This window comes from Paralichthys olivaceus, chromosome 18, assembly GCF_024713975.1.
Source record: "Paralichthys olivaceus isolate ysfri-2021 chromosome 18, ASM2471397v2, whole genome shotgun sequence".
Lineage (NCBI taxonomy): Eukaryota > Metazoa > Chordata > Actinopteri > Pleuronectiformes > Paralichthyidae > Paralichthys > Paralichthys olivaceus.
The window spans coordinates 18,092,375-19,139,159 of record NC_091110.1 but is presented as its reverse complement, the minus strand read 5'-3'; the positions used below and the strand labels follow the sequence as shown (position 1 = coordinate 19,139,159).

Below are 1,046,785 nucleotides of genomic sequence, written 5' to 3'. Positions count from 1 at the left end.
AGGAGATACACTTATATGTGTATGTTTCCAAATACACAAGAAGAAACATCACCAAGCTAACCACAGAACTGACGACTTCCTGTGTTTGAAGAATGACTGCTGCGTCTGTTTCAGACCACTGACTTCCTTATCACTACATCTGTCTGTTCAGTGTGTTTTTCACAGACATTCAGTGGCGTTAAACTAAATAATCACTTGCGTAAACATTTCAAACAATATGAAAAAATGATACTGTTACAGATAAAGGTTCAACGTGTGGATACAACCTAGTCAGTGCTGTTCTAGTCATACCTAGAATCAAATCCAGGTCTAATAGGGTCATGACGTGTGATGCATTGTATAATATTTTTGTATTTGTTATTCTCGTTTACTTACACATTTATTTATGGATTTGTTCTTAAGGAATTCTCTGAATGTAAAGCAAGTTGGGTTTCTTCGAATGAAATGTGCTACATAAATAAAATTGCCATTGTCATTATGAAGGCCAAGGTCTGGCCACAATGAATCCTGGGAAACCGAGTCAGATCCTCCTGCTGGAACCTTTGTTAAACGCCTCTGAGCAGGGCCTCTGAGCGGGCCCTCTGAGCGAGCCCTCTGAGCGGGGCCTCTGAGCGTGCCCTCTGAGCGGGGCCTCTGAGCGGGGCCTCTGAGCGGGCCCTCTGAGCGGGGCCTCTGAGCGAGCCCTCTGAGCGGGGCCTCTGAGCGTGCCCTCTGAGCGGGGCCTCTGAGCGGGGCCTCTGAGCGGGCCCTCTGAGCGGGGCCCTCTGAGCAGGGCCCTCTGAGCGGGGCCTCTGAGCGGGCCCTCTGAGCGGGGCCTCTGAGCGGGGCCTGTGTGGTGGCTAGAAGCTAGTTTGCAACACCAACCTCATTTTCTGTGCGTAGCAAAACATTGTATGTATTTAAACATTACAGCTCATTTCTGTTTGTTCAAGTGTTTTCAGTTGCCATGTTTAATTAGTAATTTGATGCTATAAAAAGATTATATAAAAGGGTGAAACGTCATGATTGACAGCTGAGACTGACTCGTAATTGGTCAGTGGGACGTCGCAACCACTGCTCCATCCCCCCGATCCCTACTGAGCCGTCATCAACTACCTACATCTATGTGGTCTATAGATGAGGTGCAGCCGCAGCGTTTCTGGTTTAACAGCAGGTGCTCTTAAACACGTCAGTGAGAAGAAAACTGAGATTCCAAACAGCCTACACATAAATAAATGTGTCTATTTGTGTGGTTGCAGAGAGGATCTAGTGGGTGTTTGAATGTTTGTTAAAGGGGATGTTTCCCCTGTTGTGACAGTGTGAAGCAGCCATCCCATATGTCACACTGCAGCTCCTCCTCCCACGCTTCTCACAGGAGGAACCCACGGCTCTATTATTATCATCACTGACAGGAAACATGTTGAACCACACCAGCGAACTGAGTTGACTTTCACTCGTCTCCCTGTCTCTGACTCATCTCTTCCGTTGTTTGGCCTGATGCTCTTTTCTTTCTGCTCTCTCACTCTCTCTCTCTCTCTTTTCTGCTTCAGATTTTCTTAAAGCGTATTTCTTCTCCTTCCTGCACATTGTCGTGAAATGATCAGTTTACCAGTTCCCCTGGTTTTCTCAGTTTCCCTGAGTTTTACATAAGGTTTTTGTTTATAGGGATGAATTGATTTCGTAAAGGACTATGTTCTATCATAATAGTTTTGAAACATTTAAAAATGACTAAATTGACTAAAACATTTTTTTGTGGGAAAAGTAAGGCAGTAGCTCAGTCCATAGAGATTTGGCTTGGGAACCAGAAGGTGGCCGGTTCGAATCCAGCATGGATGGAAGTTATGCATTGCCAAGGTGCAAGGCACCAAACCAAACCCTCCCCGGGCGCTTTCATGGTATGGTCACTGTGTTCACACGGATGGGTTTAATACAGAGTTCAACTTTCCCCATGTTTGCATGTTGCATGCTGTGTGTGGGACAATAAAGAGGAATCTTAATAACTTTCAGCTTTTAACACTGAAAAAGTCAGTAATGATTTAAAGCAGAAGACAGAGTGTGTTGAGTTTCTAAATTTATTGACTTTAGATGTACCATGATGTGTTTGACCACTGAGTGTAGGAGCTGTTGCTGAAGAGGAGGATGCTGCCCCCTGGTGGCAAAAAGAGTGCAGACACAAAACAACAAACAGAATTCAACAATGGCACCACATAGTACTCCTTGGTTAACCTACAGGTATAAACCTTTTAGAAGGTATCCGGTCTGTGTTTCATTCATTCTTTTCATATTCAATTAGAAAACTAAAGCAGCAAAAACAAATTTGTAAAAATAGAGTGTGAATGCAGCAGCAATGAAGACACAGAGCATTCAGTTCTTCATCCAGACTGCATCTGACATGTGGGTGGAAGTTACCCCCAAAGACACAGTGTTGGATGCAACTGCTCCGGGGCCAAACGTTCCCCCTGAGTGCTGCTGTCATTTACCATTCACTCCATAATGCATATAATAAGTTGTGATGCTGTAGTATCTTCCTGCTTTTCATTGAAAGGCTCTCCGGATGTTGCCTGGCAACCGATTGTCAACCCGAATCTTCCAATTCAAACATGGCGGCTTTAAAAGTCAGTTAGAATAATTTACCGGTGTAGATGAATCCCCTTTGCTGCTGGAGTTCATCTCACTATCCGGCCGATATTCCTCCATCGCTAAACCAACTCAAGTCAAGTCAAATAAAAACAATACGTTGATTTGAACAGTTACAATGAAATTTATCACACGAACACATAAATAATTACACAGACATTATTTTATGAGCTTGGAAACTTTTGACTGGTAAAATAATTAGTGATCAACAGGTATATGCGAGATATTCCACGAACAAGCCTCCCTGGACTGAAATAGCTGCAGCTTAAAAAACGAACTGCACTCAGTCAACATCACAGGCAACAACAAAGCAGTCATTAACCTCAGGGTCATTTCACACCTGCTTGAACATAACATCCAATGGCAGTCTTGGGACACGCCCACACATGAGGAAAAACTAGTCTTTTTCCTGCACTGGTCACACAATTAAATTAATTAAAAATGAAGTAAATTATGGTCCATTTAGAGTCAAATAAACCATAAAGCACCGTATGCACTGGGGGAGTGGATACCGGGTGATTGACAGCTAATACTGCCCAATGGGTGCAGGTGGGCGTGTAGTGTCAGTCAGGCTCCACCCCTCACGCCAAGAAAAATGGTTACTTTTGGTTTCGAAACACAAGATGGCGCTGGAGAAAATGTCAAACTTTGGCTTCAAATCAGCGGCTCGCAAAAAACGATGATAGTGACGCCACTTGACTTGAATTTAAGTCACGCGTCAACTCGATTAAGGTGGTTTGCGTCTTTGTTAATGCGTGTACAACATCCTATATTCTCTCCTTTTTCATGTCTCTCTCTGTCCTTTTGTCACCATCGCTCTCTCTCTGCTTGGATTCTCGAGTTAAGACGTTTTTATAGGTTTTGTTAAAACCTTTGAGGAAATGGAAGAAAGAAATAACAAGAAAGCCATCAGCGATTAAAATAGTAGCTTCGTGGAGCCAATTTAGTGTCAAATGAACTAAGAAAACCCAATAAAATCCACAAAGAAAAGAGGGTTTCCTCTAATGAAACTTTTACAGGCTGAGTTTCTTCTGTAAACGGGATCAAGAAACACGCCTGTGTCTCCTATTAAGGAGCATTAGTGGTATAGTGATGCATCTGATGGGAGGGGGTGCCAGTGATCAAGCTATCTGAAGGGGCATCAGTGTGAAACATATATTAGAACTGTATGAATTTTACTTCCACTGTGAAACCAACAGCAGCAAATGCAAAAAGTAAGAAGCTGCCTTACTATCGCAGCACGACAAGTAAGTGTAAAATTAAACAAACCATGGTTGACCACCTCTTTTGATCGGACTACATTTTGTTCCGTGGGTCGATATGATATCTCATTCACGAGACCAACGCAGGGCCACATTTTAATGCCCGGGGCCAAACAACCATTCACAGAGCTGGAGAAAAGCCATGCAGACACAGGGAGGATGTGCAAACTCCACAAAGAAAGACCTCAGCTGCACCGGGATTCAAACCGGGAACTTTCTTGTTGTGATCACTCATTCGGATTTGAAAGAACAAAAGCAGGACTTTGTTTAACTTCTGTTTTTTTAAATTTTGAATGTACAATGTTTTAAATGTAAATAGCACCTTCTTGCCCAGACTTGATCTGCTGCTGCTGTAATGTGTCCATGAGCAACAGCAAAATATTTGTCAGGTTTTCTTGTGTGACTGATCCATAAATGTTCACACCCTCACTCCTGTTCCCTCGCAGCCTAGAAACATTCACACTTCACTTCCACTAAATGACTTGAGGAGTAAAAATAGACTTGCGTGGGAATTTCATTTTAAGCTTTAGACTTTAGTAAATTTACTCACACAACAATGACGTTCACAATAATACAGTGACCGGCGATTTTATAAAAATAACATGTGAGACATCGAGTGACATATTTGAGTAAATGTTTAGTCAGTGGAGTAAAACCTCAGAGGGTCTGAATCGCCCACTCACACAAGCAGAGGTGAGGATTTAGAAACACGGAGCTGATTCCAGTTAATGGAAAACGTCATTTGTGCAGACACATGACAAAACATGGAAAATATGGTGAAAATAGATTTGTCTCTGTCTGATCCTACTCAACTTCTTTCTCCTTCTCCGGCTTTGGTTTGTTTATGTTCATTCATTCACACCCAGTTTGGTGACAAGGGTCAGTTCAACATACCCAGGATTACTTTTTGTTATCTGGCTTCACTTAATCTAACATCTTAGATAACCTGTGACTATCAACTGCCTCAGCTACGTGTGTTCATTATAAGGAACATCATCAGAACCACAAATAAAGGTTTTAATATGATATTAGATAAAAACCCTGATATCAGCCGGTGAAAACTGTAACAGCGACTTACAGAGGTGACATTCAAGGAATGAAGAATAAATAATATGAGCAAACAACTAGAATAAAAAAGAAGATTTTATGTCAACCCAAGGATACTCTTCAACTTGCAGCCGTATTTAAACCGCAGCTCATTCCTCTAGATTGTCTGGTCACGAATTCGTCATCAAAGTCACTAATTTGATAAGTAAATGTGGTGCTAAAGGGAAAATCAGGGCTCGATATGGTGATTAGGTTTAATATGATGCAAACCTTCAAATAGTTGTTTTGATGTTTCACTCTGACTCAAAGTGTGACAGACTTCACATCTGTCTCTGTTCATAACATATTTACACAGTAGAATCCATGTCCGTGTGTCCACCGAGCCACAGATGAGGGTTACTGTGGGTCAGCAGCTCCAGTCAAACAACACCGGCGGGTTTCAGGCCACAGGTCCAGAGACGAGTGCCCATGTAAGGACACTTCCTCCCCCAGAGACAGGGCCTCTTGGCCACGCTCGCTGACTGGGAGTGCCAGCCTCCTCCGCCCGGCAGTCTGTAATTACTTTGGGTCGTTCCGTCGAGGGCTGCAGCCTCAGAGAGCCACGTTAGTGTAAGTTCAGATGCAGAGGAGCTGCCTCCAAACATGTTTCCAATTAGGAATGGAAAAAAAACACGTGCGTAAACATGTAATCACATGTTCACACATGTACAGGAAGTTTCAACAAAATATATTCCTTGTTATTCTACATGTGTGCGGGATATAGACAATTGCGAAAAAACACTTTACACCTTCACACATTTCACAAAAGTTTTACTTGTATAAAAGCTGGATAAAGTTTTACTTGTATTTGATATCAAAAACGTAAAATATGTCACTTAAGCAGCTTGAGGTGTCTCGGTCAAAACAATAAGAAAAGACAGGGTCTGATGAAGTTGTGAAGCAGCGTGGGATGATGGGAGTTGTCTTCATCACCACTGCCGATGAAAATCTAATTTAATAAAAGTAAAATTTAATTAGGTTTTATTCGTGTTACGCAGCAAATGGAATTGAATAATCCTGACCAATACAAACAGTGGAAGGAAAACTGTGTTTTTTTACTTCTTATAAATATCTCAACCAGCTCTGACGGACTTTATTATACATCGTGATTTTGTTTATTATTTGTGGCGTAGAAAGGTGTGACTTCTCAGTATTTAGCATTTAAAGATCACCATGTCCATCTGATCTGTTCTCTAAAATTCAATATAACCTTATACTTTAATTACCTGGAGCTACATTCGATCTCGGTACATGGATGCTACGTAAATACAGCACATATTCAAATGGTTATTGTGCAGTATTAGTATCTGCAGTGGATCTTTACTGAAGAAAGAAATGGCTGGTAAATGTATGAAAAAACTACGACCTTACAAAAGAGAAATGAAATGTAAAAATATCGCAGCGTTCTCTCTCTGGTTGAGAAATGTGCTGACTGGTCACCGGAGGCCCAGTTCAGCGGTGACGTCGTGGTCAGTGGTCAATGACAAAGAGTGTTTTGTGTATTCCTGCTTTTGCAGAATCTCACTGATGGATTCATGACATGTCGGAAAATGGGTAACCTCCAAAACCATGGGACAGTACAGAGACCAGTCAGGGGTGAGTGGGGTTACAGCTGAGTCAGCTGCCAACTGTATCAGGGGTTTAACTTCTCAGAACAGATGCTCTTGAAGATGCACATCCACAATTCCACCGGCATAAAAGCTGTTTGGAGCGTTCTCTGAAGTGACTGAAACATGAGGTTTACGTGAGGTCACTCGCAGGTCCAGAGGCAACGGCTCCTTCGCTTCCTGCGTTATTTTAGGACGACGCATACAAGCGTACGGAGGCTCACTGTGGTCACAACACAAATTCTTGCAGCCACATTGGGCTTCACCGGACGCAGAGTGTGCTTTGGCATCTGCATGAGATGCCGTGATTATGTCTGCTGTGTTTCCTCCGTCGTTCAGTGGCGATGCAAAAAATGCCAACCGTCAGCCAGCTTTTCCATAGCATACTACGGTATGGAATGTCATCGTGACCACGAAACATTTTCGTTCATATATTGAAACCATGATTTAAGGTTCTGACTCCACCAGCCTGAAATCAACGTGATTAAACAGGAGCGTAATACTCGACTAAATATTCAGCTACAATACGAAGACTGGATGATTTCCTTTTTTTATAGAACCTGTTAAACAAGACTTTATTAAACTGCCACATTTTAGACAGTCATCCCTGTTTGCTCTGCTTCAGACACAGCATTGTCAGATGGGAAATATTATTGTATGTGAGTCGACCCATGTGAAAAAATAACTGGGCCTACCTTAATGAGAAAGCTCCACCTTGCTGTCCGATCTCCTACATCCTCTACAGGCGAGCCACGTGTGATTGGCTGAAAAGTCATCACATAGGAAGCGATGTGTAAGAAAACAGATGCTTGGTCCATGTTCACGTTCATCATCAGAATGTAAACACAAATGTTTAACCCCAAATGTTGTTTCTGAATTACCATATCTACAATTGTGGGAATTATTGATGGTACATCGTACTGTTTTCAATCAGACTGAAAATGAAAACACGTAAAATATAGAAAGTCTGTTATAGAGTCAGAGAATCAAAAGGCAGCAGGTCGACATGCGAACAACAAAATGTGTTTTTCAAATAATCTTTGCGGACGATCAGGTCAAGGGCGAAGACTTGAGGACAATGACTCAATCACCTCAGTTAAAATGGCCTCACTCACAAATCTGGAGGTTGCAAATTCTGCAACTAACAGACGCTTCACCTGCTTCATTTTCAATTTCCACCTCTTTGCTGCCTCAACGTTTCATATGAAGCTCTGAGTGACGAGCAGAGGGACTTCACTGTGGCTTTTTAACAGATTCAATGATTCAACTCGATCCAAAAATAAATCAAATGTGAGACGAAACCTCAATAAAGAAGATCATCATGCAGGCTGGGTCATGTCTGGTGGCAAAGAATAAAGACACAAGTGACCACCTACACAAGTACCTAAACACACACAGACAGACACACACACACACACACGCACACGCACACACACTTAACTAAACATCTTGCGGTTTCTCAAAAACACATTTACCATTTACAGTTTTCTTCACTTTGACGACAGACAGATGATGAGTCTGCTGTCGTGTCACTGCCCACAATACTGCCCCCACACACACACACACACACACACATACACACACAACCACTTTGAAATCCTCCTCTATTATCACCACAAGTGCTGAACTTGGAACCACAGAGACAATGATGTTGTTTAAAAGATCTACACACTCACACACACACACACACACACACACACACACACACGTTGCACATATTGAGGATGAAGATTTGATGCGGAACACACGTGAATGTAAACCTTTCTCTAACGTTGACGATATTTTTGAAACATGAGTCCACGGGGACCATTTCCTGAATCATCCTAACACGCAAAACAACAACTGAGTCACGTCAAGGAAAATAAAATCTATTAAAATCTCTCTCTCTCTCTCTCTTTGTCACATGAGGAACAACACGGTATTTGCGACTTCTTCCCAGGCTGCACAGTTTTGTCTTTATCTACATCAAGGTGTGGTCGTTAATAAATCGCTGTATCATTCTCGGAGCCAATCGACTGTTGTCTGAAGACAAATCAGCCTCTAGGGGGAGACAACCAATATGCTGGTGCTTCTGCTGTAGGCAACAGATACCCAGGCCAAGACTCCATCTTTCTCCATCATCCGTTTAAAGTCCGATTAGTTTCTTCGTGATACTTTTATGGGTTTTTTCCTCTCCTTCAGTCTGAGGGCAGAACTTATTGATGACACGTTCAGATTTTTTAATGCTCTCACTCAAATATACTCTGCTTGCGCTTAGATTTTCTGCACCAGCTCTTTTCCTTGTGCTAACGCTGCTTCTGCACGTTTCATTGAACAAACGAAAAAAAAAGGCCTAAAATTCCCCAACCAATAAAATTCCAGGTTGAGAGTTGACAAGTGAAATGGTTCCGCCCATGTTGTGGGAGCGTTAGCTTCAGGTTCCTTTAGCCAGGTTCATGAACTCCTCCCTTTCACAACCTTATTATTACAGCGGCTTCCTGTCAGTGCACTTTTCTCATCTATAAATAAATGTTATTATCAGTTAACACATTAGAATGTGTAGTTATATGTGAACACAGATAGAAACCAGAGAAAGCTGCTGATCCCACAGCGGAAAATACGACAGTGATCTCATCCTATCAACTGATGCTTGGTGCGTTATAAACCAGCGTCACATTTACAACAGTGAAAATCCAGCATTTACTGCTTCGCCTCGGTCAGGTTTTCTTCAATTATCACATATAAAGTCAGTTTATTAGACATTAATGAATTACTGCTACAAAGCCTCAGAGATTTGGGGATATTTTTAAACAGAAAGCGAAAACCAGATGTTTACGGGCAGCGAGTGCATGAGACATGATTCTATAACTTTTAAATTGGGTAAAGTTTACAGAAAATGTAAATGTAAACTTCTGGTTTATTCAAGTCATTTGTGTCCACTGAAGATGTTAAAAAACACTGGGTGATTTTTAAACAACCGTCCGTCTGACTGTAGTTATGCTAAAGTAGCCTGAATATATGCAGATGCTGTTGGACAGTACAGGTCTGTCATCTTCGACCTGGTGACAACAGAGAAGGGGTTTTCCAACAGCAGCTGCCAAAGTTTATGTTGTAGGTCGAGAGAACAATAGATATGAACCTGTGGCTGACACACTGCGCCACAATGACACTGTATCACACACCACAGTGAGGCAGTGTATAACATGAGGCTGGACTGTTGTTGGATCATTTACTGTTCAGGTCAAAATAAACTGCAGACGGGTTTTCACCAGGTCACTGAAGAGGAAGCACGTTAACGAAGGAGGTTGTGGCATCATCACTCGGAGATGCTAGTGTGGCTTCAGTCTCGTCATTCTGTTGTGACGCCACCCCTCGGTTTGTGAGCTGCTGTTTTGAGGCCATTTTGTCCAGCGCCATCTTGTTTTTTTCAACCAGTCGTAACCATATTTGGGGGAGCAGGGGGTGGAGCCTGACTGAGAGCTAATAGACACTTCACGCCCACCTTCACCTGCCACCTGCACCCATTGGACGGTAGCTGTCAATCACAAAAACTATGAACACTTTAAATTCCCCCCCTCCCCTCCCCCCCCCCTCTCTACTCCAATCCTCTTTTCACTGTTCTCTCATGCAGTGAGGAGCTGTCTGGAGAGTCTGACCACAACATGGCCACAGCTGTCCATCTTCACCATCTTCACGGACAGAAATACCCCACGCAGCCACACCCTCGCACAGATATAGCACAGACTACACACAGGGGATTGTGGGAAACTTGACCCAAAATATATGGAGCTACAATAACGATCTAAATCTCCTCCGAGATGTGACGACCGAACAGAGGCTTTTTTTCCCCTGAATATTTATGAAGAAATAAAGGAATAAAAATTTATATTAAACAGAACAATTCCATAACAGGAACACATTAACCAACATATCTCTCAGTTTTAATGACACCACGTTGGTTTTTTTCCCGTTTCTGGTGCAAATGAACAATGTCAGAGTTTGACTTTATGGTCGGTTTTACCGCACTGCTTGTTAAATATTATTGGTGAGGAGAATAAACCAAAACACAGACTGAACATCCTGAGAGACAGAAGCCAGCAGAACTTCTGATGATCGTTGTCACGTCACAAGTTTTCTCAGAAACACAACCAGCAGCAGAACCGCCCACCATGGCGGCGTGTGTCAGAATAAACAATGGTGGAGCAAATAAATGACCCATATAAATATCCCAAACAGAACGGGAAGAAGAATAACTGGAAAAGCATCTGTCTCCTTTAACAGAGTTAAATAAAACTGGATTTGCGGAGGATCGATCACACATCAGGGGCCTTTTATTTCCATTGCAGCTGCAACTTCATCCATCATCTCCTCCAGCGAGTTTTGCATCTGCTCAACATTTAGATCTTAATCTGAAACTAAATCCAGCGCCACCCTGAGTAAATCCAGAATAATATGGATTACATCGTCAGGCAAAAACAACACAGGACATAATATCTTGTCTGAAACGCCAAACGAAACAGAGGTCTGGGTTTCTCTGCGTTGACGGAGATGACTGTAGACACGAGAGCGATGACATGTGGGCAGACGCACACACACACTTTCTCCTTAGGCTCATAATTAGAAAAAGGAATGTCTGACAAAGGTTGGTGGGGAACCACCCTGAGCCCCTCACACAGGCAGGAAGCTTGACGTATATTTCAGACGTGTAATTCAAACGCTGCTCAACTCTGCTCTGCGTCTCTGTGCATGAAACTGACATGGATCCAAGTATAAAAAAAAAAAACACCCCTCAAATTTGCACCTTCCACTCAGCTTCTTCAAAACTGAGATCCTGAATTTAGCTGAAGCTCCTTATAGGAAAAAAAAAAAAGAAAAGAAAAACAGTAAGTTTCTACATTTAGAGGTCCGTCATTACGAGCGACCATAAAGTGCAGCGCTGTCAGGACTTCAAATGCCACAGTGATACATTAAATACAAGAGGAAAAGCTCATGTAAGCAGTGAAGAAATTAAAGCTGTTGGATTACAGCTGGACGTGACTCAAAAGGCTCATGTGCATTAAAATGACTGGATAAAGTTTTGGTTCATGTTTGGCAGACGACTCGCTACTGCCCCGGCCTTTATGTGGGTATTGCATCTTACGTACGTTTCTGAGGACGTGCACAACCAATGCACCAAAACGAAAGCAGGATATGGAAGCAGCCATCTTGCCTAAGCGCAGACAACAATTAATGCCACAGGCCTAACTCCGAGGCTTGTGACTCGATTGTGCTGCATCACTCTGGTGCAGGACTCCAGATATCTCTCTTTACTACAAGTCTCATTATACAACTCTCCTCCAGAGCCAGTGGAAACTGTTTCATGCAGAGTAGACACAGCTGTAGCTCTATATACAGAGCGAACAGTGTCTGTGCCAGACCTCTCCAGGACAAAAATGAGCGTCTGTAATTAGTGACAGAAAACCTGCTGTAATGTCAGAGTGAATCTAAAAGAGAGAGAAAACTACACACTGGAACAGCAGAGGGTGAAGTGATTATACAGCAGCTGAAGATTTAACTATGGCTGAATAAACACAATAAATGTACATCAACTGTGGCACAAACAAAAAAACTGAAAATAAACATCACAAGTGCTTTTTAAACGTGAAGCAAGAAAACAACCTCTTCAGGAAATGTAGTGAATCTGCTTCATGAAGTCAGTTTGACTTCATTATCCCTGACAAGGTAATCAGCAGCAACTCCAACCTGTTCCAAAAACTTTTATGACGGACAAAAGTTCTGGAGCTGGCGTGTTAACGTGTTTGACACAACGAGATCAGAAGCTGCAGCTTTCTTCATGGAAACTACGACAGAATCCAAAGGCCTGTTTGCATGGTGTGGATTCCCAGTCATTAAAAACCCGTAAGTCATATTTCCCCACATGACAATCGGCCTGCACCAAACAGCCTCGCTCGTCAAACCAGAGGCAGCTCGCCCGTCGCCATGTGAGCTAAAGACTGCTGCCACTCACGTTTGTTTTCTTTCATCCGACCCAAAATTAACTTTACGGCTGCTGTCATATTTAGGTCTTGAAAACAGTCTTAACCTTGAAGTCAGACGTACGTGGTTTCGTCACGTTTGTAGCCGAAGAATCAGATTTCAAATATAATCATCCTCAAACCAAAGTTGAGTTTAAATCAAATGTGCAGCACATGATGGACGTCAGCATGAGCAAATAAAAACAATACTGCCTGTTCTAACCTGACGAGCAAACCCTGGAAGTCTTCTTGCGTGAGAACGATAATACTCAAGTCTAAGATTTAAGCCTAAATGGGCCTCAGCTGCCTGGTGAGATTTCATATTCCTTGTTTTTAAATGACCATGTGACTTCCTGTGTCACCACGACTCAAACACGTGATCCTAAAAAACATATTTTTGATGAAAACCAAGTCCTTCGATGGTCACATGCTGCTGGTTCCAGGAAGTAAGTGGCCTCCTGGTGTGTGTGTGTGTGTGTGAGAGAGAGAGAACCTGTGGTCTGTGAGGAATCCGGAAGTGATAAAATCTCTGAAATAACTATTTTATTTTTGTGTTTTTCAAAAACCTGTTTCGCGTCAGGCTGTTTTTTTATTTAAGAGCTTTCCACCAGATTAACAATATTATTCTTACTGAGCTCTGTTTGTGTTGCAGACGTCCAACAGTTCACTGTGATATGCTGCAAATGGTCAACCTCAACCACATGAAACCAGACCCTTGTTGTATTTATTTCCTACTGCGGCTCCTTCAGACTTAATTGTTGATGGGAGAAGCAGAATTCACCGACAGTTAAACTCAGTCAAACAGAAACAAACTCTTTTGTGCTTTTTTTTGGTGCAAACTGAAAGATTGTGCACGTTTGTTCTCTGTGAGTGACTTTTCTCTGTTTCAATCCATCCATTATCTTTACTCTGCTTTTATCAGGGTGACAAGCAGCTGGAGTCAAGTTAGATATTGGGCGATGTACGTCCCGGAGAGGTCGACCACGTATCGCAGGGCTGACGGCACACGACCATTCACACCTGTGGTTAAATTACAGTCACCAATCAACCAATTGGACCGTAAGGGACGCTGGAAAACACTGAAAAAATGGGATCTGAACCAGGAACTGTCTTGTTGAGAGATGACAGTGCTACCCACTGAACCACCGTGCCGCCCAGCGCTAAAAGATTGTAAGTTGTAAACTCCAAAAACGGTCTAAAGCCTTGTTAGTGGCTCAGAGAGGCTTTGTTGTTCATCAAGTTCCACGGTAAAAACACAGGTTTTCATTGTGTTCAGAGGTTTAATTGAGGGTAATCTGCTTGGTGATGAAACTTTTTGACAAAGTTGTTGAAAGTTTGGTTCCCGCAGGAATACAAAAACACAAATGTGAACACACACACACACACACACACACACACACACACACACACTGCTGGTTTCTCACTTATCTTCTTTTATGTCGTGTTCCTGTCTGTCGGCCAGTGTCAACCACATTTATAGGCTGAACAGTGTGTGTGTGTGTGTGTGTGTGTGTGTGTGTGTGTGTGTGTGTGTGTGTGTGTGTGTGTCCACAGCGAGTCGTGTCATCTCCACCACATCTGACCTCGAGCGACATCCATTAATGCTCTCGTATATACTTTTTATAATCACAGAATTTGATGGACTGATGTTCTATTGAAGATTAACGCAGCAATTAGCACGAACACACAAATGTCCTGAGGTCGCTGTTAAAGAGATTATTTCCACCATATAGCGACTTCAGTCTGAACGTGAACAATGACATCAGCCGCACAATACGAGTGTGTGTGTGTGTGTGTGTGCGTTGATGGCGAGTTGTGGATAGAACTTGTTTTGCACTTTTTTTTCCCTTTTAACGACATTTTGGCGTTTTTTCCAAAATAAACTCTTCACACCGACGCTTCTCACCGCTCTTATTTCTCTTTATTCCAGATGCTGGAAACTGTCGGAGGCCTCACAGGAGACTCAGTGTTCCAGACCAGCTCATCCTCACGTCTGATGTTTTTACTGTTACGACCTCTGTTTCTTGGTTCGTGTTAGATGGCGTTTTATTCCGACAGTTTTTTTTTTATTACACACACACACGCAAAATTTTACGAACATTGACTCACACCAAAGTGAAGCCAAAGCCCCCTGGTGGCTGGCTGCAGTACAAGGAGCAAAACAACAAAAAGTCAGACTCAGGTGTGGCTCGGCCGAGCGGTCTCATGATCGGTCAGCTGGACAGTGATACTGCAGCGGTCACACCTGCACAGACACTGACTCCAAATGATGTCACCTGCACAAGAACGCAGCCGCCATGTGCGGGATCTCACAGGAGGAAGATTGAAATGAACGCCGTGACATGTCGAAGTTACCGTGACGATGTGAGAGGCGACTCACCGTCGTTAACCTGACGTTGACTCGCTGACCATAAATCCTGCTTCAAAGTGCGGAAAATCTGAAATACTGACATAAACAAAACATTTAACAGAGACTTCATCCAGCCTGCCCTGCTTTACTCGTCCATTAACCCTGTTCCAACAACTCTCAACTCTAAATCACTCACGTTCTCACACACACATAAAATCCAACAAATCCACAGCCGCACTTCAAAGCTGACGTCTTTGAAAACACAAACAAACAAGATCAGATTTATAACCTTCGACCATAAAACAGCAACACTTCTCCGGGGTCATACAAGACTGAGCAGGACGCTCCCGCCGTGGTTCATGCGCGACATACCTCCGAGTGTCGGTGGAAGAAGAAAGTGTTGTGTAATTATACGTTTGTGACTCTCGAGGCCTCACAACTCATCGAGCTGTCAGAGTTCAACATGTCTGCACCATCACTCTGTGTGATAAATGTCTGTGCAGGTGAATCAGCGTGTTCGTATATTCTGATGCACGATGTTGCTCGAGGGATAAAATCTTCGTGTTCGTCTGCTCCAAACCGAAATGCATCTAAATGTACACAACCGTGCGTCTGGATGAAAGTATGCGTTCGTGAATAAAGTGTATAAGCGGCCAACAAGTATGTGAGAGCATCAAACATCAGCACAGACTCAGACATTCTACTGTAATTGCAGGTTGAATTTAGGTGACATTTTAAACTGCACCAACAAATCAGATTTAATTATTCTGTTGACTCAACAATGCTGTAAAATACAAATTATATTGGAATTCAGGGAATGCATGTCTGTCTGGATCCCACCTGATGGAAACTGATCTCAGGTCATCAGGTCATCTATCTTTATTACATTTAGTCTGCAGGACGAAATGAATAAACAGCAAACATGCACATACATGTACATTTGCAGAGTTGTCCAAAACAATCATGACCGTTAAACAAGCCTTACGTAAATGTTATATAATGAAGAGAACACGTTTCCCCCATTTTTCTTTGACATAATGAGACAAATATTAAGTTAATTAATGTCAACAGAAGATTCATTTTCATATTAAGAATCAGAATGTACACTAATACTGCAAACAACTGCACCTACTCTCCAACTTTCTTGTATTTAAAATATATTCACAGGCTCCTTTGCAAGTAACAACACACACACAAAACTTCCCCTCTCCTTTTTTCGACAGTTTCAGACAAATCACTCTGAGGCAGATGATTTTCCTCCGTCTGTGAGGAAGCTGAATCATTGTCATACCACCCGTCGCTATACGCTGCTGTTTTTCCCAGAGCCTGTCACTGCATGTCCTTAAATTAACTTTATACACGTGTGTGTAGGAGAACAAATACATTCACATGCTTCTGTCTGGGCTGTAAGTGTCTGCATGTCTTTATCCGTGTGTGTGTGTGTGTGTGTTTTGCCCCCGCACCACCACAGGAAGAGTGGGAGAGGGAGACGAGAGGTGGACCACGGCGCGGTTAACCACACAATATCACATGCTCTGTGCCGATTGGCTGCTGCCAGAGGATGGAGGGTTTATAAACCTTGGCTTCAGCAGGAGCATCACCAGCAGCAAACACCACCCAGGAGATAAACTAAAGAGAAAACCTCGTCCGCCTCTTTCTGCTCGACGTCCCTGCAGCTTCAGAACAAGGTCAGAACGAATGTTTATCAGACTGAATGTGATGTTAGTTGGAGTTTCTGGTTGCGATGAGAGGAGTGCAGGTTCATACCAGTGCAAGTTGTTGGAATTGTGCTTGTTTTAATTTAAAGAATGCAACATTTAGAAATTAACCCTGAAGTTCAAGTTCTTTCATGCATGTGAAACACACAATGTGGCCAAAAGTATGTGGATAACTACTCAACTACTTGTGTATTTTGGGTCTGGGGCTTGTTTTTCAAGATTTGGTCTCCTCTGCTCGAAATGAAATTACAGAGCATGCAGAGACATTTTAGAAAGTCGTGTTTTTCCAACTTTGCAGCAACAGTTTGTGTTTTGTTGTCGACTCAAAACATCTTGCGTGGAGTTGTCCCAGAAGAGTGAAGAGAGGACACGTGGTCCTGGGATCGCAGGGTGTCCACATACTTTTGGCAACATGGCGTATGCTCTCTATGGATTTTATGTCGTAACATCTAGTTTGACAACACGCTATAAACATGCTGCTGCTGCTGCTGGTTTGTATAAATCCACCTGTTAAGGAAGAGGAAGCTAACCAGTGGATTATGTGTGACGTGACCACAGCGAATGATCACAGTGACAACACAGCATGAGGTTCAGGTTCCCGTCCAACAAACTCTTTTAAATTCTGAATCACAACTTAAAGCCGACAGATGAGAACCAGTTTCTGTCTTATTCCTGAGACCGATTCTGTCTTAAAAAAGCCACGTCTCCTCACAACCTCTTGTTTCTTTTAATTTAGTTCATCAAGAAAACACTTCCACAAGTACAAATACCGCTAATATAGATGTGAGGACCCCTCACTGATAAAAAAACAGCTTCACTCACCACATATAGTGACACTAAGTCCTCATTAGGACAAAGGTGAAACCGGTCCTGTGTAAATCTTGCTACTTGTGAGGACCCTTATTGTGAAAAGGCAGTTCCTGGTTTAACTATAGAACCAGATCTCCATCATCGTGAGGACCAGAGTCAATGTCCAAGGTCTAAAACTGGTCCTGACAAAGACACATGTACAGAACTACACACACATAATAAGGGCGTCCAACATGTTTCTGCTGCTCTGTGGGTTTCCAGTTATAAACTGGTGAATTATATAGTATAAGAAGAGTCCCTCATTAAAGATGGAGGCAGACACGCCCACAGCATACACTCAAAACGTAGAGCTACAGTAAAGGACGGGAGAAGAAGAAAAAGTTTAATTATTACTCTAAAACTCCACTCGAGTAAAAACACATATAATTTACTGCTGCAGATAAAACACATTAAAGAAGATATTGGAATAATGAGTATTTCCCATTTAGCCGAAGCCTCTTCCAACTTAGCACCCCAACGTATTTAAAACACACAGTAGTTCCTCTATTACCATGAAGTCTCACACACACACAGACACACACACACACACACTAGACTAGAAAAGCTGACTTAAGCATAACATGCATATTCATCCACAACAGAAAATAGTCCTCAACAAATAAAGTATTTACTTATTTATGGGGGATGTTTATCAAATCAAGGTTCTTATGGTGACTCTGCAGGGAAATTTGTGTTGATATTCCAAAAAATATCTCAAAAGGAAACAAAGTTATCAGTCGCTTTGATGTAACTTTTATACTTAATTCATTTGCGTGTCACCAATTAAAGTAATTTTTCAATTCGGTCCAATAATCTTCTTTTCGGTGCAACTCTTCAGTAACTCTAAATTACTCTAAAACGCCTCTTTGGAGATCATACCTGTAATTTTCTCACGTCTTTTTGATCCAGAATCTGCCAGAAACAGAAACATCCGGTCTCATACTTTAACGCCACCCTCCAGAATCATGTGATTATCCTCCACTGATGACAGAGACAACGTCTCACCGTATTAAAAAGGAGTTGTCAAGGACACATTACTGCTTGTTTAACTCTGTAATTAGGGACCGTAATGACTTCCTGTGACACAGACAGGAAGTGTCACCGCTAGTTAACGGTAATGTGACCAGGCGACCTCTGGGGCGAGATAATTCGCTGACGAGACTTTTGAGTGTGGCGTCATCTTTGTGTTTCCTCCGGACGAGTATTTCGTATGATTATCCTTCATCATTTTATTGCGTAACTTCAACCTTCATGTTTCTGTTTTTTTCTCCTTCCAGACACTAAACTGTGACACAATGAAAGTTGCCGTTGTTTTCATCCTGCTCTTCGCCACAGTTCTCTGTCGGCCGGTGAGTCATTTCTCTCTCGATTTTAGATTTTGACATTAAACGTTTTGATTAATTAACTTGATTTAAATTGGATGTTTGTTTGCTTTTCAGGCGAGGAAAGTTTCTATAAACAGTTCAGAGAGCTCCGAAGAGGTGGTGAGACGACCGGCCGCCAGCAAGCAGGCAGAGTTGGTTTCCCAGACCAATGCAGCACCTGTCCAGGTAGATTATTTACTCTTATCTTGTCATCTGTGTCTAAGAAATGTCCTCCCAGACCACATAACAGTGTTGTGGGGGAGGCAGAAATCTGTCTCCCACTTTTTGAAACCCACGAAATGAAAGGGCAGGTTGTAGAGTGGGTGTGTGGTTCCTGTGGATCAAAACACATTCCAGGTTTTTTCTCTGCACACTGACTGTACAGCAAATGTCGTGTAAACTGCAAAAGGAGCATTAATCAAATTTGTTTGCATGTGTCTGATGTTGCAGGCAGCTGCCTCCGCCTCAGACGAGAGCAAGGGGAGTTCAGAAGAGGTGAGGGGCATCAAATTGAAAATTAAACAAAACAATCATAACTTTCCAGAGCTGTTGATCCTTATCGCAATTCCGATGAAGTTTAAGACTCTGGTTCTGTGTGATTTTGGCCACAGGGGGCAGCAGTGGCTCCAGCAGCGCAAGACAAATCCAGCAGCCCAGACCCAACCCCGACCTCAGATACGACCGACAGCCAGGACAGCGAGGATGATGACGATGATGATGAAACAGAGGAGACGGTGAGTAAAAAGACTTGACGGTATAAAGCCTGGCTACATGTACATGGAGGAGACATTTCTGTAGTGAGGGTCTGTGTGTTTACATGTGAGTTGATCATAGACAACAAATATGTACTTTTGTTCGATGTGGTTAAGGCGGGTTAATAGTTAAAAAACAATAAAACACACAAGACAAGAAAATCTGAACAAGCCTCAATTGTCTCTTAATTTCATATCCTGATGCCAGTGTGGACGCTCCACACACCAAATCACGTTTTTACTCACTAGTCCTCTCTCAACTCTGTGTCTCCAGGAAAGTGAGGAGGAGGAAGATGAGTCCAGCGACAGCTCAGAGTCTGGCGAGTCCTCCACCCCGGCTCCCGCCACCGTCAGCCCCACGGTCGTCACAGAGGAGCCCGTGTTTGAAACCACCGAGGATCCCTTCCTGCCGACCATCGTCACCGACCCGGAAACAGCCCGTGGCGACAACTTGGGAGGTTACCCCAGCGAATACAAATCCATCGTCTACGTGGAGGACAAGTCCTACCACAAGGTGCCCTCTCCCTACAAGTCCTGGGAGTACGTCAACACCGGGAAGAAAATGGCCTATGACATGACCGACGGCAACGAGGTGGAGAAGTCACTGTCGGTGTATAAGGTACAGGTTAGCTCTAGCTTTGTGAGGGGGACAGGTAGATGCTACATCTGTATAGTTCAGATGACATGTGGTATTAAGCCATAAACATAAGTTATATATATTTTTTTTTTTTCAACTTCAGCCTTTTCTGCCGCACAATTGAGAACTTGCAAAGATTCAACGGTTTCAAATGTTTCAACTGCGATAGTATTGTATTCAAATTTCAATCAGCTAAGATATACTCTAACGAATCCTCTCTTCCCTCCCCTGCTACAACTCCAGGCTATTCAGGTCCACTCTGACATCCTGGAGGAGGACACCAGCACCCCTGAGATGGAGAGCCAGGGCCTGGACGCCTCTCAGGACCAGGAAATCACCCCCCGCCAGGCCTCCATTCCAGGAGAGGAGGACGAGAGCGCCAGCGATGCCACAACCAATGACAGCTCAAGCGCAACACAGGAAGAGGACGACGAGACCACCAGTGCCTCAAGCGACAGCACCAGCACGGAGTCCGAGGACGAGGAGAACAGCGAGGAGGCCACGGCCACGCCCGGAGCCGCGGACAGTGACTCTGACGAGAGCACGGAGAGCGATTCAGATGAGGAGGGGGCCGCACCTGACGCTACCACCGAAATGCCAACGGTCATCACTGCCAAATAAGCACCACCCAGCCAGGAAATGGGGTGGATGGCGTCACATCACATAAAGATGTGGGCACGCTGCCTCCAGGTGCAAAAATACCAACAACACTCCACAACCTCTTTCCACTGCCGGGCCAAACAGGAACTGAAAAGGCTTGATTATTATTGATTATGTTTCTGTGGTTATTTGTTGTTGAAGCAGAAATGCAGTTAAATATATTTTACTTGACTTGGAAACCACCATGTTTGACTCTGCAGGGAGAAAGTGGGTGAAAGATACGACTGCTGCCTGCAACAGGAGGTTGACTGACCTCGTGACCTTTGTCCCGTCGCCTCTCCGCTGCGTTACTGCAGGGTCCGAGGTCAAAACTGCAAAAAGAGCAAAGACACAAACTTGAGTTCTGAGATCTACACTAGCACAACACTGCATTTAATCAAGACTTAACAACTGCAAAGTCCAGTTTAATATTTATAATCATTTGAAGCATATTAACAAAAATAAAACTTGTCATTAAGTCATCTTCCTGTGTGGCTTAGCTTTGTCGCTTGCTAGTATCTAACCTGCTGGTGTAGATAGAGAAACTCGAACCGTCCAGGGTTCAAACAAACAACACAGTCCAAACCATTTGCACAGCTCCTACCTACACTACATGTTGTTTGTCTAATGTCGTTTACTGTAATGTATCATATTGTACCATTTATAAAATTTGAATAAAGTCCTTTTTCGTAACAAAGGTACGATGTTCGATTCCAGTTGTTTTAGAGCACAGACTGTAAATTAAGATGGACGACCCGTTTCCACATCCTCCCAAAGTGTCAGAACGACAAACACAAAAAACACACATTACTTCAGATAATAATAAAATACACATTGTTTATGTCCATTGATGTCCTCCCTGTCCTTCTCCAGGACGTCCTCGAAATATAGATTTTAAATCTAATGTTGTAATTAATAACTTTCCCCACTAGATGGGGCTGAGTCATTTTATAAAAGTAAGTTTGTCTCCTCACTACAATTATGACACTCAAACAAAAACTTAATTTAAAAGGCAATGAGGAATTTCAGGAGAGAGAGGCCTATTACATCTAATCATACTTATTTTATGTCACTTATTTACAAATGTATTTCTCCCACAGAAGCGTCAGTTCATATGTCATTTTGGAAAAGATGAATTTACAACAAAGTTAAAAGAGAAAACTGTAGGAATTATTATTGTATTATTATTTAATTCAACACGTAGAGATAACTAAGTGTAATAATAATCCTCCTTACAGATACATAGGTATTAATACTTTTCATTCTTCTAGTTTCAGTGAAATTAATTTGCATGTAGTAACTGTCTCGGTCTCTTAATACTAAAGTTTGTGACACAGCTCCTGCCCCTTAGAAAGTCTTTATTTCTTTTGTTTATTTCAGGTCACGATCTTTATAGAAAAACTCTAAACAAATAAACACTTTATTGACAAGTTAATAGAGAGAGACGTGACTGAACAGAGACATGAACCCTGAGTTCAGACCTGCGTCACTGAGTGTCTTATTGTCAGGATTGATCACAGATGGAGACTCCACACGAGGACAGTTTCAATAAACAGTCTTTAATTTGACTTGGTGAACAGGAAGTCAGATCCCACAAAGGTGAACAAGAACACTAAGCCTGATTAAACACATGATAAATAAACACAAGGAGAAACTAATAAAGGCAATTAAAGGTAAATTACGAAGGGTGGGCGGGTAGAAAAAGACAGGAAGTACAAAAAACAAACCAGGAAGTAATAAACCCGAAAAGGTGCAAATCTAAAAACTTCGCATAAAGAAAAACAAGTTCATAAACACAATGAGTCCAACATTTCTAGACGAAGCTGTTTAGCTGTGGTTTAACAGTTGTGTCGGATGCCTAGTTGTCTCCTCTGTTTTCCGTGATAGGAGCAAACGTCAGAATGTCCTCTGTGACACAGCGAGTCACATCGGTTGACGTGGCAACAGGCATGGTCTCTGTCACAGTCGGGTCATCCGTGGTAGCCGAGCCTGGTTCGGGACTGAGCCCTTCCCCATCTTTCATGGTCGTCATGGCAGCAGTGGTCATCACAGGTGCGATGGTCTGATCAGTGACAAAAACTTCCTCTGACGACTCCTCAGAAGAGTCACTCTCTGAAGAGTCACTCTCTGAAGATTCACTCGATTCCGAGGAATCGGAGGAATCGGAGGAATCGGAGGAATCTTGAGCAGAAGATTCAGAAGAGCGCCAGTACCACCGGATATTCTCACCCAGCCATCCCTGCTTCAGGTCACTGTCAGCGATGTCAGCGTCAGAGTGGATCTGTGGAGGAAATGAGTCGTTACATTCAGTCCTAGAAATGAAACTCATATTTTATATGAGTACAGTTGGTGTGAGACGGGTGAAATGTCCCAATCCAGCAATGAGCTTTATTCACCACAACCAAGGGGGTTATGTTTTTATCCATGTTTGGTTCTTAGTTTCCAGGATTAACCAAAAACTACAGAAAGGATTTCCATGATTGGTTTTCCCTGATCCATACGCATCTGTCCACTAAGTTACACGGGCCGAAGTTTGTAGAAGGCGAAAGAGAATTTCTCCTCCCGTGGTCGCTGAATTCCAACTTTTGGTCGAGTTATTTTACGGAGCTGTGGTATCTTTTTTGGGTCCGCACGCCAATTTTTTAAAAGCTAACAATGTCCGTCCCCAGCTGGTTAACTGCTGGGTGGGTCCTCGAACTATTTAAATTTTCTGCCCACACAGATAATGCACAAATCAAATTTTTTTCATTGTGGGATTGCAACATGAGATTTGAGGCCCTGTCAGAGATGGAGAGGATTAATTTACGGTGCGGTGGTTCACTCACCGGGTTGGCAGAGGCGGTTGTAAGAAAAATGACGACGAGGGCGGATGTCAGAAGCTTCATCTCTCCTCCTGTCAGCGAGGGAGCGAAGCCACAAAGAAAAACAGTCACTTACACACAACCAGAAACAAAACACTGAATCAGGCTGAGCTGGAGATTGAGACAGAAAACTTTAACAATAAATAATGAAACTGACAAATAATCCATCATTTTTTCAATGAAGATAACAATTCAAATACTTGGAAAGAAGTTGCCCATCAACATCAAATTAAAACAAAAAATTATCAAAATTAAAAAATAAAGTAAGTGAAAGGTTGAAACTTACCAGCAGATCAGTTAGTTTATCCTTTCAAACTTCTTTTAAATCCTGGATATGAAACAATGAGATTCTGTGCAGCTGTGATCACTGGGTGTAGAAGTATGTCTGACATCCATCCAGCTGCTTCATAAATACTGTCTGTGCCGACAGGGTGGGCAGGGCAGGGCGGCGATGGACACGATGTGGAGGGGGGGAGATTGGGTAACACTGGGTTGCCCAAGGTTTGGGTGGAGTGGAGGGACAACAGCGGGGGTGAGTCAGAGAGTAAATGTTTTTATTTGGTCGCATGTATTATGTTTTTAAGTATTTGAGGTAGAATCCAAAGAAGTGTTGTGCAATCATATACAAAAGTATTCAGACACTTTGCTGAGGAACAGCAGGTGAATTGAGTTTGATTTAATCGTCATGAGACGCATCGAGAACTCGAGTCCTCCAGCAAACACTGAAATGAAATTAAACAAACAAGCACAAGCCTGCAAGCACGTTGCTAATGATGCTATTTAAAGGATGAACATTAATATCCATGATTCCAGACCTTAGTATTTACAGCTAATGTTAAAGTTGTGGTGACTATTTTTATCCTTCAACAAGGAAGTTATATTTTCATCTTGTGTTTATTTATTTGTATTTTTCTTTCTTAGTTAGCGAGAAGACCCAAAATCTACTAAACTTGGTGAAGGGATGGATCAAGGGTCAGGGAGGAAAACATTCCATTTTTGTGCGGATCCACAAATCTTTTTTCCCCCTTTCTGTAACATTGTGAAATATGACATTCAAACACTCTTGTTGATTTCTCAGAGAATAATTCATGGATCTGGATGATGACTGATAGTTGAGTGTGTGTACTTTGTCACAGAGCCAAATAAAAAACTGGATCCAGTGAATCATACGGAGACTGAGCCGTGGCCTTCTAGTTTTAAATCAGCACAATGTTTTCCTGACATTAACCATAGCATGACATTTTTCATGAAATAAGGAAATATTGTTAATGTTGACATTGGATGTCGTGAGTTGTTATTTTTACAGATTTGTCTCATACCCGTGTTCTTTCCTGAAGATGTGGTCATTGATTAATGCTGTTTTTAAGGTTAAATGAAAATCAGTCGCGTCGACGGGGATAGATTTAGAAACGGCAAACGGTGATGAAGGTCTGAAACTGACGTGGCAGAGAAATACAGACAGACTCCTTGAGAGTCAGTGGAATCTTACAGTGGAGCTAGAGTAGAGAGACACTTTGATCAAACAGCCGTGTGTGACACCACTGTGTTACTTCATCTCTCTGTAAGCCCCTCCCCCCCTCGGCTCTTCCGCTCTCTTGATAGTCACACTCACCTCAGGATTACATCACCTTGGTCACATTAGTAGCGCCATCATGAGACATTAAGCGTTTTCTCTATCGCACCCCACTCACTCACACACTGCTGGCTCAGCTGAACAGGGGAGACTGGGATAGAACTGCCAAGCTTGTGGTTGGTGGACAACCTCCTCATAATGTCCTTGAATAATCATGACGTCCCAATTCCTCTCTCTTAACCCTGCCCCTCAATATGGAGCGTCTTCACTGGGAGTCAAACGGAGCAACAGACGCCACTTGTTTCGTCATCAGCAGCCAAACAACATTATTACAGTTACAAATATTATCAACTAACAACCGTCTTGAATTGTTTTGTCCGTTCGTAAAGAATTCTGGAATTTCCATCTATCCCTTGGTTTTTAGGGTGGTCCTGAAAACACAGAGGTTAAATGGGGGTTTGAAAAGCGAGATGGCCACAACCCCTACATCACATAGAGAAATGGGACAGTTCCCCTTCATGGTCAAACACAAAACCAAGACGTAGGGCCGAGGGGTCGCCTCCTGTATCATAACAGCAGTGGTACAGTACAGGATGAGACATGAACCCACTTCCTGCCCTAAACACGGGGACACAGAAATAACTGGGGAAAGTTTCAGCCACTCAACCACACTTTGTCCAGACCAAAACTATTCATGGGAAGATTTCAGCAGGTGAATTATTACCATCATGTAAATTCTGTCTCTCCTCAGGTATGATACTTCACAGTGAAACTTCTGCTTTTGGTTAATTTTTAAAAACAAACATCACTACGACAGGAAACTTGGTGGTTTTGGAAATGAACAGAGGATGTAGGAGTTAACCGCCCCCCCCCTTACTCTTCCCTGTCATAGTTTAAGGTCAGGTTGCTTCCTCTTTCTGTTTTCATGAACAAAGTCTTTATTCACTTTAATTTTGGAGATCCAGCTCATAAAGTTGTTTTGATGTCACATTTTATCTACGTTTGAAAAGAAAACGATGAAACAAATGGTTTTCCTCACCCTAAAATTCTTCTTTTATTCTAAGGTTTTATTTATTTACTTCTCAGAGTAACATATGATGCATTTAAAGGTTCAGTGTGTAGAATTTAGTAACATCTCGTGTTGAAATTTCATATTGCAGCTAAGCACCCCTCACCCTCTCCTTCCGAACATGAAAAATAACCTGTGGTAGCCTTTAGTTGTCATAAAAACTCAAAAGGTGTTTAGTTTGTCCAGTCTGGACTAATGTAAAAAACAAGGCTGCCTCCGTAGAGAGGACCCCTTCCATGTAAAAGTATTTAAATATAAAGGGACTTTTCTGGGGTAAAGAAAACTATTCATACAATTTAGATTAAATGAACTAGTAAAAACATCATGAGGATTATTCTACATTAAATTAAGTTCCCTTTCACCTAAATCTTACACAATAGACCTTTAAACAGCAGAGAGGGAAGGAGTCTGGATAAATGCTTGTGGGTTTATTTCGAGATCTGTGCTTCCCCTGAACCGACGGCCATGAAGTCACGAGCATGCGTCAGACACAATATGTGATGAACTATGAAAGGCAGCGGTGTGTATTCCTGTTAGTAACACTATAATGAGTGTGTGGTTGAATCGTGAGTCATGGTGCTGGCAGACAGGGTTGCAACAGTATCTTGATACCAGTTATTAATCAGGGCATTAATGGAAAAGTTGATGAGAGAGAAAGAAATCTAAATTGTTTCTCTAATTCTTGTGACCTCAATCACATTTGATTTTTTAAAGCCCTTATTCACAAATCAGTTTGTCTCATAGATCTTAACAAGGTGCAACGTCCTCAGTTCTTAACCCTCAACAAGAGGAAACCTGCCAGAAAAACTAGATTAACAAGGAAATCAACCTGAGAGCGTCACATGAGACGGACACGAGTGCAATAGATGGAACGGAGAACAAAATAACTACATTTACAACATTGATTTAACAAACTGGTTTACTTACTGTGTCTGTGTCATGGTGACGATGAGGTCAGGTGGACATTTAGCGACGAACACCTGGAAAGAAGCAGTGAGGCAACAGAAGAGAGGAAGCATTAGATGTCACGGGACAAAGTCACATTTCAAACAACAAACTATCGAGTTACACTTTTTTTTCCTCTTAAGTTAGCTAGCTTAACTACTAGCTAGCATTAGCAAACAGCCGGGAGCATAAAGGTGTTCAGGAGTGTGAGTGACCCACCTGTCCAGGAATTAAAATATAGACAACTTTGCCTTTAATTGTCATGAAACATAAATATAATTATAATTATATTCGCACTGTTTCGTGTGGAAATCGAATCAAAGCGTCATCAATGAGTTTCGACGTTTGTTTTCGGCTCCAATGACTTTTTACCGTAAGACCACGAATAGACGCGCATCACCTTTCAAAGTGCGTCACGTGTTTCCTGGGACCACCTGGGACCACCTGACCGCTGGACCCTCACCTATCTCCGCCCGAGTCCCACGCCGACGAGGACGGAGCATAACCGGCTGCAGCAGGTAGGTCACCCACCGGTCCGACATTTTGTGTGTCGTCCTTCTTTATCCTGTAGAGAATCCAAACAGATCTTAATGTGGCGGCTGCTCAGACACTTCCGGGTTGTTTCCCTCCGTTTTTTGAAGCGTCCTCGGTAAACTGGACTTTACGCGGCAGCCATTTTGACGTGAAATCATAAACACAGCCGAACGCATGTGACACTAATCACGTTCATTAATGCCGTGGTTAGAGTTTAATTAGGGACACGTGTGTTCATCTGCGAGTTCAGCTCAAAATGGTGGAAAAGAAAATGCTGAATTGTTTGACCACGGAAACAGAAGCTTTGTCACAGATGTTGGATTAGGTGTTGATATCAGCACATGCTAAATGTTTACTGATAAAGATGATGGATATATTGATATGATGGAAACTACCCAGAATATCTTATCATCATTCGTCCAACACTGGATGTTCTGTTCCGTAATATAAGGATGTCGTGATTTCATTAGAACTGTTGAACTGAGCTGATTCATTCAAATGTGCGTTTTTCTTTGCTCTTCGTGTTGGAGTGAAGAAGACAAAGTAAAAAACTGAACCTTGGATCTGATGAGCGTGTTTTCTGTTCGGGTTTATTTGATGTTAGTGACTTTAAACACATTTTTAACCTCTTGAAGATATTGTAGACTGATTGAAACGCTCGTCGTCACGCAGCAGCAGGACCATGGCTGCTTTTTAAATCAGATGTTCACCGATGATGATAAAATGAACATTTCTTACACTCTGAGCTGAAGCTGTCTGTGTTGTGTCTTGTGGTTATTAGTGACATCTGCTGGGGATAAAGGTCCAGTGTAACCTTGTTAAACTAACTTCAGCTTCTCAGGTTTACACAGAAACACGTCACGTTCGTTCTGTAAAACACTCTTATTAACAGTGTGGGGAATTGTGGGAAATGGGAATTGTATTATGACTTTAATATGTCAGTGGTTTTGAACAGCCTTGCAGCACTTTAATCAGGATGTGATTAGTTTTCTTGTTGACTGGTTTGCTTTGGTCCAGTGTTTATTCAGAGGTGGTCTGATCAAATAGATTTGTCTGCTGGAGAAGTTGCGTCTGTGATTGATGCATGTTCATGCTGCTGCTCTGTGGTTTCAAACTGAAGCGAGAGAGGAAAAGCCTCTTCCTGTCTCTGTCTCTAATGCTGTTGTGAGAAATGAGCATCTGTGCCAACCTCACCCTCTTATCTGTTTGTGTCTGCTGTGCATTCCAGTAGTTTTCTTAATCATATCAGTCAGTAGCAGTAACAGTGACTGACACTGTGCCTCAGTTTATATATATATTATTTGTTAAATAATCTTTTTAATTCAAATGAATGAAATGAATTCAAGTGTTTGAATGTTTTATATCATGATGTTTAATGTCGGTCTTTATTGTCCAGATGTTTCTTAAGTAAAATAATGCTCCTGCCATTTCCTGCCAGTGTAATTATAAACACACACACACACACGCACACACACACACACACACACACACACACACACACACACACACTATCTAGGGCCTGATAATAACAGTGCAGTTTGAGAATCTGCTTCCTCTGTTATTACTTTTGCTGCCCAGTAATGACGGTAGATAGAAACGTGGTGAACCAAAAAAGAACGTTTAAACAACTATTTACTTGAGTATTTCAACGTCAAATTGTCTTATTTATATTGAGTACAAAAATATTGGCAGTTATTCTTAAGATTTTCCATCCTGTGCACTTGTATCTGGCTGATGATCATTTGATATAAATTGATGTAAAATTTGGCAATGATTCATGATATGTAATTATCAAACCCCTATTACAAAGAAATGCTATTCAGGCTTAATATTTTACAGATTATCTGTATTATAATAAATAAAAAGAAAACTGAAATAAAAACCCAAATATAAAGAACTTAAGAAATAAACTTCATGTGAAATAAAAGATATACATATTAGCAAAAAAAAATTAAGTATTTAACTGTAACACAAGTTAGGAAAGAGTTGAACACAACTGGTAAAACACATTGAAAGTAAGATGAACTAAATCACAAATATTAACTTAATCCCACAATCTGGGTTTGAGGGTCTTTATACTGGAGAGGAAAGCAGAAGACGGGAGGTTTAAAAAAAACCTGTGGAAGCTGGTTTGGGAGTAAAGTGAGAGGTTTAGAGGGTGGGCAGCAGAGGAGGAGGATTTCATGGGAAAAGATTTTGGATAGAGGAAGAATGGAAGCAGTAAGGATGGGAGGACAGCGACGACAGAACTGTTATTAAAGCTCCCACTAATAAACGCTCTGCAGCCCATTGAGGAGCAGAGAGCACACTGAGCCCCTGAATCAGCCTCAGTGTGTTGTTGTATCATTTTACTTGTTTCACATACGGTTGTCCGCTAACACCACTATGGATTTTTAAACTTTGAGTTATCACAATAATTAGAGTCACAAACCAGAATGTTAATGTCTGAGGACAATATATTGTTGAGAGATTTCCCAAAGCCAATGTGAACATCATGGTTGAGCTAGAGGGAAATCTAGCATGTAGATTAATCCTCTGGGTACCATGAATTACCGATTCATAGGAATCTGTTCTATAGCTGTTAAGATATTTGAGTTTGGCTTAATGTGGTGGACCAACTTCCAACATCCCTCAGCATGGCTAAAAGCAAATCCCTGTATGATTTATATCTGCACCATACTATGAACAAAGATGGACGATTCATTAAGTCTTCCTCTCACTATCCAGAAATGAAGCCATCTGCTAACATGGAGGAGGCAGAGCTTGCTAGTTATACAGCAGCCAACCACCAGGGGGCGCTGTCATGGCCTCCATCTGTATCTACAGTCTGTGACCGGCACCTTTTTAAGATTCCGTCTGAGTTTCCTCTTCAAACATCACAGTGAGTCACATTATTATTTTATCACCTTTATTCTGCAAAATATTGAACACAATCCTGTCAAACAATAAAATTTAGACAATCAATTACAATCAGTAGTCTGTAAATAACTCTATAAATACTAAATGAATTGCAGTCAGAAAGCCACGTAAAGCTGACAAAAGTTGACACCAATAACAATTTATAAAAGTCACTTTTAAATAGGGGTTGAAATTGATCAGAGGTGGATCAGAATGGGAGAAGATTGTGCACTTCAGCAGGATGAATAAATAACACTCAAACCCAGAAACTTTTTTTTTTTAAAGGCCAGTTTCTCTGCACCTTTCAGACTAGGTCCACACTACTGTACATTTTGCTGATTCATCAAAGTATTTACAAATCCAGTCGAAGGATGTGACATGTTTGCACCTTCTCAGATCACGTCAGCCATCAAACCGATATGGTTCCAATCTGGGGCTTTAATCAACAAGTTCCAAAATGTGTCAGTTAGTAAAGCAGATTGGGCTCAAACTCACATATTGTGAAATTGTCTTAAAACGCTACTTGTGTTCTCCAAAACTTGAGCTTTGTCTCGTCATCTATGTTCCTGTTGATATCTGAATGTTTAAAAAATCCACGTTTGCAGCAGAATCTCATTATTTCACAGTTTACATGAGTTAGTTTAAACAAGAACAAGTTCAGACATGATGTAAATCTACTGAACATTAATTCATCTGAGAATTTCACAGACAGGAAATATTAACACTTCATGGTCAGGTCCCCCCTTCATGGTCAGGTCCCCCCGTCTCAACATCCCGATTGAGTTAACATTTACTGTCATGTCTTCACATACATCATTTTGTCCTGTGAGAATGACTTTACCTCTGATAAATGTGCTTGTTCTCTCTGCTACTGAAGCTGTGAAGCTCAAGAGCAAAGGTCAGTGGATATTTTACAACTGAGTTCAGTCAATTCATCAAGTGTCACAGTAATAAAATGGGATTTTGTAGAACTTATTTTACAAGTACACGCTTTAAAAACACTGAATTCAGACAGCTCCCTCTGCGGACTGAGGACTCTCGGTGTCACTTCCAGAGTCGGAGGTCAAAAGTTGGGATTCAGGGGTCGTACATAGGGTTGGTGAAGTTTCCCAAAGCGCCATAATCTCTGTCCAGTAGACGACCATAGGATGTACGTCTGAAAGCGTAAAAATAGAGTGACAGATAAAAAGGGTCAGTCCTCTAAATATACTTCAGTTTATCATTATGACAGGAGTCACTCAAATGTTCAAAAGACTCATTGACAGAGTTGTACAAAGAATCATTGGTCGTGTGAAATTTTTGCTAGAAGCTTTCATTCATCTACTATGGGAAAACTGTCAGGCAGGATTTTTGGTGATCAAGCGGTTTTGGCTTCCTCTACGGGTTGGAGGTAGACATTTTCGAGGAACACAAACAGACTCATTTGAAATCACTCTTTTACAGTTAATTCAATAAATAACGAATATATATGATTTTATCTTTTCCACTAAATGTCAACATCTGAGCTTCAAAACAGTAACATTTGCATGTCGGTGTGTTTTGTTGATTTTGTATAGGACTCACCGGATCTTGTAGTAGTACAGTCCACCCAACACTACGATGACGATAAAAATGAACAGAGACACAATGGCTGCAATACTTCCTGGAGAGAGACACAGAGGATAAAGGAAACAAAAAGAAACAAAGAAAGATTTAATAGTCTCAAAATACGCAAATAATATATATAAGGTTGAAAGGAAAAAGTGTCTTAGCAACCCGTCCAAGGTGTTTCCAACCATTTCTCTCCAAATGTGTTTCCTTAATGTCTTTCTTTCCAGTGTCTTTTCCTTCACACATCTGTACTCTGTAGTAGAGTCGCTGTATAAAGAACGTCTAAGTGCCATTTGATTCTGCTGATTTATGTGTATCCGGTAAAAACATTGCAGCAATGGAGGGAATTGTCGTGGATTGACGTTTACATTAACCTCCGTGCCAGATTTGATCATAGCTAGCAGCTTCAATCTGGACCAATGTGTTGGACAGACAAATCAATGTTTTGTAAAAAAATAACAGTTTCAAAAGGTACTTTTTGCGATGACTGTAAGAGAAAATACGCTGTGAAGTTGCAAAATAAAACATCTGCAAAACCTCCAGTGCGTCAGTGGTACAAGGTTACAGTGTCTAAAAGTGTCTTAATGATCTAAGTGGCGCATGTCGTCATCTAAACACACCTTACAGTTCCCTGTAAGTGTCCAGGCTGATTACACTTCTCTGTGTGACCCACTTGTTGTCCTGGTTAATGTCTTTATGGTTCCGTCTGATAACTTCTCTTGTCCAGCACACCAAACTGAACTTTGAGCTTTTGTATTAATTAGTAATCTCATTTCCGAAAACTGGTGTAACACACTCCTGATGGTGTGTGTGGTGTGTCTGTAATGGTACGGAAGTAATGTAATAGTGAAGAAAATTACTTAATACAAATCTTGAAAAGCAGAGACCACAAGCTGTTAATTATTAGGGTAACCTGACTTGGAATATTTTGTAATGAGTGATTACTATTTCTTAGTGTTAATGAATATATGTCATGAAAAGCAGGTCAGGTCAAGCAGTTTTGGGAATGATTGAATGAGCAGGGGGAGGACTGGCAGATAGGCTGGTGAAGACTTGACTGTAAAGCAACAGAAGCGTGAGAGGCTCTTGTTATGTTCACACTTTACCGAGCACTCAATCAGGTCGAAGACGAGCATGAACAAATAATATGATGCATGGACTCTGCATGTGCACATCACCTTTGGTTTGTTGGTTTCCTTTGGGAGGGGTCATGTGTTGTGCTAATGATATTTGACTGATTCATCCACATTTTGACACTCATAGATAGTTTACAGATAAAACTGCCTGATACTGTGTTCTTTCTGAGTTTAACACAAAGCATTATAAAACAAATACATAGCAGATAAAGGTAGGGTCAATAAAATAAATCAATACCATCAATAAAAAAGATGGTGATTGTGGAACTTGCAGGATTTGTAATAAACGCCACCAATTATTGTGCCCTGACAGAATTTGTATTTTCTGTCACTAACCGAACTGCCGGGCAGCCTCCACCCTGCCCGTGCTCTCACTGCCTTGACTAGAGTCTTTAGGTGGAGAAGCTTACCAACACGACCTTTCAAAAAATAAAACAAATGAAATATCATTTAGGTGCTGTGTACCTGAGCTCAGTGCTTTGGACTTGTGTCCGTCCTGATCCACTGTCGAGGTTTGGGTTGTGCTTGTGGTGGTGCTGGTCGTGGTGCTGGACGTGGTGCTTGTAGTGATGGTGTTGGAGCCAGGTGAGGTACTGTGGCTGTTGGTTGTTGTGCGTTGTAACGTTCCTGCGGGGGTGCTGTTGATGGTGCTTGTTGAAGTACTGGCTGTGGTGCTGTTGGTGGTGCTTGGTAAGGTACTGGCGGGAGGACTGTTGGTGGTGCTTGGTAAGGTAGTGGCAGGGGTACTGCTGATAGCGCCTGTTGAAGTACTGGCTGTGGTGCTGGTGGTGGTGCTTGGTAAGGTAGTGGCAGGGGTGCCGTTGTTAGCGCCTGTTGAAGTATTGGCTGTGGTGCTGTTGGTGGTGCTTGGTAAGGTACTGGCGGGAGGACTGTTGGTGGTGCTTGGTAAGGTAGTGGCAGGGGTGCCGTTGTTAGCGCCTGTTGAAGTATTGGCTGTGGTGCTGTTGGTGGTGCTTGGTAAGGTAGTGGCAGGGGTGCCGTTGTTAGCGCCTGTTGAAGTATTGGCTGTGGTGCTGTTGGTGGTGCTTGGTAAGGTACTGGCGGGGGTGCTGTTGATGGTGCTTGGTAAGGTACTGGCGGGGGTGCTGTTGATGGTGCTTGGTAACGTACCGGCGGTCGTGCTAGGTGAGATATGATTGGGGATGGAGATGGTAGTGGGGACATTGGTGGTGTAGTTGATTGTAGACGTTGGTTGAAGGAAGGAGGAGTCTTCTGTTGTTGAGGCTGGAATGCTTGATGTCATGTTTACAGGTGCTGAATGGCTCCATGGCAACAGTAGACCTTCAAGACAAATGATGCGTGTTACTGTTGTATATATGTATTTTATATTTGCTGTTTGGAATGGGCGGTTTGCTGGTTCATTCAAAGTTTGTTTTTACAATGAGAGTGTCTCGTGTCCAAATTGCTTCAAATTCAAAGATGCGAAGCAGTTCAGGATGGTACTCGCATTTCTCAGAGAAGTGATCAGGATTTACACCAAAATTTGATTGTTTCTTCTCTGATTTGTTCAGCATCCTTCTAACAATTAAAACAACATGAAGCAGTGAAGAAGTTCTGTCGTGAGTTTCAGAAAAAAGGAAATCAGGGCAGCAGTCTGCTTCAGTGCTTTCAGGGTCATCCCGGCTTATTACTTTAGTCATAGTGTTTAAAATTGGCCTTTTTGGGGAACTGGAAATTAATCAAAAGTGTTTTTAACATCCTGCGATGTAGGCAAGTTGGTTTAGGGATAGTGAAACAGGTAATTCATATTCCAGTTATGTCAGTCCGCCCACAGGTTTAACAATAAAGGTCAAATTCAGAAAAGAAGAACCTGTAGAAATATTTCATGTGCTTTCTTACTTGTTAAACAAAATGAGATTTTCAGTTTCTGCACCACATCAATCATTAAACATTGAGGAAACATTTGGTTGTGTGACTTAACATCAATCAGCCATTTAAAGTGAAGATTAACTCGGGAAATTATCTGTTTACCAGTTCAATAAGTCTGTATTTCTTTAATTTTTAAAGTTTTGTACAAAGAAGCTTTGAAACCAGCCTGACTTTGCTGCACAGGAAATAATCTGACACAAACAGAAACTAGAGTAAAAACTGGAGAGATATTCAAATCTCCGTTACAGAGGACATTTGTAGCCTGTGTATTACTGTGGCTCGTTAATGTCGATAAGTGTTACACAACTACTGTAGCAAGTTTATTACGTATAATATTGAGAGGTGATCCTCGTTCACAACAAAGCAAAAGACATAAATGGAGGCGGAGAGGTTGAGTCAGGAAACGAAACAGAATACTCACATGTTATCAGAGTTAGCAGGCGGACCGTCATCGTGTGTTTTACCGTTTATATCTCCACAAAGTGTTGCGTTGCTGCAGCTCTGAGCTCTACTCCCTTGTGGGAAGCTGTAGTGTGTGTATGTGTGTGTGTGTGTGTGGCTGCGGCTGCCTGTGGATGCTGGTGACTGATTGTAGGAACTAGGGGGGGCGAGGCTTCACAATGACCTCAGAGGGTCATAAAGAAAAGCAGTTGTGAAACAGACATTAAAACTAAACACCGAAGGGAAGCAATAGGGGACAAAATGTATTGGTGTATTATTTTTGTATTTCATTGTACTTCATAGTAGGGCTACATGGTTAGTATCACTAGTATCTCTGTAGCGTTCCATAGTGTTCTGCACTACTGCATGAGCATTTATTTGATGTATTAACTATATGAGGATTAATTAAATGAAAAATGAATGTTATAATAATATTGATGTTTTAATTATTTATCCAATTAATTCATTTTTAAAATCATGACTAATTCCCCCTGCAGAAAAAAATGCTATATTTTCTTTATTATTATTATTATTATTTTGTTTATTGTGCAGAGTTCTAAACTACTTTATTCTGCAGGAGAAGGACGGAATTTTATTCATTGAATCTTGAATCTATCATTAGTAAAAAATCAGCTCTATTTTAACATTTCAAATGTTTTTATTTTTCTTTCCATAAAAATCTAAGTGAGAGAGATTTTGGTTGTAATTATAAATCCAGGCCAGCAGAGAGCAGCACAAACATTTTGAATGAGTCTGGCTGGTTCTATCATCCTGTAATATTAATTCTGCTAAGTCAGTCACAGTTAAATGTCTTTCAATACATTTTCTTTTCTAATGTGAAACATGCATTACCCACAAACAACACTTGTTTTCCTTTCTTGAAGTTCCTTTGACTTTGTTGTTGCCGTAGAGATGAGAGTCGTCGCGTAGCTTAATGTTCTCTGCTCCCTGTGCTGTTCAGTCGTGCATCTGGCTGATTGTGACTGCAGGTGATTGATGATAAGAACGTGAGGGATGAGGCCAAATGATGGAGAACTGACCGTGTTGGCATTAAGGATTTCTGTATTTAAAGAGAGAGTGAAATTTGGAAACTTACACCGCTCACAAACTTAGCTGTGGTTTTATTTGACTTTTGATGAAAAGGATCCCACAAGTTGTCCATGGCCTAAAGCTAGAACATTTTTATTGACCCATATAAACAGAACATCGTTGTCTCTTTTCTTGGCCCCTGTCTTGTCTGTTTCTGTCCCTGAAGACTTTCACAAAAATGAGCTGAAAGTCATTCCTTTCAAAGATTCCCAGTGTTTGCTCCAGACAGACATTCTCTGCTTCCCAATGCTTAATATGACAATGTCACCTCCTTAGTCTCAGACTTTATGTGATCTTTGATTTGCAATGTCTTTTGCTGCAGCAGACCCTGGTTTTAACAGCACAGTCTCCATATGCTAGACTAGAGTTTGAAGTGAGATGTGGGGAGATTGTGTTCATGTGACTCAGGATTTTTAGATTAGTTTAAGAATTAACAAGTTATCTTGTTAGAGTAGGTGCTTTATACATTTTTCAGAATCCTCTGGAAAATATCAGAATAATTGGGTCCAGACATAAGAAGAACGTAGCAGGAGATTGTCTAGTAAAAGTTCCAGTGCAATCGACCTGGATGTTTGCCTCATCCAGCTCCTCTGTAATATTTCAGGAGAATATTTGAACTTTAGTCTGAAAGCAATTGTGGATTCAGTGCACTGCTGTTCTTCAACCGAATCTCAGGTCTGCCTGTTGTCAAAACTGTATTTGTATAATATTCCAGCAGAGGGCAGCATATTCATGTACAATGTGGCCTGTGCTTTCAAAACAATGAAAATAATTAATGGAAGAAATAAAACAGTTTTAGCTTCATCAGGAAAACCACAGATAAAAACAAGATAAAATACTAAAGACTAGAATCTGGAGGTCAAAGTTCACTGACCTCACAATACATGTTTTTGTTCATATTTCAATTGAACTCTTAACACTTAATTACTTTTGGTTTAATTAATTTTCGGTCTGCTCGACACATATAAGGCTGGAGGGACATTAATCTAAACTGATGAATTCTCCAGCAGCTGCATTAAAACCCTGAGATGCACTCGTTATTTTACTTCATTTCTAAAGTGAATCACTATTATTTTGAATGAGAACGACCCGACAGTGAGAGGTTTACCTGCACCTGAGTGAGAGACGAGAATAACGGACACCGCACGCAGTGACCTCGCTGGGAGAAACTCCCTCTGCTCCCGACCGATTGACTAATTAATAGGCCTGGCTGCTGATAGCCCTGAATTAGTTTGCAAAACAGATGAGGACAGCCGCTGTGCCACTGAAACCTCTGTGGGGAATGACGGTGAAGGAAAGCCTGGAATTAATGAATAACAAGAACTGTACTTCTATATTATATTTGAGAAATAAGTTGTCACGTGGCAGAACAGCTCCGTGAGGCAGCAGCTGGAGTCCAAACAGGTGGACCTTTTGTTTTTTCTGGAGTTTGAACCAGCGCCCACACAATCATTCAAGAACTTTATGTAACACAGGAGGTAGAGGGATGGTACCGCTGCAAAATACCATGGGGTAAAACATTAAAGCGATTTTTCAGGTGCCGATGAATCAATAGAACAATGGGGGTAATTATCTGTGGAGTGGAGAAAGCAGTTTAATTCAAATGTGCAGCTTGAATGGAGCTGGAGTTTAGCCACCTCGAGATAAAGTGCTGAAAAGAGGCATCCATCTGTTTGTGTGTTTGTCCACTTCATGCATGTTCACTAATTATCATGAAACACAAGTACAGATGCAGCGGATGGGATCGTATCAAAGCTAGGTATGTATGTGATCATTGAATCAAATGACAGAAGCTCACATGGTTCTTCTGGGCAGGTGGAGGTGATTTCACGCATCATGCAGCTGCTGCTGAGTGCAACAGTCACGGCTCTGTCTGTTTTTTAAAACAGGCCCCAAAGTATCGTTGCTCTTCACAGTGCGCAGAAGAGTCAGCTCATCGTCGTTCCAGTCTTGGCAATCGCCCGGACTTAATGAGCCAGTGACATTTCACAGCATCATTTTACAGTCCTCTGCGAAGTCATAATCCACACAGCCCTACCAGGCCGTATGATTTGCATTTATATTGACGGCAGGAATGTTGTGATTGATGCAGCGGCTGCAGCCTGGACACAGTCAGATAAAATGGATCTTCCAGGCACCTTTTGGTCTTCACCGCCAAGCTGAAAAAGACATTTTTTTGTATTTCTGTTTCACACATTGTTCTGGTGAAGTCCCAAAAGGTCTTTGTGAAGACCGGGGTCGATTATAACGATCAATTAACAGCCGCTGGGAGAAGATGCCAATATGAGAAAGTACAGAAGGGACAGAAAGTTTTGCTCTTTCTACCATAAAAATTGATTGTGATTAGTAACACTGCAATAATACTACAGTATTTGTGTGGATATTAGCATGACTGCTAAATGAACACCTTTTCTTTATCCTTGTTTATGTCATGTTGGGCTCAATGGTCAATAATTGTTAGAATAATCAATAATCAATGCAAACTAAGTTCTGTGGAATCATACAAAGCAGGCATATAGTTTTAAATACCATTAAACTCAACACACAGGCACATTTCTGGTCACGTTTGAACTTTTATCCACAACTATCCTTGACAATTTAAATTTGATCCTGCATGTTCATTAACTTAACCTTAATTATGACCATGACAATCCTATTTTATCTGTAGCTATGAAATTATATGTGATTATCATGATTTTTATCTGGGGCGTCTCATATCAGTCTAACTCAATTATCTTCAATGGGCATTTTGTAATTAATTGATTGATTGATTGATTTTCTCCCTGAGGATCTGAATACTGTATAAATGCCTTCTAATTCATTTTAATTACTGTGTTCTCACATGAATTATAATGGGATTTTAATGGAAGTTTGATTCCTTTGAGATAAATATGGTTTCAGTTGATTGCTCCTGTAGTTCGTCCTGTGAGCTGCTCTATAACTGTGGAAATAACCGGAAGGCACAAATAAACAGGGCTCTGTGACTGACAGGAACTCTGGCATTTTGAGACTATAAAGGTTAGGCTTTCTTCCGGTGAATAAAGTATGTCATTCTGGGTAATCACGCTTGGTATTTTTGGAGACTAGCACCATATGAAAGCCTGCGCAACTTTAAAAAATGCCATGGGGAGAAGGTTGTCTGTTCTTACTTACACCATGTTGAATGTGGTGACTTTTACAGAAAGTTAACAGCACATCGGGTTTGTTTGAGATTGTATCTGATTATTATAGATTAGAGATGTTACCCTCCCCAGAGAAAATCTTTGTAACACTATGACCATGATCAGTGAGTTAAATGGGTGAGGTCAGAGCTTCAGTTGGTAATATTCAATATTAGTATGTACACACATATAATACGTTAATTTAGCAAATCTCAAACACCTCGTAACACAACATGAACCAAATGCTACTTCTTCTTTGATGGCAGATGGTGTCAGAGTGGATTACTCTCCAACGTTATGTGAAATGTCTCCGCTGTCTTTTTTAAACATTATTTCTGTCCTCTGCTCTAACCATGAATTTACTGTTGGGTAGAGCTTGTTGAGATATTCGTTGGCCGAAGATATTGGCTTCTTTAAATTTGGCTCAGACGTAGAGTTGGACTCATGGATGAACTCATTAGAGTTTGGTGGTCTAAGGTCGAGGGTCATGATCACTGTCATATTATAAATCATGTTTTTTGTTCTCTTGAACATGAAGACTCAAGTCTGCCTTCATTTTGAGGAGTTGCCACTTGGAGTCAAAGATAAATTGATTTGATTTTAGTGGTGAAAGGTCACGTTGACCTCACGAGTCTGGAAAATAAAATACAGAGACCGAAGCTTCAGGGGACGGGCAGAATATTTCCATACAGCCCTCACAGGTTTATATTCCCGGGCCGTAGTGAACCACTGTTTTTTTCTCTCCACCCACTGGCAAAGCCCAATGATCAGCAGCTGAGCTCTGAATTGAAACTGAGAGAAAATGGCTAACGTGGAAACTGATTTCTCCTTTCATCCCAACTGCAGTCCATATTGCCTGCTCATTCTCATATGTTTCCATGAACTACAGCTGTAAAATAGAAAGATTGGTTGTAATATCTTGCTGAAACCAGAAGAGGAGGCTGTGAAAGCAGCAGATTAAAACCAGTATCCTGTTGTTTTTGTGTTGGAGTTCTTGCAAAGTCCAGTATATTTATCTGGATTCAATTTTTCTACACATTTCCCACTGTTTTCCATTTTCTGCAGATTCATGAGTCTGCCCTGTACAGAGACTCATCATGTTTATATCAGGACTAAACCTTCAAACATAAGTAAATCTTTAGAGAGACACATACTGTTTCTCTGTTTGTGTCACAATATATAACACATTTTATATTCACATTAAAAGGTTCCTCACTACATGTGGTTTGGCTGCTCGTTGTTTTGCTACCATCGACCTGTCGTCATCCTTGTTTCCAGCAGAGAAGCTGTGATGAACCTGCTGTTCACATTTGTCCTGCAGCAAACAGCAGGAAGTCAAAAACAAGCTGGTAATCAAGGTGACTGACAAGGACCACCACAGCGGCTATTATCAAGGTCCTAGAGGTCTTAACGTCCATTAAATTTACTTCAATCAATTTTTCTTGTGGATCACAATTCTGTAAACTACGCAATTTGAATCGTATGCGATTCTATTGCCAAAAGCAGCCATAGTTTAACAATGTATCTGGATTTGTCTTTAAGTGAAGATGAACACATGCCGAGGTCACTTCTGATTGTACTAACAGGAGTTTGGAGGAGATACTTTAGTTTGTCTCTGTAAAAAAACACATTGATAAAATCCCCTATTTTGACCTAATTTCGTGTGATTCAAACGTGGAAGTAAAAGCTCTTGGAAAAGTGAACTGTAATGACCAGTTTGAATTTAAAATGTACAGACTAGTGGAGCGTCAGACTGTCTGAAGTAGTTTATGTTCAGAAAAATAAAGCAGTGATGTTAAAGGTAGAAGCTACTTATTCACTTCAGAAAATTGTCACAAAAGCACTTTCTCAGATTCTCCAAACATAAATTGACATAAACTGCTTTTGAGCAACAGTCTAAAATGAAAACATACTCAATTTGCTGTTTGAGGAAATGAACCCAGAATTACTCACATTTGAGAAGCTTTTTGGCCTTTTTACTTATAAATCATCAAAGTTTTGCACATTTAAATTGTTGCAGATTTAAAAAGCAAGTCGGGTTGAGATGGAAAGCACTGATGAAATTATGAGATATTTAAAGTTCTTGGAGAAATAAATCGTGTCCATTAAGAAGCTCTGAAAACAAGACATTGTGAACTCTGAGGCTAACAGGTGAGCCAGTCAACAAACAGCATGAGCTTTGTTTGTTGCTTTGACCCGTTGGACCGGAAAAATGCTTCGATGTCCTGATTGTCCGCTCAAGATGATTTTGCTCGACAGCGTCATTGGCTTTCTGCTGATTGGTCAAGAGGGCACGAAATAGGTCAAGCTGACAGCGAGCACCCTCTCCTGGATCATTAGACGGACGACTGAAGATGTGTGGTGTGCTTCTAGACTTCTTGAGTGGAAAAGGCCACAGAATATAACATGAGAACCTTAGTGCGGAAATGTCTAAATCAAAAAATCATTAAATTATTGTTAAAGCACCACAAACTATATTTACTTTGGTGGAGTCGATGTAATTCACTTCTAATTTCAGCCTCAGCACAATGTCCAATAATGTAAATGTTCATTGAAATGTGTGGCAGCGCCTTATTTTGAATTCACGTTGTGTCTGATGCGACTGTAGATTGAATTTCTCCATTGAAAACAAGCAGACGCATTTTGTTTACATTTTCCAGCAAACAAACACTCCTCACTTCCTCTCTTCATTCCGTCACACACACACACATGAAAACAACATGATTCTCAGACAACACACCCAGACACTGGCCGGAGATGGCTGTCATTACAGAGCATCTTCTAAGTATTCCAACTCAATCAGAGGTGATACAAAAGACCTTATCAGAGCTGATGAGCTGCCGTCTCAAGTCCCCTTCTTCCTTCTTCTGCTGATTGCAGCTATCAGTGGCCTTGTGGGTGAGATGCCGCCTGATAACGCTCCGCTCTCAACGAGCCCATCTTCCATGTTTATCCTCGGAAAGGTGATGTCCCCGGGAGGTGTCGCAGCAAATTACTATGTGGTGTGCCCACACAGATTATTGTAACATGTGTTGCACTTCTCTAGCTCAGTGTCGCACAACATGTGCTGATCTCAATTTCTCTTTCAACATTTCAAATAACAGTTATTACTTATATTCAGACCAGCACATGTGGTGTGTTTGGTTGTAAGAAGTGATAATTAGGAAGATCATCATAGAACATGTGACAGAAAGGGGTTATTTTACACTTTAGCTATAATGGCCATGACCTAGTTTTGTGTTCACTTCTGTGGCTGACATCATAGACTAGTTTGGTCCCATTCACTAACATAGAGGAGGCAGGGTTTAATAAGTATTTTGCCACCAGGAGGCAATCAAGACACTTTGACTTCTGTGGCTGAAATCATAGATTGTAGATAAAGATGCGTTGTTGTTATTTCAGGTAACATTTGAGCTGTGTTTGGTAGGTTTGCTATGGTTATGATGTTAGAACTGAGATAATTAAAGCGTTGTACTGTGCATATCAATTTCCATCCTTGCATATTTAAACGTTGACCTCAAAAAATTGAGATGTGATTATTCCAGGGTCAGGAACTGGAATTTACATCCATGGAAATGATGGAATCCCATGGAATTTGGAACTGACAGTTGTCCGCTCTCTGCTGCTCTCTCACATCACATTTAGTATTTCCAGGGAAATTCACGATCAACGCCGATAAAGCCCTCCATTCTATTTCAGTAGGTGGATATGTTGTACCTAGAGCACTCACAGTCAACGTGTCGTCAGAACAAAGCTTTTCCCTTGTCCTTTCGACTCTTTTCCTCTTTCATACATGTCTTTGTCGTCATGTTTTCAACTCCTATGAGGCTAAATAATTCAAAATGAATGCACTTGCCATGTACAGCCCAACGTTTTCCTACCGGGATCTGTGTTTGAGGGACATGTTCCGTTATCATCTTTACACATGACCCATATTTTAACGGGAAGCGCATGTTTCCACATGTTTCACATCATCCACTGTAACCACGGCTACTAAAAGCATATGACTTTTAGTATTTGTCGGAGCATTTACATCGGAGCGTTTATGGCATGTGTATGTATGGCAGCATGATTTAAGATTTCAGAAGGCTGCCTGGATGGAAACCAAATTATGAAAGAGCAGGTTGGACAAAACTCTGTGTACAATACATTTTTCATAGTTTATACAAAGATACTGAGGCTTGAGCTGTGCTGAGTCAAATACTGAACTACACTCCGCTTGGTTTATGTTATTAAACTACTCAGACATCTTTTTTCCAAATTTGGATACTGGATACTGCATGTGTGCTTGTGCACCCTGAACATAGAACATACATCACTGTTAAACAAGTATTTTTGTACTTGATCCTGTGTAACCTCAACTATAGACCTTTACATGTCCTTTGCATGAGCCCTCCTACGCCTTGGGCGGGGGGGCGTCATCATCTGCCCTTTGACACCCTCTGTCTGAGACACACACACACACACACACACACACACACTCAAACACACAATTCCACAAAGGGCATTTTGACTGAGAGAATTCAATGTCGAGTGAAATTGTGGCAGGGTCATTTTTGATCCATCTGCGATCACCCGGAGGTGTCCTGCCAACTGATAGTTTCACATTCAGTCCATCTGAACGTCCATCACAGCCATTTGGAGTTCTGCCATCTGCAATGGAGGTTTTCTTTTCCTCCAGATAAAGGAACTCTGCTGCCGTCGAGCACTTTAATAATTGTGTTAGATGACTGAATGGGGATCGTTTGCAGTGGGTGGAGTAGTCTGGAAGTGGATCTTCATTTTAATGAGAGAATCATTGTCAGGACACAGGTGAGGAGTCCTCAGTGATTCTAAGGAGCTTTCACACCTACTTTGTTTGGACCAGATCTTCAGACTTGTCTGTTTAGTCTGAACCAAAATTTCAGGTGTGGAAGGTTCCTCAAACCACAGTCTGAGCAAAACTGCATAGTTCAGTGAACATGACATGAAAGTCATTTTACCAGTGCGCCCTCTTAAGTCTGTGTGATATGTTCTTAATGTACATTTATGAATGAAGCACAGAGGAGAGAAATGAACCAGACACAACTCACACACATAGAATCTTTTCCAGACGATTCAAACTCTGACCTCTACATCACCGACATGAAAATGGAAATAAGCCTGGAAACGATGATTGTTGAATGAACCATCTCTCGATTAGTGTGACACTTTTATTAAGCATTTGTTTCGGGACTAATGAAAGTTCTTAACCCACATCTCATCTCCACATCCAAGACAAACCATGTCTGACACTTACCTCCACTTTGAATCAGGAGGCATGAATACTTCGGTAATATATTCGACCAGATCCCGAAAGTTTCAAGTGTCTGTGGAAATAAAACCTCACTCATAGAATACATCAGAAGCTGTTTGAAAGCTCCTCGTTGGCTTTGTTCTCAGACCTTTGAAATTATTATGAAGCACACTGAGCTTTCATTTAGGCTCGAGTGGGATGATCACATGTAGCATTGTGATATTTGTGTTTGCACCACATCCAGGCTGAGTTGAAGAGTTTCGATCTCGTCATTGCTCCTCGTTTCTTTATCTCTGACACAGAACCAATTTCTGCCCAAGTCCTCTGATTAGTGCCATCAAGAGTCCTAAACGTCTCACATTTCATCCTCTATCAGGACGGTTTGTTCTTAAGGTGTCTCTCATGGGGGGGGGGGCAGGATCGTAGCTCAGTGGTCAGAGGACTCTTCGCTGTCGTGTTGACGTCAGCGTTACAGACTTAGACTAACATGTTCTCTTTCTCTCTCTTTTCTTTCCTTTGTCTTTTCTTCTTCTTGTGCTGAAAGCTCGGAGATGAAACTGATATAAATATCTAACCGTCAGTGAAACAGCAAGTCACTGAATCTCCCAAAATGTCAGGATTCAAGATATTCAGTTGTGAGTGTTGTTTACGCGGACAGGGGAGAAAAGGCTTGGCCTTGTGCCGAGCGATGCCACCCTGACGGCTTTAGCGCAGGACGACAGCTGACTGGGAATGAGTGTGGACAGCTGAGCAACCGCGGGGCGGCCCCGGCAGAGGGTCATTGTCTGATGACCTCGTGCTGTCTGCCGTGGAAAGCTGATCTGACAGCGCGAGGCCTGAGGCCGCGGACGCACATGTGGGAGCGCAGATAGCCACCAGGAGCCGCCGCCTGACTGACAGACGAGGTGTCAGGATGACTCTGAGAGGCATCCAGCCATTAACTGCTCAGCTTTACACATCAATGAAACAATCAATGAAACAATTAGAGCGATTATTGTTCTTTTCTGTTTTAAAATGAGGCTTTGACACATCAGGTCAGAGTTCAGTCCCTGCAACGCTGACACACCCCGGAGCTCCTGGTCCTCGCTGTACCTGCTCGTCAACACCTGGACAGTAGATGTAAGAGAAAAATAAAACAGATTCCCATGAAACTTGGTTGACGGATGTGACAGGTCAGGAGAGAACCTATTACATTGTGGTGCAAGGTTTCTATTCTTGAATTATGCAGATGTGATCGATTTGTTTTTGCCTATGGCTAAATATCCACTAATACCTGGTGAAGTTATACATTACGATATACCATCGTATCACAGAAGATATATTTCTTTATAAATCTCTCAGCTGTGTGAGGTTATACTGGTGGAATTTAGACTGAGAGATAAGTTGTCAGAAATCCTTGGGCTCCTCGGAAATAGCTGAGTGGTTTGAGTGCGCACCACATGGGTGCCAGTCCCCTCCACGGCGAGGCCCTGGTTTGATTCCTGTTTGCTGCGTCATTCCCCCAAAACTCCACTTCCTGTCCGTCTCCTCTGTCGCCACTGGCCAACACAGAACATGTCCGTAAGCAGTGCAAAAAATAAATATGCTTCTGAATAATTTGAGTTCTGAGCTCTCAACCCAAATCAACTCAATATTCCAAATTCACAAATTTGCCTCAAAGAGCTTCACCCTCCAGCTCTTCTCTCAGTGCTGTTATTAAGATCAGCATTAACCACTTTGCTGTCTGAGCTCCACCCTCATCTCCTGATATGAACAAATTCCTCCTTCACTGAATCATTTTCTTTCCACAAACACTTTCTCTGTCTTTGGTCTGTCCATTTTATTATTGTCCTTTAAACCCCAGTGCTTCAGTACTGCAGTCGTGTAGGTTGCTGGGGTGGAGGTTATTTTACGATTGTGTGGAATTTACATAAATGCCGGTCAGTAAAGTCGTGTTAACCTCTTGTGGCCCTAATCACTCATAAACACTTTGAAGCAGAGGTCAGGTACAGACTCCGCTGAATTACGCCCATTTTAACATAAATTGCCTGTTTTAATAAATTCATGCATATCATATGACACATGCAAGAGATGCAGAGATTCTGTGGAATAAATAATCGTTTGTTTTTTGTGCTCCAGCTGTCAATGGTGACGTCTCCGCATGTTTTTATATCATCAAATAAAAAACGGGTAGAAGAAAACTACCTAAAATGACAGAAACCATCTTTGAGATAAAAAAAATATTTCAGTCTTTTGATTTCCATGAGCAGATGAGTCGCTGTGATTCCTCCCCCTCAGTCAATCAGACCTCAAGACAGTTGAGCCCCCCCCCCCCCCCCGGTCCTTCACAGTCCAATCACTGAACTTCTACTTCAGTCATTCGTCGTGTCCGTCAGCAGAGCAGTGATGGACACGGCCACATGAGCCCTTCACATTAAGAGCTCATGAATAGATTCACATCTCTGTCATCATTAACCGGAGGATTCTCTCAGCCTCCACACATCATCTTCATCTGTGACGTCATCTTCCTCAAGGTTGTCATCACCATGATCACATCACCACCCTCATCTTTCAGTGGTGATCATCATCATCGTCATTCTGAATTCTGCTCTCACCACCGACATCATCAATTTCAAGAGTTTGTCTCTTCTTCTCAAGGTTTCGTGTCCGTCACAAGTTACGGCCACTTCGCTTGCTGTGAATTTTCCAGACATTTTTCTGCTGTTATTAAAATGTCTTACGCTACATTTCGTCTCATTAGTCCGACATTAAGAATAAAATAAACGAATTGAAGATTTCAGAATGAAGACATTTATGACTGTGATGGTCATTTCAAACAAAGTGCAGCTCCTGAATCACTGTGGGAAGACGTCTGAGCGGATCACCTCACGGCCCTGATAACAGATCTTTTAATATTACCGTCCTCGTCAACATGGCAGGATTGTGAGGGAGCCAGACGGGGTTATTGAGTGAGAGCTAAAGAGTTTCTCCCTTTCGGCTTGGCCCAGCGTCAAAACTTATTAGACAGATAAATGGGAGCTGGACCAGCGCGAGCTCCTTTCAGTGCCCGCGTGTCATTTATTCGTCCCCTGAATACCGGCTCAATCAGATAGCAGCCAGCCTTTCACTGCTGCCACCATCTCTTCGCATCTGTTGACCCGTGCTGGCACGGCCGGCACTAATGTGGGTCGCTCCGGTGGCAGAGGAACAGCTTTTCTCTTTCACTACCAAACTGATTCGGTGCAAATTATCTTTTGTTTTTGTCCAGATAAAGTTCTGATCCGAAGGTCAGACACAGAAATGTGGTTCTATTACTTTCTATTATATATTTTTTTAAACTTTTTTAAGCTTTTTCATCTTAGTTAATCATTCTGCAGGTGAAGAGGCTTTATTTGCTTTTTCGTTGTAGACGATGTGCTCTAATATTTACAGCCTCTCTGAAAGACAGTGTGTATGTGCTCATGTGTCTTTTGCTGCTGAAAAAAAAAGACATCCTTGACCAGTTTCCTGTATCCATGGTGATAGGAAGTGCTCTCCAATCATATTTCTGTCTTGAGTGTTAGGGAAATGCTCTGTTTCCTGCTGTTTTTAACGGCTTCCTCCCATTGGTGTCCGCTCAGGATTCTACATTAGGTCCTGGAAAGCTGCTCGGTCTTAACATGGGCTCTTGTTGTGTTGGGTTTTTATTTTATCGATTAAGTTTTCGCCACGATCAAATTCAAATGACGTAAGTTGAACATTTGTTTGGAAATAGTCAGACGTATTGATTTAATTGCAGTTTTCGGACAGTAAGCTTTTCTTATGAAAGCCTTCTTTTAACATACTTTGTATTTCACTCATTTTCTAAATATTGACTTGGTGCAGTGATTCCACTTTTATAACACACAGATCAATGTACTTATTTACTGCATGACTCTACGTAGAGTTGTTTTTATAACTAGTACTGTTATAGAGCAAAGTTTAACTATTTAACTATTTTGTCGCAGAAGAGATCAGAGTGAACACAGACACAACTCCAAATTAATTTCTACTCTCATTTAATTATCGAAGTTAAAATTCTCTTAAAGGCTGAAAAGCTGAGTTTCATTGCCCTCTGTGGTTGCAAGTTGTCATGACAACACTGCTGGGTGTGACTTTAAATTGTGTTTTTGTACCTGTACCCACTGTGATGTCATCAAGTACCCCACATACACTTACTACATCACTGAAACCAGGTGAGACATTAAACAGAGAGAGAGATTTTCAGCTGGTGTTTAGTTGCTCTGCCAGTGGATGACTTCATTCTTCACTGTATTTGTATCTTAAAACAACAGTTTTCAACTTAATAGATGTAAAAGACGGATTTCAAAATGAGAGATGATTTATCTTTATTGGAAGTTGTCGTCTTCATCTTGAACCGTGCAGTAATTGAGAAGTGTTTCTTACAGAGCGCCGTAAAAAAACCCCACTTAAAATCCACTTGAAGCTGCGTCCTCGGAGACACCTGCTGTCTATTAACATGGGGAACTATTTCATCACCATCAAGTAAAGCTCCACCACCGACCCACTGGGATGCAGATTGGTCATCAGGTCACTGGTAGGACCCCTCTCCAGATCCCTCCCCAGCCCAGCCTGCTCCCGATCCTGCAGGACACCTTCCAGCCCATCCTGGTCCGAGCCATCATCGACCCCAGCCTGGGGATGGAGAGCCCCCTCCAGCCACAGACACCACAGTCACCCAGGACCTGCAGCTCACCGGGACCTGCTGGGAAATCCTGCTGGAGCTTAGATATGAGGGTGGCCGTGCTCCTGCTGACTCTGGCTGGAGCTGTGATCCTGCTGCTGCTCTACAGACTCCTACAGTTTAGACACAGGTGTGTTCAGGGTGTTTATCTAAGATTTGGGTGAATTTTTAAGTATTAAATGTTAAATCTTGATGAGAGTGTGTTATTTATTTTGTGCTGCGTTCTGCAGGCTGAATGTGGCAAGGGCGAGGCACGCTCTGGAGTACCACGGCTTCTACCGCACCGCCACCTACACTCTCAAACACCCTGCACCACCATGTCGGGACCTGCCGCCCAAGAACGGAACTGTCCCCGATGCTTGTCAGCCGGTCCAAACTGTAATCACGGTGACGCCCGTTACCATCACCCCTGGGCCGCCCCCGCCTGTAGCTATTCCCCCCCCACTGCCGCTCCCTCCACCTCCCGCCCTGCATCCGCCCTCTCTCCCGCCGACACCTCCTGTCCCCGCTATCCCTCTTCCCCTGCCGGTGATCCACACCACCCCACCCAGCCCTCACCTGTCGTGGGGAGCATGCTCGGACGCAGACGTCTACTCTCGGATCGGAGCTTTCAGGGCGTCCAGGCTCTCCAGCCTCTCCAACCTCTCCACCCAGTCAAAGGTTATCCTGTTTGAACACTCATCTCTCTGAGCTCTGACGTAGAGCATGAGTGGAAACACATGAATGCATGAAATGTCGTGATGGACAGGACGTGATGATGAGTATACATTCTGTATGCTGAATATTTGATGTTCACACGCTGTGTGACCAGGCCACAGTCGATGGTTCTTTCCCTCAACAATATTTACCTACATATATATATATATATATATATATATATATTATTTAAATATATTATGGACTTACACAGTGCAGAGTGTTGGTTTGCCAGCATTATACTTTTAAAATAGAAACCACGGCTTCAGATTCAGAGTCATCACATCGCTGTGATCCTTAAGAATAAAAGTTGGCATTTTCTCAGTGTGGTTGTATCTGAGCTCATTGTTTCCACAGATGGAGCCACTTCCTGGGCTGGTTTTCTATGGCAGCGTCCCCTCCCTGTTTCCCATCATTCCCTGAGTTTCCTCTCTGTCTTTGCTCTTTGTTCACTCACGGCCTCCAGATTCCCACAAGAATCTAAATTTCAGGCGTGAATCTTTAATTGGTCATTCGTCTCTTAATCAAATCAACACCTCAGTGAGACATAAGTGATGCATGGACAGAAGTCTCGGTCGGTTTCTGTTTCTAACACTGAGCACAAATGAGCTGTGAGGCTGTGGCTCGGGGGGAGGAGCAGGTCGTCCACTAATGGTAAGGTCGGTGGTTTGATCCCCTGCTCCTCCAGTCCTCCAATGTCCTTGGGTGATGTAACGAACCCATAATTTCTCCTGGTGCTTGTACTGTGAGCCTAAATGGCATCGAGTGGTCTGTTAGACTGGAGTAGCACGATAGAGGAGCAGTTCATTTATTTGTTTTTTGTGACCTCAATGTCCACCTTCGCCCAAACAAGCTGTCAAGATGAAGTTATTTTAATAGTTAACCATGTTTGCACAACACGTCTCATTTATAATCCAACAACAAGTTTGAGGTTCATGAGGGAAGTTGTTTATTTGATGGTGGCTTCGTGTTTTCCTTTTTGCAGGGTGGGAGCCGAGACTTTGTGTTCGACTCTTTAGACTTCTCTTGTGTCTTGATTTTGCGAGTGAGGCCGTTTCCGCACTAAAAGCCTGTTAATTCAATCTTCTCATGTAACGCAGCATCGTCTCTCAACTGGTTCTAAGAGGAACAGGAAAGTAACTAAATACTGCGGTGACAATTAAATAAGAAGAAGTAGAGCCATGCAGGGATCAGTGTGGGTGTTTGTCATAGTGGCTCTTACACGCAAAGGTCCTAAAAAAACTCAATATTTAAACTTTTACTTCACTCTGACTTTTTCCTCCATCATGAAGAGCCGGTTAGTGCAACATTTTAAATTACACTCTGGCACGTAGAGTTTGTTTTTACATTTTAGAAGAGATGTTTTTATCTCCCTCAAAAACTCTCACATTCACAATTGGCAAGTTGCTTATTCTCCACCAGGGGACGTACTTCAGTCCTTTTCAGAGCAGTTTTTTGGCTGCGTTCTGAAAGTCCAAATAATCTCCTTTCCTAACATCTATTCCTTGACCCTGATGGAATACGTCTCTGCTGCCGTGCCAACAGAACTGGCTGCGATGTGAGTGATTTTACAGTTTTTATATCGACTCGGGCAAAAACAGATGAATCACTACAGTGCTAAAATTCATTTGACGCAAATAATTGACTCTGTCGCTTAAACTCCTGGCGTTGTGGACGAGGGGCCATTAAAATCAGCTGCAACATTCAGAACTGCCAGTATTTACTGTATCTCTCTCTGAACACACAGCATTTGTCTTTCTGCTACTAGATTTCCTCATAAATCTTTTTCCACTGCTTCTATTCTCCATAAAATACTTGTGAGTAATTCATCATTTCAGTTCTTCTGGGAATTGACGTGTTATTTAAATAAGCTAAATACTACAGTCAAATATCTTCATCACTTCACTTCTGCTTTTTCAAGTGATGAAGCTGTTGAGTCGACTTTTATTTAACAGAGACGAACATGTGAAGAAGAGGAGGAGGAGGAGGAGGAAAACCTGCAGAGAGAATCAGACGACAAGACACCAAACAATGACTCAGCGTTTGATGTCGCACTTAAAATGACTGAAACCAGACAAAGTGACATCTGTTACAGGTTCAGGACACACACACACACACACACACACACTTTTAAAACAACAATCCATCACTTCTACATCTAAACACATGAGATAAAACCTGTTCAAAGAAGCTTTTCTGAATTTTTTACTTTGGACAGATTCAACTTTTGACTTTTGAAGCCAAAATATCCCGGAAACCGAACTCCGTGCTCTTGCGACGTCATGTGCAGCCGGAGTCTTGTGCTATAGCGATCTGGATATGGAGCGATGCGTCATGTTCAGCTGTCAGTCATGAAATTTCGCCACGTTTTCACATCATCAAATAACTAATTAAAACCAAACTTATCAGAAACATGAATCACTGTGATGAGAACTACCTGAAGTTACTTAATGATTTCAGTAAACACAAAGAAGTAAACCTCGCTAGCTCAACTCACTTGTGTTTTCTCAGCGTAACAACTGAAGGACGATCGTGTTGACAGATGTGCAGTTAAACGTCATTTATCCTGAAGGTGAGATCAGAGGTTTCTTCAGTCGGTTTTCAGACTCGGACCAACACATCGATACGTTTCTCTTGTCTTTAAATACACAGATAGAAGTTTCCATCTTAATCATCCGCAGCTCCTGTTCTGCTGTTTTCCTCTGAACATCGTCACCAACAACAGCTCAGGGAGGAAATCCCAGAAGACGTGGAGGGTTTGTTCTTCTTGACGTTGTGCGAGGCAGTAACATAATTCCTTTGACAGTAGAACGCCACCGGGGCCTCCGCAGGGGGAACATGACTGAACGGTTCAAGAGCATATGGATGGAATATTATCCGCACTCCTCACCTCCTGCAATGTGCCCGGCTGATTTACAGCCAAGTGCACTCGGCAACGGCCTCAGAGGAAGCACGGACAACAAACCTGAGTATACACAAGCACCTGCAGGGACACATTCGAGCAGTGTCCGTGCCTTTTAGTGGTCGTGGTATCGTCTTGCATGTTTTTTTTAGTGACTGCACGGAATTGGACTTTTCTCTGGGAAGAGTTTGATGCTTCTGTCAGCGAGTCGTGTTTTTACTTGAGCTGTTGTTTACTGAGAAATGATTTTTTTGAAATGGCTCCTGTCAAAAACCGACGGTGGTAAATCTGATGGACAAATCCTCCTGGCATTTGCTTCTGAGGAGACAGAATAATAATAGCGTTGTAGAGGAAATGCATCAATATTACGGACTTGAGTGTTTTTATTTTTGGTCTTGATGTGACAGAACATGATAACCTGGTGACACGCTGGAGGAGAAGTCTAGTTCAGGTTTTAAATTAACAACAAACTTAAGCGTTGCCTAAACCCGGTTCTCTTTTTCAGTGATAATGTATTTTAATTCTGGTCAGAGGTGTGAGGCAGCTACGTTCAATACTTTATTATTATATTATACTTTATTATACGATATGTTTAAAGCACAGTAACATGTTTTATTCCATCTTCTCCTCCTTGTTGATTCAGTCAAATTTAGAGAGTGTTTACTCATTTCCCAGGAAACGTCTTGCTGATGGTCAGATTTTTAAATATTATTTAAAATTTGCCCTTTATGCTGCTTCGGAGGGAGAATTGAGGCTTTGCAATAATGCAGCTCACTAGTTTCACTTCATTCTCTCTCTCTGCTTCCTCCCAGGTTCAAACTGCGGCTTCCTCCGCAACTTCCACGCTGATGTAACCGCGATGACATCACTGTGACGTCATCAGACCTGATGTGCGTCCTCCAGATACCACAGAAGAAGTCTTACGACTGGTAAGTTAATTTCTCATCTTCAAAATAATAAAAATAATTTGATTGTTGAGGTGGAAAGTGCAATGAAGGAGACTGTTAGAGCCAACTTTATAAGTTAGAGTGGAAGGAAGGAAGGATGCAGAGGGAGGGAGGGAGGGAAGGAAGAACACAGCAGCTTATTGTCTGAGAGGGCTGCCAGCTGTGGGCCCCTCATATGCACCTCTGTATTCCTGTGTGGCCGCGGACCCCTTTGATCAGATAATTGCCCCTCGGCCCCGAGAGTTTGCATCCACCATATGTCGCTATGGCGACCACCTCTCCAGCTTGCATGTGTGTGACCCTTTCAGCGCCTTTTTAAGATGGACTTAGATGTTACGAAGCTGTGAGTGATGAAGGTAGAGAAGCCCCCCCCCCCCCCCCCCCCCCCCCCCCCGACCCCTTTAACGGACACCTTTGTATCACAGCTCCTGCACAGTGACGAATGTGTGATTCTTTTTCTGTTTCCCACCTCTCTCTCTCTCTCTGAGTCTGTCTGTTCGCTCGCCCACCACATCTGAGACGATCCCCGTGTCACTATCAGCAGATACAAGTTAGAAGAGCGTGAAGGGGATAAGAGTCTGGGGGCTCAGGGTGAGGACTCTTTTTTTATGCTGCAGGGGATCACATCTGTCAAAACTTTGAGACAAAGTTAATTTCAGACATATTAAGTGCAAATGAATCTCCTTTAAGGTTTTCTCTTAATAATCTGATTCAAATCTCATTTCAATCCTTTTTCCACTCCACCTGCTTTAACAGCATCGCATTCAGGAGCCCAAATATTATTTCATTTACACTGAAGCTTCATGACTTTTATTTAATAAAATATAATAATAATAATATAATAAAACCACCTTTATCAAATGTGAATATTCTAACGTCACTGAGCATCTGCTGTGGACACAATATTCTCTGTCTTTGGGATCTTAAAGGGATTTTTAGAGAATAAGGATGTAATGAGTGACTTAAATTATTTTTGCAGATTAGATCATAATTTTCTGAGACACAGGAAACAAAAAACTGGAAGCTGCACATCTGCACATCTTCAGCTGCTTCTCATCGTGTGCCTTGCTTCGGAGCACTGCGGTGGTGGGTTTCATATGATTCCTGACATAATTCTTTTGTCCCTGAATATCTGCCGAGTGAGAATCATGTTCATAAAAAATAAATGCAGATTTAGGACTCGCAGCCGTGTGGAGCAGATTTTTTAAAATGTCACATCAGTCCTTGGTGCCGTGGAGCATCTGGATTTATTCATTTGGAAGTTTTTCAACAAATGCAGGATTCGTTTCCTGAGTTTTAAAACTTGAAGTGGGTATTGTTTATAGAGCAGAGAAGGGATGCAACTACAAATTACTACAAAAAAAATATTTTCGTGTATCTATGTATTATTAAATGTACACAGAAAGTTCTCACTTCTTGTGTCTCAGGATGAAATTTGATTTGAATTTGAAAAGGCTTGAATCATGAATTCTGAGCAATCATTAAAAATGACTCTTTATTGAACATGACAGAACATGGAGCTAGAATCAGACGATCACAGCTGTATCTCTACCTGCAGGCTGCACACATCTCTGGGAATAGTTATTAAGGGTGGTGAGTATCACAGAATCATCTTCATGAACCGCTCTGCCTCAGATTCATTGTTCAGAACAGTCTCTTTAAAGTCTCATGATTATTCACCTCGATGAAAACCTCACGGTCTGCAGAAATGACACTTGATGATTTTCTTGAACGCGCTCTGGAAGTCTTTGTTGAAGTATGCGTAAATGATGGGGTTGAGCAGAGAGTTGGAGTAGCCCAGCCAGTTGATGACATCCTCCAGCCAGCGGGGCATGTAGCACGCGTCCCGGCAGAAGGGCTTGACCAGGGCGACGATGAAGAAGGGCAGCCAGCAGAGGATGAAGGTGCCCATGATGATGCCCAGGGTCTTCACCGTCTTGCGCTCGCGTGCCATCGCGATCTTGCGCTTCGCCTCGGTGGCCTTCTCGTGCCTGCTCTCGAACAGCGGCGCGGTGCTCGGGGTGTCGGGCAGCGGCAGGTTGCTCTTGGAGTTGCTGTGCACCTCGATGATCTCCAGAGACTCTCCGTCCTCGGCGTGTTTCACGGCGCCGTTGACGCTCGGCAGCGGCCGCGGCTCCACGCTCCTCTTCCAGCTCTTGCTTTGCGCGTCGCGCGGAGTCTTTTTGTGGAAGAGCGCAGGAGAGAGCGCCAGGCAGGAGTCGGACACTTTCTTTTTCTCCGTTTTACGCACCGTCTTCCTGATGCGAAACCTGGCAGCTTTGAATATTCGCCCGTATAAAACCAGCATCAGCGTCAGAGGGATGTAAAAAGCCCCGAATGTGGAGTATATCGTGTACCAGGGGTCCTGTCGGATCTCACACTGCTTGGTGCTCGCCCTGTCCGGCCCCGGCGTGTTGTTGGGCTGGGAGCTCATGATCAGCATCGGTGGCACAGAGATGGAGAAGCCGACGATCCAGGTGACGCTGATGAGGACCGCGGCTCTCCTCGGCGTCCTCTTCTTCATGTATTCTATGGGCTCCGTTATGGCCCAGTATCGGTCCAGGGCGATGGCGCACAGGTGCAGGATGGACGAGGTGCAGCACAACATATCCAGAGAGATGAAGATGTCGCACGGCACCTGCCCGAGAGTCCACCGGTTCAACACCTGGTACAGCGCCGCCATGGGCAGCACCAGCACCGACACCATCAGGTCGGTGACGGCCAGAGAACCGATCAGGTAGTTGGCCACGTTCTGCAGAGATCGCTCCAAGGCGATGGCTGCCACCACGCACGCGTTCCCAAAGATTGCGCACAGGATGAGCGCGACGAGCAGGAAGGATGTGAGCACCTGGTAGCTCAGCTTCACCTCCTCCTCCTCCTCGGGTTCTTCGGGGGTGTTGTTGGAGAAGTTGTCCAGCTGTGACCAGGCTGTCGAGTTGTTCGCGCTCTCCATCGCGGCTGAGCTCGGTGCGTGCGGAGAGCTCCGGTTAGTCGCTGGGCAGCCCGGCGCGCACGGCCCCGCGGCTCTCTGTGGAGCGCATGGTGGAGAGTGGAGCTGCGGCGAGGGACGGGACTGCGAGTGTCGGCTGCTGGTGGAGAATGATGCTGAGTATTTATACCGGTGATGGAAAATGCGTCACTTGTCCGTGAGCATGAAACCGAGTCTGACACGAGTCTGTCCGGTCACTTCAGCTCTGGCACCGAGGACTGAGTGGATCCGAGTAAACTTTAAAAACCTCAACTCTGTTTTTGTCTGTTTTCCTTCTCCTTCTCTTTTTTACACGTGGATTCTGGAGAGAGAGAGCAACGTTTGGTTTCTAATGCAGCTTTCACTCGTTTCTTCTTTCTCAAATTACACAATTAATATAAGTGAACTAACCTATTTGTCCATTTACATACAGAACTACACCAAAAATAATAAATGGATGGTTGATTATTTTTGTAGTCTGATATAAAACATGTTGGCAACTAATTGCACATTTAAAAACACGTCAGTCAGGCTCAAGGAAACAGTGAACAGTCAATATGTTATTTAACAGTTTATCACTATAATCACAGGAACATTTAACATGGCACAAGTGTTCATTTGTCCGGTGAGACACTGCCACCAGGCGTCAGATCTGTTAACAATCCATCATTGTTGAAAGAATAAATGAATGAAACAGACATGTATGTGTAGTTCCACCTCAAAGTGAAAATGTGCTTGAGCTTTAAAGAGAAAAGGCATGAATGACCCTGCATACTATTTGTAATGTTTATTTTGGGGGAACAAAGTCTCTGCTTCTGTAAATTATGATTTCATTACATTTGTTTTGTGCACAGTAAGATGCGTCTGTTTTGTGACTATCGCACTAAATGCAATTACCAATAGTACCAATAAATAATTATTCGGACAAGTGTTCAACTTTGAGCTCTTAAGGTCAACACTGCAAAGAGAGGTGTATTTGAAATGTTTTTTAATTAAAATCTTGGGTAAATTAAGGCCAGAGCAGCCCTAACCCAAACCCTATTTAAATGTATTTAAATACATTTTCATTTATTTTATTGAACCTCCTGATGATCTGTCATTTGAATTTAATTTAAATGTCTTATACTTTATTTAAGTATAAATAAATAATCTGTCTCTTTTATTTTGTCAGGGCGGAAAACGCGGAAGGTATTTTGATCTCCTCCACCTTCCGTAGCTGCCCGGCTCTGACGTCACGGGCAGCTTTAGCCTGTTTAACTTTGTGTGATTTTTCTCGACGCGGCTTTTCTTCGTGGTTTCGTCTCTCGAGCTGCTTCGGGTCGTCAGAGGTGAGTTCACCGCGCGAACAACACGAACACCGTCGACCGGAACTCGTGACCTGAAGGTTTAATCGGTTTCAGTCGACAAGAGGAAGCTTGTTGTTGTTGTTGTTGTTGTTGTTGTTGTTGTTGTTGTTGGAGCTAAAGAAGCTAACTGTGTTTGTTTTCTTCAACACCGACAACAACACGTGTATTTGAAACTTACACCTGAAAGTCAGGCTCGTGCTCATGACACTAAAAACTAGATTCACTCTGAACACAACAACATTTCACTTTCCAACTCTGCAGCAGTCGAGTCGTGACGGTGTCCAAGAGAAAGTTCAGACCCGATTCAACAAACTGCAGAAATCCTTCTGTTATAATTCAAACAACACGTAACTGCTAATTTAGAAAAGAGACACAAGAGTTGTAGATCAAACTACTCACTGACAGATACACGTTTTATTCCATTTAAGCAGCTGGTGGACTGTAAAACTGCTCAGAGGAAAATAAAATAAAGAAATGAGGAATTGTTGGATTTAATAGAAACACATGATCGACAGGGGAGCAGTGATTTAAAAGAGCTTCGTCCAGATTTGTTGAGAATGACTTTAAAGTATTTTTTAATTATTATGAGTTTGTTCATGTGTTTATTTGCACGTTGCCACTTTCTTTATCGTCACCATCGTCAGAGCCGGACTGGAAACCTGCTGTTGATGAGTTTGAAGAGAGGGAACCATGCTCCGCTGCAGGAGGTGTCGCAAAGGCGTCATAGACTCGACATGTTTGGCCACGGTGGGTGAAAGATATCAATACGTTAAATTAATATGTAGTGTTTGAGCCGTTGCTGAGTTGATTAGTTTGTCTGGACCAGCCCTCCCTGACAGAGGAGATATTGTACCTCAACATTAAGGAACATTTCGAACATTCACTTTCCAGCTGCTGCTTCAGAGACATTGTCTGTGAGTGAACATCTTTGAGATTTGGACTTTTGGTCAGAAAAACAAGACGTTTGACGACATCACAGTGAGCTGGAGATAACTGCGTCTGTTTAAGTCGTGACAGTTGTTTTGTCAGAGAAACTGGTCCAGAGAAACCTTATTGACTGTTTGTCTTTCACGTTGAAACAGGATGAGGCAACAGACGAAAGCTCGCGTGCTGCGTGCAGCATCTGGCACGTGAACGTCGACGCGCTGCCAGAGTGGATCCTGACCTCGGTTCACCAGGCGAGTGTTTCAGCTCAGGAGTGAAGTCGGTGCGGTGTCAGATTGTTTTGATCACTGGCACAAGATTCAAATAATTAAAAACTAGAGATCATGTCGTGCTTTATGTATCTGTGGTTTTTTGTCCAGGCCCAGTGGACTGTGGGAAAACTGAACTGCCAGAATTGCGGCGCTCGTTTAGGTGGCTTCAACTTCATCAGTCATACTAAGTGTCCCTGTGGCCAGGACGCCACCGTCCACCTCAACAAAAGCCGTGTGGATCATGACCACAAGCACCACGTCCTCATCGTCCAGCCGAGGAGGACGAGGCAGGAGGAGGGACCTGCTGCTCCGCCGACAGACCACGCCGGGAACAACGAGGAGACGTTTAACAGAACAGAACCAGACGCTTTACAGCTCAACTGTGCCGCCGTCATGTCCCACGTCCGCCCTGCAGAGGCGTCGAGGTCACGGAGTGAAAACCAGTCGTTTTCGTTCAGTCCTCTGTACTGCATCGCTCACAGGAGACGGTGCAGTTTGGAGGATGGCGCCACCCTCAGGTCGTCTTGTTTTTGCCCCGCGAGCCTCGTGGACAGGTCTGCAGCTGGTTTGATGTGTGCAGGGACAGACGATCAGTCCACATGGTCACATGTCTCGTATCCCACTCGTCCGGAGCTTGACGGTGAAACCTCAGGCGACGCTGTTGCCCTCCGTTCATTTGGAGGGAGACGGTTGCTCCTGGATCCACCGCTGCTGCAAACTGTGGACGCTGTGGAGTCGTCCGTGGCGTCCACGACCGAAGACGCTTCTCATTCAACCCTTTTCCTCAGAGGAAGAACCGTCTCTGACAGCGTCGCTGAGCGGGACCAGGAAACGGAGGTATGTCATGAATATAACGAATTTAAACATTATTTAAATAATTCAGCTGTTTCTTTTATAAACAATTTAAAATTAGTTTTTACCAAAGACTGTAAATAAAGATGGACGACATGACAGCTGGATTGCCCCCTGGTGGCTGGCTGCAGTACAGGTCATGAACCCAGCCTCATCCATGGGACATGAACACGTAGAAGTGCACGTGAAATACGTCTTTCGTTTTATTTCATTATCTTGTACTGGGATGAAACATCACAGTTGACAGCTGTGACGTGTGTGTGTTGATATTCATGATCCCCAGAGGATGGATGTCGTTACTCACAGTGACCCTCTGACCTTTTTCAGGACGAGCGTCTGACCACAACCGTCATTGTGTCAAAATTCAAAGGGCATATTACCATTAAATGTATTGATGTCGCTGAAGTTCCCCAGAGGCTAGACCTTTAGTTTTGAATGACCTTTGCTCTCCTCTCTGACGCACTCCGCTCAAACTAAGTTGTTTCACTAATAGTCGAGCTCAGAGAAACGCTAGCACAAAGGTGTACCGTTAACATGTCTCCCACCTCCTTTTGCGTGTGTGTCTGTGTTGCCCTCGTAGCCTCGAGCCTCTTCAAACTCCCCAGCATCGAACAGCCGGAGCAGAAGAGAGAGGAACCGTCTGAAGGGTCTGCGCCGGAAACAGAGGAGGAGAGAACGATGGCTGCACCGTCGGCAGGAGCAGGTGAGAGTTGGGGTCAGGGTGCATCCTCTGAAAGTCTTAGATATGTTCAAATATGCTGTCAGATGTGTATATATACGTTATATATCTGTTTAAATATATTTATTAAATGACTCAAAATATGAAGCGACTGAGAAGATAAAAGTGCAGAATTGAAGGAGCTGATGTTTGTGAGGATTTAAATGTTCAGTAATTTCAAAACGTTTTCAGTAAAATCCACATCCCGTTGAAATAAAAGCAGCGTTTGTGAGTCGAAATGTAACAAATCTAATATGAAATATTAAAACTGTAAAAAGGGGATAAATATTCTTTGTGTGTTTGCGTTCAGGCCGATAGTCTGAGCGGGTCCCTGCTGGACAGCGAGGAGGAGGACAGAGACGGTCTCACCTGCGCCGTGTGTCTGGACGTCTACTTCAGCCCGCACAGCTGTCAGCCCTGCGGTCACGTCTTCTGTGAGCCGTGTCTTCGCACGCTGGCCAAGAACCGACCCACGAACACGCCCTGCCCTCTCTGCCGCACCCTCATCTCGCACACCGACCTCCACAAAGGTCGGCGACCTCCAGAACTCCGAGCTTCACAAATACCTCTAACAGTGAATCCTCCTGTCAGCTCAGATATCTCTGTTCTGATGAGCTGTTTTCCTCTCTGGTTCTCTCGGTTCCTCCTCAGAACTCAACCACACTGTGAAGACCTTCTTCCCTAAAGTTTACTACGGCCGCCAGCTGACCTTCCAGAAGGCTCAGTACACAAAATGGCCGCTGCCCAGCTGTCGCACATGCTTCCGTTCCTTCTGGGGTAAGAATCCGTCAAAGTGTTCTTGAGCACATTTGTCTTGAAAACATAAAAAGTCTCTGGATTCTCAGAGGAGCTATATTTCTATTAGCATGTATTTATCCTCAGATCTCTGGAGGTACACAACTTTTTTGTACTTTTTTAAACTTAACTTCAGGGTATCAGAGACACGCAGCGACAGCGAGGAGACGCTGGCACTTCGCCCACGGAGCCTTCACGCTGGACGCTTTGAACTTCACCGACATGCGCGGCTGGATCTTCGACAACGGCCTCGTCATCGACTACATCCACTCCGTCAACTGGATCCTGGCTTTCCTGCTCCTCTGCTTCCTCGTGTACTATTTCTTCTTCTGAGGAACCGAGGAGCAGTTGAGAGTTTGCCACGCAGGTTTATCTGTCTTCTTTTCCTCTTGAGAGATTTTCTGACTTTGAGAAAGTCACATCGAGTGTGTGTTGAAGGAACAAAACTCGGTGTAAAAGAAAATGTAAACGTTGGGTTAATAGTTCATTGTCTTACTAAAACTAAACGACACAGGCAATCAGGTGAATCGTTTGAATATGCACATATGAATTATTTTAATTTAAACATGGGTCCGATTTATTATTTTAATCTCCAGGAGATTAAAATAATCTTTGAGTTCTGTTTGCTGGACTGTTCAATAGAAATATGAAAAACACTGAGCCACATCAATGAATCAATGCAAATGATTTATGAATAATAAAAGTGTCTGAATAGATTTTACTTTATTTAACCAACTGTCTCTCCTCTCTCTACGTTTCTGAAATTACTCACCACAGTTTTGTTTCTATAATTAGACAGAAAGCATTTGATCAAGCAGCGACGTGGATTCACAGTTCCAGGGAGAGAAAACACAAAAGCAAAGGTGTGATGGAGAAGGAACGATAACAATGACGAGGAATAATTCTGACGTAGCTCCAGAAATTAAAGAAATAAGAAAAGCCTAAACCGACATTTCTCAGGTAAGATTGATCATAAAACGAGATCTGAACTTCATCTAAATCACAAATGAACAACAGACAATCTGTTTTAGTTAGTAACGCACTATTTGTTGCATTGACCTCGTCCATATTGAGCCTCTCACACCAGACATCTGAAGAATATGGCTGAGCTGATGTGAGCAGATATTAAATCCAAGGGTTCACTGTGAATGTTTGACAATCGTGTTCAATGATGACAGGAAGCGTGATCTTTACTTGAGTGTTATTAGCTTGAGCACAATGTGTTTGTCTTTACTTGAAACCAGATGACATTTAATGACCAGTTCAGTCGGAACACACGGTTCACTCACTTTGTCTGTGCATAAGAAGGTGAAAGTGCTTGTTTTTTAATTTGTCTGCCCCCTGGTGGAGCGAAAGAACGAGTGCATCTTCATACACAGCAGCAGCTAGAGTCTCAGTGAATAAAACAATCCTCTCTCTGAATCTGCTCACACCTGCAGCAGGAGAAACGCCGATGTTCAGTGCGTGTGAAGTATTGCAGCTGCAGACACATCTGTCAGTGAAGCACCGCACCGTGCGCGGCGCAGGCTGCAGCGTGCGGGCCACTGCTGCTCTCAAACAGTTAACGATGAGTCGGAGGGTGACGACTTGTTTTGCTGTTGGCTCCCTCCGCATCCTCAGCACACGTGAGCGCGCTCGGCGGAAGACGGAGGAGCCTCCCCTCTCCCTCTCTCGGCCTCCAGGAGGGGCTGAAGGTGACTCTCCTCTTGGCGGGGATGCAGAGGCAGCTGCTGGGGGTCCGTCCGCCCCGCGACTCGCTCTTGCTCCCGCGGACAAAGCGCACAGTCCCGCTGAGGCAGCGGAGGCTCTGATCCGTCTTCAAACCGTCTGACCGCGCTGCGCCTCCGGCTCGTTTTCCTTCCTCCTGTGGACAGAGGACACCGCAGCATCCGTCTCCATCCGTGTGTGTGTGCGCGTGCGCGCGTCTGGCCGGGCTCCGGTGGTGCGTGTGCATGCATGTGTTCTGCACCGTACGGGCGGAAAAAGCGCCCACGATCCGCAGGCAGCATCTTCCCCATCAACCGCGGAGCGCAGACGGAGCCGGAGCGCAGGGAGAGCGCGGAGGAGGCCGTGGACGGCAGCAGGATGGTGAGTCCCGCTCCTCCTCCAACACCCAGGACAAATGCAGGGTGAGATCCCTGTGCAGCTCTGCTGCAGAGAGACACTGGTTCTCCTCCTGCAGAGAGACACTGGTTCTCCTGCAGAGAGACACTGGTTCTCCTCCTGCAGAGAGACACTGGTTCTCCTGCAGAGAGACACTAGTTCTCCTCCTGCAGAGAGACACTGGTTCTCCTCCTGCATAGAGACCCTGGTTCTCCTCCTGCAGAGAGACACCGGTTCTCCTCCTGCACAGAGACACTGGTTCTCCTCCTGCACAGAGACTCCGGTTCTCCTCCTGCAGCAAATGAAGCCAGGATGCACATTTTAATTCTAAGTTGCATTAGAGTCACTGTGTCTTCTTTTGGTTTTGTTTGCATGCAGACTGTCCAGGAATTCAACACCCTGGTGGCTCTGTACCGGGAGCAGGTCATATCCATCGGGGAGACCTCCACCGACTGTCCCTCCCTGCGGGCTCAGATGCAACTCACACGCTCCAAAGGATGCTCCATGGCCCGGGCAGCGCACCAGGACCTCACCGTCCTCTCTGGTTCAGGGTGAGAAAAACAGAAAATCAAAGAACCAGTGGTGGATCGTTGGAGTAAAACAATCAAACGTTTGAGCTGTACAGAGCACTGTGACAGAGTATTTATTCTTTATTTAATCTGGATGTTCCATTGAGATTGTTAAAGTCTTTCCCAGGAGAGAATGAGAAACAGAAACAAAGCAAGAATCAAGACAAACCATCAGATTTAGTGGAATATAAGTTTGCTATAAATTCAATGTTGTTTTTTCACATGAGAAACACTGATGAACAACTTGCAGAAGAATAAAAGAAGTCAAGTTATTGTTGTAAGGAAACTATAACTGACCTACTGTGAGTGGTTATGAAGTATGTTCTGTCCTGAACTTCAGCTCCAATATAAAAACACACTGTCTGATTTTATTTTTACCTCCTCCTCCTCCTCCTCCTCCTCCTCCTCCTCGTGCTGCTGCAGGCCGGAGGACGGAGAGATCCACCCTGAGATCTGTCGGCTCTTCATTCAGCTGCAGTGCTGCCTGGAGATGTTCGTGACGGAGATGCTGAAATCCATGTGCCTGCTGGGGGTGCTGCAGCTCCACAGAAAAAGTAACGTCTCAGTGACTCTGACACAGATTCAGCCTCAGTTTCTTTGTTGTTCTGTCAGAGTCGTCTTTAATTTCATCGCCAACATCTGACACGAGTCATTTAAAATGTTTTATTGTTACATGAGCACACATTCATGCACAGCTGGACAGATGTGGTTGTCTGTTCCCTCCTGAAGGAACCGACTCGGAGCCGAAGGTGGACTTCAGGATGGACGAGAGCTCGGACGTCCCGTTCCTGGAAGAGCGGTCGTCCTCGCCCATAGACTTCGCTCAGGAGCAGTGGCTGGTGGGAAACGATATTGAAAACATTGAGAGGTACGGGGACTGAATCTGCTTTTAAATATTTTCACGGTGGTTGATGGAATTGAAACTCGTCTGGTGTCTCTGCTGACTCGTCCTGTCTTCACAGAGACATGCGAGAGATGCGAAACCTACTCAGCAAACTCAGGGACACGATGCCATTACCACTGAAGAACCAAGGTTTGTAAAGTTTGTGATGGGTGAAATTCACAGTATCACTGATAAGAAGTTTGACACGATGCAGAGTGATTCACACGTTCTCATCCGCGTTGGTTCCAGACGACAGCAGCTTGTTGAACCTGACTCCTCATCCGCTGATCAGACAGAGGAAGAGACGCTTCCCTGGACTCTGCTGCATGGTGTCAGGCTGAGAGTCCGACCGCAGCAACACACACATGAGTAGACTTTCATTTTATCAAGACATTTCTAAACCAATTCTATTCTTAATTATAGAAAATATCTTTTCCATCTTGTTCTGTCCCATTTATCCAGATAAACAAGTTTTTTTTTGTTTTTTTTACTGGATCATTATTTTGTTCTGCAACTTGACCTCATGTGGTTTTTATTAGGAAAAGCTAATTCAGTGTGTTGCATTAGCTCGGTAAGCTAACGGATGAGATGAGCTCCGGCTCAGTGAGGTGCAGCAGTTTCAGGCTCTTGTGGAACTTTTTCTTTTTGTTTCCAGTTTCTTTTTAATGCGTTTTATTTCCTTTTCTAAAACATTCTGTCGTTCTTTCCTATAATGAAAGAGGGGAAATGTAAATATTCAGGCTATGCACAAGGCATTTGTAGTTTTCAGGCGTCTCACTGTGTCTGAATGTTTTACGATGTGAGCTGTTTTTCGTCTGAACAACTTTCTGCTGTATTTCCTTTCAGCGTTGTTCGATAGATGCTCCCGCCAGGTGTGAACTCCAGGTTCACCTCCAGTATTATGGTGCACACACATCACCGGCTCCGATTATCACTACACATCGTGTCACTGTAGAAAAGAGTACATGTGTAAAATAATAAACATACAATGGCAGATAAGAAAAAAAAAAAAAAACGTTTCAAAGCTTTGCTTCGTTTCTTCGCCCCCCGATCGTGTCAGTGGTGCATGAAGATGTCGGTCAGTTGTTCAGCCGAGTGGTTTAATGTCTCGTTCACACGACACGATCTTCAGCCTGATTTTCCACTTGAAAACCAGCAGACGTACTTGTCGGAGGTTTCTCCTGGTGAAAGATCGTGACGTACGAACTCACAGTGACTCCGGATCACGAGACGACCAGTCGTGTCGCGTGAACTTGGCGTTAGTTAGAACCGAAGTACTGACCAGACGTGTTTGGGACAGAGTTTCCTCCAGATCTTTTCTGTAGCAACGTGTCTAAATCCAACAGTCGGCCAACACTGTAGTCCTTAAAACTATGAAAGCACCCGTGTGGACAGTTTTCATGATCCCCAGAGGATGAACACAATAATGTTACTCATCAGCAGCAGCCGTAAACATCTACCTTTACCCAGGAAATATAAAAATAAAATCCCACAGTTGTATATATAGAGAAAACAGATTTGATGTTTAAACCAGAAACACCCTAAACTTTACTTTTCAAGCTTTAATATCCGGAACGACTAAATGATCACAATGTTACGTGTTTTTTGGGGGAGGGTGCAACAATGATCGCAGCCACCAGGGGGCACTAGCGAGGCTTTTCGGTGTCATGGGCTGCGCTGCACATCGTTAGCCGTCTTCCCAGATAATAAAATCGGAATAATTCAACTCCGGCCGTTTTCCCACTGAGTGTAGTTGCGGTGTAGTTTGTAAATCTGTGTTTGTGGAGTTTTAGTTTTCTTTTGAATTAATGTCGTTGCCGTGGTGATGTCTAAACTGCACAATTCTTTGTTTCAGCATGTAAATGAGTCCGAGGCCGTGTGTAGTTAGCGTGTCCTGCGGTGTAGAAAGCCCACGGCTAATACCCAGTATGTACAGCTTAGGACATTTTATAATGTGAATAAAGTTTTGTATGAAAATAAGAACATGTTTTGTTGCCTTCTTTTAAAAAAACAATTGCCCCTCCCCCACCCCACCCCAATTTTTCCAAACATCTATATTTTCTTCTTTTATTTGAAGTCGTGAATAAAAACGATTTATTAAGCAATAACACATCAAACCAAAAGCTTTTTAATTTACCGAGTGAAGCTAATAAAAGTCAAAACACTTTAAAAACTTTCTGTCACAGTACTTGTTGCACCACTCGGCCTTTTTACAACAACATGAACCAAAACATCGTGTTGACTGAGTTTATTTCCCAAATTGTGCAAATTCTTGGCCGACAACAAAAGACACAGAAAAAAAAAAAAAAAAAGATTCTCTCCTCAGTGTCTGTCGAGTCTCAAACATCCAACATCTGGTTTGTGTCTCTGCTGCTGGGAAACTCCAGCGCTCTTTGACTTCCCGTAACAACGAGGGACACGAGCGTTATGTAAGAACTTTATTTATTACTCTGTTCTATATCTTTTGTTATTTATAACATTGCTGTTTCTGAGATTTAAAACCAAAAAAAAAACTATTGGGCAATTTGACTCCGAACGTGACTGGATGCTCCTGAGAGCAGCGAAGGAGGTTTTATATTCCTGCACCTCAGGAGACAAAGAGTCAGTCCAGCTCTGAGAGAGAATAGAAAACAAACAGGAGAAGCTTCAGCTCTAATTTCTCCTGGAAAGGACGTCGATGTTTGGTGAGTCCGATTTTATTCATCTTTAGAAAAGTAAATGTTGCATCAATAAAAGTTTAGTGTTAGTTTGTCAAACATAATTTACATTTATTCTCATTTGTACATTTACTCCATGTACACCTCATATTTGTATTTTCAATTCAAATACACTCTATACTCTATAAAACCTGAATAAATAATACTATTATTATTATTTTGAATAATTTAATTCTTCTTATTATTTTGAATTCTTTTCAGAATAACTCCCCCGGGTGTGATGGCGTCCTCCAGACAGTTCCTCGTGCTGCTGCAGCTCCTCAGCCTCGTCTCAGCCGCTCTCGCTTGTTTCTGCGACCGATATCCCTGGAGCTCCTGGTCCGCCTGCTCCAGGACCTGCAACCACGGAACCCAGCAGAGACTGAGGTGAGACACGGCTCAGACGAGCTGAATGAATTTCAAACACAAGCTGACAGCCCTCGTCTGTCATCGAGGATTATTGAATCTCTGCTGTTTTCACTTGTTGCTGTGACGTAAGAGTCTCGTCCAGATGTCAGACAGCTGCTCCACGTCAAAGTGACCTTCATACCTTTGTGACAGGAGGTTTCAGTTTGACGACTACTACTGGAAGAGCAGCTGCCGTCAGCTGTGTGACAGAGACGACAGGAGAGCCTGCAACGAGCAGGCCTGTCCCATCAACTGCCTGCTGACGGAGTTCGGGCCCTGGTCGGACTGCTCGCCCTGCGCCAGGAAACAGGCAAGAAACTCACAGGTCACACGGCAGGAACACTGACGGCCAAAGTCCCACAATGCAACGCACAACGAAAATACTGAGGCAAGGAAATCATCGCAACTGACGTCACTCAGTAGAGAAAAGACTCCTCTTCTGAAACCTTTTAAATTCACAGTGTCAGGATCTTATCCGACTCGTACAGAAGATAAATAAAGAATCTAACACAGTAGAACGTCTCAAACCTCCGTCGAGGCCCAACTGTCCCTTAAATTCAGTCAAGCTGCACCGATTTGCACAAACTCATCGATATCAGTGTCTGATTTTGATCCGTCAGTGTTTTTTTTTTATTCCTGTCATGCTGTCCCCGTAGTTCCGCACCCGCTTTGTCCAGAGGCCGTCCCAGTTCGGGGGCTCGGACTGCAGCGTGCACCTGACGGAGGAGAGGCCCTGTCACCCCTCCACTGAGTGCAAGTTAGTGCCCGTCGACTGCAGAGACAACTTCAAGTGCGAAAATGGTGAGTGGGGTTTTTTTTTCCTCACGAAGGGAGTGAAGCTGAAAACACTGAGAACGTTCTCTCTGCTGCAGGACGCTGCATCAACTCGACGCTGACGTGCAACAGGCAGAACGACTGCGGAGATAACTCTGACGAGAGGGACTGTGTCAACCCCTCCGTCGTGTGTCCGGCAGACAAGAGAGTGGCCCCCGGGGCTGACCTGGTGGGCAATGGGTAAGATCAGAGGTTAAAGGTCACCGCTGAGTTCACGGCTTTGGATTTAAAGTGAATGGGTTCACATTCCTCCCGCTGGGGTCGTAAATTACTCTCCCCCCCCGTTTGTTATCAGATCATCCTGCACTTTTCCCTCCAGCGCTCCAACAGTTCAACAGTCTCCCTGTGAAATCACGTTTAAATTCTCTAGATCCAGAATTAGGATCTGCACCAAATTACACACACACACGTATGATTATCTCCTGAACACAATTTGCTAGTTTCATGAATTATTCTCTGAGAAATGTTTTAAAAAAAAAACACGACGGGTTTCTACGAGTGTGTGTCTGGTGCAGTTTGAGCCGAGTGTCCCTCCAGTGGGTTTGAGCCGAGTGTCCCTCCAGTGGGTTTGAGCCGAGTGTCCCTCCAGTGGGTTTGAGCCGAGTGTCCCTCCAGTGGGTTTGAGCCGAGTGTCCCTCCAGTGGGTTTGAGCCGAGTGTCCCTCCAGTGGGTTTGAATTGTCCTTGATTTGTGTTTGAAGGTTCGATGCTTTGGCGGAGCAGCCCAGAGGAGCGGTGCTGGACAACATGTTCATGGGAGGAAGCTGCGTCATCAGGAGGCCTCCGACCACACTGCTGTACCATCGAATCCCTCACAACTTTGAAATGTTCGACATCAAGGTGGTGTCATTGTTTTTAATGTTCGACTCTGTGAGAAAGGACAGAGAAGAAACGACAATATAATCTGTTATTAGTTCCACCGTCGGGAATTTTGCAATATTACAGCAGCTAAAGTCAAACGTTAGTAACAGGCAATACTCAACACAGAGACATTTGAAAATCTCAGTGTTAGTGACGAGAGGCCTTTTGCTTTTTGAATTAACTGATTTCAACACTGATAAATTACATCTGTATTAAACATCTAAGAAAAACCGAGCAAACAGAAATCTGCTCTCAGTCTGATTCAAGATGTGAGAACGTTTTAAATTGTGCCTGTTACAAAGATTTATTAGAGCAAACGAAATGAGTCACTATGTAATAAAATATAATTATAAGCACGAAAGAGGTGAAATGAATTTCAATTCAGTCTGATTATCAAACTGCGTTAAAGCTCATATTTCATTATTTACATTTTGTTTTCAGTGAAATTCGTTCCCAGATGATTTTTAAAAACCACCCAGAGAAGTTATGATCCCAGTTTTTCACACAGAAGTTCAAAAATAATGATTTGGAAAAATATTTATCAGTGAACAGAGAATTCTTTCTCACAGTTTGTTTTTGTTGCTCTTCTTCTCGTGAACCTCTTGAAGGTTGGAGAGCTGGAGGACTTCAGCACTCAGCCGCAGCCGCTGCACACAGAGTCCATCACTTTGAAGACGTCGTCCAGCTCGTCTGGGAAGAAAGACCCGGGTGGGGACATTTTGTTCGCCATCCTTTATCTCCGAAGGTCGTCCATGAATCAAATGAGCTCGAACAAGGAGGCGTTTGAAGCCTCAAAGAAAAAGGCGAGTGGTAACTTAAAAGACCATAGTCCCCTGATTCCCTCAATGATCCGTGCTTCACATTGTCCTCATTGAATAAAAAAATGTCCTCACTGAGACGGACTGAGCCACCGTCCCCACACTGATATGCAGGTATAAATACTTTCCTGTCCTTCTCTCTGCAGGACTCCTCGTTTTTCCGGGTGCACCAGGTCCTCCCCGTGTCCACGTTCAAGGTGAGAGAACCGGGCGACCTCGTCCTCTCGCTGCCTTTCCTCCAGTTCCTTCAGGCTCTTCCTCTCCAGTACAACTACGCCCTCTACAGGGACATCTTCCAGCGCTTCGGGACACATTACTACAGCTCGGGGACACTGGGAGGCCACTACGACCTGCTGTACCAGTACAGCAGGGAGGAGCTCACCAGTTCAGGTACAATAGCACAGCCTGGTGGACAAAGATCAGAATGCAAACTGTGACTCTTCACAATGTTAAAACAGTGGATTTGTTTCTGCCATGAAATGAAGAGACTTGATGCTGATTTGTGTCAAATGGGACAAATGAAATACTGTATTCCCATGATTCAACAGGTTTCCACTGTTTCCCTCGAGAGAACAAATGTGTTTCCGCATCTAAACCGTCAAATAAGTCTTTGCTTCCTGTGTCTGTTTCGACGCCGCTCCGACAGGTGAAACAGAAGAGCACATCACAGGCTGCCTGAGCCGAGAGACCAGCTGGACGGTCATCTTGTACACGGAACACAGCAGCGTGCGCCGCTGCTCTGACAACAGGATGACTGAGAAATACAAAGGTCACACATCAAACACCCGCAGGACGCACAGCAGCTCTTCACACAATCCTGCTGCTCAACAGTCCCGTTCTACCGTCGAGACAATCCGTCCTTTATTCATTCCCTGTCTCTCGTCTGTGGTCCAGGCTCGTACATCCAGGCGGCGGAGAAGTCTTTCTCCATGGTGAAGGGAGGACGAGTCAGGGAGGCAGCAGCTCTGGCCTGGGAGCGGCAGGGCCCCGCTCCGGACCGGACCTCCTACAAGAACTGGGCCAAGTCTGTCCTGGACAACCCTGCTGTGGTCGACTACAAGGTTCAGTCTTAAAGCTCTTCCCTCAAACGTCTTCAATCAGATCAGTCAAAGTCCAAGAAAAACTGATGCTTGTGTTTGTCCACCAGCTGCTGCCCATCATAGATCTGGTCCAAGGGATCCCCTGCGCTGTGACGAAGAGGAGACACTTGAGGAAGGCCCTCCTGCAGTACCTGGAGGAGTTCGATACCTGCAAGTGTGCGCCGTGTCCGAACAACGCCAGGCCCGTCCTGTCCGGCACGGAGTGCAAGTGTGTTTGCCAGACCGGCACCTTCGGCACCAACTGTGAGAGACGGGCTCCCGACTACACTTCAGGTACGTCTCCAGAAACCTGTAGCTGTTTGATCAACCTGCACCAAGTCAAACCGTCAACGTGGCGTCTTGTGTCCTTCCCACAGAGAAGGTGGACGGTTACTGGAGCTGCTGGGGGTCGTGGAGTCGCTGCTCGGCCTCCATGAAGAGACACCGGGTGAGGAGGTGTGATAACCCCGCCCCGCTCAGAGGAGGTCAAGCCTGCAGCGGCCCCGCCAGGCAGGAGGAGCCGTGTCACATCTCCATCTTTGAATCGTAGGTTTTCTTCAACAGCAACTTTGAATCCACGTTAAGTTACTGAAATATAACGAAAGATTTACCCCCAGAGAGAAAAGTACTCTGTTCATCTAAACACATAGAGTAATGGATTCTATTAATCATTGATGAAAGTATCACAATACTAGTATAAATATATATAGAGTCAAATATTCTTAGATTTAAAAAAAAAGCATCAAGTTGACAAACCAAATATTTCCTGCAGCTTCACATTAAAAGCATTTAACTTTTATTATGGAAAGGTCACAGGGCTCAGGTGAGAACATGAAACACCGCAGGAAGTAATGAAAGCAGAGAGCTGCTGATGAAAAGCTGCAGGCGATCGACTGCACCTCCGACCTCTCAGCGACTCCTCGCTGTGCCTCCGACCCACGACACGATTCCATCATGTCACAGGACGATGGAACAAACACAGAGATCATTCTTTACTTTTCCAGCAATAACTACGGACCCTCAATTAAACAGCTTTCCAGGTTTTTTTTTTTATTTGACTTTGGATTAACCGAGTTCACGTTGTCTCCTTCAGACAGGAGACGTGTGATAATGATGACGACTTCACCGTGGGCTGGAGAGACGAGCTGCCCCCTGGTGTTCAGGGCTGTTTGAGGCCACAGAGGCCCGACAGCAGCTTCCTCAGGGTAAAGACCGACGTGTTTGTACAATATATAAATAATTCAAACCAGCACAGGCTGAAATCTTCCAAAAACACACTCAAAATACATGTTTAATTTGCAAAACATTTGTTTTCTTTATTCCGTCTTTAAATGATAAAATAATTCGAGTTTTGCTGACACAACAGTTTAAAGTCCGACAGCTCTGACGGGAGATCCTGTTCTGATGCTCCAGACTCACGAGAGACTGAATTCATCTTGTAACTGTGATGAAATATAATCATAAAGTTATATCTGTTATCGACGTGAAGACAGTTGTCGTGAGGTGTTTCAGAGGAAAGGAATGAAGGGATAGTGACAGATTCATAAAAGTGGAGGAGAAGAATGAGAAGGGGAGATTGTTGCTGTTTGTTATATATTCAGAATTCTTCTTCTCTGTATGAATCTGCTCGTCGGACAGAAAGCGAAGCAGTACTACGACTTTGGTGAGGATGAGGAGTTCGAGTGCTTCAGTGGGTTTGAGCTGGAGGGTTTTCAGTTCATCAACTGTCTCCCTGATGGAACCTGGAGTCCGCCGCAAGGAAAATGCACAAGTGAGCCTGTTTTTTTTTTATTTCCGGTCGTGGTCGTCACCGGTTTATTTCAGGTTCAAACTTGTCCTCCTGCACATTTAGGGAAACTCTGTCTTCCTCCTGAGATCCCCGATGGGATGACGCTGTTCCCAAACAAAGACCAGTACAGAGTGGGGGAGTCGGTGGGTTTGAACTGCAACGAGGTGAACATGCTGCCGCAGCCGAAAGGTTTCTACAAGTGCAGCGACGGCCTCACCTGGGAGCCGCCGCTACCTGCCGAGCTGCGCTGCACCGACGGTAACCAACGGATTCCTATGATGAGAGACACGCGCAGCTCTACTCAGTGACACTCTAGCTCATCATGAATTCATTGTGAATAAAGTTTTCTTTCATCCTCCTGTTGGTAGAGCAACCGTTTGTCCCGGACGGTCAATGTGGACCAGGACAGAAGCTGCAGGACTCTCAATGTGTCTGCGTCGAGCGGGAGAGCTGCCCGTGAGACTTCATGCATTCATGACTTTACTCTGCTTGTCTGAAGCACGTCCAGCTAAAGAAGAGATATATTATATATATATGTGTGTGTGTGTGTGTGTCCAGATCACAAACGGCAAATCTCTGCGTCCTGAATGTGGACATCGGCGTCACCGTGTCGATGTCCCTCTGCTCCTTCCAAGCCGGCCGTTGCCATGGTGACCCGCTCTTCTACGTCAGCGACGGCGAGTGTGACGCGTCTGACCCGAGGAAACTGGACTGGGCCAAGTTCAGAGCCAAGATGTCGTCCAAGAGCTCGGTTCATGAGCCGTGTGACCTCAACACCTGCTACGAGTGGGAGACTTGTTCTGGTGAGTTTTTAAATTCACACTGTGGTTTTATTTTCTAATTAACTGTATAAATATCACATTTATGTATTTTATATATTTATGAACAAACATGAGGTTTGAACGTCAGAGCTTTCCTGACGTCCTCCTGACGTTTGTCTCTCGTCAGCATTTAAGAAGTGTGAGTGTCGAGCCGCTCGCGACTGTGGCAGATCTGAGAAGCACACGTTCTGCGTGAAGCTGACCAGGAGCCAGAGGACTCGGGATTTGGACCTTTGCTCCATGGCCGCTCTGAAATGTGCCAGCTACGAGTTTGAGATTCTCAGTGAGGGAGCGTGTGAGTCCAGATGATTCCATGATTCTGGAGGGGCTGGAACCGTCGGGCCTGTCGGTGCGATGCTGCAGCGTCGTCTCTCCTGATTTGACCTGAGATGCTTTGTGAGGACGGACGGGGGTTTGACAAAAGCGTCTCAAATCCTCTTTGACCACAGGAGGAGATCATTTTCACTGTTAAACGTTTTTCACTTGTAATGAAAACTAATAAAATCAGAACATCTTCTGTTTTTTTTATTTTTCATTTCTTACAGTTTAAACCTCCGACTGCTTCACGTCCAGTTTTCTCTTTACAGTTTGGAAATATTCAAACAATAAAGCAAAACCAAGAGAACAAGACTTTACTTTGAAAAGTATTTTATTAACTTATTATATAAAATTATTTTAGATTTGTCACTTAACTTTTTTTTTTACGCAACTGTCGCCAATCATCCGTCCTCTGTGACAAATATATAAAAACAAAAACTTGAATTAATCTATTTACATTATTAAATGTTCCTGTTTAATTTACAGATTAAATAAGAAACAAACAGTTTTTATTCTGGACAAGCGTCGATGCCGATCACGTTCATCAGCTCCCCCCCACACCTCCTCGCTCCCACCTCGCATTCCGTCATCGTCGTGACCACGCCAGAGCTAACGCACAGGGGGGCGGAGTCTGTGGGGCATTCTCTCGCTGACTCTAGAATTGGGGGAAAAAGAAAAAGAAAGTCATATTCTTCTGACGTCACAAACTCGTATTTATTATTTATAAGTTTTTCGGACTTTAAAAAAAATGACCAGGTTTCTCCTTTAAAATCCTGCAGCAGACTCACCCTGACAGAACGCCCCCTCTGGCCATTGACAGTCGGCGTCGCTGGTCAGAGAGAAGCTGCGACCGAGACACTGCAGAGCTCCGAGCTGACACGTGCTGAGCAGCTTCGGGGCCGAGCCGAGTCTGGCACACAACAGCAGTGAAGCCCTGAATCCAGACAAAACAGATTTTCAGTCAGTTTTGTTCTTTAAAGACTTGGACCGAACGTTTCTCCGAGTGAAGCGTAGAAATTATTCTCAAATTTCGTACTCACGAGCACTGAAACGGCATTTTACACACACACTTGTTTTTCCCTGCGGTCTCCCACGGTTTACACTTCAGGCCGGATGGGGGAGGAGGAGCTGTGGGCGCTGAGGAGGACACAGATTCCATCAGTTTCAATCGTCTCCACCAGGGATGATACATACAAATGTATTTTTAAATAGTGAATCAAATTAAACTGCAGTATTTTTGTATTTTAAGTTTCCAAGAGCCGAGGAAATCACAGTAAAAATCATATAAATATAAATATTCCGAGAATAAACGTACCTGCTTTACAACGAGCGCCTGCAGGAGACGGAGACCACTGCAGACTGGGACTACAGATGACCTCTGACACCTCGCCGTCCAGCAGCGACCCTGCAGGACAGGAGAGGGACACCCCGTCTCCGATCTGATAGGCCGCTTTGGTGGGCGTGGCCATAACTTCAGCGCCGAGTTGCGGAATCCCACACGTGGTACCTGGGACGAGGGGAGATGACGACGTGTCAGTGAAATCTGTTCAAGCGAGCGGGACAAACAGAGAGACAAGAAAACGTAAAGCGAAGACGCACTTTTGCAAACCGTCGTCCTCGGCGTCCACGTCTGGTTTTCAGTGCAGCGGCTCACGGCGTCTCCACTGAGGTAATGTCCCTCTGTGCAGGAGAACTCCACCGTGTTTCCCACCACGTAGAAATCTCTGGGATTCTGAGAGGAAGATAAAACAGCGGCTGCACTTTAAAACACGTAGATAATAACATGCGAGTGATCCTGCGAACAAACACAGGTGATAACTTTCATTTCTCAGACTCACCTGGATGAAGCCGTTCCTCAGGTTCGGAGGCGGACCACAGGTCTTTGGTGGCGTCACAGAGAGACTGAAACACTGAGGCTCCATCGTCCTGCACACAGTGATTTGACTTGTTAGAACCAAATTAGAGGAGACGGCAGAGTGGACCAGCTGGGGCACCAAGTGTTTGAGACAGAGGCTGAAAGGAGGAGCTGCAGCGACGTGTTGTGAACATTAGAGCGTGTGTGTATCCGTCCTCACTGTAAATACTGGATCTGTGGGTCCTCACAAGGCTTCTGCTCCGCTCTCAGTCCAGTGCAGTGTTGTCCACCTCTGCTGGGAGCGGGATTGTTGCAGCTGCGAGTTCTTGACATTCGACCTCCAGAACACGATCCCCAGGAGGACCAGCAGCTCCAGCCGCCATGGATCAGCCCTGAGAGAAGAACCAGAGACCACGGTAACATTAAACTTTATCTCAAGCCCTTTAACCCTTTTTTTAAAAGATATTCAATTATTGGATTAAACTCTGTTGTTACCTGGCTGCTCTCCGATCACAGCTCCAGTCTGGCAGGCCGGCCCCGAGGTCCCCGGCCGGCAGACGCAGCGACACACGGAGCCGCTCAGCAGCGGCTGGCCGTTGTTCTGGCAGGGACGGCAGTGACAGGGATGCTCCTCGGACAGGTACTCCTCCGTGGCTCTTTCCAGGTGCAGCTTCTTCAAACCCGCACACTGCACCTCCTTCACCAGCTCGTGCAGAGGACGCAGCTGGAGGAGAATTCACAGTTTGTTCATGAGTGTCAGCAGAGACACATGATCTGACCAGAAATATCCTTCAACGTTGAATATTTCATGATTGTGTCAGTTTTTCTGAATAATGGAAAACCAGGAAATCAACACACACAAGTGCAGTAAAGACAGAACAGAGGTTATAAAATATAAATCGGTCCATGGAAGTCGTACCTTCTGGTCTATGATGTTGGGGAAGTCTTTGACAGACGAGGCCCAGTTATCGTAGATCTCTCCGTTAGTTTCTGGCTTTTCCAGATCCAGAACACTCAGAGCGCCGATGAAGGACGGGTCTCCTCCGAACACGTTGACTTTAATGGGCATTTTATTCACATTGTGTCCTGTGGAAGCAGCGGAAGTTAAAATGTTACTCAAGACCACGACACGTTTTATTTTAAGGGTCAACGTCAGGCGTTCACTCACCGTCCCTGGAGGAGATGGAGTTCATGAATGTCTCACACGTGATTTTCACTTTCTTCCGGAAGAAACGGCGTTTCACCTTCTTCCAACACCTCTTGTACTCGGTATCTGTTGTACCTGTACACAAACAACGCAGCAACAATGGGTTTAAAACTAATGATCAGCTCACGTCACTGTTAATCATTACTCAACTTTTTAAAGGTCCAGTCTGTAAGATTTAGGTGAAAGGATCTATTGGCAGAAACTGAATATAAAATAATCTAATAATTTATTTATCCTAGAATGGGCCCTTTATATTTGAATACTTTCTATTTAAATACTTTATATCTACATTTTGAACTTTTTTTTAAAGCAAATATTTGTTTTCATACTTGTTCACGTGGCAACTGAAGCAAAAGTCTAATTATCGACCGACTTGAAAAAGGTTGTGAGGTTCTTACTGGTCGAAGTGAGCGCCTGGCGGTCCAGCTCCAACAAGCCTTGGTATTCGCCGCCCAGCGAGCCCTCGGAGAGGTAGTGCGTGCCGTACGTCTGGAGCAGCTGGCGGTAGGCGGAGTAGTCGTATGTGAACGGCAGCGAGGACAAGGCCTTCCAGAAGCCTTCGGACAGAGTGAGATACTGAGGGGCGGAGTTCTGAAACTGGGCCAGTTCCACTTTATTCTTCAGGATTATTAATCTGGACGCCTGGACGGAGGGAGAACAGCAGGGCCTGGTTAATAAAACTTTAAAAATAGTCTTTTACACGCCCACAAAGGTTTTATCGTGACCTTGTTCTCGGTGAGGTCCTTGTGGAAGGTGCGGCGGTCGTGTCCGAACAAGGCGTTGGCCTGGATGTGCTGAGTGTACGACCAGGAACTTTCGTAGGATTCATCGGTGTCTTCGTTGTCCACCTTCACCTGCAGCACAAGCAAAGAATCAGTCCGCCAATGAAACGCTCAACAACCGCTCAACCCATCGTCAAGTCACAACCTTGACCGTGATCGTGACATTTCTCCCCGGACTCACCTCAAAGTTGTACCTGAGGACGCTCTGCGGAAGTCTGTAATAGACTTTGTGGTCGCCGCTGAACACCTTCCTGCACTGACCTCCGAAGCTCTGAGTGTTGATCACGCCTGCTCTCAGTTTCCCCGTCAACACGTCGTACCTGTAAACCACGACGAGAGAAAAACCAACAGGGTGTTATTTTAGTCATTTAGCCTTCGTACTTACGGTAACGCTACCGCCCCCTGGTGGTGGAGTTGTTCCTACTCACCCTCTGCCTGTGAAGTCAGCGTTCGGAGGCGTTTTGTCGAGGTCACACGAGAACTGTTGGTCGTCTTGGGGACAGCCTCTCTCATCCAGACCGTCGTTACAGTCGAAGTCTCCGTTACACAGCAGAGTGCGACTGATACACTGACCTGTTTCAATAATAAGAATCTTTACTTCACATTACAAGAGACAAACAGTCCCGACTTTAATTTAGAAATTAGAATTAAAAACGAAATATGTGTTGTAATTTTTATTTGATGAAAACAGAAACTTATCATGATATGATGAAAAATTGCTCTGAGGCTTTTTGGACGGTTTAATAAGTTGCAACTAACCAGAGGTGCAGCGGAACCTGTCTCCACAGCCCGTTTCCAGGGGACATCTTTTCTGCGGAACACACGGTTGTGTTTGAGTGGCTTCCCCTGAACACGCCGCACCCCCAAACTGGGCGTACACCTCCACGTGACGAGTGCGCGCCTGAGAAGGGAGCGATTATACATTTCACGTTAAATAGAATAAACGTTTGAGGGTTCACAGACAATCAATTTAATTTGTGCTAAAGTTGAACTCACAAAGAATCAACATTTGCTGTCAAATCCATTTTCCAATTTCAAATTCTTTCCAGAAGTATGAAACTGTTTTTGACCAAAGTTCAGCTTCAGGAAACTTTGACACGAGAAGAATTTGCCTTATTGACAAACAGCAAAGACTTGTACTGTTGTGCACACAGAGCGTGAACATTGGACTTGTGTTCATCAGGACACGAATATGACTCCGGATTAATGTTTGTGTTGCTGTGTGTGTGTGCTGGTTGTGTATTTTATCATAAAATCAATACATCAGCTTTACTTTTGAGGTACCTCAGTGCTGGTGCAGCCGTCGCACTCGGACCACTCTCCATAAGGACCCCATCTGCAGTTCACAGACTGCTGGCAGCTGAGACAGATGGACATTGACACGATTAACAACTTTATGTTATATTTTCACCGCCTGAATAACAGTAAATAAAAAAGAAGTAGCATGAGATTAACGACCATATCAAAATAACGGTGGATGATGTGACGGGCTGGTGAGAACAGGGTCATTAATGTTTTCATGTCAATACACAGTTAAAGTGGTACAACCACGGATCTTATATCTGGTGAACACATTCATGAATAAAACACAAGTTCATGAGCCATTACACTAATTGTAAAGAATCATCACACAACAAAAGAAGCTGATATAAAACCTAGAATCAGGAGAATTCAAAGAGATAATGGAACCTACCAGACTGGAGACAGCAAGATGAGGAGCAATGACGAACAAACGGCCAAATCCAACTGTGAACAAAAACACGAGAGGTTTTCTCAGATCAGACTATTTTAAAATCATAAGAAACAAAGTTGTTCTAAATCTGATGAATAAATGTTGAGCGTGGCTTCCAGCACCTTCATGGTGTGTCCCTCCGAGTTCGGGCTTCTCTTCTGCTCACAGAAACATCCAGGGTCTTAATATCGGCAGCGAGGCTGAGATTTCTCAACGAGAACCCTGAGTTCAGGAATCCCCCCCGATGAAGAAACCTGATATTTTCCTGTGTGTGTTCACTTTGACAGAGTTTGACATTTTGAGGATGAATCAGCTTTTTTTTTTTTTGGGGGGGGGGGGGTTCAGAACTCGGTTGCATCACAGTTGTTTGTCCTCGATAAAGTTTTAAGAGTTGCCGTGATTCAGGCAAAGGTCAGAAAAATCTCCATTTGACCCAAATTTCAATGCAGGTCAATGGATTTTAATGTATTTCAATGACTTGTATTGCTGCAAGTAGAGTTCATACCTCGGCCAAGGCCCAACAGTCTGCTTATGAAACCTTACGCTGTGTGTGTGTGTGTGTGTGTGTGTGTGTGTGTGTGTGTGTGTGTGTGTGTGTGTGTGTGTGTGCGTGTGTGTGTGCACACACATGTGAGTGGGCGAGACTCACATGTACCTTCGTGTGAACACTGACTGAAATGTGACACCGCAGGTTGTAGAGCGTTGCTCTGACCGTGTGGAGGAGCCGTTCCTTCACGTGGAGATGAAATCATATATGAGAATCAAATGTTTGAAAGTTTCACAGTACAAACTGTGAATGTTGACACACAGTTGTATTTAATCCAGATGAATAGATGGACAGAGAAACATCTTTATTGTGAAATGAAACCAGACGTCTGTCCCGGTGCACATATTAAAGTCAGTTATTCCACATTTACAAAATCTTTTGTTACAAAACAAACAACGCACATTAGATGACATGACCTCATGACCTATGTATTTATTTCATAATAATAATAATAATGATGATGATGATGATTATAATAATATCCTGTTGCTGGTGCCGGTTGTCTTGCAGATACGCACCAGTAGGTGGCGCCCTCCTCTGATCCTCAGAAACAGGCGGACACGTCGTGTTTCTTCGACAGAGTCCGGAACCTGGTGAACGGATCAGTGTGGAGGTTGTTCACGGAGCGAGGACTTCACTGGAGCTTTTCTTCAGAGACACACACACACTCACACACTCACACACACACACAGGTGAGTGTCTGCTCCGTCTCCAGATGTGTGTGTCTGCAGCTGCATGAACTGGGTTTCACTGTAGAAGCAGATGGTTGTGTTGTTGTGTTGTGTTGTGTTGTTCAGTGTTTGATGTCAGACAGAAGCAGAGACAGGAGAGAAACTGTGAAGTGTTTAAAACAGATGTTTCACTGAAGTTTGCGTTTAATTTAAATTTAAAGGATTTAAGTTGCTTCATTAGATTATTTCCATTTTTCTGTGGCTGTTTTTCTACACGTCAATAGATCTCTCTCTCTCTCCCTTACTCTCCCTCTCTCTCTCTCTCTCTCTCCCTCTCTCCCTCTCTCTCTCCCTCTCTCTCTAATCATTCAGACTTGATATTAATTCATATGAATAATCGACCTAATTAAATAAAAACAGTCCCAGTTTCAGTTTCTTCTGACAAGTTATTTATTAATAATCATATTGAGTAACTGATAAATTAGTCACTAATTAAAATGTCGCTGGATCCAGTGAGATAAACAGGCTGATGTGTGTTAATGCAGTTTGTGCTAAACTCAAATATTGCACAAAGTGAAACACGTCTTTTTTAATCATCATGCCCCCCCCCCCCCCCCCTATTGTTCTTCTCTGAACCTCAGCAAACATCATGTCGTTATAGCAACAGCAGGTGTGCACTTCTTTACTGCACGTGCGACGAGCTTCTGGAGATCATCTGGAACATGTTTCAAGAAACGTGGTTTTAAAAATTTAATTTCAAATCTTAGCGTAGTGTCGTCCTCAGCGGTTCGTCCTGAACCTTGAGTCCACACCTGCTTATCTCTACAGAGGCCGAGTGATTCCAGGGTAGTTGAGTCTGTTGGTCTTATCAGCTGGAGACTTCCCCAGACTTCCACAGGTTTCTGTGGGAACCAGGTGGAGTCTTATCTGTGCGACGACGCGGAGGAGTTTCCCATCGTGTCTTTCCATTTAAAACAATTAAATCAATAAAATCACTGACAGAAAAACTGCAATTTGTAAATTACAGGTTTTCAGTCCGGTCACATGGCGAGAGGACAGTTGCATGCAGTTCCCTCTCCTGCACTATTACTCACTAATATTCACTATTACTCACTATTACTCACTAATATTCACTATTACTCACTAATATTCACTATTACTCACTAATATTCACTATTACTCACTAATATTCACTATTACTCACTATTACTCACGTATGACAGATGTTAAGGTGTTTTTATAAAGTTTGCACGTTTGCTGAAGACGGTAAAACCTTGAGGTTTTATTTTAACTAACGAGACAGAGCCTCTCCCACAGTGGAGCTGGAAGCTGGAGCTGCACGTGTCCGAGTCCTAAACAGAAGTTTCAGTTCAAGCTTAAAAACTTTGTAAAAACCTGACTGAGGTCAATTTCAACCTTCTGGCTTTCTGTCCTGACGAGTTCACGTTTCGAGTATTTAGCAAAAAAAATATTTGCACAGTGTGGAGCAAGAGTTCACGTGAATCCAGGTGAACGTCAGGAGGTGGAATCCTCAAACAGAGGAGCTGCACTGAGGGGAGACATCACAACTCGTTCCATTGAATCTCCTCTCCAGTGAGAAGCTGAGCAGTGGAGTCCGTGGTGGGAGTGGGCAGGGCCTTCAGGGGTCGAGATGCGGAGAGACTAACCTTCGGCACATGTTTGGTCCACAGCTCGGCACCATGGCGGCTGCAGCTCCTCTCCCCGTGCTCGTCCTCTTCTGCCTTCACATCCTCACCGCTTCAACTCAAGGTACGTTCATGAACCTTCATCCCTTCAGCAGCAGCAGCTTTCTTCTCATTTCACAGGAACATCAGAAGCATGTGTAGAAACTCTCCTCTGTTGATTTTTAATGTTTTTTAAAGATTCTTGCTTCGACCAATTAGAAAAGAAATCAGGAGATGAGTCGGTTTGTTTAATGGAGCTGCAGCAACGTGTTCATGTCGAGCAGAAAACATCAGCAGCTGCATGTTTGTGCTGCTACTTTTTTTTTTTTTTTGTCCTCAGATGAATATGAAACGTGTTGCACAACAGTGAAGCTCTGCACAGAGACAGAGCCACACACAGCGGCCAGCTCTTTCTAGTGAAGTGGCTTCCCAGGAATTCAGAGAGCACTTCACCGCCGAACAATGCCGAGCTGTTTCTGCTGCACCCCCCCCTCCTCAGTGGCAATGGAGACTAGTCGGAGTATTTGCATACATGAGCTGTGTTTTATCCACAGATTCAAACCAGCCCTGAGCACTCGAGGCTCTCCTCCTCTGCTTGGCCTCTTTATGTGACTCGGGCAGGGTCGGGTTCCCTCTCCTGACAGGTGTGTTTCCCGCCAGCAGCTCGTTAGCAGAGACCACGTGAGCCAGTGTCTGTGTGAAGCTCCTCTCGCTGCAGACTCGGCTCCACGCTTCTGCCAACTTGTAATGACCTGCAGGTTTTCTGAGGCGCTGCCCACGTCACAGATTGAAATCAGTGTGGGGGGTCTCCGCGGTGATTGGCTGCTCGCCGGTTGGAGGAAAAACAAATAAATGAAATTCAAGATTTAGATTACGATGCAAACACTGGATAAGGTTTTTTTTCTTTTTTTTTCGAGCTGAGCTGATTCTGGCTGCACGTATAAAAACCACCTGCACCAAAGAGGTCACGCTTTCAATTGCATTTGTTTGTCCTTGTGCAGGATTTCTCAAAAACTATTGAACACTTTTCCATGAAACGTTGTAGAGGGTCGGGGGCAAGGATTTCAGTTTGGCAGTGGATGTGGATCAGTGGCAGAGCCAGGGTTTTCTAGATCAGGAGCCGTGGAGGGGCCCACAATTACCCACGAGTCCTGCTTCAGTGTGTTGCACACTTGTTTACCGTCAGATTTGCAGATTTGAGCAAAGTCGCACATCATTGCATATATCTTCTATGTTTTTCTTTCCCTGTTCAAGCTGCAAAAAAGGGTCTCACATACCAGAGTTCCACTGCAGGAACTTTCCAGGAGCTGGGAACCTTTGCAGGATCTAGATTAAAGTCCAGAGGGGGGGGGGGGGGGTACTACCTAATGAAAGTACAGGAACATTTGAGGAATCCGTCTCCTTGTGTGAATACACTTTTCTTTTTTTTTGAATCTCCAACATTTACTGATTTTTTGATAAAGCTCTGTCGTTGCATGGTCTTGTGTAGCTCTGCCCCCTCCTGGTGGACCGGAGAGGAGCAGCTTGTTGTTGCCGTCGCTTCTTCTTGCGTCAGCAGCTAACTTCCCTCATCTCCCTGGTATTCAGCTCAGAAACATCCTGGTACTTTATATCAGCTGAAGTCTCAGCTCAGAAACATCCTGGTACTTTAGAGATCAGATCACATCCCTCTGAGATCAGGACACTGGTTCTTAATGGGATTAGATTTCTCCACCAACACACTGCAGGTTTTTTTCCCATGTACATTTTACCTATGAGGCTTGTTAGGTGAGTAAAGAGCTGTAATCAGTAATGAGAGCACTGCGGCTTTGAGCCAAGGGAGGAAAGGGCCTTTAGAAATGCAGAGGACCAAGCGTTTCCCCCTGAGAGCGCACTGATTGATGTCTGAACATGTGACTCTGTAAATAAGCGTTTGGCCTGCGCTCTCACAGGAAAGACATTAATGGAAGCCTCTGTGCAGATGTTAATGGAAGCTATAAAAGGAAAAACACACATTAATTATCATCAAGAGGTTGCAGGAACACAGCGAGACAGTCGGCCGTGCTTCCACCTGATGGTTTGTGGCATCTGCTGAAGTTATGAGCTCGACCTTCAAAGGAAATTAACGCGAGCTGCTATTTCCTGCTGCCTTAGAAATCGTGGCTGAGAGGAAACACATCTGGGCTTGAAAAAACACACTGAGGATGTTTTCTTTAACCTCGAAATAGACCTGCGTCGGCAGCGCTCGGAGGGAAATCGCCCCGTAAACATGTTTACTCTCTCGGGTGGTGGTTCGCCTCAGAAAGACGAGTCCTGTAATGAGAACGCTGTTTGCTGTAAAGCGATATCACAGTGTTGAACAGCGGCTCAGTGTTTTGTGGCTCTAATGAGTGTGTTCACAAAGAGCTCCACGTCCACGGCTCTCATGTTTACTTACACCAGAGGTGAACTCCGCTGAGCAAACACGGCAGCACTTAACTCTGACACACAAGCACGAACAACCGGGCCTGTGAGTTCGCAGGCCGAGCCGAGTTGTTCTAGTGACAAGGACCCGTGTTCTCGACAGACTGTGTGTGGACGTGAGTCTGTGTGAGAGGCAGACGTCATGGAGCAGGAACACTTCTCTTTTCCCTTCGTTGCCCTTTGTCTCACTCGCTGGTGGAAGAAATACTCAGATCCAGATGTTAGACGACAGTAAAACACAGAGGTAAAAGTCTGAACACAGGATTTTTAGAAAAAAATACTAAAGGGAGCAAATTCTGACGTCGTTCTATATCGTCTAACTCTGCATTTTCTATTTGTTAATGCATCTGAAGCGAAGTCACAGTCACGGGAACCTTTGGTTTTCATCCTGACACCGATTCCTCCTCCAGGCTCAAACAGAAACAACTCACATGGTGTATTTTTAACAACTGTATGGAAATTATAATAATACAGTAAAAAACGCTGACTTGAACTTGTTGAAAAAGAAAAATGAACAAGACGAAGCACACGTTGTTCTCAGGGTTAGCACTGACAGATCATCTACCTCATCTCTGAGAGCTGTGATTCATCTGCAAATAATTCACTCAGAGATGTTCCCCAACGTACACTTGTGGATTAAAGCTCCAATGTGTAATTTAGGTGAAAGGGAACTAAATCTAATGTAGAATAATCCTTGTGATGTTTTCACGAGTTCGTTTCCTCTAAATTGTATGAATTGTAGTTTTCTTTACCCCAGAAAAGACCCTTTATATTATAATACTATATTTATAATTAAATACTTTATATTGACATGGAGGGGGTCCTCTCTACGGAGGCCGCCATGTTTTTTACATTAGTCCAGACTGAACAAACTAAACACCTCTTGAGTTTTTATGACAACTGAAGCTACCACAGGTTCTTTTCCATGTTTGGAAGGAGAGGGGGAGGTGAGGGGGGTTCAGCTGTGACGCAATCTCAACACTAGATATCACTAAATTCTACACACTGTACCTTTAATGCAAACTAATACTATGCAAACCTGATTTGTTGCTCTTAGTCTTGTGAATAAATGTGGTGGAGTAAAGAGTAAAGAAAGTAAGAGGAGGTAAGATGTGGTTCAAATCTTCCTCCATCCAGTTTTATTTGTGTAGCATCAAATCACAACATTACATCTGAAAGTTCTTCACATTGTAAAGTTGAATCCTCACAACGTTCTAGAAACAGTTTCCCACGACGAGCCGCGCTGCGGAGAGTAAAACACATCTTCACGCACTGATCCTGAACCACCACAGATCCCAGTGGAGATGTGGAAAATGAAATTTTGGAAAAAGAAAAAGTAGAGTCCTCACTTTCACACAAACAAAGCGGTACTGAATCATAATAAATCAGATCTCGGCCACGGTCTTTTGAAGCTCTCTTCTTGTGTCGCACTTTCCAAACCACCCACGTGGCCTCATTCATCATGTTGAGATGAGCCCTAGAAATGCTTTGCATAACTGAGTGTCAAATTGATTTTAGCCCTGGTCCTGAGCTCAGCACACTTCTTAGTCGGGGATATGGTAAACAGGTTATTTTTAACCTGTACCTCCCCTTCCCCGAAGCAGCCTGAGCCAGAGGTATTCATCATCCGCTCAGCTGCGGAGGAGCCGTCTTGTCCTGACACTTCTCGGTACTCAGCCAGCCCGTGCTTGTGTTTGCGCTGTTCCTCCCTGAGGTGTTGATCACAACGAGCTGAAAACTCCCTGAGCTAATTGTTTAAAGAGCCGGTTCATCCACATTTATCGAACATATACACAAGAAGAGCCCTGGATGCTAGTATTCACATGTGGGACTGGAAAAGATCAGATAATAGCATACATGTTTTAATGAATGCATCAGTTACACTTTTTAATTCCTTTTTTAATTAATTAACAGATTTGGATTGACATAGACTTCTACAGTGTAACTATTAACTTAAATGTAAAGAAAACATGAGGACATAGTGAAGTTATGATATTAAAGAAATGAGCTGATGAATGACAGTTTTCCATCTTATCAGAAGAACATTAAACAAAGTCAGTGTAGAGCAGCAGGGAAAAGTACTCGACATTACTTCTGTATAGATTCCAGATGGTATATAACTATTGTAGTACATATAGTATACGGTATATAGTTTCTGCAGTCAGCATATTATCATTTTGCACCAACAGGAAATGACACAGAGCACGGCAGTCTGACAGTTTGACAGATAAACGGCCGCTGCCAATAAAAACAAATTCCTTTTCCTGAGATCAAATCCATTGTTTGGTTTCACAGATTTTTCTGGCTCTGTCTCAACGCCCTCCACACACTCTACAAACTCTTTGCAACTTAGAGGAGTTAGCTCCTGAGTTTGTTTTCATGCATTGCTCTGAGAGACCGTCTGCAGCACGCTTTGAAAAAAATATTTTTTAATTTTGCAGCACTGGCTCTGTATTGTCCCTGAAGCTGTGTGAACACATAGTTTGAGTTCATGCATCCAGTAGAACAGGATCCATGTGGTACATTCTGTGCTCCACCGTATGGGGAAACAAAAAAAAGAAAAGAAGCTGATTCCACGACAGTCGTGGCAGTGAACTCTGCAGCGGCAGCTTTCGCTTGAAGAGCAGTTAAATGTCTTCCAGGAAAATGCTGGTTGTTTGCCCTGTGGCTGGAGCTCATTGGGGTAGAGTTACATCGTGTCCCTGGCAGGCAGCCGGGAGTCATAGAGAGTGAAACAGATGTTTGTGGTATAAAAAAAAAAGGATCAGATGTGTAATTATTGTCTCCCTGCAGTCCTCCCCGAGAGACGCCCACACATCACTGGCTGTGTCTCCAACAACATGGAGACTTTCCGCTGCAGATGGAATGTCGGCACTTTCCAGAACCTCTCCGAGCCCGGAGCCCTCCGCTTATTCTACATTAACAAAACGTGAGCCGGGAGACTTTGTCAGTACTTCCAGAAATAATGTGGTTTCTCAAAGAAATCGAGGTTCTCAGGCTTTTTTAAACAATGTGCAGGAAAGAAAGGGATAACTGCAAAACTGAAGTCTGATGTATAATCTATCTAAACATGAATGTGCATAATGAAATAAATCCAAGAGAGCCTGTATTTACACAAATCATGATCTGAAGTTGAAATGCACCTTTAGTTTCTATATTTTCTTTGGTTTTAAAGCCTTTTACGACTTATTATTGAGTTTACAGCTATTTTTACACATAAGATAATAAAAAATACAATACTTATTGTTAGTTTTACTATCATGTTGTCTTCCTCCCCCTCGCAGGCCGTTGCCGGACTTCCCTAAAGATTGGACGGAGTGTCCCCACTACAGCACCGAGCGGCCCAACGAGTGCTTCTTCAACGAGAACCACACGGTCATCTGGACCCTTTACAACGTCCAGCTCCGCTCGGCGGACCCAGCCGTCCTCTATGACGAGAACCTTTTCTACGTTCAAGACATCGGTGGGTTTGCTGCCTGGCTGTCACCATTGGATCTGCCCGTTGAATTGAATCCGCTTCTAATTAGAATCGGTTGTTTTGTGGAAATCGTGGAGGCAAATAAATACTTTATTTATATTGTGTTGTAGGTTGTATTCAGTTGACCACTTACTTTTGTCCATGTAGTTTCTGGTACATGTATTGAATCCTGCCTGAGACCCTGAGGTGATTTTTTAACTCCCGCTCTGCAGTTCAGCCAGATCCACCGTTCAGCCTGAACTGGACGCTGCTGAATGTGAGTTCGACCGGGTCCAACTATGACATCATGCTGAGCTGGAAGCCTCCAGAGTCTGCGGACGTGGAGATGGGATGGATGACTCTTCAGTACGAGTTCCAGCACCGCGACGTGAACTCTGACCTGTGGAAGGCGGTGGGCATCTCCTCCGTTTTATTTCGCCGCGTTAAATCCGAACTTTGGTGGAGTTGAAAACTGAAAACTTCACGTGTTTGCATCTTATTTTTTCTTCCCGGCAGTCCGACCTGGTGAGGAGCACACACCGCTCCCTCTACGGGCTCCAAACTAACGTCAATTACGAGGTTCGGGTTCGGTGCAAAGTTCCCGCAGGGAAAGACTTCGGAGAATTCAGCGACTCCATCTTTGTCCATATCCCATCTAAAGGTAAACATTCATCTTTACATTTATGACACTAAATAAAAAACTATATTGAATATGACTGAATTTGTGTGTTTCGAATCTTTCTCAGTGTCGAGGTTCCCGGTCATGGCTTTGCTCATCTTTGGCACCTTGTGTTTAGTGGCCATCCTGATGTTAGTTCTCATATCGCAGCAGGAAAAGTAAGTCAATGATCAACCTGCAGGTTTTCTGTGCAGCGCTGCAAGGGTTGAAAACGCTCAGAGAAAGGAGGGCGTGCAGTCGTCTGTGTGGACTGTCCGACCTTGAAGATCAGTCTCGGTGTCTGTGTTATCAGTGGAGTCATGTGTTACTGTGTGTCAAGTCTTTTTTTTTTTTCTTTCCTCAGGTTGATATTTATTCTTTTGCCTCCGGTTCCTGGACCGAAAATCAGAGGAATTGATCCTGAGCTCCTGAAGGTATTCACACACACACACACACACACACACACACACACACACACAATGATGTTTGAGTGAAGCATGAACGAGGCCACATTCACGATCTCTGTCCACATGAGCCTGAAAACACATATCACGTGACCACTCACGTAGATCACTTGAATGACAGCTCTCGTCTCCTCCGCATATAAACTGTTGTATCATTGTAAAATATGAATTTATCTGCACACCAGCTGTTAGCAAAGACAATGATGGTGTTTGTTCAGTAACTGGGTCATGTGACAGGATCCTGATGAACCAGCGAAGCTACCTGTAGCAGGGTTAAAGCATTTTCAGACAAAAGTGTAAAAGTGTGGCTGTAGCCTGAATGTAAATGGAGAAGAGACTCATCCCTCAAGCAGCTGACCCGACTCATCAGCTGATTGTGGCGTCTTATTTTCATTATGTCACAGAAAGGAAAGCTGAGAGAGTTGACATCCATCCTGGGAGGCCCCCCTGATCTGAGGCCGGAGCTGTACAACAGCGACCCCTGGGTGGAGTTCATCGATCTGGACATGGAGGAGCAGAGTGACAGGCTGACAGAGCTGGACACGGATTGTCTCGTGGACCGCTCCCTGTTCTCCAGCTGCTCTCCTCTCTCCATCAGCTTCAGAGACGACGACTCGGGCCGGGCCAGCTGCTGCGACCCGGATCTCCCCATCGACTCGGACGTGTCACCGTTCTACCCTCTCATCCCGAACCAAGCCCTCAGTAAAGAACCATCGTGCCCGGGGGCCTCCGAGCCGAGCAGCCCAACTGCCGCAGAGACGGCGACCGCGGCTCCTGGTCGGGAGGCTCTGTACACGCAGGTGAGCGAGGTGAGGTCGTCCGGCAAAGTGCTGCTGGCACCTGAGGATCAGACTGACGTGGGACAAGCTACAAACAAAGACTCGGAGAAAGACACTGTGGTGGAGCGGGAGAATGAAATGAAAGACTTTCAGCTGCTGCTGGTGGATGCAGATCACGGAGGCTACACCTCCGAGCTGAAAGCCGGGAAAATGAGCCCCAGTTTGTCCTCAGGGGATCTGAGCGAGCACGGCCGCACGGTGCCATCGCCTTACTACGGATCAGATGCCACCGCCATGTCCCCGCTACCCTCCGCTCCTGTCTACACCGTGGTCGAGGGCGTTGACAGACAGAACAGCCTCTTACTGACATCGAACTCGACACCCGTCCCACAGATAATAATCCCAAAGCCCATGCCCACACCGGACGGCTACCTGACCCCTGAGCTTCTGGGAAGCGTCACGCCGTAGGTGGAGTGTGCAAAGTTAAGACTATTCACTCAAGGGCGGATACGTTTCGGAACAGTCTCGAGGATTGATTTTCCCAACACTGTGTTTTGATGCCAGCTCGCTTAAAATAGTTGAAGGGCCATCTGCGGCTGTCCCCCCCCCCCCCCCCCCCCCCTCGACAAGGCTGTGAAATCCACAAGTTTGTTATGAGCGATGGAGAGGACACAAGAATGTGTTGTGCTGCAGTTGTGGGAAGAAAATAACTCAACAGTCTGACGCCTCAAAACACGACCTCAACACTAGTTCTTAATGAACACAGGAAGCTGCAATAAACAAGTTTGGCCACTAGAGAACTGAACAATCCCCCGACGACCCCAGCGTATTAAAGTTGAACTCTTTTATAACTCAGGTCTCCATCGACCCCTGAGGAAGGTCTCTGACCATTTAAACTTTTGTAGCTTCTCCATCAGGTTCAAAGGGAAATTATTTAACTCCCCCACAAGTCCTTGCCGGTGTGGTTGTAGGCTACTTTGCTAATTTGCTAATTTCCCACTGGTTTTTTAGGCTTCGGTGAAAAAAACGGTGGAGCCCTAACGACCGAGAGGAACCTTTAACCTCTTTCAAAAAAAAAAATGCTGGGACTAAAAGTTTCAACGACTTTTGTGGAAATAAAATAATAAATAATAAAAAAAAGAGTAAAAAGCTCTGTAGACTCGCTGACGAGTCCCCGTTGACGCCTCTCTCATTTCATATCGTCTCAGAATCTATGATGTCGACTCATGCAGCACTCATTTTTCTTTGTTTGTTTTATTCTCAAAACTCTGTAATGATAACTTTCTTTAGGATAAAATCCAGTTCAGGGTTTGTATTGTCTGGAAGCGTGAACTCGTCGCCTCTCGTTTCCGTCTCAGGCTCTAACACGTCGACTTGTTGTTAACCACCGTGAAGCAGAACAAAGTTCAAATGATCAACTGGAGCACGAAATACTCAACTTCATCTTATTTTAGTTCATTTTTCATTTCTTCGTTGACTTTTCGGAGCCGACAGCGAAAAAAGTATTAGATGGTTCCTCTTCTGAAGTAACAGTACACAGTGGAAGTACTTCAGCCAGTATTTTTTTTCTAATGCATGGACTCTTATTTTTTTTTGGTTTCTAGTAAAATGTGCGTGTTTCATGTCCATTAAATTGTTTAGGTACATTTTTCATCAGTGTTGAATTTGACAGTTTTTACATTTTAGCTGTTTAAAAAGGGTCAAATAAAAACTTTCGTACTTTTGCTCTGGTCTCTCGTCTCATTACTCTCTCACGTGTTTCCACAGGAGACTTGACTTTTGGAGAAGTAGGAAAGTTTTTGTGAACTAGCTCCTGCGGCGTTAGCCTCGTCCATTGTTAGCAGTTAGCACCCAGGGAGGAATCCCGTGTGTCCTGATCGAAACTCGAGCGTCCGTCGCTGTTTTCCTCAGTAAGTTGCTCTTTGTCGGACGAACACGATGAAGAAGCTCAGCTGTTTTCACCTCGACGACTTAATGGACGAGTTCGCTCAACTGGAGCAGGTACGATTGTTAGCCAGTTGGCTAGCTTAGCCTGTTAGCTCAGAGTCACTAGCCAGTGAATACATGCATCTAGCTAACTAGCTCATCAGTGGCTAATTGAATGTGACTGTTAGAAGTATGAAAAGAAGAAACACAAGTTAATTAAACTTAAAGATGATGTCAGGAGTTTTATTACTGGTAATTAGTTCTGTTATTATAATTATCATCTGAAAATATCAAAGATACTTCATGTGGCTAATTATCCTCACTTTTTATCTATCTATCTATCTATTCATTTATCTATCTATCCATCCATCTATCTATCTATTTATCTATTTATCCATCTATCTATCCATCTATCCATCTATCTATCCATCTATCTATCTATCTATCTATCTATCCATCTATCTATCCATCTATCTATCTATCTATCTATCTATCTATATCTATCTATCTATCTATGTATCTATCTATCTATCCATTTATCCATCTATCTATCTATCTATCTATCTATCTATCTATCTATTTATCTATCTATCCATCTATCAATCTATCTATTCATTTATCTATCTATCTATCTATCTATCTATCCATCTATCTATTAATTTATCTATCTATCTATCTATTAATTTATCTATCTATCTATCTATCTATCTATCTATCTATCTTTATATCTTTATCTTTTATCTATCTATTCAGATTAATTGTTATTGTCTGAAAATGTTGAATTATTATTATTAAGTTTCATTTCAAAACCTCCAGATGTGTATTTCTATCTTTCTTCATGTTTGTTGTCATATACTGATGCATTAGAATAAAGTCTGACACGTCCACTGTCTTTTACTTTCTTACATCAGACGATCACAGAGGTCAGCGGCAGAAACCAGCTGTTGGAGGTCGAGCTGGATGACGCCAACAGACTCGTTAAATTCTATCAGACCAAAGAGAAGAGTCTGACTGAAGGTGAGTTTTCTTTCTTTACAGAGAAACAAACTTTAGAACTTGATTGTTTTTCTGTCTGTTTGAGATTAAAGCTCCTGGTGGAGCCTCACTTGGTGTTTGTTTGCCTCCCTCTGCTGGTGATTCGGCCAAACGACAGTACTGCCATGCTGCATCGAGAAAAGAGAAAGTCTGAAGTTGTAACCTTCAGAAAATCAAATACTCAAAGTGTTAACATTTAAAAAAGGGGCTGATATATTGTTAAGTAATCACACTTCAAATACATGTGGACTTTAAAAGAAGCACACAATCCTGAAAGAGTAATTAATAAAAAATGATTCATCAATTTTCTAAACATAATGAAATGAGGAAAACTTGGCAATTGAAGGCAAACAAAAGGAAAAGATTAAAAGAAGTGTGACGATCACCCATTCGAAAACATTGGGGCAGAAATATAAGAGGAAATTAGTAAAATAAAATAAAAATAAAATAATATAAAATGTTTAAAATAGTCAGCAAGCCTGTAATTGTCTTCATTAATGTGTTGCAGAGAGAGACAGCCTTCTTGTCACGGTGAACAGTTTGCATCAGACTCTTCAGGAGCAGTGCAACCTCAGAGGTAAATTAAAAATACCACAAAGGCACCACTGGTACACAGAGAAGAAATATTGTTCATGTTGCAGTGGAGAACGAGAGACTGAAGAGAGACGTGGTCGACCTGAAGCGACAGAACGAGAGAACGTCAGAGGTGAGGACTGAAGCACAAACGTTTCAAACCCTTTAGACTGGTTCATGTTAACTGGTCACCAGCTGAAGCCTCGGTGAGCGTTGTGGTCTGTGTGTCGTCAGGATGGAGAGGCTGAGGTCCAGCGGCTGCTCGGTGAAAAGGCAGCAGAAGAGGAGAGACACAAGAGGGAGCTAGAGGCTGTGAGACAGCAGAGCAGGAGGGAGGCGGAGCGCGCTCAGAGGGAGAGTTTCAATCAGGGTGAGAGCTCAAAACAAATCACTCAGATCCAATGTCTGTTTCAAATCACAAGACCAACAACTACTCATATAGCTGTACCTTCAGTCAAAAGGAAAACCCTCACAGACATCTGAATACTACTCCGTTATACACATCTCACATTTAATACAACTTTATTTTTTCAGTAAAACATTAATCAATAACAACAATAATTGACACGAATTTCAATAAAGTCCGTCCTGTCGTTTTTAAACGTAATCCTGTGACACTCAAACAAATAATACCTGTGGAGGTAAAACTCCAAAGGTAGAGAACAACGAAACCAGTATTTTAATGATTACCCTGGTTTTGTTTATTTTCTGACAGTTGAGGCCAAAGATGCTGAAGTGAAGAAACATCTGGAGAAGAAGGATCTGCATCTGGAGGAGATGAAGAAGAGGCTGAGGGAGCAGGAGAGAGAGAGGCAGAGCGAGCTCTTGAAGTTACAGATGGAGGTGAACAAAAAGAAGAAGCTGCATTTTACTTACGTCATCGAGATTTTAAAATTAAAGTCTGTGATTTGTTATTTTCTCCTCATGTTGTCCAAGATGTGATAACAGTTGATCTGAAGGGTTGAAGAGGGTCACTTCTATTTTCAGACAACGTGACACAAGCCACAGAAACGCTCTGTGGAAGAAGCACAAGTCTCGAGTCTTGAGTTTATTTGACGTTTTGCTTTGTGTGTTTTGTCAGTTTGGTGCGAAGTTATCCAGAGTTCAGAGCACAGCTCAGTGGAGGGAGCAGCAGCAGCAACAACAACATGGCTCCAGCCTCGTTCCTCAGAGCGTCTTCAAGAGGGTGAGCAGCCCACACACACTCCTTTAGATCCTAATGATAGAACTTAATTAACAACCTGAAGGTGTCACTGTGCAGAAACTAGAGCTCCACTGAATTATTATAATATATATTTGCCAATATGAAAGATTTTATTTTACAGTATAGAAAAATGCTGAAAAAAGGTCATCAGTGTCAGACTTGTTTATAATCCCTCCTTCTTGTTTGCATGTGTACACTCGTCTGTCGTGTCCTCAGAAGCTGCAGTTCATCCAAGAGGAGAAGAACAAGGAGATTGGGGCCCTGCGTCAGAGAATCAAAGAGCTGGAGGAGATCCAGCGCTCCAGCGGCGTCAGCGACAGCCGCCTGAAGAGAAGGAAGATGTAGTTAGTGTCGAGGTCAATGATGTTAACGAGCTGCTGACCTGTCGGCTCTGCAGGTGCACAGAGCTCCGGACTCACTGGAGACACAAGTAACTCCTAACCATTTCAAATAACTGATCAGTTTCATTTTCAAAGCAAAGCTGTCGACTCATCGTTCAGATCACTCTGCTTCTGATGCACAGTCATCCCTCACTAGATCTGCAGTTTGCTTACAGCTGAGCACAGCGCGGAGAACACATCGAAACAAACGTACCTGTCTAAGGCTTTAATCCAATCAGACGCCTGCAGGGAGGGGACGCAGAGTAGCTGGAAGTCCAGGATCGTTCAGGGAATTAAACCTATTTGTCTTTCTTAAACTAGGATCATTTAACTTTGACTCACTTCAGGTTCCTGAAAGTCAAGCTGTTCTTCGACTGATGTTGACGATCTACTATTTGTGTTCAAGGACTTGTTTTCTTGTCCATGTTGAGAGAAGCAGAGGTCTGCAGTGACCAGAGTATTTAATTCTTATTATTTATTTACAGACATATATTTATTATTTGAGAAGTATTGTAGTCAGTTTTGCCTGTATTGATATTTAATAGTTAATTTATTTGGAGCAATATGAAGCTGATGTTGAGGTCACATTCATTATTAAAGATATATTTACATTTTAAGAATTTACTGGCTTTGTTTTCAGAGTTTCAAAACTCTTTGTGCCTTTGTTTTGGTTCTGGACGATTTCGTGCAGTCACTTCCTGGACTGTGTTAAAATGACATCATTTAGCAAAGTGTTCCCTGAAACATAAGAGGAGATATTCAAGTCGTGGTTTCAAGGAAGCGTGTTTCGTTATTCACCTCGTTTTGATTTATATCCTGATGAGAAAGAAAACCATTCACATCTTGATGTCTTTTTGACCGTCGCTACTGTCCACTGCTGCTCACAGGGACAACACACCTGAATGGAGACGCTCTGCCCGGCGTTGACCTCATGCTTTGTAATCTCTTTATCTGTTCTGCTCAGCCAGCGTCTAAGGGGACAGAGAGCTGATCTCTATGGGAACATTGCGTAATGCTGTTGCATAACATTTCATCTTCAGAAAAGCCAAGAGATCAAGCGTAGCTGCAAAACACGGCCATGTCTCTCACACAGGTGTGTTCTCCGACACCTGCGATCCAATGCACCCGGTCACACGTTCTGTAGATACTAGTACGTGCACGCATTCGTCTCCTGCTGCTTGATTTCGGCCTTGTTTTTGTTTTTGCCACCCCGGCCTGATGTTAACTGTTTGAAGGGATTGGGACGGTCCTAAATTAAAACAGGATTAGAGTTCATGACACCGGCTTAATCCTTTGTTCCTAATTGAGGAGGAGAAGGTGAAAGACAGGGAGAGGTGAGCGGCGGAGGGTGTGGCCGTTAACGTGCCTCCTCCCCTCCACTGTTCCCAGCCATCAGTGCACAGTGGAGGAACGAGAGCGATGGCAGCTCAGTGGGATGAGACCGAGTCAGACCTCAGCATGTGTCGAGAGAAATAAATGTTCTGGCTCCTTTTGGGCCAAAAGATCATGTTTGTTCTTCAGCTTCGATGGTTGTGATGGACGCCGTGGACGTGTTTTGATGCAGAGCAGCAGTTTGGGAGCTTGGTAAGAAGATGAGCTCCTTGTCTTTTACATTTGTTTTATTTTTTGTCCTATTGCAGGAATTTACACTTACAGGTCTGCGATAAATTTATAAATATACATAAATTATAATTTTACTTAAAATTTGTAGTAGAGCTTGACTGGAGGCTGACACAGGTACCGATATTGTGAAGTAAAAGAAATTACAATACCAGTTTATTGATATATTTAAATATTTAAATTGGCAATAAGATCTTGTTATAAAATCCTCTTAACAAATACATGCAATGTTTACAATAATTATAAATAAAGAGAAAACATATAAGAACCAAATATACAGACCGTGGCTCAGGCTCTAACGTGTACACACCTGGTATCAACATGTGGTTTACGTGTTTCTATCTCAAGTGCACAGCTCTAAGTACACGTGTGAAAGCACATGTGGAGGTGCTCTGGGTCACATGTGTCCACATTCTGTTAGCAATTTATATAATAATTATTATTATTATAATAAAAAGCAGTTATTAGGGAGCTCGTTAGTGTTTGTTATGTTTCAGACATTTGCTCATGTTTTATGTTAATGAGATGTTAATGACACTGCAGCTGCTTCTGGTTAGAAAATGAAACTGCTCTGCCATGTGGCAGCTTTGTGCACAAACCATCCGATGATGTTACATGACCGTGATCGTGTGTGTGAATCTCCAGCCTGCTACAGAGATGCCTGGAGGCCAGTACCAGGTGACGAGCCCCAAGCTCCACCACTGCCAATACAGCCTGACCGACAGCTCCTTCGCAGACTCCGAGGACGAGGATGCCAAGGCCCAGCTGCCACTCACCCCCCTGCAGAAGCTCACCACAGACATGTGCAAGGACATGAAGACCATCAAGGAGCTGAACATAGGCCGCAGGGTGGGCTTCTACAAGGTCCGTGGGGAGATCGGGTACGGGACCTTCTCCAGGGTCAAAATGGCGTTCCACGCTCTGGCTAAAGGTAAAGAAGCTATCCACATTACTTCTGCCTGTGATACACAAGCACATACAAACAAGAGCTGTCCCACTTTAAAATGTGTTTGGTCATTTTCCTCGTAGACAAAGTGGCCCTGAAGGTCCTGGATAAGACGAGGCTGGACGCTCAGGCCCAGCGTCTGCTCTCCAAGGAGATCAGCAGCATGGAGTTCCTGCAGCACCCCAACGTGGTGCGTCTGTACGAGATGGTGGAGACGCCCAGCCGCCTTTACCTGGTGCTGGAGTACGCAGGAGGAGGCGACCTCCACGACAAGATCTACAACGAGGGGAAATTTACAGACAACACCAGCAAGATCATCTTCGCACAGATCCTCTCTGCTATCAAATACATGGTGAGCTGCCACATCCGTTTTTTTCTCTCATGATAAACCCAGAATCTCAACAATGAATCTGTAAAATCTGACTGAAGTAAAATAGAAGCTCTCAGATCATCTACAACCTCAGATCTGACATTGAAATCATGTTTCTTCTCTGCAGCACAACATCAACATCATCCACCGTGACCTGAAGGCAGAGAACGTTCTGTTCACCTCCAGCGGCTGTGTGAAGGTGGCTGACTTTGGATTCAGCACGAAGGTTCCAAACCGTAACGACGCCCTGGACACCTTCTGTGGCTCTCCGCCCTACGCTGCCCCGGAGCTCTTCAGGGACGAGTCTTACCTGGGGCCTCCGGTGGATGTGTGGGCCATGGGGGTCCTGCTTTTCTTCATGGTGACCGGCACCATGCCGTTCCGCGCTGAAACCATGGGCAAGCTGCGGCGCTGCATCATTGACGGAGCCTACACCATCCCCCCCTGGGTAGCCGGTCCCTGCCAGAAACTCATCAAGGGCATCTTGAAGCCAGTCCCAGCCGAACGCTACGCCGTCGACCAGATGATGGGCTGCGATTGGCTCTTGCCTGTGGAGTTCCCCTGGTCGTTGGTGCGTCAGGAACCAGTGAGCCCTCTGCGGGGCCTGCTGGGCTCCGAGTACGGGGACCTGGAGGAGGAGGAGGAGGAGGAGATCAGGAACTCGCTGGAGGAGCTCGGCTTTACCGCTGTGCATCTACGGAACAATCGGCCCACAGACAGCCGCAGCCCCGTCACCGGGGTTTATCGAATCCTGCTGCACCGAGCGCAGAAGCGCAGGGGCTGCGACTGTCCCCCTGTGGTGCGAGGTATGGTGAGGGACCCGAAGAGAGAGGGGCTCCGAGCCTACAAGGGCCTCAGACACACCTCCAAGCTCTGTGTGCTTTCATGACTGTTAGAGAAGCTTTTTTTTTTTTTACAGATTCTTTTATACGGGAATTTTTTTTTTATCTTATAAACACTGTTTATATTCATTGTTTAAAAGACTGTTTAGTTTTTACTGTCAAATCCTTTTTTTTATCGTTTGTATTAAAGTGAAGTGCCTGACGACAGGAAACTACAGTAACAGTTCTGAGTGTAAAATGTTTTTAACTTTACTGCAGCAACTCTTTAACCTTTTCATGACTTGTGATCCCTTAAGAATAAAGCAAAGCTCCTCTCAGGCTCGAGTCGTGCAGCACTTTCTCTATCTTGCCGAACGACACTGACACAGGGATTAAAGGAGCCAGGGATTGACCCTCTAATTAGTGGACGACCCACTCTACCCTCTGAGCCACAGCCGCCACATCTCAACATGGCCACAAATATCTGCCCTCTCACCGTTTCTTCTTTCATTAACAGGGTGAGTCCAAACTGGCTTCAACGGCTGCAGACGTATGATGAGATGTTCAGGTTCCTGCAAACTTCACACTGATACGAAACAAAACACAATCATCATCATTGTCTTTTTATTGCATAAACTCTTTCATGCTAAATATATTTGTGCACATGCATTTTGTGCATCTTTCCTTTTGTGCATGCAGGGTTTTGGAAAATGTGCAGATTACAAAGGAAGTGAAAAACTTCGACCCATTGAAACCAGTCCTGTGGTTTTGAAAAGACTAGTATTGTTACTGAAAGAAGAAGTAATGTGGTGAAAGGCTGATGTGTGTGTGTGACGCAGGTTTCATTGTTGAGCTGCAGAGCAGGTGGCTCCTCCTGCTGCTCCTGCTGCTGCTGCTCCCCTCTCCTCCCCTCTCTGTGGCCTGTTTACCAAAGTTTCACCAAGTGCCTGCGAGTAAACAATAGCGCGGACAGCAGCTGGCAGGACAGCAGATGATACTCGGGACCTCCACAACCGGCCCAAACCAGTCAGACCCGACCCAGCTGCCCCCCCCCCCGGCACTGGAGACCCACTGACACCTCCTCCCAGTCCTGCCCTGCCCGACCCCCACCTGCAGGGAGCGGCAGATGGTGCGGCGTGGCTGCGGAGACATCTGCAGCCCAGACAATAGACGCTCTGTGCGGACCGCTGGAGCTGACAGGCCCGGAGCTGCGCCATTGTGCGCTGCGCCATACACATGCAGATGAGCTGTGCAGGGGGAGGGACCGAGGAGGTGCTTTATTCTCAGAGCAGATGACAGGCGGTCGCGCCCTCCATGCAAATACTGCTGAGTCTGAGAGTGTGAGTTCCACACACACACACACACACACACACACACACACACACACACATGCAAGTTGTTCAAGAGACAAAGTGAAAACTCCAAACACAAAAAATATGATCTGATGATTTTTATTAATCATTTCAAAATATAAATTAGTTTCCAACAAGAGGAGCAGATTCTCCTTCTTCTTCATTAATAACATCATCTTACAGTTTTTCTTCTTTAACATGAACTTCATTCATCCATTTTCCAAAGTGAAACCTTTAGAGAAAAGACATGTTCTTCTTATTTTTTATGTTTATCTTTTTTAAATCATTTCTAAAGTGAAACCTTTAGAGGCTTTTTTTTCAAGACTTTTTTAAGAATTTTTTTTTGTCATATTTAAATTTCTAAAGTGAAACCTTTAGAGAATTAAGACAATTCTGGAAAGTGGGAAATATTTGCGCTGATTGCAACTGTTGTCTTGTTGCTCAGCGAAGAGGACACTTTTAAAAAGTCTCTTTTTAACAAGGCCTCTTCCTCCGCACCGCTTCTTCTCCTGCTGCGCGTGCGCGTCAACGTGCGACATTTGCTCTGTGGAACCACAGGACGCAGAACTCGCTTCTCCTTCCTCTCCAAACCTCATCCGCACAAAGAATGAGGGTCGACGTGTCGCTCTTGTGGCATGCCCGACCTCGTTCACATAAAGAATGAGAGTCATCTTGGCATGGACGGGACAAGAGGCGACGGTTCACGGGGGCCCCTCCTCGGGGCCGGCGCCGTGCTGCCTGGACGGGAATCCTCCTCAGGAGTATCCAGGGATGAGCAGAAACATGTTCATCCTGATCACCAGGATGAGTATTTCCAGATAAGAAGCTTCACAGCATCTGAGCAAGAGAGGAGCCGGAGCCCCCGATCAGCGGCCGGGGAGGCTGACCTCAGGGACCCAGTCGTTCAGACGGCGGCTCTCCTCACAGAACAGATGCAGCTTCTCCAGAGCAGGGTCCTCCCAAGAGCCGTCAGCTGGGTTCTGTTCAAGCAGGAGGAGGAAGAGGAGTTAGTCTCACATGTCTCACAAACACACACGTGTGGAGAAGTGGAATAAAGGAGGTGGCTGGTGTGGACTGAGGCCTGGGTACATACCGTGATGAGGACGCAGTGAGCGTCTTCCAGCTGCTCCGCCTTGTCACCAACGATCTCAGCCAGACGCTGCATGTCGCTCACTCTGACGATGCTGATGTCGTTGTCGAAGCAGAAGGACTGGATGAGGGTGAAGTGGATCTGCAGAGCGATGTCACACTCGAACTCCTCGTCCGTGGCCAGGACGCAGAAAGACACGCTGTCCGGGTCACTGTGGGGAAACAATGAGGAAAAACAGCTCATGAGATTTCATCCAACACACAAACCCAAAGAATCTGAATTTGCAGAACTGCAACAAACTTCGTCTCTTCAGTCTCATACTTACAGATTCATAACTTTAGCACACTCGTAGACGCCCACGGTGAGGGAGTCGTTGTCTTTAGCGGACACCAGGACCTCCTCCAGGGCTTGGCCGGTGCACTGGGCACGCTCGGTGGGTTTCTGGATCAGAACCTCCTCAAGAGTCATGATGAAGATGATGGAGATTATTCCGCACAGGGAGATTTTCAGAGAGTTTGTTCGGAGAGTTAAATCCGGAGCAGAGTGAGTTCAGAGCTGCAGCCTCCCTCTCTTTATACCCTGCAGCTCGTGCGCCCCAGTGAAAGCGCTGCGCCCTGATTGGCTGAGGCTGAATGGTGTATTGGTATGATAATGCCATTGTCACACTCCGGCTCGTGGCAGATTGATGGGGGTCATCGTGCCACGCACGCTCCCCCTCTGAGCGCAGCAGCCTGGCCTGAAACCAAAAATAGCTTCTTACAAACAGAAGTAGTTCGAGCACTCTGCAGCACTTTAACGCAAATAACCGAGAACTCAGCTGGAGATTCTACACGATGCAAACATAGTGTGTTTATCTGTGGGTTCATAAAGAAACTCTAAAAGTCTCATTCACATAAACAAACTCTGACAGTGCGAATTTATTCAACCACAACAACTATTCAAGACAAATGAAGAGAAAATAACAAACTGACAGAGATGATTTTTGCATTTCAGACGTTGATGAAATTATTTTAGCAACAACATGGAGAAAGTGTGACCCCCCCCCCCCCCCTACACACACACACACACACACACACACACACACACGCACACAAACCCCCTCCTCCCCGAGCAGCAGGGAGAAAGGGCAGGTGGATGATGCCATCTGTGGACTCGAGGCTGGCCATAAAACGGCCTCTATTGTGCGCACAGAAGCCCTCTATTATCACGGTCCTCCATACAAATGCAAATGAACAGCGCGTGCCAGAACGCTGTGCGTGCTGCGCAATCTCCACTGCGGACCACGTGGACATCAGCTGTCCAGAAAGTCCCTGCTCGATTTTTATTTATTTACTCTGGGGAGTTCAGGGGCCACACGGGCTGAACTCTGCACGACAACTTGTCAACTTTTTGTTTTGCATTCGGTGCATAAATCCACCAAATGCTTTCTGCAACTTTCTGCCATTTTCCAATCGTGGAGAATCTTTTGGGCACGCATCGTTTCCTCTCATGAAATACTTTTACCCCAGTAGTTCGTGTGTATTTGTCATGTTAAATGTTATATTTAGTGGAATAACTTTTCGCGTAGCTGTAAATTAACAACTTTCTGTGGAATCACTTTTACGTGCAACCAAACTTTTACGCACGCATCATTTCCTCTCATGAAGCAATCTGTCGCCAGTGGAACGTGTGCATGGGCATTTATTTAGTATTACATTCGGTACATTGTGTTTATGTGTAGCCTTCAATAAACCCACAGTGTTTCTGGCGACTTTCCTCCTGGTCACTTTTACGCGCAACCTAACTTTTACGCACGCGTCTCTTCCGGTGACAGAGCGGTTCCTGTCCAACAGCTCGTGCTTATCTGCTTATTCTTTAGCTGCATGATAATCCGACCCACATCGGGTCAGGCCTGCTGCCACTGCTGCGTAAATAGACGAGGGGGCTGGCGTGCAGGAGACACAGGTTGGCGGTGATTGATTCAGCGCTATTGTTCCATGGAAGGCAGAGCGGCAGATGGAGAACTGTCGCTATGAGGGGAGGGACCTCAACCCCTAGCCCCCCCACTCCTTTCTCTCCTAAACCCAGGTCAACCCCGACCCCAGGGCGCGCCGCTCTTTTGTCCGCAGGTCTCCACATCCGCCAGTCTGTTGTCTGAGTTTTGATTAAATTTAAATGGCAAAGAGGAGAAATTATGCTCCAAACTTTCTTATCTCCAGACTCGTGACGGCAGATTCACAGATCACTTTCAGTTTGAGCTGTAAACACGTGTATGAAAACACAAAGTGTGTGTTTTTATTTTTCTTATCTGCTCGTTGTTGCAGCAACAGAATCAGTTGTTTGTGTCTTGCAGTAAAACTCATCAGCTGGACTGAAGGAGGAGGAGGAGGAGGAGGAGGAGGAGGGACAGAGTGTGATCTGGATCCAGCTGATGGAGACTCACTCTGGGCTATTTTAGGAAGGATCAGCTTGCATGGCTACAGGGCAGGCGCGTGCAAATCGATACGGACCCATTGTTGCTGAAGCACATCTGCCAGACGGAGGCAGCGCGCGACAGGTGTTGGTGGTAAAAGCTGTTTTGTGTTGACCTGCGGCGAAGCTCGGACTTTTCTCTGAGGATGGAAGTGTCTGAAGATTTAAAGTTTGGATAATTGCTTCTGATGGGTTTAGGAGAAAATAGGATTTATTTTTTCTTTCAATAAATAAGTTTTCTGAGCTGCAAAGCTGCAAAAAACACGTTTGAATGTGTCTTCTAACGAGGCTGGGAGAAGAAAGTCGAGGATGGAGATATAGAAAAGTTTTGTTGAAGCTGAACAACTCTATAAAGCTAAATGTGTTCTGGCTGAACTTCAGTCTAAAACTCATAAATCCAATGAGCAGCGGAATGGAAAGGTGCGGTCATCGCACCCAGCAGGTGCTGCCCGGCCTGCCTGAAGTCCTTTGTCCGGCCTCCCCTCACCTTCTCCCCGGGGACAGATGCTATCTCTCGGTTGCCATAGAGAAAGATGCAGACGGGAAGATAAAGCGCGCAGGCATCTCCAGATGCCACGCGCCTCGAGTGAGGTCCGGCTTTACGCATGCAAATCAGCGGCGCGTGCCACAGCCCAATCTACAAGAAACAGTTCAGACAGTGAAGTTGGTCACGAGTCAAATAAAAAGTCCAAGTGACATCCAGGACAACTGGAGGGGGGGGGTGCAACCACAACATAATTATCAATAGAGACTATTAGAATAGTAAGTTAGTGTATTTTACAAATGTCCTCATACCGTTTTTATTGGATGTCTCTTCTTGCTCAGCTCTGCAAAAGTCATCAGAGTTTTTTTAGAATGTTTATGAATAAATAAATAAAATAATATTTCGGTTTCAAATACTATGAATTAGTCAGAAAAACCGAAAAAAAAATTGTCCGAAAACCAGAAAAACATTTAATCCGAAAAACAGAGAAAAATAAATTACTGAGAAAAACCGAAAAAAATTACTCAGAAAAACAGGGGGGGGGGGATTAGTCAGAAAAACAGAAAAAAAATTTGTCCGAAAACCAGAAACAAATTTGTCCGAAAGCCAGAAAAAACAAATTTGTCCATAAAATTGAAAAAAAATACTGAGAAAAAAAAAGAAATTGTCCGAAAAACAGAAAAAAAAATTGTCAGAAAAACTGAGAAAAAAAATTTGTCAGAAAAACGGAGAATAAAAAATACTGAGAAAAACGGAGAATAAAAAATACTGAGAAAAACAGAAACAAATTACTCCAAAAAACAGGGGGGGGGGATTTGTCAGAAAACCAGAAAAAAAAAATTGTCCAAAAAATAGAAAAAAATTACTCCGAAAAGAGAAAAAAAAAGAAATTGTCTGAAAAACTGAAAAAAATGTAGTCAGAAAAACTGAGAAAAAAAAATTTGTCAGAAAAACAGCAAAAAAAATACTGAGAAAAACAGAAAAAAATTACTGAGAAAAACAGGGGGGGGGGATTAGTCAGAAAAACAGAAAAAAAAATTAATCCGAAAAACAGAAAATTTTTTGTCCAAAAACCAGGAAAAAAATTTGTCAGAAAAACAGAGAAAAAAATATTACTGAGAAAAAAATTACTCAGAAAATCAGAAACAAATTACTCCAAAAAACAGGGGGGGGGGGGGATTAGTCAGAAAACCAGAAAAAAAAATTTGTCCGAAAACCAGAAAATAAATTAGTCAGAAAAACAGAGAAATTTTTTTTTAGAAAAACAGAAAAAAATTACTGAGAAAAACGGGGGGGGGGGGGGGATTAATGAGAAAAACAGAAAAAAAAATTTGCCCAAAAACCAGAAAAAAAATTGTCAGAAAAACAGAAACAAATTACTCCAAAAAACAGGGGGGGGGGGGGGGGAATTAGTCAGAAAACCAGAAAAAAAAATGTGTCCAAAAAACAGAAACAAATTTGTCCGAAAGCCAGAAAAAACAAATTTGTCCAAAAAATTGAAAAAAAAATACTGAGAAAAACAGAAAAAAAAAGAAATTGTCCGAAAAACTGAAAAAAAATTTGTCAGAAAAACTGAGAAAAAAAAATGTATCCAAAAAAACAGAACATTTTTTGTCCAAAAACCAGGAAAAAAATTAGTCAGAAAAACAGAGAAAAAAAAATTACTGAGAAAAACAGAAAATAATTACTGAGAAAAACAGGGGGGGGGGGGGATTAGTCAGAAAACCAGAAAAAAAAATTGTCCAAAAACCAGAAAAAATATTGTCAGAAAAACAGAAACAAATTACTCCAAAAAACTGGGGGGGGGGAATTAGTCAGAAAAATTTTTTTTCCGAAAAACTGAGAAAAAAAATATTAATCCAAAAAACAGAACTTTTTTTGGTCCAAAAAACAGAATTAAAAAAAATTGGCACAAAAACAGGATTTTTTTTTTTTCAGGTGAATGTGATTTGCTTTTGTACAAATCAAGTCTGTATTGTTCAACCAAGACTTCTGACTGGGATGGACAAAACAACAGAAGGCGTGGTTGAACTGGTAACGGGTCAATTTAAAGTGTTAAAATCTGACGATGAAACTTAACAACAACAAAAACCAAACGTAGAACTTTCACATCAGTTTACATTTCTGCAGGTTGAGAGATCAGACTCATCAAACCTGTTTAAAAGCTGTTTCTTCTAAATTACTTGTAACCGGATGATGTAACAAATGTAATGTAGATTTGACGTTCACAGTAAAGAACAACAGAAGTCCACCAGAGTCTATTCATAGATTTTCATTCCCTATGGAAACTAATGGAAACAATAAGTTCCTGAATGGTGAAGGACCAGGAACTAAACCATGAAGCTCACTTTAAAATGTTTAAAATAATAAAGAACTGATGCTTTGCTTCAGAACTCACAGGGTCGACATTAAATTAATTCTGTGTAAAACGTGGTAGTAATAAGCTGTTACTTCAGCCTTTAGTCATAGATATAGATATATATTAATGTAGAACAGCTTCTGTAACTTGAAAACTCTCTGCATCAGTTTGAATGGGAGTCAGTATTAACTTCTAATTCATCCAGATCTTGGAGCACTTTGACGACAGCAGCCTGCTCCTCCTGTGTGGTTTCATTATTCCTGTACGCTCCAAGAATCATTTAAAGGTCAGAGAGTTTCTACATCTGATCCTTTCAACCGAAGCTGCCCCCGACTTTCTAAGACTTTCTATAGGCACGCGTCCCCGAGGGTGGGGAGGCGGCTGCAGGCCTGTTGAGGCCATTGTGCCCCCAACAGCCAATCGGGGAGTGAGCGTGTGCCGGGTCGGCAGTATAAATGTTGGCAGACTCCAGGAAGCAGCACAAACACTCTTCTCTGAACATCTGACCACCTCAGCTGAACTGTACCTAACCCCAAACCTATCAACATGGAGTCTCCTGGAAAATCTCTGAAGGAAGCTCTGCTCTGTGCTCAGAGCGAGGACCGACTCACTGCCGGAGTCTACGAGAGCGCTAAAATCATGACTGAGTGAGTAGACGTGACTTAAATAGGACTTTATAACATGACTCTATACTTGATCGGGATCTGAGAGCTAACAGGAAGTGTCTTCTCTTTGTCCACAGTGACCCGGACAGCGTGTCTTTCTGCGTCCTGGCCACGGACGAGGAGTTCGAGTGTGACATTGCTCTGCAGATCCACTTCACCCTCATCCAGTCCTTCTGCTTCGACAACGACATCAGCATCGTCAGAGTGAGCGACATGCAGCGTCTGGCTGAGATCGTTGGTGACAAGGCGGAGCAGCTGGAAGACGCTCACTGCGTCCTCATCACGGTATGTATCCAGGCCTCAGTCCACACCAGCCACCTCCTTTATTCCACTTCTCCACACGTGTGTGTTTGTGAGACATGTGAGACTAACTCCTCTTCCTCCTCCTGCTTGAACAGAACCCAGCTGACGGCTCTTGGGAGGACCCTGCTCTGGAGAAGCTGCATCTGTTCTGTGAGGAGAGCCGCCGTCTGAACGACTGGGTCCCTGAGGTCAGCCTCCCCGGCCGCTGATCGGGGGCTCCGGCTCCTCTCTTGCTCAGATGCTGTGAAGCTTCTTATCTGGAAATACTCATCCTGGTGATCAGGATGAACATGTTTCTGCTCATCCCTGGATACTCCTGAGGAGGATTCCCGTCCAGGCAGCACGGCGCCGGCCCCGAGGAGGGGCCCCCGTGAACCGTCGCCTCTTGTCCCGTCCATGCCAAGATGACTCTCATTCTTTATGTGAACGAGGTCGGGCATGCCACAAGAGCGACACGTCGACCCTCATTCTTTGTGCGGATGAGGTTTGGAGAGGAAGGAGAAGCGAGTTCTGCGTCCTGTGGTTCCACAGAGCAAATGTCGCACGTTGACGCGCACGCGCAGCAGGAGAAGAAGCGGTGCGGAGGAAGAGGCCTTGTTAAAAAGAGACTTTTTAAAAGTGTCCTCTTCGCTGAGCAACAAGACAACAGTTGCAATCAGCGCAAATATTTCCCACTTTCCAGAATTGTCTTAATTCTCTAAAGGTTTCACTTTAGAAATTTAAATATGACAAAAAAAAAAAATTCTTAAAAAGGTCTTGAGAAAAAAGCCTCTAAAGGTTTCACTTTAGAAATGATTTAAAAAAGATAAACATAAAAAATAAGAAGAACATGTCTTTTCTCTAAAGGTTTCACTTTGGAAAATTAACAATAACAAAAAATTAAAGTGTTAAAATAAAAAGTTGTGTGAATTTGAGCTCGAATCTTGAAAACTGAAAGTTAAAACTAAAGATAAAGTTTCATAAGGTTTCCCTTCAGCTCTGTTGTTTTCACTTTGTCAAATTAAATAACTTGTTCACTGAATAACTGAAACTTTTGTCTGATGAAAACCTAAAAATAAAATATTTTCAACCAAGTTTTGCTCTTCGACTGTTTTTTGACCTTTTCTCAGCTGAAAGTCCCAAATGTATTTTTTCTTTGACGAACCTGCTTCTGTTTTGACTGTTTGACTTTCTGAGCTCTTTCTCTTTCGTTTCCTGCCTGAGAGCACGTTCACATGTTTTCAGCTCAGGTTTGTGATTTTAAGGTATTTTCTCCTGAAGCATTAAAGCGACACTGAAACAAAACCAATCAGGTTCCCCGGCACAAAAATCTCAGTTAGTAACACCTGAATGAAAAGAAACTGGATTGTAATGATATGAGCTTCTTTGTCTCCTGGTCCTGCGACATGGAGGCGACCTGACCACGGCGATCTGTTGCCTGAACTCACTCATCTTTACATCTTTAACAACATATTTTGCTTCATGACATCAGGAACGTTGTGACAGAGATTCATTCTCCGCCTCACTTAGTCTTTAATATGAACCTTCCTGCATGAATTCATCATAAAACCTCAGGAACAGTCAAACATTTTGGGGAAATACTTTCTTAACTTTCTTGCCAAGAGTTAGATGAGAAGATTGCGACTGGACTCATTGGACTCACTGTAAGAAATGAAGTAAAGCTCCAGCAGCTACCATGACACTTTCATTTATCTGTGTTATTCAACCCAGCCGACCACTTGCAGGCTGCATGTTTACCGAACATGCATGAGCAGCAGCATTTTAACTTTCAGAAAGAAAACTAATTTCCCTGTAAAACACTACTTCTTTAAATAATCACAAGGTTACGTCCCTGCCGACTGTTTTCTCATTCATTCAGAGGGGCTCCTGCAAAAACTAAAACAAAGTGCAGGGTGTCTGGGAAATATTTAGACGTTCAAATACATGCAGTTGCGTGCATCATGCACTGTAGCATCATGCTAATGCAGCAAAGCAAACATATCAATTCCTAAATAACTGCACAGAGGCGTAAAACCTGCAGCATTTCAGTTCAGATGCACAGGAAGTTTTTGGGTTTTTCCAAGACTTGTATGTGATGGTGATTCAGACGTGAAGAGTTATCAGAATTAAGTTTAATCTTCATGAACCAGATCAGCTCGTAAAAAAGTCAAGAAGCGTCGAGCAAACTGAAGCTGCAGAGTAAATAAGTTGATCTCTTGCTCCTGGCACACGCCGAGTGATTCAGAGGCTTTAAGAGGCTTTTGTGTGTGGAATCAAACTCTATAGTGACTGTGTGTCGCACGTCACTGCCATCTATTGTGGAGCCAGCAGCTGCTGCAGCCCCCCATGACGCACACACACACACACACACACACACACACACACACACACACACACACACACACACACAAACACACACACACACACTTTTCCAACTTCTTTGTAGTTTGATATGATGCTTACATGTCGATTGCAACATTTTTCCAGAATGAGAAGTGAAGCACACACAGACTACAGAACGAGCAGAGTCACTGATTCAGTCTGTTTGGTCCTGTTCTACTTTAACCCTTCGTGTCAGAGAAGAAAGAAAGAAAGAAGAAAGAAAGGTAGAACCAGCTGAAACGTAATCATCCCTTTAAATCTCCACGGCAACCTTCCCTGCACTCGCTCCATCTGCTGTGCAATTTAATGACGAGGAGAAAGGGAGGTGGAGAGAGGAGGAGGAGGAGGAGTAGGAGGAGGTCGGCCTCTGCCCGGCACAAGCCTGCTGTCATTCATCCATTCACCAGTAAGTCCTGACAACATCCCCCTGCAGCGCTCAGAAACACGACAGGAGCTGAAACCTCTTGCATCACAAGCATCAAGTCTCTCTCATGTTCCGCTGTTAGCTGGAGTCAGTCAATCCAACTTTATTTGTATTGCTCATATTCACAAATCACACTCGGCCTCAAGCTGCGACCCCCTCTGTTCTCAACCATCGACAAGAGTAAAGAGCTATACTGTAGCTTAGCTTAGCATAAAGACTGGAAACAGAGGGAAACAGCTAGCTTAAGGCTCGTCATTTAACCTGCTGTTCGACCACACGTACACAAAGTCAACCGGATGAACTGTGAGCGTTTTTTTGTTCACGTACTTGCGTAGGTTCTGTGAGTGTTACTGCAGGATTCCAGTAGGGGGCAGATCACAAAACTCAGACAAAAGATGGTGGTGACAAGTGACACATCATAGAGATGTGGGTAAATCTAGAGCTGGTCACTCTGCTTGCATTCAAAACTGTCCACCGTGTGCAACTCGGTCCAAAGTTCAGAAACACACCTGAGGAAACCTCCACAGGCTTTAAATACTCACAAACGGAAAAGTATTACTATCAAAAAATACTCTTTATATTATCCTGTCAGTCTGAACTCTGTCACCCTCGAGCACAATGGCTGCCCTCGGCCTCAACCCGGCTCATAAAGAGCTCGGTCACTGCAGCCACATGCTGCTTCTCAAGTGTCCTTTCAGCGTAAAAGCCTCCTCCTCCTCCTCCTCCTCCTCCTCCTCCTCCTCCTCCTCCTCACAAAATCTTTTCTGTGGGTCGCAGAGCTGCAGCAGATGGTGATGACGGGCTGCAGGCCGAGTGTGTGTGTGTGTGTGTGTGTGTGTGTGTCTGGGTGACTTCTTAGTTTGCTGATGTTAAGGTTGAGCCGGTTGCCTTGGATACAGGCATCCGTCAGTCTAAATTCATTTCTTTTTATTAGTTTGTTTACAAATGTATTTTTCTTTTAATGATAACATTTGATCAAATGATCGATAAAGGACACGGTCAGGAAGTTAATACAATTCTCAGAATGGAAGCATCAAGTTTCTAAAAGCATGAAAACATTCATTCAGTTTTATAAATTCATATCTGAGGAGTTTCTTTAACGATTTTACATTTTTGGGGGAAATTGTTTGTGAGTGAAATAAGATTTAAAGATGAATCAGAGCTGAAGAGTTTCAGCCGTTAGCTTCAGCTAACTCACTGTCTGATAACTATGCTAATACACTTTTTAACTATACTAATATCGTCCTCCATAATTAACATAAGCCTGCTGTTGTTATTCTGCAGGTCAGCATGTGTAACACACACACACACTCACACACACACACACTTCATTCCCTCAGTCATCAGCTGTCGATGCTAATGTCTGGCTCCGTCAGACCTGATTCAGCTCCTGATGAATCTAATCATTAATCAAGTTAACGAACCTGAAGCTGCTTCTCTCTCATTGGTCGACTGAACTTTAAACGAAACGATTCTTTACACATTCAAACACTTTTTCTTTTCCATTTTCATCATTTTGTTATCAGACGATGTTTATTTACAGGATAATTAGACGTGAGTGTGAAGTGAAAGTGCCTCAGATTCTATCTGGACTGTAAATAAATAAATAGTGTGTGATGATCAGGTACTTTCATCTGTTTACGCTCAGTGTTGCAGCTTGAACGGACAAAGCAGACTCAGACTTGACAACGCACACACACACACACACACACACACACACACACACACACACATTGCCAGCTGTTGCCAAAACACTGGACTGCCTCTCCATTCAGAGTTGGGGCCCTCAAGGGCCTTGTTCAGACACTACAACAACCCTGAGTGTGTGTGTTGTGTTTCAGATATCCACACTAGAAAAATTTAAATCTTAATCATAAAAGTTGTTCTTGAAACCTGCGGCTTGACAGAAGAAAAATAAATAAAACACATAATGTAAGGTTCATTGACAAGCTTTTTACTGGAGCTTTCAACAACAGGTTGAAGATTCATATATATATATGCATATATAACATATATAACATTTATATCATCTTTCAGGACCTTTCGTGAGTTTTTAACGCAGATAATTGTTGTTTTAGTCGCCAAACAAAATCACAACAATCGACATGTGCGCTGTAGAAACAGATCAGATGCCCCCCCCACCCCCTGATCACCCTCACCAAGAACAGAACCCAGACAAAAGCAACAGCCAACACTTCTACACCCTCATCAATGGGCACAAAGAGCAGAAGAACCAGAGGAGGGGCCCGCACAAAGGTGCACGGAGACCCCGGCCCTCTCTGCTCCTTTGTGCAGAAGAATGGCGAGGTCCAGGAGCAGCTGCTGCGGCTGCATAGGACATTTGAGACGGCCCCTTTCACCAAAAACAAAGTCTGGAGCTGTGAGTGTGCAGGCTGCAGGCTGCAGGGGTGAGGGGGGGGGGGGGGGGGTTGTTGTATACAAAACGAAAGGCACACTTGGCCAGATCAACGTGGAGCTGACTCCCCATCCACCCTGCAGATCAGCTGCTGCAGCGGGGGAGGCCGGAGGAGAGAGGAGGAGTGTGGGGGGAGGGGGTTTAAAGTGAAGGAGGAAACCTTTAAAGTGAACGTGAGTCACATCAATCACGACACAAAGGAGTCCCACAGCTCTGCCATATGGAGCAGCTCGTTCCTCTGCTCAGGAATCACTACTAGAGCTCATCCAGCCAGCAGCTCGGGCCTCTGCTCTACCCGGAGACAGCTCAGCGCCGGCTTGTGATTGGCTGCACAGGTTCAGTCATTAACACAGTTTCTCAATTAGCCGGACAGGAAGGAGGATCAGAGGGTGTCACATTGATTAGAGCTGGTTGTGTTAAAATTGAGTTTCCTCTCTCTCAAACACGTCAGGCAGGAAATTGCTTTTGATTAAAACTTTCTTAATAATCAAATGACTTTTTTTTAACTTTGTGTTCAGTTGTTTTCTCTTCAACCGACGACAAGAATCAATCAGTGATAGAATGAAATAAATCAATGAAATAAATCAATGAAATAAATCAATGAAATAAATCAATGCAGGATCAAACTCCAAGATTAAACTCTCAAATACGCCACACAGATAAAACTTTAAAACATGAATTCATCTAAAGCACAAAACTAAACTTCTCCCCAGTGACGCTTCAGTGTAGAAGTATAATTAGAAAACACATCACAAGGTAAAATGTATTCTAAACTCAACAGTTTATATCGATGATCGATGATTTTGATTATTATTTTAAAACTCTTCATTGTGTGTCGGACTCTTAATCAAACAACGAATTCAAACAGTTACAACATAAATAAATAAATCCAATTATGTCGATAAACAATATTAAATAGATTAATTTTATTGGTTGTTATCTTATTTTATATTTCATCACCTGTTAGATTTACTTTGAAAGTCCAAAAACTGATGAATCCAGTTCAGTGACTGCCCTCTCACGCCCCCTAGCGGTGCTACGATGGTACTGCAGGTTCCTCATCACTATGCTCCACTGAGGGAAGACAACAGCCCGACAGCCCCACCTGGTGGTCAAAGCCCGCTCTTGCATCACAACAATTATTATTATTATTGTAGTTTAAAGTTGGATCAAACCTCAATAATACAAAATCTGGTGGAAAGACTGAAAACAGACGACGAATGGATGGATAGATAGATGTATAGATAGATAGAGAGATAGAGAGATAGATAGATAGATAGATAGATGGATATATAAATGGATATATAGATAGGGTTAGGGGTTAGATGTCGTCCATCATAATCTAGTGTCTCTGGATTTAGATGTTTAACTACAGCACAGTTGAAGGTCGGGTGTCCACAGATCTCCGGCCGTGTGTTTTCAGTCCCTGTTCGACTGAAGGCTTCAGCAGCGTCTCCCTCTGGAGTCTGTGTTTGTGACTTGCTGCAGGAGGCTTTGTGTCCTGCAACACACTGATACTCAGAGTCAGTGAAGCGCACGAATCCAATTTGCTGTGTGGGAGTATTAGAGTAAAGTCGACTCCTGTGTTAATTTCTTTCTGAAATGACTTCCAGACTGTTGTGTGTGCACCCGGGGACGGAGACGGGAGGAGGGAGAGGAAGACAGAGTGTGTAGAGGAGGGAAAGAGAAGTGAAACACACAAGAGACAGAATCAGAAGAAAACAGATACAAATCAGGATCAACTTGAAGGAGGGATGAAGAGAAATACTCAAATGGTTTGCTACAGAAATATTGTTTAAAGAAAGTCATGTTTTTGTGAAGGGATCACTCAGTGTTGACTTTTTGTAGACCTGTAATCCACATGCAAAAGCTAATAATGATAATAATAATAGTTATTATTAGTATAATGATAATAGGGGGATTGACCTAAACAACTTTAAAGTGTAAATAGTTGATGAGTACAGATATTTTATATTTATTACATTTCTGTGTAAGTCTTCGGGTGTAAGGGTGAAATGTTTTGGATAAGTCGGCTGTAGGAGCTCACACCTCCGCCAGAGCTCCAAATTTTAAATTCAATAAAGCTGCATGAAACTGCAGACACTCATACACCCTCTGGTAAATAGATGATAATGTAGAAAAATACCACAATGTTAAAGAAAGTGATAAAGAAAATAAATCTTTCTCGGCCTATCTCTATCTTTCTATCTTCTATCTCTCTATCTTTCTCTGCAGAGTTCTGTGGAAATCCGTCCAGTCGTTTTTGGACAATCCTGCAAATTTTCAGACAAACAAATAAATAAACGAACACATAACGTCGTTGCTGGAGGTAATAACTGATTCAGTGGAGTCTCATAAACTCTCTCGTGGTAAAATAAATAATCTTGTTGCATCTGAATGTAAATCAGCTCCTTCCTCAGCCGCCACCTGATCCCACAGTAACGCAATATGCTTCATGAGCGTGTTGCCCAGCAGCACAGACGTTAATTAAGTTTGTCGGACCTTTGTTTCAACACAGAGACACCGAGAGAAGGTGAAGTCAAGATTTACTGAAATGAAACTGTTCTGATCTTTGTTCACCAAAGATCTTGTTTTTGAGAGGCTCATCTTATTTACACGTGGTGAACACACGAACCATCAGCTGACGGCCTCTGAAAGGCTTCACGTGGCGAGCAGCTGGATTTCCAAGAGCCGTGTTTTTCGTCAGCTAATAAACCATGAAAGTCAACTGCTGGATTTACGAGGTTTTGGCAGGATGGCGGTGATCTGCGGGCATGACGGACACATTATCGACAGCGGCTGCGTCGCTGCACCTCGGTCGAGCTCCTTAAACAATTTCCCCACAGCTCATTTTTTACCTGCCACACAGCCGTCATCATTTAGCACCGTAATTCCCCCAAATTCACGCATAATCAAACAAATTAGCCTTTAGCTAATTTCCTACGACTCAATTATGTTGCAGGGCCGGCTTGAACGACAGCCGTGATTAGAGTCATCACACCGGCAGAGACATTACCAGAGAATAACGTGGTAATGGACACGAGCGGAGCAGGTTTCACCTGCTGGGTTTACAGGAGCAAATAAAGATGCGTCTGTCCGACAACACAGGTGAGAGGTCAGAGCACAAAACACACTGATGTGAGATTAAGAGACAAACAATGATCTCTATCTTGTAGAGATGTGTATTAATCAATATTAATATCTTTGGATCTGACGACCAAATACGAAAATTATGTCTTTGGTTGAAATAAGTACTTTGTAAAGGTAAGGTAAGGTATTTTAATCTAAATGATCAAAATTGACTAAATGAACATCAGCTGTGTTGAAGAAGACTTGAAACTAAACATTGAGACAAAGTTTACTGACATTATAAAGTGAGAAGTAGAGTCGTTTTCTATAGAAACTACCAGTGGAGTCGCCCCCTGCAGGTCATTATAGAGAATACAGGTTTCAGGCACTTTCTTTACTCTCCTTCTTTGACTCTCTGCTCTTTGGTGCGATTCATACATTACGATGATAATATGTTCTTTTGATTTCCACAAACTGTTGCATCCTTGTTTAATTTTCCACATGGGACGGTAATAAAAAACAGAAGTAAACGGCATCATGTAATAAAGATGGACAGGTTTGACTGCAAACACATGAAGGAAGAAAAGATTAAGTGTCTGAAAACCATAAACTGGGACAAAAGCAGGTCAACGAGAGCAGATTTCATCAGTCGCCTTCACATTTCATAATTTGTGTGTTTCGAAAACAATTTGAGAGAATCCCTGTGGGAGGACGAGGAGAGGAGGAAACTGCTCTTCTGGCAAACACGTTGATTAATAATCTCTGCTTATTACAGCAGGAGGATCTTTTTTCACGTCCGCTCTTGGAATTTCGTTCCAAAAAGATATTTGGCTTCTAATATCTGCTGTTGGACCCGTGACCGATGGCAGTAAATGAAATCGTGGTCGTATCTCAGAGGATGGCAGGAGCCCAGGAGTTTGTGTTGACAGAATAATGAGACATTAAGAGCGCTGGACGTCAGAAGTCTGTGGGGAATGATTGTGTTTTGGAAGTAGTTCTGACGCCCCCGGACTCGTCATCGCTGAGTTCAGAGGTCAGAACGTTTGGCTCTTCACTGTGGGAGGATTTTTTTAAAAGCAGTTTTCAAAGGTTCAGACACTTTCCTGAAATCTTCCAGAGGGTCTTTATGTGGGAACGCAAATGTCCGAGTCAGTTGGTCCAGATGTTTTCTGGAACTTTTCCTACCAGACCCCCGAGTTAAATGTCCGTAACATATCCGAGGGAGCACACGTGAGGATACAGCCGGAAGCGAACGAAGGGGGTGTATCGATGACAGAAGCTAAACTGAAAAAAACTATTCAAATATCTAAGGAAGAGGAATCATACACGATGAAGACGCCGATGAAGACGTCCTCTAGGAAAGACAACAAGATTCCAGAGCTTTTGGCGATTTTTTTCCAAAATAGACATTTTCCTGTCTTCGTAAAAAGTTTTCCCGTCACATTTCTCTCGTTGTGCCCGAGATCTTTGTCAGCAGTGACAAACAACAACAGCAGAACATGTGGGTCCATAACGCTCAGTTGCCGCCTCGTGTCAGACAGCGGCTGAGCCGTGTGACAGATGAATCCGGAGCAACTGTGGAGTAATTGCATATTTTAGGGCCCTCGGATGAATTATCCAGCGCTGATCTGTCATTAGAACACTGAGACTCAGGCCGTCACATTTGCAGTGAGGAATGTTGCTCGACGCTGGTATTTGCACAGCTGCAGGGGGTCATAAATTATTGCAGAGGACATGCGCACATTAGTTCAAGTCTTTCATCACAAGTTCTCCAACAAGGTAGCGTCCTGCTCCTTTTCCTCCTCTTCCTCCTCCCTGCATGTTGTCGAGGAACCTCTCACATCCTCCGTGTCCTGTTGCACCATCTCTGTCTCCTTCTGCATATTTCACTCTCTGGGTTTTATGAAGTTTAAAATATCTGATGTTGTGAGGATCCTCTGGGACGTGTTGATATCCGCCTGTCGTCCGTTTCAAAGAACTAATCCTGAGTCAGAAAATCACTGCTGCTCCATTCAGACACTCACAGTAGTTTCCCAGACATTCAGCCTCTTGTGGTTGAGTTTCTCAGAACACAAAGAGCTGGAATTAAGTTTTCACTCTTGTTTTATTGCAATAACAAGTTTTACTGAAAAGGTTTCATTTGCGGTTACATTCCTTCAACCTGAGCCTGTAAAGATTTAGCACCTCGTGTTTCTATCGTCTTTTACAAACATGCGTCATTTCATCTCGACCGCAAAGCTCGTCAGCGATGACACAACTGAAGTGTGTGTGTGTGTGTGTGTGTGTAAGTTTATCTGCTAAAAAATAATTAGTGCATCTGACAGTTGTGAGTCTGGTTGTGTAGCGCTCATGACAATGATCTGAATTCCAGGTGAGGATGAAACTCTACGTGCAGTTCTGGAAACTGGTTTCAGCATCAATCTGAGCCGACACTAAAATCAACGTGACACGCTGAATGTGTGTGTGTGTGTGTGTGTGTGTGATGCGTTTAATGTCTCTCTTAACGACTCCTCATTCTCGCTGTGAGGAGGATATGGATCACTGCCGCTGTCTGATAACTCTGTTCAATTAGATGACAGAAGCTGCTCGTGAGGGTGACAAATACGACAATTACCCAAAGCACCAGGCGCTGCTGTTCATTCTTTATTAGAGAATCAATCAGGACCAGGAGCACCGGGCGGCCCCGGGGCTCCAGAGCCGTGGGGAGGGACGGACGCAGGTTTTTCTAGTTAAAAATGCTCGTTGCTGACGAGAAGACGAGTAAACAAAGCGGAGGAGTTTTAATGGTCATATTCGCTCGTAACCATTACTGCTGAGTCATCAGAGACAACGTCATCATCATCTTTAATTAAGATCCTTATCACCAGCATCAGCGGCTGATTTGATTTGCAGAGAAACTCGCTGAGGCTCATTACGTTACATCATGAGGAAATTGTGAGGAGTTCACTGACATTCAGTCATTTTAATTCACTTTAAGCCGTCAGGCTCAGTGGACGGTGTTCTCACCGTCAGGACATTTAGCATCAGTCAGTCAATGGTGCTTTTAAATATACCCAGAGCATTAAAAGTAAAAGTACTTCAACAATCTGCTCCATCACTGTGGCTGGTTGTTATGGCTCCGCTCTGAGTCTCAGTGGGGACCTGATCTGTTTTAGGTGTTTTAATCTCTAAACACAAGTTGAGGTGTAAGAGCTAATGTTACCTGCTCGCTCAGATTGGCTCATTGAACCAGTTCCCCCCCCTTGTCATTGATTACTTTTAAAGATATATTATCAATAAATGAAGATGTAACACAGTTCTTTGTACAAGTGTAGTGGAGGAGAAAGTACAGATATTCTGCAGTACCTGAAAGTAAAGAACAGATACATGAAGTCACTTTTTTCAACATTGTGAGATTTTTACATTTTCTTTCATTTCCCAGAGAATAATTTATGGATCTTGATGAAAAAAAATCAGGCATATTTAGGGACTAATATCTATGAGCAGCTGGATTGAATGAAAGTGACTGTTGGGCCTCAGTGGAGCCGAGTGTGTGTGTTTCTAGTTGTTACACGACAGGAGAGAAAAACCATAATTTTTGATTGATATATATAAAATGTTGTTTTGTTAGAAACCTTTTACGACCCTCTTTTTGTGCTGCGCTCTAATCGTCTCTCACTTGAGTATTTTCTCTTGCAATAGTAGGAACCAGCTGGACAAATCATTTAAACTAATGATGTTGATTAACAGCAGATATAATTTCATAATGTGCGGCCTTGTGTTTATTTGTGCAGAATAAAAGTTGTTCTTTTCTGTTTTTCATTTTCCAAGTTCTAAAGTTAGCATAAAGTTTTTCTCATTTCTTTCTTCCCATCGTCCTCAGACTGTTTATGAGCCTTTAATCATGTTTATTATGTCTGGACTTAACAGAAAACATGTTTTCTCATCAGCTGACACACTTGACTGCCATTCACATGGACACATTATTTTCCTCTCAGGAATTCCTCCCTCCCGGCGACCTGGAGCGTCTCCTCCAGACTCCCGGGGACGGCCCGACACACGATCCCGTCCAGGAACCGGCGGGATTCTTCTCCCCAGCCAAAACGAACGCTCAGTTTAATGAATAAATAACGGTTTGGCCCGGTGTGCTGGATCACAGGCGGACATGTTTTGAGTTAGTTCACGGCAGGAAGAGGCGACAGAGATACTGCTGGGGGAAATACGATGAGAGCGGGAATGACTTTTAGGGGGAAGCAGAAGATCACAGCGGGTTTGGTGGAGCCGTCGCTCGTATCAGGACAAAGGGAAGGGTGTGTTTTTGATGTGGAATCAAACTGAGACGACCAGTATCAGTTCAAATGGAGCAGGACTGAGCCAGAAGTGGTCGCTGACTGATCACTTACAGACTTATCCCGAGATATTTCATGCTAACATGTTATTGTCTCTGCTCAGTGAAAACCATGTGTTTCAACATTTCATTATTTTAAATTCTATTCATATGTTTCTCACTTGAACTTTAATAACTCGTGTTTATTTGTGTCTAACTTTCAAACCCACAGGATCTTTTAAGAAGGAGTATCTTTGTCTTATCTAATAACGTGTAATTTAAAGCTTTTTCATCTGCCGGAGATGAAACGGTGCTAAAATCTAGAATGCAACGATTACAGAAATCCAAAGTATCACGGTGGTGAGTATCATCACGGTGTTGTCGCTGTAAATGTTCAAAAGTGCAGTTTCTCCTTTTAAAACCTGTGGTCGAGTGATGACGGGTTTAGACGTCCACATGTTGGATATATGTGTGTGTTGTGGAACAGAAGTCCTGAGGTCGCTCACATAAACTATATAGTTTGGTCGAGGAGGTTCGTACATGAGTAGAGGCCCCCGGGGGCCCTCTCACTCAATTGGCCCCACTCCTCGTGTCATGACCCGGCTGCGACCCTCATCACTTCTCACTTCCCACTCTGCGTTTTCCCACCGACACAATGACGCACTCCCGATGGTCTCAGAGGCCGTCTTGATGCGACCGCTGCCACCTCATTTAATCTAAAGTCAACAAAGAGCCAAAGGTCGGAGTCCTTTCTAAGATGTTTTCCTACTTGTCCTTTTCAAAATAAACTCTCGCCTGCTGTTTTATTGATGCACTGAGGGGGAATAAAATGGAAGGTTTGTTCTCAGATAAAAAAAAAAAAAAGAGTTGAAGCTGAGACTTTGTTTAAACTGCAGGTGAAGTGTGTTTACGGGTTAGTGCAGAGGTTTCTTTTGGAGTGACGGCCTTGTCAAATAAACATCACGCTAAGTGTTAGCGCTCGTTCCTTCATTTCCCCACGAAGAGGCGAACTAGCACGGTCATATTTTATGCTACCGGTGTTCACCTCTCGGGGGAGTTTGTCGCACATGTTTAACAGAATTTTAATGACTCCTCATGAAACATATTTCCTGAAAGAAAAAGCCCCTTGTTTAAATGAAGCAATGTTTAATTTGAGCGCCTGAGAAATGTCATCATTAACCATGAAGCAACGAGAGAGAAAAGCTCAAGAGATCCACGTAACATTTCCCCAGGTCTGCATTTAAGGCGATCATACGTCTGTGAGTAATGTGCTTTCTCCACAGGGTTTATCACCCTGATTCCAAAGCCTGATTTCTCCCACAGTATTTATAGCCCTGCTGCATTATTCATAACAGAGGTGTCATGTTAAAAGAAATAAATAAAACTGCAGACTTGGTGGATGTTATCACACGTGTTCTCATTCTGTACGTGCAGAACATCACGGCTGCGGGGTCGTCTCCCTCCGCTCACGTAGTCAGAGGTGCCACTGTTTGGTCTGGTGAGGCAGAAATGTTTTGTCTGGACTGAATTGTCTCGATAATGTTTGAATTTGGAGAAAACTGAAGAGGAACATCGCTGCTCCCCTGAGGACGAATTCTAGAGACTTTGATAATCCCCTGTCTTTTTATTTAGCACCACCTGCTGGTCACATTCTCCACTTACGACCCTTTAAATTCTATCGACCATGTCTTATATATTTTTATCAAGGAAAAGTTATTTTGCGATAATCACCTTTGTCGCGTTATCGCCCAGCCCTCGCTCAGCCTGACTCACGATTGGTCGAGCACGTGTCTCTGCAGGGCCGTGGATTCACTCCCCCTCTATCTAATGACGTCCTCGCTGCTGAGACGGCAGCGTTTGTAAAATTTAAATCTCCTAATTTCTGAGCAGGTTTTCATAACACTTACTGGAGATATTCATGGTCCCCAGAGGATTTAAAACCAACTCTTCTGGCTTCTTTGTTGCCTTTATATGTTTTTTATTCTTGTTTTATTTGTACGGATGTTTTCGGCAATAATGAATGAATGTCTCGATAGGGAGAGACTCAGGGAAATGACAGAAAAACTGTGAAACTAAATATTGATTAATACGGTTTTAGACACAACACGAGAAGAAATGATGTCGTAGGATGATTATTTATTATTTGAATGTTATTGTGATGAATCCACAGTGAAGACAAAGGTCGATGTCGCTTGTTTTCAAACATCTAACCTGCTGTACTGAAATGAGGATGATCTGAGTGTAGGATTGCAGGTGTTGTGTTGTTGTTGTTGTTGTTGGCACCATCGATGCTCGTTGTCCACCTCCTCCTCCAGACCTGAATCTAAATATAGAGAACATGACGGTGGGTAACGAGATGATAAATGGACCCGGCGAGGCCTAATTTCAAGGGGCAGGAAATCACTGGAGAAAAGCTGAACTGTAGAGGCTGTAATTATCCTCCGGGAGAGATCGCTCACAAACTACAACACAGGAAATGGACGTATCATGATTCATGGTAAAGTAACATGTCGTACATTCAATCTTCCTGTGATACCACCTTCGTCTGCTCGTGCCCATTTCTGGGTTTTCTCCGGGGGATATTTTCTTTTCTCTTTTTAAAAGTGATATACTATTCAAATGACCTCATCTCAGCTCCGCACTGTTGGTCACTCACCACCGCCGCCCCCCCCACCCCCCCAGCTGCAGCTACACTGCATCACGTACAGTACATACAATACACACCGTGTTCGTGGAGTGATATACTGTCTTGTGTGATGCATGTTGTTCTTTTGCGTCGTGTGAGATTGTGTTACTCCGCGTGCGTCAGCGTGCACAGTCGAATATTTTCAATGCGTCCTCATATCCATGTTCAAAGAAATGTGGAAATAAAATCCTGGCGGGGGAGAAACTGCCGAGTCGATCGCCTGCAGAGCTTTTACAACTGCACCAGGGGGGTAAGGTGACAAGAGCGATTTATCAAACATAGAGCTACTGCACAGTTTCCTGTAATTAGAAAGAAATACAAACTCATAGGTTGTCTAAGCTATCTGCTTATCAGAGCGAGTTGAAGGGTTGGAAAATCTCTAACGGGAAATATGACAGGAGCAAAAGAGGGAGTTAGGAAGCAAAGGACACATCAACAGTATTGTTTCCACAATCTCAAGCAGTTTTATTGTTTCCTCTGTCACGGAGGTTGTCTTCAGCTCTGTCTATCTGCTAAATTCAAATTTGACTCATGGGGCTAAACAACGTTTAGAAGGTGTGACGTCCTCGACTGGAGTCAGAACTATAAAAACAAAACCAATCGTTCGTTCATCAGCAGGTTTAAACAAAAACTACTGAACCAAAGAAGTCTAGACCAAAAGGGGTGGATTCTTTTTTTCTTGCATATTGTGAGATAAGGAATAATTCATGGATATTGATTAAAAAGTTTAAATAAATCAGGCAGATTTAAAGCACTGATCTAATTTATGCAACTTGATTATTATACTTTTGAATTTATTGTTAGAAACTGGTGGAACTCTGCAGTATCCACGTTTTAATGCCAGGAGAATAAAAACTACAGGGCTGCTCAGAGAGTGACGACCTCCCTCCCTGTATTCCTTGTTAGTGTGTTTATTCAGATCCGACCCAAAACGTCTCGGATCATCCACCGTTCCTCTACAAAGAAATCGTTTCAGCAGTTTTTGCGTAATCCTGCTGACAAACAAACAAAGCGATGAAGACAGAACCTCCTCCCTGCAGGTAATAATCCACGGTGTGTTTGTGGCCAGCGCACGTTCTACATTCCTCTGATCGTTAACACATCCCACACAGACACTATACAGCACATTACTGAGCCGCACGTTCCTCCAGCGCCACTTATCTCAAGTTAATCCCACGAACACTACACCCCTCTGCTGCTAATACTCACTGAAGAACCACACGTGTGTCACTCCACCTCTGGAAATAGTCAAGTTTATCTTTTCCTGAATATTAAAAATTAGTTTAACGTTGTTGTCATCATCATATGTTCAGGACATGGACGGGATTGAAAAGCTGTTTCTCTCTGATCCCCGGTGTAAACATGTCAACAGCAGACAGAACATAAGTACGCAACACAATGAGTAATCGAAACGTAGTACACAGCACGACATAGCACGCGGTCATAAGGCACAAGGTGGATGAGAGTACTGCAAATCGGAATAGTGCAAAAATGGATTGAGAGTGTAAAAATACTTCATAGGAAGTAATGTAATGTACACAGGATGTAGTAAATAACAGCTATAGTATGATACAAACATTTACTTTACATTCATTGCATACTGCGATTTATGTATTATATATATAGGATTCCCAAAATAAAGAATAAAGATTTTGAATTGATCTTAAAATGGTCGTCATATTACTAATACTTATATCTGACAACTGATGATTGTACTTATTCTATCTGCACCAGCAGAGGGAGCCATTCTTTGTCAGTTTGATCATCTCCAGTTCTCTTGGTTTAAACACAAGTGTCAATCTTATCTCTGCAAGTGTTCACTGTGTGTGTGTGTGAGTGTGTGTGTGTGTGTGTGTGTGTGTGTGTGTGTGTGTGTGTGTGTGTGTACGTTGTAATCCGAGCTGCCTCGCTCACAGTGCGGTTCGGCCTCCTCTGATGCTCTGGAGTAAATATGAAAATAAAGCTTCAAGCAGGAAAGCCCTAATTAGTCTGTCACTCCAAACCCACCGTCCAGCTCACCTCCCTCACCTCGTCCACCCCCCCCCCCCATCCTCACCCGCAGTATTTTCTCCCTCCTGTCAGAGTCGGTCACGAGTGTCAGATTTAATCTGGTGCAGGGGTCGAGCGAGCCCTGGGGTGCAGGGAGAAACCCATCATTTTGAGTTTGTTTGTGTGTGTGTGTGTGTGTGATGGATAGAACAGACAGAGGAAAGGTTCCGGGTGCAGAGACGGAAACAGCCTGACAAATTCAATAAAACACCTCTGAAGAGTGGCCACCTTCTGCTTCACTTCACCTCTCAGGATAAATATGAGTTTGTCTAAACCCGCCGCTCTCTGCGTTGCCGCCGTGTATAATTGCCTCATTTTTTTCTGGACAGTTCCTCTGTTGCTGTTGTTTCTCAGAGTGAATCCAATTACAGGTGTCACCATCGCTCATGGTGCTGGATGGAGCGCAGGATGCGGGGATCTGGACGAGTGATCTGTCGTTTGCTGGGCGATCTTATTGATTAGCGAAACGCCCCATCCACTTTCTATCAGTCATTTCTCAACGAGGCTCCAAAACGCTAAATCTGATCTGCGAGAGGAAGTGAGATCTTATCTACGACCAGACTCCGGACAGTTTCCTCTGAGTGATGCTCAAAGTGGAAACCAGATATTTTGCCTCTGTTGAAAAACAACATATTTTTGGAAAAACCCCGAAGATCAACTATTCAAAAATAACAGTAATTTAACCAGATGTAAATGTGGTGGTCGAAAAAAAAAAAGTGTGTAATAGAAAACTTGAGCTCGAACTGTAAAAAACTGAAAATTCCCAATATCTTGAAGAGCTGGAGTCATGATTCTTGAGGCTGCATCTCCGCAAATTAAGGAAAACGTTTTTTTCAATTTGACGACACATGCTGCAAAAAGTCACAACTCCTGCAAATCCAGGACGGAAATGTTTCCGGGGGGAAACCAAATAAAGACGCAGCTAAAAGTACATCTACAGTTTTAAAACATAAAAGTAAACAGAACTTGTCAGCTGATGTCTCCATGTTCACTCTTCTGAAAGTTTTAATTTAGATTTATGTTTTCAGAAATCAAAGCCTGACCCTCTGAAGTTCACGAGACACAGTGAACCTGATGCTTCTGTTGAAGATATGGAAGATTTATGGAACCGCAGAATGTTCACAGCTTCTTTTATCTAGAAAACAACACAGACATGGATCCGTTTTGTGAACTAAGCAAGAAATCACAACAGTGTGGGTCTGTTCCTCGGCCGTGGGGGGGGTCAGGGTTAAGTGACGGGGTTAGAGGGGCGGAGGACCGATGCCCTGCTCCGAGTCTCAGGGGCCGAGGGCAGAACTCTCTCATCAACGAGCACCAAGTTCAGGATTAAAGTGAAACTGATGAATCGTTAACTTCACGATGAGATGAGATTATAATTCTTTAAAGGTTCAGTGTAAAAGAATCTATAGGCAGAAAAATTAAAATATACAATAATCCTGTTGATGTGTTTCATCTAAATTGTACAAATTGTTGTTTTGTTGACCCGAGAATGAGCCTTTATTTTGAAATCCTTGATATTCACATCAGGAGGGGGTCCTCTCGACGGAGGCAGCCATGTTTTTTACAGTAGCTCAAACTGGACAAACTAAACACCTTTGAGTTTTTAACCAACAACATGTGTGGAGGCTCTGTTGTCCGATGAGACGTAGCTGGTTCCTCTTTTAATTTGAAAGTTGAATCCTCTCGAACATCGTAACTCAGAGTTCTGTGATTCTAACGTCGGGAGCATTGAGGCGTTAAAGCTGGTTTTAGCTTCACAGTTTCTGTCGCCATCAAACTTCCCTGAAACAAACTGCTTCTCTGTCAGGAAACTGACGGCCAATATTCTCAACGTGTCTTAATATCACCTTTAACTTTTCAATTATCTGCTGCTTAATTTCATGTTCCAAAAATAACATCGCTTTTTTTTTTGTCGGTTAGTTTTACGGTGCATAAAAACTCATTTCCAGCGAGAGCAGCGAGACCTTTGTGGATGTGAACTTAATTAAAATAATAGTTTTACACCGTCTGGGAAGTCCGAGCACTTTAATTTGTTTCCCTGTTGTGTTTTCACTTGGAGGTCTCACGTTCTCTTCCTCCTGTGAATTCCCTTCGACGTGTGTAAACCACCTTGAACTGTTGATAATCGATGTTCACCCGTGAAAACCCGGTCGAGCCGCTCCCCCGGGCGAGGCCTGGTGGCTTATTTGTGAAACTCAACATGCGTGCGGAGAGAGTGGACGGCGCTCCTCGGGGGTATCAGTAATCGTCTGGAATAACTTCCAATTAATGAGCCAGATGGTATTTTCACAGTAACACCTGGGAAGTCCAGGCGCTCAGCAGGCAGGAATTAATTCCACTTAGAGTAATATTTCAAAAAGCGTTATCCCCACATCCCTGTTTCTTCTTTTCCCCGCTGCTGGCAGCTCGAACTGTAAGAAAATACTCTTTGCATCTTACTCCAGCGAGTCTGCCTCCGCGGCACAGACCTCCTCTCTTGTTTCTGGGGTTTTCAGTTCTTCGTAATCCCGCTGAAAGACATAACGACTTCCAGGGAGGCACAGGGGCAAAATAAAATGGAAAATGGCAAATTCCACGTGTTGGTGTGCGTATAAGTTAAGATGCCACTCAGGCTCCTGCGGCTCGGAGCGAGGGCTCTGGCCCAGTGCGCACGAGCTAAATCGTATTAGTTAGACAAACACTGCAACATGACAGGACTAACCAGGAATGTGAGTGAAGGCTCCGCGGCGTCCGACGCTCGACTCACCGCGTTCTGTCCTCCGTAAGAAATGACTAATTATGACTAAGACCACATTAGCTGCCTCGATAAATACAAAACGTCACGTGTAATAAATAGGTCTCTACGGGGCTATTTGGACAGAGTGATGCATTTTGGGTAAAAGGTTTTGCAGGAAACTGCAGCAAATTGAATCAATGTTTTAATTTTAGATTGATTCACTTAAGTAAAACATTTCACCCCGAAAAACGATAAAGTAGATCCATAAATATTCATTAACAATAATACAAATAAATATTCAAAGAAGAAAATCAACGAGAATATTCAGATTTCTTAAAAAACTAAATATGAAAACGTAAAAATTAATAGAACCATGGAAATAAAGAAAACTACAAATTAAACACAGTAATCAGGCAGCTAGCCAATTTAAAAAAAAAAAAGAATTAATTGTAAAATAGATTTCTGAACAAAAAAATAATTAAAAACAAGCTGAAGATGATTTGAAAGCAGGAGCAGAGTCCCATCTCCTGACCCCCTGCTGTGAAAACGTACAGTATTCCAAAGGTTTACAAAGTGCTGCTCCAAACCACAGCGCTGAGGTTCACGTCCGAGCTCCGAGCCTCAGGCCTGCACAGCTGATCTCAGAGCAGAGGCAGTGAAATGAAAGCAGCACTTTCTGTAACACTGGTGCACTTTTGTTTTTTTGGAGACGCTTCGTTTTATGGCCACAGAGAAAAATGAGAGAGGTTGAGTCAAATTCTCAAATGATTTAACCACATTAACACAACGGATGGAAACACGGCAGCAGCTTTTTATTACTTTCACTCCTACATGTTCCGAGAACAAGAAGTGCAGAAGAAAAGTTTTGTATTCAGTTATGTAAGAAACAGAAAATATAAACTCAAACAGTTCTTATAGTTAAACTTGTTCACGAATGTGTTTTAATCGTGTTTGTGAGCATGAATGTTGCACAGGTGTCTTCTACAAATCCACCGTATGAAGTTAAAGGAGAATTCAGCTCATATTCAGATTGATCATTTTAATTTCCCTTTAATTTTCACTCTGGCTTTACCTGCTTTGTTAGGGGACGTGTCAGACGAGCTGCTCGGTGTTGTTGTTTATCGTCAGTGTAATATCTAATAATCTAATTTAAAAGATCTCTCATGTTTTTTATTTCTGCTCAGGGTCGTTATCTGGAAACATTCGATGCCTGTGACCTCTTGAAGGAACTCAACCCCCACGTTGGGAACCACGATTTGAAGAGAAGAGCGAGTGAAGCAGAACTTTGCTAACAGCATCATCATCATCTGTAGAAATTAAAATAATTTCTCTCGGGGCATCGAGAGGAGGAACAGATTACTGATCCGCACACATCAACCGCATAATGCAGCCATCCTTCCACAAGTATGATCATTACCTTTCAAGAGGAGGAATACTCCGGATATCCAGACTTTAGCACCAGAGCGCTCGCCCCTGCTATGAATTTGAAATGCACATAATGAAAGTTGCCATGTTTCGTCTGTGCCTCTTTGCAGCGACAGTGACTTTATAGTCAAGTGCACAATGGGCGTGCTGTGATGAGCCGTCTTTTGATGATCACAAATGAAATCAGAGCTCGTTATGATGAGTTTGTTGATCATCAGTCGCTCCCTTTTTGTTTTTTTTTTCGTTTTCCCGCTCATAATGATCAAAGTCTCCCGGGGGATGTGCTCTCACTTGCGGTTTCGCCGTCGTGTTGTTTCCAGGGGCAGAGCTGCGGCCCGGGGGCTCGGCCCTCCATATGGGAGACATATGCACCCGGTTATTTGCTCATGTAGAGACAGCCTGCCTCTCTGCCTGTCCTCCATGATGTAATTAGTAGCTTCCCTTGTCAGGAATGAGGTTGCTGTTTATCTTTGTCGAAGCCCGTCCATTAAATCATTATTAGCGGGCTAACTGCTTCAGGAGGAGTTTGCTGCCTGCTTCGCTGACTTATGACCAAATATCTGCCGTGTCTGACTGTCCTGTAATTGATGGCTCTGGTTAAACTCCGGTCGATCCATAAAGAGCAGTTTCTGCGCTGTGGTTGATGCCGGCCTGGAAACGTAGGAAATATGAGCTGGAGGAGGCGGTGAGTCAGCGGAGGACTCACAAAGTCCTTAAAGTAAATTCATCCACGTAACGTAATGTTTCTCATGCCCACCACAAAGTACTTTTTAGGAGATTAATACGAGGTGGCTCTCCTGAGGCCTCTTTTATTGTTTTATTCTTTACTGCTGTCCAATATTCACTATTTATTCATGAGAAAAATATGAGCTATTAGAACCCCTCTTCATTTACAGGGTCATATATTTTTATTTTCAAACCACCGGACCCTTTCCTGAAATAAGCTTAAGGTGTTTTAGTGCCTTTTGTTTGGATTACGCCAAAAATATTTTTACGGATTTCCAGACTCCAGAAAATTGGGTCTGAAAAATTGTGTGTGTGTGTGTGTGGGACGACAAACACTGCCACTGAACTTCTGACATAAATGTGAAATATTAAATCCTCCTGTCGCAGTGTGATGTCGCCTTTCCTTGGCAGACGTGCAGACGACTCACAGCGAAACGTCTGTCTTCCCCAACCCTGTGTGTGTGTGCTGTTGTTAGTGAATGTGTGTGTCCCTCTGTAGTCCCAATTTGCCAGGAAGTCTGGCTCTGTGGGCAACATGCAGTGATGCATGCTGGGAGCCTGAGGCATGGAGATATTAATTAGCTCAGAGGAAACAATAGACGACTGACTAACAGAGAGCGGAGCAAAATAAGCGTTTTCAAACGGCCACATTTTCATCGGAACTAAATGACATATCTCGTGCACCGTTGTGAAAGATACACTCCTGGTGTTTTTAATGGTTCAATACAACAAGCTCCTATTAAACTCATGATGGAGGGTGAAGCAGGAAATGCTGCTCTGCAAACAAACCTCTAAACAAGTAAAGCGTCGAGTTCGCAACGTTCTGAAAAGGTGAAAGCGAGCTCAAGTCCCCGCTCTAAGTTTTCTAATTGTTTTTTTCCCGACACATCCCTGGGTGGTGCCGCTCCACATTCACTTTCCCATCAGGCAACAAACATTCATTAAAATTCTTTGTGCAGTGAAATCAAACACTGGTATCTTAAGTGTGTGTTGTAACATGAATGTTTCAGGCGTTCTGGTCGGAAATGGGAACATTATTATTATCACACTGAATCACGACAGAGAGACTTTCATCACAAGTGACGCTTTGTGTCGAGATCAGGAGCGAGAACAATATTCTGCGACAGTGACGAGCATGTTTTTCTTTTTTCTCATCAGACTGTAATTTGTATAAGTTATGAAAATGAAAGACGACTCTGGAATCGAATGTTTGTTACTTTTGAGTGAAGAGAGAAAATTCTCTTTGTTCCTGCTCCTCTGGAGCTTTTGTACAAAATGAATAATATAAGAACGGAGGCGACGCGCCGCGGTTTGAGAAGAACTGCTTTGACGTCCTGGCACTTTGTCCGGCGCCATCTTGGTTTAAAAAAAATAAAAGCAACAATATTTGTAGGAGAGGGGGGGGCGGAGCCCAACAGAGCCTGTCACCTGCACCTATTGGACGGTGCTAGCTGTCAATCACATCCACGGTCTGTTTGACTCTAAAAGATCAGCTGAACTGAATAATGAGACAAACTCCTTTTTGTTTACTGACGTCACAAAGTTTACATGGAGCCAGTGTAAAAGATGGTGAATGGAAAATAAATCTATTGGTGCAAAATTCACCCTCCATTGAAAAATATTTGGTCCGATGAGATCGGGCATGACTTGATGCCTTCGAGCTCTACTTTTCTAGTTTTACGTGTTCATATCAACAATGCTAGCATATTAGTCGATGAGACAGATGATCGATTTCGCTTCAACACACATTTGTTTTACACTTAACACGAGGCTCCTCTAATACGCCTCCTACTTCCTTCCTCTCTTTTTTTGTCGTCGTCGTTGATACCTATGAGCCGTGAGCGGAAAGTCCATTTACTCTCCCACTGAAAACCTCAAAGGTCACAGCAGGGTGCAGGTGGAGAAACCGAGCCGACGCTCCGCCGTGATGAGGTGAGAGCTGTTCTCGTGGGGCCGCGTAACGAGCCGCGGCTGCAGCGGGCGAAGCTGCGATTTCCGCCCATTAAAACAGAAACCCCCGGGTTCGCCCGGCCGTCGTTAAGAGGCAGCTGTGTCTGCGAGGGTCAGCGCTGACACGGAGCTGGACTCTGATAGTATGTCTCCAGCTAATTGTGAGAACACTCATTATGTCTGATAAAGAAGAACATAAATCACGAGGAGAGGCTTGACCCGCGGCTGGCCCCGGACGTTTGGCACGGGAAACTCTCAGGGGTCGACTCTGAACAGCTAAGATCTCATTACGTCGCCGTCTTGACAAAGAGCCAGCCGCATCTTTGATACTGCAGCGGAGACCTGCTTTCATACACTGCCTCTGTTCTGTGTGGCCGGATAAAAGCAACCTGAGACTGACACCAAATCTGGCGGCGAGCCTCTGATGCTGCTGGTTGGAAGTCCTGCCCGCCTCGCTGCAGAGACGCCTGTAGTCCAGACCAACAACCAGAGGTGGAAATACTGTTTACATTAAGAGATGTTTCTGGACACAGGAGGAAAAGTGCAGCGCCTCAGAACTGGGCTGATCACTCGTCTGTTTCCGAAACAAGACAACAACTCACCGCGGGACCGAGAGGCTGAAGCTCCGATGAATCCTTGTCTCGGAAACTAAAGGGAGTGAATGTATGACACGGATATATATGTTGCTGCAAGATACCCTGGTACTCCAATGTTTTACTTGGATAATATAAAATACTACAGGTCGCCAGTGTTTGACAGAGACAAAACATTCACACCTCCAATCTCGGATCTGGACCGTGGGAGGAAGCTGCAGTACCCTCACTTTCCTGTTCAGTAGTTTTTTTGTAATCCAGCTGACTGACATCAAACAAACAAGCGCAGATCAAAACAACGTCTCTGGCGGAGGTAACGACAGATCCGCTCACTTCTGGTTCTCCAGAGTGCAGGTTTGAAACTTTTTAATCGAAAATGTCCGCGCGATCGTCCCGACGCATGTTTGACTTCCTGCGATATCGAGGCTGAAAATCAAATCTCCGCTCCACGCTTCCTCCGACACAGACCCAACATTTCACTTCTCACCAGCTTCACAGATCGTTGACTTCATCCCCCGTGTGCACGAGAAAACAAAGAGACGGGTTCGAATGTGGAAACTGATATTTGGTTGTGTTTTTGTACGTTTTTCTCTTGAACTGTCTCCACGTCACCGTCCGTCCTCCGTCCAGCTGCAGCCGCTGCAGAGTGAGACGTTCTCAGTGGGACGGGGATTTTGTTTTTCCTGATTTGAAAGATGTTGATAGAAACAGGAAGTTTCAATTTTAGATGCAACGATATCTTTAAAAATCTTTACCTCACTTTTACTCTGTAATTCTTCTTTCAAACTACCTTTCTTCATCCCAGCTTTATCACGTGAGATATATTTAGTTTTTTTGACATTTGCTAAAAAGATGAACCTTTGCTTTCCATCCTTCTTTCAGACCTTGTGTCTGTCCTTCCTTTCTCGTTTTACTTTATTTTAAACTATACTTCCGTTTAACATTTCTTTCTGTTCTCGTTCTTTTCTTCTCATTTGTTTTTGTTCTCCTTTTCCCCCCTTTGCGTTTTCTTCCATCTCTTCGTTTGCTTCTCTCTTTCTCTTTTTCACTTTCCTTCTTCACTCCTCTCTCTCTCCCCTACGTTCTTTCCTTCGTTCCTTTCCTACGTCTGATTTAAAAGCCGATAAAACCTTGTATCTCTATTTATTATGCACATTTTTACATATTTTTCTACACTGAGGTATAACGTTACTTGTAAGTATGTGATGTTTGGTTTGAGGAAGTGTTTGACCTTTGACCCTTCCCGCACTCTACCAGAGGGTCGACAGCACGCGGCGTGTTTTCATCGTCCGCCTGTACGTTACTGCAGGACGATGACACGTGCTGTTATTTTAACACACGGCTAATTTTCTCCCTGACAAGTTGGAAGCCAAGACAAATCTTCACTTCCTCTCCCCCCCGTGTGAGTTTGGTTAATCAACCGGAGGTGTGACAGCGCCGAGTGGAACGTCTTGCTGCGGCGGTGGACGGCCGAGACGGCTTCGAGTATTCTCTGACCTGACGTGAGACGTGTCCACCTCTTCGGAGAGAATGAGAGTAAACACAGGCGATAAACGTTTCCATAACATTCCAGCACTGTGAGAATCGAGGCGCAGCAACATCTGCACAGCGCGGCCCTCCTCATCCAACTCGGACCGAGCCAAAGTCCTCTCCAGCATTTAGCTGCTTTTCAAAACGCACTGACTTCTGCTTATTTTATCGGCAAACACTTCACTGAGGGTGAGGTGAGGAATTTATGATGAAGAGAGTCATTCTCAGAGACGACCCTGAGAAAATTCATATCAATCGTTTTTCTCCTATTAACTCGTCCAAGTTTCCATGACGATCTCAGGCCTAGAATATATGAGACAAAGGTTCACACGTCTCGTTGCATTTTGACAAACAGCCTCGGTGCAGCAGTGATCACAAAGCTCACACCTCCGCCGACAGACGCTTTGAATAAAATAATGCTGCACCAGACTTCACACACTCATCAGACTCTATCAGACCCTTAAACAAAGATCCAGTAGTTTTAACCTGGGAAGAAATAATAATCATAAATAAATCTTACGATGATAAAAAAAAAAGAAACTGAACAATAACTGTTGTTCCAAAGTTGGCTGCAGTTCACCTAGAGGGCAGTAGTGAGGTAGTATTAATGAATCGCTGACAGGCTCAAAATATTATTTACAAAGAGGCCACCTTATATTTTAACATAATTTATTATATATTAATATAACATATCTTAAAAGACAAGTCAGGTGGTGTTTGATGATAAATCCCAACAAGCAGTTAAAATAAAATATGATTAAATAATTAATAATAAAAGATAATCAGAGTAAGAGGAAGATAAGAAATAGTTGAGAGGAGTGAAGCGAAGAGACAACACAGAGCTGCTGAATGCTCAGACTGAAACACACACATTTAAGTGCAGTTACATTTTTCATTTGTAATAATTGGCTGTCTCCCTCCGACCTCTCTGGCCCTGGGAGTGGTGCCTCTTACTGGCACATGCGTGACTAATGGACCGCGGCTATTCATCCATCAAACCATGTGAGCAGGCGTCAGCGAGCCACCGTACACACTCCCGATCCCAACGCATCGTCAGTGCCGCATGAGAAACAGAACCAGGTGTCACCTCACTGCGGAGCTGTGCTAATTGGCCCCGGCAATAAAAACATTCAAGATAATTAAGAGCGAAAAAAGGTTCGCAAGAGGAAGGAATGTCAAAATGTCCGAAGCGGGAACTCAGACTGCGGCTCACAAAGGAAGGAATGTCGAAGAGCAAACACCAGCTGAGGGTGAACGTGCTCCGGTCCGTCTGCAGGGCTTTGTGGGTTTTATTTTATTTTGTGTGTGTGCGAGGCCACGACGTCTGAGAAAATCCAACCCCTTCCACATGTCGTCCGAGGGGCTTCGATCGTCTCGAGCCACTTGATGCTCGAATTAAAAAAAAGCCATGTAACCAGCAAAGACAAAAAAATGTTTAATGTGTTTGTGTTTAATTACGTCTGACAAGGAGATGATGTTTTCATGTTTTCATGTTTTCATTACACAAAAACTGCTCGATACGTTATTGTGAGATATGTTTTCTGATGTTGTCCACAACTTTCCCTCTTCAACCAAAAACCTCTCTACGTGGTGAAACTCAACTTTACAACTTTATTTTAAAAGAATCATCTCTTGATCCTCTTTCCACAACATCTGGAGTGTCTGGCACCGTTTCACACAGGTCACGATGATGAGGTGGTTCCTCAGTATTTGTTTTTTTTTAACCCTACAGAAGTTCTGACAGGACGGCTCGGGTCTCGTAGATTATCACGTTGTAAACAGTGAGCAGCTGTACGAGGTGCAGCTAAGTTTGGCGGTGGCATGTTTCTGTTCAGGAAGCTTCCTGCAGCTGCATCGATGCGCGGCAGTAAAACAGACTGTAAAAAAAGTTAAAACAGGAAGAACTCCAAGATTCCAGCACATGTGGGTGTTTGACAAGTATTTATGAGAGTCGGGTAAAAGACTGAAACAATCAATGTTGTTATTTTGTTGATGTTACAGCATCTATTGTTCTTCTGTCCGTCCTGGGAGAGGATCCCTCACATGTGACTCTTGTTGAGGGTAAAGAACAGAGGATGTTTCACTGTGACTGATTGATTTTCCAGGTTTAAATGTGTCGTGATGTCCTGATGTCGCTCAAACAGTAAAAACCACAAAGTGGAGCTGAGCCCTGAATGAGCGGTGGAGTTGTTGAGACCCTGAAGTGCCCTCAGTGTTTTCTCTTTCTATTACCGCAAAATAAATGAAGTACAAGTCCAAACAAACATTAGCGCTAATGAGGCTTAAACAGAAGAACAAACACGACTGTTGAAAGTGGAGCTGCGGCTGTGGCGATGAAAGTGCCGCTTTAAAAGCAGCAGCAGTGTCACGGAGAATCAGAGTTCATGTGACAACACGATGATTCTCACAGATCAGACACCAGATCGATGTCGGACGTCTGATTCTGTTAAAACCACCGTTATTCATAATGTTTGAATATTCAGAGACGTGCGAATCAGACAGAATTCTTCACATTCACAAACTGAACAACAGTTATTATGTCCAAAGCCGATTAAAACCAGCGCCACATCCATGTTCTTTTGTCAGAGCGGCTCAGTACTTTGGTCCTTCTCAGTTTTATCCCTGACATTTACAGACACTTCACCAGCCGGCCAAATATTTAAACACGGCCGACAGCGGTTTATATCCAGTCTGTATCAGAGACACGCTGATACTTCAGCTCAGAGTCTTTCCTCACTTCCACTGCTGCCATTAACAATAACATCTGCTGAAGTCCAGGATGCCTCCCGGCCGAGTCTGAGTCTGGACGACTGAACACGAGTGTGTGTTTGTACGTTCCCACAGAAGAGGGAACACGTGAGCTGATGTCCATGAGTCAACACCTCTGTCCATATAAAGCTGCTACAAGCTGCTGGATCACTGACGATTCAACCTGTTGGTTTCCAGAATCTTTCAGCAGGAAGTCGACCAGGATCGAAATCTAGCTACTGGGACATTTTCAAAACTGGAAACAAAGATGGACGACGGGTGCATCTTTGTAAACAGTCCGTGATACACACAGGATGCAGTTGGACGCACGTGACTTCAACAAGTTCATACATGGAAAGTTTCTAGAGCTCCGAACTAATGATTTGTGACATAAAAAACAAAATGTGCAGTTTTTCACCGAGCGGCTGAAATTCAATATCAACGATTGTGTCTGAGGGCGGAGCCTCCTGGATTTAAACTGTCTTTAAAAAAAATAAGATTTGATTTCCAGAACTGTTCCAGTTACCTCGTGACACTCTGCACTAACTCCGCAGCGACAGGTTGTGTGTGTGTGTCTGTGTGTGTGTGTGTGTGTGTGTGTGTGTGTGTGTTGTAGAGCTGCCCTGGCTGTGAGCTGGCCCCTGGGATCTCATACAGTGACATTGTTGTGAAGTGTGTGTCTACATTACAGTAACAGTAAGTGTGTGCATGTGCGTGCGTGTGTGCGTGTGTGTGTGTGTGTGTGTGTGTGTGTGTGTCTCCGGAGGCCCTGGGCGGGGGGGAGAACACCTGCCTCTGTGGTGCCTGCAGCTCCGTGTTTGTCCCGTGTGTTTTCAGCTCCGTGTTGTTGTGTAACAGTCTCTGTAACATGCTACCACCAACATGTCTAACTGGGTTATGAGTGATTCCAGTCATGAACTGATTCTGTGAACATGAAACACAACATCTGCAGAATCTTATATTTATTTCATTTCCAAAATAAATAAAAAAAAAAAAAAATCAACTTTCGGCGGCTGCTTTTGGAAAGTGGCCACGACACAGAATCATAAATCTACGTGTCGTGTAGAGAATAATCAACACTGGGCTCCAGTTTGTTTTGTGGTTGTGTTTCCGCTCCTCCCATAAATCTCCTTGTGCATTTATTGCCGCCGTCAAGTGGGATTTCATTTAATGAGTTCATGAGAAGTCAGTTTCAACAACCCTGAGTGGTCGTCGTGAGTTCATGAGTGAATAACGAGCTCAACTAATCCTGTAAACTTGTTTAGCCGAGAAGAAATATGTCCCGTCTCCGCCTCTCGATTCTGATAATGATCATATTATTTGTCACCAGCGAAACAGACGTTTCCTCATCGTCTCCTGACACTGATGGATGTTTTTATCCAGTGACAGTTGAGTCCCTCATTAAATATGTTCAACATATTTTCTCTGTGTTAATTCTTCATTTATCTCTAGTTGAAAATCTAATATCACAGTATTTTCTTACTTCAGAACAGATCGATGGATAGAAACGATTTTATTCCATTTTGTTTTTTTGTTTTTTTTTTAAATGTGGAGACTAAAGTCAAACTTTTAAGATGATATCAAACTGCTGGTGTTTGCAAAAGGCCTCGTGAAGATGAACCCGTTCTTCAGAATCAGTTTTAGTAACAATGCAATTATTTCTCTTTTTCAGAAATAAAGCTGAAATCTGCGTCTGTTCAAAGAAGGAAACCACGAAAACTTGGAAAGGTGGAAAGAACCCTGGCGACTCGCAGCGAAGCCGTCAGTCACTTGACATTTAAACTTTATCCTCCAAATGCTATTTCTTTTATAAAATTCTTCCACCTTTTTATTTTAATCTCTAATTTCTCAACGTTATCCTCCGAACGCAGATACAAAAATCTCCCTCTGCTTCATTTAGAAAGTATTTTAATACAAAGGCTCGTTCTGGGAAACTTCACAGAACCGACTCAGAGATTTAACCCAACAAGTTATTCACACATGTCACAATATATAACGATCTGACCATTATTCTGGGGCTCCATTGTGGAGAGGAAAGATTAATTATTACCCATGATGCTCCACGCTGGGCTGCAGCAGTGGGCCGTTTTGCCAATATTGATTTTTTCCTAAGGTATGGGTTTGACCCTGCACTCCTGTATTTGTCTGAAAAATAGATTCAGACCATTCCAGCAGCTTTGAGTCAATCACAGCTCGGCGCCCCGTGTTTTCTCTGGCTCTCTCTTTTCAGGGAGCCCATTCAGCTCGGAGCCATCTACACGAGAGAGAGCACGGAGCGACGGGTATGTTCTGTTCCACTCAGTCTTTATTTTTAGGTTTGAGTAGACTTACAGATGGCCTACATAAAACTGAATAGGGCTTCATTTAAACAGCAGGGCAGAGAATTGGCCGGCCATTGTGTGGTCTCTATTATGGGAAAACGGGGGAGTTGGGTAATACAGCGTTTCCCTCGCTGTACCACACGCACGCGGCCAAGATGATTTTCAGTGATGACTTCTGAAATGGGCTCGTCCTCCGGGTTTGCTGCTGCGCTGCCACGTGACGCGCTGATATTACATCTCGTCTCCCGAACCAAAAACTATTCATTCGACGAGACCCGGCGACCGATTCCACCCGCTCGAGACTTCAGCGGAATTAAAGAGACGTGGAATTAAAAGTTCTCTCCCCGAGAGATTAAATTAACATGAGACGCTGAAAAAAATGAATCAGAGGAACGAAGGATTATGAATAAGAAGGTGTCAAACCTTTAACTTTCAACTGTGATTCTTTTCTTTAATACACCCTCATTCATTTACGTTTTCCCCAAAGCTTTACTGGAACAGCAGGACGAGATCAAATGATAGTTTTATCTTTCATGACGGCCACAAGCTTGAATTAGTCGATCTTAAGCCGTTTTCAGACACGACCTGCAGGTAAAGTCTGGAGAATTGGGTTTGTTTCACACATGCACAACACAGTGGAGGGTTTTCTGCAAATCCTCCATGATTCAGGTGGGAGGTGGAGCGAGGAGCTCAACTCAGAAGAAAAGACTGGTTCCAAGTGGTTTGACTTTTTCCTTACTTTTTAAGTTTGAATAGAAAAAAAACCGATTCTCTGTGATAAGAAATCACTGATGCCATGATGAGCGAACAAAGCACGAGGCCAAAAGTGTGTGGACACCCAAACATCTCAGGCAACATTAGTTAAACAGTAAAAAAAGATCTGCTGCTGAAACTCGCTTCGTTTTGCTTCCACAGGATTTTGGATTTGCTCCTGATGTTCCGCAGATGTTTGGTGATAACATCTGGCTCGACGAGCTGCAGATCACGTGGACGGTGTGCGATGTGGTGAAGCTCGGGTCCATTCATTTTGAATGGATTTGTGCACAGGCACTGTCATATGATTGTGTGTTGTAGTGAATTCAGATTTCCCGTGACTGCAGCCGAACGCAGGCCGTGAACAACAGACTCAAAGTAAAGCAGACGTGTCCACATAGTTTTGGCCACATCGTGTGTCTTTAGGGGGACAGACTCTGAGCAGCCGCCGTGTCTCCACTTTATCTCCGACTCTCTCAGACCAAACAACACACTCCGCTCCCCGTTTTCTGGAGGTGGCAGGTTTCCTCACAGCGGAGTTAATGAAGGTGACGCACCTCGCTCCTCCTGCTGAGGCGCCTGCGGAGTGCGGCTGACAGGAAACAGCTTCTAGTCTTTTACTGGTTTAAAAGGAAATGAAGGAGCTGGTTTCCTCCTCACGCTCTCAGGTGGTTTAACTCTCTCGTGATGTCACGTCACTGTCCGAGGAAAACCACAAACCATCAAGGATTCCAATTTTCTTGTATTAAAGGAACAGAAATATCCACCAGGGTCATAAAACTGTCTCTGTCTTTAACTCAGAGTGAAAGTACCGAGATGAGTTTTTAAGAACTCATCCCTCGTGATAATCTGTGACAGTCTCACGTTGATCTCTCTAACAGCAGAGCAGACACACTGTGACTCTCTGCAGATAATCCTGCTGCTGTCAACAGGTTCCTGCCTTTATCCTCCGTGATCGTACAAAAACATCCCTCAGTCCTAGAAAACGCTGATTATCTCCTCGCAGAGCGACGCGGGGGGAACAACGGCCGCACGTTCACTCATTGATGCTGTTTGCACGAGAGCGTCTGAGTGGAGAGAAACTAAATCTCTGCCGACGCGTCCACAGGCGAGGACAAGGCGAGCGGAGCCGAGAGAGAGGACGGGAAGAGGAAGTGACAGATACTGTTTTTATCCATCAGAGACAAAACACAGATAAGAGGAGGGCGGTTATCAGTGGGAAGTCCAGTTCTACACATTCCCACCGTGCACCGGCCGTCAACATGGAGGAGAAGAAACATGGAGGGAGGGCTGTGACACCAGGGAAGTTAGAAACTATAAATATGTTATTATGAAATTCTGTTATTACCAGAATAATTCTTTTAACCGGACGTGACCATTTAAAACAATATAATGCAAAATTACATAACGATAAAATTGTTCCTATTACTCCATTTAAATAATTTGAAATGTCGCGAGACTGATCTTTGCTCCAGAGCGAAGGTTGTGATTTTAAACTCTTCTTCAAACATATTAATTAAAAAAGGAAAATAAAAAAACAATCATTCACAAACTGATGAAGGAAAATAAATTCAATGATTTCATGTACATATTTGAAAAGGTACAAACTTAAATATATATAATACGCAGCAATTCTTTATTAAAATGTAAAGAACTCAATAGACCTATGTTATATATTTAATTGACTTGTGTACTAATATTTTACTAAATGTTTCCAGAGAAATCCAGTTTTATTCAAGTTAACTGGACGTTTCATTTTCATCAACAACTCCCATGATCCCACGCTGCTTCACGACGTCATCAAACTAGGTATGTTGTTATTGTTTTGATTGAGAGACCCCTGGTGGCCAAAGCTTCATGATGTACGAAGTAGATTGTTTTTGTTTTTGTGGGAATTTGAACCTTTGTTATTTTTATTGTAGTTTTTAATTGTGTATCTTTCACGACGTAACGCAGTTTTACAAATAAACGTCACTGACCTCACAGCGTCTCTGTGGTGAGGCGTCTGATGTCAGGTGGTAGAGACGATGATGATGATGATGATGATGAAGATGATGATCCTCACAGATGAGGTAACGTCATGTTCGTCTCTCACAGACTTTATTTCCTCTCTTGATGGAAGACGTTGTTTGTTACATCTGTTTTTTCATCGCAGCAAACAAACAAACTCACAAACAAACAAACTCACAAACAAACAAACTCACAAACAAACAAACAAACTCAGCTTCTTAGCGATTAGCTCAGTAACTCCTCTGTGTCTCTGTCTCCTCCCATGCTTCCTGCTTCCCTCCACCTGCAGCCCCACTTCCTGTTTCCTCCACTTCCTGCTTCCCTCCACCTGCAGCCCCACTTCCTGTTTCCTCCGCTTCCCGCTTCCCTCCACCTGCAGTTCCACTTCCTGGTTAGCGCCCGCGACGCCCCGCCTACAACCGACGATTTGTTGTTCACCCGGTGCGTTCACGTGCTCCTCGGAAAGTTGAGTTCGTGAGCTCTGAGGTCAGAATGTGGCTTAAACCCGGAGTCTGTGAACAACACGTGTTGTATTTACGTGTTTAAAGTTTAAACGACATCTTGACTTTACAATATTTATACAGTAAGAATCAAACATGTTTGTTTATAATTTAAAACACGTTAATCATAAAAAACGTCTGTGTCACGTTCGGTGCTTGTGAAGGATGAACAGTTTGAAAGTGACAAAGTTTAACATTCGACAAGTTCACGTTAAAACTAAATCAGTTACGTAAAAATACGTCAACATGATAAAAACAAGCCGTTCAAAGCTTCTGTGTGACGAGTGGATTTGTCCTTGCAGCTGAAACTAGACAAACTTTTCTTTATCATTTGTTCTTTTCTCCTGGAATCTTCTCGGACCTATTATTTATAATATAATTTGACAGACACATTCAGCCGGAGGAGACTCTGAAGGCCACATTCGTTTTCTTTTATTACAGACTAAATAATGTTGTCTCTGGATTTTATCTGAATTTCTGAGGCTGCAGGTTTTCATGAGCGGAAACTTTTAAAACTACAATTCACTCTGTGAAGCTCCGAAAATTCAGAGGGTTCTTCATTTTCTGTTTCCCCCAAAGTTTTCTGGAAATCAGTTTGTGTGGATGTGATCCAGCACAAAAATAAACGGCAGTGGACGTTAACGAAAAATAAAAATTAACAGATTAAAAACCGCTAAAATCTTTTTCTCCATTTATATTTCAAGGGCGTGTGTTGGTCTCAGGAGAACTCTCAAGGATATTTTACTGATTAGATTCTCCCTGTTTTATTTCCAGTGTGTTTCAGTGTTTTGTGACTCTCTTAACTTTGCGGAGGAGCAACATCACACAACCGGAGTCCAGAGGAGATAGAAGAAGATTCCATTCACCAGCAGGAGGTCACGACTCCTCCGAGGCAGAAACCTGTATTTCACTCTTTAGCTTCACTTTATTGCCGTCGATGAAGCAGCTTGTTCGTTACATCCGACCAAAGAGCAGCGTGCTCTTGACCTTTTACTGAAAGTTTCACGACAGCGCTCCGTGTAAATTGCTTCGGTGAAAAAAAAACGTGTTGGTGGAGGGTGGCGAAGCGGAGGAGAAGAGCGGGATGAGAAAAACAAGAAGAGGCAGAGCGGGGCGAGGAGCAAAAGAGCGCGTGAGACGGAGTTTTCTTGGCAGAGCTCCAGAAGCGCTGCACATTCCCGCAAGATTAATTGAAGCTGTTTCTGTTTTTGTTTGTTCAGCCTGCGAAATACCTCCAGATTACAGAGAAACAGCTGTTCACCCACTTCCCCCGGACTGTGTGATTATGCACCGAGTGACAACCAAGACAAACACGTGGCGCTCGCTCGAGCCGCCGTCACGCCTCCTCCATGTTCTTTTCATTTCACAAACTGTCACTCATGTACATTCCGCGTTAATAAAACAACACCAGACACAGTCATTACAACGACAAAGAAATATTTATTAAATCATTTTTGTTGTTTTGCTTATCTTGTTAGTCATAGCTGCTCCGACACGTGTATTTACAAAGAAATGGCCTTTTTGTAGAAAAGTCTAGTGAGGGACTGAGCAGGAAACAGACAGCAGAAGAGTCTCGATGAGTAACAGCAGAGGACGGAGCTCGTATAGGCACAAGGTACAAGTACTACCATGTCAAAAGAAAAGTGCAGCGCTGTGGCACGTCCAGGTCTCGTTAGGCTGATAAAACATCGCGTGGCTAAAATAACAAAACGTTTCCCAACGCTGACAAAAGCACACGTCCCTTTTCAGGCGGGTGGAGAGAAGCTTCAGGCGACATGGAACCAACCCATGTGAAGAATCCTCCTCCTTTGAGCACGCGTTCAAAAAAACTCTGATATTCGATGTGGAAAACACGTTTTCTTTCATCCGCACACAAACACATCGAGCGTTTACGCGGCTGGAGGGGAGCCGAGCGAGAGGCCGTAACGAACGTGCGCCTCGAAGACGACGACAAGATGAACAAGAGCAGATTTTTTTTTTTTTTCTTTTTCAAATAAAGGAGATTTTTCCCGTTCCCTTTCTTTCTTCTCTTTGATCCGTGATCGCAGCCCGACCACGCTCGCACTGACACACGCGCCCACAGGGGGGCGCCATTACGATGCGGTATTTTTTTTCTCTATTTCATATAAAAGACATACAAAATGAATTAAAGCATTTTTTTATATCAAACGTTGACTTTTTTTTTCTTGCTAACAACATTAATGTGTCAGTTAAATCGTTCCTTGAAAAGAGGTGTGAAAAAAGGGGAAGTATCTAAAATCGTATGTTACAACGGGCTAATTGCTGGATACACAGTATCCACGAAAACAAACTGATCGGGGGCTTTGACGTTGTGGCGACGACTCCAGTGACAGTGGACTTTTATTGTGAAATGTACGGAGGCTGAAAGGTGTCAGGAGGAAAATAGTTTTTTTACATTTTAATCCCTCAAATTAAAAATCATTCCCTGATAATCAACATGCTGAAAACACATAAAATTCATACCCTCAACATGCTTCATCTCCTAATCGTAAGTTTAACGTCATCACCGGAAGTTATTTTCTCTTTCAGCTGAGATTTAATGTTTTTAAAAATATTTGTATTTAATATTATTTCAGAAATATCAGAGATTCCGGTCGTTATTATTTTAAACTCATTGACTTGAGGTCGACCGTCTCACAGATGTTGTGTTAAATTGTGTAATAACTTCTCTAGGACGTTTTTAAAAATGTCTGACTCTGATGACATCACAATGACATCATCAGGGTGCAGCAACCTGGCGATTGATCTCGCTGACACCAAGAAGTTTCGCTAGTTTTAGGGCCACTGTCGAGAGAAGCACACTTCTAGGAAATAACTTTTATTCTTATGATGTTGAATATTTTAATAGAATAGATTTACAGCTTTCTTCTTATATTATTTTTATTGTAAAATTACAACTTTTCTCTCTTGATATTTCCACTTCACAGGTTTGACTTCATTATATTTTCACTTTCTTCTTCAACTTATTATTATCATCATTATTATTATTGAAACTTAAACTTTGTTCTCCTCGTTCTCACGGTAAACTTCAACGTTATCCCACTGATATGATTTTAACAGAAGAGACTCATGATATCAAAGCGAAGGTTTAATCTCGGTCTCAGGCGTTTCCTCGCGGAGTGACCCTAAACCGCTTTGCACAGTGAAATGAGCCGGAGCTACACGTGTCGTGTTTCACACTAGCAGGGCTGTGGTTGTATTTGGCAGTGAGTGCATGTGAAGGTAACAGTGCTGCATCTGGTCTTTAAAAAAAAAAAAAAAAAACACGCATAAGAAGGAGAACACGAGTATTGATCGGAGCAGGAGAACCACAGAGCTCCGTGTTCCTCCTCCTCTTTCCCCCTCTCGGGTCTCGGTTTCACTCCGTCCCGGGGAGAACCGGACACCTCGCTCTGTCTATCCCATCTCTCCCTCCCTCGCCGGTCGATTTTTTTCATCCCAGAAATAACCGGCGCGAGGTTGCCCCCGGTGTCTTTACCGTGCAGACGCCACTTTACATGGCATCAAAGAACGCAACCCCACACGCACACACTGCCGCCACCTGCTCTGCAGCCCGCTCGCCGTCTCACGGAAACATCTTCAGCTGCAGGAAACTTGTGCTGCTTCGCTGGAGGAGGAGAAACCCCCCTCCGTTAAAAAAACAAAAGACTAAAATCATTTTTTTTTTTTTTTAAACCTCATGTTAATCACGGACACATCCCTGAACTTTGTAGGAAATTCGCCTCTATATACAACAGTTGTGTTATGACAGTGATTCACAAAAGCAATAGTGTAATAGTAAAAACGACATTTGTGACATTCATTAATGACAAAACACAAATATTCTACCACTTCTACACCCTGATGCACATCAGACGTTTTCTTTTTTCTTCCTGGACTTTGTTAAAAAAAATAAAATAAAAAAAAAACTGAAACGATTAAAATCCATCATCAGCAATCGAACGCAGCAGAAACACAAAGCGGACTCGGTGTTTCTGTGTGATTGTATCAAATGAACTTTGTGTAATATGAACTAACTTTAATGGATTAAGTGGTTTTTTTTTTTTTATTGCCTTTCTACTTGTACTTACAGACTAGAACCAGAAACAGAAAAAAGCACGAGGACTTCACAATAAATAGGAAAATACATTTTGCCTGGCAAAAGACCAAATCCACTTCTACGCTCCGTTCAAATATTTTACTGTACACCCGTGTCGGCTGCTACAATTGAATTACGTGATTTATCAAAAAAGAAAAAACAAATACATTAATCGATTCATTAAATCGCCTCTAAACAACCACTAGAAGATGATTAAATTTCTTTTAATTCTTTTTTTTTTTTTTTAACTCTCGACAAGGGTCCTCCACAGCCCGTTTTAACCTGAGAGGAAGGTTAAGTCATCCAACGCCTTGGCAACAGTCTCCTGGCAACAGCATCCTTATTGTGTCGCTCCCGGATCTCCTTTAAAACCTTCTCTGCTTTGATTTAGTCATGTGACATGTTTGGGGGTTGGGGTGGGGGTGGGGGGGGGGGCGATTCAGGTGACGTTTCTGAAAACAAAAGAGTCAAACGTCTGTAAACTCTTGATCCTGCTGTGAACTGATTGTGTTTTAGTGTGTGTGTGTGTGTGTGTGTGTTTAAAAGCGTGTGCGTGTGCTTCTCTTGGACACAGATACATGTGGAATATCTGCAAACTGTGAACAGCAGCAAGGCGAACAGGTAAGAGACTCTTTCGGCTCGGGGGGTGCAACCACCTCGGCACTCAGGAGCCGGAAAATCAGGAATCGAACTAGTTGGCATTTTCCAAAAGTCAAAAAACAACAACAGCTTCGGCGTCGAAGTCCCGTCGTCTCTCGTTTCACCGAGAGAGACCGTCAGTGTTTCTTTATCTACTTATTTATTTATTTTTCGTTTCGTTTTTTCGAAAAGTGCTCCTTCAGGGGGGAGGGGTTGGAGGGTTGGGCGGCCTGTGGTCCAATCAGGACAGTCAATTCCTGGAGAGGGGGAGGGTTGGGGGTGGGCGGTTGACGATTCCTCAGACCAGGTGCTATAAAGACAAGATGGCAGCCAGGAGTATGAGGGCGGAGCTGAGAAGGAGGACAGAAGTGTGGCGTCGTCCAGCAGAGTTGACGTCCCTCCGGGCCGGCTCCGGCGACTCGTGACTGATGCCGTCTGAGGAGAAGGAGGAGGAGGAGAAGGAGGAGGAGACGGTCGTTAACAGAGAAAACAGCTGACGAGTGTTAACGAGCGCAGGTAAACATCTGCGTTCACAACGAGGCTGAAGAATCAACGAGCAGCAGCTTCTTATTAATCACGTGTCATAGACTGTGAATGAAGACGTCTCCACTTCCTCCCACCGACCACAACTGAAACCACATGATCCACCCCCCCCCCCCGAGGCACACGGAGCTGCACGGTCTATTATTTATTATTTGTGACATAATTTACTGAATGAACTGAATTCTTGGTTTGTGATTCAACAAACTGTTTTGTGACATTTTGACAGCCGACCTTTAAAGTGTCGTTCTTTTTTAACTCGATTGTTAAACTGAAGAAACGACTTCATCAATCACCGAGTCATGAAGAGGAAACAAAAGAAAATTCAAGAGGAAATGAAAAATATAAAATACAGCGACAGTTATTGTACATTTTAATCTTTAACACACACAGACACCATTATCTTATTATCTTCCCACCCACCTCTGGGTTCTAGTGAGTTGTGGTTGTTTTCGTCAAAGTCGACCCCTTCCTGAACGGTCCCGGAGTTTTTCACACAATTGTCTGAAAACAAAGAGCAGATGTGAAGATTAGTCGAACGTCCCCATGTCTCATCACAGGCTGGTGCACGAGGAAGAGTGGACGGAGCAGACACAACAGTCTGTGACTCACTCTGAGGCCTGACGAAGACTTTCAGTCGAAGGCAGCTCCTCCTCCCCTTGTCGTCGGTGATGGAGGCTGTGGAGAAACGGGAGCGCCACACGTTACGACACTTTGTCATTTCGAAACCCCGAACGTGATCTAATCTACGGCTGCGTCATTAAACAGTGAAATGAATGGAACCATTTTGTTTCTCAACAATGAAATCATGACTCTGCTGTAACATTTGAAACAAACCAACAACAAAAGTCACTTCCACATTTTCAAACACGTACAATATAAATAAAACTGCTTCAAATGTTCTTTGTAAACCAAAGAGACGAAGTCTGACTCCAGTTTGTGAAGTGTTCAGGTCGACGGTCTCCCTCTTCACCTGAGAACGCTGCACTCGGAAATCTACCTTCACTCAGACTCTGCGGCAGAAACGTACAATCCGAGAAGGTCGATGGTTTCCTCATCACAGGTACTCCTCACTTAGCTCCTTTAATCACAGTCTGAAGGGCTGCGTCTCCACTTCCCTCTCGTCCTGATGTAAAAGCGTTTATGCTCCACATTTTACGACACGAAGCCGCTCAATGTCACCCTCATATTTCACAAGTCGGCCACAGGCGCTCGTTTCTGCAGATGTCGTTCTCACCTGCAGAATCTCATTTCCTCTGTTTCCTGATTGTGAAAGACAAAGATTAAAAAACATCGTCCTTTTTTTTTTTCGGGGGGGGGGGGGGGGTTGTTGTGATTGTTTTGCATAACTAACAAAACGAATTCGTTTTGCAGCGGAGCTGGGGACCAGGAGAGCCGAGGACGTCTCCAGCTGTGACGGACGACTCAGCTTCTGTCTTCACTTTTGTAAAAGAACATTTTTATGTTATGTCTGGTCTTATCTTCATCCTGCAAAAGATTTTCTCTAACTCTCTTCCTCTTGTGCATTGATACTCTGACCTCTCCTGCCGCCTGCCAAGTCTCTAACACACACACACACACAAGCGTATGTGTGTTTGGATATGCTCGACCGTGTGTTGGGTATACGTGCACGTATGTGGCTGTGGTTTCCTGAGTATGTGCATCTGTGCACGGACGTGTCCACAGTTTGTCCGCACACACTCTTCAATCCTTTCAGCCAGACGCTCCGTGTGATGGATTCTGGCCCCGGCGGTGGATTCCGGATAAAAGTAAACCATGTCAGTGTTTCCACTGTCTCTCATTTCAAAAGGCACTCTATCAGATGGCGTGCGGCTGCGAGCGGAGATAAAAATCATCTCTAAAACTCCACCAGCAGAGGGGGGAAATAAACGAGAGAGGAACAGTGTCAGTCACGTTGCTTCTGTCTGTGTCAGCGGGTATCGAGTAACTTACCTCACCCCCCCCCCCCCCCCATCAGAGGCTGGAACTCACTGACTCTGTCTCTGAACTCCACTGGACAAAACTGCTCTATCTGCATCGTCCCCGGTGTCCCTGTCCTTATCGCTCTTTAACTACTTCATTAAAAAGTCGACCTCCGCTCTCCTGCATGTGGACGAGCAGCTACCTCAAGAAAATAGAGAGAAATAATTGTCCAGATTCTCCAGTTACCGCTGCAAACAACCAATCTTCTGGTTCTGAACTCTCGATGATTACTTGATCATATTACAATACATTTATCTGCAAAAGTGTCACGAGGCAGAAAAAAATGTCCAATGATCCAACAAAAACATTAAGTCTCTGACGATATAAAACAGAGGAGAGCTGCAGCTTTTCACAGATGTTCACTTCATCATTGCAGCTCTGTGATTCTGAAACTCATATTTACAATTAGTTTTTTAAATCAAAGCTGCAGGTAACCATAGAAACAATGCCAATGCTTCACACGGTCTTGTCAATAGATGGATTTCCTTTTCACAATCAAGCCAAGGACGTTGTTTCCACAACAACAGCTTATACGACAATTTTTATATATTCACGATTCTGTCGTCTGCTGACGTGATTGATGTTCTTATGAAAAATGCTAAATGTCGCTAAAAACAAAATTAGCTCCACAGGTCGACTGACAGCAGGTTAAACTTTAAAGTATTAAGATCAGTTTAAAAAAAACTACTGTTGTAATGCAGCACAAGATAAAAGCACCAGTGCATTCACTCTTTATTAGATTATGTGTCTGTATATCATTAATATAAGCGTCCCTGGTTAAATGCATCATTCATCGCATCATAACGTGATACATTTTCCATGCGAAGCCGCTCGTCTGCTTCTCTATCACCTGACTCAGACCCTGAGGACACGTCCCACACGGAGCTTTGACAGTCTTCATCACACAGCTTTAAACAAACAGTGACAGTGTGAGACGTCTGACCTCAAGCACCATGTGTGTTCCTGCAGTTTCAGAAGAAAACCTTCGTAACGTCCACAGCTCACTGGAGCCGACAGCTGATCCTGCACGCTGGCGCTTTCCTTCCCGGGTTAATGAACATTTACGACTCATTACTTTACTTTATCACTGATTGGTGCAGTTTTAAGCACAATAGCAACTGTTCATGTTGAACACAGTTTAAACTGACTACAACTGCCCGATGGATAAATGTTGAAATCACAGTTATCGGCCATGTTCGTATTGTTTTTTTGCGAATTAAGAACGACTCTGCGAAGACGAAACCAGCTGAGAAAAAAAACCACAGCACGCTGCAGATGATATGAGACTTCTGATTTAATTCTTTCAAACCAAGTAAAGGTGGAAGCCTCAAATATAACACAGTGGCAGTAACAGCAGCTGAAATTTAATCTGGATTTGAAAAGCAACATTAAAAGAAATGAATTTGAAATCCACTGAGAAGAAACCTCAGCCTCCAGGGGAATAAAACCCAGCCGCTCCTGTTTTCCTCTGGTAAGTGATCACGGTGTAAGCAGGATATTGCAGCGTCAAATATCAGCAGACGTCTCTTCGTCTTTATCTGCTTTGATTTTTTTTTTTTTTTTCCGAGGCTGACAACAGGTATTTTAAATAGATCATTTATTTCTGTCCACTGTCTCTTTACTTTCTGATGATTTGGAAGATGTGACACTTTATGGATTTCCGTCCGTCTTTTACTGTAAGAGCGAAAGTTAACGACGTTTCGAAACCAAGGAGCGTTTTTAAAACTTGTCTTATTTAGGCTCTCAAAGTAAACCTAGCAACAGAGCTGCGTTTTAAAAAGAACACGTATGTGTGTGCATGAAGCCTCGTCACCTTTCAAACTTCGTCTTGTTTGTTCTTGTTGCAGCTGTTGCAGAATCTTTTTATTTTTATTTCCCTCCTTTCATCCTTCATCATCCCTCTGTTGCTCTCTCATCTCACACATCACAGATTCCAGCACGCACGCAATTATCCAACTGTCTCTCCTCCTCTCGCTCTCACGTCTGCCTCGGAGGTCAGAGTCTGGGTTTTCTGTCCTCGAGCAACACGGCCGTGCTTCAGCGTGACCGTAACTCCAGCCTGCAACTCTACACTGCCTCGCCACAGCCACGTTAAACCTCGCGGTCACACGCTCGGATCCAGACGCACTGTACACGTTCAGTCATGTGCTGCTGGAAATCGCGATCGCTGCGATCATGCCTTCAGCACCAGCAACACGTTACTGAACACGCCGGGCCTTTAGGCTTTAGTGAGACTGCGAGGTGAATCAGAGAGACTGTGATATTAATACTGTGGGATCTGATGTTTTTCTTGTGATGATCGGTTTTATCTCGGTGAACAAAGCTCTTTCTCTTTGCTTCAGCTGCGAGGAGCTAAAGGGAAACCGGTGCTGTGCTGGCGGGGTTCATGTCATTACCGATGTGAATCAGCGCTGGCCGCACAGAGCGGGACCCGAGCGTTTGAAGCGCGAGGGCTTTGCAGGGAGACAGTCATCCCTCTCACACGGGGAGAGCCAGACTCTCAACTGTCTCCTCTGAAAATTGGATTTCTATCCCCTGAGATTAGGATCAGACTTCCCCAGCTCCACCGCGGCTCTATTAGAAAAACATGCCGGCCTCCGAGGCTACTAGGAGCTCGCAGCGCAGACCTCGTCGTCATCGCGGTGACCTTTGACCTCCCGGGACCAGCCGCAAACACTGATCCGACACCAGGCTTTCCCTCGGGTGTCTGTCTCACTGCCAGACGGACAGGCCGGTAGCCAACTGCAGGTGTCATCTATTTGACGTGGCCCCGCCTTCTGTTCCAACCCCCCCCCTGCCTCGGGCAAATGACAATCACCACGACGGAGGACAAAGGAGCGTCTGTCTTCACCGAGACAAGCAGACATGAACCTCCCTTCTATGTCACTTACATGACCACTTAGCAGATTCCCAAACCATATTATCTGTACAACACAGGTATTAACTGTCAGCTATTGTTGGCTTTGATAAAGAAAGACACTGTTAACACGTAACTTGACTCTGATACCAGCAGCTGATAAAACACAGAGTCCTTCACCGAGGTTCTGGATCTGGATGATGCTGATGGGAAGAAAAACACGGATCCATCTGGGGAAAACATGTTTTTTATGTATTTTCTTACTGCATTAATATACATTTTCCAAGATTCCAAGAAAGAGTGAGTGACGGATGAAATTAACTTTCAGTTAATTAAAGAAAACCGTTTGAAGAGTCCTGTTGTTTGACGGTGGTTGGAACAACTCCAGGTTTGGAAAGACGTCAAACTCGAGTACAAATTATACGAAACTGCGTTATAAAATATCTTGTTCTTTGGAAATGAGAATAGAAAGTAAAAGCCTGCGGGGATAAAAATGTTTTCAGCACAAAACATTCAGTCACCGAGGCCTGAAATTCTAACAACGCGCTAAAGCAAAGGATTAAACTGCAGAAACCTGTTAGAAAATTCAGCTGCACCAATAAACATTTCTTATTAACAATGGATTCAATTACTTTGTAATGTGAGAGGAAGAGAATTATGAACTCTGCAGCTGCTTCACGTCTACAGAGTACTTTAGCCTCTTTTAACAGTTTTGTTTTGTTTAACTTTTTCAGTCCAGAGCGACGAAGCTTCTCTGGTTCGATGTAGTTTTAACCGTCAGGTTAAAGCACAACTCCAAATTAATGCATGTGATCTATTTCTGCACGATGTGTTTACTCTTCAATGTGCAGTAACTATTATCATATGAGTTCATTATACTGTTGTAGTTTCACTTCTACAAAATAAACTTATAGTATTGATATACTTCAGTGTTGACGCACGGAGGATATCCTACCAAATCCTTCATCATAGTAAAAAATACTTCCTGAAGCAGTTCCTCTTTCCAACTACACAACTCTACACAATGAGAGCAAATACTGGTATTATGTTAATCTCCATGAGTAAATGGTCATGGCATGTTCCCTGAGGTGTCTCTTGTTATTTCATACCGTGCTCGGAGCCCGTCTTCTCAGAGGAGGAAAAAACGTGTCCTCTGTGAACAATGATCTGATGGATGTCTCGTCTTCCCTTTCGTTTCACATCAACCACGAGCAACGGAACAAATGAAGTGGAATTAGGCATATTTATGATTTTTCTTATCGGCATCCAGGGGCTGTAAGAACGTCATCTGTTCTCTGGGAAACTACAACTTCCACTAACAGTCACATTTCATGCAGTGAGTCACACAGTCTCAGATCCATCAGAGGGATGTAGTGAAGAGATTTAGACATTTAGATTTGGTTAAACTCGCATCAGGACAATTTCGATGATGTGGACGACATGCAGGTCCCGTCGATACACAAGCTTGATTTTAATACAATCAAATAACTAATTAAAAGGAAATGTATTAACCCTTTGACTTACACCCGTGTGATAAGAACTACCACGATAACTTAAGCGCATAATTTGACTTTTTACTTTGGTCCATTAACATGGAGGAGGCTATTGGGGAGGGGCCATGTCGTCCATACATGTCTGAGATTGGTCCGATGAGCTCATGTGATTTCTTTAAGAATTTAGATTTTAAAAAAGCTTTTCCAAAACACCTGCTCTGAGTCTGGAGGCTGAAAAGCTCTCGACCAAATCTTTTCCCTGGATCTGATATTCTCATGATGTTCCGACTCTCCTTACTTTTGGTTCCTGGTAAAACTTATGAAGTTCCTCTAACCTCAAGTGTCGGTTAAATTCCTCAAATCTACCGTGGAGCTGCCTGTATCTCGGTTAGTCCCTCTCTTCTGCCCCTGCAGGGCACTGACTTCACTTATGAAAACACGACTTCCCAGCTGCTTGTTTTCCCAAGACTTCTCACGAGGAGCAGGACGAGGAGGAGGAGGAGGAGGAGGAAGCTGAGTTCAGCCAGTCAGCAGCAAGAAAAAAAGAGCTTCAGACGAGACCTGACAGTAGATGTTTTGCTCCCTCCGGCTCATGTTTTGGCTCAGCCATCTTTCCAAGGACTTTCAAAACAAAACCCAAACACTGCTGCTGTGTTTTTGAAAGTTTCTGAGATGAAACTGATACCGACGCGCTGATGTAAGACCAGGGTGGAGCTGGGTGTCTCTCACTCATCCTGATATCACACCTGAGCTTCTACATCGATACCGAGGGCGGATCAACGACTAAATAAAAAGAAAAATTCCCATTTGAATAAATCACAAAGTTTTCAAGGCCATTTACAACATTATGGAAAAAAAAAAAAAACTACAATCAATCCTGAAAATACTCCAGGAAGGTAAGTGGATACTCACAGATATAGTAGTACTCTCTACCGGGGCGGAATTCAAACCCTAAGGAGAAGGGGGTGAAGAGCTGAAACTTCTCGGAGAACTTGAGCGGCCCGTTCGGCGACAGAGGCCTGTTGCACTCCCAGCGTTTGAAGCCCTTGGCGGTGTGGTCGCAGGAGCTGTAGCCGTCATAGTTCACCATGTAGAGGACGTAGCGCTCGGCCCGCTCGTCAGCCACCGGGGCGGTGTAGTGCGGACAGTAGACGTCAAGGTAGTCGTTGATGCAGACGTCGATATGATAGTCGCCCCGGTAAAACCTTCAGGAGGAGAGAGAGAGGAGAGGAAAATGAGAACAAATGCAGAGAGAATTGTTTCTAAGTATTTTTGGGGAAATTACAAGTTTTTTTCAGTTTTGGTTAAACTTGACATGACAGTCAGTGACTCCAGATGCTCATTTGGCATAAAGTCCAAAATCAGTGAGGCAAAGACGAAAGTACTGGAAGACATGCGAGGACAAAAATAAACTCCCTGACCCTTAGAAAACTTCCATTGTGATCTTAAACCTGCATGTGTCAGTCAACGCAAACCCACGGGTTCATATTAACAGGTTCTCAGGAATACAACATGGATTTGGAGGTGCATACAAAACAGAATCTATTATTAAAAAACTTTTGTTTTGTGAACTTCCTTCAATGTACAGACCTTGAAATCAAACATTTATATTTTGGTCCTTCAGTTATGTCCTCAGTGAGTCTCAAGTCTCGAGTCCTTATTTCCATGATTAAAAGATCCGCGTGATGCCAAACACATTTCCATCCGTGAGAGTAAAAAGCTGCCAGTGTTTATTAGATGTCTGTGAAGATCGTCAGTCTTCCAGGTGAAAGTATTTCTAAGTACAAAGGTAACTGCACATGTTGAGGATGTTTTTTATGTGACAATGCTTCTTCAGTTCTGTTGTTAGACCTCAGGGTCAAGAGCTGCCTTTCATCGATTTCAAGAAAAAAAAAAACCCACCGAAGCTTTAAATCAAGTTTCAGGTCCTGAACTCTGAAAGATATATTCAGACAATCATGTGTTTCATTTAAGCAAAAGCAACATGTGGCCACGTTGACTTGACATGACTGGTGGTGTGGTTCTGCAGCTTTAGATGCAAAGATAATTCCCACAACGGCTTCATACAGAAATCCACCACGTGGTGCACGATGCTTTGTGGCTTGTACACATTTAATACCCAGTTACCACTGAAGTAGTGCTTTGCTCAGGGGCACGTCAGAAGCAGCTGCAGACATTGATTTGTTTCCTTCGCCATCGATGCTTCGATTCTTCTCCAGAACCTGATGACAGCACGTGATGCTTTGAGTCTCTTAGCGAAGACACAACAGAAGACGAATGTAGTTGACGCGCTCGCAAACTGAGGCCGGACTGGTTTTATTTACAGGGTCTCATCATGTCAGTCACAATCATCCCAGGCCTCTTGTGAGACTCAACCGAAACCCCCTGCAACACATCCGCCCCGGCACAAACCTCTTACCTCACACGCTAGTCAGTCCTAAGCCATATATCAATGTTAGTGCTCAGTGGTGATGACTTATGCTGGTGCTGAAATTAAAGTCCCCTAGCGTTACAGGGCTAATCCCCTGGTTAGCATGCGCCTTTAGCAGCTTTAAGAGGATCCCTCTGCAGAATGAGATTTTCATTAGCCCGATATGACAGCTTGATGAAGGAGCCCCTCGTGGAATCTCCGAGTCTGGGAAAGTGAAGCCCGCTCTCAAGCGTCGCCTCCGAACAGCCCCGAGATTTTGTGCCTGGTGTTTACTGTAAACCGAGTGGACAGGAGACGGGGGCGAGAAAAAAAAGAGCAGCAGCGAGAAATGCCAGGTATTCGTTCCCGAGCAGAGTGATTGGAAACACATATTCCCATAGGCGCCGTATAAGGTTGCATTTCTGAGGCTTTTAGCGGAGACAGATTAGGGTTGGAGGGCCGGATGGTTGTGTCTCCGTAGCTGCTAATGGCCCGAGTATCACTGTCATGCTGCGGATGTCTTCAATACTCCACCGCTGTTCACTGACACACCGAGGGCCGACAGCAGAGCCAGAGACTGAGACATGAAGCGGGACGATGATCCGATACGAGTGAACTCGCCGCTGCACCACAGGGGGGTTTACGCTGACGTTAGGCCATCGCTGGTCACATATCGGATACTACTCTTCGCAGAGAGAATGAGAGGAGCAGTCAGCTGATCTGAGGCCAGGTGTGACAGGAAGGGAGGGGTGGAGACGCAGCTGTTGCCGCTGACACGTACATGCTCGGGCTTCGGGAGGCATGAGCAGCATAAAGAGAGGTGTGTGCTCGCCGGGGCCTGCTGGGGGTATCAAGTTGTCATTGCACAGATTGTAAATGTGCTGCCGGATTAGTGGACGTCCTACTGGGTTTGCAGGAGCCACAAATGAGCGGATGCGTGTGTGCGTGCATGATAGCGGAGCGTGTTGTGGCATCGTCGGCCATATTGTAATCTTTTTCTCTCTCTAATTATAGTCTGGTCAGAACGGGAAACCGAAGCTCTTGTTTTCCCAAACAGGTTTTTCTGCTCGCTCCAGCACCAGCTGAGCACGTTGGCTCGGGGCAGACAGAGCACGGCCTCCTGTCTCTGGAGCTGCAGGCTGATATTATGACTTCCAGGGGTCAAGCGGCTGCACAGTATCGTGTCCTCAGCCAGAAGCACTGTGGGACAGCCTGCTTTGTCCTCCCGTGTCTGGACTAAGCCTTAAATGTTGGCTTCAACCTTGCGAGTGTCAGCGGCCGTCAATCAAAGCTGACCCAGGAGAAACAAGTGAGATTAGTCGGGATTAAGAAGAATTTAAAAACTAAAACCTCTGGGGGGAGAAAGTTGGAAAAAAAGTTTGTGAAAGTGACGATGACCCTGTTTAGACCTGGACACTTATTTTCATGGAATGAACCATTCCTGATAATCCAGACAAATTGAGTGTCAGAGCAGGAGCGTCTTCAACAGCCTCTCGTCTCTCGAACAGATTCAACACTTAACTTCAAGCTCTCCGGCTGCACTGAAAACTTAGTCACTTTGGATAAGTGCGTCTGACAAATGAGTGAAAGTGAATGAATATGTAAATAATAAAAAGTGTGATAGAGATCAGGCAGGAAGAATTAAACAACAAGGACTTCAACGGAGAACATACCAAAACTAAAATCTGATATGAAACAACTGAACTTTTTGGATCTTCAGACACATGTGCATGTGTGTGTGTGTGTGTGTGGTCATTAATCACTAAAGTGTTCCTTGGTGAATAAATCCCACATGAATCCCTGTGCACCTTTGTCTGGTTCAGTTTCTCATTGAGCATCATGCATATTATTATTGGCTGTTGATCAATACACAGAACAGACATGTGAATGAGGTCAAACTTGGCTAAACATGTGAGTCTGTGCACAACTAAACTACCGACTGCAGTTTTGTTACAAAAGACGATAAAATGCACAGTGAGAGCAGAGAGGGATCCAGCACATGTTCCAGATGTTTGCCAGATGGAGGCTACGAGGAGGTTTTTGAGTGGCAGAAATGAAATATTGATAAGACACGGAGCCATAAACACAGCGTCTGACTCAAGATGTGGTAGATGACATTTCGGCTCTCGCCGCCTCCTGTTCTCGTCTTTAAGTGAGACTCACCAAAGACTTTCTCCTGCTGGTTTCTACTCTGATCTCCACCATCTCCACACTGAGCCTCTGATCCATCCGTGCCCCCCCCCACCCGCCTGTTGCGGACCGGGCCGAAGCGTGAGAACCCTCCACGCTTTGTTCGTTTACCCAGATATAAACCTTCGGCCGCGCTCGTAATCTGCAGCAGCGTCGTGGGTTTCTTCCTTTTCATTACCGAGAAGATTTATTCATCTGTTTTGTCTAAATGGCTTCGTTGTCATAGGCTATTTACTGAGTCATTTAGCCTTCACGGGGCTGATCGGGGCAATTTCAACAGTTGTGTTTTCCTTCTGGCGTTGTACGCAGCAGCGGGAGGGAGCGGAGGCTGATAGAGGGTTCAGGATTTTCATAGCAGGAGGCTGAGAGAACGATCAAAAAAGAAAGAAAAGGAAAGAAAACAATCTAAATCCATTTGTCTTGAGGATTAATGATCCCTGATTGGCTGAATTACTCACGGCTAGTTAGAGGAGGCTTATCGATGAATCAGTTGCTGGAGCTCTTAACAAAGCACACAACTATAGGATAATCCTTCTTATCTGTCCCCCCCCCTCACTTGTTTGCTTTCTTTAGGCCCATTTGGCGTGTTTGGCCCAGCGCAGGTAACGTACGGAGGGAAAAACAGACAAAAGGAGGGAGGGGGTGGCGGGTATGTGTGGATATAAAGTGGTGGACGGAGGGTGAGGAGGGAAACAGGAAACAGTAATGGACCCTGTAAGATTCTCTTTAATGCTTCACTCTTCAGATTTTTAGGAGGAGATAATGTTTTCACTGCTGTTTGCAGGATTACGCAAAAACCACAGTTCTTAGAAAATGCAATTTAATGCAGCTTGAATATAAGGTGGAGGTTTGTGCTGCAGATAGATGTCTAAAGTACTATCTATCTTTTCTAGTTACCTCCGCCAGGCGTTTTCACAGGATTACACTAAAACTACCTGAGGAATTACCACAACAGATGGATGCGATATAGGTCAGGGAAGAACCCGATCGATGTTGTTGTGGATCTGGATCAGAAGGAGGAAGCATGATTTTTATTTCATTTTTTTATTCATTTATCACAATTACAATCTATTTGTGTGTGACAGTCTTCTCATGAAACCTCATTTAAAGTCACTGGATCTAGATTTTTCCGCACCAAATGATTCGCATTAAGATTCATGAATTATTCAATGAGAACTCAACATAAACGTAGAAAAACTTATTATCTAACAATGTTAAAGGAAGTGAGTAAACTGCTCCTGATCCACAGCCACACGGAAATGTAAAAAGTTCTTCCACCTAGTTTCGTGGAGATCCATCCAGTCTAGTTTTTCACATAATCCTGCTAAATAACGGACAAACAAACAAATGAAAACACCTCCATGGTGGCGGTAATTATTCCATTAGTGGTGAAGTTTCCTTGGCAATCAACGAGTGATTATAAACACAACACAACTCACTGAGCTCTAACTAAAGGAACTTTAATTGGCAGATAACACAGCTTGTTCCAAGAACTGTGGAAGAAAGTTACTGGAAACAATCAACTGATTTAAAATGTTTTTTCTCCGTGTGTCCATGTGAAATAGTGAAACCTTCATCCTTGTGTTTCCTCTCACACACCTGTCACATGTCAGGTGTGCTCAGATTCTCTCACAGTTATTTCACTGGCATCAAAGCCATCAAATGTAAATATACCGAATATAAAAATACAGCGCAAACTATAATTAATCCCAGAAGGCTGCTGGAAAAGTTAATCAAGAAAAAAACTTAACGCCTCCGTGTCCTCGATGGTAAGTACGGTCCTGAGAGGAAGAGGAAAGTGAAGTAGAAGCAAAAACTAACGAGTTCGTTCACTGGTTTTTTAAGTTTAAGTCTTCTGCAAAAATTCAAGAACAATCGAAAACCAATAGTAAAGTTCTGTGAGGCAGAGGAAAGGAAAGACGAGATGGAGAGAAGAGGGGGAGAAGGAGGCCAAGTGAGTGGGAAAGAGAAAAGGAGCAAAGAAAGGGAGCAATTAGAAGCCAGAAGAGGAGAGGACAGGAGAGGAAAGGAGAGGAGAGAAGCAAAAGTGAAGAAAAGAAGACAAAAGAAAGACGAAGGTGGGAGAGGGAGGAAGAGCAAGAGAGAGGAAGAAGAAGAGAAGCAAGAAATGCTATGGAAGGAAAAGAATGTAGACAGGAGGAGAAAGTAAAAACAGGGGGAGGAAAAGAGGAAAAAACCCTCCTGTTGTTTTCCTCATGAACACAGTTGGGTCAGACGAGGGTCAACTTCCCAGGCTTATTCCAGAAGGAGAGAAAAGAGGAGATGCTTTCAGCTCAAAGTAACACACAATGCTGCCATCACACACACACACACGCACACGCACACACACACACGCTGACTGAGTTCAAGACACACACAAACCACAGACCTCATGCTGCTTCTATATCAAATCCCTCAATTTACTCCTCCACAAAAAACGATGTGTGCGAAATGACTTTAAAAAAACCAAAAAAAAACCCACACCATTAAAACGCTGCAGTTCCCAAACACAGCCTCTAGGGGGGGCTCTTTGTGGGGCCAAAAGGGGGCTATCAGGCCTGGTTCCTGTGATGTGACGTCACCAGATGGGGTCCGTCCATCCCGTCGCCCTCAGGGTTGGGGTGGGGGTGTCTCGATCAGCCTCCCTCCACCTGTACCATCATTCAAGGCTTTTCGCCTCTGGGAGGTTAAAGCCATTATTACTTAGTTGGCTAATTATATACACACATCTGTCCGAGCATGTCGAGAACACACATGCATTTAAACATATAGTGTGTCGGCCGGGGGGCTCGGAGCGACTGGGCGTTGACAGAGCCGAGATGGGAAAAATGGAGCCTGCAACGCAGAGACAGTTCCCCGGTTCTGTTTTTTTCCTGCTGGGAACAAAACCAGAGGAGGTGAATAATTGGCCTCAGATTGAAAACACATTGTGGGAAGGCACCTCGGACGGGTAGAGCATGAAGCAGGGGGCTGCAGGGTGGGGGAGGGGGAGCGGAGGGGCTGCTCGTGGATCCTGGTGGTCCTGACTGTGCCAATCACTGAGTCGTCCCTCGGTGCAGCTGCAGACGCGCAGTGTGCCACGAGAACAACACACAGTGTGTTATGTAAAGCTGCATGTAAGTTCTGAAACGTCTGCAGGCGCATTAGGTCGGGTTCACTCTGTTTCATGCAAGTGTGACGTGGGAAAAATGAATTTTTCCTCATGTTAAAGCCTGATTTCACAAATGTTGTTTAAACAAACCCACTTCTCCTTTACATTTACAACTTACAATTAAATTCTAATAGGACATAAAAGTACGATTTATTTGAAAGAAAAGTTTCAGAGTTTAAGTCAGGCCTAGATTTCCCATAATGCAACTCAATACTACCTTTCGTCTGACCCTTTCTCTCTGTCGTATTAAGGGAACCGGATACTGAGCTGAAGTATCCAGTCACTTTTCCAAGACGCGTTTTCTAAGATCTGGGTTCATGTTTTGCAGAAGACTGCACATGAACATGAACATGAACATACTGATGACGTCACGTGAACAAATAAATGGATTCAAAACATCAATGTGATTTTATCAACGGGTTCAGGTGAGCTTCATGTTTTATTGAGGAGGTTTTTTATGGAAACATGTTAGCATCTAATCTCAAATACCCAAATAAATATCAATACATTGAATTACTGAATGAGAGGCCTGCATGAATTCTATTTTAAAATTCTATTTTTATATTAAAACTCAGAATAACAAAATAACTGAGACTTCACACATCACTGTGTGTATTTCTATGAACACACAACGAGCGGTCAGATTTGATTTGAGCAAAATTAAACTTTAACGTGAATATTTCGACCGATTCTCGTCCTGCGATATGTGGATGAGGTTAATTACTGGCGACGCTATTCTGGTGTTAAAGGGGTCAAAGCAGCAACAGCAGCACGGCGTTAGTGTCAGTCAACACACACACACACAAACACACACACACACACAAACACACAAACACACAAACACACACACAGCAGGGCGCCATCACTCAGTCAGTGTAAAGCCCCGGGGGAGCGACAGTCAGACTCAAACCCCCTCTGTGACAAACATGGTTGTTCAGGTTGCCATGACGCAGTTTACAACACAATGTTCTGACGACACTTATGACAAACACGACCGTGCTCGTACCTGTGTGTGTGTGTGTGTGTGTGTGTGTGTGTATCTACATCAGGTGTTTGTATACACGGCTCCAAACAGAAACACACGCGGACACAAACGTTTCCCATCAGCACCTGCAGCACAACTGAGCCCGAGGGACAATATGGACGACGCTACACTTCACCCTCTAGTTAGTTGTGTTTCTATGCTGACGATCACACTGCGTGCTGAATGACTTGCTGTTTAATGGAGCTCAGTGCGGGCGCTCCTGCAGACGACACAGACGGCGCTGCACTTCCCAAGATGCCGCTTGTCAGTCGAGCCGCTCGCCGCACTCGGCCGATATCGATCTGACACCCTAGACTCTGAGCTGAGGTCGGGGGTCAGTGACAGACCATTATTCAGCCTGAGAGCCAGTGTTTGGTCGGTGTCTGAGCCCAGGTGATGGGCTGACCTCGCTGCCGTCCATCTTAGGAGCTGCTGAGGGATGGAAGGCGAAGTTTAAAAAGCCCGTGAAAACAAAACTCAATTTCCCATGAAACACTTCCAGCTCCTGCCCTGTAAACTGGATTCCTGCTCCTCTTACTGAGCTCCACCTCCTCGCTCCACCTCCTCGCTCCTCTTGTGTCTAAAAACTATAATGCTGTGGTTTTTTTTTGATTTATTTCTCATCTTTTAATTTAATTTGTTAAGAAGCTACTAATCTACTCATGTATTTACTGTGTTTATGTTAATAAAGATATTTATATGCAAGGTTTTAAATGTATTAGTGAATTGTTAAACAATGTGGGGGGACAAAATGGACAAAAGCATAATTTGAGGAACAGTGGATTAATTCCAGAAATGCAAATATACAAACTGTATCTAAGCAGTTACACATTTTAAGTTATTAGTTTCTATCATTAATGTTTATTATTTGGGGTTGAAGCTGCACCTGTATTATCCAACAAATGCACTAGATTTACACTGGATTTATCTACATGTAGCTTCACACGTGTATGAAAATGTGAACATAAGATCCATAACTAACATTATAGATTGATTTTGATCAGATAAAGCTCGTCCACACAGAGAAACCCAGATGTGAAGTAGACAAAGCAGCAGCCACTTCGGGGCGGTCCCACCTCGAGCATGTTTGACTAACACTGCCCCGATCCTGGCTCGCCAGGGCCGAGACTCTCACCTCTGACCTCCCTCCCCAGGGGCGATCCGAGCCCCCTGTGCTGCCCTATCACTTTACTGCACCCTAGGGAGCCGTGGCCCCGCCTGCCCGGGGCCAACACACTCTGAACCCACAACCAGAGGAGGAGGAGGGGGGACGGGCGCTGAAGAGAGGGAGCCCACAACGTCTGGACTCAATCACCCGCCCATGACAAGCCAGCAAAGCCCTCACACACACACACACACACTAACACACACACACACACCAACGCCAGCACTTATCCACCAGTGAGGTCTCTCACACATCAAAGTGCAGCGGAGCTCACTTGGTTGAGTAATAGGCGTTCTGTGGGGAGATGATGGTGAAATGCGCAAAACTCAGGCTCGGAAAATTTGTTGTGTTCAAGGTTCTGAGTGAGGGGGGAGAGAAAGGGTGAGAGAGGATTACATGCAAGGTTTAGAGAGAGAGAGAGAGAGAGAGAGAGAGAGAGAGAGAGAGAGAGAGAGAGAGAGTGCGGGGGGAATAAGTGGCAGAGTGAAAGATTGACTATTGGCAGAAATGTGAAAGAAGAAGCCAAAATGATGTGAGAAAATGTGAACGAGGGAGCGAGAGAGAGCACAGCCCTGATTTAAAACTCCCACAGGTCCTGTAGAGGAGGTAGGAGGTCTGTGTGTGTCTGTGTCTGTCTGTGTGTGTCTGTGTGTGTCTGTGTGTGTCTGTTTCTGTGTGTGTGTGGTTATTTGTTTGGTCCACTTTCACATACAATGTCTCCACAGGCCTTCAACATCAATGGTTCCCAAACAGCACAATAAGACACCAAACAATAAAAACATAGAGAAATCGTTGGTGCTTTTCTTTGTATTCAAAGTAAAAAAATGATGCAACTATAAAAAGTTTCTGTCAGAGCAGAGACGAGCAGGGAGAGGGGCGGCGACAACGGGACGTCTCTCAAGGAGCCTGAGGCGTCACATAATCGACGGAGGCAGCTGAAGGCGCTGGCGGGCGACTTGTAAAGAAGTGGACATCCCAGTCCTCCTTAAATTCTACATTTAATAAATGGTTCCTAACAGCCAGCGACGCTTCCCTGTGGTTTTATCGCTGTAATTGCCTAAAATTACCGGGATCCACACGTCGTTCCTCCAGGTTTATAATCGCTCTGCAGACTCTCTGAGTGACAGGAGATCAGAGAGGGCCGCACTCTATTCCCACCTCTTGTCTAACCCCCTCTTACGACGCTCATAATGGACGGTGTTTAAAAAAGGCATGTGGGCCTGTTGCTACAGGTTCAGGCGCGAGGACGACCTCGACCATCACCGCACCGGAGGAAGAAGAGGAGCCGTACACGTGGAAGACGAAGACGTCAACAAGACGAGGAGATTCCAGAGCTTTTGGTGCCTCCTGCTGCTCTACAGGCTCCACCCCTCTCCTGAACGTTCCCCACATGTTCCAGTTGTTGTGAACGAGTCGGACCCGGAGAATCCGCTGCTGCTTCCCGTCCGAATTTACAGACTCTGCTGCAACACAGACGTTTTACACGGCTGCACTAAAGGTGTTTATGGGGGCGGGGATTAAGGGATTGAGACGAGCAGGTTGAGGCTTGAATTGATTGATCATATTCAGAATTGAGTAGATATATTTCCGTGCGATGTTTTACAGTGTGTGACACTAACACACACAGATACTTCAGTCTCGAAGTCAAAGAGAAGTCTGAAGAGTGTGTTGAGGGCTACAGGAGGAGATCCACTTAGGAGGTGCAGCTCTGGCCCCTGAACATCCCGCAGCAGGCCCAGAAAAAACAGCACATGTAACATCATGTAAGGACTAAACATAGACGTGCCCTCCGAGTTCTCTGCATGCCAGTGCCAAGCCGTACCACCTGGCCCGCTCAATCTGCCCCCGCAGGGGCCCCATAACGCCCCTCCGCCCCATCCCCTCGACACAGAAAGGCTGTCATAGTCTCGTCCATCAGGCCGCAGAGCGGACACTCTCAGATCTGCACGTATCGCCTTAAGAGAGGCCCGGCTCGGATTCACACGAGCCGCCTTTAGAAGTCCCGGGCTCAGATTCAAGCGCTCCACCTTAAGGGGCCGTATTTCATATTCACACCTGCTGTAGAGCATTCCAGTGTCAGCGCCCGTGGAGGCCGCGCTCCTCATTCACATATTCAGCGCAGCGCGGGGCGAGCAGTCGGTGAGGTAATAACCCGTCTTTTGGGACTTCAGTGGGCACATTTCAATGCATATAAAACGGTTTCCCACTGCTGCAGCATAAATGAACCTCAGAGGATCCAAAATTTCAAGCACATGGGAATATATAGGATGCACGTGCACACACAAACACACACACACTTGCACACACACACACACACACACAGTGGGACGGCGGGAGCTAAAAGTTTATGGAGGTATCTGAAAGGCTGCTGGTTTGAATCCTCGACTGAAGTGGGAAAAATATATGAGTGAGAATAATAAACACATTCCTCCAACAACTGCACGCGGACATTCATTCATTTTATTACACAGACGTCAAATTTATCAAATCTAGAGGGATTTTTTTTTTTCATTACTGGTGAATAATTAAGTTTCCAAGAACTAAAACTTATTTGAGTTTTATTTGAAATTAAGATTTGTTAAACTCCGAAATAGGACAGTTAAAGAAATACTTTAAGAACCACAGTGAAACCCTGTTCACCTCCTTTGTTTCTCCCCGTAAACATTTGCCTCATGACTTCTCTAATTTGGAAGCAGATGCTTAAATACAGTTGAGACTGTGTGCAGCAGTTAAAGTATTGTAGGTGGTAATGTGACTGTCGGGCGTTGCCTGGATAAATAAACATTAAGAAAAACAGCACACATACAAATCCTTCCGCCCACATGCACTTTGCAAACGCAGCTCGTATAGTTCTGAGCGAGAGGCCACAGAGAGCAGCAGAAATCTGGTCCAGGCCGAGGCGGTCCGGTCCGACGGGGCGAACTCGCCAAAAGAAACATCACCGGCCGCTTTCTGACAGCTGATCGGCATCAAACCAAAACAAACCCGCTCACATCCAAGACACATCATGTGCACGTCGTCCCTCCTCGTATGTTTTCAAACGCCTCGCTCAGATTCAGCCCGTCCCGACTCTCCCTGAACTTCACGACTGACCCCAGCTCAGCTATCACGTGCGTTCCACGCCACGATGAGCGTCGCCTCCGCTGAATCCGGCCCCCGGTCGGGGGGAATCGCTAGATGGGAACCACATGTCAGTGGCTGCGTGTCAGTTTGAGGAAGGATTTACTGTGTGGACGTGATGATGGAGAGGGCCATAAAGGAGAGATAGAGCCGTTGTTGAGAGATCACCTCACCGCCGGCCGATTTCCATCTCTGAGAACATGAGGCCTCTTCGCCTCCGCAGCTCACAGAGGGAAAAAAAGACACAAGACAGATGTGTATCTCTTTTTACCTCCATCTCGGGGTTGGGAACTTCTCTTTTCTTTCCATTTACACCACCCTGAGTGTTTTTACATGTACAGTGTGAGCCTGGGTTAAATTAAGCATTTCACGGCAACCGATTCCACCGCTCGGGCCAGAGGTTGTAGGCGGCAGACTGCGGCGATTAGGCCGAGCCGCTGAACCTTAGGCCACCTCATTTAACACACCACTTGATGTTATTATAATCGGAGTGGAGATCCCACTGTTCAGACTGCAGCAGCACGCCACTCCGTCTCACTGTCGCTACAGCACCACTCGTCCCTGTTTGTGAATAACAATAAAAAAACGGAAATCAGGATTTGGCAAATGCAGCAGAGCTCGAACAAAAACAGTAAAAAATTTCTAACGGACGCCAGAAAATACAGATGGAGACCATATATTAATGTGTTGTTTATTATATTCATTAATCTGTTCTGTAATTCATTAAATTAGTTCCTTTCTGGGACGGGACCAGAATCGTTTCAAAGACAAAGACAGAGATGTCAATGATGGATAAAAAAAAAAAAAAAAAGAAAACGAAAGATTTAAAAGAGGAAGGAGAGGAAATGCGAAAGCTCAAACAGAGACAGAAACATATTCGGAGTGTCGGGGTGGAGGGCTGGATAAATATACTCCACTGCACTGAATGACAGGCATTCTCATCCCTCATCTACCCCCCGGAGAGACGGAGCGAGGGGAGCGGGGCTGGACCTGCCATCTTAACCTTTCCTCTCTACTCATTTTACATTATTCCTTTCTTCATTTCTCTTCCCACTCCTCCTCCACTCGCACTCTGGGCTGCCATCGTAATCCTGTATCTGTAATGATTTTAATACAACTCCTAATCCTCTGCCTCCCCCCCCTTCCCCCTCTGCCCTTTCCCTCCATTACCAGCCCCTCACCCCCGTCCTAAATGGCATGTGACCGCCATTATCGCCTTGTGGAAAGAGCAGCGTCATCATGTGTGCCATGATTTTCATCCATAACCATTAGGAACGTTGTAAAAAGATACGACCACTCGTGGTGTCTTCAAATAATGGACTGTAGGCACAAGGTTGGACAGAAGCTGATTGCCATCATCGCTAGACGCTGTCATTACTTTTTACGACTTTGAGTACTTTGGCCCTTAATGCACATCCTTCCTGTCCTTCAGTGTTTGAACCCAGAGGAGTCGAGCAGATTAGCGGTGGGAGAAACCATCCGGTGATCAAAACAGCTACAGGTTCAATCTCTGCACCAATTAGCAGAGCTCTGCTCCGGGACTCGATCAATGTCAGCGTTATTTGTCCAGGGAGGGGCAGGGGTTCAATAACAAAGGTAATCATGTTTCATTACAACCAGGTTATGATGCCGCACTGTTTTTTACTTTGAATGATTAATGGGGCTCTGTGATACGGTGGAGACACAACCAGGATGTACTCTCGTCCAGCGTCAGCTGGGACTGGCCCCAGCCCGCTAACACTCTAGAGGACAAGCGGTACAGGTAAAGGATGGACGGATGGATGATTAAGTGTTTTTTTTAAACTGGAACAGGAGTTACGACCAAATTCAAAGACGGTCAACACAAATTAAAGTGTGTTAAACCAAATGAGCCGTGAGAAAACATTCAACCGAGAGCTTGTAAAGAATATTGTTTAGTGTTTAAAAAAAAAAAAACTTTACATTTGATTTTACTGGTGGATGTTGGTGAATGCAGATTCTGAAAACTTAGCTGTTACCATGGTAACAATATCCCCGTTTCTGTTCTTTCTGAATATTTGGCAGTTATTCCGGCTGAGATGGACAGGGGACAAATAAATTTAATTTGTGGAGCTCAATTAGCAAAATCAACTTCTGACATTACAAAATGTTTTTTTATGAAATTCACTTAAAAATCAAGACGTGAATAGTATCTGACGCCACAGACCCCCACCCCCCACCCCAACCCCCACCCCCCGGGAGGCTGTTGTGACATGTGCTGAACAAGTGTTTCTGTCGACTGTCCGAGCTTCAGTGAATAAAACTCACCAGCTGAGGTTCAACCACTGAGAGAAACGAGCTGCGTTCACGGAGACAGTTTAGGTGAAAAGGGCCAGAGTTTAAAATCACTCTGAACCTGCGTCAGTCAGCACATACACACTCCTGAACACACAACACACACAGACACACAACACACACAGAACCCTTCACATTGCTCAACACTCCTCAGATAGTGTTTACCCTCTGAACAACGGCCAATTACACGGACAGGGAGGCTTTCAGCAGCTAAAGCGAAGACATTATATCACAGAGACGCAAACATTCTGACATTTTTCATGTTACTCTGCACAGTGAGCTGAATTCAAATCACACTGACCCAGAGAACTCAGTGCGGAATAAACACACTGTTCTCAACACACAGCGGGCGTCAAAGTGTCAGTGTTATCAAATCCACTTATTCTTACACTGTTTGTTAAACTGTCACACAAACAAGTTAACAAGGAGTTAACCTGTTATGACAAAAACATGGCTTCCTCCTGTAAACACCCCCCGCTCTTCCTATATCTGTCCAGTTGAGGCAGTTTTTCTTTAATGATCTATTGTAGTTGGCTGCAGAAGAAGTAGTTACGAAATACTTTTACTCCTCAATGATTAAATGCACTTTTACTTTTTCAAACTTCCTTAGAGACGATGTTTTTGACGTTTGATGTCGTTTAATTTGGTTCAGATGGAAGAAAAATCTGGATTTAAACACGATTTTATAAGTGGTTGTTTTTACTTAACGTTGATGTATCATTGTTGGTGCATTTTATTTTTGTTATTTCCAGCTTTTACCATTTTGACTATAAATCAGCGTGTGGAAGTCGTAAAGATCAAATCAAAGCAGTGTTTCAAAGCAACTATTTTACTGCAGAAATCTCATCCTTCAGCTGATTTATAAAAAATATTGTCTCAATCCAATGGGTCTGTAATTTCCCAATAAATGATTTGAAAGATCTGTGACTTATTATAGGGAAAGTTCTGAGACATTTATTGGGATTGTGTTGAGTTTATAAGATGCTGATAATCCTCAATACAATGCTCAATTCACACGGCATATTTATTTCCTGTTTTACACTGTATATATATATTTTAAATATTCCTTACAGATCACTCCACATAAAAAGTTTCTTATGAAATTATTGAGTAAAGATTTCTCTCCAATTGTTTTTGCTGCATCACAAATTGAATACGTCTGAGTTTCACCTGAACCATATTCACGTAAATGTTTCCTCTGTGAGGTCATGGACATGGAAATCCAGTTCTGCTCCGAGGGTAAAGATGTCACTTCACACATTCGACCTGTCCGACGGCAGAGCCAGGTCATCTCAGTTGAGAAGAGGTCTCAGTTTAACACCTACAGGTCACGCAGCGCACCTTCCCTCTGTCATTAGGCGCGAGCTGAGGCCGAGCCCAGGGAGAAACCCGAGCCCGGCCCCTGAAGGAGGCTAATCCTCCTCAACAAAGGCTGTGTGCTGCTCTGACAGCCTGAGCGATCATCAGTCAGGTAAAGCAAACTGCTCCGACCTGACCACTGTACACACAGGTGGCTTTACTGACCGCTCTGTGTGTTTGAGTGGGTGTGTGTCCGGGTGGTGTGAGGCGGTAGAAACGCATTCAACAAAGTGTGTCCCCGCCTGTGTGTGTGTGTGTGTGTGTGTTTGAGTGCGTGACGTGTCCAGACCTGTTATGTTTTACTCGACATGAGACGGTGCAACGCTGCGACCGAGGCTGCGGCTGTCACAGCCAGACAGACTGATTAGGTCGACTTTTCTCACGGCAGGTAAAGACTCAAATCCCCATAATCCCTCAAATGATTAAGCTCGGGTCAGGAGTGACGGCACACACACACACACACAAAGGCCCTGAACTCCAGGAACAAAAAAAAAACACTTTTTAATGAAGCTCTGCGGCTTTAAAAACTAATAAAGATGCAAATTTCTGTTAAAAATAAATGACAGGCTGACGAGTCAAACAGCAACTTTAAAATGTTGGACTTTCTGTTTCTGCTTCATGTTTAAATATCTGGCGTTTTTGACGATCACTGCAGCGACACATGCATTCAAATAACAGGCGGGCAAATTAATTTCCCTCTTGATAAATTCTAATTGGGACACTTGAGGAAGAATGTGCAACAGGGCAGCTGGTGTGATATAAAAAGGAAGCGAAGGCTGGTTGAGACGCAGATTATCCGGAGGCAAACTGACTTCGACGAGCAAAAGACAACATTTTCCCCAGTTTTGAAGCCGTGCAGGGAATGAGAGACACAAACACATGTACAGAAATCGTCCGCTGCATTCCTGCGCTGCCTCCTGGCTCTCGTCCCCCCACACTTGTCACCGGGCAGCGACGGGGCCCTGCAGTGCTCGCCGGCCGGACCTGTTGGCGCGCACGTGGTGTCAGGTGACAAGAGCCGGCTCTGCAGACGGAGGCCAGAGGCTGCAGCACCGACGTCTCTGAGGGGGAAACCCGAGTCACTTGGGCTCAACGTACAACATCCAGTGAAGTCTGGATTATAATTGTTTTAAATTAGTCAACAAGAGGCTTCATTTAAATGATGTTGCTTCTAAAATAAAAATCTTTATTCAAACATGAGCTTTAAAATATTCTGTGGTCGACAGGAACAATTATTTACATTTCTTATTTTATTTAAGGTCGGAGAAAAGCTGACATCCCCTCACGTGTTACATTAACACATCTACCACGTGTAAACCTTGCTCATCTTTTCTATGCACAACCTGTAACATATTGCATATACTTATATTATATCTACACAGGTTTTTACTTTTATATATTTGTTTTTATCATATTTGTTTACCTTTAACCTTTTCCTAATGTTTAAGTCTTTTTAGCCTGCCCCCTCTGCTGCGTGTTTACGGTAATATTGCACTTAACGAAACAAAAACCCAAAAAATAAATACATGACGATGAAGCCTGTAATAAAAATGCATTCACAGCGTGTGCGCGGACTGACAGACGGTGACACGTGTGGACAAAGGCTCAGACAGACGGACACTCGGGGGTCAGTGCTGGTGGTGATGTGTGTGTCTTAATTGGAGGGAACTACTTTGCTCTTTCAGCTCAGCAGCAGATGTGAAGCAGGTTTGTGACAGACAGCACATGAGTGCTCAGAGTGTGTGTGACCTTTACGACCTTTTCCACAAATCAGACGGAGATCTGTGACAGCTCCCGTCATCATTTAAATAATCGAAATAAAAGAAATAACTCGATGATGTTCTGTCTTCACCTCTGTTTGTTTGTCAGCAACAGATTTCCATGACACTTGGTAGAAGGATGGAACAAGGTCCAATAAAAAATCTATTCAAGAGTATTTAATGGATCCAAGGATCCTTTTATCACTTTTTTGTGAGATTGGTCTTTTTATTTAATTACCAGGGAATAATTCATGGATCTCACAACATATTCAGGGAACTGATATCTCAGAGTGTAATTTGGTGCAGATCTAGTGAAATGTGGTTTCACAAGGGGACTGTTGGTTTGAGGTCTGAGGTTCGCCCTCTACTGAGTGATACTCTGCTTTGTTTAGTTTTCCAGCAACTTTAAGCAAAACATTTTCCCAACATTTGGTGGCAGGACGAGACCTGGTCCAAGAGAGAACGTGTCGTGGATCCAGACAATCTACCGAGTGCCATTCTGGTCCTGGTTTAGTTCTTCTACAGCCTCACAGATCTGGGACATATTCAATCAAAACTTTCACTCGAAACCCGTGTCCAAGTACTGTCCCTGCTCTCGGGTGGTTTATCAAACCAAACAGACGAGAGGCAGGCAGGCTGTTTCTGGGAGGAGACGGAGACTCGACTGAAGGGTCACAAACCAGCTGTGCTCACTTGGCTTTATTTCACTCAGGAGGAGAAGAGAGGGAGGGAGGAGACAAAAGAATTACAGGAGATAATGGACGAGGGCTCTGGGATAATTGACTTTTCGGTGCACAAACATGTGTCCACTAAAAGTGTTTATACGTGTGTAGTTCATACGAAATGTACTCAGTTAAAGAATTGAATATTTATATGTGGCAGTGTATGTATAGTCTACTCTTCGTGGAGCAGTATGTCTTGTCGTGTCTTTGTATATCGTATGCAAGACTCTGTTTATATTTTACCACATGTTTGAGAATAAACTGTCCCTGTCTGCGTCATTAAGACAAATCTTTGTCTATTCAAAGTTTCCTGGTGATTAATTGATTCTTTATTCATTAAGTTCTCTCTTGGCAGACAGTTTGTCTTTCATTGTCCTCAAATGTAGCGCAGATCAAATATCATCACACCAAATCTGTATGTAGTTTTTATATAGTAATACAAGTAACGTATGTACAGCATGTACGTATACCATGCATTTGCGGTCGTAGCGGTATGTGTGGTATCTACATGTATCCGCCCTCTCTGCGCTTTTCTGACATGACTCAACTGAAAGACAGACGGTCACAACACATGTGATTTCACCGGCAAAACTAGTGAGTCTTAACAGCTGCTAATGAATCTTGGACATGGTCTTTAATTTTGAAATTCTTTCCGGCGCTGTCTCATCCTGTATTTGTCTTTACAAAGAGGAATTTCCCCTGTTTGGAATAAATATTCACCTCCCTGCTTCCTCTCTGTGTGTCGATGATCTGACACCGGAGATGAGAGCTCATACAGTACACACACACACACACACACACACCTCCAGGCTGTTCTACCACTCATTAACACTGCAGGGAAGTTCACGGGTGTGTACACAAAGGCAAACCACACACACACACCCTCAGATATCAACGTCTCAAATTAGGCTTTTCTTTCAGCAGAACCAGTCACCGTGCACATCACCTAGTATTTGACACAATTCCGAGTTTCCGACACTCACATCACAGGAGGCTGCGTTCAATCACTCACTAACATCCTCTCACCAACACTCCTGGTCTGCGCCTGCTCTGCCTCTGGGCCTCTCGTCGTGAGTGAAGCACTCAGTACCTCGCCGTAAATGGATGAGAGCGTCGGGGTGGCCCGGCGGTCAGCGGGACCGGCCCACAAATGACATGTCACAGATTCGGTGCCAGCCGATATGCGCATCTGTGGCCGTGCTAAGTGGATGGTGTTGACAGTGAACGCTGCACAATAGGATGATATTACACTCGATGAGTTTTTAAATGGCCCCGAGTGGATTTCTCAGCACAGAGAGTCGCTGTTTGTCCAAAGGTTGCTCTGACACCGCGGATGGTGGTAAACGACCGCACATGATGATTCAGCAGCACGAATTCTGATATCAGTATCGATCTAAAGTCACAAAGACCGACTGTGCTGCGTTAAAGACCTTCAGGAGGAGATCAAATGCAACAAGAACTGTCTTATCTGCGACGGATTCTCAGATCGGAGATGCAACAAAAGCCTGAAGATGGTTGTTCTTATACCATTTCACTTTTTGATGCACCATCTGCACATCGCCCTCCAGTCTGACATCATTAATGGAAAAAGGGGAGGACGCCGTGCCAGCAATATTTTCATCACAGATTATTTCATTATTGCAGTAAATATATGTGGTTTGTATATACTGTATATATATATGAGTGTGTTTTTGAGACACAAATAATGTAGCAGGGGCAATTCTGCACATGATGGCACTTCTTTTTCTTTTTTTTTTTTTTTAAACCAATTTTTGGACGTTTTTTGGTCACCCCACAGGGCTGGAAATTTGCTGGACCGTTTTTAATTTAAGCCGCTAAGTGCCAGCTTCGGTTTCCATTCAGCCGAAAATCACCAGAATGCCAGTGTGACAGCTGCGATAAGTCCGACTGTACTCCTAAGAGTAAGGAGCAGAGGCTGGTTGGAGGCAGTGGAGGAGGGAGGACTGGTGAGGGGTGATGAAGGGCTCGAAGGGGGGGGGGGGCAGTCATGGAGGAGGGGCTTCGTGGCCCTTCACTGAGGCTCTAATCCGCCCGGGCTCTGGAGAAGGTGTCGGCGTGGAGAGCCGGCCTGTCAGCACCCAGAGACTCTTCCCCTTCATCCCTCGTTCTCTTTTTCCCTCCATCTCTGATCCCATGCATTCCCACATTCTCCAGATAAAATGACAGGTAGGGAGGAGGAGGAGGAGGAGGACGAGGGGAGGAAGTTGAAGGGGGCAGCTGTGGCTCAGGGCAGTGGAGGTGCGTTGGGTAAAGCCCACCACCGGAGCCCTGATAAGCGTATCTCCCTGCCTCATGTGTGCCGGACAAAACCCATTTGCTTCTCATCTGTTCCCCTGATTTGGGCCTGACAGCTCGGGGTGAGCTGTGGCGGAGCAGCGACAGAGTGATGGAGGAGAAGATGAATAAAACAATAAAGCAGAAAGTGAGACGGAAAAGATGGCTCTCCCTTTGCTGTTTGACGCTTACTTGAGATTTACATGCTACTTATGTTCGTTTTATATTGATCCTGCACAAACACACATTTTCACTATTTAAGTTAACATCTTCTTCTACGTACTTGTTGAATCGAGGCCCAACACTAACTTTCTTCAACAGCTATAGTTGCTAACTTTGTCTCTGCGACACTGGACACTTTCCTGAAACTTTCTGAGGGTGCTGCACAAGAGAACACAAATGTCCGAGTCAGCTGCTGCGGACATTCACCAAAACTTTTCCTGCCAGTGAAATGTGTGAGTGGGGCTGCATAAGAATAAAGCCGGAAAGTGTCCTGAAAAGTGGGCGTGTTGATAAATGTTTCTAAAAAAGCAACTGACGACAACTGAAAGAAAAAACATCTCAGGAAGAGGCGACAGACGGAGACGTCTCGACAGAGATGTTAATCTTGAAAGACGAAGAGATTCGAGAGCCTTTGACGATGAGGGTCAGATTTAACATGATGAACAAAAACATGATTTCCTCGGACAATCTCCTGCGATGTTCTTAAAACTAGAAAATGTGCACAAAGATGTGGGCTGTGAAAACCTAAACAATGAGCGGAACGACCCTATAAACGTATTGACAGCTACTTTGTGGGTTCATGACTCTCACTGTCTGTTATTGTTATTGTACAAATATTAGCTACAACCATTGTTTTACTGTCCAGAAACATTGTAAAACATCTAACGTTACCATGTTCCACAGGCTGCTGACACAGTGTGTACATTCCAAACACACAAAAGACATGTGGTGCGACCGTGACGGAGCAGCTGCCGCTCAGAGCTCAACGTTATTCTGATAATTTACAGGAGAACGGGGGACTAACGAGGAGTCGAGGAGTGCAGGGTCGTGCATGGCTCCGCCGGTAGACCATGGCACTGCCGTCGCCAGTGTGGCGGGGCTATGTTAAAAATGTGCCCATGCATGGTACGGTGAGGCACTTTGGATAAATGGTGCAGGAGAAGAAAAGAGAGGAGGAGACAGGAGGACACGCCTGCTGTTGGACGCTCTCTCTCTCCCGTATTCTTCCCTTCATCCTGTTTTGTGTGAATGTGGCTCTCTCATCCCTCATAATCCCTTCCCCAAACACCAATGAGTATGTCCTGACACACAGCACTATTGCCAGACTCGGCCCAGCCTGCCGGGGATTTACTGCCTAAATAAACACCTCGTACATATACACACACAGAAACTGAAACACACACTCGCATAAAAAACAAATTGAAACAATAAATTCACGCTGACATATGTTACTAAAGGGCTGGATATTGTTTGCAATTTTCAGATTCTGGGGGCGAGACCTGAGATTCAGGACCAATAGGAAAACAATGAGTTTCCTTCATTAAGGGATTCTAATTGATTTGGTAATGAATGTGATTTTAATGAGCCTTTTTAAGTCTCCTATACAACGAGGCATCTATACGACCGAAGAGAATCAGCAAGCGTTTGTGATTGTGAACGTCATAGTTTCCAAACATCTTGGTTTTTGCAGTAAAACTCAGCTCCAGAGTTTTTTTTAAAGTAAAACTACACCAGCAGCATTTCAGAACTTTTCTATTTCAGCCGCTTTAAAACTGCGGGGTCTCTCAGAACAAGAATACAAAACATTGCTATTATCGCTGTAACGAATGGTGTGAAAGTCAGTGTTTTAAATGACAAACATCGGTTAATGGTGCGACTTTCACTGCACAGTCACAGAAGGTGTGTTTTTATAGCTCATAGAGGAATTATATATCTAATCACACCAGTTTATAGGAGAATCTCCAGATAGACTTTCTTCAATAAAAGAAATAGTTCTGCGTCCAATATTTGCAGCAAGCACCAAATTAGTCGTTAAAGTTAATTTGCTGTTTGATGTGTTCAATTAAATCTACATTTCACATATTCTTTTTTCTGCTGTATCTTCTCATTTTTTAAGAGCAGCAGCAGGAAGCGGAAAATAATAAAGCCCATCATTGTTTCTGGCTCCTCCACCAACCAAAGCTGATAAACAGACAAACACAGGTTGTTTTCAAGTTCCTTGCAAATAAACCAAATTCGATTCAATGAGAGGATCATTGTGGAAGTTACTGGATTTGATTAAAGCAAACCCCAAAAAACCGCAGTCCTACAGAGAAGACGTGGATCAGGCATCTGTCGGCTGCAGGAAGCCGACAGATTAAGTAGCTATTGGCAGAAAAGCTGCATTCACTCCAGCTCTCCTGATCATTTATCGCTCTGCACCTGAGATGTCCCGCTGCCTGAGAGCGTTTAATTAGCATCCGTTTCAGTTGAGGTTTTCATTGGGGCGTCAGCTCGATGCTTGTCCAGGGGCCAACATTAATCCTGGGGTGAGACCTGGTCTAAAACAAAGTTAAAATCTCATCTAAGACAATATAAAATTTTATGTTCCTCGTAATGTGATACGTGGAGCCACAGACACAAATGGCTCCCGGGAGGTGTCGGTTATTCCCCCTCTGTCTCACTTCCTTCTTGCCGCCGCTCGCCCTCTCCCCTCTAATGACCGTGCCGCTCCCTGGCACACGGCCCACGTCCATCTACAACCACCCGTCTGCCCTGTGTGTGCCGGTCTGAGGAGGCCATGATAGATTCGAAGGTGCACGAGAGAATTCAGCGAGTCTGTGTGTGTTTTTTCACAATTTCTCCGGCACACCTGCTCCACACACAACCAGTGCACGGTGTGTTAGCTCCTCTCAACACTCTTGTATTGTGCCGTTAGCCAGCGTGGCGTTGCTAATCCGCAGTGTTCGGGGTTAGCTGGAGTCCAGCGCGCCGCTGTCTTTACACTTGTGTGAATGAGGTAGGAATGTGGCACAGATGCCGACTGTTGGACTGAATGTGCACTTGGCGCTGACATGTACTTACCTGCGTTGAAGGATAATGAATTTTTATCATGTCGTTACAGCTACACTTCATTTGAGCTGTGTGACGCCATGTTTCTCCTGCTATTTGTGTATTAACTGTGTATAAAGCTCATAAGCTGTCGGTGGGTTGCAGTATTCATGGATGGATTTAATCCAGTCACTGAGTAATTCAAATATCAAATATTATTTATCCAGCTGCGTTTTTATTTCAAGTCAAAAATATTGCAAAATATTTACTGTGCTAATGGGATTTACTTTTGAGGTTTTCTTTAATTTTTTGACTTCTATGTTCGAAACTTTACACAATTTAATTCACAGCAATATATATTCATATATGTTTAAATAAATAATTGAATTATCCACCTTAATTTAGATTTGAACCTATATTCAAAGGCTATATCGTCATATGCAAAAATCAATACAATTATTTATTTATCTCTGTCTTTATCTGGCAGAAGTTAAAAAACTAATAACACAAAGATATGTATGAGATACATAAGACATGCTTTTGCTCTAATTCTGTCTAATAATTTTGTTACTGTTTTAAATTTTAAATTTTCTTATCTTCTATCTCAGTACTAACTAAAGTGAAGTGTAGTTAAAGCTAAAACTCACACTAACTTCACCACAAGGCTGATTATTCATCTTTAAATTAACACAGTAATTTACTTTTGTGAATATTTTTGCAGGAATTGAAAGATGAAATCATTAGTTTTTTTCCCGTTTTGGATTAATGACAGTTTCTTCAGTCTCAAGGGCAACTCACCCCCACAGTTCAAGATTAAAACACCAGGGTGTGTTTATTTCTTTGTAGTCATGGGCCGACATGTGACAGTGTCTCTCCTCCCGACACAAGTTGATGATCTAGAAAACAACCAGTTTCCTCACATTTGGCACATGCACCTCGACTGCATTGTCTGTGCGGAACATCCGGGGCGCGCTGCAGGCATCGAATGACATGACGCTACGTGACAGGGCTAGCATGTGTTGCCCTTTAGCTACTGGCATGCTGTGAGAGCCTTCTGGGAGCTGTAGTCGTCGAATGCTAATGAAATCATTGTTTATTTCTTGGTTTGAATAGGAACAAAAATTGAAAACATAAGCGATAAGTTATCTTAACCAAATGCCTGGTGTCTTCAATGTCTCGGTCAAGGACACAGCAGCTCTTGCAGGAGTCAAACCACACGATGTGACATTGAAGCCACGAGCGATCAGGCCACTCAAACACTCCAGCACCAAACCTGCGGCTCTCTCTCAAAGCTTTTGAAGAGGGAGACAACTTCAGCAGGGAGACAATGAGGCCGTAACTCTTCCTCCCTGAAAGGATGGGTATTATGACAGCAGACCCATTAGCTAAATGGAGAAAGAGCATGTGCAGCGTGTAGCTCCGGCTATATAAATCTGCATCCCTCACCCTGACCTCCAGCCGTCCCTCCCAGGAGGAGGTGACCTGGGATAATTCCAGAAACCCCATGATGGCCTCCCCCGGGTCAGGCCACCGTAAATTTCACGCTGATCAAGACCAAGTGACACCCGGGAGCGTCCCCTCTTCTCCGCGGGCAGACGTGAGGTATGTCAAGGACTCTGTCACGACCAAAAAGTGCTGAGCTGGTCAGCTGGTGGTCAGGAAGCAGCTACGAGTCACGTGTCCTCGCTTTTGGTTTTTCCACTGGAGATATTTATGCGTCTCTCTCTCCGCAGGGCCTCGGAGAGAAAAGAATTAACTGTGGCTAATAGCCATGTTAGCTAATGAGTCACACGTGTGTCGGGGTTACAGAATGACTTCCCCTCCGTGCTTTAAAACAGATGAGGCCTGTGACCGCACAGTCGCAAAAAGGACGTAAATTAAAGCCTTCTCCTCTCTCTCTGGTGGAGAAGTGTTGGGTGAAAATAACAGTCTTAAATCAAACGCCTCCATCCAGCTCGGGGAAAGCTAGACCTCAAAAATCCTCCAATAATGGTGGAAAAGATTCATATCAAAGACACGAGCGGGAAACTCGCGGACAACAATTCCCAGCAGAGTAATAAGAGCTGATGTGATCGCTTTCTTTAAAGAGAGAGGACATTTAAAAAAGGGGAAACAGCAGCGCTAACAACATGTGCTCCGACTTATCGCCATTACTTCTGTACGTAAAATTAATGTAATGTAATGAGCTGATAAATCTTCTATCAAACTGTATTGACTTCACTACAACCAACTACAACTCCAGTGATTTGATTTAAAGCAAATATGCAATAAATCATAACCAGAGATATTAAACACATGATGAGTTTCTCTCCTCTGGTGTGTTGTGTAGTTTTTTTATGAATCTAAACGTTTTGCCAAGTGACACGCCTCGTCATTAATCCGACCGATACCTGACGATACACAACGTTTGGAAAACGCACGCCCAGTGACTAATCTGACACGCCCCCTACATAAAGACACAGGAGCAAAAAGTGTGTTTGCGACAGAGGCTGAAAAGAGGAGCTGCAGCAATGGACAATTTGAGGAATGTTCCTTGTACGTACAGTCACTACGACAACAAACTGTCCGTTCACACTCACATTTATAGTCTGACCTGTGCAGGACCACAGGGGTGTAACAGCAAACAAACCCCTCCGTCACTGCGGCTCTTCTCTGGAAGTGACCACAGGTCAATGATGGGACCATCCCACTCCTGCTGCCATATTGACATCAAGTGTTTTATCAATATCAGCTGTCTGGACACGTCACCGCACACCGGCAGGAATCCTGTCCTCTCAAAGAGCATCAGTGACGGATGTATTGACCCGCTCCTCTCATCTGCTTTGTTTGGGTGGGTGTGTTTCTATTGATGATCTCAGGAGTTGGAAGGGGAGGATGTTATGCGGGAGGAGGCAGCGACACCGTGATAAGGTCAGTCCCTCTTACATCTCAGTGTGCTGATAAAGCAGGACACACACTCACACACACTCACACACACTCAGACAGCCATACCAAAGAGACTGATAACGCACCTCTGCATTATCTGCCTGGTGGTTCGTCTCCAGCCACGACACCACACACACTCATTCAGGCAGCGCGGGGCGTCGACAGGGAAAATCCAATTCAAAGTGTTTACAGTTTATCGCTTAAAGGTTTTAGGAACAAGATTTTTATCAGTCGAAATAAGCAGAATCTTACTTTTTTTTTTTTTTTACAATAAACTTCACTCCCCTCGTTTGCTGCTGTCGCATGTGTCGCCAAAATGTCACATGTCGCAGTCATAGTAAAACAGAAGGCAGAGCGTCATTATCTTCAGTTATTCACCGTATTTCAGAGTGACAGGGTTATGAGAGGGATTTGAACCAAATTCTTACACATGAGTATGATGACGCAACACAGCTGAAGAAAGAAAGAGCAAGAATAAGAAAGTAGGACGGTGCAGAGCTGTTAGCATTAGCCCTTAGGATAAAGGTTAGATCAAGAATTTAGACCTCAACCGAATCCTAATTTCCACCTCCTCCCATGTCCCATCTGCTAACATGGGTGAGACAGGGCTTATGAACTACAGCCAACCACCAGGGGGCAGTCAAGATGATTTTTGCTTCACTTTTGGGGAGCAGCCATGTCGTCCATCCTTATTTTGTCTGGTCTATCAGCTGTATGTAAACAACTACGGGATTGTGTGCGCTGCAATCTGTGTGCAAATACAGTTACTGCTACATACGGTGGGTGAGGTTAGCTAATCAGTGCCCTGAGTGCACAAAAAGTCATCAAACATAGTTTGTAGTAGTACTTTTCCATATATTTCGCATGTAATGAGAGATAAGGGAACAGTTAATACAGAGAAACATGCAGGATATTGTATTCTTCATTGCTACTTTGAATTTAAGGTGTTTTTGAGCATGTAATCCTTCAGTTTATCTGACATGAGTTGCATCTGGTACCCCCTTAAAATACTGTCTGCAAATAAACCATCATTACCATTTAAATACATGTTATTTAAAACTGCAGTCGATAGAAGGTGCAACAAGAGATACCAAGAACACAAGAGATGCTGCAACGACAACTCAGTCAGACAAGGTAAACTGAGAATTCTTGGGCATTTTGACAAAAGCTGAATCCAGACAATAGTCTTATCCCTCAACCAGTACAAAGCCCATTGACTCAGCTCTTTCATCTGCACAAACAGGACAGGGAGGGGGGGCAGAAAACATTTGATCGAGTCAAAGTTAATCTTCCAACAGTTTGAACTCACCGAGCCGCGTTACAATGGGACCCATCAAAGTGTTCAGCCTGAAAGTCTCAGAAAAGGAAAAAATGTCTCCTCTGTGTTGTTACCTGGCGTCCCTCGGTGTGGAAAATGCATTTTTGTGCTGTTTGATATCAAAGTTCTTCTTTTCAAGCTTTTGCTTTTTAAATTTAACTCTAATTTTTGCACATGGGAACTTAAAAGGAGATGATATAAAATGACATAACAGATTTTTAGGGGCAAAGAATCCTGCCCCTCCCGTCACTTTAAACACCCGCAGGTTATCTTTGGATTTCAAATTAAGTTCACCGTCGTCAAACAACCCGGATTTATAAGACAACTCAAAGAAGTTCAGGAATTCTCTCTTGTTTATTTTTGTGGTAGTCACATATGTACAGTATGTGTGGAGCTCACACGTTCTCTTCACACTGCACTCTGCCGACATGTTCGGACCTTCACTCCTCTGTTAAGTTGTCAACACATCTCCTTACCAACAAGGAAACTAATTCCTCTTGACGCAAAAAAGATCAAGTTTATTCCTTAATCTTTTTTTTTTTTTTTTACAGTTTTACAGTTTTGCATGTTAAAACTTGTGAAATCTTCTGAGCAATATTGACATTATCTGTTGAGTAACTCGAGTCAAGAGAGACCGTCCAGAAACTCGACCCTGAGTTGATAAAGTAATAAACTCCAGTTATTAGAGGGCATAAAGTAAACAGCCGAGCTGAGGACGACTCTTGGAGCCCTCGGCTGGCACACCGGGCAGCAGCGCCACCCGATCCTGGAGCCGCGGGGCCTCGTCACCGTAAATCAAGAGGCATCCGAGACGCTGAGCTCGCGGGTGAGACAAAGATGAGACCGCAAGCAGACAGACAGGAACGCTGATGTGTGTCTCTGATAACACTTATAGGACACACACACACACACACACACACACACACACACACACACACACACACACACACACACACACACACACACACACACACACACACACACACACACACACACACGTCCCTCAGTGTTCCCACTCCACTCACAACAGGGCACCATAAAACTGTAGAACACAAGAGGAGATCACAGGACAACTGACATAGTTGTGTACACACTAATTAGGCACACTGGCATGACCACAATGGGCTTTTTCATAGCCTGCATGCACAAATCACACACAGACACACACACAGACACACACACACACACACACACACACAGAGTGGGTATCAGGGACGGGATCTCTGCCATGTTTGCTATGATATCCTCTTTGATCTGGGGTGAGAAGTTCTCTGCCCTCGAAATAAAAAAAAAAGAAAGAAAGAGAAAGAAAGAAAGAAACAAGACAGCCGGGTTTGTGAGGCGAGGGCAGCGTTTGTGGAGTGTTTGACAGTCGCAGTGTGAATGGAGGATGCTGTGTTTTGTTCCGGCGCTGTATGAACAGGCGTTTTGTTTGCAGGCTGACATTCAGACAATGGCTGCAGGACGGGTGGAAGGAGGGAGGGAGCAGGAGGGAGGATCTGTTGTCAGCAGCGATCATATGAGCAACGTCTGAAGCTTTTGTGGACCCCTGAAGAACAGAGGGTCAGCGGGTCAAGACCGGGTGACCTCTGCTGACATGAAGGCACGAGATGACGTGAGGAGAGAGGAGCCAATGTTGGGTTTTCCACCTGACACAGTTCTCTCTCCTCTCGTAAATCTTAAAAATGAAAACTGTAAATAGCTTTAAAGGAGCTAGTGTTGTGTCGTAGCTGATGTAAATTCATATCACCTGTACACACATGAAGGTGATGGTAGAACCTCTCGTCTCACTCTCAGCAGCTATTGTGTGGTGGTAAATTGTGACAGTAAAACCAGCAACGAGAGCGCGTTACAGCTCCTGAGACGCACGAGCAAAGGCTGCAAAAATAGATGAAATGCGCACTAGAAAGACTCAGATGAAATACACCAGCTGTTGTCAAAGAAGAAAACACAAGAACACAATATTTTCCAGGTAATCTTTTGCAAAGTTGTAGGATAATACCACAAAATATCACAAGGAAATGTGACGAGAGGGAAAAAACTGCCAGAAAATCCTCCAGTAACTTCATCTGTTCACACTGAGACTGATGACGGGCTTCCTGCCGCCTGTTTGTCCGCTCATCTGACAAGATCTCAGGCTGATCACTGTGATGAACACACAACAAGTCGTTACACACACACACACACTTGCATGTACAGACATGCATGCAAATATTCAAGCCACAGCTGATACCAAATAAACACGCTTCAGAGTCACATCATCACACACACACACACAGACACACAAAGAGGCTGAGGTGGTGGGAGACATAACATTGGGACCTTGGACCCTCTCCGCTGAGAGACATGTTGACGCAGATCGAGACAGATTTGAGGTAATTCTTTCTCCTCAGGTTCTGATGTGTCCCTCGTCCCCTCGCCCATTATCACCCGTTTTTTTCCTTCTTCATCAACTTATGCACGACCACGTCAGTGGAAATTTGTCTCGGGACACAACACCATTAAAAACATACAACATACAATACAACAGTGGAACGTACGAATCTTATGGAACGATAAATGTCCCTAGAATTTAAAAATCGACCTAGAATAATTCATTTAACGTATATATACCAACTTTCACTTCTCTATTCATTCTCTCGCCCAGAATAAATTAAACCCGGCCCGTTGCAGGTCCAGACAGAGTGGGCGACACAGGGCCCTAAGGTCGGCCTTCATCCCCCCGATTTAAACACCTCATCATGCCGGACTCACACCTCGACCAGGAATAGACTCTGTCCATAGATAGTAAATAAAACAAACAGTTGTGTGTCTGTCTGCCCTCAGAGAAGGTTTCAGCTGCTCAGCAGTTAAAGACAATCACATGTTTGGCCTGACATGAGAAAACTCTGTCAGGTGAGGAGAAACACAGACATCGAGGGATACGTGTTACAGAGAAGAGACGACAGGTCTCACTTGTTGACTTCCAGCTCCGTACGCTCTGACCAGCGACAGGAGGCAAAGAGAAACAGATTTTTATGGGAGTTTTAATATATTGGGTGTTGATAAGGCGGCGGGCGGTTTGCGAGCCTGAGAAAGGAGCAGAAAAGAGTCAATAGCTTTTATTTTCAGGGATAGTTTCCCCATCAATTTCACTCAAGTCTCAAAAAGGTCCATTAAGGCGAGTGGAGTGGAGCAGCGACAGAGGGCAACGTGACATCCATCACCTCCGCTGCTTCACACGCTCCAAAGAAAGCTGATGAAAAAAAGTTGGTGAAGTTGCGTGTGTTGCTGCGAGCACAAGCAAAGCGCCGTCTTTTGTGTACAATCCTATCAGTGTCACAAAGGTCACGCTCCCTCAAGATAACCCGCGGAGATTGCTGCGGGCTCCGGGCTGATTTTTTTCACTTCTCTCTTTTTGTGATTAGGTGTCAGCAGAATTTCCTTGGTGTGCAGACGATGGCTTTCATGTCAGGGGTTTCTCATGGTCTCCTGTCCCATCGAGCCGCCCATTCAAACAGACCGAAAGCGGCTGCAAAGCAAAGTACACATGTCTTTATGTAGTCTGGTCGCACAAGCATGAATCCATATTTATCCAAGAGCTGCAGAGCTCAGTGCTGCTGCCAACTCGGACATTTCAGACCCTCCAACTCAAAACTGCAGAGAGTTTGCACAAAAGTGGAGAATAAAAGCCTGAGAAAATCCCAGCTTGAATGAATTGGAGAGAAAACTGATAAAAATCATGATCTTATTGTATTTGAGCTGCAGAGATTGAAAACATATCTACACATGTTGTGGAGGAGAAATCAGCAGGAAAACTCTGAGTGGGCACAGATGTGGCAGCGCAGCCAGAGAGCTGTTTGGCAAAGGACTCACAGGCTCTGGAAACAGGATTTGTCCCTCAGCCACCACTGGGGTGAACTGTGGTCTGCTTGGTATGTATTTTTCTTTTGGACCCAAACTTTGCATTTAGTGCAGTAAACATCCAGAAAAGACCGGCGGTGGCACAGGACCCGTGAAACTGCCTCAGTGATTTCAATCTGTTTGTTTATTTCAATGTTTTAAAAATGTGTTGACGAGCATTTTCATCAAAATCAATCAGGATGTTTTTTTACTGTGAATGAATTAAAAGATTATTCTACATTTTTACCATACAGTGACTGTGTTGAACAACTTTTGCTACAGGATTATAAATTGTGATTACATCTCTACGTCTGGGCCTCGACAAAGAGGAGTCATTTATTTATAACGGCCACAGAAATACAAGATGTTCAAATGAAATGTTACAGCATCATAAAAGGGCAAAGAGTTGGAATAGGCAGACAATAACAAGTCTGCTATTAAGTTGAGAATGTGTTTGCTTTAGAGCTATAATGTATCGTCAATATATTCTATACTGTAAATGTGTTTTGGTCTGAAACCAAATTAGGAGAAATGTAAGATTCTTAGAGTTGGAATACTAATGACGATGATGTCAATGTTTAAAAATGTAATTTAAATCACATCTTTATGTCACGTATGAGTCTAAACACGTTTTTATAAATAAATAGACCCTGATTTTAACGTAAACGTTGAAATTCCTTCAATTTAACACCATTAATTTTTGCATATTGTTGTGTATATAACCTTAATTTCACATAATCACCTATTGGTCCGTGTTGCCACTACTTTAAGAGTAATAGAGCCACGTTCAAAAACAGCTTCTTCATTTATTTCCATGACAGTATTGTATTCGGAATAAGAAAGAAATAACGGTTCATCGTCTGCATAAGGTTGCACCTCACTCAAGTTCTGATGCAATGCATTTAACTCAAGTCAGTTTTTGGTAGAAAACCCTGTGGCATGTAACTTGGATAAAATTGGACTCTATATTTTAACATTTACTTTTCATGCCTATCTATTTGTTTTTCCTATATTTGCTGATGACTAATCTCTTGACTCAACCAATACTTGTCTGGTCTGGTTTGATTTGAAATGTCGGCACTTCAACGATTCCATGACGAAAGGCAAATACGGTGAATAGAATCTTTTATCAGGGGCTTTTAACGTCACCAAGTTGCAAATCGAAGGTGGTAAAGGAGAATAAACTGCTGTGAAAAGTTCAGTTTTTTTTAATCTTCTCACTCTTACTAATGGCAACACCAGTGCGGAAAGTTATGGTTTTTTGTTTTGATGTAGCTGCTGTGGTTGTGAATACAGCCTCTCCCGTGGTATTCATTGCATTCTGGATGAGGCCTAAAATGTAAATGTGAGTGTGATTTACCATGGGAACTTCATGGCATTCTTCTTGTTTTGGACGACTGTGAAAGGAAGCGGACTCAAGCCAGCTGAAAGGAACAGTGAGGTCTAACAGCCCAGAAACGGCTGCAGTGAAGCTAAATTGAGAACGGTGTATAAATCTTGGCTTTTTTAGAGAGCAACATCAACACGCACACACACACACACACACACACACACACACACACACACACACACACACACACACACACACACACACACACACACACACACACACACACACACACACACACACACACACACACACACACACACACACACCAATGATGCACAGCAGCTCTGCGGAAAACAACTGTTTACAGCTGATATGTTAATAGTTCATCCCGGGCTGGTCTGGAGCCAGGGCGCCCACACCGGCCTCCGAAAAGCTCCGGTTCTAATGAAGACGAGTTCACCAAACTCATTTGCACATGGCGGACAGAGGAGAGCCACTGAAGGGTGTCCTGTAACTGAACACAAGCCTGCCAGCTCGTCAATGTGGGTGCGAGCATGTGTGAAATGTGTCTGTGTGTCTGTGTGTGTGTGTGTGTGCAGCCTGTGCAAAAAGACAGAGACGAGGGAGATGGTGGTAGACGGCAAGAGACAACCAGTGAGTGAGTGAGTGAGTGAGAGAGAGAGAGCAGGACAAGTGTTGAAGCCGAACAGTCCCAGCGCTAATACGCACCTTGAGCAGAAATGTCACAGGAAAACGGGGGAGGCAGGGGAGTGGGTGAAGAATGTGGGAGAGTGTTAAGAGCAGCGCACAAGTGAAAATGGAGTGAGTGAGTGAGGTGGAGGGACTTAAGCAGCGGCGAAGGAGGCAGAGCAGCTCATCTGATGGCTGAAGGAGCGCGGAGCAGCGGTTGTCGAGGAGGTGAGAGAGAGAGAGAGAGAGAGACAGTGAGGGGCTGGAGGGAGGGTGGAGGAGGCTGGGGGAGGTGGGTAGAGGAGGAGGGGGGTTTCCTGGTCTGTGACGTCACGGCGTGGAGGCCTCAACCTCATCAGGCCAAGTCTAGACCTTACTATGTAAAGTCCCTTGAGATAATGTAGGTTGTGATTTGGCGCTTTATGAATACAAATGTAAATGAAATGTAATCTGACATTCTCCAGAGGGGCTGTGTGTGAGAACACAAATGTCCGAGTCAGTTGCTGCGGACAACTCCAGATAATGTCCGGGTCCATGTGAGAATACGGCCGGAGGATTCACTGCGAGCGAGCGGGCGCGTTGATGATGTTTCTGTCACTCGACAGACTAAAAAACTAAAAGAATACAAATATCTCATGATGACAAAGAGAAGACAAACACAAAGATGACGAGATTAAAAAGCTTTGGGTGACACAGGCCCATGTTGTTCTGTAAACAACAGCACGGAATCCTCGTGGTGGAATTTAAACGTGTTTATAGTTTATACACGTCTGACCAGAGACTCTCCTGAGACAGTCCTGACCCTCATGTCTGGTGGAGTTTGACCATCATGAATCAAAACCATAATCAAACACTGACCAGAACTGGGAGAGCAAAACCAAAGACGAGCTCTAAGTCCTACCATGAATCAAGTAAACGTCCTTGTTATAATGTAGGGGTATTAGACATGGTATTTTCCACTGGGCAAAGAACATGGTCTGCAAAATAAATAAATGAAATCCATTATTAATGGGGGGAAATTACAGTATGCACTGTGCACAGTGTACAGAGAGAGTACTACTACTACTACTACTAATAATAATACCGTATCAGTTGAAATGTGAACTGTGTTTTTGTTCATTAGGTCAGCAGAGTTAGAAACTGCAAGGCCGGCGTAACGACCAAACACAAACGGGAAGCTCTGCTGCTGCCACTTGTTTATTTATTTCCCTCTCTGGGTTTTCCCTTCATGCTCCGGCTCCGTCAGCACATGCTAAGTGTAGGCCAAGGCCAAACACCCGCAGGGAGCAGCCCTGTCCTCGTCACCGCTGCCTCGCACATCGCGCAGCCTCTCTCTGCCTCCCACTTAACCCTCACCACACACACAAATATCCTTCCCCGCTGCCCACACGCAAAATATGCTGAGACCAAATAAGCATGCCGAGCTGGTGAGGAAACGCGAATAAATGCTGAGATGTAGAGCAGCAGTTGTATGGATGCGGGTGATGCAGCCAGCCACACACACACACACACACACAGACACACACTCGGGCCTGCAGCAGAGCGAGGTGTCAGAGCCCGTTAGAGGCCTTTGGCTGGACGCAGCTCCAGAACAAGCTGGACAAAAGCGTTGCCTGTCTCCCCTCATTAAGTGATTTAAGATCCCGTGTTCCCCGACTCCTTTCATCGCCGTCCAAAGTGAACACACTTAAAAGGCCCAACAAGAATGCCAGGGCCTGCTGACATGAATGGGGTGAAGAGGGGCAGGAAAGCCAAGTTCATGGCAGAGGACCAGGGTCTAAAGCTGAGCTACGCTAGCCGTTCCTATTAGCCTGCGAGCAGTCAAAGGATGGGGGGGAGCTAGCTTGAATAAACTGGGGTACGATCGAGGCTTGGCCCCCGGGCGGGAAACTGCAGCCACTTAATCCATTAACGGTTCTTCCTCCACAGAAGAAGCAACGTTTTCCCATGAAGGTTTCGTTTAGCAGAAACGCGGCGTCTCCACATTCCTGGCTAACAAGGCGGCGCAAGCTGGGAGAGGTGGGAGACGACGGAAAGATGGAGGAGCTGGATGGAACATCAGAGCCGCGTCCAAGATCAACCTCGGGAGAGCGTCGGCTGAGTGGCTGAGCGGTGTCGTGATTATGAGTGATTAAAGCACGCGATCGTATATCACACGGGTACCAGCATCTGCAGCGAGAACTCCATCGCTGTCTGTGATCCCGAGTCGGGAAAAGTATCAGCAGCTGCAGCAGAGAAGGTCTCGAGCCATCGTGGCGTGTTACTGAGCAAAGTGACGGGGTCTTGTTGCGTCAAAAATTTTCTAGAAATGAGTCACTGTCTTAAAACAAGAGAACAACACAGTTCGAAGTCAGAATGAGAAACAAAACGCGGGATTTTACTACAGCTGCTAAATTCTCGATGAAGCTCTTCAAAGTCCAGTTTTGTTGAAGCAGATGGAAAACGCTTAATGGGTTTTTCACTACTTCCAGAGTCTTGACGACAGAAAGAGGTGGTTTGAAGACGAAATGAGATCATTGGGGGGGTATATTAAAGGATTTTACTGCGAAAAAAACAAACTTTTAAAAAGTCCTGTTTTCGTCAAAACCAGAAGAAAACATCCACTTGATGTTAAATTAACGTCGGCTTGGAAAAACAAGAATGAAGCTGTTTGGAGATGGAGAGCTTCGTGTTATTTTTCAGCTGCTGCAAAAGGATCTCAATTTTATTTCGTTTTTTAAAAAACCTACAAGTCTATAATACATCAAAATGACCCGTGTATACAGTAACTTCAGCTGGTTTATATAAAACCAATGTAAACGTAGATAATTCACACGTGACAAATTAAAGATTTACAAGTCTTAATGATAGAAAATCACAGGAGAAGAAAAAGGTAGGGGGAGATTTATGACACACACACACACACACACACACACAAATACACATCACAACTAAATGCCAAACCTCTTAACCCTCAACAAGCCTTTGTGAGAACCAGCCAAAATGTCCTCACTACGTCAAAATGTCCTCACAATGATGGAATTGACCCAAAACTGGACCTCCTCACTACCGACGTGCACATAAACATACCACACACAGCTCTAACGAGCACCTGATAGGCAGCCGGCTCCTGCGGGCGCGTGTGTCATCTGTTAGCGTTCAGACCGAAGCAGGAAAGTGTTTGATGTTGCTCAGGTCATTGGTGCTGTTCATGGGGGATCGGACGAGTACAATGTTCACACCTGATCCTGTTACCTCCATACTAACAGGTTTCAAGTGCTCACAAGCGTTTTAGCTCCATAATCATCTTTGTCCATATTAACCAAGCCGTTAGCAACCTTTTGTCCTTTGTGACATTTCAAACCGGCGGGAGGAAATCAAAATAATTCAGACAGGTTTCTTTTCCCTGACGTGTTCCAGACAAACCAAATCATGGAAGATGTTTGACGTTGTCTCATTTCAGACATTGTGGACAAAGCTAGTTTACGTACATATGACTAGGAACTTCAGATGACAGGCGGTCCGTCAGTGTGGCTCAGGACACATTTGCATAAACGCTGCTGAAAGAATGTGGCCACAAGCATCCCAGACCACCTCCAAGTGTGGATCACTGCACGTCTGAGGCATCTTGGCCGAGTTCACACCTTTATTTGTGATGTCCGTGCGTGATGGGATCACCCAAGACGCATGTTAAATTAATGTCAGGTCTGAACAGGGCCTGTAGGAGACGTGGAGAAGAGAAGAGAGACTGAGCTGAAGTCAAGAAACCTATAATTTCCACTGGTCTGATGCTGCACAGAGCTGCATCAGAGAGCAGGAACTCTTTAACATGTCCGTTAAAAGAAGGAGCCTAATTGGAGAGTGAGTGTGGTCTGAAGAAGACAGTGTACAGAGAATGCAGAAAATGCACTATTCGGATTTGGAGAGGAAAAAAAAAAAATCCTCTGAGGAGCCAAAGTCCAATTAGTGTGGTATACATGTGGGATCCAAACATTTGTTTACAAGAGGCTGCTTCTTCCTCAGCTCCCTCTCTCTCTCTCTCCCTCTCTCTCTCTCTCATGGACGGGGGAGCCCTGGTCAGATTCCACGGCGGCTCCACAACAGAGTGGGTGTGGCTACACCGCACAAACCTCGGGGCCTTTTGACATTACACTGCGCAACCATGAGGTCAGAGGAAGGCTCTTTCTTCCCCTGCACAAAGGAGTGATTTTTCACTCGCCCCGTGAGAACAGCAGCGAATAATGAACTCTCGGGCCCCTGGTATCACGTTCGGTTTCACACGCGTCAACTCCATTCTGGAGCGGAACAAAGGGGCAGTCGGAGAAACATTTGTGGGGAGGGAGCAGTGTGCCCAGGGCCATGCCATGCAGGAAGGGTGGGGTGCAGTTTTAATGGCAGTGATGCTCAGGGGGCATGTTTCCGACACATAGAGCAACGTGTGAGTGCAGGTGAGGCTGCAGGTGTTATTGAACCTGTCTGAAATAGTGAGTCAACATCTGGATGCTGAAGAGTGAACTATATACTGTCCATGTACTGTCAGACTACTGTTCCACTCATACTGAAGTGAGGGTCTGCCTCCGTCTGGGGACATTTACGTCACAAGGACCACAACAAAACTATGAGTTTGCCGTTACTGTGAATTCACAAGGGAGCTTTACACATATCTGGAGAGAAGATGGGACTGGACATGGTTTCATACTGTAATTGAGTCTCAAATTGATTTGCCTTGGATAGAAAGACAATGTACAGTAAACACAAGAAAAGGAAACACGACGGGAATGTATAGAACTCATCGTTTGTGGTTTTTACTGATTTACCACAAGTAACTGAATATTTTGGTTCCCTGTCGTCGACTGAGACGTTAAATAACAGACACGAGAGTTCAGGCTCCTCAAATTAACTAGAAATCCAAAATCATATGAGGAATAAAAACACATGAACATTTCATCTATGAGGCAGGAATTCAATTCTCGACACAAACTGGGACGAAAAACCTGCGACTTTACGTCTCTGAAACCCTCAAATACCGGCGTCTGCACCCCGCCACCCTGCTCTGTGTCATCTGCTCCGCTAAACTATAAAGCATTTGGGAAAGGCCAGACGGATTAGGCTGCAATTACTCCGACATGAAAAGCTGCACTTAATTCAAAAGCTCTCATGGCTGATTAATCACAAATTATGATCAAACAGCTGACTTACAGGATAAATATATGACACCCTGCTCACAAGTCTGCGTCTGCATCTGTGTGTGTTTGCCTCGGTGTGCAGGCATGCGTGGCCGCTGTGTGAGTGTGTTAAAAGAATGTGTGCGCGCCATCACACTGTCTCCCCAAAGTCTGCAGACTCATTTTCCACACCAGATTAAACGTGTGTGTCGGCACCCACAGAGCACACCACCAAATTAAAGTCACCAGAGCACCGAAATTCATCTGTGCAGCATCTGAACCTTTTCTGTGGAGCGAAGCAATTTTCTCAAAGGCGAGGAGGACGATCGACCAGTTAAATTCACAAATAAATAGAGAAAAGTGGCTTCAAACTAATCGCAGCCAACAAGCAGCGTCCAGTGGTCAAATACCGCTCAGATGGAGGAAGTGGCCAAGAGCGAAAAAAACTCCGCTGAGCGGCCGGGGAGTGAAAGTGTCGTTTTTTTTTGGGGGGGGGGGGGGGGGGGGGGGGGGCAGGATAAAGCTGGGAAATCTGAGAAAGCTTAATCGCTCTTCTTGTATCTGATAGCAGAGCAGCAGGAGTCAGCAGCTGGATGACTCACATCTGGAGGCCTCGGAGAGCAGAGTGAGATCAACAGAGAAAACCTGAGCTGCGTGCACTATGACATTTAGATCAGGTGATACACCAGCATGTTTTTAAAGGAACATCTACAGCAGTCCTCACAAACCCAGACTGATGCCGACATTAGGGATAGAGACACTTTTGATCTGGCCAATATATTAAAAGAATTGTCAACAGATTCCTAAGCTATCGTAATCAAACCCTTGTGACAAAGATATTTAACCTTGGCTTGATATTTTACACTTTAACCTTCAATAAACAACTATAAATACAAAGAAAACACAAACACAACCAAAAATATACAACCTGAAGGAAGAAAATGATCATTTTTACATGATTTTTTCAGCAAACATGAACGCAGATACTGATGAGTCCATTAGATAGAAATATGGATAGTTGGATAGATAGATATGTTGAAGTGCTACAACACGAGTTTGCAGTTATATTAACATTTCAGTCGTGCTACATCGAACTTTGAGGATTTGTGTTTAATTTTTAGTCACATTAACACATTAAAATAGGTCCAACATGCAAACGTTGTTAATATAACAATATAACAAAGATCTGTGGTTTCTGTGTGAAATATTAAACTAAGAGTGTAATAGTGATTGTAGAAAGAGTAAGAAGTGCAAAGTGAAGAAAGATGTAACGAGCGAGCATAAAAGCAAAGTCAGCTTCACTGTGACCTTCTAACATTTACACTGTGGTGGACACTGCAACTGTGTGTGTGTGTGTGTGTGTGTGTGTGTGTGGGTGTCGTCCTTGCCACGATGCATGTAGAACATACTGATAGTGATTTATTCAGATAGTTGTTGGCATTTAAGTTAACATCCCCCAGAAAGCAGCAGGCTGCTGCAGCATGGATCCAGCATGCTGCATTAAGAGCTCCACTCCCTCCAGGCAACAGGAATTCTGGGTTATTTCTACCCTGGTGTATCTGGCACAGTTTTGGTGATCAGCGCTCAGCGGGCCAATGAAGGCGCAGCTGCTCCACGGCTCATTGGCTGCCACGCGGTAATGGGTTAAGTCTGATTGGTGACTCTCCGAGAGGACACACCCCTGTTTTTTTTGTTTTTTTTGATGGTGGTGGCGTAGCGGTGGGATGGGGGGGGGCGGTGAATTAGCATATTCAGCCACTCTCGCTCTTCACTGTATGACGGAGGGTTTGTAACCTAATTTTTCTGGTGACGCTATTTTTGGCCCCAAATGACACAAGACACAATTTTACCGAATGTTTAAAGACCTCTCTGCTGCTGCAGAGTTTCTCGTCAAAGTCAAAGTTCAACGAGGGAATCGTTATCAAACGAACGTTTACATCACTTCAAACCAAACTTCACTCTCACTCCGAGTCTTTAATCTATTCTATAATCAGAATATAATGTACACTCTGATTGGACAAGTCAGGAAGTGTGTCAAACAGTGGAGCTGCGCCACAACACCACATCTCCCACTACACCGCTGGGTTGCTGGGCAAGATTTAGAGGAGGCCTGCCTCCATACAGGAGTGGCTTGGTGGATGGTAAATGTGCGTGACGCTTCAGCCGGCGTGTTTCTTTAACCCCCCTGTGTATCGCGTGTCTAGACCTCACCAGCACTTCTTCTGGACCATGTGACCCACAGGAGTCACAGGAATTCAACATCCACACGTCAGGGCCCTGTTTTTTTCTCCTTCGATCAATTCTTCCCTTTTATTCAAGGCTACAATCAAAAAGGCTGAAACAAGTGAAACTGAGGGAAAGCGACAGAAGTGGAACTCGGCGCCAGCGACACATGGCGGCATCAAAGCCAGGTTCAACCCCGCTAATGGCTGCACGCCCGTAATTTATGTGAAACAAAAGTCACAGGACGTACCATCAGATTAACTTTAAAATTACGACTGCAACAAAGAAATTATCAAGTAATTTGAAAAAATAATAATAAATAAACGTCTGGCGGATATGAGGTAACTTCATTTATTTTAATTGTAAATTTTTTCCTCTTACAGTTTGTTTTTCTTTAATCAGTTCTGGACATCAAAGTCGATATTCAAGATTTCATTACAAATTCAAAAAATATGTATAATTTTTATGTATGTAATGTAATTTTACACATCTTTATATGTGGCGTGTACATACAAATAATACATCCATATGATTATACATATTATATTACCGTATATTGTGATAAATATATGATAATGGAGGGGAGTAAAGTATTTTACTTTCAAAATAAAACATGATTCAAAACTATAACGTTTACGCAAAAATTTTAAAACGTTTTTAAATAAAATGAGTTTTGAAGAAACACGATAGTTAAAGGAGTTTCTGTCACTTTGATATTTTTGAGAAATAGGTATTAAGAATGAAATATGAATAATAATAGGATATCGGAAACAGTAATATTAAAAGTATTTTTTTTTATCAGTATAACCACAGTATCTTTAATATTTGTACAATTTTACGTAGACATTTACATACTATGCCAAAATTTAAAAAACTAATTTCAAATAAATTGAATTTGTAGGAAAATAAGAACATCTAAATATTGTTTGTCACTATGAATATGAAAATATATTTATAATAAAATGTCAGATAAATCATAATTGAATATCGAGGTACATGTAAGAATATTTATATTTATGCAGATAGGGATTATATAGTTATATTGATTAAACAACATACTTTAACTATAACTGATTCTAGTATTTAGCTATAAATTGAACTAATTCCCTGTGGTGCAGAAATAAAACACCTACCGTAAAAAAAAAAAAAAAAAAAAAAAAATCACACCTCACGACAGAAATATATTTATCACTGAGAATCAAACTGCAAAAAAATCACTAGTGAACTTTTGGTGACCAGGTTCCAGCTACTTAAAGTCCACTAAAACTTAATACCACCTCCATCCAGAGACAGAAATATGAGCAGCGAGCCATAAAGACTTCTGATGGAAACCTAAGCAGCCGGCACACTCAGGAAACAAATAAAACATCTTTATGAGCGAGATTTTATGATCTTAATAGGCACAGTCCTGGTCCAGTGGCCTCTAAGTGCTCCGCTGGACAGGTCTGTGCTTCAGAGCCGACTTCAAACCCCAGCTACTGTCTGCACGCACCCACACACACACACACAACTCTGCACACCTCACTGTTCTCATTACGCTGGACGTTTAATTATAAGAACACTTTCTCTGCCCCTGAAATTTCAGCGAATTCACATGAGCTGTGCACAGAAACATGAAACTAACTGAAACGTGACGAACTGTGCGAATGAGACGTGTATTTTGTGAAATAGGAAATAAAATAAAAGAGCAAAAACTATTTTGTGAGTTCATCACTCTTCTTTGTGTGATATCTACACTGTAAAACCATATTTAAAATAAGTGAATTTCTTGAATTTCGTTTTGAAAGAATCAAATTTTTGAAAGCATTTAGTATTGTATTGTTTCTTCATATTGTTGTATTTCAAGGTACTGACACTCGCTACTGTTCCTCCATTGAGCTGCACCAACAGCGAGGGGATTTACCACCAGCGGGAGGTTTTATTTCCAGGAAAATGCAGTTTGCAGATTGAGTTAGAGATAAAATGACTAAAATTACATGACTTAAGGTGGATGTTTTTACAGTGCTGTGTCTTATGTGATTAAAAATAGAAAATAAAAAGCGATTGACTCAAGTAAAATGACATTTGTAAAAATTTATTTTGAATTAAATCATAAATATTTAAATAAAATAACCACTAAAATGTATTTTAATCACAATTTTTTACCTCTTAAAATAAAAAAAAATGCAATTATTCAATATTCAGTCCAAGTCTGCTTCTATTTTATCGCTCTGAAGTTGTCAGGATTATATTTAACCACACTGGCTTCTTGAATATATAAATTAAAATAATTAATGACAGTGAAACATGAGGGGGGCGGAGGGGGAAACCTGTCTCCCTTTATGATATAGTTTTATCTGTTCCCTCCGAGTTGGTCGTCTCTCTGAAGCAGGACAGGACAGGTTATCTGTGACCTTGTAGCTTTTGTTCAACAGACAATACAGACTTGTTGGGCCATTAGCTTCTCTTTGTAGGTGCTCGTCTAGGTGTGATATCCACCCTGTCACTGCTGATACCGCAGGACGCACTACAGGGACAAAGAAAACCTTCTGAGGGAGGAAAAGGAAAAACCCCGAGGTGATTTACAACACCCCTTTGAAGTCAAAGTGGAGTTTCCGGTAAAAAAAAGTGAATAATCTAAAGTTTTGCAAAGATTCAAATCTCTTAAATAAGAGGCAACGACAAAAGCCGAGAGAATCACTAACAACCGAAGAGTCTCTTTCCCCCGATTCACGAGAACGTAGTACTCCGCTCAAGTGGAGACGTCTCATTGGCGGAGAAGGGCAGCGCTACGATTGGCCGAGCCGGTGACATATTCTGTGTCAACTCAGCCCTGGGACCTGTTACGCCAGATGCCCTCCTCTCGTCCCCTGCAATGTTTGCAGCCCCACGCACGCGATCCCTCGCTCCGCTTGGCTGCACCCTCTCATCGCATTACTTCTGCTATTCTAACTCCTCCATCAATTATGCACTAGAATAACTCAGGGCCCTGATGGAGCCAAGACATAAAAGGGGATCATCGGTTCGAGCGCCTCGCAGCGTCTGCCCGTGTGTTCCCACCGTGCGGCCACTGCGACCAGCGATATGAGCACCGACGCACCAACTCGTATAGGGCGGCAGTGGTGGCACACGCCATAAACAAACACATGGCAGGTCGGGCAATCATCATTGTGTTAGTGGGTCAAAAAGGCTGATTCAGCAAAATGGTACAAGTTTATTTTATCAAACATTAATCTGAACACATCTGAGTTTGATTATTGATTTAGTTTCAGGGTGATTCGTCATTTTTGGTTTATTTTTCAGGAGAGGAGTCTGAAGATTGAATCTCAAACATCTGTTGAGAGAAAACTGGATAAGTTTGATTTATTCCAAGAATCAGTGAAGTTTGAAAACTGCACAGTAAATTAACTTTAACTCCAGTTTCTATAGTTTAACAACTTTATTGATTATTATGCATCTTATGTTGGGTCATGTTTTAGCAGCCAGTCTTTTATAATTTAGGAAATCTTGAACAAAAATGGAAACTAAGGTTTTTTGCAGTATGTTTTGTTCAACTTCTACAGTTTTACAATATGAAATGATTAGTATAATGATTTTAATTTTTAGAAATGCAGAACTTTATATTTTTATACAATAACTGAGAATCAAAAAAATCTACAAGTGAAAAATCTGCAAACGTAAAAAAAACTTGTTTCAAATAGAAATCAACAGATTTTCTTTAAATCTTTTTAATGTTCTTTATCTTGACAGCAGGTCAAAGGTCACTGCAGCAGTGTCAAAATAAAGATAAATATAATAAGCTGATCAGAGTTCAGAAAAACTGAAATTCTCTGACAGACTTTTTTAACGCTTCGGGAAAATAAAATAAAAACCCATCAGCAGGCAGGAACGATTTCTATCACACACGTCAATAACTTCATAAGATTTTTTTATCAGATCAGAAAGATCAGAAACTGCTCATGTGACATCCCGGGATTCGTAACCTACTTTTATTCCCTCAAACAAAATGGAGTCGAATTTGGAAAATGGCTGCCTGCGCTCCTCGCTCCGCCACACACACCAGAGAAAAGGCGAGAAGGGGAGAAGTCCGTCAATGGGAAGTGTACGGAATTTGGCAGTCTGAGAATTCAATTAATGACCCTGCAGCTTAAGTTGCACAATGATAAAATACCAAAAACAATTTAATCACAGTCATTCATCACCAAAGCAGGACAGGCCAGGAAAGAACTTGAGGAAAAAAAGGGTAAAGCCGACATAACACCGACCCCTCTATTAAAGTCATGGCGGTCCTGACCTGGATTTCTCCTGGTTGCGTGTGAAGGTTTGTCCAGGCGCTATCGTGAGATCACAAACAGCTTTTTTAATATTGAATGTGTCCCAAAGCACCAAGTGAGCAGAAATCCAGCAGGAGGAAACACTTTGAGTCTCAGCGGAGCAGGGAGCCACACGAAAGGTCCCGCAAAGTCACACCAAGTTCAGGAAACAACAACGGCTCCTCACCCGGACATAAATAACATTTGTCTTTTTTCAATATTTCCCACCGCAGGATTCTGAAAGAGGCAAAACAAGCTGAAACTCCTCCTGTGTTGTGGTGTGAGAAGCACAGCTCCAAACCATCATCAGATAAACGCTCATACCCAAACCATTACATGAGACATTTGAACTGGAGAAACAAAAGCAATTAGAGAAGCAGCGAGAGCATGTTTTGCTTCATCGGAGACATTTTGCTGTGTCTCCGCGGCTAAAAGAAAAACTGGCGATCATATGTGCAGCTCAGGGAACTTTATCGCTCTGTGAATCACAAGTGATTCAGTGGAAAAGTAATCCGCTCACACATCAGCTTTGTCCAATTTCTTCCAAGATACACAGAGAAACTAAGAGTCAGCAGCCGTTTAAGATCAGGAAATGTCGGCCTGATGAGGAGGTGCATACTTTTTGTCCCAGGCCTCGCTCCAAAGCCGCACTGACCCAAATATAGTTCCAGAAATATTTACTTGGAGGTTTGGCTCGACTGTCAAAGTGATCACATTTGCTCTTTATCAAGGTTTTATTTACATTTCAGCTGCGATCACAAATGATTCCAATCCACTGATGTGCCAGATTTCTCATTAACTCCATTTGTCTCAGATCAAAAAAGACAGACCACATGTCCACATAATAGAACGACTGACATCACAGCCAATTCACAACTGTGCACGTTTAACTCAAGATTTTTAACCCAAAGTAAAGCCCCCTCCAGATCCTGTTGTTTCTCCACTTTATTCATGCAAAAGTATTTTATTTTGGATTTCTTTTGATGGAGATAAAGAACGAGAGACAGGACTAAAGCTGTTTTCAGATGTGCACTGAAGTAAGGACATTTTTCCTGACATTTTGCGGAGGGGCTGCATGTGAGAACTGAACGTTCTCCGGACTTTTTCCTGACAGATTTCGGAAAATATCCGAGAAAGAATGCAGCTGGAAAATGTGCAGAAAAATTCACAGCGAGCGACGATGCTAAACTGTAAGAATACAAATAAGACGAACTTGGAAAGACGAGGAGATTCTACAACACTGACCTTCCCTGAAAGAATTTATACGTCATGTCCTGCCTCGCGCTGCTCTACCAAGGCTCCACCCCTCGCCTGGATGTTACGGACACATTGACGTTGTTGTGAAAGACTGAATCCAAAAAATCTCCAGATTTTTCAGAACCCGTGTCTGAAAACAGTTTGAGAGGGTGGGGAGGTGCAGGAATCTGGGAATCTGCTGCTCAAGACCTTCAACTCCTTCCATGCAATCAAGTCATTTTGTCCTTTAAGACACGTTAAACTCAACAATATATCTTTCCTCAATTCTTCACCAGAATCCTTTTAGAAGCAACACGAGAAGCAGTTCCAAGGTTTTCTGAAAACTTCCACTGTTTTTCTTTGGCTGCAGTTCACACAGCAGCTCCTGACAAACCATCTAAACTTCACTTTCACCATTTTTTGGGTTTAGCCGGGATGTAAAAATGCAGCCACGCACCCACCCTGCCATCTCCGACACGGTGTGGTGCCCTGCGAGCAGCAGCAGTCATGCCCAGTCTGTTAGCAGCTTAGTGGCTCTTTAGGACCATTCTGGAGGCACTTTTCAGAAGCTTTACTGCAGTCATTAGGAGCTAAGACTGATTAATGTGAATGGTCAGGCAGGCCCTGGCTTTCTGAGAGAAGAACAGAGAGGGGTGAAGGGTCCCACAGGAAGTGTTTTGTGTCTCCACACAAAGGGAAGGCTGACCTCTTAAGCCCCTTAGAGCCTCTTTGCTAATACCCTCACCGGTGCCTACAAAGACACAGGGGATGCCATTTCACCACTCACATTTAAACAGCACACACACACACACACACACACACATATATATACACACACAAAAAAACCCCGCTAAGATTAAAACAGCAGAAAAGTGAACCTCTGTGCAGCCGAGTGAGACTGTGAGATTAGGCCTCCACTAATCCACTGACTGCCGCGCATATCAAACACAGGAAGCCAAACACACAGAATCTGATCTCAACACAAAGCATCTCATCAGGTCAATTTCTGTTTCATGATCTTAAAATAACTGGGAAAGAAATGCTGCTTTCCAAAAGAGAATATTCCACATCCTGAAAAAATCCTGGAAGAAAGTTTGTTGTATTTGAATCTAACGAGATAATCCTACTGCACCAGCTCCTTCTCCCATTTCTACAAATCACGAAACGAATCTCGTTTTAAAACTTCTTCCAAGATACTGAGACTTGGAACATTTGAAATTTGAAGAAAGGATTTGGATTTTTTAACGTCTAAGTTGATTTTTCTCAATACAGTTGAGTTTTTCCTGATCCTGGCTATAAATCTCAGGAAATTCTTCTTATAGCTGACTCAATTTTTTTAATTCGGTTGAGCAACTCCTTCTGGACTGATTGCTTTTGTTCTCCGATTCAGGAAAACAAGATTTAAGGGCTCAAATTATAAAATTAGAAATTCTTGCAAAAATAAAACGAGCAAAAAAACTTTGCTGTAATTGAATGTATCCGGCTTTATTCCAAGATATTGAGACGTGATTTTTGAAAATCATCACACTGCATGAAGGTTAGTTGCAGCAATTGACCTTGTTCTGTAATCTTCTTGCAAGATACTCAGAAAAATTATCGAGAATTCCTCTTATAGCTGAATTCATTTTTTATTTGGTTGAGCTCATCATTCTAACCCAGTTTACAACGTAAGCGGTGCATGTGCCGAGCCCAGACTGCAGAGAATTATTGCCGCAAACCAATAAACCTGCCACACTTATTAGTAGCCTCTTGACGCTAGTTCCTGTCAATCACGCCCTGGCAGCCTGAGGACCTGGCCTTATTAGTCGCAGCGGAACGGGAGGGTCAGGGCGGCTTCTCTCTGTAGGCAGGGTCGTAGAGAGCGCGAGGAATGACGAGTGTCCCCACAGGACAACTGACCCCACCCCCACCCCCTGCAGAAAACACTGCTGAATTGTCCTGCAGGGTCGTTCTTTTAAGTACATTCTGCAAAGTACAATCGAGGATCTGAAATAATTATAGATGAATATCATATCTGAGATGTGACGCTCTTTCATATCGTGCGCTGAGAGAGTAAAATGCTGCGGGGAGGATTTAATGCTCCGGCACTTTGTAGTAAAATGGAAGGTAAACCTCAGATAAGAAGCCTCTCATCCTCAGTTTGATAGTTCCTGAAGCCCCCTGCGCAGGAAATCACATCCAGTCAAGTCTCTTTGATGCCGTCAGGGACTGACACTTCCTCGGGGTGGGAACACTGGTTCTGACCCCACCCTGGGACTCTGTAGCCTCTGGCCTCTAATGCGGAAGTTTCTCTCACCCCCACGACTGTGTCACCCCTCCTGTTGCAATCCGCCAGCCCTACCTCGGATAACATATGCACACTCTCCAAAACCACCTCTCCCGTCTCCTCTCTGCATAGCTAATAGACGGCTATGGGCCGCTGAGTACGGGCGGAACAATAGTGGCCTTTCAGGCAGTCTGCGCCGGGCGCTGGGAGAGGGCTACAGTCCTGAGACCCAGTCAATATTTGGACGTGGTTGCCTTTTTGTGTCCGTTTTTAATCCAAGCGGAACCGAGCAGCGGGACGCCGGGGGAAAGGCTGAGAGGGGAAAGCGAGGGTAAACACTGGGAACAATGCAAACTGGGAAACTCACAATGCCACTGGGAAACTATCACAACATCAGCTCACCACCAAGTGAAAAATGGAGCATTGTTTCTTTAAGTGGAGATTAAAAAGAGAGCAGTGTAAGAAAAGCAAATAGCAGAGGTTGTTCTGCTATGAGAAGAAATGTGCACAAGTGTCAAGTCATGGAGCTTTGTGAGGTATCACCTCAGCCAGAAATAACCAGAAACTGAGGGGGAAGAGACGGTTGGGATCAGCAGAGGGGTCTTTAAAGTCAATAACCACATTTAAACCAAACATGAAAAGACTCCGCAGAGAAGATTGTTTGATTGTCTTATGGAGAAATATGTTGCATCTGCTGGGGAAAGCTTTGGAGGAGCATTATCAGGGATTAGAGGAAACCCCTGGGGTGATGGTGCTCTCCCTGAATGCTGGAATCCCTCTCTCCCCAGCTGTCAGGTCGTTAGTCCCACCCAATGAGCTTCTTTGATGACGAGAGGTATCAGTTTCCATGGCGGCCGAGATACAAACAGCTTGGGAGATTAGGGACGGAACTCGGCCCTGATTCTCCGCTGATCCCACCTATCAGCAACAAATAAACACCTTGGGCCACGGCACCGCCTGCGTGCAGACCATATGGACCCGGGTGGGTTTTAATGAAGCAGCTAAAGAGCTGGTGAGCAGCAGATTCACTAATAGCTCCTTGTCAGAGCAGCGGTAAATACCCAACTCACACACTGTATTCCATCATTTGGTTTCTGACACAGACGGCCGAGCTGACAGGGAACATCTGTGACTCATTTTTCTTACATGACTTTTCCACCACGGAAAGCTGCAGCTTTTCTTCTCCACGTTTTTGATTTCATGGCTTTAAAGCCACTTACGTACAAACCCTACTTAACACAAGCTTTGTAAACTCTCACCATGACTTTATTAATGATTAATTAATCTGTTAACGAGGCTTCACATACTAAACATGAAGCGTGTTTCATGTTCATTGAATCAATCTGAACTAGACACAGACATACTTTGAACAACAAGAGTTTATGAGTTGTAATTAACGGCTTCATAGATATTGATTGTTAATCCTCAATAGATCATTAATCAATTGATCTTGTACATGTTAAAAATCTACAACAATATTTTTATTTTACTACACAGCTTTTAATTGCAAGTTTCTGTCTTTTTAATGAGCAGACAGATGTGTGATAGTAAAGGTCAGGAAGTCATAAACAAAGACCTGCAACAATCCATCAAGTCTCCAGTTCTCAACGTTACAGTTTAATGGGTCGAGATGTTCTGCTGCTGCACCTTCTCCAGACAGACGACAGACAGACGTCGCACGGTCTGTTGGAACAGACGAGCCACTTAATCATCATATTGCATATAAATATATTGAGATCAGCTACATCCAGGTCATTCCACAGATCTGCACAGAATGTTATGTATCTAAAATATAAGTACTCCACACGCGCCACATAAATCTTTACATAAAGATCTCTGCATTCACCAAAACGCCGTATTTCACAATGTTACCAAACCTCTAATAGTTGATGAGTCCTCACTTGACTCACCCTTATACCAAGTCTCAATAAAAGTGGCTCAACAGCTTTTGCGTAATCCTGCAGATACAGAGACAAGCGTAATGTCTCTGTGCAGGTGACCGGTAGCTATAACCTTTATATGAAGTGAAGCCAGCTCCTGATGAACTGACGAGGTTTAAATGAGCAGAGAACTGAAGAAGTGCTCGTTCCTAGTTTCTCTCTGTAAGATTTTATTTCCATGTAAATTACGAAAAGGTCTCGACCCTCTTCTGTAAAGAGCCTAGAGATAACATATGTTGTGATTTGCTGTTGTATAAACTAAATAGAACAGTACGGATGCTACGCATTACTCTTCATTACTAGACCAACAGTAGAAACCACATGAGTGCACAACAGATCCCTTGTACTCTTAGTGAATCACATTTTTTCGTGATTAGATCCGAACCTGGAGTCTTCTCACAGTTTCCAGCCCAGCTTACACCCTAATGGGCTGATTCTGAGGAGGTTTTCCCGCAGCCTCTCCACCAACAAAGCAGCACTCTTATCTGAGGCCGTTTTCAGGTGTTTTTTGTTGGTTAGACATAAAAAACAGGAGTAATTACTGGAAATGTGTTTCAGCAGGTTTTTAAACAAGGCTCCCTGATACAGGAGTTTCATTTAATTTCATTAAGTAGCTTATACAAGCGCAGAGCTACTCGCTGTCACCGTGGAGGCTTTTCAAACTCCAGACGAGGCTGCACCGTCCTCGGGGCTGTAAATCCCCCCTGCACCGCTCCGAGTCCTGCTCGTCTGAGCCCTAATCAGCAACTAGCATCAGTGCAGGGAGATGATGCCCTGAGATGAAAGCATAGCAAACGCAAACACATGTTTATCTTAATGACAAAAAGGCTTCTTTCGATCCTCACTGAAACAATAGAAAAACATGAAAATGTCATTGCATTTCCATTTTTCACGATTCACTTCCCATTTCAATTCCACAGCTCCTGTAGGGGATTTCATGAATGGCTGAGTATGAACTGCTGCTCTGGATGCCATTTTTCCCCACTTTGGTCAAATACACAGCACTGACGGCAGGAGAGGGGGGGTGGGGGGGGTGAGAGGCTCATCTGGAAGTTGGGACTGTACCACAGCAGGTTCCCAGGGCTCCAATACCGAGTATGGTTACATTAAACAGTAGGGATCCAGGGCCCACAAGCTTGTGTGGAACACTGTCAGGTTCCACTGTGGGTCAGGGGGCCCCCAGGCTTCAAGCGCGGCCCTCTATTACATTATACAGCCCGGGTCAGGTTTAGATTAAAGTCATGAATGAGAAAAGGAGACAGTCATTTAGAGAGTTACTCATTTATTTAGCCCCCATTCTGCCGAGACAAAGCCCGAGCACACGGGGTGCCGCGCAGGGGCCGTCACCGGGCCCCATGGCCGGCGGTACTGCCCCGGTTTTGACCCTGACAACGGTCCCCTCTGTGCTGCTTAACCCCTCGACTCGCCTGGTTACTACCGAGTGTGTGACCTCAGCATGTGTGGATCTCTCACAAGACCGAGCACCACGCTGGGTCTTGGCCGCTGCTGAAATACCCCTGTGTACCCCCTTATTGTCTGCCCCAGCGTGGGCCGGGTGGAGGGGCAGAGGGGGCGGAGGGGACACTTGGATGGGGCGGGGGGGGGAAGCATGGCAACCAAGAAACCAGACTTGGGAACTGGGAACTGTTTGAAGTCCGAGAGAGAAAGAGAGAGAGAGAGAGAGAGAGAGAGAGGGAGAAACAACCTGCAGCCTGTGAGTGGGATTATCAGCCTCAGATATCTGTCTGATGGCAGAGCAGGAACTCCATCAGCCTTTCATGTCCGCACCTCCACATTTGCATCTGTGTCATTAACATCCTGTCAGTTCCACTCCTCCACGCACAATAAACTCTGAGAACACACGTTACCACTGGGTCACTGTTACAAAGACACACAGCAGAAGCCCAACTAACCAGTTTCTCATCCCTGAGCAAATGTTATGAATATTTTTTGACTCACCCTGAAACCAGCTAATGCTGGTAAATGATGGCACTGCTGTCCAAGTAAAACAATGTGACACTCACACACACTGTATCACTAAGCTCAGGAGCCACTGAGTCACCAAGGGAGGTGCCCTGCGGGGAGTTTAGGAGGAGTAATGTCACTTTAGTATCCACACTGGAGGAATCTGGGCTCAAATCCAAAAGTTTCTGCAGAAAACTTGTGATAATTAGAACCAGGCAGCAGCCCAAACTTTCCAACTGCAGGGTTTTACTCAACCAACACAACAAAAATACACTTTATCAGCAGTTGATTGCGGAGCAGTATGTCACCGTGATGCTCCGGCAGATAATAACCGACATAGCCTCGACATAACTTGGCATGAAATATCTCCAAACTCCCGCTGGATCAGGAGGAGGCTGCGCGTTTGGCACAAAAAACAACTCTGTCAGTTCTAATCGATGGCAGCAGACTGGGGGCGACTCAGCATCAGTTTAACCCAGCAGGAAAACATCTCTCTCCCGGCGCGTCTAACGCTCCTGTTTCAATTTCCAAACCGAGTCTGTGGAGCGAATACTGCCCATTAATGCGTAAGAGCCGGGCAGCCTGCGTGAAAACGTTCAGCATGTTCCACTGTCAGGTGTGATTTATGACGCACGCTTGATTGCAAAGATGAGTCAGGATTATTAAATCTCAATCATCACAACAATCGGTCAGTGACTGAGACTGTTGAAATCTGGAGTGAAGCGACAAACCCCGGTTTGTGAAGCTGGAGTGCGCCGAAGGAGAGTTTATAAATGTGGTGATTCAAAGCAAATGTTACAGCATGAAATGCATTTGTATAAATCCGTGCAATTAAAAGATTTATTTTAAAAAAATATGTAAAGTGGGGTTTTGCTTTGCGTCTGTAAGTGGAGCAGCTTGAATTACAGACTCCACAAACACCGGTCGGAGCGCAGCGTCAGCCGGGCAGAGTGGAGACTGAAGCCGGGGGGAGGGAGCCCCAGTGTGCCGGTGCGTCCCTGCGGATAGAGCGGGCGGTCGAGCTACTTACTTGGGGTTGGTCCGGTTCCAGTTGACGGCGTAGCGGTCGGACACCACCTTGGAAGCCGGGTCCTGGCCGTGCACACACACCCCAATGATGAGGAGGAGGAGGAAGAGGATCATGTCCACCTGCGGCATAGTTGCACTGGAACTCCGATGGTCGACTACAGTCCCTCCTGGTTCTGACTGAAAGGTTCTGGTGGATGTGGCGGTGAGACGCGGGGATGTGAGGGGGGAAGAGAGTCCACTTACACCCGCACAGGTGTAGCTCCTTCCTCGGTGTTTTGTAACCAAACACAATCTTATTTTTATCTCCCTTTTAAAACGTGTTCATTCAGATCGTCTCCCTTCACTTGCTGGAATAAAACAGTTCTTGAGAAGCTGGTGAACATCCACAGTGACTGTGCCAGTTCATCGAGCAGCCTTCCCGCAGATCAACTCTCGCACAGCGAACACTTTCTCCAACTCGCACAGTTTCCCGGAGAGAAAGCACAGCGTTTACGCAGAAGTAAAAAAAAAACATAAAAAAACAAGAGGATAAATGTTCCAAGATAAAAAGCTACAGTCCTCGCACCAGCACCGTCTCCAACTCGGGATCTTTGCCACTAAGACGCCGAAAAGAAGCAAGCTGAACCCCGCAGCAGCAGCTCCGGTTGAACCCGCAGCTGCCTGAACGCTCCTGCCCCGCGGAACAGCAACAAGAAGCGCGCTGAATGGAACCTCTCCGCCGCGCGTAAAACGCACAGTGGCCGGGTCAAATCTCTCCTGACGGGCGGCTCCAACTCAGAACCGAGAGCGCACAGGACGCGGTGTTGTCAATGTGGAGGAACCACACCGAGTCAGCGGGCTGCTGCGGCCATGCTCCCACAGACCAAACCCCCTCCTCCGCCTCCAACCCCCCCACCTCCCTCCCTCCCACTGTGCCAGCCGGAGCACACTGCAAAAAATGACTCGTCTTGGCTGCAGAGGCGTTGAGTCTCAAATCTCTGGAGCTCGTTCTCTCAAAGGAAACGAGAAATGGATCAATCGGGCGTGGGGTTTGCTCCAAAGGTGCCATGCGTCATTTTCTCATATTGTGGTAGAATAATCAGATCAATCCACGTGAGAAAAGTCCAACTCTTGACAGGTTTTAAGCAGCGCAGTGTTACTCCAGTTTCTTCATGTTGGATGTTGGTGTTTTTACATCTTGCAGGTATTTCTTACAGTGTACAGTTTCACGGTTGCGCACGGATCTCGTTGGCTTGGATTTTGAATGACGGGCGTTTCGCTTACAAAAACAACATCCCTCCTCCTGGGGGGGCATCTGAGCTTCCCAGGCCGACACACAGATCCCAGATCATTTCATAAACACGCCGCATAACAAGCCTCCTTTCACCGGTTAAAGTCAAACCCATAATAACCTCAATTTGTCCAAGTTTCCCCCTTTTTCAACATTTGTCCAGTTACAATCATTTTTCATCCTCTTGTGCCAGAACCGAACTTCAGCTGTTTCCTTTGCAGATGAACCAACTTTACGAGTTGACTAACACTGATGACACGGCTCCAGCCGGCTCCAGGACACTGGTTTTAACAGGCAGAGAGATGCCCAGAAACCAGTCTGTTGACAGGAGGCTCATCTGGCACAGCCTCCGGTTGTTTTGGGGAAAACAATATTTCCACTCGGCACTTAATAACCAGAGCAGTTTATGGTCATGCAGCACAAACAGCTTTCATATCCTCAGCACTTTTATTGGCCACACATCCAACTCAGCTCACAGCCATGATCAAACTGTCTCCTGCAGGTTTCGAGGCTGTAGATCTGCAGAGGGATCATGACTCACTGCGCCACGTAGTGGTGGTCATGGGAAAGCCATATTATAGACCATAGTATTATTAACCACAGGATTAAAAGAGAAGCAGTGTGGATTGGTGAAGGATTGAGTTGGACTAAAACAAGAGGACGAGCAAGAAACTACATAAATGGTGATTTTGAAAATGATTTCAAACACCTCAGTATTGACTGGGTGGTGATGTTCTGCAAAAATATCTTCCTCTAACTCGGTATTGACTTGTGCAGTGGCATTTCTCCCATTGAGCACTTAGATCCCTCTGACTACCAAGCATGTACCAAAGATACATGTAGTAAAAGCATCTCTGAAAACAAAAGACACGTCATGCGGCTGGTTTCTTTCAGGGCCGTGGTCACATGGAGTCACCAAAACATGACCTATGGGAAACACTTTAAAACTGCCAGAGGTCACAGGATGTTTGGGGGATATTACGTTTATTTGTTTTAACTTTGATGTATGTTGTAAATCTGTAATGTGTAATGTGTGTGTGTGTGTGTATTCAGAGGAAATGGCCCAGTTTAACCTGGATTCTATTGGACACTGATCAGTTCAGTCCTCTCACACACATGCAGAACAAGTTGTGCTGGAGTTTTGCACCAAACCACAATCCCCAGTGACACTGTCTTCAAATAAATCATATAAAACAAAAGACTATAAGCACATTTTAAAATCTTTTATCAATCACGAGGAGGTTCCACCAAGTTTCCCTCCCTCCTTTCTGTGTATGTAGGCCTATGGAAAATGTATATGCGGCACTAAAGTCTATCTCAAAAGGAAAATCCTGACCACCACTGTCTGAAGCTGACATGCACTGACCTCTAGAGATCCTCCAGACATTCTCCGGAGGGGCTGTATGTGTAAACACAAATGAACTTCTAAGATCTTCTGGACTCTCTGCAGCCTTTCTCCGTGAACTCTGCAGAACGTCTGGAGGAGCCGATGCTGCAGGATTCACTGCGTGCTGCAAAAACACTTTGCAGCAGAATTAATATATTGCGTTCCTGCTGCTTCCTGCTGCTCCATCCCTCGCCTGAATATTCTGGAGATATCTGTGAATGCGTTTGCAAGAAGAATCTCCCGCTGCGTTGCTCATGTGTGAAAGGCAAACTACGCAGAAAGTCTGGACCCAATTCTGCAAACATGCTCCAGAGGTCACGTCTGAAAACGGCTTGAGGACCAGCAATGAGTCTCTGTAGGAACTGAACACCCTGCTCATTAAGGAGGAGACAGTTTTATCCTCTGCTGGGTATAAAAATATAAGAGTATGAAGTATTTAGTCTGTATACACTCCACCTGGTGGACCTGGGAGATGGTCCATTAGTGAGTCTGTGCAGAGACGCGTGGAGCTCAGCCTGGTGGTTGAACTAATCCTCCTCGTAACAACGGTACCACTGGGGAAGCTGGTCTGGGCTCCTGCAGCAGAATTGTAAACTTTATGGAGACACTGAACAGTCTCCTCAAACGGTGGCTTCTGTTCACAAACATCCTGATTTATTCCACATGAACAGGCTCAGTGAACTCCATCACGCCCGCTCCACAGCTCCTCTCCATCTGTTTGGCCCCTGATACCCCCGCTGTGTGCACACTCACTCTGAAAGTGTCGGGCCTCACGGAGCACAGAAGTGAAATAGCTTTTATAACGGACGAGTCGGAATAATTCCTCACTTGATAAGGTGTGTTTTTTTATTTGAGCAGGACACAAGCTCTCGGGTGAGCACCTGCAGAATGAAGTGAAATAGAAAAGGGCGACGGGTTGATAGCACATCAAATACTTTATTGCCTGTGACTTTGCTGCACGGTAGCTAAGAGGTGCACGCCGCTGTTTCAGAGCGGTGCTGTAAAAACAATTGTCACAGTGGATCATTAGATATTGCTGTGTAAACTCACAGCAATAGGTTTCAATATAGAGGTCTGAAAATGGATGTGGTCGTATCTTTGACGTCCAAACGGTAGAGGAGCACAAACACTGGTGATGTAAATAAAAATTTAAAACCATGAATCCCCACTTTCAGAAAAATCCCAGCATTTATATTAACAGCACTGAGCCCATGGGTTGATAAATGGACGTACAAGTATAATTAAATTGAACAAGCATAACTATTTATTGACTTAAATCAAATTAAATTGTGAGGTTAACAAGTTAAAAATGGGATTAATGTGACCACAAGATAATATTTAAATAAAGAAAATATGAAGGGGAAGTTAAATTATAAAAGATAAACTTATGTGAAGTGAATATGAACTTTTTTAAAAGATGATTTCCTGCCTGCCTCCTAGTTTGAACCTCAGGACCATGATGGAAATAAGTCATGTCAGTTTTATTACAAATACTGATGATTGTAATACTGTATGTACAGCACTTGTGTACTGAAATCTATATAATCAAATATAATATATTTAGTTCAAATGTTACACGTTATCTTCCTGGTGCAGGTTCAGGCTCTTTATCGGCTCCATGTTCACTAACTGTAGTTTGGAGCTGAGCAGGTGGAGCATGGTGGCTTCATCCCAGTTTGATTCACTGTTAAAATGAATAAAATAAAGGACTCACAGAGTTGAATGGATCAGCAGATGGGTTCTGGTTTAAAAAACGATAAAAGCTCACGGGTGTTTCATAAAGTTGGAGCCCAGAAACAGGCTTCACTGTGAAAATATTTACGAACTGAACCAGATTAAAGTTTCCGTGAGCAGTAACAACTGATCTGAGGTCAGAGTTCGTCGAGTCGACAGGTTTAGTTCATGACTGTGAAACACAGGATCTTTTTTTATAAACATAAAGAATAAAGGCTTTTAAAGCAAAACTTGACATAACATGACAAACTCACAGGTCTCCTCTGTTTGTTATCATGACATCGGGGGTTCAAGTCCTGTATAAGTAATGAGTGTTCTTCTATAACGACTAACAATAAAAACATATAAAGTTATGATATGGCATTAATTAGCCTTGATATTTAAAATAGAACCCCAGATTTATTTTACTTAATGAGTGAACAGGTAAAAGAGGAACGTTTAGGAGGAGCTCCACCTTTAACTCAGACTGACTGTAACACTGCTGAATCCTGAGGTGAAGATCAAGATCCCAATTTAGAAAGACGATGAGATTCGTGAGCTTTTTGCCGTTAAACAAAAATACTGATCTTTCTACAGCACAATGTATACGTCACGTCCGGCCTCCTGCTGCTCGCCTGAATTTCTCCTGAACCTGGAACATTTTCCTGTTGTCATGAAACCATGAACCATCTCCTGCTGCTTCTTCATAAGATGAACGACAGATAATGTCTGAAAATATCTCGATTTAAACTTCCTTCATGCAACAAAAGAACAAAAGACGCCTGAGTTACTGAAACAAACCTGGTTTCAGTGTGACGTCATGAAACCCTCTCCGTGCACATGTGCTCGTACGCTGCACACACACACTTCTTCAAATCTCAGAGGGATCGAGCTGAACCCAAACTCAACAGCATCATAATCATCTTCCACTGGGCTTTTACAGTAAATCCCCTGCACACAGTGTTTGTTTGGGTGTCGTGGGGCGGTCACTGAGTGCACGCGTGTGACCTGTCAATGCACGTATGTGTATGCACAAACCCTGCACGTCTGAGGGCTTTTTTTTTTTTTGCATGTGAACTTGTGTGTGTGTGTGTGCGTGTGTGTGTGTGTGCGTGTTAGGCTGATCATCACCTCACCCAGGCAGACTAATCCACGAGCTATAATCACCTCATCTCAGCAGCTAAAGTGCCTGTCCTACTTCATTTATGCCTGATATATGTCTGTGTCCCCCAAGACAATGGAGTCATTATAAATTAGGGTCAGTGGGGCTGCCAGCACAACACACAGCCGTGCATTCTAATGTTTCTCATGGCCTTATAAGTCCACTGTCACACACACACGCACACATTAGGAATGAGCGCACTATATGAAGAGTACATCACAGTCTCAGCTGCAGGTTGTTGCTATTTTTCCCCTCCTGCGTTTTTTGTGTTTTGTGTGTTTACGTTGTGACACAGACATCACAACCCCCCCCCCTGGTCCTCCTCCAACAGCAGCTGGTAAACAGATTGAGGCTCTGAAAAGAAAAATCCATTTCAATATTCCTAACTGGACTCGTGCTAAGAACAAATTGTTTCTGTTGTCCCCCTGTACCCACTCCAGTTGTTATTGTTTTGTGGATTAATTTTTGAAGACTTCAACAAAGATCTGTTGGTGTTACTGTGAGGAGTAGAAATCTTTTTTTTCACTTTTTTTCGTCCAAAGACCAAATAATACAAAACTGCAGGTCTAGTTGGAAATCAGTGAGGAGGAAAAAAAAAAAGCAGCCGCACTAAATCCATTGATATTTCTCGAAACACAAAATACTTTTCTCTAAATGTGTTTTTCTTTTTGTTAGTCACTATTATTCCCAGTGCTGGATAATAATAATATACAATAGGACATGAAATAGCTTTACAAATATTTAAACCTCTGAAGTGTTGTTTATGTTTGTCTTTTCTTTATCTTTCTCATATATTGAGTATTTGGTGCATGCAGCCACTTTTTCAGTGAAATAAATAACTGTCCTTAAATGCAGCTATTGGTAAAATTACCATATGAATGTTGAAGTTGATTTTTAAAAATCTCAATATAAAATGTGTTTATGTCAGATTTGTACATTATCATCTGTCTGGTTCTTTGTCAGAATGTTTCTATTCATTTTACAACAGAGCATATGTTTAATTTAGTTCCTAAATGGACCATAATTTACAAAATAAACATCAGCTGCATTGAAGAAGACTTGGAACAAAACATGGGGACATAAACTCCTTTGGCAAATGTTTACTGACGTTATAAATCAAGTCAGACAGTCATTTTCTGATAGACTTCTATAGAAACCACTTCTTTTGTTATTGCAGTGCGACAGTCGCATAATAAATTCATCCTAAATGTCAAAGTCAAAGTAAAGTTAAATCTGCTCTGGTTAGGATTCTGTAAACTGAAGTTTTTGCAGCATAACAAATGCAAAAATAAAATTGCAATCAATTTCTGCTAAATGAGATCGGACTGAGCTGATATTAAATGTTTCATTTTAAACCAATTCGGTCGCTCTGCTTATTCTCTCTTATTCAAAACCCACAGGGTGTTGCAGTAACTTAGCCCCAACTACAGATCAATGTCTGGTGGTGGTTATGGTCACATGTGTTATCGGAATAAATTCTGCATCATAAACAGACGTTTCTCTTCCTTTTCTGTCTCTCTCCTCTACCCTCACTGTCCATTCGACTTGGCTTCACTTCCTTCTCTTTTCTTTGTTTTCCACTGCTTGTAATGCGATTGCCATCCCCTCATGGAAAAGTAAATGTTTATCTCTCCCCCAAGGGAGCGGTCTATTCCTCTGTCTCTCCTTCTTCATCGCTCTGTCTGAAACTCCAGCGTGAACCTTCCCAGCTGGTCGTTCATGCAGCACAGGCCTCAGGACCAAGGTGTTGAGGTTAGAAGAGGAATAGCCTCTAATAAAAGATTTGGCCATGATGGAAAAATATACAAGTTAAGGGGAAGATGCACGATGACAACTCGGACGCAGAAAGACGTGGGAGGTCTAAGTTATTCCTGTCGAATCTGCACTTGTGGGTCTGTGTGTGGCACCTGGTTGAACTCTTTTTGTATACATGACCTCTGCAAACACAAATACACAAGCTCACACTTGCATACAAAAGCCTGAGAGTGTGTTCAGGGTCACACACACACACACACACACACACACACACACACACACACACACACACACACACACACACACACACACACACACATCATGTGTTTTTATGGAGGGAAAGGCTCCTCCTCTCCATCCATGTTTTCATAGCGATGTTTCCCTGCATGTAGGTAAGTAATGTCTGTGACCCGTGGAGCCCGCCCTGCTTAAAGTCATTCAAACTGAGCGCCGCTGACACTGGAATGTTAGCTATGTTGATGGGGGAGGTTCTCACCAGATTCGTACATTCATACCAGTGGCGTGCGCAGAGGGGGGTGGCAAGATGAAGAGCCCCTTTTTGTGGCCTTTGTGTTCCAGGGTTCATGCTTCAGTTTTGTTCACACCCGAACTGGACTTGGGTGGCCCAGATTTCCTTCTGTTTCACCACACACCTTTGCCCTTCCAAATTACCCCCAAGTGCCGCTTTATTTGGCCCGAGCATCCATCCTGTTGTGACCTTGTGATCGGTGAAGAGTGCCTTGAAGTGCACCTGTGGTCACCTCGAGTGGCTGTCGGTCAGAGCCGTCACTCCACGTCACCCTTAGTTCAATCAACTTTCCCTTCCACTCGGCCCAAGTGTCCCTCTGGTTAACCAAAATACCTCCAACCAATCCAAGTGTGGTTCTGGTTGAATAATGTCTAGATGTGCCCCTGAGCTCCGTCAGCCCACATGCCTCTTCATTTTAACTTTGGTTTTGATTAGTAATTTGATGCTATCAAAACGAAGTGAAATAAAGCTCAAGTGCCGCTCTAGTGGACCAAAGTGCCTCAAGGGCCTCTGGGGTCTTTCTGGTTGACCCAAGTGTCATGGTGCTCAACCAACTTGAACCTCTAGGTGAATAATGTGCCCTTCCTGTCAACCACTGGTCAATTAAATTGCTCTTCTAATCAGTCTGAATGCCCCCTGGTCAACTTGAGTTTCCTTCTAGTAACCAAACTGCTGTTCTAGTCTCCCCTGTAATCTTCTGGTTGAAGTGCAAAGCTGGTTGGTCAACATTTTCCTCAAAAGCCCCTCTGCTGGACTCAATTGCCCTTTCGTCTCCCAAAGTGCCCCTGTGACCAAACCAAATGTCTGTTCAATGAGCCAAACTACCCCTGTGGTTACCTCAGAGGCCTTTTCTCATGTGACAATGGGACAAAATACGAGGCAGGAGACGTGGCCCTTAATCATTCTCCCCTCGGCCCCTCAGAGAATCTGTGTATGACACTGATTCATGCAGTTCATGGAGAGGTGAGCGGGTCTGACCCAGGATCAGTGTCTCTGCTGCCTCAATCGAAATCCTGGAACAGACAAAGCTGTCACTGGCTCCCGGTCAAGACCAAACGAGAGGGTATCCTCCAAATCAAAGCTGATTCAGCCTCAGGGAGTCACACACTGTGGAGCTGAGTGTCCAGCGCACATATACTTATTGATCAGCCCTTATTGCCCTTTCAATCCTTCCTCTCACTCCCATTCTCAGAACACAATTCTGTCCGTCTGGAATAAGCTTGTTTTTAAAAACGGCAGGAGTCAAGATGAGATTTAGTGAGAGGAATAAAGGGAGATGGGGCTCCGTATGAGGCACCTGTAAACAAAGTGAGAACGACCCCTTTCAAGTTGCTTCTTCTCCATCAGAGCGATTAATCGTACATGCAGCTCTCGCACCATTTAGTTCATTGAATGAAAATGTCTGGAAATTAGCTTAGCCAGCTTTTATTCATTAGCCTCTGATCTGAGGCATTTTAAGCTGAAGTGGGTACTTGATCATAACAAGACATCGGGGAGCTGTGAGTCGGACTGCTGGAGCAAAAATCGCTCCGAGCGCACTAAAATTGATCTGACGCCAATGATGGAAAAGGACTCATCAGCTCATGTGTCTCGGTGCGATGAATGAGGTAGAGGGGGTGGGGGGGTGGGATCATGTGTTGGCAGGTCGACAGGTCTCTGTAAGGGCAGTGGGGGGGGGGTAATACATCGTCCGACTCTGTTTCCGACAGATATCTGATCCCTCTCTGTGTGAAAATGAAACTCTTCACTGAATATGAAATCACAAAACAACACAAATGAAGTTAAATGAAGGTGTATTGATAAAATCCACATGATAATAATTGTAATATAAACTGATGTAAGATTAATAGATTAGATCATTAGATCATTTCCATTTATTTCAAAGCATTAGACTAATAAACAAAACCTGAGGTCAATCCTTTCCCCGTGAGCCAGTGGTCAGATTAGTCTTCAAAGTTTGGAAAGACACCATGAAATCAAAAGTAAATTAAAATGAACACAACTCAAATAAATGTCAAGACAAAATAAAGTTCAGATTAGTGTGGGGATCAATACTTAATATATTTTCATGCATTTAGTTCTAGTCTTTAGAAAAGTTTCACACTGAATCTTTTCTTAAAAAATTCTGGTGAAGGTCTTTGCCACAAAATAAAAAGCATCTTCAATGGACTTCTGAATATTTCACAAATAAATGACGATAGATTGGACGGTCACAGTAGGGATCGCTGAGACAAGTCAAAACATATTTAAGAACTTCATCTGTGAACCAATAATTTTGCCTTGAGCAGTTTGTAGATTGAATTTTTTCGTATGTTTTATTCAGATTCTCTGACAAAACACCTGCTTTACATAGAAATTCACACTGAGACACTGGAACCCCGTGCTCACCTGCGATTTTTGAACTTTTGTCAAAGTTCCAGTGAACAGAAACCGGATCCTCATTAAGATTCTGCATCGAGTCCAGCCCAAAATGAATCAGCTCAAAAACAAATGTTTCCCCCAGTTTGATGTGAGGAATCTGACTTGAAACCTTACGAGATGAACTGCATGCTGGGCCTCATCAGCCAGCTTCAGAGAACGACCTCACTCAGGGTTTACTGGAGGTAAAGTCCTGCACCCAGACTCCAAAGTGTGGTGGAAACCCTTCCCAGAAGAGTGGAGGTGATTACAGCTGCAAATTAATGTCGATGGTTTTTGGAATGCCATCGTATAAGTCCATAAAATCTAAGTGTTTCGGCCGCGTGGTTTAAAATACAGCACTCAAGCAGTGATTGCAGTTTTCACCTACAGTGACGAGGAAACAGCGTCGAGACGTGAGACTCCCCCAAGCTACAGACTCCCATCACAATAATGGAAATGGATGACGTCACTCCGAGGACCATGAAATAAATGTATTTATGCCGTGCAATACTGAATGTCATTAAAGAAAAACATATATGTATAAAATTATAAAAATATAATAATATATTGTATAATATAATACACATATGTGATATATGCCTTAAATCTGATGATGCATGGACCCTATAATAGTTTTTGTCTCCTGGGCCGAAGCTTCATATCTCTTTTTTAATTCTGAACTCTTCCCAGTGGAAGTTAGCTCTGTTTAGGTCCAAACTTTTTGATCTACCGGCGTATTTAAACATCCCCTCTACGATCCACAGCTAAAATATCACCGCTCCACATCGGGCACACATGCATAACTTGTAGACGTTATTACAGCGCAGCTACTCCACAACTCTCTGCCTCTCCTAATTAGCAGACAGCCTGCGGAGAAGTGTGGGGCTGAGGTGACACTGCATTGGCTGTGGCTGGTATTGATGGATCACAGGCGTCTGTGCCAGCCCAGCAGACCGGCACAGGCAGGACTTACCGGAGAGACAGCTGCGAAAATATCTGCACCTTCTCTTATTCCATCTTGTACATAAGAGTTTTTATCTGAACACAAGAAAATACGAGATGTTCTCAAAAAAATACTTTGGAATTACCAATATCCCTAATTCCTGTGATTTAACCCACTAACACCCCACTGGAAATAAACACCCATCTAATGTTGGATTTGAAGTGTCTGAATCCTCTCCACAGTGTGAACTTGTCTGTTTCTGCGACTCCTTCTTCGCCTTTTTATTTTTTGCCTCCTCCAGCGATGTGGCTCTTTTTTTATTTAGTTTCAACAAGAACTATTCTGCTCATTTCACCGTTTCCACAACCCGAGGAAAGCTACAATCAGATAATAAAATCTAGAACTTTTCAAACAGACAGGTTATGTACGTTGGCTCCTCTGGATGTTCTATCATGCAGTGTAATCTTACACTGTATAAGCAGGCGGTAAGTGGCCTAATTAGTGTCTGAGCACTAACGGTGCTATTTTTCAATTACCTCCAACAGTGGGTGAAACCAAATCTAAGCACTGTGAGATTCTCTTATTCACGTAGTATTTCAGGGCCTGTATTCATGCACAAGTGCAGCAGAAATGACATCATGAGGCAGAGGCTTCCCTCCGGTGCTTTGGCCTGGTTACTGAGGGGCCTTCAAAAGACTTCGGTATATTATATATCCGTCAGAGTGATGCCTCCATTTCATCCAAACTAAACTGTCAAGTTAAGACAAAAGCAGACGATTCCTGATTATTGTAAACTGCCTGTGAGGACACACCCATGTGAACAAAATTGAAAAACATTTATCTGAGCGAGAAGGAGAAAATAATACGAGGAGGAGGAAAACAAGAAGCAAATTGTCCAACTCCCAGAGGAAATAAAAGTCTTCATAGTTGACGACGCTGGAAAAACAATAAAGAGAAAAGATGTGATACCGGTTGGTTTGATTTTGAAAACAAATATAAAAGAGCGACAACAACAAAGCGCAGTTAACTATCGTGTTTACCTCGAGCCCATTGATTCCCGTTCCCACTGTACGGATAACAATCATCATGATTACTCTGATACTGAAAGTTTCCGAGTTGAACAACACGTTTGTTCAAAACGGTGTCAAGAGGTTTCGAGGTACGCTTTTTTTAGCGTTCGGTGGGTGTGTCACGAGGCTTTACCCAATCAGCAGCAACATGTCTTTCGACTTTTTACTCAAAACCTGTGCTTCCGCTCAAATAGCCCCTTGTCCTCAGATTTGTTTTGCTTTTGCCCAAACTGTGGGTTGTGTTATTTTGTTGCTGATGGATTTCCTGCACTTCAGCGTCAGCTCCTCGCACTCACGCCACTTTTGTGCAAAAGGTGAAACATCTCTCAGATTTCGAGTGAAAGGCTTTTGAGTGAAAGCACGACAGCAAAAGCAGAGACTGTAACATGAAGCGTATTTTAAATTATTAAATGTATGTATTTGATGTATTTAAATCTGTCATCTACCGAGATTTCTGCCACAAGAACTCAAAGAATGGCTTCAGCTGCGACGACTGCATCTCACAACAGAGCGTTCGCCACAGTTTACGTTTTATAAAATGTTTTGCTGCGTTTGAAGACCTTCAGAATCTGTGTTTTCGCCTTTTATCAAGGCTTTTTAACCTTTCAGAACTTTCTTGTCGCCAAAAAAAAAGAAACTTGAGGGAGAAAACTGAAAAAAACATTTTTGCAGTATCTTATTTTACCTCAAGGTGATAAGGTGCACGCTCTCTTTTATTTATTTCCCTGTACTTTCAGAAAGAAAGGTCACGTAAACCAGAGGTGTGGAAGCCCCTGGCAGAAAATAAAAAAGAATTTCAGCTTATGCTCAAGGTCACTTCAACAGTGAGTGACAGAGTGATTGCTGTGAAGATGAAATGTGTGATTTCCAAGTCACAGGATGCTCTCGGTGGCTATCGGATCCCCCCCGCTGTCAAAAACAGACACCTTCGCCTCATTCATGGTCTTTATTTCCCTGCACAGAGACGCATCTCTCACCAGTCTCCTTGAAGACAGATTTAGCCTCCAAAGGTGATGTATTTGTTTAGTTAATCTCCTTCACAATCCTGAAAGCCCTCGCTGGTGAATTGTCAGTGAGGATTACTGGGTAAATCTGTGAGGGGCTGCTCGGAGTGAAAGCAGGGGTCATTTGTTTTTGAGGAGGGAGAGGAGGCCTCTTCTGGGCGATTTTTTATCTTTCGTGCTGGAAACTGGACAGAAAGCAAATGTTTCAAAAAACAAAAACATGGTCATCAATCTATAAATACGCTTTTTTTTTTCTACTAGCAGAAAAACTGATGCCTTGACTTTGACATTTACCTGCTGTGTCCCACAGTGTGAGTAAATTCCTCTCGGCCCCTGGTTTGTGTCACACAATGGACGCAGCTGAAGTGATTCATACAAGGTTGAATAGGAGCAGCAGCGATAGCTCAAGGTAATCAGGGTTCCAGTGACTGAGGTGTCTGGTTATTGTAACCTTGTCATGAAAAAACAAAGGAATCTGAACTGAGCTCCGTCTATTCCTTCCACAAAGGAAGGTGAAAACAGCTGAGCAGCAACATTTTCTGCTTCCAGAGCAAAAGAGTGTCTTTACGAGTGATGAAGACGGGGTCAGGACACTACGAGGACGATGAAGAGGATGACATAATTAGTCTCTATTGTCACTTTTATGAAAACAAAGGGCCAAATTAGTCGTCTTTCCTCGGTCCTGCAGTTGCAATCCTCATAAACTGCGTCTTCTTGTATATAATTTGTCGAGCATTTGTCTTTCTATTGAAGTCTCACAGAGAATGTTCAAGCAGCATTCTCCTGTAAAGTAGAACAAAGAAGTTTGTCTCTACTGTCACAAATATCTCCAAAGGGCTCGATTTAGTGATTTCACAGTAAAAAATAATAAAAGTTTTATTGAATATAACTTTTAATTTACGTCCAACAAGGAGGTTTTGTTCTCACCCCGGACAATCTGTTGGTTTTTGTCACTTCCTTTCTGAGATGTTCTGAAGCGGTAGGGTGTTTTGTTCAGATTCTTCAGGGCTCTTAAATATGGTTTCATAAGGCTGCAACAACTTCTTATTTTAAAACATAAATGTATTAAATATACAATGACAGAACGAAACAGAAAATCCTTACACAGCAGCTCAATGAAAGACGAAGCTATTGATAAAGTGACGTCTAGTGTTAGTGTACACACTGAAAATAATTGGGTCAAAATTGAACCAATCTGGGTCAATACAGCACCAACACAGCGATCGATGAACTTTACCCAGCAGCCATCGGTTTAAACGAGCAAAGAAAGGAGTCGTCAGATCCAGTTCATTTTAATATCTAACTAAAATATGCAGGTTTCACACTATTATTTTATACTGTGGCTCTTTTAAATGTACATATCACCTTTATATGAGGACATTGTTTCGTACAACTAACAGTATCTTGTTAGCTCTTCATTTTAATTATATTGCAACGGAGGAAAACACTTAGAATAGATGTAAAACTAAATGAATAATGAACACAACTGTGACAATGGTCTTTCCTGAACCCATGTAGTGGAGAGCAGAGCAAGCAGATATGATCAACATTCATTTTAGCTTGTGTGACAAGAGATTGCTTTTTGTTTTTGGGGTGGTGTTTATCTAGTACTTATGAGACCATGAAAACATTAGATTCAAGAAAAATGAAAGAAAAACCAGAGCTGGCTTTCTCAGCGTTCCATCTATCAGAATAATTATGTGATTTTCTGTAAGCATTAAGGCCAGTTCTGAGAAAAACTTTATCCTTGAGAGTCTATTACAGCAGTGAAACAATAAGCCCTGCTGCGCAAGCATGGCCATTAACTTTGTATTGCCTCCGTCTCTTATTGCCACTTCATGAATATGGTTTGTATTTCTTCTGCCAATTTGGTCAATGAATAAAATTCCGATGAGCAGTTTCATTGTTTCTGTGGCTCCTGACAAAGTGTGATGGAACAAGACTCTTCTGATTTCCATCAGGCTGCGGGACGGAACATGATGAGATGATTGTTTTCTGTTACATTAAGGCTTTATCATGTTTGTGTGTGTGGTCATGAATACATGGGTTCATAATTAACTTATGATGATTTTTACCATCGCGTTGTCTTGTTCTCTGTTGTTACATCCGATGGTAAAACTAACATCATTCATCGTTTGCAGGTCAGAGTTCAGCAGCAGCTCAGAACTGAAGTTGTTTTGGCGACATATCGCTCTGAAAGTGAGGCCAATTCACCTGGATGGCCTCCATGTTAGCAGACGGGACATGGGCCAAACTAAAAACAGACAGCTGACGGATGTCGAGCTCATGACTCTGTCTCCAAACAATCAATAGTACAAGATGGCAGCACCTGTATCTGGAGTGTTTTTACTTTACAGGAGGAAGTGAAGACTCCATCTTTATTTGATATATTCACATACAGAGTCTAAATAACTATGAAATTAAAACAATTCCATATACTTGCTCTGGTTTTACGGGTGCAACCTCATCTGGGTCCTTGAAATTCACAATGAATTATGTCGGGTGAAAATATGCGACACTGTGCGCACCCACAAAACTCGCACACACCCTAAAAAATCTGTGCCGCCAGTTTATGTTGCGGCCTGTTAGCAGCTACTAAAACCACAAGATTTGGGAGTAAATCAATGCCCCTGAACGCAACAGCCACTTAGACACATTTACTTCTCTCTCTATAGTGACAGTGGTGGTTATGGCAAAACCACTATTATTTTTATAACTGCAGCAGCAATTACTAGGATTAAAAGTAGTGGTTGTGTGATTAGTAGTGGTAGTACATTGTAAACAGGGGTTTTAATTAGCGTCTGTGTTTCCACAACCTGGCATCAGCATGTCATCCTATTAGCTGCGGTTTAAATTCAACAAAGAGTTTGAGAACTAAGAAGCGACTGGTTCAGAGGTGAGTCAACTCATCTGTTTCTTGCCTCTGTGACTCGACAGCGCTCTGAAGCTTTTATTATTGCCACCTTCTCTTAAACCATTTTCTTGTGTATGGGCGACAGATAAGAGAGGAGCAAATGAAAGATGATGATGATTAAAATAATACGCCTCTTATCGCAGCGGAGAAAGTCTGCCTGTGCGCACTGAAGAGCCCGTTTCAGACGGTCGATATTGCCTCTGTGTTAAAAATGAAAAGTATTGATCGTTTTTCACCTCAAGCCGCTCAGCTGATTGAGCCTGAGAAAATCTGTATCAGCCGCCGAACCCCTCACAAGCCAGGCCGAGAATGATAAAGCAGACGAAAACGCCTCCGAGTTCATCTGAGGGAGGTGGGTTTCCTGTCAATGTGATTTCAGGGAGCAGAGCAGAGTCGCTCGTCCCGTCCGGTCCTGTAAGTCACTCTGATAACAGCTTTATCTCAGGGACGTCTCCGTCCTCAGTCACACCTGGACATCCTCCAAGTTTCCAGATACAGATGTGCGTGACGCAGTGTGTTCGGGAGGCCGGGCGTGACCTGTTGTTTAAACGTTTAAACGTAAGCAGGAGCTGCTGAGGTGCTTGAATTGAAGCAGAGGCCGCTCACTCCCACAGTAATCAGTCTGGGAAACAGCCGCGAGCTATCAGTCAGCCCAGACACAGCTTGTCATTGAGCAAAAGGTAACGTGTTGACAGACTGAGGTCGGTGTTCTCTGGGACTACAGTTCTTTCATAAACGCATGCTCACTGAGCTCACAGCTGGATGATTAGATTAGTGTGACCTGTAATCGAATGACAGGGTCCGGTGACACACACACACACACACACACACACACACACATACACACACACACACACACACACATACCAATACACTCACGTATGTTGCATGAAACTGAAGTGAATCCTTCCAGTCACTGCGTTCATGTGTGGAGAATGAGACACAGACGCAGAGATCAGCTGATCAGCGACATTGGTCACAGAATGATACTCGCAGTTTTCACCGCAGTGTGTTTGTGTGTTTGTCAGCAGGATTTAATGGATTTCCACAAAATAAGGTAGAAGGAGGGAACTATACAAATACAATTTGATTTGATTTAAATTTGATCGGGACAAAAGACGGAGTATTTTTGTATCACATTGTTTAGCAATCGGAGGCATTTGGACGATCGTGTTTTCTGTTATTTAACATCCAGCTGCTTTTGTTTTGAAAAATTCTGTCTAAAACTAAAATTTCCATCGAAAAGCTGTTCGGGACTTGGATGAAAACAGGAAGAACGCACCCAACAGATCGTATAAACTGGGCAGTGTTGGGTTTGTGTGTTGTATAGTAGTGACCAGTAGTGTAACTAATTACTTGAATAATGAGGTAAATCAATTTGTCTCCTGTGAAATGGACAGTGACAGACTATAGCAGACAAATGACCCATCACTCGATTTGACTCAATTGTGACTCCGGCAATCAGCATCTGCACACAACGGCCGACAGTCTGAGTAGCACCAGGTTTTTAACCTGGAAATAAAGTCAAGGACAAAAATATATATTCAGAGTCTCTCTTCATCTAAGAGCATAATTGCAATATCCTGAAGAAGCTGGTAAATGTCTGAGAAACAGTTGTTATTCATCTCACACAGCAAAAAACTATTACTGACTTGGTACTTGATTTAACATCCTGCTGAGGCGACAATAAATAGGTCTATCACAACATGTCAGTTGTGTTTTATTGTTCCACTGCTTACTTCATCACACTGATAATACGCACAGCTATACGTGTCACTCCGTGTCACAGGCTCGATATGGAGCTGCGTGAGCAGTTCTTAATAAAAGAACTGAGGCATTTAGAAGTAACTCAAAGGCAACAGATTATTTTGAAATAATTAGTAAAGTCATAATTACAAGGTGAAAACCCTGCAGTCATTTACGCACTGTGTGATCTCTCTGTATCCGAGTTGACTCAAAGCTTGAAGGTGATGCCTGATGCCTCATGTTGGGGGAATCGTCACAATGACAAAAACTAATCACAGTTTCCAACCCAGGAAACTGGGAAACAACATAACTGTCTTTCATAGCTGTGTGAGGGACGAGAAACTCCACAACCAGATGAACCATTATTCAAAAATCACTGTTGCACATATGCACCAGGATGATTTGACAACCTGCTCACAGGAGGAGGACACGACTATCTGTGCATGTAGTCTGATACAGAGGGAGAAGAGAAGAGAGACACCATTATTACTTGTTACTGCTGAGAGAGGACGAGCATTGACAGGAGAAGGAGCAGTGAGAGGTGAGAGAGTAACGAGTGGATGAGGGGAAGAGGAGAAGGTTAAAGGGTGACAGAGGCATCAGAATGACAGAGGAGAAAGAGGTTTTCTGCGAAATCTGAGACAGAAAGTGGAGGAGAAATAAAAGCAGGAGGACAAAGACATGTCGGAGTGAGAGGAGGACAAGGAACACGAGAACGAGAGGCACAAGATAGATGGCAAATTCAATGTACCCGAGGAAAAGGAGGCGAAGGAGGGAAGGTTTAAAGGAGGAGGAGATGACTGACGTGGAGTAAGAGGAGTATGTGACTGGCACTGAGGCTGCAGGCTGCATCTACGGGCCCGTCCGCAGGTCACGGAGGCCACAGCTGAATCCACAGATGCTTCTCAGTCAAGAGGATCCGACAGTGACCTCCTCCCTTAAAGAGGAGGTGATTTATCATTTAGGCAATAAATCAGAATGTGTGACCTCCCCTGCACACAGATCACGCCCCGGACTGTTTACTCTACCACCCCAGCAATCCATTATGTGGCAACTGTCAGCGTCAGCAGCAGCAGATACACTGACGATACACGCCGATCAGAGTCGTCCGGAGACAGACTCCTGCCCCCTGCAGGGAACCATCAAAGATTCTAACATGTTCATATCACCAAATCATGTCTGTCTGTTTTCCAGAGATCTCGTCTCTCATGTCGTCTCCAGACTAGAAGAACAGATTATGTGGCCAAATCATTTCATAGTTACAGACAGAATCTTGAATCAGAGGGGGCTGACCAGCGAGCGTCACTCAGCCGATGTTGTGTTCTTTTGTTCAGAACCGAAACGTGGCTGCAGCAGCGTAACTAACACGTCTGTTTCCCAGGTACCAGGGGAACAGTAGGAAAGAACCAACTTGAGCAACATTTTGCAAAACAAGCAGCTGACGAAGCTTGAAAGTTTTTCATACTGAAGTCACATTTGATCGTGCAGGTTTCTGTCATTGGAATCACCACTCAGAAATAATTTGTTTAAATGTCCAGCGTGACGTCCTGCGTCTCGACCAGATCGTCTATCGCAAAACATCATTCATATTATGTCAAACAAATAAATTCTATTTTTCAGCTTCACAAAACAACGTTTTCAGTAAAGTTGAGTTGAGCTGCTGTCGTTTACTTGAATCCCTGAATTATCTGAGGAGAGGGAGGATTACACGGTAAAACTTTTATTTCACTTTGAGCTCATTAATAAAAGTCATTCATGTCTTTGTGCGACTTTATGTATAGTTATTAACTGACTGATGATTATTAAATGATGATGATCATTGTAACTAAACTACAAAAGTTCTTCTTCTAGTGTTTTTATGAAACTGCTCCAGGGTCCGACCTTCCTCTGGAGTGTGGGAGGCCTGATTCTGATCTTTATGCAGCCTGGAAAAGATTGTAATTAGATTTGTGATCTGGCCAAAAGAGACACGTTCAGTTTATATGATGAAGTGCACATGTGAGTGTCTGAAATCGCATCTGGATTTTTATTACAGATGTAACACAGCTGAAATAACAAATGTAAAAGGAGCCATTAATTTTGCTTTTTAAAATTCAATTTCACACATTTCTAGCAGAATGTATAAGGAGACGGGGACAACAAAGAAATGTTTTAAAAGCCTTTTCAAATCACCCGATGTCTTTAGGAGTGCTTATGGGTAAAAAAAGTAAATTAAATTAAATTTCAGCATCATGAGGTTACATTCTAGATATCCTAAAAACACTTTGATGAGAATACGTTGGAAGAAGGTCTTTTCTGTTTCTTTCTGTTTTAAACACTAGTATTGACTCTGCTGGATTCACAGTCTTTACGTCACTGTATCTGAATGAGTGACAGACGCAGAAATTACAAACCTCCTCTTTGGTCTCCCACAGTGTTGGTTTAGATAAGCTGAGTTCACAAACTTAAGCTAATCAACCTTAATCATCTGAACACAGAGGAATGTAAACAGTGACTTATCTCCCGGTTGGAGCGGGGGTGGTGGTGGTGGTGGTGATGGGTTGATTCCAGGTTGTGATTTTGTATCGCTGCTGTTTTTACACAACAGACTGGTAAAGAAAAAAATCACCTGTCAGTTTCCTTCAAATATTTTGGTGGAATTAAGATTTTTAATTTTGTTCCCTGCGTAAATTTATTGTATTTATCCTCCACAGCTGCTGATGAACAATCATTTTTATACAATATTGAACTGTAGCTGATTCAGCTTTGTTCACTGACGTCCAGTGTTCATGTCTCACATCTCTGAGCTCTAAAACAACAACAGAGCTTCAGAGCAGTTGTCATCATCCTCATCCTACGGACCTCAAACTAACTGACCCCAGATGACCTGGCTGCAGCGCCTCCTGGTGCCTGAGTGGAAGCGACACAGGCTGGCGTGAGATCACAGAAAAAAATTTCTCCCAACTAATCCCCAACCCTCTTCAAACACAGAGAGGAGAAAAGAAATGTGGAAATAATCAAAAACTGAATGAAAATAATAATCGCTGATTCAGCTGATTGGGGGAGTGAGGTCAAATCTAAAAAAAGGGACGATTAAAGCTCCTCTGAAAAAACAAATGGTGTGACTCAGCTGTCATGTGGCTCTTTCATAATGGATTACAGTTGTTTCCTGAAACATATAATTTAAAAATCTGCTGATATTCGTTTAAAACTAAAAATGAAAAGAGCCTCGAGTAAACATTTAGACCTTTTACTGTATTTTATTATTGTAAATGTATTTAATATTGTTAAAATATTTCTATCGTGTTATTGTTGTTATTATTGGTCGAAGGGAGATGTTGACCTGATGATATCACCACAGCAGAGGTCAGAGGAAACCAAAAGCTTTAGGACTCAATCTGCTGCTGGAAAACAGCACATTTAAAGGAAATCCACCATGAGGATGTTTAACTGTTGGATGAAAAACAAAAACATTACTCTGAACAAAACCCTGTTGTGTGACTGTATCACTCCTGACTTTCTAATGAGTTCAATCTTCTCCCACATTCACTGCATTCTGCCCCCCACACCCTCTGTGTTAATGTAATGTCACCTTATCCTGCGTCACGGGAGCTTGTGGTGCTAACTCCTCGCGGAGCACATGAGCCGTCCACATTCCATAGACGGAGCTCTCCTCCGGACGTCCAGACAGAGGTCCTCATTAGCAATGACCTCGGAGTTAATAGCTCTTAATTCCGCATGAGCGTAGCGACCTCTAGCGCACCAGGGGTCAGAGGTCGTGGCACGGCTCTCCTTAGCTCCGTGAGAGGACACTGGTTACATTTTAGATCTCGATGATTGAACCCAAAGCTGTGGCTCGTCCCAATTTGAAAAGTTTACTCAACCCTAACACTAATGCACATTTCCACCCGATCAGATGCTCCCCACAATCCTGATTCAGTCTGTGATCCCTGACCTTACCTCTTCTCTGCATGGTGCCAGTACACAACAGCAGGAACCAGCTGCCAATGCAACACTGACGCATCTGTTTAGGCTGGTTAATCTGGTTAATTTGGTTAAAACAGTAAATGTCTACAAAAGTATTCCCCGGATGACGCCATTCTTTGGGAAGCCAGTCGGGGCTTTTTCACATGAAGTCATCACAAGGGTGTAGAAGCTGCCAAGATGGAGACCACACCAACCAGAGCTTTTCACATCTAAATATCACCAAGAATGTGAACGCAAAGGTTGAGTTACTGAAAACAAGCAAGCGGCGGAGCTCAGGGTTCAGTAAAATAAACCTTTTTACTTGGAATTTATTAATGTTTCTTATTTGATTTGATCCAATAAAAAGCTGAAACTTGATTATAATGCTTCTTTTAACAAAGCAAGTTTGTCTTTCGAGACCAAGACAAGAAACAAGACTGTGAAACGCAAGAGGGAAAAAATACAAAATAGTATCACAATTGGAACTAAGTGCATTACCCGGATCCTGCCGTTTAATTACTTTTACCTGACTATAATGAAATATTTATTGGATCTTCATGGAGGCTCTGCTGCACATCTTCCAGGATATCATTTCTTAGAACACTTGGAATGTTCTGTTTCCACTGGGTTAGACTCGAATGTTCTCAAATATTTATTCAAATGGTGGTTCCTGCTCATCAATTATCCTGCAAGTTACAGGTAGATCAAATGAGTCGATTAATTGATAAAATGGGAAATGAAGATTACATTATACATTATATCTACACAGTTGGAACATATCCATACTATTTACAGAGAAAGGACACAACTCTATTTCTAAATTCTGGTAAATATCATCACTCATTTGTCACATCTTGAAGTAGTAGAAGAAGAACAACTTCCTCCTCTACCTGAATATCCTATAAAGTTTGATGAGGACAGTCATACACATTGAATTTTGTCCAAGAATTATTTGCTCTTGAGCCGTTTTACTTGTGTTGCCGATGAAGATGTTGTGACAGCTGGTTAGCTTAGCTGAGGAAAATGCAAGCTTAGCCAACAGCATCTCTAAAAGTGACATGCTGTATCTCATTTGTATAATTAAATGTCAAATCATTGTTTTAGGTTATGTGGGGAACTATTTCTTGTCTGTGGCCAGTTGCCAGGTAACCAGTGGAGACTCCAGGAGGAGAAACAGCAGTTATACAGTATAAACTGTTTTTTGAACTGTCTGTGCTGCTGAAAACAACAGTTTAAAATATAAACGACCATATTACATAATTTCTTTAATGTATCTGGATCAATGCTGTGAATCATCAACTTGTCGTTGAGCAAAATTGTTTGTGTGGGTCTTGTTTCCTCTTGGAAGTGAACCCAGAAGTTTGTTTGTGTGTTGATAAAACAGAATCACAGAGTGTGTGGGGGTGGGCTGCTGATGTCGAACTACAAACGCACAAAAACACTAAAACAGCGTCACATGATCACCTCAGGGCCCATCAACAGAGATGTCAACCACGGCAAACATATTGAGTTGTCTACCAAGGCCTAATGATAAACAATGGCTTACACAAAGACACACACACACACACACACACACACACGGTCTTACTGGGAATTGATGCTGACAGTGGATGTGCAGCTCAGCTGGTGGCGTGCAGAGACAACACACTGTTCAAAGACTGATAGAGAACATGGTTTTGCATACTCACTGCTGATATTAGCTGGCGCCTGCTAACACCTCAGCACAGCAGGCAAATAACACCACTAATGATTTTTGCAAATTGAAGAGGCAAAATCATTAAATATTGTGACAGATAATGTTTGTTCAGTTTAATGTGAATGCCTGAGATATTATCTTATTGTTGTTGTGTTTTTTTTTGAGGGGGGAATTGTTTTTACCTCAAACTGTTTCTCGGATGAGAAAAATAATAGGATCAGACGATTTGTAATTAATGGGATAGTAAATATAGTTAAATATATGGCTGGCGATTAATCTGTAACAGGTAAGACATAAACAGGGGATCGAGAAAGAGGGTTTCAAAGATAATTGTTGATGCTATTTAAGAAAATCGAAGAACTTTTTTTCTACCACCAGATAATCTATTATTTTATAGATCCATGTAGATTAAAATGTTAATTTACTGTTATTAAGCAATTGCAGTCCCAAACATTATCTCTGGTCATAGAGCAAATCCAGTGACTTGATGTGCATGAACAAGCTAAATGCAGACAAAAGTCAATCTTAATAATTATAATCACTACGGCTGTATTCTATAATTTTAATAATTGAAATTTCATATAACACTAACCTAACCTGACTTAGGGGTTATTAGAAAACAGAAAGCAAATACAATAATAACGGGAAAGAAGACACAAAGAAAACAAAGCCATATAAAGTGAATCATTTCCATTTCAGACCAATGAGAATATTAATTTACCCACCATTATATTATAATGATTAAAATGACCCTGAAACCACCGGCAGGACAATAAAAAAACATTTTCCACCTCTTTTAAAGATTTTCCAACCATTATGCAAAGTGGTGCTTTCAAGGAAGTGGGAACATCATATGACTGATTACAGCTGTGCTGCAGGGAAATACCCGAGCAAAGGAAAGCAGAAAAGCACATGAGCTCAGGAATTCTTTCATAAGTAGAACAATGGCTTTGGGACTTACTGTGGGCACAAAACACCGCTGCAAAACTATCCTTCTTTCTGAGGTACTCAACATAGTTTTGGGTCAAATTATTTTATAAGTAATGTGGAAAAATGGTAATAACATTAGATAATTTCATTTAGCCTCTACTTGGAATCACCTGATATTTAACTATATGAAGCCAACATTGCAAAGCAGCGGTGGAGAACATCCAGCCTCCCGACTGTAAACGGCCCCTGAGACAATCTGATCCGGCCTGCGAGACACTTAATAAACACAATGAAAGCTGCTCAGTACAATACAAAGAAAATTCTCATGGCAGCAATGATTATTTTTTTCTGGGATAAAACGAAATAACATAGAACAGTAGACTAGCATGTCCTTCAGGCGGGGCCCTACTGGCTGCATGCCTGTTAGACAGGTCATGCTACATGTCATAGTTAACAAGTATCACAGCAACTGTTAAGAAAACAGATGCGGAATGAGTGGAATAACTATTTGTTTCTGTGTGCATGAAACACAACTCTGTGTTTACTTTGCAGTGATGAAAAGGACTAAACTGTGGAGGGAAAATTAACTGATTCATTAATTAACAAACGAAACATGTTTAAGCCTCAACCAATTGTGTTGGTCCCATGTGGACTCTTGTAAAGACTCAGGTCCGCGGAAGACTGTCTTAATCCAAAACCTGGACATCCAGCTGTGACAAGCACCATCATCACTACCACCTGACATCAGACACGTAGCCAACACATGAGAGAGACACTGGATATGTGTTATAATTTAGTACAGCCTGCAAAGGATGTTCAACAAATCGAAAAAGGTTCCACCCACCCCTGATGTAGAGGCTTTAATAAGACAACAGACCAAGCTTGAGACATATTGACGAGCTGCATGAAGACACAAACTACACAGGCACATAGAAACACACACAGAGACCTACATTTATATCCAGATAAACCGACCCTGACCCTTAACCAAAGACCCCAAAAATCAGCTGTGTCCCCATTTTCTGCTCTGAATTGGAGTCTTGTCCTCAGTTGACAAGTTAACCTGAGACAGAAACACACACACAAACTAATTAGGCTTCATTGATCAATCAACTGTTTGTCAAGTGGAGCCTGTCCTCGTCTGAATAGCTCTGTGTAATGTTTCTATACAGGTTACTAAAGTCAATTAGAACTGAGAGGCTGAAGTTTGCTGTTAAATTTGTCTTGTGACTGAACTAAAAGATATTTATTTAAAACTTCAGCCTTCCATTACCACCTCTTGTTCTGGTAGCACCATGGAGACTGCACTAATATACTGTAACAGATGTTAATGAGGTGAGAGTGGTAGACTGCAGCTGAAGGTGTTTGTGAATAAAAGTAAGATCATACAGGATCCAAGGCTGCAGAACAGAAAATAAAGCTGTCATTGCTAATTTTTTATAACAATGTAACGTACGTCTACTTTCTGGTTGTTTTTGCCTTTAATTGGACGGATGACAGTGTAGCCGGAGGACACACACACATGCTAATATCAATATATCTGAAGCTGTTTAGACCAGTGACAAAGTAAGGCGATCAATCAGCTGCGTTTATGGACTGACTCCCCACAGCTGTCAACAGACTGGCCTCATTACAGACAGCATCTGTCCCTGATTACTGAGGCAATGAGTACAAGTTGAACGGATGCTGACATCATGCAACTTTTATAATGTTCACCATTCCCTAAATAATAAGTAATCTTTCTGGGGCTGTGTCCGAAATCACTCACTAATCACTACATAGTGAGTTTGCCATTTTGTAGTGTTTAGTGAAGTTTATATAGAGCACTCATCATTTCCCACAATGCATCGTGAAAAGTAGTGCAGAGCAACATATACCATCATGCATTGCGCTTGCGGTAGAGAGACGAGAGGAGCAAGAGCAGCAGCTACAGCCAGACCTGTCGCGTAAAGGTGAATAGATGCAGAGCAGCACAAAGTGTGGGAAACATGATCATTTCTACATTTAAAGATGATTATTCAATATGTTTTTTTACCTTAAAGTTTTAATACTAAGTGTAAAATAAAGGTTTCAATAGCGAGTGACTTCGGACACAACCTTAGTGTCCCAATTTATCATATGTTCCAAATTTAACCAAGAGACTATCAGAGTCATAAGCTTTACTGTGTCAGGGTGTCGACTGAATGTGAATAACAGTGTGAGTGCACTTCAGATGTTTCTTTATGTGCTGGTAACAAGCCGCATCATCTCAGTGTAGCTGAGCTATTTCACACATGTATGTGCATTTATAAATACATGTGTGTATATAACACATGCAAGACTAATGAGGAAGGAGATGAAGGTACATCACGCTCAGAATGTATGTTGTATGCATACTATACATGTAACCGTGTGTACATCAGTGAAGGCCTGTACATGCACACGTGTAATGAATGACCTCTACCTCACGGCTGTCAGCATATTTGTCTTATTGATAATCCTGCTGTTGCTCCACAGGCCCCTGTGTTCAGGTGCACAGGGATTTGGAGCAGCCTTTGTTAAATGTGTTCCAGTGTTGCTCACATGCCTCAGGCCAGCTGGCATGTAAACCAGAGTAGGTATGTGTTTACACCCCATAATCCCTAAAGTGCATCCACCCTTGTGCACAGCAGCTACAGCCCTCACATATCAGCTTCAGGAATGGGGGTTTTCAATTGCTTATTATTTATTTAAAGCTACAATGAATAATATCTTTATATTTAGAAAACATTACATGAAAGAAAACCCTCCGGCACTCTGCAGCCTCTCGTTGCTTTGTTGGTGCGGGAACACTTAAACGTACAATGTGTAATTTTGGCCATTAGGTCTATCAATCAGAAATGACCAAAGACCTAGTTTGATGACGTCGTAAAGCAGCGTGGGATCATGGGGGTTGTTGTCTTCACAACCGTTGCTCAAGCTCATGTTCATGGTCACAGATGAGCTCATGTGTTAAAGTTTTATTCCTTTCTAGATTGCAGTTCACTTTTCCTCCACAGTTGCAAATGTCCTGTACACCACCCTCCAAGAGATATTGCACATATATGCAGTATATTTACACTAATATCCAGAGTCTCTGGTTCATAAACATACCCTTTTTTTTAACCATAAGATTCTACCTTAGTTGACACTGTTATATTCTGTGAAGCCTTATTAGGTTTCAGGTCTTTGCCAATACAAACTCTTAAACAGTTATTGGTGGCTGAAACACTTCTGACCGTCAACATATCATGTTCCCTGAGGTAAAACAAAGAGAACTTGATCTTTCATTTCTGGCCTCTTTGTTTTATCATCAGGGGTTCAGTTCATTTTTAGAAGCACTGACTGTGAAAACAGTCACGGTGAAACTGAAAGAGATAGGCTGGTTTGGAAATGTTGCTTTTTTCTCCTATGTCACACAAAGTCCTGATTAGAATGTGTGAAGGATTGTATAGTTGCTTCTTTCTTTAACCATAACCTCTGCAGGTGTAACAGTACATATGCATGAAAAGTAGACAGTGCGGTCGTAGCCATAATCTGGAAGGGAATGTGAAATGTGAATCCCAGGAACTAATAATTTTCTCCTCTAGAGACATTTGTCCACACCTGGAAAAGCCTAAATTTCTTGGCTGCATGACTTTTCTCTAAATGGATATTCAGACCTAAACAATCCCTATGCTGAAGTGGAACTTGATCGAATCGGTTGTAAATCAAGTGTCATAAAGCGAAAAAAAAAAGATTTCATTACGTCTTTTGCGGCTCCGCAGGGAGCTGCTAAAAGTTTGATGATTTGCTTCTATGCAAGTGTCAGGTGGGTCTGAAGACTACAAGTTTGAGAATTATTAAAATCTGCCTGGGTAGAGTTCGAAAGAAGAACGGACCTTTGCAGCCCACAGATTTTTTTGTTAGGTCCATGTCCCATCTGCTAATGTGGACGAGGCAGGGTTTATGGCATCATGGGCGCATCATGGTTGCTTTCGTATCTAGGATTTTGTGAGTTCATTTCTGGATAGTGGGAGACTGTGTGTAGTGGAGACTCCAGTGAAGACAAATCGAGCCAGGTAGCTAACGAACTAAAATGTCAACAATAGCTGCACATAAAACACAGTTTCACTGATTTAGCAAAGACGTCTGTCCTGCTGCCAAAAATATGACAGCCTATTCCTCTTTTACTTCATTCAATACCGTACACACATGCTGCGCTGCAAGACTCCGGTGAGGTCGGCTCGTTCTGTAAAGCCACAGAAACAGGTCAGTTTCAGCATCTTGTTGAAGGACGATGACAAAGACAATCAGCGTGATTTTGGAGCAACTAACAGGAAACCCTCCGAACAGGAAACCCTCCTCATCCAAGTCTCCTTTCTCCACAACTGAAACTGTGCTTTTGACCTCATGGTCATGTCCTTGTGAGAGTTCAGAGTGAGCCATGTTTGCATTTCTTTTTTTTGTCTGTTTAAGAAAAACATTGCACTCACATGGGAACCGCTCTCATGTGATGATTATTATTATTATTCTATTTAGCCCTCCATCCTATCCAGATTTTTTATTGCCTTTAATTCTCTCTCAGTTACCCCCCTCCTCTGGATTGTGACTCCGCTGGCCTCACTGTCCCAGAAGCCCCTTGCAAGGAAAGCAACCTTAACTCAAGAGGAAACCAGTCAGCCTGTTATTGCTGGCAGCCAATGAGGCGGCTGTGTTTTAATATTTATACACTAAACCCCACGTACCACATAAATCAGGGGAGCAGAGGGGCAATACTAGACCTTACCCACTGTTACAAAAACCACAAACGTCCTTGGACAGGAAGAGAAGGTACAGAGTCAACCAGCGGTGCCGACAGAGAAACTGAGCCGCTACATCGATAAATGAGAAGAGAGAAACTTTGAACTTTCCTGTTTGAGGGAAAAGAAAAGAAAGATGTTCTGTTCTTGATTCAGATTAATCAGAATCAGATTTACTTTGAGTCTCGAAGGTGATAGACGACAAAGGTTCACCTTCATGACGCTGTTGACAGACATACAGACAGCTAACCCCACATAAATATATTCCTATGTCATGATTCAACATAAACATCTGTCTGTACATGCAGGTTTCCTGATTCATCAGAATGAGAAGAAACAAGGTTTAGCTTGGAAATAATTCTATCCTTTCATTTGTTTTGGGGATTTTGCAGCTTTTCGGTCGTTATATGACATACAGCATAACTAATGTGTTTCAGTGTGAATTCCTCTTGTGAGCCCCACATGGTGTACATAATCACATTTCAACAGATGGGCCTTGGCTGAAAAGGCCGCCAGGAGCAACATTCCCGAAGGAGGTTTGAAGTTCAGCTCTCAGTTCACCAAAACTCTGTCTGTCATCTGAGTCAAACCTGTAAACCTCTGGGTGTCACGGCTGCATAGTGGAATAAAGCTGTGATGGAACAAAGTTTGATTAATGAATTATCAGTCGTTATCTGTGATGCATCCTCAACCCGACTCCACCGGGTCGTCAGACTCCCAGGCTGGATCCAACAGCTGGATTCTGTCCTTCACTTCTAAAGCCAAGGCCAAAATCCAGAGCAGGGGCGTAGTTAATCCTGCAGGACTAACAAATTGGCTCTTATCCGTCCTCCGGGGAATCAACTTGTCAGATCTAGCAGATAGTCCTCGTGCAGTGAAATGGCAGAGCGTGTACCGTTTAAACATATAAAGCCATTAGCGTGTCACATTGGAACACTCCAGGTCCATGGGTCCTATAAACCCAGTTTCAGTCAGGCATAGGGATCAGTGGCCTTGGAATTATAAACCGGCGCCCTGACATGGATCCTGTCACCAGCTAATATGTCAGTCGTTGTATTTGTAATCCCGCTCTCAGCAGACAGACACACACTCAAGCTATTCACTGCTGACAGGCCCTCATGAAGGAAACAGAAACAGCCAGATCTCTAGTTCAGTGTGAGGCCAAGCTGCTTATTCAGAGAATCCCCAGAAGCGCACAAATATTGTGTTACACGGCATAATTGATAGAAGTAGGTAAAGGTACAGACTTTATACGTTTTAGGTTAAACTTGTATATACGAGGTAATTCTGCTTGGGAGCAGGGGCAAAGGTGTGTGGAAACACGGTGCACGTTTCCCAAATAAACCTCCAGCTTGGTGAACACCAGGACTTTCATGCAGGTCTAAACCAGTGGAAAAGTTGTTTCTAGGTGTCCTTAAGGCCCGGTGTCACAGGGAGTATCTGGTGTCAGGTAGGCTGCACATGCTTACCTCCCCTCCTCGTTATAGAAAACCCAGATGTTTATTAGGAGATTTATAAGCAGCTGAACAGCGGGTGTGGAGCTGACGCTGTGTAGCAGACCATAGCTTTTAGCCAGCACTCTGTTATTGCAGGTTGCTAATTCTTTCAGAAGCGTGCAGTTTGAAGAGGAGGTATATGGAGCTGAGAAAAGTAACAGCACCCGTGGGCCTGATAAAGTCAAAAGCAGCCTTGATCAAACCTGCGCCGAGACGCTGAGAGCTTTTTTTTTCTTGTTTGTTGTTTGCTCTGAAGTAGCAACATGAGGAGGTGAATATGTTGCCAGTTTGCCTGCCTATTCATCTGTGTGTGAACAAGCACCCTCTTGAGGACTGTTATCTCTGTAATTTTGTTAGCGAAAGCAAGGAGGAGAGTGAGAGACAGAGAGGACGAGAGGAGATGAGACAGACAGAGATTATATTGCACATACAACAAGAGGAAAAGATTTAAAACCTGTAAAAAAAAAAACACATACACATCTTATTATTCTCATTTATAAAGACAGGCATATAAAAAGAAAGGAGAGTGGGAGCTGAATACAGAGAAATTCAAATATAAAAAGATATAAACACATTAATATAACTCTGTGCATAGAAAGCTTTTTCACAGCAGACATTTTAATTGGTGTTATTGTTACTGTGTTATTGTAACTAATGACCTTAACAATGGTTAGAGTTTTATTTACGTGTCCGAGGAAATCATGACGGTGACCAAGTATTCACCACAGCACCAGGACCCCGAAACTGAAGTAGAAACATGGAGTTAAAGCAACACTCCGCGACTTTGAATGAGCAACAGCGCCCTCTGCAGCCACACATGTTAGGTAATTATGTTTGAAGCAAAGGTTATTTGATGCTTCTGTTTTCGTTCTTGAGTTTTGGGCATTTGCCTTGATTTTTAGTTTGGGATTTATTGGACAGTTTGCCTGCCTTCCTGCCTCAGTGACTATATGCCTGTTTATTTCATCATTTTTCTTTGCTGCACTTCTTTCCAGGTCTGTCATCAGCATTTGGGTCCTGCTCACTATAAATCTTTTTCTATGTTACTTGTTTCCCCCAAGTGATCATGTTTGCAAAATATCCTTTCACATGTGAAATATCCTAAAACCACATCTGCCTATATAGAAGTTTATTGTACAGTTTATGTTTCACAAGTCGTAAATTCATGAAACATTTTTGTCACTTCCCAAAAAAACTTTATAAATGTCCTAAAACCACATGACCATATAAATTTCACTTCCTGCTAAATTATTTATCCAGTGACAAATTCACATGCTTCAGCAGAGTTTTCGTCTTTCCATCTGTGTTGACGTCCATCTAGAAAACATTAAAAAACCCAGCCTGTGCTGCAAAGAAGAGGGAGAGAAAAGAAAGGAGAATGGAGAGGAGATAAAGAGAAAGAGCAACTGGAGGAGGACAAAGGAGTCATTCTGACCTGGGGCGTATGTGCCTAGATAATGACTAAGTGAGAGGGATCTGTCACCGGGTGGCGAGGTTGGCAGTGGCAGTGGTTGACTCTCATCGACCAGCTGGACGGTCACAGGGACTGAGACACGAGCCATTTTGCTCCATTTCTGCTAATTATGAATGTAGTTCCTGTTCCACGAACCGTTGTCCTCGCCTTATAAGAAACGACATTGATCAATATGTGTCAATACATTTTCAGAAAACTATCAGGGGATGGAAATCCTGATTGATGGTGACGTACTCTGCATTATCCTCAATTCACGTCACAGTTGGAGGAGAAAACGGCAAAATAATCTAATATCTTCACTTTTTTTAAAAACTACATACATACACACTGAAGGAAAGATTTTGCATCTTAACACAGTCAAAGTGGGATTTAAACATTTTTTTGGACAGTATGGAAACACTACGACAAGAATGTCCAATGTTAAAATGTCTTGATTATTTGAATTTTTATGTTTTGTTCACTGTTTTTTTAGTTAAAATGTTCATATATTGGATATTTCTTAATATTTTCAATATCTCCAGAACATGACTACCAGACGTTGTGGAAATCTGAATCTTCAAAGTTTCTCCTGTCCTTATACTTCGTCCTTTTGTCCCCCTGTTGAAACTGCTCTTAGAGGCTTTTCTCTTTTGTCAGACTGATTCACACCTCTTCTCTTTTTCCTCCCCTTCACTCTCTATTCATACCCCCTCTCACCTTCTCTACTCCCTGTCCAAAGTTCAGTTGCATCCCCTCCATCCCATTATCCAAACCATTTTACCATGCAGAAGCAGAGCCGGCCTTTCAACGAAAGCTTCTCTCTCCCGAGAACACAAGGTATTAATAGCTTCTACCTAGCATGCAGCTTTCACCACAGTCTCACAAATGGAAATGTGCTGTAGGAAGGTGTCCTTCTCAAAATTCTCTCAAAGGGAGTCAGAGTAGTAAGTGCCATGCCACTGGCACTATTATGATTTTTTACCCAGGCTACGGCTGAATTAATGATCACATTAGTCTAAAAGAGTGGCAGCTCACTGATCGATAGCGCACCCTGAAGGTTCCATTAGCTCTATTGTTCAATAACGACTTGTTCTTTTGCAATGCATTTAACGGGCAGTAATGTCTCCGCACAAGACATACTCCCCATTAACTCCATCCTATATGAGCCCTGGTCCAACACAGAGCTGACATATGACACAATGGGCAGCCTGATGCCAACAGCTTCCAGCAGTCGACAGAATTTCAGTTTTATCAAATGGTCGCAGCATATTTAGTTTGTTTAAAGTGGCAAAGAGACCATTGGTCGGACACATCCCTGAAATTCTATCAAATAATGATGCAGAAGAAACAGGAAATTATTTACAGCCAGTCAGGAGCCCATAAAGGCATCCACGGTTTCAGAGTGAGCACAGCTGCAGAATTCAAACCTAATCATGAGCGTGGTCGTTTAGTTTATTACAGATGATTAAACGTTTAATATTTATCTGGGCGGCGAGGCCTCACATAATATTTAGATGTTTTTAAGATTGAAACTACACTTACATTGTCTGCTGCTTGCACAGCTCATAAGGAACAGACAGGAACTTATGTTAAATCATGAATTCATCAATATGGTCCCTCACTCCAATACAGTGTATTTAAGTTGAGGTCAAAATATTGTGAGATGATATCACAGTGTAACATCCAGTATATCTGAAGCTAATGCAATGCTCAGGTGAGAGAGCAGGTTGGACGTCATTCACTGGAGAAACCGAAATTACCACATCAGAGCCTTAACAGCACCAGAGGGAAAATGTTCACTCTTCGTCTCTTCATGCTGCAGTGATAAATGCAGTGTCTACCGATGCTGATCAGGACAGCGGTCGTACTGTATCTGGACACTTAGATTTATTCTATCACCTCTATTATTAGAAAATGACCAGCAGGATGTTCTACTGTTACAGTGACATCCTCATTTACTAATTTAGTGCCAGACCTGCCTTTGTCAGAGGGTGATCACTGATCTCTACAGAAGAGAACATCGAACTTTTCCTCTTGTTGGTCCCGAGTTCCCTTCTTCTGCCTTAATGTATGAAAAGAGATGTAAGTCAAACATCTTCAATTCAAAACTGCCCACATACTTTCAGGCGTCCTTTCCGTTGACATGGTTGTCCAACAATATGTCCACTAGAGGGCAGCACAGAGTCGAGAGTTTATCACAACTACAAACTTTCCAAGGTTAAGACACGAAAGTAATACGTGTGATGGAAAGTAACATCATTAATACCCCTGTAGTTTCTTACCAACTTGCAAAATCTCTCCTCAAAAAGTTCTTCCATTGTTGAAATGCCTTCCTCGTGTCCTATGATGGTCTCGCTTGAACTACTGGCTACCCGGCCGTTCCACGATGGTACTGCTCCATTTCATTTGTTTACCACAAGCTTTCATAAAGTCTACAAAGATACAGATGAAATAAACAGTCCGAACCGAAGGCTACGGCCATTGTCTGAAACGCTGAGCAAAAATTACCCTTTATTTGTTCATTGAATGCTCACTGCTCATGATATTTTAGTTTTTTAAGTTCCTCTAGCAAGAACTTTTTCATGGGTGTTTTCAACCATCCCATTTGATAGGTAGCACTGTTTTTATTTTTCTTGTATTTTAGTGTTTTTTACAGCAGCACTTTGCAGTTGTGCAGGATGCACTGACACATGCTCTCAGCAGGACCAGCTTCTTTCTTGGACCACTGACTGTGACTATCACAGTAGCCAGAAAAGCATTGGGTCTGTAATGAGCTAAAAATGGACAGAGAAGGGGCAGCAGATGTGGTGTCGCCATGGTCCACGATTAACAATCTCCAATTCAAATCCTTCCATCACAGACATGGTGAGGGCGTCTTTGGCCAGGAAGCAGGAGATTGAGAACCAAAACAGACCGACATTATCAGAGGAAAGATGTTAAAAAATAATTTTAAAAATACTCATATTTACAAGGCTCTGTTGCATTGGCCGGCACATTAATTTGTTTTTATTCATCTTTTCTTTTGTAGAGATTCGCCTCCTCTTCAGTTAAAAAAAAAAAAAGATAAGGGGGCTCAGGTGCTACAGCTGCACACAAACTGAAATACAAAGCATCAATCCAACAAGGTGCAGAACACATCTTGTCTGTGTGTGACACTTATATATAAATGGGTGACATTTTTTGAAAATGGGCACAAGACAATGAAAATCCATTTCTGATATTATATTTATGACCAACATTCTTCCAGCAACAGTCATTCAATGCATTTGCATTCTGTAAAGTAATTGCGTTTTTATATATCGTAGTTTTTCTTTATTTCCTGTTCTACTAAATTGGTTCCGGGCCCTTGAGATTTTCATAGGAAGTGATGCAGGAGATGATACCATCATGAAATGCTCAGTTCAGATAATATCTCATATCTTTGTCTTCTGTAATAAAATAGTGAACTATAGTGAACAAAATAGTGAGCGGGAGCTATTCAACTGGCTGACTGACTTGTTGTCTAGTACTCACACACGATGAATAGGATTAAAGAATCATACAGCTCTTCGGGACTCTCTGACCACATAGATTAAGGAAAACATTCGCATCATATTTGCGTGATTCATGACGAATTTATTCACCGTCTTTTTCCGGCGAATTTATTTGGGAAACGGCTTTTTCTGGGGCCACTGTGGCTTAAGCGATTGAACATGGAAGTTGTAGTAAATCAGTCTGGCTCACAGCCCAGATCTGTTTCTGGGAGGCTGGCCTCCGTCCACACTTCCTCTCTGCTGTTAGATCAGGAAGAGAAATTAATAAATAAAATCTCCACAGGTCTCACAAATGTAAACAAAGATTTTGCCAACGGATATCCACACACCCCTCCGACCCATGATAATTCTCCCTTATTTATTACAGCCTGCAAACTAATGGTTGGAGTTTAAATGTATTTACAGTGGGTGTAACATTCAGACTTTGAAATTGACCTTTTGTATCTTTGGGTACTTTCATGTTCATCTTGTTTGATCTGAACGTTCCGACTTTCCAGTTTAGTCCAAACCAAAACAACAGATGTGAAAGGTGACTCAGCCGGGATCGAACTGAGCCACGGTTCGGTTTGTTTGCAGAGTGAAAACACTTTTTTGGATAATTTGGACTTTTGGACCAGTTGCAGGAAGTTGAGCCAGCATCAAACAATAGAAGAGGAAACAGAAGAGGGAGAAGTAGTTTAGTTTTCACGTCGGTGATGACAACAGGACTTTGAATTAAAGCTCCCCAGTAGTACGTTGCACCCAATCCTTAGTTTTTTGCGAGCCTCAAAAACTGTTGAATTAAAATCAATGGACTGGACTTGAACACAGATGTTTATTATCTATGTATGGTTCAGACTTCTTGAAGAGCACGAGGACAAGTGAAAACAGACCAAATAGAGGAAGCAGGCAAACTAGAGGAATAAAAGAATGAAAGCTAAGGAGAAACAAAAGGACCTAATGCACGAGTGAAGGTCGCTTCGTGAGGGAGGGCAGGGAATTCACTTTAAAACAAAACCTCAGAGACAAAACAGTTCAAATCATGAGTGTGTGTGTGTGTGTGTGTGTGTGTGTGTGTGTGTGTGTGTGTGTGTGTGTGTGTGTGTGTGTGTGTGTGTGTGTGTTTTTCTCACAGCCAGGCAGCAGGTGCTGGTTTGGTCCCTGCTCCAGTGAGCTGTGTCTGGGTGTCTGGGTGGCTCCGGTCCCAGCTGGGGCACAACAAGTTCTGGAGACAGTGTGTGTGTGTGTGTGTGTGTGTGTGTGTGTGTGTGTGTGTGTGTGTGTGTGTGTGTGTGTGTGGGTGTGTGTGCCTCTGAAAGACAAGGTGACAAGGTGAGGGGAAGTGGGCTGCCATGTGGATGAGGTGATTGGATTAGCAGCATCTGAGGCCCGGTCGCTCGGCCAGGTGACTGTCACAGGGTCAGGGCTCGTCTCTCACTGTACATTCGGCTGCTCCGTGATTAGCCGCTGATGGGCGAAGTCACCCAAGAACTTACAGCCGAGCCAACTTTTCCTCTCGGTAAACAAGTAAACAAGGTGACCATGTTCCACGTTTGCCAACATGTCTGTGCGTATCGAAAACTAATGAGCTCACAGCTGTGGGTTTCTTGGCTGATGGTGGTACAGCAGCATCAGTTATGTGAACACATCACAGACTGGATATAAAGATGGATGTAGACTCCGGGTCCAGAAAGTGAAGCCAATACAGATGTGCCTGACATCTGTATTCTCTCGACTCTGTAGAAGTCTATGTTAAAATGACTCTACTTCTCCTCTGATTTCAAAAGTCATTTTCCTTAGTAGTTCTCAATCTCTAGTTTCAAGTCTTCTTCAATACAGGATGAGGTTAAGTTTGGAAAGTATGCTCCTGCGTCAGTCAAACTTTCTGTCTAGTTCACAGCTATGTTCCTGAATCCATCGGCTGTCAGAAGGAGAGAGCTGAGACCCTGAGAGTTTATTGCTTTTGTGTGACAGTGACGAGTCTAAACACAGGGTAAACACCCATCAACTTCTCGCTGCTGAAAGCTGCAGGGTTGTGTGTGTACAGCAATCACCGAGGCTTACTGACTAGATTTACAGAATATTCCTTTAATCCCATCATCCAAACCAAAAAGCTTTGTGGCTTTGGACCCGAGTCCTCCCCTTAATCAAACTTTCCACTTGTGCCCTTTTGTCTTTGGTTTGTTGTCGCATGCACGTCGCCTGCAAATCGCCCTTATTACGCATGTTTCACGTTACAAGCCTCTTAAGTCTGCCACACATCCATATGCAGCGTCTGTCTTCCATCTTGAACTCTTTGGAATCTCAGCCGCTATCTCTGAGTGATGCTCGTCTCTCTTCCTCTCTCGTCAGCGGCTGGTTTGGCTGCTGTGGCTGGCAGCCAGGGTACCCAGGTGTGGTGCCGCGAGGCCACCAGTCCAGGCATGACTCGTAACAGAGTCCCACCGTCATCCTGTCAGTCACGGCTGACAGAGGCCTCAGCGGGACACAACAGCATGGAGGGTGACAGGGTGTCAAGTTTGAAATGTGATTCCTCTTTGTGCGTGTGTGTGTGTGTGTGTGGTCCAGAAGCAGCATTCAGGATGTTGTGTGCGTGACTCAGTGAAGAAGTGCGGCATTACTGTCCGGAGAGGTGTGTGTCCGCAGACCTGCAGTGCATTATGGTTGTGAAGTACACTACTGATGCGTAACCAGGGATGGAGAGAAATCACCTGGTCACTCGCAGCATGAACAATCCCCTCTTTCCTGCTCTTGTCCTGAGACGTGTTCACTTCTTCAGGAGGAAACTTTTACTCTGCGCTTCACTGTACAATACTGAATTTTACTGTATTATACATCTACACAAATTGCCTGACCCTTGCCTTTTCTTCCCTCACCATCTTTCCTCCACTGTCCCTCCACCTTTATCACCCGCTCTGTCTCATTCATTGTGTCCAGTCGTGTGAAAGTGATGATCTGTGAGCTGAATAAATGCACTGAGGAACGATCCATCATTCCACAGCACGAGACGGCATGAATAAAACACTCCCACTGACACCAGAGGTTTTCACCTCCTCATCTCATCTCACCTCTTTATTACCAGTCATCCAATCTCCTCAGACTATTATCACTCCTTCAGAACAACACTATAGAAATCTCTCTTAACCAGTCATCATATCTGTCACTCATGCTTTGACATAAATGAGTCACTTAAAAAAAATTGAATTGGCCTGATCATTTAGCGCAAATATATAAATCCCCACATTTGTGTAACGCACACCTAGCTGCCGGTCTGGGACACGATGTCCTGATCAGCTGGAATTTGTGCAGCCCCCAAAAAGCAATATGCACAAACACAATAATGGTCACAAGTGGTGAAATATAATTTCAAACTCCAGTAAAAGGGGAGAAGACAGGAACATGTAGGCCGACAGCACGCTCATCCATGATCCCACACTCAACATTACAATTCAAAACAACAAGCAATTACACAGGCTTGGGCTATTAGCAGGACATGTCAATCTAATTACAGCTGCTCATTATCTACCAGGTAAAGCAAAGAGCCTGTCTGCACGGCACGTCAAAATAAAGCTTCAAGAGCTTTCTTTGTTGAGCGCAGAGCTGGCTGCATCTGGAGAGGAATTATAATCCCGACAAGGCTCTTGAGGACTGTCCTCCCATTTTCTTTTTCTTCCTTGAAGCCTCATTGTCAGGAAAATTAATTATGAGTGAAGAGCTGCATCTGCTCATTGCACTTTGATTTTATTGTCCAGCAGAGCCTCATAACAGAAAGATGGATGGATTCTTGGTTTTGCACGTGGACAAGATGGTTTCCACATTTGGGGAACTGACTAAAAAGCCCACACACACACACACATACACACACAGCTCTTCGTTGACATAAATTAATTTCCTGGAGACTAACTCTAAGCCTAACCTTATCCTAAACCTAATGTGACTGTGTAATTAGATTTACATGAGTAATACCTGGACCACACTATCACACAGAATTTCGTTTGAAACATGGCTCATAGTCCCACAATGTGCAAACTGCAATCTCAGGGTTATTTGCCAACTTGGGATAATTAAACCAGCCTAATATTGCAATAAGAGCCCTGTATTGCAAATTTATGGGAGGTTACTTCACTGTAGCAGAGCGATGTCTGTGCAAAGGGAAAATTAATTACACATTCATTTCCTTAAGTCATTCAGTTGCTCACGCTGAATGATTTTACCTCTAACCACCAACTTAAATGACACACATTTAAAATGACGCAGCTCAAAATGTGTAAAACTGATGAGTAAAAGGTCTCGATGGTGACAGGAGAGATCTGGTGGCACTGACATGTTGTATATGACAGGGACAGAAATCTGTTGGAAAATCTGGTCGTGATCAGAGTGTGGGGACTTTGGCTGAAACGATGGTTCACTAATGAAAGTCATCTGTTGGACTGAGATGATCTCTCCAAATCTCTGAGGCTGCTTCTACATGAGAGGAGAGAGAGGTGGAACATGGGAGTGGATGACAAAGAAAATGATCAAAGCCTCGAGCTGGAAAATGTGTCTTGTCGAGAGTTCAGTGAGTTTTTTTTTAAGACTGCTCTGACAATCTCACATCTACCAGTTTACTCTTATCACACAAAACACTCGATGGAGAAGATGCACTGAATGGTAGATCTTATCTTTAAGTTTGCTATGGAATGCCGGGTAAGGTATCTCTCAAAGCATTGTGGGATTGAAGAAAGGGAGGTACCAAAAAATGTCTGTTTTTTAAAGCCTCATTCTTCTTTGGTTTTAAAATTGTATCTCACGGGCTGGATTCATTATATTCTTACACTTATGACTTACTCTGAGACCAAGACTGTGCTCGTTTTTGCTGCTGTACGATAAGTTGCTGCAACCGGCTGCTGAACCTCACGACTATTACTTGAAATCGGAAAATGTGGATGTGTAATAACCGGGACGCTTTGAGCAGAAGAGGGACAATGCTCCTCTCTCTGGAACGTGGACAAGACTTTGAAAAGAGGACAGCGATTCCTACGTAATACACTAAGTGAACACAGCATAAAAGAGAGACACAACTAGCATGTGTATGCACATCTGGAGACAAAGACTATTTAGAAAAACACATCCTGAATGTGACCCTGGGCCCACTCCTCACAATGGAAACACTTTGCAGCAGCTCTGCCTGCATGCTGTCTCTTCATCATGAGGCAGTTGCTGTTTTTTCAGTTTAGGGTGTGAAAAGTGGGACCAGGTGGGGCCGAGAATCTTCACAGTGTGCAGCCAATTTCTGGCTCCTCTTGTGTCTTCTGGTGCATCGTCCTGTTCCTGACATGGGTTCTTATCACGCTCTCTAAACTACACGGCAGCTTTTCTCTTTCTATGCTTCCTGTGCTCTAGTAAACATCGGAGGATGCTGTTTTGTTTAGAAATCAATTTGTCCACCGCTGCTATCCTTCCCAGCCCTCATTAAACCTTGCTTTTACTGTACGGCATTTAATATTTGCAATAAAGCTACTTTCTGAGCAAAGAGAAAATTAGAGAGGACATTTTTGAAGAATTACACGACCAGAACTCGCAGCGAAAGAAAAAAAAACAATTTGCATTTCATGTTCCCTTGCACGTCACGATCCTTTGTTTCCTGCCTGCAGGTAATAAGAAAATAAAGTATGAAATCACGGTGAGCTGTTACTCATGGCGTATTCAGAGATTTTCGGGTTAGAGGAAAAGCCTCTGGCAAACATCTGGCTCTCTGCACAGATCTTTTAAGTTTAAAAGCACGGCGAGTTATTCAAATAAGACCTGCACTCTGCATTTCTGGCAGCGGCCTCCGTCTTATTGTCGTTAGAAAGCACTCTCCTCATCTTGATTCCAGGACGGAGCCCTCCCCCCTCCACAGCTGAAGGCGACACACGGGTCCATCTTTGACATTCCAATGGGTTCTCAGCCCCGCCTGCTTCTCGAGGCAAGATGGAGGAATAGTGTCAGAGTGGGAAAGCGCATGGTGATGTCAGAAGGAATTACTGAAGGGGAAGAGGCACAGAGGTAGAGAGTGTCACCTTATTATAACCTGACCCTAGGGCACTGGATTCATACCAGCAAGAGCTCATGAGCTGGTCACTTATGTGATATAACACACACACAGACACATACACACACAGACAGAGAGACAGGTATCTGATGGTGAGTGGAATCTCTGGGTAAAGTGAATAGTTGAGTTACCCTTAAGCAAGGCACTGAACTCCATGCAGTTCTACGGGAGCTGCTCAGACACACTGACAGAGTAAGGATTCGAAACGTGAAGGAGGACAGGCCAGAAAATGAGCATATCCCCAATTAACGTTTGTGTCTATGGTTCCCATATGTCTGCCTGATCTACTCCTGCATTACCACTTGTCATTGCATTGTGTGCAGTGATTAACAAAAAAGAGAACAAGCAGAGGTTTGTGTGTGAGCAGAGTCAGAGCTGCAGGCGAGCAGCGGTAGGAGGAGGCTCTTGCATATTCATTGATCAGCGAATAATAGAAGAGGCAAAGGTGTGGAGTTACATTCAAGACATTAAAGGCCATGAAGGAAAAAAGATGTAATTTTGAGAAACAGATGAGTTCTTAAGGGGTTAATCCATGTCACGACAGGAACTTTCTTTTACTGGGTATGGTCGGTATTTTTGAACTCCAACTCTATATGAATGACTACTCTTACCTCAACCTGAATACTTGTTTTTAACAGCACTGTTACTTGAGTTCAGCTTTTGTTTGCATGTTAGCTGCTTGATTGAAAACTGTATCAACCATTGTCCATGGTTCCATGTCCTGCAAGGACATCAGCAAAAAATAAAAAACATGGAAAAGCAGTGGTCCGAGTAACAAAAGCTGCACAAGGACTTTAGAAAGGTGAAATTATCCTTGATTATATGAGTGCAGAGGAGGCTTTAAGAGTGAAATGGCATTCATCAGTCTGGAGAGCGATGGTGAATGAAGAATGAGAGAAAAACTGGGCGAAGGCGCTGGGTGCAAATCCCTAAAAATACCTGAAAACCCTCCTTTTTCTGTGCTTTCTAATCTCTAATGCTTCACCTGAAACAACAATAACCTGTAAGCACTGCATCACACACACACAATCGCTCATGTGTGTAAACGCATGAACACAACACTCTTACATGCACAATTTCCTCTCACTGATATTAGCTCTGTTTCTTGCTATTAATCTTACCCTGCATGCCTCCTCCCTTCATCCTGTCATCGTGTCTGAATGACAACCAGCTCGTGCGCTGCAGTAAGACGAAGGCTTTGAGCCCAGAGGCCCCGGAGCTTTATCTCCGGTCTGAGAGAAACTCAGGCAGCAGCGCTGATAAACCCAGACCTTAAAAGCATGCATGTGCACACAGATCTGCACACAAACACAGCTCAGACGTGCACGCTCACAACAACATAATGGAATAAATTCGCCACGGTCATGCCGGGTGGAATTATAAAATAACATCCATGGCCGAGTGCATGGCTACAACGGAAAGATAATAGCACTTCTTCTTCTCTTGATTTACGATCACGCTGGGGACTCTCTCAGGGCTGCCGAGGGCCACGGCATGTTTGTTTGACAATGCTGTTTTATTTTCATTAGAGTGTCGGAGCTGAAGAGGACTCCGGACATGTGTTCGCACACGCAGAATACCAACAACGGACAAACATTCATTTCCGCAACTGCCTGTGCACTGGGTTTGACATGATGATTAATTGCAGATGAAATAGCCATTCTGCCGTTTCCAGTTCACGCGGACCCATCAGATGAGCTTACCTCTGGATGGGAAATTCACATTCTGTCCACTCATGCACGAACACGAGAGTCCATACGAATTGTTGCACTGAGATGAGAAAAGGCAAAGTTGAATTTAGAAGCAAATAGCACTTTCTGTAATTTCTTCCGCAAGCGCCACAACATCAACCGGTTCAAATGTATTTCTGTGCCCACAGAATGCAGTGAAGGGGAAGTACAACACCAGGACGCTCTTGACTACTTCCACACATCCCAAGGTGCATGTAATTGCAACTCTTCCCACTTTTATGTGAGTAATAAGAGACTCAAGTAATTTCCGACCTGCTCCTGCTCCCTGGCTCTCACAGGCGGGTATGAGGGATACAGCGGCTCCTCGTCATTAGTCATGTAATCTGCCCGAGTCGCTGACGGAAACGCAGCAGACTCTGTGGGTTAAGAGGGGACCCAGCGGACGGCGGGACCGGCCAACATCAGCAGGATGTGGAACCGGGTTCATGAGGTGTTGCTGGAAGGGGACAACAGGTTTCTGCTCATGAGGTCACTCCCCTCTTCATCTCTGCCGTGTCCTCCGCAGTCAGAGTGAGGAAATCTTGGCAACAGGTTCGTGGTTGTGGCTGCTGGTTTTGGAATTGGGTGCATGCATGACTTTTTCACCTTGCTGGCAACTTCGTGATTAAGTTCAAATTATCCCCTGAGGGAGATTTTATTCGCCTTAAGCCAATCTCTGAAAAGTACTTTCTCAACCTCAACACCCAGTAAGTACTTCAAACCCAGTATTTGTACCAATTCAAATGTAGTGAGCTCATAAACCAGGTGTCCTCCTTTTTTGAGAAATGGACCAAACATAAAAAAGTCAGTTTACATAAGATGAATAAATATTCTCAAAGATGGTCGGTAATTATGTAGTTTTTATCATAGTGTAGGGAGGAAGTAGAGACATGTCTTCAATTTGGGAAAATTTGTCCCAACTTTCAGATTCAGTTCAGATGCTGATATAGTCAACTGAGAAAGTTGGGGAGGGTCTAATTTTTTATCAATTACGTTAAGAAAACAATTAAAACATTCTAACACAGTAGACGACCTTTTTAAAATCTTTGTTTGAGTTGTTTTACGCATTTTAAAATCCCCCATCAAGGGTGAGTAAATGTACGGCGACGACAAAATGAGAAGGGAAATAAGCCAAACGTCTGGAGTTCCTGTCAATATTTCAGTCTCAGCTCTAACACACAGACAGTTGCAGTGTATTATTGGACCGTAACAGCTGGAAGGTCTGTTTGGTCACGTACATGTGCAATTTGCCGCTAATAACACAGCCTGGACCCTTTTATGACAAAGGTGAGGGATTTTTTTCCTCCAGCACCATAGATGCAAAAGCTTAACTTAAAAAAGTACACATGGTTTTTTTTTTATTATTTTTCTCTGCCTCACAAATTGATTGTGTTTTTTAACGACACACTTCAATAATTTTCCTGTCCAACGCTGTGCAGCTCTGTGTTATGACATAATGTACTGAGCCTCAGTCCTCTGACATTGTTCTGCTGCTCTACATCGACACAAAGGAGGTTGTCGCTCCGCTCTGAGCATCGAAAACAACTCAAACGCTGTCAGATTTCCATCCTAATGTTTCCATCCAAGTGACATTTCTTTAGCCGCGTAAACACTGAGCGCAAAAATGCTTTTGTCTTCAATATGAAAACAAACTCTAGCATGAAATAAAAGGAGAATTTCAATCTGCGCAAAAGTGAATAAAAGAGGAACTGAATAAAACATGAGTGAGACAAACAACGCCAGCTTATTATTATCATTGTGACTTCTTAACATGTTTTGTCAGATGGCGTTGTCATGAAACATCAAAAAACAGCCACTAAGGCAACAATCAAATCCCTCAGCATGTGCCACAGAAACCCATTTCCGTAATTAGTTATCAGCCAATAGAACAGCATTGAGATCGAAGAGCAACAAACATGAAGAGCCCGGGGATTCTTTTATGATTTTGAGACAGTTATATGAGACAAAGAAGAATAACATATCTGCAGTGTATTCAAAGGTCCCCAGGAGTGTCCAATTAGACAGATATGAAGCTGAGCATATTTAGAGGTAACAGCCTGTGACACTCCGCCACCTTCTGTCTTGTGAAAATGAGGAAAAAAGGTGTGAAACAAACAGCCAATTAATTTAATTGGATCTTTTACACTGTCGGGTAAAATCTGTCTTATTTACTCTGTTTTTAGCCTAAAAAGAATGAAAATCCAATAGAATATTTTGTTTAACTACAGGGCTAAACACTTGAAATGATTTCACTGACACCTGAGCGATTGCAAGAATGAGATTAACTGTACCTTCTTCTTTCTATATAAATAAAGTTCTAGCGCTAAAACAAGATTATTTGAAAGAAACAAGCCAGCATCATCAGCAAAAGGTAGTATACAAACATAGGTAATTATGGAGTAGCTAAGTAATTATTGTCGATGTTTTACTTATTTGATAAATATAATAAATAGAGTCCTGTCATGATGATGTATTCTTGTAGGCCAGGTCTGATGTTAGCATCAGTTTCCTCAACAAAAATAGTTAAATGCTCCATTTAACCTGAGTTAATCCAAAGTTGTTGCACACGATAAAGTTTTACTGAAATATTCACGTTAATTAAAAACTTTGACTGGATAAATAGGAATCACACTGACTGCTCATTAGTTACGCTAAATTTAATAACCTAATGTAAAATTCATTAATCTTAAACATGTTTGAGGAAAAGCAATTAACTTATCACTAACCTGATTGGTTTAATGAGTGGTCCTGACCCTTTTTCCAAACGTTCAAACATTATGGAAGTAACTATTTTTAGGTGATTGTCACATATACTTTCTGAATGGAAGAAAAACATGGTGGATGGATGTGGACATAAAATATAATTTAGATGATTAAAAAGTAAATTAACTTTCATTTTCCCACAAAGGTCAGTGATAATTCGAACAAGTGCTGACATGGGATGAGTTTTTTGTCCCAACATCAGTAAGAAATGTTTGGATTAGAGTTCTTTTATTAACCTTTATGGGTCAGCTACTTGAATCAATAATGAAACAGTGAGTTGATTAAATCAAACAGAGGAACGCAGCTGTCAAGTCGTATCATTTCCTATGGATCTGAATACACAGGGGAAATCACAGAGGGTAAAACCACCGCACTGTTTCATGACCTGCAGATGTCAAAACAAACCTTGATAACCGAACAATAATTGTGAAAATGCGCTCCGTGAAAAGCGGGATTTTTTTCTTTCACTGAAATAATTGCATTTGCAGATGTGAGAATTTGACAGCGGCAAAGACTACATTGATTTAACCTCTGGTTGTAGAGAATTAGAGTGGACGTCCATGGAGGGTTTAAAACCAATGAAGTGAGTCTAGCTGTGTTTTCCAAGAATCTCAAAAAGTATAATTTCTTAGCTCTGGATAAGAAATTATCTATTTTTGACCAAAAACATGCTTTATTTCATTACCTACCTGAATACACTGAATTATTTTTCTGCACTTGAGTCCTTGAGTCCGTTAGCGTCACCTGCAAGTTAATATTTTTACTGTATGGATTCTTATGAAAATGCTTCCCAGATCTTTGGAGACTTTTATGATTTCCTTCCTCTCCCTCAAGAGCAGGTTTTCACGTATCCAGTAAAACTTTACAATATACTTGATATATTAGCAGTTCCTGTTTTACTGTGAAAATTACACAGGTGTGTGTCTCTTACTTTCTTTACTTCCTCATCTGATTTTCGCTCCTGCCAGACCCGTTGCGTTTCACCGATGCCCGATTATCCTCGTCTCCCTTGAGTGTTTAGTCTCAGTGCTCAGTGTCAGTTCCTCATTCAAATCAGGTACATACTGTGCATATACATAAATGATAGTGAAGGTCAAGTACAAACCCCCATCCCACACACATGTTGATTGTCTGACCTCTAAATATCATATGCTTTTGGCAGAAAGGAGCTTTGGCAGAGACGGTGTCTTTGCAGCCTCTAGAATTTGAGGGGGTTCTCAGAAATGTGTCGTTGCCGAGGACTAAAATAATCAACCATTCTCTAAGGCATTCTCTCAGCTCTGGGCTCCGAGCTATATTCTGCTTTGCCTATACCTTGCTGCAAAGCCCCAGGAATAGTCCTGACAGATGGGCTCGCAGTTTGAGCTTTCCTGACTGCTTGTAACACCCATACAACCAGTTTCTTGTAAAATGCCCCTCTGGCCTTGAAATCTCTGAACCCATCAGATGTGTTGTCACATCTCAGGTTCACAGGTGTATAATGTCGTTTGTTGGAGGCTCTGTCGCATATTCATACAGATCTGAATCAATTAACACCATCAAATTAAACTCATTGTACCTTCAAATTTCTCTCACCACAACACGTGATATCTCTGCTATTTCTTTGCATTGGAAGTGTAGGTGTCAAAAAACACACACACTGACTTGGTGAACATGCCGAATGAAGAGCCAGAATGAATAACACAACACAAATCCGATGATTATAATGCAGGGATTGCATTTATCAAATAAAATAAAAATAAATCTTCTAGCTAAAAGGTTGACTTGTAAGTTTATTTGTAATATTATGGTTTAGCCAACATTCCGGCAGAGCAAGTCTGAACTTATTTCTGGACATTTTAATCACCAATATTCCAACATTCATGGTCCACAGAGGATGAAGCCAACAACAGAGGGGGTCAGCTGGCCAATCAGAGCAGACTGGGCTTTATCAGTGGGGGAGAGGCTGAAAAGAGGAGCTGCAGGAAAGTACAGTCTGAGGAAATTGATGTTTTTTCTGAACAAGCATGTAAAACATTTCAAGTCATAACACTAATTAAAATCATCAACCTGATTGAGCAGAATATGTCTCCTTTAAGATGATGAATGATTAGTAAGTCTGTAAATAAACGTGTTTCCGTCTTGTTGCTCATTCAAGGTCGTAGCACTTTGTGTTTTTCTCCTCCTGCTTGTTGCGTCAGCTTTTGCACAGAAATCGAGACAAATGCTGTGCAGATCAATTCAACAGTCAACATGTCGTCCAGAGAGAATTTTCTGAGCGACGCACTTGGTTCACTGGAGACTTTGATTTGAGATAAGATTGATAACGTGCCAAACAGGGGATGAGACACTATTAATCTGAGCCTTTGGCCTTAAATTGCCTGTCATACCTCAATCCCAACGACGCAAAGGCAGCTACTGAAGTTCTGGTTTCAGATCCTGGATCAGTAGTTACCAAGTTACGGACCGACACGACACACGAACGTCTTTAACTTCTGGCTGCTGATCAATGGTTTTCCTCCCTGGTGCAATTGTTTCTGATGCACACTGGGCAGACTGAAATGATGTCACCACGCTTCTGAGACATAGGGTGTTTCAGCTCGAACCCTTCACCTTTATACGTGACGTTACCCTTTGAAATCACTACTTATTACATGTGATGAAACTTTAATGTCGCCCCCAAGGGAGAAACTGAGAGGATGAAAGTATCACATCATTTCCTGCCTTTGTGATCAGGAGAAAACTGAGGAGATGATGAAAACATGAATTAAGGATGAAATAACATGGATTTAATGGCAATATTTAAAGATGATTAATTATTAATATTAATTATATATTATTAGCACTTGATTGGCCTCGTTGGTATTTTCATGTACTTTGGATGAAATAGTTGAATATATAACTCATTTTAATCAAGCTGCTGTTTTAAAGTTAAAAGTGGCATAGTGTGTTTCGGGAACAAGGCTATTTTCATATTGTAGTGTTTATGACACTACATGACAGCGGTGCTAAAACACCTCTGAGGGTCTTGTCTCACAAACAAACTGTTTGATGAGAATGCCCTTTACAACTCCCAAGCTTCTCTAAAATGTTGCAGGAGGACGGGGACGCAACTCATCACATGCATGAATTCTGTTGTTGAGATTGTCTATAATACAGGAAGTTTCTCCAGGCATCGCAACACTCCAAGCCTCGCATCCGAAAATGTCTCCCCTGCCAGCTCACCCTCGCCTCCCTCACTTCACTTGTGCTCGTTTACAGAAACTCACCGGTACAACACAGCGAGAAGGCGAGCGGGATGTATTAAGGGGATTGTTAGAGATGCAGCTGGCGTCTGATGGGAGGTAACAACAGTTAAACAACACTTCACTTCGACCCATTACATCCCACACAACTCTGAGGACCGGGGCAATGTAATGGGAGGGACGTGGAGCTGGAGACCTTGCACCATTTTATTTATGAGGGGATCCGTGAAAACCAGTGAGCAACGGAGCCATTAGAATAGAAAAAGGCAGGGATGGTTTAGTGGCCTAATGGCAAAAGCCAATGTAATGTTACATTAGCGTTCAATTTAATAAAGAAGAGTGGTTGAAAGCATTGCCATGTGCCAATTACTTCAAGGCCTGCTGGTCAGCTCACTGTAATTGAAGGTAATTTTCCAGCCTGTGGGGACAATCAGGAAGTGCAAACTACCATTGGACCGCTCCAAATTACCGTCTTCATCTGACAAGCAACATGTCATGTAATTCTCTTTCTTTGACTGCTCTGTGTTTGGGCCGGCTCCTGCTTCTTCTCTCAGCCCGAGAAAAAAACTAAATTGCGCAGTAGCTGTACACGTGTGAGCCCAGCGAGAGCTTTAAGTGACGTAAGCACCCCTGTTTTTCAATTAAGCTCCGCAGTGGTCCGCACTTCATTTCTGTCATGCAAATTATGCTCCCTGCTTGACTCTTCCTGTTCTGGCCTCCATCTCTTCATCAATGTCATTCGTCCCATAATGTTTTCTCACCCCTTTTCTCTCCTTCTGCCCCATGTTTCTTTTCATCCTGCTATCCTATTTTTTATTCTCCCTGCTGCACGACTGCATCCTCTTCTAGACCCCCCCAGTCATCCTCTTTTCTGTCCTGCTGTCTCACTCAAAAAATGTTTCTCCACCTTTCTTTACTTTTCCCTTTTATCTCTTCATTTTCGCTTCCCCTAACGTTTCCCCAGTCTCTACCTATGAGAGCTGAAATATCACGTCCTGCTGACTGACCCTATAATTGCAATGTCCACTCTGTCCTCTCACGATCATCAGAGGAGGCTCATAATGAGGGATATATTTAAAGAACAGATTTGTGCACCAGGAGGGAGCTGCCCCAAATGAGTTCAAGTATCTCTGGGTCTCGCTCATGAGTGTGGGTAATACAGACCATGAAATCAAGGGATGTTTGGGTTCAGCATTTGAAGTAGCATTGAGGAAAACAGAAGTGTTGCAGCTTTATGGTTCCACCAATAAATTTAGGACAAGAAAAACTAAGACCTTACACTAACACTACCTTACCCTCGTCACTTTCTGAGCCCCTCACCTCCACAAGGTTCGTGGCAACATGGTGGGAGAAGAGAAGTCATATTTTACACCTTAGGTATTGCAGTACATATAATACATATTTACTTTAAAATAGATAAACACTGGGTTGAATCAAGGCCTGAGAAGAAAGTTTGAATGTCAGCACAGCAGGAGGAAATCTGCACAGGATATGAAGCTTCCATGGGCCACGTCTTTCTCATGATAAAAAAAAAAAACTGGTCTGAACTCTCTGCAGTTTTCACTTCTCTGAGAAGGAAGTAATATTCTGCAGGAGATGTTAAAACGTCTGACGAGGGTTTACATCAGATTACTTGTATTTTCCAACACTAAGACAAAGAACTACTAAAGGTTCATTCTTGTCTCCATCACTCTGATTTAATATTAAACTAATTGGCTACAACCAATCAGGCCAATTTAATCAAACTTATTTCTTTGTTTCAAAACTATTTGTAACTTTCATGGAGAACATCAAGGAATTGTTTTGCACAACCTTTAGCAGCAATTTGTGTTGGTAAATGTGAGATGTTCATATCACACACAAATCTGCAGTTTGGTGACATATGATGATTGGACAAAATCTCGAGGTGGCGCTTAATCCTTTGGTTGAATTTGCATTACTCATTGCAACCTCCAGGAGGAGTGACCTTTATTTCTGGGCAGCAGCATCTAAATGACCTTGTAAACCTCAAAATTGAAGAAAACCCCAGTAAAGAAAAAAACGTCCCTTCTGGCTGGTTGATATCTTGAAGCTATTGTGCAGATAAACACACTCTGAAGTGCATACCTCCAGCAAGGACCTCCAACGCCATTATTTGCACTGCAAGGCCAACCTAGCATTGGTCTCCATTGCAGGAGGTGGTGAAAAGTAGAAAAATTTGATTGCATGAAGCAGCACTAGTGTGTAGCCCTCGAGTATAGAAAGATTTATCTTCCTCATGTGCCCGTGGGAGGGCTGTTATGTATCTATGGGGGATGTATTTGGGCTTTTATTGTTGAATTTGAATGGATTCACAAAGAGAATGGAAGCCTTGAAAGAGGAACTCTCCCTTCAGAAAAAAAAAAGCTTTCAGCGCCTCGCAGGTTTTGGTGTTCTGAGGGAAATGGCTGCATTGATTTAACCAGGCCTGACTGAATCCCGGGGACGGTCCCAGTGGTCTGTCCCTCTACCGCCACTTTCATCTGCATTTTCCCTCTCCGGCTGCATCTGCATGCTTTCTGACTGAAATTAGCCCAACGTGACGACTGATGTGCCACCAGGTCCCCGCTGATAGCTGCCAAACACCTCACCTCGGAGCAAAGTGCACAGACGGGAGGCAGCAGGCTTCCTTCGCAGCAGATAAAAACACAAACATGAATTGTTATTATTATTATCCTATCTCCCGTTTCTCAAATCGGCCCCGAATATTCAGCCTCCCTTCCCCTGTGGGTTGTCAATAGAGGAGCCAAGAGCCTGCAAATCTGTCTGTTTATATACATCACATCAAGAGCAAATATTAATGCTCAATTTCCTAGCAGTGGGCCATCCTACAATGCATTTATCCTCTGCAAATAGCAATGTCACGCCAACTCTAGGGAGAGGCGTCAGCTCAAATGTTATGAATAACTTGATCAAATTACACGGCATAGCAAGAGGGGAATAATAAAGCTGGTGCTGTGGTGCTTGGCAGCCCTGAAGGGCCCAGCCAGGTTACGGCACCCAGCCAGACACCATGCCTGGAACTAAATGAAGCCGTTAGCAAATGCTACAGGTCGTTCAGAGGTGCACACCGTGCTCCCCCAGGGCTCGCCATCTGCTGACATATGAAATATCATGAGAGAAAAAAGAAAAGTACTAATTCTTTTAAACAGAAGTTGGACTTAATGATCCTTTTTACTGAGAATTCAACTTTAACAAGAGGGTTAAAGTATTCATGGCTCTTTTTTGTTCTTGGGTAAGCAAATGCATTCTTTCATTTAATTATTTTTATCGACTTTCTCTTAAAACAATTGAACAAAAATCGAACAAATATGTCAAACGCAACCCTCCTCTCATACACCTCTGCTCCGTGTCAGGGTAAAAGCTTAAATCATTATGTTTCAGGAAAATATTTCACTAAATCTTTTTTCTTCTCTGCGCACTAATTCAATTATAAATCCAATATCTTTTCTCCCTATGCCAAATGTCAAGCTGTGCCTGAGTTATTCCTGACTATGTGCAGAATCAGTTGGTTTTGGACAGGGAGATGTGGACGAAGGCACGCTGCGTTACGGCTCGCCCAGCTGTGTTTCTGCTTGCAGATCGATAAGGGGATTATCAACCTTCTACATCTGACCTCAAACAAGGTCAACCAGGGCAGAAACTGTACTGTACACGGACTGTAACCCTTACTCATCTTTTCACAACATCCCTGTATAAACAGGATACATACGACTTCTATGGCCGAGTGTTTAGAATTACTGCCTTGGAATGAGCCCTGACAAAAACAATATTTAGAGTGGAATATCAAAAGATGGTTTTAAAAAAGTGTTTCCGTGCTCGCTGGCTATGACTGAAAGGAATGCTTTGTTCTGAAGCAGCTCCAAACACCTGTTAATAAAGCTTTAAAAGAGCGAGCTCGGTTGTCAAAGAGCATCTCATTAATCATCAAAGATATTTGCTCAGGATTTCAGTCATCGCCCGAGTTATGCCTCACTAATCTCTGTCTCCAATATATCACAAATATATCAGTGAGGCTGAAAATCAGGCTGGAGGGAGTTTGGTGTTTATTTTAATAACAATATGATATATGTGAAGAATTATCATCACAAATGTAAAACTCTCATTGATTAAAAAGTGAAGTGTGTGCTTGATATGATTCTAGAGAGGAATAAGGTCACAGCCCACACAGAATATAAACTGGAACTGAACATGAAATATCAGAAATAAGTAGTTCATCATGTATATAGATCCAGATTTACAGTTTATATATCATAGACTTTAAGTTAAGATGAACGACATGTCCCCACTTCTTCCAACTGTACAAAAATGATGCTAAAATATCTTAGATACGGGAACTACCTGAAATGACAGAAAACATATTTGAGAAACTTTGACTTTTTAATTTGGTCCAAGTCAAATACTGCAGCCAGCCACCAGGGAGCGATTCCGAGTATTTGGCTCCACTTTTGGGGAGCCATCATGAAGTTCATCTTTATATACTGTCAAGATCGTGTGCGACGCCGATCGCCGACCTCTTGACCTTTACGTTGAGCCAATGGCTTGCTGACTCCGCTAATTATCTGTGCGCACATGAGCGGGACAAAGAAGACGAATGACAGAGTCCCTTCCTCATTGTTTAAGACTCTGTCACCCTGATTATGTCCCACTCCTCATTGTTATTCATGAGCTGTCTCCACATGTGTGAAGATGCTTTATTGCTACTCTGCCATTCTGGCTGCAATGACTCTGTGATGAGGCTGCGTAGCCTGTAGTCAAGTTCAAAGAGTAATTTGCCTGAGTGTTATTTCAATGGAGTGAAATGGCTTCTCATCACGGGCCTTTTCCCTCCCAATAACGCCGGGCCGGTGCGCTGACGGGCACTTGCCTGTTGCTCACAGAATCACGATGAGGTGACTGTTTAACACGTGATTACACACACACACACACACACACACACACACACACGTTCAGTAACATTGTTTACATGTAAAATTCAAGCAGGCACAGTTCATGACCTATACTGCATCCAGCCAGCAGGGAGCAATCCAGATGTTTGTCCACAATGTTACACCGTCCATCTTTGTATACAGTCTATGTCATGAAATAACCTTGAAGCATTGAATGTTTGTAAAGTTTGGACAGTTCATTCCTTAGAAAAGTGAGATCGACTGTCACCTGCAGGTCAACGACACAAACAGATTGACTCTCACCTTTTGTTATACGACACAAGCACCAGGGTCACGACCAGCAAAGGAGGACGAATAGTGTTGTCTCCCTGACCATTCTGGCTGTCAGGGTATAAATGAAGCTGGAATCAGACAGAGGGGTGGCAGGACCAAAAAAAAAAAAAAAGAGAATGCAGCGAGGCAGAAAGTCGAAGGAAAGAGAGAAAGAAAAGGGAAAGCATGTCAATGAAATCGCATAATTGCGCCACAGGGAATTTTAATCAATTAGAACTGCAGAGCTAATTAAAGGCGGCATTGTGTTTACTGACTCAAAGCAAAGAACTCAGGGGGGAACAAACACACACACACAAGCACACAAACACTTCCTGTTGACTCAAATTTGGCACATATTGAACCATACACTTGTATGTCATGGGCTCAATCCTGACTCACACTAGTTTGTCACTTCTTTCCATTAGAGGTTGTACCCAAAAGCTTTAAATATGTTTAGAAAAACAACAGGCAAGCGAGGGTGCGCACACACACACACACACACACACACATTAACACAAGCAGCTCCTGGGGTGAACTCCATTTGAACACATTTTGCTGTAATTTGCTGGAGGGGCTGTATGTGAGAACACAAATGTCCGAGTCAGTTGGATATTTTCCAGAAACCCTTCCTGCCAGTCCTCTATTAGAATGTCCACAAAATGTCCATTTGAACCCAAGTGGGAACACAGCAGGAAAATGTCTGTGTTGATGATGTTTCTGACATTTCTCTGATGCTAGAAGAATACAAATATCTCAGGATGAAAAAGAGCAGCCATACATACATACACTTGTAAAGACGTCAAGATTCGAGAGCTTTCGGTGATAAGGGCCGGCGCCGGTGTGGATGTGCTTTAAACAAAAACATACTTCCTACCACGGAATTTAAACCTCATGTCCTGCCTCCTATACCCGAATGCCACCCCTCATCCGAACATTTTCCTGTTGTCGTGAAAATCACATCTTTCCTATGTGAAAAGGCAAACTTGAAAAAATGCCCGGAGCCGTCTGACTCAGCAAACTCGGAAAACGTCCCAAAAAATGGGACCAGACATTTTCTGTAGTTCATGTCTGAAATCAGCACATACACACACACACGTATAAACTCGAACGGCCTTGGGCAGACGGATCCATTCATGAACACAAAGCCTCGTCACGCTTTATCTGTCAGCGTTGAGCTGAGAGAGCTGACCCTCTCGAGCAGCCGGGCGCTGAATGTCTAATGGTGTCTGACATTGTCCAAATGGACTCCCATACAGTTCAGAGAAGGTCATTTACATCATTTAGTGCTACTGATGAGATGAATAATAAATGAATTACTGCCCTGATGAATGAGCAGGGGGTGAAAAGAGAGAGAAAAGATGAGTTGCCTGAGACAGGAAGCTCCGCTGCTGGTTGTGATGCAAACAGGTGCTGTGTTTACTGCACGAGCTCACCGAGGGGCCTCACTCCAGCTGTAACATTTTCCTGACATCCTCCAGAGTGAAGGTAATTTCATTACCCAGCATCCAAAACTCTACATGCTTGACTAGTCGAGGGGAGAAAGGAAATCAATAGACACCATTACCATGGATCTCAGTTGAGGTGTAATGGATACGCACGCGGCCGGTTTATGTGTGGCCGTGTTTTTGCCACACTGTGTGTGTTGCAGTGTAAAACAAACCTCATTTACTGTTGACTAATGAAGATTTAAGAACCTAATGTTTGTCTTTTAGTGAGCAGCTGTCAGGGGTTGATTACATCGACACATCATAGAGGAGCCCTCGCAGGAGAATAACGCCGTCGTCTTACGTTTCACACTTGTCTCCTCGTGCCCGGGCCCCGGCTGAAGGATGACCGACCCCGCGACCTCGCAGGTTGATGGGAGTGAGAGGGAGGAGGACGTGTTGAGGGAGGAAGCGGTGGAGTCAGACAGGTCAGTGGAGTGAATCTTCACCAGACTCCCCCATCTGCTATCAGAACTACGTCTGACTGCTTGGTAATTAAAATTAATCACTAAAAATTAACAACAGGCCTGATTTCTCTCTGTCACAGCCTCCTCAGACACACAAGTGATGTGCAGTTCTCAGAGAGCTGTGCAGTCATGACAGACATCGTGTCTGCTCCATCATTTGTTATCCATACAGCTCATCATCGACAGCGTGTGGTGCCGCGGTTGTTTTGTTTAACAGACTTATCTGGCTCCCGCTACGACGCGCACAATTTGTCTTTTAATTTTGAGACAACATCACTTTGCATGTCTCATTTCAGAGACAGTGGGAGACTGTCTCTGCCTCTCTCGATGCTAGCATCCGCCCCGTGTCCCACTGTGATGTGTGAATTAGAAAACACTATCCCGACAGTCACAACTGAGCAAGCAAATATCCTCGTACATCCACTCACCACATGCTGGCCTTTGTGTTTAAATCATATAAAAGACAATCTCCATAAACTTCTGCCAACAGAGAAAATGACTCAGATATATTCAGTGAGGAGTCAGTCATTTTAGTCTATCAGTTGCAAAATGAATTTATATTTCTTTTGTTTTGACCACCCTGAGTTTATTTCCTTCTTGTTTGCTATTAAAAATAACTTCTTAGTCCTTTAATCAAATCTCAGGTTTCCCCACATTATCTCAAACAAATGATGTGGCTTGACAGAAGAAATTATAAACATTTTTCCCCTATTAACCACAGAGGGTTACCGGTTCAAATCCCAGTTTGATTGCATGTTCTTCCTGTGTCTGGTTACTCTGGCTTCCTCCCACACTAATGATTGTGTTCATTATTTCCATTTCCTGTTGAGTTTATACAATATCAGAAAATAATGACTTATTTCGAGCAATAGGAACTGGCCATATTTATGAGTTTATCTATTGAGGTTATTTATCGACTACATCACTAAAGTGTGCTACAGGAAATTAAAGTAGCGGGGAAAACATAAGCAACATTGTTGAAGTGTTTTTGGGACAACGTCTATGGTGAAGGGTGAATTTATAAGATTTACTGCAGAGCTATTTTTCAGACTTCTCAGAGAAATTTATCGGGAGACATCTGAAAAGCTCTGGTCCAGCGCTTCATCTCTGCAATCAGGTTTTCACCATGAATCAGCACGGACGACATCAGATAAATCCACTTCGGCAGCAATATGTGCTGTGACCTCTTGTGTCTCGTACTCCTGCAGTGATTCAGATGTTGGCAGATTCGTCAGAAAAAATAAAAAGGTAGAACAAATCATCCCGCTACTTAGAGGAGGTACGAAGCAAAGCGTCTGTCGTCGAGTTGATTAAAGTGGATGTATGGAAACAAGTGGGTGGGCAACAACGACAAGATGTTGAATAAAATTGCCCCTCTGATAGATAGGGCGATTATAGAGCCATGAATTTTTGCCATGTTGTGACAGAGAGAGATGACAGAACACACGTCGCTCCCCCCGACCAATCACTGTTTGCCGTCCTCTATGACGTACTTTGCTGAAGTGCCGCCGCTATCTCTTGCCATTGAACGAGGGGGTGCCACATCTCAACAAACCTTTAATAAACATCATTCATCTTTCACTTCACAACGTGTAGCTCTTCCAGCAGAGCGCACTCAACTGAGCTCTTATTGGATAAAGACAAATCAAACATACTAGTCTTTCTCTTGAAGACAAAAACTTTTACAAATGCTCAAACACTTCTGCATAAACAATCTGGTAAATATGCTGTGAGAGAAAACTGTGGCCATGATGGTGCTCAATTTGGCTGCACACTTAGATCTAGCAGTGCTAACCCAACGTGAAGAAGCCGGTATATAGTTATAGTATATATATATATAGTAGTTATAGTATATATCATTCTTTCTAGCACATGCTCATTACACAAAGCAACAGAGGGTGCGAAGTAAGCTGTGACGTCCTTGTCTCCATTTTACATGAACACACCGACTATAGAAACCAGAGTTTGTGAAAATCTGCACTTTTTGCAGAGGAAAAAGTTAATGTTGCTGAACATCTGCATTAATGTGGACAGGAGGTTTTTCTTCCGTAATATCTGCAGGATCCTCTCTCAACACAACTAACCAGCTGTTCTATAAAGAACCCTCGGAGGCCTGGAGAGCAGTAAGACAGGAGGGAAAGCCATTTCTTTCTCCAGCTCCCTCGTGTATTTCCCAAACTCTCATTCACACACTCTTTTCCTCACGCTTTCCACTCGTTCTCCTGCAGCTCTGTGGGGTCCGTCTGAAGGTTGCCCCTGAACTGCAGCAGTGTGTGTGTGTGTGTGTGTGTGTGTGTGTGTGTGTGTGTGTGTGTGTGTTGGGTGTTTAAAGAACCTGTTGTATTGATTTAGACTGCAGGGCCGAGCTGTCAGCAGCCGCCAGCTTCAGTGAGCGGTCCAGAGACGTGCAGCTGAAAGTGGATAGATTTCTGAGTTAACACTGTATTTCTTCTCCAGCTGGAGCTGCGGACTCGGGCCAAATCAAAACAGCCGTTAAATCATTATTAACACTGACATTATTTAGTTAAATAAGTTGAAATTTGTTTAACATATTGTTCTGTTTTGCTAAGTATGAATAATACATTTGAGAGAATTGAGGAGTTTTCTATGCATCACCAAACCTTTAGCTAACCGTTAGCTTCCCTTGTTGCTCTTTAATGATAAATAATGAAAGATAAATCAAAGTTCACTCATTATCTACTCACCATGGAGGCTCGGGTGAAGTGTTTGAATCCAGGAAACACTTCCAGAGGTAAACAGAGATTCTTAAAACACGTTTTTACACATGAATGAGGCTAATTGAATGCTAACATCCGGCTAGCTTCCTTGGCTAGCAGCTACATTAGCGGAAGGCGGGAATCGCGCGCCATATCATCTCGCTTAGTCCCGCCCCTCGACCAATCACATTGTGAGAAACGAAAGGAGTCTCTGAAAGGACCAATCAGATAAATGAACGACAGGCAAGGTTGTGTGTGTCACTTCCTGTTGAGGGATGCGTTTCAGTCAAACTATAGAAAAACTTTTTTAAAGTTTAAAGTCACAGATACTGTTTAAGAAATGTTTCGTTTAGATTCATACAACTTTTAGTGAAGTAATGATTTATTTTATACTATGTATACTGTCATTCTGGGGTATTTATACTATGTATACTGTCATTCTGGGGTATTTATACTATATATAACTCTGGGGCTTTTATACTATATCTATTTTAACTCTGGGGTTTTACCCAGGGGTTATAGAATGTATAAATTGTTTATCACTTTCAAGACACTGCTGATTAACCTGTGTGCACACTTGATATTGTATAATACATAAGTGCTGATATATAAAGTCAGGGCATCACCAAAGTGAATACAATTCATGCTGAGGGAAGGAGAAGGTGCAGTTGATAGGGAATAAAAAATTAAGATTCATATTATAAATCTCTCAAATTGTTTCTTCATTCTATCAGTTAATCAATGAAATGTGTACATTTAAATAAAAAGCCAGGTATCTAAATCTTTTGACCTGTGCAGCACAGAGAGGAGAAACAGAGGGGAAACGAGCGTTATGGTTCATGAGGAGAGACTCAGTCGTTTCCTTGGAGATGAGCGGAAATTGCCCATGAGTTCAGGCTCTGACATCCACGCTTTTCTCATTAGCGGACCAGAGTACCTGACATTCTGAGTGGGAGAGAAAAGAGAGAACAGCACTCTCCAGTGAATCTCTCACCTCTGAACCTGCTCGGTCAGACCGACAGACGGGGTCTCTTCATTATCCTGTTGTTTCGTTCTTTGTTTGTCCACTGAGTTTACTGTATTAATCTCTGTACAATTATATGGGTCTCTTACACGTCTCAGGGTTTTGTCGGCCGACCTCTGTGCATCTGTTGGCATTTAAGCATCTTTTTTGACATCTAGTTCAAACCCAACCATCAGGGAGGACTTACAACATGCTGCTACCCGTTTGGCTGCAATGTGGACAAAAGCATCCATTGTTTCCATGAACTGATGTTTTTTATTTATGCAAATCCATCTGCATCCGTCAGTGCGGTTTCTTATGCTTCGTATGGTTCAAATGAAACACTCATCTGATCCTGTGAGAACGTCTGAGACCCACTTTTCTTCAGCTGACGCATTTAGAGCTGCATCCCTTGCACAACGCATTAAAGTACGCCTGGAGTACAGTTGCAACCAACTGAAGGGAAATAATACGTTTATGATTATTTGATTATTTATTCGGATGTAAAGATGGAGGACAGAAACCAAAGTTTTTTGACTGCCTCCTGGTGGCTGACTGCAGTATAAGTTATAAACCCGGGCCTCCTCCATGCTAGTGGATGGGTCATGGGTTGCTACTTTGCAGACTCCAAATGACGTCTCTGTGCAAGAGCGTTCGTATCGAGGATGTTTTGGCTTCATTTCTACATAACGGGAGGGAGTGTTGATGTGTCGTCCATCTTTATCTACAGCCTATGAACCAAACAACAGATGTTAAGGATGTTAAATGTTACCGAAGAATAGTGTCTGTATTTATCCCCAGTAGAAAGTGGACATGAAGATGTTAAAAATGGTGTCAGTGTTTTCACAGAGAACATGGCAGAAGATTCTACAGTTCTAACATGTAAAGTTCTTCTAACCTTCAGTTCTGACTGCTCTGTTCCTTCAGGTCAACTATTTTCTCCGTGCAACACTCAACCTCAACGATCCAGCATGAGATCACCGGCGCCTCCCCACTCTCCTCCGCCAGCTTCCATGTGTCCATGGCAACATTTCAGTTTAGTATTGATTTTACCATTTGAACACTTTGCAGATCTTGTTATGCCTTATTATTGCCTGAGCGAAATGTCCTTCTTCAACCAACGGACTGTGCTTTTGGTTTGAAGCTGTGCAGGCTCCATTAGGGACCGGCCTCTGCCTATTTGGGCCCCAATGAAATACTGTAATGGTGCCATTAGAGCAGGTAGATTAGTCATGCATGCAGGCACCCACACATGTACCAGCACCAAGTTACACATCCATGCTGTGAGTGCATTCAGAAAAAGAAAGAAAATCTCAGATTACAGAGAAAGTGCTCACGCTAAAGGTCACAGAAAGTTTGTCTCTATGTCTTATGATGCCCTAATATGGCTCGTAATGTATATGGTGATATAATTCAACCTGATGAGACTGTATGATTAAGAAAAGACATTATGGATAAATGAGTGTGTGGTAATTTAACTGCTGAAGCAGAGGAAACATATAACAGAGGAAGAAAGAGGAGGAGGAACTTTATTAACATCACTATGGATGGAAACATAATTAAATAAATGCAGGCAGATCACAGAAGGTGATTTAGAAGATGGTGGCGTGAGGCAATTCTCAGGTAGAAGAGATCTATAATGCAGAAGTCATGTGTGGGAGGCATCAATGAAAACGCTGCTGCTCACTTTGAATGGGGGGGGCCTCATGTGCTGCTTAACTGTGGAAGTTTAAGTAAAAAGTGGAGAAAATGTCAATGAATCAACATATTTCATGTTTTCACCATGAAATATGCACAAATGAATGATTTTTACATTCAGTATATTGACCCACAATTCAATAACATCAGCCAATATCGGTCCGAACACGTCATTAGCAATGTTATATGATATAATATTTGATATTTTCTGCCTTCACTGGATCAAGTATTTACTCATATTACTGTAATATGCACAATACTCTTTATGTATTATTATGATCTCACAACAAATTCATTCCTCTTCAACACATGAGTTTTTAAAATATGACAGCAAACATTATTTTCTAATAATGAGGCCGTTCTTTAGTCATTAACACATTTTATTGTGTTTGCTTGCATTACAGATGAAATGTCTTCCAGATAAGCCAAGTGGGAAATCACCTAAACGACGATCCGAATGTCAGACTTGATTCCTCTCCTGCTCTCGTCTCCTCGTCCTCTCCTTCTGTCAATAGTGCAGCTGGGTCTCTGCTCCCTGTAGGCACCATTTCGAGCCCTTGTTTTGATTTCTTCACATGAAATATATGGCTCCATCCTTAAAGGCCCAGGGGTGGCATTCCCCCACGCTGACCTTTCCCTGCCACTCAATAAAATGAACCCCCACTTTTATCACAAGGACCCGCAGGAAAAATTAATGCATCATTTCCTGCTGCATTTTTTTTCTTCTATAAAACCATCAACTCTGGCGACTCCGTCATTAATGTTGTGTTGTTCTGGGTTTTATTGCCGTGCATGAATACTGCAGGTTTGTTAAATGATGAAGCGTTTGCATTGATTTTGGACATTAATGCAAATATACACCGATTCTGTTCAAAAGCTGTTTTCAGAAAGAATTTCAGCTCCAGACATTTTCCTGAAAATTTCCAGAGGGGCTGTACTTGAGAACGTAAATGTGCAAGTCAGTTGCTTCTGACATTTTCTGGAACTCTGATTGAAAAGAGTGAAAGAGGTTGAAAAATACAGGAATTCCTCTCTGAGTGGTGACAGTATTTTGTTCCTCGGAGGTACAGTACATCATTTCTCATGTGTATGTGCACCTCAGGCTTTTTTTCTGCGTGTGAACTGAGAGTGTGAAAAACATTCTGGTTTTCAGACTGCAAACTGAACGGCTTCATGGCGGCAGCCCCACGTTTAATTGATTTTCTCACTTCCTGCAGACTCAGTATTGATTTCATGTGTGTGAGCTGTGTGTCCACAGCATCACTGACACAGTTTCAGCTCAGAGCTCACTGCGCCGTTCACGATTCAATACACATATGTTTGATAATGTTGCATAAGGCAGCGATGTTGGGACACTGACATGATTCTGCCCGGTGCTGAGTGATGGGTCGTCCGCACGACGGGGAGCTGAGCCGTAAAGAGCTGGACAGAGTTTTAATTAATGGCTTCTCTCCAAGGTCAGAGTCATCATGTCAGCGAGCGGAGGCCCCACAACTGATGGATCACATTCTGCTCACACTGTCACAGTCAGGTGACGCACATCGATCCCATTCTGTGGCCTGAGCCCAACCTACAGATATCTATCCATCTATCTATCTATCTATCTATCTATCTATCTATCCATCCATCCATCCATCCATCCATTCCTTTATCGTTGTTCATCCACACTTTACATATATACATTTCTACATTCTTTACAACACCCATCCATCCATCCATCCATCTTTTTATCTATTCTATAACTGATCCATCTATTGTCCATTCATCTATCAGTTTGTTTGCCTAACCTGCCATTTATCCACCCATCCATTCATCAACCCATTCTATCAATCCTCCATTATTCATCCATTATTTTATTCCTACATCCATCCATCCATTAATTCACCCGACCAATTATGCATCCATCCGTCTACTATTTGATCCATGCTACCATTAATCCATCCATCAGTTCACCAATCCATACACCCAGTTACCTATTTATCCATCATTCAGTCGTCCATCCATCATCCATCCTTTCACCCACCTGCACCACATTACTATGAGGGATACATTCATTTGTAAATGTGGTATTTCCTGCTTCCTGCTGAGTCCAGGAGTTGTGACAGTGAAGGTGTGACTAAATCCGGACTTTAAAAACGAACGATCGGGGGGGAAAGTACCTTTGCATGTTGATGCTGTTCTGTGTCTATTCAGCTCCTCAGTCCGGAGCCAGTGACGTTCTGTCACCACGCAGCTCCAGGTGACCGACGGGTAGCGACCCCTGATACCATCGTCTATTAATCACAGTCACACCTGAGAAACCTTAACGAGAAATGAAGCTGCTGCAGGAAGATGTGGCGGAAAGAAGCATCTTTATTTAAAGGCATCGAAGCTGCAGCTGAAATTAACTAAAGCAACATCAAGCGTGTGATGTGGTCGAACCCACAGATGAAGTTCTCAGGAACAGACGTTGTATTCTACCCTTCTAGTGCCGACACAAAACCTGACATTAAATACAATATGTGATACTTTCTGCAGTACTTTACTATGTAAAACTCAAACAGGACCTTTTCATTAGTCTCATGAAGTGTCCTCTTGTAAGTCGTTTTATTTAAACCTGCAATGAAATTCTTTGGTCACTTGGGGGCGGCATAAGCAAAGATGCTAACACAACGCTGACGCACTGTGTTATTATAGTTTGATGTTGTGTGACGACATTTTAAATAAAGATGGACGACACGTCTCCACTTCCTACAAAAGTGAAGCCAAAATGTTGCAGATACAGGTGCCGCCATTTTACGCTGATGACATCACTATAGCTAATGACATCACTATAGCTAATGACATTACTATATATATATATAGTCATATATAGTGTGATTCAACATGGAAACATGTTCCTGACGTGAGCTTTTTAGTTCATTAATTTGTGAATCTGTCTTTAAATGACTCTTCTTAGCTGCTCTCATAATAAACATTCTTCCTTACGGGCCGAGCAGCTTCCTGCAGAGAACGCCTCGCCTCAGTGTGAGTCAAACCTCCATGAAAACACTGAATTCTCAGCAGCATTAAGCCCAAAGGTTAAACTAAATGCAATAAACTGGCATTAGAAGTTTGACTGAGTCATGCTGGGAAACACAGAGCTCAATTCAGAACAGGTCAAAAGTTTGATTTCAGTTTTTCCAAAACTCTAACCTGACTGTTTCTTCATGCAGGAGAGAGGATTTGATAAGTATTGATCACATTCATAATCCAGTTTCTTACAAAGCGTTATCTTTTAATGTGGTGATTTTGAAAATTGCTTCAATTACTGTGTTTTTTCTGACTTGTTTTTTGTATTGTTGCCATGTCATTTATTTCCTTTGGAGTGCAAACATTGCAGGAAAGAGGGATGAATGAAAGACACTTTCAAAAATCACTTTAAATTCTGGTAACTCAAGTTTTTTTGTTTTTTTTTTTAAACAGAGAATGAAATCTCTGAATGTCATCCTCTTGTAAAACTTGAATGACATCAGTGCAGGTTTCATAAAGACAGATGTTGTAGTTGAGGGAAAGTAAAGAACAGGACGTTCACCTGTTGATGATCTTTATCTCAGAGGCATCATCCTGTTGCACCAACACGAGCTGAGCTGAATGTTAATGTTAAAGCTTCACTCGTTGATCCTCTAACACCATCTAGTGGACGATCTTACAGTTTCACAGTGTGTTGAAAAGATCATGTATCTGTGTTGTATATCATGAATGATTGTGTATCAGTGCAACACAATATCAAAGTTCCAAGTTCATGTCTTTATTCCAACCCAGTAGAAACTCTCTCTCTGAGAAAATCAACAAACTGAGCTGTTTGTGTGACTGTGACTCCGAGTCTGTTCCTCCTCACTACTTTTTACACGAAGGACGAAGAGTTAATTGCTTTAGGTCGTCTGTTTTCTTTATCGGCCTCTTTTACCCCCTCGTCCGCTTCTTTTGCTAAACGACAAAGCAAATTAGCCACATGTGAGGAAATTGTGCGATTGCAGTAAAAACCAATCAAGTGGAATAAAAAACAAAGCTACTGCTTAAGACAAATATGTTAAACAAACTTGGTGACTTTATAATTGTGTTCTCATTAATTTATTAGTTAATCTATAAAATAATGAACTGAATTGTTTTTTGCTTCCCAGGAGCAATAATAATGTTCTACAATGGTATACAATACATTGACATAAGTATATGGACACTCAAGAGGCTTTGGTTTCACTTTTGGGAAGTTGTCATGTCGTCCATCTTCACATGAAGTCTTTGTGTTAAAAAAATCACAGTGTCAACAACCACTGTTGTGATCTGGGGGTAATTCTCTAAAGTAGAAACTCAACTGAGAAGAAAATAAGGTAAATATAATAAATGACATTTAAACTCACAGTGTCGTTGATCGATCTACAATGAAATACCAGCTCAAGTTTAGTTTGTGTAACACGGTCGACAGTTCAAGAGTTAGATGAGAGGAACGGCTCGGGGCTCAGCTATAAGAGCAATGTAATAGAAAAATATCAAATAAGAAAAATGAAAACAAATATATTTATAAAAATACAGCTCAATATAAATCAAAACACAAAACAAAGATAATACTTTATACAATAAGAGCGTGAGGGGGAAAATCCAAAGTGACCAATACACCTGGTGATAGAAACGTCTGTATAAAAATCAGTCGACAAGTTTCTTCTGTCTCACAGTGTCTTTCTTCACATTGAGCAGTTTCCTGTGTGTATATAAAAAATGTCTCTCAGTGTTCAGTGAAACGTTTCAGGTTTTCATTGACACTCCGTCTCCTGCTCCCTCTGACTGGTGAGCCCTCTGATGTCTCCTGAAGTCGCTGCCTTTGGTGAATTCTTTCCCGCAGACCCCGCAGCGATACGGCCGCTCTCCGGTGTGGATCAGCCTGTGCACCTTCAGGCTGTTGGCGTGAGTGAACTTCCTGCCGCAGATGTTGCAGCCGTACATCTTCTCCCCGGAGTGAGTCCTCATGTGTAACTTCAGATTGCTGGGGTTGCTGAACTTTTTATCACACTGATCGCAGAAGTAAGGCTTCTCCCCCGTGTGGACGCTCATGTGATATTTGAGTCTCGTCGTGCGGCTGAATTCTTTCCCGCACACGTTGCAGACCGACAGCTGCCCCGGTTTCCTCCCCGTGTGGATCCTCATGTGGTTCTGAAGCGCGCTGGCGTGGCTACAGCGCTTGCCGCACATCTCGCAGACGTACGACCTCTCCCCCGTGTGGGTCAGCATGTGGTGCTTCAGGGCGCTCTGGTGGCTGAGGCCTTTACCGCAAACCTCGCAGGTGAAAAGCTTTTCTCCAGTGTGTTTGTTCAGGGGAAGTCTGAGGATGCTCAGGTCGCTGCATCCGAGGCCGAGCTGGTCGCAGCAGGTCTCCTTCTCCATGTGAGTCACCCGGTGACTGATCAGAGACGAGGACGAGAGGAAACTCTCGCCACACATTTCACACACAAAATCTCTGACTCCTGAATGTAGATTCTCATGATCGGCCAAACTTTGTCTGCACTCGAATGTCTCTGGACAAAGGGAGCAAACAAACGTCTTATTCAGGGCAAAACACCGGTGCCGCTGAAACGCCAGCGTACCATTGAAGTGGTTCTCACACAGCGTGCACATGACGGTGTTTGGTGAGTTCTGGCTGTGCTGACGCATGTGTCTCACAAAGGTGGATTTGTAAGCGAACTCTGTTTCGCAGTCTGAGCATTTATAAAGCTTCTCTCCGGTGTGGCGTCGCGAATGTGCGATGAGCCCGGCGAGTACCGAAAAACGTTTGCCACACTGTGAGCAGAGGTGAGGCTTGGAGTGAGTGCGGTGGTGTCTTTCCATCAAACACTTCAGAGCGAACGTCTTGTCACATGAAGGACATTTGAACGATCCAGTCGTCTTCTTCTTTGTGATCTTGGATGTAGAAGCGTCCTCGCTGACGTCAGGGGCCAACTCTGGGGCCTGCTCTGAACTGAGCTCTGTTAACAAGTCGTCAGGTTCAAACTGGGATCCAGAGGTTCTGACTTCATGTGAGGCTGCATCCGCTGAAACAAAAAGAAAACTTAGTAACAACGTGGGACTTTAAAGTCTGATAAGTGACAGAACTGAACTTTTTATTTTCTTTCTGTATTTCAAAACAGAAATCAGACCTCTGTGATTCACTCTCTCACTCTTCTTTCTTTTTGCTGGTTCACGTCCTCGCTCCGTTTTGCTTCTTCTGGTTGACGATTCTGTAATTTTTAAAAAGAGCATTAAACTTTTGTTTATTATACAGAGAATGAACATTTCGTGGCCACTTGAGCTGTGTCAGAAAACGCACTTGCTGTCGGCTTCACGTTTGACTGATTGCTCTTGTCGTTCAGCTCTGGTTCTTCCTCAGCTTCACACATGGACACTTTCAGAATGGTCAAAATTTTCTCCACGGCAGCTTTGGTCCATGTTTCCATGAGCGCTGCAAACTGGCTCTGTAGAGACTTGGGGAGATGAAGAGAAGTACAAACCATGAGGTGGGAGGAAGATTCTCTACAGAAACATGCTGTGAGTGTGTATATATGTATTTATATATATGTGTGTGTGTGTGTGTGTGTGTGTGTGTTGTGTGTCTCCAATAAACTTCTGCCTCTGAGGACTCACTTCTTCCTCCCCCTCCTCCTCCCTCTTCACCGCAGCCGGAGCGGAGCGCTGCAGAGCGGCTGCGGTCCGGACGTTGGCCCGCTCCTCCTCCATCAGTCTGCGGAGCTCCGTCACCGCCGCCTCCACCAGAGTCTCCATCACCGCACGCAGCTGCGGCTCCAGCGCCTCCACACGCAACATGTCGGCGAGTCTCACTTTAGTTTCTCATGTTGAAAGTTTCTCTTTTTCACACTGAGCCACTTCAGGCCGGATGTTGTTGTTCCGGGTTTCTCTTCTTCGTGGGATTCTCAGCACTCTGGTTGGATTCTTAGGAAAACGTCTGCCCTCTATCGGTGAGGGTGTGGTACTGCGTGTTTACAGCTTCGTTAGGCTCAATAAATTCATAATCACCTCTTTAATAACAACAATAACAAAAACACACAACAACAACAATAACAATAATCACTAACAACAATAATAATATGAATAATTAAGTATAAAGTTTTAGACGAGAGGTTGAAATCCAAACTTTAACAAACTATATCCAGCGTCCATCCAGTTGTTTATTTGTAGTTTCTCCCTGTCACCTGCAGAGGGCAGAAAACACCCATCATCAACTCCACCTGCACCGAGAGACACATTTATTCAATTCACTTCAATTCAAACCACTTTATTTAACCCTGAGGAGCAATTTGAAGTTCACAGTTTCTCAATCAATAAAAAACAACAAGCACAGTCAGCAGCAGCAGAAGTGTTCACATCATCAACATCCACATGTGTGACAAGTGTGTGTGTACTTCATATACTTCATATACTTCATTTACTTCATTTACTTCATAGGAATGACCTAATGTTGTGTGTTGACTTGACTCCTGTTCCTGCTGAACTGAGCCAGTGTCTGATCAAACTGCTGTCAGCTCAGGAGGCACAGGAGGGAGGCCACGTGTTTCCTCACACAAACGCTCACAAACCACGCTTCAGGAACTTGCACATGTGCTAAGTGGGAATCAGATTTTTCCTTTTTCCGTAATTACTTGCAGGCAACAGTTTTATTTCCAGTGAGCTCATTTTACATAATAACATTATTATTATTATAAACATCAGCCCGAAGGAAAAGTAAACACGACGCAGCTGGCAACATCACAAAGTAGGATTTCTCATAAAGGAGAAAAGTTGGAAAACATCAGATAAGCATCAGATAAATGCAGGTAATCAAGAACTCGAGAGTTTTCTGAAGCCGTGAGAGGCCGACATGAGGTTAGAGGAGGATAACTTCCACTTTATCCAGATGTGCAGATTAAGACATTGACTGTTATTAAGCCTGGTTTCTTCTTTTTTATTTTTTGCTAACTTTCAGACCCAGTCACTGGTGTTGAGGTGTCACCTTCGACTCAGGTCAGTGTGAAACTGAGCCGTGCTTCTATTTAATAGTTTGACAGTAAATCTAAATACACAGTAAAGAAATCTCACACAAACTTTTAATCCTGTTTGTGTATTAATTTGCAAAACACTGTATTTGTTCTATTATAATCCATAATCTTTATGTTTATTCTTAAGCAATAATCTCCAAAAGCATAGAAAGAGGTGTAGTAGGAGACTTTTCTCCCTAATTTACTTTTTCCTCTACAAAATATAAAATGACGAGGTGTAATTTGTTGGACTACTGTGTGTGTGTCTGTGTGTGAGTGTGTGTCTGTGTGTGTGTGTGTGTGTGTGTGTGTGTGCGTGTTCATGGAAATGAAGGGACATGTGACCAGTCTGACTCACTGATGTGTTTTCAAGAATTTCGGAACAGTGGAGCTGTGTGGGTCAGAGGAATAAAATGCACTGCATCAGATCTTGGCGATACAGACGATACTTGTTAGTGAGATCAAGTCATTAATTTGAATCTACTTGTTCACAGTAAGAAATACAGAATATAACCAACCCTCTCCTTTAATGACAACAAGAGCATAAACACAAGTTTCCATTAAAAGAGAAATCCCAATATTCTTACATTCTTCAGTTTGAGCAAAGAATCTTCTGACTTAGTTTCACGCAGGACGAGAGTTGTTCGATAAGATCATTTAAAATGTGACGTCCTCATTATCTCTGTGCAAGTGAAGAACTTAGCCACTGTGAACAAATTGCTTAGACTCCCTGTTCAGCAGTCGACTAAGCTCTGCACCTGATCAGAAACCACACGGCTCAAACATCTTTCCTCAGAACAGTTCCTCCTCTAAACGTTTAAAAGAACAGGAACACTACAGGTACCTACAGAACGTGTCCTGCTCCTCCAGCTCCTGAAGTGGACACCGTGGCAGTGTAGTAATCCCTGGCAATGTGATTTCTATTGTCTGTCTCAAATCATCACGCCAGAGACCCACACAGCCACAGCACAGTCTCCGTCCTCCAGGGAAGAGAAAAAACCACTCTGCCACTTCTTGTCATCTCTCTCTTTTCTTTCTCCTGATACTTTTTCTTTCTTTTTTTTCTCACGTTCCAGTCTCTCCGGTCCTCCCCCAGCCGCCACCCCCCCCCCCCCTTCTCTCCCATGCTCGGTTTAACTTTGGGTATTTCCCTCATTAACTGCTGCGCTCATATGAGGAACTCCGAAAGGCCGGAGGAAGTCAGGCTCTGAAATAAAAGGACATGCTCCTCTGATAGTAACTGATGATGACCACCTCCCTCGCTGGGTGGGTGGACGGGTGTTGGAGCAGGTGTGAGCGCGTCCTGAGGCAACAATCATTGATTTAAAATTAATTAATTTGTTGAGACCTTCACCTTTTCATGCAGGAGGGGCTTTAGACCTGGATTTCACTTTGATCCAAAAACAAATAAATGATTTAGTTTGGGAAGTTAACGTAACAGTTCCTTTAAAAAGTAGGATTTCAGTGTTTGACAGCATCTTGGATTAAAGCCCCTACAAGGAGATTTTAACGGGTTATGAAACCGTCTTATTTTAATATTGTTGCCTCTTTATAACCTAAAACAGCAAACGAGACGCAAATTGTCTTTTTCCATAAACTCTTCTCATTGTCTGCGGTCGGGTCGGATTTACTGAATCACGGAATTTACGACAGTCAGAGCCCAACCAGAGAAAATAACCATATTAATCACACGGCAACAAAATGATTCATGACCTCGTCACGATGCATCCTGCAAACAGCCGTGTCCTTTTTTTCAGGGAGAAAATGGAAACAATACCGCTTTTGTCCACAGAGGCGCCAAAATCAACTCAAATGTAAAGTTTCTTGTAGCAGCTTTAACTTCTTCCCCTGTAACGACTGTGTTTGATGGTTTCCAGAACTGGAGTTATGTGTAACGTCTACTCTTGTGTTCTGAAGATGTATAAACTCCACTTTAACCCCCCACCAGCTATAAATCAAGCTCATAACTTCAACCTGAACTTTTCAGCACCGTGTGAAGTTTTGTTTTTGTATCATCATTATTCTCATTTCTTAAAAATATTTGATATCAGATTTGTATCTTTTGTCGTAATATTCAACCAGGATTTTAAAATGACTCTAAACACAGTTCGGTGGATTTGTTACAGAGGCAGCTCCTCCGGTTCAGGAAGCAGAGGATCATGGGTAATATCCAGAGTTCAGTTCAGTGGGACGACACAGTCAGAGCTCAACAAATCACTTCATCGCTCGGACACGGAGCCGAGCTGAGTTAATCACCACATGTGGCTGCAGAGGGCGCTGTTGCCCAGTAAAAGCTGTTTAGGGACTGATAAGTAATAATCAGATGGTCTGTGGCTGCCTCTTCGACTCATCACACATGTCACATGTATGATTCCCACAGTGACGCCCCTGTGAGACATCGTGCTCAGAACGTGTTGGAGCTGAAACCTGCTCGTGCTCTCGATCCCGACTGTCCGCTCAACGGTTTTCACAATGTGTTTGACTGCTGGAGCCGAATTAACGAGAATCACGTTACAACAACATCCTGGATCCTGCGTGCTGGGGTTTGATCCACAGAGCCGTGACATACCAAGCATGATCTTGGCATGTGACCCCCACCAGCTGTTGAGCCACCCTCCCTCTGACCTGTAAACCCCCGTGAGTCAGAGTCACTTCATGCTTGACTGGGTGGGGCCTTTTTCATACGAGGCGGAGACTGAAAGATTAGAAGCCACTCGGTGGAAGAAGAAGTTGAAATTCCTGGTTCGCCTCACGACACGTTGTTGGTGTTAATGTGTTTGTGGTTAAAAGGGGCAGTTACATCTGGGCTGGTTGTTTGAGGAGATCCTCAGCAGAAGTGTTTGATGAAACTGGGAGGAAACATTCATCAAGTTAACGCCCGTCGGTTTGCGAGCGACTGTTTTGAAGCCTCATATTCCAGCGCCATCTTGGTTTTTTTAAAACCAGAAGTAACCATATACGGAGGAGCAGGGGGCGGAGCCTGACTGAGAGCTTGAGGTCACTGCCCACCTACACCTGCGACCTGCACCCATTGGATGGTACCAGCTGTCAATCACACAGTATCCACAGACGTGAAACTACATAATGAGACATAAACTCTTTACGTTACAAATCATTTCCTCATAAACCTCCTGCTGGTCATTGGAGAGAATACAGGTTTTAGGTACTTCTGCTTTGGCTTCACTTTCTGGACCCTTGTATGTTTATTATCATCCAGTCAATGGTGTCATTTAACTCCCATTTATCATTTTAGACAAGCACTGGTCAACGTTTGAGCCCAAAACCCGTTTTAACACTTTTCTTACATGTTGCAGATGTTTGCAAGAAACACGGAGGGAAGAGATTTTACAGCCGATCGTTCTGCAAATGAATATTTTTTGTCTGAATATCACACACTTCCCCCTTTTCCCCTCATTCTGCACTGACCTGACCACCGGCCCTGCAGCCATCAGTGGCCCCTGTTGTATGACGCCACTGTGACCGTGCACGCTGCAGCCTCACTGATCTGTGCTCCGTCTCTCTGCTCGATTTCAACTCGCGGCTTGGACGCATACATCAGAAAACATGCAAAGCCAAAGAAAATGACTCTCCACTCACTGCAGCATGTCGGTCACAGTCTCCAGATGTTCTTCTTACTCTTTCCAACCCCAGACTTGACATTAAATTATCTTTCAATAGTTATTGCTCAAATCTTTTTAGAAAACTCCCGTAATTCCCTTTACTCTTCATCAGAAAGGCTCCAAATATCTCTGAATATTAACAGAACCACATGGACTCACTGTGTAAGCCTGGTCCGTCCGTCTCCTCTCTCCTGCTGTGACCCGGTGACTCTGTCTTCCTGCTGCTGTCCTTGTGTGCGTCCTGAATGCCAGGAGGAAGGAGTGGGCAGAGACTGACGCCTCTCTCTCCTTTATCAATCAGGCTTTATGAGTTGACATAGTGTCGCTTGTGCATCAGTCCGGCCCCAACTGCAAAACAATTCAAAGAACAGTTTGTGGGTCTGTCTCTCGGGCACAAAGCCGCTCATTCAGCCTGAGTCTGAGTGTAGGAAGTCCTTTAGTCCAGTTCCTTTCAGTCCAGCTCAACAAAGTCTCATTGGCTTGTTACAAAAAACATGTCGGGGAAATGATAAATCCTTAAAAATGTAGTTCTGAAAAGAACAAGAAGCATTGATCCAAAATGATAAAGATACAAAAATCTGTGTATCATTTCATATTTTATATGTTTCAGCAGCTAAATGAGAATCTGAGTCGTCCAGTGAGTTTGTATCTGCATCTCTGCTGTTTGTTTTCCACTTTCACATACAAATATAATTAAACTTCATCCATCAAATAAAACTATTTATTACAGATGATCCACATAAAAACCTGACTTAACAATAAGTTTACTCCAACCCTTTAGAATCAGCAGCTCCTCAATGAGCCAGCAGGTGTCGCTCTTGGTTTACTTCGATGTAAGTAAAACACACGGGCTCATTCCACTGAGGAGAAAAATGTTTTTTTATGTAAACCTGCAGTTTAATGTCACATCATCAACTTTATTAACATTCCAGAAACATAAGATTTAATTTGACCTTTCTACAGGAATCATTGTGTCGTATGTGCACGACAACATGTTGTGTGCACGTGTGTAATTAATGAACTATTTGCATGTGTGTTAATTACATAAATGTCCAATGAATAAGTTGCATGGATCAGATTCAGGATCCTGGTGAAGTTTTCCTGTTTTATAATTCATACGTCAGTCTGGGACACCCCCCCCCCCCAAACCTTGTCCTCCTTCTCCTTCCTCCCCTCATCCCTCTCTCTCTCTGTCCTTCACCACTCTGAGCTCCAGACCTCAGAGCATCACAGATGAAATCAGGACAGTTGCACCCACACTGATGCGGATTCATCTCGGCCTGTGAGACCTGGTGTGAGATCAGATTTAGGGTCTTTACATCACCATGATGGTGAGACAGGTGCTGCAGCTGTCTGTCCTGCTGGTGGGAGTCTGCACGGCCCACCAGGTCCTGCCGGCGGAGGAGGCCTCCGTGTCAGCGGAGGCAGGTGAGGTCCCCCAGCTCCAGCTGAGGATGCTCTCGCTGGGCCTTGCTCACCTGCTGCACGGGGTGGAGGAGAACGCCGGGCAGCTGGAGCGCCAGGGGGAGCAGGTGGCGGCCGAGCTGGACGGGGTCACCAGGAGCGTGGAGACGCTTCATAAGCAGAGTTTACAGGCGGGACGGACTCACAGGCAGGTGAGGAAGAGTCACACTCTACTGAGGAAATACAACTTTCAACTTTACCCTGTTTTCTGAATCACAGGCCCAGAAATATTTGGGATCTGCTTCAGAGTTTGAAATGATTCTGCTGGTTTGAATGATGCTCAGCTGCAGCTTGCTTTTCTAAATGTGTTGGATTCCACAGAAAAATAAAGACACTTACATTTAAATATGTAGGTAAACAGCAAATTAAGGATCAAACGTTAAGTTTTGAAAGGAGACGGCTTCGTAGTTTGAAAGAGGGACCCTTTACAAAGTGAGGACAATTTAAAATGACTGAAGGGATAAAATCACGTGAAGATACCGTGGTGACTATTATCCTGAATAATGTGTGATGTTCTGTCCTTGAGGCGAGGAAGGACCTGCAGATCCTGAGTGCTCGTGGGGACAGACTGTGGAGGACGGTCAAAGAGCTGCAGAAGCTGCTGGAGGATCTGGAGACGGAGCAGAGGACGTCGCAGCACCGGCTGGACCGGGTCCTCCGGAGAGTCCACGGCCTGACCGAGCCGGGGTCACGGGGTCAGGCTCAGCTCGACGTCAGCTCAATGAAGGTGAACAAAGAAAAGAAAACAGAACTAAACCTCTGAAAATCGATGTGTTGAAACAAGTTGGAAGTGGAGAATTGTTTCAAAATAACTGTGTAGCTGTCGCATTAAAACTTCCCTTCACTGGAACTGGGGGGAGGATGTCCACATACGTGTGACCATGAGTGGACTTCTTGTTGACTACTTGTCTGATTGTGTTGCAGGTTGTTGTGGACAAACAGACCCGACGTCTGGCCGGTCTGACCTCAGTGGTTTCAGCCAGAGACAAACTGATCGACAGACGCCTGCAGCGCATTGAACATCTGGAGAAACACGTCCGTAACCTCAGGGTGAGACTCTTCATTCTCTTTAGACGTGAAGCTCTTAATCCACGAAGAAGAAGAAAGAAGTAGTTAATCAATAAGACTCAATGAGTCACTGGAGTATTCCACGTGAAGGCTCTCCACAGAACTAACGTATTTGCATAAGAAATATGTGGCAACACTGGACGCGTCGGGTGCCTTTTGCAATTTGTGGACACATTAAATTCTCATGATGTGCACAACTGACGTACCCGGATGTCTGATTAAAGACTGAAAGTGATAGTGTTCGGAAACTTTATTCATATTCATATTTACAGTAGAGATTTATTTTGCACATTTTATCCAAAACAAAGCAATGAAGTGCATTTAACACACACATATATATGTGTGTGTGTGTGTGTGTGTGTTTTAGGCGTCTGACGGCGTCCCTGCAGCACTGAGGCCAGACTCTGACTCCGACTGTGTCTGATGAGCAGCTGCATCAACACAGACGCTGGAAACAAGTCCTCCCACCAGCAGCAGAGAAAATGATTTGGTGAAATTGACTCAATGAACATCTGACGCTCACAGAATCCAATTTAGATAAACACACACATTTGACTTTCCAACACAACGATCCGATTACAAAAGAGAAAAAGCTTCAATGTAGGTTGAGCCTCTGTTTTCTAAAGAGTTCAGATAATCACACTTGTTGTCGAGTCGTCGTGTTGTGGCTCTGACTTCAACAATATTGTGGCTCGACGACGAAGTCAGAGAAACCTTCACTCCGCAAAACACAGTCACACAATCACACAATCGAATCAAGGAGGAATTTACAAACTGCCACCTTTCAGGCTTTTTCACTCAATCAAATGTTAAAATCATCTTACGACCAGTTTTCCTTTCACACGTGCACGACGCAGCCGGAGGTTTTCTGCACAGTGTTGTTCTGGTGCGAGCTCACGTACATGTTTAGTGAACTGATAACTGTGAGTGATTTGGTGCAGATCCAGTGAACTGAAGTGTTGTTTCATAAGGAATGAGCTCTGCTTAGTGCTGTGGTACATGTGCACATGTCTTCAACCTGCTCATTAGGGGACGAAGTGTACAAGCTCCAGAGTCGTGACCTTATATAATCGGAGATGTTTGGTTTCTTTGTTGGGCTCTCGCCTCTAAGTTCTGAACCTCGAACCCAGGCGGAGCCATTTCCTCCCTGCAGAGATCCTGTAAATAACAGAACATCTAATCCGAGCCTCACAGCTGCCTCTCGGGCCAAATGTGCCAGAGGTTCAGGTTTGAACCCTGGAGGACCGAGCTGATATCTCATGGCCTCAAGTCACCGTGTTGACGGCCGACTCGCAGGCAGCCTGTCCCCTCCGGTGTTCCCAAACAAACCTCGACAGCTTGAACTCTGGCCCAGTTAGAGGACGAGAGACAAAGAGAGGAAGAGAGGGTGAGACACGGAGACACATGGTTACCACAAAGGAGCAAGAGAGTAAACTACCAAAACGGAAAGGAACTAAAAGAGGGAAGACAAATGAAAACAACAGAACAGGAACATGGTGCACATTTAATACACATCATCACCAAACAGGTGGCCGAGCTGCAGCAGCACCTCCTAGAGGTCAGAGGGAGAAACTTACTCTTTCATTTCATTTTGTTTTATCATTTCATTTTGTATTTTATGTTTTGTCTCAGTCCAAAGAGGCTGAGAACCATTAATCTCATTATATCTAAAACCTGAACCCTTAACTACGGCTGTTGAAGCAAGTACTATTGTATTTGTGTTGTATTTTAATAAATGTATTTAGTTTCATTGCAACACTAGTTCAAGTTCAGTTTACAGAATAAATAAAATTTCCTGTTACTCACCTCATTTTCTTACATTTCTCTTTTTCCTCTTCTCAACACAATAATTAAATTCCATACAAAACAAGTAGGTATAGATAATAACATGTGCTGCTCAACATCTACTAAATAATCAACATCGTCATCATAGCAAACATTATTCATGTTATCGTTTCAAACTTACTTTAAAATCATGGTTCAATAATATAATCATACTGATAATAAACCTAAAATGTTTAAAAGGTTAAATGAAGATGGAAAACGTATAAAATACAATTTCAATTGAAATAACACAAAACAAAATGGATATAAATAATAAATTAAATTAAAAAAAAATCCTTTTCCCACCTTCCAACTTCAACAAGTGTGACTCAGGTTCACTGGAATAATACGTCAGGTGGAGGGAGAGAGAGAGAGAGAGAGAGAGAGAGAGAGAAAGAGGAAGTGGTGAGGATGCTGTCGCTTCATCTCACAGACATCAGATCAGAGTTTTCACATCACAGCTCAGGACCACATGTTTTCAGGTAAGAGCCTCACACGTCATCTTTCTTTGTTCAGGGACGATGGAGCCAACGTTTCACTTCTGCTGCAGCTTCAGTTTCTGCTCGGCCTCATGACCGTGATACGACGACCTCTGGGTCTTGTGTGTGAGGCTCGGGAGGAAGAGGAGCTGATGATGGTATCACAGGAGGAAACCAGCTCCACTTCCCTTCACCTCAGTCACAGACACAGCAATGTCGCTCGAGGGGTTTTGGTGGTTTTGCATGTATGCAAACGAGCTGCTGTGTGCGTGTGTGAAGGTTTATTGAAATACACAGTGTTTGTATTTCATATACTCAACTCACCCCTGTACTAACTCCTACTGTCAACTTTCTTTGTTTATTAAACTTTACGCTCATGTTGGAGGCTGTAGATTGTTTTCCTGTTGACTTCTATAGTTCAACTCTGGCATTACCACACGATAGTACTACTATAATATTAAATGTTAAAGTGAAAGACTGGGGACTATAGTTCTCGGGTTGAACCTCCACACGGACACATCGTTCATGGTTCCTCGAGGATGAATCCTTTGACCTGAACTCTGGACGTCCTGCTGAAATGATCCAGAGGTTCTGGATGTGAAACGCAAACGTCCGAATCAGTTGCTCTGGACGTTTTCTGAACTTTTCCTGCAGCGCTGAGTTAAATTAGCAGAAAATGGACGTGTTGATGATACTGTATATACTGTGCATACTGTATATACTGTGCATACTGTATATACTGTGCATAATGTGCATATTGTATATACTGTACATACTGTATATACTGTGCATACTATACATACTGTATATACTGTGCATACTGTACATACTGTGCATACTGTATATACTGTGCATACTGTATATACTGTATATACTGTGCATACTGTGCATACTGTATATACTGTAAATACTGTGTATACTGTACATGCATGTGTCATTTGAAGCAGAAAACTCAGAAGTGCATTTCATTCTAGCAAGAGTTAACACGTTGTCATGAATACTTCAAAAAGTGAAGAACCAAAGTATAAATTACTGTCAGGGAAGGAGCCGCACACTGGTTCTGTTTTTTGATTCCCGAGATCAATGTTGTGAAAAACAATTGCTCATTAAATATACAGTGTTAAAGTAGATACAACTAGAACACTTCCTATTTCTGTTTTTGTGTTTGGTTCATTGTTAATTAGCAATCGGATTTATTTTCAGTTTTACCGATCTAAGGACATTACCTCGTCGTGGTGACTGTAAAGCTGAGTGTATGATATAATCAGTTTAAGCACGCAGAGCACAAACTTACTTTCAAATATCTAATCCAACATGTTTTCACCCTGGCTGTACCGTTATGTCACTCTGTGTTTTCAATACGTAAAGCTCTGCAGAGAAAACCTGAATTAACCTGAGAGAGACTCTGTATTTAAATATAATCAACACCGTTCACAATCATTAATGAGTCTAAAAAAAAAAAAGGAAACAATCTTCGGCCAGTTTCTTCATCTCTGCGGCGTCAAACCTGAAGAACTGCACGTCTTTGAGAAACGTTCCCATCGCAGCGCTTGTGCAACACTTTCATTCTGCATGAGTCACAGCACGTTACCACATCCTGCGGCAGCGCTGAAAATAAACACGGCTGGTCTGAGCTTGACTTCGGAGGGTTCACTCAAGACGCTGAAGTGTGTTCTTCCAAATTATTTTTTATTATTAACAGACAGTTCCTGCTCCTCTGTGGATATGTTGCATAAGAGACGCGTGAGGGATTTAATGACATCTAGCTGTGAGGTTGCAGATTGCACCCCTCCCCTCACACCTCCAAACATGCAGGGCCCCCCCCCCCCCCGTTCAGACCTGGACCCAGTCTCCTCCGCGTACTGTTATAAAACAGGCGGATTTCATACGTCATGATTTTCTGATCCTTCTTAATTGGGATCAGAGGTTGCTGTGATGGATTCTGGGGTTAAAGACTCGCACAAACACTGGAGGTCTCTCAGATCTGCAGCTCACACAGTCAGGTCTGCACCAGGGATTTGAAACAAGTTTTGAGGTTTTCTGGGAGAAGAAGAGATTTTCTTTAAGCCCCGAGACGCTAATGCAACTTGAGTAATCGCTGGTAGTCGTGCAGTTTTTCACCAGCTGACGCGTGCTTTGCATTGACATTCATGCAAATGTCCCACACCGTGTGAGTGCTCTTCTCTGCGCCTCACCTACAGGAGCCGTGCACCTGGAAAATGCAGTTTCTGTAAAAGTCCGTCCAAGGTAAATCGCTTCACTCGTCGTGGATGGAGGAGAAAAGGAAGTCACATCACATCACGGGTCACAGAGCTTCCCTCTAATCAACTTCTCTCTCTCTGTTTAATAGATGTCAACTGCAAACACCAAACGACTGGGAGGAGGAACCAAAACCTCCAAAGTGTCAAAGGTGAGTGGACGTCGTTTTTTCATTGTCATGTTTTTTTTTACCTGAGGAAGAAAAAGGGAAGAACTGAAACATGACACTGTCACAATAACAACAGGTTTCACTTTGTATGACTGGAATCACAAAAACTAACAAGGTCAAGATTTACAACAATCATTTTCCTAACCCTGTTTTACTTTGCAGTGCTTTATGCTTAGATCCAACTTATTATTATCATCATTATTATTAACTTAATTTGATGTTATAATGAGGAGTTTTTATTCTTTTATTTAACCCAGTACGTAAACCAGCTTCCCTCAGATTAAGCTTCCCTCTGTGGGAAATTAAGGTTTGAAGGATGGATTTCAGTTTCAATAAATCTCAAATCAATGAGAAAGACTTTAACTATAGTGAAATATTCTTCGTTGTTAAATGTGGAGTTGGTTGAGAGACATTTTCAATTTGACCAAATAAACAAAATGTTATTTTGTCAAATTTACGTTAAGCTCCTCACTCTGTCACACTTTCTTTATATAAATTCTATTCTCCGCTTAAAATCAAAACGCTAACTTGATTGAGTGACACAGTGTCATCGCAGGTCATAAACAAAAATATCATCAGATTGAAATGTCAATGATGTGAAGATCTTTTTTTAAAAGTCTGTCTTTCTTCTCTCAGCCCACGGCAGCCATCTTGAAAGAAGCCATCCAGCTGGGTATCAGTTATGCAGTTGGAAACCTCAGCTCCAAACCAGACAGAGATGTTCTCATGCAGGATTTCTCTGTGGTGGAGAGCGTCTTCCTGCCCAGGTACACGCTCACTCGAGCTCCTCTCAGTTTCCACATAATGCACTGAGAGGCTCAGTTCACTAACAGTGAAAAAAAAAAAAGTGATTTACAGCGTGTCACTGCTTTCATGGGAACTTCTCCAGCCCATCAAACTCTTGCAAAGTATATTAAACTTTACATTACTACAGTTTACCTTGAAGAAATATGTCCCCTGTATTCATATTTCTAATAAAACATCTTTGGGAGGTGCACAACCTGAATATTTGTTATTTAGACAGAAAACACAGGACCCTGAAAGTAAAGCATCACAAAATGTAGTTTTTCCTACCGTGACCTGTCCGAATGTTAAAAGAGCTGCAGCATGAAGCATGAAGCTGTTGTATTATAGCATATAATGACTTTTTTTCTCACAATAATAACAATGAATTGTTTGTTCTGTAGCGAGGGCAGCAACCTGACTCCAGCACATCACTTCCCAGATTTCCGTCTGAAGACGTACGCCCCTCTGGCCTTCCGCTACTTCCGAGAGCTGTTTGGAATCAAACCGGACGACTACCTGGTGAGAGACTCGCAAATATATCAAATCACGTCCTCATCATTCTGATTCGGCACAAAGTGGTGGAGGATGAGTCGTTTGACAGCGTGGCCTCGTTGTGACTTTCAGTACTCCATCTGTAACGAGCCTCTGATCGAGCTCACCAACCCCGGAGCGAGCAGCTCCTGGTTCTACCTCACCAGTGATGACGAGTTCATCATTAAGACGGTGCAGCACAAGGAGGCCGAGTTCCTGCAGAAGCTGCTGCCTGGTTACTACATGGTGAGCTGCACACAGGAAAACAGAACAGACATCATGTGATCAATAAGATAAACTGGTTAAACTGGTCACAGTTTAAATCGTTGTCATAGTTTGGATTTATCTCGTGAAGATCCTTTCATGGACCAACGAGAACATCTTGACGATAAACCCTCTAAATATGTCAAGAACTCAGTTTCTCTGTTCGCCTTTTGTTATTTCAGAATCTGGACCAGAATCCGAGGACGTTGCTGCCCAAGTTCTACGGTCTGTACTGCATCCAGTGCGGCGGGGTCACCGTCCGCATGGTGGTGATGAACAACGTGCTGCCGCGAGTCATGAAGATGCATTACAAGTACGACCTGAAGGGGTCCTCGTACAAACGCCGCGCCTCACGCAAGGAGCGCGCCAAGACCTCGCCCACGTTCAAGGACCTGGACTTCCACGAGATGCACGAGGGCCTGCACTTCGACACCGACACATACAACGCCCTGATGAAGACTCTGCAGAGGGACTGTCGGGTGTGTTCACGTAAACGTCGTATATTATACTAGGGCAGTTAGTAACTTCAACGTAGAGGGGAAGGCCTGTGCAACAAACTGTAATTATAATATTAAAGATAATTTAATCGCACCAGTAAAATCTGGGAAGCTACAGTCAGAAGCTTAGACACCTCATGACTCAATATATTTTATTTTTAAGATAAAAAAACTGAGAAAAACGTCGGAAACTAAATTCTCCTTGGTTTTCACCCCGCCGCCCCCCCCCCTCGATAACGTTATGTAACTATGACGATCCCCCTTCGGTTCAGGCCGGAGCTGTTATGATGACCTCATTAGCGGCCGCCTGTTACTTGATTAGCTTGAAACAATAGCGGCCACTTGATGGAGGATTAAGCTCCAGCAAAGCGAAGCACCTGACTGGTGTGTTTAATCCGAGCAGCTGGACCCGTCTGGGAGTCATGTGCTCGTATGGGGCCTCAGTGTGTGTGTGTGTGTGTGTGTGTGTGTGTGTGTGTGTGTGTGTGTGTGTGTGTGTGTGTGTGTGTGTGTGTGTGAGTGAGTGAGTTAGGTAACAGGGGAAAAGTGAGACCTCTTTGTTTACAGTTACAGTAAACATGTTAATGATTTAGTTAGATAACTAGTGATTAAACTGATGGTTTCACTGGAAATATTACATTTAGGTTCTATTTTTGAGATAAACGATTTATGATATCTCCTGGTAAAACACCAAGAAGATGACAGAAAACCCCCAAATAACATTTATACTGAACATTCTCCTCTTTCATATGAAGGTCAGAGGTCATGGATGCAAAGCTGTGTCCCAGTTCTGCTGCAGGACAATGGGCTTCATATGAAAATAGACTCTCGTAATGAATTTTATCAGGACTTTAATCTTCCTGTGTCTCACTTCAACCTCTGCACTTTGATTTTTTAATGTTGGTTCCTCTCTCTGGGTTTCTGCCCCTCAGGTGTTGGAGAGCTTTAAGATCATGGACTACAGTCTCCTGCTGGGGATCCATGTTCTGGACCGGAAGCCGATGACCAGAGGAAGTCGCTGTGACAGCAGGAGAGGACAGAAGGTCCTGTACTCCACCGCCCTGGAGTCCATCCAGGGGAACGTCAAGGACCCTGAGCCTGTGGCCGATGACGACACGTGAGGAAACTTTTATGATATGTGGAAACACAGTTGAGTCATTTTGCTGCTTGATTTTTGTTTTTTATTCAGTGTGGAAAAGGAAAACAAAGACGTTTACTGTTAAAGTGTGTTTGAGGTCTGACTGTGTTTCACACACAGGAATTACTAATCTACTGATACAACAGTTTGACAGGTTTACATGGGTTTAATTTATTTCACTAAAGTGTGAGAAGTAAAAAACATAATTCTGGTTTATTATTAAAAATATATTTTTTTCCCAGATTGGGCGGAATTCCTGCCAAACACAAGGATGAGAACCTGCTCATCTTTTTAGGAATCATTGACATCCTTCAGTCCTACAGGTGAATAAACCACACACACAATATTTTTGGGTGATATATTTAAAAAACAGTATCTGAGTTATTATTGTGATTAAACTTGGTACAAACTGATATTTGCAGGTTCATTAAGAAGGTGGAACACTCCTGGAAATCCCTGGTGCATGATGGGGTATGTAATGTACACCCTCTACACGTCATGTATCTGTTCATGTGTGTGTGTGTGTGGACATTTATCTGACTCATCTCTCTGGGTCTTTCAGGACACGGTGTCAGTTCACAGGCCCAGTTTTTATGCAGATCGATTTCTGAAGTTCATGGGCTCGACCGTGTTCAAGAAGATCCATCGTAAGTCGTTCAGCCGTCACACTGTCACCGCTGCATCCTGCAGAGGACATTTGACTCCAATGCTCTGTTCCCTCGTCTCTCAGCTCTAAGAGGAGCGTCGTCCAAGAGGAAGAGGAGTTCCCTGAATGCAGCGAAGTCGGCGTCTCAAGAGTTTCTGTCCCCACAGAAGGAGGAGAGGCAGCAGGAGAAGAAAGCGCAGAGCTTGGACAACCTGGATGGAAACTGTGAGATTTTAAAGCTTTGAACCAACATGTACAACACCTCGTTTCAGGGGCAGACCTGATCTCTCTGCTCCTCAATTTGATTCAGTGATTGATGAAGTGCCTGTTGCAACAGTTTACAGTTCCTCCAAACAACCAGACCTTCTGCAGAGATCCGTCGTCTCCTTTGAGCCCAGTCGAGGCCTCGAAGAGGATCCAGAAAACAGGTTGTGTATGTGTTCAGTTCTCAGATCTGAGACGAGTTTAATTATCATTCAACATAAAGTCTGAAACCAGTTATAGAGAAAGTACTCAGAAAGTTTAAATACATTAACCAAATGTACTCAAGTAGTTGTACTTCTTTAACTTTTCTGTTGAATAAAAGTAATATTTGTCCATGTGAAGTTATATCCATCAGTATTTCTGTGTTGCAGTGAAGACAGACGAGACTCCAGTGCAACCATCGCTCTGGACGATCCTCTCCAGTCCCTCAGCAGAAGCCAGTCAGACTCCGAGCTCGACGTCTACTTAGTATGAAGTATTTTATTTTATCAACAAAATAATAATGAGGCTGGTTTTATTCTACGTTTATCTCACTGTCAATGTTTGTTCCTTTGTTTAGAATCATCTAATTTTCCCACCAAGTAAAATACAAAATATCCCCGTTTGTTTTCTTCATGATAAGAACTCTGCTGGTCAGTTATTATCATCTCGTCATCATCTCTTGTTTTATTGTCTGATTTTCTGCAGGTTAATCTTAAATATTCTGCCTTAAAAACACTTTAAATATGTGAAATATATTATATCCAAAGTCTTAAATACTTTTAGGTTGGTGTTATTTATCTTAACGTCCACGTAACTGACTTGGACGTTACATACAGAAAGCCTGTCTGGACCTCAGTGCTCGTCGGAAAGCAGCTACTTACTGCTTTCCCAGCATGCACCGTTCTCTCATGGTGGTGGTAGAAGTGTTTGGGTCCCACTGGCCTCCCGTGACGTCCGTGACTCAAACCTCCTCGAGTTCCTTCTCTGCAGCACTTCTCTTACATAACCTCAAAATCCTGATTCAGGCTTACACAGAGCTGTTCCTCAGCGCACATTAAGCAGCTCCACTCGGTGGGACGCCTCCAGACGTCGGAGTTCATAATCTCTAAGCCTCTGACAGAAAACAGGGGGATTCATGAATTATACTGAGGGTGAAAAGGAAGTGTGGGCTTTGTATTTATCTGCCGGCCTCGTACTTGTCGTGTAACCTTTAAGCCTGCAGCGTTTGTTCGTTATTATTCTTATCAGAGACTGTAAATAAAGATGGACGACACGTCTCCACCTCCTCCTGTTATCCCAAAGTAAACGCTGCCATGTTGTGACGTCAATTCAAGTCAGTCTTCACCGTTGTGATCGGGCGTGTTGAGTCACCTAAGGGTGAAAATGACATCTTTATTTTCCAGTGAGTGACCAGCTCCCTGCTCCTGTGACCTTTGACCTCTGCAGTCCTGCGGCATCAAGACACCAGGACGTCAGTAATGTGACGTGACGACAGACGGTAACATGTTCACGTCAGAGTCTCCGCTGTGCCTCTGTGACATCACGAATCAAACGTGTGTCAGAATCACACGGTTTAATACGAACATGTATGTGTGTGTGTGTGTGTGTGTGTATCAGGATCATTGAGTTTTAATGTAAAACACTATCAAGCTGCTGCTTCTTCTCTTTTTCTACTTTGCTGCTAATTTAACAAACGAGAAATGAGTTTCAGTTCTTCCTCTACTCTTTGATGTTTGATCCTTTTGACTTTGTAAATGTTCATATTGAAACTCCTCAGTGGCTGGATCCCTGAGGGGAGAAACGCAATCCTCTAATTATAAAGTCACACGTTACAGAAAAGAATATTTCACTGCTTTTATTTCACAATCATATATTTATATAGAGATGTGAGAGCGGAGATCTTTCTGGTTTCAGGTGTTTAAATGAAAAGAACCAGTTAATTTCTCAAGATGACTTCAATCATCATTTAAAAATCATTTCAATCTTTTTCAAATGTGTATATTTATCTCAGTTTCTTATGACAACGAATATTTGTAGTATTTCATGTTATTAGGGTGTAAATTCACAGATGCTTAGTAAATAAATAATTTTTATTTTCATGAATTTTGTCAAAGTGCCTTAGAAAGTTTAAAAAATGTGAAGCTTGGTGTGATTTACTGGCCTTTAACTGTATTATAGCAATATATTGTGAAATAAATTCATATTTAATTTCCTTGCATCCTTGACATTTGTAATTATTTCTAATCATCTACAATTATGCAAAACATCATCACAATATATTAAATTTCAAGAACACACAACGATAGATTCTGAGCATACGACATTTTTTTATTCTATAAAATGTTATTGGCCCAAAACTATTAAAATGTTTCCATTTATAATACTAAATGTTCTATAATATAGAATAACCATGTTCAATAAAATGTTTTCTACTGAGAAAATATTCACAATAAGACAGAATCACATTCACGTCAAATGTCGTTTTAAATTTAGACACATGGGGGCGCTGCAATGATACAGTCATGCACTGTACAGGGGGATAGAAGATGGTGATGGGAAGTTTTGTTTTTGTATATGTATTTATATATTTGTTTATATATATATATATATATATTGTAGAAAGTTTATGAAATTAAGTTTGAAGAGTGACTGCACCTTCTTTCCTGATATTTTAAAATTGTTTCATAAAATATGGATCTGATTGCTTAAACTTCATATTTTTGAATTGTCTGTTAATTGTCTGTGTCTTTGTTCACACGCTGATGAATCACTGAGTGTGAAGCTGCAGGTTAACAGGATTTATATTCATCTGATTTAGATGAAAACATCAGCCAGAGGTGGAAATTCATTTAAAGTGCATGAATTCACTCTCACCTGTCAAGTGGTATTTGGCATTTTAGTTGAAACTCATACTTTAGATTTAACAACACTGCTGAAAACAAACATTATGTGTCTTTATCCCCGAAGAACGTGTTCAGGGATTACATGTATGTGATTCTTTTCTCGTCCGTCATGTTTCAGCAGATCTCCTCTTCTTAAATCCGTCAGATGACACGATGGATGTTGAGAGGATTGAACCTGACTTTCATTCCGACAACAACAAATGTTAAAGAGTTAACAGCTTTTGACGAGCTTTACTGTTTCCCAACGTCAGCGGTGCCCGAGGGTCTTAACCTGAGCAGGTTCAACCAGTCACACAACAATCAGAATCCCAGTCCTGCTGCTGAGTGAGCAGGTGAACGAGCGCGGGAGCTGGAAACCGTGTGGTCACAGAACACTGATGTCACCTTCAGGTGTGTTGGTGTTACAGGTGATAAACACACGAAGAGATTCACATTCACGCAAACATTTAGTTTCCAGATGTTTTACATGTGACACATTTCATTAAACCAACATATACTTGAGTTTTCCTCCTGGGATATTTGTTATTTGTTAATATAAATTAAGTTTCAGTTGTATATGTTCACAAATCACAATATATTTAATCTCAAGGCACTTCTTCTTCACATGTGACACGTATGTGCACATGTGTGGTTTATTACTATCGTTAATTATCACTATCATCATTCATCACACTTATTACATGTGTTTTATATTGTTCATTTATAAAGTAGGGCGGCCAAACAAAGAAAAATCACAGGACAGCTATTACGAACATGATATACAAGTCTCATCATACGTCATTTATAACAGGATGTTTTGAAATATCAGTTAATTAAATAATGTATAATATAATAATAAATGTTATTATGAATATTTAAACGTTTATTTATACATTTGTAATCTTGTTTGGTAACTGGTATATAACTAGAGAATAGAAACGATTATTAAATAAAAAGGTTTGACTGTTTTTACACACGTGTATTTTTACAAATCACACCAGGGGAAACAGTTACCTCCTCTGCTCACCTCAGAGTTTCTGTTCGTTTCATTCTCTCATGGTAAAAACACTCCTACGTCATATTTCGGTCACATGGTCACGGGATGCGTGTGAGTCAGCAGAAACCCCGCCCCCCTGCCTACACCTGCAGTCTCCACGCCACGCCCACATACCTGAGAGAACCAGGAAGTGGCTTCGACGGGAGCGGACGAGGTGAAACGACTTGTGAGACAAAGTGTTTGGATTTCAACTCTTCGCTCTTCGTCCTCCAGCTGCAGAGAAACACGAAGACGAGGAGCGACACGGCGGATTCACCTGGTGAGTGACTCTCTCACCTGAGCCGAGGAGCGTCGACATGTTCACACCGCGTCGCCATGTTGGGATACTCCCGATACTGGAGAGACATGTCGGCGGTTTCGTCTTCCTCCTCTTCCTCCTCTTCTTCTTCTTCTTCTTCTTCTTCTGTTATCTGATGGTTCATTCTTGTCAAACGTGATTTTACCTGTAAAGTTGTTAAGTCGAGTTGAGAGTAAAGTTGTGTGTCTGCTTTGTGTTCATACGTGCTCCAGCCTCACTACACTACAATACACACACTGCAATACACACAGGACAGTACAATACACGGTACAATACACAATCCAGTGTAATACTAGGTACAATACACGGTCCAGTACAATACACACAGTCCAGTGTAATACACAGTACAATACACACACTACAATACACACAGGACAGTACAATACACAATCCAGTGTAATGCTAGGTACAATACACGGTACAGTACAGTACACACAGTCCAGTATAATACACAGTACAGTACACAGACTACAATACAAACAGGACAGTACACACAGTCCAGTGTAATACACAGGACAGTACACGGTACACATGAGCTCCTGTGTGTTTCCTGTGTGGTGCTGGATGATAAAACAATATCAGTCATCAATATAATGCTGATGCATCGTGCTCAGTGATGATGTATAAAAACACTTCATCTGCCTCATACTTGGGAATTATGATATTTTATATATATATATATATATCTTTATCAAGTGTTTGAGTTTAAAAATCACAACCTTCACTCAGAAGCAAAAACTTTAGACTTCAAATATACATAATGTCACGTTTACCGTGATAATGATTTTTATCTCGATATATATTTTTGGCCATTCGGCCAAACTGAGAATAAGCAAGTTTATTTGTAAAGCACATTTCAACCCAGCAATTCAAAGTACTGTCAACATCAAATATAAAAGGCATCATTGAAAATTGTAAAAGCAACATAAGACAAAACAAAAACATAAATAAGTTAAAAAAATTAAAGTGAAAGAGTGAAAAAATGTACATATTAGTACATATGTATGTGTATTGGCCGTCATGGCCGATATATCAGTGTTAGAAATGTTTAATATTCTTCTGGTCATCGGCCCCAAAAATCCAGATTGTAACCACATGACTGCAGGTTTGACATCAGGAGCTGCTGCGACACAGACTTTACACCACGTGGTCGAAACAACAGACACCGGCCGGTAGCTTCATAAAGGTTTCAAGTTCACAGTGTGTCTGAACTCATATTTTTGCGTAGACGGTGCGTTGGAATGTTTCAGTTTGTCTCTCCAGGTCAACTCATGTTCCCTGATGATCCAGATTATACCTGCGGAGTGTGCACACTCTCCTCCTCTTCCCTGTCCGTCCCTCACTCCGTCTCTCTCGTCCTCCTCTCTTCATCTCTCTACTCTCCGATCACAGATTTGTGAGTGGCATGTGTCCGTCCATCTGGCTCGCACATGCATTGCATAATGGCCTCGGGCCTCGGTAGCGCAGCATCGCAGCGTTGCTCCAACACATGGAGAAGTGACAAGGGGCAGAGATACAAACTGCTTATGTAAAAGCATTAAGACGAACAAGCAACTCCAGTGACATTTGCTCACCCTGTGGAAAGAGAAGGAAAAAAAAAAAATAGAAAGCATTCTCATGAAATAGTGAAAACATGCAGTGGCAAAGGAATTAACCGGACGAGTGAATCACTCTCTGACTTCTTTCATAATTAAAACCGGGACCTTTTTAAACAAGTACAAGCCCCGACCTGCTGTTTGATGCACAACCAAGATAACATACAGACGAAGGCTCAAGTGTTAAGATGAAGAAGAAGCACTTCAGAATATATTATATTATTTATAGTGTTTTATTGGATTGATTTTATGCTTTAAAAGAAAATAAAAACCAGCTCAGTGAATATTATGCAGAAGGCATCAAATAAAGAGGCCTGTGCCTCGGTGGAAATATCAATGCTGAGGGAAAAATGGAAAAAATTTAAGAGCTTCATGTTCTAGTTAAGAAAATGCAGCCGTAGCTGAGCCAGAAAAATGAGCCAAGAAGATTCATGTTTTCTTGATAAGTAAGACGTCAAACGTCGGCCAGGAAACGGCTGCGAGCATCCATCATGCATCTGTGCGAATCTAAACTGATGTCAGGTCAGAGGATGTGAGTGGTTGTGTTTGTGAATGAATTCCTGCAGTGAACAACTTAAAAAAAGACGAAGGTGTGCGGTGGAGATATTCGACATTCGAGGTGTTTATCAGGTCGGATGTCCTTGAGAGTTTCAGCAGGAGGCACATGACTGTGCTAATTTGATACTTGTGAACAAGTCCGGCTTTGTGTTTTATGCCGCTGTCACATACCAAACGAGACGGATTCATTTCAAACAGTGTAACCACCACTGCCCATGTACCTCCATGGGTCCTTTGTGTTGGATTGCGTCAAGTGGCGAGTTTCTGGCGATGGTGGAGGAGGTTGGGATGAGCAGCCATGTCTTAAACGGCATAAGTCAACTCGCTGTGTCTCAAATGTCCGACTCCTGTCAATGGTCGTCTCATTTGAGCTCATGGCTACGCTGCCCTGCCCTCGATTTTCCGGCGGTGCTGCTCCATTTATTCTGTTTTGTCTCGTATCCATACGTTTTCAGAAGATGTTCACAAATACTCTAAAAATGGGCAATGTCCGTTTGAATGTCTAACCTTGAGCAGTAATATCCAAAATATAAAGTTTTTATCTTTAAGACGCGTCACTGTTGCTGAGTTGACGCCTGTTGTTCGTGCTGCTCTGGACCTCGAATACGGCAGCTCCAGCCCCCTCGAACGTCATGGGCAAAAAAATGGCAACGTTCGCATCCGGGATATTTTGACTTGGTATACGTGTGTGATGTGATATCACACACAGTCACACACACACACACTCTTCCAGTTTGTGGTGGAGGAGTGGGCTCTGTGTGATCAGTGTAAAGTGTTGGATCGTGAAAAAAACGCCTGTGAACGTCTCTTCGCCACTTTCAGCCCAGACGAGGCTCCTAATCTGAGCTCCTGTGACAAAGACACCTCACAGGGAGAACTTAAAAGCCCTCTGCTTTTCTGTCATCTCCATTTGTACCGTTGTTACCCAATGGTTTTAAAAATAGGCATGTTATTTTTGTGTGCCCCCCCCCCCCTCCCGCTGTGCTCCTGGTATTTTCGGCCCCCCTTGGAGTGCAGAGGGATTTCTGCTGCTCAGTGAAATCTGCAGCAGCTCTCATGGCACGACCCCTCGGAGCCGTAATCCAGACATCCAAGCTGCTGGAGTATAAATCCCGTCCAGAGTTTGCATTGGCTGGCAGCTCATCGAGAGGCTGCGGAGATTATTTATTTATTTCCAACCACTTGGGACATGGCAGCCTGCTGTCAGCTGGTGACTCTGGGATGACACGATACAGACATTTAATCTGCGCGGAGGGGTCGCGTGCATGCCTGGGGTGGGTTTGCATGAGCGTAGTATTCGGAGGAGGAGGGGGGGGGGGGGGGGGGGGGGGGGGATGTTGCACTATGAAACTTCATTAGTGACAAAACTGAAAATCCAGCTTTGAGAGAGCAAGTGAGATCACATTTGACCTGAAGGCGACCAACTCTCTCCAGTGGGCTGCACCAGCTTTTTTACACCCTCGAAAAAAAACCCATGTGTTCGTTTACGAAACGTTCGGTCTGAATCTGCCACGAAAAATGAAATGCGGAGTTGCAGTGTGTTGGGAGAATGCTGAACCTTTTGTGGCATCACGTGTTTGGCTTGTCCACCTCTGCACCTGCTCTGTTACCTCCGTCGTGTTCACAACATTCAGGCAAAGGGTGGAGCCAGGGTAGAGCAGCAGCAGCAGCAGCAGGCAGGACGGGATGTGTGGACGTTGCCTGTTTTGATTTACAGCACATCCACACAGGCGTCCGTCCTTTTCGCCCAAAGCTCTGGAATCTCGTCGTCTTCACAGGTTGATGACTTTGTCTGCATATTCCACGTTTACAGCTCCTCTCTTTTCGTCCTGAGATATTTGTATTCTTTAGTAACTTGGACAGGCGACACACACCACTTTACAGGTGACTTTGGGGACATCGTCCTTATTTATTTATCTTACATCAAACAGATTTAGAATGAAGCGTGAACAAAATCAGCGCGTTGCTCTGAAAACGTGTCCCCGTTTTCACGACTTGGGCAGATTGGCCCTGGTGCAGAGGTGTGAGGATGTGAGGTTGAAGTCGATTGGGTCTGTCTGGGTGTAAATGGTGAGAAGACTAAGCTTGGATGGGGGATTATAGGAGAAGGGGGCGGGGAGCATACATGATCTGGCAGGGCTTAGTACCACAATTATCCCAGCGGCGGCAGCGGCAGTGGTGGTGGCAGACGCTGCATTTTCATTAGTGTAATGTCCAGAGAAGCTCCAGAATTATGTAAGAGTGACGTGCTGTCATCCCAACTCAGCCGGCCCACCGCCTGGCAGGAGCGTGGCTGTTTGTTTTCCTTTTATCCTCCCTCGCTCAGAAAAGCCAAAAGGACATCTCCGAGTCAGCGGTCGGGGACGGGAATAGTAGTGTCCTCACCACGGGGACCTCGGCGCTCCGGGCACTGAAGCCGTGGCTCACGTGGACAACCGAGATGAAGAGCGGTCGGCGGAGATGTTGAATCTGCTTCTGCACTTTGTTAGAAGATGAGTGACGGATGTGCAGCAGCGTTCAGAGCAGCGTGGTGCGTGTGATGCTTCCCGTGTCAGAGGAGAATTAGAAGATGAAGTTTAAGAAGTTCATCACGATCATGCAGGCAGCCATGGGGATCGTACCCTTGAACAAACGGGAGCTTCTGCCGCCCGGCAGGAAACTGTGGAGACCTCCAGGGTGAGTTAGTTCACTGTGTTTCTGTCTGTCGTCATCTGCTCCGAGTACTGACGATGTTAGTGTCAAGCTCAGGGAGGCAACGTATGAATTTTTCAAAACTTAAAAATTATTAAAGCAACACTTGTTTCATTTTTAAATAGCAGCTTCAAAAGCATTTAGATGACTTGTTACAGAGAGAACGTTTCCTCCTTCATCTCCGCTCCTCCACCCGGACGTCTGTAATTGCTCTGTGCAAATGGAGAGCGGATAAAATCCTGCAAAAAGCACATCCATCCATCCATTAGCTATACCACTTATCCTTTGAGTGTTGTGGGGGACTGGAGCCAATCCCAGCTTCCCATGAGTGGTGCCTGACTGAGTGATAGTCAGTGGCTTTAACTCTCGCAGTTAAACCCAGCAAGGTCAACAAACTATAGATCGGTTAAAAATAGTTACAAATATTCAACAGGAAACTTTTAAAATATGAAGAATTCTAAACAGAGTTTGTTGGATTTGTTACCGCAGCAGCTCTTTTGGTTCAGGAAGCCGGGGATCATGGGTAGCATCCAGCGTTTCAGTTCGGTTTCAGTTCTACTCAGTCAGAGCTCCGATCGAGTGATTGCTCAGGCTTGGAGCCCGACAGAGTGAATTGCGGCTGCAGAGGGCGCTGTTGCTCAGGTTAAGTCATATTCTGTTTCTTTAAGTGACGTGTCTCATTTTAAAGGGTCCATATCAACTTTACAGTGGTTAGACTCTGGTTTTGTTTTTCCTGGCTCTCTCACACAGGGAGGACGAATTTGTTTTATGGTTCTAACACAATTGAAAAATTACATCAGGATTAATATTTTATACGATTGCAAAGAATGTATTCGTCTTACCAAAATACAACATGGTCACAGTCATTCTGCTGTTTGTACTGTTTAGTGTGTTTTGTATGCAGCACATATCAAACCTTTATTCTCTTGTACTGTACAATTTGTGTGTCACACTTTTCAGAGAGTTGCTGATTCACCTGTGTGGTCATCTTGTTTACCCGTTGAACTGTATAACATTTCACAGAAAGGTGTTTCTGTTTTTTAGCTGATATGAGTCAATCAGTGTTACACAATAGAAATGTTTCCCTGAACAAGTTGATGCATCAACACTTAATCTAAATCTTTCTTTCGCCTTGTGGAGTGAAGTTTGTCGACTTCAGTTGTTCCTGCTCATCAACACATTTCCTCCTTTAGTTTTTTTTGTAGCAGAGACAATCTGCTGTCTTCACTCTCACACACAGTATCACTGCAGATTGTGCACTGTTCTGCCATGAAGTCTTTTCAGTCAACTGCACGGTGCCACATGTTCGAACAAGTTGTTCGCTATCAGGACGGAACTGTTGCTCTTGAACTGACGCTGCAGATTATAGTATTATACTCTGTTGTATCTGTGTGAGACTTCTCCCTTTCAGGTGAATCTGACTTCTGCAAAACCTGCTTTGTCCCATCAGAGCCTGTATTTTCCTTCTATGAGGGCTTTATGTTTTCGTCTTGACTCATGCATGAAGGGAGATTGTTGCCGTCAGCAATGTGCATGGATCTCTGATCTCATGTCAAAGATTTACAGCATTAATTTAACATGTTTTGATTGTTGAGTTATTTTTCTAATTGTATATGTAAGTGTGTGTTTCTGTCTGTGTGCACAGGGACCAGCCTTCATCTGACCAGACCAGCACTGACCTGCTCAAGTGCAGCCGCAAGTTCTGTTGGTCCAGAGAAGCCCACTACTTGTATCTTCGCCGCCTGTCTTCCAGAAGCTACTCCGCTATTACGATGGTATGTTGTTTACATGACCGTGATTCTGTTAAAGGTTAAACATGTCTACACTCAGACTTCTCCAGCTTCTAATATATTTCAAGTTTTGGGCCATAAAATTTAAACCAAATGAGAAGAAAAGAGAAGAAAATGAAAACCAATGATGACTTTTTAAATCCAAAAGGTCAAAGGGCAACTTCACTGTGACGTCATAGTTTTCAGCAAGAACCATAGATTAGATTTATGACCTGATTAAACATTTTCCTAAGGAGTTTCCTGAACCCACCTTGAAACTGTGGTGATTGTAAAGATCGTCTGTGCTGATGGGTTTAAAAGTCTTAACTGCTTGAATTATATCTAGACAACCTGTTGGTGAAGTCACAAAAATCATGATGTGACACATACACATACATTTTTCATGTTTTAACATCACTTGGATCATTGTGTGTTTCTCCTTTTGGATGAAATGTTTATGAATGTTAATCTTAAAATACTCCTTCTGAAATCCCATCATTGGATAAGATGAAAAATGCAGGCAATTCTTTTTTCCTTTTCTAGTATTTCCCAAAATAGTTGGTGAGCTGTAAACAAGGCTGCCTCTTCTGTGGCATGTTGTTATTATTTGATGATTAAGTGACTCAGTGCCGCCCAGAATTCTTTCCTGTTTCCTTATCTGAGAGCGTGTAGTCACAACTACGCTTTAGTGACGCTTCCTGCATCCAGGATGATGAATAACCAGAGAGATGTCACGTCCCAGAAGCTTCATTGTTTTAATGACTTGGTTGCACAAATTATTCAGGCCAGTGAAGCTGTTTTGCATGAGAATGGCCTATTTTAGGGCCTGTCTCGCATGTTTCAGCCAGTGTGGAATGTGACGATTTGACTCAGCTGACCTTATTTTTATTAATTATCTCATTGAAGCTTCACTGTTTTTCTGAAAATCTTTTTTTTTTTTTACCAGCAGATAAATATCTTTTATTTGTTGAAACAGTGGATATTGAAAATGAAACGGTTACATTTGGGATTTTGGAAATGTTCAGGTTCAGCTGGACCCTGGTTTTTATCTGTGATTTGTTTTGTTCTGATAAAATACCAGATAAGGACAGGCTTAAATGGATAGAATGGATTGTATTACACACACAAACACACACGCACACACAAACCAACAACAATAGGTTATTGTGGGACAGCTGCACACGGTCATCCAGTTTTTCCAGACCTTTTGCTTCAGCTGCTCGTGTATGAGAGCTTTACATTTTTCTCATAGTTCTACAGAGTACGGCTAAAAGCATACCTCTGTGTACTTTATGTCTGCGGCCGTGTTTCATGGTTTGTGCCCCTTAGTCTCAGTGAAAGGAAATCATAATCCCACGTTGTTTCAACATGACACTGCACTTCTGTATAACGCCACACGAATGGTTTTCTATGTTTTGGTGTGGAAGAATTCCACCGGCCTGCATTAGAGCCCTGACCTCTCCACCCCATCCAGCACCTTTGGGATGAGCTGGAATGCCAACTGTGAGCCAAGCTTATCACAGAACATCAGACTCCACTCATTCTCTCGGGAGTGAATTCCTGCAGCCCAAGCTCCACATTTAAGGCTGCAACAGTCACGTTTCCACCCACCTCTGGCTTGTGCAGCTTTTATTTAGTCTCATTTTACTTGTTCTTTTTTTTTTATTACAGCTTTTAAAGTTTTCATGTGACGCAGGTCTATATTTTTTCATTTAATTTGAACACCACCCTGCTTGTGCATCCTGCTGATTATTCCTCTTATATTTACTTTTCCTGCTTTGCGGTCAAAGCACTTTGTTTACTCTTGTTTTTTTAAAAGGTGCTATATAAATTGTTTGTATTACTAGCTTTGTTTCTGGCTTTTGAAGACACCAGCTGATGCAGAAAAGATGCTTATCACTCGTGCATATATTTAAAATAAATTCCCTCCATCTAGATAAGTGTGGATCGTTCCCTCTGAGGACGTGCAGTGTGCAGTGTGTTTTTGTGTTTGTGTGTCTGCAGCCTCACAGCAGGATCCCTAAAAAAAATCAATAGGACCTTTGGACCGATCCATCCCAGAAACACCAGAGGTCTAACCCCCTCCCTCCACACATACACACTCCCTGCTGCCGACCCTTCGTTATCACTGATTTTTAAATAATCTGCTCTTCTGTTATCTTTACCAACTTTCTGTTACTATCCCAAATTTTTATTTTTCTCGTGTTTCACCGGAGTCACGGCGGGCAGATTTCACCAGCGCCCCTCCGGCTGACTTGGTACAGCCCGGTCCGGAGCTAGCGGTGGTGGTCGCTAACGCTTAGCTCCCGAACTTCAGTGTTTTAACGTAGCGAGCTGCGTCATCCGTCGTGAATAAGAAGACGCGTTTACGCCCTTTTTTTTTTTTACCCACTTTGGGTTTTGTTTTTTAAATTGAGTCGGAAGTTCAGCCCGCGTGCGACCGGAAGCGGCTAACTGCTCCGGGTTTTTTTATTTTTTTTTGGGGTTGACCCGCGTCGGGAAGTGTTGCGGGACAGTTGGAAGTGCGTGATGCCAGTGAACGGAGGGGGGCTGCTCTCCCTGAGCAGATACGCCACGCAGTATTTCACGGTAAGTACAAAGTACACGGCTACACCGGACGGTACTGCGAAAACACGGGTACTGCTAGCTAACTGCGTACTAGTGTTGTGTGTGTGTGTGTGTGTGAGGGTTCCGGTTCTCCGTGAATCCCGGTGGACGCCTGTTGCATCCGGTTACACCTGCTGCTGTAGCCGCTCAGCTAACGTGAGCTTACCGTTATAATAATAGTAATTATATTAACGTCAATGAACAACGTTATAAAAGCGCAGTGACCCTGTTTACAGCGTGTTGTCTCCGTGTGTCCTCAGCTGAGGGACACACGTGGGATCTCTTCAGTCGTTAGCTTTATTTTCTCAGAACATTTAATTCTGATTGTTTCTGTGGTTTAATCTTCTTCACTGTGACGAACGGTTGTTAATGGTCAGTTCGTCGCATCCGTAGAGCTGCTCACGTGTTCTAATACTTTGATAAAGTTGTTTTTTTTATTTATTTATTATTATTTTTAAACTTATTTATGCTCCGGCGTGTTGATGTGCAGTTTCTGTCGTTCCTGTGCCTCATGTTGTAGCTCAGCTCTCCAACCAGCAGGGGGCAGACTTGCACAGCGTTTCTGTTCCTCTGAAGCAGTTTGTAAACAAGTTGTTTTAAAAGTACTTTATGAGTAAAGTGTGTTATTTGTAGTAGTAGTACTCGTTGTTTGGTAGTTTTGAGACTGATATATATTTAAATTACATGCAGAGGACTGAGAGTTAATTTATATGGTTGAATCTTTAGTTTCATCTCCTCTAGAAACCAAAGATCGTTTCTTTTCTCCCTGTTTCATTTGAAATGATTAAATGACTTTAAACATTTCAAGACATTGGCTTCTTTAGTCTTGACCTTTAGAGATTCATTGATCAATTAATTGACAATTAAACTAACTGAGCACTATTAACCTTTTTTGATTTTATTTTAAAATTGTATTTTAGTCTCCCTTTTTATTTTTCATTTTATTTCCTGTGACATGTACAAAAGCATGTCAGCTTTTAAAGCCTATTTCCAGCTTTCTTTTGATTGGTGCTGTTGTATCTGAACATATCAAACAGTCCTACATGTGATTCTCTTATTCTTCTGGTAGATATGTGAAGGGATGTAGGTGGAGTTATTATATCCTAAATTATTAATTTGCCAAAAAATGTGGCTCCACACCCAAATGTAAATTATTCTTCCGAGGTCTCATCCTTCTATCGAGTTTGATTGAATTTGGTCTGTAGTTTTTGTGTAACACTAACAAACAGATAGATGGACAAACTGGTGGAATAACCTCCACCACATAACCTCCTTTGCAGAGGTAATTAGTTTCATTATCGATTAGTTGATGGGCCGGAAAGTCATTAATAGTTTGGATCGGTCAGTCGAGTCATTCCCCAACACAAATGTAAAATGATCTGTTTTCAGGATCTTGTATGGAATGATTTTTCTCATTTGGAAATATTAAACAAAAATATTTCTGGTGTTTGTCTGAAAAATCAAGACATTGGAAAACATTTTTGATGATGAGTCAGAGAAGTTGTTTGTGAACTACAGGATAAAAAAGTACTTAATTGCAGGTCTGTTTGGGAATTATGTAACTGTAGAATACAAAACCAAATAGTGACAAGGATTTTATCTGATGTTTTTTATTTGGATGTGTGCAGTTTTCCCAGTTCTGATTAAAATCTACCCACATCTACATTCCTGATCTTTTAAAAAGACTCTGCCCTGTCTCCACATAATTTGTTCTCTAAGTCACGTCCTGCGAGGGTGACCTAGTATTTCACCCTGGCTCCTCATTAGAGGAAATGTGCTTGTGTATAGTTATGTAATGACCCACACTCAGGAGAATACGACTTATCCAGCAGGCCGGCCTGCGAGCGGCCATCACAATCATATCACGGCAAACAAGAAGGCAGTCTGAACGATTAATGGAATGAACTGGATTGGCCTTGCCCAAAGCTCTTTCGTTGGTAGCTTCCAAGTCATTTATCGTACTTCCATGAGCTAAGTGTTTCCTCTATTTAGACTTAGTCATCTCTTCCGCTGCAGTTTTAAGGCTTGAGAGATGCAAAGGAATGTGAAAATTGCTTGTTTATATGTGGCAGGCAAATGAATTTCCAAGTGGACATTTCAAATAGCTCTGTGTGTCAGTGTCTCAGTGCTCTATAGGTTATATTTGTCCTGTTTTCATTCACACAGTCCTCTGGGACCTCTGCAGTGTCTCTGCAGCTGCCAATGGTCATCTGCTGTTTCCTTTTGGCCAGAACATCAGAAAAAGTGGGTTATGATGGGTGTGCTGCCCCCGTCTCACTAAACCTGACACAGAGATTTCTATTTCTGCTGTAGTTTACAAAACTCCCCCAACAAATTTAAAGTCCAAATCATTGTCCCGTATAAGTCCAATACTACGTTTGGTTTCGCGACGTGTGAATCGTCTCCTCGACTTTGACGAGAGTGTGGCGTATCTTAGCGTCAGGGCAGCAAGCTAACCCAAAACTGTGCTGTGTGATTTTGTGGTTTGCGGATGAACACGGGAGTTTAATCACCGCGTGTCCGTGCAGAAGTTGGTGTGTCTGTATGTTTACACTGCAGACAGTGGGATTTGTGCTGAATGTAGGCCAGCAGAATCCTACTTACGTCAAACACAGGCGGGCGGGTGGGCAGATGCAGGGAGAGAGCTGCTGGTGGTTGTGCAGCTGTGGCCATGGAGGAGGCTGTGGCGCACATCAGTCTGCCAGAGCACCGCTGGCAGTGAGCGGGGAGAGAAGCGAATAGGAAGCAAAGGAGAGTGCCAACAATGAAGACTGTCCTCAGCCTGCACAGGAAATGGGCCCACGCCGTCAAGACTATTCGCATCCTGCAGGGACTCGTGAGTGCAATTCTGCTTCCATGGCTCAGATCTACCACCACGGCTATGAGCAGATCTGTGGTAGGGGCAAGTGGCTCGTCCCGGCAACTTGACTTGACTGGTTCTGTCGTGATCTGAGTTTGTTTGTTTCTGGAAAGTTTCTGAATTTTGGGCTCAGATTTGATTATGATATTAATAAAGGGTGAAGAGAGACTTTTCACTTGGTTTGTATCTTGATTCATTGAAGAAATGAAAGGTATTCATTTTCCTCGCTTCGTTAATTCAAATATTTGTTTTCTGTTTTATATGATTGGAAGTGGGGGGGGGTGTTTGAGGGATTGCGACTGTCAGACGGCAACATTTCAACGCATTGGTTTAAGTAATTGATCGTTCATGCAATTACTTAATTTAGCCGTCTTCTTAAACCTGGCTGAGCTGTCAGTTTTTTTGTCGACCAGAAATCTCGAAGATGTGGATGACATGATCGCTTTCTGAAACCTGTTGTGGGTTTCGTTGAACATTGTCACAAGAAGCTTCAGGATTCGTCCTGAATTATCTTTAAGTGCTCCGAAGAGAAAGTGCGAGTGCATGTTAGAATGTGCTCATCAGTAATTAATCAACGGGAGTCAGAAGTTTCTGAGTCAAACTTGTTGTGAACACCCAGCAGAGGCTTGTCATTGTTCTTCTGGGAGCGGCATGTGTAATGACGGCGTCTAGTAATGAGCAGGCTTTGTCGTTACATCACGTAATAAATTATTAATCTGTTGAGTGAAATGAAACCTGCCACAGTAATCTTTTCTTTTTCTCTTCACAGAACCCGGTCATGGAGGAGACTGTGTGGGAGCAGTACACTGTGACCCTGCAGAGGGTGAGTCCATCTGCACCACACCAGAGATGTAACATTTACAAGCACTGAACTCCAGATATTCTCCTGCATTTTTCCAGAGGGGGCTGTGTGTGAGTCTTCAAAAAGTGAATGTCAGAATGTCAGAGTGAGCCTGTGTGCTCATGTTGATGACATCTCTAACATCCGACAGATGCAAAACAAAAAGAATCCAAACATCTCAGGATGAAAAAAGAGGAGTCTTGCACGTAAAAGGCATTTTAAAGGCTTTTGACTATAAGAGCCGACACCAGTGTGGATCTGCTGTAAACAAAAACATTTGATCTCCACAGTTAAATATATATACGTCATGTTCTGCCTCTGTGGTTTTCTTATTTCGTCGACCTTCCTAATATAGAGAAGCCACACAGCGTGCATGACGTGCGACTGAGAGCGAGTTTTAGTGTCTCGTCTACTTTCCAGGAGGGACACGATGATCTCAGCAGTCTCAGCTGAGAAGATCTGTCCATGTGTCATATTCATGTTATATCAGGACTCTTATCAAACTAAAAATCACATGAGCACTTTCTGATTCCAGTTCTTCCCCTTTCAGTCCACTCATCAATGATGGATGATGACGCCAAACTGTTTCTGGAGATATAAAAATCACAAAAAGAACTCCATTATTTATGGCCATTATCCAAAGCAAACTCTGTCGGACTGGCAGTAGCAGGAGCAGCGTCTGTGGTGTGGGCACATGCGTGCGAGCCACAGCAGTGCTAGTGGAGCTAGCTGTCACACATAGCTGAGTTAGGCAGCGGTGCCCATGTGTTAGTCTTGTCCCCTGTATGGTGAAACATGCCAAACACTTTGAAGTTCAGCTGTGGGCAGCTGGACCACATGATTTATTCAGAGCCAGAGGTACAACTGTGGACACTGATATCATCACTGTCATGTTTGTTGCACTAACACACAAATCCATGGCTCGTACTGATGCTTAAAGGTGAAATATAGAATGTGAAGCAAAAAAAAAAATCAGATTTTCAGTTTGGAAATGTTCAGATGACTTCGAGAAGCTGCCGCTTCCAATCAGCTTTGTTCTGTGTTAGCTTCACAAGTGGTTTTCATGAGAGGATGAGGCCTCTGGACTTCTGGCTAATCAAGAGAAAGTTGGTTTTCAGGTTTAACGGCAGAACAGGCAGTCTGAGATAAGAACCTTTTAAAAAACTATACGTCATATAAATATACTGTAGTGGAGTCAGAGAATAAAAACAGAGCTGTTAATTAGCAGAATACATAGGCCCGCTTAAATGTTAAACACATGAACTGCTATGTAAGCGGAGAAAACCAGTTGAGCTTAGGTTATGATCGTGATAAGCTCATTGTTTCGTGCTGCAGTTCACTGAAGCCAGAAAAGCAGATTTGGAGCAAAAAGGTCCTTTGCTGTGGGCATGTGACCCCCTGACTCTCCACCCCACTACAGCCAGCTGTCACACTCTGCTTTGTGCATCCACTTTTTATTCTCTTCCACCGTTTGTAAACTGAGTGGATTTAGATTTAATTTGAACATATTCTGTCCCCAGCCTCTGTTACTTGCTCTGTCGTGCAGAGGGAGAAAGAAGCTCTGCAAGAGTCCATCGTAACATGACAGTCATGCGCTCCATGACCGAAACACAATGTGTTTTTAGGTGTAAATTACATTAAACAAAATCTGGGAAAACACAAAGAGTTATTTGATATTATAAAAACAAGGCTCAGGATTGGTTGAGCTTGTGCTTTAAATGATATCTTCTCAGTGGCAGGCGTCTTTGGTTTGACACTGTATGATGTCACATTTAAACCCCCTTTAATACCAGAATGGTGGTTTTAGTGGTTTCTTTCTCATCAAGAGAACGTTGTCAGGCCTCTGGCTCGTAAAGCCTTTTCAAAAATAACAACGTGCTTTCTCGTCGAGCTAAAAAAAGAATCCCAAACTGACAGTTGAATTCAGACAGTGTCCCCTTTTCAGTTTTTTTTTTAATATTACAGGAAGTAAATAATTTTTTAATTATCAAAGCGAAAGGTTTTTTTTTTGTCGTCTTCCCGTCCTGTTTATTCATTTTTGCCTGCATTTGTCTCTGCTCGCATTTTCTCCCTCCATCTGCCTCCACAGCCATCTGCTACAGACAGAGGAAAGTGGTTTATATTGTATGTTGGGTTTTTTAAGTACAGATGGAAGGGAGAGGATAAAGAGAGGGTTCATCAAATCTCCGTCCTAATCTCATCTGGGCAAACTGGAGCAGTGGCAGGTAGAATCGTTCAGCACATTTCCAAAGAAGGAACGAGCCGTTATTGAAACGGTTATTAAAATTCAAATTACACAAGTGTATGTTAACATATGCACCAACGCACATTCTCATACACATTATGAAGCCAAGGATTAGCATCTTTGTTAATCGCACACACACACACAGTACGCAAAGCTTTAGGCAGTGGACAGTTGGACACACAGACTCTGAACGTTTTGTTGCAGTCATACATGACTCCACTGAACACAACTGTAATTACAATCAGTGTGAGCTGACACAAAGTACAGGGATTACACACACACACACACACACACACACACACACACACACACACACACACACACACACACACACACACACACACACACACACACACACACACACACACACACACACACACACCATATCCTCCACGTTTTCCATGTTTCCCGTCTTTGTTCTCAGGATCCAAAGATGGGCTTTGGCATCGCAGTGTCAGGGGGGCGTGACAACCCGAATGAGGAAAGTGGCGAGACGTCTATCGTGGTGTCTGACGTCCTGCAGGGAGGACCTGCTGATGGCATGTTGTTGTACGTACTGTTTAAAAATGAAACTATGACAGAGGGTTTTATTCATTTTGGCCTCACAAAAAGTTTAATCAATCAAAAATTTTGTTTAGTTTATTTATAAAACCACAGACTATTCTTTGTGAATAAATAAAAAGCTGTCAAGCTTATTTTAACGCTTAATTTAAAAGGCCCCTGGCAACTTTTTGTACAGAAGTAAATCCATTAGTGTTTCACTTGATATAAAAATAGAAAATAAGTTTATAATAAATGTCTTCTTTTAGAACATTTACTATCCTATAACTTTCTGAGTTCAGCTTGTCAAAGTCTTATCTCAATGTGTGTTTGTGTTCAGTGAGAATGACCGAGTGGTGCAGGTAAACGCCATCCCCATGGACGGTGCCATCCACTCCTTCGCTGTTCAGACGCTCAGGAAATGTGGCAAAGTCGCAAAAATTGTACGTAAACTTTTGGGTTTGTTGTTTGAAACTCATTAATTTGTATTTTCTGCAAATATTTTTAAAATTGTAATATTACATCACAATATATGAATGAGGATGTATGGATTTGTTTGTTGCACTGACCTCTGACCTTTTTGTCTCTTTTGTTTATTTACAGACCGTGAAGAGGCCCAGGAAGGTTCCAGTCAACCTGTTGAACCGTCCGTCCTCACCCGATGACAGAGTCTTCAACAATGACTACAATGATGATTACAACTACGATCAGGACCGCCGCAGCGTGTACAGCGGACGAGACCACAGTCCGGAGAGAGGCTACATGGATTCTGGCTACCAAACTCACGAGCGTGACCATGACAGGGACTATGACCGGCGGGAACGCGGCAGGAACATGGAGAGAGACCAGAGCCCGGACCGGCAGTACAGGAGAGATGGCAGCAGAGGCCGCACTTTAGATAAAGAGCGCAGTCCGGAACGCCCCTACAGGAAAGACCACACGCTCGACCGTGACTACAGCCCGGATAGAAGATACCGCAGCGAGCGTACATTAGACCGAGAGCACAGCCCGGATCGCCGTTACCGCAGCGAACGAGCCCTCGATCGGGAGTACAGCCCAGACCAACGCTTTCGCAGTGAGAAAACCCTGGACCGCAACAACAGCCCCGACCAGCGCTACAGGCGTGACAGCCCAGGCAGGGGCCACGGGCGCGACCACAGCTTTGAACGAGGAAGGGAACGCGTCCCCAGTGACCCGAGGAAGTACGACGATCCGGTGAGACGGAGCGGGAGCAGGGATCGCCTGGACCGCTCGCCATCACCGGCCGCCTTGCCCATCCCTCTGCCTCGCCCGGCCCGGGATCTGGAGCCGCTGGAGAAACCGCTGAACGTGCTGCTGCTGAAGAAACGACCCAACGAAGGTGAGAAACAAACAAACATCATTCACTGCTAATATTAAACTGGTGTAAAATATTATTTAAGAATGATGATTCACTGTCTGAACATGTTTCCTTGACATCGGAGCTAGAGCCAAGAAAAACTGCAGAGTCATTTGACCTGATTGACGATTGTATCCGTTTCCATTGCAGCCAAAAGCTCGATGTCAGCTGGCTTTTGGAAAAGGGATTCAGAATAGTCAGGTTTAATATGTGTAGCTTGTATAGCCTTATGTGTGTCTTCACCATCTTTTCCAGAGTACGGCCTTCGTCTGGGCAGCCAGCTCTTCATCAAGGAGATGACCAGCACTGGACTCGCCAGCAGAGACGGGAATCTGCAGGAGGGAGACATTATACTGAAGGTAGATAATAAATATCCCCTTGCTACTGTTGCACTTTGGTTTTTCTGCCTCCGTGGCAGCGAGAGACATGATGTTTCGAGTTGTCCGTCCATCTGTCCCATGTTCACGCACAATATCTCAGGAATGCCTTCAGGGGACAAACTTGGCACAAACATGGACTCACGGATGAACGGTTTCGATTTTGATTGTTCAAGGTCAACCTCTGAGTTTTGTTGCAGAGTAGTCAAGAATCCATGTAGTAATTAAAATACTTTGTTTTACATACATACACAATGTTTTACAGTTTTCCTTCAAAGTCAGAGTCTTATTCTAATTTTGGAAGCGACATAACTAATTTCCACAATATCTTCTTCTCACCCTCCGTCTCCGTAACAAAACCTTTCTGTCTCTTTGCCACAAGTGTCTGACTGTCTCTTTGTCTCCCGTGTCTCTGTTAGATTAACGGCACAGTGACGGAGAACCTGTCCCTCAGCGACGCGGGAAAGCTGATTGAGAAGTCTCGCGGGAAACTGCAGCTGGTGGTGCAGAGAGACAAACAGCAGGTGCTGATCCGCGTCCCCCCGATGGTCGACAGTGACTCTGAGCTCGATGGTGAGAGACAATCGAAACTGAAAAGCAGCAGGTCCTATCCCGAGTAAACCCGCTGAGTGGCCATCATCCACATACATGTATCTACTGCATATCTTCTTCATACGAATCAACTGTGGAAATGTTTTGTTGGTGTTGTTGTTGCTGTACTTGTCATCAAAACTGTTTTTCCCTTCATACAATAAAGGTTTTAATCACACATCAGTTTTTAGTTTTATTTAAATTATTTTTTTTCTTTTGGGTAATAATATTTCACAAAGCAGGGAACAAGCACAGACCATATCAGAGATTCACCAAACCATTTCTCCTTTTCCTCCACCGTCATGATCACTCACTCTTTTATACCTGTTTTTAATGTCACATGACTTCATGTGGTGCTGCGATTGGTTGGAACCAATCTACATCAGTGGTGCGGGTGGATTGTTGACCAAATGTTTTCAAGGGAGGGGGTCACCGCTGGAAGACTTGTGACCCACTTTGTCTCATTTGGACTGTGTTTGTGTCTGCATGTGTGTGTGTGTGTGTGTGTATGTGTGAAAGTGCCCACTCGCCTTTGGCTGGGTGATCTAATCCCTCATCATAATGCTGCTATTGGATATGAAAGAATTTCATTACGTTAAGGTTTTGCACCAAAGCAGCAGCCGCCTGGTTTCAGGATCCCTCCTGTGTGTGAATGAGGATTTTCAGCTCTGACCTCTTAATTCTTCTCTGAAATGGTATTTAATTGCTCCGTGGTGTTTTGCTAAAATACAGAATTCTAACTTGGCTTTTTTTTTTGTCTAAATATCAAAGTTAAAAATTTGGGAATGTGAGTAGTGACCACATTCAATCACAAAAGCCACATCATGCTATTCTTAAAAAAGAAAAAGCAGAAACACAGGTGAAGGCTAGATATTTTATTCTACCTGAACCTGAAGATCCAACACAACCAAAAAAAACCGACTGACACTTGAGTGATTTGCTGGTTTAGAACGGTTACAATCCTTTTGTTGTTGTTTTGTAGATATCTCAGAGATCGAGTCCTACCGCTCCTACTCGCCACAGGACGACAGGCGGGGCCACCACTCCGACCTCTCCTCCCACTCCTCCAATGAGAGGCTGAGAGAGAAGCCCAGGTAAGCGTCCCTTAAAGGAGACATGCTCATATTCAGTCTCCTTGTTTTTGAGGTAATTTCATAAAATTAAAGCTCACAATGTTGTATTTGTTTTTAAAATGATGAAAACCAGCTTTAGTGAGATGTCGCCGCATTTCATTAAATGCACGTTGTTTAATACGGCAGAAAAAAATCAGGATAATGCAGGATTATGTTGATTTATGCTTCACGAAGCTTAGTCAATCCATTATATCAAATTAAATCATAAAGAGTCACGGTGGTGATAACGATCATGACGTTTTTTTTTTTTCTAACCTTTAAATATAAGGAGGAGTTTCGACAGCATCAACTGTCCCCGGCTGCTCCGACACTGATGTGTCATCAGTCAACATATTCCCCTTCATGTGTGTTTGTTTTACCAGCAGAGAGGACCCGCCCAACAGGCTGGCGAAGATGGGCGCCATGCCAACACCCTTCAGAGCGCCAGACAGAGCTGTAGAAGACACACCCCCTTTGCTGGCAGAGAGGGAGGAGCCACCACCGGAGACACCTCCAGCCAAACCAGGTACATTTCCTCCTCCTGAATATCTGAAGATGTAATAATGCATGATAATGATTTAAACTGTAAAACCTGTGACACGTTGGATTCTGTCGCACCAGTCGTCACTGCAGCTCCAAAGGTTCATGCTCCGCCTAAAGTGCCACTAAAGCCGAGCATAGAGGACCAGGAAGTGTACGGGTCAGTACATCACAAGTTATTCACTCGTGATCTTTTTTTTTTTTTTTTTGTTGTTCCACTCTTTGTGACTTTGTCTGATTAAATCTTGTGTCCATCGTTTAGACCGAACACAGTGATGGTGCGTTTCCAGAAAGGCGACAGCGTGGGTCTGAGGCTGGCGGGAGGAAACGACGTCGGCATCTTCATCGCCGGCGTTCAGGAGGACAGCGCGGCCGAGCAGGAGGGTCTCCGCACGGGAGATCAGATCATGAAGGTGAGGCGTCTTTTATCCAACATCCAGGAGCTTTAGATGCAGAACGTGTTAATCAGTGTTTACTGTAGTACCCACAGTTTTCATGGGGAAGATACACGACGCTCAGTGTTACAGCGTGTGGAGCTCATTCAGATTCTGCTGCATAAAGAAAGATTGAATATTAAGAGGAACATTTTTAATAATTTAAAAATTAAGGGGAAGTATTATAGTAAGGGCAAAATCCAGGTTTTAAATGTAACCTGAAGGTAGATTAAGTGTATTATTCAAATCGTCTTATTGAATGTGGTTAAATAATGGTCTTTTCTGCTCTACCACTGTTTCTGAAGCTGTTGCTTGTGTGTTCTGTCTGCTTCAGGTGAACAACACTGACTTCAGAGGAATGGTGCGTGAGGATGCCGTTCTCTACCTCCTGGAGATTCCTAAGGGAGAGGACGTGACCATTCTGGCTCAGAGTAAACCTGATGGTACAGAACTTTATCCACAATACTTATAAAACATGAATATTATTATTTTTATTTCGCTTTAGTTTTATTCTGGTCTTTATTAAATGGATCATGGTTATTATGACATTTATTTCCCATTGGCTGTCTTCTACAGTGTACAAGGACATTTTAGCGTCTGGCCGAGGCGACTCCTTCTTCATCAGGACTCACTTTGAGTTCGAGAAGGAGGCGCCGCAGTGTCTCCCTTTCTCCAGAGGAGAGATCTTCAAAGTGACCGACACACTTTATGATGGCAAACTGGGCAACTGGCTGGCGATCCGCAGCGACAAAGACAACCAGCTGTTAGAGAAAGGCATCATCCCCAACAAGAGCAGGTGTGTGTATAAAAACTCACTGATAATGATGTGTAATGATGCGGGCCTCATTTTATTGTAGCAACGGTATTTAAAACATAACCACGCCCTCTTTTGTCTTACAGGGCAGAGCAAATGTCCAATGTCCAGAACGCCGCTCGGGTGGCATCGGGCAACGACAGGGGAGACTTCTGGAGGCTGAGAGGTCAAAGAGCAGCGAAGAAGAAAGATCTCCGCAAGAGCCGAGAGGACCTGAACGCCACTCCGGTCACCACCCGATTCCCCGCCTACGAGAGAGTGGTCTTACGTGAAGGTATTGAAAAAAGTAGAGCGTTGTTAAGACTTAAGAGTTTTCAAAAACATCGTTCCTGAATGTCCGTGACTGAATCTGAGTTCTTCTTGTTCTTGTTCAGCTGGATTCAAGAGGCCTGTGGTGATTTTTGGGCCCATTTCCGACACAGTAAACGAAAAACTGGCCAATGACATGCCGAGCAAGTTTGTCATCGCCAGTAAGTGCTTATCATCAGCATCACTTCATCTCAACTGTTTTCCTTAGGCTCTCAGATTTCTAAATAATTCATTTCCTTTCTCAGAAACGGAGCCTAAGGATGCAGGAAGTGAGAAATCCTCCGGAGTGGTGAGACTCAACACCATCCGACAAATAATTGAGCAGGTGTGTAACAGGACAATAAGACGCAGTTTCATTTCATTTACACCATACGAACATTTGACCACGTCCTCCCGTGTCCTCAGGAGCGCCACGCTCTCCTGGACGTGACTCCCAAAGCCGTGGACACTTTGAACTACACGCAGTGGTATCCCATCGTCATCTTCCTGAACCCTGACAGCAAACAAGGCATCAAGACCTTGAGGAACCGCATCGCACCGGGATCCAGCCGCAGCGCACGCAAACTGTACGAGCAGTCCGTCAAGCTGAGGAAGACCTGCACTCACCTCTTCACTGGTAGGGTTCACTCGGAAAATTCTAATTATATTGATGCAGCATCTTTAAAAAAAGCATCTTTAAAAAAAGTTGTGTTGTTATCGTCTCTGCAGCTTCGCTAACTCTTGTTTTTGTGCACATCTAGCGACCATTGACCTGAACTCGGCCAACGACGGCTGGTACGGCAGCGTGAAAGATTCTATTCAGGAACAGCAGGACCGAGCTGTGTGGGTGTGTGAGGGCAAGGTGAGTTTTATCACCTGTACGACGACAGAAAAAAGAGAAATATCGTTTTTACAGTTCACTCTTCTCGATATCAAATATTCCACCCAACACATTTTCTCAGAAGTATACTGGGCTCTAAGAATAGAGGATGATACTATGGTGATGAGTGTTGGATTGTTACAGTCGTCTCTCCCCTCAGCTCGACGGTTCAGAGCAGGACCTGGATCTCCATGACGACCGCATGTCCTACCTGTCAGCAATGAGCGCCGACTACCTGAGCATGGACAGCCGCCTGACCAGTGACTACGAGGACACCGCGGATGAGGGCGGGGCTTACACTGACAACGAGCTGGACGAGCCCCTGGACGAGCCTCAGCCCGTGTCGGCCATCAGTCGATCGTCGGAGCCCGTGCTCCCGGACGAGGTGAGACACGTCGCTGCCGCGTGAAATACTGGAAACTGTCTACATCATGAACTGTAAATACAGATGGACGGCACGACGGTTCCAGAAAAGAAGCCAGACGCCATATTAGCAGTTGGACCAAACAAAGACGTCAAATATATAAAGACAAAAATAGAGTGAAACCGACTTGTGATTGGTCGAGTGTATCAGCGGAACCTCGCTCCTGCACAGACTTGCTCCAAATGATGTTTCTGGCACAAGATGACATCATCTCGGGGATATTTTGGTTATTTCTGTGTAGTGGGACAAAAGTGGAAATGCATCGTTCATCTTAACATTTCGTCACCCATCCAATTCTCATCTGTCACTCATTTGCAGTTTCAAAGTCTGTGTGTGTGTGTGTGTGTGTGTGTGAATAATCCGACTCTGAAAGCTTCATCTGTGTGTGTGTGTGTGTGTGTGTAGAAGCTTCACCCTGAGCCTCGGGCTCGTATGCGGAGGTCAGGGAGCAGAGAGAAGCTGAACAGAGAGCCCAGCCCTCCCCCTTCTTTTGTCCCTGAACCCCCGAAGGTGAGAACCTCCTCCCCTCCTTCCTTCCTCCTCAAAATCGCTTCATCCCATCACTCTGGCTGTGATGTAAATAACCTCCGTCCATACTAACACACATCACAACACATCGATTGTTTCTGATTCACTGAAAACTGATTTTCTTTTCCTAAGTACGAGTAAGAATCAATGTGTGGATACCAACGAGTTCGTCAGGAGGGTTCACACAAACATTTCTAGAAGAAATTTGGATTTTAGTCACAATAAACAGAACGGCTGTCTGGTTCCGGTTAGACTCGGACAGTATTATAAACTCCTCTTGCAGGCGGACTTGTCTGTAGACTTAATGTGAATCTGTAAAAGAAAGAAGCAGCAGTTCACAGAGTTCATGTTTTAATTTGAGGACCTTGAACCTCGGCCACGTTAAGGTTCACATCAACATCCTGAACAGTCTCCTCCTCTTCCTCCGACAGGTGCGGGCTCAGACTCGGACTGACTCGACACGGAGCTATGACTCTCACTCCAGCAGCACCATCAGCAGCGACACAGTGGGCGGAAACAGGCCGCTCCCCCCTCCCGTGGCCCTGAAGCCCACCGGCCCCCGAATGAACCAGCCCACAGAGGAGCCGAGTCCGGGACGAGAGGAGGACGACCCCGCCAACAAATCCTTCCTGGGCAAGGTCAGAATTAATAATTCAGTTTTTATTGATCTATGACCACAGACTGTAAATAAAGATTGAGAATACGACAGCTCCCCTCAAATGAAAAGTTTCTACGTTTGGTTTGAATTAGTTCTCAGATCATATATAAACAGCTTCGGCCACGCCCATGTTGCGGTGGGAGCTTTTTATTGCAGCTCCGCTCCACGATCGCAGATTCTGGCTCCAAATGAATTCAGAAGAGGAGGCAGCTCCTGCATTCAAGATATTTCAGCTTCAATTCTGTAAAACAGGAGGTGTGGAGACGCGTCATCCATTTTTATTTTTACAGTCTGTGGTACGCCTTAAGTTTTCTGACTCATTCAGCTTTTAGATTGCTTCGACTCAGTAAATTGTTTTTATTGTTTTCTTCTCTTTTGACTTTCATTGCCTCTAATATGAAATAGAATCAGGTAACTGAACATGTCTGCGTGTCGAATCACCTGTAATTCATCATAACTGTGATGTTCCGTCTACATTTCGTCGAGTTCTCACCCTAAGATCTTTCATTTGACTTTCACTTCTTCGTGAATCATGTGACGTGGGTGTTGCTTAATCTGCCGTCAACTGAATAAACACAAGTTAACATTTATTTATTTTCTCTCAGATTAAGGCATTTGAGAAGATGGACCACTTGGCTCGAGCTCAGAGGATCCTGGAGCTGCAGGAGGCGGAGAACGCTCGAGTCAGTGCTGCTGTTATTTACATCACTGTCGTTACTTCAGTACGAGTTTAACATGCACGGGCTTTGAAGCAGGATTTAGATTCATCTTAACAGTAAAATGTTAAAGGTCTGAAGCAACAGATGGGATGAGGGGATTTTCACCCACTGACATTTTGACTGTGGACACAGAACAAACATGTCAGATTAACGGGGACTCAAAAATCAGCATTCAGATATAATCTTTTAAGCTACGTTGCGATAACTCGTCTCTTGGGGCTCATGTGGAGTTTGTATTACTGTTCAGTTTTATTTGCTCTTAAATTAAAGTATCTGCTCCAACGTATCTGGATCTTGTTCTCGTCTCCTCGCTCAGTTGGAAATCGCCCAGAAGCATCCAGACATCTACGCCATCCCGGTGAAGCTGCCAAAGCCCAACCTCAACCGTCCCCAGCCAATCGGGTGAGAGCGTCAGTTATAACCCCTCCAACCTTTGTGGCAGTATCTCTCAGGAATTTATCCGCTGGTGATCAACTTTAAAAAAAATCTGTGTCCGTTCAGTTCCAGCTCCAACCCTGAGCCCCAGGCGCCGTCCAGGCCGCCGTACTCGGAGCCGAGAGGATACGAGGACGACGAGGCGGAGTACCGCAGACAGCTGGCCGACCAGACCAAGAGAGGATACTACAACCCTCAGAAATACAAAGACACTGAGCTGTGAGGCCCCGAAACCAGGACATGACATCATCACCGCACGCTGCTCCAGTCACCCCCCCCACGCCGTCGCTTCGAGTGGTCAGAGCTCGTCACCGTGGTAACAGCTAACGCAGCTTTACCTCAATGTAAACTTTAAACTTTTGTTCGTAGTCGGATTCCTGGAAAGATATTAGTCTCAGCACTGTTGTGTCACTACATGTTGTACTTCATAAATACACAAACGGTTTATGCATGTAGTTTTTATGTGTCTGAAAAGGTTTTTGTCACGAGCGAGGTCGTATTTTAAATCCTGTTACACCGACGCTCAGCTTCTCGTGTTCTACCGTTACACTCAGGTTTGATGAAACTTCTCTTTATATTTACAGAATTCACAGAAATCCGCTCAGTGGGTGATTGTGGACGTAGATTTAAAAGTTGAGCAAAGACAAATGGCATTTCAAACTTTAGTTTGGAAAGAAAAGAGTCTCAACTTGGAGCTCAAAGAGCAAACACCTCTGCCGAAGCCAACGCCCTCTCCGCATTTTAATGGAAGTGGGAAAAACTCCAGGATCTGCTCTAAATTTTAAATGAGTCGTGTCCCGTCCCTTCACAATGTTTACTGGGAATTGGTTCAGTAGTTGTTGAGCGATCCTGCAGACTGACAAAGAAACAGCAGTGAAAACACAACCCTTCCTGGTGGAGGTGATACTTTCATCCAGATGTTCACTCTTTAAATATTCTAAAACGCCCTCAGAACAGTTTCAACAAGCCTCCGAACGTTTCCCACATCACATGAATCCTTCATGAGAACAGATGATCATCTCTGGACGTAACAGTGAAACATGAGAAACTGAAGCTGACGAACATCAATCTGAAACACAGCCGTGCTCCCGTGAACTGAGCTGAACACTTCACTGTTGACTGGTCTTTGTGTTACACAACCTACGCTCCGTGTTAACGAGCACACGTCAGACTCCGTGTTAAAGCAACACCATGAACGTTTCACTGATCAGCAGCGCCCTCTGCAGCCAAACATTTGACTGTTGGGGCTGCGTCACCGTGACCCGTCGCTGCTCTGAGGTCAGATCGATGTTCCTCCTGTCGTCGCTCTCCTGCATTAACTGTAAATACACTACACTGTAACTCGTGTGCTCTGGGGTGCAGCAGATTAAAGTGCCTTGCAGCTCTGACTTTAGTCCAGTTATTCACAAACTGCAGGAAGTTTCTACACGGACTGAAAAGCTCGGTCGAGAAAACGCTGCGGGAAAAACGCTTTTGTCTAAACTGACCAAATTTTTTTTTTTTTTAGCCGAGATACAGAAATATGTTATGAAGAAATGTCAGTATCATGTTATAGATGATTACAAGATGTAAACGATTAGAAGATAGAGAAAGAAAAATGTCCAATAATCTAAGTTGTGCAGGTTCCTGGAGAACATCAGTGTTGTCACGAGCGGATGGAGCAGATTTCACTGTTAAACTCTCAGCAGGACGTCCAGATGATTTATTTTCCAGCGCTACGCAAAGCTGACGTTCTTGAGTTAGTGAGTAACACAGAGACAATCACATTTTTATCGCTTCTAATGTTTTTATATTGAATATTTGCTGAACTCGGTCTTTGTACACTGGAGTTTGGGGAACGTGGTGATGACAATCATGTTTGTTGATCCGCTTCTTTTAAATGTCTGTGATTCCAATTTTCTTTTTTTTTAGTTTGTGATCTCAAGTGTTACAGGAAATTAAATAAATACATTTTTTTAAACATCCTGTCTTCTTAGAAATCTCAGGTTCCAGTTGTGTTATTTGAGGAGGTGAAATACTCGAATCGCTTGTTTGTAACGTCCACTGACGTCTCAGAACTCAGCGTCAAACTGGAAACTTAACGTCCGTCTGCCTTCGTCTCAAATCCTGTCGAAGAAAACAGAACAGAATTCGTCTTGTTTTGCTTTAGAGTTTATTCAGCAGAACTGTACATGCATTCCTCCATCGCTTCAGTGTAGAAGTTCTGTATCACTGGTGTCGCCCTGATAACTTATAGGTCCAACATGATTTGAGTACATTCAGATAATTACAGCTATTTAACCAAAAGGTCGTATTTTACTCTTTGCCACCTACATATGCACAATAAAATCCACAAGTTCTCTTTGGTCAAACATAAGACGTCACGTTAACACTCGGCCTAGTGAGATAATCTGCCTCCTGCTGCCGCACTGAGCATGTTCACATGTTCACACTGTACAGGTTAAGGCTAGTCGAGTGATATCAAACATGACGGGGAGGAGAGGGGTGTTAACTCAAAGATGACTGGACAGTAGTAACGACAGACAGTGATGTGGCGCGTGTTCAGATGTAGACTGGTTGTTCCTGCGCTGTCAGCAGACGGTACATGGCCGCAGGCATCGTCTTCATGTGGATCTGCGGCAGAAACGTTTCAAACAAAAGTTCAATAAAACAATTGTGCATTTAAACGATGTCGCACGGTTAATTAAAGGCGTGCCTCTCCTCACCTCCCCCATGGCGTTAGACAGGATCTGAACGATCTTCTCGTGGGGCGTGGCCACGACGCTCTGGCTGTTGATCTCGATGATGCGGTGACCGACACGAACGCCTCCCCTCTCAGCGATGCCGCCTCTCATCAGGCTGCAGATCTGCACACAGGGAGCAACAATAACAGACTCGAACTCGCACCGCGTCCTTGTTCAGCCTCCGCACCTGTCTGACTCGTGTTAACACTCACGATGCCGTTCTGGACGCTGAAGCCCAGCTGGTATCTGAGGTCCGGCCTGCGAATCAGCACCATGGTGACGGGAGGACACCTGACGATGTTCATCTTGATCCTGGACTGAGACTTCAGACCCTGGGGGGGAAGACGGGGGCGGGTTAGCTACGACACAATCGATGTCTAACAGCACACGCAGGAAGCGGCAACGTACCTTGATGATGCTCTGGCAGGTGCTCAGCGGTAAACCCACCAGACTCGTCCCGTTGATGGTCATGATCTGATCTCCGATATTAAGTCGACCGGACTTCTCTGCCGGACCGGCGTGCATCATGCTGGCGATGATGACGGTGGGGAGGATGGAGCCCCAGCCCGACTCCACGATCACCACGCCCAGGATCTCTCCTTTCTGCTTCTCGATGTAAACCTGCGGGGGAGACGAGTCCAGGGCCGGGGACGTCAGGCTCTGAGCTCCTAAATATTCATGTGAAATTCACTGTGAAAAATTCAGACAGTTGCAGGAAAACGTTTGTCCATGAAATCGTGACGGTTTGAGCTCCTCGCAGCCGACGGCACGACGGGTGAGAGATGCGAGACGACAGCGGGCGAGAGGAGGGGGGGAGGAGCCGAGGTCGGGGGAGGTTGAGCGTTTCAGATTCAATTCTAAATCCGAGGTTATGGACTTGAAATGTCATTTTTTTTACCGAACTGTCACAGTGACTCAGACACCAGCTGCTCATGGAAAAACAAGAACGACGCACTTGAGTTCACGATTTGAATTAAATCTGAGGCGGCTGCTCTGCGTTAACTACACGTTAACATCTATTTATATTTAAGTGGAATGTTCCTTTAAATTCCAGGTTTTATTTTAAAGCGTTAACGTCTCTGTCCTTGTGATCTCCTGTGATGGTGCTGCCCCCTGCTGCCTGACTTACGTCTCTGCAGTTCTCCGACTTGGAGAAGTGGATGAGGTCATCGTTGTACATGTCTTGGGTGTTGAGCAGGTCGCTGTACTCCCTCTGGCTCAGGTCCTCGGGGTCGATGCCGTTGGCCCTGAGGAACTCCTGGTAGGCGACGCTGAAGGACTGACCGATGGACTGAGCGATCAGCTGAGCCTGAGACGGAGACAGAGAGAAGCTTGTGAGTTTTAACTTTAAAATAAAATAACTTTACAAATATCCGCTGATAACTTCTTGTATTTGTGCTGAACTAAGATAAACATCTTCTCATTTAACTTCCAGCGACACAAACTGGTAATTTCCCCTAAAATAAATACGTAGCAATGATCACAGTTAACTTTAGTCGCTCATCTCTCCTCCTCACTTCACTGCCACCAAATTCAGATATTCTTGTTTCCCTGACTGACGAGAAGGTGATTTATCTTTGTTGAGTGTTGAAACAAAATGCATTTAAATTCCAATTTCACTATCTAATAGAAAAGCAGCATGGGTGATGTGGCTGAGAGTTATTTGTTATTGCACATTTAAATTTCAGAACAACACTAATTTCTAAAGTTGAAATAAAATAACCAGGAGAGAAGAAGAAGCAGAACATGAATGAGTTTGTCTGAGGTCTGATGTAAACTCCTCAACAGTGGAAACACTCATTTAAAAACTCGGACTCACGTCCTCGGACTCGAACACGTGACAGATCATCCTGTAGAGACGTCTGTCGTCGTGGCTCATGGTGGTTTGCTCGGCTGCGTGGTCCAGGTTGTCCTGTGCGCTGCGGGATCGAACCATCTTCCCCCGGGCCATCAGCACCACCATGTTACCGATGTCGGCGATGTAGGAGATCGTCCTCAGAGGCAAATCCATCAGAGACTCCTGGTGATCCGCAAAACACACGAGGTTTCCTCTGAGTCCGGGAGTTAAGTTTGCAAAAGAACTCCATCCCTCCACGGTCAAAGGATTCAAGCACAAATCTTCACTTTCATACCTGAGTGTCTGCATTGAGGACTTTGATCCTCTGCGTGGACATGAAGAGATCGACCTCAGCGGTGGACGGAGCCTCGCCGTCGGGGCTCTGCAGAGAAACGACGAGAGAAGAAGTGAACGGAGGAAGCGACAGGCCGATCGGCAGCGGTGACGGAGGAGAGCAGGTGTCACGACTGTCGACAAACATCGAATCTTAACAAAGACAAACGACGGAAACAAAAAAAACCTTTTGTATAAAGACAGAAATGTGAGAAACCAGGACTCTGCAGATTCTCAGTCCAGACAAGAGACAGCAAATCATCTTCGACGTGAAACTGTGAAAATCAAACAGAACTCACCTTCTTCCTGTTCTTCGCCTGTTTCTGAGCAGCCTACAGAGATCGGAGACACGAACACAGACTCAGACACAAATCAAAGAGGAAACAGCTGGATTGTCTGAAGACTGCCTCCATTTCAAATGCTAAATTAATGGACAATGGGGTGTGTGTGCGTGTGTGCGTGTGTGTGTGTGTGTGTGTGTGTGTGCGTGTGTGTGTGGGAGGACAGTGATGTTACTGTCTATCACATCTGACAACGGCAGACGACCGGAGGCCTTTGCAGCAAAGATGATCAGAAGTCCGCTCTTTATCGATGTGACACCAACGACCCTGCGGACAGAAACGTGGCCTCGTGTGTTTCTGGTCGACGCCTCGTCACAGATCAGAGGTTTTATTTCGCCACCGCCTCCTCCTCCTCTCTGATATGCTGCTTTGTCGTTTCTCAAAACGCAAACCTTCCGACAGCAGAGATGTGGTGAGAGTGGATTTAATTGAAACGGGATCGAAAGATTGAAACTGTTTTACGAGAGAAAGCGTCAACGAAGTCTCACATTTTAAAGCTTCTGTGGAAGAACTGATCTCTGGAGGCGGCTGCTGGTGTGAGACTCGTCCAGCTTCTAAAGACACAAACCTCTTTCTCTTCCTTTCTGAAAAGACGACATGACTTATGCATGGCCCTCATCATTATACTTTCTCCCAGCGTCTCCTCCCCGTGGGTTCCTCAGACCTTAACGGAGGCGCTGTCCTGGAACTGTCAGTCAAACCGACCGGAGAGCAGAGTTCCCCTCAGCTCCTTTTCCTGCCTCTGACTTTCTAAAACGTTTTTTTTTTTTTTTTTTTTTAAACCGCTCGTCTTTTTCACGCTCACGCACTCCAACGTTTAAATGTCGTGCCGTCAGCGTCCCGGCACGTCTTTCTCGCCACGACCTTAAATGACTCAAAATAATTCACACTGGCAGCACAACTCGAATTTGGGGGAAATTATAAATGATGTAGTTTGACTCCTGTGATGTAAAATTAAAAATCTCCTCCCTGTGCGTGTTTGCCATCACACGCTGGGAGAGGAGCAGAAAGTGGCGACTCCTCGCTCCGCGGTCTTGAACAAGCGGTTTATGTAACGCTCAGGAGAAGCGCTCGTACGACTGTGGGTCCGGAGCAGTGATGTGAGGATGATTCTTTGTGCACAGACCCGGGATCGTTTGCCCGCCGGCTGCGACGCCTGCTGAAGGTTTCTGGCTTTGAGAGACGCAGATACGAAGCAAACCTCCGTTACATCATCGATGATGAGTCCGAGTGTGTCAGAGGTTTTACTGGAGCTTCAAAACAAGGAGCTGCAGCTTTGATATTTGAGCTCTGAGGGGTCGGTAAAGTAAAATATATATTTTATATTTAAAGATATGAAAACACGAATGTTCTTTGACAAAATACGAAACTACAAAACAACATCTAGTCTTTAAATTAAAGACGGGTTCTCACCAATACAAGTAAAAACTCAGATAATGGATTTTATATTTTCCACATAATTCATTATATTTACCCTCCGCCATTTTATGTCAGTTGAGTTTGATTTATTTCTGTCATGAAGTAAACAACACTCCCACCATGGACTTCATAACGACTTCTGCTTTGTATTCGAGCCCTTTAGACTCTGATCACGTGTTCTTCACCTCTTTTTCTCGACTGGATGAATTGAACTGGATGAACCGTAGCGTGCTCTCACCCTCACTCTGCTCATGGCCTCCTGCGCCTGCTGCATGCGGGCGCTCTTCGTCGGCGTCCTCTCCGACAGCAGGTGGGTGCAGCCCAGGTAGGTCGCAGCGAAGATGATGCCGTCAATCAGGTCCTCAGGGTCACATGGTCCCAGGACTGTGATGAGCAGAGAGCACCCATCAGGCGAATGTACACACATACAGGTACATCTGTACATGTTCAAAATATAATGTATATAAAAACACATGAAATGAAATGTGTTGGCGGAGGAGGAAGTAATCCACTCACCGTCCACAAATGTGGGAAAAGAGGGAAGAGATCTGCGAATCTGAGGAGACACGAGAAAAACTGTATTTATTAAAACTCAGTCAGTTGTTTGAATGTTTGTAGATAAACACAAAATATATCCTGAAACCTGAGCGGCACATTTAAATAAAACATATTCTTCTTAAATATCAATCTGTAGATTTAAAATTGGTTTCACAGGATTTGACCCCTGATGTAAGGCAGACTGTGAATAAAGATGTCTGGATCTCCCCCTGGTGGCTGACTGCAGTTTAGATCAGAAAACCCACATGAGCACAAGATGGCAGCGTTCACGTCCGGGATATGTCGGGGCAGACACGTCCTCCATCTTTATTTAGAGTCGAGAGTATAAAGTAGTAGAAAACTTCACACGATGATAAGTCCAGTGTAACAACGTTCTGCTCGGTCTCACCTCCTGGGCGGACGGCTGCTGCAGAGGAGACTGCGGCTCCACCTGCGGCCTCGGCTGTGGAGGTGGAAGCGTCTGATGCTGTTGTCGCTGCTGATGCTGCTGACGCTGTTGACTCGGCGCCGTGTGTGCGTATGGTACCTGCGGCCCGGCGGTGTCCCTCTGCTGTGAGGCGTGGCCTTGGTGGTGGTGGTGGTGGGAGTTGTGTTGTTGGTGATAATGTTGGGGGTGAAGGGCTCTGGATGACTCCGGCCTCCGCGGACTGAGCTGCTCCCTCACTGGACCTGAGGCGTAGCACGATGGAGACTCCGGTTCTGAGCGAGAGGGAGATTTAGGAGAGGACTACGAGAAAGAAACAGAAAGAAGAGAAAGGCATGAAACTTTAATGCCGCAGATCACACTGACAACTTTCTCTGGGACGGATGATTTAGGATTTGGGCTCAAATCCAAGTGACACTAGATGCAATGAAAGGCAAGGATGTAAATCTCTTTGTAAAAGTTCTTGGAAGCAATGACATCAAATTGAATTATTGCAACACTGCAGCAAACAGCAAACTCCTTGAGCAAAGTCACTCAGACTGAAAGAAACAGATCGGCAACACATCACACTTTTAAAAATGATCCTCTGCAACAAAAACATTCTGATATTTTTAGCATTTTCATTTACTGCTCGTGTTCTGTTTCCTCTTTAAACCTCGTTCCGAGCTGCCACCAACACAACAAGAGCCCAAAGAATAAGGATGACGTCATACTCACACGTCCGGTGGCGGTCTGCAGCGAGTACACCTCCTCCGTGGGGCTGACCTCCTGCCTCATCACCCATATCGGCTCCACCGGCTGATCGGGTGTGTAGGGGGAGCGTATGGTCTTCGTCTTCACCTCCTCAATCGCCTCCTTGATGTCTTTGATCGCCAGGCTGATGGCGTCTCCCGAGCCCCTGGAACCTCCCTCCCCCGGGTGACCCACCACACTCAGCTGCTCCAGGGCCTCGGCTGAGCTGCTGTGCCCAGACGAGGGGCTCTTATCCTGGGGTTCAGCTTGTCTGGGTGCACGTCTATGACTTTTGGAAATGGGGCTTTGACGTCCGCTGTCCCCCTCGCCGTCGGACTGTCCGTCATAGTGGTGCAGCCGGCAGCCGACGGAGCGGTCCAGAGGGGAGTGATGTGAACGGCGGTCTCTGACCTGCCTTGGTGCATGATGGGAGCCCTTGGTAGGAGAGGATGGAGAAACCCTCTCCTCTCTATGGCTGGTAAATGGCTCCTGGCTTGACTCCTGCTGGGCCTCGTGACGCTCGGTCCTCCGGTTAGGCGGCCTGCAAGGTTCTCTGGGTAACTCGGGGTAGGAGGTCATGAGAGGTTCAGGAAAAGAGTTGGGATGGGATTTAGCCTCCGAGTAGGACTCGTACACAGGATCCGGGTAAGACTTCTGATGGGACTCGGAATAAAAGTCTGCATAGGTTTTTGGGTAAGACTCGGAGCAGGAAGTAGAGTGTGACAGCGAGCAGGATTCAGAGCAGTCCTCGTCCTCGTCCTCCGGTAGGTCATTGTCAGGGACGGGACTCATGCTGGCGTCCTCACTGAAGTGGTCCAGTTGGGGAAAAGGTGGAATGTCGGGGGAGGAGGGAGGAGTCGGTGACTGGAGCGGCGGCGGGCTGTGAAGGGGGCCGTCCATGCTGAGCGAAGCCGCGCTCTCCGTGTCCGAGCAGAGATCTGTGATTTCACTTCCCTGAGCAGCAATGTCCTCCGCCACGTCATCCATCACTTCCTCCTGATCCTCTTCCACCCTCGCTGCACTTTCCTCCGCTGCCCCGTCGACCGCCTTCACGTCGTCGCGGCCGCAGACGGAGCTTCCTGTTGCTGGGCAGCAGTCTCCGTCGTCCTCGGCCTGTTCCTGTTCTTCTTCCTTCTCCTTCACTTCCTTCACTTCCTCTTCACACACTGCTCTCTGGTCCTCCTCCGCATCAGCATGTGGAGTGTGTTGCGGGTGAGGTTGCACGTTGTGGGTTGCAGGAGCAGGTGAGAGGTGGGTGGGGGTTACCACAGCAACAGGAGTGTGGTGAGGAGATGCTCTGTCCTGTGATTGGTCTGTCACGGCATCATCGGCAGAGCGCTGCTGCAACTGCACCTCCGCCGGACCTTCCCTCTCATCCTCACCGTGCGACGAGTCCTGCATCTCTCTGATCGGCTGCCTCTGTCTTTGACCTCTGAGCCTGGGGTTAGGGTCGCCGTGACGACGGTAGCGGGCAACAGCAGGGCGTGGTTGCTGGACAGGAAGAGGATCGGCGTCCCGGTTCTCGCCCCCTTCTGGCCTGGAAGACGCAACCACGGGAATCTGATCAGGACTTTGAGCCTGCCCTGGCGTGGGGCGCCGGCGGTGCCGAGCAGGTCCGCGACCCGTTGCCGGATGATGGTGGTGATGTGGATTGTGATGCTCGTGATGGTGGTGGTGGTGATGATGGGGATTCGGCTCCCCGTCCTGGTTGAGCATCTGGCACGGCCTCCAGGAGCGTCGCACAGGAGGTTCCCCGCGCGTCGTCCCGTTGGGCTGCCTGTTCCGCGGAGGCCCCTTGTGCTCCTCGCACGGTTCCTCCGTCACCTCTCCCTGATACTTGTGGCTCATGGCTGCGACGTGATCCGACTCTGCGTCTCAGAACATCCTTATGTGTCTCCAACGAAACTCCGCTCACAGCTCAGCCTGGAGACACAGAGACGGGATTCAATTACAGAAATAATCAATCCAAGGAGAGATTTCAAATTAAATGTCTTAAATCTCCTTTCAAAACAGAGTATTAGACAGCGGAACTTAAAAGTATTTAGATTAATCATCTTTCCTGACTTGTTCATTCGATATTTAATGTTTTTACCCAAAAGTTTTGCCTGAATTTCAGAGTAAATTGATTCTTTTTGAGACTTTTGGTCACAAAACAACAAACAACAGAAAGATGTTTTTCATATTTTACAAAATACGACAGTGGACTCGTTCGTCCTCTGTGTCTGACTGAATGAACTGAGACAAATCATTATCTCGACTGAAGGGAGGTGTTGAGTGGTTATGGAGAAACAGCTTCAGCTAATTCTCAGGAGAGAGATCAATATCTTAATTGTGCGTTTTTCTGAAAGTGGCTAAATGACTGCGACTGAAAATCACTTTTCCTGATTTCCTTCATGATGAACGTTTAGGTGCATTTTACAAAATGAACATCGTGTCGCACCGAAGAAGCCCAGAGATCGAGATGAGTCATTTTCTCATAGACCTCGGACGTCAGGCTTATTTCTCCTGGACCTGGACTCCATTTGTATTTACAGTCTACAGTTACTACGGTGATGTAGCATCAGGCTGGGGACTCCCTGTCTCCCTTTCCCTGCCGAGGGCGAAAACCTAAATCCTCTGGGATTCATCTGGGTGTGCACTGCACTTTAATCTGCGCCGCACTCATCCGTCCTCCAGCAGCTGGCAGATGGCACAGGACGGAGGAGGAGAGGAGGAGGTGGGGCAGGGGGAACGAGGAGGGACGTCTCTCTTGCATCTGATGAGAGCTGATTTAGAGGAGTGGAGAGGGCAGCGACATGAATTATAAATGTGAGAAACCCAGTTTTGATATTTATTGGATATGACAGGGCAATCAGTGTTTACATCAGTTATCTCATCATCACAGGCCTCAGTGTGTCCGAGGGCAACGTCAGTGAAAGGACGTTACAACGGGATCCAATGTCCTGGAAGTTATTCAAGAAAAGGTGACAAATGTTCAGTTTAAAGGAGAAACAAAGGTTAAAGCTTCTTGGTCCCATGTATTTGAATGAAGCTCCTGAAACTCGCCCACTCTGTTTGAACAGTCAAAACGTTTTTTTTTTCCCATCTGAGCACCCGTGGGTGTGTTGGTCTTACAATGAGGTTATCTGGCGGATTCTTGGCACATCGCTATCGAGGCAGCTGAAAGGGATCGACCAACAAAGAAGTCAGAAGTCAGGCGTGTTGTGTTTCACATGTTTGATCCAACATGGTGAGAGGGTACGTGGGTTTTTAAAGGGACTGGGAGACACGCTCTGACGCATGTTTTTCCTCCGCTGAACGAGCAGAAGTGGATTTAAACTCGCCGCAATAGTTTTTGGACACTGGATTAAGGTGCGACAGACGCGTTTGTCATCTTATATAAATTCTAGACGTTGAAAACCAAACGCGACGCAGAGGGCAAAGGTTGATTTGGATTCTGTAATCTGAGCACGAACCACAACTGCTGGAGTGAGGGTGGGCTCCCAGGGTGGCTCAGGTCCCCCCCTGTCGTGGGGGGGGGGTTAAGGACTGGGTGACTTGGAAGGGGATAGTTTGAAAGGAGGGGTTGCCCGGGTCACAGATGGCCCTGGCAGCGACAGTGAGTCGGACCAGGCCTGCGGAGCCGTGAGCCGAGCGACGCACCTCCATCTGTTCGGCTGCAGTGGAGGCTCACGGATTTCCGAGCCCATTAACTTGCTGATCTTACACTGACAGAAAAACACACACTGACAACAACACACGTGTCCTGTACGTACTTAAAGCCTTCACCAATTACATCCGCTCACTGAACTCGCTCCACTACACACACACACACTAAGATAACCATCGGCAGATAGACCAGTCCATCACTGTATCGTCATCGCTCAGTCTTTATCATTTGGGTTCAAGAGACTGTCAATCACGTGTTTTCTATAGATAAAATCAGAAAACTGTTTTAAAACGATCCTTCACATGATTTCAGAGAAAAACAACTCACAGATGATGTGATGAGATTTAAGGGACATGACCTCATCTCGTCTTTAAATAAACAAGTAGTTTGATGCACACGTATGATCACAGATTTCAGTGTTTCAAGAGGAAATGAGAAAATATTCACAGATTTTCTTTGAATTATGTAACTGAGGAAAACTGAAACTCTTGAGATTCTGGATCGTGAGATCCGGAGATGTCACCTTGGGCTCAGGGGAATTCAAATCTAATCTCTAATTTAAGATTCCTGAACTAAAGGATTCATAATAGTGGATTAATAAGCGTCAGGTGAATGGATGATGGGTTTTTTCAGCTGCAGCTCTGGTGATTCTCCTCATCCATCTGTGCTGGAGCTCATGATTCATCCTCACACACCTTCAGCCAGCAGCTCCGTGTTCAGATCAATATACTGACATTGTGTTTACATGCACACTGACGTTAACCCACGAGCAACCTCCAGACTCCCGCTGGTTCAGATCCGCTCCTGTGGCCTTGAAGGATTTTATTAAGATAAATACGATCTTCTACTTTCACAGTTGTGGCTCCAGCTCTTTAAAAAGGCGTTTTTACAACCCAGGCTCTGGACGGTCGCTCCGGGGCCGTGATGGATGAATGTGCTTCATCCCGGGATCCGCACCCGACGCCCTCAAACGCCCGACATGAGATTTCAAACACAAAATCAAATGCTCATCGAAGTGTTCGCACGCTCCTGACGTTAAATCTCCACGGGAGCGTGCGCCATGACAGAAAACACGACCCGACCATCCGCGCGTCCTGCCCCGCACTACACCCACCGGCGGCCGGACATTTACCTGCGTGTCGGTGGAGGAGAGGCCCGGCTCCGGCTGCTGCAGAACACGGCATCGCTCCCGGTCCTGTTCCTCCCCCGGTGCCTGCGCGCCTGGCTCGGCTCGGCTCGGCTCGGCTCGCCCTGGCTCCGCCGGTGCCTCCACACAACTCGGTGGGATTAACGCGCTCAGCCCCTCCTGCACCGTGACATCACCGCGGATTAACGATGCACAAAGCGCCTTTGCTGATGCGGGTCGTTCAGACACAAACAGTTCCGTGTGGAGCCTCGTCCCTCCCACTCCTCCTCCTCCTCATCATCCTCCTCCTCCTCCTCCATCAGCCTGCAGAGCTGCTGCAGCACCGGTGGCTGCTGTGTTCCCACGGTCTGCCGGTAGGAGTCGCTGTGATCTACCTGTTCGACCCACGAGAAGATCGGCGACACACCTGAGAGAAGAAGAAGAAGAAGAAGACAGGTAGACTTTCAACGTCTTTTCCTAAAACAGCAGCAGCAGACTTCACCTGAGGAGACAAGCTGACCCCTGACCCCTGACCCTCTGCGAGGTCACGACCATAAACCATAAAAAATAACGTGCAAAGGAAAATAAAGAAAATGATGCAAAAAGTGATTTTAACACCGGTGTTTGGGGTCGAGTCGTAAATTGTATTTCTACGTCGGGAGAGAGTTCAACGCACTGCAAATTAATAAAACACACGAAAATAGAAAAAAAACACACAAATTAAGAAAACGACTTAAACTGTAAACTGCAAAAATGACACCGGAAATGTTTCCAGGGAAGAAGTGATGAACCTCCAACGCTTTGTGGAGTTCCATCTCTACTGACGAGAAGCAGACTTCAATAACTATGATTCAATTACTATATATATATATATATATATATATATATATATAGCAATTGAGATAAAAATCTCCATATCATCTATTATTATCAGGATAAATGTCACGTTATGATTTCTTTTTAGTTGTATACATTAACACACTGTGCATTAAGCATTACATCAATATACATTGAACCTATATGATGATAACTGATATTGTTTTATTGTCCAGACCATAAGTTCATATTTATATGTATGTTTGTCCATTGATTCGTTTATTCACACATGTAATTTACGATCTAAAGCTCAAACAGTAAGAATGATTTCGTTTTGATAATCCTGAGTTTATTAATATCTCATGATAATCAGCAGTGATGCTCATGAACTAACTCAGTTATCAACCCAGCACTGAATATTAATAAGGATGGGGGGTGGTGGTGGTGGTGGTGGGGGGGGTATTCCTCACACAATAGGCTCTATGTCGCGGTGTCACTTGAAGGCCGAGCGGCTCAATAACACCCGTGTCTACGCATCGCCCAGCTCCTCTAACACATTTCACCTACGTCACGTGTGCACCCGCCCTGCTGCCCTGGAGCAGCCGTTACCGTGACAACAACACGTGAGGGAGGATGGAGATGGCGAGCGGTAACCATGGCAGCCGGTCTGTTAGGGCCCTCTCTCGTTATCGCACGCGCAAGAGGCCGCACACGTCTGTACAGTGTGCGGCACGTTCGGCTGAGTGCGGAGGCGTGTGTGTGTATGTGTGACACATTTCTACGACCCGAGCCAATCAAGGAGCCCAGAGATGTAGAGTGTAACATGGAGAATGAGGATATGAGGTCATCACTCTGCTGCTGCCGGAGTCACCTCCTGTCACACAACCTATATTTCACACAGGCCAGTTCTCTGCTGTTCTGTTTCCGGAGAGGACATCAATAATTTGTGGTCTTTCTCTGTGTCTCTCTGCAGACACGGAGATATATACTGTACATGCTCTGTCAGTTGTGTTGCACGCAGAGAATCCATTAGCGGAATTAACACACATAAATGTTTCATCATTTTCCATCTCACACTTATCTTATATCACGCACACACAAAAAACCCAGTGGCCTCGATTAAATGCACCCTGCACGCTCCAGTATGTTCACCAGACGGTCTGCAGGGGGCGCTCTGCAGCAGGGTGGGTGGGGACCCGATGAGGAGATTTGACTTGTCTAATTAATTTAAGTTGGGTCGAGTTTTACAAATCATTGAGGTCCATCACATTTTTCATTGGAGCTAAACACCAGAGGAAAAAGCTCAACATGTGAGACATTATTCTGCAGAAAACAGATTTCGGTCCATGTCAACCTTTATTGTGAAATCACAGTAGTTAAAATGAATAACGATAATGTTGTTTCAGCCGATTTAAACAGAGCAGGCGCCCAGTGTGTGATGATTAATCTGTAAAATCAACAACTCTAATATTGTCGGGCTGAGCCAGGGGTCCGGGCTGTTTCCAGAGAAAGGGTGGAGGACCTGAGAGGACGTCACATACTGAGGACACAAACTGAGGACACAAACTGAGGACACCCTAACTAAATAACTGTAACATCCTCTGCATGCTCTGTACATGACGCCCTCACCCCCATTAAACCAGGAAATTAAACAGATGAAGGATGATTTATGAGAAAGGAAATTTAAACAGAATTCTCTTTGGAGCTGATCAAACGCTGAAATCCCTCCAACACAATCTCTCCATCTTTTCTCTCCATCAAACAGATCATGTTGTTTGCATTTAATATAATTATTAAATGAGTCATTTCCAGTCTGACTGACGTCCTCGGCCGGGCACTGACGGCTGCGGTCGTAACTTCCATCTGTTTGTGAAACGTGCAGAGTGTCCAAAGCGTTGATAACAAAGGGGAGTTAGAGGAATGATTGTGAACGAGACGACTGAAGAAAGAGAGGAAAGAGAAAGAGAGTCTGACAGATGGATCCCAAATGTGGACGAGAGCTGCATCGGAAAGTTACTGCAAAGTCTAATCTCCTCTATCCAACATGGTACATTCTTTTCTCCTCTACCCCTCAAAGCCGTTCCCTTCTGCAATTTCCCTCCAGTGAGGTGTCGTCGGAAATTATTTGAGTCGCTCATTTGATTCATATTTCTGAATAATCTCTTTTATTAGTCTTTGAAGATCCTCTCTCCTTTTCCCCAATGGCTCATTTGCATTGAAGATAAAAACTGCTGCAGACATAAATAAATTAATGTGCAAAATGTTTGAAAGCTGTTGAAGACTGAAGCCAAGACAAATATTTGAGATCATTGCAAAACGTTTCGACCCTCTGTTGGTTTGTGAAACACAGTTTGGATAAGTTGTTTATTCAGGCCTGTTCTGACACAGTGAAGCATCGTTGTGTGATTTTCTCACAGTCAGATTTATATTCTTTACACTCACTGACCAAAAGCAACTGAAGTCAGACGATTTGACGCACATGAGATTATTGAACATGTCATGAAGTTAAAGACTGAGGAAGGAAAACAGAGGGATCAATCAGCGCAGGTGAGAGCCGTTAGCTGATGGATGCTCTGCTTTAAAAGGCAGCGGCAGAATGTCTTCAGGGAGACACAAGAGACGAGCTGCTCTGACAGAGACACAAGGACCGAGCTGCAGAGACACAAGGACCGAGCTGCTCGGACAGAGACACAAGGACCGAGCTACAGAGCTGAAAAGTCGAGTATTACAAGTTGTATGTTTTGAGTTTAGTTGCGTGATCAGTAGAATCCTGCTGAAACCTGACTGGTGTGTCTCTGGCTGCTGTGGTGAGAGCCCCATGTCATGGTCTCCATGAAATAAAGATGGACAACATGTGATGAAGCTGAAATATCCCGGATGTGGGCGCTGCCATCTTGAGCTGCTGATACACAAGTTCAACCAGTCGTGAGTCAGTCTCGGTTCTGAGTTCACTGTCGTTCTTTAAAGGTTTCTAACTTTTTATTTCTGAACACGAGCATCAGTCATTTCTCTCTCAGCCAAAAAAGATAATCCTCACTAAAATATTATAAACATAAATTGATTTTCAAGCCAAAATCATTTGTTTTTCTCTTGAGAACACTTCAAGAATATCTTCTCCTCATTAGTTTACTTCTTTCTTAACCTCTCCCTTCTTTCTCTTACTCCATCTTCCCCACCACCTCATCACTCACCTTCCTCCTCCTCCTCTCCGTCCCACTCCCCACCCCCTCTGTTATTCTCCTCCTCCCTCCGCTGTCGTCCAGACACACACTTTTCCCCGTGGTGAGTCTGCAGTGTGCTGCCAGTCTGAGAGCTGGAGAGACACACAGACACAAAGGAGACAACTTTTAAAAACTTTTCCCTGCAACTTCTTGTTGTTTTTCCAACTTTGGATGCAAGACTACTTTTGCTTTTCTGGTTTCCTGCGAGAGTTGAATTATTTCCCACGGAAAGCTGCAATGCTTCCACTGTACCTCCTGACTTTTGCTGGTGAGTTTGTTTTAATGGTGTATGAGGGCACGGTGTTGGTAATGCCAGTTACCATGATTCATACTTACCATTCCCTCTCTCTAATTGTCCCTCTTCTCTCTTTTCCCCTGTCTGCGGTCACAGCCACCGTCCAGGCCCACAACCAACTGCTGCCAGGCTCCTGCAGCTTTGAATCCAACACCTGCGAGTACACGTCAGATGAAGACTTTGCGAGCTGGACCCTGCACAGAGATGGTACTGGAAGACTTTCCCAGATCTCACTCGGTGTCTTCGCTCCTCTGTTTTCACTTCTGCAGTTTAGACGCTTGTGTTGTGGCTCTTTTAGCAACAGGTTTTGCTGTGATGCTGAGTTTGGCTGGAGCACATGGGTGAAAAGAAGAGGCCCATCTGGCGTGCGTGGATTCCAGCATCAGTCTGAACATCTGGAGTCAGTGAAATAACACATTTAGCCGTTGTGGTTGTGGGGGTACTGCGGCTGATGCTGACGAGTACTGTACACGCCCATATCTACGTAATGTCAGAGTGATCAAAGCCATCCAGATGAGGTCATCGTACGATTAATGTCACGATGTGTTTTAACGTCTCTATCATTTGCTGCGTCTGCACACGTTGATTCTTGTGTGGAGGTTTAAATCCTTGCAGCAGATAATGGGAGGGGGTCTGACTGCAGGGCCCTGATGGGGCCATGTTTTAAGAGGTGGAGGTTATGTCACTCGCTCAGATCTTTAATCGTACAAAACCCGTCCCCAAACTTAACTTACCCACCTACATTTGAAAAGCCTGTTATGCAAGAATCGGCTCTGGTCAGATTCCAGAGGCTGGCTGGTAACAAGGCAGGCGGCCATACTTGGGAATACATTTGTGCAAGTGCAGTGTCAGAACATATTCAAGATTTACTTCCATCCAACTAAACAAAGTGAAGAACTGTGTTTGACCCTGTGGTTCACTGTGTGTGTTTGCAGAGATGGTCCTCCACTGTCCTGCTGCTCCACAAACTTTTGTGTCTGGTGCCAAACTCTGCTGTAAAAACTTCTCACTAATCATTTTTTCCCACCACATTTCTCTGCTCAATCCTTTCTGAAAGCTCTGCTCCTCCAGCCCGGTCTCACTGTCTCTCTTTCCTCCGGGATACGTCAACCACTTTCTCTTTTCCTGTTTCCATCCTTGTTGCCGCCGGCTCGTTAAAAAAGGTCAGAGCAGTTGGTGCGTTAATGATGTGCTCATGCAGTTCTTGCTCATTTATTCTCCTCTCTCAGTTTTCGGTGCTGCAGAGTTCAAGCTCTAACTGAATCAAGCCGTGTCATAAACGTTTTGTACTTTCTGCATTCGCATGTTGAGAAAACATGTTCGAGCATGAGGAAACGTTACGTAAATAAAAACACCATCTTGAACTGAATGTGTGCAGAGATGAGCTCAGCCCTAGTGTGTGTGAGTGTGTGTGTGTCGGTGAATACACATGTGTTTGTCAGGATGTAGGAGCCCTGAGGCGGCGAGGCAGTCTACAGGGGAAAGTAATAAGTGACAGACGAGTGAAGGATCTCTGAGCGCCCTGCAGCAGAGAAGAAGCTCAGTCGTTGTTGCAGTAAGAGCTGAGGTGGATTTCATGTTGCACCAGGTCACAAAGTGTTTTGTCTTTGGACATCCTGATGCAAAATGTCTATTTCCGTGAAAACACACATGTGACTCAGGTTTTACTTTCCTCACATCTTTTGGTTTCAGGTCACTTTGTGGCGGTGGACACGGTGGACGAGCGGGACGCTGAGCGAGGTGCAGGTGAGAGACCCTGGAGAGAGATCACAGGGGTTCTGCTGAGTCCGGCTCTGGAGCAGAGCGAGTGGAGCTGCCTGAGGCTCGTCTACCAGATCACCGGGTCGGGAAGCCTGGAGGTTCTGCAGCGCTCAGAGGGACGGAGCTTCGACAGGCCTCTGTGGAGCAGCCGGGCTCCCTCTGACAGCTGGGTCATCTCCAGCATGGACCTGCAGAACAACACTGATCTTAACAGGGTAAAATACAGGCGTGGAGTCTTTGTGGGAAAAGCTCCAGCATAAAATATAAACACATCTAAAGCGTCGCTAATGGTCTCTGACGGTTGTTTAAGGTTTATTCCATCATATGGAAACTGGATGAAACATACAGATGACGGAGGCTCAACTTTTCAACATGGAAAAAAGTTCAACCTCTGAGGAGTTGTGGCCAGAAAACGTCCGAAAGACACAATTTAACACATCATTCATCATCTGAGGACAATGAATACAAGCAAGTTTTATATAACTCCAGCTTTGAGTGTTCAGGAAATTGTGGATTTAACCTGTAATAACATTGTTCAGGCAAAAAACAAACAATCTATAAATCCAGTTTTAAATGTGATTGAGTTTAAAGATCTTTGTTAAAAACTGTAAAATAAGAGATTTGGAGCAAAAAAAATGTTGAAATAGACAAAATGTTATGATGGTTAAGTTGAGAGAAATAGTCTTAACATCTCTAGTTAATAATAATATTTCATAATAATAGTATTTTGAAAGCAGAAAATCTGATATTAAAACTGAAATTAGGTCGGATCCTCTGATGCTGCTGAATTAGATAAACCCAGAGGTGCAAAGAACAACATCATGCAGTTGTTTAAAGAAAAGACAGATATAGATTGAGATGAAGCACACAGGCCAATAAGAAGTGTGTGAAGTAACACACACACACCTTCAGCGACACACGTTATCTAACACTGGGACTAGTACAGCACTTGTTTATATTACGTGCAGCGGCAGAGTCGGCTCTGACAGGGTCACGACCTCGGTAACAGTCCGCCGGGCCTGTGCTGTGTGAGTGCCCCTCGGTGCATAAACACAGTTGAGTCCAGGCCGAGGTGGAAAAATGTTAATTGTATATCACAGGTTTATTTTTAGCACTAAAAGGTTGATGTTTACTTTTCCCCTCCACACAAAAGCCACCAAACTTTTCTGCAGACGGCCAAAATGACCTCAGTCACTATGAAGCACGATCTACTGTCACGTTCTGACAGCTGACCGTGGTCACGCCACGGTACTTCCTCTAAAGTGATGGAATGTTTTTAATTACATGGATTCAACAATCAGTGAAATATGGTCATTAAAGAAGAAGACGTTGGTGCTGAACTACATGTGAGAGATATCGATCTTCTCGTCAAGATCTAAATGTGAGACAGGAAGTGACTTAGAACACATTTTCTCCCGTCAAGTATATTTCCTGTTAATCAAGGTAAAAGGAAGTGAATGTGTTGGTTAGAGTCTGTTTGCCAACAAGCGGTTCGCTGCTTCCATGTTTGACTCGTACAATATTTATCTAATAAGTTAAACCTCAGATTTTACTCGGTCCCACATGTCCGGGCCCTGACCTCATGTTATGAGCGGGGTGTTTCTTTCCTGTGCTCTGTTTCCTCCGCTCTGAGTCATTTGACTCCAAACCTGCTGCTCACACGAGCTTGGAAACTAAATTAGATTTCTCTGTTTTTCATGCGTGACCTCTCCCTGACCCTCCGCACTGTAGCTCACTGTCTATGATGTCACAGCTGTGGCATGTCGTATATATCTCTGTGTAATGTTACCGAGCATGTGTCGTTGATTAGGTCGTCATCGAAGGTAAACCTGGACCGAGCCCGGGGAGCAGCGTGGCCATCTTTGAGATCCACATCAGCCCTGGATACTGCCTGGGTCGGTGACTTCACACGTCCAGAGTGTGCACGGCTGCACTCAGAACATCTGGCGCAATATAAAGTTACAGCAGCACGAGTGTTGATGATGATGATGATTTATTTTCTCTGCCTCCAGAGTGCAACTTCGAGGAGTCTCACCTGTGTGGATACAGTAACCAGTGGAACGCCAACGTGAACTGGTATGTGGGAGGTGGTGGAGGCCAGCTCCTCCACAACAGTGTGCTCAACGACCACACGTTCAAAAACAGGACGGGTGAGTGACACGTTAACTACGACTAAGCGAAGGCGGCTCAGAGCCCTGCAGGTCTTAATGTTGGATGAAATCAGTTTTTACAGTAAAGTCATTTTGCTCTGGGATAATTTAATCTGAGAGATTTGGCTGATTCACTTCTTGAGCCGTACGTTTCCAGACTTTATCCTGATTTTTCTTTTCATGGACATTTTATCTATTACCTTTTTAAATCTGGTGAATTTATGACGTAGTTATTTTATTTGCTGCCTTTTGAGCAACATGTATGTTACAGTTTTAGACTAAAATGTTAAAACTAGTAAATAAAGGTTAGAAATGATTTAAAATTCAAAGGTATGAGTATTTGTGTCCCTGACTCTTGCTTCCTCTCAGGTCACTTCATGTACGTGGACTCCATCTACGCCAAGACCTTCAAAGAAGTGGCCAAACTGGTGTCTCCCATGACGACGGTGCCGATGTCCGGCTGCCTGAGTTTTCAGTACCAGCGAAGCGAGGAGAGAGGGAACCTGTTCTCCGTCTTCACTCGCGACAGCCTGGGCCAGTACCAGGAGCTGTGGAGGCCGGAGTCAGAGGAGCAGAACGAGTGGAGCGAGACGCTGGGAGAGTGGATCCCTGTGCAGGTGGACCTGAAGGCCCCGTACTCTGTGCAGGTCAGCATGGGCCGACACTTCAGCTGCATGTAAACATCACTTTAAGAAGACTTTCACATAACCTCCAAACTCACAAGGTGAAACTAACACCAGCCCGGCTGTCGTGGCTGCTGGCTCCAGAAAACCATCCTTCCATCGACATCTGTGTATTTACGTGTCTTCGTTTACGAGCGTCTGTCTCCATATGTCCGTCTGCGCGTCCAGGTGGTGTTTGAAGTGGCGTTTAACAGTCCAAGAGGCGGACGAGTGGCCATTGATGACATTTCCTTTTCTTCAGAGTTCTGCAGCACAGACACCGGTGAGCTGCACTCATTCTGAACAGGATCGTTTTTAATGTCACTGTCGTGTTTACCTCAGAGTGCATTCTGGGAGGAAATCCTAAACCTCTCGATTATCAACGTTTTCAAATTGAAGGAGGTGGACAAAGGGAGGACAGAGGGGACGGAGGGATGAGGACGAACAAACGAGAGATCAGATTTTACGAGAACAACAGTTTGTGTTGTGGGTGGCGAAATGAAAATCATTGGCAACGAGGGGTCAAACAAAACGTATCGTCCCCAGAACCTTAAATCTCATTATTATGTACATAGCAGAAAATGTGAAATCCAAATTATTATTATTATTATTGAGCCACGAAAGCACTGATTCCTGACATGTGTCTCCACAGAGCCGACCTTTGACCCCTCCATCGCCAGCTGTGACTTTGAGTCCGGTTTCTGCCGCTACACCCAGGACCAGGTGACGGGGTCGTCGTGGAGGAGAGTCTCCGTGAAGCCCAACATATTCAGGAACGGAGACCACACCACGGGAGCAGGTGGGGAAACAAAGAACTGATCGTGAACTTCATAACGTGAGCTTGAGGCCGCGGGAGCGTTGACATGCTCTGATTGGTTAGAAAGACGAGGCACGCTCGGAAACTTCAGAGGGACGTTTCTCTAAACTGCCGATGGTGTTAAAGGAGTCATTGGGGGCAGAGACCGAAAATGGAGCTGAAATAATTGAAATAACTCTTTTGAACTCAGATCAGCACCAGGTGTTGGTGGCGATTCGAACGTTCCCGACGAGCAGATTCCACAAGAAAATAAACGCTGTCTTCTTCCTGCAGGATCCTTCGTGTTGGCCCACTCTCAGCTAAACCCACGCTCCGGCTACGTCAGTCGCCTGCTGGGTCCAACTCTGCCCGGGAACATGAAGTTCTGCTTGAGCTTTTACTTCTCTCTGAGGGGTGAGCGCCACCACAGAACCCCCTCACTGAAGAATATCAGTTTTTTCTTTGGGCCTGTGTGTATGTGTGTGAATCATTGGCTGTGATTTATTTGACTGACTCACTGAGCAAAAATAACTCTGGCAGGTTTCAACCAGACGGACCAGGCCCTGGCTGTTTATCTGCAGCAGCAGCAGAGCGGCAGCAGCAGCCAGGAGAAGATCTGGACCCAGGGCGAGAAGTCCAGAGGAATCTGGGTCGCTACGGACGCCACCTTCCAGACGTCACAGCCGGCCAAGGTCGGAGGACAGGAAGTGGAAATACAATTCAGTCAGAGGAGGAAAGGAAAGGAGGAAGAAACTAAAGGGAAAGCAGGGGAGGAGGAAAGGACATAAAAAAAGAAAAGCAAGGTGGATAGAAGACAAGGAATGAAGGTGGAAAGGAAAGGAAGGAAGGAAGGAGGGATGTGAGGAATTTACAAATGATCTAAGAGTGAAGGAAGAACGGAGAAATGTGGAAATAATTAAATGACTGGAAGAACAATAAAATGCAATAATACTAAAAAGGAAGGAGGCATTTTAAAGATCTAATATTTAAGAGATGAAAAACAAACTTCATGCGCAAAAAGTAAATTAAAAAAAATAGAAAAACACATTCTCACCCTCACATGTTGTTCGTGATGAAGATCAACCCGATGCCAGAGTGCTCCAAGTCTTTCATGACACTGACTTTTCTTTGTCTTTTGTTTTAAAACGCGATGAATCTCTTTCCTTCCTCATGTGAGCAGGAAGCAACAACCACAACAGAGCGTCTGTGGCTTCAGTTCCAATCAGAAAACGATTAGTGGATCAAATTCCTCCGGTTCAGTTGGTCTCACTTCCTGTTCACTGCTCTTCAGGTGGTTTTCGTCAGCACCTGCAGGAACTTCTGGGACTGTGGCTCAGTGGCTCTGGACGACATCAGCGTGAAGCTCGGAGACTGTGAGCTGACGGCAACAGGTAACGACTGAAGTCACCCAGTAGATCTCACACCACCGCCAACACCCAACCTCCCCTTTAATTTAATCAGGCTGCACCAACTCACACACACTCGGATAAAAGATAAAATACAAAAAGTTCTTTCCTGTCCCGTATCACATCCTTAATGTGATTCGTCCAGTAGTTTTTGCAGAATCCCACTAACGTGTCCAACATGTTTAGAACCAGAGCTGTATTTTCAAATTTTATTAGAAAAGTAAAGTATTCTGATACTTTAAAACTTTTAATAAAAAAAAGATTGGATCAGATTAAGACGCGAGTCTAGAGAGATGCAGCCAAACGTTACTCATTGTTGCCCTCAGGGGTCTTAGTCAATATTTCGAGATCTTCATCACGGTTTTAAAAACATTTCAGCTTTTCTGAAAAAGGATTTGAGCCTCTTGTGTATCATGCAACATGTCAGGGCCTGTAAAAAGATCATTTAAGAACCTCTTGTCACCTTATTGTTTCAGCGTCAGTCAGAATAAAGTCCTCCTCCACTTATATCTTTCCTCCTGCTGCTGCAGGCTCGTTGTTGTCACCTCTGCCCGGTCACTGTGACTTCGAGGCCGGTCTGTGTGGATACACTCAGGACAAACAGACGGATGCTGCGGACTGGGAGTGGAGGAGAGGACCCACCCCGACCTCGTACACGGGCCCCAGAGGAGACCACACCACAGGACTGGGTGAGGGTCTCCTTCCCTTCAGCCTCCATCACTGCCAGAAAAAGAAAAGTCTGCATGTCCACAGCTGTGATGACACCAACCTGTTGACTTTTGACTCACAGGACACTACCTGCACTTGGAGGCCTCGCGCATGCTGCCCGGCCAGAGGGTCCGGCTGCTCTCTCGCCCTCTGAGGGGCTCCAGGGGGCCTCAGTGTCTGAGCTTCTACTACCACATGTACGGCTCCGGCACCGGCCAGCTCAGCGTGCACCTCGACAAGGGCGGAGAGGACGTGTTGCTGTGGCAACAAAGAGGCGAGCAGAGCATTGGCTGGCTGAGGGCCAGAGCGGAATATCAGAGCAACAGCCAGCATCAGGCAAGAGAGGAGCAGAATCTCTCCAAACTGTTTTATTTTAAATTGAAGAACCAGACGTGGCTGAATTTGACTGGTGACGCAGTTTTCAATCTTTGACAAAGATTAGTCTCTTAAATCTGTTACTGGGTTTTCTTGAACTTGAAGATAGAGGAGCTGATGGGTTCTTTTCATTAGGTTAATGTACAAATACACAATGAAATACACAGTGAGGTCGAAGGAGAAAGAAAAACACTTTGAATAAACAGAATCTACACCGTGTAGATATACAGTAGTTGGTTCAGGGCGGATATTACAGGATGAATTACAACTTTGCTGCCGTTTTGAAAATATATTCGGACCAAATTTTTCCTGGATCAGACGATAAAGTTGGAGCCAAATCTATGAAAAAAAGAACAGGAAACCTTCTGTGAAGAAATATTTGGGCAAAGCTGCAAAAGAATTTTAAAGATTTATGAATAGTTCACAAACATCTATAAGAGATTTCATGAACTAATAGGATGAACAACCGTAAAGTCTCTGTTAATCCTTGTTCCATAGTAATCTGACTGCTCCATTTACTGTCTCACCGAACAGCTTCAGTATTGCAGTAAAAACGTCTGCACAGGATACATCTGTGATCTCCTCTTGCTAAGACACGCAGCCATGGCAAGAACTTCATCGGGTTTCTCAAAAGGGAGGAAGGGAGAGCGCAGGGGGAGGAGGAGGAGGAATTAGCAGAATGAACTGTGGGCTCAAATAAGACACAGCCACAACAAGAGCTGCATTAGTTTTCTGTGATTAAACCCTCTGTCAACTTTAAAGGAGACATTTGAGGAGATTGTCTCCTTTAACGTGCAGACTGAGAAGTGAATGTTGGTCCTGATCAACAGAGGGAACCAGTCTCCACCAGCATTAGGTCAGTTTTCCCATAAATGTGCCAACAGAAAGAAATCTCTCTCATGTTGTTGAACCCCTGATCTTGCCACTAACAGGCCTTTGCAGAGGTTTTGTTTTCCACTGCTCTCGTTAGAGCAAACGAGGGAACAAAATGTTCGTCTGTCCCATAAACCCTCTTAACAACCTCTAAACAATCGTTTCTCTTTGTCTCATCCCAGCTTGTGTTTGAAGCAACCAGGGGTCCATCAGTAAGGAGTGACATCGCCATTGATGACATTATCTTGGAAGGTGGACCTTGCCCAGGTAAAAAAAACTATTTATCCAACCTGTTCCTCAGGATTAAACATCCTGCAAAGACAGAAAATGGACCAGTGTTTATTTCAAGATCTTAAGCAGCGTCTTCGCTCTTTTATTTCCCTGCAGAGATGGAGATTCAAGCCACCGTGGGAACCTCCAATGAGATCGAGTAGAAATCAGCTCTGTAGGATGCATGAACCCTGGTATTACACATTGTTTTTGCACCTCACAGACGACTCAGCGTGTTGTCGACAACATGTCCGTCAGAACTTGTAGGAATAAATTTGGGTGAAACTCATCATGTAGTTCTGTTTTCATGGAGCAAAACATATCAGTTGTGTCACAGCGGACATTTCTTTCTGCACCGTATCAACAGAGTGTTAAACTGTGTTTGTCTGCACATTTATATGCATTAGATTAATGCTCAAATAAAGTGAGACGGTTCTTCTACGTGACTTGTTTGTCTTTTCATAGCAAACCGCTGAGGCCAAGACACAGTTACAACACCATCTGCTGGATGATCCAGAGAATACAGGTTTCAGGCACCACAGCGTTGAAGTGAAAATCACACTAACGCAAATAATAATCAATCAGCTGCTGAATGTTAAAGCAGCTGCACACAAACAAACATGGCGGCAGATGATAAAACCAATATATTCAGATTTATTCAAACCACATACTTACACTGTACATTTCAAAAGAATCATTAAAGTTTAATTTGGTCCCACATACGGACGTCACATGATGCACGTCCCGTCTTTCAGGTATTTCATGGACTCCATCTGCTGCGTCATTGCCAGAACTTCGTGAAATCCGGTGCTGAGTCCAGACATGTGCTGAAAGTACGCCTCCTTCTCCACCTGCACCGACAGATTATTCACTCCGGCGTCTTTCAAAATGGCCGTCACCTGTGAACGAGGGGAAGTAAACGGAGGGATCAGAGCCGCCTTCTCTGTTCATACAGCAAGTTTTAAGGTAAATTAAATGGAAAACGTCTTTAAACATTTTATGGGAGACAGTAAAAACTAAGAACAGGTAGCGAGACCTGCTGTACGATTCTCTGCTCAACCACATCGGCCATGATCTGGAGGTGGATGGTTCCTGCGATGACGTTGGCCGAATGTCTCCAGAAATGAGAGTCTCTGTACGACACAACTCCTTCAACCTTCTCCACCTGGAAAAACACAAAGATATATAGACTTTCAAAACGGGTTGTTAAACCCCTGACAGCTAGATGGCAGTATTATATAATGTTTGTGGTAATCCTGCAAAATAAGCATCACGTTCCACTGATTTCAAGCGTTTGAATGTTTGAAATGTTTGAAATCAGTAAAATTGTTTAAAGTAATATAGAAAATTAAATAAATATGAGAACGTGTGTGTCTGTGACCTCTCACCTTCTCCAGTGCAATGTTCAGGTCCTTCTCGTTCTCCGGGGGAGTTCGTAAAAGAAGAACCTCGCAAGCGTCCTTGATCAGAGGGATGACGCTGAGGAAAATGAGCGTGGCGATGAAGAGCGAGCAGATGGGGTCGGCAATCAACCAGCCGAACTGGCGGATGAGGATGGTGGAGATGATCACACCAACGCTGCCCAAAGTGTCAGCGAGGACGTGAAGGTAAACACCTGGAATCAAATAAAAAAGGAAAAACATAAGAACAACATCTGGCACTGCTTCCTTTCTATTGGGTTCATTCCTGTGCAACACACACCTCTCATGTTAGCGTTCATGCCTCCGCCCCCCGAGCCATGGGAGTGCCCGTGTCCGCCGTGCCCACCATGCCCATGTCCACCGTGCCCGTGTCCTCCATGGGAGTGGCCGTGACCTCCATGGCTGTGCTCGCTGTGGGAGTGGCCATGGTGCGAGTGGCCGTGGTCATTCGATGAGCAGCTTTTGCCGCCATGGGAGTGAGCGTGACTGAATGCACAGATGCCCACCAGGTTGACCAGCAGCCCCCCGACTGACACCGGCTACAGGACACAGGAAAATCAGAAAATACATTCGAACAAATTCGTTTAAACTTGATTTTATTGAAAAGGTGACCAACGCGATGAACCAAGTTTACGTTCAGTCACAAGCCTTTTTACTGACCGTCAGCATGTCTGTGTTTATATTGGGAGGATCCAACAAACGACTGACCGACTCCATGAAAACAAAGAAAGCGATGACCATGAGGAACAGACCGTTGATGAATCCAGAAAGTATTTCAACACGAGCATACCTGTGCAAAAACACAGCAGAATTTTAAATGCTTAGAATTGTTCCAATATTTCCAACTGAAGCCCGTTCACATGTTCTTAATGGAGTTTTACCCATAAGAGAAAATCCTGGTGGCTTTCCAGCGAGTCATGAGCGCAGCAAACAGACCCAGGACTAGAGCCGAGCAGTCGAACAGCATGTGGAAGCCGTCAGAGATCAGCCCCAGACTGTTGGTCCAAGCACCATAAAACAGCTCCACAAAGGTGAAAGCCTGAAACGTACAGAGCGATATATCTCAGAAAATAACATCAGAGTAAAACGAGTATAAACGACAGGAAAGACTTCCTTCGTTCAGTTGTGAGTCATCTCTGTGTGACACTGCACGTACCAGGTTGAGACAGAGGAAGTAGAAGATTTGTCTGGAGTCGTATTCCTCCAGGATCTGTTTCAATGAATCTTTGATGAACCGTGGGAGGGACTGCGACGTGTGCTGCAGGGCGTCGCCCATGAAGTTGTACAGAGGGGTCCCTTCAGGCGAGTAACCCACCAAGGTGCCCTTCTGCCCTTTCTTTGAAGGAGACGACAGAATGCTGGTCGCTGTAGAGAGAGAGAGAGAGAGAGAGAGAGAGATGATGGTGGAGAGACAGTGAGGAGAAATCAAGGTTGATATCTGCAGCTATAGAGCAGATAAACATTTACTCAAGCTGCCGATTCCCTTCTACTCACACATGATGAAGAAGATGGCGCTGACTAACACTCCTCCAGAGAGCACGTGCTCCGTGCTGACCTGCTGCGGCGGTTTGCTCATGGAGCGCAGCTGGTCCGTCAGTGGGTGGGTCCAGAAGTTGGCGAGCAGCAGGGCGCTGAGGAAGAGGGCGATGGTGCCGTAGCGGGCACATCTGGGCGTCTCCATCTTCGCGCTGCAGACGGCCTCGACGTAAAACTCCAGGATCATCACAGAGAAGATGATCATCCCGAAAGGAAGGATGAGGGACGACCAGGAATCTACTTTGCTCTGGAGTTGAGACAGAGCGAAAACACAGGAAGAGGAGAACATTTATCAGAATTTAAAAAGGGGGATTAAGGAAAAGGCAACAGATATTGTCTTTGCACATACTTCTGTGGTCGCTGAGAGCACGATGACCCAGGGCAGCAGAACCATGGATGACACCAGGTTGTCAAGGGCATACAGGCGTTTTGCACCACCCAATTCCACTGATAACTTCCTGGAGGCTGTGTGAAAGCCCACCTTCAGACACAGGGAGGCCACCAGCAGCACCACGCCTCCCTGACAGGATGAAAGGACAATTAACAGGAATGAAAGCTAATGGTTTACTCTGCTTCCCTTTAGGATGTATTAAGGGAATGAGCCTCGCTTACTTTGTGATCCGCAACCCCTAAAAACGCGATGGCGGTGTAGAGGAAATGAGTGAGCGCGCTGTCATGATGTCCCTCAGCTTCAAGAAAACGAGTCAAGGTAAACTCAACACAATCAGTGACGTATGATAACGCACAACACAATTCAGTCAGGTCGATAAACAGTGAAAACAGATGTTGCCGTTTACGAGGCACAAAGGATACGGTGCTCAGCCATCTTTGCCATGAGATCATCGTTGTCAAAGAGGAAGAGGCAGATCACCGCGATGATGAAGAGGGCAGCACCTCTGGTCTGTGCAGGGAGAATACAAACCAAAAGAAATTTAGAGAAGGAAAGAAAATATACCTGAGAGGGACGTAGGTTTAATGTTAATAGTTTCTGTGTCCTCTTACCTTAGACGGTCCCCCCCCTGAGCTGGTGAACAGGACGCCAAGAAGAGCAATGACCACCGCGTCACTGTGCTCAAAAAGCAGCAGTGTCCTGTGGAAGCCAGGATTTAATTAACACGCACATACCAGGAGACTCACCGACAGTTCAAACTAAAAGCACCAACTGTGCTCACACCAACAGAATTTATGTTTTTAACCACTATGACAAAAAACAAGTTAATGTTAGAATGAAAATAATTCACCTTAGAGGTCCACAGAGAGTCAGACCAAAGAATCCCAGCAGAGAGATGACACAGCTGAAAACAGCATGCTTCAGTAACTTTATCCACTACAAAGAAAACATTCAGAGGCATTAATACAAAGGATCAGCGTTAACATTTATTAGAACACTACTGACGATATTTAAGATTTACACATGTAGGTCCTGGTTATGTTGCATGATGGACAGTTGGTGGACAGAAGTTGAAATTGAACACACCTGTCTTCTTGAAATGACTTTACCAGAGGAGAAAGGCTTTTGAAAGAAGAGTAGAACTACAGCGCTCCTGCAAAAGAGAAAACTCTCTTGTCGTTATTGAAAAATACAAAGTCCTTGGAATTAAAAGTCAGCGAGTAGTACGCTCAGGATTACTCACCCTAATTTTAGTATGAAGATGAACTGGACGATGTGAACAACTTTAAGGATATCGTACGATTCAAAGATCCCAAGAGCCTTGAGGACCTTCGAGACGACTAGTAGAACAATGTACCTGGTTAACCTGAGGAGAAAACGATATAGAAGAGGATGTATGAAGGTTTATTTATCTACAATCTGCTTTCCTCCTCAAAATTAAATATAACAACATTATGATCATCACCGTAAAACCTTTATTTTTACAAAAGTAAGTGTATAATGTCATCAGACTTGGTCTTGTGGTTGTTTTCATGAGGTACTTATCTGAAGTTACTCTTTACAGTGTCGTGGAACAGCAGTGAGTGATCAGTGCATGAAGAAGAACGTGCAAAACACCAACGCTGGTGTGTGTGTGTGTGTGTGTGTGTTCAAAGATAAGATAAGATAAAACTTCATTAGTCCCACAGTGGGGACACTTGCAATTTTACAGCAGCAAGAAGTTAGTAATAACAAGTAACATGCAATACTCAGGTGTAAGAATACTCAGGTGAAAGCATATCTAAGTGTAATAATACTCAGGTGTAAGAATACTTAGATGTAAGAATACTTAGATGTATTGTAAGTATTGCACTTCAGAGACACACCATCCGTCTGACCTGTCTTGACTTAAAATCACTAATGTGCTGACAGTAAAGCTGAGACAAACCTGGAGTTGGGCACCTCGACCATTCCCAGTTTCCCTCCTGAGAGCACGTTGCTGCTGTATTTCTCCTCCATGTTGAAGCCTCCAGCCTCGACCTGCAGATTCTGTCTCCGTTACCTGATCATCTCCGCTGCCTGGACGGTGAAAGTGAACCTGTTTACAGCCGGAGAGCAGACACGTGCTGCCCCCGGCTCCCACACATCCTGCTGCTTCACTGAATCTCTTCTGAACGAGGTGTAAACACACACACACACACACAGCAGCTGGTAGCCTGTTAGCCTGTTAGCTAGCTAGGGCATCTGGGGAAGCCAGGTTAGATTTTTCATCCGGAGTTTCTCGCTGCGTCACGTCCTCAGTGAGAAGTTCAAACAAACACACGCGTAAAAAGAGAAATGTCTTCACTGGAAGTCTGATCTGAGGACGAAGAAACGATGAAGAAACGATGAAGACCGGGAAGTAGAAAGAAAACAAGCAGCTCCGCGGCACTTCCGGACACGTCAGACGTCCACGTCACGTAAAAAACGTCACTCGTGCGCAGTAGAGGCTCTGCGCAGACCGGAAGTGGATGGTTTCCCATTCTGTTTTATTGATTGATTTATTTATAATTGAAAACTTGAAAACATCAAGTCAAAGAATAAATTATGTTCGAATCAAATGATCTGAAATAATAATGATGATAAATAATAAGAGTAAAAAATACAACAAATTAATAATAGATAGATTGATTGATTGATTGATTGATTGATTGATAGATCCCGAAGGAAATTCAATTTTAAATCTTTCAGTTTCACTTGAATTCTTCATAAACTCTAAGAAGAGACTTTAAATTTTGGAAGGCAGTGATCGATGATGCAAAATATCAATACGATAATTTCCCCCAAATGCGTTAAATCAAAAGTAATGAGCGTGTTTTAAAAAAAAACAAATACTCAAGTAAAGTACAGATCTACTTAAAAACTGGAAGTATTTGTACTTTGTTACTTCCCTCCCCTGTTCTGGGATCTCTGTATCTTTTTATCTATTTAAAACCGGTCACCACAATTTAATCCTAGAAGAAAAACAAATCCTTCGGAGAACATGAACTTATTTATAGATATTGATTTTATAAATGAGTTTTTTTTTAGTCAGAGAACACAAAGCAGTTATATTTTTGTTTTATTTCGATCAACTCGGAAAGACAATTTTGTCAATGATATTTATTCGTCTTCAGACGCTGGCCTCCAGACGACACGACAGCCTTGATCTCCAGAGCAGACTCAGTTCAGTGAGGTCCACACAGTCCCAGCAGAACCTTCTGATAATGTCCCTTAGTGTCATTCTGTAAAACAAAGTGTGGTCAGATGAAACACACTGAAAAAGACTTTTCTTTACTTTAATTAGTTTGAAAGTGAAAAATTAAAAACGTTCAGTAAAAACGTGATTCTTCATATCTTCTGACCAGTATATGTTCCTGTAGGCTGATGTTGTACATGGCCCTGTATTCCTCCACAATCTTCTTCAGGTCGATCTCGGAGCGACTGACCAGCACCCTGATCAGAGTGTCCTCACATGTGCCGTGGCCCTGAGACGACAGAGCAGAACCTCCAGGTATGAACACGTCGACTACACGTCGACTACACACTATGTTGGTCATGACAGAGGGGACACGTTCATACACACCTCCATGGCCTTGTGGAGCTTCTCAGCGAAGAACGCCGGTTTGTTCCAGGCACATTTCACTGAACGTGACACAGACAGAAAGTGATCAGACACACGCGGCGCAGTGGACCAGTGGGAAGTCTCTGCTCGAGTCCCTCAGTGACGCATGTTCACGTCAGCAAAGATGTGATGGTGTCATTCTTACCGATGTCAATGAGACAGTCTTCGATGTCTCCTTTCAGCTCCAACAACAGGGCCTTAGGGAGGGAGAGGTCACTGACAGAGGCGTACTCCTCGAACGCTAACGGGTAAACACACAAACACGTGTTTATGTGTAAATGCTGCAGATGTGACACAGAAACCAGATGTGTCTTCAAACAAGTGTTTCAAAAACAGTCTTTAGCTGAGATGAAGGGATGCGTGCAGACGTCTCAAATACAAAAGATGACAAACAACAGTTTTACAGTCAGAAGGTGGTTGTTGTGGAAATTGTTGAAGTGCAACAACAGCTTTAAACAGAGGAGAACCAGATGTGAAGCTGTGTTCAGGACATCCAGGTCGTTGTCTTGATTCATATACTTATTAATGTGTACTTTATTCAGCTTGACGTGTGAAATGTGTGAGAATGATTGAAGAAATATAATAACAATTTTAATTTCCCCTTTAAAATGAGCAAACCACAGACTCACTGGAGGAATTTTTAAAAAGTTGAACTCAAGAAACATCACATCCCCGGTGAAGGTAAGAATCTTCTTACACTGCTGGGTGTGTTCCACCTGTGACATGGATGAGAGAGGTTCCACCGGTTCGTCCAGATGTGTGTGTGTGTGTGTGTGTGTGTGTTGTGTTGATGAGTGAAACCAGCTGAAGCGTTTCAAACACTCACTCTTGGAGAGCTGCGGCCCGTTCCTCGTGGTCAGGATTTCGATGAAGGAGGACACGTTGATTCCTTTGGTGTTTTCACCGGCTTCAAACAGAGTCTGCACAGAGAATCAGTCACAGTCAACTTCTTAACCTCCGAATGACAGTTTCCTTCATCACCACAAACACACACACTTTAGTTGGTTCAAAGCCACGCCCTCATTTGTGTGTTTTCATTGTGAAATCTCTGCAGACAGAACAAAGACGTCGGAGAGAACTTGTGTCTTCGGGGGATTTGTTGTTTCACCTCTGCGTCCTCTTCGGCCAGCCCCATGTTGACTTCATTGCTCTCGTCTTTGTTTGCTCTCAACATGGCCAGAAGAGCCTCGGTGAAGTCGCCGCTGGTCTCGTCTTTAATAACGTCTTCCAGCTCTTCTCCGTACTCTGAGGGAACAGCAGCGTTTCAGCACAAAGAACAACAAACTCTGCAGGAAAATAATGACACAACCACAGTGGCTGTTGACAGTGATAACAAGCGGGCGATTACAGAGACGCACAGTCTGGGAATTCAGTCTTATTACACTGTGTGTCAGGAACGTGTTACATGATATGTGAAAAGCTTTCAGGACCAACTGACACAAACATCGAACCTGCTTTAAAAACACTCTTGAGCTCTCGAATCTCTTGGTTTGACCTCGTCGCCAGAACCTCCACCAGGACGTCCTCATCTGTCCCAAACCTCTGATGGAAAACCAGAAGGAGGAGAGGAGATTTTAAAAAAGCAAGCAAGAGAAATTTGTTTTTTATAGGATATTAAGCTTCGTACAATAATTCAAAATATTAGTAACAGAACTTATACAGTCGCTGTCACTCGTGAAGTCAAATCAGAGAAGAATTCACTGTTTGAATGTTTGAAATATTCTCCTGCATCCTGATCTTTACCTTTGTGGCCTTCCTGATCAGGTAGGCGTCAAACTGAGCCGGCGTCATGAGCAGAGCCAGAGAAACGTCCTCCAGATCTGAGCGGAGAGCCGACTTCAGAGCTTTATCCAGCTTCTGCAACAGATGAAGACGCGAGGGGACGGTCGATCATTAAAATGTGAGTAAAGCTGAACTGTAGATCAGTTAAAAAGACGTCGTTAAGATATCTCCAAATATTCAGCCAGGAAACTTTTAAGTGATCAAGAATGAGGAATATCCACCGTGAATGTTGTAGCTGGGCGTAACTGTTTTATAATGTATGAATTTGAATGCTCGTTTATAAGAGGAGGATTTTATTATTTCCCTCCAAAGTAGTACAGTCATGCTTGAAACTGAAATAAGTGTGAAAGTGAAAAAATGAAAATTGCATTTGCAGCTTTAATTCTAATGCAGTGGACTTTTTGAGGGAGCCTGTTTGAGTTGCAAATCTATAAATGCTAAGTTTGTTTCTGTAACTAAATGAATGGTTTGAATAATGGTAATATAATGGAAACAGTAAATTTCTCACATTCCCAGTGGACGCTTCATAAACAGCCTGGATCTTCTGCCTCTGCTCGTTGTTCCTCCTCACCAGGACGGCAATGATCACATCCTCATCCACTCCTGCAACGGACAAATGAGTTTGTACATTTCATTATCATACAAAGACGTCATTCAGTTTGCTTTAGAGGAATAGAAGCATAAAAACATCACAAAGGAAAGAAGACCAGTTTTTAAACTACGCACAGAAAAAACCAACACACCCACCTTTACTCTCGATGGCACTGTTGAGAACTGAGGCGTCGCTGCTGGCGCTGAAGTTCGGATACGGAGTGACTGTTCCATAATACTTAGGCTTGGGTTTACCCTTCACCTGAAACAACATACAGCAACATTCAGCTGCAGAACATCAGGAATTCAAAAACGCCAGTTTCATCACGAGTCAGAGACAGTGTCGAGACTTCCACAGTATTCCTTAAAACAGGCCTCCTCGTGTCTGCTTGTTCCCACAGGTGATGTTTCACTCACTTTGACGGTGTCCTTGTCAGGGTTCCTGTCGTGGATGATATCTTTGAAGAACCTCTTGAAGATGGACATCTTTACTCAGCTGGGAGGACAAACAGGAGGTTAAGGTGATTTAAAACAGTCTCTATTTTCGTGTTTGAAAAATCAGAGAGCCTCACCCTGCCGCTGGAGATCGTCCTCACGGATCAGTTTAAAACTCGCTCTGCAGCGTCTCCACCCAATTCTGTGCAGGTGATTTTGAGGCAGGTTCATTTTACACCTGCCGGCGTGAACCAGCCAATCGTCTGCCAGCTCTCGACATTCCTGCAGGTTGACGGGTCTGAGGCTTGGACACATCTGACTGGTTGGGTGACATGTGATGGAAATGTGCAGGTGATTCACCCTGTGGCCAAACTACTTATTATTCTCTCAGAAACACAGCAAACAGTGTCAGTTGAGATAAAGGCGACTGTGGCTCATGATTTAAAACCTCTGGTGAAGTAAACTCACATAAATACTGACTCGACACGACGGAGCCACATTTTTCTCCTGGGCTGCAACTACTGCAGGTCAAACATGACTGATATGGGTTTAAAAGAGGAAATACATATTTGTTTTGTGGATTTAGAAAGAAACAAGTTCTGTAATCGCTCTGTCTTTGCTCCTGAGATACTTGATGTGGGTAGTCATCAGGTTTAGATTATATTTGTTCATCAAGATCCCTGGGAAATATGTGAAAATGCAAAAAAAATGTCATGTAAATCTGTTCAGACGTTTTTTGCGTAATCCTGCAAACAAACCAACAGACAGGGATGAAAAGATTTAAAACTTTACTGCAGAGTCAGAATCTTAAATCACAAAGTCAACGTGAGAGAAATTTTAAAAAACGCCTCAGATGAGCTGGAGGTCAGCGAGAGGTCAGACGTGACCACGCTGTGTTTACATACGATACAGGAACAAACTGAGGTGAGATCATGAGGCCGATGTTTTCCAAATCATCTGAACAGAACAGGATGAAATTATGCTTTAACATTTCCTTTTGGTTTAGTGAGTGTGGACACGAACAATCATTGTTTCCTGCTTTTGATGAGCTCAAAGCTAAATGAGAAAAACTGTCTCTATCGTCCATCAAACAAACATATTGAAGTCTGCTCCTGTGGGTTTTTACAACGTTTTCCTGATGTGATGATTTCAGAAGCAGAACACATCCTGCAGGGCCGTGGATTTTCTTATCTCGGAGGGGCCCCTCTCCCGCGGCCCCGGCCTGGCCCCGGCATCTGCCCCGCTCCTCTGGGCCCCGGAGGCCGACTCACTGGCCTCTGAGCGTTGGGGTTGGGTGATGCCAGAGCCACGTCTCTCTGCAGGTTGACTGCTTTGCCGGGTTTCGTCTTGGTCGGCTTTGCTTCAGGCTCTGGAGGTTTTTCTGTTTAGATGGAGAATAATGTTTAGACATCAGTGTTTCCGTTCACAGAGGTTGTCAGACGAAGTTTTTGCGGAGTTGACTGACCAGGCTCCGGTGGAGGAGCGGGGGGGGCGAGGGAGTGGTTGGGCAGCAGGTCCTCCAGGTCTTTCATGACCTGATTGGTGCTGTCTGTGTTGTTCCTCCGATTCTTCTCCTCGTCCCGAGCCTGGACGGAGAAAGGAGAGAGAGGTGGAGAACAGATGTGTTAAACATCGACAGTATATTTATCCATGTGATTCCATCGTCTCCCTCCACGTGTTTCTACATTGTGTGTTTACCATCTGCATCTTCTTCTTCAGCTCCATGTTGGAGTTCATGTAGGCCTCAGACACTGAGTTCAGGTAGTAGATGGCCAGTCTGTGCAGGAGAGATGAAACGTTTATTACTTGCAAACAATCAAACAATCTGTAAACTTGCATGTGTGTGTGTGTGTGTGTGATGCTGTGTCTCCTCCACACTCACACCATGAGTAGCACAGCTGGAATGATGAGGCCCGGGTTGGCTGCGTAGCTGAAGAGCGTCCCCATGAAGGCGGGCAGGTCCAGGTCGATGGTCTCCATGATCACGTCAAACATCTTTGCCTTCCCACTGCAGACGTCAACGCGGTCAAGTACGAGCGTGTCTTCTTCATGCATCGTGTTTACAAGTGTGAGTCGTTACCTGAAGGGTCCGCAGTCAAACGAGGGCGGCAGGGTCATGATGGTGTAGACCACCGGGAGCAGACTGAGGAAGAGGATGAGGAGCAGCAGACCCATGTAGAAGTTGTTGGACTTGGAGGCCTTGAAGACTCTCTCGTGGGGGACGTTGGTCGCCATCACGGCCCAACACTGGTAGTACATGGAGCTGAGGAGGCGGAGCACGTTGATGCCGACCAGCCCGGGAGCGTAGAAAGCGCCCATCCTAAAAGCATCGAATCGTGCGATCAGATGTCGAGACACAAATCTTTAGATGTTAAAACTTTCCTTTTGTTTGAATTGAATTGAGGTCAATGCAGAGAATTTAAAATCAGTGTACTACTTCTTAACATCGACCTTTTGATATAACAATATACCGGAACACTGTAAAAAGTGTGTTTGAATAATGTAGTTAAAGGAGAAAAGGTTTTTCCTTCCTCTGTGTTCTGTAGGTTAGTGTTTGTTAATATTCGTAACACATCTTTTCAAGTAAAAACACTAATTCAATTAAAAAACGAATTAAAATATATTTCGATTCAACCTGAATATGTGTCCTTTAAAACATTTGAATATGAAGCACGTTACAGTTCAACGTGAAATGATGTAACACATCTTCATGTTACATATAATTGGTGATAGTCAGTCTTATTCAAAATGTTGTTCATGATGCAGAGCGGCTCCATTGCAACCTGAAGCCTTCACTGGATATCATGTGATATCAGCGATACCAGATACATGCAGCAACACACACCCATGCATGTCGACTCACACACACACACACTGGACCCGTGGTCACACTCGTGAGCTTGTTGGTTATAGAAATAAAGTTTTCACCAGATCATCCCTTGATTGAAAACTAATCCGAGAACATTTCCACTGATGTCGAACTCTCCATACGACGGCTGCAGGTGAAGAGAGACAGTGAATTAAATAATTCTTTAAGAACAACAAAGATTTTTCTCTGTTGGAAAACTTCCATTTCAGTTGTCTGCACATGAAGTTTATATATGAAACTCACAAATCCAGCCTCCAGGTCCCAGCACCAGCAGTAGTTCAGGAAGCGGACGATGACGGCTCTGGCAAAGTCTCCAATAAGAATAGTGAGGTAGGTCACCTGGATGTCCGACACCGTCAGCTTCACAAACTCCTAACGACAGCAGAGAGGTGAGTTCTGGATTTATCTTGAATCACCTTCAATAACAATACTGTCACTAACTTTTATTTTCCAAACTTTTTATTTTCATTACAATGCCGACGGCAGTTTCCCAGCAGGGTCCTCTGATGACATCAGAAGGATCCATGGGAGGAGGAGTGACCTCAGAGTCGTTGATCAGACGTGTGAAGTTGGCGTAGTATTCCTTCATGGCCCAGATGGAGGCGTTCTTAATGGACTGCTCTTCTTCCAGCTACAGAGGCACAAAGAAGAAAAGGTCATTTTTAAGCGAATGATTATGATCATCCCTGAAAAGTGGACATAACAATTAAGAAGAATCAGATACACACGGAATCAGACCTTGGTGTTGACCTCATCGAACAGAGCGAACAGGAAGGTGTAGAGGTTTCCCAGGAAGAGGGCGAAGATGCGTCCCAGCTGCCACTTGAGGGCGATTCGAGGATGGTAGTCCTCCAGCTCAGCGATGGTCTCAAACAGAGGAGGACACACGAGACCCAGCAGAGACATGATGATCTCCAACTGGACCAGAACAGGAACACAGTGAAAATCAAATAATGTCCAATAATGATTTATCTGCATTTATTTCTCTTTTATTTATTTTCATGTTTGTTTTCCTTTCCCTGGACACTGATCAGCATTAATCACGTGTGCCTATAGAGGGCGCTGTTTTATTAGTCGTATTTATCAATCTGTTGCACAGAAATCACGATGTAGCAGCAGCTAATAACTATTACTTCACTCTTAGTCGTCGTCAGTAGTTCCCATGTCAGCGGCGTCTCATTACCTCGTTCTTCTCGTACCAGCTGAGGTCGGTCCTGGAAGCAAACTCCTGAGACCTCTTCACCACAAAGTAGATGAGGTACCCGCTGCCGCCGAGGCTGCAGAGGATCATGAAGTTAGCCAGGACCCTGAGGAACCTCCGCAGGTGGATGTTCTCATCCTTCTGGTTCTCCTGCTCGTCCACTATCGACTCCTGTTCTTGGCAGATAACGGGAACAGGGAGGATTCACAATCAGCGGGGGGGAAACGAATCTGTCGTCGAGGTGAACTTCTGAAAATAAAGTTCACGAGGATGTTTGCACATATTTGTGTCTGGTTATCGGTTGCCAGGGTTACCTTGAAGCTGGTGGTGATGGAGGCGTATTTGTTGTCGGCGGTCTCTGCGTTGCCGATGAGGTAATCCCAGCTGGTGAACATCTTCCAGGCAAACGTGAACTCTCCTTCCTCCCCGTCTCCACCACCGACGTCAGCGTTCTTGGCCATTCTGGAAAAATAAATAAACATAAGGTCCACATATGGACACATGGACGGATGGAGATAGATCTGTTAATCCTGTGATGTCACGTTAAAGAATCTATGTTAGATTAAATCAAATTGATGGCAAAATACAATTAGATTAAAATAATGAAAACGTATAGAACATTATGTCAGGGACAGGTGAAGGAGGCTGTTTGAGAAGTTTCTTTTGCAGACTCACGTGCGAATCACGACCATCAGGCTGTAGCCGAAGGTGCCGATCCCGACCATGAGATAGGACAGAGGCAGCCGGAACTTCAGCAAACCGATCGTCCTCTGGTTGTTGTAAAATCCGTAAAACAGGACCGAGTATTTGCAGTAGCCCTGAGAAAAGAAGACGTTTCTCTTTCTCATCAGGGTCGGTTTGTATAACGTAGATGTGCTGCCATGTTAGCGAGGATGTTTAAAATTTGAAAAGGTTGTATTCAAGTGTTCCTCACATTGAAGTCCATGAGGACGGAGTAGTCCTGAGCGGTGGGCTGCTCTGCTCTGGGGACAGTTTTCCTGGGAATCGAACCATAGGGAAGCCCCATCAGAACCTGCAAAACAAAAACATTGATGTGTAGAGTTGTGAGTAGAGTATATTTTTCTTATTTTGAAAAATGCGACATGAAAGATTTTTTCGTTTTTAGAACCACATCACTTCACCTCGGGGATGACCACCAGTCCGAAAGTGAAGCCGAACAGGACGAGGTTCATGCCGTACATCCAACGCAGGAAGATGAAGTAAGACGCCACCGAGGACCCAAAGTGACCTGAGGACATTGAGAGGACGTTTTTTGGACTCAACATATGTCCACAAGCTGTCACTGCTCCTCAGGTTAACAATCCAGCTGTGCTTACTTTCCACCTCCTTGATCTTCCTCTCCCACGGGATACAGGCCGTCCTGAAATTCTCAAAATCCCTTTGAAACTTGATCCATTTCTGAGATTTCAAAAACAAAGAGATGGTCAATTTGAAGAGACGGAGACGAAACGGACACAAGAAACTAATGGGTTTGTTCCTCACCTTTGTCATCATCACTTTGTAGGCGTACCACTTCCTCCCTTTTCCTTTCCCCAGAGCGCCTTCAAACTTATCCACAAATTGTTGAGCCTCCCTGTGAAGAGACAAACTCTCGATTCTTTTACTCCGTTCGCAATAAGACGCAGAGGTCGACCGATATATAAGTATCTGCGTTCCCATTTGCTGATACACCCTGATTTGAAAAATATTACAAATGTGCATTTTATGTTATGTAGGACAATGTAGTCATTCAAGTTTTATCTGTGGAAGAATCAAATCGTATTTGTACTCTCGGCATCGACCCTCAAACATCCAATTCGCTCGGGCTCTGATAAGAAGTGTGACGGGAACATTTCCCAGCTGAAGTTCAGAGAAGAATCTGCGTCGCATTTTAGAAACCTCATGTAAAATTCAAAGCAGCAGATTACCTCAGGTGCGTGAGGCGCCGCTTCATCCTCCACGGCTTATTCCTGATGGTGGCGATCAGTTTCTTTTTCTCCTCCACCTCCTCCATCAGTCGGCCCATCTCGCCCTCTGACATGGACTCCTCCTCGTCGGAGTCAGAGCTGGAGTCGGATGAGCTGGAGGAGGAGAGATGGAGGATGGGTGGAGGAGGAAGTTTGAGAGGAAAAGGTTTCTGAGTCAAGATGCTTCTCTGTGAGGATTCATATATTAAATCATTAGTGGAAATAATAAATCATTAAACTGATCGGATTCTTAAAGAGAAACATTCTCACAGGTAATTTTCCTTTCTGTCTCCTACCTGTCGTCCTTTTTCTTCTTCTTCTTCTTCTTGTCCTTGTCATCATCCTTGTCCTTCCCCTTGTCCTTCCCCTTGTCCTTCCCTTTGGCGTCCCCCTTCTTACCTTTACTCTCCTCCTCCTTCCCTCCTTTCCTCCCTCCTCCCTTCTTTCCCTTCTTTCCTTTCCCCTCATCACTATCCTCCTCATCGCTGTCCTGAGCTTTGCCTCCTCTTCTCTTATTGGCTGCTCCTCCTCGTTTCCTCTTGGGGGCTTCGTCCTCGCTGTCGTCCTCATCATCATCGCCCCCGCCGCCGCGTTTCTTGGCAGGCTTCCTCCTGTTTGCACCTTTTCGTCCCCTGGGAGCTTCATCTTCCTCCTCGTCTTCTTCGTCCTCGCTGGCTGGTTTTTTGCCTCGGCCTCTTCCCTTTGCACCTCCTCTTCCGGCCGCCTGCCTTCTGTTCCCTCTCCTCTGGGTGGCGCCATCTGCATCAAGACAGAATAAAACGCACCGAGCACCTCATTGTAATCTTAGTGTAGAATTCGAACTTTGACTTAAGTCCTGCTGTGACATGTTCATTATTTATCCACTCACCGTCACTGTCACTCAAATCTCCATCGACCTCGATCCCGACTGCAAGAACACGAACAAAACAACGAAATTAACACTGAACAGAATCCGAACGTTTCCATTTACAACCGCAACAATAATTATTATACTATAAAATTAATTTTAAACTCAAAATGTAATTGTCTTCAACAATTCTCAAAATGTCTCGGTAGGATGGAAACTTTCCATCGGCTTCATAACAAATGATCCAACTTTAGTTTCAGGAACTCAACAGTAGACAGAAGACGTGACAATAGAAAACGTATGTGTTGGCATCATGGCTCAGTTTCACCATTTAATTCACCATAAAATGTCAATTAGTCCAACTCAAATTATAATTAATTAATATAAACAAAATAAACTTAACTTTAGATCTTCAACTCACCGTCGTCCATTTTAACCTCCTCACTTTTTCTTGGCATGATGAAGGACGGGTAATAAAAAAGTCTGTGTCCTCCGCAGCGTTGGATCCGTCTGCCTCTGGTTCTCGTCTCCCTCGGCTCCTCGCCAGCGTCCAACTCAGGTATCTGACGGTGGCGTAACTATGACGACAGCTGCTGCATGTGACCCGCTCTCTACAGGTGCTGTTTGAAAGGTGCAGTAAATTAAATAATGGAGAGCAGAGGGGATTCCACAGAGGAGGGTCGAGCAGGAGGTGGGATATTTTATTATAATGAAGAAGATGTGGAGTTTTCCTGTGGTTCATGTCAGGATCAAACCGATTCTTCAGTGACACTCTGCTGCTTTGCTTTTCCTAAATGAGCAAAGAAACACTTTATCTCAAACGCTGAAACACTCTCACTCGTCTGGTTATTGGAGACGACACACACACAGACACACACACACACATGCAGGAGAAGACCAGACAGCCTTAAGATTTAATGAAGGTTTAGGTTTCTGTGTGCAGGCCTCATTAGGCGAGCAGTAAATACCCTGAGATGACCTTAAAGCTGCAGAATTGAATTTGATCTTTCATGTTTTGTTGGTTTCGGAGGTGATCAGTAGAAATGTGGCAGGTCGGTGAGTCAGGCGGCCTGAAGCACAGACTGACAGCTGCTCCCTGTGTGTGTGTGTGTGTGTGTGTGTGTTGTGCAGAACTGGAAACTGTGCAAAGAAGCTCCTCATTAAATAATAAGAGAACAGCTCACTTTTCACGTCCAAAATGATTCTATTACACGGTTGTCGGTTCCTGCAGGTGAGATATGGATCACATCCATTCAGACGCAGTGCACACACGCCTCCTCCTTTCATTTTGGGGGATGTCTGGTTGCTCTGTGGGGGGGAGGGGGGGTTATGGATTCTTTCTGTTTCTCATTTTTTGTTTTGTTTTTACACCCCCCTCCACACACACACACACACACCCCATCCAGATCTCAGCCAAAAACTGAATTAACAATATCCAGGTTCGTGTCTGTTGTTTTAAACAGTTTCATACTTTTCTAAATTGCTCGATATCCACAAGAAGTTAATGTTCCTTAGTCACTTGTGTGTGGATGTTACGCCCCCTAGTGGTTTATCACCAACATGAACGTTGAAAAGAGAAATTCTTCTGTGTATCAACACATTTCGATCTTCTGCAGCATGACGGTGGTACTGAAAGAATTCATTATACTTGAAAATGCATCTGAGAGGCCATTATTTATTTACGTGAGAATGATCTGAAATTTTTGAGTTTGTGTCTTTGTAAACCTGAAATTTGACGTCATACAAAAACTGTTTTCGACCGTAAAAGCTGAATTCATCTTCATCCTCATCTGTAAACATCAGTGTCAGACTCTGTGAGGTCACAGTCTGGAGAATTTCACACCACAAACTCTTTCCTGCCTTGAAGTTACAGTCAGATGATCGCAGTGTCTTTATGAAACCTCCCCACTCACAAACACTTATATTTAGACCAATAGAAAGATCAGATAAAGATAAGATCGTTTTCAGCCTCCGTTGGTCTGACCGTCCATCAGCCACAGTGTCACACATTCTTTGCACATTCATTGTCCCCAGAGGGTGAATCCTACTTTACTGATCCCCTGACTCAACCCTAAGTTATCCTTTCACGCATCTACAGATATATTTTACGGCACACGATACGATCTATGATGTATCAGACCCCCCCGAGGAAACAGTCGTTCTCTTAGTCACCAGGTTGGATGTGGGAGAAATGGGCAGGGGGTGAACATCAGGTGTAATCGGTCCCAAAAATGGAAGGATGTGTGGGGAGGCTCCCAGACCAGAGTCCTCAGAGGACCTTCAGAGGTCTGATGCTTCTGTCTCCAGGGCTGTGAGCAGAGTTACGAGAGGAGGAGGAGGATGTAAGGAAATGAGGAAAAAATATTTTCAGATTTTCTTTCTCAAGCTGAGAATTCATACTGAATTTCTCATGAGTCTGAATTTGACTGCATTTGGTTTTGGAGTAAATTTCTAAAAAAAAAGGAAGTAAAATCGTGACAATTTGAGAACCATACTTTACTACTAACATGTGCTGCTCTGTGTTCCTATAACTGAGTCTTAAAATACATATGTAAAAAGATGACATGAATACAGAGATCTGCATCAACATTTAATGGGTTCTTCTCAGGCTTAGGGCCCCCTCCCCCACCAGGTTTGGTGGAAATTGGTTTGGTTATTTCTGTGTAATCCTGCTGACAAACAAACCCGGGTGAAAGTATAACCTTCTTAGTGGTTAAGATTATTTGGGGAACCACTTCTACTAATCTTCTGAGAGAGGCTGAGAGCCGTGTTCCACCATGTGCCTCTCGGGCTGATCAATGAGTTCACTCTGTGTGTGTGTGTGTGTGTGTGTGTGTGTGTGTGTCATAACGTGACCTGAGGCCATGCTCGCTGCAGCAGATCCTGTTTCTCGAGTCACATGGAAACTGACAGACAGCAGTTTTAACTTTTACTGAGAGACACTGTTAAGAAGCTTTGCATGAAAACTTCAAATGAAGAGTCTGGATCGTGTAATTTTGAACATAATTTATTTACATCATACAATTTATTCTGAACTAATGGAAGATTATGCACACTGCAGTATATAAATAAAGATGTTTGTACAAACTTGCATAACTAAAGGATAAAAAAAAAAAACACACACACACACGAAGCAGCCAGACCAAAAATCAAAAACGGAAAATTATTAATAACCTACGTCCACAAATCTCACAAGTCACCGCGACACACAACCACTCCGCCTCATACGAAACTCACACACCAGCCGACGACATCTACTCCCACAAACACACACGTCTTGTGTTTGTCACACGGCACGCAGCAGTCCAACACTCCCCATGTGGTGAATTTGTCAGCTCACATTAAAAACAGAAAAAAACATTCAATAGTGAAGTAAAAAAAAAAAAATTATTAGTGGAGCTAAACATTTCCAAAGGCAAATATTAATACAAGTGTAGGCTACTTGTCACACAACAACACACAGCGTACAAATCACTTTTCTGGAAAACAACAGAACAAAAGAAAGAAAAAAAAAACGTTTGACATGTGACTTCAGTGGATGGTTTCAAAAAGCAGAAATCTGTGTGTCCGCCCTCCCCGAGCAAATCACAGCTTTCAGTCCATTAACGGCAGGAGAAAAAGAAATTCACTGCAAAACTACGTCAAGATCCTGCAGAAGGGAAGAAGATGAGCCAGCGAGAAAATGCTAGCCACAAAGTCTCTTTTTTTTTTTTAAGTCACAGGCGAGTCGGACAGGACGGGATTCCGGCAGCACAGAGAAGCGTTTTCACTTTGATAATAACTTACCAGGAGAGTCTGACCAAGTCAGGAGCGTTTAACTCTGATCTCAAGTGGAGGCTCCAAAAAAAAAAACAACCAGAAAGAAAGAGGCAAATATCCATTTTGCTACTCAAGCCAGCAGAGAGCAAGCGCTGGTCCAATCAGCCGACAGCAGTAACAGTCAAGAGTCCAAACGAAAGCCTGAATGTGTCCGGACGCAGAGTTCCAGTGATCTCAGCAGGATCACGACACAGACCGGACAGATGGCAACAGCGATTTTTCTAAAGGGCAACAACTTTTTCTTCAGCAGCCTCGCTCAGTCACTTCTCATAAATCGAACTCCCACCCACACCTAATTCTCACACACAATATTTGCTTGTTCAATACAATCCTTCAAAACTGTTCGACTCACACACCCCGACAGAGAACAAAGCTGAAAATATACGTGAACTTCCATGCACGGGGAGGAAATGTCCTGAATGTGTAACAAACCAGAAAAGAACGGATCCTTCAGTGAGAAGGTTGGGCTCAAGTCTTTTTTTTTTTTCTCTCTTTTCTTTTATCCGATCGCTCCCAGTTTTCAAAAGAAGTCAAACAGAGTCTTCCTCATATTCTCTGGATCTTGTCAGCGACGACCACGGGGTTCTCTTTGCGAATCTTGGCGGCAGCTTCGGCTTTGTAGTCGTACGGACAGTTGTGCTTGTCGGAGTATCGGTGAAGTCCACAAAACAGATTCCCACAGCGGCAGTCGAAACCTGAAAAGCCACAGCAGAGGAGTCCAATCAATAACAAGGACACACACACGACTGCCAAACAATCACTCAGTCCAGACACCCTGAAGCTGTGGTGAGTGGCGGACTGTCTCATCCTAATGACAATGAATCCTGTGTCTGTGACAGCTCTCACCTGTGAGGCCGACCTTTTTACGGCACATAAAGCAGCGATTCTTCTTGGGTTTCGGGGGCTCGGGGGATTTGGACTCGTCACTGCCAGCAGTGGACGGGTGGGAGGATGAGACTGTGGGCTGACTCACCACTGGAGACACACAAGAAACACACATGACTCAGGTGCTGTAAACAGGAAAGCCTCCTTGTGTATGTGAGTAAAAGAGCAGATCAAACTGTTGTAAAATGTAATACTGAAAGACAGAGGTTTTTCAAAGTTATACATTTACATTATGAAATGTTTTGGACACATACAGTATGTTCATACAATATTTGTCCAGGTACTTTAAATGCAATATTTCCAAAAAGTCTTAAAGTTGAGTCTTACTCACATTTACAACTTTGTGTCCAATGGCCAAGTCACAGTCAGCAATATATAAGTAAAAGGTATCTCAGTATAAACCAAATTTGTATTGACAGTGAAAACAAAAGCTAAACTGGAGAGTTTGATTTCCTGTATGACACAGCTCTCAATTAACTATTACATTAATGTATGTAATTCACTGGAGGAACCAACCTGGCTCTATGAGCTCTGTTTTACTCCCCGATGCTCCTTTCTCCTCACAGGAGAGACTCATCTCCGTCATCTGCTGTGTCATAGAAATGGCCGACGACACCCCACTGCGAAGCATAAATGGAATAAAATTCAGAATAGCTATATAAGAGGAAAGTAAATGAATTAAATGATAATAATAATCATATCTTCAGCTATACACCATCAAACGAGTATCTCACCTGAGAGCCTCGGCGGCGACGGCCTCAGCGGAGGCAGCGGCCTCGGCTGCCTCCTCTGCGGCAGCGACCGCGGCGGCTGCAGCATTGTTCAAGGTGGCCTCTAACCTCTGGATGGCAGACGCCTCAGCTGAGGGGCCACTGCTGCTGCCTGAGGGAGGAGATTTCACCACATGTTACAGTCAGACACGGGGGCAGTGCAGCTGCAGACAGAGGTCACGACTTTTCTCCTACGTGCCCAAGGAAACTAGAAAACAACCTGACAGACACAGCAGGTCTTACCCACAGAACTCAAAGAACTGACTCCTCCATTGTTCTGTCTTGACAGGTGTTCCTTGTGGCACACAGAGCACATGCCATTTGTCCTAGGGTTGCCATAGAAACCACAGCCAGTGGCACAGAGCATAGGAACTGGGCTCTGATTGGTCTCCTGGGCCATAGTGATGTGTGCCGCCTAGTGAGCTGACCTGGAGACACAAACAAACATGCACGCTGCAACGATGAGTGTTTGTGTTGGTGCAACCACAGGAAGTAAATCAGACTTCAATAAAAACAAGCTCCAGATTTAATTAACTTTGCAGCATGAGATGAAACCTTGCACATCATCCTCAAAAGACCAGTGAGCTGGGAAATAAGAAAATTCTGTTAAAAAAATGATGGTCAAGTCTATATTTGAAGATTGTTAACAATTTCTTGCCCGGGGCAGCAGAGAAATATTGATGCTGCAAAAAACAGGATGAGCATTGGTTAGAAGGATTGAACGACATCACTGGGCCCTGCAGTAAGTACGACTCTGTGCTGTCATAACACAGAAGTGTTACTTCTCCCTTAGCTGTGATGGTTGACGCTGTCACATCAGCATGTTCTGATTCCAGTGAAGCTGCAGAGGCTTCCAGCACTGCAGCTTCACGCGTGTGTGTGTGTGTGTGTGTGTGTGTGTGTGTGTGTGTGTGTGTGTGTGCCCACAGACTGCAGAGCTGCAGACTCACATGGATCTGTGCGTGGTGGCTTTGCTCTGTCACAGGGAAGCAATGTGACACTGATCTCACGAGTTACCTCAACACAGCCAGGCTATAAACAGGGTTATTTTTAGAGGAGCTGCAGGGTCGGAGCTGGGATCCTGCAAATATTTGTATCCTCATCTGGGGGGGGGGGGGGGGGGGGGGGCATGTTTGTTTTTTGTTTCATTCATCCCAGCAGGGAGAGAACACACCGTCATGAACAGATTGTGAGATCATTCAACACAACACCTGTAGATCTCACGTTTCTTTTTTCTGCACCTAAACAAAAGATCAAACTCGCTCCCTGGTGCCAACATGTCGTGTACACTTGTAGCATGCTAACGTCACCCCGAGGCTACATGACATCGACTTCACTTCCAGTCATGACTTCATCTATAAAGTTCCTGCAACAATAAAATATCCTGCGTCTCCGCTGCGGTGAGTTATCTGGAGCTTCCTGGAAAACACTGGGCCACAGCCGTGTCACTCCCACAAATCCACTGAGTCATGCTAGCAGGCTAATGGTGACTCCTAGCTTGTGTTTCCTCCAAAAAAAAAGACTACAACACGACTCCGGGCGGCGCGGACATTAAACCCCGTGAATCAGGTTACACGAGTGTTTTCAAAGCGAACAGACAAAACAACTTTACTTCGAATCGACGCGCGGTTTGGACCAGTAGCTCGCATGCTAACGACTGCTAGCCACAACAACCGTGTGAGCGGATTCTCGTGATCTGCGCTAATGATAGCATGCTAGTAGGTGTTAGCTTCGGCAGAAAACTGTCGCCCCTGCTATGTCTGCTCTTTGTTTTTTCTGTCCGCTACAACCGGATCACTGAAGTTGACGTGAGCTAACAACAAAGAGCTTTTACGAAGATCAAATCCGGAGATAAGTGCGTTTATTACAGCGGCTTCGTGCTAATAGCTGTTCGTGCTAAAGTGTTGATTTTAACCATAAACGTACCAACAACACGAGCATGTCTCCAGGTGTGTGTCTGTTCCGAGGATTAAAGGAGCATTAAAGTGCCGATCGTGATTTTTATTCACTTTCTTGTGTTGTTAACAATTCATCTTCGGGAAGCTAACCAAGCTAGCTGTTGTGGTTCTTGATTTGCAACCTCGCAGTTGGTTGAGAGAAAAAAAAACTTTTCGGCGACACGTGTCGGCGTAATGGGTTCATTTCTTTCGATTCACGCTACTTCTGCGATCGCACATTAAAGTGGAACAAGGGACTTCAACTTTTCACTTCAGAAAACTTGTGCTAGCCGTCGATGTTCCAGTGGAGCTCGTGAACTCACCTTCCTGTGTCAGAGAAACGTGCTGATTTCCTCCAAACTCGGTGCTTCGAGGAGATTTCCGTGTGGAGCGGTGGGATCGGACTCACTAGGGCCGTCTAGGTGCGTTGTTTCTGCCTCTTCAGGCCGCTCGGGCTCCGCTGGATGTTTTCACAAACGTCCTCTGACGATGAGCTGCAGACTGTTGAGGAAACATCCTGCACATCCGGAGACGCTCCACGGACCCCAACTGCGCATGCGCCGATCCCGGAAATAACCAGGAACACCGAACTCTACCGAGTCTGGAAACATTTTAATATTAATAATAAATAACATAAATGGATATATAGATATCACGACACTGTATAATATCGATATCCATAAACTATTTAAAGAAGTTTTTTTTATTTATTTCCCTGTCTTCTATAAAACTTAGAAGTATTTTTATTATTTAGCTTAAGTTTCTGAACAAATATATTAATAATATATAAAATATGATCTATAAAATATAATTAAAACATTTATACATGAGTTAAATCAGCCTTATGCCTGCACACACACACACACACACACACACACTGATTTGTACACAGAAAAATAAAAATAATAAACTTTATTTATATAGTACCTTTCATACAAACAATACAGCTCGAAGTACTTTTCATTCAATATAGATACAAATAAAAACATGTTAATAAATATAAAAAAACATGTTTAAATGTAATTCATATAAGAGATTTTAAGCAACATAAAAACGTGTTAAAATTACATTTACAAGAAAAGTAAATAAAAGAGAATAATGAATTAATTTAATATGACACCAGAATTATTATTATTATTATTATTATAAGAGTTTAAATAAAACTAAATCGTCAAAACCGGAAAAGGAAATGAGCGGATACACACAAAAAAAAGGTCACATGACCAGTGGTTGTCCGGGTAACGCATTTGAAGCAGCCGCGTTGGACCAATCAGACGCCGGCAGTAATCTGGGCTCAGCCAATCAGACGCCAGAGAGCGAGGATTTAAACCAGGACCGTGAAAGTCGAAAGGAAACAGCCTCAGTCCTCAGAACGAGAATCCATCTTTGGTTGAACTGACGCAGCTCGTGAAATGGCTCTCCGTGTTACCAGAGTGAGTTTTCTACATGTTGCTTCTCCTCTTTGTCGTTTCCTCCTCAACTTTAACAGAATCATTCAGAACAAACGTGCTCTCATTGTTTTACATGCTCGTGGGTTTCTCTCCTCGTGTCTCGCTGGACTTTGCTCCTCGGTGATGTTAACTTGAATTAAATGCTCGAACCTGTGAATTCACACGGAGCTCCGCGCTCTCCCGGTGTTTCTCTGCAGAATCGTTTGGCCTCCACCAGGACCGACCTCCCCGGGAAGTCGTGCTCGGTGACCGGGCCCACGCTCAAGCCTCGGGCGGCTCTCGGAGAAATCGGGAACGTCGCAGTGAAGGAGGTGCAGAGGAAGGTAAAGGAGGTTTTAAAGTTTTACAAGTTGAATAATATCTCGTGTGTGATCAGACTGAAGCAGCTGCGGTGCTTGTGTTGCAGAGCCTCGACTGAAATCCTCAGTGCATCAACGCAAATGCACTGAAACTGAATATATCTGTAAACAAACACACAAACACATATTCTATCTATTTCATTTAAAAGTGCTTTTCAAGCTGTTGCATGCTGGGAGTCAGGTAGTATATGTTTGAGGCCAGCAGCTGCTTTCACTGAACACCTAAAATGGTGGAACAAAAGGGCTCTGAGTAAGCAAACAGTGCCCCCACCTTGTTTTTTTTAAATGCGTGCACTTTTATTTCAGCGTGTAACATGGATTCAATTCTTATGTGCACTTTTTCATACAACAGAAAACTTTAGAAAGTTGTATTTTTACATTTCATTTTTGTTTTCTGGGTGAATGTAATATACAACCAGTCAATCTCCCTCAAGGCTCAAGACTTCCTGTAAAATCAATAGTCCACTTCACTTTACTGTGCACAGAAGTTTTCATAATGTTTGTCTTCTGAATGAAATCCTGTTGTGTGTAATTTGCTGTGGCAGAGGTTTGCTGCCACATTTCTGCTTTGACTATCCCACTCTACATTTTCAGAACATCAAGACCGAAGCAGCAAAGAAGACTAAAGTGACCAAAGTTGAGAAAACCGTAGCAGTGGTGGAACCACCAAAAGCACCAAAGAATGTTGTTCCTGTTAAACCTGAGCCCGAGGTGCAGGTGGGTGCCCACAGAAACTTTCTTATTAAGACCCAAATGGCCGCTGGGTGTGGTGTGATCTCTGAACTCTGTTTCCACCGTGCAGGTTCTCCCTGAACCAGTATCCCCCACTCCAATGGAGACTTCTGGCTGTGAGCCTCGTGACCTCTGCCAGGCTTTTTCAGACGTCATGCTGGAAACTGCAGTCAGGGACGTGGACGCAGACGACTACGACAACCCAATGCTCTGCAGCGAATATGTGAAGGACATTTACAAGTACCTGCGGCAGCTTGAGGCACGACACGTTCAGTTCTCAGAACAAGTTTCACGTTGAATCTGCAGCTTTGTTTTTAACCCAGAGTCTTGTCTCCTCAGGTTGAGCAGAACGTCAGACTCCATTACCTGCAGGGCCACGAGGTCACCGGTAACATGCGAGCCATTCTCATCGACTGGCTGGTGCAGGTCAGCCTGAAGTTCCGTCTGCTGCAGGAAACCATGTACATGACTGTGGGAATCATTGATCGCTTTCTTCAGGTGAGGAGTAAATCAAACTGCTGCGCTCACTGTAGCAGGTGACGTCTGCTTCTTTTACTAAATGTGTGTTCACGTCTCCAACAGGACCACCCAGTCCCCAAGAAGCAGCTGCAGCTGGTCGGTGTCACCGCCATGTTCCTCGCTTCCAAATACGAGGAGATGTATCCCCCGGAGATCTCAGACTTTGCCTACGTGACGGACCGGGCCTACACCACTGCCCAGATCAGAGACATGGAGATGACCATCCTGCGGCAGCTCAAGTTCCAGCTCGGCCGCCCTCTGCCCCTGCAGTTCCTCAGGAGGGCCTCAAAGATTTATGAGGTATCTGCATCTCGGTCCAAAAGAAACATAATCTAACAGATTGGGAGTTTTTTTTTCTTGTAACCACTAACGTGTCTGTCTTCCCTCAGGTGACTGCTGAGCAGCACACCCTGGCTAAGTACCTCCTGGAGCTCACCATGGTGGACTATGAGATGGCTCACTTCCCACCTTCCCTGTTGGCCAGTGCTGCCTTCGCTCTCACCCTCCAGATCCTGGATGCTGGTGAATGGGTGAGTGTCGTTATGACCAGAAAGGAAACAGTACAAACTGAAATCTTTGTACTTCAGTGACATTTCTAAATGACTCCACAAAATCATGGACCAGTTTGTCTTCAGAGTCTAAACATGACGTTAATGCTGAGTCTCTCCTCAGGATGTGACGCTGCAGCACTACATGGACTACACAGCAGAGAGTTTGATTCCTGTGATGGCGCACATTGCCAAGAACGTTGTGAAGGTGAACGACAGCCTGACAAAGCACATGGTGAGTGACTCCTCCAGCCAGGTGTGAACTAGTTACTGGAATCTGAATGCCCATGACTTTTCTGTTTCTGACCCTCGCTCTGGTTTTTTTTTTTTTTTCCCTTCAGGCCATCAAGAGCAAATACTCCACTTCAAAGCAGATGAGGATCGCCACCATCTCGCAGCTCAAGTCTTCTGTGGTGAAGGATTTCGCTAAGCGGCTCACACAGTGAGAAGACAGTTTCTGGCACCATGTGTCGATTTGTACATTTGTAACTTAAATGTTTTTAACGTGTCTGACGGATCGGCACGCAGAGAACCATGTCGGTGGTTTGCATGACTAACAATCGGATCTCGCGTTATCTCTTGCCGACTTTTCCAAAGCATGCCACACGTTTTTTGAGTTCATGGTTTCAATCTGAAATCTACACCTCATGAGATTCAGTCAACCAGTGACCACTGTAATGCTACAACTCACTATTTTCACCATGTCTGTTCAAAACATGGCTCATAATGCACTACTCCGTTGGCTGAACTCTTAATGTTGCCGTAAACGTCATTTGCTGTTGCATCTGAAACGTGTCACATGCTTTCAGAATGGTCGGCCATGGAAAGGTCCAATGGGCAGTAGTGGCCCTTTCTGATCTTTTTATTTTTAATGGTATATTCTTAATGTGTGACAGTATGTAAAATGTACAGCAATACTTTTAAATGATTTTACCTAAATGACTTTTTCTTAAAAGCATCTATTAAATGGTTCTGACCAGACTCTTGTTGCCTTGTCATGTGTACTGTTCACCACTAGAGGCTGCTGCAACACCAGAGCTGCTGGCCGTTGATTTCCAACATGTAAACTTAACCTTGCAAAGTTTAGGTGAAACTATGTGGGGCGTCTTGCATAACTTCTGTCCTGTTAACTCTTGTGTATTTTATTAAAACAAACTATTTAATAACACGGCAAAAGCAGTTTTTATTCCTTGTTAAACTTTTTAAAGTCTTACAGGGTTTTGGATTTTAAAGTCTCAAAGGTCCTCAGGTCTTAATGTGCTTCATTGGGTCTTTTCTGTCACATGTTTTAGTGACTTGCATATTTTGTAGTCTCTTCCTGCAGCAAGCAAATATTAAAACTACAGCAATACTCAGTTCATGCTGTAGAAGCATGTCTCATGGTGAGATGTATTGTATCAAAGATTATTTCCCCCATAGCCATTTGACCTAAAGTAAAGTTGGACTCTCTCCCTTTGTCATATTTTACTAGTCTTAAATAGAACTTGCTCAAACCTGCAGATGGTAGAGGTGACACATGTTGTCCACCAGAGGGAACTGTCGACTTAACTTTGAAATTCACCAGCACAGAGCTTAGACCGTATATCGGAATTTATTTTGTATCCACAATGCTGCCAGAGCAATGCATGATGGTATATTTTGCTTTGTTATATGTAATAATATATATCACATTGCCAGGGGGCAGCGCTAACAAGTGAAACTGTGGAAGCATCACATCACAAACTGCAGCAAACCAGTTTATTTCTGCATTAAAAGATCATTGAACAATCTTTACCCAAAACTATTAGTCTAAATAAAACACTAACAATTTACTTCATAATCCTGCAACATGGTTATGGCACAGAGACAAATGACCCAAGTGAGTGATTTGGTGCTTTCACACACTACCATGCTTTCTTTTCTTTCTCTTTTTTTTTATAGCTTAGTTTAGCTCTACATATATTTGTCTGTCTATTCTTGATTCACTTTAACGATTGACAGAGGAAACTATAAACAATTGTGCAGGTTCGGTTCTATTCAAGTCCACAATAACAGATTCCCAGACGTAGAGAAGCTGAATGGAATTCGTCCTCGTTAGTTTAAGGGTTTTGTTCTTTTGATTTCTTTCCAGGTCAGTTTAAATTCCAGCTAAGTTGACTACATCCGGACAAACTGGGATAATGCGTCGCCCACCACTTCCATTGAGCTGCGGTCTTTCATACTTGTTAGGACACATGGAGATCTCATGTAAGCTGCAGGCTCCTCGCAGCTTCAATTACATCACATCAAGCCACAAGTATTTAAAGCTAATGGACAAAGCAGAGAGGGAGCTATTATCACTTTAACCCCTTCACAGCTGAGACCCCTGGGGGGGAGGCAGACCCCCTCTATCACATCCTCACGCCCCCGGGGGGACGACCCAGAGAGCTTTGCTGTACACGACCATCTGCCATCTGCATGACGTGAGTCACTGTGTACATCACCGGGGTCGTAAGGCCTGTATAACACTTTGTTCATACGGGACCACAGATCATCTGCTGCTGAGAGGGAGAAAAACTGAGGCATGATGGGAGTTTGTTGAGAGAATTCATGCAGAGATCAGTGGTGCATCACTGTCTGAGGCAGAAACGCAGCCAAACGATGCTCTGATAGTTTCAGAACTTATATAATGCACAACTCAACCCTGGCATGTGATTGTGAGCTGTGCATCTGTCGGCCGACTCTGGGCCGTGAGGCCGACACCTTAAGAGCACATCCCTTCCATCCATCAAGCTCTCCCTCTGTTGTTTTCCACAGAGACACACGATGATGATGATCAGTGTGAGTTATCGTGGAGAGCCGGGCTTTTAAACGCACTGATCGCACTCAGAGTTCATACTTGAAGGCTGAGGTCATGACTGGGCAGTCGTGTCGGTTTACAGGAGAGATTCCTCCTGTGTGGGGCTCCAGACCGAGCACTCGCAGCTGCCTGGAACACAGTCTGGCCTTTTCTGACAGCGTTTCAGCTGCGTGACATTTATTATGATGGAAAATTGAACATAGTGGTGGAGGAGCTCAAGGAAACACTGAAGCTCCGCATCCTATGATGCTTAAAGGGTGAATTCACCCAGATTGATAAATAAGTTGATGTGGAGACGTGAATAGATTTGGGGATTCTGGCAAGGTGACAGAACTGCATCTGAAAAAGTTGCTTCCGTGCAAAAACAAAGGAATTGAATGAAAGTTAAGTTTGAGGTTGTCAGGCTATTAAATTTAAAACCTCGAATGGAACTCAGTCGAGCAAATACCACATTTAAATTCTCTGGATCCAGATTTTTTCATGAATCGCCAACAAATTGCACCGACTCACAAATTTCTGTCCTCTAAACATTTCTGATTGTTTTCATCCACGAGCGATTCTCTGAGAAATCAACGTAAATGTGGAAAATGTTAAATAAGGTGAAAGAAGATCCTTCGCCCGCCCCCTGATCTGGATCAAAACTTGATGTTCTTCCCTGACGCGCAACCGCATCCTTCCACCGAGTCTCGGTGGAAAAGCGTCCAGTGGTCTTTGCAGGACTCGTCTAAATAACAGACAATCGACAATCTGCCGTCCTCTGTGGAGTTAATTAACACGCCGATGTGTCGTAACACCAGAAACTGTGAATACAAAGAGCTGTGGTGCTTGTCATTTTTCCTGCTTTTCATATTTGACACGTCTGCCTGGAAAAACGTTTCCCCTGCGATGAGAATAACAGACACGGTGATCAGAGCTGATAGAGACTCTGCTGGAATCCACTCTGGCTTCTGAACATCGACAGACAAAAGACCCACTGCTGCAGAACCGGGCCTAACCTGACCTCATTTGACTGAATGTCACTCACACACGTGGGCATTTAGTCCAGCGTCGCGTCGGAGCTGCAAAACATGGACGATATGACGGCGCCCAAAAAGTGAAGCCAAAACACGTCAATGGCGCAAGATCGCAGAATTCCTATCCATCATATTTCAGCTTCATTTCTGGAAAGTGGAAGGAAGTGGAGCTGCGTCGTCCATTTTTATTTACAGAATATGATATATGATCCTAACCCCGGTTTCAAAAGCTTTAAGAACATACAACACTTCATGTTTTTAATCTTGTAACTGATCTGCACGCTCACTGGGAGTGATCTGTTTAGATAAATGAGGTTTGAGGATCATTCACAATAACTGGAAGTGTATCAGCTTCATCAGAGGCAGAAATCTCAAAAACAAAACCGTCTGCATGGTTAGAATCAGTCGGCTGAACCGAGCGCTTGCATGAGAGCAACGGACCACGATACGAACTCCATGTTGCCCATTCTTGCACATTTCAGTGTCCTTAAAGCCCAAATGCTTCTGTCCTCTTCCATGTTTATCCAAGCTCTCTCCCCATTAAGTGAATTTGCGAGTCAGCACTGAGGTCCAGAAAGAATGCAAAGCTTGGCCCCAGACCGCTCGCTATTCCAGCAACACAGATCTCACCCGCAGGCGGATCATCCAAGACCAGAGTCTGAAGTTTGGAACTCCGTCTCCAGTCTAAACATCGTCCGAGATGGACAGAGATTTAACAAGTGCACCCTTCAAAATGAGCGAGCGCCCATTCTCGCCTCCCGTCCACCGAGTCTGCACGTCTCAATTCAATAATGGCAAAGTCAAACAAACAGCAGGTCCGTGGCGGCACTGTTAGGGTTTCTGTGGGGTGCTAATAGGTTGGCAGCTGGCAGCAGAACCAGGCCTCTGGGTTTGAGAGCGGAGTCGAGTACAAATAAACACACGGGCATTCATTTTCACAATTTATGGATTTTTAAATTAAAAAATCATGTGTTTCCTGAACGTCACCGACCTTTGACGCTCAGTGTCACACGGAGGAAATAAAAGCCGCCATTGTGGCGCGAACAGTGGAGCGTTTGAACCAGGTGTGAATGGGACGTTCCTCCGGACGCCTCGACCGCACCGTGCACGGTTTGAGTGGCGAACAGGAAGTCATCCTCTGCTCCTGACAGAGACACTGCGTTGTGAGGACACTCTGGAGGAGGACATTTTTACATTTCAGAAAATATGTGAAACACGTTTTAAAACAAAGCTCCTTCTTCTCGTGAAGCGACGCACTGCGAGGCCTCGTATGTTTCCTGAACGTTTGCTGTCGAGCCGCTCATCTTGAGCTTTCAGACATATCACAAGGTCTTTTTCTACAGAGTGAATAAACTGTCCGAGGTCTGTAAACTCTTCCCGTCCAAACACTGACCCTCAGAGTTTATTCTTCATCCTGGAAACAGCAGCTGATAAAACACTATCACATGGGGCTCCATGTAGCAGCTTTCTAAATCATCACATGGTCTTCATCAGCATCAGAGTTCTTCATTTAAATGTCTGAGAACGACTCAGCCTTTGTTACAGATTTTGTTGACTTGTGTTCTCACATTGTCCAAAACCTCAAACGACGTATGATGAAGGAAAAACAAACTTTTTGCTCCTGAGTTGTGTCGGGTAGATTTTCCTGCAAACGGAGGAGACAACGACTCCCATGATCCCACGCTGCTTCACGACATCATCAAACAAGGTGTTGATGCACTGACGAGAGATAATTTATATGTTTCAGCGCCTGATGAGGATCATGTGATGACCTGTGACCTAATCTCCAAAGTTGTCTGATAAAATAAATCATTTATTTGTCATAGAACAAAGTTAAAGAAAGTGAAAACCAGATTCTTCTCTGTGAATTGGAAGTTTTTGTGTAATCCTAAGAAACACGGGTGAAAACTCTGCCAATGTTCTGATCAACTAATCTAATTGAACAAGTTACAAACAGAAGCTTTGATGACACAAACACAGACGTTCAGTCAAGTAATGCAAAATGAAGCCACTGCAGAAATCCCAAATGTTATTACATGCGTGTTTTTGGCAGGATCTGTAGTTTTGTGGATACAAAGCGAGGTTATTATCTTGTTTCAGCTCTCAGAGGTTATTTTTGGCGTCCGAGCTGCTTGACTGGACCAGTTCAGAGCACGATGTGGTCGCACAGAGACGATGACTCTTGGTTTTTCTGTTCTCCAACTGTTTTTTCCGCTGGCCTTCTCTGCACTGGTTCTGGGGATTAATAGTTCTGGTCCAACCATTTTAAAGTGCCAGTGTGATGGTGGTGTCTTTTTTTAAAAGGCTGTTGGAACCAACACAAAGATGAAGCTGACTTATTAAAGTCAAATCTCTTTTTAAAGGAAGCATATGCTGCTTTTTTTTGTTTATTTGTGAATATAAAAATTCTGTGGTGGTGGGGGGGGGGGATTTAAAGAGACAGTAGCAAGTGTTTCAGACAGAGGCTGAAAAGAGGAGCTGCAGCAACGGACATTATCAGGAAAGTGAACATCAGAGCTTGTAAACGTTTTCACGTTTAATTCAAATCATGAACCTGAACCTTTAACGAGGCCTCTAACAGCTGGAAGATGCTCGTGCAAACATCTGGTAACAGCGAATGACTAAACAATAACAAAACTTCTTGTCTTGAAAATCCCCCTCGAGATCTCAGTCCGTCTTATCTGCCTCAGAAACACAGTCACGAAAGTTCTCACCAGTGGTCACGTACACGACATCTTGATGTTGACATTACGTCACACCGACTGGAGCAGAGGTAGTTTGTACTTGTCAAAACGTTCCCGGGTTTTTTTAGCAGAACTCTGTTTCACAACATGATAATCGCTGAGGTGCTGTTAAGGTTACGCTGCCACGCACTGGGACGATCAGAGGTTGCATTAGGGCTCATTCGCTCAGACGGAGCTGTGCCAGTGTTTGTGTTTTGATTTACGAGATCAGTCAAAATGAGAAACAGGGCTGCCCATGAATCCTGCTCTCCGTGCTGTGATTACACTTTCCGCGGTAGATTATTCCTCTTTATGTGATGACAAGTGCTACAGGCTGATTTATGAGCCGTGTAATGTGGTGCTGTAGTTTTTACGGTTTGATTTGCTCAGACGTTTATGTCATAAAGTCCCAAAAAAGAAAAGAATCGCTCCACTAGTTACAAGCAGCAGCACAGAATTGTTGACCCCTTTATGTGCCTGCACGCAGCCTCAGATCCGCAGCTGGATCCTGCCGGATGATCCAAAGTGGAGGTTGAAAACTAACGGTGGCCGTGGTTTTGCCGTCGGGACCTTTGGCTTTGGAACGGCTGACCTGAGAAGATAAGGCAGAGCCAGTGACGTCTTTTAAATCACATCTTAAAAGACATTTTTATAGACTTGAGTTCAGTTTTTACTTTTATTTTACTTGTTTATTGTCATAGTATGACTTTTATTTGTTCAACTTTTCAATGTGACATAGCTGCTCTATATTTATTCATTTAATTTGAACACGACTCTGTTTTACGACCACCGAAACGTGGCCTCCTTGTCACGTTGCATCCTGCTGATTGTTATTTCTCTTATATTTGATTTTCCTGCTCTGCTGTCAAAGCACTTTGTAAACTCTGTTTTTTAAAAGTACTTTATATACATAAACTTTATTATTATTATTATAACTCACTGACTCGCTTTGTTTAGCACCAATATAAACATGTTTATATTCTCCTGCTATGTACCGTGGGTTGGACCCCGACTTGTTTGGTCCTGGTCAGTGGACCTGGATTACGTCACCTCTGCACTGTGATAAATCCTCAGTGTGTTGGGATGGAGGGGGGGGGGGGGGGGGGGGGGGGGGGGGGGCACTGCTGCTGCTGACACATAGTAAATCAACCTCTGGGGTCACTTGGCGATCTCCTCTGTTGTCAGCGATTGACATAGAGCGTCCACCACTGGACCTCGGCACCGCCACGTTTCAGTGTTTGACATGCACCGAACGTCTCCGGCCAATAAAATGAAAGAATGTTTGAACGTAGGACAATTCGAGTGGGTGTGTTGATGACATTTCTGATATAAAAAAAACAAATACAAATCTTCCTCCAGATATTTTCATGAAGTGATCCAGAGTTCAGTTAATGTCTGAGAGCGGCTCAAACAAACCATCATGTAGAGAAACTCAGATGAATATCAAACATATCGATGACATGATTGAAAAGTGAACTTCTGTGTGAAAACATCACGCGTGATTCCTGGGTTCCATAAGAAGCTGCACAGTTTGATTTTGTCTCGGTCGTCATCAGATCTGATTCTTGTGTTGTTACTAGAGTTAATAACAGTGAAGCTGAAGCTGCTGAACGAGCACTTTGTGAGATTGAAATGGAGTCAGCTTTCACCTCATGACGCTGAGCTCCTCCTCCTCAGTGAACAGTTCAACGACTCTCATCTTCCTCAAGAAGCCTGAGATAATTCCACCATTCATCACTCTCCTCTCCTCTCCTCACAGATAACACTCGTCGTCTGAGGGGAAACTGTGTTTCTGATCTCCACTGACTGTTCCTCGTTCAACTATTATTACAATGAATGAATGAAGTGGCTCCGGTTGTTCATCAGCTGTTGCCAAGACAACATCTGTTCATCATTTCACTGATAATCAGGGATAAACCTATTTTTATTATTTTGTGAGGTCACTCACTGTATTCTCTCTCATGTTTTCATCCCACACACACACACAGAGGAACCTCCAGGGAGCAAACAGCCGACAGAAGCACAGTTATTGATTATATTAGTCAATAAAGGCTAGTTTCCTCCCCGACTATTATACTAATGCACTTAGGGTGAATGTCCCGGCCAGCCTTGCAGGCCAGGTTATAAAGTGCACCAGGGCTCCTAAATTATTCACAAGGCCCCTTCGCCAGCTCCGGGCCTCCATTAGAGGCAGCAGCAGAGGAGGGGAGGTGATGACGGTGATGTCACCCGGCCCCACGGAGCCAGACAAGGGCACCTGGGACCAAATAATGGAGTCGGCTGTGGACGAGCACAGGAAAAGGCTGTCCGAGGAGACGAGCGCTGATCCTCCGCAGGTCAGTTTACCAGCAGCCCCTGGTGGACATGAGGGAACGCTGTGGAAGCATTGTTTGTGTCTGTCCACACGAGCTTATGTAATCAATGTTCATAACTGCTGACGTCTGCTGAGGGAGAACAGAGGGCGCTGAAAAATGGAGGGATGTCTTTGACAGAGGAACAGAGGCACCAGTTCACTTCTATGCAGTAAAGCTTCCAAAGTAAAGATGGTGACGAAGAAGAGGAAACACAAAGGAGTCTCTGACACACTGGGCAGGAGGGATGGACTCCATTCTTCGGAGAAATATTCCCGTCTTTGTTGTTTTGATAGCGGTGGTAGAGAGCGCTGTCGAACACAACGTCTCCATTGGCGTTCCGCCCAGATGTGTGACTGCTGCTCTCATACTTGTGACATTGTGAAGTCAGTGTTCAACTTTTGTGACAGGCCATGAAAACAAAGGGACAAAAATGACAATAAATGAGACAGATTGGCAGTTTCGACGTCACAGTGGGTTGTCAAGCATCATCATCATCATCACTACCATCTGACATCAGGCGCTTAATGTGATGGGAGTTCCAGGAAGAAGTCGTGTTATTGTTCTGAACCGACGACTTGTATCAATAGGTCACCGCTCTATAACAACCTCCACATCAACCACCTGACCTCAGACGTTTGCCAGCTCGTGATACCGTGAACACTCGTGAGAGGCAACGAAAACAAAACGAAAAAAAGAACGACAATGACAATTTGATGTGAAAACACACACACATGCACGACTCCCGCTAATAAAAATGTTAAAAGCACGTGAAACAGGCCGTGCACGTCTTCGGCGTAGTGTGAGGTATTTCCGCTCTGCCGCTGGGCTGCTTCTGTCTCATTTCTGGGAAGATCAGCTCACAGTGTGCACAGCGAAAACACTAAAACACAGTGGAAAATCCACACAGTCAGCAGCACAGTCAAGACAGAAGAAAGTAACTCAGCTGCCAAGAGTCATCTTTCTCTCCCCCACCCACCCACGCACCCCTGTCTCTCCCCTCTGTCTCCCTGACAGTCACTCGCCCTCTGGGAAGGGGAGCTTCGTTTGAGGCGGAGGTATTTTCTGCAGAAGAATCAGACGTGAAGAGAACATTTGTGTGGTGGAGGACCGTGGTCGTCCTGCTCCATACCAATTCGAGACGCTGGCTCTGGACTCAGTTATGCCCTGAAGTCGAAAAATGCCGTTTGCAAATTGAACTCCCTGACCCAGACTGGTCAGGGGGTCTGAGGAGAAAATAAAGACCGGTGGTGCTTCTACAGCTCAAGAATCAAAACCTACAAAATGAAGAGTTTCCAGAAAATAATGTCAAATTAAATCTTTTTTTAAATATATCATCAGACTCAACAGTCGACAAACCAGTGTCAAGCATCGTCAGACGCACGTAGGTGATGACAACAGGACCAGAACTAACCAGATCAAATGGAAACAATAGAACGAACACATGAAGCTTCATTCATGAAGGTGTGAAAACGCCCTAAAGATTAAAATATATCCTAATAAATAAAGTATGAGCCGTGAGAGCACAGGCCGTTTAAAAACACGAATCATCTCCTGAAGATCTGAGCACTAACACAAATTCTCCAGACCTGTCAGAGCTGCGTTCAACGTTTTATCTGCCGCCTTCATCTCTGGTGACGATTCGCTCTTCAGGTCTCAACATGTTGAGCTGTTACACTGATTATTGAGAACGACTGAGAGGAATTTAATTAGAAGTGGACAACAGTGAGGACCTTTCGGCGCCAGATGCCAGGTTGAGCAAACTGTTAGACTGATCGCATTAGGAAACAAAGAATCGAGCTGTCTAACTAGATTTCAATATCAGGTTTCATTTACAGAGAGAGACGGTCACTGTCGCTGCAATAAATCAAGTGATAAATAGGTTGTTGATGGCCTGAGACAGATGGAGGAGCAGATGTTCACTTTAAGACATGAAAAATATAACTTAAAGTAACATGAAGAAAGAGAGAAGTAGAGATGAACTGGTTGTTTAATCGACTGATCTATGATTTAGATTTATTAATATCCATAATAATTTAATAATGATGCTACATCATGATGTAAACTAGACTGTTTGTCTGGAACCAGACGTCGAGTGGAGACCTGAGAAAAATCCATGAATCACTTCCTGTCGGCTGCAGTCGTCAGGCTAACGGCCGAGTCTCTGTGGTCGGAGTGACCCTGGGCCTCTGGGCTCTCACCTTCCACAGAGGGAGGAAGTGTATTTCTTCCCCGGGGATCAATAAAGTGCAGCAGAGGAGAACCCTACGATGACCTCAGTTTTTCCACCACGTCTAGAGGCGATTATTCAGGTTTTAACTACGGCCGGTGGTTCATCGTATATAATCGTTAAGTCGTAATTATTTTTTAAAAAGTCTGTTTTATCCGTCAGGAGTCTGCGAGACCAAAACAATTGTTTGGTCACATAGGAAATACTGGGCTGAAAAAAAGAAATGCCAAACATTGGTGGGGTTAACATGTTCTTAGCGTGTTATATAAAGGCAAATTCAAAAGCATGTAAGAAGAGCAAAGGCCTCCTTAAAGCTGCAGGAGGTGACATCACCAGAAAAATATCACATCACAACTATTCACCATCACTTGCACTCTTTTAAAAATGTCATCCATCAGTATCTGTCCACGAGACAGACGTGATCAAAACATGTTGGTGGGAACTAAATCCCTGCTCCAGTGAGAGATCTGGCATCAGCTCCATCCAGGTTCACAAGTAAATAAATCAAAAATACTGATGTCGCAATTTAGTTAAAAAATAATGTGCCGATTTTTATCTCGACGACCCAGACGGAATAACCTCTTTGCCAAAAAAATAGGTTCCAGATGTTCCTTTTTTTTTTCCTCCAAGGTACCCCATTGAGGGTGAAAGCCATTTATTGTAAACTGTGCAAAGCGAACACTGAGCAAACAGACATGTGGAGAAACCACACACACACACACACACACACACACACACACACACACACACACAGATGACCGTCTCTGGCTATAATTAGCTGTTCACCTCCTTCACTGTGTCAGCTGCTTCAGACGTTTCAGACAATCACAGGCCTTCAACAGTCTCATGATATTAACATGTTTAACTCCTGATCTGTTTGTTGACCGTCTGTGATGCTGGTGAACTGATGACATGCAGAGACGCTGTGTTGCTTGTGTTGCGGCTGCACCACGTACGTTTCTTCTGTTTGCGTATCACGATGGAAAGGTTCCAGGAAAAGAGGGACAGGGGAGCGTGTAGCTGTGTGTGGTGCCACTGTTTGATAATGAAGTCTGAGACAGTTTCAATGGACAGTCAACCTTTGTCCTGCTGTTCCTCGGCTATTAATAGAACCACTCTTCCGGGCAAGTGAGTCTTTCGGTGTCTCCCTGCAGAGGAAAGTGTTTACGGGTCATACTTTATTATAAAAAAATCATTAATTGCTTTGTATTGTAGTTATGTGCAGCAATAATTAAAGGTTTCATTCAAAAGTGGGCGAAATGACAGCTGCATGAAAGTAAAGCCACATCATTGAGATCGCCCTTATCCCTATCTCCTCCATGTTAGCAGATGGGACATGGATCAAACTGGGTTTTTTTTTTGTCATTATATGTTGTTTTGAATCAGTTTGGTTTTAATCAGTTAATCGATCAAAATCAAGTGAAACCTCGTGAGACTGGCTCATGATTGGTCGAGCTTGTGTATCTGGTATTTGAAAAAAGCAGACTTTGAATTTCAACCTCCGTATTATTATCTGTCTTTGTTATTTACAGCCTCACAGAGCGGTTAACATTGCTGTAAACTCTTTGTTACTGTGGATAAATGGTTTCAGCACGTGGACTGCTGGATCTCAAATGTTCACTAATGAGTCATAATGTCGGGACATTTTAGTAATGTAGTGTTACTTATACTAAATAAACTGTTTCCAGCAGATAGACGTACCTACCGCTGTGTGTTTCTTCCTGTTTGCCGTTCCATTAAAAAGTAAAAGCTCTTTTTAAAGTTATGACAAATTACACCGGGAGCCTTTTGGCATCTACATACCTCATAATGTTTCGCAATCCAGATAAAGGGTTTATGGGAAGGTGTTTTTGTTTTTGCAGATAAATGTGGAGAGCGACATCTGGAAACTGTTAAACAAGAGGCTGTGTAACTTCATATTGAAGGAGTAGTTGGTTTTATGTGGTTTTTAATCTAATTTAACATAAATGTCAGTCTGAGAAATCATGAATATTTCACTGAGATGCTTCTTAAAAGTATTTTTCTATTTTATAATATAGTGTAAATCACTTTAATCCACTCTTAACTTGGCCGGCATGAGGAAATACTAAATATTAATAAGTGTAAAAAACGTGGATAAAACACTTCTTGGTATATATCTTTGTACTAGTATTGCATTTTTAAATGAAGGCTGAAGACAAAAACGGTTCAAGATTTGTGTGTTTGTCCCAAAGAGAAGAGACAATGGAAGTATTTGAAGCATATTATTATGGGTACTACAGCCACAGAAATATAAAATCAAGATACGCACTGCAATCTGCAGGATTATCGTTGGTTTTACAATCTAATATATATTTCATAATTCAACACAATACCGATAAACAATCAGGTGAAAACCTCACCTCCGTAATGGAGGTAAAAATGTTCATTCAGAATTAAAAAATGAAAGCATCTACTTTGCCATAACTGTTCTCTGGTTTGTCTGCTGTGATTTACAAAGCACCAGAGTTTACCACAGAGTGGTTTGGTCAGCGTTTAAATTCTTCACATGCTGGAGATCTGCTGAGTGTTTTTCCAACCAGAAGCCTTCCCCTTAAAAAAAGGTGCAGACATTCCCAGAAACACGTCGTCCGTTCTGCTGACTCACTGCTCTCACTCTGTATTTTGTCAGGAATGTTGTGCAGTCGTTGGCTGAGCCACTTTAACAAGACCCACAACAATCAACCATCACAAGCTTTGCTTTCAACCCCGTCCCGACGATTCTTCACTTTTAACCTGCGTTGTCGCTCGTCTCCTATAAACAGTTGCATAATTGCAAACAGCAGAATTCAAGTAGAAAACAGCTGTTAGCAAAGACAACAGGGTCAGCATCGCCTGTACCTGGTTCTCCATGTTGGGTTCTACGCCGGCAGCCCAGGATGATGCAGGTTGTTTTCTTCCGGAAGGCGGGGGGTCATGTGATCGAAGCCTGAGTCATCGTCATTTTCGAGTCGAGTCGAACGTGTGTCCGTTGACACGTTTTCAAACGCAGGGCCTCGGGAGCAGACCGTACGTTCTCCTGACGTTTCGTCACCTCACGTCTTTGACACGTCAACGAGTCGATGCCACAAACAAACACTTCAGGAATCATCTCTTCCTTCTTTTTGTGCACTAATCCAAAGCTAAATTACAACAGTGCCTCAACATCACAGCTCTCATCGGAGAGCGTCCGGCAGCACAAAGAGCTTCGGGGGGGGGGGGTAATCCTTCCTCATTGTTTTACAAGGACGTCGTTTTGGATGAATGCTTTTCTTGGTGTCACCTGTTCAAAGAATTCCCACTGTTCCAGCATCATGAGTCTAATATCATTCTCCTCACTGAGGATGATTTTAATTAACTTTACGGCAAAACAACACACTCGAACGCTGCAGGAGATCCACCCAACTACCTTTTAATGCCCCGTGGTTAATTCCCTCAACACAACAGGATGAAAAACAATTTAACGTGGCCGATCCTGCGTGTGTGAAATGGTATAAAAGACCGCGATACGATCTCGGAGTCAGAACAGCGACACAAGCTCTCCGGAGAGAAACAAATCAACGAAACCAACACCTCACACCACCTGGAAGATCTTCACCATGAGGCAGTCGTTCATGTCCATCATCTTCGCCGCAGCGCTCTTATTCAAGTGCTACGTACTGTCGGGGGCCTTACCCATGGCCAGGACGGAAGATGGCTCCTTGGAGCAGGAAACTTTGGCCTCGCTGCTGAGCGACAAGGCGACGGAAAACAGCCTCAGCGACGCAGACCTGGGCACCGAGGAGAAACTGAGCGGGCCCAGGATAATCGTTGTCGCCGATCCGAGCATGTGGAGGGACCTGCGGGTGCTGCACAGCGGCCTTTCCCTGTACAAGCGGAGAGCTGACCACAGCGGCCAGGTCATCGAGCACAAGGACGCCAGCCAGGACGTGAACATCCCCATCCTGAGGAGGGACAACATGAGGTGCATGGTGGGACGGGTGTACCGGCCATGCTGGGAAGTCTAGGACACTTGACAACTCACACGGAGATGTAACATAACCCAAAACCCTGTGTATCTATATTTAAATTATTGCAGATGTGAGAATAAAAACCGTTGAATTTCTGCCTCATATCTTGTGCATGGTTTGATATCTCTTTTCAGATTCTTGTCAGATCTGTTCATACATGATGGCACAGACACACAGAAGCTTAGTGAGCTACAGACGTGTTGGTGGGTTTCATTGTTGAACTTTGGCACCTCTTTCTAAGGTGCAACCTTCAACATTCAACACCAGACTTTAAAGGATGAAGTTAAAAAAAAAATCAGATAGCATCCAGTAAAATGATCTTCTCTTTTCCAAAAAGTCATGAGATGAGAAAGCAGCTCCTCTTTCCTCTTGTATCGGAGACATTTTCACATTAGATCTTGCTGGACGAGTTCGTCCTCCACAACAAAGACGAGCTGCGTCTCGTAATATAATATTGTCTTACAATGTCCAAAATATATTAATTCTGTGTGAGAGAAAAGAAGTGAATCCGTTATTTTAATGTGCAGAGCGACGGTCTGATCGGCCACAACATTAATACCAGCTGTTAATGAAATAATCGTTTTTCATACATTCTTGGAAATCAGAGGTAGGAAATATTTTGCATGTTTGCCTTCGGGTGCGAAGAAGCAGTCGTCTGCAGAGGGTGTTTGTGCCCCAGACAGAGCTACACCTCAACAAAAAGAAGAAGAAGAAGAAAAACAAGAGGCTAAGCTGTGCGGAGCAGCTGACTACACTGATTGGCGCCAACTACAACACGGAGCTTCGTCCCAGGAGTTTAGAAGGAGTGTGAAAAGAACCGAGTGTGTGCTGAAGGGAGACAGCGGTTCTCACATAGCAGCAGAACCTCTGGCACAGTGGCACATCTCTTTGTTACGATAGTGAGCTACACGGTGCAGGCTCGAGTGTTATTGCAGCTAGGTAAACACAGGACGCACATCTAACAGCAGTGAATGTATTAACAGGCACAAATTGAATTATGCCGCTGAGATTCCAACACAGCGCGTTCCGCCAGCCCGTTCTGAGGTCTCACCGAAATCTGTTTTCATTCACTTACAGACAGGTTAGGATTCCTGGACCGCAACATGCACGGAGGACTTCCTGTACAGGGCCGCACACGAGACGTTTGCCTGCGAGGCTTCCTGCGGGAAAAGCTTTTCTGGCACGAAAGCAACTGAACCGAGGAGTTTTGTTGCCTAAAACTAACCAAACTGCAAAAAGACTCCTGAGTGAAAGTCCTGTGTTTGACCCGTTCACGCAAACTACAAGCGTTGATTGATCCACTGGCAAATGATATCACATCCACAGCCAGAAAAGAAAAGAAAATCTCATTCACACCTTTGTCTTCTCACGCCTGGACGACTGCGAGGAACTGTCTCCATGCATCAGTCAATCCTAGTTTTTAGTGTTTATTAAGATTTAAGTATTTCCATTTTGGGACTTCCACCAAGGCCCATCGGTTTAAAGCACATTTAAATGAATTCTATTTTTATCAAACATCAGTCCACATGTCTGATTTCATTAAGATCCATGAATTATTGTCTGAGAAGTTGTTGAAAAACTTCTTATCTCACAGTGTTAAAGAAAGTGTTCCTGGTCAGTTGAGTAGTTTTTGCATAATCCTGCTAACAAACAAACAAACATAGATTAAAACTTTACGTTGTGCAGGTAATGGTTGTTTTTTTACTTCACTTCTGCTGTGAAGACTTTACACGGACACTCATTTATGGCATCAGAGCCATCAGCCGTCTCAAGATGACGATGAAGGTGATGAACTCTCACTTTCAGGAGCTCATACTGATAATGGCGGAGGGTGTGGGTTGGTGTGGGGGTCGGGATGTGACTTCAGGAGAAGATGAAGGGGAAAAGATGAAAAGCTGATTCCCACATGCGGAAAGTGTCGCCTCCCCGAAGACGCTCGTCTGAGCTGCAGGACACAAAACAGCCCAACGCATCTCATCAGTGCATCTGCAGGGATGCTGGTCGTCATGGAGATGGTCAGTCAACATGTAATCACAACGCATTATAAAAATAGCAACCTCCACGCTCTGTGTGTTTGGAGACGGAGACGGTGAAGAAATCCTCTCAGCATCAGGTTCGTGCGCGGCGTGATGGTGTAATGAACGATGTGGATGTGTTCAGGAGAATCTGATCCTCGTCCAGCTCACACTCACCCGCCTCAGTGACCACACACAAGCCACAGTGGCCACGCTGGACGAGGGAACGCAGCTCCTCACACACACACACACACACGTTTGCACTTGGACTAAATTTTAAGCTATTTTTGGAAAAGGGCATGTGAATATGACTGAGACCTAAAAACCTAATTTCTTAATCAGCGTCTGACTCTGGAATCTTTCACGAACACATCATTATTTTGTCACAGCAGGTTTAAGGTTTTGTCTGTGCTCCTGCTCAGAAGTGGTTTCTCCTGGTAAAAGATGATGTCAGCTATTTCCATGCCCCACTCGGGATTTAATGATGCAAGAATAAAGACCAGCCTGTCTCTGAAGTCATTTCATATTTTCTATGCAGTTCCCCAACGCGTTCGAATGACGGAAATGTTTCAGACGCCGGCTCAGAATCTGATGACGGCTGCTGGTTTGTCTCTTATATGTGAAATATCTGAGAATCACAGGTAAAGTCATCACTTGTAATATAACTGAAGACATATGTGCTTTGATGAGAAGTTCCACTTTCTAAATGGTTTTCCACCTGATGTAAAGCCACATGAGATAGATTCTAAATGTCACGATTTTAATTTAATCACATTCCATCAAATGTTTCCAGGAAATGTTTTGTTTAGTGCTGAGCGCTGGTTCGTGACATGGGAATGTGCTGATTTACAACGTCAGTAAACTAAGTAGTTTATGTCTCAATCTCTAGTTTCAAGTCTTCTTCAATTCACCTGAATGCATTGGGGTGTGAATACTGTTTGATTGACAGCCAGTACCGTCCAATGGTTGCAGGTCATGCATGTGGGTGGTACATGCAGTGTCCTCAGGCTCCACCCCTGCTCCTCCAAATATGGTAACTTCTGGTTTCAAGAAACCAAGATAGACAAAATGTTAAACTGAAAACCTCTGGCCGAGACTCTTTTCCTGGGTCCATGAGAAAACTTAACATGTACAACTGTAATAAACAGAAAGTTATGGGAGGTTACAGTCTCAAACCACCACTGACATCACATCACACGCTGCAGTACGTGGAGCATTTACAGCCAACACAGATCACTGTAACATAACGGATGGACGCCCATTGGTTTGCGTGGCGTGACGGGGCAGAAATTGAAATTCCAGCGGCCATAAAACATTGATTTGATTTCTGACGGTGCTCCATGCTGAGGTGGTGGACTGCTCCAGACGCTCTGACGGTGAAAACTCCTCCACTGTTCCTCAGCAACAGACTCTGCGGTTTGTTTCTGTGTCTCATATCCACGGCAACAAGCACGGTGGTGCGTTCAGCAGGGTTTGCATTGATACGGAGAAATGATGTGTGTGATTCTGCATGAACGAGTCATTCAACAAGGTTACAGAGCGAATAAATACTTTCTCAAAATTATAATGATCTTTGGATAGAAAGCCAGAAATGTGAGGTGATGAGGTGCAGCCTTCGCAGATTGTGTTGATGGGGAAAAATAAAAATCCAAGGCTGTGAATGTGTCTAACACTGGTGGAAAAGTTTATCTCCCTTCATAATTAGCTTTTCATCTCGTAAACAAGTGAAGGTCTCTTGATTTTAAAAGACAAGGATTTAGGTCTAATTGATAAAGTTGGGCTCAGGGTAAATGTAGAAGGCTTAAATTTCTTAAACTGTTTTTATGATTATTGATCAGTGTTCAAATAACTTAACAAAAAAAAAGTTGAAGTTCAAAGTTTTTATTACAAGTTTTTTTTATGCTTTCAGCTGTTTTCATCAGTGAATACGTCTCTTTACAATATGGAAAATAAATATTAAATGTACCTAAATGACCAAAGTCATGATTGTTTATAGTTGTTTTAATGTTCATATTTACACTTTAATTTCTCCTTTTAATAACTGGAAGCAGATCACATAAATAACGTAAATACTTTATATGTATTCTGCTATAATTCATATTCCTTTGAGCCAATGCATATCTTCTTTACAGATTAACTTATTGTGCATTCGTGCAAAATCATAATGCAATAAAAAAAAACATTAGAAACTACAACAACTAAATATTTGGGGTTTGCACTTTAATAAATGTCTGATATAGAACTTCTCTTGGTGTTTAGAGTTCTTGTTGATTTCTCTCTCTTTTATTTTTCTCAGTTTATTTAATTTGACTGTATCTTACTTTATTTTGTAATTTATTTTTCAATATTGTATTTCTGTGATGTTTGTGTGTTCTGTGTATTTTTTTAAAGTTTTTTTTTTACACTTTGCTAAAGTAAATAAAGTAACAAAAAAAAAACAAAAAAAAAAGTTTATTTCTGTCCCGGAAAGAAGCTGCCGTTGTCGTGGCGACACTTCCGCCCATCAGAGCACCGTTGCTAGGTGACAGACTGTGAGGGCAACAGTAGCCGGTGTTACCTGTTAGCTTAGCGGTGCTACCTGTTAGCTTAGCGGTGCTACAATGAGCGGACAGACAAACACTCGGGAAAATGAAATTGGAAAATGTTTGTCGCACGTGCGGGAGGAGGAGGAGGAGGAGGAGGTGAGTGAAGACGAGTCGTTATGACGATGAGGTCATATTATAGAAACGTCACGAGACAAAGTGTCTGAGTTAAACTTCGCATTAATACAAAACTTTGAGCTAGCGGCTAACACTTTGTTTCAACAAGTTGAGCTAACTTCAGAATTAGCATCAGGAGCTACTTGTGTTCCCTCTGTTGACAATGGAAACCAATGGAAACCAATGTTTCCCATTCAGGTGAGCTGGTTTAAATTTAATGGAACCGATCACAACACCTGTGATTTACCTGCATGTTTACATCAAGTCTGAAAACTTTTACCAGATACTTTTTAACCCGTTTCTTCTCTCGATAAACTCGTGTTAATGAATGTATTAGTTCATGGAAGATTTACATGTTGAGATTCGATAAAATAATAATCCACTATTCATTCAACTGCTAATGTGCATTCTTGTTTTATTTTATCGTATGATTCCCATCAGTTAAATCACGGAACAGAATAAATACAGGTCTGATAAAGAATAGTATATAATACAACTGTACAAGAAGAATTAAACACTGCAGTGAGGTTGAAATATAAATGATTGCTAATACAATAGACAGTGTGTTACGTAGAGTATATGGTATCGTGTAGTATGACACAGTGCAGTGCCTGTTAATCAAGTCTTAACAGAGCTCATATTATTTGCATTGCTCTTGATAACAAAGCTTTTTGTGTCTCTTCGTGTCCATTAATGCAGCAGACCAGTGCAGCTCTTGACAACGAGGACGCAGAGTCTCAAACCCGGAGACATGGACACAGTGGGATTCTCACAATGGATCAGGAAGCTAAAATGGAGTCTCTCACCACAGTGAGAGCAACGTACGTCCCTCCGAAGAGTCAAGACGTGAGACTTAAAGGTGTGAAATCTACTATTTCCTCTCATGCCGTCATTACCTCATTATATAAACTAGAAATATGTTTCACCAGAGTTGAAACTTTTATAAAATACCAGATTGCAGTATTCACATATGACACTTAACACTCAGTTGATATTTTTTCGGATGAATCGCTGTGCATGCTCGGTTAATCTCTTCTTCTATATTTCTGTGGTTCAGGCATCAGAGGCGAGCTCATGGAAAAACACTTGGCCCAGATGATAAGGTAAGTCGACGATGAAACAAGTCTTTTTGATGCTGAATGAAATAACCGCTGAAAGTGGTTTGTTGACTGACCCTGTCCTGTCGGGAACATGTTGGAGCAAAGTGATGTAATATTTACACGTCTGGGTTTGTTTTACTGTTCAATCGCAGCTGCAATACCTTTAAATCAGGTTTTATGATGTTATTTTTACATGGAGGCCAGAGACGATCCCCGCAGAGGATCGGATACGGCGAAAGGATAATATAAATTCGGTGGGATCTGTCAAAGCTGTTACCATGCAGACAAAATAGGCAGCTTAGTATGAAGGACAAAGAATGAAGAAAGTGTTTAAAGGGTTGGACAAAAAATCCGGCTGTGATTACATCTGCTTTTTGTTTTTAATTGGTGCATCTAGCTTTATTTCTCACCGTTATATGTTCATCTGTTCTGCCTGTAGTCACATCTGCGACCTTGATTATGAGCATGTTTGTGCTTTTTATCATAAAAGAAAAACACTTAATTTTCTCAATGATTATATTTCATGATTCAAATCACATAAAAATGTTGCGATGCTCAATCAGAAACGAGCAGAACAACCCCAAGACCCTGAAGGGTTAAATTATCTGCATAGAGATAATTAATTTCCTATATCACCAGGGTTAAAGGCTCTACACAACGCGGGTTCACCCACACAGTCTTTGGCTCATAAGACCTCTTCTCAGGACTGTGTGGGAACATATTTGCATGATGAGTGTTCTCGGCCTCACCCTCCTGATCGTGTTCTTCTACCTGTTGGTCCTAGATAATAATTTCCATGTTTACCATTTCTGTGGATTCAAAACTGTTAACGCAACTGTACCTACAACAACGAGAAGCTGATATGCTCTTGTTTTCACAGCGAAAAGATTCGTGCTGAACTGAACCCACCGACTCCCAAAACAGACTTCTGCTCCACGACCCAGAGGGATTTCAGTGTTGAGGGATTTGTTCCTCTTACGCCTGAAACAACACAAGTTAGTAGTATACACGAGTTTGCACGTTAGTTAATAGTGGGGAAATAAAACGCTGAATAAAACAGCCTTACATTAAAAACAAAAAGAATAACATCTGATCCTTGATGATTTGTACTTGTTGTATTTCCAGGTTCAAGATTATAAAACGGACCAGGCGATTTCATTCTGGAGTGAAAACCACCAGCGGATACAGGTTTGTCACCTTGTTCCACGTCTTAGACAGTGTTTTGCTGTTGTCATGATATTAGTTGTTGGGTCACTACTAAAACCATTCGGGACAATTCGTCATTCTAAGGACCTGATTGATGATGGTCTAACATTTCATTCGCTGTTGTTTTGTCTCACAGGGTGTGACTGCTGTACAGACCCCGAAAGCACCCTTCAGGAAGTCAGCGTTTTTCAGCACACCTGTCGGCGAGCGGCTGGATGAAATAGAGCCCCCACCTGACAACTGAGATAGTACGTCACATTACATCACTCCATTGCCAGTTAATAATAAGGTGGAAATCCGCTTTAAAGGTTAATGATGTGCTCGGTGATTAGCTGCCTTTGTCAAACTTGAAACAAGCACACGAGCCTGAAATATCTACAGCACATATATCTAATACCTATACATGTTAAAATCAGTGACCCTGGAAATATGCATGAATCAATATTAGCTGATGACACGTTGACAAACCACAGACAGAAGAACACTGACACGTGGACTTTAAACCTGCAAAACAAACAGTCGCTGATACTTTAATTCAAAACACAGCAAGTTTGTGTTGTGTGGATTCGTTGAGAAACGTCCCCCTCCATGTTTGCTTTTGTAGAAATAATAATTTACTTCTTCAGTTTCAACACTGTGTGTACTTTTGGTCTTTTTTATTGTTGCCATCGAATGGTGCAACAAAAAGCTGCACCTCCTCCCTCCTGCACCGGACAAATATCTTGCGAGAGAACCTACCAGGACTCCGCAAATAGCCCAGAGGGTGTTTCTCCACCTTTAGATCGACAATATGTGGATGTGAAACACAATACGTTGTTGGGAATCCCGCAGTGTAACGCTGCGGCTCCACGTATGTTTTCTGTCAATCACAGGACACTTTCAGGAGCTGTTGATCCTCCCTGAGCTTTCAGCAGGGATTAGTTGGCGGTAGCTATGGTGACAAGTCATTTTAGCTTATATTAATGCAGCTTTTCTCTCCAAACATTTCATTATCTCACAGGATGGTACTGTAAAAACCAATTTGCCTCTCAAACACAAGGCCTTGGAGCGACTTTGTACTTAACATTTCAAATGAAATGCTTTTTACAGCATTCAGCAGTTTTTCTTGTTTTGTTTCTCCTCTTTTATTTCACTTGTGTCTCTTTGTTTTGGATGTCTCTGAATCACGTCAGGGTTTAGAATAAATCAGCCCGAAAACAAGATGTCAAGGGCATCAGCGTAATCACTCTGTGATCTTTCTCTCACAGCTTCTGCTGAATTCTCTCTTTGTGAATTCAAACAAAGATGATGGACAGAAATGACATTCAGGAGGTTGTTGCTCAGTTTGAACAAAATCAAAAAGGTCATATTTGCCTATTTTCATTCTTTGTTATTTTCACATACATAAATTATATTTGTCTTCTGTTGTAAACAATTAGCAGAGAACCATTTCGTGAATGTTTTGAAATAGAGTTAGAGCTTTGCTAACGGGCGAAGGTGCATTGAAGAGTCTGAGGATTCTGGAAACACATTCACAAGAGCGATAAGTGACCTTGGTTTTGCAAGAGATGGGTCTTTTCAGAAAAACAGATGGAGCTTGGCTCTGTGACTTGAATGAAACGCTGAGACACTTGGTCTTGGTCCCACAACAACAGCTGTATAGAGTTAAGTGGAGTTACAGTCTAAGCAAGTATTACGTATAAGTATTCTCCTTTTGAAACCACATTTCACCACAATTCACTAGATTTGGATCTGCACCAAATTACACACTCTCGTAAATATCAGTCTTCTAAACAGCAAGATCCATGAAATTATGAAAATGACATTTTAAAAAAACGTCTTAGTCATTTTTGCATAATCCTACTAACTAACAATAAAATCTGCGGCCTTCCAAGTTTTTCCATTGATTTGAAACCCCTCTACTGCGCAGCAGGTACGAAAGAACCAAATAATTAGAGCAGTGTGGTGGCCGAAAGACTTTCTGATCTCTTTAACATCATTTACCGTCTCAATAAAGATAAAAACACCCACTTTTTATTCATCTTTCTATAAATGAACCTGTTTTTAAACCGACACTGGCTCAGAAGTCATGAAATCATCAAACAGTTAAATATATTTGAGCTATTTCATGTGAATTATTTCTCATATTTGCGGCCAGTATGTTGGATGCCTTTGTACTTCAAGGTCTTGGCTAAATGAAAAGGCAGAACGCAGCACATGGCAGGATGACAGACAGCCTGGTCAGTTGAGAGAAGTTTGCAGGTCAGCGTCGAGTTCAGCAGAGACCTTCAGTCTGCTCGCTGCAGATCCAGCGGGCGCTGGCCGCGTGTCACTGTGAGAAAGTGGGCGGTAATTACAGCTGTGCAGGAGGGAGAGATGTTCTCCCGCAGAGATGAAAACACACCACAGACACCAGCACAGATAGCTGCACACTGCGCCCGCGCCCCCTCTGCCACACACTGATAATGAGCATCTAATGATCAGTGATGTCATTACAAGGAACACACAGCTGCCTGCTACCGGCTGGATTTTCTCCCCTGCTTCCCTGATCTGTCCACAAGTGCCAGCAGCTAATTAGGGTGCAGATACTCGATGCCCTGCTCTTCCAGTGCAAACGTCTGAATAATGACCATACTATATAACAGCAGTATTTTAAAATGTAAAGCAATAAGGCTCATATACGATGAAAAACCCCCTTAATTGCAAGGGTAAAAGCACAGAAGTATACTCAGGTTGATCATTTTAATTCTAACGTTCAGAAAAGGCATCTCTCTCCTCAGACTGTCTATCGCTGCAGCTCCTCTCTTCAGCCCCCGTCTCAAACACTTTTTAAATTTATGTTTGATCTCTGAGCTTTAAATACTAATTTAAAATTCCATCTACCGATCGCTACTGTGCAGATTCTGCTTCCAAATGACGACCAAGGTGAATAAATTTTTTATAAATGGAAAAAAAAGAGTATTTTACTCAGTTTATTGAACAAAATATCTTACAGTATCTTGGATATACATATATACATCATATTTTGTACTGTTGATGAACCCCTGCAGTGACATTGATTTAAACGCTGTGCCTCCAAATTCCACTGGATGCTCCGAGGAAATATTAATACATCATTGACTTCCAAACACATTATACAAATCTTAATATAGAAAGCACAAAAAATAAGAATTTATCTGTGAAAAGTATTCACTCTCAGGACAGAAAGGTTCTTCATACAAAAACAGATTTACTTTTTTTTGTCTTTTTTTTTTTTTTTTTTTGCAGTTACAATATGCAGGTAATAAATATACCTGGAATTTCCTCTGGGTATTTTTTACTTCTATGGTGTCATTGATTTTTCCTCTGCACGGAAATCACCAATAAGGACTTATTCTAGAACAAATAAAGTAGTGGCTCGGCCACCGCAGCTTCCACTGTCGTCTGCTGCTGCTGCTGCTGCTGCTGCACATGTTCCGCAGGCCTCTCAGATTACATACACGTCAGTCTTCTCCCCAAGAAGCCAGTACGTTCTCATTTTGCCTTTGCCCTGGAAAAAGACACAGAAATCAATATGTTCATCAATGGAGATGAAGTGTGGGGGGTGGGTGGGTGGGAGGATGATAGCCTCCATTAAGCTGCCCTTCTTTAAGGGTGACCCTGGTGGTTAGTGCAACTCGTCCTACACCTCCACCTTTATACACACATCGTACTTTGGCAGAACAAAATCATGTCTCATACTTAATATAGTGGAAACCTTATTTCTCTGCAAGCTTTGCCTCCATTCTGTCTTCTAACCCTAATTGTTTGAGCTATTTATATATGATTATAGAGGATTTTATGAGAATTAAGTTGTACTTTTAGGCTAGGTATTTAACCAATCATCTGTTAAGTGATGATATACTAACTGTATAACGTTTGAATTGGCCTTTAAAAACCTGCTGTGTGAATGTAAGTGTAGAACACAACCTCCTCCTCAAGACACAGAAACAATACTGATGCCACATATACAAGATGATTTGTATTTATTAATTATATTATCATCCCTCAGACTAACGAAAATAAACATTCATGTTCGTTCCGATTTGTTTGCAGTTTGATGCTTTGTTCCCCATCAGCAACAAAAGTGGGTCAACCTTCGTGAGCGCAGTGTCGTTTATCTTTAAATACGAAACGTTTCTCACCTTCATTTCTATATCTCCTCGTAACTGGAGATCAAAGTAGCCAAACTCATCCAGAACTTCCTTGGTGGCTGAGGATAAGTGGATTTTCAAGGCTGCGAAACACAAAACAGAGCAGACTGAACATTTTCACTCTGCGAATGACATGCGACATCTGATTTAGCACTCAGGCCTCAGGACATAGAGTAGAGGAGGAAACTGTGGAGTGAGATGAGCCGATGTGTTCGCTCCCGTCAGACGTCAGCAGCTGAGACGCTAACGGTGATGAAAATCTGTATTGTTTTTGTCCAATTAATGCTCTCAGTGCAGAGATATGAGATGTGACTCCTGCCTGCGAAGCTTCAGGCTGCACGGTTTATCGCTGGCTAAGGGCCCTTTGCTGTAAGTGCTATCAATTATTTACCAGCGGAGGCACGACACAGGAAGCGACTCAGTAGTTAATCAATACATCTGATGATCCGCTCGCAAAACCACCGTTTCATGACACTAGTTCCAGTCGGTGCCAGTTAAGAAACAGAAAGTAGAGGTGAAGAAAGACTCAGAAGGATAAAACTTTTATATTTGGTTTAGAAATAATATTTTTAATTAAATGTTTCCATCCAACCAGCAAAAGTATAGTAAAAAATGATGACGCCACATTAGCTCCTATTACTCTTTGGTCTTTATTGACTGAATACAGATTAATGCATATATCTAATACACAAGTAAAGTTCTTATTATTTCATATTATATACAGTTTATAAGAGCAGAATCACTCACCCTCTCCGTTGGACTCCATCCGAGACGCTGTGTTGACAGTATCTCCAAACAAACAGTATCTGGGCATTTTCAACCCGACCACTCCGGCACAGACTGGACCTATCAAACACAAGATAAATAAAGTCACACCGTGCAATGGAACATATTATATCTAGTAATCTGTGGATTCCTCGGTGCGGCTGTCAGTGAACATGTATTTAAAAAGGACAACAGAGGCGTGAGTGATGTGAAACTGTGCTTTTGTTTTCTCTGACAATACTAATAACCAGCCTACGCACGCCAGTCAATCCCGACTGCACGTCAAGTGTTTGAATAAGAATATAAACAGTGAGCCATGAGCTGATGTCGTCTAAACACTGTGTCAGACCTGCTGATGCAGACAGATCAGGATAACGACAACCTGAGGAGTTACGTTCACTGGTTTGTTGGTACCATAGGTTGCAGAAACACCACCTCCTCCGTGTTAGTAGTTGGGAAATGGACCAAACTAATAAAGTAAATAAAAAACGTCTATCCGTGCTTCGGTCCAGGAGGTTTTTCAGCAGCTCGGACATTCGCCATCATGAGCTGTCAAATCTGGGACTTTGTGGCACCAGGTCTTGTTGCAGACGTGCACGGTTGCAGGTCAGGCTGAGGGTTCGCACTCACCTGTGTGTATTCCTATCCTGAGCCTCAGCTGGTCGTTGGGTCTGTGACGAATCTTGAACGTTTTGACCTGCTCTAACAAAGCCAGCGACATCCCGGCAATCTCTCTGGCGTGGAGCTTCCCGTTCCGCACCGGCAGCCCGGACACCACCATGTAGGCGTCGCCAATGGTCTCCACCTGAGGAACCAATCGCAAGCTAATTATCATTTTGCTGTTGTTTTCCCAGCGTCACTCCAGTTCTGTAATTATTCCTAACTTACCTTATATACATCGAAATTATCGATGATGGCGTCAAAACAGGTGTACAGATCATTGAGCAGCGTGACGACCTGTAGAGAGAAACAGTTTTCATTATATTAAAACAACAGAAGCGCAAGAAGAACATGGCCTGTACGTCAGCTGAGAGCTACGTGACTCCAAGGACTCCAAGTAAAAATGCCCTGACCGTAAATCCAACTTTAGACACTGTGCTTTCGTTTGTTAAGCGGCTGCCAGACTGGAGGGCCAACGTTTCTGCACAACCTCACAGTCTCTCGCTTTATCTCTCGTCTGTTGCTGGACGGTCGCCCACTGAGGCTTTCTGACAAACAGATTCACAGGCTCGTAAATCAAATCCACAGATGGAATTTTACAATCAATCTGCACAGCATTTACAAAACTGTGTTGGCCGTAATAGTAAATGTTGTAATAATAAGTAATGTCAATGAGGTCTGCTGTTTATCCAAAGAGCTGTTATTTATTCAGTCTCTCTCTTTGTTTTTGATTTACTTTTAATTGTGTCTGAACCTCACATAAATTCCGGCTCGCTTTGCAGCACATATCGGTTATTTTCATAGAGTTTCTGGCTTCATCAAGAAGCAAGTGGTGGTGGAGGCGAGGAACAAGTTTATATCCTCTACATATGAAAGTGTGAGATTGTCCAGCAACACGTCAGACCCTCTGCCTACATGAGACATCATGATAATGTCTTTGGTCTCTGAACCCCCCCTTTGGTATTCCAGCAAGAGCGAGAGATGATATGGCATAAAGTGACTCAACTCTGCGTCAGCGCACTCTTCCATCAAACAACTGCACTATTTTGAGTCGTAGCCGTTGTGTGGGAACTCACACACTGTGGGAACTGTGAAACACACTGTAGGAAGAGACCTGACGCTGCTGGTGAGCGCTTTTATGCATAAACGGATAACTCTGATCACGACTTTTTAGAAATGCTCCGGAGAAAAGTCAGGGAAGGAGAATGTACATTTCAGAAAGTGGGAAGCTCACGGGAGGAATCCGTGTACCTGTAGCGGCGTACTCTCTGCAGACATGGACGTGAAGCCCACAATGTCGCTGAAGTAAATCGTCACGCTGTCGAAAGCCTCCGCCTGCACCGTCTCCCCTCGTTTTAGCTGCTCTGCTACTGAACTGTGTGCCGAGAGAGAAACACGAGGTCAAAGCGTTCATAAAGACAAATCAAGCAGCAGAGAATAACAAGATCTGGCAGCTTCAATTACAACCATTCATCAGTTTAGCTCTTAATTCTTCTCACATTCATTTTTGTGTAATCAAATAACAGCACGGGCAAAGACTCTGTGGCAGAAGTCGGCTAATTCACAAGCGCTGTGAGAAGCTATATCTCTCCTTTCTCAAGCTCCCCTCAGTCTGGCTGTGTCTGTCTTTGAAGGAGGGAAGATTCTTCAGCAGGAAAAAGACGATGAATGGGTGAGAGAGGTGGGATTTGCTGTTGTAGCGACGAAAAACGCTTAAAGTCATCTGTCGTGTGACTCGACCTTTCCTTCTCATCTACGGTGAGATCACACCGCGGGGGAAATGTGCATCTGTGAACAATGTGTGGTGTTTGGAAGGATTTTCAAGTTTTTAATTAATGCAGGGATTTCACACAAGTGACAAAGTGTCGTTGAGCCAGACTTCGTAATCCGCTCCGTATTTGCTGGGCTCGAGTTAATTGGAGTTTTAAGCTCTTGGCTTGAAGGACAAATGTGCAAATGTGATTGTATTTTTTTCTTTCTTACTGTGGTAAAATTTGATAGAGGAGGTTTTCAGCTTTTCTTTTCTCCTCTAGATAAGCTTGTGTTCGCTCCTCCACCAGGTTCTCCAGATTATTGGCGTACTGCTCCATCCTGGACAGCAGGTTGTTAAGAATACTGGTGCTGCCCTCCCTGTGGAAAACAAAAACACAGAATAGAATTAGGCGATTTTTCCTCACGAAGCCGTGGTCAGCGGAGACTCGGGTGCTTTCTGAACAAGCATTTAAATGTATCAGTCCTCTAAATATGTCGGGTTTTAACAAATGCAGATGAAAACATCTTCTTTGCAAAGGTAACGGGTAAATAAATATCTGTTGCATCAGAGGCTTGTTTTCATCAACGTGAGTCATAGATCGACGGCTTGATCTTCAAGAAAGCTGCAACCAGAAATACTCTCGGGCAAGAAAGCTGCTCTAGTAGTCACTGAGTTAACTGATGAGAACTGGAAAGAAACAACACAACTCTATAAAATTGGATCTTCAGTCACTATTACAGGGTCCAGCTGCGAAGGGAAGTTTTTACCGAGGCTCGTTCTCCATTGATATGTGAGCAGTTTGCAAAACAATTAAAAAATGTTTTCATTTAAATGACAGTGTACAGGACTGAGCTAACATTCCATTCATTCAAAGGCCTCGAGACGAGTTTGAGTTCCTTTCTCTCCCATGACACGGCCACCCGTCACCATTGGCAACCACTGAAAAAAAAAAAGAGAGAGGAGACTCACTTCCGCTGCTCTAGTAAAACAGGTAAAACACCAACACGCTGTTTTCACATCGCAACATGGAGGAAAACAGACGATACAAACATCCTAAGAACGTCTCTATTTTTAACCTCACTGCCGCCATCGTAGCCTTTCCCATAAATTGACAGAATTATATAATACATGTATTGTATAATGTGTATGTCTCAGGATATTTCCACATTCATATGCCTGCGCACGCAGCCCGCAGACACACACAACCGTGTACACGCATTTACTGCAACGGAGCAAGAAGGTGATTCATCCTCACCACCATGGCAGCTAAAAGCATCAATGCCTGGCATCCTGCCACGTTTCCTCTGGGTCACAGATCCTACACACACCCACGTGTTGTTTAAGTTTGAAGAACAAAACATCAGAGGGAGACGCGAACGACACTGATGAGTATCAACGCGCTGAATTCAATCGCACCGCACATCACAGACGCCCGGATCTTCCCATTCATCCGTAGTAACGGTGAAAACTGAGAACGGTCTCCTCGGTGAGGGCGAAGCATTTCACTTCATCCTGCATCTCTATCTTTCCTCTAAAAGCATGTTGCAAAGAGAAATCAGTGAAATGGACCAGATAACAGATTTGTTATCTCTTCCATTTGTCTGCTGATGCTCGGTTGTGGTGAAAACATTTGGCCACGGACGAAGGAAACGCTGATGCATTTTACGGTCACAGTTTATGTATAAAGTACAATGGAGTGTTTGGGCCATGCTGGAGAAAATACAATTCTGTGTGTTCGAGAAATGTACGAGAATAAAGTTATACTTTTTTAAGAAAAAGATTTAACATGAAGTCAGAAAAAAAATCATAATATTACGAGAATTGTTGTAAAAATACAACATAATACTCATAATATCATCACCACCAACAAACATGCACTTAAATAATGTATTAGAGTAATGTCTGCTTCAATGTTTTAATATTTTCTAGGCCAACAAATAAAGTTTATGATATTAACTGGCAAAACTTATTATATCAACCATCTCATATCTGCTCTATTAATCGACATCATGACTTTTGAGTAACAGCATCCTGTGTTTTCATAAAATCCTCCAGACAACCAATACTCGTGTGTGGATGAGCTTGAAAACTAAAGTTATTAGATATTCAATGCATTTTGACATAAATGCTTTTTTATGGGTCCCATAGTTGATCATTTCCAAGAAAGGGGCTGATATGTAACTGCAAATTATTGAATTATTTAAAAGGTTGTAATAAAGGTACTAATTTTAAGGAAAATATGAACAGTTATCAATGTTAGAATAGAAACAGAAAGCCTAGATTGTCTTTGTAGGGTGAAAAAACAAACGTAGTGCTCCTCCTAGTTGGTTTATGAAAGTTAATTAAAAGTTGTAATAACTTTTACAGCCAGCATCACTACAGGCCAAACAAACAGGCGGGTTTAGAACAGACACGAGTAAGAATAAAACGAGGGTGAAGATTTCACTGCTGAACACGGTGAAGGGAATTTCTCCTGCAGTAGAAGTAGTGATGGCAAACAGTGAGACACTTGACGTGCCTGGTGACAGGTCGGCTATTCGTGGCAAGTGAAGTGTCAGCTCCCTGTGCGGGTTAAATCGACCCGTTCACTGCTGAACACCCGTCTTGTTACCGCGCCCTTCAAGCTCCAGTCTGTACGTGCACCAAAAATAACAGCCCATCCATCACATCATGTCAACAACACACATTTACCTAATGAAAATAACCGGCAAACAGTGCATTAACGCACGGGGCTCTGAGGGGAACACACACATAAGCAAGGACTTAGCATGTGGCCGTCGAGAGCATCCTTGAGTGCTTCTGAGGAAATAAATCATACAGAGCTCTCTACTCTACTGCAAATGGATAGCTATACATCACCGGGCTCATCCTGCATTGACTTACAAAGCAAACAGAGGAGAGGTCAAGCTGAGAGAAAAACACACCAACACAGGTCTGTTTATAGATTCTCTGACAAACCAGCTGCTTTTAATGCTGCTCCGCCAAATCAACACAAGTTCGTTTATACTTTTGTTCGGCTGTCGAACCCGCTCTGTCTTGAAAAGACGTTTTAAAGACGTCACATGCTGCATCTTCTCATCACACGCCCGCTTCTATCAAATCCAATTTGTTTTTTTTCCCGGCGAGGTCTGACATCCGCCGCTTGCATTTCCAATGAGAGCAGCGAGCTTTTAGTGGAAAATATGAAACTGAATATGAATCCTCATTGTCAACATCTCTGCTCGGTTATTGTTTGTACTCAAGGTTCAAGGCTCAGTCGTCTTTGTCGAACACAGTTGCACAAAGACAACCGGCCGTAGTCCTATGGATTTTTGTTAGTTAGTCATGAATGTAACCGTGTTCATAGAATCCTACTCTCAAACATGTGACGGCCTTGAATTCACCGAACAAGACAAAGATTCATTTGCTAAAAAAACATCAATGATGTGCTGCACAAGCTGGATCGAATAATCTTGCACTTCCAAGTTTTCACAAAATATCGGCAAGGTTATTCAATTTATCATCTATTTATATATTTTTGGCAATAAAATAGTGATGAATCATATTTCAGAAACTTAAGAACACTGAAGAGGCTGCTCATCATGTCAGAACTCAGCCGTTACTGGAAAATATCTGTTTATTCTCACTGGTCAAAAAAACGCCCATAACATCTAGACGAGGGTTTTAATGGAAAACATGCTACTGCTACGACTGGTGATAGTGGATTTACCCATTTAAATAACTTAGAGTGTTTCGGTAGTTTATATATCATAAAGAATATTACGTTCCAGCAGGTATTAAAGATGGACTGAAAGCATCATGGCTGTATGCAGTACCTGGACAGTCTGTTCTCTTTCATGGCCAAAGCTGGACTCATATACTTGAATACAGCAGAACTGCAGAGGGAGCTCACATTGCCTCCATGGCCACTGTGCAACAACACATGGTACATTTCAGTGGCTACTCCAGGAACAAATTAATTTATAGACATCTTGCTCTAACATTTTAAAAACCTTGATTCGATGACAATCAATCTCCTTAAGTGAATTAAAGTGAGTAAGTAAAATGTATATCTTTATATATAATGCATCTTTGAAAACCAGGGTTTGCTTCAGAGTTATAAAAAGATCATAAGTGCATTTGAAGAATTAAGAACATATCATCCAGGATGAAAAAGCTTTGTTCTTATGACCTAAGACGAATCAGCAACTTAATTATGATGAGCCTAAAAAAAAATACCATCGCCTGATTCGATTTGAGACCAGAATCGATTCAAACGTCAGATGAATAAACACCAATGTTGCGTTGTCACATTTCATCCTGCACATTATAAAATCCTATCTTTAAAACCCTCCGTGGCCTCCGTGTGGATCAGACAATAATTCTCTTTACTGCAGAGATTCTTCGTACAGTAGCTGTGTCTGACAGAGCTGCTCGACTCAGGGGGAAACGTTTGTCGACTCGGAGCCAAGATATGCATATGAATGATTCATGGAATCATTGAAAACACACACTCTGGGATGGAAAGGCAACAATGAGAACTTCCTGTCGAGAGCAGCCTGTCGGGAATCACAAGCAGCCTTTTCTCTAAACTTGTCTATTTCCAGAACATGCTTTGTTTTCCCCGTTTTGCCCTTTTAAACGTCTCGAACACATCAACTTGCACAACAGTGACGCTGCGCTCGCTCGCCGAGCTTGGCAGGGAGGATACTGATAGTGTGTGTGTGTGTGGGGGGGGGGGGGACAAACTGTTGATTTCAATTTGTCAAATTATCTCTGCTTTGACAGAAGTGCAGAAAATGTTAAATGAATCAAGGCTGCATCCAGCTCCTGAGCTCTGGTGTAATTTAATTCACTCAAAATCTCACAAATGGAGCAGCAGCACCATGATGACTGGGTCGGGAAGACAGAGTGAATTGTGGGTCTCACTTGTTGAGTTTCGCCATGTAGATCTTGATGTGGCTGAAGTCGGGCCTCTCCGCGGGGTCCTCGGCCCAGCAGCCCTCCATCAGGACGGTCAGCTCCTCCGAGTAGCATCTGGTGTCCGTCGTGGGCCGAAAGTACGGCTTCTGACCGTTCCGCACTTTCTGGACGATCTCTGCGGTGGAGAGGACACACGCAGAATCGAGTAAATGTTTTAAATTGTGTTACATTCTTTGGGTGAATATATTTTCTAGGTTATTTAAAGCAGTAGTTTATCGTGTTTGGAAATTTGCTTATTTTCTTTCTCGCTGAGAGTTGGATAAGAAGATAGATGTGACTGAGCTCCTTCAGAAACATGTTGGTGCAACATTCCCTTTTTTCCCCCGATGCAGATATAAATGTATGTTTTTGAATTCTAGGTCATTCTGTCACCAACATACTTTTTATCTAACGATCTGATCTTAATGCTAATATTATAGTAATTTATTTCTCTGAAGGGATTTCAGCAGGCTTGTGAATTTCCCTGTGTTTTATTTAAAGTGCAGGCGAAGCTGCCAAACTGAGTGAACTACTATTTCCAGGAATATTGACTTTCTTTTGATGGCTTTGTATTTCTGGTGATGAGCTATTTCTGTTGGATGAGCCTTGATACATCCACTTTGCTAATTTACCGACGTCTCCTCTGTGAAACACGCATCATATCAATTTAAAATATTGAATGAGACATCCTTCCCACAGTCATTCTTCCACGTGATTAGCATCATCATTATAGACTCCACAGATTGACAATTACAGAGCGAGCTGGTTAACGTACGTTCAGACGCTGGAGAACAGGTGACAGCTTTCCCCGCTCGCAGCCAGTTAATGGATCAGTATGAAGCGCTTGTTCAATCAGCATCGGGCATGACTGTGACTGAAAGGCTAATGAAAGTCAGCATGCGGTGGAAGCTCCCCTGCAGGGTTTTTCACATCCACTTTGGAAGTGTGGAAGAGGAATCAGGATCTTGCCAGTCAAGAACTGGTGTTTGGAATTTATTTTTTTCCACTGTCACTATGCAGAGGCAGTAATGGATGTAAAAGTGGTGCTGGGGGAGGAAATAGACTCCGACTGATTAATCAGTCAGTATGAGCCGTTAACGTATCTGCAACTTGACCTTCGACAACCAAAATCAAATCAGTTCATCTTCGATTCCAACTGAAAGTTTTTACCGAAGTTGAGGAAATTCCATCGAGGTCTTTCTGAGCTGTTACGTTTGTTTTTATTTTTTATTTATAGTTGTTTATTTAAAAAAAAGTTTATGGTTAAACTAAAATATCAAGCCTCGATAACATTTCTTTGTGATACAGGTTTGATTATGACATCTATTAGAATTATTAGCATTTTACGACCCCATGAATCTAGAAGACAAACTGAAGTCAACATCAGCTCCTCTAAAGTAGAAAGTAGATAACAAGATAACGTGTAGCGTCGTCCATCACTTACACAGAAATCTATAATGAACCCCGGGTCTCTTTCCATTTAGACGTTCATTCCACATTCCTCTAGAATGAATTAAGAAATCTACGTTTATTTTATTTATTTCACACTGTTTATTTTCCATGGCTTGTTTCTTAGGGATGATCACAACTTCGTGTCTCAGATACGAGACACGCTGGTCTCTGTGACTCCACCTGCCTCAGACATCTGGCCTGCATGTGTGTTCTTTGTCTGCGGTAACGGCTGCAGGACCATGATGCAATGCTCTGACTTAACACTTCCGTCTTCTCTGTCCTCGTCCTTGAAAGGAAGTCTTCGGAAATGCAGTGTTTCCTCGGACTGGTTTCTTAGTGACACAAAACTTGTGCATGTACTAATCAGTTTTCTTTCGTGTTTTATATTTTGCATGTTCTGATTTAAAGGATGCGGATCATTTGATGGCACAGGGGTCAGCTGACCTTCCTCCGCCTATAAAAGACAGTTGTGTTTACCTTTGGGGCTGAGGTCCATGCCCTCCACGTAGAAGGGCCCGTTCCTCAGGGCGATTTCCTGCAGTATGATGCCAAAACTGTACACGTCACCCTTCTGCGTCCCTTGCGGAGGGTGGCGGTCGTATATGAGAAGCTCAGGAGCCGTCCATAGCTTCTCTGAAAAGACGAGTCACAAGTCAAACGTCTGAAATGTGACAGTGGAAGACGCTTTTGTGAACAAACGCTCGACTTACTTGCATAGAGTGCGTGTGAGTCGTCGTTCTCGCAGGACGAGCGGAAGCTGGCCAAGCCATAATCCGTGATTTTCAAAACAAATCGACTGTCCACCACGCAATTAGATGACTTCAGATTTCCATGGCAGCCAATGTAGCTGTTGTGGAGATAGTTCATTCCCTGGTGGAGAGGAGCGTCAAGTCAAGCATTAAGGGGTGTCCTCTCTCCCTCCAGCAAATCAGACATGAACACACACACAAATCCAGACATATGGAAATAATATGCTTTCACAAGTGGATGTATGTGGAAGGTTTCAAAGAGACGCCGTGTTTCGTGGAGGGCACGATCGCAGGGGGATTTCTGTGAAATTACATATTTCCTGGAGGGGACGGCGGGTACTCAATGTACTCATGTTAAATATCTTTTATGGACAGAGTGAGTCAAACGTCCCAATAAGCTCCACCAGCGCCTCTTGTCTGTAGAAGGAATCCGTGTGGAGCTCCGCTCTTCAGCCGCAGAGCTCCGTCAGGGAGGTAGTTCAATATCGAGTCTGACCAAGAGACTGACCTCCAGACAAAAAGCGTCTTTATTGGGGTGGATTAAAAATGATCCTCTGAAGTACGTCCCTGATTAGATTTGATTAAGCTGGATAGAAATTGCGGCTTATTGAGTTTATGCTTGTGCTTCTGTCCCACGTTTCACTGTACAATGGCAATATTTACTGTAGCTTCATACGCTGCACTGAGCCAAAAATACATTTCTGAGCACGTCTCTGCCTCACCCGCACTTTCCCTGTCCATGTGAAACCATGGCAACCTAGACGTTTTTGTGTGTCTCTAAAGCAACACAATCAACTTATTTAACATTGAAAACTAGTTGCTTTGCCAACATTTCTATGAATACCCCAGATAAATCGATGCCTCTGTGCCGCTGCTCTGTTTACACGTACCTTCACAATGTCATTGATCAGCGAGCAACGGAACATCCAGTCCAGGTTAATGCTCTCGTTCTCCAAAATGTCCTGGAGAAACAAAAACAAATTGAAAATAGAGATGAAAACTTTTACAGGCAGTTAAACAAAAGCAGTCCGGCTTTATATTTCGAAGCTTTTGGGACCAAATACAGAACCACTCTCATACCGTGTATTCTTTGTCTTTTTCAGGAATTACAAATTTAGCAGCACAGTTAATGAATAACCCTGGAAGGCCCCGCAGCTGCCAGTGGCTGGAGTCTGGGTCCAGTCACATCAGCTGCAGCTCGGCTATTTGTCTTTTACGCAGAAGTCGTTCTCTGCAAGTGTGAGTGATGAAGAGGCCGAGTCTCCCGTAGTTTCCAGATCGTACATTTGGACTTTGGATTTTTCAATTCCTCAGATTTGGCGTTTGAATACAGCGTTAAAATCATGTTTACCTTGTCGATGTTTTACATCTTTTTTCTTTTGCCTTCAGGACCAGAACATTTATTTTACACTTTGACATAGTACATCTGCAGAATGGATCAAAACCATTCATTGCCACATCCCATGATTTGATAGTGAGGGCACCGCAGACTCTAGTCAGCTGCTGGCACACTGGAAACACTGAGCTCAGACTAAGAACAAGTTTACATGGATCCTGTATATGTCGTAGATTATTGGCACCTGCTGTGTTCTCACTGTGAACGGTGATGTCAGTCTGTCCTGTGTAAAGCTCGGTGTGCAACCTGCCAGGAACAGACCGCCCACGCTGAAACTGTTTAATCTTGTTCTGTTAGTGTAACGTTTGATTGGTTGTTTAAACTTTGGTAACATTTCGGTGAAATTTGTTGGAACATTTGGCAAATCACAAGCGAATAATCAAGGGATCTGTTTGTTTTTGTTCTAGATCCAGGAGTTTGCTAGAGGATTAGGGCATTATAGAATTCCATCAGAAGAGCCATGTCCCATGTGAAAGGCTGCAGACAACGGTTATTTCTCCTTTTTAATCTATAAAATGTGACAAAAACATGAAGAAATGCAGAGCAGAGTTTTCCACAGCCCAAAGCGACGTCTTCAAATGATTTGTTTTGTCCGACAAAGTTCAGAGGCCAAAGACGGTCAGTTCAGGAGGATATGAAACAGCTGTGACCAGACCATGTCGGGCATCTGTGTGATAAATTACCTCTTAATGAATCTGGTCAAAATTGTTGTGGAGCTGTTTCTGTCTCTTGGTGACCACCGGTGATCACTGATGTTAAACATTTGAGAGTGTGAGCAGACAACACTCATGATATATGGCGTTTTAAATAATGAGCTTCAGGGGACTGGTGGGTGGATTTCGGACATTAAGTTAACTCGCCTCACAGACTTGAGAGAATTTCTGTTTTTGTTAAATGATCGACGTTGAGAGATTTTACAGCCTTGGCAGAAGAATCGGCCTCTCTGGGCTTTTTTATTTGCTTGTAAAATCTTAGAGATAAGACAAGATCAGACTAATAAGATGCATTAGATATTATAATTTATTTATTATCAATCTATTTGGTCCTGGGGATCAGTAAAGTAGCTCTGATTCTGATTAGTCCCACAACAGCAACATTAGCCGTGTTACGATAGCAAAGGGGTAGTAAAATAATATGCGTCATGGAAAATCCAATAAACAAGATAATATAAAAAAAAACAACAATAACATGTAGAATGTAAACAGGATTTCACATAGATATAGATTACACAGACATATTGAAGAATTGCACTTTTTAAATTAGCGAATTATTGGTGCAGTTGTTTGTCAGAATTAATGTTATGCGGAGAGAATTTTAAGTATTTGCTGATTCAGTCCCCCGTCAGAAAATATTCTGCCTAGAATAATATTTTGTGTTTTCCACAAAAAGTTACCTTATTAAAAAACTAAAGCTACGCCCACTTCTTCTTTCTCTATGAAACCCATGAATATTGGACCATAATTGGCTTCATAGCTAATGTTGATGTCAGAGAACTCTCATATACGAGCTTGTTAAACTTCACAGCGGAACTTTCTACCCTCAGCAGATGAAACTGAGCATAAAGAATAAGATAGAAATCAGGATAAAGTTATGTGCACTCTTCATGGACTTCAGGTTATGTTTACACGAGCAGGAGACTTTACCTGCAGGCTTCCTCGGGGACAGTACTCCGTAACGATGCAGATGTTGGGAGGGTCAATGCAGGCCCCGATGAACCTGGTTAGATGGTTGAACTGAACGTCTCTCATCTGAAAATAACCACACAAACACGCTGCAACTGTGAGCGTAACTCTTTCCAAACATCACATTCCCAAACCCCATGGAAACAGAGGACGGGTGGGCAAGACTGACGGTTCATTTATATACAAAGTTTTCAGGATAACGCTGCCAGCAGTTCATCAGAATAGTCTATTTGCAGTTGGCGAGCTGGCACGGTGTCTTTTTCTACGTGTTGAGACACATTCCTACTCAGGGCACCCAGTCGAAACATGTGCATGTGCATAAATTGGCCTTGGAGGTTATGAATGAGCCAGTGTGCTGCGGATGATGAAGGAAAAAAAATGTCGAGGTGTTGAGAGGATGTACGAGCAGGAATATGAGAGCGCAGGCGGCTAAACGTGAAATAAAATCACGCTGGTTTTTAATATTTACATCTTCCTCCACATAAATCAATTGAAAAAAAATCAGAAAACAGACGTGTCAGGGTCAGTGAGGGAACATTTTCTGACAGATTCCTTTCACAGAAACAAGCTACATGGATGTTCTCCTTCGTTCCAACACGTGTGAGCGCTGACAGAGGCAGACAGAAAAAAAAACCAAGAGAGAAATGTTTCTGCAGCGTGAAACTTCAATAACAGTCTTCACGATTTCAACAGTGTACTTTTGTTCTTTGAGCGCACTGAGTGACGGCCGCTCTCGCACCAAAACAGGGGAGTTAGTCGTTTCTGTTTCACTGCTCTGGAGATGTTAGCCTACCCTTTGGCCTATATAATTCCCCCGCTGCACACTGGTGAGGAGGGGAGGAGAAAGAAGAGCGGGAGGAGGAGGAGGAGGAGGATGGAACTGGGACACAAGTGGTTAAGTTTCCGCTGGCAGATCTGTCTCTTCCCCCCATCTGGTTGCCTTTTTCATGAGCTGAGGTTTGACAGCTGATCAGGCCCCCGGGGCGTCTGAGAAGCCGCCAGCACAGACAGCAGCCTCTCTCCCATGTGTGCCTGCGGACTGACCGAGAGGCCGCAGAAGCATCCAGAAGCCCAAACTCTATTCTTTCAGCTGGCATCAGTTCACACCCTGTAGGGGGTTTCCTTGTGCCACACAAGGGTGACTGCGTATAGAAGGTTGGCGGTTCCATTCCCAGCTCCTCCCGTCTGTGCGTCAAAAGCCATTTTTCCACCAAAATCTCCTGGAACTTTTGTTTCCAGGGAACTTAAAGGCCCCTGCAGACCGTTTCGGTACCAACGCTACAACAAGCATCGTGCATCACTGAAACAACACGGTGTAGATTCAAACATTGCTTCGGTTGATCACAAAAGAGACGAGCAACAAAGCATTTTTAAAACACCTGAAATGCCAGACTTGAAGTAAGGAAACAGATTTCATGAGCTCTTTAAACATTGATGCACTCATCTTCACCCTGAAGGTTCCTGTGCTACCCTCCTGAAATGACTTTTTGGAGTGTTAAGTTTCCCCAGAATTTAATTTCGACCCTGGTCCCGGAAGGGGAAACACACAGAGTTCTTGTCAAGTGTCCTTCGGCAAAACACTGAACCCCAAATAGCCCCTGACGGCTCTGCCTGCAGTGTGTGAGCAATGTGTGACAGCAAAGTGCTTTCAGCGGTCGTTAAGCCGAGAACAGGGCGATATAAATGCAGTCCATGCCGTCACACCGTGTTTCCATCGCCTAACCACATGAAATGTGTGCAACTTTTTTTTGTCTCTCAACTTCCTTATCGCTCTCTCGTAAATATTTTCCAGCCGGAGGAACCTCTTCATCCGCAGCTGCTGTCGATGATGTTGAAGAGACAGTTTGAGGACGTTAAATCTTGAGTAACAAGCGACATCCGGCAGTGGAGCAGGTCAAAGCCTCCAGTTGAGTGTGCTAATAAGACGACAGGCTTGAAATCTTGAAAACAGTTCTCCAAAAATAAAGCTTTTACTGTTGCAGTGAGTCAGAGGAAAATATTCAAAGCCAATTTGGTGAAACTTTGCTGGAGTTTTTTTTGTAAAGCAGGTGGAGTGATTGAACCGCGTATGAAGGTCTTCCCCCTGCGGTGGTAACATGTTTATCCCCTCACATTTTAAATGATTCGATGAATAAGTCTTGTTCAGGTTGAGTTGTTTTAATTTTGCACAATTCACCCAAAGGTCTCAGCGCCTGGCTTTCTTCAAACTGAGGCCAATGACGGCACTCAAGAAACTGCACGGATTTCACGGCCAAACGCAAGAAGTTTGGATCGATTGATTTCAAGAGGAAAGTAAATTTAAACTACAAAAAACAAACGTGTTGGAACAGAGAAGACATTTCTATTTTTAAAGTCTCACAGGAACAGAGCTGATAATATATCATGTTCATGAAGTGAGTACAATTAATGAAATACATGAATGCTGGTTTTAATATCACGTTCATAACCAAAAAAAAACGTCTTACAGGGGCAACAGATTCAGATGACCGCTCGTTAGTGGGAATCTAGAAAGCTGTGCTCATTTACAAACCTTTTGCTGAACTACAACTACAACTCAGGGTTAAAGTTACACTTTTGAAAAACAAGGGTTTATCTTCTGTAGACCATGAACAATCTCATCAAGTTTAACTGCAATAAAGTTAATACAAAAACAATCAAATCAGTCCCGTCAAAGACTCTGAGCACTTACATGTTTGAGTTCCAGTAGAACTTGTCTGGTCAGCTCTATCCTCTTCTTGTTGACGTGCTTGATGGCCACCAGGTTTCCCTGTGTGCAGCACAAGAAGAGACACGGCAGTGATGGAGCGTTGAGTTTATATGAAAACCTTTAATATGCGAGGAGCTAAAACGAGAACAGCAACGCGCAAAAGTCAAAAAACAAAAAGCACAAACAAGGACCTTGAAGATGCAGAGAGAGAGAGAGAGAGAGAGAGAGGGAGAGAGAACAGCATCTTGCGGTTCAGCCTGCAGGTGAATGTTGGGCCTGTTTCAGTCGCTGCAGTAGAAGAATAGAATCTGTCTCTTAGATATGTGACGATCAGTTCAACAAAGGCCACAAGGCGACTTCCTCAGAGCTGCAGGCGTGACAGACGGACAGAAACAAAAAAACGCTGTCGTAGCAGCTGAGGAGCGCCTGGTTTATTCTCCAGAATTTGCAGGTTGTCTCGGCCTGTGCGCCTCCATTTGTGCTTTGGCATCAGATTTAATCAGCACGGGCCTGTATTGAATTTGAGAAATGTATCCGTACTGGTCTGTTCCAAGTTGTACCGTGACATCAGCGTTTATGTGAAACCCACATCACGCAGCTTCAAACGAAGACGGTTATCTCATTATTCAGCAGGATCTTTGTGTCACATTTCCTTACTCCTCCTCCATCTTACAAAATAACCGCAGCAGCAGCAGCAACTTGTGTCCAGACTGTGCGGCTGGAGTGACGGAGGAAGAAAAGAAATGGAAGAATATTCGACACATTCTGCTGCTCGCATTAAAACCAGCTAAATTCGCCCACACTCTCTCTGTCTCTCTCCTCTCCGGCTTTCTCGCCGAGCGTGCACATGTGTGGGTGGGAAAGGAGAGCGCAGGAGTTGAAAATGTCAGAACTCACTAAGCCTTACCTTAAAATAGCCCGTTTTTGCAAATAGCCGATATTTTCCATGGGCAGTTATCAAGGAGCCGTAGCTGGAGCCTCTCTGAGAAGATGGAAGGGAGAAAGAGTGAGGAGAGAGAAAAAATGTGTAGATTAGAGAAAGGAGGATTAAATCATCCACTTCACTGCGACGGAGATTTCTAAAGGGTTTTCACCCACTGACATTCATACACAAAATACTTTTCTCTGTGCAACATGAAATTGCCTTTCACTTATATTTGAGAAAATAAAGCGATTTCAGTTTTCACAACGCCAACTCGAGTCCTTGGGCGAATGTCTGCAGTCCACACAAAGTGAATAAAAATCAAGTGGGCGCACTGCGTACAAACTGCCAGCAGAGTCAACTACACATTTGTATAGAATGCAAATATTGGCAACACATGTCAAGCTGGAAAATACATTGGTCTGGAAAATATCTGTGTTTTCCACACACACACACACGTGATCCCGGAACTGGACGGAAAGCCAGTAATGAAAAAGGTGTGTGCATGTGCTTCTCATGAACGCTTGCATGTGTAGGATGAAACGCAACCCAGAGGAGATGCATTAGCCCTTAGACAACAGAACCCGATACTTGAAAAACGTGATATATACGTAGGGAGCGCGGCCGACGAGAGCTTATTTTAACAATAACTTAATATGCGCCTGCCACCGCAAAAACCCGACCACCTTCAATAAACCACGGGGAAAGCTTTCAGGAATGTGTAAACTAACAATGGATTCAGATTCTCTCAGGGCTGAAGCTTCACCTTTTCTGAGAAAAACCACAAACTGCATTTTAATACACAGCTCAGAGTGTGTAAACAGGGCGAGGGTCTAAACTTCAAACGCGTCCAATTAGCTTTTTCGATTCCTGGTGGGTCCAATTTTACGGCGGCATCTCGAGGCTGATAATCAGTCACGTATGAACGAGCGCCGCGAACCCTCTGGCACACATTGCATTTTAATCCTGCCAGAGGAACAACAGCAATGTGGCAGCAGCTCCACGCAGCTCAGGACCATCAAGAAATAATCCGATCTGATAATAATAAAATTACACTCAGAAAAATGTGGAGTTGTTTCATTGACACAACACAGGACTGAGCCTGTTGGGCTTCTGGGAGTTTACGTGTCACAGCAGAGTGGGTCGCTTGTTATTCGAAATTCAAACGTTCATTCCTGTTCGAATTCCAAATACAGTCTAGGAGCACGTCATACTGTCTGAAGTACTTTGCCTCGTGATGCAGCAGAGGGCGCTCACTAACTGTACGGTAATGTTACGATGATTTGCAACGAAAACAGAGGACGCCAGGAAGCAAAACGTCCTGAGCGGAGACTTGCAACATAAATACTTGAATACAAATGCCACATCAGGCTGCAAGTTTCTGTCCAAACCCGAAAATAAAACTAACCGAACATTTTTGTCTGAACGATTAAAGTCACCAACCATAATTTTTGGATTACATCGTGTGGGTGAGACATTTAGTTTTTTGCTTTCCCCTCACCTGGACATCACATTTTGTACATTTGTTTTTCTTTAGCCGCAGAGTAAGAACATAGTTTTATTGTTTCGAACGTCCCCGTCAAGAGTAGATCATCTACCTGTGACAGTGTGAGTCGACTGCCGGCTCGTTTGTGGTATTTATTGGGGCTCTCGAACTGAAGGTCCTCCCAGCGAATCCTCCACAACATTCCAGCCAGCTCCTTCTCCAGCTTCAGTTTCCTGCAAACAAAAAAACAAAAAAAAAAACAGGTGGGGAAATGAGTAAAGACGGCAGCACAAAGAACAAGATGAACAATCTCCTTTTGAGGTGATTGAAGGACGTTGTGGAAAAATTAATTTATTATTAACTAAACTCTTTCAGAGTCAAGGGGTCTGTTGAGTTTTACTCAATTGAGCAATTAGTCTAAACAACTTAGATTTAACCTTAAGCAGATAATTGCTCCATTTACCTTGTTGATCTCAGGAGGTATTTCCTGAGAAACTGGTCTCAGATCTGATCACAGCATTCTTCACCTCCATGTTTGGCAAACAGTTACGTTCATGTGTTGATGTGTTGATGTGCGCAGGGTTTGGGAGTTTGTGTTTCATTAGATTATAACTCCACCGCTCCATAATTACATTCTGCTTATTGAACTCTGGTGAAGACTAAAACAAACTTTTAGTCCGGGACAAAGTCCTCTTTCTTCTAAAGAACACGATGAAACACACAACGCAGCCTCAGTCAAGAGCTGCTGGCTTCTAGTTGCCTTGATTTTAATCAGTAATTTAATATAAATAGAAACGTTACAAACAAAAACAACATAAAAATAAGTATTTCACTTTTTTTTTAAACTTTATTTGTGGCTTCACTTGGAGTCTACGTCCATTTTACAGTCTGTGTGTTATGTGTCATTCAAACGCTCTTTGGGTCACAGACTTAAGTTTAAGTGGATCGTCTTTTTCTTAAGACATGTCATTGTTATACAATATTATTTTGACCAGTGTTATAGACAGACTAACTAAAGTAAATAATGAATCTAGTCATTTACATGTCAGGGATATATTGAACATTTATTTTTGAGCATCAGTCTGACTGGAAAACACCAAGAGCCAGAGGCCAAGAGGCATTCCAGTAAACCTGCACACGTGTGGCAAGTCTCAGGAGACGAGAAGCTTGTTGTTCCTTCATACCTTCGTACTTGACTGTATACGTATCATACTTACTTAAACAATTTCAAGAATAAAACTACTCATCCAGAGTTGTGAAAACCATTATTTTTCTCTCGAGGAAATTCATTTTCTGTTTGAAACACTCCGAAATGAAAAACGAGCGGGGCCCACACATTCCACACCAATCTAAAAGGTGTAAAACGCTTCCAGATGGTCGCGGCAAATTATTGCAGCGTTTGCATATCACCGTGTTTTAGCCTTTCCCCGAATCCCCCCCAAAAAAAGAAAATCGCCTCTTTCTTTATTGTTTCACCTGGACAGACTGTGTTGGTGGACCCAGGATCTTAAAGGGGATTCTGATGCTTGTTTGTGTCTACAAATACTCCAGACCGTGCCTTTGCACATTTTCAGAACAGGAAACACCATTAAACCCTCCCTGCAGCCCCGTCCCACCAACCCCCCCCCAAAAAAGGTATTTTTCTATTTAGAGAGCCTCGTTCAGAGACCTCTGGCAGCCAGACGGGCAAAGTGTGGGGCTTCACACTGGGCCTATTGTTTCATAAGTCCCATATGTGAATACCTCTACTGGACCAACCCTTCCATTAAAACAACAGAGCCACTGCTGCTCTGCTGAACACCCCCCCCCACCTCACCCTGCTGCTGCACCACAGCAGCCCAACGTCCACCACCAGCGGGACAGTGTTCAATATAGCTTGATAAAATGTAAACGTGATTAATAATGAGAGTAAATCATCTGTTGTTTCAATTATTATTATTTTATATTAAAAAAAAACAGGAATTCTTCAAGAAATCTTTTTTTCTTTTCACCTCCGCCAGCAAGGTTATGGGTAATTTGGTAACAGATCCAAATAGTCTGGATCTATAGTGACTTTAAATGTGGTTTCATGAGGGGACTGCTGGGTCTCGGCGGAGGTTTGGACTATGAGTGTCATTCAAGTTTGAAGTTTTACCACAAAACAACACAAAAAAAACAGATTCAATACACAGGTTGCTTTTTTTTTATTAAATTGTATACTCAACACATTTTACCATCGTGTGCATTTGACACAGGCAACAGTAAAGACTTGTGTTATTTCATAGGACAAAAGTATTACAAAAATATCAAAACCCGCCACCGATTTGTTATACAAAATACTATAAGTTCACAGTTTAGAGCTTCATCATTTCACTGCAGATTAATCGTGACTGTCTCATCTTTTTCTGCCTTGATTTAAATCCCAGTTCTTCCCCAAAGAGCTTTTTAATCTGAATATAAAATCTTTTGTTACATGTATAAAAAAACAAACACGTAATCAGCAGCAAATATATAATAATTAATAGAAATGACAACATATTTTCTATTGAATTCTTCTTATTAAAAAATAAATATATCTGTCTCATAAATTGCAACCCTCAAAGCGTATCAAGCGACCCCGAGCTTGAGAGACTTACTGACAGTTGGATCTAAAAATAATGACAGAATAACAGTGACAAAACTCCAAAGTGTTTGAGACGCATTAGTGGTGTTTTTGTAGGTCAAGTAGTGAACATGGAGGCCTTTCAGCAGCTGGCTGATGTTTAGGGCGGCTGTAAAAAGCTCTGCTGTCTGCATCTCTGTCCATCAGCAAAGTTCCTCCGGTGTCTGTGAAAACAGGAAGCAATTTGTTAGCCTTCGGTATCAAACAGAGCTGTCACAGAAAAACCTACGGCTTCTAAAGATGTTGGACTTTATGCTTTTTTCCTCCAGCGTTTACAGTTTAATGGCCTCGGGGCTCAGAATCCAATAAAAGACAACATGTTCAGGTGTGTGAGAAATGCTTTTCCACTTATAAAACTGTCATTGATGCAAATGATGAATCTAAACATAGTCTGAGTCGGGCAGAGAGTGCAAAACTGTGGGTCAGGACCAAAAAAATGCATCACAGAGTTCCCCTGTTGGGACAGAAATAGATGCTTGTCACCAAATTTTACACTTAACACGCCCAGATTTAAAAATAAGAGAAGAAATCCTAGAAAAGAAAAGCGTATTTCACTAAAACTTACCGGCCAAGAGTCCAGGAGAAGGGAGCTAGCTGGTCAGTAAACTGTGCTGCACTCGCTGCATGCTGAGCTGCAAAGAACACAGAGAAGACAACATTAACGTTTTCATAATTAAGTGCATCCTCTGCGTCTTATTATCTGGAAGTTATTTGATATGAAACATGATCAACTCAGATTCAGGTTTAGGGGATTTACCTCAGGTGGACAGCTGCTCCTCCGTCTTTCTTCCACCATTCCTCTGATCAAAATCCATTGTAAGTGGCTGGTGATTAACACTCGTTTGTGTTAATAGTCAGTATTTGGAAAAGTGTTCAGATTACCGCTGTGATCTGTTAGTTAGTTACAGAGCTCGTGTGACGGCATTAAACTGTCACTTCCATTTATTGGCAACGAAATTAAATGACGTGTAGAAGAGGACAACTTTGAAGAGGTGATGAAAAAGGGGAAAAATAGAAACATTCATTTTCTTTCATTACATGCACATTAATGTTTTTACCCATGACAATAACCAGAATTTAGTAATCCTCCGGTTGCTTGATTGCTGAGGGCATGCATGATTAATTTCTGCTGTAATTAAATGAGACTTCATCTAATTCTCCGGAGTTCCACAAGGATTTTCATTTAAATTGATATTTAACACCGGGCACAATGTTATGATTAGAAATGTAGTATCATAACATTGTTTTAGAAATGAAACAATGTTATGATTAGAAATAATGAATAACAGGTAAATTATTTAGCATCAGGTGGAAATAAGAAAAGTTAAACATAATAATTTAAATACTTAACGACACATCATTACGTTTCCTGTTGCCAGGATTCAGAAACATCAAGGTCACGAGTGCAAATTCCTCCAGAATGACCCCAACACCCTGACCAGAGGTTTTACTCCGCACCAAAAAACTATTATCTCCACATCATGATTTCTCCTTGAGATGCAGTTTATCTCATTGCATGAGTTTATCATCTACTTTAAATTGTAAAAATTATAGAACATCCCAGAGACGATGACAGAACATGACCTCAGCCACATTCAAGCCAACGTTAAAGTCCACTAAAGCTTCTTTCAGACGCTCTGGACTCCGCCCCTACCCCGGTGTTTTCTCCGGAGGAGGTGCATGTGTGAACGCAAATGTCTGAGTGAGGCTCGCCGCGGTTTCTACCCACTTTAACCACCTGACCTCCTATAGTATAAAGTCTGCAGAACTCCAGGGGATCCGCTGCTGGATTCACTGTGAGCGGGTGAGGGGGGGTTGATGACGCGACAGACGCAAAAAGGCGATCACATGATCTACGGAGTCAATACGTCACCAATTCTCCAGATTTTACTCTGAGGTCGTGTCTGAAAACGGTTTAAATGTGTTGTTTAGATTTTTTGTGAATGTAAAAGTTCTGCAAAGTTAAAAAGCCCAAAGTTTGCGGCCAATCAGAGCAGACTGGGCTTTATTATCAGGCCGCAAAGAAACAGGAGCGAAAAAAGTGTTTGAGACAGAGGCTGAAGAGAGGAGCTGCAGCAAGTAAAGCATCCGAACCTTTTTTAAGAAGGAACACAGATTTAAATGATCAAACTGAATATTATTATTACAATGGTTTTCACTGAATCATCCAGAAACAACAGAATAAGTGAGATTGCGTCGGTGTTATACAGGAAGAAATCAACTAGAAAATTAATTTGCATTGAAGGCACATGAAAAACGATCTTACCACAGTGGCAGATGTTTTCAATGTTATTATCCTGAACTGAAAAAGACCTGATTTCTGTGTTTGCAGTGTAAAGCTTGGAAACCTGGCGTCCTGGTGCTTTTATAACCTTGAAAACCTTTTGACAACAAACAAACACGTAAACCTCTGAGAGACGTAGAAAAATCACCTCGACTGATGTTTTCCACTCGACATCAGCAGCGCGTGAATCATTAAAATAGGTGGCGTTCAGCTTTAATCCAGAGCAAAGAAAATAAAGCAAATGAACACACTAATGATCATTAAATGAGAATAGCACTAAGGGTTGTCTGGGGCCAGTATATGAGCTCACTTGGCATCTTAAACACACTTCACCGCTGCTTTAACGCCGTCACCTGCTGAGCTGTTTCTGTGGCAACAATCGTGTAAATACCACACTGGCACCTAAAGCAGCACGACCCATAAATCCTTTTCCAAACACGTCTCTGCCTCCCGCTCTCTCTCTCTCTCCCGCGCTCTCTCTCTCTCTCTCTCTCTCTTTCACTCTTTGCAAGAAATACATTAAAAAAATTGTTTGCAGTTTGAGCTAAAAGCAGCACAGACAGGAAGCCTCAGCTCGAGGAGAACAAACTCACCTGTAAATGAGGAAACTGGAGATTCCGAATATGATGAGCGCTAAACCGGAGCCCACGGCGACGATTCCCAGAACCGGCAGATGATCTGGAAACAGGAGAGAGATTCCACACTCAGTCGTCTCTCATATGTTCAACACATGTCCACATATCTTTGAAAAGAAAATAGAAAAGTGTGCGTTGTGAAAAACACACAGCCGAGACTTCCTGGATTACAGCTGCTCTGCTTTAGCGATCTGTCAACTGCAAATACCAGCAACGATTTCAACCACTGACTCCGACCTTCCTGGTTTTTATTTGAGCGGTGTTGATGTTTTAATCACAAGATGGATGCAGTATTTAGAAAAACGACCTATTTCACTAAGTTCAAGAAAGTCCCTTTAATCAAAAGTCAACGAGGTGTTTACAAATTGTCTCTACCGCCCCCTGGTAGGCCGCTAACATGGAGTAGACCCCGCCTACTCCATGTTAGCGGATGGGACCAAATGGACTTAAGTAAAACGTCTCAGAGCAATTCCGATAATTTCTGTCGCTTTAAGTAGTTGTCATCACACAGATGTTTGTGTTTATGTCTCTGATAAGTTTGGTTAATTATTTATTTGAAGTTCATGCCACTCCACAGTTTCTCCAAGTCCAGGCTCTGAACTCTGTGAATTATTTGCAAATGGCTTCAGATTTTGGGAGAGCGTCAGATTTACTGCTCCTCCGCTCATTATCCCTCCTTCATTCCAAAATACATTTATAATTGCTGTGGTTTTCCTCCTCAGTTCATCATCTGTGACATTTCGCTCTGAAACTGTCACTCGGTTCATAAACCAAAGACCATTTCCAGCTCTTATCTCTCACACTGCTTATTTTTCAGGCAAATATTACACTTCTAAATTTGCTCTTTCACCTCATTGAGGCAAAGAATTGAGATGAAACTGAAGGAAAACAACACATAAATCATTACCAGGAAACTTATCGCAGGACCTGCAGAGATTGGTTATCAATAATTCTCTGTAATATCCAACAGATGAGCGATTTAATCTTACTCCAAGTCAAGAGAAACATATTAAGTGTGTTATGAGTTCAGCTGCTGTGCTTGAACGTCCTTGGCACAAACTTTTCATGCAATTTCCTGAAGTCAATCAATCATCATTCAAACTTATGTTAATGGATTTGAGCAGATTTAACTCTGAATAGAGGAAATTCATAGTGGAACGTACCATCATTGCAGGAGGGGTCGTCTTTGGAGAACACGCAGGGGGGGTTGTCCAGCGGTGGACCTCCGCTGGGCCAGTGGATCTTCTCTGTCTGGGACCAGATGATCTCTTTGGTGGTTCCATTGTAGTACGCAACAAGCTGCAGACACAGATACACTGATCAGAACGGATGGGAATAAAGAAATCTCTCACTTGGTTTCCGTCATTGGTCTGGAAACATCAGAAAGTTATTACTGCTCAACACACTGCTCAGCTCTTCGTATTTACATCTTGATGTAGATTTTAAAAGATCTGTCATATTGAGTGGAGTGATATCTATCGATATATGAGGGGAATGTTGTACCGTTCTAGTTGGCGCTGTTAAAAATGGTCTTACTCCCAGAATAGATTTGAGTTCACCTCTTCACTGCTCCTTTAAGCAGACAGGAGACAAGTATTTACTTTTAAATACAAATGAAAAAGTTAAATGCTCGTCCTGTCGTTTATGACCTCTGATTCAAATACATCAACACGGGCAAAGTGTGACCAACATCCTGCAGCTTGTACGTGTTCTTTATTTTGACAGCAGAGCTTTGTGAGCAGCATCTGTTGTCCTGCTGTGAAACATGACTCTTGTATCTCTAACTAGCCGGAGGGGTTTTTACATTTTCCAGCCCTGGTCCCAGCATGTTCTGTCCTCTCTGCTGAGACCCTGAAGGCCGTCACCCCGACAGAGGGTCATCAAAACAATGCAGAGTGTGGCGGTGAAGGGGCCGAGGCTGAAATAGCTCCAGTATTTCACTTCAGGGCCTGTGTTTACTGCTCACTGCCACCATAACAATCTCCACCTCGTCCTGCAGACTGGACAATTGTATTATTTCTTATCAATGAGTAATCGCTTAATGCGTCATATCTGCCAGATAATAACAAGAACATAGTACAAAATATGATTTGTGGACTAATTTTTATCTCATCATAGATTAATCAAATAAAAAAAAAGATGTACTTACGGCAATATGAAGTATACACTACATCTTTATTATGATAATGATTGTAGATTGAACATAACTATCAATATGCAGCATACACAATATAATCCTGGTCATTTGATGGATATTATTCTATTTTGAAAGTAAGCAGCTGGATTTCTCGCAAACCATCCGGCGTCTCAGGTTTCATATATCGTCAAATACACGACGTACTCAGCCGTCTGACGTCCTGAAAGCCGACACCGTCCTGTGATGTTTTCAGCCAGGCCGGCGGCTACTCGGGTCAATCGGCCATACGGATCGACCAATTAAAAGCCGAGGATAAATGAGACCAGGAAGTCCCGCTGGCAGCCTCTGAGGACCGCCGTGAAATTCTAACTGAAGTGAAAAGCTCCTAACCCACTTCTTCTGCCCTCACAGAAAAAAAACAGAAGTAAAATAAATAAAAACACTGGAGCTCGCACACTCACAGCAGTGTGTGCAGAGCGCGACATGCACAAATATTTTCATCGGACTGTGAAGGAAATTTGAGGTTTTATGCATCTTATCATTAGAGAAGTCAGGACTGCAGAATATCTCCAATAACAACCAGCTCGTTGCATCAAGAACAGAACAGAAGGAAAAGCTGAGGTTTCAAACTAATTATGCTGAAAACAATTACAATAAAGTTCTCATTACAGCGATTAGAGACGCCTGAAGGGAAGACGTCCGGAATATTTAGAAAATGTTTAACTTCACAAACTGAGGAACGGTCGACAGCGTTTTGTTTGTTTTACACAATAACGTGACGTATTATTAACTCTTATATAATCATCACCACAATCATGGACACTCACTGTTTTGTTTCAGGAACGTACCACAGACGAATAAATAACGCTTGAAACATTTTTGGAAAGATGGTCCACATTATGTGAAATGACAGTTTTCTCTTTTTTTCTAAATGTTCGAGAAAGTGTCCACACTGTTTTTTTATTATTCTTGCTCTCTGAATCCCATCCAATATTGTGTCGTCAGCGTTTTTGTCCGTCCAACCAACCTCCCTGCTACGTTTATGTTGAAAGGAAGAGTCCAGGGCAAAATGTCAGTTACATTCAACTCCCCACATCAATGCAACACTCACCCCATACTCTCCGGTGTCCTGGTCCGTCATGGCCCACAGGTTGACGTCTATATGTCTGGCATTTTTCTCGTCTGTGCTAACAAGTCCCGTCACTCCTGAAAATAACAGACACGCATCACTTCAAGTCATCTGCTCCCATTTCAGTTTTTAAGCTTCATCAGCGATGGCGTCATAAACTAAGACTTCTTTGTCCGTTCCTAGAAGTGTTTTCAGCGTTATCACTGTTTTCAGGTCGATCTTGGAAAGAGCTCAGTTAGCAGCCATTACACCGAGCGTTATTCTGTGTGGAACAACTGAGTGTCGTAAAGATTATTAGGAAAAATACATTTAATGAGCCTGATATTTGAAAAGCTGTTGCTATAAAAACAGGTATTATTAAACACGATCAAAAGTCCAAACTAATGACATCAAGGTTTATTTATTTATTTTTGTTTTTCGACCCAAGCTCTGTTTTCCTCGTAATTTCCCCGTCATCCCTTTTTAAGATGAAGCAACACAATCCCGTTGTTCTGCCTCGTCCACAATGATATGAATGGAGACGTGGCTGGCAGCGAAATCAACGAGCGAGTGCACGAGCACCCACATCAAGCATCAAATGGACTATTAACTGAAGTGTTGCATGATAACTGTTCAATAACGCAGCAATTACCGTGTTGGAGAGGCACATTTTAATCACATTTTGGGTTAAATGGCTCTTTCCAATTCCAGTCACTTGACCTCGCTACTTGTTTACTGAAGAGCTGCACTGGTTAATTTCTCATTCGATGCATTTACGTATTTAACGTCATTTTGCCTGAGGCCACATTTAGTGAGTATTGCCTGAAACGTCACCGAAAGGTTCTTACGCCACAGGCGTTTGCTCACCCCAGAAGCTGCGGTTCTGCGTCCTCATCGTGATGTTGATGCCGTCGTTCTGAGCTCCGCCCTCCGCCAGCGTCTCCTCCAAGGCCTTCGCGTACAGCACGAAACCGTCGTAGAAGCTTCCGGCAATGTAGTCCATCTGCAACAGGAGCGACGCATTATAATACACGTCCTTAGCCAGGTTTCAAGAGCCTGCCTCGATGAAAAGACGCAATTTTGACCAATGGAGTCGCCAACTACCAACAAACGCCCATCTTTAAAAACCGCACTTTAATTTACTGTTGTGAAACGCTAATAGCCGTGTTGAAAGCATCCATAAAAGTATTAATTGCTAACATTATTGTAAACAGCAACTGCACAGTAGGGATTTTTTTCTGCAAAGAATCTCCCATCAAAGATTAAAGAGGCCATGAGTCATGAAGCGCTGCAGAACTCACAGGAGTTTTCATGAGCGATCACTCACCAACGATGGTTCCAGATGAACGCCGAAGTCCTTCCGGGCTCTGGCGTGGAGTCTTTTCTGGAAGTCTTTGTACTCCGGATTATCGGGCGACCGGTACGTTATGACAAAAACAGACTAGAGGAGACACAGAGAACAGCTTGAGACGTGTGACCTGAAACATCCAGCGTGCCTGAACGCAACACGTTCTGAAAATGTTTTCTTTTTCTAAATAGGATGTTAAATTACTTATTAGGCAGGCGGCGGAAAGACAACAGGAGCGAAGCGTATGGCTTAAGTGTTTCATGAAAGTCTGACCAATGAACAGTGCTCAAGTTAAAAAAAAAATCTATTCTTTCATGAATTTTCACATGGGAAATGTCAGTTACATATTTCTGTAACTGGCTTTTTGTCGATATTCTTGCTGCTTTCACAAAAACAAGCTTCAGACATTTGTGTGGAATCTTTCAGCTTCTTTTTCTCTGAACTGGAAAAGCTCACCGTATTTTTTCATCTCGCAACAGTTATTGGAACCCAACCACAAACTTCCACAAGCAATTATTCTACTGAAGGAAGCATGTTGCCGTGATGAGCCCTGATCTGGCTTACAGACAAATGCAACATCAGCAAGATGGAAGCCAAATGTTTGTCCTCCAATCAAGGTTCAGTTCAAGCAGCGTTTTGATTAAAAACAGATATAGAGATAATGCAAAATCTGTTTAAAAGTAATTAGTGCTTTCAACACTTGGTCCATAAATCTTGTCTCTTGACTCTTAAAATAGTTTTATTGCTTGAAATGATTCCAACTCTTGTGAACACGCAAAGGTGTCACGAGACAAAGGAGCGTGCGGACGGGTGTTGACTAATTCAATTAGTTGTTTGAAGAACGCGTGTCTATCATCAATAACTGTCTTCTCGTCTTTGACAGAACAAATTAAGTTAATTTTGATTAATCTTGACTTTTGAAATGACGTTAGAGAATCCGAATAAGAGTGTTGAGAAATGTGAATAATTATACGTACAGGCACAGCACTAACTTAAAGTGGAAGACGCTGATTTACCCACTATCTCAAGTCATTGTTTTAAATGTGTTTTAAACACTTTAAGTGAACAGAAAATGCCTTATTCAATTTAATATCATGCAAGATTTATATTCAGGAAGCCGCTCTCCTTAAAGACTTTGTGAGAAGCCAACGTGACATTTAGGGAGACAAATTAGACGAGCGACACATCTGTGCCCACACTGCTCGGTCGGTCCACTAATTTGTGGCTTCCTGTGAAAACACATCCTCCAATTCATTAATTCCATGCAAGAATTTCATTCCGTAAAGTGGTGGAACGACAGGGGGACCCATGTCCCGTGGGAGGCTCAATTAGCCCACCCATCGGAAAAAATGAGTTTTTACATATACATGGATGTCATTACCATAAAAGATTCCCCTGATTCAACTTTCCTAACGACGTGCTCGGACTAATTGTCGTTGCACATGTTCGCTGAAGCACGGCTCTCAAAGATTTTCTGGCATGCTCCTTTTCAAATGCCAAAAGATTTCATACTGCGGGGACGAGTGTGGTGCTTTGCAAAATGTATGTAGTGGAAATACTGATTAACAATAGCTGGAGTAGCCTGAGCCACAGTCTGCGAGGCACTGACATGGCACTGTCAGTCAGTTGGACGAAGCCTGGAACATTGAATCCCTGCCCACATTTCTGATATTTGCATTGATTAGAAAGGCCTGCGTCCATGTCGAGTGAAATAACGTCAAATTTACAGCTGCTTAAAACATTGACTGTATATGAAAAGCTCCGGAACAGAAAGAAAGCGATGTCAGATTAATAAGGCAAAAGAAATGACTTGTTTTTTCGGCTTTTCTGGTTTAAACAATCTGTGAAAATCGTCGAAAATCTCCAACTACACATGACAGCTTCTTCTTATTATAGCTTCTCATACTCCATCCAGTCTTGATACCGGGGCATTCTTGGCTCCAAGGTATTGTAAAAATATTCAAGAAACTTCTTGGAACGAGTGATACTTCATCAGAAACCACTGGGGAGTAACGTCTCTGCGTCAACAGTTGGTTTTCGTCAGGATTTAACTACGCGGTTCTGTGTAACTCGGTGAGCGGAGTCTGATAAAGATTGTGGGATGCTGAGAGGAAATGAGCAGAAACAGACGTCCTTCTCCGGAGCCACATGGTGGTTTTGGTCTGCTGTTATTTCCTGCCTTCAATTAGAAAGCGGCTCAAACAGTGACAGTTCACATCCAATAAATCTACTGTACAAAGAATCCGAACACAACCTCAACTTATCTGGAGTAATGACCCAAACAGTTCCTTGCTTTTTAAATCCAATTTTACAGCTCTCCTCATACATTGTGTGTGTGTGTGTGTTGCCTCCATTGTACCTTAAAGACGCTAATGGGATCAGCCCAGTCAGAGTCTAGGCTCTGCCACGGTTTGCCATCCGTCAAGCTCTCGGCGTAGACGTCCAGATAGAAGATGGCGTAGTTCTTCGGGTCCTGGATCTCGCTCTGAAACAGTTTCATGATGTTCAGGAACGTCTCCAGGGGGCCACAGATGTACACGACTGCAGAAAAGAGAACAACGAGACGTTTTAGAATAATTTCTTCAAACAAATGAATTACAATACAATTTCTGTGCATTTCCACTAAAAATCAACATGGCCTTTATGTCATTTTAGTGCATTAGTCGGATTATTCATCTTCCTATAAACCCACTCTCAAGAAGTTCAAGAAAATCATTGAGCTGAGTTGATTTGAATTTGAACGCAGCCTTAAAATGATCATACGACACAGTCTTCTGAAGTGTAACACGTGTAAAAACATGAAGACGCTGGTGGATTAATTTCATTTCCTCTGAATCTGAAGTCAAAGGCCACATTTACGTGACGTTGTTGATCACCCAGAGGCCTGTGCTCTATTACTTACACTCAAAACAAGAGGTCCATTTTCTCTTAGATATCCTCCTCTCTCCTTTCAGTGTAAGCCCACTGTTGAAGATTTAAATCCCTGTGTTGGGTTTCACAGCATCAGTGAGCTGGGAGGAAATCTGGCCAAGATATCGAAGATAATCGCAATTTCAAAGCAGAAATCTGCAAAGACTTTCACTTGAGTACGTTTGGAAACAATGATGTCATGTGTACGGTCGTGACGAGCACGACACTTCACATCTGCACGTTCACTGTGGCTGAATCGTCTCATTGATTAAACGTCCATGTGCTTCCTTTGAGTCTAATTCGTCCCGCTCGCTATCGCTCTGTAGCTGGCAAAACCAATAACGTGTGTTAAAGGCAGAGCTGTGTGACACATTTTCCACCCGTTTTCATGGCTTCACATCATGAAACAAGCAGCGTAACGTGAGCAGCACGACTCGACTGGTGCAAATTCAAACTTGTGCAGTGTCTGCTTCTAATAAATGTCTTTGACGCATGTCACTGGTCTGCAGCAGATGTGCAAAAGAAAAACGACAGAAAAGACGTTGAAATGGAAACAGAAGTCACTCAAAGACAATACTGAGAAGAGTCACATTTAAAAGAAGCCACAATTTGAAATTGTGAACATGAGCAATCATTCAAGAAGCTAAAATAAAATACCATCTTCAATTTCAATTCAGAAACATTTCGGTCCGAGTCAAAAAAGGTTCTGTGCTTAAAACGAATTCATTTTTTGCTTTAACCTAAGTTGCTTGAGACCTGCATTAAAGTTCAAACATCTTCCAGAGGGGCTGCGTGCGAGAAAGCAAATCTTCGATTGTCAATTACCCAAATATTTTCAAAATTTGGATCCATATTTTATGCTAGCCCCCTTTTTTAAAAATGTCAGAGTAAGCACATGTGAGAATTTGAGAGCGAGCAAAGTTCCCAGCGAGCGAAGATGCATGTTGATGACGTATCTAACATGACGAAACTGGAATAACTGAGGATAAAAAAGCGGAGCCACATGTAGAAGACGCAAGCGATGATGTCAACTTTTAATTCAACGGAATTTGGGAGCTCTTGTTGATGAGGGCCGACGCCACCTCTCGCCTGAACATATTCCCGTTGTTGTGAATGACCCGCACAGCCTCCTGCTGCGTTCCTCACACGCGAAAGACAAACTCCATAAAACGTGCAGACTCAATTTTCCAGACGTTTCCAGGTTCTCGTCTGAAAACATTCACAATTGTGCTCAAACGCACTCCAGCGCTTGAATCAAAGCGGAGACCTCTGTTCTGTCACAGTCTCGTTACGCGGCACCTTCACCCTGCCACCTACACCCTGCCGCTGTTGAGTCACATCCAAAACGCAGCTTTATTTCCATTTGTAGCGTATGTGAGAGCGTCTGCTGCCAGCTCCGAGGCAGCGCTCCCAGTTAGCAGACATTTCCTCATGTGTTAGACCAAAGCCGGCTGCTGCTTGGACCCCGACTCTCATCTCTTCCAGCGTGAACGGCCATGCCAAGTAGTCCTGCTGTCTCCTGGACCGCTCCCAAAGTAAATGCTCCACACAGCCGGTGGAAAATGTCCTCCCGTGTTGTAGCAGTCGTACAGTGCGTGGACCTGCCGAGACTTTACACAACAGCACATTAAATTGTTTGGTACAAGTTGTTCCACTTCACAGACTCCAGGACGGTAATCAGCTCTGCTCTCCTCACTACTGCAGAAAATTTCCTTCTCATATGAGTCATTAGGTCTGAAAGTCATATTTTCATGTTAACAAGGTTGTTACGAGACTTTTACCTGAAGGAGGAGCTGTGATCTCCACTGTTAGCGCTCTGATACTTGGCAGGACGCCCCAGGAACTTGTCGAACGATTTGACGGAGAGTTGGACCGAAGAACAAGTGATTAATGTCTGATGTGGATCCAAGATTTTCTCGACACTGCAAGATCACATATTTGCTTTTTCCTTGTGAATTCCTGCAACTTTTTTTTTTTTTTTTTACCCAAAAACAGCAGCTTCAAAATGAGTCTGATGGTTCAGTGACTTGGAATAAGGAGAATGTTTCCTCTTTCATTCCCACTCCTCCTCATCCCCAATCTTAACTGACTGACAGTCGCAGCTTCAACTGTCAGAATCACGTCCAGCAAGTTGAAGAGTAAAGAACTGTAGATCCGTCAAAATGTCATTAAGAGCCAAAGTTTATCTCCAGCATTCAGCAAAGAAAGACATATTCATGCTCTATCACAACGAACGCAACCCTCTGTCTGTACTCTGCGTTAACTTTGTCCGTATTTGGACGTTTGTCTTCGAGAAACAGAAAACAGACGGAAACCTGGTCAAAATCATGTGCTTTTGCTTCTTTCTTAAAACATTCTCACGACCTCCTCCTCCTCCGTCGCCATGTTTGTTATTGTCATAGACTCTCACCTCTGCGCCGCCCTCTAGTGGTTGTATTGCTCAACAACCATTTGTTCACTGTTATGTTACGTTACGGCAGCATGAACGAGCCGTCACGTGCAAAAAAAAGAATTCTAAACAGAGTTTGGTGGATTTGTGACAGCCGCAGCTTCTCTGGTTCAGGAAGCCGGGCATCATGGGTAATATCCAGCTTTCAGTTGACCGCGGACACGGAGCCCAACAGGAATTTATCACCACGTGTGGCTGTAGAGGGCGCTGCTGCTCAGTTAAAGTTACATCGTGTTGCTCTAAAAACCGGTTTGTACCATGTTTCCCATGATGCTCCGTTACCTCATGTAGATTTAGTCTGACCCAGATTCAAATGTAGAGAGACACTTCTAAACATCAGTTATTATTCAAATAGCGTACACACACACTCACACACACTCACACTCACACACACACACAATATAAGACACAAACAGAGGTAAGAGCTCTGTGTGCTCTCGCCTCCATAAAAGACATTAGAAGATAATCTCACTCATTTGAAAAGAAAAGGCTTAAACCAAAGAAAAGAAAACAAGGACGATGTTAAAAAGCACAGAGAGAGCGTTCTGATTGGCTGGTGGTTGTTTGAGTAATAATCCTCATCAAACCTCGTTTTAACACTTTCATGATGTTTTTCAGCAGCGGACGTTCGCTGCTCTGTGGTGCTCATGGTTGCTGGCAGCCTTTGTTGCACACGGATCAAACTCCGTTCCCACTCATGAGGGATTCAAAGAAAACAACACATGCACTAGACCAACTCTTCTTTATGAAAACAGCATGAAGCTGACTCTCCTCAGCCCACAGTGTGTTTGGATCTGCTGTAAACAGATTCTCCCACCGCTCTTATTCTGTTGCATCTGAAATGCGTGTGTGCTCCCCCCGATATTCACGTCCTGTAATAACTCAGGACTATATCGTATATAAAATATATTATTTACCTGAGCACACCTCACTCGTCCTTAGTGCGGACAGTTTCATCACAGAGTGCCACACTCAGTTTATGTTTGAATCTACTCTCATTGGTATTCATGGAGTTGACAAAATATTAGGAACACCTCCAACACAATGCAGCAGCAGCGAAAACTACAGCCTTGTGCTCGGATGGCACCTTTTCCACGAAGTCTGTTCAAGGGCGGATTTGTAGCCTAATCTGGAACCAGTTTCTTTTTGTTTCTGGTTGTAACGTCTGCAAAGAAGATTGAATATTTGTATCTACGGAAGCCAAAGCGAAGCAGCAGTCGTCTGTCCAGGAGAAATTGTTGAAAAAACGAAGTCGGTGTCAGTGTTGCTGGGAAATTAGAGACATGGACGAGGTGACGTGGCTTTAGCAAGTCGAACGAACGCCGAACCAGTCCTGGCAGTAGAGTTCCTACTCCCCATCTCACAGTGTTGAACATCTGCATTATGATTTCTCCCTGTTTGTTTTTCAGCAGGATTATGAAAAAGTACTGAACAGATTTCGAAACAACTCAGAACAAGAATTTGAAAGTTTGGAGCAGATCCAGTCAAACTCTATATTTAGATATTCCTTTGACATTTTTCACTGATTTTCCCAGAGAATGATGATTGATGGTAAAATATCACGTTTAGGGGACAGATATCTGTGAGTTTGTGTAATTCGGTGCATCTTGATTGAATTTGAAGGAACAGTTGGGCCTCTAGTTATCACACTGAGTTTAATTAGGATATGACACTGTGTTGGATGGCTCTGTGGATGATCACATACTGGAGCAAGTCAATTACCGCACTCTGCCTGTGTTTTTGCCACTTTCTCAATTGGATTACACAGGATTTTTCTGAGCTGACTCACATTTGTGTCATGTTTGTCTTTTAAAGAGCGTATAATCCTCCAGCTCGCTGTTTGTTCAGCGTCTAATCTGTCTGAGGGGCTTTTTGTGACTCCGCGGTAAAGTAGACGACTTGTAGCTTTGCCTCTGCAGCATCTGTTTGTGTGGAAAAAACCCCAGAAACTGTGTCCGTGGAAACAACATCCTGTTCGTCTAACCCACTGCTGCTGCATCCTGGGAGTCTTTTCACAGGAAACACGATTTCTGTAACTACACCGAGCCGCTACCTGAGCTTCATTGTGAAGAGACTCATCACGAACCACTTGCACATGTACTCGACAAACAGAAAAAAACATGCAACGCTGCCTGATGCATTATTCCACTCGCTCTCCCTCTCGTGTGTCACTAATGGAGTGAAAAGCATCGAGGCGAGAGTGACGCCGGGCAGTGTGATGGGAGCTTGAATATATTCTCAGTGATCCGCTCTAATCTCGCACCGCAGCTGCAAAGCGTCACTTTAAAACAGAACAGCAGTGTCTGGTCGGACAAATAGTTTCAGGATTATCTGTCCAGGTCCTCAGTCTCTGTGATCAAATACCTCGCAGGTGAACAGGATGTTAGATTTTATTTTATTTATGAAGCCAAATCATCTTGATGGCCCCCTGGTGGCTGGCTGCAGTACAGGTCATACTACTTCCTCCATGTTGGCAGATGGGACATGGATCAAACTCAGAGATGGTTTCTGCCATTTTAGGTCGTTCTTATCTCAAGATGTTGTCAAATGTTTCTGGTTTTCGAATCATAATAATGAAATATGTGAACAGTGAAGTTTTTGCAGTAGAATCTTTAAAAGAGTTTTAAGATGATGGAAATCCCTAAATGTAGATGAACAAACTAACGAACTTTCCAATGAGATAATTCTTCTTTTTTAACGTAAAATATTAAAACGAATCATGACGTAAATGCAAATGTTTTTTTGCATTGCTAAAACTTTTTTCCATCGGCAAACACAGAGTGAGATATTGACGTGTCTGTGAAAGACTCAGCTGATATCATCAGTTAACATCAGTGGAGGCTCAGGTTAATGGTGTTAGGTTGATTAAATCAGGAATTTGGGGATTTAGAGGTGTTGGTGTTTATCTCTGCAACGACACGCAACCACTTGCTGCCTCACATTCAAAGCCCCAGTTTTCCTCCCTTACCTCGGCCCAGCGTCTTGCCAGCGGTCGGGGGACTTGACAGAGCCGACAAGCCGGAGGTTATCTGCTGCGAGCTGAACGTCGAGCCTGGACAAGCCCTGACAAAACCATTAGCTCCCGTGACCTCCAGCTCACTGTGGCAGCGCCATAAATTATCCTCGGCATGAGGAGGGGGAGGTTGGCGGCTCGCACCTTTCACCTCCTTCCCTCGCTGCTTTACCACCATTTAATTACCTGTGTTTATTCCATTATTTGTTGACGCCGTTACTGTAACAACAGATTCAAACGTTTAAAACCCGGCTTGTGTTACCGCTGCCAGGAACCTCACGACTCAAACACTTATTTGTTGGAAGCAGACTTTGTTCTCAGATGTTGAGCCGGTTCCAAAAATGATTCTCTTCAAACGCTCCCAGGAGTGAAGGCAGATGAATATTTCGAACGCACACACACCCATGCACTGTCAGGATCAACTGTGCGTTTCTAAAGACTGACTCCAAATATTGAGAAATAGTGCGTCAGGTTCGAAAGGTGGAAGGCGCATGTTTGTGGAAGTGTTTTCTAAACGACAGGACAGAAACACGTCACTCTGAAACAATCTGCGTGAGTGTTTCCTTCCAGGCAGGAGGACGCTGTTTGTCTCCGCCTCACAAACACAACACAAATCAGCTTTACAAAAACACGAAGACATTTCTATTAGTGCTTGCTGATCTGCTGCTGCTGTTCAAGTTTAGTTTGGCACATGACTGATCTCCCCTCTCCTCCTCTCCCTCTCCTCCTCCTCTCCCCCTCTCTTCTCCTCTCTCCCCCAACTGGTCGAGGCAGACTGTTCCCCACACTGAGTCTGATGACGGTGAGTTTTTATCTTTCCACTGTCATCAAGTGTTTGCTCATCGTGGAATCTGTCGTGTCTTTACAAATAAAAAGAATGGATGTAAATGTTCATCAGGAGAGAAGCATGCGATCAATCTGCTCTGAAAGCAAATCCCCCAAATCTGATTTTGTTTTTAATTCAATCATCTTCTTCAGTTGTGATTTTTACTTTAACGAGTTATAACTTAATTGATCATAACTTCAAACATAAGTTAAAAGCCTGTAGAGAAAAATTGTTTGTCCAACATGACATTTATACTTTAACTCTTGAAAGGAAAATAAAATGAGAATAGAAATCAATATCTGTCTAATGTCTGTGTGTGTGTGTGTGTGTGTGTGGCGGAGTTTTAGCAGAAACAGACAAATTCACAGGTAAAGCGGATGTGATGCAATTAAAAGGCGACTAAAGTGAAACCCCTTTAATCTAATTTAGGATAATGTAAAGACACAAGTCAACACAATACATAACGTAGGTCCGGTTGTTTTAAGACATTTTCATGAAGAGTTGTTGCATCTTTAATAAGAAGCAACATTTATAACTTTTTTCCCAAATAAAATGATAAGTCAAGGGGATTTTTCACAACCTGGCAACCCGAAAGTTGTTCCTATTAAAGTCTTATGTTATGACTAATTTAAGTCAATGATTTATTTACTATTATTAAAGCAACATGGCTACAACCACAGAGCTTCTGCAGCACACACACACACACACACAGTAGACACGATCCAGAATCCCAGTCACACAATTAACTTTACACAACAGCAGTAATGAGTCAACCTCACACTGTTTCCACTTAATTAAACTTAACCAGAGAGTGAGGAGCGATTTAACTCTGTCTGCTGTGTGATTTATGCTTCATTACCTAAATATAGAAACTGTTATGTTAACCTGCTTTGCGACTTGAGAGAGAACTGTTGTTAATGTCATTCATGTTGTTCCAGATATTGAAACTCATGTTCATTCCCCAGATCACTCCATCAAATAGAAATATAAAAAATGACTGGAGCGTCCTTTTACGCACATTTACGCACAGGAAATCGAATGAGATTTTCGGGTAAGAGAGGACAACCTGTATGTGTGCGTGTGCGTGTGTGTGTTATAAACGCAGGTGGTGGTCCTCCTCAGGCAATAAACCAGCAGCCTAAACATTCCTCTGTAATAACTGCGGAATAAAGAGGCTTCTCCCTGCACCTCCTCCAGTCCAGCTCAGTCTGGAGCTGCAGGAAACAACGTGACCTCATTCTGTGAGAGCGGGGTCTCCCACTGCTCCAATAAAGTCTCCACATTCAATACAACAGCCTTAAATACACGGACACGTGCACTTCAATTCATTGAGACACATCTAGAGGCGACTGGGGACACATTGACTGAATGCGCATCATCCACTTCCAGGGATTTTCCTTCTCCATCCAGTGACATGATCTTTACAGTAGCCAGACGCGGCTCTGTGTTATTTTAAAGATAATGTCACAAGTTGCAAAAAGAAAAACAACGACAAGATGTCTACGTTTAGTTTTGAAACACCAGGAGTTTGTTTTGGGGCCAAACAAAGCGCACAGATCTCGCTCCATGACGCACAGGGGGGGTTTAAACTTTAAACGCCACTTTTCGTTTCAACCAGCGTGAACTTACTTCTTCCGCGCTCCTTCATGAACGAAATCAGGTCCTTGTAGAACTTGTAGTCGTCCTGGTACGGCTGCGCCTCCACCGTGATGTTCTCCTCCTTCAGGTTCAGGTAGATCCCCTCCGAGAGGAAGTAGTGCGGCCGGTCGTCCTGGCGCAGGTCGTGGAAGATCACCACGGCGCGGGACGTCCAGTTGAAGTGCTTGTGCAGGACGTTGGCGAATTCCCCCAGCTTGGTGGTGGAGGGCCCGCTGCGCACGATGGTCCTGTACTCCTCCCGCTTGTCGAAGCCGAACGCGGGACCTCCGGCTGTGATCAGCGGGAGCTTCCAGTGGGACGCGAATCGCCCCACGGAGGCGAGCGGGTAGACGCAACCGGGTCCGAAGAAAGCGTCCGGGCGGAAGTAGAGCTTCGCGTCCACGGCCACGACCTGCGCACGGCTCTCTGCACAGGAGCCCGCCGCGGGGTCCTCGGTGCTGTAGTTGAGGATGTTGATGGATCGACCGAGCAGCAGCCCGTGTTTCCCGTGCAGGTCTTCGTGCGCCATGAGGATGGCCGGGAAGACGCGCGACAGAGCCCACGGGTATTTGTGGTAGTTGTCCGGCAGCATCACGGCCACGGTGATGTTACCTGAGCAGCCGGGGAGGAGGCAGCAGGACAGCGCCGCGAGCAGGCAGCATCCCAGCGCGCTTCTGCATCCCATCGCGCGTCCCAGCCGCGTGGAAGTCCCGGAGAGCGAGTACGACCGCGGAGGGCGCACCGTTTGGAGAGGAGACACGGGCGGCTGTGGCACGCGTACACCAAACCATAGGTATCCGTCTCCCTCGATCGCTGTCTCCTTCGCTCCCTCTTCAAAACTCAGACAAAGTCGGGGACTGCGTCATGATGTCGTGCCAGCCCCGGGAGTGCCATGCGTAAAATCCTGGTGGAATGGAGTGGTTGTACGTCCCGCAGAGGTTCCTCCGGCGCAGCGCGGTCCTGGAGCTGCTGGTCTCTCCGAGAGTGATAACATCCATCCAGATGACTGCAACTTAAATCAGAGCAGCCCCCTGCTCTGCCCCCGCACGTCACACACTGCAAGAAATGTCCACAGCGTCAATAAATCACCTCCGAGTCCCAGAGTGTCAGACACATCTGGGTACATTCACAGGATTTCAGTGCAGATTTGGATTTTCTTACAGCTCCCCCTCAATGATCTGCTTCATTCTGCTTCTGAATACAACAACAACAACTAAATAAAAAAAAAACCCCGCTGCAAAGAAAAACAAGACAAACTGAATTAAAAGTGAAAATTCAGAACGAGGCATTTCTTGCAGTGTGTAAATAAATCCTGTAACGCGGAGGTGAGTCGCCCCCTGGCTGTCACTCAACACGTGGGATACGTTTTTCAGGATCTGGGCCTGATCAGGTCTTTACTCCTCAAGAGGTTGGATTATTTTGGATTTATCAGATTTTTTGTTGCAATCGCTGCAGTAAATATGCAGCTGCCTGTTGGTGGCGCTGTAGATTGACCACACGTACACAAACCTTCACCTCCCGAGTAAAACCTCGGCCCTCAGTGGGGAATCACTGCTGCGGTGACCTTTGACCCGAGGTACTGGAGTATGTGTGCCCCGGTTCCCACTGGCTCATTTGATGACTCAGTTAGAGGAACGCTGTAATTTCTGCTGAGCCCTCCGCGGCCACATGTGGTCATCGCTCTGTGGCTAACCAGTCTCCGAGGTTAACGACAGATATGTTCCCGTGTAGAAGTTTCTTCTTTCTCCAGAGAGGCCAAAGGTCAGTACCTTGCTCAGTGGCAGGAGTCGAACCACCTCTCCCTCCAGACCAGCCCGTAGAAGCTTTGTTATCTGAACCTGCAGCGTCTCTCCACTGTGCTGGAGACGCTCGGTCACATCCAGCCCTCGACTCTGCTGCTTCCGGCTCCACGCCGTTTTTTTTGTGTTTTTCTTTTATTCTGTCTGTTTGGAGCTTCCTCCGCCCACGACGCGGCACCTTGAGTTAGACGTTCGTGATTCATCATTGTACTGCTTCACAAGAACGAGTCGCAGTCGAGAGGTTTACACGCCGTGAAAACATCCACCTTTTAACTTGTTTAGTTTTGCAATGAGTCATTCGGAACTACAGCAGAGAGAGGCACTTACTGTCTGTGGTAGACGGAGAAAAACATCACCCATCGAACAAGAAAACTCGAGTTAGAGAAGTCGGTTTTTATAAAGTCTAAAGGAATAAATGGTAAAATAAGTGTTTAACAGCAGAGATCTGATTTGTGAGGTTTTCCTCAGAGTGACTGGGACTCGGAGAGAAGACGGAGGCCTCGCTGCAAATCGCCGCCTCACAGGAACTTCTGGAGACGAGGGAAGCTTCTCACCCGGTCGTGTCTCGGTGTAAGAAGTCGACCACCCTGCGAGACTGAATCTCAATGTGCCCCCCCGGGAATCAAACCCTGAACCCTCACTGACATCAGCTGGTCAGTGATGGAGTGTGAGAGGCAGCAGGAGGAAGAGATGCATCACAGTAATCAGTAGATTCACAGTTCGTCATCTCGTCACGTTAAAAACACAAACACAACAAATGTTTGCAACATGTTTTTCTGCAGTTTTCTTCCATGCAACATGTTATTGGTGCGTTACTGCCCCCTGCTGTCAGTCACAGGTCAACAGATGAACACACTCGTTCAAGCGTTCATCTGATGAAACATATTTAAGTTCAGTTAAAGACTTTGTGTACGTGGATAAAAGTTTTTAATAAAGTGTTTGAGTCCCGCTGCATTTTCACATAAACACATAAACAACACAAAGACACAAGTGAAGCTGTGAATGATATTTATTAATAAGAGCTTGTTTGGAGTCTCACACACAGAAATCAGACGTGTGTGTTGCCCACATTCATAATGAAGCACTTTGAATAATCTTAGTTCAGAGCGATGACTCGTTTAAAGCTGATCCCAGTGACACAGAGGAGACGAGAATAATGACGTGTCACATTCTCAGAGTTTAACTCAATTAAATCATTAGAGGACACAGAGCTACTGTAAACATCTGCACTGTTCATGTGTATCTGAATCAAACTGGACTCCTGATTACAACCTCACCAGTCAGTGCAAAGAAACACGAGCAGCCGCTACGTGAACTGAACCAAAACAACAATAATGGAGCTCTGAAGCCGAACGGAGCTCGTCTTCACACATTCACTCATCCTCTTTGTCAACACGTGGTTTGTAGTTTCAACTGAATCTGTCTGTTGGTCCGTTTTTTCTTCGGCTTCGGATCCTCGATCTTCACTGCTTCAGCCAGGTGAGCAGCTGGGGGGTGTAGTAGGTGATGATGATGTCAGCACCTGCAAAATCAAAGTTTAGTTGAGTGCCTGGTTTTCTTTGATAACAGTCGTGATACTAGAAACCTCCGCAGCAGACACGCCCTCCCCTCCCCCCCCCCTCTCACCCGCCCTGCGGAAGGCGGTCATGGCCTCCATCACAGCGGCCCGCAGGTCGAACGCTCCGGCCTGCGCTCCGTGCCACATCATGGCGTACTCCCCTGACACGTTGTACACCGCCAGTGGGTGATTGGGGAACTACAAGGAGACAAAAATAAAAAATCTTTTTCACTTCTGGGATTTTTCTCTTCCCAGTGTCTCACAAAATGGAAACTGATTTAGTTTCAGACCTTGTCCTTGACCTCTCTCACAATGTCCAGATACGGCAGACCTGGTTTCACCATCAGCATGTCGGCTCCTTCTCTCACGTCTCGCTCCTGCAGCACAGAACCACAACGTCTCCCACAGCTGCGTCGACGTGAACAACAAACGCACCGTGGACACACGAGTCAACTCACCACCGCTCGGACGGCGAGTCCTCTGGCTCCAGGGGGCAGCTGATAGCAGCGTCTGTCCCCGAACGCAGGTTTGGACTGAGCAGCGTCTCTGTGGAGAGACACAGCGGGATGCTTCAGTCTGTTCTCACCTCAAAGCTCGATCTCGTGTTTGATTCCAGACTCACTCACCTGAAGGGGCCGTAATAACAAGAGGCAAACTTTGCACTGTAGCTCAGCACTGACACCTGCAGGAGAACCACAACACTGTTATAATGACATCGAGTGTAGCTGGGGTTTTTGGGGGGTTCGTCATTTTCACTCATTTACCTTGTTTCCCAAACCGTTGGATAGCAGCGCTTGTTTTATAGCTCGGACTCTTCCATCCATCATGTCAGACGGGGCGATGATGTGACAGCCTGAAGGAGACACATGACACAGACGGTACAATTAGTAGAAATGTGAAAAGAAAGAAACTGTACGTCTCAAGATCGTTAAAATCCAGAGGCAGGGCAGAGTTCACAGAAGGAAGAGTGGCGGTTCATGTTTGTCACACGAGAAACTAAAGTTACCGGCCAGCGCGTACGCCAGAGCCACTTCTCCCAAACGCAGGCAGCTGGCGTCATTGTTCAGAGTGCCGTCGTCGTTCAGGATACCTGGGAGAAAAAATACGTGACGCACATTATCTTCTTTACGTGACAGAAACAGGAGGTGAATGATCTGAGGAGGCACCGACCACAGTGTCCGTGAGACGTGTAGGGACACAGGCAGACGTCACACGCCACCAGCAGCTCTGGAAACAAAGATCGGATCTTCTTCACTGCCAGTACGGCCGGAGTGTCGTCTTTGTCAGCGCCTGAACCTCGCTCGTCCTGAAGAGGAAAAAAAAGACGTGACGTCAAGAAACGGTTCTGATGAAACCACAGAGACGAGTCTGGATGTGTTTTTTATACCTTTGCTATTTTTGCCGGAACACCAAAGATCAGCACACACTTCAAGCCGTTCTCTACAAGCGGCTGCAACAATCCCTCCAGCTTGTTCACCCCATATCTGTTCATGAGAACACATCGAACATCGCGTCGTTAGAATGTGAGAAAAAAACACAAAAGGCAGTTTCAGGTCAGAATTTGTTTCATACACGGAAAAAGAAACTGAAACTCTTCAGGAACTGAAATTCAGAAGCTTGATTCTCTTCTTATCTTTGTCCAGGTCCAGTGTTCGACTGGCTCCACCCAGCCGCACTGCTTTTATCTCTGGACAACACCCACAGTGGGTGAACCTGACAGTTACAACATGGCCGAGACGGCGTTCATGGACGTCGTTCTCACCTGGCCTGTCCTGGCAGGCTGCCGATGGGCTCCACTGCATCCGCACTGTCTCTGTAGGAGAGTGAGAACCAGAGGTGAGGAGGGGGGAGGGGGTCCACACCAGTAGAAGTGTCACAAAACACACTGTGGTTTACTTCTGGTTCATTCGTCATCTTTAACGACAGAAACTTGGATCCACAAACAAAGAATTTTCATTTACGTGATGAAGACTGGGTAGATGAGATTGTCGGGTCTTAAATCCGCAGCACAGGTCTGCCAGCATCGGAGCGTCGGGTGGAAATATCCGCTGTGGATGATCGACTCCGCCGGCGTCTGCATCTCTGCTCTGAAGTAAAGAGACGATCGGTGATGAGACACAGACAGAAACGCAGTGAACTGGGCAGGTCCCTTTTAACCGCTCTCACACTCTCGTGCTTCAGCTCAGTCACCGTTTAAACTGACCAAGCATGCGTGACGCTGCTTCTCCAAACAACCGCGGCTCTGTCTGGCTGCAGAATAAGCATTTATACTGAATAACAACCTTTTATTTTGGTAGTTTATGACCTTTTCCTCCACGAACATTTCTTCTCCGTGCCGCCACTTTTTATTTCTGCACAGGAAAAAGAATATTTTCTTGAATTTCTTGAATAATGATTAACTTTTATGTTACAGGTCAAAAACTTTGGCTCGAATTCCATATTATCGTTGACTGACTTTTCTGACTCAGTAGAATCAGGTGGTTTTTATCTTGTTATGATTTCGCAAATTCCTGTCGTCCAAACTAATCAGCACATATCAAGAGTTTGAGCCCACGATTCATGAAGCCATGTCAACTTTAATGAATCAACCCTGAATATTATGATTGGGCAATAAAGCAAATAGAATGTTTCATTTGCATAATATAACTTCATCAATAATAATGTGAGAAAAGTCCAATATATATGGATGTAATGAAAATGTTTTAAACTGTACTCTCTGAAATAAAGAAGATTTTAAAACCACAACCTTCAATCAGGAGCAAAAGTCTTTAAACTTTACAGAAACAATAAGATAAGATAAAATAAGAGAATCCTTTATTAGTCCCACAATGTGGACATTTGCAATATTACAGCAGCAGGAGTCAAAAATAGGCTTCAGTAAGTAATAATAGGTAACATGCAATAAGATAAATAAGATAAAGTGTAAGAATATAAAAGATCAAGAAAAATGCAAATGGAATAAAAACAAACATATGTAATGTAAAAACAGAAGTGTGAGAATACGTCCAGTGAACGGATGAACATGAACCATTGTGCTGCACAGACAGAGTGAATATTGCAGATTTAAGAAAGTTAAACCAGAGTTAAATGATTATTTGGTGTATTTCTAATAATTTGTCGTGATTATTGTCTTTATCGACTTAGATGAACATTTCTATCTTAATATATATTTTGGCTACATCGCTCAGCCCCTATCTGATGACACACAGTCTGATTTCAGTGAAGTTGTGAATATATATATATTATAATAAATGTTAGTAATAAGTTCCTCGATCGGTCTTTAACAATAACAATCAGGATTAAAAGCTCATGTGACACGTGACTGTACGTCAGCTGCATGTTGTCGTCACCATGTTGTGTTATTTTCATGTAAACGTCATTTTCTTTAAATCTGTCAACACGGAAATGAATTAAAACACAAAGCTCACGTGTCGAAGCTCAACAGCAGGAGAACACGTGGTCTCTGGTTCTCAGTGAACACACGTTGTGTTGTTGTTGAAAAGCTTGAAACACAAAAGTAACGATGGAATAAAGTCACGATCACATGTGTGTGTGTGTGTGTGTGTTCCTGCAGAGCTGCACGTCATTTAGTCACCTTGCTTTTACAACCATGCCACGAAGAAGAGTTTCAAACGCAACGACACTGCGGTAGTGTGTTGATTCAGTGACATTAAACTGAGACCACGTGTAGAAAAACATCACAAATGGTACAAATACACAGTTTTTACCTTGTTGTGATGAAAACCTGCGACTTCTCTCACTTCTCACTTTAGTTTTTCTTCTGCAACCGAAGGCTGGTGGTGACGCAGCTACCGCCAACTAGCGGCTGGAGTCTGAACTATTTGGCGAACTAGCGTATAGGCGCATGACCGCCCCCTTCTGGACTGGAGTGTGCAGCAGTAGCTTGGCAGCAAACTAAAATATAATTCTTTAATCCTGATTCTCTTGAGTAGTTTATTAGAGGATGATGTATATACCAGTTAGTAATAATTAAAAGGAGACAGAGAAGAGAATTACATTAAAAGTAACAAGACTATTCCAGATGATGACATGTCTAAGTATTCAGTAACCATTGTTTTACAGAATTGGAAAATGAAAAGTTGAAAGTTGTGATGTTCCTTAATTCTGTGGGTTCAGTGTTCCAGTCATGTGCTTTATTTATGTAGCACTTTGTTAAAAACGAGTGTTTTGACAGCAAGCAAGAAAAGAAGATAAAAACTTGAACACATAAAAGCAGTAATAATAATTCAGTAAAAATGAATGAAAAAGAAAAAAGAAAAAGGTGAAAAGACAACGTTCAAAAACACAGTAAAAAAACTACATCACAGGAAAGCAAGTCTATAAAAATGGGTTCTAAGAAGTGATTTAGAAGAAGTCACTCACTGTGATTGTATTCCACAGTCCCCTCTGGTGGGAGCTCTTATTGATCATCAGATTGTGAATACAAGTAAAATCAAGTACAAATAAATACTAATAATAATAAATAAAACAATAAAGTAGATTAGTAGTAAACAATATGTTGTGTTTTTTAACTCTATAGAATAAATAATATAATCCTGACCCACACTCCAAACCAGCAGGAGGCGGTGAGGCGCCAATAAGTTGTAAAAACCCAAAAGAAGAAGAAGAAGAAGAAGAAGAAGAAGAAATCTCACCGGCCACTGTAGAATCCCGACATTTGAGTTCTCGCGATATTTCGTCAGCGCGAGAGAAGCAGAGGCTCTGAAGCTGCGATGCTAACGGGCTGTTAGCTCCGTGCGCGGTGTGTCGTCCGGACTCATGGAGCAGGAGGCGGCGCGGAGTCGTTGAGGTAAACTGACGCGTCGTTCGCGGAGCACCACGTGTTCACGGCCGTGTGCAGATGTTGTGTGCAGATGTTGCGACGAGCACCGCTGCATCACCACTGACAGGGATTAGCTCGCATGCTAACAGAGGCTACACTGTGAACCACTGAGGCTCTGCAGCGTCGACATGTCGCCGCTGCGTCACTTTAAACCTTTTTAACACTTTATTCACGTGAACGTAATGAAGCTGACACGTCACTGGGACTCAAAGATGGACGCTGGACTCACTGTGTGTCCTCCAGGATGGTGTGGGCCCCGTCCTCTCCTCTGAGTGTCAGTGTGTGTGTGTGTGTGTGTGTGTGTGTCATCTCATTTCCTCACTGTGTTGTTTTGTGTATTTGTTGTGAGTCAGTCTCCAGAGCTGCTGAGCTGCCGTCACCACCAGCAACACAACCAGCAACACAACTCCACCAGCAACTCCACCAGCAGCAGCACAACCTCCTCGGGGTTTGAAGATGTAGCCACGAGAGAAGAGCGTCATCTCCCTCATCTGTGCTCAGTGACGCCTCCTCTTCAGCGCCTCCCTCTGCTGTCCTCGCTCTGGAGCCCGTCGGTCAGACCGCCCCTGGTTGACGCCCCCCCGCCGCGCTCCAACATGCTCTTCTCCCTGAGGGAGCTGGTCCAGTGGCTCGGCTTCGCCACCTTCGAACTCTTCCTCCACTTGTTGGCTCTGCTCGTCTTCAGCATGCTGGTGGCCCTGCGAGCCGACATGTTCGTGACCTCGCTGAGCTGGTGGCTGGTCTTCGTCCCGCTGTTTGCCGCCGACGGCCTCAGCACCTACTTCACGGCCATCGTGTCCATCCGGCTGTACCTGGAGAACGAGAAGCGCCTGGCGGTGCTGCGGCTCCTGTGGGTGCTGACGGTGCTCAGCCTGAAGCTGGTGTGCGAGGTGCTGCTGTGTCAGAAGCTGGCCGGGCAGGAACAAGCCAGAGACCTGTGGTTCGGCCTCATCGTCTCTCCGCTCTTCATCCTGCTGCAGCTGCTCATGATCCGAGCGTGCCGCGTCAACTGAGGAGCGGCCGTTAGTGGTCGTGCTTTCACGTCGCCAGTCAGAGAGCAGTCCTCGTCTGCCTTTTGAGATTTAAAGCATAACAATGGTGTAATTTTCCCTTTGGTTCGTCTGCACCTTAAAGACACAGCAACACTTCTATTGTTTGGTTTTTCACATACGTGTTCCAGGTCACACCAGAATTCAGAATTCTGTCATTTGTGTTTCCAACAGCGACAAAGTTAATGATGCTAACTTGAGTTTAAATTGTATTTTTAAAGACGGAGCAGAATGGAGCCATTTTGACTTGAGTTGTTGTTGATACTTTGCAGAGCACAAAGATTCGGAGAAGATGTCGGAGCAGTAACGGTGCATTTGGACTGTGGTAGTGCCTAAACCATGACTATGGTGCAGTCAAAGGTCGACAGTGATCCATGAGTGAAATTTATACCTGATATTATGTAGTAATGCAAATGTGCACAGACCACAAATTAAATAAACAGGAGGAACCTCAAGGCAGTAATGACCGAGGCATTCAGGCAACTTAGTGGGTCGACGAGCTGCTGCAGCATTGATGTTTCTGTTCCGAGAGGAAACAAGTGACTGCCTCTGAAATTTGGTTTTACGTCTCACTCTGTTGCAAGAAGCGTTCCTCGGGCACTGTGCTCCCTTATCGCCTAGTTTGTCAGCTCCATCAAGACAAGACCCCGATGTATAGGAGCTGAGTGTGATTACTTCTAGCAGTCAACTGTGTGCACACGTCTTCCCTGGATCTTGCTGTTTATTTTGTAACGTTTTCACCTCGTGAATGTGACGCTCATATTTTGTATTATATTATGTATTTGTGCCTCGTTTTAAAAGTCCAGTGTGTAGAATTTAGTGACGTCTAGTGGTGAAGTTGCATGTTGCGGCTGAATACCCCTCACCTCACCCTCCTCTTCCAAACATGCAGGAGAACCTGTGGCAGCTTCAGTTGTCATGAAAATTCAAAAAGGTTTAGTTTGTCCAGTTTGGACTTCTGTAAAAAAAACATGGCGGCCTCCGTAAAGAGGACCCATAAATATTAAATATAAAGTATTTAAATATAAAGGGCCCATTCAAGGGTAAAGAAAACAACAACTTGGACGATTTAGATGAAACACTAATGGAAACATTTCTACGATTATTTTATATTCAATTTCTGCCAATAGATCCTTTCACCTAAATTTTACACACTGAACTTCTAAGATATTTCTGGATGTGGAATTCTGTGTATTATGTATATGTAGAATTTAGTTTGGAAGGAATTCACCATATCTTTTATTTATGTTGTTATGGCATCGATGTTGTCCAACTGTATATACATGTAAATAAATCATCAACATTTTATCACTGTTGTCTAATTCTATCATCAGTGGGTAATAGTGATGGTCTGTTGCTGCAGCTTCTGCCACAAGGAGGCTCTGTTTCTTTCATGGGAACTAAAAACCATAATGTAAACCACATACTGGTGTTTTTGTTTTCTGTGACTTGGCAGGAAACAGCTTGTAAATTATACCGTCTTCCTTTATATCGATAATGTTTGTGTTTTACAGTCAGGATGATGTGAAAGTCCTCTTGTAGAAATCCTGTGCACACTGCGCTAAAACAGTTAAAAGTTACATTTTGAAATTCAATACATCGATAAATAACATGAGCCTTTAAATATAATTAGCAGAATATACATTCCTTATGACATTTAAACCTTGCCCTTGAATCCCAGAAATATCATGATGGGCCCTTGTATCCTCCAGAAGCTCCCAAAACAGATTACATTTGAATTTCCACCTCTCGAGCCTGGTTTTAAAATGAAATGATGCACATTTGACTGGTTTACTTGTGCACTTCTTTATTTCTCTTCCTCTGCACTCTTCAGTCAGTGCAGTTCTTAATTATGGCCTGGTGATAAATGTTTGATGAGGAACAGTAATCTCCTGTAGTACCCAAGAATAGCCCTCTAAGTGCTGATTCATGTGCAGCAGGCTCCTCCTCAGCTCGTGTGTTTGCAGCAGCAGGATTAGCAGCAGGTGGCATCGCCATCGACAATTGCTGAGTGAGCCACGGTCAGTCGGTGAGCCACGGTCAGTCTGTGAGCCACGGTCACATCCAACAACAAATGTGAGGCCTTGTTTGAACATGCGGTGGTCCTGGCCAGGTGTAATCTGGATGTGAACCTAAAGTGGCTAATGTGGTAAATGGTGAATATGGCACGAATAGCACAACAAATATTATACTTACTTATTATCTGGCAGACATTGAACACAGTATGTGGGTCAGATCTGGGCCAAAACTATTTTATTATGTGGATGTGAGTTTGAAAGGAAAACAATGGATTTGAAAATATAAGTAAATGGGTATACGTACTACTTATAACAGTAATAAAAACATTTAAACCTTTCGCAATGACAAGTTTGATTCTTCAGAATGAGACGAAACAATACTCACAAGAAATCTACATTTAATCATTTGATGAGAGGTGAATATAAATTATTTGAAATTGGCGGATTGTAATTGAACATATCACGTTTGATTGACAGGCCGTCCTCCACCCGGTCAACAATAGAAACGGGAGTGGCACATAGAGAGAAGGCGTGTCCGCGAGCCGCAGCGTCCAATCAGGAAGCGCGGTGGGATGGGCCGGGCGGGCTCGTGCTGCAGCGGAGAGGCGGAGCCGCGTTCAGGGGCCGTGCGGACAGAGGAAGCGGAGTCAGAGGAGAGAGACGGCGGGGATGAGTGCGAGGTAGCGGCGCTGCAGGTACAGTCACAGCCGGAGACGAGATCCACAGCCGCGGCGACACCGCCTCGGAGCCCCGGAGTCCTCCCCATCCCCCTTCCAGCAACCGTTTGCGATGTCCGGTGGGGGAGACGTTCGCGTCCTCCGCCAAGAGGCCGGACAGGAGAGCCCGAGGATGCCGGCCTGGAAGCGAGAGATCCTGGAGAGGAGGAAGGCGAAGGGCTCTGGAGCAGCCGGTGCCGCGGAGACGAGCCCCGGCGGCGGCGCGGGCCCGCAGCGGGTCAACGGAGAGGCGACCGGGAGCGTGAACGGCAGCGGCGGCGGCGGCGGTGGAGGAGATGGAGGCGTTGGAGCCCAGAGAGACGGAGGACCGAGCGGAGGGTCCGGGCGGAATTACACCATCACCACCGCCAGCCAACACTTCGTCAACAACAAAGAGACACGACCGGCGGCCGCGGAGACGACGACATCCAGGGAGGAGAGCCTGGTGCTGCAGGAAAGCCTGGGCCCGCTGGAGGAGAACCCGTTCATCAAGCTGGAGAAGGAGCGGAGGAGGCGGCAGGACCGGGACAACGCAGCCCGCCCGGTGCAGCACATCCTGGAGCTGTACGGCAGCGTGCCCGGCATACGGACCATCCGCGCCGAGAACATCATCATCATCGAATCGGATCCGGATTACTTCCCGGAAGCCGGGGCGGTGAAACCCGGGTCCAAGTGGCAGCAGAACGGCGTGAGTAGCTACAGCTCCCTGAACGACCTCCTGGACCAGAGAGGGAGCGCGGTGACCGAGATAAGAGCCAAGGAGGTGGTGATCTATGACACCACGTTGAGCAAGAGTGAGGAGAACCTGAGCACCCTGGGCCGCCCCGACCACGTGACCCCACCGTACGACTCAGGTGAGGGTCCGGGCAGGGTGAGCCGGATGCTGCAGAAGTTCGACAGCAACTACGGGAAGCTGCAGAAGAAGTCCCACAGCACGGAGAACCTGCTGGAGCTGGACTGCGGTGCCGGCTGCAGGCCGAGACCCTGGCTCAAGCCACAGCCAGATCTGGTGCCAAAGCCCAGACCGGGCAGCCCGGGCAGCAGCCTCCCGTCCTCGCCCGTCTTCCAGAGCCCCTGCTCTTCCAAACCAAAGCCACAGCCCGCTGCCTTTGAGCCAGGCAGCCCCCAGCGTTCCACAGCCTCCCCACAGTCTGTGTCCTCATTCCGTCAGCGGTTTGGGGACAGCGGGGGCCCTGGCGTGGCCTCCAGAGATGAGCCAGACAGGGGGGCAACCAAGCTCACCCGAGAGCGAGACTGGGAGGCCACTGAGGTGTCGCCCAAACCCAAGGTGCCATGCTCTCCGGAGACCCGTCGTACCCGTGCCGAGTCCCCCTCAAGCCCCGTCTCATCTAAGGTGACGCGTTCCTCGTCCGACTTTGAGATCCGTCCCTCCCCAAAGCCGGACCTCAACCAGATCCCCGATGGGGACACCCAGGCACGGGCCCTTGCAAACCTGCGCCTGCAGTCCCGCTACACCTTCACAGTGATCCCCAAACGCCGGCTGGCTGCCATACCTGCAACAGGCAGCCAGATGCCGCCTGGCTCGATCAAGTCTTCACCGTCTCACAGAGTGGCAGAGGTGCCAGGAGTGCCAACCTCCATCGCCCCAACACCCAGTCTGACACCATCAAAAAGGAAGGAGGAGAAGGAGCTGGAAGAGGAGATGGAGAGGGTAGTCAGGTTATCCAAGCCTGAACCACCTCCTGCTGTTGCCACAAGTCCTGCACCTCCTCCACCCTCAGAACCCTTATCTCCATCACCTGATCACACCCCAGCTCCCTCCTCTCCTCCTGCCCTGTCCTCACCCCCCTCCTCTGTGGCTGTCCCATCTTCCCCCCCTTTCTCCCCACCCGCCTCATCTCCCGTCTCCTCAGACACTCTCGCCCCCCCTGCCCCCTCCCCGGCTCCAGAACAACCTCCCATGGATCAGCTGCCAGTCACAAATATAGATGACATTGAGGTGGAGCCGCCCCAGCGAGTCCCTGTTCCCAGCCCCATGGTGCAGAGGAGAAAGGGGAACACCTTCACTGTGGTGCCTAAACATAGGGTGGACCCCCAGGTGAGCTCACCTGAGCCCCAACAGGAAAGCTCATCTGAGGCCCCGCCGGGGTCCACACCTCCGCAGGCCCCATACGCTCAACTGGGGTCCCTGCTGAAGAAGCGTTACCCTGCTGTGGAGGAGATTGAGGTCATCGGTGGATACCAGTCTCTGGCCAAGTCCTGCCTCTCTAAGATGGGCTCCACGGGCAAGAAGGTGAGAATAAAAACTGAACTGACGTGTTATCCTCTGAACTGTTTTGGTGATAAATGAATTCATTAGGTCACTTCAGAGCACAAACACAGATTCTTCCAGCTTCTCAGTTGTGAGGATTTACTGATTTTCTCTGTCGGCTGAATATCTTTGTGTTTCCAGACATTTGTTTAATATTTTCTGTCGTTTAAAATACCAGCTGATCACTCAGTCGGTCAAAACAGACGTTCAAGAGACTGATCAATAGCGGAAATAATAATTATTAGCAGCCCTTGACCTTCAGAGAACACATTAATGCTGCAGCACACAGGAAGTAGTAGTATTGTTGTTTCAGTCTCATGCAGGAGAAGAAGTGCCAAATCCTCCCTGAGGGATCTTTAAAGTTTCCTCTCATCTAAATTTAGTCGTCAGGCGTCCGACAGGAACAGGAACTATCTATGCTTTCATTCCATCTCTCACCTGTGCTTTTCAGGCAGCGTATCCATCCACCCGATGGTTAATCCTCTCAGTTATTCCTGAGTGTGCTGCGAGTGTGAGTGTCAGCATCAAATCTCCACACCCCATCACTTGACCCGCTCTCTAGGTTCGATGCCTAAGTGGATTGAAATTGTTCGCACAGCCACTTGGAAACGACAGGCGGCAGTTTTTTTTTTCCCTGGTAGATCGTCGTCTCACAAAAGCGTGTTATTTGTTGCAGAGTGCATTATTGGGTTAGGCGGCCCCTCCAAGCCTATTGACTGAGCAATCTTATCAAGGCTGTGTTCAGTTCTCAGGCCTGCTCTCACCTGTCACACTTTTTTACTTCATCTGTGTTTTTGTACGGAGCTGAGATTTCTTCAGGCCTTCCCCATAATTAAATGATAACACAGTGTGTGTTGGGGCATCACCGTTATCTTCGATCATAATCGGGTATCTGGTGCTTGCTTGGCGAAGGTCTGTCCTTAATTTGCTCCTGTTTCATCCCTATTGGTTGATTAATCAGATATCAGAGAATGTCTCTAATTAATTGTGCGAGTGCTGCAGGCCGGCGCTGCTCTGGATCAGCCTGTGTGTGTGCCGAGCATTATTGCTGCTGTTTAAGTTGCTGACGAAGAGGGAGCCGGTGATTACAGCCAGTGGCTTTAATTTTTACTTTACGTAACAGGTTTTATGGAGCTGGTTTCCACGTTCAGGGTGTGGAGCGTGTAAGCACGGTTGTCGAGTCTGGAACAACACCCGACCTCTCCTGGCGCCAAGGAGGTTTCACCCCTGTCCCTCTGTTTGTTGGCTGGTTGATTTGTTTGTTTGTCAGCAGGATTATGCAAAAACCACCGAACGGATGTCCCGTTAGAGGTATTAATTAATTTACGACTTTCTTTAACACTGTGAAATAGTGTTTTTTGACTTTTTAACAATTTCTTCAGGAGTAATTTGTGGATCTTGATGAAAGAAATCAGGCCTATTCAGAGGACTGGAGTCATGAGTGTGGGAAATATATTGCTGGTTGAAATGTTGTTTCATCAGGAGACTGTTGGGCCTTAGTTTGGAGGAGTCGTAACTAGAATGGAACTCAGGGCTCAACATCCCTGATGAAACTACATTTAGATTCACTAAAACATCCAATCACACTAATATAAAGAAACTGAAAAGAAGTTTTGTGATAATCCGTCCAGTACTTTTTCTGTGATGCTGCAAACAAACAAACAAACAAATAAATAAACAGATGAAAACAATTCTTCAAACCCTCCATGTTGGATATCTTGAGCCCTTTTGGCAGCGCCTCAGTCCAGAGACTTTCTAAGGATTGACTGATGGCTAAGTATGTTTTGGCCATCACGGTGATCTTTGCGATCATAATCAGATGCCCGCCACTTTGGTTGGCAAAGGTGCCGCTGCAAATTGCTCCTGTTTCACAGCCTCTGTGATGTTGGCACTCAGTCCGGTTCCCTTGACCGGCTCTGCTGTAATCCTCTGCTCCCCAAGTAAATCTAACGACCTCTTACAACCGGGGCAAGAAACGTGGCCAACTTGAGATTTTATCAAGTGGAAACTCTGCAGCCACTTAGATTTAAGATTCCATTTAATTCATTGGCAGCAGAGAGGAAATAGAGAATAAGTTTCCCAATATTTACATCTTGCAAAGTAAGGTATATTATAAAGTACAGATTTGGTTTTGGGGCAGAATCTCTGGTATTTTCCAAACCGCACTATCCCACAATGTCAATACCCACAGGCTACGTACTGAACATAGGAGGATGCCAAAATGTTTTAATTCCTGCACCATTCCTTTAAAATGGATATTTGTAAATCTCTGCAGTGGAAAGTTTGGGATTTTAAAGAAGTCGTAGATTTTAAGATACAGTCCTGTGGGTTGGTGCGACGCTTGTCTGCACATCATGACTTCACAATGATGGATATTCAGGTTGCAGACTCGTCTGCGTTAACCGGTTGTGTTGTGCATGTTTTATCGTGTGCACATGTGCATGTAGATTAGCCGTGAGCGTGGCCATGAGACAGGAACACATCTTTGTGTGTCCTTCATGCTCCCAAACAAAACACTTTCTTCTTTTGTTGTCTGTCTGCTCTTCTTGGTCATCATCAAGGCCCAGATTTTTTTTTTCCTCCTTTCTTTTCTGGGCAGGGCTGTGCAAGCAATTACAAAAGCATCGAGGCTTTGGCCTGGCCTGTATAATTTGTGTGGAATTTTTGTTCAGTGCCGCTTCTGTGTGAGAGCAGCCTCTGAGAACGGCCTCGGCTCAGGGTTCTGGTCTTGGATCGTTTTTTTTTTTCTTTCCAGCAAAACCAAACCATTTTTTACGAGTAACTTGGCTGGAAGAGAATGTTCCGTATGCACGTCAGGACCTTGAGAACCGAAGCAGATCATCAGCTCTTTTTCCAAATATATTTTCCTCGGTACCCTCTCTCCATGAGTTCTCAACCCACTCAAGACTTGTGTGAGTGCAGTGTGCTGGACCACATCCAGCACATTTCCTCCTGTACTCATCTGTATCGCTCCACAAGCACCACTCGGCTTTGTGTTTTTTCTCCTCTACCCACAGTGCACTGCTTTATTCCTGCGCGGCGGTGGTTAATAAGGCCTGTCCCCTTGCTTCCAGCTTCCTCTGATCTCCTCCGCTGTATTGGGGTAGGAATTGTGGAAGAGCTATGTAGGTCAAGTGCAGCTTCTTGTAACGCATCACTCCGGCATTTGCATAAAATCGACTCTGGCGTTCTAGTGAAATACAGAGACCAGGACTGACTCTGTCTCCATCTGCACTTTGATTGGATTGGGATCTCTTCACCCTTGCGGTGGATGCGGCCGCTCTTTGTCGAGGAGAGGTGCAGCTGGCAGCGAGGCATGGGGGGGGGGGGCAGAGTGGTTTGTTTTTGAAGTCTCTGCTCCCTCTGACTGGTTATTATGGGAAGAGGGAGACAGATCAATGTGGCTGTCAGTGTAACATCCAGAGGGAGAGAGAGAGAGGAGGAAAGAGGAAGAGGTTTTATGGTGCACCCCGCCTTTTCCCAGAGTTCATTTCTGTGTATTTGCACAAAGTAACCTCTCATTTTAAATTGCTGCAGCACATTTATGTGTAATAATGATTCATCCATCAAGATAATGATGAGGTGTGGTAAAGAGGACGTGTGTTTGTCATTGTAAATGATGATTAGTCAGACAAGGGACAATTACTCTGCTGGTAGTTTGACATTGGGTTTGATATTGTGTTTAGTTTCTATTAATCTTAAATTAACAAAAGCCTGTGATTATATTAACTGAACTTAAGGTGCTTTTACTGTTAACCTGTTCGGTGCGGATCAGACAAACTGCGAAAGAGTCAGTTGAACTGAATCTGTGTTTAAGACTCAAATATAATTACAAATTAGCTGTGATGCCGTGATCTTTAGCATATTTTCTGACCATAACCAGTGACTCTACGGCTGATTCAGGGTTTCTCACTGAACTGAGTTGGTTAAAAAAAACCTCAACATTCAGTTTGGTGACTGTGATTCTTGAAAGGCCAGTTGTTGGTCGAGCAGAAAAAGGATAAAGAGAGCAAACGTTTGCGACTCCAAGTCGAAGTAATACGAAGAAAAACCCAACCAGACAAAGAAAACAGTAAAGATCCACTGAAGGCAGCACAATGTGAAGCCCCGCCCATTCATTTACGAGGTTTTGTCTTCGCCCCTGTCTGTTATTGTGTGTTTGTCTTTCAGAGGCATTACACAAAAACTCCTCGACACGTTTCCACCAAACTTGTTGGAAGGATGGAAAATGGGCCAAGAGAGAATCCAAAAAGTTTTTTGGGGGACATTTCAGGCCTTTTTGTATGAAGGGCACTGATATCTGAGTGTGTGCAGTTGCAAGTTGTGTCTTTGCGGTTGTGTGCGTTTACTATTTTCTGTGTGACACAAGAAAATTGCCTTACAAGGCGTTGTGGGATTACGGGTGACATGGGAATGGCCTGTGATGCAATAGCACGGACGGGTCAGGATCGGGTGAATCTTAACCTTTAGCGGATGAACGTCTGAGGAGGAGATCATTATTGTGCTGTGTGACGTCCAAACAAGGGAATGTTTTCTGACTTCTGTCTGTTCTATTAATAAAACCAGTAGAATCACTGTGGACGCAGCTGCAGATCCACCAAAACCAGCGTTTTAATGCTGTGAAACACTATTGACTCGTCACACAAAGACCATCCTGGTGGTTGAACTGGTACCTGAACACATCAGATAGGTTTGTGGGGGTGTGCAGGGAAAAATAGCTGTAATGAAATCATAATAATGAAATTATGAATCGTGACTGATGACCATGTCCACATGTAAATGGATCATAAGAACACGGACACACTTAGCCAGGATTTTCCCTGGTGCATCGGAGAGTGAGCCAAATTGCAGTCTGAACTAATAATCAGTTATTACGAAAGGAGCTAATCAGTTATTGTCATTTAATGGTGCAGATAGCGCTTATGATTCAACATGGCATCATCAAAACGAAAGGGCATTAGTTTAAAATGTTTTAGTTTTGCGTGGATTAAATCAACTAACTTTCCAAGCGCATGTGGACATCATGTACTGTCGCCACACAATGATACAAAAAGACAGTTAAAGTCAAGTGTCCTGCTCCTACATGTAAAAAGTGCCTTTCAGATAAATTACACGTTCGTTTGACTTCTCTTCCTCCGCAACAGTCACAGCAAAGTCGTGTTTTCATAGCTCGGCTCACACGCCTCTGTGCACGGATGTGAACGCTGTTTCCTTCATCATGTTTAGAAAACCCACAACCACTTGAAAACTTTTTCTGCTTCTGCTTGAATGTCAAACATACAGCAGGTTAAAAATACCCAAACCTAAATGGTTAAAGGCTCTGAACACAGGAAGGCCAATGAAAGGGCACACTCCTACATTTACATTGTGTGTGTGGACTACAGGTGTGAAAGTCCATTGTGTTTAATTATTTACCACCAGCAGACATTCCCCACCTCTCCTCCCACACACTTCCTGAAATCTACCACTCCTCCTCTTGCCTTTTTAAAAAAATATATAGTATCCAAAGGACCCTGGTTTTCCTTTATTGAGGCTGAGGTGAAGAGAGAGGACAAAGTATTTGAAGTTGTGATACTAACTTCCTACGAACCAAGAAAAACAGAGACATTTACATTTCAGTTTGATGCTTTATTATTCTTTTAAGATATATATCGATTCCTGTCCCAGTCCGTAAAACTCATTGTTGTTGCAGTACTTTGTGTTTTTCTAATGAAAGTACTCAGACCTGCCCCGTAGATTAAACCTACACCAACATCTTGCCCAAGTAGCATTTTTTGTCCACGGACATATAAACATCTATGAACTCGTTCCAGTGCAGGACTTTTCGTGTTGGTGATAATCATAATGAAAATAGCTGAGCAAAACCAGTAAAGTCGTGGATCACAGAACTGAAACTGAGTCGAAAGAGGATTAACGCTGCATACAAGTGAGGGGAACTCTAAACTTCACTGGATCTTTGATCGAAGTCCCACCAGCAACTTTAAGAACGACACCGTGTCTTTGTCGTGCACAGTTAATGATACGTGCGGTTTCATGATCAACATGCCGTGCAAACATGGTTTCCGTTTAAAAATAATCTTGTTATTTCTTGTGGCGGCTATGTGGCTATAGGTTAAACGCCCTCTCTCTCTCCCTCTCTCTCTCTCTCTCTCTCTCTCTCTCTCTCTCTCTCACACACACACTCACACAACGCCCACATGTAAAAACACAGGTTACCCACACAGCCCTTTAGTCACACGTGCAAACCCTGCAAAGTAATTAGAATTCACCCAGCAGAGCCCCACTATCATAGTCATGTTTAATTCAGTGTGTGTGTGTATCTTAAGAGTGCATGTGTGAGAGGGGGAAGAGACTGAGAGCAGAGGATGTTATAAATGGAGCGTTCTGAAAAGTTTATAAAAAGAAACAAGAGATTTGAGTGAAAGAAGCAGGAAGCGGTCACTTGACTTTTGAATACAGGCTCCAGTGTTTTGTCCATCATCTGCTTTGACAAACACAGAACACTGTTGTTAACCGGACGCTTTGTGAGAAGCTTCATGTCGTGTCACCTTATTGTAAATTTTATTCAAATACTCTCCGCTGAGTCCCTCTTCATGTAAATCGTTAAACATTAGTCTGTTTACAGGACTAATAGCGGCCATGTTGGTTTCTTTTTGCCTCCACTCTCCCGTTTCCCTCCGTCACATATCCATGGCGCCTGTCGCCAGGGCAACACGAGCCGCGGCCATTCTATCCTGTCATTACGACTCCAGGATAAGCAACACACTCCTCTGTCTCCCTCACACACACACACACACACACACACACACACACACTTTGTGATGTCAGGGTTGACATCGTGGATTCTTGTTGGTGGATGTGCAGTTGTTACAAGAAGCATTTTTTTTCTGCAAACTGAAATCTGTGTGTGGAGACTCAACATGTCTGATGTACAAGAGAGGAGTCGTGTGTTTTCATGAAGCTCAGTGTGAAGCCTCGGTGACTCGTTTCAAATCATATTTGAGATCAATAACAATCTACAGCCACCCCAGTGTTTCTGTGAGACTTACACGAGCTACATGCTAAGGCTAGCAGGGTCAGAGTAACAATGCTAATGTTTATCAGGTAATGTTTCGCCATCTCCACCATCTTAGCTTAGCATCTTAGCATCTGCTTCCCAGCACTCGACACACAAAGCGAACAGCTCACCATCCAGTGACTCTCGTGTTTGATACGGACACAAACATTTTTGTGTGACCACAATAAATACTGAGCCAAACATTTACCAGTTACATTTTAAAATGTAAAATCAAAATTGTTTGGGCCCCGCAGAGAGTGCACACCTCCGCTAAAGCTAATGCCTCATCTCGCCATGTCAGGAAAAGAAGACTAAGACCACTTCAACAGTCCTCAGGACTTTCCCCTCATCAAAATATGAAACCCACCTAAAAAGTCGACTCATTTCACATCGGAGGAGTCTGCTGTTCTGATCTGAGTTCGAGCACAGTGGAACAGAAGAAAGCATCCTGTTAAGGAAGTTCCACTTTTACCTCAGTCCCTCTTTCAGACTCCACGGTGACGGAGCGGTTTTAGATTGCTGAAAGTTCAATGTGCGTCAGAACGTCACAGCGGAAGAGGTGCAGCCCTGGCGTCTAGTTTTACACTGTGTCGATCTTTGGAAATGCATTGATGCTGCAAACTTCCTCCTAAAAGTTTTTCTGGTTGCAACATCTTCCGATAAACACAATCTCCATTGTCTTTGCTGGGTGACGTTTGCTGCCTTGATACTGTTGATCACAGACTCATCTTTGACGCAAAGTTCACTGACACAATAACCTTGCTCTCACTTCCTGAAATCCATGTGACTTTTATCCACTCTGGACACTGAGACACACCCATCGTCAATATAAATATATCTATAATCCTGATCCAGTGCTCGGGATCCTGTGTTGTCCTTTGTCCTGATTGTTGTCTTCCAGACACGCCCGACCATTCACGCTTTCATACGAGGTGAACTTTAATGTATTGAACGCCCTAAACTCTCCCACAGCGTCAGCGTGTGTCAGGAGGAGTTTGCTGATTGCAGGTTTTGATCTCCACCCTGTCGGTCTCACCTTTCATACAAAGTGTGTTCGGTTAAATTCGTCTGTGCCACGTTGCTCCTATCAACAAAAATGTTCTCAGGCGGGAGAGAATATTAAAACGTCTCCTCTGATCTCAGGCAGATATTGGAAGGGTCGTTGTAACAAACAAGTAAATTGTGTTTCCTCTCTCATCCAGGTCTGATTAATCAGATAATAAAGCACACACACACACACACACACACACACACACACACACATGCAGCTATGAAAAGCACACAATTACAGACTCACGCAATCTTGAGACATGGGAGTGTAAACACACATTTTCATATTTGGCATCGCCTGCTGCCACCAGCACGGGCAGCAGGCGATGCCAGTCTCCACCTCCTCTGTTGTATCCACGTTGTGATACTTGCTCATTAATGGTGGAATCACTCAATCACTCAATCACTCGCTGAGCTGAGTCAACTCCGGACTGTGGACCGTACGTGACGAGTGAAACCCACACGAGGGCTTCTACGTCTGTGACCTTTCAGCGTAGATTACAACTGAAGAGGTTTTGAGTAGGTGTGCTGTATTTTTTTTTACTCTGATGTGAACAGACCTTTCATTTACAGGTCACCAACTCGAAGGTTTTGTACTTGCAGGTGAAATCAGTTTCTCTCATAATCGAGTTTGTCGTCTCGGGTCGAAGATCAGTGAAGGAAATTTGCTGCATCAATTAACACAAAAACAATTAGGTCAGTAAAACTTATATGAAGCAGGAGAGACACTTTCTATTGATGCGTGTTTGTGGTTGATAGTCTGAGTAGATAATACACGAAGACATCAGATACAGGATCTGTTATGAAAGCACATTTTGAACGAGGGAATAATTCATTGATCTCGATGAAAATAACTGATGAAAACTATCCGGCATATTTATGGAAGTGATATCTCTAACTTATATTGAAATGAAAATCCAGATCTAGTAGCAGATTTAAATATGGTTTCATAAGGGGACTGTTGGGCCTTGGTAATTGAGAATCCCCCAGAAAGATACCGATGTCAGGATATTTAAGATGAATTTACTGCTACAGCTGTTTTCTATGGATGTTTTGAATAAAAGCAGACAAACGACAGAGAAACATTTTGAAATGTGACCTGAACATTTTCTCCATCTGATCTTTAGTCTGATCCTTCATTTCCCTGTTTGTGATCCTCTGTGTCACACTAGTTACGAGACGTACACCACATGCTTTGTTTGAATACATGTACGCAGGCTTTATGATCCCTCTCTTCACGCGATAATGCAGCTCAACCCCTCAGCCGGTGTATTGTGGTGCTGTTCTAATATTATCTACCTGCCAAGAGATTAGCTCTAATCAGGCACATGTCAGGCTCCTGCAAGCCACTGTACACCTGTGGTCCATTACGAGATCTGTAATACCGCACATGTTGTGTGTGTTTTTGCAGAAAACTATATTTAATATAGTTTTCTCATGCACCAGAGGCATCAGGTGCTTTTCTACACATATGGCAAAACTGAGATAGATGCAGAAACTCATTTTGAAGAAGTCGGAAGCTAACGTGTTGCTACACCCACAAAAACTGCTCCATTGTGCTGTAGCTTCACTGTAGAAGCTTCCAAACTCAACTCGATCAGTGTGTGTGTGTGTGCGTGCATGTGTGTGTGTGTCCATTCAGTAGGAACTGCTTGTCACCAAACGAGGCCATGCTGGGTGGCCTTGGAAAAATTCCTGGCACCACTCCCATCTATCCAAATGGCCGCGGCACATTCGTGTCATAATCATCTCATTTGCAGACTCTTTTCTTCTTCTCTCTCGCTTCTTCTTTTTTTCCCCTCAATGTCCATTTGTGCCTCGTGCACAACATGCGAACATCGTCGAAAAAAACAAAAACACGGCCTACGAAAGTTATGAGAGAGGAACTTGTGGGATACATTTCGGCATCTGATGTGTCTGTGTGGTTGTGTCGGAGATGCTCAGACTAACACCTTTTGATTCAGGTGAATACTTACATGCAACAATTTCAAGACTTTTACGATCACGTCTTTCCAAAGCTCTTATCTTCTCTCTCTCACACACAGACAGGGTTTCCTGTACTTCCTTTAGTGACAGTATCCATAAATCACAGATACGTTTCCTGTGCTGTTTTCAAAACAAGTTGCATGTTAAGAGATTTTATTTCTCCATCATTTAATTTTGACGCAAAGCAACTGCTTCTTGTACAAACACACACACACACACACAAACTGCAGTACACAGTCAGTCTTTGATGAAGACAAAGCAAAACTAAGGGCCTGAGTCGGGCCCCTGATGGCCGTCCCATAGCCTGAGGACAGACGAGCAGCCTTTTTAATCCTGCGCAGCTGAAGCAGAGCCACGACACGGGCACCAGCAGGCAGACAGAGACACACTACATACGATGTGAAGATAACAGTTGTGTTAACCCCAATTTCTCTCTTCCTCTGTCTTTGTCCATCGTCTCTAAAATGGATCAATGCTGCAGCTAAACAGTTGGAACGTGAAGTCAGAGAAAGGCCGATAACGGAGGCACTGCAGAGGAGTCTCGGCTGAAAAGAGTCTCATGCGAGCAGAGCAGACAGAAAGAAAAGTGAAAGACAGTGAAATGGGAAGCGCGCCTCGTGGCTAGCCTGATTTATTGATAGGCCCACATTTGGCGTCCAGAGACTTCCTCCGAGACAGGATGCCAGTTTAGCAAGGAAACACTTTCTGTGGTGTAAGATTCAACACAGGGACTTAAAAAAGGAGGTTTGGGTCTAAAAATAGTCGATGTCTGCGACAGAGGGCTGTTTTTAAAGATGGTTACACAGAACCAGAGCTTATGTCTCTGCACAACATTTGAATTGTGCTGTTTCGGCTGAAGAAAGCAGAAAGAAAGACTCTGATGATTTATTGAAAACCCAGAAGCTGAAAAGAGAGATCAGTCAGTTGAAACAGAATTGTTATCAGTTTCAGTTTGTTCCGTATTAAAAGCTCGGGGCTTTTAGTTGGACCCTCGTCTTTGAATGTTTTCATTGATATAGTTCGTGCTCAGCTTCTAATCGGATCAAGAAAACAGCTTTAACCCTGGAACAAACAGAACGAGGTTATAATCTGATATTTTTATTGATATCTTACCAGGAAACCTACTTGAAAATAAACTGGATGTAACTGACATGGTTGAGTAGTTGTAAAGGCTCATTGATGAATTCACAGGGTTCACAGACAGATTAAGTCTATATACAGACTAATGATCTATAGATCTGACAAACTTTATTTCTAGATTTATACATTCAGGTCAGGTTTTTATATCACAGACATGGATCACTTGATTCAAAATGAGTTTATAGATTAAGCAAAAGATTCTCTAGACTGAGAGTCTATAGGTTAAAGACGCATGTTTCAATTAGAGCAAGGGTCTAGAAACTATGGACGGGCATCATAGATTACAAAAAGACAGATGACTGATAAGGGACAAATGTAGAAAATATATAGAACCTTATGGATTTAAAATGGTGGGCTACAGATCAGGGGCAGAGACTGTCTGCCCATTAAAGACAAGAGTCCAAAGATTTGAGAGGTTAAGACCCGTCAACATATTTGAAATGAAGGTCTTCAGATTTAAGATGAGGGTCCAACGGTTCCAGTTCTGCGTGCAAATCCATAAATTAAACCCAAGGGTCTATAGACGTCTCGGACAAGAGGGTGGGGTTTGTAGACAGACAAATCAAAAGAAGGATCTTTAGATGGAGAGCTCACAGATTCAGAAGGAGATGGTCTATAGATAACAGATGAGGGTCTATAGATAGGGTACAAGGTCCAACCAACCCAGCATGATAATGTTTAGCTCCAGGACTTTATATATTAACACAGTCTATACATGCAGAGTCCAAAGATTCCAAATGAAGGTTGTTTGATTAAGGAACCTGGATCTATAGATTTAGGATTTGGGTCTGCAAGTTCTGCAAGCAAGCCTGTAAATAAAAGATGAGGGTCTGCAGACGTAGAACTAGAGAGTTTGCAGCTAAGAGGTTAAAACCTGGAGCTTTACATGGGGGGGGGGTCTAGATTCCAGATGAGGGTCTAGAGATTAGGGACAAGGGTCCATAGCTTTCAGACTAAAGACCCAGCACAGCGACAGCCCACAGACCGTGAACCCTGTGAACGTCTGTCTCCACGCCACCACCCGACATAAAGAACTGTCATCCCTCTCTGAATAGATGTAATAATTGTTTGCATCTTGTTATCAGCCCTAATCTGGTACCAGCAACTGTTTCAATCATTAAAACCTGATGTGTTCAAGCTATAATGTTCCAGGAGGTTTATAGAAAGAAATTTGAAATCGTCTAAAGGTGGCGTCCCGCAGGCTGTCGTTCTGAATCTGTGGGTCCATGGTCTTCAGTCTTTAGGTCTTTTGTCTGTTGGCCGTAAATCTGGAACATCCACCATCTGAAGATCCTTCTATTTCTGTTTTGTCTGTAAACTCAAAGATAGTTTCATTTAGTGACGTGTAGGATCACTGACATATTTCACTGTCCCGCATCACGGTGATGGATCACAAAGAAGTCATGAAGGTTATGGAACAAGCTTTTAAAATGTCAAATTGAAGTTGACGTCACGAGCAAACTCTGCACGGTCTTGAGTTGGAGGTGAGAGTTTCTGTCTTGTAGCCTTGTGATGGAGATTAGGGCAGATTTAGATCACGGCCTACAGAGTAGATGGAGCCAGGTACAGTACGTTAAGAGCAGTCAGCTGACGGCATTGGACAAACCTGTGTTTGTGTTTGAGTGTGTAGATATATATATATATATATACGTGAGTATGTGTGGCCGGAGTGCATGTAAGTCATTATACATCATTTATGGTCTTCCTCTCATCTTAGAACTGTAACCCTCAGGTTTGTGGGTGCAGACAGAAAACTGCACGCTGCATGGAATCAAACTTTTTAATAGATAACTATAAATGAATAGAAAACACTAATACAACCAAATATATGGAATTTTAATTAAGCAAACACAAACCCAGATACCGACACGTGTGTGAAAGGCTCATATCGGCTGATTTTTATTTGCGTTTAGTGGTAAATCGTCAGTTCTCCTTGGAATACATGGACGGTAATCAACAGTTGTATTGTAGTTAATTGGACGTGAAGTTTACAGATGTTAGCTGCTCCGAAGTTACAAAGGATTTTAATCCGACTAATGTTGAGACAGAAGGAAACTTCCGGAGAACTGAGCAGTAACTTCTCAGAGGAACAGTCGCTTCCTCCTGAAGGGATGAGACGTCTCCTGGGAGGAAACCCGTCAGGCGGTGTGTTCACCGACAGCTACAACCACTGAGGCCTCTGGCTGCACAGCCGCTGTTCACGCCGGCTCACACGGCGCAAGAGCCCGTCTCACCCCACGGATCCATGTTTGCAGACCACTGAAGCGACGCCAAACAGTGAAACGCCCCGAGACGATCAATCACAGAGTGCGAGCTCCTGCGAGGCCGCCACCTGTCCCACTTAGAGATCACACACAGTAGAGGAGATGCAGCCGCTGGAAGCTCTAAACAAACTGCAGCTGGCTCAGCAAGAATCCCCATTAAAGAGCTCTGATGAATAAGTTATCAGCCGTTTGTTTCATGTTGAGCTAAAGCGGTGTTACTGCAGCGTGAGCAAAGAGCTGGGACACGTGATGAGGCTCAGCGCTGAAGGTGTAATTACAGCAATAAGGAAGAAACAACCTGTTAATGTGTCATGTCTGCTCAGTCGATTCAGCAGAGGGATGTCAGTGTTGATATAAGATGTGAGTCTGTGAAATGTGAACGCTGTAAAGTTTGGACTTTTTAACGAACGTTTCGACAAACAAACGGTGGCTGGTCTGTTTTCACAGCAAACAAATCTGGCTTGTAAACAAAGAGCTGGACAACACAGACCATAAATGGCTGCCTCGGTTAGTTTATATAGTTTGTATAATTAAAAGTTATTTTTATCACAGTGAAACCAAATCTCTAAACATGGAGGGAAGAAGGTTTGGACTCACTGGCGTTAGTCTGTTAACTGGTGTTTTAATTATTATGGTTTCAGTGAAGTGAAAATAGAGTGTGAGTCCAGAGACGTCAGTGTTAACGTGTATTTACAACTGAAACAAACGATTTCCTTCTCCCCTTGGTCCAATTTTTCTTCCTTTTGTTTTTATTCATTCCCGAAAACCAGGACACCGAAAATGAACATATTTGCCCAAATCCATGTTATTGATAATGATGATTTATTTACCTTTCAGCTCAAGATCTCATTCAACGAGTCAAGTCTCCAGAGCACGTATGAGTATCCATCAGAGAACAGCGCGTGGGACAGCGGAGACGAGGACGAGGACGAGAAGGGAGACGGCAAGGTAGCAGACGAACAGCCGAGCATGGTGGGACGCATCCACATCCCCCGACCCAGTTTCACCAACTCGCCTACGCACACGAACAACAGCAACGGTGAGATGACGGAAATATCAGCGTCTCTGTCCATGCCACATGAAAATGGAATCCACATGTTCATGGTCCCCAGATGATTCCTAATGACTTGTTCAACACAAAGGTCCTTGAACTGAAAAGTGATCGCTCACGTTAATGTCTGTTAACTTTTAACATTCATGGTCCCAGGGAGAGGAACCCGAAACATCTGGGACTTTTTTTCTGAAGCAACATTTGGCTAAAAAAAAATATCCTACTTGTACAACTCGTGTCATAAAATAGAATTTGTGCAAACATAGAGTTGGGACAGTGATTTTTAGGAACATGTGACATCAATAAAAACGAAACACATGACGAGGAAATGAAATTAGAAGCAGGAGAAAAAACAAAGGACGCATTTATGCAGAGAGGAAATTAGACAGGAACCAAAGTTTAATGCAGATCAGATAACAGCAATTATTGATTATACTGTGGATTTTCTGATGGAAAGATAAAGAAGAAATAAAGTCTTCAGTTCCACTCAGACTGAAATCCTGCAGTTCTTGGACGAGGGAACTGAAAGTCTTATCTTCAGCACTTTCCCCTGATGCACCACTGATGACCACGTAAACAGATTAGCGAGGCAACATGAGCCGCTTTGAATCCATCTTGGTGTGAATTGTTGTCCAGTGTATTTTCAGGCTGTGTCTTCTTGTGAGATTCAAACGGGAGGAGAGTTTATTTTCTAATCGCCTTACAGACTGAGGCCTCGCCGCCATTAACCATGTGAACCGTTTAACATAGATGAGTCACGGAGTTGAGTTTTACCTCCACCATGAAGTTGCTTTGGTTTTTTTTAGCAGGATTACGCAAAAACTACTTAACCATGAAACATATCAAATTTTGGTGCAGATCCAAATAAGAATCCAGATCTATTTCATTTAAATGTGTTTAAACTTTGTGCTCGTCAGAGAAAATTAGTTTTCGTGTGTAACAGTATAGTTTAGAAGAACACGTTGCCATGGAGGTTTGTGTGTTTTAACCAGATTACACAAATAATAATAATTATTAAAAATAACAATAATTATTCAGTGTCTCACAGTGGAATTATTAATAAACTGCATCACTTCCCTCTTTGGTGCAAGTGTCGCCCAGTAGATGGGTGTGATGAGCGAGACCCCTCCTGGACAAACTCTGAACTGCATTAGAGAAAATTGTGGACTCATGCTTTCACCTCATCCGCTCACTGACGAATACTCTTACCGCTCAGTATAAATCATTAATATTAACACATTCTTTTTTTAAATTGCTAAATGCTGTATCTTCTTCATGTAAGCCAAACGAAAAGAGTGTAAACACACGTCACAGCCCGGTTATTGAAACGCAGAAGACAAAACTTTTCTGTGACGGCGCAGAACATGGAGATAACTCGGTTTATCATTTGTCTCATTGTTATTTCAGACCTTTCCAGCTACATTCCCAAGCACTCGGTGGACTTCAGCGCCTGGCAGGAGCACAAGCATGGCGACGGCGTTTACCAGGAAGACGCCGCTTCCACACAGACGCAGGTGACAGAGGAAGTTATGGTGAGTGAGATAGAGAGAGAGAGAGAGACCTTCTCTCAGTCCAGTGTCGGGTGTTGTAGTTTCTCGGCTTCACCCAGTTTTCATGCTTTGTGTATTTCATTCTACTCTCATTTGTAATGTCCAGCTTGTATTTTCATCTTTGAAAAATATCTGATCTCTGGTTTCTAAATTCAATATCGCTAATATTTACAATCACAGCTTCAATACGATCTACATCTCGCCAAGAATCAAAGTCCGACATTACAATCACACATATCCAGGTGTATGTAACACATGTTGTGTTTTCTCAGCTCACACCGGCCGACAGCTCCTCCCTCTCTGACTACAGCAGCGAGCCCGCTCTGTACTTCTGATCACACGGACCAATCAGCTGTTCTGTAGCTTTACAGCATCACACTGGTGTTGGGACCAACAGCAGCCGGAGACGCAGAGGAAGTCGTGTCACATCTGGGTCTGACCCGCCTCCAGCTCCACGTCATCTCTAAGCACATCGTCCTGATCAGAAAGGAAACTTTTTTTTTTTTTTGCTGATTTCCTGCCACGGTACCTCCACACGCCACGGTATCAACTGCGTATCAGCGCAGGACAGCGTTTCGTCAGGTGGCTGATGTTTGAGCTCCACCTTCTTTTTGACAAAAACAGCTGGACTGTCTTTCCCCCCCCTCGACCCTGGACAGTTGATCTGTCGGCCCCCGACTCCGTCCACTGGCTTCACATCTCTCCACGTCCGCATCACATCTTCAATGCTTGCCACGGTTTTTTTTTTTTCTGGGAGACGTTAATGGGCAAAGGGACCAAAAACCCCTTAATTGAACAGGAAGCCACCAGTGCCCATGTGTAGGTATCGCCATGGTGACGGTGAGTTCAGTGTTAGCATGGAAACATGTCATTCTCCAGAAGCGTAGGTCCTGGAGAGCAAGTTCGCTTTCATATAGCAGCTCGATAGCAGACTCAAACAGTAAAGAACAAAAATAGTTAAGGGTGCCACAAATGTAGTTTTACTGTCTTTCTTTGTTTTTGTACCTGCATGTTTTGGTTTCAACCAACACCTCCATGGGTTCTCTTACTGTAAAGCTTCTCTATGCCTTTTAGTTTTGTACATTTTCCAGCCGACTATGCTGTATTGGAGCTGCCAGACGTTTGGTAGACGAGTCAAACAGCGGGCAACTTCAACACGCTTCCTCCTTTAGTGACGAGGGAGGAAACATATGCACCCGGGGGAGATTTCTGTCAACCAGTAGCAACTCTGATCCCCGATCAAATGCTTGAAGAAGTGACCTTGGCCAATAAATGTCTGTACGTCCGTAACGCTGGTGACAAAACAAAGCAACATACTGTAGAATGTTTCTGTATATCCTCTCTTTCGAAATTCTCTGTGTCACGTTTAGAGACTGTATGTAAACATGGACGACGTGTCTCCGCCTCCCGCCACGATCCAGGCACCAAGCCAAAAAATCCCGGATACGAACGCCGCCATTTTGTACCGAAGAGTCTGTCTTCTACACCGGAGGCCCCAAAATATTGGCCATTGCGTTTAATAAAAACGACAGAAAACATCTTTGAGAATAATATATGAAGAGTTTTTCAGTTTGGACAGAGTTTATGACCTTTACAGTAGCCAGCCACCAGGGGGCGATGGAGATGCTTTGGCTTCACTTTAGGGGATCCGTGATGTCGTCCATCTTTAGATACAGTCTGTGGTCATGTTTATGAAAAGCTGTCAGACGTCCTGACACTTTTCTTTTGGCTTCTTGTGTATTTATTCCTGCTTCAAGTTGAAGTTTGCATGTCTGAGACCTGTTCATGTACAAAAAAACATTTTTGTAAAGAAAACATTGCTGGTATGGAAAAAACCGGACGGGTCCAAACAGGCCCACTGGATATTTCTTATCTTTATTATTTGTTTTTTTTTTCTTCCAGTCGGACCTCATGTACTTTAACATTCCACAGAGAAAGACGCCGCTCCATTGAAGTAATGAAGGCAATGATGATAACGATCATTCATGATGTTTGTGAGAGTGAATGTGTGTGTGTGTGTGTGTGTTTGAAAGAATGTGTGATGATTTTTTTAAATTAAGATTTTTTTATATACAGTACAAGAATGCTCCAAGTTTCCAGATGATTTTTAAAAAAAGAAACTCATAATGCCAACTGATTTACGTGTTGCTGTCACAGCCTCACATTCATTCTTCAACCCTACGGCCAGTATTGTTGTACAGTTTCCACCTTGTTTTCATAATTAGGAAGTTTTCTGGAGGACTTTTGCTGTTAGGAGATGAGATTCTGTCTTTGTCCGATGAATTTAGGAAATGATCTGTTTGGAGTCGTGGATGTTTTAAGTGTCTCTGCACTGTCATGCTTGTAGCTTTGATTTGCGCCTCGTGAGAGGGAACGAAGGCGACAGGGAATGTGCACTAAAAGAACAAGAGCTGAAGAGTTTTGTTCCGAAAACAACAGCCACTATTTGCGTCTTGTTATACAACCACTCGAATCACAATGAACGAATCGGTCTCTGGGACTGAGCTCTTCAATCGTACGTGATGAATGCACTGCCGATGATGCCATGTCCATTTTTTTATCCCCTGCCACAGCCTTGCTACGAAAGTCTTATGATTGTCAGCCTTTGCCACTGTGACCACAAACAGTCCACTTGGAGGTTTCCACCATAGACTGTAAATCAAAATGGATGACGAGTCTCAGAAACCATCTTTGAGAGAAATGTATTTGACATGGTCCATCTCCCATCCACTAACCTGGAGGTGGCAGGTGTCATGACTGCAGCCAGCCACCAGGGGGCGGTCAAGATGATTGGGCTTCACTTTCGGGAACCTGTCATGTCGTCCATCTTTATTTACAATCTATCATTTCCACACGGGTCCAAACTTCACATTTGACCTTAACTTGCCTCAACAATTGATGGTTACTTTTGAAATGCATGTATTTAACATTAGTACAAACTATTTGGAATCCACTGTGTTTTAGAAGGTTGAATGTATTAATATTTCCAAGTGTCCATTAAATTCGGATCCATTTTAGTGGCGTGAAAATCTACGAGAAGACTCTTATATATATATATACATTTAAATCTGAAATGATCAAATCTAAAAGTAGACCAACATGATTTAAAAAAATTCAAAACACATTTCATCCAGAGGTAGAGTCAAGGTGCTGTAGAGGGACAAATTCAAAGAAGTCAATTTAAAATCAGAAAGCAAGAGCAGAATAAAAGATAAATAAAGATGTTGTCATTTTTAAGGAGAAGAATAATACAAATAAAGTGGATGGAAATGTTTAAGATAATAAAATAAAATCAAGACCAAGACTTTTTCAAATTGATCTGCATCATGAAGTAAAATCCTCATAATAAGTGATGAAGACTTGATGTTAACTGACCGATGAAGTTTCAGGAGTCTGTTCATAGATTTTCACACCATGAGTGAATGGATGGAAACTAATGTTTGCTTGAAACAGTAGAAAATCAAACCTGTGCAGCATGTATTTAAAAATATTCAGTGAATTCCACACGATGTGCAGTTCCAGAGCTGAAGCTTCTGAATGACTCGTTGTTGTCTGAGGTGAATTTGCTCCGTAGAAGGCAGCATCTGGATGGAACCTGCTGGAGTCACATGACGCGCCTGTGGATCCATGTGTGGTAACAACTGCTGCCTTCAACAAACCAAACCCCAGAGAGGAATCTGATTCCTGTCAGAGGCAGAATGGATTGTGGGAAACTTCACTGACCATCTTACACCAGCAAGAAACTTTTGTGATGACACAGACACATTCTGTCACTGCAGTGTTTTCTCTTCTGACTCCTTCTGTGTTGGTCACACTGTGGTAGAAGCTCCGTCACGTTCCTTCTTTACTTCCTCCCCTCGTCTGTAAATCTTACATCGCAGCAGATGTGCTTACTGTAAAGTTATCGTCGATGATTCCGGAAAATTTAAATAAAATACAAAAAACAAAAGTGATGTCATTACTTGTACAAATGAAAGCTCAATAAATAGATGACTTGAACAAACAGAAATGTTTTATGTTTCTTCCACCACAGACTTCAGTATCTGCGTAGTTTGATATGAATTATTTTATTTTCATATATTTGGTTGTATTTGAATTTTTTATGTAGTTATTATTGCTGCCAAGGAGGTTTTGTTTTCATCTGCATCTGTCTGCATTTTAGCAGGATAAGGAAAAAACTACAGGAGGGATTTTAAATACTAAAATCTTCACTGATGAGTGTCGCGTTTAAAACACAGAGTCATGAGAGTGATAAGAAAGACATTTATTGGAATAAAGAATCAACAACATATCATTCAAACATAAATAGTCCAGCGTGGAGAATAAACTGCATAAAAAGTGCTGTGGTCAAAGCGAATGACCTCTGGTCGCCATCAGTGCTCCTTCCTCCGACTCTCTGCGGCTTTACTCAGGTTTCCTGCCTCCTGCTTCAGGATGCTGAGGAGAGACTGGGAACTCTCCAGGATCTGTAAGAGGAACAAAAATTAAAGACACTCACCAAACTGTAAAAACTATGAGTTGTATGTGTGGGGTCGATGACGTACAGCTGACGTGCTGCTGCTGCACTGTGGAGGTAATTTAAACAGGGTGGAGACTGATGACTGCCTTGTTGTTCTTTAATAAGAGCAGCTTAGGAGTGTGTTTGCAGTGATTAGTGCGAGCGCTCAGGGAGTTCAGCTTCAGTACGTGGGGTGTACCTGAGTGAGGTGAAACTGCTGCAGGAGGAAATGATGGAGAGTAAACCCATAAAGAAAAATAACAGTGTTCCAGAGGGCAGCAGAGTTACTGCGTCAGCCTGTTGTTGAGTCACCTATGGATTCCTAAAAGGAAATTAACCTGAGGGTATCAGGTATGTCATCATAAATCTACCGAGGCCTCTGACAGCGTTCGCTAACACGAGTTTCTTTAAGTTTCTTTGAGATAAACACTTATTTAATGACTTCCAAGTCTTTTAAATGATGAGAAAGGAATCAAGACACACACCTTGGTGTACGCAGCCTCGGACTCGGCAATGGTGCGGTCGAAGGTGTCGCGGGTGACGAGTCTTTGCGCCAGGCTCTCGTTGACTCTGCTCAGCTTCTCTGTGAGGACGCGGACGTCGTGCTGCAGTCGTTCCTTCTCCGTCTGCTCATCCCTGATCTGACGGTTCAGCTCTTCACGCTTGAAGTACAAGTCCTCGATACCTGACCGAGACAAGAGGGGTTTATTAGACCAGAGCGTGGATCTCAATGCTGTGTTCTCGTGAAGTAAAACGCTTATTATATCAAATACACTGTGTGAGTCTGTGTGACTGAGTGATTTCCAGGTGATAGACGGGTGTAATCTTGAGTGTGAGTTAATCTGATTGAAGAGTTGGCTGGTCCGACCGGCCAACAAGCACAGCGGAGGAGACTCATAATCTGTTTAGGAGAGAAGAGTGACGGAGCCACAGCTCGCTTTACACATGAAAACACAGCGAGATGGAGAATATCAAGCAGAGGAATATAAACGACTTCAGGTCTGAACTCTGTGGCTGGTTCAGATGACTTTCATTCTCTGTGCAGTGGAGACAGCGTCCACAGCAAGACAACACGATTCTGTCTCCTGGTCCCCAGTCAGGAGGACACAGGTTATACCATCACATCACGGGTTCATCTAAAACAACAGCCACACTAAGACATTATAAGTACTAGTACACAGTGGACAGGATGAGAGTAGTGCAGACATGGACTGACAGTGTAAAAGTACTTTTAAGTCGCAGTTTAAGTCTGAAGAGGGTGAAATGACCTCAGAGGGGAACGAACACTTACACTTCACCAGCTCGTTGTTGTAGGTCTGCAGAGCTGCAGCTTGTTGGGTCATGTTGAGCTAACACTGGGCGGTGCAACACCGGCGGCTAATGCTAACGCTAACGTGTCCGTGACTTCCTGGATGAACCGGGTCCGGTGGTTCGATCCCGCTCTTGTCTCGTGACTTCGACGGAAGATGAATTTTAAAACTCAAAGTTTCGAGTATTTCACTTGACGACGTCCTGCTTCATGGCGGTTTCCCGGGCAACTGGGACGTAAGCGCCCACCGGATGTGGTATTTTTCACAACCCCGGAAACCCGCCTCTAGCCGGCCCCCTGATTGGCTCATTCTGATATTGTCTCAACCAATCGTCGCGCTTCATGTGTGAACCTCAGCCAATCAGAGGCCGTCGTCTTCTGGATCCTGCTGCTCCGTCCCTCTATCCCCCTCTACTGGCGACGTCGAGAATCTACTGGGTCGTTTAATATTATTTACTTATATTTTTTAATTATACGTCACACACTTAAATTTACTTTTACTCATTTACTATTTATGATTGTTATTGCTACAAATTTTTATTCCTCTTAAAACAATTTGAAGATATGAAGCTATATCGTATCTGAACATGTATTTAAAGTATATCAGTATGTATCTCATGTACAGCTTATACCATCACTGTACTAAATATAATAAGGAAGTGTGGTGTTAGTGCGCTTCTCTTTTAAATCTCTCTTGAAGACACATTTTTTATAGGTGTGCTTTCACCTTGTTTCAATCTCACCGTCTATTTCAGTCATTTTACAATGTTCATGTTTTCCTGTTTTTACATTTTTCATGTATCTGCGCTTAATTGCTGCGTGTTCTTCCTATTGCTTTTAATTAGTTTTTTTATGGTTTGCTTTGAATGGATTGAATTCTCATTTTGTCAAACTTGTATATCACTTAAATAAGGTTATTATTATTATTATTATTATTATTATTATTGTTGTTATCTAGTTTAGTTTCCGGTATGTTTGTGCAGTATTTACGTTTTAAATATCATTTTATATAAATATCTGTCTAACTTGTCTCTTCTTCTAACATCTGATAACGATCATTATTTCGTCATTTCCAATGTGATTTATTCATTATTTAAGTTTTATTTGTTGTGTAACTGTCATTTTCTATTATTATAATTATTATTGTTGTCATCATCATTAAAATTACTATTATTACTGTCATGATTATGTTATTATGATTACTACCATTATTATTATTACTGTGATTATTATAATAGCATTCTCACTATAATCAATAATAATAATAATAATAATAATAATAATAATAATAATATTGATTATCGTCCTCCAGGTATGACACCCTCAGTAAATGAATAAGTGTGACGTCGTGTCGGGTGGGCGGGGTTAGTGTGCAGCACCATGGCTTCGGTCAGGACGGAGGTGAGTGTGTGAGCCGGACCCGCGGCCACCTTCTTTTACTTTCACACCGTGTTCCGGGCCCCGGGGACCGAGTCTCTCCCCGGGGGCCGGAGCCCGCGCTTGTCCACCGGCGAGTGTTCGGTGTCGCGGCGGCGGAGGGTCGTGAATTCCCCCGCTGGCGGCCACCGGAGCCTCCTGCTTTTGTGTCGGACCGGGAGGGCAGGAAGATGCTGCGCCCCGGAACGTGAATGATCCGTGCGGGCGCGTTGGCGGCTCCTCTCCGGGGCTTCGTCACACACGTTCCCGGCTCACGTCCCCGTCCCCGCTTCTGCTTTGGCGGATAATAAACCCCAGCACACACCTGCACGTGTTTCCCTTCGCCCGTCTGTTACTCATCGTTTCTGCCGCGTTGTGTGTCAACCGCTCACCGATGGCTAATCTCCACACCGCTGCTTAGCTAGCAGCTAGTAGTAGCAGCGCTAGCTTGCAGGCTGTGCACACTTTCACCCCCCCACCCCCCTCAAAAAAAAATCGCCAGAAAAAAAAAGGGATGTCTCAATTTGATCGTTGCGTTTAAACGACGCGAGCTGGTGCGTGTGAGTGATGCGGGACAACGCGGCTTCATGCCCGGGTCTCTGTGTTGTCCTCCCCGGGCTGTGCAGCGTGTTAGCCCCCCGTGATAAATTATGCAGGCAAATGCAGGCAGCGCTGCTCACAACCTCCCACTGTAAACATATGGCGCCACTTCTCACACCGGCTCTCCTGCTCCGGACACTGTCAGTTTTCCAGGTTACACTCCTCCAGCAGCGAGGGGTTATTCTCCCGCTGCAGGCCCGGCTTTGTTAGCTGTTCGCAGGGTATTGTCGCGGCTCTGAGTCGCTGCACACCAGCCTGTGACATGTTGCATTGTTTTTGCAGGTTTGCACCAGTAAAGGCAGACAGATGTGACTTTCATTGCTCGGGCTCAACAACACAGAGTTGTGCAAAATGCATCCCAGCTTCACGTCTTTCCTTCTTCCTTTCTTTTCTTTTGGAGGGATGTGATCCACGCTCGTGCTGCAGGGGTCGCTCTAACAGCGTTTGTGCTGATTCCTCCTCAGCGGTGCTGCGAGTGAAGTGGATCACAACAGTGAAGCTCTGCTGCCACAACTTTGTCCTGTTGATGCATTGAAGCCAAAAAGGACAGGGAGGATATAGAAATAAAAAAACGACTGAAAAAAAGCACAACGACAAATAATATTTACGATATTAGAGAGGATGGACAACGTCTAACGTAAAGTGTGTTGATGTTTCAAGTTTGAAAAAGTTGACAGATGAAGGGAACAGCAGTGACAGTTGTAATGATGGAGGTGTTGCCAGTAATAGTAGTATATGTGAGTAGGTATATTGTGTATATATGTATATAAGCAGTGTAGTTGTTGAGATCTACGCTGCGATCTTGGATCTGTAAAAGACGAAGCAGGGACTGAAGCCTGATTTTTGCTCCCGAGTGAAGGTTTGAATAAACAGCAAAACATTTTACAAAACTAAGGCAAATCAATTATGTGTTACTCCTCACTGTGCTTACACAAAACACAAGCATTATATCGCTATATATCCTTTGTGACCATTACTGATATTGTTTTATTGCCCTGCCCCCCCCAGTGTCATCTGGATGAGCAGATCATTTTGGTTTCACCTGATTTTTTTATTTTCTAATAAGTTTAAAATCTCAGTGCAGTGCTTGTTGTTTTGTTTGTGTATACATTTATAGGTGTAGGTTCTGCGCTCCTGTTCTGAATTCAATATTTAATCTAAATGATGAATATAGAGCTGAATCTGAACATTCGATGGAAAGAAAATGAACCAGCAATTATTTTGATTGTGGTTCAATTTTTTCAGACTTTTCTTCCAAGCAGATAAACGTAACATTCGGTGGTTCCAGTTGTGAGGATAAAATAAATCCCTGCATCACTTCACCTTAGGCACCGGGGAATGACAATCACATCTTCTTTTCCAGTTCATACATCCGTGTATACTTTGCAATGTCCCCTCATGTTTGAGCGACATGCTCCACTGTGTCGCGGCTGACAAGAGCTTCTGCACCTGGTGCTCCAGATTGTGTCGAGATCTGCAGTTTACTTGAATCAATCAGTGACGTGTGCCAACCATCGAGGCTTTATCGATTTCCCTCATTCAGATTAATAAGAAGGTGGGAAACCAATGAATTCACGCTTTAGTTTGAGCAGACTTCACATGTTTGTATATATCAGTGTGGCTCAACTGATACCCCAGCCTCCGCTCTTGTGGAAATGGTGTTGTTGAAACACTCTTATGTCTCATGTAACAGAACAGTGACGTCGTTCAGGCTCTTCAACTTTTACATCTACATTGATGAAAGGGGGGGTGACACCTCCGCTGCAGGCATGAAGGCAGAACATCAAGGCTTGTTCTGGGTTCATACCTTTAACAGAGAACACTGAGGCAGAATAAAGGTGCAACATCAACTCACATTGAACAAACTGTAAAAGATGTTTTTGACAGTGGGGTTGTCTGTGAATCCCCTCGAGAGGAAGGATTGTTGCCCCCTTTTTTGTGCTTAGTTGAAAATAAATAAATTGTGTGTTGGATTTTTGGAAATCTAGGAGGCGATAGAGGAAAGTTTATCCGGTTGACCATTCAACGAGGCTTTTCATTTATAATCTTTGTACACACAGAAAATGGTACACGGAGCATTTGAATACCACTTCCCAAAATAATGTTGGTCTGGAATCGAACCTGGGCTGTTGCGGTAAGCACTCAGGCTTGGCGTGTTATACGTGTTCTACTCGCTGAGCTGCTAGAGTGGCATGACATGGGATTTTTTTGTAATTTGTGCTCAAGCAAACTTTTGGAAAAAGATATTTAGTTTTTTTTTTTTTGTCATTGACCAAAGTGGTTTGGACCTGGTTATGTTGCTAAAGAAGACCAAAGTGATGGAGTCACATCGTGAGGACTGTGAGGGAGATATCGCTTCACCATGTTTAGACAGTTGTTGATATCTTCTCACACCATCTCTGACAGGCACGGCCCAGCAGAGTCCACTTTCTCTTTCGTTTCTTACATTGATGAGTATACGCTCTCAGTTCATCGTGTTGTGGTGTTTACAAGCAATGGATGGAACATTTCCAGAATGCTTAACACCTTAACTTTGTTGTCATATCCTTTTCACGCCCTGAGGGAGAAAACATCACTGACTCTGACTCTAGTTCTGTGAGGAAAGTCCCATTCACACAGCAAATATGTTTGATGGGGTATTCGCCTCTTAAATTACTGTCGGACGAGCACTGAAGTCCAGATATTTTCCTGAAAACTTTCGTATGTGAGAACGCATTTTCCAGAACCTTCCCTGCCGGTCCCGCAGTAAAATGTCAGAGTGAGCTCATGTGAAAATACAGCTGGAACATTTCTGGAAAATCCACAGCAAGCCAGTGGGAGTGTTGTTCACGTGATCAGGTTCACACCCCGACACCGTCGTCTGCTCTTATCACCACAAACTCTCTTCACATCTTCGTCGAAGTCGTCGCTTTTTCTCAGAGAGATATTTGTTTTTTCTTTTTGTTTTTTTCATTTTTGTTGCGTTGGAAGAGTCTTCAACCCCCCCACTCGTGTTGAATTTAGCGTCAGGATCCCCTGCTGTGTTCTCACATCGACTTCTGGATTTCTATGGACTTTATACATGAGGTTAGGCTCAGAAAGTTCGCAGAGACTGCCGAGCGTCTCACTCCGACATTTGTGTCCACACATGCACCTCCTCTGGAGAAAATACGGAGTTCAGTAAATGGCTGAAAGCAGATTATCACTTTTCCGTCCACGTTTATGGTGTAAAACCTGAAACACTTGCACACTCCGCTCCTTAGATGCTCCGGTCTCGTGATTGTCCATTAGTTTGATTATTCTTTGCTCATGGGTGGTGTCCCTTTGTGGATTACCTTGTGGATTTTGCATAGCAAACAACAAATTGTCTGCTCCTGTTTAACTTATCCTGCTCTTTTTTATGCATTGGTCCCTGAGTTCGTGTTTGTCCTATTGAGGTGGTTCATCGTGGTTAAGTCGTGAAACAGAATAAGCCACGACATCTGTACATCTGCATTCCTGTGTCTGAGATTTCCCTGCAAAGAAAACTCATCTCACTCCAAAAATGCCAGATATTTGCTGCTCCTGGCTCCTCACATGTCCAATTTGCTTCTTGGTGCTCATTCCTATTATCTGATTATGAGTGTCGGAGAGACATCACAGTGAACTCTGGGTACCTCAGACGGACGTCTCTGCTCTTTCATGATATTTTATAAACTTAACGAGTCAACGAAAGTAACAGAAAATTTAACTTAACTGTAGTTATGGCTGTAACTAAGAAGCATCATGATCATATGACCACATGAAGAACAGGACAGGCCACATGAAGGACAAAGGCCTGACAACAATACATTCACTTTGTGTGTGTAGTTTCTTCTGTTTGTAGCTGAACACTATTTGTTCACTTTCTTTTTTGGCTCCTTTTGGATCTTTTGTTTCAGGCATTTCCTCCAGTGGCGGCTCGGTCTCTTACTTAATTTCTGTGACTTATTATGAGTTGCGTGGCCTCGCGGCAGTGTTGCTTTTTGCTGACTTCATTGGGCCAAGGCTCTGCAGAGACAAAAGACTCTCCTGTTGGGAGGTTTGGATGAGGCCTGACATCTGCAATGGACAACGTTCGACTTGTCAGGACCCTGACAGACATCTGATATGCATCTAGGGCTGTTATCTCTTTTTACTTTGACCTTTATTATTATTTTTGTACCTTACCGAGGTGCTCGTCCCTGTGCCTGCTCAAGAGCTAAGAGGCCGTCACACAAAGGGGAAGAGGAAAAACCAGAAGAGTTACAATCTGAAGAAGCAGGGTGACAGATATTAATGAGCGCTTCTGTGTGAGATTAAAACATTGGGTTGGATTTGCAGCATGTCTGTGGTGACTCTGCTCCAGTGGATCTCTTTGTTGGCAATGAGGTCTTCCATTTTATGGAGTGGTGTAGCTGTCTGAAGTGACTGAGCATGCTCTGTGGAGACCCTCTGAAGAAGAGGGCCGACAGAGGGAGCCACCAGGTCACATGACCGACGAGGTGAATGGGCATGCGGGGGAAAGAAAAAGAGGAACAATCTGTTCGGCACGTTCTCGCTCTCTCTACCTCTCTCTCTGTCCTCCCCCCTTCTCTCCCTCCCTCTCTCTCACACTCTCTCGCTTTCTCTCTCTCTACCTCTCTCTCTCTCTCTCTCTCTAAAACACCCACTCCCTCTGACGCCTTCTTCTTCTCAATGGAGGCCATGAGAAGAAAGCAGGTATGATGCTTCCTGGAGGCACACAAGGGAAAAGACATGTTAGCTGTATACTCTTCAGCCTTGGTTGGGGTTGATGGTCTGAGGAGATGCATGGTCTTGTTTCCCAGGTCCTTTTTGCAATTGTTCTGAGCTGCTGATGTCTTCTTAATGAGATGATTTCTCAGTTTGTAAGATTTGCTTCTCAAAGCAGTTGCTGCAGCTTTATCTGCAACAGTGACAGCTCTTGATTCCTGAAATCGAGGACTTGAGGAGGAGGAGGAGGAGGAGCGGTGCTGCTGCGAGTGAGATGTCATGGAATAGCACAACTGCTGTTTATATCTATATATATATTTCACAGGAAATGTGATGTCATTCTCGATATGAGAATATTGAGGTCTGACCTCCTGAAGATCGGATCTTCTTCTGTCTTATCTTTTCTTCTATCCCTCCATCTCTTTGCTCATGTATTCCTGGTTATGTTATAATGACGCTCCTGGGGATTGTGCAGCCTAGGCTGTGTGATCAGGAATATTCTGAAACACAAGACTCCTGTGAGTGCTAATCAATCTAAAGGACGATTGTTAGGCTGCTGTTTACCAGCTGCAGCTCTCTGACTCAGGGTCATACAATGCTCGTCATTATCTGTAAGTTTACAGTTGCAGGTAAATCATTGGCATATTCCTGGGGATATTTTCAGGGGGTTTGAATATTGGGCACTTTCTTTTTTTTCTGTATTTGGAGACTGGACAGCAGAGAAGTGACAGGAAACAAGGGGGAAGAGGAAGGTTGGTATCCTGGTCTCAAGCTGAGGTTGTTACTATTGTGCGAAGAGCTGTTTAGCCACCAGGAAACTCCACATGTGTGATTTCTGCTTTGGGAATATGCAGAGCCAAGAATTTGTGAAAGACCTGAGGTTGTTGAAATTTCAGGTTGTGTCAGTGGAAGGGTTACAAAAGGAAGGTGTAAGATAAACGCCACGTTATGACGCACACTTAGACTTGTGGTTTTTGTAAATTGAGATTTAAGCCCTGACTTAAAGTACTAGAGAGGAACAAACTAAAACCAAAACTCCTGCTGCACCAAATCTGATATTGTTCCAACTTTTCCTCAAACTTTGCTTTTTCTCTTGTGAGATCCTGGATAGTTTCACCTCTTCAGGCCTTGTGGAAACATTCACAGCTCATAGGATGGTCTCATAGATGGCCTGAAAAGCAATCCTTCATTTACGTTCTAAAGCTGCGTGATATGCATTTGTGTACTTTATCATCGGGGTGTTGGCTCATTGCTAGCAGTAGTGCGCAGCTGTTTGTGTAATGTGTCTTTGCTTTGTGTTTAGGTAGCGCTGACGTGCTCTTCAGCCCTCTTGCAATAAATCTAAAGATAGGACACATTAGTACGAATGTCGGGTCTTGTCACACACCAGGTTCAGATTATGTTGGAAAGGACAGTGAATGATTGAACCATGAACATTTTATAGCCTTAGAAATAGAATCTGTTGTGCATTTATTTTTATTTGCAGTTTCATAAAAAGGTCCGATCTGATATTTAACATTTGAACCATCAGAGTTTTACTTCTACGGTCACGGCTGAAGCTTGGGTCTCTTCTAACATCTTTATTTAAATATAGGCTCTTCTCATTGCCTTGGCTTCAGGTTGGAGCCTCATTCAGCTGCACCCATATCCCCATCCACCGGCCTCCAAATCCCCACGTTCCCCATCTAGTGGAAAACTGCTGCAATGGCCACGTCGTGTCAGTAAACAATCTGGTTGCGAAATGGCGGAGATCTGCAGACAGCCTTCTCTGTCTCCCTTCCCCCCTCTCCCTTCTGTCTCCAATGTGCATGTTCCAGTTTCCACCACTAGGGGGAGGGATGGTGCTTATGTGTGTGTGTTTTTTTGTATGCAACTGGCTTTTCTCAATCCATGGAAACAAGGAACTGAAGGATTGTTCTCCTCTTCACCTTCACATGTGCTCTCTAGATTCCTTGAGATCATCATCACCACAGGATTGTCCTCATAGATGTTCTTTGCAAGACACCCTCAGATATTCAGCTCCCAGGCCGATTCTTGGCCTGTCCTTGTTGCTGTTTGACGAGGTGCAGCTTGGTGTTCGACTCCGGGCCTCGGGAGCACGTGTACATCTGTCCAGACTTCCCTTTCAGTTGGGGTCTCGGCTCTTTGCAGGTTTCAGGACAGATGCTCTCTGTTAGGTTTGAGGATTGAACTGCACGCGTCATTGGAGGACAGCATTTAACTGGCTGATCCGGTTTTCTCTGTCTCTTATAGATGTTATGATTGGGCTTGTTGTAGGAGTTGTGTTTTCTCTGCTTTCCTCAAGATATGTGACTGCACATTCACCTTTACTCTGCTTGGTGCGAGAGGAGTAGTGGTTGTGCCGTCCTATGCGGACAAACTGGCCTGGGTCCATTTCCTTTGACATTGCACTGATCCCTGGGTGGTAAGCGGACAAAGACGTGTTTTTTACGTAAAGTTTCAACAAAAAGAAAACAAAAGCGGATTCATGAAGTTTTTCTCTTGGGCCTCTTTTGTTTCCTTTGGGCACATTGTTTCCGGTGTGAGGTCGATGGCCTGCTCTGAATGAAGACTCATATCCTGGTGTTGCCTCTTCAGCTGCTCCCTCCTGTGTAAGAACAGTCTGTGGGTGGTTAAAATGTCTTTTTGAGGTTGCAGCAGACATCTACTGCTCCTCCGATTGGCTGGAGGTTCGCCCTCGTTCTCTTGGCCTACTCTCTAATCTTGTGACACGACACTGAAAAGCACAGAGACAGAAGATTAGCCTTGCGTGAATACAAGAAAGATTGCAGTTGGTTAGGAGGTTATCAGAAAATGAACCAACATTCATTTTGTTAAAACATTCAAGAAGAAACATTCTCTGGTCTCAGCTTCTCAAATGGGTCACTCTCAGGAAGCCTTTATTTCAAACATGGTCATTTTAAAAAGGCATAAGCAAGATCATTTTCTTTTGAACATAAAAAAGAAAGTCGTACGTAATTAGGAGGATTGATCTCCAAACAAATTTAATTATTGAAGACCTGTACAGAGTTACAGGACATACATTGTTTTATTTAGCCTACAACTGCAAACTAATCCTCAAAACATTCAATTCACAGCGAAATAAACCTGAGAAAAGCATCAAATCATCACATTGGCGAAGCTAAAAGTAGAACGTTTTTGGCACGTGCTTAAGAAATGACCTCGGGACTTAATTGACTATGACAATTGCCGATTGACTAATCAGTTATTGTAAAGAGTGTATCTCAAAGTTTTAGATTGTTGGGTGAATAAACCGAGCACCTTACAGAAAGTACACTGGACTTAGGAAGTGATTTTTTTTTACAGACAAAGCAACTTGTGGCAAAAGTCGTCAACAGATTAATTGATACTGAAAATAAAACACTCACTTGTTCTTTTTTCATCAGCCGGCTGGTCTAGCCAAGGGCAGTGTGGATAAAGGTGCGTCTGCAAAAAAAGAGGGACTCGATCCAGCAAGTAACGGAGAGGAAAAGTCAGGTATTATACAACTTAAACCTGAAAGCAATTTATTTTTAAAGAATTCACATTGTAATTATAATCATGTCCTTGATTTTCTTGGTCCACAGACGGAGACAAAGAGGTAGCAGTCAGACTGGCTTCCTCCCCTGCAGCAGAAGTAATGCTCAACGGCATCGAATGTGACGACACGAGGCACAAGAGCCCGACACACGGCTCCACGACAGGCAGCACTAAGACTTCACTGTTGTTAAATGAAAATGGGATGTTAGACCTGGAGCCACCGCACGCTTCTGTTACTGGAAGCAATGGATTCATTTTCACTAAGCAGCAGCAGGACGGCAGCTCTGCAGCGATGCCAGGTTTGGGAGCTTCCCCTCACAGGACTAACTGGTTGCCCTCGGGCACATCAGCAGGGGGACACGCGGTCAAACCTGTCTCGGCATCAGGGAGTGCACAGACTTCGGGTGCGTTACGGACTGACCCCAGTACGGGGACTACGTTGGGACAGGGTATATCGGACACTAAAAATGGCACAGCGCCGTCTCCTGCACCCGTCACAATACACAGAGCACGCAAGACCATGTCCAGGCCTGCTGTCAGCCCGGCACAAAAGGTAAACAATGTGAACATGGTGAAATATTTATCTTTGCTCCACATCGGCTTGGTGCTTAAAGACATTTCTCATGCTGGTTTTGTCTAACAAGTTTGTTTACAATGTCATTAACATCTCCGGGAAGTTTGGTCTTTGGCTTTTTGAGTAGTTGCAGGAATATCGTCACGGATCATAAATCATACATTTTAGGCCAAACATTTATTCAGTTTATCGCAAAGCAACTTTTGAATGTCGATCATTTGACACTGAATCACCCCAGTGTTTTCTACAGCCCAACAAATATGGGCTTTTAGGATTCACCATCGTTATTGTGGAGTAATCAAACCCTTGTGACAGAGAAATATAATTGAGACTTGATATTGTAATCGTTAGTTGGTGAAAAACAGGAAACAGTGAGACAGTAAATCTAATCCAAATACCATCATCCTGAAGGTTTTGCTTCTTGTCACCTACAGCTTCTGAACAGGGAATTAAGAGAAGCAAAAAGTGCCACAGTCGAGAAAATGGAGACTAACGTTGCACCTGATGAGCAGAAAACCTTGCAGCAGTCCTCTCAGAACCATCTACCTCAGAGTCCACCAGAAACGCCAGCTTCTGCACAAACCACGTCATCTGCCTCACCAGCACCTCCACCAACCCCAGCTCCTCCGGCCCCCACCAAGCTCCAACTAGGTCAGACAGAGTCCAGTCGAAAACTGATCTGCTGCAGAAATACTGACTTCAACCACAGTGTAAATGTGTTGTCTTCTTCTCAACAGGCTCGTTCTCCGGAGGGCTGTCATCCCGAAAGAAAAAGAGGAGGATGGGAACGTACAGCCTGGTTCCCAAGAAGAAAACCAAAGTGCTTAAGCAGAGAACTGTGCTAGAGATGTTTAAGGACCTACACCAATCGTCGAAGATCCCACAGGTCTGTTCTCCAAAAAACAAACAATGTCCTTCATGTCCTTTTTGTTTTCTAAAGTATATCACCGGTCAAAGACACATTAGTAGTATTAGTAGTGTCTTCTGAGTTTGCAGTGACCATTTCAAATCCTTTATTATCGCACAGACTAAAGAGGCAGTGAACATAAATGGGGAGAAGGTGGAAAACGCATCTGAGGAGGAAGAGTCAGAGGAGGTGGAGTCTGAGGAAGAGGAACGACAGCAGATGTCAGAAGAACCCGTCAGTGTTCAGGAAACATCTGAACCCATCTCCCAGGTTGGAACATCGAGCACTTTAGACTTCTTCCCTGTTGTCCTGAGTGGATATGTGGGTAATGGCAGTAGTTTTAAATGATGTTTTGAATGCTGGTGGATTTTGTTTTTTGGGTGGAGGTTGGAGATGAGCAGGAGTCTGAAGAGTCTGGAGAAGAGGAGGGAGAGGAGGAGGGCACAGAGTCCGACATGGTAAGAGCCACTCGCCATCATTACTCGACCTTTAACCACATCAGAGCATTAGATCTCATCTCATTCCACCTCTTTTGACAGAATACCACGAGAAGTAAGTGCAGCTGAAATGTTCTGCTCGTTATTAAATTACTTTCTCTGTGCTGCTGAAGTCATCGCTGAGAATTTACCGCGTCTGTCTGTCTCAGAGCACAGAGTCGGGTCTGAAGAAGAAGTTGAAAAAGAAAACGAAAGGAGACAGCGCGTGGCTCAGGCCGTCCAGGAAACGGAAGAGGAGGTTAAAGGTCAAAGGTGAACACCGTCCCGTCACCCTCACACCTGTAGAGTCGTCAGGTTTTCATTCACTGTTATTCACACTGCACTTAATTTAAAAGAGTAAATATAAAATATTATTATTTCAACATTGAACACATGGTGCCAAAGGTCCTTCTCGTAATTGTTCTTTAAATAGCGCATTAAAAAGTGACTCAGTGGATTCTTTGAGTTCTCTACTTGTAACACAATGAAATCACAGCAACACCTCAATCTGGAATGAAAACATCAGTGATTGTAATTACTCTAACAGGATTTTCTTGTCACATGTCACAGCGTCAGATCACACTGAATTATAGCATTGTTGGCTCAGGCTGTATCCTCAGTCTCACTGCTCACCGCTCTTCTGCTTAGACCTGGAGCTGGTGGTTCATCCTCAGGCTTCAGCTCAGGCCCTGGCAGGTGATGTAAAGGAGTACACCCAGATTGTCCTTCCTGAGTCCGTCAACGCCAGCAAGCCCCAAGAGCTGGTGGCGCCGCCACAGAATAAAGGTGAGCGTCGCCAACAGGAGAAAAAGGTTCAACTTGTTCAGAATATTTATAAATAGTTGATCTTCTTCTTACCATTCTTGTACTCTTGTATGGAAAGCTTCTCTTTGAAGATTAAAGCCTGAATATAAAAACTGCAACCGAAGAAGTATCTCAAGTTTTGACTCGTCCCTTGTCTTAGCTGTCGTCGTAGGGTCGGCGGTCGAGGAGTCTCAGGAGCTTCCCCTCTGCAGCTGCCGCATGGAGACGCCCAAGAGTCGAGAAATTCTCATCCTGGCCGATAGGAAGTGCATGGCCACAGAGAGCGTCGACGGACAGCTGAGCCGGTGCCAAAGTGCCGTACTGAAACACGAGATGATGCGTCCCTCCAACTCTGTTCAGCTGCTCGTTCTGTGCGAAGATCACCGCAACGGCATGGTGAAGCACCAGTGCTGCCCGGGCTGCGGCTTCTTCTGCAGGGCTGTGAGTGCAGTCGCTGGATTGGTTTCAGGTCGAATTGTACAAAACATTGCTCCACACTTGAGCATAGAATGATTATGTGGACATTGTGTTTTTTGATCGAGCAGGGAACATTCATGGAGTGCCAACCGGACGTCAGCATCTCTCACCGCTTCCATCGTGCTTGTGCCTCGGTGCTGAAAGGTCAGAGCTTCTGCCCTCACTGTGGAGAGGAGGCCAGCAAGGCCAAGGAGGTCACCATCGCCAAGGCTGACACCACCTCCACTGTACCCACCGCGCTCGCTCATGGACCTGCCACACCCGGGGCCCCCGAGGGTCGCGCAGACACCACCACTGGCAGGTAAACTACTGACTGTGGCATCAGAATAGACGGGAAGTTTCCTGAAACGATAATCGAAAGCTACTAGCTACAGTAGTCTACAGGTGAATATTCATACACAATGCAAAGGCAGCAACTTTTGTGTATTTTCTCTATAGAACATTTGTTAAAGAATCCTGTTCTCTTCTTTATAATGAGCATCGCAGATAAACGATGTGTGGACTACATCACTAAAGTATTTTCTCGTCTGCTCTCCAGCTCTTCTCGTTTAGCTGTCGGGGCGGAGACCAGCGGCCGGGCCGACAGCTCCTTTTCTGTTCGTTCCTCACACGGCCTCGACACCTCTGCCGTTCCCGGGTCGTCCAGAACTGCAACACTGCAGACCATCATGGGAACCGCTGCTTCGCCAACAGTTCCTCAAGGACCACCGCGAGAAACTCTGGAGAGCATCCTGGTCGCTCTGGACACGGAGAAGTAAGTTCTGCCACAAGAACTTAAACTTCATTCATCTGAAACGATCAAGAATCTGATCCATTAAGATTTTTTTTTCCTGTGCTCGTTTCGATCAGGCCCAAGAAGTTGCGTTTTCACCCCAAGCAACTTTACCTCTCGGCCAAACAGGGAGAACTCAAGAGGGTGTTGCTCATGTTGGGTACAGACACCAGAGATCCTGTTTCTCATGTCATCTTCTTTTCAACTTGTAATTATTTACAGTACCAGCATATTATTTCTGTTTCTATGCAAATATCTGACTTCTCTTACCTTCCAGTGGACGGCATTGACCCAAACTTTAAGATGGATTCTCAGAACAAACGTACTCCGCTTCACGCCGCAGCTGAGGGCGGACACAAAGACATCTGCCACATGCTCGTTCAGGTAAGACTCTGAGGATCCTTCTGTTCTGCCCCGTACGTCCTCCACCACCAGGTTTACTTTACATCAGCCGCTGTGTGTCCTGCTTCAGGCCGGTGCAAACCTGGACATGTGTGACGAGGATCAGCGGACGCCACTGATGGAGGCCTGTGAGAACAACCACATGGAGACGGTGCTGTACCTGCTGAGAGCTGGAGCCAGCGCCATGCAGAAGGTAGAAATGTTTTGGTGACCGTCGTAGCTCGTAGAAGTCAAGTGTCGACTGTGAGACATCAAATCTTTATTCATCAATACTTCACCCTCTTCTCAGGATGTTGAAGGCTTCACGTGTCTCCACCTAGCGGCAAAGTCCGGTCATTACAACATTGTCGAGCACCTTCTCTCCACAGGACTGATCAACATAAACTGTCAGGTCAGTTTTCACGTTTCATTTTCTCAGGGGATTTTATATAAAATGAAATTAAATATTTCACGCTCTAACACATTAGTTACTGTTATTCAGTTCTTGTGCTCCCGTTGATCACATGTCAGGAAGTTTGTAGATGCAAATGTTGTTTGTTATTAAAACCTCAAGATTATTCAGTTCCTGACATTTGACTGTCGGGCTAATGATAGCATAGCTTTGCTCATTCAAAATAAAGGTGACCTGTATTTTTTAACATTTACAATATCATAGCAGATTATATCTGAAGCGGTAAATAAAACTCTGTCAAGGAATGATGAACCAAAATGCAGAAGTGACTGATATATATTATATTGTAGATGGTTCCAGCCCCTGACTCCCTGTAAAATCCCCATTTGTCTTTGTCGTGTTGCAGATTAATTAAACAAAACAAGACACAATCTGTTTCAAATTAAAAAATCATTATCATTGAAGATTGCTTTTATACGATGTCCTTTAGGAATACTTTACTCCGCTGATCAGTGATGATTGTTTTTCCTCAGGATGACGGCGGTTGGACAGCCATGATCTGGGCGACTGAGTACAAACATGTTGACCAGGTGAAGCTGCTTCTGTCCAAAGGAGCCGACATCAGCGTCAGGGACAAGGTTAGCTGCGGCGTCTGTCCTCCCTGTGTTCGTCACGATTTACAGAAAAATATATTGCAATTGTTGGTTTACATCATTTCCTCTTCTGTTCAGGAGGAAAACATCTGCCTTCACTGGGCAGCGTTCTCCGGCAGTGTGGAGATTGCGGAGCTGCTGCTGAACGCCCACTGTGACCTGCAGGCTGTCAACATCCACGGAGACTCTCCGCTACACATCGCTGCTCGGGAGAATCGCCTGGATTGTGTCACGTGAGATAAAAAAAATTACCCACCTTGAAAGAAAATTTACATAATGAGCTTTTTAACGTACTTTTAAACAAGAGCAGAGACTGATGTGCTGTGCGTGGTCAATAAAACGTGGCCTTTCTCTCCTCAGGCTTTTCCTGTCTCGAGGAGCAAATGTTTTTCTGAAGAATCGTGAAGGAGAAACTCCTCCAGACTGCTGCAGCCACAACTCCAAGGCCTGGGCGGCTCTGCAGGCCAACAGGAAGGAGAGGGACGCCAAGAACAGCAGACTCAGTCGAACAGAGGAGAAAGTCCTTCACAGGTTGATAGAAATTGTACAGGGTTACACTGGAGGGGACAGTTTGACTCATCTGTGACTTAAAGGCTCATCAGATTGGACAACGTTGCAGTTTTGACCCTTTTTCTTTTTGTCCGATTTCCACCGCTTTGAAAACTAACCCTCGTGTCGGCTCCGTTTACAGTGACATCGCTCTGGGACAGGAGGGAGTTCCTATTCCTTGTGTCAACTCTGTGGACAGTGAAACGATCCCAGACAACTACAAGTACATCTCAGAAAACTGCGTCACCTCCCCCATGAACATCGACAGAAACATAACGCACCTACAGGCAAGTTAGAAACCGTCTCATCAGACGTCTAATCAAGAAAACGAATGAATGTTTGGCAGGAGGGGAAGTGACGTTAATTCTTCTTCTTCTCTCTTTTCAACAGTACTGTGTTTGTAAGGAAGATTGTTCGGCAAGTATCTGCATGTGTGGACAGCTCAGCCTGCGCTGCTGGTACGACAAGGTAACGACAAACTACGACACAGACCAAACAGTCAGTAGATAAACCTGGAAGTGTTTGGACACGAGGGCTGTCGCAATATCTGGTTCACACTTATCCAACATTAGGAGAGAATCAATGTTTGTAACATGTGCTTTCATTCTCTCTGTGTGGAGTCAGAAGTGATGGGACGATCCAGTTAAATTTCTAATATGCTTCCAAACATGAAAGAGAACCTGTGGTAGCTTCAGTTGTTATAAAAACTCAAAAGGTTTTAGTTTGTCCAGTGTGGGCTACTGTAAAAAACATGGCGGCCTCCGTGAGAGAGAGAGAGGGTCCGCTGGTTGTAAATTTAAAGGGCCTTTTCTTGGCCACCATGTAAATCTAATATTGTGACAGCCCCATCTTTACCAAACCATTGAACACAACACCAAACCAAAGGTGCTCTCTGTGGTCAGGGCGCCCTGGTGGTGAACATCAATAACTGCAGTGATGGAAACTATTGAGATCATTTCTCTTCTGTCGTGTTCAGAGCGGTTGTCTCCTCCCCGAGTTCTGCCGCGAGGAGCCTCCCCTCATCTTCGAGTGCAACCATGCGTGTTCCTGTTGGAGAACCTGCAAAAACCGCGTCGTGCAAAATGGACTCAGGTAAAAATAAGCTGCAAGCAACATGCAGGTGTCAGCAGCGTGTAATGAAATTCCATTTTTGATTGTATTTCTGATGTTGTGGATCTTCCAGGAGCAGACTTCAGCTCTTCAGGACCAGTAAGAAGGGCTGGGGCGTCCGGGCCCTGCAGGACATACCACAGGGGACCTTTGTGTGCGAGTAAGTCCTGTTTTACTAATGAAACACTGTTTGTATATTATATATTGCAATGAAACGAGCATCTCTTAACTTATTTGTTCGGTTTCAGTATTTCTCAGAGTGGTTTCCAGTAATTCACACGAAAAAAACTGCTGATTTAAAAGTTTCACCGAAACATCGTAATATAACAGCCACAGTTTGTCCTTTTAGTTCTCTTAGGTTTTTTTATTCAGAGATCTAGGTGTGACCTGGAATAGACGTGTTGTGTCACACACTCACACACACTTGGTGTCCGTAACTTGTTCCAGATGGTAGCAGCTCAGACGGCGAGCGCGGCAGACGAGAGACCAAATTATTTTACATTCCAGACCACACAGTAGATATATTATATACACTAAGAACTCTTACCACTGCTTATTGACAACACTCGGTACTATAAACAGCCAGGATTATAAAATCTTTTTAATAAACTGACTCATCCACTCACTCACCATCTTCCAGTGTTGAATAATGTCTCCTTTGTTAGAGATTTAATTAAAACAACAACCTTTGGGGTTAAACATTTCAAAAGATGTGAAGACGCATCACAGAGCTGTTAAATCTTTGAAGCTCAGTATCTCAGAGCTGAAAGCTTGTAAATGGCGTCAGAAAGCGTCTGACCGCTCATCTGCTTCCTAACAGGTACGTCGGTGAGATCATCTCCGAAGCAGAAGCAGAGATGAGGCAAAACGACGCCTACCTGTTCAGTCTGGACGACAAGGTGTGAATAATTAATCCAGTGCTTTAATTGATGTATTTATATTTTAATATGCTTTCGCCCAATTAGGTTTTCTTATTTTAAAACAATATTCCGAGTAGATGAGCTCTGTAGGTGAAGGTCTGTGCACTGGAAGCTTATTATTTTCTTTTAGTTTGAGCCTTTCCTTCATTTTTCCTTCCAGCCGCAAGACATGTACTGCATCGATGCCCGTTTCTATGGAAACATCAGCCGCTTCCTCAACCACATGTGCGAGCCCAACTTGTTTGCCTGTCGAGTGTTTACGAAGCACCAGGACCTTCGATTCCCACACATTGCCTTCTTCGCCAGTGAAAACATCAAAGCTGGAGAGGAGCTGGGGTAAACAACTTTGATTACGTTTGAGGTTTTCATTCTCACTTTTTGTACAAACCCGCTGAACCGATATCCGAGACATGTCGCAGCCTGACCCAAGAAGAAGAAGCAATTTAATTTATTTGGGGCTCGACATAAACCTGTGTGTTTTCTAACCCTGGGCGTTGCTGTATTTTCTCATCCTCCCCTTTCAGATTTAACTATGGCGACCACTTCTGGGAAGTCAAGAGCAAACTGTTCAACTGCGAATGCGGCTCCTCGAAGTGCAAGTACTCGTCGGCGGCCATGGCGTCGCTGCAGGCCGACAGCACGCCAGAGGAGCAGCAGCAGCCGAGCGCGTCGCCCGACACCAGCTCCTCCAACAGCCCGCCCAGTCCTTCATAAAAGCCTCCGCACACTAAGCCTCGCCACACGTGCAGGACCGAGGGCGCCACCTGTTTCCATTCACCGAGAACTCTGAACTCTTTTCTCTGAACTTGTACTGTATCTCTCCACTTCTGATTAAATGACCATGGACCATAGACGACACTCACACTGAGAAGCAGATGCACAGTCGACTCCTGGAACAAGTCGCTGCTCCTTTATTCCACCTGGTGTAACAGCAGGGGGCAGTGACGTCACGCACAGCAAACTTCACGGGGACGGTTAAAAACAGTCCTTACATTTCATCCTTTACAGGAAGGAGAACTGTGCGTTTTGTCTTTATTAAGATAATTGACATCGTTGAATGGCTTTTTCGTAGAATCGTGATAAAGGATTTCTGGGTTCGGGATGAGCGTATCGTTGTCTTTTGCGAAGACAACCTCAGCGTACGGCTGAGTTGAACTTGTTTGACCGTTGTGGTCATTTATCATGAACCATTCCAGCTGAATTAGCAGATAAGTAATGAATTTTGTTGCCACTTTTCCGCGTCACCTCATCTTCGTTGCCGTGTTTGAATGGATGTCCAACATTTGCTACGACGTTTGGTTCTAAATTGAAAATTGAATCAAATCATGTAAAAAAAAAGTGAACCATTTTTTTATTTGCTACTCGAGTGAGTATAGATTGATAGAACGATGTTGTACCATTCCTCAAGAATGAGGCGTTTCTAGTCTGAATAAATTGGCTGATCTTTTTTTATTAAGCATGGGGATCTTAATGTGTCAGATATTTTGCCACGGTTTTGGAGGAATTTACTAAACTGAAGTGGAGGAAAAAGAAATAACATGGTGCTGACAAAGGTTTTTACTTTTGTTTTCATTTGTATTACCCAAGTGAACATAGTTTGTAAAATAAGAGAACATTTTAAGTTTTTTTTTATGTTTAATTTTATCTCCAGTTTTCTAATCGTAGTTACTGTAGTTAGCCTGTTTTTAATTTCGTTTTTGCCAACAGAAGCCAACCCGTCTTTTTAAATGTTGTTAGTAAAGCAGTGACTGTTGTGCAAAGTTTTGAAAGATATAAATGGGTAAAAAAAGGTTATAAAAATGCACTTCCAGTACGTTCTGTTACATATTTCTGGACCGTGAACCATTCATCTACTTGGTTGTATCTTTTTCAATAAATTTACTACTAATGCATTTATTCGGATTTACGTCACTTGTTTCTCTTCTTACCTGAAAACGTTTCGGCAGACTTTAAACATCAGGTTCTTCTCGAGCGTCTCCGTCTCTTCAGATTTTTCAGGTCCATGAGGAGATTTCTTTTAACACATTATCTTGTCAACCATGACTGAAATATCTTCAACCTGACGCCTGCAGGAACGGAGCAGCGGCTCAGTTTTGACAGACCTCGCTCGGGGCCTGGCGCTGAAATATTTGAGCAGCTGTGGCATCGGAGCGGCTGGCGCTTCCCACTCTCTCCATTTGCCTTAATAAGAGCTTCTTGATTTATGCTGTGAATTTGCTGCCGAAGAGTCGAGCTCATTGCAAACTGATAAAAGCTGCAACTATACAGCGGTGGAAGAAGAAGTATTTAACACAGCAGGAGAAATACTCCATCTAAAGTAAAAGTATGGGTTTAAAAGACAGTTACAGGGTGAAGATGTTTGTAATATCTCAAAATCATGATGTGGGAACAGAAATTTGGAAACTTTGGCAGAATTTATTAAGATGGAAAAACCGGAAGATAATAGAATAATGAATTGTACCATTCAGACTCTTTGCAACAGACTTGATATAAAGTGCAGCACTGCCTGTGGCACCAGGAAGGAGCGTTAAACACAGTGGGAAGTGAGCGGCCTTTTAGGACCTGCTGATGATTGCTCCCTTCCTGATTACCAGGGCGGACACCGAAATCAGAGTCGATAATTGAATCAGAGAGACTTCTCCTTGAGCTTCGAGGAAGATTGGTCTGATAACAAGGTTCCTCGCTGGCAGGACAGGAAGTTCCTTTCCGCATTCCAGAGTTGGAGGAACCTTTTTGTTGTTGCCTTTGGTGGCTTTGCCCTGATGCCTGACGGAGAAGCCTCCTGCAGGCAGTCGCATGTGAACCGTGTGAGGGTCAAAGCTTCGCTGCACCGCTCTGTTGGAGGTCGACTGACCCCGGAGAGCAGCGATGAAGAGAGCGGTTCCTCGTATCTCAAGATGGTCAGAGACGCGATCTACGTTGGTGTATGGTACGTTCAGTTCATCCTGGTTCTCGTAACGTGGGTTTGATTTTGTTAACATCTCTATGTTGTGTTAAAAAGCTTCAGGGTGAGAGAGGGCCCCTTGTTCTACTGTGCTCTCACCGGTTGTGAAGTGATTGAACTCTGCTTCTTCTCAGTGGTGATGGAACTCTTCACAAAGCATTGAACTACAGCAGGTTCATCACCTCTTTGGGTCCCTGGGAACATTTCTGGAGTGGTTTTCTGAATTTGCATTTGTTTTTTCTATTTGCATGTTTTCTCAGTTCGCAGTGCGTTGAGCCACATCACATTTCTTTATAATCTAGAGAATTCAAACGGCTCTTATCATGACGGCAGCTGAAGAACGTCCAGGTTCTGAAGGTTCTTAAACTAAAAGGACTGTTTGAATCCACCCACAGCTGCACCCTCACACAGACTGGATGAACGTCGGGTTACAGGACTGTTCCAAACCTCCCACATTTACAACACACACCTCTACATGCCAGATAATATCTATATACAAAGATTCAGTGTGATTTTAACTATAGAATAAATCAAAATGCACATTCTCTTCTGTGTTTTTATCATGAACTTATTCCTGCTCCCTGTGCCTGCATTACCTCCACCCACCACCAGCGGTGCGCTCGGCCACTGTGGGCTCCTGGAGGATGCTGACCCTGGGGGCGGAGTATGAGGACACCTGGACCGGGTCACCTGACAGGATTCCCCGGGGAGGGGACCCCCCAAGACCCGGGGAGCAGGTAGACACGTGTCCGGAAGAACCAGGAGAACCGGAAGAAGAAGCGCAGGAACCGCTGGAGCCGTCGTGGACAGATGTGGACAAAAACAGCTGCAACAGGTTCGACTCAGTTTTACACCTGGAAGGATTCAACAGAACCGGAAGGCGAGATGGTGTCGATCAGCTGATCTGGAGACATGAGACCCTCAACGGTTCACCGTGGGCCCGCAGGTCAGACACACTGAACCCAAGTTCAAATACATTCTACCTGTGGTTGAAATCTTTTATAATGTGGCCGAGGACAGGAAACAAACCGAGACACCAAGAAAACAAGAGTGAGAAACAGTCAAATTCCCCAAATAGCAAAAACAAGAGCAAAAAAAAAAAAAAAGCTTTATGAATAAATATAGGACAGAACATTTAATATAAAGTGAATAAATCAATTAAAAACAAATGTGGTGAGATTAGGAAATTTAAGTTAACTTAGATCAAGATTGTGAGAAAATAAAATCTACAAACAGCTGTTTATCCTTTATTATTATTGCAGTACACACTCTACACCGCTAGATGGCTTCTCTGTTGTGTCTGAGCAGTTGTGAAATAATTGATATAGATTATTGGTATAGATTTGATCGATATACATATTGAATATTTAATGATGATGATAATGATGAAGAAGAAACAGCATTCACAGGTAGAACAGTTTTATATTTTTACAAAATCCATTTTTTTTTACATTGACTGAAAGAACTGATCTTTGCATGTTTTTAAACTGTGCATATATAAACTATATATAAATATTTAGAATATATATATTCTGTTATTGATAAATAATTCTAAAAATAAAATTAAAATGTGTTGCCTCTTGCATCTTATATTAATATTTGACACATAGCAGCAGCGTCTCTGGGACCAAATAATGAGAAAGGTAAGACATTTATACCAAGACAGATTTTTCCTTCAATTCATATACATTTATTTGTATTTTATATATCTATTTACTTTTTAAAGGATATTTGATTCTGCTAACAAGGCAGGTCTGTACTTTTCTTTTTACATTTTTTACCTATTTTTGTATTTTTGAACCCAATAACAATCTTTTACAAGCTGCTGTAATCTGTGTAAGAACATGTTCTCGCTTGTTGGTGCTGGAAAAAGATTCCATATTGATAAATATACACACATGCACATTGTGTTATTGATGAGATTTGTATTATTATTATATAAATATTATATTTTTAGCAGGGGGGATGAGGAAGGAGACATTTTGACCTGAGTAGAGAATATTTAATATTTTAATACTTTTTAAAGTATTTTCAGTTTTTCTTTTACAAGCTGCTATAATCCGAACAAACATCTTTTCCTCGTCGAAGTTAATGGAGAACATATCGATCCCAGCTCCTCCTGTTGAACTTTATTATTTTCACAGTCTCTTATAATAAAAGCAGCCAACAGACGCTCCAGTCCCTGATTGGCTGAGTCAGGTCACGTGTTCTCCTTCCTTTATTCCACCGGGGAGTGGGTATAAAACCTCCTGCCCCCCCCACCCCCGGACCATCACACAGGAATCGAACGGTGCCCGCTGGTGTTGCAGCCGCGTGTGCGCTGCTCTCAGCTGGAAGAAGCTTTTCACGGTCTCGCGCTTCAACTGGTGTTTGGATGCTGACGCGATGTTTTCAGGATTTTTATTTGGGGGGGGGGGGTGATGTGATTTTTGTTTCCAGCTGATGAGGACGCAACAGAATCTCTGACGCGTAAAACTTTTATTTGTGGAGGATGAATGAATGGAGGGGATCCAGAGAAGGTGGTTTTCAATGAGGCCACCTCGGTGTTTCGTTGTCGCTTCCCTCCGAGCTGCGGTTTGGATGAAGTGTGTCTGTTGTGATGCGCCCCCCCTCCGTCTCCACTGACACCGCTTTGGATTTTCCCGTTTGGATCTGTGCGTTTCCAGAATGGCTCGCTTCTCAGAAGACCTACCCACCCGCTATGGAGGAGGCGCAGGCGGCGGAGGAGGGAGAGGCGGACCGGGCGCAGGGAGAGGGGGAGCCCGGGGTGGCGGTGCCGGCGGCGGTGGCGCACCGGGCGGCCAGAGGATGTACAAGCAGTCGATGGCCCAGAGAGCCCGGACTATGGCCATTTACAACCCGAACCCCGTGAAACAAAACTGCTTCACTGTCAACCGCTCCCTCTTCATCTTCCGGGAGGACAACCTCATCAGGAAGTACGCCAAGCGGATAACAGAGTGGCCATATCCTTCCTGACGCACGGAGCAGGTGCCTCCTGATGCGGTGTTCTTAGGTGGAGGTTGTGCAGGAGTAACCACCATGTGTTTTCTTTATTCCTCCTGCACCTGTCGCTCCTGCTCCTTATCTCCATTCACACACATCTCCCCAGTGAAAAGACTCCACTCTTCACACCCTCCTATTGTTGTGGCCTTTCACGGAGCCTCTGGGCGTCCACATCCACAGATAAGCTGCCAACTGTCGGCCGTGCGCGCACAGAACCCCCCGGCGTCGTGGTTCATAACGATAAAACCTCCCTTGTTGATTTGCGCAACGAGAAGTCCATAAAAAGCTGCGTGCGTAAAAGCGTAACGCGCCTCCGCTCCACACCTTCCCCCGCGCAAAGCCGCGTATTCATGAAGCAAGCAGCGCCACGTTATCAGAGTAGTGAGCCCTCTCCGTGGTGCTGGAGTCGCCCACACACAGAAACATGTCCACTGGGTTCAGCCTCCACATCTTAGTGTTGTTTCTCCTCATGTGAGTGAACCATCCTGTCATCCACCCAGCGTCTGCGTCCAATTCACCAAATAAACCCGCAGCAGCAGCAGCTCTCTGAGTCAAACCCCCGGATCTGTACAAAAGCTTTATTTCATATTTCTGTGAAAAGAAAAATCTGATTCCTGGATTCGGTTAATGATTATTTGTCTGTTGTTTTGATTGTGAGCAGCGTTCAGTTTATAAAAAGCACAGAGGTAGAGACGTGTGATCGATTGAGCGGCCACATGGCTTTCACACAAGCCAGTCGGATTCACCTTTATCCTCAGCGTACCCTCAAGCTCGGCCTGTATCGTTGATTAGCTAAGGTGCACAACTGAGGTTTTGTCCCCAACAACATTCTAGATCCACCAGAATTTCTTAATCGCTTCACCCCCGACTCGTTTCGCATCCTTACGCTAAATTTGGTTGAAATCCGCTCGGTTGTTTTTGTGTAATCCTTCTAAAAAAAACAAACAGACAGGCGTGAAATCAGAATCTCTTGAGACCGGAGGTTTTGGATCAGAAAAAGTAAAATCATTTCAAACCCTAAACATCTTTTCACACTTTCATGAGGAAAAACAACGTGAAACTACAAACAGCAGCGGACAGGAAGGAAAAGTCGTCTTTTCCTTTTTTTAACAATCCAGTGAAGACACCGGTCCTCTGTGCTGGTTGTTTCATGGATAACAATCTTCATCGATAGACCCTGACCCACGGACACTGACCCGGGGAAAATAGATTGCACAATGAGCCCAGCATTGATAATGGTTGGAAATGGTCGACCATGTGGAAGATTCGTGAGCGCATGTGTGGGACGATTTCTCTCTAGAAGCCTTGAACCAGAGCGTGATGGAAGCTTTATGGTTTGTTGGACGTTGTGTGTCTCAGTGGGTAATGGCATCATGCAGCAACAAGAAGTATTTTCTTTAGGCACGAAACAATTATCAGAGTCCCTCCGTTGTTTTAAAAAGTCTTAAACCTTCGTCTTTATTTCCAGTCCGTGGTTGAATCCTGCAGAAATCCTGATTATTATGATTCACCCGTTTTTAAATGTATGCAACTTCTCTTCCAACTTGCTCCTTAACCTTCACACTCCATTTGAATACATGATCCTGGCCACGATTATCGCCAACTGCATCGTCCTGGCTCTGGAGCAGCATCTACCGGCCAGCGACAAAACGCCCATGTCAGAACGTCTGGTGAGTTCTCCCACATCACTTCCTGTTGTTTGGATAAAGACTTTGTCAACAGTGAGATGAGAATGATCACACGGCCACAGGTTTGTTTTATGTCAGAAGCAGCAGCTCTCTCTAGGTGGTGGGAGCATTAGCGTCACTCAAACATCACATTTCAAGAATTTTCTCGTTAAATTACGACTTTATTCTGGTAAACTGATGTTTTTTGTCTTCATTCAAAGTCTCCAAAGCATTTCTTCTTCAGTGTGGTCTTAATATTCCGTAACCCTGGGTGTTTTTCCCCTGCACCTCTTATCTCTACACGTCATCGGTGAACCAGCTTTGATCACCTGCTCCGGCTTCCTGTTCCCCAGCTGCTCACATATGTATTAAACCAACATTTGATCTCCGCTCCTCTAACCAGTCTGAGGGAGAAACCAAAGCGAGTCGTTGCACGCGGTGGTCAAGTGGCACGTTCTGCCCCCGTCCACCCTGAATAGCACTTAGCTGCGCGGTTCAGCACTTTGCAGCGTTATGTTTTTTGAGGGCGTTCGTCGCTCAGGGGAGTTTGTCTGCAAATAGCGAGTCAGAGAGTGTCACAAAGAGCAACAGCTTGATGGAAAAAAAGTCAATTAATTCCTCTCGTGTCGTACCACCTGCTCCCGACGCCGAATTATCTCAGCGGCTGTGATGCAAATTTCAACGAAGAGGGCGAAAAAAAAAAAAAAAAAAAAAACAACAGGCAAAAAGCCGAGCTGAGCATTTTAGAAAGTGATTGTAGTGGTTACACAAAGCATCCTCTCTCTCTCTCTCCCTCCCTCCCTCTCTCTCTCTCTCTCCCCTCCACCTTGAGGATGTAATACAACGAGAAGCCTTTTAATTAGAACAAGGGATCAGCTTTTATTTATGGCGCTCTGTCAACAGAGGAGGAGGAGGAGGAGGCGTGCTGTAAGTGGAGGCGATGATGGAAGCTATTCACTGAAGAGTGTTGCAGGTCTTCAGCAGCACGAGCCTTGGGGATTTCCCCAGCTGCCTTCCACGAGTACAGTATTCATACATCGGCGGTTTTAACATGTGTTTGATGGACGTCAGCATTGATCCAGGCGGCGCTCCGGATTTGTTATTACACAAGACGCCCAGTTATTTCTATGAATATAATCATTTTAAACAACAGAGCTTCTCCTACTGGCCAGCGACAGCTTTATTTGCATCTCGATATCGACAAACAAACTGTGATTATTTCACCACTGCATCCTTCGCGCTTCATCGTATCTATATATATCTATATATATATATATAGACGTATCTATCATCGCTGCAGTCAGTGCGATGGAAAAGGTCACATTTCTTACAGAGCTCCGGTCCGTCACACTGCTTTTACATGATTATTTATGTTGGAGGCTGGGGGTCGGGGACACTGTCTGTCAGGTTGTAGTATGCTGGGGACGACAGAGAGAGACCGAGGGGGGGGGGGGGGAGGTTAGTGCAGGCATGAGATATCCAGTGCATCGCCTCCGGGCCTCTGCAGATATTAATGGAGACGAAGAAAAAAGTGTCAAGTTGTACTTACAGCGAGAGACTGCACCTCACAGTGCAAATGATCAAACTGTGACATGTTGTTTGTTGTGTGAGGGAACAACACAGTGCAACAGTCAATCACGTCCAGTCATGTGTGCTCTTTCAAACAACAATGTCTTCGTCCCACTGGGGATGCAGTGGTTTTCTGTCGATGGACACTCCAGGTGCTTCGTCCAAATGACATTTAACTTAACGTGTCATTTCTGCCTTCTGGTGGTTAGTTCACTGGTTTCCAAACTTTTTCTGACATGCCCCTTAATCTTAATCGTCTTTATCAATCATTAGCAATGACAGGGGAAGCTACTAATAGAAGTCCAAGTTGATTTGTTGTGAAATAACTCTCAAATATTATAATCGGGGAGTTGTTATGCTAAAAGTTATGTTTGTATACCAGGTGATACATTTTCTGTTATGGCTTTAAATATATTTCAACCCCTCAACTCATTTCAACTTGTTCACTGTTGACATATATAATTTAGTTTCATATCTTTTTACACCAAATTCTGCGAGGTCACCAGAGGGGCCCCCCTTTGACATTTTGGCTCCTGCCCCCGTAAAAACTTTGTGCACCACTGAGACGATTTAATTTGCCCGCACTCCTTCAGATCATGTTGTGTTTGTGAATATGTGTTTTCACTGTGTTTACTTTCTTTTCATCTAAAGAAGAGCGCTCCACTTCCTGCGCTCCTCTTCACGCTGGTGCAAGAAGTAAAAAGGAGCCATCTTTCTTCCTATCTTTTACTTTACCCCCCCCCCCCCTTCTCTTTGACGGAACGCTTCACTAACCACTCTATTACCTCGAACACAAAGATCGTCCTCTGTCCTCCTCATCGTCTCTCTGATTCTCTCTAGGATGACACAGAGCCCTACTTTATTGGAATATTCTGTTTCGAGGCCGCCATTAAGATCATCGCCCTGGGCTTCGCGTTCCACAAAGGCTCCTACCTCCGCAACGGCTGGAATGTAATGGACTTCGTGGTGGTCCTCACTGGGTGAGTAGCTCGCCCGCTGGGTGTCAGCTGGAGATGGAAGTCATAAGTGAGAGAGTGGTTTCTTTTGTGTGTATCTGTGACCCAGAGAGAGAGAGAGAGAGAGAGCGAGAGAGAGATTCAACCCACTTCCAGTCAGATGCTTTTAAGCAGGTGCTCAATGTTCCTCAACAAGTACGACTGTGAAGATGAAAGAAGACTGTTGCTCTGCACATTCATTGTTTTAACCTTCCTGTCCTTGATTTTTGACGCTGTAAGACACCTTGTCCACTTTGTCTTCCTTGGGACTAGTTTGGTGGAAGATGCTTCTCTGATAAATGTTTTTCCCAGGTTGTGCCTGCTCGCTGTACAGGGACGTCCATGTAGACTGCTACATCGTGAGCTCATCTGCAAAATGAAAAATACTTTCTGCTCCGATTAATACATCATTGCCGTATGAACGTTGGTTGGTTCATGTTATACTCAGCGTACTTTCCACACATGAATAAACACAGTGAGCAATCGGTGATTTTAGATTTCCTCCAGCTTATCGTGGTCATTGAATGTTCCGCTACTAAACTGTCATGTTGCGGTGTCCACATACTTTTGGCCACACTGTGAAAGAAACGTCAAAGTCGTATCTGTCGGATCAAACACTACATCCATGCTTAGTATTTGATATCTGAGACATGAGTACATGTCGGCTCTGCAAGTGATCAGCTGAACGGACCGTGAGTTATGTCACAGATGCTTTTATAGCTCAGAGTTGTTATTTAGCTTTTTTTGAAAAGCTCTTAGCGCGGCTCAGACAGAAGAGGCTCAGATACACTGGGGCTGTTCAGACGTCGTGTGTTCCTTACTGTCGGAACAGAGTCGTGATCGGCAGAACAGTGGTCGGGTCAGTTGTTCCGAGTAATTACTGCCGGGATTTAAACTTCAAGCTTTTTGTTGTGGTGCTGCTTCTCTGGTCTGAATCTGCGTACTACTGTAGGCTGCGACATGAACAAAGATGGAGGCTCCTCCCGGATAAAAACGCTTCCGTCTCGTGCTTTTGACGTCACTTGTGCGGCAGTGATCGTAATAGCTCCACGTTTAGACAAAGTTTCAGCTGAGTAGATGCTGATAGTTAAACGATTTGTCCGCTTGGTTAAATTCGTGGACTGAGAGATATTTGACTGTGTTCATGCTGCACGAGGTCCGGATTTGATTTCACATTTCAAACAACCGAGGTCGGTAATGGACGGCGAACAGGGCACGGACTGCAGCGAGGCTCTGAGGTGATAAAGCACCGATTCATATCAAAACCAATATTTAAACATGTCAGGAAATGAACTTAAAGGAACATGTGATGTCATAGTTAAGAATTGAAGTCAGCCTTTTCTTATCTTTAAAAAGTGAAGGTGGAGAAACAGGTTTTCAGTTTTGCTTCCTCAACGCTGACACAGCTGGATACAAATGAACCATTATGTTGTGTATCTGTGTGTGTGTGTGAGTGAGACTCTGTTTGGTTGCCAAGCAACGACAGTTTGTGCCTTGGTGTGATCGGGGGTTGTGTGTGTGTGTGTGTGTGTGTGTGTGTGTGTGTGTGTGTGTGTGTGTGTGTGTGTGTGTGTGTGTGTGTGTGTGTGTGTGTGTGGTTGCGCTTGCTTTGTGCTCAGCGGGCTCCTGTGGGATGGGGGGTATGAAGGTGTCCGAGCTCACGTTGATGTAAAATCAATCTGATCAGCTCTGGGTGTCTGGGTTTGACTCACTGGGTCTGAGCGCAATCCCCGGGAATCCTGGGAGATTTACTGATGTCAAACGATAGAAGACATTTAACCACGTCCTCAGATGTTCGACCTCCCTAAGTGGAGCAAAGAGGATTAGACAGACTTCACCTGGGTGTTAAAATCTTTTCCTGCTTAGTCATCGGCACAAGACTTTAATATAAATGACGAGAATTTCTTCTGGGAAATCTTGCGTAAAAAAGAAAGTGAAATTAAAAAGTGATCTGTTGGTTTGATTTTCTGCTCACAAACAAACGGAAAGGGCAGGGGCGGATCCAGGGGTGGGGCCAGGGGTTACTGGAGATCTGATTGGCCCCTGATGATTAATTCTGACAATAGATGTGACAATTTGCACCTTACGGATGTTGGATGTTTAATTGGCCCCTCTGTGTACATTGTGGGGAGGGGGGATAAATATTTTGAGTAGCCTGAAAATAAAAAAGCAGCGAGCGAGAAACCCGCAGACGAACACGATTCTTCTCGCGCTGCACGTTATCAATCAATGCAAGAACGATGAAAGATTCATTCAAAGACGCTCTGTGATCAATCACAAGTGACGCATCAGTTCGGTATCGATCTTTGAATCCACGCAGAGAGGGTGGAACTGTGGCTCAGCTGGTTTTTCACTTTTGCTCCTTTTAAAGTCAATAATTTAATTTGACTGTAAGATCCAAACTGTTTTTCCCTCTCTGCTGAGAATCTGTCGCACTGCCGTACGATCCCAGTGCTCGGGCTAATTACGTGGATCCACCCAGGCTTAATGGAATGATCTAAAAGATGGTGTAGCTGGAGGCAGTGGCAGACCTTTAATCCGTCCTGATCAGGCATTAGGAGCCCTCTAATAAGAGAATAAATCTGCCTGGGTTGCCGAAGGCCTGATCAATAAGACACTGAGCCCTGAGGTCTGATGAAGTGCCCGACGCGGCCAATCGCACGCTGAGCAAGGCAGCGGCTGTGACACAAGGAGAGAGGGCAAAAACACTGATATCATACGGCAGCACTGAAGCCACTGGGAACCTTCTCTTCGGGGCCGATGACAGAAAATGAAGCTCACGCTTTATTATTAGTAGTTTATTGTCGACTGTAGAACAAACTACAGATAACGTCTTTTGTTTTTGAAGTGAAGTTATTCTGGAAGTGATGTGCAGACTTTAAAAACCACTGCAGGTTCAGAGTCTTTCAGATTTAATTTAACTGAGCTTATGAATAAATATATAACTCATATTTTAATGTCCAAGCTGTGTTTACGTATACATGTATTGAATTGTAAACGTGTGCCGGTAACATTTGAACGGTCCAGTGCTTCTGCTCTTCACCTCCTCTGCCTCTTGACCTTTGATATTAAGTCACGCTGCTGTTATTGACGGCGGCCTCGTGTTCGTCCGCTCGTGCGAACACTATGGCAACCGCAGACTGAGGCTCCTGTCTGAGCGGCGTCAGAGAAACAAAGCCCGGGCAGTTTGTTTTCCTTTATTTACCTGTGGGTTGGCTTCAGGAAGCTCTGAGTGGTCCGGGCGAGAGTCGGTGCTCGTGTCTTCTTCAAAGTTGTGATTTCCTTTCATGTGTCTCTTTCAGGCAACAGGCCGAACACAACGGGAGACTTCAAAGTGGACTTTCAGACACCAGAGGGCTGGGTCACTTTAGTTTAATGTCTGAACCCGGCCGCATGAATAAATGTTCCTTTTGAACTTCTGACAATCTGCTGCTGTCTGATGGTGTTGGTCTGACACTCGTGACCTCGCTGAAGTTACACATGCGCTCGATATGACCTGTGTTTGTTCAGCTGCGTTCAGACATGCACTGGACTCGGGAGGAGGTGCATGTGTGAGATCCTTCAGAGTTTCTGCCATCTTCCTACCGACCGAGTTTAAAGTCTGCAGACACTCCGGAGGGTTTTCTGCAGGATTGACAAAATGCAAAAGACGCGTTCAGATATTTTGCTGCTTGCACTTTGATTTCTCTGAGAATAAAACTAGAAATAGAAAAATGTCTTGGAGGAGGTTTGAACTCCACTGTTGGTCCTAATGTATGTTTTGACGTGGATGAGACATTTATTACATTACAGCATTAGCATGTTTGTACATAACTCCTGACTAATGACAGCTCATGCCAACGAGCAGACGAGTTCTGTGAATGTTTATTTATGAGTAGAGAAATTACAGTAAAGCCAAGGTGACTCACTACAACGCGGTGGATCTGACAAATCCGGCTCACGTCTGTCCCTTCGTCACCAGCCATGTTTAAGTCGGCTCAGCTAATTGTCACACATCTGGCAGGTTCCTGGCGAGTCCGCCTCATTGTGCGTCATCTGCTCCAGTTGTGAGAGACCGGTGAAGAGTCACGGCTCGTGATATGGAAGCTTTCGGGGAATAATGCGACTTCATTTGGCTCAGTGGGAAGTTGGCGAGCGCACAGACACACTATGGTGCACGTTAATCACAGATTTGTTGGACTAATTTATGTGCAAGTGAAAAACACACAGGCGCTTTTCTAGAAAACCACACACACACACACACAAACCCATGAATAATTGCTCTCTCTCTACACACACACACACTCGTGCCCACAACTCAGTGTCTCTGCTGGCTCGGCTGCCAGGGTTCCAGTCATGCGTGGCTGAAAGTGATGCTTGTCATTTCCTGTAGGCAGAGGAAGTGCACTCCACCAGCTGATGTGGCAGACTGGCAGGTTTCCCCTCTTCACACATGACTCAGTCTGGAGCTAATTAAAAATCAGTGTGTCGTTGTTTGGCAGGCGTCGGTTGTTCTGCAGGTGATCAACAGCTCTTTGTAGGAAAGAGACAAAAGAGAGTGACGGCCATGGAACGTGATTATTTATCCTGCTGTGATATTTCAAACGGAACAGGGTCCGCATGTGTTCTGAGCAGCAATACATATAAATGTATTACTCTTTCTAAAAATAAATATTAAAACCTCTTGTGGTCAGTCGCCTCGAGCTGGGAGTGGAAGAACTCTCCACCTGTAAAATAACTGCGACCTTTGAGTCTCGGCGGCCGCCTCTCGGGGAACGTGTTGACTCTTCATGAGGAAAGAGCGACGGGTCAGTCTGCAGGACGTCAACGTGACGGTCACCTGTCACACACACTAGCTGTGTTTCCTAAAAACATCTGAAGTGACACGTCTGTCAGCTGAGAAACCAAAATGATGCATTAAAGGATTTATTTGATTATTCATTCTTCCATCCTGACTAGTGATTCTAACGACGGAGGTGATATTGAAATATCTGCGTCTTGTTGTGGTCAGTCAGCTTCACTCTCCTCGATCCTTTCAACGTCACCTGCAGCTGCACCACACTCCGTCATATTATCGTTGTAATGGACGAGTTGTCTCCATTTGTTCTCTTCTGAGTCATATTAAAGTGTCTTTTTGCGGCATCGCCTCCTTTTCCCAAACATCTGAGCAGTGGAGCGAGTCGCAGAGAGCGTCTCCTCCTCGCCGCCTGCTGTCTCCAGGCCGTGCAGAGGGCGTGGGGAGTTTTGTTTGCACCGCACGGTGAGAGAAGCAGCATTCCTCCTCCGGTTTTTTCTTCCCTTCTGTCTCATTAGATCCAGCAGGATGCTGCTGCGCTCGCCTCCTCCTCCTCCTCCTCTTCCTCCTCCTCCTCATCCTCATCTTCTCTCCGTCTCGCCTCGGTGGAGAGGTGCTCTGTTTGTTCACCCTCCGCGGCCCTCGTGTAAGAGCTCTCGCTGTGGAATAACTGACGGAGTCGCACACAGAAAGGTGCAGGGCACAGCTGAGAGGAGGGAGAATGAGGGAGATAAGAGGCTCAAATCAAAGTGCTGAAGCATTAACGATAAACAGTGGATGTGTCCTCGTGTACTTCAGTCTCTGCTCATGCTCTAGCCTCAAAAATCTTGCCCCCCACGTACAGATTCTGTTTATACACAGAAAATATAAAATGTTGCTTGTCTTCTATCTGGTGGAACTCACTCGGACATTTACATTATCAAAAGCAGCCCCTCTGAAAAACTTCAGGGAAACCTGCAGGAGGTGTGTATCTCCAGAGCAGACGGGAGAAAAACAGTAAAAAGCTGATTGTGTGTCTGTTGTTGTACTTGTGTATCAGCGTGTGGACTGTTTCCCTGTCCTGTCCTCCTCGTCCTCTCTGCGTTGGCTTGTTATGCTCTGGAGTTATTGATCCTGGCAGTGGAGTCTATTGATATGACGACCAGCATTGTGCTTCCTCCGAAGAATCCTCGTTATCCGTGCTTCAGGGACCTCGTGACTGACTCGGGAGAGACTTGGTGTTTGCGTACTTGTGAATATTTCAAGTCGCACCAGATTGTGTTGTACCAGTTTTACCGACGACGACTTTATTAACCCACAAAGCCTGAGGATGAGACCTACACAGCCCAGGTTGCATTAATTCTTTCTGCTTTGTTTTGTCAGTGCAAATAATTAAAATTACTGTTTAATGTGTGTTCCCGTTAATGAGCAGAGATGTTATTTTAAATGGCAGCATTGTAAATTATCTTCTCAAGTATGTCCTCCTCAGACTCATTTAGTGGGCGTTCGCGGAGCCATTATTGCCGTTGGAGCGCTAATGTTCTCCTGCTGCTAACTCAATGTTGTGCAACACCATAATTAGCTCGGCTGTAAGCAAATAAGTTCAGGAAACCTTTTCTTTTTTAGCAAAACAACCTTTGGACTCTGCAGCTTGGTTTACCTGACAAATCACCAATCTACAGTAAATCAATATTGACTATGTGGGGAGCCGTGGAGACTGGGTTAGGTCAGGCGGCAGCTGAGAATGAGTGATATCTCTTGGGTAATCTGCCGGCTGAGCATCTTTTCTCTTTATTGGTCCGTATGATCAGAGAGACCTCTGGGTAAAGACCAAACGAGGCTGTTGACACTCTGACGGTGGCGATGTTTAGAATCAATGAGGACCTTGTTTTGTCCTTCACAGTTCAAGGCCTCACACAGCTGGAAACTCTCAAACCCTTCATCTCTACTTTAACGTTACAACCTGATTTACTTTGAATCCTCAGCCACAAAGACCTTTTTGGTTTTTTCTAAGAGCCGTACCAAAATTAGGGCTTAAATTGCTAAGTTTATAGCGTAAAGAAGGTTTAAAGGGTTTATTTTTTTTATGACAACGAGCTTCAGAGGACACTGCTCGTTTTAAACCTTGTTTACAAAGTCGGTATTTTCGTGTTGCAGGAGGAAATCTCAAAATGGAAAAGGTCTCATTGCCTCATGCTGCACCAGCAGAAAGGTCAGTGGGTCAGTGAAACTCTGACCTTTTCAGATTATTGGAGGCTGGAATTAGTGAACCAGGCAGGTTTGCAAGATCATGCATTAAAATACATTTTGAAATCTTGCAGGATCTCACGAATGTCTGATCAATGAACTTCTCTGTTGTTGCGACTACAGTCTCTGCAGTTCGTTGACCCGGATGCTAACGTAAACAGCTGCTTTTCTCCGTTAAGTAAAGTTTTATAAGTGACTCAGTGAAGATATTTTCATCCCTCGCAGCTCAGCACTAGCAACGATGCAGACGATTGTGGTGCCGGTTCCTCGATGTTGAGGCTAAAAGACCTTGAACAAGCAAACTGAAGGACAAACATCCAATTTCCCTTTGTGAGCGGAGGATGAGCCACTTCCTTTTCCCATTTACACTCCAGTATTAGCCGGGCTCTCCAGAGATGGTCTCAGACTCACACTAATGTATCTCAACTGCTTCTCCGGGGGAATCTCATGCAGTCGTCGAGCACAAAAGCAGAGTTTCATTGTGTTTCTGTCTTTTTCTCCGTGTTCTATCTTTGGAACAGAGGCAGCACAGGTCAGGGGGTGTTGCTATTGGGACGGGAGAGGTGTTGGGATGGAGATAATAACAGTTATCATCTTAACTTCAATGTGTCAGCGTTTCTATATATATATATTTTTTTTTTTTGTCTCCGCAGCAGCAGGGCCTTAGAATTGAAATGTTAATAGTTCATCCACCATTTTGGTGAGTTGACATCTGCAGCCAGAGGAGGATTTCTGATTACGTCAGTGACCCTCCGACCTTTTGTGCGATGCTAGCATCAGTGATGTTTGGTGTTCTATAGACAAGACACAGGATATATAACTAAAAGAAACAGATGTTCTATATTTACATCACGCTTTTCTAGATTTTGGAAGAATGGGATCAAACTGAGGATGACCCGCTCTACCCCCTGAGCCACAATGTTGCGCCTGCTGCTCTCATTCAGGTTCCTCATTTTAATTCGTAAGGTGTACATGCTTTGAGTTTAGCCTCTGGGGAACTCACGACCTTTTCAGCTCCAATTAGCTCCCCCTGTAATTTATACCCCGAGTCAACCTGCAACGCACGTTAACAACTGGACAAAAAATTAGTGAAGAGTGAAAACCAAGAAATAAGAACGGTTCAAAATGCAACTCTTGGGATTTTTCTTGGACGACTCTTCATTAATGAGTGTGGAGTCCAGAGGGGGGGGACTCAGGTTTTAGTCACTCTTGAATCATGTCCAGACATTTGGACAGAAACACGACGGAGGCCACGGGATAACGAGACCCAATCCAAACACTAACGCACACTAATGGTGAGAGAACAGCGGCCGCAGCACGATGAGCAGCAGCTCCAACTCCTCAGCAATAATAACTCACTGTGTAGCTGCAGCTGAGCGACGGTAAGAATCACTCACCCCAGGATCAATGTTTAAACGGAGTCTACTTGACTTCACTTGTGAGTTTGATGAGCGGAGTCAGAGGTGGGTAGAGATAGAGGTTAATTTATATATTCACGGAGCCATGAATAGTAAAATGTGGACTCGCAAACAAGCTGCTCTCAGGTCAGGAAGCACTCGGTAACATGGGAAATCCAATTAAAAGTGTCATTTGAAGAACAGAGTTTGATCAAGGACAGCAGAGGAACCCGAGACAGACGTGTGTACAAGCACAGACTCTATATAAAGACGGGCGACGTGTTGCCACTTCCTCCCACGATCCAGAAATGAAGCCAAAACATCCTGGATACAAACGACATCATCATCAATTTCCTGTTCTTGTACTGATGAGATCTCACTCCGGCGGCTCCGCCCCTGATCACTACTTTGCCGACTCCGGCTCCAAATGTGCAACGTGGCGGCGTTTGTATTCAGGTTTGATTGGTTGAGTTGTGTAACGTGTGCGACTTTGGTATCGTGGCTTAATTTATGCATGACGGGAGGAAGCGGAGACGTGCTGCGTTTGTTTTGTTTTTTTAAGTCACTGCTGAACTCCTATAATCAGGGTCGTAAAGGTATCGAGCATTTCATCCTTAAAAAAAACAGCGAGTGAGGGAGACAGACGCCTGCAGACGCACTTATCACCATGACAACGGGCGTGGATATGATGTTTTATTTACCTCCAGCACAATGTTTTTTCCTGATAGCAGCTCTTCCTGGAAGGCGAGGCGGCTCACGCGGCGCGGCTCTGACCACAATGTGTGTTTTCTTTTAATCAATACCTCTCTGCACTGCCTCTGACTTCCACCTGCTTCCCACTCCCTCACCACAGAATCCGCCTGCATCTCTGTGAACGCAGATATTTGGGAAAAGTTGAAGAAAAAAAAAAAAAAAGGAGCGATTTACTGCCATGTAGCCGCACTATGTTCAAAACAAGGAGACAGATGGGAGAGGGGGGAGGCATTAATGAGAGAGAGAGAGAGAGAGAGAGGAGCTGGAGGAATGAATCAACTGGAGCCTTGTAACATTTTGTCTTGTGGCAGTGATGTGCAGCAGAAAGGAGGAGAATGGTCGATAATGAAGACGTGGACATGAGTTTGTTGTCGGTTATAAACCTGGACATCGTGTGAAAATGTCAGATTCGGCACAGACACAGAGCGTCAGTCCTGCTGGTGGACGTTCACACCTCTCGAACAAGGTTCCGCAGATAGAAATATACACGTGTGTTTCTCTGTGACTGTGTACGAACCCCGTGGTGGAACATGCGTGTGCTCAGGTGCTGTGTTTGAAGTAGTAACGTAGAGCAGAGGTGTCACGGCGGAACATAACGCTGCCACCTCACGCTGACTCGACTCACACCGAGGGATGTGTTAGTTAATCAAGTTAATTGAGGTGCATCGAATTCACTTTTCATTGTCAAGAGCTAATGGCTAAGAGCTAATAATACTTCTTTCCCGCTCGTCATCGAGCGTTGTAGATTTGCATCAGCAGGGGATTTAAACAGTATATGCCGGTTCTCTTTACCTTAATGGATTTGCTCATAAAGACAGAGGCATGGTTTTATATGGACGTCTATATCGACGCTGAAGGTGAATGTTCTCTCTTATATAAATTTATGCTGTAACGTGTCAACGTTGAAGACGTTATTGCCTCGACTCAATTTCACTCTCAGGCATAAATCGCAGCTCACGTCGTCAGAATGTCCCTGTGGGGAGTCGCTCTTTATTGCTCAGTTACATTGAAGTTATTGTCTTCCGTCGGATTCACATACAGCACGGCCGGTTTTGTTCTGAAGTTTTCGACTGATCTTGGTGAGAGACGGAGACGAACTGCAGAGGAAACATTGTGTTCCTGAGGATCTCTTCGTGGTTTCTTGCTGTAAAATCCGTGGTTACAGTGATTATAGTGGTGCTAGTCTCCACGACACAATAAAGCTTTGTGCGTCTCATGAAATCTCTTTTGTATTTCTTATTATTTCCTTCAGTTCTTCTCTTTGTCTCTTCGTCTCTCTCTCTCTCTCTCGCTCTCGTTTCTTTCTCTGACCATCACCCCGGGGTCACGCGCTGCCAACAAGTCCTCCCATCCCAGCAAATGACATTTAAATGTTACCGCCACCTCAGATGTCTACGAACCCCCACAATGCACTGTGTCACTTCCCACCATCTCCACTGTGGCCTGCGCCACGGTTTCTCCGTGTTAACATACTGGTTTACACACACACACACACGTCTCTGCCTCCTGTTGCATCAGTTGGTGAGATTAGTCTTTTCAAGTCTGGTTTTTTGAGAAACATTTCCTCCATATGACTCCTCCTAATGTTTTCACATGAATGTTCTGCTAACTGCTTCAGTGATGTTGGATTTTTAGTAAGAAATGAAACAAGCACAATTCCCACAATGTTATTTTATATATTTTATTCCTCTTTCAAAGCAAAAAAGCCGAAAAGCATTGTATATGCTCTGATCAAGCAATGCTAACTGTCCTATAATGATAAAAGAAGAACAGTCAATTAATACAAGCAAATAAATAATGTAACACAAAAGTAAAATCCAAGTTCAAACGTAAAATATATTAAAAGCAGGACCGTCCGTCCCTGTCCTCGGTTTCTGTCTGTTTTTCTCTCCCTGCCTCTTCCTCTTCAGCCGAGGTTCATCTTTTTCTGCTCCGTCACTGTCAACACACATGGTTACCAGGAACCACGGCAACGTCGATGCTGGGATCTGAGAGAAAGTGTGTGTGTGTGTGTGTGTGTGTGTGTGTGTGTGTGTGTGTGTGTGTGTGTGTGTGTGTGTGTGTGTGTGTGTGTGTGTGTGTGTGTGTGTGTGTGTGTGAGAGAGAATTCTACCACATTCATGCATGAATGTTAAAGCAGCTGATTGTGGAACAGTTTGTCTGATTGGGCGAAAGAACAGAATATGGTTTGATTGTGATTACATTCAGCATGGTGTGTGTGTGTGTGTGTGTGTGTGTGTGTGTGTGTGTGTGTGTGTGCGTGTGCGTGCGGAGCTTTACATTTTCCTGTTCCTGTTCTTACTGAAACCACTCTGTGTGTATTTCAGAATATGTCACTGAACCTTCCTCTGTATTAAATTTTATCCCTTCACTTAATTTCATCCACTGATGTTTACGTGTCTCATACGATCATTATATAAATTAATCCATATGTCCGGACGCCACAGAATCAAACTGACAAAACAAACAGAAATATGTGATCTATCCGCCGCCTCTCTTCTCTCCCACCCACTCCTCTCTCTGACTCTCGTACTCGTTCCCCTGCTCCTGCTGTGATTCTTCCACGAGAGCCCAATAGAGCCATTGTCATGTCGTCTTCCTGTTTCTATGGTGATGAGGTGCGATCTGTCGCCAGCGAGTCTCTCGCCTCGGTGCTCCCTCACTTGCCCCAGTGACTCTCAAGCATGTCCACTTTTCTCATAAATGGCAGTGGAGGATCCAGCGGGTTGTCTCCCACTCACTCACACACACACTCCGTCTCCCTTTGTCTCACTCACTCGCAATCAAATTAGCTTTATTAATTATAATGAAGTTCGGGGATGCAAGTGCAGCAGCTACAAGGTTGTAGAGAAAGTAATGGTTTAGAAACTGGGTGAAAGCTTGTTCTTCACGTTACTACACTGTTTACACCAGGAGGATTCAAACCGGACGAACCTGGATGAGCGGGTTGTTCTCTCCTCCAGATGAACACGCTTCTCTGATCTCATGTCTCGTCGACAGCCGGTGGCCAGAGGCGTTTTGTTTTTCAGATTGTCCGTCCGTCCGTCCGATACCTGAATTTGGTACAAAGGTTAAATTGGACTTGAGGATGAACTGATTAGGATTTGGTGATTGAAGGTCAAAGGTCGGGTGTTTTGGTGGAGCTCTGTGAATTATGTGTTGCTCTGCGGCTTTTCCTTCAGGTTTGACATTCTTTGCTGCTTTAGATTTAGATTTAGATTTAGATTTCCTTTATTGTCCCTCAGTGGGGAAATTCACATGTTACAGCAGTAGCACAAGATTTAACTCCAAAGAGAGGACAAACAAACAAGCAAACAGAAACACACAACATCAGGTAGTATATATAGCAGCAGTTGTACATGGGCAAATAGCAAAATTTTTAAATTGTACTGTGGTTATTGCAGTGGTTAATTGCACATTGCGTGTGTGTGTGTGGTCTACTGGGGGGGGGTCAGACCTGGTTGTTAAATAGTCTGACAGCAGCGGGAAGGAAGGACCTACGATATCTCTCCTTCACACACCTGGGGTGAAGGAGTCGGTCACTGAAGGAGCTGCTCAGTGCAATGATGGTGTCCTGCATGGGGTGGGAGACATTGTCCAACATTGATGATAGTTTCGTCATCATCCTCCTCTCTCCCACCACCTGCACTGAGTCAAGGGGGCAACCCAAGACAGAGCTGGCCTTCTTTATCAGCTTGTCAAGTCTCTTCCTGTCAGCTGTTGAGATGCTGCTGCTCCAGCAGACCACTCCAGAGAAGATGGCTGATGCCACAACAGTGTCAAAGAAGGTCCTGAGGAGCGCTCCCTGCACTCCAAAGGACCTAAGTTTACGCAGCAGGTAGAGTCGGCTCTGACCTTTCCTGTAAAGCGCATGAGTGTTTTGAGTCCAGTCTAGTTTATTGTTCAGGTGAACACCCAGGTACTTATAAGAGTCCACTCTCTCTATGTCCATTCCCTGGATGTTCACCGGTGTCGGGGGGGTGTGATTGCGCCTGCGGAAATCCACCACCAGCTCCTTGGTTTTCCCTGAGTTGATCTGGAGGCGGTTCCACTGACACCAGTCCACAAAGTCCTTGATCAGTTCTCTGTATTCCCTGTCATCATCGTCAGTGATGAGGCCGACGATGGCAGAGTCGTCAGAGAACTTCTGCAGATGGCAGTGTGCAGAACTGTGCCTGAAGTCTGCAGTGTACAGGGTGAACAGGAAAGGAGCCAAGACGGTTCCCTGTGGAGCCCCTGTACTGCAGAGCACCGTGTCTGAGACACAGTCCTTACTCCTCACATACTGTGGACGGTTGGTGAGGTAGTCTATAATCCATGATGTGAGGTGGTGATCCACGCCTGACAGCTCCAGCTTGTCCCTCAGAAGCAGAGGCTGGATGGTGTTGAAAGCACTGGAGAAGTCGAAGAATGTGACTCTCACAGTGCTTCCAGGCCTTTCAAGGTGGGAGAGGGCTCTGTGCAGGAGGAAGATGACAGCGTCATCCACCCCGATGCTGGGCTGGTAGGCGAACTGCAACGGATCCATCGATGGTCCAACCAGAGGGCGGAGATGGACGAGGACCAGCCGTTCCAGTGTCTTCATCAGGTGTGATGTCAGCGCCACTGGCCTGTAGCTGTTGAGGTCTTTCGGGTGCGGCGTCTTTGGCACCGGCACCACGCAGGATGTTTTCCACAGTTGTGGAACTCTCCCCAGCTTCAGGCTCAGGTTGAAGACGTGCTCCACAATCCCACAGAGTTGGTCTGCGCAGGACTTGAGGAGCCTGGAACTGATGCCGTCCGGACCTGCAGCCTTTTTCACCTTGATCTTCCTGAGCTCTCTCCTCACCTGGTCGGCAGTGAGGGACAGATCGGGGCTCAAGGGCAGGGTGATTGGGGGTGTGGGGGAGGGTGGAGGTGTGGGAGGAGGTGGGAACAGCAGTGGGGGGGGTGGGGGAGTAGAGGTGGGGGCAGTGATGGCTGGCTGTGATCTGAGTGCTGTGAGAGAGTGAGTAGGAGTGGGGGTTGGGGGGGTGGAGAGGGGAAATACAGAGTGTGTCGACAAGGGGGGCTGCAGCAAGGACGACTGGGCTGGGGGAGGGTTAGCTGTCTGATCGAACCTGTTGAAGAATAGGTTCAGGTCATTCACCCACTTCTGATCCCCCTCAGCCTGGGAGTCAGCCTGTCTGTATCCTGAGATGGTCTTCAGGCCTCTCCAGACTCCGCTGACGTTGTTCTGCTGCAGCTGATCCTCCATCTTCTTCCTGTAGCGGTTCTTCCCCTCTCTGATCTTCCACCTCAGCTCCTTCTGCACAGTCTTCAGTCTCTCCTTATCTCCAGACTGAAAGGCCCTCTTTTTCTCCTTAAGAAGGACCTTTATGTCTGGATTAATCCAGGGTTTGTTATTGGAGAAACACCGTACAGTCCTGGTGGGTACAGTGTTCTCCATGCAGAAGTTTATATAGTCTGTGATGCAGTGAGTGAGACTGTCAATGTCCTCCCCATGAGGATCACAGAGTTCTTCCCACACAGTTGTTTCAAAACAGTCCCTCAGAGCCTCTTCAGTCTCCACAGACCATCTTCTCACTGTGCGGGTCACAGCTGGTTGCCTGTGTACGAGGGGTTCATACACAGGCCGGAGATGAACCAGGTTGTGGTCTGATCTCCCCAGGGGGGGGAGGGGTGTTACATTATATGCGTCCTTGGTATTGGCATACAAAAGATCCAGTATTTTATTGTCTCTGGTGTGGCAGGTGATGTACTGGGTGAATTTGGGTAGAGTTGAGGAAGGAGATGTTTGCAATGTTTTGTTGTGATGGTGTTCAATGTGTGATTTTGGTGAAAAAACGTTTGTATCTTCAGGCTGCGGCGTCACAGGAGTGTTGTTCTCTCTCTCTCTTTGTTGGCCTACATGGCCTGAAGCTGCATTTTATACTATCTGATGTTATAGTTTCCCATCTCAGTAAAAAACCAGCTTGGTTCTACTTGACTCTTTCCTCTCTCTCGTTCCTTCTCTCCTCTCATCTTACTGGTGCCACATTGGACGTCACGTCCAAACATCTGAAGCTGTGAGCCAAACACACACCAGCTCTCCCCCCCGGACAGGAAGCTGTGAAAAGACTCTGGAACATGCTACTGGTGCTGCACCTCAGGCAGCTGTGGGAGGGCACATACAGTACACACATGATAATATACCAACATGCAAACTCACACACGCAGAGAGCGTCTGACGGAGCCTGAGGATTGAAAACACCATGATAAATTACACATGCACACTTCAGAGGCCACAGATGTGCATCATCCAGTTAACTGCTAAGGGATGTGTTTAAATCATGAATGTGTAAGTTGTGACAAGGAACAGGAGGTGAGATGGTTGAAACATTTCAAATATCAGCGGTCGACTAGAAAAGCTCTAAAGCGTTTTAGATTCATTTCTTTATCTGCAAAACACCTGGAATCAAGCTCCACTTGAATGTATCTTCATGTTAGTGTATGTTTCAGCTGCTGTAGATAAAGTGATAGATACATAAATGTACTTCATTTATTCCAAACTGGGATTTTCCCGTGTTTGGCATCATCAACACTATACAAAATGTAAAAAGCACAATCAACATCATTTGTAATTAACGGGCTTAAATCCCACATTTTCATCTGAGTCGGTGCGGCTGCGCTGTTTGTGTTTGTTTGGCCACTCGAGGGGGGGAGGGGGGGGTGTGCAGTGTTACTTCACTGTACTCTGGATGTGCTCCCCGACCGTTCACACTACGTGTTAGTGTAGCGCCTCTGCATTAGCAGCTCTGTGTCAGGAACTCCCGCTTTCTCTTCAGCTCCAATTCACCAACATAATAGTGGGACATCAAGAGTGTAAGCGAGGGAGGGAGGAAGTGAGGGAGGAAGGGAGGAAGGGTTTGGCTGAAGGAGACAAGTTGTTTCTTGTGCACGTGCAGATAATCTTCCTCTGTGCATTTGCTCATGTACACATGTCATCCTCTTGTGCTCCTCAAGATGGACGATGTGTTGCCACAGTTCTGCTGCGGGTTTGTAAATAACGGACAGATTGCGAATGTGATTAATCATGAGATGACTACAGTCAGTTTGTATTACAACCACACAACGTGTGTGTGTGTGTGTGTGTGTGTGTGTGTGTGAGTGTGAGTGTGAGAGCTGGTCCCGGGGCCTGAGGCTCGGCGGCACCTGTCTGCTCCTCTGTTTGGAAACACAGACGTGTCACAGGTGTGAACCTCTCAGGCATCTCCTGAACATAAGCTGCTCATTTTCCAGCTCATTTATCACGACCTCAATCCAGAATCCTCCTGATGCCACCAGCACCACATTTATTTCTCTCTTTACGACCTCAGACACGTTTTAGCGTTAAAGTCCAAACCAGCGTCTGCAGATTTCTTTCAAAATGTCGTGGTGCAACATGACAACACAGATATATTTGTTTATTATAATTATTATATTTATTACACCTCATTAATATGCACCTGTTGTTTGCAGCTTTAAACCCTAGACTGTAAATAAAAGATGGCCGACTTGACAGCTCCTCAAAGCGTCCTGCTTGCCCCCTGGTGGCCAGCTGCAGTATAGGTGACATTCCCTGACTCCTTCGTGTTAGTGGACGGGACATGGACCAAACTAAAAAGTCAAATTCATTTTAAGCAAAGATGTTTTCTGTCATTTCAGGTGGTTCTTATCACATATGATGTTTGTTCATGTGTCTGACGAGTTTGGTTTTGATTTAAATGGTCATGATTGACAGCTGAGACTGGGTCGTGATTGGTCGAGCGCGTTTATCGCAGCTTCGTCCCACGATCGCTCCTGAACAGACTTAGAGGACGTCATCAGTGCAGGATCTGGTATCTGGTATATTTGAGAGGAGAAGTGGAGACGCGTCTTCCATCCTCATTAACAGACATGATTTAAACATCCAATACCTCTTTTATTATTTTTAGCTCAGTGGAGTATTCGTGTTCTCAAGGTCCAATCTATTCAGTGTCCTCCTCTCTGTTGCTTCTCCTCTTTAATAAGCTGCTGCCTCCGTCACTCACCGGAGTGATAAGACCGTGTTGATTTATCTTCTTGTTGCTAATGAGTTGAAGGCTGATTACTCATTTAATAGCTCTCAGTAATGGCCTTGTATAGACAAGGTGATTTATGGGTGATGGTGCTCAGAACAGAACTGCGCACTGTTCATTTTAGATATTGATTAGCTTTAGCCTGCCTCTGTAATTTTACTCAGCTTTGCGTGTGTAAATAAAAAAACTAAATTGCTGACGTGATATCCTCAAACCGCGACCTGGAATCAGCCAGACGGGCTCGGCCTGTAGATCTGAGCCTGTGGCTTTGGCTTGTAGGAGCAATGGTTCATCAGTGTCACGAGGAACCAGCTCAAAATGAACTGAAAGGCGTCTCTTTAATTTGCTTAAAGGACGAGTGGCGTCAGGTTTGAGATTGTGTTTGAGGTGCATGTCAGGTCTTTCAGTTTCCTGTGATTTGTCCTTTCTGCTGATCAGCTTTTTCTCCTTCAAATCCCTTGACTTTCACTCGTAAAAGATAATTATGACGTAAAGATGCAGCTGTGAAGGTTGTTTGTTAAAAGCTTTTGGCAGATTAGGTTTTGGTAACAAGAGAAAAAGGAGGAGGAGGAGGAGGAGGAGGAGGAAGCAGGGCGATGACAACGTTAACATGCTGATGTGTTATATTCGTCTTTAATGTCTTGGCTCACTCATTAGCGCTAAACACACAGAACAGCTGAGGCTGATGGTTTTTGCAGGTGTTGGCTCATAAACCAAAGCATCGGACAAATTTAAATTTTGACCCCGAAGACGGCTCTCGAAGATCAGACATTAAAGTTCTGAAGTTATTACATCTCATCCTGAGGGGACGACGAGGTTATTGGAGGATATTCAAGTGTGGAACAGTCTCATTAAGACAGTGGTGAAATATCAGATTTTAAAAACTCTCTTATTCTCTCCTCTCCCATCCGACGGGAGAGTCGGAGAAAACGATCATCTGCTCCATTCAGGCGAGACTGTTAATGGGTAATATGCAGCAGACACAGAGCAATGAGCCGAACCTTCACACAGTCAATAACTCAGTGGGTTTAAATCTCACTCTGCCTTGTGAGAGAGGTTTAATTTAAGCAATAAAAGGCTTCCACATGCGCCGCGGAGGCAGACGAGCGCTGAGCACTGACATCGCACAAAGGCTTGGTTTGATGTTGACACTGTATTTTCCTCTTTTAGCGACTCGAGCTAATAACACCACACGTTTTAAAATCCTATTCTAAAATGATTTTCTTGTTAAATCTGCGTCTTGACATGAAAAACCCCAGAAAGGGGCTGGACGTGCGGTCAGCAGGACAAAAGCATGTAACCGGATTAGAGACGAGGAACAGGAAGTGTTGCGTTATTATCTCCACATTATGTGTCTCGCTTGCTTCCTCCGTCAAAACATGAGTAAATGATGTCGGCAACAGGTTTTCTTTAAAACTCATGTGAGTGATTTAGTGAATGGAGATTTTAAAAGATGCATGAAAAGCAGACTGGGATTGAATTCAGTTGCGTGGATGATTTAAATGACGGCGCTTTTATTTTTAGATTTAATAATGAAAACTTAAAAATGCATGTATCTTATATATAATATTTTTACTGATCCTTGGCCTTAATTGATTTGGCCTCGCTTTTGTACGGCTGCCATATCGTCCATCTTGCTTTCTTATGGTTTTGTCCGAATTGTTATTGTTTCACTGACCAATCAGGATGTGAACTTCAATGTATGTGCTTTTTAATTGGAATCATTCGCCCTCATCTTGTTTTTTTTTAAAACTCTAACATCAAGCTTTTTGATTCTGAGACAATAGATTCAGGCGACGGAGACAAACAGATTGAAAGAATTCAAAATGACTCATGTTTTCTGATGACAGCAGCGTCGCTTTGGAAAGATAACACGAGTCAGCTGGATAAACAGAACACGAGTCGAGCAGAGAACGTTGTGAATAAAGGATATTAGCATGTTGTGCACGTGTGTTTTGTGATTGCGTCAGACGATCAGAGTCATTGTTGATTCCTTTGTAGAGAGCGAGATGAGCTCCGTCGTGGTTTCTTGCTTTTATTTGACTTGTTTCCTGAAAACCATCTTTGCCAAAGTTTCTCCCTGCAACTTAAATGTCCATGTTCCTTTCATACCCGTTCAAACACGTGCGTGTTTCGTTCTATGTCCCTGTAGCCACATTCTTTACACATGCATCTCATCGCCTGCTGCAGGGTAAACATGTCCATACCATCCATCCTCCCTCATCACACACAATCACTGTTGTCATTTGATTTTAAATGTCTCTGCGCCCAGCTGTCCTGCTCTAAAAGATGAATGTGGTTTTAATTGTTTTAATTAATATCGTCATGCTGCAAATATTTATCTGTCTGTTGCTAAACTGTTGCCAGCTGCAGCACACACACTCAACATTCAGTTCTTATCTTAGTTAAACACATATTTTAGGAACAACCTGCAGAGCTGCCGTGAGTTTAGTCTGACGGTGACTGTGAAGGTGAACTGGATCAGAGGCGGACGATCGTGACTGTTTGGGAGGAAACGACCAGCCTCTGGAAACCACAGGGACCAGGAAGTGATGAAAAGCAAATTGAGTTAAAAAAGAAATAAAGTCGAGTCCAAACATATATTAAAATCAATACAGAAATCATAAAACTAAATGAGACCCTCAAGTTTCATCTGTGTCACGGTGGAGACGTGTTTATGAGCGTGTGAGGCGTTCAGGTAAATTGATAATTAAGGTCGAGAGGTGGAGAGAAAAGTAGTTAATGCTTTTAATGTTCGTATACATATGAATATATGTATGAAACTCTTGTTTAGTGCAGTAGGTGAATGTAGCAAAGAAGATTTATTTCAAAAGTGTTTTAAAAATGTTTTATGGATTTGCACTTTGCTTAAGTAGATTTATTTTCAGGTGATTTTCACATTTATCAACCAGCGTCTGTACTTTCCGCTCCGCTCCATTTATACAAAGCATCGCGTCACATGTTCCGGCTCCGTCGACTGAATCCAGCTCCACTGAACTTTGAATGAGCGAATGAACAGATCTTTGTGCAGCAGCAGGATTTGATTTGCCGCGGCCAGATTCCCGCAGGTCACTTTCCAGACAGGTTTGGAGAAAGATGCATCTGCCGGAGATCGAAAACATCTCCCAAGTGACCAATTCCACCAGGATTCATTTTGGTGAAGTCATTGATTTCAGTGTCCAAATCTTAATCTGCAGCGTCTGTAGATGTTTTACAGTGAATCCTGCTGCCGCTGTGCGTGAGTGAAATCCGCATGAAAAGATCCAGAAGCTTTACAAAGATGCGATATTTGCTTCTTTCGGAATATTAAATGTTTTCAGCCTTAGAGCCACAAAAGTTTTGTCTTTCAGAGTCGCAGGGTGAGGACACGAGAGTATTTACTGATGTGATGTAACAGAGGCGCTCTTCAGACAGAGAAAAACAAATCCTGTTGAATATTTCCAGCCGTATATTTACTGTCTGGCTTTATATTAATCTCAGTTTTTATTAATGTTGTTCCGCGTGTTTGTGGCGACTGCTCCCTCGTTCTCTCCGCCTGTTGTTCTTTATTAGATTTCTGAGGAAACGCATCGGTTTTTGAAAATCACAGCAGAGATGAAGGTTTGTTTTCTTCATCCGTCTCCGACTGTGCTTGTGCTTCGCGCGGTGCAGACAGAATGGAGTCGGACAGGAAACTTTAACACGAAGGTCCAGATTCATCAAAACCCCCCCCCCTCAGGATGCAATTCCACTGATGCACCTCCAGATCCATAGAGCGACGGTTGCTCGTGCTCGGAGCGTGTGGCGTCACGTCACGTCCACGCAGCTCTCCACAGAGGAATCAGCTGAGGAGGCCGGGCCTGATTACATTCCCAAACATAAATCACTGCACATCTTGTCAGGGTGTCTCCTTGGGGGAGGTGTCCTCTAACAACAGCTGTCTTACAGTGAAAACATTACTGTTACTCACTGGATGGTTCATGTACAAGCTGTACTCCTGTTACACTACTACCACGACTACTGCAGTATTACTGTAAAACTTGGTTGAACATACAAAACACTGAGGTTCAGTTTTCTGTGTTTAAAGTTGGTAAAAACTACGTCCGACCGTCAGAGATCCGTCAGATCTCTCAACTTTCCTGATTCGTTTCACTTCTCACGTGTTCATTGCCATCGTCAGATCTCATTCGTGAGTTTAATAAGCAGTAATCATGTGTTTGCATGGACGTGCATGGACGCCGTGTTCATTTAGAGCCACAGCGCTACGATGGCGGCCATGTTTGACGACAAGCGGCTTTGGCAGTGATGATAAACCCCCCCCCCCTTCTGTCCCCATGTGCATTGTGGGAAAGTGCTTGGTCTCCTGACTCTGTCTCAGCTCTTCAGTCACTTTGTATAACGTCATGGCGTAATAAATGTCGATTTCTATACATTTCCAGTTAATTTTCCAGCCCCACAAACACCAGAGCACCAGCTCAGCAGCTGAGGTCCAGATGTGCAGCGGTGGGTTCTGTTGTGATGTGTATGAGCGGAGCAGGGAGACGGGAGGTGAAGCAGACAGACGGCTCGTGACCAGCTGGTAACGTCGAGACAGACAGGCAGGCGCTTCTTCACCGCGGCTGTCAGCACCATGTTCTGCTGTGTGTCCTCTGGGGGCCCAGGACTCGTCTTCCACTCACATCCTGGATGTGTGAAAAACTCAATCCCAGCCCGCGGCCCCCAGCTGGGGAGGGTCGCAGTAATTAAACCACATCACTCACGAGGAAGCTGCGATTCTTCACGTCTCTGTTATTCCTTCTGTTGTTCTGCACATTTCCAGTTCGTCCGTCCATCTTTCCTTTAAACAAGATAATAAATGCTTTTTCTCAACATGTGAAGGAGACTCAAGCAGACTCAAGAGAAATGTGAAACTGAAGCAAAGAGCTAAAAGTGGCTAAAGCTAAAGTATCAAAATGAAAAACGATCTCCGCTCACACAAGCGATTACGCTCAGGTTAGCTTAGCTTAGCACGAGGGAACTTGGTAAACCGATTCTTGGTTCTGTCCACAGATTGTAAATAAAAGGTGGACGATGCGTCTCGACTTCCTCCCGATGTCCAGAAATACATCCGGGACTCGTGGCCGCCATCTCGCGCCGGCGAAGTCATGTGGGATCGAGATCTCACCAATACAAAGCAACTTAAAATAAGAGAAACCATTTCACGTGTGTTTTGATATTTTAGTTTCTCCCTACAAATTAGGAGGCGGAGTTTATGACCCATACCGCAGCCAGCCGCCGTTAACTGATCACATGTCGTCCTGCATGAGTTCTTTATTTTTTTAGGAGCATTAATAGAAGCGCATGTTGCTTTTTGTGGCCTGTGACGGACGACATGAATCACTCTCGTATCTCTGTCTCACTCCGCCATTGTTTCTTCAGGGTTGAATAAGTTCAGCTTCTATTTATATTCCAGTGATGGAGGCGGAATCACAGAGGAGATGCTATGTCTGATCTCGTGATTACGTGAATTTGCTCGTTTATGTTTAATAGTAATCACACACGTGTTTTGTTTTGTTTGTGACAACGTTGAATCGTGAAACGTATTTTTCTTTTTCTATTTTCTTTTGTTATTTGAGTTGTTTGACTCACATTTTAATGATACCTGTGTGTGTGTGTGTGTGTGTGTGTGTGTGTGTGTGTGTGTGTGTGTGTGTGTGTGTGTGTGTGTGTGTGTGTGTGTGACAGACGATAGCATCACCCTCCGTATTTCCTGTGCCAGCGTCTGGCGCCCACATGGACATATTGTGGTGATGATAAAGGGATATTAAAACTCATAGCTGCTTCTTCTGCCTGCCCAACTGTCTGTCTACACACACACAGACACACACACAGACACACACACACACACACTACATGTGTGCACTTAGCAGAACAAAGTGAGTTATTGATTGTGGAGGACATAAACACAGCACCGACGGATGATTCATGTTTTGATATCCTCTCTTCATTCTGTCTTCGGGTCACGGTGGCTTTATTTGCTGTGAACAGAATATTTTCCAGTCACAGGTTTGACTCTCAAAGTTTCATAAATCAAAGTGTGGAGATGTCTGAGCTGTAAATTTGGCCCAGTTATGTCAGGGGGTTGTCAGTTTCTTCAGCGCCATCTTGGTTTTTTTGAAACCAGCCCCCCCCCCCCCCCCAACTTCAACTGCACGTCATGTGGAAAAGTAACGCAAGAATAAACGCGTGTTAATCCACCTCTGCAGAGCCGGTGCATTAAATCTGTGCAAAACAATATTTCCTTTATCTTTCTTTTCTTTAAACACACACTCTCGTCCCAGCAGACCGATTTCACGCTTAATGATATTACCCATAAAGCCACAGATGAGCTTTATCAGTTACCATGCCAACAGGTAACCAGGGAGCAATAAGCAACCGTTCTTATTTTCCACTTTTTCATTGTGCGTTGTGTTTTTTGCGATTGCTCTTATTTGCAGAACAGACGTCAGTGCACGCGTCCCTCCACATAAAAGCTATTGAGCCCCTGAGTATTTTCTGCCTGCTGTGTCTCCCCTCCGTACTTAACTAAGAGGTTTGAGAATCAGACCCATTTGGGACGTTATGAATAATTTCATTTATACTCTAATGCATTTGAAAAAAACGTCATGAATACAGTAAACAAGACGAAGGGGGCAGGTTTCCTCTCTGAGTGGGTGGAGACACCAGGACAAGATGAAATTAACTGTGCCTTCAGATAAAAGATCGAAATCAGACGCAAAATCCCACAAGAATGAGAAACAAACCACAGGATCAACAAACAGACAAGAAGCGACCATATAGTGGATCTTGTGGTCCTTATGTTCCAGAAGCTGCTTGTCATGTTATGTGATGTATATGTTTTATAAGCTGGTTTTTATTAAATGACCTTCGATGCTTTTACTGTCATCTGTTGGTTTGTTTGTTTTTCAGCAGGAATACTAAAAAAACTACTAAATCAATTTCTAAATGGTTTTAATTCGGTGAAGGATGAGGTATGTGGGTGTGAGCTCCTCTCCGAGCGCCCTTTTAGTTTAATGCATCGTTTTTTTTTTGTAGAAGCCTGAAGCATCTGCAGCGTCACCGTTGTTCCTACAAATGAAGCATCGATAGAAAACGAATTGAAAACAGTTCAGTGTGAATCTCAGGAGCCTGGTGACTGACTTCTTTCAGATACTTGAAGATCAGTTTCAGTCTTGTGTTGTTTTATTCTCCCCGCGAGTGGGAGCACTTTAGATTGCGGAGACGTTTGCATATTATCTTTACATCATCTCATCAAACTGATTCATGTGCAGGTATGTGTCTCTCTAAGATTCCAGATCAAATTAAAGTCCTCCCTGTTCCTGGATCGCTTCACACTCTATCTCTCCATATTAATTCTTACTTTGATATTCCTCCTCCTCCTCCTCCTCCTCCTCCTCCTCCCGTTCTTGTTGACCTCTCTCCTGCATCGTCCATCTTTCTCTCCCCCCCCCCCCTCCTGCATGTCATCCATCTCTCTCTCTTTTGCCTGGAGCATGTTTTCTTTCTGTTTCAGTGGAGCACTTAAGTCTACCCTACTGTGTGCAGCCTGTAATGAGGACTGCCAGCTGTGGCTCAATGGCTAGTGCACGCGGACACACACACACACACACACACACACACACACACACACACACACACACACACACACACACACATACATACGTACGTACAAGGGCCAGCCACAGTCACTTCTCCACTTCTAGGTAAAAGCAGATATAAATGGCACATGATGTAATCAGCTACATATGCGACCAGCGTATGGTATGAGTGTGTGTCTGTGTCAGTGTGTGTGTGTGTGTCTGTGTGTGTGTGCAAATTGAATACAGTTGTGTTTTTGAGAGAAAGAAAAGACGTCATCGTCGGCTCTGGTAGACGGAGATAATAACAGAAATGCATATGTTGCAGTGAAACAGTAAAATATTGATGATGTTAATGTGTGTGTTTCCAGAATCTTGGCCACGGTGGGTTCAGACTTCGACCTGAGAACACTGCGGGCGGTCCGAGTGCTGAGACCCCTGAAACTTGTATCAGGAATCCCAAGTAAGTGACTCTACCGACATTTGAACATGTTTCCTGTTTATATTTTAATGCCTCAACAAACAAACAAATGATTTCCAGGACAACAAAGCTCTGACTCTCTCTCCGCTCCCCTCTTCCTCCCCTCTTCCTCCCCTCTTCCTCCCCTCTCCCTCGTCTCTCAGGCCTCCAGGTGGTCCTGAAGTCCATAATGAAAGCCATGGTTCCTCTGCTTCAGATCGGCCTGCTGCTCTTCTTCGCCATCGTCATGTTTGCCATCATCGGGGTGGAGTTCTACATGGGCAAGTTCCACACCACCTGCTTCAGGACCGACACCGGTGAGAGCAACAGCTTGTCTTTCATTATCCGCCGAGTCGATGCCAGGAAAACTTTTCTCCTCTTAGGGCAGCGATCGTGTGTTAGTCACGGCCGAGAACAAACTGTATATTACATTACATTTTAATGCAGTTGCCCATAAATGATTCATAACTTCTGTATGTACGTGTAGCTGCACGTCCGCAGCGGCCGGTGTTCTTATATCAACATGAGAAACAAGAGCACAGCAGAATGTCTGACAGCCGTTTTTCACATCCCGGTTTTGATGAATGGAAATATTCTCAATCTTCAGGTTTTGATCGAGGGCCTCGGCTGTGACTCGATACAGATTATTATGTGTTCGGCCTCCTGATCGAACGCTAACTCAGACGCTGTTAATGAGTTTGCGGTCGGCTTGTTCATCTTTGTCCGACATCAGACGTTTGTGCTCGTGAGGATATTGCAGCAATAAAACCTGATAGGACATTTTGATGTGAGTTGGAGCTAAAATAAGTTTTATGTACTTCATCATGTATATTTTGCATTACTGCTCCATTTATAGGAATTACTTCAAAAATGTTAATGCCCTGCAACAAAACTCTATCGTATATTGCTCCTGAGATTTCTTAATATTTAATTTCCCTGAAAAGGTTTGTGCATTTAGGACCTAATAATTATATCTGATTATTTTACTAGTTAATTTTACTCACCATTAATTGATTGGCATATTAAATGTAATTGCATTTTAAATCACAGGTAAACATACAAGGAGAAAATATGGAAAAATCATGCAAATCTAGTAAAAGGGTGCTGGATCAACAAAATATCACAGAACTTAAATAAAAATCCTGATAACAGGTAGAGAACAGGTTGTTTGGCTGAAGTAACTCATTGTGTAACGTAGTGACAGAAATTATGAGGTTTTAATTCCCACTGCTGGTGTCAGAGAGGGTGAAGATGTGACTTGAGGGTTTTTTCACTTGGTGTGTGTGTCTGTGTGTGTGTGTGTGAGTGTGTGTGTGAGTGTGTGTCAGGCTGCTCGTCGTGGTGTGAGCTGCTGTGACAGCCTGTTAATGTACAGTATGTGTGTTCTGGGTTATTTTAGTCCCAGAGACGCAGCACGGCTCCATTACTCTGAGCGGTGCTGGTGATAACGTTGTAAACTCGCCCTGTTGTCGTGTTGTTTCAGTTTTTGTGCGTGAGCGACGGGCAGGTAGCACGGCAGACTCACTCGTGTCACATGTTCGAGTATGTGTTCTCTCATGTGTTCGCTGCTGTGAAAAACTTTTAGGATTGAAAAGCAAAAAAAAATGCTCTGACATAAGCAGATGCCCAACGAGCACACACTCTGCTCATCGCACACACAGGCCGGCAGCAGTAATGACAGTGAAATTGCCTAATTAGTGACTAATGGTGGCGGTACAAAGGGGCAGGGGTTCGAAGTAGCTCGTGTGGTCGAGCGGGGGAAGGCGGCAGCAGCAGAGCTTGGCAGGACACGGCGTCTGAGGATTGGATGGATCAGGCGTCCCCGGTTTGGGCTCCAGACAGGACGGAGACTAAGCCCGGACGTGGTGGGTGGCAAGTGGAGTCAGCAGCAGGATTAATGTGGTAGACAGAAAGAAATGGCAAAGACTGAAGGGACGAGCCGGTGGTTAGATACCGGAGGAGGTGGCGCGGTTGATAAGGGGATGATTTACAGTGATGCAGGTGGGCCTGTGTTAGCCACGCCCGGCCCGGTGGTCTCACACACACACACACACACGGTGAGGACGAGGAGGAGGCAGCCTCACAGGAGCAGCTCCCAGTAAAAGATGATGGAGATGTAGAGGCCGGCTGACGCAGCACCTGTCCGTACGTGGGAGACGCTGCATCGTGCAGGACTGACACCAGAGATATGTCGGCTGTGCAAAATGGCTCCGCAAATCATCGTTAAAACTTGGCACAGCCTGTGATCGGAGCTGGTTCCCGTATGAAACGCTGGGTGCACGAGGCATCTGTTCTGTACTCAGCAGATTTATTCATTATCCTGGTCCTGGACTGCTGACATATGTGCCTGCACATCCTTTACACAGACTCTCAGCAGCCTCCACATTAGCCTGGAGAACTCAAGCACAGAACACATCTTGTGTAATCCCAACACACACACACACACACACACACACACTAAGACGACTAAAGCTGCGAGCACTTTCTGTCCTGGTCATAGACTCGTCCGCGTCCGATCGCACGGTGACTTTGCATCATGAAATCCAACAGGAGACCACGAGTTCCCCCGATAACAGAAATATCCATAACTCACTCTTTTCCTTTGTCTTGTGCTCAGGGGAGAAAGCAGCGGATTGGCCGTGCGGCCTGGAGCCTCCGGCCAGGACGTGTCCCAACGGGACGCAGTGCAGAGAATACTGGACCGGACCCAACTTCGGTATCACCAACTTCGACAACATCCTGTTTGCGGTGCTCACTGTGTTCCAGTGCATCACCATGGAGGGCTGGGTGGAGATCCTCTACAGCGTGAGTCTGTACTCCAGATTGTGGAGTGTCTGTGAGTCTGTCTGTCCCCCGCGTGTTTTTCATCAACTTCTCAAATCTACGATCTTTTCTTGGAGTAATTATATTATTATATCTTGGTTGTGTGTGTGTGTGTGTGTGTGTGTGTGTGTGTGTGTGTGTGTGTGTGTGTGTGTGTATATATGTATAACCTGCAGCAGAGATGGTGAACAGGTGAAGTCCCACCGCAGGTTGTCAGGTTGTCAGTTCCGTTTCTGGATGAGTGGTGAGGAAGTAACAGTGACACAGGGGACACATTGTTCCTGTCCGCTGTCAGTGTCCACGGAGCAATGCAGCGAATACAAATGAGCATATAAGTTTATTTTTTTAAAAAGAAAAGAATATTTCATTACTTTAACAGGAAGTTACATCAGATGCATGTGTTGTTTTGCAGATTTTAAATAGTTTCCATAATTTCCTTTAAGTTGCTTTGGTTTAAAGTCCCTTTAAAGGCTCCTGGTGCAGTTAAGTTAATATTATATTATTATATTATAATATTATATTAAGTTGTCTGCACACGTTAATAAACAACTGGTTTGTTTGGATGTTTGACCAGCAGCTGCTTCCTGCTGACATTTCCTGATCGATTCCATGTTGGTTGAAGTTTTCCTTATAATGCACCAAACACAAATCACAAAAACACTGTGTTACGACTAAATATGTGTATTCACATGTCTCAATATTTGAAGCTCTGGACTCTGATGTGTGTTACACATCTGGGTCACTGGTACGACCCTCCGCCCTCCAGCTGTTGAAGTTTTCACTACTTTTTCTCTCTTTCAAGTGTCTGCACCTCTCCGGTTTTTCAGGGCAGCTGAAAGCACGACGACGCCTTTTTAAAAAACGGAACACTTAAGAAATAAGAATCCCTAAAGGACGAGAGACGTCCAGTCAAGCGGAACTAAGACATGGCAACGTGTCTAGACCGATCCCACAATGGCGCTCTGACTCAGAGCTGCATGTTTTTTTAACGAAATGATGAAAAATCAAACGCACGCCTCATGAAATCTGCCAAATGAGAAAATACACAGTGGATTCAGATAATAGTCAGACCCCTCCGCACTTTAGTGTGGTGTAGATGTGATTGATTTCATTTTTATTTGAAGCATTTGTTGCATTAATTCTTTATTTCTTTCTTGCTTTCCGTCTTTGCTCCTCTCCTCCTTTTATTCCCCACCATTTATTCCGTCCGTCCGTCTCCTCCCTTTGTCTCTCGGCCCCGTGTTTTCCTCTCCCGGGAGACGTGGCGGTACATTTTGAGCCACTCACACAGCCATGTTTTCTCTTTCCTCCTCTTCCTCTCCATCTTCCTCGTCGTTTCACTCCAATCGTCTCCCGTCGCTTCTCCCGGCTCATTATCCTAAGCGCTGGAGACCTGCGTACGCCGCTGTGATCTGAGAAATTTCTCTCAGTCGGAGCTTTTTCTTTGTATTTGGCTCTTTTCCTTCTAACTCATTTCTTTTGATCCTCCCGGTTATTTTTATTTCTGGCTTATTGTGTCTTTCCTGACCGTATTTCTTGCTGCCCACCTATCTCAGTATTTCTCTTTTCACTTTCCTCCCTGTTAGAGCTGTTCTTAAACCTGCTGACCTGCCCACCTACACCTCAAAATATATATGTTTCATATCCTGCACTTTGGGGAATGCCTCACTAACTCAAGTCAGAAAAACAAGCAAGAAGGAAGAACATTTTCATTGCAGAATGGGTAGTAACGTTATTATTTCCTCCAAAGAGGTTATGTTGTCATTTGTTTAATTTCAGGGTGGACGGAGACGTCAGTTTTTTGACGTTTACTCCGATTTCCTCGAGACAAATTCATGGATCTAGATAAAGAAGATCAGGGATATCTAGAGGACTGATATCTATGAGTTTGTTTAACATGTCTGTGCTCTGCTGGTTGTTTTCACCTTTTTTAAAATGCCTGAACCTCATCTGAGCTCCACAAGTTCTCCCTAAAGCTTCGGCTCAGCACGAGGAGAGATCATGACGACGATGCAGAAGAAAAAGAGCCATAGGTGTGTTTGTGTGGATGCAGCGGAGCATGCAGGGAATAATATCTGGAGTCTACACATGTAGATGCACTCTCGGTTGCAGATGTGTGGGGGGGGGGGGGGGCTCTATTCTGTGGATTATATACTTTCCTGTAACCCGGCGTTCACCTCGCAGATTGATGACTGTGCTACCTCAGCCCTGAGGGGGATCGTTTCGACCCTCCTCTCTAATGGTGCAAAAGAAAAGATCACCTCCCCCATCCTCCCCCTTCATAACCATCTTTCCTCCCCCCCACCCCGCCCTCTCTCACTCACCTCAGACCCTCAGCCCCCCCCCGGGGAGGCCACACAGCAGCAGCCCGTGGTCTGATGTGAAGAAATGAAACGCTGCTGTCCTCCGTGTTATTCTTCAGTTATTTACAACGAGGGCGTGTTCCCGGTGACGCTGTGACATCACTTCAGAGACGGAGAAGATGAAATAAAACCGGGGGGGGGGGGGTGAAAGAAGCGAGATTTGTTCATCATGAAGATTTAATATTTGAGAGACTTTCATGTGTGTGATGCAAACTCAGTGTAAAGGCACAAAAAAGACTGCGATTAACACTTATTACATTTCAATGACACCACTTCCTTAAGAAGAAGAAGAAGAAGAAGAAGAGGAGGTCACCAGCAAGAAAATGATGAAGAATCTGCATCTGACTCAACTTTTGCAATATGTAATGCAACATCATCAGACAAGGCTCTGATCTGGGAAATCAGTCGCCTGCTTTTCAGTCAGAGCGTCCACACTGGCTCACGTGCAGGTGTCGGGTTTCTCGTCTAGTTTCGTGGTTAACGCATTTTTTTGTTATTATTATAATTGCAGGAATGGAAATCGCAGTAATCCCGTTGACATGAATGGGTCGGCGTTGAGTGAAGTGAGCGAAACCTGCAGAGGACAAAATGTCACCAAACTGAGTCGACGCTCCTCCTTGATGTTTTAATCATGAGGAAAAGGCAACAGAGTCCAAATGAAGGGAGATTTAAGCTTATGCTAATGACGGTGATGCTGCCAGCCGCTGCAGAGCCGCCGCTTTCCACTTGAGCGGAATATCCTCCCATCAGTGTCGTCTTTAGCGGCTAAACCACACGGTGGATGCTACTGATATACAACTTCTAGAGCGTCGGAGGCCAGATTACACGTCCAGAAGTTTAAATTACGCAAGCAGAGAAAAATAATGAGCATTATCCTTCCATATGACTCTGTCATTCCCTCCCTCCCCAACATCCACTAAGTTTCTCTTTCGCCGTCTCAAGGTTAAAACTCTGTATTAATTTCCTCACTGTAAATAAATCATCTGCATTGCTTCTTGTTCCCAACAGAACATGTGTTTTATCTCTCTGCAGCCCGACACATGTTCACCTTCATTTTCCCTTCAGATCCCGTGTTCGATACCGTTGCCGTGTTATCAGCGTCCAGCAGCAGCTCAGATCTGACTCCCAGATTCTGACGTCTTTCAGTTGCTGAGTCTCTGCGTCCCGCTGTGGTCAAAGGTGGCGTCCCTGTAGGAATAAAAAAGGATTTTTTGCTAAGGTTAGAAAAATGTTTGTAACGCTTCTTTCGTAAGCGTCGCTGGACGGCGTGCGTGTAACATTAAAAATTAGTGATAAAGGAAATACGTTAAAGATAACATCATCATTTTTAAAAAAATCCGTAACACCATGACAGTGATTCTTTGCTTTAGCTCCGAGCCAGTCAGCGGGAAGTGACTGTGCTGCAGCAGCTGCAGGGCGTGTGGGTGGTTTCCTCAGCGTTGATAATGTGGAAATCTTCATTTCATGCACCGTGACTTTATTACACTTCCTGTCTCTTCTACTGACCCAGTGGCCGCCATCGGGTTGGAAGCTCCCTTAATTACCTCCGCTGTGTCATGTTCTGGCTTCACACTTTAACAAATGTGCACATCGCTTCGTATTAAATCTGCCTCCATTTGAATTGTGTCTTTGTAAAGAAAGTCGGCACAATTTTTCTGCTGTGACGTCGAAGAAATCTCAAATAACTATTACTGTTATCAGTAATTTTCCACAACGGGGAACTAGCGTTATACCCAGAGAATGTGGATGCCGTGTGATTGACAGCTGGGTGCAATCGGCGTCCTCCAAATATGGTTACATCTGGTTTTAAAAAACGTCGCTGGACACGATGTCAAGCTAGAGGCTTCAGAACGGCAGCTCACAAACCAATGGGAGATGTCACAGTGACGTTGGGTTGCAGTTTAATGTGTGTGTATTTGTGTGTGTGTGTGTGTGCATCTTTTCCTCTCACTTCATTAGAGCCGTGTGAGTCGCTGAGGCGGCTGCACCTTGACCTTGTCAGAGCGCTCGTCAAATCCTTGTAAAAATAGAGCAGCGCAGAGAGACGGTTACACATCGTGAGGACGATCAGTCACGACTGTGTGTGAATTCTGTAATTACTGCATCTCGCTGAGGCAATGATGTGGAAGCAAAGACACCGAAGTTAAGTGTGTAAATGCATCCCAGGAGCACATGCTCTTTTTTTTTTTTTTTTATACTGTGCAAAGAAAATCAGAATTCACTGACAAGTCCTGAAGGAAAGGTTGTCGACGCCTGGTGGGATTCAACCCTACCGATAATCACAGGGGTTCAGAGCTGAAACATGGCGTCCAACATGATAAATAAGACTTTTGTCTCCCATACCAGGTGGAAAGTAGAGAAGGACAAATTTGTGGAGTCGAATAAATGAAGTTTTGATTCTGAGGTCTGTGGAATCAGCGCGCCGAAATCTTTTGTGTCATCGTCCAGCGTGTTGTCCTGTGTCTCAGCTAGATCTTCTCCTAAAAATCGGTTAATATGTCTGTGGTCTGCAACCATTTAAAAAAAAAAAGGATAACATCTGAAAATCCTACAGTGAATCATAATGTGTCAAAAAGCCAAAAGCTAAACCTCCGTGTGGAATGAAATCTCTTAGGAACTGAAGTAATTTATCCTTTTAAAGTGAAAATATAGATGAAGCAGCGCCGAGATAAGAGCCTCGAATCTAATTTAACAGGAAACTCTTATGATGAGTTGATATATAATTCATCTTCTTCTTCCAGCAGCTCTGTGGAGACCTCGTGCTCCCGAGCTGCAGAGCTCAGTCTGCTCCTTGTGGATGTTTCAGGTCTGTGAGGAGCTGTGGGATTGATTCAGAGTGGATGTCTTCATCACAGCAGGGTTTCCATGCCATCGCTGTGTGTGTGTGTGTGTGTGTGTGTGTATGTGTGTGTGCGTGTGCACGTGCTGTCAGCGCTGTAAGCTCAGAGTGGGTGTTCACTGTCACACTGGAAACCGCACGATGCTCGGCTCTGAGTTATTTGGCAGCTTTTTGCTTCTCTCCTCTCCGGTGGTTCAGAGGCAGAGATGACTCATGGGAATAACAGAGGTGGAATAACCAAATGAAGTAAACTTACATAAAGTCCTCGAGCGGAGGATCGGAGTTGTTACGCAGCACGGAGGCTCGGTTTTCACTCACACTTGTATTTGTTTGGTTTGAATGAATTTTAATATCTCGAAATGACTCAACAGATTTCGGCAGCACATCCTGCGGGGTTTTCTCTAAATGCTTCTTACACCACAGATGTGAGATAGATCCCGTCACTGATTCCATGGAATGTGGCCAATTACTCCTAATTCAGCCAAATTAAGATGAAGCGAAAACCTCAGGGTCTGATATCACCACCTGCAGATAGAAGATTCTTCATCAGAGTCTGACGGCTGCTCAGACTTCATCGCTGATCGAGCTGCAGACTTTCTCTCGAAATATGACTTCGTCTCTGGGATTACTTTGGCTTCACTTCTGGATGGAGGAGTCTCTTAGTTGTTTCTTGAGACTTTGCATCATTTTACGTTCTTACCAGAGAGAATTTAGAAGTTTAAACAAAATGAAAACCTTTAAAACGTTGATTGTTTCGTGCTCGTTTACCCCAGGGGGTTGTGGGAGTCAGCCCCCTCCGTGCGGCCTGTCAGCAGGGGGACCGACCTGCGGACCGACGGTAATTGAACAGTAATAATTTGGGATAAATATTCATCAGTTTGGTTTTTTCCGAACCAACTTTACCATCATTTGCTTTTTTAGTCATTAATCGTTTCTTCATTTCATTTTTTTGATAATCTTTCTGAATAAACAGCCTTTTTTTTCTTGTTGCATTTAAATCTCCATGTTATTTAGTTTTTCTTCCATCATCACGTGACACTTTAACAACATATGGCATCATTACAAGAAGCTTCCTGAAGGCAACAGTGTGCATCAGCAGTTTTTTTTATAATCAATCACATTCATGTAGCCAGTGGCCTTGATTTGCCATATGCCTCGTATCTTCTGTGCTGTGGGGCTCATGTCAGTGCATGGCTCCACACACATTGTGCTTAAAGGTGGGGTAACAATGAGAAAATCGGATTTATTTTGTTTTGCTCCTGTGCATTAACCTCGTCCAATCCCTTAAAATCGGAGTAAACCAGCAGCTCTGGGCGGTTCAGGGTTCCACCTTGAGACCTCGCCGTGTTTCAGAGTCTGAAAAATGTTTGCACAAGCTCGCCTGAGCTCAGCTCGTGTGCCTGAGCTGTCAGCTAAGAATTAAGGCCGTGTCAACAGGAGAGAAGTCTTCCCTCCTCACCAGCTGACTCTGGGACTGAAAGCTGACGCAACACACTTCATTTTCAGCCCCCGGCTCAGCAGAGAGAGAGAGAGAAGCATCGCTGTGTCTGCTGCAAACAGAGAAGAGCTGCAAGCTGTCAGAGATGCTAAGTTGATAAATTTAAGAAAAGCAAAACTAACTTTAAATAGAGCAGGGCCATACCATTACTTTTTAAAGCATCAGAGTCGTGAAGCTGCGTCACCGCTGCTGCACAAAGAGCTGCTCACCTGTCTGAAGCTCGACTCAGACACTGAACCTGGAACTGGAGAATCACTTGAAGTGACGATTTATTGTCAGAACGTCACAGTCGAGCCACAGACAGAGACTCAGTGATTTCTGGAATTATTAGATAGATATAAAAAGTCTAAAAGGGTATTTTCATTTATTTTATGATTTATTCATTAAATTCATTGTCTTTCTGTCATTATAGTAAATTCAAATCTAATGTTCATTCTCCTTTTAGCTCCATTTTGGTCTCTACCTACTGTTTTTAATTAAAACAGCTTTAAAAGCTTCCACTCGGTGGAACTCCGTTGTTGTTTTCTCATCTGACCTTCGCAGAGGAAACAGATGTTGAACAAGTTGAACTGAACCGATCGGAGACGGCGTTCGTGTGAAACATTTACACGAGATGATGAGACAGTCATGAGATGTTGGACGTGTCGGGAGAAAGTGAAGCTTCTGCCAGCCATTTATTCCGATGTGTGGGCTGCTGCTTCTCTGACAGCTGAGGCCGAGGCCGTGCTACTGTGTGTGTGTGCGTGTGTGCGTGTGTGTGTGTGTGTGTGTGTGTGTGTGTGTGTGTGTGTGTGTGTGTGTGTGTGTGTGTGTGTGTGTTATTATCTCACATACCCGGGTACATCATATAGATCTCCAGTCTGCTTATTCAGCCGCCCTGAACCTCCCATCACAATTACAGCCAGCGTGCGGCAGCGCATCAACACTGGCGTCTGCAAAATGTCACCGTGCTTCACACGGCCCGTCAGTCCGCAGGTCGCTCCCCTGCTAACAGGCCGCCGCGTGGGCGCCACCGATCAAACACAGAGGGCGCCGACTCCCACAACCCCCTGGGGGGGAAACGAGCATGAGCATTCAGCACTGTTGAAGTCGGTCCATGTCGGCAAACATAAAGTACAGTACTCCAGGAGTCTCTGGACTTTAGATCACAACACCGACATCGACCATTAGGAGTCAAAAGAAAATCAAGCCTAATCATATTGATCGCCCCCTGGTGGCTGGCTGCAGTACAGGTCGTAAACCTGGCCGCCTCCTCCTTGTGAGTGGAGGGGACATGAACCAAATGAATGAGTCAAAATGCTTCTTATCAAACTAATTTAAATGTATTTTTTCCGTAAGTTTGGTTTTAATGAATGATTTGATGATTTAAAAGAAACCTCTTGATGACATCACCATGTACCAGACGGACGTGCCCTGTCTCTGATATTTCGGCTTCATGTTTGCACAACGCGATTAAGTGGATGTCCATGTTTATTTACGCTCATTGATCCATCACTGGATAGACTGGAACACTTAATGTGAGCCAGACCCTTTCACCCAACATCTGCGGTGAACCTCAGCGGACCTCATGGTTTGAGAATCCGGTTTGTGTGTGTGTGTGTGTGTGTGTGTGTGTGTGTGTGTGTGTGTGTGTGTGTGTGTGAGAGCTGTTTGTTCACCCCAGTCATGATGTGAGTCCCATTAGAAGACTGAATCGTCTGTGGACAATTCATTCGTAATAGAAGTAGGAATGTTTCGGATCCTGCTCCTCTCGCTGAATTAAACATTTGTTTTGCCCTGATAGACGACTGAGCATCAGTCAATGGTTTCGTGTGGAAGGAAACTTTTTAAATTGCTTTTTGGTTTTCAAACTGAAAAGTCGTCAGTTTTTTTTTTTCGATTGACGCTGAAGTTGCCAAATGTTTTTTTGTGTCCTCAGCCAACTTGGTTAAAAATACATTCTTATTCACAGCTGTGATTGAGGGCAGTCTTTTTTTTGTTTTTATAATGTTCCATGTACTTTTTATTTGTGAGATGTTCGTTCACTGTTTCTGACTGAAATTACATTTTTACTTTAAGTACGCACACAAAACACGTTTGTTATTTTAAAGACAATACCAAGAAAATGAAAAGTGACGCTCTAGGTATTTATTATGTTTTTGTTTGTTTGTTAGCAGATTACACTGAAACTATTCAACACATCTCCATGAAATTCTGTGGAGAAACAACCCATTCACCTTTTGGGGAAGATCCAGATAAAAATCCTGATTTAGTGAATTGAAATGTTGGGACTTGGTTTCCATTGATATTTTTGTATATTGGTTTTATTGTATTAGGTGTTACACACTTCATCTGTTTATTTATTTTATGTCTCTAGACCAACGATGTGGCAGGAAACACCTGGAACTGGCTCTACTTCATCCCTCTCATCATCATCGGGTCCTTCTTCATGCTCAACCTGGTGCTCGGTGTCCTGTCGGGGTAAGATCGCTGCGAAAATGAATGCATGTATCCCAAAGCTGTAGTCACGTATGATTAAAAACATGCATGTGTATGTTTGAACAGAGAATTTGCCAAAGAAAGAGAGCGAGTGGAGAAGAGGCAGGAGTTCCTGAAGCTTCGGAGGCAGCAGCAGATCGAACGAGAGCTGACTGGATACTTGGAGTGGATCTGCAAAGCGGGTTAGATTCAATCTCTGGAGCAGCGTGAGGCGGCGTTTGTTGTGTTAGGAAAAAAACCCAAAACCTTCTTCTTTCTCTCTCCTGCTGCAGAGGAGGTGTTGCTGGAGGAGGAGGATGAGATTGCAGAGGAGAAGTCTCCGCTGGACGGTGCGTGGTACAAGAGGAAACAAAACCTTCCAGGTGAAAATCTACTCTACCACAGTTATTTACCACAGGGCGGGGAGCGATGATAAACCCGAGAGGTTTCTTCCCCCCCGTCACTCTGTCACCATCACGACAAACCCTCAGGTGCTGATTTATCCCTAACGCCATGTTGGCCAATCAGAGCTCAAGAAAAAAAAAAGAAGCTATTACCAGTTCCAGCAAAGACGCCACAAGCGAAAAACTCTTTAGTGTCTCTGTGCACACGTCAACTCTGGAAACAGTTTCTGAAGATTTCTCCCTGGGAGCAGTTTTATTAAAGGTCAGTTGTGAGTGAACTAAACGTCTGCTTCCCTCTGGACTAAAGGTCGCTCTGGTGTGACGTGACATTTGTCCAGCTTTTCTTTAAATCTGTGAACAGAGGGAATATTTTGAGTTTCTCAACTCATAATTCAAACTTTTGGCCGGCCGCCTGCGTGGACTGTAAAAATCTTATGGAAGATGGCACACGGCAAATAGTGCTGCTGGTTGATTTTTATTTACAGAGTTAATTCAATTTAGTTTATGAATTTCTCTGGATAACTAACTCCTATTCTCTAAATGCAGACAGGAATGTTTGTTACCATGCCAGCCAAATATATACATATATATAAAAATATGTATAATAAGTGCAATCATAGAACCAGCACTTATGATCAGCCTGGTACTGGAGCGATAATCATGGTTTTCACTCATGTTGCTTTTTTTTGCAGCAGAAATAATTCATCTCTCTCTCTCTCCCTCTCTCTGTCTCTCTCTTTCTCTGTCTCTCCCTCCCCCTCTCTGTCTCTCGCTCATGATGTCAGTCCATTAGGGCCGATGTGAGGATGAGGGTTAATCAGTGGGATTTACAGTCAGTCCTATTAGATTTGTTAATACACACATGGAAATTCGTTTGCCAGTAAACGGACGCACACAGAGCAGACAAATCCGAGCTGAAGGTTCCAGATAAGTGACGGCAGCTGGCGGCCTCTTGTTCCCAATTATTTGCATATGTGGGATTATGTGGGATACGTGGGAGACCAGAGAGAAAGAGTCATTCTGATGTTGTTGGAAAATATGGAGCTGGCCCTCGTCAGATGAGTGACGGGTACGAGTGATGGAGCTCGGTGTCAATCCCGGCGGATATTCGAGATCCTTCGTTCTAAAATCATTTGTCCAACGTTTGAGAAGAGAAGATTTAGGAAACGATGCTTCTAAAATATTTGATGTTTCATTTAGAGAGGGATAGAATTACCCAGTTCCTTCCCTCTCATGTTCACCCTCCTCCTTGTCTGAAGGTGTTGCCTCTAAAGCAGACGCAGGTTTGGCCCTTTGCTCCGTGTCGTCCTCGATCTCTCCTCTCTGTTAACGCTCAATGTCTGACCTGTTAGTAAAACGCCGTAGTGCTCAAAGAATCTGAAGTGTGAACGATCTAGGAATAAAATGTTTTTCTGTTTCCACTGGTCATTGTCATAGTGCACATCTCAAATCAAAGGGCTCTGACTCTGTCTCCATTTAAGATTAAAAAGAGAGATTTAAGATTTGGTTCTCCTCTCAGCAGCAGCCTGCTCGAGGGGACGACCGTGGTTTTTTAGCCGTGGAGAAGGACACGGTGACACGGAGCCGGTCACGTGACGATCACACATCCCTGCTGGCAGTTTTTCATTCCGAGGCTGGCGTCAAGCAGGAAGGCAGAAAATCTCCAAATGAGAAACATGATTGATGCCTGCTATTCATATTTTCCAATTAGCTCACTGCTCCACACACACACACACACACACACACACACACACACACACACACACACACACACATTCTATATTCTGCGTTGGGATTGAGGGTTGTTGCACTGAAATGCAATATGAAAATGCTTGTGTTGCACGACAGCACCGTTCCTACACTGTTCATTACTGAAACTATATTATGATTTAAGGGCACATGCTGAATTTTTCTGTTTCCTTCACAGTTCTGAAACGAGGCAAAGCCAAGAAAGGTAAAAACGACCTGATCGGTGCAGAGGAGGGGGAGGATCCTTTCGCCGACATCTCCTCCGTCGGTAACTCTCTCACCTTTGACCCTTGACCTTCTCGTGTCGTCTGCTCACAGTCGACCTTTAAAGCCTCTGTTTCTAAACATACTGTACTTCATTTATCAGATGAGCACGAGTGTCTCCCGCAGAAACAAGTCACCTTGAGGGAGAATAAGTACAATTTAACTTTCCTTAATTAGACTGTTAAGTTAAAATAGCAAGAGAATCACCTTCAGCATTTTAAATTAAACTTTATATATTAATAGACTCGACGGTCCCACACACAAAGACGCGTGTAATTGCTTGTCTGTGTGTTGGAAATAAACATGAGTGAAACTGTTTTCCTGCCTTAAACCTCAAATCCTTTTTTCCTCCTAAATATCTCATCTCGACACTGTTTTCCATTAAATGAAGTGCCGAGGGAATAAGTGCACTGCATCGAATTTTAGTTTCATCTCTGTTGTTTTGCCCATTATGCCTCCAGTTGTGCTGCTCGCTGCAGAGATACGAGGTGCATAGTTTTAATGAGAAGCTGCAAGTAAAAGTCAAGGAGCGCTGAAGTGACTTAAAGGTACAGTGTGTAGAATTTAGTGACATCTAGTGGCACGGCGGCCTCCATAGAGAGGGTCCCCTCGATGTACATATAAAGTATTTAAATATGAAGTATTTAAATATTAAGGGCCTTTTCTGGGGTAAAGAAAACTACATCTCGTACAATTTAGATGAAACGAACCAGTGAAAACAACAGGATTATTTGTTCCACCTGTTTTTGTCCGTCCCTCCGTCCCACTCTTGTGAAAACAATATGTCAAGAATGCCTCGATGGAATTTCTTCAAATTCAAGCATTCACTTTCACAGATGAACTGATGAGATGTTGGTGGTGAAGGGTCATCGTGGGCTCACAGAACATGTGTTTGGCCTCTTGAACCTGATATCTCAAGTTTGCCTTTTGAGAATTTGATCACGTTTTGACAGACTTCAATCTTTTCAACATTGCTGGACTTTTACAATAACGAAAAAAAACATTTGTCCCACACTAGAGGAAAGAAACGCAGTAAAAATGTCAACGTCGCCTGGAAGTTTCTTAATTTTCGGAGTAGTGGTGAACCTTTAGCTGCTTCTCCAGGCACAAATACATGCGGGTGATGCTGACAACTAACCTTTGCAGTTTTGGTGACCGGAGGCAAAAAAATGCAATCCTGGTGCAACTCGAGAAAACTGAAAGAACAAGAGTCTGTAGGAGGAAAACAGCGTCAGCAGGCGGAGACGGATAAAACTGGCGAACAGTCCATAAAGTTTTTTTTTCTTTCTGCAATTACCATAAAAAATTTCCACTGAGCATCTGAAAAAACAATGAGAAGCTCGATGAAGGGGATGCTGCTCATCACATGTAAACCCACGAAACACTTTCTCATGTTTCCTCTTCCTCCTCCTCCTCCTCCTCCTCTTCGTCGCCCCACCCCCCTCAGCTCCCCCCGGCTCTCCCTTCGGCCGAGCCAGCGTGAAAAGCGGCGGTAAGATGGACAGCTCCTCGTACTTCCGCCGCAAGGAGAAGAGGATCCGCTTCTTCATCCGACGCATGGTGAAGGCCCAGAGCTTCTACTGGATCGTTCTGTGTCTGGTGGGTCTCAACACGCTGTGTGTGGCCATCGTTCACTACGACCAACCCGACTGGCTCACGACGGCCCTGTGTAAGTCACACACACACACAAACACACACACACACACACACACACACACTTATTTATACCGATGGTGTGTAACACTAGTTTCTCTTTCTTTCGTTGCAGACACAGCAGAGTTTGTGTTTCTGGGTTTGTTCCTGAGTGAGATGACCTTGAAGATGTACGGCCTCGGAGTGCGGAACTATTTCCATTCCTCCTTTAACTGCTTTGATTTCGGGGTAAGACAGCGGCGGCGCTGACGCTCTACTAACAAGCAGAGTCGACTCTGTTCCGATGTAAATTAGGTCGTCCTTTGGTTTTAGGGGGAAAATCCAATGTTGTGTAAAATGTTTTTTAACGCAGCCACTTCACCCTCTGCTCTCGTCCGCAGGTGATCGTGGGAAGTATCTTTGAGGTGATCTGGGACATGATTAAACCCGGAGCGTCGTTTGGGATCAGTGTGTTGAGAGCCTTGCGACTGCTCCGGATATTCAAAGTCACCAAGTGAGTTAATTTTACATCCTACCTTGAAATGACAGGATTCAGGCAGAGAAACAACTGGATCCGATTCTAACAGGTTCCATAAATATGAAGCTTTAAAGTCAGTTCCAGGAACTTCACATTTCTTTTTTAATTCTCCCCCCCCTGTAATCCTGTGAGTCAGTGACTCTGACGCTCCGATTTGTTTCTACGCATCGTGCGTTTCAGCTTCCTCGTTTCCGTCCGAATGTTTGTTTCATCCGTCATTTACTGTGTTTGCTGCTTTCGCTCAGATACTGGAACTCGCTGAGGAACCTGGTGGTGTCCCTCCTGAATTCCATGAAGTCCATCATCAGCTTGCTCTTCCTCCTCTTCCTCTTCATCGTGGTCTTCGCTCTGCTGGGCATGCAGCTCTTTGGAGGACAGTGAGTGATCTCTCGAACTCGTCATGCTGCCTGTCTGTCTCTCAGTCTGTGTGTTCGGTGTGTGTGTGTGTGTGTGTGTGTGATCCCCTGACGTGTTGGCGCAGCAGGTATCTGGCAGAGCAGCAGCTCAGTCTGAAGCTCTTTGATACGAGTCTCTGCAGGAGCTCTCTGTCGTCTAATGACAGGATCACCTCAGGATTTTGCCGATAATCAACGAGCAGACATCCAGTCTGACACCGCTCCGTCTCTGTCTGTCCTCTGCATGACCACGCAGGTTCAGTGACATCAGTGGTTTTAAATGTGTGTGTTGTTTGTTTTGTAAAGAAGCAAATATAGATATGAGCAGGGAAAGGCAACATGTCTCTTTCCCCCGTTTGACTTCTTTTTACCAATTTTGTCTTTTCCCAGAATCTCAGCTTTTAACTTGAAAAGTACAGAATGTGAACGGAGCCATTTTTTAAACTTGTCTCCTCTTGTGTTTAAACAAACCAAACTAGAAGAGACTCAGAAACTCAGAGAACACAAACTTCCACCGAGCCCCAACAGTCCCCCAATGACACCACATTAAAATTAATCAAATCCAAATTTCAGACACGAGATCCAAGAAAAATTCTCCAGGAAAAATCGAAAAGCATTTCGAAAAACGTCCTGATCTGCACCATAATTTAATGGGTTCTCCACCCAAACCACAACAAATGAAAATATAATCTACTCGGCGAAGGTCAGAAACCACAACTACACGAGAAACTTGTTATTATACAAACTGTCGAGTGGGGATTTAAGGGAATCATTTGAAATAAACTGGAAAAACCAACACTGGCTGTGGTGGTGTGAGTTAAGATTATTTATCACAAAGAAAAAGAAATAGTTGAGCTTTGTTAGAACATATAAATCCCCAATGCCGTCTCCTTTAAAAGTCCTTGGTTTCTTTTGATCATGGCCAAGCTCAAGTTAAAGTTTAACTTTGAAGCGGCCGGCTGTTTCCATGGCAGCGAGCCCACATCAGTCTGCATCATCATTAGCACGGTCTCCGGTGATGGACGAGTGAGAGATGAGGCTGACATCCACATGGTGCTTCCAGCCAGCCGCGCACGTCGGGCTGAGCTCTTGTCTGCGAGTAATGTCCGCTGTGATATTCAGCTCTGTCCACGCTCACATTTTCAACCTGAAGTCCGAAAATGAACTCAAGTTGTCAAATTATTTCTGGAGACAAAAAAACGTATCTTTAAAACATCAATCTGCCTTTTTAATCTTGTTTTTTTTTTTTTTTTTTTTTACCAAATTCAGCACAGTCATCTCTCAGACAGAGGATTTTAGTTGTTTAATAAAAAATAGGCTTTGAGCTTTAAATAGAAGATTAAATGTCTTGTTAAGCAGAAGAAGAAGAAGAAGAAATGCTTTCTCATATCCAGACTTTTTTATTTTTGGCTCAGAAACGATGTTCCCTTCTCAGAAACACAGAATCGCAGTCTCCTGGTAAGATGGTGAGAATTGAAAGATAAACAGTCGGAGGGCGTCTGTCTTCCTGCTGAGACTCACCGGACATCGCCCACCGTGGAAATAAAAAGAAACAAACATGTGATAAGCTCAGAGGAAAAGTGCAGCATTTCCTTTAACAGAATAAAGAAATTCAGTGTTTTCCAGCGTTCAGTTTTTAAAAGCACGGAGCTTCTCTCAGGAACCTCTGTGAGATCCAGGAGGAGCCCAGTAGTTGCAGGCAAAGTATTTGAAGTTCCCTCTTTGTATTCAGCCCCATTCTTCATTTAACAGGAGCCAGTTATTTGATTTGTCATAATTCTGCAGGATTCCACGTGTGCAGCCGTTATCTTTATTCCACTTGTACTCGCCTGTGTGCTTTTAGGGCATGTGTGTTGCAGTCACCTTTCCGGTGTTGTCTGAGGGCTGCGGGGGGGCACGAGCCTGTGGGGGAGTTTGGCCTCAAGCAATTCTTGTTCTCAGGCTTGATTTTAATGAAGTCCCCTCACGGCGGCCGAGCGCCGCGCTCCCAATCCCTATTATCAGAATGAACAGAGGTCGGCACACAGCGAGCCACCGCCGCTCCCTGCACCGGGGCCCGCTAATCCTCAAGGAACAAGAGGACGGAGGGAGAAGTGTGTGAGAGAGGGTGGGGTGCAGGGAGGAATGGAGGGAGGAGATACAGAGGTGTAATGGAGAAAGTGGTGGTGGTGGTGGGGGGGGGTGTGTGAGTTCTGCAGGGTGGATGATGGAGGGATGCAGTAACGAGACAGAGAAGGACAGAGGGAGAAGGAGAGAATATGATGACACACCGAGGGAGAAAAGCCTTATTGAATTAGTTGCTCCTCCCTCCCTCCATCCCTCACTCCCTCCCCCATCTCCCTCATGCATGTACAGTGGATACTACAGCCTGATGTCATTAGCTCATATTGGATTTTCACAGATTCACCACATGGCCAAAAGAACGTGGACTCACATTTTCTAGTATCTGATATGAAGCCTTAATTTGCGGGTTGAAATCTGCAGCGTTCTCATTTGTGCTGTAGAATATCACCTGTATTGTGATTATTTTATTTGTGATTCAAAACTACACTCAGACACTGACTTTATGTATTTCTATTACATATTAAATTCACATGTAATCACATAGCTTCAATGTAAAGGGTCACATTTAGTGAAGGTTTTAAATCCTCTCTTCAACTGCAGCTGGATTTAAATCAGACTGTGACGACGTTTTTTAAATATATTTGTTGTTTTTCCTCCTTTTTGAAATGTTGTTCTTGTATCTGATTCTTTTTAAAAGGTTTAACTTTGAAGAGGAGACGCCGACAACGAACTTTGATACGTTCCCAGCCGCCATCCTCACTGTGTTCCAGGTAAGAGTCACTCCTGCTGAGTCACAGTCGGTAGATTCATACTCAAACAATAAATCAGAGACGTTAGACTTTCCAGAAAAGAGTGTTTTCATTCTTAATTAAGTGAAATGACTGGTCCGTGCTCCTTTGGTCCCATAACGAGCTTGTTGATAATCCTTCAATTAGTCGGAGCTCATAACCCTTCACTCTGTAAAATAAATGAATTCTACGCTCTGTGAGACCTGTTTGGTTTTCGTCCTCAGATTCTGACCGGCGAGGACTGGAACGCCGTCATGTACCACGGGATCGAGTCTCAGGGAGGCGTTCGGCGCGGCATGTTCTCCTCCGTCTACTTCATCGTCCTCACACTGTTTGGAAACTGTATCCTCTTTTTTCAACTGCACTCCGTGGTCCCTCACGGGTCTGGACAAGTCTTTGATTACGAGAGACATTAAATTAATTTGGATCCTGAACTGCAAGAACAAATATTGGCCTGACACTGACAGACTGACACCAGTAATCCCTGCTCCTGCTGTTTAATCACACAATGCATCATTGTCCACGTGTATTTTCTCCTGAGTCCTCTCGTCATTCAGACACCCTCCTGAACGTCTTCTTGGCCATCGCCGTCGACAACCTCGCCAACGCGCAGGAGCTGACGAAGGTGGGCTCGGTCGAAACTGTGTATTCGAAGACATTGATAACAGACAGCGACGCAAATGTCGAAGCGGCTCCTGGAAGCCATTAATGTCCCGGTTGTGACTGGTTTCAGGATGAAGAGGAGCAGGAGGAGGCGGCCAACAAGAAGCTCGCCCTGCAGAAAGCTCTGGAGGTGAAGGAGGTCAGCCCGATGTCGGCAGCCAACATCTCCATCGCTGCGTAAGTTTCAGAGAGTCTCTCCTCTGACGGCAGCTTCAGCCACACACCGGAGATGAATGTCCCATGTGTGTGTGTGTCTGCATCTGTGTGTGTGTGTGTGTGTGTGTGTGTGTGTGTGTCGTCCCTCTCAGTCTCTCACGTCCTGGTTTTACGTCCTGTGTTGATCTGTTCTCCTCATCCACTCCCACAGAAAGCGCTCCTGTGCCATTTTGTTGTTTACGACACTCCACCGTTTACCTCCGTCGCTCCGAGAGGCAATTAAGGAAGCTTCGATCAACAATCCTTCGTTTAAGTCGGAAATGTTTTACAGGGAAGGAAAACGCTGCGCGCTGGGCTTGAACAGACTGCAGAGGCCTTTTAATTTGAAGCCATTATAGATACCAGCCTATTTCTAAATAAATATAATCATCAGTAACATTAGACGTATATTTATTTATTCTTTTAGCCCCTGGACTCATTTTGAAAGTCTAGAAGATGAGAGCTATCGAACAAAACAGAAGAACAAGAGAAAAACCCTAATCTTCTCTGTCAGATACGATAATGATGGAGACGTCTTTATTAACGCTGTCACGCTAAAACTTTTGACCTGCCCCCCTTCTCCGCCGCCGGCCTGTGATTGGCAGCTCTGGGGTCTTGTGTCAACGAGGTAATTAACTGCTCCACCAAATTTAACCTATTTTTAGAGCCTTGATGAACACTGGAATTATCAGAGTCTGTCAAGAGAAAGTTGGAGCGAAAACTGGAGCGTCTTGATTTATAGCTGCAATACTGGAGTTTAAATGAGTTCAAGCGGAACAAAAACAGCGATGGGACCTTAGACTGTAAATAAAGACGGACGACACATCTCCCGCTGACCAGACCTGAACAAATACAGACGAAACCAGTTTATGGACGGAAGCTTCAATCCTTCTCCTGTAGATGAGACTTAAAATGACAGAAAACATCTTTGAGGAAAAAGATTATGTGACGAGAAAACTGCAAATTAAGAAAAACAAAAGTCGCAACACATGCAAATACAGAAACGCGAAAAAGGAAATGTTTCCAGGGGACCGGAAGAAGTGATGCACCTGGCTGATGTTCAACGCTTTGTGAAGATCACCGCTGACGAGAAGCCGACTTTTAATAACTCCAGGTCCCTTAAAAACATTTCCGTTGTCCTTTTTCACGTTTCTGTATTTCCACGTGTTGCGTGTTTTTTTTTAATTTGTCCAATCAGCCAACATGGAGCAGAGATCCTGAATCGAAAACGTTATTGTCCAATGCTGCAGGCGTTAATGGGAATTTCGCTGGTGTATGTCACACACACAAGAATACAACACGGTACATGAGTCGACGATAAATTACAACTTCTAAAATAATCCTGTAACCTATACTGCAGCCAGCCACCAGGGGGGGGCGGTCGAGATGCTTTGGCTTCACTTTCGGGGAGCTGTCATGTCGTCCATCTTTATTTACAGTCAGTACATTTGGTCACGTGATCTTCACGCGGACGTGTGTTAATTGAAAGTGTTGGATTTGTTCCTTGATTGCCGTCCTCCTCTCAGAACTGTCGCTCTGCGGACAGTCGACCTCTCTCACCATCATCACTGTCGTCATGTGACCTGCACATTATTGTTACAGTGTTCTTGGAATATTTTAATTTGTATATTGAACATGTAATTAACTGTTTGTGTGAATTCTCTGTGCTTTTTGAGAGAAATTCAGGGTTTCATGACAAAATCACTTCGAACTTTTACCAAGTAAACAACCTTTCGATCTAAATGTAATTTAAAACTCACATGTTTTGACTTTTTAAAACATTTCACTTCGTTATGTTTTTGTTTTGTGATGAAACTCCTGAATGGCTGTCTTTCAGTTTTTGTTCTTATGAAGATGTATCTGCTTGTGTTGTGTTCCTGCTGTAGTTGCACAGATCAGTGGTTTACTGAGGAGGGGACGGGCGGACGCGCAGACGTACGGACGTCCACTCGTCCCCTTCACATTCGTGCCTCATTCTTTTCCTTTGTTTTTTTGTTCTGCATGTACAGTTTTGTAAAGCAAAATCGAGATGCACTCTCTCGCAGGTCGTCCATCAACAGCATTCAGTCACTGTGAGTTAACAGTCTCTGTTACAATATTCTCCTCCTCTCCTCTCCTTTCCTTCCTCCTTTCCCTCCTCTCCTCTCGCCTGTTCCTTTTCTTGATTCCTCTCCTTTCTTTTTTCCTCATGGTCTCCTCGGCTCCTCTTCCCCCTAATCTCCTCTTATGTTTTCCTGTCTCCTTTCTGGTTATCATCTGCTGTTTTCCCTATTGGTCTCCTCTCTTCTCCTCCTCTCTTGTCTCCTCTCATGTCCTCCCCTCTGCTCTTGTTTCCTCTCCTCTTGTTTCCTATACTGTCTTTTTCCCCTCATGGTTTTCTCCTCTCTTGTTTCCTCTACTCTCCTCTTGTTTCCTCTACTCTCCGCTCGTCTCCTCTCCTCTTGTTTCCTCTACTCTCCGCTCGTCTCCTCTCCTCTTGTTACCTCTACTCTGCTCTACTCTCCTCTCCTGTCCTCTCGTCTCCTCTCCTCTTGTTTCCTCTACTCTCCTCTCGTCTCCTCTCCTCTTGTTTCCTCAACTCTCCTCTTGTTTCCTCTCCTCTGCTCTCGTCTTCTCTCCTCTCGTCTCCTCTGCTCTCGTCTCCTCTCCTCTCGTCTCCTCTGCTCTTGTTTCCTCTCCTCTTGTTTCCTCAACTCTCCTCTTGTTTCCTCTCCTCTGCTCTCGTCTTCTCTCCTCTCGTCTCCTCTCCTCTCGTCTCCTCTGCTCTCGTCTCCTCTGCTCTTGTTTCCTCTCCTCTTGTTTCCTCAACTCTCCTCTTGTTTCCTCTCCTCTCGTCTCCTCTCCTCTCGTCTCCTCTGCTCTTGTTTCCTCTGCTCTATCATTACTAATAGAGTGAAATGTTTTTGTGATTCTTGTAGAAAAATCAATCACATGTAAATAACACAAATAAACACACACACACACAGGATGAATAAATCTCTGCTACATATCGATGGATTTAAAAATGCAGATGAAGGCCGGAGAAGCTTATTTCACATCCCACTTGTGTGTTTGTGTTAATATATCTTCCTCTCACTCTAGCGTCTCATCTCTCACTCTTCTCTCTGTACTAACACTGTCTGTCCATCTGTTGCTCACCTGTCTGTGGATTCCTGTCCCGTGTGTCCTCTGTGTGTCTGTGTCTTTGTCTTTTAGGAGTTACACTGTCTACTCCTCCCCCGCCCGACGAATCTTGAGGTACAGGTGACCAGAGGGAACAAACTTAACTAACCCATAAAGCCCCATGTAAATAAATCGAACTGTGCAGAGACAGAAACAGTAGAAACACATCAAATGAGTTTTGATGGTTTTTTTTGAAGTTATTCTCGCTTCAGTTCAAATACTCGTCAGGAATAACAACCCCCCCTCCACCCCCCATTGCATGCTGGTCTGCCTGCCTCATTCGCACCTGGTCCAACTGAATCCGAACGATTATTCCTGTCGAATGTTTTTCCACGTCTGAAGGGAAACATTCATGCAACACTAATCAAAAATTAGTAAAGTTATAATAACATGCAATAATTTACAAAGAAAAAAAACCTAATATACACAGTGTAAGAATATACTGTGTGTTATTACAAATAGTTCCAGATGTAGAAAGACTAATTCATTTTTTAATATGAAGACGACTCCATGATTTGCCTGTGGATGTTAATTTAACTCATTCATGAAGAATTATTTACTTTTCATCAGTTCTTCGTCTTTTAAATGAGTCAAACTCTGAATCCTTGAAAAGCAGCGTTTGAAAAACACGAAGCAGCCGTTCAGCTGTAAATCATTTAGACGATGAACTCACTCGTGTGGTAGTTGTTGTAGAACCTGCTCGTAGAATCTCAGAATCAGGTCACTTCTCGTCAACAGAATTTAGAACCTGAAGGTTTTCAGAAAGTGAAACGAATCCTGCTTTGAGGATTTGAACTAGTTTCTCCACATAACACTCGAGCATGGTAAGTGAAAGCTTTACCATGGTGAACATTTGTTGAAGCATCCATAGACCACGTCATGTCCGGTCCCTTCTCACATACTTTACGTCATTAAGAGCCCGATGACTGAAGTAGGGTTTGCAGTGGAACTTGTGGCTATGGATGGAAATATGAAAAGTGGTGCTCACCCGCAATCTAAAATCTGAAATGCTTCTGTCGCGTTGTTTTTCAACATCACACAATCTTCTCCTGTGGGTTTGATTCCTGTTTGCAGCAAGGAGCAGCAGCGCTCAGCAAAAAGCATGTCGGTGTGGGAGCAGAGGACCAATCAGCTGAGGAGACACAACATCAGGGCGAGCAGCGAGGCCCTGTTCAACGAGCTCGACCCCGAGGAGCGCCTCCGCATGTCCTCCGCCCTCCACCTCCACCCTGACATGAAGACCCACCTGGACCGGCCGCTCGTGGTGGAGGCCAGGAACGGCGACAAACCCAGCAGGCCTCCCGAAGGAGGGGGACGGGACGAGGCAGGGAGTCCCCGGCAGGATGGGACAGGAGACAACTACTACGCTCACCCCAGGAAGCATCACCGCCACCGCGACAGAAACGGCGACGGAGGCGACGGCAGGGGGGGGCGGCACCACACCCATCACAGCAGGAGCAGAGACCACAAGGCTGAGCAGACGAAAGAGAGGAGGGCGGAGAGGAGCCACAGCCACGAGGGAGGGCAGGGACACAGGCACCACCACCAGGCTGGATCCCCCGAGGAGGAGACCAATGACGTGCACGGAGGAGGAGAAGAAAGAGGACATCGCCATCACCATTCTCATCGTCCACCCAAAGAGGGGAACGGGATGATGGCGAACGGTGCACAGGGAGAGCGGAAGGGCAGAGGAGGAGGAGGAGGAGGGGATAGTAACGGAGAGAGGAAGGGTCGCTGCTCTCGTTTGGTCAGAGCTCATTCGACTCTGGATGGAGACGACTGTAAGAGGAACAGAAACGGAGCCCGAGGCCACAGGTAAGGCCGCACATATCCTGCTCTGCAACCCACTTCCATATTCACGCCTACTTTAAATCCGCGAGGGTGCTTTACTTTTCTCAGAGAAATACTCCTCAAATATCTACTTATCAACATTTCCAGACGCAGAAGAAGCTGCGTTCAGCAAAAAAAACTCAGATAAACCCACCGCAACTGAAGAGTCGGATCTTTTCCTCAAGAGTTGGAGCAGAAGAACTGAGATAAAAGCTGGATGAATATTGGACTTATATTTATCAGTTGGCTTTAAAAAAACCTCCAAGTAAAAGCCGATGTTCCTTCCGTATCTGCTAAATATGTAGACGAGCACGTGTTTGCTCAGCAGTTCACAGTCTAAACAAACATGTGACGTCAGGGTTTCCATCGCAGCTTGTTTCAGTTTCACACGAGTGAACTTGTTGCTGAGCGTTGAAGTTCAGGTCAGGTCAACGATGCACCGTGTTTACAAAAGGAGGAAGTCGTTATTTTTTGGGGGGGGGTTTGCCATCAAGTGAAGCAGAGACAAACTGCAGCGTGACTCGCAGCTGAGATCGATTTATTCCCATCATACAGTTCTCTCTGGACTATTTCACTGAACAGAGGACGAAGGTGACTGAACATGTTGTTCACCGGATTGGACAAAGAAATAAATCTGCAGGCTTCTGCTTTCATCTGTAAAATTACATGAGCTGGAGAATCCGAAAGATAAGATAAATGTATTTATAGAGCAGCTTCTCTGGAGCTGACGACCACTCGAAGGGCTTTAAAGTTCACACACACATTCATACAGATAAGATACGATAATCCTTTATTGATCCCCATGGGGAAAATCAGGTATTACAGCAACTCACTTACAGAATAAATACAAGTAAAAAGAAAAGATTAAAAATAGTAGAATAAAATAAAAAAGATTTACATAAGAACAATTAGACACGAAACTCAATGACCCAGAAAATTACTGCAGTGCATAATAATAAAGGCAGTTAGTACCATAGCAAAGATAATTATGATCAAACAGACTAGGATGTATAACATATAAAAAGATATTGTAAGAGCAGTACAGTACAATAGAATACTCTTGTAGTAATAATGATAATTGAAAACAGTTGTACAACCCTTTTGAAAACCGCCCCACATCTTTTCTTTTTAATTTCACGTCTTCACTGCCTGTTTTTTTTAAAAAACATTTATTTTGTGAGGATCTGCTGCAACAGTGACGAGTCGTAGCGTCGTCTCCGCAGCCCTGAGATTGACCTGTGATGTCTCTGACTTGACTTAATTAATCCTCCTGTGGATTTTCTAGACGATGTGAGACTTAAATTTAAAGACATGATTTTGTTTTCTACATAAGTACGATATAAGTGTGTGTTTGGATAACTACCCAGTCAGACTCAACTTCTAGTTTGCTGCCAGATAATTTGCGGTCTGTATCTCCCAGGAGGGCAAACAAACTTTTCTAACATGGATCCCATTTGGCAGAAAGAAGCTGGAGGCACAAGAGAGTGCGACTGTGATGCCTGTGATAAGATCCACATCTCTTTCTCCAGAGAGAAGCAGCCAGATGCCGAGGACAGCGGCCTCGCCTCCAGTCCTCTGCAGCTCATGCACAGCAGCCTGAGTCTGGGGGAGAAGCAAGAGGACGCCGACAACCAGAAGAACTCCACCAGGGCCAGTCAGGCAGGCCTCAACAGCAGCAACGCCATCCACATCCCCGTCACCATCACCGGCCCGCCCGGAGAGACCGCCATCATTCCCAGTGAGTAGAGCATAATGTCGCCATATCAACAGGAATGTTTTTCTTTTTTCGTCTGAAATGTTTGAAATGATTGCACATCGACTCCAAAACGTTCATCCAGGTTTGATTCGCTGTCGTACCTGAACATTTGTTTGAGTTTGTTTTAATTATTCAGGATCGATTCATTCACAGAAACTGGAATCCACAGGAAATGTCTCAACGAATACACTTGTTTTTCCACACCAGTGAACAGCATCGACTGTGACAACGTCCAAATCAGCGACGAGAAGAAAGATCTGGAGGAAGAGGAGGCGGCTAATGGGCCTCGGCAGATCCTCCCCTACAGCTCCATGTTCGTCTTCGGGCAAACAAATCCGTGAGTCACGGCCGGGAGGTGACGAGAGGAGTGAGACTGATGGTTCCAGTTGAAATTTCAAACATCAGAGAGTTTATAAAACACGTTATCAGCCTTTTACAGCAAACACAAGCCCAAGATGTGTCATTTAATTCACCAACGTTGTTGCAGAAGTTTTTAATGGTCACCTTTTGTTATATTATTAATCCGGGAGGTTCAAATGAGCGTGGAAGCTTTCGCATGTTGTCTTCACCTTAACGGACCCAGTGAGCCGTCACACTTGATGTGAACGTGTGTGGTAATGTGTGTATATATGTGTGTGTGTGTGTGTGTGATGTCGTAGGGTGCGGCGGCTGTGTCACTACGTGGTCAACCTCCGCTACTTTGAAATGTGCATCCTGATGGTCATCACCATGAGCAGCATCGCTCTGGCAGCCGAGGACCCGGTGCAGGCCAACGCACCGCGCAACAACGTGAGTCAGACCGACAACCGGACGCCGCGAATAAACATCTGGACGCAGGCACCCGACACGGGGACACACAGGACACACCAGCTTCTGCAGGCTCACACAAGTGCATGAAGATTCGCACAGACGCGTCTGATTCGGGCTGATTCATCGGGACTGACTGAGGCTCACGGGCTCTGACAGCTTGAAAAAAAACGAAAACAAGCGTTTTAAGTCAAACTCTGACACTTTGACTTTAGGAAAATTCAAATATAACTCGGAACGTTCTGATCCAGTTTGGCAGGTTGTGTCTGTGCTGTTCTGTTTGTGTGGCACATGTTGGGAATTAGGAAGAAATGCACAGACACTAGAGTTTTGACGGACAAGCACAACTAATTCATATTCCAGTCAGGGGCACGGAGGGAATCTGGGGTGATGTGTGTGTGTGTGTGTGTGTGTGTGTGTGTGTGAGTGTGTGACGATGAGTGTGTGTTTGTGAGTGTGTGTGTGTGACGATGAGTGTGTGTTTGTGAGTGTGCGCATGCAATCGCGTGAGTGCTCAGGTGATGTGTGAGTCTGTGCAGGAGAATACAAAGCTTAGAGAGAAGAAACTGATTCTTACACTCTCTCTCTCACACACACACACACACACACACACACACACACACACACACACACACACACACACACACACACACACACACCACAAGTCACTGGATCTGCAGATGAGTCACTTCACAGGATCTTTTCTTCCTGTCTGTTGTTGCAGGTTCTGAAGTATCTGGATTACGTCTTTACTGGAGTCTTCACATTTGAGATGGTGATTAAGGTGAGAGGACGTAACGAACACTCTGATATCAGTTCTGTGGGGGAAGAAAAAAAGAAAATACAATATATTATATATTATATGTTATAATATATAATATAGGTGTCACTGTGTTTTAACCTGCGCTCACTGTGAAGGTTAGCACACAGTGGACAGCCGCTCTGACACCGCTAATGGTTTGTGGTTTTTCTGCTCTCGGCTGTGATAACCATCGGCACTTAATGCCGTGCCGGCACTTTAGATAATGAACGGTCTTGGGTGAGTGCACAGAAGGTGCCAACTTTGAAAAGCAGAGGTGATTTAAATCTTTTAAGCTTTGAAGAGAAGGGATCAAATAAACCCGAAAAATGAAATGTGATTTTCTTTATAATTCCATTTTTCTTTACTCTGCGACTGCAGATGATTGACTTGGGGCTGCTCCTCCACCCTGGCTCGTATTTCCGTGACCTGTGGAACATTCTGGACTTCATCGTGGTCAGTGGAGCTCTGGTGGCCTTCGCCTGCTCGTAAGTTCACAGCATTTTCGATTTCACCTTCCAGCCAATTGGAAATATGGAGTCACAGCGAGAATTGTTTTGAGGATCACTTTTGCGTTCCCTCTCGGAATGTTTTGATTTATCTTGCGGTAGTTTCCCGCTCCGCTCGTTCTTCTGAGTTTCTCCTGACAAGATCCAGATAGTGTCCCGTGTGAGAACACAGCAGGAGATTCTCTGGAACGCTGCGGAGATCGTTGTGTTGCCCGAGCTGCACTCTGAAAGGTATCGGGAGGTAACGCAAAAGAAATCCTCGACATTCTTGCTGAGACGCTTCTAGAAAATAAGAAATTATCCGTAGCCTCCGTGTAAACAGAGTTAATGATTCCCATGAAACTTGCAGCGTTGCATTCTGGGTCTCTGGCGTTCAAATACTCTGTTTCAACCAGCAAGGTCATTTATTTGGCCTCCACCCACCAGTGTTTCAAACCCACTGAATGTCCTGAAGTTCTGCAGTTTGTCTCCTTGTGTGTTTTTCTTCTCCTCTGCTTTATATCGATGCTTCTCACTGTCTTTTATCTGTTGCTGACTTTGTCTCTGTCTTTTACTTTCTTTCCCTCTTTCTTTCTACTCTTTCTTTCTTTTCTGGCTTGGATTGCTTTCAGGAGCCTTATGGGGTAATGCCTGCTCTCTCTGCCCGTTTTTATCACTCCGTCCACGTGCTTGTCTCGCTGTTTGTGTCTCCTGCTTTTTCTTCCTGTCCTTCTCAGCCGGTTTACCGACACGTATTCATGTTTTCAACAAATGTCACATTTTGTTATTTTGCTTTTCTTATCATCGGCGCCACAGTCGCAATCAAAGACACTGACATTTACTCTGTTTGTGTTACGTAACGGTGTTTGTGTTCAGGTTGCGTAAGTGTAATTACCCGTTCTCCATTTATCGCACATATCTTATATGTGTGTGTCAGTTGGAACAATGAACACAAAGCTCAGTGTGGCAGCACAGCGAATAATAATACGTCTCGGACACATTTTCTCAGGTGATCCAGGATTTTCTGGATATTAGAAAAGATGCTAATTGAAATCCATTAAACGGTGAATCATTGCTATAAGACATTTCTTCTGTTCATTTCTAAACATAACAATTACTTTAAAGTATTTGAAAGTATAATTAAAATTCTGTCTTTCTGTCCTCGTGTCCCTACACACAATATTTCCTCAGACTCGTCTGTCTCTGGTTAATCGGTTTAATTGCTCCGGTTTTTCTCTTTATCTGTGTTTTTCTTTTCCTTGTGACGTCAGTTTAAAAAGCTGAATAATGTCTCTGTACCTTCATGTCTGTGTGAAATCTGCTTAATATCTTTATTTTCCTCTGTTTTTTCTTTATCTTCTCATTTGCTCTTGTTTGTGTGGGTGGTTGTTTGTGTTAATGTGTGTGTGTGTGTGTGTGTCTGTGTGTGTGTGCGCGCTCATAATCGCTTTTTCTCATCAGATCCCAACAAAGCGTGGCCAGGTGGGAACTGCCCCTCTCTAACTTTAACTTACTGACCCTCCCTCCCTCTCCTTGTCCCCCACATGTGAAAGAGAGAACGCTCCTCCTCTTATCAACCTCTCCATCCCAACGTGTTTGGGATACGACCCTGACCTCCTCCCTCCTTCCTCTCCTCCCTGTTAGAAAAGTAACGTCCCGTCCCAATATTGGGGCGACGAAATAAAAAGACAATATTGGGAACTCCAAGTCATAGCTTTCAGAAGACCAACATAAATACAACAATACAAATCTAACACCGACATACACACAGAAATACTCAGTTTATATATATTTGCACATGATTCAAAATTGAGCATGCGATTTGATTTTCCTGCAGCACGTGAACCTGCTCGATGCGGAGCCTCGTGCGTCCTGTGAAAAAGCTTCTGATTGGACGTCAGCTCTTAGCGTCCCTGAACAGGAAGTGCTCGTCAGCTGAGAGGATCAGTGATGATGACCTCATATGCCAGGCTGCTGAGCACATTAGGCTATCAGTGCTGATCTGTGCCTCACTGATGTGAACACACAACCTTGTACGCACACGCACACGCACATTACATCTTCCTTGCCTGCGGCTCTTCTGAAAGCTATTGGGAGACTGTTCTTGCCGTCTCAATGTGTCGAGGTCCTTGAATAGCGAGGACTGGCATTGACTTTGCAGATTGCATGCCAGGATAACCAAGTCATCTGAGCATGAGAGCTGCATGCCTTTTTGTCAGACGTAAGAGTTTTTCCACTGAGAAAGGAAAAAGAAGAACGCCCCGAGGCCTGAAACGTATGGAACCAGGCTCCTGTTCGAGCTGCGTCCTGCCTCACCCACTTTATAATGAGGCACAGATACGAATTCATGACATAAATTAAAACAGCAGCCGAAACTGTGGTTTTCCTTCAATCCATGAATCCACCGGATTGGTCTTGCCGAGTGGAAGAGACCAGAGAAGACAGAGCTACTTACTGCCGCTCCTTTATTGTAACTGTACAAAAGAAAGCTTGACATTAGAAAAGAGTAGTACACAAGCTTTAAATCAGATCCTGGAAAAAGAATCAAATCAAATCATAAGTAATAGCAGTTGGATATTAATTGATTTCAATTAAAGGGATCTATAAGCTGTTCTAGACGTTATCTTTTCTTGCTTTTGTCCCGTCGCAACCTTCACACATGAAACTGTCGGCCGTGCTCATCCACAGATATTTGCACACTCTTGATTCGTACGTCTCAGAATTCTTTAAAGTGGAGAAGAAACGACTGAGAAAGCGTTTCTGTCCATGTCGTGTGGTTGTGTGACTAATTAATTATAAATCCCAGTGTCCTTGGCCAATGTCAGTGTGTGAGTGAGTGATGGCTCAGCTGTTATTAGTGTACCTGTTAGTTTAAAACCCCCACAGACACTTCACACTGTTCGTAGCACAGCAACATGCAGCTCCTTCACTCTTATATATATATTATATAAACGAATGAATGAGCAAAGAAAGAGAGACAGAGGAATAAAGGTAGAGAGAGAACAAAATAAGGAAATGAAGAAACAAATGACAATAGGAGAATAAGAAAGGAGCAGAAAGGGTGATTAAACAAAAGATGAGATGGAAGATGAGAAAGAAATATGGAAGGAAGAGAGAAAGGAAGAAATGAGGGACAATAGGGAAGACTGGAAATAAAGGAAGAGAAAGAAAGAAAGGGAGGTTGGAAGGAAGTAAAAGAAAGAAATGGACAATTGAGAAGACAAGGAGAAAGATAAAGGAAGGATAGAAGGGAGGAAGGAAGAGAAAGAAAGAAAGTAAAAGCCAGAAAAAGTGAAAGAAAAGAAACGCTGGAAGACAGATGGAGTAAGAGGAAAGAAGAGAGGGAAAGGTGGATTCGCCAACAGATGAATGTAATAAATCGTAATATAAAGAAGTGATGACACAATATTTAAATCATCGTGTATTTGAACTATTTTTAAAGAACCTGAGTAAAAGTGCTCGTCAGTGTTGAATCTTCCCTGCAGCATGTTTCTGTAACATTACACCACACTCACTTGCATTGCTCTACTAACAGTATAAAGAAGTACTACTGGTACACACTGTACTGTGCGTACTACGGCTCTCGCTCCCGGGGGCTGGGATGAGAGGGTTTACATGATTATCGGTTGCACTGCGTCACCCGAACTAATTCTCTCTCTCTCTCTCTCTCTCTCTCTCTCTACGTCTGCGCAGAGGGACCAAAGGCAAGGACATCAACACCATCAAGTCCCTCAGGGTCCTCCGGGTCCTGCGGCCACTCAAGACCATTAAACGTCTGCCCAAGCTGAAGGTACAGTAATCCGATCTGTCACCCCAGCGAGTCTATTCTGAGAAGACGAAAAAATACGGCGAGAGAGCAGCTGGGGCAGCGTTCGATGAGAAGTCGCTCTCACCGATCAGGAATCGGTTTACTGTGTAATGTCTCTGTATTTCGAACAGGACGTCTCATCTGAAGTCTGTTGCTCTGGGTTATGAAGGAGTTCAATTTAATTTCCTTATTATTACTATTTATTTTATGTTGCAGCTCCTCCTCTCAGCTCCTGTCTCTTTAAGAACCCGCCCCACCTGAGAACGCTCGCTCTGATTGGCCCGCTGGCTCACTCTGTGCCGTGATTGGTCAACCCGAGTCGGTTGCGCCGCGCGTGTTTCGGTTACTTTTCCCAGCAGCCCCCTCGTAAGTGTCCGTAAAACGTCAGCGTCGGCTCTCGTGGGAGCAAAGCAAGAAACATTTCTTGATCACGTAACAGGACAGAAGAAGAAACAGCACCACCCTCAGTCGGGGAGGGAGAACAACAATAACAGAGGACGCACGAATGGATTTAGACCCAGACTCTGAGGTGACAGCTTCCCTCTGGTGCGTGACGGCGCCTGATCATCCAAACGTAATGACTCCGACAAAAGAGGAAAGATCTGATCGGAGTAATGGAAGTGAGACGACAGGGACGGAATCAGAGCTGACGGAGACGCGCTCGTCCACAACTCCTCCTGGAGACGTGGACGGAGGAGTTTGACGGACAGGCCGGTGGAAGATTGGAGAATTACGCTCCGTGCTCGCTCTGACTCAATCACCAGTCTGCAAATTAATTGGTTAGATTGGACATGAGTCAGCAGAGATGGACAAAGAGCTGAGTCATCTCTCCGACAGATCAGAGGCAGGCAGAGAGAGAGAGAGAGAGAGGCAGGTAGAGAGACAAAGAGACAAACATAGAGTTTTCTTTACCTGGAATTTTTATGAAAACATATAGTTTCATTTAGATGCTTTTGAAACTATTCATTTTGAAATTGTTTTAGACCAAGACATGTAGACATCTTTACGTCTTCGTCGAGTGTAAGTGTTCGTTAAGGCATCTAAAACTTTTTGACTGAGGTTAGCGGAAAGATCGCCGCTGTGGTTTCATGATCGTAATGAAATAATTCGGGAGAAGTTTTCAGTAAACTGATTCCTCGGAATGAACTTTCTGTCAGAAACAAAATGAAGGAGCTGGTTTTGTGCTGCAGGTGTCGGTTTTTAATAAAATCTCCAGTCAGGTTTTTGCATTATGAATTTTTTATTTCGCTCAGTTTTTCACCTGAAATTAAAATGAATAATGGTTTTAATTTTCTTTTTGAAGAATCACGTTGCGGTCGGTGTAACCGTGTCTGCGAGTCTCCTCAAAACCATGTGCGGATAAACACGTGTATTAATCCGTGTGTGTGTTTTTCAGGCCGTGTTCGACTGTGTCGTGAACTCCCTGAAGAACGTCCTGAACATCCTCATCGTCTACATGCTCTTCATGTTCATCTTCGCCGTCATCGCCGTGCAGCTCTTCAAGGGCAAATTCTTCTACTGCACCGACGAGTCCAAGGGTCTGGAGAAAGACTGCAGGCACGTCGTCCAAACCTTCACTTGTTGTTAACACCTGAATTGAACAAACTATACTTTGTCTCACGTCCCCTGTCACTGTCCCTTTAATCCCTCAGGGGTCAGTTTCTGGACTATGGCCGTGATGACGTAGCAGCTCAGCCCAGAGAGTGGAAGAAGTACGAGTTCCACTACGATAACGTTCTCTGGGCCTTCCTGACGCTCTTCACCGTCTCCACGGGGGAAGGCTGGCCCATGTGAGTGTGTCCTCTGTGCACTTTGAAAACTAAATGGATGAATGAGATGGATAGACGTAATTAAGTTAAAAATTCCGTTTAATTTTATTATTAAATCGATTTCTTTTAGCTCCAAATCACAGCATATATTATCTCAAGGCACTTGAACAGTCGTGATTAAATTATTATTCATGTGTGGTTGTGTCTGAATCACTTTCTCCGTGTCGTCAGGGTCCTGAAACACTCCGTGGACGCCACCTACGAGGATCAGGGCCCCAGCCCGGGCTTCCGCATGGAGACGTCCATCTTCTACGTGGTCTACTTCGTGGTCTTCCCCTTCTTCTTCGTCAACATCTTTGTGGCTTTGATCATCATCACGTTCCAGGAGCAGGGAGACAAGGCCATGTCGGAGTGCAGCCTGGAGAAGAACGAGGTGGGGGGGGGGGGGGGGGGCTTGGTTAAAATCAGGCTGTTTTCTCTCCATGAAGAATTGGCTGCTGATTAAAAGAGCATCTCTTCTTTTGATTTCACTAAAATGTTAAGTCGATCCTCTCGTGACTCGCCCGCTGCCTCTCCTGTTGTGAAATTTGATTTCCAGCACTCGTGTGATAAAAAGGTGTGAAGCTCCCGCGTCAGGGTGGATTCACACACAATCTTCTTTTTGTGCTTCGTCGAACAGCGAGCTTGTATCGACTTCGCCATCAACGCCAAACCGCTGACGAGGTACATGCCAGAGAACAAGTTGTCCTTCCAGTACAAGATGTGGAAGTTTGTGGTGTCGCCCCCGTTCGAGTACGCCATCATGACTCTAATCGCCCTCAACACGGTCGTGCTGATGATGAAGGTCAGTGATTCAGAGGCTGTTTTTTTTAGACATGAACTCTGGAAAATGTCTTTATCATGAGTTTGTTTTTCACATGTGAAGAACGCAGCAGGTCAGACGTGTTCACAACAGCAAGCGTTCAGGCGAGGGGGGGGGCAGGACATGTCGTATGTTTTTATTTACGGCTCAGAGACACTGGCATCGGCAGAAGTTGACATTTTTCGTCTTCTTCGTGTTTGGCTCCTCTTCGTCATCCTGGCATATTTGTTTTTTTGTTAGAAGCGACACTAACACGCCCCCTCGCTCGCAGTGAATCTGTGGAGATTGTCCGGAGCCTCTGACTCGGGACGTTTGCGTTCCCACGTGCAGATTATCCGGACGTATGAAAGCAGCTCTGTTCCTCTCAGCCTGAATTAAAGTGTCTTTGCTCAGTGATACAGTATTTATTTCCTGTCATGATACGACCCGCTGCAGAAGCTGTTTCCATGAATCGGAACCACGTAATGATGTGAAGCTGCGGTCTGGCCTTGAGACGTGGTTTGACAATTAAAAACCAAACAGCACCGACTGCCGGCTCAGCTTCAGAGAGAAGCGCGTTGGCAGCTTCATTATTCATGAACTCTCGGAGGGAATGAAACCACGGAGCAGCTCTGTACATGAAAACACCTTCAACACGATATATTGAGTTTAAATGTTTTTACCTTCTGTCCATAAACTCTGAATAATTCGTTTTAAATCAGGCAGAGTGGAGCAGTAAAGAATTATATCTCATTAGTTGAATCTGTTTAAAGATTTTGTTTATAATGTGTAATATGTAAGATATTTTATTGGACCAGGCGCAGCAGCCTCCTGGAGTTTTCTCATGTTTTGGTTGGTTGTAGTTGAGGAGGTCCCACAACCAGAAGGTCTTTGGTTCGATCCCCAGCTCAGCTCGGCGTCCACTCACTCTGCGTCTTCCCTCGTATCTTTGAACATCGTGTTTATAATCAGTGTTTTTTTCCGTTTGTCCTCAGTTCTACGGAGCTCCAGACCTGTACGAGTCGATGCTGAAGTACTTGAACATCCTCTTCACGGCGCTCTTCACGCTGGAGTGCATCCTCAAGATCATTGCGTTCGGCCCTCTGGTGAGCTGCGAGGACCGTGAGAAGGAAACTGATCCTGTGAAAAACTAAAAAAATGTCACGTCTTTTTTTATTCTTTGATTGAGAGACCCCTAGTGGCCCAAGTTACATATTGTTCGTGTAAAATGGAAGATTTTACAGAAAAAGATTTACATTTTTTTACACACAGATAATGGCGATCACTTGAAGGATTTAATTTTATTTCTAAATGCGTTGCAACCGTCGTAAAATGTTAGAAATGCTGATTAAAGGTGAAAAAATAAAGTCTAAATATTATAATATAGGAAGGAGGAAGATGAAGTAGCAACGAAAACAGGGGATGAACGGAGGAGTGCACAGAAAGAATAAATCTCTCAGCGTGGGGCCATCTGGCCTCCGGCGAAGCATTTCATCACTGGCTCCGTTCCATTTACGAGGCCCATTTATTAAATAGCTTTTCTCACACACCACTTACCTCCACCTGTTTGGCTGCTGAGCCCAGGTGGGTGGGCTCTGAGCTGCTGCTGCCGCCGCTGCTGCAGGGGCCTGGCAGCAGCCTCGGCCCCCAGGACCTGGATGATTGACCGGTCTGAGAGGATCCAGGCTGCAGGCAGCTCCACTGTGTGTTCTATATGCACATATAAAAATATTTTATGTGTGTTTTCACTTTCACCGAGGAGGTTTTCACCCCTCTCCGTTAGTTTGTCTGCAGGATTGTTATTTCCACAACACTTGGTGGACAGACGGGCACCAGAAAAATGTTTTTTGACATTTTCTTATGAATCCTTCATGGGTCTTTATGAAAAAGAAAAATCTGGCATACTCGCTTTTTTAATGTAGATACACATTAGATGAAACTTCTAAATTCTTCACAGGAACAAAAACATTTTGCCCAAACCGGAAATGTCCGACCTCCATCCAACTCTGTCTGTCTAATCCACACACACACACACACACACACACACATTCTCTGTCCAGTCTAATCTCTGCGTTGTTTTGCAGAACTACCTGAAAGCAGCGTGGAATGTGTTTGACTTTGTGACCGTGCTCGGAAGCATCACAGACATCCTGGTCACGGAGATCAAGGTAAGAGATGATTAAAGACCCACAGCAGAACTTAAACATGAACATGAGGAGGTCAAGTTTTTATTTTCAAAGAGTCCCACAAAAAAAAAAAAAAAAATCAGTTTCCGTTATTCCGTTGATTGAATTGTTTCCCAGTTATTTGACTAATTCCTGACTCATTATTTACATGTAGCTGTTTCCTTTTGTTTTAAAAATATATATCTGAACCAAACTATCAACTTGGATGTGTAACGTGCTGCTTTGCCGTGCTCTCGCACTCTCAGTCCTCCAATCTAAAGCTCGGCCATGAAAACCAAGAGCAGAAATATGAAAATCATTAAAAATCAATCAATACAAACTGACCTGAAACCAGCGCTTGGACATGAGTGTGAAGAACAGACGCAGGAGGAACGGGAGCCTTTGATTGGAGGACTGAGTGCTGTAGCTTTCTGTGTCGTTCTCTCTCTCTTCACGTGATCATTCGTCTCCCTCTGTCTCTTCTCTCGCTCTCTTCCTGTTTTTATTTCTCTGTGGCTCTGCTGTGTCTCTCCTGGTTTCCTCGCTCTGTCACATGTGACACCTGCAGACGGTGAGTTGCTTTTCTTGATGGCCGCTGATCTTTGTTCGTTTTTTTTCTTTCCTGCGTCAGTGTGTGTGTTGTTTTACCGAAACCTCACCGACGACGTTGTTTCTTTAACAATGATTTTCAGTTGAATAGGAGTCGCTATTCAAAAATAACCCTAACCATGGTTCACGCCTGATTTCTACAGTTTTATTTCATGCTTCCATGCACAGAAATAGATTTTATCTCTGTTTAAAACACATGGTTTTATTCTATTATCCTCAATATGTTTATTTATGTTTACTATTATTTACTACTACATTTATTTAACTTCCATTCATTGAATTCTTAATGTATTAAACTCTCTGAGCAAGTTTATATTCAATAATACAATCACACAAATTAGCTTATATGCTAACTCCCTGTGGCACAAAGTGAAATCCGCTACCAAACATAAATAATTTTCTTTGCCGAAAAATACGGGATGTTAAAAGCCTATCGATCGGAGAGACTTTCCTGGTGGTGGGAAATGTTTTCGTCCTCCTGACGCTTCAACCACTCACAGTGTCTCTGTTTTCTCTCACAGGACAAAATGATCAACCTGAGTTTTCTGCGACTGTTCCGAGCCGCTCGTCTCATCAAGCTGCTGCGACAGGGCTACACCATCCGCATCCTGCTGTGGACCTTCGTCCAGTCCTTCAAGGTGAACAGACACACACGTGGTGAAGCGCACAACTTACACGGTCTCAGTGACGTGTCAGTGACGTGTCAGTGACGTGTCAGTGACATGTCAGTGTGTAGGAGTGTGTGTTGGGATTAAAGAAAACTAAAACTCAGACTTCAGTTCAGTTCGGTTTAAAGCTGAACCCCGTGGATGTGGCACAGAATCCAAACACGCTGCAGAATCCCGGTGTTGCTGTTTGAATCACACCAAACAGCTCTCAGCAGACACAGTTAGGATTTTCACACCCTGCGCCGGTTCGCTCTCTAAATCCCCTGAGACAAGCCGAGTTAAACGCACAGCGCCCGACTGCAGCCGAGGGGAATTTACAGCGGCTTTAATGTCAGTGGTGAGAGCTTTTAAACCCAATGAAAATGGACTGTAGCTGCAGAGCGTTAAAAGGTGGCTATTTAATTACAACGAATGTTCACCTCCTCCTCGCAGAGATATAAATAGCTGGTTAAAAGAATCGACCCTGCAGCTTTAATCGTGTGTGTGTGTGTGTGCAGAGAACAGAGATCAAACGTTAGACAAAGTGCTCAGAGGGTCTTATGTGTGTCTGATGCTTTAAGTAATTGTGCGTCTGTAAATTGGTGTTCGAAACGCGTTGACGCTGTATTCGTGTTTTCAGGCTCTGCCGTACGTCTGCCTCCTCATCGCCATGCTCTTCTTCATCTACGCCATCATCGGAATGCAGGTGAGTTGGGACGTGAGCAATCTGTACCTGAAATACATGAACCTTCATTAAATTATCAAAACAAGCCACAATGAAAGTTCAAACTCTGGAAACGAAGGTGATCGTCTTCTTTTCCATTCCGTCTCAGGTGTTTGGAAACATTGAGCTGAATGAAGACACCTCCATAAATCACCACAACAACTTCCAGACGTTTTTCCAGGCGCTGACGCTTCTCTTCAGGTGAACCTGAACTTCTTGCTGGTACCGAAAAGTACCGATAACGCTCGCCGCTGCTTCCTCCGCGTTAACGTGTTGCGTTCACTGTCTTTCAGGAGTGCGACCGGGGAGGCGTGGCATGAGATCATGTTGTCGTGTCTCAGTAACCGACCGTGTGATAAACTCTCAGGAACCGTGGGGAAGGAGTGTGGCAGCGACTTCGCCTACTTCTACTTCGTCTCCTTCATCTTCCTCTGCTCCTTCCTGGTCAGCAGAACATTACACATCTGAAATTAAAGTTTTAAAACTCTTAACTATGAGGTGGAACTTTAACTTGGTCAAACTTCTCGTTCAGTTTGAAGTCGGTCGTATGAAAACCGACAGACTGAGACTTCGGGATTTATTATCACAGTATTTTATATCATTTCTGAAAACGTGTGTTTTCCGTTGTCCAGATGTTGAACCTCTTTGTCGCTGTCATCATGGACAACTTTGAGTATCTAACCAGGGACGCCTCAATTCTGGGGCCTCATCACCTCGACGAGTTCATCCGTGTGTGGGCGGAGTACGACCCGGCCGCGTGGTACGTGATCTCATTATCATATCCAGCATCTAATCGACCGCTCAAAGTCGTTTATTACGTCACTTCCACCTGTTCACGCACACAATACAGTGTTTTAGGTGCTGGGGATCAAACCACCGACCTCCTGGTTTGTAGACGACCCGCTCTTGTTCTTGAGCCACAGCCGCCTCACTTTTCTAAAATACTTATTGAAAATATACACGTCCAATTCTTCTACATACGTACATATTGCTTATAAACTGTGCAACATGGAACTCTACCACTAGATGTCACTAAATCCTACACATTGAATCTTTGAGTAAAGTACGGATACATTCAAAACTTGGAAACTGATTTTCATTTCATTTTCTTTATGCTCTATTACTCGTTGACATTTCCCTGATTGTTAGTGTTTTCTGGAATAACCTGTGACCTGACTCTGTCCCGTGTCTCGTCTCTTTCAGCGGGAGGATTTGCTATCAGGATATGTACAAATTGTTGCATTTTATCTCTCCTCCTCTGGGTCTGGGGAAGAAGTGCCCTAACAGGGTGGCTTATAAGGTTTGCAAACCCCTCACAGTCCCTTTGTTTTCAAAGGGGCTGTGAATGTATAACTCTCACCCCCCCCCCACCCCCCCCCCCCCCCACTGCCCTTGCGGTGCCGGAGAACGATCCGGCCGGCCTTGCGTACAAACGTGCATCGATCCTCCACTAACCAGCCCGGCAGGTAACCATGGCGAGCGCTGGAAACAAGGCCGCAAGTCAGACTCCACGTGCGATGTCTAAAAGATCTTCTTCCTGTCCTCAAACACGAGAGTGAACGAAGCGTGGGCAGTGGAGAGAGAGAGAGAGAGAGAGAGAGCATTGTGTGCTTTGTTTCCACGTCGGTTACTGCTGACGTCTCTTAGCATGATCAGAGGAATACTCCACCAGAACCTCTGCAGCTGTTACTACTCGCCTCCTGTGGAAGGTGCATCTGTAAAGTTGTAGTAAAATCATTTCAAGAAACCTCTTAAACACCTCCTGCAGAATAATCTACTCTATTGATCGAGCCGTTAATATTTCTGCTTTCGTTTGACGACCAATTAGCCTCTGGAGGCAACGGCCGATATTTCAGGGCTTCGGTTGTGGAAATCTGGGCTCAGACTCTGTTTCCTGTTCGTCGAACACAAACAGCTTTTTATACGTGTTTTACGACACTTTGGCTCATCTCTACTTTATGATACTGAGTCTATCGAGACATTTTTGGACATGAACTCCGGAAAATGTCCGAGCAATGTTGAATTATGCAACAAATGTGAATATAAAATGCTGCAGGAGTTCTTTGAGTTGTTTTTATGGACGTTTGGATCCATAGTAACTACAATCAATTCAAGCTGAATTCAAGCTACTGACTTGTTCAAGCAACTTTGCGAGCCCACAGGTGATGAGCGGTTGTTACTCATAAGATGGATCTTCAGTGGAGTATTCCTTCAACATAAAACCCACTCTTCATTCCCATCTCATTCTCTGTACAGGGAATCCTCCGGAGCATCCTCCCCTCGTCCTCTGATCCGCTCCTGAATCTGTAAATCCAGCCGGGATGGCATTTCAGATCTTCATTTCCTGGAAATCTTATTAACAAGGATTTCTGTGTCTCCCTCTTTTTTTCTTTTTTTTTCCCACTTTCTGTCATGCTTCAACTCTTCCCCCTTCTCCTCCTTTTTAATCTCCATCCCTCCTCCCGTGGCCTCACTCTCGTCTTTTCCCCCGGGAAGCGGCCGCATGACTTTCCGCGATATGTACAAGATGCTCCGCGACATGTCCCCTCCTCTAGGTTTGGGAAAGAAATGTCCGTCCCGAGTCGCCTATAAGGTAGAACCACTCCTCCTCTTCCTCCTCCTCCTCCTCCTCCTCTTCCTCCTCCTCTTCTTCCTCCTGGTGCTTCCACCTGTCAAACATCTTCAGGCTTCTGTCAGTGTGTCACAGTCGGTATCTTCCTTCCTGCTGTTGTGTCGTCTTTCATTTCATGTGTGAAGCTCTGTGGCCTTTTCCTGCTCTGCTCGGGTTCGTCGTGCATTCAGTTAATCTGCTTCAGGGACGTGCAGCACTAATAATAAATAGAGAGAAGCCGGCTCTTTCTTATTTGAAAGACTGGCAGTGCAGTGGGAGTGAAGTGAACAGTTGGATACTCCTCAGGTCGTCCCTGTGCCGGCTGCTCACCTCTTAGCATGCAGACTTGATGTGAGTGGATCCAGTGCATGCACAGCTGTCGGGATGAATCACGGTTAAGCGCGGCCCTGCCCTCGCCCCGGTTAGAGATGTCTGGCCCTGACGTGGTGGCGTCTCCAAATATAACTCTTGTTTTTTGTGAATCGACAGAGACAGACATGAACAAACACACAGAGAGAGCAGCAGTGCACTCGAGGGCAAGACTGGCATTTCCCCCCATTCCCCATTTTTATTTTCCGCCACCCACTGTTCTGCTGCTCGTTAACCTGCTTCCCTAACGAACACATCTTTCCTCGACGGTCACAATTATCCCTGGCAGCCTCTAGTTTTCTCTTCTGTCCTCAGAGCGTCTGAATCAACTCTCTTTTACCTCGTCTGGGGATTTCCATCTTCTCTCCTCCTTCCTCTAACTTCACTGCGTCCTGTGTTTAAAATGTGTCGTTCTGCGTCTTTATGTCTTTGTTGTTGTTTCGCTTCCTGCACGAAGTAGATCCTCTCATCTCTCCATCTGAGTAAAACTTACTCTTCTGTCTTGTCTCTGTTTTGCCTCCATGCAATTTCAGAAAATGGGAACCATCAGCTTCAGTTTTCTTTTTTCTTTTAGTGCTTTTGTATTTTATTAAACTTGTTGATTTATATCCAGAACATATCTTCGCTGTCCTCCGGCCTCACTGTGAACATGTTGCACTAACTCATTCGTGCATGTGTGTATTACTCACTTCATCGCTGCATTGATCCAGTCCTCCTGCATGGCATGGATTTATTCTATAAGTTTCTGCTTTTCACAAATACTGGAACCTTGATTGATGAATTATAACCGAGCCTCTGTGCTGCCTGGTTTGTGTTTCTGCAGGATTGTCAAGACAATTAACTCTTAATTAACAAGAACAATTCAGTTAAATGTCAGATAATAGTGAAAATTCAGCACTTAGAGACATGTTAAAATGTTTTATCTGTTACATTACACAAAAACAAACAGCATTAAATATTTATCACTAATCTTCCTCCTGCTGGGACTTAAGTTAATAAATAAATCTCACATTTGCGTCTGTTGAACTTTACAATTTATTTTTGCACCGAGCAGAGACTGGATTTGGTCCTAATGTAGTTTCCCTGCAGCACCATCATCTTTACAGCCTTTATTGAGAGACGATTACACAAACCAATAACTTACAGTGCAGCTATGTCGTGAGCATGTTGCACTGAAATTTGATGGATCGTTTTCTGTCGGCGGTCTTTTCTCTTGAGGTGCGTTGAATCGTTATTTCCAGAATGAGGGACGTGCTGCAGCAGCGACATCAGCTCAGCGTGTCCGCAGAGCAAAGCACACACTGCTGCATGCATCACAAGTTAATCGGATTTGCAACAGCGCAGAAAACACACACACACACACACACACACACAGACACACACACACACACACACATTCATCTTAGCTTCAAACTGAAACTATAAAGAAACTCGTAACGGACGCAGAAGCTGCAGTGAAACAGTTAATTGGCAAATCAATTAATATTTTTGCAGAATAACTGAGTATATGAATTTGTTTATGACGGAATAAGGTCAAACAGTAAACTGCTGCAGGATTTGATGCTTGGATGAGAATCTTTCACCATTTTCTGATGTTTATCGACAAAACCAGCTAATTAAAAATATATGAATTGATGATGATCACATATTTAAAGCTCTAGCGTCTTTATTCCAGTTGATTAACAAAACCATTACAAATATATATATATATTATTATCATGTTATTCTTTAGATTTATTCTTATATAATAATCATCTTAAATCCACCGAGTTTCACTGAGCTGTTGCTAATTTGTTCCCGGTCCCCCCCCCCCCCCCCTCCCTCTCAGCGACTGGTGAAGATGAACATGCCCATCGCCGATGACAACACGGTTCACTTCACCTCCACGCTCATGGCCCTGATCCGCACAGCCCTGGAGATCAAGCTGGCATCTGGTGAGACACTGAAACCACAGAAATCACCCAGCATCCCTTTGGGCCGCACTGGCGGCTCTGATGTTAATGTGAACACCGGGGGAGGGGGGGGGGGGGGGTCACTGTGGTGCATATTTGATATGACAGTGATGTGTGGGTGCGTCCTCAGGGGTCCTGGCGCAGCATTTGTGCGACGCTGACCTGAAGAGGGAGTTGAACCGAGTCTGGCCGAACCTGTCGCAGAAGACGGTCAACCTGCTGGTGACGCCTCATAAGTGTGAGCCACGGTTTCCTCTCCTGTGTCGACTGTTTCCTGTTTGCTTTTTCTCACAACGTCTTTTGATTTCTCCATTTTTACTTCTCATTCGTCTCCACGAGTCACGAGTCCTGGTTAGAATATTGTGTTTCTTTTGAACAAATTCAAAAATCCGCAGCGTGAATCCGACACGAATAACAAGAAATGTGTAAATCAGGATGAAACATTTGATTGATTTATAATTCTCGGATCTCAGATCTCTACGTGTCTTTGTTTCTCATCTGGTGCCATCTACTGCCCTGATGAGGGAACTGTTCTCTGTCTCCTCCCTCAGACAACGAGCTGACGGTGGGGAAGGTCTACGCTGCTCTCATGATCTTTGACTTCTACAAACAGAACCGAGCCAAGAGACTCCAGCAGCAGCATCCTGCAGGGGGACCTCAGGTACATCGAAACAAACAAACTCCAAACATTAAGCACAAGTGAAACGATCTGTTAAAAGTTAAAAACCTGTAAAATTGACTCAGTTTGTGATGTGTGCATTTGTTAAACAGATTCACACGAGCACAAGTAATAATTTACAGAAGTAGTTCAAACTAGAGCCGAACTTATTATTGACCATTGATTTGAGCCTTTTCTCAGATATATCAGTATTTTAGTTTTTATTTAACAACCATCTAATGAAGAATTAATATAAATGAAAAGCAATAATCCAGAGGAGTTCTCTTTATTTCTGTCTCTCTGTCCTGCAGAGTAAAATGGGGGCGTTGTTCCGTCCTGTGCTGCCGCTGACTCACATACAGGAAGTAGAACCTCGGATCTGCAGCCCCAAACAGCCCCTCCCTCCCCAACCTGAGCCGGAACGTACGCCAGAGGTCCCGCCCATTACTGCCATCACCGCCGCCACGTCCGCCACGTCGATAAACAGAGACGCAATGTGAGAAACATACAGAAACACATGATGAAGACTGTTGTTGTTGTTGTTGTTGTTGTTGTTTCTCATGTGCGCGGGGGAAAGATGCTCTGATCATCGTCTGCAGGCTCAAACGTAGATGATGATGATGATGATGACGACGATGATTCTCCTGCTTCTCTTTTCCTCGCTCGCGCCACAGAATAGTTGATGAGCCGCGTTTCTTCTGTGCATTTCATGCCACCGGTCAGCAGGCGTCATCGATTGTTACCATGGAAACGTAGCTCTCGCTGCGGAGCTGGCCTGCGGGGTAGAGAGGCTGAGAAAAAGCCGTCCAGAGGCTCTTTTGTGAAACTGATTGTGGTGTCTGAGTCAGAGCCCCTGAACGTTTGATTCCAGGTTGAACCGGAGGAGCGGCATCAAACACTCACAGTCCGGAGACGTCGCTCAGGCGGCGCAGAGACCCAGAGGTCCGAGGAAACTGCAGAGGGGTCAGTCAGAGGATGTGCCGTATTACACCAGACCTCAGGTACAAACACCAAGAGAATCAATCATATAATCCTACTTTCTGTGAAGTCCGTTCATGATTCCTCCTCCTCCTCCTCCTCTTCTCCTCCTCAGGAGTTGGTTGAGCTGAAGCAGGTGGAGAACCTCTCAGACTCGGAGGGATATCCCAGCCTGGAGGGCCACTGCCGAGCGGCCTCTCTCCCCAGACTCAACGCCGAGTACTACGTAAGGTCTCCGCGGCTCGTGACGCCGCGCTTCCTGTTTTTACAGCTGCTTTCTTTAAAGTCGATAATAATCGGGTTTAGAAAACAAGGACACTGGACACTGTAGATTTATTTTAACAAACGGCGGAGGAGGGGAACATCAGACGGGGAAATATATTTTTTATTCAACAGCTTGAACTTGTTGTTTTCACACTCAAAATGCTGGTTCGTAAAGTTTTTTTTAACTTCTATCAGCTGTTTCCTTTTCTCCTCCAGACTTGAGAGTCCCAGATATTGAAATATTAAAAAGACTGGAGCCCTGTAGGAAACACTCAGAGGCTTTACTTACTTTACTTTACAAGTTCAACAGTGTGCAAAGAATCAAATCGACAGTAATGATTTTCAGTTGCTCTGGTCAGAGAATTCAAATAGTTTTCATCTGTAAAATTATGATCAACAATTGACGTGAGAGCTAATTTTTGTACGGCTATTTTAATCCTTTTGTCTTTTATGAATTTCACTTTTCAAGTGTCTCTCTCTCTCTTTTTGACTGTGACTCTGTGGCAGTAGCTGCTCTTGTCTGCCGAATTCATTTCTCTGAGTTTCCTGGACCGTGTCACGTTTACCTTCACTCTGTGTTGTTGTCTGTCTCCTGCTTTGTCCCACAAACACGTGACATTATGTTCATGTATGTTTATGTTGCATTTTGATCTCTCTCTCTCTCTCTCTCTCTCGCTCTCTCGATCTCGCTCTTTAAAGGATAAACACTTTTTCGTTCGTTCACACATCAGCTGATATGAGCCTTTCATTATGTTTCTCCTGATATAAATAATTAACACAATAATTGATGTAGAAAGGATCTTTAAAATCTATATATTTTCTTAATTGAAGAATTTTATTTGATTAAGTTTGATTGAATCTCAGATATTTCTTAAAACAGCTGAACACTGTAGATTATAGAAAAGTCAGTCAGAAGTTAATGGTAAAAATATAGAATAACACCAGTCTTGTCCTCCTCTTCCTCTCCTCTTCCTCTCCTCTTCCTCTCCTCTTCCCTGTCTTCCTGTCTTCCACTGCCCACTGCTAATGTTTTGCCCACCTCCCTCTTGTGTGTGCTGTCTGATAGCGGAGCCACCCTCGCCACGCCCCTGGGACCCACCTGGCAGTATGTACCACCTGTTGTGCCCCCTCTCTCTTTTTCTTTTCCTCCTCCTCTTCCCCCTCTCCTCTCATGTGTGTGTGTGTTTCTTCTCATCTCAGTGCAGAGCTCACACCCTCCGACACATTCACATCACACACCGGTCATTCCATGCAAACGCAACACACACTAATTTACAGAAAACACAAATCATATCCAGATTCAACCCCTGGACGATTATACACGTGTGTGTATCCGGATACGTCGAGCACATTTACCTCGTACAAGACGACACTTTGGTGAAATGTGGTTGTGTGTTGTTGTGTAGTAAAGTAGTAGTGTGTAGTTATTTTGTGAGTCGGTGTGTGACTGTGAAAACAAGGCAGAGAGAGTGCTGCTGCTTTCCTGCTTTGAAATAACTTTTCTTTCACTGAACAACCAACTTTCAACCTCTTCTCTGTCATTTAATGTTTCTGTCAGTCTTAAAATCTTATTCAAACACTAAAACAAAACCAAACAAGGTCATAAAAAAAGACTCTTTGACTCCCTCGTGGGAGGTATCATTATTTCTTATAGTTAGATTTATCTATAAGGTAAGATTTTAAGACTGTGTTCTAGATAAAACATTGTAGTAACATGAATATTTCTTGCAGTGTTGTGATATCGTTATCTGTGAGTGTAGCTGCAGGTGAGACTGTGGGGGGGGGGAACGAGAGGAACGGCACAAAACCGTAATCTAAAATCTTCTATTATATTTCAAACCCTCAACACCTGTATAATTAGGTTTAATTATATTATATTGAAGAACTCTATTTATGCTTCTCATGCATATATTTATATTTTATTATAGAGTTGCTGATTTTTGGTATTTGTTTATTTTCTATTTAAACCCACAGACACGATTTGATTCAAGGATGAAACTTGAAGTAAATTAAAAGTGATTTTGTTTTAATAAAGTTCTTGCATTTGAACCTTAAATCCTGAATTGCACATTATACAGGTTTTAAAGCTTTTATATATTTAAAAGTACTACTCAGTAACCAGCAGGGGGGGCTGTATCTTAGCTGCTGTTCCAGTTCCTTATCCCAACAGCCGCACTGGTCAGAAAGCTCATAATCAGGTGGGGTGAGTGTCAGTGACCTCAGAGAAAATCAAAATTGATTTCAACACAAAGTGTTAGAATAAATATGAATCAGTGTAAAACACATCATTAAGATTACAAGAGGCCAGTGACATCACTCCACCTCTTCTCTGTTCACTAGCAGCGACGCCTGCTAACTTACAATCTGTGTAAGTTCTGTAACAAGAAGTTTTCATTCTTCTCAAACGTTTCTCACATTTTCCTGGAGAAGAACGGACTAAACATCGTCTTTAGACTAAAGGTCGCCATCCACTGGTTGTGTCGTGTGTGTGTCGTGGATATTTGGGCGATCCAGTACAGGTGGTTTGGGTGAAAACACCTCAGCCGCTCCGCCGCTCTACTTTCTCACCACACCTCTCCGCCTTCTCTCGTCCCCTCGCAGCCGATCGTCGACCTCAGTCCCATCAGGCGCTCGGCGTCCTCGCTGACGCCGCAGCGCCACCAGGAGGACGGGCTGAGGGAGTACGACCTGGAGCGGCTCGGCCTGGCTCAGGCCTCGGCGGTCCAGGGTCAGGATCGAGCTCACCACCATCACCACCACCACCGCTGCCATCGACGCAGGGACAAGGACAAAGACAAGAAGCAGAAGTCCCTGGACAGAACGGCGTCTGTTCATCCGTCCAGCACCATCGGTGAGACAGAAATGAAATGTACACATCTTCATTAACTCGTCTGAAACAGAAATGATTCGTAGACACACAAAGATCACAGGGCTTTCCTCGCACGAATTCTTTATAGGATTAAAATTCCATGATCAGGTTTTGCACAGAGGGTGACAGAGGTTCTGCTGCAGGGATTTTACACGTCAGGCTTCTCGGCCGATTAACAGAGAGACAGAGCCGGGAGCTCTCGGGGGAAAATCTGCTTTCCTGGGGATTTATTTCTTCTTCTTTATTCCCTTTGTTCCCTCTGACCTGGATCGTCACTTTCGTACAGCCTGAACTTAGAGCTGCAACACGCAACTGAAGAATGTTGAATTTCTACTTTTTTTGCTCTCTAAGAACCAAAGATCACCACAACACACCAGTAAACACACATTGTCCAGCACACGTAAACCCCCGGCGGCGTCTCCGGCCACGATTTGCCATGAATGAGGTGACGTCTGACACTCGGCGAACTCTGAGGTGTGAAATTTACAGAAATGAAAGCGGTATCTGCAGTTTCGCTCTGGAGTGACATCATCTGCTGCTGAGGTGCAACAAAAATAAGTGATTTTGACTCGTGACGTCATTTCTCTTTAAAGATCTGTTCCTATACGTCTTTAAGACGAAACCTTGACATTCTGCCTTTACAGTATTTGGCTGTGGACAGACAGAAATAATGTCCTGAAAAAAAAAAAGGCACGACACACGAGAGGTCTCTGGCCGAGTGTGAGACTTTGGCATCAGATTCGAACCTGAGAGCTGGTGACCGGGTGTTTTAGTTTGTGTTAACACTGGAGGGCAGCAGCTGGACTTTACTGCAGAGAGAAACGTCCACAGCAGATAGATTGATGGGAACCTCAGCAGAAGATTCAGCCGCCCGCTCTGCATCTATTAAACTGAGAGGAACGGCATCAGACCCTGAAAGCTCGTCATCCTTCCAATCCGACGCATCAGGAAGATGAATGGGCTTCTGTGTTTCTGTCGTCGCAGTTTTAATCTGGAAACTGGAATTATTCCAGCGCAGAAGAAAGTGACTCCACCACAGTGCTCTGCTTTATGCCCCACACCGAAGGTCCAGAGAGAAACACACATGCAATTACTGGATCAGTCATTTCCCTTTAATTAAAAAGTGGGATTAAACATGAAGGCTCAGTATTTCACACTTCAAAAACTGTAGATATCACAGAGCTGCGATATCTGACGTGAAAAACTCTCCAGTAAAAAAAAAATAATTTAATCCTATTTATAGTAAATTGATATTTGTGATGAAAGTGACGGCTGCACGACACCATTTGTTTCCACCTGCCTTTCCATCAATTCATTTGTGTTCGTCCAGATTCGTTCACCGACCCTTCAGCTGAAGGTTTGTCCAGAGAACGAGCGAGGGAGCGGGACCGCAGCCGGCCTCACGAGCGGAGACACCACTCCTCCGCCGGAGAGAAGCAGCGCTACTACTCCTGTGAGCGTTACGGCAGCAGGGAGCAGTGTTACGCCCGGTCGGCCGGCCCCAGTAGATCCACGTCGCCCGGTGAGGGTCAGGACGCCGGTTTGGTTAAACAGGTGAGTTAGCAAACTTTTCAAGGGGCATTTGGTTTCTCAAGGATCGATGGAGGTAATTTTGTCTCGTCTTGTTTTCTCAGTATGGTAGCAACGTGGGTAAAGCTGGTACCGTGGCGCTCCCCTCTGGTTCGAGCACGCCAGGCCGTAGTCGCAGGCAGCTGCCCCAGACGCCCCTCACCCCTCGTCCTGCCGTGACCTACAAGACCGCCAACTCCTCACCTCTCCCGTCCGGCGCCAGCAACACCACAAAAGGGCACCAGACGCGCTTCAGCCGTGGCCTTTCAGAGCACGACCGCTTATTCGGGGACCACAACGAGTCCCCGATCCCGGTCACCCGCATCGGTTCGGACCCTTATTTAAACCGGCAGCTGCAGGACGCTTCTCAACAGGCCCTCCTTGAGGAGACCGAGGACTTGCAGGACGCCGTGCGCAGCCATGCCAGAACCACTGCCTCAACTACAGCCTCCGCTTCGCACGGTACTGCCGCCGCGGCCGTCACGATGCCCGTCTCGCAGGCCCGGGCGGCAGTGGTGGCAAACGGGTTCCACTTCACCCTCGGGGTCAGCTCCGCGTCCGGGCCTGGGAGCAGAGGAACAGGAAGTCTCAGGGAGAGGGAAGACGAGGACTGGTGCTAACATGGCGGAACACTTTGGGGCGATGTTGGCGTCGGGGCTGTAAAGCGCTCGTGCCAGAGGATCGATACCGAAGGAACCCGCGAGATGGAAAAGTGCTGTAAAAGGGGATCAGAAATCATTCCAGCTTTGTGGTGTTGCTCTCCTTTTTTAAAGAACAGAAAGACTCTGATGACGTTTTGTAACCCCCCTTTACTTGCACTGAAATCATAGCACATGTGAAGACCCTTAAGTATTTTTGCCTTGGCCAGTAAAATCAGTGTTGGAGCAGAAGACAGAAGCCAAAATTCCCTTATTCTAAAAAAACCCCTCATTCCTGGTGTCAGCACGACTGCTCACAACGTTTCGATCGTCACTGTACGTTTTGTTTTGATTACGTTTGCCAACAGTTAACAGTTTTTACATTTAATTTCTTCGTCTTTAACTGTTCAGGTTTTTTTTTTTTTTTTTTTAACCAATTCTGACGTCAAGAACTAATTTATTTCGGTCTTAAATTTCTAACACTTAATGGACCCGGTAATTAATGTGACAGAAATCACAGGGATCGGTTAGAGTAGAAGTAGAGCAGAGTTTTAACCATCCCGTTTTTTTGGTAAATCGTCCCAGATGTAGATTTCTGGAGTGCACATATAGGGACTAGATCATTTTCTGACTTCATGTGGCTGAAAACCAAGTGCCTCGTTTTCCCAGGTGGACTGAGATGCCGCCCGGCTTTTGGGATGAGATGAGAGCGACGTACACGCGGCTGAGAAACAAGCGGACGGAACAAAGCTGTTGGTTTGTTTGAATCTGGTTTAAAGGACAGAATGCAAAAAAAAAAAAAAAAACTCAACACTTTTTTGTACTAAAAATGTCGTGGTAGGTAAATCAGATGCAAAGTAAGCAATGTAGTGCATGCAGGGTCTTGAACATGTCAAAAAAAAATAGTGTCTGTACTTCTGCTTAAGGATGTGTGGTAAGTATTTGCCTTTCTCTTTCGAACACACTGCCAGTGCGTTGGTAGAAATCGTCTCTAAATCGAGGAAAGTGCCATTTTTTTGATTAATGATCCAGTTTATGTCATCTCTGCCATATCTGCCCAAATCCCACGGGTCTCCCTTTCCTTCTCACCTCTTTCCAACGAGAGCAGTATTGTGCGAGGGGTTGTCGGCGGACGTCTCCTGTGCGTGCATCCGCAGGTACAGCAAAGAGTTGTGTTGTTGCTGCTGACTGTTGACTTCACGTAGGGCTATGCAACAAGACGACACTTCATCTGCCCTGTAGCTTTAACCCTCTGGAATCTCCAGGTTCAGGCTTTAGTGCGACTGTGACCAAATTTTGACATTTTATGTGTGAAGAGTTGTATATTGTAAATATTTCATATGTGATGTACAGAAAACACACAAATCGTATATGAAGCTCACTCCAGGGTGTTTTTTTTTTTTTTGAGGTTGGGAGGTCGACTGCATGACGCTGGATAGAAACACCCCGAGTATAAAAGTTTGTCCTCTCCAGACTTGGGTCTAGTTGTATTTTGAAATACTTTTCAGTGGATTTTGAAGCTTGTTCATCACAACCAGATGTCAGAGTCACAGAGGATGAACCTGAACCAGCTGCTGCCAGACCAGAGGCTTTACTTCTGGTCCATTAGCTTGTCAGGCTAATGCGACACATTCCCACCTGGCACAACAACTACAGTACCCAGTATCTACTTCAAGTATGAGCTTTAATATATTCTGTAGAGAGAGAGAGATGGTTGATGCGTCTCCCGACATCCAGACATGAAGCCAAAATATCCTGCACACGAACGCCACCATCTTGCAATCATGACACGGTCTCACTTGTCAATCGTGACATTTCACCACGTTTTTATATCATGAAATAACTGATTAAAACCATAAACATATAACTAATTAACTAAACCTTTGAGTAAAAATGTATTTGACTGTGTAGTCCATCCCCCATCCACTTAAATGGAGGAGGCAACATATTTTTTCTTCAAAAGGCAAATCAATTTTGAGGTTAATCAATTAGCAGCTCATCTGAACTGATCTTAATTAAATGTTGGCCGAGTTAACAATTCAACAGATATTATAAAAACAAGTTTAATGCTTTTTTTTTATTTTTTTTATGATTTCTCAAATTAGATATTTGAAGATATTTATTTTTTTACATCTCTTAATATATTTTCTCAATCATTGTTTGACATTTTGATCAAATTACAGATTGGATTAACATAATTTATGTGTGTCTTATCTCTGAGTGGGTTAAAGGTCACGTGAATTATTTGCAAATGTGATTAGATCCAAATCCTTGTTTCAATTTTCTTCCTGTGGTCTCACATCTGTGAGACGTACCAGACGTCTCGTAGCTTTTCTGTAAACTTGAGATATTCTCGTTGTGCATTAATTTTAAAAAATGATCTTACATTCTCAACGAGCTCGACAATAAACAAGTCCTCTCACGGGTGCACGGTGACTCCCCCTCCTGGACATGTCCTGTTTTGCATGTTCTGAAATGAAATGTGCATGTCATAAAAAAAAAAAAGAAAAAAGTCCACGATTTGTACAATTTGTTGTATTTTCTGATTCTCTAAACACTCAAGTATCAGTTTCAGGTTTAAGAAAAAAAGACAAACACAAGATTCAATGACATTTTATCACAGAACCTTCAAAGTGGAAACAAGGCTCTTTGTCAGAGGAGCTTCTGGACCGAGTCCGACCGAGTCCTTCGCTGCCTGATCTGTTGACTGTCTCCCCCACGGTCATTTTGACTGTACCTATAGATTTTGTATGAATATAAGTCCTTGAATAAAGAGGTATTATGAAATGACATGATGTCGATTCTTAAATGTTTGTATTGAAAAGTCTCATTAGCTGTGTTGTTTGTTTTTTTTTATCACATTTTATTCAATTTAAATTAAGTCGGTTTTATGTCGTTCACCTCGAGGACTGAACTGGTGAAATAATTATTCACACCTGCTTCTAGACAACGAGACAATTGTTTTTACATTTTTGCAATATAGTATTTGTTAAATATCAGAATTCAAATGAAGGAAATACTTATGTCCCTTCCTCTTTCCTACAGGAAGTGTGAGTTTGTCCTTTTCATATCTATTGTTTGTGTCAAATTTAACGGAGAGAAAGAAATTGCCCCATAAACAGAACATTTTGAGTTTACAGTTCAAGCCCTGAAACTTTTTACGTCCTACATTTATTGAAATTTGAATACTGCTGGATGACGTTAACCCTGTACGTATTTTTGGTTTTGAGGTCTTTACCCTAAACCAAACTTATCAGAAGCACAAATACTTAAAAATAAAATCTGTGTGATAGGACATAACTAATGACAGAAACCATCTCTAGAGAAACAATTAGTGGAGTTTGACTTTTATAGTTTGGTCCATGCGCCATCTGCTAACATGGAGGAAGTAGGGGCTCATGAATGATACTGCAACCAGGCCACCAGGGGGCGATAAAGACGCTTTGGCTTCAGTTATGGGGCCGTCAAATCGTCCATCTTTACTCACAGTTCTGTGCGATGGACGGATGACGGTAGTTACTTCTGAATCGTGTCAACATTAAACTTTATTGAAGTAATATTTACCCGGTTTACTCATCAAGTAAAAGCACTTATCAATTATCGATCAATTAAAAAGGATCACATGTTAATAAAAGTGAACATTTCACACTGCAGCTGCACACGAGCTCTGAACCAGAGCATGGGTGTGGAGGCAGTCCAGGATTTTAATTGGTCCACAACAGACAGCGGGGGGCGTGGCCTGGATTGGCTGGTGAGCTGACGTCACTGGCAGCTGGAGGAGAGAAGCTGCAGCTCGGTGAGGAGGAGGAGGTGATGAAGTGGAGGAGGTGAAGAGAGGATGTGTCTCATCTCCTGCTGGAGCCTTTAAACAGCAAAGTTCAGTCCTCAGGTTTATTTTTTGCTGAACTGGAGCTTTGACTCTTTGGCTCTTTGCCTCTCTGACTCTTTGCATGTCCTGAAACTGTCCTTTTGAAGAAGGTGCTTCAGAGTGAGGAAGATGTCCCGCTGCTCCTTCACCTGGACGCTTTGGGTTTTCTGCCTCCTGACGAGGAGCACCGTCTCGGCCGAGGAGACACCGGAGGATGTGGAGGGGGAGTCCGGCTCCGGGATGCTGCAGACAGGTAGGAGCTATAGAAAGATATAATTCTTTTTAATTAAAAGGATGTTTTCTGTTCAGGCTGTTTTAAACTCCTGGATTTTGAGATCAGAATCAGAATTTGCTTTATTGACCAAGTATGTGGTTTCACATTTTTTAACACAAGTTAAAGTACATAAATACCTTCATTTTAGTGGTGTACTGTGCAATATCATGTGAGGAGAATATGCAGAATGATGGGAACACTGATGACCAACAGCATCAATGTGTGTAATGAAAATCCTTAATCAACAGATATATGTATAAAGGTAAATACAAATGTATTCTGTAAAACCTAGCTCCTGGTAGTAATATCCTCTAAAAAGAAATATTCTGTAACACATCTTTTTCTCAGTGCGTTCTGGGTCCTGATGAAAATCTTCCACTCTCAGCAGCCTCAGTCAGTCTGACGCTCGAGCTGCAGCTCTTCCTTACTTTTCACCAGATTAAACTCAGACCATGATGAAACAATAAGGCCTCAGCCGGCTTCGCTTCGGATCAGCTGCGTTCGGTGACTTCCTCAGCTTCTCAATAAAGAAAACACAAATTAAAAGGAAAGTACATCACATGTGTAATTTAAACCACCAACCTGCTGATGTGTGTTCAACATTAAAAAAGTCTCATAATAAAACTGCAGAACCATCCAAGAGGTTTGGATGCATCATGCAGACACGATGTTTGTTTTAGTTTGGTTTTAAAACACATGTGGCGACACATGAAGCCAAAAATCCACACTTACTAAATCACATGGAATCCTTTTACTGGGCCAAGCCATGTTAATCACAGCGTCCCATCGTCCTCTGCACACAACTGTGTTTTCTGGATCTCAGCGTTGATGCATTGACACCTGTGGACACGCCTCCAGGTTCACTTTGTCTCTCTGAGCTGCGTTGGACGTTGAGTCCATCGGTGTTGGAACTGATCGCAGATTGGAGCCTTGCCAGGCGCCCGAGTGTTTCACGTTGTTTGTGTATTTAATCACATGTCGTCCCTCGCTCTGTCTGTGTGCTGGAGACGTCTGCAGGTTTGGATTAGAGCTCTGAGGTGACAGACGAGTCCTGCGGCGCGTTGATGGACTCCAGTGTGTTGAATGCTTTCGCCGTGTGTTTTCGCAGAGTTACTGTAGACGGCGGCGTGTGAAAACCTTGTGTAAACCTCCACCGAGCGGAGACGTGGTTGTGTAACGCTGCAGGAATAATCCCCCGCGTTGACTCTGTCACTGTTATTGTTATTAAACTGGTTTCCTCAGTTCCAGATGTAACTGAGGGGTTTTGTGATTTCTGCAGATACAGTGAAACCCAAGCAGAACACGAGACAGAACACGTGCCTTCTCCATGTTAGTAGATGGTACATGGACCAAACTAAAATTACTTGTACTTCTTATCAGACTGATCCATGTTCAGGTGCTCAATTTTTCTGGCAAGTTTGGTTTTTAAAAAGTATTGTTGATGCTACAGCACCTCAACACGATCACAACTGCTCAGACTCCGATTTCACAAGTGCAAGATGGCGTCCCCTGCATGTATGTGGGATATTCTGACTTCAGGCAGCAGAATCCATCCTCACCAAACCCTGGAGTCAAACCAGATCAAGAGCCCGGCGCCGGCCGTGTCACAGAGACTATTGTGCTCTTTCAGCAAGGTGAGCTCATGATGTCACCGCCAGTATAACGCCAGATCCACAACCATGCATCTGCATCCAATGAAACCTGATCTATTGCCTCGGTGCTCGGTGAGCACTGATCTGGAGCCCATTAGCCGGCTTTAAGCAGGCGCGTGTGGTGTAACCGTCCCTGCAGCGCACGCAGAGCGGGCCCCGGTGGTGTGGTGGTGGGGGTGCAGGTCACAGCTTGTGGTTTGCTGTCTCTGAAGAAAAGCAGGTGAGGAAGTTTAGGTGCAAACCACATGTTGGGCGAGAAGCTTCTTTCTTGTCTGTAATCTCCTCTCACGCCGACTGGAACCAGATGGCAGACACTGCGGATTGATGGTGTTCAGACGACGCTACACGAATGTTTGCTGTTAGCGACAAGTAAAAGAAAGGGCCTTTTTATATTTTCCTTTTTTTTTTTTTTAAACCTTCAGAACGTTTCCACTTTGTAGTGTCGTTTCTCAATGTGTCTCCCATCGCTCAGAGAGGCTGCAGACACAGCGCAGCCTGCAGGACACACAGAGACGCAGATTTATGTGGAAAAGGCAATTTAAGGATCTGATGTTTTCTCCCAAATGAAGCTGTTTATGGTTCCGCTCCGACTGAAGCGCTGACACAGATGAATGTGTTCAGTCCCTCGGCATCAGTTGGAGGTTTCTTTGTAGCTTGTGCAGATGTTGAACACCTGCCCTGCAGCGCTGAGTGGAAGAGCTGGTGGCGACAGAGTTTACCTGCAGGATCGCAGCAGAAGCGTTTCTCTGTGTTTGTTGAGTCGGATTTACCAGATGTTGACTGAGAGTATGAAACCTCCTCTTCCACTTTCAGCCTGTTGATGTCTGACAGCTTCAATATCACTGATGTTAATATTACAATTAAAAATGAATAACATTTATATTACTTAAACACAGAAACATCTCTAACTGCCTCAGAGAGCAGGTGAACAAATAAACCTGCAATTGCAGATTTTTGTCCACCTGGGGGCAGCAGTGAACACAACTTTAATGAATCACTTTTTAAAGTTCATGTGCAGATTTTAGGTTTTAGCGACGAGTTGATTATTTACTCATTGAACATTTAAATGTGTGTCTGCGATGAGCGTCAATCATCACTCTCTCAGTTCTGGTTTCGTTCTCTGCCAGAGACTGATGGTCGGTGTCTAATAGTCAGGTCCGACTTTATTTGGCAACCATCGGCCGGAGGGACATGTTTAAACATTATTGTAATTCTTCATTAAGTAAGTCGGGGGAGGGGGGGGGGGGCGTTTAACTGCTGCAGCTGCTACACGTGAAACTGCCATCATTTGCCCGCGTTCTGCAAAATAGATGCCAGGTGATGCAATGGTGTTTCATACCACCAGCACACACACACACACACACACACACACACACTTAATTGCCATCCTTGCCACACACTTTCCTGTTTTACCTCATGGCAGAGGAACTTTTCTTCTCACCACATGAAGTTCAGAAGATCTTAAACGTGCTTTAATTGAATTACCTCAGACTGATGGATTTGTGATGTCTCGACTGTTGTTCTCTGACACACACACACACACACACACACACACACACACACACACACACACACACACACACACACTGTCTGCATTCTCACTGACCTGCGTGACACCAGCAAGGTGCACCAGGTGGTAAAATAAACCTGATGGCCGGACCTCGTCAACGTTTCAGTGAACTTAGGTAAAGCCCCTGCAGCACAGCCAGACATAAACAGAAGCTGTTTATAAGGAGCGGATATCGTCCAGACGTAGATCTCTCATTTGCATTATTCCCTTTCTGCTTTAATTTGCATCGGATGACTTGTTTTAGCATCACCAGATAAGACCTGCGTACTCTGTGACATCCCTACTTTCAAAAACCAGCCTGAAGACCCTTGATCGGACATTTGACTGTGCTTTGAACGGTTTGATTCCTTCGTGCATCTTTTGTTGGACTCATCTTTGTGTTTTTGGACTTTGTTTGTTTGAGTTGTAATTTCATTTGTTTTATTTTGATGCTTTTTTTCCTTGAGTGCACTTGACTTCCTGTCTTTGTCTGGTTTCCCTCCTTCTCTGATCTCTTGTTCTGAATAGTTTCTCGACCAAACGTTCCAGCATCTCCTTGTTTTATCCTTTTTGTTTTTTGCCTTTGCCTTTGCCTGTAGTTTGATTTGTTTCCATGAACCACATCCTGCTCAGTCTGGCAAAGACTTCATGTTTTCATCTGTGTCTGAAGGAAGCTTCTGGGGAGAACCCATTAAAGTTTGGTGCAGATCTTGATCAGCGGGTGGATCAAGCAATTTGACTTTCTTTAGCATTGCCAGACTTTTTATTCATTTCTTAGAGAATAATTAACGGAACTTGATGATGATATTTATGCGTCTGATGCAGATCCAAATAAGAACAGTTGGTGGAGGTATCTCCTGAGTTCCATTCAAGTATAAAGTTTGTTGTAATGAAGGAATATATCTTCAGATATTGTCTCTTTTATGTGCTTTATAGTTTTGACTATGTCACAGTCTCATGTCAAAAAGATAAAGTACGACCTGTGTTTCTCTTGAATGTTCACGTCACCGTGCAAAGAATAAAAGAGAATAAATTCCCTCAACTCAAAACCGACACCGTGTGAATTATGACTTTTCTTTATTTACACTTGGAGACCTCAGTTTTTAAAGCAGTTAATGAACTCGGTGAACACTAATGAAAAGAAAAGCTCTGTGGGTGAAGTGAATCGCTTGATAGTTTGATTGATTAATCGTCCTCGACGTGTTCATAAACGTGCCAGATTCTTATCTTCTGGTTTGGCTGAACCTGACTGACGAGAGACCTGAGGTGCTGGGGAGCAGATCATACATGAGACGTCCTGAGCGACAGAATCAGAATCACTCTTGTTTTCTTTCTTTTTTCTGCGGGTGAACCGTGCCCTCGCTCTCAAACGCCCGTCAGCCGCCGTGTTGCGTTGGAAACAGTCGTTTGCTGCTTTTCTTTACGTTATCGTGATTGATTTGTTTGGAAGTCTGGGCTCAGTCTGGTGTGTCGCTTTCCCTCCTCCCGTTTCAGACCAGACCGCTCAATTATCATCAGCCCTGCAGGACTTCGGTTGCCTTTCTTTCTCCATCCATTGCCTTTGTGACGCTGCGCCACTCTCATCACACCGCAAACAGAGACGTGTGTCTGGACTGTGATGAAGGTGATCGTGAGCGTCACAGCCTGGACGTAGAGCAACATCACGAGCAAACCTGAGCGTCAGAGCAACAAAAGAGCTGCTTTCACTGAAGTCTGGATACTCTCCTGAAGTTTTGTGGAGAGGCTGCGTGAGTGTGACCCCAACCGTCTCCCACGAACTTCGGAAAATGTCTGGACAAATCCGCGGACATTTTCCAGAGTTCACGTCTGAAAAGGGCCAAATGATGCTTTCCTGTTTGTCAGGTGGAGTTCTTCTATTAGCTGTAAACGGTGCATCAGCTTAGAAATCCAATTCCTTCCTCTTTGCAATGACCTCACATAACGACAACGTCTTTCACACGGCGGACTGTTTACTGTAAATGTAAAGACTCTGTAAACTGCTGCATGCTGCACATTCTGACTGGGAACAATGGACAATGGGAAGGCGGTGGAAATGCGCACAATGCATGTGATTGTACCTGGTTCAGCCGCTCAGTCTGCAGCACATACCGCACAGACGTGAGATTGTACCTGTGGACTGACATGTTACAGATAAACGCTCTGCCGGCTGCATTCCTGTCACTTTTAACAAGGTTCATTTACATATATATTAACCCCTGAGGCACAGGATGCCTTTCATTTCCATGGTCACTAGATAAACTTTCATTATATTTAAACTTATCAAACTAAACCTGGGGATTAAGTACCTGGGGTTTCATTTTGTCGTTTTCAGCAGATTTTGATTTGGTAACAACCTCGTGTCCATCATTGGGTCCAGGTTCTCTCCATCAAATTTACGACGCTTTAATTTCATGCATCAGTCATTGAAGAGACTCAGGAATGCAGAACAGAGAAGAGATGAAGTCCCCGATCTGGTACTTGGGGTTTCCCTCTGTGACGTCACCCATTGGCGTCCAGCGCCATGTTGGTTTTTGTCTGACTGAGACCTGACCTACACCTGCCCTCTGCAGCCAGTGGACGCTAGTAGCCGTCAATCACACGATGCGCACAACGCTTTATCGTGTATTAGGTTCTAAATGAACGTCAGCTGAGAGATTGAGACACAAACTAATTTACTGATGTTATAAATCAAGTGAGGAGTCGAGTCCTTTCCTCGTAGACGTCTATAGAAACTACATCTATTTTTATCTATAGTCAGTTTCTGATTACAACCAGGGATATCGGTAATAGATGGTTAACTGCCCAGCGCTGAACGTCATCACCTTCGTTTTCTTGCCTCCCTGCTTCTCGGATGAAGCGAGGACGACCTTGTTCTCGTGACCCTGCGGTTTTCATCTCTGCTGATGAGGTGACGGTGACGTTATCGACTGCTGACAGACATTGAGGAGAAAACCGCTGGTATCTGTTCTGCCGGCGCCTCCGCACGCAGACGGATACTTCTCGCGACGCTCGGCTGTGGTTGTCGTTTCCTTGTTGCAGGCCTGAGACGGCGTAGATTGATTTCCCCGTCAGCGTCGTGCAGAGCGGCTCAGTCTGAGGACACGCTGTGTACGAGAGCTCCTTTTTTCCCAGTATTCACGAGGCTCTGTCAGAATGACGGCTCGTTACACGTTTCATTACGTCCAATCAATCAGTCTAAAACAGTGACAGCCATGTTTTCTTTAGGTCTGTTCGTTAGAAGCATTACAGAAAAATGACTGAACTGATCATCACAAAGCTTGACGGGGAAAAAAAAGACATATTGAGAGGAGTGATCTCTATGAGTTTAACGTTTTGGATTTATCCACCATCTCCCGGCCTCGAGGACTTATTAGGCACAGCTCCTGATAAGTGACTGTAGCCACAAAGAGCACATTTACCGTGTGCCAAAAATAAAAAAAACCTAACATTGGTGAAAGAGAAGCTTTTACAGCTGAACAACTTTTCATTGTGAGAGGAACTGCTGGTTTTTAGGGATTTGGCAGATGTGACAGAAATACAACCTCTGTGTTTTTGGCTAATTTATTGAAAATGTCCCTTTATTTGTGTGAACGCATCAATGAATGAACAGATGAGTGAAGACCAATCCCTCTCCCTGGAGAATGGTGAACGTCACCAGGGAAGATTTTAAAAAGAGCTCCATCCTTGTCTTCCGGCCTTTATTGGTGTGACCTTTCAGCCAGGCTTTATTTTACTGGAGACCTGAGGAGTCACCAGCTCGACTGAAGTTGAACGAGTCTTGTAAAAACCTTTTACAAGAGTTTTTTTTTTTTTTTTTTTTTTACAAGCAATTTAATGAGTTGGTCAGTGTGACAGTGGTGTTTTCTTTCCCAGTAAACTGAGACCTAAACCATTAACGAGGACACTAACAAGACAGGGACATGGTCTGCGTCTCTTTGAGATTCACTGTTTTTATCTCACAACATTTAATTTGACAATTAATCGATTATCAGAACTGTTCTGGATTTTCTGTTGAAAGACTAATTAATGAATCAGATGCCTCGGCACCAGTTGCTTCATGTTATCCTTCCTTTCGTTAACCGTATTGTAAATTGAAAACCAGGCACCGTGATGCTTCCAGCTGAATGTGGATCTGAAAACAAGAGACTCAAACACCTCTGCTGCTGCGGCACACTTCATCGTGCATGACCAGGTCTCCACAGTCTGTCTCACATCCTGGCAGCAGTTCCCGGAGCTGTCGATGTTTCAGGGCTGTGGTGAGGATAAGGTTGTTTGTTCCTCGGCCTCGGCGGCTCGACGAGTCCTTTCACTTGACCATGTTGAGATTGTTGTTGCGGCAAAAGCTCTGAAGTGTATTTAAGTACGTTCACATTTTCCTCTCCTCTTGTTTGGCCTTGAATTGGCAGTATACCCAAGTTCCTCATAGTAAAAACCACATCCATATCGAAGTGGACCCAGGCGCACGGTTACGAAACACAATGTTTGTGTCCTCATCCTGTTCCAGGCTGTAACACGGTCCGAGCTGCAAATTTGGACAATTTCTTCAAACCTTCTCATTATAACTGTCCACTATTTTAAGTAAAGTTTATTTAAAGAAAACTGGAAATCCATACAAAGCCCAATAAAGAGCACACAAGACAAATCTGGTGCATGTAAATTACCCAAAATCCTGCATCTGTTGATTCCGTCTTTTGCTTTGCTGAAATCCAATCCAGTCATTTGTGGCTTCGGTTTATCTTTTGTCAGTTTCATTTATCCACACGTTTGTTGCCCTTTAATAAGAGCAGGGAATTAATCATTTTCTTCCTCTGTTTTCTCTGGTTTTCCTTTTGTTTTGTCACAAAACGTTCCATAATTTTCTCACATTTTTGGCGGTTTAACCCGCCGACCTCCCGCCACATCAAGGCCTAATATACTGCTCTAAGTGAAGGGAAGTGGTTTCTAGGAAAGTGCACATATGCTTTACTGACACAGCCCTGGTCTGCCAACAGACTGAGATATTTGAGTCTGGACTGAGTGACCGACATCAGTCGACGTTTTCCGGCCCGGCTCGTGACGCAGCTCTGGGGACGTCGCTCTCACTGTGAGAAAAGCTCTGCCACCTTTAGGTCGATGGAAAAACTCTGTAAAACACACATTTAACAGCGACTCTTATTTTACAGGAGGCCGACATGTTGGCGGTACGGACGCTTTCACCTGACAAACATCATTACGGGTGTTTGATGCTGAACAGGTCATTTTTCGCACAATGTTTGAGTGAAATGTGAAGTGTTTGCCACATGCAGACAGACGCAGCGCAGCAGACGTGCAGCGGTTGTGCAGAGGTGACGGCAGCAGTGCTCCTACACACTGATACCGGCCTGGATCCTATTTAATTTGTCAGTCTGAAAACATAGTCCATGATCCAGGGGGCCCGCGTCGGGTTGACGACACAGAAATGAAACATGGAGTAAATTTGAAATGTGGAAACTCGAATCTGTTTTCCTGCCGCGTCCCCTGGTTCCATGTTTCCCAGATAACAACGCAACTCGTGAGAATATCAACAAACGTAAGGAAGCACGTGAATTAAAACGTAATCTTGAGTGTTTGACGCTGTATATTAATGTTCTCTGTGGCCTCCGAGTTGGAGAACATCTCTCAGTGGGTGCTGGGACCTGGTGGTTTGTCCACTGTCCAACACATACCCTGTTTCCCTCTTAGCATTTCCACTCCAGTTGAGATGCGTTGGTCCGTCAACGTTCCCACAGGCTTGTTACCTGACTCACCAAAAGCCCCCTTCTCTGCTTTCCTCATCTCCCGTTAAATCCTCATTCACAGGCCGACCCGCTCCCCCCCCCCCCCCACCCGCCGCAGCTTTATTTTTCTAACTGGTGTGTAAGACACATGTAGCACAAAGGCTTTCCTCGCCCATCTGTTCGCAGCCGTCACATTCCTCATCCGTCTGTGTGGTTCTTGGATCTGCTTAAAGGCGGAAAGAACATGACGAGAAAGACACGATAATGGAGATCGTGCTAATAATCACAAATTATTTCCTCGTACTCCTACAGCGTTTTAAACTGATCTGACTGAATACCTGGCTGGACGTGGTTAAAGAGCTTCTCGTGTTGCTCGTAGGACGCAGGTCAGGTGCTGTTCACGTGTCATGTGACTGTAAAGTCGACTTCTCCAGATGGACTCGGAGTTTGTCTGTTTAGGCTCTTTCACCCCTCTCATCTGCTTCTCTGCCTCTGAAGATGGTTCCTAGGTCCGGGGATGTCTCCTCCCGTCTCAGGAGCTGAGCGTGCATTGTGCCAATGTGTCCGCTCGGCGAGATATGAAGCGTCCCTCATGCAAAACATCTGTCGGAGTCACATCTGTGAAAACATGCAGCTTGTTTGTGGAAATCTCCGATTCTACAAAGACTTTAACATGAAGTTTGAATATTTGCAGTTGTCATACATAGTTAATGTAGTGATTCTGTTATTTATTTTTTGTCCAGAGGTGCACATTTGTAATTCATTACTGGCGTGGTCTCTTCTGATTGGCGGATCAAACCGAGTGGCGTCTCCAAACAGCTGCTTGTGCCTGCTTCTCATTTAAATATTTTCTGCCGAGATAAAGAACAGAAACTGTTTCCAATTTGAGAAACTGGAACAAACAATCTAATGCATAAACAAGAAATACACTGGATTTGTAGTTTCACAACTATTGGATGGGTTTCTATAAATTTCGGATATTAGAACATGAACGTTGTTGATCCTCTGACTTTCTCCTTCAGAAGCACAATGAGGTTGAAATTTATAGTTTTTAAAAAATAGTCCCAACAGACTTATGAGTCACATTAGAAACTACAAAGATGAAACTGAGGTTTAGGAACAAATGTAGTTTTCATGCTGCTGTAGATTTTTACATCATGTAGAGTTCTGTCTGTGTAATCACAGGAACGTGACCTGAGGGTCTCCGAGCTTAGGGGGAGGGGGATGTGTGTCAAACAGTGGAAGGAACTTTTGATTGATGAGCTGAATTCCCCACAGTCGGCCTGACTCACCTCTCTCTCTCTCTCCTGCCCTCTGCCCTGATGTCATTCACCGAACACGATAAGCTAATGTGTCGCTGCTCCGAGTCTCATTCGACTGTTCAGCGTCTCGAGTTCAGAGCCTGTCACATTAAAGAAGGAGGAAAAATAAGCTCATTGAACTTTGCTTGAACAGACGCCACCTGTTTCTGTGATGTGTTCTCTCTGGTGTAAACTCAAAAACAGCTGAATTAAGATTCATATTTAACTTCTGCATTGTTTTGATGTTCGCGAACACTCGCGAGCTCTTCAGGGACGTAACCGCGTCCTTGGTGTTCTGCAGAAACCACAAGGAATTTGACCTGCGGACAGGTTCGTCCGCTTCCTGTCCTTTACAAGCAGGTAGAGAAGCAGACCAGGACAAGTGTTGACTGGTGCTCTTCTGTGTTTCCTCTCCCTGAAGGAAATTATAGCAGCGTCTCAGGGAAGCTGCGATGTGTTGAAAGCTTTAGCGAGTCCGTAACCACGGCCGTTTTTTTCCACCAAGGATCCATCTTTAAAATGACATTCAGATGTTCACTAAAAATATTTGGATTACTCGCACCCATGGGTCATACTTAAATATTATTCATCACAGCGGTTCACTGGTTCTCGGCAAGAAAACCATGTTTATTATTCTCATTGTGGTTCTTTCCAATGGGTTTGTGATGGTTTCACGTGTCTTTAATTAACTGTTTATGGTTTCATCAGCAAAATCCAGGTTTTGTTGTTTTATGTGTAAATAAAATCGCACTTGAACTAGAATCAGCTAATACTCAAAGCTAAATAAGGTTTAAAAACTTGGATTCATCCCATGAGCTCAAATTAGTGTGGAGCCAGGCTGAGGTGTTGTCACCACCCAATAAAGTGGAGGTCACTGGAGTTTTATATGTTTTTGCTCTGAAGCACAAATAAAAGTAGGAAGCTGAACTCGGACACCGTCACGAGACTCGATGACGAACCGATTAGATATTAAACATTAATAATTATGATCTACGAGTTTTTACACAAATGTCTAATAGAATAAAATTAGGACCATCCACTTCCATGTTCTGCAAAAACACTTTTCTCATGACGTTCTTCACCAGAAGAGGAGACTGTGACTTTATTTCCTGCAACTCGAAAGTTTGCCGGAGGCGAACAACCACAAGACGGTAATTGCGGTTGCATTTAACACAGGAACTTACAGATATAATGCAACTTTAAGCATTGAGCTCCACACAGGGACTCTCCACTCACGTATGCCTCCATAATGTTTAATTCACCAATGCCAATCACTGGCTCCAGGGTTCTTAAGGGCGACTTTGAAGGGATTACAACAGCAGAAAAACAGCTCAGGAAGTTTTTATGTCTCCGTCTCGACCCTCCAGGACTGAGCGATTAGTCGCTCTGGATCCAAGGAGGAAGTGAACCAGGGCTGCGTTCAAAAAGAACTAAGGTTATTAATGGAGAGAACATGAATTATGTTCATCAACAAATTCTGTGTTTGCACTAATTCAGATTATCAAGACGGTAATTTATTGTAAATGTTGGATTATTTACTTGACGCTGCTGCAACTTTGGTTTCAGTCTGTGTTCTAGAAACCTCCGGTGTCTCCAGCTGTACCTTTCTAACATCAGTCCTAACCACACCCCCGGTGGTGCTGTGTTTCTGCTCTCCAGTGTGCACAGATTTCCTGCTTTTCCAGACATGGGAATCGTTTGAAGGGTTTTCAGGACAACGACCTGAATCTACTGTGCTCCGTGTCATTTCCCGGACCTTGTTACATTCAGTATGGCTGTTTTAGCCATTGACTCCACTTAACTCCCTCTGTGTCCTCCATTGGGCCGTAAGCCCAGTTAACAAGCTTGTCCTCGCACAAAACACATATTTTACTCTCAGCTCACTGTTTCCTCAGCGAGGGGCTCGTCTTGAAATAGTATCCCAGCGTGTGACACAAGGTTTTTCCATCAAGGTGCTGCATCTGTGAGCATTTCACAAAGCGCTGCTGGGTGGAAGCTCGGTGTGGCAGCGGTGGTGCTCATCAGTCACAGATTCGTTGACGACTGATTGAGATGTTTAGGAAACGCAAGAGTTTCTTACATTTCCTGTGTTCGCTCCAACTTTCCATCTCTCGTTTTCCTACTTATCTGGCGCGGCGATTCCGCCCTCGTGTTCCACCAGAGCAGGTGGAAGTCTTTAATCTTCTGCCTGTTCGGGCTGAAGCAGAGCAGAGGCCAGTAATTGTACCAGCACGGTAATTGAGCTATCTGTTTGTCTGTCCCCAGCTTGTTAGAGTAATGTAATCCCACCACAGGACGGCGTGGCTGCCAGCTCCGCTTCCCCTGATTAGCCGCTGGAGGTCGGCCAGACCAGGAGGCAGCAGTGGGCAGATGCAGATTGGCGGGAGGATGTCTTATCATGTCCCTGTGGTTATAACCACGATTACCAGCCACCATTAATCACAAGTTCTACAGGGACAAAGGAGAAGTACTTCAGAATGAGTCAGTGCAATTATGAATGTAGATCTCATAAATTTTAATACTTCTATATCCCACATGGGTGGGCCCTAACTCTGCAGCAACATTTTGATTCATTTGGAGTTATGAATTCATCTGTTGGCCTGAGCCTTTGGAACAATATTCACGATGTTAAGTTCCTCCACTGAGGAGGTTTTGTTTCCGACCCTGTTTGTCTGCAGGATTACGTAAAAATACCCAACGGATTCCCACAAAACTTGGTGGAAGGACGGGGCATAGGTGTGTGTAGTGTTCAAATAAAAGTCTGGATCAAGCTGATTTCTACATGGTTATATTGTTGGGCCTTGGTGGAGATATGCACACAACTGGCTTTCTAGTTGGTTGGTTGGTTTGTTGACTCAACCGAACATTTTCTGCAAATCTCTCATCTTCTACATTGTTGGTTTTCAAAAGGAAAGTTCATATAATGTTAAAATGAAATATGTCTGATTTCTTGTGCTGCTGTAAATGAGTTGGCATGGTTTACCCTCAGTCTGCCTTATAGTCGGTCACAGCTGTGTCAAGTAAACACAGAAGAAACTCGCCTGTCCGTGTTTCAGACGGAAACGACTCCGCTGATCAGCTCACAAAGTCAACGGCCCGGAGGAAAAGTCTGAGAACGTTCAGGGTTTGTGTCCCGTATCAGTGACCCTCAGTGGTGCCGGCCTGGTGTGAGGATCAGTGTGTGGAAAATCCCAAACAGAACATTTGCACATTTTATGCTCAATGAAGCTTTAGTGAGGAAGTGTTTTGAAATATACCTGCACAGCTTTAATGTTGTGGGGACATCAATCTACATTTATAGCTGCAGGACAAGTAGAGAAAGGCTCCTCCCACTTGTTGTAGCTTTGAATTAACTAAAGACAGAAGGTCGTGAATATATAGAAACAACACATGGTCCAATACAAGGTCTGCCTATATTTGGAAAGTACATAATCAATAAATGATCTGCAAATATATGAAAATATAAATTTAGTTGCATCGATGAAATGTCCGCCTTTACTTTCGTTATATACGCCGGGTGGCCATTATGCAAATACCCTGAAAGTACCCGCTGAAAGTTTGACGAGGCCTTTGAGGAGCCTCAGCACTTTATGCTTTTTACGTTTGCAGAACTTTTACATTCACAGAAAACCTATAAAACACACGAGAGGAGAGGAAAACTGAAAAAGCATCATACTATTCGACTCCTTTAAGCCCATGACCGGCTCCACTGGTTTCCACGAGATAAGAGGTTAACGCCATCGAGAGAGATGATGCTTGAGAATTATGAATGAACACTTTAACGTCACCTCCTAAGAAAATCCTCATCTTAGTGCTGCAGTTTTCACACTGCTGCGTCGTCCTACTAGAATAAGACAATTTAAATATTTGAGGTTTTTTGGGTTTTTTCAGGAAAATCCATCACACGCTCGAGGGTTTCGTTTATTCTGCTCGTGTAAAACTTGTTCCATCTGTTTACAGTTTCCACAAATCATTTTTCATTGCCGTTTTGTTTTATCAGAAACGCAGGACAGCATTGTGCCAGCATCCTTTTATTTAATGAGGTGGGGGCAGTCTATGAATGATTCAGATGCTGCGGTTACAGAGGAACGGTTGGATGGATGCTGTGTGGAACCAGCAGCTGTACCGTTTGTGTGAGTTCAACCATTCACAGTGGACCTCGTCCAAAAACAAACAACTGTGCGGCAGCGCTGCCAGATACACTGTTGGTCGTTGATCTTGGATAATGGACATTGTGCGTATTTGGGTTTCTGATATCCAGCTGTTTGAGATGCCGCACCTGAACAGCTGAACGCTTGCGTGAGAATTTAAGGTGGATCTTATTAAACAACGGTATATTCAGATGCACGGTTGCAGCTGGCAAAAGATCTTCTGAACAGGTTATCGTCGTGTCCCACGCATTGATATCACAGTCTGGTTGTGTTTCAGATAAATCATGCGTGTGTGATATCGAGCAATGATAACGTGTCTCTTGTTTTACTCAGGAAGAAACAATTGCGAACTAAACGAGCCAAAGCATCCATCAGGTTTGCAGTTTGGAAATCTGTTGTAATTTTGTCAGCTTGCTTGATGTTGTCTGACGCTAGAAACTAATAAAACACACCACGCAGAGAAAAGGGTGTTATGGGAACCTGGCAGGATGAAACTTTCTGATCAGTGGGAAATTATTAAAATTACAGAGTTAATATGCAGATGCAGATCGAAACTTCAAAAAGCCTAACGTGACTTTTTCTTATTTCTTTTATTCCCGGACAAGGAATTCAAAATTCCAAAATATGAACTTTAACTTCAAAACAGACAAAGAACAACAACAAATCCTCCGACACATAGCTTGACTGAATTTAAATAGACTGTTGGGCCATGGCGGAGGTTTGTGCTTTAGTGAGTGTGGTTATAGTCTGTTGGTGGGTTTGGATGATAGTGAGCAAGATTACACAAAAACAACTCAACAGATTTTCACGAGGGAAGGGAAGAAGCCCTTTAATTTAGGTGTGGATCGAGGAATTATCTCACAAATCAGTCCAAATCTACTTCCTGGCAGGAGTTAAGCTCAAAAACACACGTCAACATATCCTCAAAATCCATGCAGGTATGACAACAAAGACATTCTGCTTATATTCAGACAGAGGAGCTTGTTCTAGCAGGTAACTCAATCAGTGGAGGCTACAAGCATTAACTTCTTCACTCAGGTACATAAAAGCTTTTACTCGCTGTGGAGAATCTCGAAAAGAACAAGATCGAACAAGAATTACATCTCATTCTGAATCTTCTCCTGCTTTCACCGTGAACGTGTGAAACAAAAATGCAAACTTGTTGATGCCTTCCAATCAAACTGTCTCGCTCCGAGCCTGAAGAACCAAACAGCGTCTCCGACATGTGGAGGAATCACGACTGGAGTTTGTGTAACATCACAGTGCAGGATGCATGAGAACCATATGTGCGTCTCACAAACACAGAGCCGGTTTCAAAAGGCTCGGAGATGAGTTACATATGATCCTGCTGCCAGAGAGGTTCTTTCCCAGATTATAAACTGTGTTGTGTTTAAACGACAAACATTTACATTCGTGAACAATTGTCTGTTAACTCATTGTCTGAAACAGACATGTAGTTGCTATCAGACGTCTATTGTCAACTCTCACCACCCCGTCTCAAGAGTTCAGTAAATCAAAGTTCTTCTGGCAAATAGTAGTTGCAGTAGCTATTGACGTGGAGTAAATGCAGAATTCCTCTGGGCCTCATCACTATTTGTCTGACTCTCGAGAGGATTTACTATTTTCTTGTATGACAATGGTGGCTCGTCATGAAAGCCTCCATTTATTACACAGATTATCACTTTCCCTCATCAGAAGACGACAGAGGAGATTTATGGAACGGATCAGAACATGGCACGCTAACAAGAAAGACGAGATGCTTTCCAATGACTGCGGGCATTTAACGAAGATCACACACAGCTGTTGTCTGTGTTTGTGATGTGCAGCAGTTTTTCTCTGCTGCAGCCATTTCTGTTCTTGCTTATCTCGTGGAGTTTATGACTTATTCTGGTTCTGGTTCTTGTTTCTTCCTTTTTGTGCCTAGAAACAGTTTCCAGCGTGACATATGGTGACTTTTTTCTTTTCAAAGCTCAGTTCAAAAGAGATCGCTCGGGTTTGGGAAGTGTTTCTGAACCGGGGGTTTTCATTTAAAATGGAAGTTGGATGGGACGATCAAACCAAAAAGTCAAACTATGTTAGATAAATAAATCTTTCTTAAAGTTGGTGTCTGTCACCTTCGGTAGTTCTGGTGGTTTGAATTAGCTCTTAATGCTTTAAAGAGGGTTAAAGCTCCTGAGTGACGGCTGAGACTGACTCATCCCTTTTGCATTGTGGGTAAGCTGCAGGTTTTGACGAGGAGGAAGAAAGTATGAAATCACGTCAAAAGTGCAAGTTGAGGACAACCTCAGTGGAGAAGCGTCGTCTGTTGACCACAAGTTTTCTTGCAGTCTGTTGGAGCTCTTGTTGCAAACTGCAGTGCTTGTCGTACGTAAACACAAACGCAGGCTGCAAACAAAGGCCACAGTGTCTGTGGTGGTTCTGAGGGCCCACACCTGAAGACTGGATTTCTTAGCCCAGATGTCATAGAGGGCTGCTGGTCGACCGTCCAACAAACCCTCGGGGGATTCCAGGTGTGTGCTGTGGTGTTAACAAAGTCCTCATTTTAGTTTGCTGAACTTCACGAGGAGGAGAAGTTCCTGCTTCCACCATCGGGTCCAGAATCTGACCTGAGCCGTGGCTTTTTGTGGTGGATTGTGATATATCTAGAAAACATTTCGTCCAATGCAAGTGCGACCCTCCTAAAATGGATAAGTAGGACAGATAGATCGTGATAACCTAAGTATTATAGTTTAACAGTTGAAGAAGGTATATTTTACTGCTTCCACCTGGTTTGAGTTTGGTTTTGACTCAAATTCAGTTCAACTCTATCAAGAATCAGCCTGAGGCATTTGAGGGGTCTTTAGCGTTATTACACGTTTTGTCTCGAGCTCAGTTCAGTTAAATCATGAGCTTTTGCTCGAAAGCCACCGATGGATGATCTAAACACACGACTTGGTACTACTTTAGCTGAAATAGAATTATGAGGCAGGCTGGTTACTTCTATTTTTACGTAGGAGAACTGTTTTTTACAGACTCCACATAATTGCGAGTTGGTGTGACTGAGTAAATAAGACAAATTACCCAATGACCCAGCTAACCCTGAAAGTTTTTACTGTTCACACTTTTCTCCTGATGCAGGACTCAAACATCTGTTTTACTTTTGCAGGAAACAGAACAGGCATGACTGGCACCCCCCCCCCCCCCCCCCCCATCTTAATGGCTTGATCTTTTGATTATAGTGTTGGGAGAGAAGCACATGAGCATGTTCCGAGTTTTTTTTCCTCGAGGGCACGTTGCTGGTACATGAAATGTTCTTTCATGAGTACTCCCACACAAGTGGGGCTTATTAAAGACCATCGGAGCATTAGATCAGTAAGTGTGTGTGAGAACGTTCTCTAGTTCCAGGGACTGGAAATTACTGCTCATCGAAGATATTGTAGCATCAGCAAACCCACACACTTCTCACTGTGACAGTGGAGTTTGTGGATTGTGTGATTGATGTAAATGACGTCGTTATGGTTCATTGCAATTTGTAACTTGTTTGAAGTTTGTGTAATTATGGGTAAAAATAATGGCGGCAAACACAAGAACTTTTCTGGTTAAAAAATGATAATTATCATAATCACACATTAATGGAGAGTGATGACGTGATTGTAAACTCGTACTCTTGTTGTGACAAAAATAGTTTCTTTCATTTCTTACATGTGGAAAAAAAGGAAAATCACTACACAGTCTTTACAGGCACGACTGATGAAGCCAAATAAATAAAGAATCATTAATGTGATCGGATTAAAAGAATTAGAAAATATTCAGCCTGTTAGTTTGTCGTATGAATTAACATTGTACTTTTCCCATATTGCAAACAAACTGATATATTCCCACATCTTTTAAACTTCAAACCTAAACTTCGTATCTGCGACCTCAAACCAAATCTTAAGTAACTCTGATGACAAACTTTGGAAATCTCGCTCTAGAGCCGCGAATGACATTTAACAAAAAGTATTTTATTTACATCTCTTGCCATTTAATCCTGTTATTGGTGAACTGGCTTGTGTTTGTGTAAAAGACGAACCTGAGCTTCATGTCGAGCAACATTTGCAGCATCTCCAGCTGTGGTTTGCATATTTCTTCATTATAATCGAATCACAGAAGGCGTTGACCTCATGCTGCATGTCTCTGCAAATTGGATTATACATTTGTTTCATGGGCCTTGACATCGAGTAAAAATGTCCGCTCCTCCTCAGCCCCTCTTCAAATCTGAAAATTGATGTCTTGTTTACCGATTTGTCAACTATTTGACCTCATGTCCCTGCTGGCTGCTACCTGGAGGTTAAAAGTGCAGTTTCGACCATCGTTCAAATCATTTTTCTTCGCTCTTCGTGGTTCTCATCCATATATCTTTGAGGATTCCTGGAAGGCTGGAATGTTGGAATTTTTAGTGTGACACCAGTCATTCCTGTGGGGCAGCAAAGTGTGACCGGTGATTTGTAAACGGCTGAGGGGCTGAAAGACGTGGAATTATTTATGAAACAGCTTCAGGAGAGTATTGGTTTTAATCTGCACGAGTAATCCTGTGTCTTTTGAAAACATTCAGAGATGCTGATTAAATCCCATCAGGTTGCTGCTCTTGTAATCTCTATGCTACACTTACAGGACACTTTATGCTCTTTAGGTAAAAGGATTTTTCTCCTGGTTAGCGTCTGCACCACCTCTCACATAACGAGATTGCCATTTAAATGGGGAATGATCTAAGTCCGTTCCCATGTTAGAGCGTGATTAGCTTACAACCATGCCAGTCTTTGAGCGCTGACGCACTCCCTCCAAATATGCAGACATGTGTTCATGGTCCTCAGGAGGAGCACAGTGGTAATCAACAAAACTCACCCGTACCCGTGGGCACGACATGACAAATGGAACTTTACCTGCTCACATGCATGAATATAGAGGATTCCCTTAAAGCTTACGTCACGTGATGGGAAAATAATTCAGTGGGTGAGGAGTAAAACCATCACCTGCACTGTCGGACACCAAAAACATGAAAGAAACTTAAGTCTGGTGGAATTTGTTGCAGCCCTCTGCAGCTTTTGAACGACAAATACCCTGTATGTGGTTTTCCGCTGCTTAGTGATGCCATAACTGAGCGGTCTGTTCGCAGGCTTTTGCTAAGTGCCAACAGATGAATGAATTTGGTTTGGTTGCTGCAGATGGCTGCCGCCTGGGTCCCCTCATCTGAAAACAGAGCAGAACGTTTGCTAAATGGCCAAAAGTATGTAGACTCCCCAAAACATGAGACGCTTAAGTGATTGTTGAACATCTCATTCCAAAACCAGGGCCATTCATCTGCAGCGGAAAGCGCCTCCACTCTTCATTTGGGTTTTTTTTTTTTTTGTAGCCTTGGAAGCAGAGATTTGCAGACACAGCAGCATTCGTGAGCCACTGATGTTATAGATAATGGGGGTCCATGTTCTCAATCATTCCAAAAATGTTGGAGGGGGTTGTGCAGGCCGGTAAAACATCTCAGGCTGGACCTGGATGTGTGCATTTTCATACTTGAACAAACAAAACAGGACTCAAGGGGAGTTATCATATCCAGGCATGAGACGAAATAGACAATGGCACTTCTTAATTCTGATTATAACCCCAGAACCTTTTTAAGATTCCTCAGTATTAAAGAAATATTGGAGGAGGGAGTTTGGTATGTTTGTGTTTATCGATGTACATGATTTCCTGTCACTCTACAGATGAGGTGAACATTCTGCAGGAGCTTTCGCTTCACGTGTCGAACAGCAGCAACGCCTCGATGACTGTGGAGGACAGCAGGTGTCCAGTGCTGCAGGTGGGACAGTACTCCACCTTGGCCGTTCCTCTGCGACAGCTCTTCCCTGACGGGTACAGTCCCCTCCCCCCGCCTCTTTAATGTTGCCTTTAAAGGTCCAGTGTGTTGGTTCCCTTTCTTTTCATTCGGCTTGAAGTTTGTGTTTGTGCGTAGTTTTGCAGATGACTTCAGTTTACTGGTGCAGCTGATGAGTCCTCAGACAGAAGAACGCAGCGTCTTCACCATGCTCAGCCCCGACAGCCAGGTGATGCTGCAACTGCGGGTCAGCGCCTTCGCCCTCATCTTCACGGGAACACAGCAACGACACTATGAGTGAGCGCACTGCTTTATACGATCTTTCATTCGACTCTGCAGCCCCAAATTAATACAAATTGAGTGAACCTTGTATGTATTGCGTGCATTTTGAGAAACTTTTATTCATGTCAACTTTTATGCATTACCCATTATCCCAAAAAATCCAGATGTCAGAATGTGATTACAACATCCATCTCAGGTAATTGGGGATGACTCATGCCCGTTCCTGCTCCTTGGCGGAGGTTTGTGTAAATGTGTCTGTGAGATGAAGGCAGGTTCTTCGGAGGTGTGTATTTGTTTGCAACATGTGTGTATTTGTCTGACTGTGGATTGTGTTTGGCTGACTCTTTTGGGGGAATGATTTATTAAGCGTCTCTTGGCAGCTTGTTCCTCCTCAACCACCACAGAGCTCGAAGTAATATATCACCGTGAGACAGCCGACAGAACCGAGCCCAGAGATATAGACACACACAGAAACTGCAGCGATCATGTGTTGTTAGCACATTGATTTTTATTTTAGAGCTTGTTATTATCATTTCAAAGGTTATATGTCGTTTACTGCCACTAAGCGTTGGACTAGCACCAGCATCTCTGGCCACAACTACTGAATATAGAATTTAAACCCAGTGACAGCGGCCCCTAATGGAAAAAACCAGAAGCACAACTGAACGTGAAGGGCTCACTGAACATCCCAGATGACTAACGTTCTATTGCACCACATTAAAAACAGCAGAAAGATCCGCCCATTTATCTAAATCTGCTCCAAAATGTTATCGGTCAAGTAGCTTTTGTGTAATCGTGCTACTACGACAAACAAACGAACCATGATTAAAACAAAACCGTACAGAAGAGCTGTATGAACATTCAGTGAATTGTTGAATTTGTTGCGTTAAAATTAGTTAGATGTTGTCGCTGCTGTGCAAAGTGATAAGATGGATTTGTTGCATGTTGTTGTTCCAGATGTAAATATAAAGTATTTAAATATAAAGGGCTCATTCAATTGTTTATAGGGTTAAATATTGTTCCTGATTCATTTTGTAACATCATCCGACAATATGATCCATCAACGGTGTTTCAAACTGACATTTATTCCTAGAAGCCCAAAACTTCTTCCTCAGGCCAAAACTCTTCTGACCCAGTGCCTGAATCTCACAGAGGAATGAAACACATCTGCATTTTAATTATCTTTTCACCGTCAGAGGGCCCGAGCGTGGTTTCGGTTTATCGCCACGTTCATCCAAAACCAGAGACGTGGTTACATAATGAGCCCCGTGTGTCTCCGTCAGGTTCCCAGTCGGCGGTCTGTCTGATGGGAAGTGGCACCGTGTGGCCGTCAGTGTGTCGGCCAAGCGGTTAGCGGTGTATGTGGACTGTTCTCTGCTGGAGAGCGTGGACTGGGTGCACCACGGCCTGGGGATCAGCACCGACGGGCTGCTCATGGTCGGGGGCACCATTGAGAGTTTCGAGACCCCGTTTGAAGTAAGAGGTTTTTATATACAACTTTTTTTTGTTTGTCTAAGCAAAGGTTTTGCCTTGTGAACGCAATATCTCAGAAACAACTCTTGGTATTATTTTCTAATTTGGTGCAAACATTCACTTGGACCCACAGAAGAACTGATTAGAATGTGGTTGTCAAAGGTCACAGTCACCTAAAAAAAATCACCTTTTTAATCTTGAGAATGCAACTTCTCAGGAGCACCTCGGGGGAATTTCTTTAAATGTGGTACTCAACCATGACGTTATTTGATTTTGGTGGTTAAAGGTCATAGGTCAAGTTCACCTTGTGACCTCACAAAACCGCTTTTTGCGTCACGAACCAATTATCTTACAGCACCTCGAGAGAATCTTGTCGAATTGGCACAAATGTTCAGTCGGACTCGAGGACTGACTGATTAGATTTGGGTGATTTAAGGTCAAGTGCACGGTGGCCGCAGAAAACATGATTCTGGCCTCTTGATGAACTGATGTCCGAGGTCAAAGGTCACAGTGACCTCATATGATTCTAGGAAAAGAAATGTATGTTGGCAGAAACTGCACAGGGCGGTACCTCGATGTTCTCTTTTCCCTCAAACCCTCAGCCGGGCCTTTTTTTTCTAACATCTAGGAGATGCCCAGAAAGTGAATTCATTAAGTTTTATTTCACAAACCTCAGGTCAAACCCTCGACTGAAGAAACAATGAACCTCAGGGTGTCTGAACCGTTGGATTTTAAATGATCCACTTTTAGATTTTTCAGTTGTGTCATAAAACCTGTTTTATGACTGGGTGGTTTTTTTTTATATCGGCCAGATGATATTTAAAATAACGGTGTCAGAATAAAAAAACACGTGTTCAAGCTCAGTTCAATTGAATTTTGTCCGAAAAAGGACACACACATCTGTTCGTGCTCACACACACACACACACACACACACACACACACACTCACACAAACTAAGAGGAAAGAACACACAAGTAGATATTCCATCTCTGCGGCCCGATCCCACCCTGTTCACCCTTTCATCACAGACACAGAGAAGTGCAGCCTGTAATGCTTAGATACCATGTGTTTGTTTTGATAAAGTATGCGTAGAAATCCCTGTAAGCTGCTCTAACCACAACTTCAATCACCTCCCATGCACCAGCGTTACATCAAATTACAGGGGAAACACTGATGAGTGTTTGGACAGAGGATGAGTTAAGTATCTCCCCCCCCCCCTCGCTGTTCTGCTTTCAACGTGAGGTCATTTCACTTTGTTGTTTACCTGCATGTCTTTGCACTGCGGGAGGAAACCATAAAGGGAAACATGCAAACTGTTAAGTAATTATAAACTGTCAGTCCTCTAACGATTACACTCTTAGATCGATGCGTTTATTTTTGAACTAATGCACTTTTCTTTTATTTCAGTTTGGTAAATCTATCAAAGACTCAAGAAACTTAACTGAGGTTCCGTCCAGTCGTCACGATTCTACGTCAAACTGACATCACTGTTTTGTGTTAAACTACCATTAAAGCCGGACTTTGACAGCCCATAATGCACTTTTCTAAGCATTGTGGGTATTCTGTTCCACTCAGTCGTCTTATGAAACCACATTTGAAAATAGATCTGCACCAAATTACACAGACTCATAAATATCAGTCGCCTAAACACCCAAACGTCCTGATCTCTTTTCGTCGAGAACACTCTAACTCGCAATGTAAAATAAAATGATCGAAACAATCCTGGAGCCGCAGCTAAATGTAAAAGGTTCTTCTCTGACCTGCGCCTCATCCTCCTGCCAAGTTTCTCAGTGATTGGTCCTGTGGGTTTTGGACGGGAGTGAAAACATGGTCCGAGGATCAGAGCGGCCAGAGTGTGACTCTCTCATCACGGGGGTGAGGAGAAGAATTTGAGAGGCGGCATCTGGATTTGTTGTTAGCACCAGACAGAATGGATTCTCCGTCGACTCGCGTCCCTGACGACATGTTTTTACGGCGCTCCAAGGACGGAGCTCTTCCACAATCAAAGGTGGTGACAGTCCCGTCTCTGGAGAGCGTATGACGGAAACTAACAACCTAAAGAGGTTTTGTAGTTGGATTCTGTTTTGAAAGCCATTAGTGTCACTCTGTGTGTTTTTAGAAATGTTTCCAGGCTCTCCCACCTGTCTCATCATATCACCTTCCTCTTTAAGGTCTTTTAAGTTCATTATACAACTTTCTGATCCACACAAAGTTTTTCATCAGCTTTTCAACAGGATGCTGCATGTCTCACAATTCATTTAATCTCTCGGGTGATGGTTGCCAGGTTTGATATTACTCATCTGTCCAGACTGTGTATGAAGAGGGATGAGATGACTGCTCCCTAAAAGTGAAGCCAAAGTGTCTCTAGCGCCCTCTGGTGGCTGGCTTCAGATTACTCCACAAACCTCCTCCACGTTAGCAGATGAGACCAAACTAAAAAGTCAATGTTATGTTTTTCTCTCAACTTTGTTTCCGTCACTTTCAGTCCTTCTTACCACACCGACAAATGTTCAAGTGTTCATGACTCTGATAAGTTTAATTATTAATTTGATGATAAAGAAACGCAGTGAAACGTCGTGTCGCAGGTTTTGCGGTTCTGCAGAAACGAAACATCTGTGAATAAGGTTTCGTTCCCTTTCCCACTTTCCACCTGTTGTGGGATTTGATGTGAGATCAGACAGCTTGTTGAAATTAGTTTTCTAATTTGTGTGATGTGAACCGGCACGTCTGAACAATTAGACATTTACATTTTAATATTACAGATCTGATCTGTGTGTGTGTGGTGGTTTCCCAGTAAAGTGATGCTTATCTGTCACACACACACACACACACACACACACACACACACACACACACAGATGCTCTCTCATCCACCTTCACATTCTTATAAACTGATGTTAGAGTCACTGAAAAAGTGCAGGAACCGCGTGAAACGAATGACCTGCTGTAACGTGTATTTTATGAATACCGACCCCATGTTGGCCCGTTACTCTGGTGAGGCCTTGGACAGCCTGAACTTGAAATATAAGGATTTACTGGAAATGTACAAAGATAAAACAGATTTTAGAGATTGAATGTTTGTGTGTCGTCCGCTCACGCTGCGTCTGACGTCTCCGTCTCTGCAGGGTCACCTGCGACAGCTGACCTTCCTGATGGACGACCCGGACGCCGCCCAGCAACACTGCAGCCACCACCCACCCCGCTGCAGCGCCACGGCCCCCAAGCCTCCTCGCTCCCCGCGCACCGACAACTTCCTGGAGGTGAGGAAAGATGAACACAAAAGAAAGCCAAGCGAAAATGAACGCTTGTTATGTTTCTGTCGACTTGTGGAAAAGGCAAAGCTCCGACATGTTCCTCAGGTGTTGAAGGTGAAGCCAGGAGGCTTTTTGAGGAGATAAAAGATCATCAGAGGATTGAAAGCAGAAATGCACTGATTTACGTGCTTTTGATCCTTGAACAACTTGTTCATCGGAGTTGAACTTTTGTTTCATTTGGAAATTGTCCCCGTCTGTGTCTTCGCAGAATCTCCTGCTGTCCTCGAACGACCTGGAGGATTTGCTGGGCGATCCCAAGGATGAGTCATTTTTGCGCTTTGGCAGAACCGTGAGTGGAAATATGTCGATGCATATTTATCGCTGAGAAACATCCCAGTGCTCTTTAAGGTCACGGTGATGAAAACCCCTTTTTCATTTATGGTGTTAAGAGCAAACAAACAAATAGAAAACACAGTTGCCTGGTTTTGCAGCTGTGACCCGAACGCTTTAGACGGAGAGTCTGTGCAGATGACCAGTCATCGTGGTGATCACATCCAGCTGTGGACAGGCGGGCGGCTACAGTCGTGCATTTACCAACCTCTGGTCTGGTTTCACTGGTTTTGTTTTTTTCATCGGTCTCCATCTGTAAAACAAACATAACCTGTGTGTGTGTGTGTGTGTGTGTGTGTGTGTGTGTGTGTGTACCTGACCTGTCTGCGTTCTGGCCCATTAGTCTTTGTCAGCTCGTCGTTCGTTGTTGCCGCCTGCACAAAAGTTCATCCGGGTGTTGAAGCTGAAAATCTGCTCTGATTAATCGGTTAATGTCTTTATATTTTAGCAGCTTACATCTGCTGCACCTCTGGAAATACGTCAGTGCAATAACGTTTTCTCAGACTCGTTTCTCAGGCCTGTGCTCGAAAATGACACGACTAAAGTATAATATCTCTGCAACCACACGGTCTATATGAGTCTTCTTGTAACCAGTAACACCCAAAAAACCAATTAGAGAAAAACTTTTGTAGTAAAGCTGCTGTGAAATCTTATCACTTGATTTCTCCCAGTTGACCGACAGATCCAGTATTTTCAATATTCAGACTAAATAAAAACCTCGTTCCTGAAGTAGTTGGAAATGAATCTGAAATAACCAGTGAGGATCTGGTTCTCGTTACAGTAGTGCTGCAGACTGCACTCCTGATTTAAACACACATAGCAGACCATGCCAGCCCCACCAGACTCAGTGTTTCTCCATCAGGACAGCGCCGGGATGCCTTTGTGATGAGATGGACGACAGAGACGTCTCCCGCTGTTTTGTGTTGTGCAGAATATTTGCTGGAACAAGCTGCACCAGCTTCGTCTCAGTCGTTAGTGAAATCGTCCTCAGCTGCGACTCTTTTCTCATCATCTGTCTTCGTTTGTCTCTTTCACTGTTTCTGTTGTCTGCTTTTTAATTGAGTCTAAATCTGTCTCGTCTCTGTTTTCACTCTTTATGCTGAACTCAATTAACCAAAGCTGCCGGTTCCAGCTACGAACTGAACTGTTGATCGGACAGAACCGCCCGTTTGTCCCCTCGGACATTTTCTGACACTCTATAGACTAAACATGAATGAATGAATGGATTAAGGAGTGATTTTTGGACGCAGCCTGTTTCTCATGAAACACCCACACACCACTTCATTAACAACATGTACCTCTGCTCTGCTGCTGTCATCTGTGAAACAGAACATTTCTAACTGCGGGGCCACATTGTTGGGGTTTCCTGACTTTGATACATGTCCTGTCAGGGGCCACGGGCTCCCCTGACAGGTGCTCTGTTTGGACTACAGTTCATGTACAGCTCCTCCGATATGCACTCAGATGTTAAACACTCCTGGAGGTCAGGGACCTCGGCTCAACCTGTAATTACAAAGCCAGAGCTGTGAACTTGAGAGCATGTTGACGGCTTTGAACCCTCACGATGGACTTGTCCCGTATTTGTTAGAATTAGTCTTTTTCAAATTGTTGAACTTATGTCAGAGATGTATTAACTTTTTCTCATGAGTTGAAGATTTGCTGCTTCACTCCATAAACTGAATCACTTTAAGTCTCAGACCTTTGGTTCATCAAAAGCAGTAATATGAATAAATGATTGGATCAACTTCTGTTAACTTTATTATGTCATGGACAAAACAATTAATACATAAATTCGGAAAAAATCTGTTTAATTGCAGCCTGTGTTTAGTGTGTGAAGGTGAATGGTCTCTATTTATATATCAAATAAATACAAAACCATGTAAATAAGACATTTTAAAGCAACTCTCTGTTTAATATATCGATAATTCATCAATTGCACATTGGATCTTGTTTTTACATTGATGACCAAGTTTTCCCTTTAACTGCTTACACATCGGCTTCATTTGTTTCATCATGTTTTTCTTCATGTTTTCCTGTGACTGGTTTTCTCTGACTTTCTGACCATGTTGTTCACTCGGCCGGAGGCAGCAGCTGGTCAGAGCTGAGGTCAGAGGTCAGGTCCAGGTCAGAGTCATCCAGGCAGGGTCACCTCGAGGGGGTCACACGTGCAGGTGACCCTACGTTCACCTCTTCTTCAGACTGTGAGATGAGCTGCTCGGACACAGATCATTAGTGTCATCAGTGAACTCTGGGTATCGTATCATCAGCCCGTCAACAGGGTCCAAACCTGTGGAAGCTGTGCTCTGGTGTGTGGAAGAGCTGATATCATCCCTTAACTGTCGGAGCGATTACACCGTGAGCCAGAAACATGTTCTCATGCCAGCAAACACCATAATTTCTTTATTTGAGCTCAATACAGCTCACTTCATTCTGCTCTCCCCCCCCGGGTGAGCGTGGCTGCACAACAGGTAGACGTGCTGACAAAGCTGTTCAAATTACAGACTCAGGATCCCTCTAAGTATCTGCTGCAGCCAGGAAAGCATGACTAAGGCCCGGCAGCAGATAAGTGGTCCATGTGATGTCGTCGGTTTTTATCTGTGATGTTAGAGAAAAGAGTCTGGCTTAAAGACGGGGAAGCGTTTACTCAGCAAAAACATGAGCACGTTGCAAGCTTCAACGGAAAAACTGCTCATTCGCTTTGCCCAACATTGGAATCACTGCGCTTTACTTTCGGGAGAAGCTAGAGGACTTAGAAGTGGCAGTTCAGGAGTCAACCAATAAAATCATGTTCATTTAAATACAGATCCTGCTCAGAGACTCAAATAAATAAATAAAGATGGATGACTTTCTCCCGCTGTACAAATATGAAGCCAAGATATCTTATATATCCGTAGGCCTCCATCTTGAGCTGGCATTGTAATTTGGAGTCACGGAGTATGAGGAGTTGCCGTGGTATCGAGTAAGACAGAAATGTTTGGTTCTACGACAAAGTAAGGACGCTAGCAGACAAAGACGTCAAATAAATTAGAATAAATTGCATTATAAATTTTTTTTTTTGAAAAAGTGACAGCCCTTGTGAAAAGAGCTCTGTGATTCATAGACGTTATGTTTTTGACACAGAGAAACGTAAATCATTTTAAGATGACTGCTTGAAATGATGTTTTGATACGTTGACAGTGCTCGCCCTCAGGCAAAATCATTATGAGCCTCTTTTTTATCTGCATCCTTATAATAATGTACTTAGAGAAAGAAAGATTAGTCTCACGTTATAGGAATTTTCTTTCAGCCTTTTTGTTGCAGCTCTGTGAAGCGAACTGAGCTATTTTTAAAAAGGTTGACACAATAGATGAAGAAACGCTCTGCGGTCTGATCACGCTGGGAGCTGCTCAGCCAAAGTCTTGGCATTGCAGGGAGATGACACACTTCAACATGTCAGAGCAGCAACAGAGCGGAGACAGTGGGAAACAGAGCTCTTGTTCCTCAAGACAGCGAAAATGAGGGAAAGACTAATATTAAAATGAAGCAATCCCCTAAAATCCCCCTGGTGACTTCTGGAGCTAAAACGTGCTTCAGGGGTCTTCTGAGTTCTGAGTGTGTTAAAGACCAAGTAAAGGGGAGACGATGGGTTAAAGGAACCATTTGCTAAAATAAAACACAAGGTCGAGGAAACATGCTTTGTGTTTCCGCCCCCAGAAAAGTAAAAGAAATAGATGAATGGCTTCTATAATCATCAGGAAGGTTCTGCTCACTATCGAGCTTCGCTTTCATGTGTGCTATTAAAGTTGAGCCAAAACCTCTCATCGGAGGGGATAAGGTTTATAACTGCTTCCAATATGAAATAAACTAATTACAGACGAGCCAAGGAGGTCCTTAAATCATGGAGAAAGAGGAAGGAGGTTGTTGAAGGAGGGGAAGCTTGGATAAAAGGTTAACGATTCGGAAAAATGGATGCATGGAAAGTTAGAATTCTCGGAATTCAAGGCGGTAAATTCTTAATCTGAGTACCAGCCTTCTCTCATGATTAGTCTCTCCTCAGCGTAATTTAGTTTGGGGTATCTATGCTCTGAAAATAAATCAGATGTGATGGAAAGTGCCAGATCAGCAACATGCAGTCACTCTCCTCTGACCAGCTCCTCGAGGACCAAAGTCCTTGCACTGCAGACACATGGTATTTCTCAACCCGCCTCCTATATTTATTATTTTGTTGATAAATGAACGGTACTTATTAAAACCTTTGGGATCCAGTAGATAGTGTAATCTTATGGGGCAACTGCGACAGAAATGTCCACCACAAGCTTCACAACCGTCCAGCAGCTACCTCTGTTTCTTTTTGCCTTTCATTCTACTCTTTGTCCATATATTCAACTTAAACAAGTGGGGACAGACAGCAAGGTCGGACAGATTGTCCAAATCAGGAAAAGACGCAGACACAATCCAACTTACAAACTGACTCACGTTTCGAAACCTCGGTCTTCGTGCAACAACCCAAATCTCGCAAGACTCTGGAGTGAGACTTCACACCGAGCGAGCGAGACATGTCATGATTACTCTTTGCAAACACCCAGAATAACGATTCAAACTTTTAGTGGACATTGCGTGGACTGTCGCAGTTGCCCCATTAGATTACAATGTAGGCAAGTCGCTGCTGCCGACACGCACGTTGGAAAACAGGACCCAGTTTGAAAAATACCAGAATTCCCCTTTAAAGTTGATCTTATTTTCAGTGCCAGACAACAGACATGTCTCTGGAAGCCATTATGTTTCGGGGAGAAGTTTAGAATTAAAAAAAAAAAAGGGAATATTGATTTTCCTCTGCACATCTGCCCAGCAGTTTTAAGGCCCCCCCTGAGGTTCTGTTCACCCTGACTCAACCTTCCTCGCCTCTTGTTCATGTTGCTGTTTAAGCTCGACCACCTCTCCTTTTGTTCCTTAAAGACGTGACATAACATTTCCTGCGACAGAGAGCTGGTGCTCCGATCTTGACTTTCGTGGGTGGGTGGGTGGGTGGGTGGGGGGGGGGTTGGGGTCTCCCATGAGTCAACCCGATGGTGTAAATCATGTCAAACTCAGAGAATCTGTGGTGAAAATGTTCCCCTCAAATGCTCCTAACTGCGGTTGTTTCGCTGAGTTTGGGCATTGCGGCTTTCCTCTCCTGTAATTCCCCCAAAGGAGATTTACTTCTTTCCTTCTGGTGTGCAGGCTCACTCCAGCTATAATCCATGTGTGTGAGTGAAAGCAGTGGGGATTCCCTCACATCATCGCTGTCCCTGTTTTCCTTTGTTCCGCTTCCCTCCGTTGGAAAGAGCAGGAATTCACTCCGGCAGATTTTTTTTTGCCAGTTTACCCTCATTTGAGAATTTACTGTGTTTAGAACTTCTAATGCATGCCCCGACTGTTTGTGGCTGATAGAATGGATTTATTATGGGAAAGACTTTGGTTGTTTTGAGGCTTTAAATTGTCCCAGACGACGTTTCACTTGTCTGTCAGTTCAAGTCTCTCTGTTGGTTCCCGGAGGCCTGCCTGAGGACCAGTGGACCCGGCGACACCTCCTGCCAGATTAGATGGATTGTTTGTTCAGCGTGTGGCTGGTGAAAGTGGAGTGGTGAGCACCCAGTAGGTGTGTGGGTGTGTCTGCAGGGAGCTGGATCAGCCTCCTGCATGTGCAGAGGTCTGCCTGTGGGCACAATGCGAACAGAGCTGAAGTGCGGACAGACCCACAGTGTCTCCTGCAGTCATGCTCTCCCATGTTGGACTGTACTTGCTCCTGGGATTCCTTCTGTTGGATTTAGTGCACGTGAAAGGTCAAAGGCGACGGAATGGGAAGGTACACACACACACATTGATTTGATTATGACTGTGTGTTTAATCATTGGACACCATGTGTAGGTGCTTTTGTTGATTTTGCTAAAAGTGCATGGTTGCACCTGCTGATGTTATTAATCAAATTCAATCAAATTTTATTTGCAACTTGTCTCATAGGGTTTTGAATCCTGCGTGTTATGTCAGAACCAGGGACGTCAATCGATATTTATCCTTTGTTGATCCAAGAAACCCCACCCAAGACCAGTATCCACTCTTTTGGAAATACATGATTGTCGTGTTCAGCCGCCCATTTGTGACCCACCAGTGACGAGCTCAGTACCAGTATGCAGCAGTCTGCAAACACTTCTGGACAGTTTACCAAAAAAACGTAGTGGAAGGATGCAGTCAAGGTCAGGGGACAACATCCAGGAACAGTTTTTTTGTTTCTTTCATATTTTTTCAGTGGTGTCCCAAATTTTCCCAAGGCTGATATCTTGATTGAATTTATTCTTTCACCTCCTCTTACTTTATTATCAATTCTCTGTGGTCAGTTCTTGACCTGAAGTCGTACCGATGATGCTGCAGGTATCCTCTGATTAGTGGACGACCAACTACCACATCAGACAGCTCCAGCCCTCTGTAGCGGTTTGACAGTTGACTCTGTGGTTTCTGTGGTGAGCCAGTGTGAAAATAACAAGCATCCAGTGGACGTTAGCATGAGTTTGAGAAATGTAAAGCGCTCACCCCCTCCTACATGGTCCATGATCTTATTATACATCCCAGGACCACCACTGGCGATTCGGTCGACGCTTTGATCCCGACCAATGGCGGCTTTTCTAACATGGGTGGTCCTGCTGGGAATACAATCCCCGACCGTGAGTGTTAATACCACACTCAACCTCCTCAGCCTCAGAACAACACTGAGCCACAACAGAGGGTCACACGCTCGCTCACGTGCACATGAAACACACACTTTTAAATGTACACACATGCATTTTCGTGATTGTCTTACTTTGTCTGCATCACCTCAGACAATGTTAGCTTTGTTTGAATTCAACGGAGGGGAAACACACACACACTGAAAAATATGACCCCACTCCCTGTTTGTTTAAACACTCTGTTGCTGTTTTCTTTGTGTTAGTTTCAGATTTCTTATCTGACAGTGAGGGTGTCTTGATTGTTATCACAGTGGGATCCAGCTCTGCCATGCACACTCGACACGTTCTTCTTCTCAAACCATCAGATTTTCGCCATTGTGCATTTTCCAGGCCAATTTGCCCACTGGTGCTTGCAAGACCCAGCCGGTCTGAGAACGTCTGCATACCTGTGTCTTGGCTAGATTTACGGACCTTGCCATTTGATTAGCCCTTTGTAGGAGCAAGTGTTCATTGTGTGTGTGTGTGTGTGTGTGTGTTAATGATAGTGCTATGGCCTCCAGCGCTTGTGACAGCTAGCAAGACCTTCACAAATTTATCATGGCTCATAACAGAGGATTTGCAGACAGTCCTGAGGAGACTTGTGCTGATTGGACACAGTGGTTTAGTCTAGTCCAGGTGTGCCCCTCTCAACATCTGCTGTAATTTACTGTGTTTTCCTAAAAATACAGTACGTGTTGATGGCTGCGGAGACGTTCAGTCACCGTCCTCATGTTGTCTTGGCGTTGTTGCATAAACCTCGTTTTTTTTTTTTAACGCAACAAACATCACCCGACCTCACACTTTTCAAAACACTCTCAGCTGCCGTAACGTGCAACGATACCGTAACTGAGAGATTAATGAAAGATAATGTGACAGTGTGATGGATTCAAACGTTTCAAGTCCTAGCAGGTTGGACCAGTGGTTGACTCGAGGGTTGGAAAAAAACACACTAAAATTAAAGCAGAAACACTGAAAGACTATCAGGTGACGTATTCAATGCAATTAGATTTTACTGAATTGATTTGGCAGAGGTGATGATCACACTGCGGCATGAGATGAACTGTTTTCCTGTTTAATACTCAGGTTGTACTTTACCCAGCAGAAAGACTGAGAAGACATCAAATAAGTTGTCTAACCTTGAAACATGGTCCCATGTCCACTATGCATTGTCTTTTCAGCAGCTGATCTGTTAGGAACATAAATGAAAACAGTTTGTCAGATTGTCTGTGTTTATATGATTATTGTGAACGCCATATCTCAAGAACACCTTGAGACAATTTCTTCAAATTTGGTACAAACATTAATTTGGACTTAAGAACGACCTGTTTAAATTCTGGTGGTCAAGGATCAAGGTCAGTGGCCTCACAAACATGTTTTTGGCCTCTGGAATGTGATATCTCAAGACCACCTCGAAGGAAAGGCTTTATCTTTTGATCAGCTGTCACTCGGACTCAAAGATGAACTGATAAGATTTCAGGGGTCAGAGGTAAAGATCATGATGAACCTGCACTGGTTGAAGGAGGCTTACAGCCGCTGTGTGATATTTCTAGTTATTCTTATAACGACTGAAGAACTACAACTGAAGCAGCGAGGTGAACGATTGGAATCACAGTTGGTGTTCATCCCATAAGTGATGGACGAGGTAGAGGTCAGGTCTGTGCAGGTCAGACACAAACTGGAAAAACTCATTTCTTTACAGACATCGCTTTGGTTCTAGGCTGTTAAGGGACCTCGCCTCGTGTGTGTGTGTGTGTGTGGGGGGGGGGGGGGGGGGGGACAACCTTGGATCAAATATATGCAGAAGTACTTTATCAGACGAGAAAGAAAAAGGTTTATTTTACATTATTTGTTGGATTTCTGGGGCTCGAGGGCTGGAATTCAAGTCAGAACAGAAACATCACACGTTATCTTCTGACAGGAACATTAAGGAAGCCTGTAAAATAGTCCTGTCTGTTCATCAGCCTGCAGACATGAATACTGACGGAGTGATCCACTTGATATTCTGACTGTCATACCTTCACCTATAGATGGGGGCGGGACACACACACACAAACAGACTTTGAATAGACACAGTGTCCTTGCTTGCTTGATCCTGCTGCCACTGAGCCTTTAGAAAGCCGGTGAGTGTAGCATTGTCTTGACTCATGATATAAAGGCTTAAGGAGATTATTAGTTCTGTTTGACGGGTTAACTACTCAGATTTACGCTCGGCAGCACCTGTTCTGTAGATTGACTTTGGGGCTGTTGTATTTTAAACCTGATGATCACTCGAGGCCTCGGTTGTAACGTCTGACGTCACGGAGGCAAAGACATTGACCCCTGACACTGATCCGAACCCTGACATCATGGAACGGGACATTGCAGAGAAGATGTCCGTGGCATCATGTTGACAAGGAGAAGAATCTTGGCCACAAGATACTGAAAGGGAATCGGTGCCACAAAGAGCTGCAAGGGTTTTGAGAACAAAGTGTATTGAATGATTAAATGTAATTTTTAAAAAAAAGCTCAGTAATTTACTACCACTGTTGGTTTTTAGCAAACATTACAAAAACAGGAGTAAATATTGAATCTGCTGGGACCTTTTTTCTGAGATGGATTCTGACATATTTAATGATGTCAGAAAATTTACAGCGACATATGTGTTTATACATAAAGTTCAGTGCAACAATGAGAATCACTGATGTGGCTTTTACTCGTCTTTGCAAAAGAATGAGAGTTTGGTTTTATTATTTTCATGAGATTTCTTGACAAAAGGAAATACGTAGAATATTTACCACAGAGACATAAATTTAACTTAAGGACGGTCACCACACTGGGCTGAGGGAGGGGGCTTGTCCTCCCCCTCGCTTTACTTTGTCCATTTTCAGTCCCTGACAAAACTAAATTCTAAGACCAAAGTAGTTGCTTTAATATCTTATGATAACGCACAGTATGGAGTCTGTGTTTCTGACTGACGTGTCAGGCTCCTCCAGCTGAGTGTGGCCTGTGCTGGCGCTCGTAGGGATATCTCACAGACTGGACGGGAGATAAACCGGGGGCACGGTGTTGACCAGAGCAGATCCAGTGTCAGCTTATCAGCCAGGCCGGCTGCATGACTGTGGCAGAAAGAGAAAGGCCCTTTGTTTTCAACTGGGGCTCCTTGTTTTGGTCCCTTGCCTATCTCATTCCTGCACCGGCCCTCTTTATAACCCAGCCAGCCGTCGACCAGGGGCTGGGTTTCACTGTAAATACAGTATTTAAGACTCTGCTATTCTAAAATTTCCGATTTGATGTAAGAAAGCCAGGTTCAGCTGATTATTTCTGGGTTGTGTTTGGGCATGTCAGGCTCTCTGATAATACAATCAGTCCATGCTCAACTGAGTTTTTCTTTCACAAATGCCTGTAACCAAACAGGAAACCTGAGATCCCCTCTGTGATGCTAATGCATGAAATGTGAATGACATCATTTTACTCCTTATATTTGATACACATCGCTGACTCCAGATCTCTGTGCTTGTCCAAGGGCGATTTTTGTTGAGTCCTGCAGGACTCATGAATTTGTGCCTCGGAGAGTTCAGGCTGTTTTGTGGCCAACGTGAGTCTTTGTACTAAACAGCTGCAGACGACAGAATAATACAAACTGGGTTCATAAACCATCAAGTGTTTATCTGGACTCCCCTTGTCTCCACACACTCTATCTTTGTCTTTTCACAGACGCCGGAGTCCATGAGAGGCTTTATCCTGCAGGCTTTATACTCAGTTTAATCAAGCTGCTGTTTAAAGGCTCAAACTTTTGCATAGTCTCGCTTTAACCAGAGTGTTTGACCGACTGACACACAGACGATCGAGGTCAACCCTGGAGCTGTCCTACATGCGGACATTTTGTTAAATTTGCTTCCCTCTCCTCCCCCTGTCCTCCTGCTCTCCATATGCCTCTCAGCTCCACTTTACTGCTCTCCATTTCAGCCCATTAGGGTCATCAAACAAAATTTACAGCCCTTTGGTCCCTTCCCCTGAAAGGCCTCTCTCTACGCCACCGTTCCCTGAGGTCCAACATCTGATGCTCTCTGCTGAGTGTGTGTGTGTGTGTGTGTGTGTGTACCTCTATCACCGCGAGGACCAGTTTGAGTTATGGACCTCACGGAGTCAGGAACTTGATTTTTTCTTCAAAGACTTGGTTTTGAGGTTCACGTTAGAGTCAGGTTGAGAGTTGACTTTCCGCTGTGATGATTAAGGTTAAGCATCGTACCAACGAGTGTCCTCACAGAGATAGATGTTCAAGTGTTTTGGGGGGGGCGGGGCTGTAACGCAATTCCGGGGGTTGCAGTGTTTTGCGTATTGTTGATTTCGTTGTTAATTTTCCTGTCACCCCTGGAAACCACATAACTTTAAACTGCTGTGTTTGGAAAGATTGTTAAGTGCCTGAAACCTCATTGGAGTCAATAATAATAAATTCATATTTTATCAGCTGATGTTGTTTTACAGCGAGGACAATTAAAAAAATAGTTGTATCATTAGTCAGTTTTATTGCTATGACATAATCTGGTACAGAGGAGCACTCTGGGATAGCACTGGAGCAGACTGAAGCTGTCCACTTGTCTCTTGTCTCACATTGGAGGAGACATTTGAGTAACAAGTGTTACTGTTGCAACTGTGCAAGATTCAATCACAGTTCATTGTTGACGGACGGTTGAGAAGGTCCATGGTTCAATCCCCAGCTCCTCCAGTGTGCATGTCCAATTTTGTCCACATGTTGAGGATTCTTTTGACAAGACACTGAACCCCCACTTGCCCCTGACGGCCGTGCAGTGCATAGTGAGAATGGGATGTATGGTAGACAAAACATCTGATGGAGAAAACACTGTATGAATGTGAACTGTGACGTAAGCATATGAAGAAAGTCATATATAAATACAGTCCATGCATCAATTTAACATCTGTGCAGTAGGACTTTGACTTTTTAGTTTCATCCATGTCCAATCTGCTAACATGGAGGAGACAGGGTTTATGAGCTGCACTGCAGCCAACCACCAGGGGGTGATCAAACGGTTTTTGTGAAGTAGTGAGGACTAAGTACTTGTGGGATTGATTGGAAACACTTTGACGGATGTTATCACTGGTTGTTGACGATAAATTGTCAGGAGAGTAAAGAAAACAGAGGAACACGGTTTCAGGTACTGTTATTAGTTAAAAATTTCATGGAATATAACTTTATTGACAACCCCCCCCCCCCCCACCCTATTGGTTGCAATAGGAAGCTTAATACAAACCACTGAAATGTTAATTAGAGACAGCACATCGAAGTGTTTTGGAAAGAAATGACACCAAGTCAGTTGTGGTGTTGAGTTTTTGATGACAGACGGACCAGGAGTAACTGTCTTGAAGAGCTCCGAGACTAATCGACTTGACGCCAGATGAAATGACGCCAGATGTCAGTGGACAGTTGATGATACTTTTCAAGAAGAAGGAAGAAGATCTGCAGCAGTGGGTTTTCTTTCGTAGGGTCTGGAGCTGCTGCAGACGACAAGTTTAGGAAATTTATTTGTAAAGTTTTAATTGAACAATAAATGTTCGGGTTTGTTTTTGAGTGAGTGGGTAATGCACAAAGAGCTGTTTATTCAAATTTCAATGAAGCTTGAATCACAGGACCCTGAACTGGAGAATCTGTTGTCTTTGCGTTTGTTGTGAATGACAATATCACTTTCGTTGATGAGTCCCAGCCGCCGCCACTACAGAACGCTGGTTGCCTGTTTGTTTAAATTATTATCAACTTTGAACGTATCGCATGGCTGCACCAAATTCGACTCTGCACTTCCTTAGGCCCTGAACAACGCCAACGCCAAGTGTGAAGCCGATAAGATGAGCGGTTGTAGAGATATTCATGATCAATTTTTCCTGTTGTGGTTTGAAATTGACAATCTGAAATAAATTGATCTTTAATCTTTTTGTTGCTCAACAACAAAACACAGAGGCACATGATGAGACAGCCGTCTTCATCCGGCTGTTGACATCACAACATGACACAAACCAGAAACACTCTGTACTAACGTTTCAAAGATTACATCCTTGAATGAGCTCCAACTCCTGTTTTCTCTCTCAGCAGAATGCCTTCCTGCGCCGAGCCGCTTCTCGAGGGGACGGGACGATGCTTTCAGGACCCGATCGAAAAGGTTCAATAGTTCGCGGGGACGTATTTGTGGTGGACGAGGACACCGACCTGTTGGATCCAACCTTCCAAAATGGTGAATATGCTAACCCCCTGTGGAAGCCCTCCAGGAATGGAGGAAACCAGAAAGGGAAGCCTGAAACGTCTTCCAAACATTTAGAGGAGAATATCACTACAGAGAAGAAGAAAGTTTCAAGCGGGGGGACTTCGTCGCTGTTCCCCGGGAAACCCTCTGGTGACATCATCGACCTGGACACCGGAAACACACCCAAGAAGCCCTCAGCCGGGATCCCTTCATATCCAAGAACATCCACAGATGATCAGGGCAGGGCTGTCTCACCTACAGCTCAGGTGATCGTCTCTGACCCATCTGCAAAAGGCGTAGTTGAAAAGTGGGGATCCGTCACCACGCAGAGCACCGTGTACTCTGATGTCAAACATGTCGACAGGGAGCACCCCGGCACTGTGACCATCGTGTCCGTAGACGGCGACCTGGTGCGGAGCTCGGATGGACAAATGTACCGGCTGCAGAGAGGAGGCGTTGGTCGAATGGGTCCTCCAGGGCCAGAGGTGAGGAATCTCGTGATGCTCTATTTGCTCTCATGCTCTTGTTTTAAAGCCGCTGGTTGTTTCCAAAGGACTTGGGGTGCAACACGTTTGGTTCACATCACAACCTTTAGTCAAGTCAGTTTAATTTGAGACATCTTTTGATTGAAATTTAGGCAGTAAAACTATATTTTACACCACTTTGTTGCTCCCGTGCGTTGATTCGTACAGATCACTTGTCACCACTACAAGTGACAGAGAGGAAGACGCCCTCTTTAGGTGGAGTTCAGTCAGAAATTAGTTTCTACATATTCGTTTCTGTCCAGTTTTGAAGACCTCGATGGCCAAGGCTCGTTCCCCGCTGCTTCATCTGTAAAGTTGATGTATTATATCAGAGATGAAGTGGGATCAACCTTGTATGAAGAAAGTGTTACGTCTGTTCATGCTTTGCAGCTCACAAGAGCTGGGCTCCATCAGCTGCCATCTGAGTCTGATCAGCGGAGGCTACGCCGCTCAAACACATGTTGATCCACATGTCTTTGATGCCTCGATCCGAGCCCTCGGAGAACCGCACGGTTAACGAGTCTGAGCAGTTTGTCAAAGCTTCGCTCGGTTGACAGCCTTAACCTCTTGCTGCCGACTTGTCTGATTGTTGCAAATGAGTAAAACCATTTTCATAATAACCAGTCGGAAGCTTTGCCCGGTGTAAGAGGTGGGTCGTGGCAGGAACTGCAGGGCAGACAGAACCAGAACCAGGCTGCACATCTGGTCACGTCTGGGCCGGTCTCTGGAGTCACGCTGCCATAAAACGCACAGGATCACTCAGCACGATTACAGTGATTGGATCCAGCTGCAGGGAACATGAAGGAAGACGTCCTGTTGGCTCCTCTCTCCTCGTGTACAACATCTCAGCTCTTCCCTGACTTTCATGTCGAAGTTTGCACAAGCCTGCAGAATTATCCTCAACAAGTGTGTTGACGTGATTAAAGGCTCTTATTTACAAAATAATATTTCTCCGCAGGATCCGACTGGTTGGCAGGTTTATTGAAACACCTCGATTTCCCTGTGAAAGCTGTTTAGCTGCAGCAGGAATCCTTGTGCTTAACTTCACCACTAAGTTTTGGCCGAGAGCCTCTACCCTGGAAATTCTAAAAATGTCTTCACCATGCAGCTCTGGGAGGCGTGTCAGTATGTCAGTATTAGTGCAGCATTATCTTCTTTATTAATCCATCTACTGTATTTTTGAAGATTTATAAATTTAGCAGTAACAACTGAATCACTACAATCAATCCACGTCATCCTCACTCCGCTCAGACGTCTCAACCTGAGTCAGTCAGTGTTGCATTCCACCATTTTTACTTGGTCAAGACAATTCAACAATTCATTAATTTGACCGATGGTTTCACTTCTTCAATTATATTTTCTGTCTGGAAGATGCTTTCTCCACGGTGTATGTTTGAGCGGTTTTATTGCAGGTTGTTATGTTTCCACAGGGTTGTCCTGGTGAACCTGGCCTGCCGGGGTTTAAAGGTGACAAGGTAAAATAATCTTTACGACATAATAGCCTTGTAATCATGTGTTAGGCTAGTCCCCTTGACTCGTGCAGGGCTGTTCTGTGCACCTGAAACAGCATCCAGGGCCATATTGTGTTTTAAAGCCCAATTCCACCTCAGTTATTTTCATACCTGCATCTATAAACTCCTGTCCCTGCCTCCATTCATTCTCTGGACATATTATTTACACTGGAGCTTAAACGCTGTAGCAAATCACGTTTATGTTGTAATGTTGAAATGCTGTGCTACAATACCAAGTATCCGATGTAAATGGATTTGTCTTGCATATTTACCACGTATTTTTCATCCCACAGGGTCAAATGGGCTTCGAGGGTCGTTCGGGGAAAAGGGGGGAGCCAGGACCTCCTGGAGCGGCAGGTTTACCGTCCCTCTACCTCTGGAAGAATACGGCAGAGGAATGGGCTGCGTTCCAGGTAAGTTGGTGACGACAGTATATTCTATATTAATCGAACTTCTGTCCTGATCTACTTCTTTGTGTCATTCACAACGTTCAAAGAGAAATGGTGCAGACGTTCATGTCTGTCAAAAATTGAGGTTTTATGGTTAATTAAATATATTTCTTTAAAATTCTGCTAATCCAGCACATTTCCCAGCATCCCTTTCGACATCTTAACCAGTTCATGTGAAGATGACCTCTCCTTGCTCTTTTCTCTCCCGAGCACTTGTGTAATTCATCGTCAGTCCCCCAAAAGACGCGCTGGACATCAAATGTTCTTTGAGGTGAAGCCATCTCTCTCCACATCCATAAGATCCACAGACTCAGTCAAACCTTTGACCTGCAGTTGCCGTGTGAGCAGGCTGATGTCAAACAGATGAGGGCAGAGACGACAAAGAGAAAAGTCTGCGAGTAGTTTGTGATGGACGTTTGTTACTGTACGTGCTCTAAAGGTTACGTGTGGACGGACCTTTATTCAATTTTACTGTCCCGCAGCTCAATACATCGTTTATATCATCAAGAGTGTTCCTGACTGTTTCTGAAGTTATTGAAGTTTATGGGTAAGATTCATGGAGCTGTGATTGATCCTGTGTTTCCATTCTCCCTGCAGCAAACCAACTTCTACCAGTTACTTCGCTCCGGTTGGCCTGTAAGTTCACAGTGACGATTAACAGCCTGTCTTTGTTGGGATTTGGTTGTTTTGTTTGTTTACTGTTCACCTGAGGCGGGTTTCTTCTTTGTGAGCTTGCAGAGTGAAGAAGGTCCTGCAGGACCACCTGGAGAGATGGGCAAACCTGGCATACCGGTAAGAGATGTGATCCAAACACAATTTAAAAAAAAAAGAAAGTCTGTATTGGTTCATTCTGAGCTGGTGAAATATTTGTATTTGTTGTTTTTCAGGGGCCTCCTGGTGAAGCTGGGGGGCGTGGACAAGCAGGGATGCCAGGAGAAATGGTAAAAAATTATTTTATCAATCAATTCAATCACTCTCCTGATAAGAAAAGTTTATAGAAATCTATTAAATGTCAAAAACTGAGCTCTATCAATTAAAAACTTAATCAGAGCCCTAGAACTCCTGCTGCGGCACCATGTCGAGTCTTCTTGGTAAAGTCTCCAACCTTCAGACGCCTGGATTTGGGCAGTTTGTCTCTCTGCTCCTGAGATGGTCGTCCTTCCGGCAGGTTCTTCATCTTAGTTTATGTGGATGACCTCCTCCAGCGAGAGTCCTGTGGTTCCAAACATTTCACATGTCTCACTGAGGCCGCTGTAAAACTCAAAGACTCGGAGAGGGTTTTATATTCTTGCCCTGATCTATGGCGCGCCACAGAAATGCATTGCTCCGGTCTCCAGAGACTGGCTGTTTTTTTCTGTCCTGACATGCAGAGTGAATTGTGGGACCTTATATACACAAGTATTGTATTCAGTTTGCCACAGATGGACTTCAGTCAAGTTCTAGAAACATCTCAAGGATAATTAAAGCAAACTGGACGTAGGCTTCTCGCCTCCGGGGTTTCCTGACAACCAAGGCCACGTTTGTTCTGAGCCGTTTGAACCGCTGCCACAGGTGGAAACTCCAGAGACGAGAAATCCCCCCCACAACACTTCTGTCGCTTTAGCTCCTGCTTCTCAAACGTGAACTACGGCTTCTCTCCTCTGTTTTATATCATTCGTAACATGTGCAGTCGTCACCTTTGACTCTGGGAAACTGTTATTCTTCAGGGTTTCGTGATATTTCATAAATAGTTAATCCCCAGTGAAAACAAGAGCCAGTTATGTGTAAATATATGCATTTGCACCGCTGAAATAAGATTAATTGCACAAAGTGAAAGTATCCTGGTTAAATATTAGTTTATAGTAAACCCTCATTCATCATGCCAGTCTGTGCGCGTATAAAACTGCATCCATCATCCTCAGCAGTTTAAAATATGTCCGTGCAGCCTCAGCACACGTGTTTTATCCATTCAGTGTGAATCAAGTGTACAAGTTTTCCACCTGTTCTCAGGCAGAGTTATTACTGACCACCATCTTCTCGACAGCGTATTGTTATTCAGCTGATCCCGTGTCTGTGTGATGAACGGCTCTGCAGAGTAGAGCGGAGTCGTCACAGAACAGATTTAATATTTAGAATCGAACTCCACCAGTGTGAGGTTCTCTACAGCTGTGGTTTCACTCGCTGTGTTTCTTCTTTTTATGATTTCATATTTTTTTTATCAGCCTTATAAAGAAGCAGAAGTATTAAAAGTTTCTTAACTCTGTTATTCCTGTTTGCCTGACAGGGTGAGCAGGGGCCCAGGGGCCCTCCCGGACGAGTCGGGGCCCAAGGGAGAGATGGTACAAATGGGGAAGATGGTCAGCCTGGGTCAGGTGGTGCTCCCGGGTCATCGGTGTGTACATTCTGTTCAGTATCGTGAACGCATCTGAGTTTTACAGCTTGTAAATCATCTGTGTCTGTGTTCACTTGTGGAAATCGTTTCTGTAATTGTCATCAGGGGCCCTGGGGACACAGAGGAGAGCGAGGGGCCAAAGGGGAAAAAGGTGATGAGGTGAGTAATAAAACAGCAGAGATACTTTTCTACGGAAGAAAGGTCAGAAGCATTTTCACTTTTGATTTACTGTTTGTGAAATGATTCACATGTGAAGCCAAGAACGCATCATCGTACCAAATACTGTCTGAGCATAAACCTGCAAACAATTTCTGTCATCTTTTAACCATTTAGCTCATATTTTCATTTCAATATCAGTTTAAAAGATTTAAATCGGTTTAAAAACTTTTATTTCTGTTCTTCCCCAGGGCCTGGTTGGCTTCAAGGGTCCAAGAGGAGAATCCGGTGAACCTGGTGAGAAGGTACTGTGATAGATCTATTTATCATCCGTCGTTTAAATTAAATTTTGGATTTTTACCTCTGTTAATGTTCAGGTTGATCAAGTTTAATTACTTTAAAAGGTTTTCATGCTCAGAAAGCCTTTAACTCAGCCGGTATCGTTCACCATACGTGTTATTAACAGTACAATATGTAATGATCACGTGTTTTGTCTTCGTCTTCAGGGTTCCACTGGTTTACCTGGACGACCTGGTCTTGTTGGGCCTCCAGTGAGTGTCTCTCCTGTTTAGAAGTCATTGCCAATTATTTTATTATATAAATATCAGCCTTAGGCCTTCAAAATCCCAATCAGTCAAACTTTATTTTTCATGCATTTTAATGTTCTATTTTATTTCACTTGACCTTAAATACATATTTAATCTTCTCTGCAGGGGCCTCATGGGATCCGAGGTGGCTACGGGCCAGAGGGGCCCTGTGGCCCTGATGTGAGTGATGTTCTCTCTGACCGTAGTTCTATAGGAAACCAGGCATGACACTTAGAAAAGTTTTTCCCCGGAGAAGTTTCACAGGAAAGTGTTCTCAGACTTTTGGACCACACTGTGTGTAATGTATATACATTATACGTAGATATATCTTATTTCTTCAGGTTGCCTGTTTTAAAGCCAATGTCAAGAAACATGAGAATTAACAGTTTAATATTCTCAAACCACAACGTCATCATTTGGCCGCTGAGGATGTTGATTTTGCAGCATTTGGGTAAATGTGTTAAACATCCACCGGCCGATAGCTCAAACTAATCCCAGCACACTGTACTGAAGTATTTTCAGTGAAGGCTAGATTAGGGAATTAGTTTTTACTGAATGACTGTTTATATTTTGGGAGTTATATTTTAAATCATTGATGCAGTTTTGTTCATTGTGAGAGATTCTGAGCTGTAGATGAACTATGTCATTAATACAGTTATGTACTTGATGTCATTAGGGGGAGAACGGACTGGACGGCCTCCCAGGTCCACCGGGGCCAACGGTAAGAACATAGAGGGATTAGGTGATGGAATATTTCTCTGTTTGTGCCAATTATCTATATATATATATATATTTATATGATGTGTGTGTGTCACAGGGGGCACCGGGTTTTACAGGACGTGTTGGCGCTCAAGGAGTTAATGGCTCAAGGGTAAGATTATAAAAGATTATTAAAATAATTATTGAAAATTGCTCATCCCAGCAGAGAAATGATGATGGATAACTTTGTCTTGTGTTAAATGATAAGTACAGTATGATTATGAACTTAAATTCTGGTGTGACTGATCTAATCCTTCAGGGGGACCTGGGACCTGCCGGCTCTGTTGGCCCCAAAGGCCCCCAGGTAAACACTTAGTTTAATTATAATTATGCTGCAGGAATTTAATGTTTGTGGTTTAAAATGCATTGGTTTAATTGTCTTCCCATTAGGGGCCTCCAGGTTTAGAGGGACAGATCGGACCCCCTGGACTCAGAGGGCTCCAAGTGAGTACAGTTCAAGGCAAGACGGTCGTTAGAGACTTCAGAGGAGTTTTACCTCATTAGATCTGTGATCAGTAAAATAAAAACTCTTTACAGGGACACTTGGGACAGACCGGAGCTCCCGGCCCTAAAGGAGAGAACGTAAGAGTCTTTTTATTGTGTTATTTTGTTCCGGACAGATGTGTTTTACTTCCTTAATGGTTAAGATTAGTTTAAAATGCAGAGTTTACTGGGCTCGTCTGTTTATCTGAGTCAGTGTGCATCATTTATATCTTCAGTTGATTACACAGATGTCGTTAATGGTTGATAAAACTTGATTGGGTTGTTACGGCGGTGTCATCGAATTCTACATAAAAGCTTAATGTGCATGATGAGGAGCCCACGATAGTGTGTAGAGGCCAAGAGGGTTGAATCACGGACTGTAGATAAAGATGGACGACAACAAGACATCCTGGACACGAATGCTGCCATATGCCGAAACATGCTCTCGACCAATGCTCTTGGACGCATCAGTGTGATGACCTAAAATGACAGAAACCAACTTTGACTTTTTAGTTTGTCCCATCTGCAAACACGGAGGAGACAGGATTTATGACGGGTACTGCAGCCAGCCACCAGGGGGCAATGGAGAGGCCTTAGCTTTGGGAGCTGTCATGTCGTCCATCCTTGTACAGTCAATGTCGTGATTGTTTAAGAACAGATTGTTCAGTATCTTATATCTGTTGTTTATTTTCATATCAGGGGCCTGTGGGGCCCGTGGGTGGACGGGGGGATCCCGGCTTTGAGGGGCCCATGGTGAGTTACACATGAACATACTCACCAGGGTTTTACGTCATTACATTCACATGCAGGTCCAAAAAAAGAACGTTGCTCTTGATATCAGTTTCTCTTTCTTAATTTGTCCGACCTGCATCATGAACGTTTGAATCATATTTTTAAATGTGGACAAAACCGCACGATAATTTGTGTTATTGTTGAAATAGATTGTGTTTGTTGATTATTGTAACTGAGAATGATGTTATTTTAAGATGATTTAATACACATGTGCAGAACATTTTCAAGGATTTCTCTTATTTTGTTTTGGCCGTGCATGCATGAACAGAACAGTATGTTAATATTGTTACCAGTCGTTATGACGATGAGGTTTTTAAAATGATCTCATGTCTTTTGCTGCATCTCACAGTTACACACAGTGTGTACCTTCAGTCTGCTGGTAGACAGTGTGCTGCCATCTACTGGTTGTGGGCTCTCAGTGGAAAATGACATGATGCTGTTACTCACTGTCTCTTATCCTTAACTTCAATGTGTAATCTCCATTTAAATCTTTCAATGAAATGACAAGGTGTTATAGTAAACTGCTTATAAATGAGCTTATTGTTCCTTTATTATTTCATTCTTCAGGATTTCTGTTGTCATTTGTTTTTAATTACTACATTCCAGATGTTAATGTGCATTTATTTCCAGGGCGCTCCGGGGCAACAAGGTCCTGTGGGTTTTACCGGAGTAGCGGTAGGTCGCTCAGTGTGGGACTCACAAACATATTTACTCTAGGAAATGTCTGGGTGCATCTTCTTTTGAGCATTTTCTTCTTTACAGGGTCACAGGGGACCACACGGGGACAAGGGGGACACTGGACCTAAAGGAAACAAAGTAGGAGGCAGCAGTTTTCTGTTTGATAAGAGAAGAGAATATGGAAATTTGTAGAAATAAACTTATTCACTCTCTGAGGTTTACGTGAGATAATCGATGCTTCGCACTAAATATAAGGCTATAACCTGTTAGCTTAGCTTAGCATAAAGACTAGAAACCGGTGGGAACAGCTAGCCTGGAGTGCCTTGAAGTCTAACTATGTCTCTAACTATTCATCAAAATCCAAATGTGCCTTAAAGAGTCTTTGTTTCCTCTCAGGGTTTTCAGGGGGCAGAAGGCATTATGGGCCCTCAGGGAGAGAGGGGCCCCACTGGCTTCCAAGGTTTCCAGGGGACGAAGGGCCAACCTGGCTCCAGAGGCACCGAGGTACACTTTAACAGAGCCGTTAACTGTATTGATTCTCTGCTTGTTTTCAGATAACTCAGCAGCTTGTTTCACATTTAAACTGGCAGCAAATAAAATATAATCAACCCACCGTGTAGACTCTCTCTCTTTTTTTATACGCAGGATGATATTGCATTACACGCTCGCTTAACGACGCAGGCGAGGGTCGTGTGGTGGCTGTGAAAGAAAAAACAAGATAAGCTTGGATTGATTTTATATTCCTTCATTCAGGGCACAAATGGAGAAACTGGCCCTCAGGGAAAAGAAGGCAGCCGCGGGTTAAAGGTCAGTGATGATTTATGGCTCTGAACACAAAGAAATGTCACATGACTTCATATGTTGATCCGAACATCAGATTTAACTGTGTAACATTAGAGCTTCCTGTGACCTAATACAACAAATATGAGGGAGCAGTGAATGGAACGTGAATTTAACTCATGCAGGTCTCTGCATGTGGTCATTGCACACGAACATTAAGGGTTTTAAATACAAATAATCTCAGTAATAAAGTATTTTTCTTGCAGCAGGAGATTCTAGAGAACGTGGATCTTAAGCCGCAGGTCCCTGGTTGGACTCCGTTTAAAAATCCTCCACTGTCTCTGTAGTTTTAAGACCAAAAGAATACACTTTAAATATACATCTGGAAATCTTTTAGAGATGACGACAATCTGGATATTGATGCTATCAGACGCTAATATCTGAATCTTCTTGAAGGGGACCAGAGGACCAGATGGACGTAACGGAAAACCAGGACCCAGAGGGAACAAGGTATGACACATCACACAGAGGCAATCACGGACTGTACGTAAAGACGGACGACAAGACGGCTCCCTTAAAACGAAGTCTCTCGATCGCCCCCCGGTTTGCTGCTTAGCTCATTCACCCCGTCTCCTCCATGTTAGGAGATGGGACATGGCCCAAACTATAACAGTCAAGTGTTTCTGATAAGTTTTTATTAGTTATTTGATGATATAAATTGGTTGTGCTAGTGTTTTGATGCCCATCCCTCGATCACTACTATGGATTATATCATATGCAGGAGAGGAGGGTGCAACATGATAAGCAATTGAAAGAGTGTCAGTGTATTATTATATAAAGTCTGTGGAAGCCTAAGAGAACTTTAAAACATTTCGTTTATCGGTAGCACACAGGAACAGGTTGATAATTCACTGCACCTGCAGCTCAAGTTGTTTTGGAGTCACTTGTTTTGTTCGTTCATACTAATGTTGTCGTCTCTTTTTTTCTTTTCTTCTCCAGGGTCCGACTGGACCGAGGGGTCACACTGGTCAACCAGGCTCATCGGTAAACTTTCCCACCAAGCCTGGCAGAAATGATTCCTCATGATGTTGTGGTGTTAAGGTGCACTTTTGCTCAGCGTTAGAATCGTGCACAGAAACAGACGGAGTCTTTTGCCCATGCTGCTTCGCTCCGTCCGTATTTGTGCACGCGTTCTGACCGTAGGACACAAGGAAGACGTTTCACCTGTTTGTCTTGTGTTTGTGTTTTTTGGTTAATTCTTCTTCAGGGTTTGTCGGGGCCAACTGGACCAGAGGGAGCAGAAGGAAAGCCTGGTACACAGGTTCCCATTCTCTATCATATTTCAATCCCATCATCTGTAAATGCTGTGTGTGTGTATGTGTGTGTTTGTGTGTGTGTGTTTGTGTGTCGCATGATTTTTGCTGTCCAGTGATGAGTACTCCTGTTAAATATATTCTTTTACACTGTTTTATTTCCAGCTTTGTCTTTGTCAGATAAACAGTAATTCATACTGAAATGATGTCACCGGCTGAAAAACTGCTGAGATTGAAAGTTTGAAACTGACTCCCTGTTGTGTGGTAGTTGTATGTTGAGACAGCAGGGGGCAGTGTTTGCACAGCTCTACTTCACAGGAGGTGGTGCAGAGTTCACGTTGCATCCATTTGTTCATCATCAGTATTTTTTATCGAAAGAAAGAAAGACACTTTTCTTCACTGTGAGATTTTTCCATCTTGTCATAACTCTCAGCATCTGTCCAGATTTAGTCTAAAATCGAATTCTGTGAGAAAAAGTATAAAATGTTCAATGTTGAGCTCGACCCGTGACTTCTGTTTAAAAACGAACACGCTGAATTCACACAATCATTTCTTTAAGTGATGAACGACACAATGTTGTGTGGATGAAATTGCATTGTGGGCATTTTCTTTCTCTCGGTTTCAGGGTCCCTCGGGTGCAGTGGGACACGCTGGCAGTAAAGGACTCACGGTGAGACTGACCGCAGAATGACTCCACTGTTTATTTCATGACATCATTAGGCTCTTTAAAAGTACATACGTGTTTGTATGTACCTCACACGTGTTAAAATACAATATATGTTGGCCATTAGTATGTGGACACCTAAACATTTCATTGTTTTTTAAATATTTAATTCTAAAACACCCCGAGCACCAGACCAAATACTTCACGTTCAATCATTTATGTAAAACTGGATTTACTTCTCGGGGACTCCAGATGTTGCTGCTGCTGCTGAGCTTAATATTTTACATTATGTATGCAGCCTTCCTCTCTGTCCCCTCTTGTGATGTTTTATTTCTGTACATTTTCCAGGGTTTTCAAGGAGTGATTGGGGAGACGGGAGCAGACGGACCACCAGGTTCTCTGGTACGTCCTCGTTCTTTAAAAGACAAAGGAATCGAAGACTTTAACCGCTGTGTGAAAATGTGGTTTTCTGAGCTGAGGCCGTCAGGCAGGAGGTTTTAGAGATGAACTGATCCACTGAAGCATTTTCTGTATCTTGAGAAAGAGCAGCAGGTGAACTCTGAACGCATTCACTGATGACAGTGTTTTAAACCAATAGGGGCCTCCAGGGAAGACGGGGCCTCCAGGTATACCAGGACCCCCAGGAGAGAGGGTGAGTCCACAGACACACAGATACCTGGAGTACGTGTGTATTCTGTCAATGATGTGTTTTAAAGACGTGTGGTTTGTGTGTGTGTGTGTGTGTGTGTGTGTATGTGTGTGTTCTCAGGGTTTCACAGGGAAACCCGGCATGGAGGGACCCCAGGGCCCAGTAGGCATGTATGTAAGTGATGTGTGTCATGTATGTCAGCAGAGGTCATACAAGGAGACACCTGCACCACGATTCATAGCACATACACACTGTATGCAGAAAACCTAACATAGTATCAGTGAGGACACTTACTGTGTGTTATAATAATAATAATAATAATAATATAATAATACATTTTATTCATACAGTAAGTTCCAAGCTTATAAACACAAAGTGCTTCCCAAAGAAAACAGTTTGTCGTTTATTGCTGGATTTGTAAGATGAGTTGATAATTAAAATGTTTCCTGTCGTTCCCTCTCCCATCAGGGCATCCCGGGGAACGTGGGCATGCGTGGGAATCCAGGTTTCATGGGAGAAAGGGTATGATCCTCTCTGTGTCGTCCATCGTCAATATTATTGTAGTTTGAAGAAAGTAACAGGAGAGGAGCTTTAGACGTGTTGTATGTTCGATCAAACCTTTTCACCGACATTTCTAACTCTGATGTTGTTAAAATCTGTTTGTTAAAAATATCACGACAACATTAAAAGTAGGGTCTTGAATTTGTTTCTTAAACTCTTATCTTATTTGTTGAAATCCTCTTCACGTCCTGATGGTTATCAAAGATTAGAGCTAACAAATAAAGAAAAGAGCCGTTTTCTGATTTGTCCTGGAAGTAGCTGCAATAAACACAAACAATTTTTTGATTAGTCGGCATAACTCATATACATATACGGCTAAAGCACAGACAGTGACCAGAAGTTAGCGAGCGCAGGATTCAATAAAATCTGACTTCTTCTGTTCTCCACCAGGGTGAGCAGGGTTTACGAGGTTTACCAGGACCTGTCGGGAAACCAGGACCTGCAGTAAGTGTCTGTTTATTTGTATTTTTATTGCCTATCCCCTGACCGAGCATTGTTCTGAGGGTTTGATTAAGACGGCAGCGATGATGGGATCACACCAAGGAGAGAGTTTGGCTAATAAACCGTTTTGAAGTGTGCAGCTGGTTTGCAGGGACCTCCGTTTTATGGAGGTGAACAGGTCACGCTGATTGATTTTGTCGGGGGCACTGGTGGCAAATCGAGTCGGCGGGGTGAGATGGTTCGTTCACCGGATAGACTACAAATAAATGAGTTTCTTCTCCAGCGTGAGAGCGCAGCAGGAAAAATGTTCAGCGATGAAGCATTTCTCTGCACGTGTAGCTTCTCCCTTCTTTACAGTGTTCAGCAGTGGAGCAGAAAACTAAAAGAGAATGAATGGAGGTGAAGTCTGACAGTGTTCTTACTTACTGGGATGGACTGCCGGGATCAAAGTCGTTTAGAATTTCTCAGGGTCGTGTTCCCTTTTCTGAGAGTTATGACCAAAACAACACCAAAGTTTAAAAGGTGGGAGAAAACATAACACAATGGAAAATACTGTGCAAAGAACTATGGAAACAATGAAGACAAAATACCATGAGATGAAGTAACCTGGATGTCTGAGTCCTGCGAATCACTAAATCAGAGTACGAACAGAAGACCTTGAGTGTAAATTGGTAGTTACAGGAGTCTGATGTCTGCAGGACACAGATTTAAACTGAAAGATAAAGGAAATCCATTTTGAGTGCTTCTCCAACTCATGCTCACTTTATTAGGAACACCTTTAAAATACTGTGCAGTATTCGTGGGATCGGTCCCACCAGATGTAGGTTTACCGGTGTTCCTTTTAGTGTTTCCACAGAAACTTAAAACCTGAAATGATGTTTTTCCTCTGCTCCGATCAAAGTTGAGAGTCTGGAAGGTCAAACTCTCTTCTTCGCACTCGTCAAACGTTCTGCTGCCCATAAATCAGTCACCCTGTCGTTTGGTTGGTTAGATTTGGAAATAAGAAAATCCCTCTTGCATGGAAAGAGAGTTTCAGTAATGGCAGTGGGACCGTTTCCCTGAAGCTCACTTCTCCTCCTTGTAGTGTCATTGGACACACTTTTTCTGCTCGCTCACACAGTCGCCCTTTGCTGTAGTGAAATCCATCAATCTGTCATAGAGTCGTGTGGTACAGTAGCAGGGAGGTGGACTCGTCGGCCAAATACTGTGCTCCTGTGTTTACTTGGCTGAATCCTGTCAACAGATGGAAAGCACAGAGTCCGAGGGAGGTTCTACATATCACGTCCGTAATTTATTCCAAGAGGGAATAAAAGAAATTCAGGATTTGAGTTTAAACTTTAAACATTCATCCTCACTCAAGAATGTACTGATTAGAATTCGGTGGTCAAAGAAACATAAACAGAGACAATAGAGACAAAGGACACATCTTAACTTATACTCTTCTATCTCTTCCAGCAATCCTCAATGAGAAGTGGGAGTCGTAGGTTGGTTTGCATGTTCTGACTCGCCTTGTCTTTTCTTTTTCTGCAGGGTCTCTCAGGTCCTCCCGGAGAGAAGGGACCCCAGGGGCCTCAGGTGAGAGAATCCGTTAACAGGAGAATTCAGACCTGACATCAGAAAACTAAACATTTATCTTCCTCCTCTCGTTGTTGGTGGATTTAAACTGTGATTCCCATGAAAATTAACTGCCACATTTATTTCTCAATGCCCGTGTGGACAGTAGTGTCACAGTCAGGGATGTTTTAACCTTTTATTAACGATCTGAGGGAATTTGTTGAAGTGTCTCAGACCAGGACTTAATGTTTTCTCTTTGTGTCTCGTTGTTTGTCACAGGGTCGACCTGGAGACGAAGGACTCAGAGGGATTCAAGGCCCAGAAGTGAGGTTCACTTCATAGTGAAGTTGAGGACGTAGTAGATATTTTATCTGAAGCTGCGTCATTCGAGTGTTATTTTCGTAGATAACAAACGCTGGTTGATGAAGCGTTAACTGATTAACCAACAAGAATAAAATCCTCTCATTAGAATGGATGAGTGTGGGTGTGACAGGATAAACATAAAACATTTTACAACAAGGGTTGTTTGATTTTTACGTTTGCAAATAGCCACGTAAACAACAGAGCATAAAGATTCACACACATCATCACGCACATGCTAATAGTGCAATAAAAACCACAGCAGCCACAGTGAGGAACAGTTTTTACAGAGAATCTGTCGGCCTCCATGTTTGTCCTGTTTAAAAATGAGCTAAATTATTTTAACATTTAATAATAACAGCAATAATAATGATAGAAATAATAAGGTTGCTCCGTTCTAACATCTGTTCTCTGATCCCCAGGGGCCTCCAGGTGTTCCAGGTGCTGATGGGGCAAATGGAAAACCTGGACCCAGGGGAAGCGTAGGGACCCTAGGGCCTCAGGGGCCACAGGGGCCAGCAGGAATCCCAGTGAGTGGGTACTAACCATCGACTGCTGTTTTCACTTGTAGTCTGAAAAGATAAACATCCTGATTGTAAATTATTAGAAAACCACACATTTGAATATGTTTTTTTGCGTCTCTTCAGGGGCCAAAGGGGCCTGATGGGTTATTAGGAGCAGCAGGGAAAAGAGGAAACAAGGTAAACTACAGAACACGGAGGAATCTACGATGACATATGTTTTATTAACCTTCATTTATGATCAGTTACTGATCCGATGCTTTGATTTCCAGGGTTTACCTGGTTTACCTGGTGATCCTGGACCCACGGGACAAGGTGGAGAACAGGTTGGTAGAACTGGTAGTTAGTGTATTTTGTATTATATGCAAAAAAAAAACATGTTTATGTAAATATGATAAAACAATTTGTTGTTGTCAGCTGATTGTTGTTTTATCTTTTGCCTCATCAGGGTCTCCTTGGCCAAACAGGAATCGAGGGCCCCCCAGGACAGAAAGGAGATCAGGTCAGTGATTGTAATAGGACCATTCATTTCCTCACTGTTTGCAAACACTGCGCAGTTTTAAAAAGAAATTGATGAATTGTATTTCATCCTACATGAGGCCAAAATGACTCCAGGACCTTTATGTGGATGAGGCTCTTTGTTTAATGTTCACTGAAATGCCTGCAGTCTGATTTCCTGTGGTCTAATGTTGACGTGTTTCCGCAGGGCGACTCTGGGCCTTCTGGGAAACCTGGTCCTCCAAGTCCGCCCGGAGAGAGAGGACTTGAGGGGCTGAAAGGCCTCCAGGGACCCCCTGGACTTGTGGGTAAAGAGGTTGGTGCATTAATCTGCTCTTTATACAAACGCAAACGATTTACAGATGTCGACACACGTGTCGAGTCTCATAGATGACAGGAAGTGAATTTCTAATTCAGTGAAGAATTTAATGACATCATGACATCACCTCCACTGTGTTTACTAACAGTTGGTGTGTTGTGGTGAACAGATGTGTTTGTTTTGTGTTGTTTCTTTAAATTTATTGCTGGAATTAGACTTTTATCTTCCTACAACATCTAAAAATAGTTCCAGCGCTTCATGATGTTAACCCTAAGCATGAATTTAACAACGATATAAATCACCGCCGCGGTTACATAAAGTGTGAAATTACTTTTTCCTGATGATGCGTCGGTGGCAGTGCTTAACTTCCAGTGAGTCAGACACTGATTATATCAAACCAGCAGGGAACTGGTTTAATTTATAATTTATGTCAGACCTTCACTCAGCTTGATGGAGTTTGCTGCTGCATAAAGTGTCAATTTAGCTCAAAGCAACTGAACATAAAACTCTGCGCTGCTGGTTTTTGAATATTTTTTCATAATCTTTGTATTAAATTACAACATATTTGTATTTTAAACACATTTTTTGAGCTTCTTGTTAAATGAGAAAGGTCTTCATTTAAAAAGATGAAATGTGTTGGTGAGTCTTCCAACAAACTTCAGCTTCAGGGGATGAAAATAGATTAAAAACAAGGCAAATAAAAGCAACTGTGGGCAGATGGAGAGTGCATCCCTCCACAGAGGCTGATTTATTTTATTTATATTTTACATTTACTTTATCACCATGTTGCATTTACATGTATATAGAGATCAGACCCATGCACCATACAAAGCAATGTTCTGCAAACGGTTCTACATTAAATGCAGGACAAATATCCATCCTCTGATATAGCGGACAGGAATGTTTGTGAAACTCCTTTCTACAAGTTTCAAGAAAATTGAGACTGACTGACAGCAATGAAAACATAACGTCCTTGGTGGAGGTCGTTAATGAGGAGAGTCCTGAGGTACAGTGAAGTCAGACAGCTCCTCATCTGTTCGCTCCTCCTCTGCAGGGTGACGTCGGCCATCCTGGTGAAGCTGGAGGTCCAGGTCCCAAAGGGGAGAAGGTAAACTCCGCTATGTCTTTAAATTCAGTCTGTTCAAAGTGAACCGATGAGGTAGAGTTTCACCTCTTGGTGATGTTTGCAGTTTGTGATCAGTCTGTAGTTTACTGTCAACAGGGTGAGGTGGGGCCTCTGGGTCTGTCTGGTCGAGAGGGCCCCTGGGGAGACCTCGGAGAGAACGGAGAGAGGGGTCCGAAGGGGGAGAAGGGCCACATCGGACTGATGGTGAGCATTTTTACTACATCATGTGTTATAGCCTCAAAATAAAGATTATACAGTTTCTTCTTATTACGAGTTTTTTATATCTCTGATCAGTCAGATTGATTTATTCCAGAAGAAACTGTGTCTGATGTCACTTTCTCCCTCTTGACCAGGGTGAGCCGGGGCTTGTGGGTAAAGTGGGACCCGCAGGTCTGACGGGTTTACGGGTGAGTTTGTTCGTATTGATGCTGTCGATGTTGTTATGTTCAGAACGACCTTTAAATTAACCTTTACTGATCAGTCGTTAGCTGTAGCTGTTGTGTATTGATCCATCTGACGGATGTGTCGTTTTTAAATGATTCTTCCTGTTTCTCGTTTTGTCTGTTGTGTGTTTGTGTTCGTTTCAGGGAGGCACGGGCCCTCGTGGACCTCCGGGACCAGATGGAGCTCAGGGACAGAAGGTGATAAAAAAAAAAAAAGGTTTCTGTAACACGCTGCTGTTGTAACTGTGCATCGCGGTTTAATCTGTTAAATCAGAAGAAACCTTTATGATTTCCCAATCGTTTCTCCAGGGGGAGTCTGGGCTCATAGGAATAACTGGAGCTCCTGGGTCAGGAGGCCCTCAGGTAACCTGTGATTAAAGTTAATATTTTCTACAACACTGTATAAAAGTATGTGTTCAAAATCCATCGGTTATTCTCCTTGTCTTGTTCTTAGGGAATAAAAGGAGCACGTGGTGTCAAAGGAGACGCAGGGAGGCTGGGACCTTCTGTAAGTGTCGCTGAGAATCTGGAAACGATTCACGTTATGTCGTCACCGAGCGTTTCACTGATTTCTCTTTATTGGCAGTTTGGTAGTTTTGCTACTGATGGTTTTTAAAGCTGATTTATCTTTTGTTTTATCGCACTAAACTTTATAAATTAAGTATCTGATGATGATTGAATAACTTTTAATTAACTAGAAAATAAAAATATGTTTCTAGATCCGATGTATTTTGCTGAATCACTGTGACCAAAGCCCAAATGCAAACTAAACAAACTTGAATTTCATGCAGTCATAGATTCGGTGCTTTTAATATGCCTGATTTGTTTTTTTCATCAAAATTCATGAACTTTTCTCCAGGAAATCGAAACAACATCACCCTGGAGCCGCCTCGTTCAAAACCATGTCTCATCCTTTCATGAAGTTTCGTGAAAATGTTTTACAAACCAGCGATGGACAGTGGTGGAAAAATATCCTTCCTGGTGGAGGTAACAACTTAATAATGTGATGGTAATTCAAAATGCATTTTATGATTTCTCCACCTCAGGGTCCAGGAGGACAAGTCGGACCTCAGGGAGACCAGGGAGAGATAGGAGAACCAGGACCACAGGGAGAGAAGGGAGAGCCAGGAGCTCCAGGTCCAACCGGGGAACAGGTTAGATGCTGTGACAGCTTTGAAAGTTCTGAATACGACCTTGATTCATAGTGACTAAATAAATGAACTCATGTGTATGACTTAAATATCCATGACACTAACTGACTCGATCACCTGATCAGGGTGAAGATGGTCTGCCTGGAATCCAAGGTCCTCCTGCTCTCCCAGGGTTTGAGGTGACAACGTAACACAGCAGCATCAGCACGTTCTGATGTTAAATCTCCTCGACTGAAGATTTATTTTATCCCTCAACAACTCTGACTTGATTTCTCTATTTCTTCTCAGGGGGCTCCTGGAGAGATGGGTCCTCAGGGTCCCCCAGGTCCCCCAGGGGCTCCTGTAAGTACGAGCACAGAAACACTGCACATGATGAAATCTCGTTTATTAACCCAGATATTTTATGGCTAATTACTGAGAATTAACTGAAGATAAAAAACATTCTAATGTCTTGCAAAATGAGAAAACATTAACATTATATTGCTGTGCAGGGAGGACCAGGAAGACCAGGACCCGAGGGGACCAGAGGCATGGATGGGGAGAAGGTATTGTTAAACAGATTCATGAATCGGTCTATGTGACTTTCTTTCAATTTATTTTCAATCCAGATTTAACGATACAAAGTCCCAAATGCGCGGCTACTAAAAATCAGCTTCTGCATTTGGAGTTGGGCTGAAGAGACTGATGAGTTTTTGTTTTTTTTACTTCGGCAGGGAGACGACGGCATGAACGGATCACCAGGAAAGACTGGTCATGTTGGCCGCAGGGTGAGAACATATTTTGCAGCAGAAAAGCAGCTTGAAATAATAATTTGATGAATTTTCAAAAAGGTCAACATTTGGTAATTTTTTATGGAGGAGAGTCTGACCTGGAAAACAGGAATTTTCATATAGATACACAGTGGCGTATTTGCACAGGATGATAAAGCTATTGTGACAGCCACTGCACAAACAGACTCATGCATAAAACATTTGGTCGTTTCGTGTGTGTGTGTGTGTGTGTGTGTGTGTCCTCTTGCTTTCCGTTGCCTCATTAAAAAACATGACAAACTCGTTCTCAGGGGAAGCGGGGGAAGGCTGGAGTCAGGGGGACCCGTGGAGACCGAGGACCAAAGGTGGGACACGTGGAAACTAGAGCTCAAGCTTTGTGAACACGTAGTTTAATCACGATGTATGAGCCAACTAGCAAAATTGCTCTTTTGTCACTCAGGGCGAAAAGGGAGAACGAGGACAGGAAGGTATCCCCGGGTGGCCAGGTCTCATCGTAAGTCGATGAATTCATTTCACTTAACGTCCATTCATTTAGTTTTTATGTCCTCGCTGAACAAATCCACGCAAACTCCTCTGAGAGTTTCTGTTCAGCAGATCTGTCGCCCTCAGTGGTTCGGAGACAAGAAAATGACAAATTAATGAGTTTCACTATCAAAGTTCATTTTATCAGTCTGAGAACTAATGTCCGCTTTATACACGTCTTCTGTTTTTATCATTAGGGAATTCCTGCGTTACGAGGAGAGCCGGGGGATCGCGGTGAAAAAGGAAGAGAGGTAAAGAATTTCCATCCAGCACCAAACACAATAACATCTCACAAGATTAAATGAATTAGAAACAAGCCTTGTTTAAATTTGATTTAGCAAAAAAATTATATAACTGGCTTTTTAAATATACTCGTAATGTTTCTTTTCTTTGTTGCGATAAACAGAGCTGACAGAAAATGTTTGAATGTAATGTGAATTTATGATCCAGCCTTTTCCAATAAACACCGAGTGTTATACGTTATATAACATGCATCAGGGAATTTAAAATAAAATTAAAGAGAACCAAGAAAACACAGGACACTCAAATGTATCCGTACAGTAAACACATTGATATTCATACATGCACATGCACATGCTCTCCCCTAACACCCAGGAGAAGATTACATTAGTGAAAAGAAATTTAAAATAAAAGTGGTAAAATTAAGTGATAGAAGGTTGGATCACAGACCTCCGTCCTGTAGCAGCCGCCATGCTTTAGTTTGTCCGGCATCAGTTTCATATTCAACCAAAGGTCATTTGTTTTTCTTAATAACATTAGAGACTAAGCAGCATATGCAGCATGCTCTCTAGTTGTTGTCCATAACATTGTAACCGTCCACGCAGACAGTCAGACCCATAAGGCAATGCAGGTCTCTCTCTCTCTTGTATTTCACCGTCACACACACCCCTGAATGAATGAATGAATGAATGAATGAATGTGAGATGTATCACAACCAAATAAATGGGCAAAGACTTTTCAAAGAAATTCTTAATTCTTTACAACATTTCTCTCGACTTTAACAAACTCACATAACCTGAAGTTTCCTGTCGCTGTGATCCGCTGCTTCTTGTTTTAAAACCTTCTGGGTTCAGTTCGGTTTCACCACATCAGCATTTTTTTTTTTTTTTTTACTGTGGAGGTTAAACTGTGAGTGTTTGTGTCCTCAGGGTGAGAAAGGAGACATGGGACTCCCTGGACCAGCCGGAGGTGACGGCGCCAAGGTAGGAGCTGTCGAGGTTTAATGTGTTATAAAGAGATAAAGTGAGGGCTCAGGTTTTTTACGACCTGAGTACACGGTGAGTCCAAAATCCACTTACGCTAGTTTAACAGCAGAAAAAAAGGTCAGTGCAGCTGGTGCATGGTTCAGATGTGTTGTGGTTATTATCTTGATTAATCACTCGTGTGTGTGTGTGTGGGGAAGAAAATGCAATTCAGATTGTTGGTAAAAGGGAATGTTTCCAAGCAGATCAACTATGTGTGTTTTTGTGAATGAAACGTTCCCACAAACAAAACAAGACAAGCGGCTGCGAACGTGAACACACACCTCCGTCCTGACGAGGTGCGATTTTTCTAAAATAAGCAGTTTATGGTGAGATTGTGCAGCGAAGAGATCGATGTGGTGATTCCGTGTCAGGGCGAGAATATGAAAATACGTTGCATGAAACTCGTCGTGCCATTATCGCCGTTTTTCTTTCCAGGGAATTCGTGGTGCTGCCGGGTTGCCAGGTCCTGCAGGCCTTAAGGGAGAGCAGGTACATAAAATACAGATTTAAGTTGGAAAATATATGTAAATATGTTTTAATATATGATCTCCACCTCTGTGTCTCTAAGGGGAGTATTGGACCTTCAGGGCGGAGGGGGGGGCCTGGGATGCCAGGGATGCCTGTAAGTTTTGAATCCACTTTTAAAGAGTATATTTTGTTTATTTAACACATTTGTTGTTTGAGTGCCTCTTAAAGGGAAAAGATCAAATGCGCAGGTCTTAAGTTTAGGAGAATCTTATTTATACTCATTAGCCTCCCATTTATATTTCGTTTTTTCGATTCAGGTTATTCTTTAACGGAACGAACTTTACAAATCTGAATTTTCCCTTGAATTTACAAAGTTAATCCCTTTTTGTTCTTGTTTCTGTATCTCAGGTTTTTTTATTTTAGCAGCTCATCCATCACTCAGACAGATTTTTGACAAAGGAAATTGTTTTTGTCATTCCCGTTATCTGTCAGCCAATCAGCTGCCAGCGTGTTGACTCTTTCACACATGATGATCAACACATCGTGTCTTTAGGGGATAAAAACATCCACGGACTTGTTTGTCAGACGTGTGAATCCGTGGCTGATGAGTTTGTAAAGCAGCAGATTAGAATCACCGGGAAGCTCTTTGTAGATAAATTCACTTCACAGTGGAAAATCACACTAATGCCATTTTCTCCTCCTGTGCTCTTTTCTGTTTCAGGGTTTGTTTGGATTCAAGGTATGAAAACGACGAGTCGAGCACTTGACCTCTTCCATCGCTCTGCTGCGTGTTGATAACACATTTAATTTATAAAGCTGTCACACTCTCCAGTCTGTGTTAGGATGCATTTGGACTTTGCGGGAATCTTCATTTCTGTATCAGTGTAGTTTATATTTATATTTGAAAGTGCAGAACGCTGCTGAGTCGTGTGTTGTGCTCGTCTGCAGGGTTTGAAAGGATACCAAGGTTCTCCTGGTCAGCCCGGCAGGAAGGGCCTCCCGGTAAGTTTAATAAATACATGTTTTATCAGTTTACGACATCTTTCCTAAAGAGCTTAAGTTTCCTATAACGTTTTCATAACTTAATTTGTGCGTCCACCTTGTGTCTCAGGGTCCACCGGGTGTTCCTGGTCCTCCGGGACAGTCTCTGAACTTGACTTTGACTCAACTCAAGGCAAGTTATCTTCATCTCCAGTCTTCAGATCACAGAAACGTGCATCATTAGAACGTGTGCTTTTCTATTCAAGGTCAAATTAACATTAAACCTTTTTGTCGCACACTTGTTGTTTCTAAATTCTCTTTCCGTGACCAGGACCTGATGTACGTGTCCGATAAGCCGAACCTTCCCCTGGTCCAGACCCTGCTGGACTCTCTGCAGCAGGACCTGCGGCTGCTGGTGGATCCTCCCGACGGCAGCAAAGAGCATCCTGCCACCACGTGTCTGGAGCTGTGGCTCTGTCACCCCGAGCTCAGCAGTGGTCAGTGAGGAGATCTCTCCTTTAAATACTATATCGCTCAGAGTAACATCGTGAAAAAAACCCTCAATACAATCCTGTTAAACATTGAATTCAATGAACTTCAGCACCTTTCACGAGTCTGAATTGTGTCACTGACCACAAGCAAAACACGTACGAGGGTTTTAAATTGGTCAAATCTATTCGTTACTTACTCTAAAACAACATTTCTGTTAGAAGAAGGTTGTTTTAATTTGGCAGCGAAACACATTTATTATTAAAAATTGTTAAAGCAGCGAAAAACACTGTGAAGATGCTCTGTGTATTTTATTTAGGGGCTCTATCTGCATAAATGTAATATGTAGAATTCATAATTATGTTTGAATTAGTGTACAATCAACTGAAACCGAGATCTTTTTTAGTGTTTAGATATTAGAGTGGTTGTGCCTCTGCTCACTTCTTCCTACTCTTCAGTTCACTCACATCACATCACCAACCTCTCTCTGCAGGAATGTATTACATCGATCCCAACCAGGGCAGCCCAGCCGACGCTCTGCTGGCTCACTGCAGCTTCTCCTCCTCTGCACAGCAGACCTGCCTCCATCCCAGAGACTCTCAGGTATGAAGCGTCAGCGGACAGACGGGCCGCGGGAAAAAAATGTCACTTCTGGATCAATGACGTACTCGTTAGCTTCATGTAGATGTGGAGTACGACCCTGAAACTCTGGTGAATTGTCCGTCAGCTCTGCAGTGATGACTTGAAGCCGTCCGTATGGAAAACACTTCCTGATTTGACGAGGCATCATTAGGGAGAAAAACATTTTTGATACACATGTGATGGCAGCATACACACACACATATACGTGTATATATATTATGTGGCACTGATTTCTAATATGCTATCTTATGTAAAAGAAATATAATTAACGAATGATTTAAAGAACTAAACAAACTCAACCAAACATAAAGAACTCAAACATAAGTGCACATCTTTACTGAGTTGTTAATTCTGTAAAATAAAAGTTTGTCAGCACATATCGGCAAACGCTGTTTACGATATGTCTGTGAAAAGCACATTTATATATATATATATATATATATTTATTTTATTGACCACACACACAGTTGGGGGAAGCACTGTGAATGAGAGCATCAGGATAATAAGGATACAGATATTGTTATTCTCGTTGTGTTTCTCTATCTGGATGAAAACACAACACGCATTCAGCTCCCTGCCTTTCTTCTCCACTCTGCTGCAGTCAATAAAACATAAAACGCAAATCAAAAGAATAATATGAATTGGTCATGGGTACAGCGTGAAGGGGAAGCCTGACACTAAGGTATCCAATTATACCTGAGGTTCATTCTCCAGCTGCATGCTAATCCACCGACCTGCACGAACACACACATGACAGCAAGACTCGCATTCAGATTTGCAAATGTGCGTTCTCTCCCGTGCGCCTGCAGCTGCCCATGAAGGCCTGGATGAAGGAGTTTTCTGAGGAGGGGTCTTTCGAGTGGCTCAGCCGGATGGAGCAGGGTTTTCAGGTTGGTCGCGTCTCTCTCCTCATCATGAAACTGCCAAATTAAACATTTGCTGTAAATTCTCCGGCGGTTTCAAACTACTCGTGGATTTTAAAAAATGAAAAAATGATAAATAAAGACTTATTTAATCTCATCCCTTCTCGTCTTTAATTAATAATTATCTCGTAATATATTGGATGAACAGGGTCAGCGGAAAGTTTTTATATCTGTATAAATGATGCATGTTTACACAACCAGCAGAAATGATGGCCTTCTTCTCTTCAGTTCTACTACCCAGGTGCTAATGTGGTCCAGATGCGGTTTCTGAGGTTACACAGTACCACTGCCGTCCAGAAGTTGACCTACTCCTGTCATCCAGGACATAGACTGGGCCAGACGGACAGAGACATCAAATTTCTCACCGACACCAGGAGGCAAAGTTACCTCGGAGCACTTAAAGACTGTGTGGTACGTAAAACGATAGCTCTACTCTTAACGAGGGGTTTTCACCATCAATCCAGCGAAGCAGTTAATTAAAAACAAATGATCATGGCAGCAAACATTAGATGCAGCCCTGATGGATCAATGTAAAACGCTTGTATTGTATTTGCTGTTCCTCAGCCTGGAGAGGAGATGGTGTCCGGACCTCGTGAGTCTGTGTTCGAGTTCGAGGACCTCCAGCTGCTTCCTCTCAGAGACTTGGCCGTAATGGCGGGAGGAAACCTCACGTTCCCGTTCGGCTTCACGGTCGGACCCGTGTGTTTCAGCTAGAGAGGCTGGACCACTGACTCACAGGTCCGAGACTCAAACCTCTGTTCTAAACAAGGACTCCAGGAGGACAACTGGAACGTATCCTCCGACGTTGGGTCCTTTTCCTCTTGTATTTTGGGGATTCGATCTCTCAAGCTGAGTGACTCCATATTAATATTCATTTGAGAGGGCACGAGCGCTCCCCAACCTTTTGTTTTTACGGAGAAGTCAATTTTGTTTACAGAGACATTTATCTTGCATTGAATAATTTAAAAATGTACTTTTTTTTTTTTTAACCTTTATATATGTTTTGCTTTTTGTTACGTATTCAGGGCTTCTGTTATCGCCTGCCCATCGTGTATATAAATGTCCCGACTCGCCTCTCAACAATGTGTTCTGGATGGGGACACAGCTACCGTCGTCCCATTGGCCACATGTGACCGAGCCAGTCAATTCTCTCACTGTACTTTATCTGCTCTTTACTGTTTTTCTCGAGGTGCTCATCAAGTTTTATTTGACTAAACAACATTTATTTAATTCCAAAAACGATAAAAGTTCATATTATCTCAAACATACTTGATATATACTTAAATAAAATGCGACACAGCTGATAGTGTTTTTACAGTTTTCATATAATTTCATGTATTTTCACATCTCAGGTATAACACTTTAATGATATATATATATATATACACACACACACACATGGGCACTGAAGCTGTTGTTCCCACAGTGCGTTGTTGGTCTTGTAGACAAATGGAAAGAATAGAAATGTTAAAGGATATAAACCAACAATGAGCTGTCATCTGTTCTCTACGTAGACGATGTTTGAAAGAACTTCTCCTCTTCAGCAGTTCAGTCCTGCTGCTGGCAACAATCAGCCGAGGATCAAAATAAGTAACCTCTTAGTTCTGTTTGGGATTTCAGCCCAAAAACTTTTTTAAAATAAATCAAACCAAACTAAAGTCGCTCTTTTTAAAGGTTTTACATTTTCATGGGGGTCAAATGTGTTTTGGAGAGAGAGGTCAGAAAACATTCAGAGATGCATAAAGCGCCATGTCGGTTTTGATCTGATAAAGTTTTTAAGTCTTTTTAACTGATCCCTAAAGTTCAGCTTTACTCTTCAACTCGCTGGAGCTGATTCTGACAGTTGAAGCTGTGACTCTCAGTCAGTTCCACACATCTCAGGAGATCGAACCCAGTCACCAAAGTTACACGGAACACACGTTCAGGGAATGTTCACTGAAACATCCAACTCATTTTAAGGAAGCTTTCGTTTAAAGGTAAAAAAACGTTGCTTTAATAACGCCGGCCTTTTCCTGTGCATTGTTAATTCTGCTATCGTGAGTCATTGGGCTTTAAACGACACCAGAGGTTAATAGACATTAGTTTGTCTAAACACTTAAGAAATATTAAAATCAAACATCATTGGAAGAATATAGTAAAAATTTGAGATCAGGAATTATTCGAAAGGTGAACATGGACTCAGATTCAGGCTGGAATTTGAAGTGGAACTAAATGGTTGGTTATCGAGGTTCTTTTTTTCCCTCTCCCTGAGGGTCCATAACAAAAATGTAGCAGCTGCTTTAATACATCATTCCCTGACAGCGAATGAGAGTTAACCACATTTTCATGAGATTTCATTCTGCTACACATCTGTCCAACAGACGTACATTATATAATTTACTACTTTAACTATAGAAATGTTAGATTAAGGTGTGTGAAGGAGATTCTCTCTCTTTTTTTTTGTGTTATTCTCGGTGAAGTTAAAGGAGACGTATGATGCTTTTTAAATTTTAAATTTCCTTTTTGTAGATGTAAAAGTTCTGCAAAGTTAAAACGGCCTGGTCTGCAGTGAAACGCCTCGTCAGTCAATCTGCACCACTGTGATGTCACAATGGCCCACATTTGCATAATGTGAGCAGAATATGTCTCCTTTAAGCAGTTTACACATCCAGAACAATACTGTATTTTTTTTCACTGTACTGTAAAGAACTTCATCTAATCTGAGAAGTGAGTCCAGAGAAAAGGAACAGAGTCTTGTCGCTCCTCAGCAGAATCAGGATCATGTCTCGCGGCCCGTCAGCAGTGAGAGAAGTAGTGTCGTGTGCAGTCTGCAGGGAACAGAGGATTCAGAGGAGTAAGATCTCAGGGAGCGGAGTTTACCTGCCTCGTTCAATTAGCAGCTCTGAAGCTGGGGAAACACCAAAACTTCAATTTCAACCAGATGGATTACGTTAAAGTTTAAAGGTTTTAGCCACCGGTTTGCAAATTCTGGTTGTTGTAATGTTTTTGTATTTACATTTGATGATCATCATTCCACATGATTGCCTTAGCTGGCTGAGACTGATCATTGTTACTTTACTTGTTGTTGGTTTTTTTTGTTTTACAAATTGTCATTTTAAAAAGATATAAAATGACATGCTGGACATCTGTGTCGTGTTATTCCTTCATCAGCTCGTTCATCAACTGGATTAAAAATCCAAATGTGCACGCTGTGTGATCTGTGTTGGACGTCACACAACTTAAAGAGTCAAAGGTTATCGATGTGTTCGATCCTGAAGGAAATGTGACCGTCTCTTAAAAAAACGCACCTAAAGCCCCGGTCGTTTTGTTTTTGAGAAACAAGAAGTGAAAAAACTGTTAAGAGCTATTTGAAGATCACGGGGCATTCGAAATATAGAATAAAAAATGTTAAAGTGAAAACAAAATAAAATAAAACATAATGAAATAATTAATTTGATTTAATAGAATAAGAGGATAAGATCAGAACAAGGAGAAAGTATTAAATATTATTTAGATTCAAATAAAATAAAACATAATGAAATTATTCAAATAGGATGATGTAATAGATTGATATGATAAGATTCATTAAATAAATAATAAATAATGAATAATGAATAATGAATAATAAATAATGAATAATGAATAATGAATAATAAACAATAAATAATAAATAATAAATAATAAATATATCTGAGTTGGTTGTGGGCAGGTCATTGCAGGGTTTACGCCCACTCCGTCACATGACCACGCCACATGACCACAGGCCCGCCCCCCCAGCGCTGACACTTCCGCATGCCTTCCCCCCCTCAGCTAGCTTTAGCATGCTCCTCTGTGTTTACATCGTGTGACGGCTCATGACGCGGACTCCTCGCCTCACGTCGACAGTCGGAGCCGCTGCTGGGTCTTTAATGTCGGCGCCGGGGGACGGAGGACAAGCGTCTCTATCCATCCAGGGGGACAACGAGCACAGGCAGGAAGCTAATCCTCTCTCCGCTGCTAGGCTAACGGTGGGTTAGCTTCCCGGGGGGGGGGGCTAGCGTCGTCTGTGAACCAGTGAGGCAGCAGGAAGGTGAGGGGGGGGGGAAGACAGTTCACCTGAGGGGGGAGACAGGCAACCTGTCAGGGGTGGGGGAGGCAAACTGCTGCAGAGGGACAGATGAGCCCCTTTAGCTTCAGTAGCTAAATGCTCAGAATCACATGTTGACATTTAGTCATGTTGAGTCTTTGCATGTCTCCCACACGGAAGTAACTTTAAAACCAGTGTGTGTGTGTTGTTCAGAGCAGCAGCTCGTGTTAGTGCTCCGTCAGAATCAACCTCCTGTTAGGTTTTCTAACTCTGAGTCAGCGTTGGAGCTCTGCAGAGAAAAGTCATTTCAGATTTTTAGAAGTTAAACGTGTTTTTAAGAAACATCACACGCTGGTGACAGATTAAGAAACAACAACTTCATCAACGTGACAGCACCAGAAAGTCACCACACCTGCAAATACAGACACGTGCTGCAAAAAGCAGGTGAAGGAGATGGAGATGCTGAGAAACACGTTTTAAAGTGACTTACACAGAGAAAGACCTTAAGTTGTAAGGGTTTTTAAAAGTCTTCTGTGTGTTTACACCTGATTCGTAAAACTACTCAAAGTTAGTGTTAAATTAATAGAGAATGAATGTACACTTTAAAAGCATGTATGTAAATATACATGTTGTATTAAGAAAACAAAGGCTTTTGAGTCAGCTTCATCTCCAGACTGCTGCAACTCCATATTACAATATCCATGATCTGACACCAAAACAGTTCCTATAAATTTATACTTTTCAGCAAATATATAGTTTATATACTTTTCGTGTTGTGGTGTTCTTCTAACCACTGGCCTCCAAAAGCCGTACAGGTATTATAACATCAACCATGCTCACATCAGGAAACCTGGAACTTGATGTTTTTACTCTTTAATTGACAAATATGATTGGTTGTTCATGAAGAGAGTCATCAGTTAATTTTAAATATCGATTGATTTGTTCCATCAGACCTTTCATCAGCTTCTATGACCTTTGATCGTCTGCCCCGATCAGAGGATGTATCCGCCTTCCAGAAAGGACTTCATCTCTCTGACGCTCAGTGATCCGCACAGTCACGCCTACAACAATGGCAAGCACCGCAGACAGTCCTGCTGGAGGGTGAGTGCCCCTGTGGTTGAATCTACAGAACTCAGTTTTATCACTTTGGCAGACCGACCTTGGTTTCTGCACCTGAACTCTATCACAGGTTCTCACTCAAGACTCCGGTCTGCATCCACCGAAGACGCCCGTGTTCGTATCTGGGATATTTTGGCTCAAATAGCAAACCTCGCTGAGCCGAGTCCCGGAACACACGTGTAGCGTGTTCTCATGCACACCCTGATTGACAGGCACACACAGAAAACCAGTAAAGAGGCAGAAGGTTACGTTAAAAATGTTATGGATTTTATGACAGATTTCCCTCAGTGCTCCAAATGGCCTGGTCGACTTTGACGGATAGGTTTGTGTGTCTGTGTGTCAGAGGGGGTGAGAATGGGCCAAGGAGGCGCTATGGAATCGATGAAAGAGGATTTCTCTCATTTGAAACAGTACAAAAATAGAAAATCAATATGTGGCTGTCAGTGTTGATGTTGTGTCGTCAGACAACCACACACCAGAAATAAATAAATGCATCCTGTCACCTCAGGTGTGTGGGTTGAATGAATGCTCGTACATTAACAGGCATTATATGATGTTGAGTGGTGACCGAGTCGAGAACATGATTTATTTTTACCAATCAATCTGCTTTATCCTGAGATGAGTCAGAGCATTTATCAAACTTCAATTCACTTTCCATTTTCAGTCTATAAGTAGCTGTAATGTTTTCATCTTTACATCCTAAATGTTCATAAATATGAGTTATTGTTCTTTATATTTTACTTATAAAGAAATCTACCAAATTTCTTGATTCTGAGGCAAAAAAAACTGCGTTAATCACCATTTTAACACACACGAGGGACTTCATTTTACGTGAATTGAAAAGGCAAACCAGCCATCTCATCGACAGATGAATAACATTTTTAGCAGGGCTATATATCAACAGACATTTCTTCTATAAATCCAGTTTTATAGTTGGGACATCGTTCTGGATCAGCACTCTCCTGTACCTGTGGTCGTCAAATTTGACGACGGTTTATGGGAACACCCTTCTCTGCAAATCACGTTCATTTGAGTGGCTTGTTGGCTCCATGTTTGCTCCTCACCTGGTGAGAAATAACTTTCTGTGCAGATGGAGAAAAAAACGATTTTCTATTCAGCATTAACTGCATTTCCATCCAGTTATTTTTTAATCTGCGTATAAAGAATGGATATGACAAAAAATCTAAATCTTCAAATATTGCATACAAAGGTTTTTTGGGTGGAGAGAGGTGGAAGTTTGAATTCAAAGCTCCAGATGAGAAAAACCTTCTCAAGGTTTTATTCTTGATTTAAAAAAAATGTTTTGACGAGGAACCTTTAAGCTGCACAGAACGTTCTCTAGCTGTTCGTTTGAATGAACTGGAGCAAAGTCAATGTCCCCTGAGATCAAGTCTTTTGTGTGCTCCGTTGCTGCTCACACATACTATGGCACAATAGTTTCATGGTGTTGCATAGGTGTTAATTAGAGGAGGTACCTGAGTTGTAGCAGCCTGTCTGTTGGTCTTGTCTCCTGGGACACCCTGACTCTGTCCCTCCCTCTGCACCGCTCCGGTGAACGGGTTAGATTGTTCATTTGGGAGCTTAAACACGCCGGTAGAGAGATGTTGAGTCTATCCAGGGTAAGCGAGACAAGGAAGGTTTTTAAAATCTGCTGTTTTTGAAGGAAGGATAAACAGATATGTATAATTTTACAAAAACGAGGAGGAGGAAGTGGTTAAATCTGTCTTCAAAATCTTGTAATTTGATCTCAGTGCCGTAACTTCTGTTGGTTTATTTGCCGACAGAAATGGAAGCAGTTGTCGCGGCTCCAGCGAAGCCTCGTCCTGCTCCTGCTGGCTCTGCTGCTCATATTTGGACTGCTCTCATATCCAAGCATCTCAGAGCAATGGGGAGGTAAACAGTGCTCACACAACACTACACTGACTCACAGACAGAAACCAATCTGTCATTAATTAATTTAGTAACAAACCTTCTCATGACTAATTGAAGTGATTATTTGGATTGCCTCCTTATTGTGTTGGGCTGGTGATGATTAATTGCAGTTGCTAAAATACCACGCAAGACATTTTTTTGGGGGGGGGTTAGTTTTTATGTGTTTATTCAGGGTTTGTCCTCTGCCAGGCCCAACGATTATTATTATATAACATTGATTTATTTTGAAATTGATCATAATTTGTGTTTTGGCTTTCTGTTTTGCACCATTGCTTCATAACTGTGTGTGGCGCTCTTCGCATCCTTCTCTCTCTCTCTCTCCGTCTCTCCCTCTCACTTGCTGTCTCTGCCTCGGTGGGCCAACAAAACACCCGTAAAGGTTTAATCATCCTTGCAGGCATGCCGTCCTCGTAGCTTCAGTCTGAGCTTGATTACCTGTTGTCTTTGCCGATAGATTTGTCTGACAGGGAGGACTGGCTGGAGCTGACTGACAGAGAGTTGAATGCAGCCCCTCCTGCGGTGAAGCCTGCGTTGGGTGTTGCTGCTGCGAAAGTCCTGGCTCCTGTGCCTGAGCCACATTTGGGACCAGCTGATATTCCAGATTCTGTGGCGGAGCCCAGAGGACCAAACTTCCCTATTCTGGCAAAACCTCCCATTAAGGTTTGAGTTTTTATTCATCACATCAACCAAAAATAAACAAAATGACAGTATATTGAGTTTATACTTTATGGATGTGGAATATAATATATATAATTTAATATATATAACCCTTGTGGCCCACACACATGTATTTATACACTATCAGTCCTGTTCCTTGGAGCGTTCATGTTGTGTCCCCTGTTTCTAGCTCTAGCTGTTTGTTCATCCGCAGAAAAAGACAATTACAAACAAGAGAGGTCCACCAAGCACGAAGAAAGATGCTTCAGACGGTGGAGAAAATCAAGAGCAAGTGGTTGTTCAAGAAGAAGGAGGAGCGGATGAGGACAAAGATAAAAAAATCGTCAGGTGATCTGTTTGTTTCTCTTTTACTGCTCAGAAAATTTGCATTTTAATACAAAAATACTCGAGATCTAAACCTAATTTCTCCCGGCTGCACCCGGGCCCTGTGGCAGCTGTCTTGTCTTTTTGTAGCGCCTGTATCCGAGAGGCAGTCATAAATAATTCAAGCGGGTTTTTTTTACTCTCGTCATGCAGCTGGAGAGGAGCGATGATCGAAGCCGAACAGGCCACGGAGCCTCCACCTTCGGCCGCTGAGAAAGACGCTGCGGCGCCCCCGGCCAACCCTGCTGACACGCTCCCACTGGAAGGTCAGTACTCAACTGCTGGTTTTCCTGTGAAGAGGTTTGAGGCACACAGCAGGTATAAACAATTTTATTTAGGCTGTTAAATGTTAAACTAGCCAATAATGTCTCAGAAACCAAGGTCACATCACTAAATCTCTTGTTTTGTTTTGACTAACAAGAGAAGCCATGAGTTTCCGTCATTAGAAGTCGGCAGCAGGGTGGGACAGAGAAAAGTTTTCAAACTTCTCGGCTCCGTCTATGACGTTATTGTATTTCCCCTCAAACAGATTCTGTAAAGCAGCACCGGCCGGCTCTGCTTTTAAAAGCCCTGCACCTTTTTAAAGTTTCAACACTTTCAACTCGCAGGATAAAACCCTGATGTGCTCAAAGCAGGAGCATTAACACATGGCACAGAATATTCTATCCATCCACTGAAAATAATCACTGTAGAGGGAGAGACTCCGAGAGGACACACAGGCTTTAATAAAACACTGTCATCTTCTTATTTATGTCTTTTTGGGACATTGTAGTATCAACTGGAAAGGTGGACAGACTGGAGGCCGTGCGTGACGCCTTCAGACATGCGTGGAAAGGCTATAAGGACCACGCCTGGGGTCACGATGAGCTCAAGCCCATTTCCAAGTCATTTGGCGAGTGGTTCGGTTTGGGTTTGACCCTCATTGATTCTCTGGACACGATGTGGATTTTGGGGCTAAAAGAAGGTATTTTATTTCACTGATTCAGCTGTTGGCAACATCTTTGAACAACCGTGTTAAATCAACAAATCACTCACTCTGGTATTCTGACTCCACACAGAGTTTGAAGAAGCGAAGAACTGGGTAGAGAAAGAGCTCACCTTCAACAAGAACGTGGACGTTAACCTTTTTGAGACGACTATCCGCGTCCTCGGGGGCCTGCTGAGCACCTACCATCTATCAGGATACCAGCTCTTCCTCGATAAAGCAGTGAGTCGGCTGGAAATGGGTTTTCTGATTCGAGATAATAATAATAATAATAAGAAATAATAATACTTTGCATAACCTCTTCATAAGAATAAAAGATCATGTGAAGCGTTCACAGCGTGATAATTGAGGCTTTAAAAATGCAGCGCCCGTTTATAATATCATGCTATGTTTTCTTTCTGTTGACAGCAAGTGCAGGACATATTCAGAGAGGTCGTTATGGAAGAATTATTCATTGTTTTATTTGTCTGTCTGTTTTGGAAAAGCCGGAGACCTCTGCAGATAATTAAGCTCCCAGTAAAATTTTGGAAATAAAACGGCAGCGAGATGTTAAACGATGAAGACAACACTCTTAATAATTAAATGTTACAAGTCTACAAATGAGTAAACAACTGCAGTAGCTCACTTTTAGTGTTGATGCGTTTCTCTTCAGAGTTGTTGTTGTGGTAATGTGACTGTAAAGCATTTTTAGAAATAGATCATCAAGTATTTTAAAATCAATTTCCCCTCATTATTCTGTTCGTTGTTCTTCTGAACCCTTAAAGAAAGATCTGGGGTCCAGGTTGATGCCTGCCTTCAAAACTCCCTCAAAGATTCCGTTTTCAGACGTCAACATCGGGAAGGGAACCGCCCGTCCCCCGCGATGGACGTCTGACAGCACGCTGGCCGAGGTCACGAGCATTCAGCTGGAGTTTAGAGAGCTGAGCCGCCTCACCCAGGAGCCGCAGTATCAGGTCAGGACAACTCCAGGATTTCCTAAGTATTAATAAAGTGTTCTGCAGTGTGAGCGTGAGAATTATATTTGCATTACTTACTTGAATTCTCTGCGATGGACTGTGAAAAGATGGGTTGCAATGTTTCCTGGGTTCAGGCCGAGCGTTTCACTTCAGTTAAACTCAGACATTAAGTACAGCTCGAAAACACTCGAAGTGACAAGCATGAACTGGGATTTACTTTCACTCCATCACGTTGTCTGAGATTGAGTGATTTCCAGAAATGAGAGCTCGCGCCTGTAGATTTTCCGGCCAGCCTGACAGGAACTTGAGTAATGTCTGTCATAACCCGAGCCGGCCCCCTGAGACGTAGCTTTTGATGAGGCCAATTTTGTCAAAGTAGGAAATTGCGTATAATTTTCCAATGATAAATATTTTTTTTCAAACACACGAGCAGTAAGCAAGGGGAAACTGCCGCTTTTTCATTTTCTCATGTTTTTGCATTAATCTTGTTTTTTTTGAAGGAGGTTGTGGACGAGGTAATGAAGCTGGTCCACAAGCTGCCAGGCAAACACGACGGCCTGGTGCCCATGTTCATCAACACCAACAGCGGACAGTTCTCCCACAAAGGAGTCTTCACGCTGGGAGCCAGGGCGGACAGCTACTACGAATACCTGCTCAAACAGTGGCTGCAGGGAGGAAAGACTGAAGACGAGTAATTTCAGTTTTTATTTTTATATCATTTTTGAGTTGAAGTTCTTGTGAGAAAGAAAAATAGATTTGAACTCGTAACGTTAAAGCAGCGTTGGTTATTCACGGAGTTTCAAAGCAGGTCTGTCGGCTTAGAAGTTTCAGCTCCGCCAAGTAAAAAATATGATCCTGCTTTTCAGATAATTTCTTTAAATCGTGTTCTGCTCATATTCAGGTGGATCATTCTCAACAGCAGAACTCCCTGTATTTCATTTAAACACTTCAAGACTAATGTTCCGTTCTTGACGTGTGTGTTTTGTGCAGTCTGCTGGAGGACTACCTGCAGGCTGTGGAGGGTGTGAAGAAACACCTTGTGAGACAGACGGGTCCCGGCAGGTTGACCTTTGTTGGAGAGCTGTCCCACAGCCGCTTCAACGCCAAGATGGTAACGATGCTCGCCGGAAGTCAGTGTGGGAAATCCAGGGAGGGTGGGGGTCAGAGGGTGAAAGGCCCCGTAGTTATCCTCGGACCTGGACGTAGATTAGACACTTGTGCTTTGGAAGTCATGCACACAGCTCACAAACTCCTGATTGTCAAAGCGTGCTGTGCAGACAGCGAACACCTTGTTGAGTCAGTCAGGGCTTCATCCTTTCGTCAGACTCTCATCCTGTCTTTGACCTGGACTTCATGATTGTTCCTCTGCTCCTCTGCAGGATCACCTGGTTTGCTTCCTGCCGGGAACACTGGCGCTCGGGGCCCACAACAGCCTCCCCCAGGACCACATGGATCTGGCAGTGCAGCTGATGGAGACGTGTCACCAGATGTACACGCAGATGGAGACCGGGCTGAGCCCAGAGATCGCACACTTCAACCTGCAGGCCAGCGAGGGGCGAGACGTCGTTGTCAAGGTAACGCTCGTTGATATTGAAATATAACTGATATTGTAATGTTGATTGATATTGCAATATAACTGATGTTGTGCGTCCTGCAGCCTGCAGACAGACACAACCTGCTGAGACCAGAGACGGTGGAGAGTCTCTTCTACATGTACAGATTCACTAAGGACACAAAGTACAGAGACTGGGGGTGGGAGATACTGCAGAGCTTCAATAAGTACACAAAGGTATCAGTTTCACTTTAATCTCCCATTTTAATTATCCCGTCACTTCAAATACAGCAAAGAAAAATGAGCCTTGTTATTTTCATTGTATTTCATTACGTTATCTTCGGCGGTTCTGATTTAATAATGTTTTGTTTTGGCTTTGAATCGAGTCCAGGTTTGTTTACAGTCATTAGAAGTGAACTGAAATTTAACACCGGGTTGTGTTGCGACAGGAAAATGAAATCACTGTGAAGAAAAAGTGCAATTAAAGGAGACATTCAGGTTGTAGTTTAATGAATTTAAAAAAGGTCTACCTGAGTCTTTTAAACTCTGCCGACAAAAAAACCTGTATATCACACAAGAGGAGAGAAACTGAAAGAAAGCCTCGTATGTCTCCGGTAATAAAAGAGACAAAGTGAAATTTGCTCTTGGCTTCAGTGGGTTTTAATATGTGAAGAAAAGTCAAACATGCATCATCAGAGATTTTTCTGCCTCATTAAACCGCTCTGACCCGATACCTCCGCTCCTGCAGGTCCCCGACGGCGGTTACACGTCCATTAACAACGTCCGTGACCCCGTTAACCCCGGGCCCCGGGACAAGATGGAGAGTTTCTTCCTGGGCGAGACGCTGAAGTACCTGTATCTGCTCTTCTCTGACGACACGGAGCTGCTCAGCCTGGATAAGTACATCTTCAACACTGAGGCACATCCTCTCCCCATATGGCCCTCGCCGCCCAAGTGACGTTACCGCGCGGGAGACGTCTCTAATAACAGATACGGTGTCGCGGAATCCTGTGTGAGTCAAACAGCTGCTCGGTCAGGAACACGTCCAGGCCGGAGTAGAGCAGATCTGTGGTGTCCGACGTCTTTCCACATGGAGGAGTTGATTATTTTTCCTTTTTCTTAATTTTTTTTTTTTTTATAAGGAAAAGGTTTCTGTTGGAGCTGGTCTCTGATGTCAAATCTTTGGTGAAAATCACTGACAATCTGGGGATGAAGTGAGAAGGAAGTGGGATAACGCTTGTGTGTGTGTGTGTGTGGTTACAGCAATTATGCCCCTCCCCCCCCTGTTAGTTTGTCTTCCCAATTGTAGGTGTAGATCCACGTTAGTCCCGTAAAGTCAGAAGTCGAGACGCTCTCATGAAGTCAACACACGCTCATGTATTAAAATGAAGTTTAATGACGGCTAGTTAGCACTTTGTTATTCCTCTCGGGACATCGTCTCCCTGGACTGGTCCGTCCTGAGCGTCCTGGAGAAGTGCACAGCTCCAGTGCAGCTAGGGCCTTGCTGAAAAGCAAAGGCAGAGTATTCCTAATCATAGACTTCGTATAAAGATGGACGACGCGTCTCTTAATTCCTCCCACCATCTAGAAATGAAGACACTTTAGCAGAGCGGTCATGCCGTCCGTCTTTATAAATGTTCCAAATACCTCACGTGTGTCTTAATTAGATGAAAACCTGATTAAAACGGACTCTAATCGTGATTTTTCTTTAATTTAGAAGATTTGTGAACCCCCAGAAATCTTTGCACTTGAGAATGATCACTTATCGGATCCTTTTCCACGCGGAGCTGGAATCGTTTCGACACCAAAATACAACTTTAAAGGGAAATCTGGTTCTATCTTTAAATTAAGAGCACCAGTACAAATAAATGTTTGAATGTCCTCAAAGTTTGAAGGTTAATCAGTCTTTTGTGATTTCAGGTCTGTAACAAGATGACACCTTGATTTATTGATGAATGTAGACATTGGTTCTGTTCGTTTTTTTTTTGTGATTTTGTATTTTTGTCACAGAGGAACACTACGAAAAGTCTCATCTTGAGTTTTATTAAATTAATTTTTGCTTTATATCAAATAGAGGAGAATTATCTGAGGCCGCCACGCAGCCTTAAATCTGCCGCGCTGTGAAGTCGGATCAAAATGAACAAGAAGTCATCATTTCCTGTGTCAGGGACGATAAACACGCAGACGTTCATTCATCCTGTGCTCACAGGCGACTTTGTCTAAGAAGTGAAGTCGTGTGGAATTATTTTCTTCCCACTTGAAGGATTTTGATTCATTGCTGTGAAGCAGTCGCTGATTTCCCGTCAAATGTGATGTAGAGCAGCTACGGGAGCTTTGTTTTCCACATGCTCACGTTGACAAATCATTTTGAAGGATGTGTCCGATGTCGTGTATGTGCTGCTTGAACAAACATCCTGAAAGCGTCTTGATTCAGGACAAAAAGGTCACGTTTGATCCGTCTCTTCTTGTCTCGTGGACTCCGTCCAACGCAGAGCCATAACCCGCGTCGTCGGTGAATGTGCTCGACAGTTGCCAACGCTCTGCTGTGCCTGAAATGTAAATGATGCTTCGGTGGTTTTTGTTCTTTTATTGCTGCTGCATCAGTGGTGTTTACTTGTGAAGTGCTACATGTGAAATATTTGGAGTGCGGGCGGGCGGGGTGTACATATTTCTCAATGAGTAAACGGTTTCTAGCTCGTCTACTGAATCAAACCTGTGTGTCTGCTGATTTGTGAGATTTCTCTGGTCTTGACGTTCCGCGCCATCGTGTCAGCAAAGTTCTGCGTCGTGCGTCTTCCTCAATTTATCTCCTTAAAAAAAAAAACCATCATAAATATTTTTTTTTTAAAAACCTTTCACCCGTCTGTAAAGGGCGTCTTGTGATAAAGCTGCATCCTCATTGACACTTTTCTGTCCAGTTGTGTCCATGAAAAGTTGGACATGACGAGTTTTGGCTGAGTGTGTGGGTGTGAGAGCTTTAGTAACAGGTTCATCTTGTTTTTTTTGTGAATTCTTCATCTGAAACTGAAACTGATCTTGATGAGCAAAATACAAACACAACTGAATCTGCCAGGAACCCTCCACAGGCGGGCGTCAATCTGTCGTTCCTGATTGTCATGGAACTCCGTGAAAATATAAAAAATCGTTCATGTGTGACTCGTCCTCCCGACACTTTGACTCTCGCCGCCTTTATCTGTGACGCTCGAGCAGATTGGCTCCGGCTAAAAATGGTGAAGTTATTTTTTCCCCCAACTGTGGCACATTTGGTTTTACAGTGTTTAGATCGTGTTTAGATGAATCATTTGTCGACTGTAAAGATTCTGCCTCATCTCGTCACTGTCACAGATATTTTTGTTTTGCAACTGATGGTGACACAACAGATAAAAGACCAGAAATGACTCAGTGAGCAGAAACTGAATTAAATTCACGCTGACGCTTCATATTCTCCCGGTTGATTCTAACGCCTTGAATAATTAAAGAACATTGCGCCGGCTAATCATTTAAAAGGTTGTTTATTAAATAACAAAGGTAAAAGTGATTCTGCAGAGGTTTTCTAGAGCGTTTAATGTGCAGTTTTTTCTCTGCTGTTGGTCAAAAATAACATTATTTGGATCAAAGCCATACAGCGAAACGACAGCTCTGCTATTTAAACGGATGGAGGCGACAGAAGATGACCAATAATATATATTATATAATATTTCCACGCCGCGGCCGTGTCTCTGATCAATAATCCATCAGTATTTGTTAGAAACATGTGAAAGTGTTGGTTTTAAATCACTTTTCTGCACAAATGAACCAGTTGACGCGGTTTTATCAGTTTCTCATTTATGTTCATCAAGCTGAATTGTTTGTGAAAGTTATTTATCATCGAATCCACATCCACATCCACTGCACGTGACTGAGCACTTCGCAGGTTGTGTCATGTTCACCCAATGAAAACTATTTTCCTGCGAACTAAGTTTTTAAATAAAAGTTTCCAGCGAATGTTTTGTACTGTATCTTGTGTCCAATTGATTTTTTTTTTTTTGATTGGAGGCTTCAGTTCGCTTCAGACGCTTTTAAAAATCACATTCCAAGTCGTCAATCTCACATGTGGCCTGATGTGTCGATCTTTTCAGTTGTCCAACACCAGGGGGCAGCAGAAGCCACCCAGCACTAATGATCCTAATGAATGAAGGAGTTCCAGATGTTCTTCATCTGTAGATAACGGACGTCAGAGTCTCTGTCGCTCATCTCAAAACATTCATTCAGAGTGTTTCACAATTGACCGATGAGCCAAGAATAATAATCACTTTCTTTATCACACTTTGTGTTTTGTGATTAGTTGTAATCTTTTCAAACTTGATGTTGTGTTTTCATGTTTTCTTGCTGCTGTTTTGTTTTAAGACTTTCCGTCGTGCTTCATCATACAAGTAAATCAGTTTTGATTCATTTAAATATCAAATTTTATTCATCTGTGGAATCACAAATGTCAGACAGCCTGGTTCCAGACCTCTGACTCCACCTCCTCGTATTTGGACTGTTGGTCGGGTGTTGTTGTTATTAATAATTTCAGTCCTTCATAAATGTAAATATGGTAAAAATCCAATCATGAGAAATGTTCAGTGGTGAAATCCGCTGATAGATTTCACCAAAAAAAAACATAATTCTGTCCAACCTGCAGAAAATCTCTGTGTCCGTTTGACCCTCTGCAAACTGACGGATTCCTGCATTGATCCTGTTCCAGTTTCCAGTGTGGGATTTACTGCGGCTGCCAGATGGTTTTAGGCTCCAAATATAATCCAACACCCTTTAAATCCTCGGTGCATAATTAGCTGTGGGTGTTTCTCAGGTTTGTGTTGCTGTAGTGAACCTGAGGGATGTTGAGTGTTAGCGGTGTAGTGGTCCCCGGTTCAGCTCTGAGACTTTCAGCTCGAGGCTCAAACCTGCAACTCTCTCTCTCTTTCTTCCCCCAATGAGTTTGAAGAATACGTTTTCAGACTAATTGTTGCCTGAGGGACGGATTAGAAGAGACTGGCTTAGCTTTTTGTCAACAAACTGGTCTGAAAGAGTCTGATGAATGTTTCTCTGCGCTGTATTCAGATTGTGTGACTCGGCGTCGGCTCAATATTTTACTTCGCTGCACTTTGCCGGCTGCATGTGTTTTCATATATAGGTCCATCGTTTTGATTTGTGTCCTTAATTGAAAACGTTTTCATGCACTAATGTCCAGGAAACAATTCACTGTCCTCAGACTGTCCTCAGACTGTCCATCGCTGCAGCTCCTCTTTTCAGCCTCTGTCTCAAACGCTTGTCTCTTTAAGACCCTCCCCCCCGGCTCTGATTGGCCAGCTACTGCTCCACCACTGTTGTGATTGATCGGTTCCAACTTGCGTCGTAAACATCCGCTCTCGCTTCGACTTGTGTCCATTAAAGTTGTTTTGAATTCGATTCAGAATTTTCGAATCATTTCATTATGAAGTGAGACGACAACAAGCACAACAATGTTGAACAACTATCTGGGAACAGAAGAGCAAGTTAACTTCCCCTGAAAGTCTCGTTGACGTTTAACCTGCTGCTAAAACAAGTTTCCAACACAGACGGGAAAGTTTATAAAGTTTATTTTCTGTGTCTGAAACCTGGTGAAGTTGATTTTCTCTCCCTCCTCCTCTCTCCTGCTCCCCTCTCTCTCTCTCTCTCTCTCTCCTCCACCTCGGAGGCAGGTGATCCATGGACGGCTCGGTGCCAATCCTCTGATCACTTGAGAGCTGGATTCATCCGAGCAGCCGGAGACCTTGGCTCCAGCTCGGTGCTGTGGGCTGTTATCTATCAGAGAGATGTCAGCCTCCATCGTGTGGTCTCTCAGATGAGAAATTAAAGCAGAGGCAGGGGGATTGAAGGCAGAGAAGATGAAGAGGCTCCGCTCGCTGGCTGACAAAATCATCTTTGTTAGTTGCTTCGAAATCTGTGTCTCAAATATCACCTCAGATAATCAGACACAGAGCCGGCTGGAGACTTCGTCTTATTGTGCATCAGTTTTTATAAATGTTTAAACACAGGAGAGAGAGTTTTACTCACTGAAAACATGTATCCATGTCAAATTCAGCCAAATTTATAAAATTATACTTACTCTGCGTTGCTTTGCAGAATTTCACAGATAAAACGTTACTTTTAATAATCAGAGGGAACATGTTCTTTGTTTCTTAAGCTTGTTGCTCATATACTGTGTTTATACTTCTGTCAGTGCACACTCACCTTCTGCATTTATTCAAGCTTTAAAGAAACAAACTTCTTTAACTGTTCACTTCAGGGACTTGTGAGAAATGTGTCTGAGGAGTGAACCCACGACTCTGCACATGCTGCGATGCAGTTTCTGGTCGAGTCTGAAGCAGCAGAGCGACGTGTGTCTCGCTTCCTCTTCAGGCAGATCGTCTCAGCTCGACGGCAGCGGGGGCGAGCGGCACTGATGTGAATCTGCAGATTGTGCAGCGACTCGTGATTGATGTCCAGTTTATCCCTGCAGATCATCCGACTCGTCATTTCCAGTGAGCTCAGCGATGGGCCTGCAGTCTGCTGCCTCTGTGTAAACTGTCTGTGAGGGAACCATCACAGCAGCTTCTCGGCTCAAATAATCAATCACCAACAAACACAGTGAGGCTCTTCATGGACCGGGGTCAGTGTCGTGTTGTGTGACGCCAACGGTTCTAACACCATCTTCAAATATCTTATATGATGTTCGACGGCCTCGAAAGAAATAGGGTTGATACCTGCTTCAATATTTGTGTTTCTAACTATATTTTTGGACTCTTTCGTTTATGTGTCCGTGTAAAATGAGTATTCCTGTTCCTCACATGTCTCCGGGCGTCCTCATGCCTTCCTTTAGTTTGTCTTGTGTCTTCAGTTGGATTTTCTCTTCACATCTTCCTGCCCGTGTGCAGCTGCAGCAGCTGTAAGTCGCATTAAATGTGAGAAATGAAAACTTCAGACAGGCCTTTAAACTTGAATTGATTCACCTGAGCTTTAGTTCTCACAGTCGTCGTCACGATTGAGCATAAAATATATTTCAATGCGTTAAACCTCCCTCCACACAAAGAGAAAGTAATTACACTTAATCATTATCAGTTAAGCGTCGCAGCGAAGCACCGACTCTCTGAAAGAAGCTCTCGTCCCCTCAGCTGAATAAACGAGGTTTTATTTTAAAATGAATCAACGGGAGAAGTTCAGTGTTGCACGAGTCTGTGAGGCGTGAGTCCAGTGTAAAGGTGTCAGCTCCCTGCAGCCTGTCGGTACCTGACGTTCTCAGGACCACGCACAAGTTTCAAAGTCCGAGCTTTGACATCAGAGGGAATAAATACATTTTCTTGGAAAGTGAACTGAGCTCGCAGGCTTGTGAAAAAGACGTTTCTCGCGACATCACCTGAAAGCATGTGAACGTGGACCAAAGCTGTTTCCATAGCGACACACTTCCAAATCACATGTTTCAGAAATGAGCTCCAGACGCAGGATGTGGGTTTGATTTGAGGGAGAACACAAATGCATCTTGTTTATTTTCCTTTGCAACTGTTTTTAGGATTTTTACACTTAAATACCAGAAATGAACATGAACTCTGGAACGTACGTCGATGTGAAAAGAACATTTGAGTTTTTAGTTCGGCCCATGTCCAGTCTGCTAACACGGAGGAGGCGGGGTTTATGACCTACGCTCCAGCCAGGACTCAAGGGTCTCAGAGGGGCCCTACATCATTTTCATCGGGCCACCAGGGGGCGATGAAGATAATTTGCCTTCAACTTTTGAGAGCTGTCGTGTCGTCCATGTTGAAAAGATGCTAAAATATCCCAGAAAAATCGAGTGCTGCAGTTTTGAATGCGACTGGATTTTTAAAAACATTTCCACCTGTTCAATTATCTTGAAATTTGATGAAAAATGACGACTCCGCCGCCGTGACCCGTTACAGTCGATAACGTGCAGCATTTAAGCCTCGTTAAACCTGCAGAGTGACCAGTTAACCGTGAAATGTGGCCATTAACTCGAAGCCTATTTTACCTTTGGGTAAAATCTTTCCTGGAGGTTCAGTGCTCTGGTCACACGGACCGACCACAGGGCGCAGGTATCAAACAGTCTACATAGCAGATACAGACGATTCAGCTCAGAGCGGCCGTCTCTTCATTGACTCATCATCTCCACGTCCCCAGGTTTCCATCAGTTTCTGCAGTTTAAATTGAAAACTGATTAAAACCCTAACTCCTTAGCTCTGTGGACGTTCATGCAGAGTTCACTGTGTCCGTCTCCCTCTCTTGAAAACGTTGAGGGACTCTTCGTCTGTTTAGCTCGGCTCTGAGCCATTCGTCACCACAGAGGCCTCCGTCCACGCGGCTTCGTTTGCAGCCGATACCGGCTCCGGTTTGTTTGTGACTGATCGCACGGGCGACAGAGTTCAGCTCCACTTTGCTCCTTCTGGCTGCAGCTCGACGAAGTCGTGGATCAGGGACTCCAGACGTTAGACTCCACCGGGCGACCTGCGGGGAAAGAGCAGAAAAAGAGGAAATTACATTTGTAAATCAATTCTAGGGACAAATGTACAAAACTGATCCAATATTTTAAAGCTGCACTTTGACAATGTTGGATTTAAGTAAAGTACTTTTGTTTTTGTACATTGTTTATGGTTGTCTGTGTTTAATGCTTTCAGCTTTTATTGAGAATAACTGTTCATATAAAATTACTTAACTATGTCTCCTTGTTTCCTCTTTATCCTCCTCTTCTTCTTCTTCCTTCTTTTCCTCTTCCTCCTGTCATGCTATCCTTACATTGTTTGTTGTGTGTTGTTGTGTTTGTTGGGTGTTGTTGTGTTTGTTGTGTGTTGTTGTGCTGATGAGGTTGTATTGAGGATAAACAACCTGTTGTTATTATTATTATTCTATTTGGGGTTTTGTTTAAGAGTTTTTACAGTTTCGCACATGTGAAAACTCTAAAGATAAAATAATAAATATCTAGAACTGTGTTATTTTTAGTAACGTGGTCGCGGTCATGTCTGTGCTGTCTGTCATTGGCTGCTCGCTGCTGCGTCACTTCCTGCAGGAGGACGCTGTGAGGTGGAGGAACCGTCGGGCTCCTCAGTCTCTGTAGTAAACTGAGGAGAAGGAGGAGGAGACGACGCGGAGCTGCGGTTCACCTCCACTTTCACCGGATCATTCAAACACCAGCGAACCGGAGGAGTCCTGTGACGCAGCTGGATACAACCCTCGCTCCTCCGAACTTCGCCTGGAACTAAAACCAGGATATTACCAACTCCTCAGGACGCACGGCAGGAGTATAAAAATAAGTTTTCTCTTTCGCTCCGTCGAGGAATTGTTTGGGGTTTTCTTGTTGGATTTCGTGCGTAACCGAGTGGAAGTAGTTTCCAGCCTCGGCGCGGTTTGACCCGGGAGCTTGTTGTTGCTGAGGCGGACACCTGACCCGAGGCTCATTACTAAGCTCCGACGGAGCGGGACGAGGCTTTGACGCACCGTTACGCACACGAAGTTTGCAGAATCCAATTAGTCTGATGATTTCTAAATGATGGTAAGTGCCAATTAATGTGTCGACTGTGAAATTGGATCGGTCGGACTTGTTGAAGTTGCGCATTTCTCGGATCTATCGGCGGAATTGTGCGCAGTAAGTGGGGAGGGAGGGGGGGGGATCCCTTCATGGATGCAGCCGGAGCACGCGTCCCCCAGTGGTCGTGATGCCAAGCGCCGCGACGCCAGCGCGTAATGCCCGCTCCCCTCGCTCTCTAACCCCGCACCGGTGTGGCGCCGCGTCCCGGTCACGCCGCTAGGATGAGCAGCACCGACCTGGAGCGCATGTCGCTCAGCTCCTCCGCCAACTCGGTGGCCTCCAGTGCGCGGACGCTGTCGGCCAACGTGAGGAAGCTGCACAACGCGCTCAACCTCCTGCTCAGCGACTTCGAGAGGGAGCAGTTCATCCACTGCCTCAACGTGTACCACTCCAAGCGCAACGTGTACGACCTGGTGCAGACCCTCAACGTCATCCTCAACGCGCCCAGCAAGCGGCAACTTCTGCCCATGCTGCGGCTCGTCATCCCCCGCTCCGACCAGCTCCTCTTCGAGCAGTACACCTCGGAGGGCCTCTACCTGAAGTCGGATGTAGTGGCGAGCAATGGCACCGCCGAACCCCCGCCGGTCGACTTCCCCAGCGCCAGCCCCACTCCACCTCCTGGGCACTTCTCGCCGAGCAACCCCGCGGAGTTCCAGGTGGCGCTGCGGGGCTCCCCGGACAGTTTCAGCACCAGCAGCGACGGGACGTCTCCGCTGGTGCCGCTGCTCGGGAGGAACTTCATCCACGAGCCGCCGGGGGAGCTCCGGCAGGTCAGCATGAAGCGGCACAAGAGCAACGAGGGCCTGGGCTTCAGCATCCGCGGCGGCTCGGAGCACGGGGTCGGGATCTACGTGTCGCTGGTGGAGCCGGGCAGCCTGGCGGAGAAGGAGGGTCTGCGCATCGGGGACCAGATCATGAAAGTCAACGACAAAGTGTTCGAGAAGGTCACACACGCGGAGGCAGTGAAGGTAAGTTTCACTTCTCCCCCATTGTTCTTCACTCACCACCGGTCGAGGCACATGTCCGAGTCTGGTTCTGTTGGTTTAAAGGGGAAGGGGAGTGTGTCATCACTCTGGGAACTGTTGGGTTTCTCTATTGTTGGAGCCATTGGTGAAATATTTGTTCAAATCATTATCCGACACGCTTGATTTGTTAAAAATAGGAAGTTAGAACCACACTAACTTCTAGAATGTTGTGAGGTGTTGATGTTAATCTGCATGTGAACCTAGAAGTCTCCCATATGGCAAAAGGTGGATATAACCCAAATAGCAGAAAACAAATTCGGGCCACCTTTGGTTAACATGTGGAGCCGCTGTGGTTCACTTGTGGCCCAGATCTGGCAAACACGAGCCGACAGCCCAGGAGCCATCGATCCACGTGGTTGACCTGGACGACAGAGCTCAGTGTGGACCGACTCCGGGCCAAGACAGTCTCTGTTGTATCTCTCGTGTCTAATCAGCTCCCGCCTCATATTCATTCGGCCTCGGTGTCTGAGACTTGACCTCTCCGAGCTAACGAGCACGATTTGAGGAGGAGGAGGATAAATTGCGTTTGCTGGAAGCCGCTCTGGCTACTGACCGCTGCGCCTGCAGGAGCATGCATGTTAAACAGGCAGGTAACTAGACACCTTCATGGCAGCTGGTAACCATAGTGCTGTGTGTGTGTGTGTGTGTGTGTGTGTGGATAGTGGCTCCTCTGCTCTGAACTAAGAATACAGCCGGGGACGACTTCAGCCCTTTGCACCATTGTGAATGCCACTGAGTGTAAAGAAAGCCTGTTAGCAAATGAGGTGATAAAAGAGCATGTCTGATTTGTGTACAGTGCAGATTGATTTAGACGGAGGCCTTGCAAGGTCCTTGGTTTTTTACGATCCGGTTCATTGAGCTGAAAATTAATCTTGGTGATTTCTTCTCTTCCCCCTTTTACCTCATTCGCTTGTGTTTGCTCAGACTGGAGGCTAAATATGGACTCTTCATATCCCAGGATTCATCGTTCTTTAACAAAGGTCAAATCTATCGTAAAGGATCCGGGACAAACACTCCCCTGATGTTTTTTCGAGCTTTATTTATCGGTTTCACTTAATTAGAAACGGATACCCGTTAATTCCTAATCACCTCAGCCAGGTTCTGTTTTCACCTCTGTTTTTAGAGCAAAATTACACAAAGAATACCGGAGAAACTGGATCTCGATGGAAAAGAACCCGTTCATCATTAGGGAACAGATTTTTTCCCTGATTTTGCGTAATTTGGCGCAGCCATCTTGGCTGCAGGGGGACTGTTGGGCCTTGGTGGAGGTATGTGCCACTCCAGTTGTTTATCGTATCCATATTGTTGCCTGGCAATCTTCCTTTCCCAGCCTCTCGGCCAAAAACAGATTTTAATCTTCCTGAGACTTTGACAAATGAAAGAAAAACTGTAAAGATACTCAGCAGAGCGCAAACCTCCGCCGAGGCCCAACAGTCCCCTTAACTTTAATCAAGCTGCACAAGCTCATAAAAATCTGTCCCCTTAATGTTCCTGATTTCTGTCACACAACATAACAACAACAGCCACACGATGAAAACACAACTACAAGCTCACGTTAGAAACTCTACTTGTTTCATTGTCAACATCCGCTGTTGCTTACTTCTGTTGTGAATGTGTTTCCGTCACTTGTGCGGTTCGTGCACTCGTGTGTATCCGAGTGAGCGGAGTCTGTCTTCTCCCCCGTGAGGAAAAACTCCTCGGCCCAACGTCTTCATACGTGGTTATTTATCGACTCGGTCGATGAAGCGAAGCGATCATTGTTCTACTTCTGTCTCGGCGGTGTGTCTCTAAATCGGCTCCTCAGACTAAATCGTTTACCGAGGCCGCGGCGGAACGTTTCTGCGCCTCGTATCGAACGTGATCTCAAACTGCGTCGGAGAGAATACTAATGAGGGCATTAACCATCCACATATTTCCAATCAATTGTCTCCACATTTAAAGCCGTCACTTATCCGCGGGGCGAAGGCTATATCGATTCCTGAGACTGTATGAGAGAGTCTGCTCAAGTTCCTTTCACAGAAATGTTTTCTCAGTAGTCAACAATAGGAGACCTGAGATAAACTCCCCCAGGAGGTTGTTGATGCACAAATTCAGTTCCAGGTTTTGTCTAAATGTTATATTTTTTTAAAACTTGCCAGACCGATAAATGAATTCATCATTAAAAAGTTATGTCGTGCAGCCTAACTCGTCTGGTCTCCTCTCGACCTGCAGAGTCATGTTTTCTATTCTGACCAGAGCTGCGTTCGCTTCGGACAAAATGGAGCAAAATCTTTATTTTGGCGTAAATGTCGGTGCATTGAACATTGTTGTGATACACCAGCCTCCCAACCATCACAGCTGAGAGGGTTATTCTTGGTGTCTACGAAACCTCTGAGGTAGATGAGATTTGTGTCAAACACTTCAAAATTCACTGGATGGATCCACATTTGTAGAGAACTTTAGAATCCTTAATGCGCTCTATCTTTTTAATGCATGCCGCCTCTGATTGAGCAACGCCTCTGACACACTTAACAAACGAGAGCCTGGAATCCCGCTGCGCACAGTTTCAAGCAAACGTGTCGTTCAACTCGGAAAGCGTCTGTCATTGTGTTGCATTAGTCAGGAGTTGGAACAATCTGCGTCTGAGCCGATTCTCTGAACAGTTTCAAAAAGAGGTTACACAGTTTGGTTTTCACGGATTGTTGATTGATTGATGTGATTGTTGAGGTGAATCCTTGTTTTACAGCACAGATCTAGAATTTAACCAATAACTGAAAGCATCAAACCAAAACACTGAATACACACAATTCTGTAAAAGATAAATGATTCAAATCGTACATTTTGAATACGTTTAATTTCATTCATTCTGTTTTCCCACTAAAATCATCTGAGCACAGATTCTTTACAATGGAAATTTCCAGCCACATTATAAGTTGTCATCAGAGTCTGCAGACCGCTCGGTGACTCTGAGCCTGTGGCAGAGCTGACAGAGGACATGTCACCTCTGAATAAGCTGCTGTGTGGACGCTGCGGATGAATCCAGATGTGACAGAAGGTCCTCACCTCCAGCTGACCTCTGCTCCCACACACGGTTTCCAGTGTTACAGCTCCAGTCACACGACTCTGAGATAAAATCACCAAACTCTTCAGCCTCATGAAGCTTTTAATCCCCTTTTGACTCAGTGGTGGTTTGATGGGACTTTCATTAATCATCACATTTGTTTAAGAGACCAATATGCAGTGGTGGGAGCCGATACCAGTATGATGGAGTTTTCTGATATGTACAGTTTATCAAAAACTGTATTTTTAAAAACCAATCATGCTAAATTATAAAATTAGCTCCCAAACTCAATATCTTTCTTTTCAATCTCTAGTTTCAAGTCTCCTTCAACACAGCTGATGTCCATTATGTAAATTATGATCCATTCAGAGTCAAAAAGAACATAAAGCCCCGTCTGTATCGGGGAATATTACTTAACACAAATAAGAAACATGTCCCCACAACAGTCCTGTCTTTGAACGCGTCTCTGAAGTGTGTTTGCTGGCAGCATATTACTCAGTCACACTGTTTTCCTGCCTGCTCTATGACCCTGCTTCCACTTCATCTGCTCCACTTTAGCAAACCTGAGTTTCCTGATGAATTCGGCCTCTGAAAGCAGCAGATTGTTGTTTTGGCTCAGCGGGGACGAGTCGAGGGTTTACAGCTGCATTTCTCTCCGTCTCGGATTGTCCTCGTCCTAATAGTCTGCCTTGGCCCCGCTCCCCGGAGTCACTGCCAAGGTTAGCTACCCACTCAGCATTTAGACCTTTTCTTTATCATCGTCTCCGTGATGCGCTGGACGCTCAGGAGATGTGACGTGATTGGGACGGGGACATAAATCGTGCTGCCTCTGAGCCAGAGCCTCAACATCAACATGGCTAGCAGTTTTATCTCCCCATCAGCCAGAGGCTCCCTGTCCATCAGACTTTATAATCTGATTGGTTCCAACTCCGAGGGAGTGTGAGAGGCAAGAACAAAATACCGGGAATTACCTTGTTGATTAATAGGTTTCCCTGCGTTTAATTTTTATCCCGAGTAGTTTCTGAACTCATGTCTGCGTGACTTTTAAATACATTTAGGAGTTGACCGTCTGTTTTGGACAATCACGTCCACAGACTTGGCCGAGAGTCGGAGCCACTGAGCCGAGTGGCCTGGAGCAGCTCTGCTAATGGTCGGTGTGTTGATGAGATGGTGGGAGGCAGATAAGAATCTCATTAAACTGCTTTATATTAACTGATTCATAGCTTGAGGATGATTCTGTGGTTTTGACAGAAGTTTGTTTTGCTCGATGTTATCAGACGAAGTCCTCCTGATTTTAAATCCTAAATATCAAACATGGCAGTGTCACCCCTCTCACTACCAGATCATCTGGGCTGAACATTGGTATCGACGGAGGCTCCAGACCGAATTTCTCTTCCAAATCTTAGTTGGCCAAAATGGCAAAACGTCCCATCCATTTTCTACAGTCTGTGTCTTATCAGTTCCGAACCTTCAAACCATAAAAAATGCATGATACCAGCGTATTTTTAGTTTTCGGCAGCTCTGCAGGCAGCTCACATCGTCCTCGCTTGTAGAAATTCTTATTTCAGCCTCTGCAACACATTCACTTATCTCTGTCCTCTTTCCCTCGCTGTTAAAACACCGTCCCGTCCTGTGGAGAACTCCGCTCTCGCCGTGTCTGTGGCAGCCGGAGTTTCCTCACAGGCGCTCTTATCAGCAGCAGTGGCCCGGGCTGTGCTAATGTTAGCACAATCCTCTGCAGCTCCCAGGGTTTTTTTTTTGCTTGGGTGTTCGAATTGAGATTGCAGCGTTCCGTCCTCCTTTACTGCGGAAATGAACGAAAGGCTGAAACCTTTTTTCATTTTTTAAGTTGCCAAGAAGAGCTGCTTTCACGGAGGTAACAGGCCGAACAATGCAAACAGTCTGAGAAAATCTTTCTGACAGCTGCAAGAGCCAGAGAGGAGAAAGTCTGAAAAGGTTCGATATCGTTAAAAAATATACTTTTCCAAAAATCACGCGCTGGAAAACGAGGAGCTGGGCGTCGGGTGTTTTATTTGAGCATAACTTTATTAAGCAGTTTACAAACTGGCGTGGAGTTCTCTGCTCCTTTTCATCCAGTCATGCATATGAGAGTGTTGGAGGCTGTGAAGACGCTCGCTGCCGTGGCTTATTAAGCGAGCAGCCAGGAAATAAATGAGGTACAGTTCCTTCAGGCCCGACCTCCGGGCTTGTGTTTGTACACTTGTACACATCTAATAACACAGAGCAGCACATTTGTCTAAGTCTCCAAATAAGTTTGTAGTGCTATTTTCTTCAGTAAACAATTGGCTGATTGTTGCCTGCAGGCGCCTCGAAGGTCAGACAACACCCGAGCAAACAGCCCAAGTGTTGTTCTGCTGAAATCACAACGAAGATGAATTATTTCCCTTAGTTTTCCCCGACGTCAGCAGTCAGTGCTAAGATGCCCGAGAGCAAGACGCTTAACCCTCAGCTAACAAGGTAACGAAACACACGAGTGCATTCATGCATTTTTAACAAAAAACACTAAATAGACCAAACAAGTTGATAACTAATTATTCTAATGGTTCCTTTCATGGAACTGTCCGAAAACGTGTTGGCTCGTTTTTATGAATGAGTGAACTCACATAATTTATGTGGCAAGCAGGTTTGAAAACATTATCATAAAATCATATTGAGTTTCGATAGATTCCCCAAGAAGAACCACTTTGATTACGACACATGTTTCATTTGTTTTATCCAGTAATTAGTTTCCATGTGATTTAATTTTCTTGAATTGGTTTTTCTACGTTTCCTAATTTATTATTTCTCAGAACGTAGATAAATAAATAAGAGGACGACCATATAAAGTGGCATAAATATTCTTTACCGCAAATAATTTACTGTTTGTTTAAAATAACCATCAAAACTCATGGGGATCATGAGGAGCAGCACTGATGTTTTCATCATGTTCGAGGCGTCTGGGCTGTTTGGAGATGTGCACGTGTTCTTTATACGTCTGTGGCTATATTCTATTTTAAGGTGGAGCTATTAAAACCCTGGTTTTTCTATTTGGACAGCAGCTGCCTGTAATGGAGAGGAGCAGATTGAAGTGTTGGTGCTCCAGCTGGAAAACTGATTAAACAAAGTGCGGACTCACGGGTGCTGCTTCAGAAACTACTCTTGCGGTGCCCTTGAGCAAGACACTTACTCACCTAACTGCCTCAGCAGCTCAATTGGCCACCAGCTCGCTCTGGACGGCGTCCAGTATGAAACGAGTCATGGCTGACGTTTGCAGGATCAGCCCTTCTTCTTATTTTTCATAAACTTTATTTTTTTGGCAGCTTGAACTCTCGGCCTCAAGGACAGAGGAAATATTCCATCAGCTACAGATCCAGTCCAGTGGTGTGAGACATTTTCCCATCAGCCACCAGTTGGCCAAAAGTTTTTAGAAGTAGAAGGAATCCTTAAATCTGTTTTAAAGAAGCAGGTTGGATGAATGCTTAAATAAGAAATATAAGAAATAGATGTCGAGCAGCTACTTAAAGTGGATGAGTGCAGGTCGCTCTAATTTTTAATCAGGAGGGAGGAGAGCGTCGACACTGAGATTAAGCATTGGTTCGGATCTTTGGCCGCAGCGTGAGGAGTTGGCTGAGAGAGAAGAGAGCAGAGGGAAAGGAGGCAGAAACATTCCAGATGAATAGAAGAATAAAAAATCAAGTTGTCTATAACTTAGTGGAACGGTCCGCCGCGTGAAACATCCAGTGATTCATCATTTTAATGCGATATTTGCCTCCATTGCGATCAATATAGATATTGGGAAGACTGTGTTGATTTGAATCGTCTATTCAGCGAACAGGATTAGCGTCTCCCTCAGTTCTGCTTCTCTCTGTAATTATCATGTGAAATATTTATAAATTGCTTTAATTAAGTGGGTGTGGGGGGTGGCCGTGCCAAGTGTCACTGGCTTTGTGTTGTGCCACTCTAATGAATATTGAAATGTTTACAGGCCTCGGAGGCTTGATGGTGAAGAGACGGGAGATGATGGAAACACCGTGACGAGTTCTTTTGTTTGCTCTGTAGACTGTAAACAAAGACGGACGACACATCTCCACTTCCTCCAACTATCGAGAAATGAAGCGAAACCGTGACGAGTTATCTCAAACTGACAGAGCACACCATGTCCCGTTCATTAACCTGGAGGAGGCTGGGTTTATGACCCATACTGCAGCCAGCCACCAGGCGGCGCTCACGATGAGTTGGCTTCATTTTCAGGGGGCTGTCATCCACCTTTATAAACAGTTTTTTTTCCTGCCTCCTCTACCTTCACCTCCTTTATTCTTATGAAATATTTTACTTTGTCATGTAAAACCACACTTTTATTTTCAATCATCCACATAGAAAATGATAGATTTCACATTTTTACCGTCACTCGTTTCCCCATCCCTATAAAAATGCATTAAATTAGAGCAAGAGCAACACATGTTCACTCAGTTTCTGGCCCTGGCACTAAATCAGGAAGCATCCCTCCGCCTTCCTCTGGTGTCACACATCTCATCACCGTGTCCGTCTTAAAGCAGAATGTTCGTCCTCCTCTGGATGTCCCACCCGGGCTCCCTTCAGAGCGCCTCGCTGCCAAAACCGCTCCTTTGTAACAGGCTAATTGCCGTTCAATGGAGCCGCCAAAATGCTCGGGTTCACAGTGAAGGTGTCCCCGATCCATCACCTGATCTGTGCCGCGCTAAATCACCGGAAGAAGCCATTAATATCTGGTCAATGAGCAGACTCCCTCCTTTTCTGGTGGCTTCTGTCAGTCGGCAGGAAATCACTTATTCAGTCAGTCCCTCGGGTGCTGATCCTCCTCGATGTCTCCACGTCGTCACTGTGAATGTATTTATTTTTATTATAATATTTGTAATTGTCCCAACACCAAATATGAAGAACACGTGGAGAGAATTTCTCGATAAGAAATGTTCAGTTTGACGCAGAGATGAAATAATAAGAGTTTGGTGGTCGAAGCTCGAAGCTCAAGGTCGCTGTGACCTCACAGATCCCCGTCTGACCTTGTGCCATGTTTATTTTATTAACACGATAAATTAAATAAACTTTATCTGAAAGCTTCTGAATTTCTGATTTAAGACTGAAGGAATTTTGAAGTGCAGGTTTGTCAGTGGGCGATTTGAATTGATGGAGCCGTCTCAGCGACGCCGTCCACACGCTCGGGTGTTCTGTGATCCGAGCTTGCTCCTCTGGCGTAGATCCGTCCTGACCTCAGGAGCCATTCGTGTTGGAGCTTGTTGAATATTTTTTTTTTTCTCCGAGGCTCCGCTCCACCGTCGTGGGAGTCGTGAAGACCGCGTGAGGTCTGCTCTGAATATCAATGAGGATTTGTGAGGTTCATTGTTATTTTGGTTTTGTCTGTAGCGACTTGACAGGTATCATTATGAGCTGGGCGCACACACACACACACACACACACGCACACGCACAGCTCAGTAGTGACTATTATCTGCCTCGGAAAAGAAAGAGACGAGTTGTTTGAGAACTGAATGTTTGGAAAGAATCATTTGAGACACAAACACAGCCCGTGTTATCAGAAGTGCTTATTTAAATGCAGAGTGAAATAACCTCGTCTTACCTCACTGTCTGCTTTTCAAACATTTGTCTTTTTTGGGTTTAATTCCACATAAAGGAAAATATACCTTCAACTTCTCACTCATCGAGGAAACGCGTAGGTGGAATCAGACCTGAAGATGCCTCGTTGCAGGGCGCAGGGCGAACCCCGCCTCCTGCCCATCATTGGCGGCGATTGGCTGCCGCTCCCCCTCGACCCCCCCGACATTATAGATAATGAATGGATGTGTATGTTTACATTGAGCGACAGAACCTGGCTTCACCGCACTGAGCTGTTTCCTGTTCTCCACACGTGATCCATCACGTCCGGAGCAGATCCAGACGCACCCCGCCGCGTCCCACCTCGTTATCTATCATCTGTTTCTAAGTGACATCACTCGTGTGATGAATGTCCCTCGCTGCGTAATATCCTCTTTCTCCCTGAGAGTTGAATAATTCCAACTGATATTTAAAATTCACTCATGTATCGTGTGTAATCGTTTATCTGGAGAGTCAGAGTCACTCATGAAAAAGAGTAGAATATTTCTTGTGGAAGAAAACTCTGACGAGATAAAACCTTATCTGCATGATGTTATTATCGTAAAAGAGTTAAATACCGCAACGTTTTGTTGCACGTGTCTGAAGCTTTGTTGTTTTCTTTGTGGTTCGTTGTATTGCAGTATTGTGAGACATGTACACAGGGGTGGTAGAAGTACACACATTCTTTACTCGAGGAGAAGTAGAAATAAAAGCACTGATTCAAACTCTTTACTCAGAAATATACTTGAAGTATGACTCATATAAATATAGTTCAAAGACTATGTAAATAAGAAAAAGCAGCAAATATAATAAAACCAGGTTAAAGGAAGAAAATATTTGTTCTTCATTACAGGTAGAAACTTTTCCCTCCACAGTGAAATGAATGTTCGAGTTCAGTAGTTACACATTCAGGCGAATCTTCTTTTACCTCCTGATGTAAGGAGCCTTTCAGTGCTCACTCTACCGGAGGAGGGGGAAGAAGAGGAGACGGTTACGTAAGCGCAGGAGAGGACGATTTCAATAATCTCCTCCTGAGAGGGCCACTTCCTGGAAGGTTGTGAATTCCTCTGACTTGTGCGTTTTCAGAGCAGAGTCCCAGAGGAGGCCGGGCGGGGGTTGTGTAATTCACTCTGGTGCAGCGAAGATCTTTATAATTGTCTGGATTTAATCACTGACATATTGGACTATAGCGACCACCGGCAGAACCCTAAATCCTCTTTTGTGTGTCTGTCAGATTACATTATTCCCCTCACAACACACAGAGCGTGGGCCAAGGCTGATCCGTCAGCCGGCCCAGATGTCTCTTTTATGCTCGGGACAGACGGAGAGGAGCCCTGCTGGACATCTGATACTGTGGAGCTGTCTTACCCATCTCTTACACACACACACACACACACACACACACACACACTCAAACAGACACACAAACACACCGTTTGCTGTCTGTCATTCATTCAACACCTTGAAAGAAGCGCACCAACCTGGGGAATAATAAAAAAGCGAGGTGTGAAATAAAAGATGAGAGTTGTCTCCACCTCTGTTGTGTGAGCACAAGTGACTCAGGTAATGGACGGTGGACACGGACTCCGCTGGAGGAACGTGAGCAGCGGCCGAGCGTGAATAATTTAACAGGAGAGAGCGCCGCCTCCCTTTTTGTCATTACAGTTGATGGACGCTTGTTTTAAGGTTTTCACTGTCATGAGTCAAATAGTTGGTGTAGCTCAAGGCAACGGTTCAGAATTCCTACAAGTGGCTGCTCACAAACACCTTTTGGGAAGTTCATGCAGACGTTGGAGTCCTGCTTATCATTTTTATAGACACGTTAAGATAACTGGTCAGATTCTACACACGATTTGCTCCTCCCGACTACCGGGGGGGGTGAGTTTGTGCAGATTATCTCCACAAATAATCCTGAAGTGTGGGGGGGTTTACAAACTAATCTACTTGATCTTAATTGTACAGCTGCACCTAAAAACAACATATTTCCCACTCGCCAGCAGCAGCAGCAAACGAAACGTATTCACCTGCTCAGCCACGAAGTGAAATCTCTGTGAGATTCCAGGTCTGTGGAATCCTCTCGTGTGCACCAGGCTTTAGGTGACCAGCAAATTAGAGCACTTAGAGATATTTTCTTTCTGCATAAATGCTTTTCATACGCAGCTTTGCATTTATATGTTCTCATGAATGGAAGTACATTTCAAGGTTACGAGCTGGTTGGAGTTGTTTAGTTTAGAATCACAGTCTCTGTTTGGGTTGCCTTGATGAAAAGGTCTTTCTGCAGCTCTGCCGTATGTAAGAGTATAAAGGGCCATTCAAGGATTGGAAAATATTTCCATAAAAGAATGATTTGTGGGGCTAGACCCCAGTTATATTTGTTGTCTTACTTTTCATGAGGTTTATTTAATGCATAACTCCTCAGTCTTCTTTTGATTTACCACATTTAGATGGTCGAGTGCAGAAACAGTGTTAAAACTGCAGCTCGGCCTCCTGGTTCTTAACTCTGGGTGTCTCCTAAACTGCTCCGTTTAAATTGAGATGGATGGTGTCTCTCCTAATCAGACCTGGTCCTCCCTCAGAAACTCCATCACTCATCTAAACTGCTTTGTTTGCTGTGTCACAGAATGTGTGGGACAGAATATCTGAACAAACTTTCCTCTTGTTTTATTTCCCGGCCGTGTGGACGCAGCATATTCCCACCTCGCCCTTATGTAACTCGGTCATTTAAAGCATGACGCAACATTACTTATCTTCCATTACAGGTGGTAATTAATCAAAAACCTCTCTCCCCACATCTTTCCCTCCCTTTTAAACCGTCGTAGCTGAAGCTGATCTCTGCCCTCGGAGCCTCTACGGGGACAATTACCCAGAGAGGAGAGGATGACTGCAGGGTCGCGGGAAGATTGGAGCACAATTCGGGCAACATCACGTAATTCGCCCTGAGGTGAATCCCCATATGAGATTTCTGTCACACATCAAAGCTGGGTTTTTGATTGGTTCGTGGAGGTGGCGTCGGGAACACGAGGAGCATTAATTCCCCTCTCATATTCCCCGGGTCAAACTAAACCACGGCGGTGCTGCACAGATTACGACTCCTGACAAGGTGGCGTGTCCAAAGACTTAAAACCTCACGGCAGACGGATAATTGACTCCGTGTTGATGGAGATGATTATTTCATCTCTGGATTGTTTCTGCTCTGGATGCTTCTGTATTAACGGATTGTGGCGATGGAGGGAACGGACGAGTGGAAAAAGTGATGGGAGAGAATCGAGGAGGCGGCGAGGAAGGGAGGGGGCGGCCGAGAGGACAGACGGCAGAAGATTGAGCTGGACCGTTTCATCCGTCAACAGCTGGTGTGTTTTTGTCAGAATCCAATTCAGTATTACCACCGGTGTCCTGCTCAGTCCTCTGTGTGTCCTCTGCTGATGGGATCCATTTGCTCTCTGCAGAGGGGATCATTTAGAGGAAGGGAGAGGCAGCAGTAGGTCATCTGTTACTGGGGATGCAACAGAAGCCGCTTTCATACATCCACTCAAGTCCGAACAAAGGTCGGAGTCAGTTCCTCCTGACATTTCTCTGAACTTCCTCCTGACAAGCCCGTCCCAAGTAAAATATTGGGGGAAAATGTCCGAGTGAGACGATGAGAGAATCATGTTCGTGACGTTTGTGTCACATAACGGAACAAAACTGGAAGAATACAAATATGTTAGGATGAAGAAGAGCTGACGTACACGGAGAAGATGCCGACGAAATATGTCAAATCTGTTAAAAACGTCACATCCTGCCTCCCGCACGTTAAACCCAGGCTCCGCCCCTCCAATTCTGCTGCAGTAATTCAACTTTTAATCTTATAATCTTCTGATTTTCACGTTGATTTGAAAATCCCCAAAAAGCCAATCATTCCAGAGACTGGGAGAAGATGTCAGCTTGATCCTCTTAAGCTCATTATTTGCCGTCTTCCATCAGTTCAATCATCACTAATGAAGTGGCTGGCAGCGGGGAACGTGTGGGTGGGGGGGGGGACAAAAAGAATGAATAAGTGCGGCTAAGTTATCTTTTAATGTTGAGCTCTCATTGTTCCCTGAGTAAACTCGTACACGTCTCACAGTGTGTTCCTGTCACAAGGTCCTTCTTTATAATCCTTGTTTTTCGCAGAGGTGTCAGAAAATGTCAATTCGCGCAGAATAACAAAGTGAGTCCGCTTCGCGTGGCAACAAGCCCAGGTTGGAGTGCAGGCCTTGCCCTCGGCTCGCCCCACCCCCCCCCAAGTAGCTCCAGCTCTGTGTGTGTTGTGGAGCTCAGTCAGCAGGCTGGTGTTTTTGTGCAGTTTTTAAAGTGTGTGTCTGTCTGTGTGTAGTGAGTCAGGTTCAGGACAAGTCAAGTGTTGAGGGGGGGGGGATGAAACACTCTTTGAGGCGCCTCTGTTGGAGCAGGGTGAGCACTCGCTTTGCTTTATTACCTTCAGTCTCCAAACCCAAGGCTATCAGCTCCCCCAGAGTTATTACACCTCGCCCAGGCAGACACACACACTCACTCACACACACACACACACACACACACACACACGTTAAAAGACACTGGACCGTTGCGTTCATGCAGACAGACCCTAAAATGTCCATTTCTGCTTACTCTGCTTGTGTCTCAGTCAAAACATTATGAAAGCAGCTTCACGTCTCATTTCTCTCCTGGTTTTAAAACGTCGCTGCTCTATATTTTGCTTTGACCTCAGCCGTCTGCTGTTAGTGGCTACTTGATTGGAGAGCTCATCCCAGTGTGAGAGGCTGGGAGGGGGGGGGGGGGGGGTCTTCTGTCAGCTCTTATTCCTCCACAAGAAGATGTTTCATGGGAGTGTTTGCTCTCACAGAGGCTCTGATAATAGCTCAGCGGACCTCTGATCGCCGGCTCCCCCAGTGGGACAATTACCCTGTCCGCCGCGCTGATTATGTCCTTTCTGTCCCCGGCCTCTGCATAAAGCGAGTCACACTCACAGATCTGGGAAACGAGCGCAATTAGTGCTTCAAGTGACAATTACTTTCTTTCCTATTTGTGTTATAATCCATTAATCTTTCACAGAAAAGCAGCAAATCATTCCGATGGAGACGCTTCAGCCTCTCGAGTGTTTTTGATTGGTCCAATCTAAACCCTGTTTCAATGAAACCGCACCCACTCGAGCACGAGGAAAGGCTTGACAGAAAAGCCGACGTCCAAACTCTAACTGAAGTGAACGTGGTTTCATCGAGAACACAGGCTGACTGGAGGCCTCCGTCACAGTGGACCCGAGGGGGAGCAGAGGCAGCTGGGTAATAGGAGGCAGTCAGACCGGACGGCTTCTTGTGTGTGTGTGAGACGAGCTTGTGACTTCAGAGGACGTCACTTCGACTTACATTCATTTCCTGTCTAAAACTAACTTGACCAAGTGTTTCCGCAGGTTTGATTTAATGATTTGCTTGTGGGGGGCGGGGGCAGCGTTCAGTAACCATGTGGATTAGAAAAAAAAAAAAACCTCCAGTCACAATCACAGTGCAGATGTGCAGTAACACACAGAGGCTGTTACCTGAGACATGTAATAAATGCAGAGTGCTGCAGTCGTCAGGCTCATTATATCATAAAAGCTTCTCGCTGCCACTCGTCACCCACTCCAGCTCTGACTCACCGCACCGCTCTGTCTCCCCGCTCTCTCACGTCTCACACCGTCGCTGTTTATCTTTCACTAAGTGCTTCTGATGTGAGAACTGGAAGTTGTGGGTGTCGGACACGAAAGAAAGCGGCGACTTTGAAAAGCTAAGTTTTTAACTTAATTTACCAATTAGCTGCCGACACACGAGCGTCTCATTTTATGTGCATTTTATTCTGATCTATGAATGAATGGATTATCACATGATCCATGCGCCATCTTGGTTTTTTGAAACCAGAAATAACCATATTTGGAGGAGTGGGAGGGGCTGGAGCCTGACTGCAACCATTGGACGGTACAAGCCGCCAATCACACGGTATCCACGTCCGGTACATACGGTGCTTTATGGTCTTCTTCACTCTAAATGGATCATAAATTACAAAATGAACATCCGCTGTACTGATGAAGACAAACTTCAAACTGGAGATTGAGACATCAGCTACTTAGGAATCAAGTGAGAAGTGCGGCGGGTACTCCCACATTAATGTCCCACAAACCCGAGCGGCAAAAGTAAAACTGAAGCTGAAAAGTTTTCCTGTTTGATCCCAGCGTGAGTGTGTGTGTTTTTTTTGCTTTTGGTGCTTCTGGTTCGAGAGCCACTCAGAGTTACTGTAAGAGCTGCAGTTTGAATCCCGTCCTCCTCTCTCATGCACAAACCGCTCACTGCTGCTTTCCCTTTGAGCGAAGCTGTCTCTGAGAGGAACACACACACACACACACACACACACACACACACACACACACACACACACAACAGAGGTGTACAAGTGTCATAAGAAAAGAGGTGTACATCCACTATCTGTTCTGAGGGAGAGGATGAACAGCCCACACATCTGTCTGCCTTGTGCCGCCGTGTCTGTCTGCTGCGATAATGTCGGAGGATCTTACGTTTATCAAACAGGATTAGGAACAAAACCAGGGAACAGGCGGCTTCTTTATTTTTTTATTATTTCTGCCTGTTGTGTCAGTCACACACCTGCCTCACATCTCATTTCCTCTGTTCCTCGTCCGCGCCGATAAAGATGAATTCACAGCTTTAAAAGGAGCAGTTCTGTGATTTCTAAATATGTAAATCTAGTTTTTTTTTAAAATTTCATTTAAAAGGTCACCGAATTTTTGCCGTGTGGTTTGAAGTAGAGTGATAAGAAGGGCTGTTTCATATGTGAGGGAATAGTAACTCACACCCATCAGTAACAGCCGGCGGCTAATCAGCTTAACTCTTGAAAATCTGGCTGGAAGGGGCTTTGTCTGGAGCAGTTCTTTTAACGTTTGTTTGTGTATCAGCCGTGTCTTCCCTCTCGTAAGAATTAAAAGTCTGAAATTAACAACTTTGAAAGTTGTTCTTATAACTTGTTCTTAATGGGCTGGTGATCTTAGTTACAGTGTGTACGCAGACAGAGAGCGGGGGTTAAGAGGATGAACTTTAAAACCTTTGTTTTACATGCTCACACTCTAATTAAAGACCTCATGAGATTGAGAACATCATGGGACGGCTGTTATATCTGGGAATCTTGCACCATAAAGATAAAACACAATGTTAGCGTAGCAGCTCGGTGTGGAAGTATGTAGAAGTATGTTGGAGCCTTTCTAACTTAGCAAAACCTTTACTTTATAATTATAAAACACACTAAAGGAGAGAAACAATGAAAAAGCATCGTATGTCTCCTGTAAGGATAATATATATATATATGAGAGCTGCAGTTTCACAATACACTTCACACCATAGGAAGATGATGAACCCACAGAGACTCTGAACTTTCCCCTCAGCTCTGAGGAGCTTCACAGCAACTTCCATGTTATTTTTTCAGCTCCAGCCCACGAGTGTTTCTGTTTTGGTCTCAGCGCTCCCATCAGACATGTTTTCTAATAACGCAGCTGTAGCCTTACACCCCCTTAAACAACAAGGCTTTACATTTACACTCGATGCTGTGGGCATGTTGTTTTCTTTTTTCTTCTGTGTCCTGAAAGAAAAGACAAGTCTGCATAATGTGAATTAATACATTTGCACACTCTCTGTCCGCTGTGAGTAACAACCCATCATAGACGCAGCTCAATCTAAAAAAAAAAAAAACCCTCCATCATGTTAAATCAGGGGGAAAGGTTCCGCAGCCAGACTCCAAAATAAACCCTCTGCTGTCTGTTTATCGTCCTCCGCGCTTTATTTCTTCTTTTTCTCACTTTCTTCTTTTAATTTCATTATCGTACAGTGAGATATGTTTGTTATGTGTTCGGGGATTTTCCATGAAACATTTCTGTGCCAAGAAATGCAGCTGAAATATAATTAACTTTTTGGCGCTGGGAGAAGCAACAGCAGCCAAATCTGTTTAAGCAGATCAGCTAATTTTGAAAATCATTTTCTGTGAAAGTTGGCAAAAAAACCCATGAATACAAACAGAGAACACATGTCTGTTCACATGCAGATCCATGTAGATGCACATGCATGTATGGATATCAATATGTCATGGGCCTGTTGAGTTAGTCACGTGCTTCGTTGTTTTTTTTTTGTGTGTTTTTTTTTTTATTGACTTGCCCTCTGAGCTGTGGCATCTCTGTAAATGCACCAGGAGAAGTAGGCCAGGCTCTCAGACCGCTGTGTGTCGATGGAGTCAATATCTGTGCCAGGGCAGAACATCCCCTGCACAACGCTCGCCCCATGTCGAACCATTAGGATCCACCGGCGTGGTGGGAAATGGATTAGGTTGTGGCAATGTGGGCCATGAAGTCATCCTCACCTCGCTGCCAGGGCCAGACGTCAATACACAAAGCTCTCACATGCACACAAAGGCCCATAACAGGAAGAGGACACGTGTGTTTACGCTGAAACATGTGCACGTTCACGCTCTCAGTCCATGAATGACTCGGCCTGGAGCTTTTTTTTTTTTTTTAGCGCAGCAGAGCAGCGAGGTGATATGGCAGCGTCAGTCAATGGAGTGTGGTCGAAGCTTAATTAGCTTTAGGTAATCACTGTTACCAAACAGAATGGACAGGAGGGACGCAGAGACACAGATCCTGCAAGTGATCACACGAGCTCCGGAGGACGACGTGTTTGAATGTGGGTCACACCAGTGATTGTGTTTATTGATAATTAACTTGTGCGGCGGATATTTTTAGAAGCTGGAGCTGGACGTTGTTTGACACATTATATTCATAAAGGTCCTATATACATTTTGTGAAAATGGATTTTTCTTTTAATTAGGTGCCAAACACAAGCGGTGATGGATGTGTGATGTGTCTCTTGAGTGTTTTCAGTCTGGGACACTGATCTCAAGTCTTAAGATCAATTCTAAACCTTTCAGGTGACGAGCGAAGGGCAGCGAGGGTGTGATGCGGCCGCATGTGTTAAAAGCCTCGCAGCAGCAGTTTGGTGTCAGCTGTAGATGTTTATACCACAGATTGTCGTGTTGCAGGAGTCGAGTCTAGAGGAGATAAAAGCCCGGATGACTCCGAGGTGAAAATAACCCCGAGGTTACAGGCCTCTTTTTTAATCTAAGATAAGACACTCAAACGAGAGGATCGATTTTTAACGCTGCTCGAGCTGGAGCCAGCTGCTGGTGTTATACCTACATTCAGAATCAAATTTAATGGACGACACATCTGTGGTTTTAGGCTTTTTTTGGGACACAAACTTGCAAATCATCTGCACAGAGATGGAAATGGACATTATGACTATGCGTGATTTGTCCCAGTGGACGGTAAGTGTTAGAGGGACGAGAATAAATTCCCCCGTGCGATACCAAGAAAGAGAGTTTCGGTCTCCAAGGTACAAGAGAGAACAACCTGTCGGACACGTCTAAGAAGCTGCTCATCTCATTCGGGAGTTGTCTTACATATAAGATTACACGTTTTATTTCCTCCTCAGATCAAACTGTTGAAAGCTGCATATATCTTGACAGTGGGTTATCAAATCTAGTGTGTGTGTGTGTGTTGTACCTCTCCTCTCTTATCAGCTGAAAGAATAAAGATTTAATTAAGTTATTTTAATTAGCTGCCTTTCATATGGAGGGATTAGTTTACCAGCATGCACACACACACACACACACACACACACACTCGGAATCTACCAACAGCTGCACATTAAGACACTAAATCACACAGCATGGGAGACGACAGTGGTGTCGCCAGCCAATAATTTCCTGGTGGGAGAAATGATTCACAACTTCATGATAGTGACAGAAGCGTCACCCTTTAAACGTTCTTTTGAGTGTCCGGGTTGGGGGTTGTTGCAGGACGGCACCGCTCCGGTTACGTGGAAATCTGTTTTTTTTTTGTAAGAACTCCAGATATTGTAATTAGAGAGGAAACCAGATTAACACGTGCCGTTTGGACATCTGGACAAAAGGTTTCCATCCTCTAAAGCGAAGCCAATTCATTTCGATCACCATCTGACGGCTGGAAGTGTAGGTCTCGTATCCTGCCTCCTCCACGTTGGCATTTGGGACATGGATCAAACAATTTCGTCTCCAAATGACGTCATACGTGCAAGATGGCGTTATCTGTATCCGGGATCTCGTTGCGTCGTCCATCTTCGTGCACAGCCTGCGGCTCGGACCCTCATTGTCGATGGGGAACCCCAGAATTAGCAGACCTCATTTCAAGCCTCTGCATCAGCGTGGAAGGTGTCCGACGGTAAAATGAGCTCAAGCGTCCTTCAGGAGAACGGCTCTGCTCCTGCACTCTGACCTCCCGGTGGAAGGAGGCAAATGAAAAGAGAATTTCCCCAAATGCCGTCACTTTAATCACAGTTCCAAAAAGAGTTTCTTCCGAAGTTGTGCGAGCGGAGCGGATGATGACTGGCTGCTGGCGGCCGCTCGCACTCGGCCCGGCTGAAATGTTCACTGACTTCTGCAATCAACCGTTTCAATCGGACCCAATTAAAACGGTCAAGCAGTCGAATCCACAGCCTGCGGTTATTTCATAATGTTCCCGCTACATCGCGGACGTTCATGCGAGAGCCCACATTTGTACAATTTCATAAAAACCACTGGACCGATCGCCTGCAGCAGAAATTACAATTTGGTCTTCAGTGTTTATTGAGTTGGATTTGGTTTCCCTACTTTTCCGTGGTTCTTGTTCTGCTGCGTGTGCTCTCCGACTCGTGGCTGCCATTACCCAGGAGCTTTTCATCACCGACTTCACTTATTCAACTTGTCTCTGCGTCTGTCTGCAGTGGAGTCCCAGCCTCGTAACTCTCTTCGGTAGAAAGGATCACCAGAGACATGTCTCTCAGTGGGACATGTCCACTGTCCACCACTGTGTTGCACCATTTGTAGGGAGCTAAGTAGAAGAATGTCGTCTCCTCTTAAACTAATTTTTTTCGATGACATCACAGCGCTTTGTCGGCGGTGAGACGTTTGTATTTGTCTCTCCGGTCACTGCGGGAGTTCTGCTCACTTCAGATGTCATGAATTTAATTGAAATGTCGGAAAGAGACATTTGGAACTCCAACCGGCTCTGAACTGATTTCTGTTTCCTTTTTTATTGGATTTGTGTTTAATTTATCAACTGGCTATTGTGTTCTGAAGTCTGTGTTGTCAGGATTCAAAGACAGCAGCTTTTATGTGCCTTCACTTGACGTTGCATTATTTTCTCAAGTTTTCTCGGAGCCACATTTTCCTTTGTTTGTCTTGCAACAGTCGGCTGCCCCTTGTTGTTCTCGCTTTGTTCATCAACATCCTATTAAACCTGTTGACATCTTTTTGTCAAGATCTCCTCGTGGATGGATATTACATTTAAAATAAAGGTGATTGGACGTGATTGTTTCTGTTGTTCGTGTTCAAGATTATACAGAATATAAATGTAGAGTTGCATGAGTGGAGCTGCAGGGTCAAACTGACCTAAATTATGCTTTTTTAGTTTCATCTTTACTTACACAAGTTTTCACCAGAACTTTATCTTTGAAATTAAACTGAAATAAAGGTCTGAATACGCTGACGACATCTTCTTCATGATGAAATCACCCGACATAGCTCAACAGTTTCTGACCCACTTACTTTCCCCCACGTGTTCGCTTGAACTCAAATGAAGAGTGTGACTAAGCCGCAGCCAACGCCCCCCTGTCCTCTGTGTGGGGTCAGTGTTAAAAAGATATGACAGAAACCAGGAAGCGCCGCAATTATGAAGCGCAATCAGACGACTTGTGATAAAACCCCTGGGTGCAACATGCTCACATTATCCCGTTTAATCGAAACCCTGGAGAGCAGCAGTTTTCTTTGTGTTAATGAGGAGCGTTACCCAGATATCTTTATCATTTCAAATAAATGTCCTATCAGGGTTTAGTTTATTACCCAGGGTCACACCTTGTGAGCTAAGTAGCTGTTGGCAAAGCAATCTGGGCAATAATATGCTTCAACAGTCCTTTTAATCATGTTTTGGTTAATTAAGTCTCCCCATTGGGTTGCATCTGTTGAGCTCATTAAGGCAAATGCAAAATATCTCTTCACACTTGTTAAGTTGTTGAACATGTTTTCGTGAATATATAAATACATGCATATACATGTGTAGGATTTAAACTAGCGAATTCTTGAGGCTTTGGCAGTGCGGATCACAGATGTTTAGTTTGTCTGTGGAAACTGAACTCTGGCATCAGAATAATGTTCATGAATATTTCATGGACTTTCTTCGAAGGTTTTTAAGAAATCGTTTTGCACGCCTACATTCTTCTGCCGAGGACAATAAAACATTTGAAAACAATGATGGACAGAATCAGTATTTTGTGCTGACGATGATCTTTAAATACAGTTGTTCGGTCAACTTACTGAAAACATGAACTCTATAAACACTGCGTCCACTGATGTGGATTCCTGATTAATCTTTAGAGTCAAGTGAGAGCCCTGTTTTTGGGTCGTCCGTCCGTCTTAATCTTGTGAACGTGATGTTTAGAGAAGGCACCGAGAGAATTTCTTCAAACTTGGTTCAAACATTCACTTGGACTCATTTGATCCTGATGGTCGCAGGTCAAAGGTCAAGGTGGCTGTGACCTCACGAACCCTTTTTTGTCGTTGTGAACACGTCGCCTTAAGAACAACTTTGAGATAAATTTCTTAAATTTGATTTTAAAGGCTTCACGTGAACTGATCAGATTTCAGTATTTCAATATGTCATCAACACCTGAAAAAAAAAAAGAGCAGGGCAGCAATTCTCGTTCTCTCTCTCAAATGTGAAAAATGAATCGACATCGTTCTTCATCACCGTTTCGATCAGACATCCAGTTTAATTGTCATTCAGTCACCTCCCTGTTGTGTTAAAGAAGTAAACCAGAGCAACAAGAGCGTGGCTAATGGAGCAGAACCCTCCGGAGAGACGAATTCATGGACGGGCATTGATTTGACTCGACACACTAACACACCAGGCGACAGTGTGAGTCTTCTGTTGGCAACATCACGGCGCTCTCGGTGATTAATCATCTTTTGAGCTATTGGATCAGAACTGAATTGAATCGTTGCGCCTCGTCGCAGAAACTCCAGTGGTTTTAAATGCGCCATATAAATCTGATTGGGTTTGATGTGTCAGAGGTGGAAACGTTCACACTGAATCATAGAGTCCGACGCTCGCCGGCTCCTGAGAGCTTCTAATTTGAGGCTTTTCTTTAAAATCACATCAGGGGTTTGTTTTCCTGTCTGTTTCTATACGTGTGTTGTGCTGATGGTCGGTCGAGTGGTATCACGTGCAGATGTGGCTGTCCCTCCCCGACCCATTAGCGCCACACTCTGGGTTTCAACTGGTGCCGGCACCCGTCTGTGTGTACGTCCCCTGTCCTCACACATCTTTTTAGACCTGCCACGATTTTTGAGTGAGGAAAGAAGCTCGCCAGGACAGAGACGGCTGAAAACAGAATGAAATACCGTGTGTGTGTGTGTGTGCAGTTTTACTCTCGCAGTAGAATCAGATGTGATCTGCTTGTGGTGCCTGTTTTTAGTTTTTAAAAAAGTATAGGAAATACTAGTTTTTAATGGCCTCTGCCTCATTTTTTATTGTATTCGATACAGTCCATACAAAACTAAATACTAAAGCCTAAAGTAGTGAACTTGAAGTAATGGTCTCTTGTGAGATTTGAATGTTGCAGTTACGGTACATGTTCATCAGCGTAAACCCGCAGACCACCTGGTTGGGGTCTTGTGAGTCTGTGAAGTGTCACAGTAGTTGTGTGACAACAGGTTTATCTTGTTGGTTATCAAAAGCACATTTTACAAGCAGGGAAACCACTGAGACACATTCACCGCTGGATATTTTTATCTTTATGGAGGCAAAGGGATCAAACGTGGTGTCGTAGGCTTTTTGCAATAAAAGAATCCTTGCGTCAGAACAGGCTTCGTATAATCTGGTTTATATGATTAAGCTACTGCACAATGTTGTTTTTTATCCTTGAATTAAAATGACTATTTTTTAACCTGGTGATTTGTTTTGTTTTTTAAATAATTAACATAAAGGTCCATAAATGTTCCAATTCAGTCTTCTACAGAACATCACTTGTGTCACAGTCGTTCCGGAGGCGATGCTGCACAAAATAAAAATAGTCCTCAACAAACCTCGACTGATGACGCAGATACACGATTTATCTTCAGCAGACCCGGTGAAGATCAAGCAAATTAAAGCTGGGACACAGTCTGAGACACTGGAAGTGCAGAGGAGTCATTTACATGCCCGGAAATGAAACGGGGCTCGTGTACACGACAGTACAGGGGAACGACTGCTGCTGATGTGGGCGGATGTTCGATTCGGGCGTTCACCTCGATTGTGCGTGAAGAGGATGGATGGATGGATGCAGAGGAAATGGACAGAGGTGGAGACTGTTTAGATTGGCCCCTGTGGATATTCTGTAGCTGCTGGAGTTAATTTTCTGCATAGCTGAGCACTGAAAGCATGAAAAACAACTGTGCACTGTAGCCGCACGTGAGGCGGAGCAGCGCCGCAGGACGCTGCGAGGCGCTTTTTTTGACAACATCCGAACAAACTGAGGAGGTTTTCTGCAGCGCTGCCACTTCTCACAGGCTCTGAATTCCCAGGACTGAGGTTCATGTCAACCAAGGTCAGAGAGGGAATTCGACTGATGTTTTTTTTTCTTTTCAAAGCCATGAAATATTTGTGGCAGTGCCAGAAAACTGGAATCATATGTATTTATATATTCTTGCTCCTGCTTGGTGACACACAACACTGCTACACACTCGGAGGAGCACACACCTCAGCCAAGACCCAACACTCCCATTAAATTCAAATCAAGCTGCACCCAGTTACACAATAAGTCCCATTTTGCATTGTTAAAAGAAATTAAAAAGATTCCCGTATGCTTAGCAAAACTAAAAAGGATTCTTTCTCATCCTTCCACCAAGTCGTTGAAATCTGCTCTGAAGTTTTTGCATCATCCTGCTGTCAAACGAAAAGAAGAAAGAAATGGACAGGGGGCCGAAATCATGACCTCCTCCGTAATGATGCCTGGCGGGTTATCGCCACAGCTTCATCCTGGCTGACGTTTTGTGTCTGGTCTCTGACCTTATCAATACACCGAGCCCCGCACAGCAGAGACCGGGGTCGGACAACAACATCCCACCCAGGGTCAGGGTCCCACAGCCACAGTTTCTATCATTAAAACACTTGTTTACCTGAGACGCTGGACATCCGCAGCCTATAATGGTGGAAATGTGTCATCTCCACTGATTCTCAACTCTCGTGCTGTTCGTCTCCGTCAGGTTGCACAGTGTTTCTGATAATACCGCATGGTTTTATTATTAAATAATGATCTTATTAAAAAAAGATGATTGTAGTTATTACTCTGGTGTAGGTGTAAATTATCCTCTGGATGGGAATTATATCACTGAGCCGTGCAGGTCTTGTTAAAATCAGCACCACCTCCTCCAGAGAAATAAATCCAGCCTGAATGGAGCTTTGCTCAAGCTCGTTCAGTCTCGTGTTTTATACAGAAGAGATGTTCTGCTTGCAAAGGGAAAAAAATGTTCAGAGGACATATGATAAAAGGCCCTTTTCATGAAAGACGTGGGGAATGTCGCAGTAGAAAGTGTATATCATTAAATGCGTGGTGGCTGTTCCGCTGCCTCGGTTAAAAGCTCCTTGAATTGTCCTCTTGGCTTTTTCATGTCAGACCACCAACATGTTTATTTCTGAGCGGACGAAGCTCCAGACAGATAATGAAACACCTCGGATTTGAGAGCCAGTTTGACGGCGTTGGGGGGAGAAAAAAAAAATATCACGCTTTCTCGTATCGTTAGATTGGCTGTAAGATGGAGGACTTTCAGTTGGGATGTGTTGAGTATTGGAAATCACTGACGGTTTAAACGACTCCTAATGGGAAACGCAGAAGAGCTTGAGCAAAAAGGCAAAAATCTCAAGAACTCCAATATTAGTCTGAAGTGTCCTCTGCAGAGACGCTATCGTCAAACTCCTTCAGAAACTTTTCTAAAGCAGGTTTCTACAAATCATGTGCAACTCTTGAAGTGTTCGGCTGCTTCCTGACCACCCACGTCTATTTTAACTGGTCCTCCTTACGTAGAATTAAAACTAAAGTTCAGAGCCACGTCTATAAAGAACGGACTGCAACTGGAGTTTAGATGTAGTTTAGCGTAGATGAAGCGGGTCTTGTCAAAGCCACACCGTCAATTTAACAGCCCAGAGCCAACGATGACTGTTTTAATTAGGACGTAATCCCAACTGCATTAAAGTGTTTTTAATTGTCTCTATAAACGCCTTTAACAAGCTCTCCTACTGTCCCCAAACAAGCGTCCTCTGCAGAGATAATTACCACAATGACGGAGCGAAAGTTATTTTCCATTTAATTATTCCACTCTCCTCTCGGCCTCATTACCATCAAACTCATTCAGAAACATTTCTGAAGCCGGGTGGTACAAATCATTTGTTAATTAAATACTTTGCCTGACCAATTGGATTTTTGTACCGAAACCAAACCTGAACCATATTTTCATTTTCACGAAACAGATTTATTTGTGACCGTTACAGACAAAAGATGAGTCTGATGATAAACGGAGACATCGGATCAGAGAGGCGCAAATCTCACAACCAACACCAGATCCCAGAATTCCTTCGGAACCAGCTCAGACAGAAACATTACAACTTGGCAAAGAAACTTGAATTGAGGAAAATGAATGAAAAATTGACACTTCCATGTCCTGAATGCATTTTCAGAGATGTGAACAGATATCTACCCGTGCTGCAACACCAGTGCTTCGTGCCAAAAAACGTTAACGCGCTGTCCTGCAAACCCAATTACTGGTTGTGGAAACAATCCATCATTCGGAACTTTCCTGGGTCGGGTTAAAAAAATGTGAAAATCATCTTTCAACAAAGCTACTCAGCTTCCTGTCAACATCCGCGGCTGCAGAGGCAATGATGACGCTTTTGATTACGACTCAATCCCAGTTGCATTAAACTGTTTTTAATGGTCTCCATAAACGTATCTAACCACTTCTACTGTTTCTGCACAACGACCACTGTAAGTCACTCTGTGATCCTCTCATGTGAATAAAATCATCGACATTGGTTAGAACGTGTCGTCGTAAACCCGTTCAAAGAAACGCAGGGTTTCGTGCAGCATTATTCATGGCCACCTGTCCCACTCAGCTGTGTATTGTAATTGGCCGCGACCCTTAAGTGTCCTCCGTGGACCCGCATGGCATCGACTCCCACTTAGTCTTGAGCTGTGGTTATTTATTGGTGCTGACGGCAGGACTCTTAACTACTTGCCCAGCCGACTACCGGCCCCATAAAAGAGCTTCAGTTTGTTGATAAACTCATATTGAATAGAAGTGCCTGAACGGCCGAGAACATGTGGAACTGGAGGTGATTTTTACAAAGATTTCTCCGATTTCTCGCTTGTTCTCGTTCTGTGTTTTTTTTGTTTTGACGATGCAGCTTCGCCGTGTCACCGCTCCGCACGTCGGAGAAAGACGCCCCTGTCACAGCAGATCAAGCAGACTGCGCTGGCGTTCCTGGAAAAGGATCATGGTGCATGTTTATTACCTGAATGATTCTGTAATGTTCAGATGTCCCCGTCTCGCTGAACGCCTCGGCCATTTATTCCTCTGGAACTACCTCAGGCTCTCGCTCCGTTCGCCTTTATTGCGGCTGAAATGAAAGAAGACCATGAGGGAAAATAAATGAAAATAAAGTGGCTGGTGCTGAATCTGTGGGTTCAGCAGCGGCTCCCGGTCTCCCGTCAATCATCGGTATTGATAAATAAACAAGGCGGAGTGGGATGTGTGTCAGAACAGATCACATGTTCTGGGGAAATGCCGTCCACACGCAGGTGATCTTATTTCAGAAAAACAAATCCACATCTATTCGTGACGGACTGATGTGGTTGTGTTGCAGCACATGTTTGATGAATGACGTCGTGTTAATGCTGAGAGTCCAGAGCAAAACACACGTGAGACACACGTCTGCTCCCTCGCTCTCATTTGCACCCCACTCCTTCTTTTTCCTTTTCCTCTGCTGAATACGGACTTCAATCAAAAACACGGTAAAGCAGAAATCAAATACTGTCCAAGCTACAGAGGAGCACGTGTCCTCATGCTGTTGCATGTTTTCCATTTCGTGCTGTAGGAAATCGTATTTGTTCAGTGTGATAGGAATCTGGTGGTTTCGCATGTGCTTTTATAGATTTATCCTTTTTTTCCAACTTTAGTTGGTTTGAATAAAATGTCGGAACAACTATTGAATGACCCTCGTGACTCTAAAGGGGGAACTTCCTCTGACTTTCTATATCTATACTTTTAAAACTGACATTCCCCTCAATTATTAGCATGCTAACACTGTCCGAGAAGATAAATATCAGCATCGTAATGTGTGTTTGTGTGTTTGTGAGTGTGTTTGTGTGTGTTGGACTCCAGGTACCACCTGTGGGCTTCTCTTGCTCTTTGACAGGAATGTTGATGAGAAGCCTGAAGCTGCTGAACTCCTCTGACGATTTCTTTACAGGCTGCTTTTAATTTCAGTGATGCTAAAGATCAGGCTGAAACTGCAGTGATCCATCGGTGTCGTCAAAAAATCCCCAGGCTCCAAGTTTCCGTGGGACACCGAGAGAATTTAGGATTTTAAATGTTTAACTTTCACCATCCACACAGCCCACAAGGATCAGGTGGGGCGGGTGGACCGCGTCCTCCGAAGGACACCACCCTTGACTCTTGACGCAGGTAGAATTCTTGCATCTCGTTAAAGCTTTTTCGAATGACAAATATTTGCATGTTTGTTGATTTTGGAATTTTTTAATGAAGGACAGGGATGCGACGTCATTTTAAGAATTTTAATTAGGTGTGGAAATATCTGACTCATTTACACACTTATTCCAAGAATCGAATTTTCTCAAACGTCGAGGACCTTGAACAGTTCATAAACTTGCGACTGTGACGAAAGCAGATTATTAATTTAATGATCTTGACTCCGATGAGACTCTGAGTTGGGAAGATGTTTCTCATGCAAACAGAAATTCATAACAAGCTTTACACGTCCACATGTAGAGTGATGCCTCAATGCGAGGAGCGACACTAGTTAGTCATGCAGCAGCTTTTTAGCCATGAGGAAGTTCCTACCCAGGTTACGCGGGAGGAACTTTTCTGCCTCCGCTGTCTGTGAGATCTTCCCACACAAACAAACCTTCCTGAAAACAAAGATAAACACTTCCACTCGCAGATCCTCCCGGTGTAGTGGCGTGTAATGACACCGGCTTATACAGTATTCAGACGTGGAAAAGCTCCTGTCTCGGTGCTGCAGCTCCATTATTTATGTCTCCTTGCTGCAGAAGTGTCTCTTAAGCAAATGAGGGCAGATGAGTAAAAGCTTCAGATGGAGAAACTGTTGGTTGGTTCGTGGGCAGTGAGGCGTTGTGCTGGTTAAAGAGACCACCCGCTAACAGAGGTCTCAGTCTGACCCCTGATGTGTGGTCACTTTCAGATGTGAGTGCAAATGTGCCGTTAGAGGAAAACGACCTTCAGCAACACGCTGCGTCCTCCACTCCTTCAGCTGGAGGGTTTGGTACGGTCACAGCTGTTCAATGCACCAAACACACGTATTTATAGATTCTCAGGAAATCCAACCAAACTGACAGACAGAAAACACAACCTCATCGGTTGAGGTAATGATTTATAAACGGCAACGAGTTGACGCAGGACACACAAAGCACACACACTAAAGCGAATCGATGTATTTTCACTCTTATTCTGCCGTTGCTCACATCGTCTGCATCCTGCACCGATGCGTCTTTGCATGCGTGTGCACAAAATAAAGTATAATTCGAAATAATTTATTCTCCAGCCCGGAACCATAAAACCATAAAATGAGGCATTTATTCTGGCTGCGCTTTCCCTCGTGAAGGAACACATTTGGCCTAATTTACATTATCGTTCAAATTCAAACACTCTGACTTCTGCAGCCCTCCCTGAAATTGTTGTAACTGCTGTAATCCAGTTAGTTTGGGCAGAGCTTACAGCCGAAGCACTGATAATTACCTGAAATCACGTCATTTGAAACCTCAGACACTTTTCCGATGGCTCCAGGCGGAGCTATCGTCAGAACTCGGAGGTACATCGATGCGTCTGCCGGGCGGAGGAGCGGCGTCATTGATTCGATGTGACCCGAGGAAACACTGGCAGCCTCAGTCTGCTGCAATCACAGGTTTTACAACGTTTAGAACAAGAGGAGTTCCATTATTGTTAAGGTGATTATGTGTGATGACCGCTCGAAGAATCAAAACATTTATTCGTACAATATGAAACAGGGAAAACGTTTCTTTGAACAGGAGAGAGAGAGAGAGAGTCTTATGTTCCTCACCTCCTGTTCCAACACAGCAGATACTGGAGGGAGGTGGGGGATAGAGGAGCTGAGTTTGATTAATGAGCGAGCGTAAAAAGGACGAGCAGGGGTTGGATTGATCCGTGCTCATGCCTGACACACTGTCTCTCTCTGAACAAGTGCTTCAGCGTCCATGTTGATGATGGTGCCATTAGGACGAATCAGACGTCTGTGTTAGCAGACGACATCGTTGCTGAAGCCTCGTCCTCGAAGTGGCTCAAAGAAATTCATCCCTGTTGTCCCCTGGTGGGAAAAAGCAATTACACAACATGAGCTAAAACAACCAGTAGAGCACATATCTCTATAAAAAAAAAATAAACCCTTGGTGCAGATCCAACCCCAAAATGTAATGAGTTCTTTCTCGGCCCATATCTCATCCTTCCACCAAGTTTTGTAGAATTTCCGTCCAGTCGTTGTTTCTTGTAGTTCTGCCGAAGATGAAAACAAACCCACGAAACGGCTTTGAAGACCTTTTCTGCTGATGTGAGTTTTGTTGATAAGAGCTGTTCACTCTCTGTCATCTGTAGAGAGCCTGAATAAATGTTCCTGTCCGATCAGCGTGAAATGATAAATAGCAACAGAGGAGCGGTGTCGTATTTGATGAAGTGCAGTGGAAGGAAGGGATCAGAAATGAGAAAAGATGGAGGAGCTGCTGGGTTGTAGTTACAGCTACGTCATACAATCTGCTCATCACTGCATTTTGACTCTTTTTCTGCTGTTGCTCACGACGTCTCGTTTTTTTTCGTCTCGGTTGGCGTCCTGCAGTGACGAGTGTGCGTCCGCTCACGTGGTCCAGGACATTTTGTTTAAATGAACGGAGAGAGAACCGGAGAGAGCGAGAGATGGATTGGGGAGCGGGAGGATTAGCGGAGATAGCTCGGGCAGAGCATTGTGGATGTTTTCCTGCGGCTAATCCCTGTGATTGATGACTTGGCTCCATTAAGTCTCTGTGTTGGCGGCCCTGTCAATTACTCATTAATCCCTCTAAGTGTTTACTGCATTTCAGGCCTAACTGCTTCTGTATGTTCAACAGATGTGCACGTGCAGCATCGTGGTGACACATGAAGATGCACGACTGTCGGTACAGTAGGTCGTGTTTCTGTTTCTGTACTCGCCCGTCGGACGTGAAATGAAACGTCTGATGTTATAGGTCATCGCAGTCATATCTTTGTCTATAATGAGTTTTGGGAAATGGGATGAACGATCGATCACGGATGAGAAGCAGAAGCGTCCAGTGACATACGGAATAACTGAATCTGAAAAAAGAAGTCATTAATAATCTCTCTCTGTCTATCTGAGAGATAACACGGAGTCTCTGCACCTGTTTAATATCAAACCTAAGATGACATAAATAAATAACTCTGAGAGAAAGAGAAGATGAATCACATTCGTCCTTTAAAGAGACAAAGGACACAGACGGTTTCCACCGACCGCCACTGTGCACGATGACAGAGTGAGACTTCAGCTGTTGTCATGAGCACATGTCGAGGTAGTGGACAAACATAACAGATTGTCTTGCAGTTGCATCAAATCAGAGGATCAGAGGGAAGTGCAGTCGTTTTTAGACATAATCAGAAAATATTCAAGGGAATAAAAGAGACTGGAGCCGTGAGTCAAACTGAATAAAAGACGCTTCATTTAATATTTGTTCATATTTGTCATTTCTCTGACTCAAGAACATCTGCAGACTATTTTCCCCGGTGATATTCTGTCTTGCATGTGCCTCCCTCTGCTGGAAATTAAAAATATAATGTTAGAATGCAGGGCTGCGGGGGCAGGGCTGAGACACGCCTACCTGCCTCTGAGGGGACGTCTCTGATTGGTCGACCATCTGACGGTTTCCGCACAGATGTGAAAATTATTCTCCAGGACGAGACAGAGGCCGCCCACTTTTGATCGAAAGGTGTAAACTTTTTTTTATGTCACATGACGTAGAGACGTCCCGAATGCTACGTAGGCGTTGGCCGAGTCGGTTTGAAACACTAGGTGGCGCTGTGAGCCATGTTCAGTTCAGAAATGTAGAAGATTAAACGTATATTATCAAATATCAGTCACATGATTTAGTTTTAATCTCGTTTAACTTCAGTATCGCTTCGTAGAGACATTTCATACGTACTGTGTTTATCACATGCAAACTGAGCCGATGTGGAAAATGAGCGCGTCAGATCCCAGTGTTTATTCTTTGCTCTCGCTCAGCGTCAGGGAAACACTTCGTCGACACGCTCGCTGCCGCTCATTCACTTTGACTTCCCCCCCAAAGGAACGAGCAGTCGCAGCCAGATAGATGGATCGGACTTTGAAAACTGTGCCACAGCCGCACGGCATCGAATACTATGATCCATTCACACCTCTGACAGATCCGCTTTCCTCCCTGGTCGCGCTTGCGTTCCCAACAAGCCATCAAACACACGTTCCACTTTTGTTACAGCTCGCTTGTTCCCCGCCGCTCACAAGGCCGACGACCAACTCACAACGTCGCAGTGCAACATACTAATCAGTCATTTTAATCTCCTGCAGAATCACTTGTTTGTGCTTGTTTGTTTTTGTTTTATTCTTATTTCCGACAGGATAATGTCCCTCTTTGCTCTATTGTTCACCAAAACACAGATGGCAGCAAAAGTTATGATCCTCGTCCTCGAGCTTGATTTTACTGCTGCGCACTTTTTTTTAATTTTTTTTATTGCAGCCAGAAAATCACAAGTTTGAGCAAAAAGTGTTGCACAAGCCAACCTCCATAAACGAGAGTTATAACGGAGAAAATGTAAATGTAAATCAGCCGCAAATCTCATTTCTATGAGCCTCAACATCTTCTTAATGGAGCAGCAAATGGAGCCACCGATAAATGCATTAAATGTTGAATTTGATGGGAGAGAATCTGCATTTTTACTTTTCAGTCCTCTGAGATTTACACATTTCGTTCACACGTGGATTTAAAGTGGCAGGCTGTCTTCTGCCTCCGCTCGCTCACCAGGATGAATGAAAGAATCACATCGGGCTAAATTAGTGGTCGTCAGGTTGTTGCTGTCGTGCGTGGCGACAAATTTACTGTACACCAGGCGGATCCTTTCACAGCTCGTGCTGCTCGGAGGCTTTTTTTCAGCTCTGGAGCGGTGCTGAGTGGCACCAGCCTGTCGTCAAGGTTGAATTCACAATGAACGGCGTCCTGATGCATCTTGACTGTTTGAGTGTGAACGTGTGAAACCGGGAATCGGAGAAGATGCGTCTCAAAACTGGCTCTGGTGTTCAGCTGTAGTTTGTGTGTGTGTGTGTGTGTGTGTGACGACGGCTCTCAAATGTGAGGCCAAAGTGGCTTCTGATGCCCGGCTGCAGTATAAGTCGTGAACATCTCCTCCTCCATGTTAGTAGATGGCACATGGAAGAAAGTCAATAAGATGTCACTGATGTTTGTGTTTCTGATCAGTGGTTACTTGATGCTTTAGAAACAGAGTGATTGGTTGAGGACCTCGATGCTGCGGCTCCATCCCTCGATTGCTTCTGCAAGATGGCAGCGTTTAAAATCCAGGATAATTAAGCATTTATTCTGGATTGAAGTGGAAATGTGTTTCAGACCTAAGAAACTCACCAGGAGCCTTTTAAAAACATCTGATCTGTCTCAGCAGGTCGGCGTCTTTATTTGCTTGTGTGAGCGACTGCGTACCCAGACTGCACACGCTCGGATGCACTTTGCCTGTGCGTTAAGTGTGTTCACAACAACTCATGAAATGTGTAATTAGCAGGAACAATTAGCGCTGAATGCTTCAAACTCTGCTGCCAGGTCGTCGGCCCGCAGCACAGAAGACACATTAGTCCAGAGATCAATTGATTTGTGAATTTGTAGAGTTGCAAGTGTTTTTTTAATTTTTTTTATGAACTGCCTAAAAAGAAAAAAGAACACAGATAATTGTGGGTAAATATCGATCATCTAATGATTCCATTTACCTTTAGAGACACATCTCCTCTTTGAACAAGTTTGCACCATTGGGAGATTTAATCCAGATTCTTCATAAACAGGCGTTTTGTTTTAATCCCTCCTGCCTCGTGTCAGGTCTTTTTCTTCTGTGCCATTATTTTCCTGGCTGCCTTTAAAAAGTCCCACGGTGATGACCGCGTATTTCTGCTCGATGGAACCGGACGGCCTCTGCAGCCTCGCTCTGTGCAGTCAGCCTTTGTTTATGAAATGGATTACCTTCGCCCTCGTGAGAGCATATTGTTTGTTTTCCACAGTGTTGTCTCAGAGCAGTTTACCTGCCATTCCCCATTATGCCCTGAAATATACTCCATTATTTTCCCAGTGCTGTTCATTCTGATCTCAAGCGAGGCCCAGCCTCATCAGCCCGTTGTCACAATCAGCACTTTGCTCCAGGGACGATGCATTAAGACGGCACTGTACCGCGGCTGCTTCGTCTATTACCGCTGTTTCTTATTCACGGGACGCAGCCGCCTGTTAAACCCGCTGCCCTCCTGCCGCCGCCGCCGCCTCCATCACTCTCCGTCTTTGCTGTTTCTCCTTGTGTGTCTTGTTTGCGTAGAAACAACGCTCGACTTGCTTTCTCCCTTCGGTTCGTCTAAATGCAGTTATAATTTCTGAGAACGGCACGCAGCGCGGCGCCGCCTGTTTGGAACCATAAATCACAGTGATGCTCTTCAGCTGGTTGGCAAAGTGTCTCGGAGTCAAAGCGAGGCAGTGTGTATGTGTCCTACTCCTGCTACACGTCATGGAGTTAGTATACATCAGTTACTTCTTCCATTTTATCCTTTAATGAATATTTAAACTTCTGAATCCTGCAGTTGTTCCGCAGCTTTGAACAACGTGTTTTCTTTGCTACGTGTGCAGCGTGTTTATTCTGCAGTGCCATCTTGATTGCAGGACCCCCTGGTGATGTCTGGCTGCACAGTAACACGATCAAAAATAAAGTCGCTTTGACGTCACGCCATTCATGTTTTTTTTTTTTTTTTTTTTTTGTGCCTTTCCATGTGCAAGTATTTCTCTCTCTTCAAGCTTTATCCTCTGCGTCTGTGAGTTAAAGGCCACGAGTGCTGTGCCGGCTCGTGTGTCGGGAAACTCGTCTGTTGGAGACTTTTATCTTCCGTTGTGTATTTATGCTGCCCATAAAGAAGAACAGGAGGGGAGGAGGGGAGGAGGAGGAGGGAGGAGGGAGGAGGGATGACGGGTGTGTTTGGTTTATCGTCCCTCAGCACAAATCAGGACTGTGAAGTTGACTCAGCTGGTTGGAGACCTTCTCTGAGATCCACAGCACTCGGACCAGTGATAGTTTGAGTTGTTGTTCGCAGAATTATCCTCTTCAACCCCCCCCCACGACTCCACGTGTCCATGCTGTCCTCCGCCTCCCTTCCTTTGGTTGCAACAAGGACTAAAGTTGGTCTCGTGCTTCTTTTCTCTCTCTGTCATATTTATTGAATAAAGACCCTGGTAGGAAAACATTAAAGCACTAACAACATCACAGACGGACGTTAAACGACATTATTCTCTTTGAGATGACGAATGTATGAAGCCTTTTAGTCGATTGTTTATAAAGGAGCCCGGCAGACACGTAATCAGCTGAGCAATGCATCTGCAACAGCGAAGGTGATGCAGGTACAAATCTGTTTATATACTAACCATCAGAGAGAGAGAGAGGACGTTTCATTTTAGAAGGAGTCACCTTGTTCCAGCGAGTGAGACGCTGCCAGGGTTTTCCAGGATGCGAAGCAACAACAGGTCATTTACAATAAAGAACAGATGCAATAATGAAGCGGAGATAAATAAAGGCTCTGCCCCCAAATCTGGTTTACATTGAGCTCTGAACCTTTACAGCAGCCGGAGAAGGTCAATGGGTAAAAAGACGCTTGGCCTACTTACCCACTTCAAACGAGGATCCTGACATTGATCAACGATTTGAAACGTAAAGTCTCAAACCGCTGCACAGGAAAACTTTCTATTCTGAGAAGCTAAAGCTTTGCACTCTTGTGTGAAGATGTTTGAAATGAAAGCAGGGGTTCTGTTCCACGTTGGTGTTGCACGAGAGTCGTGTTGACGAGTCAGAGTTTCAGCCCCATTTATTCTGGTCGCATGGAAAACATTGACCTGCAGAGAGACGGCTCACACAGAAAACGATCAGAAGTCAATGAGGCACAGCCGACAGCAACTCAGTAGAAATGTGTCAGCAATGTTTTCACTGTTGTGGGTAAATGTGTGTTTCTGCTGCTGTGAGGTGTTTGTGGGCGGTGAACCAGCACCGTAAAAATGTGTTGCGCCTCTGTTGACTTCAGTTTTCTTCCAAATATACCTTTAGTGATGTTCGTGATACTCTTATGCTATCAAATGACGTGAATCGAAGTTTTCTGTGTACTATCGGATCTTTAAACTGGACACTCTCTCTCCTCTCCTCAGGTGCTGAAGGGCAGTAAAAAGCTCTGTCTCTCTGTGCGCTCGGTCGGGCGAATTCCTGGCGGCTATGTCACCAATCATGTTTATACCTGGGTCGACCCGCAGGGTCGAGGTGTGTCACCCCCGCCCGACCTGCTGGAGCATCGCAGCGCCACCCTGAAAAGAAATGACAGCCAGCGACGCAGCAACATGCAGCTGCTGCAGGAGGGAGACGAGAAGAAGGTGAGACGTGACTCTGGAGAGACTGAATAATGGATCAGTGTTTCCAGTGTCTGCTTCTTTCCTTTATTTAAACAAGTCTCAGCTCCACCTGCAAGGAATCATAACAGCAACAGGGATGAAGTAAAGTTTTTAAATTCTGAATTTGTCATAATTTTTAAAGATGAAATATGCAACAATCAAAACCATCAGACCACGAACATTATCCAAAATATTTCAAATAATGTTCAAACCAAGAGAATTTGATTCAAGGTAACTGGACGTTCACGATTATTCATTGTCGTTTGCTGTGAAACGTGAATAAAACTTTAATTCGTTACTTTACTCCCTTCATTTACTCCTTATTCCCAGCTTAGTGTCATTTTAACCAACATAACATCAAATATTCATGATGAATGTAAAAATAGCTAAATTATTCCGATCTTAAGTAATCAACGGCGTCTACAAGTGTTAAACCTATGAATTATAAATACGGTGTAATATAAACACAATATTCGACTTTCTCTGAAGGCAGAAATTAAAAATGAGCCTCAGTGATCGTGATCATATGATTCAGCAGAAGTCACGTTGTGTGAACTGACGTCAAAACAGAGACAAGGATCAGAAACCTGTTTCACTTGATTAACAAAAGTCACATCTGCTGATTTCTGGACTTTTGTTTTCCACTTGACTCAACTTTCTCATTTTGTTATTTGCATTAACTGTAACTGCATGTTTTATTTTTTTTTTTATCTATAAGTTCATAATATAAATGGAAGAAAAAAACTCGTCCTGCAACTGGTGCTGCGGTCATTGTGGTCTGACGTGGTCATTTCTTTATTCTGGAAAAACATAACTGTTGTTTGGGAAACAAGAAATTTCCCATTAACTCTCCACGGAAAACCATTTTCTGTGTGTTTGAAACAATACTTAGGTCTCGCATTTCGCAGAATCGTGCTTCAATTATTTCCGCGGCCCCCAGTTTTAATGGCTTTTAAAGAGATTGAGTGCGTTGGAGGGTCGTCGTCGGGTCGCGCAGCGTTGAGGCCAGGCTGCGTGTGACGGCTGTCAGGAGGAGTATCAGTACATTATAACTGTTGGACTCCGTAATGGAAAAATATGATCGGAGAAAAAAAACATAATAAAAAAAAACTTAAAAACAACAGTAATTGGACTTTCAGTCCCACGACGCTCACCTCCTCAGCACCTCCTCAGCACCTCCTGACCTGCAGGGAGGAGCTGTCAGAGCTGCTTCAAAGATTTATTACACGAGAACTTTCAATTTTTCAGCAGCTGAGAGCCGCACATTAATCTTAACGGCCTCCGCTGCATTAACACAGGCTGCGGTTGCTGCCATGCAGATAAAGTTTAGGAAATATTACTCCTGCACAAGTTTGGCTCCTGTTGTCTCTTAAGAATTTAAAAAAAGATTTCTGATATTTACGTGCTTTGAAATAAATATGTAAATTAGGAAAAGCTCGTTTGTGTGTTTGTGGATTTGAAAGAAATCTGAATCCGCTTCTCTGTTCGTATTATTTCCTCCGGCTCTGTTGTTTAGGGGCAATTAAAACGCTGCGCTCTGTTTTGCTCTGACAGTGACGGAGCGGCTTGTGGGGGATCCGCCGTCTGCTCGGGCTCCGTCTGTGAATTTGTAAAAAAAAAAAACCAGTCCCACAGAGATGATTCACACCAGTAACTAAAGTATTCAAAGTCCAGCGATGTGAGTTTGTATCATGACGATATAAATGATATCGCTCCTCCCAGAGCTCGGTCACGCAGTAACTGTTACCATGGTAACAAGTGATGCTCTCGGGCCATTTACATATTAGGAGGAGGAAGTGACTCCGTTTAGCTGCGTAGAAAAGTTCTGTCTGACTTCAGCCAATTTGACTTGGCTACAAATTGCGTAGTTTGAACTTGTAAAGTGCATTAAAATATTTTTTTTTAAATGATTTGCGATTTGTAGAGCCCGTAAAATGGACAGCACCACAATCCAGACTCTGTAAATAACATCAACAGCACAAGATGTCGTGTGTTTATACCCGAAATACACGAAATATATCGTCCTCCGGAGCGAGGCATCTTATTGAGTTAATTCCCTGATAACAGCTGATGCCAGGAAACGCGTAGAGCCCCGAAAGCCGCTTCATGCAGCCAATAAAGGAGGGATGAGTCTGCTAATTAAAACTGTTCTCCATGTCCTGCATAAATGTCAGAGAGAACACGAACACCTCCGTGTCCCCACTGAGCCAACGGCGGCGAGCTCAGCCCCGGTAAGCGGGCGGTTATTAAAAGCACTTGATGAAAGCAAGACGCCAAAACCTGCAGCAGCTTGGAGAGAAGAGAACCCACGAACTCTGTGTGTCATCTGGTGATGGAGTTCAGCTGATGGGTGGGGGGGGCAATTTACATTTTTGGCTGCACACGGCTGGAAGTCTCTCCGCGGACGACGTTAGCTTTAATGTGCTCTCTCTGCTTTTCCAAATGTAAATCTTTGGGAAACGCTGAGTTAAGTGGCGACGAGTCAGAAGTTTTTAAAAATGAATAATTTATTTTTAAGTCTACGTGGGCACGAGCACATGTTAATGCCATCGAGAGAAGAAAAGGATCAAATCTTCGTTTAAAGTCTGAATTACATTCCCACAAGTAAATCACTGTAAGCAAAGATTTGGGAAAGATCTGCGTGTAATCTTGTTTGCCCCCCCGAGCAGGGATGGCTCTGACGTTAATAGATTAGTGAATTAAGGGAGCTGCCGGCTCCGGGGACAAAGTAAAATAGCTGCAGAGTGAAGGGACAACATTGACGATGTGACTCAGAGGCTCCAAACAAAGATGAGCGGATTATACCTGAGTCGCTCAAATAAGCAGATTCATCAGATAAAAACGAAGCCGTCATCAAACTCTACGGCCTCTGGGACAGATCACAGGAGGAGCAAACTTTTAAAGGCTCGAGGATTAAACCACAGGAGGGACGTTAGCCACCTGCAAAACTGCCACGGTCACTGCAAATCACGCAATTCATAAAAATCTAGAAATGACGACACAACATGTTGGAGTTTTAATAATAAACAGGTTTTTTGCTTCACAGACGAAGTACAAAGTGCTTTAACAGGTTAAAAATATCGCTGACATGTATTTATATCGTATCTTCTGTGCTCGGCTGAGGTTTGTGTGGATACTGATACTACAATTTAACCTCACGGGGATAATACAGATAAATATATCCATGATAAATACTGCTGCACTAACTCTGACCCTAACAAATGTGAGTATTTACATTTTTTGGGGATTGACCGAGTGGTTGAGTTGATTCCTCCTCGTCGTTGCCTCTGAGTCACATCCACATCTGAGTAGCTCCTGGAACGCTTTTATTGTCTGCAGACAAATCCCGGCTCAGAGCAGCGCTGTCATTCCCTCCGTGCATCGTGTCACATCTCGAGCAGCTCGGCACCACGGGTGAAACGTGGCTGCCTGCCAAGCAACACGGTGGAGACGGCAGAAAAATACCGATTTTAAAATGTTGATGTTGTTCACACTGTTCTGTTTCTGTCTCCGTCTGCGTTTTAATAGGTCAACTTGGTTTTGGATGACGGCCGGTCTCTTGGGCTGATGATCCGGGGGGGAGCAGAGTACGCTCTGGGTATTTACATCACCGGAGTGGACCAGGCATCGGCAGCGGAGTGTGGAGGACTCAAGGTATCACTCTGTCACACACACACACACACACACACTCTGCAGTCACAGTACAGACAGATTAGAGCTGCTGAGGAATGAGAACGACTCTTTGTCTCAGACTTTCTGAGGCTTTTTTTAATCTCAGCTCATTGTGTTGGTGTTGCATACACGGATGATTTCTCAAAATATGAATCGTGGTTTATTTCGGGCCACGTCCGCCATAAGTGGAAAGCGAGTGAACGCGTGTGCGAGACTAACATGGCCGTAGTCGAGTGCTAACTTGAGAAACAGAGTAAATCAAAGCTGATTTAAAGTTGCCACCGAACCTCTCCAACCAAACCTTTGCCAAAACTTATTAATCCCATCGCAAACATCTGGAACCATCGACTCAATTAAATCCTTGTCGGTCGGTAACAGCTGCTGGCACTTTGAATAAATCGGGCCTTTTTGCTGATTCTTGATTATTATTATTCTAATTATTAGTTTCAGAAAACATAACATTTTGTGTTCTCTGTAAATTTTGTCCGTTGATGCTCCGACCTCGCCGTGAGGACGGGGTCAGGCTCGGGGCAGCTGGGGGAGATTTAATACAATACATTAAAAGTGCCAAGCAGCCATCTGGGATCAGGACGTATCAGCGGCGGTCCTGTCGATGATTAGACGGAATCAGATTAGAACCGGTGGGACAACCTGTATTCTTTGATCAGATTTGCTCATCACATGTTCAGTCCGCTGTCTGTCAGGACGCCGGCGTCTCCGAGCTCTGGTGAAATGAGATTTTCAGTGTCACGATGACATGACGGCAGTGGGAGAGCTTCTTCATCACGTTCTGTGCTTTACACTCTCACGTTCCCTCCAATGAGATTCCTTCTCCTCGTCAATGTGTGCTGTTAAATTTACGTTATTTATTCAGGTGTTTGAACGGATTAGGAAGGACGTGTGTTATTTGTTGGCTGCGTTGTGCAACCAGTCACTGACAGTAATAATAATAATGATAATCTGTTTGCACAACACTTATCTTAACTTGCGTTACAAAGTGGTGCTGCTCCATTTGGACTTTTTCGTCCATATCCGTAAAGCTTTGTTTACACCGTGGCCTCTGTGAACGGTGCGTGAACAAACAGAGAGACGTGCACGTGATGCGATATGCGAGAAAGTGGGCGAAGCAGAAAGTGCACAGTCATGGACGAGCTCCCGAATCAGACACAAACACACGTGTCGGTAGGAAAGAGGTGAGACAGGATAGTTCAGGGACGTACCTGGAGAATATTTCGTCTCCGAGGAGCAAATCTTTTGTGGCCTCCTGACTTGTGCAGCCGAGTCACTGGGGTCTCTGGGTTTTCTGATCTTGCCCGAGGTGAAATCGTTTAAAGTGCGTTCCCTGTGATCCTTCATTTTATAAAATGTGCATCCATCCATCCAGCAGCTCCAGCGTCCTCAGCTCAGGGGAACATCTGGAGTTCAGTGCATGTCTGAAAGCTGTAATGAAGTATAAAGTTATACTTTGCCTTGAAGTGATATTTGGGGTAATTACCCTGTTTTATCTCGCTGTATTATGAAAATCACCTCGATTGTATTTTAAATGGTTGTTAACGTCGATGTTTTTTCACGCTCTTGTTGTCAGCGTTTCTATTTTTGTGCCGTGAAATGGAAAGAAGAGGGTGAACCCTCCCCCATGTCACCAGAGAGCAGGGTGCAGATCACAGCGGGGCGGCGAGCTGCTCTCAGATCAGACACATCCTCTCCTACAAGGACATCATTGAATGTGTGTAACAGGGCGATTCTGTAGAGTGGGATCCCCGCGGTGAAATACCCATGAAAGTGTTCTTCAAAAAACCTCCTGGGTGTCATTGATATGCTCCTGCACCACGGCCGGGTTCAGCCGACAGCCTCGTACAACAGGCCGACATTTTCCAAATCATCGGTCTGAGTAAGCGTAGGATATGTCTCCTTCGTAGTAACAGCAGAGGCTCATGGAATTACAGCCGGCATTCTAATCTGTGCATTTGAATAGAAAGTGTTTAACGGACTTTGTCCCCAACATTGTTCCCCGGGTCTCTCGCTGTCTGAAGGACCAGAAAGGTCAGTCCTGCTCGGCGCCCTTTAGTTGGCATCTGCCCGAATCGGTTTCATTTAAGAAAAGCCAAAAGAGAAAAGGTCGTGCAGTCGCCACGCGGAGATAATCAAGACGAGAGGCGAGAGATTTGTGGCGAACTCGGATCCAAACTCACACGTCTGAACTTGCGTGTACACTGAAGAAGACAAACCCACACACGTCGGTGGGGAAGTGTTTTCAATTTGCACAGAGGTGATTCTCATCCTCTCTTATAATAAAGTAATCCTGCTGAAAGCGCACAAAGCAAATTGGGACAAAGAAAACACTTGGCGAGCAACAAGGTGTGTGTGTGTGTGTGTGTGTGTGTGCATGTGTGTGTTTCTCTATTACACCCTCTAAATATTTTCGTTCAGCTGTCTCGATAATAAAGAAGCATTACTGCAACATAATGAACTTTAACAACACTTCTCACTTTGCTGACAAAGTGAAAGTTAAGATCTGAGGATTACAAACGTCGACGCTGTATTTTTGGCTCAACACCGAACAGGGAACTGAAATTCAGCTGCAAGATCATTTCTTCTTCTTCAGAAGATAAAAAACTCAGACTTCAGGGATTGATCTCATCCCTCTGATATGTTAGAAGTAGTATCGCACCTCTGTTACATCCAAATTAACTGGTAAACACAGGTTGCGGCCATTTCCAGCCAATAGAAAATATAAATGTGTTCAGCAGAAGAGAACAAAAATCTCTGCACTGGATTTGTTTGAGGTTTCACGTCAAATAGCCGCCGATGAGAAGATTTCGATTAATGTAAAAATATAAATAATTATTATTTGTGTCCCTCGAGGGAAACGTTTCTCATCCTGCTGCTGCTGCTGAAGGAAACATGAAAAACAGGATGTGTCGAACTCAGACAGAATATTTAAAATCCAAGAGAACAAACCACATGAATATTGAACACACAGTTTACCTGCCATGGTTCGGATCCGTACAACATGAAAGACTTTTCATGAACGTCAGTTTGTTTGAAGGTAAAATTAGATCAGTTAATACAACAAACTCTTTTAAAAGTGTCGATGAAACAAAACAGGGAACATTTACATTGCAGATGAAAACTCCAGCGGCCAGGAAGGAATCGAACCCGTTAATCATTTAACGTTAATATATAAAGACATACATACAGCAGTACATATACTGCTCTCCAACAATGTATTTCTCGTGCATAGTACACACTGTACACTGTATTATACACATGCATGGAGGAGAATATCCACACACACACTGCTGAGTGTTTGTGTAGCCGCCCGCCCCAAGGACAGATATTAGCAACTAGCTCACATTAAGTGGAAATAGCTTACAAACCGATGTGAGAGGCATTTTATTCCACTGCTTCAGCGTTTGAATCCGTCCTTGTTAAATAAATAATTCATACGCACATTTTCACACCATAGAAACCGAGATAAAGGCTCCGTCACCCGGGCTGCAGGTCCGCTGCCTCCACGCTTCTGCCGTGTGAAGTGTAAATAGGCATTTATTCCGACTTGTCATAGACGTACGAGCGCGTGGCGTCGCCAGCAGAACGACCCCCGCTGTGCTGGCAGAAGACAGGAGTCAGTTCCTCGCTCGGAATAAACCTGAGATTTAAAAAACAAAAGTTAGCGACCACACAGAAAAGTGCGGTTACCTCCCCGAGGCTCGTTGATCAGAGGCCTGGTGACGGGCAGCTGTGCCTCCTCATTTTTCCAAATTGCCAGGGACCATCGAGGAGTAAACAACAACTGCTGCTCTTCACATAAACCCAACGCCAGCCGGCCCACTCTGCAGTTTACTCACCTCTCCATCTTGTTGTACCTGCTCCATTTTGCACTTAGCAGAACGTTTAACTTTAATTGCTTTGATTTCGAGTTTAAAAAAAATAATGTCCTCAACAGTCCGAACGTGTGCACGGCGTCCCCAAGCTTGTGGATTCAGACAAAACGGCAACGGAGCAGTGTTTTTTTTCGGAGCTTCTCCCAAACCTGTCATCCCCGCGGACGACTGTAATCAGCCGTTCTCCTAACTCATAATTATGATTGTACTATAATTCAGCGCAATCGTTTCTGAGGCGATGTGTCGTCCAACAAAATGTGATATCGTAACGGGCCTACCATTATGCTTTTCTCCAAGTTAGAGGTTTCCTTGCACAGTTACACAAAACAGATCAAACTGAAACAAGACCTTGTGAACTGGAATCAATTCAACAGTAATTCATCGTGGCCTTCGAAGGATGGTATAAAGATATAAATGATTGATGGAAAAAAGGTTCCCCACCTCCGTGTTACAGGCTCCAGACGTGTGTTACTGCACCCACTGTGCATCCTCTCTGCTCCGCACACACTCTGATGTTGTCTCACATTAGGAGTGAAGATAAGGGCGCGGGCACAAACACGGCCCGACTGTTTCCCCGTGACGTGGCTCCCGCCGGGCTCCCTCTCCACATTATCAATCGCCCCACTGAGCCAAACTGTCCTAATTGTATCTGCTGGCACCGACCACAAAGTCACGGCAGCCGCTCGGTCGCACCAACGGCACAGAGGACGAACGGGGAAATGGCTCCCAGGTTTTTGAGTAGTTGCCGTTTATAGATGCAAACTGCACATTTTGCCAGATTGAGAAGTCGGTAACTGTTCTCTGATGGTCGTGTTTGCCAAAACAGCAACACACACACACACACACACACAGAAATATGCAACAACACAAAAGGAACAAATGCTCCATGTTTTCTCATTTCAATACATGTGTTCATTTTATTGTCAAGCTTATGTTGGGGATCTGACCACGCTCATGACAAAATGATTGATATTCTAAACGCCTTCACTTCTCTGGAGCGATTACAAACGTTACAGATCATTTACCACTGCTGTCGAGTTTGCGCTCGTCTCAGCCTCGTGCTCGCAGATCCGCGGTTGCTCCCTCGTGAGTATAGTTTTGCGCTCGCGGATATTTATTCTTTCTGGAGTGTGTTTTTTCCCGTGCATACATTAAGCGATTGAACAAACACCGTGCAGAACTAGCATGTGGATTTGAACAGCACATCTCGACACGAGACAGACGAACAAGCGGTTCGGCAGAAACAACAAGTTACAGCGAGAGAAAATATTTGATTCAACAGAAGTCAAACAGAAAAAGTGGAGTTTTAAAAAAGAGGTGAGCGTTGAATGTGCAGTTCTGTGGAAGTTTGTTCCAGATGAGTGAAGCGTAAGGACTGAACTCGGGTTTCTCAGAACCAGGCCCAGCCGACCCGAGGCCGGGATGGATCACATCGTAGCAGCTGAGAAGTCTTTGACATGAGATCTGAGACCTGGACTGATGTGACGCACGGTCTCAGGGGTCTGAGCCGGCAGCTGCCTGATCGATTTCTTCACCTGTAAACACACCATAACGAAGCAGCGAGACAAAATCCGGCCGAGACGTTTAGTCCTTTAATCCTCGATATGTTCCGAAGGTGACAGACGGATGATTCCATCTAAATGTGGCTGTTAAACTTAAATCCATGACTGCAGAGATTTCTAGGTTTGTGGGGTTTTTTTTTTTACTTTATCGACTGACGCTGAGTGCTGACTTTTGATCCCTGAAAAATAAATAGTGAACAGATAGCACAGGCTGTGTGGGTGAATCATCCAGAGGCTCCGACAGAGATCAGCTAACACATCATGTGGAATTTATTCTTTATACAAACGCTTTTAAAAACCGTCGAGCAGACGTCAACAATCATTTTTGTTCGCTGTCGTCTGACATCAGCATTTACCTTGAGTGAAAATGTTCTGTTTTATTTTTTCCTGGAAAGTTTTTACACTTTTACATTTTATTTTACACAATTATAAGTTTATAGACGGACTTCAAAGTGAAATCAAAATGCTCCTCTGATCAGAAAATAGTCATTTGCCAGACGTATAAACTTTTCTAGAATTTCAGAGCAGATATTAAGCACCTCCTCCAGATCTCTGCAAACATCTCCAGTGTAGTGGATTTGTTTTCATGAGCCACCACCCTCCGTTCACACCTGCAGGAACTCGGAGTTAAACCCCGATGACAAGCGGCAGAAAGAGTTCCCGCTGCTCTCATGCACACGTTCGAACTCCTCGCACACGTCTTGGCTGCGGGCCGCTCCGTACGGGGGGCGGAGAGACGGTTCTCTGCAGTGTGGACGTGTGAGGTCATTAGTATTCTCAGACACACTCGGATTTTACTCAACGCGTCTCGCTTCGGTGCACGTCACCGCTGTCAGAGTTGCATCATTAAGATGTTCCTCTTGCTCCGCTGATCGACTTGTTTTAAGAGACGAGCTGAAGTTTCCCAAAGTCATTTACAAGTGTTCTGTGGGTGTTTTATTCCGCTGGATGTACAAATATGAAACAGACTTACTATCAATATTTGAATGCTATAAAATCTAAGTAAATATTTGTTTTGGGAATATAAGTCGATCATTTTCTTAAAAGTCTTCTAAATGTATATATATTATATATATTATATGGACGTGAAGGTTGATACGCTGGAATAAATCAAAGTAAAATATACAATATAAACACGAGAAACTATAAAAGATAGAAATATGTAGAATGTGAACCAAACAGAAACATTCAAACAGTATTGAACATTTATAATATTGATTTTACGTGTCATTAAATAGATTTTACGTCACCATTGTTTAAATTAAGAGTTAAACGTGGACTGAACACACAGAATTTCTCTGCCACCCAAACTTTTCCTAATTTTGGTTTTGCTCAAACAGGAAGACTTTATATATTAAAGTTGCATGACACCAGATTACCAGAGACACTCGCTCTGCCTTTTCACACATTTCTGCATATTTCATATATTAGAAGTTGCACATTCATAAAAGTTCAGAGGATATGACAGGAATTCAGACGTGGTTGCAATTATCTGCTTTTCTGGGTCGTTTCTGTCAGTAGGAAAAATGCGGTGACCTTTCTAGTAGAGCATCACACGCACAAGATCATGGCCGTGAATCAGTGCACCAGAAAAAACAATGGATATCAGCCGCCTCTCCCTCTCTCTCGCCGCGTCGCGCTCTGAGCATGAACTGAAACCGAAGCTCTGTTGTCCGTTTCATTCGGATGTGAAATATTTAACGTCAAAAAATGCAGCATGATTAACGTGAGTGAATTTTTAAGGAAGTGCTAGTGGATCGGATGATGGCCGGTGATGAATAGCTGCAGAGGAGCCTGGGAGAGGAGAGGAGAGGAGAGGAGAGGGAATATAATTAGAGGAAAGAAAAATCTGTGGATTGAGGGTGAGGGCGAGGGAACGACAGAGGAGGAGAGAGGGCAGGGGAGAAGGACGGGACGGAGATAGCAGCACGTTTAATGGAAGGTGCTCCACCACTACAATAGCGAATCAAGAAATGACTTGTTAAAAGAGATAATAACAGACAAAGCACAGGGAGGTAAAGGAGCCAATTAAAGTTTAATAACTTGAAAAGCAGGATGAATGTGTTGTCACGGACTTTGGCACGCGTTCACCCACGACCTCAAAGTCCGTGACAACCTCCGTCCCGTTTGAGAAGGCGGAGGAACGAGGGTTTGGACGGATGCGTGCACGTCGATATCTAATCTCTCCGCCGCCGAGGGACAGAAGGAGGAAATGTCAGGAGGACTGAAGTATGAGAGGCAGGGAGAGGAAGACGGGGCCCACACACTGGGTCTCACTTCTTTGTCCCGGATGATAGAGCGGCTCTAAACACTGCTGTGATGTGAGATGTGGTTTGATCACTGGAGAGGGAGTCACGGCCGGTTGCACACCTCTGACCACAGTGTCGTTTACTCCCACTGTGCAGGAGATGCTTTTAAAAAAAAAATGTTTATAAGAAAGAAGATCCGGCACTGAAGGGGCGATCTGAGGGATCAAAGGATCAAACTGAGCTCTGGGTCAAAGGTTTTGACTCATGTAGGTTTGCACTGAAGCGTTTTTTTTAAAAGAGCGTCGTATCTTCACCTCTGCGAAGGAAGTTAGTCTTGTTTTTGAGCAGGATTACGCAAAAACTACAGATTTCCACCAAACAAAGGGGCGGAATCGTGGTTCATACCTTTTCCCAGATTTCCTCAGGATTTCCCTGCATCGATTTCAGGATATTTAGTTTTTAGCACCAACGCACAGAAAATCTGGACGCTAATTCACTGCACATTTATAGAAGGTGTCCTCCAAACAACCACGCGTCTGTGTGGCATATGTAGGGCTCTGATATGCATGAGCTGTGTTTTTTATTTTTTTTGCTTACTACATTTCATCGAGAGAGATTTAACTTCCCGAACTTTACAGACTTCGTTCAGATCGTGCTCCATGTGAATTTACAACAATATGTGAAGTCGTCTCTGAAGCGTAAATACATCCAGATACGGACGGAGACAGACCTGTCCAAGGAAAAGGAATCTTGTGGGAGGAACCAGAAAAATCTGCTCCATTGTTCTCGATGAGCTTCAGGAGTCATCGGTCAGGAGCTGCCACTTCATCGCTCCACATCCTCCTCACCGGCGCTCGGCCCTGAGCTGTCTGACCCACACTGTTCATCACGCTGATAACGTCACAGGAGGCTCAAGTTAGACCATTCAGAGGGAGCGTAATGGCCTGTCCGCTCATCTCCTCCCGTCTGCTGTCACCGCTCTGCAGCGCTTCACACAGATGTCACAGCAACACGGGGCGGCGCTCGGAAAGTGTTGGAAATCCGTCCGGCGTCCGAGTGGCGGAGGTCACACGAATCTGCAGAGTTATTTATGATTGACAGAGTTGAATCTGGTGCCACTTACACATTCAATGTTTAATATTGAACTTTTGGAGAAAAGTTGGCTCCAGGACGGACGGATGTTATCGTCACCACCTGCAGAAGAACGTCCCAGAATGTCACTTGGATTTGTGTGATTGTTTTCACTCCATGAAGAATCAGTGTGTTTGTTATGCACAGAACTTCGTGCACAGATTTACAACAGTGGTCATGTTGACTTTACAATAATGCAGGTGCCATAAATGACTTCGGTATAGAGGGAGGCATTGTTGAGCAGCTGTCAGAGTCTCTGTGTTGCTGCGATCGCACCCAGGACGAGAGCTGGACGGAGCCAGACTCGATGTTCAGGGGCAATTAGAAGAAGACGACAGACACGATTCATCACATCCCACTTTGCCAAGAGATGCTCTACAATTTGCATTTAATCTGTCAACAAACGGAAACGAATCCTTTTATTTTCAGGATTATTTGTGAGGCAGCTCAGGAAAGAGGGAATCATCGTTAGTGGTTGTTCCCTTTTTTTTTTAACTTAATCTTTTTAGTTTGTAACTTATATTCCAGAGTTAATTAGTTTGTTATTGTCGTAATGTGGCTCAAGCTGCTTGATGAGAGAAGGTTAAGTGTCTCAGTCTCCGAACATTTGTCTGAAATGAATTGTGACTTAGTGAGTTTCTAATTGAGTGAATGAGTGTGAGTGTGAGGCGTGTGACTGCGGTCAGTCCCACTTCTCTCTGCCGCCTCCCCGCGTCATCAGCGGCATTGATTAGAGCTTTAATCATAGGCGTCACTGCCACCGGTTGTCAGCTAATTGCCCAGAATGCAGCGCTCCGACGGCGCCTCTGGTGCAGAGCAGAGACTGATCATGAAAAATGAAGTGCTTGGGACTCAGGACAGGGCCCGTCTCCTCTCAAATAGAGATATAATGAGGGAGAGGAGGAGGAGGAGGAGGAGGATGGTAGAGGCGATGACTGCAGGAGATGCAGCAGCACCTTTTCTTCTCGGCCCCTAAAAATATGCAAGAAAATACCACAAATAAGTTGTGAGGGAGTTCATGTTCTGGAATATTGAGCGATCTGTCCGGAGCGATTAGAATAACAAAGAAAGCTGGAATTAATCTTCCTCAGCATTTCTCTCTTTGCTTCCTCTGTAATTAATAGTCGGGTCTTGAATGGGTCTTACAGGGTCATAAAACTTAATCAGGGTGTAATTAGAGTCAGAATCGAAGCTCCATTCATTTGTCAAATGCAACAGGTACAACAATAACCCGACTCCATTAAATTCTCCGGAAACACGGGGGTTGCAAATACATCATAGCAAATACAGCACGAATGCACCAGCCGATTTCTCCTCTTGAAATCCTCCCGTTCCTCTGCACAGTACTTGAAGTACGTTTCTCTAGAAATGTATTTTTCTTCCAGTCTTTATTTTGTATTTTTATATTTCCTTTTCGTGTTTTCTCTTGTCAACGCCTCATTTGAGTATTTGCTGCTGGTAAACAAGTTCCCGACACGGGATCAATAAAGTTTTTATCTTATTTATGAACAGTAAGTCAGTCCGTCGGTTTCCATCCATATATTTTTATCCACATCTTCAATTAGTGCATTAAAAAACCACCATACACATTAATGTTAGGGTATCTGCTCCTTCTTCCAATGTTGCCTATCATCCCGCTCTCTGTCACCATAGCAACTAATGCATATTTCCCCCCCCCCGCAGACGTTTTGACTGAAAAAGGAAACGGCTCTTTTCAAATAAAGTGTTCCACTTAGACACGTGAGTGTCACAGCGAGCCAGCGCACACAATACCAGTGTTATACACGTGTGTGACGTCTGTAGTAAAAAAAAAAAAAAAAACCTATAACAACACTACAGGACACACGACACGAGGACGACAGAGGCCACTTGATTTTTTTTAATGAATGTATTTATTGGAGCAATAATCCAACACAAATATCTCAGGTACCTGTGTCCATATTCCCAGTTTGGGAGGTTTCCCACATCTTTAAAGCTCAGTGGCATCGGACGGGGAACGTCAGTGAGCTGATATCCTCAGATTCTCTGTGGGGTTGAAGTCGCAGCTTTTCATCGGGCTGTTAAAAGATGTATAGAGATTCATCCCCAGGCCACGCCAGCATTTTCTTGGCTGCACATTTAAAGGTGAACGCTCAGTCTGAGGATGTGAGCAGCCAAGTGTCAGACGCACATAAAACACATTTCCAGTCACTTTTTATAACCGTGTCTCTGTAGCTGTAACCTGGATTTTCAGATATCTGGATTTTTACGTTGAATTAGATGAAACACTTCCTTTAAGGCTGCTGGTCGTTTAGTGTCGCGCCCAAGTTGTAAGTCACTTTGCATAAAAGTTATCAGAGAAACCAGCTCGAACCCTCCTGACCTCTCGTGTCAGAGAAACGATCATTAACAACGTGAATGAAGATCGGTGATCGGGAGGTGAAGGATCAACTACTACTACATTGAAGCTGAAGCTTGGCTTCAATAAAACTCCTGCGTGTTTACAATGAAATTAAATATTAATACATTTCAGAAATGTTGAGTTTGAATTGTTAGTTTTGACGACAAGGCATCAAACCATCGTACGACAGCAGCAGCAGCAGCAATCGTCTGTTTTCTTTTGTGTTCACTTCACAACCTTGTGAGCTGAACCGAGCTGAGCTCACACTGAACTGAGCTTCAAGGTTATCAGACGCTCTAAAACCAGAAGAACCAGAGTACTGACTCTGTCTTGTAACGAAACCAGCTGGAACAAACAGCTTGTAATCTGTCTCTCATCCCCGAGGATTCAGCTCGTCCTGACAGCACCAACAAGAAGTGTTTACCGCTGTGATCGCCCTCGCCGTGCTGGAGCTTGTTAGCGTTGATTGATTGACTGCAGCTTTGATAATGTGTCCCTTATACGCGATTTGAATGGCCCCGCTAATTATTATCGCTCGCTGAGCCGCTGTAGGGGCTCGCACAGGTGCAGCCGAGCATCAGCAGTGACGGATCTGAGGCGGAGTCGCCCCCACGTCGCTGGAAAACACCCAAGGAAAAGAAACGAGTCGGGTTCTGAGCGTCTCTAACGTCTGATTTGAATTGGCTGCTGCTCAGAGGGAGCATTGAAGGGACTGTCAGGTTTGCTTCTTCACCACTTCAAAGAGAAATAATACAAAAAAAAAAAAAAAGGAGGAAGTGACATTTAGGGACTTTTGTACAAAGCTAAACGCTACAGGAAGTGTAAATGCCAGACGAACGAATTCATCACATCAGCGAGTGTGTGCTGCTGAGTTGTTGGTCGGTTACACCAGAGAAGTTCATAGTGTCAGTGTGAGGCGATGATGGGACCAAACTACCTGACAAACTCTCTACCCAGAAGATTTATTTACACTTTTCAATGTAAAAGAGCTTTTTTGTATCGTTGAAGAATTATTTGCACTTATATATGTTAGCGTGAGTAAACTACGATGAGTTGATCGTCTTCCTGTTCCGGCCTATTTTACAATTAAGGCCGTGCATGACGTGTTTTCCAAACCTGCAGATGGACGGATGGACAAATGGATGGATGGTTGGATAGACGGACACTTGTTCTTGTTAGAAAGATAAATGGACGGGTGGTTAGATGAAAGGATGATTACACAGACAGATAGATGGATAGATGGTTAGAGAGATGATGAATGGATAAGATAAACAGATTTTTGTAATTAAGGGATTGATGATGGACGCAAGGATGGACAGACAGATAGATAGAAAGACAAATAGATTCTGGAATTAATTATTGGATGGATGGACTGACAGATAGCTGGATAGATAAATATATAGATAGATGGATAGATAGATGATAGGTTAAAGTCGTAACAGATCAAATGAAGACGCATGTTTCAGGCTGCGTCTGTGTTTCAGCTTCGTGATGATGAGGGTCTGTGACTCTCCTCAGAGAGCTGACCTCGTCCAAGGTGGGATTTAGTATGGATATAGTCATTACACTCCCTCCGCCGCTGCCTCCAGGCTCAGCCCCTCCACAGAATGAAATTACATATAAATGCGTTTTCAATTACATATTAAACAGTTCGGGTCTTGAACCTGTCAAGGAGCAGAGGAGACTTTAATCTTTGTGTAATTATTTCTGTTCATGTCTCGCCCGTGAGAGACACAACTTTTAACCAGACGCCTGCTGCCTTTCTGTCGTGCTCTGATCCCTGATCGTCTTTATACACCTCCATCTGTCACATTTCCTTTCTCTAACCCTCGATCTACGAACCCGTGCATGCGACAGTCTCTTCCTGCTCCACCCTCGGCGCCTTGCTCAGCCCCGCCCGCCATGCCTTTCTGTTCCCTCCCCTCCCTGCAGGTGGGCGACCAGATCCTGGAGGTGAACGGCCGCAGCTTCCTGAGCATCCCGCACGACGAGGCCGTCAGGGTCCTGAAGTCTTCGCGGCACCTGATGATGACGGTGAAGGACGTGGGACGTCTGCCGCACGCCAGGACGGTGGTGGGGGAGACCAAGTGGATCGCCAGCTCGCAGATCGGGGAGAGTTCGGCCAACAGCAGCGTCGCAGGGTGAGTTTCATTTGGCCCAAAAAAATATCCACCGAGTCTGGAAACCCCAAATTTCTACTGTTCGCTCGTGGCTGAACGATATGGACAAAAATTCAACTATCAATCGATATTGGAAATTCTCTCAAACAAATTTAACAAAATGGAAGGAACGGTAGTTTCAATAATGAAAACTGGCACAAAAGTTCGGTGGCCGACATGTTTTACTCAAGTGTGTTGTGGTTTTCGTCATCGCGCAGCCTTTGCAGTGTGTGTGTTCTGCAGATGCTCTTGTGTGAGACGTCTCCGCCGCTCTACCAAAGAGAAGCTTGAGACTTTAGTGCAGCCGGAAAAAAAAAAAGATTTCACAGAGATAATAAAGCGAGTTCCCAGAACAACATCGTCTCCCTCGCAGAGCGAAGTCGACGCCACAGTCTTTAACCAGCTTATGTGATCAGATGTGAAGATGTGATCCCCCAACAACCAACTCATTTTCTCATCAGCTCAAAAACACCCAGCGGAACAAACCGACGAGTCAGAGCCTGTAAACCTTCTCTAAACCAAACGAGGCTTTGGAACGTATTCAACATTTACATCAACAATTGCGTTCGTCACGTTATTATCGTGTTTCCTGCAGAGACGGACGGTTGTGTAGTAATTTACGGGACAGAGGAAAAACTGGAACATGCACCACAAATACACATTTTCTGTTTTCAGCTTGTGTCTTTTTAGCCTGTAACACAAAGTTAAAACATTTCATGCATTTCATTATAATAACTTTTTTTTTGCGCAAGAACTTAACTTAACTTTAAGCAGTATTTAATTCAGCACAGTGGCAACTATCTGACAGCACAGAGCGGCACGGAGACATTTTAATATTCACCAAGAAAAGAGAATTAGCAGCTGAGATGCTCTAAAAAGTCAACAGGGCTAATTGGGATTGAATCCCTGAACAGGTCTGCATGCTGAGTTCAATGCACCGCTGCAGGTGGAACTGCAGTGTGTTCAGACTCTGGTTTAATTATATATTTTTTTTATTATTTGTGGCCCCTGAAGGCAACACTCTGACTTGTAGCATTTACTGGATGGATTTGGATTTAGCGCTTATTACTTTTCGGGTGTAAATTCATCCGGTGGAGTCATTTCACTCAGGCCGGAATATAAAGCCGGGAGAAAAGAAATGAAGCACATTTTTAAAGACCTCGTTATTCACTGAGTGTGTGTTGGTGTAAGTCAGCATCAGGCATTTCGATGTCCGAACTTTAAATTAATTTAAAAGCCTCGCTGGAAGAAATGCACAAGAAGATCTCAAATATGAATAATTTGTGGTGTATGAGTGGATGTAAGTGCAAAGTCTAATTCAATCTCAACCTCCTACCTTCAACTGTAAAACTGGACGTCACAGGTCAGATGCAGGTCATGCATCTGACCAAGCTGGTTGTTTTTTCACATGTGAATGCAGCAGGAGATTCTGTGGCTCAGACTCAGCAGAGAAGGAATCCCTGGAGCGATGAGGTTTGGAGGAGGTGCAGCAGGCAAAGGCAGGAGAAGTATAAATTCCACTGCAGAGGTCACGTGTCAGCCCTCATCAACAAAAGCTGTTGTGTCCTCTATGTGTGCGGCATCGCCTTTCATTCCTGGGTGTGTCGTGTGTTAGAAACGTCGCCAACGCACCCACTCGCTCGTAGACGTTCTGCTGTGTTCTCACTTAGGCTTTTTTTTACTGGGCAGGCAGGAGAAACTCCAGAGACAGTCCGGAGCCTCTCATTCGGACTTTTGCGTTCAAACATACATCCCAGTTCAGTTTGTGAAAGCAGCTGTAGACACACATGTTGTTCATGTACTGCTGGAGTTCTTAGATTTGACATTTTGACTTTTCTTTTGTCTCTGCAGCTTCTCGATCGACCAAGGAGCGTCTGCAGCAGGAAAGGTGAGATTTAAAACGACCAAAGTCACAATTAAAGTAACTCTGCTTGTTTAATTGTCAGCGGTCGTTGTCCCTGCCTTTGGTTGTGGTTGTGTTTCTGTTGTGGCTTTGTGTCGCGACATCTGATTTATCAGAGAGGTCACTGATCATTTGTTGGCTCCAGCTTTTTTAAATCTAAGAGTTGGCTGCTTTTCTCTGCTGAAGAAAAATCTGCACCGTGATTTTCCATCAGTGAACAATGTGCTGCCCAGCTGGTGCTGTGGTTTCAGTTGATCCTGACCGGACTGTCAACCTCTCAGATATGGTAATGACTCCGGGCGGCAGCAGAGGAAGCTGCTGCTGCAGTGATTTGAATTTTGGGAGTAACAACAGAGGTGCATCGGTTTGAATTGTTCTGATGGATCGTGTCATGTCTGCCGACCGCAGTGACCTCGTGTGGACAGAGATAATGAGAATGTATGAGCATGGATGTAGGGTTTTTAAAACGCACCACATCAGCTGTCACCAGACTGTGTGCACTTCCATTGTCTTTACCGTCAACTTTGACTGTGACTTTGAAGCAGGAGGGAGCGTGTTGCAATGAGGAGACAAGAGGAAGAGAGTTGGAAGAGACAGCAGCTGATGGCAGAGAGACAGGGGAGGGGAGTGTGATGGGAGGAAGGTGAAAGGGAGAGCTCGCACTGTAAAGGAGATCAGTGTGAATGAAGATGTGAGTGGGAGGCACTTTAAAAAGAAGGGAACACACATTTCTTCCAGAGCCAACGAGGGTTTGAAAGTAATTTATAGACGTAGTTTTAAACCTGTTGGTCATATAGCGCGACCACCGGTGTGCTGTGATTACCTGCCCTTTTTGTTCCAAGGTGCCCTTTTCAGACGGAAAACTAAGATGGATTACGTTGGGGGGGGGGGGGGGGGGGGGGGGGGGGGCTCTTCTATCTAATCACAAGCTGTGAGATAACAAAGTAATTCTGCAGGAATAAACCCAACGTTAATAAATGTTGCAGAGTTCTTCACTGCAGGACCGTTGCCAAATCCATCCACTCACCAAACCAACTACTTTCTGTGCCAAACTTACGAAGGAGGTGATTCATCAGTGGGAAGGAAAGTTTAGGCAACTTCAACTCCTTGGTCAAGTGTGCCGGGAAACTTTTCTACCTTAAAATATCATCATCGAAATTAATTTGAAGGTTCACTGACTTGGAATAAGGAGAATGTTTCTTCCTTTAATCGGACTCTTCACCCCGAGTCTCTGTTCTCAGCTCGAGTCGCGTCATCGCTTCACATCCAGCTGCGTTTTTTTTGCTTTGTCTTTATTTGTAATCCAGCTGCTACTTGACGTCCATCCATCCGTCATCTATAAGGCCGATCCTTTAACGGTTGTAGGGGGACTGGAGCCACCCTGGATGTTTTGCCAGTATATTAATTGACCTAACCACAATCTGCACGTCTTTGGACCGAGGGAGGAAGCCTGAGAAAAGCCACGCAGACCCAGGCTGAAACTCCGACTCTGACAGAGCTGAGATTCAGTACTGCTTGAAGTGAAGGTGAAAAATATGTGGCGGCATAACGACACCATGCTTCTTCCACTTGACAGCAGGAACTCATTGCACGGCCGCACGAGGAAAAAAAGTAATTATATTTAACTTATAAAAAGCATTTGACTTGAAGATCAATGCTGCCGTTTTTCTGTTGAGGACAGACTTCATTAAATCCTCCCACTAATGCTCGCACTCCGGTACGAGCTGCGCCAGTCAAAGCTTTGCAGCTTCAACATCACACGCATGAAAAATGTCATCTGTGGATTTCTGCAGCACCTGCAGCGTTACACACTCTTTGGCTGCGTGCTACTCGTGTGTGAAGAGATGCATCTCTGCTCCGCAGCCACCGTTCAGCGTGGAGAATTTATGACCAGTTGGTCACCTTCGTCCTCTCCAGGGATTCACAGGAGACTCGCCTTCCAGTCCAGTCCCTTATCCAGTGTGTGGCCATAAATAATGGAAGTCGAGCTCTTTGTGATGAACTGTGAGCGGTGACACATTGCAACAGTTGAGCTGGGACTGTGGCCACAACTGGATTTAACTCTGAAAAGAAGCCAAAGACTGTAAAGAAGGTCAGAAATACTCGCCCCGCTGAAACTTCTCCCCTAAAAACATTGTTGTTGTATTCGTTTTAAATGTATGCAGACTCGGACCTGAAGCATTTTTATGGAAATTCTTTGTTTGTTCGGCTTTTCCACTTAATTCCACAGTTCAGTGTGAAATCGAGGTGACGTGACAAAGGTCCCAAGGTCCCAATCCTACCCTTTGATGTAGAAGTAGTAAGACTGGTGTGTGTCTACAAATGGAGCTGGCAAAAGAACCCAAAACTGCATTTAAACACTTTTTGCATTGCAGCCAAACACAATCGGCGGGAGTTTAAAAAGGACACCATGACGTTCCAGATTTCTGATTACTGCGGAGAAACACCTGTGTGCTTCCGCTCACGCTGACACAGTTTGTTTCTGTCCGGCAGAGGATCAATGACCTTTATGAGGCTCTGACACACGTTCACAGAGAATCCGTCATGAGCGTCAGAGCTTGTACTTCTACGGTTTTCTTTCTTCTCTGGTCTGATTTGTGAAAGTAATCCCAGGGGAGTTTGTTTTTTCAAATAAATTCTTATTCAGGAAAACAGACCACGAACCGCAGAGAGTCTCTGCAGAACGCCTGTCAGGCTTTTTGTTCAGTTTTTTATTGTCACATTCATAGAAATTTAATTAAACTATCTCAAAACTTGAACTTAACCACTGCATTTGCAGGAATCCTGCTGTTTAATTGATTCAATTCAAAAAGCTTTGATTGCTTCTGCGAGGAGGGTTTATATGTATCAGTCATTAACACTTTTAAAAAGAAATAATTCAAGTTGCATTTTTAATTAAAAAGTAAAGTTTTAACTCTGGGTTTGATTTCACCAGCTAGTTACAACACTTAGAAACAGAACAGACATAAAAACATCAAGGAAAAGGATAATTAAAGGCAATTATAAAATACTTTAGAGCCGTTAGCACTGTTGCATCTCAGCAGGAAGGTTCTTGGTTTGAATCCCTGTATCTGTGGCTCTCCCAGGTTGGGGTTGGATTAATTAGACTCTAAATGTGAGTGTTTGTTTGACCCTGTGATACTCCGCCTCTCGCCCAATGTCAGCTGGGATTGGCTCTGGCTCGCCCTACACCTCTCAAAGGATTAGCGGTACAGATGATGGATGGATGGATTGATAGAACACAGGGAAGGCGACATGCAATCTGGTTGGAGAAACCACACAGGGCGGAAAATAATTACAATTATTTACTGTCCTCTTCTCTCCATGTGTGGCAGCATCTATATCTGTAAACGCTCTTCCTCTACCTGCTCCCTCCATCCCTCAGGCTCATGCGGTGTTTTTGTTGGTGACTATTATTAAAGTGTCAGCCGAGTGATATCGTTGGAATCGTGCTGCGTGTCAAACGGACGGCGAACCCCCGTCCTACAAACTGACCTTGAAGTTCTCTGAAGCCTGTTGATGGTAGAACGCTCTGTATTTTCTCGTTATTCTCGGTTGTTAACGGCGTCTCCAGCCTGAACTCACTATTTTCTGACGAATGTAAAAACCACACCAGAAGGTAATTTTCAAACACTCAGTCAGAAATCTATCTTGAGGTTGTGGTTCAGTTTTTTTTGGTCACGTTACCATGGAGATACCACTGGCAATTAGATCCAATAGAACCGCCAAAGCCCGTGGACACCTACTCAAGTCTTTTTATAAAAAAGACGTAACCCTGGATGTTGTTGCAACCATCGACGCCAGAGCAGCAAGGTGGAGAAAATTCAGAAATGTGATCGTGCAACTGCAAAATGAACCAAGACATTTTAAGTATGATGCCGTCTGTGTGTGTGAGGGAGACGGTGAAAGAAAAGGAGAGCGAGGGGCATTAAGCTGGATAGATATGTAGCAGCAGGGCTTTAGGGCTCAACAGTGAGGGGGGGGGGGGGGGGGGATAACTCACGCCCCTGCAGCTCCTCCACATGAGACACGGCTCCTCTGCTGGAGTCGACACACACCGGGAACCTCACACTGTGTCAACACGTCCTCGGCATAAATATTAATCTCTCTCAGAATGATGTGACTGTGCTGCTTAAACAAGCAACGGAGGTTTGTGTTCATCTTGTTATTTTCTGCATCCTCCTGTCGTCTCCGCCCGACTGGTGACATCTTCTGTCCCCACACACACACACACACACACACACACACACACACACACACACACACACCTCCTCTCTCCCTCCATCCTGTAATTGCAGCCCAAAGGCCAAATCCAGACCACCAAGCTAATTAATTGAGAATAGGTCACACGGTAATTCCCAATAATCAATTTGGCTCTAACCCCATTTGGGCACAGATGTACAACAAATGAATGTTGTTTGGGAGACGGCAAAATGTGTTACCGCGAATAACAAAGGTAAATAATGCTTCTGTCTGCCAGAGTGTATTTATCAGTGTAATTTGGTGTGGACCAAAATAAAACTCTCAGAGTTCTTGTGCTCTCTGTTCTGAGATTCTAGTTGAAGCTTGTTTTATCCCAGTGGTCAGTAAAACTCTCACAGACGGAATGAAAAAAGGAACGAGTGGAAGAGAAAGAACAACATCCATGTTTGCATATGAGTGCACTTGAAGTTATCAGACACAGTCGGCGCTTGAAGAACTCCTTCAATTCCAAAACAGCTGCTGCACAAAACGGAAAACTTCAAGCTGAAGCATAATATTTTCAACATTCAAAGAGAAGCCCCTTAGATATCCAGCAAACACTTCATTCTCAGAGCGTCTTGTTTTGCACAAGCAATATACTTTTGGCCTTTCAACCAAAAATTCGCCTGCTAGCACACAGATTTCCAGAGTTTCCAGAGCAACAAAAAAATTCTGCAGTGCATTGGATTCTCGCGGCGTTCAAGAAAATGTACAGATTGTAAAAAAACGGAATACTTTGACTTGAAAAGGGAAATAAACTCCGTGGCGTTTTACCCAAGGACACTTTGGATTGCAGACTCTAGGAGCCGGGGATCGAACCACTGGACCTCCTGGTAAATGAATAACCCCTCTACCCTCTGATCCACAGCTGTGTGGGTTTTTTTTTTTTTTTTTTACCTTCGTGGGAAGATTACAGAGGTTTAACTTCTGGAGCTGCTGTTCCTCTGCAGTGATGCGCATTGATAGAACCAATATAACTGCAGCAACCATCCAAAGCCTGCAGCTGCACACACACACACACACACACACACACACACACACACACACACACACACAGACACACTTCAGAGTAAACAAAGAGAAGAAAGCACATCAACTGTTGGAGAGAACTGAGGAGTAGTATAAATACTTTATAAATACTTTGACAGTGAGTGTGATGACGATTTATAAAGCCTGTAAAAGTTTAGTCCACGTCCTCGAGCAGCAGCAGGTTTGTCACTTGTTTTATATCGTTCAGAGTTTCCTGAGGATTTTATTCACATTATAGTATTTGTATATTTATATTTAGTTATCACACATTTCAGCTTCTATAAATTATCGCTGAGGTCTTTAAATTGAATAATTGAATTACACGAAACAACCTGACTGTAAGTTGCAGGGAACATCTGGTAATATTCATTTGAGTTGTTTATAACTTTTATACTTATTGGTCCGATGTTTAATAAATCTCACAAACAGAAGGTCGTGTATTTTTCTGACATGCTGTAAATCTAATTTACTAGAAAGTAAATTCTGATTCAGTCACAGAGATTGATTCAGTTGCTGATGATTTATTTTCTAATGTGCAAGAATTAAGCAAGTGTGACTTCTAAACACACACAGATTTCAGGGTGTCTGATATTTATCTGAGATTATCGGCCCTGAACTGGGTCCGTGTCACTCCTCCGCGGCGTGTGAGACGCAGACTGAACGACCCGATCGCACTGTTTCTCTTTTCATGGTCACTTTAGCATCAGTGTGTTTCGCTCAGTGTGCCGCGGGAGCCTCGGGGCAGCAGAGTGAAACTGGTCTTTGCTTTCCAGGAGTTAATGCTGAGGCTAATGGAAGTGTTAGTCAAGACAACACAGAGGAGAACACTTTTCTATCTATTGGGAAAACGCCCTTTTAACTTTATCTCCGCTTCTGTTTGGTTAAATTGAGTCAAGCCGTGGCAGAGATAAAGCTTGTGACATTTCCAGGTCTTAACGCAGCCAGTTTTTGATTCGGCTTTATCTGATTTGCTCTTTATCGATTGGACGTCGATGGCAGTGACTGTTGTTTGTCGGTGGCCGGGATAAAAGGGCCAATCTGTTTATCTGGCATTTGAAAAAAAAAAAAAAAACCCGGCGGCAGACCGGCCTCAGAGATGGGCCGGGTTCAACATCTGGATCAGTGCTGCAGGATTCAGTGTGAAAATCCCGGTGTTACAGTAAAATCCCCCCCCCCCGCTCGTCTTCAGACCTCATTAGCAGGAGACTGCAGGTGTTCCACTCCAGTTGAGTGACGACCGATTTCATTAACTCCCTCAAGTGTCAATCTGCCCTCTAATATGACAGCGAGAGACAGGCCGACTGCTCACGTGCCCGGCGCCGCCCCGCATGTCACTCCACGCCGCTCTGGAATTCAGTAACCGGGACACGGATGCATCTGAGAAAATGCCATGGTTGGACCTGAGGTGATTAGGATGCGCGCTGGGTTGCACCACAGTTCACCTTGGGCATTTAACAGTTGTAGGCTCTGCTGTGGAACAACCACTGCCGATAATACAGTCGGACGAGGGCCACGACAAAGAGGATGAGGTGAAGGCTAAGAGGGGAGGCGGAGGAGAGGAAGACGACGCCGGGCCCGTTTCTTCCTCCTGTTTCCGTCTCTCGTGAACGCAGGCAGACACAGAGCCCTGCAGCGGTGACTTTGAAGCAGCGCCTTTGATTAAGGAGTTAATTAAAGGCAAGCTGCGCGCTAACAAGCAGATAAACGAGAGGAGCGAAGGAAGAGACAGTGAGAGGAAAAAGAAGGATCAAATATGGAGAGAAGAAGTCATACTGACAGTTTCTGAAGTGTCGTTTGTGTGATTGGCAAAGAAACAGAAAGCTCCAACACGTGTGGACGTTTTGTTTCCTGCTGCACGACGTGGTGTCGGCACAGATAAAGATTAACGACAGTGGGTGAAGAAAGACGCACGATCATTTATACATCTGGGATAAGAAGACTGATGCTTGCTTCAGTGTATGTGGGCGTAATTTATGACCTTGTTCTGTTTCTCTCTGTTTTCTTTTGTCTCCTCACCCTCCTCCCTGCTCCCCCTGTCCCCTCTGGGTCTTTACGTCTTTCTCAAACTGGACACTGCACCTCTACACCTGAATGTAATGTGGAGCTTCTCGTATTTTATCCAGATGTTCCACTCGCCAACAAATCTTGGACTTCACCCACAAAAGCCCCGCGACTGAAAACAAATTGGTTTTCGATCCGGAGTCGGAAATAACTACATAAAATACAACCAAATATATAGAACTTTAATATAGAAAACACAGATACACGTCTTTTCTACATTTTTATTTCTGTAAAAATAAGTTTTATCTTGGTGAATATCCCAAAATATGAATATGTCTTCGAAAGGACTTATCTGAAGAAGCTATTTGCTGATAATCACACAGACTCAAAATTTAAACTATTTCAACAACTCAAATGAACATGTAAAGTTTTATTTGTATTTATTTATTTACAAAGTATATATATATATATAATCAGTGTAGTATAAAATACATCCTAAAAACACACGGTCCTTTTCTTCCCAGCCTCTTCATCCTTTCCCTTATTTTTCTTCCTCATCTCCACCGTCATCCTCTTCCTCCCTTGCCCGTTCCTTCTCCTCGTGTAAAACATCATCGGATCCCATTTCGCCGCCGCCGCAGCTCCTCTCCCTGACCTCCTCTCGACCTCTTCATTTTGACTTTATTCCTCCCTCCATCACCTCCTTAAAAAGAATGTCATAAACAAGAAATATGAATCCGCAGTAAAAGTCCCTTAACGTCTCCGTCTCTTGTCTTTTCTCTCTCCCGGTCATCAGCCTGGGTTTTATAAGGGCGTGGCGGGCTCACAGGTGACCCTGTCCAGCCTGGTGAACCAGTCCCGGGCCATGCTGGAGGAGCAGGCTCGCCACCTGCTGACGGAGGTGGAGCGGCAGACCATGGTTTACTACGTGGAGGAGTACCGGGACGGGCACATCGGCGCGGAGCAGCTGGTCATGGCCTTGTTCGAGCTCCTCAACACTCATGCAAAAGTAAGAAGTTTGTCTGGGAAACAAAAAGGACCATGAGAGAATCGATTTTCTTTGCAGGAATCGGAGTTTGTGCACATTTTCCACGTTCGATTGCTTTGAGCTTTGAATTGATGATTCTCGAGTCTTTGTGAGATTCGTTCTCCGGGTTTTTTGTCGATTGTTTACAGCTGAGTTTTGTTTTTTCCTTCCGCCCAGGCTCTTAAAAGTCTCTTGGTTTTCTCACTGTCTGCAGAAGTTCACCTTATAAAAAGACAATAAATCAAAAGCATTTTATTTTCCACTTTCTCTCAATAGCACAGCTTGCCCTCAGATTCACTGTTCCTGGTTTAGTTCTTTATATTGTTCAGCAGTAGTTCATCTGAAATGAAAGTTAGATCGTGATAATTTAAATTTAGATCTTCCAACCCACTCAGTTTAATGAGTTAATCCAAAGTTGTTCTTCAAGTCACCATAAAAATACAGAATGTGACTGAAAAGTGTGCTTCAGATTTATTATAAAAGGCCGTAAATAGAACCATCCCTTCTTCTTCATTTAACTGTCCAACTTCTAAAGAGACATAAAAAGATATTAAACTGTTTCTCACACAAAAGAAGTTTAAATTATGAGGCTGTAAAGTTGGAACTGCCTCATTCCTCCTCTTTGAAGAACAACTACTGTGATCGAGGAATTGAGATTCATCTAGAGAACTGTGAAAAGGAGTGATGGTGGATCTCTGACGTTATTTAAGTTCAACCTTCTCAGTGACTGTCAGTTCAGTCTTTATTAAAAAATTAAATTTGATCCAGGTTTGTAAAGGATCAGTCTCGGAGCCCATCAGCTATCGACGGATTAGCCTCTCGGGCAACGGCCAAGAAGAGATGAGATAAGAAAAGACTTTATTGTACTAGCTTTCTCCAAAATAAAAGTACTACAGTACATAAAAGAGTACAGAGACTATAACAATATAGTATTAAGACCAAAAAAGTGTACAGAGTACACAGAGTACAGTACAATGTTGACCCTCGACTACAGATTCTACATATTCTACATATTCGTTTAATCCAACATTTTATTGTAAAGGAAAGTTTCAGTTTAAAATAGCTTTAAAGATTTGATACAAGAGAATTAGACATAAACCTTGAATCAGCCCTGGTTCAAGCTCTCTCCTCTCCCTCCCCTCAGTTCTCTCTGCTGTCCGAGGTGCGAAGCCTGGTCGCCCCGCAGGACCTGGAGTGTTTCGACGGGATGGTGCTACGACGGGAAATCCAGGCTCTGAAGGCGCGGCAGGGCAAAGCCGGAGCGACGGCCCTGCAGCCGGACACCCTGTCCATGGTGTCGTACCCAGATACCCTGACCTCATCCTCAGCCAGCTTCATGACCAACACCACCCTCAGCTCTGCACGGGTGGGCCGGCTTTAATTATCTCGCTCTCCTCATCATTTTTTTTCTTCACCTCTCGTTCTGGTTGAGTTTTTCCCACTGCTGCAGTCGTTTGAGGTTTTTCTCACACGTGTGAAGGCGAAGCGACAGTCGATGGGTGCACCTGAGTGTTGCTGTTTTCGTCCTTTCCCTCTTTGGCTGTGTGTGTGTGTGTGTGTGTGTGAGAAGGAGAACGAGGCCAGTGTGGTGTGTTTTCATGGGTTATAACAGATTCTGCTGCAGGAAAGATCTTTGTCTTTCTCCGTGTGGACTTCCTCGGGCTGAACCACGTTACGTTTCACTGCCTTCCTGCTGAGATTGAAAGCTCTGCTGATATTTGATGGGCTGTGTTTTTGTTCCCACTCCCCTCGTCTCCCCCTTTGTAGGAAAGGCTGCTCTGGCTCATAGATATGATGGAGGTAGGAACTGCTGAGTGCTTTCCAAACAAATCTGCAAACAAGAGCAAACTGTGGACAGTTGTTTAACACACACACACACACACACACACACACACACACACAATTTACCTCAATCCTTGGTTTTTGCTGTGAGTTTGTCTGAAGTGGTTTTTTCTTCCTTCTTATTTTTCTTCATTTTAAAAGGAGCAGTTGTGCTTTGACACAAAGTGATGTGTCGCTCCACGGTCTGAGGTGTTAAGAATCACGAAGCCAAACACTTGTTGTGTTTGTTACGACCTCTCCCTCGTCCTTTCTCTGCAGCTCCGGTTGTTCCACTCCGTCAGGATCAGATCACAGTTACAGAGAGAAAAGATCACACCTACAGCAGCTGGGGTGTTTTATCCTGAGGAATTTCATCTTTATCTGCTATCGCAAATTCCCAGAAAATAATAGATTCCAGGCTCATGTGCATGCACTCCAGTTGTATTGACTGACTCATTATGTGCACTGTGCTAATCAAGAAGGATTATTTACTTAACTTTGGTTAAATTGATTTGCTTTTCGACAAAAAAATGATTATATTGTGTTGCTCGCTCTGCAGAGTCTGTGCGTGTGAAAAAGTTGTAAGTGCTCCCTGTTCAGCTTCGAGGGCAAATGAAGCTGAAGTGACGCAGCTTTTGTTTTTGCTTCAGTTAAATCGAGGAAGACGTTTCTCTGAACTCGTCCATCACCCCCCCCCACCCCCGCCCCCGCTACCCGCCCTCGCTCTGAAACCCCGCACAGATCTCCCACAGATTACCTCCCCTCCACCACACCGGTGGGGCCGAGCTGCCAAATCCTGCTTTGAACTGAGCCGATGATTCTGTATCGATTTCTCAGCATGTGTGTTTTCAAGACCTGATAGCTGAGTGTGTGTGTGCGTGTGTGTGTGTGTGTGTGTGTGTGTGTGTGGGTGTGTGTGGGTGTTGGTGGGTGGGTTCGGTGCGTTATTGTATTTGCTTGCCTTTGAGGCTGGCGAGCGAATGTGAGCTGATATTGACGCCTTTTCTCAATCTCTATATTAACTCTCTCCTTTCTCCCCCTCCTCTGTTTTTCTTCACCGTCTCCCCCTCTTCACCTCTCCTTCTTCCTCTTCCTCTATTTCCCTCCTGCATCTCCCACAGAACGACAGCGTGGTGGAGACCAATGGGAAGGATCCTCCGGAGAGTCTGAACACTCTGCTGACCGACATCTCTCTGGTGAGCCCGGCCGGCCGGCCGCCGCTTTGGCCTGGGGGAGAAATAATGAGGGGTGGGGAGAAAATGTTAAAAAGGACAAATCAGAGACAGACGCACTCGAGACACGGCGAACCCGCAGGATTTGTCCTGAGGTAGAGTTTGCGACATCGAGAGATCTCATTTGCAGCAGCAGATGAGAGAGGGTCAAGGGAGGAAGCTTTTAGTCTGCCACAGAAATCATACCTTATTTTTTCTTTGGTGAATTTTTCTTTCATGCTCATTTGATGTCACCGTCTCAGTGTTTCTCTTCATCCCACTGTTCGGTTTGAGTTTTCTGCATTTTTTACAAGGAAACGCAGGATTCGGGTGAAATCAAACCAACAAGATTTTTCACATCAGCTGTTCTTGTCACTAAAACCAGTGGAGTGGTTCAATGTGTGTGTGTGTGTGTGATGCAGTTGTGAGAGTGAGAACGATGAGAAAACTGGGTTTGAACATTGACTTTAAATGTGCATGACAGGGTCTAACAATCTTGTGTTGTTGTCTTATTTATTTATATTTTTTCTTAAATACAGATTGTGTTAAGGGGCATTTCATCCAAATGACCAAAACCAATTTTTTTTTATTGACTTCCAGTGGTAATGTGTCTGTAACGCACACAGGACTGGAAACGATATCTTAAAAATCATTTCTACATCAATAACTTTTTCCAAATTGACTGTTCAGTGTTGTAGATTGAACTCCAGTCACTTCCTCTGGTTTGGAGTTGCAGCAGCAGCCCAGATGTTTTCAAATTAAACCAAACGAAAGATTTTTATCTGAACTTCAGCAGATCTGACTTTAGGCTGTGGTTGAAACTGTGTCAATGGTTGAATTGAATCGTTATTATTGATTGATTCGATTTCAGCCCCATGATGCACATGGTCAGGGTTTCTAATGCAGTATAATGTGCTACACTTCATTGTTACACCTCTAATCAATGATGATGAATATATCCTCTCACTTCAGGATGATGTTCAGTCCACCACTGCAGAATCTCCCCCCTCCTTCAAGCCTCCGCCCCCACCGGGGGTGCAGAGGCGCCCGAGCAGACGAGATCAGCTCAACAAGTGCCCCTCGTCCGAATCCTCCCACTCGGGCTTGTACTTCACGGCCCCGCCCTCCCACATCCATAGCAGAGAGTCAGGACACGCCCCCGCCTCACCCGCACTCCGCCACAAACGAGAGCCCGCCAGGGACCCGTCTCAGGATTACGCGGCCGTCAGAAAGCGAGATCATTCGCTACCTTCCAAGAAGGAGCAGATAGCAGCTGCTCAGTTGTCCGTGGTCGCCCGGCACAACATTGGCCCTTTTCCCAGAGTGCAGTCCCCCAACAGAAGCACCAAACCCGCTGCCCCCTCCCCTTCTCCTCCGCCTCCACCTCCACTCCCTGCTCCTCATCCGCCCCCATCTCTGCCCCTTAAACCCGTGTCCTTGTCCAAAGCCTCCCCCGCCTCCTCTCCTGCCTCTAAACAGCAGTTTGTTACAGTGGAGGTTCACAGGCCCAATGCAGAGCCTGACGTCAACGAAGTGCGGCCGCTGCCACAAGCTCGAGGTGAGGAACGTGGACCGCGGGAGGTCACGTGCACAAACCCCCCACAGCTAATAATTCCATTATTGATTCAAGTGTTCATTAGTTGACACTCTAATTACACTATATTATATATTTAGTGCAACAAAGGGTATCATTTTACCTGATACCCTTTTTTTTTTTTTGCTTCATGAGAATATTTTTGCCTGGAGACATTTTTTTTTCCTCCAGTGAATCCAGCATCAGAATCGATAGTGCGAGACCCTCGTCACTCACCAGTTTACCGGAGTGTTACGAGGACAGACAACCGGCTCCTGCTAGAGAGGCAGACCCACTTTTTATCAGTGCACATGCTGACTGAGCTGAAAACATGTCGACGAGAATACAGAACCATTGAAGTACAACATTTTATCGTCTGTGAACGAATCTCTCCTTTCAAAAATATTTGTAGTTTATCTCTTGGTTGTAAAACGTGGGGATTCATTCACAGCCTGGTACATGTTGATCGTCACTTCCTGCTCAAAAAATGTGTTAATGTGCAGTTTCAGTTGTAGCTTCATAAAAACATATTTACAATCTCTCTCGAATACGTATTTACAGATGCTCTTAATTAACCCGAACATTAAACCGTGGCCCCTAATTGGATAAATGTAAATAACTTTTCAATCTTGTGTTAAATCTTCAAATCTGCTTTAATTTAAAAAAAAAATTACAAATCCAAAAAGCTTAAACCAGCTCATCCCTCTGCTTATGTCTCTTTAACTATTTGCTGTGTAATCGCTCTATCGTCCATAAAGTTGTTACCATCCATGCAGTCAGATCTCAGTCTCAGCTGCAGTAAGTAGTAGTTTTTGTGTAATCCCACTAACAGACGGACAAAGCACGTCCTCTTTGGCGGAGGTAATAAAAGTTTTGTCTTGTTTACACACAGAAAGATTTGAAGGTAAGAACAGTCCTGACGTCATGTCTTCCCCTCAGGTGGCGCCCTGTCTCAGCTGTCAGACAGTGGCCAGACCCTCAGTGAGGACAGTGGCGTGGACATAGCTGAGTCAGCACACGTCAGCAAAGACAGCAGCCCCCATTCCTCACGCACTCGCCTCCCCCGTGACACCCAGGGAGGCGGGGGGAGCAACCCCTCCAAACCGGTGAGGGGCTGGGGGGGGGTATCAGAACAACGTGAAGAACGTTCTCAGTCGACCTCGGTGTCTTTGCAGTGTTGTATTTCTGTCTTTGTGAGGACTGATCCGAGTCGTAGACCTTGAGGGGGGCATTATTTGGAACGAGGATTTGCAGAGCGAGGACAACAGATTTGAAAAATGAAGACGTTTGTGAGAAATCGGAAACATTTCTGGAACCATAAGACCTCTTCGGAAATTGAGGGCATTTGTCTTAAAGAGCGAACGTGTTTGATAATTGAAGACCTTTTGGGAAAATTAGATTTTGAAAAGTGGGGGCGTTTGTTGAGACAAGGACGTATTTGGAAAGTGTCGACATCGTGTCCGATCCTTCCGAGCCTTTCAGAGGGTGAGGTTGGTTTTAATGTTAGAGCTGCAGAGTAGAACTTCTCTCTCCTTCTTCAGTGAGTAATAAACTATATCACAAGTACAAATCCGCAAGATGGCAGCGCCTCATATCCGAGATATTTTGGCTTCACTTCTGGATCGTGGGAGGAAGTAGAGACGAACTGTCAAGTTTTGTATTTTTTATTTAGCACATTTAAAACTTTATATATATATTTATACACTGATTGGCTGGAAAAAGCATTCGATGAACTTGTTTTGAAGGAGCTTGAAAGTCCTGCGCTGAAGTTTCAAGGACAGAATTAGTTGTCAGTAAATAACTTAAGTGGGAATCAGTCCTCACAAGCATAGAAGTACAACTGTGTGTGTGTGTGTGTGTGTTCGATGTGTTGCTGATCTTTTCCACCACAGTCCTAACTGATCTCTTCTCTCCTCCGTCTGTTTGCTCTCAGTTTGTTTCCTTTGTTTCACTCACTGTTTGTTTTTTATTTCTCACTCATGTCATTCACTCGATCACACGCCATCGTTTACTTTCATCGCTCAAAGAGAGCGGCGCAAATCAAACTCTCAAATCAGTCTCGAATGATGGTGGTGGGTGGTGGGGTGTGGGGGCTAGAACGGCAGGAGTATCCAGACTGTTTACGACGAGAGGGCCGTTAGGATCGATGTCTGTTTTAGGGCTGAATTGCCGGGCAGGAGAAGTGAGGGCTGAATGGACTTTATATGGTGAAATAAGCTCCGTTTTACTGCCAGAGAGCAAAGCGTTTACCTTCTGTTTGCTCCGGAGCGTCAAGCGAGACGTGGAGAAAAAAAAGAGCCAAATGATGTGCTCATAAAAACTTGACTGAATAAGACATTTGTTTCAGCTTTTATTTCCCACTCATTCTGAAGTCAGCAAAAATAAATGCCAGTTTATTGTTTGGCTAAACAAGCATCGCGCTCCATTAGCTCCTGGAGCTGAAGCTGCCTCTAAATTAAGATGGTGCATAGACTGCAGCATGTGAAAGAGGCGTCCTTCGTGGGCCACGTAGACTCTAACGACTGAAATGTGAAGGTCTGTTGGAACAGTTTCATAGATACCTTGTTAGAAACCAGTAAATTGGCGTTATCTGTGAATACACTTGGTTCATGATTAAGTATAAATGATGTTCCCCTGGTGTTATATAACTTGTCGTATCCCTCACCTTAGCCGGGGCTGCTGGAGCCCACCTCAACGCTAGTGCGGGTGGCAAAGAGCGCCAGCACCCTGGGTATCGCCATCGAAGGTGGAGCCAACACTCGCCAGCCGCTGCCACGAATTGTCACTATACAGGTGAGTCGAGTAGAAAAGGAAAATGAAGCTTCACCTTTAATAAATCTGCTTCAGTTTGATGGATATTAATACTCTCCTGCGTGTGGGTTTGATTCCCCTGCGATGGCTCCACACGCTCACCTTCCAGGTGGGATTCGATGTCCTTCAAGGCGTCACGCGGTTTCACGCTGCAGCTGAACTCACGCTGAGATTCAGGCTGACACAAAGATGATTCCCCCTTTAATGGCCTTCATGAAAAGGCTTGAGTGCCTGGAGCCTGTGGCAGGTCACCGCAGTTATTATTTCAGTACCAGGCAGTTGGTATAATGTGCATGTTGATATTTGGGAATGAAGGCAGGAGGCACTCTGAGAGGTTAGAAAGCCTTTTTACATAAAAGCCGAAGTTTGTGTTTATAATTTAACATCGATGCTCAGAGGAATCACACGAGCTACATTTGTGTTTTTAGAAATACTGGAAATTCAAATCTCCCGACTGTGCAAAGTGCAATCTGAAATATTGAAAGCCAAACTAGACCTGACGTGTTAGTGCCCCCCTGAAAGGATTCTGTTGCTGTTGCTGTGCACGCACATATCTGTATCCCGTGCCTGTTTTTTGCAAGTCAACAAAGCCCTGCATCGGATCAGGACTATCTGTTGCACTAATGATTTCCTGAACACAGAGAAGCAGGAGTTACAATTTAAAGATCAGAGGCAGACCCTGAGTCCACATTGTGTTCAAAGCTGTCGCTCAACCTCCGACTCTGCAGAGGTGGTGATTGAAATAAAAGGAGGCTTGCTCTGCTGATTGCAGGGGGAGGGATGGAAAGGGCTGGAAATCAGCACATTCATAATCAAAGAGTGGGCTGGAGGAAAGGAAAGCAAGCGTGAGGGAAGGATGCAAAGGAGGCAAGAGCGTTACCAAGGAGAGGAGGGAGGAGGTTTAAGGTGTAGCTGCAGCACTCGAGTGTTCGGTGAAGGTCGTTGTTTGGACGTGTTTTTAATCCCGAACTGCTGATGATAGAAATCTCCACAAACAAACGCAGGACCTCAGACTCTCGCTCCATTTCAGACGTATATTCATCTGAAGTGCACGTTTGTTTTTGTGTCTCCTTAAACCAACGCAATGCAAGTTTCACTCTACGAGTTGCGATCCGAGGCTCTTCATGCACACGTCTGTCCACGGGATGACAAGCTGACAAAGAAGAGACTGATTATTTTAAGGTATAAAAAACGACTGGTTTGCTTTAAATGAGGACACAGCTTTGTTATTTTATATGAAAGACGCTTGCTGGCTCTGCAGGAGAATATTTCTCAGCTCCCTTCACCTTCCTGATAACAAAGCAGCGAAGCAAAGTCACAAACTTTAGGATGAAATGGAAAATACAAAAAGCGTTCCCAGTGGTCCAGTCTCCTGCTCAGCTCTTCAAGAGAATCGATGGATTAAAGTGTCTGTCAGCTACAGTTTTAAATCGTAATATTCCTTTTGTGTAAAGGATTCTATCATAAATCAACAACATATTGTTGCAGCGCACAAAGGCTTACTTTTGAAAATCAGTTCTGCAACTACATGCACGTTAACTTGATTTTTACCTCGATACGCAATCATGACACAACCTCGCTTCAGCCCAGTCTGATATCGAACATCAGTTCAGAGTTGTCGCCACTGGATTGGTGCAATCGTCCTTTTCAACATCACAGTCGAACACTGCGTGAGACTAATACAAATACAACTGGTTGCAATGAAGATTTTGTGGAATGAATTCAGTGCTTTCTCTTCCGTTCTCCTGCTGGTGGAAAATAAAGTTGAAACGTTAATCAGGTTAAATTATTCATGGATCTCTAATTACAGATCCATGTTTGTTTTTAATTGCAAAGATTTCACCCAAACTTTGCTTTGTGTGGATCCCGACACCATCGATCATTAGCGGAGACGGAGCCACGAGTTACACGACACCGCTGCTGCGTCCCTGAACAATAACACTGCGTGGCTTCACCGTTATTTAAAGACATTAATAACATGGCCGCCTCCAGGTCACTTGTTAGAGAAGCGGTGGGCGATTTTCTGAGCACTTTTCAAGGTGGAAAAATAAGCCGTTAAAACTTTGCTCTGACACCTGGGAAACACTAACTCAGTGTTATTAGGCCCTTGAGCAAGGCACACGACCTCAAGTACTTCTCCCAGTCAGGACCAATCAGAGTGACACATTTTCTTTGCAGGGGGAGTTGTTGGTTTTGTTTCTGGCTTTCTGACGATGCCCCGAACGACAGCGCGTCTCTGCTGTATCGGAAGCGAGCACAGAGTTACAACAAACCCGCGGCGCCCGCGTTCCCTATCTCTGTGGGGCACGAGATCTCTCACCTCAGGTCGCCTCAATCACTGCCGCGGAAGATGAAGCACAAATGAGTGAGCCGCCGCCAGCTAGTCAACCATTATCAGTCCCCATCTCCCCTCCTGAGGCGACAGGCCGTTATCATCGCCATCTTCCCATCACGACGCTCCACTAGCTCAGGGTAATTGTTGTAGGCTCAGTAAATAAGAGAGGAGATGATACTGCTGCTGTCGTAGTGGCACATAATGAGGTCAGCTGCAAGAGTCAAGAGGAGGAGGAACATGAAACTGACGACGAGGATTTTATTCAGCAAGTTTTTAATGATTTTTGATTTAAATGAAGTTTATGGGAATTTCTGTAACAAGATGACACCTGATACGGTTCAATATTAATTCTCCTTTTAACTCTGCTTTGGTCTCAACCAGCTCCTGAGCTTCAGAATGTTTTACTTTCTTTAGGTAGTTTCTAACTTTGTGTGTCTATATCAAAAAAAAAAAAGAAAAACAGCAGAACTCATCTTTATTCTCTCTGTTTTAAATATCATAAGATGCTTCATTTTTTCTTTCCTCGTCTGTGTCACATAGTTTTTTTGTGAATGTTAAAGTTCTGCAAAGTTAGCTCCTCTTCCCCACAGAAAACATACGCTATTAAAAAACACACTTTACTATGACGTAAATCATCCACTGCAGAGCCGTGCAGAGCAAATGAAAGTCTGGTCTGACTGTGATGAAAGATGCCGAGGCTGCCTGATGTCTGCTGCTGGAGAGGAGCAAAGATCACGACGTCCTCTGGATCAAATATGACTTTAATGGTGATGTCAGGTGTCCTGAGGATTTATTTTGTCCACAGCAGAGTAGTCTTAGACGTTTAGACAGAAGCAAACACCTTCATTTCAATTCATTCAGTTCAGACTCTGTCACCCGGCTGCTGAAATTGATGGCGTTCCGAAGTTTTACTCATCCATCTGGGATTTATCGGGCCGAGATGTGTTGCTTCATTCCGGACTCCTCTAATGTCTGAGGCTTAACAAACGAGACCCGAGCCGTCCTGCGTTTCTGAGAAGATTCACAGTGTCGGCAGACGACGTTTTTCTCATCACAGATGAAATGTGTGAGGGGGGAGTGGTCAGAAGGAAGCTCCTCATTTGGTGCATCGCCCACTTCGTCTTCTGTCAGTGAGCGCTGAGGGTGAGACCTGATGTGTGTGTGCATTTATATAAATGTGCACAGTGTGTCTCTCTTTCTTCGTGCTAATGAGACACCTGTCACCTTTATCGCACAATGTTGAAGTTGTGTTTGATCACAGAACACAAACCGAACCCTGAACAATGTTTGCCGTAAACACTAAGTGTCTCTGTCTTCCTCTTCTCCTCAGAGAGGAGGCTCCGCTCATAACTGTGGCCAGCTGAAGGTGGGTCAGGTGATCCTGGAGGTGAACGGGGTTTCCATGAGGGGCCGCGAGCACAGGGAGGCGGCGCGCATCATCGCCGAGGCCTTCAAGACCAAAGAGAGGGACCACGTGGACTTCCTGGTGACCGAGTTCAACGTGGCGCTATAGCGGAGCCAGAGGAGGAGAGAGAGAGAGAGAGAGAGAGAGCAGCAGCGAGGGAGGAGGAGCTGTTCGTGGAGAAGATAAGGCCGTGATATTCCAGCGTCTGTTGATTTTAATGGCACAACTCGTTAAGATAGACGTAAACAAACCACCACCTCATCTCCGAGCCCTTCTCTTTTCCCATTCAACTCCTGAGTCATGATACTCTCATTTAAAAGCGATTATCTCCACTGTGAACTTTGTTCAGGATTCTCCTCAACATGTTACCTCCCCACTGTGAGACCTTATGCACTACTATGGGAAATAACGAAACCTGTACCTTCTTGATTGTGTTGAAACTCGTTGGATTAACTTGTGAAAACAACCGGAAGTTCTCGTAGCACTCCCTCGTTCCCACGGTTTCATTTGATTTGTTTCCTGCTTCTGTCTGGGAGACGGCTGCAGATCCAAGACTGTTTCGTGCTCATTGCAAGCGTTGGGTTTGTATATGTAAAAATGAACAAATGTAGATACAGATGCATATATAATGTACACATAAAGATACTCCTATATGAATTATAAATCTGTAACCTCTGTTGCATCAACATATAATAATATATTTCAGAGAAGATAATTCAGGCCTTCCATATACACATTTTGCAGCGATGCTTTGCCTGTGGGTCATGTCGGGCTGAAAGTAACACGCTCGTATTTATATTTATACGATCAGACAAAGAACTTCACGTACATCAGCTATCATACGAAGATGCTTCGCTTTCTGTTTCCCCTTCATCATTCGTAGACTCCAGCAACACTGAACCTGCTCAATTTGAAGACGTCACTTTCTTTATTTTTTATCACTGAACTAAATGAATTAAACAATCATTTGACCTCTGTGACAGAAACATTGCAGAATAAAAGTTACCCTGAGTTTTGCCACTTGAACGCTCAACGTGAAGCAGCAGCAGAAAATATTCAGTTTGCATTTGCAAGTTACTTAATGGAGCCCTGATATAAAGGTTCAATTATAAAACCTTGAATCCACCAGATGAAGTTTATGTATTTGAATATGCCTACATTTTTTTAAATCAAGATTTATTCATTAATTATTCTTTGGGAAAATTGGTGAAAATGTCGAACAAATGACCATGTCCCGTCCGTTCCGTTGTTTTTGTGTCATCCTGCTCACAAACAAACCTGAACGTTGGATCCTGCCCCAAAAATGTACAAATACAATGCAAGGAGAAAAAATACACTGTCAACAAAAAGTAGAACTAAAAGTCAGGCTTGATTTCATGAAACTTCAATCGAGGGTTATCACACACAAGGCTGTCGTGTTCAGATAAATTCGCTCCGGAGAGATTTCTCGCCACTTTATGTGCGAGGTTTTCTCAGAGAACATAAACTGCCTGAGTTTCTCCCTCAGACCAGGCAACTTTACTCCTGCTGCTCCCCGTGCTGAATAACAATTGATGATTTTATTTTGTAATTTCATCATTTAATTATTCCCACCCTGGGGGGGCCTCGATGAAGCCAACGCTCGGCGCAGCGATTACTTCCCGAGAAGGGAGTAATGAGACGTTTAGAGGACGACACCGCCAAAGATTTTAGAGACACTCCTCCACACATGCTCACTCATGGAACACGTGTGTGTGTGTGTGTGTGTGTGTGTGTGTGTGTGTGTGTGTGCACATATATTATCCATTTATAGAAAAGCAATTAGGAGATAAGCAATCAGGTAGAGTGAGGGATGGAGAGAGAGAGGAAGACAGAGGAGGATGAGAGAGTGAGTCAAGAATCAAACGGGAAGTTGTTGTTGTTGTGGAGATGATTTGCTTCCTCTCAGGAAGCAGGCGAGCGCGGAGAGGGGGCGCACGGCGAAACATCGTCCGTGTGTCAATCTCACGTACTCACGTCAGGCTGCAGGTGGAGATATGTGGAGTAACTGGAGTCATTCGTCAAGTGTGTGTGTTGAGAATGAGCGGGTTAATGGGTGAAACAGTGTGTTCAGAAGAAGGAGGCGGCAAATAACACAAATGCAAATGTCATGAAGGGAGCTGCAGAACGAGACGCTCAGAGGGAGGGTGGTGGGGGGGGGGGGGGGCTGTCGTCTGGCAGTCCGAGGCCTGTGAAGAAGGTCAACAGGGCAGCTCTGTGAGAAACTGCCTTCACACTCTTCAGACGTTCTGCTGACAACTGAGAGAATTTTGTTTTTACACCATATCTGCTGTGTTCCTTCAAAATGTCACCTCTCTAATGCACAGAAAAAACTATGTGAGGTCATCCCAGTACGTCTGTGCACGTGAGGCCCAACCATGATCTGGAGATAGACTTATTTTAAATGCATTCATTTCATATCAGGCAAAAAAAAAACCTGATGATGTTAGTCCGTCTCTCAATTTCTTTTAATCTGTATGAATTGATTTTGGTCTGATTTTGTCGTCATTCTCTGATTCGCGTTGACTCTTTTTTCTGTCCCAGTGGTGAATCCATCCTCCTTTTAGCTCAGTTTTGTTCTCCACCAGCTCGTAAGAAAGATATTTGGCTGTTTAGCTTTGTTCGTCTGGAGCGGCACAGGTCGCGTTCAGCCGGTTTATCTGGGCCTGTTTACTGACTCCAGCTGCCTGCTGCTGCTGGCATTGGCGTTGATGAGGGGGCTGAGACTGGTGCACGCACAGATGGTCCGTCCGTGCAAGAAGTGAAGTAGTGAAACGTTCCTCTGCAGAGAAGCGTTCGCTCTCACTACAGGGCAAATCATTATAAAACCATTATGATACCAATATGCCAAGGTGCATGCACACCTGGCTTTGAAATGGAAAGGCAGATGGATCTATTGCATGTTACACACAAAATGAGGTGCCTCTTTTGTTATCCTTCAGCAGTAATGGATTCGGATGCAGATTATTGATGCGAAAATGCAGAATCTGAACGTGAGGGACAAGATTTCAGGGCTGGAGATAAATACATCAGCTATTGGCTTTTTCATTTGTCTTCATTCATATGCAGATAGCTGTTAATATGAGCGATTGTTAAAAGCGTGCGGCAAATGGAAGATGTTGTCTTGGCCTGTCTCCAGCAGAAGCCCCAAAATATTGGTTGCTGCCTCTAGAGGCTGAGTTTGGATTCATCCCTAATGCACTGAGCACTTCAAATAGAGCGTTAACATGTTTAGAACAGAGCCCGTATCGTCTGCTCAGGCAAAAAGCAAAGCAAAGTTTCAGCATTTACGATGAAACGCTTTTTGTGTCCCTGAGCTTAATGAATCATGCATAAACGTGCAAAGACAAAAGGAACAAGGAGAATATCAGAAGCAACCCAGAGTTTCTGGTGAGATTTTAGATCCGTCAGAGGCTGAACACGAACACAGAGACACAGGACTGCTCACATGGTTGGTGTGACTGGTTCAGTCTTGACCCTGCGCCTGTAAATCATATTTAATATGTGAGACTTTAACGGTTAATCCTGCCGCAGGGTTTATAAAACACATTTGTCCGTGGCTTTCATTAACAAGTCAACAGGCTCAGCCAGTTTATGTAGAGGCTCTTATTCATATATGCAAATAGTTTGTTGATTTCCATGGTTTCTGAATACGACCATTAACATGATTAGAAAAACTGTTTGCATATTCAGCACATGTTACAAACAAATGAGGAAACCAAAGTGCTCACAGCAACAACAGGAGAGCAAACTTAAAATTCATGACGCAACAGTGTGTGTGTGTGTGTGTGTGTGTGTGTGCGTGTGTGTGTGTGTGTGTGTGTGTGTGTGTGTGTGTGGCAGATGGGAGCAGGAGTGTGTCTGAGTGGAAATACTCTCTGGAAGAACAAGATAATCAAGAAAGAATCACGGCCACACAGGTTTTTTAAAACATCACACAAGGCAAACAGGGAGAAGGTCCATGTGATGAATAAATCTGTCCAGTGAAAACAAACTGTTTCCCCAAAAGTCAGATTTGTTTCAAGGCCTTTCATATTAACTAAAGAATAAAAAGCCTCAGAGATACTTTTGGTCACAAATGAGAAACAGATTATTATTTGAACTAGAAAGTCACAGTGAACAACTCGTAAAACTGCATTTAAAGTCAAGATCCAGATTTTTATTTGGGAATTCCACACACTCATAAATATCAGTCCCCTCATCATGCCTGACTTTTATTTTTTAAGATCCATGAATTATTCTGTGAGGAAAAGGTGAAAAAAGTGTAAAATCCTAAAGAAATTCTGAACAATCACGGATGAAATGTTCTTTTACATTACATTTCCCTGAGAATCACTGATTCAATCCCTGCGACTGCTCCATGTGTCCATCAATGCCAAAGTTCCCATAAGCAAGACACTGACCCGTCCGTGCTGCTGGTTCCCTGCTCAGGTGAAATGTAGATAAGTGCAAACACGTCTCAGAGAAAGTGTGAAAAATCGATGACTGTGAAGTTCTTCAGGATGTCGACAGCCATTGTTCCATTAACCCCACAGTTACTGATTGAGAATCGTTAGGAATCAGAAACTTTCCTTGACTCGACGCCACAAAGACAAGGCGTCTCGTGGACGTGCGTCGATGGCGGCTCGGCCCTCTTCTCTTTGACCCAATATTAAAGCGCCATCCAGGAGGGAGGGATGATGGAGGGAGGCGATGGAAGCTGCTGACAGTCTCATTAATCAGACGCCAACACAGAGAGGCGGCGGCCTCGGCTCCAACATGAGACACAACGGCTCAGACATTGACTTGTCCTGCGAGTCCCACAGCAGCCATCAGCACCTGTTGACCCCATTCATAATGTTTATTTCCCTGAGTGTGCCTCCTGCTTTATTAGCCTCACCACTTCATTTCGTCCGACTCCTTTTGCTTTGGGTTTCACTCAGTCCTTCAGCTGCTCCGTCCTCTTGCCTGCTCCCTCCGCATTTTAATGAGTGTTGTACAATGACATGCTGTTTATACAGAAAGTGTGTTTAATTTTTCAATAAAGATACCTGCACAAAAACTGGCAACTCGTCTGCTGTTATTTCGAAGGGAGGGGATTCTCGCTGATGCATTGTGCTGCACAGCTAAAATCCTGGTGTGTCTGGGTCAGAGAAGGGAAATCAACCTCATGCAATGATTTTTAAATCGGATTTTATCACCCAACGTCAGTGACGTCCAGAAAATCTGATGAAAAACCTTTGCAGAAGGACAGAGGCTCTTTTAGCAGCCAATTAATGTTGGTAATGTTTTTTTTTGGCATCATTTTGTCTCTTTTCATTTATAAATGTCTCCTGTTCTTTCTTCATTTCTGTTTATTGCTGTTTTTTCTGTTATCAGAGCAGCAATAAAAACAACAGATGTTATTAATTTAACATTTACTTGATTACTGGGATGAAAAACTTGACTCATGCATCATCTGGTTTCAGCCTCTCAAATGTAAATGCTTTAAATAATTGCTAATGTAATGTCTGGTTGGATAAAAAAGCAAAATATTGACTTTCCTTTTTATAGTAGGAAATGGTAATGGGCACACAAACCCCATACATTAATAGGAAATTAAAATATTGATTGGAATTCACATGCAAGAGATTGGGTTGCTAATTTTCTGTTTGTCATATTTCTGTTTTTTTAACATCAGAAAACATCTCCTATATGATTCTGTGTGATGCACAATGAGTCTGCAGCGCACTCTTTTTATTTTCCTGAATGCAGTGTTCATGCACAGGCTGCCTCCCCTGACAGATCTGCTTACGATAGCTTGACTCGGTGCCAGTGAGCATATGAAGCTCTGACATTACGCTCTGTGAATACCAACCAGACTCCACTGGAGTTTGAAATCATCTCTTTCTGTAGTGGAGGCAAACGTGTGATTGAGATGGAACTTCACTGACTGTTAACATGATGCTCAAATACATCATGGGAGACACTCGACACATTCCTACTGTACATGGCCTCAAGTATGTTGAGGCCATGACAGTGCATGTAACTTGATTTATTTTGAATGTACCTGCTGAGTTACTTCAGTGTTTCATCATGAGACTGATGTTTGCTGCAGATGAAGATGTGCAGATCAATGACCTTCAGATACTGTGAACTCTGTTGTTCTCTGTGTTACTGTAATGGAGAGAATTCATCTATTGGGATAGATAAGCCTTTAAGTCAGGGTGACTTTTGTACAAAAAGAGTCTCGTCTCTCTTTACATTCTCAACCGCTGCGCTTATCATAAAAATTATTCAAGTGTGCAAGAGACTTTTAATGACCCGAGGGTGACGTTTTGTAGAACGTCGTTTCACGTTTATAATTTAAAACTGTCTGTGCTTTTAATTTGGAATTTAAAGACTTTTACAATATTATCCACATCACACAAAAGTGTAATTATAGCACATCTATCATGTCTTTTAAAGGCCGATCAGTGTGTGAGCCCACCCTCTTGCACACTACGTGACCAAAGGTATGTGGACACCTGAGCATTACACCTATATGTCTTGTTGCACGTGAGCATTGATCTGCTGTAAGAAGCCTCTAGTCTTTCTATGTGATGCCTCCTGTTCAGCCTGAAGCGCATTAGTGACGTAAGCCACTGATATTGTATGATAACTTACTGGTAAATGATAAACACCAGATAAATACTGATAAATACTGATAGAAACCAGATAAATACTGATGAATACTGATAGAAACCAGATAAATACTGATAGAAACCAGATAAATACTGATAGAAACCAGATAAATACTAATAAAAAACTAAATTAAAATAGAAAAACTTAGAAACATTTGTAAATTATAACCTAATTTATTTTGTTTAATCCAAACGACTCATTTTATCTAAATATTTTCACACTGAAAAGTAAATAAACACTTTTAATCAAACTATGTGGAATAAGTTGTGAAATGACGTCATCTAGCGTCCACTCCTTCAACTACATCCTCAGCGCTGTAAGTCCCGCCCCTGAGCCCCGCTCGTAACCAATCACGGCTCAGTCCTTTGGGCCTGAGAGGTTTAGTTTTATCCCTGAACGGTGACTGTCAGGTGACCCCGTCCGCCACAGACCCCTCAAATCAAACAGTTTCATTTAACCGAGCTTGTTAAACGCGTATTTGTGGGTTGAGAACACATGTCGGGGACAGACACGGTCCATGTTGGGGTTTTATCGGAGGACAAAATGCCCTCGAGACGAAACTCGGGGCGGGATCTCCCCCCTCGGTCGCCCAGAGTTACTATTAAATCAGTGCCGATTAGCTTCATTACGAACTTTAGCTTTTTAATTGATTAATTAGCTCGTCCGACAATTAACACACGGATTCTAAAACAACACATGACTCAACGTGGTTTCCTCTCTCTGCGTGTGTTCCGCTGTAAGTTTAGTAAAAGCGCTGCTGACGATAAGGAACTTTTTTTGATTATTATTTAGAAAGTGCCACTAACGTTTAGCTAGCTAGCTAGCAGCGGTTAATTAGCGTGTAACTGCTGCCGGGATTGTTGTTGTCACTTTGTGCACGCGTGGACTTCTGGGAAAGCCTCTCAGCGAAGTGTGGGGTTTGTTGTGGTGTGTGTTCGCCATGGTGACACCGAGCTGCGTCCCTTCTCTCTTTGGTTGTGCGGTTTTCAAGGCAACAGACTCCTGCTGGCGAGAACTTTCTGAAATCTCCACTTTCTCATGCATCCAAACATCTGCAACCCGAGGTGAGTTTGCTGCTCAGTCTTATTCGAAGTTTCTCTGCAGGACTGTGTTGCTTTGATTTCAGTGGAGCTGTGCAATGCACTGCCACCTTTTATTGTTTGCAGAGTTAATGGTTCATTCATATAGTTTGCATCCATTCCACCTGGTTTCCCTGCAATGGGGATCTTACAGTCAAATGTTTTTTCATGAAATGAGCGTTCTCCTTCTGGAAACTTGGCTCAGGGATCCTCGGGCCTACCAGCCTAACTGGTAGAACTTGGTTTACAGTCGGGTGGATGTTGTTGAGAAATTTCTCTGATTTCCTTCAGTTGTTGAGCTGTTTCAGTGTCTCAAAGCGTGAGACATGCTACCTGTGTGTTTAAGGGGTAATGTTGCTGTAGTTTCTCCTCTAATCTGAAATGTGTCTTGTATCCCAGAACCTGCAAAGTTTAATTTAAATAAACAAACAAAAAACACACAGAACATAGTAAATACACCACTGCACTTCTGAAGGAGACTGATGGCTTCAATATAAACTTGTTACTTGTTTGGCTCTCAGTAAGAACATGTTTTCATAAGGCTGCACACATTTCTAGACTTGTGTGAAGTTCATACTCTACTGTTCTGGATGATAATTTAAAGTCAAGTCTTTTATTATTCATGCAAACTGGAACAATGGGCCAGAAACATTTTTTGCATTAGGTCACAAACTAATCTTATGAAGTAAACTGTTCTGTTGTGCTGCCTGGTTACCGATTCATATCATATGTCCTTCAACAAGTCACTAGGAGAAGAAACTGAGTAATTCAGCTCCGGCATGTTTGTCTTGGGGATGTTTTTGAATTCAAAATCCTCATCAGCCTCCTCTGCACCATGTTTCCTGTGTCCTCAGCTCCTTGGTCTGCTCCTTCTAACGAGATTAGCAGTCACATCCTGGTCACTGGGCCATGTTAGCAGCTCGCAGTAGCTCTGCCGGCATCGGTGGCAGCTCCTGCTACACTTCTGACTCTTTCTGTGTCGGTTCACCTCAGAATGACTTTAGAGCCTGGCCCTCTTTCCTGGTCCCTCCTGCTTTCTCTCCCCTCTCTTGTCTCTTCCTGTATGTCCACCTGTCTGTCCTGGATGCAGCCTTAGCTCACCTGACACTCAGCTGGTTAGAGCCCTGCTGTCTGTGTGTGTGTCTGTGTGTGTGAGGAGGATCGGGGTATTGCTTCATGTCCTGGATGTATAATGATCATTGTCTGTTTACAATCGCCTGAGCCCCCTCTAAGGGCTTTAGAGCAGCTTAATAACTCCCATCTGGCAGCCGAGATAAACCCTTAGTTACCCCAGTAATGAAAAGGGAGCATGAGCCGAGCAACAGGTGAGTTGCTGCTTTAGTTTACTCTTAACAACAGTTATTTAGAATTCAGGCTTTGATTTCAGCCGAGTTTGTTGCCATCTGCTGCTTGTCTCTAAATCCAGTTACTGTTGCTAATACATTCTGTAAATATCCAACGTGTGCGAGACAGAAACACAGTAGAACCACCTATAACTAAAACTGTTAAAGAGATGACGGGGCTGTACCCTCTGTTCACAAGCACCAAACGAAATAGGAAGTATTTTAAACCTGTAGGTAAATTGTAAAATGCAAAAATATTGTAATAAAAATCCTGCAGAAGAATTAATGAAATTATATAGTTATACTCCTCATCCTTTGTGTGATACAGAAGGAAAAGATAAACTATAGAAATACTGATCGATCAGTTTTTCTATTCTGAAGCTGTCTCTGTTTTCCCTCTCGTCTACTTTATATGCATTGTGAGTCGTCCTGTTGACCAGCGTGACGACGACTCACTCACATTTGTGTATGAATGGGATGTAAAGGGAGCATGACCCGACTGTGTTGGTCGCACTCTCTGAGCCCTGTTTGTTTCTCACAGAATAAAAACAAGCGTCTGTGGATGCACACGAGTGCCTCTGAAAAAAACAAAAACTCCCCTGATGAGTGAGTGTGTGTCTGTGTGTTGAATGAGAGACACTGAGAAGCACCAGACTAATAATCTTCTTGTGCTAATCTGGGATGTTGATGAAAGAAGACAAGACACATGGTGACCACTTGGTATAATGAGAGTCTCAGTGCTAGAGCAGTGCTTTCTGTTATTATTATAATTATCACTGAATCCCTTTCATTGACGAGATGTTTCTCTGATGATGTTTAGGTCTTTGACTTGTTGCTGATTTTGGTTTTTTTACTTCCTGGCTCTAAATACTGCTTCAAACAGCAGAGTTTGAAAATTTGCCTTTTTACATATGAGCCCTGCAGCAGCTGTGTCATCAACTATCAAAGAAACAGCAAAGAATGATATAGATTTTGGGAACTGAGTGGTTGCTGACATCAGGGAGTAAATGATACAAAATACATTCAATTAATATATATAAATAAAACAGATTGCAGTGGTTCCTAGGATGTTATCAAAGAAATGTAACTGAGGCTTCACAGTTTTGCAAAAAATAATATATATACCAAATATATAGAACTTGAATTAAATAAACCTTTTAGTGATAAATGTAAACATAACTGCACATCTTTTTCTGCAGTTTGTTCTGTAGAACAAGTTTTCGTAATCAAACTAAAAACCTATTAGTCTGTGAGAAGCTCAAACTGGCCGTTAATGTCAGGCAACCAATAGATTAGCTGGACTCTAATTAAATGTGTGAGGCTGCAAGTACACTGTGTGACAATGGTGCTTAATGGAGTTAAGATTCCTCATTCAAATCTGTAGTATTGATCATACAACTGCACCACTGGAGACTCACACAGGCTTTTATTGCAGATTCTGAAAGAGCAGCCAGTGTCAATGTTGTGGAGTTGCCATGGTGAGCGTCTCAGCTCCAGAGGGAACTTGATGTGCCTCTGAAAGACTAAGAGTCTGATCTGAGTTCAGTCACGTGAACGACAGGCTTGTCTACAGTGAGGACTTATGTTCAGGACACAGTATAAGTTTAAGTACAGAAGGTTTGTAAATGCTGAATCCTGCGACCCGATAGCACAGGATTGGAGCGGTGGGCAATAAAGTGAATGTCATCTGTGTTGCAGACTCACACTGAGTTCATGTCTCCTTGATAAACGAGTCCATCCGTGTTGCACCTCAGACAAAATATAGCACATCCCATCATAAACATGTCGATGTCCAAGAGCAGGATGAGTAGATTAACTCACACAAATCAAAAGGAAACATAAAAATTCATGTTATGTACCTAACATTTTGTGACACATGCTCATACAGTATCTGAAGTAATAACTTATTTTACAACTTAAACCAGTCCTTCAATCTAGATCAAGCAATGTGTGGTTTATTATTAGTATTAGTCATTTTTAACCGTTGTGCCAGAAAAGTGTCCTCCATTGGAAATATGTTACTACTATTGATTTTCTTCAGGCAATAAAATCTATGAATACTGGATTAATGAGATGGAAGCTTGATGCATGGGTGATTTTAAATGGAGATCTGTTTTTTTTATAGCCCAGGCTTCATCCTGTCTTGAAAATTGAAAACCCATAAAAAACATTTACTATTCAGTGAATTATTTGGGGGGAATTTTATTAATGCATTTAAATTTCAATAGTTATTCTCTGTTTGATTGTTACGCATGACATGCCCTTTTTGAAATGATTCATTATTTCCTGTGGAGACCTCCTTCTAACAGTCAATCGGCTTTTCATACTAAATAACTGACTTAACTTCTGTTTGTTTCAGAAACTGTCAAACAGAACGGAAGCGATCTCCTCTTCTGCGATATCACAGATGAGTCGTACTTCTTTGTTCCTCAGTACTGACGCCAGCTCACTGACATGACCTGCAGTCTGTAAACCAATGTAGTCATGACTCTGAGGATGGACCTCGATGCAGAGTCAGATCAACAAGAAAAGATGCGGAGGGTTCTCCTGCCTGGCTGAGACAGAAACTGAGGTCTTTGACTTTGAAAGGGTCAAAGACCTTCATTTAGGAGAGCTGGATTTCAAGACACGCCCACAACTCCAGCTTGATCCTGTGGAACAAAGTCTAGAGATTTCCGACTGAGCATCAAGACCGAGAACTGGTCGTCTTCCTGCAGCATCTTTAAAACCATTTCAGGTGTAAGTCGGAAATGACTGCGACCAGCCATACTAACACTCTGGATTAAAAAAATCAAAAGCATTTTTTCAAACGGCAATATCGATCAGTCTTTTAGTATATACTGTTTTTATTATACTATTTAATGAATACTTAAAATGATATTAAATGATTAAATAAATTGTATTAAAAAAATAAACACGCAGTGATACAAAAAGCAAATATGTTTCATTCAAAAAGTAACAAAGGAAACATTTTAAAAAAGTATTTGTGATGATCACTGAATGATGAAAGGCATTCACTGCAAAGATATAGAAAATAAAAACTTTGGACCCAAGTTGTATATCAAAGGATTTAAGACAAACAAAGAACAGTAGAGGATATTGTGGGAAATGTTTAACATATTTGCTTTATTCATATTTATTATCGTAAAGATGTTTGCTTCATACCTTTTTTAATCTTTGCAAGGTGATAGCATGATGAGTGGCGTCCAAGCACAGACAGAGGAGCTGAGGCAGAGGAAGGAAGAGCAGAAAATGGAGCGTCTCTCCGAGGAGGAGAGCGATGGAGAGACAGAGGTGAAGATGAGGGAACAAACCGGCACATTAGGTGAGCTTGGATTAGGGAGCTCCATTAACCAAGAAGAGACTGAGTGGATCAGATCAGCACAATCTTGTGCTGCTCACCCCGTAGAACCTGCTCTCACAACCCCCTCTTCCCCGCTCCTTCTTCACTTCACTGCTGAGGAATTATCTGATGCTTCAGGGATTGAGGATGAAACTTTACCTGAGATGGGCTTCATAGAAAGTCTTCTAGAGTCGCACAGCAGCAACATAAGCCTCCAGTCCAGTCCTCGTCCTCAGACGTCTGAAAAGCAGGAGGTGAAGTGGCCTCACACAGCGCCTGTATTTCCTGAACAAGTGATGGCAAAGACTCAAATCTATGTCGGGCCATTAAACGGATCAGTAAAGTCAGATAAACATCACAAGCAGCCCGGTTGCTCACAAAGGAAAACAAACCAGACTTGTCCTGAAGCTTCACATTCTGGGATTTGTTCCCTCAGCAACGTCAGAGCAGAGTCTCTAGAATCCAGACCGAGTTCAGACAGAGAGCTGAGGACACCCAGGGGCAGGACAAATGAAGTCAATGAGTCCAGGTGACGAGCATTTCCCTTCCCTCAACTTCAATCAAAGTTTTTCCATTAAAAGCACAAACCATCAATTTTTGTATTTTTTTTACAGAAACATGCCTCTGACTTACCGCACTCCGGACTTCTCTAAGGTGGGGCCTAAGGTCCGTCTCCCCCAAGGTGGTTACAAGCCCCCCATGAGCAGGAGGGCATCCTTGTCCTCCGAGTCCGCCATAATTTACATGTCTCCTACTGACATTGTGAGAGAAGTACTACTGAACTCCACTAACAGATCCCCTGACCCATCTGATCGGAAGAGCCCACGAATCAGTGCCCTCAACTCCAATGTGCCTCAGGAGTTCAGATCCCGACAGCATGCCATCACACTGCTCGAGCAGCTACAGGTACTGACAACAATGAACTTGGAATAAGCCATAATGGAGAAACAAGGAACTGATGATACCCTGCCAGGGTTCTTTGTTTTTGCACCAGCGCTAGCCGTCTTCTTAACATGATCACACAGGCCCCCAGCTTTTAGATAACTATAGTAACCAGATTGCAGTAAAATTACTTACTGTTGAAGTCTTGTGGTGAAGACTTTTTTTTAATCAGGATTATCGATTTAACTTCGACCTTGTGTATGTTTAGTCCATATTTTACTTTTCCCTTCTTGGGCTGTATTGTCTACTGCTCCAGTTAAAAATCTCAGGGTTGAGAATGACGACCCAAAACATGAAAAACAGCAGCAGACCAAAAGTACAGTGCACAGAAGTGGGGTGCCCACAAACATTTGTTTCTTTTTTCATTCTCTTCCCCTCTTTTATCCTCCCTTTCCCTCTTGCTGCAGGAGGACCACAACAGACTGCTGACTAAGTACGCTGAGGCTAACAACACTATTGATCGTCTGCGTCTGAAGGCAAAGGTAGGAGAGATCAGGCCATTTCATTTATCACAGATTAGTCCCGTGCAGTCAGGGTCGGGGCCAGGGAGTCTCTGCCAAATGTAACCGAGGTCACAGTCAAACAAAAACAACAAACTTCAGCCAATGACAATGTCTCTGTGTGTTTATATTGCGGTCAGAGCTATTTTAGCATCCTGTGGTTTGTGAGCTTCAGTTTTAAATGGAGCTTTAGGATGCATATGTTGTTTGTCTGCTGCTGTGAGTTTTGTATGTTTCCATCAATTGAACGGACAAACTATTATTGTACGATTCCTTCTTTTGAGTTTTTCTCTGTCGCTGTACGGGAGGAAAACTAACCTTTGTATGACAAGAAGTTAGACCCAGCACTGATCCATTAATGAAAGTGTTGACACGTGACAGTAGTTTGTGCATCAGATTTTAAAATTCTGGTGGAAAGAAAAAATCCCTTAAGATGTTAAATTCAGCTACAAGCAGGTGGGATAGTAATTCTAGTTGACGTAGGTCATGTATGTTAAGGTGTGTTTTCCTTAGGGATGTCGCGATTAACCGATTTTACGATATCCGCGATTTCATAACCGTAAGAATTGTAAAAACGATGGTGTCCCGCCTCTCGCGGGTCACGTGATTTGCGTTATATCCACCGAGGCTGGTCGAAGAACCAGGACAGTTCACCTGTTCCACTTTTCCACATGTCGTCAAAACCTCGCTCCCAAAACAGAACAACTTCCGTCGTTGACCCTTCAAAATAAAAGTCCCATACAGATACACTGCTTATGATGACACAAATTCACTGACCAACCTTCCACAATAAGGCAACTCAATAAAATGGCTTACATAAATTACTTTTAAATAGCCAAACGTTATACTTTATGAAGTAATGATGATAATAAAACATATTTTAGTTAATTTACTATATTATTAGCTATATATTGGCCCTGTATTCTTTGTTGTGTGTCTTTTTCCTCTGTAGTATCAATAATCGTGAAAATTGTGAAACCTTGATATTTCCTCTGACAATAATCGTGGCACCAAAATTTCATATCATGAAATCCCCAGTTCTAATGTTTCACGGTTCCACCAGGTGAACCTGTACTCTGACCCTCCAATGCCCCACTCAGTCACACAGTCACGACTGAGCCACGACTCCTCAAAGGTCACGACCCTGGACTTTCCTCAGGCTCAGAGAGCAGAGATCAACTCAGGTTCTCTTCATCCAGACGGACACTGCCCTCCTCCAAGTATGTTCTCTGTATTCAGCTTCCACCTCCCCACAATGCTCCTCTGATTTATCGCTCTATCATTAAATACTGTCTCTGAACATTTTCATCAACCTGCAAACAACCTGGCTTCCATCCATCATTCAGCTGCTGCTAACGTTGTGTCGTTCTGTGAAACTTGCATCATATAACTCTTCTTTACCTGTCGAATGAACAGGCCCTGATGTGGGAGAACAGATGGCCAGGATTCTCTACACTCAGACTGACAGCTTCCTCCAGCAGGTGAGTAAGACGTTAACGCTGTAAAGAGGGATTAGAAATAACAATTTACACATTTTCTAGATGATGTGATGTTTAAGGAAAATAATCAGAGATGTGGGTTTCTGTGTTTTTTCATTCAGCTGCAGAACTTTGAGGATCTCCTGAAGAGAAAAAAGCTCAAACCTTCTGAACAGATGAAGGTAAGACCTACAATCAGTTTAAATCTGTAATCATTTAGATTAATAACTTTAAACTCATGAACTAATTCTGTCCTTCAGGGTCTCTCACAGCTTAATGAGGGGTTCAACTCTTTAGAAAGGGGCTACATATTTGCGAGGGACGAGCACAAACTCATGCAGCTGAGTGGAAAAGACGTCGGCCACTTTGACCATGGACGGTAAGCTTTATGTCCAAGATATAAATACATATATTTGTTATTTTTATTGTATGTGTTTACATGTTTGTGTTGGTGTGCATCAGAGAGCTGGAAGGGCTGATCTTCCGGTGTGAACAGCATTTGGAGGAGCTGAAGGAGCAGGTAGAACAGATGCGACTGGAACAGCCCACCTGTGAGGCTCCTCCCTCCCCACCTCCTCAACCCACCCCTCCATCTGTTAGCTCTGAAGGAGGAGAAATTCTGAGTCTCCCACAGGTACCACCACCGTTATTCCATTGTGTGCATGCAACGGCACAGAAAATCTGTCATACCACAGAGTCACCTCTCCACATTGTTGAAATATTAGCATGTAGTGTTTCTTCTTCTTCTGATATTATTCATATAAGGTAGTGGTGGATCTTGCATTTTGAATCTACTCTTACTGACAAGTTAAGTCTTTAGAAGTGAGGGGTGCTGGATTGTGGTGAAATGTTTTTTTAAGTTAACTGTATTTTTGGCTTTGTGGTTTGGAAAAGTAATTTGAAGACATGACCTTGGAAATGGTGATGGATCAATCTCACCATTTTCTTTGTTTTATTGATCAAATAATTACAGAAATAAGAAAAGTCCTAAATCACAAATCAAAGGAATCAGAGAAAATCCTGGAAGTGATGCTGATGTAAATGATGTATTTGATTGATATTCATGTGTAAGTGCAGGTCATTAATCATCCTGCTGTGATATCACATCTTTTGACTTTTGATGCTTCATTTCCTTCCAGAGCCCAACAATGCCTCTGCTGGTGGATCAAGGAAGAGCAGCAGAGAGGGAGGTGAGCCCAGCCACTGAAGCGAGTGACGATGAGGAGGCAGAGACGGACGACGAAGAACCTTTGGATTCTCTGTATCTCAAACCTCTGACTGGAAAACACAGACATGTTGAACAAGACTTTGCTGCACTAACTGATCAGTGAGTGATGATGTTTCTGTTTTCTTATGTTGTATGTTCTCTTCATCACCATCAAACCATCAGTCTCTTTTCTATGGAGGGATTGTTATTAATGTTTGGGGATATTCATACAAAATAAGAAGAGCTCTGCCTGGAAACATTTGTTTTTTCACCCTGATTATTTTTTTCTCTTTTTCTGTTCAGTTATGGAAGCTTCCAGGAACTTCCCAGAACATTTGAATATAAACTCAGGGACGAAGCTCTCCTCTCTGCTGGTTTAGGAAGCCACGAGCAGCCTGGTGACGATGAGACAGAGAGACAGATGATTGGAAACATGGATGAACAGAGGTTAGTCATCAGGCACACTTGATCTTGTTTAGGGCAACGTAGGGAGGCCATTTTAGAACATAGGGCAAGATGTGTACATCTTTAATGGTAAAATAATCCCCTCTGCTAAATGAAACAGTGAGACGTACATAAAATACATAGAAATAACACATTCATACATACTGAATAGGATTTTCTGTATTTCTGTGTTGACAGGAACTCAGAACCACACTATCAGGAATCTCCTGTTGGCATCAGCACACAGCTGAGCAGCAGGTCCAGTCCATCCTCACATGCAGCCTCGAGTCTGTCCACCTCGCTCCAAGTTCATCCGCCCAGTGGCCACAGGGGGTTAGAGAGAGGGAAGTTTCACAGCAGCAGCTTGAGCAGCCTTGGAGAGACTCCTGCATCAGAGAGGAGGAACTCCAAACTCCAACCTGGGAGCAGCAGAACACTTTCTCAGGTCAGTTTATATCATACATTTCCAGGTCAGGCGAGACAGTACCTCAATGTTTCTCTTATGTAATTCATATATGCAGTCTACACCTCAGATATACACAATATTTTCTGTTTGATTTTCCTTTTTGAAATCAGTATACAAGCCATAGTTTTATTGCACGTCCAAAACAGGAGCCAGAGATTTGTTAAAAATGATTAATGTTGATTTATAAAACAGTATTTCTGTATAGATAAATGTTGTTCAATGTTTCTTGTGTGTTGAGCAGGATGGGATCATCTCTCCAGAGACGGACAGTGGGTTTATTGGTTCAGAGAGCTGCCGTCTGAGTCCCGCAGCTGGCCCCAGTCCTCTCCACCAGAGGGCGTCACTGAGGTGAGGAGGTCTCCACATACACACATTTACTGCCCCACAAAGTTTACCTCATGTGCTGCTCATTACTTGTATATAATCGTCCTTATCACCATTAACCTCATCAGTGATTTTTATGTTTTCCGTATTTCTGTGTTTGAACATTCTCTCTTGTTGCCATAGCAATTTAGTCCATCAGGACGGGAACACAAGGAAACCTCAGACAGTCTCAGCATTGTCTCCTCCGTCCTCATCGATACACCGACACACAGCTGCAGAGTCCAGAGGGGCCTCCCAGCCCCTCGGCCCCAAACAGACGAGTAGAAGCAGACAGAGGAGACGCACCTACTCCTGCTCCCCACAGCGCTGGGTCAGTCAGACAGAAAGAAGCATAGCCGACAGTGGAGCCAGACTGGAGAGTGACAGCAGTGAGTCTAAGTTCTGTCATCACACAGAGTGGTGTTGTTTTTGAGACATGCTGTTAACTGTAAAAACACTTTGAATTAAAGCACATGTGCTTCTCTCTTTTATAACAATGAAATCATTAATAAGGCCTTTCTCAAGTAGCGTTTATTTTTCTCTGTGTATTAAACGTGCCGTCCTCTTCGTCTCCGCAGCTCACACAGTGTCTGAAGACGGACATAGTGACCAGTTTGCAGAATCCATCAGTTCCCTCTGCTCCAGCTCCTCCCCCACTGCACCGTGTCACCATGGCAATTCTCTCAGATCTCTGGGACCCAGAGTAGTGACGAATCACAAGTAGGTGTTTGTGTGTGTGTGTGGCAGCAGTGTCCATGGTAATTGCTGTGTACACAGTGTCAGGTTTATGATTCCTTGACGGGAGAGTGTCCACAGTATGAGCACTGAACATTACAATAAAAACTCAACATGTCGATATTAATCACACTTATGGTGATTTCTGCCCGACTCACCTGCTGGTCACTTCAGTACTCGTATTCTCTGGGTTTGAAAGTGTTTGACCTCTAATATGTGTGGTGATGAAGAAGAAAACCATATGAACTGAAGCGTAAAGTTACCAACAACTGTATCATTTCATTTCAAAGTCAGTTTTGTGTCTATTTTTGTGTGTGCATTTTTTAGCGATGCATTTAGGACTCTGGAGGCCAAAGTCACCAGACTGGAGGAGGGAATGCATCGCCTGTGGAATAAGAAAACTCTGAGCCCTGTGAGAGCAGCTGCATCAGTTCAAGAGAATCACACACACCTCTACACGTCCACACCTTGCAGCAGGTTGGTTTTTATCTTCCATGTGTAGCCACAATCTCTCGTTGTACAGAAACACCGGCCAGGCCACTCCAGACTCGTCTCTGTACATTTTTGAAGCCACATAATCTACCAATAACAGTTTGTCTTGAAATGATGCTGTAGAGATTTTAACCATGGAAGCCTGCAGGGAAAAGTTGTTTCATGTTGGTTTGTTCTTAATTTGATTCCCGCTCTTTGCTCAGGCCTGAGGAGAGATGTCACAGTAACGTCAGCAGGGGAAGAAGAGAAAGACGAATGGCTGATGATGTGGAGGAGTATACACTGAGACGAATGGCCAGAGAGAGATCACCCTGTGTGGACAGACGACAACCACGTGACATCTGCAAGTTTACACTTTACGCATAACTTGAAATGCTAATAGCACGTGTACTGTGTGTCCATCAGTGAAGCGACCACACTAATACATGTTGTATTTTTGATTTCACTTACAGGTTCATATCCGGAGCCCTTGACATCGCAGCCTCAGCCTCGGATATCCAGATGCACTCAAACGTCCTCTGCAGCACCAGGAAGCTGCTGCTCACACACAAATAGTGTCCAGAGCAATAAAACCCACCCCAGTAAGAACAACTGTCCTTGCACGGTTTCACCTGAAGAGTCCACTCAGGAATCTAAAAATATTGTGGAATTAAAATACAATGCTATTGCTTATAGAAACAGTCTCAGTCCCAAAATGTATGAGACGATTTTTTATTATTTTTTATTTTATTATTTATTATTTATCAGAAAAATAATTTATTAAAATAATTAATTTAGTCCACTGGAAGTATTAAATTAATAACTAATATTATCACGTCAGTAGTGTTTGAAGGATATGGAGTTCTTGACAGTGTAGAGGTTGTCTCCAGAACAAAGAATGTGATCCGGCTTTGGCTTCACATGTAGGCCCAACTATTGTTCACAAATATTGGGTCCCAACAGAAATGATACAAAGTAATGCTTGTGAATTCATAGCTACAAATGTTTACTTATTCTAGACTTTACTAGAAACCCAGGTAAATATATGTTGTTATATTAAATGTTAATGTGTTTAAGATCAGAACCTGCAGGAACAAGTTTGTATATTTTTATATATGTTTTGCAGGGCAGCGTCCAGCCGAGTCTATTCAAGTGTCAAACACAGCAGATGAACCTGACAGCAGAAATCATCAACCTCCTGTTCTCTGTGTCAGATGTTTGTCACGTCTCCGAGGACGATCTGCCCGTAAGAAACCTTGTGTGTGTTTTAACCTGTAATGTCACGTTCTTACTAAGAGTTAAAAAAAATCCAGCTTTATTTTGTGATTAATTTTAAACCAGTCTTTAAGTCCTCATTTATCATCTGGCTTCGTCTTCATCTTGTCCCGGCAGGTCCAGCTGGTGGCAGCAGCGAGTCGACCCCCTCCCCCTGCTCCTGCTCCTGCTCCTGTCACTGTCCTTTCAGTAGATGTCCTCAGCAGAACAGAGGCACTAAGACAGGTTTGTCTGATGTGATTCAGTTCACACACATTGTGAGAGAATGAGTTTTAATGTGTGTGTGTGTGGTTAATGATGTCATTAATCTTTGAATTTGTTGGTCAGCATCAGGAGCAAAATTCATTAGTCGCTGAGCTCGGCACCTAAATTATTTCAGTTTGCAGTAAAAGAAATAAGTTGAATTATCTAAAGTGCTAACGGAGCCTCTGACCTGCTGTGACTCACAGACTCTCACAGAGACTCCGCCCCACGCACAAGCTGCCAATCAGCCGAGTCCCCGGACAGAGCGGCGAGGAGAGGAAACAACGCAGCTCCTCCTGCATCACCGCAGTGCATGCTGGTTGGCCTGCCACTTTTGTAAGTAACACTCACAGTTACTATAGAAGTAAAGCACATATTTCTTAATCACAGCCTGTAAATGAAGAAAGATGACGTTGTCCAAAAATTAAGCTAAAATATCCCTGATATTGTGCTGGTGATGTTATTTTTTGCCAGAAACTAGTTGTTATTGTAGTGTTATGTTGCACCTGGAAAAGATTTCTATGAAAACATAACATTGTTTAGTTAATTTAGTTAATCTTTGTTTCTCTTCTGTCGGCCATCTCTCTTTCAGTATGCCCTCACAGCCTGTCCACGTGTCTCCTAGCAACAGCACAGGTACATCCTCAGGGGTCAGAGGTCACAAGAGGGCGAAGGGGAGGACGAGACGCTCCAGGTTTGTCGATGTGCAGAGCGACCTGGACGTCTCTCTGGACAGAGCCATCAGAGTTGCTCGAGACATGAACCAGACCTCCAAACACATGGCTGGCTCTCTGGCTTCAGGGCTGCAGTTCCAGAGACAGCTGACTCAGTTCTGCAGACGCAGATCAACGATAACTCACTAGACTGGGTTCAGCTGCAGAGACACGAGCGCTGACTGAAGGACTTCAGTGAAGAAAAATCAAAAAGAATCTAAACTCTTCTTCTTTGTGAATTCTCCTCGGTTTCAACCTTTAGAGAGAATTTGTTGAAGCTTCTTTGTTTTTAAAATAATTTATGGAAACATTGAAATCTCAAACGTGAATTTATTTGATCAGACATATTTATTTCAGAACAGGTGCTGGCGTATGTTCGTCACGATTTTCTAAAATGATGCAGAACTGTAGATCGGTCTGAAAATGTCTCTGATCATATTGATTTTTAAAAACATTAGTTTGTTCTTTATTCACCTGACATGAGAAATTAAAATGTCTTCACGTGATTGCCATGAGTTAATACTTGTTGTTGGTCATGTGATTTTATATTTAATTATCATGTGACTGTTTATTTCTAGTCAGTAGAAACAAATAGTTTCATAGTTGTGTAAACCTTTAACTAGTGAATATAACATGTTTCGTAAAAGAAATGCACTTTGTCATCGAACCAAATTTATATGTTCACACCAGAAACTCTGAAAAACTTGATCATCGCTTAGTCTTTAAAATGTAGTGAATAGAAATCTGTAGTCACGAAACCTCAGATGCTGGATATCCTCGGGAAGTTATTTTTCTATGTTGCTGTTTAAATATTTTTTATGTGTAAACTACACTTTATACATTATATATTCTGTACATCATTTAAGTCTTAGTCTTGAAAATACACATGTGCCAGAGTCTCCTGTACCTGAACTTCACATTCCAGCACTGCACTGAAGAGAATACAAAGGACAAAAGATTATTTCTACTGATAAAATAATTATATTTGGTTTAAACATGCCACAGATATGTTTTAAGTAGCGTCTGTGTTTGTTAGTGTTTAATCCTTTTTTACTTTTGTACTGTTAACTGATTTCTAAAATATTTTTGCAGGGAAACTTTTTAAATCTCTCTAATGAGCAAAAATGTAAAAAGAAAAATAACACAATGTTTGTGATTTTGTCTTTTGTTTTAAAATCATGCCTAAGATTTGAAACACCACAGATCGGATGGATATTTTATTATTTATTACTGTGTTTGTTAGTGTCTAATCCTATTTCACTTTTGAACCATTTTTTCTTATTTGTATGTGCAAATATTAAAAATTTTACTTTTTTAACATTTTTGATGCTTTAGTAGATTTTTTTCATCCGTCCGTCCCATTCTTGTACTTGGACACTATATCTACCAGAAAACCTTGAGGGAAGCCTGTCACATTTGGAGATGGCTTTCCCCACCTCCTTTCTAGTTCAAAGCTTCTGATTTGTCCCGAATCTAATGGTGTCATACTGCCTTAGTGGATTTTAATGGTGTATTCAATCACTGGTTATCTGTCCAACTCGGACACCTACCAGCTGCAGCTTGATGCTAAGCTAAGGCCTTTCTCATCTTTATAGCCTTATTAGTTCACCTACTGCAAACGGTTGTAGCCCCAACAACAGCTTTGGTTAACCTGAGAATGACTTAAGAGCCTGGCCCTCTTTCCTTGTCTCTCCTGCTTTCTCTTCAACCGAGATAAAATCTTAGTTCCCCCACTAATGAAAAGAGAGCATAAACCAAGCAACAGGTGGGCTTCTTCAGCTTATATTTATCAACAGTGATTTTTAATTCAGGCTTTGATCTCAGAGACAGAAACTGAGGTTTTTGACTTTGATGTAATCAAAGGAGCCTTCTGCTTTTAAGTGAGCTGGATACAAAGCCAGCTTGATTCAGTGCAACAAAGTCTAGGTCTTCAGCATCAGCGATTTTCAGACTCAGAATCAAGACAGAGAATTGGCTACTAATATTCCTCGTCTTCCTGCAGCATCTTTATAACAATTTCAACAGTAAGTCTGAAATGATTGTGACTAGCCATACTAACACTCTGGATAAAGAAAATCAAAAGCAAATTTCAATTGCATATATATAAGTCTTTTAAGTATATACTGTTCCATGTTTTATTTTGTTGATTTAGCTATGGTTAGGTGGCCAGAAAAGAAGCTAGCTAGCTAACAGGGAAAAGGGAAAATAATGATTTGTGGTAATCAAATACAAGACATTTAGTGAATACTTTGAATATTAATAAGGTGACAAAGAAGATACTGAGTGGATCAGATCAGCATAATCTTGTGTCGCTCACAATTTTGTTTTATTTACAGAAACATGATTCGGACTAAGGTAGAACCCAGGGTCCGTCTCCAGTATAAGCCCCCCGTGAACAAAACCCCCTGCAACAAGGAATCCCTGTCCAACCAGTTCCGCATAATGAACATGACTCCTGCTGACATTGTGAGGGAAGTACTACTGAATTCCCCTGACAGATCCCCTGACCCATCTGACCGAATCAGTGCCCAGAACTCCAACATGCGACAGCAGGCCATCTCACTGGTCGATCAGCTACAGGTACTGACTATGGTATTGCACCAGCGCTAGCCTTCTTCTTAACATGATCGCACAGGCCCACAGCTCTTAGATATTTTAATTTGTGTACTTACAGAGGCACATTTATTGATGTCAAACATTAAGTCTCCCACTTATCCTCCCCCCTATTATCCAGGGACTAGGTCAAGATCTAAAGACAGCCATGACAACACAGTAACAAATCCTGCGTCTCACTATTATGTAATAAGTCTTCCATAAATCCCAGTGATACTGACAAACAAGTTAAAGGAAAGTTTCTAAAATAAATTTCACTTTGGAAGTTTCAAAATGAGTCCTTGTTTTTTTAAACAAAGTCTCATAAGACGCTTGCAACCAAATCACTGTTGTCCTTCGTTCCCAGAAGCGGCAATAAACTGTCACACATTACATCCTCCCTTTGGCTTTAGCAACACCGCAGAAAACAACTAGACATCATGTGCACAGCAAAGAAGACACAACAATTATAATATACTTCAAGGTGTGTTTTATGTTGTTTACTGAACGGATTCACATGATGTGGTTTCTTAGACATTTTGAGGAGGGAACATCAACTAAACATGGTAACCATGGTAACCAGATTTCAGTTTTAGTCCATACTCTACACTATTCTTGCGTTCTATTCTCTCCTGCTCCAGTTACAGATCTCAGGGTTGAGAATGATAGAGGTGTCCACAAACGTTTCTTCCTCAACACTTTGTCAGATTCATGAATTAGACCTAAACCATGATCGATTATCTCTGTCTGTCATTTTTAACCAATTCTGTTCTCTTTCCTTTTTCATTCTCTTCCCCTCTTATATCCTCCCTTTCCCTCTTGCTGCAGGAGAAATACAACAGACTGCTGATTAAGTACAGCAAGGCGAACAACACTATTGATCAACTGCGTCTGAAGGTAGTTGATGTAGAGATCAGGCCATTTCATTTATCACAGTTTAGTGCCGTGGGTCACTGCCAGGGATTTAAAGAAAGCAGCATATCAATTCAAAAACTGGTTTATCTTTGGTTTGGTTAGTTATGAGAAAGTCCGAAATATGTATAGTTATGTTCTTCAAATATGATTTAATCAAGGAAAAGAGATGACGTAATCATTATTGGCACTTTCATTCACTAAAGGTACAGCAACAGTGAAGACACTATTATCTTTAGTTTTCATATATTTGAAGACTCATTTGTATATTTAAACAGTTTATTTCATGTTCTTATATTTTTCATAAATACCGGAGAGCCTGTTTTAGGTGCAAACTTTGGCTGCACAAATAAACAGCAAAAAGATTCTCTGGGGAGAAAAGGGTGCTCTTCTATAGTCTGTACAGTTTTATCTTCCAAATATAACCAAGGTCACAGTGACACAAAACCAACAAACAGTGTCTCTGTGTGTTTATATTGTGGTCAGAGCTATTTTAACATCCTGTGGCTTGTGAGCTTCAGTTTTAAATGGAGCTTTAGCATTCATATGTTGTTTGTTTTTTATGTATCTATCAATTGAAGCTAGAACTAGGTGGGCTTATAATTCTAGTTGACGTCGATCATGTACAGTATATTTAGGTGTGTTCTAATGTTTCATGTTTCCACCAGGTGAACCTGTACTCTGAGCCTCCAAAGCCCCACTCGTTGCAGTCACGACTGAGCCACGACTCCTCAAAGGTCACGACCCTGGACTTTCCTCAGGCTCAGAGAGCAGAGATCAACTCAGGTTCTCTTCATCCAGACGGACACTGCCCTCCTCCAAGTATGTTCTCTGTCTTCAGCATCCACCTACCCACAATGCTCCTCTGATTTATCGCTCTATCATTAAATACTGTCACTGAACATTTTCATCAACCTGCAAACAACCTGGCTTCCATCCATCATTCAGCTGCTGCTAATGTTGTGTCATTCTGTGAAACTTGCATCATATAACTCTTCTTTACCTGTCGAATGAACAGGCCCTGATGTGGGAGAACAGATGGCCAGGATTCTCTACACTCAGACTGACAGCTTCCTCCAGCAGGTGAGTAAGACGTTAACGCTGTAAAGAGGGATTAGAAATAACAATTTACACATTTTCTAGATGACGTGATGTTTAAGGAAATTAATCAGAGATGTGGGTTTCTGTGTTTTTTCATTCAGCTGCAGAACTTTGAGGATCTCCTGAAGAGAAAAAAGCTCAAACCTTCTGAACAGATGAAGGTAAGACCTACAATCAGTTTAAATCTGTAATCATTTAGATTAATAACTTTAAACTCATGAACTAATTCTGTCCTTCAGGGTCTCTCACAGCTTAATGAGGGGTTCAACTCTTTAGAAAGGGGCTACATATTTGCGAGGGACGAGCACAAACTCATGCAGCTGAGTGGAAAAGACGTCGGCCACTTTGACCATGGACGGTAAGCTTTATGTCCAAGATATAAATACATATATTTGTTATTTTTATTGTATGTGTTTACATGTTTGTGTTGGTGTGCATCAGAGAGCTGGAAGGGCTGATCTTCCGGTGTGAACAGCATTTGGAGGAGCTGAAGGAGCAGGTAGAACAGATGCGACAGGAACAGCCCACCTATGAGGCTCCTCCCTCCCCACCTCCTCAACCCACCCCTCCATCTGTTAGCTCTGAAGAGGGAGAAACTCTGAGTCTCCCACAGGTACCACCACCGTTATTCCATTGTGTGCATGCAACGGCACAGAAAATCTGTCATACCACAGAGACACCTCTCCACATTGTTGAAATATTAGCATGTAGTGTTTCTTCTTCTTCTGATATTATTCATGGAAGGTAGTGGTGGGTATTTGATCGATATTCAAGTGTAAGTGCAGGTCACTAATCATCGAACTTATCTAAACAAGGTTACAGAGTGTAAAAATACATACAACTAAAATGACATGTAACAAATTAAGATGAAAGTAAGATAACTAATTAACTTATTAAAACAAAGAACATCTGGTTTTCTATGTTGCCTAAATGAATTTGTTTTATATCATTAAAAGATTCTGGCTTCATGCTTAACTCACATCTTCTGCATGACTTGATTTGTATTCACTTGTCTTAAGAAAGACAAATAGAAGCTGTCAACCTGCTGTGATATCACATCATTTGACTTTGATGCTTCAATTCCTTCCAGAGCCCAACTGTGCCTCTGCTGGTGGATCCAGGAAGAGCAGCAGAGCCAGAGGAGAGCCCAGCCAGTGAAGAGAGTGACGATGAGGAAGCAGAGACGGACGATGAAGAACTTTGGGATTCTCTGAATCTCGAACCTCTGACTGTAAAACACAGAAATGTTGAACGAGACTTTCAGTGAGTGAAGATGTTTCTGTTTTTATGTTGTATGTTCTCTTCATCACCATCAAACCATCAGTGGAGGGATTGTTATTAATGTTTGGGGATATTCATACAAAATAAGAAGAGCTCTGCCTGGAAACATTTGTTTTTACTTTGATCTTCGATCTTTGATCTTGTACAGGGCAACGTGGTGGTGTCATTTTAGAACAATATGTGTACAGTTTTCATCTTTAATGGTAAAATGATTTTATTTCCCCCCAAAAAAAACACAAATTCATACATACATGTTACTGAACAGGATTTTCTGTATTTCTGTGTTGACAGGAATTCAGAACCACACTATCAGGAATCTCCTGTTGGCATCAGCACACAGCGGAGCAGCAGGTCCAGTCCATCTTCACATGGAGCCTCGAGTCCGTCCACCTCGCTCCAAGTTCATCCGCCCAGTGGCCACAGGGGGTTAGAGAGAGGGAAGTTTCACAGCAGCAGCTTGAGCAGCCTTGGAGAGACTCCTGCATCAGAGAGGAGGAACTCCAAACTCCAACCTGGGAGCAGCAGAACACTTTCTCAGGTCAGTTTATATCATACATTTCCAGGTCAGGCGAGACAGTACCTCAATGTTTCTCTTATGTAATTCATATATGCAGTCTACGCCTCAGATATACACAATATTTTCTGTTTGATTTTCCTTTTTGAAATCAGTATACAAGCCACAGTTTTATTTCACGTACAAAACAGGAGCCAGAGATTTGTTAAAAAAGATTAATGTTGATTTGTAAAACAGTATTTCTGTATAGATAAATGTTGTTTTATGTTTCTTCTGTGTTGAGCAGGATGGTATCATCTCTCCAGAGACGGACAGTGGGTTTATTGGTTCAGAGAGCTTCCGTCTGAGTCCCAGTCCTCTCCACCAGAGGGCGTCACTGAGGTGAGGAGGTCTCCACATACACACATTTACTGCCCCACAAAGTTTACCTCATGTGCTGCTCATTACTTGTATATAATCGTCCTTATCACTATTTACCTCATCAGTGATTTTTATGTTTTCCGTATTTTTGTGTTTGAATATTTGTTCTTGCAGACAGAGGAGATGCACCTACTCCTGCTCCCCACAGCGCTGGGTCAGTCAGACAGTGGAGAGTGACAGCAGTGAGTCTAAGTTCTGTCATCACACAGAGTGGTGTTGTTTTTGAGACATGCTGTTAACTGTAAAAACACTTTGAATTAAAGCACGTGTGTAACAATTTAAATCATTAATAAGGCCTTTCTCAAGTAGCGTTTATTTTATTAATCCTCTTTTATTACAAAAATGTATGAGACACTATTGTATTTCCATAGATATGCACAGAAATAATACAGAATAATGAATAAGTGAATTCATAGCTACAAATATTTATTTATTCTAGACTCAGCGTCCAGCAATTGTAATTAATCTGAGACCAGTGTTAAGTCCTCATTTATCATCCTGCTTGATCAGTTTCTTCTCCTTGTCATCTTCGCCTTATCCCGTCAGGTCCAGCTGGTGGCAGCAGCGAGTCGACCCCCTCCTCCTCCTCCTCCTCCTCCTCCTCCTCCTCCTCCTCCTCCTCCTCCTCCCCCTCCTCCTGCTCCTGTCACTGTCCTCTCAGTAGATGTCCTCAGCCGAACAGAGGCACTAAGACAGGTTTGTCCGATGTTATTCAGTTCACACACATTATGAGAGAATGAGTTCTAATGTGTGTGTGTGTGTGTGTGTGTGTGTGTGTGTGTGTGTGTGGTTAATGATGTCATTAATCTGTGACTTGGCAAAATGTGAATTTGTTGGTCAGCATCAGGAGCAAAATTCATTAGTCGCTGAGCTCGGCACCTAAATTATTTCAGTTTGCAGTAAAAGAAATAAGCTGAATTATCTAAAGTGCTAACGGAGCCTCTGACCTGCTGTGACTCACAGACTCTCACAGAGACTCCGCTCGACGCACAAGCCGCCAATCAGCCGAGTCCCCGGACAGAGCGGCGAGGAGAGGAAACAACGCAGCCCCTCCTGCACGGCCCCAGTGCATGCTGGTTGGCCTGCCACCTCTGTAAGTAACACACACACTCACAGTTAGTAGAGAATGCATCGCCTGTGGAATAAGAAAACTCACAAATAATTTGATTTTGATTGTCAAAGTCACAGTGACTTTTTTTTTTCTTGAATGTGATATAAAAAGATCAGCTTCGTGGAGAATCGTCTTCAGATTTAGTTCAAACCTTCACTTGGACCCCGACCTGTTTAGATTTCAGTGGTCAAAGGTTAAAGGTCGTAGTGTATGCAGATGAAACTCCACTGTTTCTAGTATCTCTCTGTATGTAGCACTTGTAAACACGTGGAAAAGATTTCTATGAAAACATAACTTTGTTTAGATAATTTTGTTTCTCACCCAAACTGTCACTAATAGAGTTTTCTGTCGGCCATCTTTCTTTCAGTATGTCCTCACAGCCCGTCCACGTGCTTCCTCGCAACACAACCGGCACATCCTCATGGGTCAGAGGTCACAAGGAGGCGAGGGGGAGACTCTACGGGTTTGTTGATGTGAGGGACTCCCTGGATACAAAGATCTGGACGTCTCTCTGGACAAAGCCATCAGAGTATGTTGGGACATGAACCCTCTGGCTTCAGGGCTGCTGGAAGCGCAAAGACTGAGCAACAATATCTCTCGACTGGTTTCAGATGCAAAGAAGTGAATAAAAATAATTATCTAAATTATCTAATTAATTATCTGAATTCTCTTTGGTTTGCGCCTTTAGAGAGAAATTTTGTTGAAGCTTCTTTGTTTTTAAAATTATTTGCGGAAACATTGAAATCTCAAACGTGAATCTATTTGATCAGACATATTTATTTCAGAACAGGTGCTGGCGTGTGTTCGTCACGATTTTCTAAAAAGATGCAGAACTGTAGATCGGTCTGAAAACGTCTCTGATCATATGGATTTTTAAAGACGTTCGTCCGTCCAGCTGTCCTACTCTTGTGAAGGTTATATCTCGAGAACGCCATGAAGGAATTTCACTAAATTTGGTACAAACATTCAGTCGGTCTCAAAGAACTAATTCCATTTTGGTCGTCAAAGGTCAAAGCCACTGTGACCTAACAAAGCACAATTTGACTTGTGAACGCAATATCTCTGGAAAGCCATGAGGGAAACCTTTTACATTTGGTAGTAACATTCACTTAAACTCAAGGATTAACTGATTCGATTTTGGCAGCAAAAGGTCACAGTGACCTTATATTAAATCTGGAAAAATACAGTTAATAATAAATAGTATCGTGCAGTATTTCTAGTTTTTCTCAGTAAAAGGTGAACTGACAGTAGCTGTTTAACATCTAACAGTGTAAATTACTCTTGAACAAATGGAAAAACCACTGTTATTGCTGCTGTTACTCAAAAACATGATCCGAGTCTTCAATAGAATGGAAGCCAATTTATTAGACAGCCGTAGTACATACTAGGTACACATGGAAGTATTGTTTGTGCTTCAACACTTGCAAACAAACAATCCCAATAAGTTAAAACAGTTTCAGGACGGACTAGTGTTTCATTTAATGTTTTCTTCCTCTGAAAATCAATTTATTCAACAAAGTAAAGCCTCAACAACAGCAGATTAAAAGAAACAAACACAAAATCAAGCGCTTGCATCACAGAAAACGCAGTAGTGCAATATACAAGTTGTTTGGCCGGGAAAAAAGGGGAAAAGTTCAAAGTTCAGTCGTTATGTTTCATCTTTTTAAAGCCATTCATCACTGAGGGGTTTTTACATTGCACCAGGAAGAAACGGACAAAGAAAATATAGATAGTATTTCATTTTCCCAGCTGACCACTAACAGCTACAGCTAAAACGTCACAAACACGGCGGCTTCACATCGGCATTTTCAAAAAGGAAAAGGAATCACTACTTCACAGTCAGAAAGATCACCAGTCAACAGTGAGACGCTAAAACAGCAACATATGGCAAATACACAACACGACTCAGTGCATGGCCCAACATCGTTACGAACCAATGATAAGACTTAATCTGACAGGATACAATACTGAAATACAACTGGCCCTTTTTAACATTATTCTTTATATAACAGCAAGCAACGGCCCTTAGACATTAAAACATGAAGTTTCTCCGGAGAAAGGAAAGAAGGTTGTGGAGGGTAAATATTTCACAGTCTCGGCAGCGGGAGGAGGGATGATTCTTTTTTTTTATTTTCTAACTGAGCTCTTTCTCTTTTCTTCTTCTGCTCCACAAAGTTTTTAAACCAAACTTTAACTTTGTTTTGAGTATCAAACACGCACCAGACTCAAAAACGAGGCGGAAAAAGGTCAAATTTAGTTTGTTCCTTGTGCCGAAGTACGTCTCCAGTCCGCCTTTAGAGAACTTCTTTAAATTTGGCACAAACATTTATTAAGAGTCGTGGGTGAAGTGATTCGATTTTGCTGGTCAAGATCACTTCACAAAGTTTGTTTATTGCCTTGTGAATGTGATATCTTAATATCAGCTTGAGGGAATCTTTTCAAATTTGGCACACGTGTTCAGTCTGACCCAAGGGTTGACCCATTAGATTTTGGAGGTCAAAGGTCAAAGTCGAAACATGTTTTGGGCCTTTTGAACATGATATCTCATAATGTATCTGCATGTAGACTGGAACTCGTGAATTAACTCATTAAAAGAGTCACCGGTAACAGCAGATACATTTAAAGAACACGATGAATTCAATTCACTGTAGTTTTGACTATTTACAGGAAGCGGATGAGTAGTGGACGATGGTTTTTGAAAAGTTTCAGTGATTCCGTTTCATACTCAAAACAAAAGGTTTTCTGTGGAGGACTCCAGCTCAGCATCTTTGGAAAAAAGCTAAACGCTAAACTCTGCAGCTTCAGAACATCCACACCGGATACAAACACATCGACAGTCCACACAAGTCCAAGCATGCTACTGAATATGCACATCTCAAATGAGCGAGGTGGGGCTCCTCTCGGATGAAATATATGTATTTTATATATATTGCATGTCGACTGATATGATATTTGTGTTTTTACAACATCGACCTCCCAAACGTCACATCCCTCCTCCACCTGCTTCTGATAAAACTCACGCTGAGGAGAAATCCAAAGGAAAGAACCAGAGAAAACGTCCACCTCTTACACATTCTAGCAGGTATCATAGCACACGGTTATTACATTTGGTACTTTCCGTTTAAAATGGCCTTCTCCTCTGATATTTAAACCTTTTTAAATAAGTCTATTTAGTTGCATCCATTGTAAAACATGAGAATACTTGCAACGATTTTATTCTTTGATACAACATATATTTTTTTATCATCTGAGATGTCTTTTTTGTTTTTCTTCTTTTCAAGCAAGATGCATACACAGTTAATGGATCGGGTCGGGGGGGTGGGGGTGGCGGCAGTTGGCGGTAAGATGGGTGAGGGCGGGGGTGGGTGGGTTAAGGGGGAGAGAGAGATGTGATTGGAGGATTTTTAGCTCGTCACTTCCTCGTCTGGTTTGTTCATGGCCTTGAGCTGCTCCAGGAGGCTGGTGGGGGTGAAGATGTGGGTCGAGCCTGGAGACGCGCACGCAAAAGACACACAGACACACACACACACACACAGAGCGTTAGATCTGCACGTTTGTAAAGTAACCGGTGGAAAAATGTGTTTTCAGCTCTTGCTATGGAAGCCTGTTGCAGATGTTTCACATAATGGAGCTGCCGTTACTCTGCAGATTCAGATTGTGCATCATCAAAACAGCTCGTCACAATTTGAAATCTCCTAACTTGAGTTTCTGACATAATTTTAGATCGTTTCAACCTATAGAGAAACTTCAACTGATCTGAAACACAAGAAATCCCCCAAAACTAGAGATATGACTTGTGCGAGACTGATCGGACATGGTGGAAAAACCTCATATGTCCAAATTTGGGGGTTTTCATTTGATTTAATTTCTCCAAATCTTTTTTAATCTTGTAAAAAAAAAAAAAGACCATTTTCACTTCTATCACTCTAGAGCTGCTACAGACTCATGACGCGGAGCTAAATCATGCAGCCCAACATTATGGAAGCACACAGATCAGCGATGGCACCAAACGACTGACATGACTCTGTGAGCTGAAAAAGCAAGGCGGGCTAGTGGAGAGCCTACGACACCAAAACCTGCGTAGACACGCAGCGCAGCCAATCAGGTGTTAGAAGAAATGTGCACATGGCCGTGTTAGGCCTTTGATTTAAAGAGCATGCAGGAAGCTGAAAAAAAACAAAAAAATACAAAAGCAAACAGAGACGGAAGCAGATCTTCTCTAACGTGTCATGAAATCCAAAACCAGAGAGTTAGTTCTGTCGTCTGCCGTTAAAATGGATGAAAATGTGAAACTCGGAAACCTCGATCAGACAATGATGAACTCGTGTGACAGCTGAAGACACATTTCACACATTGTAAAACTTGAAAGGTGCTGATCGGAGTAAAGCAAACATTTCCGCCAAATTTAATTTGTTGCGTGATTCCCAGATGCATGGAGGCCGTTTAAATTCTCCATATTTGATTTACTCCTCGCACCTGTTCAACGTCGACAGGATTTGTTTTTCCTACGTCGGCTTGTTTCTGTGGCAAAGCTGCATGTTTCTTCCAGTTTGGGCTGATTCACCTCAAACACATTCGCCAACTACGAGGACAGGAGAGAAAGAGGCGAGCCCATCTCGCGTCGGGTCGTTTTGGTGATGATGCAGGGGGTCGTGGGTGGGAGGGGTTTTAGTGCGGGGTCACGGAGGTCAGTGTCGGACTGGCCTCACCTGCTTCTCTGCTGTTCCCCCAAACACACAGCTTCGTGGGCCGTTCAGCCCCAGAAACACAACGCCGTCAACGCCACTGAGGCGACTACTGAGGTTCAGACCAAAACAGCATAACAAAAACAAAGAGTTGTTTTAGTAAGTGAAGGCCATTTTGCTCAGGAAGTGCTGAATGTGGCAGTATGTGGGGGAGGGGTCATACTGCTTATGGTGCGCTCGGAGGAGGAACCATCAGTCTGGTTTGTGAACGATATCGCTTTAGCAGACTGGTCTGGAATGAGATGGATGACCAGGACGACAGGATTTTGTCTGAATGGCGACGTGTGCGTAGAAGAAGAAGATGAGGTGGTCATGGGATGTGGAAATAAGTCTTAGAAGACGCTGATGTCTCAAACGTGTTTTATTCCTGGCAAGTTTCAGAATCGGTGTAAGAATTTGTGGTGAGGAGAGGAAGGACGTTTTTTAAGTGCAGATAGCGCCACCATGTGGCGGTTTATAATAAAAATAGACAAGCTTGATTAAACCAAACAAGCCAATCATATTTGTTTCCATTACATCTAATGAACGCGCCTTTTGTTTCAAATGCTCTCTAAACTCAGAAAAAATTGGTCTGAAACTGAAAAAAAAAATTGTCAGAAAAACAGGAAAAAAAAAAAAAAAAAGTGTCCGAAAAACAGGAAAAAAGAAAAAAAAATGTCCGAAAAACGAAAAAAAAAAAAAAATGATTTGCCCGAAAAAAAGGAAAAAAAAAAAAAAAAATTGTCTGAAAAACAGAAAAAAAATTTCAGCAAAACAAACCAAAAAATTTTTTTTTTCCAAGTGAATACAATATGCTTCCATACAGATGATATCTTGTTAATTTTTTACTTTTAAATATCAAATTTTATGGGTGTGATATATTTTAAATAAACTTTTTAATTTATAAAACTATACTGTGACATTTAGGAAACAGTCTGAGCATTTTAGAAGATGTGATGATCTGGCCTGAAATATTTAGTATAATAACGTCCACTAAGTGCCTCATGTTTTCATTTGCGTTTGTTTGTCTTTTAGCAGAATTACGTCAAAACTACTGGATGGAAAACAACAAAACTGGAAGAACGAAATATGGGTCAGGGAGGGACTCGTTAAATCGTGAGGATCTGGACTTTTACATTGTGAGTTAAACATGTTTAACATGTTGTTGTTGATGTCTCAGAGAATAGATCAGGTATCTTGATGAATCGGCAGAGGTGTTTGCACTCTGGCTGCTCTCAGGTTCCTAAATGACCGAGAGTATTTGTGTGTGTGTCCCAGTGAAAACAAAATTAAATCTCTCTAAGATGAAGGGTTGAGAGAAATGAAGTGTTTTTGGATTGACGTGTGTGACATCTTTTATTCGGGATGTTGCTAAAGCATATCAGGTGGAGCGATGCTACATTCTCAGACTGTGTCAGCAGAGAGACAAACTGAATTCCTCCGAAGCTGCACCCTGATGATCTGTCTCTGATATCCAGCTCCCTCTGCAGACGAGCCATGAGCCATGTGAGCATGTGACGTGGACTGAGAGAGAGTGACGTGGATGAGGAGTCAAATTAATCAAACAACACACACGTAAAGAAATAAAGAAAGGAGGGAATCCTTCTTTGAATTCCAGCATCAAGTCAACGACCTCTCCTGAAACAGCAACAAAATCAGGGGGGGGGGGGGGGTGTCGTCTTTGCAAAGGGTTAAAAAATTAAAACGAATAATTGGACATTTAAAAAGTGATAGAGATGAATCTCTGGGCGGGGTAGATTAAATCTGAGCGGTCAACAGGCTCAAGGGGCCTTCGGGTGGCGGTGGAGGGGCGATTTAATCCACCCAGTTGAGATGATGGGAGGAGGCAGCAGGGATGGGGTCGCGACCCCCTCAGGCACGGCCGCTCCGCAGCACGGACTTTACATGAGCTGAATCCACACGTCCTTCCTGCAGACTCACAGGCGGCGAAGTCGAGGAGCGAGAACTCACGTCACGTGTTTGAATTCTACATCATTTCTCTTCTTCTACTCGACATTTTGTTTTTCCAACGTGACGAAACAACAGACAACTGAGCTGCTTTCATTATTTTTATATTTTAGACTCGACAATACTGTACGAGTATTTATAATATAATTTACAAAGTTATATTGATTTTTGAAAATGTAATTTAAAAGTGTGTCAATTTTTAAGAAAAATGTATTTTATTTTCTTAAAAAATATATTTTTCTATTATCAGAAGATTATTTAATTTATCTGGATGAATTTTTGTTTGTTTGGAAGCAAGATTATGCAAAATCTCCAGCATGGACAGAATTTGACGGAAGGGTGAGACAGAAAGAAAGAAAGAAACATTTTGGTGCATATCTGAAATAAAAAAATTTTCTTCTTACTTTCTTTCCCAAACTTTCTTTAACATTGTGAGTTCCAGCGATTTACAACCTTTAGCGCTGATTCCTCAGAGGACGATTTGTGGATTTTGATGAAAAAAATCAGGCAGTTTAGAGAACTGACATTTATGAAATATTTGGTGCAGCTTTCACTGAGGAAAACATTTCGCTTGATTTCTCCAAGAATAATTCACGGATCTGTTGTGGATCCAAATAAAAATCCTTTCTTCTTGTGTCTAATATTTAAAACACGATACGGAACACGAGTCTGCAGATGTGATAAACTGGACATTTGGATTCAGCCTCCCAGAAGCCTCAGCAGAAAGACGACAGGCGACTGAAGGATGGAACTCCCGCCCTGATTGGCTAACTGTCGGCGAGACTGATGGAGCGGCCCGTGCGCTGAGGAGAGGTCGGGGGTGCCCATCCCCGAGGGACATGGGGAGGAGGAGGGTGGAGTTAGACAAAACAGGACTGAGTGTTCAAAGGAAGGAGAAGGAACGAGGAGGAAGCCCTTGTGCTGTGAAGGTTCAGAAAGGGCTTCATTGTGCGGCTGCCTTTACTTTTTTCAGTGTGATTTCTCTCTCCCTCCCTCCCAATCTGTCTCTGCCTCACTCGGCCGTGGGCTCTGCGTCCTCAAAGGACACCCTAGTGGACTCTCGGAAGTCGGGGTGCTGCAGGTCCGATAAGAATTTGGTGGGGGTGAGCATGTGGGTGGAACCTGTGGAGGAACAGAGGCGGCTTCACCACTCGTCTCTCAGCACATGCCACGCCCCCCTCCCCCAATCGCTCCAAAAATAAAACCCAGAAGGGCTAAAACAGACACACACACACACACAGAGAGAGAGAGAGAGAGAGAGAGAGACACACACACACTCTCCATTCTGCAAAGACACAAAACAACTGGGAGGCACAGACAGAAAAAGACGTGGCTGCAATTAAAAGACAACAGTTGTTTGTAAAGACAACAGCGGAAGCAGAGCACGACACAGACTAACGAGACACTTTCCCAGGTGTAAGACAGACTGGCTGGCAAAGCTCAAAGACATGAAATCAACAGTACACAGGGGCATAACATGACAGAACACACGGCACAGGTTACAACAGCTTCATCCGCCTCCGTTACGATTTCAGTTTGACGTGCGAGTCATCGTCTACGTGCATGAAAGTGAAAAAAAGGAGAAATCCGTTGTGCGTGTTTGTGAAAACCTGAACCGAAATTCACGACTATTCATTTTGTAGTTTTGTACCTGAAAGTGTATTTAGTTAAAGTCGACGCCAAAATAAATGAAAACCAGAACGTTTAACTGTGTTCGATCTCGTCTTTCTTTTTATGTCTGTGTGCCAGTGGTGCCAGATATTTAGTTCATCAGAGTGAGCTGCCTCGTGGTACTTTCAGAAAGAACTCGTTGTAAACTCTTCTTCTACTGTCTCAAATGACCTGAACTAACAACGTGCTTTTCGGAAAATAAATATCTGGTTTCTTTTCTCACACTTTAAATTTGCTCGTCTGCCTCAATGTCCTGAATTAGGACACATCGCTCTCACAACACGACCACTATGAGTTCAAGCGTCTCAGACGAGCGGCCGTTACAACTCATTTAACCCGTCCTCTTGATCTCGGCCTGCGCTCAGTGCTGCCCCCTGTTGCATTACTCACCAATGATGGCTTCCCATTTCCCATTGGCCTGTGTGACCTCATAGGCGCAGCGCATCTCACTGAAGGACACGCCGCCGATGATGAAGACCATGACACGGGGACCGGTGCGGTACTCTCCAGGTGTCTTGTTCTTGTGCCAGTGGCCGTACCGAGCGCTGCGGGAGCAGAACACACGTCATCACAGGTTCACAGCAGCTCTGTCAGATTTAAACTTGAGAGCTTCAGCTGCAAATGAAGCTGATCAGGATCTGATGCTGAATCAATACACACCAGCTGCAGCTACACACACACACACACACACACTTGGAAATATTGATGACTTGTATTCAGGTCAGTTTAGGTTTAATATTTCAGCTGATGTCATTATTTTTCTGGAGTAGCGGTTCGGCCATGTCGTCGTCGTTCGTTTCTTTTTTTCCGTCTAATCTCAAATTGTTTTGTGTATTTATAAAATTCCTCTGCTTGTTTATTTTGCTCGATCAAACCGTCTTCAGATTGTTTTTACTGGTTATGTGCCTTTGTTTGTTTCTGGGTTTTTAAATATGTGTTTATTTTCGTTATTTGTAAGAAATGTTTGTTGTATTTTGTGATTGATCTTATTTATTCGACGTCTGCCGACATTTCTGTGAATCCAATTAAGCAATTACAATAAATGCAACGAGTCAGTTTTCAAAATGTGGAAACTTCAGTCGTGTGTTATTTCCTCTTCCTGTCGTTGTTCCTCCAGCTTCAGCTTTTCTTCTTCCTGTTTTTTAGGCTGGGATACAAACTGCAGCAGCCCCCCCCCCCCCCACTCTACATTTCCCTCGAGTATTGATCCTTCACGCTCATCTCCCTTCCAAAATTACTATTGATCCAACACCAGCATGTCTATTTTGGTCATTTAAAAAGGGTCATGTAATAAGATACAACGCTTCGTGCATATGTCATCGTGTGTTTTATGTGTGTGTGTGTGTGTGTGTGTGTGTGTGTGTGTGTGTGTACGTACCTGACTGCGGTGGTGCTGAAGGAGGCGGAGGAGCGGGTGGAGATGTAGGGGTAGTGCTTCGTGTCCAGCTTGTCATCAATAGCATCCTGCAGGGCGACGACAGACAAACCGTTACACACTCTTGTTACACAGCATCGTTGTTGTGCGACTGCGAAGCCGCTAACGCGCTCGTCACAGTTGCTACCGATTTGCTAACGCACCTCCATGATGTCCTTGACCAGCGGTGTCCAGCGGGACAGCTGATAGGTCTGCTCGCTCACACGCTCCTTCCTGTCCAGCTTCTTTCCTCTGCGGAGCGTGGACTGATGCCGGGAAGAAGAAATGGGGAGGTTAGAACGAGAAAAGTCGTGCACGTGAGAGAGAATCCATCTCTGTCAAGAAGAAGAAGAAGAAGAAGAAGAAGAAGAAGAGAAGAAAGCGATGCTCTTACGTCTGTGATGATGGGGACGCCCAGGTGAGCCATGTTGGTGATGATCTCACTGTCCTCAGGGGGAATCTGAGCGTGTTGGATCAGCTTGTTCAGATTCTCCTCTGTGATGCCTGGACACACACACACACACACACACACACACACACACACACACACACACACACACACACACACACACACACACACACACACACACACACACACACACACACACACACACAATGGACTGTATGACTCTGTTTACATTTAATATGTTCAGCCTTTTCTCTTATGAAGGGGAATTCATGTTCGCTGCTTGGGTCCAAAAATAAAGTTCTGTATATTATTGAACTTCGACACTCTGTATTCTGTCAAACATCATTTTCAGCTGATCTGCAGAAGCTCACGTCAGGTTGTAGTTTCTCTCTTCAGCTAATGGATAATTAACCTTCATTTCTATGAGTTTGTTTATTTGAAGCTGTCTATAAATTCTAGTGATGGGAAAAGATAAAAAAATGTGAAATTAATCGGGAGACAGACGTTGTGGTTAGTTACCAAAGCACATTCACAGAAATACTCGACACTATAAGACGATAAGACGACAACTGAGGCGACAGCAAAGAGTGGAAATCATTTTAAAACCTTCTGCAGGACGAGGTGGCAGCTCTGACTTTAGATCGACGGTTGCTTGACTCACCATTCTTGAGGAAAATGTAGAGCAGGATGATGCGGATCTTGTCGTATGTGCTGACGTTGGCGTCCAGCAGGATCGGCACGATGGCCCTCATCGGGTCCTTGATCTTCTCTCCCTCAGCGTCTGTTCCCATCGCCAAATCCTGCGGCAGGAAGTTTAACGAGTTTAAATTCTGAGGACTAGAGAAAAAAAAAAAACCCTCCTCTTGTTTCCTCTCACCTGCTCCACACGGCACAGTTTGTCCACTGTTCCCTGGTAATGCTTCATACAGTCCTCAGCCAGCTGCAGGTGAGTGGAGTACTGAACGAGACAAAACACACCGTCAGAAATAACACACACACACACAAGAAAACATACACACACTTACATGGTAACACACACACACACACAAGAAAACATACACACACTTACATAGTAACACACACACACACACACACACACACACACACCTTGCTGAGCTCCTTCTGGTACTGAGGCATCTTCTTCAGCATCTGGGACAGATCCCTCATCGTGGTCTGTTCAGAGAGAAGAGACATTTAAATGAGTCCGGTGAAATAAAAGACAGAATTGTTGGTAGCAGACGATTGGCTGAAGGACAAACACTCCGAGCTCAATGTCCGTTATGTAAATATTCATTATTTAAAAGTGGGAAACAAAAAGTGAAAAACAAGACACAGAAACTTCAGGATTCGTTTAGTTTCCGGCCAAATTTCTGAGAATTTGTTGAGAAATCTGCTAATTATAATAGTGCTGTATCTCGAAAGCATTTCCTCTTTACCTTCTCTCCAGTGTTCATCCTCTTGCTCGCGGAGAAGTCCTTGAGTTGACGCGTCACTTCCCTGAATCACAAAACACAAGCAGCAGAGGGACGAGCGAGTGAGAGGAGAGTCGTGAACGCTGCTGGATTCAGCATCGGAGGAGCGACGCAGTAAAACGTGGAGATTTGAAGTTGTACTCACTGGGACACCTCAGCTATGTGTTTGTGTCTCAGGCTCACCCACAGGTCATCGTCCTCGTGCAGCAGAACCTCCTTCTCACGAGAGTCTCCGATGCCACTGGTCTCGTACCTGAAGAAAGGAAAAACACCCATTTCAATATTTTACTCTGTAGTTTGATAACGTTTACCCAGAAGCCCTCCATGTTTCTGCTCTTTCGTACTTGTAGACGTCGTTTTCGATGGGCAGCAGGTCGTAGCCCATGGCCTGGAAGGTGAGCTCATGGAGGACAGGTGAGACGGGGTCGAACGCCCTGTCCAGGATGATCAGCTGTGAGCGAGCTTTATCTGGACCCTGCACGGAGAGGGGAGCGGAGACAGGGATGAAAGACGCCTCATATACTTCTCCACCAGAGGGGACACTTCAATTCATTTTCCTGAGCTCACCTCTCCCATGGTCGGGTCGTCGGCCTTGTAGGCGTCCAGCTTGTCTTGAACCAGCTGGGCCAGGGTGGCGTTGTCCTTGTACTCACTGACAGGACGACAGACGGACGGACGGAGGGACGGAGGGACGATCAGATTCACAGACAAATGGAAACAAAATGGAAAGACGAGAGACGGGACAAAACAAAAAATATATATTTTTAACACATTTCTCAGAAAACCAACGGTGCTGCAGATACATCATCAATAAAACTACTGATACATACATCTGTTATTTAAACAAACATTTTGAGAAGATATGAATCAGATTCAGGACTTGCCATGCACCCCCCACCTACACCTGCACCCACTGGACGGCACAAGCTGTCAATCACACGGTATCCATGTCCCAGTGAAGACTTGAAACTAGAGATTGAGACATAAACTCCTCCGGGAAGATGTTTACTGACGTTATAAAGTGAGAGGTCGTCCCTGTAGCAACACTTGTCTGCTTCATCTACCCAAACGACCTCCCACCAGCGCCCCCTGCTCCTCACCCTCGGTATCTGACAGCCGGGTACTCCTTCAGGGTGGCGCAGAGCGTGGCCAGCTGCTCGGCCAGTCGCTCCATCACCGGGTTCTTCAGCTGGGTCTTGTGGGGGCTGTAGAAACTGTGGAAGGCATCTGGATTGTCCAGAGAGTACACCTGCACCAAACACAGCGTCAGTGTCAGAGCTCTCACGTTAAACTGATTCATGTAACGTCTCCTCTCTCCTCATCTCTCTGTCTCTCAACTCCTCTTTAATCACTTCACCTTCATTTCTAATTACTTGTTTCCTTTCCTCTGTCGTTTTCCTTTTTTTAAATTTTTTTTTATCCTCTCTTTCCATCTCCTTCAATTTCCTCGTTTGCTCTCCTTCGCTCATCCTCTCCACTCCCTCCACCCACTCCATCTGTCCACGGTCACATGACCACGCTCCTGCGCTGCAGAAGGGTCCCCCCCCCCCCCCCCCCCCCCCAGTCAGCCTGGCTGCCATTGGCCGCCGCCTCCCGTGTGGATCCTGATTCATCCAACAGGACGAGAGCATTGGGCTGGAGGGGTGGGGCTAAGAGGCGGCGTTTCGCCCCGGAGCAGAAAATCACTGACTCGAAATTAATTAAAGTAGACAGGAGGGGAGCAATGCATTGTGGGCCTAGTGTCATCTTCAGATAGTGGGCAAGTGAAGGATGGACAGAGAGAGGAGGTAGAATGAGGAACAGTATAAGTGGCAGGAGGTAAAAGAATAAATATGTCAAGTGTGTATAATAAGAAATTTGTGTTTCTCCCTTTGTCTCTTTTCGTCCATCGTCGACTCCCGACCGCTCGTAAACTCACTGTCCTCCGCCTCGTCTCCATCGTTCTCTAACGCTCACTATCCCTGGATCTTTCTCTCACAGCCCCAAACAATAAATAGAAAGACAAAGAAGAAACACAGCGACAGAGATGAGAGACGCTGCCGGACGTCTACCTGAGACTCGTAGGGCAGGAATGCGATGTTGATCTCCGTCAGAGTCTTTGTGGATTTGGAAGCGCGACTCTTCACCAGCTCGTTGAACAGAGGATCAGGGCAGGCTGGAAGAAAGAGAATTGCTCTTAATCGTGACTTAAACATTTTATCTCATTGTGGTGACATTAAAAAAGATGTGATTAAAGTCAACAGCCATACATTTCTACGCAGAGAGAATATACTCACAGTCGGTGAAGAAGACGTGCGCTGCCTTGTATTTAGCTGAATGAGGATCTTTGTAATCTGCGATGAGGGTGTGGACAGACTGAAGGGAGACCGAGCAAATCACTGATGAGTATATGTGCACATTCAAATAAGCTTCATTACCGCGATGTAGTGAAAACTTAAAGGACGATGACCTGAGATAAATAACGAACGATCGGATGAAACCTGTTTTTAAATCTCTGCTCGACTAACAAACAAATTTGGGACAGAAATCTGAGAGGACAAATATTGAGAGGGAGCATCCTCACCTTCTCTGTGGGTGTAATCAGGTAAATGGCCTCCAGGCTGGGAAGAGGCTCTCGCCGCTTGTGGATGTCCTCCACGACTAGAGAACAGAAATGACACGTTAACAATCACACGACACAGAGCGTGAGCGTGCAGAGCGACAGTGGACGTGATGGTCTCTTACTGGTGATGCCCTCCGTCATGATGTCTGTCATCTTGCAGCAGGACGACAACATCCTCATGCTCAGCTGGTCCACGATCAGCGCCTGGCGACAGGGGGACGAGACACTAACTACACAAACTCTTATTTTCATCAAGAGGCTACACTCGATTTGAGTTTTCACAAACTAGACTGAATCAATGAGAAGCTGCGGATTTGATCACGTCACCGATGAGTCGGTGGGGGATGACGTCAGTGTTTAAACTTCTTACCTTCCATTCTCCCTTCTTCTTCACCTTCTTGATTACATCGTTCATAATCTCTGAGAAAGAAAAAGAAAAAGAAACGTCGTCAGGAACCCGAAGGAGAAGTTTTAATGAATTAAACGTCAAACTTTAACCTGAAAACAAGAGTAATAACACAAAGGTTCGATATATTTGTGCAGCACAGTGACGAGGTACAACAGATGATTGATCTCCCTCGGATTTGCTTCTTCTTGCAGGTTTTCAGTGGAAACAACCGACGTAATCCTGTCCGACTGGTGCACATTTAAAAATAACCTCATAATGAAATTCCTGCACTGGAGGACAACAACAGGCGAAAGTCAAACACGGCCTCCGACAAGGTTGCACCGAGCACAGACACCGCGACGAGGAGAAACATCAAGCGATTGATTCTGTGCTGATTTCAAATAATCCACTGTGACGTCACATCACCACGAGGCTGATATTGGCCTGATCACCACGCCAACAATCTGCCAGTCGTATTAGGACAAATCTATTTAGGGTGAATTACAGTTGGACATGATGCTGGATCACTGTGAATGAAACCCGCTAATCCCCGCGACTGAAACCTGAGGCCACAGAGATACTGATGGATTATCACAGATTACAAAGATTACACAGCAACGTGGACCAAAGATCAGAGATGCGCTCGTGTCAGTCAACGCTTGCTCTCTTTTGATTCGCAGTAAATCTGTAAATTGATGAAGACACTAGCTGCTGATTGGCTGAGAGGGAGGAGCTGTAGAAATCCAATAGGGGAGAAGGAAAGAACACAGGGATAAATAGGACGCATGAAAGGATGGACGAAGACAAACCGAGGCTGAGTCTACGTCCTTTTCGTAGACCACAAAGGCCGACATGAGACAGTCTGGTCTACAGAGGCTTTAGGGGGTCACAACCTCGTCCCGCCCTCATAGCTGCCGCCTCAACAGAAGTTTTAACGTGCGTACCGTTCGCTGTTCTTCATAATTTCAACGTCTCGTCGCTTGTCGGCGCAATTACCTCTTCGATAAACGGCTCCTCGCTGAGGCAGAGACAGTTCTCACCTCCTGTGAGTCAGAGGAACTGTGTCTGACCTCCTGTGGGACGCACGATGTGGGAATAGTAATATTCTCACTAAGTGACAGAGATTTCCTGACTCAGCTTCAGACTTCTCTCCAACATCGTCTCAACAGATTAAGGAGCGAATACTTGTGGATGCGAAGCCTTTGACAAATCAAGTGCACGTTCGGATCCATAATAATCTAATCTCGTCTTTTCATGCAGCAGAAACTCCAGGTCCCGAGATGAGACACAAACAGAGCAGCAGCAGCGAGGATATCCGTCTCACCGGCTCTTTTGTCCTCCGCTGCAGCTCATGTGTTTCCTCTTGTTGTGTAAGAAAGTCACTGAGCAGAGAACAGTTCTTTGTACGTACGTGTATTTAAAAATGGTGGTTTCATTAGAAAACATTCATCTTGATTAATAACAACACAACATAATTCCTGTTTTAACGCTTTGACACCAAGTCTGATGATATATACTTTATATTTTATTTATAATTTAATTTCACTTCAAATATACAGAACTTGAATTAAGAAAATATGTTTTTTTTAATGTAAATATAAGTGCATGTGTGAAATAAAAGTTTTATTTCAGCAAACATAAAGATAACGAGACTGACGTGTGGGTTTTTATGGGTCAACCGATAGATTGGTCGGGATCTACGAAAGAGAACTGTACTCTCTCACAGTTCTCCTTCCTGTGTTAGCGTCACTCAGTCCTGTCAAATAAAAAATCAGGAGAAAGCTCTGTGGATTCTTCCTTTCTATCCTGCAGACAGACCTGCAACAATACAGGAACGAAAGGGAAGGGACCTGAACAAACACAGAGCAACAGCTGTGTCAACCAAACACACACAACACACACATGCAAACACACACACTCCTCAGAAGCCTCATGAGCTCTCTCACATCCAGTTTAACAGGATACACATCCTCATGGACAGAAAGTGGGAGAGGATTTTGTTGTCAAACCTTTTACGTATAATTATTTTTTTTAAAAACATTGAAAATGATCTAATCTTAACTTATTCACTTCCACAGGATGTCATGTTGTTGACATCACGCTAACAAACAGCGTGGCGTGTTATGGGTTCATGATATCACTTGAGGGTGAGCTCAGTGTTCTCTCCTCACAGCCTTGACTCTGCACATTACTACACATCACAGCAGCGACAGTTTCTCCCTTTGACTCGTGCGTCTCCCCCCTTCAGGGACCCTCACCTATGAGTGCATGACCCATTTTGTCCTCTCTGGATCTTCACTGTGGCGCCGCCCCCTGAGAGAAGCCAACGCCGCTGAGCTTAAAGACATGAGCAGACATGTCAGCTCAGCTCGCAGTGAAACACACGGACAGCTTTCACCAAGGCTCAGCTGAGAGTTTTCTGTATTTCATCTAATGAAAAGAACCAAAGGCTCCAAGCTTCAGTTGGATGCAGCTTCTACAAAAGCCACAAAAGAACAGAGGAGACTAATGTTTAACCCGGAGTTCGTCTGCTCCTCAGCCTGCAGTTACATAACCAACCAGCACAAATGGTTTTTAAGAGAAGCAGAGGAGGATCACGAGGTCGTCGCTCCTCCGGACTCCCACATAAATCCAGCCAGAGGTCAGAGGTCAGGCCGAGGAGTCGTGAGGAGCCTTTCCCACGACCTGCACCCCACAGGTGATGGGGGACACTGAGAAATCCTCCCACCACCGATGCTGTTTTTAATTTCTCCCTTGTTTTCTAACGACACGTGAAGAAGACGTTGAGGCCTGCGGCTCCAAATCTCTGTGATTCTGCCAAAACACGCACGTTATGAGCGATCAAATAAATTGAGCCTCATCCAGCGCAGACACACACGCACAGAATTAAAGACTCAAGCTTCGTACACAGAGAATAACGTCTTCACATATCGACATGTCATCCTCTCCATTTCTCTTCCTCATCAATCTTGCATTTCTGCATAAGGACGACGGCGTCTTGCCTTGACCGCTCGTCCACATATTTCTGTAACGCTGTGTTCAATTGGTCTCTGTGCACGTACGCATGTAAGAGGAGGAGAGGAGGATGGAGAGAGCGGTCACGTGCCGCTGAGCGGAGGAGAGGGAGGAAGAGCACGTCTGCCAGCTCTGACACAGCACTCTTCCTCAGCGGGAGAGAAAAGAGGGAATTCGTTGAGAAGACGAGCGACTGTAACTCTGCTCTGTTTCAGCCGGTTCTTCCTGCTCTGTGATCACGTGACGCTTCAGCCCTGATTCACTTAAATGAGAGTGTGTGAATGTGTATTTGTTGAGTGTGTGTGTGTGTGTGTGTGTGTGTGTGTGTGTGTGTGTGTGTGTGTGTGTGTGTGTGTGTGTTTTACGTGGCCCTGGGGCTGCAGGCACTGCGTCAGACACTGAACCCAGACGAGTGTGCGATGCTCTGGTTCAGTGATGCTTCCAAGGTCAGCAACGCTTTGAATGTGTGTGTGTGTGTGTGTGTGTGTGTGTGTGTGTGTGTGTGTGTGTGTGTGTGTGTGTGTGTGTGTGTGTGTGTGTGTGTGTGTGCATGACTGTGTCCTTTTCTGTTTCATCTTCCCTCTCCTCACGGGGAAGCGTAAACACACACACACACACACAGAACAATGACCTTAATCAGCAGCCAATCGGATATTTAAAGGAGCAGTCCGACACTTTTGGAAACGTATTGTTGCGATGAGTTAAATGCGAGTCTGCAGGACTGGAGACAGGTGTCTGTTATCTTTATCTATCTATCCGTTTGTGGTTTGAGGGGGGGGAGGGGGGGTGTAAGTGTTGGAGTTATCCAGGTTTTCTGTCCAATCATCTGGAGTCTCTGCGCAGCGTCTCCGACTGTGGGTTTGAGTTTGTTCTGTGTGTGTGTGTGAACGATTTCAAATCTGGCAAAGTCACTGAAGCTGCACAGTCATGATGCGAAGCCTCCGAATCAAGGTTCCCTCCCATAAATACCCCCTCCACCAATCGTGAGTCTGCCTCAGCTGTCAATCATGACGTTTCACTCCAGTTTTAAAGCATCAAATAACAAGTTAACTTCACCAGTGGTGCCCTGGTGTCATTAATACATCTTATTCTATCCATATCCTGTGATTCTATCTGTAAACCAGAGTTGTATGTGACTTAACGGCGTGAGATGAAAACCTGCACGACACGATAACATCCAGAGAAACGGCCCCGAGTCCCCTCTGGAAAAATAACATGGTTCTGTTTTTTAATCACAGGCCTGAAACATTCAGCTCTCTCTCTGTTCCATCAGTCTGAGCAGCAGCAGCGTCATTTAGAGACAAATGATGAGAGGCCTTGTTTTCCTTCTGCTGCTCTGTGGGACTGATGCTCACATGTATTCATGAAAAAGAGGGTGGGAGAAGCTTCTGCTCGCTGCCCATCCCCCCCCCTCCTTCATCCTGGCTGCTACATCCACTGCTGCAGAGAGAGGAGCTGTGATGGTGTCGCCCTCTCTCCCTCCCTCCCTCCCTCCTCTGCCCCCTCCACCAATCCCATCCCAGCTCCCACCTCTGCCGCACGGAGCCCAGGTGTCGCTGCGTTTACTTACTGGGAAACATTCCCAGTGTTCATCTGGAAAAGACGATCCAGTGGCTGCGTGTGCCCGTCTTCAGTTCTACTAACTGGGTTGTGTAACTGCCAGCGACCAGGCCTAAATAACGAACCAATGCACGGATGATTGTCGTGTGAAGCTGCGTTGTGTTCTGTCGTAGGTGTGCAGATGATCTCATACCAAAATGTGGCTTCATTATAACAGGGAAATCTTTTTATGAGAAGAAATACCAGTGGTGCAGGGTGTCAGAAAACAAGTGTGTGCTCCCAATGTAGGACTGGGCCATAAAAAAGATCAATAATCATCCCAATATGATTTTAATCAATAGCAATATAACAAATGTTCAACGTATATTGATATGTTGCTTCTGCATCGTGCAAACAGACAGGATTCGTACAATGCTTTGCTGTTTATGCAAAATTCTGTCTTTATACTATTTGACATTTGTCCATGTAGCTCCCACTCATTTCAAATCAAACCTCAACTTAAAATATTGAACAAGATCAAACACTATCTCCTAATCGTCTATTTAAAAAAATCAGGATTTACCAATAATTCAGTGTAATCGTGACCATATGATCCTGTTTACATAGAATAGATTTAAATTAAGGTTTTTAGTAAGAAGAGCTATTTGTGACTAATAAAGGATTATCTTATCTTATCTTATTTTATTTTATTTATCTTATCTGGGGCATGTTATGTTTTCGTTTGTCTGTCAGTTAGAATGATTACGCAAAAACTCCTGAACAGATTAGAATGAACTCATTTAACTTTTGCATTAAATCCTGGAACTTGATGAAAAACGTTTTTAGAGGACTGATATTTATGGATGCGTCCCATTTTTTCATGAGGCGAGCTATTCTAGTTATTTACTATCATTATCATCTTATAGAAGCCACAGCTTCATACCGAACCAACCATTATAACAATGGATTATATTTAAGACATAATATGATATTAGACCTGTCTTGGTTTCTCATCACTCTGCTCTTGTTGGAGTCTGAGTCCCAGGCAAAGCTCAAACCTTATCACCCTCGATGGAATCACCTCACAGCAGAGGAAGTGTGTGTTGGTGAAGGAGGTGTAACCGTGTGGGGGTGGGGGCCTTAAAAACCGTGCAGCAGTTTACCCAGGACATGATGTGATGCACCAGTGATGCCCGGTGCCATTTAAAACACGAGGGTACTCGGCACAAGCCAATCCTGCAGTACGAACTGAGCAGGACCTGCAGCTGAGGACGTGATGGAAAACCCTGAGTCACAGATTAGAAACTGGATTCTAGGAGTCTAGTGTGAAGGCCTGTGTGACTTTATCACAACCAACCACACATGCACCCATTTGACCCTCCTGAGCGCATCCATGTTGAGGCCTGCACCAGCTCCATGCACGCACACACACACACATACACACACACACACACACACAGAGAGAGAGAGCTGCTGGAGCATCAGCTGGAACAAAAGACTAAAAGAAGCTGATATCACAGTCTGATCCGCTGCGTCCTGACGGTGCAGAGGGACACACACTGGTTTTGGCGCATGACCAGAAAATTGCACGATGATGAGGAGGAGAAGGAGGAGAAGGAGGAGGAGGAGGGAAGCAGCTTCAGCAGGTCGGTAGTGGTGCCATGTTCAGATAATGCGGAATTTCTCGTGTTGCGGCCTTTTAACGCAACTTGGATACAATCCGCCATTAACAGCTGACACCAGCCTGGTTCAGCACGGAGACGCTCCGGTGGATGAGACGCTCCACCGGGGGAGGTGAAGCAGTGCTCAACCCCCCCCCCCCCCCAACATACGGATTTATAATGTTAACGTCCAATAATCACCTTATAATCAATATCATTGCATCACACGGTTGGCTATAATTAGCCAGCGCCAGGGCGTGAGACGCTGCAGCACCGCGTCGCATCAGCACAGTTTTATGATGCAGCTCCAGAAAAGCGGCGCAGATTTTATTTTTTTTTTGGGATCGTGGGGGTAAAAGGGCGTTTGTCGGCTGCGTGTGGCTCCAGGACACTGGTGTTCTCCACCAGAGGGCTAATCACCGCGCGTTAAAGCCGTTTTTCCAAGTGTCCGCATGCTGGAAATGGACAAATTGCGCATCCGCACCGCAGGAGACAACCAGTCTGTGCAGGTTACTACCGCAACCGCTGTGGTTTACAATGGGATGCGATGAAGCACCACCTTCATCCTCCTCCTCCTCCTCATCATCATCCGGATCATCTCAGCCATCCGCATCCTGCAAACACACACTCACACACACACACAAGCTTTTACGCACAGAGCGCAGCGCCGCAGGGAATCATCTCGCCACATTAAGGGCTCAATAATCTGAATCTGAAATATAAAAATCTTACTTTCTCCGACCACCGCCTTTAATCCGATAGGTGCCATGATGCTGCCGAGCGCTGGGGCGACTGATCTCCCTCTGCTTCCTCCCTCTCTCCCCTCCCTCACCTCCCAGCGCCGTGGAGGAGCCTCCAGCTGGAGACGTCACCGCGTATCCTTCCGCATCGTCCTCTCATTGGTGGTTCTGAGTCTTGGTTTTTACCGCAGCAGCTCTGGATGAGGCCTCTGACGTTCACTCAACTTCTTTTACAACCTCTCGAGTCCCTGATGAATCCACATGTGTTTAAACAGGCTGCAGGACGAATCTGGTTTGAAATACAAATCATCTCTCTGTCTGGTCTTTCTGGTGTTTTCATAAAAAACAGGAATTAAATTGGCTATTTAACCATTTTTCACTCCAGAGAAGAAGCAATGATGTCAGACACAGAAGACCTCTTATGTGAATATTTAAAATCAATGAACTGACATTTCTGGTTTACGACTGAAATAACCGATAATTGACATTGTCGCCAATTAATTTGCTTTTAATCAGTTGATGAAGTTATAGTTTCTGTTGTCAGGGCAACAACAAATGATGAACGGAGTAAACACTATCTGATTATTGATTATAGATTATAGATTATCAGGCTAATTGCTTTTTATTTTTCAAGACTTTTGGAGTATCTGGAAACTTTCTGAAAATATGACTGATTTAAATATTTCACTAATTCTTTGTGAGCATTATTTCTAATATGCTTTAAAAAAATCTCTCTCTCTCTATATATATATGTGGCTTCAATAATAAAGAGTCCACCAGGGGGCAGCATCCATCTGGGAAAGCTTCCCCACAGGACCTCATGGAACAAGTTTTCCTCTCAGGACAGAACCACAAACATTTCAATATTCACGTGTCTACGGTCAGAACCCCAAATAGAAAACTAAAACAGCCTCTAATAGAGTTAATTCATTAAATGCACAATGAAAAACCCTTCTGATAATAAGACGAATAGAAAAGAGGTGAAGTTTAAATCAAGGAAGTTTGTTTTCTCATGAGATTCAACAGCGCAGAGACTGAAGCTGATCTGAGGCTCCTGGTTCTGGACACACCCTTGGCAGCGCCGACTGAACACGTTGGACCAGTGATGACTCCCAGAGGGTGTGTCCTGCACACGGCTGTGAACCAGCCCAGTGTTCACCTCCTCCTCCTCCCCCTCCTCCTCCTCCAGAGAGAGGACGCAGAGCCGCGCGCCTCTCACCAGGAGCAGTGCGACACTTTTACGCAGCGGCTCAGTGGATATTTGACTCTTTGCTGGAAGTTTCCACCCGAAGCCCAGTTTGACCTGGAGGACTCTGGTACCTGCAGGACCTGTCGGGCTCTCCGGTCACCATGGGGGACGTGGTTTCCTCTCACCTGGATGAGAGCAAGAGGGAGATGATTACAGGTAAGAGAGGAGCTGGACTTCAGTCTCTCACTCACTGAAGTGGCTTGAAAAGTTTTGATCTTCAAACTGAAACTTCCCTCAGAAGTTTATTATAGCTGTGAGTTTTTAAACCTCTCCAGTGGACACATAACAAACTTAACACCATTATTGTATTAGATCTTCCTGCTCTTTAGTCTGTCAGTCATAAAAACACTTGTGCACTGGAGTAAACTCTGACTTTAAGTTAAAAAAAACTTCTTTCTAACCGAGTTATCAAACTAACTCGAGGAGATAAATCCACCAGAACTTCAAAAACAGTCTGTGACAGCTTTATTAAGTATTTCTTATCCTACAGTCGGGGAATCACCACGATATTCTCTTTTATTAGATTTTCCTTTTCTTCTGAATCATATAAAACAGATGTGCTGGACTCAACTCTATTTCAAGATGAAACAAACTTCTTTTTAACCGAGTTATCAAACTAAGTTGAGGAGAGAAATCCACTGAAACAGCTTCATGAAGTCTGTGTTTCCTCCAGACCCAACTCAGCATCATCTTTATTATTTGATCAGATTTTCTTGCTCTTTTAGTCAAAATTACATGAATTAAAAAAAAAAAACATGTGCTGGAGTCGAGCTCTATTTTTAGATCAACCAAACTTATTTAAACCGAGTCACGGAAACTGAAACTCTGCAGAAATTGTGCATAAACTCCGTTTGAAATCCAGCTTCCCCCACCTGTTCTCTTGTCATTTATATCTGTGCTTTGTTGCTCTGCTCCCCTGAATCCTCCAGCTCTGCTGCAGGCCCATTTCTCTGAGATAATAAGTAGGTTTCCCAAAGGGAAGCGTGTTTGTATAAGTTCGGGACAGAGTGCTATTTAGGTCTCAGATTGCTGCAGCCTCCCACCGTGCAGGTCTGAGGGATCATTTCGACTGGGAGCAGAGAAGCAGAAGAGACCAGAGGCTGAAACTCTCCCATGTGTCGATGAAATTATAAGACTCGGAGAAAAGTTTGTTTTTTAGTTTGACTTGGTAATTACATCCCTCAGAGTTGTGCATTCTAGAAACTGCTGTCGCGTCTGAGTCGTTTCAGGCTGCAACGCTACAGGTTCAGGATTGTACTTCTGTTCACTGGCCGGCCAACATGCATGAAGACAAACCACTTCCAGAAACCAAGGATTGAGTCCTTGAGGTTTGTTGTCGATGGTTACAGGAAAAAATACTCTCCGAAGTAGTTAAAAAAACTGGAAGAATAACATTGTTAGAGGCTGAATCTTGTGCTGATGCATTATTTCCAAAACCACAGAGTGTTGGAGCTGTGCAGTGTTGCTGAAGTTATTGACAAATGAATCAAAAACATGTTTAAATAATCGTTTAAATCACCTACAAAGGATAAAGGTCAAATATTCTCCAGCTTTTTCATCTCAAATGAGAGGATTTGCTTCCACCGTCAGTAATTACACCTCTGGGACTTGTGACGTGCTGATCATGCAGATGTTATTTGGGGCCTTTCAGTCTCATCTCGCAGTCGCAGACGGGCTGTGCTGTCACTGACGAAGGTGTGGCACATTGCATCTATCTGTGAGCGCAGTTATTCATTCCTGATCCCTCACATGCGTCATTAAGTTCAGCGCTATAACTGTAATCAGCTTTGCTTGATAGAAAAATAAAATAACTTAACCTGCCGTATTGTGCAGAGTTGTGTCAGAGGAGGAGGAGACGGTGAGTGAAGCCGCAGAGGTGACGCAGGTAGAAACATGTTGAAACTGTCTGGTTCTCTCACACCCTCCCTCTGATGAGCGTGAGCCGCCGCCTCTTGCATGTACATGTATGGATGAATAGTATACGTCCTTTAAAGTGCAACCTACAAATCCTCTCTGGTCGTGGGTGTGCACTTTGTCTTTGTGTGTGTGTGTGTGTGTGTGTGTTAGGATGACTCTGCACTGGGAGTGATGTTTGGAGTGTGCTCCTCCCTGTGAGAGGTGATTTCTTCATTCTCGCCACTTCAGCACATTCTCAAACAAAATGATCTCCTCTCTCGTGTGCGAGCCCACGAAAGAAGACGCAACATGCACGTAGACATGTAGACACACTTTCCTGGATCTGCACCCAAATTCTTTCTTTTGTGGAAATCCGTTCAATTGTTTTGGAGTAATCCAAAAAAAAAAAAAAAGAGAGAAGGAAAAATGAGCCAAGGCCTCAAAAAAATCTCTTAAATTCAATCAAGCTGCAGCAAGTTACACAAACTCACAGAATCAGGTCTGTAAATGAGCCTGACTCTTTTCACCACTTCCTCTGAGACAAACACACTTTGTCTGCAACATGGTGCCGCTTGATTGAAGTTAGGAGACGGAATTTAATGAAATATTGTTTGACTCCCCATAAGCACATGTCCGTGATGGCACCATGGGTCAGCTGGCGTTGGCTCTTTCAAAATAAATGGGAGCGCAAACGTCATTTTAACCGTCAGTGTTGCCAACTTAGCATTTCTCACATGGACCATGCACCAAAGTCCAGACCAATGGGAAGCAAGTGAAGCTCTGGACTTTGGTGTGTGTGATTTATGATGTGGTCTTTGCTCCCAAATTCCAATTTCCAACTGCCTAAAAAGTCCGTCCATGTGCAGCTTCCCAGTCTGCTGACTTTGGCACAGGAGGACCAGTGGAAAATACCGAAACTGTTCACGTTTGGAGCGGAGGCTCCGTGAACCAGCTCATATATGGTGGAAGTTTCCTCAGGACTGGACCGTCAGAGGATTTCAAAAAGTTTAACACTGTTTCAGCCGTCTCCCAATCTTCCTGTGACCTTCTGACCCGTCCACTCCTCCTGTAACACGATTAAATTGTGTGTCCCCGTCCTCCGTCTCCTCCACATTCCCTCCACGTCTGTCCTGTCCTGTCAGCTCTTTCCTTCCTGCTCTCCCGCTGCAGGCCGGCCGCCTCCCTCCTTCCTGCGTCGTCCCTTCCACAAACACTTGACGCTGACAGAGTCAAAACGCACCGATCGGTTAAAAACAAAACACTTTTCCAGAACTGCTCTGGAGTTTGGGAGAAGCTTGTGTCCCCTCCTGCACCTCCCTGCTTTATTTCTAAGATGCCTCCTGCAGAGACCCAAAGGGTCAGTCACATTTTTAGATCCAAGTGTCTTGTTAAACCAACAAATATTCAATTTATAAGAAAAATAATACTTTTAAATTGACGCTCAGGGTGAATTGGAACTATTACAACCAAATATCCATTTGCATTTTAAGAAAATAGTGTTATTAAAGTTATTATCTCAGTTATTAAAGCGTGTTTACTTGGGTTTAAATATTTTATTGTGTAATATTCACGTCTTATCAAATATTTACTGATAGTATTTGCTGGGCTGTAATAACATTCAAATGTCTGAAGACGGACACGTGACACAGACATGACAGAGCGAGTTGTGTTGAGAACACGTGACCTGTTTGCTGAGTCTCTATCTAGAACTTGAAATTTGACTATGTGACACTTTTCATAAAGAGCTGATAGCAGAAAACTTAAAAAAAAATATGTTTAAAGAAAATAGAGGAGCTTAATATTTTTATCTTCCAACAAACGAACAGTTTGTGTCGACCGTGTGATATTAAGTTTGGTTTCCTGATCTCGTGTCTGTGTCTTGCAGCTCGGACCAGAGACGTGATGAAGGAGTTCGGTGACGTGTACGAGGAGCAGTACGCCGTCGCTCTCTTCAACACCGTCCGCTACGAGATCGAAGGAGGAGGCGGGACGCAGTCGCAGCTGCTGCACCGACAGGCGAGTTCATTCAAATACAAAGATGGTGAAATAGAGCGAGGCCTCCACCTGTGATCCTAATCCCTCCGTCATTTCTGTCAACTTTCACCGGTCTGGACATTTATAGTAAATCAGTAATAATGACTATACTCACCACCAGTAGCTGCAGCAGGTCACGGAGCTCACCTCCGACATGTTAGTAGATGGGACATGGTGGGACCTTGATACTGTGGCTCCACACCACGATCACATTGCAAGATGGCGCCGTTCATTTCCGGGACATTTTGGCTTCATTTCTGGAGAGTGGGAGGAAGCGGCCCCTCATCGTCCATCTTTATTTAAAGTCCAACGGTCGCGTGTAAACTCTAAATGATGTTTATTATCAGTCATGATGGAAAATACATTGGCTTAGCTCCACGTGACTCTAACCTGTCTAATCGTTTATTTACAAATCCTCCAGCTTCCTTTCCGCCACAGTTTTTAGTATCAGAGAAGAAATTCACACGGTTCGTTTTTTTAACGTTAGCTTCCATCAATATGAGCTTTGTTTGGCCGGTGGAGCTTGATGTTGAACACACGCTGCATGAATGAGCTCATTCTCGGGTCGACGTGAACCCCCCCCCCTCCTCGACCTCCCCGGTTCTTCTGTTCCTCTCGTCCTCTCTGGACTGAAGGTCCCACTTTTGTCCATGGCTTCAGTCACCGGAGGGAAAGTGGAGCACATTTCACACATGAGCAGAGACGCCGTTTGTAATTCTGTTATGGTCGTTCATCTCGACCATAACAGAATTACACTCGACCAGCTGAGCTTTTAGCGGCCGCATGTGTGGAGGCTTGAGGTCTCCCTCACCCGCTGCAGGACGGACACGGCCCTGTGTTACATGTCCTCCCCACTATCTCTCCCCCTTTCATGCTTTGGTTTTAATCTCAAAAATACTTTATACTACTCCGTCACCCGTGCACAGCCGTCAATCTGCTGTCAAACTCAAGCGTTTCAGTTGTTTCTCTTCTCCGTCTGCGTCTGTCTCGTTCTTCCCTTCCCCTGACTCACGGGATCATTTGATCTCAGACATGAAACCTAAGAACACAGTGGGTGGTGTGAATCCTTGTGCAAATACTCGACCTCGCCTGTTTGGAAACACCTGGTCGTCCTCAAGTCTCTTGCACAATTAAAGGAGATGTCAACGAGAACGTTATTAAAAAGCCACAGCAATGAAATCCACGAAGAAACTGTAAATATATCAAACACAGGACAGGACATGTGGCTCATGCTCTGGTTATATCACTGTATTATGTTTTAGTGCTGAGGGTCTGTTGTCTTTCAGAACCCTCTGGCGGACCGGACCATTTTCTCCGGGAGTCTGTTTCAGTACCTGGAGGAGAACAGGAAGTGGAGGAATCGCTTCGTGTCGGTGCCGAACACCTACAGCATCGACCTCTATGAGAGTAAAACCGTGAGTTTTCTCTTACTGGATGATTTCTTTTGACTCGGGGACTTGTGTTAAAAGAGCTCGGTGTGTTTGGCATCTCTCTCGCAGGCACACGATCGGGGGCTGCATCCGAAAAGCACCATCAACGTTGCCGGGTACAAGGCCCTGACCTCGATGGAGGAGTACTTGGAGCTGATGAACACCAGCCTGCCAGGTGAGACGAGGACACACACAGAAAATATGAACGCAGTTTTATATGAAAATCAAATTAAATGATGCCACGGAAATCAGAAATTTGGAGTTGATGATGTTCAAAACCACCGAATTACATTTTCTACATATTCAATCCCTGATGCACCTGCTAGTTTCACTTCATCTTTACAAGTCTCCTTACTCCAGTTCACCCTCCGAACCTTCTTGTTTCTCGTTCCCTCCTGTGACTTGTTGCAGGAATCAAGGCCAGAGTTGGAAATCATCCGTTCATCAAGTGCGCGACCCAGTTCCCGCTCATCCTGTGGCACCCGTACGCCCGTCACCACTACTTCTGTGTGATGACGGAGAAGGAGCAGAAGAAGTGGCACGCCGTGCTGCAGGACTGTGTCCGACACTGCAACAACGGTAACAACACACACGATCATTTCGTCTGCACGAACAGGAAATAGCAACAAGGAAGGTCCCTGACAGTGTTGACTTAATGGTTTTCAGATTATTTATCAAAAAGGAACGATTATAAATCATGACAGATCAACTGAAACCTTCATTTCTCCAGGAGTAAGTAATTTGCGATACCGATATGTCGCTAAGTAGATCGTTATAAAATGAATACGTGAACACGTATGAAGTGCAAATCCATGATATTATGAAGTATTATAAATAAAAAGAAAACACAAAAAACGACCAAATATTAGAACTTGAATTATAAAAACAAACAAATACGTAACAAATGAACATTTGTATATCAGGAGACACATCCTGATAAATGTCCTTGAAAGGCTCTGGCTCATCGCACATGGACGGTTTCTCAGTGTCTTCGATTTGTCCCCTGTACAATGAGTGTCTCTCTATCTCTGTCGGTGATTCATACGAGGGTGTGTGTGTGTGTGTGTGTGTGTGTGTGTCGCAGTGTTAAGTCTTCACATACCAGCTGAGTGAGCTGGTGGATTGAGGAATATGAGATGCTGCAGGAATGATATGTATTTCTTTTCCTATTGTTCGGTGTCGCTCACTGTGAGCGAGGCATGTTGTTGTTGTGTCAGGATCCGAGTTTCAAATGTTACGGCCGAGTCTTCATCACTCGTGGACGTTTTTTAGGACCCATCACGATGAGGCGGCCTCTTATTTTGTCGTAGTGTATCTTTCACGAAGCTGTGTTGTGAATCGGCCTGCTCCGGGGTTGTTCGCCACACGGTATGTTGGTTACACGCATGCTTGCACGCTCGTGTTTGTGCACGTGTCGTCTCATGTTCAGATGTGCTTTATTTAGACTCAAGTCAGAGGCAATCAGAGAGTGCAGATTTTGGGGAAGTCAGGATTAAAATACAAAACGACGTGATCAGGCTTTCATCGTGTTACAAGCGGATGTTTCAGGATTTTCCTGAAACATCCGTGAAATGAAAAGTGTTCTCTCAAAATGCATTTAAACTATTAAAGATCTTATCCTCAACTACAGATATTTTGGCAGCAAAGCTCTAGATCCTCTTCATTCTTAAACACTTTACCTCGGCTGACCCTCATCTTCAAACACGTACATACGCAAGCGTGTAAAATGCCTGTGGGTGTGACACCAGGCTTTGACTGCGTGAAGCCGACGTATAGCTAAATATATCTGTGATTGCTGTAGGTTCTCGTTGGGATGGATGATGACACACAACTCCGGGAGTCACATAAACATAAGCACCAATATGTGTAAATGTGTCCAGTGTGAGTTAAAGCCAGTCTCAGTCCTGCATCACGAACACAATCGAGCTTCATACCATTGAATTGAACGAGACAACGCGTTGGTTCTTAGCTCTTCAACACGCTGACAAAGTTGCTGAACCTGATCTAGCCTTGTTGATGAAGCCGTCTGAACCGTGCCGTGTGTATTCAAAGCCTCCTTAACCACACACGACAGTGCCAACACTGGTTTTATCAGCAGTAATTGTTTGAAAACATCCCATGCATGCGGTGAAGTGAGAGCAGCCCAAAAAAAAAAGCAAAAACAGGAGGCGAGTTTCTTCATTTCGGGGGATTTTGAGGCAAAAACCAACACACGCTTGAATTAATTTAAAACCAAACTTTAGAGCACAAGAGTATCTCGTCTCGCTCACTCTTTACTTCCCAAAACGACCTGTCCGGGCACGCTCGGCGAGCGGCAGAGTCGCTGCTGTACATTCCAGCTGTGAGGCTGGGCTGCAGGAGCGTGTTGTAAGAAACACAGGCTGTGTTTTTACTGTCACCATGGCTGGTGGAAGTGTGGACTGGCATTCATGGGATTTCGGCCTGTGCCGACACGCCCGGTCTCACCTCCACCTTGTTGGTGTTGTTGAGGAAAAGCAGAACTAGTGAAAGAGTTTTCCTGAGGGCGATAAATGGTTTTACAGCTCGACCCCTGAACTCGCTGCAGTTCCTCTCAATCGCCGGCCCTGTAGACACACGTTTACATTAGCCGCACACACAAACACTTGAAACACAGCGCTGAATGGAGTATGGACGCTGCCGATGGGAAACATAAGGTGATGATTCACCTCTGAGTTCAAACACGTCAACATGGTAGAGACACTGAAGGAGAAGCTTCATGCAAATCAGCTCTTCAGCTGAACTCAGATATTATTCAGGCGGCTGTGACGAATAAAAACCACAAGTTGAACATTGAAAGCGAAGATATGAAATCCACCAAAGCTCCTTCTGTTTTATTTTAAATATCTCTCCGATAAAACAATCAGCTGCTGCTTTGCATCTCTTTCACATTTGCAAAGCGGCCTGTTCGTCAGATCCGAGGCCGGCTGCAGGGAAACACTTTATTATTCAAACGCGGCTCCGAGCGGCCGCTGGACCACCAGAGGGACAACCATCACATCACACCAGCGACTATCCTCCCCCACAGCCTTCAGATCCACTCACCTCCCAGCGTTTGCGTCATTATGCCTAACTTTTGACATTTAGGTAATGCATGGTTATCTGAAGTGTGGGGTCTCCGGCCTGTTTGCTGCTACTGGAGACAGAGATCTGCTAAACTCACTTCTCCAGTGGTGTTTGTGATGTCTGCGGCTGATGGTGGGTCTCACTCAGTGTTTATTGTGCTGTGGGTTCCGCTGGCTCCACGGAGCTGAACCACATGGCGAAACACTACTCATGCGTGTCGGCGGGAGCAGCAGCAGAGAGGGTTTGACGCAAATGTTTAGAACCTGCGTCCAAGCGAAGGCAGGTGGCCGAGAAGCTGACATTTGACATCTGAGCTCGTAATGGGTTTTAAAATGTCAAATGTATGAAAACAGAGAAAGATAATGCTCTCTCACACTCACACTCACACACTCACACACACACACTTGTGGATATGGAGGCCTGGGAACTCGTCCCTGACTGCTGTTAAGATCCCACCCACCGGAGCGTGGTGAGCAAGGCAGGGAGGGAAATGCCTCAAATAAAAAGACCGTGGTAAATGCTGCCACATGTGCTATTTGTAAAAGTACACACACACACACACACACACACACACACACACACACTGCAGAGAAACACTAATGTGCTCCTTGATCTTGCTTGGTTCAGACACATGGAGAATGTATAGCAGTTTATAGGCTCGGGCAGTTCGTTGAAAAATATTTTGCTTTTTCTGTCGGCACCGAGAGGAAAATTCTCGTTAAATAAGTAATTAACTTAAAATGTAGAAAAACTCCCTCTCAGGCTTTTTACACCGGTGATCTTGTTCCGATCTTTAAAAGAATTCAGATAACTGCTTAAATACTTTTTTAAAAGTGAAAGCACGAATATGTTTTATAAGATCTAATAATCAAGATAAACGTTTGGAATGTGGAAGGTGAAAGCCTCTGAGAACTTCCTCACAACTTCCTGTCAAAGCCACAACAGGAGATTATGAACTACACAGTGGGTCAACAGTCCGTCGTCATCTACTGATGTACTTGATCTGTGTGTTCCTACTTCTGGAACATATACGTTGAATATGGATAAGTTTCCAGCGGCTTCAAGAGGTTTCAAACGGTCTGTTATTGTCCGATTCTCTATTTCAAATGTGATTTTCATGTTTACGGCGCAGCTCTTCGCTCGACCCGGAACAAGTCAAAATCATAGACTGTTTATAAAGAGGGAGACAAACATTGGCGGCTCCTCAAAAGTGAAGCCGAAGCCTCTGCATCGCCCCCCTGGTGGCTGGCTGCAGTACAGGTCTTAAACCTCACCTCCTCCGTGTAAGCAGAGTGATTTCAAATTCCTTCTCCTCAAGATGTGTTCTTGAATTTTAGGCAGTTATGCAGTTCTTATCACAGTGCTCTATGTTTAGGTTCAGGTACTTTTTGTATTATAAGTTATTTGATGCAATATAAACAACAGTATTAATGTCACGTGTGACTGTATTCGAACCAGTGGCTCCATTTTCCCGATCGCTACTCTGGCTCCTTATCTGCGTAAAATGGCAACGTTGACATCCGGGATATTTTGGCTTCATTTCTGGATAGCGTGAGGACGTTTATCTTTGTTTACAGTCTTGAAGTGTCTGGTCTACATGTACCAAAACATCAGTCGGCCTCGTGCTGCTTCCCTTTCACTGCAAATGATAATCGGCCCACCTACCAACAGCACAGTTATTTTCCCACTGTGCTTCTAACCTCAGTATCCAGTGAATTCCCTTTTGCCAAAACAAGCACAGCCCTGAGTTACTGCGCTGGGAGCACAGACGGCTTCCTGTCTGCCTCCGTCTACCCTCCGCTCGACTCTCCGGCCACTTCCTGTCTTTGTCAGCCTCCTCTGAGTCACAGACTTACAGCGACAGATAGAACAACTCGATCCACGCTCAGGCAACACACATGCACACCTTCGATTGTGCATGACAAACTTGACATGTGACCAGATTGTCGCTCAGGCGTGTTCAACGTTCATTCATGCATTACGCAAAACAGGAAACTCACAGCAGGCGTGCAAACATACTATATACGACGTAGAAATGCACTGACTGAACACGTGTACAGTCAGTGCATTTCACGTTTATTCATCCGACCACCGAATCGTGTGGCGGCAGTGTAAGAAAATCCTGCAGACACAGATCAGGAGCTTCAGTGAGAATCAGAACGTGGAAACATGTGATCTGAACAACAGCCATCCTCTAATTACAAATTGGTGGTTCAGACCAGAGACTCTGTCTTGTTTCCACAGGATAAAACACAATGGAAACATGTGACTCGTTAATATAAAAATGGTGAAACTGCTAATTATAGCAAAGTTTAATTCCATTCACCTGTCTCTTGAGAGGGAGACGTGACTTTCAGCCCTGAGAGAGAGAGACGGCTCTTCGGCTGGTGACGTACGTCGATAACACAAATAAATGCTGAGAACCAACTTCCTTAAAAAACACACATGTTTGTGAGCTGCTTCCGTTGCCCTGTTGGCTGCGAAAGGGCGGTAACCGTAGCAACCACATGAAATCTGTCCTCCCAACACGCCAACATCTTCCTGTTTTGAGGGATGACACAGGCGTGTGATAACGGCCGAGCGTGCACGTGTCGTGCTCGACTCCAGCGGCTGTGACTGAGCAGACCGCTGGCCAGATTTAAACCTCCAGAGCGTCCCACAGATGTGACTCATGTTATGGAAACAGTCGAAGGCTGGGAATCCACTGGAGGTCGACAGCCGAGTAACTTATACCGAGTATATGCGCAGAATAATTCAGAGAAAAATAAATTAAAAAAAGAGCTCCGACCATTTTTACCAACTGTGCATCATTTGAAAAAAAAAGGTGTCCTTTAATTAATGTTGACAAACATCTGCTCTGCTCTTTCCTGCCCCCAACAGGTCTGTCAGAGGACAGCACTGTTCAGACGCCCGCCTTCACCGACTCTGTGAGACGTCACAGACAAAACAAGGGACACTACGGGACCTGGGACATGATGTGCGGAGGACCCCCGCAGGTCAGGGTCTCAGCACTATATGCAGTATAGGTCACAAACGCTGCCTCCTCCATGATAACTGATGGGTCATGGACCAAACTAAAAAAGTCAAAATACAAGTTAAATTACTTTTTTCCGAAGTTTTTTTTGTACTTTTAGGTATCACACATTGGTAAGTTTGGTTTTAAATGCGTTGCAATGAAAAGCTGAGACTTGCTCCCTATTTGAAGTGGAAACACATCATCCATCTTTATTTACAGTCTGCGGGGAGTAACGAGCTTCAGCCCGTTGTGATGGATGATAGACTTTTCAGACTTTTCACTCCATCACCTCCAGCACACGCCCTCTCCTCACACTTGAGAACAAGAAAGCCCCAACACAAGACCCCGCCCCTCACATGCACATACGTACTCACACACTGTGAATGAGGCCCTTTCAGTCTCCTGCTCCACAGTGTGTTTGTGAACGTCACCTTTTCATCATTAGACCAGTTTCTTTTTTTGAAGCTCCATGAACAAAACAGTATTTGTATTCATAGGTTGCAATTGTCCTATAACCATATATCCATATGTCACAAGTGACAAAAGCAACGTTAAGTGTTGCATCACGATAGATTGTGCTGGAAAGAAATTTGTGAATGAGACGCTGGGATTGTTTCCCAGTAACCTCGAATATTTTCTGGATTATTTCTGATGAAGAAAACTTATTATATTAAACATATATATATATATATATATATATATATATATATATACTTGCACCTCCCCATGACTGAAGATAAGGTGAAGTAGCTGAGTAGAAAATAACCCTCGATACGACAGAGACAGATTAAGAGAATTCATCTTATTCAATTTTAGACTTTTTAGACCAAACTATTTTTGTGGTATTGACATTAAAAGTGGCATAAAATAACTTGATGTGTGAGTTAATCAAACCAAGATCACGCCAGTCACCACCACCAAGGCAACAACAATACAGAGAAATGATCATTTCATCTGCTGCTTTCAGTCAAACAAGCTTTTAGTCATACAAAACTACAATAAACCTTTTGTTCGTCAGGCCTTTCTGTTCCTGAAGAAAAACGACTCCGCTTTTGTCACAGCCGTTCAGTACCCGGCCAAATATTTAGTTTAGCTTAGTTAAAACCTGGTGTGTGTGTGTGTGTGTGTGTGTGTGTTATGCCACTGAGACCTGCCTCCCTGCTTCTCTTCATCCAGCTGTGTATCATCTCAATCACTCCACTGTATCCACCTAACCACACAGGAAAAGGCTGCATGTTTTCCAAGTTTATTTCTGTTTTTCTTTGGGTGGAGGATATCGCTTGTTTTTCCACTACACCTCCTGTCTACAAAAAAAAAAAAAAAAAAAAAAGAAATCCCCAGTTGGCACATTACTTTAGTAACGACAGCATCCTGTGCCCGTCATAGTATGAAGTACATGAAGCATCAGGTAGAAGTAAAGCGGATACAATCCGAAGAGATGAGTTATTGTGACCGTGGCTGGAGGCATTTAGTGTTTGTCCCATTCTTGTGGACATGATATCTCAGGACTAATGAATTTTCCTCAAATTTGGCACGAATGTTCAGTTTGGATTGGATTCGAATTTCTGTCATCAAATCAGATCATATACCAGATCAGCACTGGTTGGCAGAGGCATACAACCATAGTGCAAAAAGCTGGGCAGGTTCTTTTTTTGTATAATCTACTCACACATAAAATGATGAAGGTGTAGATACATTAATACTGTCTGTGTGTGTGTGTGTACAGATTCTGTGTAATCTGGTGATGGAGACTCTTCACCCCGAGATAAGAAATGTGATCGGTCCTCGTCTGAAGGGGAAGATGCAGCAGAGGCAGAGAAACTGGATGTTGGTGAGTTCCTGTTTCAGTGTGTGGCGAGAGAAGCAAACAGAAGCGGATCAGTGATGCTCTCCAACACCTCTCCGCCCTCCAGATCTCCGACGCTGTGTACAGGCAGGTGTTATCTCAGACGACGAGTCAGTTCGGCGCTCTGGTGGACAACTGTGAGGCCCGGAGAGTTCAGCTGGATGCGAGACTGCGAACGGACATGGACCAGATCATCACGTCTAAAGAACACGTCAGCAGCAAGATACGAGGTGACCGAAGATTCTGCTCAGTTAAAAAATATATATATTCAAGGAATAAACTCAGAGGTGTGAATAGTTCCAGTTTATTTCTTTATAGCGTAATATGTTTATCGACCATCAACTGAGGCCCACTGCAGCTCACCTCGTCATGCATCCAACACGCTTTGCACAATGACTTGGTTTACGTGTTGCTCGCTGTTCCGTGTAACATGATCTTCCTTAACTCAAGTACATGCTTCATTGTTCATCCACTGTTTGCCTCGGTGAAGGCGTAGCCGTGGTTTCTCCAGCTCAGGGATTACTGGCACAGCAAAGCACCGGGTCTGGCCACTGAATAACGCCACAGTGCTCAAATTTCCCCGGAGTGCATTCGAACACATGGCATAACATGGGCGTCTGTAGCCTAACGTCCCGTGTTTTAGTCTTTTTCATTCCTCCTCACATTGTTTGTCATTTCCCTCCTTTCTGTCTGATTTCTGCTTAATACAACACCTTTTGAGTTAATCTGGCACCAGACACTCATTTTTTCATTTGTACTGTTTCCCTGAAGTGGCTGAACTGCATTCAGGTGACGTTATCTTGCAGATAAGACTCGTTTTAAGTCAACTGTACAAAAAAATATGCAGAGTCGCTTCGCATGCCAGTGTGAGACATTTAATTGCAGCTGGGATTTTTATTGTCTCTTTTATTAGCGAAGTAACATGTCTAACGATTGGACGTATCTGAGCGTAAGGTGAAGCTGAAATCTGCTGGGGCTCCATGGAAACAGAGTGTTTACTTAAACATCATAGCATACATACCAGTGTCGTCAGCCCGGTATCAAACAATGCACTCGCTTCATGTGTCACTTATTTAGAAGCTGCAGCAACTAAGCATTAGTGTTGTTTGTTCTTCTCACCCTCCATGCCTCGCTGCTGACGCACAGCTCTGGTGTTGCCCAAGACGGAGCCACTCCTGCGGACCAGCGTCCAGCCGTACATCAGCTCCATCCTCGAGGCTCTGATGGAGCCCACGAGCAGAGGGTTCTCGGAGGTCAGGGAGGTTTTCTTCAGAGAGCTGGTGGAGATCAGCAAGAACTCGCTCAACGGAGGGGGCAAGGAAAAAATGGGAGATGTGAGTTACACATTAACTGGCTGCATTTGCATTGTGACCCCTTTGGGCTCATCTGGAAGGCTCCCTAACAAAGTCAGGTAAAGTGACTGGAGGCCGACATGTCTGACTTGATGGAATCGGTTGACTGATAACGATAGAGCAGCCTGGGCTTTATCAGGAGCTAAAACCCCAAATTTCAGACAGATGCTGAAAAGAGGAGCTGCAGAAATGGACAGGATGAAGAAAGATGAACAATCAACCTTTTTCTGTTTTGGTCTTGATGCTCCTCGACGCTCGAGCCACTTTAACACACAGTTGCCCTCCTCTGTCTTTCGTCCCCTCAGCACATGGAGAGACTGTCCATGCTTGCCTTCCACCCCGTGAAGATGCAGAGCTGCTACGAGCAGGTGGAGCAGCTCAACCTGGAGGGGCTGCAGCAGAGGTTCGACGTCTGCAGTCCCTCCGTGTTCGTCAGCAGAGCTCAGATCCTCATGAGGGAGGTGAGGCGTCACAGACATTCACACTGTTTATGACAGAAACGATTAGGATTCACCAAGAATCAGCAGAAAACTGGACAGCATGGGGAAGTCTCTACTCCCACCTGCTGGACAAGATGTGACATAAACCTTAAATACTTCTGCATAACTTTAAGCTATTTGTTAATATATTATTTTTCAACAGCAAATGGACAATACAGTTTACACATTTGAGCAGCTGCTCCACCAGTCTTTGGAAGGCAAAGAAGAAGACGACATGTGCAAGAACATCCAGCGATGTCAGGACAGGGTTCTCAAGGTAAAGCTGACAAATAAAAAAAAAAAAGTAGAAACACGTTTACGGCTAACAGCTGGAACAATGGTGAAGGACGACAATGTAAGAGAGGAGAAAGGTTTTCTGTATTGTAGTTACATCAGTCCAGTTATTCTTAGTGGTCCTCAATCATGCAGATGGTTTAATTTCAAGTTTTCTTCCTCCACCCTGCTACAGGGCAGGTCAGTTAAAGTTCATTATTTTAAAATGTGGTTAATCCAAGATAAGTCAGGTATTACCATCTAGATGCACTATATATTTTACTCTTGAGCCTAAAGAATAAGTTGTTGAAATATGGCTTGTGCAGCAGTTAAGAGAAGCTGTTATGAGTCACATCTTTAAATGCACGTCTGGTTACCTCTCGTCAGAAATACGATTACGACAGCAGCACGGTGCGAAAGAAGTTCTTCAGAGAGGCTCTGCTGCAGATCATCATCCCGTACATGCTCCAGCAGCTCTCCCCCTCCTGCTCACCGGTGAGTAGCATCCAACACAGACTCACATTATCCCCACTACTACTTTTTATCAAAGTACTGAGACTGTTTCCACCTCTTCACAAGTTTGGTCTTAAATTTACTTGGTAGACACCCTGCATGTCAGGATGTCCAGGGATCAGAGATAACTGAAGGCATCAGAAACAATGAAGGCAATAACAGGCAACTTTGCCTGAAGCTCATTCGTGTCTCGTCCGTCCTCAGGAGCTGCCTCGTTTCAAAGAGATGATCTTTGAAGACTTCTCCCGTTTTCTGCTGGTGGAGAATATGTTCGAGGAGGTGGTGCTGCAGTCCGTCACCAAGGACATAATGATGGGTGAGGAAGAAAACAAAACTTGCGGTAGTGATGTGTGATATCGTTACGGTGAGTGATCGGACATGTGAATGCGGTGATTGATTTTTTTGTTTCTTTACGTGTCCAGCTGTGAAGGAGGCGGCCGTCCAGAGGAGACACAACCTCTACAGGGACAGCATCGTTCTGACAAACAGCGACCCCAACCTGCACCTGCTTGGAGAAAACCCCTCGGTGGACTGGGCTACCAAATTCGGGGGCGAGGAGCCAGGCGACTCTGTTGGTGGGATGATTGAAGGAGGGGGTTCTGGGAGTAGACGCCGGCAAGTGGTGTCCATGATCCAGCTGGATGGGGTGCCTCTGCCCTACGAGTCCTGTCTGGAGGTTCCTGGGGTGGAGCTCATCCCGGAGGAGGACGCAGAGGTGTTTGATAGTAATATGGAGGAGCAAGAGGAGGATGAGGAGAGTGAGGGCCCTGCTAAAGAACCCATGTCTCCTGACAGCGTGAATGAAATCAGGGGCCTAATCAACCCGATAGTGGAGATGGTGCTGCCGGTGTCGGAGGAGGAGGAGAGCGACGTAACCAACGGGACACAGCCGACCAGAGGCATCATCACCTCGGAGGACGGAGTGCAGGAGGAGGTGACACACGTCACCACCATAGTGGAGGAAGTCCCCGGCAAATCTCCACGAGACAAGACGTCCCCGCATTCAATGCTCAGGCAGCTGGTAGGAAGCATGAAGCAGAAGTCTGATAAGGAGCAGCAGGAGGAGGTGGCCATCCTTGAGGGAAGTCAGATGGCGGCACAGGAAGACGATAGTGGACTGATTGCTGAGGTCTGTGCGGCAGAATCGGATTCGGAGTCGCCACCACTGCCGACAGACTCCAGCTCGCGAGATGACAGCGGCTTCCAGTCACAGACCAATGTGGAGGCGGAGGAAAGTGTGCCTCAGCCAATCACAAACGGCCTGAGTGGGGAGGACAAAATCATCGACCCGGCAGATGTGGAAGTGTTTTTAGCGTAGGAAGAGGATGTTCTGGACATAACTATGAAACTGGAGACAGAAAACCGAGTGACGGGAGAGGAGAGGAAAGAATTCAGATTTTATTTAAAGGTTTAATTCTTGTCTTAATTCTTGTTTATAATTGCACAGTCCAAAACCAACTCCCCCCCACTTCCCTTTCTGAAACATCTCTTTGGTGATTGGTTCCTCTCTGCAGCATTTTCTGTAAACGACAACAAAATCCTGCAAATCTTATTTGAATAAGGATCCTCTCGGAGACCACTTTCCCAAAGTGGTGTTCGCCAAAAAATATTTAATTAACAGAACAACTACATCTGAGTTATAAAAGTTATCTCGCAAAGTTTGCATCAGTTATAAGATCAGATTGATATTATTCTCAATTTATCTCAAATTTTGTTTTTTTTAAACATCTTTTAAAAATTGAGCTTTTACTACAGTGCAGGTAGATGAATCATTCTCTAATGATCACAGCCTCTACCTGGGCAGCAGGGGGCGCTATAATCATTCCTTAGATGCTTCTGGGTTGGTATCTTCAAAGCAGAGGTTGTCAACCTTGTCCCGAGTCACGACCCACAATCATAATCAGTTAAAAGTCTTATAAGCATTTTCTTATTTTTGACATTAAATGAGTCACAAGCCAATTTCACTAAATTAATTTCTGTCCCTGTTCACCGACACTTTGACTCTGTAAATAAATAATAAAAGAATTCCCAGTCTAAAATATGTTATCTTATTTTGAATATTTTATCTGGAGACCCCCAGAGATTATCCTGTGACCCCTGTGAGGTTGACAATCAGTGCTTTAAACGTCTATGTTTCCGTTTTTTAAACATATTTTCTAACTAGTTTTGTGAAATGTTATTTTAAACATTCAATTTGTTTAACATGCGAGCATTTCTTAAATTTGCAAAATGGCCTTTATGTTTCAACACGTTTCAGTGCAAATCTGTCAGGGAATGATTGTTTCTTCCACAGTGATTCTTCCAGTTTATTACGTTTAGTTTCACGTGACTTTGACTTTTTGGCTTGTAGGATTTGGATGAACTTGTAATTAGAGGAGGCCGTCTCAGTGGTAACAAGACAAAAGAGTGACTACTTCTCTGTTTAAAAACAGTCTTTTATTATTTAATCCCATCTCTTCTGGGTAAAAGGGAGAATTCACCCAAAGTCAAACGTATTCACTGCTTTGTTGGTTTCAAACTCCACAGATGTCTGGTTTTGTTCGATGTGACCGGGATGAACTGGCTTTTAATTAAGACTATCTGATGTCCTTATCGGTGTACAAATACATATGAAAGAAGAGGCCGTATCACTGATATTTGTCCTTGTGGAAGAGATTTGCTCACGTTTGTATAAACAATCGTTGTGTCTCTGTGAATAATGAAAGGGGCACTGATGATGCAAATGTTCCATAAAAACCAAGAGGTTCGATAAACTGTAAATATTAGACTTTAATTTCTAAAATAAATCCTTCTGTATTTTCAAGCTGTGTCATTCATAATCATTTTTTTTTTCAGATGCTACATTATATAAATCCTACACCAGCAATTCACTGCAATGTATTGAGTAAATATGTGTAGTTCACAGACCAAGGTGCAATTCTGTCTTGTCTCTATTAATGAAATGAGTAAAGGAGCTGGTGACCCGTTGTGAAATCCCCTCTCATCGCTGCCTTCAGATTCAAACCCAAGACCGTCACCTTGTCCTGTTGATTTAATCCAACATGTTGTATGTAAGATAGAAGGTCAAATAAATCATTTTATCAACTTTATTCTTGATTTTAAATGTTAAATCAAGACATTTTTTATTTTAGTAAGTGACACACAGCAGATGATCAGACACACGTTTCTTCTCATGTTTCAGAATCAGTTACAAAAATAGTTCCTCAAAAGAGAGGAGGAGCATATTTCAATAAAATACATCTGAAAGTGTTAGTTACAAGGCACTGGCTTTTTTCTTTACTTATGTGCTTCTCGGTTTGTCAATGATTTCCACAGAACCACATGACCTACGTTCACTGTCCCCATGCACACGTGAGAATGATTCCCATCTGTGAGAGGTTTACAAGCTAAAAAAGAAAAAAGAAAAATCACATGGTCCAGTTCCTCCATCTGACAGAGCACAATCTTAAAATGACCTGTGACTCAACGGCCGTCAGTGCTGATCAGAAAAATATGACGAAAGCTACAAACAGTGGAAGACTTCCCATTCCATGTTTCCGAGGACAATTTCTCCTCCTTCAAAAACATTTTACCGTGAATAAATAAAACTAGAGTATAAGGAACGCAGCATGTGCATGATTTAAACCCCTTTGCTGCGTGTGAAGGGAAAAAGGAAATGAGTCCCGAGGACTGAAATTAGTGGTGAAGATTGTTATTATCCGTATTATTGTGCAGTTAATTTTTAAGCATAAAAGCAATACGATCCCTCTTTCTTGTTTCCCAAGAGTTAAAATTTGACAAACACCCAACCAAAGAGCAACAGACCAACATGCAGAAATGAGTCATTGAGTGGTTTCCCATTTAGTATCCAGAGCAAGAGAAAATAAAAACCAGCTCCTCCGTCTTAAATCCAGATTTGTGAACTGTCCATACCATCAGATTTGACCCAGCAGAGGGAACGAGATGAAATAACCGAGCACAGAACCTATGATGACACCGACGAAGATCCAGACATTGTAGGTCATGACGCACAACATCAGCATGTAGCCGAGAGACACCTGCAGCATGTGGAGGACGGTCTGGATACCGTGCAGTAACCAGCTGAGGACCAGGAGAAATGAGAATTTGTGAGTGAATAACAACTTCCGTTTTTACCCAATTTTAATACTTCAGGCAGCGGAGGACTGAGCGAGGCAGGGACACGTATTCTTATGACAGAGGAGGCAACTCTAAGAACGTTTAAACACAAAATAAGGTGTCCATTCTGTCTCAAGGCGATGAGCACTCAGTACACAATGTGTACTGTCTACTGTGTACTCACTGTGTATACTCAGTATAAACAAATGCTGAAAAACTAGAATTACTGACTCACGGTTGTTAACCTCCACAAACCAGTCAAGTAGCACTGAATCCACGTCTCTCCAGAGAAACCTAATTTGTCTTTAATTATTATTATTGAGTTTATTTTGTTATAATAACCTCCATTAAGGATGTTATGTCTGTGTTTGTTTGTTGCTGTTGTTCTGCTGAACAGATTTTGACTCAGCTCTTGGTGTGGATCCAGGTCCGAGGTGGATCCTGGAATCTCTTTTTGAAACATGGAGAGTTTTCATGGATCGTTCAGGCTCATTAATGTCGATGAGTGTGTAAATATGTCGTTCATCTTATTCAAGCTGAATTTAAGGAGACGGCTCAGCCGTGTCAGATGCATGAACCATGTATTTAATAGATTTTTGGAACAGAGAGATGGAAGAGGGGCTCGCTCCCTACCTGGCATTGCAGTACCTACGGGAACAGTGCACCATCACAGTAGATGGTGTAAATGCACCTCAACGTTGGCTGCAACCCGCCAATAGAAGGTTTAAGGTTGATTATCTGACCTCTTGGGCCGCAGTTACTATTTGATGAGGATCTGGTCCCTGAAAGTGTTTTTCTTTTTGTGTGTCTCGTGGGCCCTGACCTGTACCTGGTGCTTGGAGCTGGAGGAGAAGGCTCGATGGGGGTCACGGAGGACTGGGAGGGGCTTCTCTCCAGTGTGGAGATGCAGTCGCTGTGGAGGGACGTGGGGCTGAGGTACGGCTGTGTCAGCTTTGACTTATTTCCCAGCCACACCCTCCAAACCTTAAGCACCTCGTAGAAAACTGTCAGGAGCAAGACGACAAACACCGACAGCCCCATTCCTGCAAACAACAAACACACACAGAGTTTACTTAAGCAGCTGGAGTCTGTTACAAACGCTGCCATTTAAAGCCCTGAAGGAAGAGTAAACTACCTCCGGCCAATTATTAGTGTCATCATGAAAAAATGTGGATATTTTTATCCAAATACGAGGAGTGGTTTAGGATCTAATACTCAGCACACTGACCAACACGCTGAAGGATAACAAATATGTCTTCTTGGGGCGACAGGTGGACTCGTGAACATCATATCTGCATTTTTTCCCGAGGTGCTGGGTCGCCATTTAAGGGCCCGCTCCTCCACAAATAAAAACTTAAAGGTTGATACAACACTACAAGATATTGGATGATAAAATATTAGATTTCCTGCCTCTCTGTGACTTACCCACAGGCCCGTTCACGTTCCAGAAGTCGAACAGCAGGGTCACGCTGTTCGACACCTCAAAAGTCATCTATAGAAAAGAGAAAGAGAAAAGTATTAAAACCCTCAAACAGCGGAGGGAGTGCTGGGCGCGGGTTGAATGCTGATGCACGTTTCATGGGAACGACATCAGTGATGCAGGACCAGGTGTTAACAATGTTGACCCCAAGCCTCCTTCCCACCAAGATCAGTTATCCAGGCTGGGAGTCAAAGCTCTGTCATTAGTGCTGTGCTCTTTAATTTTCTGGAGTCAAGTCTCAGGATGTTGTTACTGATCTGAGCGACCTTTACTTTCTTTTTCACCTTTTCTTACAGGACCTTCATCGCTAAAGCCAAAAAACAAAGGTTTGCATTTCATAAAAAATAAACAGACGCAGGAATAATCTGTCTTCATTTATGCTGCCCTCAGTACCTCCTCTGTTCAACATATAATATCTTGGATTCCTTTAAAAACAAAAAAATTGTGTTGGGCTGTTCCAAACAAGCGTCTATTCAGCTGATCTTATCCCACAATTACAACAAGATGTATTGTCCCACAAAAGCTCCCTCTGTAGATACGTGACTGACAGAGGAACGTACTGTGTGTGTGTGTGTGTGTGTGTGTGTGTGTGTGTGTGTGTGTGTGTGTGTGTGTGTGTGTGCGTGTGTGCTGAGTCCTTGTCAGACTCTCAGAGTCACCATCTGTCCAAGTTTGACTTTTTCTCACCAGCTGCCCATTGGAGAAAGTCAAAATGAAGCCTGCAGTGTTCATGTCAGTGCAGCAATAATCAGGCTTTTAAAACTACTGTCATCAATCGAACTAAATATTAATCAGTCTTATTAATCTTATTAAAGATAAACAGTTTATCTGTCATTTCACAGAATAACTGAAAACACATGTATTATTAATTAGATCAGAGAAGATGTCAAAACTCACAGTTTTAGAGCAACACTATGCAGCTTCAGCCTCAGAATGAGGTTGATGGCTCAGGGACTTGGAATAGGGAGAAGGTTTCCTTTTTCATTTCCTGCTTCCAGGTTTTGAATACATCCATTGTCATTCTTACTTTATCTTGCTGACTAACAATCCAATCACCCAAAAAACTCCTTGGCAGAGTTGTAGGTAATACAAGTTTGCAGCTCATGGCCCAAATTGCCACTGCTGTGCATGTTGTTCAGAGTGTGAGGCTCCATTCAGAGGCTTCATAGGGTTCCGATATTTTAAATCACGTAACCAGGACGTCTATTTGAAGCTTTTCAACTCCAGCGTGACTCTTGTTTTCTAAATCATCATTTCAGCGTGATCATAACAACAAACTCACTACGGTAACCACTGATCTAGGAATCCAATGACATCCATTGGGGGAAAAAAACTGTAATTAGATGATGCCAACGTTGTGAACAAGCCAACTGCTTCTTTAATAGGTTACAGAGGAGGCAAAAGTAGGCACACCCAAAATATCTAGTACATTTTGGGTGTAGCAAGTTAATGATCAAGTGCAACGGGTGTTTAAAATGATCAGTTTGGATGACAGGTTCGATGCTCAACGTTAGTTTTCGCTCACGAGCTCGAATTGTTAACGTTGAGGTTTGTTTAAAACACGTCTTGTGGTTCTTTACCTACCAGATGTAATTTTCACTGATGTCACCGTCACCATGCTGACAAATGTTATGAGATAACCTGTGAGTTCAATGTTATGTTTGGAAATAGTGATCGCATACCAACATGAATAAGCCAGTTGAGGGAACTGGTTATACAGAATAGATTTGTTTTATTTATTAACTATTAAGTTCTCCTATTAAAATCCACCTGTAATTTTGTTCTTATGATCAAATCCAACAACTCAATTTGGCACAGTGACACAGCAGAAAGTCAGATATGAACAACTTGAGTCAATCCTTGGTGGTGACCAGTGTCAGCCTCTGTGTCGAACCCCATCTGAAACTCAGGTGAGAGACTTCCAGGTAAACTCTGAGGTGAGTGCTTTCACTAGAAAAACTTTCAAAAGTGTTTCGCTTTGCTTTGTCCCACATGTCAAAAACATTTGGGGATATTTTGTACGAAGTGGTTTTTCCTAATGATCCTTTATTTACTTTGGAAAATAGCAAAGTTTTGAACGTAGGGCTGGGCGACTGCACAATATAAACCTGTAAGGATTTTACAAGATGTACTTTTTAAAATGTAGGAGCCAAATAGTTTATAAAGTATGTTTAAGGGACTTTAGAAAAAAAACCTTCATAATGAAATTCTAATCAATTAGAACAATAAAAACTAAACAAATCAATTATTTGATTTGTAAAATAGTTTAGTATTGAATGAATTGATGGACAATTACACAATTTAAACCTCTGAAGGATTTGATTGCAAAGATTACGAACACAAACATTTTGAGCCAAAAAGCAAATCGTCTTCTAAACTTTTAAAGTAAGTTCAGGTGACTTCAGCTCATCCTCAGTTAAACGTGTCTCTAAACAAACCGAGCCGGGAGATTTATTTATCACTGTGAAAACAGTTTAACAGAATAAACGAGTGAATCTCAACACAACGCAAACATTTAAACCCGCGTTAACGCGCGAGCTCACCGCAACTCGACACTGCGGGGAAACTACAAAAACCCACAACTCACAGACATCATGGTGGACTCGCTTGGAGGACTCGCAGGGCGGCGTCTCTCTCTTCAGTGGCCCATCTCAGGAGCTCTCTGCCCGGGCAGGAGCTGCGGGTCCGGAGCCTCCGGTGCGGGGAAGGCACCGACACAGCGGGGAGCGCCCGCAACTCACCAGAGGGACGCCGGGTAATGGAGTTCTCCCCGGAGGCCGCGAACAAAGAGCCGCGGCGGCTCAGACTGAGACGTTGAAGTGTTTTTTTCAAATGATCCGGAAACTCAAGATGTCTCCGTCTTCAGCCACAGATGTTTACACAGATGTTGACACAGATGTTTACACAGCGAACATCCAGTTAATGTCGCTCACACACACACAGAGAGCAGCTGGCGGCCATGTTTGAATAAGACAGTGCGCATGCGTGGAGCAGATCATCCGCCCCTGGGTTTGTTTACGGAAGAGATCAGAGTCACGTGATCGACGGAGAAAGCCGAAGGTGTTCGGAGCCCTGCGGCGGATCAGAGCAAATACAAATATTACTGAATATAAATACTACTGAATATAAATACTACTGAATACAAATACTACTAAATATAAATACTACTGAATATAAATACTTCTGAATATAAATACTACTGAATATAAATACTACTAAATATAAATACTTCTAAATACAAATACTACTAAATTTAAATACTACTGAATATAAATACTACTGAATATAAATACTTCTAAATACAAATACTACGAAATATAAATACTACTGAATATAAATACTACCGAATATAAATACTACTGAATATAAATACTACCGAATATAAATACTTCTAAATACAAATACTACTAAATATAAATACTACTGAATATAAATACTACCGAATATAAATACTTCTAAATACAAATACTACTAAATACTACTGAATATAAATAGTACTTTATATAAATACTACTGAATATAAATACTACTGAATATAAATACTACCGAATATAATATTATATATTATATATTCCCTGTTGTAAACATATAAGCAGACAGAACATATTAAGTAGTTTATCTTATCTTATATCATTTAGAATAAAATATGAATGTCTAGAATTTAAGATGTAGGATGAATATATTGAATGAAAGTTAAATATCTATAATCAAATCTAAACACATAGATTTAATGTTTGAATATTCGGAAGGAAGGTTCAAATATATATTGGATAAAACCTTTGAATATAGGGAATGAAACAGCACTGGCGCCATCCAGTGTTTCTGATGTGTAATATTCTGTGTGCACGTTCACTCTACAGTTTAGACTGAATGCATTTTTTCTTTTACGTCTATGTGACAGTTTAAGTCCAGACAACAACAACATAAAGTTTATGACTGAGTTGATATTTAATTTAGTTGTCTATCTATCCAACGTCACCGTTCTATTCTGTTGACCTTTCAAATCTATTCTATTGTGTGTTACTTCCAGGTCACGTGTCTTTTTTTCCCCCAAGCATTTTATACAATAAAAGTTTTTCTTTTGGTTTAATACGAAAAAGTGATGAACACCGTGTTTTTTTTTTTTTGTTGTTTAATCACACACCGTCATGCACGTGTCACAATTAACAGGAAGACCCACCCATGTGACTGCATGAATGCAAACCCACAAAGAGCACAGGAACACAAGTGTGTGAACACAAAGGCACACGTCCACCTATCCAGTCACACACACACACACACACACACACACACACACACACACACAGACACACACACACACACACACACACACACACACACAGACACAGACACACTAAAGCTGCTGATGTCTGTTAAATCCCTGTGTGATGTCACTGCCAGTCACTGGGTGTTGTGTAGTCTTCACTGGCTTGTTAAACATACCAGAGATTGAATGACGTCCACTAATGAAACTCTGTCCCTCCCCCTCTTACTCTTTACTTTCCTCGCTCACAGTATTTCTCTCAGTCTGCTTCTGCTTCAGCATTCACGAGGTCGAGTCCCATATCTGAAAGGTATACATGCTTTTAATACTGTTTCCTTCTCTGTGGCCTTTTCTATGCATGTTGTTTTTTTCCTTTTCTCATCATCTGATTGTGTTTTTCCTTGTGCTCTTGTTGTTGAACTCTTTCTCTGTGCTCTCACTTTGGACCCGGACACAATCAGTTCGTTGTGGAAACATCTGCGAGTTGGTTGGCGAAGCGTTTTAAGATCCCGTCTAATGTTTATCTGACCTCTTTTCCTCAAGATCCCAAAGATCTCCCACGTGTGAGGAGCACAAGCGAGGCCACCAAGTACAAAGATGTCTGTCCCACTGTCGGTGCTGATATGTCTGTCGACTTTCCAGCTCTGCATGGGAGATCAGCCTGTGGAGGAGGTCATCACAACAAGTAAGACGTGATGAGGAGAGGAAGATGTGTGAGTGTCACTGCATGAACAACTACTTCTGACAGTAGTTCTTCAGAAAGTGATAAACTCTTTAAAAGTCAAGAAACTGGCTCATAACTAAATACTACTTTAAAGATTTAAGTAAAGATGCACTTATAATACTGTGGATTTACACAGATGAGTCTCATGTGTTTCCTCACTAAGATACAGTCAAATGTTTAACAACAGGAAAGCACGACCTCACATCTAGACTTTCTTCTTGTAAAGTATCTCCCACCAGTGTATGATAATGACTATGTTAATAACTCCTTTCTCAATATATCTCAACGTGGATAAAAAGATAGTTTAGATAAATTCAAGCTGAGTCGAGTGAGGCAAGGCTTCTACAAGGAATGCATAGAGATGTATTACTTGGGTAAATCTTTGAAAAAGCATCATGGCACCAAATGCAAGAATTTGTTTATAGATTTGGATGAACAATACAACAGTGACATCAGCGAATCAGCGTCTGTGTGAGAATCATGACTAACCATCTAGAAAGCAGCAAAACAAAACAAGTGCAACTCTGCAAGTTCGACACTTGTGATACAATGAAATCAAACAGATGAACAGCATGTTTGTACAGAACGTTACAGAGGAGCCGTGAATGAAACTCAAATGATCTAAACACAACAAATAAGGAAAAGGACATCTATTTTTGGATTCATTTGTGAGTACATTTGGATTTCTCTCTGACAGGGCGTGTCTCTGATTTAACAGCAAAAATAAGTTGTTCCTTTGTGTTTACGCAGTGACTTAAAGGTTGGGCACAGTGAGTCAGAGAGTTGAGCTCATGCTGGGCGTCACAGAAAGTTGGTGGAGTTTGGTTTGGAAAGGAAACATAGTTCCATTCGGTACCCATTCAAGAAATGTGTCCCACACCGGTGGTTAGTGAATTCACTGAGAGCAGAGAAACGTTCATTGGTATTCAGATTTATAATCGCACAAAATGTTCCACGAGTACAGCAGCAAATTGTAGCTTTAACTCAATGGTTTTGTTTTAGGGATAATAACTGTTGGTGGCACCATATGAAAAATTAGTCAGTACAGGCTTTATTTTCCCTGCACCATGAATGTCTGTTTGAGGCTCTGTGGTTTTTCATTATATTCCAATTAGCGTAGAGAAGTTTCAATGTCGACAAAAAGTCATGCACTGACTCGCTTTCCACTTCCTGGAGCCACTGAATGCACTTTTTAAAACATATATCTGCAGAAAACAAAACAAAAAATCAGTTCGAGTTGAGCTGGAACGATTATCGCTAACTGCTGCTTTTCTTTCCTCAAGAAAGTTTTTTTTTTTTATTCCTTGGCCTGGAGACGGAGGCTTGGTTTGGCAAAGAGGGGACGATGGTTTGGAAGCGTTTAAAATAATCCAGGAGCTTTGGAGTTCTTTCATTTTCCAATCTCTGACTGATGTTCTGGACAGAAACAGCTCATTTACTGGATGAAGTAGCATGAAAAGCATCGTAACACTTAAAAGCTGAATGTGCACGTGTATGGATGTGCTGTTATTTGTGCACATTTGTTGTTATTACGCTTGAATTTCAGTTTACTGTGTGTGTGTTTTCTTCGTAGAAAAAGTGTCTCTCCTGGGCGGCTGGTTCGAGAGGAGCCCAGAATCAGCGGAAGTTCTGAGTGCGACTGAAGAGGCTGTGAAGATCTTCAACACGAAAACCAAAAGCCAACGCCTGTACAAGCTGGTCTCCGTCATTGCTGCTGAGACTCAGGTTAGATCCTCCCCGTTCAGAGACAGAGGAACTCACGTCCCCTGCACATGACAACACATAACTCCTCTGTCCTCTCGTCGTATCATCAGGTGACCAACATGATCAACTTCAAGATCGAGGCTCTCTTGGGAAAAACCAAGTGCTTCAAGTCCGAAAATTCTGACCTGAAGAGCTGCAGTTTGAAGAAAAAGGTTTTTTGCTTCTGTGTTTATTATACTCAACCAAAATCTGTAATCATTTGTTTTCAAGATTCGAAAGACTGAATACAAAGATGGACGACATGACAGCTCTCTAAAAGTGAGGCCAAATCATCCTTGCTGCCCCCTGGTGGTTTTTGTCATTTTGAGCTAGTTCCTATCACACCGATGTTTGAGCACGTGGTCAATTTCCAGAGTGAATCGTTATGATTGACAGCTGGCGGCACTCATATCCAGGATACTGTGGCTACGTATTTGTACGAAGGGAGGTGGCGGAGACGTGTCGTCCATCTTTATATTTTCCGTCTCGTGATAAAATGGCATTGCATGTTGGAGTTCAGAGATTTTTCCATTTTCTTAATCACAGTTATTGTCGTTTCCTCCTCCGCAGCATCTGAAGTGCTCCTTCTTTGTGACCTTCAACCCGAGCAACAACAAACATGAGCTGCAGGACCACACGTGCAAAAAAGCTGAACTTTCCGACTGACCGCACATTTTCACAAGGTAGTTTAGCTCCACAGCTTTGACTTCTTCACTCAATGTTGTGTTGATGTTTCTTTTGTATCAGGACGTTTGACAGCTGGGTGTGTGGCCTGGTGGATTTTTAACGATGGTTTTCAATAAAGTTTGTTTTGAAAAGGTGATCCAGAGAAAATGTTTGTTTTTGTCACCCTAAGCAGAGATTTGTGGTTTGTGGTTTGTTGTCATGGTAGATTTTGTGTTGTTAATGTTCTGTTTGTGTGCTCAGTATAATTTAAAACAACACATTTTTACAAGCTTGACACACACCCCGTGAATTTTCATGTCAATTTACTTTATATTTAGATTGTGGGAATTGTATTTAACTAAATCAACATCAGTCATATCAAAACAGCAGATACAATATTGTCGTCTTCTTTTTCTTTCAAATGTCTGAAAAGACAGAAAAGAATCATCACGTTCAAATCTTTAAAAAAATCCATCCATTGGCTTTTTTTGTTTAAAATATAAGAATCTAAAAAATCATAATGTATAATACATCATCGGTGACTTTATCGTTAATGATTTCTATACTTACTGCATCCGTAAAATCTGTTGATCCTGAGGATATCGATATCAGACATATCCTCCCTCTGTCCGATCGGCACAGAGGAGTCTGGGATGGGAGTAATGGTCTCTGCTCCAAACGTTTCTGCAAAAGCAGTCCTGGAAAAAAAATAAAAATAAAATAAAAACACAGATTAACGGCAGCCATAGAACTGTAAATGTAAATGACATAAAGGGGTGTTACCTTCCATAGTGCATCACAGAAGAATAGTCATATGGCGTGTTCAAGTTGTTGGTGTCCATTTTGTGGAAGTCGAATACATTTACTGTTAAAACATACAACATACAACATTATAAACTATATAACAATAAAACACAATATGCATGAATCAGCTTCGGAGTTACCTAATTAAAAGCATGTGTATCGTATGCATCTAATTTTTCCTTGGTCAAAATCATTGAAAGTCATGTGTTGATAAATGTTGCCTCGTTTCTATCACATGCATGTATTTCCTCTTTTATAAACATACATATAATCGTATTAATATAAATATACGTTTGTAAAATACTGCCATCATCTCTTATTAGTGGATACTAGTGTTCCAGTTCCTTGAGCTTAGACCCGACCTGCTGGGATGTTCCCCCAGTTGATCCTGACGTACTGGTCCCTGTCACTCCGTGTGTGTTCATGGTGGAAGCCCAGTGCGTGGAGGAGCTCGTGCTGAATGATCCCACGATCCAGACAACCGTTCACGGACAGAGAAACCACCTGCCGGCCTCCGTCTTTGCCAATGGTGGACCAGCATCTGTGCAGCGCAGTGAGAGACAGTGTGACTTGACCCCGACCCTGACGGACGACTTCAACACTAAACCACTTCCACTCTGCGTTTACCCCATTTCGCTCTCGATGCTCAGGTGGTCAGATTGTCCGCGGTGAGGAACAAAGCGAACACAGGTTTTCTGGTGGAACGTTTCCATGGCTTTCCTAATCGAGGCCCTTTCACTGTCATCTGCAATGGAAACAAGATTAACGTCAGTTTACAGAATAAAATAAAAACGTTGACGGGTCGAAGTATGTATTCTCAAATAAAATAAAGCTCCAAAACGTAATCATGTAGATGTACACATACAAGTGACGTTCCCACCAAGTTTGGCAGAAGTCCGTCCATGGGTTGTTGAGTTATTTTGTACACAAACACACAGACGAAACTATGAAATTCTCTCTTACAGAAATAATCGCTGATGGTGAACGGCACTTCAACCAGCCCCTTGTAGGATTTTGTCCATTTGCAGTTTCCGCTCCAACACTTGATGGCATTTCTGTTCCTGGAGAGAGCGACGTCACCTTCCACCAGCACGAGGTCGATGCCTGGAGACGTGAAACAGATCCAGACCGGTTCATACGAGCACCATGTCAACGGACGACAACACGTTTCACAGAATAAACCAAAACGTACCTTTATTAGCCTCCAGAATTCTTGAAGTTATGTCCAAACCATGAGATTCATTGGTTTTCACACCTAAGATAAGATAAGATCTATTGAAGGCACATTGATTTAGATATGTTCAATATTTAAAATGAGAACAGTTGATTACCTTCATCTTGAAGCTGCACCTCCAGAGACACAAAATGTTAAAAACATTAAAGATATGTGAGGACAAAATATACGAAGATATTGTGGAACGTTTCATCATCAGTCCAAACAACAGGTCTTATATCTTGTGTATTCAGATTTTGAGGTATTATTTAAAACTTGTGGGGACGCAGCGGCTAATGAGGATCTAAATACTTTAAATATAAAGTGTACACTGATAATGTCCATTGAATGAAATCACTGACCAAGAAATGATTCAAACAATATTGTGGAATGTGTTTAAATGGACAGATTTCTGTTTTACTCACTTATAAACAATTTTATCTCGTTTATTTAGTTATTCACTTTCTTTTTTTCGGAGATGTTTGTTATCTAAGACTTAATATTGAAATGTATGTGTCTTACCAGAGAGTCGTTTTGTGCTGAAAGCTTCAGCAGCACGGCCAAGACGAGAGAGAAGAGATTCAGGCTCATCTTCCTCTCGTTGGAGATCCTGTAACCGAGACCACCGAGGTTTCCGTCTTGATTTTATACAACCAAAGAGGGAGGAGCCTCTGTCGTATAAACAGATTAACTGTAAAGAAAATAAGTTTAACCTTAGACAAATGTTTTAATGGAAGGATCAACTTCAAGAGGAAACACCTCAGCTCACAAAGCTGGTTTAAAATTGAACACCAACAACATCTGACCGACAATTACAAACTAAAGCTTCGTGAAAACACACATGTAAACAACATAAACCACTGGTCGACACCCAAAGGTTTCAAATGTCTGTAACTGGAAAATACACAACTACAATATCCAAGTCAAGATTATTATACAACATGTTTCATATATAGACTCAATGTGCACGAGATAAATATATCAAATATGAGGATATAACCGATAAAAACACAAAACAAAAAGAAATGAAATGGAATAAAATACAAGAAAAATGGAAAAGGACAAATAAAATGCAGCCACACACGACTCAAAAGTATAAAAACTAAATATATTCTGCTTCTAAAAGAAGATTTTAGAAGAGGGCCCGTCTTCAGTAGTGAGGCCCTGACGATGTTGAGCTTAATGGACCAGTTGAAACTCCTCTGCCTGTTTGGAAACCTCAGTCCTTGTAAAACAACGTGTTACTCTTCATCACTTTATAGGAAAATGAGAGTGGGTGCAGGGAAACTTGAGGCCGTGTGGTGGCTGACCGGTTTTTACACAGTCTGAACAACTCACTCTGCACTCCACCATTATTTAACTATTAGGACGACTGTGTTTTCCACTCAGGATCCTGTTTCACGCACAGAAACACAGAGAGAGCTTTATTGATTCCACTTTGCTCCCTTCACGAGTCTCTTTCCTCTTTTATTTCTCCTTTAACAGCTTCAAGGTTTGGAAGATCATTTTATTCCACTCGTTTAATAGATGAACACACACAGAGACGATATTTGGGGGTGAATTATAAGATAAGAAACCATTTTAGTGGTCGTGATTTAAAAAAATCAAATTTTACTTGAGTCGTCATCGATATAATAACTTTATTCATCAATTCAAACTTTTAAGTAAATTAATTAATTGACTGTAATTGGTTAACGGCACGCTCAGACAAAAGAACACAAAACAGAAATGGTCATGCTGGTCCCACAACTTATATTTATTCATGAAATCACAAAGTTTATTTACAATTATTTACAAAAGATTCTTCTTCTTTTAAAAAATAAAATCATACGGTGAATAAAAAAATGTACCATGTATTCTTCTTTCAATGAAATCAGCATTTCATGTGATTCTTCAGAATCTCATCCAGACATGAAACTTTGACCTCGTCATGGTCGAAGTTCTTCTCGGCTTCTCGTCAAACGTCGAGCGAAGGGTCTTCTGTCGGAATTCAGATCGTCAGTTGTCAGACGCTCGTCTCAATATGAGGCGACATCTTGCTGCCCAGCATATGGGACAAGAGTTTGTGCTGCTTGTGGAACCTGACACACACACACACACACACGCGCACACACACACACACACACACACACACACACACACACACACACACACACACACACTGTGAGACAAACAGCAAGATGTTGGCTCCATCATCTGGCCTTGAAATGCCACTACAATGACTTTCTCCTCCAACACTTGTGAATTTGCACATCTGTTAGACGGGTACGTGTACGGTGGTCGACAGAGCTCAACGTAAAGCAATTTAACAAAACACATGCGAATAGAAAACGGGTTTGAACTTCTTACTTGTTGATGACCCTCTGTATCTCCTTGCTCTCCTCCTCTCTGAGCTCCAGAAGAACCTGCTCCAGGATCGGAAGCTCCAGGTTCAGATACAGAGCGACCTGACGCAGAGACACAAACACAACAATTTGATTTGTACCAGGGTGAAGTTAAGATTATGGAGCAGAGACGTGGTGTGAACGATTATTCCAAGCATTTGAAATTAAAGCTCGGGATCGAACTCACATCGTTGCTGACTTCCTGTTCGTCCATATCCATCATAAAGATCTTCATGATGTCATCGGAGGGTCCCTGTAGTATGCGCTCCCACAGGGGCTGGTCTCTGTTACTGAGCTTCCTCTTCTCTGGACAAAACACACACACACACACACACACAACACACACACACACACACACACACACACACACACACACACACACACACACACACACACACACACACACACACACGTCGGTGAAGGATTCTGTTTCCACTTCCTGTGTAAGTCAGGTGTAAGGGACAGACTGTACCTCCGCTCTGGTGGACACAGTACAGAGCAAACTCCTGAGGGTCGTTCTCTATCTGTGGGACGAAGACACAGTGTCGTACGTTACACACAACGAAGACACTGCTGGGAACGAGGACGTGAATCCACCTTGTTGATCGGTGACTTAGTTAAAAGTGAATGAATTCACCTTGAACTTGTTCAGTAGCTGCTCGATGACCTGGTCTGTGGTCATCGCGCTGGAGATGCGAACTTTAGTTGGTGTGCCGAAGGATGGAGTGAAGATGGAGGTCTGGAGGAAAGAAAATAATGAGCAGACGTGGAACATCTGGAAAAGGGGGGAAGGATTCATCTCACGATGAAAGAGAGACAACAAGAAAGAGCCCCGTACCTTATAGTTGTAGAAGTGTCCGTTGATGGAGAAGCGATGCTGTCTCTCTTTTTCTCTCTGTGCAGCCGACTTCCCCCTGCCCCTCCTCCTCTTGACCAGCGAGGCGTCGCTCATGCAGCGGAACAGGTTGGACTCGGCCTCCAGCTCTGGGTTCTTCTGCCTCACAGGACGCAGGGTGGTGGTCTCATAAACAGCAGGGGGGCCTTCAGAGGGTCAGAAATGTACCGTCATACAAAAGCGAGAAGATCACATCACGGCGATATATCACAGGAGGAGGATAAAAGCAACCTGGCAAAGGACTGGTGACGACTGTTTCCTGTCCCGTCTCCGACATCTCATCTATCTGGTGCAGGTCGACATATTCTCCCCAGCGTGTCATACCCCTGCAGAGAGAGAACAGGCACGATGGAAACAAAGGCGATGATCAATTTGTGTGCAACTGCACATCTGCTCCAAAAGCTCAGTTCTTTTGTTTTTTGCACATGAAGGACGAGAAGTCAAGAAAACTGGATTCTCTCTCCTGTTCAGTTTAAAAACTGTTTTAAAAAAATGCTAAATTTGGGAAACACAAAAGCAAATATTAAATTGCAACCACTTATAAGTATAAAAGTAAACCTGTGAAGTTAAGTATAAAAGTACGGTTGAGGACTGAGTTTGGGTTTAACTGTTTATACTGAAATGATTCCAGAAACAGGGTGTGACTGAAGGACAGTCACTTGTGCAGAATCCAAGAAGAACCAAACCGAGTCACATTTATAAGTGAAGAACCGTCCTGGTGTCTCACAAATTCAAGATTCACCGACTGTCAGTCAAGAGCCAAACATGTTCAGGAGCCATATTAGTGATGAGAGTGAAAAAGCCGACCTCTTGTTTCCGAGCGGGCTGACGGGACTGATGGGGTCGGGTGAGATCAGAGGCACGAAGGGAAGCATCTGTTTGTCGTCCTGTATCTTCAGCCTGATGGGTCTGCGCACCCCCCAGGAGATATTCAGGAACCCCTCCACCACCACCTCTCCATCAGCCCCCTGTTACACAAACCAATAAATACACACCCGTGTGCATCATGCAACGCTATGACGCGTGGACAGTATTTGGAATATCAGAACCCAACCTGAGAGTAACTGAGGTGCAGCTGAGTGTGGTCCTTCAGGAAACAGTTGTAGGTTCTCAGCAGGGAGAGAAACTCTCCTCTGAAGTCAACACACAAGCACCGGATAGTAAAATAACACAAAATAACACAACATGATCCACAGCTCATTTGTGAAACGATCAGATTGAACTATTATCACAGATTTTCATTTATAAATATGAGGGGACCCACCTGGACAGCGTCCGTCCGTCTCCTGCCTGGACCACTGGGAGCAGAGCGGCTTTATTCATCTCCAGCTGTGTCGACTACTCTGCAGAGAGGACAACAACAATATCTGATCTTCAGATGAGTCCGGTAGACGAGGCTCATCTTGTTCTTGGAGCCAGGAAGGAAACAATCACAAGTGTCGTGCACTGGTTGAATTGTGTCTGTATGTGTTGTTGTTGTTGTTGTTGTTGTTGTTGTTGTTGTTGCCACTTCTGTCAAACTGCATCAAGGAACGACACTGACATCAAACTACACCTCATCTTCAACAGTCTTACCTTCTGTCACATGGCAGCTCTCCCTCCTGACTCTGTCTCTTTGTCTGAGCCTCTTTCTTCCGTCTGCCCTTTAAATATCTTCTTTCCAGTCTCTCTCTCTTTCTCTCTCTCTCTCTGAAGTTTTGTGTGTTATATTTATCCCTCTCTCTCTCTCTCTCGCTCTCACTCTTTCTTTTTTGTGCTCGCCTCCCAGAGATTTAATAACAGTACTCCACCCAGTAACCAGTGATGACAGTGTGGACCCAACCATTTGTTTGTTCTTCAGTCAGAGACACTGAAGCTCGTAAAAAAAAAAAAAAAAAAGAAAGACAGACAGACAGATTGTAGGAATTTCCACGTGGCTACTCTCCCTTTTCTTTCTTTCTTTTTCCTCTTTCTTCCATTTTTTTTTTTTTTTGTGAACGAAAGAGCCGACCTGAAAGTAGAGCAGTCTGTCCTCTGCTCGTGTCTCTGTCTCATTCTTTCCATCTTTGTCTCAGCCTGTTTGCTGGTATAGGAAATATCTCAGGTATTCAGCGGCTGTCCCCCCTGCAGCCCCACCACTCCCTGCTCTGATCCACCGTTCAGAAACATTTAAAGGTGCAACGCAGAATTCTACATGCACAGTTTGTGAGAAAAACAAAGGGAATTCCACATCATCTGTCAAAACCTGCACTGATCTCTATTTCATATTTAAAATGACTGTGTTACTGATGCGCGTGTAGAATGCATTTTATAAATAAATGTTAATAATATCGTGTAAAATACAGAATTGCATTAAAAAAATGCAAATGAATATATTTAAATGTACCATCTGATGAGGGTGGATAAAAAATAATGATGAAAAATAAAGATCTTTGATTTAACAAGATCAATAAATGAACATGTGAAGAAAAAAGAGGAACAAGTGAAATGTAAAAGGAACAGCATCATTATTTTGATCATTTCTATTTCCTCCTCAGCCGAAAATGAAAGGCGGGACTAGTGTTGCAGTTAACAACCTCAAAGTATTAAAATAATAATCTGTTGAGGAAACACTTTAATCTGCTTCTTCTTCTTCTTCTTCTATTCTACATCACCGAGCTTCTGACTGAACTACTGCTTCTAACTTCCGGTTGATGTTCACAGTGACTCACAGTTTTCATGTGTGAGCCTGAACAGACTCGACATCGCTGGAGTGCAGATGTTCTGTTACTGTTTTGCAACAGAGTTTAATGAAAGTGTGAAAAGTCTGGTTGTTGCAGAACAAATATACAGATTCAGTTTTTTTTTTTTTTTTTTTTTTGGGTGCACGTTTTCCTCTTTTGTGTCGAACCTGACTCCGCTGTGACGGTCAGGCCTCAACATGTAGGTTTCACCAACCGTGAAGCGAATTCATCAGACCTGCGAGAGAGTCGACGTGATTTATAAATCACAGGAGAAAAAGGAGAACTCTTGATAAACCAACTGCTCCAAATAGATTTTAAATATAGATAATGAAAGTGAAGCCAAAGTGTCTTGATCGCCCCCTAGTGGCTGGCTGCAGTTCAGGGCATAAACTATACAGGGTGTCCATCTTTATTTACAGTTTATGCTCTAAACTTGAAGACCGGAGGAAACAAGACATAACATCTGACTGGTTCAAAAGAAATCTGAAAACTGAAAACACAACATCTTGTCTAGAAGGATTTTCAATCATCGTCTTCATTCAATGAGTCGCACGTACGTTGATGAATTAAATCTGCCTCCCAGGCGACAGTGACGAATACGACTTCAGTAATGTCCCCAAGGTTCAACCAGAAAACAGCTTTCTTTTTAAAAAGAGGGATGAAAAACAAAAACGTTGTGGGATCATTTTTATACACGCACACAATCAGAATCACAATGTGAGACGAACAAACATAGCCAGCGGGAAAAAAGCCAAAGTACACGATGACACACCCAGATTCTCTCTCTCTCTCTCTCTCTCTCTCTCTTTCCCTCCCTCTCTCGTTACTTCTTCTCTGTCCTTACTGTCCCAGGACATGTCAAACGTGCTCCACGTCACTCACAGGCACAGATTTGACCCGATTATGTAAGTTTCAATACTAAAGATTTTAGACCAATAGTTGAAAAGTTATAAAAACTTTATTCAAGCCCACAAATAAACTGTGGTTTATTAGAACTGGTTGCATGAACTCGGGATTTGACAATAATACTTCAAAGTATTAATAAAACAAAAGTAATCCGACAGTGAAAAACTATCAGACGTCTCTTGGTACAATTAGTTTTTCTTGAACCCATGAATAATAATTGTTTTGGTTTAAATCTGCCCTCTTTGGTTCTGCTTCCAGTTTCAGTTCAGCAACACAACTTTCACACTGAAGGAACACAAATGAAATAAAAGCTCCTACCTCTCCCTGTCTTTCAATCTTCTGAGGAACAAAGTTGGTTTACTCCATGTTTTAGTTCTGAGACCTTGTGTGTTTGAGTGTGTGTGTGTGTGTGTGTGTGTGTGAGAGAGGAGGTGAACTTGCAGCAGCTGGTTAATTATTGCAGGACACGTTGGGACAGCGTGGAGAGGGAGGAGCTGAGTGACACCAGATATGACTCCTGCTTTGTCTGTGTGTGTGTGTGTGTGTGTGTGTGTGTGTGTGTGTGTGTGTGTGTGTGTAGGCCTAGAAGAGAATAAGAGATCTAACCATCTCTAAAAGGTCACTGCTTGTCGTAATGGATAATAATGGAGATCACACAGGGCGTAGCTGTGACCAGCAGGTGAGGGCTGCAGGTTTCTATGGTAGAATAAAGAGAATAATCCAGGGAAGCCGCCTGAAGACAGAAATCTAATAGTCACAGGCTTCACTGTGTAATCTGCACACACACCCTGGTCATACATTGTCACACACTTCATTCTGACTCATTCTGGATTGCAAAGTGGATCATTTCTGACTCCCTTGGTGCACGAGGAACAAAGATCCACTTGGAAAGATCTAAATACCACAGATAGAGGTGCTGTTGTAGATTATTGTCCTTCGCACCTCTCTGAGAACACAGACTGTGTGTGTTCCGAACCTCGTCCGCATTTTATTCTGTCATCAAACATTTCAAAAACATCATCCCAGCTTTCATCTCGGGTGCAGATGACTCTCAGCTCTCCACCTCTGTCGCATCGTGGAGTCGAGCAAACTACAGGTCTGTGGCCCAGATGTTGAAAACTGAATCTCGCAAAAAAAAAAAAAAGTCCTTCTGTGAAACTCAGATGTTAAGAATAAATCTGAATTTATCACCTCAGGATCAGACTCCTGACTTTCCAATTCTGCTTCCTGCATTTTTCAACAATGATTCAAAATCCATTGTTTTTGTGCAAAGAATTATTTTGACGATCACTAATAACACATGAATGAATTATTATCCAAGTTATTTCTTTATTTTAAATCTAGACTTCTTTGTTCTTTTACAGGGAAAAGAAACGTGCTGGTGTTTATCACATGATAGTGACGACGACTTTACTCTTTTGTGAAATCTGGTATCAGTTTTATGAAAGAGGAACTTTAACTTCAGCAGAGAACATTATTAGCAGGAATAGCACGACGGACGAGTGTGAGAAGAGGAAGAAGACTGGTTTATATGAGTCGGAGCTGATGAGTTAATGAGGAACTGAGTGAATAATGAGAATCAAAGAATAAAAGACCTTTTGGTTTTTCAGAGCAAATATGAGACAAACGTAGTGGGTAGAATCTAAATGGAGCTATTTAGTTGTAAAATGAGATTTTAAAAAAATGGCAATTACTCATTAAAATAATTAAATAGAATAAATAACAATAATTTTGTTATAGATTTAGTTAAATGTCAAAATTCTTCATGAGGAGAAGAGAAGCAGTTCATCTCTGAGCCAGAGGAGGGCGTCAGAGTATCATTACAAATATAATTTAGAGTCGAGCTGCTGAGTCAGTGATCATTGACAAAGTATGAACTTTAACACTATAACGTTTTCTTTATATTTGGTTCATTTCACTTTTGGTTTTTCCGACATGTTTTGATATAATTTTCCAAAAAAGAAAATCATGATAAAAAAAAGAAAAAAAAAGAAACTCTTACTGATCCTGCAAGACAGCGCCACCTGCTGATGGAAATAATAACCAGGAGCTGGGCTCTGCTCTCTGCGTCATGTTGACATTGTACCATTACATTAACAACAGATGGGACGATGTGTGTTTCTCATTTTGTATTTGTATTTGTGATCTCCTCTAGTTTCTCTATCTGATAATGTGATCTCAGGGAAACGCCGTTAAATTCTGCACGACCGTTCGATACGTCTGGTGAAATGACAATAGAGTCTGATTCGATGTGACACATGCAGGTTATTTTATCTGCAGCCGGAGAAAGTTCTGTACAAATGTGAAGAATGAGAACAGGCAGAGCGGCAGAACAATAACGTACAATGGTTCAAAACGGACGAGGGACCAATGAAGAGAGATGCCATTCCTTTCCAAAAATAAAACAGGACATACAGGCGAGCAGGCGACAGGTGGACACAAAGGCTCCTGGACCCCCCCCCCCCCCCCCATCTCTCTCTCTGTGTGTGTCTAAAACACTAAATACTTGTTAATGAGAGGGCTGGGATATGCTGGTCGTTTACACTTATATATATATATATGCACAGATTCCACATAAAGACGGATACAGGTGTTTCTCCTCATATATATTGTGCATTTCATTGAGTCGCAGCTTATAGACTGAAACAGATTGTGGATGTCTAGAAAAAGGACGGTACATTGATGAGGACACAGAGGGAATATCAGCTGTTTCAGTGTTTGAACGTGTTTGCTTCTATAGAATCTATATTAAAGGTTTAATTACAGGTTGAAGTTGGATTAATAAACTTTGTTGTTGATCAGTGTGAATGTGGAGAACTCTCCAGCACTGCAGCCTTTAGAGCTCCAGCTACAAAACCTGAGTGAATGTCCATGGGGACAGATCCCAGCTGCCACTGTCCATCACCACACACACACACACACACACACACACACACACACACACACACACACAGTGACCGAGCTGGTCCATGTCGAGCACAGGGCTCATGGCCGTCCCACGCAGACGCACACAGTGAGGAAACACTCCAAGTGAGTCAACAACAAGGTCTCCTTACCGGCCATGGGATTCTAACCCAGCGGCGTATAGGCTACTGTGCACCAGAGAAGAAGAGCCTGTCCAGAGGATCATCTAGACTCAGTATGAAGACTGTGGCCCTCGTTCTGCTGGTTCTGGTCTCCTCAAGCTACAGTTTACAGAGAGGTAGGTCACGTTTCTGTATCTGACGCTCAACGAGTTTTTTTTTTTTAAGTTGACATTCTTCAACTCTTGCACAAAAATAAACGTATTTTAAGGATGAAGGCCTTCGTCATGATCTTTCCTTTGACTCTGTGCATGTATGAGTTTTATACGATGACGGTCGAAAGGCTACTGATCAACACAGTCAGGGGATAGATGGGGAAAAAAGAAATATCATGTAGAACTTTTATTTTTGCATCTGTGTCTTATTTTCTATTGTTTTCTTGAAAAGAGCACAGGGTGAGCGTGCAGCACTGACATCAGCTGTTTTCCACTGCGTCCTGCAGGGAAATGGAGAAAGTGTTTATAGGCCTCCATAGTGTAAATGTGACTAAATCTATATCCTTCCTACACTCTGGCATATCCTCCCCGCAGGCTGTTGTACAGGTGCTCAGGGACCAGCTAATCTTACCTCTGCTGCTCTTTCTGCTCCCACGTGATCAAAAGCAGTTGAATGACATTTTCTTTCCTGTTTTTTTTTTTTAAATCGACAGAAGTCTGAAGCTTTAATCAGCTTTTAAAGGCGGCAATCAACCTCGTTAAAGTGTCGTCATGACAAGAAAACAGGTCCAGAAATGAGGAAAAAATGGAAAAACAGCATTAGGGACTTTTCAGTGGCGAAAGTTCAACTGTGGCTTCGGGGGGCAGGACATGTGAGATGGGCACCGTATCAAATGCTGGCACGCGCACAGGCAGGCCTGCAGAGCGCAGACATATAATACATGTTTTATGAGTGCAGATATACGGTGCGTGCTGCACATCGGCTGAGGGAGACAGGTGGTGTAGTGGTTTATATCATAGTTGATGAACTGGCCGAGCGCAGGCCTGGATTTGGCAGATGACCTGTACTTTGCGTCAGTGATTACAAGGCTGAAAGAAATGTGGACAGCGTCTTTCTTCACAGTCATTATTACTGTTACTGTAACTGGAGCCAACGCTCGGTAAATAGCATTAGTCAACTTCCAACGAAGAGTAATCAGGGATTTTTTTTACCAAACGTCACCACTGGGGATGTTTTGAGCTGTAAAAGTTTCTGTAAACGATGTTTCATTATGTCAAGATATAGCCAGGCCCCTTGTTTTCACTGCAGAACAAAAAAGCGTGTTCCAGCACTATATGTTTGACGGATGTGGCTCAGGAAGTATAGCGAGGGTCGTCCACCAAGCAGAAGGACGGTGGTTTGATCCCCGGCTCCTCCAGTCTGCATTCTAAAGTGTCCTTGGGCGAGATGCAGAACCTCAAATTACCCCTGACGACTGTGTGAAAAACATTGTTTGTGATTGACGAGACAAAATTATTCACTCTCAGGTTCCGTCGGGCTGAGCTTTGTTTAACTTGAATTAAAATGAGAAAACAGTTACGAGAGATTCTGATCTTTATCGATCCTCTCTGAGTCTAAATAACATTTGTCTTGAATAATGACACCTTTAATAAGTTAAATAGAGTTTTATCAAAAACAATGTGGGTGTCAGAGTGTAAAATATCCTCCACAAATATTCATTCACAGAAGATGAAAGTGTTAATGTTGCTCAGCGTATCTGGGAAGCCGTGCAAACAAATGGACGACTCCCCCGCAGATATCCGATCCCCCGACATGCCACGAAAACAACACTATTTTTGTGTTTGTCCTTGTTTGACCACGCTGAAAGTCAAAAACTGTGTATTTGGTCTGCACGATAGCATCACAGAGAGAGAGAAAAGGAGGATAAACTTCAAATACAAGCAAATACCAGTGAATCGTGGGGCTGTATTAAGATAGATGATTTTAAGAAGGCCACTGTTATGGGAAAAAGAAACTGGGTGTGGAAAGATTGAGAGATACGAGGAATAAACAGAACAGAGACGCATCAACAATGACGACATGGAGGACGTCGTAAAAGACATTTGTACGAGCAAGTAAAGATTCACCCTGGACATCGACCAGCAAGTTATATATCATTATACTCTGGAGCTTATACACTAACATTACGGATAACAAGAGGCAGCCGTCACAACACTGATAAATGTACGATAATTAATGCATTTGTACATAATCTACATTTTATCATGTAGTGACAGTATTAGGAGACGTCACAGTGGTTTCCAGGATCCATTCGTTAACGCTGATTAAGTTGAGTTGACGACACACTGAGTCAAAGTTAACGAAAGCACTTTATTGATTAAAGGTTTAAGTAAAAAAATACTTTTCCATCAAACAAAAACCAAAAACAGACTCAGCAGCTGGTGGGGAAAAACTGTTTGGCTAAAAATATTACATTTAACCTCAGAGACACAAATTCATACTGAAGTATTCCGTAATCAGACAAAATTGTTATTAAACAACTTTCAAACTTCATTTCGGCTCCAACAGGAGAAATCCCGGTGATTTGGCTTCAACTCTTTCCATCGTGAGTTCATGAGTCAAACAGCAGCGTTGGGGTGAGCGTGGAGAGTGTGTCGACTTCTCTTCCACGTTTATTATCGTGAAATCTTCATTTCACAAGAGAACAGTGTCCTGATCCTTTCCTTTATCGTCCTTCTGTTTTCTTCCTTGACTTTCTTCTCCCCCCTCCTCCTCACTTCTTTGTATTCTTTTCTATTTTGCCTCTTCCTCCTCTTAGAGTTCGTGCAAAGTTTAAATCAACCCCGGTGTCTCTGATGTGAATCCACACACAACAGTTTCTGCCTCATCTCTGTATCTTCTCTCATCCTCTTTTCCTTTCAACACATCTCTGTTTGAACTCCCCCTCTCATTTCTCCTCCTTAATATATTCGCTGTCAAAAAAACAAAATAAATAACAGACGACCTTATTCGGGCCGCTTGCTTTAATTTCACCTTCGTCTCACTGGTCTGAAAAGAATCCATCGTCTTGTTTACTCCTCTCCCGATTGAAGCTCAATCTGGGTTAATCTAAATATTGATCACATCTTTAACTCTGGATTCACCTGGTTTATAATAACAGGTGGTTGTATATAGAAGTCTGATAATCAGTTTACACAGAGCGGGTAATTCTTTCCTTCTAACAAAGACCATCTGTTGAAATCAGATCTAGAACAAAGAGAGTGCACCGGGGACGGAGCCCGTCCTTGAACCCTAAATTAAAATGTCCTGGTTCCAGCTTCTGCTTGAATAGAAAATTAAAGATAAACTGAAGCTTAAGATTGAGTTCAACAATCCACTCTCTGTCCTTCTCGGTTTAAAAGATCCAGATGTTTTTTATTCTTTAGTCTTTTCCCTCCAGTCAGTCATCCTTCTACTGCTCCAGGTCAAAACTGAAACAAACGTCAAAACCTCTGATTCGTCAGCGGAGCCGGACTGAAACAGATGACTCGGTCTAAAATAGGAACGCCAAGAATGTTGAGTAATTTAGCTGAGAAGAATCAGCTGTGTTCCATGATGAAGACTGTCATGTATCATAAAGAAACATCGAGCTACAAAAACCATATTGCGAGGACACTTTGCAGAAAACACACATCTGCACAACCGCGTTTCAGCTCCGCTCGAACTGTGAGACGTTGTTTTCGCTCCGAATGCCAACTTTTCCCAAACAAAGGATTTCTTGTTTTCTAGCCCCTCGTATCATCACCTTACTAGAGACAGTGGATGTGCTGCTGGATCACAATGCCACCTTCATTTGTGAAGTGGAGTCACGTCCTCCTGCTGACATCACCTGGACCAAGAACAACCAACCAATCATGTGAGTTAACGCCAGTAAACATTTTTGATTGTACTCTTGGAGGTCAGTTGATGACTATGCCTTTTTATAGTGGAAATCTATATTTTGGTCACATTGTGTACATAGTAATATTTAAATTAAGTGAAGCAAGAGAGACACACAATGATAGAAGTTTCAAAATAAAACAGCAAACAGAGAATTGAGTGCAGTGAAATCCAAAAGTCCAGAAGTCCTATCACAAGCAGATCCTGAGTTTGTGGCATAAAAAAAAGTCCAAACACAGTTTCTCATAAGTTCAAAACATTCTTGAAATGAGTATTCGTCTATATAAGGTTCATATAGTAACCCTGATCCTGATCACGTTCACATAACCCTAACCCCAAGTATGGTCCATCTCTTCTGTTTACAACTCTCTGTCCCATATTAGGTATGACCCTCGCTACAGAACCAGGGAGCAGGGACAGATGCTGATTGTCCCTCATGTGAGAGAATCAGATAACGGAGAATACTGCTGCCTCGCCAATAACGGCATCGGGGAGGCGGCCAAGAGCTGCGGAGCGCTGCAGCTCAAGATGAGTATGTCTGTTTTCTTCCAAGGTTTTTTAGAGCTGACGTCCCCGGGCTAGATTTTTAAAGAAGACGGTACAATTCCAAAATCTAATTTCTCAAGAGCACTGAGAGACAAAGCGGTGAAAGTTCAGGATCTTTTTTTGTTTGTTTGTTTCTGCATTAGAACCTCAGATCAAACGACATCCCACCAACCTGACGCTTCTGGTCGAATCCAAAGCGGTGTTGCCCTGTGTGACCCTGGGAAATCCCAAACCAGATGTCACCTGGATCAAAGATGATGAGCTCATCAAGGTTTGTCCAACAAAGTTTCCTAATTCCATCAAGCTTCTAACTGATGTAACGTATTCAATAAGATCTTTGACCGGGGAAATCTAAACAAATGGCCCACTTTTGAAAAAAAAAGCATAGCCTGCTGTCGAGAAACATGGGAAATATAATTCTAGCAAAGTCGTGTCTCATCTCCGTCAGATCACCGACCGTGTGACCATTCTGGACTACGGTGCGTTGAAGATTCACAACATACAGAAGGAGGATGCGGGGCAGTATCGCTGTGTGGCCAGGAACAGCTTTGGTTTAGCCTTTTCAAAGCCGGTCACTATAGAGGTACAGGGTAAGTATTTTAATGTAATCTCACTTTTTACGCTTGTTAGAAAACGCTATTAAAACTGAAGCTGAATTACTTATTGTTTGCAGTGTAACTATGCCAACTGAACTGTGTGGCCTCTGTACGCTTCCAGCTCCGGCACGAATCCTGCGGGTTCCAAAAGAGAAGAGAGTAGCGTACGGCAGCCAGATCAGCCTGGACTGTAACGCCACGGGGAATCCGATACCCACCATCACCTGGCTGAAAAATGGGAATACTGTAAGTTTCTTTAGCTTCAGTGTTTGAAGGTGTAGGCGGCGTGAACCAAGAACCTTCTGGCTTCAGATCTGACAGCAGGTGTTGGCCTTTCTTGATGGGGTTTGCATGTTCTTCCTGTGTCTACGTGTGTTCTTCCTGGGTACTCAATGTTCCTTCAACTGTCCTTCAGACTGGGTTAGGTTTGTTGGAGACTCAAAATTGCCTGTAGGTGTGAATGAGACCATGATTGAAGGTGTATCCCGCCTCTTTCTCGATGTCAGCATGGGTTTATATGGTCAACCCAAAAAATTTATGAATCTATACATGTTCAAACACTCCTCATCCATCCATCCATGTCTGCCCAGTCCCGTACCCAGTCTCATACATGCCCATGATCTTATCTCCTCTAGAGAGGTTGAGTTTTGGCTCAAATGTCCGTCGGCACAGCCAAACATCAGAGGAGTTTCATCACGTAGCAGGCATTGTGACAGCTTGTCAGCTGCAGAGCTTTACATAATGGGAAAGCTGTGACAATAACGGAGTGGATGGGGGGGGGGGGGGGAAATTCGAGTGATGGAATCTCAATCTTCACTTGCGGCAGCGTAGATGTCTCCTGAGGTGACGTGATGTCCGTCTGGAGGAGCCGGGAATCGAACCACAAGATTTTCTGATGGCTCTACCTCCCAGACCACATCCTCCCCCTGAGTGGTGTTGTTGATATACTGCCTATCTGCCTGTACTCTCAATAGTCATGTGCGTAGAAGTGCAATTGAGGAAACCGGGACACGAGGACACTAGAAACACAGCTTCACACATGCAGGACAATGGAACACACACACATCAGATCAATTACCCCACATCTCTCTTTATCCTCTGCTCTCTTTCTGTCACACACACTTGCTCAAAGTGGGATCAGTGATATAAACAGCGGAGGAATTCTCATTATGGCGACGGGGGATTGAAGAGATTGCTTTTCATTTAGCCAATAATACTCAGTATTATCAGCTTTTTAATAAGTGAACTTGTGGTATGATACCGATGTCGCAGAGTGCTGACTTGTGAATTGACGATACTGGGCTATAGGTCACGCACGCCTCCTCCATGTTAACAGATGGGACATGGACTAAACTTTTGGATAAGTTTGTCCCTGTAAAATACACATTCAAAGAAACATATTAAATGAATAAAGAACAATTCAGACTTGACTGTGGTAAAACCTTCAGGAAACAAACTTTGTGGTGACTCAGATTGAGGCTAAATCATGAAGATTACATACAGGACCACCTGAACGCGACGTTATTTCCCAAAAGGCAGCAAGACATTTTTAATGTGTGCTATTGTAGGCAGACATACCCCAAGTAATGTCTGGATATTTAATAGCCTTTGGTGCTAACTACAACATGATTACAGGCCCATGATGCTTGTAAATACTGTGTGTGTGTGTGTGTGTGTTGATTAAAATGACTGTGGGAGCTGCTTTCTGGCAGCTCGCAGACATCATTAAATTCAGCGGGGCAGCGAAGAGATCATCGTAAAAACAGATGCTATCAGACGCACATACAAATATGGGCATGTTGCACACATCACACTCACATTATTTATATTTATACAATAAAGATTGAAACTAGAGGGCAATAAATACATTTCATCAGGTTATATCAGTGTAGTGTGAATATCAGGGAATTTAAATCTTCTAAATTATGTTTTCTCCGTCCGTCCATTTGGTTTTTGGTTGGTTTGTATGTTTGTTTGTTCGTAAGCAAGGTTACACAAAGACAACTGAATGGATTTCCAAGTAAATTGGTGTAAGGATGTGATGTGGTTCACGTTAGACCCCATAGGCTGTTTGTTATCTGCTGAGTGCCATGGTTACAAGTGTATTTCAATGCCAGACATTTAGTACATGAATGTAATTTTAACAACTCAACACCCGGGAGACTATAACCAGCGTAGGAACAACTGACACTTATGAGAATTTGAATGGTACAATTTCATTAAACTCAGCAGCATTTCTGTGTCACTGCTCGTTTAATTGTTTTAATTATTCCGTCTCTGCCTCCAGGAAACACTTTCTTTTTATGTCTTATTATTAAAATGACTTTAATGCCATAATTCCAGGCTTTTGTAAATCACTGTGAATTCCCTCGTGTCAGAACGCCGTTATAAATAAACTCACTGCCTTGCCTCGCTCTCACAAACCTCTTTCCAGTTGTAGCAGGGAGCAGATTTCAGTGGAAAGAAAAGCTTTGATGGCAGAAGGACAAATTTACGGAGTGGAGCATTTAGCAGCTTCGCAGCCACGTTGTTTTTTTCAGGTGTCGGTACAGAGAATTCATGTAGAACGTTCCTATATCAACTTGACAAGCAAATAATATGAAAACCATGGGAGATGTTTGGCTGCACGAGGTCTTCGTCAATGTCCCCTCTCGTGGACAACGTGTTTTCTTTTTTCTTCAGATTTCAGGAGCATCCGTTGAGGAGACGCTGGTGGGAGAGGTGATTCTGTCCGTTCTGAAAGTGACGGTGAACATGCCGGCTCTGTTCACCTGTCTGGCCTCCAACAGACACAACGCTGGAGCGTACACCGTCAAAGCAACCGCAAGAGTCACCATCAATGGTAGTGACCATAGATAAAGACGGATAACATGCAGCTCATAAACCCTCCATGTTAGCAGATGGGACATGGACTAAACTAAAAAGCTATAAGTATAATAATGCACCTGCACTGAAACACTTAGAAAGAACACAATTAATAATAATAAAAGACAAAAAGGATTTAACACCCGATCACTGCAGTGATTTCCGTTGCACACATTGAGTACTTTGTATATTGTGCGTCTTTATATGTGTATTGTTGTTGTTGTTGTGTCTTGTGTTATTTCAGCTGCCGGTTATATTGGAGGTGTTTTGTGTGGCCTCAGCTGTTTTAGGTGTCTTCCCCATATGGCTGATTCTTCTCAACCACACCTCATGACCCCAGTCACCTAAAGACAAACAAACACACACACACACACATGCATGCCTCCCTGGCCACACACAGACACACACACTGTCCGTCCACATGGTCGTCCCTTAGTCTCCTCAAAGCCGGCTATGAAGAACCATGGTTGGATTTCTCTTCCAGCTCAGACTGATTTTTATCTCTGTGTCTCTCTCTTGTCTCTTCCGTCTTCTCCTCCTGCTTGTTCTCCTTCAACCGACGTCTTCCGGACACTGCCACTTCCCCATAGAGTGGAGGTAAGAGACATGACTGTGTCCTTTGCTCAATCTTTCAGGGTTTCCTCTTGTGTTTCCATGAAGCAATCCAGTTTTGCAGAGACACATTTAAGCCTGAATAGTCAGAATAACCACACAGCACATCGCTCGTCATTAAATTTTACACAGGCGCCGAAACCACTTGTGTTCTTGCTGCATTTGAAGACACTGAAGTGCTGTCACTTCCTCCGGGTCTGCAGGCGACAACGAGCATTTCAGTCGCGTCAGTAAAGATGCTTTGCCAAGAGGGAGCCGTTCTCTCAGTCACTCATGTGGTGTCAGTTGAATTTGAACTTTGCTGAACCACGGCACAACCACATCTGGAGAGGGGAGAGAGAGGGAGGACAGACAGACAGGCAGATGGAGAAAGACGGAGAGAAAAAGAGGAAAAGGTGGGAGAAGAAAGGGAAAAGAAAACATCGGCCTGATGAGAATGTTTGAGGAGAAAGGAGATAGTGGTCGCAGACTGAAAAGGTTTACTTACAAGAATCGCCAACTCATGACCACATCTGGACCATATGTTTGTATTGAAACGGAGAGAGCGGAGAAGAAAGAGAGAAAGTAGAGGGACGGAGGACATGGCGGGATGATGGGGTTGATAGATTTACAGGTTAGCTCGAGGTCTGATGGTTTGGATTGAACTCGAAGCACCAAACTCCACGAGAGGCGACATCTGGACATTGTAACCGTGCACACACTTACACTCACATGCAGAGGAATCAGATGTGTGGCAGAAATGTGGATGGTGTCCATGCTGGAAGGCGAACAGATGTGAGAGCTGAGGCAGACAGGAGAAAAAGCAGAGCATGGTTACACAGGTTGTATACGACTGAGCCGCTCTATCACGAGGCAGCTCCCACAGAGAGGCAGCCAGGATGTAATGTCATATGAACCTCCTGCAACTTGTTTCACGATCAACATCTGGATCACATCAAAGAAGATATTTTTTAGATGCACACCTCCGCAAATGTTTACTAAATGTCGTAAACTCAGGAAGCCGTGGTCTGCATCTCTTACTGCCTTTCATTCGCTTTTATAACAGCTTGGCAAAAGAAATATATATATATATATATATAGTGTTTATTCAGTCGAGTAAAATCAATCGTGCATGACTACAGTTAGTCAAAGTTAATTTTGTATGTGATGCAAAACGTTGTCTGGACCGAAAACAACCGGTTATTGTCTGTTTGATGAAAGAAGCTAGTCGGACTGTAAACAGTGTAAAGGAAGAAGTGTGGGCCTTGATATCTGTCCACACCAGACGCACCAACATATTGGCTGTTGCCCCCAGACGCGAATCCGTCGCCCCAGATTGGTGAAAGGGTCGGATACAAGTGTTTGTGTTCTTGAAGGTTGCTTGGAGAGTGGAAATTCTGGATCCAGCTGTTCAGATCAGAAAGTGAATCATACCCCGCATTTCACAAACGTTCATAGAAGTCAGTTGCGTAGTTTTCGTGTAATCCTGCTAACAAACAAACTGTGCTTCTCTCCCTCTGTCAGACTCTATAAAGGTGTTGCAGGCTACTGCAGCGCCTACCGAGGAGATGTGTGTCGCACCATCCTGCGAGACGATTCGCTGGTTTTCTTTAACTCCTCCCTCTCGGACCCCGAGGACATGCAGGAGTACCTGGTTCAGAGCTGGTCGGCGGAGCTGGAAGGCCTCAGTGCGCTCTGCGGCCCCGCGCTGCGCTCGCTGCTATGCCACGCCTCCTTCCCCGACTGCAACCCATCGGGGTTAGGACCGGCACCGAAACCTGTCTGCAGGTAAGAGTTTCTCTAAGGGTGAATCAACAACATAATAAATGACTGAATGAATAGTTTATCATCTGTTCCCCACTCGAAAAAACAGAGAGCACTGCCTGGCGGTGAAGGAGCTGTACTGCCATAAGGAGTGGTTGGTGCTAGAGAGCAGCATTTTGTTCCAGCCGAGCATCTTCAGCTCCGTCATCGGGCCCAACGCTCCCAGTTCACTGCTGCCCAAATGTCAGGCTTTGCCCAGTCTTCGCTCAGACCCGGAGGCGTGCACACACGTCCCCTTTGTGGGTAAGAGACAGGAACACTGTACAATCCAAAATGTAAGATACATCTCTGCTTTGTGGGTACAAGAGTTTATTTCATGCTTCTTGCACAAGACATTTAGTTGTCTTCTATATCCCAAATACGGAATCTAAGACCGCTTCACTACAAGTCATGACTATAATGTCAAACTTTCTGATTTTACCTTCAGCATTTTATTAATTGCTCAATGAAATGTGTTTATACGGATCATTTAAAAGTATTGGTTTCAATACTCAAGGTTTTTAATCTGTGTGCTTTTGCATTTCAGACATAAAGAGAGATCACATCACAAGTAAGTTTAAAAATGTGTTTTCAGTCATCACCACTAATCTCACACATCAACAAACTGATCCTTTATTGAATAGAAATTGTTAAAAAATAAAATATTAACTCCATTTTCAATCTGTCTGGTGTCAACAGCAACATGTTACAATGACAGAGGCCGTTTCTACCAAGGCAGCGTGAACGTGACGAGGTCTGGGATCCCGTGTCAGCCATGGAGCCAACAGGTAACGTGTGTGTGTGTGTGTCTGAGTCCCTGAAACCACAATGCATCACTTCACAGGCGAACAACATATAAACATGAAACATGCAGCGTAGATATAAAATAACCAGTAAAAGAGCTCAGGGGAGAAATGTGTGATTTAAAAAAGACAGAAGTTTGAACAAGTTACAGGAAAACAGAGGAACCTTTGAAACGTCTCGTCGTTGACGGTGAGGCTGCCAATTCAAACCTGTATTAAGTAAGTGTGACTGATGTGAAGTTTTACAGGTTCCCGACCTCCGAAACAGAAAAACACACACAAAAGTGCTTACAAGTGGATACACAAGCACACACAGACACGCACTCTCTCTGTGGCCCGAAAGCCCCTCTGTGTTTTTATGGATTCAAGTGAGAGGGTCTGAGCTGTTTCTACTCTCCTGTGTGTGTGAGTGTGTGTGTGTGTGTGTGTGTGTGTGTGTGTGTGTGTGTGTGTGTGTGTGTGTGTGAGTGTGTGTGTCTGCCAGGTCAGCAGAGAGGGAGGGGCTCATCGTGTCACATCCTGCCTCTGGAAGCAATTAGCTTTCACACGCATATGCTGCAAATGCTCCATCACCAACACACACACACACACACACACACACACACACACACACACACACACACACACACACACACACACACTCGCACTTTAACACTCAATAGTTGCCCAGACACACACGTGTGCTGGATGTGAAACTGACAGAACTTTCTCCAAGGCGTTTCTCAAATATTCCCGCACATTAGCTCATAAGAGAATAATATGAATATTAGAAAACATTTATTCACATAAACAAACTGTTTCTCTCACAAGAAGAAGAAATATCAGTTTATTGAGTCTTTTTCTCCTTCAACAAACATCGTCTGAAAACATGTGATATGATTTACTGCCTCCTACTGTGTGTGTCTGTGTGTGTGTTACAGTGTACACAAGATTGTGGGTGTATTATGTCGGGATCACTACAGGTGCATTGATGCAGAATGTTAACGTGTGGCTGCAGATTTCATTTTGAATTTCCTAAAAATCAACCTTAAAATGTTCCATATTAATTGTAAAAGCGTAACGAATGAGCTTAAGCTGCAAATGTCAGCATGCAAGGCTTTTACTTATTTGTATGTACTTTAGTTCTCTTGTATAATTTAACTGTAAAGTATTTAGGCACTAGTTTCATGTATTGTTTGAGCGTTATCAAGGATTTTCACACGATAGAAATGAAAAATCTGTTTTTCACCACTTTCTGAAATGAAGGGTGAGAAATCATCCTGAAGTTCCAGCGATAAATCTCCGTCATGGTGACGTGTAAATCTTACTGGACGTTCCGTGTGAGAATGGAAAGCGTGACGAGCACGGCGGCAGTGAAACCGCCCGCTGCAGCTCTGAGGTGAAAACGCATTGTTCTGCATTAAAGTCAGGATTTAAAGTTACTAAGAAAACACAGCGATACCAGGAAGTGAGCGTGTAGCATGTTCTGCTTCCAGTAAAGGCCGGAGTTTTGTGATTATGGTGCAGCAAGGACAAACACAAGTTAAAAGGCCGGTTGTTAAACATGACGGGATCATGTTGATGATGATTCTTCAGTTCCTGGCCAGGACCTAAGCTGCCATTTCCTCTTGTAAGAATAATAACGGCTTGAAAAGTCTGCAGGAGCAATTCTCCCAGAAGGCAACGTGAAGCTGATTGGAACATTTAGAGGCCTGGAGTGGATTTTTCATTGGATGAGGTTTACTCAGAAGGTTAAAAAATTATATCTGTTTTTATTCAGGAATGTGGGAATTTGTGATGGATAGTAAATATAAAATACATGAAATAAAGCTTTATTGATATTTTACACCAATAAATCAAACATCTCTATGTTCAATACACGACTTTCTGTTATTTAACTTTATTTATGATCTAAAAGATGATCTGTGATCGGGTGTGGGTGGTCATTTCAGTGTTCGAGTACGTTTAAGCATTTGTCTTTTAGAGCAGGTTTGGATTTAATTAGATATTTGATGATATAAACACAGGTTGAAACATCATGATCGACACTTGAGACTCTGCAAGTATCGTCGGAACGTTGACACCACAGCTCGATGCCTCGATCACAACTGCAGAGACTCTGGCTCCAAATGACGCCGTCGGCACAAGATGGCATCTTCAAAACAAATTCATCAAATTGAAAACAGCCTTTGCTTTTCCCTGTGAAGCTCCCCCTTGTGGTGACCAGAATAATAACAGATTGCCATTGTGACAACAACATTGTCATGATGCAGCGAAACATCCGCATGTTCGGACAACGGAGACTTGCACCCTGCCAAGTGCCTGTGTCTCCTTCTGGAAGCCGGAGACAAACGGTTGTTGTTTAGGTTTGAGGATTCGTTGTTGTTGTTCACATTCCTGGCGACCTGAGGCTCGAGCAGAGTGCACGACACATTCAGCACACGAGCGGAACGCAGCATTCTTCAGCTCATAACCTCATATCTCCCGGGAGAGGTTGGACCAAGGCTCTTTTGATGACTAAAGCTCATGACACATGAAGACACCAGATGTTCTGTGTTTGAGTTGGCACTCCAGTTTGCAGAAACAACCATGTAACCCCATAATAGCCCTCGTTATAGAACATTTCACAACTTATGGCTATTAAAGTGGAACCTGCGTATAGACCATAAAGAAGTTGTGCTGAGGTCCATCTTAGTTTCATTTTCTGATGTGGAACTCAAATTGGCTTTAACAGCTCTGAAACATTCCAGAAAAAAGAACATCCAGAGCACAGGGTCAGCAACAGAACACAGCAGATGATGTTTTACTCAGAAACCCTTCTGGTCACAGGCTGGTTCCCAGATGTAGTCAGCAGGTTTGGAGGTAGAAAGAAGAAACAGAAAACTTCCGACAGGCCATGAAGTAAAAGTCTAATTTCCAAGATGCATTAAGGTTTACCAACTAAACTCCTTCCTTGTTGATCTTCATGTGTTGTCTTCATCTCGTCCCGCAGGTCCCCCACCAGCACCGCTTGTCTGTGGACGTCATCCCAGAGCTGCGGAGCGCCGACAACCACTGCAGGAACCCGGGAGGAATCAGCGACAAGCCCTGGTGTTACACCTCAAATCCCAACATACGCTGGGAGTACTGCGCCGTGCTTCAGTGTGGGGAGGCAGACACAGCGCCAGGTACTCTTACACAGTATTACACCATGTACCCATGACAGTATTTCAACATGTTTGGACCTAGGAGCAAATGACCAAAATTCAATGACCAACCCAATTGGGTTTGATGCTTTTTATTTGTGTATTTAATGAGTAAATCCAGCTTATTACAATGTAAATCTTATTTTTTTAAATCATTTTGAATATCCTTCATATGTTAAAGTAATCAGGGAACACTGGAAACTAAAGAGTAATTCAGTTAAACATGAAACATGCTCTTATTTAGGATGCAAATTAAAAATATCTATTATCTAGAAGTCACGTATTTATACTCAAAACGTACCAAGCTGACTCTGGATCAGGGTACAAACACGAGAACATGCCACCCACAGACACACTAACACACAAAGCGCTATTGTGCTGTCGCCCGCCTGGTTCTCACCTCTTAATCCCACCTCTGAGAGTCACTGTTCAGGGAGAACTACTTTTAATGCTGGCACACTAAACATTTATGGTGTTACTTAGTAGATATTACGCTTCAACTGGCAATGGCAGCAACGCTTTAGAGGCAGTGTGTATGGTCTGACTGAGGGTTTTTGAGTTGAGGTATTTGGGCTGGGTTTTATTGGCTGTTTGGCTGGTTTTGTCACACGGACCTGGCAACCCCTGACTTGCGAGCAGCGAATTCTGGTCGAGCTTAATGGTTCAGCTTCCTGAGTAAAAATATAGTTTCCACAAATGAACAATGTCAAGTTAAGATGTCTGCGTCCATGACTGGTAGAAATTGTCTTGCCCTCGTCCATATTGAAATCTTTTATTTTTGCTCCCCTGCTGTTTCTTCGTCATTCATCTTAAGTTTTTATATTTTATTCTTCGTCTAACTGTCCTCCTTTAACACCAATGATTAAAATAAAAATTACAGTTTATGACTCTGTGTTTGTCAGTGACGCAGCCGGATTCGCAGGGCCCCCGTCAGACGCCTCTTGCCCCCCCCATGACCACAGTATCGTCTCCGGCCTACTCCATGTCCGTCATCGTTATCATCCTCTCTGCATTGGCAGCTGCGGTGTTCCTCTTCATCAGCGTCCTCGCCTGCCGCAGACGGAGGAAGCAATGGAGGAACAGAAAGAGGTAAAGGAAGGAAAGGATGCACAGCTTCTCTCGTCTCCCTTCTGTCCCTCGCTCATGTGATTTTTCTGGGGTCCACAGAGCGATGGAGACCCCGACGATGAGCGCTCTGCCGTCGGAGCTCCTGCTGGACCGACTCCACCCAAACCCCATGTACCAGAGGGTTCCCCTGCTGCTCAACTCGAAGCTACTGGCCCTCGAGTACCCACGGAACAACATCCAATATGTGAGAGACATCGGAGAGGGGGCCTTTGGACGGGTTTTCCAAGCCAGGTGAGAGAAATGGAGGAAAGTCAAGCAGACGGAAAAAGGGGAGAAGAGGAGAAGTGGATGATTGAGGTAGAGAAAGATGAAGAAAGAGAAGCGGTTATGTTAAAAAACTCAAAGAAAAGGGCGAGAGACGTTGTGAAGAGGGAACAGAGCAGCCACACCAGACCCAGGTCGTTCAGAGAAGTGCTGCGTCATTCACAGAGTCACAGGCAGAGCTGCTGCCGGTGTCACTTACACTGAACACCGACCCTGTTCAACACACAGATGTCTCACACTCGTCTCTCTGATACCGTGAATCACCAGACCTGGCACACGGAGTGCATGGAATTAAGAAATGGAACAAATCTCTTCTACATATATTTAGGTTGAAAATGTGGCCTGAAGGATTTTTGTGTGGTTTCCTTCTTGCTCTGCTTAAAATCATGATACGTTTTTTATATATCGCAGAATAATAAAAGACCCGCTGCAGCCAATTACATATTCTTTCTCTTACAGTGATTCACTGCAGCGGGAATGCTTTTTGTCAAGATCCATGTTATTCCAGTGAAATCAGTGATCAAAGAAAACCACCAAACAACTTCCTTGGCGGAGTTTAAATAAAGTTTTATATGTTTGTGAGACTCGGTTTTATTAGAATTCGTCTCCCGCAACTCAAAATCTCACAAGTTTAACAACCGACACAAACCAGAATCGCACCTTTTTTCGTAGAAGAGCTTTTGAATTGTTTAAGTAAGAGATTCAGACATGACAACGAAGGACTGACGGACACACACATCATGAAACAGACGAATAGATGAGCTCTCTAACTTTCTACCTTCAGCGTTACACAAAGTGAAGACTTAGATATCAACACACAGCAGCACGGTGGCGTGTAGCTAAGACGTCCATCTGGTCGGCTGCTAATCCCTCAGTGAGAAGTGGAATGCTGCAGTATACGGACACCCCTGGGAACACAACACACACACTCACACACACACACACACACACACACACACACACACACACACACACACACACTCACACAAACACACACACACACACACATACACACACACACACACACACACATTCTTTCACCCATATTTATATAAGCTTGATTCTAAAATGTTGTTTTGGTGGCGGCTCCTGTAGGAAGTATAGGGACCCATTAAAATGTCTCGACGTTTCATATTGACATAAGAGTCTGAAACTCAAATTTAGCTTCACAATGATGGTGCACGGACACACACACACACACACAAACACACACCATTCACGGAGACCTAAATAGAACCAAGCAGTAAATAACTTCTTCCCCCACAAACAGGCTGCAATCTATAGTTTCCCATTGTGTGTGTGTGTGTGTGTGTGTGTTTGTGCACACGTCTATTTTTAAAAATCTAATGTTGAGTTTAGTCTGCCCTTATAGTGAGCGACACAGGAAGCTTGCATGAGCACATGTATGTGTATGTTTCCCTTCCACTGACCCACATCTCTAGTTCTCTGTAATCACACTGTTGTGTTGGGCGTCTTGTTGGTGAGACTTAAAACACAAGAGTTAAAGACGTCTGGTCGATGCATCACGAGAAGAAAAAAAAACGCCTCAATGCTAAAACACATAAAAATACATGTTTACAATGACTGAGCCGCATCGTCAAACCCACGTGTGTGTGTGTGTGTGTGTGTGTGTGTACGTGTGTTGCAGAGCCCCAGGTCTGCTGCCTATGGAGTCTTTCACCATGGTGGCTGTGAAGATGCTGAAGGAGGAGGCGTCGCCCGACATGCAGAACGACTTCCAGAGGGAGGCGGCGCTCATGGCCGAGTTTGACCATCCCAACATCGTGCGACTCCTCGGTCAGTGTGTTTGCATGTGAGAGTGAAGGTGTGTGAGGGCGGCAGCAAGATTTGGGGACGGGGGGGGGGGCGTTATGTGCGTTGAATCAACCAGTAGAACCGTAACAGATCCACGGGAATTGAACCCCTCTTCAAGTGCATGTCTTTCAGTGTGTTTTATTTTTGAATCTGAAAACAGCAGCGGACATTTTCGTCACAGCGTGTTTTCTTAAATCTGAATTATTCCCTTTGACGGACATTTGTATTAAATCCAGTTTCCTGTTCCCACTCACGCTCATCCTGAGTGACGTCGTCCTCCTCAGATCTTTTCCACAGTAAAACCACCACAGATCCAGACGGAACCAGTAAATGAAGAGTTCCCTGAAAACTCATGTACCTTTGTCGACCTTGATTGAAACAAACATCCTCTATTAAATTTTTATCTACACTAATGCAGCAAATCTAATCTAACACAAACAAGCTCGCATCCGTGTTTATTTCCAGGGAGACGCTCGGAGAGACAACGCAGCCCAGCGAGTAAACAAGCCCATCGCTCACTGAAAGACGTGCGTTTACTTTGGTCCATTCTGCAGCTCTGGTAGTTGAGAGTTAAAATTCACCACCGTTGGAAAAAAGGGAAACGATTTTTCAGAGGTGAAACGGAACCGAACTTTGGATGAGTCATCCGCAGAGTGACTCGCTGAAGTCCGAGTTACTTAACCTGTAATTACCCTCTGGGCTAATAATACGCACGCGTATACAAATATATACATCATCAATAGAATGCATTTGTTAAAATTAGAGGGACCACATGTCCTCATGTCATGACTTTGCCGCTTGTGCAGGACGGGGCCTCAGTGATCTGTATATTTACACACACACACACACACACACACACACAGACACCAGGCAGAAGTAATCAGAGCTCGTTCCTCTGACAGGCTCCTTCACTCTGACACACAGGACACGAACTAACTGAGCTTGACCCCCGAGCTTCCTCCCCTCGCCTTGTTTTCACGTTGTCGTCTCTCTGGACATCGCAGCTTCGAGACAGTTAAACAAACATTCCACTTGGAGAGCGCTGACCTCCGCCACGGCCCAACAGTCTGATTTTCTGTTCGGTTCTGCACCAAATGTCACAAACTCACAGAAGACAGAGTCAAAACTATTTTCATCCACCAGCTTGTCTGGAGTGTCGCTGCTTCCTGTATCCCTCGTTTCAGATTAAAAGCCCTGTAGTTTTTTCTTACAGTCTCAAGGACAAACAAAATGAAAACTCCCGAACAGAAGTTAAGATTCCACCGTCATTGGGACGACAATAAAAAGCTGATACATTTCATTTATGAGTTTCAGCTGTTTGTTTGAAGCCCAGTGATGTTTACACAGTCAGTTCATTAAACCAAACATTATTTTACATTTCCCTTATGCTATCTGACACATTGGATATTCAGGGGGACTCTGGGATTGCCACAAGAAATAAAGTTGTGGGAGTTTGACTTTGGGAGTTTTTGGGGCCAGCGACGGGTCACTGAGGTTCCAATTCATGATTCACACATGAAACAAAATGCAATCAATCAGAATTACGACTGTGGCCAGTGCTCCGACCGCAGAGAGCGGACTCGCCATGTACTGAACTGGAAACAAACACGGAGAAGATCGTCCCGGGCCTCACACGCTTGGCTGTGGAATGAGAAACTAAAACTACTGTCTGGCTCCTGTGGGGTATTTCTGTCCTTGTTGGCAACTCTGCTGATTTGTTTGAGTATTTTCCACAGAGCTGTGTTGCGAATGCCAGGTTACATGAATGTGGGACATGTACGGCCTGTGCTTTGCCGCTGGGGCTCTGCACAGTCTTCACATTGTGCGCTCTAAGTCCTCTAAGCTGTGCACATCGCAAAAAAGCATTTACAGGAATTCAAAGATAAACAAGCAGCCGGCCGCTCTTTACTAGAGGCCGAGTCAATAAGAAGCGAATAAAGCAGAATACATTTGGTGAGTTTTAATATCGACAGAGCTCAGAAACAGATTTATAGATGGATAAATTGTAAGATAATAATCGTTTTTTGATTATTGTGTCTTTTGTGGAGACACTACCTAATTTATTTTTCCTTTATCCTAGAAGAACTTTTTTCTTGTGACTTTTTTTTCCGTGTAATAAAACAAATTCATTTTCTAAATTTCCCAATTTCTTGTCAACATGGCTCTAATACTAATCTACAGTGTCACAGCCAAATACTTCCTCCATATCAAGAGCTGTGGAAAACGTCTCACTGCAAAACGCCCCTCAGCATTAATGATGTTTCCAGAAACCTAGAAAGAATTATTTAATTGTATGTTAAATATGTAAATTCAGAAAAAACTGTGGCCATAATCATTTCACCTAAAATCTGTGCAGACAGGCCCAGAAAAACACGAGCTTCATTTAAAAATACACCAAGTCTATGTCACACAGATGTAAGACTGTACGTCTACACCACTTTAAAGTTTATTTACGAGCATGTACACATCACAGAGGGTTTCGTCTGTGTTTATGTCTGGACCCGATATATTTTTACCCTTTACAGTGAATGAACTCATTATATAATCTGCTGTAGGAGGAGAAACACACTTGATGCAGGATGTTACGACGTCACTGATGTGTTTGACTCTCGAACCTCCGTGGTGGAAAGTAATCAGCCCTTTCAGTTCTGTCTCAGATCATAATTTAAGTTATCCTCTCTTCACCAGGCGTGTGTGCGGTGGGCAAACCAATGTGTCTGATGTTCGAGTACATGGCCCACGGTGATCTCAACGAGTTCCTGCGTCGTCGCTCTCCGACCCAATCGGTGCACACCCTGAGCTGCGCCAGCCTCTCGGGCCGCAGCTTCTCCACGGAGTCGGACGCGGGACAACTGGCCTGCGCTGAGCTGCTGTTCCTTTCCAAGCAGATCGCCGCGGGGATGGCTTACCTGTCGGAACGCAAGTTTGTGCACCGTGACCTCGCCACCCGGAACTGCTTGGTGCGCGAGGAGATGGTGGTGAAGATCGCAGACTTTGGCCTCTCCAGGAACATCTACTCTGCCGATTACTACAAAGCCAACGAGAATGACGCCATACCCATTCGCTGGATGCCCCCAGAGTCCATTTTCTACAACCGCTACACCACCGAGTCGGACGTGTGGGCCTATGGTGTGGTGCTGTGGGAGATTTTCTCCCATGGCATGCAGCCGTACTACGGCATGGGTCACGAGGAGGTTATTTACTACGTGAGGGACGGTCACATCCTGTCCTGTCCTGAGAACTGTCCTCTGGAGCTGTACAATCTGATGAGGCTTTGCTGGAGCACTCAGCCGTCAGACAGGCCCAGTTTCTGCAGCATCCATCGGATACTGGAGCGAATGCATCAGAACACAGTGAGCGTGAATGCTGAGCCTGAGCCCGACTGCTAACCTGGGAGATTTCTTTTTTTTTTTTTTTTTACAAAATCACGACTGTACCTGTGCAAGATGTTGTGATTTCGTGTCTGAAACTCAATTTGAAATGAGCCGTCCACTGAATACTGTGACTTGCTTGTCCAGTTGTACTTGTTTAAGTCGCCTGATTCCACAGCGGCAATAAACAATCACTGTAAAACACTGATGTTGATTGTTTCGTAGAAAAGTTGCTATTCCAGTTTTGGGCATTCTTGATGTATATTTTCTTTTTCTTTTTTTTTTCATCATGTTGTTTTTGATCGTGTCTTTTTTCTCTTGATTTCAGAAAAAATTTAATAATTCTATAACTTCTCATTTCCTCTTCAGTGACTTAAAAACTGCTGAGCTGTCGTCGATGTGGAAGGAATAAAATCTTTATTATCTTTATTCTGACACAATAATGGTTCAGCACATTGCAAATATTATACATATATTTAGATTTGTTCTTTAAATGTATTTGATTAATATAGAAAATATAAAAATGCTGAAGTTGCCTTTCAGATGAATAACATGTTTTTACATGTGGTGTGATTTCATGTTTTTGGTATGTAAATGAACATTTTCACCACATGTCTCATTATTTCTTGGCGCTACTTTCTAATAAACTATTATTTAACATGTTTGTCTGTTAAAAAACTGAGTCACTATAAGTATTGAAGTTGTGGAGTTAAGTATTAACTATATTTAACAAACATGCAAACAAAGCAACAGAACGACTTCACCCCTGCTGCTCGTGATTCTACAACTTTGTCTCACAGAATAAAAACAAACTCATCATAAACTAGAAAGCACATTTCGTTCTCTTTAATTAATTTAATTACGAGCCACCCCCCCCCCCCCCCCCAAACACATGTTCCATGACAGGTCCTCTCTGGCACCCGCCCCCTCGTTGTACCATGTGGAGGCAGCAGTGTTGTTACTCACCACAAGAGGGATCAGAGGGTGAACTGCAGCAGGAGGAGGAGGAGAGATATTACACAGAGCTGATTTAATCGTTCAAGGTGAATTATCCCAAAAAACCTTGCATCCTGGATGTTATGAAACAATCACATCATTATCTGGAACTCATCTCTCTCTCTCTCTCTGCAGAGGAACCTGATTTCTTTCACCAAGATCCATGAGTTAGTCTCTGAGTGATTCAATGATTTCCTGTATGCACTCGAACAGCAGCCTTCACTTTCTCTCCTCGCTCTGTCCATTATTTCCTCACCGTTTCCTCTCTTATCTCTGTTTGCTGTCGGTTTTTCTTTTTTTGAAATTCTCCGTGTGTCTCCCGGCTGCAGACGCTGGGTGTGAAGAACACGTATTCACAGTGAACTCGGCCAATTTATCCCAAACAGCAGACAAAAGTTTGTTTTTTTATGCAGAATGGACTCTGACCTTCCTGCCAGCGGACGAGTGCGGCCCTCAGAGTTTGGAGACTGTCATGAAGAATCCCTTCCTGATGTCACGATAATCCTCCTTTGGTTCGGTTCATCTTCACCGCACAGACATATGATAATGTTGCGCGGGAAGTTGCTGCATGTTCCTGGACATCTCGGCAGACGCGTCCGCAGCTCAGCTTTTTCTGTCTCGTTGACTTTTCCAATCTATTTAGAAATTGCTGAATCTGTCAGTTTAAATCATTTCTTCCACCCATGTGTCACACAGAGCGGGACATTTGACCGCGGGGACACATTTGTCAGTCATCAAACCATCGGGTGGGGGGACGACAAAGATGTGGCATCCCCCTCATTCGACGGCACAGAGGAACTTCCTGTGTGGCTGCACCAGCTCTGATTGGACCATTTAGGGAGTAACAGGAAATAGGGAGACATATATCAGTCAACTGGAGGTGAGCACTCAAAAACTGCTGGAACAATAAACATGATGGAGTCCACACACACACACACAGACACAGCCTTCTTTCCGATAAAAACATTTGGCTGCTGTGGCGAGAGCTTAATCGGTGTCACACACAAAACATCGCGGCCCTGACGACCCTTACAGCGAACCACGTGCACTCTCTTACCGTGCACTGGTTCATGCAGGCTCTGCATCATGTCACAGATCTCAGGCATTAGTGTCAAGTGATGTGTTTACACTGCACAACCACACAAACTAGTCTACATCAGACTTCACAGACAGTCCGAGACGTGTCAAGAGCCTCAAGGTCTGTGGATTTGTATTAGGTCTAGTGAGGAAACGAGCCTGTCATGGAGTATATACATTATCGGTGTGTGTCCGTCTGTGACCCTGAGTTCCCCCTGTTTGCCTTTCACTGACTTTCTGGATGTCATGGAAACGAAAACACAGCAGGATAACAAGAGAGGAGCAAACCACAGCAGGGCTTCACATCTCCGATCTTCAGAAAGACTCTTTCAAGTGTCCCATAAAAAAAAAAAAAAAAACCCACAACAAGTCAGACTTTTGTGTACGTCATGTTTTTATTGTTGCTGGAATATCAGCGCAAAGACTCTCGCTAGACATTCATGGATATTGGGCCCTGCTGCATCGATAGAATATGTCACGATTACTCTCGACAAACAACCGGTCCATGCTTTAATGGTGGACATTGTATTTATTGAATGTGAATAAGCTTTAGTGCAGATGATCGCAAATTATGCAAGACACTCCCGCTGGATTGTGTTTTTTTACGCATAAAACTTTGGGTGTGGGTCTGTCGTATGTGGCCCATGATATATACTGTGGTTATTTTTTTTTTTTGAGGCTATGTTATGTACCTTTATTATTTAAAACAAAATCATGCTTTCTGGTGAACACTTTGTACAAAAGCGAAACGGCCGTCGGACACTGACTGATTAATTTGTTCTACTTTAAGGCAAATGTAAGACAACGGTGTTAGCAACACAAAAACTTAAAGAGTAGCTTAAGACTGCCTGAAAATGCTGGATCTGCTGCCCTCTAGTGGTGTAACTTCCCACCTCCATGACATCACAACTGGGCGTGGTCAGAGGGGAAGTGTTCTACCAGAGGGGGCAGCAAAACGCCGCTTTTCAGTCCGGTGCTAATAAGTTACTCTTATGAAGGCACTGCACACACACACACACACACACACACACACACACATATATATATATATATATATATAAAGTTCTGGGTCACAAACAAGTTAATAACTCTACAAGAAATTCATTAATTAAGTTCATAATACAAAGAGCTCATGACATAAAAAAACAAAATCCTACAGTACATTTGGACGACAGTTAAATTTACACACACACAGAAACACTTTCCCTTTGGTGATTAACTTTGAATAAGATATTTTATATACACACATACTGTACACATACACTTACAATGGTATACAAAGAGTGATTCACTGGTAAACAAAGACATACAATGACAGAACGTTTAGTTGGTTTGCTATATAACCTGAATCAATACTTAGGTTAGAACAACGGTGACAGTAAATGTCAAATACTGAGACTCGAGTCGTCGACCTACAAAGTTTCGGTCAATGAAACTCGTAAGAGGCCGACAAAGGCAAAGATTAAACAAAACAAAAGATATTTTTTATTGACGATTGTTGCCTTGTGACTTCTGTCTGCCAACCGGGACAGTTTAGGAACGCCAGATGAATTCATGTGAAATCCCTGACAAACATCTTGCTTCCTGGAAAACATTAAACTGTACTTTTGGCTGTGATTCCCGCTTTGCTGTCAGCTGCTGCGAGCGCTGTCCGTGTATTCTGGGGCCAAAAAAATTGTTTTGATTCAAGTCACGACAAAAAAAACCCATTCAGTTGTACGTCATGGACTCACAACTTGAATGCAACTTTCAGTTGGCACAGAATCACGAGTTAATGGCAGGAGTCGGGGGGGGGGGGGGGGTGGAAATCAACGCCCTTTCAGCACAGCACTGGTTCAACTCTGGATCACCTCTCGCTAAGTCCGTTCATCAAGGGAAACATCCTAAAGGCTTTGAGAATCATCCTAAGAGTAAACTTGGTGGTCAGTTGACCTTTCGCTGACGATTAGAAAGGCTCAGTGTTGTGGAGGTAAAGTGAGGCTACATCAGCACTTCTAGCTTTTTGATTTACGTCACTTTGTGCTTTTCATGCTTGACGTCCACACCACTGACCCCGTCTTAGTTTTAGAAACTCCTTCGCTGCCGTCTTTACTACCTCGTCAACTGGCGCAGTGTGCACGGATGGTCAAGTGATGTGCGTGTTTACGTGCGGAAGGAGACTACTTTTGATGAGGAGTTAAAACGCTCGTCTGGACGGAGATTGTTTTGGTTTTTAAAAACTAAAATATATTTGTATGGATGAAGCTTGAGCAGGTCAGTGATTGAAAACCGTTTATATCAGCTGCTGTATTACTCATGGAGGTTCATCATCATCTGGTAAAGAAATTAATTGAATCATTTAAGACTTGTTTTCATCTTCAGAACATCCTCCGGGGAGATTTCACTCTGACCCCTTTATTTTTTGTCTCCGTCGGCCCCATGGACTCGGAGGCGGTGGATAAAAACAGCTCAGCTCATTTCATGTCACACTCTGAAGTCTGTTAACACTCAGCAGATATGACCTTCACCTCTTCTCCACATAATACTGTGGCACGCAGCCTGCTCCAAAAAACTGCAAACATCCTCCTCCTCCTCTTTCTGGTAACATCCCTGGAACAGCTTGTCTTTGATTCCGTGCAGAGAATAAACATCTCTGGGTTTCTCTCAGTTCTCGGACCCCCTCAGAGATTTACGAGGGAACTGATGCGACCGATTCACAAAAGATTTTAATGCATGAGGACGGCCAATAGAATGATGAGTCCCTGTAGTATTTAGTCACTAGTCATTTAAAAATGAAAGATTAATCCAACGTGGAAAAGAATAGTGGCTTTTAATACTTCAATCGTGGGTAGTACTGCAGTATTGTTGTCATCAAATGTCGATATAATCAATGGTAGAACAATTGGTTCATTAATTTGCCACTTTGGTTTGATTTTTTTTAAATAAATCCCTTGAAACAATCAAGATCCACAAGGTCATTTTGAAGTTAAAGCTGCTGGAGACATCTTGTATTAACACTCACTTAGACGTCATGACAACAAAATGACGAAAAAAAAAAAAAAAAAGAACGGATAGTGTTCTAAATAAATGTTCTAACCATAGAGTCATGATGTTTGTTCAAAAGTTTGGTTTTAATTAGTGACTTGATGATATAAAAACAGATTGACAGCTCAGACTGACTCGTGATTGGTCGAGCACTCGTATCGGCAGGACCTCGGTACTGTGGCTAAACGCTTTTGGAACGACGTCCAAAACGCAATGCAGGATATTTGAGCTTGAGTATCATACAACTGGAGGTTGAAATGGAAACCTGTCGTTATGCAGCTAATGTGAATTTGTCCTGAAACTGACCATAGTGAAACCCAAGAGCAGGGGGAGCAGAGTTAGAGAAGACAGGAGAAAGAGGATGGGTTATACTGGCATTACCTTCATTTCACAGATTACTTTTAAATAGTTCAAAATCAGCATTTGCCCGAAATGAGACATTTGACACTGACAGAAAATAATAAACAGCTAAACAAAAAAAAAAACACGAACAGTCCATCAGAGTCCGTGAAGATCAGACCATTCCTGCGTTCGTCCTCCACACAGAGATAACGTCTCTTCATCTTTCTTCATAGTTCCCGTTCTTCTACATTGGGACCTCGTTCTGCTCGTCATCAAATCCGCTCCTTCATCTTCATCCTCGCATCTGTTATGTTTCTGTCTTTCTTTAATATGACCTCCGTCCCTCTTGACCTTTGCATACCTCCATTTAACCCCTTCATTCAGTTGGATTAACCTCCATGATATCCAGCCCTCCTTTATACCACCGAGTGTTCGTTGTGGTGATGGTGTTGGTGCACACCGCTGCTGCTGAGCACCGCGTGGTTGATGGATGACGCCGACCGGTCGGACCCCTCCGCCACCGTCCCGTTCACGTTCTCCTGCCGCTGGCAGCACAGGATCTGCCTGAAGGTGGCGCTCATCTCCTTGTCCCGGTAGGAGTAGATGATGGGGTTCATGGCGGAGTTGAACTCGGCAAGGAGGAGGAAGAACTTCTCGTAGGTGAGGACATTGCAGTTGGCGCAGAAGACGTCGAGAAGGAGGATGACGAGGCCGGGGGTCCAGCAGATGATGAAGGCACCTGAGGAGACAAGAAATTTGAATTAGGAAAATATGAAATTGGTTATTATCTCCACAAGGAAGGTTATTTTTCCACCTGTTTGTTTATTAAACAGCAGGATTATAAGAAAAATTACTGATATGCGAAAGGTTCCTGCAGGTTTCAAGTTAAATTAAAATCGTGTATGAGAAGTGAATTACATACACTTCCAACTATTTTAGGCTTTAAAAAAAGTTTTTCAAGTACTTCTCGAAACCCCGTTTGTTTTTTCTGTTATTTTGTATAATGAGCTCATCAGACATGCTTGTCCTTGTCGGGGGTATTTGCCCCGCCGAGTGCACAACCGTTGTTTTTTCCTGTTTTGACGAAAATAAAAATCACTCTACAACCACATATATCATCCACTTAACAACCACACCAGCATCCTGCCACTCTATAACCACATGTAAAACGTACTTTTTTTCCCAACATAGTTTATTGTGCATTATGGTTCAAGTAAGGGAGCCCCTGAAGTGTCTCGGAATGTTAAAGGAAGCAAAGACAAATTACTCAATTAGCCCCTTTCTCAGGATCTGCATAAAAATTTAATGGATTCTTTTTTGGCCCATGTCCCGTCTTTCCACCGAGTTTCGTGGAAATCCGTTCTGTAGCTTTTGCGTTATCCTGCTCACAAACAAACAGGGTGAAAACTTTCTTGATGGATTTGCTCCATAAACCAAGAAAAGGCTGAAACTTTCAAAATAAAAGCCCTGTTTCAAAGAATCCAACGTGGGTATGGGATCCCAGACGTGACAGGAAATCAACAAGGTTGTCCGTCCCCTTAGCGAGGAACAGAAATGATGGACCTCTGCCTTGTTCCTTTTTGCAGCGCCGGCCTCCACTATTCCATCATCATATTCAAAACCCTCTGACCTCATCTAAATGCATCATTGTGTCTCTGGTTAGATGGAGTGCGTTAACACAGCGGGGGTGAGCGGGTCACTGCGGCCATTACTCACGTTGATGAAGCGTTGGAGCCAATTCTGTCCACGGGTGATTTGTCCTCACAATAAGACAACTATGGGACGTTGCACTCTTGAAACGGTCAAACCAAAAGTTTTGATGAGAAATGAGACAAGCAGAGACAAGAGACAGCGAGAGAGAGAGAGACAGTTCTGACAGGCAGGCCTGTTATCTGTTAGTGTTCTGCAGGCGGCAGCTGCAGCGAAGGCTTGACCTCACTTCCCAGCTATGCACGCAGACTCTGCAGAGTTAGATAAATGTCTCAAACCGCTCGCAACCCAGCAGAGAAAATATCCCAGCTATTTGTGTCTCGGTGAAACATCTCACTGTTCACAGGGAGAGAGTCAGCACAAAGATATGCAAGGATGAAACAAAAAATACTTATTTTTACTGTTATCATTGGAGTCATTATAGTGCAGTGCACTACTCTGATTAAAGTTGAATGCATCGCATTCACCAAATTCAATGCACCTGTCAAGTGTGAAGACGATAAGATGAACAGCTCTTGGAAATATGGTTAAACACAAACTTATTCAATAATGCAAAAACCATATACAACAACTAAAATAGAAAACATATTTTTGATTGAGTATCTGGACATGATGCCTCTTCTGATTCATCCAGTTCTCTTTGAAACGTGTATAAAAGCCTGTTTGTGCTGATTTTCCCACAGGATGAGGAATAAAACAGGTCTTTGTGTGAAGCGTTGACCTGAGAGGTTTCACCCTCGGATTCTTTCATTTCCTCTCTCAATCCCGGGATATACAGTTGCTTGCTTGCGTTACACCCTTCATCTCAAAATTTTGTCTTTTTCCAAAGAAACCGAGAAAGAATTGAAGCTGGTTCACTGTGATAACGTGGAGCCACACCGGGGTCACAGAGGTTGAATATGTGTTCTTAGTTTATGGAGGAAACAAATAGGTTATTTGGCAGGTTTTGGTGAATCCCTCTGAAATGCCACATGGAAGGAGGAGACGCTGCACGGCTGCAGAGCCGGTCTGGAAAATGTGGAAATGTATGGAAAGCTACTGTGACGTTTTCCAGATCTTGATGTTGAGTTAGGAGCTACACAGAAGCAGGAGATGTTGTTTGTGTCCTTGTCATCATAGCAACAGTGTCCTGCTATCGTGGAGAAGCTTGGCTCAAAGACACTTTGTTGGTTGGTTGGTCTGTGAGCAAGATTACGTAGAAACTACAGGGAGGAGTATTCTAAATTCATTACCCTTTTACAGTGTCAATATTTGGACACGTATCTTATATTTTCATCAGTTCTGCTTCCCCAAATCTTTTATCTCAACAGTTATAACTTTGAGTTTGTATCTTCAGACTTTCGTTCGTCTTTTTCTCTGTGAAAATGGGTTGAGTGGGTACAGAGGCTTCACTAAATGGGAAAAAACACGAGGGAAATAATGGAGACCAGACTATGGCAATGAACCCCACACTCCCACAAACACACACACACACACACACACACATGCCAAACTGAGGGTGGACAAGAATAAACAATCACATGTGCAGATGCAAACACACGCAAACACTTGCTTACATAATTACACACGGCGCAAAGAGACAGATGGAGGAATGCTGAAAACACACTGTGTTGAGGCAACACTCAGGAAGACCGTCCGTTCCACCCCCGCAAGCTTAAAGCTGTACGATCAACATGTCCGAAGACCGTCCTCTCCTCCAGGTTAGGAAACGTGGGATTAATTTCCTAATCTGACTTTGACTCTGTCAGGAAATGGCCGACGGGGTCATGTTTCTTCCATTTGTCATCACTAAGACGTTTACGATATTGTTTTTCAGCGTGACTGAGGCATATTCGTTTTTTTTTTCATCAAGCTCGTTCTGTTGTCCTCAGTCACATGAATTACATAAACATGAGGTCAAATGGCTTAAAGGATCATGCTGGTGGTCTCGCGTGTTCTTTTGATCGCTGCCACCAGATATTTGGCTCCGCTTTGAAAAACAACTGGCAGAAGATTTGAAACATGCCGAGGAACGGATAATACATCACAGTGAGCACCAGGGCATCCATGTTTGTATTGTTAAAGTTAGTGAAGCATGAGGTATTAGCCGTTAGCCATCGTGTTTTACCTATAGCGCCTTAAACCCCACGCTAGCAGCCAGCTCTGAGACCTGATGAGTGATTTATCTCAGCTCTGAATCAGAAACTGTCTCTGTCCGTCCCTACTACGATACAGCCTCTGAGCTTTTCAAAATAAAAGAGTGATACTGAAAGTAAAACTAGCAAGGTCCAGATTTTACTTAAAAAAACATGTCGGAGCTAAGTGGGTGTGGGGGGGGGGGGGGAATAAGAAGTTCACGCCAGTTTAAGTCAACAAACGACAGAAATGAAATCAAAACTTAAAAAAAAAAAAACAACCTCTCACACCTGTAGAAATGTAGTAATGTCAATATTTCTACATGTCGAGTAAAATAAGATGCATAACTTCAAAATTCCCCTGAAGTCTCCGATCCTTATCGCGCCGTGTCTCACACCTCGGAGTCTCAGATGTTTTCCACATGTAGTAACACACTTAACTCAATAACACGGCCTCATCTCACATTTTCATGTCTTGCTCTCATTTCTCACATGTCTTCATGTCGGCTCCGGTTTCCACTTATGTGCGTTTCTCTCTCAGGCACTTAGCAATGAATAAACACACAATATTAAATTACTCCTCTCGTTCTTCTTTGTGTCTCTCTGCCTTTCGCACCATTAATCCCTCTATTCGACTGGTTTCCTGTCCTCCTTCCTTTACAATTCCTTACGTCCTCCTTCAGATTTGTCTTTACTGTCTTTTCTTTACTTTTACCCCCCATGTACTTCTCTCAGTTTTTCAATCTTCTCTTGTATCTGTGGTCGGGACAGTGCTTCCCATGAAAATCTGATTTCCACATCTGTAAATCAAACAAGCGCTCACTCACACACACAGAGAGAAGATTAGATAAGTTCACACTCAGTAGCTGGGTGTTATTAATGAAGAGGCCTGTGTTACACAGTGATGGAGTCTGGTGGCGAGGTCACAGTGATCTGATGCCTCTAGAAACACACTTTTGACTGGAGGCACAGTCAGTTCTTTCAAGACGTCTGTAATTTCACTGACTCACTCACCGAGAAGTTTTTTCAAACATACTCGTTTTCCTTTTCTCACTGTGTTGGAATAAAACATAAAAAAATAAAAAAAAGTCCACAGTCAAAACAAAGCACAATGGAGCTGTAACCTTCTGTTATGGTTCAGATCAAATCCACCACCAAAGTCTAAAAAAACTCCTGACTCAACGAGACAAACTGTTTGGTTTGATTCAGCTCGAAGCTAAAACTCATCGGTTTTGCTGACAACGTTGTCAGAATTTTTGTTTTTTTGTTTTGTTTTGTTTGGTGCCACCATGATTCTCTTACTGATTCTCTTGAATCCAGATGTTTTCTGCCAGACAAATGTCCGTCAGACAGCCGACCAATACAGATCATGGAGATTAAAGAGACAACATCAATTTAAAGCAGAACTATAAACCATAAACGGAAGAAATTTTGGTTTTAGGATCCCACAAACTCTACAGCTGATTTAAACACATCACTACCAGCAAAGGTTCAAACAGAACATAGAAAATTAACTTACATACTATCAATAACAAACTTAATATAATATATAATACATAATATATATAGGCTCAAGCTCAAATGTACTTTTTTAAATATATTTAAAAGAATAATGTTTACTACACTGAACTATAATGAATGTATTCTAGTAGTTAATGTGCTCTTACACGTAGATAAAAGCTAAATGAGTTTCTGAGACATGTGCTGTGGGTGCGGAAGCTTTCAGTGATTCGTGTTTGAGGAATTTGAAGAGTTTGTTGGAAAGTACCAACTGATGCTGCAGAGACAGGATCCATCGGGACAGATGCTGCCAGTGTGAGTGATTAAGTGATTAGAGAAGCTGCAACGTCCACAGCTAGTTCTTCCATTGAGCTCTTCACAACCACACTCACACACTTAGACAAAGAAACAGGTGACGTTACAAGCCGCATACCGGGCGTGTTTCCACACTGATTGGAGGGTTTGGCCCGTTCATGCCCTGATTGGTTCTGCTGCCAGAAAAAACACATGCACTGAAGCAGGGGAGGGGTGGGAATGTGTGTGTGTGTGTGTGTGTGTGGGCGCGTAACCATCATTTGCTGTTTTTAAAATCGTACTGGTTTTACATAGCGATGTATAAGTCAGTGTCGGACCATCTGTTCGCATGTGTTTGGACGATGGTATGTGTTGGCGCTCCGCGGTGTCTGATGATGCGACCGCAAACAGCACAAGATAATCAGATCATTCACAGAAGCCCCCTACGTGAGCCAACGCCTGACCCCAACACACACACACACACACACACACACACACAGTCATGGTTAATTTGACAGAGCTGTTGTCTCATTGATGAGTGACGAGGAGAATCCCTGTCGGTGTCATTCAAACTTTTCTTTCAGCGGAGAGGCACAAGTGGCCGGAAGCTGCCAAAGGCTTTTTTAATGAGCTGAAGTCATGGACCAGAGGTCCTGTTTCAACAGAGCAGCGTCCCTTCACTCGACCTTTATTGTGCGTGTTTCCACTCCACAGTTTTTGCTCGATGTTCAATAATAAAAACAACATGTACACTGTGAATCGATGGGTTTGACTTCAAGTCGGAATCAGTATTTAGCCACAGTCCTGTAGGAGCTTGCACCATACATGCTGTGCAACCCATTTCTCAAGTGTTTTACCATAGAGCACGTTTTTATGCATTATTAAATTACACGGTGTAGCACCACACAACCTATGGTCATCCATCTCATCCACTGTATCGGCTGCAGGGCAGACAGTTCTGAATGCTACTCATTGAAAAGTTTATAGAAATATAACATAAACTGGATTTCTTACAATTATTTTTCTTTGAATTTGTACATCTGTCATTATGAATATTTTGAAACCTGCAGTATTACATCCAGGTTCACTGCCTCTGCTGGCGTATCGATACGTTTTTTAATGACACAAATCTGTATTTGTCATCTGCAGCCCTGTGTCTCTTGGTGCATCCTCATTCTGCACAATTACTCTCTCGTAACCTCACCGTAAAAACGTTTGCTCCATTGCTCTGCCAGGGGACTCAAACCCGTCAGAGCTCTTGGAAGGATGTTTTATATATCTATTTGTAAATGTTTGTCCAAATGGTATTTCCACATGTCGCATCAGACTTTATGTGAATGGAGCAGAACACTGTCTCCCACTGTGTCCTTATCATGCCTGGGAATTCATGTGAATGAGAGGCAATCTGTGTAAGTGTCTTCCTCATCCTGTACTTCCAAAGAAATCAGCCGTGGCTGGTTTTACCGTATCCTGAGAGGGACAAGTGGAGAGGACGCAGGGCGGCAGGGGAGCAGTTATTATCATCTGGTCAGCAGATGGGAAAAGTCGGAGGTTGTTTCGCTTTGGGATTTACTTCACGGTCACACAGCAAAGGCTGAACTCGTCCTAACCTTCTTCTCGAAGACAACGAGAGACGAGGATAATCAAAAACGCAGAATTCAATGGCCACGTTAACCCCACTGGAAACTGATTTCCTTTTGTTTTACATTTGGCAGAGGTAAACACAGGAACAGATAACGAGAGGTTTTTCAAAAAGGAAATGGGAAATAAGTGTCTGAGAGATGTGAGTGATAAGTGATTGTACTGTAAATCTAACCGAAGCGAGGACCTCCCTCCCATCAGCGTGGTGTTCAGTGTCGTCCCCTGGGCTTTAAAATGACCTCATTCACAAACAGCAGCGAATTCTCGACCGAACCAAAACCCTCAATGAGCAAATGTGATGTTTTCTTCGGGTATTTAAAACAATAATGATTCAGACAGAGAAGTTTGTTGCACTGTGACATAATAATAAATACAGAATAAACCCTCAACCTGACTTTATATCACAACCTAATCATAAACTCTGCAGTCGATTTATTCTATGTTAATTACGATCTGTTAGAGTATTACCAACTGGAACGTCACCCACCCTGTTAATTCAATCAAGCTGCACCAAATTTCCCAGGCTCATAGATATCATTTCCCCAAATGTGCCTGATGACTTTTCAAAATGTCCCAGCAACGCTCTCTATCTTGCAATATTAAAGAAAGAGAAAAAACATTAGTGGTTCTTTCCTGACACATTCTGCATCCTTCCACCAACAAATATTGTGAAATGCTGCAAATTAACAGTCGAACAAATGCTGATGAAAACATATAGTTAATCTACATCTCTGCAGCGTACTGACAGTAAATTGTTTGGAAAATCCTGCAGTTTCAATAGGTTAAAACAAACAGAGCATCTCCAGGGAGCAGGCACTTCACTTTCATACATTCTGTCCACTACAGAGCACATTCTGCTGTCCACTGCTATGAATTAAGTGCAGAGCAAAGACAACAGAAGCAGCAGGATGAGATAACACAGCACATAGGAGACAAATCACCCACAATCCTTTGGTATGTTTTGTCTAGGAAAGACACATCCTGCTTCCAGGCACTGAGAAGTCCTTTTCCCACAGTTCACACTCAACGCAACTTACTTCACGCGCAGCTGAGTTGTTCGGCTGCAGTGTTTTAGTCAAAAAAAAAAAAAAAAAAAAAAAGAAGAAGACAGCAATGCTTCTGTTCATCACATACCACTGAGGAGGCCTGGAGACCCGTGAAGAGGGGAACATACCTCCGCTGACGGCTGAGACATTAAACTGCCAGACTGCACACACGGCTCAGTCTGAGGGAAAAACAGGCGCTGCTTCATCAGAGCAGAGCCTCGTTACTAAATGAATCAATTAACGTACACACAAAAACACCACAACCCTACACTTAGGGGTAATTCTGAATTTTTTGAAACTGAAGCATTCTTCAAAATTCTTCAAGACTCACAGCTGTTAATGATGCAAGAAGCTAAACGTTTTTTCCAGCTTGCGTTGAACTGAAGTACGATGATAATATTTATTTAGTGCAGCGGAGCGTAAAGCCGAGATATTTAAGGCTTTGCACTCACCTTTCTCCGAACCTTTCATAATTGCTCTTTATGTGATTTTCCACCAAATTAGACTGAAAACCTGCAGAAGTGGACGACTGTTCTATGACTCCAATCATTTTCATGAAGAAATAAAGAAAAATGATTTAGCTTGAGATAAATAACTATATCTGACAATCATAATTAAATAATATTGCATAGAGGCTTAGTAACCTCCACCCACTGAAGGTCTAAAGTCTTTACTGTTTATGATCTACCACACTGTATAATGATATCTATCAAAGTGCTATTACAACAATCTTCCAATTCATTCTAACTCTGAAACCTCTAATGTATCTTTGTGGTATCAGCAAAAGAAAATGCGACGCTGCCTTCACTCATTAACATCAACATAAACTAGCAGAATCATTGCAGATTGGTGCTGTGTGTCGACAGCAGGGCTGAGTTGATGTGCGTGAGGCTTGAAGTCGTGCTAGGCAGACGCAGTGCTGGGACTCAACCGAGGCATTGTTCTGCTGCTGCTGAAGTCATCGGGGTTGCACAGATAGACGAGTTATCCATGTGCAGACAATGAGAGATGGGTGGACGGGTAGAAAACTCAACCACAATGTCAACATAACTTATATACAGCTCTGACGTTATCCACTCAGAGCCGAGGTTTCCTTCTTGAAATAATGAACATTTTCTAACATGTATTACTTTTGTTTTTTTACTAGATAGTAATAAACAGCTGTGGGTAGGTAGGTAGCTAGATAGTTAGGTAGGTAGGTAAGTAGATAGTCAGGCAGGTAGGTGGGTAGGTTGGAAGGTAGGTGGGTAGTTAGGCAGGTAGGTAGGAAGGTTGGAAGGTAGGTAGGTAGTTAGACAGCTAGGTAGGTGGGTAGGTAGTTAGACAGCTAGGTAGGTGGGTAGGTAGTTTGGCAGGTAGGTCGGAAGGTTGGAAGGTAGGTAGGTAGTTAGACAGCTAGGTAGGTGGGTAGGTAGTTTGGCAGGTAGGTCGGAAGGTTGGAAGGTAGGTAGGTAGTTAGACAGGTAGGTAGGAAGGTTGGAAGGTAGGTAGGTAGGAAGGTAGGTGGGTAGTTAGGCAGGTAGGTAGGAAGGTTGGAAGGTAGGTAGGTAGTTAGACAGGTAGGTTGGAAGGTAGGAAGGTAGGAAGGTAGGTAGGAAGGTTGGAAGGTAGGTGGGTAGTTAGGTATCTTACTTACCCAACACAATCACCACGGTCTTCAGCAGCGACATCATGGTGTCCCGGTTGCGTCGAGGTCCCGAGCTGTGCCGTGACATCCTCATGGTCCTCTGCCGCACATACACAAAGATGTGGGCGTACAGCGTCACCATGACAACAAAGGTCACCAGGTTAAACACTGCCCAGAAGATCAGGTAGGAGTTGCTGTACAGCGGCGCCATGTTGGAGCAAGTGCTTATACTACAGATACAGTTCCAGCCGACACTCGGGATGGCGCCCATGACTATGGACATGGTCCAGATTATAACAATCACCACGACTACACGCCGGTTGCTCATGCGTGTGTGGAGCTGCATGCGGAACACGGTGATGTGGCGCTCGATGGCAATGGCGAGCAGGTTGGCCACGGACGCCGTCAGGCTGGTGTCAATCAGGCCCTGGCGCAGCAGCCACGTGGAAACAGTCAGCCGCCTCGTGTTCGGCCCCGTGTTGAACATCAAGTAGAAGTACGCCAGTCCAGCGAAGAAGTCAGCAGCTGCCAGGTTGGCCATCAGGTAGTAGATGGGGAAGTGGAATCTCCGGTTGACGTAGATGGCAATCATCACCAGAAGGTTGGCGAGCATGATGAAGATGCACACGGTGATGCCGAGGCCCATGACCAGCCTGCTGACCGTGTTCCAGTCGTTCGCGAGGTTCTTGCCACTGCGGTTGTAGAAGAAGGCGATGGTCTCGTTGTAGTAGCACTGTTCCTCATCCATGGTGGCAGTAATACTTTCTGAAAGCAGAATATATAAACATATAACATTAAAAAAGAGTTTTCATTTTCAGTTTATACATTTTCATGATGCTCTCACAGGAGCTGGAAAGCTAGATTTCAATTTATGTTTTCTTCAAGTGAACCACGTCGTATGATTCAAGTGTGTCACGTTAACAAGATTAAAAAGAAGGAATTAAAAGAGTGACCAGGAATTTCAGTCGAGAAGTTCGAAGGAGAAAACAGAAATTCAAATCTGATTGTATTACTGTGAAAAATGAACTTTTATCCCAGGGAGAAGGGTCAAACGTAGCGTGATGCTCTGGTGTTGTCTTAAGATTTGATATCCAGAAAGATGATCTTTACTCAGTGTGTTTGTGTCTCTGACAGAACGTGGAATCAAAGTACCATTTGAAAGTACCACTTGAACTCTGTACTTACATGGATTGAGGTAACTCAAACATCTAGAAACAGTAAAGCCTCTGTGTTCCCTTCTCCGACCACATGTTCTTTAGTCAATGATGGAGTTAATCTCCTTTTCAGGAAAATGCATATATTCATCCTTCGTAATGTTCAGCAGAAAGCACAGCTTCAGGACACATGTGGACGTAAGATGGTTTTTGAAATGGGAAAAATCCCTTTGGACTCAATTTGATCAGTAGTTGTGTGTGTGTGTGTGTGTGTGTGTGTGTGTGTGTGTGTGTGTGTTGCTCTGCGTATTTCACAAACAAGAAAAAAGCCATTGTTGGGACAGTAGATTTATAAGAGCAAAACCACTGTTTGAAACAAAACCAAGTCACAGTTTAGCAACGCTACACAGGAGTGGTGTGTATTACAGTGTGGATACCAAGCCTGAGTATGTTGCGACATTTAAAAAAAATAGTATTGTATATTATATTATTGTGTTGTGTAACAGGAAGCTGAAAAAGATTTGCAAGTGTAAAAAAAATAAAATAAAAGCCTTTGAGGAAACTGAGCAGCAACACGATGCTCATGAGTCGACTCACATACAAGCTCACAGGATAAATGCGAGACTGTGTGTAATAAGCTCCAGTCCCACACAGATGCTTGCTAGTCTCTCTCATTCACCCCAGACCGGAAACAGGTCCTCAGGGCTAGAGTGCGTGCATGTGTGTGTGTGTGTGTGTGATCCATACACAAAGAAAGAGAGAGAGGAGGCAGGGGGGAAGCAACTGAAGAAACAAGAGGGGGATGAGGAATGAAAGAACGGGGTATTAGAAGTTCTGGGTCAAAGGCCAGTGTTTTCGTGGAAATCCTCCTCTTTTGATTTACCTTCTAATACGACTGCTCAGATCCTTTAAACCGTCTTTTAGCTCTGCAGTGACACAACCGAAATCCCCCCCCCCCCCCCCACCAGAGACGAGACATTTTTACTCTCGGATGAAATTTGGCAATGTCGAGGGAAGACGATCACAACTTTCACCTCTGCAGAAATTCTCACGCAGAACAAAGGACTGGTGGGAGATGAGGTTTAAAGCTTTATAGCTATAACACATAATTCTGCTCCTTCGAAATTCTAAATTCTGAATCCAAGCCAAAAGCAATACTGCACATCTACTATATTAGTGGCTCATAATATTGGCAGTGAAACACATTCTTATGTTTCTCAGCCAAAAACCAGTGAGTATTAGGCCAATGACGGTATGAAGGAAGTCTTCATCAATTAAATAAATGATGTTCTGGACTCTGTTTAAATCTCCAATTTCCTGAGACGGAGCGATAAAGAACTCCATCTGCTGCCATGTTTGCTTGCAGTGGCTGTAAAATGTTATAACAGCAGCAGCACATTCAATTAGCTGTATTGAATTAGCGCTGCTTCAGACAATCCAGATGTGTCTGCGCAATTTCTGCACGTTGATTTTTACGAGACATGTCAAAAAATATTTTTATTCCAGCTTCTTTTAACTTTATCTGTATGTAAGGTTATACTTTTTGTTTGTTTATCTGTGTGTCTGTCCTTCAGCACGATCAGAAAGAATTTCAGAGCGAATTTCTTTGAAACTTTGTGGAGGAGTGGGTCACGACCGAAGAAAGAACCCATTAACCTTGGCAGAGGTATGTGCTCTCCAAGTGCCCTTTTGGTTCTAGTGACCCCTACGGAGGAGATGACATGCGTTGGTTTGGAGGTTTTCCAGCAGGATTAAGCGAAAGATACCAAACAGATTTCCACAAAACTTGATGGAAGGATGCGATGTAGGTCAGGGAAGAACATTTTGTGCAGATCCAGATCACTTTCTTTAAAATTGATGTTTCAAGGGACTGATGTCTGTAAGTCTGACATTTAATTTAGTGCAGCTGGATTGAATTTGAGGGGGCTGCTGGGCCTTAGCAGTGACATTGTGCTTTTAAAGTGTTCTCGTATCATGATAGGATCTGATGATAGACACTTTTAAATTTGTGATGCATGCAAATAAACCTATTACTGACTATGATGTTCATTAAAACTCTTCTTCCTCTTCCCTCTGATGTCTGTGTTGTGTTTTTATTACATTAGAACTCACATCATCCAACCTGCATGCAATTTTGAGGTTTTTAAGCGCTACACACATCCACAGAAAAGCAGTAACTCGGCCATTAGGAGCAATGAGGAAAGCAGCTGAGTGACAGCGGCATCACTAATGCAGGATAAATCCCAGGGGGCCTCAAGCGACACTAATCATCGCAGATGAAAGCTCGTAGACTTCGCTCGTCATCTGCAGTTTGTGGCCATTAAACGTCTGCAGGGAGCCGTCACCGGGGCTTTGGATGCCTGAGGCGAGTCATCAGCACTAGAAAGTGGCAGGAAGTGTCAGTGGCCTCTCAGCACACATTCCCAACACTTTCATCAGACGCTTGGAGCCTGCAGAGGGAGATCCTGTCATTGTGTGTGTGTGTGTGTGTGTGTGTGTGTGTTTGCTTGCGACAGCCAGTGGGTGGGTCGTGTAAAATGGAAAGACTGCGTAAGAGAGAGAGGAGACAGACCGAGGGGATTTTAGATTTCTGCACCTGGGTGTGTATCCACCCTATAAAAAGAGAAACTTGGAATTACTACGTTGTTGAAGCATTTTGTGTGTTTGTGTGTGAGAGAGGAAAGTTTGGTAGTTTGTGTATACAATGTCTTGTATTCAGTTTGTCAAAAGATCGAGAACAAAACGCTTGCTGTGCCAGAGTGTGTTGACACGCTATCTTAATAAAGTGTGACGAAGTCTGGCTGTGCAGAGAGAGAGAGAGAGAGTGTGTGTGTGTGTATGACTGGACCACCCTGGAGTCAACACAAATGAGGTCATGACTCAAGCATCAGCAACAGAGCTGCATCCGAATATTCACAACGTCCAGCTAATTAACACACACTCACACACACACACACACTAATAACTGTTGTGTCTCTTTCACGACATACACACTTCACCAGAACTAACCAGCCTATACAAGTAATTAAACATCGAGTGACACACTCCCTTAGAGGATGAGACATCTCTACAGACCCTCAGCTGCTGAGATTCGAACAAGACAAACGGCCGAATCTGACACCTGACGTGAAGCGACGCCAAGCGAGCGGCATCAGACCGACACAGTTGTCATATCCTTCCGTCCAGCGGCTGCGTTGTTTGAATAGCAAAATTCACTCGAGCCAATCTGAGGCACCCACGGGCCAGTTGGTCCTGAGGTGCGGTCAGGCACAGTTAGCACATTGTTATCTTCAGGCAGCGGAAAGCGACTGCCAACAAAAACCCAGTCTGACGTCAGTGGCGTCGGCTTTACCGTAAGGACTCATTATCAGGACAGTAATGCACCTACATCAGACAACATGCGCTCTGTTTCTTTACACACACAGATGGTCTGTTCGTGCACAAACTGAAAGCTCTCTGCCGAGGAGTGCTCTCTCTCTTGCTACCTGGCAAATCCGCCCTTTTAATGGCAAGGTGTGGGAGCGCATGGCTTTTAAAGGGAGCGGGAGCTGCCACTCTGATTGGTTTATTGCCTCTTATGGCCACAACACTTACGATTACTATTAAGTTACGAGCAGTACGACTATAAGCCCTTTGAACCAGGCACCTGGCACAGCGACCTTTGCGCCACTGTTTAATGTTACCGTGACGATCCATCTTTTAGACTTTTGAATTTCATATTAGTCATTATCGTGTTTCGTCGTCGAGGAATCGTGACCTGGGGTGGAACCAATGACCTGCAATAATTTCCCTGACCGTAATCATATGGCCGTTATCGTAACCGTGACGACAGATGCCCCTTAACCCTAACGAAGAAGCACACTTATCCCCACCCCTGTGTTTCCCTAACGTTACCCTAGCAACCAAACAAGCTCTATCAGTACATGGTTAGTTGGCCTTTATTTGATAGAGGCAGTGAAACCTCGGAGGAGAGCGACACCGGTAAATTATCCGACCGGCCGGGAGTCGAACCTGGGACCTGCTGCGAAGGGCACGCGTGTGGTAGAATATGTTTTCGAGAGTGACTGTGCTGTAGGTCTGAACCCACGTTTGTGTTTTTCTTATCCTTCGGTCCAACACCTACCGAGATAAAAATCCGACCTGGTCCAGTTGAGTCCATGTTAGAACAGGAGTTAGATAAACTTCACCGGAGCCAAGTCTGTTCTCAGTCTCCAAACAATTCATCTTCCAACCTGCTGCTCGCTATTTTTAAATCAGTCCTGAGAGAAACTACACTTTATTTCTGTTCGCGTCCATTATGTCTCAAACTTTACTGTTCACTCTGTGTTTTGCAGGTTTGAAAAAAAGGAATTATTAAAACTCACGAAGCATCTCAAGTGTTGGTTTAACGATTACACCTGAATGAATTATCACACACATAAGAACTCACATCTGGGTCATGATCACGATTTCTTTCAAGATGCAAAACTATTTTTAACGCATTAAGTAAATCACCCAGAATAGCAGAGATGAGCCGTGCAGCGTTTCAGACTTTGATGTATGAGGTATGAGCGAAAGGGGAAACATCTGAAAGTGGAAGGAAGTCTCATAGTTGAATGCTTTTAAAACGAGTGTAGACTGAATAACTCAGATGAGTATTATTACTCACTATTTATTTTGTGTCTGCGCTAATTGCATGATGGGAACACCATCTGGGACCAGTAGTTATTGCACATGAAGGTTTTTTTCTCTACTAACTAACTGAATTTATATCTTTAACTTTCGTTCCATCAGGTTTAAAACTCATCCCTGTCGCGACTCTTACACCTGACGTACACGTTTGTATTTCGGGAGCAAAAAAAAAGGAAATGAAACGAAGACTCTGTCAAACGCAATGACTTCCTGATTGGTTGCTAACACTCCAAAATAAAGAAGTTAAATACGTTTTCGGGTGTGTTGAAGATATGGAGCTAAACATCTGGATGGACTTGGATTCATACTCTGACAGTCCTGGTTGGATGTTTGCCGTTCGTTTGCAGGTGTCAGAGCTCTCTTCTCATGTTGTTTTAAATAAAAAAACAGATTTTCTTTGCGTGTGGTCTTTTGCAGAGAATAATAAGATTTAACTTTTGAACGTGAGCCCGATCCACAATTCCCACTGATGTGGTCAAATGGATATCTTACGTGAAAAAAGGAGAAGTTTATTTTGGCTTTCCAGATTTCATTCCATTCCAACACTGTTTCCCAGTTTGCCTGTTTTCTCTCTATTCCCTTCTTCCACAGTGTTTCCATTTATCCTAAACTCATCTTCTACCAACGTTTTTCTCCATTCCCCCCATTTCTTCCTCTCTTTTCATACCCTCGCCTTCCTCTCCTTCTTCCTTTCCTTTCCTCACTCAAACTCTACTTCGCACATTTTCTCCCTTCACCTCTTCTTCTATCATCTCCCCTTCCCTCGACTTTTCCTCCCCTGTCTCCTCCTCTCCTACCCACCTCACTCCACCTCCTCCTCCTCCTCCACCACCTCCCCCTTCCTCCGCTTTGCCAACTCTCCACACAATGTGCTCATTGTTTCTGTAAATGCACCACAGAAAGCAGAGAAACAGAGCTGCTGCAACCCAGGATATACACAATCTCTCTCACATACACAGGCCGTCGTTCTCTGAGCTTCTCTTTAACATCATGGACGAGTGGAGACGAACGACTCACACACCCTCACTCTCAAACAGTTGCAGCAGCGCGGCTCAGGACAAGGGCTGGATTGAGAGGTGGTGTTGAGTCATGTGTGACTGCAGCCATGACGGGCTGATTCACGGCTCATCGGTGGATGACCCCCCCCCCCTCCTTCGAACACTTAAGAACTTCCATCGCCGCCCGTGAAGCCACAAACTGAGTTCTTCGCTGCTAAATTACGCACGGCCCTGTAGAGACGGGCTGAGCGGCTTTCACGTTGGCTTCTGGTTGGTCTAAAGCCACTGGAAGCAATGCTTCACTTCAACACAACAGCCAGAGTCATAAATAACATATAAAATATAATAAAATAATTCCAGGGATCACGGCTCACGAGAGCCTCGAGACACATCCGAAATCCACCTCATGGGTTATTACCTGCGGAGGAGTGCACAACGCACTCTTTCATTTGGCAAAATGTCCAACGAATAAGCTTCTTTGCTTTCAAGTATTTCTGCTGTGATCTGTTCCACATGTTGTGCTACAGCAGGTTTTCAGGCTAAATGGCAGGAACAAGGAAAAATATGACCATGAAGTTAATCCACGAAAAGCCCTCAGAAATGTTTAGTCGAGCATAAGCTGCGTGACACAAACACGTATGAGTTCACACATAGACTTAGAGGCACTTGTGTAGCTGGTGGTGGCAGACGCAGCGTTGCAGTTGATGATATAGACGGGGATTAGCTTCCTCATTTGGAAAAAGGATCCTTTCGGTTTTCCTAATTGAAGTGTGGATGTTGTTAAGTTGCTTTTGTCAGTAGAAAGAAAAGCCTTCACAGAACGATGGGAGTATTTACTTTGGTGCAACGACTGTTTTGTAACAATGACTAACTTCTTCTCAACAACGACTGGATCCAGATGAGCGGCCTCTGCCATAAGTGTCAGTGCTCTCTGCACTTTATTGTTGGGTGTGTTCAGTCATCCTCTCATGAAATCACACCATTGGAGACCGACTCCGCAGATTACATCACCGTAGCTCAAACGCAATGTGGAGTTGCGTCAGCGCGGCCTGCAGAGATTTCAGGGTCCGACTTTCAAAGCTTTCTTCCAATTTATCGCTGATTGCTCTGCGTGGTCACTCGTGATTATCGCTGAGGCTGAATGGAAATAAAAACGCTTGCATGTGGCGTGACAGGCAATGTGAGACTTACTCGAACAAAAAGAAAGAATGACACAGATCATTGGATCACTGTGCATGAACTCAATTCCCTGAATGTGTAAATAGCAAACTCATGAATGCAGCAAAGTTTTTTGTTATCTGCATTCTTTTTTCCAGTTGTGCGTCCGTTGTGTGTTGGAAACTTAATCTACGCGCTCGCTCACATTGAATCCTCCAGATCCGGAGCTTTACTAGGGGGTTGACAGGAAACTATATCCGGAGTTAAATTTATGTCTGAAAGCAGCTCAAACATTTGGAATGTAGCTTATATTCTAATGTTCTGACTATTTCAACACATCCAGTTTGAAATTAACCAGCGATTACGACGTCTAGGTGATGGCGATTGATTTTAGGTTGATGATCTTTATAACGATAATTGACCAGTGCACACGTGGCCCTCTAACACACACACACACACACACACACACACAAAGACAACTCACAAAACTTTTAGTCCAACTTTCCAACACAGCATGTTCCACTTGCTGGAGACCAGACTGAAGAAAAGTGAATAAAGTTTTTTTAATGCTGCACTTTGGAAGACAGAAGTTACAAATAATTAATTTAAATTGATTCAATTCGCTTAAAGGATAATAAGCCATTATAACAGACTAATGGTTTTTTAGCTGCTTAATCAACAATTAAAAATTTAAAGCTCTGACTACTTGTGTATTCGGAACGTTGTGTTTGTTGTGTTGAGTACTTTGTTGGCAGCAGATTGCTGCTTCAAGCGTCTTTGGAAAGTCCATAGTCTTTGTGCTGGTGGACAATTCTCTCCTACTCTTCCTGGCAGATCCTTTCAAACTCCGTCAGACTGAGCACTCGCTGAACTGCCTTCCTCAGGTTTTCTGGAGTTCAAGTTAGGGCCGTTCAAGGACTCGCCCCAAAACCACTCAAGCCCCGTCTCAGCTCTAGGTTTTTGTTTTTTGTTGTGATGAAAGGTGAACCATCGTCACAGTCGTTGAGGTTGTGAGATCTCGGTTGAAGTTTGTGTCAGCGGGGAATTAAAAACAGGTTTTTGCCTTTTCATTTAAATTTAAAATCCATATTTACTGAAGGCTCGACAGAAGTGTTGCTGTTAAATGAGTGAGGCGAGGGGGTGTTTACCTTTTTTTGTTCCTCTTTCTGTTTATCTCATGACTAATTTCAAACTAAACCACACTCATGAACACAAAAAAGCAGAATTAAAACTCGTGGAACAAAGAGTGCGAGAGGATTGTGGGACGTTAATGGGCCGGGAAACGTGGAAGCAGGAAGTGAAGGGAGCGTCCCTCAGCAGCTGATGCGGTTCAATATGTGATGTTGCATCACTGAGGTTGTGCGTGGCTTGTGACCTTGAAGTTTCAAACATTGCGGTCGCGCTGCCTGCACGTGGCTCGTACATGCCTCAGCTGATTAGAAAACTTTTGACCACTTTATATTTATCTGCTTCCCAATAGGGGATTGATCCTCTGTGTGACACTACACATTAAGATAATCGGCAGTTAACTGTCAACACATAAAGTAACACAAGGTTTGGATGACAGTGCTACGGGAGCGGACAGCACGATGAAAGATAATGACGATAAAAATTGCGTCTGTTACGTGTCACAAATACACACACTGATAAACACACGCTGATATCAGCGGCGGTGGCTTCCTGTCACAACCACAGTTTCAAAAGTGTCAATAAACTCAAATAGTTTTGTCATCTCACGTGAGGCGACAGCGTGAAAACATGTAGAAGTACAACAAAGAAGCCAGAACACATAGATCTGACGTGTGGCTGCCAAAACCATCAGTTAAATCCAGTCAACCAACAAGTCACTGGCAGGCGTGACAGACTGCAGAACTTCAGCGTGAGTTATGTCACGGCCACCAATAAAATCCTCCAGTAGAAAAACCTCAAACAGTTTCGTGGCGAGTGGCCATGATATGATAAATCACCCGGTCCTGATAGAGCGAAAACAGACGAGGTGGTAGAAATGATTCTATCTCATTTGTGACATGAAGTTCTTTGCATACAACTTATTTTGTATATCAGTGTTTTTCTAGATTTCAACTTGGGAGCACTGACGTTCTTCCACCAAATGGCCACAGCGCCATATTTAATCGGTACGTATAGAATACTAGTACTGCACTGTGTACATTAATAATATAAGTGAGTATTTAGCTTAAAGTGCAGGCAGACGCTCACAACCGCTTGATGGTGATTACGTTACCGACCCTGGTGTCTTTGCTATCAGCTGTTAAATTCTACATTTTTAACTGTTGAGACAGTTGAGACTATTGTTCCCAGCGAACGTGAGCTGGAGATAAATGTGAAAATCATTCCGGACAGATGAAGTCGGCGATAATACGACGATCCGTAGCTGTAGTTGTTCTCACGGCTGTTTGGACTTTTGCTTTTAATAATTTCCCACAATAGCTCAGAAAATGCGTCTCTGGTACCTGAATGAATGTGGAAGCAATCTGGATGCTGGGAGGAAGAATGGGTGGAATGTGGGTTCTTAGACGAGGGGGAGGAGGAATCGTGCCTTCAGTAATCACAACACAGATGTTTCAAGGACCCTCTCCTTTGACGGATGTCAGAGCTCATGTAGGGAAACATAAAACAATAATCTCTCCACGGGAGACTTTAAGTCGTTGCTGTGGGAGTTTTGTTTGGTTTCACCGCGACGGCCAGAAGTCAGACGCATCAACTCGTCTCATTGAATGTTTCACTTTTCGGGTGAAATCTATCAAACAGAACTTGCTGCATCAGTTATCTGGTTACTGAGGAAACCGCCGAGCTCCCGAGAACTATCCTCACGTTGGCGTTGCTGCGTCATATCCATGGTGACGCAGCTTGGTTATCCACTAAATCTAAAGATACAGGAGATTTAGAAATGAAGGTAGTTGAGAAAACTGGCGGGGACTTGGCTCATGCTGCACGTGAAGTGAAATACAGTTCGTTAATTCTAACTGCAATGCAATCTTTGTCATTTCAAACCAATGTCACTTATCTCCTCATGTCCTAACCGTCCTATTCACAACTGTCAGACACCAGTATTTTATTTTTCTGTCTGTTTAAAATGTGCAGAAGGTTTTTTTTTTTCACAATTTAGCAAAGTATGATTAAATAGAGATATATCTATTAAAAACAAACAAACCTTGGTCTTGGTTCAATAAGCTGTAAATCAGAACATAAAGTGGCTGCAACGCTATATCTGAGAAATATCTCGGAGCGATAGTTTTTCTTCATGTGCAAAGTGGAAAAGGTTAAATGTCTTATTTTCAGGCCCCAGGCTGAAAAACCCCTGTGCTCTAGTTTCCCTGTCCCACCTCCTCCCTTTTGATATAAACTCTAATATAGATTTCATTCCATACATTACAGCAAAGTCAACAATCAACAAATGTGTCTCATTAATTTAAACGTCCTTAAAGCCATTGATCCCGTCCGTCCTCAGAAGTGTAAATGCTGCTCGCACTCACACTCGGCCATCACAGACCCCCTGAGGTTTGTGACAGTGGGTGGTGGGTAAACGCTGTTCTCGCTCTCTGTTGCGAATACACAAATAAACACACTCAGACACACACACACACACACACACACAAACACACACATGCAGTTAAGTATCCATGACCTTAGAGGACATCCCATTGACTTACATTCAATTCCAGCAGACTCGTTTTATAGTTAACCATAACTGCTACTTGCCTAATTTTAATGATTTGCTTTAAGAAGACGGGTCCTCATAATGTGAGAGTGTAAACAGATTGAGGTCCCCACAACATGAGTCAGACATAGACCACACACACACACACACAAGTTTACCTTTCCAACCTCAGATTAATTAGGTGAAAAGGTCAAAGATAGCCCAGTAGGAGCTCATGGTTTTTCTTACACTACCCCGATGGCTCAGAGGAAAAGGTCAACACGGCTGAGGACTTCTGCTGAAGTTAGCAATAAAAGAAATGGATCAAAACCACCCGTCTCGTTATTCTACTGGTAATTGTTCCAGTTTTTCTCACACGTCACAGCGATCGGCTCCTGAAAGCCACAAATACTCTAAACAAACCTCATGGCAATCCGACGATTAGTTTTTATTCCACCACACTATGAAAATTTGGAGCTGACCGGCGTTGAATGAAAAGTTTAAGAGTCTCCAGAGAGGTTCGAAAATCTCCTCTGTGGACACAAATACTACGTTTCACAACAGCCTGGTCAGTTTTGGGACTTGGGCCAAAATGCCGGACGGCTTCGTCGAGCATCACGACTCGGGCAAGAAAAAAACCCAGAACTTTTAAGATGTGGTTCTTTGGGGAGACTCGTAATGCAAACCCACAAGCGCCGACAGAGCTTTTGTGGCCTGTCCACTTCCTGAACTGCACAAGACTTTTTTTCTGATCCACAACGCAGAGCTCCCGTTTCATTTCACACTTTGCAGAGATGCATTTGATTCCTGCACTTTTCTAGTGAGGCTCAGCTACAGTGGGGATAATCGTCTTCACGTGCACATGTCAGGTGACAGAGAAAAGACAATTATAAAGACATAATAGCTCTGATCATTTATAATGGATGGAAGCACCTGGTCTGAACCGAGCAGGGAGGTTGTCGGATGTTGAAATGTCGCTGCGGATTTAAACTATTTTACTTGGAAGCACATCGACTTGTGTCCGTCACATGAGGACAATGTTCAGCTAGTTGTCTGTGAGCTCAGTGGAGGTGAGGAACCATGCAGTGGCCCACATGGATAATTAATGATCAAAACCACATCTCCACATCTTCATCTCAGTTCGTTGAGAAGTGTTTCTGATGAACTCAGGACACATGCAGGACGGTGCTTTGGCTCCTGTCTGTAGCAAACATGCAGCATTAAGGCGTTTACTTTGGGAGGATGCCAACATCCAATGAGCCAGGATGGGAGTGAGTACCTTAAGTATGTTCCTATATGTTTCCCCATGGGCCAACAGACGCTGGATTGGCTGGATTTTGGTGAATGCAATGAAAACAAAACAAGAAAACTCCCATTCTCTGAGTTGCAGATCAGCGTGGAAAATCATGGCAGATGTCAAACTCTTACTCCCAGACCCAACGCCCCGCTTGTGTTTTTTTTCCGCTCACTCCCTTCCACAAATATTGTTCCAGCCCCAGAGTTTGATAAAGAGCCCAGCTCTGGCGCAACACGTCCTCGGTCTCAACCTCTGCAGGCGCACGACGCAGCGACTCCAGTCGGAATAACGGTGCGTCCAGGCATCTGTTAATGCCATCAGAGCCTTTATCTGAACCTAAGGCTTCCTCACTGCGTCTACGTGGCACACAGGTACATTAGGATGCCCGCACCGTGCGTGCGTAATAGTACGCGTAAAAGTGAGCCAAAGAAACCCCCCCCCCCCTTTCCCACTGGATCAAACTGTGAAAGTTATTTGAATCAATGAGAGGTATGTGATGAATCCTACTTACATCGTGTATTCCAGTGAGAGCAGTAGGTGGGTACTTGGTTCTCTGGGTGTCCAGCTCAAGTTTGATCCGTGGAGCCTGAAATTCCTCCAACAGAGACGGTGCCTGCGCGGCTCTCGTGTCAAAGACGCAGCGGTTTACTACAAGACTCCAAATCCAGAATGCAGCCAGGTAACCCTTTCATTTTATGTCCGTGCAGCGAAGCATTGTCCTCCGATTGTTTCCCTCCAGTTTGTGAGAGCTGCTGTTTTTTTTTTATTTTATTTTTTGCAAAAGTTGATCTATTTTTTTTTTCTCCCGGATGAAGACGCCCTGATGCTGCGCTGCGTCTCCGTGGCTCTGTGCGACTGCTCCACCAGCCTCTCTCTCTCTCTCTCTCTCTTCCACTCTCTCCCCCCCTTTCTCTCTCTCTCTCTCTCTCTCTCTCTCTCTCTCTCTCTCTCACACACACACACACACACACACCTTTGTCTGCACTTGACGTCACTCTCTCTATCTCTCTTTCTCTCTCTCTCTCTCTCACACACCAAAAATGACCAGATTTTTCAACGGTGGCACATTTTATTTTGAAAAGTTTAATCTCACTGCTCAGAGCCATAAAGCAACATTTTTTTTTTTTTACCACAAAGCAGGTGAAACTTTTAAAACACTTCTTCTCCCACTTGTTTTTCTGAACAAATATACGTATGAAGCCGTAAATGTTGTGTCACTGAACTCATTTCTTGTGTTTGTTCTCAGTTGAGTTGTTCTTTCCCCCTCAGCGCCTAATTGAAAACACATTTTCTTTCAGCAACTTGTTAAGAGAGAGACAGGAGGGGAGAGAGGGGTGGAGTGAAGCTGGGAGAAAAAAAGAGAAGAGGAGAGTGACACTGAGGGACTCAAAGACATATTGTATTCCCTCCCAATTAACCTTCCACATGCTGTGTCATTAGAGATATTTCCTCCCGTCTGCCGGAGCTGGTGTCCAAGAGGAGCTCAGTTCTCAGGTTGTGGGAAAGTGTTTGGTACATAGGGACAGTTGTGTCTGCCAACTTCGGCACATCTGTGAGCACTTAGCGAGGTGTTTGTAGTGAAGCGACCACCACGGCGGTGGAATGAAATGGGCTGTAAAAGCCAACATACGTTTGCAGACTATACACTGTTATATCATTTGTCTCGTTCATTTAAATATCTCATTCACACCGGAGCCTTTTTCATCCAGGATCCCCCATCAGGCATAGCTGCTAGCATGTGAGCAGTGTTTGCCTTCTTTCACTATTCACGACATCCATGATTCCATGGTGGTCAACCTGTTTCTGCCCCCCCCCCCCCCCCCCCACCATCTCCTTCCCAAAAACGACCCTGGAAGATTTCGTTGCGGTTAACATTTGGTATGTTTAAGCAAAAACTAGCTAATAAACACTGAGGAAAGATCATCGTAGGATTGAAACCAGGCTCTGACGTCTCCGCTCACCTCAACAACCTCACGGCAGCAGATAAGTATCGCTCTTCATTCGTTCAAGAAGTATTCTCCTCTGACCATAACCCCAGACAGTTAACATGTTTGTCACCACAACATAATTACACACAAACAAGTAATAATCAAGGATAATTTGTTGAGACAGGGTTGGGACATATTGTGTCATAGAACTATAGTAGAATGAAGGCACCATGATTATCTAATTTGAATCCTGAAAGACAATAATGTTATGAAGTCTGATCTCATCACACTTCCACATTGATTTACAATGTTATTGGTCCCCACTCATCTTTGTGCTCCTCCTTTCTTTGAGAGTTTGGAGAAAAAGAAGGGAAAAAAAAACAAACAAAAATATTAAATGAAGTCATGATTTTGATCTCGATGAAGATCCGAAATGGAATTGCATGTTGCGCTGTGCGTGTCCGGCACACCCGAGGTCGGAAGGGGAATGAGCTGGAACCACAGAGAACCCAGCGATGGGGAAATCTGTTTGCTTTGAGTGATTTGTCCAAATACTTGCAGGACCGCTGAGCTACATTTGTGCTCTTGTTGAGATAGAAGCTCGTCTTTTTCGCACAAATCCAACAGACCAAATTTAAACTGTGGTGTCCCACAATGGAAAGCAAACATCTGCCCGCCTGCCAAAGGGGAGAATCCCACCGACTGCACAAGAGGCCGACTTGAGGCTCACATGGCTGCAGGCAGACGCTTGTTTTTATTATGATGTTTATTTACCACGATGCCAAACTGAAGATGGATTCTGTATATGTTCTCCGACTGCAGCCAGAACTTTATTCAGTCATGTCGTTCTGTCAAATTAGAAGAAAAGAGGAGGCTGCTGACAGCTGAGTGCTGATAGGAAGCATGTTCTTCTGCTTGGCGCTGACAGATTGGTTTTATGTTTAGTAACCCTGCCCACTGATTAACGCGTATGTACGGCTCAGAGCGCTGTCAGCGAGGTTCCTGCACCAGGTTTTCCCTATGGTTGTGTAAGGGTGTTGCCATAATGTGTGTTTTAAGTTCTATGTGGTTGTTTTCGAAAAAAAATGGTCGTATCACCACACGTATCCTTGTCCCGGGTTTCTTCTGTGAGTGCATTCCACAAGAGTTGATTTTCATGTGTCACACCCACAAGCTCTGGAAACAACACATTGTGCAAAACTTTATCTCAAATTGTGAAAGATACTGGAAGCCTGACCACCGTGTATCTGCCTGAGTCATGTCTCAGTGGACGCATCAAACAATTTGAGGAAACTGAATGCTGCTCTAGGAAATGAAAACATGATGAAAGCTCCTGTAGGTTAATCAGGATTCTGCAGTTCTGTAGATGTGACTGACTTTAACTCAAACATCGACAAATACGTGAAGTTTTACATAAACTAAGTTGACAAGTATGAGATGGATTTAAATGTGGAACAGGTTTTCATGATGCCGAAGGCCGGAGATAAACTTGAGTTTAACTTGTGAACTATTATTAGATTCACAATGCATGTGGTTGACAAGTGTATCTACAAACTGGATCATCAACAGTGATCATCAGGTCAAAATGACCATCGGTCCAATTCTTCGGTTTAACGACACTTTGCAGCAGTTTTGTGTTAAGAACTAATCTTGCTAATATTTCCATGCAAACGCTTTAGCAAACATTTTGCAGGTTTAGCATCGACTTGTTATAACTAAATATTTAAGTATTTCAAATGACAGCTCAGTGTTTGCAGACAGTAATACAGAGGAGTGGTTTGATGCTGTAAGACCCGCGAAGAGTGATAATGTGTCACTGTGACATTTAGTTATGTAGATAAAAGAAGGTCTGACATTTTGAATATACTTAGTCTCGCACTGAGCTAATACTGATGCAACAATAGCTCCCAATGCAAGTTATTCTAGATCCCTGAGCGCTGAAGTGGGTATAATCCATGTTAGTGGCGAGAGCGTTAGACAATGAGAGAATTACATTATAGGGAAAGAAAGAGTTTGGGGACTTGGACAAGGGGGCACAGGGGGTTTTCAAAGGAGAGCTCAATTTCAGTCGTGGAGCCAGAGAGTGAAAGAGGATGAGGGGTTAGGTTGGGTGAAATAGAGGAAATGGAAGAAGAAAAAAAACTGGAAGAGAGAGAGAAAGGGAACATAAACAGCCCGAGGGCGGAGAGACGAGTGGCATCACAGGGTAAACAAAACTATTAGGAAGGTGATTGAAGAGGTCATTATGAGATGTCGTTGATGGATATACAGTATGAAAAAAGGCCTGATAAGATAATAACAGCAGTAATTAGACCTTGGTCTCAATGAACCAGACGGAACTAAAGTAAATTGTCAGGAACTTAAGAAACAAAACATTTATGTCATAAAATTTTTAATTTGGAAACCAAGCGACAAACTGGATGAGATGACTTCCTGCTTTAAACTGCGAGTAAAATAAATCAATTCCTTTTTGACCAACTTTAGCTTTGTGTCTCTCTAAACCCGCTCTCCTCTCGTCTCTCCCCTCTCTCCCGTGACTCAGAGATTTTATTGTCATGATTGATTACACAGACCAGATGCACGTGACGACGGTCAGACCGTGCGTGGGACAGTACGCTCTGTATCCGCTCTGCATCCGCCTTTTTGTTTGAGTCGCACAACGCTGTGAGACGGAGACGACAGATGATCTGCGGCGATCATCCGAGGTGGTGACGCACCGTAATGGCTGCTCTCTGTTGATGACTGTGTCAGTCATGAGGCTTCTCTTTCATAATGGACTCTTGTATACTTGGTTTACTGGGTCCACAGGGTACAGGAGTGCGGTTGTCATCGCCAGACTGACGTCGTAAAAAGGACGAACTCCAAAGTCCAGTTGAGTTGAATCCGATTTAAAGTTGAAATTAGAATGTTACCGGACAAAATCGTGGAAATGAACAGATGCAGCGTTAAGCTTGGCGTTACATAACGACAGGAGCCCAACTTAGCAAATCCGCTAGGACGTTAGAAATTTGTTTGTTTGATATGTTCAAAACAAACATACATAGAAATTAGGCTAACGTTGAAATGCCTGTATTCTCTAGATTGACCATCGGGGGGCGACTCCACAGGTTACACAAAGAAGTTTCTACACACTTTCTCACACTTTATCCCCTGGAAACATAAACTGCAACGACACCCAGCCTCACCTAAAAACGTGTCTTAAAATTAAGATGATTTATGTCACGGGAACTTTCTCTGTGTCCCCGTAACGAGTGTGTGAACAGATTCAGGTCCCTACAACTCACACACACATCTGGGAGAACAGCACATTTTATTTTTCATGCAGATTGAACTAACAAGATAAAACTTGTTAATTAAGAGAGCGTCGTGAGGTGCCGGTAGTCGGGTTGTGTTACTGTTGGACGGAGCCGGGTGTATGTACATCATCAGCTCATTACGACCGGCTCATAAAGGCCCCGGTTTATTTTTAATCTGCAGAAAAGACAACACGACCAGATGAACAATTCTCTTTTTCTCCCACCAGAGGACCACGTATTCAGTGAACACACACACACACACACACACTTTCAAATACATGCTGTCGTGCAACCAGGTAAGCAAACATGGAGTCGTTTATCACTGATAAATAGGTAATCAGGCAAAATACATAAATCCACACACACACAAACGCTCTCTCTCAAACACACACACACACACACACACACACAGGCCTCTTATGTGACAGCTGTTTGTTATTGAGTCAGTGAGGTTAGTGAGGTCAGACTCTCTCTCAGAACATGTCCCCAGTAACAGAGATGAATTTGAAATCTCCTCTCTGGATCCACATCAGCAGTTTATCTGCTCCTGAAAACCAATTTTTTTTTTACAGATGTCATCCTCCAGCACAAAGACTGAAAACTTCTACTCACAAGAACCTTTTAAAGTTCACAGATAAATCGTATCGATCGTTACTTTAGTCCAGGAAGCAGAGGACGGGAGTTTTATTTCTCGGTTGGGAGCAGTGACTTCCTGGAGCCTCTGCTGGTTTTTTTGCTCAGCTAATAAATGTAAATAAGCTAATAAGACTAATTGTCATTTAACCTGGGAGTGAATGCAGATTGTATTCATTTGATTTACGGACTAAAGCCAGATGTTGGTGAGTGTTAGTGTGATTTCTGGAAAAAGGAGCTTTGATGAGCAGATAAAATAAAAGTGTGATATATAAACGCTCTTCCACATAAGTCATCTTGCATCATCTTTTCCGAAGCACACAGGGATGGCTGCTCTGCCCGAACAGTCACCCGCACTGTGTTTTACATCGTTGGTCACAGTCTGCGGTTAAAATCGTTAAAATCGCTCTGTCGCAGAGTTTCTCTCTTTCAAAGCCGTCCCTGACCCACGATGCTAATCAAGCCATCACAGTCGGTGCATTTGTATTATTGCATACCTTCTAATTCAAAGCAGCCATGCTGGGATGCTAACGTCGCCCCCACCGGTGCTCCGCGGCATGGAAAAGCCATTACCGCCGACAGAAAGGCCTTTTATTTGGAGAACTAAGCTCAGGTCCACATCAGGAACCAATTACCTTCAACTGCTTTCTGAGGAGAGCAGCCGAACACCCCCACCTCCCAACAACCACATCTACCTTTCCTCCATCCATCCCCCCAACCTCTCTCCCTCCCTCCATCCCCTCCCCAACCACTGTCTACCTCCCTTTCCTTCCTCTGTTCGTCCCGCTCTCTCTCACCTTCTCCCTCGCTGGCACCTCACTCTTAAACCAACTCTCCTTTTCCTTCCTGCCTCCCTCTCTATCTGCTTTCACTCTTTTCTCCTCCACCCTTTTCCTGCCAATTTAGCTTATTTTCTTATATTCTCTTCCCAAATGTTCTCCTTTTTTTTTTTTTTTCTCAAAATATTCTCATCGTACCTCAGTCCTCCTGTAACCTCTCCGTGCCCCACTGATCAGCCCCGTCTACGTTCCACTTGTGTTTCTAATTCATCTCCGTGTTATTATCCTTTCATTCCCTGCAACTCTTGCTCCCTCTGTCTTTCATAAAGTTCCACATGTTCCCATTCTCTTTTCTCTTCCTACATTTAAAGCAAATAATTCCTTAATATGAATAAAATTAAAGTTTAATCATGATACTGAAATGATCAGCAGTTTTTCTCGGTGATTAGCTGTTTCAATAATTGCTTTAGGTTTTCATCACACAGCAGGATTTGAAGCTCAGCGGTGTAAAATCCTTTTTTCTAAACTGAAAATCCATCCATCCATTATCTTTGCCACTTATCCTTTCCTCTGAGGTTCGCATGGTGAAATGGGGCCAATCCCAGCTGACACTGAGTGAAAGGTAAAGCCAGATGTAAGATAATTATCGTATTTGTGTGATTATTTCATCCTCTGTACCCAATCGATCAATAATGCCAAAATATTTATAACAATTTGGATCAGTTGTGTTCTGGATGGTAAAATATGGATCCAGCTGTTACTGGACGTTATTTTCTTCCCCCCCCCATTCCAAACATTTTGCAGAATCGTAATCACAACTCTCCTGTTAAAAACACTACAGCTTTGTGTTTACACTGACAATCTATATTTAAATATTTAAAAAAAGATTTACAGCTGAAAACAGTGAGGGGGTTCATTCGTGTGTCGTCCAAAAGGGAATCAGACACGTGAACGGTTTGTAATGTCACCTGTGTGTAAAACTGAATTAGTCTGCAAATTGATGTTAAAACTATGTTTGCAGTTTAAATAACAGGTTTCACATTGAAACATATAGAATCTGTAACCACGGGCTTCACATGTGGTCAGTGTGTGACTAACACACACACACACACACACACACACACACTTAGCCGTGCCATGTCTGTGGTTCAAGGCCCATTGGTGTGGTACCATGTGAACACAGCACTCAGTGGCATGGTTGTGGTAACCCTCACAGAGTCTCACCCCCTCTGTGTCTATTTCTCTTTCCCTCTTCTCTCTGTCTTCCTTGTTTTTTCATTTTTTTAACTCGACCACATTGTTATTCTTGCTCGTCTCTCTCTCTCTTTCCCTCATGCTGTCGTCCCCTGTTTCCTGCATCCGGTTTCTAAATTACAGTCCATTTTATCTGCATTAGCAGGATTTTGCACACGTCCACCGGCTCTGGATTCACTGTGTTATCTGCACTGTCCTCATCACCGCACACACTCATCTGTTCCGTGCCCGTGTCCGCATAAAAATAGTGAACGACACTTTACGATATTTACAGCATTTGATGAGTCACACGCAACTTTGTGTATAATCATTTCAGAAATAACGCTGAAGCTCCGGCCCCTTTCACAAAACCCTTTTATTTAATTCATTATGATATTTTATAAATTGTATTTATTGATCCTATTATATTCTTTCATTTATCAGAGTGCTATTAATGGCATAAGTGTATAAACCCGTCAGCAACATGTGTAAATGTGTTTACATCTGTGGCTTCATCATCAGCAGTGTGATTTAAAACTTATTCTGTAGTTTAGATTAGTTTAATGGCTCGTCTAAGTTAAAATAAAATATCAAATAAAAATTAAATATACACAGATCTGCCTCATCGTTAAAACATTTTTAAATCTGTTTAAATGCTGTGGCTGATCAGAGTAAATCACCCAGTATCAGATATGGACTAAATGTGTGCACTCAGATTATTATATGAGAAACACATGCACATTTCTCCTGTTACCACACACACACACATACACACTCACACACACTCACACACACAGGCAGGCATTCTTGGATAAAGAGCTATTTGTTTTAATGGCTGAAGGGAGGATGTCGACCTACCACCCATCGTGGCGCTGTGCTGACGGCTTCGGTTCTCAGGCGCTGTGAGACGACTCTCAGCCTTTAAAACTCCACGTTAGAGACAATCAGCTCTGAAAAAACTGTGCGTTCGAGCCACAGCAGCAGCTGGAGATCTGTCAGTCTGCACAAGACCAGGATAAGTTTATCCAAACATGATCCCGGGTCAGGTTGTCCACAGTAATTTAAATAACAGAATATTGAGACATATCTCCACGGTCAGGTTGCTTGTCAGCTACAAAGGCCCGGGTGGAGGAAATCCTCACATTCTGCCGTATATTATTTAAAATACACTGAACGATCGTCCAACACAAACAGCTTCAGCTCAGCAAGTTGTGGACTGTTAGAGCAGATATTCATTTTTCAGTCAAAACACCTTTTGTGGTTGTTGGACGAGACGATTATTCAATCACAGCCACGAGGCTCACATGTATGTGTTATTTTGAGAAAACCAACAAAACCAAATTTTCTTACTCAGGACCACAAGAAGTGACCTTATTCAAACAGAAACCAAGTCTCTGTGTTTTTATGTTGTCTCTTTCCTCCTCTAGAGCGGCGTGGGCTCGTTCCAAATACTTTTTGATAAGCGTAGGTGTAAATATTGGATTCTGCTTCCAGAAAACTGGGGGTATAGCATGAGGGCACTGAGGTTATGTTGTAAAGCTTCTTGAGATGTGAACTCCAGATAATCTCTGGATAATACGGGGTCCGAACATTATCTGGACTTTCACACATGGGGAACGCAGCAGGAAGTCCAGAGCAGCTGACTCGGACCACGGCGTTCTCACTACAGGCCGTCTGGAGCATTTCAGGACAATAAACCAAAAGTGAAATTGACAAACGTGTCAAATTTAACTACATCATTTTTGACCTTGTGATGATTTGAAAGTCGCAGGACTCTGACAGGATGTAATGTAAGATGTTTCCTTTTTAACGATTGCATGGGATAAGCCGAGGCTGTGGGTTTCGTTGAATATTCTTCCCGGTGCAGTTTTTGTGCACAGTGTTTTAATTAGCTGCATGAGATGCACACGTGTGGCTCATGGCGGCGGCTCCGTGTCTTAGAGCCGCACAAGAAGCACGAACCGAGACACGCAGAAGAATCATACTCTCACAGAGAAATGAAGTCAAACTGAATTCTCCCACACAGACGTCGTGATTCAGTCGTCGGTTAAAGTACACAAGGGAACAGATTTGATTCGACTGCGTAGCTGCGTATATACAACTGCAGAGAGAATCTAGTTACAAAAATAAATTCACTAAGGGCTTGGCTGGCAACACCCTGTTTATTCTATGGCAAATTCAACGAAAGGCCGTTACTCGACTCTCTCCGCTCCGTCTGTGCCAACGTATTATCTCACTCCTCTCAAGCATTGTCTCATTCGCTTCTCCACTTCCTGCCTTTGTACCTGCAGATACTTTTTTTATTTTTTGCACAATCTTCCTTGTCATCGACGCCTCACTCTCACTTCTGTCTCTTTCTCGCTCGCTCTGTGTTGCGGCTGCGAACACACGTGTGTGCTCCCCCTGCAGTATGATTAGTGTGATTTATAGGGAAGCTGCAGACTGTGGAGAGACTCTGGTTTCAGCTTTGAAGTCGCAGCAACCACAGGACCTCTGGCTAACACACACACACACACACACACACACACACACACACACACACACACACACACACACACACACACACACACACACACACACACACACAAGACTGGCCTGCGGATTAAACACACACGTCTCAGTTCCTGTGCCAGAATCTCAAAAGAGAGGGAGTCAGCACTGGGGGAGAAATTTGACAGAGAAAGATGGTAAAGAGGAGTAAGGGAGAAAGGAGAAGATATAAGAGAAAATGGAGGGAGAGGGGGAGAAAGGGAGGAGTGGGGGGGGGGGAGGAAGTGGTCCCGGCCCATAGAGGTAAAAGAAGCCCTTGTGTTTCAGCCGCCTTTATGAATTCACTCTCTTTCAGTCCAACTCGACACTTGTTCCACGTTTTCCAAACACGACCCGTCTGTGGAATCGTCTGCGAGGACTGTGAATACTCCTTCAGAACCACCAGGTACATTTATATCTGACGAGCCGTAAGATTAGATAAGATGCTTGAGATGTGGTGAGTAATCTGAGATGAGATGATGTGTAATCACATCATGAATAGTGTCGTGACTCGTAGAATGAAATCCACCTCATCAAAGTCCGACAGAGATTATTATGACTGAGTCTCTTTGTTCATTATCAGTGTCAGTCCAGTGGTGAAAATCAAATCACACAGTAGAACAGACCAATGTATATTAACTATATGAATAATCAAATTTATTAGTTTGATTGGAAATTGGAATTGGAAATGATTAGATTGGAAACATGATCAATTCATTCAATGAATAACAAACTTATAAGACGGAGTGTGTGTGTGTGTGTGTGTGTGGGTGTGTGTGTGTGAGAGTGTGTGTGTGAGAGTGTGTGTGTCGCCATGAAGCCATGTTCTGTTCTGGTTGCCGAGGTTTGAGGGTTGCCTTAATAAATGGGTTACAAGGGAGGGAGCATGTATGTAACTTAGTGGTGTGACATTCTTTGGAGCATGTTGAGAATGTGCACACACACACACACACACACTCACACAAACACACACACACACACAGGAGCTGCTGTGCTTTCACTTCAAAGTGGTGACATTTAGCACCAGACCTCAGCGAGGGGTCAACCACGGCAGATCACCCACCGTCAAAGCAGCCGATGAGAATGTCACTCGCTCTGGTGTGCGGGCGTGTGGGTGAGACAGAGTCAGAGCGAGGAGAGGGAATGAAAGAGAGAGAGACGGAGCGAGCATGTGTCTCCGTGTTTGTGTGTCACGAGGTCAAACGAGCCCGTTAGCTCTTTTCTCTCAATGGGTTTTCCGACACTCTTTGAGGTAAGTCAACGGCCTTACCTGCTGCCTGAACCCCACACACACACACGCAGGCTCAGGATTCACACTTCACATGCAGCACATGTTATTTGAGACTTTGGAGCAACAAGAAATAAGCATCAAGACTAGAAAAGAGCTTTTCTAGATCTAGAGGATAGATCCAGCTGGTTAATGAAAGTGTGGCCGAACCGAAATGAGACGATCTGGTCTAAGGGGGATTTTCTATTTGCATCACCAGCTTCTCCCTCTCTGTCCATTGCATCATTAGCTAGATGGTGTCATCATTGGCGCGCAGTGCACCCTGGGAAAGGTGGATCCACCCGTTGGAGCCTTTCGTTGCTCGGGAGTGGATGGACGTTTGCTGGTCGCGTTTGACGGAGCCTTCCACATAACAACCTTCAAATGCAGCCTCCGAGGGACGCGGCCCCTCAAACGGGACGTGATCAACTCTCGGTCCCGTTAAACACACTCTGCTGCATTTGTGATTCACTGAACTCGAACCTTCAACCTTTTCAGAAACAAAGGTTTGAGGTCGGACTCTGTGTGTTCTCAACAGATAAGTGAAATTACAGTAAACGTAACCGCAGTGGAATGCATAAGTTATTATGCAACAAAAAAACACGGAGTCCTTCATTGGAAATGAGTCATCTGGAATTGGCAAGGTACCCATCGTGTTCCTCTGCTCTGATGTCATGGCTTTTTAAGGGTAGGTTTTCCTGACAAGAATCAAAAGGTGCAACTGAAATGAGCCAAACGTCGAAGCCAAAAATGGACTTAAAAACCAACCCTGCTTTCGTTTCCACTGAAATTCAAAAAGGAGATTGTTGTGGAGTTGTCGTACGTGGCTGTCTCTCTTCCTATCTGTCAGATATCTCGTTCTGAAAGGTTTCAAATCAGAGTTCGCGCTCACTACAGGTTTTAAACCTGGATTACTCTTTGGGTTTTCACTTGTCTGAAATCACAGCAGCTCAGAAACTGAATCTCTGAGTGTCGTCACTCTCGTTGCACATCTGGATATAACGGCCCCATCTACTCCCTGAGTCCCTGAGCTACTCTCGCTATCGTAGAAGTTTGTTTGATTAGAAGCGAAGTGTTTTCAGGACAGCGGAGCTCAGTGTTTGGGGAAGGAGCGTCTAGGCTGGATGTCCGTTTGACCCGAACAAAACCAGCTGGCAACAATAATAGATTTATGTATTTTTCCAATTATTTTCAGAGGAAAGCCCCTGTTTACTGCCACACTTCAGCTTCTGCGTGTGCAACTGTTTATTTGGATTGTGAATGTTTGAATCTCGCTGCCTGTCTGTGTGCGAGTGTGTTGCACGTAAGTGTTTGTTAATGGGTGAGTGCACGTGTGTTTATAGTACAGTCGCTGAAACCACCAAGCTGTTTACTTCACAAACATATTTTAAAACCAACCTATGTATGATTCTTATAGAAATATATTTTAAATTAATATTGGGACACGTAACACAAAGAAATATTGATGTTTGTAGAAGGAAATATAAGAGATTTACAGACATAAACTGCAGAAAATGTCCCGAAAATTGGTGCAGACATTTGACTGAGGTTGACCTTTAACTCATGAAGAACCCAGGAGAAGATTTCCCGAATGAGACGCGTTCACAGCTACAGGAAACAGTTTTCCTGGGGGTCTGGCAGGTGGAGTTCCGGGTGTGAAAGACAAGGGGAATACAAAAGGAGCAGAGGTTGTAAAAATCGAGAAAAAGTGAATAGATAAAGATAAACAGAGAGAACTTGGACAGCGACGCACGCACATGTGTGTGCACGGACTCATGCACACGGGACGAAAGCTGAGTCAAACTAAATCCTACAAAAACATGTGCTTCTGCCAAAGTAAACACCGAGGACCTGATCAGGGAGGAAAAGAGAAGATGTGGCGAGTTTTTTTTTCTGCTCTTTGAAAACATTGACTCACTGCAACCACAGCATCTCACCGACAGCGATCCTCGCTGCACATCCAGGCCTGAGGACGGATCCGTTTCATCCCGTTATCGAGTTACTTCTCGGTCATGTTTGTTTAAACTGGAGTTTTATGTACGAACCACAATTTTCTATGATGATACTTAATTCATTTTACACTCGTTGGGCTAATTTAGGAAACAAACAAGGACGCTGTGTCTGAAAGAAGAGTAATTGGAGAGTTGGCTGTGTCAGGAGATGAAATGGAAAAAGATATGGGAGCGCATGATGTTTAGCTTTTTCCAGCTGTTCTACGGCCTGTTTTTTCCATTTGGAAATTAGAAAGTCCTCGCACGGGTTTTCGTTTCACATTAGGTACAGAAATAAGATTCCCTGAAGCTAAAGGGAACTAAAAACCTCAGGAGGCAGCTGACCGCAGCTAACGACGAGTTAAACCAGAGCTAATGAAGACGTAGTGAGTCGTGATAAATTTACTCCAAGACTTCCTCATTAACACACGCTGCTTAAAACTGTAGATAAACAATACGACACATCCAGTGTCTGTGCTCTTAGTTACAAAATGCATTGTCCATGGTTGTAAACACACATTGCACTGTAGATAGCAGTCACCTAGCATTGCTGTTAGCTTGATGTTAACTGTTTTTAAATAACTCGTCAAACATCTTTTTTAATTAAACCTTTACTATTATATGAGCTTTGACTCGTCAAACGTCAAATAAACAAACTTATTTATTTTAACATCATAGGGTCTAAAAAGACTTTTCGAAAAAAGGTTGGAGATCACAAAAGCTAATATGCACATTTCTCCGAACTTTGCCTTCTGCATCTTCTACCTGCATGGCTCCTCCGCTTCATCCTGAGATATGTCTCTCTGCAGAATGTCCGAGGCAGTCGAAGCGGACATCTGCCCCTCCGGTAAGTTTCAGGAGAATATCCGGAGTTCGGCGCACGTTTGAAAACGGCTTTAGGTTCCAACAATCCTGAGGTCATAGGAGGCAACATGACCTCAGGAATGTTAAAGCCAGCTCCTAATGAGCTTTCCACATTACACAAGCAAATAGTATATCCTAGTCTTACTTTCAAACCGCACACTGTTGTTTGGTGATTCTGGACCAAAATATACATCAGATTACTCTCCGAGAACTCCGACCTGCCCTGTTTGTGCACAGAGGTGAGTAGATAACGAGTGAATTTTAAACTTTTAGGGGAAATATCCCTTTAAGGAGGCCAGAACTATGAAAAGGTGTAAATAAAATGAATCACGGCTGAATTCCATTTAGCTGCTTCACTTACACGTTCCTGGTGTTGACTCAGTATCACATGATCAACTCTTACTGGAACAAACGGATCATCGACGTGTGTGAAAAATCCCAGTTTAGATCTGGAACACCTGTAACATGAAGGATGATTTGTGCTTCGAAAGGAAAACAACTTTTCTATTTGCTAAAATCTTTGTTTTGATGCGGAGGTAAAGTCATAGTCATGTGCAGCGTTCTGGCAGCGAGGCCTTTACTCTTCACTGGTTCAGTCTGAGGTCAGGAGGAAAACACGCTGTGTTCCCTTCTGTCAGACTCATTTTCTCTCCCTGCTACAAGCTCCCAGCTCGTCTCTCCATATCTCACTTTTATCCGTCCTAAAGATCTGTGTCATGATTTGTTTCCGCCCAGATCTCTGCTGAGGGTTCTGCCCGAACGATTTCTGTTTTATACTCCACACATGGTCACCAGTTTCTGTTCAACAACTCGTAAATGGCCGTGTCACTAAACACTTTAACTCGTTGGACGGAAACTCTGCTCGTTCACTTTGCGTCTGAGGGTGACATCATCGGTTGCAGAAATGCATCGAGCTTCCTTCGCTTCGCTTGCGTGCGTACGTTTTAGAAAAACCTTCATTTTCAAACCATCAAGCTCGGCTCCAGTCGTGTAGAAACATGATCGCCCACTAGTGTTTTGGTTGTGCAACTGCAGAGGAGCACAGACACACACACACACACACACAAAGGCATAAAGTCCATATGAAGAAGTATGAGGGCACGGTTACACAAACACAAATGTATCATCGGTCAAACTTGTGCAATAAAGAAATATTAGGAGGATGCACGAGGGTCTGCAGGTGTGTATTTTTGTGTTGGCCAATTTGCGACTTCAGTAAATCCAGACTCATTAACATTTTTTTACCCAAGCGCTCTTATCCTGACGCCAAAGCTCTCACAGTAAAGCGTCAGGGGAAACAAACGACCCAAGACGATTGCATCACGAGAAAGAAGACAACAACACCCACGATCCCACACATTGCTTCACGTCCATCACATTTAATTGCAAATAGCACTTTCATAAAATATTCATTTCGCAGTCATTCGCTCTGTTGTCTCTATTTTCCAGGTTCTCAGCGTTCACTCGGAGTGCGTAGATTCATCACAAGTGAATGATTCATGGCCGTAAATGTGAAAGTAAGACCCAACTTGTAATAAACCCATAATTCCCCTTTAAATCATCAACCATACGACATTAAAACAATATGACTTCACTCTTCCTGCCGCTGGGTAATATGACACCGAGACATAATTAAACTGATGCAGTATCATGTGGGGGACGGAGAGATGTGGAGAAACGAGAGTGAGAGAAGCATGAGGTCGGCCGGCGAGTGGAAAACCAGGGATTTGGAAACATGATTTCCTGTGGAAAGAGTGATGTCATGATGGTCTGTCTTTTACACACACACACACACAGTAAATCACATTTCTCTTGCAGTCACTGTTAATGTCGTTAACACTGTCAATGTCAACTGATTTTCACTGCAGCAGCCGTGGAGCAAAGTTTTCAGGCACATTTCATCAGAGACGCATGAATCAGCAGCAACATCTTCTCATTCTCGTGAATTTACTTAAACATTCATCCTGGTGCTGGCGCTGGCGGCTAATTGGCAACCACGGCAACCAATTCATCTTCAAGTTTAGAAACAGTTTTTTCGGAGATGTGGTCGTATTGTATTTAAAAAACCACACAACGTAAATCGAGTCAGGACCCATGAAGTCGGACCAAAGGTGGGTGCACCTGCAAACCATTCGGTATATACTCAGATAAAATCGTAATTTTATGCCAAATGGTAATAATTTCCTTTAATTTGCTGTGGGTGGCTTAGGAGGTATAGCGGGTCGTCCACTAACCAGTCTGTCCCATTTTGCTGAGGTGTCCCGTGATGTACACGATGTCCCCGCCCCACTTTCAGACCTGCACTCGTGCCATTGCAGTGACGCAATTAATGTTCCAGCAAAAAAACCCTGTGAGTCCTTCAAAGAGGAAACTGGGTCGGAGCCACAGTCTGGATTCTTTGTCGTCGGTCAGGAAGGCGGCGTCACTCAACCAGGTATCCTGCCTCCTGGGGGGGGGGTCAGAGAAGTGGTGACATGTTTCCATAAAAGCTCCACAGCTTATACATGTCCAAACTTCCCTGACCTGTACGACCTTTACATGAAAAACCGATCACGAGTCAGTCTCAGCTGTCAATCAAAACTGTTTTTATAACAAATTAAAACCAACGCTGATGTTTAGAAGATTAGATATTCGGGTTGCCATGTTAGCATTTTTTTTTTTTTTTGCAACTAAAAGTGGTTCCTGAGAATAACCAGCCACAAAAAGCAGCTCGCCCATTGGGCGCAAGTCTTCATGTCAAACCCGCCCCCATGTCCGATAAGCAGTTGTGATTGGTTGAATGATTCCCAGGATGGATGAAGATCAGATGGATGAATGGTGCTGCGGTGACTCAGTAACTCTCCTGGACTCTGGAAGGTTTTTGTCGCCCAGTGTGTTACTCACACACAGCTACTGACGTTGCAGACATTTCACTCTTACCGACGTGTCACATATTTTTACTCGGAAAACACATTTGCTCAAAAGAAAAACTTTTAACTGTTTTACGACCTTGTTAAAGCTTAAAGACACAAAGCCGCTCCGTCTGCGACAAGGTGAAATACAACGTTTGGCTTTTCAAGCGGCCCCTGGGCAGCCGTTTGCGGCCGCACTTTATTGATATCCCGTTTCAAGCTAATCGATTTCACATTTAAACGGATTCATTTGAAAGTTCAGCGTAATAACTCCGCATTTTTTACGACTTGTGTTTTGTAGGGGTCTCTTTGCAAACTCGCCAACATTTCACCAGAGGAACCGCACGAATATCTTAAAAAAATCCCACGTCGTATATTAAGACCTGATTCAGATCTGCTTTCAAAGAGGACGGATGAAGAGAAGTGATGCTGGTGTGTGTGTGATGTTAATGTGTCCCTCCCCCTGTAGTAGTCTGGCTCTAGTTTTCCATCCTGCCCCACTGGCTCAAATACAACTTTCAGGTCACGACCACTCGGCCTCTCTTCTTTCCTTTATTCCCGCTCTATTGCTTTTTGCTGGTATTCCATCTCCTCTCAAACTTCTTTCTATCGCTGAATTTCAAATTTCCTCTCGTTCTCTTTGCTCCACATCTTCCCCTCGCGGTTTGAATTCAGCTTCATCTCGGCGTGAAGACAGTGAACACACACTGAAACGTGTGAGGTGAACACACGTCGCTTCCACCTCATTTGCAAACAGCACACACTCACCGCTTTGTTAGCGTGTGTTTGCGAGCGTGTGTTTTTCGGTGTGTTTACGGCCTCCACGCTGACCTTATGTGCGCCTGTGACCGCTCATGTTTGTGCACAGTGTGTGAGGGTGTGTGTGTGTGTGTGTGTGTGTCTGTGTTTTAGAGGGCACAGACAACGATTGTTCTCTCTGGGTGTTAGCTTTCGGAGCAGGAAGTGCACATTTGGGTCAGGGGGGGATATAGGCACGCTCAGTCTGCCCACATCTGTTCAAATACCAGAGAACCCTCAAAGTCACACAGGAAATGTGCACGAGTGTGTGTGTGTGTGTGTATGTGTGTGTATGTGTGTGCAACAGAAGCCTCTCTTTGTGAGCACAATTTATAAAAATATTTGACCTTTCCCTGCATATAACACGTTCCCACAATAAATAACAGAGGGGAAATGTATCATGTACCTGCTGTAAAGGGCACAGAGGCTGAATCAACACGTCACTTAGACAACTTGTCTTTGTCTTTGAACAGTGAATTAATACAAAGTCTGAAATAACACGTTCAGTCCTTAAAGTGCTGACGTATGGCGGCATCGGACACACACACACCTTTCAAACATTTCGTTCACTCAGAAGTAGACTCGGTGCGATAATAAAAGATTTATCGTAACCAGGCCGATGTAAAAAGGGAACGATGAGGATGAACGGGGTTGAGGCGCAGCGGGAAGTGGCACGTGTCGGTGACCGAGGCTCAGTGGACAAAGGGAATCCGGGGGTGAGACAACGGAGAGCAGGTGCAATGAAGTCATTGAAACACTCGGGGAGAAACAACTCAGTGGAGCCAAACATCACAAAAGCCGCACAGCGTCTGCAACACGTGCTGATGGAACAATGTGCAGAGAGAACTGGGTTTGAATCCTGCAGCACCTGATGAGGATGATGAGAAGCAGGTGTGCTCAGGAACCTGCAAAGAGAAACACACACATCTGCAACAAATCTGATGACATCATCATGGTTGCTCTCTCCATGACAGATGAAAGAGTGAAATCGTTCATTAAACTGATAAAATTGCACCTTTAATGCCGATCAGGCAAAACTGGACGTGTACACGCTCTTTATGTGTTGTTACGCTCAATTACTTGTTATTGTCCTCCTCCCAGAAAAATCAAATAAAACTCGATGTAGTACAATAAACACTGTTAACATGTATTTCAACATGTTTATTGTTTGCGTAGCCGCAGTGTTACTGCTACACGGAAACTGAGCTTCCATCAGAGGTGTGATCCCGGCGTCAGAGACTGTTTGTTTCCTGTGCGTCTGCACTGCGTTCAGGTTCAAGCCAACCTTTGTGCGTGAACCTGAAAAACACAACTTTATCTTCAGATTGAGGAAAAATCGTACAAGGAAAACATTCAAACCCCAAAACCAACGGAGTGGAACACTGATTTTATGTGTTGAATCAAGCGAGGGGCCATGTCACACTGACGCTGCTCGACACACAAGACTGACCTCGTGAGTTTTTGTGACGGCCATAAAGCCGTCTTCTTCCAACACACCCTGCTGAATTAGAGTCGGTTAAAAGTGTCTGAGGACGATGGGGAAACGAGTTGAAGGGTTGGGAAGGGGGTGTGTGTGTGTTTGTGTGTGGCTCGACTGAATGTGAGTAAAGGGCGGGAAACGAAAGAAAGAAGAAGGATGATAGGAGGATAGAGGGGTGGGATGGGATGGAAATGGGCCTGGAGGGAAGAAGGAATAAAAAGAGTCTGTAAATGTTCCCATGTGTTGCTGGCGTCAAAAATGAAAGACTTGCATCTTACAGAAGAAGTGAGGGGATGAAAGCAAAGGAGTAAAGACAGGAGAGGATGGAGAGAAGAGGAGGATGGAAGTAAAAGATTTCAGTGCCAGACGGAGGAATGAGGTGGACCCTCTGATATTTTAAGAGCCGGTGAATAAACTCTCTGTCGACACTGACGCTGGAAAACAAAAGAGCAGCTCCACAAATAGAAATAAAACAAAGGCAGAGTGAGTCCCTGAAGTAGGTTTCTCTCCTCCTCCGCCCCTGCGCTGCCACGTTGACAGGACAATCCGTCTATTCTCGGGAAAAAGAAAACTGACTTTAACTTGTAAACACCACAGAGGAAGAGAAAGAAGGGCAGGGTCATTAATGAAGCTTCATTGTACAGTGACGTAGGTCATTGTTTCTCTCAGGGTCTCAGGCGAGCTGAACTGTTTTTAGGCCATTTACTCAAGAATTAAGAAACTTTAGGAAACTTTGATTTCCCGGAGAATTAAGTTGAAGAACATTTCTTTTTTTTGCGATTTGCAGCAGCTCGATTGAAGTTAAGGGACAGTTGGACCTCGACGGAGGAGAAGTGTTCCAGCAGAATACGATAATGTGATTATTGCTACTGCTTTGGTTTGAAACAAAAGTTTTTAATGTCCCCGTTTCAAACACTTTCATGTCGATGGACACGTGAGAGTGTTTGAGAATCTTTTACTCATAAAGACGAAAACTACCTCAACTCTTTCTCCAAACTGAGAATCATCGAGCAGCTGCTGCAGGAGGAGGAGGAGGAGGAGAAGATGCTCACTCAACATCCTGTCAGTGCTACTGTGACATCTAGTGGAGGTTTACTGCTACTACACTCTATGTTCTGCTTAACTGTTTTGAAAATTAGGTCGAAATTTTGCATCGACATCAATTTTATTTGCTAAATAATTCACATGAATATCTCAAAATTTTAGAAAACACATTTCTTTGATTTCAAACACAACACTGTGATCAGTCCTTGTGTTGAGGTTTGTCCTGTGTGCTGCCGTCCTCTGTGTGTGAACACACACTCTGCTCCGGGCTCCTCTCGATCGTCAGCCCTCTCTCGGCCTCCTCGGCACACGGAGCTCTTCCCTCTTGGATGTGCAGCTTCCCGTCTGGAGCCACGCAGCAGGTGACGGCTTCAGGCTTCAGCCCTTCAGGCGGATCAAACTCCTGTCTGAACTCCCGGAGGCTGCAGGAGCAGGAGCCTTTTCCCGTCCTCCAGCTTCTTCTCCGTCCGCCCGCTGACTCTCAGCTTCCTGCCCACCAGGATGAGTTGAAGCGTGTCCATCGGCTGCAGGTTCCTCTGCAGTGGATCCTGCAGGTGGAGCAGAGGTTTGACCTCAGGCCACAGAGGCCTGTAGAAGCTGAGGGGAGGACCGAGGGCAGCAGAGTGGAGTCCATGAGAGCACAGCATCGTCAGAGTGCAGCGTGGAGTCGTCTTGTTGTGAGTCTGTTCTCCTCTGTGTTGCTTGTGTTGTTTTAAATCTATTCCAGAGCATTCCGGAACTTTCTGGTGATTACCCCAGCTCTCCACCAGGTGCTGCTGTTAATCAGGACTGCTGCTGTTACTGGATCTTTCCTGTATGATCATGAATTAGAGTTTTCTGAATATGCAACTGATCCTTACAGTAATATAGTTCTGTGGTCAGAGGAGTACGTTCACTGATAATGAATAATAATTTCAATCAATACTCATATAACACTGGTCAATGTGCTCGGCCTCCTCTTATGTTTACTGGAATCTCTAGAGCAGAAGGTCAGAAGAAGAAATGAAGACTCCATGATATTACACTGAAATCTGCTCTAGAAGATGTTCAACACATGTTCTGACTAAAATGTATTCTGAATTAATATAATCAAACATTTACTGAATTCAGCTCAAATTTATATAAAAAAGGTCGAAAATCAAAACAATGACGACTCTGTTGAGACTTTCATTCTGTCAAATAGAAAATAGATTGTAAGTTGTGGTTTAAGTGAGCACAGTGACCATGTTTCAAGTTATATCTTTGTTTCCTGGAGATGTTTGCTCAAAGCTCCACTGTCAGGACCCTGACCATGACTGACTGTCCTCAACAAGGACTCAGTGGGCCACAGTTTAAATCCCATCAGTGGGATGATAACAGACACAATAGCTGTATATGAGTAGAATGGGCCTCCTCCTCCTCCTCCTTCTCCTCTTTTATGAATGAACGCTGGAGTCCCCGTGACCCAGTCAGCCAATGAGCAGCTCGCACCTGCAGCCGTGCGCAGCCCTGCAGCAACAAGAGGTCAGTGCGTAAACGTGGAGCAGCAGCAGATCCAGTCGGATCATCCAGGCCTGCATGCGCACTCACCCACACACACACACCACAGACACACACCACAGACACACACCAGCAGCAGCAGCAGCAGCAGCGGGGATCTGATCCACACATCTGCGTCGCAATGCCGCTGAAGAACGGCAACAGCGTGGGTCTGGAGAGACGCATGGACCTGGCCTCGCTCTTCTGCATGATCGGTCGCCACGGACCCGCCGTGGCTCTGGCCGTGATCGCGATGGTGTCGGTGCTGGTGGGTTTCATCATCTACCGGAACGTGAGGGGGAAGAAGCGGAGGAAGGCCACGGCCGCAGCCGGGGACGGCGACGGCGAGAGCCCCGGAGCGCAGAGGGACGCGTCGGGGGCGAGTCCCGGGGATCCACTCAGCTCCTCCGTGGAGTCAACAGGTAAAAAGATCCAGAAATAACTGCCTGGTGTCATAGATTTATATGAACATATAGATAATGTGTTAATCTTATATCAAAATACTGCCTGCTGAGCAATATCACAGGAATATGATCGTCCTGTATCAGATATATAACACCAGAAATACACAAAACTACCTGGCACTGCAAATAATATTTGATATGCAGCCTGGTTACAGTGATACTGTTAGAGATAAATATAGATATACTACAAAGATGACTTCATTCTAATGTACACAGGTATTTTAAAGGAACTCATCCAGTCTTAAGAAATACTCTTGGTATTTGCAGTGATTGGATGTAATTTAAATACATTCCCATATTTTCTATTTGAAATTATGATATAGTGCAAAACCTTAATTTGAATGTTTCCATATTCTTGATATAAGGATTTCATTTTACTTTTGGTGGATTTATTTCTCTGACTCTTAGAGTTGTTTGTCTCTCTAAGATTTGATGAGCCAAACATTTGATGAGCCCATAAAATAGGTTGCATTGTCTTGAATAAATAACCTGCTATAAATAAATAAAGTATGCTGCAGTATTTAATGACGACAGATACAACTGGCTTAAGTCCATCGCAGTAAGTGCTCACGTATTAACATATCATGTAAATAATCATGAGATATATTACAGTTAACACCCACGGGGGACATTTCATTGTTACGAGACGACAATAAAAAGGGAACTGTAAAGTATTACAGACAAGAAATCCACGATCCACATATGAACCATGTTTTATCTTAAATTTGACAAGTGGACTCAGATAAAGACACAGTGATTTAAGTGAAAATAAGAACAAACCAGATACTGTTGTGTGACGAGACAAGCAAACAAAGAATCACTGCTCGTTGTATTGATTGGATTTTCCTGTGATTAGATCTTCTGCTGTTTTGTGATTTCACAAAAAGGTACAAAGTTCGATCAGACAGTTTTAGAAAGGTTTACCTTGTGTTTTATGTCTGTCCGTCGTAAAACGGTTAAGATACTCATCCTAGATTGATCAGAAAAGGGAACTTGGTATGTTTTAGAAGTATTAGTTGATAGTTTTAGTCTTAACAGGTTTTCTCATGACGTTCTCATCAGGTTTGCACTTCTGTGAATCAGTTGGATAAACATTTTCTTCTCTCACAGATGGGAGCGATGAAGTTTCGTCAGAGACGAAGGACGACGCTGATCTATCCCAACGTGATCTGAATCTCAGGCATCGTCGTTCTCCTGCTGCTGAAACTAAACCTTCTTCTTATTCTCCGGCTGAGAGCGACGAGCACGCACGTGCACCCGACTCAGAGGCCGTGACAGTTGTGCACGACTCTTACGAAGAAGCAGAGAAGTGCGCAGAGGAGGCCACTCACAACCTGACATGTGATGCGACCACGGTGGCTGGAATGAAGGTGGAGAGCGCAACAGATGACAGAGTTAGAGAAGACGTCAACGAGGGGGTCCATGGTAACGAAGGCTGCTGGACGGAGCCTGTGTTGATTCACGATGAGCGACATGAGGAGGTTGAGAAGGTATTTCTATTTATAAATTGGACTGAATTCTTCTTTTTACCCACGTCTCTTGAATCTCATTGACAGTTTTCTGATGCGTCCTTTCAGGTGTTTGAGGCCGAGGATCAGGACGATGAGAGTGAGACCATAGACGAGGAGGAACATCAAGTCTGCTTCGTCCAGACCCTTCGTATGAGTGGTGATGACGATGATGTTGAAGATAGACGACAAGATAACGAAGCTACACCGGAGACAAATGGAGTGGAGGCCGGCGTGAATGTACCCTCCATTCGTATCGAAGATGTGTCCGTCTGTTGTGTCTGTTACGGCAAAGACGAGTTTGAAGAAGAGAATCACCATCAAGATGGTATTGACGACAGTAATCATTCCAGTTATCACTTCTCTCCAGAGGAAGAAAAGGAAAATGTGGGTGAGGAGGCTGAAGAAGAGTTTGTAGACCAACAGTTCGTTCCTCAACCAGACGAAATCTGTCCCTCGACTTGTGAACAGGAACCAAACCAGATTGAACCAAAAAATAAAAATAATGGTCTCATGAATGATCAAGGGAATGGAGTCCTCCCCACCGTGGCTGATGAAGCGAGAGAGGAAACCAGAACTAGCGATGACGCTGTCGCCCGTGGTGAAGAACATGACGGTTCAGGTGTGGTACTCGGCTCTTCTCTACATCGTTTGAACGAGCCAGTGCAGGTTGATAATCACGACGATCCGTCAGGTATCAACACTAATGCAGAAACTCAAATCTCAGGCGTCGTGGATTCCTTGGAATCGAGATCGGACTGTCAACAAACACAAAGTGAAGAGAATGAAGAGGAAACCGTCAAACGTCTGGATAAAGACACAGATCTGACTGTTTCTGGATCCGACGTACCATCGCTCCAGGAAGAACTTTATAACTTAAGAAGGAACATAATACTGGCAGAAAAAATCTCTCAACCCCAAGTGTTAAAAATTAAAAAGATTTTTGCTGCGACTGGTGCAGCTGTTTGCGATAACGATACGATTACCACATCTGCGATTTGTGAAGAATTATCTCACCCTGACACGTTGGCTCTATCCCAAGACCAAGAAAGTCACCGAATGCAAAATACAAGTCGGGACCTTAACCCTCCCAGGTGGCAGCCTCCCTTACGGTCTTTCGAGCAAAGTGAGCTGAGGGATCAGGACGAGGGCAGCGTGTGGTCTCCTGGGTTTGGAGCAGAGAGCGGGATTTCAAGCATGACCGCCAGTCCTGATTTGCAAGATGCTGGTGACGAGTTTGGCGAGACCATAGAAAATATAATATTTCCACAACTGGATTGTGATCCACAGTCAGAAGAAGGGACAGAGACTCAAAACAGCCTCTATGTTGCTGTTTCTGTCATTACAGAAGATACAGCAGGTACGATGTTCGGGCCTCACCCATCACTTCTCTCCCATCAGCCCCACAGTGAGCAACCGGATGAGGCCCAGGACGACTCGCTTGCAGACAACGAGGACACGTTTGGTCATGAGATCGAGGACAGTTACCACAGAGCACTGGAGCAGGTTATGTTCCAGATCTCAGCAACTTCAGTGAACACGACCGAGGAGCTGAGGATTCAGACCGATGTGAAGGCTGTTGTTGAGGTTGTACAGATCAAGGAGAAGAAGGAAGACGTGAGAGCTGCAAAGAAAATGGAAACAGAGGCAGAGACGGAGAAAGAAGACGACTATGAGAAGACTGAAATCAGTATCATGGAAGCGACTATGGACAATAACGAGTGGATCACGGACAGTAACTACCAAGTCCTCCCCTGGATGAACATTACTGTCCCATCCTTTTCCCAAGACCACAAAAACGCCGCTCAGCCCCCCACTGACGCTCACAGCTCTTCTCTCACCGATGTTTCACGTGTAGATACAGATTCTGCAGCTTCAGCTGACGTCAAACAAACCAGCACGCTCGCTGCTGCTGACGAAAATACGGAAAACAACAAAAAGGTTGTGGCCGTCCAGCCCATGCCCCAGAATGTTAACGTGACGTTCCGCATCCACTATCTCACCCACTCGCCGTACCAGACGGTGGCCGTCACAGGAAACCAGCAGGAGCTGGGGAACTGGAAGGATTTCATCCCGCTGGAGAAGGCCAAGGACGGGCAGTGGGCCATGGTTGTCAGCCTCCCTGCAGAGAGCCATGTGGAGTGGAAGTTTGTGCTGGTGGAAAAGGGTGAGGTGTGTCGATGGGAGGAGTGTGGAAACCGGCTTCTTGACACAGGCTACGGAGATGAGCTGACTGTGCACAAGTGGTGGGGGTTGTTGTAGGACGAGTCCAAGAGGAAAGGGCTGCGGAGGGGACAGGAAGTTTGACATGAAACGAGCTGGATACTGGACCAGATGAAGTTTAAACGTATCCATGAACCCCAGCACGAGAGCCCAATGATGATATGTTGGACTCAGTCAAACATGATGGTTTCTAAACTTTAAAGAAAGATGTCTACAGGTCAATGTTCAAGAGAAATTTGGTTGTTTTTAATGTTACAACGGAATATTAACAACAGTTTTGATAATTTTACAAAGATGTTTATCTTCTAACCCTTTAAATGTGAATTTCGTTTGCTTTTGTTCTGTTTTATGAGGAGGACCCCCTCGGCTGTCAGACCTACTAAATAAAACAGTCATTTTACAAAATAATCAAAACCTATAGCAAACATACACTAGTCCATTTAAATGTGTAGTAGACATACAAATTTAATTTGAACCACATTTAACCCAGTTTTTAATCTGCCCTCTAACGTCCGATGAATATTTTTAACTGTCCTCAAAAAAAAAAAAACGCCTTCTTCGTTTCTGTGGCAATATTTTTGGATGAAGAAAACTGCACCTCTTTAAAAGTGTGTGATTTAATGCAAATATCAATTTTCTATAAATTATATATATATATATAGAATATATAAATTATACTGTGCATATGCTGCTTGAATACCCTCCAACAATCTAAGATAATTAATGCACATAGTTCACTTTTACTAAAGCAATAATCAAAGCAATAACTGTTCTGTATACTGTTTGGCTGGTTATTATTATCAGGTATTCCCGTGAGTTAACCACTAAACTGTGATATGGTTTTAATGCTGCTTTTTTCTTGTGTGCATGAAAGATTGTCATGGTTCTATTAATGTGCCTTTTGCAGTCAGTTTTTTTTTTCCCCATGTTACTAATCAACGTAGACTCTATATTTCAGATCACATCAAAGTATCTTAATATGCAATATTCTGAAGATGATAATATTCTTGAATGTTATGGACTTTGTTACCAAATAAATAATATAAAGAGTCTGTTGTCGCTCTGATATGTTTCCTATGCAGGTTAATTCACTTACAAATAAAGCCAATATAAGATTTCATTTTTTGGACATGAGGATGGATATTATATTAACATTTCAATATGACAAAATCACACAAGTTGTGCTTTTTCTGTCTCGATTTCAATTTTTTAACCTCAAGCCAAGAGCTTGTTTGAGTCCGTCTGGCTCAGAGGTGGCTCCAGCAGGGAGAACATCATTAGCAGACGTATTTTCACTCCAACCTGTCAGCTCCGCTCGTCTCGGCGCTGAAGGTGACTCCGCTGTTCCTGCAGAGGAGTCAGCTCTTAGTCTGAATCGTGTCGAACACACTCACACGTGCACAGATGCAGTTTCTGGCAGAGCTGTGAATGATTCATCTGCACTGCGGGGAGCGGGAAGTGTTTTCTGAGGTAAAACCACGCGTGAGTGATGCAGGGCAGATGCATCCTGGGAGGAAAGAGGTTTCTTTTCCTATCTGTAAATTAACTGTTCTAGGAAACGGAGACGTTCATTAAGTAGATGTGCAGTAATGAAAGAAACAGATCAATAAATAAAATACAGAAAAAAACACAGCAGCTCAGTCGACATTCAAATGTATATACACACAAGTCTCCTGTGTTAAACTGCTACCATGTTCCGTCTACATGTAAATGTATATGTCTGTGACATGTGAGCCCTGCTCCACATTTGGACGACCACCTCCATCCAAAGTGACTAATACCTCCACTTGAATATCGAGGCCCCGAACCTTTGAAAGATTCAAACCCCCCATGCACCTGAAAGACAAACACTCTCAACTGACCCACTTCAATATCAGCTCAATAAAAAAACTCTGTCCCATCTCGAGGTCACGTGATAACTGGCGTCTTTTTCTATTTCAAAACACAAGTCCAGGGAACCTTTGCCCGTTTGCCCCAGTGCAGCGATCCAAATACAACAAAACACCGTGTTGCATGAAGGCTGTGTTTGCTGAGAGCACACTGACTAACTGAAATGATCTCTGGGGTCATGTGCGTTGGTTTTGTGCATGTTGTGTAAATGTGGCTCCCTCACTGCTGATGTGGCTGCTGGGGAGTGTGTGTGTGTGTGAGTGTGTGTTTGTGTGTGCGCTCTTTCTAAGGTTGAAGGTAATCCTTTATTTAGACACACGGCTCACAACTGACACCACTCAGTCTGCTCATGCATCCCACACACACACACACACACACAATATGTCAAACGTCTAAACAGTTAAGCCACGTTTGGAAAAGTTTGATCTCTGTTAAGGCAGAAGTCTTAACGCTGAGTCAGACGTGTAATGTGGAAACAGCTCGGTCCGTCTATCTTCACATTCACAGTTTGATGGTTCGAACTGAACAAAGTCCTCCCGTCAACACCCTCCATTTATTACATGGTCGACACGTGACAGCTGATCAGGTGCCACGGGTAAAAAAAACTCGTCTGCAGATTTTCAGTCCGAACATTTAGTTTCTGTCGATATTGATTCTTGCGGGTGAGTCAGAGCGATGTCCTACTTTCTGTTGTGCAGACACTGCAGCTTGGCAGCAGAAGAAGTAAAGAATAAAACAAAAGAAGATGAAATGAAATGAAAACATCGCAAGGGCAGGAAACAACAAAGATAAAGCTAGAAACACAGAAGGAGCAAAATCTAAAAAATGAGACAGGACATAGAGAACTCTGGGTGAACCACCAAACAGAACACAAATCCAAACACAAGCACGACCAAGCAGCAGCACAAGAACTTAATAAACACAACAAAAACAGGACGACCACATGTGAGCTGAGCCACGAGGGCTCCTCCAGCCTCCTTTAAATCCCCCCCCATGTAATCACACTCATCACGAACACCTGAGAAAAAACACAAGGAGAAGGTAGACAAGCAACAAACTGTCGTGAAATTAATTAAATTCAACTTGGAGCTTAGTGATTTCTTCTGCGCACATGTATCCGGACATTTCTCCACAGAGCAGCCGTCTGTTGCCGGAGACACTGAAACACACTGAACCTCAGACCGAGCTGGAGCAGCGAGTGTGAAATTCTCCTTCTCTGCAGGTTCAGTCTCCTCTTACAGAAGCAAACGTGTGCTTGCTTTCCACTTGAACTTTAACCCAGGAGGATTTTACGATGAAATCACCATGTATATGTGAGCGTTCATACATTTGTACTTCATTGTGTTCCTCTATTTCCATGTCTGTCCTTTCTGTGTCTCGAGAGCAGGGAATCGTCTATTTTGAACCGAATATTTTTCGCGAAATAAATGTAAAAGTGTCTTTTGTGATGCTCCATGTTTGCACCTTGTTGTAAATCTCGGTTAAAAATAATAAAACGTTTTGCTCTTTGGTTTTTAATAGGTCATACAACATATCAGCTATGTCATGCTTGTGTTTAGGGTGTGTCACACAGGCTATTTATACAACATGTCAGGCCTCGCTCCTGCTCCGCACTGTGGGATCATGCAGTGACCTTCACCGGAGACTGACGAGTCTGCTGACTGTGCAGCATGGACCTGAGGGGGCGGAGCGACGGGGGTTAAACTGGAAATTATATTTAACGTGTTTAACCTTTGGGATGAAGCTGTGTGGTAGTGATATCGGTCAATCTGCGAGTGTGGAAGAGTGAACCCCCCCCCCCCAAAAAATACAATTCAACAAGATTTTGTTTTTCAGGAATCAAATTCTTCCACTTCATGCTTACAGTGCAAATATCTGCATAAACCCATAAACTCACTTCCTGTGGATCAGAGAAGAAACTGAAAGCTTCTCTGGATCCACGCCACACAGGGACAGCCCACCACTAGTGATGTCATTGCCCACAGTCCCAGAGGACACTGCGGCTGTGGGCTGAATGCAGTGTGTGTGTGTGTGTGTGTGTGCACTGATGCACAGTAAAGTAGAATATGTTTGTGTGTGTGGGAAGTGTGAGAGGAGAGAAAGAGAGGCAGACAGGGCAGCAGAGAGATGGAGCACACTGCTGCACACACAACACAGCACAGTGATCTGGAGGAGCATCCTAAAAGAGGTCAGCTTATTAAATATTTACAACAATCACAGGTATTTCTGTCCAACGCAACGATTTCCTGACAAACTCCACGATTCAACGTGTGCAGGGTTTTTAAATACAAACATATACTTCCACTTATAATGTGTTGCACGCGTCCTTGCATGAAAAATAACATTTGTTCTCCGGTTGATGTTGTTTTCCAATCATGGTCCTGTGAATAAAAAAAAAGATCCTTTATATTTAAATCAAAATTTATATCAGGCAACAAACGAATCTCATTGTGACTTTCATTTTGTTATGGTTCATTTTCTATCTTTATAAAATAAAGGTCAGGATGGTAAAATGTGTAACATGAATGAAAATAAAGAGTATTTATACATAATATAAATATCTGCTGGACCTTGATCTGTCCCAAGTTAAACCCGATACCTTTCCTTTATATCACTGGCTCTGAAAAGTCAGATAGACAGACAACACTGACCCCTGGCTGCACATTGAAAACACTGTGATACTGAAGTTTTACCTCCGTGTGTCTCATATTCAGATTGAAAACACAGATCATGACAATAATAAAACAATGTTTAATGTAAATAATCATGTAAACAACAGTGTGGAAAATATGTTCATCAACAGAAATCACTTTCTCAACATGACACCCTGAGTTTTCACAATTCACTGGAGGAAAATTAGAAATAATTAAAAGGCACAAAATGCATCATCATGTTTCAGGCAGTGCGGTGATCCAGTTTCTCACTTAACCATTAGAAAGATAAAGAATTTGGTTTGTGTGACACAATATTCATCAGTTCTGAGTGTCCCAAAGCTTAATATGAGCTTCACTGCGTATTTTAACTTGATTTCCCATCAACTGTAAAGTCGAGTACAGTTTAAGACAGTTGTACTTCCTGTGTGAGAGCTGCAAAAATTTTTTTTAACAATGATAGAAATATTCACCCATTAGAAAAACATCTGGAGGTGAAGTCAGAGCAGAGGAGAGTAGGAGCGTACGGAGCTACAGCCTCAACACGTAATGTTCAAGAATCCAGGTGGTGAACTTTACCCTGCGCATCCTCTCATAAGCTTCAAAATAAAAACCTTCTGCATCGTTGGGTTGGTCCCTGCAGATGTTTCGGTCCCTGCTCGCCTCCTCTCTACCGGCCCTGAGCCTCCTCCTGCACCTCTGTGATGTTGCGGTAGTGCTGAGGCTGATTCTGGGCCAGAGGAGAGTCTGTTGTGGTGAACAGGACGGTTCGACCCTTCGGGGGCCTTTTCAGCAGGAACCTCCGGGACGTCATCAGGTCCCCGTAGCCCTGGGAGTGGGAGAAGGCGTAGCCTGAGCGCCGGGTGCTGATTATCCTTGGCTTGAGACGAGTTGCAAGGGCTGGCAACGCCTCCTTCCGCACCTTATGCCTCATCTGGAGCGGGTGGGCGGGAGGACAGGGATAAGCATTTGTATAACTTAAAAATGTAACTTTACATTATAAATTAATACATAAGAAAATTTAAATTAAGAAAACTGTCAACAGCTCACCTTGTCATTGATGGTGGGCCGGAGCTGGATGAGGATGAAGCGGACCGCCACCACCGGCAGAATACAGAGGAGCGTGGACAGGAATATGGTCAGCCACACGTTGGGCTGGTTCAGAGAGTTTCTCGCCGTACCTGGAAGAAAACATCTGTATATCAGTGATCACATAGAATCACCCGGTGGAGGAGAAGTGGGCACAGGAGTTAAATCCACTCACCAACGAAGGGGAAGGAGGAGGTGAAGATGAAGAACATGCCGTTGCTGTACATGGTGAATGTGATGGCAAAGTAGGCGGCGAGGCTGCCCCACACAAAGAACTGGTTCACTGCCGTCCAGTAGTAGGTGTCCAGACACAGCTGAAACATGTTTCACAGCATATATGAGAATCTGCAGATGTTTTGAGATGATAAAACCTTTAAACTAACTCACTCGGGCCCGTTCCCCTCACCTGTAAGTTCACCACAACAAGCAGAGACGTCTGTGCCAGCAAAGCGAAGGACTGATAGTCGGCGATGTCTTTGCCGTCGTCCCGGACTGTGTCGTGCATGGCCGCCCACGGGATGAAGAAGAGGATGAGGGAGCTGTAGCAGCTGTGCAACAGGCAGCGCACAAAGGCTTTCTTATTGAAGTAGAGGTTGAGCTGGCCCGGAGAGTAGAGCTGAGGATACTGGAAACTCCAGCGGTCGTTCACGTCCTACAGAAACACAGGAGGGGAGAGGGAGAGAGAGAGAGAGAGAGAGAGAGAGAGAGAGAGAGAGGGGAAGGATGTGCCTCAGTGTGAATTCAGTATAAAGTACAAGATATTCAACTCAAGGAATATTGAATAATTCTCTCACCTGGTCAAAGAGGCTCAAACCGAGGATGGGGAGAGCTGTGTACACCAGGTTGTACAAAGTGATGAACCACTCGTCGTACACAGTCTGTGAACAAAGAAAACATGAAACACCTCTGTAACACTGTGAATATTTATATAGAGGCCTCTACTAGAATATACAATATACAAATAAAACATAATTATTATAATCATTTCAAATGAGACTCTCGTCCTCACTCACCTGCGCAGAGAAGCCACAGAAGAAGGCGTACCACAAATGCACGAAGGTGAAGATGAAGTTCTTGTAAAAGAAATACTGTAGGAACTTGCACATGCGCAGGTACGACCAGCGACCGTGCACCAGCAGGAGGCGCTGAAGGTAACGGAACTGGGCGAAGGAAAAGTCGCTGGAGAGGACGGCCTGCATGCCCTCCTGCCCACTGATGCCCACGCCGATGTGAGCAGCTGGAGGACGGACAGGAGATTAAGAAAACAACATTTGCACGATGAGATATATCGATATTAATGCAGCTCTGTTTACCCTTGATCATGCTGACATCGTTGGCCCCGTCCCCGATGGCCAGAGTGACGACCTGCTTGTATTTCTTGACCAGCTGCACCACCTGGGCCTTCTGCAGAGGAGTGACCCTGCAGCAAACCACCGTCTGACACATGCACGCTGTCCTCAGCAGCTCCAGCTGCAGGTTCTTATCGAGAGCGAAGGCCTGAGGGCGACATGGAAGAAGGAATTACCGAGCAGTGATGAGTCAGTTACGTCCCAACAACTACATTTTAACTCTACAGTTCAACCACCACCAGATCGCTGACCTTGCCGCTTCACTGATTCAAATTGTGGGACAATCACACTTCTTGTTGATTCAGCAGCTACTGAGGATAAAAAAAAAAAAAATAAAAAAAAAACTTCTTACCAGACTGTGTCCGTTTATAACGAGGGCGTAATCTCCGTCCACCTTCTCATCCTGCACCGTCTCAGTTTTGTGACTCCAGAAGAGGCCGGCACGAGCCCGGACCACGCTCGGCTCCTCGTCGGCCTCTGGACACATTTTCCTTCTCGCATTCCTGGAGAAGTTATTAATGAGTCATTTTTATCCCAGTTACTTTAAATATAATCAACTAAATAAAAGCGAGAACAGTCGCCTGTGTCCGTCTGACTCACTGCAGCTCCTCTTTGACTCCTTCAGGCGTGTTCGCTGCCACGATGAAAATCTCCTTCATATCCTCTCTCAGCATGTTGCAGGAGTAGCCGATGTTCTCCGCCGTCTCTGTTTCCAAACATCGTCACTTTTAATCCGTCAGTTCAATCACGTTTGTTTTCTCGTGGATTATCACACCAACCTTGTTTATCGCCGGTCAACACCCAAATCTTGATGTCAGCTTTAGCCAGTTGCTCTATTGTCTGTGGAACTCCGTCCTGCAGCTTGTCCTCCACAGCGGTCGCTCCCAGCAGCTAAAACCCACAGAGGAAAAATGTGTAATATGAAAATTATGTTTTTAGTAAAATTCTTTTATAAATGTTTAAAGCCCGTCTCACCCCGTTTTTATAGAATCAAACGACAACTTAAAACCATCTCTCAGTTTTCCACAGGCGGACTAACCAGAAGGTCTTTCTCCATCTCCTCGTAAAGTTCATCGAGCCGCTCCTCCCGTCCGTCCATGGCGGTGCTGGCCTCATGGTGGCGCTCTCTCCAGTTTTCCATGTAGCTCTTATCTATTTCCTTGTAGGCGAGAGCCAGCGTGCGGAGACCTTCGCCTGCGTATTCCTGGACGGTTCAGAGCAGTTACCAACACAAACCCCGACAACTTACCCACGTGTTGGCGCTGGATTGTAATTGACCACATCACTCACGTTCAGGTGACTGTTGGTGACATCCATCAGTTTCTTGCAGGACGGGTGGAGTCTTTCAAAGATGATGGTGTCCGCTCCTTTGCAGAACAGAGTCAACTTCCCCTCGGGGCTACGCACTGAAAGTCAGAGGGAGAGCAAGGTGGAGTCATGATGAGTCATCATCATTTAAACAAACGTCAAATCATTGGAAACATCTCGTCATCACTTCCTCTCACCTATGACCGACATCCTCTTGCGCACGTTATTGAAGTCAAGGACGGCCAGAAGTTCGTAGATGACTTTTCTGCCCATCTCGAAGACCGTGATGCTCTCTGGCGTACGTGAGCGGAACACGAAGCCAAAGTTTCTCGCCGCCGTCACCAGAGCGCCCTCGTCGGGAGACTGCGCCTGATAGTAGAGCTCTCCTGCCCGGAGAAACAGAGGAAATGTTTGGTCACTGGTAGAACAACCAGACACCATCAGAGATCAGATATGAAGCCGTGCAGTAATATAAACGTCCATCAGAGGACGCTCACCCTCTTTCTTCTCCTCAGGCATGACGGTGTGGCACAAAGCCAGCAGGCGGAAGAAGGCCTTAGCCTCAGGGTTTCCCTCCTTCACCATCTCCCCCAGACTGTGGTCGTAGAAGACGAACTTCGGATCCGCTAGCTGGTTCCAGGAGAAGTCCACCGTCTCCGTCTTCTGCAATTGGTAAAAGAAACAAGTTTGAGGAATACATATATAAGTTACACATAAGTCAGTGACTTCACTGTTCTCCTCTCACCTCTGTGATTTCCACTGGTCGTCCGGCAAAGTCAAGCAGCTTCCCTGAAAAACACAGACACACGATCTGAAATCAACTCTTCAGTCTTACTGTGAACCCTGCAGGTCTCATGAAGACAGAGCTGCTCACCAAAACATCTCCCGTTGATGGAGCACTTGTTGAAAGTCATGATGTTCTGCGTCAGGGTCCCCGTCTTGTCGCTGAAGATGTACTTGATCTGCCCGAGCTCCTCGTTGAGCGTGGTGGTCCTCGCCTGGGCGGGGGTGTCGCTCTTGGGGTAGTACATCTTCCTGTCCCAGTCGATGTAGAAGCTGTTCCCCAGGCGGATGATCTCCACGCTGAAGCACGCGGGGGTGGGGGGGGAGGGGTGAAGATGTCAAAGAGTGACACGAGAAAGAAGAGCAGACTTGATTCTCTCACCTTTTTTCATTTTCATACCTGACGTAGAGAGAGATGGGCACCACTGTGTTGAGGACGATGACGTAGGACCAGAAGGACAGGAAGGAGGAGAGGGCGGCATCAATACCTTGTTCCCGGGGGAGGAAGGTCGTGAACACGAAGCCCTCATGCGTCTCCCAGATCGCATTGCCGATGGCCATGACGGTGCACATGGACGCCAGGAAACCGAAGATCTGATCGATGATTTAAAACAAATCTCTGTTATTGAGAAATATTCCACTGATGACATCGACGAGGTTATACGATAACTTTATATAAAGAAAGTGTCCAGGTTTTAGTTTTTGGTACGTAAAGCTTATGCAGAGGAGAACAGGGTTATGACTTATACGGCATCCAGCCACCAGGGGGCGATCAAGATGTGTGTGTGTGTTAAACTCACAGACAACACCAGGACATTCATCAGGTGGTCGATGCTCGTCCGTTTGAACGTTGTCTTTCCACTGTTCTGCATCAGCTTGGTGTCGGGACCTGGACAGATTCGGGTCAGGACTTTGTTGAAGGACAAATCTGCTTCAAACCGTCGCTAATACTCGGTGTTTGCGGGATATTTGTCTTTAATTGTGATTTGCTTTTTTGAGTTTGCATTTAGTCGCACACGGGCCAACTGCTTCTCTAAGAACGAGGCAGCTCTTAAAGCGTTCCCGTCTGCCCTTTTGAATTGTTTGCTCTGGAAGGACATTATGCTTCAGGAGTTTTTTTAATTGTTCCCTTCATGCATCAGTAGGTTTTTTATGGGTTAAAGTCCATGTTAGTGGATAAAAGCTAATAAAAGGCGGCCTGGTGAAGTGGTAAAACAGTAAACCAAATACACAGCGATAGTCAAAGTCCTGTATAATCTAATTTCATTTGTTACTTCTTTATTTTTACTATATTTACTCATTATAATTTTATTACTTCTCCTCGTCGACCGAGTCTTTCCCGTCTGCTGCTGCAGGAATCTAACAGAACGCTCACTACGCAAAACACAACTGCCAAACCAAGAGTCGACGTCATGACGAGAGTTCACCTCCGAAGATGACCAGGCCGAAGCACCACTCCGTGTTCCTCAGGGTGCATCCTCGCAGCAGCACCTTGTCGTTGTCCAGGGAGTAGGCCTGTCCGCTCAGAGTCATGGTGCCTTTGAATTTGTCCAGACGGTTGTTGGGAGGCTCACAGCGCACTTCACCTGAGGGTCAGAGGTCAGAGGTCAGCATCAAGGAAGCAGAGTAAAGGTCCAGGTAAAGGTGAGATAGAAAATTATATCTTTCTATCTTATATCAAGATGTTTTTACTTAAACTTCAAGAAAAGTCATGAACAAAAAAAATGTAGGACGCAAATAAGGTCAGAATTATATGAATTATCATTTTTTATTATGGTCTGACTAAGATTTAAAGTTTAATAATCTTGATTTACAAAATCAAAGCTGTGGCTTCTAATTTTGATGAACTTCCAGAAGAGAACAAACACAGAAAGAAGTCTTAAAAAGTTTCTTTTCTATGTCTTCATTCATTTATATTTCTTTCTCACCGTTGAAACCAGCCAGTGCGTCCACGCTGTCCCCCAGCTCTCCAGTTACAGTCAGGGCCTGTTTCACCTTCAGATTGGTTTCACTGTGAGGGGGGGCGGGACACACACCAAGAGGACATGAGGACGATGTAACTCTGAGACAAAGTGAGACAGTCAGTGAGACACTCACCCGTCTAACTCAGCAGTTTCTACATACACCAGGTTGAGAGGCTCACTGCTGGACAGCAGCAGGAGGTCGGCCTGAGAACAACAACATCAAATACACTTATTATAATTATGATATTTGTAAAACGTGAACTTCACTCGGAACTTTCTGAACTCACGGTAACAAACTGATTATTCTCCAGTTTGATGATGTCCCCAACCTGGACATTCATCCACTTTTCACTTCTCAGTCTGCCCGAAAGAGACAAAGCATGAAATCACCAAACGGCTCTGAGGCTGTTCCATCATCGCAGATAGAGAAAATGAACAGAATGTCAAAGGAGAAATCTGCGTCTTCACTCACTCTCCATCGATGAGGACGTCCACTCGGCGGTTGTTCACCTGATTGTCGCTTTTGTGTCTGTTCTACTCAGACGACACGAGAGAAAACATTTTATTTTTACACGCGTGGCTTTAGTTTTATATTCACTGTCATGAACTTGAGTGTGATTCCTCGTTAGTCATTGGAATTTTTCTAATTTGCCCCAAAAGGCTTCAGGTAAATTCAGCTTACTATGTCATCGCTGGCGTCCTTCACGGCTGTCATAGACAGCACGAGAATCAGAGGGACGGCCGTGGTGAACCAGGAGAGAGAGGAGATTTGTGGGATTAGCTGTGAGGAGACACACACACACATTTTAAATATTTCAACACATTTAAATTAAATTTGTGAATCACGTGCAACGATATCTGTCATTTCATCAAGCAAAAAGAACCGCGACCTTTGATTTGTGGATCGAATCATGAAATTGTTTTAAAGGACAATCTACAGATTCACTTCTCGTTCGCTCGTGATCGGACGTTTGCTTTCTCGATTAAAAACCGTGCGACTGAAAACGTGATGAAGCCTCAGGACCCCACAGAGTCCACACTGACACGGGTAGCTTCACAAAAGAGGAAAAACAAAATGTCCACCTGAAGTAAAAGGAGGAAGAGGAAGTAGGTGTTGGCGAGTCTCCCGAACTGCTCGAAGAGGTTGAGCGGCAGGAAGGTGAAGATGTTGTACTTGGAGGTCGTGATGGCGTTGTTCTGGAACCAGAGAGACGACGGTCAATCACCATGCACACAGAACCTCCCCTCGCTCATTTTAAATCTCATCATTTAAAGTTTCTGGACTTACGGCATAGTGGTACGAGAGGTTGAAGGGTCTGTCGTTAGCTCGCAGGTGTCTCTCCTCCTCTGTGCAAAAACAAGATTCAGAGCAGGACATGGATGAAGCTGAGTTTCTGCGACGTGACGCAGGAACAAGAAAACTTCAGTTCAGTGCAGATTTATGTGAAGAGTCAGCGCTCACCTCGATTTGTCTGTTTTCCACACAGCTGGGAAAAATACGACACTATGGATCCCATCTTCAGCTCAGATCGTCCATGTCCCACACCTGAGGGACGTTTGGACAAAGAGGCAAATCTTATACAGGCACAGACGGACATATAAGTGAAAGGGGAAACTATGGCAAATATAAGGCGGAAGTCATTTATATATATATAGAAGAGGATTTATCCTTTATTTATCTTCATAACAATGTTATACTCGTACATCAATATATTTGCTGTCAAGTTCCAAAATGTGTTTGACCAAAAGATTCAGATTTATTTTTCCTTTCTCTTTATTCTTAAGCTTGAAAATGTATTATGATGTTTCCAGGAAGTTAAGTGCACAAAGTTTTATATATATATCATATCGATTCAGCTGCTGGGATCCATCACTACATTAATAATTATCTAATGTATACAATTACATATTTTACAGTCTAAATTCTGATATTTGTCTCTTGGTATGAACTTTGGATATTCTACAAATACTGTGATACAAAGAGTTTTCTATCAAATACACTTTAAGTGAGAACGTGAGTTGGATATTCTGGTGATGAAACAAACTATTGAACCAGAGGACGGAAAGATGAGAAGAGCTGTAAAGACGCTCCCCTCACAACCCTTTGTACCTGAGTAAAGTTTACTGCAGATAATCCATAACGGGAAAGATCGAGATGATATGATGCGACCGTGGAGATTGAGATGATAAGACTCAAGAATAAATCACCTGATATAAAAGCAGAACCAAGCAAACGACTGAAAATGAAGTCTCCGGTTTGAGATTTGTAGTTTTCCTGTATCTTGGTTTAGCAGACGGACGTCAGAGGTGAACAGGACGAATACAAAATGAAACCAGAGCTCAGCGCCCTGAATGTACAGCCAACACATGAAACAAACAATTCCCCTGTTTTCTTTCTACAAATAACTAAATGAATAATATACTTCTCTTGTGAAGAGACAAACATGTTATTTAGGATTTATTCTGGTGCACAGATCAGGAAACAGGCAGCTCCACGTTTCCCTCACTGTTATTGTTCCATTGTCACGCTCACGATCGATCTGAGACTGAGGCACCAGGCCTCAATATCGATTAGTTATGTTTTCAAACTATTTTTTAAAGGTTTTAGAAGGTGAGAGATCTTTGTCCACTAAAGTAACAGACCTCCAATATTTCCCCCAAAGTCCAAAAAAAGAAAATAAGGAACATACCTCAAACAGAAATGAGATTCCTCGAGTCCCCCTCACACATAAAGGCCCAGTGAATGAAAGAGAAGCGGGAAAATGCCACAAAAGTCAGTCTTCCCTTTGCTTCCGCCGCAGATGAAGAGAATCCAGGCCCTCGTCCCTGCTCCGCCTGGACGCCCAGGCACCAACCGTCAGCTGGGGGGCCTCCGGCTGAATGAGAGACACCCCGGATTGGTCGACGGGTGCAGTGGTGCAGTGCTGAAAGAGGCGCTCGTACAGCAGAGGTTTCAGGTTCGTGCAGGAAGAGCTGGGTTCCCCCGGCAGCCAACAGCTCAGAGCTTGAACAAACAGTGCAGCGATCTTTGGACCTGGAGACGGGGCAGGAGTGGAGGGGCAGTAAAACACAGGTAACAGGTAAATGGCTGCCACCAATCATAAAGGCTGTGGCACTGAGGTATGTTACACACCTATTTTTCTTTATCAGCCACTTTCATCCAAGTCTCTTCTCACAGGAGCAAAACAAAGCGAAGGATTTGTTGCATTTTAAAGGATGAAAATGAAAAGTTAGGACTCAGTGCGACTGGAAACTCTGCCTGTAAATCTGATGCATCGTCCGGGCTCTGTCAGAAATGTCATTTAATACCTCGGCTCGAGCACAAAGGAGCGCTGTGTCGTCCAGGAGACCTGAACATGAACCGCTTTCTGAATTACTCACTGTGGTCCATCGTTTTATTGGTTAAAGATCTAAACATGTTTGTACTTTAACAACAGTGGAAATAAATTAAAATCCATGTCAGCTTGTACCGAGGGAATAAACACAGGTAGACACGTCTATAGATACCTCGAATACTTTATACAAAATTCATGAATCAAGTGTTTACATGATGACAACAACATTTCAAAGCAGTGACGATACAAAGAAAAACACCACAAAAAAAAGCAGTTACTGTGTTAGACTGAACCTGTAGAATATCGCAGTGATTTAGTGCATGGGTTAACAAATTAATAAAATACAGAAATTAACAAAAATAATAAATAAAAGTGAACATCTTGGCACGAGGGTTGTGTATTTTACAGAGTGGCTATGACATATTTGCAAATAAGAAATTATTCACACGGGTCAGGGAAGCGTAACAAAGAGAGTGTGATTGGTTCAGAAATGTGCACACACCGAGCTTCTCGTATTAACACAACATCCATCCTTCATTAAGTAGAACATTTTAATATTTCTCCATCGTTTAGGAACAAATTCACTGGCACACGTTGCACTGCATATTATCTCTGTCCGTACAAACACACACATCTTACAACGAGGGGAATATTTACAAAAAAAAAACCCCAGCCTACGTATAATAATTACAGTGTTTGCAACGGCAAAGATTAGAAAATAAAATACTACGTAAGGAGCATCACTTGGAAAACACGTTTGACATCATCGTGGGCAAAAAAGTGGCCGAACCTCAGAGGAAATACACAAAAAAAACAAAATGAGGATTTCAAACACACACACTGAGTTTGTTTTCTCACCAAAGTAAGGCCACTCGAGATAGAACCCATTCAACTTTGGCATGGATCCAGACAAAACGAGCCGATCCAGGATTATGTTTTCCTCTTTCCTTAAAATTGCGGAATGTCAGTTTTCCCTATTTCCCATTTTGATGAGAGAAAAAAAAAGAAAAAGTTACCTGACGGTTCTGTCTTTCATTTAACTTCACAACAAACATCAGGTCGTAACTTCAAGATGCGAGCGTCCGCGTCAACTCATCTCATAAAAAGAAAGAAAGAAAAAGGAATCTGCTCTTTCCGATTGTGCAAACGAAAGTAAACAACACTTTTAAACCGCAGAAAACACACAGACGTCAATAAATACATATAAAAAAAATAAATAAAATGGCTGCACCATCATGGTTGGACTATAGGCCACGTGAGCCACGAGTTGTTAGACGAGCTCAAAAATAAATATGAACAAAAACGAGGCTTCAACACACACTTTCATTTAAAATTGATTTAAACCTTGTCGTTGTTGATTTTACGGCGTTAAAAAGTTACAAACGGTTGATAAGTTACTGTTTCTCCTAAAAGGTTAAAAAAGGAGTGGAAACCTAACGTGAGAAGGCACACATCAATACTTTGAACGAAGGGGGAACATTAAGGGTTATTACTTTTAGTACCTTCTCTCCAAACTTTACGTGATTAACCAGTAAAATGTTTCTTCGTCTTTTCTCTTACAAACCATTCGGTGTATTTTCACATTTACTCAGACCGTCACAGTGAAGCTACGGACTTCACACATTCACAGTTTTGAGTGTAAGGCATCAAACACATGGCCGCGCTTTGAGAGGGGGAGGGGGTTAGGTGGTGGTGGTGGTTATTGCACAACAACACTCGGAAGGTGGGGGAACTTGTTCGGCCCTCTAGTAGGGGGGGGGGGGCCTGGCCGGCGTCCTCTGTTCCCTTGAGGCCGTGGCGTGCGCACTGTGCCACTGCAGCGTTGTAGGACGGGGGAAGGGTGGGGGGTTAAAAAGAGAGTGACCGGGTGTTGGGTCACTTCCTGGTGGAACAGCTGGTGAGTGAGAAAGGTTGAGTGAGCTTGTGTCTGTGTGGTGGAGCTCTGTCATTAATGTTTGAGAGCGTTTGTCCGAGTGCGAGCGAGCGAGCGAGGCGTCAGCAGCTAAGACACGAACAAGTGTCCGTGTGGTCGGATGCAGGAAGATGATTCCCTGGATGTGTCTCTTATTCTGAAATTCGGTGGCCCTCCTTCCTTTCTCTCTCTCCGTCTCCAGCCCTCCTCCTCTCATCTGCCCTCCTCGGCCGATCGCGTTTCCGACTTCAGCCTCACAAACTCCTTGGCCACGTCGTCGTTGGAGCGCTGGGAGAGGATCCGCATGGCGGTGAGGCCGGTGTCGTCCATGTGGATGCGCTGGCCCAGCGGACACCAGCAGGCGCAGTTGCCCTTTTCCATGATGTCCCTCAGCTGTATGACGGCCAAGCCCACCACTCGGTCGGCGCGGCCGAAGCAGTAATCTTTGACGCAGACCTGCAGCTCGTAGCACTCGAAGTTGTCCTGGTTGCCCAGAGCACTGCGGAGAGAGAGAGGAGCCATTAACACAGCAGCTTCAAACTACGACTCTAGATTCACTTTAAGTCTGAAACCAAAACTCTGAGTCGAGCTTTGGTGATTAAATAATTATTTCTTTACTCATTCATTTCAAACGCAGGTAGAACTGCTCCAGGACTTACAAGTGGAAGGTCTCGTTGAACTTTGGAGACCAGCTGTTGTTCTTGGACTTGGTCTGGAACTTGCGTTTCTTGTCGCTGAGGTGAGGCCCGATCATGGTGGTCTCCACGAAGGGTCGGAACATGCCAGACGTCTGCCATTTTAAATCGCTGGCTCCCATGACTGCAGTCACACGCAGGGGGGGGGAAGAGTTTGTGTTGTTTAAAATGTCGAAACGTTTCTTCAGGATGATTATTATGAAAAACTCAAACTGACCTTTGACGGTGACCTTTCGCTCGCCATTCCCGGGATGAGTGTACAACTCAACCTGGACAGACACCTCGCCAATCGGCTTGTCCACGCCTGAACCTAACGCACCCAGACACATACGAGTCGATGAGCTTTCATTTAACGCCCATAACAGCAAAGAATAAAGAGAGTCAGTATGAGAGGGGGGGGGGCACAGGGGGTTGACCGTCCCACCTTAGTGGCACAGAGACACTCAATGTACAAAGGGGGGAGTGGATGCGGGGGAGAAAAGAAATGCTGGAAAATGACTTCGATGGAACCTACCCCTGCTGGGCTGAATTTTTTCATTGGGTGTTAACCTAATACCCTTCCCATTGTGCACTGGCACAGAGGCAGCACAGGAGATAAGAGAAGACAGCGACAACACGTCAACACACTTCAGCCTCAGAGACAAAACATATCAGACACAGTGTTCGGCTGGCGCCCTCTCCTGGTATATTACGGGAAAGATGGACGTAAAGCTGTGATCCTAAATACCTTGTGCGTGCTGGGAGGTGACAAAGGTCTTGATGAGCGTGTCTGTTGTCTGAGTGTAGAGCGACAGCGCGTGGCGGAGCGAGGACAGCTCAGGGCTCTTCTCCAGAAACGCCTTCTTCAGCCCGTTGCCGCCCGCGTGGAAGTATTGCTGCAAAGGAAACAGGAGGGTGAGAGTCGGCATGAACAATAGATGATTTCAAACACAAACTTTCAGGGTTCTTGATAAATGGATGAATAGTTGATGAAGCTAACCCGACCCTGCGCCCCCCCCCCTGCGTCCCAACGAAACCCGAGCCCGTCGTATTAACTGACCTTGATAGTGTCCAGTGCCACGTCCATGACAGCACACTGCCTGGGAGACAAGCTCTTAGCCTCGCCCGCCATGTGATCCTGCACGTGATGAGGAAAGAGACGAGTTAGTGATGATTGAGTCTGAACACACAGATTTAAATATCCAAAGGCATCTTGATACCTTGAGTTTGGAGAGCTGACCCAGCTCTTTGGCAGCTGAGAGGATCTGCGCTCCCTGAGAGATAAAAAAAACAGAAGAACTGAGAAACTACTTTCTGTTGCATTTCAATTTGCGATTTCCTCCGATGCTGCAGCAACCAAACAAAACATCTGACTTACAAAGGTGTCGCTGCCCTGCGGCAAAACGATAGTCTTCTCCAGGCTGCTCATCACGATCCTCCAAAGCTCCTTCAGCACACGTTTCAGGATGGTCTTCTCACAAACGGTGGCGAAAAGTGTCAGCCTGCAAAAACATGCAATCACACATAAATACACAAAAAGAGAAAACTGCAAACTTGTGGAAGAGGAAATGTTAAATATGTAGAACTGCAGTTAGATTCCTAAAAGATGGGAGGGGTCCCAAATCTTAATCATCCACTCACCTTCCATCCAGGAAGTCCATGAGTGGCCTCAGCATGTTGTCGGAGTCGCCCTCCACCTGGTTTTTGTTGTTGGCGTTGAGCGGCCCTTTAATCTGGTACAGCAGAGACGCCATCTGTCGCATGCAGTCGGTGATACGGCCCTGGAAGCTGATAAGATAATGGGCGAAATCAGCAAAAATGCATGAGAGGTTACTGCATTAACTGCGTGAGTGAGATGTATGTGTACCTGTTCCCAAATGTACTGCTGAGCTCGTCCAGCACGTTGCTCAGCTTCACCTGCAGGTCGTTCAGTAGGTCGCTGGCCTCAGTGTCCATCTGCAGAGACACAAGCAGAGAGAAGCTCAGCGGGTTTAAAACAGTTTAACGCTCCGCCGCTTTCACAAACTTTTAAATTGTGCAGAGGAAATTATTTTTCCCCCAAGAGGGAGAGTACGTGCCACATGCGCACAAACCCACCTTTTTCCCAGCAGCCTCCAACTTTCAAAGGGAGCGCATTGGAAAAATAAAAAGTTTAACATTGCATGTGGGTCTCACGAGCACAGGGTGAGGGGGACGAGCAGGAAAGATCCATAAAATGACCGAACCCAGGTAGACTGAGGCGTGATCTAAATAAGCAGTGCCTGCAGGGGGAGCTGAGCCACAGGGATGAGGCTGGACTGTGGCTCATTAAGCCAATGATCCAATGGCCTTTTGATTCATGGCCTGTCAGGGTTATGTGGCACCATTAGTGAGGGGAGAGGATTCTGCTGCGCAGCACAAAGGAAAAGGCTCGAGGGCGAAGGAAAACGCATCTAGAAATGGATTGTGTTCCGTTTGTAATGCGCTGTGTGTGTTTTTGTTGTTGCCTTGGAGTGTTTTTGTGTTAATATACATGAGTCTGTGCACCTACACTCACCTTCTTCTCTTCAAATGCATTTTCAGTCTACGGCAGCACAGAGAGGTGGAGGGTAACACAGGACAAGCTCAATCAAGAGTCATTTCTCGTTTGGAATTTGGATTTTCATTTATTTTGGGGGAAACCACTGAAGATCAAGATACACCCCGGTGTGCACGTAACCTACCTTTTCTACCGGTGTGGCCGTCTTTGTGAGGAATAGAGAGGTTTATAAGATTTTTTATAAGAAGAGAAATGAAGAAAGAGAAATTAACGAAACAATAAAAAAAACACACAACAGCAGTTTTTTTTAAGGGGAAACCAGAGTTTTGAGGAACGACCAGGGAAAGAAACAGTGAAAATTCAACCACAGATGGTGATAAAATCTAAAGATGATAAACGCCAACTTGACAACCACAGGGACGTCATGTTTCAGTGGGAAAGGACTTGGAATGATGTTAGAGGTTAAAACCATTTCACACTGTAACAAACCTCAACCTTAATTTCCTCCCCTTCCTCCCCTATTTCCTCCTCCTCCTCCTCCTCACTCTCCTCAAACTACGAGTGGCAGTGAAGAGACAATAAGAAATGTTAAAAGTTTTGATTCTCATTTCAGTGGTGAGATCAGGGTGAGTGTATATGCAGTCATGTGCCACAGAACATGTTTGCATATACAGGGAACTTGCCTGCCAGGCTAGCATTCTACTGTTGTTCTAGAAAAGAAAGGAAAAACACGACTGTGACTTCACTCTCTCCAAAAAAAGTTGATTAACCCTGTGAGAGATGAATTTACATTTTTAAAATCAGTTTTAAAACTAGAATTACCTCCTCATGCACTACACCAGTGCATGGTTTTATCCTTACACATGTTTTTTTTTTTTAAATCATTTGTGTCATATACGCAATTTATAAAAAATAATTAACTTTCTAAATTGCTTTCACCCCCAGCACAACAACTGTAATCTGATCCTACACACCACATCTCTTTCTCATTCCTTCTCTTCCTGTTGACAAGCAACACATTTATACACAAACCGATCTGATCATGATGCAAAGCTTCAAGTTTAAGGATCAAACCAACAAAGAAAATAATGTCCAACTCAATTACTCTCTCTTAGCCACCAAAGGAAAATTTCCACCATGACATATCCACTGCTGCTCCGAGCATTTCTAGCGCCACCTTGTGTTCGAGTATTGGCGCAGTCATTTTCTGAAGGAGTGAGACTTGCGAGAAAAATACTTTCAGGGGACGGAATCGAATCCGCTGCTAAGTCCTGACACAGAAGAAGCTGCTCATACTATTTTAGATTTATACATGCAGGGCTGATTCTGCACTAAATAAAACAGGGATAAAGAATAAAGTTCAGTAAATATTCCACGATATGAATTATGGACTAATTCTATTATATTTAGCTCTAGTCTAACACCTTCTCTACTCTGCTACGTCAGCAGTACGCACCAGAGCCTTTCCCGCCTCCTCCTGCTCATCGGTAACAACCTGTTTCTGACGTCAGAGGAAGAGGGAAATCATTTCTTTTCATAAACACAAAAGAAAAGATGCTGCATTAGCTCCACTGGCTCAGATGTGAACCTACCTCTTCATCTACTGCCTCCTCCTCCTCCTCCTCCTCCTCTTCTTCCACCAATTCATTTTGCTTTAATTGTAAAGTGAACACACTGGTTGAAACAGCAGCTACTTGTTCCTGCACCACTGAAAAACTAATTCACTACCTCTACAGTAAACATGAAGCAGCACTATGCAGGGAGTCGGAGCAGAGGGAGGTCACAGCTGACAGAGGTTATTGATTGTCGTAACTGCAGCGACACTTGGGACACTACTGTCTCCATATCCTCTAGTCTATTAGGCAACACGGGGTCTAATCTCCAGATCGATCTGCTTTCATTGACAGCGTCACGTCGGACGCCAGGGACGACATGTTCACCTTTCTACACAAACTGCCTCTAACGCAAGATTCATGACGTACACACAACATCCACTACGGCCGTGTTGAGGGTCAGGACATCTACATCACACTACACCTACTGCTCATACCTTTGCTTCCTCTGTTGCAGTCTGATACACAACACACACAAATGCAGCTGATGTAGAGGCGACCACCGCTAAAATCCTACTTTCAGGGTTGGCTGAGAAATGATTAGTGGATTGGTGATTTTATGTTTTTTTTTAAGTAGCATCATACTGGAGATTCTCAGGGACCCAGTTCGAGGCTCTTTCAGATAAAAACTGGCTGCACTCATGTTTCCAGACATACCTGTTTGGCCCCCATCGACTCAAACATCTTCTCCAGCTGGATTCTCAACTGCTGCACGTTATTCATCAGGACGCAGGGCTACGGGAGGACGCAGCAGAGACACAGTGGACAGTGAGATTATTGTTAAATACGTCCATTATCAGAAAACATAAACCTGGGTTAAACACTTACAATCTTCTCCTTGTCAATGTAAGAAGGGAAGTTCTTGGTCAGAATGGCACTGTACAGCAGGAGCACTTTGGAAATTGTCTGTAAAAAAAAAAATGAAGAGCATTAAAAACTTAAGAGTCAGTTTCTTTTCAAATGCTTTAAAATTAAGTTTCTCACTTCTAATAAAACAGTTCACAGCGAGTTTAACGAAGTGGAATATTTGATCCTTTTAGGGAACATAGTTTCTGCTGGATATGTAAAATGTTCCCAAATGTATGAATGTATTACTGTGCTTCCCCTCGTTCCCTCCGGAGCGGAGTATTATATCCAATTCAACGCTGATGAAGTCGTATTCAATTCTCTTTTAACAGAAAGTGTCTCTCCAGACGATACTGCAGTTGTTTTTAATATCCCTCAAACCAGGTTTCGAAACTAGTCACAGTCAAGATGCTGCTTTTGAAAGAAAGTGACAGAGAGCTAATTGATTATTGATAAGAAATCAAATCTAGAACAAGTTTTAAGTTCTGTTACCTTGGAGAAGCGGCGACTGTACTGAGCCATGACGCTCGGGTCGGGACACTCCAGTTTCTTGATGATCTCAAAACTCTGGTTGAGCTGCGTGAAGATGTCCACGACAGAGCAGGAGAACAGAGCATGCTCAGACGTCTGCTGGAACTGAGGCGGCATCGGAGAGCAAGGACAAAAATACAAATACAGTATTTAGTTGCTATAAATATTTTCTTTGCACACGTAACAAAAATATCGAAGTCGATTGAAATGTTCTTACTCCATCTTTCTTGTCTCTCTCCAGGGCTCCGTGCATGAACTCAACAGACACGTCCTCATTTTCATCCAACCACTGCAGCACAAACTGTACGAACCATCTACAAAATACAGGCGTCATATCCAATATCTGAATTAAAGATCAGTTTAAAAATCATGTGATCAAAATAACATGCCCCCTCCGAGCCTCTGAGAGAATACGACACTTGCACTCACGAGGGGTAGTCGGGAACAACGCCCTTGACGCTTGGCAGCTCCTTGACATATTCGTTGTAGAGCCACTTGACCTTGAAGTGCAGATTCATGTAGTCGGTGCTCTTACACAGACGGTGCTTCTCGTGCTCTGCAGATACAAACACATGATCTCTGGTGTCAGAGAGCCGCAGACAATCTCAACCTTTTACAAAAAGCGATCATTCAAATCACATCCTTGATCCCTGTTGTGGGAATAAATTAATTCTGATATAAATACATGAGATTGATTTATTTGATGTTATATATTAAATTGTAATTAAATCAAATTGTTATTAAATCAACTGTGGCCGTGTGCATATTTATTTGAGGTACCATGAAACACATACAACCATAAAGGTGAGCTCAAATATACCCAGGAGTATCTTTAGCAGTGACCTACAAAAAACTACTACAGTGAAAGTTAAAATACTTAAGTACAAAATCTCCGAACACATACTTCCATCTCTTTTAACATTAAAGCAGATTGAAAATGAGGGGGCCACCATTCTGTGCAGCAGTGTGCGATAGAGATACAGGGTTTCATCTTGAGGACGGGGGCTGGGATAAGAGCTGACTGCCTCTGAGGAGCGCTGGGGCTGCTGTACAGTAACGTACAGTGCAGCGGACAAAAAGTGCACAGAAGCTCCTGGGAGACATAAGCAGCTTTCAAATCCTGCACAGTCATTTCTGACTTTAACATCTTCTGTGCCATCTTATAATTTCTACTATGGAATTATTCCTCTCTGCAGGACATTTCCAGTTTCACCAGAATCTTCCTCATTACGTTTTTAAACACGTGATGCTTCAGGTTTTCACCTCATGCTTTGCACATGTCCAAAATCCAACACAGTAGAATAATGCTATAAAAGATCTAAGATGCTTCTTCTGAGGAGATCAAATCAGTTCTGCAGATAACTGAGCGGGACAATACGACAGGCTGGGACTTACCTTCCATAGCATACTTCATGTCTTGAGCAAACAATGTCCACATGACCTCTGCTGACACCTTCCCTACACTCAGCTCTTGAGGGAACCTGGAAGAAAACACCAGGATGTAAATAAACATATATCCCAGAGTATCATGACTGAAGTGCTTCTGATTTAAAACGATGGGTAAAGATGAATTCAAAATGTCTGTATTGTTGAGCTATTTTTAATAAAATAAACTAACTGGTTGAGCACAGGTGTGTAGGAGTTCCTGTCCTCTTCGATGATGGAGACGATGAGCATGATGAGTTTGGGCCAGAAGTCCAAGTTCTTGACACTGGGACCCTGCTCCTCCAGAGGGACATCCTCCTTGTTCTAGATTAGAAAAGAGACACACAGTCAGTTCAATTCAATGCACAGTAAAGAAGAAGACATACATAGTATAGCAACTTGAAAGGTTTCTGCAGCTGATGAATAAATAACATGTGACTCACTGTGTCTGCAGGTTGATACTGTCTGTTGTACAGCTCGTGGCAGTTATTGAAGATGTAGTCAAACGTGGAGTTGAGACAGGCCTTGACGCAGTCCCTCACGACCTGGCTGGCTCTGGGCGGAGACTGTAGCTCCTGGACCTGAACAACAAGATGGAAGGAGCGACACTGACGCTTAATCGACTTGGACAGAACCAGTAACCCTCTGCATAAGATTCCACACAGAGGAACGACAATACAAAGACAGATACAGCGGATGAAACACTGTTTGCTACCTTCATCCTGAAGAAGGTGATGCTGGTGAGAAGATCCACGGTGGATTTTAAATCCTGCAGACGATCCTTGTTGCTGGCAGGGAAGTGGTTCTACAGAAGAGAAGTAAGAAGTTTAATTCACCATGACACTGATGAAGCTTTTTTTTCTTCAGATTTAAGGCAACAATACAATCTGTGACAAAAATATCAGTTATTTTATTTAGTACAATAAAGTCTTACCCTGTATGTTGAGAGGTCAATGCGCAGTGAGTTGTGCAGCTGATCTAAGAGCTTGACAAAGCGTTCTTTCTGTGTGGGAAAGAAAAGATATAGACACAAAAACACAAGGAGAAAGTTTAAAGCTGTGTGTGTTGTGTTGTATACAGGAAGGAGAAACACAGAGACATCTTGTATTGTGTGTGTGTGTGTGTGTGTGTGTGTGTGTGTGTGTGTGTGTGTGTGTGTGCTTTAGTAATACAAACCCCAAAATTGGAGGCAGCAAAGCGGTCGGAGGCGGACACATTGGTGGAGGCGGTAGTGTGGGCGTAGAAAGCATTGATATTGGCCAGCAGGGTGCTCATCACTGCAGGAACCCCGGGACACATGTACTTAGATGACAGACAGGCAAAGTGACTGTAGAGAGAAGCACAAACAAAGCCTGGTAAAGACCTGGGGGCTCGACTCCCTCCAGTTACACCTGCTCACACCTGATATTTCATTATCATGAAGAGGAGGTTCTGTCAAAGCAACGTGGGCGTACAGCGTGAACAGCTCTGCCTTTATCTGCTCAGACTGTTTTCTCTCAAGGGTCTTGTTTTAACCTAATGATCCCTATTAGGAACGGTCATTTCATCTGCCCATCAGCTAGCTGGCACGTTTAGGCTGAAGGACGGCCCATCGGAGAGTGCTTTCTGTGAGTGATGGGCCCAGCTAACAGGCATCTGTATGGAGCATGACATTTCATGGAGACAAATCCATCCTCGGCCAATTCATAACTCACTTTCCTTCATGTGGAGGCCAACGGGGACAAAGGTGGGGAGGCAGGGCGAGGAACAAGGGGAAATGAAGAGGTGACACATACATGGAGAGAGAGAGAGAGAGAGAGAGCTATGGAGACAGTTTGTGTCCGCTGTGATGTCTCACACTCACGTCATGGCTTGGTAGATGGACTCGATCCCGTAGCGCATGGCAAACTCGTCCACAATTTCCTGAGCCACGTCGTCAAAGTAGACTTTCCAGGCGTCATCTCCACGAGGGTCTGGGATTTTCACCACACCTTGTCCGAGCATGTCATTCGAATGGTGGAACAGGTTCTGCAGTGGAGAGAGAAGTGGTGTAATAGGATGTAGCAGGAACATTTTTTTTTAGACTTTTACACCAAAACTAACGAGTATATTTGGGTTTTATAAACGTGGGTGAAACTTTAGTAGCACGTCTACGTATGCTAATATTGCATTACATCCTAACACATCTTATGGTTTCTGCAGAAGCACACACCTCATGCAAACACGTGTACTGCACATGATACGGAGCCACTTTCTCCTCTCCCTTAATCTCCACGTTGATCTGGAGGCGAATGGCACCCGACACCGCCGACTTGTCCGTCCTCTTCTCTGTAATCGAACACAAACACATTCAGCCGCACGCACACTTGCATACCTGCACATTCTCATACACTCCAATGCAATCCTGTGGCACACACGAAACCAGGTCTGTTAACACAACACTAATTACAGACCATTAACATAGCAGTTCTATTGTAGGGGGATCTGTTTCTACACTTAGATGGCAGCGCAGAGACGGCAACGCTAATAGAAGTCCTGATCGTGAGGGAGACAATGGCAGTGGGACGTATGGATTCGCGCCTGATCATCCAGGACACTTGAGCTCTTGCTTGTCTGGAGGTGGAGTGCTCGGCGGCTCACCCCTGCTATTTGCCCTGACAGGCACATCATTAGGGGTAATTTGTACATGTCGGCAGAGCGGTCGATTTCCGACTGGAGTGCTGCTGCTTGATAATCACACATCAGGAGGACAAAGGGGGGAGTGAAAGGAGGGCATGGGAGGGTGCTTCGGAGAAGATGATGATAAGAGTAGAGAAGATGTTTGAAATGCACAGAGTGTATTACATGACTGATAATAAATTTTGCTTCAATTTCTAATTCCTAATGACTCCAACCTACAGGAATATTCTGTTAAATGTGAGATCGAGGATATTAAATCCAGCACAACAGCAGATTTATAGGCACATTCACATTCAGTAAATTATTGTTCCAGTGGAAGATTTATTATTGTCCCAGTTAATTTCAGCACTTTAATCAAGCAGAAACAAAGAGATGCTTTGTGCTTGAGAACTGATGGCCTCGCTCCTGTATTTAACATGGATGTGGAAATAAAGAGTGTTTTTAAATGACAAAGATCAAAACGTTATGACGTGATGCCTGAGGTGAAGATAACCGCTCATTTATGATTAGCTGATAAAGCACTTGTACTTGAAAAGGCATTTACGCTCCATATAAATGAAAATCCACGAGGGTGCAGTACCAGGGAAGTCTTACGGGGATGTTTTCCCAGAGAATTGTAAAGAGACTGATTTAGAATTTCATAAAATGGGATTACATGGGAAAGCCAGTATTGTCATGCAGACCATCATGGGCCTTGGGGCTGCTCTTTTTCTACCTACAAAAATGAAAAATGATATTTTGCTGCAGGAAAAAGAAACGTGGGTAATGAGGTTCAAACAAACACTGGCTGGACTGAAAAGTGACCTGTCAGGAGCAGAGAGATAAACAAGTTGAGAATGTTCGTCCCATAAGAAGTGGATCAATCCTTCATTATGACAAAGTTTTGTTAGTGGAACCAGCTATTTTTTAACGCCGTTTACCTCTCCACCTCTGGACTCAAACACTTCACCCCTTCATAGACATAGTGGTGAGTAGATGAGTGAATTTCCATTTTTTGGTGAACTATCCCTTTAATTAAGTCATCTTTAGACAGGGCAGGACACAATACTGACCCAGGTTATACCAGACGTCCATTTCTCCGCTCAGCGTTCGAACTTCAATAATACTCTGGCCGAGGAAATCATCAGATTCCCTCTTGAGACGCTGCTTAACCCTGGACTTGATGTCATCATCCTCGTCCCACACACGCACTTTGATTCGGTCTGAGGAGTTGTGGCACTCACTAGCGAAAAAGAGGGAAAATGAAAAATAAATATTAAATAAACAAATGTTAATACAAAAAAACTTCTATCCACATATTTTACAACCAAGAAAATGTCGTGACTTACAAGTGGTACTTCTCCTCCCAGACAGGGTTGAGGTTTCCATAAATGGTCTTGGTTCTTTTCTTGGTCTTTCCCACCTGAACTGTGACATACGGATCGCTGGATCCCGTCTTGTCCTTTGCTTGAAGTCCTTGTGCACAAACAACTACACAAAGACACACAGAGTGAACATTAGCCTAACGAAGAATTCAAGATTAATGCTTAGGTGCTGAGGTTTTAGTTGAGCTGATCCACTTTTTTCTAACTTGTAATTTGTGGCATACCTGTGATGGTGATCTTGGCCGACCACTTCGAGGTCCCGTCCAGAACGCTCTGTTTGATGGTCTTCATCTGCTGTGCGTGGATGGCTTTGCTGATGACAAACACTTCCCTGATGAGTTCGAAGATTTCTGGCTTGTTCCTTTCCCGAATCTTCATCCTGTCCTTCATGGCCATGATGATATTCTGAGTCTTGTCTTCAGCTCCGTGCTTAGAGCTCTTCTCCGCAGCACCTGCACACCAAAGAAAAATCCTTTGTGGACTTCTGTGAACTACACGTATGAGCATTTTCTGTGTTTGGGGCTTCACTCACGCTGCAGACAGTCGGCATTCAGCAGCTCTTGGCACTTCTCGTGGCACTTGACACCGCACTCCGAGCAACGCATGCCTTGGCGTGCGATTCCCCACAACAACCCCTCACACTCATAGCAGTATGTGGGTGTAGTGGCAGTCCACACTTCAAAGTTATGCGGTGTCGTGCAAGATATGGGGTAGATGAGAGCCTGCAGTGTCTTCTTGTACACATGGTTTTTCTATAGAACAGAGAATGTGTATTTCAATGCATGGGAGATGTGCGACGAGAGCACTGAATTTTAAAAATGATCTTGTGGCGATATTAGATTTGGGCTGAGAAAGTTAAAGTTGTTAAACTCACCAACTCCTCATCCTTGATCGAGGACCGCGCAGCCATAGCAGATGCGATACCCGCCTTCCTGGCTTGGACAAGGGACTGAGCAACAGGCGACAAAGGAAAGTTGACTTAATATTACAGTTGAACAAACACACATACAACCCAAAAGCAAGCACAAACCCAAAATATTACTAAAACTAGGGGGTCAGTGTGGTTAAAAAGGTGACTGGGGAGGTTGTAAGGGTGGTGAGTAGGGTTACTACACAAACAGAAACGTGTATTATAATCATATAAATATATACATACATGAGTATACGTATATATTTATCAATAATTATGCAATATTTTCCCTATTGGTGAATTCTTACCAGATGATCAAAAATACATTAGTATTAGTAAGTTACATCGATGTAATATTATGAAGCAATAGCAGCATCTGCCACAGATTGGAGGGTTAGTAAGTTTTCAACCCATCTATGATTTCCATGGCACAGCAAGTAAGAAAAGAAATGAACCAAAACAGTGGGGGAGGGATTAGGTGATTGGGTATTTTACTGATAATATCAAGTAGGGAGAAAAAGCTACCCATGACCAAGAGGATGCATGCAATCGTTTTAATTTGTGAGGTCATCGATCAAACAGATCAACATGCTACAAGACATTCAGGTTTGAGGCAGCTACTGGTTTTTTTTTTTTAGTCCTACTTGATATTTTGTGTTTTAGTAAAAAAGGGAGTTGCAGCTCGGTACTATTAACTTACCATAGCCTGACCAAGGAGAGTGAATGCATTCAAGAGAGTTGTGGGGAATAGTTTCAGGTTTAAGAGAGGAGGGAGAGAGAAATTAACAGTCTGGTTTCATATTTGTCTCGATAACAATCTCTTCCCATACGTAGCTCAGAGGTCAAATAGTAACTGTGAGATCTGCAGGTGGTCTCACGGTGAGAAAGACATGAACTTACACAGAAAGTACAAAACAAACATGGTGACATATGACGTACAGTGTAAAAACTGCAAAAGAATAGTGTGTACTGACCACATCGCTGACCAAGGGGATTGGCTTCTTTTTACGCAGGTCTGGCATACTGTCGATTCCATACAGACCAGAACCACCACTGTGCACAGAAAAAAATGCGTGAATAGATAAACAACGGCTTCAAATGCAAAAAAAACATCGGTGTAGAAAATGGTCACAGCAAGAAAATCAAATGTAAATGGGTGATTATATATAACTTACCCTGGTTTGACCCAGGCCTGTCTAGGATTAGATTCTTCATCTCGGACCTAGAAGATATTGAGCATATGAAACTAGACTGGACGCTTACATAGACTCACACACAGGAGTATTATTATGAGAAAAAAAAAAAACACGGATCATGAAAAGTTAAACGTGGTTTAGTTTCACCTCTCTGATGTCACAGAACATGCAATTTAAAACAAGTGGTAATACTTTTAAAACACAGGCACAAATAAACATTGATGAAGTTTATTTGTACAAGATGAAATGCACATTATGTTGATTTGTGGTTCACAGGTCAAGATGCAAATAAAATGAATTAAAACTTTTTTTGTCTGTAGACAGCAAGAATTTCACAAAATCCCCAAACTTGTGCCTGGAAGATGACACATGCACATAAGGTCTTTTACTTCTTCATAAAAGGTAAAGTCTTGTCTCGGATTCTCTCTTCCAATGTTTCTGATTTGGATTTTGGAGTTGGAGATAAGTGATTTAATGCTACAACATGAAACAAATGCTTAACTATTTATTAAATAGAATAACTGAAACGCCTTTTACAGAACAACAAAATTAAGATTTCAATGAATATTACATATCTGCCCTAACAATAACCTGCAGTATTTGCATGCCATGCTGTACATTAGTATTAGACGTGTGCTCAAGCTGAATTTTTCATTTACACAGAGACAGCAAAACAAATAATGGGGTGAACAATAACCACAATTATCAGACAGCAATTAAAATCAACAGAAAAAAAGAACAGTGGCTTAAATGTCAATGAGCCAATGTTAGATGAGTGACCTGATTATCTTCTCTCCCACACTCTGCCAAGTAAAAAAAACAAAACAAATCACAGAGGTATTAGGAAATTGTCTGGAGAAGCTGAAGGTTAGAACATTTACAAGAAAGTGATTTCAAGTGAGAAACGAAATCATCTAAACAACTTAATTCTCTTGACATATAATCATTTTGATGACTGCATGATTTAAGATGCACAAAGTGGCAAATTAAAGGAAAACCAAGAGACAGTATCTTACTAAGGTGATGGCAAACCATTTTCAAGTTTTTCCATTAATTAGTCACCATTATGTAATTTAACTATTTTAAGTGGACTTGCAAGTGATGTGAAGCCGGAGAAAATATCCTTCAAAAAATACCTGGGATGAACTCATCTTGAGATTGGGATCCCTGAGACCCTTGGGAGCCATGGGACCCGTGGGACCCTTGGGAACCCTGAGCAGATTTGGACAGTCTATGACGGGTTTGCCTCTTTTCTCTCAGAATGCGCTGGAAATTTGCGATACGCTCTCTGTGGCCGGCATCAGTAGGTTTTCCTTCATTGATGTTGTCAAGAACATGGTTTTCCCTGATTGGACTTAACCGCACCTCATCTGTTATGGGCATTGGACCCAGTGGATTCTCGTCTTGCCTTGGTGGAGAATGATCTGGTGTAAGATCAAGGTTGGACAGTTCCCCATCTGTTGGACATTCTCCTTCTCCTTGTGAAATTTCTACTGAGTGAGACTGAGTAGGAGTGCAGGGAGAGTGGCTTACTTGATGAGGGGATGCTTGAAGATTTAATGACAGGTCCTCAGGAGTCTCCCCACAATCTACATAGACTGAAATCTCACTGTCCTCCTTTGGAGTGCCAAATTGTTCTTGATTATCTGGTAGACTAATGTCTCCTTCAGTGTTCTCTGTACTGTTTTGCTTCTCCTTGGATTCACTGACTTGCCTGATAGGGGACAGGGATGGCTCTACCCCACTATCTTCTTTTCCATCTTCAGGGTTGGATCCTTCCAACTTTTTAAAAGCCCCTTTCAAAGCTGACCTAAAAGTGAGCACAGCCTTGCTGAAAGTTGTTGCATCAAAACCTACATTGGGGGTCTTGGGTATACTATCAGAATCTATTTCAGAAGACTCCTGGGACAATGATTCTCCTCCATCACCCCTGGAGATGCTGGGGTCTGTCCACTCCTTATCCAAACTCTCAGCGGACCCGAGATCAAGAGTGTGACCAGAAGATGGACAATCATCACATGGTGAATGTGACTCCAGATAAACATCATCACAGTCTGTCAACAGAACAGTGGAGCAACTCAGGCTCCTGGAGGGTCCACTGTCCAGATCATTTGCACAAGCATCCATCGTATGGTAACCGGAACTATATGAGTATGGACAGTTTGTAGCATAGTTGCAGTTCAGTTTTTCTTCCTCAGTTTGTAACCTTGGTGGTGTCCAGTCCACCATACTAGAAGAACTGGAAGGAGAGTTGCAATGGAGTCCGAACAGCAATGAGAGATGCTCAGAACTGTTGTGTGAAGAATGACCTGGTGTACTGCTCCGTGTTTCATCTGTGGCACACCTGTCCCAAACATTAAGACAATTATCTACCTCTTCTCCACTGTTTGCACAAGAGCAGATATCCTCCTCACTCCAGCCTCCTTCTGCACTTCTACTGTGCTGCATATCAGCATGAGGCCATCTAGCATACTCTCTGTCACCAGAGAGAAAAGCTGCTTCTTGACAGTTGGAACTGTGACAGGATGACAAAGAGCTGGTGCTTTGGTATTCACGGCCACCATGAAGCTCCAGGTAGCAGAGGTCAAGGTTTGTGGTCCCTAGCATGTTCAATTTCAAACTCTGCTCTTGGTCCGTTGGCTGGTCTGGCTGAGTGAGAGTGTTTCCATCAACGTGCCATTGTTTAGATGTTCTGTGAAAAGGTATACATGTTAAATCTTTGCGATCCAACACTGGACTAGTGTCTGTATGGTAAAGAGATGTGATAGCATTCTGTCTACCCAGGCTTCCTCGTCTGACACGGGGTGTTTCAGACACATGACTCGGATGAGCTGCAGCTGAAGCCCCAGAGTACAGCTCACCTATTTCACTGAGCACTGCATCCACACAACAAGACACTTCATCCACTGAGCCCCGCACAGATGTTAGATACAGCCTCAGGTCAGAAATTTCCTCCTGGATCTTGTTGATGCCTTTTAGCTCTTTCAGGATATGTTCCACTATGTTACCAGAGCCTTGTTCTGATTTCTCCTCCTCCACATTCTCTTCTTTATTCTTGGACCCATCAGTGAGCCTGCGTATAGTATCGTCCAAAATCCCAATGCCATCCTGGCAATCAGAAATTATGTTTTCAGCTTTGCAGCAGGTAGTGTCGACTGATGACTGGATATGCTGGGACATATCCTCTGCCCCCTGCAGGCACTTCTGCGTCGTTGTATGCAGGCTTTGCCAAAGTTTGGGGCTCTGTGATCCCTTCCGCTGCAGGTCTGGCCTCTTTGGCGAGGGCGGAGGTAGCTCTGATGTGTAGGGTTCATCATGACCACTGAGGTGTCCTCTGGGGAACATCCCTGAGAAGTGGTACTCCTGATTAGTTGTTCCCACACATGGATAAACCACTGCCTCAGGGACTCCACCTTAGAGTGGTGTGAGAACAATCACTGACTTAAGGAAACTGCATTATTTTGACAACAAAGCAGTGGAAACTCAAAAAACTTAAATAAATATGCTGATTGTTATACTTATTCAACTATTTCATGACCAGAATGCTCGACAGCGCAAAAAGGAGTAAGGAATTATAACTTCTGACACTGTGATTACAAGGTGGGTGTCAGCTGTCAACAAACTATGACCGTGCAAAGTGAGGTTAATGCACTTTAGCACACTTGAAAACCTACATTTAGATTTGAGGTTACTGCGTGAGAGCGAGAGACGGTACTTGTCTGTACAGTTAAGACATGTGATGGACAGTATTGTCTTTACTGACCTCCACTGAGTGGCAACTTGAAGAATGAGCACCATGCAGCTGCTTAGATCTCTGTAATTAGGATGCTTTGGAAAGACAGCACGGTAATTAGATGACAGGTCAATTCTCTCCTCTGAGGCTATGTCACTCTTTCAGAACCCTGCCAGCTGCACAGCGTGATAGCTCTGACCCCTTGCCTACAGCCTGTGTACTTGTATGTTCTGTCTTGCGTACTTGTCTCGCGCACTTAAATGTTCTGTCTACTGATATGTTTACACAGGGGATCAGAGAGAAACTGTATTTCAATCTATGTCCTGTCAAAATGACAGAATTGACAATTGAGTTGACATTGACAGGATTAAGTGAGGGGCCGAAACGCAACATAAATCTGTCTCTAATACTAGACAGAGATCAGTAATTTCATATTTGTCCGGTGTGTCAGCCAGATGACGATTGAGAAGAAAAGCCTTCGAAACCATAATGTTTTATATCATTACTCTGAATTAAAATTTGAGCTGTTAAGCATTTATTATGAAATTTACTAGGAGCATTATGATTTCCATTAAAATATAATTTCTACATGTTCTGTCATTTCTGATGATTTATTTAATCCTCTAGCAATTAACATAAACAGCGAGATCTCGTGTAAATACATTTGTTGTACAACACATTAAACACAAACTTAAGACTAAATGCACATAGACATGTATTAAAATGAAAACCTCACCTTACCTTATATGGTTATAATCCTGTTATTATAATAAAGAACAACCTGTCGATATCATCTTTCGAAAATCAGTCAAATCCACACTAACGATCCAAAAGAGTGACTTCACTTTTTTCAACAATGTATCCCAGTTGTATTATTGAATGTTTTTCTGTGCCTCAATCAATCCTGCAGAACTTGAAGAACACAGGAAACAGCTGAATCCTTAATTTCTACCACCAGAACGTGAAGAGCGACAGTGGCAAACAACAACCTCGCAGCGGTTCACCCTCAGTTAAGTAGTCATCTGTACTTCCCTCCCACCCTCTTGCTTTCTCTACTCGCTCTCCCTCCGTCCTCTGGTGATGTATTCCAGCACAAGGGTAATCTGAGGCTGTAAAACTGCCAGCACTCAGTCTCACACACTCTTCTTTTTCTGTTTCCGCGATGCAAAAATGGTCAAAGAAATTAAAAACATGTCACACGTCTCCCTTCTTTATGATTTTTGGTTTGAAACAAGCCTGCAAAGATGTTTTAGTGTCAGGTCTGGCATTCTTATTATTATTCTGGTTTCTGTGACACTGCTTGACAGCTTAACAACCAATTCTAATTCATTACAGTCTTCTCAGCATTTTGCTTTGTGTCCTAAGTGTTTCCCTAAGTCCTGTAATAAATGGCAGTTAGACAGCTTTCATCTCGCTCTCCGTTTATACTCATGTCTTCAGTCAGGCGTCATTTACAGTACATGTTCGTCTCAACCAGTCCATGGAAACCAATCATTGTAATGGAGCCAAGCGACCAGGCTACGAGAGGCTACTCATTTACTGCCACGCTATAAAAAGATTAATGAAGGGGACGAACCAGTTAGCTGAGAGATTCTGATGTTTTCATTATGAACACTCTCTAGAGAGTTTAAATGGATGCAGGACACACAGGACAGACGCACATTCCCCTGAAATGGTTAGAAATTTGTCTGGTAGGACACTAGATAGCATTTGATTCCAAAAAGGGGTTTGCCATGTGATTTATTAGACGTAAACAATTTTTTTTAATCTGTCTGAAAGAAGCCGATCCAAATGGAACAAATTATCACTTCATAATCAGGGTGTGATTACTTAATCAAAAAATTATATAGAGCAGACAAATTTGAAATAAACAAAGAATAAACATCTCTCCTGTTCTCTTTCCCTAAAACGTCACCTGACAATTATTTAAGAAACTAGAAACAAGGCTACTGTTAAAAGAGTTCAAATTAATGAATGAAGACTGAGAAAGAGGAAGCAAAGATTGAGAATATAAAATAGATTGCAAAGGTGACATAAAAAAAATGGTACAGGTACGCATCATTCCACATCACCATTTAATCAGCATATGTTTGCTGGACCATTGTTATGACCAGTAAGCTATAATAAACAACGTATTGGTTCCCAAGAATTACTGTGTCACGGACAGGGCACAGAAGAGCATGTGTTTTCTTGCAAATGAGACATTGCAGATATAATATGATTCTAATACATTTTAGTGCATGTTCTTAAACAACCAGAGAGGTTCAACTAAACCACATTAAAAGAATTGCGGGTATTTGTATGCACATGTGGTGGAGTAAGGAAGAAGAGGGTATTGGGGTCAAACATGAGAAACGGTGCCTACCTCCCGGAGCTGAACCCTGACTTTATTGATGGCCTTCAACCATCGAACTCTAGACGGGGAAAATGGTAGCGGTGGTCCGTCATCATGGAACCTAGATGACATGAATTTATCAGTCAAGTGGCAATATCTTCATTATAGTAAATACAAAGCCAGTACCAAGGATCCAAAGGACAGTACCTTTGGAGTTTAGAGAATACTGTCTCCACTGGGGTGTCATTTTTCAGGCTTCGTGCTGATTCCGGAGTAAGCCTGTGAATCTCCTGCTCACCAGCCGACGAGTGTCCATTGGTGGGAGCGTGTCCATTTGTACGTGGCTGTCCATTGGAGGAGGGGTGAAAGCCGGTACTGTGGTAGGAATGGAATGACTCCTCCAGTTCTGACCCTCCGGTGCTCTCCTGGCCACTAAGCTGGGAACTGGTCTGGCTCAGGTTTCCTGATGACCCAAAACGACTACTTTCCACTGGACTACATTGGTGAGAGAGGAGTGAGGAAAATATTCAATATTAAGATTTTATTTATCAGAACTAAATGATTGGTATAGTACACACATACACCACATCATGCCCTTAAAAGATTGCCAACCTTGCAAAGAGGCTGTTGCGTGATGGAAAATAATGAAAATGTTCATGTAAAACATAAGATTATACAAAATGTTGTGATATGAGGTACAAAATACATTTTCCTTAAGAAAAAAAGGTTGTATTTTATATCTGCACATTTGATTGTCCTTTACTATATTATATTCCTTTCAACTATCTACAAGACAAAATGTATGTATGTTTCTTACAATGGTTAAAGTCTATGTGGACAACAAAATATGCAGAGTTGTGTTTTAAATTGTACCTTTATATAAATTTATGGAATTTCATAACCAGTTTCAGTTTAAAGCAAAAGTGCCCATATGTTGTTTAACGGTGAGGAAGTTTAAAATTGACTTTAACAGATGGAAAATAATTCTCCATTTAAAATGATAGACAACACAAATGAGAATTCCATGGTCAAACAAAATGTACATGACTTGTAATGTCATTATTATATTTAACATATAAACATGCCTTTTCATAAATTAAAAATGAAACAAACTTGTAGACCCTAAGTGTTGTCACATTTGAATTAGCTACAGGTGTTTTGCAGTACACAGTATACATTTAAGTATAAAAGTTCAGTCAAACCAATCAGTTTCTGTCAGAGTAGAACATCTAATCCTGTCTAGAATGCAGTAATTGATTATTATGTTCATTTACTTTTAATTGTCCATGTACAAATATGCATATTTTGTTTTGGAATTCTGTTTTAAAATCACAAATGAAATTGTGGGAGATGCTAGACAGGAATTTACACATATCAAAGAATAGACACACAAACAGAGACAAATATGTAAGATCAAGCTGAAAATGAAATGAAACTAGTGAGGATGGATTGCAGAGCTGGACAGGGAATACATTTTTTCCAAAATGTCAATGCATCATAAATGGTGAGGGATAATACCATTTATCATGCTCTTACTAGCCTTTTTGTATTCAATAGATCCTTCTTGAACTGGTTGTCCAGCTGCATTCCAGAGGTAGGACCTGCAGAGGGGGTTGTTTCTACAAGTCTTTCCTTCTCCTTCAGGGTCAGGGATGCTGAAGGATCTACTTCAGGAGTGGAGATGCAAATCTGGGGGTTTGCTACTTCATCTTTGGAACCTACCAATTCAGGTTTTTGGGCATCAGGGGTTGCAACCTTTTGTACAGTGAGTGTTTGACCACTTGATGTGTTGATAGCTTTGGGTTGAGATGTTACAACTGGAACAGCTTGTGGCTTGGGTGGCTCTGCCTGCCAAGGAAAACTTATTTTTGTCCCAAATAATGAAGTGGTGGGTGGCTCTTGTTTTCCAGCAACAGGCTTTTCCTCTTGAAACAGACTGCCAGAAAGGTTTTTTAATCCTGAAAATAGACCAGTCCCTGCTTCTGTTTGAACCCCTGATGGAGCACCTGTTGGCATTGCAGGTGAAAATAAGGATCCAAGAGATTTTCCTGCATCACTTTGAGCTGATATAAACCCAAACAGAGACTTTGCCTGAGCTGGCTCTGTATTATTGGGCAACTGATTAGGTTGAGGTGCTATATCTGCTTGTTGGATATTAGGTGGGGCTGATTTGTCACTTTCTTTACCCTCAGGGTCTCCTTTAATGACCATGGGTTTCTCATGTATCACCTCTCCATCGACAGTTGCCATTTCTTTTGCTGTGATATCCATCTGACTGGTGAGGTCACATGTACTGCTTATTAAAGCACTTGAAACAGCAGCTGCCTCAGATGCCACATCACTACTATTTGTAAGGTTGACAGATTTCACTTGGTCATTATCTGGTAAGGGTGAGTCCACCACTTTATTTGAACCAGTGTCAGTGGCAGATGGAGCAACGTTTGTTATGACACTTTCATTCTTAATCTGTGGTTGTGAAGTAGTGCTAGATGTTGACTTGGGCTCAGCTGACATTGGTTCAGATGGCTTGGGTGGTTGTGCCATACCACCAAATAAAGATCCACCTATGCCCCCAAGAATTGAGGATCCAGTCTGCGATCCTGCAGTCTGAGAAGTGACTCCTCCAAACATTCCTCCAAGTAAAGAACCACCTGGCTGTGCTGTTGCTGCAGATCCGCCAAACATACCACCTAATAAAGATCCACCAGTCTGGGGACCTGCAGACTTGGCAGAGGATCCTCCTCCAAACATCCCGCCTAATACTGAGCCTCCTGTATTAGGGGTGGCTGTTTGGGGACCAGACTGAGGCGCAGACCCTTTGAAAAAGCCTCCTAGTAATGATCCCCCCATCTGTGGAGCTGCCGTCTGGGTGTTTGAACCTCCAAATATACCCCCTAATATCGATGGTCCAGCCTGACCAGTACCAGCCTGAGGTGCTGTTCCCCCAAGTCCAAAAAAGGAGCTCACGTTCTGTTGCTGATTACCTTCAGGAGCTGCAGTTGATGGTTTGAACAGAGAGGACATAAAATCTGTAACTTTATCCGCTGATGAGTCACCAACAGATTTTTCTGGCTCTGGAAGCGTCTGTGTTCCCTGAACCACAGAACTTGTTGACTGAGTGGCTGGTGTTTCCTCTTCCATTTTAGGTGTAACTGAATCTTGAGTTGATGGGCCACTCACATGCTCTGGTTTCTCAAGTTGCTGTGTTGGTGCACAAACTTCCGATTCTTTATGTTGAGAATTTTCAGCGAGAGTAGTTAGCTTGTTAGCATCTTGGCAATTACCTTCTTCCGTGATTTCGGTTTTATTATTAACGCTTGTCTCAAGACACTGGTCTGTGCCTTCAGGTTGCTGAAGTGTTTCTACCTGTTCTCTGCTTTTGGTAGAAGTATCAATTGCAGATGTTTCAGTAGTAGCAGCGTCATCAGTGGACTTTGATAGCGCAGTTACACTTGAAGTAGTATCAGCAAGAGCTGTGGTCAATATTTTCTTGTCATCACTTGATGTTGGTGTAGCTGTTGCAGTGGGTGTTGCAGATGGAGCAGATCCTCCAAACGCTGAAAGTAAACTTTTACCAGGTATCTCATTCAGAACAGAAGCTCCAGGTAATACACCCCCCAGAGGAGATGTACCAGTCTGCACAGTGGTGGTTTGAGAAGATGAACCCCCCAAAATACCTCCCAATATAGAACTGCTATTTTGGGTTGTTGAATTTTGGGTGGTGGCCCTTCCAAATAGTCCACTTAAGGACCCACTATTCTGAGATGTTGTAGCTGAAGCTACAGATCCTCCAAAAATACCTCCCAATACAGACCCTGCTGTCTGAGATCCAACAGCTTGAGGGGCAGATCCGCCAAATAAGCCACCAAGTAAGGATGTTCCTGCCTGAGGAGCAGATCCTCCAGTCTTGCTGAGATCAGCCTGAGGTGCAGACCCTCCAAATAAACCACCTAGTAATGATCCTCCAGTTTGAGATGCAGGTGTTTGGGGTGAAGAGCCTCCAAACATTGCGCCAAGTAAAGAACTTCCAGTCTGTGGAGAGGGCTGGGGGACTGAACCTCCAAATGAAGAGAACAAACCTTTGGCTGGTGGGTCCTTGGGTACAGACCCTGGTGCAGTAGTTGTAGGACCTGTCTCTCTAGCACCAGGCTCAGTGCTGGGCCCAGAAAATAATGAAAGTATACTTTTTCCTGGACCATCAGAAAGAAATCCAGCTTGTAAGGATGGAGCTTGTGGGCCAGATCCACCCAGCATAGACAACAGACCAGAGGCTGGTGGTTCTTTAGGGGGAGCAGGATCCTGGGTAGCACTTTCTGTGCTTGTTTCCTTTTGCACACTGACACATTCTGAAGTTGGTTGCACAGATGCAATATCAGTGTCTTTAATTGTAGTATCCACTGTGGAATGTGCAGTGCTATCTGTGGATAGTTCAGCAGTAGCATTGCTTGTTTCACCTGATATTTGACTGATAGATTTTGAAACTGACACATTGCTATTGGAAGCTGATGACATTTGGGAAGAACGTTGTTGTAGATTAACAGTGGATGGCTCAGTAGTACCAGGGACAATAGCAGATGATGAATTTGAATTTTGTTGCGGAGAGGTCATGGCATCATTAAAAACAGATAGTATACCCTTTGTGGGTTCTTTAGATGCTGTAGGTCCTGGTGTAGAAGACATGTTTGCACGTTCACCAGCTCCTGGTGTTTGAGGAGTACTGGGGCTGCCAAACATGGAGAACAAAGATTTTCTTGGAGTCTCAGTAGAGCTAGACAATCCACTCAACATTCCACCAAGAACAGAAGTGGCTGACTGCCCTTGAGCTTGAGGTTGCACTTGTGGCTTAGACTGTATCTGAGGTTCACCATGTTGAGCTTGTGCTTGAGGTGCTCTTTGCTGAGATGATGTTGTTGCTGGGGAATTCTGTGAAGGACTGGGTTCACTAAATATTGACAACAGTCCCTTCATTGGACTTTCAGTTGAACTTGATGACCCAGACAAGATTCCTCCTAGAATAGATCCTGTTTGGGCTGTTGACTGTTGGGTGTTGGAACCACTAAACATGGAAAGGAATCCTGCTGATGGGGGCTCTTTTTGAGGAGCAGTTCCTTGTTGAGGTGTCTCGGGAGTAGGCTTGGTTTGAGGAGGCGTCTGCAGAGGACTTGATCCTCCAAACATTGTTAATAAACTTTTACCAAGTGATTCCTGTTGGGGAGGTTGTGGAGCTGCACTTGGAGGATGTGGTTGAGGCACAGACGCAGTTTTAGATGCAGCCTGTGGAGGATTTGGTCCACTTAACATTGATAATATACTTTTACCTAGTGATTCTTCTTGTGGAGCTGTAGCTGATGCAGGTGTTTGATTTGTGGGTCCAGACTGAGCAGTTGCTGTTGATCCTGTCAGCATTTCTCCAATTGAAAAACCAAATAGCCCACTGGATGGTTTAGTTGCTGCTTCTTCTTTTGTCTTTTCTGTAGGAGGTACTGTTACTGACTGGCTTGCAGCAGAACCTGCAGAAGAATTGGGAGGAAATACTTGGGAAATACTTTTGTTTGGAGGTTGAGTCTGTGGGCGAAAGGTACCACTTTGATCCATAGTTTTTTGTCTCTGTATACCCGTAGGTTTAGATGCCGATGCCAGTGAACTCTCAGTAACACTGGGTTTCATGTGCTGCTTTTGTGGTGTAGATGGTTCAGGACTAAACAAGCTGCTTATTGATCCAAATAGATTTGAAACTCCTGTAGCCTCTGGTAATGAAGCAGTGCTGCCAGTTTTGCTTTGCTGATTGAGAGATGTCTGAGAAGATTTCTGGGGATCTGGCTTTGTTTCTTCTATGCCTACTGCTGATTTCAGAAAGTTCATGAAGCCTGCCTGTGGTTGTTCAGATGGCTGCTCTAATGGGATATCCACTGGCTTATCAGTTTCACGTTGTCCGGGTGGTTTGATTAACGATTCTTTCGATCCTAAAGGCACTGTGACATTGGGTGGTGATGATGGCGGGGCTGCTTGTTGTGCCATGGTAGTCTGACGTGAAAGTCTTGGTTTCTGTGTAGTTGCATGAGATTGTGTTGAGGGGGGAGTCATTTGAGCAGTAGTCGGTACTGTGGGCAAAATTCTTCTATTTGTGATAACTGGCCTTTGTATTTCTTGTTTAACAGTTTCTGACTGAGTAACAGCAATGGTAGATTCTTCCTTGATTATCTTTGACTTCAGACTTTGGAATCCTGATGAAAGAATGTTCTTAGAGTGTTTGTCAGCAGCTTGTTCACGCGAGGGCATGCTAGTTCTGTTTGGTTCCCCCTGTGATGTTTTGCCTACAAAAGAGGATATGAGGGAGGAAATCTTCCTGACTTGACGGTTAGGTTGCTCTTCTCCTGGAGACACTCTCTTTCTCCATTCCTCCTCGGATACATCATCTGCATGCTTCACTGTAACCCCAGTGGATGAACGCCGCCGTTGGCTAGGTTGGTAACAGTTGTAAAGGAGCTGCTGATTGGAATCCATCATAGGAGAAGAGTTCAAGGAAACAGCAACCTTTTGAGCTAGGAATGTCTTTATTTCCTGGTTGTTCCAACAAGGACCAATATAGTCTTTATTGCGACAAGAAAGATCAATAATATCTCTGTACTGGTCTTCATAGACATTACTGGGCCATCTCGGATCCATCCTGACTTTGTTTAAACTGTAAGATGTGATATCTACTTCCTGTAGCCCTTTTGACAGAAAGGAATTTTCAAACATCTGAGAGAACTGCTCAAGATTTAAATTCATTATCTGATTTCCTTTTCGATAAGCAGCAGACAAATCTAAAGGGGCATTGAGAAGTTGAGAATCACAGTGATCCTGACCAGGTAGCCAAAGAAGCTCATCCTCATTGTAAAGTGGAATTTTAAAGCCACAGACTGAAACCATTTCATTGTGCAGCCATGCACTGGGAAAACCTTCTTGTTTCTGTGCATTTCCCAAAGACTCACCTTCAGGAGCACATGCATAAACATATTCACCTGCTGTATCTGTAAGTAAGGCATAAATGTACTCATGATCTGTGTAAACAAAGTAGCCACAGTCCCCGTCATCAGCTGGCCACCACATTCCTTGCTCCAAAAGTGCCAGCCACTGCTGATACCATTCAGTGTCTTCAAGATAAAGGGAGTCTTCTACTTCTGTATTTGCATTTGGGGGACACTCTGAATCCACTGTTCTGTTCAAATTCAATTGATTCTGATGGATCCTGCCATCAGAGTGAAAGTTTTGGTAGGCTGCGTTATCCATTCCGTATTGCCAGTTTGCTGAATAAGATAAACTTGGCGCAGTCTCCTCATAATAGCCTTCATGATATGAAACCCCATTCAAGCTGTAAGTGCTACCATCATTAAATTGGCATTTCCCAAACTTTTCGGTGCCTTGTTGTTTAGTGGTTAAATTCAATGCACCCTCCTCATATTCTGCGCTTTGCAAGTCAACATAACTGTTCCACAATTTCCTCTTGGGATATGGATCATCATTCCTGTGTTCATCATACTCATATGGTCCAACTTGCCCTTGGTGACAAACAAAACCTTGCCACGGGGAAGGGGAGTTAATTGGCTGATTGTTGTTTGGAGAGCTGCAGTGAAGAGGAGGTGCCTGTAATGGCACACCGTCACAATTCTGGCTGTAACCTTGATCTTGTCCCTGAAGCTGATAATTAAGTGACTCATTCTGAAACTGCTGCCAAAGAGCACTTTCACGGATCCATTGGTTTTCATCATAAGAAGGACTTACTCCATAAGGGGACAACTGACCTTGGTAAAAACTTTGACTTGTAGTTCCATATAAAGAGGGAGTGCTTCCACCAATATATGGCTGCATGTTCTTGATTGGAGTAGCTATATTGCTTTGTAAAGGGGAATTAATATTTCCTGTACTAAAAGCCATTGGGTGACCTGACTGAAGTGAGCCAGAATAGTATAACTGGGATAAATTACCTGTGCTAACTGATGAGTATGATGATGCCTTACTCTGAAGAGATCTCGCAAAAGTAGCTGATGTTCTTAAGTCTAAACTCTCAGTTTCAACTGACACAGGTGCCCTTATCATAGCATGTCTGCTCTGTCCTGGACTAAGAGACCTTGGAACATCTCTTTGGCTGCAGTCTCTTCCAAAATCACTAGCAGAACCTTTTGATAGCCCTGAAAGTAGCTGTGTCTTTTGTTCTGTATTCTGACCTGATATTTCAACTTGTTTATGAGTTAAAGAGTCCTCAGCTACATTCTTGCTGAATATTCCAGTTAAAACCCTTTGCTGGCCAGTTTGTGAAATCCTCTTCTCTTTCACTGCATGCTCTTGTGAATATCGATGTGTTGAATCAGTGTGTGCCTGTGTTTGTGGTGGGTTCTTCATAGCTACTGTAGCATTATCAACTTTTGGATGCAGCGATTGTGCATTTGCTGCCTGGCAGGCGGTTTCGGTGTTTTCAGATGATTTTGTCAACTTATTAAACAACCCTGAGAGCACTCCAGATTGACTTTCTCCAGACTCCTGCTGAGTCTGAGTAGGTTGTTGAGCCATATTTTCTGAAGAGGATTTGAATAATCCAGACAGTAGACCACTTGCTTCAGTGTTTTTTTGTGTTGTGGTGTTTTGAGGCTGAGTTTGATTGGAATTGGGAACATTCATTGCCTTTGTTTGCTCATGGCTGTATTTTCTTGGGGCGATTCCATGCTGCTGAGGGTTAGGTGGCGGTTTTGTATTTATGTTGTCTGCTGAAGCAAATTTAAAAAGACCTGATAACAGACCACCTTGTTGGGACCGTGGCTGCTGGAGTGGAACAGTTTGTTGTCGAGTAAAGCCTGGTTTACTAGTGTCCTGTTGGAACTCTTGCTGACTTGGCGTTCTCTTCCTGAGCTGAGGCCCTCGGTCTGAACCTGGAATATGCTGTTGTTTGATTCCCTGTTGATTCTGTTCAAAGCTGTTATATTGGTTCTGGTCTGTTTGGCTGCCTGGAACATTCTCAGATGATGCAAATTTCAGTAAGCCAGACAATAGCCCCTTTGGCTGAGGTTGTGTTTGTTGAAATTCATCAGAGGTCTGCTGCTGATCAGAGTAATTGCTGTGGGTGTTCCTCTGTTTTTCAGCGTCAGATAGCTGTATGTTGTGTGGTATGTTTTCTGTTGAGGAAAACTTCAACAGCCCTGAGAGAAGCCCCCCCTTTGGAGGAGCTGAAGAAGATTGTTGTGGGGGAGGGTGATGAGGAAACTGTGGTGGATTATTGCTCCTGGGGGGTTGATTGTTATTGGAAGCCTGCTGTGACAAACTGCCAGACAGGTCACTGGTAGACCCAAATTTAAGTAGTCCAGATAACAGTCCTCCTTGTTTCGCTTGATTAGAGCCAATGTTTGAGACATCTTCAGTCGAGCTTCCTTTTATTAGACCTGTCAAAAAACTCCGTGATTCAGGCTGATTGAGGGGTTGATGCTGAATTCCATGACCAGCTGCTGTTGGTTTCTGATGTGATGTATCCTGAGATGTGAGTTTGCTGTCCTGAGATTGCTGATTACTGGCCAAATTTGGGTTTAAATTAGGGGAGGCAGGGGTGGGGCTAAATATGCTGGAAAACCATCCTTTCTCAGTGCTTTCCTGCGGAGCAGCAGAATTCTGGGTAAAGGTGTTGGAGGTTTTTAAAGTTGAGTCATGATGTGATTGCCCAGGATTCTTTATGTTCGCAGAGGCACTAACATTCTCACTGGATGCAAACTTCAAAAACCCTGAGAGCACGCCTCCTTCTGCTTTGGGACATTGCTGCGTGGAGACATTTTCCGAGGACACGGAAGGCGGTTTAGGCTTGCTGCTCAATGATTGGTCCTCTACTGGTTTTTGTTGACAGGGATCCTCTGCGGATCTAAATACTGGATACACTGCCACAGGTGGAGCCCCTTGAGGTGGAAAGGGACCAGCAGGTGCAATCAATGAACTTAATGACTTTCTCAAAGGGCTAAAAAACCCAGTGTTTGCTGATTGTGTTTGATTAGTCGGCCTTGCTGGCCCCGGAACAGGCACATTCTCTTGTTGGGAAACCACTGGATTTTGTCTCCCATATATATTTTCATCTTGATCGTGTCCCAAATATGATTTTGATGAACTTCTTAATTTCCTACCTTCATCTCCTGTCATAGTCTGTTTCCCTTGATGCATACCTTGATGAACATCTTGAGTACATGCTGTTTCTGGTTCGTGGCTGTTTTCAGCTGAATTTCCATTTACTCCTGCTGAAAGAAGTTTTAAAGGATTAAATTTCCCCAGAACAGAGTTTCCTGGAGCACTTTGAGGTTTGGTTGCAAACTCTGCTACATGTTCTTTTGAACTTGTTTGAGTCTGACTCGATGTGGGAGCTTTTGTTTCTTTATCATGACTTTGTGTCTTGTCATCATGTGGTAGCTGAGAAGACAAAGATCTGAATGATTTTTCAGGAGATGTTTCTACAGGAGATACAACAGCTACAGGAGCGGAGCCATTTGATTTGGGAATAAAAGACAAAAGTTTTGTAAATCCAAATTGTGAGGATTGTCCTGATGGCGCTTGTGGACTCGGGACAGGCTGTTTGGGGGGTCCTCCTACTCGGTCAGTGAGAGAACTAAATAATGAGCTCACGGCATTTTTTACCCCTGAGACACCCTGGTCAGAAGAAGCATGTGACTGGGTTTCTGCTCTTGGATCCTTCGATGAACTCACTTGGTCATCTCCAAAAGAATCTGTTCTGTTGCTACCCAGAGATGAGAGCCTGGATTTGTTTGATTTAGGAAGGGAACCATACTTGCTAATTTCCTCCTCTTTTTCAGCAAGGTATTCAGAAACAGTTTCAACAAGACACTGGAGCTCATCCATAGGGTCGACATATTCATCACTTGGTTCCTCGACAGGTGAGAGCATTGCCTCTGGGGTCCATCCTCCAATTTTAGCTTTTCCAGGCTTCTTCTCCCGAAGACCCTGAGAATTTTCAGAATGACCATCGTAGGAGAGAGAATACCTGTCTTTGTAATTTCTGGCAATTTCCAGGTGAAAGTCTTCTGCTCCAAAGGCAATGTCATCTATCTCATCCTCTGCTTCAATGGAGTAGTGCAGATCTTCAGAACCATCTAAATCAAAATGGAACCGCGCCCTCCTTCTAGCATCTTGTTCTTTTTTATATGCCACATAATTCTCTAAAGTGTGGTCCAGCTCATTTTTAGCCCACATCCTTGTCTTGTAGAGAAGCCCATTCTTGTATGGCCTGAGGCAGGATGTCATTCGCTCCTCCTCTTCCTGCATCTCTTCCACCTGCCGCATAAACAGCTCCCCTCTCTTCTCACGCAGCCGTGCGAGGTCAGAGGGAAAAGCCTCTTCTCTCATTTTGTCTGCCTCTGTACCAAGCAACGCTCCTGAGTTCCTTATCGTTCTCTTTCGCCGCCGATCGATGGTGTCATAGCCCTCCGGGTAGGGGGCAGGCAGATAGCCACTACGTTGAGTGTTTTGACGGATAGAAGTGTGCGATGGCTCAGGGTAAGCTGGTCCCATTCGAAGGATGACATTGTCTTCCTCATCATCTAAGAAGTCGCTCAGCTGAGGTTTGCCATGCCCTTTATATCTGTTTTCCCACTCTTCAACCCCCATGCCAGAATCCACAGGTATGATTCTGACCCTTCCTTTCTGATTCAATGATCTAGTTCATGTTTACAATAGATTTACCAGGATGGGAAAGGAAACAAGGAAAGAAAAGAAAGAAGCAAACAAACGAGAAGAAACATGCAAAAGAAAGAGCACAAGTTAAGCAGAACGATAAATAAGGAAATTAAGAGCAGAACACATTCATGCAAATGTGAAGACACAATCATGCTGATCAGCTTAGTGGACAAAATTTTTATATTTCACATATAAACAAACTACATGTGTGAGTGCAAGTCTGAGTGTGTGTGCCTCTATGTTCGGATGCGCCTCTATGAAATTAGATCTTTGTAAATCCCCACAGCGACAGTCATGCTTATCAGCGCTTCAACACTCTCTGTGCTAAATCACCACCATATGGCACGCAATCACCAAAAACATGCGCGTGCATCTCACTGACCCACTTCCTCTATGTGCTACAGAGGGATTTCCTCTGTCATATTTCTAAACCAAGTTCAGACCCTTTGAAACTACCGAAACTTTAGCCGACACAACACACCCTCAAAAGGAAAAAAAAAGAAGCAAACAATGAGCTTTCCCTGGATGCAATCCCGTTTATTCCTGATCTACAATTATCCGGATCAACCCTCTATCAGTCCACACAGGCAGATTTGCAGCAGTCTCGCCGGTAAACATGTATTTCATGACTATCCACCAGTGCACAGAAGTGGGTTCCATGCAACAAGAGCATTTCTCTTATGGATGAAATCTGACCACAAAACTGCTGTGTGGTATAAATGAAAATCGCAGTAGGATAGTGGATACTGTTATTTTCCTTTTTTATTTCAATACATAATTATAGCCTTTCAACTACATTCTGACCCAAATTGAAAGTCAATGGACAAAAAAACTGGCAGGAATTCAAAATCTAGAGACAAGTGAATTCACAACAGGACATCGACTGCGGATACATGATGTGAAAATATCCATTCTGTGTCTCCAGATCCCCCCTGGTTCACTGAAGCAGCTGAATTAATCATCATCCAGAGCAAGAAGGAAAGAAAAGCTCACAGACAGAGGAAATGTTGGATTTTTGCTCAGACAAACTATCCGGAAGAAAAAACTAAGCCTTTAGTAATGTAATTAAAATGACTATTTCTGTCACAAATCTGAAAGTGGATGTGTCTGACTATACATGTTATAGTGAGAGAAATCTCTGTATGAGAAAGGAAATGTATGTGCGTGAGGTTGTAAACTTGGGGTACCTGCTCCCTCTCTGTTCCCGGTAGTCCAGGTCAAAACTGTGCACAGAGTCTGTGCAGGAGTCCGGGTGGTGCGGCAGCCGAGGCCCCATGGGGTACTGGTGCATGGAGGAGTTGGGCTGAGCCGTTGTGTGGTAACGTGGAGGCAGACTGTTACTCGTCTCGCTGCGGTAGTCACTGTCGCGGTCATCTACGGCGCTGTCCTGGTCATCTAGAGCTGCCACGGGAAGATAAACACACATTTAGCTTGCCTGGAACATCAGTAAGTATGTTTTTAAAATCCTTGCTTATCAACAAACCCATCAGAAAGTGGATAATGCATCCTAGGTAATATTTTGCCGAGCTGAGGGGAAAACTGTTGAGAGTCGAGGAAATAGAAATAAACAAACTAGGGTGATGCCAGGTCAGGAGGGAGCAAAGGTCATGCACTCTTAAAAGACTGGAGCCCTTTTTCATGCAAGCTCTTCAGCTAGATGTACGATACTGGGCTGTGTGCTAATCTGCCTTATCCTTCAGATTGAAATGCAAATGTGTGTTAGGATGTATTTTATGTTTTTTTACAAGAAGGATAGAGAGAAAATTTGTTGCTAGATAAAAAGTTTCAAAAAGGAAATTCTGAAATAATGGTTACTCATCAGAGGTGCAGAAAAATATAACCTTAGACCTTTCCAGCCCAGAGAATGACCCTAGAAAACATCTTTGGAGAGGCTGACGTCCTCCAGAGGGAAGCTGGGGTTTTATCTTTTCAGAGCGATAAAGTGAGAGAGATAAGGATAAATCTGTTGATATCTCTTGACAGAGTGAAGTTGCAGGACAAAGTCAAGGTGATAAATGAATATAGTGGAGCAAAGACTGCCACCTACCAACGCAACTGCAACTTATTGTCTAAGATCTGATTGAGTTTTTTTACTTTTCATATTTAAACGTGCTCAATATTAGTGTTATTATCCAATAACGTGATTAAAGTAAAAATGCTTCACAAAAAAAAGGAGCATGGGGCCCAATTTCAGACGGTGAATAAACATCAGTGATTTTTGATCTATTTTCCTGACAATGTTTGCTATAGATACAACACCAATAATTTCAACATAAAGTAAACATGGGTTGTAAAAAACTCGACAACAGCACAGAGAATAAATAACAGGAAAACAGCAGGAGAAGGAAATCATGTAGAAAAAAAAAAAAAAAAAGGTCAAGGGGGGAAACAGTGAGAATAAAATAATGATGATTGAATGCAGGGAGACGTGATAGATCAGATGTTATCGGGGGATATGGGGCATTAGGACATGCAGAGGGCGTTGAGGATTAACCAGGGAGGAGAACTTCATCAAAGTGAGTTTTTACATACTCAGTGGCTCAGCCCATCCGAAATAGTTGCCTGGTGAAAGTGCAAATGTTAGAAGTGAGAGGTTCAGTCAGAGGAGGTCGGGGTGCGAAAACCAAAAGTAAAGAAAAGTGTACCTGTGTTGTAACAGTGGTGGGGGGGGGGGGGGGATAAGGGAGCGGTTCTCAGAGTGGAAAACAAACTTGTCATAACATTGAGAAAAAATGTCACGTGCATAACTCTTTGTTGAGTATGTGCAAATATTTACACACTTGATCTGAAGTGTACATTGTTAATTTTCAACTCTGATTAAAATTAGTCAGTGCAGCAGGATCAAGGACGTGGAAATAACAACAAAAGCCCTGAGAGCTAGAAAGGATGGGTGAGTGTCACCATCTAGAGGCTGAGAGGAGAACGTGCGGACACACTCACAGCACTGGGAGGCGGCGAACGGCAGTGGGCGACTCTGAACGTCATCCTGAAGAGGGTACTGCAGAGGAGAGAGATGAAAACAGCATCAAGTCTGTTTGTCACATCCTCAAATTGTTATTATTAGAACGGTAATCTACTTCCACCACTCCATCAACACAAACAAACACAGCAGCACGTCATTAGCACAAGAAGTAGAACAACAGGAACACGTAATGTAATTTTTAGACATAAAAACAAGATGAACCTGTTGACCTGATTGAAAACAATTACATTTATTTTTCATTTTAAAGCACAGATGCACGAATAATAGTTGTAAATTGTGTAAATTTACCTCATCGTGGATTCTGAGGGTATTGATGTGCTCCAGCTTGCCCGTCCAGTACTGCGCCTCGTCATCTGGGATGTCTGGTACCAACATATGCATAAAAAATACATGTTCAACCCGTGTTTGACGTTTACATCCTGCTCCCTCCGACTCGTGTGTGACAACGTCATGCCTGTTTAATTTCTCATGAGCCTCTCAGGAGGGGAGTCAATAAAAATAGTGAGCATAGGACACAAACTGTTAAAGGAGGAGACTGATAAACATCAGGAGTATTTTCATCATAAGGACTTCGATGCTCAAAGATGTAGCAGATGACTTTTGACAATAACATACGACGAAATAAACACAGAACAAAACAAGAATTATCAGGAGCCAGGAAAAAAAGGTCAGAACAGGAAGGTTTTGTCCTTGTTTTTTTCCTTCTTGGTTAGAACAGGTACCCTCACCCATCCCACATTTCCAGGGGATTTGTGCTGCAGCAGACAGATGCACATTAAAAGGCCACACACGCAAAGGCCAGGGCTTCAAAGACGCACCGTCCCAGAGCTTTACAGAAATGGCTCTGGTGGCACAAAGAGTCACAATGGCCATCCCACAAACTTGAAAGGTGACGGAGAAAGAGGCCGACCCCCCACCGAGCGGACAGTTAACTTTGATGTGTTTTGATCGCAGGGTTTAAACTGTATATGCAGAGGAGGGGGCGCTGTTTGCTGTGGTCAAGGACGCAGACAGCAGGAGGATGGTTTTAACTCTCCAAACCTGAAGAGCACTGAATTAATTGAGGTTCGCAGCATAAATTATCAACAGGACTTTTATTATCCTTCTTATCATTTTAATCATCTTTGAGCTCGTTGTTGTGTTTCACTGTGGGGTTCAGTCTCATTTCTGTGTTTAGCCGAGTGTCCAGCAGCAGCAGGAAGCTGTTTACAGCATAAAAACCACTGTATTGTGTGCTACCTACCAAACCTAAGATTAAAGGGAAACTAAATTTCGAAGAAAGTGGATCATTTAGCAGATTAAGAGCCAGACAGCAGCTGATGGAGCAATACAAAGGAGTATTAGGGCCATATGGACGAAAATGAACAGAATAGAGATTACAAATTATAACAATGGTTAAAGAAAAAAACAGTAAATCTGAAGAACTCAAGAGTTCAAGACAGTTAAATATAGTTCAACCGACCCAATCACAAAAACTACAGAATACACAGTACCCTATAGTTAGTATTTCAACAATGTAATTGCACTCGGAACAAAAGATTTATCGTAGATATCTTTAGTAGCTCGAGTCAGTTTTAAAACACCTTCCAGAGGGAAGCATGGAACGGATCGCTAGTTACCTCAAAAGCTTTCTTTTTGGTATTCAGAATAAACCTGTGGCTTTGCTGCATCTGTGGTTTCCCTATGATTTTGCTTGCTGCATTAATACCAATTGACCGTGATTAAAGACAAGACACCAGATTGTTCTGCACCATTTCAAGAAATTTATGCAAATGTCTCTCCATGTCTGCGGGATATTTAGTCTGTGTACAGTAGCTTACCTGTCTCTACTTCATGAAGCAGTGATAAAATGTTTTTAAAGGGACAAAGAAAATGAATGACATTAGGAATATATAGAGTATAACAGCATTCGTAATGGTTTCCTAATCATTTTTGGCTTCAAAGGAACAATCTGGAAAGAAAATGTTATTTTCTGAATCTAACTTAATAAAGATACAGGACATTGGACACTGAGACAAATATCTATGACACATATCTCGGAGTTCCCCATTTCTATCCATTAGTTGTTTAGCATCATTCACTTTATTCCATGAGATAATGGTATGGATGTTATGAGTTAACTTGATTCAGGAAAATATGACCTCATATCCTGCTTGAGTCGACTGCAGTGTGTCAGTCCTACGTCGCTCATATTTCCTATTTCAGAGAATGAATGGTTGCATGAAACCACAGAGCAGCAGGTTGTACTGCATCATCGGTTTGTTATCACGGAGCCTCGGGGCTGGACGGCTCTTCCTGAGAAGCCTCAGAAACCGACTGCTGACATTTTAGCAGGTGTGACCTTTGTGTAACTGAGCGGATCAAGCTTTCATTTGCTCAGAGGTAAACCCGAGTCACACCACTTGTGCACCCGCTGCAGTCAGAGCGGATACTTGAGATGACGACATTGCAAAATGTCTTAGATAAGAACCTGAACTTCTTTTATGTATGGTTTATTTATTGGAAGCGCAAAGCAAGCGATGAAATGGGACTTCTCTCACCAAAAGGCAGTTCAAAGCGAGTGTCCAGCAGGACTCGATGAGGCGTTGGGTTCTTGGTGCCATAAATCTCATCCGCCTTCATCAGAACCTCTGCGTCCATGGAAATCCACTCTCCTGAACCCTCCTGGAATTACACAGGTATATTAATATCTACCAAGGTAGAGCTTTAAAAAAAATGTTGTGTCCATTCTTTAGGGCTGATACTGATTTGAATCATGGGACAGAGCTTTTTTTATTTTATTTTTTTATTAGGCTGCGGGTGTGGAGCGCTCGTCCTCTAACCAGAAGGTCGGCAGGTCGACCCCAGTCTTCCCCGTATGCAAGCGTCCTTGAGGAAGTTGGTGAACCCTGAATTGCCCCTCATAGAATGCACTGTATGAATGTGTGTGTCTGAATGAGTAAAGGGCAATAAAATGAAACCCAGTTTTCTGGTCAGCAAAAAGTAATTGTTGAATGGTTGAATATTCTTATTGAACATGCAAATCTAATTCAACTGACTTCAAAAGTGTGTATTTGTACTATTATATTTGAACATCTTTGGAGGTGAAAGAAAATACTTGTTGGGTCAGCAGAATAAAACTTATTTTAGAATAACATTCATTTCTTAATCTTTTTTCTCTATGATGTCGTTATGATGTGTGCGTATCCCAACCTCCTCTGACTGTTGGATGCTCTTCAGAGGAATCCAGGAGGTCCCCACCATGGTGTCCCAGATGAGGCCTTTGTTCCAAACCTCGACAATGAGGCCGAGATCCAGCCGGTTGATCTCACTGTGAAAATAAAAGGGAAATAGATCAACGTTTCAGACATGAAGCCTCGTGGAATATCAGTGGATAAAAGAGAGAAACAGTAGCTGTATAATGTGAGGCCTTGTTATCAGAATATGCGTTTCTGGATTCACATTCAGTGAACCAGACATTTGTACATAATTGCTGCCAGGCCCTACCACTGCCTGATGCTGTGTAATAGCCGTCATAACCAGTTGTTGGTCTTGTTTTATCATTCAGAGATTCTGAGAAACAGCGTGATGACAGCAATGAAACGGCACATCAATTTTGAAAAGAGCTGCGTGACCATTGCATTTGCATGTTCTCATGTGTGGCAGTTCACAACGATCAACAGGCCGAACAAAAGATGAGAGAATAGATAATCAAAGAGAACAGCTAATTGAGAGAAGAGCGGGGGGGGGGGGAGGGTAGCGGCTGCACGGTGACCAGGTGCAGACATAAAGGATTTCTAAATCCTCGGCTGGCTCAGAATAAATAAACGTGGCCAGATACTAAAAACAAACTGTTGTTAATTCTAACTGAGTTTGTTTAGGACGTCATTTTGATTGCGTTGTAGATTATTATTTTATAATCGTTTATCATCCTTGTTAATCAATGAGCAAAGAAAACAAGGACGCTGAATCCACCGTGTTGTCCATCTGACTGGAAGCTTTAAAGACTCTTCCTGGTTCCTTGTTATTGCACGGACGGAAGGAAGGATGGATGGACAGATGGATGAATGGAGATAGAAATGGATGGATAGATAGATAGATAGATTCCCTTTATTGCACAACTAGATTTTTGCAGCACATCTTCCCGTTAATAAACACATTTGTCGGCGACAGGTGGCGCTGAGCCTTCGCTGGAGCCAACAATGAACGATTGTGTTTTACATTGAATTAAAGCTCGCCGACACATCATTAATGGAGAGGTCTGGAAAAACAAACACTGTTGCAAGGAGGGAGTTTACAAAAGACAAACAATGACACACATGCAACAACGTGCCATCTCCCTCGTCACCATAGATACCTTTCACAGGAAAAGTAAGATGAGGAAATTGAACAAATGAATTACGGGTAGGAAATGAAGAGCAGCTGTCTGATGAGATGCTTTCATACAAGGAGTTGCACAACTTGAATAGCAGAGACTTTCCCCCCGTGGATAGAAGCATTAAGTAGATTTTAAATTGGAATGACAACAGGAGATTTGACTGTTTCATACAGAATAAGATCTTTTTAGGTAAACAACACAGAAAACCTTGACGAGGCAGACAGATGCCCACTGTCATTGTTTAATGACAACATAGGACATGACAAACCAAGTCAAACACAGTCAAACAGGTTGCAAATCAATAATGCAGTGAAATCTTCCTTTATATTGTTCTCATTGTGCATTAAGTGAGCTTCTTGCTGCACTCTGAATAAAAAATATATAATAAAATTTAATTAAGTCAATAAATCTCTAAGCGTGACCCCGTGTGCTGGTGTTTAATAAACTTACAACATAAAATCCTGTTCCCAGCAGGGCTGGTGCCCCCGCACAGTGATGGTGGTGCTTTTGACATTCTGCACCTTCAGCGTCACGTAGGTGTTGAACTTGTCTGAAACAAAGGAAAGGGAGATATTACATTAAATTACAGTGAAGTGGTTGCAATAGGAGCATTTGGGAGGTTGTATCAAGGAGAGTACTACACACGACTGATCAGATATGTAGTTGTGGAGTAGATATTTATACTTGAGAAGGAAACTAGAATTGCAGTCCCCTTGTGAAACCACATTGAAATTCACTAGATCCAGATTTTAATTTGGATCTGCACCAAATTGCACAAGCTCATAAATATCAGTCCCCTAAACATATCATCAAGATCTGTGAATGATTCCCTGAGAATTCAACAAAAGTTCAACAAAATTGCCTAAGTCATTATGTTAAAGAAAGTGAAATCCTGGGTTCATCCACTGATCCACACCGAAGCGTAACGTGTTCTCTGCATCCTTCTACAAAGTTTCATGGAAGCTGGTTCATCATCTTTTGCGTGATCCTGCAAACTAATAAACAAGTGCTGATGAAAACCTCCTTGGCTGCAGATTAGATGTTCAAGCTGTTACAGGTAAAACTGACCAGGCCAGTTCTGCTTTGTTTCGTGTGGGAGAGAAAGAGAAAGACATCAGGAGCTCCGGCAGTGAGTGAAAGCAGATCAGGCTCCTCCCACCCTGTTGAGCCAAGCCAGGCCAGGCCAGACCAGGCCAGCAAACTGACCTTGTTAATCTCCAATAAGCGGCAACGCTACACAGCAGATTCGACTTCATGGCAGGACTCTCCTGCACTGTAACTTACTGACCCCACTCTTTATAACTGAGCTGAACAAACAGCATGTGATAGAGGGAGCAGGTCTGCTGATGACGTAATGAAGAGGAAGTCCTGACCTGCAGAAAAGGTCTCTGTCACACCGGATAGCATCAAGAATAAAACTAAAATTATCAGTCCTGGTCAGAGGCGAAATGTCTTTTTCCTGTTTGCAGCTTCTATTGCAAACGTGTCTGATCTTTGAATAAACCCTAAATATACGACAGCTGGACAGTTTTGCAGTAAATGACGACTGCAGGGACCCATTGGTTCTGTCTGTCAGCTTCTGCAGACAACTCTCACACCCAGCGATCTCCCATCAGCCTCCTCTCAGCCGCCAGCAACAGACCGCCGAGTCACATCATGACCAACTGCACCAGCTGTCAGCACGAGGCGGGGCGGGGCGAGGGGGGTGGTGAAGGGGATTAGAACGCATGGAACACAACAACCACTTTTCATTTCCTGCAACATGGGAAGGCAGCGTCAAACTCGTGCCTGCTGGTGCGCTCAATTGCACTCCGGTACTTGCTGGCTCTGCACCGCCGGTGGTCGTCCCTACAACTCCAACATCTACAGAACATAAATCTGACCCCCGTCTGGTTTAAAGATCCTGATAATAGGTCGTATGACTGAAAAGATGTTGGAGAATAGATTCAATTATCTGGTTAACGATTATGATTATTGCAGTTTTTTTAAAGAAAAAAGAAAAAAGAGTAAAAACACTAAACGTGACAGAAATGTAAGCATGACCAAACATAACAATAATAAAAACTAGAATTGTTTCAGGGAAAGTGGTAAGATAAAATATAAGATAAGGATAAAATATTCGGGCTGATCAATTTAATTAAATACCTGCGACAGTACAATGAGTACACCTCTAATCACCAGGGTTATAACTCATGACTGCAGAGTAATTTACAATCATATGTTGTATTTTCATATATGTAAAAAAAAAATATGTAAAGCTGCTCTCACTTTCCAAGGCAAATCCACATGCACAACGAAACACACAGTGCAACACACACAAGGCATCAGCTGTTCCTTTTACGGACTGATCACCTGACCACGCCAAACAAAGAATTTCCCGGTTACCGCGGCAACATATTGAAACATTTGCTCAGCACATAGCCGTCAACACAGCAGCCAGATAAGTGAGCGTGACTCTTCACACACTGAGACAGTGAACCGTTGACACAGGTGGATTCTCACAACATTCCACTCACACACACGAGAGTAAAGAAAAATCAAAGATTGCATGAGAAAACAAAAAGCACCCGGCCGAACTGACAACCAGTGTCCGTCCAACGAGGAGCCCGAGCGACATGACACAGACCTAATTAGTGTCTGAGGGGACGGCAGCGACAAAATGCAGGCAGTGTTAGAAAAGGAGCCTGGGGGGGGGGGATGCTCAAGCCTTTCCCTAATTAGATAGGCCATGCTTTGTGCCACACTTGGGCCGCCTCCCATGAATAGAGGAGATGAGATAAGGGAAGAGGATGTTGGATTAGATAAGAGCCACTTAGTGGCTGTGCGTCCTTTACAGCAGGTGCTGTCCACTACATGGCCGATACAATCTGAGGAGAAGGCAGCAGCGACTGCCAGGAAGAAAACACAAAGACGGTGCATGCACACTGGAGCCTGACCGATAATGGATTTATAAGGGTGATATGAAGAAAATCTAAATAGATGACAGAAAACAAGATTTCAGTTTTTTTTTAAAGCAAAAGACACACACGACTTACACAACAGCAACAGAGCTATTTAATAACTTGTCTAATATATGGGCATGGAATGTGTCTTAACTTAAAAACAAATAAATCTATGTTATCCATATTTTTAGATACTAGATTTTTGCTTTCACATTTGAAACTTGTTCTTGTTATTCCCTCACAGAGGCCGACCGATATGGAGTTCTGCAGGTGGATGCCAATTGCGATATAAGGGAGTAAAACATTTCCGATGCTGAACAATCGGCTAATTTAAAGTATATGTTGAAAAAATTTGGCAATGATTCATCAGATGTTAATATAAAATGTTAGATTTTACAGTTTAACCATTGTTTTTTTCACTAAAAGCACAATTGCACTTTTCTGTATTTTTTATTCTGTAAAGAATTAATTAAATACTAATAAAAAAACAACAGCATATTGTCCCATATCTGCCTGATATGTCTGTAAAAACTTTCCACTTTCCCCATTTCTGTGACTAGGAAAGGTCAGATTGATAATATCATCCCTGCCTACACTCAAACTAACACACAAAACAGAATATGTAAATCCACATAAATTAAGCTTGAGCCAAACCTAATCTAAAGCGACACAGTGAAAACACACTTCTGGAATCAGATGAGGTGAATTATGGGATGACACAGCCTTCAGTACATTTCCTGTCGCTGTTTTCAAACAGCGACGCAGCCCCTGACTGCGGACCACCCACACACACGCTTGAGCCCTCACTGTCTTCATGCATTATTGATTCATGATGAGTTTTTCAATGAATTAGTCACGGAAATGTAGGAAGTTGGAAGGCTGACATTTCAAATTCAGGCCGCTCATCAATGTTGCATGCTGTGGCAGCAGACAAATCTATCGGCGGACTTTCACCAGCGCCCGGAGGCACATTCATGAGAAATCTATGGCTTGGTCCGAAATCACTCAAAACTCGAGTCCTCTACAAAGTGAGTGCCGTCTGAACAAAAGTTGATTTCTACATTTAATATGATCGTTCAACATGATTTGAACCAAAAAAGTATTAAGTGTTAATTGAACATTTAATTACTTATTGAAGGATTTTCCACCAGCAGACACTTCATAATCCTGCAACAATGACGTAATCGCTGCCGCAGAGAAAACACTGAGAAGTGTCCAGAAGGGTTTTTTTCTGCGGGTTATTCGTACACACTGAATAGCATCTGACTTTGGTGTGAGTCCCGAGTGTCTTGCAGCATGAAAAGAATATTAAAACTTCAGGGGAAGGCATTTCACACACAGACTGAACACAAACATACATAAATCCAGGAACACGCCTCCCCTTATCTAGCCCCAGTTTCCTGTGGCAACAGTGGAAAGTAAGACAGCTGGCCACCGGTCCATCCAAGGTCACCTTCAGTGCAACAGCTCAGGAAACAACTTAACTCGATGCTTCCAAAGTAAAAGCCAAGAGTCTACCCGTCACCAGGTGTGGTGAGAAAACAGCACATGAAAACATCCCAGACCAGCCTTGTGTAAACTTTGATTGTTCTTCCGACAGGTCTTTATTTGCAGAGCGGGTTAATACTGTCACCAGGACTGATACATAACTATGCCATGTTAAAAAAAAAAATGGATTCCTTGAACTGGGATTAACGGACTGTGACTTCCCAGAATTCAGACAAAAATGGGAAGTAGGGTGTAACAATGGCCAAAGGGTGATGTCTAAATCTAGGCCTGAATGAACAATGTGCCAAAAATCACGTTCTCTACAATAGTGAAAGAAACATGTTCGTTAAGCTCTGGAGACATTCGCTCAATAACATTTCCTGACTGAGCAGGTTGCTGCTACAAAGGGTAAAATATCTGATTCCATAATCTTCATCTGTGCGTCTGCAACTCACATCTTGAAAACCGTTTATCTTATCACCTTCACGCTTGGCATTTTTATTGTTAAGGAAGTGCAGTGTCAAGTTTGGTGCGATTTGGACATTCAGTACGTTCGATATTAATAAACTTTGAATACACAGACGACCAGCGCTCTGTAGCAGCGGCGGCTGGGCCTCATCAACACAACGACAACTGATTCTCCAGTTTGGGGTTCGACGCACTGAGACGAACACGTGTTGTAAACAGGCAGGTTAAGAACGAGAACCACACTAGGAACATTAATAAGACCATTTTTTTCAAGACTGTATTGGTGACAGTATTTCGTTAATCATCTCACGACGACACCTGGCAAATCCTTCTTCACCCCGTGGCACAGAGAGACTGATGTTTGAATTTCGCCTCCGGGTGACGACAAACTTGACCGAGTTATCCCTGATGTTTGCTCTGGGGCAGGTGTGACGAGCGGTGTGCCCAGGAGGAGGGAGGAGGGAGGGGGGAGGAGGAGGAGGAGGAGGGCACAAACAGACCGGAGCACAGGCTGACGATGTAAAAACAAATATCAGAGTGAAGCAGAGCCGCTTGTGGCACAATTAATGTAGACGCCTCACTAACTCATTTTCCTAAAGGGGAACAGGGAGAGACTAAGAAAAGTACACACGAGACAAATGTAACGAGCTGCTGGATAATTGACTTTACGAGGGTCAGTCGGGGACTTGAGAGTGAAAGTGAAATGTCACCGGCAGATCCAAAGCCTCAGTGACTTTCTGTCAGCGCTGATGCCTGCTCTTGACAGAAACGTCACCGGGCTTAGGGGAAAGGTGTGAGGCCCAACACTAGAGGGATTTGCTCGGGTGGAGACTGTGGGGATTTGGACTTAACAGCCACCGATCTGAGCTCACCTGAGCACGTCTTGGCAGGGAAGGACATCGGATTACGTAATGCAAAATCAAACCAAGCTTTCAGGCATGTGCCAGAATTTGAGTGATTAACCGACATGAGGAAATTAGAGCATGTTGCGCATTTCCAACAACAAATCCATAAAAGATATATTGGCAATTATTTTATGATTGCGGGTTTATTTGGGATGTTCATCTGCTCGAAGAACTGCAGCTTCTCCAGATCGATCTACGTCCGTCCACAATGATTCCTTTTTTTTTACAAGTGAAAGTGTTGAAATATGAAACATCTGGATGACAACATGACCAAATACAGTAAAAGGTTTGTGAGCTGAAAAGAACTCACCTGGAGGTCCTTGTAGTTTGGCTTTCTTCACTGTAAAACAAAAAGCAAAACAGTCATTTGCACGTGATGTAATTCTTAAACAGGACTTTTACACAATGAGGATCCTGATCACATGAAGCATTGGAAAATTCATTGAAATGCAGGGATGTGAGCCATGACTCGCTGCCTCGTGACACCTGAACAACAGCCTCATGACGCTGTCGCCTCCGCTTGCCATGGAACTTGATTAAAATAGATGAGATGTTTGTTTTAGTGGACAGCTGTGGGTCAAGATGTTGCAGGCAAAAAAAACCAGAGAATGTCTTTGTTGAATTTGTGCGTCACACTGCCTGACTGAGTGGCACTCCATTTTGTTTTATTTTTAAATAACCATTGTAAAACTAATATCTATTTACTGTCCTGACACACAGTCTATTTGAAAGTGAATGCAATCCAACATTCATAAATACTATAAGTATGATTTGTCATGTCCTTAGAAATAGCTTTGAATGGTTTTTATTTTGACACTTGTCCTCAATTCTTAACAAACAAAATCCTTGTATTGGATTATATGTGATCAGGTTATATCATTGAAACTATGCAATGTATAATCTTTAAATTACAAGTAGATTATATAAGAACAGCACCGTAAGGGATGACGCATACTTTCTATCAGAGCTAACAAATACCTTTTACAATTGCAGAACTTTAATATAATCAAGAAGCATAAGCCTGGACAGCTGTATCACAAACACAGCAGCTGGCTGTGAAACACACACACACACACACACACACACACACACACACACACACACACAAACAAACACAATGACAAAAGTGGACTGGGGCAGATGGATAAAGATAATAAAAAAATTCAAAATGTCTGGCGGCAACAGCCATTTCCTGAACCCTCAGTGCAATTTGAGCGCGATAAATGCAGGAGCTCAATGTTTTGGTTTATTTTTAGCCACAGCATCTTTAGGCCCCTGATGCATCAATACAATAACGTTGGTGGGATTGTGAAGCGCTTTGCAGGGGATTAATAGTGATTGCTAGGGCAGAATTATGTGTTCAGGCATGTAACCTTCTAAACCTCTGGAGCCTCTGATGGCAGATGGGCAGGACGGGATGATGGAGGCACAAATGACACTTTCATATTTTCATGCAACGTCCCTCCATCTTCTCTCAGTGAACAACTCTGTGGGAGTTTTTACGAGCCATGTGTAAAAAAAAACGCAAAAACAACTAAGGTTACTGCCTAATGGTTTTTAGTTTCTCTTGTTTCAGCTATGTTGCGCTTTTATATTTGACATATAACTAAAAGTAAAGGAGTGAAAGTTTGAGAATGCACATTAATGTAAGTAAATGCAGTTCTGGATGTTACAAAATGAGTTTTTCCCCAGTGTTGTCTCTTCGACTAACAACAAGGGACAAAAGGAACTTTACCGTCACAGAGGGGAAGGAAATAAAAGAACTTGTCACCTTCTCCGAAGCACTTCCTATCTTGTACATACGTCAGTGCGAAGTGGAAAGGGAGCAGTAGAAATGTTGAGAAAATCCAGCCGTGACGTTTTTTCGGTTGTTTTTGGCTTCGCACAAAGACTTTTCAGCTACGGGCCTATCAGTGCTGCAAATGAGCTGGCACAGTGGCCTTACACACTCATTTGCATGATGTTATTTAGGGCTGTGACACACAGCTAAGGGCAATAAACCAGGGGCCATTATGGTGGAAACCCACGCTTATCATTTTATGTCCTGGGGCTTTCCGGTGGCTTTAGAGGCCATTTAGTTTGGACAGGCCTGGGTGCAGGACGATCAGAGTTACCAGAATAATAATTGGAAGAATTATTTATCTTTTTTCTTCCACGTGCAAAAACTCTCCTCTGAACAACTTGTTTCATGGCTTATTTGGCCACTAACTGGAAAAATACAGTTTTAAGTGAGTCTTTAAATTCAAAGTGCGGTCAATATGCAGCCCTGCACAAAATCTACACATGCAAATATTACTGAACGCTTTCAGTCAAACACTAGAGGCCTTTAACAAAAGTGTTGATGTTCCATATAAAAGGAAATTCATCATCGGGAGGTCAGGCACACAGCAGGAAAGTACAAACGAACAGGAAGTGACACCAGCGTCTACTACTGCTGTGGGCAGTGGTGTACTTCCTCTTTGTGCTGGCGGCTGGATCTGATCAGGTGGAGCCAGAGAAAGAGGGAGAGAGAGAGAAAGAGAGGGAGGGAGAGGGAGAGAGAGCAACAGATGGCCAGCGGATTACTCCCTCAATCTCTAAGCGCTCTCTGCGCCTCGCTCTGCCTCTTTCTCTCATAATTCCACCTCTCTGCTGCTCGACTACACTCAACCCGACCGCTCTGCCTGCAGATCTGTTATTTTACTTAGTGCTGCACGGCCTCTGTTTCTCATCGTAAAAATCACTTAACTCATCCCGCTGCAGAGACAAGATCAACCCAGCAGGCTCCGAACAAATGGAGCCGAGACAACTAAGGCAATGTTTGTCTCCTTCACTGCCATGACAACAAGGGTCAACTGAAGTTTTCACTGATTCACTGATTCATTTGTCACTGTGCGCAGACTTGTAGTTCGGAGACAACATTTCCTGTGACCTGGGAAAATCACTGATGTCAAGTAACTCTAAATTTAACTATTTACAAAAATGAAAATTGCTTTATTCCTCCCTGCACAGTTTGGTTATTCTGAGCCGTTTCCTATTCCAACAACAACCTCCGAGACACAGGTCAATCATGTGTCAGCCGGCTCAGCACGCTGGCTGATGGACGGACATCAACGCTGCCCACACCCACTCTCCTCATAAACTCTGTGGAGACCAAATGAGACCACAAAAGCTTCCTGTCGATAGCTGCGTATTACGTCCGACGTGGCCTCTCAGACCCACATGTCAAACCAGTTAAGATCCGCGTGGAGGCGACTACCACTCTCTAGTGTAATGACACGTATCCTGTGTCTGCAGCAGCACCTTAAAACCTCCGGTGCTCCTGGTTTCCACGGGAGCCATGTGTCCACTCAGCAGCGTCCTCGTCCACAGCAGGAGTCTCACCCAAATGTCCACTTGTAAGGGCGACCGCTTAACCGCTGTGTGAAGACATCGCCATGGAGATGGAGAAGCTTCTCAACCAGCAATCAATAAGCAACATTGGCGGGCGGTGCAATCGGGGGGGGGGGGCTGAGTCACAACGTCAGCTTATCACACAACCAAGCAGCCTTTTCTGTGAGGCCCCATTCTGTACAACAACTCTGATTACTAGAGTCACTGGGGTGAACTTTCTGACGTGAGAGGGACAAAACTGACTTGACTCTTTGTGACCTTTTCCCCGTCTGGAGCTTTTGTCTTCCTCAGCTTGGTGTATCGATTTCTCCAGATTCATTCTGAGACATGTTGTTCGACAGCAAAATACTTTTTTATTTGTTATTTTTACTTTAGAAGGAACAGACGGCAGGTTCAAACTTATTTTATGTTCCCCGCACATCAAAAAGCTGTTTCTCCTGCTGCCTGTTTTTTGAGATAGCTTAAAATGCTAACTGTTACTCACTACAATGATAACCCAGTTTAAAAATTGGATTTCTTACTCTTTTGTGATTATTATCTGAATATATTTACGTTCTGGAAAGTTGGTCGGACTAAACACGATGGTTTGAGTCCTGAGAAAGTTCACACCAAGGGAGACTGTCGGACATTTTGTGGACAAAACTATTCTTGACCACTTTCTGACTGACTTTCTGAAGTAGCCAGAGAACTTTGCACTTTAACTCATCCACAAGCAGCATAACACGAGGTTAGCTGTGCTACTAGCTGCCAAACAAAACAACCACACACAACCCAGAGGTACCGCGACTCAGCAGAACGATTCTGGGATAATCTCACACGACGAGGTTTCCTGCTCTGTCTGCAGAGGGTTGCGCCGAGTCATTCCTCAACAGTGACATGGATAACATTTGGAAAGGTATTAAAGAGACTGAAGATCATGGCAGAGGGACTTTGGATGATTGTGTAATCGGGCATGAGCGGACGGAGGGATTGGAAGGTTACCTTTAACTGAATTAAGCGCGTCTGTGATGACACTGTCACACAATGATGGAAAACATGACTGTATTTCCCATTTCAAGAGATAACGGGGATTCTGACATTTAAATATGGGACGGAAAACAGCGGGAGGGAGAAGTGAACTATACTTCCTGTTTTCAGAAAAAACTTCAGTCACAGTTTCATGAGGTCCACTTTGATCCCAGCTCTTCTGACCAGAGTTCCCTTTCTGACCTAAATGCTCGATGATATTTCGCGCATCATTTCTGTAAAGGACGCCAACAGGAGCCACCACGAAGACAGACCTTACTGTACCCACAGAAACAAACTTCATCTTATTTAACATATTCAACAGTTTATCCTTCATCTTCCCACTGAGAAGTCTATTTTTTAATCTTTATTATTTAATCTGTTCTCTTTGTTTTGCACTGGGATCATATTTAAGTGATTTAGTACATCTGCTGCATCTGTTCCGGCTTTAATTCCCTTTTCAGGACACAATACTTTAAAGAAAGATGAGCTGACATTTACATATAAACTCTATTTAAGATTTCTCTCCCGTCATTGCTGTTATCCTGGTGTGAAGCACTTTTGTTAAGTATTATTAATAATGTCACGATCCTGTTTGTTCTTATTTTTGTAATATCAATTTAAACTTTATTGCATCATCGCTGTTTTAATTCATGCGAGAAGCTCTTTGCGCTTTTACCAAGCAAAGTACAACACAAACCAATATTTTATCATCATCCTGACTGTATTTTTGTTATAACCACATTTAATGTGATTCTTGCTTCATCGTGTCATTGCTGTTTTATCCTGATGTGAAGCACTTTGCACCTTTGTTGAGCAAAGTGACGAGCAAACAAAACCTCGTTAATATTATTATTATTATTATTATCATTTGACTTTTTCTGTTAAATATCAGAGTCCACACAAAGACCTGCCTGTGTCTGTGAGAATCAAACAGCTGCTGGGGTTGTTGCTGCTTCGCTCCAAATTCAAAACACAGGCATCAGATCTCCATCCTGTTGTTTTTCATTATTCTTAATGCAGATGTTTTTTTAAAAAAAACGACAGGACACATTTTACTTTTCTATGACCTGTCACTGTTACCTGAGGAGGAGGAGGAGGAGGAGGTGGAGGAGGAGGAGGAGGAGGTCCACAGGGAGAAAACTCACTTTATCAGATTTAATTCAACAAACCCAGTCCAACCATGTGATTAATGTTGTTTGTGACCTAATAATAAAATGTAAAGTGTGTTAAACTCACCTCGGACGCACAGTAACGACATGGCAAAGCGACGGTGCGCTACTTTCACACACTTTGCGGAGATTTACTCTGTTTACATCCGTTCGAACCGCCTGAATTCGGGGGTCGGGGGACGAGCGGCTGCCGGTGGACGTTCACTGGAGGTCCTCTGACGCCGGACTCGGCCGCAGATCAGCAGCGGAGGACCGACACCAGCTCCGCGCCATTGCTGGAAGTCTCAGCCGCAGTGTGGCTCCAGATTGACGGACAACCTGAGGACGGAGAGCCGGGGGGTGGGGGTGGGGGTGGGGAAGGGAGACGCGGGGACACCTGTTACTGACGGCTGGTCTGGCCAATGGGAAGGCGGTGCTGCCGCTGGAGGGCGGGGCCGATCCGAGTGATCTGGCCAATCGCTGAGAGGCGCAGGTAGGCGGAGGAAACAGGTGACGCAGAGAAAAGTACCTGAAACTTTTTATTTATCATTATATAAATATATATATATACATATAAGATTATTTTAATTTACTTTCAAACATCTCCCCACAATTCAAACTTATTATATTCAACATAAGAATATTTTATATTTTATTTCACTTTTAATCATCACTAAAACTTTTTTATTCAACGTAAGCATATTTTTGATTTAATTTTACTTTTAGCCATCTCCCTAGAATTAAAAAAGTTTTTTTAAACACATATTTCACATTTATGTTTATTTAATATAAAATGTAATTAAAACGTTTTTTTTATTTTGTATGTTTATGTCGTTGATGGGATTCATCTGTATCCTGTGGTATTTTCTGTTTCAGCCTTGTTTCTTTTCCTATCTTCTTTTTTGTAAAAGGAGGTCAGGTTCTTTTCTATCAGCCCTCTCATCACTACAGACAGAAACCTTGCCCACTTATCAATAAACAGTCGATCAAGAAAGATAAATATATAAATGAACACCCATGACAGAAACCATTTAAGGGCTAATGAACGATAGATAGATATAAATGTATAATAATAATAATAAGAGTTTGATTCTCTGAGGAGTTACAGCTGCACTGGAAATATAACCAAACTAACAGCGCCACCGTGTGTATTCAGTAAGTCATTAAAGCCACAGCACATTTATTCTGAACTCTTCTTTCACGTCCTTTTCTGACCACACGACATTTATTTCAGAACACACCAACAGAAACAATAAAATAACCATAACAATGTTTGATTTAGACTTTAATATAAAGACGTGCACTTCATGTACTTCAGGGCCAAAAGAGTCCGAGTCAGCATTCTAAGTGTTGTCTTTTTTTTCTAGCAAATTCTTTAAGTTAATTTCCTAATTTAAAATATATCAAGTTTCCATAAACTCTCGTTTTAATAATCTGAGGATAACTTCAGCGTCGGTTCTTCGGTTCCTCTTCCTCACGCCGGCGGAGTCCTTTCAGCGGTGCACCACTGATGTAACGCTGACTTCCTGATCGTCGAGGGTCACTCACATGAGTTCACAGTTTGGATCCCGAGCACTTTGAGGAGCCGAGTCTTATTTTCACAGTCGTTGAGTTTGAATGATGTTACGGTCGCTGTGTCGAGCCGGAGGAGCCATTTTACAGGTAAAATCCTAAATGTTTCCGTGTCGCTTCCGGTTCTTTAAGCTCGGGAGTTGGTGTCATTCAGCGAGCAGCCGTGTGTTAACAATGATCATCCACCAACATTCAGCCTGATGGAGGAAACACTGCGGAGTTAATGAGACCAAACTAACCAGTCACAGTTCTACTATCAGGCTCCTCAGCTCAGTCAACTCAGGACTGACATCTGCACATCTGCTGCCTGCTGGCACTCTGTTTGGACAAATGTGAAACAACTTAAACACTGATGTACATTAACTATACACACATGTGCAATAACTATACACACACGTGCAATAACTACACACACACGTGCAATAACTATGCACACACACACTTCATGTTGTTTATTTGCAGAAAAGTCAAACGTCTGCTGTCTCCACATTTGGGTGAACATGTGATGTGTTCCCTGTAAATCAAATGTCTTTATGTGTATTTACATTGTTAAATATACCAAATGTGTATCAACCATAACACAAGCATTTATAAAAGGACTCAACATTGGAAAAAGCCATTTGCAAACTTATCTTGTTTAATCTTTTAAACATGACTTCATCTTTATATCCAGTTATTGAGTGCAAGGAGATTTCGTTATTATTATTTTTCTTAAGTTGATGTTCAACTTATCTCACGGCTCTTTGCTGTAATCGTGTGCCCCTGCAGCAAACCCAGAGGACTGCGCCGAGGTTGTGGGTGACACCAGCGCAGCAGCGATGGGCGTCCAGCCTGCCCATGAACACCGTGGTCCTGTTTGTGCCCCAACAGGAAGCCTGGGTGGTGGAGAGGATGGGTCGCTTCCACCGAATCCTAGAGCCGGTACCTTCCATTAGTCTGAATGGGTTTTCTTAAATCCAAGTCCTTTTCAGTCCTAGTTGAAATGCATTCAACACTTATAGATAAGTGTGGGTGGTCTCTAACCTTTGTCCCCTTCACTTCCTCCAGGGTTTGAATTTCCTCATACCCTTACTTGACCGAATCCGCTACGTTCAAAGCCTCAAAGAGATTGTGATCGATGTCCCGGAGCAGTCTGCGGTTTCTCTCGGTAAGAAAGACAGGATGTGGGAGGAGGATTTAAAAGCAATGTTTCTTCCGGTGTCATGCATCATTTTACTTAAAGAATTTACGGTTCAGCCAGAGTGTCGTCAAATTAAAGTGTGACCTTCCTTTTCTTTACAGATAATGTCACACTACAGATTGATGGAGTTCTCTACCTAAGGATCCTAGACCCTTTTAAGGTACTATTGCAATTGTTATGTCATACTGAGATATTAGTAAACATATGTTTTTTAATAAATCTCTCATTCACTTGTTTTTGTTTCCAGGCCAGTTACGGTGTTGAGGATCCAGAATATGCTGTCACACAGTTGGCCCAGACCACCATGCGTTCAGAACTGGGCAAACTCTCACTGGACAAAGTTTTCAGGGTAATGAGAGACTAGTGATGTATCTTATTCTGGAAACTGAAAAAATGAAGTGTCTGATAGGTATTTAAAATGTTTATTTTATTTTGAAGGAAAGGGAGTGCCTCAATTCCAACATCGTCCACTCCATCAACCAAGCTTCAGATGATTGGGGAATTCGTTGTCTCCGTTATGAAATCAAAGACATACACGTTCCACCTCGGGTCAAAGAGTCCATGCAGATGCAGGTGAGGTTAATAGAAACCTATGGAAGTCTTTATTTCTCTGGTTGGGCTTCATTCACCGGTGGTCTCTGTCTGAGGATTGAAGCCCTTTTAAAATTCTGTTTAAAAGCTGTTACCCACCGACACATTGAATTCCCTCTGTGTAGGTAGAGGCTGAGCGCAGAAAGAGAGCCACGGTGCTGGAGTCTGAGGGGCAGAGAGAAGCAGCCATTAATGTCGCAGAGGGATGTAAACAAGCTCAGATTCTGGCGTCGGAGGGAGAAAAAGCAGAGAAGATCAACAATGCGACTGGTAGGTGCTCTGAGGGGTGACTCTTGATTTCTCCCATACTTGTTGCTCGCAGTGATTCTTTAAGTTGAGGCTGTAGAACTAAAAGTTCCTGAATTACTACTGTATTACAGAGAAATACCCAAGTTACATGTCACCCACACATTTCTTGGTTCCTGCAGGTGAGGCTCAAGCTGTAGTAGCCAAAGCTGAAGCAAAGGCCAAAGCCATCCGTATGTTGTCAGAGGCTCTGACCGAGCAGGTGAACACAAGTTGTTTTTTAAATGAAAGAACCATGATGTGTGTTTTAATCTGTAACAGATGTGTTTTGGTTGATGTTGATGATGTTTTTTTTTTCATGGTACAGAATGGAAATGCCGCAGCCTCACTAAATGTGGCCGAGCAGTACGTGTCTGCTTTCTCAAACCTCGCCAAAGAGTCCAACACCATCCTTCTGCCGTCTAACACTGGCGACATCAGCAGCATGGTCACACAGGTATTTACACTCACATTCACAGCATCTGCTTTTGCTGTCATCAGTCAGGACATTAATAATTGTTGTCTCATTTTCCTGCTCCTCAGGCCATGACCATTTACAGCACGTTGGCGAAGCAGAGCCCACGCGTAACAGCGGAGGCGGCGGCGGTGGAGAACAGGGAGAAGCTGCAGAACCAATCAACATCGATTCAGTAGTAGAGGAATCAAAATGAACTCAAAGTAGTGACACGGAACCAGGGGGAAACTGTTTATGGTTAAGTTATCGGGAGCTTCAAGGCATCGCTGTGGGACAGAAGCTCACACACCTTCTACTGGCTGATTGAGAAGAACTGCAAATTTAAATAACTCTTCCAATGTCACATCTTGACCACACTATGACAGAATATTGGTAAAACTTTCAGACCTGGTTAATGTTTTGTAAATGCGGTAATCACAGTCAGTCTGTGTGAACCATCTGCCTTGTTTGTTTACAGAGATCGATTCAGTTCTTCAGCAGCTCTGGGACCAGCAACTTTGAGTTGCTCAATGTGACGTCTCAGAATGGTTGGAAGTCCCTGAGAGAGTAATTTATTCTCAGTTTGACCCATGTGATTAAAAATGTTTTTCCCCAGCAAAGCTAAACCAGTATATGCTTAAGAAAGAGAGAGTAAAACCATTAAGAAATATTTCCCTCTAAATAATTAGTGGACAAAGTCGGCCCCAGAAACATGTTCCTGTTCTCATCAGTTATATTTACCAGTTATTTTCGTCTCTTATGTCTTTTGGGATATATAGTATTTGTTGAATTTCATGGTTCTCTGCAAAATTTGAGTTTGTCATTTCATAGGTCTCTGTAATGATAAGATGAAATTGGTACAGAAGACTTGATGTGGTGGAAAGGAAAGTTGTGAAGCACTTGTTTAGGATTAATGATATAATATTTGTTATGTTGCAACGAAGGACAAACTCCCAGCAAAATAAAATACATAAAAATTGTTACACTGGTCACCTTGTGTTTTGTTTCAATGATTTGTTTTGATATTTGCAGCTTTTATTGTAATTCAGTGGCAGAACAATACAAATATCTGGGTTCGTGTAATGGGAAATGATGGACAAGCAACAAGACGACAGAATCATTCAACGTCAAATTAAAATGAATTGTATCTTAGGAACTAATAGAGGGATGTAAGGGGCTTTGTTGGCCTGCAGCTATTTGAAGTTTGTATTTTATTGAATTATTTGCTTTGTTGAATGTCTTGTGAAAGAGGAGCAGACTATATAAGATTATTCCTCGGTCTGCTCCTTCTTTTTTGGTTTGGTTGAAGAATGAAATAAACTTATGAATAGATAAAGTTCTCCAAAATGTAGTTGTTAAAGGTCCAGTGTGTCAGATTTAGGTGAAGGGGATCTAATGGCAGAATGTTTTTAAATCGTACAAATTGTTTTTTTCAAACTCATTTTTAGTAAATCAACATTTTTACTCAACGAGTAAACTGACCCATAACTGCGTGTAACTTTTCTGCAAGTTTATTTATCATGACCTAAGTTTTGAGTAGTACTCGATATATTTTATTATATTTTATATATATATATATATATATATATATATATATATATTTACGACTGTGTGCCTGAGAGTCTTCACTCAGGGTCACAAACTCGCTCTTTCACCGTGGTGTTACGAACAAACCCGTCCGCCGGCTCGCACGCTCACAAAGGTTCCTAGCCGTCCCCGGTCATCTAATCTCGCTGTACCCGGCGTCCCAATGCAGGTGAGGGGGGAGGCGTCACGTCGCTCTCCGCTCCACCTGAGACACCCGTGACCTCCGCGTTGTTGGCGGACACACACACACTCACACACACCCGCGGCCGCAGAGAGGACGAACACCGCAGCGGGACAAGGTCAGTGACAGGAGCTGGATGGGAGCTAGCTAACGGCTAACTAGCATCTTTAACCGGCCCGTCCTCTCAGCGGTAGCCGCTTCGGTAACACCCGGTCGCGGCTGCAAAGCGGCGTGGTCCCGGTTCTCTCCCCGGTCAAGGTGAAACTTTCCGTGAAACCCCCGGATTAGCCTCCATGTTGCGGGCGTCACTTTCCCCGCCGGCTAATGTGGAGTAAATCTGTGTGTTCAGGATGAAGCGGCTCCCGGTGCTGTCCCTGCTCCTCTGCCTGTGCTCCGTGTACTTCGTGGGCATCTACCTGTTCGTGGGCGGCTTCCTGCTGGTGCGGCTGGAGGTGAACAGGACCAGCGGCTGCGGGGACGTGCTGCAGCCCGGCGGGGAGCCGGCGGACTTCTGCCGCGTCCGGCCGCGCTTCCGTCGCGCGGTGCTGCTCATCATCGACGCCCTGAAGATCGACTTCGCCCGGTTCGACCCCAGCAACGCGGCGCCCCGACCCCACGAGAACAAGCTGCCGGTGCTGGAGGAGACCACCGCGGCCAGGCCCTCTCACTGCCGGCTGTACCCCTTCCGCGCCGACCCGCCGACCACCACCATGCAGAGGATCAAGGGCTTCACCACCGGCTCCCTGCCCACGTTTGTGGATGTTGGTAATAACTTTGCTTCCAGCGCCATCCTGGAGGACAACCTCATCCACCAGCTGGGGCAAGTGGGTGAGTACTTATACTGGGGAGGTGAGTACTTATACTGGGGAGGTGAGTACTTATGTTGGGTAGGTGAGTACCTGTACTAGATAGGTGAGTACTCCCACTAGGTAGCTGAGTACTTATACAAGGGAGGTAAGTACTTATGTTGGGTAGGTGAGTACTTATACTGGGGAGGTGAGTACTTATACTGGGGAGGTCAGTACTTATGTTGGGTAGGTGAGTACTTGTACTAGAGAGGTGACTACTTATGTTGGGGAGGTGAGTACTTCCACTAGGTAGATGAGTACTTATACTAGGTAGGTGAGTACTTATGTTGGGTAGGTGAGTACTTATACTAGGTAGGTGAGTACTTATGTTGGGTAGGTGACTACTTATGTTGGGGAGGTGAGTACCTCCACTAGGTAGATGAGTACTTATACTGGGGAGGTGAGTACTTATACTGGGGAGGTGAGTACTTATACTAGGGAGGTCAGTACTTATACTGGGGAGGTCAGTACTTATGTTGTGTAGGTGAGTACTTATACATATTTTCTGAGACTGGCTGTGTAAAAAATAAATATCCATTGAGATATTTAAAAATCTGAAAGTCCAGGTTTATAACTAAGGTGAAACTGGAACATGTCTGATTCTTGGATCTGTATATCTCACCGCAGGTAAACGGGTCGTGTTCATGGGCGACGACACTTGGGAGAATCTTTTTCCGAAGAAGTTCCACCGCTCTCTGCCCTTCCCCTCTTTCAATGTCAAGGACCTGCACACTGTGGACAACGGGATCCTCCAGCACCTCTACACCACCAGTATGTGTCCTTTAATAAGCTTTAATGTCCCCATGACAGCAACACGTTTTATACAAGGAGGACTGCGGACATGTCATGATGTCCTCCACCTGTCCCCCTCTGTTGGTCCTGACAGTGATTGGCGGTGACTGGGATGTCCTGGTTGCTCATTTTCTCGGCGTGGATCACTGCGGACACAGATTCGGTCCCGACCACCCGGCCATGGCCGACAAGCTCACCCAGATGGACGGAGTCATCAGGTCAGACAACAGTGCAGCTGTTCCCCTGCGTCTTCTGGCGGCTGTCATCATCATGATGTGATCCCTGTGTAGTATAACAGACATTCATTAGTAACAGAGACATTTTGAATTGCAGATCCGAACTGAATGAGCTGGTTTTATGTTATGTTTAAAAAAAAAAAAAAAAAAAAACATTGGTGGAAACTCTGAATTCTGTCTCTGGTTATTTTCTCAAACTTGATTCCCCCCTTTCCCTCCAGGTCTGTGATGGACCGTCTGCAGAACGACACACTCCTGGTGGTGATGGGTGATCATGGGATGACAGACACCGGGGATCACGGTGGAGAAAGTCAGAAGGAGACCGATGCCGCTCTCTTCCTCTACAGTCCGGCCCCTCTGTTCCCTGGACCCCCGTCACAGGTCGGTACACTAGCCGACTTTTTCACGGCCAACACGACCAAAATACACGCAAATGAAAGAACATTAACTTTTATTTTAATGTAAATTTAATGTATTTTTAGTTCCTCAAATCACCACAACATTTGCTTTTATAATTAAACTGTTACCTGCGTGAACCGTATCCGGTAAATTGATGCTGGCAGGTGGTCGCCACCTTTTTCAGGGATGAACGTGGATAACACACAAGAAACAAGCTTCCACTCCGCAAATGATTTCCATAATTGGAGCTTTACGCAACACATTGTTCAAAATCGTGGGTTACGTGACTACACAGGAAACAACACTACTGTGATGACAGGGGGCGTTAGACTCGATGCAGAAACTCTTCTTCTCTAGTTCTTATTTCACAAGGTGGGAATGAATCATTTCTTCATGATCTGCTTGTTAATAAGCAGTTTAAGTGTTTAAACTTTGTCCTGCATGTTTTTATCTTCTACAAACTATTGAACTAATGTCTCATGTTTGCAGAGTGAACCGGATGTGGTGCCCCAGACTGACCTGGTGCCCACCCTGGCTCTGCTGCTCGGCATTCCCATCCCATACAGCAGCGTGGGCCAGGTCCTTCTGCCCTTATTCCCTCCTCATGGACAGGGTGCAGTGGGAAGTCTCAGCCAGCTGGAGGCGCTGTGGATCAACGCAAAACAGGTAGAATGCTTACCGACAGTCCAGCAGCAGCAGTTCAGTGTTCCCACACGGCAAATGTCGATTCACGTGTTTTTAATATCATCTCTGTTTCCGCAGGTAAACCGTTTCCTGGAGACGTACTCTGGAATGGCCAAAGACATCCCACCAGAGAGCCTCTCTCAGCTGAAGGACGAATTCTCCCGCCTCTCCTCCGAGTACCTGTCCACTGTCCGAGAGGGTCGGCCACCCTCCCCTGAGCTGGCAGCCTCACTGCAGGCCTACCTCACCTCCGTCAGAGACACCTGCCGAGCCACCTGGGCCCGGTTCAACCCGTTCAAGATGGCGGCTGGGTTAGTCATCCTGGCGTTTGCCTGCTTGATGTGTTTCATCCTGTCTGAGCTGTCCCTTGTGCTGATTAGGGAGAATGGTTATGGACTGAAGGCCCCGGTTGTCGTGGCTCTAACAGCGGGTGTTTGCGTGGCTGTGGGTCAGCTGTTCACGCAGGGCTACATCGAGGTGGCGTGGTGCCTGGCAGCTGCTGCCCTCAGCTCTGAGCTTGTCTTCTTCTGGACAGCATATGGATCCCGAACTGCTGCTGTGTCAAAGAATGGATCCAAAGCTCTAAAGTATGTGAGCTGGCTGACCCTGCGTAAGCTCCTCATTCCCCCTCTCCTGGTTTCTCTCCTCCGCTGTGCCTCCCTGCTCTCAGATAGCTATGTGATCGCCGAAGGCCGGGTGGTGACATTTCTCCTGTTCTCTCTGGCTCTCTATATTCCCATCCATCTCAACTGGGATGGCCTACTTTTACCACCCAGCCATGACCCCCTGAAGTCTGCCGGGCTGCTGCCGTCCCCAGCCTTGTCTCCATCAACCGTGAGGAAAGAGAGCAGCACCCTCCTGGCCTGTTCAGGACTCCTCGTCGGCAGCCTCTACCTCTCCCTGTCATTTCACGGCTGCCGGGAAGAGCAGGGCTCCTGCCAGCCTTCGCCGTTCCTTTCTCCTCTCTCCCGGTTGCAGGACAGCCAGCTGAAGAACATCCACTACGTCTTGTCTGTCTTCTCCCTGGGCTTGTGGACGTATCTGCTGAGACGCTGCCTCCGCCACTACGGTAACCTCAACTCCTCAGGTGGGACGGTGTTCACGGCCCGCTGGATCTTACCACTGCTGTCCGTGTGCCTGGGGCTGCACTGGGCTGTTAGTGCCACACCAGAGGACAGCTTCAGGAATCTGGGCGAGCTGATCAGCCTGGCCCAGCTGTCTCTCCCCAGGGCTGCCTTCTGTCTGTTGGGGCTGGGGCTGTTTCTGATCTGGCTGGATCCCCTCACTGTGTTTATAAAAACCAGGGCTGCAGCCTCAGCCAGAAATTCTTTGCTACCCCTACCCCGTTACCGAGCCAGCACTGGCATCAGCCCCCAAGCCGAGCTGCACCACCTCATCCCGCAGATCTACCAGCGTATGCGCCGTTCCCTGGACGACGACGCCGCAGAGCCGAGCGGGGGCGGCGAGGTGGACAACAGGCCCGCTGTGGAGGCCTATGGACTGGGAACTGTGTACTCCGCACCCCTGCTGCTGTTCTGCGGCCTGCTGGGAATTGGCCTGCTGCTGCTGCACCCAGAGGGCATGGCTCTGTCTTTCCTCCTGCTGCTGCTGGAAATGGGAGCTCTGCTGCTCATTCACGCCTCCTCCACTACCCTCAATGGCCTCCATGGAACATACTCTGGTACGATGATGATGATCTCCTTCTCTTTTTGAATCAGTAATTCGTAACGACATGCTCCTTGTCCTTTAAAAACAGGACAGATTTTACACCGTTCACTCACTCCTCTGCTCTTTCAGGTGAATTTAATGTTCCCTGGGCTCCGATAGTGATGTGGGCCCTGGCCGCCACCCAGTTCTTCCACGCCACGGGTCACCTTCCGACCTTCCCATCCATCCAGTGGGGTGCCGCCTTTGTGGGGTTCCCTGATGGACACACAGGCACCATACTGCCCGCCTCACTGGTGACCCTCAACACCTTCGCCTCACACATCTTGTTTGCAGGTAAATCTGGGACAAAGCACAAGTTACAATGAACCACAGCACCGGATTATATGATTCACCGTTTGTCCCTGTCTGATTGTCTTCAGTGGGTTGTCCTCTGCTGCTGTTCTGGCCCCTGGTGTGCGAGGTTCGCGGCAGCAGAGGAGGAGGAAGAGCTTGCGGGGATGAGGAAGAGGACGCTGTGATGGAGATGAGACTGAGAGAAAACCCGCAGCAGTTCAGCGCCGCTCTCCTGCAACTCTCAACACGCTACCTCTTTATCCACGGAGCACAGGTAACAGTGTCTCATTTCACACAATGATACCAGAGAGACACAGCGTCATAACGGATAGGAACCAGTTCGCTTCGAGGCGCTGAATTGTTTTAAATATTTCATGATTATCGTCAATATCAGGATATCGTGACATCTCCTCGCGTCCGTGTGATGTTAAACCTTTTTGCTTCACACGACTCACGACCTCTGCTCTCTTCACAGGTCTTTGCCTCAGTCAGTGCAGCTGCCATCCTCAGGAGACACCTAATGGTGTGGAAGGTGTTTGCACCCAAGTAAGTGTCTGAATGGATTTTCCAGCTCACTCAAACTCTACATGCAGTAAAGACGTTTGAGGACATGGACACGGCATAAGTCCAGTTCAGTGAATGACGATGGCCTTCACGTGTTTACATCCAGGATTCTTAAAATTAATGTTACGCAGGTTTTCTGTGGGATCTTAATTCAAAAAAAGTATTATAAGTATAATGCACTCTTTAAAATACATTCTACTAAATATTAGTTAACCTTGTGTCATGTTTTTGCTGCTCAGACTTGTAATGTAAAGTTAAAAATGGAATCTCTTGTGTCTTTGCTTCCTTGAGGTTGATGTTTGAGGCGTCTGGGTTCCTGGTGAGCAGCGTGTCTCTGCTGATCGGGGTCACGTTAGTGCTGCGGGTCGACGTCGCCGTGGGCCGCTGGTTTAAGAGAATCCTCCCCGATGCGTCCAGGTAGCGACGGCTACGTACAGAAACATCACCATCTGTGTCTAACATGCCGATCTCCTCAAACATGTCTTATGAGGTCACCTCTTACTGTAACTTGAGGGCTACGCTGTGCGGTACTGACCCTGAGGCCTTTCCCTCGTCAGCCAGAGGGACTGAAGGATGTCGCATCTCGGACTGAACCAACTCCGAGCATGTGGACTGTTTTTTATATTCAGTGGTTTTTGGCTAAAGGTGATTTGGGGTTTGATGCCATTGCGTTCCAGAGTCTGGAGAGTTACTTCTGAATGTTCTAACCTGCCGAGCCAGAAAGTCTCGTGGTTCTGCTGCAGTTTTAAAAGCTTCACTAAATACAAACGGTTTACAAAAGCTTCACACCTGTCGCAGCTGAAGAAGAACCTCAGCATTCAAACTGAACCGGCCTTTTTAATATCCAGTGGCTTTTTTTTCATCCTCGTAACTGAGGCTGACGTCACACTTACATGCACCAGAGTGGCCAAAGGGACAAGTTTAATGTGAAAAAAAAAAAAAAAAAAAAGCAGCCACGGACGGCAGACAGTTCTATCCGGGGAAATCAACAATTAGATTAAACTAATGAGCAGGTAAATGTTCAGCCACTTTCTGCAGAGACCGAAGTCAACGTCTGGAGCTGCTTTATTATCCGTTTGCGAGCAGCTCGGCTCCATTTGGCAAAATCCATCCAAGTGCATTACAGCGTGTCATCTAAGTGTCTTCTGGAGGAAGTGTACTTTTCTTTTTTTAAATGTTTTCTATCAAGATCAAGATGTCGAAACACCCAGTGCATCTGATTACTGCCAATTCATACAGTATGACTGCGCTGTGATTCTAATTCTCTTTCTGGTCGTGGGGTTTTACTTTTCTGATTCCTAACTCTAATGCCTATTTATAATTCATATTTTTTAAACTAATCAGAAATGAAACTTTGCTTTTACTTGGGCCTCATACACCTTGTCCCTGGTGCCAAGCTTTAACAAATGCCTTTTCTTCTCTTTTGTGTATGATGTCATTATTTCAGCCGGTGCCGTTGAACCCGGGACCTCCAGAAACTCTTTGTCCGTTAATTTATTTGTGCGGGACGTCTGAGTCAGTCTCCGGTGGAAGATCTGTTACTGCTCTGCAGCTGTAGTCAGCAGCTACAGTTCATTAGCTAATGCACGATATGGAAGGGACGTTGCGCTCTGGTTGAATTAGCTCTAATGCAGAAGTGCTGCATTCCTCAGGCTGCGATTCGGGAACGTTGGGTTGGTTCTGCTGTGACGACGGGGATCTTTTTCTTTTCTGTTTTTAGAATGTTTAATATATAAATTACTGATTAATTAAAAATGATTTTACATGCTGTGGAGAAAATGTAATAAAACTTTTTGTACATGACGTCTTGGCTTCAGTAACTTTCCTGTACGCATGAGGAACGACCACATCGGTTTGAATTCACGATCACGCGTCGGTTTTTCAACTCAGGTTATTTATTGTTGCAGCTCAAACTAATGTTTATCGATCCAGCGACTTGATGAAGGAAGTGGGTGCTGCCACAATATTTTTTTTTGGACCCATCAGTCAAGGTGCTTCATTCATTATTCACAGAGGCTTTCCACATTTCCAGTTTGTGTAATTGTGAGTTGCTCGCTCGTGCTCAAATGTTAGTCAGGGAGTTTTCTAACTTCCATCAGCTCTAGTTGTGGCTCATTTCTAACGTTTAAACCGGTTTCACGTGCAAAGTTAGACAAAGTTCTTCAGCATCAGCAAGACAGCAAATCAGTTACTAGAACAGTTAAATATTAAAATCAGGAAAGGCTTCCCGGCAGACGTGTATTTTAAGAAGACGACACTGACTCTGGGAAAGTCGTCCCTTTAGTTCCTGGTTTCTGGAACAGTGAGAAAACCTGTGTCCAGCTGAAGTCATGAGGAATCCTGTTTGTCTATACATCTTGCAGGTACAGTTGCCAGAAGGGGGCAGCAGAGAGACACAAGTACTCAACCTAACGATTTGTTTTTGAAATAAATATAAAATATTTATAAATAATTTGTAATGATCATGAAATTAAACTGAATAATTTATATGAATACAGTAAATATTTATACAGTAATTAACGTTACAGCCAAATACACACTGTGCCCACCAATATATTTAAAAATTTTTATATTTCTATAATATTTTCACTGGATCGTTCATGGTGTCTAATTGTGGTCTTTCTCATTTTATTCACAATTATGATTTCTGATTTCTCCCAGGCTTGTTCTTCGCCCTCCATCAGCTACTCGAACAAATGCTTTTTAATTTTTCTGCTAGTGCGTCGGTTTGTTTTCTAAATCATGGACTATAACTGACGAGATCCCAGTTTGTTTTTAATTAGTAATTACACTCCGCGGCACATTTTTGGAACGTGGGCTCGGCTGCGCGGTAATTGTATGATTATTATATCATAGTAGTACGACACTAGTATTATTCTGTGATGTACACCACCGCAGGCCGCTGAGCTCTGGTTACAGCTAAATGTTGTGATAATGAAACTGCTGCAAAGATTCTCGAGGCCAAAGCTTCGAATATTGAAGCACGAATGGAAGTGTAAGGAATAAATTGCTTTAACGATCACGACCTTGCTCACCACAAGAATTCCACTGACTGTATTTGACAGAAGAATGCTTTTAGTACCTCTGCTCCGTCAAAGCTTCGGGCTTTAAGCTCCAGAATATTACCGGTTTGTCACATAGAAGGTGATAAATTAAATGGATGCAATGTTTTTCAGTTATAAAAAGGTGAAGTTTCGAACATTTGTGGTTCAGGAAGAAGCCATTACAGCTATCGATGCACCAGTAAGTGGTTCTAGCCATAAAAACCACCTCAGGGTAACATCCAGGAACACACGACCGTGGCTGTTCCTGTTTGAAGCTCGGGATCTCTTATTATTTTGGATGTGAAGCAGCATTATATGACTGTGAAGCTGCCAAGCTCTCGTCCTGTTTCTCTAATTGCTCATCATTATTAGATGAACGGGCCCTTTGGCCGACAATCCCCACATTTCAGCTCGCATCAACTATTAAAGTCAGACCAATTTGTATTACATGGGCTCGGAAAACCATCCAGCATCTCTCTGATGTTTGTGCTCACAGAGTTCAGCTCCGTCCACAGGGAATCCCACTTAAAACTGCTTTGATGATGATGATGATGATGATGATGATGATGATATCCATCAATCCATTTTCCGCCATTATCACAAATAAGGTTCAATCACAGAATCTATACAGACAGACTCAGGTTAGCTGGGGTGAGAGCGAACGAGCAGTTTTGTAAAAAAAAGAGGGATGAGGCTCTTTTTTTCACACAAAGTTCGATTCTATTCCACCTTTTTTATTTCCGTGGCTACCTTGTGTTGTCTCTCAGGATTGTCGTTCAGTCGGAAAACGTGATTACGCTGAGTGGATTTCCACAAACCCATTAAATTCTGGTGCAGATCCGGGTCAGAGGGTGGATCCAGGTTATGTTTTGGCATTTTCACTTTTTCTCCCAGTAAAAAAAAAACAGACATGTGCGTAGAGGACCGATGAGTTTGTGAAATTTGCAGCAACCACACAGAAACACATCGTGACGAAAACGCATTTTAAAGTTGACGGTCTCGAATTATAATCGAAATTGGAACCTGACGTTGAAAAAGAGTGAAAGTTTTATGATTTCAGACGCAGCAGCAAGCTGAGACCTGACCACTCAGCTGACACACACACACACACACACACACACACACACACACACACACACACCTGAGTGAGTCGTCTCAAAGTCAAGGAAATATGTCGTTTCGGAAAATGACCTGTAAATCCACCGAGGGAAACAATTTAGTGCTTGAATGCTCCGAGTTCGAAGCCTGACTTCTGTCTGAGTAGCACAATTACACCCTGTAGAAGTCACTATACTTTTCAAATGGCGTCGTTGAAGGGAGTTCAACAGCCTCTGAAGAATATTCCATGGAGTTCAGTCTTCACACCAGACATCAGGGAAACAAATGCCAGAAACTAGAAGGGCAGCCGAGCAGACACTGGCAGGTCACATCCTGAACAGGTCACCAGAGTATCACAGGTCTGACACACACACAGACAAACATGGACACCGACACTCGATCTAGAGTCCCGACGTTCAAACTCAACTTGGAGGCGAATAACATACGTGGATATTTAGGTTCAAACATGGTGCCGAGTTTGAATGTCGGGGCTTGCGGACACTTTGGTGGAGTGAATTTCAATTTCAACTATCCCTCTAATATGTCAGGAGTTGTATTCACAGCTCATTCTGCTGCCCCCCAGTGGCCACAGTAAGTAAGAGATATGGTAAAGCAAGGCTGTACTCATCCTGCCATAGGATGCAGCGATAATGTGAGGATACAGATGGAAAACAAACAGATGGGGTATAATACCCATGCACTTTTCCCCAGTTGGCACCAAATACACACACACACACACAGAGACACACACACACACACACACACACACACACACACACACACTGGAGAGCAGCTTGATAATGAGCAGTGTGAGATTCTCTCTCCTCGGGCACAGAGGGGACACGCTCTGCCGACAGCTCCGACTGTGAGACGAGTAATTTCACATCCTCTCACCTTCCTCTTCACTTGATCCAGGTCTGGTGTGTTTCACTGTGATCAGGCGTCGGGCTCCACGGTGCGACTCTAAGCTATGAATTTATATTCCCAGGACGACGCTGTATCTCCAGAGGAGACAAAAACACAAAAAAAACCCACAATGGACGAGAAATTGCTTGTAGGCGTTTGGAACGCGTGGACAGGCTGCGATAAGATATCTCATCCAACGTCTGCGTAAATATGAAGAAAAGGATTTCAGTCTCGAGTTTTATAAAATGAATGATAAAGGTTGTGGGAGACCTCAGCTTGTCTTGTGTGTGTGTGTGTGTGTGTGTGTGTGTGGGGCCTGTTGTTTAAAGGTCACCAGGCTCAGGAGATGTTAGAGATGAACTGGTGAGATGGTTTTACTTCACGGTCTGATGCTCAAAGGTTAAAACCTATAAATCAGACGTTGGATAAAAAAAACAGAGGCGGCTGCGTCACCTGATTTGCTGCAGCGAACCCAGAGAAGAAATTCAGACCCTGGTCGGACACGTCCGTTCGGATAACATCAAAGCATTTCCACCTTAAAACAGAATCCAGTATTGGATCTGGACGACTCAGCAAATATCTCAATGATTTATCCGATGGTTTCCGTCTTTTCAGGCTGATGTTTGTTCAAAGTTTGGTTTTAATGAGTCATTTAATGATGTAAGAGCTTCATGATTGACAGCTGAGACAGACTCCTGATTGGTCGAGGTCGGACTCACCAGTACAAGATGGCAGCACCCGTATGCAAAATATTTTGGCTTTGTTTAAGTTTAGCGTGCACGTGAAACCAAAGCTAAGCTGATCGGACGTAAACACTGGACCTCGGTTGAGACTTTCAGGTGAAAACGTTTCCCTTCTTCAACCACACCGGGTCTTATCAGGGAGCGTAATTAAAACACGTGCGTGGGTGTGCAGAGGCTTTCAAACTCATTTCGGCTCGATTTTATTTCCTGGCCGCAATAATATGCTGTTCACCATAATATTAACTCCCAATAAAAGGAATTAGTGAGAGAATGAGCTCCTGATGATGCTCGGAGAGAGAAAGAAATCCAATTCCCCTCCGGATTTTAAATCATTGATTTTTCTCAAATCCAATTTCACAAGCTTTTTTTTGATTCACACAGTCCTTGGAAGTCTATGAAAGGAATCTCACCTCAATACAAACGGCCCCGATGCATCTTTTTCTTCTTTTGGAAAAAAAAGAAAAGAAAACCTGCTCTTCATCTCGTTCAGGAGCGTGTTGTTGAAGTCGTCTGATTTGAGCGGATGCCGGCAGCAAAGAAAACTCCTGAGCCTGACAAAGTGAGGAGACGTGACCTGGGAGGAGAAGTAGTTTTTGGTTTTTGCAACCGGCGGCACCTGTGAAATAAACACACACACACACATGAATTGCATGAATTTCAAATGAAAGCAATTACACAGCAAAACTCCGGGGTTACTTGTGATGTTACTTTCTCCCCAGCTGCCATGTAATCCAACGAATTGGTCTCAGCTGTTTCTTCATCTTCTCTGGGGGAATATTTTTCTTCTCCATGACTCCTGAGAAAGATCTTAGTCCTCTACAGTGTGGACACACACACACACACACACACACACACACACACACACACACACACACACACACACACACACACACACACACACACACACACACTCTGCAGACCCCTCTTTACTGCCTGGGGCCTCTATAACACAGCAGCGTGTTCACTAATCTCCTCTATAACAGACGCCATCCATGTTCCATTCAATTTAATCGATTTGGATGCAACAAACCAGCGGCTCCGGTGAAAAGTGTAGAATGTGTGACGTTGACCTCCACGTTTCAAAAGAAACAACTGAAGTCTCTGAAGAATATCTGCTGCTACGTGTTCTCTTGCTTTTGCTCCTTAACTTTTCATCTTCTAAGTAGTCCGCACTTCTTCCTTCGAAAATATCCTGAAAAACGGGCGCTACCATCTTGCTCTGATGTCATTTGGACTCTCGGATTGATTCCCTGCAAATGCAACAGCTTTTAACTTCTTAAATTGAAATAAAAAATTATTCTTAAATTGAATTTTACCGCCAGTAAACACACGTGACACCATGTTTTTATAGCATTAAAAAAACATAATAGTAATCTAGTCCGTGTGATGTTGTCACCGTGAAGACTGATCTGCATGTTTGCATATTTACGACCTGGAGCAGGACGCCGGGCTCTGGACCTTTCAGCTGCAGCGACAGCTGTGAGGCAGATGCTGCTGTGGCTGCTGCAGATGTCGGTGAATACACTGACGTGTCCGTTGGATGACGGTGCACGGCAAAGATGCTGCGACTGTCCCGTAAACACAGGATTTGAATCACCGTGATTATCTACAATCTTATGCCTTGCGTCGATTTACAACGAGCTTGGTGACATAACTGGTGATGATGTGCTGATACTTCATGTGCCAACATCACCGTTGGTCTCATGGTGGCGCTATGGTTTAAATCTGAGCTCCAGATGCCTTTGAGAAATCCTGATTAAACTCCCTGGAGACGTCCTGCACCATCTCCTGAGCAGTCAAATCAGATGAAGTGCAGACGAATGGCAGAACTTTGGACGTGCGATTATAGAAGCGCTGCAGGCTTTGTGTTGGTGTGATTGGTTTTACAACTTCTTAAAAACAGAAATAAACTAAAGCCGAGAAGCCTGAAACTCACTCACCGCTGCTTTCATTTCATTTCGTAGCTTCCCTCTGTTGACCAAAAGTGCTTGGCTCCAGAATCGCTGCTTGCGGTTGTATTTTTCTCATTTTGGATTCCTCCACCACTGTGCTCATTTACTCCTGTGGAGAAGTGTCTTCATCTTGAATTGCACTGTGAGGCTTTTTGCCATTTGATTAAATATCTAATAACTATCATTGAATTTATTTTCAAGAATCAAATGTTCCATATATAAATATATAAATATAAGAAGCTTTTCTGCTGTGGAATCTTGAATGTTACGAGCACCTTGAGGCATTGAAAAAGCGAAGGAACAACCCCACAGTTGAAGAGACATAATTCAAAATCACTGTGCAATATTTTCTCCCCCCCCCCCCACCCAAACCCAACGGAGAGGTGAAAAGAGAAGCGTGCATGACAAAGTAGTCATAGAGGGATACAGGGGATTGGCTATTGAGTGGAAAAGTGCACATTAAGCTAATGGAGGAAGCCAACGGACTGCTATTCAACCCCCACAGCCTCCAAACTCCAACCTCGGTGCACTAATGCATGATCCATCCAAGGCGTGTTGTACAATTGCTGTCCTTCCTAAGATGTATGTTTATGAGGGGTTCTTTTTATGGATGCGTTTAGGAACTACACACTACTCTCCTGAAGGAGCCTCAGTCTGAGAAAAGGTTAATATCAGCTGTGCACTGGAGCTTTAGACGAAGGACATTCTCAAATGTCAGTATCCAGGCACGATAATGTTATTATCAGATAACAAAGAATGTATGTGAGAGAAAAGAAAGAAAGACTCACGCTCCTCTATAATATTTTCCCCCGGATCCTTGCAGAGGCTGAATGTGCTCCATTCAGAATCCTTTTCAGTTGAATAGCTAAAAGGGGCTCTGATGTTATCCACCTTGTGGCTGTGCAAAAAAAGTATCCGCAGAATAATCAGAGACCTTTTCAGACATCTGGACTGAGAAATATCACATCTATCCCGAAAACTAAATCCAGTTACATTTGTGTTTTACTCTCATGTAAAGTATTTCCCGCAAAACAACACAATGTGCTTTACAGAAATGGCAAGAAGAGACCTTCTGATTAGAGAAAATGATTCTGCTGCGACCGTGTTCAGAAGAAAAGATAGCTATCCGCCGAAATAGGATTCGGAATGGATGATAACACACATCAGCTTCTCACTGACGACAGGATGCATGGATTGATAAACATAATTAACAAAGACATCATCAGGCAGAATCCCCAGAAAAACGCTGGTTTGGAGTTCAGACAGATTCAGGGATGGAGACTCTGCGCTCTCCTGAGTGCACTTTCCTCGTCCAGCTGTCGTTAGCTCTGAGGCCTGTTGGCTTTTAGAGTGATGCTCTAAGAACCACTGAGTGCCTTACACTTCAGAGTCAAAGGTAATGAGGCCGTGGACAATAGGAAATTATTTCTTATTGCCGGTCAGTAAATAACAGCTTTGGATTGAGAGGAAAATGGGTTCTTAGTTTCCCATTTCAGCAGACTTTCCTCTGCTGCTCAGGGGAGGTTGTGACACAGGCATGGGCAGAGCTGGTCTGAGTCTCACATGCCCCCTGGGGACGAGAATCATGCATTAGACGAACAGGGCCAACGTGGCCCGGAGGGGTCCGTCACATTCTTAACATCACTGCAGCTGCTGGCGGCCAAAAGACACAGAGAGAGAGGTGAAAGCAAAACATCACGGAGGAGACGATCAATACAGTTAGTGAGATTTACAAGGCGGAGAAGAAACAGAGTGCAGGACGGAGTTTAGTCCTATTTCAACAAAATCCATCCCAATACTCTGACGCAGTGAAACCCCCACTTCTTTATTATTTCACCCTGCGTTGACAATTATTACGTCGACTGCAGTATTTTCATTATTGATGTTTTATAATGGAGCTGTAAATCTCACAAAAAGACAATTGAGTTCACTCAGGAGAGACTGAGGAGCCGCAGAGGGGCTTCGATGATACGTGTGTTGGCCGTAAGTTGCAGTAAACACAAAACAGCTGAAGACATAAACGTGAAATTTAATAACAAGTTAAAGTTTTGTGTGATTCTTCGTCATTATAATCCTCGTGATCAGAGAACATCCTTGTAAACAACCTGAGGCCTGAGAAGCAGCACCTTTTAAATTCCAGCGGTGACATGATGGAATACGTGTCCGACCACATCCGGAGGCAGATTCGACTGGTCTCTATTCTGAACGTGTCTTGAGTGCATGTCGACCTTTTGGTTAAGTGCTTATTATAAAGGCGACTAGGCTTCGTGTTAACACGAGATAATATGCGTGAACACAGAACGCCATGACACTTGATCCCTCACTAATGGTTTGTGAACACTTTAAGTGTTCAGCATTGGACAAAATGGGATTATTTTTTTAACGTATACCTAAAGAATTAAAGCATTAAAAGATCAGGAGTAAGGTTCATTGAGATGTGTGCCTGCAAACAAATACCCATGATGCTTTGTACTATTACTCTAACTGTATATCCTCAATAGAATCTGTCCCATAAACCCATTTTTTGGCCGAAGTAAACTCACTGGATGGAAGCAGAATCTGGCCCCAGTGCAGAGGAGGTGATGCTACAGTATTAGAGTGAAGACAGGAGAGAGGCAGCTCTCTGTGGAGCTGCGTGTTCTCAGGGCCCTGGCTTGTGGAGGGTGAGCAAACATTTTGGCAGCAGCCATCAGCCGAGGTGAACGAGCACCAGGCAATTAAAGGCTATGGGGGCAACGGAACTCTTGATTGGTCAAATATGCATCGATGATTCATTTAGAAACTGATTACAACCTTTCTTAACTCTGCTCCTGGGGCTGCAACCTACCCCCCCCCCCCCCCCCCCCCCCCCCCCCCACTATTAAACTAACTAAAGTGGATTTGAACATGCGCTAAACACATTTGTATCATGCACTTTAGAGGGTTGGGTTCTTAAAATAAATCCTTGTGGTAGTTTGTCTTTCAAATGACTGCATGAAGCACTTATGGGGCCATCTGCTCCAGTGATACAGATATTAAAAGAATATAATTATTGGGAGGCGTGTGGAGCTGCATTGTCAGAGACGAAGCAGAGAAACACTCACACAGGGAACTTAAAAAAAAAAAGATTCACACTGTCCTCTGGATCACAAATGTCTAAATATGTAACAGGGCTGTACAGACAGGGGAGAAAAGATGTGCAAGGCGTGCACATGTTTCAGTCTCGGTGCAGAATGAGTTCTGCATCGATTGGTTCGTCACGTACTTGAAGGCTCCTCTCACAGGTGCACCTGGTGAGCCCTGAGGAGCTTGATGAAACTCACATGAAGTCAATCACCACAGGTCACATCATCCCAAGCACAGCTGCAAACGTTTCAAATCACAGACCAATGCTGGGAAATTTGTTTGATTGGACTCAGAGGAATTGATTCTAAATCCCAACTCACTAAATGCTCCAGTTTCTCCATGTTTTGAAAATCCTGGCACGGAAATTAGGCAAGAAAAGATGTTAGATTCCCTCAGAGACATTTTCCTATCTGCTTATTTGGAAGCCGTCTTCGTTGCACGCTCATATTGACAAATGTGTTGTCGTTCCCTGACGACCTCTGGCAGCGCGGCGAGAATACTCAGGTTCATCGATGGCTGGAACTGGCTGCGTAAAAATGTTTTTAATTTACACTTTTCAAACTTGAGGCAGGAAATTAAGTATTAAACCTGAATGATCAAACTGTCTCTGCGCTCTCAGCCTAAAATAAAAGTCTCAGATTGTAATAATAAAATCATAATTTCATGAGAATGAAGTTGTAATTTTTAGGTTGCAGTTCTACACAGTTAATTAAGACTTTTCTCTCACATAATAACTTTATTCTGGTAATATTACAACATTCCTCAAAGATTTTATCTTCAACATGTCCGTAAATGTTTGTTTGGATTCTGAGTTTTATTATCCTGCCTCCTTCATACATCGTTTACTTCCTCATGCTTCAGTTCCTGACGACATCAAGCTTCTGGTTTTATTCGTATTTCCTTGAGCTCTCACTGGTTTGTATGTTTTTGTGTGTCGGACATTACGTTTGCTGTTGCTGTCACAGTTTTGTATTTTCATTGTCCCTCTCCTGTGTTCCCCTCGTCCCTCGCTATGTTCCACCCGGTGATTCTCCTGTGTTGCTCTGTGTCCCTCTCCTGTGTTCATCCCTGTCTTGGTTATTGTATTTTGTTCTCGTTGATAAGTTTGTTCAGTGCTTCCTGTTTTATTTTGTAGTCCTTGCTCCCTGTGTGTTTTCACCTGTTTACTTCCTGCCCTCATCAGGTTCACCTGTTTGTCTTGTGCCACCTGTCCCCAGTTACTCATTAGTTCCAGTCTGTATATAAGTCTTTGTGTTTCCCCCATGTGGTTGTTGGTTCGTCATCGTCATTTCGGGTCAGTCCTGTCCATCAGCTCAATTCTGGTTCTGTCTGTTCATGTATCCTGTCAGCTCTCGTCACGTTTCCCCGTAAGTTTGTTTCCTGTCCTTCCTGTGTTCCACTCCTGTTTCATGAGTGCGACTTTTGTTTCTTGGAGATTTCTTTTGTTAAGTTTACCCCTGTTAAATAAAATACACTTTTTGTTAAACCTTATTTAGTTTCTGCGTTTTGGTCCTCCCCTTCTCACGTCACCCCCCCATTCGAACCCTGACAGTACGAACCAACCAGTAATGGACCAAGCAGAGCTTTATGTTTTTTATAGGAAGGTTTTTTATTTTGACTCACTGGTGGAGGAGCTGAGCACCGCAGGCACCAAGGAGCGTGAAGAGCTCCTGGAGAAAATGGCATCGGTGCGGGATTGGCTTAAGGACAGACCCTGGGTCAGCCACTTTGTCCCGCACCTGGTGACCGTAGAGAGGAGACTACAGGACATCCTCTCATCCCCAACTCCCCCTGCAGATCCCTACCTCGGCACCCGCCTGGCTTTTGGTGGCCCCCGTAGTCTGCGTAGAAACGCTACGGCGCGGGGCGGGCGCCGGAGGGGAGCCCCCTCACTCAGTTTCCATCCATCTCCACCAGTTAACAGGCAGCAACCTCAATTCGGAATATCGTGGATTCTGGCAGAAGCAACCCACGTTCCAGCGTCGGGGGTCCCGGCTGACGTCACTCATGTTCCGGCGTCGGGGATCCCGGCAGATGCTACCCACGTTCCAGCGTCGGGGGTCCCGGCTGACGTCACTCATGTTCCGGCGTCGGGGATCCCGGCAGATGCTACCCACGTTCCAGCGTCGGGGGTCCCGGCTGACGTCACTCATGTTCCGGCGTCGGGGATCCCGGCAGATGCTACCCACGTTCCAGCGTCGGGGGTCCCGGCTGACGTCACTCATGTTCCGGCGTCGGGGATCCCGGCAGATGCTACCCACGTTCCAGCGTCGGGGGTCCCGGCTGACGTCACTCATGTTCCGGCGTCGGGGATCCCGGCAGATGCTACCCACGTTCCAGCGTCGGGGGTCCCGGCTGACGTCACTCATGTTCCGGCGTCGGGGATCCCGGCAGATGCTACCCACGTTCCGGTTTCGGAGGTCGCCGTTCCTGTTCCTGCCCCACGGTCGGGGGTTCAAGCAGTCGTCTCGCCAGTTCCTGTCCCTCGGCTGAGGGTTACGGCGAGCGGCTCTCCAGTTCCTGTTCCTGCCCCACGGTGGGGGGTTCAAGCAGTCGTCTCGCCAGTTCCTGTCCCTCGGCTGAAGGTTACGGCGAGCAGCTCTCCTGTTCCTGTTCCACGGTTGCGGGTCTCGCCGGGCTCCGCTTCAGTTCCTGTTCCTGTTCCACGGTTGCGGGTCTCGCCTGGCTCCGCTTCAGTTCCTGTTCCTGCCCCACGGTCGGGGGTTCAAGCAGTCGTCTCGCCAGTTCCTGTCCCTCGGCTGAGGGTTACGGCGAGCGGCTGTCCAGTTCCTGTTCCTGCCCCACGGTCGGGGGTTCAAGCAGTCGTCTCGCCAGTTCCTGCCCCTCGGCTGAGGGTTACGGCGAGCGGCTCTCCAGTTCCTGTTCCTGCCCCACGGTCGGGGGTTCAAGCAGTCGTCTCGCCAGTTCCTGTCCCTCGGCTGAGGGTTACGGCGAGCGGCTCTCCAGTTCCTGTTCCTGCCCCACGTTTGGGGGTTCAAGCAGTCGTCTCGCCAGTTCCTGTCCCTCGGCTGAGGGTTGCGGCGAGCAGCTCTCCAGTTCCTGTTCCTGTCCCTCGGCTGAGGGTTACGGCGAGCGGCTCTCCAGTTCCTGCCCCACGGTCGGGGGTTCAAGCAGTCGTCTCGCCAGTTCCTGTCCCTCGGCTGAGGGTTACGGCGAGCAGCTCTCCTGTTCCTGTCCCACGGATGCGGGTCTCGCCTGGCTCCGCTTCAGTTCCTGTTCCTGTTCCTGTCCCACGGATGCGGGTCTCGCCTGGCTCCGCTTCAGTTCCTGTTCCTGTTCCACGGTTGCGGGTCTCGCCGGGCTCCGTTTCAGTTCCTGTTCCTGTCCCACGGATGCGGGTCTCGCCGGGCTCCGCTTCAGTTCCTGTTCCTGTTCCACGGTTGCGGGTCTCGCCGGGCTCCGCTTCAGTTCCTGTTCCTGTTCCACGGATGCGGGTCTCGCCTGGCTCCGCTTCAGTTCCGGTTCCGGTCCCACGGATGCGGGTCTCGCCTGGCTCCGCTTCAGTTCCTGTTCCTGTTCCTGTCCCACGGATGCGGGTCTCGCCTGGCTCCGCTTCAGTTCCTGTTCCTGTTCCACGGTTGCGGGTCTCGCCTGGCTCCGCTTCAGTTCCTGTTCCTGTTCCTGTCCCACGGATGCGGGTCTCGCCTGGCTCCGCTTCAGTTCCTGTTCCTGTTCCACGGTTGCGGGTCTCGCCGGGCTCCGTTTCAGTTCCTGTTCCTGTCCCACGGTCGAGGGTTAGGCTGGCGCCGGCACAGCTGGGGCGGCGGTCGCTGTCGTCTCCTCCGGTGCAGCGACGGCAGCTGTCGTCTTCTCCGGGACAGCGACAGCAGCGTCATCGGTCATCTCCTCCTGAGTGTCGACCTCAGCGTCAGCTGCTATCTTCTCCCGAGCCTCCTGTGTCACAGCAGCAGCCTCAGCTGCTATCTTCTCCCGAGCCTCCTGTGTCACAGCAGCAGCCTCAGCTGCTATCTTCTCCCGAGCCTCCTGTGTCACAGCAGCAGCCTCAGCTGCTATCTTCTCCAGAACCTCCTGTGTCACAGCAGCAGCCTCAGCTGCTATCTTCTCCAGAGCCTCCTGTGTCACAGCAGCAGCCTCAGCTGCTATCTTCTCCAGTGCCTCCTGTGTCACAGCAGCAGCCTCAGCTGCTATCTTCTCCAGAGCCTTCTGTGTCACAGCAGCAGCCCCAGCTGCTATCTTCCCCAGAACTTCCTTTGACTGGACTGCAGAAGCAGCTGATTTTCCCTGAGCCCCTGGGCTCTGTTTCTGATCGGCCTCCGGGCCGCCCGCCCGAGCCCCCGGGCTCTGTTTCTGACCGGCCTCCGGGCCGCCCGCCTGAGCCCCCGGGCTCAGTTTCTGACCGGCCTCCGGGCCGCCCGCCCGAGCCCCCGGGGTCAGTTTCTGACCGGCCTCCGGGTCGCCCGCCCGAGCCCCGTGCTCTGACTTTGACTGGCCTCCGGGTCGAGCCCCGTGCTCTGTTCCAGATTCCCACCCTCCTCCCACCCCTCTCAGTTTCAGGTTTAGTCCTTGTTTTAATTCAGTTTTGGACCGTCTGGAATCCGGTCCTTAAGGGGGAGGTTCTGTCACAGTTTTGTATTTTCATTGTCCCTCTCCTGTGTTCCCCTCGTCCCTCGCTATGTTCCACCCGGTGATTCTCCTGTGTTGCTCTGTGTCCCTCTCCTGTGTTCATCCCTGTCTTGGTTATTGTATTTTGTTCTCGTTGATAAGTTTGTTCAGTGCTTCCTGTTTTATTTTATAGTCCTTGCTCCCTGTGTGTTTTCACCTGTTTACTTCCTGCCCTCATCAGGTTCACCTGTTTGTCTTGTGCCACCTGTCCCCAGTTACTCATTAGTTCCAGTCTGTATATAAGTCTTTGTGTTTCCCCCATGTGGTTGTTGGTTCGTCATCGTCATTTCGGGTCAGTCCTGTCCATCAGCTCAATTCTGGTTCTGTCTGTTCATGTATCCTGTCAGCTCTCGTCACGTTTCCCCGTAAGTTTGTTTCCTGTCCTTCCTGTGTTCCACTCCTGTTTCATGAGTGCGACTTTTGTTTCTTGGAGATTTCTTTTGTTAAGTTTACCCCTGTTAAATAAAATACACTTTTTGTTAAACCTTATTTAGTTTCTGCGTTTTGGTCCTCCCCTTCTCACGTCACCCCCCATTCGAACCCTGACAGTTGCCATCTTGTTTTAATAAATTCCTCACCGTGTCCACATTAGGCTCCTCACCTCACTCTGCACATGATCAATACATGCTCGTACTTTTACTCCGAGTACACAAACACTGTTATCACGGAATATCATTGTGCATCTATTGTGCAACAGATGGAAACATCGCTGCAGTAGATGAAAGTCTCAATGAGATTTTCAGCGTCAGTCGTTTCTTTTTATTTAAACTTATTTGAGGATCTACGTTGGATGGATGACAATTGACAATTTTACATTTCAACGTTAACCAATGGATGATATAAAAACAACACAACAGAAGCTTTGTTTGTCGTTTTCTACTTTGTTTCTCTGTCAACGTGAAACACAACCGTCTCAGGAAGGAAATAAAAAGCGTTACAAGAAAAGATTCTAAAAACTGCAGACGTCCCAACTTTTTGATATCATGAGTTTTTTTTTCATCATGAGTCTTTTTCCAAGTAGCTGTCTGTCTAACTTGCCTCCGCAATCCATTTTGCAGCATCACACAGAGCGGGTGGGAACAAGAGATGACAGGTTACATAAAGTAGCTATGAAGCCGCTTCAATGAAGAGGGAAAAAAAAATCTAATGAAACTTTCAGGATAAAACGCAGCGAGGTGAAGAGTTCTAGAACCGCTTCATGACCTTAACTCAGAAAACTGCTATAGGTGGAAGTGTGTGTGTGTGTGTGTGTGTGTGTGTGTGTGTGTGTGTGAGAGCTGGCAGTGTAAAGCAGTCAGCACCTGCATTGGAGCATAAAACACAAATAACAACATTCATCAATATAAATGATGATGATTTTGTTCCTGGAGAAGAGCTGTCAGCTTTTATTCTGATACGTGGTCGGATGACGGCTATATATCTAAAATGTGACGGTAAATAAATGATGTGTATTTTTTAAAAGGCATCAAATAAAACATGGGTACGCACCAAGCAATCAAAAAAGAAACTGCACCAGCTCAGATACCGGTAAAATTAACTGAACGAAGGTGGGCAGCTTTTGAATCAGATATTTAAATGACTCCAGTTTCTCCGAAGCCTGTGACACCACCTCTTCACCACCTTCGTCACACCAGCAGCTAACTAGCTGGTTCATTAAAATGGATCAGATCAAGACAAAAACGTTCAAGTGGTGAATTCATTTGAATTCAGTGGTAAAAAGCTGCGGGAGCTGACGATTCAGGTAAACCTACTTTTTCAAGAGGACAACTTGGTCACGACAACGTGAGGACGAGGAGGCGATAAGTAGATGTGAGGGACCGTATGTAGCATGCTTCTTCTATCACGGGTGATCGATATATGAACCGATATGTAGTTGACTTGGAGATAATTGTGGGTAACGGGTCCAGCCCGATGTGAAGCTTTGCAGGTGGAGGTTTTGCAGAAATGGCCGTATGCCGAACTCTTAAAATCTATGTTGCCTGAGACTGGATCAGAATAATATGCAAACAAATTCAAGATGTTGCAGGAACAAGGACCTGTGGCCTCGGCTCATGGGAGCACTTCTCTTAATCAAATAAATCCTCCAGTGTTCTGCATATGCGCTCCTCTCTCTTAACCTTTTGACCAGCACGGTTCCCTTTTGAAAAAAAGCCGCAGCGGCTTCACCAGAGAAACAGAACATCCATAACAGTGCATCTGTGATAAGTGGCAGTCCATTTCCTCTCACATTAGGGCCCGGCCAATGGGAAACATGTTTTTTTTCCCCTGCCTCTCATTGTGCTCAACAGCGTCTCTGTCTTTTATCTACCTCAGCGGCTCAATCAATTATGCATGCAAGCCAAGCACGCCTTTCTTACTCAAGCACATGAGAGCATCACCGCTGACATCGTGCGGCACAAAAGGTGTTTGTGAATAATGACGTCTTCACGCTTTGTGACCAGACCGTTAACTCCTACAGGTGTCATCATGACGTTTTGAAGTTTGATCAGTTGAAACTTTGAGCCCAGATGTCGCTTTGCCTCAACCTGCAAAAGTCTCCATAATCCTGAAATAGATTTTAGTCATGATGCATCCTTAAAAAAAGGCTTTCATCACTGCCACACTGGGATTTTCAAGAGACTTTAATGATGGTTAAAGCCATTAGGACCTTTTTTTTCTCATGGGCGCTCAATGTGAAAACTAGAAAGCCATTAAAACTGCTTCCAGACGTGCACTGAACTGCTGATAATTTCTGCAGCCAACCTCCTGGTAAGATGGCAGGAGGATTCACTGCAAGCGAATGGGTGTGGATGCAAAAATAAGAAAAACAAAAAGAAGTTATCTCTTATTTCACGTTTCAATTTAGCAGATCCAAAACGCTGACCACAAACCTGGAGACAGAACGTCAAGAAAACAATTTTATTTCATTGAATGCTTTGCTGATGGAACCAGATTCTCCAGCTGGAGCTTGGCCGATGGAGGAGATCGGGACTGGTGGAGCGGGTAAGTTGAGCAATGGGCCTCGAGGCTGTGAGAGGCCGGGCGGTGAAACGGAGATCTCCAACGGAAAGCCACTAATGAGCACAAAGCTGGAGGTGGCGAGTAACCAGAGCAGGCAAGAGCAATGAACCGTTGAGACCCAGGTAAACAGAGTGAGGAGTCAGGATCACAGAAGAACACGAGCGAGCAAACAAGCGATGGCACCGTGTGGGCGACGGGTGGGACGAGCCAGGGTTTAAATGCAGCAGCAGCTTGAAGTGGATCGGCGGGAAGAACGAACCAGATGGCCACGCCCAGACAAGAGAAGGAGACCGGGAAAACATGCTCCAAGTTATTCTCTTTCCAAAACCATGTGCATCAAAATAGTCCAACAACACTTCTCTGGCAAGGGTTTCCTCCAGATCTGGGGATCTGGCTGCAGGGATTGGCGCCCGCTCAGCCACAAAAACGTTAATTAAGTCGACACAGATGCTGGAGGATACAACAGTGTGTCATTGTTTGTACTTTAAATTCGCAGTGTGCCTTGAATTGTCGTTTTCTACAGGTTTGACATCTCCAGAGCGGCAACATGAAAAACTAAAAAAACCTGACACAAGCTGTAATTAACACCTGAGGACTTCACGTGTAGCCGCAAATTAGTCAGCAACTTCTGTTTGTTTGTGTTGTAATGGAGTGATAGCATTAGATATTTTTCTTATTATCATGGGGGCAGCTGCTCTGTAATTGTGAAGGATGCGCGGAAGAAAGTAATTGGATCATTGCAACACTGGGTTTCGCTCACAGCTGTCTGTTTTTCATCCTTTTCTCTAAACGGGTTTGTCATATGGCTCCGTCGTCTTCCGTTCAGACGTCCAATTATGTTTTTATTTGTGCAAACAAATAATTCACCGGCCGTTGACTGATGTCTGTTTAGAATGCTTCGGATGAGCCTATGGGATCCACGCGTGTTCCTGCCGGGAGCTGTTGACTTGAGCAAATACAAACGCCTTTAAATTAAAGTGATGATTTCATGTTGTGACATTTTTATTTCGGATTTGTGCTTCTTCTTCGCACGCTCCAAACAATGTGCGCGGACTAAATGTTTTGTTTTGGACGCTCACACCCTGACCGCTGACCACATCCTGTCTCTTTGCAGTTTTCTCCAATCAGCTGCACGAGAAACACGATGTTTTCCATTGCTGGAAAGGGTCCTATCAAATATTAAATTGTGCTAAAACGCTCTGCTGGGCTGCTGCCATGGAAATATGGACTGTCATTCGGTCTCCAACTCTGATTTCTGGATGATTGTCTGCTTGCAGAAAGAGGCGGGGAGGAGGTTCTTATGTGCACAGCTAATGGCTTTTCCCTTCATTACTGCCTTCCTTGGAGTGCACAGAAACAAGCCTCATTTATTAAAAGATGAGGTTGTCATGTGTGCAAGTGATTCTGGTTGTTAGGTCTAAAGAAAACCACCCTGACAACTTTCGAGAAGCTCTTTTTTATTTCATGTTGAACTGATGACATACGGAGGCCGAACCCGACTCTGCCCATTGTCTGCGGTGGTGGTCTCAAATGTTGTTGCTGTCACTTCATGTCTAATTAATTAACCCTGTCAGGTCCTGTCAGAGCCCTCAGCAGCGGGAGCGGGTTACCACGGTAGCCGGAGATAACACCACATCTCTATATTTGCTGGAGTGAACGGGAAAGTGTTGGAGGCAGAAGAGAGAGGATCTCAGGTTTATTGAGGATTTTATCGTGAGAGGCAGAGACAGCTGCTCTAATTTACTGGACATCAACATAAAGCAGCTTTATGTACAGGACAGATTTCAATGCTGCGATGAGTGCGCATCTTAATAAATAAGAAAATCCCTCCACACACTGTGCATATCAATCTGATCTTCACTGCATCAGCCACTTCAAGCAAATGGAAGTTGACAAGTAGCTGCTGAATTTGGGCCGTCAATACAAATCCAGCTGGATCGAGGACATGAAACGATGACTCAGCACAAGTGGTTATCTACAGAGCCTGTGGGGCGACAGAACTAAGTTGAAAAAACGGAGCAGTGGGTGTATTCTTAATTTGTGCCACACTTTTTTGTTGTTGTCTTTTTTTAAGAGTAAAATGATAAAACAGTGAAATACAAGAAGACGATTCTTGCACATTTAGTAGAACTCAAAAATAGGCCAAAAGATTTCTGATGGAAAACGGATTTCACATTAATTCTGGCCCACAGACGTCAGAGTCAACTATTCCTTATTCTCCCAGACACTAGTTTATAAGATTTTTAAGTCTGAGCTGGTTATAACCTGGTCTATATTCAGTCTCTTTAATTTATTCATGGCTATTTATATGTGACTGTAATTGTTTCTGACACTTCGTGGCCCTGAGGGAAACTTTTTATCTACTTCTGTCTCTTTGCTGAGACCAAAATAGATGAAGAAAAACACAATTCACCACTTCGACTGTTGTGTAATCTAAAAAAGACAAGACATGATTGATTATCAGTCCTGAAAGATTTCATTCAGCCTGTGTGCCTTGTGTTTTTTTTTTTTGTTTTTTTTTGGGATCAATTTTGTAGCTGAAGCAAAAAATCTGCTCGCATAATATGAACTTTTTTTTTTTTCCAGCAGAGATTGATTATTGCTGCCAGACAATGAAGTTCATTTCATTGCAAATGCCCAGACAAATCTAATATGGATCCATATAAAGTCTCCGTCTGATTTATGATTGTCTGAGCAGCTCCCTGGCACCATTTTTTAAGACATTATAAATATGTGACCTGGCACGACGCATTGCAGTTTTCTTTACTCACAAATATCAGCTCCATGTTTCTCATTTAAATTCTCAAATTAAGTTGAATATATCTTTTTCCATTCAGTATTGTTATTAGGAGCTGAGAGGCAAAACTCATCCTGCCAAAAATATATCTTGTCTTGTCCTGAACCATTTATTTATTTATTTTATTATCTTGTAAGAGCTCCAGCTCCGAGACGTAGCTTTCTGTTCACAGTGGGAGACAAATGAGGTGCGTTTTCTGTATTCACAGGAGTTGCAGCCTGTCCCCATTACTCCATCCAGGCCATAAATAGGCAGAAACCTGTGACACATTTAATTAAATCCAAAAGCTCGAGCTGACGGGCATTGTTTGGCTCTCCCTGCTTTTTGGCTCTAATGGATGCTTGTGGTCCGTAATGCCTCAGCGTCAGATCCCCTGGTGTCACTTCTGGGGAGTGATGCTGAATAATGGGGCTCCGGCAGATCTGGTAATAAACCTGCGTGGCACGGATGAAGATGTCAAATCGTCCGCAGCGAAAGCACAAATCTCTCGAGTCATTAATCAGCCGACAAGAGGATTGAGGTAATGGCCGTGCGCATTTTCTAATTCGCAAAATTAGAAAATGACAAAGCTTGTGTGACACGTGACGGGTTATTTGCAGAACCAAAGATAAACAGAGCTCGGTCCGTCGGGGGGGAAAAAGCTTCTGGACTCTGAACGACAGCGTTTTGAGGAAGAGGTTTTATTCGGGCCTCACTCCAGCAGCGTCAGTTGTCAGGTAGCATCTGGATAAAATCACACCGACTGTGCTTAGTCAGGAGGTGACAAAGAACAGCTGAGCTCCAGAAGCAGCCACAGCCCCCAGATTAGTCGGTGTTCTTCATCTCCACTTTGTCGTACAGTTCCGCGGTGATGGACAGGTAGATAAGAGATTAACGTTTGGCAGCAGTCTATCGGATTTCAGCGCGAGGATGGAAATCCAATTACCGCTTCATTCTATCAAGCCGTGGGTGTGGGAGTGGGGGGTAAGCTCCTCCAGAGCAGAGACATCAGGAGGAGTCATGAAGCACTCTCTCACATTTGAATCTAAATAAATATTGTCTGTACACTCCTCTTTTCATTGTGGTTGACTGCTCAACGTCAAATGATCGATGTGGAATATTTCCGAGTGAAACGAAAATGACAGAAGGGTTTGAGTAACTCATCTGATGTTTTATTTAATGTTTCTGGTTTTTACTCAAATGACAAACGTCACATTCGCTTTCTTTTCGCTCGGTTTTAGTCTCCTCCACAGTTCTACTAATCTCCATTGTGTTGGTAGAGAGTTGTATATTGGTCATTGGTCTGATTCATCATGTGGTAACAAATATCTTCTCTTCCAATAAAATGGCTCCTACATGTGGACTCTTACCATGGAAACAGAGATCAGGAAACCAAATTTAGATTTCTCACAGATTATTTCTGCTTGCAAATGTTATGCAAAGTGATGCTGAACCTCCCAAACAGATTTAGATTTCAAATTCAATGAAAGCACAAGTTTGAGACTGGCAGGATGGTAAACACATGAGGGAGGTCGGATCAGCACAAACCGATATGTCCGCGACTGCAGCTCCGTTTTTCTTTTCCCACCTGAAGCTGTATCAGAAAGTCCTGAATGTGGAGTTTCTAAAAAATCTTCTAAAAAAACTTTGGAACAGACAACTGGCTGAATCTGAACGACTCTAAATCCACCATGAGACTGATCAGTTGCTTGGCAACCGAGCTAGTATTGGCATCAACAGGTTTTTTTGTTTTGTTCTCCAGCCTACAGCCTTTCAAGCTGTGCTCGGAGAGTTTACAATGAAAAAGGAAGGTTATAAAACATTTAACAATGAAAGTTGTAATATCGGTCAAAATTCACAGTAGAAATTAAATGAGGCTCAATAATGAACTTGTTTCCCATCGATGGTGAATTTATTTTTTTCCTTCCTAATCCTCGTTGTGTTGAGATGCCGGTCTGAGTGATCTGAGCTAATCTGACGATGCATCAATCGAGCTGAACGTCATCACTGATCCCAAACTCCTCCAGCTTCAGCTTCCTACTTATAATGTTGAATTAATTAATGTTGAGATGATGTGATTGTAAAACATTTCTCCTCAGTTTCAGAAGCAGAGCAACTTCACCTCGATCATATTTCGCCTTCACAGCGTGTCTGACCTCTGTAGCTTCCACTTTCCAGGTATCGAGGAGATAGAGTCAGGATCTCCAGGCGGGGCTCTGTATTCTGCACGGCCTCCTGCGGTAATCTGTCTGCAGGCCTGTAGTTGTGTCAGAAGGATTGGATGGGACTCAGGCGACTTCTCCAACAGGGACAGAATACGTTTACAATCCTGCAACACTCAAAAAGCCTGGTTTCGTCATGAGTGCCGACTCTGAGCTTGATGTTTGATGCTATTTTTAATTCCTTCCTAATATACTTTTCTGGTTCGCTGATAAATGTCACGTTGCCGTTGAGATTTGTTGCCACGGTGTTGAGACGGTGTTTTACATTAAAAATGCAATGTATAATTTCTATGCTCTGGTTTTCATCGGCTAGATGAAAATACAAAATATCTACAGTGGCATCATTCAATCAAGCTGCACACACTTTTATCAAGATATGAAAATAAATCCTTGAGAAAAAACAGCTGACATTGGACGAGAGACGGGGTAGACCCATGACATCCGCCTCGCACGAAACTGATTTAGTGACGTGTTTCAATCCTGCAGAAGAAGAAGAAGAAGAATAAAAACCCTGAAATCCTGCCGTCAGCAAGTTTGAATACAGTCATGTCTGAAAAATAGAAACACTCATCCGTAAAGTAGACGACGTAGAATATAATATTTACAAGTACAGTCATATACAGCACGTGTAGATAAAATACAGTTTCAAGTCGGTCCAAAAGTGTGAGACCACTAATGCACGGATACTGCACATGTGACGTTCAGGAGGCTTCTGCAGGGTCCGTCCACAGCAGGGTGCATGGTTAATGTATGAACAAATGGAGCGCCATGCATTATTGATGCGGACCTAAGTGCACACTGACCCCGTGGTTCTTGAGGTGCTTGACCTCTTTTCTCAGCGGGGGGGCAGAAATGTTCATCTACAGCATGTCAGGGAGGAAACCTGACTCCCCGACCTGTACCTGCCTGTGACACAAACAAATAGCATATAGATTTTTTTAGTTTTTATTCAAGCTTAATTACATCACTGGAGACTTCTCGCTCAATAAGGGCTTCAACAGGAAAAAAAAAAAAAAAAAAGGATGTAACCTTGAGAAATACATGAACTATTTTAATTAAACACTTTCCTGGTTTTTCACACATCTGCTCTGAATTTCTCTCTGCATGCACGATAAAAACTTTGAGGTCAACTTGAATCAAAGTGTTTCTACGGGAGGGTTAAATGGTGTGAAAGCTCATTATACAAACTCTCTAGAATCGACCTCTCGATGAAGAAATGCAACGGAGAAAGATGCCAAGTTCAGAGCGTTGAAACAAAATGAGGATTAATCTGGGAAAGCAAATATCTGTGTGTCCACAGCAGTGATGGCCTCGGTGGAGCGATCTGTCACTATTGACGGAACATTTAACGTTGGACTTCCAGAGCGGCAATCACGGCCTCCTCAGCCCTGAACGACTTCTCCCGTGGAATCAGAACAATGAAAGTGATGGCACCTGCTTGGTCGGTTCAAGTCAGCGGTAATTGTACACTTCTCCACCTCATTCTGCCGCTCGCTCTGTTTCTGTGGCGAAAAGGAATTTCCCCCGCAATTAGAGAAATGAACTCTCAGTCAGCGGCTTCGGCAGCGGAGCTATTAATCACCTCGCTAATCACGTCTTGGTCACAAATGGGGGGAAGCACTTGTAAATAATGTTTCAGAAACACACAGTGAGAAAAACATGGCGGCAGCGTGGTTGAGGAATAAATGTGGTCATCGTAAAGTCATCGGCCACATTTCGACGTGGAACTCAAAGGCTCTTGCAGACATAGCGCCACCTACTGGCAGTAGGCATTGTTGCGGTTGTGAAAATCTAATAGCGTGTCCGTGGCAGCACGTGTCTCAGACGTTATTGTAACTTGGGTACAAATTGTCCAATCTTCCCCAAACGTTGAATATTTGATGAGAGATGAAAACACCAACGTGCCCATATTCAGTTTAAGTTATAGCGCCACCTACTGGCTACGGGACATTACACGTTTTCGCACTTTTATTTGTTTCTCCAGCAGGTGGATCACACCCACCACAGACTTGGTCAGGAAAGCCTCGATATGTTGACGATGACTAATTATTAGTATTTATTGAAGATGGGAAATTTTGATATTTCACCACGAGTTCTCTATGGATTCCAACAAACATATCAGAATAATATTAAATGTGTTTACCGGTGGTGAGTGTCGACGCTGGCACCTTCATGATGTATAAAATAGCTGCAATTAGCAGAAGTAGGCTATTGATTGCTCGGCCTGGACTCCTCATCATTCTTAATCAGCAGGATGCTTGGAGATTTTTTCCACTTTCCAAATTAAAGTGGAAACACTCGACAACATAAGCTGTTATTAAAACTCATGCAGCCAATTGATTTGCTTATTGCACTGAGGGCTTTCATAAGAGATTTTCACATTAGTCAAGGACTAGTCTCAACAACACAGCAGCACATTCAATCAGGAGTGTGCAGCCGCAGCTCTTCAGTAACCCCCCCCCACCCCATTCTCCCAATGAGCCCCTTTATTACGCATCCAAATTTCCATGCGCAATAATTGGCTGCTCTCATCTAACGTCATTATTTGGGGTCCTGCGGGGTCCTTGGCGGTGCGGGACCAATCGCAGACTCACGCACCAGGTCCAGAGGCTGCGGGAGCGCACAAGTTAAATTAACCCGCACGACCACGACGTCCTGTCACGCACGGGGGCTCTCGTGGAGGAGGGAGGGGGGGGAGTGTTAGTGGACGCAGATATGTTGGTCATAAATCCCTCATTTAACTTCAGCGGTCGCACCGACATCATCTCCTCCTCTTCCTCCTCCTCCTCCTCCTTCTGTTTCTCCTCCTGCTGAGGGAGTAGCTCGGGGAAGGGAAGAGAAGAAACAAGACTTCAGCACCGGAGCTGTCCGCGGCTCCTGTGCGTGATCTCCGCGGGACCGTGCGGAGGGGAAGGAATAAAAAAAAAACTGCGGTGCCATTCATCCCTCTGCGGGGCGCACACTCTTCATTCCGAGCCGTGCCATGCTGCACAGCCGGGCTTGAGACAGGAAGGACAAAGTCCCCAATAAGTCGCGGTGAACAGCCTGTACCTTTTTTTTACGGTAGGTCCTTTATGTGTACATCTACATATGTGGCTCCTCTGGGTGTTACATAACAAACTGAGATGATGCTCATCCACTGACAGGATTTGAATGTTGGAAACCTGGGACAGTGATGGGACTCGTGTGTAGGTGGATTCGCCTCATTTGCAGCAGCTTGTGTGGAGGAGCATATTTAGGTCACAGCGTGCACATGGGTGTGGATGCTTCATATCAAACTCTCTGCTCGCTCTGTTTCACAACGGTGCCAGGAGATGTGCAGCGAAAACCCAATTCGGGGAGTTCTGGGGCTGTACATGCACATGTGCGTCACTGAGCTGTTAAAGCACCAGGCTGCTGTTTGCTCTCTGTGAGTTGTATCAGTGAGGGATTCCAGGCACGGCTGCGTGATTGTGAGTTGATGCTGCTCTCTGCAGACACGCTGTAGTTTTGCTCTGTCTCCAGCTGCCCACTTCTTCCCAGCAGTGACCCACAGGGGAGTGCTGCTAAGCTCTCCATCAGTCTGTGTTTACAACCCCGCTGCTGTCGTCCTCCAGGTCCATAAAACCGGAGCCAGTTTTGGGTGATAACCTTGGATTGAGTCCTGCCTCTTGTTCTGTGACAGAACCCCTGAGCTGCTTCGCCTCGTTGTCAGTCTCTCCAAGAGAGAAAGAGAGAGAGAGCGCTTGTCTGGCACCGAATGCCAACGTGATGTCTCCAGTCTACATTTCAATTCCTCCTCCATTCAGGTGCTTTTGTCCGCCGCCCCCCCCCCCCCCAGCTTGTTCCATTCACAAGTTGAATTTCAAACCCCATCATTGTGCTGTTTGTGCAGAATGCTTTGCTCGGATACTTAAGCACAAGGATGGGAGACGAGGCAGTGAAATACCAGAGTGAGAGCTGTGTTTCTTCTGCTTCTTGCAGAGGCCACGAGAAATCTGTTCAGTGTCGGGCAATGGGCAGCAAGAGAACCCTCCTTAATCTCTGTGATTCGATTTATTTAGCCCTGTGTGTCCGGGTGCACGTACATCTGCGTGCTTTAACTGGTTGATAATCATTCCACTCACTCACAGGGATCTGGGTGAACTCGTTAGTGTAATTAGTTCCAGGTCCCTGCTTCCCTGGTCCGTGGGTGAGATCTTTGGCTAAACTGGGGGTGGGGGGTGGTGGTGGTGGTGGTGGTGTTGGTGGGGTTCGCTCTCATGAAAAGACATGCTTTGTGGTGCCTCCATTCAAACACTCCCCCCTTGTCCCGTCCCATTCCCTCCACTGGAACAAGGAATGAAAAGACGGGCTGGTTGGGATTCTAATCAGCACATACCAGTGACACCCAACAGCTCCGGGAGGAGAATCGTACAGTCCGACATGACACGAGAGCAAAGCAGCAGCTCGTAGGATATTTGTGCTTTTATGTTACATCAGTGTTGAACGAGTGCAGTTTGAAAATGGTCTGATTTGTCGATTACAAGAGAAGAAGCCAAAACTTAAGATGCAAAGGGTTTGATTGAATTTGTTGGTGATGCTTTTCCAAAAACTGGGGATCGGGTTCTTAAAAATGTGACCTGAGATTAATTTTAGGTGTCACGTGATGTTTGAAAGAAGTTAACACTTTTATTTCAACATCTCCAATCGTATTTTTTGGCTGTGAATACGTTTCCGAGCTGCTGAAATGAAACAACCTGAGTTGAATGGTAAGGATCAGTCTTTGGTTGATCTGCTAATGGTGCACATCCACGCTGAGGCTGTAACCTGTGACTAATGTCCGGGAAATTGATAAATTTTTAAGGGGTCACAAGCCAAAAAACTGCGAACCACTGAAGTGCAAGTGTGGCGTGACTAAAGATGATTAGAAATCCATTGAGAAAAGCCGGTCTGGCCTTTTAAATGGGAATCTGGATTGTGTTTGCTGGCAACATCGTTTAAGAATGTGGATTACACATTGAATTCAAGTGTTACTCTGCCCCTAACTTTTGGCCTCCCTGGAAATTAGTGAAATGCCTTTTAGAACGCAGTGCTGGGAGGCGGGGCTCGACCAAAATGAGCGTCATGACGTACAGACGACCCAACCGGTTTAAATCGTTGGCCCCGCAAGGTCCAAGATGTTTTGAAATACCATGAGCCGTGTTAAACCCATAACTGCAGATATCTTTTTTTATCAATTTGCTAATAAATATAATATATATATATATTTAGTGTACAGCTCTGCCCTGTATTGGCTGTGACCTTCATGTAACATCCTCAGCGGCACCTGAACAGACATTTCTAAAGTAAATAATAAACCATTTCAACAGTTGAACTGACTGTAGTTGAGCATTACCTCAGATATTCCCTCGTAGTGGTGGAGATTTTTTTATTAGGCTGATAAATTGCTGTTATACGAGCTTCGGTAGATCTCAATAACTTCCTTGCAGCGACACTTAAGCAGCGGAGGACTGAATACTAATACAGACCTTAAGGTGTCCCTGATGGCCTCTAATACACTGCAGCCTGCGGACGAAGCAAAGATTTATGTGCTCGGCTCCTTGTCTCCGGGTCGATGTTGCAAGAACAGATTCAAGTGTGCTTTCATCTTTTTCTTCAACTGTCTGCATTTGATGCACGACGTCCTGCAAAGAAACACGTCATGTGCAATCAAGCGTTTCATAAGAGAAGAGGATGGATCGCCAGTCCGCTGCTTTGCTTGTTGTTGTGAGCTGAAGTTTTGCCCTGACATGGTCTGGTTCAATGGACGAGGATTTCGAAGAGCGGCCCGGCGCCACCTCCCCCTGAAATCCTCAGTATAAATAAATAAACCCAGATGCCCCTGAGAGCATCGTCATTCAAAAGCTTGTCGCACTCAACTCCTGAAATGAATCGAGAGCCTGAATGAATTTTCTTCCTCAAATCTTTCTCTTAGCTTTTTTTTGAAAAAAGTTTGTTTCCCCTGGTTCTCTGATACTTTACAAACTGACTGATTCAATTCTCCTCCAAAAGACAGCTGTTGTCTCTCTGGAATACGGATGAATAAAGACTAAGCCGAGACCCCGTCTCATAAGACATACAGTACAGTTGAGTGGATATCTGATTTATCCTGCCATCCTGAAACTGTTCCACTGCTGTGCAGATTGACATCATAACATTTCCCCAGGTCTGCCCTGTTTTCTCTCCCTGCGTCGAGATCTTTTTTTATCCAGGGGCATTTAAATCATTCAGGAGGATCGGGGAGAGAGAGAGAGAGAGAGCAGCGGAGCCAGATGCCCTTGCAGGAGTCCAGTGAATGTGGAGCCTGAGGGAGCTTCATCCCGCCCTCCTCTGCCTGCATCGGCCTCAAACGTAATAAGAAGGGTGAATTCGGGTGACTGCTGAGCCTGAGCGGCGCCACGGCCGGCACTCGAGAGAAGATTTGCCATTTATCATAACTGGTGTTTGATTTGTGATAGATTTGGCCGTTGGGCGTGATGGCTCTGTGCTCAGCAGAGAAGAAGCAGAATAACTTAAACATGATCTCGATCCAAGAGGTTGTAAAAAAGCCAATGTTTCAGGTACATTATCTAAAACGCTCAAAGAATTTTTTTAGTTTATTCAAAATCCAGATTCTGGAACGAGATTTTCTTCTTTAACGAGACGGCGTAGAATGATTTTACCCCAGAGAGCAGCATGAAAGCAAAGAGCGCTCACTCTGCAGCTACTTCGAGAAACCAAAATGTCTCTAGCATTAGCTGCAGAGTCCCAAATTCCCAAACTTTGCACCAGAGACTCTATAAAATGATGCACGACACAGAATTCAGACAAACACAAATGAGGCCAAAATATCTTGGATACGAATGCTGCCATCTTGCATTGGTGACATCATTTGGACCCGATGTTTCACTTTTTTATAGCATCAAATAACCGGTTACAACCAGACCTGTAAAAAAAAAAACTTGATGAAAAATGTCCCATGTCCGATCTACTAACATGGAGGAGGTGGGGTGTTTGTACTATACTGCAGCCAGCCACTAGAGGGCGACTGAGACAATTTGGATCATCACTGTTCTCCTCAAACACAGCAATTAACCGGCCGAGCACAACAAACAGATAGAAATAATCTCTGCAGCTGCGAAAGCTCGCAAGAGCCAAGTTGTAGGAAACGGTGTGATTGACACGTTTTTATGCGTCCTCTTCAGAAACCACTCATTTCTTTCTCTTATCCGTCAGGGATGCAAACATCTCCCGACTCTCCTGTGGGCCTGACGTGCACGCGGGCGGGGAGCTGCTCTTAAAAGTTGCCGTCAGTCAGAACGGGGGGGAACGAAGCGGTAGGATCTCAGACTGGCGGGGCGGCATTTATCTATCTATCTAATAAAGGTATCAGAGCCGCACGCTGACCCATTTGTGTCAGAACTGACTTGTACACGGGGCGAGAGAGAGAGCGAGAGAGAGGGAGAGAGGTAGGGAGGGAAAGAAACAGCCCTCATTGAAAATTCATAAGTTAACCTGGAAATGACAAGGTCTTCGGTGCGCTCGGATATTTTTTCTCCTATCAGCTGTGGCTTCGTTCCCGGCTCTGTTTGGAAGAGGTGCGTGCACTTGCAGCGTCCTGTCTTCATTTCCCCTCCGGTATCACACGATGTACAGTTACACACACGGGTGTGGATTTCCATTATACCAGCAGCTGAATTAATGTGAGGAATGAGTCGGGGCATGGAATTTATTAATAATGAAGGTAAACGGCGAATCGTTTATTTTTCTTGCCCTCTATATATTTTGTTTTAGTGTTTGACTTTCAAAGGATATTGAAATTCTTTGCATGCTATTTACCGCTGGCACTGATTTCACAGAGTGCACACAGACCTTGGGGCTTGTAATATCACTTAGTTTATTGCTATATACTGCTTATGAAGCCTTCGCACTTTGGTGGCCATTAAATAACAATTTCTTTATCGTGGACAACCTCATTTGAAATGGCACGGCCCATTATCTGCACCGCTCGGTAATTGAGGATCCGGCTGTGGTGGCGGCATTTCACCAACATGTCAGCAAACCATGGTGTGAAAATCTGCCTTTAAGCGTGCATTTCTTTTCGGCCTTGGGCTCGAGCAGGGAAACCGATCCTCGCAGGCATTTCTGGCATCTCCGGGCTGTCGCTGTTTGAGCCACAGCGCTGCTCCTCGCCAGAGTGGGAAGGTCACTTCAGCTGATAATTAAGTCCCCATAATAATCAGAGTACCAGCCTGTATATTGTGATTACGCCGTCGCCACTTAACTGTCCGTGTATGAGCCGTTTGCGAGGATTCTGCTAAGAAGATTTTTTACATATTCAAGAGGTTTGAATCGTATCCAAGCTCCTGTTACGTGTGTGAGCCAACATGAGCACTTCCAGTTTATTTCCATCCAGGCGATATATCTGAATGTATGGCTCCACAATATCACTTTTAATCACAGTCTTTCCAAATACATAACCTCAAACTGCAGAGTGTGCAGAACGCAAAGTCTGGAGACGAGACCATCTCTCCCCGTAAATTTAAAGGAAGCTTAATTTTAAATACTTGCTGAACAAGCAAGCTAGTTTGCAGATGCATGCGGACAGTTAGGCTAACATTAACTTTCCACACATCAGGTGTGCAGGCTGTATTAAGGCCCTCGTCTTCCCTCACTAGTTTAGCTCCCAGCTTTTCAGCTTTATACAGCCAGTCAGTGCATATTCCTCATCAATGACGAGTGTGGGTACCTTCAAATGTTTCATACGTCAGGAGATATAAAGATATCTCCTTTCCCAGAGTCACTTTTTCCTGTTCCTGCTTATCTTGTTAAACATGTTCAGAGTTTTCTTGCAGCCCACCGGGGGGCTCGGAGTTTAAGAGCCAGTGATTTAGGTTTTTAAAGGACAGGATGTGCTCTGAAGAGGATGAGGACAGGAGGAGGGTCGGGGGCAGCTCTCATTAGGTTGAGAGTTGAGGGTTTTTATTTTAGCTGACATGAGGCATTGCAGCGAGTCGCCATCACGGCTCAGAGGACGCCCTGCATCCTGCATCTTAAAAGACCAAACTGGCCCTGCTCATCACCTGTTTGTCCTTCTGTCCTCAGACAAGCGTTACAGCCTCGTCAAAGCATCCGCCATGAAACTGTCAAGTTAAAAAAAGGACACCACAGCGCATGAACTCTGCAAGAACACTCCCCATAGGCAATAATTACACTGCGCATTAACTTCCTCTTTACGATACTTTGCAGATTCTGAGCAACAACCTGCATTCTGGACATATAACTCATGATGTCCGTTGAATACACAAGGCGAAGAGATCCACTGAAGAGATGAGAAACAGCAGCAGACGGAGAGAAGCAGCGAAGGAGACGTAACCTTCCTCAGATAAAAACACCAGACCGACATTAACGCAGCTGTATATTTCGTTAAATTGTTCGTTTCCACAGTTTGAGGTTTGACTAGCACTCGTTAAACTCTTGTCGCATCCTCTCCTTCTGCAGCAGATTGAAGGATTAGCGCCACCACCTGTTTATCCTGATGAACCAAGTCCTGGAATCATGTGCTACGTTTGGTTGAAACCTGCCGAACGACATGTTCAGACATTTATAATACACATATTAAAATGACCTGTGCTTGGAATATGTTTGTAGAGGTAGAAGAAGGTTTGAGACGCAGAACAACACCATCAGTTATTCCTGCATCAAACTAACGGCACACAAAACCTCAGCCTGAGCTCATTTGCGCTAAAAGAAAACCCACTGAGCTGATTGTCATTCCAGCAGTTCGGATAACAGTCCACCACAGTCTTGGATGAGCGTACATTTGAGCATCACAGTCGTTGTACATTCTCAGCGTGTTGCTGTCATTCATCAGGCTGCAGGAGGGCGTTGCTCCTTGAAAGAGTGACCTTCACAAATGAAGTCTTTCCCCTTGAAGAAGACGCTCGGTCTATTCCACAGAGCAAAGCTTGGTCACAGGGTTTAATGACTTTTCAAGTTCATGTCTTGTTTTCTAATAAGGCTGAGGGATTAGGGCCATTCATGTTATATCTGTATATACTGATAGTTAACGTGATGAATGCCAAAATATTTCTTTGAGACTTTTGCTTCTGAACATTTCAGAAATCTGAACTTGAAGATGCAACATTCATCATCATTATATGGATAAAAACATAACTGAACTTTTGTTGGATTGCTCTTTGAGAAAATTAGATTGTGATAAGTATGTCAAGGTTTTATCTCCCAGACCATTAACTGATTCCATTTCCTCTCCATCATTACACCATATTGTAGTTTTTGTCCGACCCGAGCACCAGTTCCATTCCCTTTTTTGTCCTGTTTAACAAAACAATGCATCAAAAACACACATCGAGATGGAACACTTCACATGAAATGCAGGAGTCCCATGCTTCATCCGATTTGACCTTTCAACCTCTCAGTTTAAAATAGATATTCAATGCCGTAATCAATGAAGTATCACTGTTCTCTTCCTCCTTTGCTCCTAAAACTGGAACAGAGGGATAAAGAAAATGTGGTTTTGTGTGAACTTAGGGGACGTGTAGTATTTTTTCATCCTTGGATGGTTTAAATGCATGAAACCAGACGGTGCACGGCCCGGGTTGAATCGCGCATGATGCAAATGAATGTTGTATCATCTGCAGTCCATGAAGCATGAGTCCACCAGCAGCCTGGGAACAGAAGGCCTGGTGGGTTATTAGAGAGAGCCCGGGAGGAAGAGCGAGCGAATGACTCCCATTTCACGTGAAATAAACTGATTGAATTTCACGCAGGCACTTACGCCGGGCGTGGATGGATGGGATTGCATTTCAGAGCAAAGACACATGTCCCATAAGTACCACGTAATCAACTTGAATCCACGCCGGCGCCTCCACCCCCCCCCCCAATAATGGAGTTCACTGTTGTATCTCACTGAAGTGGAAATGGGAACTAAGTCTGTTTATGCCTTTTTGCAGAAATGTAGTACATTAAGGTATGTTTCACTTCAGGTGTTTAGGAGTTATGTAATTGCAATCCTTTAAAAATGCAGGAGTTAGCACTTTTGTTAGTTAGCAAAGAAAAGTCATCTTTTGAACCATTAAAAGTTACGATTTTGCCGTCATCATGTCTCATTATGATCATGTTTGGTTTATATTTATCATGTTTATTACAATAATCAATCACAAACAATAATATAATGAGATGGAATTACATTGATGTTGTCAAAAACTGATTATGAGTGGATTTTCTCCTCTGGTAAAGTTGATCTTACATGATCCTCAGTCATTTCATTTGCTGAACGAACGAGGCACAATCTCAGATTTAGCAAGCTGTGCTGATTGATGCTGTGTACGAATTCCAATGTGGGGCCATTAAAATAAATATCACACGTCTCACTTGTGCTCCGAGCATCTGACCTGCTGAAATAATAATGGACGTTAATTTAGCGAACAGAAAACACATGATGTTTCCTGCCGGCCCGCAGGTCGAAGAGCGCGACCTTCACACAGCATTAAAATCTAAATTCCCAGAAGCATTTGTGTGTGTGACACATGACACGGTGCATGACGCTGAATCATAAACAGCGGCCGTGCCCGGGGTTTCGCGTTTTGCTGCGTCTGTAAATGTTTGCATGTTCTCCCCGTGTCAGCAGGGTGAGGCAGATTAGGGTTTAGGATGAGTGGTGATGATGGATAGACATGATTTTTCAAAATCTGTACATAAACCTCGTAACATCTGAATGGTTATAAACCATCAGGATGAGTAAGTCAACGTGTTTTGTGTGAACAAGCCCTTTAATTTTGTTCTGAATTATTGGATTACTGCCCTGTAGGATATTAATTACAGGCTTTTGCGAGTGTGCAGTAATTTGACCTTTTGGGCGTCTGTAGATGTATCGTCAATTTAAATAAAAATACAAACGACTGGTCGGACCTTCTTTCTGAATTTGCACCGGAAAACATCCATTCGGGGGAAAGATTGCACAACAAGAAGTGAGTCAGAGAAATGTGGCAGCAGATGGGCAGAGTTTACTGTGATAAGGAGTCGAGTTCAGGGACGTTGCTGCTGAGATGTGGGAGATTTGGACAGACGGAGCTCGGCAAACATAAGGACGCTCACGAACAGAGAGATCTGATGCGCGAGGAGAGTAAATATTTTCATAGGGTGATGATCTCGTCAGTGTGTTTGACTGCGGGAAAGTTCTCACAGTTTCCTTGTTGTACTCTCATAAAATCATGATTGATGTTGTTCCTCTGTCAGCTCATATTCAATTCCCTTGACTCAGAGTTTCAAGTTTCCACCTCAGGACATTGTTCCGTTGTCTTTTTCAAACATGGTTTTACTTCCTCATTGTTTTTTTCTTATTTTGACTGAGCTCTGCTGACTTCAAACCAACGTGTAATCTACTTGACTGCACCGATAATAACAGGGCATCTGTAGCAGCCGTGGGTTCGATTCCACCTTGCGACCCTTTCACAAAGCTACTTGCTTCACTTGTTTGCTTATTATGAGTTCTCTAACTGCTGACGTGTAGAAGAAGGTTCTTGGTTCGAGCAATCTGTACGATGTAAATCAATATACTAGTGTAACGGCTCTTTCTTGTCTCTGTCCGTCTGCAGCCATGGGCGTGCTCATGTCAAAGAAGCAGCAGGTGGAGAAGGTGCAGAAATGCAACGCCGTCGTCTCTGCCTTCCAGGCCGGCATCAAGGACCGTGCCCCCACAGCCGACCAGACGGAGGGAGACGAGGAGGAAGGAGACGGGCCCGTCAGAACTTCAGCCAACCCTGATGCGAAGAACGCGGAGGAGGCAGAGAAGGAGGAAACGGACAATGGCGCGGCTCCGTCGACCTCCCAGCAGGCCTCGGTTGCAACGAGGGACGACTGCAAGGTCAACAACGAGGCGTGGTCGAGGTTACGGGACGGGAAGGGGGTGGAGCCTGAGGATCTTGACAAGTCCCATCAGCTCACACCGCCGGCGTTCGTGCGGCCCAAAAGGGAATCGGACGACGACCAGCCGGTGGAGGTGGAGCTGGAAAAGAAAGAGCAGGTATTACATGATGTCCTAAATAGAGCTTGGTATACAGTATGTCTTTGAATCAGCAAGATACTGTATGAAAACTCATTTTAGCCTCACAGCACACTTCAAATCCCCGAGTCCTGGGATTAACGAGATGTCAGCCAGATCTCCGTGGCAACAGCAGTGCATTATCTCCGTCCTCTCCTCCTCCCCGGAGTTAGGCATTAGGATAAGGCAATTCGTCCACGCTGCACAGGCACAGTTAGGCTTTATCTAAACACCCTTGTTGAAGGTGAGAAAGTACGAGTTTCAAGTTGTTTTCCACACCAGCAGTGAGATGGATGTGTTGTTGTTGTGCAGGAGGGCTCTTCACAGCGAGCGCCCTGTGGGCAGGCTGCTCTGGCTGGCTCAGAGCGATGACCCTATCCTGGGCGATGGCGCTGACTAACGGGATGGAGTTCACAGGAGCGTTGACGCCCATCCGGATTTCTATTTTGCAAAGAGTGAACACTGCGTGGCAGCTCGCCGCATACTGCCGATGCTGCACTTTAACAAGAGGGGCAGAAATAGGTGTCTGCTTTGCAAATATTTATAGATGTGTACATCAGAATTTTCAAAAGAGGATATCTGCCGGAAGATATGTCATCCGTGGCCTTGCTTGCCCCCAATGAGTAAAGCAATATTATGGGACTTGTCGGGCTCATGCTTTTGTTGAGTGGGTTTGTTTTGCGGTGTTAGAATTGGTTTTCCTTCTTTGGAAATCAAAACTGTCGGTTCCTCAATTTGCAGTATCCATGATCTGCTGATGACTTTCAGTCAGATGTAGAATTGGTATCGCCACAGATTTCCTGAATCTGTGTGGTTCAGATTCGTGAGGTCCCAGTTTGATTCATTTCAATTCGATTGAATATCCATTTAGTTTTTTGCAGATTGTTTGTCTGGTTCCTTCCACAGATTTAAAAAACGTATTATGTTTTCATATTATTTCTTAGTATTTCAACTTTATCTTGCATGCAGCTTTACAAAATCTGGCCCAAGTCATAAATTAGTGTGTTGGATGCAAAAAAAAAAAAGTAGTCTCATTATTCTGAGTTTCATTTTTCAAAAGGTTGTCTTGAGAACTTTATTCCTCATAACGAGGCCAAAATGTCATTGAAATGTCAGCACAAGATCTCTGGATTTAATTGACCCTTTGCCCTTTTCCTTTGGTCCGAGAACCGATCAGATTTTCTCTGAACTCAACGAAGTTTAAGCCCAGAAACATTTTCATGACTGTGAGAGAAACGGAGCCCGTAGGGTCACTGCGGATGTTTTTTGGATGAAGAACTGCTTCTTAAAAGTTGAGGGATGAATTTCTCCTCGAGTTCTGGCCCCTGCTGGAAGCCCAGAGAGACATTTTGACAGGACCTTTGATGCAGGATGCGTGTTGACGTAAACTGAGTCATCGGGTCACAGGAGGTGAGCCAGAACTGCAGAACTTTTGACAAGCTCTCACTTGTGTCTCTGACCCTGATGCTGCTGAGTCGCAGAAATAAAAGACAAAGACTGACGATGAGGCAGCGTCGTCTAAAATCTCCATACAGGCGACGCAATGCGATTAAAAAAAAACCTCCTGTTTTTGTCCCCAGCCGCCAAGAGACGAGATGTGTGACGTGTGCGAGGTGTGGACGGCCGACGACCTGTACCCCTGCAGGGTCTGCACGAGGGTGTTTCACGACGGCTGCCTGAGGGAGTTGGGCTACCTGCGCGCCGAGGCGTTGCAGGAGATGAGAGACACAGCCCACACGGTTACCGGCTGGAGCTGCTACTATTGTGTAAGTCTGCACACGAGACAACACACAGTTCTTGCTATTGCAATTCCACGTGCACGCACACACACAAACACCACGTTTCAGTTTTAACATCTGGTCCGCTGGCCTGGGATTCATCAATGATTATTTTCAGCGATTTTGGGTTTTGTGTTTTTTCAGCCAAGACATTTGCGATTCATTCGTCACCGTTTTGTTTCTTATTCATTACAACGAGATGACTTCCTCGCCGGGAACATTCGTGGCTGGGTTTTTAACCTCCGGAGGGAGCAAAGGCTTGGGGCCAAATTTGTTGCTGAATCAAAACTGAATCAACCGCTGCCAAGCTGCGATTTTACATCATCACAGTTGACGTGTCTCCTTCCTGAAAAACATCCTTGGCCAAGTTTAGATTCGCAAACACTGGCATGCAACCAGTCTCTTTTTTTGCACAGGAGACATTTTGACTTGTCAAAGCAAGAAAAGCACAGATAGAACTAATATCATTGACTAACAACTTATTAATACAGTTTTTAATTATGTAAAAAAAAAAAACGTTGGCTTTCACAGTGAACTGCTTTCAAAATATTTTTGAATATATAAGAATTAATAGATGTGGACCACCGGTGTGATGAGGATACGTGGCACGTTGTCTTTTGTGGAAAGTTGTGTATCGTAGTCTAGAGGCAGCAACATTACATTGCCCATTATAAATGATGAATTGTGTTATTATGCACTTCTTTTGTTGCTGGCCTCTGTCATCAGTTTTGCACTGCAACTATAATACTTTAACCTTTTAACTGTGAAACTACTTTTGCTGGAATTCAAACACATTGTTTGGTTTTCAGTGGTTGTAAAGCAATAAAAGAAAAACCAGCTTCTCAATCAGGAATTCAAGACCGATGACGGGAGAGGAATACTGAGGTCTGCTTTAATTCTAGCATTAGCAGCTGAAGAGGTTTTTTTTTTTTTTTCCTGGAGGACCCTTAAGAGTGGAGAAGGGGCTTTGTTTTCTTTCGTCCTGCCCCGAGAAGCAGAATCATTTGCCAAACGTTGAGCTCAGAGGGAGAAGTTTTCACACAGTCTGTGAAAGGACACTGAAAGGTCTTCTTTCTTTGGCTGGCTCCTTCAGTGCGAGAGGGACGTGGGCGGAGACAATTCACTGAAGGGAAAGAGGGAGAAATGTTTTATTCAAATTGCGAGTTCTCGTCCCTGCAGCTCCAGAAACCAGCAGCTCTGTCGGTGCACGTCAGTCAGATGTTACAACCTCCCGTCCTTCACATTGGACAGAACATTCGATGCATGCAAGATGGAGGAGAACGTTTCTGGAGCTGCATGTTATCAATTCTCCATGTTATTCTCTTGTTTTCGTTTTCAGAGCTGGTATTAACCTTTTTGCGATCAGAGAATGCAGCTCAAAAATGAGGAGACAAACTATTTCATGCACTCACCTCAAGCTGCGCTGCTCTAATCACGTAACCTGCCTCAATCTCCACAATCCTCTATAATTCACACCCTCCCACTTTGACAGTCTTTTTAACCTGCAAAGATTTCCCATCCCTCCCTTTGCTGTGTCACTGCCTCTAGATTCAACCCTTTCATCCACCCGGAGGCTCCGACACGGGGGTTACCACATTATATCTAAGTCATCATATCTGGGGAAGTGATGAGGTCGAAGCCTCGATGTTAAAATCTAACGTTCCGCTAAAACAAACATGTCAAACGTGTTTTCTGGCTGAACAGACATTCTGTGGCAATGACTTGAAAAACATGCGCCCTAATGGCTTAAATGAAGAATTGCATCCGACATGTTTTTCTGTGACTGTTGATGTTATCTCTCTGCACCAGTTAGATGTTTGCTGTTGAGCTCGTGGTGATGAAGCCTTTGCTGATTGAGTTCACGTGTGTCTCATCAAGCTCCTGATGACTGATGAGCTGCACCTGTAAGAGGAGCCTATATATATATGTCTGAACCAGTAGCTGCAGCCCTCACTCTGCTCTGAGGAAACCCCAACATGCAATGAGACGTCTGCACCGTTATTCCCTGTGTTCACATCCCTGCAGTGTGTGAAATGTAGACATTTGATATCCACGCTACATTCGGAGTCTTTGCTCTGTGCGCCGGTCGTCCTCTGCTTCCCTCTGTCGTATCTAACGTCCAAGTTCACATCAGCGCTGCTGCTGCTGCAGGCTCGATTTCCTTGAAAGTGGATTAACAGGCAACCTTCAAAGCAGACTGCTGCACGCGTGGCTCAGTGGCGGCCAATCAGAGCGCGGACGGGTTCACGAGTACATGAGTGACCCTTCTTTGCAGCACTGACGTCTTTTTGATGCTCGCTACGAGGCGCTCACTGTACGTTTCGGGAGAACGTTTCTTGATGTGTAAATGACACTGTGCAAGAAGAAGCATTCATTTTATTCATTCTCCTTTCAGCTTAAGCTGCAAGATGTTTCAGAGAAGCTTAAAAAAAAAAGTAACAGTGATTGAGAAGCTCTGCAGACGTGAGGGGAAAGTCTCACTCATCTTATTTTTACGACAGCCCAGTGATTATGTGTCACCTCCATCTGATTCCTAAATGTTGATCCGTGCAGCTTTGGAATCAATAAGAATACGTTTCTTTAACTTCCTGCTGTGACACTGAGCACAATCAGAGGTTTTATTTAAAAACTGTTAGAACATACAACCATCGCTGTCACTTTTTCTGGTCTCAACTTATTTATGTTCCCAGAATAAAATTAGAAAGTTGTTCTTTTTATACCTTCTTCCCTCGAGAGCTTACGTTCCAGATGCTGTCAGAAGGCGTCGCGTAAACCTTTTTAAATCACCTTTAAAGCCACAAGTTGTGTTTTCATGTTTTTAGATATTATGTGATTGCATTACTGCAGCCACAGCAGATGGCCATGGGTTTATTGTGTCACTTGATGGACGTGGCAACAAAGCAGACTAGAGATGACAGCCTGATCTTGTTTTGCTCTTGACATCTCCCTCACAGATAAGTCGGTGCTTTGTGTGGGGATTTTCTTCGGGAGCACATTGAGAAGAGTAATAAATGTAATGACAGAGAAAAAGGGAGATGCAACAAATTATTTCTCTACCACCCACATGGCTTGGGAAAATTTATATCTTTGTTATCGTGGGTGGAAAAAACGTGAGTAAATCTCAATGTATCATCCGAACTTCTCGAGAGAAAAACATTTCATTTCACCTGCAGCTGAAGCCAATCTGACAATTCTGAGCCATCTCTGATGGAAGCGAAGTCGTGTTGTTCACTCACTCATTACTTTTGTTTTTCATGATGCTATGTGACATTTAAGTAGAGGCTTGTTTATGAATAATACATCACAGCATCTGCGGAACGGAGGAAAAATCTTTTTCCTCCACTTTTAGTTCCAATTTATTCACGGAGGGTAATTAGACGAAATGATTTGCAGTCAGCTGCAGTCAGATTCAGACCGACGACAGTTCAACAATATTATATTGCAGATATAGAGTGCCATGTGTTTATGCAACTGAATGACATTGCACTGGAAAAAATAGATGAATAAGATGTGAAAAGACAATTTATTGCACATATTGGATGAATTTGTTTTGTACTAATAAATATAGCAGACACGGTGTATTGTAAAATACCAAACCGGACGTATTTCACACATTGTTATTGGCGTCTGTCGTACAAAACAACTTTTGATTTGTGTTGGACCTTTTTGAGGACTTTTCATTATGATGTGGACTTTTGAATTCATTAATTATCCTGTTTTCATTGATTACCTGTCCCGTCTTAGTCGGTATCACCTGTTGCCGGACCGTGGCACTTGCATTGTCTGGCGAGTTTCAACCGAGCAGTAGTCGTCTGTCAGAAAACGTTTCATGTCTGCAGACATTTGAAAGGAGAAATAAAACTATATTAAGATGTTTATCAATACTTTAAACCACTAAAATATTAATGCGTTGTAAAATTTCAGATACAATATGAGAATTTGAAGTTAACCTGAACCACCCACATGATAAGATGATAAACACTCATTAAATCCACACACTGTTGATCTGCGGGCGCCTCAGGCAGTGAGGCAGCAAGGCGACAGGTTTGTGAGTTTCCTGAGCTGAAGGGAGTCTTGTTTGTTTGTTTGTCTGTTTGTTTGTTTGTTTTTGAAGGGTGGGCGGTTTGTGCGTTTTCATTTAGATTTCATAATGTGGCTTTTACAAAGCCCCAACAGATGGTTACAGGGTTAAAGAGCAAGGTAAACAAGCTGGAATTGACTTCTTCCAATAATCCCCGAAGGGACTATTAAAGTTTCATCATTCCGCTTATCTAATAAATGATATACAAACAATTTACCGGTATAAATATTCATATCAGCGTCTCCTATGAGTTTCCTTGCCTGCGGATTTCTGCAGACAAGAAACGTGTGATACATGGACGGATGTGTAATTTCCCCAAACTGTGATTTAAATGCACTGTTTTATCTTTTTCTAACTGCATAACATTTCAATATCCAAGTGATCAGTGTTTTGTTTGTTTTAAATGAGTAAATACATTCATTTAATTACATTTTCATCACACGAAAAAATATGTAAATGTCAAGAAAATAAGCGAATTCCTCTTTTTGTTTTCTGGCTTTCTTTCACTAATGGTTCAGTAATGAAGCGACGCCGAGATGGAAGAGCATCTCACGAGAATCACCTGGGAAACGGTGTAGTTGATGAAATAGATCATTTCAATACCTCGTACACCCGAGGCCTCATCGCAGGAGGTCAATCTGGGGATAAGTCCATATAATTAGAGCGCACTCTCTTATTAAACATCTCCTCATCTCACCCTGCAGGATAATCTGAATCTTCTCCTGACAGAGGAAGAGATGTACAGCCTCATGGAGACGTTCAAGCAGTGCAAGATCATCCCAGGTGAGTCACAAAATCCAGGGTAAGTGCAGCTAACGAGCGTTGGTGACCCTGTCCACGCTATTAAACATTTTGGAAACTATAAGGGTGACGTGAACGTGATCAGGGGGAAATGTCTTGATTGTTTTTTTTCCAGCCACGTCTGATGTTTGTTGTCTGTTCCACAGGTTTTTATTTGGATTAGCTGTTATTTTGACTGTGCCCACACATGGGATCAGATGCCAATATGTCCAACAGTTGTACTCACATAGATAGCAACAATATGAAAAAGACAAATAAAAACTAGAACACAGAGCGTTTTCCTCCACAAAGGCTGACTGGCCGCTTTATCACCATGTTGCACATTGAGATCAGATACACACAGATGTTCTGCTCACACGAAACAACTTCCAGATTTAATGTAAAGGACTATTTGTGACCGCATGGACACAAAGTTCACCTGGTTCATGGATATTAGATATAAACATGTATTTGTTGAGAAATTCCCACGAAGGGGCCCGGATGGAGGGCAAGCAGCGGGAGGTTTCCTCGCCTTTGCAACAAATGAGTCCCCATAAGTTAATTATATCTGGAAGACTGGTCGCTGGATAATGAGGTCTGATGTGATGTTCCTTGGTGCCGCAGAGTCGTGCCTGGTGTCAGATGAGCTGCTGCAGTACCGCCACTTTGTGTCCAAGCAGCAGTTTGATAAGGACCTGACGGACGAGCAGGAGGAGGAGGTCCTGGCCCAGTTCGCGTCGCTGGATCCCGAGAAGAAGGGTCACATTGAGTGGTCGGACTTCCTCTACTTTGAGTCTCTGGCCATGTTGAGGAAGTTTCGCACAGAGGTGGAGTATAACAGAATAAAAGAACAAGTTATAATGACGACGGAACCACTGGCACTTGACTATATATATAATATATATATATAAAGGAATGACTCCTGAGCGTCCACCCGTCTGAATTACTCACTTTATCTCCACATCACAATTTGAATATTGTTCTTTGTGTTTGGCGTGGGAGATAACATTCAAATTTTAGATTGTTTGTGACTCTGGGTTCACACGGGGGTAAATCAGTGTTTGCAGATTATATCAGACAGTGCTAATGTGATTGAGAATAATAAATCCCTCAAAATACCTTTCACCAGGCCCCTAAATCACATTACAGCAATCAAAAGCATGAAAAGGGGAATGGAGTTATTACGAGTGCCACCTACTTTGACACACTTTTTTTTTATTTAAAAAAGAACTCGATGATGCGCCTGTTGACTGCCAAGGAGAGAGACAAAGCACGGTCTGTGTTCCTGGGTCTGGATCTGGATAAGGACGGCTTGATCACAAGAGCAGAGTGTCGCCAGGCCCAGTCGTCCTGGTTCCACAATCCCAACAAGGACTCGCAGTCGTGCAACGTGAGGTGAGAGTCCGTACATCCAATCAGTTATTTTTCCCAGAAGCACACGCTGATGGAACAAGTCTGACAGGAGTTTGGGGAGTCAGGATCGAGGCTAACTTTAGCGCTAGAGAAAGTTTGGATGCTTATAGACAATAACGGTGTTAACTTTGCAGATGACACGACGCTTCACTTGTCCGACATGTCGAGACAAGATGAAAACGCTGACATGGCAACTGTTTGAATTCATTAAACCACTTCACGTTAAATTTACATCTTTTTATTCATGCTGCAGATTTAATTATGTCTAAATTGGTGCAGCTTGAGTTCGATGCTAACGATAATTCTGGTTTATAATTAAATACTAATTGTGTTTTTTCAAGTAGAGCCCACAGTGTCAGATTACATTTTATAAGAGCATCTTCAGGTTGGATTTGTTTAATTACATTTTCAGATCCGTTTCATTCCGGTTCTATTTCTGTATTTCAAAACACGTCCAGGAAACTAAATTAATTATTCATGACGCAGGTTAATAATTCATGCGATTGTTTGTTTGGCATTCTCACAAAAGCATCCTGTGATTTCTATATGTGTCTCTGTCTTCTACATTGTCTGATTTTAAAGTGTCATCGTCATATAACTGAAATAGAATGCGATGCATTTAATTTGATGATGCATGTTAGCACAAGAATTGAAAGAAAATAGAGGTCGTCTGCAGATTACATAATCAGCGCATTGTCACTGTTTGCTTCCAAGCTGATGAAAAAAAAAAAAATCCAGTGAACAATGTTTTCAGCCTAGATATTTTATGTGGCGATGCTGCTCTCCCTAAGATTTTGCGCTGCATTCATCATTTAACACGTCCTCTGGCCAGTTCGCCAGATAGAAAAACCTCGTGACCCTTCAGACATCTGCTGCTCTGGATAAAAGTTTTACCAAGGTTGTGCAGCGTCTAGATTTTAATCTCACCTTGAAAATATACGATGACGCCGATGCACCCTGGAGCAAGACTGGGAGATAATTTGTCTCTGATTGGTTCTTGGATAACGAAAAATGCTTCATGCAAGTGCACCACTGATGCAAAAAAAGATGTGATGAGCGGTAAAAATGCAGGTCAGTTATATTTAAATGATCATTAGTCTCACTGCAAAACTTTTAAAACCCAACCTTGCTAGCTGCTCCCTTCATATTAAAAGCACTACAGTAATGTGCTTCATTCAGTAATGTATTCTGTGCTGCCACTCAAGCCGTTAGCAGGCACTTAGCTGCCTGTCAGCTTGATGCTCTTGCTGTAGTATTATCGCTATAAATTATTACGCATTACATGAATGAAAGTTTTTATTTTTCCTCGGAACTCTTGAGGCTGACTCATGCTTCGTTCAGCTGAGATCAAGTGAAGTTCCTGCGATTTGAATTGGCCGCAGCTAATGGACCCACAAACACGACCACGTGCTACTGTTCATGTGAAATACGTTACAGTACAAGTACCTCAGGCTTGTACTGTCACGAGTGTACCGCTCACCACTGAGGTGTGTGTACTGTATGTGTGTGCATGTGTTTGTTTCTGCTGCTAACCTCTTGTGCTGTCGAATCAATCTCCTGTGCTGTGCCATTCCATCCCTCTCACCTGTCCAACACGTGGCACTCCCCACAGACTCATGGGACTCTGCTCTCCTATGAATTGTGGGTGAGTGTGACTCAGCACTGCACGGCTTGTCGTCTTTTCCTCACTTCAACACCCTCAACACGCTGCAAGTATTCTCAGACCAGCCCCTCCACGCAGCTGGCATTTGTATGAAAAGAACAGAGAAGAAGAGAGAGAGGGGGGCGTCACAACGTCATAACAGCAATTACACACACGTATCCCTGAACTGAAGCATATTGCGAGTTCTTTATATTATTATTATAAGCTCTCGTTATACCGGCCTCTAATTAAGCGGATCAAAGTAAAGCCTTCCATTCTCCTCGAGAGCGGCGTCTTTTCTAAAAGCCTCATTTATCAGAGGGAGAGGACGAGAGGTTGTGAGTCCGTGAATCAGCCCGACACATGAAATGCAGCCTCATTCACTCCGACAAAGAAACAAATAAACTTCAAATGATTCACAAAGTAGTGATGAGGTGATTGACTGATTGATTATTACCACTGACATCATCAATGATTCATGTAAAACCATCAAACAGGCTTTTCTGTGTTTCACGACATGGTGAGACGTTTCGTACACTACAGACCAATTACTGATGGAGTTTTTAATCAGTTGAGTTTCATTATTTTTATATAAATAAAAATGGTTTTGGTGGAATGATGTCCTGTCGTTCACTGACTCGTCGTTCCAGCTGACCGTCACCTCCTCTGTCTGTGTCTGTCCCTTGTCCGTTGGTGCAGTATCAGTCAAGTGGGCCCCATGTGTGAGAGCAGTCCAGGCAGCTCTGGCAGCGAGAGGAGCAAGACTGGTGACGGCAGGTTTGTCCTTTTTTATTTTTAGTGTCTGTAAATATCAGTCGGACGAAGCTCTCTTTCTCTTTCACAAGCCTGCAGACTCCTTGATGAGGTCAAATCTGCACGACAGAGGCAGCCCACACTAGCCTACATATGGAGCCCATTGTCGTCCCCTCTGAGCAAAGACAGCGTGTTGGCAGCAACACGGCAGGTGTCATGGGCAGCGGCGGACGGAGAAACAATTTGACCCTGAAGTGCAGCCGGGTCGACAGTGACCTTCCTCGTTGTTCCTCCGAACAAACTCCAACTCACTTCATAAACGTCGTCAGGCTTTAGAGATAAATCCCGGTTTGGTATTTTAAGAGATTTTCTTCCTGCCCCAATTTTTACATTTTGAAATAATCAGAGCTAATGCAGCAGCACTTCTGGAGCAGCCAGAATTACAACGAGCTCCGCAAGAGAGTCGTACTGGGTGGATTGGTACTCTGCAGAACGTGGTCACACAGAGAACTGACAAACAAACTGAATTTTCAGAGGGCCATCAGGCAAATTACAGCAGCACAGAGTCCGGATACTGAAGATGAAATTATCAAATGATTTTTTTACTGCACGATTATTGTCGTGTGCTGTTGGTGGAAGAAGCTGCAGGGGAACGTGCCTGCACATGTGCATATTGAATGTGGGGATCACGACACTGAGGACCCAGATATGAGGGTCAGAATTAAAATTTTGTGTTCGGCCTAGAAATAAATAGTATGATTGGATTATATAATAATAATTAAATGACATTGAGTACAAACCTCTGTAAAACTTTATTTATATCACACGTCTCAGAACAAAGTGGATCACAAATAATAGATGGATAAATAATAAAATTTCTGACTCAGTGAAACCTCTCTTTAACAGGCCGGTGACCTGGGCAGACTTTTTAAAGGAGAGCGCCATCTACATTTTGGCTGCACGCCCCAATAGCTCTGCCATGCACATCCATCTGCCTCTATAGTCCAGGACGCTCCACGACACCCGAGCAGAGAGCGAGAGGGAGGGGGTGAGAGATCGAGGCTGTACCCTGCAGTCTACAGATGAGCGGAGGAAGACGATGACATGAGGAAGGCAACTGGAGAGAGACAGCACATCCAGTCGTTGACAGAACCTCTCCTCTTCAGCGTCACCTCAATCCACAAACACTGACTACACACACCGACGACACGAGTGACAGCTGTCACGGGTTTCCAATTCTAAAACCTGACGGCTTCCCAAAAAAAACAACACACACGAGAGAGAGAGAGAGACACTCACGACTAGTCCGTCAGTTAGTCAGCGATATTTCTGAAGCTCCACACACAATCAGACGAGCTCTCAGGCTGCTCACACTCTTCTTTTAAAACGATAATTACTGCAGCACTCCACGGCCATCACGCTGATAACAAAGCTCTCCATGCAGGTACATTAATTTGACAGGCTGTTCCTCTCTCAAGTATCCAATCCTGTGGGCCTCATCAGGGCCTAATAATAACTCCATGCTACTGTGATGGGATCGAGTTATTCACCATCACAACTGTTAATCACGCAACACAGGCACATGCAAATTCATTACTGGCACTGTTTGACAAATGGATTCACTTCTGGGAGTAGATTTAACCTGCGGCTGCGATTATCAGCACGTGTACCAACCAGGAATGATAGCTACCCGCATACATATATCAGAACTGCTATAAATTATTATTATCCATTAAAATGACATATTTATTCCTGTATCCTCTGGTGTATCCTCTGTTTTCCCCCCATTTTCATCCAAGAGTCTGTGTTCTCCTGACATGTGAAAAAGAATGGGAACAAGACGAGTAAACAACATGTGTATATATATATACTGTCATACTTATAGTACTTTCTGTCCTGTTGCTCTCTCCGAGCTGAACTTTGGCAAAGTGGGAACATCCGCTATCCTGTTCTATGGTGTCGTTATTTGCACAGTTGGGAATGAGATGCAGTCGGACTAGTGTTTGACACGATCACGTATTGAAAGGCGGAAAGAAAACGGGGAGATCCGGTGCAAACGTTTGTCTTTTGTTAATATGCAGACGCAGTATTTAAACTTCGTATTTAAGGCGTGGTGGGAAATCTATAATGTTGCAAGATATACGACCATTTAAATGCACATGAAACTGCCCCTAGAATCACTAGAAATATATTGAATAGAGCTCATGTTGTGTTTATGCCTTTAAAGGAGGTTTGATGCCAGGTCCTTTTACAGTGAATACAAAACGGTGGTGACATGAGTGTTGATGGTCTGAGGGATTTGTCACAGTGCTGAAATAAATGCATGGCATTTACTCTCCTTCTTCAAACTTGGGTTTGTGTCTTTTTGTCCTTGTTTTTCTTCACGATCAAACATTTTAATAGGTGATAATAATAATTAAAAGCACAGTTGATGCACGCTATATAAAATAATCTAGATTATATTCAATCCAGTGATTTGTAGAGAATTATATTTGGACAAGATGAAATCGATAATGGATGAATGAAAAATCACTCAGAGCTAAATATCCTTTGTTAATGTTAATTAAACCATACTATATGGAGGCATACAGTATAGTTTTAGCTTCAGTCTTTTAGCTTAGCATGTGTGCCCATATATTTAAGACTTTTTTGTGTTCAGTGAATTTTATAAAGTCAGTTGAGGACAGCTTTTTCAACAACTTGATCATTTGCTCTATTTTGCAAGTGAACGGACGAAATAAACTCTCACCGGCTGGAAATTAGCTTTTTAACTATGCAAGAGATAAATCAGCCTCATTTGACATCATTGTGACACGCATATAAAGACTACAGGGCTTTATACATCTGTTTAACTTCAGCCTGCTCCCTCAACTTGATTACCCTTTACAATAGCTTCCAAAACATCGCGTGGCATAAATAGATTCCACACAGTGCAAAGAGCTCTCCTTGACAACCTCACCCACGCAGTCTCTAATACACGTTATGAATGTCAAGAGGGTCGCAGCACAGGGAGCGTGCAAAGTGGTAATTATGGAGCAGATAGGAGCCGAGTGTCTTATCAAGAGGACGCAACCTG

At 43.9% G+C, this 1,046,785-nt stretch overlaps 54 protein-coding genes and 1 long non-coding RNA gene across 129 annotated transcripts; 32 read left to right on the top strand and 23 right to left on the bottom strand.

Annotated features, from left to right (window-relative positions):
* Window positions 1–5,718: 5,718 nt before the first annotated feature.
* On the bottom strand, window positions 5,719–28,088 carry scpp8 (secretory calcium-binding phosphoprotein 8). Of its 8 annotated transcripts, none has more exons than XM_069513929.1 (5): window positions 27,722–28,088; window positions 27,304–27,356; window positions 21,148–21,205; window positions 7,267–7,335; window positions 5,719–5,913 (listed from the first exon to the last, which is right to left on the bottom strand). In XM_069513929.1, the coding sequence occupies exons 2-5, from the start codon at window positions 27,315–27,317 to the stop codon at window positions 5,824–5,826; spliced, it is 231 nt and encodes a 76-aa protein (XP_069370030.1). In that variant the 5' UTR covers window positions 27,318–27,356; window positions 27,722–28,088; the 3' UTR covers window positions 5,719–5,823. The 8 variants fall into 8 exon arrangements, 7 of the variants coding, with proteins under 7 accessions (XP_069370030.1, XP_069370028.1, XP_069370027.1 ...); XM_069513927.1 differs by having other exon boundaries at window positions 27,785–28,060; XM_069513926.1 differs by lacking the exon at window positions 27,722–28,088 and adding an exon at window positions 27,541–27,714.
* On the top strand, window positions 14,366–21,571 carry spp1 (secreted phosphoprotein 1). The gene is made up of 7 exons (XM_020105911.2): window positions 14,366–16,602; window positions 18,759–18,830; window positions 18,921–19,031; window positions 19,296–19,340; window positions 19,457–19,579; window positions 19,872–20,216; window positions 20,478–21,571. Exons 2-7 carry the CDS (start codon window positions 18,777–18,779, stop codon window positions 20,853–20,855), a joined length of 1,056 nt encoding a protein of 351 aa, XP_019961470.2. The 5' UTR covers window positions 14,366–16,602; window positions 18,759–18,776; the 3' UTR covers window positions 20,856–21,571.
* On the top strand, window positions 27,711–51,058 carry LOC109644358 (uncharacterized). 4 transcript variants are annotated; one of them, XM_069513919.1, is made up of 4 exons: window positions 27,711–27,839; window positions 30,583–30,736; window positions 49,742–50,167; window positions 50,268–51,058. In XM_069513919.1, the coding sequence occupies exons 3-4, from the start codon at window positions 49,866–49,868 to the stop codon at window positions 50,725–50,727; spliced, it is 762 nt and encodes a 253-aa protein (XP_069370020.1). In that variant the 5' UTR covers window positions 27,711–27,839; window positions 30,583–30,736; window positions 49,742–49,865; the 3' UTR covers window positions 50,728–51,058. The 4 variants fall into 4 exon arrangements, with proteins under 4 accessions (XP_069370020.1, XP_069370021.1, XP_019965272.2 ...); XM_069513920.1 differs by lacking the exon at window positions 30,583–30,736 and having other exon boundaries at window positions 27,716–27,839; XM_020109713.2 differs by lacking the exons at window positions 27,711–27,839; window positions 30,583–30,736 and adding an exon at window positions 48,894–49,041.
* On the bottom strand, window positions 30,747–36,007 carry parm1 (prostate androgen-regulated mucin-like protein 1). The gene is made up of 4 exons (XM_069513918.1): window positions 35,791–36,007; window positions 33,945–34,781; window positions 32,317–32,395; window positions 30,747–31,909 (listed from the first exon to the last, which is right to left on the bottom strand). The coding sequence occupies exons 1-4, from the start codon at window positions 35,819–35,821 to the stop codon at window positions 31,831–31,833; spliced, it is 1,026 nt and encodes a 341-aa protein (XP_069370019.1). The 5' UTR covers window positions 35,822–36,007; the 3' UTR covers window positions 30,747–31,830.
* Window positions 51,059–54,454: 3,396 nt separating the features above from the next.
* On the top strand, window positions 54,455–63,188 carry rnf180b (ring finger protein 180b). 2 transcript variants are annotated; one of them, XM_069513916.1, is made up of 10 exons: window positions 54,455–54,564; window positions 56,094–56,175; window positions 58,833–58,878; window positions 59,541–59,643; window positions 59,979–60,074; window positions 60,201–60,929; window positions 61,525–61,647; window positions 61,973–62,192; window positions 62,314–62,439; window positions 62,594–63,188. In XM_069513916.1, the coding sequence occupies exons 4-10, from the start codon at window positions 59,587–59,589 to the stop codon at window positions 62,788–62,790; spliced, it is 1,548 nt and encodes a 515-aa protein (XP_069370017.1). In that variant the 5' UTR covers window positions 54,455–54,564; window positions 56,094–56,175; window positions 58,833–58,878; window positions 59,541–59,586; the 3' UTR covers window positions 62,791–63,188. The 2 variants fall into 2 exon arrangements, with proteins under 2 accessions (XP_069370017.1, XP_019965275.2); XM_020109716.2 differs by lacking the exons at window positions 54,455–54,564; window positions 56,094–56,175 and having other exon boundaries at window positions 58,722–58,878.
* htr1ab (5-hydroxytryptamine (serotonin) receptor 1A b) lies at window positions 56,087–58,192 on the bottom strand. The gene has a single exon (XM_020109719.2). It carries the CDS (start codon window positions 57,533–57,535, stop codon window positions 56,276–56,278), a length of 1,260 nt encoding a protein of 419 aa, XP_019965278.1. The 5' UTR covers window positions 57,536–58,192; the 3' UTR covers window positions 56,087–56,275.
* Window positions 63,189–63,987: 799 nt separating the features above from the next.
* LOC109641886 (regulator of G-protein signaling 7-binding protein B-like) lies at window positions 63,988–67,995 on the top strand. The gene is made up of 6 exons (XM_069513921.1): window positions 63,988–64,545; window positions 64,939–65,111; window positions 65,553–65,683; window positions 65,859–65,997; window positions 66,092–66,162; window positions 66,262–67,995. Exons 1-6 carry the CDS (start codon window positions 64,414–64,416, stop codon window positions 66,351–66,353), a joined length of 738 nt encoding a protein of 245 aa, XP_069370022.1. The 5' UTR covers window positions 63,988–64,413; the 3' UTR covers window positions 66,354–67,995.
* A 356-nt stretch (window positions 67,996–68,351) lies between these two features.
* On the top strand, window positions 68,352–75,947 carry c6.2 (complement component 6, duplicate 2). The gene is made up of 18 exons (XM_069513911.1): window positions 68,352–68,696; window positions 68,931–69,095; window positions 69,270–69,426; window positions 69,773–69,917; window positions 69,989–70,130; window positions 70,651–70,789; window positions 71,419–71,613; window positions 71,775–72,018; window positions 72,275–72,397; window positions 72,523–72,689; window positions 72,776–73,001; window positions 73,085–73,253; window positions 73,801–73,912; window positions 74,346–74,478; window positions 74,560–74,754; window positions 74,865–74,952; window positions 75,055–75,299; window positions 75,445–75,947. Exons 2-18 carry the CDS (start codon window positions 68,950–68,952, stop codon window positions 75,624–75,626), a joined length of 2,808 nt encoding a protein of 935 aa, XP_069370012.1. The 5' UTR covers window positions 68,352–68,696; window positions 68,931–68,949; the 3' UTR covers window positions 75,627–75,947.
* Window position 75,948: 1 nt separating this feature from the next.
* On the bottom strand, window positions 75,949–81,498 carry c7b (complement component 7b). Its single transcript, XM_020109450.2, has 18 exons — window positions 81,334–81,498; window positions 81,173–81,225; window positions 80,764–80,839; window positions 80,239–80,380; window positions 79,908–80,052; window positions 79,661–79,799; window positions 79,423–79,551; window positions 79,096–79,339; window positions 78,659–78,772; window positions 78,410–78,576; window positions 77,986–78,214; window positions 77,711–77,882; window positions 77,474–77,561; window positions 77,235–77,367; window positions 76,951–77,142; window positions 76,676–76,772; window positions 76,424–76,569; window positions 75,949–76,290 (listed from the first exon to the last, which is right to left on the bottom strand). Exons 1-18 carry the CDS (start codon window positions 81,337–81,339, stop codon window positions 76,145–76,147), a joined length of 2,418 nt encoding a protein of 805 aa, XP_019965009.2. The 5' UTR covers window positions 81,340–81,498; the 3' UTR covers window positions 75,949–76,144.
* A 772-nt stretch (window positions 81,499–82,270) lies between these two features.
* ghrb (growth hormone receptor b) lies at window positions 82,271–93,638 on the top strand. 5 transcript variants are annotated; one of them, XM_069513576.1, is made up of 9 exons: window positions 82,271–82,449; window positions 84,118–84,199; window positions 89,350–89,485; window positions 89,841–90,019; window positions 90,247–90,425; window positions 90,530–90,674; window positions 90,760–90,850; window positions 91,036–91,105; window positions 91,540–93,638. In XM_069513576.1, the coding sequence occupies exons 2-9, from the start codon at window positions 84,130–84,132 to the stop codon at window positions 92,380–92,382; spliced, it is 1,713 nt and encodes a 570-aa protein (XP_069369677.1). In that variant the 5' UTR covers window positions 82,271–82,449; window positions 84,118–84,129; the 3' UTR covers window positions 92,383–93,638. The 5 variants fall into 5 exon arrangements, with proteins under 5 accessions (XP_069369677.1, XP_019965011.2, XP_069369675.1 ...); XM_020109452.2 differs by having other exon boundaries at window positions 82,271–82,450; window positions 83,910–84,199; XM_069513574.1 differs by having other exon boundaries at window positions 82,272–82,450; window positions 84,024–84,199.
* Window positions 93,639–93,772: 134 nt separating this feature from the next.
* LOC109644125 (coiled-coil domain-containing protein 152) lies at window positions 93,773–97,652 on the top strand. Its single transcript, XM_020109455.2, has 8 exons — window positions 93,773–93,915; window positions 94,752–94,857; window positions 95,384–95,452; window positions 95,517–95,581; window positions 95,683–95,818; window positions 96,164–96,291; window positions 96,530–96,634; window positions 96,869–97,652. Exons 1-8 carry the CDS (start codon window positions 93,853–93,855, stop codon window positions 96,995–96,997), a joined length of 801 nt encoding a protein of 266 aa, XP_019965014.2. The 5' UTR covers window positions 93,773–93,852; the 3' UTR covers window positions 96,998–97,652.
* A 143-nt stretch (window positions 97,653–97,795) lies between these two features.
* nim1kb (NIM1 serine/threonine protein kinase) lies at window positions 97,796–101,134 on the top strand. Of its 2 annotated transcripts, XM_069513578.1 has the most exons (4): window positions 97,796–98,616; window positions 99,298–99,583; window positions 99,682–99,950; window positions 100,096–101,134. In XM_069513578.1, exons 2-4 carry the CDS (start codon window positions 99,310–99,312, stop codon window positions 100,855–100,857), a joined length of 1,305 nt encoding a protein of 434 aa, XP_069369679.1. In that variant the 5' UTR covers window positions 97,796–98,616; window positions 99,298–99,309; the 3' UTR covers window positions 100,858–101,134. The 2 variants fall into 2 exon arrangements, with proteins under 2 accessions (XP_069369679.1, XP_019968948.2); XM_020113389.2 differs by having other exon boundaries at window positions 97,796–99,583.
* A 1,090-nt stretch (window positions 101,135–102,224) lies between these two features.
* On the bottom strand, window positions 102,225–103,789 carry gadd45gb.1 (growth arrest and DNA-damage-inducible, gamma b, tandem duplicate 1). Its single transcript, XM_069513579.1, has 3 exons — window positions 103,557–103,789; window positions 103,235–103,442; window positions 102,225–103,121 (listed from the first exon to the last, which is right to left on the bottom strand). Exons 1-3 carry the CDS (start codon window positions 103,697–103,699, stop codon window positions 103,008–103,010), a joined length of 465 nt encoding a protein of 154 aa, XP_069369680.1. The 5' UTR covers window positions 103,700–103,789; the 3' UTR covers window positions 102,225–103,007.
* A 4,076-nt stretch (window positions 103,790–107,865) lies between these two features.
* On the top strand, window positions 107,866–110,320 carry LOC109643194 (growth arrest and DNA damage-inducible protein GADD45 gamma-like). Its single transcript, XM_020108229.2, has 3 exons — window positions 107,866–109,172; window positions 109,268–109,475; window positions 109,589–110,320. The coding sequence occupies exons 1-3, from the start codon at window positions 109,072–109,074 to the stop codon at window positions 109,700–109,702; spliced, it is 423 nt and encodes a 140-aa protein (XP_019963788.1). The 5' UTR covers window positions 107,866–109,071; the 3' UTR covers window positions 109,703–110,320.
* A 35,176-nt stretch (window positions 110,321–145,496) lies between these two features.
* On the bottom strand, window positions 145,497–211,350 carry LOC109645956 (ephrin-A5b-like). The gene is made up of 5 exons (XM_069513842.1): window positions 210,471–211,350; window positions 156,600–156,892; window positions 149,967–150,032; window positions 149,778–149,858; window positions 145,497–149,249 (listed from the first exon to the last, which is right to left on the bottom strand). The coding sequence occupies exons 1-5, from the start codon at window positions 210,596–210,598 to the stop codon at window positions 149,125–149,127; spliced, it is 693 nt and encodes a 230-aa protein (XP_069369943.1). The 5' UTR covers window positions 210,599–211,350; the 3' UTR covers window positions 145,497–149,124.
* A 65,265-nt stretch (window positions 211,351–276,615) lies between these two features.
* LOC109642149 (zinc finger protein 260-like) lies at window positions 276,616–280,026 on the bottom strand. The gene is made up of 4 exons (XM_020106817.2): window positions 279,181–280,026; window positions 278,867–279,020; window positions 278,697–278,777; window positions 276,616–278,591 (listed from the first exon to the last, which is right to left on the bottom strand). The coding sequence occupies exons 1-4, from the start codon at window positions 279,358–279,360 to the stop codon at window positions 277,312–277,314; spliced, it is 1,695 nt and encodes a 564-aa protein (XP_019962376.2). The 5' UTR covers window positions 279,361–280,026; the 3' UTR covers window positions 276,616–277,311.
* Window positions 280,027–285,380: 5,354 nt separating this feature from the next.
* On the top strand, window positions 285,381–288,526 carry LOC109640902 (angiopoietin-related protein 3-like). Its single transcript, XM_020105130.2, has 4 exons — window positions 285,381–285,804; window positions 286,179–286,379; window positions 286,577–286,702; window positions 287,088–288,526. Exons 1-4 carry the CDS (start codon window positions 285,514–285,516, stop codon window positions 287,142–287,144), a joined length of 675 nt encoding a protein of 224 aa, XP_019960689.2. The 5' UTR covers window positions 285,381–285,513; the 3' UTR covers window positions 287,145–288,526.
* Window positions 288,527–288,922: 396 nt separating this feature from the next.
* pip5k1ba (phosphatidylinositol-4-phosphate 5-kinase, type I, beta a) lies at window positions 288,923–297,775 on the top strand. 4 transcript variants are annotated; one of them, XM_069513138.1, is made up of 14 exons: window positions 288,923–289,026; window positions 291,374–291,433; window positions 292,088–292,218; window positions 292,639–292,756; window positions 292,862–293,014; window positions 293,215–293,511; window positions 294,462–294,646; window positions 294,910–294,990; window positions 295,090–295,138; window positions 295,230–295,314; window positions 295,398–295,538; window positions 295,651–295,746; window positions 295,949–296,045; window positions 296,963–297,775. In XM_069513138.1, the coding sequence occupies exons 2-14, from the start codon at window positions 291,374–291,376 to the stop codon at window positions 296,967–296,969; spliced, it is 1,500 nt and encodes a 499-aa protein (XP_069369239.1). In that variant the 5' UTR covers window positions 288,923–289,026; the 3' UTR covers window positions 296,970–297,775. The 4 variants fall into 4 exon arrangements, with proteins under 4 accessions (XP_069369239.1, XP_019960688.1, XP_069369240.1 ...); XM_020105129.2 differs by having other exon boundaries at window positions 288,927–289,026; window positions 295,651–295,741; XM_069513139.1 differs by lacking the exon at window positions 288,923–289,026 and adding an exon at window positions 289,702–291,270 and having other exon boundaries at window positions 295,651–295,741.
* A 1,835-nt stretch (window positions 297,776–299,610) lies between these two features.
* tjp2a (tight junction protein 2a (zona occludens 2)) lies at window positions 299,611–326,640 on the top strand. 12 transcript variants are annotated; one of them, XM_069513130.1, is made up of 25 exons: window positions 299,611–299,757; window positions 306,286–306,415; window positions 312,646–312,699; window positions 315,387–315,511; window positions 315,843–315,945; window positions 316,106–316,862; window positions 317,136–317,239; window positions 317,677–317,830; window positions 318,831–318,942; window positions 319,344–319,486; window positions 319,582–319,660; window positions 319,763–319,913; window positions 320,269–320,377; window positions 320,511–320,730; window positions 320,835–321,022; window positions 321,123–321,218; window positions 321,303–321,382; window positions 321,463–321,673; window positions 321,798–321,898; window positions 322,077–322,301; window positions 322,746–322,850; window positions 323,300–323,506; window positions 324,132–324,209; window positions 324,562–324,647; window positions 324,747–326,640. In XM_069513130.1, the coding sequence occupies exons 2-25, from the start codon at window positions 306,413–306,415 to the stop codon at window positions 324,901–324,903; spliced, it is 3,648 nt and encodes a 1,215-aa protein (XP_069369231.1). In that variant the 5' UTR covers window positions 299,611–299,757; window positions 306,286–306,412; the 3' UTR covers window positions 324,904–326,640. The 12 variants fall into 12 exon arrangements, with proteins under 12 accessions (XP_069369231.1, XP_069369232.1, XP_069369225.1 ...); XM_069513131.1 differs by having other exon boundaries at window positions 299,616–299,757; window positions 319,347–319,486; XM_069513124.1 differs by lacking the exon at window positions 299,611–299,757 and adding an exon at window positions 304,385–304,625 and having other exon boundaries at window positions 319,347–319,486.
* A 175-nt stretch (window positions 326,641–326,815) lies between these two features.
* Window positions 326,816–337,976, bottom strand: apba1b (amyloid beta (A4) precursor protein-binding, family A, member 1b). The gene is made up of 13 exons (XM_069513136.1): window positions 337,829–337,976; window positions 333,033–334,970; window positions 332,280–332,618; window positions 331,850–331,889; window positions 331,572–331,717; window positions 329,873–329,905; window positions 329,536–329,622; window positions 329,223–329,423; window positions 328,533–328,712; window positions 327,812–328,024; window positions 327,616–327,735; window positions 327,386–327,526; window positions 326,816–327,293 (listed from the first exon to the last, which is right to left on the bottom strand). The coding sequence occupies exons 2-13, from the start codon at window positions 334,893–334,895 to the stop codon at window positions 327,222–327,224; spliced, it is 3,435 nt and encodes a 1,144-aa protein (XP_069369237.1). The 5' UTR covers window positions 334,896–334,970; window positions 337,829–337,976; the 3' UTR covers window positions 326,816–327,221.
* A 3,925-nt stretch (window positions 337,977–341,901) lies between these two features.
* On the top strand, window positions 341,902–351,444 carry LOC109645860 (MAM domain-containing protein 2-like). The gene is made up of 15 exons (XM_069513773.1): window positions 341,902–342,127; window positions 342,251–342,361; window positions 343,847–344,130; window positions 345,726–345,810; window positions 345,928–346,065; window positions 346,435–346,712; window positions 346,917–347,010; window positions 347,380–347,526; window positions 347,818–347,937; window positions 348,064–348,215; window positions 348,815–348,914; window positions 349,460–349,618; window positions 349,720–349,973; window positions 351,068–351,152; window positions 351,273–351,444. Exons 1-15 carry the CDS (start codon window positions 342,031–342,033, stop codon window positions 351,317–351,319), a joined length of 2,151 nt encoding a protein of 716 aa, XP_069369874.1. The 5' UTR covers window positions 341,902–342,030; the 3' UTR covers window positions 351,320–351,444.
* Window positions 349,993–356,943, bottom strand: slc30a5 (solute carrier family 30 member 5). 2 transcript variants are annotated; one of them, XR_011239153.1, is made up of 17 exons: window positions 356,431–356,930; window positions 355,747–355,869; window positions 355,590–355,656; window positions 355,354–355,439; window positions 355,115–355,202; window positions 354,926–355,013; window positions 354,725–354,801; window positions 354,462–354,632; window positions 354,071–354,359; window positions 353,733–353,941; window positions 353,458–353,615; window positions 353,237–353,366; window positions 352,857–353,115; window positions 352,544–352,770; window positions 352,192–352,320; window positions 351,831–352,054; window positions 349,993–351,197 (listed from the first exon to the last, which is right to left on the bottom strand). XR_011239153.1 is itself a non-coding variant. In XM_020110348.2 (16 exons), exons 1-16 carry the CDS (start codon window positions 356,499–356,501, stop codon window positions 351,884–351,886), a joined length of 2,343 nt encoding a protein of 780 aa, XP_019965907.2. In that variant the 5' UTR covers window positions 356,502–356,943; the 3' UTR covers window positions 351,790–351,883. The 2 variants fall into 2 exon arrangements, 1 of the variants encoding a protein (XP_019965907.2); XM_020110348.2 differs by lacking the exon at window positions 349,993–351,197 and having other exon boundaries at window positions 351,790–352,054; window positions 356,431–356,943.
* Window positions 356,944–357,569: 626 nt separating this feature from the next.
* LOC109644881 (annexin A1-like) lies at window positions 357,570–361,207 on the bottom strand. Its single transcript, XM_020110346.2, has 12 exons — window positions 361,071–361,207; window positions 360,916–360,994; window positions 360,655–360,760; window positions 360,416–360,510; window positions 359,869–359,982; window positions 359,577–359,667; window positions 359,234–359,370; window positions 358,952–359,045; window positions 358,271–358,366; window positions 358,087–358,145; window positions 357,866–357,988; window positions 357,570–357,745 (listed from the first exon to the last, which is right to left on the bottom strand). Exons 2-12 carry the CDS (start codon window positions 360,982–360,984, stop codon window positions 357,689–357,691), a joined length of 1,041 nt encoding a protein of 346 aa, XP_019965905.1. The 5' UTR covers window positions 360,985–360,994; window positions 361,071–361,207; the 3' UTR covers window positions 357,570–357,688.
* A 498-nt stretch (window positions 361,208–361,705) lies between these two features.
* tmc2a (transmembrane channel-like 2a) lies at window positions 361,706–369,022 on the bottom strand. The gene is made up of 20 exons (XM_020111316.2): window positions 368,239–369,022; window positions 367,839–367,877; window positions 367,267–367,729; window positions 366,932–367,084; window positions 366,507–366,597; window positions 366,341–366,422; window positions 366,146–366,252; window positions 365,938–366,036; window positions 365,679–365,821; window positions 365,318–365,465; window positions 364,986–365,174; window positions 364,541–364,720; window positions 364,275–364,433; window positions 364,046–364,174; window positions 363,862–363,929; window positions 363,014–363,253; window positions 362,816–362,941; window positions 362,632–362,710; window positions 362,399–362,519; window positions 361,706–362,314 (listed from the first exon to the last, which is right to left on the bottom strand). Exons 1-20 carry the CDS (start codon window positions 368,273–368,275, stop codon window positions 362,121–362,123), a joined length of 2,847 nt encoding a protein of 948 aa, XP_019966875.2. The 5' UTR covers window positions 368,276–369,022; the 3' UTR covers window positions 361,706–362,120.
* A 1,786-nt stretch (window positions 369,023–370,808) lies between these two features.
* LOC109646714 (AN1-type zinc finger protein 5-like) lies at window positions 370,809–375,689 on the bottom strand. The gene is made up of 6 exons (XM_069513636.1): window positions 375,552–375,689; window positions 373,535–373,719; window positions 373,256–373,403; window positions 373,038–373,141; window positions 372,483–372,611; window positions 370,809–372,331 (listed from the first exon to the last, which is right to left on the bottom strand). The coding sequence occupies exons 2-6, from the start codon at window positions 373,689–373,691 to the stop codon at window positions 372,183–372,185; spliced, it is 687 nt and encodes a 228-aa protein (XP_069369737.1). The 5' UTR covers window positions 373,692–373,719; window positions 375,552–375,689; the 3' UTR covers window positions 370,809–372,182.
* Window positions 375,690–375,790: 101 nt separating this feature from the next.
* On the top strand, window positions 375,791–379,818 carry ccnb1 (cyclin B1). Its single transcript, XM_020105144.2, has 9 exons — window positions 375,791–376,661; window positions 376,877–377,002; window positions 377,633–377,755; window positions 377,841–378,029; window positions 378,110–378,268; window positions 378,353–378,589; window positions 378,679–378,819; window positions 378,962–379,072; window positions 379,179–379,818. The coding sequence occupies exons 1-9, from the start codon at window positions 376,641–376,643 to the stop codon at window positions 379,281–379,283; spliced, it is 1,212 nt and encodes a 403-aa protein (XP_019960703.1). The 5' UTR covers window positions 375,791–376,640; the 3' UTR covers window positions 379,284–379,818.
* A 13,652-nt stretch (window positions 379,819–393,470) lies between these two features.
* pmchl (pro-melanin-concentrating hormone, like) lies at window positions 393,471–394,081 on the top strand. Its single transcript, XM_020105137.2, has one exon. It carries the CDS (start codon window positions 393,569–393,571, stop codon window positions 393,974–393,976), a length of 408 nt encoding a protein of 135 aa, XP_019960696.2. The 5' UTR covers window positions 393,471–393,568; the 3' UTR covers window positions 393,977–394,081.
* Window positions 394,082–398,493: 4,412 nt separating this feature from the next.
* On the top strand, window positions 398,494–444,621 carry spag8 (sperm associated antigen 8). Of its 3 annotated transcripts, none has more exons than XM_069514125.1 (7): window positions 398,494–398,675; window positions 399,396–399,552; window positions 399,751–399,796; window positions 400,674–400,788; window positions 400,919–400,981; window positions 401,136–401,247; window positions 442,963–444,621. In XM_069514125.1, exons 1-6 carry the CDS (start codon window positions 398,595–398,597, stop codon window positions 401,241–401,243), a joined length of 570 nt encoding a protein of 189 aa, XP_069370226.1. In that variant the 5' UTR covers window positions 398,494–398,594; the 3' UTR covers window positions 401,244–401,247; window positions 442,963–444,621. The 3 variants fall into 3 exon arrangements, with proteins under 3 accessions (XP_069370226.1, XP_069370224.1, XP_069370225.1); XM_069514123.1 differs by having other exon boundaries at window positions 399,393–399,552; XM_069514124.1 differs by lacking the exon at window positions 442,963–444,621 and having other exon boundaries at window positions 399,393–399,552; window positions 401,136–401,631.
* Window positions 403,936–445,798, bottom strand: npr2 (natriuretic peptide receptor 2). The gene is made up of 22 exons (XM_020105138.2): window positions 444,644–445,798; window positions 436,176–436,357; window positions 433,796–433,909; window positions 433,336–433,471; window positions 432,472–432,566; window positions 430,387–430,522; window positions 429,182–429,266; window positions 423,776–423,896; window positions 422,163–422,237; window positions 421,238–421,315; window positions 418,510–418,614; window positions 416,361–416,432; window positions 415,432–415,591; window positions 415,199–415,354; window positions 413,237–413,405; window positions 408,559–408,705; window positions 407,827–407,950; window positions 406,804–406,872; window positions 406,546–406,720; window positions 405,898–405,996; window positions 405,142–405,233; window positions 403,936–404,507 (listed from the first exon to the last, which is right to left on the bottom strand). The coding sequence occupies exons 1-22, from the start codon at window positions 445,335–445,337 to the stop codon at window positions 404,445–404,447; spliced, it is 3,147 nt and encodes a 1,048-aa protein (XP_019960697.2). The 5' UTR covers window positions 445,338–445,798; the 3' UTR covers window positions 403,936–404,444.
* Window positions 425,823–429,175, bottom strand: LOC138405450 (uncharacterized). Its single transcript, XR_011239189.1, has 2 exons — window positions 426,870–429,175; window positions 425,823–426,468 (listed from the first exon to the last, which is right to left on the bottom strand). It is a non-coding gene; the product is annotated as an uncharacterized lncRNA (long non-coding RNA).
* Window positions 445,799–447,442: 1,644 nt separating the features above from the next.
* Window positions 447,443–453,227, bottom strand: alad (aminolevulinate dehydratase). 4 transcript variants are annotated; one of them, XM_069514117.1, is made up of 12 exons: window positions 453,082–453,227; window positions 449,971–450,096; window positions 449,772–449,822; window positions 449,397–449,493; window positions 449,180–449,315; window positions 449,016–449,099; window positions 448,774–448,862; window positions 448,636–448,691; window positions 448,468–448,555; window positions 448,300–448,386; window positions 448,078–448,207; window positions 447,443–447,973 (listed from the first exon to the last, which is right to left on the bottom strand). In XM_069514117.1, the coding sequence occupies exons 1-12, from the start codon at window positions 453,159–453,161 to the stop codon at window positions 447,915–447,917; spliced, it is 1,083 nt and encodes a 360-aa protein (XP_069370218.1). In that variant the 5' UTR covers window positions 453,162–453,227; the 3' UTR covers window positions 447,443–447,914. The 4 variants fall into 4 exon arrangements, with proteins under 4 accessions (XP_069370218.1, XP_069370220.1, XP_069370221.1 ...); XM_069514119.1 differs by lacking the exon at window positions 453,082–453,227 and adding an exon at window positions 452,665–452,804; XM_069514120.1 differs by lacking the exon at window positions 453,082–453,227 and adding an exon at window positions 451,738–451,889.
* On the top strand, window positions 449,517–455,209 carry tmem203 (transmembrane protein 203). Of its 3 annotated transcripts, none has more exons than XM_069514122.1 (2): window positions 449,517–449,845; window positions 453,206–455,209. In XM_069514122.1, the coding sequence occupies exon 2, from the start codon at window positions 453,449–453,451 to the stop codon at window positions 453,863–453,865; it is 417 nt and encodes a 138-aa protein (XP_069370223.1). In that variant the 5' UTR covers window positions 449,517–449,845; window positions 453,206–453,448; the 3' UTR covers window positions 453,866–455,209. The 3 variants fall into 3 exon arrangements, with proteins under 3 accessions (XP_069370223.1, XP_019966941.1, XP_019966942.2); XM_020111382.2 differs by lacking the exon at window positions 449,517–449,845 and adding an exon at window positions 452,680–452,819; XM_020111383.2 differs by lacking the exon at window positions 449,517–449,845 and adding an exon at window positions 452,960–453,099.
* Window positions 455,210–455,342: 133 nt separating this feature from the next.
* Window positions 455,343–479,014, top strand: tprn (taperin). The gene is made up of 4 exons (XM_020107392.2): window positions 455,343–458,889; window positions 473,242–473,443; window positions 474,863–474,987; window positions 475,278–479,014. Exons 1-4 carry the CDS (start codon window positions 456,709–456,711, stop codon window positions 475,338–475,340), a joined length of 2,571 nt encoding a protein of 856 aa, XP_019962951.2. The 5' UTR covers window positions 455,343–456,708; the 3' UTR covers window positions 475,341–479,014.
* A 240-nt stretch (window positions 479,015–479,254) lies between these two features.
* Window positions 479,255–481,120, bottom strand: ssna1 (Sjogren syndrome nuclear autoantigen 1). Its single transcript, XM_020107391.2, has 3 exons — window positions 480,795–481,120; window positions 479,989–480,188; window positions 479,255–479,471 (listed from the first exon to the last, which is right to left on the bottom strand). Exons 1-3 carry the CDS (start codon window positions 480,844–480,846, stop codon window positions 479,379–479,381), a joined length of 345 nt encoding a protein of 114 aa, XP_019962950.1. The 5' UTR covers window positions 480,847–481,120; the 3' UTR covers window positions 479,255–479,378.
* A 1,025-nt stretch (window positions 481,121–482,145) lies between these two features.
* ehmt1b (euchromatic histone-lysine N-methyltransferase 1b) lies at window positions 482,146–501,009 on the top strand. 4 transcript variants are annotated; one of them, XM_069514116.1, is made up of 26 exons: window positions 482,147–482,213; window positions 490,946–491,036; window positions 491,126–491,631; window positions 492,087–492,303; window positions 492,390–492,538; window positions 492,680–492,829; window positions 492,946–493,017; window positions 493,206–493,308; window positions 493,684–493,821; window positions 494,000–494,280; window positions 494,385–494,617; window positions 494,855–495,070; window positions 495,166–495,248; window positions 495,366–495,472; window positions 495,561–495,683; window positions 495,780–495,881; window positions 496,415–496,519; window positions 496,613–496,767; window positions 496,895–497,065; window positions 497,226–497,370; window positions 497,474–497,551; window positions 498,060–498,175; window positions 498,267–498,353; window positions 499,014–499,092; window positions 499,274–499,449; window positions 499,638–501,009. In XM_069514116.1, the coding sequence occupies exons 1-26, from the start codon at window positions 482,193–482,195 to the stop codon at window positions 499,825–499,827; spliced, it is 3,894 nt and encodes a 1,297-aa protein (XP_069370217.1). In that variant the 5' UTR covers window positions 482,147–482,192; the 3' UTR covers window positions 499,828–501,009. The 4 variants fall into 4 exon arrangements, with proteins under 4 accessions (XP_069370216.1, XP_069370217.1, XP_069370214.1 ...); XM_069514114.1 differs by lacking the exon at window positions 482,147–482,213 and adding an exon at window positions 487,316–487,526; XM_069514115.1 differs by having other exon boundaries at window positions 482,146–482,213; window positions 496,415–496,767.
* An 899-nt stretch (window positions 501,010–501,908) lies between these two features.
* Window positions 501,909–589,328, top strand: cacna1bb (calcium channel, voltage-dependent, N type, alpha 1B subunit, b). Of its 8 annotated transcripts, none has more exons than XM_069514105.1 (51): window positions 501,909–502,042; window positions 502,670–503,003; window positions 504,724–505,020; window positions 506,625–506,730; window positions 509,137–509,276; window positions 534,465–534,556; window positions 534,718–534,870; window positions 537,171–537,358; window positions 546,433–546,536; window positions 546,621–546,736; window positions 546,827–546,916; window positions 548,865–548,954; window positions 550,398–550,619; window positions 550,719–550,831; window positions 550,984–551,096; window positions 551,366–551,497; window positions 554,277–554,349; window positions 554,592–554,709; window positions 554,925–554,992; window positions 555,101–555,207; window positions 557,235–557,297; window positions 558,421–558,462; window positions 559,462–560,202; window positions 561,747–561,955; window positions 562,181–562,310; window positions 562,633–562,762; window positions 563,505–563,564; window positions 563,961–564,067; window positions 567,761–567,857; window positions 569,272–569,432; window positions 569,528–569,665; window positions 569,876–570,077; window positions 570,324–570,488; window positions 571,481–571,591; window positions 572,570–572,653; window positions 573,781–573,897; window positions 574,547–574,612; window positions 574,740–574,831; window positions 574,924–575,074; window positions 575,263–575,390; window positions 577,127–577,223; window positions 579,439–579,544; window positions 579,693–579,800; window positions 580,114–580,223; window positions 580,532–580,716; window positions 581,092–581,221; window positions 581,314–581,424; window positions 582,529–582,567; window positions 584,064–584,313; window positions 585,662–585,885; window positions 585,966–589,328. In XM_069514105.1, the coding sequence occupies exons 1-51, from the start codon at window positions 501,982–501,984 to the stop codon at window positions 586,518–586,520; spliced, it is 7,626 nt and encodes a 2,541-aa protein (XP_069370206.1). In that variant the 5' UTR covers window positions 501,909–501,981; the 3' UTR covers window positions 586,521–589,328. The 8 variants fall into 8 exon arrangements, with proteins under 8 accessions (XP_069370206.1, XP_069370207.1, XP_069370209.1 ...); XM_069514106.1 differs by lacking the exon at window positions 577,127–577,223 and adding an exon at window positions 575,834–575,930; XM_069514108.1 differs by lacking the exon at window positions 558,421–558,462.
* Window positions 589,329–590,251: 923 nt separating this feature from the next.
* Window positions 590,252–656,805, top strand: LOC109641229 (collagen alpha-1(II) chain). 2 transcript variants are annotated; one of them, XM_069513986.1, is made up of 68 exons: window positions 590,252–590,659; window positions 610,789–610,936; window positions 611,037–611,195; window positions 612,464–612,656; window positions 615,781–615,915; window positions 616,178–616,258; window positions 629,101–629,733; window positions 631,203–631,247; window positions 631,577–631,696; window positions 632,330–632,368; window positions 632,471–632,524; window positions 632,620–632,673; window positions 633,996–634,103; window positions 634,209–634,262; window positions 634,511–634,564; window positions 634,766–634,810; window positions 634,973–635,026; window positions 635,523–635,567; window positions 635,664–635,717; window positions 635,865–635,909; window positions 635,996–636,049; window positions 636,143–636,187; window positions 636,788–636,841; window positions 637,511–637,555; window positions 637,643–637,696; window positions 637,955–638,062; window positions 638,312–638,365; window positions 638,795–638,848; window positions 639,338–639,382; window positions 639,606–639,659; window positions 640,277–640,321; window positions 640,664–640,717; window positions 640,914–640,967; window positions 641,085–641,138; window positions 641,433–641,486; window positions 641,916–641,969; window positions 643,497–643,541; window positions 643,800–643,844; window positions 644,303–644,410; window positions 644,528–644,581; window positions 644,674–644,727; window positions 644,850–644,903; window positions 645,108–645,215; window positions 646,273–646,326; window positions 646,441–646,548; window positions 646,698–646,751; window positions 646,932–646,985; window positions 647,097–647,150; window positions 647,242–647,295; window positions 647,834–647,941; window positions 648,064–648,117; window positions 648,227–648,280; window positions 648,430–648,483; window positions 648,652–648,705; window positions 648,999–649,052; window positions 649,148–649,201; window positions 649,428–649,481; window positions 650,400–650,453; window positions 650,931–650,984; window positions 651,064–651,117; window positions 651,685–651,702; window positions 651,912–651,965; window positions 652,075–652,137; window positions 652,276–652,441; window positions 652,927–653,036; window positions 653,885–653,965; window positions 654,227–654,409; window positions 654,563–656,805. In XM_069513986.1, exons 1-68 carry the CDS (start codon window positions 590,536–590,538, stop codon window positions 654,710–654,712), a joined length of 5,445 nt encoding a protein of 1,814 aa, XP_069370087.1. In that variant the 5' UTR covers window positions 590,252–590,535; the 3' UTR covers window positions 654,713–656,805. The 2 variants fall into 2 exon arrangements, with proteins under 2 accessions (XP_069370087.1, XP_069370088.1); XM_069513987.1 differs by lacking the exons at window positions 590,252–590,659; window positions 610,789–610,936; window positions 611,037–611,195; ... (1 more) ...; window positions 615,781–615,915; window positions 616,178–616,258 and adding an exon at window positions 621,969–622,123.
* Window positions 656,806–657,744: 939 nt separating this feature from the next.
* man1b1a (mannosidase, alpha, class 1B, member 1a) lies at window positions 657,745–669,626 on the top strand. 3 transcript variants are annotated; one of them, XM_020105618.2, is made up of 14 exons: window positions 657,745–657,984; window positions 658,995–659,144; window positions 660,947–661,055; window positions 661,549–661,754; window positions 661,966–662,099; window positions 662,289–662,401; window positions 662,908–663,099; window positions 663,194–663,342; window positions 663,885–664,073; window positions 664,577–664,767; window positions 665,067–665,187; window positions 665,456–665,650; window positions 665,734–665,865; window positions 666,377–669,626. In XM_020105618.2, exons 2-14 carry the CDS (start codon window positions 659,043–659,045, stop codon window positions 666,584–666,586), a joined length of 2,043 nt encoding a protein of 680 aa, XP_019961177.2. In that variant the 5' UTR covers window positions 657,745–657,984; window positions 658,995–659,042; the 3' UTR covers window positions 666,587–669,626. The 3 variants fall into 3 exon arrangements, with proteins under 3 accessions (XP_019961177.2, XP_069370105.1, XP_069370106.1); XM_069514004.1 differs by having other exon boundaries at window positions 657,752–658,046; XM_069514005.1 differs by having other exon boundaries at window positions 657,759–657,947.
* Window positions 669,627–675,273: 5,647 nt separating this feature from the next.
* whrna (whirlin a) lies at window positions 675,274–751,060 on the top strand. 3 transcript variants are annotated; one of them, XM_069514002.1, is made up of 12 exons: window positions 675,274–676,170; window positions 711,768–711,986; window positions 715,533–715,658; window positions 728,818–729,026; window positions 730,896–730,932; window positions 739,016–739,228; window positions 740,391–740,612; window positions 742,189–742,263; window positions 743,251–743,836; window positions 744,791–744,957; window positions 746,522–746,644; window positions 750,328–751,060. In XM_069514002.1, exons 1-12 carry the CDS (start codon window positions 675,424–675,426, stop codon window positions 750,508–750,510), a joined length of 2,907 nt encoding a protein of 968 aa, XP_069370103.1. In that variant the 5' UTR covers window positions 675,274–675,423; the 3' UTR covers window positions 750,511–751,060. The 3 variants fall into 3 exon arrangements, with proteins under 3 accessions (XP_069370103.1, XP_069370102.1, XP_069370104.1); XM_069514001.1 differs by having other exon boundaries at window positions 728,743–729,026; window positions 750,328–750,652; XM_069514003.1 differs by lacking the exons at window positions 743,251–743,836; window positions 744,791–744,957 and having other exon boundaries at window positions 728,743–729,026; window positions 750,328–750,652.
* A 6,502-nt stretch (window positions 751,061–757,562) lies between these two features.
* Window positions 757,563–772,984, top strand: akna (AT-hook transcription factor). Its single transcript, XM_069513996.1, has 23 exons — window positions 757,563–758,126; window positions 761,844–762,223; window positions 762,669–763,356; window positions 763,442–763,733; window positions 764,177–764,251; window positions 765,333–765,489; window positions 765,686–765,750; window positions 765,870–765,929; window positions 766,008–766,126; window positions 766,210–766,381; window positions 766,887–767,074; window positions 767,258–767,401; window positions 767,597–767,843; window positions 768,106–768,212; window positions 768,372–768,616; window positions 768,806–768,947; window positions 769,290–769,439; window positions 769,658–769,797; window positions 769,901–770,035; window positions 770,560–770,679; window positions 770,826–770,933; window positions 771,158–771,287; window positions 771,544–772,984. Exons 3-23 carry the CDS (start codon window positions 762,677–762,679, stop codon window positions 771,812–771,814), a joined length of 3,747 nt encoding a protein of 1,248 aa, XP_069370097.1. The 5' UTR covers window positions 757,563–758,126; window positions 761,844–762,223; window positions 762,669–762,676; the 3' UTR covers window positions 771,815–772,984.
* Window positions 772,985–773,530: 546 nt separating this feature from the next.
* Window positions 773,531–780,140, top strand: LOC109641665 (microtubule organization protein AKNA-like). Its single transcript, XM_069514284.1, has 15 exons — window positions 773,531–773,688; window positions 774,001–774,244; window positions 775,085–775,153; window positions 775,837–775,990; window positions 776,187–776,251; window positions 776,371–776,430; window positions 776,509–776,627; window positions 776,711–776,882; window positions 777,360–777,532; window positions 777,842–778,088; window positions 778,351–778,445; window positions 778,599–778,666; window positions 779,031–779,180; window positions 779,448–779,577; window positions 779,963–780,140. The coding sequence occupies exons 2-15, from the start codon at window positions 774,005–774,007 to the stop codon at window positions 780,138–780,140; spliced, it is 1,920 nt and encodes a 639-aa protein (XP_069370385.1). The 5' UTR covers window positions 773,531–773,688; window positions 774,001–774,004.
* Window positions 780,141–780,940: 800 nt separating this feature from the next.
* Window positions 780,941–801,429, bottom strand: stxbp1a (syntaxin binding protein 1a). 2 transcript variants are annotated; one of them, XM_069513998.1, is made up of 20 exons: window positions 801,191–801,335; window positions 794,226–794,275; window positions 793,978–794,059; window positions 793,817–793,893; window positions 793,530–793,608; window positions 793,305–793,408; window positions 792,354–792,502; window positions 791,821–791,905; window positions 791,598–791,728; window positions 791,399–791,506; window positions 791,218–791,278; window positions 790,889–790,954; window positions 790,659–790,739; window positions 790,443–790,581; window positions 789,767–789,876; window positions 789,537–789,638; window positions 789,337–789,422; window positions 788,349–788,503; window positions 787,252–787,409; window positions 780,941–783,082 (listed from the first exon to the last, which is right to left on the bottom strand). In XM_069513998.1, exons 1-19 carry the CDS (start codon window positions 801,225–801,227, stop codon window positions 787,300–787,302), a joined length of 1,812 nt encoding a protein of 603 aa, XP_069370099.1. In that variant the 5' UTR covers window positions 801,228–801,335; the 3' UTR covers window positions 780,941–783,082; window positions 787,252–787,299. The 2 variants fall into 2 exon arrangements, with proteins under 2 accessions (XP_069370099.1, XP_069370100.1); XM_069513999.1 differs by lacking the exon at window positions 787,252–787,409 and having other exon boundaries at window positions 801,191–801,429.
* Window positions 801,430–801,568: 139 nt separating this feature from the next.
* Window positions 801,569–819,887, top strand: niban2a (niban apoptosis regulator 2a). Its single transcript, XM_069513997.1, has 14 exons — window positions 801,569–802,603; window positions 806,229–806,359; window positions 807,664–807,792; window positions 807,877–807,982; window positions 808,219–808,386; window positions 813,772–813,887; window positions 815,634–815,738; window positions 815,821–815,983; window positions 816,900–817,087; window positions 817,411–817,566; window positions 817,748–817,861; window positions 818,245–818,352; window positions 818,575–818,686; window positions 818,793–819,887. The coding sequence occupies exons 1-14, from the start codon at window positions 802,549–802,551 to the stop codon at window positions 819,686–819,688; spliced, it is 2,547 nt and encodes an 848-aa protein (XP_069370098.1). The 5' UTR covers window positions 801,569–802,548; the 3' UTR covers window positions 819,689–819,887.
* A 1,558-nt stretch (window positions 819,888–821,445) lies between these two features.
* Window positions 821,446–826,996, bottom strand: slc31a2 (solute carrier family 31 member 2). Of its 2 annotated transcripts, none has more exons than XM_020107304.2 (4): window positions 826,554–826,996; window positions 823,912–823,978; window positions 823,316–823,529; window positions 821,446–822,450 (listed from the first exon to the last, which is right to left on the bottom strand). In XM_020107304.2, the coding sequence occupies exons 1-4, from the start codon at window positions 826,560–826,562 to the stop codon at window positions 822,285–822,287; spliced, it is 456 nt and encodes a 151-aa protein (XP_019962863.1). In that variant the 5' UTR covers window positions 826,563–826,996; the 3' UTR covers window positions 821,446–822,284. The 2 variants fall into 2 exon arrangements, with proteins under 2 accessions (XP_019962863.1, XP_019962862.1); XM_020107303.2 differs by having other exon boundaries at window positions 823,310–823,529; window positions 826,554–826,958.
* A 1,386-nt stretch (window positions 826,997–828,382) lies between these two features.
* On the top strand, window positions 828,383–831,520 carry LOC138405438 (cystatin-C). The gene is made up of 5 exons (XM_069513994.1): window positions 828,383–828,540; window positions 828,774–828,915; window positions 830,528–830,679; window positions 830,769–830,870; window positions 831,268–831,520. The coding sequence occupies exons 2-5, from the start codon at window positions 828,828–828,830 to the stop codon at window positions 831,361–831,363; spliced, it is 438 nt and encodes a 145-aa protein (XP_069370095.1). The 5' UTR covers window positions 828,383–828,540; window positions 828,774–828,827; the 3' UTR covers window positions 831,364–831,520.
* Window positions 831,521–831,673: 153 nt separating this feature from the next.
* LOC109642494 (hatching enzyme 1.2) lies at window positions 831,674–834,056 on the bottom strand. Of its 3 annotated transcripts, XM_020107310.2 has the most exons (9): window positions 833,903–834,055; window positions 833,499–833,517; window positions 833,360–833,422; window positions 833,131–833,271; window positions 832,795–832,912; window positions 832,530–832,708; window positions 832,147–832,228; window positions 831,934–832,061; window positions 831,674–831,788 (listed from the first exon to the last, which is right to left on the bottom strand). In XM_020107310.2, exons 1-9 carry the CDS (start codon window positions 833,969–833,971, stop codon window positions 831,781–831,783), a joined length of 807 nt encoding a protein of 268 aa, XP_019962869.2. In that variant the 5' UTR covers window positions 833,972–834,055; the 3' UTR covers window positions 831,674–831,780. The 3 variants fall into 3 exon arrangements, with proteins under 3 accessions (XP_019962869.2, XP_069370093.1, XP_019962868.2); XM_069513992.1 differs by lacking the exon at window positions 831,674–831,788 and having other exon boundaries at window positions 831,914–832,061; window positions 833,903–834,056; XM_020107309.2 differs by lacking the exon at window positions 831,674–831,788 and having other exon boundaries at window positions 831,914–832,061; window positions 833,499–833,511; window positions 833,903–834,026.
* A 1,059-nt stretch (window positions 834,057–835,115) lies between these two features.
* rassf6 (Ras association domain family member 6) lies at window positions 835,116–840,743 on the bottom strand. 4 transcript variants are annotated; one of them, XM_020107306.2, is made up of 13 exons: window positions 840,586–840,700; window positions 839,919–840,003; window positions 839,529–839,596; window positions 837,924–838,002; window positions 837,714–837,792; window positions 837,467–837,627; window positions 836,891–836,985; window positions 836,603–836,805; window positions 836,402–836,503; window positions 836,237–836,288; window positions 835,952–836,070; window positions 835,730–835,827; window positions 835,116–835,461 (listed from the first exon to the last, which is right to left on the bottom strand). In XM_020107306.2, exons 4-13 carry the CDS (start codon window positions 837,980–837,982, stop codon window positions 835,386–835,388), a joined length of 1,044 nt encoding a protein of 347 aa, XP_019962865.2. In that variant the 5' UTR covers window positions 837,983–838,002; window positions 839,529–839,596; window positions 839,919–840,003; window positions 840,586–840,700; the 3' UTR covers window positions 835,116–835,385. The 4 variants fall into 4 exon arrangements, with proteins under 4 accessions (XP_019962865.2, XP_069370091.1, XP_069370092.1 ...); XM_069513990.1 differs by having other exon boundaries at window positions 838,235–840,003; window positions 840,586–840,689; XM_069513991.1 differs by having other exon boundaries at window positions 839,529–840,003; window positions 840,586–840,689.
* A 2,460-nt stretch (window positions 840,744–843,203) lies between these two features.
* musk (muscle, skeletal, receptor tyrosine kinase) lies at window positions 843,204–864,813 on the top strand. Its single transcript, XM_069513995.1, has 17 exons — window positions 843,204–843,469; window positions 847,056–847,182; window positions 847,589–847,737; window positions 847,895–848,022; window positions 848,200–848,341; window positions 848,469–848,593; window positions 851,030–851,189; window positions 851,803–851,809; window positions 853,328–853,591; window positions 853,677–853,870; window positions 854,154–854,177; window positions 854,306–854,394; window positions 857,381–857,555; window positions 858,476–858,662; window positions 858,741–858,932; window positions 860,614–860,762; window positions 863,469–864,813. The coding sequence occupies exons 1-17, from the start codon at window positions 843,409–843,411 to the stop codon at window positions 864,167–864,169; spliced, it is 2,874 nt and encodes a 957-aa protein (XP_069370096.1). The 5' UTR covers window positions 843,204–843,408; the 3' UTR covers window positions 864,170–864,813.
* Window positions 864,814–866,599: 1,786 nt separating this feature from the next.
* lpar1 (lysophosphatidic acid receptor 1) lies at window positions 866,600–893,650 on the bottom strand. Its single transcript, XM_069513989.1, has 3 exons — window positions 892,970–893,650; window positions 879,532–880,287; window positions 866,600–870,329 (listed from the first exon to the last, which is right to left on the bottom strand). Exons 2-3 carry the CDS (start codon window positions 880,268–880,270, stop codon window positions 870,007–870,009), a joined length of 1,062 nt encoding a protein of 353 aa, XP_069370090.1. The 5' UTR covers window positions 880,271–880,287; window positions 892,970–893,650; the 3' UTR covers window positions 866,600–870,006.
* Window positions 893,651–914,655: 21,005 nt separating this feature from the next.
* Window positions 914,656–919,956, top strand: stbd1 (starch binding domain 1). Its single transcript, XM_020111641.2, has 3 exons — window positions 914,656–915,131; window positions 916,284–916,663; window positions 916,751–919,956. The coding sequence occupies exons 1-3, from the start codon at window positions 914,852–914,854 to the stop codon at window positions 918,941–918,943; spliced, it is 2,853 nt and encodes a 950-aa protein (XP_019967200.2). The 5' UTR covers window positions 914,656–914,851; the 3' UTR covers window positions 918,944–919,956.
* A 3,569-nt stretch (window positions 919,957–923,525) lies between these two features.
* Window positions 923,526–932,995, bottom strand: atp8b5b (ATPase phospholipid transporting 8B5b). Its single transcript, XM_069513612.1, has 28 exons — window positions 932,629–932,995; window positions 931,401–931,484; window positions 931,227–931,285; window positions 931,022–931,135; window positions 930,621–930,719; window positions 930,411–930,472; window positions 930,226–930,298; window positions 930,072–930,142; window positions 929,903–929,985; window positions 929,402–929,560; window positions 928,775–928,863; window positions 928,375–928,568; window positions 928,066–928,274; window positions 927,937–927,980; window positions 927,689–927,854; window positions 927,389–927,577; window positions 927,174–927,289; window positions 926,923–927,087; window positions 926,663–926,774; window positions 926,484–926,589; window positions 926,236–926,386; window positions 925,848–926,031; window positions 925,548–925,771; window positions 925,329–925,412; window positions 924,941–925,186; window positions 924,710–924,848; window positions 924,496–924,626; window positions 923,526–924,379 (listed from the first exon to the last, which is right to left on the bottom strand). The coding sequence occupies exons 2-28, from the start codon at window positions 931,453–931,455 to the stop codon at window positions 924,116–924,118; spliced, it is 3,588 nt and encodes a 1,195-aa protein (XP_069369713.1). The 5' UTR covers window positions 931,456–931,484; window positions 932,629–932,995; the 3' UTR covers window positions 923,526–924,115.
* A 441-nt stretch (window positions 932,996–933,436) lies between these two features.
* On the bottom strand, window positions 933,437–985,711 carry LOC109641758 (protein unc-13 homolog B-like). 13 transcript variants are annotated; one of them, XM_069513600.1, is made up of 48 exons: window positions 985,445–985,711; window positions 980,139–980,168; window positions 974,476–974,575; window positions 972,861–972,978; window positions 972,209–972,332; window positions 969,957–970,030; window positions 969,626–969,683; window positions 969,218–969,247; window positions 967,873–968,086; window positions 956,529–966,665; window positions 955,196–955,483; window positions 955,019–955,109; window positions 948,900–948,946; window positions 948,699–948,777; window positions 947,689–947,763; window positions 947,347–947,566; window positions 947,039–947,266; window positions 946,779–946,920; window positions 946,503–946,672; window positions 944,984–945,099; window positions 944,636–944,799; window positions 943,969–944,119; window positions 943,727–943,795; window positions 943,508–943,597; window positions 943,236–943,373; window positions 942,986–943,116; window positions 942,763–942,848; window positions 941,797–941,923; window positions 941,585–941,681; window positions 941,329–941,472; window positions 940,819–940,896; window positions 940,648–940,725; window positions 940,428–940,448; window positions 939,970–940,029; window positions 939,834–939,878; window positions 938,562–938,582; window positions 938,396–938,422; window positions 937,957–937,977; window positions 937,727–937,815; window positions 937,501–937,647; window positions 937,238–937,361; window positions 937,080–937,133; window positions 936,920–936,997; window positions 936,608–936,755; window positions 936,395–936,451; window positions 936,098–936,190; window positions 935,845–936,004; window positions 935,258–935,684 (listed from the first exon to the last, which is right to left on the bottom strand). In XM_069513600.1, exons 1-48 carry the CDS (start codon window positions 985,464–985,466, stop codon window positions 935,399–935,401), a joined length of 15,147 nt encoding a protein of 5,048 aa, XP_069369701.1. In that variant the 5' UTR covers window positions 985,467–985,711; the 3' UTR covers window positions 935,258–935,398. The 13 variants fall into 13 exon arrangements, 12 of the variants coding, with proteins under 12 accessions (XP_069369706.1, XP_069369712.1, XP_069369705.1 ...); XM_069513603.1 differs by lacking the exon at window positions 936,395–936,451; XM_069513601.1 differs by lacking the exon at window positions 937,957–937,977.
* Window positions 985,712–986,810: 1,099 nt separating this feature from the next.
* On the top strand, window positions 986,811–990,418 carry stoml2 (stomatin (EPB72)-like 2). The gene is made up of 10 exons (XM_020106302.2): window positions 986,811–987,018; window positions 987,697–987,849; window positions 987,976–988,075; window positions 988,210–988,268; window positions 988,356–988,457; window positions 988,547–988,681; window positions 988,825–988,969; window positions 989,128–989,207; window positions 989,313–989,441; window positions 989,528–990,418. The coding sequence occupies exons 1-10, from the start codon at window positions 986,974–986,976 to the stop codon at window positions 989,636–989,638; spliced, it is 1,059 nt and encodes a 352-aa protein (XP_019961861.2). The 5' UTR covers window positions 986,811–986,973; the 3' UTR covers window positions 989,639–990,418.
* Window positions 990,419–991,144: 726 nt separating this feature from the next.
* pigo (phosphatidylinositol glycan anchor biosynthesis, class O) lies at window positions 991,145–998,533 on the top strand. Of its 2 annotated transcripts, none has more exons than XM_069513562.1 (11): window positions 991,145–991,464; window positions 991,556–992,034; window positions 992,682–992,825; window positions 992,941–993,064; window positions 993,304–993,463; window positions 993,971–994,147; window positions 994,244–995,846; window positions 995,963–996,166; window positions 996,253–996,440; window positions 996,642–996,712; window positions 997,022–998,533. In XM_069513562.1, exons 2-11 carry the CDS (start codon window positions 991,557–991,559, stop codon window positions 997,149–997,151), a joined length of 3,279 nt encoding a protein of 1,092 aa, XP_069369663.1. In that variant the 5' UTR covers window positions 991,145–991,464; window position 991,556; the 3' UTR covers window positions 997,152–998,533. The 2 variants fall into 2 exon arrangements, with proteins under 2 accessions (XP_069369663.1, XP_069369664.1); XM_069513563.1 differs by having other exon boundaries at window positions 991,170–991,324.
* Window positions 998,534–1,022,897: 24,364 nt separating this feature from the next.
* On the top strand, window positions 1,022,898–1,046,057 carry phf24 (PHD finger protein 24). 2 transcript variants are annotated; one of them, XM_020103501.2, is made up of 9 exons: window positions 1,022,898–1,023,283; window positions 1,032,817–1,033,244; window positions 1,034,843–1,035,028; window positions 1,039,826–1,039,904; window positions 1,040,526–1,040,728; window positions 1,041,130–1,041,296; window positions 1,042,927–1,042,959; window positions 1,043,656–1,043,733; window positions 1,044,616–1,046,057. In XM_020103501.2, exons 2-9 carry the CDS (start codon window positions 1,032,819–1,032,821, stop codon window positions 1,044,710–1,044,712), a joined length of 1,269 nt encoding a protein of 422 aa, XP_019959060.2. In that variant the 5' UTR covers window positions 1,022,898–1,023,283; window positions 1,032,817–1,032,818; the 3' UTR covers window positions 1,044,713–1,046,057. The 2 variants fall into 2 exon arrangements, with proteins under 2 accessions (XP_019959060.2, XP_019959061.2); XM_020103502.2 differs by lacking the exon at window positions 1,042,927–1,042,959 and having other exon boundaries at window positions 1,022,900–1,023,283.
* The last annotated feature ends 728 nt before the right edge of the window (window positions 1,046,058–1,046,785 follow it).

What these genes read in the sequence shown, in the direction of transcription:
- spp1 (XM_020105911.2), top strand. Translation starts at nt 18,777, where the DNA reads ATGAAAGTTGCCGTTGTTTTCATCCTGCTCTTCGCCACAGTTCTCTGT. An exon ending in CCACAGTTCTCTGTCGGCCG is followed by an intron (nt 18,831 to 18,920) that starts GTGAGTCATTTC and finishes TTTGCTTTTCAG; the next exon opens with GCGAGGAAAGTTTCTATAAA. An exon ending in GCAAGGGGAGTTCAGAAGAG is followed by an intron (nt 19,341 to 19,456) that starts GTGAGGGGCATC and finishes TTTTGGCCACAG; the next exon opens with GGGGCAGCAGTGGCTCCAGC.
- scpp8 (XM_069513924.1), bottom strand. Translation starts at nt 23,758, where the DNA reads ATGAAGCTTCTGACATCCGCCCTCGTCGTCATTTTTCTTACAACCGCC. An exon ending in CAACCGCCTCTGCCAACCCG is followed by an intron (nt 23,155 to 23,698) that starts GTGAGTGAACCA and finishes TTTCCTCCACAG; the next exon opens with ATCCACTCTGACGCTGACAT.
- parm1 (XM_069513918.1), bottom strand. Translation starts at nt 35,821, where the DNA reads ATGACGGTCCGCCTGCTAACTCTGATAACAT. An exon ending in GTCCAAAGCACTGAGCTCAG is followed by an intron (nt 32,396 to 33,944) that starts GTACACAGCACC and finishes GTCTCTCTCCAG; the next exon opens with GAAGTATTGCAGCCATTGTG. An exon ending in CTGTACTACTACAAGATCCG is followed by an intron (nt 31,910 to 32,316) that starts GTGAGTCCTATA and finishes TTACGCTTTCAG; the next exon opens with ACGTACATCCTATGGTCGTC.
- LOC109644358 (XM_069513919.1), top strand. Translation starts at nt 49,866, where the DNA reads ATGCAGATTGGTCATCAGGTCACTGGTAGGACCCCTCTCCAGATCCCT. An exon ending in CTCCTACAGTTTAGACACAG is followed by an intron (nt 50,168 to 50,267) that starts GTGTGTTCAGGG and finishes TGCGTTCTGCAG; the next exon opens with GCTGAATGTGGCAAGGGCGA.
- htr1ab (XM_020109719.2), bottom strand. Translation starts at nt 57,535, where the DNA reads ATGGAGAGCGCGAACAACTCGACAGCCTGGTCACAGCTGGACAACTTC.
- rnf180b (XM_069513916.1), top strand. Translation starts at nt 59,587, where the DNA reads ATGCTCCGCTGCAGGAGGTGTCGCAAAGGCGTCATAGACTCGACATGT. An exon ending in TCCTGACCTCGGTTCACCAG is followed by an intron (nt 60,075 to 60,200) that starts GCGAGTGTTTCA and finishes TTTTTTGTCCAG; the next exon opens with GCCCAGTGGACTGTGGGAAA. An exon ending in AGCGGGACCAGGAAACGGAG is followed by an intron (nt 60,930 to 61,524) that starts GTATGTCATGAA and finishes TTGCCCTCGTAG; the next exon opens with CCTCGAGCCTCTTCAAACTC.
- LOC109641886 (XM_069513921.1), top strand. Translation starts at nt 64,414, where the DNA reads ATGTGTTCTGCACCGTACGGGCGGAAAAAGCGCCCACGATCCGCAGGC. An exon ending in CCGTGGACGGCAGCAGGATG is followed by an intron (nt 64,546 to 64,938) that starts GTGAGTCCCGCT and finishes GTTTGCATGCAG; the next exon opens with ACTGTCCAGGAATTCAACAC. An exon ending in ATTACCACTGAAGAACCAAG is followed by an intron (nt 66,163 to 66,261) that starts GTTTGTAAAGTT and finishes CGTTGGTTCCAG; the next exon opens with ACGACAGCAGCTTGTTGAAC.
- c6.2 (XM_069513911.1), top strand. Translation starts at nt 68,950, where the DNA reads ATGGCGTCCTCCAGACAGTTCCTCGTGCTGCTGCAGCTCCTCAGCCTC. An exon ending in CAACTTCAAGTGCGAAAATG is followed by an intron (nt 69,918 to 69,988) that starts GTGAGTGGGGTT and finishes TCTCTGCTGCAG; the next exon opens with GACGCTGCATCAACTCGACG. An exon ending in CGAGCTGCGCTGCACCGACG is followed by an intron (nt 74,755 to 74,864) that starts GTAACCAACGGA and finishes TCCTGTTGGTAG; the next exon opens with AGCAACCGTTTGTCCCGGAC.
- c7b (XM_020109450.2), bottom strand. An exon ending in ACGGCTGCACCAGCACTGAG is followed by an intron (nt 80,381 to 80,763) that starts GTACCTCAAAAG and finishes CTCCCTTCTCAG; the next exon opens with GCGCGCACTCGTCACGTGGA. An exon ending in CCAGGCGCTCACTTCGACCA is followed by an intron (nt 78,773 to 79,095) that starts GTAAGAACCTCA and finishes GTTTGTGTACAG; the next exon opens with GTACAACAGATACCGAGTAC.
- ghrb (XM_020109452.2), top strand. Translation starts at nt 84,106, where the DNA reads ATGTTTGGTCCACAGCTCGGCACCATGGCGGCTGCAGCTCCTCTCCCC. An exon ending in TTATTCTACATTAACAAAAC is followed by an intron (nt 89,486 to 89,840) that starts GTGAGCCGGGAG and finishes TCCCCCTCGCAG; the next exon opens with GCCGTTGCCGGACTTCCCTA. An exon ending in CTCATATCGCAGCAGGAAAA is followed by an intron (nt 90,851 to 91,035) that starts GTAAGTCAATGA and finishes TTCTTTCCTCAG; the next exon opens with GTTGATATTTATTCTTTTGC.
- LOC109644125 (XM_020109455.2), top strand. Translation starts at nt 93,853, where the DNA reads ATGAAGAAGCTCAGCTGTTTTCACCTCGACGACTTAATGGACGAGTTC. An exon ending in AGTTCGCTCAACTGGAGCAG is followed by an intron (nt 93,916 to 94,751) that starts GTACGATTGTTA and finishes TTCTTACATCAG; the next exon opens with ACGATCACAGAGGTCAGCGG. An exon ending in CTCAGAGCGTCTTCAAGAGG is followed by an intron (nt 96,635 to 96,868) that starts GTGAGCAGCCCA and finishes TCGTGTCCTCAG; the next exon opens with AAGCTGCAGTTCATCCAAGA.
- nim1kb (XM_020113389.2), top strand. Translation starts at nt 99,268, where the DNA reads ATGACCGTGATCGTGTGTGTGAATCTCCAGCCTGCTACAGAGATGCCT. An exon ending in GTTCCACGCTCTGGCTAAAG is followed by an intron (nt 99,584 to 99,681) that starts GTAAAGAAGCTA and finishes TTTTCCTCGTAG; the next exon opens with ACAAAGTGGCCCTGAAGGTC. An exon ending in TCTCTGCTATCAAATACATG is followed by an intron (nt 99,951 to 100,095) that starts GTGAGCTGCCAC and finishes TCTTCTCTGCAG; the next exon opens with CACAACATCAACATCATCCA.
- gadd45gb.1 (XM_069513579.1), bottom strand. Translation starts at nt 103,699, where the DNA reads ATGACTCTTGAGGAGGTTCTGATCCAGAAACCCACCGAGCGTGCCCAG. An exon ending in TGTGCTAAAGTTATGAATCT is followed by an intron (nt 103,443 to 103,556) that starts GTAAGTATGAGA and finishes GTTTCCCCACAG; the next exon opens with TGACCCGGACAGCGTGTCTT. An exon ending in CTCACTGCGTCCTCATCACG is followed by an intron (nt 103,122 to 103,234) that starts GTATGTACCCAG and finishes CTGCTTGAACAG; the next exon opens with AACCCAGCTGACGGCTCTTG.
- LOC109643194 (XM_020108229.2), top strand. Translation starts at nt 109,072, where the DNA reads ATGGAGTCTCCTGGAAAATCTCTGAAGGAAGCTCTGCTCTGTGCTCAG. An exon ending in AGCGCTAAAATCATGACTGA is followed by an intron (nt 109,173 to 109,267) that starts GTGAGTAGACGT and finishes CTTTGTCCACAG; the next exon opens with TGACCCGGACAGCGTGTCTT. An exon ending in CTCACTGCGTCCTCATCACG is followed by an intron (nt 109,476 to 109,588) that starts GTATGTATCCAG and finishes CTGCTTGAACAG; the next exon opens with AACCCAGCTGACGGCTCTTG.
- LOC109645956 (XM_069513842.1), bottom strand. Translation starts at nt 210,598, where the DNA reads ATGCCGCAGGTGGACATGATCCTCTTCCTCCTCCTCCTCATCATTGGG. An exon ending in TAGAGAGTACTACTATATCT is followed by an intron (nt 150,033 to 156,599) that starts GTGAGTATCCAC and finishes GTTTCTCCACAG; the next exon opens with CCTCCATCACCGACGACAAG. An exon ending in CAACTCACTAGAACCCAGAG is followed by an intron (nt 149,250 to 149,777) that starts GTGGGTGGGAAG and finishes CCTTCTCCTCAG; the next exon opens with ACGGCATCAGTCACGAGTCG.
- LOC109642149 (XM_020106817.2), bottom strand. Translation starts at nt 279,360, where the DNA reads ATGTTGCGTGTGGAGGCGCTGGAGCCGCAGCTGCGTGCGGTGATGGAG. An exon ending in AGGAGGAGGGGGAGGAAGAA is followed by an intron (nt 279,021 to 279,180) that starts GTGAGTCCTCAG and finishes CATCTCCCCAAG; the next exon opens with TCTCTACAGAGCCAGTTTGC. An exon ending in TGAGAGAGTGAATCACAGAG is followed by an intron (nt 278,592 to 278,696) that starts GTCTGATTTCTG and finishes TTTTTGTTTCAG; the next exon opens with CGGATGCAGCCTCACATGAA.
- LOC109640902 (XM_020105130.2), top strand. Translation starts at nt 285,514, where the DNA reads ATGATGGTGAGACAGGTGCTGCAGCTGTCTGTCCTGCTGGTGGGAGTC. An exon ending in CGGGACGGACTCACAGGCAG is followed by an intron (nt 285,805 to 286,178) that starts GTGAGGAAGAGT and finishes TCTGTCCTTGAG; the next exon opens with GCGAGGAAGGACCTGCAGAT. An exon ending in AACACGTCCGTAACCTCAGG is followed by an intron (nt 286,703 to 287,087) that starts GTGAGACTCTTC and finishes TGTGTGTTTTAG; the next exon opens with GCGTCTGACGGCGTCCCTGC.
- pip5k1ba (XM_069513138.1), top strand. Translation starts at nt 291,374, where the DNA reads ATGTCAACTGCAAACACCAAACGACTGGGAGGAGGAACCAAAACCTCC. An exon ending in AAACCTCCAAAGTGTCAAAG is followed by an intron (nt 291,434 to 292,087) that starts GTGAGTGGACGT and finishes TTCTTCTCTCAG; the next exon opens with CCCACGGCAGCCATCTTGAA. An exon ending in GACATCCTTCAGTCCTACAG is followed by an intron (nt 294,991 to 295,089) that starts GTGAATAAACCA and finishes TGATATTTGCAG; the next exon opens with GTTCATTAAGAAGGTGGAAC.
- tjp2a (XM_069513123.1), top strand. Translation starts at nt 304,519, where the DNA reads ATGAAGTTTAAGAAGTTCATCACGATCATGCAGGCAGCCATGGGGATC. An exon ending in TGTGGGTGTGTGAGGGCAAG is followed by an intron (nt 321,899 to 322,076) that starts GTGAGTTTTATC and finishes CTCTCCCCTCAG; the next exon opens with CTCGACGGTTCAGAGCAGGA. An exon ending in ACAAATCCTTCCTGGGCAAG is followed by an intron (nt 323,507 to 324,131) that starts GTCAGAATTAAT and finishes ATTTTCTCTCAG; the next exon opens with ATTAAGGCATTTGAGAAGAT.
- apba1b (XM_069513136.1), bottom strand. Translation starts at nt 334,895, where the DNA reads ATGAGCCACAAGTATCAGGGAGAGGTGACGGAGGAACCGTGCGAGGAG. An exon ending in AGTCGGAGAACTGCAGAGAC is followed by an intron (nt 328,025 to 328,532) that starts GTAAGTCAGGCA and finishes TCTCCCCCGCAG; the next exon opens with GTTTACATCGAGAAGCAGAA. An exon ending in CCTGCCAGAGCATCATCAAG is followed by an intron (nt 327,736 to 327,811) that starts GTACGTTGCCGC and finishes CTTCCCCCCCAG; the next exon opens with GGTCTGAAGTCTCAGTCCAG.
- LOC109645860 (XM_069513773.1), top strand. Translation starts at nt 342,031, where the DNA reads ATGCAAGACTACTTTTGCTTTTCTGGTTTCCTGCGAGAGTTGAATTAT. An exon ending in GTACCTCCTGACTTTTGCTG is followed by an intron (nt 342,128 to 342,250) that starts GTGAGTTTGTTT and finishes CTGCGGTCACAG; the next exon opens with CCACCGTCCAGGCCCACAAC. An exon ending in AGGCCCCGTACTCTGTGCAG is followed by an intron (nt 346,713 to 346,916) that starts GTCAGCATGGGC and finishes CTGCGCGTCCAG; the next exon opens with GTGGTGTTTGAAGTGGCGTT.
- slc30a5 (XM_020110348.2), bottom strand. Translation starts at nt 356,501, where the DNA reads ATGGAGGAGAAATACAGCAGCAACGTGCTCTCAGGAGGGAAACTGGGA. An exon ending in GTCGAGGTGCCCAACTCCAG is followed by an intron (nt 355,870 to 356,430) that starts GTTTGTCTCAGC and finishes TTTTCTCCTCAG; the next exon opens with GTTAACCAGGTACATTGTTC. An exon ending in TGAACATTGCACTGGAGAAG is followed by an intron (nt 352,321 to 352,543) that starts GTGAGAGGTCAC and finishes GTGTTTTTCCAG; the next exon opens with GTGGAGAAGGTTGAAGGAGT.
- LOC109644881 (XM_020110346.2), bottom strand. Translation starts at nt 360,984, where the DNA reads ATGTCCATCTTCAAGAGGTTCTTCAAAGATATCATCCACGACAGGAAC. An exon ending in CTGACAAGGACACCGTCAAA is followed by an intron (nt 360,761 to 360,915) that starts GTGAGTGAAACA and finishes ATGTTGTTTCAG; the next exon opens with GTGAAGGGTAAACCCAAGCC. An exon ending in AGACTGTCTCATTGACATCG is followed by an intron (nt 358,146 to 358,270) that starts GTAAGAATGACA and finishes TGTCACGTTCAG; the next exon opens with TGAAATGTGCCTGGAACAAA.
- tmc2a (XM_020111316.2), bottom strand. Translation starts at nt 368,275, where the DNA reads ATGCCAAGAAAAAGTGAGGAGGTTAAAATGGACGACG. An exon ending in TCGATGAGGTCAACACCAAG is followed by an intron (nt 364,434 to 364,540) that starts GTCTGATTCCGT and finishes GTGCCTCTGTAG; the next exon opens with CTGGAAGAAGAGCAGTCCAT. An exon ending in CCAGCTGTGCTACTCATGGT is followed by an intron (nt 362,711 to 362,815) that starts GTGAGTGTGGAG and finishes TCTCCTGCACAG; the next exon opens with ACTGGCCATCTACTACCTGA.
- LOC109646714 (XM_069513636.1), bottom strand. Translation starts at nt 373,691, where the DNA reads ATGGCCCAGGAGACCAATCAGAGCCCAGTTCCTATGCTCTGTGCCACT. An exon ending in CAGTTCTTTGAGTTCTGTGG is followed by an intron (nt 373,404 to 373,534) that starts GTAAGACCTGCT and finishes CTCCTCCCTCAG; the next exon opens with GCAGCAGCAGTGGCCCCTCA. An exon ending in AACAGAGCTCATAGAGCCAG is followed by an intron (nt 372,612 to 373,037) that starts GTTGGTTCCTCC and finishes GTGTGTCTCCAG; the next exon opens with TGGTGAGTCAGCCCACAGTC.
- ccnb1 (XM_020105144.2), top strand. Translation starts at nt 376,641, where the DNA reads ATGGCTCTCCGTGTTACCAGA. An exon ending in TGGCTCTCCGTGTTACCAGA is followed by an intron (nt 376,662 to 376,876) that starts GTGAGTTTTCTA and finishes GTTTCTCTGCAG; the next exon opens with AATCGTTTGGCCTCCACCAG. An exon ending in TGAAGGAGGTGCAGAGGAAG is followed by an intron (nt 377,003 to 377,632) that starts GTAAAGGAGGTT and finishes CTACATTTTCAG; the next exon opens with AACATCAAGACCGAAGCAGC.
- pmchl (XM_020105137.2), top strand. Translation starts at nt 393,569, where the DNA reads ATGAGGCAGTCGTTCATGTCCATCATCTTCGCCGCAGCGCTCTTATTC.
- spag8 (XM_069514123.1), top strand. Translation starts at nt 398,595, where the DNA reads ATGAGCGGACAGACAAACACTCGGGAAAATGAAATTGGAAAATGTTTG. An exon ending in AGGAGGAGGAGGAGGAGGAG is followed by an intron (nt 398,676 to 399,392) that starts GTGAGTGAAGAC and finishes CCATTAATGCAG; the next exon opens with CAGACCAGTGCAGCTCTTGA. An exon ending in CACTTGGCCCAGATGATAAG is followed by an intron (nt 399,797 to 400,673) that starts GTAAGTCGACGA and finishes TTGTTTTCACAG; the next exon opens with CGAAAAGATTCGTGCTGAAC.
- npr2 (XM_020105138.2), bottom strand. Translation starts at nt 445,337, where the DNA reads ATGGGATGCAGAAGCGCGCTGGGATGCTGCCTGCTCGCGGCGCTGTCC. An exon ending in TTCTACTGGAACTCAAACAT is followed by an intron (nt 418,615 to 421,237) that starts GTAAGTGCTCAG and finishes GGTTATTTTCAG; the next exon opens with ATGAGAGACGTTCAGTTCAA. An exon ending in GATGGAGTCCAACGGAGAGG is followed by an intron (nt 405,234 to 405,897) that starts GTGAGTGATTCT and finishes TGTGTTTCGCAG; the next exon opens with CCTTGAAAATCCACTTATCC.
- alad (XM_069514117.1), bottom strand. Translation starts at nt 453,161, where the DNA reads ATGACACACACACACACACACACACACACACTGACACTCAGAGGAGAG. An exon ending in CACGTCTCACGGACACTGTG is followed by an intron (nt 449,100 to 449,179) that starts GTCGGTGCCTCC and finishes TTTTTCTCCCAG; the next exon opens with GTATCCTGAACGACGACGGC. An exon ending in GACTCGCCGTCCGAGCGGTG is followed by an intron (nt 448,387 to 448,467) that starts GTGAGTTGACTC and finishes TCTGTGCTGCAG; the next exon opens with GAGCGAGACGTGAGAGAAGG.
- tprn (XM_020107392.2), top strand. Translation starts at nt 456,709, where the DNA reads ATGTCCGGTGGGGGAGACGTTCGCGTCCTCCGCCAAGAGGCCGGACAG. An exon ending in TGGGCTCCACGGGCAAGAAG is followed by an intron (nt 458,890 to 473,241) that starts GTGAGAATAAAA and finishes TTTACCTTTCAG; the next exon opens with CTCAAGATCTCATTCAACGA. An exon ending in GCACACGAACAACAGCAACG is followed by an intron (nt 473,444 to 474,862) that starts GTGAGATGACGG and finishes TTGTTATTTCAG; the next exon opens with ACCTTTCCAGCTACATTCCC.
- ssna1 (XM_020107391.2), bottom strand. Translation starts at nt 480,846, where the DNA reads ATGACCCAACAAGCTGCAGCTCTGCAGACCTACAACAACGAGCTGGTG. An exon ending in CAACAACGAGCTGGTGAAGT is followed by an intron (nt 480,189 to 480,794) that starts GTAAGTGTTCGT and finishes TGTCTCGGTCAG; the next exon opens with GTATCGAGGACTTGTACTTC. An exon ending in CCGAGGCTGCGTACACCAAG is followed by an intron (nt 479,472 to 479,988) that starts GTGTGTGTCTTG and finishes TTCCTCTTACAG; the next exon opens with ATCCTGGAGAGTTCCCAGTC.
- ehmt1b (XM_069514113.1), top strand. Translation starts at nt 487,314, where the DNA reads ATGGGCATGCGGGGGAAAGAAAAAGAGGAACAATCTGTTCGGCACGTT. An exon ending in GAGGAGGTTAAAGGTCAAAG is followed by an intron (nt 493,309 to 493,683) that starts GTGAACACCGTC and finishes TCTTCTGCTTAG; the next exon opens with ACCTGGAGCTGGTGGTTCAT. An exon ending in GAGCCAGCGCCATGCAGAAG is followed by an intron (nt 495,684 to 495,779) that starts GTAGAAATGTTT and finishes CCCTCTTCTCAG; the next exon opens with GATGTTGAAGGCTTCACGTG.
- cacna1bb (XM_069514105.1), top strand. Translation starts at nt 501,982, where the DNA reads ATGAAGAGAGCGGTTCCTCGTATCTCAAGATGGTCAGAGACGCGATCT. An exon ending in CCTCACACTGTTTGGAAACT is followed by an intron (nt 554,710 to 554,924) that starts GTATCCTCTTTT and finishes CTCGTCATTCAG; the next exon opens with ACACCCTCCTGAACGTCTTC. An exon ending in GAGTACGACCCGGCCGCGTG is followed by an intron (nt 575,391 to 577,126) that starts GTACGTGATCTC and finishes TCCCCCGGGAAG; the next exon opens with CGGCCGCATGACTTTCCGCG.
- LOC109641229 (XM_069513986.1), top strand. Translation starts at nt 590,536, where the DNA reads ATGTCCCGCTGCTCCTTCACCTGGACGCTTTGGGTTTTCTGCCTCCTG. An exon ending in CCGGCTTTGAGGGGCCCATG is followed by an intron (nt 636,842 to 637,510) that starts GTGAGTTACACA and finishes ATTTATTTCCAG; the next exon opens with GGCGCTCCGGGGCAACAAGG. An exon ending in CAGGTCCAACCGGGGAACAG is followed by an intron (nt 647,942 to 648,063) that starts GTTAGATGCTGT and finishes TCACCTGATCAG; the next exon opens with GGTGAAGATGGTCTGCCTGG.
- man1b1a (XM_020105618.2), top strand. Translation starts at nt 659,043, where the DNA reads ATGTATCCGCCTTCCAGAAAGGACTTCATCTCTCTGACGCTCAGTGAT. An exon ending in TGACACGCTCCCACTGGAAG is followed by an intron (nt 662,402 to 662,907) that starts GTCAGTACTCAA and finishes GGGACATTGTAG; the next exon opens with TATCAACTGGAAAGGTGGAC. An exon ending in GGCGAGACGTCGTTGTCAAG is followed by an intron (nt 665,651 to 665,733) that starts GTAACGCTCGTT and finishes TGCGTCCTGCAG; the next exon opens with CCTGCAGACAGACACAACCT.
- whrna (XM_069514001.1), top strand. Translation starts at nt 675,424, where the DNA reads ATGAGCAGCACCGACCTGGAGCGCATGTCGCTCAGCTCCTCCGCCAAC. An exon ending in GCCAACAGCAGCGTCGCAGG is followed by an intron (nt 729,027 to 730,895) that starts GTGAGTTTCATT and finishes TTGTCTCTGCAG; the next exon opens with CTTCTCGATCGACCAAGGAG. An exon ending in TCCTCAACACTCATGCAAAA is followed by an intron (nt 739,229 to 740,390) that starts GTAAGAAGTTTG and finishes CCCTCCCCTCAG; the next exon opens with TTCTCTCTGCTGTCCGAGGT.
- akna (XM_069513996.1), top strand. Translation starts at nt 762,677, where the DNA reads ATGATGAGTGGCGTCCAAGCACAGACAGAGGAGCTGAGGCAGAGGAAG. An exon ending in CGGACACTGCCCTCCTCCAA is followed by an intron (nt 765,490 to 765,685) that starts GTATGTTCTCTG and finishes TCGAATGAACAG; the next exon opens with GCCCTGATGTGGGAGAACAG. An exon ending in CTGACAGCTTCCTCCAGCAG is followed by an intron (nt 765,751 to 765,869) that starts GTGAGTAAGACG and finishes TTTTTCATTCAG; the next exon opens with CTGCAGAACTTTGAGGATCT.
- LOC109641665 (XM_069514284.1), top strand. Translation starts at nt 774,005, where the DNA reads ATGATTCGGACTAAGGTAGAACCCAGGGTCCGTCTCCAGTATAAGCCC. An exon ending in AACCTTCTGAACAGATGAAG is followed by an intron (nt 776,431 to 776,508) that starts GTAAGACCTACA and finishes TCTGTCCTTCAG; the next exon opens with GGTCTCTCACAGCTTAATGA. An exon ending in GAACAGAGGCACTAAGACAG is followed by an intron (nt 779,181 to 779,447) that starts GTTTGTCCGATG and finishes TGTGACTCACAG; the next exon opens with ACTCTCACAGAGACTCCGCT.
- stxbp1a (XM_069513998.1), bottom strand. Translation starts at nt 801,227, where the DNA reads ATGGCACCTATCGGATTAAAGGCGGTGGTCGGAGAAA. An exon ending in TGATTACACCCACAGAGAAG is followed by an intron (nt 793,609 to 793,816) that starts GTGAGGATGCTC and finishes GTCTCCCTTCAG; the next exon opens with TCTGTCCACACCCTCATCGC. An exon ending in TTCAGCACCACCGCAGTCAG is followed by an intron (nt 788,504 to 789,336) that starts GTACGTACACAC and finishes CTGCTCCCGCAG; the next exon opens with CGCTCGGTACGGCCACTGGC.
- niban2a (XM_069513997.1), top strand. Translation starts at nt 802,549, where the DNA reads ATGGGGGACGTGGTTTCCTCTCACCTGGATGAGAGCAAGAGGGAGATG. An exon ending in CGCAGCTGCTGCACCGACAG is followed by an intron (nt 806,360 to 807,663) that starts GCGAGTTCATTC and finishes GTTGTCTTTCAG; the next exon opens with AACCCTCTGGCGGACCGGAC. An exon ending in CTCAGATCCTCATGAGGGAG is followed by an intron (nt 817,567 to 817,747) that starts GTGAGGCGTCAC and finishes ATTTTTCAACAG; the next exon opens with CAAATGGACAATACAGTTTA.
- slc31a2 (XM_020107303.2), bottom strand. An exon ending in GAACGTGAACGGGCCTGTGG is followed by an intron (nt 823,530 to 823,911) that starts GTAAGTCACAGA and finishes TGTTGTTTGCAG; the next exon opens with GAATGGGGCTGTCGGTGTTT. An exon ending in GCTCCAAGCACCAGGTACAG is followed by an intron (nt 822,451 to 823,309) that starts GTCAGGGCCCAC and finishes CCTGGTCCTCAG; the next exon opens with CTGGTTACTGCACGGTATCC.
- LOC138405438 (XM_069513994.1), top strand. Translation starts at nt 828,828, where the DNA reads ATGTCTGTCCCACTGTCGGTGCTGATATGTCTGTCGACTTTCCAGCTC. An exon ending in GGAGGAGGTCATCACAACAA is followed by an intron (nt 828,916 to 830,527) that starts GTAAGACGTGAT and finishes TTTTCTTCGTAG; the next exon opens with AAAAAGTGTCTCTCCTGGGC. An exon ending in TCATTGCTGCTGAGACTCAG is followed by an intron (nt 830,680 to 830,768) that starts GTTAGATCCTCC and finishes TCGTATCATCAG; the next exon opens with GTGACCAACATGATCAACTT.
- LOC109642494 (XM_069513992.1), bottom strand. Translation starts at nt 833,971, where the DNA reads ATGAGCCTGAATCTCTTCTCTCTCGTCTTGGCCGTGCTGCTGAAGCTT. An exon ending in AATTCTGGAGGCTAATAAAG is followed by an intron (nt 833,272 to 833,359) that starts GTACGTTTTGGT and finishes TCACGTCTCCAG; the next exon opens with GCATCGACCTCGTGCTGGTG. An exon ending in AGCATCGAGAGCGAAATGGG is followed by an intron (nt 832,709 to 832,794) that starts GTAAACGCAGAG and finishes TGCGCTGCACAG; the next exon opens with ATGCTGGTCCACCATTGGCA.
- rassf6 (XM_020107305.2), bottom strand. Translation starts at nt 837,982, where the DNA reads ATGAATAAAGCCGCTCTGCTCCCAGTGGTCCAGGCAGGAGACGGACGG. An exon ending in TGCACCTCAGTTACTCTCAG is followed by an intron (nt 837,628 to 837,713) that starts GTTGGGTTCTGA and finishes TTTGTGTAACAG; the next exon opens with GGGGCTGATGGAGAGGTGGT. An exon ending in AGCCCGCTCGGAAACAAGAG is followed by an intron (nt 836,986 to 837,466) that starts GTCGGCTTTTTC and finishes CTCTCTCTGCAG; the next exon opens with GGGTATGACACGCTGGGGAG.
- musk (XM_069513995.1), top strand. Translation starts at nt 843,409, where the DNA reads ATGAAGACTGTGGCCCTCGTTCTGCTGGTTCTGGTCTCCTCAAGCTAC. An exon ending in GTCAGCCATGGAGCCAACAG is followed by an intron (nt 854,395 to 857,380) that starts GTAACGTGTGTG and finishes CTCGTCCCGCAG; the next exon opens with GTCCCCCACCAGCACCGCTT. An exon ending in CAATGGAGGAACAGAAAGAG is followed by an intron (nt 858,663 to 858,740) that starts GTAAAGGAAGGA and finishes TGGGGTCCACAG; the next exon opens with AGCGATGGAGACCCCGACGA.
- lpar1 (XM_069513989.1), bottom strand. Translation starts at nt 880,270, where the DNA reads ATGGATGAGGAACAGTGCTACTACAACGAGACCATCGCCTTCTTCTAC. An exon ending in GACCGTGGTGATTGTGTTGG is followed by an intron (nt 870,330 to 879,531) that starts GTAAGTAAGATA and finishes TTGTCTCCTCAG; the next exon opens with GTGCCTTCATCATCTGCTGG.
- stbd1 (XM_020111641.2), top strand. Translation starts at nt 914,852, where the DNA reads ATGCCGCTGAAGAACGGCAACAGCGTGGGTCTGGAGAGACGCATGGAC. An exon ending in CTCCTCCGTGGAGTCAACAG is followed by an intron (nt 915,132 to 916,283) that starts GTAAAAAGATCC and finishes CTTCTCTCACAG; the next exon opens with ATGGGAGCGATGAAGTTTCG. An exon ending in GACATGAGGAGGTTGAGAAG is followed by an intron (nt 916,664 to 916,750) that starts GTATTTCTATTT and finishes GCGTCCTTTCAG; the next exon opens with GTGTTTGAGGCCGAGGATCA.
- atp8b5b (XM_069513612.1), bottom strand. Translation starts at nt 931,455, where the DNA reads ATGGGATCCATAGTGTCGTATTTTTCCCAGCTGTGTGGAAAACAGACA. An exon ending in TGGAAAACAGACAAATCGAG is followed by an intron (nt 931,286 to 931,400) that starts GTGAGCGCTGAC and finishes GTTTTTGCACAG; the next exon opens with AGGAGGAGAGACACCTGCGA. An exon ending in GTTTGAGCCTCTTTGACCAG is followed by an intron (nt 925,187 to 925,328) that starts GTGAGAGAATTA and finishes GTGTTTCTGTAG; the next exon opens with GACGTGAACGACCGCTGGAG.
- LOC109641758 (XM_069513600.1), bottom strand. Translation starts at nt 985,466, where the DNA reads ATGTCGTTACTGTGCGTCCGAG. An exon ending in TCCATCTACCAAGCCATGAC is followed by an intron (nt 944,120 to 944,635) that starts GTGAGTGTGAGA and finishes TTCTCTCTACAG; the next exon opens with TCACTTTGCCTGTCTGTCAT. An exon ending in AGTCGATGGGGGCCAAACAG is followed by an intron (nt 940,449 to 940,647) that starts GTATGTCTGGAA and finishes GTTGTGTATCAG; the next exon opens with ACTGCAACAGAGGAAGCAAA.
- stoml2 (XM_020106302.2), top strand. Translation starts at nt 986,974, where the DNA reads ATGATGTTACGGTCGCTGTGTCGAGCCGGAGGAGCCATTTTACAG. An exon ending in GCAGTCTGCGGTTTCTCTCG is followed by an intron (nt 988,076 to 988,209) that starts GTAAGAAAGACA and finishes TTTTCTTTACAG; the next exon opens with ATAATGTCACACTACAGATT. An exon ending in GGATCCTAGACCCTTTTAAG is followed by an intron (nt 988,269 to 988,355) that starts GTACTATTGCAA and finishes TTTTGTTTCCAG; the next exon opens with GCCAGTTACGGTGTTGAGGA.
- pigo (XM_069513562.1), top strand. Translation starts at nt 991,557, where the DNA reads ATGAAGCGGCTCCCGGTGCTGTCCCTGCTCCTCTGCCTGTGCTCCGTG. An exon ending in TGTGGATCAACGCAAAACAG is followed by an intron (nt 994,148 to 994,243) that starts GTAGAATGCTTA and finishes CTGTTTCCGCAG; the next exon opens with GTAAACCGTTTCCTGGAGAC. An exon ending in CTCACACATCTTGTTTGCAG is followed by an intron (nt 996,167 to 996,252) that starts GTAAATCTGGGA and finishes GATTGTCTTCAG; the next exon opens with TGGGTTGTCCTCTGCTGCTG.
- phf24 (XM_020103501.2), top strand. Translation starts at nt 1,032,819, where the DNA reads ATGGGCGTGCTCATGTCAAAGAAGCAGCAGGTGGAGAAGGTGCAGAAA. An exon ending in TCGCAGTCGTGCAACGTGAG is followed by an intron (nt 1,041,297 to 1,042,926) that starts GTGAGAGTCCGT and finishes CACTCCCCACAG; the next exon opens with ACTCATGGGACTCTGCTCTC. An exon ending in TGCTCTCCTATGAATTGTGG is followed by an intron (nt 1,042,960 to 1,043,655) that starts GTGAGTGTGACT and finishes CCGTTGGTGCAG; the next exon opens with TATCAGTCAAGTGGGCCCCA.